Raw genomic sequence first — 1,153,433 nt, 5'->3', positions numbered from 1 at the left:
CTGGACAGCAACAACACGACGAGGAAAATACACTGCCAAAAACTACGTCAGTGCCCAGGGCAGGCAACCGGAATGTTAACGGCCACAAGGCAGAAGATACCGCTGGTGCACTTCATAAATGAAGGAGTGAATTAAATTAAGTTAAACCACGTCCAAGAAAATGGCTGCAATTCTAGCTGACTTCAAGGCACACACGTTGTTGGTCATGGTAATCATGCAGAAAGCAACAACCAGGATCAAACAAAGAGAAGTGATAGCAGTTGAGGCTTGATAGTAGGTTAAGTGAGCACTCAACTTTAGAGTCCAAGATCAGTAGGCGACGAACTTCATAACTCTTGCAAGAAGCGCCTCACAACTCCAACTGCGTGTGCACGCCACCAGCGGCTCCGGTCCCACTCCGCACGATGGGGACCTCCTCGCTGCTCTGCGCCAACCGACCAACTGTCACGACCCAGAAACGGTCAAAGGATCAAACAGACGTCAGCTGATGGGACGACCAAGCAACGGTCGTTCCCGCTCCAGTCTCCTTCAGTCGGACAGTGCATGTGTGTCGCCAGCGGTCGGCAAGTACTGGCTGTCAGCACCTCACTGGTGCTCTGTCCCCGATTCTCCTTCGTCGCCGACTGCTGCTCCATCCCCGACCGCACTGCTGGTCCGTCTCCAACTGAACTGACTTCCTTCAGACGGATGGCGTCCAATGACACTGCTCGGATCCAACCAAGCAGAGGGAACACAACTGACATCTCTGCACAGGAAGGAACCGACCGAAATACACGTCGTCGATGAGGTGACCGACCGAACGACCAACCAACGGTCGTCCCCGCTGGTACTGACTGTGCGGACATCACTGGGCCTCTGTCCCCGACTCAAAAATGGTTCAAATGGCTCTGAGCACTATAGGACTTAACATCTGAGGTCATCAGTGCCCTAGAACTTAGAACTACTTAAACCTAACCAACCTAAGGACATCACACACATCCATGCCCGAGGCAGGATTCGAACCTGCGACCGTAGCGGTCGCGCGGTTTCGGACTTGGCGCCTAGAACCGCTCGGCCACCACGACCGGCTCTGTCCGCGACTGCACTGCTGCTGCATCCCAACCGCCCTCCTGGTCGGTCTCCCACTGACTGCCAGACACACAACGACCAGGAAACACTATCAGTCACTCCAGAGATGGTACGACAGTGCACTTATCGATACGTTCTGCTGCTGCCGCTCACGGGCACGTAAGGCAGGAAGACAGTGACACCAGTAAATGGAATAAGAAAACGAGGCGGCAGTACCATAATAGAAGGTGACAAACAATAAATGGCATGAACACAGGCCATGCACGACTCATGACTGTTAAATTTTTCTCGATCTGTACAAAATAGTCTCCTGCTGAGATGCTAGTAATTTGTCCATCTGCAGAAAGTGACGGTAGGTTTTGAATTATGTCATGAACTTTTGTACATGCATTTGTTCTGATTTTCTTGTCTGTGCTAATACTAGTGTGCTTCGAAAAATGAGGAAAATAAATAAAAAGAGTTTTAACATCCCTGACTCAGGCAGCAAATATAAACTAAGGCTACTCAGCTTTTCCAAGCGCGATCAGAATAAAAAAAGAGCAACAATTGTTTAAATATTCCATACTGCGATCGATTTCCTCACAAATTCTGTAAATACACTATATTCCATACACCATCTTGTATCCTGTAAATTGTTTAAATAAATGGTATTCTATACACTGTGAGCAATTTCCCAACAAATTCTTTAACTAAATAAATAAAATATGTTCCAAACACCACCTTGTATTGCATAAATTGTTTAAATAAACAATATTCCAAATATCATCTAAATATTTAAACAATATCCCATACCCTGCTGTCAATTTCCTGACAAATTCGTTAACTAAATAAATAAACTATATTCCATACACCATCTTGATTCCCATAAATTATTTAAATAAACAATATTCCACACATTGTCTAAATTGTTTAAACAATATTCCATAAACTGCAACTGATTTCCCTCCAAATGACCGATCAATTGAGTACTTATACCGCCAATTTCCAGGAGAAGGAGGGGAATGGGAGGGCTGTGGGATTTCCCAGAGGGTGGATTTAATTAATTGATCGATTTAATTCATTGGTCAATCGAATTGATGGAGGAACAATAGGTTAAGGACCTGTCAATCAAAAGGGTGGATTTTCCCCAGAGGATCTTAATCCTCTTAGCTGAACAACAGGTTAAGGACCTCTCAATCAAAGGACAACAATAGGTTTGCCCCTGAATATAGGCGATCTGCACTACCAAAACGCGCTGATGTACTTGTTGCCTTACTTCTAGCATAGTGACATAATCTAACACACTAAATAACTGTTTCCCACACAACGCATGGTTACAGTCTCGTAGCAGCGGCACTGGATAATGGTCTGGGATCGATCTCGCATTTTGAGACCAAAGGTGACGATCATGGTCCTCTGCACGGGAGAGTGATGTCCTCAGTTAGCATTGTATCCAACTCTGAGTTGCGACTGTGTACCGCTCAGGAGGTAATCGTCTGGGCCTGCATGAAATCGGAGGGTCTGCTGTCGTATTAATGTATGCAGTGCAATGTATCATGACATACCTGTTGTGGAATTCGTGGGGGTCTCGTGAGTGGAAACTGGTTGAGCAACTTGCATGCCAATTTCCTGTAGCCAGGATTCACTTGGCGTCAAATTCGCAGTGTGACACCAGAGTCCAGTTGTGGGCAGCCTGGTGACGGTGTCAGTGGCGACTTCGGGAATCAGGCGGTAACGCGCCAGACATTTGCGCCGATTGTAGACTCCTTTACATCTGCTATTATGAAGATTCACACCAAGGCAGGCCTCAGTTCCAGGTCATGTTCCAATCGCTACATGTTGTACGTCGCGATAGCAACGCCGTTAGCGGCCGATAGTCGAACTGTAATGGCCAAACAGTCCCACGGCAAAACGCTGAGATCAGATCTCGTATCTATCAAAAACTTTCGCTCCGACTTACGATCCGTTATGAATAGGTGTACGGAAGGACGACCTGGTGCATATACCTCCGTCTGACTTTTATGGCTGACGCACGGACACGGCAGATTACATTTGTGGTTAAAATGGTTCAAATGGCTCTGAGCACTATGGACTTAACATCTGTGGTCATCAGTCTCCTAGAACTTAGAACTACTTAAACCTAACTAACCTAAGGACATCACACAACACCCAGTCATCACGAGGCAGAGAAAATCCCTGACCCCGCCGGGAATCGAACCCGGGAACCCGGGCGTGGGAAGCGAGAGCGCTACCTCACGACCACGAGCTGCGGAATACATTTGTGTGCCTTGTCTCTAAATCGCTGGTGACGCCAACATATGCTCGCTGACTGCGGGTCGCCCAGCAGGGTGCTTTTAATGAAGAACGACGCCGCGATCTCCTTCGGGATTGTCCTCTAACGTTCCAGTCGGTGAGTACTTCACCCTTATGTGTACTGTGGGTATCGATCTTGCTCAAGAGGCTGTCATTCAGTTGTTAGTGTAATGCCTCAACTTTATTCAATAGTCTGTAACCGTCGGGTCTGATTCCCATAGAAACGCTGTTACACGCCGTCGCCGTATCAGAGAAGTAGGCACAATTGCATCTTGAATACGGTCGGCCAGAACGGCAAAGGTGTCGAGCGGCATATCCGTTCGTGACGCTACGATTTCTTTCACCTGAGCCGACAAACTACTGCTTCTGTGTCGGGTGGTAAGGTTATAATATCTTGCATTTCGGCAGCGTGTAGATGAGCCAGATGAGTAACTACCAAAGCAAACTTGGTGGAATCAGGTGTCACACCGGCACAAAGGAAGCATGCCACAACCTGCGCGAACCATAACGCGGAGTTGTGAAGCCAGAACGGTGGTAGCTGTATGCCAGTCTTGAGACTGTGTGTTATCTGCCTCTGACGTGTTTTTGTTATTGAAAGCTGTGGCCCCATCTACAAATCGCGTCAGTGTCACCAATGTCGCAAGTCTTGCTGTGAGTGAGGCTTGTGGCTTAATTTCATGTTCTTATTGTGGAAGAATTGCGTTCAGATGGCTCCTTCATTCAGTGCATTTTATCTCCGAAATTAGAGTGCTTCCGAATTACAGCTATCACAGGAAACATGAAAATAGGAGGAAACACTTCATTGACATATCCTAAGAACAAGAGTATCAGTAAGTATTCAACAACGGAATAATCTAAAGTATAACACTCCAAAACCATGGAACGTTCTCGCGCCGCGGCAAGGAATAATCATATGTGTAGGTTAGAGTCATAACTGACATGCTCCAAAATAATGAAAATTGAGATGCCGACGTATTCTCACGTAATAGAACATACACTCCTGGAAATTGAAATAAGAACACCGTGAATTCATTGTCCCAGGAAGGGGAAACTTTATTGACACATTCCTGGGGTCAGATACATCACATGATCACACTGACAGAACCACAGGCACATAGACACAGGCAACAGAGCATGCACAATGTCGGCACTAGTACAGTGTATATCCACCTTTCGCAGCAATGCAGGCTGCTATTCTCCCATGGAGACGATCGTAGAGGTGCTGGATGTAGTCCTGTGGAACGGCTTGCCATGCCATTTCCACCTGGCGCCTCAGTTGGACCAGCGTTCGTGCTGGACGTGCAGACCGCGTGAGACGACGCTTCATCCAGTCCCAAACATGCTCAATGGGGGACAGATCCGGAGATCTTGCTGGCCAGGGTAGTTGACTTACACCTTCTAGAGCACGTTGGGTGGCACGGGATACATGCGGACGTGCATTGTCCTGTTGGAACAGCAAGTTCCCTTGCCGGTCTAGGAATGGTAGAACGATGGGTTCGATGACGGTTTGGATGTACCGTGCACTATTCAGTGTCCCCTCGACGATCACCAGTGGTGTACGGCCAGTGTAGGAGATCGCTCCCCACACCACGATGCCGGGTGTTGGCCCTGTGTGCCTCGGTCGTATGCAGTCCTGATTGTGGCGCTCACCTGCACGGCGCCAAACACGCATACGACCATCATTGGCACCAAGGCAGAAGCGACTCTCATCGCTGAAGACGACACGTCTCCATTCGTCCCTCCATTCACGCCTGTCGCGACACCACTGGAGGCGGGCTGCACGATGTTGGGGCGTGAGCGGAAGACGGCCTAACGGTGTGCGGGACCGTAGCCCAGCTTCATGGAGACGGTTGCGAATGGTCCTCGCCGATACCCCAGGAGCAACAGTGTCCCTAATTTGCTGGGAAGTGGGGGTGCGGTCCCCTACGGCACTGCGTAGGATCCTACGGTCTTGGCGTGCATCCGTGCGTCGCTGCGGTCCGGTCCCAGGTCGACGGGCACGTGCACCTTCCGCCGACCACTGGCGACAACATCGATGTACTGTGGAGACCTCACGCCCCACGTGTTGAGCAATTCGGCGGTACGTCCACCCGGCCTCCCGCATGCCCACTATACGCCCTCGCTCAAAGTCCGTCAACTGCACGTACGGTTCACGTCCACGTTGTCGCGGCATGCTACCAGTGTTAAAGACTGCGATGGAGCTCCGTATGCCACGGCAAACTGGCTGACACTGACGGCGGCGGTGCACAAATGCTGCGCAGCTAGCGCCATTCGACGGCCAACACCGCGGTTCCTGGTGTGTCCGCTGTGCCGTGCGTGTGATCATTGCTTGTACAGCCCTCTCGCAGTGTCCGGAGCAAGTATGGTGGGTCTGACACACCGGTGTCAATGTGTTCTTTTTTCCATTTCCAGGAGTGTAATTCACGAAACAGTTATTCACATTTGGCACAAGATCCTTGAGAAAACCGGTGTTAAACTTCATGGTTAGTTTCAAAAGTCTCATGATCCGTGGGATCTTATGAGTTTTGTCACGTACCTTATCTTGACCAATCAGCGATTAGCTCACTCGACGCCATTTTCTTGTGTAGTAGTAAATATTGATGCCAGTGGAGTGCGTTTTCTGTTCTGTTCAGTTATTTTGGGGAATATAATTCAATATAGCGGTTGGAATAAAACTGATTTGATACACAAGTCATGGAAGAAAACGTTTCACCCGTTGGAGAAAGAGGAAGGCCAAGGAAACGTTCACAGCATCCAGAAATGTGGAAAAGTCAGGAAGCCAAACGAATGAGGTTAGAATATCCTGTTTTCTTCATTGTTTTCAAATTAAACTGATTCTTGTTATTGGCTTGATTTGTTCCTCCATGTAAGAATATATAGGACTCTTTCTTTGGAACTCAATAGTGAGGAATCACAAATTCAATATTTTAAGTCCATTTTCGAAAAATAAACAGAACCTCACAGTGTAGTTTGTTCTATCATTATAGGTACAAACCTTCAGTGATACCCCAGTATCCGACATGTCAACACCGTGGAGGAGCATTTAATTGCTGTTCACTTTCTATGAACGATATCAAAAACTTTCAAGATCTGCATATCGAGTCGCAACACGACAGTTCCCGCGAAACCAACATCGTCCAAACAGCTCAGTACCAAAACTCACAAGATCCAAAATGGGGATTGTCAAAACTTACTTGTTCCATAGCTCATTAGCAAAACTCAGATGATCCATAATATAAACTTAAATAATTGTAATTTCTCATAAGCAAACATAATCTGAAATATACATAATGATTTATAGCCATTGTTCTTGCACATATTGATCCAATATATGAGACATGCGCACGACGCATGTAAAACACGTTTTTAGTCATTTATGAAAATTTATGTTTTTGGAGCATGTGAGTTATGCTTCTAACCTACTCATATGTCAGCGCTCCTAACGGCCAGCTCGCGAACGCAGTTGACAAGTCGTAAGCTATCAGCTGACCGAGCGACGCCGAACGCCACATATTGCAGCCACCATATTTAGCTACTAGACGCTCTTCTTAGTGCAGTTGAGAAGACAGCAGTTCGAGGACGACGTAATGTGGTGTGAAGTACCGATGACAGATGGTTAGTTCGGCGCGCGTATCGTGAGAAAGACCGCCTAAATTGTGGTCCATCTCCGCTATTGGCTGCTGCGTTCGTAAGTTGCTCGCCAATGTGATAATCTTCTGTTATTAATATCGTAATCAGAGTATTTACTTGCGTTCCACATTAAAGCATTTCTCAAGAGCATCCTTTCACAAGTATTAATAACCAGCAGAATAATGAACAACTACTACACGAAAAGGCAGGCGGAGCACTTCGGTGATCTTCAGATCACGCCTATCTTGGAGGGCGGGCGAAGTTGTTCGGCTGTGAGATGAGAGCTGGTTCGGCAGCCTCGGAGGACGGACATGCTGTTTGCCGCGATCGGTGTCAGTTAAGACTTATTAGCAGTTTCTGGTTATCTGGAAATGTAAGTGAGAACAGTTTGATAGCAATTACCCAAATACGCGGTTCATTGTTTTGTTTTTATGAAAGTGTGGATATTGGAGATTATTTGTGACTCATAAAGTAGAATATAATTGTACAGTTTCTCACATTCAACTAATAAAAAGCGAATGGTATCCTGTATAAACATACTAATTGTAAATTTAATTATTTATAAACTATCAGTTCCTCGCTAAGAGTTTATTACAGCCTTAAGCTAACAGATTTACGACCTACGTGCAGTTTTTTGCGTAGGGGCAACAACTATAGAAGACTGGTGAACATTAATTAGAACTTAGCATTCCACTCGGGGCGGTGGAAGCAAATAGGCACTTCACGTGTACTGCAGTCCTAGTACTATTAATGAGATCAGTGACACGTCATCTGTGGTAACACAGAAGAGCTATGAAGGAGAGAAATTTTCGAGGGAAGGGGTTTATCATACACACTAGTATATCACCCTCTCTCCCTCCCTCTGCTTTTCAACTTGCCGAAACATGCATCTATTAGACATCGTCTGTAGGAGCGCCCGATCGTTTACTAAGCTAGACAGTCAGGACCCAACTATATTTAGAACGACAAGTTATATATTATCACTTCCTGTGTTTTCCTTGTAGTATATTTCTTAAATTTCACGTGTGTTTTTCTGTTTAAAAGGCTTAATCTCGCTTTTTGCAATTTAAAATTGGCTCTGAGCACTATGGGACTCAACATCTTAGGTCATAAGTCCCCTAGAACTTAGAACTACTTAAACCTAACTAACCTAAGGACATCACACACACCCATGCCCGAGGCAGGATTCGAACCTGCGACCATAGCAGTCCCGCGGTTCCGGACTGCAGCGCCAGAACCGCTAGACCACCGCGGCCGGCGCAATTTAAAATTCATTCAGTCTGTAGCGCAGTAGTTGCTCATTTGTTTTGAAGACAAACGTCCGTTCATTTAATAAGCCAGTCAGTAAGGTTCCAGCTGTCGCCTGACTCACATCTCCAGAGCAACAAGTTATGTATTTAATTTTTCCTGTGTTTTCCTAAGAGCATATTTCTTAACTTTCATGTGTGTTTTTCTATTTAAGAAGTTACATCTCCCGTTTTTAACTGTAAGTGTAAATTCAGGCAGTCTGTAACGCAGTTTTCATTCCTTCCAGACAGTTACATATTTCAGTAAGGCACTGGTGACACATCAGGAGGGTAGCAAGTTGCATATCTAATTATTTGTCTGCTTTTATAGTTTTCTTCTTCAGTTAGTCTTGCTGTCATGGATGTGATGTGTGCATGCTGTATGTGGACACAGCAAGAGCTACCTGTACTTCGCAAACGGCTGAGTATGCTTTTGCTTATGATCTGCCACCTTCAGGCTGCTGTCCCGGGAGGTAGTGGTGGCGGAGAATTTGGCATGTTCACGGCAGACGCCAGGTGTTGTTTGTTTCGCCCACTGGCTCTGCTGCCGAGGAACCTCGTAGAGTACCTGACGTGGTGGATCGCGCTGACAGCAGGGTGACTGACGGGTGATAACGAGTTTGCGTCGCTCGAGGCGGGCAGCCAGTGTGGAAGATGGCCATCTGGCATCGCCTGTTCATCGCCTGTTCGCCCTGTGAATGAACAGTTGACCGTTCCTTCAGCAGGGTCCGAGCAAGCACGTGTGGGTAGGGGGTTGCTGGTTATCGGGAGCTCCAACGCTAGGTGTGTTGTGGAGCAGCTTAGGAAGGTAGTGTTCAAGGCTGGAAAGAAAATTAGTATGCACTCGGAATGTCTGCCAGGGGGGGCCGCATCCGAGAAGTGGAGGCGGCCTTGTCTGCAGTTATCCAATGTGCAGGGTGCAGGCATCTGGAAGTTGCGGCTCACGTCGGCAACAATGATGCCTTTCGCATGGGTTCTGAGGCCATCCTCGTTTCATACAGGCTGCTGGTGGTGAAGGTTGCTCACCTCGCATACAGGGTACAAACAGAGGTCGCAATTTGCAGCATTGTTCCCAGAGTTGATCGGGGTCCTTTGGTTTGGAGCTGAGTGGAGGTTCTCAGACAAAGGCTATGTCGAATGTAAGACAGTCTTCACTGCAGATTTTTAGACCTGCACATCAGGGTTTTTTAGACTAGGAAGTAGTTTGAGGTACGCTGATGAACACTCAGCAGTCGATAGGCAGAAAGGGAAGTCAGATCGTGTTCAGGGTAAAGACACTTAGACTGTCAAAGTTTTATCAGTAAATTTTCAAAGTATATGTAACAAACTTCCCAAACGTATTTGCCACCAGGGAAGTTCTTGCATTAATATTATTCTTAGAACTGAGAGCCGGCTCAAACCTGAAGTGGAAAGCTCTAAGATATTTAGCGCGTAATGGAACATATTTCAATCAGACAGATTAGACCCCGAAGGAGGGAGCGTGTTTGTTGCAGTTGACAAAAATATTGTCTCTATTGAGGTCGAAGTTGAGTATGACACTGAAGTTACCTGGTAGTATGAAACAGGTCTAGGATAACCCAAGTTAATTTTTGGAGGTTTTTACTGGCCATCCGATTTTGCCGTGACAGTTCAAGAATCATTCAAAGAAAGTCTATGCCAGGGGCAGCTCATTCTAAAAGGCCAGAGGGGCCGAGCCCCATGAAAAATTTTGTGATATGTTTTTTTTTTATGTCAAACAGTTCGAGTATGAAATGGTTGTGGAGTAGTGCGACTGACAGAAAACCGACTTAATCAGGCCCAGTTCTCTTTGCTGCTGACACACACAAAGTGTATCATTCTACAGAGACGAACTGGTTTTTCTTTCCCCATGCCATTCATCGAAAACCTAGCGCCAGCGGCATGTGGCCCTTAGCCCAATACTCCCTCCGCATTCCGGCCTGCGATGTCACGACCAAGCAGTTTCCCCTCCTCCCCTCGCCAAAGAATAGCTGCAGGCCAGCAAGCACGGGCCCTGGTAAACGGGCCACCGCACGTGTAACCCCTCTTTCCCTGCACCCCAACCCTGTCATGGGGCCAGCAGCAGACTGTCCTTACTCCTCACACACCACCGGCTCCTAAAACTGCAGTCGTAGTGACATGATCGAGTTGTTCCCCGTTCTCCATCTCGGCCCTCGCCCAATTGCAGCATAGGTCCAGCTCGAGAGGACCCGGTGGATGGACCATGTCACCCATACCCCTCTTTACCCACATCCCAGTGAACCCCACAGTCCCTGCTGCATTCCCACTCTCCTCCCTTGCCACCTGTCCGCGTACTTCACCCACATGGACATGATACTGACTACGTCAGGTTTTGCTTTGCAATGGGCTTCTATAGAAAAAAATGAATGCTTGTAATAATAATAATAATACAAGTAGCCACTATAGCGCAATCATGTTGCCGAGTGAGCTACAATGGCTACATATTACATGTAGTAGAGGAACAAAGTGGGCACGAGGACAATTTGTTAGTGCAGGTTGCCTTCAGTGTCCACAATGTTTGGGGCCAGTCATGGAACGCCCGAGGCATGAGGACAATTTGTTAGTGCAGGTTACCTACAGGGTCCTCAATGTTTGGGGCCAGCCACCTTTGGCTGGCAGCACCTAACTGTATTTCTGTCACATGCCTTACTGCATTCCTTTCCTCCCCTACTGCCATTCGTTAATGGAAAATGTGGAAAACAGCGAATGAAGCAATCTCTCAGTAGTGTCCCGTATCCTGGAGCTGTGTGGTTGAAACTCGAATGTTTGTACAGTGATTTGAAAATTAATAAAGCAGATTGTTTGCTTAAAACGCCCTTTCATATATTAAGTATTGAAGAAGAGTTGAAAATCAAGCAGTTAGGCGCACATCAACCAAAAGATTTCTTGATGTCTCAACTGGATGGACAGAAGAAAAAACTTTCTGCAACACACAGTTCTGTAAAAAATCTTGGCTAACACCCTAAGAGAAACAAAAATTATTTTCTTTCTATTGTGTGTTATTTAGTAGTGAAGGATCGTGGACAATAGTCACCTGTAAGAATCTAAAGCATCCAAGAGAACGAATTAAGAAACATGAAGAAAGTGGACTACATTTATAAAATGCTTCTAAATACTAAATGTTTGTCACAATTAACATTGCTACTCAGATTGACTCGGCATATAAAATGTCAGTTCAGAAACATAATGAACTAGTTATGAAGAATAGACATATAGGAAACAGAATAGTAGAATGCCACTTTTTTGTGGGACTCATGAGTTGTCACAGCAAACCATGAAAATTTCTTAGATTTGTTATCTCTTCTAGGAACTCTTGACAGCGTGTTAGATGATCACTTACGTAGTTATAGTACTTTCATATGTAAATATATGTCACACATGACACAAAATGAACTTTTAGACTGTATATATTGTACATTGAAGAAGTGATCAAAGACATTGAAGCTGCCACTCTTGTTTCTGTACATGCAGATAAAATAACAGACATTATGTGCGGAAGTCAATATGTCACTATACTGAGGTATAGTAATGGACGAAAGCCTGTTGAAAGATCCCTTTCCTTTCAAAATTTTAATGATAAGACAGCATATGGGCTTAATGTGAGGTTCTAAAAAGAAGTCTGGAACCTTTCAATGTTCAAGGAATACTCGTTGCTGAGGCATGCGATGGCGCTCCAGTAATAAGCGGCAGTCATGGTAGTGTACAGACTCTGATGCAGGGTACTTTCTGAAATATTACTGTATCTCATTGCCCTATCAGAACCCCTCGGAGAGCATTAAAGATAAACACCAGTCCTAATTGCCTGATTGTAAAGTGACCTGTTTCCAAATTACATACAAAAATAACCACTATTTCAGTATACATATAATTCGAAAATGATGCTTTGCTGATTAACATTGTTCTTATGTGAAAAACACAATATGGTTCAAATGGCTCTGAGCACTATGGGACTCAACATCTTAGGTCATAAGTCCCCTATAACTTAGAACTACTTAAACCTAACTAACCTAAGGACATCACACACACCCAAGCCCGAGGCAGGATTCGAACCTGCGACCGTAGCAGTCCCGCGGTTCCGGACTGCAGCGCCAGAACTGCTAGACCACCGCGGCCGGCAAAACACAATATAAATGTGAAATTAATACTGTAAGTAATCGAACGAAATGTAGCACATGGTCAGTATGTACCAGTAAACCTATCAGTATAAAATTACTACAGCAAATTAAATAGAATTAGCACTAAAATTCAGGCACTAGTTGATTTGTTATAAACAAATTTAGAAATGTAATTGTTACCTGTAACATAATTAGTCAGAAAATGTTATATTAACTCGTAACTAAGTTGAAAATAGGTTCGCCTTGTTCAGCACTGAGATTGTAAATTTTTAGCAATGTGTATCTCATATTCGGTTTAACTTTTAATTGTGATTTTACATAAAATTGTAATTTTCATTCTAGGTAATTGTTAACAAAAGTATAAATAGAGGTCACGTAGGCGTCTTGGGACACTCGTTTTTTGGCTAGGGTTGCGAGCAAATGTATTGTAGGCTCACTCGTTTGTTGACTGTTGTGAACTCTGTGTCGTTTGATGTCAGCTTTGGGTACATGTGATGTAACCGGTACAGTTCACCAGGCTCGGACACCAGAGTCCTGGAAATATATTGGTGTTAAAACTGCACTGTACTTTGGAATTTATTTGGGAGTTTTCCGCAATCCTTTTCATAGGCTGCACAGCGACGAGACGAATCCAGGAATCTTACAACACCCCGAGAACTAAATAACTCTCACTTTTGGTAGAATTGACGTGAAAACAACAGCACATCGACTGGGCATTTCACTCAAAAGTCAAAACATTTGCAACGTGGAGGTGGGAAAATATAAACATCTCATTTCCCACATGCCAAGTATGTCCTCTGTTGTGTGCAGAAAACGAATTTGTTTATTCAGAGTGCTTGTAGTAAAAAGATTAAATCTGTAACGTTGTTCTTTGCAAAGATTTCTTGACTTACAACGTTTTGTTACACACTCTTCAACTAGATGGAATTGCCAGTTCCACATAAACGTTGAGGAAAACAAATTACACTTATTGGAATGTTTTGATAAGATACTTGGGATGATATTACAATAAGACAAGCATTGCTTTAAGAAATGTACTTCACTATCCAGACCTTTCGTCCCTTCTAAGCTTTTTATACGAGACTGCGAAAATTTTTGATATTTTTTATAACACAGTTCAGATGCAGAGTTCATATTCTGTAATTATATCCAATGCATTGCGCCGTTTTGAGTCAGCCAGTTCTGAAATACGAGAGAACATTGAAAGGTAACGAATTTCTTCAAGAAAACGCTCCATATTAAGCACTGAACATAATCTGACAGTATATGCCTATGAGGTGTGTGACACTGTGAGCAACCATCTGAAAGGAAGATTCCAAAACTCTCATATTTAACAGCTTCGAAATTACTGATCCAAAAAAGTTTGCTTCTTTCAAACAATATTGCCCAGCCACTTTAGTCACTTTCAAACAATATTTCCCAGCCACTTTAGTCAATAATTTTTCATTAAGCTACAGTCCCTTTATTTCCCACGATAAACTGAAAAATGAATTGTCAGTTTTTTATCAAAATGGTATCTTTAAAGCTATTACATCGGTTTTTGAGCTGTTCACCTTTCTTGTGGAACATTCCTTTGAAGAACCGTTCACTGAAGTGCACGAAACATTGAAAATAGCCCTAACTACCACCTGTTTCAACAGCAGAAGCAAAGAACAGCTTTAACGCTTTAAAAAGAATTAAAACCTTCCTCAGGAACAGCATGTGTCAGGAAAGATTGAACTCACTGGCTGAGTGTTCCATTCATAAGGAGGAAATCTGTGAAATTCCAGACTTCAACAACACAGTCAGAAGAACAGGTATGCACAACTACTGTATAAGTAACCTGTCAGGACAGAGACCTCATTAGCTAACGTGCTACCTGTGTAAAATACAGGTGAAACCACTCCTAACAAGTTCTATTCCGAGAGTTTTTGTCCTTGCCCGTAAGATAAAAGCCAGGAGGGTCCCTATATGTGCTCTCTGATGCATTCCCAATAGGGAAGAAGTTACATGCCTCCTCCCACAGTTACACCATTTTTCTTTTTACACCACATCAGACTACACACACACACAACTAGAATAAGTATGAACATCAGCAGAAAGGGAGATGGCGAACTTCGGCTTGAACTCAGGCAGCGCCAAACCCCTAAAGTTAATCAATAAAATGTGTCACCACTGCATTACCTCACACAGCTACAAAAGTACATGGAAAACCAGTGAAGCTGGTGGACCAGACTAGCTATGATATTATACACATACATAGTAATGGTAGGTTCACATATATATATATTTTATTATTAGCTACAGTATTTCGCTGATTATATTTATAACTGCAAATTTACCACATTTTCAATCTTTAGAGTATGTTTAAGCACTATGACATATATGAAGTTTATATAACGAACACCTCAGAATAATTCGATTAGGAAGTTTACTAACTCTTTATCTGGACCCTCCAACGAAAGTGAGCGCGAGTCGCCACTGGTTTATGGTCAGTAGTGCGTAAATACCCTGAGCATGCAATTCTAGTTGGAGGCAAATTGGAGGCAACTTTAACCTACTGAGTGTGGACTATGATGTCTGTGGGTTCATTGTGGATGGTACAGACATGCGTGCGAAGTACTTTTGAACATGTTTTCTGAAAACTGTCTTGAACTGCTAGTTCGGCAGCGTACACACAGTGCAAATATCTTAGCCCTTGTAGCTACAACTGGCTGGACTTATCGACAGCGTCAGTATACACCACACATGATAGCATGGTTATGGAAGTTAATAAATCCGTGAAGAAGGCTAGGAGAGTGTTTCTGTTAGAAAGAGCAGATAAGTAGTTTAGGGGTAGCCTGTTTGATTAGTAATCAAACTGTCGACGAAACCCGCCAGTGCTTAAATTTTGAATGGCGACCGAAGGCTTCCAGCACAACAAGTCACCCTCATTCTGCCAATGGCCTTGTCAAAGAGGACAGAGGAGCGGACAGAAGTTCAAGGCACTGTGTTGCCCTTGTGGTGGGAAACTGCCCCTAGAGGCGGAAGAATCGGCAATGATCAAGATGCAGAAGGCAATGGAAACTACACATAATGGGTATCCACAGGACATGTGGCCAGTAATTGACAAAGTGTCATGATAATCTCTCCATTGGCAAAAGATTCCGGAATAGTCACCCATTCAGATCTCCGGAAGGGGACTGCCAAGGTGGAGGTGACTATGAGAAAAAGATCGAATAATCAACGAAAGGACAGCGTTCTACGAGTCGGGGTGTAGAATGTCAGAAGCTTGAATGTGCCAGGGAAGCTAGTAAACCTGAAAATGGTAACGCAAAGGCTCAATCTAGATATAGTAGGGGTCACTGAAGTGAAATGGAAAGAAGACAAGGATTTCTGGTCAGATGAGTATAGGGTAATATCAACAGCAGCAGAAATTGTCTTACAGAAGTAGGATTCGTTATGAATAGGAAGGTAGAGCAGAAATTGTGAACAGTGATGCGCTTGTTGATCAGAATCGATAGCAAACCAACACCAACAACGATGGTTCAGGTATACATGCCGATGTCGCAAGCTGAAGACAAGAGACAGAAAACGTATATGAAGATAATGAAGGGGTAATACAGTACGTAAAGGGAGATGAAAATCTAATAGCCAAGGGGGATTGGAATGCAGTTGTAGGGGAAGGAGCAGAAGAAATGGTTACAGAACAGTATGGGCTTGGGACAATGAATGAGAAAGGAGAAAGACTAACTGAGTTCTATAATAAATTTCAGCCATTAATAGGGCATAATTTGTGCAAGAACCACAAAGAAGGAGGTATAGTCAGAAAAGGCCGGGTGATACGGAAGCTTTCAGTTAGATTACATCATGGTCAGGCAGAGATTTCGAAATCAGATACTGGATTGTAAAGCATGCCCAGGAGCAGATATAGACTCAGATCACAATGTAGTAGTAATGAAGAGTAGGCTGAAGTTCGTCAGGAAGAATCAATATGCAAAAAAGTGGGATACAGAAGTACTAAGGAATGACGAGATACTGTAACGTTATTTTACAATAACAACTGTTAATTACGTTGAATGAATGTCTGAACTGTGAAATGGATACAAAACTTGAATTTATCGTGTAGCATGTCGTAACTGCAAGTGATATGTTTACTTTGTGTTATTGTTAGCAAAAACTTCATACGAACTAATTGAGCAATGGAACACACAATACCAATAAAGAAACACAGTCAGTGCATAATACATTCAGCCCCCTAGGCGCTGAATCCTGTGGCCCTGTTCAAAAACCATAAATTGTCTTACCTCTAAAGCAGCAATGGTGGAACACGATATATTATGGTCTCTCGTGAAAAAAATAAAATATGCTAGCTACAGGCTCACCAGTGTCCAATGCTGGCCACAATAATTTGGAATGCACATGAAATTCTTTTCGTTCATAAATGAAAACATGTAAGAAAAATCCAACTTCTTTGAAAAAACTATGGCCTGGTCAGGGAGGCGGTCCCGATTGAGGTGAATTTTTTTTTTAATATATTGCAAGCTAAGTTTGTCTTTTCAAAAACATCTGCCAATTGAAGTTACATTGGTCAGAAAAACACATCATATTTACTAATTGATTCATGAACTATGAAATTCATACAGCAAGTATTATCTAACCTAATTAAACCAGCAGAAATGCAACTCAGAGGATTACACATAGTTGGCGATTATTATAATATCAGTAATGTGATGACCATTGTCATCACTGCTCTTCATAGTGGGGATTCTTCTTAGATCCAAAAGACATACATATAGTCATTTACATTGAAGTATGAATACCAGTAATAAATTGCTCCGATACTATGAACAGAGATAGGAGACCAGATAATGGAAGGTATGAAAAGGTCGCAAAAGTAAGGAAATGGAACATGACCATTTCTACCTATGTCAACATCGAATAATCTATCTGGTCAGAAAAAGTTCATTATCCTAATGAAATTAGACTAAATGATGCAACAATGCATTACAGCAGATTGAATAGGCAAAATTGAAAGTAAACTCTCAATAAGATAATATCAGAAGGCTGCCAATTATACATAGAATAACCTGACATGACACAGAACATCACTGGTTCATAATATTACACTGTGGCTCTAAGTGGCCTTGTATATGCAAAATTGTGGCATAAGTACTTAAGAATACCTAACAGGAAATTCGAGAATTGAATGGCTCCAAGTGGCCTTGCACTTGTAATACATGCCAATCTTAATATTTAAAACAATCATATAGAAAATATCAATCAGAGGTTCAAAGTGACCTTCCTACATATATAAATGCTGATCTTAATTGCTATAAAATGATTGAGGTTCCAAGTGGCCTAGTAAGTGAAATAAATGCTGACCATAATAGCTAAAAATGTTACAGAAATCATCTTTGTGGCTACAGTGGCCTAGTTTAACATAGCATAAGCATAAAAGTATAGAAAGTGTCATAAAATATCATTTAGCTATATGGAACTCCAAGGCTGATGCATAATTCATAATGAGAATATGTAACTCAATATGGCTTTTACAAGACCAAAGTGCATAAATAGCAGTATTATATAAAAATATGGATCTGCATGGCCTTTATGATTGCATATTAGACAAATAGTATTATAAAATCAGAGTATGTCATTGTATGAGTAAAGACATAATATGTATAGGTTGTATAGCAACCTCAGGGTTTCATAAATTTCAGTGTATTAAATGACCTATATCTCTAACAATGTGCATTATCTACAGGAGAGGATATGACTTATAAGTGCAGTGCACTTTATCTGTAAAGAAAATGATTAATGGTCAATCGCTATGGCAAATCAAAGACGACAGGAGTATTAAGTTCAATTTAGCTTACTGACTAGGTACATGTAACAGATCACAGTAAATCGTGAGATAAAATTTGTGAAGATGAGGGTGCATTGCTGAGATAATGGAACATGGAAACGAAATTATTAACATGGAAAAAAAGAAGCAGTCACGCACACTAATGTAAGAAGGCAGTATCATATTCAATCTCATAAGGAATGTGAAAAATATTTTTAGGTGCAAAAGCATCTGTGACAGTCTCCCACAAACACATCCAATTATGTTTCACAGGGTAAGACAGATTTTTTCTGGAAAGGACACAACACACACAATATACATTATTAACACCATACAATATAATTAAAGAACAATCATCAAGACATAAATATAATTCTCATTATTGCAGTGCAGCTCAGGGCATGAACACTCATCAACCATCAACTTTCCATCATTATTCAAAAAAAAGGTGCAGCTCAAGGCACGAACACTCTTCAAATATTCTAACAAGTCTCTTATACCTAACGTAAAATCTAGAGAAAAACTATCTGTAATACTAAATCATTACAGGCAATCTGAAAAATTTATACAGTACACTAACAGGAACATGGTTATAAAAGGCCTGCCCAAAAACAGTGTAAGAAGTGTCAATGGTGTTTAGTATTCCATATAAGTTTCTTATGTCATACTTTCTATGTATTACATTTCTTGCACACATTTACAGGTGGCACATTTCACACTTTAATCAGTTTCTATTTATTATCATAATGTCTCATTTGGATAAAATGAGACTTTGGTACATTGGTTCTGCAAAATATACAAAATGGATGAGGGTATGCAATGGACATGAGTTACAGGGAACATTGATTTCTCAAATTTATGTAGGTGAAAGAAAGTAAACTATTGACATCATCAAGTACAGGAGATATATAGCAAATTAGAGCACAAGACTTGCAGGAATAAAACATGGTAACATCATAAAACACAAGGACTGACCGACCTATCAAAAAATGTAATAATAACTCGTCAGGCAATAGCATAAATGGCAGTAGTAATAGTACCTTGCTTAGGGAGTGTAATAATGGCAAAATGGAGTAGATTAGCATCATAAAATATAGCACATTACATGGTATCAGCAAAGACATAATAGCATCAGACATAAATGAACATAAGATACATCGAGGCTGTATACAACAGGACACAAATTCTTATTATGAAAAAATGTTTGAGTTACAGTTTGCAGCAAGGGTGTGATCCACTGGCCACATGTCAAAATAAATGTTATGTCTTTCAGTTTTTGTTTTCATGTACATGCATATGAAAACAGAAAAATGAGCGAGTCCTATACTTACTGTAAGAGAACCAACCTGCAAGATTCTCTCTACCAGGCATGTCTCCACCTAATAAAATGCTGAATAATCGAGGAAACGTGAAAATTATGTATCAGTAGAATTTGTATAAGCATTGGAAATGTGTCAAGTAAAAAGTCTGACGTATCTTATAGATATGTGGACTTGTATTTAGAACCAAAATAAGCATAAGTTGACATTTATTGGTAATGGAAATAACGACTTCTGCAAGACAAATGCCAAATATCATATTTGTTGAAAAGTAGAAAAAAAATTTGTACAAAGCTGAAAATTGTTAAAAAATATATAAATATCAGTAGTGTAACGTCTTCAGAATGCAAAACGTTGAAATGAAGAAATAATTTACGTCGTCAAAATTGGTGCATATCTGTAATGTAAATGAAGTAGCTGGTTACATAAAAATTTCGTAGAATAAATGTACAAAATTTTCTTCTGAAATTCTTGCTGTTGAAATAAGCATGCATATAATTTCGTTCATAATCCCAGCTGTATTCTTGGTGCTAAGCCTTACCTTATTGGTATTTCAGTGATTTGTCATTATTGTTATACGATGGAAAGTTGAAATTCAGTACGTATTCTTCAAGTGTTGCATAGCTACAAAAGACGTAAAGAAATGGACAAATTCAGTGTACCAGTGTCAAAATCGTGTGTAACGTCGCAGTCCAGGAAAGCAAAATCGTATAAAAAGTGATTTATATGAGGACAGAATCTGCTATGTTGTATTTACATAGCGCAATATAATACGTCCAGCACTGTGTTTGGCTTAGCAAAATATTTTTGAGGTGAATGTGGATATGATTAGTTTTGGAAATCGATGTTTTCAAATAAATATGCTTGACAGTTTGGTGTTGATGATATTAAGCCCTGGCTATTTTATTGTAGACCAATTTGCTGCTGATGACTTGACGATTAGTTTCATAGGATCTGTGCACTGCTGTCAAAGCAGATGGGCATTGCTAGTAAAAAGAAATAACTTTGACGTCGATGGACTCGATATATGTGCAGCACAGTTTTGTTATGGTCGGTGGGGCGCTACGTTACTCTGAAGTAAGCTATGGCATGCCATTATGCGGCCCAACAGTATTGTTGACCGCGTCGCTGCTGGTTTCAATGATGCCATGGCACTTACCTATGGCAGATATCACATTTTGTCTGACCGTAGCCTCTATCCTAGGAAACTTAGCTTTGTTATTAGTTTTGGTAGGCACAATTGGTTCATCAATATTTTCCGAGACTAACAAACTCCTGTTGCTGACGGTAACGTCGGAGGAAAAACTGGCAATTTCATGCTGCTTAATAGAAGTCATAGTTAATTCCTCAGTAAAATTTTGCTCTGTCCAGTCGATGTAATGATCAATAGGGTTTGAGGTATGCGACGTGGCAGCATGTGAAAGGCCTCTAGGAATTATTTTCAACGGTCTTAGTATCTGTATCTGCCTGTTTGAAACGGTTAGCAGTCGTTTCTGTGTACGATGTAGCCTCCTCATGTATGTGGGAAAATTGTTCATTGAACTGTGCAGTGTCGTCATCTAGTATTTTTCGTATGCTGGCGGTGTTATTAAATCGTCCATTGAACACGTGCATGAGATTTTGACACTATTACTTTGAACTGATGCATCGGGTGTAACCCGAGTACTTTGAACTGATGCATCGGGTGTAACCCGAACTGTGCTTAATGATGTGGAGACATCATCTACAACCATGGACGTCTCGTCTGATGCATTACCTGCATTATTACCGTTAATGCCATCTGACGGATTTTTTAAAACAGACTCAGTACTTTGTACTACTGTTTCCTCTGACACACCATTGGCGATCTGATTGAGTGTATTAGAATTGGGAAGTTCATTGACCTGCTCCGGTAAAGTATCTTGTTCTGACACCTGCTTGTTACCAATGGTCACCTCAGCGTCGTCCACTATGCCAGAATCGACAACCTGAGCAGATAGATGGTAAACTCAGTGAAACCATACTGCCAGGAAACTGTACATTATTTTGGGAAACGGAACTCACATTTGTTGTGGTGCTTTGCAACTGTTGCACCGCAGAGTGGTTGATATCATTCTCAACATTGTTGTCAATAATCGGAATATCGTCCATTTCGGTCAGTATCTTTAACTGTCAGATTATGCGCCGAAACCTTGATACTTTTGCACGACATCGTAAATCACATCCAGAGTAAAGCCCAAAGACAAAAAATATTGAGCAATCAAATCAATGGAAAACAAGATGTTTCACAAGAATGGCGATTAACAGTGAAGAAATTTTGTACAAGTTTGCAAATTGCGTTCCGCTAAAAAAATCTAACTACTATTATCTCTACAGAGTGGTTGAGAGAACAAAATATATATATCAATGGTTTCACAAAGCGAACGACTGGCAGAGCTGGCCCCAAGTGTAAAGTTCTTTGATAATAATTAACTTTTGATTACGTTGAATGAATGTCTGAACTGTAACATGGATACAAAACTCGAATTTATCATGTAGCATGTTGTAACTGCAAGTGGTGTACTTTGTGTTATTGTTAGCAAAAACTTTATACCAACTAATTGGGTAATGGAACACCCAGTACCAATAAAGAAACAGTCACTGCAAAATGCATTCAGCCCCTTAGGCACTGAATCCTGTGGCCCTATTCAAAACCGATAACTTTGGTCCATATCCACATAACAAAAAAGTAAATTGTCTTACCTCTAAAACAGCAACGGTGGAACGCAATATATTATGGTCTCTCAGAAAAAAAATAAAATATGCTGGCTACAGGCTCACCAGTGTGCAATGCTGGCCATAATACTTTGGAATGCACATGAAATTCATTTCACTCATAAATGAAAACATTTAAGAAAAATACAACTTCTTTGAAAAAATATGGCCTGGATAGGGAGGCAGTACTGATTGTGGTGAATTACTGATTTTTTTGTGAAATTATATTGCAATCTAAGTTTGTCTTTTCAAAAATCTGCCACTTGAAGTTACATTAGACAGAAAAATACATCATATTTACTAATTCATTCACGAACAATGAGATTTATACAGCAAGTTTAATCTAACCTCATTAAACCAGCAGAAATGCTAATCATCAGATTACATATAGCTCTAGAATGAGATTTTCACACTGCAGCGGAGTGTGCGCTGATATCAAACTTCCTGGCAGATTATAACTGTGTGCCTGACCGAGACTCGAACTCGGGACCTTTGCCTTTCGCGGGCAAGTGCTCTACCATCTGAGCTACCGAAGCACGACTCACACCTGGTACTCACAGCTTTACTTCTGCCAGCATCTGTCTCCTACCTTCCAAACTTTACAGAAGCTCTCCTGCGAACCTTGCAGAACTAGCACTCCTCAAAGAAAGGATATTGCGGAGACATGGCTTAGCCACAGCCTAAGGGATGTTTCCAGAATGAGATTTTCACTCTGCAGCGGAAGTTTCTGCCAGGAAGTTTCACCGAAATTCGGTAAAATGCTGAAGTATCCGAGGCTGTTGCACTCTCGGTCCAAAAGAGAACGCGAAAATGACGACAGGCAAAAGTTAGTAGAGATTCGTGCACCTGTAAAAGATTTATTTGCGAAGCATACAACCACTACCACCGCCAAACCTTAGCAAAAGCTCTGTCACAGGAACCGTGAAAATTGTGGTCCTATGTAAAACCGCTAAGCCTGTCACTCTTCGGCCAATCTGGTATCGCAGTTGAAGATAGTGGAACACTATCCTAAGTTATAAATTTCATTCTTTAAGAAACCGCTCAAGCAGGAGAATCGAATAAGCATAGAGTCGTTTGACAATCGAACATGCTCCAGTATGTGCGACATAGTAATAAACATCCCTGGGGTAGAGAAACAACTGAAAGAGTTGAAAACAAATACGTCGCTAGATCCAGATTAATTTTTACAAAGAGTACTCTACGTCATTGGCCCCTTACCTAGCTTGCATTTATCGTAAATCTCTCGCTCAGCGCCATGTCCCAAGCGACTGGAACAAAGCACAGGTGACTCCTGTATATAAGAAGGGTGAAAGAACGTACCCACGTAATTACAGTCCAATATCCCTAACATCGGATTGCTGCAGAGTCATTTATCATATTTTCAGTTCGAATATAATTAATATTATTGAGACCGAGAAGGTTAATTTCACGAATCAGCATGGTTTTAGAAAGTATCACTTGTGTGAAATTCAGCTTGCTCTTTTCTCGCATGATATACTGTAAACTACTGTTGAAGGACAACAGGCACATTCCATATTTCTAGATTTCCAGGAAGCACTTGACACGTTGCCCCATTGCAGACTGTTAAGGAAGGAATAGGTACCCAGATACGTGACTGGAGCGAAGACTTCTTAGAACCCAGTTTGTTGCCCTCGATGGCGAGTGTTGATCAGAGACAAGGGTATCGTCAGAAGTGCCCCAGGGAAGTGTGACAGCATCACTGTTGTTCTCTATATCCATAAATGATTTGGCGGACAGGGTCGGCTACACTCTGAAGTTATTTGTTGATAATGCTGTGGCGTACGGTATGGTGTTGAAGTTAAGTGACTGCAGAAGGTCATGACTTAGACAAGATTTTTAGCTGGTGTGATGAATGGCAGCCAATTTTAAATGTAGAAAAATGTAAGTTACTACTGAATACTAGGAAAACAAACTCGTAATGTTCGGATACATCAATAGCTGCCTCCTGCTTGACACAGTCATGTTCTTTAAATATCTGCACTTAACGTTGCAAAGCGATGTGAAATGGAACGAGAGTGTGGGGATTGCAGTAGGAAAGGCAAATGGTAGACTTCGATTTATTGGGAGGATTTTGAGAAAGAGTGGTTCACCTGTGAAGAAGAGCGCATATAGGACGCTAGTACAACCTATTCTTGAATACTGTTCGATTGTTTGGGATCCTTAGCAGATCAGATGAAAGGAAGACATCACAGCATTTCAGAGTCGGTTTTGAACAACATACAAGTGTTATGGAGATACTTCGGGAATTCGAATGGGAATTCATGGAAGCAAGGCGAAGTTCTTTTTGAGGAACGCTGTTGAGGAAATGTAAAGAACCGGCAACTGAAGCTGACTGCAGAACGATTCTACCGCCGCCAACATACTTCTCGCGTAAGGACCATGAAAATAAGATTTGAGAAATTAGGGCTCATAAGGAGGCATACAGATAGTGTTTTTCTGTTGCTCTATTTGCAAGTGGAAAAGGGAAGGAAATGACTAGTAATGGTACATGTACCCTCGGCCACACATAGTACTGTGGCTTGCGGAGTATGTACGTAGATGTAGGTGTAGGTGTAGATATATGAATGAGTCCAACCAAAACGATAGAAGGGGAAATGAACATACATGGTGTAGTGCATATATTTAGCATATTTTTTAGTACAGACTCATGAAATTTTATATTTGTCCACCACAATTACAGTGGTATTGTGAATCTTTACATACAGGTCACTCAAACCCAGTTCCTATAAATACACACCTTACTATTTGACACAGTGTAAGTGAGCTCATTGGCTGAAATATGTTGTGTGTCCCGATCAGAAAGGAAAGATTTTGGAATTTGAACTGAAATGCTGATATTGCATTCTTCCGAAATCTAATTGTTGGGAAGTCAGGGCACATCTCAATTACCTCCACAGGAACAGAATATGGGAAGCATAATTAAAAGTAAAAGTAATAGTATCACTGTCGAATTAATTCAACTGTGGATGGTCAATTTAAGTTAGTTTGCTTACTTGGCTCATAGTCTTCAAGCTCAGAATCTTTGTTGGCAAGCAGATTATTTTGGTGGCGGTGGTGGACTGTGTTTGTATGAAATATAATGCAACAAAATAATTTGCATCGTACTACGTAACATGAATCGGCCTTCATTAGCGAGATTTAGTCTGCAAGGTTCGACTTTTTCTATATCGTGCATGTCTGTTCAAATGGGGCGCAAATCGACATTTCACCAAATTGAGCTCCTTCAAATATTAATAAACTGAAAAATAACAAAGCTCTGTATGTCATTAGTTAAAGGTAGTAGGATGATTTTCGACAAATAAAAAATTGACTAAATCAGAATTTCCAGTCATTATTTCAAATATACTATGAACAAATAACAAGAGATGGTTTATATCTGAAAAGTGGAAGAAGAGAAAAAGCAGACAGGAGGCGATTCGTGCCTCTCTTATTTTGGAAGATCAACATCGAAAATAAGAGAAACGATGACTGTAGAAATATGGTAGTGGTATTATGCAGTTTTATCTTTGCAGCGCGAAGTAATTAACTGCAAATAGATGTACAAAGGCCAATGGCATTTGAAGATTGAAATTATCAGTATACTGCAGATTTTACACTACTGTCCGGAACAGGAACAGAACACTTGCTCATCATGATCTCTCGCAATAACTGTCAAGCAAATGTCTACAGAAGTGTGGGCATAGTGCTAACATCATATCATCATTTCTGTCACAGACTCATCACCACTACCAACATTAGAATACTGAAAGTTCCATGCATAATTGTATAGGTTGGGTAAAGTAAGAAATGATATGAATAATGCCTTTTCTTTGGATAATAATTCGTGATTACCTGTTAGACACAGACTTGGTCCTGTAGCTGCCAGTACATCTGCCACTGTTATGGCAGTGTTAATAAGCCAAAATATCAGATCTAACAAAAAAATGTGTGTGAAATCTTATGGGACTTAACTGCTAGGGGCATCAGTCTCTAATCTTACACACTACTTAACCTAAATTATCCTAAGGACAAACACACACACCCATTCTCCGAGGGAGGACTCGAAACTCCGCCGGGATCAGCCGCACAGTCCATGAGTGCATCGCCTCAGACCGCTCGGCTAATCCTGCGTGGCTCAGATCTAACAGTCTTTGAACGAAGGCAAATGGGATACAATCATTACAAATCTATTATAAGCATGTAGTGATACTGCATCAACTGTTACAGTAGCACAAGTGATTTGTGGGGCAAGCTTCATCTACTGAACGTAATATAGGATGTAAATAGGAAGAATAACTACATATAGTCATAGACATAGGAAGGTATTAAGGCCAGTTCACACTGGCCACCACACCATCATGTCACAGCACAATCACGTCAAGGAGCATTCTGACTGTCTGTCACATCACGGCACGTTAAATCAATTCAAGTCACATGATGTCAATATGCATTGCAGTCCTCAGCTCTTCCTTTCGCGGAAATTGTCACCTTTGCAAGATGATTTTCGGCTGTTTTTACGTGTAACGTGTACATTCACAGTGCAGTAGCTTATATGTGTGGATGCTGGAGTCCACATTTGAATGGAAATGGCATTTATTGTACTCAAATGGTTTGCAGCTTGCGGAGATAGCTTGCATATTACAGAAGGAAGATGAAAGTGCAAAACAACACAAAGAAAGTGACCAGGTCCGAAAAAAAGTCATTACATGGTACAAAAGGAGAATTTCACACATCATACAAGAAGCTTGAGGAAGAGGAATCTCGTTTTATGTTTTGGAAAGTGGAAGCATCACAATTTTCATTTTTTATGTCAAACTACACCCAGAATTATTCAAAGTAACGCATTGTTATGAGCTGCTATCAAATCTTCTGAAAATTTGGTTTAATATTAACTTAAGTTTCAAGTCCAGTGCAATTTTTTTTATGTAGTCGTACCTCCCTCAATAAATTTCCCTTCAAGACATATAGGTTCCCTGTACATGTTGTATTTGCCTCTTAGTAGTTCAAGTGCGTTATTTGTACTCGGGTTTGGTAGTGAACCCACGTAACTATTGACCACTGATGCTTGCAAGACTGTTTCACGCACAATTGAGAGAGCTGCTGAACTAAAAATAGGCCTGCAACAAATATATATTCAAACAAACAACTTGCAGAGCCTGCAGATTTCAGTGCATTTCCTTTAGTAACACTAAAAATGCCTGTCAACGTACCAAACATGTGTGAGACTGGTTCTGATCTGTCGTCCTACCACACTTGTGCAAGGACACTCTGTGTTATAGGAATTTGGTGTTGAACCTACGGCCTGCAAGGCAGGAAGATTCCATCTCACTCATACGGAGATCAGAAGAGTGCAGCAATATGATCAGTGATGTAACCAGACAATGATCTAATTGTCGGTTCCACAACACTCCCTGCAAAGGAAACGTTACTGCTAACAGAAATTAGTGTACGGAAATTAGTGTACGGATTCAGGCGTAACTATATGTTGGCAAAGGTTTATTTTTACTCTAAGTATGACTTTATGACATAGCAATGTTGGCAAAATTAGCTACAGGACAGTAAAATATTGACAATGGGCGTTCACAACTGTGAAGCGAAATTACTAAGTATTATAACGTTCTTTAATGGTAAGATGGTTGATAACAATGTCTGGGGGTCGATAAAAATACAAACGAATTCAGTACAATTGGGGCCAGAGATATCAATTACCCAAAAATGCACTATGAAAATACCCAAAATTGAATGGGGGTCGGTAAAGAACAATCAAAAAGAAGTACACAGTTACAACAATTCCATAACTTAAGAATATGAAGCGCTCTACAGTGGCTGATCAATTTTTTTGGTTAAATTGCATATCTCGCGTTTCTGCTTCAATTAAGCCCGACAATCGTGAATATGTTTAACTACAGCTCATGGCTAAATGTACAAAAATAAGGAGAGTTGGAGATGACCACAGTCAATTGAATATCACTTGCTGGCGTAGTGCGAGCGCCCTGTTTTACCTACTGTCAGCGGCGGCAGTGGCTGATGTCGGCGCGAGCTGTGAACCAGAGAATCTATTGTAAATCTCTCTCAACTGTTAAACACCAGTTGAATACATTTACTACGTCTTTGGTGAAGCCAGGACTCCTAGTTGCTCCCTAGAGAAGTTAAGTGGCAAGTTACAAGCTGTTTGGCTAGAATAACGTGTACGTCGTTGCCCTCAAATCACTCGCAAGTGTTAACCCTCAGTGCTCGGTTCGATTCTCCATATTAGGAGACTTTGCAGTTTTGAGTTGGGTTTCTCTGGACGTTTATCTTGCATCTCCACCCGTGATCCTGTAGAAAGGCTTTCCGCAGGGTCGTCGTTAAAAGCAGTGACAAGGGCTACTTTTGCCAGCGGTCTGCACAGTGGCTCCAGCGCCTCATTGTGACTGCTAGGTGTCCTGCTGTGAAAGTTTCAGCTGAACACGGGACGGGCACTCTGTCGTAAAAATTCTTCTTGCCTTAGAACTGCATCTCAGAGCTCAGGTCTGGGAAATTACTTGCGTGCAATTACTAATGTAAGTGTTAGTGGTTTATATTCATGAAATGTCGGTTTGTTTATTTGTTCGCCTTTCAATAAAATTCATACATTTCCACATAACTATGTCGTGTGACATATCGAGTTAAGCGGAATTGTTTCAAGAATTCAATGTAAGGTGTGTTATTTGTTTGACACCTTACACATACAAATAAGTTCTGTCGACTAATCAATCTGATCCTTCCGCCAGTACTTTTCTCACTTCAAGCCACAGCCAAGTTGCAATCCATTTCGCTGTAAAATATTAAATACAGTACCAGTATCTATAAAAATCCACTTTATAAATGTAGTGGAGACCAAGTAATTCAGTACACTCATGTCATACAATTTATACAGCTGTCTCACTGCTTCACTTGCTCTTTCGTTATTTATTGTTAACTTTAACAAATAAATAAGAAAACGAAACAACTTATAGCAAATAGAAAACGACAAACAACTGATATCAGACACAAAAACTATGACGCAATTAAATATGGAGAGCTTCCCATGGCCATATATTGGGAGGAAATGAGCTTGTGGGTCACATGATCAGCTATGGATGGATCATGTCAGCCATCAAAACTTTCCTCTAGAGAAACCTTGAAGGTACCTTGACATGAAGTGACGTGACAGGATGGCTAGTGTGGATGTCGCCATTTCAAATTCATTGCAGAATATTTTGATGGAACGGGAAGTGACATGACATGATGACCAGTGTGAACTGACCTTTGAAGAAGATTGAGAGTAACCTATACAATGAATGTGATGACTAAACTTAATATTCACATTTTAGTGGATGGTGACAAGAACTGCAGAAAGCGTATATTCATGTTAAAAGGAAGTTGGTGTGCTAAAATAGGAGGAAGAGAAGTTAAATAAGGGTATAAGTGCAAGTACATGCTTCAAACCTAAGTGTACTAGTATTATTCCTACAAACAGAAATTCCATATAAGTGGAGTTTATAGACAGCATACCTGCATATATTAGTACTCCAGTTGGTTTCAATACACTATTATTTGAAAAATATTGCAGAGTGGTAACTGTGCTGTTGTAGAAAAAAAGAATGGCATTGTTTCAACAATAAGGATTTATTTTTTACAGTTAATAAATTCGAAAAACGTATATTTACAAAAAAAGTGACAGTTAAATTGCTGTACATTGGAAACAGCAACAAAAAGAAAAACCTGTTTGCTACCAGAGAGAAAGTTGTTTGGCTTATAGGGGAAACTCTCCACCGCACAGCCCTCAGATTTAGTGGCAACATGGCCCAGTTGGTAGCCTATCAAAAACTGAACACAGATCAAGCACAAAAACAAAAATAAGGTGTACTGAACTGTGAAACAAAAAGCAAAATAGAAAGAGTGAACCCTCAAAGTACAAAAAGTGCAATAAATAACAGCTTGTAACAGAAACAGAGTCGTGGGCAAGTGGTCATGGTGTTAAGCTACCAAGTGGGCGAGCTATGCCTTTTAATATTAACTTAAGTTTCAAGTCCAGTGCAATTTTTTTTATGTAGTCGTAGTCGTACCTCCCTCAATAAATTTCCCCTCTTTTCTTTCTTTTTTTTTACAATATTATGAACTGTCCATTCAGTCATTGAAACGTTTGTTCTCTTTCTGTAGCCTTGGCAGTTGTCATTCTATACATTGGTTATAGAATATGAGTCATGTGGTAAGAATACATTATCATCCCAAGTAAATGTGATGTATAGTGACAGCAGGCGAGATACCACATAGGCGGCTCACAGAAATGAAAACAACTAGTAAACTATGTTACAACAAAGGAATTCAAGAGAAAATATTCCCAAAATCGAACACAACTTCAAAAATGTTAAAAACATGTGTTTTCACAGAGCACAGAGAAACTGTGTGATTGTGAAACTGTTGCGTTCATTTGTTACAGCTTATATGACAAACTATTACGTTTTCATCATTTCCTTGGGAGTGATCATATTCACATTCATATGAACACCTGTATCAGGCAAGGAAGCTTTTCTCACTCACTTACCATTCGTACAAATTAGGTGCGTCGATAAGTGATTCCAACCATAGGAAACACGTACTGTCATTAATGCCGTGTATGACACATCAGTCATGTTCTCAGGTGGAGGATTTAGTTGCTTTCGCCTTGTCATCAAATGTTTGTGGTTCCCAGTCGAAAGCTGCTTCCTTTTGTCTGCTAATAGAGTAGTTATGCAGAATCAACTGCCTTAATAGGTCCCTAACTTACGCCTCACTGTTACAACAGAACGTTAACCACGACACAGACACAAATTTGAATACAGTGAAGAGCGAGAAAAAAAATTTGGCATGAGGGAGGTCTGAACATGGCTCGCTCGCTTGGCAGTCTGACACAACAACCACTTGAGCATGACGCCATTGCTGTTTATGGCAGCTCTATATTGCACTTCTTGTTCTTAGACCATTAAATGTTTCTATTTTGTCTTCTTTTTCACAGTCCAGTACACCTTCTTCCTGTTTTCATGCTTCATCTCTGTTCGGTTTTTTGTGGGCTGTCCAGTGGGCCCTCTTGCCACTAAATCTGAAGGGGGTGTGATGGGGACTCTCCCTTGTTAGAAATAATGGCTTACACTTATCTGACACCCACTAAAGATGCCTTGTAATTAAGAAAAAATGCATCTGGATGCACAAGATAAATAAAAGAACATAATGCAGATCATGCAATAGGCTGTTTTCTTTAGAGCCACTGTAATTTACATACAGCTGCTGCGAAAATTATCAGTACAAGAAACTTGTTATATAAGCCCTGCCTGGCATTTCCTATTGGTCTCTATTCAGAAGAGTACATCTCAACTTCTATATAACCATTGAACGCATAAAGTTCAACAATATTTGTCCATCCAATAACCTTGTACCTAACTACATCAATGTGAAGATTAAAAGCAATTCGTCTAGCGCTCAAAAATCAAAGCCAGCAGCACACAAAATATGGCTAAAATACGAAATCAAATCTCTGTATGCAAAAAACTGACTTTATCTTAAAAGTTATATCAAATTACGTACAGTTTTCAAATAACGTTAACAATACTGCTGTTTTCTCTTTCTGTCAACAAGGTTGAAATTTACACAGACACTATCATGAAAGAAATTGGAGAAAAACGTAAGAAAAAGATAGTGCAGCTCTGAGACAACATGAATCATGAACAGCCTAAACACACACACCAATTTCAGCAAGACTGATGAATCTCACAGCCACACAACTGAACAATGAAGAAAAAGAACTATTATAAAAAGGATTTAGATATAATGTGAACACAAAAACTGAGAAAGAATACATAGGAAACCTCATAATACAGTCAGAAGCTCTTCTAAAATGGGAGGAGAAATGTGGAAACAGCAATTTGAACACTGGGCTAACAAGAGAAATGATAAAAAAAACAAGCACATAAAATTATAACAAACATGAAGAAACAGAACGACAAAAGCAATATAAACACTGAATCCATAACAGTCAATAAACTCAGAAAGAAACTCCAAAATTAAAATGTCATTATTTGCAATGCAAACAATGGAAATACAGTTGCCCTTATGAACAAACAACAATATACTAACAAAACACGAGAATTTATTTCAAAGAAATATATTAAAAATTGAGATAGGATCCAACAAATAGATTTCAGGCTAAGCTAAAAAAAATCTTTAAAAATATAGACTACACACTAGACAATAGAAGAAAAGGAAAATTAATACTGAGTAATCCCACTGCACCCATCCTCCAATGCCAACCAAAGATCCATAAACCAAATATCCCTTTCATCTAATTGTAAACTTCAAGAAAGATCCCACCTACAAACTTGCTGGGCATGTGTTGGAATTATTGTTTGAAACTATAAACAGAAGAAGATAGAACTTTAAGAAACACCTCACAGTTAATACAAGTTGTAAAAGATATAAAATCTCAGACACAGGTACCCTTCTCTCTTCTGACATAGAGAACATTTACTCTAACATATCTGTAGCAGAAACAATAAATAGCATAGAAAAAACCTGAAGGGTACTAGCTGACTACTAGATGAACATATCACAGACATACACAAGTTGCTGGAACTGATAATTGAACAGAACTATTTTCAGTTTAATAGTGAGTACTATTTATGAGAAGATGGCCTACCAATGGGATCCATAGTGTCATGTGCCCTAGCCAACATTTTCATAAAGTATGTAGAAAACCCGATTTTTAGAATCATTATCAAAAAGAATTACAAAATATTTTATTGTATCATATACAAGGATGGTATCCTTTGTGTAACTGATGAACCTCCTGGAAAAATTGATCAGCTACATACAGATATAAACACAATACACAAAAGGATAATGTTCAAAATCGAAAAAGAACATGACACCCAAATAAACTTCTTTGATATAACCATCAACAAAGAAGACAATCAGCATAGCTTCGAAACTTACTGTAAACCTGCAACAACAGACACTATCAAACATCAGACTTCAAATCATCCACACTCACAGAAGCAATCATCACTCAGATACATGTTCCGTACAAACAGTGGGTACAATAGTAGTGTAGTCACAAAGTTAAACAAAAATATTAAACAACAAATACTCAGAACAACAAAACACCAGGCAGACAAGCACACAACAGAGCAAGAATGACACAAAGAATACATGAAAACAAGAATGAAGATTCAACATGGTACACAGTGACCTACAAATACAAACTCACACATAAAATAATAAATCTTTTCAAAAGACAAGGCATAAACATAGTATTCAATACATACATTTCAATCCAAAAGTACATTCCAAGAACAGTGAAAGACACAAACATCTACCAGAAAGTAGGAATATCCTAACTAGAATGCCACACAAAACCAGTATAACATTCGACAAATGGGACAAAGAACATATCAGAGCATGGAAGTATGAGACAAGCCTCTCAAATTTTGCAGAAAATTTAAGAGAAAACAATCATAAATCTACTACAAGAATGAAAGACATGAAAATAATAAGAATAAATAATAAAAGACACATCTGAACCTTTGAAGAAAATTACTACATATTCAAAACAAAAGCTATAAGGAACATACAACTAAATGACCAAGTGAATATGGCTAACTGAACACTGGTTAAACTGATTAATTGTATAATATAATACAATATAATGCCAATGGCTGGACACAAAATCATCGAATTTATCACCTGTTAATATAAATTCATGAAAAAATAAATAAATGAAAAAGAATAAATAAATAAACATAAAAAATTAAAGTCGACACAAATACACACACACACCACACACACACAGAGAGAGAGAGAGAGAGAAATTTCATAAGCACACGTATAGTCACAAAAAAAAGATGGAAGCAAAACCTGAGAGAGTTGGCAATACTTACAGGAACAAATAACACTGTTGTTGTGGTCTTCAGTCCTTAGACTGGTTTGATGCAGCTCTCCATGCTACTCTATCCTGTGCAAGCTTCTTCATCTCCCAATACGTACTGCAGCCTACATCCTTCTGAATCTGTTTAGTGTATTCATCTCTTGGTCTCCCTCTACGATTTTTACCCTCCACACTGCCCTCCAATACTAAATTGGTGATCCCTTGATGCCTCAGAACATGTCCTACCAACCGATCCCTTCTTCTTGTCAAGTTGTGCCACACACTCCTCTTCTCCCCAAACCAATTCAATACTTCCTCATTAGTTACGCGATCTACCCATCTAATCTTCAGCATTCTTCTGTAACACCACATTCTCTTCTTGTCCAAACTACACTCCTGGAAATTGAAATAAGAACACCATGAATTCATTGTCCCAGGAAGGGGAAATTTTATTGACACATTCCTGGGGTCAGATACATCACATGATCACACTGACAGAACCACAGGCACATAGACACAGGCAACAGAGCATGCACAATGTCGGCACTAGTACAGTGTATATCCACCTTTCGCAGCAATGCAGGCTGCTATTCTCCCATGGAGACGATCGTAAAGATGCTGGATGTAGTCCTGTGGAACGGCTTGCCATGCCATTTCCACCTGGCGCCTCAGTTGGACCAGCGTTCTTGCTGGACGTGCAGACCGCGTGAGAAGACGCTTCATCCAGTCCCAAACATGCTCAACGGGGGACAGATCCGGAGATCTTGCTGGCCAGGGTAGTTGACTTACACCTTCTCGAGCACGTTGGGTGGCACGGGATACATGCGGACGTGCATTGTCCTGTTGGAACAGCAAGTTCCCTTGCCGGTCTAGGAATGGTAGAACGATGGGTTCGATGACGGTTTGGATGTACCGTGCACTATTCAGTGTCCCCTCGACGATCACCAGTGGTGTACGGCCAGTGTAGGAGATCGCTCCCCACACCATGATGCCGGGTGTTGGCCCTGTGTGCCTCGGTCGTATGCAGTCCTGATTGTGGCGCTCACCTGCACGGCGCCAAACACGCATACGACCATCATTGGCACCAAGGCAGAAGCGACTCTCATCGCTGAAGACGACACGTCTCCATTCGTCCCTCCATTCACGCCTGTCGCGACACCACTGGAGGCGGGCTGCACGATGTTGGGGCGTGAGCGGAAGACGGCCTAACGGTGTGCGGGACCGTAGCCCAGCTTCATGGAGACGGTTGCGAATGGTCCTCGCCGATACCCCAGGAGCAACAGTGTCTCTAATTTGCTGGGAAGTGGCGGTACGGTCCCCTACGGCACTGCGTAGGATCCTACGGTCTTGGCGTGCATCCGTGCGACGCTGCGGTCCGGTCCCAGGTCGACGGGCACGTGCACCTTCCGCCGACCACTGGCGACATCATCGATGTACTGTGGAGACCTCACGCCCCACGTGTTGAGCAATTCGGCGGTACGTCCACCCGGCCTCCCGCATGCCCACTATACGCCCTCGCTCAAAGTCCGTCAACTGCACATACGGTTCACGTCCACGCTGTCGCGGCATGCTACCAGTGTTAAAGACTGCGATGGAGCTCCGTATGCCACGTCCAACTGGCTGACACTGACGGCGGCGGTGCACAAATGCTGCACAGCTAGCGCCATTCGACGGCCAACACCGCGGTTCCTGGTGTGTCCGCTGTGCCGTGCGTGTGATCATTGCTTGTACAGCCCTCTCGCAGTGTCCGGAGCAAGTATGGTGGGTCTGACACACCGGTGTCAATGTGTTCTTTTTTCCATTTCCAGGAGTGTATTTATCGTCCATGTTTCACTTCCATACATGGTACATGGCTACACTCCAAACAAATACTTTCAGAAACGACTTCCTGACATTTAAATCTATACTCGATGTTAAAAAATTTCTCTTCGTCAGAATCGCTTTCCTTGCCATTGCCAGTCTACATTTTATATCCTCTCTACTTCGACCATCATCAGTTACATTGCTCCCCAAATAGCAAAACTCATTTACTACTTTAAGTGTCTAATTTCCTAATCTAATCCCCTCAGCATCGTCTGACTTAATTCGACTACATTCCATTATTCTCGTTTTGCTTTTGTTGATGTTCATCTTATATCCTCCCTTTAAGACACTGTCCATTCCGTTCAACTGCTCTTCCAAGTCCTTTGCTGTCTCTGACAGAATTACAATGTCATCGGCGAACCTTAAAGTTTTTATTTCTTCTCCATGGTTTTTAATACCTACTCCGAATTTTTCTTTTGTTTCCTTTACTGCTTGCTCAATATACAGATTGAATAACATCGGGGAGAGGCTACAACCCTGTCTCACTCCCTTCCCAACCGCTGCTTCCCTTTCATGTCCCTCGACTCTCATAACTGCCATCTGGTTTCTGTACAAATTGTAAATAGCCTTTCGCTCCCTGTATTTTACCCCTGCCACCTTCAGAATTTGAAAGAGATTATTCCAGTCAACATTGTCAAAAGCTTTCTCCAAGTCTACAAATGCTAGAAACGTAGGTTTGCCTTTTCTTAATCTAGCTTCTAAGATAAGTTGTAGGGTCAGTATTGCCTCACGTGTTCCAACATTTCTACGGAATCCAAACTGGTCTTCCCCGAGGTCGGCTTCTACCAGTTTTTCCATTTGTCTGTAAATAATTTGTGTTAGTATTTTGCAGCCGTGACTTATTAAACTGACAGTTCGGTAATTTTCACATCTGTGAACGCCTGATTTCTTTGGGATTGGAATAATAACACTATCCACACAAAAATGGTACTTAAATTGCTTTACACCGAAAACAGTGACAAAAAGGAAGAGCGCAAGCTTTCGATCGCTTTGCCACCAAAGATAAGGTGTTTGGCTTACAAATAATGAATTAGATGCTAATCTGTAAGTACTTCTTCATTTTATTATAAGAATCTTAACGAACTGTTTTAAATCTATAACCTATAAGTGCAAATGATAACCTGTATGTGCTAACGAAAATCGTGTGATATTTCACGACATCCACTAAAGATGCATTGTAATGAAGGTGAAACGCATCTGGGTGCACAAGATATATAAGAAAAGCTTATTGTGCAGCATGCAAAGGGCGTTTTTCTTTTGAACCACTGTAATTTATTTTTACAATTGTATCAAAATACATATGGCATCCTCTATCATATACAGACAATTTAAATAAAACAATAAACTGCTATGTTATAAACTGTAGAGTTCAGAGTTGTTTTCATCTACATAAATATTCCTTGCTACAAATGAAAATAATAAAGTTCCAATATTTTATTGCAGCATTATTCGCTGACAACGAATTTATTACAACAAAACTGCTCTTACTACATTTAAAATTGGATTCACACACACAGCTTATTAGGAAAGAGAAGGTTCACATTTAACATAAGCAGCAATGGGTGTGAATGGAAAGAATAACACAAAGGCAAACATTGTCGACAGCCTCCACAGTCTCATGTGATGAAGGCGATAAAACACTTCCTCCTTTTCAGATAACAGTCATTACAGTTTCACGAAGATTTAGGGCAAGTTTAATATAATTAATACATCTTTTTTTCTAATGTATAGTATAACATGTAGCACTGTATAAATATATCCACTCTATTTTGCAATTTTATTTAAAGGCTTCAATAGTAATTTTATTAATAATGTAAGAGCTTCATCCAAATTTAAACCAAGGTAATTTACGCCACCCAAAAGGCGACATCAATTGATATATTTTCATTATTAACAAAAAGTAAATGTAGATGAGAGTATGTAGGAGGCAGTGGGCAGGTATATCGAACGATCAGTTTAGAAGGCTCTGAGTTATCTCGAGCAGGAAGGCGCACTGGTTGACGTGGCTGGACATAGATGGGAGTGACAGCTGCGCGGTACAATGATAGGTTTCTAGTACCTTTTAGAACAATTTCAGCATATCAATACCGTTCCGGTATTAGAAAGCGCGGAATTGTGAATGCTGAGGGGAGCCCCCCCTGTAGAACTTCGATGGTGACATTGCGAGATATCGGCGTCGAGACTATAGGTGAAAAACAGTACTGTAATAGATTTTCCTTGTAGTTGTAACATGTGCTTTATTGGAGGACACTGCGCCCCTGAATTATATTTTATTTATCACGTTAGGTCCATATTCTTATTTGCTGCCACACCCTTTTTCATTACAATATTACTTGGTTGATTTGTTGCTTCCCAAGAGTACTTACAGTGAGTAGCATCGAGAGCGGGAGAGCAGGGCTATTTTTGAGAGTCGAAAATCTTCATGAAATATAAAGGTGAAGGTGCTTACGACACATAACAAACGTTAGGTGGACATTGGCCCGCTGAGCGCCCAATTTAATACAATCTATGAGGCACCAAGTCTCTCAAGTGACTAACCACTGGCACTGATACATTAATAATAGTATGTAACTCATAGTATATCACCTTCCAGCATTTGCTTTAGTCGTAATGATATTAAGGTGGAATAAATCTCAGCGTAATAAACTGCTCCACCGCCACAGCTAACTTCCAGCTTCACAAGGACTGCAATGAAAACTCGGATACAACCCCTATGTACAGGATAGTGCTGCACTTTTCCCAGATGTGCTACATGGAGTAAGCGGCACATGGTGTGGTACCCAGTGCGGTGTCAGGATTATGCTGTCTGCAGCGCAGGAGCAGCACAGTACTTAGTTTGGCATGGTTACCTTAACCATCATATTTTTTCCTCCTTACATAACTAATAATGTTACAAACAATCGTATTTTTCTCCTTCATTAGGGTTGACTTTATAACTAAAAATATTATCTAATGAAAGTTGCTTTATCAACTTACACTGATAAATCAAAACATTATGACTTCTGCCCACCATGACACTGAATGCGACATGGTGCCATTGTGGGCGCATAATAACGGTAGCAAAAGTATGTAAGTGAAACAGAATCGAAAGAGAAATCACCCTAGCGAAGATATGGGCTGTAAACGGGGAAGTCCATTGAGATAAGCGACTTTGACAAAGGGCAGATTATTATTACGCAGAGCCTGTGAAGAGTATCTCGAAAGCGGAGAAGCTGGTCGAATGTTCACATGCCACTATAGTGAGCATCTGTGGAAAGAGGTAGGACAGTGAAACTACCACTTGGCGCTAAATCGTTGGATGTCCACGACTCTTCACAAAACGTGGGACTCGCAGTTTTTACTGCTCTGTACAGTAGGGCAGATGGTAAGTTGTGGCATCGCTGCCGAACGAGCACACTGCTGGTACACACGCAAGTGTTTCACAGCACACTGTTCATCGTACATTGTTGAACATGAAGCTCCGCAGCAGACCACTATACTGACAAATTTATTGGGTCAAGATATGTCTTGACCCAAGAAACTCGTCAGTTATGATTGCAATTGACACGGGATCATCAGAATTCGAGCGTCGATCAATACAGACCTGTGGGTTCTTTGCGTGAATTACGTTTTTGCCTCGCCAGGTTGATGGTCGTCTCCGCAGACGCTGTCATTGAGGTGAATGGCGGCTCAAAACGTGTAGCGCCCCACAGACACAGCCTGGCGGAAGCAGTATTACGCTATTGGAGACATTCTCCTCTTCTTGCATGGAACCTATGGTAGTAATCGAAGACACGCTGACAGCAGCGAACGACCTGCATCACTCATGCTTAATGCCTTCCCCAACGGCGATGTCTTCTTTCAGCAGTATAACTGTTTGTTTTCGGATCCAGAACCATGCTACAATGGTTTGAGAAGCATTATAGTGAACTCATGTTGATGTCTCGGCGACAAAATTCCCCTGATGTAAATCCTATGGAACGTATTTGGGTCCCTATTGCCACCATCACCACGTATGCAAATCAGCGGCCCATTACTTATGCGAATTACATTACCTGTGTGTAGACATAATGCCACATGCCTCCACAACCCTACCAACAAACTGTCGGCTTCCTGATACGTAGCATCAGTCATATATTTCGTTCCAGAGACGAACAAAGAAGCTATTAAGCTAATGGTTATGACGTTTTAGCTCATCAGTGGTTGATCTTATTCGTATAAGGTGAGGGCCACAGCTATGTACTGCTGTTGTAAAACCTAAACAATTTTTCACTTTTAGATATCTGACTTTGCTTTTGGTAGAACACTCAACAGAAAAAAATATCCAAAACGTCACGGAGCATTTGCAATTTGCTACGAAAACAATGCACACCAAAAAAATAAAGGTTAAGAAGACACAGAAGCACACAAACCGTTACTATAACAAGAGTGAACGCAGCCAAAATTAGTTAACTTCTGAGGTTGGCTGACTATGATGCCGTCAAAACTTCCCGAAAAACATTAATGTGACAAGTCATGACGGTCCGTTGGCACCCTGTGTGAGAGCAGCCATTTGAAACGCGCTGTGGAGTGTGGAGTATTTTCGCGAGACTTCGCGTGACGTGGCGTGGCGTGACGGCCAGTGTAAATCTGGCTTGAAACGTGCGAGAAACATTTTTCTCCAGTTCCTAAAAAGATAAAGGTAAACAACGCAGTGAACCGGTATTGGCATTTTATGATGCTTTATTATTTCAAATAATATGAATATTTTAAGCAAGCTTTTGGCAAAGCTCTTAGAAACAAAGACAATTTAGATATCAACGGACGCCTGCTATAATGAAGTATTATATCTGTGATACAAATTAGCTTAGGTGTAAACAATAATATTTGAATTTTGGAAGGTGCCAGGAAAATGTAGGAACTATAAAGTGATATTTAGGACGACTAAACGTCTGTCAGTATGCTTCCGTTTGCTGGTAACCTCTAATTCTGAATAAATTGAAATGGATGTTATTAAAATGCGTAAATACAAGCCAAATCAAATATTTGAACTTACCATTCTCTAACCCAGCCTGACTGTAGGAGGCAGGTAATCCTCAGTTTACTGCACAAGTAATTTCACAATTTTTGTAGCTATTCAACAGAATGTTTTAAAGTGCGTTAGTAGTAATACCTAAGCAGAAGTTTCTTATTTAGAGATTCCTTAGCCCATGTCGAAATCGGACAGGTTTCTGTGTTTGACGTTCGGATAAATGTATGTATTGTATTTATAACTGTGCAGTAGCACAGAGCAGTGTTTGCCATCACCTCTCCCATAACTGATTTTGAGGTGACTTGATCAACATATTTTAATGCATGTTTGGCAAGTGAAGAATTGTCACATGTCACTGTTTACAATTTTTAAATTTCTACATTGATTTGTAGATGGAGTTTACACTTTATCTTCATAACAACTTTTCCTGTTTGCGTATAAGGAAGATAGGTCTTCCCTGTCCGGCAGATCATTGTTCATTGTACTTCTTGATAGTCTCTTTAAATCTCCTTCACAGAGCAGGCCTGAATATTCATTCTGATGGTCAGGCTCCCCTACACTAGGCCTGAAACTGTCTTGTTCTTCCCATGGTTAATAACTTGTTGCTGCCAGTTGTGTGTAATGTTACGTATGTCATCCCATGAAAAAGTAAATGTGAAGTAGACTGTTCCACAGTCAAACTCATGTAAAATAGATATGTGCCAAAAATGCAGCAAGATAACTAAAACAGTTATTAACCCAAAGAGTGAGAGAGACACTTGTCCTTCATTAGACATACTCCTATTAGAAGTAATGTTCCCTTGCCCGGTAATATGTGAACCAACTCATCCATCTTGTTACAGGAACACCTACAGTATGATATAGAATCAAAACTGTTTTGTAACTTATTATTTTCCATGCATCTAAATCTCTGCTAGTATTGAAAGCTACATGAAGTGTAAGAAAACACCATGGCAAAAAAGAAAAAAGCACCCTCTTCCACAACAATATGCACTATTATTGATACTTTCAAGTTGCCTACTGGACACATTTTTGCCTTGTTCAGTTTATCCCTGAAAAGCTAACACACCAGGCTTGGTGAAACCTTCAGTACTGATTCACAAACTTGCTAACTCAGACCATGGGCAACACTATAGGTCAGTATGCCATTACAGCTAAAATTTTGGCTTTGTGTTCATTGACTTCACCAGCTTACAATCTAAGTGCCACCTTTAAAACTATACTGTGGGTTACGGTTCATATCTGCCTGTCTCCAAAGCCTTCAACCCAAAAAATAATTTTGGTGCCAAGAAATATTATGTGTTCTGTTTTTCTGTTTGCACACACATGACGTCACATGCCCTAAGAGTATTACATCAGAGTCAAGCTGACATCTTGTGTTGGCTGGTTCAGTTGACCTGAGATAACTTTGGCACTCTGGTCAGTTTGATGTTGGTTGAGAACTATTTCATTTTTGGAAGACTGGACTTACCAGTAGGATAATACTACATGCAAGGAAGCTGACATGTCTGCCTTCTATGTGAACCCATTCGTATGTTGACTGAGGAGGGTCTTTGGTTCAGGGACTAATAGTGAACCAGAACTTCATATTTTTCTGTAGTAGTAGAAGATAAAACTCATTTCATCTTGCTCCAATCTCATTCAACTTTTCTTGATTGTGTTCATGTGTGTGATAATCACTTACATACAACAGTATGACAAACTACTGTGTCTTGACTTTGATAGTTATCTCAGCTTTAAGTGTTTTATGACCTACAGCTTTAGACTTCTGCATCTACACTTGTTGATTCACTGTAAAGTGTTTGGCAAATGGCCATGTAATTGGACCTTATATCATTATTATTCATGGATGGAATGTACAAAGAATCGTTGCCTTTGGGCTTCTCTGTGAGCTGTAATTTGCCTAATATTATCTCCACAGTCCCTTGATGAATGAAACGATTCTATGCAGACCTTCTTGAGAAATGTGTCTGTAGTCTTGTAAAGGATTTTTCATCATGACATGACTCGGGGTGACTTTTGTGCAAATAACTCTTTCAGTTCTCAATAACAAATCCCAAGTAGCACCAAACTCTTGTATCATAGAGAAAAAAATATTCCCCTCAGTACACCTCAAATCGATTAAATCAGTTATTATGTCATCATCCTCCTTTCTCATGACCTTGCCTCTCTTGAGCACTACCTCTCCCAATCTCTTACTGACTCTAGATCCACCACCCCATTCCATACACAGCTGTCAAATTACGTTCGTCCCCACAACTACTTCTCCTTTGAGTGGAAGATTACAAATTCACTGTACATCATGGGCACCGGTTTGGCACCTTCCTATGCCACTCCATTTATGGATTCATTGATGATAACTTCATGATTTGGACCAAGGGCCAAGATACTTTATTTCATTTTCTCCACAGCCTCAAACCTCTCATATCTACTTCACCTGGTTCTCTTCAGCATAACAGTCCTCCTCTTCGGTGCCTTCATGAAGTCTCATCCCATGTCAAGCCCACTAATGAACAACAGCACTTCCATTTTGTAGCTACTACCCCTTCCACATTAAAATCTCTCTCCCATGCATTCTGGCCATCAGTGGGTGACTCACAAGGCAGTCCATTGCCTAGCATGCTCATGTTCGTTCTAAAGTTTTTACAGGCAGGTATACCCTCCTAACCTACTCCATGAACAGATTTAACCACGCAGTATCCACGTGTGATACTAATCCTCCAAAATCCCACATGTTCCAACTTCAAAGGAGCATCCCCTTCATTACTTACGCTGCATTGGACAGCTTCACCATACCCTTTGCCAGGGCGTCAACTACTTACTATTGTGTCCAGGAATGAACATACAACCCACAATCGTTCTCATCCATTTGAAAGTGGTACTGTGTCACCCACCCGATGTACAGAACATTGTGGACCTTCTTTATGCCACACCTATACCCACTCATTTGCCACTTGGGTCAAACCCTTATGGAAGACCCAGGTGCAAGACCTGTGTTATGGACTCACACAGCAAACCCTATCCTGGTCCGATCCTGGGACAGGGCCACCTGTGAAAGTAGTCTTATCATATTCCAGCTCTGGTATCACTTCTGCCCATCTATCACTTCTGCCCATCATATTATGTGGGCTAGCCCCAATCAGTCGTATGAATGACCACTGCCAAACTGTGAACAACTACAGAGTTCAGTGCCCAACAGTGGGACATGCTGCTGAACACAATGGCTGTTTCACAAACTGTGTCATCTGGATCTTCCCCCACAGTACCAGTGTCTCTGAGCTGTCCTGAATTGTCCTGACTTTACACCTTTTGATCCCACAATCCTGACCTTAATCTCCACTAGCCCAGGTTCCACACCCACCTCCACCCGTCGCTATGCCCCCTCTTCTCTCATTCTATATTTACACCCTCATTTCTTCAGTCTATCTCTTCCTATTTTCTATTTTCTCCTCCCAGTCCATTCCGTGTCATTGTACGCTATGTGCAACTTTGCACTGCCTGTAACAGAACAAGATCACTTGTGCCACATACCTGACCCCTGTGCTTACTGCTTCTCCATTCCAGTCACCAACTGTCTTTCCCTCCAGCTCTCCATTGCTCTTCCCACATTCTTTCTCCTATTATGCAGTAGGTGGTATGCAGTCTGTTGTGTGGTTTGAGTGTGTTGTAGGCTACATTAGTTTTCTTTGTGTTTGTGTGCCTATATGTGCAGTATTGTCATCCCTGGATACTTAACATAGTGTTTTACCTACTTCCAAATAATAACATGTACATGAAAACAAAAATCATGTGCTATGTCATGACATCCACTGAAGATGCCTTGTAATTAATGCAAAACACATCTGGGTGCACAAGATAAATAAGAAAACTTAATGTGCAGCATGCATAGGGTGTTTTTCTGTTGACTCACTCTAAGCCTGCAAACCTGTGCCCTCTATGCTGAAAAATATCCACAGCACAGAGTGCCGTCTGATAAGATGTTCAGCAGACTTTTCCAGCATCTGAGGGACACAGGTACCCTTGCTCCTCGAAAGACTGACAGTGGAAGGCCTCGCACAGTCCGTATGCCTGACATGGAGGAGCATGTGCTACGTTTGGTGGAAGAAACCCGTGGGACTAGTGTGCGACGGTCAGCAGCAGCAGCAGAAGGCGTTTCTCACTCTTTTATCTGGGGTGGGGGGGAATTCCTGAACAATTGCATTCAGGCCCTAGGGCCACAGGATCATCATGGCAGTTCTGTCAATGGCTGTTGCAGGAGTGTGCCACAAAACCACTGTTCACATCCAAGGTTTTATTTACCAATGAGGCAGGATTCACAAAGGACACTGTTGAAAATTTTCATAACCAAAATGTATGGGCAGATGTAAATTCCTAATTAATTCAGGAAAGAGGGTATGAACACTGATTCTCAATCGACGTATGTCCAGGCGTGTTTGGCTATAGATTAATAGGGCCATATGTGCTACCACAAAGGTTAACTGGGATGCATTATGTGGACTTTCTCATTAATGTACTACGTACCTTGCTGGAGGCTGTGCTGTTGCAGCAACAAATATAAATGTGCCCAAAATGAGATTTTCACTCTGCAGCAGAGTGTGCACTGATATGAAACTTCCTGGCAGTAAGTTTCAATATAAATGTGGTTCGTGCACAATGGTGCACCAGCACACTTTCGTCACAGTGTGCTTGAACATCTGGCGCAGACATTTCATGACCGCTGGATTGGGCAGGGGGCCCCACACCTTGGCATGATCACTCCCCAGATCTCAATCCCCTAGACTTTTGGTTCTGGGAACACTTGTAGGAATTGGTCTGCGCCATGCCAATCAATTATGCCCAGACACTACAGGGTCGCTTCTTCAGTGCGTTCCAGCAGGTACAGCAACAACCGCTTATACTTAAAAGGGTGCATCTTTCCTTATGCTGGAGGGCATAGGGGTGCATTTTTATGAATGGATGCCACATTGAACACCTCCTGTAAACACATTTGGACATTGTGTGTGTGTGGGGGGGGGGGGGGGGGGGGTGCATTTTTGCAGTAACAAACTAGAAGCTTAAAATTGCTGGTGGTAACAGAGTTTCAATTTCTGACTAGAATTTATCCTCTCAATTACATAGAGTTGTAGTATCTTCCTAGCACAAGATTTTAATCTGAGGACTTATCTATCCTGTGTGCCTGCTTGTGTTTAATTTTATCTTATTTGTTTTTGGGTAAAACAAGGCTCAAAAGTGCTGTAGGAATAAGTTTAAGGAAAAGTTAATTTTTTCATTTTATAAATCTCTTTCCAGCTTTCTTCTCATAATTTCTCTCTAAACAGCATGATTAAATCATTGTTTAAAATTTAGTGATACAATACTGTTCTATGATTTTAACCTAACTGGTTAATGAATTCTTTTGTAAACATTTTACCATCTTGGTCAAATAGATGGTATTACAGAAGTGTATGGTGTCAACAGCTACTTCCAGCATGTACAAAACAACAATGACATCACTACATACACATGGCAACAAACACGAACAAAAATAAAAATGACACAATACGAGGGTGGTTTGAAAAGTTCTTGGAATCACCACGAGAGGTCAGCACTAATGCAACGAGTTGTTCACGTGATATTCATTGGACTGTTGCCTTTAAACACGTGCCACGTCAGTGCTCTTGGAGAAGAGCTGTGGCGGTGATGTAGCTCTGTTGTTGTTCCCATGTAGTGATTTGCGAAGATGAAAAAGATCGAGAATTGCGCAGACAGTGATTAAGTACTTCGCAAAGAAAGTATAGAAAGCAAAAGATATTCATGCCGATTTCCAGAATACCGTGGGAGACTCTGCTCCTTCATATTCAACTGTTGCCAAGTGGACAAATGAATTTAAATTTTGTCAGGAGAGCTTAGATGATGATCCACGCAGTGATTGGCCAAGATGTGTCACTACTCCAGAAATCATTGCAAAAGTGCACAAAATGGTTAAGGAGGCTCACCGATTGAAAGTGTGTGAAATTGCTCATGCTTTCCAGATGTCATTTGAAAGGGTATATCACATTTTAACTGAAGAATCAGAAATGAAAAAATTACCTGCAAGATGGGTGCTGTGGCCCTTGAAGCTGGGTCAAAAGCACATGAAAATGGACATATCGGAACAATGTTTGGCCCGTTTTAGGAGAAACAAACAAGATTTTTTTATGCCGGTTTGTGACCACAAATGAAACGTGGGTGCACTACTATACCCCAGAGACAAAGCAACAGTCAGAGCAGTGAAAACATGCTGATTCTCTGCCACCAAAGAAAGCAGTGACAATTCCTTTGGCAGGAAAGGTCATGGCATCAGTATCCTGGGTTGTGAAGGGCATTCTGTTTGTAGATTATCTCCCCACTGGGCAAACAATTACTGGGAAATACTATGCTAACCTCCTGGACAAATCACAACAAAAGATACATGAAAAAACGCCATGTGTAGCAAGGAAGAAAGTCATCTTCCATCAATATGATGCACACGTGCCATCACCATGGCAAACTTACATGAACTAAGGTATGAATTGTTGCCACACCAAACTTATTTACCTGATATGACTCCATCAGACTTCCATCTCTTCCCAAAACTGAAAATTTTTCTTGGTGGATGAAGATTCACTTCAAATTAAGAATTGATAGCCAGTGTTGACTACTTTTTTGCAGGCCTAGAGGAAACTCATTTTCTAGAAGGGATCAAGGCACTGGAACATCATTGGACCAAGTGCATTAATCGACAAGGAGACTAAATTGAAAAATAAAAAATATTTCTGTGATGTAAGTACTTTTCTTATATTCCATTCCAAGAACTTTTCAAATCACCCTCGTAATATCTCACTCGAAAAATAACATAAAACTAATGGAACATCCGCAGAAAATTGGGGTTTAGGGCGGAGACCAGCTAAATATACAACAATAAAAAAACACTGCACCATCTTAAAACAAAAAACATTCAACAAAACCACCGGAATCAGACATTTCACTTGACATCTATAGCTCAACTGGAGCTACCAGTACCAAAAAGCCAATACCTACAACCCAGAAAAGTGGAATCGGACATTTCCCTTAATCTACATAGCTCAGCCGCAGCTATCGATGCAAAAAAACCAATACCTACAACTCCAAAAAGTGGAACGTAAACCCCAACAACTCAAAAACCCAAGTTTTCAATACATCAGTTAAAACACAACTGAGCCACCATAAACATTCAACACACAAAACATCACAATTTCTACAGAATAAAACCAAAACAAAAATTATTTACCAAAAAAAACCTCTGCCAATACCACCTAGGTTGGCCACCACACACACTGACAACACCACATATACATGTCTCTGGTCCGAGCCACCAGAACTCTCGTCAACCTCATGTTGTTGCTACAGACGTGAACCTATAACATTCAGTAATAAGACCAATCATCTGCAGAAACTGTATGACAGACATCATATCATCATTTATCTCAGAACATAATGAGGCAGTCGTGAACTTCACTGTCATATCCATACCTAACAGATAAGCAATAAAAAAAATTTAGATTTCTTTCCGCAAAACAACGCCAAACTAATCAAACCTAAAAAAAATGCCAAATACATAAAAAGAAAACCTTAATAACTCAATTAAAACATTTCCACAACCCATGTTACTACCCAAACTCAAAACCACATTAGCACGATGACAATCAAAACTCAAATGAACCCAATACCACACATTAAACTCAGCATGTCCACATCTGCCACCAGAGGGCATCACCAACTACAATAACATGACATCTACAAACACAGCCAACTCAAAAACTCCATGTGTAGTGATGTCACACACAGTACCATTACATCACGGGTCACAGCAGAAGGGTGGAATCGCATGCTTCTGTTGATCCAAATAAACAACTGATGAACAGTTTTACATCTAAATCACTGAATGTAATTAGGTCTAGAAAAACAAAGTGTCAATTTCTGTTGCTCTAGGTTATGTCCTTCAATCCTAATCAGGAACTTTCCTTTTGTAAATAATCAAAATCTGGACATGAGCAACTCCAGGTTACTTGTGTCAGTGCTAGCATATGGAAAATCAGCATTGAAACTCTACAAACAATGATTCTCCAATGAAGCCCACATAACCTAATGAAAACAATTCCTATTTGCTTTGTAAAGCTTGATATTTCTGTTGGTGGCCTGTAAAATGACAGTGATGGTGAATTGAATTGTTTGCACAACAGTGTAAACTGCTTGTATTAGTAAGTGTGTTTACTGAGCCACTATTGTCACACATTCAAAGAGTTATTCAATACAACATTCACTGACTTGTAGGGTCTGGAACTTTTGTTCTTTATGTATTGTAATTTCACCTTATTAGTCCTATTGTAGTGCAGTATTCATCAAAGGGTATCTGTTTGATTTCAATGATTTCTATGTATTGTCCTACATATTCGCTAATATTCATCTTACCCTTTCATTTTTCTGCATTGGTTGTTTATTCTTTCTATTTAAGAGGTTTCTTTGATAGAAGAACTAAATAAGTCTTATTTTAAGATTCACAGCTTTGTCCAAGCTGGAGTATTTTTGTTGTTCGTAGCTTTTTCAACTGAAATTACATTTATTTTGCAGCTCTCTCTTTTGGAACAGTTTACTCGATTAGGGACAATGCATCAATCACACTCATGTATGAATGTCCCTCTCTTAAGTGATTCTCAAGGCTATGTATTAACCTAAAAATGTTCGCATTTAAAGCTTTGAATTCTTCATTTTTGTGGCCATGTTGTCTATAATGGCTTCACGATTCCTGGAATTATTTTTGTTCTTTAATTACATCTACAATATAATGTATGTTTCACTTTATATAAGTAAAGCATCATCAGTGGTTTGTAATTAAAGATATTTACAATTTGCTTTGTTTTTAAAATCGAAAATGGTTCATTAACAATTTGTTGGTTTTTTACTTATGGTAATTTCTGCTTGCAATTGACATTCCCTGATGTAAGCGAAAAACCAAGCAGAAATTACTGTAAGTAAAAACCAACAAATTGTTAATTAACTGTTTTTTAATCTTAAAAACAAATCAAATTATAAATATCTGTAATTACAGACCACTGATGATGTGATATGTCAATAAAGCAAAACACGTCTGGCGAGAAGAACAGGCATTTTCTTGTAGTTGTAATAATGAAACAAAAACACTCTAAGGAAGCTGTATTGAGCTGTTCACAGAATGCTTCATGCAGGTCTTATAATACCATTCAGAGTGACACGATCTTCACGCTAGTATGAGAAGCACTTTCAGCACTGTGCCCGATACCATCTTCCTGTTCAGTAGGAAGCATCAGTTTTCACCGGGACTGTCTGTGTTATAGTTGTGTCATTAACAAACATTAATTTTACTGAAAATACCTTTAAAATCACTGGAAATTCATTTAAATAATTTAGGAATAAAGGAGACCACTCACTGAATAGCAGAAGTGTTGAGCCGTCGACAGTTACACACAAAAGAGAAAGAAGACTTGTTAGCTTTCAGAACAAATCCTCTTTGATGGGCTAGTGTGCCTCTACAAGGTATCAGATGCAAGATAAGCCTGTGACAGGACTGGAGTAGGAAGTACTGGGTGGGTGGATTGGGCAGGTCTTGCACCTGTGGAATACCACTTTGGGGAGGGGGGGGGGGGGGGGGAGGAGGATTCCATTCAGGTGTAAGACCTGCCCAATCCACCCACACTGCACTTCCTATTCCAGTCATGTTACAGACTTATCCTACCCCATCAGAGGCAGGGCCGTCCACTCCGATAGCTGAGTGGTCAGCGTGACGGATTGCCGTCCTACGGGCCTGAGTTCGATTCCTGGCTGGGTCAGGGACTTTCTCTGCTCAGGGACTCGGTGTTGTGCTGTCTTCATCATCATTTTCATCCCCATCTGGCACGCAGGTCACCTAATGTGGTGTCGAATGTAATAAGACCTGCACCAAGGCGACCTGACCTGTCCCACTAGGGGCCTCCCGCCCAATGACGCCAAATGCTCATTTCATTTCAGAGGCAGGGCCACCTGTGAAAGCAGCCATGTCATATACCAACTCTTCTGCAATCTGTGCACAGCTTTTCATGTCAGCATTTCACACAAACAGCTGTCCACCAGAATGAATGGCCACCACCAAACTGTGGCCAAGAATAAAGTTGACTACCAGTGATACAACATGCAGTTGAGCACATTATGCTAGAGTTCAGTTGTTGCTTCCCAACCAGTTTCATCTGGATCCTTCCCTCCAGCACTAGCTTTCCTGAACTATACAGATGGAAGTTATCCTTGGTAAACACCCTTCACTCCCACAATCCGCTTGCCCTCAGTCTCCACTGTGTGTGTGTGTGTGTGTGTGTGTGTGTGTGTGTGTGTGTGTGTGTGTGTGTAAGGGGGGGGGGGGGCGTGCATGCACCTTTAAGGCGTTTGCTGTTCAGCGAGTGGTCTCTCTTATTTCTAAATTACGTACTCCCTGCCAGAGCATTCTGTACTATATTTGCACTGGATAGTCATTTGGGTAAATTAATAACAGGAGTATAACTAAAACAAAACATTGTGGAAATTTACGTTTTGACTTCTCTTATTTTGAATTTAGTTTTATTCCTATTGTGCAGTTTGTCAATGTGCTCCTCTCCTTTTGTTGTGAAAGTAAGCTGTCATTCACCATATCTGAGGAGGTCCATTTCTTTAATGTGTATCAATATATATACCATAGGCTGGAGCTGTAGTAAGGGTTCGTCCAAGTGTCTGGACAGGAAAGTTGACTGTTTACTCAGTAAAATAAAAAAATAAAAAAAAAAAAAAAAACAAGTGTCCTGAGTATTAGATTATTGTATCTCAATAGCTTCTACCATGTAAACAGCAATAAAAGGTAATTTTCTTTAAAAGATATAGAATTCATTAAGTGGTCTACGCTGCTCAGTTGCAATGTCAGAGCACAACCTTGAAGAAATGGAGCAATTCAAGTGAGTGTGCAGACTCCAGAAAACCACATCACATCTTGTCAACTATAATTTAAGACATAATCAATGTATGATTGGGTATATGCTCCTAGTAATTCCTAAAGCTTTGTAAGTCATCACACATGCTGAAAATGTCATTTGATATCTTTAAATACACAATTTTATTTTGTTTTCACATCTCATAGTGTAAGTTTTTTATTCATTTCAAAAGTGAATAAAATGATACCTCTCCTACTGCCAGAATTTTTAAGGTATTGTTAGTAACTGCATTTTTCATTGGTACTGTTGTGTACATGAAATATCTGTATTTTCAGCAGTTATCTGATTTGGTGCAGAGGAAGTAGTTCATGATGAAAGAATGGCAAAATTTTCGCATGATTTGGGAGCCAAGCTGGGAACAGATGAGTCTGATGTATCAGATGTTAATTCATCAGAAATGGCCAGAATGGTGGAGGTAAGCACAGTGTGACAGATCCATATAAACACCAAAGAGTTATAAGTAATTACTGACAGTTCAAGTTCTGACAGGGCCTCGAAGATCTGGATGCAGGTCTCTTTGGGACAGCAAATAAAATGAAAGACAAGCAGATAACAGTTGCGCCCAGCAATAAGAAACCAGAGCAGGAGTCAGTACAGGTAGGAAGATAGTAGCATACCTGTGTGTCTCATTTTGATGTTTAGCTAGTTCCTGAGTTAAAATACATATATTTTTTGCAGGGTGTTTTAAGATCTTCACAAAGAAAAGAACAGAAATCAGGTACTTTAAGTTCAAAGCTGCCAGGGTTTGAAGGTAAGCCTTATAGAAAAATATTTCTGAGAAGTTGAAATTTTGGAAAATATCTCGTCTTACTTTAAAATAGACTATCAGAGACAGAGCACCTCGTGTTCCCGCTGCAAATAAGGCGAGTACACCATTTGTTTGTTATATATTTTTATGATCTTTCAACAGGAGCAACTCATTTACAGATATCTGTGTAGTTACTAGATTATTTTTTTGTAATTCATTGCGTGTTCAAGTGCTTACTAGGCATAACCTTTTATTTTTGTTTTAATAAGAGCATAGCATACAGTACTGCTGTTGTTATCGACCCTTGTATCATATAGGCTTTTGTTTGTTTTGGTTAGTGTAGCTCAGTGTCAGATAGACCGTGTGTGAGAGAGGACTTTGACTTCCTGCTGCTTATAAGCCAAGTACACCATTCATTTGTTACATATTTTCATGAGTTTCAAACAGGAACAACTGCAGTAATGGATAGGAACTGTGATAGCTATGTACAGATGCAAGCTGAGTTGGCGACCCTTCGCTCACAGCTCCAGGCTGCGTTGACTTCCGTCACACAGCTTGAGGCTGCTTCCCAAGGGCATCACTGTGAGGGGTTTGACGTGGGGATGCGAGGGACATCAAGCACGTCCCACGTGCCCTCCGATCGGTCCACTGCTGTGGCCGCCCCAGGTACTGCCTGCTCTAAGGTTGACCCCTCACCCGTGGTCGAGTGGGAGATCATCCCAAAGTCTGGCAGGCAGTGAAAAAACTTTCCGAGGGGCCGATCATAGGGCCTCCCCGGTTTGTGTGATGAACAGGTTGCGGGTGTTATCTGTGGCTGACAATGTCTCTAAGCTGGATGCAGTTGTCCACCTTGTTCCAGAAGGAAGCTCCTCGGCCCGCAAGGTCTTGGCGTTCCAATGATAGGTGCGTAATGGGACCCCTCAGGAACATTGCTGCCAAGGAGGGGAAGGAAGCCAGTGTGCACTCTGTGTGTATACCGGGGGGAGTCATTCTGGATGTGGAAAGGGTGCTTCCAGATGCCATGAAGAGTACAGGGTGCAGCCAACTGCAGGTGGTGACTCATGTTGGTACCAGTGATGTGTGTCACTTTGGATCGGAGGTGATTCTCTCTGCTTTCGAGCAGCTAGTGGAAATGGTAAGGACTGCCAGTCTTGCTTCCAAGATTAAGGCGGAGCTCACTATCTGCAGCATCGTCGATAGAAATGACTGTGGTCCTTTGGTGCAGAGCCGAGGGGAGGGTCTGAATCAAAGGCTCAGGCAGTTCTGTGGCCATGTAGGTTGCAGATTCCTTGACTTGCACAATCGGGTGGTGGGTTTTCGGGTTCCACTTAATAGGCCAGGAGTCCACTACACACAGGAGGTGGCTACACGGGTAGCAGGGGTTGTGTGGAAGGAACTGGGCACTTTTTTAGGTTAGAAGGTCTCAGGGAACTCCAGAAAGGACATCCGTCTAAAAATGGGCAGGTAAAACACATTAAGGTAGTTGTAGAAACGAACAGTAGTGTAGTTGTAAATTGTTGTAGCTGTGTTGGGAAAGAACCAGAGCTCCAAGTCCTAATAGATAGCACTGAAGCTCAAATAGTTATAGGTACAAAAAGCTGGCTAAAGCCAGAAATAAGTTCAGCTGAAATTTTTTCAAACTTTCTAACAGTGTTCAGAAAGGATAGATTAAATACAGTTGGTGGTGGAGTATTTATTGCTGTCAGAAGTAGTTTGCCTCATAGTGAAATTGAAGTACATTGTTTCTGCGATCTAGTATGGGTAGGAGCTATACCTGACAATCAGACTAAATTATTAGTTGAATCGTTTTGCCGACCCCCAACTCGGAAGATATAGTTGCTGAACAGTTCAAAGAAAACTTGAGTCTCATTTCAAATAGGTACCCTACTCATACAATTATAGTTGGTGGTGACTTCAATCTACCCTCGATATGCTGGAAAAATTATACATTTGAAGCCAGCAGCAGGCATAAAACATCTTCCAAAATTGTACTGAATGCTTTTTCAGGAAATTATTGTGAACAGTTAGTTCATGAGCCCACTCAAAGCGTAAATGGTTGCGAAAGCATACTGGACCTCTTAGCAGCAAATAATCCTGAACAAATAGTGAGAATCATGTCGAATACAGGGATTAGTGACCACAAGTCAGTTGCTGATAGGCTGAGTACCATAACACCTACAACGATCGAAAAGAAACGCAAAGTACACACATCGAAAAGGGTTTTGCATCACCCCTGAAGATATATGTTGATTTTGGATACTGTATCACAGACACAATCCCTTGGACTGTTCAGAGATGTCACTAAATCCGCCCAAAAATGTAAATAACGATCTTATTAGACGTAGGGGGTCCGATAGCCGATCAGTTCCAGTCATTCCACCAGGAAGGAGGTACACAGCTTATGTTGTGTGTAGTTCAACCATGCCCAGACGATCAATACCGTGGTTCGATTGCATCCGCATTGTTACTTTGTGCCAGGAAGGGCTCTCAACAAGGGAAGTTTCCAGGCATCTCGGAGTGAACCAAATCGCTATTGTTCAGACATAGAGGAGTTAGAGAGAGACAGGAACTGTCGATGACATGCCTTGCTCAGGCCACTCGAGGGCTACCACTGCAGTGGATGACCACTACCTACGGATTATGGCTAGGAGGAACCCTGACAGCAATGCCACCATGTTGAATAATGCTTTTCGTGCAGCCACAGAACATCATGTTACAACTCAAATTGTGTGCAATAGGCTGCAAGATGCCCAACTTCACCCCCAACACCCATGGCGAGGTCCATCTTTGCAACCATGTCACCATGTAGCGTGGTACAGATGGGCCCAACAACATGCCAAATGGACCGCTCAGGATTGGCATCATGTTCTCTTCACCGATGAGTGTCGCATATGCCTTCAACTGACAATCGTCGGAGATTTATTTGGAGGCAACCTGGTTGGGGTGAATGCCTTAGACACACTGTCCGGCGAGTGCAGCAAGGTGGAGGTTCCCTGCTGCTTTGGGGTGGCATTACGTGGGGCCGATGTTCGGCACTGATGGTCATGGAAGGTACTGTAATGGCTGTACGATATGTGAATGCTGAATGCCATCCTCCAACTGATAGGGCAACCTTATCAGAAGCATGTTGGCAAGGCATTCGTCTTCATTTACGACATTTGTGCCCCCATTGTACACATCTTGTGAATGACTTCCTTCAGGATAACAATATCGCACGACTAGAGTGGCCAGCATGTTCTCGACACATGAACCCTATCAAACATGCCTGGGATAGATTGCAAAGGGCTGTTTATGGATGACGTGACCGACAAACTACTCTGAGGGAAACTACTCTATGCCAAATCTCCATTGAGTAGTGGGTCAGTCTGGACCAACAGAGCCTTGATGAATACAGGCATACATCAATGCAAGAGGATGTGCTACTGGGTATTAGAGGTACCGGTGTGTACAGCAACCTGGACCACCACCTCTGAAGGTCTCGCTGTATGGTGGTACAACATGCAATGTGTGGTTTTCATGAGCAGTGACAAGGGCGGAAATTATGTTTATGTTGATCTCTATTCCAATTTTCTGTACAGGTTACAGAACTCTCGGAACTGAGGTGATCTAAAACTTTTTTTTGATGTGTATATATCTACTTTAAAAAAAAGCTGATAAAAATGCTTGTAATGCCTTTTTAAGAAACAGTCTCCACTCCTTCCGATCTGATCATGTAAAGAAAAGTTGTGAAATGATTTCAAAGAAATAGTATCGACCGAAATTGGGAGATATATACCAGATAAATTAATATGTGATGGTGCTGATCCCCCATGGTACGCAAAACGGGTCAGATAGCTGTTGCAGAAGCAACAAAAAAGTACGCCAAATTTAAAAGAACAAAAAATCCCCAAGACTGGCTAAGTTTTGAAGAAGTTCAAAGTATAGCGCATACTTCAATGCGAGATGCTTTTAATAATTTCCACAACAAAATTCTGTCTAGAAATCTAGCAGAAAACCCAAAAAGATTCTGGTCATACACAAAGCACACCAGTGGCAAAACAGAATCAATACCTTCACTGTGCGATAACAATGGTGATGTCCCTGATGACAGTGCCACTAAAGCAGAGTTATTAAACACGGTTTTCTGAAACTCCTTCACCAAAGAAGAGGAAGCAAATATTCCTGAATTCCAATCAAGAACAACTGCCAAGATGAGAAACATAGATGTAGATATCCTCCGTGTAACAAAGCAGCTTAAATCACTTAATACAGCCAAGGCCTCTGGTCCAGATTGTACAGCGGTCAGGTTCCTCTCAGAGTATGCTGATACAATAGCTCCATATTTAGCAATTATATACAACCACTTTCTCACAGAAAGATCCATACCTAAAGACTGGAAAATTGCTCAAGTCACACCAATACCCAAAAAGGGAAGTAGGAGGAATCCACTGAATTATAGGCCCATATCACTAACATCAATTTGCAGTAGGTTTTTGGAACAAATACTTTATTCGAACATTATGAAGTACCTCGAAGAAAACGATTTATTGATACATAGTCAGAAGGATTCAGAAAATATCGTTCTTGCGAAACACAACTAGCTCTTTTTACTCATGAAGTAATGAGTGCTATCGACAGGGGGTGTCAAATTGATTCCATATTTTTAGATTTCCAGAAGGCTTTCGACAACGTTCCTCACAATCGTCTTCTAATCAAACCGCTTGCCTATGGAATATCACCTCAGTTGTGTGACTGGATTTGTGATTTACTGTCAGAAAGGTCACAGTTCATAGTAATAGATGGAAAGTCATCGAGTAAAACAGAAGTAATATCCGGTGTTCCTGATCTATATTAACAACGTAGGAGACAATCTGAGTAGCCCATTAGATTGTTTGCAGATGATGCTGTCATTTACCATCTTGTAAAGTAATCAGATGACCAAAACAAATTGCAAAATGATTTAGATAAGATATCTGTATGGTGCGAAAAGTGGCAATTGACCCTGAATAAAGAAAAGTGTGAAGTTATTCACATGAGTACTAAAAGAAATCTGTTAAATTTCAATTACCTGATAACTCACACAAATCTGAAGGCTGTAAATTCAACTAAATACTTAGGGATTACAATTACAAATAACCTAAATTGGAACAATCACAAAGATAATGTTGTGGGTAGAGCAAACCAAAGGTTGCGATTCACTGGCAGAACACTTAGAATGTGTAACAGGCCTACTAAAGAACTGCTGACAACATGCTTGTCCACCCTGTTCTGGAGTTTTGCTGTGAGGTGTGTGATCCGCATCAGGTGGGACTGACGGAATACATCGAAAAAGTACAAAGAAGGGCAGCTCATTTTGTATTATCATGAAATAGGGGAGATAGTGCCACCGACACGACACATGAATTGGAGTGGCAATCATTAAAACAAAGGCGTTTTTCGATGCAACAGGATCTTCTTGTGAAATTTCAATCACCAGTTTTCTCCTCCAATTGTGAAAACATTCTGTTGGCACTCACCTACTTAGGGAGAAATGATCATCACAATAAAATAAGAGAAATCTGGGCTTGCACAGAAAAATTAAGTGCTCTTTTTTCATGTGCACCGTTCAAGAGTGGAACGGTAAAGAAACAGCTTGAAGGTGGTTCATTGAACCCTTTGTGAGACACTTTATTGTGAATTGCAGAGTAATCTTACAGATGTAGATGTAAAAGTAGGCTACTTTCAGAACTTGGTGAGAGAAGCACTTGGACCGTGACTGACACATAAACAGAGAAAATATACATTAAGTGTTAAGTTTGTGGAATTTGAAAATAATTCCATTGTCATCACACAGCGAGGTGGTGCAGCAGCAAGACACTGGACTTGAATTGGAAAGACAGCAATTCAAATCTCCCTCTGGCTATCCATTTTAAGTTTTCTGTAGTTTCTCTAAATCATTTAAGGCAAATGCTTGAAAATGACACAGTCAGTTCTCTTCCCCAATACGAGTTTGTGCTTCATCTCTAATGACCTCATTGACAAATTGTTAAATTGCAATTGTCTGTATTTGCATTTGCTGATTCCTGTCGGATCTGCACGTTCACCAATGCTGATGTGAATATAAAATTTTCAATGCTTATGTTCAGAATTAATTTTTGAAAATCAGCTCAGTAGTGGAAAAGGACTTGAAAGTTTTCATTTTTGCCAATCTCACACTTTAGAAAGAAAACACAATAATGTGAAGCGTTTATTTGTGCGTAGTTTTTATATAATCAGAAAGGTATCTCTTAGTATAAATTGTTCACTGTTTCGAATTTTCATTCTTATCTATAAAATTATTCTGCTGTGGAACTTAATATTGTCAGCAGTGATGTATTTATCAGTACAGGTCAAAGTTTTAAAAAAAATGTTGCAATAACACTGTGCTGGGTGTGTGACCACGTCATATGTTATAAAATTATCAATGTTTTGGTTGCTATTACTGGCAGTCTTCTACCCTGATGAAGACTTCTTGCAGTAGCAGCTGAAACATTGGTAATTTTAATAGATATGACTTTCAATGGAACCACACCTACTCGTAATTACCATTTTCATCCAGATTTATGGAATAGGCAGGGCTTTGCCAGAAATGAAAGTGACAGAATTGAAAACTCCAGGTGACCAAGTATTTAGAAAAAATAGCACTTATTGGTGCAGATTGGGCAAAGCATGAACTATTCATATTAGCCTTGGTTCCATGCAGTGGTTGACACAGTGGAAAGGATAAAGAATGGTACTCAGAGGGTCACGAAATCAAGTTCCTATGCAGGAACATTTTTGTTTTCAATTTTTGTGCTGCATTCACTGCAAATAAACCAAAATGATGTTCAGTTTATTCTCGTAAAAGGCATGAGTAGAAGAGATTTTTCAAGATGAAGGACGATTGTCATTATACAGTATGAAAGTGATTCCTGCAAAAAATGCATTTAGCTGGTTCAACCCTTCTTTTGTGTATTTTTATCTCTGGTTAGGAATTTGATGAAAAAGCTTCAGACCTGCTCTTATCTCATCGGGAGAGAAAAAGAAATGACATCCCGAAAATACTGTATCAAAATACACTCAGCTGTACGTCACCAGTTAGCCTAATATTCAGCGAAATGATGCATTATGCATGGTTTGCTGCCAAACTGTGTGATGTGAATGAAACTTTTTTGAATGTAAACTAAGTTTGTATTTTTACAGAAACCTTAAAACAACCATGCAATTGTAAAAATGTAGCATTTATTACATGTGCCAGATGTGAAGACAATTACTGCTTCCCATGTTTTTATGATGGAAATCAGTCCACCATGTGTAAATCATCGACAGTAAAATAATGCAAGTATCTAGAATGAAATTTTCACTTTCCAGCAGAGTGTGCAATGATATGTAACTTCCTGGTAGATTAAAACTGTGTGCCGGATTTGGACACAAACCCGAGACCTTTGCCTTTTGTGGGCAAGTGCTCTAAAATGGACACCTACCTTTCCAAATAACCAACTTCGTATGATAGAAGCTCGCTCTGATGTTGTGTGGACTGTCTGTTTAGTCTTAAGTTGTCTGAAGATGGCCAAGAGAGCTAAAAGATTCTTCGCAGCAAAAAACAAATAGTATAACAACTTTTACCAGTCCCTCATCTCCAATCTTCCTAAGTTGTGAGGATGGGTCATGAGTCGTGCTTGGGTAGCTCAGTTGGTAGAGGACTTCCGTGCAAAAGGCAAAGGTCTTGAGTTCAAGTCTTGGTCCAGCACACAGTTTTATCTGCCATGAAATACTAATACAAGTATCTAATTTTATACATGAAGTTCATATGTATGCCTTACAATACCTTCCTGGAATTTTACTTGACACCCAAATTTTTCTTTGCGTTTCCTTTGCATGCCTTTCTATGTAAATATGAATAAATTCAACACATTGAGGATAATTTTGATTTATTTGCAGTCTAAGTAACATAAAGAGAAGAAAAAGAAATTTCCACATAGGGACTCAACTCAACAACTATCTGTAGACTACACTGACCTAAATATGTTATGTCTCGACCAACCTGTGCAAGAAATGCTATTTTTTCTAAACGCTTGTCCATCTGGAGCTCCCACTTCTCTCTCTTTCATTTAGGGCCAAGCTGTTCGTATGCCATAAATTTGGAAAAAATCATCTATGACGGGCGGGCCTGCTTCCCTTGTCACTCACACACCCAGAAGAATGTTATTGAAATGGATTCTGGCTGTGAAAGTCTATGCTCTTATATTTCAAAATTTGATCTATAAATTCTCAACAAAGTGGCTTATAATTTGCTGTGGGAAACAGATGTTGCATTCTGCTGGTTAAGGTTTCCTAGAGTCGCTTGTGAGCTCTGCAACATCCATGTACTAAATTTTATTTACATGACAAACCCTATTTACAGGGCTATATTTTAATTTGGACTAATGGATTTATGCAGATATTTGTAAAAATGACGATGATACATCATCCCATATTAATGTAATACTGTTTCCTTGATATATATTTTTCTGATAGTGTTGGGCTTCGTTTCAAATGTCGCAGTATGATAATACAACATTTGCTTATTATCTTCAAGTAATACTGTGTACTATTTATGAGAGTTCACAGGAGTCCACTAACTCTCCTTATGTCATGCACTCTTTTCTTTCATTGGTTGTATATTATGAGCAAACAGTTCTCCTTATATGTTATCATGCCATTGGCAAAACAGAATAGTAACCAGATGAAACAGATAATTGAGGTAGGTTGTTCACAAAATAAACTGTGGTTTTCACCTCTTTCTGACGTGTACATTTCTTCTTGGATTCCATTACTGCCAGTCTGTATTTCCAACAGCACATTGTGTATGAGATTATTTAATAGTGCTGGTAATTCTGTATTGGTTTAACTTAATGCTCTGTCAAGGTTAATTGCTGAAAACTGTCTGAATACAATATACAGAATGAACTTAAAGAATGCCAAGATCTTCACTATTGCTTCCTTCTGGGGTAGTTTTGTCAGCGAAATCCAAATGATCACGATTGATAATTTTGTTGATAGACACACTGAATACATAGGATTTGTCACTGGCCATTCTAAAATCCTCTTGCTTTCAAAGAAAAGCAAACAACATAATTAAGACATGCGCCAATTTTTGCCCTCAGATTTAACAGCTTAAATGGTTGCCTATTTACTTCATTCACATTTCAGTGTTGGTTGTTGTATCCCGAAGCCATGGCTCAAAACTTGTAGAAAGTACTATTACAAAAATAATGTGTTACTGTGAGTTTCCACCAAGCATTGTTATTGTCTGATTCAGTTATTTGGCACAAGGTGATAAGTAGGTTCTCAGTTGAAATATGAAGTTTGTTGGCAAAATTTGACACAACATCTTAAAGTCCCAGCAGCAGATGTAATGCTTATCAATGAATACATAAACTGTTATTGTTGTACAGTATTGTAGAACATCTACAGTTTGTGCTCTATTGATGAACATAAAATTGGTGGCAGAAGAATGCATCAACAAGATGTAATATTAGAGATAAGTATTTTGACCATATTGTTGTAATCATTATTTATTTCCAAAAAGTTCAGTTGGATTTGTGATTAGTAGATGATAAGTAATGCCTGATGCTGAAGTTTGTTTGACAGATTTTGATGACAGCGACGATGGAAGTGACCCTTTGGCAGATCTGGATGACTTGCTGTCAGACAGTATGAAGACAAAGAAGCCAACTACAGGTTTTATAGGGTCTGGTGTGAGAGACAGTAAAAAGTCTGAAGAGAAAGCTCCAGAAATGACTAATTTAAATACTGATACCAACAACAAAGCTAAATTATTTGCAGATTTATTTGGTTCAGATACGTCTATTGACAAAGGAAGTAGTAACAAGAATGTGATGAAATCTGAAACAGATGGTGCTGGGAATATGGGTGATGCCCGTAAGTCTGACCATTTAGGACAGAGTTCTGTAAAAAGAGTGAATTTTGCACCAGATTCAGTAGATATGTCCACACAACCAAAAAATCAGCCAATTGCATCACTAGTTGGAGTTTCACAACCAAAAGAGCAAACTTCACCATTGTTGGGAAACAGAAATGAGAGCATTGACCTAGAAGATGATCTACTGCCAGGAATTGGTCTTGAGAAATTTGGAAAATCAAGCACTGCTGCTGGGAAATTATCTGATAAGAAAAGCTCAATAATGGATGAGCTACTTGGCAGGAACGTTGGGCAAAGTGCAAATAAAATAGAAAAGAAGCCCAGTGAAAGAAATGATGATACTGTTAAGGAAACTGAAATGTCTTTTGGGAGTTACTCTCCTTCAATTGCACCTGCTTCCACACAGCCCAGACGGTCAGCTGTTCGACGGAATACCTCTTCTATTGGAGATCCTTTAGGTATTTTGTCTCCTGTTTCTACACCCAAAAAAATAGTTGGTTCACCTGTTCACAACAGAACTGAAGAACGAGGTTCTGCCTCTTGGCTCGGACTTTCTTCAGAACTACCCTCCTCTCACTCCCCACCCTTGCACCAGACAACATCCTATACTGATAATGTTTCTGCTGATAATGCTGGTGAAAAGAATCTGCCAGCTAACAGTTCAGTGACAACAGCATCACAGGAGATTCATTCTAGTTCAGTATTACCACTCCGACGTCAACAACAGCATGCTATGTCAAAAGCACCCAGTGGCCAATTGCCTGAGTGGTTGGGAGGAGCACCCTCTGTACAAGAGAAGCCAGAGATTTTAAATATTTCTACGAGTGGTTCAACTCACACCATTCCTGCAGCAGAACAGCAACAGCCTGCAGGAATTTTGCAGGCACAGCAGCCATCTGAAGGAGCTCCAGGTGAGACTGGATTTTTATCAGTTTGCATGTCAAGCTTTTTTTTTGTGCAGTGTTAAATCCTTCTAATATTTTTGTTTCATTTATAGTTATGTTTATGACCTTAGGACACTGACCAGTTCCACAAGTGTTACATCATTAATTAATACTTGTTCCATAGATCATAAATACAACATTCCATAATGATATGGAATGTGTCAGTTAAACATAAGAGTGTGAAATTTTTTTAATACTTCATATCTAAAAATTCATCTGTTGAGCGGGAGGAGTTGTCATTCAGAAATTCTATTAATCTATTTTTAAATGGTGGTTGGCTATTTGTCAGACTTCTAATGCGACTTGGTAAATAACCGAAGACTTTTGTGGCAGCATAATTTACCCCTTTCTCTGACAGAGTCTGATTTAACCCCAAATAGTGAAGATCCTCTATTCCTCTAGTGTTGTAGCTATGCACTCTGGTATTGTTTTTGAGCTGGGATGGGTTATTAATAACAAATTTCATAATGTACGTATTGTGAAGGTACTGTGAGTATCCCTAGTTCTTTAAATAAATGTTTACAGGGTGATCTTTGGTGGGCTCAAGCTCTTATTCTAATTACACACTTTTGTGCAATGAATACCTCTTCTTTTAATGATGAATTACCCCAAAATACGTTGCCTTATGAAAGTAGTGAATGAAAATAGGAATAGTTGGCTAATTTATTGATATATTTATCACCAAAATTTGCAATAGACCTAATAGTGTAAGTAACTGAACTCATGTTTCAGCAGATCATTCTTCCAATTCAATTTCTCATCAGTGAACACTCCCAGAAATTTTAAATATCCTGCCTTAGACAGACTTCAGTTCAAAGTCTGTATCTGTCAGTGGTGTTATGCCATTTACTGTACTGGACTGTATATACTGTTTTTCCTCAAAATTTAGTAAGAGTCCATTTGCAGAGAACAACTTAATAATTTTCCAAAAGACATTATTTACAAGTTCCTCAGCAAATTCTTGTTTGTTGGGTGTGATTAGTATACTTGTATCAAGAGCAAAAATAACTAGCTTTGCATGTTCATGAATTAAGAGTGGCAGGCCATTAATATACACTCCTGGAAATTGAAATAAGAACACCGTGAATTCATTGTCCCAGGAAGGGGAAACTTTATTGACACATTCCTGGGGTCAGATACATCACATGATCACACTGACAGAACCAAGGGCACATAGACACAGGCAACAGAGCATGCACAATGTCGGCACTAGTACAGTGTTTATCCACTTTTCGCAGCAATGCAGGCTGCTATTCTCCCATGGAGACGATCGTAGAGATGCTGGATGTAGTCCTGTGCAACGGCTTGCCATGCCATTTCCACCTGGCACCTCAGTTGGACCAGCGTTCGTGCTGGACCTGCAGACCGCGTGAGACGACGCTTCATCCAGTCCCAAACATGCTCAATGGGGGACAGATCCGGAGATCTTGCTGGCCAGGGTAGTTGACTTACACCTTCTAGAGCACGTTGGGTGGCACGGGATACATGCGGACGTGCATTGTCCTGTTGGAACAGCAAGTTCCCTTGCCGGTCTAGGAATGGTAGAACGATGGGTTCGATGACGGTTTGGATGTACCGTGCACTATTCAGTGTCCCCTCGACGATCACCAGTGGTGTACGGCCAGTGTAGGAGATCGCTCCCCACACCATGATGCCGGGTGTTGGCCCTGTGTGCCTCGGTCGTATGCAGTCCTGATTGTGGCGCTCACCTGCACGGCGCCAAACACGCATACGACCATCATTGGCACCAAGGCAGAAGCGACTCTCATCGCTGAAGACGACACGTCTCCATTCGTCCCTCCATTCACGCCTGTCGCGACACCACTGGAGGCGGGCTGCACGATGTTGGGGCGTGAGCGGAAGACGGCCTAACGGTGTGCGGGACCGTAGCCCAGCTTCATGGAGACGGTTGCGAATGGTCCTCGCCGATACCCCAGGAGCAACAGTGTCCCTAATTTGCTGGGAAGTGGCGGTGCGGTCCCCTACGGCACTGCGTAGGATCCTACGGTCTTGGCGTGCATCCGTGCATCGCTGCGGTCCGGTCCCAGTTTTAACAAGATAACTGATGGAGTGTGTTAGTGTGGGCACAAACATAACCTGCTGCACATTAATCGATATGCACTGTCAGGGAACTGAGAAGAAGTGATGTCGCTCTTCAGAAGACTCTGTACCATCTCGGCCTTCCAATGGTGTATCTCTAAATGCACCTGTGACTGCGGTGAACCTAATGTTCAGTAGGTCACATGTCTTGCAGGTGTCTTTCCTAGGTCTGTGGAAGGAAAGGTTGGGAAATTCTTTCAGAAAGACTCTATGATAAAAACTGGAACTTATGGTGCTTTGAGGAAACACCTTTCTAAGGTGGGAGTATATTCTTGAAATATTCAGCTCAGGACTGAGGTATTCCTTGCTTGATCTTGCTCGGCTGTAATGTCTAACTTCCCTGAGAAAGCCATTTATGTGCTGCTTATTACTCATTTTGTCATTGTTGCTGTATTGTGATTGAGTGTGTCTTGTTCTGCTGTTGGTGAATGTTGTCTCTCCAAGATTCTTCTTCTTAATAAGTATTTCCAGCCTCCTCTTTGCAACAGCAAAAATATTCATAAAAGTGGTTTTGCAAACTGCAACAAGATCTCCTGTACCATGTGGAATAGAATACTGAACTGTTCCCTGCCGGCGACTTTCAACGGGAGTATTGTAGGTTCCATGCTGACTACGCCATACTGGTGTGACACTAAGAAGACCCATCAGGAAGACTCCTTGTGTTGAGTAGTCTTGCTTATTACTTTACTTTACTTTACACGTGGCTAAGGCCTTATCGACCGTACACCTGCTCTACGAGCCTCTTCCAATTATTTCTATCCAGGGAAATTGTTGTCCAATCAGAGTTGATGCCCATCCTAGCTGCATCTTCCCGGATATTCTCCATCCACCTAATTCGAGGTCTTCCTCTTCTTCTCTTTCCTTCTAATTCCTTAGTGGATGCTATTTTAGGTAGTCTGTTCTCCGGCATCCTTGCTACATGACCAGCCCAGTTCAGTCTTCTCTTCTTTAACATTTCCACAATGGTACTATGTTTGTACAGCTCCCGTAGTTCTTCATTTTTCCTTATCCTCCACTCCATGACATTTTCATCGAAGATTGGTCCAAATATTTTTCTTAGTATTTTTCTTTCAAATATCAACAGTTTTTCTTCATCTTTTTTCCTGAATGTAATAGCTTCACATCCATATAATGCTACTGGTACAATAGTTGACTGATAAAAACGGATTTTGAATTCAGTACTAAGTGATCTCATCCTTAAAATTTTGATACAGCTGTAAAAAGTTCTATTAGCTGCTGCTAGACGGTCGTCTATTTCTATTTCTGCTCTATTGTCTCTGCTAAAAAGACTCCCTAAGTACTTGAAGTGGTCAACTGCCTTGAAAGTGAGACCATTTACGGTCAGTGGTGTATTCTTTTGGAGTTTTTTACTCATGACTAGATATTCTGTCTTTTCTTCATTCACATGAAGTCCAGCTTTCTCAGCTATTTTGTAATAATTTTGCATCATCCTGATTAATTCAGCTTTTGAAGTGCTTATTAAGGCTACATCATCTGCATAAGCAAGTCTAGTAATGTTCTGTCCCTGCAGTTGGATCCCTTGTGGATTAGTTTTGGTGAATTCTCTATCAATCTTCTCTAAGATAATATTAAATAGAATAGGTGAGATGGCATCCCCTTGTCTCAGTCCAGTGTACACCTTAAAATTTTCAGTCTCTCCTGCAGGTGTCTTAACTTTGCATATGGTTTCTTCCAAACACATTTTAACTAATTTGATTAATTTTAATGGTATTTCAAATTCTTTCATGGTGTTTAAGAGTGTCTGTCGGTGTATGCTATTATAGGCCTTCTTGAAGTCTATAAATAGAATATGGATATCTACATTAAATTCCCATGCCTTCTCAGTTATTTGTCTCAATGTGAATAAGTGATCCAAAGTGGATCTGTTAGTGTGGAAACCACATTGGTAGTCCCCAATCAGTTCTTCGGTTATGGGAATCAGTCTGTGTAGTATACACATCGACAAAATTTTATACGTGACGTCGAGTAGGGCAATTCCTCTGTAGTTATCACAGACAAGGGGATCATTCTTCTTAAAGATGGGGCATATAATTGCAGTTTTCCAATCGGCCGGTATGTTTTCTGTCTCCCAAATTGTTTCAATTAAGGAATGTAGTTCTATTTCCAATTGTGGTCCTCCATTTTTTAAAAGCTCAGCATATACCTGGTCTTCCCCACAGCCCTTGTTGTTCTTTAATTTCTTTATTGTTTGTCTTATTTCATTTACTGATGGTGTGGTGACTTGTATATCAACTGTATCTGGTTCTTCAAATGTAAAGTAATATTGTGGATCATTGCAGTTGAGCAGCTGTGTAAAGTATGTCTTCTATGTTTCTTGTATGTCATTCTTGTTTGTAAGTATTTTCCCATTATGGTCCTTTATAAACTGTTCCCTTTTAGTGAATTTTCCCAAGGACTTTTTTATATTCTGGTACATCTGCCTTGCTCTGTGATGCTTGAAATCATCCTCCGCTTCTCTTACCATGTTGTTGTAGTGTTTTCTCTTCTCTTGTCTTAGAGTTCGTTGTGTTTCCTTGCGGATTTTATAGTATCTCTCCTTTAGTGTAATATTGTCCATGTCTTGTAACCATGCCTTCCTCGCATTTTGCCTCTCCAGTACTCTTTCTTGGCACTTTATATTAAACCAGATTTTGTTAGTTCGTTTTCTTTTACCTATAGTTTTGGAAGCTACATCTTGAATACTGTTTCTGAGGTGTCTCCATCTACTTTCCACGTCTTGCTGGTCACTATGTGTCAGTCTAGATTCCGATAGGTTAATTTCCATTTCTTTCCTAAAGTTTTCTTTTATTTTTTCTTCTGCCAGATTTTCTACATCGTACCTTTTAATTTCAACCCTATTTGTACTTTGTTTCTTTTTTAGCTTTATTTTCATTTGAGCTCTGATTAACATATGATCTGTCTCACAATCTGCTCCCCTAAAAGTTCTAACGTCTTTAATACTGTTTTGAAATCGTCTTTGGATGGCGACGTGGTCAATCTGGTTCACTACTTTTCCATCTGGTGATATCCATGTCCCTAAATGAATGCGTTTGTGTTGGAATTTTGTGCTGCTTAATGTGAGACCATTTGCCATTGCAAAGTTTATGAGTCGCACACCATTCTCTGAACTTTCATCGTGTAAGCTGTAATTCCCAATGGTTGGTTTGTAGATTTCTTCTTTTCCTACTTTGGCATTAAAGTCTCCTAACACTATTGTTACATTATGTCTACTTATTGAATTATATGTCTGTTCCAGTTGACTATAAAATTCTTCTTTCACGTCATCTTCCTTATCTTCTGTGGGTGCATGAACATTTATAAATGTAATATCAAACCACTGAGCCTGAATTGTAATGTGTGATATTCGGTTATTAATTGATTTGAATTCCTTTATTGTGTCAATTGCTGTTTTGTGAATGTAGTCTTGCTTATAGAACTTAGAAAACAAATCTATTTTCAATGCAGGTGTCACTCACCGCACCTTAATCTACATTTGTATAGTACCTAAAGGAAAGAACAACAAAACAATATGTCTTCTATAGAGGACACTGGAAATATGTACACATTCAACAGCAATCATTCCTTTGCATAGATTTCACAGCCAGTGAAGGGCTTAAAATCGTACCTGTGGTGAGGGACAGTTCTTAGCTGGTATAACTACTGTTTTGTGTGTGTTCCATACACAAAACCTTTTGTATTTAATTTCTTCTGCTCATCTCTGAATGATCCACCACCATTCTTCCTCCTTCTCCTACCCATGTGGCTTCATCCGCTATAACCTAATGTATGGACATCACTTACGCACAAAATGATTTAAAGATAACATGTAGGTATATAATATTTCATTTATATGACAATTTTATATGACTGTATACGACCGTAATATTATGTCATGTGTATACACATACCTTATAAGTTAAAGAGTGATGATTCACAAAGAAGGACAGTATAGAAGTCTATGCATGCACTTATCATGGCAGCAAAGTGAAACAAACGCAACTGAATGGCACATTGCACCATTCTTATGAAATCAGCTGGCAACTTAGCACCATTGCCATTTAGTGGTGTGCCGGCCGGAGTGGCCAAGCGGTTCTAGGCGCTACAGTCCGGAACCGCGCGACCGCTACGGTCGCAGGTTCGAATCCTGCCTCAGGCATGGATGTGTGTCCTTAGTTTAGTTAGGTTTAAGTAGTTCTAAGTTCTAGGGGACTGATGACCTCAGAAGTTAAGTCCCATAGTGCTCAGAGCCATTTGAACATTTTTCACTTAGCACCTTTCTACAGTTAAGTATCCAATTCTAAAAGTACCATTATTTAGTTTAATCTCACAGGCACATGTTTCTGTACATTGCTCTACATACCACTTTTTAGTTTCTAAAGTTTTTACGCTATGATAAATTTTAATATAAATGGAAACTACTACTCTCTCCATAGTGTTTCTACTAGCATGTACTGAAAGCTTATATCCACCTATATTTACCTTTTCCATATCTGTGACTGTGTGATGTTCAGACAGGCACAGAATATCTATTCCAACCTTAGTTTGTAAGCCTTCTAAACAAACAAGAAGCTCACCTACTTTAATTTTTAATCCCTTGATATTCTGAGGCAATATAGTAACATTATTTTTCACTGTACTTTTATCAGAATCTTATGATATTTTAACACCTCTAGTACTTGCCTGTCTGAGCTTCTCATTAAGCTTAATTTCATCCAACGTTGAATCATTGGACACTAATCTGAGTCTAAAAAAGGGTACTCCCATGAGTTTCAGTGTCCTCTCCCCCCCCCCTAACCCCCACCCTCCTAGAGATTTTGCTATCATCCTGGCCATTACCCTTCCCTTTCCTACTGAGATGCAGGCCATGCCTTGTGAAGTCCCACCTACCAATAATATCAACCGGAACAAGACCAAAGTCTGACAAAGCAGCTGATATAACTCCATATTAACTCTTCTAATAGAGCTATTCAATTGGGGCAATCAGACTGCATGAAAGCAGAAACCAAGGCAACATTTGTATGTTCATTTTACATGCTATTTTTACCAGGTCACACTCAATATTGTAGCCCTGATCCCTATCAGTACTGTTTACTGCTCCACCCACTATCACAATATGTTCCTGCTTTGTGAAATCCTTGCACAATGATCCTATGTCTTCTGTCTCTAGGCTGAGACATGCACTGGGGGGACCGATCACTAAGCAGTTTGGTCCCTTTCCCCACTTCTGAAACTAACCAACCAACATGCATTGGGCCTGAAAACAACTTGTGGCCTGGTACCTGTCACCTAATTTTTCCTGCAAGATCTGGCCTATACTTCTTCCATGGGTACTACCTAACAAAGTAACTTTCCTCCTACTGTCTGTTCCTTTAGAAACAGTTGGTTTCCTGGTGAAAGTCTGTTGGGTATTAAGAACACTTACATCTACATGGGCCTCTTACTTAGTTAACTGAAGTAGCCATGAAACTGTCAGATGTTGTTGTTGTGGTCTTCAGTCTGGAGACTGGTTTGATGCAGCTCTCCATGCTACTCTATACCCTCAGCATCACCTGATTTAATTCGACTACATTCCATTATCCTCGTTTTGCTTTTGTTAATGTTCATCTTATATCCTCTTTTCAAGACATTGTCCATTCCATTCAACTGCTCTTCGAGGTCCTTTGCTGTCTCTGACAGAATTACAATACCACCGGCAAACCTCAAAGTTTTTATTTCTTCTCCATGGATTTTAATTCCTACTCTGAATTTTTCTTTTGTTTCCTTTACTGCTTGCTCAGTATACACATTGAATAACATCAGGGAAAGGCTACAACCCTGTCTCACTCCCTTCCCAACCACTGCTTCCCTTTCGTGTCTCTCAACTCTAATAACTGCCATCTGGTTTCTGTACAAATTGTAAATAGCCTCTCACTTCCTGTATTTTACCCCTGCCACCTTTAGAATTTGAAAGAGAGTATTCCAGTCAACATTGTCAAAAGCTTCCTCTAAGTCTACAAACGCTAGAAGCATAGGTTTTCCTTTCCTTAATCTATTTTCTAAGATAAGTCATAGGGTCAGTATTGCCTCACGTGTTCCAACATTCCTGCGGAATCCAAACTGATCTTCCCCAAGGTCAGCTTCTACCAGTTTTTCCATTCATCTGTTAAGAATTCGTGTTAGTATTTTGCAGCCGTGACTGATTAAACTGATAACTCGGTAATTTCCGCATCTGTCTACACCTGCTTTCTTTGGGATTGGAATTATTATATTCTTCTTGAAGTCTGAGGGTATTTCGCCTCTCTCATACATCTTGCTCACCAGATGGTTGGGTTTTGTCAGGGCTGACTCTCTCAAGGCTATCAGTAGTTCTAATGGAATGTTGTCTAATCCCGGGGCCTTGTTTTGACTTAGGTCTTTCAGTACTCTGTCAAACTCTTCACACAGTATCATATGTCCCATTTCATCTTCATCTACATTCTCTTCCATTTCCATAATATTGTCCTCAAGTACATTGCCCATGTACAGACCCTCTATATACCCCTTCCACCTTTCTGCTTTCCCTTCTTTGGTTAGAGCTGGGTTTCCATCTGAGCTCTTGATATTCATACAAGTGGTTCTCTTTTCTCCAAAGATCTCTCTAATTTTCCTGTAGGCAGTATCTATCTTACTCCTAATGATATAAACTGTCAGATACTGTTCTCTTTCTGTTGCCCCTGTTTCTTGCTACTGCTTCCCACCTGTCTTCACCCCCCCCCCCCCTCCACCCCCCTTTAACTTTATCAGTTTCTCTCTAGCACTATCCAGTTCAGCCTTAAGGGCTCTAATATTCCCTACTGTTCAGCTATTTTCCTATCCCTTGAACATATTTTGCAATGCCATGGAAGAGACCCATTTACTTCCCCAATTCACCTCCCACTACATTCCCCCCAATGTAACCATCTGTCCCAACAGCTGCATAGAACCCCAGAACTAACTTTCCTATGGCAGTTCAGACACTTCTCACTCATCGTAGTTCACAATCTTTGTACAGAATTTATCTGGACAATAGCAGTAATATTCTATTAACTGCATATTGCAAGTCACTAAAGTTACATGAAACACTAATTTATGTGGGTACTATTAACATAGTAATGTAAGACACTTAAAATGATATTAAAACTCAAAATTTTTAAATTCATCAGAAGTCTCAGAATGCAACTGGCCATTGATGTTCAATATTTTATTGTTTTACTTGCTCATCACAGTGACAAGGTACTGTCACTTTTACTATTCGAAACATCCTGTTTTGTAATTTGATTCCAATATTGATCCAAGCAAATACATAAATAAAGTATACACTTTATTATTTTACAAAATATGTTGGATCATTCCATGCAAAGAATTAATGTGACTGAGGATTGAATAACAAATTGTGAATGAGTTGATTTTGACTTCTACTCTCTCAAACATGACTTTAAATCTCAGATGACAAGCAAACTTAATCGGAAAAGCAACACTTAGTTTATTTAGCACTAATTGTTTAGAATCACTGTATTAGATCTTCTAGAGATTTCTTAATGACCATTTTTTGCATAGTATGCAAAATCACTTAAGCAGGAGGTTTAAAGAACTGTTATTCTACAAATACTTCATTGATGAAGGATGGAAAAATGGCTGTTTCTTTTATGAGGCTTATACTGAAAGTAAAGATACAGGCACAGAAAAATATCTGGAACCCCGTATTTTCATATTAACAATATGGAAAGAATAGATTACTACTCATCTCATAGATGAGGCATCGAGCCACAGACAGATACAATGAAAGAGACTGAAATATTAAGCTTTTGGGCAAAGTCCTTCCAAAATAGAAAATGCACATGCACATGTGCGTGCGCAATCTTCTTATTCCATCCAGGACTTTCTGTTTTTTTTTTATATTTTCATATCAGTATGATGTACGTGTATCTTTACTTATTTTTCCACACAATCAACACACTGATTATACATTTTGTGTGGCTAGATATTCAAATATTGTAAATTGGTTGCGTATGCACTCTCACCTACTTTATCATTGCTTCTTGAATACCATAATCAGCATCATCATCATCTGTAGAAGTCTTTCTACACAGCTAAATTTCCAACAAAAGATTCAGCATAAAGTCACTTAGTGTGAGACTGGATGATACAACACATTCGGTAAGACTTCCATTTGCTGAATCAATTTGTTTTAGATGTGGTCTTGCAGTCAACATTTTGGCAGTTAATGTGCGCATAGTTTCAAGTAACTGAGCTAGGCTCCAAAAATTCAGATGATTTCATCAGTGATTATAGGTGCCTCCTATTCCATTCTCATAGCAAACATTTTTTCTCTCTTTTAATTTGTAAGATACAAGGATCACTCCAAAAGAAATGCACACTACATTTTTTTTAATCCATCTTTTATTCTACATATTTGAAAGTTTTGCAGTGTGTAGATACATCCTTTAGGAACAATATGTTCATTTCTCCACATAATTTCCATCCCTCTCAACTGCCTTACGCCATCTTGGAACCAGCACCTGTATACCCGCACGGTAAAATTCTGGACTAACCTGTTGGAACCACTGTTTGGCAGTGTGCACAATGGAGTCATTATCTTCAGACCTTGTTCCACGAAGAGTGTCTTTCAGTTTCCCAAAGTGATGAAAGTCACATGGAGCCAGGTCAGGACTGTAAGGCGGGTGTTTCAGTGTTGTCCATCTGAGTTTTGTGATCGCTTCCATGGTTTTTTGACTGACATGTGGCCGTGCATTGTCGTGCAACAGCAAAACATCCTCCTTTTCGCCAATGTGGTCGATCATGACTCAGTCAACCTTGAAGTTTCTTCAGTGTCATCGCATGTGCATCAGAATTTATGGTGGTTCCACTTGGCATGATATCCACAAACAAGAGTCCTTAGGAACCGAAAAACACCATAGCCATAACTTTTCCAGCAGAAGGTGTGGTTTTGAATTTTTTTTCTTGGGTGAATTTGCATGATGCCACTCCATTGATTGCCTTTTCGTCTCTGGTGAAAAATGATGGAGCCATGGTTCATCACGTGTCACAATTCTTCCAAGAAATTCATCTCCACCATTCTCGTACTGTTCCAAAAGTTCGCTGCATACCGTTTTTTTTTTTTGTTTCTTTGTGAACCACTGTCAACATCCTGGGAACCCACTTGGCACTAACCTTTTTTAACGCCAACACTTTCAGTATTCTGCAAACACTTCCTTCCCCTATCCCAACGTAGCGTGACAATTCGTTCACTGTGCTGCATCTGTCAGCAGTCACCAATTCGTTAACTCTCTGCATATTGTCTGGAGTGTGTGCAGTACGAGGCATGCCGTTGTGAGGACAATCCTCAATATTGCCGTGTCCGCTTTCATCATGTAACCTGCTTGCCCACCGACTAACTGTACTGCAATCTCCATACACCTTTTTTAAACTCTTGTGGATGTTTCCCACTGTCTCATTTTCACACCACAGGAATTCTATGACAGCACGTTGCTTCTGACAAACATCAAGTGTAGCAGCCATCTTGAAGACATGCTGTGACAGCGCCACTCATGGGAACAGGTTGAACTAAGTTTGAAAACAAGCGGGAAGGATGTATCTACACACTGTAAAACTTTCAAGCATGCAGAATGGAAACTGTATTTTTACAAAAATAGTGTGCATTTCTTTTGGAGTGACCCTTGTAGTTTTGTCCTTTTGTAACAGTTCCATTGTAAGCAGATGAGGATGAATTTCAGCAGCTATTTTTCATTGAAAATTAATTGGAGCACAATTTTAGTGATTGCATATTGACACAGCCCTTTTTAAATTACTTGTAAAGAATGCTGGTTATAGTACTCCCAGCTGACAGTAAATGAAACAGTAGTACTTTAACAGTGTAATGTATTATTCACCTTTCTGTAAACTTTGAATTTGGTGCCCTTACAAATGAGTAGAAACATTCAGTTGCAGTTTACAGATGCAGATGTACTCTTCGCAAAGGCAGCATTTATTTATTAAGAATCTCTGCCAAGGATACAAATACGGGTACATTTGTCATATTTTCCTGCTCCTTTTAACATTAGCACCTATGTCCAAGACTTCTAGGTGTTTTGTCAAGTAGTCCTAACACCAAAAGTAGAACAGAGCTGTTGTGTAGCATTGAGGTACTCATTGAATATTGAAGTAAATATTTGTAATATGTAACGATAGATTGGCCTTTTATTTATATAATGAAGAGTCTGAAAATATTGACTCAGAGATGCTTGTTTTCATTGTTCTGCTAAGCATACAAGTAGGAGCGTTTAATTTTTGTCAATTACTAACATTTTTGAATTCCATCTCCTATGACAGAAACTCCTACACCCATCCCACTCACCAGCAATATTGACAGTGCTGTGGCTGCTAGTTTGTTCAGGCAGGAAGCAAGCCTCTCTATTGCCCTGCAGTTACGCCAGCATGAGGAGAAAACAGCACACCTGGTACAGAGACAGACTACACTTCTGCAGCAGCAAGAACAGCAATTACAGTTCCTCATTGCTCAACAAATTGAGAGGCAGAAGAAACTTGACGATGCCCTTGTTGATCAACAAAAACGTATAACATTATACTTGGAGGTAGGGCATTGCAACATTTTCATTATTCTGTGCATACGACATAAGTTTTCATCCTGTAATTTATGTTACCATGCCATTATGTCTGACTAGTAGGACCAACAAGGCTATGTATTCCCTCTGTTAAAAACACGGGTAATCTGCTCTTGACTCTGTGGTTTACTCTGCTGAACTCTTCATTGGCTCTACAGAGGAGTTTTTGTAACCTAAAATCTCTCATGTACACAAACAGTTTGTACATAGACCCACTTCTTTTCAGAGGGACTATCTAGTTAATTACTCATAGCAAAGATCAAGAAATCTGAGTCGAGGGTGTCACAGAATTGCAGAGCCTCTGGTTTAAGCACTCCAGTTAGTTTCACACCAGAAGACTGCAGTCAGTTCTGGGGGCAAGGCTGCATATAACAAGCTGTGCTGCCACTTCACACACAAAAGTACGCATCTTCACTATGCAAACTTAAGCCATCATCATTTATGTTGACATGAATTGCAGATTACATCTGGCCATACTCGGTGTTGAATAGTGGCTAGCTTCTTCAACCTCTCGGCTTAGAGTATTTTGTGAATAAAACCATCTAGATCACTTAATAAATCTCATTATTTATTACAACATTCCAACTACTGCCATTATCAGATATCTGCAATAAGATTGAAGGAACATGAGGAGTGGCAGGTGTTACATAACATCGAGCTACAACAGATGGAAAATTAAACAGTATTTTTAAAAAGTCCATGCACCCAAAGAAAAAAAATGTAGAATTTGAAAGACAAGATTCAGTGTAAGTAAAAAAATCTATACGTGAATCAAGGCATCAACTAACAACTTGGATCAGAAAAAGTATACGAAGATGTAAGTACTAGCTGACAGTTGGTGATAATGTGGGGGACACTGCCTTCAAATTATTTTTCTTTTCATTCATACTTATAAAAGCAGTCAGTCTTTAAATTACAAAAAATCAAATCAAATTATAATTCACAATTTAAATGAGATTACTGTAGTTGCATACTCATAAAATCAATTTTCAGATGGCAGCAGTTATTCCATGTGGAGTTTGACTATACTTGATAACACGTATCCATTATGTCAGCTACACAATAATATCTACATAATAGCTGCAAGAATGTTAGTGTTAAATATGTTTTGCATTAACATGACATTGCAATTACAGAAGTAGTACCTGCCATTATAATTACGCATGTCTAATAAATCAGATGATAAACTACAATAATCTGCTACCTTTCCTCACCTCATCAGCAGTATTCTGACACTGAAACTTTTCTTACACCACCAGGGCTTTGAATTGATTAATTTTAGCCTGAACATGACTGTGTAGTTAAACTTAATGATATATAGGAAGGAGGTAGGTAATCAGAGGGAATAGACACCCATAAGTAATTCCATTAGCTTTGATCCAGTAGTGCCACCATACAAAATCTTATTTTATGAAGTGTATTGTCATTTTAATGAAATTGTATAGAACGTAAAAGAAATGCCTAGTTTTATATTTCTGATTTACAACAGTAGTTTTTGTTGGTTTATGACAATAGTACTCCATTTATGGAATCTGCTACTTTTTTGTCTGTCTTGTATATTTAATACTGGGTACAAAAATTGTGTTAGGTGCAAAATATCAAATTCCTAAAGAAATATATTAAACCACATGTAAGTACTGTAATAATAAACTATATTATTCACAGAACATAAAAATATGTTTTCCATCCTTTTCTACAGCTGAGAATTTCTTCTTAGAAAAAAAGAAAAGATTAAAAGGAAATGAAAGGTTTCTGCACAGACAACTACACATGCATGATGTCGATATAAAAAGTAGCAAACCTCAAAAACTTATTTTTCTTTTGTATTATTCATTCAAAAGCAATTGAGTATGTTCACTATATTTATAAAAATCTGAAGAGATTTATTTTTTAGTGATAAACTGAGAGTATTGTATATATAAATTGAGTATGATAGTTCATTTAGTTCATTTTTAATTTTCCTTCAGGCTCTTTCAGCTCAACCACTGATTCCTGAAAGTCTGCCTCAACCTTCCTTCATCCCTCCAAGAGAAGAGAAAAAATATCCAGAGACTAAGGTAACAGTTCAATTTTTAAATGTTTTTGTAATAATTTTGTGAAATGTATTTGAGTTATTTACCAATAATGACACTTCAAATGGCATCATTCAGACAAGACAAAAAACAGCTGTAATAAAGAAGCAAAACTGATCTGTACAGTAGCAATGTACATAATCAAATTCAGTTTTAGATGATTTAGCTCTCACTCTTGCAAACAGACAATGAAAAAGAAAAAATAAATCAGTTTGTAATTCTGTATGATAACAGAAGTGTTCTCTCCAGGGGAGCTATAATGTTAGATGATAACATATTGGACCAGTAACTATACTATCAAAAGTTAAAATGGGAGATGATAAAGTCTCATTGGTTTGAATGTGAAACTCAATGTCAAAGCAAATAAAGTAGGTAATAATTTGTATCATAGCACAATATTTCTCTGTTTTCTTTTATCTGTAACTGTTTTTTGCTAATTTATTTTTTAAAATAACTTCTAGAATATGAGAAAATTATTAGAGAAGTTTTTGACTTGCCGTATCGTTCTTGCATCACCATGTGGACATTTCAGTGTTATGTCTTAGAACACTGCATTCAAAACTGAAGATATTTTTCAAACCTGCTGTTAACATGAAAATGTTTCTTCTTAGCATCATATTCATTTTCTTTCAATTCAGTTACTTCTTATAGTTGTGTGTGGTCACATTGTTATCATTAGAATTCATTTCAAATTTCTTACCAAATTCACAGGAAGAAGTACTAATTCAGCCAGATACATTGAGGTGGGAGCAAGAAAAGAAGAGTTTGGAAGAAATCATTGAATCCCTCAAAAACCGACATGTTCAAGAACTGCAGCTTTTGGAAGATTCTTACAAGTAATTTCTAAAAATTGAATTATGTTAAAGCTTTATTGTAAAAAAATTATACTGTCATGAAAGTATCTGTTTCTTTCAGGAGACAGTTATCTACTCTGCAGAAAAGCTTAGAAACACAAGAGGAATACTTCCAGAAGGAAACTTTAAAGCATCAACAACATTTTGAACTTCGTTTGGCTCACTTGCAGGTAATTATCATATATAATGTTCAAACCTACCCCCATGAACCATGGACCTTGCCGTTGGTGGGGAGGCTTGCGTGCCTCAGCGATACAGATGGCCGTACCGTAGGTGCAACCATAACGGAGGGGTATCTGTTAAGAGGCCAGACAAACGTGTGGTTCCTGAAGAGGGCAACAGCCTTTTCAGTAGTTGCAGGGGCAACAGTCTGGATGATTGACTGATCTGGCCTAGCAACACTAACCAAAACGGCCTTGCTGTGCTGGTACTGCGAATGGCTGAAAGCAAGGGGAAACTACAGCCATAATTTTTCCCAAGGGCTCGCAGCTTTACTGTATGGTTAAATGAAGACGGCGTCCTCTTGGGTAAAATATTCCGGAGGTAAAATAGTCCCACATTCGGATCTCCGGGCGGGGACTACTCAGGAGGACGTCATTATCAGGAGAAAGAAAACTGGCGTTCTACGGATCGGAGCATGGAATGTCAGATCCCTTAATCGGGCAGGTAGGTTAGAAAATTTAAAAAGGGATATGGATAGGTTAAAGTTAGATATAGTGGGAATTAGTGAAGTTCGGTGGCAGGAGGAACAAGACTTTTGGTCAGGCGAATACAGGGTTATAAATACAAAATCAAATAGGGGTAATGCAGGAGTAGGTTTAATAATGAATAAAAAAGATAGGAGTGTGGGTAAGCTACTACCAACAGCATAGTGAATGCATTATTGTGGCCAAGATAGACACGAAGCCCATGCCTACTACAGTAGTACAAGTTTACATGCCAACTAGCTCTGCAGATGATGAAGAAATTGATGAAATGTATGATGAGATAAAAGAAATTATTCAGGTAGTGAAGGGAGGCGAAAATTTAGTAGTCATGGGTGACTGGAATTCGAGAGTAGGAAAAGGGGGAGAAGGAAACATAGTGGGTGAATATGGATTGGGGGAGAGAAATGAAAGAGGAAGCCGTCTGGTAGAATTTTGCACAGAGCATAACTTAATCATAGCTAACACTTGGTTCAAGAATCATAAAAGAAGGTTGTATACATGGAAGAATCCTGGAGATACTAGAAGGTATCAGATAGATTATATAATAGTAAGACAGAGATTTAAGACCCAGGTTTTAAATTGTAAGACATTTCCAGGGGCAGATGTGGTCTCTAACCACAATCTATTGGTTATGAACTGTAGATTAAAACTGCAAAAAGGTGGGAATTTAAGGAGATGGGACCTGGATAAACTGAAAAACCAGAGGTTGTAAAGAGTTTCAGTGAGAGCACAAGGGAACAATTGACAGGAGTGGGGGAAAGAAATACAGTAGAAGAAGAATGGGTAGCTCTGAGGGATGAAGTAGTGAAGGCAGCAGAGGATTAAGTAGGTAAAAAGACGAGCGCTAGTAGAAATCCTTGGGTAACAGAAGAAATATTGAATTTAATTGATGAAAGGAGAAAATATAAAAACGCAGTAAATGAAGCAGGCAAAAAGGAATACAAACGTCTCAAAAATGAGATCGACAGGAAGTGCAAAATGGCTAAGCAGGGATGGCTAGAGGACAAATGTAAGGATGTAGAGGCTTATCTCACTAGGGGTAAGATAGATACTGCCTACAGGAAAATTAAAGAGACCTTTGGAGAAAAGAGAACCACTTGCATGAATATCAAGAGCTCAGATGGAAACCCAGTTCTAAGCAAAGAAGGGAAAGCAGAAAGGTGGAAGGAGTATTTAGAGGGTCTATACAAGGGCGATGTATTTAAGGACAATATTATGGAAATGGAAGAGGATGTAGATGAAGATGAAATGGGAGATACGATACTGCATGAAGAGTTTGACAGAGCACTGAAAGACCTGAGTCAAAACAAGGCCCCGGGAGTAGACAACATTCCATTAGAACTACTGACGGCCTTGGAAGAGCCAGTCTTGACAAAACTCTACCATCTGGTGAGCAAGATGTATGAGACATGCGAAATACGCTCAGACTTCAAGAAGAATATAATAATTCCAAACCCAAAGAAAGCAGGTGTTGACAGATGTGAAAATTACCGAACAGTCAGTTTAATAAGTCACAGCTGCAGAATACTAACGCAAATTCTTTACAGACGAATGGAAAAACTGGTAGAAGCCGACCTCGGCAAAGATCAGTTTGGATTCCGCAGAAATGTTGGAACACATGAGGCAATACTGACCCTACGACTTATCTTAGAAAATAGATTAAGGAAAGGCAAACCTACATTTCTAGCGTTTGTAGACTTAGAGAAAGCTTTTGACAATGTTGACTGGAATACTCTCTTTCAAATTCTAAAGGTGGCAGGGGTAAAATACAGTAAGTGAAAGGCTATTTACAATTTGTACAGAAACCAGATGGCAGTTATAAGAGTCAAGAGACACGAAAGGGAAGCAGTGGTTGGGAAGGGAGTGAGACAGGGTTGTAGCCTATCCCTGATGTTATTCAATGTGTATATTGAGCAAGCAGTAAAGGAAAAAAAAGAAAAATTCGGAGTAGGTATTAAAGTCCACGGATAAGAAATAAAAACGTTGAGGTTCGCCGATGACATTGTAATTCTGTCAGAGACAGCAAAGGACTTGGAAGAACAGTTGAACGGAATGGACAGTGTCTTGAAAGGAGGATATAAGATGAACATCAACAACAGGAAAACGAGGATAATGGAATGTAGTAGATTTAAGTCGGGTGATGCTGAGGGAATTAAATTAGGAAATGAGACACTTAAAGTAGTAAAGGAGTTTTGCTATTTGGGGAGCAAAATAACTGACAATGGTTGAAGTAGAGAGGATATAAAATGTAGACTGCAATGTCACGCAATCGTTTCTGAAGAAGAGAAATTTGTTAACATCGAGCATAGATTTAAGTGTCAGGAAGTCGTTTCTGAAAGTATTTGTATGGAGAGTAGCCATGTATGGAAGTGAAACATGGACGATAAATAGTTTGGACAAGAAGAGAATAGAAGCTTTTGAAATGTGGTGCTACAGAGGAATGCTGAAGATTAGATGGGTAGATCACATAACTAATGAGGAGGTATTGAATAGAATTGGGGAGAAGAGGAGTTTGTGGCACAACTTGACAAGAAGAAGGGACCGGTTGGTCGGACATGTTCTGAGGCATAAAGGGATCACAAATTTAGCATTGGAGGGCAGTGTGGAGGGTAAAAATCGTAGAGGGAGACCAAGAGATGAATACACTAAGCAGATTCAGAAGGATGTAGGTTGCAGTAAGTACGGGGAGATGAAGAAGCTTGCACAAGATAGAGTAGCATGGAGAGCTGCATCAAACCAGTCTCAGGACTGAAGACAACAACAACAATGTTCAAACAAGGAGTGGTGTTTTTGCTAATGTGAGCTTATGGTTGCATATTGAATGATTTCTCAAGGAATTGTTAGGAATGTGAGTATTCTGTTTCATATTTCCAAGGTTGTGGCTAGAGTGACATTTATTCCTCAGTCTCGTTTTTGCTGTTGTGAAATGGAGGGGAGAGGAGTAAGTGATCATATATTTGTGTGCCTCCTTCTACCAAGTGCCCTCTACAGTATGTGGAGAACATATGTCCTCTTAGTCAACTAATTTAAGTGTACCGAAATCTAGGTATGAAATTGTTTATAATCCATCAAAGAAGGGCATTAGCAAGCACATTATTTTTAAGTTAAAGTTTATTTCAGTCAGCACACACATAAACTGTTAAATTATGACATGTTCCACACCCAAGAGAATCATCTCATTTTTTGGGTCTAGGGAATGAAAACTGAATCTAATCTAATCTGATCTAAATGGCTACACCAATTTCAGCTGACTATAGATTATCAATACTCCCATAAACACTTCTTTGTTAAAGCTTGCTAAGAGTCAAAATCTCCAAGTTGCTCCTACTAGAGGACTCTAGAAAGAGTCTCATGGAAATGTTGGATTCCTAACATGCTTTGCTACAGCCATTGGCTTGGACGTGTTTATGGGCTGTTGATAATGACTAGTTAGTTAAAACCAGTACAGCCATTAAATAGTTTCTGTGAGGACTGACTGACATAAACTTCGTAGCTAGTAATAGTTTTCATTTCTCAGTTCTGCATTAATAGTCACCCAGTGTGAATGTTTTACTGTAGGAATTCATCACCGAGTTGAAAAGAACCCATGATACAGAATTAACAGCAATCAAACAGAAATATGAGCAGGATATAGAAGCAACGAGAAACCAACACACTGCAGCATTAGAACATGTGCAGGTTTTCCGTAATGCAGAGCTTGCAGCTTTGGGGGAAATTCGCTCATACTCCAGGTATGCTTAGATATTGCTTAAAATTTGTTACCATTTCCTTGTAATCCTTTACGCTCTTTTGTAAATATCTTGACACTTTTTTTTAATTTTCGAAAACATTAATTCCTTATATTATCACTAAAGTGAAAATATATTTATTTGTTAATGATGAGTGAAGACTCATGTTCATCATGGGGGTGGTGTTAAAAAAGCTGTAGACAGGAGTGGTGGAACTGTGTATGAAAGATGATGTAAGACATGTTAGATTTTTTTCTGTTAGAATGTAATATTTAAATGCAGCAAAAGAAAATCAGGGAAGGAGTGTAAATATCTCTGTAAGACTGGATTACTAGGTCCAAATGGACACTGTGTGCTTTCTTCTTAGTGCTCTGTCAAAAATTTGGTGATTAATGATCTATTCTCATATAGATATGAATACAAAATTTATTGGCATTGAGCTCATTATATTTGAAACATTAACTTCAAGAAAATAAGGAAAGACATTACTCAAACTACTAGTGCTTCCTTCTCATCTGTTTACTTTTTAAATATTGTTTTCTTAATTAGCACATGAAAGAAAATCAGGTCAAAAATTATCTAGGTAAGAGGCAGAGAACATTGGTGTCACATAGAATGATTATGAACCTTCTTTTTTTCAGTGTTTTGAACATTGCTTTGGAAAAAATGGGGCAGAATGCACAAGACATTCAGATAATAGGAGAGAAGCTTTCCGGAGAAAGCATTGCACTACAGGATGCAAAGACAGCAGCACTAAAAGCAAAAGAAAAGGAACTTCAAGGTATGCTATTTGTTTCCATGTCTGTCATCACTTTGTTGCAGAATGATGTGAAATATTTGTGGAATATTGTACCCTTTTGAAGTTCTAATCACTTACAATTGCATGTGGTTATAGATTTCCTGTCTGTACACAAACAAATTATATGGGCTTCACAATTTTAAGAGTGTGAGAATGTCACTCAAACACAGTTGGAGATTGTCGAGGTATAAAACAAAGCCTAGAACTATAGGTAGACATTTTGAAGGAAATGCTTTCTGCAGTCAAGAGAGCAACGTGTGAATCCTTCAGTGACTACCACAGCAGAATATTGTCAAATGATCTTTCACAAAACCGAAAGAAATTATGGTCATCCGTGAGGCTATGGGTAGCACCGAAGTTAGTATTCAGTCACTATTGGACGAGATTAATTGAAGTTGAAAGTAGCAAAGCAAAAGCAGAAGTGCTTAATTCTGTTTCCAAATAATCCTTTACAAAGGAAAACCCAGTAGTATTGCCCCAACTTGGTTCTCATACCACTGGAAAGATGAGTGAAATAGATATTAGTGTCAGTGGCATTGAGAAACAGCTTAAATCATTAAAATTCAACAAAGTTCCAGTGCTCAGTTGCATCCCTATTGAATTCTATACCGATTTTGCATCTGAATTAGCTCCTCTGTCAACTATAATCTGCCATAAATCCTTCGAACAAAAAATTGTGCCTAGATGTTAGAAGAAAGCACAGGTCAAAAAAATTGTTCAAATGGCTCTGAGCACTATGGGACTTAACATCTGTGGTCATCAGTCCCCTAGAACTTAGAACTGCTGAAACCTAACTAGCCTAAGGACATCACACGACACCCAGTCACCACGAGGCAGAGAAAATCCCTGACCCCGCTGGGAAAAAGCACAGGTCACAACTGCCTACAAGAAGGGTAGCAGAAGTGATCCACAAAACTACTGTCCAGTATCCTTGACATCCATTTGTTGTAGAATCTTTGCTCAAATGTCATGAGGTATCTCAGACAGAATGACTTCCTCAATACCAACCAGCAAGGATTTAGAAAACGTAGATCATATGAAGCCCAACTGACACTTTTCTCACATGGCATCGTGGAAGCTATGGATCAAGGCCGTCAGGTAGATGCAATATTTCTCAATTTCTGAAAAACATTTGACACAGTATCACACCTATACTTATTATCAAAGGTACAGTCATAAGGCATATAGGACTTTTTGATAAGGGAGGATGCAGCATGTTATCTTGGATGCAGAGTCATTGACAGATGGAGAAGTAACTTTGGGCGTACTCTAGAGAAGCATGTTGGGACCCTTGTATATTAATGAACCTGCGGACATTATTTATAGTATCCTCAGACTTTTTATGGATGATGCAATTGCCTGCAAACAAAATTCAGTTCAAATAAAGATGTACAGATATTCAGTCAGACATTGAGAAGATTTCAAAGTGGAGCCAGGATTCACAGCTTGCTTTAAACATTAATAAGTGAAAAATGATGCACTTCACAAAACAAAGAAAAACCTAGTATCCTATGAATATAATATTAGTGGGTCACAGTTGGAATCTGTAACCTCATACAAACACTAGGGTGTATCACTTACTAGGGACATGAACTGGAACGATCACATGGACTCTGTGATGGGTAAAGCAGGTAGCAGACTTTAGTTTACTGGTGGAATAATAGGGAAATGCAATCAGTCTACAAAGGAGATTGCCTAAAAATCACTCATGTGACCAATCCTAGAATGTTTCTGAGGGGTTTGGCACTCATACCAAATGGGACTGGCAGGGATGTTAAATGTATTCTGAGAAGGGCAATACAAATGGTCACAGTTTCTTTAGATCCAGGAGAGAGTGCCACAGAGATGTTGAAACAAGTGAATGTGCAGACTCTTAAAGATAGACAGAAACTATCCCGAGAAAGTCTGCTGTCAAAGTTTGAAGAACTGGCTTTAAATGAAGACTCTAGGAATATACTACAACCTCCTACATGTCACTCCCATATGAATCGCAAGATAAGTTAGAAGAATTATATGGTACACAGAGACATTTAAACAACCATTTTTTCCTGCACTCCATATGTGAATGGAGCAGGGAAAAACCCTAATAACTGGTACAGTGGAATGTACCTTCTGCCATGCACTTCAGTGGTTCACAGAATGTAAATGTAGATGTGGAGGTAGACTTTTGCATTCACAGTGCAGCCACATGCTATGCTGCTTCCATACGCCACATGCAACTTCAATACACTACACTGTTGAAGGATGGGCTAAATAAAATTCCACAAGTTATGAACACTCTTATATTCTGAAAGTACTTCATCCAAAGTACTCAGTTACATTTTACACAATTTTATACACATTGCTTTAGTAGTGGTCATGGCAGACTATTTCATAGTCCATTGTTGCAATTATAATCCTCGTATGCCCCACACTAGTTACTCAAGGCTCCAGATATTACTGTCTCTGATTCAGTTCCAACATGGATGAATAAATTTTTTCGTCTGACCTTACTAAGACGATATTTCAGAGTTCATGCTGTTGTTGGCCTGGCAGTACCACATGAATGTGTGTATATAGCAGTCGTATAACCAGTTCCTTCCTGTTCACAAGCTATTCTCAGAGTGCACTTTTCTAAAACAATTTGCACACTTTTTACATTATTAAATCTTGCTTTCACTTAATAGTAATGCTGTGGAACTCATCCTAAACTAGACTGCTGGTGCATAATCTGCAACAAAGTGAAAAACACAGTGATAATACCCATCTGCATTCAACAGTGTGGGCATGTAACTTAAAATGTTGAAAGATATGGCTATGTTGGAATGATAGTTTGCTTACAAAAGCTCAACACAAGATTAATGGCCCCAGTAACCTTATTATTATATTTTTTTGTATATAGTCTTATTATTATTATACCAGCTGTAGCTGCTTTCATATTTTTAAGTATGGTGTGATGCTTGTTTTTAAAGGAATCTTTTAATTTTTATTTTTCCATTAAAAACTGAGTATGGGATGACAACTGTAACAGGATGAGAATTAAAACCTGGAAGGAGGTGGCCCACAAGCAAATTAATGTGGTTGTCATCAAGAAGATTTGATCCATGGAGTCTGCTTGGTAAAGTTATGATACACGTAAACTGTGGTGACTGCTTGATTCAGACTAATACCACAATGAGCATAGATTGCCCATCAAAGTAGGATGCCATGCATGGGTTGGGGACATCCTGTAGGTTCTCACCTTGCATGCTAGTGGCCAGGAAACAATCTCGGGCACCTGGGCATCTTGGAGATGGCCCATAGACTCACCCATTTAACACTCCTGCATCACACCTTTGAACCTATATCATTAATAATTGTTTCCAGTGTACATTGCTGCTACAAGATCAAGCCCATTGCAGTTAAGAAGAACAATATTGGACAGTTCTTCAACTGTTGTTTAGTAGTAAGGAAACTGGTGGTTGATTGACCAAATAGGACAATAGTCTCAACAGACCTCCATTTTACATGATAAATTCTTCACAGGAAACCAGTCAAGTGATATGTTTTTTCCAAAGTGGCATTCAACAAGTTTCTTATTTGTCATCTTCTGGTAAACTATCTGTGATAAATCTGTAGATTTTCTCACTATTCACAACAATGTGCAGCATTTATTGCCACAAACCAAGAACAGTTCACATACACAAATGAATGCAAAGTCAGCAGAGCATACTGGTCAATACAGGCTAGCACAAAACATGGTCTGAAAGGCTCCTCTCCAGTCCACAATCATAAGCCAATTTCATCCACAGTATGTAGATAATCAGTCCAGTCCAGAGACCCACACTCATATGCCATCATAACATTACCGGGTCCTAGTGGCGCTGTAGTTGAAGTCACAGAAACTTCTGATCCACTCGCAAAGTCCATTTCTGTCAGGCGGTACCAGTTATATCAGTGTCCTCTGTACCACAGGATCAACACATGTGATATGAGCAGTGCGCTATCTGGTGTCATTGTGGACCAATTTCTCCATAGTTCCAATAAGTATTTTTCTCCAGTGATGACCCATAGCTGGATGCCTCCTGCCAGATTTCCTTTTAACTTAACACTATTTTATAGATGGCAGCTGACCCACTACCATCCTCACAGAATGGTAGATCCCCTTCTCCTCCTCCCCCCCCCCCCTCCAAGCCCCTCCCTCCCCTCCACTAAAACCAGATGGTATGGTTCAAAATGATCAGTCTGTGGTGGAAGCTTCTCTAGTAGATGAGCAAAGAGGTCGAATGTGGTGGTGGGGGTGTTCTATTTCAGTGTCCTCATGTGCCAGCAGCTGTATCTCTACATCAGGTAGTGGCATGTCCACAGTTGGTGCTGGAGCCCAGCAGATCTGGCAGTTTTTTTGTGTTTAAGGCTGATGCCAGAAGGCCAACAGGAGCCTATGACTTCCTTGTGTGTGCTTTGAGGTGCTAGCATTTGGTGGTGGTACTTAAAATATCTCGGGCATTCATAATGGGTGTTGGTTAGTGTGGCAAATGAAGTGGGTCCAATCACTGTGCACCTCATACATCACTCAGCCACGTATAGCCAAGATGATTCCAGGAGACGATCCATCAAGGAGCTCTCCCAAAGTGTGTGCCATACTGGTACGCTAACTCTATAGTGAGGACTTCAGTTGGGTATGGTGCTGGGAGTATCAAATGCAGTAATACATGAGAAAGTGGCTGTGGAAAATCTCCATTGCTAACTTTTCTTTGACTGAAATTGACCTTTAAAGTGTCAGAAAGTGGGTAAGGGTGTCCTGTTTGTTGAGAGGTGACCCCACTTTCTTCATCAGTATCTGCAATTTAAATGTTCACACAAAGTTTTCAGCTGTACCAGTCAAAGCCAGTATTGTGATGAGATGTGAGCTATCATTTCTATTACAGAAGTCCTGAAACAGACGAGGCATAAATTGAAGACCATTACCTGATATGAGTGTGTATGGGGCATCCTCAGTGATGAACATCATCTCTAAGACGGTCTTGGTAGCAATTGATGTGCTGTTGGTGCATATCATGTATCGGAAGTGTAAGAACGTGTCCAGCACAATGATCTGCTTGTCACTCAAAAACAGCCCATCCTAACTGATATGGACACTACTCCGCTGTCACAAAGGTGGTCAAGATGAAAACTTCCATGGTGGTGTCTCTTTTGTCACTGCATAGGATACAGGGACACAGCACTTCTGTGACCACTATCCGGTATTCACTGTTGTGCAGAGCAGCATATCCTAGCATATCCTGTGAGACCAATAACTGCTGTGTGACTGAAGTATATGTTTGGAGATTTGACTGGTGGGGGGAATGGGGGGGGGGGGGGGGGTTGCTAAGGATATCTGCGCTGTGTAAAACTTGAAACTTGGCAGTGGAGAGGATCATCTTGTGTTGGTGTTACCACCTCCATGGCTGTAATTGGAAAAGTGTCCAAAATCTGTTGAAGTTCTATGTCGTTGATAAATCTCATTGATTTTGTGGAACTGAAGTGGAGATTAACATTGAGTAGATATCCTCATTATATGCAGGGCTATTAGTTGGTAATAAATAGAGTACCTGTGCCAAACAAAGCACAAATTGGTTTATGGTCCATTATAAGATTTACCTTTGTCCCATAAAAACAGTAATGGAACTTCTGAACAACAAAAATGGTGACAAGAGTTTCCTGCTTGATCCAACTGGACAAATCCACTGACCTTGTTAACTCCCTAGTACTGGCAATTAGTCAACTCCCTAGTATTGGCAAATGTAGTTTTTTCCCCCCTTGCAAGTAGCTAGATTTACTGCTGCATTTCCTACTCTTGATTATCCCCATGTCTTTTTCAATGATTTAACTGTAACTCGAAGGGGGTGGTGAACTTTTGTTTATGTATTAGGGATAGGAGATAATGGTGATGCAAGTAATAAAGGGTAATGCGTAGAACAACATAAAGATGAAGTAAAAATTATGCTGGAACTGATATTAATTAAAAATTAATTAAATAATAATAATACTTATTCTTTCTTTCTATTCTCAGACATTATGTCTGGTCAAAAATGGACAGTGACACGGACCTTGATCAAGCGTCACTTCCTTTTAACTGTACGGTATATGTTATATTGCATTTAGGAACTTTCAGGTCATTGAACATGTATCTATAATTACAGATTTTTGTAGTTGTATATATATGTTTGGATGTAGCTGTATTGCATTGATGTACTGGTGGATATTGTGAGGTATGACTCCTGTAGTTGATAGTATAATTGGTATAATGTCGACTTTATCCTGATGCCACATGTCCTTGACTTCCTCAGCCAGTTGGATGTATTTTTCAATTTTTTCTCCTGTTTTCTTCTGTATATTTGTTGTGTTGGGTATGGATATTTCAATTAGTTGTGTTAATTTCCTCTTTTTATTGTTGTACTTGTTGTTTGATGTTTTCTAATTCTGACTGGGGTATCCTGTTATTTTTTATTATTACACGGATCTGATCAGCTAGTCGTTGTTCTGTTAAAAATTTTAATTCCGGGTATCTGGTAATAAATGTTGTGTATACTTGTGATCTGTATCCAGTTGTGTTGGTTCCTAGGTTTGTTGCTTGGTAATAACAGAACATGAGGTGTCGATTAACTTCATCTGACCATCTCATCCTCTGTCTTCGTTTTCCTTCTAGGGTGGTTGCAGGAAGCATATCCTGCAAAACACGTCTATTTGGATTTAAATCATTTTCCAGTTGGCTAGCAGTGTCGTTACCATTGTGGGCGGGGATAGGGTTTAAGCGTCGTCCCTGACCATGACGGCGCTTGTCCGAGGCTTCTTTAGTTCTGTCCTGAACCAAGTAATCACACTAAAAGGGGGGTTAGCCCTATTAGTGGTTTGTTCTTTTCGTCGCCTTTTACGACTGGCAGAACATACCGGAGGCCTATTCTTTTCCCGGGCCTCCACGGGGGATACTTATTATTATTATTATTATTATTATTATTATTATTAGTCGTAAAGCTCCCAACATGGAAGACGCTAAGTAAAGATGGTTCACTTCTGGGGCTTCTTATTCTTCTTGTTTGCCCACCAAGTCTTCATTCTTTGCGAGAATTCAGCTTTTCTTTCTTCGCTCCATTTTGTTCCAGTTCTCCGCACTTTTGTCTCTGGTTTGACCTCCCATTTGTCAACTTTAAGTTTGAAATTGTTTCTTTTGTTCATGTCTTCAGTAGTAATGTTGGCTAATTCCAGATCTTTCTTTACATTTTTGATCCATTCTCCTCCATTAACAAGGGATGCTACGTATCTTACTATTCTTTTTGTAAGTCTGTGATCGGGAAGTCTCATTATGTGGCCATAGAATTTTAGACGCCTCTTCCTCATGTCTATCTCTATGTTAGAATATTCTGCAATTTTAGAATTTTTCTGTAATCTATACCCCTCTTTGGTCCATCTTGGTCCCAGAATTTTCCTAATGATTTTCCTTTCCTCTTTCTTCAGGTTTTCCATATCTGTTTTTCTTTTAAGTGTCAAGGTTTCGCTGGCATACAGCATTATTGGTTTAATTACCGACTTATAATGTTTAATTTTTGTATTTATAGATAGACATTTTTTATTGTAAATGTTTTGGACCAGCCCTAGACCCCTATGAGCTTTTAATATTCTTTCTTGTTGTGAGTATTTTTCAGAAATTATCTCTCCTAAATATTTAAAGTATGGTACCCTCTTAATTTCTCCATATTTGGTTTGTAACTTAGAAATTTCTAGATTTGTTATTGTAAACACCGTTTTCTCAAAAGATATTTGTAGGCCAACTTTTCCTGCACACTCTTTTAAGGTTTCTATCTGTTTGACTGCCATTTCACTAGAATCTGCCATTATTGCAAGATCGTCTGCGTAGGCTAAGTAGGGGATTTGTAGGTCATCTTTTTTGGTTCCCAGTGATATTGGTTTCCAGTACTTTTCTTTTTTGAGTTCTTTTTCCCATTCTGCCATGACTCTATCCAGAACTAAGTTAAATAACAGAGGTGATAATCCATCACCTTGTCTAACCCCAGTTTTTATCTCAAATGATTTTGAAAGTTTTCCCATGAATTTCACTTTGCACTTTGTATTTGTTAATGTCTGCTCTATGATGTTCCGTGTCTTCTTATCCAGTCCTTGTTCTTCAAGAATTTCAAATAGTGTGGGTCTGTGAATTGAATCATATGCCTTTTTAAAGTCGACAAAGACATATACTGTAGGCTTCCTTCGCATTTGTCTCATCCTTGTAATCAATTTCAAGTTTAAAATTTGTTCTGGACATGATCTGTTTGGTCTGAAACCAGCTTGGAAATTATTATTATTATTATTATTATTATTATTATTATCTTTCCTTCCTCAGACGTTATGTCTGGTGACACGGACCTTGATCAAGCGTGACTTCCTTTTAACTGTACGGTATATGTTACATTGCATTTAGGAACTTTCGGATAATTGAACATGTATCAATAATTACAGATTTCTGTAGTTATTTATATACACGTTTGGATGTAGCTGTATTGCGTTGATGTACTGGTGGATATTGTGTGGTATGACTCCTGTGGTTGATAGTATAATTGGTATAATGTCAACTTCATCCTGATGCCACATGTCCTTGACTTCTTCAGCCAGTTGGATGTATTTTTCAATTTTTTCACCTGTATTCTTCTGTATATTTGCTGTATTGGGTATGGATATTTCGATTAGTTGTGTTAATTTCTTCTTTTTATTGGTGAGTATGATGTCAGGTTTGTTATGTGGTGTTATTTTATCTGTTATAATGGTTCTGTTCCAGTATAATTTGTATTCATCATTCTCCAGTACATTTTGTGGTGCATACTTGTATGTGGGAACATGTTGTTTTATTAGTTTATGTTGTATGGCAAGTTGTTGATGTATTATTTTTGCTACATTGTCATGTCTTCTGGGGTATTCTGTATTTGCTAGTATTGTACATCCGCTTGTGATGTGATCTACTGTTTCTATTTGTTGTTTGCAAAGTCTGCATTTATCTGTTGTGGTATTGGGATCTTTAATAATATGCTTGCTGTAATATCTTGGTTTATTGCTTCATCCTGTATTGCAATCATGAATCCTTCCGTCTCACTGTATATATTGCCTTTTCTTAGCCATGTGTTGGATGCGTCTTGATCGATGTGTGGCTGTGTTAGATGATATGGGTGCTTGCCATGTAGTGTTTTCTTTTTCCAATTTACGTTCTTCGTATCTGTTGATGTTATGTGATCTAAAGGGTTGTAGAAGTGGTTATGAAATTGCAATGGTGTAGCCGATGTATTTATATGAGTGATTGCTTTGTGTATTTTGCTAGTTTCTGCTCGTTCTATAAAGAATTTTCTTAAATTGTCTACCTGTCTATAATTTAGGTTTTTTATGTCGATAAATCCCCTTCCTCCTTCATTTCTGCTTAATGTGAATCTTTCTGTTGCTGAATGTATGTGATGTATTCTATATTTGTGGCATTGTGATCGTGTAAGTGTATTGAGTGCTTCTAGGTCTGTGTTACTCCATTTCACTACTCCAAATGAGTAGGTAAATATTGGTATAGCATAAGTCTTTATAGCTTTTGTCTTGTTTCTTGCTGTCAATTCTGTTTTCAGTATTTTTGTTAGTCTTTGTCTATATTTTTCTTTTAGTTCTTATTTAATATTTGCATTGTCTATTACAATTTTTTATCTGTATCCTAGATATTTATAGGCATCTGTTTTTTCCATCGCTTCTATGCAGTCGCTGTGGTTATCCAATATGTAATCTTCTTGTTTAGTGTGTTTTCCCTTGACTATGCTATTTTTCTTACATTTGTCTGCTCCAAAACCCATATTTATATCATTTCTGAATACTTCTGTTATCTTTAGTAATTGGTTGAGTTGTTGATTTGTTGCTGCCAGTAGTTTTAGATCATCCATGTATAGCAAATGTGTGATTTTGTGTTGGTATGTTCCAGTAATATTATATCCATAATTTGTATTATTTAGCATGTTGGATAGTGGGTTCAGAGCAAGACAGAACCAGAAAGGACTTAATGAGTCTCCTTGGTGTATTCCACGCTTAATCTGTTTTGGCTGTGATGTGATATTATTTGAAGTGTTTGGATATTAAGTGTGGTTTTCCAATTTTTCATTACAATGTTTAGGAACTGCATCAATTTAGGATCTACTTTGTATATTTCCAATATTTGTAGTAACCATGAGTGGGGTACACTATCGAAAGCTATTTTGATAATCAATGTATGCGTAGTGTAGCGACCTTTGTTTAGTTTTAGCTTGATATATCACCTCTGTATCTATTATCAGTTGCTCTTTACATCCTCGTGCTTCTTTGCAACAGCCTTTTTGTTCTTCATTTATAATTTTGTTCTGTGTTGTATGTGTCATAAATTTCTGTGTAATGACTGAAATTAATATTTTGTATATTGTTGGTAGGCATGTTATGGGACGATATTTTGCTGGGTTTGCTGTGTCTTCTTGATCTTTAGGTTTTAGATAAGTTATTCCATGTGTAAGTGTATCAGGGAATGTGTACGGGTCTGCAATGCAACTGTTAAATAATTTATATCTAAAAAGAAAGATGATGAGACTTACCAAACAAAAGCGCTGGCAGGTCGATAGACACACAAACAAACACAAACATACACACAAAATTCAAGCTTTCGCAACAAACGGTTGCTTCGTCAGGAAAGAGGGAAGGAGAGGAAAAGACGAAAGGATGTGGGTTTTAAGGGAGAGGGTAAGGAGCCATTCCAATCCCGGGAGCGGAAAGACTTACCTTAGGGGGAAAAAAGGACAGGTATACACTCGCACACACACACATATCCATCCGCATATACACAGACACAAGCAGACATTTGTAAAGGCAAAGAGTTTGGGCAGAGATGTCAGTCGAGGCGGAAGTACAGAGGCAAAGATGTTGTTGAAAGACAGGTGCGGTGTGAGCGGCGGCAAATTGAAATTAGAAATTAGCGGAGATTGAGGCCTGGCGGATAGCGAGAAGAGAGGATATGCTGAAGGGCAAGTTCCCATCTCCGGAGTTCTGACAGGTTGGTGTTAGTGGGAAGTATCCAGATAACCCGGACAGTGTAACACTGTGCCAAGATGTGCTGGCCGTGCACCAAGGCATGTTTAGCCACAGGGTCTCATAATCTTTCTTTTTAGATATATTTTTTCCACATGGAGTGTTTTCCTCTATTATATTCATATCATTAATGATAAATAATTTAGTTAGATGTGAATGTGTTAAGGTGAACTTCTTTAGCCAGAAATTTGCTATTTTATCTTTTCCAGGGGCTTTCCAATTGTGTGTACTATTAATTGCTTGGATGACTTCATGTTGCAAAATTATCACTTCAGGCATTTGTGGTATCATCTTGTATGTGTCTGTTTCTGCTTGTATCCACCGTGTGTGCCTGTTATGTTGTACCGGGTTTGACCATATGTTGCTGCAGAAGTGTTCCATGTCTGTTATGTTTGGTGGATTGTCTATTTTAATGTATGTGTTATCTATTGTCTGGTAAAATTTCTTTTGGTTTGTGTTGAATGTTTGGTTTTGTTTCCTTCTATTTTCACTTTTTTTGTATCTTCTAAGTCGTTTGGCCAATGCTTGTAATTTCTGTTTATTTTTTTATTTTTTTTTCCCACTAATTGCTCTATCGCTTCTTGTTGTGAGATTTTACCTAACCTTTTTCTTTTTTGTCTGATATTTCATTTCTTATAAATTGTGTTAGCTGTCCGATGTCTTTTCTCAGTTTTTCTAATCTGATCTGTAGCCTGTGTTGCCATGCTGGTTTTGTGGGTTTCTTCTGTGTGTTGGTTGGTTCTGATCTCTGCCTAGTGTGTATATTTAGTGTAGTGAGTGCTCCTATATAAACCAGTAGTTGTAACTCTTCCGTAGTAGTATTTTCATTTATTTTGTTGTGTATGATTGTGTTGATAGTTGTTATTGTTGTTTCGACTTGTGGCTTATTTGGTGACCTATGCAAGAATGGTCTAATGTCTGTATTTGTGTCTTTGTATTCTATATATGTCAGCTGAAATTTTTCTTCTATATCTAACATGTGTGTCACTTAATGTTCTATTTGTGCTTGTTCTGGTGGCTGTCGTTTTTCTCTGATTGTTTAATTGATGGTCTGGGATGTTTGAGTCCATTACTGTATTTTCTTCTTCTTCTTCTGAATGCACATTATTTTGTTCCAGTATTTGTTGTACTTGTTGTTTGATGTTTTCTAATTCTGACTGGGGTATCCTGTTATTTTTTATTATTACACGGATCTGATCAGCTAGTCATTGTTCTGTTAAAAATTTTAATTCTGGGTATTTGGTAATAAATGTTGTGTATACTTGTGATCTGTATCCAGTTGTGTTGGTTCCTAAGTTTGCTGCTTGGTAATAACAGAACATGAGGTGTCGGTTAACTTCATCTGACCATCTCATCCTCTGTCTTTGTTTTCCTTCTAGAGTGGTTGCAGGAAGCATATCCTGCAAAACTTATTATTATTATTATTATTATTATTTTGATTATTAGTTGTACAATTAAAAACCATACCCTTAGTTATTCATGAAAATGGTCACTTGTTGACTTTATTTACAGTGACTACATTCTTGGGTAGATAATTAAAATTTTGTGTGGCAGAAATAAAAAGGATGCTGTAAAATGGATAATCTATTTGTGAGTGTATGTAATTCATTCGAAGATGATCCCCAATTAATTGTTACAGTGTACATTGTTCTTTTAATGTCTTTATATCAGCCACACGTGACATCTTGGAGAAACAGCAAAAAGCAGCTGAGGCCGAGCAAAAGCGACTACTTGGCCTAATCTCACAATTAGAGCAGCAACTGTCCCAGCAGAAGGTTGATTCAGATGATGCACGTATGGCATTGCAGCAAGAGAGAGCACATCTGGAAGCCAGGGAGCTAGCTGTACTGAGAGAACGTGAGCAAGCTAGTGCACACTTTGAAAGAGAACGGCAGCATCTGCAGGTAGGTCAGCTACTGTTTATCTTAGTGGAAAATTCTCCATTCTTGGGGATCACAAAGGAGTATATTGGATTATAAGAGCTGTAGGAATATAAACAGGATGAAAGGAAGGGGAAAATAATTACAAAGGAGGAAAATGGAAGTGACTAAGAGAAGTAAATAAATAAAAGAAGTGTAGCTAGTATGAATGATAGTTTGACACTGAGAAACAATCAATCATTAAAGTTCTATCCTAATTATTATTATAAGTCAGAAACATACCTAAAACACAGTTTATACAATTGTTGAGAGTTCAACACAGTTTATATAATCTTTGACAAAAATTTGGCCACTTCCAGTGCATTTTCTGTTGCCTGGTGAAGGTCATCTTCTGTGCAGGTGGCTGGACACAGTCGACACCGAAGCGTATGTTGAACAACCTCTTCTTCCCTGCAGTCACATTGGGTTTTATTTTCTTCAGTGTATCCCCATTTTACGATGTTAACCCTTGATCTGTCCACTCCTGACCTCAGGCTATTCAAATACTTCCAGATTGGCCAATTCTCATCATGACCATGGGGTAAAGATTCTGAAAATCTTTTCCAATCCAGGGGAGGGGAAGGGGGAGGGGGTGTCTCAGCCCCCCATAATTGCAGCCTGGCTTCTTCATCAGTGGTTATTAGTTTTTCCAGTGTTCTGAGGAAACTTTACTGTGATCTTATTCAATGTGGGCAGGGCTGTTGCCCATGCGTGGGATGCGTATTTTCCTGCTCCAGTTTCATTCTTTCCCTATTTGCTGCTATTTCTTTTCGAACAAGAGGTGGTGAAATTCCTGGTAGTTGGTAGAGCCATTTGACTGGAGTTGACTACAAGCAGCCTGTTATAATCCAGCATGTGTCGTTTAGGGCAATATCCACCTGTTTGGCATATGCTGACTTATACCAGACAGGACAGGTATACACTGCAGGAGAGTAGCATAATGCCATTGCAGAAGTTCAGATGGCTTCAACATGATTGCCTCACTATTATCTAGCCAGTTTTCTCAGTAGGTTGTTCCTGGTGGAGGTTTTTGATTTGTAATTCATACAGTGTTTTTGGAACATCAGAGGTCTGTCAACTGTTATTCCTATGTATTTTGGAGTGTCACGGTGTTCGAATTTAATCCCTGACCATTCCATCTTTAACTTGCAGGTGGTTTCACCATTTCTCAGATGTAAAGGACACACTTGTTCCTTTTATGGGTTTGCTTTAAGCTGTTTTATTTTGTAGTATTTTGACTGGTCTTCAAGAGGTTTTGTATCAGTGCTTTCCTTCATTTGGGGAAAACTAGACAGGAACATAACTTATATGTTCAGACTAATTTAAGAATCCCACCCAGTACAATGGAGATTAGAGTACAATGGTCACTAGAGAAGAGCGATCTGCTCCTGAACTGATTCAAAGAGCTAGAACCATCTAATAAATAAGCAATCAGTGAATTGGGAAAAGGAGCAGTAGCTTATCTGATCTGAACTCTCTCTCTACTGACAGTGAGCAGGACAAAGAATTAATAGCAGGCTGCTGTGACGGCGCCCCAAACAGCATGCTGAAGGAAATGTTTCCCAAGCTGCAAAAAAAGCACTCTAGACCATGTGTACACATGGATTTCCATATGTTACTAATGTGTGAAGCTTTTGTCAATCTTGAAAAAAATAAGTGTTTGGATGAAGATCAATTCATCAAATGCTGTATTAACACAGAAAATACTTTTCCGCCTTACATTTCCACTTTTGATTTGAAAAGAAAACCTCAAATTTCCAAAGCCCAATAAACATTTACATATTTTGGAATGAGTTGTTGAGTACTGTTTTCTCTTAGTACTTACACATTGAAGTAGCATTGCACTCAGAATATATTATCAGTGATCATGAGAGTTGCACAAGCTGCAGTCGTCAAGAGCTACTGTACCAGTTGTCTGAGCAGTTCATCATGAGTGACAGAGTAAGTAGCACTCAGCAGCTCAATAAAGAGTGAGTGATCAGCAAGGAACTGATTTGCAGAGAGCAGGTGATCAGATTACCGCCAGCCGCTCTTCTCTCCTGACTTCTTCCTGCTTGCCCTAAGTGGATCACAAGGGAACTCAGGAGGTGCTGTGATCTCTGAGTTCGGCTCTACCAGATATTATTGTTTATTATAACAACAATATGTATATTAGACAATTATTTTCTCTGTATACAATAGTGCATGTATATATTATTTGTTTATATTGTTTTACTTATTTATTTGTGTAACCTGATCAAATGAGGACCTTGAGGACCGTTTACATCATCTTAGGTTTTTACATGTAATAACCATATTTAAAAACATAATATTTTAATATGATTTGTTGTAATGAAATTATATAGAATTGAAAATTATTTGAAAGATGATTTGTATTTATCTAGTGCCATTTTGAATAATAGTAGTGACTAACAACTAATAGCAAGGATACTAATGATGCTGAATGTAACAGTTTGATTTTTGAGGTTAGAATATAATTTATAAGTCCGATGTGCAGTATCTCTCAGATTCACGAGCTGTTTTAGCTAATCTGTTAACCAACAGTAGATGATGAAATAAGTGTACAAAAGTGAGATTTTATGATAAAATGAGATCTGAGGGAGAGAAATTCGTATGCACTAGCTAGACGGTTTGAAAAATGAGGAATATCTGCTAAGGTACTTAATTGTAAAGGAATGCATACAGAACAGATGTTATCTTTTGAATCACAATATGGTATTTAGTTTTCTGATATAATAACGGAGATCATTCTAGGGTCAGGCTGCTGATAATGAAAGGGATTTATAGAAGATGGCTGATAGTGCTTGACAGAAAAGATTTTGCTCTCATGGGAACAAGTGTTTCTGCCATATTGTGCAGACAAGAATCTTAAGGTCTAGGAAAGATATGAGCAGTAGTGAGTCAATAATAAGCTTAATCATTTGGACTGTGATGCCAGCCTGTACTTGAGATGCTGATCTGAAATACTTGATGGACTTTTCAACAATGTTGCCAGCTTAACACATAATTTATTGTGATTGCTATCATTTACCTCCATGAAATAGTCAATAAGTGCATGTTTTGTTTGCGGTACAGTGATAGTTGTTACTAAAGTAAAGTACTGGTTTAGTTCCTTGAGTGGGACAGTGGGATCAATTGCAGTGTGTACTTTGCCTGTACTTAGATCACACAGGTTTTTACATGGCACATCTGGTCTGCCTGTTGTAGATTAATGTATTGGCATGGCTGAGTTATCATTTCTCTCTGATTGAGTCTGTTCCCCTTCTGATTCTAATCAGCTTGAGTTTTAAGGGTAGAATGTCATTTAGAAGTCTCTCAGATTCATGAGCTGTTTTAGCTCATCTGTTAAGCAAGATGCAGGTTTTCTCTTCAGTTTTCTGCCTTTTGGTGGATCATGTTTATTGTGTAGTCAAGTTAGTTTGCTAGTAAATCAATTATATTTATCTTTTATGTCCAGAAATTGAATGGAAACAGTCTCCAAAACTAGTTCTTGTGCCACTGTTGCAAGTTCAGATACATTTCTGTGCTTATAATCTGTAAATGTTGTGGTTTCTTTCTTGGATATTTTAGAGAGAACACGAGGAAAATGATGTCATGAGCAGATATTTCAGGTTCGGATATTTGAGGGACACAAACTACTCTGTTTGAGGATTTTGTTGTAAATATATGCATGAAAGTGTGACTTTTGACTGCATTATAGGTAGGTGCAAGCTGAAGTAGTGTTACATTTGAAGACAAAACCATACACTTGAATTTTACAGCAGAAGAACAGAAAATTTATGTTAGTATCACTGACATTAATTATATGCTCCTCTTAAAAGGCCAGATTCCGATTGCCTCTTACTTTCAGAGGTCTGTAGAGCACACATATTGGGCACTTTTTGTTAAAGAATTTTTTTATCTGTGAACATATATTCAACTCATTTGTCTTCATTGCTATTGGATGTGCGTAGCACAGTCAGTAATAAGATACAATGTATTTATGCCACTACTCCAATCCCTTATGTGTTACTTCCATGGTCATAATAATAATTTCGTGTGGCTCAGTGGCCTGGTGCATGTATGTCAATTGGGTGCCACTTTGGTAACTTGTGTGTCCCTAACGTATCCCAGTTATCCAACCAGGGAAAGGATCCAAACCACTTGTCATTTCTGGTGAGTCTTCACATCATTGAGACATGAAGACTAAGTTGAAGGCAAACTAAAAATAATTATACTCAGTGTGGGATTTGATCTTGTCCATCACTTCTATGGTGTCTTAGGACATTGCGGTCTGTGTTTACAGAACTGTAGAGTACGCAGTCAGATCCCCAGTAGAAGTATTAAATGGATGTCTATATTTTGAAATACAGTAAGACCCCAGATTTACAAGATAGGTAAGGCCGAGTGATAAACAAGCGAATCAAATTCACGTAAGTCAGGGTCCAATTTTGCATATAAGTACCTTTGTTAAGCAAGAGCATTGTCAGCATTATGCACAGGTGATAAAAAATATCACCTTGGTTCTTTTACAGCTCAACAGTGGGTAATCTTCGTTCACTTCCAATTTCCACAAAGCATTAGTTTACTTTGAATTTTTGACTGAGATACACAAGAAGAGACATAATTGCAGTTTATATGTTGCATTTTGAGGCTGTGTTTCCCTATAGCCGTCTGAAAGGTGCGAAAATGAGTCATACTGTGGCATCTAAATGTATGGGGAAACCAAAGCCATTTTTACAAAAGTGAGTAACACACTATGTATAAGTTGGTTAAGAACGTAGATGACTTTGAAAAACACGACTCAATCAGTAAAGTGAGTCCAAAAGTGGAAAAATAATTATTAACATTCTTAACACTGTTTCAAGCTAAGCAAAATTCACTTTGAAACAGCTGTCAACACAAATTCAATGCAGGTGGAGATATCTTCCACGTGAATACACAGAACACTTGGTTCTAAGCATTGCTTGGAGATGCCAAGCAATTATTGTCGCTGCAGGTGATTAGATGTACATTAACTGTAATTGCATTTTTCTTTTGTTCATATATGATGTATGTATTTGTTTTAGGTTGTTGTAAGAGACATTTTTCTACTGATTAACCCTACCATGATATTACTTAACAGACTCTACATACAAACTATGTTCATTTCCTGCCAGAGACTAAAGAAAACCATTTACTTTAGAAGAAAAATGTTTAATAAAATGTACAACAAATTGTATTACAGTACACTATTATTCAGTGCAACATGGAAGGCTTCATAAAATCTAATAGTGTTTTCTTTTCATGCAAAATTTTCTTGTGCCACAGAAACAAATTTTTTATTCCTTGTTTGGTAGCAGAAGTGTCCAGTTGTTTGGAGTCTTATTTTTTCAGAAATCTGTAACCCTTTTTTAATTTTAATTGTCAAGCAAGTTTGGCCTTTTTTTCAGTCACATTGTCAATTTGATAAGGATCTGGTGCTGATTCCACATGGACTTCAATGGTGAAGAAGAATGGACACAGCTTTTTCTAGGTGCCAGCTAAAGATTTTTGTTTAATTTCATTCCAAGGTTGTCCAGTTATTCTCAAGGCTTCGAATATGTTGAATTGTTTCCAAAAGTCTTTAACAGAGAGCATGTTGTTTTGTCTCATAGCTTCATGTAGATGCACAAATAATCATCTCATGTAGTAAGCTTTCGTGGGTATTGTATAGGGTGGCAGAAGTACAATTTCCACACATGGCTCAAAATTTATTAGAGTAACAGGAGGCTGACCTGGTGTGTTGTTGTATAATAGCGTCACTGTAAATGGGACTTGTTTTGCCAATAATTTTCTGTTTCAAGTATGACCAAATGAGTACTAAAAGAGGGAAGCTGCCACCCAAGCTTCAGCATTTGACTTCCAAATCACGAGCAACTCAGATTTAGATGCAATTTTGTGTGTGATAAACTAAAAGAGTTGTTAATTAACAATCACCAGCTGCATTTGCGCCAACCGTCACTGTAGGTCGATCTTTGGCAGCTTTGAAACCTGAAGAGATTTTCTCTTCATGTGCAGTAAATGTTTCAGCTGTCTTCTCCCAGGACATACCACTTTCATCTACATTGAGTATGATTTGGGTGGTAGAAGCCACATCTTCTATCATTGCCCTGAGTTTATCTCTGGATAGGTTCGATGCAGTCTCTTTATCAGGGCTTGCCGCCTCTCCACTTTCTGCGATGCTATCCCAATTACAACTACATTTGAATTGGCTAAACCAACTCTTACTAGCTCTAAACATTTCATCTTTGGTTGCCTCTCCAGCTACTTCTTTCAGTCTCTCAAAAATCAGCTTTGCTTGAGAACACACCATATTCTGATCAACAATATAATTTTTCTCTCTTACTTAATGATCACACCATAATTTTAACATTTTTTGCATCTGAGTGATAATACCAAGATGTTTATGGATGATACCTGAATCCAGAGATTATACATTTTTCACAGCTTCAAGAATTTTTTATTTACCTTCTACAATTGTTCTGGCTTTTGGTTAAGGTAGGTCAAACTACTTTGTTGATTCATAAATTTTAATTTTTATTTGTTATCAAAAGTTTACATTTCAAAAATAGTGATTTTCTTTTCTTGTTTGATGCAAATGAATCAATTCTGCTTTGTTGGATGACATAGTTAAAATCTATCAGTCATGGCAGGTCCCAAAGATGAAACGATTATACATGAAACACATCCGAACCCGTCATAAGCTGTACACTGTTTGAGCAGAGAGGGGGAATAGAAGAGCACAGTGCTCAAACAGATGAATCACATAACTCTAGATTTGCAGAAAAAGGGTAGCATAAGTTGAGGTATTACGGTACATCTCAGAGTTTGTCAATAAAAGTTGAATCTAATTGAATACCGTGACAAGGATTGTTGTATGTTTAGTTGTAGCAAGTACAAGGATATTGCTGACAGGTATGACATCTGGCTGTCTCTCAATTCCCACCCGCCCATCCAAAAGCACAAGAGTGTCCTGGAAGGTTGTGCAAGATGGAAGCAGGACAGGCTGGAGCCGGTAGGAATGGAAGGGAAGGGAGATGTTACTACCAAGAGCAGCTGGTTTTGCAGTAGTCATGTGGTAAGGAAATTGGAGGCAAGAAAACAAGTCTTGCTAAGAACAAAAATAATCTATATGCAACAGTACTATAATCAAAATAAAAAGAATGGTGACAGAGAGTGCTAATGAAAAGTAACACCAGTAATATGATAAAAAGTATCAAAACTATAAATGGAAGCAAGAGTAAATTATTACAGTAATTGGTAACACGAATAAAAAATTGTAATAATATAAACTAAATCAGTTATTCAATAAATACATCAGTAAATTATGACCATTTGTATTCTACATTAACAATACAGGCCCACTTATAAAACTAGTTGGTGCATGAGTTGGCATGTTCTTAGCTCCTAGAGCTCAGGCTTTCAAGTGCATTTACACTGCTAAGTGATCTGTTTTCTGGCTTATGTTCTCACCATTATCCTGTCAACACTTATCCACACATGGTGTAGCTAAAATTTACATATCACAGTGTCCAAAATTTTAAGCATTTATAAGTGAGATCATTGAGCATTGTAGAAATATCTGAATTTCTTATTCACTACGAAGGTTTCAGACCTTTTCTTATGTGATACAAACTTCACAGTTGTGGATCTAGATTTTGCAGATTGATATGTGCTACATCCTACTCTATAATTAGTGGTTATAGAATACAGTGCTGCACATTTGATCTCATTTTAAGTTTTTAGTATTTAAATAGTCTATCTTAATAGAAAATATTTCAATTTTTTCAGTGTACCTTTCAGTACTGCGGGATCTTATGTCTGCCTCATCGCCTTTCCCTAAAAGAAATTCAACCAGTATATGGTACATTTTACTAAACTGGCAAGAAAAGGAAAATTCTACCAGCAGACAACTTCCTTTTCTTCTGGGTCCTCATCAAAACATAAGAGAGACCTAAGATCAAAGCATCTGTAACTACATCTGGAATGGTGTGGATCAGTCGAGATCGCCATCAACTGATGCAGAAATTCAAGAAACCATTTCTCAGGAATCTTCCTGACTGATAACTATGTCTACCTGAGATCGTGGTATACTCCCAGGAAGTCAAATTAAGCCTCAAGCTGTATACTACCATCTAGTTCTGGACCAATTTTCTTTTTGACATCCTCACCTCCAACTGCTTCTTATTTCCAACAACCCATAAGTAAATTTGTTAGTATTGTGTTGCTGATCACATTAAATGTAAGTATGGCATTAGATACACAACTTTTAAGAACAATTTGCAGAGAATGCCATCCTTCCTCTTGTCATGACTGGGCAGTATATTTGTTATAAATCCTATTATAAGGAGTAAAGATTCAGGCAAGACATCTTAGCAGGCATACCAGCATGCTCATCTCAGCTGTGGAAGAGCAAACATGGTATTTGTAAAATATAATGTGTTCAGACACTCCTGACTCCAAGTTATCACTTTCAGGTCAGGAAAAGTGCCAGCGTGTGGGTCCCACTTGTAAAACCCCCACAGAGGCAAAAGGTTGCGGCCGTGCACGTTACAGAAAGAACCCAGCTTGACTATTAGACAGAAATTAAGGTGGTCATGTGGAGACGAAATATTCTGACATGCAGAAAGATAATGAAGAGGGTCATGTGCAACCAGATCCGAGTGGGAAAAGGCCATTAATAAGCATATAAAAGAACAGCAGTAGTGAGTATAAATCAAAAAGTAGGAAAGTATTGCTGAGAGAGTTTGAGAAGGAGCCAGCAACTTCAATGGCAGCAACCACCAATGGAGCAATAGTAATTCATCACAAGTATCTGAAATATCTTTCATTAAATAGTGTTGATCAGAGACAGACTTTCTCTTGCCTCAGATAGCTTCAGAGTGGATTTCATTTGCTAGTCATTGAATGGTACTTATCTCCTCTGAATTAGGCCAAATGGCCATTGATTCTGTAGCTGGCAGAACAAGTGGCAATGCTTGCACACGTCTCAGAGCTAGGCACCCAAGGTAGGGTATTTAATATTGACTACAACAAGAAACCAGGTTGCTCTTGTTCTAAATAATGGAAAGCCCACATATAATAAGATGGAATCATAGTGAAATGGGTGTCAACAGTAAAATTTGGTGTCAGGTGTGGCTGATGTATATACATTAAGGAATTTGTTGGTCATACACCTCACACATAAATTGAGGGGTGGTTGAAAAGTTTTCAGCCCAAGATAGTTACTGTAATGTATCACACAAATACCACCACATACTTTTATGGTGACCCTTTGTGGGTATACAAGTCAGGCTTTGCAGCTCAAGCTTTGCTAGTTTTGCCACTAGGATGTGTTGTATACCATACTGTAAGCAAAATGACCAATATCGAGAACCTTGCTGTGATTGAATATCTTCGTTTGAAAGGAAAGACACCCAAATACATTGCGGAGTACGTGCGGAATACACTTAAGGACAGTGCTCCATCTTATGCAACAGTGAGAAACTGGGTGTCCAACTTCAAGTGTGAAAGATGTGCCAATTAGCAGAAGGCTTGCCACCGTTGCCACTGATGAAACACTGACTACAATTCATAATACATTTTTGCAAGATCATTGAACAATGTTGCAGCACATTGAAGCCATGTTTGGAATCTCCCAAGGGTGTTCTCATGACATTGTTGTAAATATTTTGGGAATGCAGAAAGTTTCATCTCGGTGGGTCCCAAAAGACTTGAATGCAGATCAGAGATGGGGGTGTGTGCAGTATTGTGAAAAAATCATCCGCCAATTTGAAGTGTATGAAGACAGCTTTCTGGCACGGCATGTGACAATGGACGAAACGTGGGTGTACTACTTTCATCCTGAGACAAAACAGCAGTCACAACAAAGGAAACATCCTTCATTCCCTAACCCAAAAAAATTCCCGGTGCAAAAATCAGCCAGTAAGGTGATGGCATTAATCTTCTGGGATGCAGAAGGGGTAATTATGGTGGATTACTTGCAAAAGGGCGTAACTATAAGTGCATCATACTATTACAACCTCCTGTGCCATTTGAGAGAAGAGATAAAGGAAAGAAGGTGCAGAAAATTGGCGCGCGGAGTTCTGTTGTATCAGGAAAACGTATCAGCGCAGAAAGCCCTCACAATACTGGAAACTCTGCATGACTGTGGGTCCAAATTGTTACATCATCAGCCATATTCTCCAGATTCGGCTCCATCAGACTTTTTTACTTTCCCAAACCTAAAAAAAGATCTCAAAGGCCAACAATTTATAAATGATGATGCAGTAATTGATGCTATGAACGCTTGGTTGGGCTTGAAGTTGAAGACATTTTATTTGAATGGTTTGCAGAAGTTACCTGTGTGTGCCCACAAGTGTACATAGATATTATATCAAAAAATGAATTGGTATTATGAAATTTCTGTCATTCTTTATTTGTTAGGCTAGAAACTTTTCAACCTCTCATATGTCTAACAGTAAATAAACTTATTTAAAAAATTAATATCATCTTGCCACTTTGGCAAATCACTGTCCCTCTTAAAGATTCTTTTCTCTGGCCTAAGATCAACCATAAACTACCAAGCAGGTTCTACCCCTCTCGGCTCTATTATAAAGCTTAATTAGCGAAAATCACAACAAAACAATATTTTCTTCTACGTCCTGATTGTGCCACACAAGTCACATAAACTTGTATTGGTAGCTTGGACCTGGGCCAGGAAACAACACTCTACAGTTGAAGATGCAGAAAAATATATATATATATATATATATATATATATATATACCTAAAAACAAAGATGATGTGACTTACCAAATGAAAGTGCTGGCAGGTCGACAGACACACAAACGAACACAAACATACACACAAAATTCAAGCTTTCGCAACAAATTGTTGCCTCATCAGGAAAGAGGGAAGGAGAGGGAAAGACGAAAGGATGTGGGACATATGTCTGCTTGTGTCTGTATATGTGTGGATGGATATGTGTGTGTGTGCGAGTGTATACCCGTCCTTTTTTCCCCCTAAGGTAAGTCTTTCCGCTCCCGGGACTGGAATGACTCCTTACCCTCTCCCTTAAAACCCACATCCTTTCGTCTTTCCCTCTCCTTCCCTCTTTCCTGATGAGGCAACAATTTGTTGCGAAAGCTTGAATTTTGTGTGTATGTTTGTGTTCGTTTGTGTGTCTGTCGACCTGCCAGCACTTTCATTTGGTAAGTCACATCATCTTTGTTTTTAGGTATATTTTTCCTTCATGGAATGTTTCCTTCTATTATAACTATATATATATATATATATATATATATATATATATATATATATATATATATATATATATATATATATATATATATATATAAAGATGATGAGACTTACCAAACAAAAGCGCTGGCAGGTCGATAGACACACAAACATACACACAAAATTCTAGCTTTCGCAACCAACGGTTGCCTCGTCAGGAAAGAGGGAAGGAGAGGGAAAGACAAAAGGATTTGGGTTTTAAGGGAGAGGGTAAGGAGTCATTCCAATCCCGGGAGCGGAAAGACTTACCTTAGGGGGAAAAAAGGACAGGTATACACTCGCACACACACACATATCCATCCGCATATACACAGACACCAGCAGACATTTGTAAAGGCAAAGAGTTTGGGCAGAGATGTCAGTCGAGGCGGAAGTACAGAGGCAAAGATGATGTTGAAAGACAGGTGAGGTATGAGCGGCGGCAAATTGAAATTAGAAATTAGCAGAGATTGAGGCCTGGCAGATAGCGAGAAGAGAGGATATGCTGAAGGGCAAGACCTGTCAGAACTCCGGAGATGGGAACTTGCCCTTCAGCATATCCTCTCTTCTCGCTATCCGCCAGGCCTCAATCTCCGCTAATTTCTAATTTCAATTTGCCGCCGCTCATACCTCACCTCTCTTTCAACATCATCTTTGCCTCTGTACTTCCACCTCGACTGACATCTCTGCCCAAACTCTTTGCCTTTACAAATGTCTGCTGGTGTCTGTGTATATGCGGATGGATATGTGTGTGTGTGCGAGTGTATACCTGTCCTTTTTCCCCCCTAAGGTAAGTCTTTCCGCTCCCGGGATTGGAATGACTCCTTACCCTCTCCCTTAAAACCCAAATCCTTTTGTCTTTCCCTCTCCTTCCCTCTTTCCTGACAAGGCAACCGTTGGTTGCGAAAGCTAGAATTTTGTGTGTATGTTTGTGTGTCTATCGACCAGCCAGCGCTTTTGTTTGGTAAGTCTCATCATCTTTCTTTTTAGATATATTTTTCCCACGTGGAATGTTTCCCTCTATTATATATATATATAGATAGAATTTTGCACAGAGCACAACTTAATCATAGCTAACACTTGGTTTAAGAATCATGATAGAAGGTTGTATACATGGAAGAACCCTGGAGATACTAAAAGGTATCAGATAGATTATATAATGGTAAGACAGAGATTTAGGAACCAGGTTTTAAATTGTAAGACATTTCCAGGGGCAGATGTGGACTCTGACCACAATCTATTGGTTATGACCTGTACATTAAAACTGAAGAAACTGCAAAAAGGTGGGAATTTAAGGAGATGCGACCTAGATAAACTGAAAGAACCAGAGGTTGTACAGAGTTTCAGGGAGAGCATAAGGGAACAATTGACAGGAATGGGGGAAAGAAATACAGTAGAAGAAGAGTGGGTAGCTTTGAGGGATGAAGTAGTGAAGGCAGCAGAGGATCTAGTAGGTAAAAAGACGAGGGCTAGTAGAAATCCTTGGGTAACAGAAGAAATATTGAATTTAATTGATGAAAGGAGAAAATATAAAAATGCAGTAAATGAAGCAGGCAAAAAGGAATAGAAACGTCTCAAAAATGAGGTCGACAGGAAGTGCAAAATGGCTAAGCAGGGATGGATAGAGGACAAATGTAAGGATGTAGAGGCTTATCTCACTAGGGGTAAGATAGATACTGCCTACAGGAAAATTAAAGAGACCTTTGGAGATAAGAGAACCACTTGTATGAACATCAAGAGCTCAGATGGAAACCCAGTTCTAAGCAAAGAAGGGAAAGCAGAAAGGTGGAAGGAGTATATAGAGGGTCTATACAAGGGCGATGTACTTAAGGACAATATTATGGAAATGGAAGAGGATGTAGATGAAGATGAAATGGGAGATACAATACTGCGTGAAGAGTTTGACAGAGCACTGAAAGACCTGAGTCGAAACAAGGCCCCCGGAGTAGACAACAATCCATTGTAACTACTGACGGCCTTGGAAGAGCCAGTCCTGACAAAACTCTACCATCTGGTGAGCAAGATGTATGAAACAGGCGAAACACCCTCAGACTTCAAGAAGAATATAATAATTCCAATCCCAAAGAAAGCAGGTGTTGACAGATGTGAGAATTACCGAACAATCAGCTTAATAAGCCACAGCTGCAAAATACTAACACGAATTCTTTACAGACGAATGGAAAAACTAGTAGAAGCCGACCTCGGGGAAGATCAGTTTGGATTCCGTAGAAATACTGGAACACGTGAGGCAATACTGACCTTACGACTTATCTTAGAAGAAAGATTAAGGAAAGGCAAACCTACGTTTCTAGCATTTGTAGACTTAGAGAAAGCTTTTGACAATGTTGACTGGAATACTCTCTTTCAAATTCTAAAGGTGGCAGGGGTAAAATACAGGGAGCGAAAGGCTATTTACAATTTGTACAGCAAGCAGATGGCAGTTATAAGAGTCGAGGGACATGAAAGGGAAGCAGTGGTTGGGAAGGGAGTAAGACAGGGTTGTAGCCTCTCCCCGATGTTATTCAATCTGTATATTGAGCAAGCAGTAAAGGAAACAAAAGAAAAATTCGGAGTAGGTATTAAAATCCATGGAGAAGATATAAAAACTTTGAGGTTCGCCGATGACATTGTAATTCTGTCAGAGACAGCAAAGGACTTGGAAGAGCAGTTGAACGGAATGGATGGTGTCTTGAAGGGAGGATATAAGATGAACATCAACAAAAGCAAAACGAGGATAATGGAATGTAGTCGAATTAAGTCGGGTGATGTTGAGGGTATTAGATTAGGAAATGAGACACTTGCGGTAGTAAAGGAGTTTTGCTATTTGGGGAGCAAAATAACTGATGATGGTCGAAGTAGAGAGGATATAAAATGTAGACTGGCAATGGCGAGGGAAGCGTTTCTGAAGAAGAGAAATTTGTTAACATCGAGTATAGATTTAAGTGTCAGGAAGTCATTTCTGAAAGTATTTGTATGGAGTGTAGCCATGTATGGAAGTGAAACATGGACGATAAATAGTTTTGACAAGAAGAGAATAGAAGCTTTCGAAATGTGGTGCTACAGGAGAATGCTGAAGATTAGATGGGTAGATCACATAACTAATGAGGAGGTACTGAATAGGATTGGGGAGAAGAGGAGTTTGTGGCACAACTTGACCAGAAGAAGGGATCGTTTGGTAGGACATGTTCTGAGGCATCAAGGGATCACCAATTTAGTATTGGAGGGCAGTGTGGAGGGTAAAAATCGTAGGGGGAGACCAAGAGATGAATACACTAAGCAGATTCTGAAGGATGTAGGTTGCAGTAGGTACTGGGAGATGAAGAAGCTTGCACAGGATAGAGTAGCATGGAGAGCTGCATCAAACCAGTCTCAGGACTGAAGACCACAACAACAACAACAACAACATATATATAAAAAGAAAGATGATGAGACTTACCAAACAAAAGTGCTGGCAGGTAAAGGCCTTTACAAATGTCTGCTTGTGTCTGTGTATATGCGGATGGATATGTGTCTGTGTGCGAGTGTATACCTGTCCTTTTTTCCCCCTAAGGTAAGTCTTTCCGCTCCCGGGATTGGAATGACTCCTTACCCTCTCCCTTAAAACCCATATCCTTTTTTCTTTCCCTCTCCTTCCCTCTTTCCTGATGAGGCAACCGTTGGTTGCGAAAGCTAGAATTTTGTGTGTATGTTTGTGTTTGTTTGTGTGTCTGTCGACCTGCCAGCGCTTTTGTTTGGTAAGTCTCATCATCTTTCTTTTTAGATATATTTTTCCCACGTGGAATGTTTCCCTCTCTATATATATATATATATATATATATATATATACACCGCCCCCGGTGTAAAACCTGTCCCATGCACCCTCCCACCACCACCTACTCCAGTCCTGTAACCCGGAAGGTGTACACAATCAAAGGCAGAGCCACGTGTGAAAGCACCCACGTGATCTACCAACTGACCTGCCTACACTGTGATGCATTCTATGTGGGAATGACCAGCAACAAACTGTCCATTCGCATGAATGGACACAGGCAGACAGTGTTTGTTGGTAATGAGGATCACCCTGTGGCTAAACATGCCTTGGTGCACGACCAGCACATCTTGGCGCAGTGTTACACCGTCCGGGTTATCTGGATACTTCCTACTAACACCAACCTATCCGAACTCCGGAGATGGGAACTTGCTCTTCAATATATCCTCTCTTCCCGTTATCCACCAGGCCTCAATCTCCGCTAATTTCAAGTTGCCGCCACTCATACCTCACCTGTCATTCAACATCTTTGCCTCTGCACTTCTGCCTCGACTGACATCTCTGCCCAAACTCTTTGTCTTTAAATATGTCTGCTTGTGTCTGTATATGTGTGGATGGATATGTGTGTGTGTGCGAGTGTATACCCGTCCTTTTTTCCCCCTAAGGTAAGTCTTTCCGCTCCCGGGACTGGAATGACTCCTTACCCTCTCCCTTAAAACCCACATCCTTTCGTCTTTCCCTCTCCTTCCCTCTTTCCTGATGAGGCAACAGTTTGTTGCGAAAGCTTGAATTTAGTGTGTATGTTTGTGTTCGTTTGTGTGTCTGTCGACCTGCCAGCACTTTCATTTGGTAAGTCACATCATCTTTGTTTTTAAGTATATATATATATATATATATATATGCTTTGTCCAAACAATAATTCACCAAGTCATAAAAAATGTTTTCAAACTCTCTAATGTCTAGTGTGTATCATGAGATATTTGATAAAATTAAAAATTATTTGACCACTGCAGTGGCAGTTTGCCTTGCATCTGACAGGTGAACAAGTATAAATAATATGAGTTTCTATGCACTCAAGGCACATTTCATAGATGAGAAGTCAACTAAAATCATACCATTCTGAGAGCTTACAACTCAAAAAAATATATATAGAAAGAAAGAAAAACATGGCAGGAATTATTTCAAATTAGGTAAAGGCTGTTATTGCAAAATATAATATCAATTTTAAAATCACTATAATAATGAGAGACACTGTCTCATCAGACTGTTTACGCTCTGGACATCCGGGAAAAACTGGGAACTTTTTAGAATTCCAGGGATTTTTCATTGTTTTAGACTTCAGTTAAATTTTTGTTATTTTGACTGGTAAGAAATGATAAACAGCAAAATGTGTCAAAGGCTTTAAGATGAACACTATGGAGTACTTCATAACAATAAACTGCTGCTGACAAGTGTGACGTCATAAATATTTACATTAAGTTCATTTGAGCAGTTGCTCACGTGCATGCATAGTTGAGTTGCGTATGAGTAGTACCTTCTCCCACTTCCGCCTACTTGGCATGTGGCTATTAGCTATATCAGCAGTAGCAACAAGCAACCAGATGCTACCCAGAAACATTTTTCTGGCACATCCAAGCTGCCAGATTGCTGCATGCGCATAGCAGTCTGGGTTGTAGTGGGGAGGGGTTTGGTCTCCACGTAAGGTGTGTTTACTTATAGTGTTTTTGCTGTTTCCTCTTCATTTATACTTATCACATCAAATGAAAACAAATTGGATATCTGTAGTTGGTAGCTTTCAATTGAATTAAAATACATTCACTTAATTACGGAAGGCTGACATATGTTATCAGTTTCAGTTTTCTGATTTGATTTTCTTTCCATGTTTTGGCAGTCTATCACCTTGCAGAACAATGAAGTTATTTTTGTTAGTTTGCTAAATAAATGTGGCTTTTATTAATCCTTTCCCAGAGGCAGTCAATTTATGAGGAATGAAGTGTTTCATTCCGCAATATTGGCTAGTTTCAACTATTCACTGAATTTCAAGTGCACATTTTCATCTTCTGCAAATGGCATTGTGCCATAATAAAGAACAAAACATGAGATTATACAGTACTGGCACTCCAAGAAAAATATGCATCCCAAAAACCACACTGAAATCTTAGTATCAGGTTGGGGTCTACTTCATTGTGAATCTGGAAGTATGACTGTGCACTTTAAGCTGAATTAGACATTTTTGTATGGTGCACGAAATTCTGATGCTCATAGAATATTCTGTTTATTTTATGATGTCATGTAAGATCGTTGTTGTTGTTGTTGTTGTTGTTGTTGTTGTTGTCTTCAGTCCTGAGACTGGTTTGATGCAGCTCTCCATGCTACTCTATCCTGTGCAAGCTTCTTCATCTCCCAGTACTTACTGCAACCTACATCCTTCTGAATCTCCTTAGTGTATTCATCTCTTGGTCTCCCTCTACGATTTTTACCCTCCACGCTGTCCTCCAATGCTACATTTGTGATCCGTTGATGCCTCAGAACATGTCCTACCAATCGGTCCCTTCTTCTTGTCAAATTATGCCACAAACTCCTCTTCTCCCCAATCCTATACAATACCTCCTCAATAGTTATGTGATCTACCCATCTAAACTTAAGCATTCTTCTGTAGCACCACATTTCAAAAGCTTCTATTCTCTTCTTGTCCAAACTATTTGCCGTCCATGTTTCACTTCCATACATGGCTACACTCCATACAAATACTTTCAGAAATGACTTCCTGACACTTAAATCTATACTCGATGTTAACAAATTTCTCTTCTTCAGAAACGCTTTCCTTGCCATTGCCAGTTTACATTTTATATCCTCTGTACTTCGACCATCATCAGTTATTTTGCTCCCGAAATAGCAAAACTCCTTTACTGTTTTAAGTGTCTCATTTCCTAATCTAATTCCCTCAGCATCACCCGACTTAATTCTACTACATTCCATTATCCTCGTTTTGCTTTTATTGATGTTCATCTTATATCCTCCTTTCAAGACACTGTCCATTCCGTTCAACAGCTCTTCCAAGCCCTTTTTGGTCTCTGACAGAATTACAATGTCATCAGCGAACCTCAACGTTTTTATTTCTTCTCCATGGATTTTAATACCTACTCCGAACTTTTCCTTTGTTTCCTTTATTGCTTGCTCAATATACAGATTGAATAACATCAGGGATAGGCTACAACCCTATCTCACTCCCTTCCCAACCGCTGCTTCCCTTTCAGGCCCCTCGACTCTTATAACTGCCATCTGGTTTCTGTACAAATTGTAAATGGCCTTTCGCTCCCTATATTTTACCCCTGCCACCTTTAGAATTTGAAAGAGAGTATTCCAGTCAACATTGTCAAAAGCTTTCTCTAAGTCTACAAATGCTAGAAATGTAGGTTTGCCTTTCCTTAATCTATTTTCTAAGATAAGTCGTATGGTCAGTATTTACCTCACGTGTTCCAACATTTCTGCGGAATCCAAACTGATCTTTGCCGAGGTCGGCTTCTACCAGTTTTTCCATTCGTCTGTAAAGAATTTGCGTTAGTATTTTGCAGCTGTGACTTATTCAACACCTGCTTTCTTTGGGATTGGAATTATTATATTCTTCTTTAAGTCTGAGTGTATTTCGCATGTCTCATACATCTTGCTCACCAGATGGTAGAGTTTTGTCAGGACAGGCTCTCCCAAGGCCGTCAGTAGTTCTAATGGAATGTTGTCTACTCCGGGGGCCTTGTTTAGACTCAGGTCTTTCAGTGCTCTGTCAAACTCTTCACGCAGTATCGTATCTCCCATTTCGTCTTCATCTACATCCTCTTCCATTTCCATAATATTGTCCTCAAGTACATCGACCTTGTATGGACCCTCTATATACTCCTTCCACCTTTCTGCTTTCCCTTCTTTGCTTAGAACTGGGTTTCCATCTGAGCTCTTGATATTCATACAAGTGGCTCTCCTTTCTCCAAAGGTTTCTTTAATTTTCCTGTAGGCAGTATCTATCTTACTCCTAGTGAGATAAGCCTATACATCCTTGCATTTGTCCTCTAGCTACCCCTGCTTAGCCATTTAGCAATTCCTGTCGATCTCATTTTTGAGACATTTGTATTCCTTTTTGCCTGCTTCATTTACTGCGTTTTTATATTTTCTCCTTTCATCAATTAAATTCAATATTTCTTCTGTTACCCAAGGGTTTCTACTATTACCTATTTGATCCTCTGCTGCCTTCACTACTTCATCCCTCAGAGCTACTCATTCTTCTTCTACTGTATTTCTTTCCCCCATTCCTGTCAATTGTTCCCTTATGCTCTCCCTGAAACTCTGTACAACCCCTGGTTCTTTTAGTTTATCCAAGTCCCATCTCCTTAAATTCCCACCTTTTTGCAGTTTCTTCAGTTTTAATCTACAGTTCATAACCAATAGATTGTAGTCAGAGTCCACATCTGCCCCTGGAAATGTCTTACAATTTAAAACCTGGTTCCTAAATCTTTGTCTTACCATTATATAATCTATCTGATACCTTCTAGTATCTCCAGGATTCTTCCATGTATACAACCTTCTTTTATGATTCTTGAACCAAGTGTTAGCTATGATTAAGTTGTGCTCTGTGCAAAATTCTACCAGACGGCTTCCTCTTTCATTTCTCTCCCCCAATACATATTCACCCACTATGTTTCCTTCTCTCCCTTTTCCTACTCTCGAATTCCAGTCACCCACGACTATTAAATTTTCGTCTCCCTTCACTACCTGAATAATTTCTTTTATCTCATCATACATTTCATCAATTTCTTCATTATCTGCAGAGCTAGTTAGCATATAAACTTGTACTACTGTAGTAGGCCTGGGCTTCGTGTCTATCTTGGCCACAATAATGCGTTCATTATGCTGTTGGTAGTAGCTTACCCGCACTTAAATTATTAAACCTACTCCTGCATTACCCCTATTTGATTTTGTATTTATAACCCTGTATTCACCTGACCAAAAGTCTTGTTCCTCCTGCTACTGAACTTCACTAATTCCCACTATATCTAACTTCAACCTATCCATTCCCCTTTTTAAATTTTCTAACCTACCTGCCCAATTAAGGGATCTGACATTCCACGCTCCAATCCATAGAACGCGTTTTCTTTCTCCTGATAACGATGCCCTCTTGAGTAGTCCCCGCCCGGAGATCCGAATAGGGGACTATTTTTCCTCCGGAAAATTTTACCCAAGAGGACGCCATCATCATTTAACCATACATGTAAGATCACTTAATACTATATATGTATGAACATATGGGCTTCCTACGTCATTGTAGCTCCCCACGCACAGTAACACCTGTCTTCTGGGGCTCTCTAGTAACTGCTGAAATGAAGCTATTTGTAACAGGTCACGGGAAAATATGCAAATGGTGCTTTGAAAAGCAATAGTTCCAAAGTACATTACCTTTTACGGAAGATGTATTATGTTATGTGTGTGTACGTGCAATGAATTTTTTAAATCACAGTGTGTTTGATTCTCATTTAAAACTAAACATATTGAGAACTAGCCACTTAGAAGAATTTGAAGCCCAGAAGATGAGACATTAACGTAATTATTTAAAATTTTACTGGCACATTTGTGTGATGTATCTTAAAGTGTAACACATGTCAAAAAGAACAATATTATATGTGAAAGCTTAAATTTTCTTGTAGCTACAGTATGTACATTAATTTAAACCATTAACTTTTCCTATTTGTGTGGTCACTACTTAACAGTGATGTTGCTATTGGCTGACTATGTCATGTGTCATACACTCAATATCTGCTGCCATTGGCTGGTGAGGTCAGGTGACATGAGCTATGACTGGCTTACAAAATCAAATTTCAATCTCAATTTGAAAACTAACGTGCTGTTTTGAATCTATACTATCGTAATACGAAAACAAAAAATCCAGTGTATCGTAATATGAAAATATGCAGCATAAATGTTGCTCCACATCAGAGCTTTCCAAAACTTTTTTTCTTTTTTTTCTGAGTTTTTTCATTCTCTGAAGTTCCACGCTGGTGTATAAAACCTTTACCATTCAAAGGATTGATATTCATACAGCTCCAAGGGAAAGTATACTGTCACTTATCATGGAAAAAGTGTATCCAGTTGTTTTTTTTTTTTTTTTGTCCGTATATATTTCATATATGAAATAAGCTGCCATGCTTCTGAAATTTCCTATATCCCATGCTTTGCCCATTCTTTAAACCTTGTTGTGCTAGACACAGTAAAAAAGTTCACACAGATAACCTTTTACCAATTCAAAAGAGCAGATATGTTTTTTTTTTTCAAGAAGAATCCCTTTGCCTTATTGTATTGTATTGTATGGAACTGGGGATCTAAAAATGACAATGAGGCTTCATCCCCACCATAACCCGCAGTGGTACACAACCCCACAACAGGCTACAGCAGTCCACTCAGCCCACTGCCACCCCACACTGAACCCAGGGTTATTGTGCAGTTCAGCCTCCGGTGGACCCCTGCTGGGAATGTTGCAGACCGGACAAGTGTAACCCCAATGTTTGCATGGTAGAGTAATTATGGTGTACCCATACACGGAGAAAGTGTTTGCGCAGCAATCGCCGACATAGTGTAACTGAGGCGGAACAAGGGGAACCAGCCTGCTTTCGCTGAGGCAGATGGAAACCCACCTTAAAAACTATCCACAGACTGGACCGAACCTCGACACTAATCCGCCGGGCGGATTCATGCCGGGGGGCTAGCATGCCTTCCCACCCAGAAAACAGTGCGTTAGACCGCATGGCTAACCAGGCGAGCTTCCCTTTGCCTTAAGTAAACTTGCTGAAACAGAAGAAAATATAAAAAAAAAGATCAATTGAAACTGAAACAAGATGTCCCAACAAGTTGGAACGCACGACACATCCTCAGGCAAAAATAGATTTTAAATAAAGGTCCCTTAATTTCTTGTCCTTCTGTTTTGGATGGAATATTAATCACTTTAGCTTAAAAGATACAGACTTGGAGATAATGCAACAAGCTATATAAGTTATGAAAGTTTTCGCTGAGATAATTAAAGGGATGTCCTCAGAGCAAACAGTCTCATTTTAAAAATGAGAGGTTTGCCAAGATTAATGGCACTGCAACTGAAAACTTATAAAGACAAAAATAAAGTAAGTCCTCAGAAAATAGATTTGTTAGTTAATAATATGCAAAAGGGTTATCAGAGTTGTGTGGGGGTGTATCTTCAGCAAGGAACTGCATGCTCAGGCATCTCTATTGTACCCCTGATTCAAAAAGCAAGAATTTGCAGACATCATCACATTCCAGGACTGGTACACAAAGGTAATGTTGGTTGTTCAACAAGAACAAACATATCTAATTTCTCAACCAGCTACCACCATGATGCCTGAGAATTCTTCAATTTGGGAGGAGTTCAATGAAACTATCTGTCAGCTCCAAGGAAGTCACAACCTGTAACATGCCACAATTGTCGAACTAGACGTATATTTATCTGAGGCATTTGTGCCTAGAAACAGCATCCCTTAAATTGGCGGGAAATGAGAAAATTGCCATAACTTCTTGGGTATATCTATTTTCATACTAATTGTAAATGATCACTATAGATACATAAATTAATTGATGTTATGTTATAATTCTTATACTGTATTTTGTTTCCAATAAAAGTGTGAAACCATAACAAGAAACAGTCTTATTTTTAAAATTTCCCCACTTGAATAAAAAATATTAAGAACTTTGTTGTTGTATTTTTAATTTTTGCAGTAGACAAAATGCAGAACTTTTAATCTCAAAACTACTAGGAACATAACATGAACTAATACTCCTCCTATGGTTTCTTTTTTTTGTTTTTTTTTCCCCAAACCAGATCCAAATAATACAAAAGTACAGGTATAGTGACCTGAATTAAAAAGGAAAAGTGTCTTCCTTTTATTTATTTTTGTGAGTGAATGGTGAGTAATGAAAAAGAGTTACTTCATTTCAGTTAGTGAGCATTTCTATTCTGATCTTTGAGAAGAATAATTTTGCTTAACTCTACTGGGCGCAGCAGCACAGAATGAGCTGCAAACTCCAGTCACTTTGTGACTGCGGGAGGCAAATGTTTCATTTCAGAAATCTAGGCAGAATATTTTACAAATTAAAGTAAGTCTCCATTCCATGAAACTTTTCAGCAATATGCAGAGAATAAAATGGGCAGTACATACCTTGTGTTTGGGGTCTGATATCCAGTTAAACAACTTGGCAGTATTTGGGCAGCTAGCGAGATAAGGGTGAAAATGTATTATTGTCCCTATTCTACACCACTCTTACTCGCTGAAACCATAGAGCCTTTCTGACTTCAGGCACTTAGTATACTGAATAAGAGCAGCTGGTTAACAGCTCGAAGTATTAAGACTGCTTTTAAGTAGACCTGATCTGGAAAGAACTAACAAAGATAACCACATGAGAAAAAGACCTGCAAAAAATGAATCAACTGTGGACTGGGGGAGAGCCATTAATTACATCTTGCTGAGAATTAAGGGAACCAACTTTAGTAGAAACCAATGCCCAATATAGACATTCACACCACAGAGCTATTAATAAGCATAAGGTAACAGTCTTGATACACCACCTTTTGTGGGGCTGCTTACCAGCCCAACTACAGACAGCACCAGTAACAAAATTCTGCTACCTCTAGTTTAAGTGTAGTAAGAGTGAGGCAGACTCTGAAGGAGCACTAAATAAAGATATTATCTGTTTAGCTCAGTGCTCTGTGGGCCAATGAACAGTATGCAAAGTAGTTGTGTTGATCTGAGGCTCAGAGATACAGAAGCACTCAGGTTCAGGCTGAGACTGCTGTGACTATAGCTCTGCCAAGGTCATGCACTGTTCACTTACCTCGCCAAACACTTCAGATCCTGACTGGATGGTGTATCATGAGTAGGAATACCAGTGACCCTGCTATCATATTCAACTTTATGAAATAGTTGCCGTGGCAGCCCAGATAGCAGAAGCTGGGAAGTTGAAGACTCAGAGAACTTGATGAACAACTCCATGCCACAGGGCAAGCCCATCTACTTATGCACCTGCACTTTACTATGCGAAGTTTGGCTAAGTAGACCTTAGCAAACAACTCCTACCTTGTTTGTGAACAATAAAGTGCAGATCTTTATGATTGAATACAGGTTAGTGTTATCAGAAGTGATATTAGACAAGATCATGGAATGTACTAGGATAGTCAGAAGTGTGGCATAGATGAATATAAAATATTGAAATTTATTCCTGAAATTCAACTTAACTGTGGTAAGTATAGATGTACTACCTAAAGCCACATATTAAAATTTGTGGCAACCAGGACTCAAACCCGGATTTCCTATGTAACCTTACCACTTAGGCTATCCAAACGTGCTTTCCAGACAATCCACACTTCTGTATGTCACACTCCTGTATATTTCTTTTCATGTATTATTAATTCATTTGCTCACTCCCACACATCTTGTGATTCCTGTGCAGATTTTATAATCAAGACAAGAAGTAGTCATAACTATAGTTACCATTTTTGTCAGTCTTCACCTTATATGTATTTTATGTTTGATGATGAACTACAGTTTCAAATATTGAAATTCATTCCTGAAATTCAACTTAACTATAATAAATACAGATGTACTATCTAAAGTGACATATGAAAATTTGTGCCAGGCTGGGACTCTAACCTGGATTTCCCACTTGTCACAAGCAGTCAGCTTACCAATTAGGCTGTCCAAACATGCTTCCCAAACCAATCAAAACTTCCATATGTTACATACCTATCTATTTCCAAAACCTGCATGGGAATCACGAGATGTGCAAATGTGGGTAAATGAAATAATAATCTATGAGAAGAAGTAGATAGGTGTTTAACATATGGATCAATCTCGAGAGCATGCTTGGATAGTCTAAGTAGTAAGACAACCTCTCGTGTTGAGTGGGAAATCCAGCCTGGTCCGGCACAAATTTTCTTATGTCGCTTTAGGTAGTACATCTATACCTGCCACAGTTAAACTGAATTTCAAGAACAAATTTCAATATATTAAAATATATGAAACTGTAGTTCATCATCAAATATAAAAAAATAATATAAAATACAATTAAAAACAGGACATACTGTAATATACAGGAAGCTCCTGATTATCCGCGTTAATGTGGACCTGAGACTGCACTGACAACCAAGAAACACAATAATCTGAAATACTCATCTTTTTACCAGAAAATCTGATTTAACCAGAAATGGACAATGTATTTATGAAGTTACATTTAAAACTCACTGTGTTTTGTATCACTTGCATACAATTCAATTTCCAAAATAATTATCCATCTTTTATGTTTCTCATTCCCTTTTTTTGACAGTTTTCCTTTTTAAGTCTTTCACTCTTGTATGTCTACCCCCTAACCCTGAGAAAGTTTAATGTCTAATTCCCTTTCCTTCTTCTTTGCATTTGTCATCTTCCTAGCACATGTAAACTTTTGACGTTTGCCTGCTTTATTTCTTTGTTGATAGTCCTCGATGTCGACGTACTGCGCTGTTATACTGGCTGAAAAATGGGGGCTGGAAGCTCAACACTGGTTACTGTAAATGATGTTGCTGACAATTGCACAGATGCATTCCACAGTTCCTTACATTCACTATTCACAACCCCCCAATATTACAAAGTTATATGGCCAGTTAACTATTGGCAAATTTTGATAAGCCTCATTAATAGGTTGCAGGCAAACATCAGCATACTGCTACAATAGTTTACTGTTGAATATCTATGAGCAGTAAAACCTTACCACACAGTTCACAGTTCTTACAGAAGAACAGACACTGTCATTGTTTTAACACACTGCCTAATTGCGTTATACTTATTCCACTGTTAAGTTACTGCATTGTTGTTGTTCTAACCAGCACAAATTCCTCGTCAAAATCAGCCGTGGACTGACTGTCTCGGGACCAAAATACGAGCATTTATATATCATCACAATAATAAGTACTGAAACTATACATTGTTTGATGTTTAATTTACAGAAATGACAATTAAAACATAACTCATTAAATTAACTGAATACATCGAAAAATTGGTTTTTTTTTACAGTGTCTTCTACCATGAGAGTTCAGCCGAATTATTTGTTTAAATGATGAAATTAACAGATATAGTTATACAAACAATACTCTTGACAAAACTGGTAATTACATTGGAATTAATTTAGAGCTGGCTTTGCTAACATGTTTTTGAGTAAAGACAGATAAATACTTTAAGGATCCTAGTGATTCTTTTTTCAAATGTTTATCATTATTACAGAATTTATATTTGTTTGTAAGTCAACAATAGAATTTAAGTCATGGAACAATTACTGATTTCACCTTAAAATGAAAGATATTAACGAGGAATAGTCAAAACAAACCAAGAAATTAATTATATTAAAAAATGCTGTGACATACCAAACGAGAAAGCACAGGTATATAGACACAGCATTATTTAATATATTTTTCCCATGTGGAATGTTTCTTTCTATTATATTCAAGAAATTAATTACATACAAAAACTATGCTGAAAATTAGATCTGGTACAATATTCTTTAAAACTGAGGGCCAACCTTTCTCTTCTATGAAAATGCAGATTATACTCAAGTATGTTAATAAAGAAATGAATTTAAGGTAGCAGATGGCAAAACAAGAGGGGAAACAAAAAGACCCCAGCTTGCTTCATCACAAGCTATCCTTGATATAGGTTAACATTCATTGCCAGTGATCCATTTTAGTTGCTATGGTATTATTGAGATTTGTTGGCAGCTAGGAAAGCACAATAAACAATGCATTCCTCCCAGTGAGTTTGACAGTAGGCTTTTATTTCATGTCACCACTGTGCAAAAATTCTGAAGGGAACTGTTTGACAAGAAAACCTCATCACTCTCTTTTACTGTAGGCCTTAAGTGAATTGGAAATTATTTACGTTTAGCTCCTGCCAAAAGGTCTAGCCAAACATACAGAGAGGAATTTGAATGCAAATCAGTTATGAGGGTAGAGTTCCCACATTTGCCTGAAGATGAAATGAAAAACCAGAGAAAAATATTTCAGTGATGTCCAACGGCAAAATTGAAGACCACATTGTTTTCCATCTATAAAACATTAGTCACATGCATAATAGGGTATGCTAAATAAAAATATTCATTTTAATTATAACGGGATATTCAAGCTTTTTTCCTTCATTTCCTTCACTGTGACCTTCCTTCCTTATGTTCAGCGAAGAAGATAGAATATGATCAAGCATGTGAAACAAATCTGACAGCCAAAACAGTTTTGTGTCAAATTGGCCTGGGGGAAAAAGCGTAAATTTTCTGCAAATAATACTTATGAGGCTTCACCTGCCTGCACATCAATACTTCCAGATGAAAATATATTGTTATTAACATCACCAATTTATTGTTTCTCATTCAGTCATATAATTGTTCCTAAATGCCCATGAGAATCTGTAGACCAGAGACAGTAGCACTATCCATACCTTCATTTGTGTCATGATATTACTTATAGAAAGTGCTTCCATTGACAGGCAAAAGCTTTTCTCTGCATTCCATAGCAATACCAATTTAACACACAACTAATGAGGAGGTATTGTATAGGATTGGGGAGAAGAGAAATTTGTGGCACAACTTGACCAGAAGAAGGGATCGGTTGGTAGGACATGTTCTGAGGCATGAAGGGATCACCAATTTAGTATTGGAGGGCAGCGTGGAGGGTAAAAATCGTAGAGGGAGACCAAGAGATGAATACACTAAGCAGATTCAGAAGGATGTAGGTTGCAGTAGTTACTGGGAGATGAAGAAGCTTGCACAGGATAGAGTAGCATGGAGAGCTGCATCAAACCAGTCTCAGAACTGAAGACAACAACAACAACAACCAATTTAACAACAATATTATGAAAAAGATAGAGTGCTACTCACCATGGAGATGTTGATTTGCAGACAGGCACAACGAAAAGTCTGCTATCTGCTATACATCTTAGCTTTTGGCCAAAGGCCTTCTTCTGAATTAGAAAACACTCACACAGGCACAGCTCACATGCACATGACCACTGTGGCCAGTGACAAGTCACATGTGTGTTTGAGTTGTGTTTGTGTGAATGTATGTATGTGTTTTCCTCTTCAGGAGGTCTTTTGGCCGAAAGCTAAGATGTATTGCAGTCTTTTCATTGTGCCAGTCTGCAACAGAATGTCTTCCCTGTATGGTGAGTAGCAATCTATCCTTTTCATTATATTGTTGTTATTCAATTCACATAAATATAAACAGAAATGGAAAATTGTAATTATTTACAGTGTTCCAAGACACCCATTCATAACTTGTATCCATTTGTGAAGAAATGCACTAGAAGAAAGAAAGAAAAATTATGTAGACTAGTACCTCAATAAATGTACAACCTCTGTGCGCTGTTGATGAAGCGTGTGGCGTGACCCCACTAGCCGACGTGGCCGCAGTACACTCCCAAGCGCAGCCTCGGCCTAACTCTAGTACCTCTCGCCGTGGAAGTCGAACACGCGCCAAAACAAATGGACGTGGCCAGCCCATAGAGGGCTCCGCGTCCACGGCGGCTCTTCCACGCAGCAGCCACCGCTACACCACGTGCAGACCGCGGCCAATAGCCGCTCCCTCTGGTTTCGTATATAGGGACCCGCTCTGCCCTAGTCCAGTCAGTCTGGTACTCGCTCTGGATTGCGTCTCTATCTCGGCTGTACTGCGTTCTGGTCGTTGCTCATTGTTGACATTTGCCTGGCTCTGGTTCCAAGTGGATTTACTGTTGGTGTTTGGTGTTGTGGTTTCTACAAGCCTCCGTGGTTTGTCTCTTCCTTGTTGTGTCGGTCATAGTCGGTCGTTGTCGGTTGTTGTCAGTTGTCGTTGGTCTGTCGTCCGACTCGTCCTTGTGTTTACCCGGTGGTGTGTGCTCCACCGCTGGCGGCTTCCCCACCTGGTGGCTCCGATCTGCAGCCCAAGGCGTTCCCGCGGTTGGTTTTGGTTACTACACTAACTGTAAACAAACCTCTAAGAAACTGCAGCAAACCCCATGGCAACTTCTCTCATGTCCGCGGTGTTTTACGAAACATTCACGAGAGGATTGTCCCCAACGTTGGGCCGTGTGTCACAAATGCAAAAAGAAGGGTCATGTGTCATCTGTTTGCAAATCCGACCGCGTACCTGATGTTCATGCACATGACGCTGATTCTGCTTCTGTGTTGTCTGTCAATTGTACTTCTTTCCTTTCAGGGAAGTTATTCCTCACTGTCCAAATACTTGGTCGGGATGTTCGCATGCAGGTGGATACTGGTTCTGCTGCCACTATCATCAATTCTCAGACATATCTTCAGTTGGGTTCTCCAATCCTATCACCTGTCACTAGGCAATTATGGACTTACAATAAACAGAACAGTTCTCTCTTGTGACAATTTGATGCTGAGGTATCTTACAAATCTGTCGTTCACACTGTTCCCATATTTGTGGTCAACCATAGTAATGTGGAGAATCTTTTTGGTTTCGATGTCTTTCGCGTTTTTTGGTTATCCATAGCTGACTCTGTCAATATCGTCTCTGATGCTATTCCTTATGCTCAATTGGATTCCTTGTTGATGACATTTTCGTCCCTTTTTTCTCCTGGGTTAGGCCGTGCAAATGACTTTGAAGCTCATATCATGCTCAAACCCACTGCTCGGCCTAAGTTTTTTCGGGCTCAGCCCATTCCTTTGGCCCTTCGTGATCAGGTCAAACGGGAGCTGGATCGTCTCACTGCTTCAGAGGTCTTGCTTCCTGTCACTTCCAGTGAGTGGTCCTCTCCTGTTGTCGTTGCTAAGCCCAATGTTGATATTCGTCTCTGTGGCAATTTCAAAGCCACTGTAAATGCTCAATGCCTCATCGACACTTACCCTATGCTTCTACCTGAAAAATTGTTCACTAAACTTGCTGGAGGCCAGTATTTTTCTAAGCTTGCCCTGTCAGAACCTTATCATCAACTTCCTCTCGACGCTGCTTCCTGGCAGTTTCTGGTCCTTAACACGCCTTTCGGCCTCTATCAATACCAACAATTGTCATTCGGGGTTGCCAGCACCCCTGCTCTCTTTCAGCGATTCTAGGAACAATTATTGCTCACTGTCCCTGGGTGTATAAATTATATGGATGGCATTGTCACTGGCTCCACCACTGAAGAACATCTTCAGAATCTCCGCACACTTTTTCATGTCTTACAGACTGCCGGTCTTAAGTGTAATCTTCAGAAATCAAAATTTTTTCAGGCATCTATCACGTACTTGGGGTTTCAACTCTCTCGGGATGGTATTCGTCCGCTTCAGCAAACTGTCGCTGCGATCGATGCCCTTCCTCACCCTACATCTGTTAAGGAACTGCAGGCCTTCTTGGGGAAAATAGCATACTATCACAGGTTTTTACTGACTGCTGCTTCGGTGGCTCAGCCGTTGCATCGCCTGTTGCATAAAAACTTGCCTTTTCAGTGGTCCACGTCATGCGATGCAGCTTTCCAGAAATTGAAGACTAAGTACTTATTGGCTTCTCGTTATTGATGCCTACTCTAACTTTCCTTTCATTGTCCATTACACGTCGCTTACCACCGCGGCAACCACAAATGCTCTAGCTCACATTTTCTCTTTGGAAGGCCTTCCCTCTACTCTTGTTACTGATAATGGTCCTCAATTTGCCTCTTCCGATTTTGTGGATTTTTGTGCCCATCATGGCATCATGCACGTCCCGGCCCCTCCGTTCCATCCACAGTCAAACGGTGAGGCTGAACGATTGGTCCGCACATTTAAGGCTCAGATGCAGAAACTCCTGACTTCTTCTGCTGCTGATGATATGCTTCTCCAATTCCTGGCTTCTTACCGTTTCAGCCCCATTGGCAACCACAGCCCGGCTGAGCTCTTACATGGCCAACAGCCCTGCACGCTACTTCATCTTCTGCGGCCTTCCACCTCACGGCTGCGGGTGCCTTCGCTTGGCCGGTTCACCGCCGGCGACCTTGTATGGGTACGGGGATACGGGTGGCAGCCAAAATGGAGTCCTGGCCGCATCTTACGACACCGTGGCTGATGCCTGTATGAAATCCAGACGGACACAGGTGTTGCAGTGCATCATTCGGACCAGCTTCGGCCTCGTGTGCCGGCAATGCCTATTCCGGATGCCGCTACACCACCTTCAGCTCTACCTGACGCTCGGGATCCTGGAATCTCTCATTACTCACAATGCAGTCTTCTCACCATCATATCGGTGCCGGCTCAAGAACTGACGCAAACAGGAGACGTGCCCATGCAGGAACCAGATGACCATCATCTGTCGGAGCAACTCTACTCGCCTCCTTCTCCTACGGACGCGGGCACATCGCCCATGTCTCCTGTTATAACAACCGGACTTGCTGCAACGGGCAGATTGGTGCACGGCGCCCCAGCAGATTCGACCCCCACGTCTCCTGTCATCTCGACCCGTTATCATCGGGGACACTTCCGTCCGTACGGGAAGCCTCCTCCTCGAGACTTTACGGCCAGTCAAACAACACCTATGGACATTAGCAATCTACAGGCCACCTCCATCAAGACCTGTGCAAAAACTTCAAAGGGGGGAAAAGTGTTGTGACTCGCCGATGTTTCAAAGTGCCGCCATGCAGTTACGCGCATTCTCTACATGCGGCGCTGTCTGCCAGCCATGCAGCAGCTGCGCCACCTAAGCAGCCAGCCAGCGGCCGCTAGACTCGGACTCAGTTCTGATTTGACTGTTAAAGTGTACACCCGTCTTACTTTGTTTCATTGATCTGTGACTTACATGTATTATGTTTTCCTTGAAATATATTTGTTCAACTTGACGTTATAACACTTTTATGGAAGAATTTATTGAGGAAAAATATGTTCTTGGTGAATTGTACTAATGTATGACTTACATATCATTTCTGACATCACAGCTGAGGTTTCCCAATGTTTTTTAGATATTGTCCTACTTTTGATTTAAAATCCTCCATTATTATCCTGTAGTTGGATTTCATGGCACTTCCGTAGTTCTGTAGATTTGCTTTCTCCTCCTCAGGAATTGAGTCTTTTGGTGCATAGGTTTAAATGATTTCCAAGTAGTAGCTTTTGCTTGTTTGGAAATACTCTCTTATCTACAATTCCTTCAATATCTGTGATATATTTTTAATTTTCTTACTAACAAAAAAGTATACATCTGATCTTCCTCCCTACTCTATTCCTTTGTAGCAAAGCAAACATCAAACAGTGGAAAATCCAGGATGGAATCTCTGCTGTATGGTCTGTAGTAAAGCATATTGAAATGATTGCACAAAAATTCCCCCACTGTTTACCTATCTATGAATGTCGATATTAGATATTCAAATTGAGTTTACATCAAAAGAATTTAGGTGTTCCATTCACACAGCAAGTTTCAGATTCAACATACGCTATTGTATACGTAACACCATTGGCCAGCTCTTGCAAGTCACTGCTTCAGAACTTATTAACGGCTGCTGATTACTGCAGGCCACTGCTTCAGCATTATGCCACCCCAGCCAGCAAAGGGCATCGAATCGGTGACTGCTATTGAGCGACCTACACCCAAGAGGTCCAGAGAAGCATCATCACTTGACTACTTTTTGCTGGTGGAGCCACTCACATCAGTCAGTATCGTTCAATGGTTCCCATACGGTTTCACATCTAGCATCAGTGGGCCTGAAGGTTGAACAGGGACTCTATTAGACACTGCCTAATTAGTGACTGTGATCGCCACATGTTCAGCCACATGTTGGGGGCCGGTGTTTGCTCTGTGGATGACACTGCAATTGCCACAAGCAGTTACCGGGTTGGTTAGCGACACCATTCATATACCATGTGGCCATGAATCATGACTGCGTCACCTGGCATCAGGTGCCTACCCAGCAAAAATGGGATGCTCCCATGCCATACTGCACTGTTTACAACATGAGTACTGCTATATTTTCTCTTGCTCGTCACTGTTGAACCCCTTGCTCATGGTGAGGTGGTCAGGATGGCCATTCTGACAAGCCTACACTTGCTCCCTGCAACAATGCTGACACACCTAACACTATCGACTCTTTTACATATGTTTGCATATGAAATTCACTATTGTTATCACCAAGCACATAGAAAAAACTATAAAATTATGGACTTTAATTAAATAGGGGAACAAACTGGTATTAAAAGAGATGTAAAGCAATGGGCCAGTTGAATGTCCTGATCAGAATTCTAGAATACAGCAATGAGTACAAATTACCACTTTGTCTAGAATTCAGGTACTTTCATAGATCTTTTGACCCAGTTTCAAATAAATCTATGCTAGCAGCTCCTTAGATATCAGGTATTGACTCTACCTATGTGTGTATACTGAAGAGTACATACATCAGTGCTGCAGTGGGCATTAGTCTTCATTAAAACAGTGAGAAAATCAGAAAGGAAAGAGGAATTCAGGAATGGGGTTCCATTTCACAAAAACTATTCCACAGTCATAGGTGAAGTTTTCAGACTCTGAAACTGATATAAAAAATATGGAGTATTGATTAATGGATTATATCTCAATCATATTCATTTTGCAGATAATATTCTAGTGTTCTAATGTATACAAACTTCATCAAGAAATGGAAGAACAAAATACTGCAAATTTCAGACTAGGCCTGAATATTAGTTATGATAAGACTAAAGTAATGTGCATTGAACACATTTGAAGGAAAAAGTACAAATTAATATTATTGAAATTGTAGACAGTTGATGAGTGTTTTATGCAGTTGAAGGCAAAAACTGTATAGACAGTAAAAGGAATAAATGTGAGAATATAAACAGCATGGAGTGTTTTAATAAACTATTGTTGCAAAACTAAGTTTCCAATGTGTCTGAAAAGGAAAATTTATGGCAGTGAAATAGACTTTTTATACAAAAACTAAACTGGTGGCCCTATGAAGTTTTCTGTTTGATTCCATGAGATAAGAAAAGAAGGTGATGATGGCCTAATGTAAGTGGGACAAATGACATTAGAAAACATACAGAATCAACATGGACATGTGTTGTTGAAGATCATAATTAATATAAAAGGTCAGAGAAGGCCTTAGTTCTGCAATGGATATAAAATGTCTGATGATTATGATGATGACACTGAAGAAAAAAATTCAGATAAATGTGATAGGACTCATACACCAAGGATTCTGTACATACTTAATTATGTGTACAGATAGTTCATCCACCACAGGGATCAAAGCTTGATGATTTTTGCCTGTTATCGATACCAATGCAGGCAAGATATACTTCTACCCATTCCAGAGAAAAATGGGTCTTAACATGACAGACAGGCAGTCAGACATGATAAAAAAATTGTTTCATGTGATGTAATTACAAATTAACAATTTTCGGATTTTTTCATTTGCTTCTACTGTGAATAAAATATCATGATTCTAGGTCAACGAGAGAAGTGCCCTTTTGGTTCTGATGACTGAGATTGTGAGTACAAAATATTTGACATAAATGGGCATATCTTTTGATTGCAATGACTTCGAAGGTTCAGTTTCTTACACTGTCAAGGGACAGTAGACCTTAATATGCGACATAAATTTCAATTTTGTTTGTGTACCCATTCTTGAGAAAAGGGATTTTTAACAGTGAGACAGACAGATAAATGGACAATTAAGTGATCCTGTATGGATTTCATTTTTACAGATTGACATACAGAACTCTAAAAATTAAAAGACAATACACAAATGAAATAGAAATTAAACGACACCTAAAGTCAGAAATAAATGAAGAAAAAAAAAAGAATTCTTAAAGTTCAGAGTAAATTAATGGTCATGAACAGGTACAAACGTTTCCTACCAAATAATTGAAGGAAAAAAACTAAAGAGTAATGTGAAACATAATTTATATGTTTACATTCTGTGATGCATGAATGGTTATAGAAGCAAATTAAAAATGGGAAAGTAGAAAACTGTCATTAAATTCAAAGATGTCTGCATATTATTTAGCATTTTCTGTTAAAATTGTTGACAGTTATTTGACAGTTGACTGTTATTGGTAACAGCAGTTTTAAGAAATTGAAAGCAGACTGAGTTTCATTTTAAAGTTGAAACATGCAGTGCAAGTTTTTGTAAATTGTATTTTACTGAGTGGGGTCCAAGTCTCTTTACAAAGTCATTATCCCCCATCCCTTCACACACACACACACACACTCTCTCTCTCTCTCTCTCTCTCTCTCTCTCTCTCTCTCTCTCTCTCTCTCCCCCCCTCTCCCCCCTTTCTCCCTCTCTGTCCTCCCTCCCTCTCTATCCCTCCCTCCCTCTTCGTCCCTCCTTCTCTGTTCCTCCCTCTCTCTCTTTGGTAGTTTTGTATTTTCATAAATATAAATTTAAGTTCTTTTTAATGTAACGAAATATTTTCTTAAAAATTTTCACCCCGTATTTCACATTCTTTGGGGTCAAATTAAAAAAAAAAAAGTGCAACGATTCAGTTTTTCATAGATTTAGCTTCAAAAATGCTTACATAATGAAATATTTCCGTAAAACATTTGACCCCCATAGGGGTTGGGTTTCCAAAAAAGGTGAAATACATATTTCTCTATTTGTAACCAAGAATTCAAATACCAATTTTCAAAGAGGTAGCTTTAAAAATACTTTAGTAATTCTATAATAATGATTTATTTAAAACACTTCAACACCATAGGGATTAAATCTCCAAACATCCTGCAACAGGTATTTCTTTATTTGTGATTGCGAAACTAAATACTAATTTTTGTACATCTAGCTTCAAAATTGCCTTAATTATGACATATTTTCAAAAAACCTTTCATCTACTATTTCACCTCTTAGTGGTGGAACTTAAAAAAATTTTTTCTTAAGTGATCCCTACAACATCATTTAGTTGGTATATATTTTCATTAATTATGAATACATTAAAGCTAAATCTATGAAAATTGGGATCTGGCTTTTTGACACACACAGCAAAAATTGTGTGTATACATCCCTAGTTTCGCTGCCTTGGGCAAGGGGGGGGGGGGGGGGGTGAAATAAAATTTAAAAAACGTTTTCATGTTTACTTTTCATTGACACAGTATGTGTCTCAGGATATAGTTTTAGTACTATGGATTCTTTCTAATTCTTCTGGACTTGTCTCAAAATATTCCTTAACAATGTAGAAAAATGCTGTTTTTCTCCAAGTACTCTCTTAGTTGTGGGGTGAAAACTGGTAGTGCTTTTATATTTTTCAAACTGTTAGGCATCATATAAGTGGTTTTAACACACCTGCATTGTTACAAAAAAGAGGTCATAAACATTTGGTATGTTACAGAATGAGATTTTCACTCTGCTGCAAAGTGTGCGCTGATATGAAGCATCCTGGCAAATTAAAACTGTTTGCCGGACCGAGACTCAAGCTTGGGACCTTTGCCTTTCGTGGGCAAGTGCTCTACCAACTGAGCTACCCAAGCATGACTCACGACCTGTCACCACAGCTTTAAATCCACCAGTACCTGGTCTCCTACCTTCCAAACTTCACAGAAGCTCTCCTGCTAAGCTTACAGAACTAGCACTCCTGGAAGAAAGGATATTGTGGAGACATGGCTTAGCCACAGTCTGGGGGATGTTTCCAGAATGAGATTTTCACTCTGCAGTGAAGTGTGTGCTGATATGAAACTTCCTGGCAGATTAAAACTGTGTGTCAAACCGAGACTGCAATTTGGGACCTTTGCCCTTCACAGGCAAGTGCTCTGCCAACAGAGCAAACCAAGCACGACTCACAACCCGTCCCCACAGCTTTAAATCTGCCTGTACCACATACCTTCACTGTAGAGTTAAAATCTAGGAGGCGAGGTACTGGTGGATTTAAAGCTGTGGGGATGGGTCGTGAGTCGTGCTGGGGTAGCTCAGTTGGTAGAGCACTTGCCCATGAAAGGCACACAGTTTTAATCTTCCAGGAAGTTTCATTTGGTACCTTGTCTGACTAGTGTCTTGCTCATTAAGGACCAAGTAAAATTAACTTTTTACCCTATATGAAGATAATAATAATAATAATAATAATGTCGTGTGACGAGGGCCTCCCGTCGGGTAGACTGCTCGCCTGGTGCAAGTCTTTCGATTTGACGCCACTTCGGCGACTTGCGCGTCGATGGGGATGAAATGATGATGATTGGGACAACACAACACCCAGTCCCTGAGCGGAGAAAATCTCGACCCAGCTGGGAATCGAACCCGGGCCCTTAGGATTGACAGTCTGTCGTGCTGACCACTCAGCTACCAGGGGTGGACTATATAAAGATAACAGTTCATATGATCTGGGGTAATGAAGTGATTGGCATTCATTGTCATAGGGTTTTGTGTTTTTCCAACTGAAATCTTGTGGAGTTTTTTAAAATAATGTCCTTGTGTACCATAGGGTGATAAAAGGCCCTTTGCAGTATGGTAATCGAGAACACTGCCTCCTTCAGAGATCCAGCAGTTGTGATTCTCGTCCCAGTACCACCAGTACTTCACAACTTTGGGGGAGGATTTGAACTCTGGTTGCAGAAGATACCAGTAGAGTTTTTGAACATGTACAACCTCATGTACGGCACTGTCAACCTCAGTAAGCAATTGCAGTTGTCATTACCAAATGCTTTGTGTATTCTGATTTGCTTTATGTTGTAAGTTGCTCATTGCTTCCTTTTCTTATTTTGAACTGAGTGCACAAACTACTTCAGGTCTATCAGGAGGTGTGAGTCCAACTCCCGCTACCATAAAAAAGATTGGCAATTGTTGTCACTATTGGTTCTACTTTTGCAGAAGCTCAGCTCCAACTGCCATGTTAAAGTGTCCACATTGCACCCCGTCTTGTTTACCTTCTTCCCTTTATTTTGTGCTTGTTGTTTACTCTCTCCTTTATTCCCATCACTTTGTCTTACTTGGACCTGTAACTTGAGACTGTTCTTTTCATTTAACGGTTCTTTGCCACTTTACACTTCTCATTGTTTCAAAACTTGTTTTTTTTGTAAGCAGTTCATAGCTAATCTCCCTCTCATCCTGTCCTCCTGTGCCTCTGTTGACTTAAGCTCCTTGGTGACCGTGTTACGCAGCCTGTCAATGCTTCCTTTTCTCTTTTCATGTGTAAGGACCCCTTGTTCCAGAAGCTAACATTCTTTGTGATTAGTAAATAGAGCGTATTTTTCTCTGTATTTCAGTAAAGTTTGATTTTGGAAATGAGTTCCTGCAATGGAATTCTTCCTCTTGTAATTAGTTTTGGTAAGGTTGTATCATCTGAGCATAGCTTCAGTAATATTTTGTATAATTACAGCACTTGAAGCAGTCACTAGCTGAGGAACGCCAACAACATCTGCAACAAATAAAAGAAGAGCACCTAAAACTTGCTGCTGAGAAGTCGCACATTGAAACATTGGCTCGTCTAAACAGAACACGGGAAATGGATCGAGAGAAGGTTTGTGGTTCTTCATTTTTATACTGCTGGAACAGTAATTTAAAATGTAACTGTCAGTTCATGCGTCAGGGAAAAATTGGGGGTAGCTTATTTTCTGTTATTTTTTCCTTTTTTATATTCATGTTCTTAAAGTTCTTAACTGCAGAATTCATTTGACTTATCGTTTCTCTTTTCTGCATCCATGTTTACTTCTCACCCCATTTCTGGACTGAAACTGACACAGTGGTTTCCACTGTACTACCTCTAACACTTCCTTTTTCGTCTTTGTCTACAATCATCCTCACAGCAGGTGGGTGACACACACCATGGGATCTGAGTGTTCTACTCCTCCTTTCTAATCTTCTCCTATTTATTCCTCTTTCCTCCCTGAGGAAGAAACAAACAGTTCCAAAAAGCTGCAATAACTTTTCTATTGTCATAGAGGGTGCCGCAAAAATGACTAAACAGTTTTAAGGAGCAATAAAAAGTAAATCTGGATGTATAGAGAAAAAAATGTTTTTATTTTCTAAATTAGTACAATATACAATTTTATATTCATTTAGGTTTGAAAATAATGTCTTCAAGATGATGGCCATCAGCATCAATATATTGTTGTAGGCATTCCCTGAAGTTTCGAACAGCTATTGCACACATATCACAGGTTATGGCATTCACTTCGTCAGTAATCCGCTCTTTTAACTCTGGTAGGGTGTGAGGGCAGCTTTTGGAAATCTTTTCCTTCAGGTATCCCCAAAGAAAGTGGTTACAAATGCTCAATTCTGGTGACCGCGCAGGTCACCCAAAATCACCCTCAAAGAGGCGAGGCATCCCAGAAACATTTCTCTCAAAACTTCAGGTGAAATTCGAGATGTGTGAGCAGTAGCTCCATCCTGTTGGAACCACAAGTCCCCCAGTTCATGTTCTTCAACGATCTCGTCCATTCTGGGTTGCAGAAAATTTTGCAACATTGAAGTGTAACATGTGGAATTCCCTGTCACGGTTACTCCTTCCTCCTCAAAAAAGTAAGGGCCTACCATGCCAAATTGTGATATGGAACACCACACTGCCACTTTAGGAGAATGTTGCAGTCTTTCGTGAATAATTTGGGGGTTGTTTTCAGCCCAGTAGTGAAAGTTTAGCTTATTCACGCACCCACTAAGATGAAAATGTGTCTCGTCACTACTGAAGAAAGCTGCATTCGGAGGGATCTGAGCAAGCATTTGCTCACACAGGTTTTGATGGTTGGCATAGTCTGCTGGGTGTAATTCTTGAACAATCATTATTTTGAAAGGATGGAACTTCAAATTGCATTGCAGAATCCTTCTCAAACTGCGGTCTGAAATCCCCAATGCAACAGCATGTCGTCGATCAGAACATTACGGCGACTGTTGAACTGCTGTTCTCACCCGCTGCAAATTTTCTGGTGTTCTGATGGATCTGCGTCATCCATGTGTATCTATTCTTAGTGTGCTACCAGTTTCCTCCACCTACTGAACCCAGCAACAAATTGCGTTTGAATTGGGAACAGCATTGTTGTGTGGAATGTTGAACTGTTGCCAAAAAGCTCATTGTATAGCGATCACAGATCCGTTGTTATCGTAATACATGTGAGTGGCAAAACCACGATGTGCATTGGTCCAGACCATGTTGGCTACTGAAATGGGGTGAGCAATTGAACAAAGGTCGACCACATGCAACTGCCTACCCCCACCACAATGCCAGCGGTAATCGATAGAAACTGCTTAGTCGGTTCTGTCACACCCTGTATTTGTCTATCAGCTGTCTTAGAATTTCACCTCCTGAATGTCAGTTACAGCCTTTTAATTTTATAGTGTCCTCAAGTTAGAGATAAGAAATGAGCTCCATATATTGACCAGCGACTCCTATGATGTCATCTCCGAACTCACCATCTCCCTGTACTCAGAGACTCGACTTGTCAGCCTCTGCTTCTACTCACTTTTCACTTGAGTCTGTTGTCAGGTACAGGTGGACAAATCCTGCATAGAAAGGAGAGCGAGTACACAATTTTTCAAGTGTAAATGCAGACTCGTTGCATTCCCCCTACATATACAATCATTTTGAAAGAAATTTTTGCCATTAGACTATTAATTTATTCTTATTTTTATGACTTTATATCCATTCTCAAGTTGAAATGTCACAAAATGTCCAGACTGCCTAAATGACAAAAGCAATAATTGGGAATGATGATTATTATACACCATTATAACCACTGATCGGTTGGCAGTGAATATTATGCTGTTTATATGTACATTTATATGTAGATGTATTAAAAAAAGATGCTGTGACTTACCAAACGGGAAAGCACAGGTAGACAGACACAGTAAAAACACACAAACACACACACAAATATCAAGCTTTTGCAGCCCACGGTTGACTCATCAGGAAAGAGGGATGGAGAGGGAAAGACGAAAGGATGTGAGTTTTAAGGGAGAGGGTAAGGAGTCATTCCAATCCCGGGAGCGGAAAGACTTACCTTAGGGGGAAAAAGGGACAGATATACACTCGCGTGCCCACACACACACACACACACACACACACACACACACACACACACACACACACACACATATATCCATCCACACATATACCAATATATATGTGCAGATGTATATGTGTGTGTGTGCGAGTGTATACCTGTCCCTTTTTCCCCATAAGGTAAGTCTTTCTGCTCCCGAGATTGGAATGATTCCTTACCCTCTCCCTCAAAACCAACATCCTTTCGTCTTTCCCTCTCCTTCCCTCTTTCCTGATGAAGCAACCATGTGTTGTGAAAGCTTGATATTTGTGTGTGTGTTTGTGTGTTTTTTATTGTGTCTATCTACCAGCGCTTTTGCGTTGGTAAGTCACAGCATCTTTTTTTAATATATTTTTCCCATGTGGAATGTTTCTTTCTATTGTATTTATATGTAGATGTATATTTATAAATTACAAATATGTGTACAAAAATTTTTTGAAGACTGCTGTAAATTTAATTTAATGTTGAGTATCTATTCAGAAAATGTCTGCCAATTACATTGACAAACACACAATTTGAAGACGTTACTGAGTCTGCAACAACAGTACCAGAAAACACAATAGCCCATAATAAGCTTTTTTACTTTCTGTACCCATGCCTTCGTCGAAAGGCTGAGTCGTTTCCATACATTTCTGTGACAAGATATCAATCTTTTTTTCTTTTCCTCTCAGCACAAAGCCAGTACAGTATCCCGTGCAGAGGTACCACACCTCAGTAACATGAGCAAGGATTGTACTCATATTGCCACCTCAATCTGAATTTTATTGTATTTTTGGCGTTTTAACATAATGAGATAACACTGAAATTTTCTTTTAATTTCTAATATTACTTTTGCACAATTTTCTTTATGACATTTGCAGCCTTCCTACAATCTTTTTCTCTAGTTTCTGTGTTGAAAAGTTACTGACAAGTATTTTATTTTGACAGATGGTAGTTGAGATAGATGCAGCAATGGCTACTGTTCGAGCAGCTCGTGAAGAGGCTGAAATAGAACGTGCCAAAGTTCAAGAAGAGAAGCACAAGCTGGAAGCTGAGTGGCTTAGACTCAGAGCCCTTGAAGAAGATCTGGTGGGAAGAAGCCATCAGCTTGAGTCTCTTTCTCAAGTACAGTATTTTTTTTTATTTTTAATCCATAAATTTCACATTATATAGTGTATTCTAATGTTATGTAATCAATAATTAAGTTTGTGAAATGATCCATATTTCATTTTATCTTTCCTGTGGCCACAGCTGGCTACAATATATTAACAAGAGAGGGCTTTCATGTTTTACCCATTCTCACCTAACTGTGTTTTCTGCTCAACAGTTTCTTGTCTCAACACTTTTTTCACATTCTCTGACTACTTCAGATATGTTCTACAGTTAATTCAGATATTATTCATCGTACATTAGAATTTCAACAACTACCCCATAACTTATTTGTTAAAAATTTCAGTTGTTACAACACCACTGTTCTTCTGTTCCTTATAAACAGTTATGTTTTTCCACTCGTGCAGTATTTTATTTTTATTAATTATTTAATTTATTTATTCATTTGTCACAAAATGCTCTCTTTATTGTTACTTCATTTCCGTGTAGCTCCTACTGCATTTATTTGATTTGCTTTATGTTAACTATCTCTTCCAAATTTCTTCTGTCTTAATGTTGTAGCATACCGGACTCACATTCGGGAGGACGGTGTTGCAATCCTGATTTAGGTTTTCTGTGATTTCCCTAAATCGCTCTAGCAAATGCTGGGATGGTTCCTTTGAAACGGCATGGCCGACTTCCTTCCCCATCCTTCCCTAATCTGATGAGACCGATGACCTCACTGTTTGGTCTCTTCCCCCAAACAACCCAACTCTCTTATTATTTATGTTTTTTAAGAATTATTGTGCACTAGACTCTCACTAATCCGGCCATTCCTTGCACATAAGGGTGCTGAATTAGCGAAAGTGCCGGATTATTGAGTGTCTGAAATTTATTTTTGTCATTTATTTCGTTTTTTGTTTATTTTTAAAACATAGGTGATGTAGTGTACTGTACTTTATTAAACCGAAGAATACAATTTTAAAACACAGAGGACATACTTTATTAAATCCAAAAGTACATTAATTTTCAAAGAAAACTTAGCCCTTGAGTGTACAATATACTGTACATAATTACACAGTCATATGAAACATGTCCCTGATTTTTAACTGTCGCAATGATGATACACAACGGTGGCATGCTTTATCATGCAACCGCTTTACAACCATTACATCGGTACTACATGTATCTTGTTGCTGCATAATGTACTCCAGGAAGACCTCGGCAGCTTCAGCACCAGCAGTGTGAGAAATCTTCATGCTCTCTCCTCCTGTGTCCTCTTCTTCATCACTTTCATCATTACTTTCTTGCACACTTTTGATTATAAAGTTTGGTCCATATCACAGTTTTCCTCATTCAGCCACTTAGTAACATCTTCATCGTCAATTTCTTCTCCTCCTGGAAGGTTGTGGAACTTGTGAGTGTACAAAGTAACTGATAATTCCGAATTGACTGGCTCATCGCTGTCACTCACTACTGGATCCAATATGGCATCAATGGATGACCACAATTTTCTCCAGGTCTTCATTATGGTAGCGCTCTCTCCTTTATCCCATGCTTCAGCTGCTTGGAAAACAACGTCACATATGTTAATTGCTCTCCATGCTTTCAGCATAGTCTCGATAGAGTCGTTTCCACTTCCATTCAGAAAGGAGACGAGAAGTGAATGTCGATAATGACATTTAATTAATTCCAAAATTCCCTGGTCCATGGGCTGAATTAGAGCTGTCACATTGGGTGGGAGAAAGAGTGCTTTTACACCATCGGGTTTTAGAGAAGCATCTGAAGGATGACTGGGAGCATTGCCAGTTATAAGAATAGCTTTCAGTGGAAGATTTTTCTTCTTTAACTCATTTCTCACTGCTGGTACAAACGTTTCATGGAAGCACCGAGAGAATATTTGTCTGTCCATCCACGCTTTCTTCTGAGTGCAGTACTGCACTGGCAGAGTATTTATGTCAGTGTGTTGAAAACAACGTGGATATTGGGATTTTCCAATCACCATAAGCAGTAGTTTATGACTCCCATTTGCATTACAACACACCATGTTACACATCATTTCTGTTGCTTATAACCACAAGCTTCCTTCTCGTTGTTGGCAGCTAATGTTTTCGAAGGAAGCATCTTGTAAAAGAGTCCTGTTTCATCGGCATTATACAAGGCATCAGCAGTTAAATCTTCTTCCTCTATTATTTTTCGTATCTTGCTTACAAATTCATCAGCATCCTTATCGTTAGCAGAGCAACTTTCCCTGGTGATGGTCAGCTGCCGAATGCCATGTCGTTTTTTCCAGTTTGATAGCCAACCTTCGCTCGCTGCAAACAAGTTACTATTGCCAGTTATTTGTTAAATGCAGCTGATTTTTCCTTTTGACTGGATCTCCTTTACTGCTTTGTTGTACAAACCATCTACAAACAGTTACAACCAGTTCTTCATTCTCACTCTTTCGCATAACCTTCCATTTACCCAACTCACTATCCATTTGTGTTGACTACCGTCGAATAACATCTTCTTTCTTTTTGATGTCATAAATATTTGCTCATCCAACATTGAACTCAGTAGCAATGCCTTTCTGTGAAGAACTTCGATTTAAAATTTCGTTACCTGAGGTCCAGCGTAACGTGTTTCCTTTTATAAGACATGATTCTGAACTGCAAAGAAAGCTACAATTTCAAATACAGTATATAAAGCATTGTTTAACTAGATATTGTTGCACACGATAATTCATTGTGCACTTGTTTTTGGATGTGTGCCGGATTACTGAGAGGCCACACTACTGAGGGCCGGATTAGCGAGAGTCTAGTGTAGTTAACTTGCCTGTCTCTGCATATTCAACAGTTTCAGTTAATCACATCTCTTTATCTTTAATATTTCTCTCTTCTCAGTCATATCCCATATTGATGTTTTTAGATAGTTCGTGTTCTGAAAGACTTTCGAACTTCCTGGCAACTTTACAATAATTTATCATATTAACATTGTTGAGACCTGCAGCTAATATTACTTTTTCCATGAACAGTTTCTTTCAAAGTTATTACGTTTCTGAGTAGGAAGTGTCCCAAATGAGGCGAGACACATCTTGTTGCCATCATCAAATGGTGCTGTTATGGTGACAAATTGAATTAAAAATTTTTTACTATTACTATGTTCTTAAATATACTCTTGTTTATTGTTGATTCTTGAGTATCCAGAGACTACTTTACTTATTATTTAGTTACTAGTTTTCCTAATTGGTGATTATTGCAGAGAGATTTTATTCTAAAATTAGTTCTGTTAGTCATTGTTGTCAGTCATTTCCCTTTATGTATCCAAATAGTCCTTTCTTGCCTGCCTTCCTTCATTCTACATTCCACTTTTGCACTAAAATCTCATCATAATCAGTGAGGTAGTTTTGAATATTTGGCAACTGACTCCAAGTGACAGCAAAATTTCTATATTTCATAAGCATCATGGCTTGATGCAGGATGACCCCATATAGACAGACTAGACAGCTACCTTGCATGCCAGAATTTGTTGGCGCCAAATTTTGGACATAAGTCCAGAAAATTACTCCATCTTGAGTTTTCTGTTGATTTGCATTATTAGCATTTTTTCCTCCTTAACTAGAACAATATAAAAGCGTTGTTGTTATTGTCCCGCAAGTGCCAGGTATGTGCACCCTTCCTCGACAGTGACACACACACATTGATCGACACTGTCTTAATAGCTGTCACTGTACCTCTATTGGCGTGCTGCACAGCAATGGATTAGTTTTGTTTCTGCCTCATATGATGAATTCACTGCTTAAAAAGAAAAAATATCAAGAACAAGGTGACCTGTTTGTGAGAAGTGAGAGTATTCTGACATTGCCTCCTGTCCGCGTCCTTTCTTGCCCTATCTACGAGGCCTGCTTTGTCCTCCTATTAACCCTAGCAGCACCAAGTTATTTTATGTTGTATGGAGCACCAAGCAAGGTAAAAATTTGCACATTTACAATAGGCTGTAAATCATGAAATATGTATTTATTTTTAAGTGATTGTGATTTCCACGAGAGATAAATTCAAAAGTGCTCAATGAGATTACAACTACAATGAACTGTTTGGAACATATAGGGTACCCAGAAATGTGTAAGTTAATATAATATTTTTCTCTGGTAAAATATCAAGCAACAGTGGCCAATAATTGGTAATGAAAGTTTGTCGGAACTAGAAACTTGAAGTCTGTACTTGAATATACAGGCTGTCCAAAATTTATATACATTCTTTTTATCTAATAATCAAATACTAATTTTTTACCCCTGACAAATAGTTTCAAAAACAGAAATAAAAACACTTGCACAAATATAATTTATGGCGTATTGAAAAATTTCAAGGAAAACTCATAAGTAAGAAAGAATACTGTCATTTACAGATGACATTTACCCCTTGCTCACAAAATTGTTGATTCTATCTGATACTTACACAGCTGGCGACCACAGTTTCCACATGTTAACTTGGTTCTTGTGATGTTGTCTCTGACTCCCAGGTTAGTTGTATTCTTCAAGCATATGTAATACAGGGTGTCCAAAAAGTCTTTCCCTGATTACATAAATTGATAACTCAGGCTAGAAGTAAGATACAAATATGAAACTGGTGTCTAATAGTTTACAAACTATCAAAGTTTTTTTCACATATCAGTAAACATGAGCACCCTTGGTAGCATGTAGCACATGTAGGCGATATTCAATTTCCGTCCACACATTAGCCAACATCACTGGAGGGATCGATTCAATGACTGTGGTTATCTGTTGCCGCAGGGTTTCAAGATCTGGTACACGTGTTCGGTAGACCTCATCCTTGACATAACCCCATAAAAAGAAGTCTAATGGGGTTATGTCAGGAGAGCGTGGAGGCCAAACCATTGGCCCATCACGACCAATCCATCGCTCAGGAAAGGTCATAACGAGATAGGCACGGACGTCCAAACCCCAATGAGGCGGTGCACCATCTTGCTGAAGCAAGACATTGGGATGATACTGAAGCAGCTGAGGAACAGCATACAGTTACAACATGTCCAGATACACTGCAGATGTGATGGTAGCCTCAGCGAAGAAGAATGGCCCAATAATTCGATCGTGCAATAGCGTGCACCAAACATTCACCTTTGGACTGCCTCTGGTGCACTCCATGACCTCACCAGGGGGTTGTGAACCCCAGATGTGCACATTATGGCGATTCACTACTCCACTTACAAAAAAGATCGCTTTGCCGGAAAAGGCAGTTCGTCTGAGATAACCATCACGTCCTCAATACATGATAGCATTTCAACCACAAAGTCATATCGACATGTACTGTCATTTGGCAACAATGGAAGTAGAAGTTTACTGACGTGTGAAAAAAACTTTAGTAGTTTGTAAACAATTAGACACCAGTTTTATATTTGTATCTTACTTCTAGCCTGAGTTATCAGTTTATGTAATCAGGGAAAGACTTTTTGGACACCCTGTATTTTGCTTTCCTAGTTGGGTCCTAGGATGTCTCCCATAGCATAAATGTCCTTTGAAGTCCTTGGATCACTCTTCTACATATGGTTTCAAAAGTTCAAGGCCTAATTCATTTTGTGGTGTTTTATTCCCCTTCATTCTGCTTAGGCACATTCATCTTGAACACCTTTGCATGAGTTTAGTGCAGCTATATCAAGTAGGCTATAGAACATAGACAGTGACCATCTCCCCATGCCTATTTTTCTATAATATGTCCTAGCCATTTGGTCTATGGTTCCCACTTCTCTCTTAGTGGAATTATAACATGAGTTTATGTGGATTTTGTTTTTTGGTGCATCAACTTCTACTCCTGCATCATGATATTGTATAGCCAGCATCGACAGATTTTTCTCCAGATTTTGCTTTGTCATGTAAGGGACAACTGTTATTAGAGTCTTGCTTCAATGTCTTCCTTTAATCCAACCTGGGAATGGACAGTGTCTTGAAACAAGGATATAAGATGAACATCAACAAAAGCAAAACGAGGATAATGGAATGTAGTCGAATTAAGTCAGGTGATGCTGCGGGAATTAGATTAGGAAATGAGACACTTAAAGTAGTAAAGGAGTTTTGCTGTTTGGGGAGCAAAATAACTGATGATGGTTGAAGTAGAGAAGGTATAAAATGTAGACTGGCAGTGACAAGGAAAGCATTTCTGAAGAAGAGAAATTTGTTAACATTGAGTATAGATTTAAGTGTCAGGAAGTCATTTCTGAAAGTATTTGTATGGAATGTAGTCATGTATGGAAATGAAACATGGACGATAAATAGTTTGGACAAGAAGAGAATAGAAGCTTTCGAAATGTGGTGCTACAGAAGAATGCTGAAGATTAGATGGGTAGATCACATAACTAATGAGGAGGTATTGAACAGAAGTGGGGAGAAGAGGAGTTTGTGGCACAACTTGACAAGAAGAAGGGACCAGTTGGTATGACATGTTCTGAGGCATCAAGGGATCACAAATTTAGCATTGGAGGGCAGCGTGGAGGGTAAAAATCGTAGAGGGCGACCAAGAGATGAATACATTAAACAGGTACAGAAGGATGTAGGTTGCAGTAGGTACTGGGAGATTAAGAAACTTGCACAGGATAGAGTAGCATGGAGAGCTGCATCAAACCAGTCTCCGGACTGAAGACCACAATTTTCTGGTGTGGACCCTAACCACTTGTGCTGTAGTCAAGAATGGGTTAGAGAAGTGTTCCATACGCAGTCTCCTGTGCAGATGACCCACACTTTCCCAACATTCTCCCAATAAACCAGAGTTGACCATTCACCTTCCCTACTACAAACTGTACATTCTTGTTCCATTTCATATTGCTTTACAACATTATGCCTAGATATTTAATCAACGTGACAGTGTCAAGCAGCAAACTACTAATGCTGTCTTCAAACATTATTGGACTGTTTTTCTTTCAGAATTTAGTTCTAGCTGTTGTCCCTCACTCAAATTGAAATTTTGGCTAGCGTATGAGTGGTAGCTCTTCCCAGTATGAAGTATGAGGTGTTCCATTTATCTGATGACCGTCTGTGCTGCACAGTAGATGCCGGGCAACGAGTGCTCTGTTTCCTGGCAATCAGATGCCCTGTCACATGTCTACTGCTGTGGTTTGACATGACTACATTTAAAATATAAGCAAATTATTTTTTACTCGTCTATGTCACACAAGGAGATGCTGGAACTGCCTGCCATTATTTTCCACACATTTCTGACATCTACCCAAGAAATTATTAATCACATGATATAATTTTCTCAGAGATATTGAATTAATTGATTCAGGATTTGTTGTGTGCACTTTGTCCTTCAGTGCATCCCACAAATAAAAATCACACTGAGTTAAATCAGGACTTCTAAGTGGGCCAGGTGTTTTTACTAACCACTCTTTCATCGAACACACCATGAATTCCTTGCAAAGAAATATTGTTCGTATGAGCTCTTGCTGAATCCTATTGAAGAAATGCAATACTTCATTCTCTTTCACTCATTTCATTAAAAAATGGTCACAAAATGTTTTGCATATATCTTTCAGTTGTAACTGTCATTAAAAAAAATTCGGCCTATTAATCTGTCACCACTAATTGTGCACCACACCCCTATTTTCTGATCATGAAGAGGTTCCTCGTGAAGCACAACAGGCCTGTCTGTGCTCCAATGTTGACAGTTTTGGGAATTAACAGAACCGTGTAAATGGAACCAAGCCTCGCTGGAAACAGAATGAGGTAAGGATCCATTTCACCGTCATGCACTTGTTTTAAAACCCATTCACAAAACTTAACCCTGTCGTAGGATCACCAGGTTGAAGTTCTTGTACTACAGATACTTTATAGGGCCTTAGCCCAAGCAGCTTAGCACCTCTTTATACAGAGGTGCATGATATTTGTGTTTGCTGTGAAAGACACCTAAGAGACATTTTAGGAGAATTTTCCAGGTGGTATCCAGGGTCAAGACGAGTTTCTGTGAGCACTGAATGTTGTCGTTTACACTTCTTTTCTTGAACACTTCCTGTTTCACGAAATTATCCACTAATTTGTGAACTGCACCACAACTCAGAACTTTAACATCAGGAAATTTCTGTTCAAACAATCTCCAAACAGTATGTGCAGACTTGGTTTGCACATACAAATCATAAATACTCATAGTGGAATTGTATAATTCACTCTTGCCATTGTTGTGTTCACAAACTTCACTGTTACACTCATGATGCCTGTTTCACTGCTCGAATCACTCTGCCTGACAAGGCGTGTATGTCTGTATGGCCTTCAGGCTAAAACCCACAAAAAGGGGGGAGGCGTAGTGTAGTCCCACAGGACCCATTCGACCGGCATGTGCGGCTTCTGTGGCCGGACTGCAATACCCTGGGCAGGCGGTCACCAGATAAATGTAACACCCTGTATTTGTATTATGTTATGTGTGTGTAACAAAAATAGTATTTTGGTCATCAGCTTAGAGGCTGTTTGAAACACACAGTGGTCTACCAATCCTAGTCCTATTGGATGTAGTTCACTCTTATCTTCCCCCCTCCCACTCTCTCTCTCTCTCTCTCTCTCTCTCTCTCTCTCTCTCTCTCTCTCTCTCTCTCTCTTTCTCTCTGCTGTTTTTCACTGTTGCATTTCCTTGTCTTTGGTGGGCATAGACTTGGTTATATGATGACTAAAATATGTATATACAAGGTGTACAACTTTGCTTCTGCCATTTTCCCCCCAACATTTGAGGCTTTAATGAAACAAATTGGTTACACATGTATCATTCAGAGTATTTTCCATCGCCACTACATTCTCCCATCTTTCGGGCAGTGTATGAATCCCGCGTCGAAAAAATTGTTCATCTTTTGAAGCGATCCACGAATCTATCCAATTTGTGACTTCTTCATGAGATTGGAAGTGTTGGTCAGCCAGGCCATGCATCATTGATCTAAACAGGTGATAGTCAGAGGGAGCAATGTCTGGAGAATACGGTGGGTGGGGTAGGACTTCCCATTTTAATGTTTCCAAGTACATTTTGACCTCTTTTTGCAACGTGGGGTCGAGCATTGTTGTGCTGCAAAATCACCTTATTGTGCCTCTCAATGTATTGCGGCCGTTTGTCTTTTAATGCTCTGCTCAAACGAATTGATTGCATTCGATAACAAGCACCTGTGATTGTTTCACTTGGTTTTACCACCTCATACGACATGATGCCAAGCTGGTCCCACCAAATGCAGAGCATGATCTTGGAGCCGTGAATATTCGGTTTGGCCGTTGACATTGAAGCATGGCCAGGATATCCGCATGATTTTTTGCGTTTAGAATCGCAATCAACCCATTTTTCATCCTTGGTTACAATTCAATGCAGAAATCCCTTCCTTTTTTGCCTTTGAAGCAACTGTTCACAAACACCATTCAATGTTTCTTGGTTTCAGCTCACACGAGACCGAAGTTCCTTCTTTCTGAATCATGCCCGTAGCCTTGAGATGTTTTGAAATGGCTTGCTGTGTCACTCCCACTAATTGTGCCAAATATTCTAGAGTTTGACGCGAGTCTTCACTCAGCAATGTCTCCAATTCTGCATCTTCGGAAACACTCTCTCCTCCACTGTGCCAGTTTACAATGTTAAAATCACCTTTCTTGAAGCATGAAACCAGTCAAGACAAAGTCTTTCACTAATAGCATCCTTACCATATGTACTTGAGAGCATTCGATGAGACTCAGCCACTATTTTCTTCATATTGAAACAAAACAGTAACACTCCCGCAAATGACGAGAATTAGGCTCGTAAACTGACATTTTCAATCAAGAACAACTTTATGATGCAGACTCAAATCTACTAATGTTTGAATGACGTCACGTCGACTGAGGTCCAAGCTAACTGCCTTTCTTTCGACCACTACTTACCGTTGTCACCACTATCAGCAGACGATGGAAGCAAAATTGTACACCTTGTACATATATTGTGTGTCTTTGTAATGATTTTGTGAGTACCTCATTTGTGTTTTTGGATAAATTCACGTATTAGTATTGTTGTTGCTGTGGTCTTCAGTCCTGAGACTCGTCTGATGTAGCTCTCCATGCTACTCTATCCTGTGCCAGCTTCTTCATCTCCCAGTACCTACTGCAACCTACATCCTTCTGAGTCTGCTTAGTGTATTCATCTCTTGGTCTCCCTCTACGATTTTTACCCTCCACGCTGCCCTCCAATACTAAATTGGTGATCCTTTGATGCCTCAGAACATGACCTACCAACCGATCCCTTCTTCTAGTCAATTTGTGCCACAAACTTCTCTTCTCCCCCATCCTATTCAGTACCTCCTCATTAGTTATATGATCTACCCATCTAATCTTCAGCATTCTTCTGTAGCACCACATTTCGTAAGCTTCTATTCTCTTCTTGTCCAAACTAGTTATCGTCCATGTTTCACTTCCATACATGGATACACTCCATACGAATACTTTCAGAAACAACTTCCTGACACTTAAATCTATACTCGATGTTAACAAATTTCTCTTCTTCAGAAACGCATTCCTTGCCATTGCCAGTCTACATTTTATATCCTCTCTACTTCGACCATCATCAGTTATTTTGCTCCCCAAATAGCAAAACTCCTTTACTACTTTAAGTGTCTCATTTCCTAATCTAATTCCCCCAGCATCACCCGACTTAATTCTACTACATTCCATTATCCTCGTTTTGCTTTTCTTGATGTTCATCTTATATCCTCCTTTCAAGACACTGTACTTTCCGTTCAACAGCTCTTCCAAGTCCTTTGCTGTCTCTGACAGAATTACAATGTCATCGGCGAACCTCAATGTTTTTATTTCTTCTCCGTGGACTTTAATACCTACTCCAAATTTTTCTTTTGTTTCCTTCACTGCTTGCTCAATATACAGATTGAATAACATCAGGGAGAGGGTACCATCCTGCCTCACTCCCTTCCCAACCACTGCTTCCCTTTCACGCCCCTTGACTCTTAAAACTGCCATCTGGTTTCTGTACAAATTGTAAATAGCCTTTCGCTCCCTGTATTTTACCCCTGCCACCTTCAGAATTTGAAAGAGAGTATTCCAGTCAACATTGTCAAAAGCTTTCTCTAAGTCTACAAATGCTAGAAATGTAGGTTTGCCTTTCCTTAATCTATTTTCTAAGATAAGTCATAGGGTCAGTATTGCCTCACGTGTTCCAATATTTCTACGGAATCCAAACTGATTTTCCCCGAGGTCGGTTTCAACTAGTTTTTCCATTTGTCTATAAAGAATTCACGTTAGTATTTTGCAGCCGTGACTTATTAAACTGATAGTTTGGTAATTTTCACATCTGTCAACACCTGCTTTCTTTGGGATTGGAATTATTATATTCTTCTTGAAGTCTGAGGGTATATCGCACGTCTCATACATCTTCCTAACCAGATGGTAGAGTTTTGTTAGGCCTGGCTCTCCCAAGGCTGTCAGTAGTTCCAATGGAATGTTGTCTACTCCTGGGGCCTTGTTTCGACTTAGGTCTTTCAGTGCTCTGTCAAACTCTTCACAGAGTATCATACCTGCTATTTCATCTACATTCTCTTCCATTTCTATAATATTGTTCTCAAGAACATCACCCTTGTACAGACCCTCTATATACTCCTTCCACCTTTCTGCTTTCCCTTCTTTGCTTAGAACTGGGTTTCCATCTGAGCTCTTGATATTCATACAACTGGTTCTCTTTTCTCCAAAGGTCTCTTTAATTTTCCTGTAGGCAGTATCTATCTTACCCCTAGTAAGATAAGCCTTTACATCCTTACATTTGTCCATCCCTGCTTAGCCATTTTGCACTTCCTGTCGATCTCATTTATGAGACGTTTGTATTCCTTTTTGCCTGCCTCATTTACTGCATTTTTATATTTTCTCCTTTCATCAATTAAATTCAATATTTCTTCCGTTACCCAAGGATTTCACCTAGCCCTCGTCTTTTTACCTACTTGATCCTCTGCTGCCTTCACTACTTAATCTCTCTAAGCTATCCATTCTTCTTCTACTGTATTTCTTTCCCCCATTCCTGTCAATTGTTCCCTTATGCTTTCCCTGAAACTCTGTACAACCTCTGGTTTAGTCAGTTTATCCAGGTCCCATCTCCTTAAATTCTCACCTTTTTGCAGTTTTAATCTACAGTTCGTAACCAATAGATTGTGGTCAGAGTCCACATCTGCCCATGGAAATGTCTTACAATTTAAAACCTGGTTTCTAAATCTCTGTCTTACCATTATGTAATCTATCTGAAACCTGTCAGTATCTCCAGGCTTCTTCCATGTGTACAACCTTCTTTTATGATTCTTGAACCAAGTGTTAGCAATGATTAAGTTGTGCTCTTTGCAAAATTCTACCAGGCGGCTTCCTCTTTTTTTTCTTAGTCCCAATCCATATTCACCCACTATGTTTCTTTCTCTCCCTTTTCCTACTACCGAATTCCAGTCACCCATGACTATTAAATTTTCATCTCCCTTCACTATCTGAATAATTTCTTTTATTTCATCATACATTTCTTCAATTTCTTCGTCATCTGCAGAGCTAGTTGGCATATAAACTTGTACTACTGTAGTAGGCATGGGCTTCGTGTCTATCTTGGCCACAATAAGGCGTTCACTATGCTGTTTGTGGTAGCTTACCTGCACTCCTATTTTTTTATTCATTATTAAACCAACTCCTGCATTACCCCTATTTGATTTTGTATTTATAACCCTGTATTCGCCTGACCAAAAGTCTTGTTCCTGCTGCCACCGAACTTCACTAATTCCTTCTATATCTAACTTTAACCTATCCATTTCCCTTTTTAGATTTTCTAACCTACCTGCTCGATTAAGGGATCTTAAGGGATCTGACATTCCACGCTCCGATCTGTAGAACACCAGTTTTCTTTCTCCTGATAACGACGTCCTCTTGAGTAGTCCCCTCCCAGAGATCTGAATGGGGGACTATTTTACCTCCGAATATTTCACCCAAGAGGACGCCATCATCATTTAATCATACAGTAAAGCGGCATGCCCTCGGGAAAAATTACGGCTGTAGTTTCCCCTTGCTTTCAGCTGTTCGCAGTACCAGAACAGCAAGGCCATTTTGGTTAGTGTTACAAGGCCAGATCAGTCAATCATCCAGACTGTTGCCCCTGCAACTACTGAAAAGGCTGCTGCCCCTCTTCAGGAACCACACGTTTGTCTGGCCTCTCAACAGATACCCCTTCGTTGTGGTTGCACCTGGGGTACAGCTCTCTGTATCGCTGAGGCATGCAAGCCTCCCCACCAACGGCAAGGTCCATGGTTCTTGGTGGGGGGGGGGGGGGGGGGGGGATTAGCATTATGGCATTTATACATGTAATTATATTCCAAAATTTTAAGAAGTATTAGTATTATAGCATTTTAAAATTTTGGAATATAAATACATGTATAAATATAGATGACTGCGCACTGAATGGAGATGGTGTTCAGCAGAAGATAGATGTGAAGAAAAGGCTTATTTGAAGCTGAATTTTCTGATAGAGCATATTATCAGAAATTTAGCTTTAGATGGTGTGATTTCATTTCTGTTGATAAAAACATGTAAAAGAATATACACTGTTCTAGCTGTTGAAGTTAATAGTTCCTTTCCCGAGGAGGAAAGGGGGATAGGTGGGACAAGCCAGAAAGGAAGCGTAGGCCACTCAGACCTCAGGATGAGAAGACTCCATCTGTTGGTTCTCCCACAGGGATGTGGGAATAGTCAGTGGAGGGCTGTCTGAAAGGTTGCTGCAGCACCCAGTGAAAACATATCTTCATGTAGTCCATGATATCCATTTCACTGACAATGAAGATGTTGAGCTTTCTGGGTAAAAAATTAATTTGCTGTAAGTTACACAAAAGACGAAGACAAAAATATAGTAAGTGAAGTACCAGGGATATGAATTAGTGTCAACAATTTTTCCACAGATTATATAATATTATGTAATCCAACTGTAACAAATGCTTTGTACTTTGTTGTATATTTTCTATTTCTGTCAACATATTGCAGGCCGCTGCTGTTATAAGAGAAGAAGGTTTGCAAGCATTAGAAGAGGCACGGCAGTTGGGAGATCAACACAGTAAACAGTTCTCTGACATTCAGCAACAGCTTACATCTCTCCGGAAGCAAGAAAAGCAGCTGTCAGAGGTGATTTTTTTTTTAAATAAGGTGTTTGAACTGTTTCAGTGATTTCCTTAGTTATGATTCTTAGGCACTCAACTAGCATTCAGTTTATAAGGAACCACAATTATCTGTATTATTTGCAAGGTGATGTCTCAAGGTGAAAAAGGAACAGAAGAGATTATAATGTTATCTATCATATAACTTCGGCTGTTATGTTGTTGTTAATTGCAGAATGGTGATCAAATCATAGGAAAGTCAGTGACAAAATAGCTACATTCAGGACCACACTGATGGGGATATCCTCCCTTAGCTAACAGTTATCTAAGGGTAAGATAATATAAAACATAGGTCTTGTTAGACTGGTCACCTCCCTGCATGATGATGACTGAATGTAAAAAATACTGCTAGTAATTCTTCCATCCTTGGAGTTAGGCTTGGTGAATACCCTGAACTAGCAACAAAATTTCTATATGAAACTTATTGCTTATCACAATAACACTCAGAGATGTAATTGACTTGTTTCCAGATTCTGTGCCCCAGTTTCCATTAAATAGTTCCTTTATAATGGGACTCCTGTCACTGTCCTCTGCATCTCCCTACTTGCTCCCTAATATATCTGTTTCTCCCATACTTTACAGGAATTTGTCTTCATATTTCAGTATAATTTGAAAATTTGCCATGAAACATAAACAGGCAAAAAAAATCCTTTATTGCCTGGAGGACAATATTTTGTACTTTTTAGTTAATGCCAGAAAGTTTTATGTAGCGAAGGTGCTCAGAAAATATAATTAGCTACTCTAACCCATGTTCGTGTCTTCATGCGACCTGTATTAGGTAGCACCACTGCCATTTTTTTCTTCCCTCTAGGGGAACCCGATCATCTGCAAATAAATAGTAGCCTGTTAACTGCTCTTCTGTTTTCTATCAATTGTTTTAAAACAAATGTTGCATCTGCACTAGGCCTGCCTTTATGTAAGCTGCACTGTTCCTCCTTTAAAAATGTTTCTGCTATTGGCTGGAGTTTCCTCTGAATGATTTTATAAGCAACATTTAAAATGCAAATGTAATACGAACATTATTTTTTATTTCCTCTCTTGTACATATTTATAATTCTTGCTACCTTCCATTCCTCTGGAATTTTTCTGGAGCACTGCACAAATAACTTTTTCATTAAATACTGGCATATTTTGTAAGTTCCAGATATATTCCATGTGAACTGTAGCTTTCCTGTTCCTGGCTTCCTTTAACTGCTTTCCAAGTCTGTCATTTCCATCAACTGAAGCCTTGACCCAAGAACTGCTTTTGCAACAAGGGTAGATGCATATTAAAGATTATCAGTGTGCTGTGGCTGCACGCACTTTTCCATTTATGCAGAAAATTGACACAGTCAGCTGCTCACTATTGTTTCTTGAATGATTATATGGTTGTTGGAGAGGAGCAGCAGCCTTTTCAGTAACTGCAACAGCCTGGATGATTGACTGATCTGGGCATGTAACATTAACTAATGTGACCTTGTCATGTTGTTATTGAAAACAACTGAAAGCAAGGGGAAACAATAGCTGTTCCGAAACTTCATGGCAGATTAAAACTTTGTGCTGGACCGAGACGTGAACTCAGGACCTTTGCCTTTCGAGGGCAAGTGCTCTACCAACTGAGTTACCCAAGCATGACATTGTCACATTGTTCAGTTTGTATACAAATTGAGCCTGGTGAACATGCTGAAAATAAAGTACTTCAACAGCATGGAGTTGTCTTCAGCACTAATGGGGAAATATTATTTTGTAATCTGTGTGGAGCTGAAGTTAGTGCAGACAAGCACTTTAATGTGCAACAACACTGTAATACCACCAAACACAGCAGATGAATGCTGTTATTTGAGTAGATGTGTCCATCTTCAGCTGTGCAATCATCCTTCAAGGACTTGCGTGAGATGATGATGATGCTTTGCAACATCTTGTTGGATAAGCTGAAGAATCCACACTTCAGATAGTTCTTGGAGAAGTATACAACACATCCAAATTGAGAAAGAAGTATTTATCCATGTGCTGTGAGGAGGTACCCAACAAAATACAAATTAGTGTTGCTGACCTGGGTGGCCATAGGGGTAACGACCAATGTGGGTGGGTGTGTGTTTCAAATGTTGTCGTTAGTGTTCTAAAAGTTGGCAGCTTGGATAAATGTTCTTTCTAACATGTGAAGCTCTCAAGAGAGTTAATAACTCGGCATTTGCCATTTTGTTTGACAACTCTATGAAGCCCCCGTGGCTGGGCAATGTGAACAGAGACAACATTGTGCTGCTGGTAACAGATGGTGCTTCTTAAATGGCTAAAGGAACCAAAAGCCTTCAGAGTCTCTATCCCCAGTGTAGTGTACATCAGTTGCCTTTCATGTGTGTTACACAGAACTGCATAAGAGGTGTGGTCAAATCAGCCTGATGTGGACAGATTAATTTCTTGTGGAAAAAAGAATCTGTGTGAGAGCTCTGCTATAGGTGCAGAAATCAAATGAACAAGCATCTTCATGCCTCTGCCCTCTCAGCCTTTCTTACACAATGAGGTTCTTGGCTTAATACTGTTCAATATTACTGCATCAACTACACCAAAATGAAGACAGTCTTTTGTGAGCTTCATAGCAATGAATCAAGTGCTATCAAAACTGTGAAAGAGGTCTTTACATGTACCTTGTCTGGAAACTTAGCATTGCATCAGTGCCAACTTTTGAGTCATATCAGTAGCAATCACATAACTGGAAGCTTCTGGTACTCAACTGTGTGACACCTTGGATGTTGGAAAATCTATGTAGAGTGAGTTGGGTCAAGCTCATAGTCAAGTGGCTGACACAGTGAACAACAAATTGCAAAGTTTTCTTGAGCAGAATCATGGACATTCTATATTGTAATGTTGCACAAACACAATATTAGAATTCCCACTTAATTTGCTTCCATATAAAGGAAAATACAGACACACTGAATGACATTGTAATAATTAAGACACAAAATAAGGGGTTACACTAATGCAAAGTCTAACAGGAAGTGTTCCACAGTCACAGAAACATTACAGCGATGGAGGGCTCGATGCACCAGTTTATGTACAGCTGTTTGCACTTGGCACAGCACGTGCTGCACTGTCTGTACCAATGTGTGGCAGCCTTTCTAGGCCGGCGGTGGAGGTGCGCTGTTTAATTGTACACACTCACTGTATAGGATTACAACACTCCTTACCCCTTGGGGGGAAAACCGTTCACCATGGAGATGTCCGTGTCTTCATGGAAGTGGGTGACCGCTACAGCAGGTATTGCTGTTACAGGAGAACCCGGTCTGAAATGGAGCTGGCATGGACAGGTGCATCGCTGACTCCCCGCAAGAGACGGTAAGGGAGCACTGGTGATGAAGGCACCAAACCCATGCAGTGACAGGGGCCGCACAGATGGAGGCAGTCTGGTGCTGACTACTCTGTCGAGCAGTAGCAGCATCTAGAATGAAGATGGTGCAAGTGTCGAAGGGGACATGGGGTGCCACAGGGACAGTACAGACTTTGGAGATAGCAGTGGGGTCTCTGGGATGTGGTTGATTACTTGTTGGTGCAGTTGGTCATAGTTTTGGGACACCAAGTCATCAGAAGTGTGCATGATGCAGAGGCGGCAGCATCAGCAATGATGAATGGTCACCAGTACTCATTTAAGGTTCCATCCAAACCCACGGGCCCAAAAGGCAGAACCTGGATGGAACCGCTGCAAGTGGGTGCCAGCAGGTGGCCGGGCATTAGTCAGAGCATGTGAAGCAGCATTACGGAGCTGTTGACCATGAAGCAGCTCTGCCAGGCCACGGGCACAGAAGCTATAGGACCTCAAGACCATAACATGGGCATCATTTGGAGAAGATTGTGTGATGTATTTTTTTCATCTGGGTTTTGAAAGTACGGACCAACTGCTCCACCTCACCATTTGACTGAGGATGAAATGGAGAGGCCATAACATGCCGAATGCCACACTTTATACAAAAATCTTCAAAATCCTGTGATACAAATTGTGGGCTGTTGTCCATCACAACCGTGTACGGTAATCCTTCCAAGGAAAAAATGTTTGAGAGGGCTGTGACAGTAGCTGTCGTGGATGTGGACGGGCAACGAACCACAAAAGGTAATTTTGAGAAATAGTTAACTACAACAAGCCTAAACGAGTTAAGGAAGGGACCAAAAAAATCAGTTTGTGTACACTCCCAGGGGCACTGGTGATGGGTAGCAAGGAGAGCGGGCCACCAGGAAAGACTGAGCAGGCTGACACCAGGCACTTAGACAACACACGTTCTCACCTAAGCTAACAGGCTCTTTGTAAATAATGTAACTGTTCTCCGCATTGAATTAAATCCTTCCTCTCCTCTAATTGCCCTCCCCTGTTCCTTAGCCTTGTTCATCACTTTCACCAGTACCTTTGTTCAGTTGTCTGTGCCAGTACTCACTTGGTAGACTGTTTTGGTTTTTATATTCTTGTACTTTTAATATAAGGTTTATTTACTCACAGCTGTGTATTTTAATGTGGTTCTTGATATTTATCAGTTTGGTTATCATTGAGAGTCTTTAACTATTAACTGTACAGCTTGCGCAGTAAAATATGTGTGTGTTTGTGTCATTCAGTCAGTGGGATTAGGGATTTATACTCATAACATTTATGTCCAAAACATACAGTACATCACTACAGCATATTTCTTCCCTGAATGAATTTTCACTCTGCAGTGGAGTGTGTGCTGATATGAAACTTTCTGGCGATTAAAACTGTGTGCCGGACCAGGACTCAAACCTTTCCTGGCAGTTGCTCTACCGACTGAGCTGCCTGTGCACAAGCCACGACCCACCTTTGTAAGGTGGAAATAAAGCTATGAGGACAGGGTGTGAGTCATGCTCAGGTAGCTTATTTGGTAGAGCAATTGCCCAGGAAAGGCAAAGGTCTCGGGCTCAAGTCCCAATCTGCCACACTGATTTAATGTGCCAGAAAGTTTCATTATATTTTTTTCTTTGTACTTATATCAAACTGAAATGTAATTTGTGTTTTTCGTGTGTAGATATATAGTCACAAAATGGACACACCTCTTTTGAATAACAAACTTTGTATGATAAAAGGTCTTTTTGATGTTCTGTGGACTGTCTGTATAGTTATCCGATGATGGCCTAAAAAGCTGAAAGATGGATCACAATGGACTATAAAATAAATATTAACATGGAACATAAATATAGTTCATTTCAGCTTTTAAAATATGATATTACTCTAATATTTGTCATGCCACTGTTGGTCTACCCTTCCTGTCATATTCATAACTTTTCTGCTTTATTTTATCTGTATTACATAAATGTAATTTGATCCAGAGAGAGCTTTGGAGAAAAGAGAACCACTTGTATGAATACCAAGAACTCAGATGGAAACCCAGTTCTAAGCAAAGAAGGGAAAGCAGAGAGGTGGAAGGAGCATATAGAGGGTCTATACAAGGCGATGTTCTTGAGGACAATATTATGGAAATGGAAGAGGATGTAGATGAAATAGCAGGTATGATACTCTGTGAAGAGTTTGACAGAGCACTGAAAGACCTGAGTCGAAACAAGGCCCCGGGAGTAGACAACATTCCATTAGAACTACTGACGGCCTTGGGATAGCCAGTCCTGACAAAACTCTACCATCTGGTGAGCAAGATGTATGAAACAGGCGAAATACGCTCAGACTTCAAGAAGAATATAATAATTCCAATCCCAAAGAAAGCAGGTGTTGACAGATGTGAAAATTACCAAACTATCAGTTTGATAAGTCATGGCTGCAAAATACTAACGCTAATTCTTTACAGACGAATGGAAAAACTGGTAGAAGCCGACCTCGGGGAAGATCAGTTTGGATTCCGTAGAAATATTGGAACACGTGAGGCAATACTGACCCTACAACTTATCTTAGAAGCTAGATTAAGGAAAGGCAAACCCACGTTTCTAGCATTGGTAGACTTAGAGAAAGCTTTTGACAATGTTGACTGGAATACTCTCTTTCAAATTCTGAAGGTGGCAGGGGTAAAATATAGGGAGCGAAAGGCTATTTACAATTTGTATAGAAACCAAATGGCAGTTATAGAGTTGAGGGGCATGAAAGGAAATAAGTGGTTGGGAAGGGAGTGAGACAGGGTTGTAGCCTCTCCCCAATGTTATTCAATCTGTATATTGAGCAAGCAGTGAAGGAAACAAAAGAAAAGTTTGGAGTAGGTATTAAAATCCATGGAGAAGAAATAAAAACTTTGAGGTTCGCCGATGACATTGTAATTCTATCAGAGACAGCAAAGAACTTGGAAGAGCAGTTTAATGGAATGGATAGTGTCTTGAAAGGAGGATATAAGATTAACATCAACAAAAGCAAAACGAGGATAATGGAATGTAGTCGAATTAAGTCGGGTGATGCTGAGGGTATTAGATTAGGATATGAGACATTTAAAGTAGCAAAGGACTTTTGCTATTTGGGGAGCAAAATAACTGATGATGGTCAAAGTAGAGAGGATATAAAATGTAGACTGGCAATGGGAAGGAAAGTGTTTCTGAAGAAGAGAAATTTGTTAACATCGAGTATAGATTTAAGTGTCAGGAAGTCGTTTCTGAAAGTATTTGTATGGAGTGTAGCCATGTATGGAAGTGAAACATGGGCGATAAATAGTTAACTTGACTAGAAGAAGGGATCAGTTGGTAGGACATGTTCTGAGGCATGAAGGGATCACCAATTTAGTATTGGAGGGCAGCGTGGAGGGTAAAAATCGTAGAGGGAGACCAAGAGATGAATACACTAAGCAGATTCAGAAGGATGTAGGTTGCAGTAGGTACTGGGAGATGAAGAAGCTTGCACAGGATAGAGTAGCATGGAGAGCTGCATCAAACCAGTCTCAGGACTGAAGACCACAACAACAACAACAATTTGATCCAATAACTTTGTTCATCTTATCTTTTGCTGCAATAACCGTTTCTCCATTTTTCAAACTCTCCGATAATTGTCAGATATGCCACCAGTTACCTGTGGCTTCCAACTTCTTTATTGCTGCAGACAGATGTGAAAAATTTGATTTGATGTAAATCAGGTCTTGCTTCAAATGTGTTTATGCGTCTTTAGTGCAAGCTGCAAAATTGGCTTCAAAAGTGTCTAGGGGGCATTAGGAGTAAGAGATCAACTATTAATACAGGATCAATAACTTAAGGCTTTTCAGTGAATGAAGCAAAAGGTGGTAATTTTGATAAATTTGTGGTAATTTACATTGTATTGCTGACTTAACTCAAAATTATCACAGGAAAAAAATGGGAAAAGTTGAAATAAAGCAAAATGTAGCAGTATATCTTTAAATGCAGCAACATGGACAAACAGTTTCAAGAATACCTTCAGTAGGAAGAAAAGTCATGCTGTCAAAATTATCAAACTTTCATATTGTATGTATCTATTTACCTTGTTTGAGGAGGATGTCAGCATATTCACACTCTCATACTTCCGACATACTGTTTGAGCCATGCAATGTGGTGCATGGGCTAAACATGTAATGAGCTTTAGGTTAGGCTAAAATATTTTAATTGCTATTCCAGCCTTCATCATACATGGCTGGTGGTCTTGCGGTAGCATTCTTGCTTCCCGAGCACAGGGTCCTGGGTTCGATTCCCGGCGGTGTCAGTGATTTTCACCTGCCTCGAGATGACTGGGTGTTGTTGTGTCATCATCATCATCATTCATCCTCATTACGGTCGGAGGAAGGCAATGGCAAATCACCTCCAATAGGACCTTGTCTAGTACAGCAGTGCAGGTCTCCCGCATCGTTCCCCTACGCTCTGTCAAAGAGTATGGGACTTCTTCATCATCATGTATGGGGCAGTATTGCTTAACAACAATAGGACCATCTTTTACTTAAATGTATTGGCATGAAGTATATTGAAAATTCTACCAACATCAACCAACCCAAACGAGGGGGCTTGAGCTCACTATGGATTTACAGACAATAACAAAATTCAGTTGTGCACATTTGGCATAATTCATGTGGGGGGGAATCAGTAAATGGTGCTATTATGTGAGTTACAATTATGCTCCGAGACCAAAAAATTGTGTAATATTCTTCTTCTTTTTTCTTTTTGTTATTATTTTCTTTAAATCATCAGTTTTCTGACAGGTTTGATGAAGCCTGTCCTGAATTCCCCTCTTGTGCTAACCTCTTCATCTTAGAGCCACTGAAAGAAGTGTTCATTTGCTAGTGGCAGTAAGTGAAGGAAGCCAGTCCTCCTCCAGAGTTAAACCACCACAGACATAGCTTTGTGCTGATGCCGAGAGTTGTGTGCTCAGTTGTTAGCTGCCTGTACCATCTGTGTACTGAGTATATTGTCATGAGCATATTTATGTGGGTTCAGATGCTGTGCCTCCCGTAGTCCAATTTGCATGATGAGTTCATTCACCTCACAGGGTTCTGTTCCCCAGTTGTTACCAAGTCACGATCGACCTGTGAAGTACCTGCACCGCCATGTTGAGTAGTGGTGTTGTCACACCTCCTGCAGAGAACCTCCTCATTCCTTATGTTATCAGTCCACTAATTTTCAACATTCTTCTATAGCTCCACATCTCAAACACTTCAATTTTGTTCTGTTCCAATTCTCCCAGTGCCCATAATTCACTAGCCTCCAAATATATATTCTCAAAAATTTCTTCCTGAAATTAAAGCCTATGTTTGATACTAGTAGACTTCTCCCAGCCAGGAATGCCCTCATTGCCTGTGCTAGTCCACATTTTAATGCCCTCCTTGCCTCATCTGGTATGGGTTACTTTGGCAGAATTCTTTAACTTTGTCTACTTTGTGATCACCAGTTCTGACGTTAAGTTTCTCACTATTCTCAGTTCAGCTACTTCTCATTACCTTTATCTTTCATCGGTTTCCTCTCAATCTATATTCGTTACTCATTAGATTGTTCATTCCATTCAGTAGATCCTGTAAATCTCCACTTTCACTGAGGGTAGCAATGTCATCAGTGAGTTTTATCATTGGTATCCTTTCATCCCCCCCCCATGAACCATGGACCTTGCCGTTGGTGGGGAGGCTTGCGTGCCTCAGCGATACAGATGGCCGTACCGTAGGTACAACCACAACGGAGGGGTATCTGTTGAGAGGCCGGACAAACATGTGGTTCCTGAAGAGGGGCAGCAGCCTTTTCAGTAGTTGCAGGGGCAACAGTCTGGATGATTGACTGATCTGGCCTTGTAACATTAACCAAAACGGCCTTGCTGTGCTGGTACTGCGAACGGCTGAAAGCAAGGGGAAACTACAGCCGTAATTCTTCCCGAGGACATGCAGCTCTACTGTATGATTAAGTGATGATGGCGTCCTCTTGGGTAAAATATTCCGGAGGTAAAATAGTCTCCCATTCGGATCTCCGGGCGGGGACTACTCAGGAGGACGTCATTATCAGGAGAAAGAAAACTGGCGTTCTACGGATCGGAGCGTGGAATGTCAGATCCCTTAATCGGGCAGGTAGGTTAGAAAATCTAAAAAGGGAAATGGATAGGTTAAAGTTAGATATAGAAGGAATTAGTGAAGTTCGGTGGCAGGAGGAACAAGACTTTTGGTCAGGTGATTACAGGGTTATAAATACAAAATCAAATAGGGGTAATGCAGGAGTAGGTTTAATAATGAATAAAAAAATAGGAGTGCGGGTTAGCTACTACAAACAGCATAGCGAACGCATTATTGTGGCCAAGATAGACACAAAGCCCATGCCTACTACAGTAGTACAAGTTCATATGCCAACTAGCTCTGCAGATGACGAAGAAATAGATGAAATGTATGACGAGATAAAAGAAATTATTCAGGTAGTGAAGGGTGACGAAAATTTAATAGTCATGGGTGACTGGAATTCGTCAGTAGGAAAAGGGAGAAAAGGAAACATAGTAGGTGAATATGGATTGGGGGGAAGGAATGAAAGAGGAAGCCGCCTTGTAGAATTTTGCGCAGAGCATAACTTAATCATAGCCAACACTTGGTTCAAGAATCATAAAAGAAGGCTGTATACCTGGAAGAATCCTGGAGATACTAAAAGGTATCAGATAGATTATATAATGGTAAGACAGAGATTTAGGAACCAAGTTTTAAATTGTAAGACATTTCCTGGGGCAGATGTGGATTCTGACCACAATCTATTGGTTATGAACTGCAGATTGAAACTGAAGAAACTGCAAAAAGGTGGGAATTTAAGGAGATGGGACCTGGATAAACTGAAAGAACCAGAGGTTGTAGAGAGTTTCAGGGAGAGCATAAGGGAACAATTGACAGGAATGGGGGAAAGAAATACAGTAGAAGAAGAATGGGTAGCTTTGAGGGATGAAGTAGTGAAGGCAGCAGAGGATCAAGTAGGTAAAAAGACGAGGGCTAATAGAAATCCTTGGGTAACAGAAGAAATATTGAATTTAATTGATGAAAGGAGAAAATATAAAAATGCAGTAAATGAAGCAGGCAAAAAGGAATACAAACGTCTCAAAAATGATATCGACAGGAAGTGCAAAATGGCTAAGCAGGGATGGCTAGAGGACAAATGTAAGGATGTAGAGGCTTGTCTCACTAGGGGTAAGATAGATACTGCCTACAGGAAAGTTAAAGAGACCTTTGGAGAAAGGAGAACCACTTGTATGAATATCAAAAGCTCAGATGGAAACCCAGTTCTAAGCAAAGAAGGGAAAGCAGAAAGGTGGAAGGAGTATATAGAGGGTTTATACAAGGGCGATGTACTTGAGGACAATATGATGGAAATGGAAGAGGATGTAGATGAAGACGAAATGGGAGATAAGATACTGCGTGAAGAGTTTGACAGAGCACTGAAAGACCTGAGTCGAAACAAGGCCCCGGGAGTAGACAACATTCCATTTGAACTACTGATGGCCTCGGGAGAGCCAGTCATGACAAAACTCTACCATCTGGTGAGCACGATGTATGAGACAGGCGAAATACCCTCAGACTTCAAGAAGAATATAATAATTCCAATCCCAAAGAAAGCAGGTGTTGACAGATGTGAAAATTACCGAACTATCAGTTTAATAAGTCACAGCTGCAAAATACTAACGCGAATTCTTTACAGACGAATGGAAAAACTGGTAGAAGCCGACCTCGGGGAAGATCAGTTTGGATTCCGTAGAAATGTTGGAACACGTGAGGCAATACTGACCTTACGACTTATCTTAGAAGAAAGATTAAGAAAAGGCAAACCTACATTTCTAGCATTTGTAGACTTAGAGAAAGCTTTTGACAATGTTAACTGGAATACTCTCTTTCAAATTATGAAGGTGGCAGGGGTAAAATACAGGGAGCGAAAGGCTATTTACAGTTTGCACAGAAACCAGATGGCAGTTATAAGAGTCGAGGGGCATGAAAGGGAAGCAGTGGTTGGGAAAGGGGTAAGACAGGGTTGTAGCCTCTCCCCGATGTTATTCAATCTGTATATTGAGCAAGCAGTAAAGAAAACAAAAAAAAAATTCGAATAGGTATTAAAATTCATGGAGAAGAAGTAAAAACTTTGAGGTTCGCCGATGACATTGTAATTCTGTCAGAGACAGCAAAGGATTTGGAAGAGCAGTTGAACGGAATGGACAGTGTCTTGAAAGGAGGATATAAGATGAACATCAACAAAAGCAAAACGAGGATAATGGAATGTAGTCAAATTAAGTCGGGTGATGCTGAGGGAATTAGATTAGGAAATGAGACACTTAAAGTAGTAAAGGAGTTTTGCTATTTAGGGAGTAAAATAACCGATGATGGTCGAAGTAGAGAGGATATAAAATGTAGACTGGCAATGGCAAGGAAAGCGTTTCTCAAGAAGAGGACTTTGTTAACATCGAGTATAGATTTAAGTGTCAGGAAGTCGTTTCTGAAAGTATTTGTATGGAGTGTAGCCATGTATGGAAGTGAAGCATGGACGATAAATAGTTTAGACAAGAAGAGAATAGAAGCTTTCGAAATGTGGTGCTACAGAAGAATGCTGAAGATAAGGTGGGTAGATCACGTAACTAATGAGGAGGTATTGAATAGGATTGGGGAGAAGAGAAGTTTGTGGCACAACTTGACTAGAAGAAGGGATCGGTTGGTAGGACATGTTTTGAGGCATCAAGGGATCACAAATTTAGCTTTGGAGGGCAGTGTGGAGGGTAAAAATCGTAGAGGGAGACCAAGAGATGAATACACTAAGCAGATTCAGAAGGATGTAGGTTGCAGTAGATACTGGGAGATGAAGAAGCTTGCACAGGATAGAGTAGCATGGAGAGCTGCATCAAACCAGTCTCAGGACTGAAGACCACAACAACAACATCCTTTCATCCTGAATTTTCATCACACTCTTGAACATTTCTTTTATTTCCACCATTGCTTCTTCAGTGTGTAGATTGAACAGTAGAGGCAAAAGACTGCAATCACGGTCTTACACCCTTTTTTAATCTTGTTCTTTCTCTTCCAGTCTTACTGTTTCGTCTTGGTTCTTGTATGTATTGTTTATTACCCATCTTTTCCTATAGAACATCTGGCACCATTTTACATTGTCAAATGCTTTTTCCAGGTCAACAGATCCAATGAACATTTCTTAATACTTGTTCAGCCTTGCTTTCATATCAACCACCATGTCAGAACTGCCTCTCTGGTGCCATTGCCTGTCCTAAAGCCACCTAACAGACTCTCAGTTTTCTTTTCCATTCTTCTGTATATCATTCTTGTTGGCAGCTTGGATGCATGAGCTGTTAAGCTGATTGTGTGATAATTATTGCAATTATCTTCCCTGTCTATCTTTGGAATTGTGTGGAGGATATATTTATGAAATTCTGATGGTACACTGCCAGTCTCATAGATTCTACACACCAACTTGAATAGTCATTTTGTTGCCACTTCCCTCAGTTAGTTTGGCAATTTTGGTGAAATGTTATCTGTCCTGTCTGCCTTATTTGATTCAGGTCTTCCAGAGCTCTTTTAAATTCTGACTATAATACTGGATCCTCTTTGTCTTTCGTATCAACTCCAATTTCTTTTTCTATCATGTCATCAGACAAGTCCTCCTCATCATTATAAATGTCTAAATTTGTGCAGTTGTACAGTGAAATCCTAGAAATACACATTCACTCCCAAAATGCCCAAAACATGCCACATGCTTTTGCATGGATATCTGGGCCCTAGTTATAAGGAATAATTTGTGTTAAAAAATTTCCTTCATATATATTAAAACAGTTTCCATAAATTGTTTCTTTCAATTTTATAGGAGAAGAGGAGCCTTGCTGAGGAACGCCTAAAGTTGCGCCAGACGTACGCCCCAAAATTTTGTTCAAAATGCAAGATGTCTGTTGAAGCTGCTTCAGTGGATCATTCTCTCTCTTCTTTGCAAGACAATGTGAGTTTGTCATGTATAATCATTAGCCAGTTATACGTATCAAAGGATACGATATTAACATATTCTTTCAAATCTATGATTCCAGGAATAAAAACTTTCATCAAGTGACCTTTTCTTTTCATTTTTATTATCATTTGTTCCATATAAGTGACCAGTGTTTGCTGTTAACTTCAGAGCTCTGTTCTAATTATTCTAATGTAATAATCTAATCTTTTATTGTAGGTTGTGGACCCTAAAGTTATCATGATGAAGCTAATAGCTGAGAAGGATGACGTACCTGCTGAAGAGAGACACACAGTCCTGTCAGCACTGCCATCTTTCCAGTCAGCGGACAAATATCACTGAAGTTACTTCAGAATGACAGAATTTGAGTTACATATAATTTCTTTTTGTATGACTTTCATAAAGTATGTTTAATAAATGTGAAAAACAGCACCTTTGGTTTCCAAATGATAAAACTGATGGTTTAACTGTATATGATAGGTTGACAGTCCTTTTTTTTATTCTTACAGTAAGAGATACATTGAAGTTCCACAGTTATATTTCATTTCTCTAACATGCCTACCCTGAAACTGAAATTTTTGCTACTTTCCAACAATCTTTTGCTGGATTTTTTTACAGCATTGATTCCGTACCTCCACAATTGCAACTGTCATTAATGCTGCAACCATTCCAAAAGTTTATTATACTTAAGCACCTAGGTGAGCAAAGCTTGAGACATTAGTTCAGTAGTTTTTTCTACAATTTGTCTTGAGTAAATTGCATATGTGCAGATGTTTCCAGTGACAGTTTCCTTCATTTGTCGCAAGTAATCAATGTGGTATCTTCTCAAAGCAAGATTACAACGTATTTCAAATACGCTAAAATTGAAATTTGTACTTTATTTTACACAGTTATAACACTATTTTCCTTTATAATTGTCATTGTATTCTAAGTGCCTGGTGAGGCAGAGTATTTAGTTGTGTATATTTATGGCAAAAATCCCTAATATCATTTTCTTTTTTCAAGTTCTCCCATAAAATGGCTAAAAGAAATAGTCACTTGTTGTTAAGTTGGAACTATGGACAGTGTTTCAGAACAGCCCAACAGAAACTGTTGAGGAGCTCCTTTGTGTGTGGTGCAGTTTGAGGCCAATCACTATTGTACAACAAAAACACCCCCTTCGACACCCACGCTCTCCGTGTTTTGAACACCCCAAAAAGCCTGCTGAGAGTCTGTATGTATGTTACAGAGCTTGATTGCTATCCTAGATCAATCCATAACCATTAACATCTCTTGCAATCCCAGTGCAGTAGCAGTGATTTTGTTTTTCACAAGCTCCTGCTTTTGAAATTTTTAACTGCAAACAGGGGCCCATAGTGCCACCATTGTATCAATTGCCTTTTCATCTAGATTTCATCTGCCATCACAGTAGTGTAAAGTAATTCTTCGCCCTCCAACTCATAGCAGGTGAGATAACCATAAGTCAACTAAATGCAAATTATTTTATGTTCATTTGGTAAGGTTTCTGACAACCACCATGTACAGACCTTTTGAAAATCCAACTGGTCATTTACCATTCTATACAGTGCAGTTTAACCACTCATGCAATTCCTCCACAGTTCAACAGTGATCATCTATTTGAAGTTGTCCATAAATGCATACATCACCTACTCCTGTGGTGTTGATGAATGTTTATTCTACATTTTTTTAAAACTTTCTACACAACTTTATCACAGGACATCATTTCTACCATGATGTGGCTTTGTACAGCTATGTGGACAGGCTTTTCAAGTTCCAGAATAGCAAGTAGTGGCAGGAGAATGCACATATAAAGGTACTGAAATTTGCAAGCTTTCGGAGTCGGTGACTCCTTGTGGCAGAAGGGTTGAAGGGGAATGAAGAGGGGTGAAGGAAAAGGACTGGTGAGGTTTAGGAAATGAGGAGAGTGTGGAAAAGTCACTCAGAACCCTGGGTCAAGGGGGACTTACCAGACAGGATGAGACAGAAAGACAGACTGTTGTGGCCTGCTTTGGACAAGATTTAAAAACCTGGTAGCTTTTAGATACAAGATAGGATAATATGGCAGACAGAGACTACTGACAAAACATTGTGCACAAGTTAATGAGTATGGAAATCTAAGTGTATTGTATGTGGTAGAGATGGGTGATGGTTGGGAGAGGGGGGGGGGGGGGATTGATAGACAGGTCAGAAAATAAGAAATATAGAAAACTTAAAGGGAGTCAAGAAAGGAATAGTTACTGGGAAGAAATGCTGAGACCGAAGAAATTAAAGCAAACAAACGCCAGGCAGGTGGCGAGAATCGAGGATGTGTTGTAATGCCAGGTCCCACCTGCACAGTACTGAGAAATTAGTGTCTGGGTGAACAATCCAGATGAGCATGCTCTACAACATGATATTGTGTGTTGCTGGTATACATCGTCTGCCTATGTTCTTTCATCCTAACCATCCGCCCCTGGTAGCTGAGTGGTCAGCGCGACAGAATGTCATGCCTAATGGCCTGGGTTCAATTCCCGGCTGGGTCGGAGATTTTCCCCGCTCAGGGACTGGGTGTTGTGTTGTCCTTATCATCATTTCATTCCCATTGACACGCAAGTCACCAAAATGGCATCAACTTGTAAGACTTGCACCAGGCAAACGGTCTACCTGACAGGTGGCCCTAGCCACACGGCATTTCCATTTCATCCTAACTAATAACTTGATGGTAGTCATGCCAATGTAAAATGCCAAACAGTGTTTATTACATAACAGCTGACACATGACTTTTGTCTGTTCACAGGTTCCCTCCCTTTGATAGTATATATTTTGCCACTTACAGGACTGGTATAGATGGTGGTAAAAGTATGCATAGAGCAAATCTTCCAGGGCGGTAGTCACAAGTGTGGGAGCCTAGCATAGGGAAATGGGTGCTGAAGGAGCATAGGGTCTGACAAGGATATTGCAGAGACTGGGAGGATGACTACCGTATTTACTCGAATCTAAGCCGCACTTTTTTTCCGGTTTTTGTAATCCAAAAAACCGCCTGTGGCTTAGAATCGAGTGCAAAGCAAGCGGAAGTTCTGAAAAATGTTGGTAGATGCCGCCACAACTAACTTCTGCCGTCGAATATATGTAGCGCTACACAGGCATGCTTTGTAGGCACAAAGATAAATACTGGCGCCAAAACCTCTGCGTCAGTAAATAAATTAAAAAAAAAAGGGTGGAAGACGAGCTGTTTTTTCTCCGCCCCGAGTTTCGACCACTGCATTTTCATACATTATCCAACGAAGTAAATACAAATTCCATATTGTTCATCTTCGAATGTAGCAGAATTTCAATGTACTATGAAAATCCGACTGGCAAGACTGTTTGGGATGTTTGTCAATTTTCCTACCTCGAGAAGAGATGGTTGCTAATAGGAACCTGATGAAATGTGAATCACATGCAGTATTCTCTTCACCATAAGAATAATACGAATGTAAACATTTTGTCATGTATTCTTTCGTGTTTGCTGCTATCTCATTTAAATCCTGTCTGCCTAATAAACTACGAAACTGGATTGAGACAACGGCAAACGCAGAAGAATATACGTATCGTGTCATGTTTATATTCGTATTATTCTTATGCCTAATAGTGATACAGTCAGAAACGAAGCACGGCAACTGACTAGATTTTTAAATCTAAGATGACTCTAATTTCTGTGCAGAATTTGATGTACTAAAGAAGCGGCCGCAAAGATTTTCAAACGGAGAAAAATTTTCGCCTCACTCTCGTTCAGAACATGTTCTATCATACGCAGTCTATTATTTGGTTCTTGATCATTATCAAAGAAAGCAGCAGTGTAAGTAACAGCAAATAGCAGTCTCTCGTCATTGTTTCGCTAATGAGACGATTCCTCTCTTTTTTAATTGTAAGCGGCGGTAGCGCGCACAAAAGCAAGCCGTGCCGCGAGCGGCGACAGGCTGTAAACACGCACTATCAGAATGCGACAAACAATGCACGACACAGTACAGTAATGCATTTTCAGCTTTGGGTGACGTAAACACCTATAACAAAGAGAACGGCACTTATCAGATCAAAGCAAAATAAGCAATCGATTGAAACCAGACGAAGCACGTGAAAAAGGAAGGGTACCCGTATAAATACGGACGGAGGGCCTGACGCATAGCAATGGCTACCTGGTAAAGCTTAACTGCTAAGCTTACGACTCGAACCAAACTACTGTAACTGTATCGTCATTCATTCGACCTAAATTGTGTATCATATTACAATGGACCAACTTTGTTTCGATTTGGAGGTGCGGCCTAAAACTTTTCTCTCCCCCTTGAATTTCGAGTCTCAAATTTCAGGTGCGGCTTAGATTCAGAATTTTTTCCCCCCTTTACTTCGAGTCTCATTTTGCAGGTGCGGCTTAGATTCGAGTAAATACGGTAGGTGTATTGGACAAAATTTCAGATAGAATGGACCTCATATCAGGGCAAGTCAAACCTTGTCAAAGTAGCTGATTGATGCATTCAAGTCTAGGATAATGCTGAGTGACAAGAGGTATACTACTAACTTGTTTTTTGGAGGGATCAGCAGTACCAGGACTGAATGTGATGGTTTGGGAAATCTGCATTTTAACTGGGTTGGACAGGTATACATGTCCAGTGAAGAGTGAGGTGAGAATAGTGGTGTATTGCTGTAAAGAGTCTGCATCTAAACACATACATTTGCCTCAAATGCCAAGGCTGTATAGAACAGAGTGTTTGACATGGAAAGGATGGCAACTGTCTGATGTTTGTTGTAGGTTTAATGTGAATGGAAGTGAGTAGCTGACTTTTGATGAGGAGGATTCAGAGCAGAACCACACGAAATTTAATTGGGAGAATGTATTTAGAGATTCCAAGAACTGTAACAGGCAGCCTCACCATTAGTCCACAGGTGTAATCATAGTATCTACACCAAACCAGATGCTTTAAGGCTTATGGGTCCCAGGAAAGCCCCCTCTAAGTGACCCATGAAAAGGTTGGCATAGAAAGGAGCCATCCTGGTTCCTATGGCTGTGCCCCTAATCTGCTTGTGTGTCTGCTCCTTGTTGTAAAGTGGTGGTCAGTAAGTATAAAGTTGATTAAGGTGAGCTGGTAGGAAGTCATAGGCTTGGAATAAGGTGGATTGTGACTGAAGAAATTTTCAGCAGCATGTACATGGGGTAGGTTGGTATGGAGGGATATGGTATCAGTGGTGACAAGTAAAGTGTCTGGTAGGGAGTGGGATGGGCACAGATTTCAGACAATCTAGGAAATGGTTGGTAACTTTGGTATAGGAGGGAAGTCTTTGTGCTATAGGCTGCAAGTGTTGATCAATTAAGGCATATGTACATTCAGGGGGTGCTTTGAAGCCAGCAGCTATGGGATAGCCAGAATCTTTGGGTTTGTTTATCTTAAGGAGAAGGTAAAATACGTGTGTGTGTGTGTGTGTGTGTGTGTGTGTGTGTGTGTGTGTGTGTGTGTGTTTTGGTGGGGTAAAAAGTTCAAAGAATTGAGGTGTTAGTCCTTTGTGAGAGGCCTGAAGTGTTAAGGAGGGACTGTAGGTAGGTTTGTATCACTGGGATGGGATCTTGATGGTGAATGGTGTACATATAGGTGTCAGACAGCTGGCATAGACCATGGGTTACGTACTCCCGTCAGTCAGGTACCACAGTGGTAGATCCTTTGTCCACTGGGAGGATAGTGTTGGAGCCTCAGTTTATATCAATCGAATTACCTTATATTGTCAAAAATTGATTATTTTTGTTGATACAATAGCAAGTAGGGTAGAGAGTACACACTTCTCACTGTACAGGATTAGGAATTGCCGAGTTTACGTTTAGATGCGATTTTCAATAAAGCTGTTGACCGTGGGCACCATATTCTGTGTGTTCTCTGGACACAGAAGCACATACTGTGCTCCAACAAATGTCCCTAGTGAGTCACAGGCATTGTTATTTTGTCCAGCATGTCTCTTGGAAGAAATAGGAATCTGCAGCTGTTGTCATTAATTTAATTAAATGGTAGCTTTAGTTACATAAAACATAATATTCACATGACCAGTTTAATACCCTTTATAAGGGCATAAAGGTTGAAACCAGCTGTGAGCATATCTTAAATGAATGTAGAAATAAATGGGTGGGTAGAGTGAGTCATAACTAACATATTCTACATAGCAACCCGTATCCCCATCCCTTAGAGCATGATGCTACAGTGCGTACGGGGAGAGAAGAACTGCGACAGTTGATGCAGCCTTGGTGCATGTGCTTTGCGCATCCACGACAGCCAGTCAAATGGTGAGCTTTTGTTTATGTTACCGTCAGTGTTGCCGTAGTGCTGGGTGACCGTAGATGGCTCATTGCCTGTCAATGTCGAATACTGGCAACTGCGCTGCCAGCTGTCAGAGCTCTTCTCTCAACGTATGAAGTATAGGCGTCACTGAGGAGCAGCATCCACACCACCTCTTGGTAGGCACACAGCATGCCATCTGAGCCATCATGGTAGCAGGTCTGCAGGACAACTATTTCAATGTATTTGAGACATCAAGGTAAAAGAGAAATCAGGTTGAAGTTTTATGACCTTTATTTGCAAACGCTATAGTCAACATAGTAGCAGATATTCCAGGCGGGACATCACTAAGGGTTTTCCACCTCTTACTGGGACATGAACGCGTAACTTTTGACTGTGCAAATACCTGTTTCATAGGTGTTTCTTAGAGGGCAGCACCTGTGCACACTGCAGAGTCTTGATCACCCTACATCAATTTGTCATGAAACTGGAACACTCTTGTGTTTGTTACTGTGAGGAGCAGACAGGAAATGGAGAGCCATTCTCGGGAGGAAAGAGCAGAGGTGCACTGTGCTTACAGGCTGGCAGATGGAAAGGCTCACACTGCCCAACATTTGTACGTTCAGCAGTTTTCGAATCATTGAGTGCCAGGTAGCTCACATTTACTGCCATTAATAGGTCCCTAAGAGAGACAGGTTCACTCAATATATGTTTTCCACTGGCACATTCTTGTAATGTAGCATGTGCATTTAAGGCCTGCTATGAAACCCGGTGTATTCATTTTGGCTTACAGGTGCAAAGGCTTGACAAACGCAGTTGTCAACGCACAGTGCATACACCAGAGCTTGAAGAGGAGGCCTTAGCATTGCCAGAAAACACACCCTCAACAAGCTTGCATTGTGTGCATGGAAAATAGGTGTAAGCCATTCCAAAAATTGGCATGTGTGGCATGACGATGATTTGCACCCTTCCCACCTTCAGAAGGCTCACCTCCTTAACCCAAATGATTTTTCCACTCAAATTGAATTCTGCCAGTGGTTTTTGCAAAAGTGTGCCATTCAACCAAACTTCCTAAACTGTGAACCTTTTACAGCGGAGGCATCCTTTACACAAGAGGATATGTTCAACAACCCAGTCAACATGTGTGGGCATGGGAAAATCAGCATGCCTCCTTTGTTCATGGTCACCGTGATCACTTTCCTGTCAACATTTGGGACAGCTTGGTAGGCAGTAATCTGGTCAGTTCATAAACGTTCCTCTGGTGATTGAACACAGACAGGTACTTAATCTTTTTATGAGAAGCTCTGCTAGGGTTGTTAGAACATGTTCCACTCAAGGTACAATAGTGAATGTTTTATCAACATGATAGTGGACCTGCACACTTTGCACATGCAGTGCAAATGCATTTGGATGAAATCTTTGGTGAGAACTGGATAGGACGCAGTGGGCTGGTGGCATGGCATGCACTCTGGCATACAACACAGAGATCAAGATTCTGTCCCTGACAGGCACTGGGCAAAGAATGTGTTGATTTTTAAAACAAGAAAAATCTATTGGGTAATGGGAATGTTTCAACTGATTGATCACCAGGCCCAGATGGAATCTTTCCAGCTTTATTGCAACAAGCAGGAGAGAGTTAAATTAGAATCCTGTGTAGGCTGTTTAGAGTTAGCCAGCTGCAGCAGTCATTCCTAATACTTGGAGGCCAAGGATATGATACCAATCAGTCTGCCCTCCTTCCTTTTAAAGACAGTAAAAAAACTGGATAATATGCACGTTAGGGAAAGGTGGCTAACTAATGTAGCTCAACATGTAATCCAATGTGTAAATCAGCCAAGCAAATCATGTGAAACAGTACTTCACCAACTTGTTGGTAAGGTGGAAAAAGCAGTGCAATTTCAGGAAATTCCACTCTTCATATACCTGGATATCAAGGGGGCTTTAGCAATGCAACATTCAAATCCATGTTTAGAACTGCAGAAGAGTGTGGTACTGAGATCCACTGTGTGTAAGTGGGTGAAGACCATGTTGAGCAAAAGAAAGGTAGAAGCCACCATGATGAATGAAAAAATGGTGATCAACATCACCAGATAGTGTGTGCAATGTGGGGTTTTGTCCACATTACTGTGGAACCTAGTGGTGACTATGTACGCCAAACATTAGGCAAAACTGTTGTTGGGAACAGGATCTAAGCGTCAACCCCAAGAAAACTGTTGTAATACCATTTATGAGGATACATGTCTGGCACACATACTGGAATCTTAAGCTTCTGTATGAAACTATACCTGTAGAGAGGGTAGTGAAGTCTCTAGTGGTAACCTGGATGCAAAACTATCATGGTCCCCCGCATAAAACACATATATTTTAAGTCATAAGGTACTCTTACAAGCTCTAGAAGAGTCTGTGGAAGAAAACAGGGATGTATACCCTAAAATAATGTGCTGGATATAAACCTATGATAATTTGTGGAGCTACAGTATGGTGGGACAAAGTAGAATAGAACATGGTGCTAAGGAACTAGGCAAGGTGCAGAGACTGTCCTTTTTAGCGGCATGTTCATGGCTCGGATGAAGACAATGCTAAACATGCCCCCATTACACCTGTGGGTTAAAATGGAGGCAGTAATAGGGGCATAAAGGCTAAAAACTAGAAATAATTGGATACCTTTAGACTCTCCTGAATCCCACATCAGTATAACAATTGTAAATAGGGAGCAGTGGAAGAACGGGCCACAACACTGGAGACAGTCTAGTTCACTGATAATTCAAAAAATAGATGAAGGTGCTGGAGCTGGGGTATACAAGGTACGGTGTAGACTAGTGAGGGAAATCTCTTTAGGGAAACTGGCCATGGCATTCCAGGTGAAAATATCCACTATAAGGGAGTGTGTGGAGGAGAATTTGTGTAGGAGCTACATAGATCATAGCATCTACATTTATTCAGACAGTCAAACAACTCTGAGATCTCTATCAGCCCCTGGAATATGCTCAAAAATCATTGCTGATGTCGCAAAACCCTTGTGAGATTAGGAGAAAGCAGTAGGATAAACCTGCTGTGGTTTCCTGCTTACTCAGGAATCAGTGGCAGTGAACAAGCTGATAGGGTGCCAGGACATGGGTGACTAAAGACAGGGCAAGACCAACTAGTTCTCTTTAAGAGTAATGGTTGGTTTAAATCACAGGAAGTGAAACTGCACAAATCCTGCTTCAGTGTGGGCAGCAGTGGGCTAGGATCACTGTTGTTTTTATCTCCTTGTTCGAACAGAATCAAATCAATGGTAAATAACTCTCATATCTTCTTGCAACTATGGCAGATCATCATCCTTTTCACATATTCATCTCTATTCCCGTACACAAACCGTAAACAACCAAGGAGGTTCTACTCCCTCTGGACTCTTACAAAGGTTAATCAAGGCAGAATGCAACAAAACAACAGTTATGTCTTTATGTATGTGCTCAATTGTTGCATGTTATAAAGGAATTTGAGACAGACTGCACGCATGTTGAATTTCATTTAGATCTATTGCAGTGCAGGTCCATGCTGTGACATTTCACATCTGGGAGTTGGTGTTTCCTAGTAGACCTGTTTTAATGTTCTGTATAGATAAAAAATCCAGAGGTGAACATGCAGGCCATTTTCTATTTCCTGAATGACCACTCCAATGATCTCCAAATGCTAGGTTAATTATCTGTGCAGAATGGGTGGGTCATCACAATGGTGATCACATTGGTGCTTTTTGTCCAGTTGGATGACTTTCTATAACTGCAGCACCATATCTGTTAAGAGCTGTAGATACCTGTGGCTATTTAAGGTCTCATCAGTAAAACAGGGACCAATGATGTGCATTTGTGGAAAATTCCAAACCACAAGACTGCCCAAGATCATTGTCATGCAATGTATTCTTTAAATGCTCATTTGGCAGCCATAAACATTAAAAATTACTTGCATATGTTATAAAATTTGCCACATTACCAGTTAAAATTTAGTTACAAACTACACCTCAATATTCTTCTAATAATTTCCGGGTATGCAGCCGGATCCCGGCTGCATACCCGGAAATTATTAGAAGAAGAAATACGCCGGGAAAATTTCAGAAGTTACACCTCAATATATTTACTTAGTCCAGATATATTCTGGGTGGTTTAGCTGTGTCACCTATTCCAAAGAATTTGATTTTGTGTAAATATAAACTTCATTTATTGACATTTAAAAGAAAGTATATATACAGAAAACATATTATACATTGAACCTTTCATAAATCCAACATAATAATACAACATGAAACTTTACTATGTACAATGTTTTTAGTTTCCTGTCAAGGTGCAAGAGTAAATGAAATCTTGTGGCAAACCCATTTCAGTGCAAGCAACAGTGTTGTCAATGGGAGATGCATAATGATCTCAAATCCAGTCTGCCTCCTAGTTTATTTCAACTGTCAGTGTGTGAAATTCATGGGATAAAGAATATCACCCTTTCCCTTGTCACCTTAATCAAAATTATCCTGCTGAGAAATTGCTGTCATTGTGCTCTATGTTATAACCGAGTTATATTCAATGACCAGTGGAAATGCCGTGTGGCTAAGGCCTCCCATCGGGTAGACTGTTCGCCCGGTGCAAGTCTTTCAAGTTGACGCTACTTCGGCGACTTGCGTGTCAATGGTGATGAAATAATGATAAGGACAACACAACACCCAGTCCCTGAGTGGAGAAAATCTGGGACCCAGCCGGGAATTGAACCCGGGCCGTTAGGTATGACATTTTGTCACATTGACTTCTCAGCTACCAGGGGCAGACTAATGACCAGTAATAAGTTATATGTGCATGAAGTTTCATTGAAATTGCTTCAATTTCCTTTATCAGACCTAAACTTTGACACCATATTACACTTTTCAAATGTTATATTGAACTGTTGCATCTCTCAACTTGTCCCACATTGGTGTAGTTACAAGTCTGCACAGATGCAGATATCCAAGGCCATCGTTATCTTGCAGATAAAATCTGCATGGTTGCAGAAATCTGTCAGTTGTCTGCTCTGTAGTAAAAAATTGAAGGGCATCATTAATCTTATTACGAACTTTTCATAAAATTGTGTTACCTGTGGTCAGTGAATTGGCACCTCATGTCTGTTGTTATATTAGCTTAAAATTATGTCTGTCAGGATTCTTGGAGTGTTTGCAATGCACAGGTCAAGCAGAAGTCTGTTTCTGTCCTTAGCTTCTGGCTATGACTGCTTTAGCAGCTTCTGAGGAGCCTGCACCTAATGGCTGGGCTTTACCAAGACCTTTCATGTCGTCTGTGAAGCACATTCTAACTGATGCTATGAGTATGAGGTGAGCGATCATGTAAGGCATGGCTGACAGATTGCAAGGCTCCACAGTGTTAAAACAGTTGATTGTTCCAGAAAGCAACAATGCTCCAGACCGTGTCTGCCCATTTGGCTGTTCGCCACCAGGCATCTACTTTTCTAATTGAGCATGAATTGCTGTAAGGTAAGACAAGTAGTCACCTGATGCTTTCCTATTAGTCTAAACATAAGTAATGCAAGCTAGAGCAAAATTGATTATCATTCTTGTGATTCTGAAAATGGCACACAGGTCAAAGAATGTTCTAGTGGGACAAAATTCATGGTCAACTGCAGCTTACAGTGACTCGAAATGCATAGTAAAAAGCATAAAAAGGAACATATTGTTATGTGCATCCATGGACTTGAGGTTCCACATTCAAAAGCTAAAAGAATGAAAGAATGGAAAGTGCTGAACTGTGCTTTGAAGACGTTACCCAGTTTCATCATTAAATAAAATCAATCAAAATAAGTTTCTGTAAAAATTTCTGAACATGTCTTCACCTCAGCTCAGAATAGTGAATATCCGGATTGAAAAAACCAAGAAAACAGTGACAATGAAGTATATTTTTAGAAAAAGGAATCGTGAAGTAGTGCCTGCTGGTACTGCCAATTTCTAAGGAGTTTCCGGAATGTTGAATGAAAGGATAACCTACCTAGCAATGAGGTTAAGTGAAAGAGGGATGTTGCCAAAGGGAAGGAGTGGGTGTGAGGAAACAGGAAAGGATGCTGAGGACCTAACTATTGCTATTAAGAATGATATAATGAAATACAAATTTAGAGAGAGAGCACCATCATTGTAGAAGGAAGTGTACAAGAAATCATTTGCCTTCAGATTTCTTAGTCAATATAATGTTCAAGAGATTATTTGAAGAAAAAAAAATTTATGGCTGAAATAATGCTCCTTGTCAAAATACACATATCAAAAAAAGTTTTGCATCACCTCTGTTCTGAGAGTTCCAGAACCTGTACAGAAAATTGGAACCGAGATCAACATAAATATCATTTCCACCCTTTTCATTAATCATGAAAACCACACATTGCATGTTGTACCACCATACAGCAAGACCTTCGAAGATAGTGGTCCAGATTGCTGTACACACCAGTACCACTAATACCCAGTAGCATGTCCTCTTGCACTGATGCATGCCTGTATTCATCGTGGCATTATATCAACAAGTTCATCAAGGCACTGTTGGTCGAGATTGTCCCACTCCTCCAACGGCGATTTGGCATAGATCCCTCAGAGTGGTTGGTGGGTCATGTCGTCAATAAACAGCTCTTTTCAATCTTCCCAGGCATGTTCAATAGGGTTTATGTCCGGAAAACATGCTGGCCACTCTAGTCAAGCGATGTTGTTATCCTGAAGGAAGTCATTCACAAGATGTGCATGTTGGGGGTGCGAATTGTCGTCCATGAAGACTAATGCCTCGCCAATATGCTGCCGATATGGTTGCACTGTCTGTCAGATGATGGCATTCATGTATTGTACAGCCATTATGGTGCCTTCCATGACCACCAGCGGCGTGCATCGGCCCCACATAATGCCACCTCAAAATATTAGGGAACCTGCACCTTGCTGGACAGTGTGTCTAAGGCGTTCAGTCTGATCTGGTTGCCTCCAAACACGTCTCTGGCGACTGTCTGGTTGAAGGCATATGTGACACTCGTCGATGATGAGAATGTGATGCCAATCCTGATCTGTCCATTCAGCATGTTGTTGGGCCCATCTGTACCGCACTGCATGGTGACGTGGTTGCAAAGATGGACCTCACCATGGACGTCAAGAGTGAAGTTTGGCATCATGCAGCCTATTGCACACAGTTTGAGTCATAACATCCTCTGGCTGCACGAAAAGCATTATTCAACCTGGTGGCATTGCTGTCAGGTTTACTCCGAGCCATAATCCTTAGGTAGTGGTCATCTACTGCAGTAGTAGCCATTGGGCAGCCTGAGCGAAGCATGTCATTGACAGTTTCTGTCTCTCTGTCTCTCCTCCATGTCCGAACAACATCGCTTTGGTTCACTTAGAGATGCCTGGACACTGCCCTTGTTGAGAGTCCTTCCTGGCACAAAGTAACAATGCAGACACAGTCGAACCACTGTATTGACCGTCTACGCATGGTTGAACTACAAGCAACACAAGCCATGTACCTCCTTCCTTGTGGAATGACTGGAACTGATCAGCTGTCGGACCCCCTCCGTCTAATAGGTGCTGCCCATGCATGGTTGTTTACATCTTTGGGCGGGTTTAGTGACATCTCTGAACAGTCAAAGGGATCCAGAGGGATTGTGTCTGTGATACAATATCCACAGGAGTTCTGGGAACAAGGTTGATGCAGAACTTTTTTGATGTGTGTACAAGCATGTGCTTTACAAACAGACCCACAATTCAAGACTCCTCATACCGACACACAGTCCACTTGTAAGGTTGGGTTGATGGAAACAAAAGCAGATACTTGTTTGAAAAAGAAGGAGCTACAAATTAAACACAGGTTACATAAAATTCATGAAGTGGTTTTATGATATAATGAAGGAAGATAATCCAGCTGTCATTAGATTTCCATTGACGTGCAGCAAAACCAGCCTATTCCAAAACTGTCATTCAGTGAAATATTCTATGCTAGACAAGTATACAATTTCTGCATCATGCACAAATACCAGCGGGTGGGGTGGAAAGCATCTTATAGAAGATGCAATCAAGTTACTGTGGTTTGACTTAGATAAGAATCAAGCAAATGGTGGCACCAATATTATAAATCTATTCTCAGATTCTTGCATCAACCAAAATAAAAATAGTTGTATAATGGTGATGTTTATAGCATTCTTGGGAAAAAATGCACAAAATTCAATAATATTCATAACTTCTTTCCTGTTTGTAGCTGTAACCACATGCATTGAGACAAAGTGTTTCGTAGAATTGAGCATTTGGCTCCTAAAGAATATCATTAATATGTAAAAGAGCATTGTAATCTCAAAGTTCTAGACAGATCCGAATGTTTAATTCTAAAAGATAGTTCACAAAGTTCTAAAATCCAAGCTACGAAAGATCAGTGTGTCATCTCATCCAAGTAAGGAAATTTGTCAGTAAGAATACATACTTTGGAGATCCAGCACAAGTTGACGTACTGAGAAGGAAGAAACCATGTCATCCACCAACCGTACTAAAACCCACCCTTTTACAAAAACAAAATTTGGTTAGCAAATTAAAGAAATAAGTTGAATATGCCTTGCTAAAGGATTTTGAAATTTCAGATGATAAAACAGTTTTATAAAGGTATTGTAGGCAAATAATGCATGGATGGAAGAGAAAACTTGACAACAACAATTTAAGTATAACGTGCAACACTTTTTGTAACACAGTTATTCATTTATTATGTTATGTAGTATTGATAACAATGATATAAGCTAAACAATTATGTAAAAATAGTTACTGTTATTGCTGTATTATGTCACTGTTCTCAAGAGAGTGAAAAACTGTAAATTAAAATGCATTATATAATAATTTATAAAAAAATACGTAGTTTACAATAATGCAAGCATATAATAATCAAAGCATATAAAAAAATAGTTGTAAAAAGTGGTAATACTGAACAAAAAAATGACAAACTGATACCAGCAATAATTATATGCATTTATTGACCCGTTGGAAAAAAATAACAGGAAAACATATCATAATATACTGTTATGAAAGTTAATTTCAATATTTTCATTACAACGTTGTCAGTCAGATCTAGTAAAATATGAAAATTAAAATGTCCAAACCTTTCTCTCTAGCTGAAAATAGAAAAACTTATTTTATGAAAAACTATCTGAAGCATTTATCACGTTTTGAAAATCACTTCTCAAAGTGACCAAACACCTGATAACTAAGCCACTTCTAGGATGTACTATTCTTTGGTTTTTTTATTTCATATCTCACTCCTTTTCGTTAATCACACATGGCATAAAAGATTTATATAAAACTGGTGAATCTATCAAGGTTTGTGTTAGGTATTTAAAAAAAAATACTTTATGCAGTGCTTGTTAGTGAGAAGGGCAACCAATTTATTTACTTTAGCATTGTGGTAATTGATGTACATATGATAAACCAACTATGTGACTAAAATTTAACACTAAGCCACATATGGCAATTCGTGCCACGTCTCATTTCAGCAAAAATGACTGAAATTTGCTTCAGTAATTACAATTGTATGTTATTTGGTATCTAGAGTATACCAGGTGATGATGTATTATATATTAAAATTGTTATTCAAATTATGAGGCCTTTGAGAAAAATGTTAAAAGTCTGGTATGAAATGTCCTTTCATAGAATCGCTTTCTGGATCAATAGGGAACTGTTACGTCCTGTGCCATTTTTATATGACTGTCGTTTAAGTATGTCCACCCTTAATTCAAATCTAAGCTGAGTGCAGACTGCAGCAGATAGAAGTTCAGGGTAGACAAAGCCCTTTGTCTGAGCAGTGCAGCTTACATTGCTTACAAATTTTTAATCTCTGCAGATGGGGAGAAGTGTCTTGTGGATGAAGGCAGATATTAGTTTTCTAATTCTTGCAGGCCTCTAACCATAGTATTAACTGTAAATTGACAACATTTTTTGGATGTTCTAAGCATGATGAGACAGAAGCCAAAACATGTTATATAAAATACTGAATGCATAAAAAAATATAACTGAGTGACCTAGCAATAAATTCATAAGAATTGCACACTCGTACCAAGAATTTCTTTTGTCATTTCTTTCATGCATACAAATTGTGAGAGCCTGTATTCATCAAAGTTTTAAGTAATTATTCCTGTGAGAGCTGAATAAAATTTCTCTCTTAATTTGAGGACAACTGGTGTTTTGAACATTATTTCAGATGGACATTTAAAATTAACACTTCCATCCAAAATCTTCAATGTCCCCAGAATTGTGTGTATTACCTAAGATTTCTTACCCCTATAAACCAAAATTATAAGCAATACAACTTGGGAAATGTTCCAGTGTATTATTGATTCAGCAGTTTCCATGTATTTTCAAGAGAATTTTTGTCCTCCAATATTATCACTTGCCATTTATAATGCTGCAGTATACCTATAAAGTCGGTTTTCCTTATACACAACTATCCTTTACTAGTGTTGCTAATTGTGTTGTCCTGCTAATATATGTATGAAATATATATTTTCATTAAAGTTTTTGGAAGGAATATGCGTATTTCCCTCAGCAATATTTTGTGTTCTACTCATCTGCATTTAATGAACTGAATACAAGATTGTATGTACATTGTAACTTGGCAGTTCTGTCCAGAATTATAAGTGTGCACAACTTATACAAGGTGTGATCAAAAAGTAGAGGGATTTTTTTTTAATTTCATGGGCTTTGCACATCTGATTTTCAAAATGTCTTAACTTGTTGGTACACGTGTTCCTGATGTATGTTAGCATTTTTTTTAATATTTAGTTTATTGTTGACAGTCTAAAACATTGCGTATTTTTGAGTGCTTGATGGGTTTTTTACTTTTGAAGAAGATGGATCAAAGAATTGCATTAAATTTTGCTTCAAAACTGGCATAAACAGCTGCACCACATTCGAAATGACTGTCTTTCAGCAAATCTACTATGAGTAAGACAAGATTTTATGAGCAGTATAAATATTTCAAAGAAGGCCAAGGAGATGTTGAAGATGATGAATGCCTTGGATGCCCTGATGTATCATTTACTGACAACACTGTGGAAGAAGTAAAGAAAATGGTTCTGAGAAATCACCATCAGAGAAGTTGATGGTGTCGGCATATCCTTTGGCATGTGCCAAGCATTTTTTTTCTTTTCTTTTTTCTTTTTTTAATGTTTAGGGCATGAAACATGTAGCAGCAAGGTTTGTTCCAAAATCGTTGAATTTCAACCAAAAATGATGTTTCTATGACATCGCTCAAGGATTGCTGAATGAAGTCGACAAACATCCACAACTTCCAAAGAAGGCTGTAACAGGTGACGAAACATGTATATGGGTATGACATTGAAACAAAGGCCCAGTTTTCCCAATGAAAACTGTCTGAAGAGCCATACTTGAAAAAAAAATTGACAAGTTTGGGCATGTGGAGGACGATCTTACCATTTTCTTCAATTACAATGTAATATATAATGAGTTCTGGTCTTATGCTTGTACGGTCAATAATGAATACTGTGTGGAAGTTATATGTCTGTGTGAAACAGTCTGAAGGAAACGACCAGAATTGTAGCAATTGCATCACAGTAATGCTCCTGCTCACACCTCTATACTTGTTCATGATTTTTTGGCAAAAAACAAAACCGTTATGTTTCCTCTGCCACAATCTTCACTGGACATGGCCCACTATGACTCCTTTCTGTTCTCAAGGCTGAAGAGAACCATGAAAGGACTTTATTTTGCCATCACTGGTGAGATAAAAACAGCATTGCTGAAGGACCTGAACACCATAATGAAAAGTGAGTTGCAGGAGTGCTTCCAACATTGGGAAAAGCGCTAGCACAAGTGTATTATATCTGAGAGGGATTACTTTGAAGAGGGCAAAGTTGATGATGAATAAATGAAGATTTGAGAAAAATAAAAGTTGCTGTTACTTTTTGATCACACCACATATTATAATGAGAGAAATAAATAAAAATGAGGAAGGGGAATCACTCGCCTGTAGCTGATTAATGTGACAAACAGAAATGGTTTTTTAACTTTGAAGATATTACTCTCTTTTCTAATTCGAGTCTACAACCCCATATATACAAACATACAAACCTTGCACATGAACACTTAGCTTATGTATTGATATTCATTAATAAAAATGATGGTTGTGAATGTGTGCTATATTGTGGAACACCATAATGTCTGCAGAGTTGGAAACTTTGTTCAACGGAAACGAAATGGGAGCTTCACAATCCCCACTGGATATTTTTACAGATGATGTGAGTAGTTTACTCATATAGGGGACAAACAGTCGATACTCATAAGTGAAACAATGAAAATAAGAAAAAAGAAACTATTCCCACCTTTCAAAAATGTGTGCTGCTCCCTCGGGCAGAAAAGACAGGGGGATGGAGAGAGGGGGATTTGGGGGGGGGGGGGGGAGAAAGAGAGAGAGAGAGAGAGAGAGAGAGAGAGAGAGAGAGAGAGAGAGACCCACCTGTTAAGGACATTCTCACATTGGAAGCACTGGCCATCTTAATAATTTTATAGTGCAAGTAAATTTTTCTTTTGATACAGTGAAATATAACACAATAAAAATTATGTATCATATAATTTGCAAATCTTATGGTTTTTAGAGAGTTGTTATTGGTTTAACCATCACATGACTTCAAATACACAAGTTGTTTTGTTGCAAAACACATCTGTCATAGGTGGAAGCAAATGTATGTGTGAGAGATAAACAACTTTAATAACTTCAATGTATGTATTTCAGTCAGAATACACAAAAATAACATTTTATATACAATAGTCCCTTTGAGTTCGGCATAATTATACACAAAAGACAAGCCATTGAATGTATCATGAGCATCTGCACATATGAAATGATAAAAAAAGATGCACATTATTTGAGAGGGAAAGGGAATGGGGGAGGGGGCTAAACACACAAAAATTAGTGATTTGTAAAATTCAGGCAATAAGTAATTAATCTGCAAATTCTTTCATACATAATGCCTTCATCACAGCTTAAATAAACTTCCCATTTAAAGTACCAAAATTTCAACTGAATGAAGGAGATTCACAGATTTATCTATCCACACTACATTTAAACAAATATCAGTTTATTTTGTCAACATTGCCAGTGTTATCAGCGTATATATTTTTTAAAGAGCTTAACAATGACAGATTTGACCATTGTTGAACAGCAAATGTACAACAAATCACACCAGTGCAGGAACATGCTCTTCATTCGTAATACAAATTCAATACCAGCTCGACAAAAATGAGTTAATCTCTGTAAAACTACCTTTAAGATTACATGTTTCATAGTAACTCCAAAGATATGTGGTAGGATGCAAACAGAGTCTTAAAATATTTTATCATGTAGCAAAGTACAGTCAATTTTAACTGTTTGGACCTAATTTCCAGTGATGTTATCTGGAAAGAATTCTCTTGTGTGAAACAAGTTAAGTAGCAAACTTTTCTTGAATTGCAAATCTAAAATCAGTCATTTCCATTGCACTTCACAGCCTGATACAGGCACTCTCGGACGGATCCAATATACTTTTAGCTATATAACAATACTTTAACACATTTAAATCATTTACAAACATTAACAAAAACAATGTGGAAAGAAACAGCATAAATGTTAGATATTTACATTTTCAAAACATTCACTTATTTTGATTTAAGCATTAACTGTTATCCACAACTACATGGCTGTTTTGAAAATATGCCTTTGTCATAACAATTCTGCAGAAAAGATTTTCAGTAGCTGCTACCTCCTTTGTTCAAAGGAACTATCATATGCATTATATTGATAATGTTTTGTTAAGCAAGTCTGGATAATAATTTGTGTTAACAGTGCCAGACTTAGTAACAAAAATGGCAATGGTATCAGATTAATATTTATTTTAATCTGATCATTACCTGCACACAGTAGTGAGACCCTGGGATGTAGCTTTACATAATGTGTGTTTCAATGTAAGTTCTCCCCAGTACACACTTGTCTGGTATATCTGTTTGCATGCATGATGTTTTGCATAATGCAGATTTCAGGATAAAACAACAGTTATTCGAACAAGAATTGCTATACATTGTAAATGAACATATTCACTTTCGATATTGGGTGTTCCAGCACTCTAATGCCTTATCGCCTTGCAAACACCTACTTCTGTTTTGTCTTGAGAGCACAAACTGCACCACAACAACTTGACATTGACACATTTTCAGTTGCATTCCATTCTTCTCTATTCCCACATTCCAACTTCAGTGTGTTTTGACTTCCAGCAGCTGAGGATAATTTTCCACAATGTTCAGCAATATTCCATCAATATATGTTCGTAGCTGTGCATTGACTTCCTGCTGCTCTTTCAGTGCTGTCCTCATCTGTAAATTGAAAAATCACAATTTCTATATAAAACAGTCTTGCATCTTCAAGTCTGACAGCTTAGTATCAATTCCAAGTAAGCTAGTTACAACTTGCAGTTAGTACTAAATTAACCAAAAATCCTATAACCTAAATTCCAAGTATGTCTTTTCTTATGCTGTGGAAATAGCATAATGTCTGGTAACATAATTTAACTGGTGAATCTTAATGGTTTGATTTATGGCACACCATAGCTGTTTGTGAGTGAAAAATGAAACACCATGTAGTTTGGGACCAATTATCTTTGTTTGATAAATAATGATTACTGTAGGTGCAATGAAATGACCACCACACCTTCAGAATCTTATAAAGTTTCTCAGTACAACACAGCTTGTCACTGAGTTTGTATTGTTGAACTAAGTCATTTCTCTTTATTACAAATAGCTGGGATGCTGACTGAACATCAATGTTGTTGAAGTACTGGGTGTATTTCGTACTAACTTGTCAGAAGTGTCCAAAATTTACTTTTTTACTTGAAATATAGATCAGTAATGTACAGTTCCCGTGAATATGAACACTTTTTGTCGGGGTGGCTGGCATCTCTCATCTACCCCTTTTCCTTTTTTATAGCCAAGAATCTTTGTATCACAGTGTGATATAGTACATTCCAGGTTTAATTCTAGACTTAAGTCATCAATGCATGGTGTTTACAGACACATTGTCATGCTATCTTAAACAAGTGGTGGCCAGAATGGAATACCACTAATAACTGATGGTCTTGCGTGCATCAAAATTACATCATCCATTCAGTATCTGTAGGAGTACATTATCTATTTATACAATAATATAACATTTTAAGAGTACTGTGGTATGTTCAATCAGACCCCTGAAATCTCACACGAACCGGCTAGCTATCATATGTGTGGATACACACTAAATCTTATGAAGAGAACGGATAACAGGTTAAAGAACAACATAATCTGAAAAATGTCTTCCATAAAGAAATGCAACATTATCAAGACCCCAAATCCTGTTAGGAAGCTAAAATTTTGTGAACCTACTAAAGGAGTTATTCTCAATCATGCAATTCCTCCCCCCACCTTTTTGCTGGTGATTACAACATTTCTAATTCATTAACTTTTGTCCACAAAGTAATTTGTTAATACGATTGTAAGTATTCATGAACCTCTCAGCAATACATACCACTTGCTAATAAAATTGTGTACTATACACACACAGTTATTACTGTATGGTTTCCTAACTCTGAAGCAACTAAATTATTCCTGCAAATAAAACACAATGTTTGCATTTCTTATTCACCAAATACTGGCTTCTTTACTACTTGCTCCAGTGTGTGTACCTGCTCTAAGAGAATTTGTAAAGCATGAATGTAGTACTGTGAATGAACCAGAAATAGTGCCAGCTACTGTGATAAATATTGGAATGAATAATTTTTATTTTAATAGAACATAACCATCAGAAAGAGTCATCAACAACCATTGATTTACACTGCTCCATTACTACTACAAGTATCTAGAAACATCCCCAGCCAGCACTTACACCTTAATTGTGTATGCAATATTTCTCTGCATCCCCAAGAAGGTTTTCGTGGTGTAACTATTTTCAAATTAATTATGGCTTTCTCCTTAATGTACTTTCATGTCAAAGAAAAATCTGAAACCAATTTATATACACACACACACACACACACACACACACACACACACACACACACACACACACACACACACACACACAGACAGACAGAAAGCTAATATAACCTTAACCGTTCACAAAATTTAGTTGAATGAAATAAATCGCTTAATACAAGATTCAGAGACTCCATTCATGTTTAACACTCGTTCATTAAACAGTTAGCCATGCATGATAAGTGATTAATCAGTTCTACAGTACATAATTAATACTGATAAATCGCCACAGCAGAAACAAAAGTGAAATTTACTTCTTGTAATGGCAGGAATATCTCAGGTATTTTGACTGTGCATTAAGAATAATTGCTGTAAGTGTTTATCTAGATGATCATTAAGCAAGAGCACAGCTCACTGTCAGCCACATTCAAAGGATGCGTCCACGTGTGAAAATTTGCCCTCATGCTCGACATGGCTGCTGAGTTTTGTACAAAGTCTGGTGCCTTTTGCTATTAATTAGTATATGAATTACAACAAACATGGTCTATGATATAATGGTAAACATAATTAAATAAACTGTGAAAAATAAAAACAAGTGCACTGTAAAAAGTTTAGTCTTCTTTGACAACAATGAAGTATACAACTCAATTTGATCAGATTTCCGTGCTCACTAAGTTATGTAACTAAGAGGAAATAGTACAACACTGCACTCTACAGCGGAGTGTGCGCTGATGTGAAACTTTCTGGCAGATTAAAACTGTGTGCCGGACCGAGACTCGAACTCGGGACCTTTGCCTTTCATGGGCAAGTGCTTTACCATCTGAGCCAAGTACACTCCGGTGTAGAGTGAAAATTTCATTCTGGAAACATCCCCCAGGCTGTGGCTAAGCCAAGTCTCCGCAATACCCTTTCTTTCAGGAGTGCTAGTTCTGCAAGGTTTGCAGGAGAGCTCCTGTAAAGTTTCGAAGGTAGGAGGCGAGGTACTGGCGGAATTAAAGCTGTGAGGATGGGGTGAGTCGTGCTTGGGTAGCTCAGTTGGTAGAGCACTTGCCCGCGAAAGGCAAAGGTCCCGAGTTTGAGTCTCAGTCCGGCACGCAGTTTTAATCTGCCAGGAAGTTTATTTTTCATGTAATTATTGAACATTGTTGTTTCCACTTACAGCTATCAATTTATTTCACAGTCTAAGTGGAAACAACCATGTTTAATCGGGGCAACATTTTACCCTCCTCAGGGACTGTTGCCTTATCACTGTCGAGGTGGTTTGTGCACTCTACTCTGACCCAGAGAGGTATGCTGGCGTGAGCTTATGCTCCTGGAAGGGCCACCCAAGCCAGGTAGGTCTTTTGGCAAGATAATGAGCAGTCCACAACAGAAGGTGGGGGAGGGGGGGGGGGAGAGCTCCTGAGCATAGGAAAGCCAACTACCTAGAGGAGGCAACTCGATGAAAAAAGGGAAGGACACCCTGTGTATTCTAATTGGCTACCTGGGATGCCCAGAGTTTCAAATATAAAGAAGTAGAACTAGAAAATAAACTAACTTCACAAGATATTGATGTGACCATCATACAGAAACCAAAACAAAAGATTCCTCAACAATAAACAGGCATGGAATAGTTTACAGTGGAGTCCTTCAATGGGCCTGTATTGAAGTTGCTGTTCTGCGGAAGGAGGCTTTAATAAACAAATTATTTACGACTAAAGGAGATTACTCACTGAAAAGCAGAAGTGCTGGGTCGTCGATAGATATACAAACAAAAGATACAGAGCTTGGCTTGCTTTCCGAATGCACTTCCTTTTTTTCAAGCTCGTAGGAGAAAACACACACACACACACACACACACACACACACACACACACACACACACACACATTATTGGGTGGGGATCGGAGCAGGGGGGGGGGGGGGGGAGCAGCGAGCTGCCTTAGGTTTAGGCCAGGTTATGGGAGTGAAGGATGTGCTCTAAGGATAGCTCTCACCTGCAAAGCTCAGAAAAGCTGGCGGTGGTGGGGAGGATCCAGGACCAAAATGTAGGTACTATTGGTGATTAGGGAGTTTGATTTGGACCGAGGTGTGGATGGAGTCATCCGAGAAAAGGATGATTGTCATTTACGAAGGTGGCACAATAAGTGGAGGAGGACCAGATGAAGAAGATGAGAGAGAAGGTGAGATTGTGGAGGAATGAGGGTAAGTGACCTGGCCTTGGGCCCAGATTATAAAGATGTCATCAATAAACCCGAACCAGACCAGGGGTTTGGCATTTTGGGAACCAAAGAATGTTCCTTCTGTCAATTAGAATAACAGCCACCACCAAAATGAACACCACATCCTTCACTCCCATAACCTTCCTTGCCTAAACCTAAGGTAACTCGCTGCCTATCCACCCGCACCTGTTAGAATGTGAGTGTGTGTGCATGCGCTCTCCCCCACACCCCGCTCCAGTACACTCACTGTAGGCCACTAAAATGCTGCAGTTGACTGGGCACAATGTAGGGAAACAGGCGTGTGCATGTGAATGAGTAAGAATGAGTGAGTGAGTGCTTGTGCGCATGTTTTTTGTAAAAGCTTGAAAAAAAAAGCGCATTCTGAAAGCTAGCTAAGCTCTATACTTTTTGTTTGCTTACCTATCGATGACCCAGCGCTTCTGCGTTTCAGTGAGTCTTCTCCTTTCTTCCTAATTAATTCTTAATTCTCAACTAGAAATTTCTGTACATTATTACTTTAAAAAACAAAATACACTGTTACATCTTTATCAATGAATGGGCAATTGAATGAATGGGCAATTTTGGCCAGAATAAAGACAGCAAGAGGTTACTGACTGGTAATAGGAGGATAAGCCAAAGAAGAGGAATGGGATGACGAGTCTGAAGACTTCTATGATATGTTACAAACAACCTTATATAAAATAAACAAAAATGATTACCTAATAATAGTTGGTGATTTAAATGCAAAGGTGGATAACACCTATGTGACATATGTTATCAAGGGGGAAAAAAATAATATAAATGATCATGGATATAGATTGGTGTTCTCATTAAACAATGTGCTGAAGATAAATAGATACACAAATATACCTCCTGATCAGTTACAGTCTCTACAAATAAGACAACTTGATCTTTAGTGCAAGGCACAAGGGTATTCAGAGACCCAAATATATCTTCGAGGGGGCCTGGGGGAACTCCATGAACACCAAATGTCAAAATCATTAAAATTTAAATAATCAGATTAATTTTTTTCAAGAAGTTTATTATGAACAGCCTCAGTTAGGAGAGAGGAAATGGAGGGTATATAAAATATCGGGAGTAGTCCATTGAGTTAGTACTGTTGCCACTCAGAGAATCACTACACACAATGTCGAGCACCGTACCTGAAGTACTTTATAAACTACCCTGAACAATTAACCCCATGCATTACATGTGTTACCTATCTACCTCACAAAAAAGGCATGAAATCTGAAAATTTCTTTATGTGGACGCATGCACACACACTCCCAGAATGGCTAAAATGTTTTAAGTTACTGCAAATTTGCAAAATTCTCTTCCCACATGAACACAGAGAAATATCTCGTCTAGCATCAATAGCCGAAAACATTTATATTGCCTGTTATTTGTTGTCTTGTGGTCACCGTACTACATGTCACCAAGCTACTTTTATTGAGAATTCTGTTGTGTCATAAATTTACAATTTTTTGCTTAAACACTATTCCAACACTGTGTCATACTATTTCCATTATCCCAATATTGTCCACAACACCAATGTTAATGTATTGTTCAAATTAAATCTATTTGTTTCTTTAAAGTTCACGGAGGGTAGGTAATAAAATATGAACAATCTAAAAGAGTGCGTTCTGATTTCTTCACCAAGAAAGCTTAACAGCTCCACCTTCTAAAGAACAACGCTGACTGAACAATCGAGACTAGAGTTATAGGTGTGTCATGCTTTAATTTTTAAATTTTACTTACTGTGTGTTACTTTATCACTACTTATTTTAAAAATACATATATTTTCAGGTGCAACACAAATTTTGTGTCTTTAACATACGAGGATAAAATTTTGTGTCTTTAACATATGAGGAAATAATTAATTCAATGAGACACCTTTTGTTAGTATGCCACCACGATCACGTCACATACATTATTTACCAATCAATTATTGAACATCTCCATGCAGTCTACCACCTGATGTGAATAATATTTGAGAACTATTAAAAACATTGTCAAAACCAAAGTGAATGCAATAAGCAGCATGCACTTTAAGAAGTTTGACAGCCAAATCACAAGGTACGAAGTATGCTTAAATAATAAAATACATTTGAAGAACCACACCATACCAATTTTTTTTTCCATAAGAGTGGGCCATACCTGTTCTAAAGAGAGGTTGTCCGAAGCGTCAGCATTTAGCTGTGGAAATAAAAACAACATTGAAAGCAGAATGCAGTAGAAAGCAAAACCCAATCACCTCATGTGCAAACAAACTACAAGCTATAATTCTTTTATTTATACTTTCAGAAACAAAAAAATTGTGATAACCCTGATTTAGAATAACTTGTTAAAAAGTTGCCAAGACAACTACTTTTTCACAAATACAGTACTATTAATTGTAGGAGCAGTTCTAAAAGCTGGTGTCAGAAAAAGGGGACAAACAGTGAGATATTCAGTCCTATAGCTTCCTAAATTGGAAACAGAAGCAAAATAATCATAATACTGTTATGGGAAAGGACAGTTCTTCCTATTTTCAGCAAGCTCTTAACACAAGTAAGCATTTATAATACATGAAGACATCATCTGTAACACCAACAGATTAATCACAATGTAAGTCTGAGCATGATAGATAGATGACATTTGGACTGTCTTTCGGGGTGTTATTAGACTAAAAATTCTTTCATCCAGAGGATAAAAGAAGACAATTAATTTACCTCTTTATGTGATTCTTTGGTATGAAAAATGTGATCGATAGGCAGACCCATCTCATTTAACTACAATGGTAACAAGAATCAGGTAGCCATAGCAGAAAATAAAATAAGTTTCATCATTTAAATAGTGGTTTTAGCAAGAGCATAGTGGAATCACTGTCTCAAGAAATGTATTGTGTATAACCAAGCAAATACAATTGTGTTGAGAAACCAGGCGTGTTTCATTCAAAATATCTAATGAATGTAACGCCACTGGCCTACTTTTTTATACCGCCACCAGAGTCAGCAGCATATTTAATTAAACTGTGCTACCAATCAAATTACTATTTTTTGTCCATAGTAACTTCTGGAAAAACATGTGGAACTCTTCCTTCTCTAAATTGATTTATCAGTTTGTTTTCCATTACAAAATAGTTTGGATACCTGTTTTTACACACTTGATAGCTGTATCTGCTGATTAACGTTAATGAGGACTTTCGTGTCTCGCACACACCACGACTGACACTCACTACCGCACTCTTACGAAACAAGTTATGGAAGCAGTGCAAATTAGTATAGTGAAGCAACAGTAATTATTTTTCATAGGATTTATTTTCTACCGTTTCACCAACAACAAAGCTGTGAAACTGAAGGAAAGGAACTGCAGAATTAACTGTTCTAGACTCCAGAAACTTCCGATTAGGTGGAACAAGATCATGATAAACTTAGCTAATATTATGAGCCAAATTCTCTTAGTAAAATCAGAGGCGGCTCCAGAAGTGGGGAGGCTGCCATGTGGATGCAGCCCTACCCTCCCACTACTGAACTACACCTGTTTCTTCTTAATCTCGAACAAAATACAGGGTAGTTACAAATAAAATTTTGCTACTTCAGCCAGTGTTGGCAGAAAAAGTTTCTCATAAGGGTACCCAACTTAATGTGAATGATGTACAGACTGTGCACTGCAGGATATCCATCATTAGCAGTGTTAGTATCATGACTTGCCGTTAAGCACTGGTACTGGTATGGCGACAGAGTTGAAACACAAGCATCAGTGTGCATAACTGCTGCAGACAGTCAATATGGGCCTGGGCAAGGTGACCAGGGCCTTATTTGTAAAGGTGTTTTAATAAAACAGCAGCAATAGTGCTGCTGCTCTTTGAGAGTATCAAAACACTGAAGGAATACGGGATGTGCTCTTTCTGCTTTGAGAGCAAAGAACACGATTCAGAAATATGAATTAACTCGCAATCTGGGAATTGCTCCTGGTAGAGGCTGATGGCCCACTGCACCACAAATTGTTGAAGATACCATTGCCTTGGCTGAGAATGCTGGATGCAATGTGTGATCTTCAAGCACTGCATCAGCTGTGTCACACCAGCTGAAAGTTTCATTTGTCCACCATTTGAAAAGTCTTTACACATACTGTAAAATGATAGCTCTAGTGTGGTTCCAGGCTGTCATGATGGAGATTGTAACAGAGCAACGTTCATAACCTGGAGCATAAACACTGTATGCAACTAACAAATGTTAGCTTCTCATATGGAAATTAAAATGTGTGTGTTTCAATGGTTTATGAGTTATTTCTCCTCCACATGTCCTTACGAATGTATCCATAAAGTTTCCTACGAGTGTGCATTTTTCGTGGGAGCATTCTCAAGTAGCGAAAGTTTAATTATTATAACCATCTTGTTCATAAGTTAGGAAAACATCTGTGTTTATTATAGAGAATTTGGAGACAGCACAACCATGCAAAATTTCTATGAGTTCACCCTCTTCCAGACGAAAATCCTTAATTCAGTTCTCGTTAAAATGTAATTGTATGAATTATATGTACAATTAAGATTCATAGCAAACCTTGACAGTAGTGGAAACCTCTAGATATAGATGCTGATGATCCTGTCATGAGTGAGCCCTTAAGAACACTTTTCTTTCCACACAATATATTTTGAGTTCAAACATAATATCGTACTTCAAATAAATAGGCCTCCCCATGTGGGTTACGAAAACATCTGCCATGTGAAACCCAACTTGCACTTTTGAGACACGACACCCTGCAAGCCATGGATCAAAGCATTTGAGTAAATGCAGAATTCCTTAACTTCCAAAAAGCATGTGACACTGAACTGAACCAATGTTATTAACAAAAGTACAATTATATGTGGTATCAAACAAAATCTGTTAGATAATCCATGTTTCTTGGTAGGGAGAGCACAGCATGTTGTCTTGGATGGAAATTTATTGACAGACATCTCAAGAAAATGGTTAGTGAGGAATATACAACACTCCTTTATGTATCACTCCTGTAGTGATCGCAAAGGTAAGATCAGCCTAATTATAATACACACAGAGGCTTTTAAGCAACACGCTTCTGCATTCCATAGGCGAATGGAGTGAGAATACTTTCTTACATGTGGTACAATGTTATACATTTCACAGAGGTTTGCAAAGTGTAGATGTAAATATAGAGAGGTAGGTGCCTTCCTTCTCTTTTAATTTCTTATTTTATTTAGAACATCATTATGTAAAGCAATTGACAATACTGCTCCATTAGGCTTGGCCCTGTTTGAGATCATCCATATTTACCTTCCACTAATCTAAAAATCAACTCACCCAGCTATTTACAGAGGGACCCATGGTTTAACACAGAACTCAACCCACAACTAACTACATTTTTCATAAACAGAAACCAGTGTTATGGTTCAAACTCGGGAGGAGGGGAACCATGAGGTCAGCAGCACACTATTCATCTCAGACAGAATATTTTAGTTTATCATCAACCGTATCATTAACACAGTAACACTGACCGGTTCCTTGTGATATACCTTGCTCTGAAAACTAGAAGCTTAAAACTTATAATTTCACTGTCAACTTAATACATAATTAAGTGACAGTAGGTATTTTTTCTGTTTATATAGTATCTTAAATTAGCCTCCTATTCCTGTGTGTGTAATCAACACTAATCAACACATTCCTTTCCCATCCTTGACACTATCACTCTATCCCTGTTGTCTCTCTGTGGTTGAAAATACAGTCTTAACAGTTTCTGCTGTAACACAATATTGTGAAACTTCTGGCAACAAAACATGCAAAAACACACATCTGATAGGAAGAGACCATCATATTCTGAAACCCTAAGCTCTATACCCATTCCTTTTTCAATAAGTACCCAAGAATCCCGTGCACTGAGAACAGGACATGTTAACTGCATTTGTGAAAACCCAAAACAAGGGTGCAGATTGGAAGGACAGATCTTCGTACCTCATCCTGCGACATGGCTTCCAGTTCTGCTGCGAGACTGTTTCCCGCACCGGCACCATTTGTGAGAAGGGTTCTACCCTCTTCGAGGCTTCGTGTCAGCATCTGAGCCTGCAGTTCTTCATTGCTTTCCTGCAGACCTGAGAATTTAAATGTAAAAACAAGTCAAACATTGTAACTAGGGACACTAAAGCAACATACTGGCTTGGAAAGTTCATTACGATCTGACTTTACCAGTAACTAAGAGAAACTGCACATTAATCATGTAGAAGTAGTGGTGAGTCTCAGACAGGCAAATGAAAAGACTGCTTAAGCAGGCTCTTCATTGTGCCTGTCAGCGATTCGTTTCCTTCTCTATGTGGTGAGAGCAGTCTGTCCTTTTCAAAATATTACTGTTATTCCATTTTTTACTTTTCATTGTTAGAAACTACTTGTTAAATGTCTAAATCTTAAACAGACTTGCATCATAGCAGTCCAGTTCTATAAACTGCTGTTAAAACTGCAGTATTTACAAAACGGTTTAACCACTTTGTATTGTAAGTTTAACCTGTTCACATAACAATTGTTTCAAAATTATGTTCAAAATAATATTTTTATTAATGAAATACATCCAATTGTGAATGACATTACATGTAGACATATAAAGACAGCTTTTAAAGCTCAAAATAATGAGTTACGAAGTTTTGAAGATCACCAATAATAAAATCCCAAGTACACTTGTGCAGTGGACATTGCCTAAAATATCCTGAAACTAGAAACATTTTTTAGTTTCTGTGTAGCTATGAAGTCTAACCATGTATTTCAGAATGGTTTCTTATGAACATAAATCTTTGAGGAGCTGGCTGGAGCACAGTGGATGTATTTTTCTCTTATCACTGTCAAGCACTTTTCGCTCAACTGATGAACTGTCACAACTTTCAGTCCCTAGTGAAGTAACATCACATTTTTCTTCACTTTATGAACCACTAAATTCAATGTAAAACTCAAGATCATTATAACAACTCTTTTTTTGAAAGCAACAATACAGGGTTGAAACTGAAGGCATGTGTTTTGTTGTCAAGTATCCAAAGCTGCACACAGTAAAGAAGATACCTAGTGGCAACCACCTCAACCAAAATGTGACAGCCAGGCCACAAATAATAGGCCAGATGCTGCCTATCAGCCAAAAACTAGACTATCAGTACTGAAATGGATATAAGGGAGGGGTTTTTTTTTTTTTAAGGTCTGTCCTTAACTTGCACGAATTTACTCGGGATTTTAAATTTCTGTCAAAATAATAAAAATGAGATAACTAGGGATTCTAAGTTACTGGGTTAATAATATAATATAGCTGCATTAATTTTTTGGTTTGTTACTACCTAGAGACTTGTATAACACACTCAAACAACCCATGAAACACAGCTCACTTTTATTTTGTTGTCGCAGTACAGAGAGTTCAGCTTGCAGTTCACACAACTGCTGTGCGAGTTCTTCTTCTTGCTGAGAATGGCTCAGACTCCTGGATGTATCTCCCATCTCCGACCTCTCAAGCTGTTCTTGTCTGAGCACTTCCAATTCGCGGCTTAGTTCCTCAACAACCTGAAAATTCAAGCAAACGTTTTTATATATGCTGCTTTCGAACATGGAAGTTTCCTAAGGAAGCATATAATGTCCAAAATTGCACAGGAAAAATGTCCTTTCTTTTCTTTCTTAAAAAGCCTGTCACCACTTACATCACTCAGGCAATGAAACATGAAATGCCAGGTACACAGCTGAAATTACTACAGTAAAATTATTTAAAAAATTGTGCTATGTGGTCATTTTGTGGACCCCAAACATATATTCCTGATAAAGAACATTAATGTTGTCTTCATACCTAGTCTGAAACAAGATTCTGTGGAGTTAGTGCCAAAGTCACATGTACACATACTGCTGCAACAGACGGATATTGCCATGCAGTATTTTTCTTATTTTACTTACGGAAAACATTGTTTTATTTCAGAAAGTAAAATATAATTTTTAGATAGAACACCAAAACACTTTTATAACATTTTTCCCAGAATGAGATTTAAGTTCCATCTGACTAAAGATTTTATTACTGGATTCCACCAACCAAAACCATTTTTTGTTGTCCAAGTCAAACTTTATAGGTAAATATTAGATAGACCACCCCCTCTTGAGTATAGGTGTGTTCCAATTTTGCTCATACTAAACTGCTGAAATGTCAGCTGTGGCTTGCACTAATCCTTCTGAATCTGTGCTCAGTGTCAAGTACTGAACTAATGCTATTGGTTCACAATGTATGACCAAAAAGATTTTCATTTTATGGTCAAAGCAAGTACCGACACCATATTTCGGGATCCCAACAGGATTAAGAAAAGTTGCGTGGGGGTGTCTTTTCCTAAATCTTTACTCACTGACTGCAAATTCAGGTCAAAGAACTGAAAAGCCGGTCAATGGAAACAGTGACTAAATACATACTTACTGCAAAAAAAGCTAGGACTTTTTGGTGAACTAATAATGTCTATGAACCCTCTGCCATAAAAAATGTGATGAGAACAATGAGAATAGCAATGGGAATGCAGTGGGAGGACAATGAGAATAGCAATGGGAATTCAGTGGGATAGCAATGGGAATTCACACACACACACACACACACACACACACACACACACACACACACCTGTGCGTTGGCGTGGCTCTCGCGTGTTGCTTCCTCACGCAGCCGGCGCTCAGCTTCCTGCAAGCGCTCTGCATCCTCCCTCAATGCAGACATGGCACACTGTGCCTCAGCCAGCTGCTCCTCCATGTCCTGCTTCTCGTTTCGGAGGCGGTCCGTCTGGGCTCGCAGTCGCGTCACCTCCTCACGTAGGCTGGCTGCCTCCAACTCCAGTGTCTGCAGCCTACACAACGCATGAGCAAATGTATAACTTAACAAAGACAAAGAAAGATGGGTGTTTTTCTGCAACAGTGAGTGACAAAGTGAGCAACAACTACATAAGAAGCAACTGAGAACATTAAAGAAGAGACCACTAACATTATTTTCAAAGTAGCAGTTGCATGATGGATGCCACTGAATATCCAACCACTGACCAGATGTGTATTTTTTTCTTTTAATTAAGAACTATTCAAAATAAAACGCTTCAGTAACTACAAAATGTTTAAGTGGAGAAGAAGTAGTGTACAATGTAACATTTTGTCAAGATACAAGTAATTAAAGGTGGTGCATATCAAGAGAAAATGGAGGAGGGAACCAGCCTTAGACGATTTCAGAGACTCAATTGTGCATTTGCTTTAAATGACAACAAAAATTTGAACACACAGGTGGACGCTACACCGCAGCAATGTGCAACTACTTAGAAGGTACACCAGCTTCAGTTCCCCCCGACGGAAGTCCACAAGATAGTTCCAAAATATTCCTGCCTTAAACCCATACTGATAATGCATCCAATCTGAACAAAGCTCTCATGCAATAAGCTGGAACTCTAGTCACTTCATCCCACTTTCCAAAGCCCTTCCACCACTAATCAACCTTGTACCTGAAATAGTGTTCCTGTTGCCTCATCATTAAACTAAAAATAATCTCTCATCTATTTGTCACATCAAGGTTCTCAGAATATACAATACAAATTTCAGACTTAGATATGCCTTCCACTTACCTTCTCAGCTGGTACAATTACTGGAGTATTAAGAAAATCATTGACGAAGTTACAGCTATTGCACTACAGCTACTTGACATACCCACAATTTGGGCTGGATGAACACTGGCTCACAGTTGCCTACAGCTGCCGTGACTCACCTGATCGTGCAGTTCTCGACCTGGAGCTGCTTCTCGCGCTCGACGCGCACCATCAGCTCGCGGTGCCGCCGCTGCTCCTCCTGCAGCCGCTCCTCCGCCCTCAGCTCTGCCTCACGGACTTGCTCCTCTAGCATCAGGACCCTGCAACCGGATGCAATCACTAAGAAATGCAACATACTTCATACTGAAACACACTGCATAGCTTTTGATTCCTGGACACCCCTAAGAAGTAATTTATACTGGGGGAAAATGGTGTGTGTGATGCTGTGAACACTGACTGATTACTATCAGACTGATTCTCCAGTATTTCCATACCTGTGGGATATGTTGATCAAATTTTCATCCTAATGTGAAATTATTTTCAATGCAGAAAAAAGCAATTACAACAGATGAGGTGTAACGACATGGCGGCTAATGTGTGTATAATGTTACTGGAATTTTTCATGTGGAGAATGCAATACAGCATATCCAGAGAATGTGAATGTGAAATTTACCAAAACCTTTCAAACTTCGAAGGTCGAGTCATTGGCACAAGTGACACGGGAGTATAAAACCGACAGATCTCACAGACAGTAAGCTGTATGGCAATGACTGCAGAATGAGTGTTTATGAGATGGACTCAGCACAACAGTGAGACAAGAAGTGCTGGCACACATTGTTCCAGGGCTACACCATGGGAAGACCACAGGGTTTGTCGACTTGCTTCGACAAATAGACAGGTGACAACAGCCGCAATCTGGCAGAGGTTACAAGCAGTGTGTCACCACAAACTGTACAAAACAGATTACTTGAAGCTGGAATGAGATCTCAAGTTGCCATGTGCTGTTTACTGCTAACACCATATGACAGACTTGCATGGTATAAATGGTGAAAGGACACAGGATGCTGCGATTCTCGAGACCAGTTACACTAAATCCCAGAATCATGGTATGGGTAGTTAGGCCCTATTGGATGTGACAACAGCAACAATTTGATAATTCTTGAAGGAAGGATAAATACTTATCAGTATATGCAAGAATGGTAAACCCTATTGTCACACCCTTTGTGAGCAAACAACAAAATCAAAACTGCAGTTCACATTACAAACCCCTTGAGGAATGCACAGATCCTTGGCAGGCCTGCAGAGATCACTGATGAGTTGTACAAAAAGTGTGCCTGGATGCAGCAGTAAGACATACTTTCATACAGGACTCCAGCCAATAGTCTTTATAAACTGACACACATGTGTTTTTAGGCACAGCAACAAATTTCTTAACATGACATTTCGAGGTTGTTTGCTTCCATGATACAATTAACACAACAGAGTATTTGATTTGTGTACATTGACAGTTATACCTCATACTGACTATTGTGGTAAACATTAGTTTCATAGGGAATGAAAATTAAATCATTTAAAACCAGTTATGTTATGAACATCCCAGGAAAGATCACTAATACCAGACCAATGCTTCACAGCAAAGCTGTTTCCATTCCCATCAACGTGTATCACTTCAGCACGCAATTAAAATCTGTCAGGAAATTGCTGTATACTACACTTGCAAGTCAGAGTGTCAATCTGAAAAAATCCTAGAGTTAAGCAGCTTCATTAATATCATGTCTTCTGAACTGTCTAATCAGTTTAACTACTCACATTTCATCAAATCATTTATACTGGGACTCATTTCATCAAAAGAATTCACTTTTGCACTGAAGAGGACTACACAACTGTTTGCCATGTGCAGCTAGAAGAGAATCATCCAGTACAGCCCAATCAATATCGATACTCCAGCTTCACACACCTACAATTGGTGGATTAAGTAATTTACAAGCCAAAATTGTAATGCCAGCTCAGCACAGTTTCACAGTGGAAACAATTAACTATTCTTAGCAAATTTCCTCTATCATTAGCTAGTAAAACTTTAATTGCGATGTCATTGCACAATGTATTATTTGAATGCTTTAAAATTAACTATCAAAATGTTTAACTGTTAACTGTCAAACATGTTCAGTTTTGGAATTATGTACTGCACATTACTAGAAATTTAACTTCTCCTTAATGTTCCAGTCTTCAAGATGGAGTACAGAGGCGATATATCAAGGTCACAAATGGGGAAATTATGGTAAGTGTGGTTGGAGTTTCTGGCAAAGGTTTTACAACACCCATAATTAATTACTTTGACAACTAGCTATTTGCTGCAACTGGTGCGTTAGTCAATAAATTTTAATAACAGGCTGTTGTCGAAAGACAATACCACAATTTCATATGCTTGTATAGGTGTTTCTAGCCTCACAACTATCCAGTTAAGATTTAAAATGTATCCAAACAATTCTGGAGATGGATATGGCCTCAAATGCCCTTCAAGAGACTCAATGGATTACACAAAAGTTTACGGCGAGATGCCATATCCATTGTTAGTATTATCTAAGAAATTTAAAAGAAATAATTAGTCTTAATTGATTTTTTATTAATATTTTATTTTGATGGTAAGCACTTTCAATCTTGAACATCATCAGACATATCTCCTTAAGTGGTATGCAGGGACACTGAGCTGAGTACAAATATATGTCATGACACACATTCGTCAAATACTTAACCCCGTGGTGCATGAATTTCACTGCAGCTAACAACTTATAATGGTCAATTTTCTGGTGTTTCCGATCAGTCATGAGGCTGCAAATGCATGCAATACACAACACCAGTAGGGAGTTTGACTGCAGTGAACTGTGTGCATTTGCAGCCTCAGGACTTATTGAAAATGCCAAAGAAGCGACCATTAACAGCTGTCCACTGTAGTGGACGCTATGCGCCACAGAGTTAAAGAATTTTTGAATGCGTCTCTTGACATATGTTCATGTTCTGCTCAACATCTCTGCATACTGGCTAAGAAGGCATGTAATAATGGTCTTCTGATGATCAAGACAACAGCAAATATTTTCACAATCGGAACTGCTTTGTTTTTAACGTTTCTCCCCACCTCACAAAGTGCCTTCCAGAGAATAGGTTTGAATGTGGATTCGACATGGTACGAAAAAATTTCTTGTATTCCTGAACAGAGGAAGATCAACCCTTAAGAACAGAACACTACCAAGATCCAATGTTGCCTACTGTGAACTGCTGCTCTCCTTCATCACCCAATCTCAATCATTCGTATTTCCCAGAAGTAAAGTACCACAAGTAGTCCTGCAAGTGAGCCAGGGAGAATGAGAGAGGAATTGTCTCTGCAGAGAAGGAAAAGATCATCGATTCTCACCATAGTAACAGCACTGAGCATGTCTCAGTGTAGTGAGGGCTAGATATAGAGGTGATATCGCCCTAGGTCAGAAACCTTACGATGCCCCCTCCCCTCCTACAACCCATCCTTTCAATTTTCGGTTTTCGTATATTTATTTTTCTCTACAAAATTCAAATTATAAAAATGTTTTAAAAATTACATTACTTAAAAGAACACATCACGGCCTTCACATTTAAATGTTGTCCTTCAAATTTGCATTTTCATGCTTGGAACAATATTCGCCAATTCTTCCTTTCTGCGTTCAATAATTCGTTTTCTTTTCTGTACCCGACTTACGTTTCTTTACGCTGTTCATCGTGTCGGAAAAATTAAAAAAAATACCAATAAAGTGTCCCATGTTTTCAAATACCGTTCGTGATAACTGAGCTCGATTATCGAAAAACACGGATAATCCAAAATACACGTTTGTCATGAAAACTGTTATTTTATCATATTCACGAAGCATATGTGTCACATAAATATGCGAGTGCACGCCAATACTTACGCGTTACTCGTCGAAAACTGACAACTAATTTACAAAACCACACTTAAAACAATGGGTTTCTTAACTTTTGATTTCATTTCTTTCCAGAAATAACCAACCGTGTTTTCATGTTTTTTTCTGGCAACGGTTCTCCTCCGGAGTCAAAATACAGGTATAGTCGAAAGAATTTTGTGCTGCAGAGTCTCTCGACAGATAAACGCATTCCTGTGCTTCGAATTCCTCGATCGACTCCTCGACGTTCACTTTCTCTACGTAACACACTTTGGTCAGTATATCCGGTGTTACTTAGCTGCTTAAGTCACGGTTCGTAGACATCACTTGTAATCAGCCGCGGAGGTTTTTCGTCATCTAGGCCTTCACATCCAGCAGTTTTTATTACCGTCCCAAATATTCGTTCTGATAACAAAATATTCCGGATTTCTTTTCGTATTCTTTGTCGAATGTTTTAAATGTTGGGATACAAAAGTATAATAATTTACCAAATGAAATCAAAGCAACAAAGAACCCAAGAGCCTTCACACAGAAGTTAATAAAATCTCTTGGGCCAATGCTTTTATGCAGTTGATCATTTTTTTTTTGAAAGATGTTAAAATTGTAAACAATTTTATAATAAATGTTCAATTAGGTCTGAGAATTATATATTGTGCACGTCTATGAAATATACTGGATTATTTTACTATTACATTTGTATTGGCTGTTTGTATTTTACTATACAACATTTGTATTTACTGTTTTGTTAAAGATAGATAATTTCCTCATCACAAAATAATGTAAAATCAATTTATTAAAAATTACTTGCAAATATGTTCTCTTGACCTGTCCAATATCATATGTACAACTGTACAATACTATGATTGCCTCGATCAATAAAATACAATACAACACAATTAAGCGCAGCAAAAACAAAGCCTCCCAAGAAATTACACAATGGATATTTGATCGAATTTTCATAGCTAAGCGAATGGCGGGAAATGGACGAATGGGATATCAAACTGAGCAGCGTGAGGTATAGCTTTAAAAAAAGTGTTTGAAAGTAATCAGGATAATAACAAAGAACTTAGGGATTTGAAAGAAAACTAAAATATTCCACGAACAGCTGATGTTAGCTATGTTAATTAAATGTCAAAGTTTCTCTCTGTAAGACGTAGCCAATTTTCGCGCAAAACTTTGCTTTGGTGTGATATTTGCCTTTTAAAACGGATTGTTTCGAATCGAGTACTAAATTCAGGGCAGTTCGAGAACAACAGGCATTATGAAGCCAAGTGGGATGTCAAAAATTCATTTCTTTCTGAATAAAACTTGAAAATATAAAAAATGGAGAACGTTTAAGTTTTTTTATGAAATGATCGTCTAAAAGAAAGAGGTAAAATAGATTAAAGAAACATTTGACGCTTATGAATGATGCTCTAAATCAAAAAGCCAGTACAGCAAAAGAGGTGCGATTATGAGTTTAGAAGTTCAGTGTTTTAACGTAGAATTATAAAGAATACTAGAGGATATTTATCTGCTGCATTGCGATGACCAGTGGTTCCATCCGGGGAGTAATACGAAGTTTTATGGGAGGTAAAAACTAAACGACATGATTCTATTTCAGTCGTGAAACTATTTTCAAAAGATCACTACTATTATCACAATTTTGTAAGACTCTAATATATAGCTATATAAGTTATAAATAATTACTTTTTCAGAATTAGAGGCAGTAATGCGATGAGATTACAAATTCCTCATGTAGTCCACCCACTACACACCTTACACACCTACGTTGTGCTTTGTCCCATACATCGCTGATGAAAGTGAGACACATCCGTAACAAATATTAAATATGTCAAGAAAATGTGTTCTCCAATTTGTAGGTAGTACCTGCAGTAGTCCAGGATTTGCTTCATTACTCACTTCGACACAGGCAGGTAAATTAATTGACAGCACGACACAGCAGTAACTGCATGACTGCTACTATAGTGCTGTACAGAGTATTACTAGTACTATTATTACTATTAGTGGCTGTGGTCAGACATTAGGCATCAACAGCCTGACGCCTTCCAATTCCTACCCGTTCAGAAGTAAGGCGTGCAGCAATCGAGTGATTTACGTACACTACAATCAAGTGATTTACGTACACTACTTGTTGTTTTTAAATGGGTCTGCTGTGTGCAGGTCAAGCAAGTGCCACAATGAAGAGGTGTAATGCAGGGAAAGTGTGTTTGGTAACAAATATCTACCGTAAATGAAGATGGTTAGCTTTCTTATCTGAGAAGGGGGGCTGTGAGTAGCACTTGCAATGCACCACGAATCTCTGCGTTGCTCGTTCTAACCCCCCCCCCCCCCCATACACACACACACACACACACACACACACACACACACACACACACACACACACACACACTAAATATCATTCATCTTTCTTCACTTTTAAAATGAAAGTGTTTGTTACATTTAATAGTTTAGTTAGATGCTAAAGTGGGTGATAATGTGCGAGAGGAGGGGGGGGGGGGGAGCGTGGGGAGATACTAGTAGCTGATGTCTGAATGCACTCAGGGGTAATGGCCTAAAAAGGTTGGGAACCACTGGCGTAGACCGTGCAGTTTGCTGTTACGTGGCCTTACATATATTTTGGTAATTTCCACGAATGATTGCCTATATTTTTATCATCTATGCTTCTGGTACTCTATCATATTCTAAGCTGAACATTGAACTTCAAATCCTCAATCGGCGCCTCATTTATTGTACACGATTTCGAGTGTCATCCAACGGTGCGTGAAATGTTGGTCTAATCCATTTTATTTCGTACTTGTAGACGAATCATTTCTCAAAACGTTTGACCATTCTTATCCAAAAAATTTATTTTATAAATAATGGCTTATAAGGAGAACACGGCAAGTTTCGTAACCTAATTTCTGAGAAACTTTGTTCAGCTGAAGGGAGGTAAAGAAACAATCGAATGTGTGTCTCGTCTTATACGTAGACTTCGTAGAAAGATCCGAAACAGAGAATTTCCGAACACCACAAGGATTGCGCGAAAGCAAGTTTGCCACAGCTGTATTTCTTCGTATGAATCTCAGTTGGGGAAAGATACGTCGTTAACACTGGTGAAGATTTCACGCGTTGGCAGTAATCTCGTGGCAAACCATGCATAACGGATCACTTTCCCGAAAACAGACGCTTGCAGCTGATCATGAATCAAGATACATCACAGCAATTTCAAATAATTTTTCCGTCCATTTACTTTTTTTTTAAATTCGCTCACCAGACATACAATTAGTAGGTGAATATGGACAACGTTTCAATAAGCATTACAAAACATTCGTCTAGCACTGTTCTTTGGACATGAGTAGATAAATGAAAACAAAAATTAAAGTAATATTCGGGGTTCGAACATGGGGCGCAAAAGTGCGAAACCGCGACGTTAGCCTCTGTGTTACAAATCTGGTTGGCAGAAATGTAGCCATTGTAAATGATTGCTTACAGTGGAGGTCACGAAAGTGTACGGTCGCAAGTCGACGGGGCTCTGAACGGCCATATGGCAATACCGAGGAGGAAGACCACCGTGTTCGACGTATGGCTCTGGTGGGTCGTACTGCGTCTACAGCAGTAATCTGAGCAGCGCTTAGCAACACGGGGTCACAACGAACTGTTACAAATCGGTTACTTCAAGGAAAGCTCCGAGCCCGATGCCCTGTAGCGTGCGTTCCACCCACCCCAAACCACTGCCATTGTCGACATCAGTGCAGTGAGAGCTCATTGGAAGGTCTGTTGTGTTTTCTGATGAAAGCTGGTTCTCCCTCGTTGCGGCCGTGTGTTGGTTAGGAGGAGACCAATTGAGCACCTGCAACCAACCTATCAGTGTGCTAGACACACTGGGCCTATATCTGGAGTTAAAGTCTGGAGTGTGATTTTTTACGACAGCAGGAGCTCTCTCGTGGTTATCCCACGCACCTGACTGCAAATTTTATACATCAAACTGGTGATTCAATCTGTTGTGCTGCCATTCATGAACGGAATTCCAAGGAGTGTTTTCCAACAGTATAACGCTCGCCCACATATCGCTGTTCTAACGTAAGATGCTCTACAGTCACATGTTGCCTCGATCACCAGATCTGTCTCCAATCGAACACATATGGGCCATCATTGGGCGATAGTTCCAGCGTCATCCACAACCAGGATTAACCGTCCCTGTATTGCCTGACCAAGTGCAACAGGCATAGAACTCCATCCCACAAACTGACATCTGGCACCTGTGCACCACAATGTATGATATTTGCATTCAACATTCTGGCAGTTACACCGGTTGTAAATGTACCAGCATTTCACATTTTCAATAGCTTATCTCGCGCAGACATTTAACTGTAATCTTGCAATGTTAATCACTTAAATATGTTACCTAGACAAATGTATGCCCGAAATTTCATTACATTGTTTATTTTGTGGTGCTGCAATTTCTTTTCGTCAGCGTATATAATAAATGTCTGACACCTGTGAACCCCAATTGTAATTTTATAATTAATATAACGCCCTCGTATTCCCTAACCTGATAAACATCCTTTATTGTATGATTATATGATAGCGGAACAAACACTGGTAGCAGTTACTTCTGTAAAATATCTGCGAGTATGCGTACGGAACGATTTGAAGTGGAATGATCATATAAAATTAATTGTTGGTGAGGCGGGTGCCAGGTTGAGATTCATTGGGAGACTCCTTAGAAAATGTAGTCCATCAACAAAGGAGGTGGCTTACAAAACACTCGTTCGACCTATACCTGAGTATTGCTCATCAGTGTGGGATCCGTACCAGGTCGGGTTGACGGAGGAGATAGAGAGGATCCAAAGAAGAGCGGCGCGTTTCGTCACAGGGATATTTGGTAAGCGTGATAGCGTTACGGAGATGTTTCGCAAACTCAAGTGGCAGGCTCTGCAAGAGAGGTGCTCTGCATCGCGGTGTAGCTTGCTGTCCATGTTTCGAGAGGGTGCGTTTCTGGATGAGGTATCGAATATATTGCTTCCCCCTACTTATACCTCCCGAGGAGATCACGAATGTAAAATTAGAGAGATTCGAGCGCACACGGAGGCTTTCCGGCAGTCGTTCTTCCCGCGAACGATACGCGACTGGAACAAGAAAGGGAGGTAATGACAGTGGCACGTAAAGTGCCCTCCGCCACACACCGTTGGGTGGCTTGCGGAGTATAAATGTAGATGTAGTATACTTCTACGGACATAGGTAGATAAATAAGATAAAATAAATTAAAACAATAATCTGGTTTGGAACACGGGACGCAAAAGTGAGAGATCGCGATGCTAGCCACTATACTACCAGTTGCCCTGACGTTCTCGCGTGCTAAAAGGAATCTAAAGCACGTCGATAGTTTGACAGTCGTTTTCTCTGGAACCTTCGAGTATCTACGGATAAGCCGAAACACGTGTTCGCTTATTTTGGCTCCCCTACCACTGAGCGCAGTTTCTGGGAAATCGGGATATGACACTTGCCGTGTTGTTCTCTTCAGTTGCCTTATCATGCCTACAAACATATCCCTTGTGCGTGACCTGCAGTGTTGCAATTAGCAGCTGCTGGAGACTCACCTGGCCTGGAGGGCGGCGCTGTCCTGTTTGGCGCGCGTGTAGCGGTCATCCGTGTTGGTCTGGTTGTCCGCCAGCACGTTTACCTGCTGCTGCAGCATCTGGACCTGCACACACAACACAAACAAAGGCGTTAATTTCACACTCCACTCCGTACGTTCGAAAGATACTTCCTTCCTGACACAGGAGAGCCCATTGGAGATCACAGCCATAACGACCACATCCACATTGAGACAATTGCTTGCAGCTATATGCCAGTTATGCATTTTGGAGCAGCTGTTTGAGCTGTAAGGAAACACAAATTACGCGAGTCGCCATTTTATAAGGGGCGTCCTGGGCCATAACGAAGCCCCAAGGAGACTGTACGCGTTTACACCGAAAATTGTCCTGGGCAGCCCAACCCCATACGTGTAACGGGAATCACTGACAACGAAGGTGTGCAATACACGTGACAATCATCCTCCGTAGAGAGAAATTTCGTCAACAAGAGCACCGTGAGAACTGACTCAAAGTCTCGGGCCAGCATGAGCTTGGCAGTGAGCATGCCCGTCCAATTTGAGCTTGTGGATCCACATACACTGTACCGATGCTTCGGTGGCACCCCCGTGCAGTGCAAGGATCTGGTAGTGGGTTGGGTTGTTTTGGGGAGGAGACCAAACAGCGAGGTCATCGGTCTCATCGGATTAGGGAAGGAATCGATTTAGGGAAATCACGGAAAACCTAAATCAGGATTCTCGGACGCGGGATTGAACCGTCGTCCTCCCGAATGCGAGGGGTGGGTTGTTTGGATAAGGAGACCAGACAGCGAGGTCATCGGTCTCATCGGATTAGGGGAGGATGGGAAAGGAAGTCGGCCGTGCCCTTTCAAAGGAACCATCCCGGCATTTACCTGAAGCGATTTAGGGAAATCACGGAAAACCTAAATCAGGATGGCCGGACGCGGGATTGAACCGTCCTCCCGAATGCGAGTCCAATGTCTAACCACTGCGCCACCTCGCTCGGTCCTACCGAATGCGAAATCAGTGTGCTAACTACTGCGCCACCTCGCTCGGTTCCAGTGGGTACCCCCAGTCATGATTACCAACTAACTGATCGATGGCTGGCTGACAAGACTTTTCTGTAAGCTATGCAGCTCCTAAATACAGATTAGGACGAACCATGGTCCTCTGAAAAAGTAATCAGTTGTGCACCACATCGCCTGGCTGGTTCAATGGACTACCAGAGCGTGAGGTTAAATTCCGTTATAACATAAACCATGACTGGAGATCTGCACGGATAAGAAAAATGCTGTCCATATCCACGAATATCAAAATAAATTAAATCACTTTATACTTGTTCGGCAAGCTGGAGTTCCTACGATAGGTCTGCATCTGAACTGGTTTTTCGTCTGTTGTTAGCGTTGGTAATTCACATTCCACAGACTAAGAACGTACAAGCCGATCATAACAAAATTGTAATACAACCGTCTTCGATAATTACTGACACGGACACTGTGAAATACTCTGCAGTGTATTTCCTCCAAAAATGGTTCAAATGGCTCTTAGCATTATGGGACTTAACATCTGAGGTCACCAGTCCGCTAGACTTAGAACTACTTAAACCTAATTAACCTAAGGACATCACACACATCCACGCCCGAGGCAGGATTCGAACCTGCGACCGTAGCAGCAGCGCGGTTCCGGACTGAAGCGCCTAGAGCCGCTCAGTCACAACGGCCGGTCATATTTCCTCCACAATGGGAAATAAAATAACGTACACGTTATAGTCACATCATGCACTCTACCGGTATTAAATGTTGACTATATATAATTCGTTTACCAAACGGACGTTAATGCATTACAACAACACTACGTGCTACATTTCTCAGTGTTCTTGCAGTTACTTCTTTAACGTCAGTACCGCCATTAGACTTATTTGCAGTGTTACAATTACACGATCATGATTTCGGCTTTAAATTGCCATTATCAAGTGTTTTAATGTAATACATTGACTAAGATGGCATATTGTCTTATTTAAAACACACTATTAGACACATACTCAGTGATAAAACGAAGTAGTATGTTTTTACCAACAAATATTGACCCTTAGACAATGTGTCTAATGGTGTATTCTGAATACGACAGTATACAGTCTTAGGCACTGTATAACATTAAAACACTTGATAAAGGCAATTTAAAGCCGAAATCATGATCGTGTAAATGTAACACTGCAAATAAAGTCTAATGGCGGTACTGACTTTAAAGAAATATATTATGACTGTGGCATCACATTATGAAAAAATTATTCTTGCAAATACTTTTAAGAAAAACTTTGTTAGCATCACTGACCTTTTTTTTCATACAGAACTAATTTTATATGTTATGTGTCACAGGTGAGTGAGACCATGAAGTGAAGATTCGAATCGATGGAATGTGCCTCCATATCGCTTACTGGCAGCTGTTGGTAATTACTTGAGCGACCTTTGCTAACGTAAATTAAACCGGAATGACTCAGCTGTGATATTTCATATTCAAAACCGGGTAACACAAAAAAAACAAATTTTGTAATGATAACTGCTGTTTACCATATTTACAAAACATGTGACATGTCAATATCCACGAGGATACAGACACACACGGTAATACTGACTCTGCATCACAACCGATCGATCGCACCAGGTAAATTAGGAAGGTCGCCATCTTTAGCCGTTGCAAACGTCAACAACACAGCTACCGTCTTCAGGATACTGCGAGTTCAAGTCAATATTGTGGGGTTCCGTCCCGAATCGGTAACAATGATGATCAATCAATAATCATCATCGATCGCTTTTGATCCAAGGTCAGTATAATTGTGCGTACCCGTATCCGTGCAGATCTGTAGCTATGGATTAATGGCAAACTCAAGATAGTGCTTTAGCGCCTTTTGAGGATAGAACATCCTTAGCGCTATTGCTTGTTGTGCGCCAGCTTCCTTAAATATGTTGTAGAATACACAGGGCATCTGGCAACTAACTGCCTAGTCAGCCAGTCAAGCTATATTTGCCTGTTTTTCATTGTAAAAATGCTCATGGTGCTTAATATTAATGTGTGTGCTTTAACATATCCCTGCAGAAGAAAAGGAAAATTCTTCTTCGGAAAAACTATTTAACGATGAAATGGACACTCTTCTTAACGTGGGAGAAATACTGCACACCACTTGTTCTTTAATTCGTTGCTCCGTTAAAGACGTAACAAAATACATCATTCGTGCAGCAAGAAGAGAAAAAATTTTGAGGCGGTGTAATACTTTTCTTTGCTAATTAGACTTAAGTCGTTAATCATTAAACTGTGAATCCGTTAAGTTCGACTGTATAATAGTTACGGAACTCTTTTGTCAAAAATTTCAAATCCCATTTCCCCTAAAAAGACATGTTCTGGAAACCATGAAATACAGAAATATCAAGAAATTTTTCAAAAAATTAGCACTAACTGATGAGTTATAAAAGTGGTTTGCATAACGTGTTGTATATACAAAATGATTACTACTCTGATGCACAATGGAAGTTCTGTATGAAACACAAACACTTCTCTCAAAGTGCTGTCACAGAGAAAAGATAACATTTTTGGCTTTATCAGCAGCTATTCGTCGAAATACTCCCATGTGTGCTTCCAGTGACGCAAAATAAAGCTGAAACTAACACTAGCGTCTTTATCTCAACGGTACTTAAACCGTAAAAAAACATAAAAACCAATGATTTAATTCTGAAACTTTTAATCTCTTTAAGATGAATAGAATGGTGATAGATAAATCTAGCAGACAAGTAAGTGCAGACATTAAGACAGAAAATAAAATCAAATGAATTTCGTTACTTGGGAAGTACATCGATAGATGGCAACAGAAGTACAATAGATATTGAAGTACTGCCGCGACTAAACAAGCCTTCAAAAATAAGAGTACTTTAACAACCAACCACCTTAAAATATAAACAAGAAATAAATTCAGTAAGACACTTGTTTGAAGATTTTAAGGTATGGTTGTAAAAGGTGGCTATGGGGAAGCAAGAAATGGAAAAATTGTAAGCAACAGAGATGTCAATATTGAGAAGAGCCACAAAAACATCATGGGCAGAGAAAAAACTTAGGAACACTTATTACAAGAAAATAAAGTGAGAACGACATGAATTAATGATATAGAGAAGAAAGAAAAGTAACTTGATAAAAACTGTCTTAGAAGAAGAAAATCCCGGGAAATAAATCATCCGCAGTTAGGTCTATGTTGCACGAGAACTCTTATTGCTCTTCAACGGGTAATTTTATTTGCACGTCACAAATTGTTATTATTATTATATTATTATTATTAAACTTACTGGTAGATTAAAACTGTGTGCCGGACAGAGACTAACTCGGGATCTCTGCCTTTCGCGGGAAAGTGCTCGCAGGAGAGCTTCTGTAACGTTTGGAAGGTAGGAGATAAGGTAATGGCAGAAGTGAAGCTGTGACGACGGAGCGTGAGTCGTGCTTGGGTAGCTCAGATGGAACCGGCACGGTAGCTCAGCGTGTTCGGTGAGAGAGCTGGTTGGCCTCTACAATAAAAAACTGAGTGGAAGGATCAACAAACGAACTTTAACGGATGTTATGTGACGTCCGCAATGACTAAACACAACGATCAACAACGAACAAAATGAAAAGGGGTAAAAAGATGGTAGAGCACTTTCCCGCAAAAGGCGAAGTTCCCAAGTTCCCAAGTTCGAGTCTCGGTCCGGCACACAGTTTTAATCTGCCAGGAAGTTTCATATCAGTGCACACACTGCTGCAGAGTGAAAATCTCATTCTGGATTACAATTATTATTATTAAACAAGAGCATACAGATGTGAGTTAATACTTGCTAACCACCACCTTGCACACATTACAATAGATGGAGTTGTGCGAGATAAACGAAACTTGGAAGGCGTGTTTCTACATCTGAAAAATGAAGTCTGTTCGAACTTCGCTCCAGTCGCAAAAGGGTGGCGCTAGTGGTGCCGCAGTGAGGATGCAAATCAGGTTAGCTTCAAATACGCGCTGTAACAGTAGTGAGCTTAGCTTTGAGCCTGGACGAAGTGAGTTGATAATTGTCGAGAATGCCTTTAGGACGTAGAAGACGCCATTTTCAACACCTCACTGAGTTGGAACGAGGTAGTGTACTAGGGCTACCAGAAGCTGGATGGTCCTCCTGCGATAACGCAGAACGACTTGGCAGGAATGCAGCGAATATACATGGCTACTTTCACATATATTGCTGGTCACGGGAAGGCACGGTCGCAAGACGACGGGGCTCCCGACGGCAACGTGGCACTAGAGAGAGAGAGAGAGAGAGAGAGAGAGAGAGAGAGAGAGAACCATCGTATGTGGCGGCTCTGGCACATAGTACTGCACCTGCGGCAGCAATTGGAGCAGCAGTTGTAACCACAGTGACACCACGAACGGTTCAAATCGGATACTTCAGGCGCCCTGTGACTTGCATTCCACTGACCTCAAACCACCGCCATTTGCGGCACCAGTGGTGTCAGACGAGAACTCATTGGGGGCAGAGTTGAGGTCTTGTGTTTCCTGATAAAAGTCGGTTCTGCCCCGGTGCCAGTGATGGCCCTGTGTTGGTTAGCCGACCTGTTTGCCTTCTAGACACACTGGACCTCCACCTGGAGTTATGAGCTGAAGTAGTATTTCGTATGACAGTAGGAACACACTCATAGTTATCCCAAGCAACCTGACTGCAAATTTGTACGTCAGATTGGTGATGCCCAGGAGACGTTTTCCAACAGGGTAACGCTCGTCTACATACCACTGTTGTAACAAGACATTCTCTACTGGTTGTCCTCATGTTGCCTTGGCCCACTCTACCACCAGATCTGCCACCAATCGAGCCCCTAGAGGCTATCATCGGACAACTCCAGCATCATCCACAACCAGCATTAATCGTCCCTGTACTGACTGACCAAGTGCAACAGGCATGGAACTCCATCCTAGAAACTGACATCCAGCACCTGTACGACACATTGCATGCATGTTTGCATGCTTGCAGTCAACATCTTTGACGTTACATCGGTTGGTTGGTTGGTTGGTTGGTTTGTTTGAGGGATAAAGGGACCGAACTACAGGGTCATCAGTCCCGGTTACTTCGATTATTAATGTACCAGCATTTCGCATTTGAAATGGCTTTTTCTTGCGCTTACATTAATCTGTGATGTGGCACCGTTTATCACTGATACATGTACAATGTATTCCCGAAATTTCATTGTTCTATGTTGTTAATGTCCAATTTCTTTTTTACGTCAGTGTACAAATTATACTATGAAACAGGAGTTGGCAAGGAGAAACTTTTTCAGTTTGTTTTCAAATTATTTTACTTTGCTGCCTGTCAGATGTATTACAAAATGTTATCAGTGGAATGAATTAATGGGGTCTGCGGTGAAACGCGTGACTGAACAGAGCTCGCGGGATCGAACCTCGTCTAAACTACAGAAATTTTCAGTCTGTCATTAATTTAGCCTTCACCTTTCATCGACGTGAGGACTCACCAGGAATGACAACGTGGTTCAGATTCCATGTTAAACTATAGGTTAGGGGCACCCCAGTCTCCGAAGTAGCGTCTAACTGAACGACTCGCATCATGCCTCTGGGCCACACGTAATCGTATAATCTAACTGCAGCAACTACAGCGAAATGGTAAAAATGGCGAGTTGCGGAGAAGCGTGGCTAAGTCAACAAGCTGTAGATTTTAGTGTCGACGATGATGATTTGTTAAGACATCTAATTACCAGGCACACTGGTACAGTTATGACTTGGGCCGCTGGAAATCCATGTGTATAGTAACATTTTTGATGGTAGAGAATATTTGGGTGAAACAAGTTTTAAAATTCCACTAGCAGAATCAAAAACACGAACAGGACATCAGCTGCAGCCCTTACCGACAGTGATCATCAGACGGAAACTAGAATAACAATAAAACTCGTCCTTCATGCAAGTCGCCTCTGTGCAACGGAATGTCATCCGCATCTGCAACGTTGCCCAGCATAAGCTCGGCCATGACATTGTCCCCGCGGAGGTTACGACTGCCTCCGGAAAGATAGCGCCGAGCTCCTACCACTCGTGGGAGAAGCGGACGGAAGACGTGGGATAGTTCCCGACCTTCAGCTCGTCGCCAGTAGGGGTTCACCTCTCCAGCACGCTGCGGTCATCTGCAGGCGCAGGCTTGAGCTACGTTTTCCTAGCTGCGGTAATTCCCCGCAACGTGCTGCGTGAAACGCGTACGTTGCCGCGCTATCCACTAGCAAAATCCAAACATACCAGACCGTCTACCGCCGGGGGTTCGGGTTGCCAGTTAACGCTTGCCTGCTACGGAGAGGGGGAGTCTGTTTCGCACGTCGGAGAGATTTGCTTGGTTGATGGAGCGGCGCCAAGTCCCAACTGCGCAGCAGCGACTAGTTGCCGACAGTTGCAACGTTTGTTTCTCGTATACGGGCAGTAACAGAGTAAGTAATCCTTCCGGAATGATTATTGAAATATTCACCAGAAACGTCAGCTGACTGCTTCTCTGCATCACAGGTTGAGCAGCTTCTATCAAGTTGGTATACGAACAGTATATTTTATGGGACATGGCTGACGCCGAGTTGAAAAACAAAATGCACAAGAAGTTGAGCAGAAATCGGAAGAAGAATGAAACTAGGAAGAAGCAATGTCTTTATACGTCGAACGTAATACATTTGTCAAGCTTGTTAGAGTGGATGCACGAAATAGCTGCTTATAATACGTAGTCTTGATTTACGACAGACTGTTTCGGCTTTATCGCCATTTTCAAATATCTGCAATTACAATTTTGGAGAGAACAGGTATGGACGCCATTGTGATTAATATTAAAGTAGCTGTATTGTATTCACGTCTGGATTGATGTGACGTCCATATTGCGTCGTTAGTTGACTGTTTTAGAACTGTCACTGCTTTAATACGATGGTACATGATTTAAAGATGTTGAACATAAAATGTTAATTACGACGTGGCAGCAGTTTGACAGTTCCACTGTTATGACGCTATATGCTTACAACGATTGTGCAGATTAACAGCGATATTATTTTACTAACTAAAATTTGTTACGATTGTCTTTCATTGTTGCAACTATCATTTTCCGTTCAATGATCAATAGATTAAATAACGTGGCATTAGAAAAACCAGCAGTTCTAAAAACTTTACACACTTCGTTACATGGCCTACACAAATGATGTTGACCCCAATATAATCACAAAATTATAATACAAATGTAAAACATCAAAGCAGGTCACAATACATAGCGAGATATGCCCCCACAGAAAATAAGATACGTAGCAGCAGACTTCCTTGATAAAATCGCAATGCACTTTTTAAAGCCACAAATGCTCCACTAGCCTCTCGAACCAGTAACAACGTTTCAATAAAATTACGTTCCGCCATCACTTGAAGATCGAAATACGATAACCCAGGCATATATAAAATCACATGTGGCAGGTGTAAGAGAGTTTACATTTGCCGAACAGGAAGAAATTTTAACGCGATATGTAAAGAACACATTAGACAGAGAATTTACTCAGCCGAGCTGTTTTCTACACTTGAAAAATCAGAATCACACTGCTGATACGATCGAAAATGCCCTACAGATCCTACACAGAATACCAAAAGGTTTTGGAATAAACATTCTTGAAGAATTAGAAATCCGTATGTACACAAGAAAATATCAACGAGAAATATTAAACGAACATACAGAATTTAGACAATTTATACCTCAAAAACTTTATTAAACTTTCAGAACACAAAAATGGATACATCGGAAGTAACATGTGGAACAACCAAAGGCAACCGTACCAAATTTTAGTTAATAAAATTATACGCTGCTCATCTGCACAATCTTTGTAAATACTGTATATAGCGCCGTAAGAGCGGAACTGTCAAACTGTTACCACGTCGTAATTAACAGTTTATTTTCAACATCCTGACATCATTTACCATCTTATTGAAGTAGTGGCAGTTATAAAAGAGTCAACTAACGACGTAATATGGACGTCACATCAATCTAGGCGTGAGTAGAATACGGCTACTTTAATATAAATGACATTGGCATCCACAACTGTTCTCACCAAAATTGTAATTGCAGGCACTTGAAAATGGCGATAAAGCCGAAACAGTCGTCGTAAGATTGGGTGCATCCACTCTAATAATCATGTCACTATCACACATATTATGCTGCTGGCCCAAAAGAAGAAAAAACTGTAAAGCTATTTGTGCTGAATCTTTAACCACAGTTATAATGACCTGCACGTTGTTTTGTGATCAGTACTGTGAACGCCGATTAAAATTGGGCTCATTGAAGTAATCAGTGACCTTTGGCGTAACCGCTGACGCCTGCCAAGGGTATCATGTTGACCTTGGGCAGATAATTAACTTCTGACGCGTCTGGCATTCCTCCGCATCGTCAATTAACTATTTTGTTATTAAAATGTTATAGTATCGTTCTTCTTCACGAAGTAAGTACATTTGTGCGACTGCTTTCCCCTTCCCGAATATTCTTTCCAATAATATACAGCCTTTCTCCTCTTCCCTTTCGAAGTGCTTAAATTAAAAGGTTTTTAGAGCGATCACTGCGTTGCTTGCTTGCCTTCGCTGCCTCCGCAACTATTGTCGCGCCGCACTGCACCGCGCCTGTAATAGGAAAACATTCCTTGCAGCGCGCCGCAACTCGCGTCACACAAATGGACCACAGAATAAGACTATCGTCTAGCAGAAACTGTAGCACCCACCGACCTCCAACAAACTGCGAAAATAAATCCAAACATTTCTGAAACTTTTTCTCGCTTTGATCCCCCACAAAATATGTAAAGGGAAAAAGTTGGTCGCTTACTACATTTCGGATGTCGGTTTGCTGAAAATACCGCGTCAGTCATTCGTGACATCTTACATTGTTACTTCACTGTTACTAACCAAGGTAACATGACGCTAGTTACTGACCACTGGTCAGGAAGTTTGCACAAATTATCGACATATACTACTGCAGCTAACTTAAAATGTTGCTGATCGAGGCACAGTTTAGGAGATACGGCGTGATAAGTATTGAATAGCGCGACAAACCATCTTCTCTTAAGAGCTTAAATATTTATATATTTCAATAGCACAAAATTTTCATTGGATTGAAAAGAAGGTGTCAAAGTAGTTCTCGTATCACTATCACGTAGAGATGTTAAATTATAAAAAACACCACTTTAATTTTTTAGGTTCTGACGCGCACCGGCCCGGATCGGACAGCGAAAGACACAAGCGTATTCTTCACCTAGGAAAACATAGCCTTAACACGGCACGAATCTTCTGATGGCAGGAATGAGTAAGCACCTGTCATTTAGAGGCCATTATCGCTACATTCACGTGAACTATTAGATAGCCTAGCATGAAACGCATAACCGAGCGTACTTGAAATCATTATTAAACACTTCCTTAATCTCCGCTTACAATATGGAACGTGCAAATCATCGTGTCCACATTAAGCAGCTTTACATCTTTGTTGTCACTGCGCAAAATAAACAATGGTGTCAGTGTAATCAATTTCTGGGTACTTAAAAGCTTGATTTTATGCTGTTACGCCAAGATACCAGTCTCCGAAACATGAACGATAACGTGCCATGTGTAACTGAATTGAGAGTTTTTGTCGGGAGCCACAGAAAGCCTATATTAAGACGGGCGAGTGGGTAATCAAGTTAACATCTTTCCTACCAACTAATACAAGTTTAAGCCGCGGCACTATCTCCATCAGCAAAATAGCATAACATGCAGTCCCACTTTAAACGTGTTCCAAGTGTACACGCAAACGAAAGGATGGAAGAATTACACTTCTGGAAAAATGTACAAAAAGCGGTTACCTTTCACGCCAAGCTGAACAGCAACTATGCAGGCCACAGCAGCAAATGAAGAGCTTTATCGTGTCGCCTGCTCTGTTCTTCCAGCTAAATATGCGTTGTTTCGTGCTTTCTTCCCTCGAGACACACTACTTGCTGCCAGTAGCCCGTGCACACAACTGCTGACTCGCGCCTCTGCCTCCCCTGGTGCAGCAGTGACTATTTTTGAAGCATGCAACGCTGTGCAGTGGTCTTGCAGAAAGCGAACGCGGAACCACACTATTCCGCGAACTGCTCTGGCTGGTAGTACACACCGTCCGCCTGTTTAATTCCTCAACACCATCCGGCAATCGCTTTTCCTCGTGTGCAACCTCCGAGATTGGAGTTAATGTATTCGCTTCCTTCGCATCTGCCTTTGCCAATTATTCGCCGGCGCGAGTTTCTTAGTTACTTCTACCAACCACCCGTATCGTCATGTCATTGAAAATTATTTTGGATTAGGTACGCCACTTAAAGCTCCATTTAACTTTTACACCGCCCTGGGAGAGTCATTTCTTTTTATTTCATAGTTCTTAAATACTAGTTGCCAGTACTGAAGTCTCTATAGACTACATATTCATATCAAAAGCTATGATTATGATTAATATCTGGCATTGTTAGATATAATTTGTTTTTATTTTTAGAACAGTAAGCAATACAGTTTAAGAGTCTTGTGGGAGCAATCGCGATTAACGGGCGGCACAGAAGTCGCAGCGTACGCTGAAATTTTCATGTTGGTAAGATTAATGCGGCCATTTGCTGGATTTCCGGGACGCTATCCAAAACTGGGCTGCTACGATCAAAGTGGGTGCAGATCCACTGTGTTGGGAGTCAGAGAAACTGTTTGCAGCATTGACTGGCCGAAAGGCCACGAGGCGTAACATTTTTCCAGAAACGCTGGGATAAAAAGGCTTAAGGAAGTCGAGTACGGGTTTCCGCAGAGGAAAGTTTTGAGTTTTTCTTGGGTGTCCTGCAGGCCGCAGAGCATAGACGGTAGTGATTCGGCAGTTTTAATAAGAAGTGCCATACGAGATCTTACTGGTAAATATAGAGTTCAGAAACTGTCTGAAGGTAACAAACACCCCCACGTGACCACGCAGTGAATTAGCTGAATACATGGATATCGTGGATCTGTGATTTGCAATACTCTTAGTTTCCTGTAACTAGCTACATGGGCTGATTCGCGGGTCGGATGAAGGCTACAGTATGCCACCGCCTAGGAAAACACTGTACTTTACAGTTTGGACTGCTTTACTATATATACATCATTATCATTTAAGCAGATTTTCTTCTTAATGGTAGTTTGTTGATTCAGAACTATGATTTCTAAACTGTTTACTACGCCACTCTGAAATTTATTCCCAAAGAAATTTTTCCTAACACTACTCATTTCTCAAGAGCACTCCACCCTGAACTGTTGTTGCGTGAACTGTATTTATATTTTAACAGTTCCTGCCAGCTCCTCCCGCTTCTGCGTAGGCGCTAGATGAACAAATTTTATACAAAAGCACCCGATTAAGCGACGTGCCATTGAAACGAATGACGACAAACACTAGAAAACAATGATTGACGGAGTAAATCATACTGACTCGCTTGGAAGATTCGAGGGTTCGAACTTCAAAGTGGATTCACAATTTATAAAAAATGAATATCTGTTTCAAAGTTTTACTTTCGGGCAAGATAGGGCCTAGTGACCAACATCATCCATAACCTGTTGCCACCAATGTGGAAGTCGTAGGATACCTTTAGCAGCGCCATTTATGTTGACAGTTCGAGTGGAGCGCCCTATTGCCCGACGAATCTCTGTAACATTCATGAGGCGAATGCCATGATGTGCTTCCTTCAATTTATGAATCAAGTTTAAGTCACAGGGGCTTAAGTCCGGCTAGTGTGGTGGGTGATACAATATTTCCCAACCACATCGCTGGAACTAATCAGTCACAACTTGCGCCATACGCGCCTGAGCATTGTCCAGGAAAAACACGGGCGTGTCACGCATAGAGTGCAACCGCTTCTTTCCGTAAGTTTGTCGAAGGCTGTGTTCCAAAAATGAACACTATATATAAAGATAACGCGACATTTTTTGCAGCACCCTGTCATTTTCCGGGACAGTGCTCGGGCGTATACGGCGCAAATTATGACTGGTATGTTCCATCGATGGGGCTGGGAAGTGTTGTATCACCCAAAGCACTGTCCAGACTTAAGCACTTGTGACTAACTTGATTCCTAAACTGAAGGAAGCGCTTCATGGTATTCGGTTCGGAAATGTTACATAGATCAATCGGGAAATAGACCGATCCACTAGCTATCAATACAACTGGCGCTGCCAAGGGTATCCCATGACTTTCACATCGCTGCCAAGGGATAGTACACAATGCCGGTGCCTACTTCGAAGGACAGAAACTTTGTATAAGTTGTAAAGAAATAGATGCCATTATTAAAGTTCCAACACTCGTTGACTCCTGTCCCACAGATGCAATTCATGGCGGTGCAGATCACTTCCAATGTATCAAGCCCGTCAGTCAGTTTCGTACCTCATTCTAAATATGTGACGTAGGCTCAAATGATTCAAATGGCTCTGAGCACTATGGGACTTAACTTCTGAGGTCATCAGTCCCCTATAACTTAGAACTACTTAAACCTAACTAACCTAAGGACATCACACACATCCATGCCCGAGGCAGGATTCGAACCTGCGACCATAGCAGTAGAGCGGTTCCGGACTGAAGCGCCTAGAACCGCTGTGCCACCCCGGCCGGCTGTAACGTAGGAACATGTGAACCAACTTCTACAATCGGTGACAGCAGGTCCCATGCCTGGCGCTAAACTGCCCGATAAATAAGACAGCTTAATGTAATCTTAGCAAGTAACCGATGAAATATCAGAACAAAGCAACGTATACCGCTTTGTCTGTTATTAAGAGTGTCATAGAACTGTACAACAGTTGACGAATAGTATTTTTTTTCTTTTGCAATCAGAACATATGGACAGCAAACATAATGCAACAGTAAAAATTATTTGGAGTGCTACTAGCGAATTAAATGGGCTTTTCAAACAATATGGGATTGCGGTCCGAAGCTAGTTTCAGTGACAATATCGTCATCAGTGGGTTCTTTAATTCCAAGACATACAAATAAACATCGTAAAACATTATTACATGTGTACTATTTGGTTCGAACAATACTGTGTCCTGTGAACAGTTTCATATTTTGAAACCAAACAGTGTTCATGTAAGAATGTTGCAATGTTTATAACTATGCTTTTTTTTCTCTCTCTCTCTCTTCTTCTTCTTCACGTTCCAGACTTAAGGAACCCACTGATGATGGCGACATTCTCGCTGAAACTAGTTAGGGAAAGAAAAGAAAAAAAAGTGTTTTGCATTTAGACGGACCAACTATCCCATATTACTATTTTTATCCAAACACAGACCAATGGAAGAGTCTCACGATTAAATGAATGGTGTCTTCGAAGTTAACGTTCCGATGTAAGAGGGTCACTCCAAAAGAAATGCACACTATTTTTGTAAAAATAGTGTTTTCATTCTGCATGTGTGAAAGTTTTACAGTATGTAGATACATCCCTCCTGCTTGTTTTCAAACTTAGTTCAACCAGTTCCCGTGAGTGGCGCTGTCACAGCATGCCTTCAAGATGGCTGCTACAATTTACGTTCGTCACAAGCAACGTGCTGTCATAGAATTCCTGTGCTGTGAAAACGAGACTGTGGGAAACATCCACAAGAGATTGAAAAATGTGTATGGAGATGCTGCTGTCCATCGCAGCACAGTTAGTCGGTGGGCAAGCAGGTTACGTGATGAAAGCGTGCACGGCAATATTGAAGATTGTCCTCGCAGCGGCAGGCCTCGTACTGCACACACTCCAGACAATGTGCAGAGAGTTAACGAATTGGTGACTGCTGACAGACGCATCACAGTGAACGAATTGTCACGCTACGTTCGGAAAGGGGAAGGAAGTGTTTGCAGAATGCTGAAAGTGTTGGCGTTAAAAAAAGGTTTGTGCCAGGTGGGTTCCCAGGATGTTGACAGTGGCTTACAAAGAAACAAGAAAAACGGTATGCAGCGAACTTTTGGAACAGTACGAGAATGGTGGAGATGAATTTCTTGGCAGAACTGTGAGGGGTGATGAAACATGGCTCCATCATTTTTCACCAGAGACGATGAGGCATCAGTGGAGTGTCATCATAGAAATTCAGCCAAGAAAAAAAAATCAAAACCACACCTTCTGCTGGAAAAGTTATGGCTATGGTGTTTTTCTATTACAAAGGACTCTTGCTTGTGGACATCATACCAAGTGGAACCACCATACATTCTGATGCATATGCGACGACACTGAAGAAACTACAAGCTCGACTGAGTCATGTTCGACCACATCGGCAAAAGCAGGATGTTTTACTGTTGCACGAGAATGCACAGCCACATGTCAGGCAAAAAAATCATGGAAACGATCACAAAACTCGCATGGAAAACACTGAAACACCCGCCTTACAGTCCTGACCTGGCTTCATGTGACATCTCTTTGGGAGACTGAAAGACACTCTTCGTGGAACAAGATTTGAAGATGATCTGTCCCTTGTGGACGCTGCCAAACAGTGGCTCCAACAGGTTGGTCCAGAATTTTACCGTGCGGGTATACAGGCGCTGGTTCCAAGATGGCACAAGGCAGTTGAGAGGGATGGAAATTATGTGGAGAAATGAAAATATTGTTCCTAAAGGATGTATCTGCACACTGTAAAACTTTGAAACATATAGACTAAAAGATGGATTTTAAAAAAATACGGTGCATTTCTTTTGGAGTGACCCTCGTACGTAAAACGGGAGCTTACTTAAGCGTGGATTTTTACTTACGCGAGCGAAACATCGATGGTGGTTCAGTAAGAAGTGTATACTACTAGGAAAGACAGGAAAAAATCTGCCAAGGAACAGGCTGGAGCAGAAGATTTAATTACGAACAGTATGTGGCTAGATGGCTGTAGAACACATGCAGGAACAACATGGATGTGTAGGCTACAAGGCACAGGACAGTGTAAATGTCTGATGATGGATTCGCGTGTAGTTTAATGGTAAGTTTCAAGGCAGCTATAGTACTCTGCTGAGGTGTTTTGTCATAGTTCATTCGTCCACCGTGATAGAAAGTCGACAGCGCCATTCGTAGAAAGACGCACAGCAGAAGCCAGAGAGGGGAGAGGAGCAGGGGCTATAATGAGGACCTCGCGTCGCGCCCAGACAGGCAGCTGGTGGCCCTAGGTCGCGCTGCTCGCTTTCCTCTGCCAAGGCTGGACTTGGGTCTGCATTCCCGCAGTGAGCGCTCACCAGCTAGCTGACCAGCCGCTCAAGCGGCAGAGAAAGCTGCAAGGCCGTCGTGAGGCACCTTCCCAGCCCTAGCCTCCAGTCTGACGCTTCGAGCGCAGTCTTCAATCAAGTGCTCGCAAATGCTGATACACATCATAACAGTTAACTCCCATCACGATTTCTACACAGAAGCGAAATCCTATTTACACTACTGGCCATTAAAACTGCTACATCACGAAGACGTGCTACAGACACGAAATTTAACCGACAGGAAGAAGATGTTGTATGCAAATGATTAGCTTTTCAGAGCATTCACACAAGGTTGGCGCCGGTGGCGACACCTACAACGTGCTGACATGAGGAAAGTTTCCAACCGATTTCTCATACACAAACAGCAGTTGACCGGCGTTGCCTGGTGGAATGTCGTTGTGATGCCTCGTGTAAGAAGGAGAAATGCGTACCATCACGTTTCAGATGTTGATAAAGGTCGGATTGTAGCCTATCGCGATTGCGGTTTATCGTACCGCGACACTGCTGCTCGCGTTAGTCGAGATCCAACGACTGTTAGCAGGATATGGAATCGGTGGGTTCAGGAGGGTAATACGGAACGTCGTGCTGGATCCCAACGGCCTCGTATCACTAACAGTCGAGATGACAGGCATCGTATCCGCATGGCTGGAACGGATCGTGCAGGCACGTCTCGATCCCTGGGTCAACAGATGGGGACGTTTGCAAGATAACAACCATCTGCACGAACAGTTCGACGTCGTTTGCAGCAGCATGGACTATCAGCTCGGAGACAATGGCTGCGGTTACCCTTGATGCTTTATCACAGACAGGAGCGCCTGCGATGGTGTACTCAACGACGTACGTGGATGCACGAATGCCAGAACGTCATTTTTTCGGATGAATCCAGATTCTGTTCACATCATCATGATGGTCGCATCCGTGTTTGGCGACATAGCGGTGAACGCGTATTGGAAGCGTCTATTCGCCATCGCCATACTGGCGTATCACCCGGCGTGATGGTATGGGGTGCTATTGGTTACACGTCTCTGTCACCTCTTGTTCGCATTGACGGCACTTTGAACAGTGGACGTTACATTTCAGATGTGTTACGACCCGTGGCTCTACCCTTCATTATATCCCTGCGAAACTCTACATTTCAGCATGATAATGCACGACCGCATGTTGCAGGTCCTGTACGGGCCTTTCTGGATACAGAAAATGTTCGACTGCTGCCCTGGCCAGCACACTCTCCAGATCTCTCACCAATTGAAAACGTCTGGTCAATGGTGGCCGACCAACTGGATCGTCACAATTCGCCAGTCACTGCTCTTGACGAACTGTGGTATCGTGTTGAAGCTGCATGGGCAGCTGTACCTGTACATGCCCTCCAAGCTCTGTTTGACTGAATGCCCAGGCATATCAAGGCCGTTATTACGAACAGAGGTGGTTGTTCTGGGTACTGATTTCTCAGGATCTATGCACCCAAATTGCGTGAAAATGTAATCACATGTCAGTTCTAGTATAATATATTTGTCCAATGAATACCCGTTTATCATCTGCATTTCTTTTTGTTGTAGCAATTTTAATGGCCAGTAGTGTATAAAACAGCTTTAAACGCCTCCTTACTTTACAAACGCGCGTGTTACATGTTTATGTTTGGAATATACAGTGATCAGCCAAAACATATGACCACTGCCAACCATGACGTTGGATGCTGCCTGGTGGCGTTGCGGGCACCTAAAGTGGTAACAAAAGAGTGTATGCGGAGCAGACACGGACGGGGGATCACCCTAGCGAACTTATGGGTTGCAAATGGGGGAAATCCATTGAGCTAAGCAACTTTGATGAAGGACAGGTTATTATTACACTGAGTTTGTAAACGAGTGTCGTGAAAATAGCGAAGATGGTCGAACGTTGACGTGCTACTGTCGTGAGCATCTATAGAAAGAGGTAAGACAGTGAAACTATCACTAGATGCTATATTATTGGACGTCCACGACTTTACAGAACGTGGGGTTCGGAGGCTTGTCTGCTCTGTAAAGTAGGACAGATGGTAATCTGTGGCGTTTCTGCGCAAAGAGCACAATGCTGGTACACGCACAAGTTTTTCGGAGCACACCGTTCATCGTACGTTGTTGAACATGGAGCTCTGCAGCAGGCAATTCCAACGAATTCACATGTTGACCCAACGATATCGTCAGTTACGACTGCAGTGGGCACGGGACCATCTGGATTCGACCGTCGACTAATGGAAACCTGTCATCTCATCGGGTGAATCATTTTTCCTACACTAGGTACGTGGTCGTTTCCACGAACGCCGTAATCGTGGCGAACGGCGGCTCGAAACGTGCAGCGCGCCCGGACGCAGGCTGGTGGGAACAGCATTATGCTATAGGAGACATTCTCCTACGATTGCATGGACCTGCGATAATAATCTAAGACATGTTGACGGCTGCGAACCACCTGCATACCTTCATGCTTGATTTCTTCCCCGACGCCAATGTCATCTGTCAAGCAGTATCACTGCCAGTGTCCCGGAGCCAGAACCGTGCTACAGTGCTTTGAGGAACGGTATAGTGAACTCACGTTGATGTCTCGGCGACCAAATTCGCCTGATGTAAATTCTATGGAACCCATCTGGGTCCCTATCGCCATCACCACGTACGCTAATGCCTAATCAGCGGCCCGTTATTTACGCGAATTAGATGACTTGTGCGTGGACATCTAATATCACCTACCTCCACAGACCTGCCAACACAAACTGTCGGATTCCTGATACGAACCAGTGATTTGTTTCGTTCCAAAATCGGAAAAACAAGCTATTAAGCAGGTGGTCATGAAGTTGTCGCCATGTTTCACTCTTGGGATGTAAGCCAGGCCACAAGTCTGACTCTACGGCCTCACAAGGAACATCTTTTACACTTGGTTGTCCAAAACTAGCGTACATCAAAATGCTACAAGCTGCATCTGTAATGATGAATTCAGAAGATATAATTTTCTCAAGTAATGAGTGGTGAACTTTCTTTTGCTCAAAATGATTTGAATTTCTTGTGGGGTCTTTCCAAATCGCGTGTGTGCGTGTTTTGAGGTGCTTTCAAAACACGGCTTATTTTGTTGTCTCTACATTATTCTAGCACTGTATTTGTTTCATTCTTAATCACCTGCTAGCAAAGAGCTTAACATAGGAGTAAGTAGCCGGACAAAGCCAATTCGACAAGGCGAACGCTGGAAACTGCGTAATTGTATGTTCTTGCTCTCTCCAGTTTCATTCCCGAAATTTAAGATTAATGCAAAAGACTATTGAAAGGTGGCTACACTGAGCCACAGCGCCAAAAAATCGCGCCAGAGAGTATTGTTCCGCCGCCTCCACTGGCAGTGATTATTGAGACGTAGCGGCAAGCAGTTCTTGCCGAGAAGTTGTGGTGGACACTGCTTGTCGTGGAGTCAGAGTGAGATGTGGTAGTGGAGAGTGTTGTTCCATGTTTTATGCAGTGGTTTGATGGGAGAGATAGCAGATGTTATTCCAATGGAGATATTGTAATGGTCAGAGTACTTTTCGTCAATATATATGAAGGTAATAAATATTATGTTGTCTATTTATTTGTGTGTCCTGAATAATGTGTCATTACAGGTTCAGTCAACAAAGCATCTGGCTTGTGTTCTTGTATTAGAGTGTAATTCTGGGTTTCTTGCACAATTACAGTATTTCTAATTTTCTTTTATCACGTCAGTATAAATGATATTTAAAAATTCTTGTCTTGTTGAAGAAGAACCGTGCCAGATGTGCGTTGAGTCATACTACCACATACAGAACAGCTACACTTGTGCTTTGTTGGATTCGTAGATTTTATAGTTGCTGGGGACTTAATTAGTTAATTGTGTTAACAGAAATTTTCTTACATTCTTTGTTGTCATTCTATGCAGTCAGATAGCGTAACAATTAGTTGTCAGGGCCAGCCGTTTACGAGACTTGCGTAATCGGACATACAGCTACTAAAAATATTTGCATTCATATTTAATTTTAATTTAGCCCCCATGCACTATCTCAAAAGGCGTGTCCGTGTACTGCACTTTTAAATTTCTTGAAAAAATAATGGCGCGCGCGCGCGATAAACTAACCTACGCTATGAACAACACACACACACACACACACACACACACACGCGCGCGCGCGCGCGCGCGGAGGACTCGAACCTCCGGCGGGAGGGGCTGCGCAATTCGCGACATGGCGCCTCTAACCGCGCGGCAAACTGATGGTATCCAACGTTTTCTGAGAAATTTCGAATAGCTTGTAAGCCTGGAAAAAGTCTACAGTAGAACTATACGCAGCATACCAACTACACTGTCCAAGGACATTAACATGACGACCTGTCAAAAGCCTGACTAACCAACTTTTGCAGCGGCGACCTTTGCGAGACTTGCAGGAAGAGAGTCAGTGAGGTTTTCGAAGGTATCGACAGGAATGTGGAACAGACTCTAGTGCCGTGCCACCTGCGCTAGGTTTTTCGGTTGAAGATCCATGGCGCAAACAGCTCGATCGAGGTGCTCCCACAGACTCTCGATTGGTTTTAAATCCAGTAGTTTGGTGGCCAGGACAGTAGAGTAAACTCTTCTGCGTGCTCTCAGAACACGCACGTACACCGCGAACTTTGTGACGCGTTGCACTGCTCTGCTGGTAAACGCAAAGGTGTCGGGGGAAAAAGGAACTGCATGTGCGGGTGCTTATGGTTCCCAAGGATAGACGCGTAATTGTGTTGACACATTGTACATTCCAGAATGACTCGACCACCCAAGGAACGTAAACATTCACCAGAGCACAACGCTCCCTGCTTCGGCCTGGACCCTTCCGAAGATTGTTGTAGGGTGTTCGCTTTCTACATCTACATCCATACTCCGAAATCCACCATACGATGCGTGGCGGAGGGTACCTCGTACCACAACTAGCATCATCTCTCCCTGTTCCACTCCCAAACAGAACGAGGGAAAAATGACTGCCTATATGCCTCTGTACGAGCCCTAATCTCTCTTATCTTTGTGGTCTTTCCGCGAAGTGTAAGTTGGCGGCAGTAAAACTGTACTGCAGTCAGCCTCAAATGCTGGTTCTCTAAATTTCCTCAGTAGCGATTCATGAAAAGAACGCCTCCTTTCCTCTACAGACTCCCACCCGAGTTCCTGAAGCATTTCCTTAACACTCGCGTGATGATCAAACCTACCAGTCACAATTCGAGCAGCCCGCCTCTGAATTGCTTCTGATGAATCACATCTTCCCAAAATTCTACCAATGAACCGAAGACGACCATCCGCCTTCCCCACAACTGCCATTACATGCTTGTCCCACTTCATATCGCTCTGCAATGTTACGCCCAAACATTTAATCGATGTGACTGTGTCAAGTGCTACACTCCTAATGGAGAATTCAAACATAACGGGATTCTTTTTCATATTCATCTGCATTAATTTACATTTATCTATATTTAGAGTTATCTGCCATTCTTTACACCAATCACAAATCCTGTATCCTCCTACAGTCACTCAACGATGACATCTTCCCGTACACCACAGCATCATCAGCAAACAGCCGCACATTGCTATCCACCCTATCCAAAAGATCATTTATGTAGATAGAAAACAACAGCGGACCTACCACACTTCCCTGGTGCACTCCAGATGATACCCTCACCTCCAATGAACACTCACCATCGAGGACAACGTACTGGGTTCTTTCATATATTTCAAGCCGATGGAGCATAAAACGTGATTCATATGGAAACGCCACATGTCGTCAATTAGTGGAGGGCCAGTTGCGATATTGTGGCGCAAATTCCAGCCGATAAACAGCAGTCAGCGTGGGTACATGAACCAGGCGCCTGCTGTGGAGACCCATACATTATGTGATCAAAAGTATCCGGACACCCCCAAAAACATACGTTTTTCATATTAGGTGCATTGTGCTGCCACCTATTGCCAGGTACTCCATATCAGCGACCTCAGTAGTCATACGCCGTGAAAGCAGAATGGGGCGCTCCGCGGAACTCATGGGCTTCGAACGTGGTCAAGTGATTATCAATTTCGTCATACGTCTGCACGCGAGATTTTCACACTCCTAGACATCCATAGGTCCGCTGTTTCCGGACAGGCCGACCTCGTCTGTTGAATGACAGAAACCGCCGACAGTTGAAGGTCGTATTCTGTAATAGCCAGACACCTATCCAGACCAACAAACACGAATTCCAAACTGCATCTGGATCATTGCAAGTACTATGACAATAAGGCGGGAGCTGAGAAAACTTTGATTTCATGGTCGAGCGGCTGTTCATAACGTCACTCCGGTAGATAAACGACGCCTCGTATGGTGTACGGAGCGTAAACATTGGACGACTGAACAGTATAGAAACGTTGTGTGGGGTGTAGAATCACGGTACACAATGTAGCGATCCGATGGCAGAGTGTGGGTACGGCGAATGACCGGTGAACGTCATCTGCCAGCGCGTGCAGTGCCGACAGTAAAATTCGGAGACGGTGGTGTTATGGTGTGGTCGTGTTTTTCATGGAGGGAGCTTGCACCCCCCTGTTTTGCATGGCACTATCACAGCACAGGCCTACATTGACGTTTTAAGCACCTTCTTGCTTCCCCCTGTTGAAGAGCCAATCGGGGATGACGATTGCATCTTTCAGCACTGTTCAATCACATTAACATGACGACTTGTCAAAAGCCTGACCAGCCAACTTTTGCAGCGCGGCGGAGTGGTTACACGACAATAATAGCCTTGTAACTGACTGGCCTGCACAGAGTCCTGACCTGAAACCTATAGAACACCTTTGGGATATTTTGGAATGCCGACTTCGTGCCACGCCTCACCGACCGACATCGATACTTCTCCTCAGTGCAGCACTCCGTGAAGAATGGGCTGCCATTGCCCAAGAAAACTTCCAGCACCTGATTGAACGTATGCCTGCGAGAGTGGAAGCTGTAATCAAGGCTAACGGTGGGCCAACACTATATTTAATTCCAGCATTACCGACGGAGGGCGACACGAACTTTTAAGTCATTTTCAGCCAGGTGTCCGGATACTTTTGATCACATAGTGTAGCAAGGTTCGCTGAACACTTGTCAAAGTAAGACTGTTGGTAGGCCCTTGGTTCATTAGGGCAGCCAGTTGCTCAACAGTTACACAGTATTCGCCCGTACACATCTCCACAGCCGTCGTTCCCCCCTGTTGTCTGTGGCACTTGGTGCACCACATTTGCCTTGGCGCCAGATTTGCGCAGCTCCATTTTGCCATGTATGTTATACTAGAACCATGGCGGCGGGCGTATAGTTCGCAGACTTCCTCGTTTTGGTAATGCTTCCACCCTTGGTCCAAAAGCCAACAATCACGTTGTTCTGGACGGCAAATAAATCGCCCCTTTGTCGCATTACGACAACGACTGCACTGTTTTCCGCGTTCCCCGATACGCTGTACATATCCTCTACTGCTAGTGCTCCCACCTGCCGCCCGCGAGTGACGGGTGGCCACATTAATGCGACTGCAGCGTGTATATAAACTGCAAGACCTGTCAATGTTGTTGTATGTGCTATGGCCTGTCACTGAAGCATGGGTTTGAAAAGACCAGTCAACATAAAAAATCAATCTGCTGTACGCTTGGGAGTGGCAGGCAAGCATACAGGTAGTAAGACAACTCGCCTAGGTCCACCAGCTGGTCCGGAACTGGATATCACCGATCCTGTACTACAGAAAACTTCGCATTCTTCTCAAAACAGCGTCGCGGAGTACAGTTGTAGCCTGGGAGCCACGAGTGGACAGTGTTCGGCCTTCAGCGGAGGGACGCGTGCACGAAATGTCGCGGACCCGTGCGCCGAGGAACAATGATGCGGAAGGGCGTGGCGGGATCCCCGTCTGGCCGCCCACGCACCTGCTTCCGTCGCGGAGGCTCGGGCAACCGGAGACCTCTGTTGCCAGGTCGTAGAGGTCGAGGGGCTGATGATCCGCCGCAAACTTTCACTGATATACTCACGGCGAGTATACGGCAAGCGCCACCACATGGTTTCCCAACTTCGCTCAGTGAAAGAGGGGTCAAAATACGTGAACACGTTTCTCGGATTATCCGTAAATACTAGACTGTTCCTGAGAAAGCGACGGTCAAAGTTATCGTGTTGTTTTCCTGTTACTTTATGTGCCTTTCACCGCGCAGGGCATCCTCAGAGGAAATAGTGGCTCAGCGGTTAGGTCGCGGCTTCTTAATTTTGCGCCCCGTGCTCAAAACCAGATTATTGTTTTCATTTATTTTATTCTTTTTTTTCTATTTATCTACGCAAGTCCGTGTAAGGTTACTAAACTAATGTTTCTTATCGAATCAGGGGATACTAAAGCGTTATATAATTTGTAAAATTAAAATTTTATTTCACAGAAAGTGTCAAATTTATTAAGTGTATTTTTGGTATGTTGAGGAGGTTACAGTCTCTTTAAATTCTCATATCCTGATATTTCATTCTCATACCAATTCTTACATTTTATTCATATTTTTTTTCTTCAGGAGGATTTGATGCATTCCCTTGGATGACAACGATCCTGGAAACATTCTAAACACAGATCTATTCCAAGCACCAGGAGCGTCGCGCGAATGCAGGTTTGCCACGGTGACATTTCTTCGCATGAATCTTGGGAAAGGAACAGCGATAATACTGCTAAAGATTTTGTGCGGTTTGCAATTTCGCGGCAAACTATGCATAACGGATCACTTTTCCGAAAACTGGCGCTTGCAGTTGATTATGAATGAAGATACACTACAAGAATTTCACCGCAACAATTTCGAACAAGCTACATTTAAAAAAAAAAAAAAAGTCTCACCTGATGTACAATTAGTAGACGAATAAGGTCAACGTTATATCAGCACACACTGGTGAACATGTGAGAATAGCTTCTACAGATGAAAAATAGAAGAAATAATCGGGTTCCGATGACGGGGCGCAAAATTAAGAAGCAGTGACACTAAACACTGCGCCACCATTGTGTCTGAGGATATCGCGCGTAAAAGGCACAAAGTATTTGGAAAATATCTCTAAAACTTTGACAGTCATTTTTTCAGAAACGGTCGAGTACCTATGGATAAGCCGAGACGCGTGTTCGCTTATTTTGACTCCCCATACACTGAGCGAGGTCCCTGAGAAATCGGGTGATGTCACTTGCCGTGTTCTCGTCGTCAGATGAAAATGTGATGGAGTCGAGTGACAGGGGCCTGGCGCCAGCCAATCTAGCGCCACAAGCTCTCTGTACCGCCTATTTTGTACCTGCCGTACATCCAGACTCTTGTTTAGCGTGCCTGGCTGCATATGCATGTTAATAGCACTTTTCTGAGCTCACAAGCAGACCTAGCGAAAATAACTGCACTTGTTTCAGGTCTTAATTTAAGCTTTCCTGTTCCTTACTGTAGCACTCTTTGAAGGCAAAACCAGGTTATGACTGTACCTTAAAGTTAGTCAAAAATAAAAAATAAACAATACCTCATTATAAGTCAACCACTGTCTCTGCAAATGGAGTGCCGCTTTTATAACAACGAACAGCATTTAGAAGCCAGTATATAGCGCCTTTTTACTTTATCCTTTACATCTCTCTTTTCTAAGAAAAAACTAACATTCAAAATTATCTTTCTCTTTCAGCAGAGCTCGCTTTTTCCACTGTCGAAACAGTTTTCGTTCATATTTACTCATTGTATGGGCATCTATTTCTCCAGCTATTGTAGAAAATGATCAACTTTTTGCTTTCAGATACTTATTTCTCCTTCGAGCGTTCACCCACAAGTGAAACGACCAAGCACTCACGCAACTCTCGCAGCGTGTCACGGAAGCCAAGCGAACAAATTAAAGGTTAAGGAGGCACAGAAAAACAAAATCCATCACTGTAAGATGAGTAAGCGAGGAGAGAATAAGTTAACTTTCGATGTTAGCAGACAAGACCCTTGTACGCTATTTGTGAGCATGCGCAGTCGTCAGTATACTGACAAGGGGAAGGCCACGACGTTGGCATCACAGATTTACTTCAAACTTTGTACACCTTTAGTATGCTATTAAAACATCACCATGTGAAAGAAGTAATGTGCACTGCTCTGGCAATTCCAAGAAATTCGCAAGAGAAGTTTTACGTGTCTTATATGCATCACGTATCTGTGCAAAGGAACTGGACACAAGAATTCATGGTGGTCACGTGGTTAGCGTTCATGCAAGGCAAGAGAATCGTGGACGAGACGACGGTTCGAATCCCGCGAACATTTATTCTTTAATCTATATGTTTTTCATCACTAGTCTCATTACTTTATATGATATTTGAGAGGTAATACAATGAAAAAAAAGGTCTGTTTGCATGGAATTTCAATTTACGTTTCCCATGTCTGTATGTCAACATCGTGCAACGTGTGATGTCGAAAGCACGTCCGACACTTAATTCTACATTACTCTTCTGGTCTGGCACACTGTGACTTACTATATTAGTGATTGTGAATAACGTCACTCGCGTCATTACGTACAGAGGTTTGACGCGTGCTTTCCAATCCTGTCCCTCGTCCTCGATTACAAATAGTACGTAGTTAAATAACATATGAAATTCACTACAACTTAATGAAAATGCATGAGGGTTTCTTTCCTTATATTACCTCTCAAATGTACAAATAAAATATTGAGACCAGTGATAAAAAATATAGATTAAAAATAAGTGTTGACGGAATTCGAACTGTCGCCTTGTCCACGATCCTCTTACCTTCCGTGAACGCTAACTACATCACCACAATGAATTCATACCTCCATTCCCCTTTGACAGATACATCACGTACGTAACAGAAGCATGAAACTTCTCTTGCGATTTCCTCGGAATTGCCTGAGTAGTGCGCCTTACTATTTCACATTATGTTGCTTTAAAGGCCTAATAAAGGTGTACAAAGTTCGAAGTAAATCCGTGATGCCAACGTCGTGGTCTCTCTTGTAGTATTTTAGAGCTCCGTCCGCGGCACAATAGATCAATGACGTCACGGACCCACTCGCGACGTAGTCTGCAGCTGATTTATACGCATGCACATGGCGAGCAACCAGTCGATTTTGACCACAGTGTCGCTCGTGTAAAAAGGGTTTTAGTGCGTTAAGTTGGTCACTATCGGTAGTTCCGATTGCAACATGGCGCCAGTTGATATGCCAACACACTGCTGCAACTTCTCCTGACATGGGAGTAATAGCTAGTCTCTTCCGATTGGACTGCCTGTAACGCTGTGTTTTCCAAATACAGATACTACTCCAGCGAACAGGAGAAAAACTTTGTGGGTGTCTCATATTTTAGCCGTCTGTGACACTTCCTGTTCTTGACAGTTACTTAGCGTAACATCTGTTAAAATATCGCGTTACCAAGTGGCATCATCGTGCACACATCTGTTGGAAAGGACCAGTTTTTACGGAAATAATTTTTTGCTTTCGTATAAACGGTGGATAAACACACAGTTGTAGATATGCTACGCACGCTTCAAGTAGCTGTGATCCTCGTCAGTATTTATGTAACGTTTCGTTTAACTCAGCGTATCTTTATAGTTTGCCGTTGTTACTCCTTAAATACAAGGACAGCGAAAGGTAGCCTGGCTGATATCAAATCATGAACTCCCAAAAGTAATAACATTGTTGTTCCTAACATTTTTAAGGTACAAATTTCCATAATCGCAGTGCAGTAGTCAGAGGGAAGGTATGAGGAAAAAATCATGGTGATTTCGAAATGAATTAGCAATGCTAGTTAAACTTAAATTGGTATTATTGTATTGGTTTTTCACAATTAAAAGCAATTATTCCACAACTGCACCATTGGTCTGTGACCCATTACACTAATGCTAAAAATTGTCGAGCCTGGACAGTATTGTAGGCCAAAACGATTATGCGTCATTTCCCTACACACTCCCCCCTCCCCCCTACATTTCGGGTGAGATCGTTTTTATTCATAAACAGAATGAGCGGTCGAAACCTCCCAAAATGTTCAATCTGTATTAATCATACGTTGACTGATGAGATCAATTTGGTGAGAAATCATTCGTACAGTGTTGGTGATTATCAGATTTACAAATTTTAGAAAACATATTCCAGATACTTGTAACAAATGCTGAGGGGTAGCGTTAAAGTGAGAACAAATAATTTTACCAAGCGAAAATATTGTACAGTTTCTATGTATATGGGGCATGCATAGGGCGCCATGAATTAACTGGACCTGCTATTATACCCCAAATCCTCTTTCCAAAGTGAAACTACTTCATATTAAATAAAGACGTACAGTACCAACGATAAGAGCAACTAGTTACCTCTTACTATATTAATCAGCCTATGGGTTTTCTCCAGACAATATTGATTATTCACCGCTAGAAAAGCTTTTCAAAGAACGTGTCATTATGATTGCTTCGTATTTCACTTTCCAGCACGCATGGGCACAGGATTTCAACAGCACAACGCACGTACTGTGCAATGTAGCACATCGTCGTATAATGTTCCAGGAACCAACTCGATCTGAGGATGACAGATTGGGTGGAAACTCTGAGCGAAGCTAATACACAATATGGCTGATTGCTGTTAGTCTGTTCATACTAACAAAAAACTTATTATCAAACCAAGTCCTTCACATCAAAAATAGCTCCAACTACGCACATCAAAAATAGCTCCCATTTACGCACGTCAAAAAGAATTCTACACTGAAACAGAAGTACATTAAAAATTACGTTAACCAGGTATAATTGATGTGGCATGCCACATAAGTGTGTGAAGATGAAGCCACAGTTACTTCGAAATTGAGAGCACACAAGCAACAAAGAATAAACATAGCTGATTGGAAACAATAGATCAAGAGAATAGTATTTATTCTCCACAAAAGAGCTTTTAACAGCTGCAAGCCCCAGTCCGTAGTACTGTGGGAGTATGGCGACTGAAACAGAGGTGTTTTAAAATTTTTAACTAAGTCATCGAGCGAGATCTTTAGGAACACAACAGCCTGAAAGGTTGTTAATACCAACTGTACACACACAAATAACCACCGCCTACTCGGATATACAGATAACACAGAAATCCCGGCACCTGACGACATAGCAGTCGGCTGTTTCCGGAGATCATCTGAGTCACTGAACCAGAACTGCCCGCTCCGTAACTGTTTTCCCCGGCGTTATCACTTATCACTGACGAGGAAGAGGCTTGGCAATCAGCCCACGCTGAAGATTAAAGCACAGATGAAGAGGGCGGACGGTCTAAAAAGTTCCTTGTAGTAGAGCGTGACTGTACTTCTCAGTCATCCTGTAGTTGTGTAAGCTGACATGAAAAGAGCAGTAGTACATTTACATCTCCACCCATACTCTGCAAACTACTGTGAAGTGCATGGCAGAAGGTATTTTCCATTGTACCAGTTATTAGCGCTTCTTCTGTTCCATGAACTTCCGGAGCGTGGGACGAATGATTGCTAACGCCCCTACACGGAGTGATTTCGAAGACTCGCCTCTGTCGCTGCTGTAACAGCTTCCGAAGTTCCAAGTTACCGGACAAGAAAGTAGCACCAGTGCAAAATGAACTTTTTGTAGTTCCTGGTTGCAAGAAAGTGGAGGGTGAGGGAGTGCGAAGAGACAAGAACACGGAAATTTAGCTACAAAGTAGGAAGAACGAAGGTGCAAGCGGTAGGTCTGCGGGCTTTTGCGCCATTATTCAAGGGCGGTATACTTAGTATGCATGCAAAGTTTTCTCGGAACGCATTAACACAGCGCGTGATTCTTAGAATGCAGATCCGCTGCTGATTTACCGTGAGATACGAGGAGCACAGTTAATGGCAACATATTCTCTCATCAGCACTGAATCATTGCTGAATAATGCTCAAAATGTATTAACTGGTGCGAATTTGCACTTCGCAGCACCCACGACCAACACACGTGAACATGGAAGGCTATTCGGTGTAGGTTATATGCATTAATGCTCTATACAGATTTATACGTAATTTACGCATCCTTTATGCAAAGGTTTTGAATACTGCTAGCAGAAGAATAAACATATTTCGGTAGGTGCAGAGTGGAAGATGGGGGAGTGAGTTTATTGACGTTGATGACGGCAGTTTCGAGACGATAAATCAGCTGTAAGAATGGGGCTAAAGGAATATTTCTTTTCGTCTCATCTACTGTGTGCAAAGTATTGTTTGTGAATAAAGACAGCTATGTTTCAGTGTAGTATTTTTCCTCAACCCTTGTTGATTCTTTCACGAAAACATTTCTTCCAAGCCGGCCGCGGTGGTCTCGCGGTTCTAGGTGCTCAGTCCGGAACCGTGCGACTGCTACGGTCGCAGGTTCGAATCCTGCCTCGGGCATGGATGTGTGTAATGTCCTTAGGTTAGTTAGGTTTAAGTAGTTCTAAGTTCTAGGGGACTGATGACCTTAGAAGTTAAGTCCCATACTGCTCAGAGCCATTTGAACCATTTTTGAACCTTTTCTTCCAATAATGTAAAAATTAACAGAGCTTGGATTATCGTCCAGATCCCTGAAACGATATTGGTTTGTAATTACGTACATCAGTTTTTTACCTTTTCTGTAAATTGTGAGTGTGAGTGTGAGAGAGTGTGAGTGTGTGTGTGTGTGTGTGTGTGTGTGTGTGTGTGAGTGTGTGTGAGTGTGTGTGTGTGTGTGTGTGTGTGTGTGTGTGTGTGTGTGTGTGTGTGTGTGTGTGTGAGTGTGTGTGTGTGTGTGTGTGAGTGTGTGTGTGTGAGTGTGTGTGTGTGTGAGTGTGTGTGAGTGTGAGTGTGTGTGAGTGTGAGTGTGTACACGAACGACTAGAGCTTCTACGTTTATTCCTAATAGACCTCTTGTGCGAATCTTGCTGTAAGATTTATCGTAGACGTCACGTACAGCCCTTCTTACAGATGCTCTATTTGCCATTCACTTTTCTGCATCAGATTCTGAACATTATCTTATGTAACGAGACTATAGCTATCTCTCTTCTCACAAAATTTTCCAAATGGCACGATAAAAACTTATTATTTCTCAAGTCAACATCCTTTTTTTAACATACGAATTGTACAGAGTGGATGAGGTATGGACAGAAAGGTTTTTTTAACCGGCTTCTGATATGCCACCGATTTTGTGCTAAAACTATTTGTCGAAAATTTTAACAAAAAAATGGTTCAAATGGCTCTGAGCACCATGGGACTTAACATCTGAGGTCATCAGTCCCCTAGAACTTAGAACTACTTGAACCTAACTAACCTAAGGACATCACACCCATCCATGCCCGAAGCAGGATTCGAACCTGCGACCGTAGCAGTCACGTGGTTCCAGAACTATCATAGGCAAAAGGGCATCATGGATGCCCAGCTTCATACCTACATTTTACGAAGCTAACTTATTAATCACGACTACGGACACACTGCTCATATCTTACTACAAATACCATTTTATTTGTTTTGAAGTACTTAGTAACAGCATTGTCATACATAATAGCCATTATCTCTGCCCGTCGTACCAGTTGACTTTTCTGAACGACTACACTTTCCGAAACGACAGACCTACTTATTGTCACCTTGAATTGTGGTTTACCTATTGCTACTACGGCTTAACGTGCTTACTGTAATTGAAAATGATTATTGAATTAAAGTTACAGGTTATGTGGCCTTAGTGGCAGTACCTGATCTCTCGCCGTCCTACGAACCGGAACTCAGAACGCAAAAAAACACTTTTTTTGGACACCTGGAAATGTATATAAAAGGATGTATCATAAATTCATGACTATTTCACTTCGTTCGGTTCATTTTTAAATATGTTTTCTCTTCATTCCCAGAACTACCCTTATCCCAGAGCCTACACTTACTCCAAATACTAGGATTTAAAACTATGAAAATGCGAAAGTTTCGCACGGGTCCCCGGGTTCATCTTTTATTAGATTTCTTGTTACGTCTCTAGAACTCTATTTAAAATATGTCAGCTTTAACCACAGCTCTTCTTGCGTTTACCGGATTTTCTCAAAATTCTGAGCTTTACAGCACTTAACCAGTACATGTAGTCCTACACAAATGTAAAACTGTCTTATGCAGAAGTGTTTCCTTAGGTAATTTTTCACAAAGCTATAATAGAAAAGAAAGCCGCGCGACCGATCTCTCTCTCTCTCTCTCTCTCTCTCTCTCTCTCTCTCTCTCTCTCTCTCTCTCTCTCACACACACACACACACACACACACACACACACACACACACGGAGGCAGGCACATCTAGTGGAACCTACCTCCGGTAGCTGCTGCGCCTCTGGGCTGAGATCTACCCGTGATTTGTGGAGGAGAGAACCACAGCGCTCCCGCATCAGTGTCGCATTCACCACATGTTTCTGCGCAGAGTCGCAGGTGGTAGTCCGACAGGTGAAGCACTCGCGCGGCACAGAGAGAGAAAGACGCGGAGGAGGAGAAGCAGAAGAAACGGAAGGAGGAGAGGGAGAGCGCGGACTCACTTGGTGCGAGAGATCCTGGCACCAGGCGTGCGCGGCGCTCTTGCGAACGCCGTTCAGCGGCGGCGGCTGGAACGGCGGCAGCGGCGGAGCGTCGTCGACGCCCTCGTCTTCGTCGTCGTCGTAGCCGGGCGCCTGCCCGTAAGCCTCGCCTACGAACTCGAACTGGCCCTGCCACAGGTCCAGCGCCAGCTCCTGCTCGCCTTGCTCCTCTGATTCCGAAGCCGATGCAGACATCGTCCACCCCCTCACTCGCAGTCCCACTGCGCGGGCGCAGACACCGTAGCGGCGCGACCGTTTGTCCGGTGTCTACCCCCCACCACCACAGACGTTACTTCACTGACCGTCACTCCCGCGATGCGGTCCGAAGTTACTTGTGCGCCCCCTGAACAAACGTGTGACTCAGCGGCGTGATATCTGATTTATAATTTACACAAGCCTCTTCCAATTGGGTATAGGTCACAACCCTCCTCGGATTCCAGACACCAGTAACCAAATGGAAGCACGCGCGCACACTTTTCAGTCTGAACGTCAGTTGCGCTGGGAAACTGATTCACGAAACGTATAGCCAACAGGGAAGCACTTCACACAGCCTGTGCTTGCACTTTCGTCTGTACGAAAACACACTCGACAGGTACTCTGCTTACGCTGTGTGCCAAGTCACTGTAGAAACACTGTTCGCGCCGTCCACGCTTACGAACTGCGAAGGAACGGCGTACATCTTCAGCGACGGACGAACACTTCCCGGCAGGAAATCTCGCTATCTACTGCGTCCATTCATCGCTTACGCCGACCGATGACAGCTCTCACTTCCACTTCCGGTATCCGCTACCATTCCTGTCTCACGCCGCAGCACGAACTCTAGATCTGCGCAGGTTACTCGGAAATCTCCTTCGGTCGCGAATTCTGATAAAGAGAACATCCGCCGTTACAACAAATACACCAAGCGAATCTTACAAATGGACTGATCAAGAGAACAGACAGTAGTGGGAACACACGCTTGTCCTCAGCCGGCAGATACGGAGTTGACAAGTGACACTCCCGACTGCAACTGCGCGCATCTCGTCCTCTGCATGTCTTCGTGAAACTCTGTATCGCCCGCTGACCGGTCAGATCCTACGGTCAAGCGATAAGACTGCAGGAGCACAGCTCGCGCCGTCTATTTTAGAGGAACGGCACTACGTAGAATTCTGCCAGGCGCTTCCTTCTCGGCGCCCCGTGGGTAATTTTAGGACTGCTGGCATCGCGGAGAGCCAGCCAGGTCAGGTCGGAGACGGCAAAGAAGGGGAGAGAGGGGGAGGGGGGATAGCCAGATGTGCTGGCAAATCCGTTTCGGAGTTGACTGCTGCCACCATCAGCACGTGTATATCACAGGCATGCGCGTAGTTAAGAGTTATCGTCAAATTCAGCTTGGGTGGAGAGCAGTAGCGACAATTCCTTACTACGCCCTAACACGAACATCGTTTCACATCTGTCTCACGAATACAAACATTTTATCCGTGATGTATGAAGGGGACTGCGGAAACATCACTCAAAAACGAAACTGCAACCAGCCACACTTTTTGAACGAGTAACTTCTTTCACCGCAGCCAGTTTCGAGTCTAGGCCTATCCTAAGACGATTAGGTGCATTTGTAGTACAAATTTTATATTTCAATTTTGAAGAAAAACTTAGCTTCATATAACATGGAAATTTGCTTCACTGATACGCAACACGCTGTACGATGAGATACACTGAGGGAAACATGTCTACCTCCTGGAGCAGCATGTTTACATGTCAAGGAAGCAGACCTCTACGTTGTAATGTACAAAGCAAAACTTTTCCCCGAAACAAAAATATAATATTTGTACGAGAAATACTCTTACGCATCTAAGGGTGCGCCTAGACTCGAAACTACCTTCGATGAAAGAAATCTTTCATTCCAGAAGTGTGGCCAGTTTCAGTTTTATTCTTCTGTAACAATGATATAATTTCTACTGTCTCAGTCACCTTTCACAATTATTTATTAGCACAACGAATTTCAGCAGCATACTGCCATTGCGAATACACTCCAGGAAAGCTGCCATGACATAAATAGAAGAGACTGTTTCTGCATTTTTCGTACTATTTTGGCAGTTGAAACACACCGATGAGCCAAAACATTATGACCACCAGCTCAGCAGAGTGTTTGTTCGTCTTTGGAACGAAATACACTGAGTCTGCGTATCATGGATCCGACAGTTTGTTAGTAGGTGTGTGGCATTAGATGTCTACGCACAGGTCATGCAACTCGCTTAAATAACTGGCCGCTGATTTGTGTACGCGGGATGGTGCCCCATAGTGACCCAGATGGGTCCCGCGGGATTTGCGTAAGGCGAATTTGATCGCCGAGACATCAGCGTGAGTTCACTATAAGGGCACCTCTAACCACTGTAGCACGGCTCTGGCTGCGAGACGGACAATTATACTGCTGAAAGATGACATCAAGCATGAAGGGTTGTAAGTTGTTCGCACCTGCCGGCATGTCTTCAATTACTTACATATGTTCCATGCAAACGCAGGAGAACGTCCTCATGACATAATATTGCTCCCCCCAGCCTACGTCCGTGGCCCGCTGCACGTTTCGAGACCCCGTTCACCTCGATAACGGCGTTTCTGGGGACGACCATCGGCCTAGAGCAGCGAAAACGTGATACACCCGAGAGCCGACAAGTTTCCAGTGACCGATATTCGAATCTCAAGAAGGGTCTTGCCGCTGTAATTCATTCTAGAGATACAGAACCACAGTCACCGTATTACGATGTATTTCGTTTGTTCGGCATTTAATTAGTGATTAAATGCCTTGATTGTTTCATGCGAAAATTGCCGTCTTGTTTTCAACCTAATTAAAATCTGGTAACGGTTTTATCTGTTACTCTAAAATGTGAAGACGAAATGAATTGCTCAATTGCAAGTTACGTGGTAAATCGTAACCACCTTTCATAAACAAATAATATACTGGGCTCAGCAAGTAATATATTCGTTCTTTGCTACCTTTACTTGAGAATCAGCACAAATGTTTATATACATTAATGTATAGCGATACTGTGTGACAACTCGTATCGTAAATATGGTCAGACACAATAGGACCTTGTTCAGCGGTAGGATTTAATGCCATTTCTTCCAATGTTTCACGAGCTGTCAATTTTAAGCAGACCCATAGCCTATTATTGTGGCTAGTTCGTCGTTTCTTGAGTGTTCCTTGCATTCGCGCCGCGCGAATCTTATGTCACATGAACGTCTGTTCGAAAGTACCCAGTGTTCAATGGTGGTGACGTTTATTTATGTATTTTGTGAGACTATAAAATTTCTAGCAAAAATTTAAGTAAATGTATTAATGAAATGATTTAAATACACAGCTCACATAAGCTACATACTAAAATAAATGTAACTTTCTGTACGCGGTGCATAACCTCAGTGGCACAACCAACAAACTTCAGATCAAAACATATTTGCAAGTAGCAGTAATGCAGCTAATGATTGCAACAAGCCGTCTTAATGTGTCGTGCTTTTAATATTAGTAAAAAGTGGCTGAAACGGTGGAAATTATTTCGTAACTTTGTAATACAGTCGCCGATCTCAAACAATTCCATATACTTACATTGGTGACTGGTAGTCATTCTAATTCGGAGCGAAATAAATTCACTGAATGCGAATAACTTAGCGTCAGCTGAATTAGGTACAGATGTTCCACCTGGTGGTGACATACGAAAATTTGTGCCACACCGAGATTCGAACCCGGATTTCCCACACGAATTTTCACACGTCACCAGCAGGAAGACCATTTGTACCTAATACAGCGACGCCCTATTATTCACATTCAGCGAAATTACTTCTATCTAATTCAGTATACTATAACATGAATGGATGTAAGTCGCTCTTGCATTACCGAAGAACGCACAGCAGTACTGTGATGTCATTGCAACAAAAATACATAGGTTCTATTACATTTTCAAATTAGTACTACTAAATCACTATCACAGCGCTCTTTGACTGACTTTACAGTTAGTGCAGTAGTAGGTATCAGCTGTTAGCCAATCGCAGTTTTTCCTCGCGCTCCCCTTTGCCCGCTGTTCCCGATTTCTGTGTAGCTGCTGCTCCTATTGCAGCAACCGCTATTAATGCCCTGCGGTACTTGTCAATCCAACCCTCTACCAATGTTAAGCGTCAACCAGTAAGTTATTTTATTCGATTCGCTCTGTACTGGCGCAGCGGCTTCGAAACTGGACCCACATTCGGGAGGACTAAGAAGAAAATTTGAATCCGGCGATCCAGAGTTAAATTTTCCGTGGTTTGCCTAAATTGCGTCTGGCAAAGACCTGAATGATTCTTTTGAGGACACAGCCGATTACTTTCCGCACGTTTCCGTAGTTCGAGCCTATGCTTCGTCTTCAGCACCTTCAAACCATAATTCTTTCGTTCTTTTAGAGCCTGAAATGAGATCACCTGTCTCCGCCTCAGCCATTAGGCTAACGGCTGTGAAAAATAGCCTTTGACTGAACATTCTAGGTTCTTACTATTTGGAAACACGCCATTTTTGTTACCCAGCACTTCATAATTACTACTTGAGCCAAACATCAAGCATTTATGGTATCATTTTCAGGGCAAATGGAAACCGATGCTTTACGAACACTTCGTAAATGAAATACATAATAACATTTTTGAAGTCTTAGAGAATATTTTAGCTAGAACATTTGGACAGGTTGATAAGACAACTCTCGAGAGAAGGGCAAGTAAAGGTAAGAATGAACATGTAATATCTTGACTAAAGTTCACAAGACTGAAGTCCAAGGAAAAAGAGAAGGAAGTCGAGAATAGAATTGTATGGTTGTACGTATGCGAGCAGCATCTCGAGGCTGGAGCGGAGGAGTGTAGCGATGCAAACTTGTGGTGCTTAACATAGTAAACAGCAGCTGCACGTGACTACGAAGTTGGAGAGTGATCTAGGAACGTCCGCACATATGAAATTAAAAGTAATTGCAAGCAATATTCGTAGTACTGCCTGGTATGTCGTTTCGAATGAAGGAAGACTAAGACTGTACGTCATGAGAGCCAGAGCCCAACTACGGAATGGACAAACATGTGGAAAGAATCGGCCGTGGTCTTTTCACAAGAACAATACTAGCATTTTATGCATTCTTCCGTTATTTCTTGGTAGAACAATTCCATATTTAAAGTTGAATAACAAGTACACTGCTTTTGTTGTGCGGATTTTTGTTTATTTCGAACTAGTTTTCGGCTTATTAGGCAATCTTAAGAAAACTAGTTCGAAATAAAAAAAACAGTAGAATAACAACAGTTTACTTGTTATTCAACCTTAAAAATCTAAGTATTCGCTTTAAGCAAGTCGATCTGGAACAGATTCCAAAATACCTAGGAATGATACTTGATAGATCTCTTACTTTCAGGAAGTACTGCATAAAATACCACTCAGAAGTTTCCACTAGGAACAATGTACAGAAACTGCTGGATTACAGTGGGTTAGTCAACATGGAAATTTACGAACTCCTGCAGCGGCACTATGCTATTCTGAGGCATAGTATACATTTCCTGTTTGGTACATTCAACCCATGCCAAACAGGTGAACATACAATGATATGTCCAGAATCATAACACGTTACTTGAAATCCACTCCATTCTATCTGCAGGAACAGCATCAAATCCTTTTCGTAGAGAAATAACTGCAACTGAGGAGAAAAAAAGAAGTTAAGCAGGAGAGAACTCATTCTCTGTATGGGCACCCCGCAACGACTGAAGTGAAGGAAGAGTTTCCTTAGAACAACAACGGCACTTAGAACCACTGCTGAAAAAGCTAGCTAGGCGGCAGCTACGGAGAGCTATGACCTACCTTTCCCCCGACTGGAAAAGGGTTTCTGAAACTTTACCTCATGGATGTGGTAAGTAAAGAACGACTTTAGAGTCCCTGAATAGACTAAAATCTGGAGTTGACAGATCAAAGGTTAATTTGGTAAGATGGGGGCTACACTGATCAAGATAATATTCATTGTGACCGAGGATGATACCAGACAGTTCATCATATGCTTCAATGCCGAATGTGTCCAGCTTGCTGCATAGAAAATGAATATCAAGGAACAGAAATGCACTGGAAATGTCAAAGTAACGCAGTGTCAAAGTAACGCAGTGTCAAAGTAACGCAGTGTCAAAGTAACGCAGTGTCAAAGTAACGCAGTGTCAAAGTAACGCAGTGTCAAAGTAACGCAGTGTCAAAGTAACGCAGTGTCAAAGTAACGCAGTGTCAAAGTAACGCAGTGTCAAAGTAACGCAGTGTCAAAGTAACGCAGTGTCAAAGTAACGCAGTGTCAAAGTAACGCAGTGTCAGTCATGACTAATTCTCTAACTATTCCTACCATTGTCAAAGCTTATTCTCTGGTTAACTTCACTAATCATTCCAGAATCTCTGGTTTAATTATCCCACATTTATTCTCCAGTTACGTGTTATTGCGTGCTGGTAAAACGCGTTTCCGCGGTATTCCATGAATAGATATTGCGCGGAGTGTCAAAGTAACGCAGTCATAATCGTGTTCTTATATGTGTTTCTGATACAAGAATAAATAAATGAAAATACCAGTTACATATACTGGGGTACTCCAGAAATAGCTTTTACATATTTTAATGTTATCCCATATACAATACTGTGTCGAGTTCTTTTCTGGATGGAAGTCCAGAATCCAGTCGGGAATCTGATTCTGTACACGGTAAAGGCGTATTTTGTTCATTGAACTATACTGCGGATCTGTGTTAAATGCCTTCCGGAAGTCAAGGAACACTGCATCAACCTGAGCGCCTGTTCCTATGGGGCTCTAGATTTCCTGGACGAATAGAGCGATTTCTGTTTACGGAATATGTGTTAAGTTCTATATATTTTCGTTTTCCGAAAACGTCATACTGCGTGAGTATAATATGTTCCATAATTCAACAGCAGACTGACGTTAATGTTAAGTTCACAGATCTATAATTACGAACCTTTCCTGAAAACGGATTTGGCCTGCGCTTTTTTAACAATCGTTTTTGAACCTTTCATGCTACTAAAACAAGAGCAAGTTATTTCGCATTATCTCTGTAGAATCTCTAACGTATCTCAAACTATCCAGGTGTCTTCCTATAATTGAGTGATTTTAGTTGATTCTGTCGACTTATCTCAATAATTAGCATTTTGTTTTGGTAATTATCTTTAGTTTATGTAGTGCTACTCACAATGCAGTACGTCACGCACGTCATATCAGATTACAGCGAAAAACAGTTCTCGAAGATTAGTAGCCACATACGAGGTGCTGCGTAGGGTGTGGGGGATCTCGTGTTACGTAGGACGCACGGAGCGGTGACCCCAGGTCAGGTCGCGGTCTGTTGCGCATGCACTGTAGCCGTCTTGTCTACCGGCAGCTGTTCGTCCGTCTGCGCAGGCGGCCATGTTCCTTGTTTGTTAACTCACTTTCAGTTTCATACATTTTTTCCTAACGCTGGTCAAACATTCGCTGTTTGAGGAAGGTTGTGCCACGTACAGTGCCTACCGAAAAATAATCCTCATTTACAAACTCAATCACGCAAAAGAGCGAGCTCTCATTTTTGTGCATTTGACATCTCACTGTAACGCAACAACAGACAGAAACGCGACAATGGAATTATTCTGTTTTTAACTTACTGAATTATTAACATATCGGTGATACACGAGTTCTATTCAGCTCACTTCCACACTCGAACATTACGTAACAACTGAAGATGGCAAAGATTGTACACCTGTAAGTACAAAATTTAGAATGTCACCAACGTCTTTGCTATTTTTTTATTTAGAAATAACATTTCCTATGCCGAAAGATTGGAAAAAGTATAACAAAATCCAAGTTTAACAGAGCATTCTCAGATTTTCGTATCTTGAAACGGATTCATTGCATTACTTTTAACTAATTTTCTTGGCTTTCTGCGCAAACATATTTAATCTATAGAATACATTAGGCTTTTATCTCTGAGCGGCTGTGCGTTCTGTATTTATGATGTTTGCTATAATTCAAACACTATGCAAACCTAGACAACCACGGACCGAGACAGAAGTATTGACTCCTAATAAATTTTTCCTCACATTCTACAAATTAGTAGATTTTGCGCTCATTGTACAAATATTTCAGTAAAAATCATATCTTTAGCGGACTTGAATGGGGAGGTATGACGTGTGCTTATTGCTGGATATTTTTGCTAGTATGAGTTTGTGTGAAGTTTTGAGCCACGAAACAGCGCTATAGACAAGGTGTTACGAGTTATATAAAGTAACAGTTAATAAAGCCAAAAGGTGTAAACACTGTTAGCTACGTGATTTCACGAAAATAAATAAAAACTACGCAGTAGGACAACCTGTAACTCGATCACGCTAGATAATTCTACGACTTTTAAGGAATAACTTTCTCATGACTATTTACGGAAATCGTTCATCCGTAACATGACATCACTAATATTTTAGACGAATAATAAGCAGAAGCGAATTAGGAGTAAACAAATACGTAAACATATGAAAGGATGATTAGGGTTAACTTCTCGTAAAAGGTAAGTCGGAGCTCCTGATCTGATGGAACGCTATATTCCTCCCTCCATCCCCTCGATTACTGATTTATGAAGACCACAAAAACCCCGGAGCTGGAAAGCTGGATGGGGATTTGAACGCAGCTCCACCTAAGTGCGAGTACTGTGCCCTAACTACTGCGCAAGCAGGCTACGTTCCTGGTTTGTTCGCTCACTTACAGTATCATACATTTTTTACAAACAATGATCAAACATTCGTTACTGAAGAAACGGTGTATCACGAACGGAGAACATGGATACAAAGAATATTTTGCGGGCGTACAGGACAAACGTTAACTCAATGTGAATGGGAAAGTGATTGCAAAAATGCGCAAACCTTCGCTCCTGACCAATAACCACCACACCCCTAGCCCGCCGATGGCAGAGTTTTCTTACCAGGCACGACGATTAAAATAGGAGAACACATTAGTGTAGAAAGTTATGCGTGTGGAACTGCATTGTACAACTAACCAGCACTCCTGGGCATCCATAAAAGGCTACAGGTTCTATGTAACACTATAGGTTCACTACAGGCTGGCAGAGGGCAAATGCGTGGTGACGCAGCATGTCTACACCCCATTCTACGCCTGCACGATATTAGTCCGGTGTGATTCGCTTGAGTGTCACCTGACCAAGATTAGCGTAGTTCGTTTTGAAAGAAAAAAGAAAAAAAAAACCGTTGAGTCGGTGCCTGTTACGAGCGTGGAGCACACAGGCCGTCTTGTTTGTGCGTCGTGAGTCAGCCAGCGCATACCGCCACGAACCGAATGCGTCACAGTGTCTTCCACGTGTCGCTGTCAGTTCCTTCCTGTGAGGCGCCCAAGCTGGGTGCTCGCCACGATACGGTTTCTTCCGAAAAGTGCCGAACAACATGTTGCACACAGGATGTAACTTACGCGTTTCAAATGCAATCCTGCCACCTGCACAAGATGTACTGTACAAAGTATCAGCGTGCACGGGGCGGACAACAATACGGAAACATCAACAGCAACACTTTAGCATGCCTAATACGGTCAACGATACCCGTTGGCGTACAGAACAGCTTGCAGCTATCTCGCAATAAACAAATACAGTCTTCTATGGTTTTCTATGGGATCTTCTTGCAAAATAGTGGCAAGTTCAGGTAACGATGACAGAGGTTGATAGCGATTACGTACCCTTCTCTCAAAGAAGACCACAGAGGCTCAATAATATTGAGATCTTGTGACTTACGCGCAGGGGAGATGCGACATTTCTTCCTAGGTCTCACAAAACCAGTTCTGGAAGATGAGATCTGTGTGAACAGGGGCACTGTTGTCTTTGAACACAGCAGCACCGCTGGGAAATGGCGAGGTCCATGGAATACCACGATACGCCTGCCCGTATCATCACCGGAATTTCAAAGAGAGTATTCCAGTCAACATTGTCAAAAGCTTTCTCTAAGTCTACAAATACTAGAAACGTGGGTTTGCCTTTCCTTAATTTTTCTTCTAAGATAAGTCTTAAGGTCAGTATTGTCTCACGTGTTCCAATATTTCTACGGAATCCAAACTGATCTTCGCCGAGGTCGGCTTCTACCGGTTTTTCCATTCGCCTGTAAAGAATTCGCGTTAGTATTTTGCAGCCGTGACTTATTAAACTGATAGTTCGGTAATTTTCACATCTGTCAAAACCTGCTTTCGTTGGGATTGGAATTATTATATTCTTCTTGAAGTCTGTGGGTATTTCGCCTGTCTCATACATCTTCCTCACCAGATGGTAGAGTTTTGTCATGACTGGCTCTCCCAAGGCCATCAGTAGTTCTAATGGAATGTTGTCTACTCCCGGGGCCTTGCTTCGACTCAGGTCTTTCAGTGCTCTGTCAAACTCTTCACACAGTATCGTATCTCCCATTTCATCTTCATCTACATCCTCTTCCATTTCCATAATATTGTCCTCAGCCCGCGCAAAGTTTCACTCTTGGGGTGTAAAGTCGGCCAGAAGTTGAAAAGACAGAGACAAGACTCATCCGACCAAATGGCTTATCCTGTTGCTCCACAGTCCCGAATTTTATGGCTTCGGCAGCACGTTTTCCTGTTACAGTCATTTGTATCACTGAATTCCAGCTCACTCCGCAATTCTCTGATTACGCAGTTCCCTTAGCGTTGTTTTGGTGCTAACAGGACTCGCTAGTGCGATATTCAGTTCTGCAATGGCTTTTGCAGCTGTCGCCCTCTTACTTTTTGTCATAACCCTCTTCAACGACCATCTGTCACGATCACTCTACACAGCTTCGTCAGCGTGGTGACTTAGCAGATCTTCTAAACGATACCTCTTGAAATACCAAACACTTTGGCTACGGAAGCACCCACCTTACAGCCACCAACAATTTGCACACGTTCGAACGGACTTACATTCGACTTAATGTACTCACAACAGCGCACAATACTGTGCTGACCACGATACACACTCGCCACATGCTGCAACCATTGCACAAGTGCAATTCGTGGTTAAATACAACAGCGCAACCTGCAGGCTTGGCTAACAGCTGCGTTATGTTCAAGTATGCACTTCTCGCAGGTTTTACATACACTATGTGATCAAAAGTATCCGGACACCCCCAAAAAACATACGCTTTTCATATTAGGTGCACTGTGCTGCCACCTACTGCCAGGTACTCCACATCAGCGACCTCAGTAGTCATTAGACATCGTGAGAGAGCAGAATGGGGCGCTCCGCGCGGAATTCACGGACTTCGAACGTGGTCAGGCGATTAGGTGTCACGTCTGTACGCGAGATTTCCACACTCCTAAACATCACTAGGTCCACTGCTTCCGATGTGATAGTGAAGTGGAAACGTGAAGAGACACGTACAGCACAAAAGCGTACAGGCCGATCTCATATGTTGACTGACAGAAACAGCCGACAGTTGAAGAGGTTCGTAATGTGTAATAGGCAGACATCTATCCACACCGTCACACAGGAATTCCAAACAATCAGGATCCACTGCAAGTTAGAGAGGAGGTGAGAAATCTTTGATTTCATGGTCGAGCTGCTGCTCATAAGCTACATATCACTCTGGTAAATGCCAAACGATACCTCGCTTGGTGTAAGGAGCGTAAACATTGGACGACTGAACAGTGTACACAATGTGGCGATCCGATGGCAGGGTGTGGGTATGGCGAATTCCCGGTGGACGTCATCTGCCAGCGTGTGTAGTGCCAACAGTAAAATTCGGAGGCGGTGGTGTTATGGTGTGGTCGTGTATTTCACGGAGGGGCTTGCACCCCTTGTTGTTTTGCGTGGCACTATCACAGCACAGGTTTACATTGATGTTTTAAGCACCTTCGTGTTTGCCACTGTTGAAGGGATGGCGATTGCATCTTTCAACGCGATCGAGCACCTGGTCATAATGCATGGCCTGTGGTGAAGTGTTTACACGACAACAACATCCCTGTAATGGACTGGCCTGCACACAGTCCTGACCTCAATCCTATAAAACACCGTTGGGATGTTTTGGAACGCCGACTTCGTGCCAGGCCTCTCCAACCGATATCGATACCTCTCCTCAGTGCAGCACTCCGTGAAGAATGGGCTGCCATTCCCCAAGAAACCTTCCAGCACCTGACAGAACGTAAGCCTGCGAGAGTGGAAACTGTCAACAAGGCTAAAGGGTGTGCCAACCCCATATTGAATTCGAGCATTACCGATGGAGGGCGCCACGGACGTGTCACTTTCAGCCAGGTGTCCGGATACTTCGGATCACATTGTGTATTTTTGTCCAACCTCGGTACACTCTGGAGAAGGAAATACCAGTACTTGCCTTAAGTGCTTTTAGGGAACAAAGATTTCATCTCTGTCGTCACGAAGACGACGTACGATCAACTACTGCTCCACTTCAAGTCGATCGATATCTTTAATCTTATATGCCGAACATTGGGCAGTCACGTCCCGCGTATGGACAGAAGATCACGCCTCTCCCCGCAAAGCTTTCGAGTGTCGGACGATGCAGCCGATCGTCAGTGAACGTGAGTGGGGACAGGCGAAGAAGCTACAAGAGTGTGTGCTAGCTTATGGGCAGCAGCAGCGGCATGTAAGGACATCGAGATAACCACGCCAGCGGCGCCTCGGCCAGAACTCTTCGAGATATCTGCTGGGCAGTCTCTCTCAAGGTTATCGCCGTGCCCTGTAAGCTACTGATTTTTTTTCTGCCTTGACGTATCTAATTTATCAATGTCAGTATCACGTACGGCATTGCAGCACTGGAATCAGCGTACTCTAAACATTTGTTTTTATCCTTTTTTCGCTGATAACAAAGGTTTCGCCAACATTGTCGCAACATGGGACTTAAAACGACCGTGCACAAGATTCTAGTCTCTCTTCGACACGTGCTGGTTCCGTAGGTCTAAACAGTCACCAATATTGGTTCAGGGGACGTGGCAAGTTAATTTTTCTTCTTGTTTTATAAATCTGGTAGTTTAATACCGTGTTATTTTAATAACATTACGACGCGTCGGCACTTTCTGTCATTTACTTAGCTCTATTTTACGTTTCATGAGGACGGAAATGCCAAGAAACTCATTGTTGTAACTTCAACCTACGGGGGTTGGACAAAAATATGGAAACGCGATGAGAAACGCATGTTTGAACATTAGATGCAGATGGCAGCCAAGGCTGCAGGTTTCGCTGTTGCATTTGACCACGAACCGCACCTGTGCCGTGTTCTCAATTCGTTGCTAGCGTCAGTCGTGGTCACAACAGTATTGTGTGCAGTATGTCGGAGTTAAGTGAATTTAAACGTGTCCAAATTCTTGGTGCGGGAATGGTGGGTGCTTCTGTAACTAAAAGAGGCGAAGTGTTTGGTATTTCAAGAGGCACCGCATCGAAGTCTTATACCGCATACAGGGAAATTGGAAGAAAACGTCATCTGGGAAGTCACAACGCGGATGAATGTGTGTGTCGAATAACCTTGACGGATGGTCATTGAAGACAATTGTGACGGAAAATAAGATGACTACAGCTGCAGAAATCACTGCAGACCTGAATGTCGCACTAAGGTACGCTGTCATCACTAAAACAACACGAAGGGAGCTCCAGAAACGGACTTTAAGGACGAGCTAGAATTCCAAAACCGCTGATCAGCTATGCAGGTACCCTGAACAGGAAAACGTGGTGTCGAAGCGATAAAACCTGGACTATGGAAAAGTCATTTGCTCCGGCGGGTCTTGTTTCACGATGTTTCCATTTTCTGGCCGAGTTCACGTCCCAAGAGTGAAACATGGCGGGGGTTCGGTGAATTGGGTAGCCATGTCGCGGTATTCCAGGGGACCCCATGTCCGCCCCCAGCAGCTGAATGGTCAGCGTGACGGATTGTCAATCCTCTGGGCCCGGGTTCGATTCCCGGCTGGGCCGGGGAATTTTCTCCGCCCAGGGACTGGGTGTTGTGTTATCATCATCATCATCATCCTCCTCCTCCTCCTCCTCCTCCTCCTCCTCCTCCTCCTCCTATCATCCTCATCGACTGCAGGTCGCCGAAGTGGCGTCAAATTGAAAGACCGGCACCCGGCGAACGGTCTGCCCGACGGGGGGCCCTGGCCATATTATTAAATAAATAAATAAATAAATAAATAAATAAATTGGCCCCTTGTTTACTCTGCAAGGTCGCATTACTCCCAGGGCGTGTGGGTCCATTTAGGCTGATCAGCTCCATCCCATGGTGCAATGTTTGTACCCCAATCGTGATGCTGCGTTCCAAGACAATGCCCTGTTCACAAGGTTCGCATCACAATGACTGGTTTTGCCAGCACGAGGATGAACTGTCGTACGTCCCCTGGACATCAAGGTCACCAGATCTCAGTATTACTGACAATATGTGGTCTCCCTCGTAGAAAAGGTTGCCTGATCGCTATCCACTTTTAACAGTTACCTGAAATTGCCACTATTATGCAGGAAGAATGTATAAGATTCCCCTTAAAGCCGTACAGTAACCTATACTTATCCAGTCAGAGATGACTGGAAGGTATTTTGAATGCCAGCGTGTTTCCTTCAACATATTAGGCAGGTAATGTGTCGTAATTTAGTTTCCGTATTTTGTCGACAGCCTCTATGTGCAATTGATGTAGACTAACATACGACAAGCACTATTACTCTTATGAGGATGCGCCTAAACGTGGAGATAACTTGAGAGAAAGCCTGAATACAAAATGTTTTCCTACCCAGGCAATTATTTATCGACGGGCCTCATGTGCAGTAGAATACACAAAAATTAAAATATTTGTGTGCATGACTTCTTGTGCTTCGCTTTTACCATGTAGGGACAGAAATCTTAATTTTCAGTTCGGAAACTATTTATCGTGAGAAATGATACAGGAACAGTCTTCGTTAGAAAGTGTTTGTCGAAGACAACAATACAAACGACAGCTGTTTAAAGCCGCGTACACACTGCCACTGGAAACATGTTTCTGCCGGAAACATTGTTTTCTGCGATGTTTCGCAAATGTTTCCGACTTTGTTTCTGGCCTCTGTTTCCGTCCACACTGGCGGCAAACATTTCTCGTGTGCTCACGCCGTCTGCAGTGCCCCTTGTGTTATTGTGTTCGTATCGTCTGCTGCTGCGTTATGTCTGGTGTCGAAGAAACAGTAATGATATGTGGAGCTGCATTATTAATGCTAGAAGGTTTACACAAACAAAAGGAAAGGCGTCCTCGTCGTTGGTGGAGAAAAACATTCTATAGAAGAACTGGCGGAAATAACCTGCTACGTGAGCTGAGTATGGAAGACGGCTCCCAATAGTCGAAATGTGGTTAAGATTGAGTGCCTGTAGAGACTAGGCTTCCATCCAGGTGCAGTTGGTTGGTTGGTTGGTTAAAGGATTAAAGGGACCTTTGGCTCATGTACATCGTCCAAGAACTGCAGCAGCCGATAGCCGAAACAGTTCGAGTCATATGCAGTGTCTGCACCACTACCAGATGGTCTGCTGGCAATAATTTTCCTTTTCTCGCGCCTGTACGCAACCACAAAAATGGTTCAAATGGCTCTGAGCACTATGGGACTCAACTGCTGTGGTCATAAGTCCCCTAGAACTTAGAACTACCTAAACCTAACTAACCTAAGGACAGCACACAACACCCAGCCATCACGAGGCAGAGAAAATCCCTGACCCCGCCGGGAATCGAACCCGGGAACCCGAGCGTGGGAAGCGAGAACGCTACCGCACGACCACGAGATGCGGGCTGTACGCAACCACGAGCGATCGTATTTTCTTCTCAACACTTCCCTTGTCCGTGCCAAAAGCTACTGCAATTTTTGCAAGTGCATCGTGTTTTTTAACGGTATTTTTGTAATCCTTGCTCCGGACGTTCCATAAACAATCCTCCCCCTGGTAAATTGCAATTAAATCGATAATTTGTTGCCTTGACCACTCCATTATTCTACAAAAACAAAGCGAAAACGAAAACGACAGTAAACAGAACACCGCTAAAAAGTTGACGACACACACACACACACACACACACACACACACACACATACACACACACACACATACGCTAGCGCCATGCAGCGGTGACAAGTGGTAGCTAGCCGGAAACATTGTTTCCTTTGATCTGTACCGACACTGCTACGGATAGATGTTTCTGTGTTTCGAAACATGTTTCCAAATGGTGTCCACATCAAGCTACCGGAAACATGTTTTGAAAACATGTTTCAGTCTCAGTGTGTACGCGGCTTAAGAGTTACAGGGCTAGTAAAAAATAAGTGAACGCGTTTCATCTTTTTTTGTTTTCTATTCCAGGTTGTTGGTACCCTTGGCTCAATCAAAATTACGGGAAGAATCTTAATTTCGTTTCGTTTTCCATTCCAGGTTTTTTTAAGTACCCGTGGCTGACAGACTCACATTCGAGCAGAGAAGCTGTTGCAAGCTTAATTGAAATCGTGCAGTCGGCGTCAAAAGTGCGTCGAAGGTTTGCAGAAAGATTTTCAGAGAGACGATCACCATCTCAATTTCATTTTCGTAAGTTTGTAACAACTGGATCCGTAGCAGACAATTATTACGCAAATGCGAGGAGACCTTCAACTGGCAGAAATGAAGCAAACATTGTTATAGTGCAGGAGGCCATATTACGGAGTCCATCAAAATCAACGAGACATTGCAGTGTGGGAATGGGGATTCTACAGAGGACAGTTAGCCGAATTCTATCCAAGGATCTTGGCATGCAACCACATCACCTACAAAACTTTCAAGTGTAAACGTAGGCTTCCGCGGCCGTTGTCACAGTCAGTAAAATTCTCGTCTAAGTTGTGAAGGCATGTCATCAATGACAAGCTCCTTAAACATTTGCAAGTAGTCATGTGCATTCACCGTTGCGGTTGTACAGAAAAATGGGCCCAGTACGCCAGTAGCGGTCACGCCATACCATATTGTTTGCTTCGGGGATGCACCATCATTCTTACGAACTATACGTGGATTTTAAGTACCCCATAAAATTATATAACGATTAACATGACACTGTTCTGAAAGGTAGCTTCGTCACTGAAAATCATTCGTCTAACATTGCCCGCTGCATCCGTGCATCCTTGACGTTTCTGCCAGAATCTCATAGCGTTCTACTTGTATCTGTTTCTGCCGAGCAGTCAAAGCTTGAAAGGTTTCAATAAAATTCTTCTGGGTTTGAGGTCACATTGTCATGTAAAATTCCGACGTTTCAGCGACTGTTGCGAGGCGCCTTCCTCAGGCTGTACTGCTAACAATACACCCTAAGGAAGGCGCCTCGCAACAGTCGCCGAAACGTCGGAATTTTACATGACAATGTGGCCTCAAATCCAGGTGAATTTTATTGAAATCTTTCAAGGTTTGACTGCTCGGCAGAAACAGGTACAAGTAGAACGCTATGAGATTCTGGCAGAAACGTCAAGGATGCACGGATGCAGCGGGCAATGTTAGACGAATGATTTTCAGTGACGAAGCTACCTTTCAGAACAGTGTCATGTTAATCGTTATATAATTTTATGGGGTACTTAAAATCCACGTATAGTTCGTAAGAATGATGGTGCATCCCCGAAGCAAACATTATGGTATGCCGTGACCGCTACTGGTGTACTCGGCCCGTTTTTCTGTACAACTCCAACGGTGAACGCACATGTGGAATGAGCTTGCCATTGATGACATGCCTCCACAACTTAGACGAGAAGAATATTTCCAATATGATGGTGAACCGCGACATTCTGCTCGTTCCGTCCGTGCTTATCTTGATCAAACACTTGGATTGCTCGCGGCCGACCGTTGTTATGGCATCCACAATCTCCGGATCTCACAGCCTGTGCGTTCTGGTTGTGGGGTACGATAGAGGAGTAGATGTATGAAAAGTGAGAGACCTTGAAGAACTCAGGGACAGAGGTATGCCATCCAACATTTCCCCAGAAATGTGTGTTGTGGCACTGAGTAGTACTGTTGAAAGTTGGAGTGCTTTAATCGTTCTGATCGACTGCCTGAGAGACAATACGACGAAAAATAAGTCAGTGCTTTCTCTCAAATAGCGTTCACATAATTTTTACTTTCCGTTTATTTTGAAATCGTGGATGAAGCTTACAAGGGAACCTCCCCATCGCATCCCCCTCAGATTTAGTTATAAGTTGGTACAGTGGATAGGCCTTGAAAAACTGAACACAGATCAATCGAGAAAAGAGGAAGTTGTGTGGAACTATAAAAAAATTAGTAAAATATACAAACTGAGTAGTCCACGCGAAGATATGCAACATCAAGGATAATGGGATTCTAGGAGCGCCGTGGTCCCGTGGTTAGCGAGAGCAGCTACGGAATGAGAGGTCCCAGGTTCAAGTCTTCCCTCGAGTAAAAAATTTTAATTTTTTATTTTCAGTATATGTGACAAACTCTTATGTTTTCATCACTTTTTTGGGAGTGATTATCACATCCACAAGGAAACCTAAATCGGGCAAGGTAGAAGAATCTTTTTACCCATTCGCTAAGTGTACAAGTTAGGTGGGTCGACAACATTTTCCTGTCATGTGACGCACATGCCGTCACCAGTGTCGTATAGAATATGTCAGACGTGTTTTCCTGTGGAGGAATCTGTTGACCTATGACCTTGCCATCAAATGTTTTCGGTTCCCATTGAAGAGGCGCGTCCTTTCGTCTACTAATCGCACGGTTTTGCGGTGCGGTCGGAAAACACAGACACTAATCTTATTACAGGGAACAGAGACGTCAATGAATGAACGGACAGATCATAACTTTGCGAAAATAAAGAAAGTAAAATTTTTAGTCGAGGGAAGATTTGAACCAAGGACCTCTCACTCCGCAGCTGCTCACGCTAACCACGGGACCACGGTACTCCTAACCTCATAATCTCCTTGATGCTGCCTATCTTGCGCATTGACTACTCAGTTTGTATATTTTACTAATTTTTTTCATAGTTCCACACAACTTCTTCCTTTTTTCTCCATTGATCTGTGTTCAGTTTTTCAAGGCCTATCCACTGTGCCAACTTATAACTAAATCTGAGGGAGGTGCGATGGGGAGGTTCCCTTGCTAGAAGCATTGCAACTTACTATGCATAGTGGACATGGCAACACGTTTCGAGTTAACCGACTTTGCACAGGGGTGGTAATCGGTGCAAAGTGCAGAGATTACACAAGAATTCGGGTTTGCTATGTCAATAGCGTTTAGGGTAGGTGTTCAGTGTTTCAGAGACAAAGATAATACACGAGTAAATTGTCGCACAGGACGACCCCACGTGTTTGGCGAATAAAAGTCACGTGTCACCTCCCCAGTCATCTAGGGCGATCGATGGTCGCCGCCGATTTGAATGTGGGGGGTGGAGGTCAGGAGCTCATGTCTGTCAGGACTGTACGGAGAGAAATCCACCGCACAAAGTCCAGCAGCCGACGACTGACTTACATCCATTGCCATGACGCCACGTTTGGCCACGACCACTCATTGTAATATAGCATTGCATCTCGCAGTGACGTTACTGACAGCAAATGAAACCCGAATTGTATCTAAAACCAATAGACACCGTACGAGACAGTGAAGTGGCAAAATTTTCTGGCGGCGCTGTACAGAGCAGAGTCAACAGGAGCCGTGTTGAGAGCTCGTGCGAGCCGCGCCGACAATGAGTGGTAGCGGGGGAGCGCTGCGCGAGTAAAAAGTGACACGGGGCTCCCGTCCCTCCCGGACGCGGTTCGTCAGCACGGCCCGCACCAGGGGAGCCAGCCCCCAGCCCTCGTCAGGGGACGGCTATTTCTGGAGCATGCGTATGCGTTGCCGCACCAAAATGCTGCCCGCACGAACACAGCCGGAAACTCCGGAGGCGCTCCTCGCTCCGGTTGCTGGCCACGCCTGTTCACCGCATGCGAAAGCAGTGCCCGAATTTTAAGAAAAGAGCTTCCAGTACTATGACTTTCCAAGGAGGTGTGCTTGAAATTTAGACTTCTCAAAACGCTTTTCTGGGCATTTTAAAAGCATTTCTCTTTTAAATCGCTTCAACTGCAGCGAAAGTTCTATTTTACATCATCTCAAAGTCTATGGTTCTGATGCGTACCGTCAAAAATCAGTCACTGCGTGAAAGTACAGTCAGGCTGTTTTCTAGAAAGTGTAAACATGTCCTAAGATTCTCTTCAAATAATCAGTTTTTCGCCCGATTTGATACTGTCGTCCATCTTGCAATGATCTTTTTCAAAAAAATGTGTGTGAAATCTTATGGGACTTAACTGCTACGGGCATGAGTCCTTAAGCTTACACACTACTTAACCTAAACTATCCTAAGGACAAACACACACACCCATGCCCGAGGGAGGACTCGAACCTCCGCCGGGACCAGCCGCACAGTCCATGACTGCAGCGAATGATCTTTCTCATCTCTATGTAACTACTACACTAATAAAACCGTATCTTGTGTTTTAGCACTGAAGAAGCTATTTATGGCCGAAATATAGATTTGCAACACTAATAAAACCTAGTGGGATTGCGACTGATCGATGTGTGCCTTCACTTCTTTACTATTACACCCAACATCATCGACAATGTATTCTATTCTGTTTGAGCCTCTTGCTACTTTCCTCTCTACTGCTACTTCTAGCGCGACGTTCAGTCTTCGCAGATGCCGAAGATGATGTCTCGTTAAAACGTCCCTTCTGGCATCGATCTTCTATACACTGCTTCCCCTGCCTTTTTAGTATTTTTCTTAGTCTGTACGCTATCTACTCACTTCACTTTTAAGATTCTCCGACAGCGCCACTGTTTCACTTCCATACTACAAAGTTGTACCCCACGTGTACAAGTGCCTGGATGGTGTACCAAACACTGGATCTCATTCAATCCTCCAAGAAGCTGCGAAGTGTTTCATATTTCTGATGACTTCCAATGAACCTTTAAAGCTCTTAAGCGCCCTTCCTTGCATCAAGAAACATACAATTCTCGTCAGCAAGCTGTGACAGAGAATTTGCCTGCAGTATCGATTTCAAAGCTTCACAGTCGTTGCTCGCAGCAAGGGAAGAGTTACACGCCCCGTAGACAGAGAAATCGTTGGAGAGAGAGAGAGAGAGAGAGAGAGAGAGAGAGAGAGAGAGAGAGAGAGAGAGAGAACTGGCCCAAACGGAGAAGCAAATAAAATGTTTTTTAAGGAGCCAATCCGGCATTCACCTAAAATAACACCATGTAATCACAGAGATCCTTCACCAAGACGATACAGCGGGGATTTGAACTACTCTTTCCGAATGAGAGTCCAAGTTTTCACTACTGCACCTCATCGGTCGGTAATCGGTAGATTCACTAACCAAGAGGAAATTGCCATTAAGGATTAGAAGTTCAGCCCTTCAGCACTGTGCTACAAAAAAGGATTGGCTACAAAGGCGCTATCGGGTAAGTTTCCTGTGACACAAGGAAAATTTAAAATGACAGTCACGGAAATTTAGAAATTTGTGGTAAGATCTTAGGGACCAAACTGCTGAGGTCATCGGTCCCTTAGCTTAACCACTACTTAATCCAACTTTAACTTACGCTAAGGACAACACACACACACACACACACACACACACACACACACACACACACACACACACAAACGCACGCACGCGCGCGCAAGGACTCCAACCTCCGACGGGGGCAGCCGCGCGAACTATGCCAAGACGCCTAAGACCGCGCGGCTACCATGCGCGGCGACAGTTAAGTGCTACGCGTGGGGAGACGTCCCGATTACCAAACTTAATGACGCGTCTCAAACAGAAGTATACGTAAGGTGATGTTTCGAAATTGTGTTGCTTTTATCAGGTGCTTGTCGCGGTTCGTGTCCGGCGCACTTTTGATGAGGTGCCTGCTGTATACGCTGTGAACTCTATGACGCAACGCGGCCTCATAAACGCCGTGCACAAGTTCATCCGTTTTGTCCGGCGGACGCGGAGTTAGCGAGTTAAGGAACGCCACGTCCACAATGCAGCGCTTTAAGGGCCTGCGTTTACATAATGAAGGAGCACGGGTAACAAGCTTAGCTTGCACAGCGGCTCCATAAGGCTTCTGTCCGTCTGGGGCAATCCTGCGGACTAGCAAACACGACCGCTTTCCTGTAAGGCTACCAGCAGCACCATAAGCCGCCTTCATGGCTCGGTACTGCTTTAAGACGACCGCCCCAGAAAATTCCAGAATGACTACTGACTATGTACAGCTTCCGAAATTATCACGACTTGATACCCTGCCATCATTACCGAGGTCAATAACGCATGCCTGTGTGGTGGCGGTCACTGCGAAGATAGTTCTTGTACTGGTGGTGCAAGCAATTTTCATTGCCAGAATTTGGCCGGTAAGACAATGAGAAATGGAGGCGTACTGTTCCTGATCAGAATTTGCGCCCAGATTAAATTCCGAATCTCTCCGCAGTTTGAGTGAAGGGACATGACACTTTTGACGGTGATTCACCTGCTGGATGAGTACATGAGGTTCTGAGGCTACTTTGTGAGTGGGTCATGTCATTTGATTTTTGTATCTCATCGATGTGCACGTCAGAGAGAGAGAGAGAGAATGGTTCAAATGGCTCTGAGCACTATGGGACTTAACTACTGAGGTCATCAGTCCCCTAGAACTCTTAGACCTAGTTAAATCTAACTAACCTAACGACATCACACACATTCATGCCCGAGGCAGGATTCGAACCTGCGACCGTGTCGGTCTCGCGGTTCCAGACTGCAGCGCCTAGAACCGCACGGCCACCCTGACGGCAGAGAGAGAAAGAGAGAGAGAGAGAGAGAGAGAGAGAGAGAGACCATCCTACTTCCACTACTTCCATGAGTCATGCGTTGACATATTAACTGTTCAACTGTTTGGTTTTTATAGAAATTCTCTGTTAACACTGTACCCTTTTTAAATCATTGTTCCCGTTGTTAAGAATAGTATTGTTTTGACCATTGTTATGTGCTAAGATCACGCGAAGTTTAACTGTGTGTTTCTGAATATATACTTCATTCTAAAATCTCTCTCTTGGAATATAATTTCATAGGAATAGTTACTCTCCCCACCCCACTGCATATCAATACGCATTACCATACACAACAGTTTGAAAATGTATTTAGAAACAGAAATCTAGCTTAGCGGCTCCCCGCTGGCTCTCTGCTGTTGTGCTTTCGAGAGATCTGCAACAATCTAGTCAAGACGCGGGGTAAGTGGTCGTCAGCCCGCACATCCTAGGCTGAAATGAAAGAGCTTCTTGACAACTACTGAGGGTCTCATCGGGAATCCATATGCGGCATGGATCTCACGATGGCCGGAGAAATGTCGGTGTTTGGGAGAATGGATGGCCTCAAAGGAAGAACTTGCCCCTGGACATTCGGAGAAGTGGTCAATATGGAAGTCTCTCAGTAGATTACGATCAAACACAACGAGATGCAAGACCAATCTGCGAACTAGGGGTTTCTCCTTGGACTCAGTTCTTTGCCAGTGTGGCGTTGAGCAGACTAACAGCCATTTCCTTCAGTGTTCATCACCTGAACCATGCAAGACCTTACGAGAGCCACACCAAATTCGCTTGAAGTCTCTAGTTTTTGGTCGTCTTTTGTACAAAATTGTGTCAACATTATATATATACTTTTGACACGATAAATAAATAAATAGTGGAAATTTTGATTATGGTCAGGAAACTGTTTTACTTCACTTGCGCTTTTAACATAAAAAGTTGCATTCATATCAGTTACAGTTCATTTCACATTAGGTTCTATGTACTCAAAGTTTAGCGTACGACTTTATGTTGGATAACAGTTGTGGAGGCGTTTATGGTAATAAGCAGACTTTAGACTTTTATAGAGTGGGAGGTAAGGTTGGGCTAAGTTTCATATAGAAACAAATATAGTGGGGAGGTTACAACCTTGTTGCTATTACACAAATATAGTGGGGAGGTTACAACCTTGTTGCTATTAAAGAGAAGCAGGTTGTGTCCTATCACTGGAATCAAAGTCAGTCAGTTGTGTCCTATCACTGGAATCAAAGTCAGTCAGTCTATCTCTATCTCTATCTCTATCTCTCCCAATTACCTAAGACAACAATCACACTTTCCGGAACTATGGTGCCATCGTGCGCGACGGAAGAAAATTTTTCCAATACCTCTGTGTGTCTTCTTGTCAATGATGCCATGCGACTTCACTTTTACATACAGCGACCGACTTTAGTTGCGCGAGTTTCAACTAGTAAGATACGCAGTGATCATGTCGCCACGAAGTTGCTCCGAGTCAAAAGAGGAGGTTTGTTAAGGATCAGGAGAAGCACTGTTCGTACTTTGTATACCCTGGGGCAAAAACGTTCATTGTGCCAGCGCAAACGATCGATTACGGCAGTAGAAGACTACAATGTTGTATGAATTTACTGGATAATTCATAATAAGTAGATATATTTTTACGGTTTGGACGAAGTCTAGAGGCACGACTTACAAGAATCATTATGCAACGTGAATAAGAAACACTTTCAAGTGTACATTTCAGACTTCGGTTAAAACACATTAGCCTGAATAGGCCCTTATACTCTACATGACTGTACAGTTTATCATTTGAGCGTATAGATTATCTGGCAAAGGAGTTACGTTTGTGCACTTGGCGCGGCAGCTATATATCTGCAAGAACCGTCAGCCATCCACAAGAAGCTATCTTATACTGTTATTGTAAAGTTTCTTGCTGCATCATAATCTTATCTGGTGTGTTTTTACGTAATGAAATTTAATTCACTGATAGTTCGGCGACACCAGCTAAAATCTGCACGTTGTATACGAATCCGATAGCGAAGATTACTTTTACTGTCATAAAAGTTCAGACTTCATAAATACGATTAACGCCAGACAGGAGAGACGGTGTATACTACTACATATAATCCGTTCGCCTTATGTACATAGCGGACACATTGTGGCTGTGCATAGGTCTTATTTTGCATACTTCTGCAGAGTTTGCAAAAAAGCAACAATTATCCATGACTGCTGTGCTGAAATCGGCCAACGTCATTTTAAGTAACCACCCTGACATTCGATTATGATAATTTAGGGAGATTTCGGAAAGTACGTACGGGCGGATGGAGATTTGAACCTAGTCCACGCGAATACAAATTTGATGTCTCAATAACTGTTCACCTCGCCATGTCGACGTAGTTCGGCAGATGTCAATTTTATGAATCTTTTCAAGCTCCATCCTCTACACAAGATATGACCATTTATTTAAATATGTCACTACTCAACGAATTTATAAGCACGTTTTATCTTACAATTTTACTATCAGAGTTTTCACTTCGTTTTCCTTTTCTCTCTTACACATACGAGCTAAAGGCTAACATTTATTTTAGTCGAGATCGTAAATGGGTCACAAGAGCAGTCAGTAACTATTACAGCATTACAGAGTGAACAGACGAGTGAAAAAAAATGCATCTCCACTGTATGTACCCTGCGGAGTCTTTTGAAGGAATGATGCGGTAGGCAAATAAACACTGGACACCGGAAGTGACCAATTAACCTCATTGTGGCAGGTCACCGCTCCTACAGAACATGTCGGCGTTGAACTACTGGTGCGGGATCGAGTTTTCTTACTGGTCAATGAAGAGTGTCCAGTTTTTGTCGGAAGACTGTCCCGAGGTAGCAATACTCGTCTTTGGTGTAACGGGTAAGAACTCGGATAACGTAACCAATCAAACAGTGCGGCGTATCATTTGTTACAGTTATCGTTAAAATGTTCCTACAACGCAAGGAGTATACTATTACACTGGGAATTAAGCAAGCTTGAGCGCCTTGGCAAGACTACAGTGTTAATTATAGGGATTGCCGTCAGTACAGGTAAACATGCTCTGTGGAGGTATGGGTCGGCGTCACGTGCAACGATCAAGAATTTGCCTATTTAAACTAACGGTCTACCAAAGACAAACTGCCACCTTAGCAGTAACTAGGTAGAACCTTTGTTCAAAGCGAAGACGAAGAATTGGTGCGCGTGATCAGAGGATTCTGGGAGTGCTGTATCAGAATATGGATTCAGTGAAACGCACAATCAGCAAAATCGTGAGAATCGCGATGGAAAAGTTAACCGTAAAGGCAGTTTCAGTGCATAGACTTACACTGTATCTACGAAACATTAGAACAGTACATAACCGCTGCGTCAAACCCAGACGCAATTTTTTATTAGAAATTAGTCGATTATATTGATTTAATTTTTTGTTTCTTCTGTCCAGCAACGTTATCAGCAGCGGTGATATTGGCAGCTCTCTACCGTTATCTGATATTACTACGTACGTTCTTTCAGCAACGAGGCATCTGCAGCATGCCTGTTTTTGAGACGCATTTTTATACCTTAATAAGTTCCAAATTCACGCGTTTTCTAGCTTTCCACACACAGAAGTTGCTTAGCAGTTACCTTCCGTAACGTAGAGCATCGATGAACTTGAGTTTGAACACTACTGCTTAACTAGACACAGCCCAACTACATGTGAACTGCAGTTTCATCTACCGATGTACAAGCCGGGACGCACTGAATAGAAAAGCGCGAGGAGGACCTGTTAGATTCAGGGAAAATTTGAATAACGATGTAACTTTGGTTTTCAGATAGATAATGCACTACCAGAGGCGAAAGATACCTTAACCGATTGGTAAATAAATATCATGTAGTAGCTTGACGGGATAATCCGCCAAATCAAACAGCGTCTTACGTAAAAAGAAAAATTGTTCAACTTCTGATAGGTTACAATATTGATGATTATGCTGCGCCCCTTACCGGCTCTGTACAGAATGTTCCCTACAGCCTCCAATAACTAAGCTGACGCCGTTCAAAGAACCATGTGTCAACTGTACCATTGTATATGTGAAGACACTCATACGCCTTCACATAGAGAGAGAGAGAGAGAGAGAGAGAGAGAGAGAGAGAGAGATGACAACAGTATCTGAAACTCGAGAGAGAGAGAGAGAGATGACAACAGTATCTGAAACTCGTGAGTATTGAAGTATATGTAACCATTAGTAGGTAGTATTGCAAAGCGAGGTGACCGATATAGTGTGTTCTTCCGTTTAATTCTTCGGTTTAAAATGACTATTAAGGTCATGGCAAAATCGAAACGCGGCTGTCGAACCACGGAAGATGCTCCCCAAGACAATGCCTCGTAATTTTTAACATTTATTACCCAACTACGCTTCACGAGACTTATCTTCTTAACTCACTGTCTAGGGTGCACAGATGCGGACTTCCGAACTGGCATCTACAGGCGAAAGCAAGGACACCGAGGTCAGTCTGTGGGTGACAAAGTCCCGGACGTGAGAAAGTCCTAGCCAAAAAAACAACGCGCAAGGACCTTGCATTGTCTGAGGCATAACTATGCTGCACAGCCCACTGCTTCTGTTAAGTAACGACCAGAGCAAAGCGCTCATGTTCAGGCTCAGCGTCGTGGACATATTACACCTGAATCCGTACACTATGTGTGTGGCACTGCCGGTAAATTGTCGATCCATCATAACTTGTCTGATGCAGCACCCCCTTCCCTCTCCCTCTCTCTCTCTCTCTCTCTCTCTCTCTCTCTCTCTCTCAAAGCAGGGGACACGCACTTGCTTCTACACAGGGAATCTAAAGAGAGCACTGTGTTACGCAAAGAGCATTTCAGGTCACGAGCAGGTAACCGATATGTTTTGCCTTATCTAAGGGCAACATAGTATTTACCTCATACCTTGTGGCAAACTTAATAGATTTTTTATATAAAATGCATTTCAATCATCAGATGTTTATTCGTCCCATTAGATCTACCAGTCTCGGTTATTATCCATCATACAGGATGTAGGATACAACAGATTACTTAAAAGCATCCCACATTCCTTTGAAGCTGAGCACTATCTAAATAATCCAGTGAAATTGCAGGAACACCTGACATAATTTGTCTTAGAATACTGATAGTCATATCTCATGTCTAATAGACATCACAGGAAAGACAAAGGCAATTGTTCGTCTTCTTTTACATGTATAAAAACTAACTAGAAACAGAGGTAACGACAACCGACTCGTTTTCCCGATGCCGTAGTTCCATTGACAGAACTCCTAGTGAGACCTAAGGTATTGTGACCCGTCTCGTCTCCTCTCTCTCTCTCTCTCTCTCTCTCTCTCTCTCTCTCTCTCTCTCTCTCTCTCACACACACACACACACACACACACACACACACACACACACACACACACACACACACACACACAAAACCTCGCAACCTCAACCGAGTTCGTGATTCGCATCTTTACGCCTCATTGCACGGCGTGGCTGATTGGTGGCAGTGGCAACTTTGCGACTCCTCACTGAAAGAACCTGCCTTGAGCTTTCTATGACCTCCTGCAGCTGACCAAAATTAAGATCGTCAAGAAAGAGGCACGTTCTCAAACGCTGACGAGCTGAAGATAATTTCGAAAAGGAGACCATGGGTCGACCATTAAGTAAATGATAAAAAATTTAGAGATTAATTACAGCTCATATGTTTACTTCTATTTGTGCTCTTGAAGGGAGTTTCGAGATGACTTGATTCAAAGAACTAGTTGCTAACCTTGGAAATGCCTTAAATTTTGCATTGTACAATTTCTCGTTATCGCTGTAGAAATATAGTCAATCAGGTAATGTTATCTGTCCTACAGTTATTTCTATTAGACATTGGATTTTTAAATTTAAAACCTTGTGCGCATTCCTTGGGTGTTTTGAACGGAAGTAAAGTTACAGCACCCCCTTAGACCACGATATCGAGATCGCAGTTTGAACGGCAGTGAATATTCAACACATTTAAAACCTCTCGTTTTCGACAGCGTATGAAGCATATTTTTGGTTATGCGATGAATGTACTGAAGCTAATAGGTACAACAACTGTTGTCTAAGTTTCTCATCCCACTAAACATCTAAAACACTAAGGTTCAAATGGCTCTGAGCACTATGGGACGTAACTTCTGAGGTCATCAGTCCCCTAGAACTTGGAACTACTTAAACCTAAGTAACCTAAGGACATCACACACATCCATGCCCGAGGCAGGGTTCGAACCTACGACCGTAGCGGTCGCGCGGTTCCAGACTGTAGCGCCTAGAACCGCTCGGCCACCCCGGCCGGCTAAAATAGTAAGGAAAACATTTCTCCATCGTTTTAAGTCATTTGAAGACTTCTTGAAGTGACCTAACAGTTTTCTACAGCACTACAAAGAATGCTGAACCTTTATCTGATAGGCCTGGTGTATATATTCCGCACAATTTTTTGCATTCCATCACGGATGATATTTTGAAGTACTATTAGCTGTTCAGTTTCCTCTTAGAATTGTCTGGAAAGAGCATGTCATGCTCTGTACGCTCCCCATTCTCTCTAACAAGGTGGTTGAGGGAAGCCGCAGTTCTTTTTTTTCTGAATCAACCGTAAAAGTTGTTTTCTAAACGTTCCACTGTTTCAGAAGGGCATCCTCCCCAATTTCCCCCCCGAATATTCCCATTAAATTTTCCAGGATGACTCCACAGAAATTTCGTGCGTACATAATTCTGTTGTGTGTCTGAGTATCTTTGTTCATTGCCTCCAGAACGACCAAATGAAAGTCTCAAATGTCTCATATGAGCATGTCGAGCGGTCTACTGTTTGTGCAATTAGTTACACTTTCGTATCAGCAACAATATCTTCCATTGGCCCCTTTCCGAGTACTAATAATTTCACCATTCGTTCCACTTTATATATTTGACCGTATTTTCTGCGGCTATTTACACAGTCACGGAGCCCGCAACAAAAAAATATCATAATGTAATACTACGAGCAGTTTGTTCTGTTTATACGCAATATACTGTATTTAACCACGATTAAGTTTGGGTCCTATTCATTGCATCAAGTGGAACTGTCATTTTCCGAATAGTTCCAGCTTTTCTCAGGGTAATTAATCCTGTGGTGTATGAATTTCACTGCAATGGACAACTTTTAATGGTCAATTCTCTGGCGTTTTGAATCAGTCATGAGGCATGCAGGACAACACCAGTAGGGAGTGTCCACTACAGTGAACTGTGTGCATTTGCAGCCTCAGGACTGATTGAAAATGCCGAAGAAGCGACCATTAACAGCTGTCCACTGTAGTGGACACTTTGCGCCACAGGCTTAACCAATAATTTCCTACGGAGATCATCATTTGTCTCTTGAGTGTGCCCCCCGAGGGAGGGGGGGAGGGGAGGGGAGGGGAGGGGACGGGACGACAACTACTGAAGTTGCGTTTCTAAAAAAGTCAAACACACGCACACACGTACTCTCTCAATGTCGCCCAGGTCTGTCTCACCATTTTCGTGTTCATTTATAAACACTACCGGCCATAAAGTACTATCCGCCTGCCCCAATACGCCGCACAGATAAACCTTCCGTGTAAACAGCACGTACTATGATAACTGGCGGCTGTGGTGTTCTCAGCCATAAACAAATGTTATGTTCTTCAAAGTTTGCCTTCTTAGGCCGCCAGCTAAAATGTCCCTCCTTCCTATATATGCTAGCAATTGCCGAGTATGTTCTATTACGGAATATTAATGCACATTACGACAGCTTTACGTGATCGCTTCAAGGCTGAATCCCTGGAAATCTCATTCAACATCAGCGGCGACAAGTGCTAACGAATAACTGTTTAAATAGGAAACTATGCATCTTCAATGTACTTCAACGCTATTTTACATAATTCGGTAGTACTTATTTTTGTTTCTTAATTCCAACCCTCTGCGTGGTTTCATTAAGTATATGTCTTCTACACGTTTTGAACATCAATAATACACAATAAGAAGTCGGACGTTAAGCAAGCTAGACACTTCTCGAGGGTACGACAAATAGCAACAAACAGGAGAATTACCGTGTGTTACTGACGGTCCTAATCCCGCCCCCTCATGACACCATGTCCACTACCACATGCGAGCAAATTATTTCTCGTAAGTCCTTGATAAGACATCCAACCCTATGATAATAAATCCTTACTGGAAGAATCAGTCTGCATAATGATACACGTCTGAAAAATACATTTTACGACTTTTCTCAGTCTGTCAACATTCTAAAAAGACAAGGGATGTCATCAGATGAGCTGAAGTATATGCTTGTTTATATACTAATATGTGTGGGTAGACAGGGAACAGCAGGTTGGGGGGACATATGCTGCATCTCTGCCTTATTACAATTTGTAATACCAGTTCCATGTCCCAGCCCTGGCGGACAATTCAATCGCGACTGGAGTCTGCCAGTGGCGTATATAGATGCAGCGTGAAGAATCTGGAGACAGCTGAGTACAACCTCGCTCCGTTTCTTCCACTACAGTAACAAAAACCGATGTCTGTACAAGGAACTGAAGACGTATCCTCCGCATGGCAGTCAGACGCGCTGATCACCCAACTTCGGAGACGGACATGCACAAGGTGAACCGGAACTCCGCCGACAAAGTTTCGGAAGTTGTGCGGAGGAATTTTTGCGTAAGCGACATGTGGTCCCCTGTGGCTCTGTGCAGTGTGTTGATGTAATCATGGTTTATTCGTTTCCTTGCCTCAGTTACTTTTGATTTTGCAACAATACATTCACAATAGTAAGGCAGCTTGCAATATGCAATCAGGAAAATGTAGAACACAGTAACGCAGCAACCCTCAAGAAGGGGCAAAAGTACTGTGATGTGGTTGCCGTCGCTGTGAGAACAGCTGAACTCAGCATAGCGTGGTCGAACCGCTCTCCCATTGCATTCACTTGATCTTCACACAAGGTACAAATGGACTAAATCTTCATCAGTAAATTTACCCATATTGCAGTGAATCACTGTTAATGTGCAATTCGTTCTACACTTCTCAGATTTCGGTATTCCTTATTCTCGTTATCTTAAAGAGAACTTTCTGCAAATATAAGCGGCAATATATGTAGGAGGCTCAAGTTCTATGGACACCTACAACGAATGAACAACAATAGATTTACCAAGAAGGTCTTCTCATCGGTTAAGAGCTATATGACTGGAAGCCTGTGGCTTAATGAAGAACCAAAGGACTTGGATTCGGCTGGGATCTCTGATCTTGAGGTAGAAGATCATTCCAAATTTTGTGCTATGGTAGATTCTTGGACCCCACTACCTGGAGTCCCTAAACGTCGGAACCCCCTTTCATAGGAGATGAAGGAGAAATTATAAGCAGGGCTCAAGAGATATTGGGAACGGAAGAGAGCATCGAAGCAAAACTAGTCATAAGCGCTGCTTAGTGGGCTTAAATCAATAATAATAAATGAACGGCAGATTCTCTTTACCAGTCCTACTCTCCTAAAATTGGCCTTCTTTTACTAGATGCTACGGCCTATTACACTATCTGATCAGCAGTATTCAGACATCTGTTAGTGGATGTCAATGTGCGGTGTGTCCATCCTTCGCCTTTATGGTGGCTTGAACTTTGATGGGACACTTTCAGTGAGGTATGTGGAGGAATAGCAACCCATTCTTCCTTAAGAGGCGAAACCAAAGGAAGTAGTGGTGGACGCTTGAGTCTGGAGCCAAGTCGACGTTGTAGCTCGTCCCAAAAAAGTCCAGGTCACGACTCTGGACTTACCGAACCATTTCAGGAATATTTTTGCCCACGAATTATTGCCTCACAGACGCCGATTTATGGTGGGGTGCTGACACAAACAATCATTTCCCAACTGTTGCTCTACTTTACGTAGTACATAACGCTATAAAATGTCTTCAGACCCTTCCACAGTCAGCGTTTTCTTAAGGACGATAAGAGAATCACACCGTAACTACGAGAAACACACTCATACCGATGCACCATCTCCCTGATACTTCACTGTTAGTGTGCTCATGACGACGACAGACATTCGCCAAACGCAAACCCTTACATCGGATTGCCACAGGGCATTGCGTGATTCAACACTCCACCTCACTCGTTTCCAGTCTTCCACTGTCCAGTGGCGTCGCTTCTTACGCCACCACTTTATGGCTTGTAAGGATCTGCTCGACCATTCTATCCGCTCTATTTAACTCTCTACGCACAATCTTTGTGCTAGCCGGACTGCTGGCAGCACTTTGGAACTGACGATTTATTTCTTCCGTTGATCTCATACGATTTTTTACAACCATCCTCAGCAATGTTCAACGACCCCTGTCCGTACATGAGGTCTGCGTGGGCTTTATTTAGCTGGGGTTGTTCCTTCCCCTTTCCACTTAAGAATCGCATCACCAAAAGTCGACTTATGGCAGCTCTAGAAGTTCAGATACGTATATGTGAAGCACCTGATTCCATACTCTATACGAAGACTTTGGTCTTATTTTTGGTATTTCAGATGATGGTCACAACCTGAAACGCGTCAATCAACCACTTCTGTAAAGCAAAGTGAATATTTAGGGACTTGTACGGCAGTGGTTAAATATTAAAGCGTTTGAAGGGTTGAAATGCCCTTGATGGATTTGTTACTCAGGTGACATGCAATGACTAATCCCCGTTACAAGTCACTGAGCTATCCTAGCCCAATTATTTTGCTGTTACTGCTGCCCTAATGAATATAATACTCCACACTATCTTTTATAATGGCAGGTCCGCTTCTCGTGACATCTGTCAATTCTGCGTTAAACAGAGGTGTATAGATATTTTTTCTCAGATGGTGTACTTCTAGCGCCCATACAAATAAAAGGCGAAAGTCGGATGAGTGACATGAGAAGCGAAAAAACAGAGGAATACCACGTGAACAACCTGGCGCTTGGGTGTGATACATCTACATTTATACTCCGCAAGCCACCCAACGGTGTGGGGCGGAGGGCACTTTACGTGCCACTGTCATTACCTCCCTTTTCTGTTCCAGTCGCGTATGGTTCGCGGGAAGAACGACTGCCGGAAAGCCTCGTGCGCGCTCTAATCTCTCTAATTTTACACGTGATCTCCTCGGGAGGTATAAGTAGGGGGAAGCAATATATTCGATACCTCATCCAGAAACGCACCCTCTCGAAACCTGGACAGCAAGCTACACCGCGATGCAGAGCGCCTATCTTGCAGTCTGCCACTTGAGTTTGCTAAACATCTCCGTAACGCTATCACGCTTACCAAATAACCATGTGACGAAACGCGCCGCTCTTCTTTGGATCTTCTCTATCTCCTCCGTCAACCCGATCTGGTACGGATCCCACACTGATGAGCAATACTAAAGTATAATTCGAACTAGTGTTTTGTACGCCACCTCCTTTGTTGATGGACTACATTTTCTAAGGACTCTGCCAATGGATCTCAACCTGGCACCCGCCTTACCAACAATTAATTTTATATGATCATTCCACTTCAAATCGTTTCGCACGCATACTCGCAGATATTTTACAGAAGTAACTGCTACCAGTGTTTGTTCCGCTATCATATCATACAGTAAAGGATCCTTCTTTCTATGTATTCGCAATACATTACATTTGTCTGTGTTAAGGGTCAGTTGGCACTCCCTGCACACTCCCTCTAAACAAGATGACGGAATGCAGAGAGCGATGCCCACTGGTATGCAGGTCCGGCTGTGGTAAAAGTTCAGCAGTACAAGAACGAAACGCAGAGGGCGCCTGGGCTGGGACACCAGATCCCACCACGCTGTGAACAGAGCACGGAAAGGCGTCGAAGGCGCGCAGCTGCACCGCCGGGACGACAGCTGGCGGCCTGCACCTGCCACCTGCCGACACGCACGCTCCTACGCCCACCCACCAGAGCTGGCTGTTGCTCGGACAGCGGAGTACAATTTTCATTTCTGATGACGTTCTCTTAAGCTTCACCTTTTAGTATACACCTGCTGCCTTTTTTCCTTTCACCTACACGTTACTCACTGATCGTGTTATCACTTTTCCTACACCACCTGTGACATCAATATGTAATCTGTTCTTTATTCGCTAAAGCTTGGAATCAGTTACTAGGAATCGACACGGTTCACGAACAGCCTTCTCAGGTACTCCTCTGCTTAATAAACGAAGCGAGGTGGCAGAGTGTTAAGAGACTGTACTCACATTAGCTAAGGTAGCGTTTCAAATCCCCCATCCAGATTTTAGGTTTCCCACTATTTCTCTAAACAGCTTAGGACGATTGCTAGGACGATCCCTCTGAGAAAGAGTTACTGCACCGACTGTCATGACCCGTCGCCGACGGCGCTTTAAAGCCCAGTATTCGTTCCTTCTCTCCTCAAACAACTGATCATCCCATAGCCAGGTTTTACCACCACAGCTCGGGAACCCTATAGAGCTAGTCTTTTTTATCACAATCGTAGAAAAACGTTTATAAGACGATCACGATGTTCCCCCTAAGGCAGCGCCGGCCTGGGTGGTCGAGCGGTTCTAGGTGCTGCAGTCTGGAACCGCGCGACCGCTGCGGTCGCAGGTTCGAATCCTGCCTCGAACATGGATGTGTGTGACGTCTTTAGGTTAGTTAGGCTTAAGTAGTTCTAAGTTCTAGTGGACTGATGACCTAAGAAGTTAAGTCCCATAGTGCTCAGATCCATTTGAACCCTAAGGCAGCATACCCAGTCTGTGTGAGTAGAGTTCGAATTCCCACAGTTTCTTTCGATTAAGCATCGGCGAACTCTGGCACCTATGGTAGAATGCAGTTCATCGTGTATCCTCCGAACCGCGCAGAAAATTGAGATTGAATCGTAGAAGCAAGTTTAGTTCACGCTGGATGGTATGACGTCATGTAATTGGCTGATTAGATCATTTCTCATGTCGCTTGCAGGCGAAAGCACTCTCTCTCCTATGCACTATCCAACGGCGCACTAGTACAACGGCATACAAAGCAGTCGTCGAGTTGAATCCCTCTTTTACTGTGGAATGAAAGAAAGCAAGCAAAAATCAATCGCAGGGAACGTATAATTCGGCGACTACATTCCTGGATGAAAGACTTCTTTAAATCTAATGTAGCAGTAAACAGAAAAATGCCATTCAGTACCCTGCCATGAAGCAACTAAGTGGCAAGAACAGAACAAATAAATTTAATTTCTTACAATAGGTGGCGGTAGAAAGCCTTAATTTGAGCCGGTTGTAAAATTCTCTACGCTGTAAACGTACCTTTGGTTGGTGCTTCAGTTCAACAGCACCACAGATCAATTTTACCTCCCCGAATCTAAAATTTACGATTTTAATAAAACTTGCGTGATTCGTTAAGATGTGTAACACTTGTTGCTTCCGGCACCCAGGTCTTGCAACTGTAACTAGCGAGTGTCAAACACCGATTTGTGTTGTGGCATGTACGATGCAGGTACGCCCCCGCGTTTGTTCGATAACATGCCATGATATGGAACAATGTGAGCTGAGGAGGAAGTAGTAGCATGTGTTCACCACCTGTGATAAACAGTCTTGCATAGAGATACAGCTGTTTCGATGTTAGCCTCAAAACAGCTTTTCTTTTAATGTAAAGGGACTTGTAGAAAGAATGTAATACGTCTGCGATTAATCAGAAGAATGATTGTCGCTACATTACCGTCAATCATATTAGCTCACTTTAACGCCAGCGAGCCATGTTTCAGTGTGAGAGTATGTAATTATTGATGGCAATTTAAGCAGATAGTTAACGTGCGCTCTTACGGCCATCATCTTGACAACAGTAGCATCGTGTTCAACTTTCAGAATTTGGTTCGAATACTTGCTGCCAGCAGTAAGTTCACACTTTACCATATATTTTGCAATGAAATAAGAGGCAGTGGAAACGCTAATAAAACTATTCGAGGACGCGAAATCTGTGCCATCTGAATAGTTCACGGAGTAGACACACGCGCGGAATTTGAAGCAGATGCTACTTAAGGATTTTTTTATTGGGGGATGTTTTAAATGTTTTACGTGCATGTCCCCTTGTCTGCATTAACAGACATTCATGAAGACTTACAGCTGTCCGAAATCAATTCGTAATAGATTCGTTGAATGTGAATATCTTGACATTAGTTACGTTAGCTATACTACCTATCAGTGACACAAAAATCTGTGCTGGCCTGGGACCCTAAGCTGGATTTCCCGCTTATCGCGAGCAGTCGCCTTAGTCACTTCGGCTACCCGTACACACCTCCCGGGACTATGGTAGAGGGATATAGTGTGGAATGTGGAAGTTTGGGTTCGGTACTGGAGGCGTGCGCGGGTGGCCGAAGTACACTACTGGCCATTAAAATTGCTACACCACGAAGATGACGTGCTACAGACGCTAAATTTAACCGACAGGAAGAAGATGCTGTGGTATGCAAATGATTAGCTTTTCAGAGCATTCACACAAGGTTGGCGCCGGTGGAGGCAACTACAACGTGCTGATATGAGGAAAGTTTCCAACCGATTTCTCATACACAAACAGCAGTTGACCGACGTTGCCTGGTGAAACGTTGTTGTGCTGCCTCGTGTAAGGAGGAGAAATGCGTACCATCACGTTTCCGACTTCGATAAAGGTCGGATTGTAGCCTATCGCGATTGCGGTTTATCGTATCGTGACATTGCTGCTCGCGTTGGTCGAGATCCAATGACTGTTGCCAGAATATGGAATCGGTGGGTTCAGGAGGGTCATACGGAACGCCGTGCTGGATCCCAACGGCCTCGTATCACTAGCACTCGAGATGACAGGCATCTTATCCGCATGGCTGTAAAGGATCGTGCAGCCACGTCTCGATCCCTGAGTCAATAGATGTGGACGTTTGCAAGACAAAAACCATCTGCACGAACAGTTCGACGACGTTTGCAGCAGCATGGACTATCAGCTCGGAGACCATGGCTGCGGTTACCCTTGACGCTGCATCACAGACAGGAGCGCCCGCGATGGTGTACTCAACGACGAACCTGGGTGCACGAATGGCAAAACATTTTTCCGGATGAATCCAGGTTCTGTTTACAGCATCATGAAGGTCGTATCCATGTTTGGCGACAATAATGTGAACGCACATAGGAAGCGTGTATTCGTCATTGCCATACTGGCGTATCACCCGGCGTGATGGTTTGGGGTGCCATTGGTTACACTTCTCTGTCACCTCTTGTTCGATTTGACGGCACTTTGAACAGTGGACGTTACATTTCAGATGTGTTACGACCCGTGGCTCTACCCTTCATTCGATTCGTGTGAAACCCTACATTTCAGCAGGATAATGCACGACCGCATGTTGCAGGTCCTGTACCGACCTTTCTGGATACAGAAAATGTTCGACTGCTGCCCTGGCCTACACATTCTCCAGATCTCTCACCAATTGAAAACGTCTGGTCAATGGTGGCCGAGCAACTGGCTCGTCACAATACGCCAGTCACTACTCTTGATGAACTGTGGTATCGTGTTGAAGCTGCATGGGCAGCTGTACCTGTACACGCCATCCAAGCTCTGTTTGACTCAATGCCCAGGCGTATCACGGCCGTTGTTATGGCCAGAGATGGTTGTTCTGGGTACTGATTTCTCAGGAAATATGCACCCAAATTGCGTGAAAATGTAATCACATGTCAGTTCTAGTACAATATATTTGTCCAATGAATACCCGTTTACCATCTGCATTTCTTCTTGTTGTAGCAATTTTAATGGCCAGTAGTGTAAGTCGACCACTCGCGGTAAGCGGCAAATCCGGGTTCGCGTTTCAGCCTCCATCCAGAGTAGATCATTTTGATCTTTACATTTTAGGTGGGAGCAAGAAATCGTCAGACGTTCATAGAAAACGAGAAAGATTTATTGATGATTAGGAACGCGAGTCCGTGGAACCAACATTACACCCTTCCTTCCATTTCAAGTTTTCTTACTCCCAGCCATCATCAGACGTGTGCGCTGCTCAAGTCAACAGTAGTGAAGTGTTCGACAAGCTGTTGCAGCAGAAGCCAGTGAACTATGCATTCTCCAACGCGAAGTACTGGCACAATCCGTCTTTTGCGCCTTTCTTCTCCGCCTTTTAAAGGCCACCCCGCAGAACGAATGCAGTAGGCTGAGGCTGCGAGCTTCAAGCGCCAAAGAAAAGACAGTGTTGCAGGCCTGCGCTGCCGGAGATGATGCAGCTGCTCCTGACGTCAGTTTCCTGCAGTCTGCGTCCTTGCCTATTTGGCCTGCTGGAACAACGCACACAGCCACAACACGAGAGAGAGAGAGAGAGAGAGAGAGAGAGAGAGAGAGAGAGAGGACAGGAAGGAGATCGCCTTACGTCTCGCGCACTTCATGAATCATTCACGTGACTGACAAACACAGCTGTGTCAGAGATCAATGCACCATGCCCTTGCTGGAATCCTAGCCGTGTGTTGACACACATCGTTCAACAAGTTTCACGGTCTGCGCACATTGCAGAGTGTACATAAAAACGCCCGTAAGACATGCACGGAGCAGGAAGCAGAGAGGGTTAGACTGAAGCAAGAACTCTCAACGAGAAAGTAGTGTAGCTGGGCGAGAGAACGCTCTCATACTGAGTTCAGTGAATTTGATTAAAAATAATAATAATAATAATAATAATAATAATAATAATAATCTGAACTGTACCATATTGTGAACAGATGCGAGTAGGAATCTTAGCCATTGTGACCCCTCTGGTTTTCTCGGCGTGACTAATGGTGTATTCAGTCAAATTGATCCTATTTGTACTAATAACATAGGTTGTTTATAAACTGGTTGTACAAATTAATTTTTAATTGTGAAAATGGTAAATAACTTTCAGAAATGTTTGATGCAGCACTGAATAGAGAGTACCTTCAAGTCTTATTCCCGCTTAACATCGTTAGTTCCCGACGTTCCTGCTAGGTGGCAAGCAGAATTGAGTTATTCCAACAATCATAATGGAACCGTATAACTGTGCAGAGTGTGCGCAGTCTTGTTTATTGTTTCGTGAACCCATGCTACTACAGATCAGAGAATTTAGGAGTGGATATCGCAAGTCACCATCACGAAGACAAACTTATTAATTGGTACAATAATTCACTGAAACTGGCTGTGTATCACACAGGATGGCAGCCAGAGTCGACCAGTAGTCTCTGACGCAGCAATTGAAGTTCGGCAGTCTTAAATTCATAGTCTCTGTGGATCTACGAGACATTTCTGCTTAGAACTAAATATGCCGGCTATGAATGTTACGACCGCCGCTGAATTTGATCAATTGGTGCGCCCTAGACTGCTGGCTGACACTGGAACAGTATCCTAGGTGATACGCAGCCAGTTTCATTTCGGTGAAATGATTGTCCCAACTAACAACAGTTTGTCTTTGACATGGTCTTGCCATATTTAGTGCTGAATTTTCTCTGAACCGCAGTAACGGGTTTCGATTTATGAAACCATAAACTTACACGATTCCATGATGACTGTTGGAATAACTCATTCGCGCATGCCACCTACCGGTAACGTTGAAAACTAACTATGTTAGGTAATGGAAATGCCGTGTGGCTAGGGCCTCCCGTCGGGTAGACCGTTCTCCTGGTTCAAGTCTTTCGAGTTGACGCCACTTCGGCGACTTGCATGTCGACGATGTTAGGTGGGAATAAGACTTGAAGACACACTGTATTCAGCGCTGTATCAAACATTTCTACAAGTTATTTACACTTCTCGCGATTAAAGGTTATTTCTGTGTAAATAATTCTTCAAACACCTAGTATTTCTGTGAGCGACCCAGTCGACTTCTGGTGCTGCAGGATGTGTTGTGCGTACCCTAACCAGACTGGAGTCTAGGCAGTTGGAGCACGCGTAACTAAGGTCGCACAAAAATGGTATCAGAAACTAGGCTGGATACCTGAAGAAGAAAAAAATTGTGGAATATTCCGTCGGTGCTTTCAGGGACATAACCCGGGATTCGAGATACGTCTCAGCTCTAGATCGAATACGCCCGGCGGACTGATGACGGGGATTGCTATTTCGGCCAGCCTGGATGTTTCTTTTTGGCGTTTCCCACACCTAGCTACGTAAATACCGGGCTGGTACCCGCGTCCCGCCTAAGATACAAGCGACGCCAACATTTAGAAAACGTTCCCGCCTTTAAGCATGTGCTTTGCTCTAGACGCAGACAGGTGCAGAACGCTAATTCCGTGTCAACAGCCGTTCCGAGCTGGATACACCGGTTCCCGTCAGATCACCGAAGCTAAGCACCGTCGGGCGTTGTCAGTACTTGGATGGGCGACCGTCCGTGTACGCTCCGCGCTGATTGTTATTTTCCCTTTGCCTTCATGCCAGAAGGGACAGGACGATTGGTGACGTAAAGTCACTGGTTAACAGTTTTTTTGCGCAAATGTCCTGGATTACTTTCCAAAATTCTCCGCAATCTCTCATATAGCGAGGGCATATTACACTATACGTCGGATGAGGAACGCTAAGCTAGGCGCCTCTAGGTTCTATGTGGCCGGCACCCGGTTTCAACCCCTCGTCTCCAGCACGAGAATGATACTACATTCCACATAGACCCATTACAGTCACCGACATTTAGCAACTACACTTACGCACGCGACACACAAACTTCGCGAAGGAAACTTGGCTCTGAGCACTATGGGACTTAACAGCTATGGTCATCAGTCAGTGCCCTAGAACTTAGAACTACTTAAACCTAACTAACCTAAGGACACCACACACATCCATGCCCGAGGCAGGATTCGAACCTGCGACCGTAGCAGTTGCGCGGTTCCGGACTGAGCGCCTAGAGAAGGAAAGTTGCCTGCGTACGCAAAGGATTGGAAAAACATTTCAAATTAGGCGACCGAACAAGCCCTTCGGAGTCTTCCAGCCGCTCATGCCACACGACTTTACTTATAGTGATCCCGTCGCGAGGGGAGTGGTGGGGTGAAGTGGGGGCTCGGGAGGGGCATCCAACCACCCACTGTCACGAACGCGTTGCTTCAATCCAGGTAACAATCTCGGGGAGGAACACACAATTTACAAACTGACAACAGTATTAATGTTCTAGTACCGTATATTCATGTATATTTCGTTGTCAATTGGTTTCCGACAATATAGACCACCTTCAGAGAACTTTAGTTGTCTGGTGATGCCCTAGAAAGCCGGTTCACAATGAAAAATAAAATTAATATTGTGGAAAATTAATACTGCGTGTGTCAGTCATTAGTACAATTTTCATATTAAACTATGTAAATGGCGCGTACGTTTTCGAAAAGAATAAAAACTAGTTAATAAAATGACTAGTAGTGCACATGTCTGTTGACAATATTCTCATTTCTTCAACTGATCAGCAATTTAAAAAAAAAAAATCACTCTTTAGCACCACATGGAGATCTTAAACTATTTGAAACATCTACCCAAACCTAATAGCCCATTAAATCAAATACACGTGTCGACACGTATTTCTCAACAACAACATGGTCGAAGACGCAGTTAATCATTTCAAATAGAAAGATAGCGAAGGTCAGAATTCTCCCTTTTAGTAAAGATTCATGACGTGACTGGTGGCAGCAGAATTTGTTTCGCGGTAACAGAAACAAGACAGGCCATTTGGTCTTGTATTCAGGAGCAAGGCTGAGATCCCCATGCAGTTACTCTGATACTAATTCCCTTTGCTCTTTGTAGAGCGAACGGGGCAAGCAGAATGTCGATTTCTGAAATGAGGCAGATTCTTGTGCCATGTTGTCAGAATGTAGTAAATCCCCTGTGCCTACCGGACCAACATAGAAATGAACATCAAAAACTGAACAAGCTTTGGTCTAAAACTTAGCTTCACTCCCCTTAACGTACCACGCAGATTAGCGACTTTTCTAACATAAGCTTGAGGAGAGTACAGAAAGAAAGGGAATAGTTTATCCAGGCTACTTACGGCTGCTTCTAGTCAAGCAGAAGGCTGAGAAGGAAGCAATCGCACCATTCTGTATCTCTGTAATCAACACCGAGCTGATAACTACGGTTATCATTTGTACATCAAGCCTGGCAGTCGTCCGAAACGCTTTACATACTGACTTAGGCATATCGATACCTTTCCAACTCATGTTTCAACGAAGGGGCAAACGTGTGTTCCCACTATACGTAATTACTAAGTGAATAAAGTAACATTCTTAGTGCTCTGTAGCACTTACTGTATGTCAATGAAAACTAATCTTTAGTGTCCATGCTGGTGATTTTAAAAGCAATCATAATAGATTATTTCTAAAATTAATAGTAAACACTTCCCGATAGCCTGCAGAAGTGTATTTAGTAGATCACGGACCGGCTTTCGTCTTCTTAAGCCATGGTTAATACACGAAATAAACAAATACCTAATGCGTAGCTTTTTTTGTCGAATTTGCCATCAGCTACTACAGCATCGCCTTAAGAAAAATTCAACGGTTGTCAGCTTCAACTTTCTCATCATTGAAAGAAAATCAGTGTTACCAGTACTGCTTGTCAGTTATCCTAAACAATCCGTTACCCGTTAAGCACGTGAATCCTGAGAGGCTTCAACACACCAGGGAGAAACCAGACGCGAATAAATGAATGACAAAGAAGAACAAACGGAAGAAAGAGGCTGTTCTGCCACTGCAATAGAATATAAGGACTTAGAGGTTGTCATTAAGGAGGGGTTCCTAGCGTTAAGTAAATTTTATGCTACACTGTCGTGTATTTCAGTTATGAAGTAAATTTAAAAAAAAAAAACGTGGGTAGAATGTAGTTACATATTCTACTCACTGCTTGCTTAACTTGGCTGCACCACTGACACAGTGTATACCAACATTTGTGTATGCCAACATTTGCATTTGTAAATACTATAAGAAAAAAATAGCTGGATGAATAAAGATGAAACACAAAAGTTGTGAAACTAGCTAGTCTTGAGAGACACCATCTTTTACAGTAAGACTAAGCTGTATGCTAAGAGAACAGTTCAGACGAAGATACTGGAGGAATATATACTCTTATCACATCGCCTGCTACGTGCAGCTGAGTAAATAGTTATAAAATAGCAGTAACTTCGGTAATTTTTCGCGTTATGGAAAACCATTCTCTTTGAGTGAGGGAAAAAAAGTGTTGAAACTACTTTCAACCAGCAGGCACGAGGTAAGAGTAATGTTTACAGCCAATATTTTAGCATCCTAGGGGATAAACCTTAACAATTGCCGCTCTAGTAATAGAAGAAAAAGGAAACAGCAGTAGTCAATAGCAACAAACATGGGACAAATTTGATTCTTTCATTAAGCACGACAAACGACTTAAAAAGCTCCTGTCGATACGCGACAATTATCCTTACTAAATATGACCTTAAAACAGTTGACAGTTTCAGAGAAATAACTTCTGCACACTGACATTTTAATACTGGTGCTTAAGAGAGATTGGAAGCTTTCGTGGAACGAGCACGTAGCTTTGGCGTAAATGATCTCGTAGAGCAAGCGAAAAGAGGGCAGGGAATGAAAAAATCATTTACTGGCGTAGTTGCAAGGTACAAGAGCTGCTGGAAGAAGTTCGGTGACATCTTGCATATTGACAACAGATGTCGAAAGCAGCTGTATCAACTGCCTTGTACAGTTGCCTTGACGACGCGGAGGGAACGCATAGAACGTTCGTGCGTCAACAACCGAAAACGTCCATGACACACCCAGAAGACCATTAGCAGGCGTAGTTACAAGAAACACTAAAGCGGTTCTCGGAGACCTCTAAGGCAGATACTACAGGCGCCAACTGCGAAGAGAGCACCATTGTTTTATTCCTGCTTGTCGCCCCCACTCGTGTCAAGAAAGAGAATAATTCAAAATCACCGTGACAGTTGCTACGCGCGTGCTGTCGGTTGAAAAACGAGGGCGTGGCAACTCGCGCTGGTTACGCCAATACATCTCTGGCGACCCCCTAACAAGCCTGGTGCAGATCTAAAAGCAAGCCTTCGACGAGCCCCCATCGATTGCTTTCCCAGGCCGCGTCTCGCATTCCAAGGAAATCGATTTTCCAAAGCAGACGGTTAGCGCCGGCACCCGTAGCCCTACCAGTTTGCGTCTCCCCCACTACTTCCTCCCGTCACGTCCCCCACCATTCTTTCGTAACCGCTGGCGCGGGCGAAAAGAATCTCCGCTTTGTTAACAACGAGGGAGCTATATACCTACAACTTAAACAGCTCACCAAGCGCTATTTCCTGGTAGGTTTAACTCAATTAAGAATCCAACGAATAACATTGCGGCTTTTTACCGCCACCTAAAATGAATCTGGTCTTCTACTGCAAATCAAGAGGGAACCACCTCTTGTTCCGTCATATATATAGATCTCCTGAAGTCAAACTCTTGCCCGTAGTTTTATAAGAAGCTGAAACTGACAACCGTTTAACTTTATCTGATTTACAGTGCGCACCCTCTAAAAGACTGCTTTAAGTGTTTTGTTTGCTCACCATTCAAGCTACAAAAAAAAAAAGGTACTTACAAAAACGCATGTGTGGAACTTGCAGTGTTTAAAAACAGGACGTTAATATACCTTGATACAATACCGGCACGGGAAAATGAGCGACGCAAGTATCCTTTCTCACGAGCAGAAGATAATAGTGTTCCAGGAATGGACAGTCCACAATCTAAGCAAGCAGAGCTGAATTCTTTACCGATGTAAAGAGAAACAAAACTGCGAAATAGTCTGTAAATACGAAACGACACTGCAACATCTGAAAATCGCTCTATCCTCGCCGCGGCGCAACAGGTACCTTACGTGAGCTATTACACGATCCAGCAAAATTCAGACAACTTTACGTAGCCTGGAGAAAATTTGACAGCACTATGTTTGCATGAAAAACATGAATTACCATTAACAACACGCACTTGAAAGCAACAAACTTTTTGGGGCACATTCACTTAAAACACACGGCCTCACTGTCCCCGTCACTTTCACTCTGTCGACACGGTCGTTAAGCACCCGCAACGCTATTATAAAATAGGTGACGACGGCACAGACAGCTGCAGCCGGCCGCAGCACGCAGGGCCATTGCTCGGCCCCACGCACCGAAACGCACACTCACGCGGACACGCACGGACCGGCCTCCCTGCGCAAGGTCGGCCGACAGACTGACTGCCCGCCGGCTGGCGCAGCGCCCGCCGCTCCTCAGCTGTCACGGGAAAGCGCCGCCATCTTGCGACGTCACCCGCTTCCGCCGCGCTGCCCGCGACAATTAAGCGCATTAAGCAACGGGGACAAGAAAGGAAGATGATGATAGCAAACTACGTCGGTGGCTTCTCTGACAGAGAAATTCTGCTTTGATGTTTGTAGCTATCAAGTACCTACTGCAATGCTGCAATATCTTGTTTTCTGACTAGATACAGGATAAAATACAGTAAATACTGAAAGCCAGATGACAACAGACTTAACATATGTTTTTTCATTTATCAGTTCGTGTTGAGCAAGTGTACAACTACTGCCACAATGGAGAAGACGTCCTAATTTTATTCACTATGAATGTTACACGTAATTCCTTGACTACAGTTTATTAAAAATCAGTTACAAAAATCACTTAAAATTATTTGTTATTACCAACATCATCTGCCAGCTACATATAAAATATTTTCAGTGAATTTCCATTTGCTTTGGCTATTGACAGTTTGTGGGGTCCTCGTAGGCATGACTGTGTTATGTTATGGGAACGATGTTTTGGCGAATCGTGGTGTAGATAATAGTTTTAATTTCGAAGTGCCAACGCATAGCAAACGGTAACTTAGCATTACAGGAACCGATTACGGACAGCGAAGTTTTTTATAGCGATCTCGGCTAAGGAGCAGTTGTTCTCCTAAGCAATCACTACAGATCGCCCCTTCGTGCTCAACATAAATAAACTAATAGGTATGATTTTGATTGATGTAATGTGGCGCCATAATTAAATATTGAGCTGAACGTTCAATTCGATGAAAATATATTTCGTACACCCGCCAACAAGCAACATCTGAATGCAGGGGGAAAAATTTACAAGCACTAACTCGTCAGCAATATACATCTCAGTTGCCTAATTCAGTGCCTAAGTTTAGAAATGGACGAAAGTTATCAGAGTAAGGGAATGTTGCGTATAGTGATATTTCCAAGGCTGGCCTGGTTTCCTTGACTCAAAACATGTATGGAGGTAGCCTAGATCTATATTTAACCGAAAGACCGCGCTCTCCTGGAATAATATATTCTCTCTCTTCACTATGTCTCAAATTTACGCATTTGAAGCTATAGACTATTTCAGTAATCAACGTTTTACACACTAAAATATTTCAATTATTTGGTTTACCAGAAAAGATCAGAAAGCAAATGCTCTCTGATAACATACGATATCACAGCACATACAAAATTACTTTTCTAACTGAAGGACAGCGCTTCCTTTAATTGTGTAAGGTTGTCACAGCGCAGCAGTGGAAGATTGTGGATACTCCATGATTCCAGTTAGCATCCACAATCAAGCTAAGTTTTCTAGATATAATCATATTAGCGCGAGTTGCAGAAATCAAGTAGCAAAGTACCAACAAACGTTGGTGTTTCGGCTTTCGTTTAATAAATTGAAGTCACTAATAGCCATAACCGTATAAAACCTACCTTTCCGCTTTATTCCACAATTCTGCATTTTATTAGTATCTTGCGCGCTGATAAAGTATTTTGTCCACAGCGGATAGATAGAATTCCAGAACTGATTCTGAAAATAGGTGGTACAGTGATTACTGCAGCAACCAGAGCTAATTACAGATTATTTCATTATGAGGGCGTTCTGAATAGTAAGGCCTCCAAATATTTGATGTGGAAGCTGTTAAAGCTTTTTAAATAAAACAAACTTTATGAGTAGTCTACATCTTTATTCTTTATCCCTACATATTTATTTCTCAACATAGCCACCCTGGCGACGAACACATGTCTCCCAAAGAGAGACTTGTTTGTTGATACCGCCACTGTAAAAAGTTTGACTTCGTTAACGGAGCTCCAACCTCATCTCTGTTTGCACAGTTTCACCACTATCGAAGTGAAGTCGTCGTAAGTGTTGCACGTTTCTCAAGCACAGACATAGCTACGGTACACCCAGCCGTGTTACACGCTACATTAGGAGCCCTCTAGCGGCAGACGGCTGCAAATATGTAGACAAGAAGAATGAAGATGTACAGTGTTAATAACGTTTATTTTATTTAAAATGGTTTAACAGTTTTAAAATAAAAAATTCGTACGCTTTCCTTTTCAGCACGCCCTCGTAAATGAAACTAATTTCCTTTATGTCCATTTTAGTGGCTCCAGTTTCATCATTTTTTCAGTATTGAGATCTAGATATGTGTGACATTTATACTGGCGGCACGCCAGAAACCAGTTGATAAAATCTCTTATATTTAGTGACAATGAATGAAGTACGACTACTGGTTACCAGTCACTATTTCCACAACGTCTTCCGAAAGTTTAAACCTCCGTCAGTTGCATTTATGCCCATAAATGTGGCATTTACGCGCTCTGTTACGATTTGATTTGGCAAGGTACTGCAGCTGACAGATCTGACACAAGCATTAAACTTTGTTCCCATTTTCACTATAGTTCATAGGCTGAGAAACGTATTTAAGTTGTCTCATGAAGATGGTATTCTAGGGTTGTAGTGCAAATTATAAGCCGAAGTAGAGCATACAGAAGAGGGTTAAGAGAAAACCAGTTGATCGTAAGAAAACAGTGGCTCGACTAACATTGTACGACTCTGCCCTAGACTACTTGATTTATCAATAATAGGTTAACTGCTGCGAGCCGATCACAATCGTTATTAACCTCGGTGGAGGGGTGGAGTTAAGTAAGTAGGTTTAAGAGCATTCCAGTGTCTGATAAAGTCGTAAGTGTTGCAAGACGATTACGCGATTGTTCCCCGCCAGTATCACAAGATAGCATCAGTAAATACTCAGCTGGTAAGTGATAGATTACCTGGAAATATTTTTCCTCTCAAGTTTAAATTTCGCTGTTCTTCTACGGGCTAAGACTGGATGTAAGCCATACTGGATAACGACCCTATAAAGGCGGCGACGTATGCTCATGCGATTCTTATGGTCCCTTCAATTGCGCCAGAAAGGGTCTTATTCTGAAAAGGAGATGCACGGCAGCCTGACTATTTTTCTGTATAATAGTCTGCTTGATGGACAGAAAGCAAGAAATTCATATTTTTGCGTATAGGCAGACATCGCTTCTTTTTGATTTTCTGGAGGAGGAGAAGAAGAAAGGCGCAAACGTCAATAACGCTTTGTTTTCGTTGTTAAACGTTCTGTGTGCGTTAGACCTTAAGCTTAACCTCGGCGAACTATTTTTTCGAGAATGGTGCAAAAAAAGGAAAAAAAGTGCCGTGAGGGTTAAAATTAACACTAATTCAATTACCGGAAATAAACTTCGAAGTGAGCTGGAAACCGATAACACACACAAGTACTTACCCTGGATTTTAACTCTGAAACAGAAGCCTCCGATATCTGCAAAAACAAGACATAATGTTTCCAGTTATGTTGCTTGACCAGCCTCTTTGACGGAGACCCTTAATCGTAGTTACACATTATATACTCAATACAGACAGTAACTATTTTCAAGTCACCTTCGTACTCGCCGACTATGGTAACCCGGAGAAGTGCAGAAACATGATTCCTCGCTGAACACAATGCGACGCCATTCACGGAGCAGGCCATGCGTCACAGTAGGGCCAGTTCATGAAACATCGATATGTCGAAATTTTTCTGTAAGGCATCGATACATACAGGCGACATTCTTTCACCGATATATCCATACCCTAATGGCAATATCGAGAGAAGATTTTTTATTTTATATATTTTCTCGCCATTTTCGATAAATATTTGAAGTAGTTGTATTGAAATTGTAGTAGAGTATAATCTTAGTTACACTGTGTGAGTGAATCTTACTACTTTTTGAGCTTTCATCACGTGCAGTCTCTCTCTCTGTGTGAAGCAAGTACAGATATGACAAAGGTGATGTTGGATTGCTCCGGGGAGTGGCAGTGTAAATCGAATAACAAGACATCCGATGTGAAGAAATAGCGCGCCAGTTGCGTTAAGAAGCAATTTTTAACGCAACTAGTGTACTATTTCTTCACATCGGCATTCTTTAAAAACAGTTGCGGAAAATGATGAACAAAAATCTAAATGACAAGACCGGTCTTTGCGTTGGACGGAGACATGTGAGGGGAAATGCTGACGCTACCAACAGAAAATACAGCGTTTAACTTCACCACCCAATTTTCAAACTACAAACTGCTCGGTCGCTGGCGTTTGTAGAAATGAAAAATCAGGGAAGGCGACATGAAGTGTTACAGCCAAATTCAATATGTGACGAAACATACCAAAGAACCCATCGGACACTATTGTGTCTTTCGCCTACAGTCACCACTGCGAGCAAAGTGGTTATAGCCAAGCGTGAACGTGCGTAGTTTTCCTTTCAGTTCTTGCTCTAGAGGGGATAAGCAGGCTACTAGCTTCTTGATGTACAGAATATCTAATAATAAATCAGTACGTAAATATACAGTTATAAAACTGGCAGTATATCTACAACCTGCAGCCGAAATTTCGTTTTTTGGTCGGTACGTCGATATATCGTTGCATCGGTAATTTCTTTCGTTATATCGAGGACCGATAACATACTTTTAAATATCGATGTATCGGATTCACGATATTTATAAAAATATCGACATTCCTACTTCCCAGTCATGGAAAAATTGCACCCATTTGTGTGGTAGCTATGCACGTGACGATAATTCCGTAGTCTGCGGTCTGCGCCGGCCGCTGTGGCCGAGCGGTTCTAGGCGTTTCTGTCCGGAACCGCGCTGCTGCTACGGTCGCAGGTTCGAATCCTGCCTCGGGCATGGATGTGTGTGATGTCCTTAGGTTAGTTAGGTTTAACTGGTTCCAAGTTTTAGGGGACTAATGACCTCAGAAGTTGAGTCCCATAGTGCTCAGAGCCATTTGAACTTGTTCTCGAATGGCAGACGCAGATACGAAGCCGTTATGTACTTATGGTGTGTACGTGTGTTGAACAGGGGACCCAGAAACGACGGAGAGGCATCGTCCCGCCGTAGCCCTCAGTGGTCCACAACCCCACAACAGGCCACAGCAGTCCACTCACTTCACCGCCGCCCCACGCCGAACCCAGAGTTACTATGCGGTTCGGTCCCCAGTGGACCCTCCACGGGATCGTCTCATACCAGACGAGTGTAACCCAAAATGTTTGCGTGGTAGAGTAATTATGGTGTACGCGTACGTGGAGACAGTGTTTGCGCAGCAATCGCCGACATAGTGTAACTGATGCGGAATAAGGGAAAGCATCCCGCATTCGCCGAGGAAGATGGAAAAACCGCCTAAAAACCATCCACAGTCTGGCCGGCACACCGGACCTCGACACTAATCCGCTGGGCGGATTCGTGCTGGGGACCGGCACGCCTTCCCGCTCGGGAAGGCTAGGCGGGCGGGTTACATATGATGTACTTGGTGCACAATACGGCGATCTTCCTCTGCACTTGTCAGACGTGGTCGCCAGGAAACTTAACGAGGAGCATGCTTGCCCTCACTTTCCATTGCAGTCCATTATCAGATCACTCATATCGGAATGTCGCACAAATTTGGCTATCGCACGATACCACCAGCAGCAGACTAAATGGAAACCCACAACCAGGTCACTCTCCAGCACTGTCACGTGCTGACAACGCGAAATCTTCGCGTCCTTCACAGTGATCACTCATCAACCTCGGATGCTGTTCACGCCCTTTATATGACCCAGAAGACCTGTGTAGCAGCACTAAACACGAACAGCACTAACGCATCTTATGGTCGTTCTACATGCCACGGAGAATTGCCATTCTAATACACGCCCGTCGGTTGTGTGTATGTGTACGAAATTACACTGACACTTGACCGTGTGCTGTGGGTGTTTCACTTTTTTGTCAGGAAGGTTTTGTCAACGACCGCTCAATGTACGTCCACAACTCGTGGAGACTGATCCAAGGCACTAACTTTTCGGTTTAAGGCGTCTCAGATTTGCTAATTGGAACTGACGACAGTCGAACTGAAGCGACTCAGAACTACCTCCATTTTCGCCAATTGTTTCGTGTATATATTACAGGGTGTCCCAGCTATCTTGTCCACCCAAAATATCTCTGGAACAATAACAGCTATTGGAAAACGACTTTCACCGGTATCAATGTAGGGCTGGGGCCCATGAATGTACATATTTGGAAACATTCTAAAACGAAAGCATATGTGCTTTTTAACACAAACTTATGTTTATTTTAAATGGACCTCCTATATTTTTTCTTTAGCAATCCATAGCATGACAAAGCACATACAATGGCGTTGATTACATCGCAATATTCCCATTACATCCCGAGATATTGAGACGCGAAGTTGACGCTTGAAACACCCGACATGCGCTGCTACCGCACGTCCTGAGGCTCAGGCGCGAACCCCATGCTGCCCGTAATCGCGATGTGATTTACATGTGTAATCACACCTCCATACTTATCAAGAGGTCCGAAACAACGGTAAAACTTTAGTCCACTTGCTCGTTTTACTAAAACCATCAACATGAATTTTACTATTACGAGTGAATGATTAACTGTCACTTGCGCTAGATCAACAGTAAAGTAAAGTTTTAACGTTGAACGGCATTACCTTTTTAGTAACGGATTAACGATAAGCGAAGTTAACTTTATGACTAACGTTGCGGTACACGGATGTGTTACAGAACCGCATCACCCCTAGCCTATGGGATAAATACCTGCTGGAATGTACGACGTTAATGCAGGATGGCAACAGACCGTATTATTCGTTTCAGACCTCTTGATAAGTATCGAAGTGTGATTACGCATGTCAATCACAGCGCGATTACGGGCAGCATGGGGTTCACGCCTGAGACTCAGGACGTGCGCTAGCAGCGCATGTCGGGTGTTTCAAGAGTCAACTTCGCGTCTTAATATCTCGGGATGCAATGGGAATATTGCAATGCATTCAACGCCATTGTGTATGTGCTTTGTCATGCTATGGATTGCTGAAGAAAAAATATAGGAGGTCCATTTAAAAAAACATAACTTTGTGTTAAAAAAACATATGCTTTCGTTTTAGAATGTTTCCAGATATGTACATTCATGGGCCCCAGCCCTACATTGATACCGGTGAAAGTCGTTTTCCAATAGCTGTTTTTGTTCCAGAGATATTTTGGGTGGACAAGATAGCTGGGACACCCTGTAATATATTTTATATATATATGACTGAGTAACGATGGGTTGGTAAATTGTCAAGGTACACATCGACTGCTGAATAGTGTGAATCGACAAACGAATTCAGCTGATAAGATTCAGAAGCAGTTTCGGTAGTGAGTAGATCTACATCCTCAAAACTACGTTTCGGTAATTTTGGTACATTACATATGTTACGTAGTAAATGGTTGGTTAACCGCTAGTATTGGTAGCGCTGGCAGGGAAAGAAACAAATGAATGTGCAAAAGAGAAAATGGAAGCCGATGACTTTATTTTTTTTTTTTTGTAATTTATTTTGCAAATAATTATAACCGCACATCATTCAGTGTTAGTCCAACTGTGTATTTATATCCTCAAAAAATATAAATTGCGTTTTCCCTGCCGCATGTCACTTCATGAGACCGGAGCCGCTACTCCTCAATCAAGTAGCTCCCCAGTTTGCCTCACAAGGGCTGAGTGCCCCCTGCTTGCCAACAGCGCTTGGCAGACCGGATGGTCACCCATCCAAGTGCTAGCCCAGCCCGTCAGCGCTTAACTTCGGTGATCTGACGGGAACCGGTGTTACCACTACGGCAAGGCCGTTCAACAACTCTAATAGCGAGCGATGTCAGGCACGCTAATGGGGCAATTTCACGCAAACAGTCATGTTAGAATACCTTCAAATCATCACCCTGAACTATGTCTTGATAAATAGGAGGGAATTTCGGAAAGTAACTTACACATTATTACAGGACGCTAAGTAACTTCCGTTCAGTATTGCGCTACACTTCAAAGAGGCAAAGATACACTATACTATTTCTCTTCATGGTCACAAAGTGTGTCTAAAGAACAGTTGGGAGGTTCAACAAATCGTTCAATTCCTGATCACGAAACCATCTGATAACTGCTCTGCCAACATGCTCATCATTCGAGTATCTTCCCCTCCAGAATTTCTTTGAACTCGCTGGGAAGATGGAAGTTGCGGGTTACAAGATCTGAACTTCCTGATCAGCATCACACACGTCTGTGCGCCCTTGGTCGAATAGTGGCACCATTTCACTGTGGCTGGACGTGACACTGCATTTGGTACATATACCGCCATAATTTCACGGTGTTCTCTGCCTCGTGATGGCTGGGTGTTGTGTGCTGTCCTTAGGTTAGTTAGGTTTAAGTAGTTCTAAGTTCTAGGGGACTGATGACCGTCGCAGTTAAGTCCCATAGTGCTCAGAGCCATTTGAACCATTTTAATTTCACGGTGAATCTGCTTACAATATAGACATTTTGCCCTTCCGCGCACTGCAGCTTCGGAGTAAGTTTCCAGCTCTCACGTTATTTCACACACACACACACACACACACACACACACACACACACACACACACACAGAGTGATGCAACTGTTATCCGTTCCGAAGCAGAATCCGTCTGCAGAAAAGCTGGATCATGTTCTCTATTCTGACAACGCGCCACTCTTCTTGGGAAGTGGTCTTAGCATGTAATTTACTTTCTGAAGAACGTAGATGTTCGATTCCTGCTATAGGAGTGTAACAACGTGTACCGAGACTCCTCACAGTCCAGGTGAACTACTTTCACGCTTCCGAGTGTCCAGTGGCGATATTTGCAGGCGTAAGCTAACACGTGTGCCCTGTGGTGTGCGGTGAACAGAGGTAGGTGTGTGGGCATGATGAACAACGAATCCCATACCGACAAGTGGTTTCTTGGTTGTATGGCTGCGTAACTGCTTTTGATTTCCAATCTTAAATATGTAAAGAACTTGCCGCGCGCTCCCACGACAACCGACAGGCAATACACCAAGTAACTGCCCACGGTGATCTCCCCTAGCACCGATTTTCTACGAATCGAACACGGCAAATACTAACACGAATTGTTTACAGACGAATGGAGAAACTGGTAGAAGCCGACCTCGGGGAAGATCAGTTTGGATTCCGCAGAAATATTGTAACACGCGACGCATTACTGAACCTACGACTTATCTTAGAAGACAGGTTAAGGGAAGGCAAACCTACATTTGTAGATTTAGAGGAAACTTTTGTCAATGTTCAGTGGAATACTCTCTTTCAGATTCTGAAGGTGGTAGGGGTAAAATACCGGGAGCGAAAGGGTATTTACAATTTGTACAGAAATCAGATGGCAGTAATAAGAGTCGAGAGGCATGAAAGGGAAGCAGTGGTTGGGAAGGGAGTAAGACAGGGTTGTTGCCTCTCCCCGATGTTATTCAATCTGTATATTGAGCAAGCAGTAAAGGAAACAAAAGAAAACTTTGGAGTAGGAATTAAAATCCATGGAGAAGAAATAAAAACTTTGAGGTTCGCCGATGACATTGTAATTCTGTCAGAGACAGCAAAGGACTTGGAAGGCCAGTTGAACGGAATGGACAGTGTCTTGAAAGGAGGGTATTAGATGAACATCAACAAAAGCAAAACGAGGATAATGGAATGCACTCGAATTAATTCGGGTGATGCTGAGGGAATTAGATTAGGAAATGAGACACTTAAAGTAGTAAAGGAGTTTTGCTATTTGGGGAGTAAAGTAACAGATGATGGTCGAAGTAGAGAGGATATAAAATGTAGACTGGGAATGGCAAGGAAAGCGTTTCTGAAGAAGAAAGATTTGTTAACATGGAGTATAGATTTAAATGTCAGGAAGTCGTTTCTGAAAGTATTTGTATGGAGTGTAGCCATGTATGGAAGTGAAACCTGGACGATAAACAGTTTAGACAAGAAGAGAATAGAAGGTTTCGAAATGTGGTGCTACACAAGGATGCTGAAGATTAGATGGGTAGATCACATAACTAATGAGGTATTGAATAGGATTGGGGACAAGAGGAGTTTGTGGCACAACTTGAGTAGAAGAAGGGATCGGTTGGTAGGACATGTTCTGAGGCATCAAGGGATCACCAATTTAATATTGGAGGGCAGCGTGGAGGGTAAAAATCGTAGAGGGAGACCAAGAGATGAATACACCAAGCAGATTCAGAAGGATGTAAGTTGAAGTAGTTATTCAGAGATGATGAGGCTTGCAGCGTAGCATGGAGAGCTGCATCAAACCAGTCTCTGGACTGAAGAGGAGAACAACAACATTGGCAAATGCTTGCCAAGACTCAGAGATGGAGTTCCCGTAGTATGGAGAGGACACGATCTGGCCGCGTTCGAGTGCGCTGATACAGCGAGCCTTGCCCGACCTGCGTTCGACTGGTAACTCCACGCCCTTACAAGCACACTTATCAGTCACGCAACATGCCGAAATGTCCCACCCACCATGGAGACAATAGCGCTTCTCTCTCTCTCTGTCTCTCTCTCTCTCTCTCTCTCTCTCTCTCGTCTGATGGTAGCTAGTCTCTCCGTGTAGTTGCTGGTGAGTGTACGAAGCCTTTGTTCTATGCCTGTCACTTGATAGATTACACATCCTTTGCCATACTGACTTAGTCCTCTGTGTGCCTTATGGTACCTAAATAGTTCGTCTTGTGGGAGCTTTGCGGAAAACCGCGGTCGACCTCTCGCCGTGTGAGAGGAAATGCGCTCGAAACCTTCAGCAGCCCCACCCTGACCGTCTGCTTAGTGCGCAGCAGCCCCTATTGCCATTCCGGCTGGCTGCTAGGGAGCGGATGTGGCACGGGCCCGCCGCGGTGACTAAGCCCCCAGGTGAGCCGCAGAATGTCTCCGCTCTGGCCTTGCACAAGGCGGCCTTTGTCAAGGGACTTGGGTCCCCAGCGGGGCGAAGGTCGTAGCAGCACTAGGCACTGTCACCTGTAGCAAATACCGTTGGCCATCCAGCAGCACTTGCGAAATCCCACGCACAAAACAAATTAACTTCTCCGGAAAGTACTGGGTTAACGCCGTTCTTTGCATACTGAATGAAAGAAACACGACTTTACAAGTAGCATTTGGAAGTTTCTTCGGCTTGTCTAACATTGTTATCCCATGTACGATGGAACTGAAGTTATTCTCCACAGTTGAATACACTCTGCATCTTCAAAACAACGAATTCGAGTAGCAGTTCTTTTACTGCGGAATTCATGAACTTCTGGAATGTTCAACTGACTGCCACGGTGCCAGGAAGATTTTAGCTCCCCTAAAAAACGTTTTACGCCACCTGCATATCTGCGAAAGTATGTGTGTTCTGATTCGATGCAGCAGGAAGCGAAAAGTACACTTCTTGTCCTCCTCCTCACCGAAGAATGAACTGGTGCGTTTCTCCATGCCACTCTATGCTGTGCAAACCTCTTCATCTGCATAATTACCACAATCTGAAACCATTTAAGCTTGTTTACTGTATTCATGCCTTTGTTTCCCTCTACAATTTCTACGCCCCCCCTACCTACCCTCCATTTCCTTCAATAACCAAATTCACAATTTCTTGATGCCTCGGCATGTGTCCTATCCGGCGATTCCTTCTTTTAGTCAAATTATCCGATAAATTTCCTCTCCAGTCCGATACAGTACCTCATCATCTGTTATTTGATCTCCCTATTTAGCCCTCTGCAGTCTTCTGTAGCACCATATATCAAAAGCAATCTTCTTATTGTCTGAACTGTCTATCGTCCACGTCTCACACCAAAAAAGTACCTAACACTTAAATTTATAGTAACCGTCAATAAATTTCTCTTTTTCAGAGATTCTTTTCTTGCTATTGGAAGTACACATTTTGTATCTTACCTACTTTGGACCTCAGTTATTTTGCTACCATCTATTAGTTTTCGTGTCGTTTCTTAATCTAATTCCCTCACTATTGTCTGGTTTAATCAGACTACATTCCATCACCCTTGCTTTATTTTCGTTGCTACTCACCTTATAGCCTCCAGCTCCTCTTCTCACTCCTTAGCCGCCTCTGACAAATTACTATGTCACCGGCAAATCACCAAGTCTTTATTTATTCTTTCTTTCCAAATTTCTCGTTGGTTTCCTTCAAAGCTTTCTCAATGTGCAGATTCAATAACACTACGGATGGGCTACAACCCTGCCTGTTCCATTTCTTACTGTTGCTACACTTTCAAAATTTACGACCAATGCTGCCCTTCCTCCTGTCTTGGATCGCAGAATAAAAAGTTCTACGACCACAAGTGCAAAGTGACAAACTGCGAACTCACATATTACGGGAAATTAGTTTCTCTCTTACCTATCATCGAACTACACTACATTGTGTACGAGTACGGCATCGCTGAAGACTAGATACCTTTAAATTCACTGCCTGTGAACGAATGGTTCCACCTTACAAACTCTCCCATAAACGAAATGTCGAACGGCCGAATTCTATATGACTGACTAAACTAAACTCCGTCCTAACAGGCCTTGGATGGCCCAACGGTACCGACCGTCCGCCGTGTCATCCTCAGACCAAAGGAGTCACTGGATACGGATACGGAGGGGCATGTGGTCAGCACACCGCTCTCCCGACCGTGTGTCAGTTTACGAGACCGGAGCCGCTACTTCTCAGTCAAGTAGCTCCTCAGTTTGCCTCACAAGGGCTGAGTGCACCCCGCTTGCCAACAGCGCTCGGCAGACCGGATGGTCACCCATCCAAGTGCTAGCCCAGCCCGACAGCGTTCAACTTCGGTGATCTGACGGGAACCGGTGTTACCACTGCGACAAGGCCGTTGGCTATATGACTGGCCGGAACACTGAATTCTCTCCAAACAATAATACCGGCAACTAAAGAATGAGCTGTGTTCTTGCTCACATCGTAATTTAAACTTGACTTTGAACGCGGACTAGTCACTTGATGTCACTTGTGTAAGAGAGCCATGAGGGACTTTTCAGCTCTTCTAAAGCTGCCCAAATCTTGTGCTGGTGATGTGATTTTTGAAGTGGAAATGCAAAGGAACAACTACAGCTAAACTGGGTCTCGGCTGACTTAGTGTACTGACGGATAGGGACCATCCAACATTGCAGTGAGTGGTTGTAAATAATCGTATGAAATCGGAGAAAAGATCCACTCTTGAGTTCCAAAGTGCTACCAGAAGCCCTGCTAGCACATGTACTGTACGTAGACAGTTAAAAAACTTTGGGGTACAATGGTCGATGATAATCTACATCTACATCTACATTTATACTCCGCAAGCCACCCAACGGTGTGTGGCGGAGGGCACTTTACGTGCCACTGTCATTATCTCCCTTTCCTGTTCCAGTCGCGTATGGTTCGCGGGAAGAACGACTGTCTGAAAGCCTCTGTGCGCGCTCTAATCTCTCTAATTTTACATTCGTGATCTCCTCGGGAGGTATAAGTAGGGGGAAGCAATATATTCGATACCTCATCCAGAAACGCACCCTCTCGAAACCTGGCGAGCAAGCTACACCGCGATGCAGAGCGCCTCTCTTGCAGGGTCTGCCACTTGAGTTTGTTAAACATCTCCGTAACGCTATCACGGTTACCAAATAACCCTGTGACGAAACGCGCCGCTCTTCTTTGGATCTTCTCTATCTCCTCCGTCAACCCGATCTGGTACGGATCCCACACTGATGAGCAATACTCAAGTATAGGTCGAACGAGTGTTTTGTAAGCCACCTCCTTTGTTGATGGACTACATTTTCTAAGGACTCTCCCAATGAATCTCAACCTGGTACCCGCCTTACCAACAATTAATTTTATATGATCATTCCACTTCAAATCGTTCCGCACGCATACTCCCAGATATTTTACAGAAGTAACTGCTACCAGTGTTTGTTCCGCTATCATATAATCATACAATAAAGGATCCTTCTTTCTATGTATTCGCAATACATTACATTTGTCTATGTTAAGGGTCAGTTGCCACTCCCTGTTTGGTTCGGGGGGGCGATCAACTGCGGGGTCATCAGCGCCCGTACAATGTCCCAATTTTTACGCAGTCTAATTTTTTTTTCACAGTCCAATCTAGCCACTGTCACGAATGATGATGATGAAATGATGAGGACAACACAAACACCCAGTCCCCAGGCAGAGAAAATCCTCAACCCGGCAGGAAATCGAACCTGGGACCCCATGATACAGAGGCAGCAATGCTAGCCACTAGACCACGAGCTGCGAACTACAATGGTCGAGCAGCTCCTCTTAAGCCACACATTTCTGAGTCAGCCCGATGGAAAGATTTGAGGTTTGGCGAATGTTTGGAGAACATCACCTAAAATCAAGTGAAATTCTAGCAGGAGGAGGTGATGTTATTGTATGGGGATGCTTTTTCGTGCATAATAAAGCTAAATGCGGGAGCACATGAACACGTTCTTCAACATCATGTACTGCGTATAGTACACCGAAAGTTCGGAAACGATGGTTGTACCACCAACACACATAAGACAGTATCTCTCAGGTTGTGAACTGTAACTTTCTTGAAATGGACTGCCCATAGACCCGAAGTGAACCAGATGGAACATCTTTGGGATGAGCTAGGAAGTCGACTTGCCTCCATACCCCAGCGTCCCGCATCATCACTACCTTCTCTGGTTTCAAATCTGGAGGAAGAATGGGCTGCCATTCCTCCACACACATTCAGGTAAATCATTTGAAGTGTCTCCAGCAGAGTTCGAGCAGTCATAAAGGCAAAGGATTGACACACCTCATACAATGTTTAATGATAGGTGTCCAGATACTTTTGGAGAGAGAGTGTGAACTGGCGAAGTAAAAACGCTGTTGGGGTAGTAGACAGATTTTGTTACTAAGTTTCTCGAACAATGTTGCTATGGCAAATACTAACTACAACTCTCGTGACTGTTACGCCACTACACGCGTCTTCCACCTGGAAACACTGAGAAATTAGCCATTTGCTGGGATACGTGGTTGGTAATTTTACATCACCATATGGCCAGCACAAGCTGACGATCAGGAAGGAAAGAGCAGACAAAAGCTTTGGCCTGTAGCAAACACGCGAGAACTGTATCAGCTTAGTGAAGGCGGAGCCCTTCCCCCTTTCCCCCCCTCCCCAGCGGCCACGACTTCTCCCCTTCCCCCACCCACCCTCATTACACGTGTTGTCTCGTACTTCGATCCACGAGCTTTCAGTTGATATGGGGAAGTCACGCTAGCTCTGAACATTCCGGCAGCCGTATTTCTGTATTCCGTACATGGCTCAATGAACTCCCGAGTTGTCAAACGCCTGATAATGTGGCCATGCTATACAAGCCATTGGCAATCATCTCCATATTTACTAGAAGCTGAAAATGTAACCCTACGTAAATGTTGAAGAGCAGATGCCCACGAAATTTCAAGATGTTTCCGCGAAAGCGCGCTCTAAAATGACGCCTTTACACAGCGATGGCGGCGGCGAGATGACGGACCGCCGAAATTTCGTGCAGCTTCCATTACGGTTTTCTGTCTGGCCAGGTACGTTTCAGACAACTACAGTTGTAAAGCAGTTTAATCGAATTCTCATTACACACAACAGCTATCGAAGGCAACAAGATAGCCGTGCTCGTGTTACACCATACCATTTTTGTGGAAGTTACGTTTTTTAGCAAATATGAAGCAAGACTCAAGAAAGTAACCTTACTTAAGGCAGTAGCTATTCACACTAAGATAATCCATGGGAATCGATGAAGATGGTAACTGAGAAGTGCTGGAAGTCTTAGTCTAACATCCCTATGTATGAGTGAATATTTCTTCAGTCCTTCCTAAATTTCGTAAGCAACAATACTCGTTTGGCACAGATGTAACTATGGTATTTGAATCCAGCTCGTCCCGAATAATGCTGTACCACCTCGCTCGATGGGATGACAGAGAATGAAAAAGATAGATAGTGTGTGTGTGTGTGTGTGTGTGTGTGTGTGTGTGAGAGAGAGAGAGAGAGAGAGAGAGAGAGAGAGAGAGAGAGATATGAAGAAAACTTAATTACATTAGCATATAAGCTTTGGGAGTGGGTTAATGGTAGTCATATAGTGGAGTGGAAAAAAAAGTCTTGACCCTTATCTGTTTCCCCTGCAGCGGAGGAATCTTACTTGCGCAGTCGACAATCAAGAATTAAGGGAGTTAGGCAAAGATTGCTGATTTGGATACTGAAGTGTTTACTAGGCATGGTGCTGCTCAGATAATGGTATTGCTTTGCTTTCTTCCAATACTGAAAGATAATCAGCATAGCAGCAATAGAGGAAACTAGTTAGCATGGCGGCTGGACTTTACTGTACCTTCGCATTTTGTTCATACACAATAGTGATGAGAAGGAGCAAATACCACAATGAATGCGAAAAAAAAAAATTATGAACACCAAACCCTTATATTATCAGCTGATACGTTACCGAACGAGCTGTCAGTCACACAAGAAAGTAACAAAAATTCAGATGAAAGGCGGTAATAATACGCCACTGACCAAAAGCTGATTTGTACGGAACACTTTTCCGGCTACTTTCTGACATTTAAAACGTATTACGCTAAAGAAAGTGTTAAAAAAACAAATTGTCTACATTCATTGCTTCTCTTTCAAGCTAATCTAATACATTAATGTAGAGAACTTTAAAATTAACTCTGTAAGCAGACATTTTGGTGCAGCATCCGCTGAGAGAAAAATATATGAAAAATGACAACCAGCGTCATAGTATTGCGAATAAATGCGACCTAATGACACACAGGTATTCGCCATTAACGCAAGGGAATTTTGTGCATTTGTGCATTAATCCGTCGTGTACAGAGCAGTAAATGTGTACAATGGAACTCTCGATCATTACGCAAATAGCGACACTGTCTTACCTGTGTTCGCTAAAACGGTGCGGCCGGCGAGCACAGCGGCGTAGCTTTTCAGGTGGTGTGCGGTCGCCGGACAAAGTGGGCGAAGCCCTAGGAGGGCAAGGGGCTGGGGCAGCCCTGCACGGCTTCCCGGGACGGTCACCTCGCCCCGCCTGAGGATCTGCGCATGCGCAGTTCGCTACCTGCAGTCACGTGCGCCCGAGGCGCAGGCGGAAACGCTAGCGTGACGCGCCAAATAAGTTCGGAAGTAGCCTCAAGCTCTATTCTCACGGAATGGGTTAATTCAACCCCCCGGGGGAACTACTGTGCGGTGGTGGTATATTCGCTCACGTCACAGCACTGGTTTTCCGATGGTTGCAAAAGCAACAGTATTTAGACTTTTAGTTAAACTGACTACTACTGACAGCCTAGGGAGAGCCAGTCCTGACAAAACTCTACCATCTGGTGAGCAAGATGTATGAGACAGGCGAAATACCCTCAGACTTCAAGAAGAATATAATAATTCCAACCCCAAAGAAAGCAGGTGCTGACAGATGTGAAAATTACCGAACTATCAGTTTAATAAGTCACGGATGCAAAATACTAACGCGAATTCTTTACAAGCGAATGGAAAAACTGGTAGAAGCCGACCTCGGGGAAGATCAAGTTTCGATTCCGTAGAAATATTGGAACACGTGAGGCAATACTGTCTCTACCACTTATCTTAGAAGCTAGATTAAGGAAAGGCAAACCTACATTTCTAGCATTTGTAGACTTAGAGAAAGCTTTTGACAATGTTGACTGGAATACTCTCTTTCAAATTCTGAAGGTGGCAGAGGTAAAATACAAAAAGCGAAAGTCTATTTACAATTTGTGCAGATACCAGATGGCAGTTATAAGAGCCGAGGGACATGAAAGGGAAGTAGTAGTTGGGAAGGGAGTGAGACAGGGTTGCAGCCTCTCCCCGATGTTATTCAACCCTGTATATTGAGCAAGCAGTAAAGGAAACAAAAGAAAAATTCGGAGTAGGTATTAAAATCCATGGAGAAGAAATAAAAACTTTGAGGTTCGCCGATGACATTGTAATTCTGTCAGAGACAGCAAAGGACCTGGAAGAGCAACTCAACAGAATCGAGAGTGTCTTGAAAGGAGGGTATAAGATGAACATCTACAAAAGCAAAACGAGGATAATGGAATGTAGTCGAATTAAGTCGGCTGATGCTGAAGGAATTAGATTAGGAAATGAGACACTTATAGCAGTAAAGGAGTTTTGCTATTTGGGGAGCAAAATAACTGATGATGGTCGAAGTAGAGGATATCAAATCTAGACTGGCAATGGCAAGTAGAGAATTTCTGAAGAGAAATTTGTTAACATCGAGTATAGATTTGGGAAGTCGTTTCTGAAAGTATTTGTATGGAGTGTAGCCATGTATGGAAGTGAAACATGGACGATAACTAGTTTGGACAAGAAGAGAATAGAAGCTTTCGAAATGCGGTGCTACAGAAGAATGCTGAAGATTAGATGGGTAGATCACATAACTAATGAGGAGGTATTGAATAGGATTGGGGAGAAGTTTGTGGCACAACTTGACTAGAAGAAGGGGTCGGTTGGTGGGACATGTTCTGAGGCATCGAGGGATCACCAATTTAGTATTGGAGGGCAGCGTGGGGGGGTAAAAATCGTAGAGGGAGACCAAGAGATGAATACACTAAACAGATTCAGAAGGATGTAGGTTGCAGTAGGTAGTGGGAGATGATGAAGCTTGCACAGGAGAGAGTAGCGTGGAGAGCTCCATCAAACCAGTCCCAGGACTGAAGACCACAACAACAACAACTGTTAAACGGGTGCTTTCGGTAGCAACGCCAGGGTTCCAAAAATTAACTTTAACTCGAGGAATGAATGCCGCGGTCAAACTTATGCTGTAAGTTTCAATTTCTTTGTCGAAGATGCGTCGTATGACGCGCAGGACCATTTGCTGTCAATATACAATATTTAAATATTGAGTGTGATTTAGTAGAAGATGTCGTGCAAATCTCTCTCTCTCTCTCTCTCTCTCTCTCTCTCTCTCTCTCTCTCTCTCTCTCTCTCTCTAGCCATTTGTCATTGTTTCAACAGGAACTTCTACGGTCGCATCTGTGTATACACAGGGTGCTTCAAATAGATTCATCCAATTGCACAAGACTTTCATCTTCATGAATGAGCGTAGAAAATTTAAGTACATTTTAACTTACGCATCGATACTAAATGTTTAACTTGGCACCATTTGCAAGTTGCCACTCAAGTAGCTCATGCGCAACGCCAGCTGACTACAATAGGTATGTACCGGCGGGGTCGTAAGTACGTGAGCTCAGAAAGTTGTTGGTATTAACATGAGACGCTCAGAAAAATCAGCGCCGAAATATGGTGATAGGAAGTTGAACCAATCTGTACACCAGAAAAGTTTTAATTTCATATCGTTTTAAGTTTGTCGTGTGAGCGGCGGAGGGCACATCAAGAGCCAAATGAACATTAAGACTAAACGTTATCGTGCAATGTACCCCAAGGTTCTCTATATGTATGCATGCAGAACATACATACATCCTCGTAAAATCAGATTAAAAAAATGTTTGTAGTTCATACTCGAGTTAGTATAAGTTTCTATCTTCATTCATCGAGAATCTAGAAGAGTCTTATGAAACCGGATAAATCTCTTTAAAACATGTACTTTGCAATTTTATCTCTATCGGCATTTGATCTGTTTCACGGTGAGTACGGATAGTACAATTACTACTTTAAAAACAGAAAATGATGTACAAAAAGTGCTACTAGACGAACTCATTTGTGAGACAAAAGAAGGTGATGCAACTGAAAATGAGTACAGCAGAAGTGTCCAGTCTGGTGATGAATTTTCGAACTTAACGATTTTGGAAAACAAAAAGCGCGTTTGAGTGCATCATCCGAGGAAGAAACGATCATGGCTGTACAAAACTTCCTCTTAAGACAGTCGTCCTCCTGCTATTATTATACGTCATACTCCATCAGTAACAACGCAAACAATATCACATTTGAAAAGGAAGCATGGCACTTCTTGATAGCTAGGTCAACATGATGTACATGCAGATACGACTGAGGACATCGTTGCCTTCACCAGCCACATCGAACGTTTCAAGCTGCAGCGAACCAGGTTGTCATAAACAATGCTAACAGGTGCAAAGTCTGTGAAAATAAATACCTGTTTTAAACGGGAATACTATTACAACTTAATACCTATTTATTATTACTGTGATTTAGTTGTTACATATAATTCTGTGTATGTTGGCATTACAGTGACTTTATATTTGGCGTATTTGCATAAAACAATTATGGATCCTCGTGACTGATGTACACTTTGTGAGATAGTTTGCACGGTACACAGCGTTAGTTCTTGCATCACGTTTCCACATCGATGATAAAAATCCATACTGTTGGTCACAACAGGACCCGATGTTCCGTGTAGGAACGATGCCCTCTCCCCCTGAACTCGCACTCTGTAGCCACGCTCGCAACAGTATACAGAGTATACTCTCCGTCTTCAGGCCACGAGTGGCGTATCGCGACCATCCGACCGCCGTGTCATCCTTAGTGGAGGATGCGGATAGGAGGGGCGTGGGGTCAGCACACCGCTCTCCCGGTCGTTATGGTGGTATTCTTGACCGAAGCCGCTACTAATCGGTCGAGTAGCTCCTCAATTGGCATCACGAGGCTGAGTGCACCCCGAAAAAATGGCAACAGCGCATGGCGCCCTGGATGGTCACCCATCCAAGCGCCGGCCACGCCCGACAGCGCTTAACTTCGGTGATCTCACGGGAACCGGTGTATCCACTGCGGCAAGGCCGTTGCCATGTAGAGTATACAGGGTGGTTATAATTAAACTTTCGCTACTTGCTCCATTGTAGACGGAAAGCTATTTACCGTATGGGTACACAACTTTATAGGAATAATGTTCAGACTACGCCGCGGGATTTGCGTGTTAATAGTTTTAGTGTCAGGACTTCCCGTTAGGCGCCCTTACTGGAACAGCGAGTTAGGGTTGATAGGCATGGGTGAGCGTTATAGTAGCAGCCAGTCAACATGGATTTGCACAAGGCGAACAGGGCTTTATTCGTAAAGCTGCTTTATCGAAACAATATCAATGGTGCTGCTGCTTTTCGCGTGTATCGAAGCATTAAAGAAATACAGAGGGGTTCTCTTTCTGCACGAGTTTTGACGTACATAATTCAGAAGTTCGCATTAACTGGCGATTTGGAAACTGCTCCTGGGAGAGGCCGACTGTCACTGGGCCACAAATCGTCGAAGTAGTTCCTGTTGCTATGGCTGAAAGTGCTGCATGCAATGTGCGGTCTTCAAGCAGTGCGCGAAGAGGGTCACGACAGCTGAACATTCCATTGGGCTACCGTTCGAAAAATTCTGCGAACAGTTGCTGAAATGGTGTCCTTTAATACGGTTGTAGGTTGTCATGAACTGAGCGCATATGGTCTCACACTGAGCAACTTTTGTAACCTGGAACGTACAGATGATGCGCAATTAACAAATGCTGCCTCTCAGGCGGTAACTAAAGTGTTTCTTCCACTGGTTTATTCGTTCTCTCTCTCCTGCATGTCTTTACAAATGTTTCCACAACATTCCCTTGCCCCTCTGAAGTAACGAAAGTTTGAGTATAATAACCACCATATACATGTGACTAGGCAAAGGCCTTGCCGCAGTGGATACACCGGTTCCCGTCAGATCACCGAAGTTCAGCGCCGTCGGGCACGGCGGGCACTTGGTTGGGTGACCATCCGGCTGCCATGCGCTGTTGCCATTTTTCGGGGTCACTCAGCCTCGTGATGCCAATTGAGGAGCTACTAGACCGAATAGTACCGGCCCCCGTCAAAGAAAACCATCGTAACGACTGGGAGAGCGGTGTGCTGACCCCACGCCCCTCCTATCCGCATCCTCAGCTGAGGATGACACGGCGGCCGGATGGTCCCGATGGGCCACTTGTGGCCTGAAGACGGAGTGCATGTACATGTGACTAGTACCGCAACAACCTAAACAACGTTACTCATCTGCTGCTACCTGCAAGAAGGCTGAGCTCCTTATACTGTTTTGTCACGTTGTGCGGACCCATTGACTACAACCGGTTTACAGTACAGCTAGCAGGAGACGATGTTCAATTTCTCTTCCCTCGTCATAAACGATAGTGAGCACTGTGCTTCGCTACGTTCTCAGTTTGTGTGCGCTGTCGCAGATGCTGTCTGAACCTTTACTCAGTTGGTGTCCGCTAAAATTGGAGTTGTCAACTGCTTTTAGAGTTAGACATGTATGTTTAAATTAATAAGGGTAGTAATCGTCAATGGACGTACAATAGTAATGATGATTAATCCATTAGATTAAGGACTGCAAATCTGGTTTAATCCCTTGTCATATTGTTTTTCCGCTACTGTCTTAAACTACCCCATTGGAAACGGCTATTACACTAATGTGAAAAATATAGTGGTACGCTGAGACATAATGGTGGACTTCCGTAGGAATTTTGTTTACTTTGGTTTTGTGACATGTCGATGAAGGTAGTGCGCAATCGGCATTCGGGGGGGGGGGGGGGGGGGGTGGGAGGGGGGGGGGAGAATTGCAACACACTAAATTTGCCATTTTTCTAACAAATGTTCTTATACATAACAAAAAAAATTATACAGTTGTCACCTAGTCACGAAAACGTTCTGACGATATAGGAAAATATTTGCTTTAATTCCATCCTTGTATCACAATGTTAATTTGTCATCAGGATATTAACTTCTGTCAATAAAAACTGTCTCAGTCCTGAGTAAACTTGTTGCATTACAGGTATCGCGCCACTGCATGTAGTGGTGCAGTCAAAATTATTACCAATTTCGGCTTCGTCAGGCAAATAAAATTATGATCTGCGAAAAGTACTGCTGAAGCGCACATACTGCACATGAAGAGAGACACACTCGTGTGTTTTTGCTCAGGTCTGTAGATGGTCAATACCGAGAGAAATTAATAACTTCATTACAAATTAACACTGTGGTCCAAGACTCGAATTATAATAGAGCGAAATATTTATAATAGCCCAGAGAATTGATGGTTATCTGTGGCGTATGAGAATCCAGTAATAAAAACTCAGCAGTCCAGATTCCACGGTAGAGCAAGTGAACCCCCTTGCAGCCAAGCCCCCTCTCCCTGTCGTGTTCGTACGTGTAGTATATATTTTCTTTCTAGAGCAACGAACTGCCTGGAACTTTCACCTGTCGCTGCGATCGCAGCACCTCGCCGGACCCGCTACACAGCAGGAACTTGTTACGAGGACAGTTGCGAACTAATATGTAGAGCAGGCGGGCGTTTCAGTCCCTCTAGACACCAACTGCATCGTCACAAGTAATGTAGCACTTTCTCCTGTGCTCACGTTCAGCATTTAATTGAGTTTAAATTGACTAACAGCACAGATTAAATTGTAGGGGATGGTCCGGACATGAACTCCGCAGTGCTTTGCTATAAATGCCCTATTAGATATGGTGTGTCACTTGTTTCTTCCAATGCGAGAACTTCGTCTAGTCAGGATGGAGCGAACGATCTATTTCTACACTATGGATTTATCGGGACACACATTCATGGGCAATCTCAGGTGCTTCGTTAAAGATTTACCCCGATTAGCCCAAATATTATGACCGGTGTCCACCGAGAGGTTGAATGCCTCCTGGTACTTTGCGGGCTCGTGACGCAGTAAGGAAAGACTGTAAGCGGAAGAGAGGAATGGGCAGTCATTACAGCGAAGATGCGGGCCGCAAATGCGGAAACCCACTGATATAAGCGGCTCTGAAAAGAACACACTGTTGTGGCGCTGCGTGTGGAAACGAGAATCCCAGAAACGGCGAAGCCGGTTGCCTGTTAGCGTACTACTGTCCTGAGCACCCATGGAAAGTGGTTGAAGGATGGTGAAATAACGAGGAGGCCGTGTGGCATTGGATGACCACGTCTCGTCACAAAACGTAGAGATCGGAGGATGCTCCACTGTATGATCTGTATGATGTGGCACATCTGACGTCAGAGTACAATGCTGGTGTAGGCACAAGTGTTTCGGAACACACCGTTCGAAGGCCATTGTTGAACATGGAGCTACACATCACACGACCCCTAGACCCCTTCACGTGTCCCTGTGTTGACCCAACGACATAGTGAGTTACGATTGCTGTGAGCACAGCATCACTGAGTTTTCACCGTGGATCAATAGAAAAGTGTCGCCTGTTGAATAGTAGCATTTCTTGTTACACCATATACACTCCTGGATATGGAAAAAAGAACACATTGACACCGGTGTGTCAGACCCACCATACTTGCTCCGGACACTGCGAGAGGGCTGTCCAAGCAATGATCACACGCACGGCACAGCGGACACACCAGGAACCGCGGTGTTGGCCGTCGAATGGCGCTAGCTGCGCAGCATTTGTGCACCGCCGCCGTCAGTGTCAGCCAGTTTGCCGTGGCATACGGAGCTCCATCGCAGTCTTTAACACTGGTAGCATGCCGCGACAGCGTGGACGTGAACCGTATGTGCAGTTGACGGACTTTGAGCGAGGGCGTATAGTGGGCATGCGGGAGGCCGGGTGGACGTACCGCCGAATTGCTCAACACGTGGGGCGTGAGGTCTCCACAGTACATCGATGTTGTCGCCAGTGGTCGGCGGAAGGTGCACGTGCCCGTCGACCTGGGACCGGACCGCAGCGACGCACGGATGCACGCCAAGACCGTAGGATCCTACGCAGTGCCGTAGGGGACCGCACCGCCACTTCCCAGCAAATTAGGGACACTTGCTCCTGGGGTATCGGCGAGGACCATTCGCAACCGTCTCCATGAAACTGGGCTACGGTCCCGCACACCGTTAGGCCGTCTTCCGCTCACGCCCCAACATCGTGCAGCCCGCCTCCAGTGGTGTCGCGACAGGCGTGAATGGAGGGACGAATGGAGACGTGTCGTCTTCAGCGATGAGAGTCGCTTCTGCCTTGGTGCCAATGATGGTCGTATGCGTGTTTGGTGCCGTGCGGGTGAGCGCCACAATCAGGACTGCATACGACCGAGGCACACAGGGCCAACACCCGGCATCATGGTGTGGGGAGCGATCTCCTACACTGGCCGTACACCACTGGTGATCGTCGAGGGGACACTGAATAGTGCACGGTACATCCAAACCGTCATCGAACCCATCGTTCTACCATTCCTAGACCGGCAAGGGAACTTGCTGTTCCAACAAGACAATGCATGTCCGCATGTATCCCGTGCCACCCAACGTGCTCTAGAAGGTGTAAGTCAACTACCCTGGCCAGCAAGATCTCCGGATCTGTCCCCCATTGAGCATGTTTGGGACTGGATGAAGCGTCGTCTCACGCGGTCTGCACGTCCAGCACGAACGCTGGTCCAACTGAGGCGCCAGGTGGAAATGGCATGGCAAGCCGTTCCACAGGACTACATCCAGCATCTCTACGATCGTCTCCATGGGAGAATAACAGCCTGCATTGCTGCGAAAGGTGGATATACACTGTACTAGTGCCGACATTGTGCATGCTCTGTTGCCTGTGTCTATGTGCCTGTGGTTCTGTCAGTGTGATCATGTGATGTATCTGATCCCAGGAATGTGTCAATAAAGTTTCCCCTTCCTGGGACAATGAATTCACGGTGTTCTTATTTCAATTTCCAGGAGTGTAGATGGTTGGGTCCTTATAGCCGTCATCCAGATTGCTTGAAACGTGCACTGAGACACAAAGGAAAGCCGGTGAGAGCGGAATTACACTTTGGGGTACACTGAGTTGGGCTTCTATGGGACCTATGGTAGTACTCGAAGACACCAAGACCGCAGTGATCTGCGTGAACATTATTGTGGACTACCTGCATCTCTTTACGGCTGAAGTCTTCTCTGATGGCGAGGACACGTACCAGCAGGATAATTCTACGCAAAACAAGGCGAGAATCGTGCTGTAGTGGTTTGAGAAGCATGATAGCAAACTCACGTTGATGACTTAGTCGGCAAATGCTGCTGAACTGTAGCCAGTGGGAACACACATCGGGCGCCAGCTGCGTGTCCTCTGATAACCGTCCCGTTATTTTCCGGAGTTTGGTGACCTGTGAGTAGACATCTGTTTCCACAAACTTCTGGAAACCTACCAAGGGCTTGTAGAATCCATGCCAGGCAGAAATGTTACTGTGCTGTGTTTGAAAAGTGGACCAACACGCTATTAAACAGATGGTTATAATGATTTGGCTCGTCACGAGAACGAATGGAGCAGTTCGGGGTGTAGAATGACTGGAGCATCGTCACGCACTGTAGTGGCCATCTGAGTGACAGTCAAGCGGGGGGCAATAGGTGCGACAAGGTCTCAATTGATAGCGGCCAGATCGTGGGTACCCGACAAACGGAACCGTGCAAGCACTTGTCTCCTCACATTTTGCGTGTACAGAGCCCAGAAAATTGACCCTCCAGGTTAGCCGAGCGCGCTAACGCGCTGCTTCCTGGACTCGGGTAGGCGCGTCGGCCCCGGATCGAATCCGCCTGGCGACGACGAGGGCCGGTGTGCCAGCCAGCCTGGATGTAGTTTTTAGGCGGTTTTCCACATCCCCCTACGTGAATACCGGGTTGGTCCCCACGTCCCGCCTCAGTTACACGGTTCTCATACATCTGAACACTTTCGCGCTGTTCCATGGATTACACTAGTCGCAGACAGTTGAGGTACACTGATTCCTTCCCGGGGTGTACGGGGTGGCGGCAGGAAGGGCATCCGGCCACCCCTTCCACTAACATTGCCACGTTCGATTAACCAAGCCGACCCTGCGTATCCGCGGGAAAAACGGCATAAGTAAAAGAAAGGAAGAAAGGAAGAAAGAAAGAGCCCAGCAGAGAAACTCTTCCCCCTGTCAGATGCTGTGGTCGACAACGCTTCGTTGGCAACTGTCGGTGAGGAGTATCGCATATTGTAATAGCGGATAGACTGGCAACGGTGGAGCAATTCACTCCCCATTTCAGTGATGAACAACGAGTGATGGGTGCAGGGTTCGAACACGCCGATTTTTTTTTTTTTTTAAGTTATTGACATGCAAGAGAGAGAGTGAGCGCAAATTATGTTCATGTAAAACAATTTTTGGTTTTGTTGTGGCACAGTGTGCTCTACGCAGCCTGATAAATTCTTAGCAGAAGTGTGGTAGGTGATGGACGTATTCAACAGTGCTACTTTCACTTGTGATTGTATCTGTTAAATGAAGATTTATTGTAAACTACAGTTTTTTTTAAGGTAAGACTGCAGCACTGCGCAACTAGTCGGAATGATTGTTAGCAAGTTAACTTGCTCAGAGCTGATACGAAGACTAGTCCTCTTCCCTCAATCATGCGTTAAGATATCAATCGATTAAGCTGTTTGATTTTTATAGAACTTCTCTGTTAACACTGTATCCTTTTCAAATCATTGTTCATTTTGTTAAGCATAACATTGTTCAGAGCAATGTGTGTAGAGATCAGGCGAAATTTTACTCTGTCTTTTTTGAATACACACTTCATTCTAAAATAGTTGTCTTTGAATATCACTTCATAGGAATAGCTACTCTCCCCATTCCACTGTTTAAAGACGGTTTATCATTACGCATTAACACATTGCACCATGTGGTATGCAACAGTTTGAATATTTATTTTGGAACAGAATTCTAGCGTAGCCGCTGCCTGCTTACTGTTTGCTATTCTGCTTTCGAGAAGTGTGCAACAACGTTGTCAAGACCTAAGGTAAGCAGAAATTTCAATTAGGGTCAGATAATTATTTTACTTCAGTTGCGCATTTAATATAAAGCCAAGTTGTATTCAGACCAGTTATAGTTCAATTCAAGTTAGGTGCTGTTTAGTCAAAGATTAGCATACGAGTTTACGTTGGAGAACAGTTTGTTGGTGCATAGTTTTAGTAATACGTAGATTTTTTTATGGGCTGGGAGGTAAATTTGGACTAAATTTCACAGGGAAACATATAGCGGGGAGGTTACGATATTTACATGGCGCCCCCATACGTCTGCTGACGTCCCTCGCGGGTCAACGACACAGAAGCCTAGTTCGTTCATATGGACACGTCTCGCCGAAAGGCGTACTGTGACTTTTACAATGTGATTCACCACCCCATCAATCTTGTTCAGAATGGTTTGAGGAACGCCCACGCAAACGAGGGCGTTTCTGAGCTCTGCCAACCCGACGTCACTCTTGATTACATCAGCGATGCCATCGACCCGGATATGCTCTTGTTTGGGTCAGCCCTGACCAGCCTCCTTGGCTGTCGCCAGACTACGATGACTTCAGGGCATTCAACGGCATGGTCATCAATGTCCTTACTGGACAACACACACACCTGACGGTTTGTACGACATGTGATGGCAGAGGCGAAATTGCTGCTTCCCCAGGAGCATATACCTTTCATGTTTTACAAACTGTCAGTCGTTCGGGAAAATGTATTTATGAAACAATTAAGTTTTTTAGGTAAGTTTCTCTACGGTTGGTGGTTTATTACCGATGGCTTTATATAAGAGCCACATTTCAACAGTCCATGCAATTTTTCTTGCGAAGTGAGCCCAAATGCTTATAATCAGGTTGTGTATCTTTGAATAAAAATGATGGCGTCAGGAAAAAAATTAAGAGTGTGTTAGTGTCCACATCCATCGTAGTTGTGGGCGGATGAGAAGTGCGTATGGTTCAGGATGGTTCCACAAAACGTATGGTGTTTTGGTAGAGTGAATACCGTTATGTACCATTCTCGTTATCACGGTAAATGGTTCAAATGACTCTGAGCACTATGGGACTTAACATCTGAGGTCATTAGTCCCCTGGACTTATAGAACTACTTAAACCTAACCAACCTAAAGACATCACACACATACATACACGAGGCAGGATTCGAACGGGCGACCGTAGCGGTCGCGCGGTTCCGGACTGAAGCGCGTAGAACCGCTAGGTCACAGCGGCCGGCGTAATCAGGGTAGCAATTGGAGCTGTATGTTACTAGGTAGATGACCAATTCATTTACTCTTCAGTATGAATGCTTCCTGCATCATCACAGCACATCTGGCTTGACTTTAATTTTTCAATTGTGTTTACGGCGTTTGGTTTCGAAGTTCCGGCATGTGTGTTTGCAAACTAAATTGTGAGAATTCAGATTCACATATTATACAGTCGATTATTGTGTTTAATGACCATACATGTTTCGGCGCCTTTGTACAATCACCAGTGCATACTTTTATTCAGTTACAAACAAAAAATTTTCTGCATTGGTCGCACTTTATTATCTCTGATTCCGCGTTTCGGCAATCGGCCATCCTCACATGAAAAAATTAAAGAAACAACTGAACGTTTTAAGTCAAATAATACACGATCATGACTGAGTGCCGAAAAGCGTAGTCGGGAACAATAAAGTGCAACAAAGACAGAAGAAATTTGTGTGTAAGTACATGAAACATAGGCTCTGAAGTCTACAAATACGTCCTGTCTTCCATTATAACTTTCATTCGGGTCTTGTTCTCTATAATGTTAAGCGTCTGTAGGATCTTCTTTACCTTACTTTGCAGCTTGCTCTGGTTATTTCCGTGGTAGCTGTTAGCTGTGTGCTCGTCTGCTGAAGAAAGGCACACGAACACGGTTCGTGCCTTTGATGAACCACGTAAAAAGACCTGTATCTGTTACTCTGTGTATTTCTACAACAGATGAGCACGCGTACGAAGACAGCTACCAGGAAACTAACAGTGGCAAGGTGTATAATGAAGTAAAGAAGGTCCTACTGAATCTAGCACTGTAGAGCCGCGTTCCTCATCTTTTCTCCTTTGTGGCACACCAAAACCTATTTCAAACTTGCGCTATACCCCAACATATGCTAGTCTTCCTATACGTAAAAAAGCAAACAAAGTACATCCTTTTTGTTATTGTTATGAGTATATTCGAATATAATTGACAATTTCTTGCAAACCGGGCTACTCCAAGAATCAATTTGGCGATACATTTTTATCTTCTAGATATTTTATCTCCGACGCATCAGAAGACGTTAGAAGTCTTGCGACACACCTGACATGTACCAGCGACACACCAATGTGTCGCGACACGGCGGCTGAGAAACGCTGCTCTAGACGACAAGACCTGAATAAAAAACCGGCTGATGCCAGACCATGTTTGGGTATTGAAAAGAATAATTGCTCGCATAATAGCAGGCCATCAGTTCACATGATTGTGCATACAGCGTTTATAGTAATTACGGGCACTCAGTCAGCCCCATTTTCTCTCGTAGCCAGTGGAAAGGAGCGGCGGCGTTCGCGTGCAGACTGCACAATGGGGCGGTGTCCGCGTGTCACCGCTAGCGTGGGCAGAGCAGGCTGACGTGTCACCGCACTGCGTGTTGTATAGCTAGCGCCTGCCGCCCACTGCCGTCTGGGTGGCGGCAGCGGTGAAGCCCACACTGCCACACACCGCGCCCGGATCTGCAGTGACCACCACTCGCAACGCATCGGTCTTGCTCTGTCCCACACGGAGACTTCTAGCATTCTATATAGGTCGAGGAGACAGGAACAAAACAGTTGACTGCTCCTCAACAGGGCCCAGTTATTAACTCTCTAAAACTAAAAAAACTACTCCCGAACAGGTCGTGAAGGCCCAACGGTACCGACCGGCCGCCGTGTCATCCTCAGACCATAGGCGCCACTGGATGCGGACATGGAGGGGATTGTGGTCAGCACACCGCTCTCCCGGCCGTGTGTCAGTTTCCGAGACCGGAGCCGCTACTTCTCAATCAAGTAGCTTCTCAGTTTGCCTCACAAGGGCTGAGTGCACCCCGCTTGCCAACAGCGCTCGGCAGACCGCATGGTCACCCATCCAAGTGCTAGCCCAGCCCGACAGCGCTTAACTTCGGTGATCTGACGGGAACCGGTGTTACCACTGCGGCAAGGCCGTTGGCGTTAACAACTCTCATCGATAAAATAATTGTTGGAATGTTTAAAATTTGTATTTCCATCAGTTACGTCATTATTATTATTTGACAAATATTTCGACTGTTTTTAGACTTACTTTCTAACTTCTTAGCTCGCTCTCTTCAATTCGAAGAATGTTAAGAGTTTTTGTTCTGCTTGATCACCTTCCCACTTGAGCAGTCGCCCATTCTGAGATGTGGATGCAAATATGTTTACCGGCGTTACTTTCGGTGATTAAATACTTTATTATGAGTTTATTTCGATAGCTTGCATCTTCTGCAGATATACTTGTGTGTCATCTGTAGCTTTCGCTGTTGTTCCCGTCCACATGCCGATGACGATTGTTTAATACGGAGCTTTTACAGAACCTTCCCCGTACCAACGACAAAAAAAATTTTTGTAAATGCAATTGGCAGAATGAGTTTTACTCCTAGTGAAATTCTATATCAGCCGTAGATCATCATCATCATCATCATCATCATCATCATCATCATCATCATCATCATCATCATCATCATCATCATCATCGGTTGGTGGCTGCGATCGAATCCAGAATCTTTAGACGAAGATGATACGAATTTACATTGTGGAACTTTAAAAAATTTAAGATCAATTCGAAAATGCTAGTTGCATGTACAACCGAGCACCCAGCTCAGTACATACATACTCCCCACACCACATTACTGCACTGATATGAAATTCAATTCCGCCGCTGATTTCTCTGGCTATATACAGAACGACCAACCAGCCCTACAGATCTGTTACTTGCGGTGTAAGTTCACCAATGTTAATCTTTCTTGATATGTCTTTTCCCATAATTCTTCCTTCAAATGGTTCAAACGGCTCTGAGCACTACGAGACTTAACATCTGAGGTCATCAGTCCCCTAGAACTTAGAACTACTTAAACCTAACTAACCTAAGTACATCACACACATCCATGCCCGAGGCAGGATTCGAACCTGCCACCGTAGCGGTCGCGCGCTACAGACTGAAGCGCCCAGAACCGCTCGGCCAAGCCGGCCGGCATAATTCTTCCTAAATGAATAGGATATGCGTGCTATACACATATGTGGCAACGTACCTCGAATGCGAATTTTGGAACAGCGAGTTGTAGAAAAATAATCAAGCTCTTTTGAAGCTACTTTACACAAATTGGTATCTGAACGGCCAGCTTGCGGGAATGAAAGCCGCAAAAGCTCATCTCTAATGAAATACGTGCAACCTTTTAAAACAGTTCAGTTTCATTTGGAAACAAAAATAGTGCTGCACAAAGAGAACTGATTTAAACAAAATTTGTGAGCGTGACATTCAGACAAGACGGAGCGAAGTTTGCCTTGTAAATGAGGGATTGCACCTATTATCTCCCTCCGGGTATCTAACGTTCCGTGACGCCAAAATTCATTCGGACACGAACAGATCGGAGTGTGGCTCTCTCGCTTCTGCGGAGATTAAAATAGGAAACGCGGCTGCAGGTATTTCCAAGCCACTCTTGAAAGTGCACAGTGAGCTAATGCAAAGCTCTGTGCCAAAGGGATGCGTCATGTCACGAGAATTACAGGGCTGCTAACTGTTCTCACCCAGACTTCGGTCTGCCTGTTGGAAACAAGTTTCTAGCTCCCACATACCAAAATCATATTATATACATACAAGTTATAGTGATGAAAGAAACGAGAATAACGACCAGATGATATTGATGGCGGAAAGCCGGACGTTGTACAAGAGGAAACAAACTGGAAAACTACTGAAATCACCGGATACTCGAGTGAGGTACTGAAAGGTCATATCTCCGTCGCTACACGACCCACGGTCTCTGTGTCAACTTTTTATAAAAAACAAGGAGAAAATGCACTAAGTGCAACATTTTTCTCTGTCCTGGATTCTATGAAACACATCATACACTAGGTAGAGATCACAAGAAAAATAATCTTGTTTGAGAATTTTGTGAAAATTGCGATGGCAAGTTATCGCTTTAACAGTTAACAACAAAGGTGCTCCATTAATTATGGAGCGTCTGAATTTTTGTAACAACGCGTATCTTGTGACGTAGTGACATGAAAGTAAACTGGCGTAAACTAGAAGCGGTGTGAAACTTTGCTTCTATAAGAATAGTGTGAAGTTTCTGGTATGTACATACCTTCGACATGGCTAACATCGAATACCTGGAAACCATTTTTCAGATCTGGACTTTGAATTCGTTAATCATTCGTTGGACTACATGAAATCCGCTGCTACTGTGGTAAGTTAGACGTAGTTTTCATTTAGTGTTCTCACGTTCCCGTAAGTTAATTCTGCGCTGGTCCGTCATCCTCGCGACAAAATCAACACACAGGGAAATTCAAAGATCACAGCTTTATGGGACTCGAAATTGTGTGCATTGTCCTAATATGTAGCTCTGGGATAGATAGATATTCGACAACAGGTACATCTTTCACATCCTCAACAAGTAATAAAAGCCCATCAAGAGGGACCGCTGTTAAGCCAGGTAAAACCAGGTAGGGAGAAGGAAGAGTGAAGTTTGTGGGAGGGGTTCTAGGGAAATGCAATGCATCTATAAGGGAAATAATATACAACACGCTAATACGACCATGTACAGACGTCTAAAGATTTCAGAAACGCTGGGGTTGAAACATTTCGATGCAGGAAACACGAAAATGTAGCAGATGGTCTGTGAAATTGAACGGGAAGCCTTGGAAGAAAGACTTGTCGCTGAACCCTCTTGCGTAAATTTAAGCAACCTGTATTCCAAGATGATGTGCAACTATCATGCTACTACCATGGCGTATATTGCGTAGGTATCATGAGAACCACCTGCTGTGGAGTACAGACATCCTTCCCTCGGTCATTACGCGAATGGAATAGGACAAAAAATCGATAGCATTGGTAAAATGTAACCTTGTACAGTGTATGTAGTTTTAGAAGAAATATACCTGATCAGCCTTTGCCACTTTCTTCTTTAGTTTCCTACTGATATTTAAACCTAAGCTTACACTTTACATTCACGTGAAGAAAGTCTGGTTTTAACGTAGCCTACAGTACTGAGAAAACCATTTAAGTCAGTCAGATCGGGATAAGCCACCAACATTTTGTTGGCTATTCTTGTACTGTCGACAACGAGAAGCGAGGTCAACAGCGACTGTGTACTAGATTTTATGAGAAATCAAGCTGTCTGTCGAGCCACACTGTTGACAAGTTTTAGAGAAATCACGAAAAAGTGACGGCTTCCGTGTTTTGGTTATTTTCATTGCTGCTATTGATGCGGGGGTTCCTAGTTCGATTCCCACAAATCATCTTATATTTTATATATTGAAGGGTGGAGGTCTAGCAGAGCTCCACTCGGTCGGGTGAAGTCCACTAGAAAGTGTTCCAATAAAATAAGCAGCAACAACGTAATGTAAAGCGTCGAAGTAGTGGCGATTCTAAATGTTTGTTACAGGCTGGGAGCATCGCAACTTTTTCGTTTTGTATAGAAAACTTTTAATTCAGAATGAGAAATTAAACAAGACTGCTCCTGAAGAACGAGTCGTGTAATCAGTTGCTAAGGCGCATTACGTGGAATAAATCACACCTCTCCGCTAAGCTCACACTGAATACAAGTAGAGGGGAGGGGGGGCTGCGAGGAAGTAGAAGGGGTGGGCGACGAAGATGTGAACGGAGATGGGAAAGGGGAGGAGAGAATGGAGATGCCCTGTAACAGAGACCAGATAGCATTTGTTACTTTGGGGAGCTCTCCCCTCCTCAGGCAGATGGGTTCGGAACGTCCAGTACCTCACCCCAGAGGCAGGGAGCACGCAGGTGAACACGGAAGTTAGGCCCCTACGCATACTTATCGGCGGACCGACCAATTTCGTGGCAGCCTACACACGTCCCGACCGACTGCATTCAGCGATTACAGCGCCACCCCTCTTGTTGTGAATTGTTCGTCATAAGTTCATTGTTTATGTCGTAGGAGATACCGTTTGGTTTTACTCAGAAACACAAAAGGAGGTTTGCTATGGCTGTTTCAGAGGTAACAAAGCCAAGAAAAGCCGAGAGAAAGCTGTGGGCAAAGAAATGGCAAATGCAAAGAAAGAAATTGACCAATGCTCTGTCACTTAAGCAGCTGCGTGCCGATGATTTCCGTTATTACCTAAGAATGGATGAAACATGCATTTCGGCGCTGCCGAACATCGTCAAGCCAATCTTAACATCTACATCTACATTTATACTCCGCAAGCCACCCAACGGTGTGTGGCGGAGGGCACTTTACGTGCCACTGTCATTACCTCCCTTTCCTGTTCCAGTCGCGTATCGTTCGCGGGAAGAACGAATGCCGGAAAGCCTCTGTGCGCGCTCCAATCTCTCTACATTCGTGATCTCCTCGGGAGGTATAAGCAGGGGGAAGCAATATATTCGATAGCTCATCCAGAAACGCACCCTCTCGAAACCTGGACAGCAAGCTACACCGCGATGCAGAGCGCCTTTCTTGCAGAGTCTGCCACTTGAGTTTGCTAAACATCTCCGTAACGCTATCACGCTTACCAAATAACCCTGTGACGAAACGCGCCGCTCTTCTCTATCTCCTCCGTCAACCCGATCTGGTACGGATCCCACAATGATGAGCAATACTCAAGTATAGGTCGAACGAGTGTTTTGTAAGCCACCTCCTTTGTTGATGGACTACATTTTCTAAGAACTCTCCCAATGAATCTCAACCTGGCACCCGCCTTACCAACAATTAATTTTATATGATCATTCCACTTCAAATCGTTCCGCACGCATACTCGCAGATATTTTACAGAAGTAACTGCTACCAGTGTTTGTTCCGCTTTCATATAATCATACAATAAAGGATCCTTCTTTCTATGTATTCGCAATACATTACATTTGTCTATGTTAAGGGTCAGTTGCCACTCCCTGCACCAAGTGACTACAGTCACAGAGGCTGCAAGGAAAGGCTGTTACCTACATTATGATTTCTAGTTTCTGGCAGAAGTTAAGAGGACCTCTAATTATCCACAGTTATCAACTATAATGATTCCTGAAACCTGCCCCTTATAGTTGACTGACTAAATACATCGTGGTAAAGCAAAATAATAAAAAAAAACAAAGATGCTCACGTAAAAGTTATTAATTTGTTTGTATACGTAGGAAAAAAGATTACCTGTAAGTTTAAGAAACTTATTTAAAATTCGAAGAATAAAGAGTGCACATGGTGGTGAGGCACAGCATCTAGTAAATATAACAGATACATAAGACAGGAAGCATTTAGCAACTGTTAGAATTGTAAAAAAAATCTCACACTTGGTTCTTCATAGCCCAGACCTTGGGTATGGACTGGACTCCTTTTCAAAGCTTATACCAATAAAAGACAAGTATTTACTGTGCTGATGTCCGTTAAATGTATATATCTCCGGTTTTACATTTCATTTTCGATAAGTATTGAAAATAAAGCCTGAAAACAGAAATATAGACGGTTGACAGACTTTTATTCTCCCCATATGCCCCACGAAACCATTATGGATTCTTTAAAAAATTAATAAAATGCTTCACTTCTTGCATCCACATTGCGACGCTCCTCGCAGGAAGGGTCTCACAAACATCTGCAATCTTTAAAGTTCTCCAAAAACTAACTTTATAGTCTCGTCCGCCTCGCACCCAGTTACATAGATTGGAACAACATTTGAACCCCGGCGCAGGGCCAAAAGACGAACTTTTGTCGAACGGTTGATACGACAGCGCCACACACGGCACGATTTGTTGGGTAGAGTGGTGGGGCAGTCGGCTGGTCCTACCCGCCCGATGTCGCGACAGGGAAAGTTGGTCGGTCGGTCGCTCGGTCGGTCGGTCGAAACCCCTACACAAGTCCAGTTTGTCGGTTGGTCGGTGCGTGTGTAGGGCCCTTCAAGCAGAGAAGCCGCGGAGCACAGAGGGAGCCAGCGCCGCCCACGTTACCTGTGAGGCGCGGCTCGGCTCGTCAGCTCGGCGCCGCCGTCACACTCGTCGCCCCGCCGCCGCAGCACTGGTGGGCCGAGCCGCTGCCCACAGCGCGCCTGCCTGCCTGCCTGCCTGCCTTCACGTCGCGTCGGCGGGCCGCGGGTCACGCGCCGGCCGGACCCCTTAAACTGTCGGCCACGACCTCTGCGGCCGCCTAATACGGACGTCCCGCGCTTCCTAGAATGGCCACCCGCGTCCCCACTGCCTTCTCTTCGCACAGCTCTCCCACGAGTTTCAAATGGGAGGTGTTTCCTCGCGAATGTTTCGAACTGTGATAAACGCCATCCAGGAGGCTGAACACGAATCAAGAATTTTACTTAAGTGTTAATTTGAGTTAATTTCCTCTGTATCAGCTGTTTTAAGATGTCAATAATCCTTGTGAAAATCAGATGAAGAAATTTAGTGGATGAGATTCTGAAAAACCTAGCGAATACCCATTGTTATCTGCACAATAAATTATGTAACTGATGTGTTCTTCATTAGAAAGTCTATAGGATGGTTAGATAATAATATCCTGCAATGCACTCTATGACATAACTGTTCAATGCCTTACAAAACAAAGCCACCTCCATAACAGAAAACTCAGCTCCCACAAGGAAAGGCAGCCCGCTCCCGCTCCCCCCCCCGGACAACGGACGGGCAGCCCCGGCCCCCCGAAACAACGGGCAGCCCCGGCCCCCCGAAACAACGGGCAGCCCCGGCCCCCCGAAACAACGGGCAGCCCCGGCCCCCCGAAACAACGGGCAGCCCCGGCCCCCCGAAACAACGGGCAGCCCCGGCCCCCCGAAACAACGGGCAGCCCCGGCCCCCCGAAACAACGGGCAGCCATACCCCCGAACAACGGGCAGCCATACCCCCGAACAACGGGCAGCCATACCCCCGAACAACGGGCAGCCTTACCCCCGAACAACGGGCAGCCTTACCCCCGAACAACGGGCAGCCTTACCCCCGAACAACGGGCAGCCTTACCCCCGAACAACGGGCAGCCTTACCCCCGAACAACGGGCAGCCTTACCCCCGAACAACGGGCAGCCTTACCCCCGAACAACGGGCATCCTTACCCCCGAACAACGGGCATCCTTACCCCCGAACAACGGGCAGCCTTACCCCCGAACAACGGGCAGCCTTACCCCCGAACAACGGGCAGCCTTACCCCCGAACAACGGGCAGCCTTACCCCCGAACAACGGGCAGCCTTACCCCCGAACAACGGGCAGCCTTACCCCCGAACAACGGGCAGCCTTACCCCCGAACAACGGGCAGCCTTACCCCCGAACAACGGGCAGCCTTACCCCCGAACAACGGGCAGCCTTACCCCCGAACAACGGGCAGCCTTACCCCCGAACAACGGGCAGCCTTACACCCCGAACAACGGGCAGCCTTACCCCCGAACAACGGGCAGCCTTACCCCCGAACAACGGGCAGCCTTACCCCCGAACAACGGGCAGCCTTACACCCCGAACAACGGGCAGCCTTACACCCCGAACAACGGGCAGCCTTACACCCCGAACAACGGGCAGCCTTACACCCCGAACAACGGGCAGCCTTACACCCCGAACAACGGGCAGCCTTACACCCCGAACAACGGGCAGCCTTACACCCCGAACAACGGGCAGCCTTACCCCCCCCGAACAACGGGCAGCCTTACCCCCCCCGAACAACGGGCAGCCTTACCCCCCCCGAACAACAGGCAGCCTTACCCCCCCGAACAACAGGCAGCCTTACCCCCCCCGAACAACAGGCAGCCTTACCCCCCCCAAACAACAGGCAGCCTTACCCCCCGAACAACAGGCAGCCTTACCCCCCGAACAACAGGCAGCCTTACCCCCCGAACAACAGGCAGCCTTACCCCCCGAACAACAGGCAGCCTTACCCCCCCGAACAACAGGCAGCCTTACCCCCCGAACAACAGGCAGATTACCGATTCCCCTCTCCACAACAGCAGGGAACAGCAACTTGCGCCCACAACTTTTCATGCAACTTTTGTACCGTGAAAACCGCTTATTTCTCCGTGTGAAAGACAATCTAAATATTCCACGCACTATATTTCACATTTTAATTTTTGTCTGCTACTGAAATTACTCTCCTGGACATTCCTTCACTTACAACAAGAAGATAAAAGTGCTTGAAGTGGTATATTTGGGCAATGATGGCACTGAAACATCATCAAACCTGTCTCCATATATCTACAGTGTAAGGCTGATGTAGTTTCGTAGATGCTTTGTCAAATTAAAATGGAATATGTTACATAATATATGGCCTGCATGATCTCGATTAACATTAAAACAATAATTATTTCTTTTGATTTTCAATTACAAACTAGCTGTTCATGCAGAAAAATGGAGGATTTACAAAATAATTTCCAAAAAAATGGTTCAAATGGTTCTGAGCACTATGGGACTTAACTGCTGAGGTCATCCGTCCCCTAGAACTTAGAGCTACTTGAACCTAACTAACCTAAGGACATCACACACATCCATGCCCGAGGCAGGATTCGAATCTGCTACCGTAGCGCTCGAGCGGTTCCAGACTGTATCGCCTAGAACCGCTCGACCACCCCGGCCGGCCAATAATTTCCAAATTAATGCTTTACTCAATTACACGAGCTACGTAGATGATAAAAGTACCATTAATGTATGGCTCTCAAAAAGGAGACATCAACAGGGAACATGCTACGGAGTATTCGATTGAATGATCTCTTGACTAGTTGTTTCCTTTTTAAATAAACTGCTATAACTTTCAATTCAACATACGCTTTAATAAGTTTTTTTGTTTATATGATACGAATGAGATTACGTAGTCAAATTACTGAAAAAAATATTTTCCCATTAATCCTGATTCATTATTTACAGACACTTCAATTTGTAATATTCTTAGGCCGACTGCAGACGCCCTAAAAAGCTACGATTATTATGTTCCCAGTTTCGAAATTGTGTCCACAATTAAGTTGTGATAAAAGCTGACAGCCGGTAAGGGCGTTGTCAATAACTGGCTTTAGATTACGAAAGTGATAAGTTGCAAGTGGAATGGTGAGCGTCATTCAGATAGCTAAGCGTAGTGGTGCAAGAGGATAGAAATGAAACGATCCGGTATTCTTAACAGTAGTTTCACTTTGCTAGCGAAGTAGTCGGGTCTCATGTTCCAGGTACACACAAAATACTTATGCGACCTACCGTGCAGAACTAGGTCGGTGATTCGTGTCCCTGCCAAACTGTATCACTTATGTATGTTTAACAACTACAAACAGAAGGGGCAGAATTAGTTACACATGCTTCCGTAAAACGTTAACGGACAGTAGAAAAATTGCTTGATACTCTTATCTACGACCATAGTTCTGTCGTTTAAGTCCGCCAAGTGATTTCCAAACAGAAATATTGAAAAAATTACGCTCTCTGAAGCAGCTTCACAAAGGTTTGCTATCTGTTGTTCCGTAATAAAAACAAAGTGTCTGTATGCAGTAGTGGTGTTTCGAAACGACTTACAGGTAAGCAAAGAAGAGAGGACGGTAGTTAAGTAAACTCAGGATGGATACAGGGTGAATCAGGAGGAAAGGTATACGCTTCGACGAGTGATTCTGAACGAAAAACTTCATTTTGACATAGGCGTATTCCGAATGGTTTCTGAGTTGGATAACTCTTAATATCACTTTTGTACTTTTTTCTTGAGTAACTCAGAAACCTCACCCTCCAGAGAAAACGTCTCGCAGTACAAAATTAAACTACATGAAACTTAATGCAAAAAAAGGTCCTAGCCATTTTTTTCTGTAGGACTAATAGTTTGCGCGATGAGAGCGCACGAATATTGAAAACGTCTAGCGCTGCGCATGCGCTGTAGCTTAGACAATGTTTGTAAGCCGGTTTATGGTAGTTTCCCGACTTGACAGACCACAAGTGCCTTATATCAAACTGTTCGTCTTAGCTTCCCCTACATTACTGTCGTACGCTATAAAAAATGACAATGTGTGAATAACACGAAAAATAACATGTATTCTATGTCGGAAACCATTCGGAATTGGGCATATGTCCATTTGAAGTTTTTGTTCAGAATCGCTAATAATACACCCCTCAAAGCATGTACCTTAACTTTGACTGGGCCACCAGGCTGTCACTTCACTGGGCTTTGTGGCGAGGTTTTTTTTTTGCGGAGGGCAGTGGTTTTATTTCACGACTTGAATCAATCAGTAATAGTGATATTACTATTTTGTCATAAATGTAAGGGCTAAATTCGAAATTTACGACTGAAGCATCTACAGTTTTTATGTCAATGATATACAGTGTCATCTACCGAGAAGGCTTGCAAGTGGCTTTCCACTGCCCTGTTTACGACCACACACTGCATGGACAGGAGCAGACGGGGGCCAGCGGGTAACGAGAGACTCACCTCGTGGGCGGCAATGACGGCGACGGCAGCGAAACCCAAAGCGCGAACTGTGCAGAGGCACGCCGGCAACTCGTATCTGAGCAGGCATGGGACGCTTCCGCCAGATAGCGCACTGCGTTCCACAGATAGCGAGCGACGCAGCTACGAGCTACTGCCTGCCCACCCGAGCGAGGCGTCGCCCGGCAGCTGTCGTCTTCCCAGGAAACGTTCCAATACCAAGAGCACGGTTGTATTTAACGAGGGTTATGAGCATCTTTTTCTCGCCTCTGTAGACCAGTTCGCTGAAGTAACCTACCATTCCGGGTCCGGGCAGTGAAAAAGTTTGGAAATATTTAACCTACCGATACCATCAGAATGCTTTCATCCATGACGTTATCAAAATCGCGGAGTAAATTACTCATCAAAATTCAGTACGCATACAGTACGCATAAAACACATGCCGTTACAAGATTTACATTCTCTTGAGTTAACTCTCGTTGGCTTCGCCAACTCCCAACCGAACTGCCGGTGTGCGGACATTTGGTACGCCGGACATTTGCCACGATTTTACCTGCTCCGAAGGGTTGGATCCCTTGCCTCCCCCTGACAAGGGCTAAATTCCAAATTTACGACTGAAGCATCTACAGTTTTTCTGTTAATGCCATGCAGTAAACGTACTTACGGAGCCTTTCCGCTGGTTTACTTAACATAGGACCAGAATCTCTCTGGATTTTGTGCCACATTTCTAGAGAGACTTTGGTTGTGAAAGCTATTAAATGCATCTCGCATTGAAATCCGCACCAAATTTCGAGCCTCAGTAAAACTTCGCCAATCTTGGAAATTTTGCGTTAGTCTAAATTATACGTGCCTTTTTCGGTGCTCCTGCAGCAGCTTTCTGTCGTGTTTTGTGTACCGTGGGAGCATCAGTTCCATCTCTTATTAATTTATTTGGTATGAATCTCTCGAGTGTTGTTGATACTACTTCTTTGAACTTAAGCCACATATGGTCTTCACTTACATAGTTTGGAAGGATTGGAGACTGTCTCTTAGAAAGAAGTCAACCGAATTTTTAGCTGCTTTTATCAATAGATATATTTCGCGTTTAGTTTTGGTGAATTTCTTTGTTATGGAATTGAGCCTCGCTGCGACTGTGTTCACTAATCCCTGTATCCGTCGTGATGCTCAGGATTATTCGTGGCTAAGAGCTCAAGTGTGTTTTCGTAACCATTTACAATTTGAATGGCCTCGTGAACTAATTGTTCAAAATAGTTTTAAAAAAGCATTTAGAACAATTACGGAAGTTGTTTTCTATCTACAATAGGGTCTGAAAATGTATTTTTGTCAACATACGGAAGGTAGATGGAAGTCACTGCCAACTATAATTTTATGAGTAGCGTACCTATTTATGACTAGACTCAAGTTTCCTTTGAACTGTTCAGCAACTGTTTCACCTGATACCGGAGGTCGGTAAGAGGAGCCAGTTATTAACTTATTTCGGTTGTCGAATATAACCTCTGACCATACTAAGTCACAGGAACTATCTGCTTCAATGTCGCTTGTGAAACATTACATTACTCTTCATTAAGTTGTGCTTCTTGTTTCTGTTTTAGTGCAGAGCTTTACAATTACGGCTTTTCCCTCCAAAATGTAGGATGTTTTCTCTGTGACCCTGTAAATACCAGAGCTAAACAACGTAGAACAACAAAGTACGTTACAAGCCTAGCATTCTGTATTACTTCATTTCCTTATTTCTAAAATTTTACAATTGTACGTCGACTTTAGATGAAATGTCAATCATAGATGTTTTTATCTCTATTTAGTGAACGTATTTTCAGTCATGTTTTGAACATTGTCCCGCTACATTTTATTAACTAATGTTTCGCCGCAAGGGGTATCGGATTTTAGAGAGTAAATTATTATGGAGTATGTCTTTCTTGTTTTCAGGCATTCACATTCCCATTCCTTCTTTCCTTATTGTCTTTTGGGCATGCAGTTGTAATTAAACCAGGCATAAATGCAGTGATCAAAAAGAAATGATTAGCGTACATTCGCATTCTCTTTACATCGTTCCTTTCTTGTTGCTCCTATGCCGATGGACTGTTTCTATCGCAATCAGTAAGCGTGAAAAGAAGTTACCCTACCGAGAGAGGGATCTATATTTGTATTTGGCAGAACTAATTACATACTGACAATCGTCGGTATTGCTTTCGTTTCCCAAAAGTAATAAATATTTCGATTTCGGAAAAGAAGCTCTGTATCTCGCCAGGATATTGAAGAGGAAGGTCCCTTACGTGCTGGTTGTATCGAGTAAGATGTGGAGACGGCGGTTTGAAAGCGGACAGAAGTAGTACGAGGAAGTGCGTTCCTTACCTGAGGAATCGCTACTCATGCTACCTGGCGAAGGGGCAAGTGTGGCAAATGTCCGGTATTCGAACTGCAACCTTTCAACCTGACCTAGACTTCGGTCCACCTAATATGACTGGTTGCGAAATGTGTGAGAAAACCAATAAGACTGACAAAACTGCGAGCGATCTGGAAATCCTGTGTTGTTTACCGGCCCGTTAATCCCTACTCAGTCCCAGGTGCAGCTCCGTATGGTCATCACACGATTTTTGTGAGCGCCCTAAGTGGAACAACGGAATTTAGAGCAATGTTATGCCGACAAGTTTTACGTTAAACTTAAGGAATCCATGAGTGTGTTATTTGAGAAGTTGGAACTGGTCTATGGGGAACAGTCCTTATCAAGAGCTCAAGTTTTACCGCTGGTATATATTTCTGGAAGGCCGCTAACACGAAGAGAGACATTCAACTTAAACAACCGACGAGAACGTCGAACTTTTGTGTGCTCTTGTGAGATCCGACTCACGTTTAAAAATTGCAAGCAAGTGTACTATGAAGATGTCCTTAAAAGGCTCGCGAAAAGGGTGAATCGAGTGAGACCGGGCATTGCAGACACGTGAATGCTGCGTCATGACAACGCCTCGTGTCACACGGTCACGTCTGAGGCCCGCGAGAAAGACTGTGGCGCGTACGTCACGGCACGTGACACTGCAGGTCTTACGAGTGACAGCAGCAGTCTCTGGCGGGGGAGCGACCAACTATTTCGGATGATTCCAGAATGAGATTTTCACTCTGCAGCGGAGTGTGCGCTGATATGAAACTTCCTGGCAGATTAAAACTGTGTGCCCGACCGAGACTCGAACTCGGGACCTTTGCCTTTCGCGGGCAAGTGCTCTACCAACTGAGCTACCGAAGCACGACTCACGTCCGGTACTCACAGCTTTACTTCTGCCAGTACCTCGTCTCCTACCTTCCAAACTTTACAGAAGCTCTCCTGCGAAACTTGCAGAACTAGCACTCCTGAAAGAAAGGATATTGCGGAGACATGGCTTAGCCACAGCCTGGGGGATGTTTCCAGAATGAGATTTTCACTCTGCAGCGGAGTGTGCGCTGATATGAAACTTCCTGGCAGATTAAAACTGTGTGCCCGACCGAGACTCGAACTCGGGACCTTTGCCTTTCGCGGGCAAGTGCTCTACCAACTGAGCTACCGAAGCACGACTCACGTCCGGTACTCACAGCTTTACTTCTGCCAGTACCTCGTCTCCTACCTTCCAAACTTTACAGAAGCTCTCCTGCGAAACTTGCAGAACTAGCACTCCTGAAAGAAAGGATATTGCGGAGACATGGCTTAGCCACAGCCTGGGGGATGTTTCCAGAATGAGATTTTCACTCTGCAGCGGAGTGTGCGCTGATATGAAACTTCCTGGCAGATTAAAACTGTGTGCCCGACCGAGACTCGAACTCGGGACCTTTGCCTTTCGCGGGCAAGTGCTCTACCAACTGAGCTACCGAAGCACGACTCACGTCCGGTACTCACAGCTTTACTTCTGCCAGTACCTCGTCTCCTACCTTCCAAACTTTACAGAAGCTCTCCTGCGAAACTTGCAGAACTAGCACTCCTGAAAGAAAGGATATTGCGGAGACATGGCTTAGCCACAGCCTGGGGGATGTTTCCAGAATGAGATTTTCACTCTGCAGCGGAGTGTGCGCTGATATGAAACTTCCTGGCAGATTAAAACTGTGTGCCCGACCGAGACTCGAACTCGGGACCTTTGCCTTTCGCGGGCAAGTGCTCTACCAACTGAGCTACCGAAGCACGACTCACGTCCGGTACTCACAGCTTTACTTCTGCCAGTACCTCGTCTCCTACCTTCCAAACTTTACAGAAGCTCTCCTGCGAAACTTGCAGAACTAGCACTCCTGAAAGAAAGGATATTGCGGAGACATGGCTTAGCCACAGCCTGGGGGATGTTTCCAGAATGAGATTTTCACTCTGCAGCGGAGTGTGCGCTGATATGAAACTTCCTGGCAGATTAAAACTGTGTGCCCGACCGAGACTCGAACTCGGGACCTTTGCCTTTCGCGGGCAAGTGCTCTACCAACTGAGCTACCGAAGCACGACTCACGTCCGGTAGAGCACTTGCCCGCGAAAGGCAAAGGTCCCGAGTTCGAGTCTCGGTCGGGCACACAGTTTTAATCTGCCAGGAAGTTTCATATCAGCGCACACTCCGCTGCAGAGTGAAAATCTCATTCTGGAAACATCCCCCAGGCTGTGGCTAAGCCATGTCTCCGCAATATCCTTTCTTTCAGGAGTGCTAGTTCTGCAAGTTTCGCAGGAGAGCTTCTGTAAAGTTTGGAAGGTAGGAGACGAGGTACTGGCAGAAGTAAAGCTGTGAGTACCGGACGTGAGTCGTGCTTCGGTAGCTCAGTTGGTAGAGCACTTGCCCGCGAAAGGCAAAGGTCCCGAGTTCGAGTCTCGGTCGGGCACACAGTTTTAATCTGCCAGGAAGTTTTTATTTCGGATGAGTTTAGCAATTCTTGACTGCGCGTTTAAGTGCATGCAAGGTCTCAATAACACAAGACAAAATTAAGACTTTTAGTCGGTACCTTTTCAATTAAATACTGATTTCCCGTGGACCCTATACGGAGCCGAGCGTTCCCACAGAGTGGCTGACCAACCTACGAGTGTGACGTCACAAGTTCGTTGCAAGACCCATTTTGTTGGCCCCGCTCATTTCCATCCATTACAGACCTTTTGACATCCAAAGGCATTCCTGTTGTTCCACAGCCCCCCCCCCCCCCGCCCCCCTTCCCGTTCACTCGATCTTAATCCTTGTGACGTACATGTTAAAGGTCGTGCCTGTTCAAGCCTTTCAGAGCTGCTCCCAAGATGGGAACAACGACTCCGCCGGTGTATAGTTGCCGAAATGTAAAACTACAGGGTTATAACAAATGATTGAAGCGATTTCACAGCTCTACAATAACTTTATTATTTGAGATATTTTCACAATGCTTTGTACACACGTACAAAAACTCAAAAAGTTTTTTTAGGCATTCACAAATGTTCGATATGTGCCCCTTTAGTGATTCGGCAGACATCAAGCCGATAATCAAGTTCCTCCCACACTCGGCGCAGCATGTCCCCATCAATGAGTTCGAAAGCATCGTTGATGCGAGCTCGCAGTTCTGGCACGTTTCTTGGTAGATGAGGTTTAAACACTGAATCTTTCACATAACCCCACAGAAAGAAATCGTATGGGCTTAAGTCGGGAGAGCGTGGAGGCCATGACATGAATTGCTGATCATGATCTCCACCACGACCGATCCATCGGTTTTCCAATCTCCTGTTTAAGAAATGCCGAACTGGCATTCTGCTGTAGCCTTTTCCGTAAGATTTTCCAAACCGTCGGCTGTGGTACGTTTAGCTCCCTGCTTGCTTTATTCGCCGACTTCCGCGGGCTACGCGTGAAACTTGCCCGCACGCGTTCAACCGTTTCTTCGCTCACTGCAGGCCGACCCGTTCATTTCCCCTTAAGAGGCATCCAGAAGCTTTAAACTGCGCATACCATCGCCGAATGGAGTTAGCAGTTGGTGGATCTTTGTTGAACTTCGTCCTGAAGTGTCGTTGCACTGTTATGACTGACTGATGTGAGTGCATTTCAAGCACGACATACGCTTTCTCGGCTCCTGTCGCCATTTTGTCTCACTGCGCTCTCGAGCGCTCTGGCGGCAGAAACCTGAAGTGCGGCTTCAGCCGAACAAAACTTTGTGAGTTTTTCTACGTATCTGTAGTGTGTCGTGACCATATGTCAATGAATGGAGCTACAGTGAATTTATGAAATCGCTTCAATCATTTGTAATAGCCCTGTACTTTGAAGTGGACAATACTGCTGATTGAAAAAAAATAAAATCTTTGGTCGATAAAAAAATCGGTCATTACTTTTCTCACACACAGTCTATTTTAGCTCTAAATGTGGACATTTTAGCTTAACCTTTACCGTGACCAGCACAAATTTTCACTGTCGCCATTCCATCTACATCTACATCTACATCCATACTCCGCAAGCCACCTGACGGTGTGTGGCGGAGGGTACCCTGAATACCTCTATCGGTTCTCCCTTCTATTCCAGTCACGTATTGTTCGTGGAAAGAAGGATTGTCTGTATGCTTCTGTGTGGGCTCTAATCTCTTTGATTTTATCCTCATGGTCTCTTCGCGAGATATACGTAGGAGGGAGCAATATACTGCTGGACTCTTCGGTGAAGGTATGTTCTCGAAACTTTAATAAAAGCCCGTACCGAGCTACTGAGCGTCTCTCCTGTAGAGTCTTCCACTGGAGTTTATCTACCATCTCTGTAACGCTTTCGCGATTACTAAATGTTCCTGTAACGAAGCGCGCTGCTCTCCGTTGGATCTTCTCTATCTTTTCTATCAACCCTATCTGGTACGGATCCCACACTGCTGAGCAGTATTCAAGCAGTGGGCGAACGAGTGTACTGTAACCTACTTCCTTTGTTTTCGGATTGCATTTCCTTAGGATTCTTCCAATGAATCTCAGTCTGGCATCTGCTTTACCGACGATCAACTTTATATGATCATTCCATTTTAAATCACTCCTAATGCGTACTCACAGATAATTTATGGAATTAACTGCTTCCAGTTGCTGACCTATTTTGTAGCTAAATGATAAGGGATCTATCTTTCTATGTATTCGCAGCACATTACACTTGTCTACATTGAGATTCAATTGCCATTCCCTGCACCATGCGACCATGCGTCAATTCGCTGCAGATCCTCCTGCATTTCAGTACAATTTTCCATTGTTACAACCTCTCGATACACCACAGCATCATCTGCAAAAGGCCTCAGTGAACTTCCGATGTCATCCACCAGGTCATTTATGTATATTGTGAACAGCAACGGTCCCATGACACTCCCCTGTGGCACACAGCTGATGGTAGTCATTCGCATTGCGAAATCATTTGATGTGTTTCGTAACGGCTGTGATCGCCGCAGTACCTGTTTCTTTGGACACGCATTCCAAAAGAACTTTTCATCGTAATCAGAATAGCACAGGCACTGCAATATCGAAGTATAAAAGGAGGCGGGGACTGCTGTGCTGTCAGTCGGGCAATAACAGCTGAATAGATCGCTCAGTAAAGCTCAGTCCCTCAAAAGTGGAGTACTAATTTGATGCCGCCCCGTAACAAATCTATCAGACATTTCAAATTTTCTAAAGCCACACAAGTAGACTGCTGGTGATGTGGCTGTGAAGGGGAAACGCGAAGGAAGAACCACGGCTAAACCAAGACCTAGCAAACTTCATGCACTGAAGGGTGGTCCCCGTCGAGTGTCGTCGATGGTGATCGTAAAAATTCACACGAATTCAACGGAAGGAATCGCTCGCGAGTTTCTAAGGGCTGCCAGTAGTCCAGCTAAAACCATAACTGGGTGCAGGTAGTTAAAAAGAAAGGGCTACAATGATCGAGCAGCTCTTCTAAAGCCACATCCTGAGCGACACTTGAGGTGGTTTTTACTGGACAGTGAGTAACTCAACTGGAAACGAGTGATCTGCATTCATAAATCACGCTGTACGCTTTGGCATTCCGATGGAAGGGTATGGTCTTGGTGACTGGCTGGGTAACGTTACCTTCTATCATGTAATGTTACTAGCAAAGTGCGGAAGAGATGCTGTTACGGTACTGTGATACTTGTCATGGTTACGGTGTGGTCCCCTTATTGTGCTCAAGAAAACGCTAAATGTGGAAAGATATGAAAACATTTTACAGCATCGTGTGCTGCTTTCATTAGGGGTACAGTACCAAGAAGATGATAGCTTGCATCAGCATGACACTACACCCTGTCATAACGCAGCATTTGTGGAAAATGACATTCTTTAACTGACTAACCTGCCCAGACCCTCGGCCTGAACAGTGAAACACCTCTTGGCTGAGTTAAAATGTCGACTTCGCTCCAGACCCCAGGGTCTGTGGTTTCAGGTCTTGAGGAAAAATGACGTGCCATTCCTCCACAGACATTGAGACACCTCGCTGAACGCGTACCCAGTAGAGTTCAAGCCGTGATAATGTACACTAATATGATGTCCGGAATTTTTGATCAAAAAAATGGCTCTGTGCACTATGGGACTCAACATCTTAGGTCATAAGTCCCCTAGAACTTAGAACTACTTAAACCTAACTAACCTAAGGACATCACACACACCCATGCCCGAGGCAGGATTCGAACGTGCGACCGTAGCAGTCCCGCGGTTCCGGACTGCAGCGCCAGAACCGCTAGACCACCGCGGCCGGCAATTTTTGATCAAATAGTGTATGTCAGTGCGTTATTAACTGCCATAAATCCATCAGACGATGGAGGTTTAACCTTCAGAAACTAACACTAAACTCCTCCCGAACAGGCCACGAAGGCCCAACGGTACCGACCGGCCGCCGTGTCATCCTCAGCCCATAGCCGTCACTGGTGGTCAGCACACCGCTCTCCCGGCCGTACGTCAGTTTCCGAGACCGGAGCCGCTACTTCTCAACCAAGTAGCTCCTCAGTTAGCCTCACAAGGGCTGAGTGCACCCCGCTTGCCAACAGCGCTCGGCAGACCGCATGGTCATCCATACAATTGCTAGCCCAGCCCGACAGCGCTTAACTTCGGTGACCTGACGGGAACCAGTGTTACCAATGCGGCAAGGCCGTTGGCAACATTCCGAAACGTGTAGTGGAAATAAAATGAATTGTGACTGGTTAAGTAATTTCTGCTATCAATTGCCAGATTTGGTATACCACCACAATGAAGGGTTGCACAGTGATGGTTTCATGAAATGCAGTAGGAAACGATAAGATATTCGTGCTGACTGCAATAGATCTAATGATGAGTTTGTCCCGAAACGCGTCATGATATAATAAATAGAACGTTGGCTATGATGTAAAGCGGAGTGTGCACTGCTATGAAACATCATGGCAGGAAGGTAGGAGACGAGGTACTGGCGGTTGTAGACCGTGAGCACAGGGTCGTGAATCGCGCTTGAGTGGTCCAGCCGGTAGAGCACTTCCCCGCGAAAGTCTCGGCCTGGCACATAGTTTTAATCTGCCAGGAACTGTCATCATGGCAAGTGTTTTACCATTTAGTGCCAATACGGTCGCAGATCATCTTAGAAGCTTTTCATCTAAAGTATAAGATTTGATACCCATATCCATATTCGTTGGCTTTGCAGTCATGAAATCCAACTGCTGCCTTACAAATTAATCTAGACTTCAGGCAACGCAACAGATCAGTCCGTCACTAAATACATCCCATAAGACAAAAACAACAACAACAACAACAAAAAACACACAGTCAAAACAGGCATTGAAGGTCTAAGGGTACCGATCGGCCGCCGTGTCATCATCAGCCTTTAAGTGTCACCAAATGCGGATACGGAGGGGCATGTGGTCAGCGCACCACTGTCCCAGCTGTTGTCAGTTTTCGGTGACCCATCTAAGTGCTAGCCAAGCCCGAAAAGTCAATGTAAAACCAAAATTAATACCATCAATATCTTCTTGAGTCTGTGGGCACATACAACGTTAAATGCTGCGTCGTTAACATGCAAGTCCAAACACACATGCGGTACTGGTAGGTTCAACCCGTTCAGAAATTTTATGTTTTTACTAATATGGATGACGAAAAGGTTGGGGTTTAGCGTCTTGGCGACGACGAAGGTATTACAAACTGAGCACAATTTATGAATGGGTAGGAATGGTGAAGGTCGTTTGCTATGGCCGTTTCAAAGGAACCATCCCAACATTTGCCTCAAGCGATTTGAGGAAGAGGGACAGGAAAGCTAAATACGGAGGCCGGACGGGTATTTTAACCCCGTGCTTTACGAAGACAAGTCCATCAAATAGAGTTACGTATAATGGCTTATAGATCAGCATGAATATCACGGGATGTGGCTATGGGGCAAATGGAGACATGCGCTGCTGGTACCTTAACAAGTCAGAGTAGTCCATCCTAACAGAGATTCTTTGGGATGAAATCTCCAGAAGATGAGCGAGATCGTTTGTCTTGAAGTCCTGTTGGGTAGATCTAGAGAACCGACGTTCGAAGAAGAGCGTGCAATAGTTTTGTTTATACCATCGTGCATGTCGTCTAGCGACCGTGGTGAGATTAGGGAGTATAACTGGCATACAGACACTCATTTTCCCCTCAGTCAATACGCGAATGATGTAAGACAGAAAATAGCTGATTATTGGTAACAATTGCCCTTCGCCAAGCCTCTTACAGTGACTTGGGAAGTGTCTATGCAGATGTGGAGAAGCGTGGAATTTATTCAAGTATCTCGCGCAACAGCGGCACTTGACGTGGTGATCCATCCGTCGGATAAGCACAATGAGCAGACCAGTCTCCTTGTTTCTGTTTGTTAAGATTAATAACTGAATCCGTCTTCGTTCTCACTTCCACGATGTCTCATAACCTTACATTGAGCCATACATGGTCTCTTAAACCATTCACATGACTCGTACATTGGCTCACTGCACACAGAAAGGCGAGGGATCCAAAGATTTGATTATGTCCTGCGATCTGCTGGGGTTGTATAACTGGGGTGACAATGAGCATTCGCAGAAAACCTGAAATAGTACAACACTGTGTCCTTTGCAGCTTCGAGGATCTGCGCCGGATGTGCAGTCGCATTCCTTGCAGATACAACATGCAGCTGCACCGGATGGAGGCAGGGTGGATGGACGTACGTACCTTGTGGTTGAGGTCTATCACGTCCTCCTCTAGCGAGACGTCCGAGTACATGTCGTCGCCCGTGTCGCAGGTCGAACTTCGCCCCGACGAGTTGAAACTCGAGCTGCGGTACAGCTGGCTGCAAGCACAAACAACAAATTCCACGTCATCTACAACTGGAAACACACACACACACGCACACGAAGAGAGAGAGAGAGAGAGAGAGAGAGAGAGAGAGAGAGAGGTAACAGCTACAATTGATTCCAATAATAATATGCTGTTCGAAACAATTAGGGGAACATGTACCAACGTCCTGCATGGAAAATCTGTTTTTATATCTACATCTATACTCCACTAGCCACCAAGCGGTGTGTGGCGGAGGGCACAATTCGCTCCAAAGTCATTTTTCCCCCACTCTCTTCCACTCGCAGATCGCGCTAGGGAAAAACAATTGTCTGGAAGCCTCAGTACGAGCTCCAATTTCCCTTATCTTTGAATGGTGATCACTGCGCGATTTGAAAGTTGGTGGTAATAATATATGCTGTACATCCTCTGTGAAGATCAGATTTCGGGATTTAGTGAGCAGCCCCTTCCGTCTATTTGGAAGTGTGTCCCACTTCAAACTTTCTACGAGATTTGTAACGCTCTCGCGATGGCTAAATGTACCAGTCACGAATCTTGCCGCTCTTCTTTGGACCTTCTCAATCTCTAGAATCAGTCCGAACTGGTAAGAGTCCCATACAGACGAACAATACTCCAAAACTGGACGAACTAACGTATTGTAAGCAATTTCCTTTGTTGAAAGACTGCATCGCTTCAGGATTCTACCAATAAACCGGAATCTAGAGTTCGCCTTACCCGTTACTTGTGTAATCTGATCTTTCCATTTGAGATCATTTCGAATAGTCACACCCAGATACTTGACTACAGCATCATCGGCAAACAGTCTAATTCCGCTGTTAATACTATCAACCAGATCGTTTATGTAAATCGTAAAAAGCAGCGGACCTATTACGCTGCCCTGGGGCACACCTGAAGTTACTCTGTTCCTGTTGAAGTCACCCCGTTAAGGACGACATACTGCTCTCTGCCTGTTAGAAAACTTTCTATCCAATCGCATATATCATCGGATAGATCGTAAGCGAGCAATTTTTTGGGGCAAGCGACAGTGCGGAACTGAGTCGAACGCCTTTCGAAAGTCGAGAAATACGGCATCAACCTGGGAGCCGATATCTAGAACCTGTTGTATATCATGCACAAAGAGGGCCAGCTGTGTCTCGCATGACCGCGGTTTCCTAAAACCGCGCTGGTTTCTGCCGATGAGCTTCTCAGAGTCGAGAAAGGTCATTATGTCTGAACACAAAATATGTTCCATTATTCTACAACAAATCGATGTCAGTGTAACAGGCCGGTAATTATGTGCATCCGATTTTCTACCCTTTTTATAGATTGCTATGACAAGTGCCTTCTTCCAGTCCCGTGGAACTTTCCGCCGTTCCAATGATCTCTGATAGATGACGGATAAGAATGGTGCTATATTTGTAGCATAGTCAACGCAACGTAACATCTTACGGGAATACCGTCTGGGCCAGATGCCTTCCTGGCGTCTAAGGATTTTAACTGTTTTGCAATCCCAGATTCACTGAACACTATGTCAGTCATCCTTGCGTTTGTTCGATAATTGAAAGGGGGAATTGTGCTGCAGTTCTCTTCCGTAAACGAGTTTTTGAAAACAAGGTTTAGAATTTCGGCCTTCTGTTTGTCATCATTAGTTACATTACCCGTACTGTCAACAAGAGAAGGTATTCAATTATTTGTAGCATTCATAGATTTTACTTGCGTACGACCAAAATTTTTGGGGTTATTTTTAAGTTCTGCAGGCAAACTAATACTATCAAATTCGTTATAAGAATCTCTCATTGTCCTCCTGACAGTTGCTTTCATTTCGCACAGGCGGTACCCGTGGTCTTACTGCATGGTTTGAGATCCTAGCCTTGAATGTACGCACCAATTAAAATCATATGCCGTCTACTGGCTGTGTTATGCATTACAGTGTCAGATGACTCCTTAGGAAGAAGTGAGTACCGGTGTCCCAGTATATTCTAGTGAGGTATACAAATGTCATTTGTGGACGTTGTATTCAACCAAGCATATACAGTGCAACATCTTAATGCAGTGCAAATTTGAAGGGCGCTCAGATCCAAAAAGGATAGACTTCCGCTAACGTTGCTGCAAATGCTAATCCACCTCCACGTATCGTCCACAGATTGTAGGCACGCTACAGGCAGACGGATCAGTACACAAGGTGAGTTGGACAAGGTCGCCGGTGCATTACAGCCCTACGCGTAGGCCGATGTCTGGCTATCTCTGCGTTGCGGAGTTGTACGGACACCGCAAGAACACTGCAAGACGATCTCAGATTCGCCACTGGAGCCGCTCTGTCCGATGAGACCGTAACAAACAGGTTACGAGCAATAGGTGGAGGTTATTATAGACGGAGCGGAAGCTCGGATTGGGAAAGGACGGGGAAGGAAATAGGCAGTGCCCTTTCAAAGGAAACATCCCGGCATTTGCCTGAAGCGATTTATGGAGATCACGGAAAACCTAAACCTGGATGGCTGGATGCGGATTTGAACCGTCGTCCTCCGGAATGCGAGTTACGTTTTTTGGCCTCAGGACAATTGAAAACCGATTTTTCCCGTCTGATGTGATATGACCTTGCCGTGGTGGGTGGGCTTACGTAACAAACAGTATCACGCCTGTACACCCATGCTCACTGAGTAGAACAGTTTAACGTCAAACGTACACCTCAGGCATTGTTGAATAATTAATTTGTCATTTGTAGTCGACCACTATTAAATTATGTTTACAGCGTCATCTATTGCTACATTTTGTAAATATTTATTTTTCTCCTGCCATACGTTTTCCCCCTTCTCCGACAACATTCCGTTATTCTGACCAGCGGTTTGAAAGTTTAACTTTAATTATAATCACCCCGTACTTATAAAATTTTCGTTTTTGTTCAGCGACGTTCCCCCTGCGTCAACAATGTGCTGTTTTAATTGGACGTCATTCTGAACAGTGGTTCTTTTTCTACAACGTTATGAAACGAACTTTAATTGTGGACACCCTGTATTTACTACCCGAATATGCCTTACACGCAATCTCCTTCAGACTTAGTGTAACAGTACAATCTCAACTACGTATTGTATATTCTGCGATATACAACTTCGGGAAGGATTTTTATGAGGGTTCCGTGATCACAGAGTCGCAGCGGAAGTCACAGGCTTGTTTAGTCAGCTAGAGTGTCCCAGAAATGTTGAACGAACTGCAAGGAGATACGGTACAAGAAATGTTTCATGCCGGCCGGGGTGGCCGAGCGGTTCTAGGCGCTACAGTCTTGAAACGCGCCACCGCTACGGTCACAGGTTCGAATCCTGCCTCGGGCATGCGTGTGTGTGATAGGTTAGTTAGGTTTAAGTAGTTCTAAGTTCTAGGGGACTGATGACCTCAGAAGTTAAGTCCCATAGTGCTCAGAGCCATTTGAACCAAACACTTTATGCGTCGCGGATATGCTTCACTTACAAAGCCCAAAGAACTCACGTTCCGAAACGAGTCATACACAGTGTTTCGGCCTACATGTATCTCATGTAATAACCACGATGCTAAATTGAAAGAATTTTTGATCTCATACGGAGACGCATTGTCAACGCTGGGGACGTGGCGTTGTATGGCAGGGTAAGAATGACGCTATTACGCTATGTACCCTTCACCACATACCATATCCACATCTAGTCTACACCCAGAAACATTGTAGGTTGGCACAAGCGTACTGTAATGAACTCCAAATTGTGGGGTCGATGAAAATAATTTCTTGAGCGCCCATTCGATACAGCATGGCGAATTCCTGACTCTGGGTTTCATCAACGTAATATGATGAATTTGATATAAGCAGTCAATTTCATGTCTCTAATCCCGAAGCTCACTTGCTCTGTCAAGATTTTGTAACTTTGAAAAATGTAATTACTGATAAACTATGTCTTCGTATCTCAGCATTCATTCATTTTGTAAACAATTCACGGAAGTCGTCAATGATTGATGTCGGACATGTACATACATTGCTGCCAACCTGCATTTTGTTCGAATTCACAGAAATTAAACTTATTGCGTGCCTACGTGACCTACCACATCAGCACTCAATCAAGTGAAGCTTGGCGTCTATCCAAAAGGTATTTAAAAGCAGTTTCAGGGATGTAATATCACAACACGATGTACAAAATTATAATTAACAGCACAATTAAGCTACGTGAAGGCTCTATATATTCATTTGTATTAGTACTAACTTAAAAGTTTTACAATTGCATATTAAATTTGTCCTAACTTATATTAACTTCTCTGTATGTCTATCTTTATACAGGTGGTTGCGAAAGCTCGGCTCTTCAGTGAAGTTTGTCAAATCGAAACACCTTTCAGGCGTCTAAATTTCCATTTTTTGTTTGTTTGAGCAACCAGTTTTGGCGATATATTACGTCATCTTCACGTCCCCTGTCCGACATGTAGAAGATCCGTACCTCTGTCCAGTCAAAATAGGGGCCGGCATTCAATGACTGGATCCACTGATTTGTTTTCAGACAGTGGTCACTTCAATCATCGTCTACCGACCAGGTGGTGATTGAAGTGATCGCTGTCTCAAAAAATCTACGGACACCAGTCATTGATTGCTGGCCCGTATTTTGACTGGAGCAGAGGTAGGACTCTTCCTACACGTCGGTTACGGAGCGTGCAGATGGCGTAATATATCGCCGAAACTGGTCGCTCAATAAAATAATTTGAAAATTTAGAAGGCTGAAAGGTGTTTTGATTTGATATTCTGTATGTTAATGTTGCGGCAATCATGCTTGAGTCCAGTATTGTATCTTCAAAACTTTATGCCATCTTGACAAAGTGAAAATTTTACGAAAATTAAAAGTAATGAGAATTGATGTGTGAAGTGTCCCTCTCATCTTAAAAGCTTTTTTGTGCTGATCCCAAAACTGCTCTTAGATTTTGTACGTCTGTAATATTTCCGAAGTTACGGGTGATTTAATATTCTGATTTTTAAATAATATTTTCGGTTTCTGTCAATCTGCCTCCGCCAGGCAGATTTTCCATCAGATAGCAACTTTCATTTCTCTTCGTAGCTTCCTCAATCTAGCACCCATCCTCTTTTGCACATGTCCACAACACTCCAGTTTTGTTACCAAGGTATCACCATAAACATTGAACTAATTCATTTTATTGAAAGCTTTACAGTCCCCATCGCCTAGGTACTTCTTATATCTAACGTTATAAACGGGTACCGACCTCTGAAATATTTTTAGAGCTCCTTCACACTCCATAGCTCCACTGTAACCAACATACTTCTTAGAACACTGATGTTCAATATGTCCTTCAGTGTTACCATGGCAGGTGTGGCAGTACTTAGATAAGCACACAACATCAACAACTTTTCCATTCTCCAGAGAAGTAGCACTCAACACCATTCAAGGAACGATGTCCTCGACGTTGCGATTTCCCATCAAGTGCTACAGCAATGTCCTTCGTTCCACTAATATTTACAGTTTCTTCTACTGCACATTTCATTTCGTAGATGCTTTAGACGACCGTCAAGGCACCTAAAAGTATTATGTACTTGCTGAACCTACTGGGAGAGAAGGAAGGTCCATCAAACCACAAAACGTTTGACCAGCCTTTTTTTCTTTTTCCTGTTGCACGCATTGCATAGACTAACTTCAAATTCACATCATATGAATTATGCACAATGTTCGAAGTCATTTTTGAGGTAGATTTATTGCACGATCTACACAGAACAACTAATTTTGACGCTAAACCCTTCCTGCTACTTTGTTTTTCAGTTATTTCCAGACAGCCTACACCATCATATTATTTACATTTCGCCACTTCCTTTATCAAAAAAGATAAGATGCCCACATCAACAACAATAAATCTACTACAAACAGCATCATTGTTAACATAAAAATTTGAATCTCCAGGTGTGCCATGTGGGAGTTTCTTCCCTGAAGAACTGGTACATAGGTTACTTTCAACAGTGTGGCTTGCTTTGTTTGTGAACTGGTTTCCACGGAATTTCCTTTTATTGAATTTCTTGATGCGTGGCATAGTTCGTATTTATTGCGCACTAAAGGATATGTACTTCCACAAATATACGTAGCACTTGGGCAACAAACATTCAGTAACACGTGAACAAAAGTAAATACTAGCTAATATTGGTTTCTGTAACAGAAATAAAGGCGTGTGGCGGCTTACATGACCATAACTTTAAATTTTTTTATCTGTAGGTCATTTTTCATTTGAAACCCTACAATGTATATATCAATGTAATCAGGAAAGACTACAGAATTTAACAAAGTCATAAAATAATTTCTATTTTTCCACCATTTGTAAGTACCCTGTATGATATCTTGGAAAGAACCCTACATAAGAAACAAGTGATCATGTGATAATAACAGGAGAGTTAAACCCAAGGATGGGCAATATCCGCGTGGCAAATGTTATTGGTTCTGAAGGGAAAATATAATAAATGATAATGGATACAGATTGAAGGCGTTTTCTTAAACATTGAGCTAAGAATAACACACACATTCTTCAGGAATAAACTGATCCACAAATGTAACTGGTCAGCTAGAGGCTCTGAAACAATTATAGAGTACGTATTGCAAATAAGACGGCTTGGTCTTTAGTGCAAGACTCAAGGATCTTCAGAGGTCCAGATGTCTCTTCAGATCATTTCTTTCAAGTCTCAAAAATAAAACTACTTAAAACAGATAGAAAATAATGATGATGCAACGTTTGAGGTACAATTACTTCGAGGGGAGAGTATACCGTTGATATACCAGACAAGGCTTGAGGAAAACAGAAGTGTAAATACAGAAGCGAATAACATCAATCAGGAATGAAACAAAATGAAGGAAGCACTAATTAAGGCAGCAGCACAAGCACTTGGCACAAGAAAGGATTTTTTTTTCAAAATGGGTCTGGGATACTGGGATGATGAAACACGTAATGTAATTGATGATAAGAAACATGACTTCTTAAAAATGTTGAATTCCCCAGAACAACGACATCTGAGAACAGATTATAAAAGGAAATCAGCTCTAATCAAAAGGAAAGTCAACTCTAAAACCTTTAGTTGGGATAAATATATTACAGCTATTGAATATAATGTAAGAGCAAGACGAGACACAACATACAAAATAATGAAACATTTAAACAAAGAAGGTAAGAACAATCCGCAGATAAACACAACATCTGAATGTAATTGGTTACAATACTACAAAACACACTGGACGGATGTGCAAGATACACATGGCGTCCTGTCTGAATAAGATAGGAATGTATACTTCCTAACGCTGGGAGAACTGCAGGATGCAGTAACGCCTCGTAAGAGCCTTATGAATTCATGTTATAAACTTTATACTAGAATTTTAACAAAACGACTGTTGCCAATCGCTGAAACTCTACTGCCTGATGCCCAACATGGTTTTCGAAAACGCAGATCATGCTTGGACTGTAACTTCACCATAGCAACTATTAGAAAACTTCGTGAATTCAATTTATCAACTTTTCTTGCCTTTATTGACTAGGAAAAGACGTGTCGTACAGTAAATCGAAACAAATCGCGGGAAATTTTAAGAAACAGAGATACCCGTCTCATAAGAGCTGTACATCTGAATAACAAAATACAGATAAAAATTGCAGGCAGCAGACACAATATGGCTTAAATAAACCAAGAAGTTAGAAGAGGGTGTCCCTTCTCACCCACTATTTTTGATGGGTGTATAGACTATTTACCCAGAACTTTGTTACAGAAAATGAAACATTTTAAAATTAACGATGTGGATGTTAGTACACTACATTTTGGTAACGACCAAGTAATAATAAAACAGAATAAAAATGACTTACAGGAAGCTGTCTTTAAGCAAAACAGCCAGCAAATACAATCTGAACGTCTCCATCACAAAGACAAAATCAGTGTCATTCTTAGGACGCCAGTTCATGCAAGTTAAGATTGAAATTGTCAAGGAGTTTATAGAGCAAATTAATACGTTAAAATATTTAGCGTGCAGTTTTACATATAGGGCAAACAGTGCAACTCCACGCGGAACATTGGGACAGAAAGCCCGCAGTGAGAACTTACTACGAAAGTTCTGTTATGTTACGGATGCGAATGCGAAATCTGGACTATTAATAAGAGAGATGAATAGAGAATAGAAGCATTGAATACGTGGCTGGATATACTTTGATGGATAAAGAGAGAAATGATGACATCCGAGCTGAACTGAGCATACAAAATGTAACAGACATAATAAAACAGTATCCGTTAAGAGGGAAAGCCAAAAAACAATATAAACCAAGCGGCAGATCATATTTGGGGAAACCAATTTAGAGATAATTTGACAACTTTTGAAGGAGACAGAACGGATCAGAAGGTCCTATCCTGGATGCTGGTGTACTCCAATTAAGACTAATGAGTCAACTGTAATTGTCTATCTTCGTACCGAAAGCCAGTCATATTACTTCTTGCCTGCAGTGGCGCCAGCGTGCAGGCAGCTAGTCTGTACAGCGACGCAGTTCAGTGTATGGCCGCTAGATGGCAGAGAGCGTTACTTACAGCTCGTGTAGGCGCTCTAATTGAGGATTAAGAGCTTTACTCGAAGCACAGCAGCACAGGTTTGCATGCCAGTGTAATTAACGGTATTATATCCATTCTCATTCTCTCTCTCTCTCTCTCTCTCTCTCTCTCTCGTTTGAGTTGTGGTTGTGCTTACCTTGCCAACGCATTGGATCCAAGCCGTCTACCGGTGCTGAAACAGTAGAAAAATCATCCTTTAAAATACAAAAAATATGAACATTTATACGAAGAAAGTTTTAATATCATAGACGAAAGAAAAACAGTTTATTCTAGTTACATAGTGAATTCCCATCTTTTGGGTTTGCTTTGCAGTTTTGGCGCTGCCCCACACAATTATGCACGTATTCATTTTAACAAACATTATCACAAAAATTATGGGAAGCTGGCTGCAATGAAATGAGCTACAACCACAAGATAAAACCCAACTGGTGTAAAATACCATAACTAAAGCACAAAAAATAGTGAAAATCAGGATTTTTTTACCTTCCTTTCACCAACATGAGAATTAATTAGATAAATGAATCAGGGTTTTCAGTGGCACAGATTTACGAGTAATCCATGTAATCTTTAACAAGAAGTTTTTTTCGCATGTATCTGTTTCAATAATTTCTGTTAATGCCAATTTGAAATTTAGCACGTTTACCTTTCTTCCATCGAAAGAGAGATTTCTCTCGCCGGATTCATCATCATTTTATGCCAACTTGTCCATAAACATTGGGATAGAGGGAAAAACATTTGATAAGTTCGTTAGCAGTGCGTGCGTAGCTGCTGTATTCTTTGTCAAAAACTTATTTCCATCACAGTTTTTGTTGGATGATTCATCATTTAATTTAGAGGGTGTAACGGGCTTAAGTGCAGATATTTTTGTGTATTGTACATTAATATCTATACAAATTGTAGTTGTGTTTTCTCTGCGTCGAACAGTCTTCCCGTAAACATGTCACATAATTTACTATCTGATGTTTTCTGCACAGTCGTAACTGCAAAAGTAAGTCGACAACCCCAGTCAGCGAAGACTTAGTGTTTTCGTCCACGTACCTACATTTCAACTGGCCCGTTGTCTACGGGAAATGTACTTGGAGGTACTACACTACCCATCCTAAAAACATAACTTGTTATAGTTATAATTATTAGTCTGCAAATGACGTAAATATTAATGTAATGTTGTTCAGTACACTGTCCTCATTCACCAATAGGGACACCTGCATTTATACCCGTTCCAGCCTTTATATCAATGACACCTCATTATTTGAACAATTGCGTTAAGTATTTACCGAGCTGTGGGCACAGTAGTTAATGACGACGGACATCAATATCACGGCACCAGCAGTCCGCCGTAGCTGAACATCCGACGTAACTTCCTTACACAGAAAAAAAATCTGTTTTCTAGTACTAAAATGGAGCATTCTCATTCAAGCTGAAATCTACAGAATAAATATCCATGGGTATTTTGCTGCTGCGAAATTAATTTATACTACCGTGTAGACATATGAATGGAATGGTAAAGTAGGCGCTACTTTTGCCACCGTTCTGAACGAAATTACAACCGGCCAATATAGAATGGCTACACCTGTCACCCGAAGAGCCAAAGACGTCCAGTATGTAAATTCCAGAACCTAATTCCGTATGGTTCAAATGGCTCTAAGCACTATGGGTCATCAGTCCTCTAAACCTAACTAACCTAATGACATCACACACATCCATGCCCGAGGCAGGATTCGAAGCTGCGACCGTCGCAGCAGCGCGGTTCCGGACTGAAGCGCCTAGAACCACTCGGTCACAGCGGCCGGCCCTAATTCCGTATATTACGTGCAAAGAAAAGAAGTCACTTAACGGAAGCAGAACTCCATTTCTGCCGCTTAGGGACGCCAGAGGCGGCCAAGTACAACATTTATATACAAGGTGCATCAGTTAGCAGCGAAAACTCAGAGTGAATGGACATGGTGGCCAAGACATTCCATAATGGTTAACGTTTCCAAGTACAGGGCTATTACAAATGATTGAAGCGATTTCATAAATTCACTGTAACTCCATTCATTGACATATAGTCACGACACACTACAGATACGTAGAAAAACTCAATGTTTTGTTCGGCTGAAGCCGCACTTCAGGTTTCTGCCGTCAGAGCGCTCGAGAGCGCAGTGAGACAAAATGGTGACAGGAGCCGAGAAAGCGTATGTCGTGCTTGAAATGCACTCACATCAGTCAGTCATAACAGTGCAACGACACTTCAGGACGAAGTTCAACAAAGATCCACTAACTGCTAACTCCATTCGGCGATGGTATGCGCAGTTTAAAGCTTCTGGATGCCTCTGTAAGGGGAAATCAACGGGTAGGCCAGCAGTGAGCGAAGAAACGGTTGAACGCGTGCGGGCAAGTTTCATGCGTAGCCCGTGGAAAATTGGCTCATGCCACAACTGGAGACCGAGAGCGCCGACTTCATCTTTCAACAGGATGGTGCTCCACCGCACTTCCATCATGATGTTCGGCATTTCTTAAACAGGAGATTGGAAAACCGATGGATCGGTCGTGGTGGAGATCATGATCAGCAATGCATGTCATGGCCTCCACGCTCTCCCGACTTAACCCCATGCGATTTATTTCTGTGGGGTTATGTGAAAGATTCAGTGTTTAAACCTCCTCTACCAAGAAACGTGCCACAACTGCGAGCTCGCATCAACGATGCTTTCGAACTCATTGATGGGGACATGCTGCGCCGAGTGTGGGAGGAACTTGATTATCGGCTTGATGTCTGCCGAATCACTAAAGGGGCACATATCGAACATTTGTGAATGCCTAAAAAAACTGAGTTTTTGTATGTGTGTGTGCAAAGCATTGTGAAAATATCTCAAATAATAAAGTTATTGTAGAGCTGTGAAATCTCTTCAATCATTTGTAATAACCGTGTATATATGTACTACAAAACTATTTGATACTGGAGTCAGCAGCGATTCATTTGCAGACAGGTCACTGCATCTACACCTTTATTCACCTTACGGTATGTGGCGATGGGCACTTTGTGAACCACTCTCACTTGCCCTTTTGTTCCAGTCGTGTATAGTTGGTGGGAAGAACGGCTACTGGTATGCCTCCGTATGCACTCCAGTCTCTCTGATTTTATCTTCATGGTCTTTTCGCGAGATATACGTAGAAGGAACGTACGCTCGCCGACTATACTCTCTTGCAGCGTCTGCCACAGGACTTGGCTGACCATATACGTTACGCTTTCGCGCTTATTAAATGAACCTGTAGCGAAACGTATTGCTGCTCTTTGTATCTTCTCGATCAATCCATTATGATACGGGCCCTAGACTAATATTCAAGTATTAGTGGAACTAGAGTTTTGTAGCTATTTCTTTTTTTACGGCCTAAATTTGCTGAGGATTCTTCTAGTCAATGTCAGTCTGGCATCTGCCTTACAACGCCATTAAGTTTACGTGGCCGTTCAATCGCTCCGTGCGGATACTCCTAGATATTTTATACAAGTAATTACTTCCAGTGATTGTTCTGCGATCTCGTAATTATACAAAAGAAATTCTTTCTGCCTACGTATTCGCAATACTTTTTTATTACATTTTTTTATGTTGAGGATAAATTGTCATTCCCTGCACTAAGGTCGATCATCTGCAGGTTTTCCTGTATTTCGCTAGAATTTTCTAGCGTCGCGACACCGGCTTCTCTGTATACAACAGCTTCATCCGCGAAAAGCCTCCTAGAACGTCCGACATTATCTGCTAGACTCTCCGTCCGAACAGGCCTCGGAAGGCCCAACGGTACCGACGGACTACCATGTCATCCTCAGCCGATCGCGTCACTGGATGCGGAAAGGAGCATGTGGTCAGCTCACAGTTGTCGGTTTTCGTGACCGGAGACGCATTTCTCACAAGGGGACCTCCCCATCGCACCCCCCTCAGATTTAGTTATAAGTTGGCACAGTGGATAGGCCTTGAAAAACTGAACACAGATCAATCGAGAAAACAGGAAGAAGTTGTGTGGAACTACGAAAAAAATAAGCAAAACATACAAACTGAGTAGTCCATGTGCAAGATAGGCAACATCAAGGATAATGAGAGGTCAGGGGCGCCGTGGTCCCGTGGTTAGCGTGAGCAGCTGCGAAATGAGAGGTCCTTGATTCAAGTCTACCCTCGAGTGAAACATTTTCTTTCTTTATTTTCGCAAAGTTATGATCTGTCCGTTCGTTCATTGACGTCTCTGCTCACTGTAGTAACTTTAGTGTCTGTGCTTGAGACCGCACAGCAAAACCGTGCGATTAGTAGACGAAAGGACGTGCCTCTCCAATGGGAACCGAAAACATTTGATCGCAAGGTCATAGGTCAACCGATTCCTCCACAGGAAAACACGTCTGATATATTCTATACGACACTGGTGACAGCATGTGCGTCACATGACAGGAATATTTTGTCGACCCACCTAACTTGTACATTTGGTGAATGGGTAAAAAGATTCTTATACCTTGCCCGATTTAGGTTTTCTTGTAGATGTGATAATCACTCCCAAAAAAGTGATGAAAACATCGTTGCAATTTTGTCACATAAACTGCAACAAATAAATGCAACAGTTTCACAGTCGCACAATTTTCCCTGTGCTCTATTAAAACATATGTTTTGTTTCGATGTTCGTTTAGGTGTAGCGTCCCCATACTACGGCGCAGTTCGCAGTTGCTCACGCTAACCACGGGACCACGTCGCTAACCACGGGACCACGTCGCTAACCACGGGACCACGTCGCTCATACTATCCTTGATGTTGCTTATCTTGCACATGGACTACTCAGTTTGTATATTTTGCTCATTTTTTTCATAGTTCCACACAACTTCCTCTTTTCTCGATTGATCTGTGTTCAGTTTTTCAAGGCCTACCCACTGTGCCAACTTATAACTAAATCTGAGGGGGGTGCGATGGGGAGGTTCCCTTGTCAGTCAAGTGGCTCCTCAACTGACCTCACGAGGGCTGAGTGCAGCCCGCATGCTAGCAGCACCTTCAGTTCAACTGAACAGTTGGTTTGTTAGACCGTGCTTCCGTATTTTGTTCATTTTGCGGCCGCACGGGGATGTACCGAATGGCTTACGGAGGTCAAAGTAAACGGTATGCGTCTGGGCGCCGGTGTCTACCGCTTTATGGGTCTCGTGAACGTGCAGAGCGAGCTGGGTTTCACACGGTCGCTGTTTTCGGAACCGTATTGAGAAGATTTACAGTCTCCAGAAATGTCATAACACGCGAGCGTAACACGTGTTCCAAATTCCTACAACAGATCAACGTTGCGGATACAGGCGTAGAGTTGTTTGTTCGGCGACCTCTCTTGAGAACGGTAAGGACCTGCGCTTTTTCCAATTATTTGGAACGCGTCGTTCGTCAACAGACCTATGATACACTACTGCTAGAAAAGGGCAAGTTCTTTCGCGTACTCTAGGTATGTTTCTGCTATCCGTATACTTTCACACGTGGCAATTTCTGTTAACTGCGATCGACCCTTTCATGTTCATAGATAAATAAATGAATGATCTCATTTAGCTCACAGTTTGGTGCAAAACTTTTCAACTGACGCCAGTTCGGTGACATGCGTCTGCGTGAAAAGCGGGAACGCTATCATTCAGCAACAAAGGGGGAGTACTTGACACGGCTAGAATACTTTATAAGAGGTATGTGTTGCCTGCGATATGTAAGCTATAAGAGAATCTGAGACCAAAGAGCAGTGTTGACTGCAGTACGAACTGTGTAGCTGTAGCATTAAGTTGTTGCTAGCGAGCAGTCGCCTGTCTGCTCTGGTCTGGTGTATCATGTTTGCTGGGCCGGTCGCGGTGCAGCGATGCCGAAGCCTGAGTATTATTGTATAAGGTAAAAAGCAGCTTCGCGCATATCTAGTAATGTTATGTGAAATCCCAAGTAAATCTTTTAAAAATGAGTGATATAAAGTAATTTCTAAAAAAAATTCATTTCAATTTAAAGAATTTACTAATTTCTTCAATCCATGATCATTCCTATTGCTACAAAAGAAAAATCAGTTGCTTCCTTTCATAAATGACAAATCTATCGGCCAGCATTGCACAGAGCTGTCCCGGAAAAATTGTATATAAGAGCAGATTTATTCGCCGTTTTTATTGAGGTAAGAATTTTTCCTTTTTTATTCAGAATAATCTTACAGGGCCATGACGCAGCGCTGCTGTCGTCCAAATTCTACCAGGTTACTGAATTTAATTTTTATTACGAGGTTTAGGAATTTTTTCTGTTTCGAGCTTACATTAAATGAGAAAAGAATTTTCTGGGTACATTAAATGTGAATGCATTTCTGTACGGAGGTGATAAATGGGAACTAATTTTGTTCTGAGCTTACACAAAAATTAGAATCACTATCCATAATATTTATTTATTTTATTATTTTTTTGTGAGAAGGTTACACTTAACGTGAATATTATTTATGTTAACATTTTCTGTTGAGAGGTTGCGGTGAATTATTTTACGTGGGGAGGTTACAACTTCTGCTGGATATTTTTAACTTTGTGGCATTCACACCAAAATACTGATCGCTTCGCCAATGTTCAGTGATTAGCAATAAACTGTTTTGGAACAGAGAATCATGCCCCTAGTAAGCTGCGGCGCCTCCATCTTCTCTTTGCCCACTGCCTAGCTGGCTCTTGTCCCATGCTACTACACTGTTCAGCACCCGGATATCAAGCACTTTTCACCCCCACGGTACTTAATTTTTACTGTTTGAACAAAATGTCTTGGAAAAACAAAACAGACTATCTGGTGCATTTTATCAAGAAAGGGAAGCACAAGAAAATAAGAGAAATGAGGAACAAGCTAAAGGCTGGGAAGTTTTTTCGCGTCAGCTCTAAAAGCAGCGAAAAATCTTGTAAAGATGTTCTTTCTCCAGACAGACACGCCGTATGTCAATACTACCTCAAGGACGACTGTGTGGACTCTCGATTTCAGTCACTGAAAACGATATCTTGAAATAAGTAGATTCACATTTTATTTTTAAAGATTTCGCTAAGACTATACACAATTCATTGTGATGTTTTTATCCGAAAGAAAAGTTGACATTAGATGTAGCCTACAATAAAACTAGGAATTGTGCAGGATTTTATTAACATGATATTTCTCTTTCATATCACACACAATAATTTATTTTCCTTTTCAGTTGCGTGTACAAAATTTTTGACTGTTTATCAATTTTCCACATGTTTCCATGGCAAATTTTCTAAAATTTAACTAATTACTGATGAATTTTCTACACTTTTAACATACAACTTACGCAATTGAACAGTGTCTTATGTTTAACAAGTCAATACAAAGTGATTTTTTTGTATTTGTCCAACTTCTCCGATGGAAAATGAAAATTTGAACGTCATAGAATAAGAAGTTCCTTTATTAAAACTTAACAAATTTTATATTCTTATTCTTTCGGCTTAGTTTAATGGTCAGCACATTTTTACTGAAGGTAGATCAGTACAACAGATGTACCTCTTTCTGCTTTCTCTGAAAGCTGTTAAAGATCTCACGAATTACGTTAGATGTAAATGAATTGCTTCTCCTGTTTGTACCGGACACTGGAATAAATTTCGGAAATTTTTGTTCTGTTACCGAGGAAAGCCTATGTAGTACTCATTTTAGAAGTAAAGAACAACCAGTTTCCACGATCCCTATTTTTAGGTTTATTTTGAAGGTTTTACCAAGAGCACAAGGGGAATTAATTAATGACTGAGGGAGAGAATGGGAGGGAGGCATGTGGTATGTCGCTTTTGCAAAGAAAATTATTCGGCTCTGTCCATTTTCAGAAGTTTCTTCGTAGTACAAACGTGCAACTTCAATAAATTGTAACAACTGAGGCGAGGTCCATTCACACCTAGTCTATTACGCACTGTTTATAACTGTACTATCACGGGTACCTTTTTCCTCGCGGATCGACAGAGAGAGTAGCTTTATGATCCAATGAAACGCGTACGTACAATTAACATCATGATGACGTCTCTGAACATGTTGCAGTTTCTAATAGGAAACTTAACTCCTAATCAAGAGTTAATTTAAGCTTTCACGGAATGTCATCGATCTGAATTTGACACACAACGGATTGGTCAACAGAAAGCTCTAATACTGCTAACGTGTGACCATCTAAGGTAATTAAAAAGGGTAATACACTGCTCACAGAACCATCAACATAACAAGAATTATTTGATTAAGAGGTTTTCTACTTGTAGAGGATCACATGGCACGTAGCACTGTGAAAGACGTCGACTATAATGTAAATGATTGCCAAAACAGGCCAGTGGGCTATATCAGCTTATTGTTTGTAGGGACCATATTGTCGCTTAACCGCAACATAGTTCATTACATGCAATTTCTACATCAGAACACTTACAAAAGCGAGATTTTAATACCGTAGGATGATCAAACAAAGATCGAAGTCGATGATTCGGAATTCTTGAGACGGAAGCTAGAGCAATAGCTATCTTGGAACCATCACGTTCAGGATCATGTTAAGAAACTGAATGCTGTTATATGCAATGTAAGAGTGATGCCCAGTGCTTCGGCGTCTTTTTTTACTTCTGGTTAGATTAAGCTTCGGCGAAGAACGCTTAAACCAGGAAAGGATAGTCATTGCCGTTTGCGTGGCAGTTCGCAAATTTAACGCAACTCATTGGTCAACAGTCTCTTGTTGCTCATGGGGTTTGTCGTTAATAATATGGACTCATTCGTTGGGAAACTCAGCATTCACTTAGTATGTATAGATAGGAAAGCTATTTGCTCTAGGATATTAGGGATAAACACGGAACTTCCAAATATCGAGGTGAAGTGTTACTTGCGGCATACTTCTTTTCTGTGTCTAACTTACGCACATTAATTTGGAACCTTTCGCGGTAATGCTACACATCTGCATACAATATTGCAGTTACCGTATTTTCTAATCACATAATTTTGGGAAATTTCTTTTATCAGCATTCTGTACATTACACAATTCCTGTCTCAGTCTAAGAACTTTGGTCCATATTGCCATATGTTATAAAGAAAAATGCCAGATCGTAAGAATATACCTGAAGAGTTGCTCAAATTATTATTGAACAAACACGAAAGACTATTGATCTGATTCTCTCCTCTCCTCCTACCCCCCACCCCCAAAAACGAGACAATAGCATAACTTATTCTTTGTGATCCAGTCATATTTGAAGACATTTACCCGAATACAAGCGGGGTAGTGCAAATGAAGAAAGTATTGGAAACTGCTAAACATTTATCAGAAGCAGAATATATGTATTCTACTGACTGACGAATATTAAGTTCTAAATGAAGCGGATAGTACTGTCACTGAATTTCAAAATTGTCTTCTGTTCAGTAGTTAATCAAACGACAAATACCGAAATTTTGTACGAATTTTGCAACACCAAATACGCAGTAATACGTGGGAGGTTATCAAGCGTCTAGATCCATGGTTACAAATAGTCAAAACAAAATCATTCCTCCGATTTGTTGTACATTCGCACTGGTCTAACTGCATCAGCGTGTGCAATAAAATTTGTATGCTACTCAACACGAAACCTGAAGGAGGAATAAGTTCGTGGGAAAAAAATGTGCTCATATGTAGATATCATCATTTTATTTGCAAATCACAAAAAAGGATATGATATCGAGCGTTATCAGCACCAAAGTATTTAACTGAGAAGTAAACATCCGAAAACGTAGTTACCAACATAGAACTTAACACGGAACACTTCATATTCCCAAGAATAAGCTTTAATAAAATTATAAAAGAACTTACCAAGAAGGAGTTCCACAGAGAATAACTATATGCATTATTAAGAATAATTTTTGAACTGTTTCGTGCTCGTTTTGATTCCCTGCAGTTAACACAATATACTAATATCACAAATTGTTTTTTTTTGTTTCTTTTGCATACGGTATAAAGTCTTGCTTGAGGCCACATTCTGACTAGATCAACAGGATATAAAGAGAAAGCCTTTTAATCATTTGAAATTACAATTGTTTGAAAATCATCTGTCGCATTACACTTTAGATAAATCACAAACCAGGATAACGTCTAGTATTTACAAATGGTGGTAATGCAGGAGTGGGAGCAAGGTGAGATTGGAGTGGCAACATTCAATTACAAGACAGGAGTGGATTTCTAAGAGCTATAGCGTCCATCACACGCTCAAAAAGCCTCTAGACGACAACTGCTGTGTAGACAAAATCCTTCCTGCTGCGATTCATTCTTTATAAAATTACCCTGGAAGTGGAATGACTTACGGTAAGACCTCTGCAGAGCTGGACCTCCGCATTTTATTTAATTCTTGTTATCCTCACTAGAATTTACAAGTGCAAGATTTTCAATGCTGCGACAGTTTCAGTCTTGTCACGTAGACGATTCCCCTCTTCTTATACAAGTGTAAAAAGGTAAAGGACCGCAGTCGAACACAAAAGCGCGCTGACCCGTATTTTCCGGTCCAGCGCATCTTCGCTACAGCGACTGGTGTCTGCGGCAGAAAACAGCAGCGCAGAGACCGCGAGGCGACGCCTAGGCCATCTCGCGGTGTCTGAGAGGAACTGCCACGTATCGCGCATGCGCATTCACACGCGCATTCCTACGTGTGAAATTAAACCGTCAGCTGTGTTTCGCGTGGCGGCACGTTCCATTTCAAGTACGGCACAACAAATGGAACACAATAGTACGCAGTTCCTTACGCTGCTACGTGCTAATTTAGCAGCTTATATTGTTCCACAGTTCCTTTAGTAGGCAAGAAGATCGTCGGCTGCTGGGCGACAAACATTTGTTCACAAGATATCGGCAGCGTTATTCGTTTCCTTAAGGAAATTATTATGATATATGTACAGAAACATCGCTTACTGTCGAGGATCTAATATTACTGACAATCTACAGCTCTTTTAGAATGAGAGCTCTAGTCAATGTCATCGAGTCAGTAAACGGTTGAGGTAAATGCCTCAAACGTGCTAGGCAATCTTAACAACGTCATTGTGGTTTAACGAAGCCAACTTCGTATTAAATCACTTAAGTACAACGTACCTTTTAAAAGGCTCAACAGAAACTACGTTGCAGCATCAGTGTCAAAGTAACCTTAGACGAATGACTTACGCCGAGGTAGAATAGAAAGGAACTGCTCTTCGACGCCAAAATTCACTTCAGCTGCTGCGAAGTATGATTTTTTTCACCTTTGCGCCGTCGGTGTTCCGTGTTAATAGACTGTCTGGTTAAAACCGCGTACTATCCGTCGCTCAGTACGCCGAATACTTGGCGCCGCGTGCGGAAATTCGTCGGTCGGGACCACAGATGGCGGACTGGACACGTGGTGAGTAGTCCCGTGGCTGCCACGTGCTATCGACAAACCCCTGGCGCAGGGTTAGCAAGAGGCGCACGTCGCGACGCAGCCTTCGCGCGGGCCCGCCTACTGTACTGTTACGTCCCGGGGCTTCGGCCTCCGACGGCGACGCCGACGCCGGCGTCATATTGATCCTGGAAGCCGCGTGCGCAATCGCTCTCTACTTGCCGCGCAGTCGCCTCCGTCGTTTCTGCGTCTACGTCTGGAGAACTCGGGCCGGCGGAGTAGGTGGATGCGTCTGGCGCGGTGCCCGGTTCGATTCTCAGCTACTGCTGCGGGCCCTGGCAGGGCGAGCGCTGGGGGTTTGTGGCCACCCCGACGAGCTAGAAATACGGATCTTTACAGCACAGTCACTTGGACGTAGAATCTACGCAATGGATAGCTATTGGTGATAAAGGCCACTTACTTACAGATAGCTCCATACAGATCTTCAGCTATTCAAATCCACATCTCTCCAACATGTTTTCTAACTTCATCTAACCACATTGTGTTCAATTGCCCTAAATATAAAAACTCGTCCACTGGTTCCACGTCTTTATTTGTATCCAAATTTCCTACTATCCTCATTATATAAAAGATTGTCTATACATTTACCGAATTAAGTTCGTGCGGAACAATCGGTGCGAGATTCCTACTCGCACCGGGCCAATTTTTTTTTAAGATTGGCCCGGTGCGAGTAGCAATCTCGCACCGATTGTTCCGCACGAACTTAATTCGGTAAATGTATAGACAATTTATCCATTCTGAGAATCAAGGATACTGACGATTTTTGCTTGTTATCGACATTGATACTGACTAGATACCGGACCCAGATATTCCCAAAACTTTCAAGAAGCTCTTAATTACAAGTCTGATAAATGACAAAAATATTTTTTTCTTGTAATATAATCACAAATTAACAATTTCGGATTTTTCCCTTTACTTGTACTGTGAAACTTTGCTCCTTGCCAAATTTCATGATTCTAGGTCAACGCGATGTACCCTACAGGTTTTGCAAAATACGTGACAAATGACCACATCTTTTGATTGCATTGACTTACAAGCTTAAAATTTTTATACCGTCAAGGGACCATAGCCCTAACCGTACGACGAATTTGAAACGTCTAGTCGTTCCTCAGGAGAGACAGCCAGAGAACGCTATGCTATAAGGGATAAATGATAATTAATTGAAACCCTCACTGCCGACAGGTGGTGTTGATATACCTTGATAGGGACAGCTGAAAATGTGTGCCCCGACCGGGACTTGAACCCAGGATCTCCTGCTTACATGGCAGAAGCTCTATTCATCTTGTTTTTTGTTGATTTCATTTTGTTCTATATATTGTTCGTTGAATATGTTCGTGGCGGACGTCCGATGACACTCGTTCAGGTTGTTCGTTTTTTTTTTATTACACAGGGTACCTAAACCCTCTGACCGAACACGCTGAGCTACTGTGCCCACATTCCCCACTGTCCACAATCTACATACGTAATGTACCTAACAGATACTCGCCCAGCCACTCATTACTCGCGCACACTAAGGTGACGATTCCCGTAAGAGTTCGGGCAACCTGTGCGCTTTCTCACGGACGAAGGTCAATGACTGGGTAGCCTTTAACTATATATATGAAGATAGTAACTGTTCTCGAAAGAACAGATACCATTGATGACCGAGCAGCTTCTCTAGACTAGATGGATAGAGCGTCTGCCATGTAAGCCGGAGATCCCTGGTTCGAGTCCCGGTCGGGGCACACATTTTCAGTTGTCCCCATCGAGGTATATCAGCTGTCTGCAGCTGTGGGTTTCAATTAATTATCATGTATCCTAGAGAAGCTGCACGGTCATCAATGGTATCTGTTCTTTCGAGAACAGTTACTATCTTCACATATATCCTATAAGGGTTGCATTTTTACAGATTGAGGCACGGAACTCTAAAATTAATGATCGTATGGCGTTAGTGGGCGGAGTTGGGGGATGTTCGCCCGTCTGGCGCAAGTCTTGTTTCATTTGAGGCCACTTCGGTGAGTTGCTCGCCGTGAAGATAACAAATACTCAGTCCCTGAGCGAGGAAAATCTCCGACCCGGGACCCCGAGTTCAGGATCCTCACATGCAGTCACAACGGAATCGCAAATGCAGTTAGGAGAAAGCCAGATCAATGAAAAGGATTAGTTTACAAAAGGGACAACCTACAAATAGACTGTTTGCAGACGAACTAGCTATGTTTTTTTTCGGACTCAATGGGAACATTCGCTAGAAAGAATTGCTGAAAGAACAAGAAAAAGCCGGCTTAGAAATCTCCTCCGAGAAAAACGACATTTACGACAAACATTAAGGCAGTCCGAAGACTATGAAAACTGAACATGCAAAAATTGAGAGAGCTAAGAGTCAAGTATGTAGGAGAGGTAAATCAACAAGACATTTCGGAGAAAGAAGCCATGACAGCAAGTGAACTTCTTACACATATTGAAAAAATTACAGACACGATGAGGAAAACAGTAGCTTTCTATGGCCACATCCAAGGATGAATACTAACAGACTGAGTAAAAGACTTCATCCATTTTGGTAAATTAAAAATGGATAACATTTGATGCAAACAACCTGGAAGGAGAATAGACGAACTCCTGATTACTCTACAAGATACTGAGGAACAACTGAGACTAAAAGAAAGAAATTTGAAGATTCCAAAGGTTCCACCGAGAAGCGCAAGAAGATCGGACTCAATTGGTCAGAAGAAAGAACATATAACATAGAGAAATGATGAGAAAAACATGGAAGAATGGATAGGAGAAGCATTTGAAATAAGTGGCTCGTACATACGAGAAATGGTAGCAATAAATAAAACTCTGTTACATTGGTAAGGCAAAAATATTTATACACGCGTGGATGCTTAGCGATAAGCTATAAGCTATAAGCTGTAAAGAATAGAGATACTTGAAAGACGAATGACTGGAAAATCAGACGTGATGAGAAGATCTACCGAAATATAAAAAAAAAATATCATAATTAATCGTAAAGCGATCGTTAATGGTCTTTCGTCACCTCTAGCCTCATCAGTGAGAACACTAACGAAACAAATATTCTTGTATTTACGGAAAAGCATGGATTACAGAAATACGAAAACCAAAAAGAAGCCAAATTAAAGAATTGGAAGTAACAAAAACTGTTGTAAGAATCTAGCACTAAATGTGAAGGCTTTCAAGACAGAACAAATATACGAAATCAGGAAAATAGTGGACAAAGGGAAAGGCAACATGGGAAAAAGATGAAGGACTACTGGAAAAATTAGAAAATGACAAAAGATATGGTAATGAAGCTGGTAGGTTATCCTAATTGGGCAATGAGAAGATTAAAATAAAAATGATAGATAACGGCAGTTATTTAAGGAAACTATTTTAAATAATACTTATGAAGAAATTTATTTTTCAGTACTTCAACACTTATTTGCTGCTTCAAAGCTATGGCTACAGCACATCATCTAACAATTTGCTGTTTCAAATAAAAATCGAATGTCAAAGATTCAAGTTTAATGCGCAAATTTTGTCACTTGAGGTTACTAAGTTACTTATAAATAAATAATGAAGCTTGAGACACGCATTCTCTGACTGCGAACAGTTATTCGAGAAAGCAACAGTTCGTTCAAAAATGTGTTTCCATTCCGTCCCAAAATTGATTTTGAAATTGTGTTATTTGTCACGTATGCAAGTTGATGGAAGTCATAGCTTGGTTTGAGCTATTTTACTCTGACAAATTAAATAACATGTAACAAAAATTGTTACGGTTTCACAACTATTTAGTTATTTTTATGGTGCGTGTGATACAAATGGTATTACAATTAGCGGTTGAAGTTTGTTGCTATGCAGTCTGAAACGTAACTGTTCAAATTTTTGTACACGATTATGTTTTTCACATTTTTACAGATTCTGAGCGTCGCAAATGTTTTTGGCAGATGTTTCGAATATGTTCACTACTGTTGAAAGAAAGTAACAGAGGCGTAGCGCTTTTCGATTTAAGTTTCTGTTAACAGTCTCAAAGCTGGTAAGGAAAGTCACTGGCGAAACAATTCCTGCGTGCTTCTCCCTGCGATCTATTGAGAATATTGAGGCAGTGATTATCTCGGAAATCGACGGCGGTTACCTGTGCATGAATTTGTCCTGCGGGAGTGGATAGGATGTCCTTTATCTGGCGTGCTCAGGTCATTCAACCGTAACACATTCTCCGAAATTGAACGATGTCACGCGATAACCTCAAGTGCACGCTCACCGAGTAATCACACGAAATGCACCAGTAAATCAGTTATCAACGTTGTGTATGATGGACAGCGTTCTTAGAGAAACAAACGATAAAAGAACCTTTAACCAGTTCACCCTGTGTATTTGTTTCATATTATACTATTAACGAATTCGAACACATTAGCTTGTCTTCAGTTGTCAACATGTATTCTTTTATTCAATGCCTATAATCAGCATTGTATTCAGTCTTCTTTTACATATAAAAAGCAATGTCCTGACTGATTGATCATGGCGCAGTCCAAACCGCTAAGGACACAAACTTGAAGTTTGGAGAAGGTGTGGATCTTACACTGTAGGCGTCGTGTAAGAAGGGATTGTCCGAAATTCAACTCCTTAGGAGGTGAAACAGGGGATGAAATGCTTTCTGAAAGTACGCCGCTACTAAGGGAATTTTGAAGCTAGGACTACGAAAAGTGATATTCGATTTCTCAATCAGAAAAAAATACGTGTTTCAGCATTTTTGGAAATTCAGTCACTAAGAGGGTAAAATAGTGGGTGAAAGTTTTGTTTAAATAATTACTGAAGAACTACAAAAGGATTTTTAAGTCTACATCTGTGACAACTGGTATTTGACTTCTCGGTTAGAAATAAGAAAACACGTGTTTCGTTGTTTATGGAAATTCAACCCGTAAGGGAGAGCGTAAGAGATTAAAATTTTTAAGAAAATATCTCGTTGCAGTAAAAAAAATTAAGCTACATTTCTGAAAATTTGTATTTCACTTCTTGTTTAGATATAAAGAAAGATTAGTCAGGAGATAACGTCTGTCGACAGTAACATTCCTGAAATGAACTTGCCTGCCTGGAATCACGACCTCAGCACAATGGAACACCTTCTGGATGATTTACATCAGCTTCGAACGGGACACCAGAATCCAACAGCACTACCTTCTCTAGTTTCGGTTCTTAAGGCAAAATGGTCTACCATTCCTCGACAGATATCCAAGCAGCTCATTGAAAAAATTCCTGCAGAGTTCAGGCAGGACATCAATATCTACTAAAGTGTCCGGTAATTTTGATCAAATAGTGTATATGAATTTGGAAAAATACTTAACGACAGCAGCATAAACAACTGAATATTATCATTCAGGTCTCTCAAAACAATGTGCCTGCAGACAGCTTCAGGTCAGCTTTCTCCTACTTTCCAGTAGAAGGTTCTGGGTTCGAGGCCCTTTCCGCCATACAGTTTCATTCTGCTAGGAAGTTTCACAACCGCGCGCACTCCATATAGAGTGAAAGTTTCATTCTACACAATGAGATTATTCAACTTCTTTTCGCAACATGCCCACGAATAATTACGTACGTTTACATTGTTTCGAACCACCAACTAAGTTGCTTGTCTTTTTTTTTTTTTAGGAATGTCGAGACAGTGGTGTACGATGTTACGACGAAATGGGCGGTCCTCAGACCCCATGCTAGCCTAACGTAACAAATTATCAGTTACTTTGGGGAGACGAATATATGAATTCGAAACCAGTGAAATGGCTCGGAGCACTATGGGACTTAACATCTGTGGTCATCAGTCCCCTAGAACTGAGAACTACTTAAACGTAACTAACCTAAGGACATCACACACATCCATGCCCGAGGCAGGATTCGAACCTGCGACCGTAGCAGTCGCGCGGTTCCGGACTGAGCGGCTAGAACCGCTAGACCACCGCGGCCGGCTCGAAACCAGTGAATTCTTTTTTTTAATAAAGCTAACTGAAACCAAATTGTGACTAACGACTGCCGTCTATTATAAACTTTCCTCATTAGAACCAATGCTTGTCTTATATAAAAAGTACTGCAGAAGCACGAGCGGTTGAAAGACGACCCCCACCTCCTCCTCGCAGTAACTGCACCCGAAGCTGGGAAAAGGAATGCGGATTCTGGTTTGTTGGCGAGGAGAGAACAGTTCAACATGGTACGAAAGCGTACACAATGAGTAACTCAAAAAAGGCACTTTCGTCGTCCGGACCGTACACTTACGATATAGCGGAAGGCGGTGTAATCAACTACTGTTCTCGTCAACTTTCGAGCGCTTTATCTCAATGGCGGAAATGATGCTCTCAAAGAACAATTGTGCAAATGTCTGTTCGTAATTTTCATCATCTGATACAGCATTTTACTGTTTTTATTGTGAATTGTAACTTGATACACTTGTACGAGTTGTACAATAATTTGGACTATCGCATTAAAACAACTTACTGAAACATAATTGTGAATTCGATGTTACATCAGTTATATGAGTTACTATAGACACATGAGAAGTTGTGGCGGACCGTGACTCGAACCCGGATTTCCTGTTTACGGCTACCCGCGCACGCCTCGCGATCCGACCCGAACTTCCACGTCGTAGTGTCTAAGACCCATAGTGCTCGCAGACCGTTTGTGTGATTCCCGCATAGGGGGAAAGACTGTTTGTCTCGTCAGTTTGCCTTGCTTTTGCGTAGGTACAGTACAGTTTGTGCTGTGTCTATATTTGACAGTGTGTGCATTTCGACGCAAATGTCCTTCAAACATTTTCTTTCCTGGACATACTTTATGATATATTTTGTTAGCCCACTGTCATTAATTTTGTATAACGGTTCAAAACTGATTAGTCTTGCACCTATTTCAACCTACATTTGATAAATTTCATCGTAACCTTAATTTCAAACTTTCTGTGCTTCTTATAGGCCCTAAAATATTCCTCACAGTATGTTTCAGTAATGTTATGTTAATCGGGGACCTAGAAACGACGCAGAGGCTCCGTCCCCGCCGCAGCCACAGTGGTCCACAACCCCACGACGACTACCGCAGTCCACTTCACCCCTCCGCCGCCCCACACCGAACCCAGGGTTATTGTGCGGTTCGGCCCCCAGTGGACCCCCCCAGGGAACGTCTCACACCAGACGAGTGTAACCCCTATGTTTGCGTGGTAGAGTAATGGTGGTGTACTCGTACGTGGAGAACTTGTTTGCGCAGCAATCGCCGACATAGTGTAGCTGAGGCGAAATAAGGGGAACCAGCCCGCATTCGCCGAGGCAGATGGAAAGCCGCCTAAAAACCATCCACAGACTGGCCGGCTCACCGGACCTCGACACAAGTCCGCCGGGCGGATTCGTGCCGGGGACCGGTGCTCCTTGCCGCCCAGAAAGCCGTGCGTTAGATCACACAGCATGTTTCAGTAACACTTATAGTTAGTGTCTTTGGAATTCAGCGCTAGGCATTCGCTTGCGTAGAGGCATATTAGTTTCACTTGCTTGCTGAAATGTGTGTTTTTTTTTACATTTCTCGATGTGCATGTTTTATAACATCCTTAGTTATTCTATACTGTGCTTCAGTTATGTATATCCCTTCATCTATGACCAGATTGAAACCAATCTCTTGAACTCTCTCACGGAGACAAATGAAATTATAACCTTTACTGTTTAACCGATGTGCTTCCTAAAAATATCGGTGCTTTTTATGTTAATGAAAATTTAGCTCATTCTGCAGTGTATCATATACTCTCCGTACTGGGTGTTTGTATGAAGAGGCTGACTTCTTCGTCTGACAAATGTTGAGATACAACAGCAAAATCATCCGCAAATGCAAGCAACAGTATTCTTTTCTCTCGGCTATATTATTATATTTCACTTTCCCTCATTTTTAATGTTTGTTTCCTAATGTACAGTTTAAGATGGCAGGAAATGATCCATCCTACTGTCTTACATTTGCATTATTTTTAAATGGGCTTGGGACTTAGAACTTTACTTTTGAAATTGTGTGTGAAACTGTTCATTGGGCTATACTTGCTAATATAGATGTAATACTAAATTCTGGGTATAATTTGTCATATATTTTTCATGTCCACAAGTGTTACACCTACGTTTCAGAACTCTGTTGAACGTGATGTTTTATAAATTTCAAAATTAAATATCTGTTTGTTTGAAGTAGGATCTGCTTCTTCTAATTCCACTTATACATTAATAAATGTTCTATTCAGGAGAATATTCTGAAAGTGTGGCAAAGACAAATGGTAGGAAAAAAACTGCCGCGTAGCTGTTGATATATTTTTGTCAGCTTTATAGCGCAATGGCGAGTTTCCAGGCTTCTGGAATCTTTTCTGTTTTCAGTTTTTCTCAAAAGGTAAGATTTCGTTATCTTTGTCTGTGACCACTTGAAATGTTCAGCTGTCACGGAATCTACCCCCTAGTTTTTCATATATGTGTTTTATCTAAAACCTTTGATAAAGTTAAAGTATGTTCTTTGAATTTCTAAGAAAGTTCGGATAAAATACGTGGAGCGAAGGGTCATCTACAGATATTACAGTAACCAGACTTGTAAGAATGAAATGACTAAACAGAATCAGTTATTAAGAAGGGAATGAGACAGGGTTGTACCCTACCCATTCAATGTATACACTAAGCAAGCAGTAAAGGAAACCAAAGGGAAATTCGGAAAGGCAACTAAAGGGGGAGAAATGAAAAATATGATGGTCGTCGATGACATTTTATTCTGTGATAGCGATGAATTTGCAAGATCAGCTGAATGATAAAGAGGTATTAAGATTAACAACAGAAGGACAACGTAGGTAATGGAGTTTAGTGTAAATAAATCAGGCGATAAGGAGAAATTCGGATTAGGAAACGAGAGACTAAAAGTAACCGACGAGTTTTGTTATTTGCACAACAAAATAAGTGACTATGGCCGCAACAGCAAAATTATATAATATGCAGTCTAGTAATAAGAAACTCATTTTAGAAAAAGAGAAATTTGCGTGGATCGAATATCAATTAGTGTGTCACTAAGTATTTTCTGAACTTATGTGTGGAGTGTGTAAACAGTAGAGACAAGAAGAGAAATGCAGTACTACAGAAGAAGACTGAGAATTAAATGTGCAGATAGGCTAACTGGGGAAGCATGCCGAATAGAGTCGGAGAGAAAAGAAGTTCATGCCACAACTCGACTAAAATATGGAATCAGTTGACAGGAAACATTCTAGGGCATCAAGGGCTTAATTTAGTATTGTAGGAAAATTGTAGAGAAGGACCAATACTTTACCACAGTAATCTGGTTCAGATGGATGTAGGTTGCCATAGTTAAGCCAATAGGAAGGGGTTTGCGTAGATAGAGCTGCATCATCACTGAGTATGACGAAAGTCTTATGTGAATTTTACTTTTTATTGATATGGCACCGTTAAATGAAAGCACAGTGGTATACTGCATGAGTTTAGGACCTCTGACTTTTTGTTTTGTTAAGCACCAAACGTTTGCGTGCTTGAATTAGTGAGATGCTGCGATGCTAGGCGATTTTAGATTACGCAGATCATCACAGACAGATGATGATTGGAAGAATCAGAAGTTTCAAAGTTTGTAGTAACCAAAGATCGCTGTATAGGGGACCTGCCGTGCAACGGCGAGTATATGTAGGAACCCCACTCGTGAGGTGATGCAAGCTGCCAATATTCAGTGGGAGAATGTTGGACGGACATTCACGTGGACTAAGCAGAAGGCATAGTGTTTTATGTGACGAATAAAACTGAGAAATAGTTAGCGACTTCATTGAATATGGTTGTTTTAATTGGTATGTAGACGATCCTTTCTTCAAACACAGCCGCTGCCCAATTCCCAGCTAAAGAACCACACTTCACTTGCGCTACCTGTTTTGAGTCCAATAGTCATACCACGAAGGCAGAACGGGGGATATCTTAAGAGGTAAACTGAGCGGCAATCAACGTGCTTGAGAGGCTTATTTACTGCTCGCCCCAGTCAGCGCGTCGCCTGTCTACTAACAGATTACGACCTCTTCGATACTACACTCCTGCTCATATATTAAGGATAAATACAGAATGTGGCGCCACACAACGTGGCACTACACGAAACTGGCTCTAATAGCATAGGCACATAGGGAACACGCTCGACACAGATCAGTAAGTCCGCGGTATTGGTGATAAGTTGAGAAAACCGTCCCGAAACACATGTGCTACAAAACGCCACTGTTTCCTGCGAATGTACCCCGACGTCAGCATGGGATATGATCATCAAGCACACGTACACGGGCCGCACAACGGGTTGGCATACTCTGGATCAGTTGGTCGAGCAGCTGCTGGGATGTAGCCTCACATTTTTGCACCAGAGCCTGTCGGAGCTCCTGAAGTTTCGTAGGGGTTTGACGACGTGCAGCGATACGTCGACCGAGAGCATCCCACACGTGCTCGATGGGGTTTAGGTCTGGAGAACAGGCAGGCCCCTCCATTCACCTGATATCTTCTGTTTCAAGGTACTCCTCTACGATGGCAGCTCGGTGGGGCCGTGCGTTATCATCCATCAGGAGGAAGGTGGGACCCACTGCAAGTCTGAAAAGGCAGACATACTGGTGCAAAATGACGTCCCGATACACCTGACCTGTTACAGTTTCTCTGTCAAAGATATGCAGGGGTGTACGTGCACCAATATCATAATCCCACCCCACACGAGCAAACCACGACCTGCATACAGGTCCCTTTCAAGGACATTAAGGGGTTGGTATCTGGTTGCTGGTTCACGCCAGATGAAAACCAGGTGCGAATCACTGTTCAGACTATACCTGGACTCGTACGTGAACATAACCTGGGACCACTGTTCCAATGACCATGTACTGTGTTCTCGACACCTGGCTTTACGGGCTCTCCTGTAAGCAGGGGTCAGTGGAATGCACCTTGCAGGTCTTCGGGCGAGTAAACCATGTCTGCAGAATGAGATTTTCACTCTGCAGCGGAGTGTGCGCTGATATGAACCTTCTGGCAGATTAAAACTGTGTGCCGGACCGAGACTCGAACTCGGGACCATTGCCCCGTCCTCACAGCTTTACTTCTGCCAGTCCCTCGTCTCCTACTTTCCAAACTTTACAGAAGCTCTCCTGCGAACCTTGCAGAACTAGCACTCCTGAAAGAAAGGATATTGGGGAGACGTGGCTTAGCTACAGCCTGGGGGATGTTTCCAAAATGAGATTTACACACTACAGTGCAGTGTGCGCTGATATGAAACATCCCCCAGGCTGTGGCTAAGCCATGTCTCCGCAATATCCTTTCTTTCAGGAGTGCTAGTTCTGCAAGGTTCGCAGGAGACCTGTAAAGTTTGGAAGGCAGGAGACGAGGTAGTGGCAGAAGTAAAGCTGTGAGGACGGGGCGTGAGTCGTACTTGGGTAGCTCACTTGGTAGAGCACTTGCCCGCGAAAGGCAAAGGTCCCGAGTTCGAGTCATGTTCCGGCACACACTTTTAATCTTCCAGGAAGTTTCAAACCATGTCTGTTGTGTAGTCTGTAGACTGTTTGTCTAGAGACAACTGTTCCAGTTGCGGTAAGGTCCCGAACAAGGCTACCTGCAGTACTCCGTGCCCGTCTGCGGGCACTGATGGTGAGGTATCGGTCTCCTTGTGGTGTTGTACACTGTGGACGTCCAGTACTGTAGCACTTGGCTACGATTCCTGCCTGCTGGAATCGTTGCCATAATCTTGACTTCACACTTTGTGGCACACGGAGAGCCCGTGCTACGACCTGCTGTGTTTGACCAGGCTCCAGCCGCCGTAGTATTCTACCCCTCATTATGTCCTCAATGTGTGTTCTCTGAGCAATTTTCAAGACACAGTCACCATTAACATGTCTGAAAACGTCTGCACACTTACTTGCTGCACCGTACTCTGACATGCACCAACACACTTGCGTGTGTGGACTGCTGCCAACGCCACCGTGAGAGTCTAAGGCTGTGCGGCTGATCCCGGCGGAGTTTCGAGTCCTCCCTCGGGCAGTGTGTGTGTGTGTGTGTGTGTGTGTGTGTGTGTGTGTGTGTGTGTGTGTGTGTGTGTGTGTGTGTGTCCTTAGGATAATTTAGGTTAAGTAGTGTGTAAGCTTAGGGACTGATGACCTTAGCAGTTAAGTCCCATAAGATTTCACACACATTTGAACATTTTTGCCACCGTGCGACGACCGCAGGTCAAATGCACCGCATGGTTTTACCCCGAGGTGATATAAACCCGCAAACCGCCCACCAGAGCGTTGTTTCACCCTGTATCAGCATTATCCTTAATTTATGAGCATGAGTGTACATATAGTGGGCGAGTAGGAAGCGACGTTTATGACAAGGACGGTACGAGGTCAGAGCTGGCTTCTACGGGGGAGACCGACAAGAGCAACAGCGTGTTCCTGCCACGCACACTACTCTCCGGTTCTGCAGCAGCTGCAAGTGACAGCAGCGTTATGTATCTCGCTCGTCATTTCCGGCGCCGTGCACACCAGACGCACCCAGCGGAAAGTGACGTCGTGTTAGCAGCGCCGGCTGAGGCGCGCGCTTTCCGCACGGCCACGGAGGAGCGGCTGGAAAGGCTTCCCAGAAGCCCCGCGAGGAAATGTTTCCTCTTTTGGGTAGGCGGTGGGGTAGCGATTCACGCTGCGTCCTCAGCTCTCTAGCACCTCTCGAAACTCTTCTCCGGTGGTGACTGCACGTTGCAGTTCCACCCATCAGGCAATGGACGACCATGGGAAGCTTTGGATATTATAGTTTGATGGGAAATACACACGTATAGGACATAGTGAAACATAACACCGCACAATTCACAGCAATGTTGCTGCGAGTCTCTAGGATAGGTGCGGCACTTCATAAAGATTGAGAACTGCGTAACAATTCAGCCGCTAGATGGTGCTGGACACTGGAGTACTGGAAGGGAGACGTCAGGATTTCCTCATTCGAGTGCCAGACAGCTTTTTTTTTTTAATTTGAGGTTTTAGGGCGCAAAGCATCTAAGGTCATAAGCGCCCAGAATGCTGAGACCGCGAGGGTAAAAAACCGTTTCGATGTCCAAAACAAAGGAAGAAAAAACCAATCCAAAACGTCAAAACGTCAATACGTCACGGAAGAGTATCTAAAAGACGTCGACAAGACACCGAAGTCACCAGGTAGAAATCAAATCTTTCTTGTCATATTACTGCTTTTAAAAAAACTTAAAACGCGAGCAATAGCTCGCACGTCATCCTCTAAAATGTCCGGCAAAGCGGGCGGCAGCCCGGTCCTGAGACGTAAGTGGCTAAAATAGGGGCAGAGTATCAGGAAATGTATGTTGATGGATGGCTACAGAAAGGACAATTATTCAAAAACAGTCTTAATCGCATTTATTATTGTTATACCGCCAACCAGTTTCAACCCGACGGGGGTCACCATCTGGGCGTTTACACCACTGGTCGACTGCTGGTGGTGTCACTCCTGTCAACATAACGGCAGGAAACTGGCCGATGCCCAGTGACCAGTTTTCGTCTAAAGCGCTGCGAGTTCATTCGTCTGTTCGGAATGGGAGGCCGACAAGTGTTTGCCACTTTTCGGCCGGTCGACGACAGAACCGAGGCGCACGCCCTGTAATCTTTCTCAAACGATTTTACGGAAACTATTCGGTGAAAAAGGCATATTTGCTTTGAAACTTCCTGGCAGATTAAAGCTGTGTGCCGGACTGAGACTCTAACTCGGGACCTTTGCCTTTCGCAGCCAAGTGCTCTACCATCTGAGCTACCCAAGCACGACTCACGCCACGTCCTCACAGCTTTACTTCCGCCAGTACCTCGTCTCATACTTTCCAAACTTCACAGAAGTTCTCCTGCAGATTTTTTTTTTTTGTGGTTTTAGGGCGCACAACTTCAATGGTCATTAGCGCCCTGACTACTCGAAGAATGCACCGCGAGGCACAAGTTGACAACAACAACTAAAAGGGAAAACACGATAAATGACAGACTGACAGGCATAGGATTAAAAAACAGCATCATCAAATGTCCTTAGCGAGGTTTGTCAAATTGATAAAACGAAGAACACGAGCAGCTGCTCGTGGGTCATCCGCTAAAATGGCATCGAAAGTATTTGGCAGCTTAAGATCTAGGCGCAGTATGTTAAGATCTGGACAGGACATTAAAATGTGTCTAACCGTCAGCAAGTGCCCACATGGGCAGAACGGCGCCGGCGCAGCCGTCAGCAGATGGCGATGGCTGAACCGGCAGTGTCCAATTCTTAACCGGGCTAAAACGACCTCCTCCCGCCGAGAAGGGCGTGAGGAGGACGTCCAAGCCACGGGAAGAGGTTTTAAGGCCCGAAGCTTGTTGTCTGTAAGTGCAGCCCAATCGGCATGCCACAGCGACACAATGCGCCGACAAATGACCCTGCTAAAATCGGACGAAGGGACACAACAAGAAGCTGTCCGAGGCTGGAGGACCGCAGCCTTGGCCGCGGCATCTGCAGCTTCGTTCCCAGGGATACCGACATGGCCAGGAACCCACATAAAGCTAACCGGAGAACCGACGTCCACCAGCTGCTGAAGAGAGCGTTGGATCCGGTGTACGAAAGGGTGAACCGGGTACGGATCACTGAGGCTCTGGATGGCGCTCAGGGAATCTGAGCAGATGACATAAGCAGAATGTCGGTGGCGGCAGATGTAAAGAACAGCCTGGTAGAGGGCAAAGAGCTCAGCTGTGAAGACCGAACAATGGTCATGGAGCCGGTATTTGAAACTTTGTGCCCCGACAATAAAGGAACACCCGACCCCGTCATTGGTCTTAGAGCCATCTGTATAAATGAAAGTCATGTTGATGAACTTCGAACGAAGTTCCAAAAAACGGGAGTGGTAGACCGAACCGGGGGTGACCTCTTTTGGGAGCGAGCTGAGGTCAAGGTGAACGCGGACCTGAGCCTGGAGCCAAGGTGGCGTGTGGCTCTCGCCCACTCGAAAGGTTGCAGGGAGTGAAAAATTAAGGTGTTGAAGGAGGCGACGAAAGCGAACTCCAGGGGGTAGCAGGGCAGAGACATACAACCCGTATTGACGGTCAAGAGAGTCGTCAAAAAAGGAACGATAAGACGGATGGTCTGGCATTGACAGTAGCCGACAGGCATACCGACAAAGCAGTATATCGCGCCGGTAGGTGAGTGGCAATTCGCCAGCGTCAGCATGAAGACTCTCTACGGGACTAGTATAAAATGCTCCGATCGCAAGTCGTAAACCCCGATGTTGTATGGAGTTGAGGCGGCGTAAGATGGATGGCCGTGCAGAGGAGTATACGAAGCTCCCATAATCCAGCTTGGAGCGGACGATCGACCGATATAGACGAAGTAGGACGGTTCGATCCGCTCCCCACGACATACCACTGAGAACACGGAGGACATTTAAAGAACGGGTACAACGGGCGGCCAAATATGACACATGTGGAGACCAGCTAAGTTTCCTATCAAATGTAAGGCCTAAAAATTTGGTTGTCTCCACGATTGGGAGAGCAACGGGACCGAGTCGTAAGGACGGTGGGAGAAACTCTTTGTAGCGCCAGAAGTTAATACAGACCGGCAGAAAAACGGCAGAAAAACGGAAGCCATTGGCGACACTCCAGGAGTAAAGACGGTCAAGAGAACGCTGAAGACAGCGCTCCAGGACACGTGTACACTGCGCGCTGCAATAGATGGTAAAATCGTCCACGAAAAGGGAGCCTGATACATCAGCTGGGAGGCAATCCATTATTGGATTGATCGCGATGGCGAAGAGAGCGACGCTCAAAACTGAGCCCTGTGGCACCCCATTCTCCTGGCGAAAGGTGTCGGACAGGACAGAACCCACACGTACCCTGAACTGTCGATCCATTAAAAAGGAACGAATAAAAAGAGGGAAGCGACCGCGAAGGTCCCATGTATGCATGGTGCGGAGAATGCCCGCCCTCCAACAGGTGTCGTAAGCCTTCTCCAAATCAAAGAACACAGCCGCGGTCGGGCGCTTCCGCAAGAAGTTATTCATAATGAAGGTCGACAAGGTAACCAGATGGTCAACAGCAGAGCGGCGCCTACGAAATCCACATTGTACATTGGTAAGTAGGCGTCGAGACTCGAGCAGCCAAACCAATCCAGAGTTAACCATTCGCTCCATCACTTTACAGACACAGCTGGTAAGCGAGATAGGTCGATAACTGGAAGGCAAGTGCTTGTCCTTCCCCGGCTTAGGAATCGGGACAACAATAGACTCGCGCCAGCATGCGGGAACAAGTCCCTCAATCCAGATGCGATTGTATGTACGAAGAAGAAAACCTTCACCCGCAGGAGAAAGGTTCTTCAGCATCTGAATATGAATAGAATCAGGCCCTGGAGCGGAGGACCGTGATCGGCCAAGTGCGTTTTCGAGTTCCCGCATGGTGAATGGGGCATTATAACTTTCACAATTCGAGGAGCGGAAGTTAGGTGGCCTAGCCTCCTCTGCCTGTTTGCGGGGGAGGAAGGCAGGGTGGTAACGAGCGGAGCTCGAAACCTCTGCGAAAAAGCGGCCGAAGGCATTGGACACAGCCTCAGGGGCCACAAGGACGTCATTCGCCACCTTCAAGCCAGAAACTGGTGAGTGGACCTTAGTGCCAGATAGCCGGCGCAGGCTACCCCAGACAACAGAAGAAGGAGTAAAACTGTTGAAGGTGCTTGTGAAAGCAGCCCAGCTGGCTTTCTTGCTTTCTTTGATAATACGACGACACTGAGCACGTAATCGTTTATAATTGATACAATTCGCGACTGTAGGGTGGCGTTTAAATGTGCGTAAAGCACGTCGACGAGCACGTAAAGCGTCTCTACATGCTGCGGTCCACCAGGGGACCGGTACGCGACGTGGAGAAGAAGTAGGGTGAGGGATGGAATATTCAGCAGCAGCGAGAATGACTTCCGTGAGGTGTGCGACCTGACGATCGCAGCTTGTGAAGGTTTGATCCTGAAAGGTCGCCCTGGAAGAGAAGAGCCCCCAGTCTGCCTTGGAGATGGTCCAACTAGAGGAGCACGGAGAGGGGGTATGCTGTAGGAGATGGATAACACACGGGAAGTGGTCGCTCGAATATGTATCAGCAAGTGCATACCACTCAAACCGGCGTGCAAGTTGGGGAGTACATATAGAGAGGTCTAAATGGGAATAGGTGTGAGATGTGTCCGAAAGAAAAGTAGGGGCGCCAGTATTGAGGCAGACAAGATTGAGCTGGTTGAAAAGGTCTGCTAACAAGGAGCCCCTTGGGCAGGATGCTGGAGAGCCCCAAAGGGGATGGTGGGCATTGAAGTCTCCAGTTAACAAAAATGGTGCAGGTAGCTGAGCAATAAGTTGCATCATGTCTGCCCTGGTAACGGCAGATGACGATAGAGTGTAAACGGTACAAAAGGAAAACGTAAAAGTGGGGAGAGTAATGCGGATGGCAGCTGCCTGCAGGCCGGTGTGCAACGTGATGGGATCGTAGTAAATATCATCCCGGACCAGCAACATAACCCCTCCATGAGCTGGGACACCTACCACAGGGGGTAGGTCAAAACGCACAGAGGTGTAGTGTGCCAAGGCAATTTGATCGCATGGGCGTAGCTTCGTTTCCTGGAGGGCTACGACGAGCGGACGGTGCAAGCGGAGCAGCAACTTCAAGTCCTCTCGGTTGGAGCGAATGCTGCGAATATTCCAGTGAATAAGTGCCATCGTAAGAAAAGGAAGATGATAGAAGGGGTCACCTCGAAGGCCGCTTAGGGCCTGGCTTCGAGCGAGCACTGCCGCCGCTATCAGTAGGCGGACAGTCATCGTCCATTGGGTCTATAGGTTCATCGGCCATCTCGGGAGGATGGCCGGGAGGGGGAGCTTCCTCCGCCGGTGAACGGCCAGATGGACGGCTACCAGCGGTGCGGCCAGGCGAAACGGATGACGGCCTGGGGAGGCAACCGCTGGGTGGCGCAGGAGAAGAAATGCGCCGTGGCGGAGAAGGAGAACTGTGCTTCCTATGAGCCTTTTTGGAAGGACGTTTGGTGGAAGTACCGGTCGAAGGCTGGGAGGTCGAGGTACGGAGGAAGTCTGCACGGGATGGTTCCTTCTTGAAGGCCCGTGCATCTGACTTCGGGGTCTTCGTCTTAGCAGAAGCTGATGAAGGGGCTGGTGTCTGTGGGGTGATGGGAGGAAGAGGAGACGTCGACCGCGCGATCTTAGCACTGGCCGAACGGACGACCGTGGTGCTGAAGGTCAGATCGCATGTCTGGGTTGCTACCTCCCTGGTAGTCCGAGGAGAGGCGAAGACAGTACTGTATTTCACCGCTGGGAGCAGCGTGGGCTTCCTACTAGCCAATAGCTTGCGAGCAGCCGAGGTAGACACTTTCTCTTTGACCCGAATTTCTTGGATACAGCGTTCTTCCTTATAGACAGGACAGTCGCGGGAGGATGCGGCATGGTCACCCTGACAGTTCACACAACGAGGAGACGGAGGTGGACAGTCACCCTCATGGGCATCCCTGCCACAATGGACACATTTAGCCGCATTGGAACAAGACCGTCGAGTGTGATTGAAACGCTGACACTGGTAGCAGCGCGTAGGTGTGGGGACATAGGGGCGAACAGAAATAACCTCGTAGCCCGCCTTGATGCGCGATGGCAGCTTAACACTATCGAAGGTCAAGAAAAGTGTCCGGGTCGGTACAAGGTCATTGTTGACCTTTTTCATGACCCTATGGACAGCCGTCACGCCCTGCTCAGCGAGGAAAGATTGAAGCTCCTCGTCAGTCAATCCGTCGAGGGAGCTAGTATAGACTACACCACGAGACGAATTCAAAGTTCGGTGGGCCTCCACCCGGACAGGGAACGTGTACAGGAGTGTGGCCCGAAGCAGTTTTTGTGCCTGAAAGGCACTCTCAGTTTCCAGTAATAAGGTACCGTTACGCAACCTGGTACAAGATTTGACAGATCCGGCTATGGCATCTACGTCCTTCTGGATAACGAAAGGGTTGACAGAGGAAAAATCCTTTCCGTCCTCAGATCGAGAAACGACGAGGAACTGTGGGGCAGGCGGTAGTACTTTTGTCACTGTTGGCTGGTCACGTTTCCGTTTTTGGGCAGAAGTCGAGAGAGATGGAGTAGAATCCATTGCGGAGGAATCCCCCATGATTGCCAGCGTCTCCGATGGCGCGCTCCTTCCTTGTGGGGACCCTCTCAGAGGGCACTCCCGCCTTAGGTGAATGTTTACACCTCAGGTCACACCTCCCGAGAAACAGACGGAGGGACCAGTCGGCATGGTCAGAAGGTATCAGCTCAGGCAATCACCCCTCCCCGGGCCTGGCCTTTACCAGGGGGTACGCGCGTGCCTTACATGTCTACCCAGGGCGGGGACTTACGCGTTACCCCGTCACCGGCTACGCGTGCGAACGCGTGGGTCGGCCTTCAGGCACGCACAGGGAGGAAGGAAGAAGAGGAAAAAGAAGAGAGAGGGAGAAAGAGGACAGACTGTCTCAAACGCCGAGGCGGAGACCAGAGAAGGCAAGGAGAAGAAGGCAATGAGAAGGCAAGGAGAAGAAGGCAATGAGAAGGCAAGGAGAAGTCAAGGAGAAGTCAAGGGAAAGAGTAAGGAAGACGGTGAGGTGGAGAAGAGCAAAGAAAGGAACCAACAAAAGGAAGGAAGAAACGAGAAGTGAAAAACCAAAAAGACCACAATAATAGGTCGAGGAACCGTCCGTCTCCGGACGCAGGCGCTAACTACCCCCGTGAGGGGGAGGGACTCCTTTTAGTCGCCTCTTACGACAGGCAGGAATACCTCGGGCCTATTCTAATCCCCGGACCCGCAGGGGGGTCCTGCAGAATTGGCACTCCTGGGAGAAAGTTTCATATCAGCGCATACTCCGCTGCAGAGTGAAAATCTTATTCTGGAAACATCGCCTAGGCTCTGGCTAAGCCATGTCTCCGCAATACGCAATATCCTTTCTTCCAGGAGTGCTAGTTGTGCAAGGATCGCAGGAGACCTTCTGTGACGTTTGGAAGGTAGGGGACGTACTGGCGGAAGTAAAGCTGTGAGGACGGGGCGTGAGTCGTGCTTGGGGAGCTCAGATGGTAGAGCACTTGCCCGCGAAAGGCAAAAGTCCCGAGTTAGAATCTCGGTCCGGCACACACTTTTAATCTGCCAGGAAGTTTCATATCAGCGCACACTCAGATGCAGAGTGAAAATCTCGTTCTGGAGGCATTTTTGCTTTACTTATACCTTGATATGTGAGGTTCATGATGTGCCCATCATTTCTTTAGTGGTCATCGTTATTGTTATATTGACATGGAAGTAAAACATTGCGCGAAATTTACAAAAGTTTGCAATGAAAAGTAGGTGTCGCTATGATTTTGCGCTTTGTGCACATTACATAATATGTTGCTGCATACGAAATTTAGCTAACATTTTTCTTTACCCTTGGCTAGAGATGTCTGTGTCACCAGCCTCGAGAAAACTGACCTGACGTAGCACACTCATTTGCGGTCGTGCCGCGCTGGCGATGAAGCTAGAGTGAAATATCCACAACAATCCTCGAACGCTTTCAGATATCGAAATGACACTTTGGCAAATGAAAAATGGCTCTGAGCACTATGCGACTTAACTTCTGAGGTCATCAGTCGCCTAGAACTTAGAACTAATTAAACCTAACTAACCTAAGGGTATCACACACATCCATGCCCGAGGCAGAATTCGAACCTGCGCCCGTAGCGGTCGCTCGTTTCCAGACTGTAGCGCCTAGAACCGCACGGCCACTCCGGCCGGCTTGGCAAATAATAGCACGCTAAAAGGAGAGCATTATGCCATATGGTTATTACGCAAAACTTCATTACCTACCATATTATTCTATTAGACACTTTCGGTGAAAGATGTAATTTTTAAGGGCCATTGATACCTGGTGATACGAGAAAAGCTATGGGTTTTGGAACAACATAGGTGAAAACATTACACTTTTCTCTTGTACCGAGGATGTGCTTTTTCATAGGCTACTGACCTTAACTGTCCTCAGTTCCTCATTTAATAAAGTTAATTAAACACTGTTTCAGAATTCTCTGGCAATTGCGTCTGAAGAACATGTTAGTGAGGTTAGACTATGTAAACTCCTCTGTGTTTTGGCAGAAGCAAATTTTAACATGGCATCGAGAGAAATGTGTAGGTTATTCTCAAGATTCGCTACTCATGACGCTTCTCTGGAAGTTACAAATGGTTAACACGCCATGCGAAAATAAATGCTGCATTTTAAGCAAAATGCTGTTTAGATAATAACCAAAGCAGAGGTGACAGAATCGTCACTAAGCTAGTGTAGGCATTGAGGGGCCCCACTTAATACTTACAGAAAATATGAACGTAGGCTTCAGTTTAGAAGGGAACTTTTCCTCCAGTGCTCAGAATTTCCCTTACAACGACCGCCCTAACCCCCACCACTAGCATTCTGCCCAAGTGTGCCCTGCCGTGTACGCACCTCCCGGCCACGGCATTCTGCGTGGACTCTACCTCTGACGTCTGCGACCATGTGCTTCTACGCAATCCTCTACCTGTCTTAGAATTTTGTCACTACATTTCTGTGTCACCCTGTATGCATAAACATCAGCCGTACGTACGTCTTGATTATAAACTGCCTGACAAAAAAGTGAAACACCCAAAGGGATGATCAGATGTCAGTGTAACTTACAAGGGAACCTCCCCATCGCACCCCCCTCAGATTTAGTTATAAGTTGGCACAGTGAATAGGCCTTGAAAAACTGAACACACATCAATCGAGAAAACAGGAAGAAGTTGTGTAGAACTATGAAAAAAAAAGCAAAATATACAAACTGAGTAGTCCATGCGCAAGATAAAGTCTTCCCTCGAGTGAAAAGTTTAATTTTTTTATTTTCAGACAATTATTATCTGTCCGTCCGTCCGATGCGAGGTAACTGCGCCGTAGTATGGGGACGCTACACCTAAACGGAAAAATTTGAAAACGTTAAAAACATATGTTTTGACAGAGCACAGGGAAAACTGTGCGACTGTAGCATTCATTTGTTGCAGTTTATGTGACAAACTCTCATGTTTTCATCACTTTTTTGGGAGTGATTGTCACATCCACAAGAAAACCTAAATCGGGAAAGGTACAAGAATCTTTTTACCCATTCGCCAAGTGTACAAGTTACGTTGGTCGACAACATATTCCTGTCATGTGACGCACATGCCGTCACCAGTGTCGTATAGAATAATATCAGACGTGTTTTCCTGTGGATGAATCGGTTGACCTATGACCTTGCGATCAAATGTTTTCGGTTCCCATTGGAGAGGCAATTCATTTCGTCTACTAATTGCACGGTTTTGCGGTGCGGTCGCAAAACACAGACACTAAACTTATTACAGTGAACAGAGACGTCAATGAACGAACGGACAGATCATAACTTTGCGAAAAAAAAAGTAAACTTTTCACACGAGGGAAGACTTGAACCAAGGGGCTCACGTTCCGCAGCTGCTCAAGCTAACCACGGCGCTCCTGAGCTCACACTATCCTTGATGTTGCCTATCTTGGACTACTCAGTTTGTATATTTTGCTTATTTTTTTCATAGTTCCACACAACTTCTTCCTGTTTCCTCGATTGATCTGTGTTCAGTTTTTCAAGGCCTATCCACTGTGCCAACTTATAACTAAATCTGAGGGGGGGGGGTGGGGGGTGCGACGGGGAGGTTCCCTTGTTAGTATACTTACACGCCTTAGGCAGGTACGTGAATTGTTAGACCTTGCGCCGTGAACTGCGGCGCATTCGTCTCTCGGCCCGTTGGCGGTGCATGTTCCAATTCATCTGGTGGCGGAACAAGCGGGGACCGTTACAGGCAGCTGAGGTGGAGCGGAGGCAGATGGGAATCTACCAGTGAACGGAACACAACTAGCATGTCGGAGGGTATTGACGGTCTGCTGCAAGGAGGAGGCAGGAAATGTGTGGCGGAGCAGCCAGCAGACGGGCGGACGGACGGCCGAGGCTGATGGGCGTTTGTTGCCAACATGGGGCGTCGATCAGGCTGGACCAGCGGACGGCGCCGGGCTTCGCGAATCCAAGGAATCTTGTGCAGCACAGGGAATTAAGAGCTTTGGAGTGTTTTCGGGCACAACAGATAATGCAGTGTGTGTCTACTGTGTTAAGTGCTGGCTGTAGTGCGTATCTGAGGCGAGGCTGGTCTGCTTGCATTGACTATTTACTACATGGTGAAACACAAGGCCACCGTTAGGTCTAGCGTATTCAACTGAAAGAGTGCTAGCTGAAGGAAATGTACCTAGTGAAAATTAAAACTGTCATTCGTGTTGGATTCCAGCGCTTTACCATACTGCTATTGTCTCCTCGCTGACTTCATTCTCTACTGTTTTACCTGTTTAGTATTAAGTAGCGTGTTGGGGTTCTTTATTTAAGGAATCAGATTTTGGGGTGAGATCTGTTACTGAGTGTCTCTTATACTTTCACTGCGTGGCGTTATTTGTGTGTCTTAATCCATGCCCTTGTGTATAGCCTGAATTAGAGGGACTGATTTATTGACATTCTGTATATTAGGTGCGACAGTGTTGTCAAATTGTATATTCATTCATGCCCGCTTGTTGTAAAACTAATTGGCCCTATTCGGAATTAAGTCGGGTGATGCTGAGGGAATTAGATTAGGAAATGAGACACTTAAAGCAGTAAAGGAGTTTTGCTATTTGGGGAGCAAAACAACTGATGATGGTCGAAGTAGAGAGGATATAAAATGTAGACTGGCAATGGGAAGGAAAGCCTTTCTGAAGAAGAGAAAATTGTTAACACCGAGTATAGATTTAAGTGTCAGGGAGTCGTTTCTGAAAGTATTTGTATGGAGTGTAGCCATGTATGGAAGTGAAACATGGACGATAAATAATGTGGAAAGAAGAGAACAGAACACTTCGAAACGTGGTGCTACAGAAGAATGCTGAAGATTAGATGGGTAGATCACATGACTAATGAGGAGGTTTTGAATAGAATTGGGGAGAAGAGGTGTTTGTGGCACAACTTCACTAGAAGAAGGGACCGGTTGGTAGGACATGTTCTGAGGCACCAAGGGATCATAAATTTAGCATTGGGGGGCAGCGTGGAGGGTAAAAATCGTAGAGGGAGACCAAGAGATGAATACACTAAGCAGATTCAGAAGGATGTAGGTTGCAGTAGGTACTGGGAGATGATGAAGCTTGCATAGGATGGAGTAGCATGGAGAGCTGCATCAAACCAGTCTCAGGACGGAAGACAACAACAACTGAAAGTGCCTTATTCAGTCAGTTCGTAAATCATTTTGCTTCCTGAGTGCTGAGTTCTTTGTTCGTTGACTATTCTGCGTGCATTCTGGATTGTTTGCAGTTATTAATAAACTGAATGACATTTGCTTAAGACGTTACACCAACACAGCCTCTAGCCAGTTAGTACTCCTATTAGATACCGGCGCCACAAGCTGAAATCTCCTCACATGTAAAACGGCCATCAGAGTACATTAGTGTTTTTCGCGTTTATTGTTCTTACCAGGCGTTCTAGTGTAGGCTATAACAACCGACGTGAACTTCAAATGTTGAGTGATCACTGAAGAACATCGAGACGCCGTGTAGTCTTGCGAGAGAATGTTATCAGTACCTGCCAGAGTTTGAAAGGAGCCTCACTTGGCCGACTGCTCGAATCGTGCAATACACAGATTTTCAGGACGTTAGCATGTGACGGTGGTCCAATACTGAAATGCATGCGAACGTTGAGTGCAGGCATACTCATCAAGATTCCGGTTTACCGTGTCTGACCACCACGAGGGAGGGTGGTTGTGGTGTGCACCAAACACGCTGTAACCCTTCCATGTCTACACTTAGCATCCGAGAACAACTAATGGACTCCTTGCATCTTTGTGTCATCCCGCACCATTGGTCGGAGACTTTCAGCACCCTAACCAGGAAATTACCATCCTCTAATACCAGTATTGCTGACCCCTGTTTTGGTCAGAACCGTAGTAGAATCTTCCTGCACGTCGGTCAGGGGCTTGAAGAAGGCGTAGTAAAACGCTGAAACTGGTAGCCAAATAAAATAAGAAATAGACGGCTGAAAGGTGTTTAATTTGACTTCCTTTACAGATTTCCGTCCCATGCGGATAATTACTTCGTGGTGTATCGTTTTTTGTCTTTAAGTGTATTAGATTGGTAGCATATTATTCATCTTGCTTTGTACTGAACAGTGTTTTATTTGTAGAGTAAATGTGCATGACACTTTTTTTAAAGTTATTTACTGAACATCCCGTAGTATAGTAATTCTACGAATAGTAAACCAGAGGATTCCCTGGGTAGCGATATAGGCAGAGTATAAGTATTTTCACTGATATGTAGATGGACATTACTGCAGTTGTGTAGTTTTCTAGGTATATTTCGACATAAAAACGTCCCAGGACTGGCCAAAAGGAACAGGGGAATCTATTTTGTAAACTATCAATACATGGAGTGAGACGGCGTTCTCTTTCGATCCAACATCAGTTAGGCAACCATCACATTTTGACAGCAGATTGTATGTTGCATTACATGTCAGAACAAAACATCAGCCTAGATAGAGTGTAATCAACCTTTTTTACATCCCGCCCACTTTTGTATCTCTGTTAGTAAAGAAAATTTTCTAGCCGTCCACCAGTTCCACAGTGATGTATAAAGTACGCAAGTAAGTAATAGGACACTCTCAGTTCAATGAGTAAGAACTGTGTGTGAAAAACTATTTCATGTACCTATTAATATACTCGTCTGGATACTTCGATCAGTACAGTAGTCCATCGGGCAAGATACTTAAGATAAACTGCTGTGCCTAGTCAGTCATCTAAACTGAGAACCAATTACACAGAGGTGACTGAGGATCAACTGGTTGCCGTGAAATTCAAACATAGGGGCAACTATTTCGGCACGTACGCATTGCACTGTCAATTTAAGAGGAAAAAAATCTCTAGATGCACCTACGACGGTTCAGATTTGTACTCTGTCACTCTGCGAACGACAAACGTAACGCGCTTTATCAGCAAAGTCATTCTAAGAAACGCTAACAAGGAAACAACTGTCGCGTAATCTGCTATGTAGACACGTGAGCGGATAAACGGGCTAATTGGCGGGACAACACGCAGCCTCCATCAGGAGATCCCCGCAACGCTCGCAGGCAGGGTGCATACAACGGCGCCATGAAGGAATCTGAGAACGACTGTAATTCGACTCGCTTTTGCAACCAGAGACGCAAGTGATTTATTTTTAACTTACTGTAACTGTGACCGGTGATTGTTCCAATGGCTTCACCCTCGCGGATATTACTTTCAGTGTGGTTTCAGGTCTATTCGGAAAAAAAAAGAGTCAGACTTTAGGGAAAAAAAGTCAGACTTTAGAGGAAAAAAGAGTCAAACTTTAGGGGGAAAAAAAGAGTCAAACTTTAGGGGAAAAAAAAGAGTCAAACTTTAGGGGAAAAAAAAGAGACAAACTTTAGGGGAAAAAAAAAGAGTCAAACTTTAGGGGAAAAAAAAAGAGTCAAACTTTAGGGGGAAAAAAAAGAGTCAAATTTTAGGGAAAAAAAAGAGTCAAATTTTAGGGGAAAAAAAGAGTCAATCAAACTTTAGGGAAAAAAAAGAGTCAAACTTTAGGGGAAAAAAAAGAGTCAAACTTTAGGGGGAAAAAAAGAGTCAAACTTTAGGGGAAAAAAAAGTCAAACTTTAGGGGGAAAAAAAAAAGAGTCAAACTTTAGGGAAAAAAAAAAGAGTCAAACTTTAGGGGAAAAAAAAGAGTCAAACTTTAGGGGAAAAAAAAGAGTCAAACTTTAGGAAAAAAAAAGAGTCAAACTTTAGGAAAAAAAAAGAGTCAAACTTTAGGAAAAAAAAAGAGTCAAACTTTAGGAAAAAAAAGAGTCAAACTTTAGGAAAAAAAAGAGTCAAACTTTAGGGAAAAAAAAGAGTCAAACTTTAGGGAAAAAAAAGAGTCAAACTTTAATGAAAAAAAAGAGTCAAACTTTAGGGAAAAAAAAGAGTCAAACTTTAGGGAAAAAAAAGAGTCAAACTTTAGGGAAAAAAAAGAGTCAAACTTTAGGGAAAAAAAAGAGTCAAACTTTAGGAAAAAAAAGAGTCAAACTTTAGGAAAAAAAAGAGTCAAACTTTAGGAAAAAAAAGAGTCAAACTTTAGGAAAAAAAAGAGTCAAACTTTAGGAAAAAAAAGAGTCAAACTTTAGGAAAAAAAAAAGATTCAAACTTTAGGAAAAAAAAGAGTCAAATTTTAGGAAAAAAAAGAGTCAAACTTTAGGAAAAAAAAAGAGTCAAACTTTAGGAAAAAAAAAGAGTCAAACTTTAGGGAAAAAAGAGTCAAACTTTAGGGAAAAAAGAGTCAAACTTTAGGGAAAAAAGAGTCAAACTTTAGGGAAAAAAGAGTCAAACTTTAGGGAAAAAAGAGTCAAACTTTAGGGAAAAAAGAGTCAAACTTTAGGAAAAAAGAGTCAAACTTTTGTGGCTATTCTTCAATATGTCGTAACACAAAATCAAATATTTAGGTGAAATTATTAAACCGTTTAAAGGAAATATGTCGTTTCTACGGATGCTAGTGGTTGGAACCAATTAAAGAAACCTGATGCGGGAGTAAGTTTACTGGAAACTCGCTGAACAAGTTGTTTACAGCAGTCTTCATTTGCTCCACATATACCTGTTGCACGATCTTTGTGCCTTATAAAGAACACTGTGTACTATGGGTGACCAAAATAAGGCTAACCCAACATTTTGTAACAATTTAAACAGCAGAGAGATCAATAGAAAATGAGCTTTAAGAATATTTTCAGCAAGAGGGGGCCACAGCAGTACCCACAAGCAGGCAACTTTGTCACGAGTTGATACAGTTTCGGCGAAGCCACTCAGACAGTACAATCTCTTGAAACTTTTTGTAGGTCCCGAGTTCGAGTCTCGGTCCGGCACCCAGTTTTAATCTGCCAGGAAGTTTCATATCAGCGCACACTCCGCTGCAGAGTGAAAATCTCATTCTAGTACAATCTCCTCTTTGCCTTCCAAGATTGCCTGGTGTCTCCCCTGATGAGGCAAACTGAGTCAGCTGTACATGATCCTCGCACACTGGAAGAGCTGCTGCAGAATATAGAAAACGCTAGTGCTGCCACCCCATCAATCAGAACGCTACGCGTCTCACACTTTGGATAAATCTCACAAAGGCCGCTCCCAGCAAACAGCACTTCTCCTGTCCGCAAGTCAAACTTATATTTTCGATTCCAGTTTTATTTTGGTTATCAACTGAAGACAGTCTGAAAATGAGTCCGTGATCATATTTTTGGCTCTTTATTTGCCAAATCTGTCTTGATCACATAAATTTTTGCATTTCACTATGACCAGTTTCGGCTAGCAAGTACTCACTATGTACCTACATGTTTAGTTTGACGTTGATACTACTTCAGAATATTTTATGATCTGAAGATGGCCGTAGCAGAAACTGGTCATAGTGAAATGTAAAAATTTATTTTGGTTATCTTATACGTTTTTTCCTACTGGTACTCCATTTACACTATGTTCATTCCTGCTGTTGATGCATCTATGGCGGCGTTGATTATAGCGCTCCGATGATCATCAAAGAATTGTATTCGATCCAGTTTAAGGCGTTGCATCCTTTATAATTCACAAATTCTCCGAGATACGGTTTTCAATAAGCGACGGCAATTATTGTTTTGCGTTCGATCTGTTTTTTCCGCCATGGAACTAGACACCAGAAAATAGAGGACATGCAGCTAGGATGTAATTGTGGATTTATTTTCTCGATATCAGCTGCGGTATCAGCACGAACGAAACACTAGTATTTCATTTTTTGTTTTCCAAGATACTGATCAATGTTTTTATGTGACAATGCAGCTCACTTTTCCAACAGCTTTGAGGAGATTTTCCGAGTAAAAGCACACTGTTCGTTATGGTTTTCAGTTTAACTCTTTGTGAAATGGGACTGTAAATGTGAACACCATCACTGCGAACACCACTTGAGTTACACTTCATTTACCGCGCAAATATCAGGATATAGGAAAATTGCGATGTAAGGCTCGCGAGTCCTAACAGTTTCTATAAGGACGTTATAAAAATCCAAACTCTTACAGATGCCTATTTAAAACGCCAAACTTCTGAAAGAGAAATAATATAGTCTGTATTATAAAACCACATTCCACCTTATCGTCCACTGCAATCCAAACGTTTATAGACACTGCAAGTTAATTTTCAGAAATTGTTTTGAAAACAATGTTCGACATGTTATTGGTTGAACACAGTGTTACTTACCTGGGAGTACAGGCGGTTCGGTCGGCTTATCGTGATATTTCATGACACGCTGAACCACTTGATAGTATACATGCTGAACTCTCTTGAAATCATTCGCAGTGCGATGCGTTTCTTAGTCACCACTGTAGTTGTTTACTTAACGTTACAACGTGTTTCCGATAACGGCCACGGGATGCCAACTGCAATAGTATCGTGGTCGAGTAGCATGTGCTTGTGTGTCTAATATCATCACTACCACACAACAGAATGTGTGACGATCATTATGCATTTTAATAAAAGTTCACTTATAATGTGAAGGCCGCTTCTCGCGTACTCTTCGCTTCCGTACAAGCACACACAGAAATAAAAGTTACCATCTCCTCCTCCCCCCCCCCCCCTCCTCTCTGCATTTTTCGTAGTTCATGATCTTAGGGTGACCAGATGTTCCATATTTCACAGGATCGTCCTTTATATAGCTTAAATGTGCCGGTGTCACGACGAAATACGTACGGCACGTATATGGACCCGTTTTTCATTAACAATCCCTAAACTTTGAAATAGGGTGTTTTTAAATAACGTGTAGAATAACGAAATGCAGAGCAAATGCGATCATATTCAAAGAATAATGAAAATACACTCTGATCAACCCACAGTGAACGAAGTCTATCATTTTTAACTTCCTTACATCTTAAGCTAACTGCTGCAAGAATTCGGAGATCATTACTCCAGTAACGCTACCACAGAAAGCGTGTTCTTGATCAGAAATGATTTATGAATTCATGAAGAGATTTAGTGTCGAGCCGCTAAGGAAATAGTTATAACCAAGATTCATTTTCAGGATACTTCATGTGTTGATTTTTATAAAATTCCGTTTGAAAATACCACACACAATCGACTGCAAAATATAACATTTTTCACGGCAAAAGTTCCAGGCCAATTGAAATTGTAAAATAAGTAATCTACGTAAATAACTTTCTACCGTAGTTAAAGACCTCATTATATTACCGTGATTTTGTGTTTGCATCTGACAACAATGAAACAAAATATTTACTCTATTAGTAATGCAAGGTATTTTGATAGTTTTTAACGCGAATTTAAAGAACATGGTACGATGATCTATTTAGTTGTATCACATACCACGTAGTTTAACGCTTATCTACAGTATAGGGGGTACTAACGAAAGTTTTCACAAGATGTCGATTCATTTCATCTACTAATTTTGGTCCCATATTTTGATCTTGGAAAACTGGTCACTCTATGATATATGTACATATTATACAGCGAAACACTCGTGGCAGCCTTGCGAATTATCTAATATAGAGTTTCTGAATTTCGATAAAAAAAAAGGGCGAGATATGGTGGCCGTTTTGTATCTTCGAAGAAAAAAAAAAAAAAAAAAAAAAAAGAGTTCGTAGCATACGGCTAAAAACGTAGACAGCAGGCTACGATACAATTCATTCTGTTACAATCTTTATTCTGCATACATATTCGTTGGTTTCGCTAACTCACAAAGTGTCACCTTCCAACCTTACCTACACGTCGCACTACGGTACAGATCTCCACGATCTCCACAACAAAGATTTCAGAGAGAGGATGGGCATACTACCAAACTCTAGTGTACACTCTAAATGTAAAAAATTACGGGTAACAATGCTTAGTAACGCTTACGCTTCCCGAGATTTTGACTGAAAAACGCACCATCAACGTGAAAACTCGCCACCAACTCCAACCTTCTGGACAACACTCAAGAGAAGAGCAAACTTTCTCCATAACACGTATCACATTTCGTTCTACGGCTATCATAAGTTTCATGCATTAAATCTGGTTAGTAAATCCACAAGAAAGACACTTTTGGAAACGAACGTCTAGGGTTGAAGTTACGCACAGGCGCACTTTGCATTTTTTCACTCTGGTGCAGGTGTAAACATTAGGCTTAGCTGTCGGTCAATTTGTGAGCGTAAACAGATTTTCAGCTTTCATATTCGTTGGTTTCGTCAACTCACAACAAAATTGTCACATTCCAATCTAACCTAGACCTCGGGCTGCGACACAGATCTGTCTGTCACCACAACAATGGTGGGATTGGGGGGGGGGGGGGGGATGTCCAGTACCCAACCGAAGAGACCGGCAGTCACATAAGAGAACAGCCCGCCTGACCACCAGTAGCAGCAGATGGAGGTGTACAGGCACCTACCTGGTCTCACTGCAGACGCGCGCGTGCCGCCTGCCCATCGCTCCGCTCTGCCAACACAGCCACCCGGGCGAGCTCCGGCAGCAGACTGGCGTGACGCAGCCGAGTGGGCCGCGGCCTCTGCTACGTCACCGCGCATGCCCGGCCAGCACTGTGCTCCAGCCGCTCACGTGGGCCGCCACTCCCGCACGTGGATCGCTATTTCTGGGTCGCGTGTCTTCACGTCCACCACCACCACAAGAATATCTCTTAATCCAATTACAAACCTCATCCTACTAGCTCCGCTAATTCCGCTTTGTCAACGTACCGCGTACCAGACTCGTAACCGATGACATGTTGATACCGGAGATGATGTCAGCATTTGGTGGTCTTGTGATTATCATTGCTGGGTTCGATTTCCGGCCGGGTCGGGGATTTTCTCAGCTTGCGACTGTGGGTTTGTATGTGTGGTCATCATCACCATTTCGTCATCGACGCGCGAGTAGCCAGAGTGGCGTCAACAAAAAGACTTGCACCAACTGCCCGAGTTCCCCTGAAGGGGGACCCGGCCACAAATCCCGTACGCACATTTAATTTCACCAGGGACGCAAAACAGCCGCTACCGCCATCCAGCAAAACAGTTACACCTGAACCCCAAATAACTCTACACTACTGGCCATTAAAATTGCCACACCACGAAGATGACGTGCCACAGACGCGAAATTAAACCGACAGGAAGAAGATGCTGTGATACGCAAATGATTAGCTTTTCAAAGCATTCACACAAGGTTGGCGCAGGTGGCGACACCTACAACGTGCTGACATGAGGAAAGTTTCCAACCGAGTTCTCATACACAAACAGCAGTTGACCGGCGTTGCCTGGTGAACCGTTGTTGTGATGCCTCGTGTAAGGAGGAGAAATGCGTACCATCACGTTTCCGACTTTGATAAAGATCGGATTGTAGCCTATCGCGATTGCGGTTTATCGTATCGCGACATTGCTGCTCGCGTTGGTCGAGATCCAATGACTGTTAGCAGAATATGGAATCGGTGGGTTCAGGAGGGTAATACGGAACGCCATGCTGGATCCCAACGGCCTCGTATCACTATCAGTCGAGACTACAGGCATCTTATCCGCATGGCTTTAACGGGTCGTGCAGCCACGTCTCGATCCCTGAGTCAACAGATGGGAACGTTTGCAAGATGACAACCATCAGCACGAACAGTTCGACGACGTTTGCAGCAGCATGGACTATCAGCTCGGAGACCATTGCTGCGGTTACCCTTGACGCTGCATCACAGACAGGAGCGCCTGCGATGGTATACTCAACGACGAACCCGGGTGCACGAATGGCAAAACGTCATTTTTTCGGATGAATCCCGGTTCTGTTTACACCATCATGATGGTCACATCCGTCTTTGGCGACATCGCGGTGAACGCACATTGGAAGTGTGTATTCGTCATCGCCATACTGGCATATCACCCGGCGTGATGGTATGGGGTGCCATTGGTTACACGTCTCGCTCACCTCTTGTTCGATTTGACGGCACTTTGAACAGTGGACGTTACATTTCAGATGTGTTACGACCCGTGGCTCTTCCCTTCATTCGATTCCTGCGAAACCCTATATTTCAGCAGGAAAATGGACGACCGCATGTTGCAGGTCCTGTTAGGGCCTTTCTGGATACAGAAAATGTTCGACCGCTGTCCTCGCCAGCACATTCTCCAGATCTCTCACCAATTGAAAACGTATGGTCAACGATGGCCGAGCAACTGGCTCGTCACAATACGCCAGTCACTACTCTTGATGAACTGTGGTATAGTGTTGAAGCTGCATGGGCAGCTGTACCTGTACACGCCATCCAAGCTCTGTTTGACTCAATGCCCAGGCGTATCAATGCCGTTATTACGGGCAGAGGTGGTTGTTCTGGGTACTGATTTCTCAGGATCTATGCACCAAAATTGCGTGAAAATGTAATCACATGTCAGTTCTAGTATAATATATTTGTCCAATGAATACCCGTTTATCATCTGCGTTTCTTCTTGGTGTAGCAATTTTAATGGCCGGTAGTGTATTAGAGACTATCAACCGGTGGTGGTCGACCTTTTCGAATTTAAGACTGTTTGACAGTCGCAACGAAATTTCTGAACTTCTGTGGAGAAACGACGAGCAATTCTCCCTCAATTTCCGAAGCTAGTGGCTTGACCGCTGGGATCTGGACAGAAATCGACATTCTAACGTATCCTAAAGATGTTCCATTGGGTTCAGGTCGGGGCTCTGGGCAGGCCAATCAGTTATAGAAATGTTACTGTCCACAAACCACTGCCTCAAAGATGCAGCTTTATGACAGATACATTGTCATGCTGATAAAGAAAACTTCCGTCACCGAGCTGTTCCTCCATTGTCCGCAGTACACAAACCGTAAAATGTGTACATATCCTTCTGCAGTTAGCGTTTCCTTAAGCCAAATAAGGGAACTGCACCCTAACCGAGAAAAACACCCCGAATAACGTAACACCACCACATCTGTACTTTAGATTTGGTTTGGTTGTTTGGGGAAGGAGACCAGACAGCGTGGTCATCGGTCTCATCGAATTAGGAAAGGATGGGGAAGGAAATCGGCCGTGCCCTTTCAGAGGAACCATCCCGGGATTTGCCTGGAGTGATTTAGGGAAATCACGGAAAACCTAAATCAAGATGGCCGGACGCGGGATTGAACCGTCATCCTCCCGAATGCTAGTCCAGTGTCTGACCACTGCGCCACCTCGCTCGGTCTGTACTTTAGAGGTGGGTCGTTCACGAACTAACGGGTACAAAGGAACGGTTAACCAAGATGAACGGAACGAGCGAGGAACGAATTCTACGGAACAGTCTTTCACTTCGGTCGGTTTCCTACTTACAGTTCCCGGGAACGGGGAACGGTCGGTCTCGTTCCCGAACGGCACGTTGGCCGGTCTCGTTCCAGTGTCGGCCCCGCTCCCCTCTCTCTCGGTCTCGGTCTCGCTCGGCCAGACTCGTGCTTCATCGCGTGGCCACTCTCGTCGCAGTTCCACTGCCGACTGCTCGTAGTTAGTTCTGTATGGAGTTGTTGTTGTTCGTTTCGTTCGCTTCGCACGCCCATTCTAGATCTGTTTCAAATCTTTTTTGAACTCTGAATTTCTGGTTCTTTTCGTATTCTATTCAACGTCCGCGACCGGTAATTAAAATGTATGTCATAATTACGTAAATTACGTGGTATATAATACATACATCTTTTCAGGCAACAAAATGGCGTATCAGCTTACTTCACTATTTCAATAATAGGCAGAAGAAATATTTGTAAAAAGGCAATATTCTTTGTTATTAGACATGCAAAGGACGTCGGCACGGCACACGCGAGTGGCCATTTTCCGTATTTTTTTGATCCAATGTAAAAGAGCATGTTCACTGTTATGGAAGGCAGACCTACTTACAACCAAATGTAGCCCGCGCTTCATAATCGAGTGTATGGTGTCACATTTTGTGAAGAGAATAAGATAACTCCTACAATATTATTTCAGTGGTACAGGGTGGCGCACGAAAAATCGGCCCCGAGTACTAGACTGCTCATTGTCGCTTACCAATCGTCATCTACTGTTTCGAAGTTGTTTGCATTAGCTTATTTGTTATTTCTTCATTGCCTAATTATTACAAAATGGTTCAAATGGCTCTGAACACTATGGGACTTAGCTTCTGAGGTCATCAGTCCCCTAGACTTAGAACTACTTAAACCTAACTAACCAAAGGACAACACACACATCCATGCCCGAGGCAGGATTCGAACCTGCGACTGTAGCGGTCGCGCGGTTCCGGACTGTAGCGCCTAGAACCGCTCGGCCACCCCGGCCGGCCGCCTAATTATTAGATGTTTATCTATTCTGCTCGTAGCGGTCAACAAATCGTGTGTAACTGACTAGCAATCTGTACTCGGGGCCGGTTTTTCGTGTGCCACCTTGTATTATTGCACTGCGATCAGTCACATAACGCTACAGTTGGCTAAACGAGATGTTTTACGAAACACGCAAAATTAAAAGTCTATGAGAATTCAGTTATGAATAAAAACTCTGTACTCCAGGGGGAAGGCAAGTGCCTCAGCTTGGCGCCTTCCATCTTCAGTCACCTATGCTACTAATTTTCAGTTTTTCATAAGAACCATATACCAAGCACAATGAACGGTGAACGAGTATAAATGAACGGTTCCAAAAAAAGAGCAATCACCAGTGAACTACTTCCCAAGGATGGCCGGCCGGAGTGGTCGAGAGGTTCTAGGCGCTACAGTCTGGACCGCGCGACCGCTACGGTCGCAGGTTCGAATCCTACCTCGGGCACGGATGTGTGTGATGTCCTTAGGTTAGTTAGGTTTAAGTAGTTCTAAGTTCTAGGGAACTGATGACCTCAGAAGTTAAGTCCCATAGTGCTCAGAGCCAGAGAGCCCAAGGATGAACGACTTTGCCCATCTCTACTGTACTTCACTGTTGGCAGTAGACATGGTGGCAGGTAACGTTCTCCAGGCAAATCCAAACACTTTCATTCGATTGCCACGAGGTATAGCGTGATTCACCACTCCAGCCCTCCCCTGTTCAATGATGTCGCTCTTTACACCATATCGAAAAAATGTTGAAATGTGTGTGAAATCTTATGGGACATAACTGCTAAGGTCACCAGACCCTAAGCTTACACACTAATTAACCTAAATTATCCTAAGGGCAAACACACACACCCATGCCCGAGGGAGGACTCGAACCTCCGCCGGGACCAGCCGCACAGTCCATGACTGCAGCGCCTAAGACCGCTCGGCTAATCCCGCGCGGTCACCGTCTCGAGCATCGCTTAGAAATGAGTACAGAAATATGTGGCTTATGAGCAGCTGCTTGACTATTGCACCCCAGAATCCTTAACTCCCCTCACTCAGTCATTGCGCTAGCTTGACTGCTGGTAGCACCTTGCAACTGACGGCTGATTCCTTCTGCTGGTTTCATGCGACATTTTACAGCCGCCTGGGTGTAACGCTTTGTAGGCATATGAAGTGGAATGATCATATAGGCTCAGTCACGTCTAAAGCAGGTAGTAGTCCTCGGTTTATTGGTAGAATATTGGGACAATGCAATCAACCTATAAAGTAGACTGCTTAAAATCACTCGCGCGACGCATTCTGGAATATTGCTCAAGTGTGTGGGACCCGCACCAGGTACGACTAACAGGGAATATTGTATACGGAGAAGGGCAGCACAATGGTCACAGGTTTATTCGACCCGCAGAAGAGTGTCACAGAGAAACTGAACGAACTGAATAGGAAGATTCTTGAAGATAGGCGTAAGCTATCCCGAAAAAGCATTCATACAAAGTTTCAAGAACCAGCTTTAAATAATGATTCTACGAATATACTACAGCCCTCTACATATTGGTCCCACAGGGATAATGAGCACAAGATTAGATTAATTACGGCACGTACAGAGGCATTCAGACAATCATTTTTCCCGCGCTCCCTACGTGAATGGAACGGGAAAAGCCGTGTTAACTGGCACAATGGGACGTACCCTCCGCTATGCGCTTCCCAGTGGTTTGCAGAGTATGGAAGCAGATACTGATGTAGAATATTCACCTAAAATGACTTAGGGAAACCTACCTGGAAATGACCTTGGCAGGGATTTGAAGCTCACTCTTCTGAAATACAAGTCTGGATTAATGCGAAATATATTTCGCGTTGTTCCCAGAAAATTGTACAAAAGCAAATCTCACTGGTTCTGGCGACTCTGTTTAAACGCTGCTGTATATTTGCACTTCAGCAGGTTAACATAGTATTCAGGTTCTGTGAAAGCTCACGTCTCTCTGAATCGTGTGGCAAACCAGGTCAGTCAAGGAACAAACAACCGGCGGAGTTACAGCTGCAGCACGAGGAAGCTCTGGTAACCACCCTCTGGGGGCAGCTGCATACAAGTTTCTTTTCTCTTTTACGTAACAATCTCTGCGATTTCACTTAACAATTACATAAGGTAATTATGCCGGATAATCTTGAATCACAAGTGTAAGCCACGCAAAGTGACGGATCTGCATCTCAGTAATGGCGAGATTTCATAGCTGGAGGTTGTTAAACCGTGGTGCTAGGGTATCTGCTTGTCTTTCCTTATTAAGCTAACTATCCACCAGCGCCGTACAGTTGTTGAAACGAGTCCGGATCTTTGTACATAGGTCATACCCACATAATCTCTTTCCGACACGCTTCTTTGTTGCAGAATGAGGAAAGCCTATTTAAAGATCTGGTGATTGTTCGTTCGAGCTATTGAAGTCTTGAAGATTATTCTAATACAAGGATACCCTGCTCAATAGTTGAAAAAACATGTTAGTGCTTCCAGTTGTTAGATACATTAAGTAGTTCTTTTGGACATCCCGTCGAAAATAACTAAACTGCAGTTGCGTCACTGCCTAAATCCGACAATTCTTTTTGAAATTAATGTGGAAGCTATCTCAAGCTTTTTGGACGTGAGTGGGAAACTTTTGTGTAAACTGAAATTAAAAAAAAAAAAAAAAAAGAAATGCGTGTGGCTAAGGCCTCCCGTCGGGTAGACCGTTCGCCTGGTGCAAGTCTTTCGAGTTGACGCCATCTCGGCGACTTGCGTGTCGATGGGGATGAAATGATGATGATAAGGACAAGACCCAGTTCCTGAGCGGACAAAATCCCCGACCCAGCTGGGAATCGAAATCGGGCCGTTAGGCGTGACAATCCGTCGCGCTGACCACTCAGCTACCAGAGGCGGACTAAACTGAAATTAAGAATTACTATTTTCGATATTAGTGAAACCTTGAAATGCTGCTAGGGTCGCAGGTTCGAATCCTGCCTCGGGCATGGATGTGTGTAATGTCCTTAGGTTAGTTAGGTTTAAGTAGTTCTAAGTCTAGAGGACTGATGACCTCAGGTGTTAAGTCGCATAGTGCATAGAGCCATTTGAACCATTTGAAATCTTGAAGGACTACTACATCAGATAAGTTGTGCAGGCTGAAGTCAAACCCTTATTTAGCGCAACTTCCAATACGAAAATGCCCATCTATAACCGTGCAGTGATTGTACGTCTCTCCTCTTAAAGTAATAATATTAATGTGTCTTGGGGTGGATGCCCGTCGGCCAGACATGTCGCCCACTATAGACATTTATACACTCCCGGAAAAAACATGCAACACCGTCAACGACAAGGTCATTTTACTGACAAGTGTTGTGACCGGTAGTTCATCATTGTCGGAGTATATGATAACAAATTCATATAAAATGACACATGCATCGATGTTGATGAGCGTTTGTAGCATGCGGACGGCGTCCGAATGTAACAGTACAGGATGCTCAAACAGTCACATTCACACACAGAGTACCACGCTCTTTCGCTAACGCAGGCGTGTATTCGCTCCTGCGAGCAATAAAAGTGTCGAATGGCATCCTGCGATAGATTGTCCCAAGCATCTTCCAGCTTCTGTTGCAATTAGGGAATTGTTCTTGCACACACTGGAGAACCCGCTTTATCAAGCCCCATACGTGTTTAACTGGTGAGAGATCTGGCCGTTTCGCTAGCCAGGGCAGTTGTTGATACCACAAAGAGCACGTTGCGTCGCACCTGCCGAATGTGGACGTGCATTGTCCTGTTGAAAAAGCGCATCACATTCTTGTCGAAGAAAAGACAGTAGCACGCGGTAACGACGTGTGCAATTTAGCGGGCATTGGTTACATTAGTTAGCGCAGAAACACCAAATGTGACCGCGAGTTGTAACTGATGGTCCACGACCCCTTGAAGCCTGGGGTGGGACCTGTGTCGTGGCCGAATGCACTCCGGAAGAGACCGCTCAACAGGTCTATGTTGTACATGTGTACGTGCATCATTCGCATACAGACAGGACCTACTCTCATCACTCAAGACTACAGAGCGGGATTCCACTCTCCATTGGTCTCTTTCACGACTCCAGAGCAGCCTTGCGGGGCAGTGTCGTGGTGTGTGAGTGGCAGCCTGAACAGAGGCACACGTGATCTTAGTCCTACTGCAAGCAGGCGGTTCCAGCGGTCACTGGTGATACAAGAGGTATAACATATGCTCAGATTTCTTCCCTGGATGACGGCAGTTCAGGCAGCGCTGCTCCCACAATGCGTCGATGTTGGTGAGCGTTTGTAGCACGCGAACGTCGTCCAAAACCTCGTCTACAGGCGTCGCATTGTTCCGAAAGCAGTGAGACCGTTCAGTTTCAAAATGGCTCTAAGCACCATAGGACTTAACATCTGAGGTCATCAGTCGCCTAGACTTAGAACTACTTAAACCTAACTAACCTAAGGACATCACACACAGACATGCCCGAGGCAGGATTCGAACCTGCGACCGCAGCAGCAGCGCGGTTCCGGACTGGAGCGCCTAGAACCGCTCGCCCACAGCGGCCGGCGGGAAATCAGAGTTCGCACTGGAAGATATAGGCGTTCGTTTTTTCCGCCCTCTGTTCCAGATTGGAATAATGAAGAATTATTATGAAGGTGGTTCGACGAACCTTTTGCCAGACTCTTAAGTGTGATTTGCAGAGTATCCGAGTAGATGTAGACGTGTGGATAAAGGGAATACGGTTATTTAGCAGTGGGTTAGCTGCACTGGTTAGCAACATTAATAGTTTACTTACCGGTACATCACTATTTGCCTCCTGTGGCATCAGTTGCTGACGATTCCTTAAAGCTGTTCCAGTTAGTCCGTCCAGCGATGTAGTTGAATCTAAAATTGGTGTTGCTGTGGTGTGATTGTAAAGGTACCAGGTGTGTTGGCGCTCGTCGGCAGCTGGCCAGCGCCCAGGTGGAGACTACCAAATGGCCAAGTCGGGCAGGTCGCGTGGTCACGCGCTAACGTCAGCCGGTCCAGCGTGGGCAGGTGGGTGCGCCGCTGCCGCTGGTCTCACCAGAGACGCTGGTGACTCAGACACGGACCGCGGACCACCACACGCAGCCTCGCATTCCTCGTGCAGGTAACTCGCAGCATTTCGCGCCGCTGTCCCTTACTCACGCATAGGCTAACGCTAACCGAACCCGACAGTTCGACGTCTGTCACGGCTACCCGCCACGTAAGTGCGAAATGACGTATCTGTGAGGCTTCTTAGGGTCCACCTCCGTCCTCTGATTGGCACTACCATAACGCTACGAGGTTCATGGGGAATGACACAGTAAACGATTCATGTGTCCGTCATTACTTTGTTCTAGTAAAACAAAAAGAAAAGAAAGGTTGGCGTCAAGGCCATTATACTACAGAGAAGGAATCCGACTTGAGCATGCCAAAGCAACCATTCGGGAATTCGCGTGGCGTAATTTAGGAGAACCATAGAAAAAATGAAGCTAGGTGGCCAGTTGGATATGAAGTCTACTCTCACCCCCCACACCTTTTCCCACGCATGAGTTCAGTGTATTAACGATTGCAGAGCCACCTCGCTGTGGTTTTTCGTTCGGTTCAATTGATTTCAATCACATGGGATAAGGCTCAACGCAGTTTCTTTGCCGGCCGTTGTGGCCGAGCGGTTCTAGGCGCTTCAGTCCGGAACCTCGCTGCTGCTACGGTCGCGGGTTCGAATCCTGCCTCGGGCATGTATGTGTGTGTTTGTCCTTAGGATAATTTAGGTTAAGTAATGTGTAAGCTTAGGGACTGATGACCTTAGTAGTTAAGTCCCATAAGATTTCACACACATTTGAACGGATTTGCGTTAATGATCTTTAATGGTAGCCTCTTATATACGCGTTAAGAGGTCACGGGTAGATATGGTAGGCATCTTATTATATCTCCTAATAATGATATTGATTGCTAAATGTAAAAAAAAAAGACTTCGTAAATATTGACTGAAATAGCGGTGAATTTTTAAAATTTCTCTGAATCCGATCTCGATGTGTATCCTGCAGGTTCTTTGAACCACACAGATAAAACTCTGGTTGACAACACAATATGACTAATATTACGTGATTGTGGACTCTTTTCGTATTTCCACCCGCCGAATGCAGTCAATTAATTCACACTCCAGGAACGGAAGTCGTAATTTCTGTACAGACTTTACTGCATGTACAGTTTGGGGTAAATAAAAGTGGCCCGGAGAACAGAGTTGTAGGGTACAAAGAAACACAGGTGTCGGGTTGATTTGGTAGGACTCTGAAGCATTTTCTGGTGAACTGCAGCCACATTTCCTGGTGTGCAGTCACTTTTCGGGATGTTTGACTTGTTCGAAACAGATCCTGCCCTACGCTTTGCACGGCACTCTTTGCTTGCACGTTGACATCATTAACCTTCTTAGCAAACGACTGACCAAACCATTTTAGAGACTTTGTTGTCACGCAGCTTTCCACAATAAACGCTCGCTGCTCCACTGTGAGTACCATCGTCCCATTTGCACTGCTCCTGCTCCACTCAAACACACACACACACACACACACACACACACACACACACACACAGACACAGCCCGCACTATGCTATGAACCGGTGTGGATCATGTGGCGGGCGTACACGTGGTGAGCGCGTCACGGGGTCCGGTTATATGCATACATCCACGTCCAATCGTATCCACTCGTCCGGCCAGTTTTGTTTGCCACTTTCTGTATTAAAGACAAGGGTTGATCTGAGTAAGATCTCTGAAGTGGTATGGCGGCCGTCCCGTCGTGCCAGAGTGGTTCTAGGCGCTTCAGTCCGGAACCGCGCTGCTGCTACGGTCGCAGGTTCGAATCCTGCCTCGGGCATGGATGTGTGTGATGTCCTTAGGTTAGTTAGGTGTAAGTAGTTCTACGTCTAGGGGACTGATGACCTCAGATGTTAAGTCACATAGTGCTCAGAGCCATTTTAACTATTTTCAAGTGGAATGTAAATGGACCCCACCAGATTATTTATTAAATTCAGACACAATAGAATATAGCGGCAATGTACGTATGTAAACTACACGTACATCGATCAGCCTCAGCACCAGACGTAGTACAAGACAAGAGCAGTCTTGACTAATGGCGGACAATTCCTCTTATAATTTACACTGAAACTGCAAGAAAGCAGACGCTAGACAGCGGTTGTAAAACTTCCGTCCACGACTCTTTGGAAAGTATCAGTATCAGCAATTCCTTCAACTGAGCAAGTTTACTATTGTATTGCTCTCGTGACACGACAGCCTATTTCAGGCTGTCATGATGGCAGTAGTACATTTGCTTGTGCACTGATTTCTAAATTATAACTCTATTTCAAAAGTCCTTTCACGGTACCTAGACAAGTAAACAGTTATCTTAATTTGCACATGCTGTCGCTAGTAACGTTTGTTTATGATGACATGAACTTGTTCATACTAGAATTGATAATATCATTGTAACGAGAGTAGATAGGCTAATGTAAAATGGACATCTGATGCTGCAGATATCTCTACAGTGGGCGGCACAAGATGGAATATCACCATTATGGGTGCTTGGGAGCACTGTACTATTAGAAAATGTTTCCTTTTTGAACAAATTCTTAAACGTAACGCACTACGCCCACGACAGTGAGGTAGATGAGATAGACACGAGTACGATTCGAGGGTGCCTTATTAGGGGCCTATGGTCTGTGAATGGCGTATACTTATTGTCTAACTATGAGATTGTATTATATTGTATGTTAACCGGGAACCTAGAAACGACGGAGAGACTCCGTCTCCGTCGCAGCCGTCCACAACCCCACGACGGCTACCGCAGTCCACTTCACCCCTCCGCAGCACCACACCGAACCACTCTTTCAGGGTTATTGTGCGGTTCGGGCCCCGGAGGACTCCCCCCCCCCCCCCTTACCCAGGCGACGTCTCCACCAGGCGAGTGTAACTCCTATGTTTGCGTGGTAGAGTAATGGTGGTGTACGCGTAAGTGGAGAACTTGCTTGCGCAGCAATCGCCGACATAGTGTAACTGAGGCGGAATAAGGGGAACCAGCCCGCATTCGCCGATGCAGATGGAAAAACGCCTAAAAACCATCCACAGACTGGCCCGGTTCACCGGACCTCGACACAAGTCCGCCGCGCGGATTGGATTCGTGCCGGGGTCCAGGCGCTCCTTCCCGCCTGGAAAGCAGTGCGTTAGACAGAACGCCTAACCGGGCGGCCAACTATAAGATACTGTTGTATTTTTTTTATTTTTTCTTACGCTTAGAATAAACGCCACTGGGGCTTTCTTTCTCTATAAATTATGGTAAGGTCTGCAAACTCAGTACTATTAAGCTTCGCGAGGAATGTTTAAAATACCTTTTTGACAAGTGCCTTACTGCTAGAAGACAGCATCTCTACCTGCGTGTGAAAGTCATGGTCTTCATGAGTTGTGCCACAAGGGTTATGTAAGCCCACTGTATAGCCTAGAATTAATGTAGAGCCTTATTTCAGCTCCGTTTGCAACGACTGTAGGTGGTTTGAAAATGAAGAAACTTGTTTTTATGCTTACTTTCATTCACTGATGAATGTTCGAATCATAGCCGGCCGGAGTGGCCGAGCGGTTCTAGGCGCTACAGTCTGGAACCGCACTGCTGCTACGGTCGCAGGTTGGAATCCTGCCTCGGGCATGGATGTGTGTGATGTTCTTAGGTTAGTTAGGTTTAAGTAGTTCTATGTTCTAGGGGACTGATGACCTCAGAAGTTAAGTCCCATAGTGCTCAGAGCCATTTGAACCATTTGTTCGAATCATTATATATTGAAACTCAACTTGCTGTGATGGTGCTTTCAGAATACAGACGTGTTTATAAGAATTAGTGTATAGTGTTATGAGAATGAATAGTTTTGAGTCTATACCATCCTATGGATACCACTCAAAAAACTTGACATTTTGACAAGTACTTCACGGAATGTATATCCATTACAGTCCTTTGTCATTATCAGCGCTTTCTTCTTGGCGGTTTACAACGGTATCGCTTTTTAAAAAGTATTTTTTTTATTTAGAGAAATATATATTAACTTATAAATATCGCGATAAATGACCCTGTCTTCGCGAATGAAATTTCCATTTTTATTCCTTATAAGTTGGTACAAGACATTCTTGTTTCATATGTTGGTGTCGGAAACAGGAAGTTGCGCTCAGTTCACTTGGAACATCTTCCAGCAAAAGTGAAAGACTTTTTCTTACATGAATCTTATAGTTACTTCATTCAGGACATCTATGCGTGTACGGACAGCTTCTGCACTGCTGTTCATGAGGATGGTAACACCTCTCTCTCGGTTCAAACCTAACAAATAAGAGGACTCATATCTGCTCCAAGGTGGTAATTCTGTAGTCGATAACAAAAGCAAGAACGCTCTAGAAACGAAGAGCATGTCGGAGGATACGTTAAACTTGTGGAAGTTGTTAATCCAGCATCTTCTTTGTGAGTTCCAGCACCCTTCTTTTCCACAAAAAAAGCACTAGTCATTTACTACTATCTTTTCTTAAGAGAAGTAGTGGAAAACACGAGTACATATAACACTAGGACGGACAGCAACCTCTACAAAGACTTCAAGGGGCGAGCATTAGCTCAGAAAAGAGTGAGATGCATGGGTACACAAGTTCCCAAACGTCTACTAGAGCACATTAAATGTCATTCACATAATTTGGAGGAGTTGAAGAGTGAATTTAACAACTTTCTGTTGGGATACTCCTTTAATACGATACCAATGAAGAACATCATCACAGAAAATCTTAAATTTAATGTTTTGCATTATATTATAGTTAGGAAGGACGGAACATTGGGGTTTAACGCCCCGTCGCATCGAGGTCATTAGAAACGGAGCACAAGCTCTGATTACAAAATGACGGGGAAGGAATCAGCCGTACCGTTTCAAAGGAACCACACCGGCATTTGCCTAAAGAGATTTAGGGAAATCACGGAAAACCTAAATCTGGATAGCCGAACGTGGATTCGAACCGTCGTCCTCCCGATCGCGAGTCCCGTGTCCTAACCACTGCGTCACCTCGCTTGGCATTTTATAACTGGCACTGAAATACTCTTCACGCACTTTCAACATTGTGTTGGAGGAAGGATCAACAATTCAGTTTATTTGTTATTTATTAAGGTCCCCATCACAGCTGCAAATAATATTTTTATTGGTAACTAGTTTCGAACATTTTTGTCCAATTTCAAATTATTACCTGCATTTGTAATCTTTGACTTCATATAATTTCGATGGAATATATAATGTGATTGTTCTTCATTCAGATCAATATAAAAAATGTGATTTAGTTGTAATCTGATTCCAGTTGTACCACATTCAAAATTCGATACGTCTCCTTAGTTGTTTGCACATTAATAAACCACTGGAATTATATTACAGTCAAATCACATTTGTTATACCGGTCTGATGTAAGAACAAATCTGTTACATCTTCCATCGAAATTATATAGAATCAGACATTATAAATGAACGTAATAGTTTGAAAATAAACGAAAATGCTCGAAATTAGTTACCAGTAAAAATAATATACGCAACTGCGATAGAAACCTTAATAAACCATAAAAACCATAGGCTTTAGTGACGTTAACTGATTTCACAGCGTTGCAATTATGTTAAATTACGTGCATATATTTCATGCAACACTGGCTATGCAAGCGTGGAAATCATCTAACAAGCGCGGGTGGCCTGTTATATGAATATCCTCAGCATCTTCTGCGAATATGGGTTATTACACTTTCCAGAAGTACGAATGACGTGTACTGACCCTGTTTATCAGACTCGTGTGTCGATGTCTGCCTTTGATGCTGGAGACCCCACTGTGCTATCTTTCACATACATACTGCAGTGTAATACACCAAGACTGCCGAGACGCAACTGAGCTAGCCCACATTGCTCTGACTTGTCATTGTCCATTAACTGGTACGTCAAAGCAAAGAAATCGAGCAATTCCGAGCAATAAATTGTGGTCGCGCAATTCCATAAAACGAAGTGTGATGAGACGAACGCGTGGGTTGCGCGCGTCGCCCTGCCTCCGGATTCCCCCGTATTTATAGAGCTCGTTCCCTGACAAGGCGGCTCGCCGAGACACGACGGCCTAGTTTACTGCGGCGACACATGCGCGTGCCACGGCTCAGCTGCCCGGAGGGCCGCGCCTAGAGCTGCCCTCACAAGGGACGTGAAAGCGAACGTGGACGTGGTACCAGGCACATTTTGTGACGTCACAATGTGAGTTTTCACGATGCGGAGCACTGCGAATCGTGAAAGGCACAATCATACGCGGCCAATCAGATGCAAGATCGATTTCTGCGTCACAACCAGAGCTTTGCAGACGCCGTACTGAATTATGTCATTTGCAGTCGAAGTCCATATTTGGAGGTTTTAATATTGAAACTTACTTGCTATAAATATATAGTGTTTCAAGGCAACGGTTCATTGAGAATCTCTCGACAACGTGCTGTTTTTGGCGCGATTTGTTATAATAGACTGAAAGGAAATATTTCGGTCATTGGCCGGCCGCGGTGGTCTAGCGGTTCTAGCCGCGCAGTCGGGAACCGCGCGACTGCTACGGTCGCAGGTTCGAATCCTGCCTCGGGCATGGATGTGTGTGATGTCCTTAGGTTAGTTAGGTTTAAGTAGTTCTAAGTTCTAGGGGACTGATGACCACAGATGTTAAGTCCCAGAGTGCTCAGAGCCATTTGAACCATTTCGGTCGTTGAAGGCCTTTGTGTATTACAGCTTGCCTTTTAAAGCAGCCAGTGCCTTGCAGATTTACCGAAAACGTGAAATTTCACAGTACGATTTGTAATGATTTAATGTGGTTCATTGTTGTCGCCATGACAAGAGTGAACTAAATTAAGTTATATTAGCCAATTAAGTTATATTGACTGGAAACTCTCCTTCAAATTCTCAAGGTGGCAGGGGTAAAATACAGGCAGCGAAGGGCTATTTGCAATTTGTACAGAAACCAGATGGCAGATATAAGAGTCGAGGGGCATGAAAGGGAAGCAGTGGTTGGGAAGGGAATGAGACAGGGTTGTAGCCCATCCCCGATGTTATTCAATCTGTATATTGAGCAAGCAGTAAAAGAAACAAAAGAAAAATTCAGAGTAGGAATTAAAATCCATGGAGAAGAAGTAAAAACTTTGAGGTTCGCCGATGACATTGTAATTCTGTCAGAGACAGCAAAGGACCTGGAAGAGCAGCTGAACGGAATGGAGAGTGTCTTGAAAGGAGGCTATAAGATGAACATCAAGAAAAGCAAAACGAGGATAATGGAATGTAGTCGAATTAAGTCGGGTGATGCTGCGGGAATTAGATTAGGAAATGAGACACTTAAAGTAGTAAATGAGTTTTGCTATTTGGGGAGCAAAGTAACTCATGATGGTTGAAGTAGAGAGGATATAAAATGTAGACTGGCAATGGCAAGGAAAGCGTTTCTGAAGAAGAGAAATTTGTTAACATCGAGTATAGATTTGTCAGGAAGTCGTTACTGAAAGTATTTCTATGGAGTGTAGCCATGTGTGGAAGTGAAACATGGATGATAAATAGTTTGGACAAGAAGAGAATCGAAGCTTTCGAAATGTGGTGCTACAAAAGAATGCTGAAGCTAAGATGGGTATATCACATAACTAATGAGGAGGTATTGAATAGAATAGGGGAGAAGAGGAGTTTGTGGCACAGCTTGACAAGAAGAAGGGACCGATTGGTAGGACACGTTCTGAGGCATCAAGGGATCACAAATTTAGCATTTGAGGACAGCGTGGAGGGTAAAAATTGTAGGGGGAGACCAAGAGATGAATACACTAAACAGATTCAGAAGGATGTAGGTTGCAGTAGGTACTGGGAGATGAAGAAGCTTGCACAGGATAGAGTAGCATGGAGAGCTGCATCAAACCAGTCTCTGGACTGAAGACCACAACAACAACATAGCCAAGTCAAGTGCTAAAGACAGTGTACTCATTTAAAATTGAGTACAAATGGAAGGCTGTAGACTCACGCATAACTAAGGCAAAGATAGATGCCGCCTATAGGAAAATTAAAGAGAGCTTTGAAGGAAAAAACAAGCAATTTTTTTAAACATCAAGAACTGACGTAGCTAGCCAGTACTAAGCAAAGAAGAAGTTGAAAGTTGGAAGGAATGTATACAGGATCTATTGAAGGTGAAAAAACTTGAGGACAGTATTGTAGAAAGATGTAGGTGACGATGAGATGGGATATATGATACTGCAAAGATTCCACTAAAACATCTGAGTGAAAAGAAGGCCTCTGGAGTGGATGACATTACCTTGGAGGTGTAGAGATCCTTGCGAGCGACAGCCGTGACGAAATTGTTTCATTTCGTGTACAATAGATAACTGACAGGAGAAATATCGTCAGACTACGAATTTAATAATGCCAGTTTCAGCGAAAGCAGATGCTGATGCTTGCAAAATACTGACACGAAATATTTACAGAAGAATGGAAAACCAGTAGAGGTCAACCTTGGGGAAGATCAGGTTGGGTTCCACAGAAATATAGGAAATATGAGGCAGTACTGATCCTACGACTAACCTTAAAAGATAGGTTAACGAAAGGCAAACCTCCATTTGTAGCACTTGTAGATTCAGATAATGTGCTCTGGACTAGTTTCCTTGAAATTTTAAAGATAGTGACGATAAAAAACTGGGAGCGAAAGACAAACCAATTTGCAGTTATAAGAGCCGTAGGAGTTGAGCCATAGGTGTGAGAAAGGCTAACCTACGTTTATTGAACTTTTAGATTTAGAGTGCAGATATCAAAGTGACTGCCTATTTGGATGCAAATGTGCTATATTACTTACAAGGGAAACTTCCCAGCGCAACTCCTCAGATTTAGCGGTATAATAGCCCGTCAAAAACTGAACAAAGATCAAGCATGACAACAGGAAGAAGGTGTACTGAACTGTGAAAATAGAAGCAAAATAGAATCAGTGAACGGTCTAAACTCAAGGTGTACAACATCGAGTGAACTTGACTAGCCACGGCGTATTGGTTATGTGGTTAGGTTACCATGTTGGACTGCAGAGGGGGACATCCGTATTCAAAGATCCCCGAACTGTGTCTTCTACTTCTGTAGTCTTGGCAACTGTCATACTATGCACTGGTTATAGAATATGAGTGATGTGGTAAGAATTTATTACAGTCTCAAGCAAAAGTGATGAATAGTGAGAGCAGACGAGAAGCCGCACAGACTTCTCACAGAAATGAAAACGAAGGAATTCAAGAGTCAAAACTTCAAAATCGGAACGCAAGGTTCATAGCATATGGTACTTGTATAGAAGAAATAGGAGGTACGTACGTCCAGAGGTCCCTTCCCTACACCTCGCTCTTGGAAACGGACGTAACACCACGACACAGACACAAATTTGAATACAGCGAACAGACACGTCAGTGACCGTACGGGCAGTTCATAATTTTGTGAAAAAAAGAAGGAGAAAATGGGGCACGATCATGGATTTTCCCCTTCGCAGTCTAACACGGTGACCACATAACCACGACGCCATGGGTAGTCAAGTTCACTCGATGTTGTTCATCTTGAGCTTGGTCCATTCACTTCTTCTATTTTGCTTATTTTTTCACAGTTCAGTACACAGTACAACGTGTTTCTATTTTCATGCTCGATCTGTGTTCAGTTTTTGACGGGGTATCCACTGGGCCATCTTGTCTCTAAATCTGAGGGAGTGGGGGGGGGGAGGGGGAGGGGGTTGCCATGGAGAATTTCCCTTGTTAGAGATTGTATCAGAAAATACGGCTAATATCACGCTAACACCTTTCAAATATATTTAATTAGTTCCTGCTGCTTACTCCATTATATATTGATTATTGCTAACAACATCTCGATATTATCGTTATCTCTTTCAATTCTATGACGCTTGTTTTAAACAACGTATATCTCTGCTTAGCGTCTTTGCTTGCTGTCAGTGCATGTATAGCACGTGACGTTAATGTAAATTCATATTATTGAATGTGTAAGCTCTAAGTATTTGTGAATGTGACTAGAAAAACACGCAACATAGTGATGCTGTGTAACGCACTGTACAAAACATGTATGCATTCAGAGTAAATAAGATCTATTCACTGTTAACAGGGCTACATGTGTTTCAAGTTTTTGATGCAATTCCCTCCTGAATATATATTCGATTTTCATTTCATTTTTCGAATGCTTATCAAACCGAAAAGTCTTCACTGTAGGGCACTGTGGCAGTCAAAAGATTAAAGAAGTGATTAACGGTTCGTTCTGTAAGTATAGTGCAGCCAGCCGATGATGAACAAAATTTTCAAAACCAGTATGGAAAGTAATAATGATTTGTGTTAAAGAAATGTGTCGAGTTAGTGGCTGGTACTGTACAACCACGGAACGCTCATGATGTCATATACTGACAAAAACGCTACATAATTTTTTTCAAGTTAATATTTTCTTAAAGATTTTGGTCTTTCTTATTAATTTAACAGAAGGATACTTTGGAATATTCAATGTTGTGTATGAATGACAGCGTTCTCCATGAACTGGCTAATCCTCTTGCAATCCAATACAGTGTCTGCTTCAGATAGAACAACGTGGTTAGCGCATGGACGAGAGAGCAAACGTGCGCTTGTGGTGGAGAGGGCTGCAGTCTCAAATCACGTCGAGAAGTACTTGCCGTGAGAATTATAAGATCGCTTCTGAGCGCGTACCAACCGCAGTGGAAACTACAGTACGTTTGGCATGTTCTACGCAGAGTTACACGTCCCGTGCGAGGTCAGCATAAGCAGCAGAGCGCGATGGGATGGGATACTTACTGTCTGAAGGAGCCCCACCGCCGATTCGGCAGGTTCTCGTTGTGGCTGCAACAGTAACGCCAGGCATTAGCAACTGTTCGTCTCGATGGCAAGTGGTACAAAGCGTGATAACCTCGTGCAGCCAATGTAAGTGCATTATCTCTGTTGGTATTTAATGTTGATTAAGGTCATGCTTCACATGCGTTTATCATCGCCACCATTACCGACACCATCATCATCACCACAACCAATCAACATCACCAAATCTGACAATTTGGGTGCACAATTTATACTGGATTATGAATTCTACAGTTAGTTATGTCGTCATCGCAATTCCACCACCAGTACGACCTTCATCATAATCTCACCTCCACCATCTTCAACATCACTACCAATCATCATCTCTAATATTATTAATACCAATACCAATCTTATGAAATTTATTAAGACGGTTAACTTTCACCTTCAGTAATACTGCTTTCACACCACTACGACGAAGCCCACAATTACAACAGATCGCCATCTATGATGCTGGCAAGACAAATGCGTTATTTATGCTGCCGTATTTAGCATGCTAACGGCACATTTTATTTCTACTAAAGTTTGTAGTAAACCGAACACTGACTACGTAATATATGTTTTCTCAGGGCGCGTGGAGTGAGTGATATGGACTCATTAAAAACCCTGGAATATTCAACCTGTGAATGCGCTTGGAAAATATATCGGAAACTATTAGACAATTAAGAACTCATTATCCCGAACGTTTGATGTTCAATTTTCTTCAAAGAAAAAAGAAAATGCGAGTGATAAAATCTCAAATTACGATGTGCGGGGTTCACTTTCAGTAGTTTATAGCGTTTCTCCACAGCGTATTTTACAAAACGAATATACGATTACAACACACATATTCTTTTCCTCAGTCAGATTTCGTATTTCACACAAGTTGAGGCGCTCAACTTTTGGCCTCAAATTACTTTTGAGCCGTTAAAGAGACGTGTAATCTATTTTCACCTGGACGAACAGGAGCAGAAACTCAGGAAACAAACAGCAATGCCGTGTCGAAAATTCATCACTATAAGAGATGTAGTTATCGATTTAGTTTTTTTTTAATAAAACTATTTTTTTGTGGCCAGAATAGCAGACCTCTATTAAACAAGTTCAGTGAAATCACACTCTAAAATTACATTCAATATAGGAATTTTTGTGCTGTCGTTTTGAAACCAAATATCGTGAACAAGAAAAAAAAAACCAATGAAAACATGTGGCGACAAATTACTCTTGTCTTAATTTTTTAAAGAGTATATTCCAAATATAAACCATCTGCACCACGACACTTTCGTATACACTGGCGAACTTATTGCTGTCTACATATCTATAATAATCACTTTACGTCTAACAGTAATCCGCTCACGCATATTTCTCTAATTTACGTTCCAGTGACTTGTAAACAAACGTTGCCTCTTGCATAAACAATATTTCTCCACAAAATCATTCTCTTGTCGGAGAACCCAGTGACAGCAGTCATAACGATGTTGTATCTCTGTCATGTACCTCTTGATGTAGAAAAGTTGGAGCGGGTGATATTTATGTCTACAAAGAACACGCGAACGATTCTTTGGCTGACACCAACTTCTCTTTACATTTGACGAGGTGGCATGCGGATTTATTGCAGGAGCTGCTAGAACCGCCACTTTTGGAGTTTCGTTGGTAGCTATCTCCCTTCGTAAACTTTTTCTTGGTGCAAAACTTCCGTTCTCGCGCGAACTCTTTTCATGGCATTAAAGAAGGTCGGACGATTTGGTCGGCGATAACTTTATATTTCTGGTGCTCTTGACGATTTTTGGTGACATTCGCTGTAAATAAAGAGCTTGTTGATCAATTATTCATTAATAAATGGCATTTTACTGCTGAAAATGGTTTACGATTCACTAACGATTCGACTATGTGGATGTTTTACTAGTAGCGCACTTAAAATTAATTGCAACATTCGTCATGACAAACGTGATATACGAGGGTAAGTAAAAAAGTAAAGGGACTTTCGAGAAAAGAAATATATTTATTCTAACGATAGAAAGCTGAAACAGACATTTTTTCTACATAACCTCCCTGCACTTTAACGTACTTTGCCCAACGTTTCACAAGTTTTTTCATTCCGTCCGAAAAAAATTTTTTTGTAACACCTCTAACCAATTTTGCACCGCATCAATTACTTTCTGCATCGGTTGCGAATCTTCTTCCCTGAGCGCTTCCTTCAACAGTCCAAACAAATGGAAGTCACTTGGAGCAAGGTGTGGACTGAAAGGGGGGGATCCAGAAATTCGGATCCCAACTCCTTTATTATTTCGGCCATCCGTTTGGTAGAATATGACCAAGCGTTATCTTGCTGCAGGATGAGATATTTTCTCAGTTTTCTGCGATGTTTGTACCTGATTGCAAGTTTCAGTTTAGTTCGCAAGACATCACGATAGTTCTCGCTGTTCATGAACGGCAACCACACCTTTCATGTCCCAGGATAGTGCTAGCATAATCTTACCAGCTGATGTTTGACGTTTAAATTTTTTAACTTCTGGTGATGATGGGTGTTTCCAAACCAAGCTCGCAGCCTTACTTTCCGGTTCGTTATGAAGTATCCACGTTTCGTCTAAAGTAACGATTTGGTGTAAAAATCCATCTACCTCGTGACGATAATGAGACAAATGTTTGCGAGAGATGTCGATTCTTAGCGCCTTATGCTGCGTTGACAATTCTTTCGGTATCCACCTCGCACACGCTTTCCGAAAATTTCGCCTGTCGTTTGAGATGGAATACGCTGAACCGTAAATGATATGTAAAGTATTGGCGGTTTCGTCCTTTTTGATTCGTCTGTTTTCCATCATCCGTCACGAGAACCTTCGTTCCTACTTCAGCAAGTCAATCTCGAGGCTTTTGTTGACGAAGAATTCTGTTATTACCTTATTATACAGTAACGGGGCGGCTCAGATTTGGTAATGTCCTAATGTTTTTCTCAATGAGAAAGAGAGGTAACCCACTGCTGTCAGATACTAGCTGGCTCTCAATGTCATTTTCGGTAGACATCCCAACCCGCCTGAACGAACTCAGCTTTAAATATCAAGGAGAAGATAACGTCGCATCAGGGAAAAGATGACGTCGTACAAAAGATTCCAGAGAAAGCTGCATTGTTTGAAGCACAACTGCAAAGAGAAAACTTTTCTCGTCTTCATTTTAAAGAGTTTTGTGCTACATTCCCCGAAGATGTCAATCTTGATTTTCCGAAAAAAAATATTCCTGACTTGCAGAAGCACTTTTTTTATAGAGAATTTCAGATATTGACAGCACTGAGAGTAACATTCTTCTATTCCAGAATCCGTTTGATTCTAACCTTGATGACGTGGCAGTTGACCTACGGACGGAGCTCACTGATTTGCAAATACCTTGTTGAAAGAGAAAGAAAATTTGTTGAATTTTACGGCTACTTTCTCATAATGAATTTGCGAAACTGAAGAAATTTGCCACTGGTATTACATCAGTGTTTTGAACAACATATGTCGGAGGGCAACAATTTACAACTGAAGTCAGCATATCCAACGAGATTTACTAATGTACATTTGAAACCAACTGCCTTACCTGAATGCAGCAATACCGAACCATAAGATATCTAGAAAACCAAACGTCAGTTTCACGAACATCAACGTTTTTTGCCGCTTAATTTGTGAGACACGTGCACACTAGTTACTTTTTGCTAACGTCGCCTTCTTTGATAACATTTTTAATAAATAATTAAATTGGTTGCCCTCGGTTCTTTTGTGCCTTACATGTCACTCACCCATGGTTAACATGGAATGTTGAACTTATTTTTTCGTCTATTCTCTCAGGAGTTTCGTTCCAGCTTTTAAGTACCGTACAGAATGATGATGCGGCCCGCGCTCCTTGTTTTGTAAGTTATCCCGCTGTGAAAAACGTTTGGTTATATCTGGTCTAGGAAGAAGCAGGTTTCATGACAGGTAACTTTGCCCTAGGCAGCAACTGAGAAAATAAAGAACTCGGCAATGGTCTCTGTGTTTTTCATTAATGTAAAACAGACAGCTGTGTCCAAAGAGATGAGATACGAGCTGATATTAAGGACTGGGCCGTTCCTGGAAACGGAGTGTATGATGGCGCGAGAGATTATTCTCGCATCTGATCTGCATACAACGGTGGACGGCCTAGACCTGAATTTGCGCTATGTTGGCCAGCAAAATAAGCTCTAACAACAGTTGTAACAAACATGTCAAAACAGGCTGCTCAACTACATTGATTTACAGTATATTCTAGAACCACAGATTAATTTATAAAACTGTTTACCTTCATCTAGTTATCTGGCAGGATGTGTCGAAAGACGAATGTCTTTACTGACTGCGACAGTATGCGTTTGCTAAATACTCGGTCATTCACCTAGTCTTACTTACCAGACATTTGGTGGCGATGCGTTCAACTATTTATATGATATATGGAACATCCACCTCCGCAGAACTCCGTGGATAGACATCAGCGCTGCGGCCATGACGCAGAGATCCAGGGTTCGATCTTCGGTAACCAACTTCGCTTTTTAGTGTTCGGAAGGTGTGTACTGGTATCCACACAGCCTCCTGAGATGTAAGTAGTAGATGAGGAGTCAAACTGGATGGCCCACACCTGTCTGAGTGCCACACAGCGTTTATATTATTTACTCCTAGATTGGGCTCTACCGCAAAGTAAAAAGTTCGTTGTCGATTTCAGGTGAGTGTCTCACGTCGAGTTTAGTTCAGTATGTGTTCATGTCTCTGGTTCCCGTTGCTTTCGCGAATCTCGCACAAGTTACACGTGTCCCATAAACTGTGTGATGTTGAGGCAGTCCCGTTGCTAACACGATTCACCAGATGTGACTTTGATAGAACATGTGTTTTACTAGGTCGGACGTCACCTCCGACCAAGAGCCAATACACGAGACGTCAAGGGCCAGCCAGAACAGGTGTGGGCCAGATTGGCACAAGAAAAGATACATAGTATTTATTACGCCCTTCCCAGCCGAATTAATGCATGCATCCGGGCCAAGGGGCGTGCAATGTCGTACTGTAAGTGGGTTTGTCCCTATAAACTGTGTGATGTTGAGGCACTCCCGTAGCTAACACGATTCCCCAGACGTGACTTCGATAGAACATGTGTCTTACCAGGTCGGACGTTAGCTGCGGCCAAAAGCCAATACACAAGACATCAAGGGGCAGCCACAACAGGTGTGGGCTAGATTGCCACAACAGAAGATACGTAGGATTTATTACGCTCTTCCTAGCCGAATTAAAGCATGCATCCAGGCCAAGAGGCGTGCAGTGTCGTATTGATAAGTGGGCTTGTACTGTCAAGTGCTTTATAAATATGACTCGATATTGTAATCACAGAAACATCACATACCTTCCACAACCCGTGAAATTTCGTCTCCTCTTCTCCTACTGGATGCTTCACATTTTTGGCAGGCAGTGTATTTTTAGAACGGCGCATTAATAAGCTGTCTACAGCACATCGCTGTCTCGCAGCTGCGTTCCAGCTGTCGACAATATGTACGTTGTTTTATTCCAGTAACTAAATTATCCTACGTGTATACACTGATGTAACAAAAGTCATCGAATGACAATACGCACTTGTATTGTCGCATCGCGTATACAACGCATAAAAAGGCAGTGCATTGCCGGAGGCCGGCCTGTGTAGCCGAGCGGTTCTAGGCGGTTGAGTCTGGAACCGCGCGACCGCTACGGTCGCAGGTTCGAATCCTGCCTCGGGCGTGGATGTGTGTGATGTTCTTAGGTTAGTTAGGTTTAAGTAGTTCTAAGTTCTAGAGGACTGATGACCTTAGAAGTTAAGTCCCATAGTACTCAGAGCCATCTGAACCATTTGAACCATTGGCGGAGCTGTCAATTGTACACAGGTGAGTCATGTGCCCGACTCCATTATGGCTGCACGACAGGGATTAACAAACACTGAGTGCGGAATGTTAGTTTGTGTTAGATGCATGAGACATCCCATTTCGGAAATTGTTAAGGAATTCAGTATTCCAAGATCTACAGTGTCAAGAGTTTGCTGAGAAACCCAAATTTCAGTCATTACCGGTGACGAGAGCAACGGTGTTTGAGTAGAGTTGTCAGTGCTAACAGACAAGCAACACTGCGTGAAATAACTGCAGAAATCAATGTCGGACGTACGACGAACGTGTCCGTCAAGACAGTGCGGCGAAATTTTGAGTTAATGGGGTACAGCAGCCGACGACCGACGTGACATATCAATTGGATCCTAAATGGCTAGAAAACCGTGGTCTGGTCAGATGAGTCCTGGTTTCAGTTGGTAAGAGCTGATGGTAGGATTCGAGTGAGGCGGAGACCCCACGAAGCCAACTGGTATGGGTTTTGTTTACATGGAATGGACTGGGTCCTCTGGTCCAACTGAACCAGTCGTTGACTGGAATGGTTATGTTCGTCTACTTGGAGACCATTTACAGCCATTCATGAACGTGTTTCCAAGCAACAATGGAATTTTTAGGGATGTCAATGCTCCATGTCACCGGACCACAATTGTTCGCGCGATTGGTTTGAAGAACATTCTGGACAATTCGAGCGAATGACTTGGCCACCCAAATCGCCCGATGTGAATCCCATCGAACATTTATGGGACGTAATCGAGAGGTCAGTTTGTGTAAGAAATTGTGCTCCGGCAACACTTTGACTATTATGGACGGCTATGGAAGCAGCATGGCTGAATATTTCTGCAGGGGACTTCCAACGACGTGTTCAGTCCATGCCACGTCGAGTTCGTGCGCTACGCCGGGCTAAAGAAGGTCCGACACGGTATTAGGAGGTATCCCATGACTTGTCAGCTCAGTGTAGTCTGGTGGCCTTCGACTCAGTCGTTTTGTCTCAAATTGATAGGTTTTATTTTATCCGCCCTCCTAGAAACACGGAAACACACTGCAGGTCACCCACTGTATCTGATAGTCGTTTTAAGAAACGAAGCAGAAGTATGACGAAGTTTGGATTTGGAGAGTTGGATGAGACAGGGTTTGCAAGAGGCAGAGTGTCTGCAGAACATACAATCATGTCTTCAGGATCCATCTGTCCTCTCACTGATACAAGGCGTGTGACATTTAGACGAGACGTCTTTGCACTTTGGCGGATTCATAGCGGCCTCTGGCGCAGGGAAGCGACCAACGCGCGCTTCACACGTGAGGCTCAACACGTGACGGGCAGAGCCTGAGCATGTGTGGTTTCGCATCGCGTGACCTGCCCCGTGTTTCCGACGTCAAGTGCAAGTCCAATGTCATCAGCTGTTGCGTACAACGATTCTACAGTACAACTGAGCCATTAGAATTAGATGAGGTTGCACCTGTTAGTATAAAAGGGCATCTTACTAGTTTAAATGGCAAACAAGAAGCGAAAAGGCGTGAAAAACCATCGAATGGGTCGATCAGATCAAGACGAGCACAAGTAAGTCCAGAAAGACTGAACATCGGCGTGAATGATGCAGTCTGATAGAGAAAGTAACATATGATAAATAATTGAGCGTCTCATACATCTGTTAAGCTGCAAATTGCGGGTTGTTTTTTTGCGATTTTTTCTTTTGTTTTGCTATTCGTATAAACCTTACACAAGCTGGTCGAGAGCTTGAAGAGGAAGCGGATACACGTTGAGATCTGATATTAGGATTCATTGTGAAGGAGAAACATCATACCAATACGTACTCTGTTCTTAGTTACTTTCCAGGAAGAACTATCAGAACTGGGAACAGCAGATTTTGAGGCGTAACTAGATGCTGTATCGCTAACCGAAAGTGAAATCTATATTCCTATTTAACGTCCGAACAACCATCACAGTCTCACACAAATAAGTTCACTGTCATTTGTGCTACACTAATGTTGATGAAAATTGCAGCATTCAGAAGGAATGGCCTGAATGTTGGAGGTACTCCGTACACCTTTATCGGTTAAGGAAGTTATTCACCTTATCTTACCCAGTAAGTTGGTTACCAACGATATCATACAACAGGTCAATCGAAAATATTTGCTCACAGTAATGCTAGTTTCCCACCCGCCCAAATAAACAATTTTGAACATGCCAAACACTGTGTCTGGAGAAACTGATCAAAGCTGAGTATATGTTTACTAACGGAAAATTGCTCCCATCGGAGTACAAAAAATACGAATATGTTCCTACTTATTTTAAGACTGACTAAAAAGTGGGGTACCATGTTCCCCATTCTACCCTCATCAGCTCCTTTAAAATTTTCCCCAAAATATTTTGGCATGCGAACAAATTCGCCTCTTTTTTCTTTTTTTTTACGTGCAGTTCATCTCAAACTCCAACGAGCTCTCCTAACTGTAACTCACGCAGACCCACTAGTCTACCATTGTGTAAGTCGGTCGTCGGCTGGTGTGGCCGAGCGGTTCTAGGCGCTTCAGTCCGCTACGGTCGCACGTTCAAATCTTGCCTCGGGCATGGATGTGTGCGGTGTCCTTAGGTTAGTTAGGTTTAAGTAGTTCTAAGTCTAGGGGACTGATGACCTTAGAAGTTAAGTCAGATGTTATGTCCCATAGTGGTTAGAGCCATTTGAACCAATTTTTGTAAGTCGCTCATACCCATCCATTTCCAGTCGCCCTTTCCACTCACTCAATCATTCAGCCCAACTCATTGACATCATCTCTTTGTGTCTCTCTGTCATTGCCTCCTGTTTCACAGTCACAGTCCCCTTCGTTCTGTGCTGCTACTACTACAATCTCCTCTTACTATCATTGTCTCCTTCTAACTCCCTCTTACTGCTAAATCTCATTCCTCCCTCCTGTTGTCTCTTCTCACTCTCCCTATCTCTCTCTTCCTCGTTGTCACTGGCATAACATTGTCTCTCATTATCACTGGCTCTCATCCACTATCGCTTTCTCTTTATTCCTCCTCCCTCTCCTCCCCCTTCCCCCTCCCACCACGGCACTGTGTCCTTCACTCTTTCCTTAGCACTGTTTTATCACTGTCAACTATGTCCTACTGCCACTTTCCCTCACACTGCCATTGACTCCTTCGCTCTTTCTTTAACGCAACCACTGTCTACTATCTTCCCACATTTATCACTTTTCCGTCTCTTTGCCAATGCCCCTGTCTTTCTCTCAGCATATGTTTGCATGCCAAAATTTTTGAATGTGCAAGAGAAAGTAGAATGAGGTAGTTGTTGACCCATTTTTCAGCCAGAATCTTTTAAAATGATGAGGAAAATACTAGAATTTTTTCTCTCCAATAGGCTCACTTTTCCGCTGATTTAGTTATTTTCTTTACTGCAGCAGGGCATGTAACTCATGTGAAAAGAAATGTGTTAGTCAGTAAAATTTAGATAGTTTACTTATGTGAAACTGAAATCACGCAAAACTATACCTCAGACCGAAATTTAGGTGCAAAAAATGTTGCATCTACTTCAGTACCACAACACGGGGTTTCTAGGTGATAACAGAGACATTTTACAGGATATTTCTCAGTGCTACATCACTTTATAAACTACGTTTTCACCTCACACCTGATTTTACGTGCGTATTTTACGTGTTAAAGTTGAGTAACTTTGAACTTCTCTACCTCGGAAACTGATAATATCTAAAAAAGTTTCAAGTTTGTTCAAGATCTCAGTCTTAGGAATATATCGTAAAAATTTCAGCCATGTCTGTGCATAGCCGTCTTTGAAACCTCGGCTGGGTTTTGGTCCGCTGCTGACGGTGAAAATATGGTAGAAAAAAAACAACCTTTTTGTGAGGTTTTACGAGGAACCACCCATGAACTAATGGTGCCTCCATAAGTCCCATCAAGCCCAAAGTAGACCACTTCACATGCAATAAATAAATAAATAAATAAATCTTTTTGCTCCACTTGTCTTAGCAGTAGGGGGTGTGTAATATTCATACTTTGACCCTGCACTAAGGATAGTGACACTAAGTCGATCCTTCTGTTGGGTATACAAATTACAAATGGTATCCAGCTCAAGGGCTATTCAAAACACTTGGAACCCTAGGTATGAGCACCGGAAAATTCCGTTTTTATGGATGGCGTTTTGGAACATATTAGATACGCTTACTGTCGCATACTTACCCATATGATGTTTCCCATTCAGGATGCTTCATGTTATCTCCCCTTAGAGTTCACCTGTTTCTTGTTTTCTCAAAATCTTTCTTTCTTTGGCTTCAAGTTCCTCCATTAGAGCTTTCGCGTTCATTGCAAGAGTCTCTGCGCATGCGAAGCCTCCAGTCGAATAATAGTGCAGTAGTGTTTAATTTAGCGTTTAAGGCTATGGATCTCTTATTGTAGATGCCTTTTACTTGGCAGGTCATTTCTATTTCGTTAATGAGTGACACAGAAGGCATTCTCTGACAGGCTCTATCTTTTCACCATGGCGTTTAAACTTTTCGCTTGGAGCTGATTTTACGTTTGTCATAAAGTGCGTCTTCTCATGAAACCCAGACATTGCTCCCTCTGTGTCTTCAGATGGTTAAGTTATTTTTCTGCTGTACTTATGCAGTTTGGAAGGACACTAAATAATCTACAAAGACTAGACACTCGATTGTAGCCTAGCGTTATCACATTTTCTACCAGCAAATTGTTCATTTCTTTCCGCCATTTTCGGATGATCATTTCTGAAACATAGTTGAAGAGCAGAGCCGATAATCCAATCTCCTTGGCTCACTCCTTTTCTGATACGAACAGCATGAGACATCTCTCCCTGTAGATCCACTTTGGAGGTGGTGTTGCTGTTGTCTTGTTAGCTAAGCCAACCTCTTCATGCATTTGGAACAGGGTGGTTTGGTCAATTTAGTCGAACGACTTCCTGAAAACTAGGTATCTCACCATGAATTTCCTGTTCTCGAGTTTGAAAAGTGAAAGGATGGACTTCTGATTCATAATCTGCTCATCACATGAACGTACTTTCCTGAAATCCCTTTCTTATTCCCCCAATTGTGGATCCCACCCTATTCTGTAGTTTTTGAGAGGATCATGTAAGTAGTTAACAGGACAGAGATGGCACGATAGTTGTTCACGTTTGTTCTGTCACCGTGCAGCAATTACGGTAGAGTTTCATCCACTTGGAAGATTTTCACTTTTTCCAAATTTCTTGAATAACTGCAGGAAGTCTATCGATTGCCTCATGCTTCCGCAGTTCAACGGTTATCAGGTCAGTACCTCGTTGTCCTTCACTAAGTAGATCATGATCTTAATTCCTTCCTTTCTGGGTGCATACGAGTCTTGGTGGGTGCTTAGATTGCCTTCATAAATTAATACTGTCTGTGGAGCCTCGTAGTTGAGGAGATATTCAAAATAATTTACTAGAATCTGGCATTATCTTCGTCACTGTTGGCTACTTTCCCTTTGGAATCTTTTGATCTATAGGCTAGGGGAAAGGGAGAGGGTCTGCATTTTTCCAGATTGTGCTTTGTAGAATTCTTGCACAATCTGTAGCAACTGATTCTTATCAAACGTAGGCTTCACGCTACAGATATTCCTTGATGTAGATTTTCTCGCGTTTAGGAAATTGGTCCTGTTCGCTTCATTTCTCTGGCAAGTCCTGTCCGCTTCATTTCTCTGGCAATTCTATTTTTTCCAAGCTATAAGTACTAATATTAGTTTCAGATTGTGCCTGATTCTTCACAACAAACTTCGTAGGAGAGTTAATGTATCCTTAGGATGTTGTTTGTATGCCTAGTTGTGTGTCTGTGTGAATTCCTAAGGGACCAAAGTGCTGAGCTCATCAGTCCTTAGACTCACACACTACTTAAATTAAACTAACTTATGCTAAGAACACACACACACACACACACACACACACACACACACACACACACACATGTCCGAGGGAGGACTCGAACCTCCGGCGGGAGGGGCCGCGCAATCCGTGACATCGCACCTAAGACCGCGCGTCCACTCCGCGCGGATAAGCCTAGTTCATTAAACAGTTGCCCACATGAAGTTCGAGACGGACACCAGATATTGTTGTTACAGCACGTTTCTGTGAAGTGATTATTTTATGTCTGTTCATGAAATTAGAAAATAATCCATATTATATCAATGAATACAAAGATGGAAAATAAGCTAAATACAGTATCTAATGTTTTCATTACCAAAAACAGTTATTACACGTAGAGCAAATGTTGCTGTAATTGAGTGTTTGAGAAAAGCTACAATACGTGGTTTCTAATTCAAGTTCTGATCATTACACACACAGGAATTTTGGACAATAAGTTTTTAGATGTTTCTTTTCCCTGACCCCCCCCCACCGGTGCTGTATGGTTACTGATGGTGATGTATCCTATCTGGCGCACTACCGAAAGCCTATTTGAGGAAACCATTGGACGTCAAGCCAACAGCGACAGTAATCACTACGGCAGCATATTGTGAGACGCAGTTCCATTCAAAACAAAGGAAGAGGCACACTGTCGTGAGGTGTTTTTATCTGCACGGCAGAGCCTAGTTGCATATAACTTCTTCATAGGTGCGAATGAGAGGTGATGGATCACCCTCCGTGCAGTCCGGATTTGACAGAAATTATATTGTGAGGAGGAAATGGTTGGGCGGACAACTTTTTACCTGCAGGGCCCCTGACGCCATGGTTCGTGACGGAGGCGGTAGAGGGGTAGGAAGTTCGTACACCTTCGCGACAATGTCTCAATCGCCCCGTTGATTAGGCTGAAAAATTGGCAATCCATATAATAGGTAGTACCTATCTACACTCCTGGAAATGGAAAAAAGAACACATTGACACCGGTGTGTCAGACCCACCATACTTGCTCCGGACACTGCGAGAGCAATGATCACACGCACGGCACAGCAGACACACCAGGAACCGCGGTGTTGGCCGTCGAATGGCGCTAGCTGCGCAGCATTTGTGCACCGCCGCCGTCAGTGTCAGCCAGTTTGCCGTGGCATACGGAGCCCCATCGCAGTCTTTAACACTGGTAGCATGCCGCGACAGCGTGGACGTGAACCGTATGTGCAGTTGACGGACTTTGAGCGAGGGCGTATAGTGGGCATGCGGGAGGCCGGGTGGACGTACTGCCGAATTGCTCAACACGTGGGGCGTGAGGTCTCCACAGTACATCGATGTTGTCGCCAGTGGTCGGCGGAAGGTGCACGTGCCCGTCGACCTGGGACCGGACCGCAGCGACGCACGGATGCACGCCAAGACCGTAGGATCCTACGCAGTGCCGTAGGGGACCGCACCGCCACTTCCCAGCAAATTAGGGACACTGTTGCTCCTGGGGTATCGGCGAGGACCATTCGCAACCGTCTCCATGAAGCTGGGCTACGGTCCCGCACACCGTTAGGCCGTCTTCCGCTCACGCCCCAACATCGTGCAGCCCGCCTCCAGTGGTGTCGCGACAGGCGTGAATGGAGGGACGAATGGAGACGTGTCGTCTTCAGCGATGAGAATCGCTTCTGCCTTGGTGCCAATGATGGTCGTATGCGTGTTTGGCGCCGTGCAGGTGAGCGCCACAATCAGGACTGCATACGACCGAGGCACACAGGGCCAACACCCGGCATCATGGTGTGGGGAGCGATCTCCTACACTGGCCGTACACCACTGGTGATCGTCGAGGAGACACTGAATAGTGCACGGTACATCCAAACCGTCATCGAACCCATCGTTCTACCATTCCTAGACCGGCAAGGGAACTTGCTGTTCCAACAGGACAATGCACGTCCGCATGTATCCCGTGCCACCCAACGTGCTCTAGAAGGTGTAAGTCAACTACCCTGGCCAGCAAGATCTCCGGATCTGTCCCCCATTGAGCATGTTTGGGACTGGATGAAGCGTCGTCTCACGCGGTCTGCACGTCCAGCACGAACGCTGGTCCAACTGAGGCGCCAGGTGGAAATGGCATGGCAAGCCGTTCCACAGGACTACATCCAGCATCTCTACGATCGTCTCCATGGGAGAATAGCAGCCTGCATTGCTGCGAAAGGTGGATATACACTGTACTAGTGCCGACATTGTGCATGCTCTGTTGCCTGTGTCTATGTACCTGTGGTTCTGTCAGTGTGATCATGTGATGTATCTGACCCCAGGAATGTGTCAATAAAGTTTCCCCTTCCTGGGACAATGAATTCACGGTGTTCTTATTTCAATTTCCAGGAGTGTATATACTACATATCTCGTATAGACGAAATGGCGTTGTAGCCATGAATATAGAGAACCTGGAGCTATACTAAGAAAAAAAGTAAAGTTTGAATCCCGTCTTGGCCATCCTCATTTACGTGTTACATGAAAAAAATGTTCAAATGTGTGTGAAAATCTTATGGGACTTAACTGCTAAGGTCATCAGTCCCTAAGCTTACACACTACTTAACCTAAATTATCCTAAGGACAAACACACACACCCATGCCCGAGGGAGGACACGACCCTCCGCCGGGACCTCCTGATAACTAAAATTAGTTAGTGTAAATAGGGAGGACTGTCTCCAGAACCGAGTAGTTCGTGTCCTGTGAAAGACTGCTGGATAGACGGCAGAAACGTTGGTTTTATATTTGTTTTGGTGTTTCATAATGGCGTTGCCTAACACTCAAAAGTATTTTATTTAAGCCAACCCCACATGTTTGACAATAGGTGGAACGTGTCCACTCTTCTTTAGCGAGAACCGTTAGATTTGTGTTTCGGCTGTTCCTCCCGTTCGATCGCCGGCGCACTGTTGGGACGCCAGAAGAGTGCAAACAATTGCGCAGGGGCGGTGCCACGGTTAGCAACGTGCCCGGCTGCCTTGTACGGCCTCACGGCAGCCACTACGTCACCCTGAGTGACGTCACGAAACGTGCTGACATAGGCGCCAACCCCCACGCGGCTTGCTGCGTCTAAGCATCTTGCCAGCTCACACTGACGCCTTCCAGTGCTTGACAGTAATTTCTTGTGTTTGTCGTATACGCGGTGTCATACCCGAAGTTTTAGTTCGTCGTCATAGCTTTCATAAACGCAATTGCCAGAAACGTCCCAATGTAACTGAAGAATGGAAAACCGAAACGTTCTAAGGTCCATTCTTTTCATAAAACGGGTTTTCAGTACTATTATTTTCTCGATAATCTGTTGCGCGTTTCTAGACCTGATCCAAGTGACAATGGAGAGAGTCCTTCAAACATACGTTAGCAGATGGTGTATGGATTTTCTGCAAAGCTATGTTTCCCCTTGGAATTTCAAAATTTAAAAGATATGAGACGCACTTTTTGTTGACTATGCTTCTATTAGTTACGATTATAATGCAAGATCTTAGTGAAGAAAACGAGGGAGTGACCAAGAACATCCTATCTAAAAAAATATTATCAGTGAGATGGGATGATCGTAATACATGGAGACGAAGAGGACTGCTGAAAGAGGATGTTGTAGCTGCAGAGAAAAGGCGCAGCCTTGTGTAAGAAGAAGCCTCAGCATTAATGGCACTGCGAACAATAACTTCCTTCCTGCTATGTTGTCAAACACTGACTTTTTGAAAGCGTGACAGTGTACAAAATATGAAGTGATTCTTGCAAAGAGGAAAAACAGCAACCAGTCACTGTTAAAAAATGCTTACACAAATAGCAACCTTACCGGTTTCGAACCGATAGGTTCATCTTTAGACGGTTGTTCAAGTTTATATAATATGCATGACTGCAATTCGGAAAGTACGTTCCGATCGGTCACGAAATGGAAAACTGTGAAAACCTCGATGAAGTTTTGTACAGCTCTGTTGGACAGTGTCTCAGTATGCCCGTCGATCGCGTTACGTCGCTCTTTTCAGTTCTGAGCGCACGGTGAGCAGACAAAGGTGCCTACATAAATAGCGTCTCCCGGTAAATACGAGGGTCTGGTGAGAGATTTAGCCATACATCATGCAGCCCACATAACATAACTGCCATACGTTTCCTTCTTTGTGACAAATCTCGGGCGAACTCTGCTCGGGCAATGAAGATGCTCCTGCAGCGTTTTCGATGGGAAGCGTTTGATCAGCCACAATACAGTCTCTAACTGCCTCTTCTTAAGTTTCAGCTCTGCTCACATGAACTTCTGGCTATGAAGACAACGTTTTGGCACAGACAACGAGCTGTAGATCAGCTTAAAGAATTGGCGGAAAGCACAGGCGGCTCCCTTCTATGACGAGGGTATTAGAAAGTTGGTACAACGGTACGATGGATGTCGAGGTCGGAGCGGTGACTATGTAGAGAAGTAGCTGGAATGAGTAGCTAACTGTTGCAAAGAAAACATTTTTGATTTTATCAGTTGTTTCCATTTCGCGACCCATCAGAACTTACTTTCTGAATAGCCCTTGCAGTTTACATTAGTTATTCGTTGTTTTTGACAAATAATGTAAACAACTAAAAAAGTAATATAAACGTGAACAGCATCTCAAGGTGAAGCTGTCGGTTCGAAAGAGGTAACGACGCTATTTGTGTAAATAAATAGCATTATAACAATGGGTCGCTAGCGTTTTCTTTTTCCTTTTTTCTCCCAAGGGTCAGTTTCTAAAATCTTTCTCATTGGCACTTATAACCAGTCAGTTTTTTGGTATTACACTGAGAACGCTCTTAATAATGTATTTATTTTCTAATTTCTCTTGTTATTTTTTGCGGTGATGCGGTGAGCAGCATAATTTTGTAGTATCAGAATACCTTCCCAATTTTTTTGGATACAAATCAGTTGCGAAGAAGCAGACGTACACCATTTTTACATCTTCGTGACAAATTCCAGATTTGGCGCTTAGAGCGCTTAATATTTCCACACTTCAACGGGACTGTTGAATTACACCGTAAGGAACAGTGCAGCTTTTCTTTGAATCTTGCCATCAATCCAACTATGTAAGAATCCCAGATCGACGAACAGTTCACAAGAATTGTAAGGACGAGGATTTCATAAGCCACATCGGACGCAGGTGAATACGAATCATTTACATTCTTGCAACAAATCTCAATCTCAAACACTCATTCCCCACAGTTAAATTCATGTAATCCTTCCGTTTTAAATTGCTGCGAATAGATAGTCATTGGCACTCCCAGCTTGTGTCTCACTCTTGTGACCAATCGCTGATTGTGAAGTCAAACGGAATCCGATCTTTATATAAGTGCTCTGTGAAAAAGTTAATAACATGGAGGTTTTTTCGACATTTTGATGATACTAATTTATTTTTTTAAATATTATTATGGTTTATGTGTTACTAGTAATGATTTAGAATTGAAGTAATCACTGAATAAGAAAAGTTCTCATTTTTTAAAATTTTATTAACCTTCAAAACAAGGAGTTCCATCAAAGTACAAAGATTATAAAAGTGTTCCATCAGGGGAAAGGTTGGGAACCACTGCTCTACAGCATGTGCTGATCATCTGCATACCTTCCTGTTTTCGTAGCATTTGTCAAACACAGTGAGTTATTTAGTCAGTGTTACCAGGTGGTTTGTGCTGCACTAAGCACTGCCACCACACCTCCCTCCCCTACCTCCTATTTTAACACATACAAAAAGAAGGAAAAACTGCAATCAGTTTTTTTGAATACGCTTGAGAAGTAGTGTAGCTTAGGAAAACAGAGGTATGTCGCTTCCACCAGTTCCTTATGACGTGGTTTTAGCGTTCCTGTTGGGAAGGACCCTCTAACGAAAGGAGTGTTAGCACACTGGGTCTGACGCGTCAGCCGTGGCCCTCAAAATGCAGCAGACGGTATGTGTCCTTAGCTGAAGCTATACATTCACGGGAGGGCACATACTCAGACAGGGCAGTTGGAATTCCCTTTGTAGTAAGTCATTAGCTCCTGTAGTGACAAACTCACATCGATACTGGCGCCTGTAGCAGTTGATGCTCGTCATTTCTCACAATTTTATGCATGGAGATCCAGCTACCCCTACCGATTTGTTTTATGCAACCCACAGTACATCCGTATCAGGAACGGGATCCAGACAGGCGACAGCCACGTAATCGATATAAATTCCCTCTCACAGCTTTGAGCGACTGTTAGCAAACGGAATCACACTGTAAGAGATACAAATGAGATTGGCCATGAGTTACGCTATTTTCGTACAAAGATATATCTTACTTCTGCATTGTTTATACAAATATATCCAATTTTTCTTTGTGTAATCACTGGTGTAATCATACAGTTTTTGGATGTCTATGCAAGTTTATTCCGTTTATAGTACTTAATCTTTCGTAAATGGTTCAAAGTTACATACTGGGAAGTTGTTACTTCCATGCTTCCGATTTTAATATCTCCCGTTAATTTCGCTGTTTCTAATGGTCAAGAAGACTTTATAAGAAAATGTTTCTGAACCATTTACGAAAGATTAAGTACTGTAAACGGAATAAACTTACGGAGACATCCAAAACCTGTATGACAACAACACTAATTACCCAAAGAAAGATTCAAGACAGTTGGGTAAGTATGGGAGAAGAAGGCATATCTTGGTCCAAAAATACCGTGTAATAAACCTCACTTGTGGTTTTTTACAGTATGATTCTGTTTTCTAGCAATGGCCCAAAGCTCTGAGTGGGAAATTATACCGATTAAGCTGTCGCGTGTCTGAGTAACATTCCTGATACAGACATGTTGTGCATTACATAGAACAAATCGGTATGGTTCAAAATATGGAAACGTTTTCAGTAAAGTACAGTAGGCACAGGGGCACATTAACTCTTAACTTTTGTGTCAACAACCTGCCCGGATAGCCGAACTTGTTAACATGCCGGTTCAGGGACACAGGGAGGCAGTACTGACCGGGATCGAACGATGACAACTGTGGCTGGTAAGCCGGTCACCTCGGATATAGTTTTTAGGCGGTTTTCCACATCCAACTAGGTACATACTGGGCTGGTACCCGCGTCCCGCCTCAGAGATACGCTATACAAACCTTTGGAAAATGTTCACTTCCTTCGGGAGTGTATAAGAGACTGATGACCTAAAATGTTTTGTCTGTTTAAACTCAAAATCATCATCATTATCATCATCGCCATCAGTTGGTATCCACGAAGTTACTGAAGGAAGGTTAATTTTTTTAGATGGAACGATGTACGTTTTTAACCTCATTCAAAAGCTCTTGAATACACGATTGAAATATAGGGCCCTCTTTAATGTTGTCGTTGGAACTCTGAAGAAAAATACTCGAGAAATTTGTTAAAGTTGGAAGGTAAGACTACTGCGGTGTAAACAAAGCCAGGTGTGACTCTTATGCCTGGCTCTACTATAGTATCAACTCTTACCACTGTCCACAAAAGCTGTTCACTTAACGCTCTGAGCTCCCATAATATATAAAAAAATATTAATTTTAAAATTTTTTCGCAAGCAATGAACACAAGAACAAATTGGCAAAAAGTAAACAGTTAATTTTTTTAAGAAAGTGATTTCACTTTGGAAGCTCTGGGACATACAGTTTTCAACCAGCCGTCATTTCATGAGATACACAGAGTAGTCAGACACAGCCTGAAAAGTTTCTAAGGCTGTTGCAGAGTAGGCTGTTCTGAGAAATGATTATTAAAAACGAAATTCAATAAGTTGCGTCGTTTCCGATTTAATCACCATTGAAGTTAGCCAGTCAGGCCACTGCGAGCGAACATTCAAGAGCCGACCACAGACGGTGTTGCCAGACGTTTTCTTCGCTTGTTTTCCTAAGCCCGAACAAGAGAGCGATACAAAAATAGGACATCGGATTGCAGTAAGAATCGAACCCAAGCCAACGGCTGAGCAGTCACGTGCGCTGTCATCTATGCTATAAGAACAACTGAGACTAACTGTATCCGACAGACTGCTTGAAACTGGGCGCGCAACGACCTGGTTGGCTAACTCCATTGCTCATTAAATGGGAAACGGCTCAACGTTCCGAATTTTTTTCTCAACAATTATTTCGTAGCACAAGCTACCCTGCAACACCCTTATAAGCTTTACACACTGTTACTGATCACCCTGAATTTGAAAGCAATTTCACATTTTTCCTTGACACAATTCCACATCTAGAAACTTCCAAAAACTCAGACACCTAAATCAAATTATACTCCAAACTAACAAAAATGGGTCAAAAGTTTAATAAATTTACATCAAAAGTACTTACTGCTCCAGCGCTTCCATTTTGAAACCACTCATCAGAGCAGTAGCACAAACACTGGTTTACATTACATTAACTTTAGATACGCTTACTTTCACTGTCAATCTTGTTCTCAATATGATCACTATAAAAAAATAACACATGTCACAATTCCTACAGCAACGTAACACAATCTCCACACCTACTTTCGCTTTGAATGCTGTGACTGTTACAATGCAATACATTCGTAGATGTACCTCACCGTACCACTAGATGATTCTGTCTTAAAACAGCATCGGCGGTTTATGCGAAAGCTACTGATACTTCAAAAAGAATTAATAAAGTGATTGCCTCTGTCAGAAACCACCGGTACTGAAAGGGTTAAACATTGGCACGTACACGCATTCGGAACAATTTGCCTAAGTTTCCCTCTGATATAAAATGAAACCACATGCTTCCAGAGACATTTTCAAGTCTCGAACATTTATGATATATATATGCAGACTGAACCAACGAATAAAAATTTGTATCAAGGCCGGGATTCGAAGCTGGATCCCCTGATCTTTACACAGATGCACTCACCACTGCCCCACCTTGGCACAGTGGATTTGCAATACTGCACGGATTACCCCTCATCAGTACAAATTCCCGTTTACACCTCCGTCCACTTGGTATTTCCGATAGAACAGCATTGCAAAGGCTCTTCTGCTGTATTGGAATAGCAACTCAGCATTGAACGAATTGTGGAATCCTGCCTGAAACCCATGCTCCAATACAGTTGGAGAGCCTCTGCAATGCTGTTACAATTTGTGGGAATGCCAAGTGTGGCGGGGTGTGAATGGGAATTTGGACTGAGGAAGGAGGCGTGCTAAGGTAGTCCATGCAGTTGTGCAAAGCCACTGTGCCTGGGTGTTTCGTTGTCATCCCACGTGCCTAGTGAGCAGCAGACCTGGGGTTAAATCCCAGTTTCGGTACAAATTTACATTTTCGCTTCAGTTTGCATTGTAAGCAGGCTGTTTATGTTTTCTTATCGGCAACGTTACGTAGCGCTCTTTATGAAAAATCACTGGCTGTGCTGTGCACAGCAACGTTACGTAGCACTCTGTATGAAAATCGCTGGCTGTGCTGTGTGCAGTCTGTGGTTAGTTTGCATTGTTGTCTGCCATTGTAGTGTTGGGCAGCTGGATGTTAACAGCGCGTAGCGTTGCGCAGTTGGAGGTGAGCCGCCAGCAGTGGTGGATGTGGGGAGAGAAATGGCGGAGTTTGGAAATTTTTAAGACTGGATGTCATAAACTCATATGAAACGTCCCCTTAGAAAAATTTATACAAGACTGTCCTTAAACTGACACACAATATTTTTAGCGCAACGCAATCTGACTTTCAAAAATCCCTACAAATGAATGGCCCTGACTAACATTAACGCTTCACAAATCACTTACCTCACAAAAATCTTGGTTACTCGAACTACTGCAATACAGCGAGCGCCACTACTGTCAGCTTAATAGTGTTGAAAAATCATAATATACATGGGAGTTTATGACATCCAGTCTTAAAAATTTCCAAACTCCGCCATTTCTCTCCCCACATCCACCACTGCTGGCGGCTCACCTCCAACTGCGCAACGCTACGCGCTGTTAACATCCAGCTGCCCAACACTACAATGGCAGACAACAATGCAAACTAACGACAGACTGCACACAGCACAGCCAGCGATTTTCATACAGAGCGCTACGTAACGTTGCTGTGCACAGCACAGCCAGTGATTTTTCATACAGAGCGCTACATAACGTTGCCGATAAGAAAACATAAACAGCCTACTTACAGCATGTATACTGTGGTGTCACCGCCAGACACCACACTTGCTAGGTGGTAGCCTTAAATCGGCCGCGGTCCGTTAGTATACGTCGGACCCGCGTGTCGCCACTGTCAGTGATTGCAGACCGAGCGCCGCCACACGGCAGGTCTAGAGACACTTCCTAGCACTCGCCCCAGTTGTACAGCCGACTTTGCTAGCGATGCTACACTGACAAATACGCTCTCATTTGCCGAGACGATAGTTAGAATAGCCTTCAGCTACGTCATTTGCTACGACCTAGCAAGGCGCCATTACCAGGTAATATTGAGATGGTAAAACCTGTACAGTCAAGAGCGATGCATACCAATTATGGATTAAAGTTAAGTATTCCAAGAGCTTCGTACTTTATTTATCAGACTCAACTCCTTTAACTGTTCCAGACCTCACGCCAGCCTGCGTGAGCTTAACGCGTGCATTTCGGCCTCCTCTAGCAACACGGTGTTGGCTCTTCTGCCAACACAATATATACCTTAGTAGAAGTACCTCACCATACCACCCAATGTCTCTATCTTTCAGCAGCATCGGTAGTTTATGGCAAAGTCATTGGTATTAAAACAAATTAATGAATGACAGTTTGAGGAAAAAAATCTGTATTCTGTTAAACATGAGCATGTATACGAATTTGAAACAGTTTTCCTAAGGCCTCTCTAACACACTGATGCCGAATCTTATATGGATGTTTAAAGTCTACCAGCACCGCAGAATATTGTGTGTAAATCCCATATTTTCAATACAACCAAAATCAAAATATGAACAACAGTCAATTGACCTTATGAAAAGATTAATGAGATCGTAGATTGAAAGAGAAGCAAACGAGGTTCTCCAAATGGAGAACGAAGTGGCTCAGTGCAGTAACACAGTAGTTAATGAAGGCGCCCAACACCGCGTGGTGCTAGCCTAGTGGGCGGTGAGAGGGGTTAGTCTGTCGCATGCAGTGCTGGTTGCAGGTCAGTCAGTGTGGGTGGTGTTACCTGCTCGAGTTGGGCCTGCGCAGGCTGGTCCTCAGCCACGTGTGCCGCGCCAGCGGGCTCCGCCGTCCATCTCTGAAACACAACACAGCACAAGTCACCTCCCTGTCTCCTCCACCACTAGCTTACACTATCACTGTGAAACTATTGTTGGCTGTCGGAGATTATCGTCAGTAAATAAGTGTAGAATACGGTAGCTTCCTTTGGTCAGTTAAGGTCGTATCTCCATTGCCTGTATGTTAGGTGTGTTGCATACCTATCAGGCGTTACCTCAGAAGGTCCGCTTTCTTTACACATGTGATCAACGTCTTAATAGATTCGCCTAAGATCCGGAAGCGGTAAACTATCTAGAAACTAAGTGATGATATACAAAGGGCCACCTATCCTATAGAAGTGTTTTGTTCTCATAGTTATCCTCCTTTGTGTCATTTGAAAGAAAACAGTATCTATAGCAAAATTACACCTGTCAATGTTTCATTCAGGTTTTATTCGAAAATGATTTGTAATGTGAAACCGAGGGATGTTGTAGTAAAAATAACGAAAACAATGCAGATTTATTATATAGTGCTAGAAAACGCAATTTCCTCAACAAAAAAGTAATATTTAAAAAAAACGCAAAGCAGAAAATATATCAAACATCGTTTCAATATTTCGTTGCGTGTATGAAATATATTTGTGTTATTCATACACAATTTTCGCATTTATGAGTAATAGCAGTAAACTCTCGCTTTTGGTCATAATGAAGAACATTCTATTGAGTATAAAATAACAACAATTACGGATATTTTTTTGTTTGTGCATGTAAACTGTACTTACAATGAAGTAATCGCTTTAGTTACACAAAAGCAGAAGTTACGCAATCAACCAATTTTTATTACTTATAAAATGCAATTTGTGTTCTGTAAGGATATAAAATAAACAACGGGCTAACACTGAATGATACGCAGTTCTACTTACGTGTAAAAAAAAAAAAAAATGTTTCTTTCCCTGCCAATGCTACCAATACTATCAACAACCATTACCGTTTACTGTGTCATTTATGAAGTGTAGCAAAACTACCTAACCATAGTTTTGGTAGAGCGCAACTCTACCACTACTCCAACACTATTTACGAGTTACTGTCGCCACGTCTTCTGAGGCGCAGTTATGTGAGATAAGCTCACTGGAGAAAAAATTTGTCACCGCTAGAGAAATTATTACAAGCATAATTTAATACTGTGTACTTCCGCCCCTGGACGTGGGACCACCTGGATTCGGTTAGGAAGTAGGTCCACAAGGTTGTGCAGGTACGGTGCATTCAGGTTAAGCTACTCGCTAAGGATCTGAACGCGCAATTCCACCAAATTGCGGGGATGCTGATGTCGGCATTTTACCCGCTGATCCAACATATCTCAGACACACTATGTGATCAAAAGTAGCAGGAAACCTGGCTGAAAATGACTTACAAGTTCGTGGCGCCCTCCATCGACAATGCTCGAATTCAATATGGTGTTGGCCTACACTTAGCCTTGATGATAGCTCCCACTCTCGCAGGCATACGTTCAATCAGGTGCTGGAAGGTTTCTTGGGGAGTGGCAGCTCATTCTTCACGGAGTGCTGCACTGAGGAGAGGTATCGATGTCGGTCGGTGAGGCCTGGTATAAAGTCGGCGTTTCAAAACATCCCAAAGGTGTACTATAGGATTCAGGTCAGGACTATGTGCAGGCCAGTCCATACAAGGATGTCATTGTCGTGTAACCACTCCGCCACAGCCCGTGCATTATGAACAAGTACTCGATCGTGTTGAAAGATGCAGTCGCCATCTCCGAATTGCTCTTCAACACTGGTAAGCAAGAAGTTGCTTAAAACATCAATGTAGGTCTGTGCTGTGATAGTGCCACGCAAAAAAACAAGGGGTGCAAGCCTCCTCCATGAAAAACACGAACACATCATAATACCACCGCCTTCGAATTTTATTGTTGGCACTACACACGCTAGCAGATGACGTTCGCCGGGGATTCGCCATACCCACAACCTGCCATCGTATCACCACATTGTGGAGCGTGATTCGTCACTCCATACAACGTTTCTCCACTGTTCAATCGTCCAATGTTTACGCTCCTTACACCAAGCGAGGCGTCGTTTGTGGCATTTACCGGCGTGATGTGTGGCTTATGAGCAGCCGATAGACCATGAAATCCAAATTTTCTCACCTCCCGCTTAATTGTCATAGTGCTTGCACTAGATGCTGATGTAGTTTGGAATTCCTGTGTGATGGTCTGGATAGATGTCTGCCTATTACCCATTACGGCCCTCTTCAACTGCTGGCGGTCTCTCTCAGCCAAAAGAAGAGGTCGGCCTGTACACTTTTCTGCTGTACGTGTCCCTTCACGTTTCCACTTCACTATCACATCGGAAACAGTGGACCTAGGGATGTTTAGGAGTGTGGAAATCTCGCGTACAGACGTATGAGACAAGTGACATCCAATCACCTGACCACGTTCGAAGTCCGTGAGTTCTGCGGAGAGCCCCATTCTGCTCCCTCACAATGTCTAATGACTTTTGAGGACGCTGATATGGAGTACCTGGCAGTAGGTGGCAGCACAGTATACTTAATATGAAAAACGTATGTTTTTTGTGGTGTCCGGTGTATTTTCTGTGGGGTTCATGGCAGGTTATTTTGCAGGTCAGTCGAGACGTAATGGGTAGAGGGACGTTGAGCAAACCAGTCACATATTTTTCCAGCGCGATGAACTTTCCTTTTGTCGTATTATGTGCCCGTGTGAGCGATGGTCTCCTGCGAGGTGATCGACACCAGATGTTAATTGCATGCTCTTCCCGTCGCAATGTCCTCTCGCTAACAGGTTGGGTTGGACCTTCATTATCTGCCTGCAGCAATTCCTGTCAGGTTTTGATCACAAGCAGTGTAATGGGTTTCCGGTCCCTCTCAATCAGGATCTTTTTCGGGCCATAATTCTGTCGTGTTTCGTGTCCACGTTTGTTACACCACTGCTTGTAGACTCGTTGAACATTCTACCGAGAAACACCAACAAATGCAGCAAGTTCACACACCGTATGGCCATGGACACGGCCAAACGCGATTGTCCATTTTTGCCACTCTGTTACGTCCTTACATTTATCCATGTCTGCATACAATGTAAACCCTAAACATAAGTATCCCACTAATCACTGCAGCCTTATTCTAACATAGAGGAAGTGGGCGCACGTTGAACACGTGACTGGATCGCTGAACTGTATGTAAAGGCTTAACGATTCATCTGAGCGTGCGCACGGGATGACAAACTTTTTTGTCCGATGAGCTTACATCGTTTACAAAAAGAAATATGTTTTTCCACGAATGTTTGTTACTAAACCGCTAATGCGGTTCTTGGTTAATGGTCCACGTCTCAGTTGCTGTTGCCTGTCTAGCTACTTCCAGAGGCAACAAAAATTTGATTTTCAATATTGACTTAACGCTCTTGCCTGAAGAACACAACGGAAACACACGTTCCAAGAGAGTAAATTTTTTTCTTTCCCATTCCACATCTCTCAGCCCTCTTCCCAAAACCATTTTGCAGCAGGAGGAAGTAGAATCTGAAATGATATCACTCACTATACCAGACAACAAAGTAACATCTACAGGCTTCGAAAGATGGCAAATGACATTTCTATTACAACAACGTACATTTTATCTCATTACAAGCAAAGACCCTTCATTCCCATCACACCGTCCTCTTTTCTCACGTCACCTATGTGGTGTCACCGCCAGACACCACACTTGCTAGGTGGTAGCCTTTAAATCGGCCGCGGTCAGTTAGTATACGTCGGACCCGCGTGTCGCCACTATCAGTGATTGCAGACCGAGCGCCGCCACACGGCAGGTCTAGAGAGACTTCCTAGCACTCGCCCCAGTTGGACAACCGACTTTGCTATGCATGGTTCACTGACAAAATACGCTCTCATTTGCCGAGACGATAGTTAGCATAGCCTTCAGCTACGTCATTTGCTACGACCTAGCAAGGCGCCATTACCAGTTACTATTGATTCTGTAATCATGTACCGTCAAGAGCGACGCTCATCATTAATGGATTAAAGTTAAGTATTCCACCAGCTACGTCCGCTTTTCCTAAATTCTAATTTCCTTGTCCTGTTCCAGACCTCACGCCAGCCTGCGTGAGCTAAAACGCGTGCCTTTCGGCTTCCTCTAATAATCACGGTGTTGGCTCTCCTGCCAACCCACAACAACCTAGCTGATTCCGTCTGCTTGAACTCCTCTCTTCAGAACTCGCTATGTCACAAATGCTGACTTTGATACAATCATAAATAAATTTTCCATCTTCTGTCACTGTTATGTATAATCAGTAGTAGTAGTAGTAGTAGTAGTAGTATCGTTAAAATTATTCCTATTAATTCTTTCTCAGTACTATTATTTCAAATGACATTAGATGAATTCAATTATTGTTTCTCTTCATTATTAATTTTATTGCCATGATTTCAATATTATTTATCGCATCAAAATTGTTGTCATTATTTAAGTACGGGGTAAGAGTCCAATTAAGGCCTCTATGAGGGGGAGGACTTCTCTAATGACGTGATGGAAGAAGAAACAGGACTTGAGGGGGAAGGGGCAGGGGATCAAGTATTAGGATTGCAATTTAGTAGAGGTCTACAAGACGTAAGATCAAATAAGGCAGAATGGATAGATAACATTTCAGTCTCCAACTGATGTCAAACTATATTTCTCCTTTGGTCGCTGAACATCTTTTACTTTTTTTAATGGTTTTCACATCGAAAATACGAGGAGCGTCTAATAAGCAGGGTAACACATTTTTTTCTCGAATAGTTCGTGTCGAAAAAATGCAGAATTTGTTGTGAGACATTGTTGAATATTCCCGCTTCAGCTGCTATAGTTTCATGCAGGACCGACAGGTGGCGGAGCTATAAGTAGCCCTCATAATGGCATCTCTGACGGAGGTCCAAGCAAAGAGCTGTCGTTGAGTTTCTTTTGGCGGAAAACCAGAGCATCGCAGACATTCATAGGCGCTGAGACGTCTGTCATCTTCGCTCAAACCTGTCCGTTCTCCTGCGTGCCGGCCACCCGCACACAGCTGTGACTCCTTCAATGTCGGTACGTTCGGACACTTTCGAGTTGATCGACGGTAACAATGAAACACTTTGCTGCTCAACTGGTAGTCTCTGTTGGTACTGCTGGCACATTCGTCCTCTAATTGGGGTACGCGAGGGTGTGTGCCTGCTAGATTTCTAGAGTACTGATGACCTCAGATATTAAGTCCCATCGTGCTCAGAGCCATTTGAACCATTTTTGAAGTTCACATTACCTCAGTGGATTGTTCTTCCACTCTACAGCCCGATCTCGCACCTTCTGACTTCCACCTGTTTGGCCCAATGAAGAGTGCACTCTGCTGGAAGCAGTACATGGATGATGGGGAGGTTACTGATGCACCAAGACTCTGGCTCCGACGTCGACTATGGCCCTCACAATAGGCGCTGACAGGCCGTCGCACTGAACAAAGATTATGTTAAAAAATAGGATTTTGTAGCCAAATAGTGGGGAATAACATGGTGTATTGAAATCTTGAATAAAACCGACCTGCTTTCAGAAAAAAATATGTTGGATTAGCTATAGTACGCCGCTCGTACAAGTCTGAGGGGTGAAACACAGCAAGACAATGACAGCCCGGACACGGCGAGAGTTTCTCCTGTTTATGTTCGTGCCTGCCAAACCTCACCTTCGTCAGCACGGTCGTCGGACCTCTCCCCAGCTGAAAACGCCTGAAGCATTAAGGGCAGGGCCCTCGAACCGGCTCGGGACTTGGACGATCTAACGCGCGAGTTGAACAGTATTTCGCACGATACCCTCAGGAGGACATCTAGCAATTCTATTAACACTTTGCCGTCCGCACGTCTCATAGGAAATTTATTCGCTTGGCACCGGCAGCGCTAGTTCAGATTACTTGTCTTGTCGCCGGCGGCTTGTCACCTTTCCGTTGATGACAAGCTTCAAACACATTGACTTTTGCGCGTTTTAATTTTCCTGATATCCTCTATTTTGCCGTATCGTTCCACAAACTCGAATTTTCTTTTCGAGTAACTTCCTTGCAAGTTCTACACTGTTATACACTACTGGCATTAAAATTGCTACACCACGAAGATGACGTGCTACAGACGCGAAATTTAACCGTCAGGAAGAAGATGCTTTTCAGAGCATTCATACAAGGTTGGCGCCGGTGGCGACACCTACAACGTGCTGACATGAGGAAAGTTTCCAACCATTTCTCATACACAAACAGCAGTTGACCGGCGTTCCCTGGGGAAACGTTGGTGTGTTGCCTCGTGTAAGGAGGAGAAATGCGTACCATCACGTTTCCGACTTTGATAAAGGTCGGATTGTAGCCTATCGCGATTGCGGTTTATCGTATTGCGACATTGCTGCTCGCGTTGGTCGAGATCCAATGACTAATGCAGAATGTGGTATCGGTGGGTTCAGGAGGGTAGTACGGAACGCCGTCCTGGATCCCAACGGCCTCGTATCACTAGCAGTCGAGATGACAGGCATCTTATCCGCATGGCTGTAACGGATCGTGCAGGCACGTCTCGATCCCTGAGTCAACAGATGGGGACGTTTGCAAGACAACAACCATCTGCACGAACAGTTCGACGGCGTTTGCAGCAGCATGGACTATCAGCTCGGAGACCATGGCTGGGGTTACCCTTGACGCTGCATCACAGACAGGAGCTGCTGCGATGGTGTACTCAACGACGAACCTGGGTGCACGAATGCCTCAACGTCACTTTTTCGGATGAATCCGGGTTTTGTTTACAGCATCATGATGGTCGCATCCGTGTTTGGCGAGATCGCTGTGAACGCACATTGGAAGCGTGTATTCGTCATCGCCATACCGGCGTATCACCCGCAGTGATGGTATGGGGTGCCATTGGTTACACGCCTCGGTCACCTCTTGTTCGCACTGATGGCACTTTGAACAGTGGACGTTACTGAAACATTTCAGATGTGTTACGACTCACGGCTCTACCCTGCATTCGATCCCTACGAAATCCTACATTTCAGCAGGATAATGGACGACCGCATGTTGCAGGTCCTGTACGGGCCTTTCTGGATACAGAAAATGTTCGACTCCTGCACTGGCCAGCACATTCTCCAGATCTCTCACCAATTGAAAACGTCTGGTCAATGGTGGCCGAGCAACTGGCTCGTCACAATACGCCAGTCACTACTCTTGATGAACTGTGGTATCGTGTTGAAGCTGCATGGGCAGCTGTACCTGTACACGCCATTCAAGCTCTGTTGGACCAAATGCCCAGGCGTATCAAGACCGTTATTACGGCCAGACGTGGTTGTTCTGGGTACTGATTTCTCAGGATCTATGCACCCAAATTGCGTGAAAATGTAATCGCATGTCAGTTCTAGTACAATATATTTGTCCAATTAATACCCGTTCATCATTTGCATTTCTTCTTGTCGTAGCAATTTTAATGGCCAGTAGTGTAATAATCATCCATGCAGAGGTGATGCCCCTATCCGTCACAAGGCCTCCATAGTTCCATCACTGTTTTGGCTAAAGGCTGTCCAGCGCCGGAATATATCTTGAATGAGGAACTGTATCCCGTACTCGAATCACACAGTATCCGAATGAGTTTGCCGTATTTCGTAATTTTCAACGGATTGTAAACTTTAAAATTTAACCGTCCATGCTACGGTATCATTCCTTCAATTTTTGATCTTTTGACTTGGATTAAACTTTTCTTTAAACTCTTTGGAGAAATAATCAATTACGAATTGCACTTTGACAAACCGGTCGGCATTATCCGGTTTATTGTTGCTGTCGGAAAAATGAAAAATGATAATATTTGTCTGAATCGGTTGCGCGATATCGGTGTGTCTATCAACGCATTCGTTGATCAAAATCAGCGATCCATGCTTTTTCTAAAGTTACCATAAGGATAGCAAGCCCAAACCATGTTCTAAGTTCGGGTCCCGTAACGTCGACAAATTTAGCATTTTTTTAAATCTTGTTTCCTTCTATTGCAATTTTGAGTGTAGCACTTGTTGGTTTCGTTGCTAATATATTCAATTAGATCGTTCCCAATATATAATTATACGATATCCTCGACGGTCTGTGTGTCTTTGGGAAATACGTGTGGACCCGGGGATCCTTCAAGTTTATTATTGATCCTCGGTAAATCAAAGTCTGACCACTGTGCGCTGTCTTCTTTTATTGAACCGAATCAGTTGGCAACCTACGATTCTCCTTCACTTTCATTCTTTTGATATCCAATGTCTTCTTCCCAATCGACCTAGTCGTCCGGAATGTCAGACAAGACGTCCGTACATTCTGCGTAAATAATCCTACTGTCTCTTTCGTCAGCCATGATGCAAGGGCACAAGCACTTATAAAAACAAAACACTTATTGTCGTGTGTAGCGTATTGTTACCTAAACAAAACACCAACAGAATGCAGAAGATACTTAAGTGCTGTCGCCGGCCACTGCACAATACTATGCTCACGACACCACCGTGGTGTTGCCAGCCGTTGACCGCTATTTCGCGCACGACACCACTGTGGTGTCGCCGGACGGCATAGTGTTAATCAATGTCAAGCCGTGGAGCAACGCATTATTGAGTTACTCAATTTGCGGAGCTCTTTGTCTTGGACAAATTCTCCAATTTCTGTGAAATTGTAATCATTAGTTTGTTTGTACATGAGCATCACATTTGCCGATTCGCGTCCCATTCGGATAATTCCTTCGTGGTATGACTTTTTTTGGCTTAAAGTGTATAATCTTGTCAGTCCACTGGCCGAACATGCTGGGCTACCGTGCTGGCAACGGTTCGGCTACGGAGACGGTCTCCCTGAGTTTTTTTTTTTTTCTTATAATATTGCGGACCTTAGGACTCTCCTTTGTGAGGTGACATACGCTTGATAGCCTAGTAAGTTACTATTCAGCTTTCGGAATGGTAATATTTATATAACAGCTGTGGGTGTAGTATCACAGCCATGCAAAAAAGGAAGGAACTCACTGTAATTACACGGTTACAATTGGCTGAATGAGGCACCAGGCGGCAGAATACAAGACACGCAAGAAGACGGTCGATACAAAGGTTGCCAGGGCGACAATGGCCTACATTCTTATTTCAATGCCCGGCTGTTGTATTTTTAGCCTCGGAACCGCCGGAAAATGGCCGTAACTACAGTGCAAGTATATATCTTTCCCGCCTCTAAGAAGCACGGCATAAGCTCACGGAATGTAACAGAAGCACTATAATGAATCACTGTTTTGACTTCCTTCTTTAAAATTTTAACACAGTCGCAAATGCTTCAAATGCGAAAGTCTAATAGCGTTGCAAAGTTCGTTTTTCTTCTTCTCTTTTTTTACGTACCTTACCTATCGGTTTTTCTAGACGCTATTTTATGGCTGGCAGCAGTATTAATGGTACATTTATTTCCAAACGAAGTACTTTGTCAGCAATCAATAGTTTAAAAACATCTCTGTTCTTTACACGTGCTAAACTGAATTGAAATGAATTTCCTGGCAGATTAAAACTGTGTGCCGGACAGAGACTCAAACTCGGGACCTTTGCCTTTCGTGGGCAACTGCTCTACCATCTGAGGTACCCAAGCACGACTCTCCCCGTCCCCACAGCTTTACTTCCGCCAGTACCTCGTCTCCTACCTTCCAAACTTTACAGAAGCTCTCCTGCGAACCTAGCAGGATTAGCATTCCTGAAAGAAAGGATACTGCGGAGACATGGCTTAGCCACAGCCTGGAGGAAGTTTCCAGAATGAGATTTTCACTCCGCAGCGGAGTGTGCGCTGATATGAAACTTCTTAGCAGATAAGGTTCGCAGCAGAGCTTCTTTAAAGTTTCGAAGGTAGGAGACGAGGTACTGGCGAAAGTACAGCTGTGAGGACGGGGCGTGAATCGTGCTGGGGTAGCTCAGATGGTAGAGCACTTGCCCGCGAAAGGCAAAGGTCCCGAGTTCGAGTCTCGGTCCGGCACACAGTTTTAATCTGCCAGGAAGTTTCACATCAGCGTACATTCCGCTGCAGAGTGAAAATCTCATTCTGACTTGAAATGTTATGTGAATTGAAGGTGAAGGGAGGAGGAATGGAAGGGACTACTGATGTCAGCTGCAGTGGGACTTTATGCGGAATCAGTGGCATTGCGGACATTATCTGTTTATTAGCATGGAGACTGTCCTGAAGACTTCTATAGTAGAGTCGGCGAAAGAAGATAAGTGACAACTGCAGTGGTCTTGGTGCGACTGCTCCGCCGATCGCATGTACGGTACCACAAACGATCAGGTACGCGATTTTGTAAACACTGATCAGCCAGAACATTACGACCACCGATTTTCTGTCAAAATAACACGTCCAGGTGATAGCGGCGTCATCTGGCGAGGAATGATTGCTAGTCAGACAAACACTGCATACGGTATAAGTGAGCGTGCTGTCCGTGAGTAGAATGGGGAAGGCGCGCCATTTGTCTGAGCCTGACCAATGGAAGATTGTGACAGCCTGGAGGCTCGGCACGAGCGTTTCGGAAGCTGCACGACTTGCTGGGTATTCGAGGAGTGCTGTGGTGAGTGTCTTCAGCAAGTGGCGAAACCAAGGTGAAACGATGTCCAGACGCCGTGGAGTTGGGCGGCCAACCCTCATTGCAGATGCCGGACATCGTAGGCTGGGCAGACGGGGAAAACAGGACAGGCGGCGAACTGTGGTAGAACTAACGTCAGACTTTAATTGTAGGCAAAGTAAAAGTGTGTGTGAACACACAGTACACAGAACACTCCTAACGATGGGCCTCCGCAGCCGACGATCCATGCGTGTGCCAATGTTAACACTGTAGCGGGACTTTGAATTTCGCCGCGCTACACTCGTTCCCTCAGATATAAATTCTACCGTCGCAGCTGTATGACCGCTCGACGGCAGAGAAAATATTTATAAGAAAATGAAGGTACAAAAACTGTAACTCTTTTTGTTTTCTATCGGCTATTGTCTCTTGAGAGCGAAAGCTTAACTTACTTATTCGCTAGTCTTGGTATGATTCAGACGTAGAAACTTATTCGTTAGTCTTGGTCTGATTAATATGTAAGAACTTATTGATGTGCAGACATATAGTATTGTGGAAGCTTGTATGAAATTTGGAGGATGGAAGCAGCCGTAAAATACATTGCATTCAAGATCAAGATGGTTTTAATTTGTAGACATTAGTAGTTCCTGGACGATGAAACCTACTGCAAGATTTTGGAGCAGCTACGACTTTTTCATGCAGAAATGAAGCAGGAGATCGTTGGAGAGCAACACTTGAACACCGCATGAGAGAAGACATATTAACTTGGTAATGAATGTACTCTTAACTACGCCATTTCCCCCTGTTAATCACATTTTGTTATTCTCTGTTCTCTTTCAAATAATTTTTGTAGTGGAAATTGGTTTGACTTTTGCTCAGAAACGCCATAAGGACCACCCCAACAATAGCTTTTCCGAATCACGATGTCCGATAGCTTTTCTGTAATACGAAGCCCGATTTGCATTTCATTCTTTCCCTTTTTCACGGTGATTAACGATTTCAAAACCCCTTTTTATCCACCATTTCTTCCCACATTTTCAACCTTTTCTTTTCTTTTCCTTTTTTATTAACCACTACAACACCACGACATCGGAAACTATGACTGAAATGGGCACGTGACCATCGGCACTTGACGTTGGCGCAGCAGCAGAGCATTGCCTGGTCTAATGAATCCTGACGTCTCCTTCATCATGCCGATGGGAGGGCATCAATCCGTCGTCTTCCAGGGGAAGAGCTCCTTGACACCTGTACTGCGGAATGCAGAGGCAAGCTGGCGGCGGATCCATTATGCTCTGGAGAACATTCGGTTTGGCAGGGCACCATGACGGCCAAGGAGTATCGTACACTGGTTGCAGACCACGTACACTTCTACATGAACATCATGTTTCCCGACAGCAGTAGCACTTTTCAGCATGATAACGTGCCATGTCACAATGCCAGGAGTGTGATAGAGTGGTTCGAGGAACACAGAGGCGAGTTCCAATTGCTGTGCAGCCCTCCCAACTCGACAGTTGTGAATCCGATGTGATTGAACGCGGGGTCAGAGCTCATCGCCCCCTTCCCAGGAATTTATGGCAATTAGGTGAATTGTGTGTGCAGAAGCAAGGCTAAAGAAAAATCAAGACACTTTCATAGGATTTGTCGACCTGGAAAAAGCGTTCGACAATATAAAATGGTGCAAGCTGTTCGAGATTCCGAAAAAATTAGGGGTAAGCTATAGGGAGAGACGGGTCATATACAATATGTACAACAACCAAGAGGGAATAATAAGAGTGGTCGATCAAGAACGAATGCTCGTATTAAGAAGGGTGTAAGACAAGGCTGTAACCTTTCGCCCCTACTCTTCAATCTGTACATCGAGGAAGCAATGATGCAAATAAAAGAAAGGTTCAGGAGTGGAATTAAAATACAAGGTGAAAGGATATCAATGATACGATTCGCTGATGACATTGCTATCCTGAGTGAAAGTGAAGAAGAATTACATGATCTGCTGAACGGAATGAACAGTGTCATGAGTACGCAGTATGGTTTGAGAGTAAATCGGAGAAAGAAGAAGGTAATGAGAAGTAGTAGAAATGAGAACAGCGAGAAACTTAACATCAGGATTGATGATCACGAAGTCAATGAAGTTAAGGAATTCTGCTACCTAGGCAGTAAAATAACCAATGACGGACAGAGCAAGGAGGACATCAAAAGCAGACTCGCTATGGCAAAAAAGGCATTTCTGGCCAAGAGAAGTCTACTAATATCAAATACCGGTCTTAATTTGAGGAAGAAATTTCTGAGGATGTACGTCTGGAGTACAGCATTGTATGGTAGTGAAACATGGACTGTGGGGAAACCGGAACAGAAGAGAATCGAAGCATTTGAGATGTGGTGCTATAGACGAATGTTGAAAATTAGGTGGACTGATAAGGTAAGGAATGAGGAGGTTCTACGCAGAATCGGAGAGGAAAGGAACATGTGGAAAACACTGATAAGGAGAAGGGACAGGATTATAGGACATCTGCTAAGACATGAGGGAATGACTTCCATGGTGCTAGAGGGAGCTGTAGAGGGCAAAAACTGTAGAGGAAGACAGAGATTGGAATACGTCAAGCAAATAATTGAGGACGTAGGTTGCAAGTGCTACTGTGAGATGAAGAGGTTAGCACAGGAAAGGAATTTGTGGCGTGCCGCATCAAAGCAGTCAGTAGACTGATGACCAAAAACAAAAAGTGTGCAGAAGTGGGCTGTCTCCCTCCAGCGACCTACCACGGCCTCTTTGCTTCCATGCCATGACGCGTCGGCCCTGTTATCCGTGTCAAAGATGGACATACCGGCTATTAGGTAGGAATGTTCTGGCTGATCAGTGTATGCGGGCATGGCAACGCCAAGTGTTGTCGCAGCTCTACAGACGACTACTGTTTTCGCCTGAAACCGTTTGTGTATCGCAGTTGTAAGCTGGCAACAGCGCTGCTAGCTGTCAGTGACCTTCTTTCGCCGACTCTACTATGGAGTAGGGTTACTTATTGGACTTAATCTCGTAATTAGAAAATGAGGAAATAGCTTACCTGGCCTGAGGCGCCTCGCCATCCAGCTCGATGTCACCGCTCTCGCCGTAGCACTCGAAGCTCTCTCCGTCCGAAAGGCTCGAGCACTGGCTGCAAGTACAAACCAACACAACGACGCTAAAAACCAGCTGCAGTGCAGTGCTATGCGTGGATCACAATAGCGAACTGATAATAGATAGGCATGGAAGAGCGGCGACCTTTTCTTTCCTGCACTACCCCAGCGTAACCCGCCTCCGTGCCCGAGGTCGCTAATGCACGGCTGTGAGGTGGCGCTTGACCCGGGGATAAGCCGGTTTGAATCCTGGTGGTGGAAAAGATTTTCACTACCAGCATTTGGCTGGCAAGGGGAGGAGAGAGGTGGGGCGTAATGATTCTGATTAGCAGATTTTCCGCCAATTTCTTGGTTTAAATATCAAACTTCTTAGCAGGCATGTGACACTTGATAACGACCCGTCCTTCGGATGGGCATGTTACGCTTGGCGGCCCCCTTGGTGCTAATCGCGAGGAGTAAGCTACGTATGAGCCGGCACCAGGCTTCACCCTTCCCTTCTCATATCGTCTTCACCATACAACACAAACATTATACTACACTAAACATACTTCATCATACTTCAGATCGTGTATTGTGTATTGAACCGGGGAGCTGGCCGAAGTGGCCGAGCGGTTCTAGGCGCTACAGTCTAGAACCGCGCGACCGCTACGGTAGCGGGTTCGAATCCTGCCTCGGGCATGGATGTATGGGATGTCCGTAGGTTAGTTAGGTTTAAATAGTTCTAAGTTCTAGGGGACTGATGACCACAGCAGTTGAGTCCCATAGTGCTCAGAGCCTTTTTTTGAACCGGGGACCTAGAAACGACGCAGAGGCTTCGTCCCGCCGAAGCTCTCAGTGATTCACATCCCTACAACAGGCCACAGCAATTCACCCACCTCACCGTCGCCCGACACCGATTCCAGGGTTTTTGTGCGGTTCGGTCTCCAGTGGACCCCCCCGGGAACGTTTAATATCAGACGAGTGTAACCCCAAATGTTTGCATTGTAGAGTAATTATGGCGTACGCGTATGCGGAAGCAGTGTTCGCGCAGCAATCGCCGACATAGTGTAACTAAGGCGGAAAAAGGGGAACCAGCCCGCATTCGCCTTAAAAATCGTCCACAGGCTGGCCGGCACACCGGACCTCGACATTAATCCGACGGATGGATTCGTGCCGGGGACCGGCACGCCTTCCCTCTCGGGAAGCAGCGCGTTAGACCACGCGGCTAGCCGGCCGGGCTGCTTCAGATTAATGGACATGTAACTCTAATGCACCTGATGATGGCAGCATGCTGCCGAAACGCGTGATACTAATAAATATTAGTAGAAAGTGACAGAAGCAGAAAGAATTACTTTACAAATACTATAGTTACTCGGAGAACACGGTAATTTCCCTCTTAGACGAATCCTCAACTCCAAATTGAATTTAATCACATGCGAAAATTTATAATTTCCTAAAAGGAAACCAATACAAAACGATAACTTCTTGTCTTGAGGAACGAAGTAAAGATTTTGTTTCCGTTATATCTAATTCGAATGCCTTACAATAAGTGTCTCATGCCATGTAAGTGACTCACTGCACGATTACACAATGAGATTCTCACGCTCATCCGTCGTTAATTACACTGCTGGCCACCCAATAGACAAACCAAGAAGGACCGGAGATATCACAGCCAAACTGATTTGCTATAACCGCTGCTACACGCCTCGGCATTGAATCAAAGAGGCTCTGGATGTGTTATTGGGGTATAGGAATCCACACTGATTCCACATGTTGCCAAAAGCTGATCTGGTGTAGCACTAAGTGGTGTATACCGGGCCAGTCGTTCCGCGATCATCGGCTAGACATTTTCGACAGGCGAGAGATCGGGAGAACAGAGGCCAACGGAGCAGTGCAGTACGATCGGCGACGAGGAAGTCTTGAACACTGCGTGGCACGTGTGATCACGCAATCGCGCATTATCCTGTTCCATTGTGGCCGTGGGCAAACTCCGAAGATATGAGAGGATGACAGGCTCCAACACTTCAGAAACGTAACGGTGGCTGGTTAGTGTAGCGGCAATGAGCAATGGGTAGGGGGTAGGGGGGGGGCAGTGGATTCCGGATTCCAATACCACCCTACCACCCCAAACCATAATACCGGGCGCAGGACCATCATGGCAAGGCATAAGGCAACAGTTAAACAATCTCCCAGCACGGTGTCTCCAGACTCTAATCCGACCATGCAGACCGAGGTGCAGGCAGAATCGGGATACGTCGGTAAAAATAGCGTCGTTGCATTTGTTTGTCCACGTCCGTCGTTCATCGCTCCATTGCCGGCGCAAACGCCTGTAGCATTGACCCAGCAGCAACGGACGCCTAGCGGGCAGTCCACTCTGCTGCAAACGACGTCGATTGGTACGCGCAGACACTGCCTGTTGCGCAACTGACCGAATTTGTTACCATATGGTTAGGGATGTGGCAGAGCGGTCCATCACTGCCATGCGCACAAATGCCTGTCACCACTTGTAGTGGTGCAACGACGTGAGTGCAGTCGGTTCCGCCGGTCCGTCATTCCATCCTGCATTCAGTGGTTACAGATCATCGCAGTTGATCGTTTCCGTCCGCCACGATCACCGATTTCTCTGAAGGATAATCCGCAATCCCTATACACAACTATTCTTTCTCGGTCGTAATCCGAAACGTACTCTAAAGACGCTTGCTTTCTTCTACGAGGCATAATGAAGCTGCTTACGTAAAACAACCCCACAAAAGAACAACTCCAGTTCGTCGACACGGGGCACCCTGTTCCCCCTTCATACAGGGTGATTCACGAAGATATGCAAATATGTTATTCTACAAGTAAAACTAAACAAAAAAGTTCATATAAACATAGTAACGTGTGTGATTCAGTTGTACAGCTACCACACTTTAACTCCTGAAGGGACTTTATATTTCGAGAGGTCTGGAGGTGCAGCCAGAGTAGAACTTTTCCGCTTGTGTTACAGAACCGAGGATAGACAGAGTATGGGTTCCTACTCGTCATCACATTGAACTCCGAACTGTTTTAAGCTGGTGAATATTTTGTGTATTGTAATTACGAAATTGACTTAGTTTTCACGTATACTTGATGACTGTTCTGGTGATGCTCTCAACGTAACTTCACCGCATTTGATAAGCGTATTTTCTGTCTGTATTTTGACTGAATATTGTAGGACCACTTCACGTTTATTTGAGATGTTCTTTCCTGAATAAACATAATTTAACGTAGTTCTTTGTAACTGTTGTGTACATAGTTCCGCGTAGTCAGCGCGTACACAACTTTTTCACTAGAGCGCACTCCACTAAGCACAACAGCGCAGGCTCAGCGCTCGTCCGTCTCCGCACTACGAGATGGCGCTGTCTTAGAGAAGGACCAAATTCTGCTTCCGCCGATCCGCGTATTAATATGTAACACAGCCAATGAAATTGCTGCTAACGTAGAACCTTTTCTCCTCGCGGATCACAATCGCGCAGTGATACCTGAACGCGCGAGGTATTATAACGAGTCTACAGACCTCCGATTAGTCAGTCTGCATTTGTCTGCACCAGTTTGTACGAGTTCTACATTTGTCTGTACCAGTCTATAGTCAAGTTTCAGTCTGCACCTAATAACATTACCATATTCCTGTACATAGCCATGAAGATAAATGTATAGACACTTTTGTCAAGTATCAATGTGAGAATAAGATTAATGTACCAATACCAAAGGAACTTCAGATTGTCAGTTGTAAATAGCATCCAGAACCAAGTAATTTTATGCTTGTTATTATTTTAATAAATGTGTGTGAAAATTAATCAAGTTCTGTTTAAAGTTGGTCACTGTCAATCTGCTACTCTAAGAGTCCAAGTGGCATTTCTATCGTCTGACCTAACGGCAGAAGATAAACACGCCACAATAAGACCACGAGACATATTGCTGACACTCGCCTACTTCGTTAGAGCGACAAGTCAAATAATCTGATGGTGTGTGTACCGAAGGTCTTACAGTACACACACCACAGTAATCTATATCAATTATAGATATTAGAAGAGAACTCTTGTCATTAAGTTATTACTTTAATTTTATTTCTGTGTATTTTATTAACTCGCAGTTCAAGCCATGCACAGACTATTCGACTGCAGGATCACAGTTATAGGTTTTATTGGCAGCGAATCAGCTGCGGGGCGTGAGAGCAGTGGTGCGTAGCTCTACCCTATGAATACATCGATCTTTTCTTTTTAAACAGGGCCGTGAATCGTACAGGTACATCTAGTACGAGTAACCACAGGTTTGGGGTGTTATTTAGGAGAGCAACTACATTAGTAGTAGCCATTAGTACAGTTGCAGAGTAGCATGGTGTGTGGCATCAAACCAGCCTTCGGGCTTGAAAATAACAACACACGACTGAAAGCCGTACAGCAGTTACCTACTGTTATTCTAAAAGATAATATAGACTTTCATTGTGACTAGTGTATGGGAAATGACTTTAACAATTCACAGATTAGTGGATGATTTTTACGACCTACAAAAAGAACACGCATGTAATGGAGGTTGCCTGTATGAGGTTCACGGGATGACAGCATGGGAACGCCTTCTTTAGGACAAAGGGCCAGTAAGAGCAGCCAGAAAAACTTTACAGCTTCCTAATCATCGATGCATATCACTACGGCATACGTACTACATGGATAGGGCCACCAGAAAGAGCAAATCAATAATGTGTCCTTTGGTCGACTCCGAGAACACTATTTCAACGTGGCTAGTAAGCCATCTACGACCGTAGACGGCGCTCAGCGACAAGAAGTGTGAGCGTGTGGGTGCTATTCTGTTATTCTGCACAATGGATTAATCTCAGATGTACCCTTTACCCTGTGGCTTCTGCAAGATGCAATTTCCACCTCCACACCACTACAGAAGTCAGACAGACGCTCCTAACGTTTTAAAGAGAAATGCCTGGAAAACTTCAGCAATAAATACACTCCTGGAAATGGAAAAAAGAACACATTGACACCGGTGTGTCAGACCCACCATACTAGCTCCGGACACTGCGAGAGGGCTGTACAAGCAATGATCACACGCACGGCACAGCGGACACACCAGGAACCGCGGTGTTGGCCGTCGAATGGCGCTAGCTGCGCAGCATTTGTGCACCGCCGCCGTCAGTGTCAGCCAGTTTGCCGTGGCATACGGAGCTCCATCGCAGTCTTTAACACTGGTAGCATGCCGCGACAGCGTGGACGTGAACCGTATGTGCAGTTGACGGACTTTGAGCGAGGGCGTATAGTGGGCATGCGGGAGGCCGGGTGGACGTACCGCCGAATTGCTCAACACGTGGGGCGTGAGGTCTCCACAGTACATCGATGTTGTCGCCAGTGGTCGGCGGAAGGTGCACGTGCCCGTCGACCTGGGACCGGACCGCAGCGACGCACGGATGCACGCCAAGGCCGTAGGATCCTACGCAGTGCCGTAGGGGACCGCACCGCCACTTCCCAGCAAATTAGGGACACTGTTGCTCCTGGGGTATCGGCGAGGACCATTCGCAACCGTCTCCATGAAGCTGGGCTACGGTCCCGCACACCGTTAGGCCGTCTTCCGCTCACGCCCCAACATCGTGCAGCCCGCCTCCAGTGGTGTCGCGACAGGCGTGAATGGAGGGACGAATGGAGACGTGTCGTCTTCAGCGATGAGAGTCGCTTCTGCCTTGGTGCCAATGATGGTCGTATGCGTGTTTGGCGCCGTGCAGGTGAGCGCCACAATCAGGACTGCATACGACCGAGGCACACAGGGCCAACACCCGGCATCATGGTGTGGGGAGCGATCTCCTACACTGGCCATACACCACTGGTGATCGTCGAGGGGACACTGAATAGTGCACGGTACATCCAAACCGTCATCGAACCCATCGTTCTACCATTCCTAGACCGGCAAGGGAACTTGCTGATCCAACAGGACAATGCACGTCCGCATGTATCCCGTGCCACCCAACGTGCTCTAGAAGGTGTAAGTCAACTACCCTGGCCAGCAAGATCTCCGGATCTGTCCCCCATTGAGCATGTTTGGGACTGGATGAAGCGTCGTCTCACGCGGTCTGCACGTCCAGCACGAACGCTGGTCCAACTGAGGCGCCAGGTGGAAATGGCATGGCAAGCCGTTCCACAGGACTACATCCAGCATCTCTACGATCGTCTCCATGGGAGAATAGCAGCCTGCATTGCTGCGAAAGGGTGATATACACTGTACTAGTGCCGACATTGTGCATGCTCTGTTGCCTGTGTCTATGTGCCTGTGGTTCTGTCAGTGTGATCATGTGATGTATCTGACCCCAGGAATGTGTCAATAAAGTTTCCCCTTCCTGGGACAATGAATTCACGGTGTTCTTATTTCGATTTCCAGGAGTGTATCTTCTGGAGTCGTCCGCTGTAAGGAAATGACACAAAAATTCACAAAAGTTCTTACGTAACTAGTGGGATACTTGGGTACTGAAGTAGTGCTAGTTAGTGTAAGAAAAACATGAAAATATTATTTATTTTGCAAAAATTCTGAGAAATCACAATGGCACTCTTAGTTATGAACTGAACAAGTTATTTCCGGGTTCTTTTCGGAATGTGAAGTTACGTCTTAAGGATAGGATTCGCTAATTAAATTTCTATATAAAGTTTTAAGATTGTTATTGACTTGGCAGAATGGCTGAGAGCCGCGCCTACTCAACTTGAATAATTATCCGTTAGAATGTTGCTAGGTACGGTCGAGGCCGTCGCGTGTGAAATGCAGTGAAGTGTACTGTTGTGGAGGAAATATGGGGCTCGCAAGAGCTGTAGCGCTCAATACCGTAAGCTGCGATGACTGCTGTCTGTTCGCTCGCTGCTGACAAATAAGATGACTCTCGTTCTATCTGGATTGACCTATGCCAATCAAACTCTCCCTACGCCTTGATGAAGTGAAGGACTCCTTTTTGCCCCTAGTCTAACTATTGGCGTGGTACACTGGTCAGATAACCAGTCCACCGCAATGCCACTCAAAAATTCGCTCGCAGGCGGTTAACTATAACTCTGTCCGTTCACACCACACAATAAGTGTGGCAGCCAACTCAGTGAACAATGCTTAATCGCAAGGACTCAATATAGAGTCGCGCTCCGATTCGCTCTCGACAGAGGTGCTCTCCCAGTGAAGTACTGAGGAGAGACTTGTTCCTCGCTCTTTGAGTACATGTAATAGCGCGCACGCTCTCGTTACGTGTTCTCGCTACAAGAGCGACAGCGGAACGGCCCCTCTCCACACCAGACGTGAAGGGGTATATCTTTTGGTCTCTTCCATTACTCCTTCAGCTCAAGGCGTCAGGAATATCGTCTGCCAATCAGCATTGCTCTTCTAAAACGGGATTTTCTCTGCCTCGTGATGGCTGGGTGTTGTGTGCTGTCCTTAGGTTAGTTAGGTTTAAGTAGTTCTAAGTTCTAGGGGACTGATGTCCATAGATGTTAAGTCCCATAGTGCTCAGAGCCATTCGAACCATTTTTTTCTAAAACGGGAGAATGACGTTTCCTTTAAGGCGACCAATCCGTAAATCTGAACCATCGGCGTTTGGCGTTTACTCTCTCCCTGTGAAAACCTCTGAAACTGCGTGCTATGTTTGTAAAGAATGTGTAGGCTGGGCGCTCCCACACAATGTAGCGGAATTTGCTTTTAAGCCGAACACGGGGTCGTTCTCCCCTTTCACTCGGGCAAAAGCTGTCCGCTCCACGGGCGGTCGCTGTCCGACGTAGATAGGCTGAATCGTCCTCTGGAGGGACCGGCCTCTCGGCGTGCGGTCCGCCTCTCCCGAACTAAAAAGCTCTTGTGACCGTCGTGTCTTGAATGTGTGTGTGTATGCCAGCCTCGAGTATCTCAAACCCCAGTGCGCACTTGTTATCTGCGTATCGTTTACATGAATTCATACAACATTGACTTTATCTTATCGAGTTTGGGTTCGAATGAAGCGTCTTGATGTGCAGAATATGATTGTGAGGGTGGAATATGTAAGTACTGAAGGCCAGGAGACCACGACGTCTTACAGAAGGAACGCAAGCTGGCCGTGCTGACCTCTTTCCGTTGAGCTCCGGCGAGGTGCTGCCTCCGAGGGCGGAGTCGGCGTCGTCCGTGGAGGCGGGCGGCGTCGCGACGGCGAGGGGCGGGGCGTCGTCGTGGCTGGTCAGCAGGAAGCTGGGCGGCTCCACCATCCTGCCCTCGTCACCTGCAAACAGCGCACGACGCCGCTCGTCAGCAGGAGACATGTGGCACTGGCCGGGTACGCGCGACAAGTCAATGGAGCAAGTGGCTCTTCGCAAATATTCAACTTCAATTCGACTAAATCACTGAAATTACGAAATACGGGCAGTTCCTATTGACACATGCAACTTTTGAAATAAGTAGTGGCAGCCATATACAATTGGCAGCACTGCGGAACAGGGACCTCCGAGCTGTAAACAATCTCTCCATTATAGCTTTCCCTCTGCATCTTCATCTACATCTACATACGTACTCTTTGTTTCACATAAAACCTGAAACGTCATATCTACGTGCAGTGTTCGCTCTTGGATATCTGATAATGGATCAATTACGGAACGCGCGTTATGAGCAATAAAGTGATTCCTTGTCTGGTGTTTGACTTTCAGCCTGAAAGCAGAACTGCTGATAGTTTTAATTTGAAGTTCGACGTTAGATAATAAATGAAAAACGAAATATTTTTTTCTTGTGGTGTTATTACAAATTAGCAATTTTCGGATTTTCACCTTTACTTCTATCGTGAAGCCTTACTTCTTGCCGAATTTTATCGTTGTACATCTACGGAACGCACTCCATAGGTTTTGATGAGTAAGTTTGCTAATATCAAAATACATGACATAAATTGCCGTATCTTTTGACTGCATTGACTTGTAAACCAACGGTTATTATACCGCCAAGGCACCATAGACCTTAGCATGTGACATAAATTTCAACGTGATACGTGGACACATTCTTGAGAAAAAGGGGTCTTAACAGACGGATGGACAGGTATTCACTCTGATAACAGAGTACAAAAAACTTTTTTGTGCTGTAATTAGAAATTTACAGTTTTCGCATTTCTCTCTTTGGTTACACTGCGAAATCTCGCTTCTTGCCAAATTTCACGATTCTAGGCCAAGGGGAAGTACCCTATAGGTTTTGGCGAGTGTCAAAATATGTGACATAACGGTGGCATCCTTTGAAACTTCCTGGCAGATTAAAACTGTGTGCCCGACCGAGACTCGAACTCGGGTCCTTTGCCTTTCGCGGGCAAGTGCATCTGAGCTATCCAAGCACAACTCACGGCCCGTCCTCACAGATTTACCCGTTACCTACTTTCCAAACGTCACAGAAGCTCTCCTGCGAACGGGGAGTGAGTCGTGCTTGGGTAGTTCAGATTGTAGAGCACTTCCCCGCAAAGGTCTCGAGTTCGAGTCTCGGTCCGGCACACAGTTTTAATCTCCCAGGAAGTTTCATATCAGCGCACACTCCGCTGCATAGTAAAAATCTCATTCTACATCTACATCTACATACATACTGTGCAATCCACCATACGGTGCGTGGCGGAGGGTACCTCGTACCACTACTAGCATCTTCTCTCCCTGTTCCACTCCCAAACAGAACGAGGGAAAAATGACTTCCTATATGCCTCTGTACAATCTCTCTTATCTTACCTCTGTAGTCTTTCCGCGAAATATAAGTTGGCGGCAGTAAAACTGTACTGCAGTCAGCCTCAAATGCTGGTTCTCTAAATTCCCTCAGAAGCGATTCACGAAAAGAACGCCTCCTTTCCTCCAGACTCCCACCCGAGTTCCTGAAGCATTTCCGTAACACTCGCGTGATGATCAAACCTACCAGTAACAAATCTATCAGCCCGCCTCTGAATTGCTTCTATGTCTTCCCTCAATCCGACCTGATAGGGATTCCAAACGCTCCAGCAGTACTCAAGAATAGGTCGTATTAGTGTTTTATAAGCGGTCTCCTTTACAGATGAACCACATCTTCCCAAAATTCTACCAATGAACCGAAGACGACTATCCGCCTTCCCCACAACTGCCATTACATGCTTGTCCCACTTCATATCGCTCTGCCATGTTACGCCCAAATATTTAATCGACGTAACTGTGTCAAGCGCTACACTACTAATGGAGTATTCAAACATTACGGGATTCTTTTTCCTATTCATCTGCATTAATTTACATTTATCTATATTTAGAGTTAGCTGCCATTCTTTACACCAATCACAAATCCTGTCCAAGTCATCTTGTATCTTCCTACAGTCACTCAACGACGACACCTTCCTGTCTCCAACCGAGAGGAAGATTTCATTGGTAAAGAAAATTATTTATATTTTGAGGATGAGAGTATGTAGACTAATACTTCATTGCCAGAATAAGAGGCTCGCAATTTCTAATTCATGGCCGCCTGAATGCAGGTGCGCCGACTGTACCCGCGCTTGGATACCGGACTTTGTTACGAAATAATAACTGCAGGCTCTGAGACAGTAGCGATCTGTATGTGATGTAGAAAATGGCAGCTAGTTGTTTGTGTGCGAGCCGTTATTCCGGGAAGCGTTACAAGTGCTTACAGGAACACTAACATCTGGTCTGTCAGCTATGAAAATGATAGTAATTAGTCTTAAATACACGTACATCATTTTCACTTAATGCAAGTATTATTACCTAATAACCACAAATTCTTACACAAGCAATGGCCAAGACAGGATAGACTAGGCTAGCTAAAGAAGAAGATAAGAGAAAGAGAGTTTATCAAAGACAAGTGATGAACAACTTACACAAATTCAGAGACAACGTTTTGTTGAATTTTACCGCAATTACTGACATACATCACGTTTGTCTTCTCTGGCCATGTGCATAAAGGATCGTTCAATTACAGGTAATAAATAGTATGTATAATACAAAATATGTATAACTTTAACCATTATTTGACGTACATAGTAAAAGAAATCAAGGTATCGTTCCACTATATAAAAATCATGAATCAGTAGAACGGTCAACAGCGTTCTTTGCTATAAAAATGTACAAAAACAATGAAAGTGTGCAGAGGGAGTGCCGACTTTTTCTTTTTTTTTTAAGTTAGGGTGTCATGCTCCGGTTCCATCGAAACATGCAGTAAAAACATGGATTAAAAATTCTGAAGGGACTGGATCTAAAGCAGAAACCAACAGTATGTCCTAGAAGTGCTCGTAGTCAGCAGAAAACCGAAGCAGCATACGTTTGAGTCTTACTGAGCCCACGGCCTTCAGTTCATAAGCAAGCAGCTGCGGGAAGTGTCTCCCAACATCTACATCTACATCTACTCTGCAATTCACAATTAAGTGCCTAGCAGAGAGTTCATCGAACCATTTTCAAGCTGTTTCTCTACCGTTCCATTCTCGAACGGCGCGCAAGAAAAACGAGGACTTAAATATTTCTGTGTGACCTCCGATTTCTCTTACTTTATTATGATGATTATTTCTCTCTATATAGGTAGGCGCAAAAAAATATTTCACGAGAAGATCCTGCCACAAGGAAAAAAAAGCCTTTGTTTTATTAATTACCGCCCCAATTCATGTATCATGTCGAGGCACTCTATCCCCTTCTTCGTGATAATACAAAACGTGCTGACTTTCTTTCAACTTTATATGTCCTCCATCTGTCTCATCTAAAACGCATTCCACAGATGGCGGACAAGGGTGGTGTAAGCAGTCTCTTTGGGAGACCTGTTGCATTTTATCAGTTTCTTTAGTAGACCTGTTGCACTTTATAAGTTTTCTGCCAATAAATCGCAGTCTTTGGTTTGGTTTCCCCACAAATTATCTATGTGGTCGTTCCAATTTAAGTTATTCGTTATTGTAATCGCTAAGTATTTGCTTCAGTTTACGGCCTTTGGACTTGTATGATTTATCGTGCAACAGAAATTTAGCGGATTTCTTTTAGTACTCACGTGGATGACTTCAGACTTTTCATTATTCAGAGTCAATTGACACTTTTCGCACGAAACAGATGACTTATCTAAATCATTTTGCAATATGTAATAAAATGGAACACCTACAGCCGTCCTTATAATGTCATTTAATACACTCCTGGAAATTGAAATAAGAACACCGTGAATTCATTGTCCCAGGAAGGGGAAACTTTATTGACACATTCCTGGGGTCAGATACATCACATGATCACACTGACAGAACCACAGGCACATAGACACAGGCAACAGAGCATGCACAATGTCGGCACTAGTACAGTGTATATCCACCTTTCGCAGCAATGCAAGCTGCTATTCTTCCATGGAGACGATCGTAGAGATGCTGGATGTAGTCCTGTGGAACGGCTTGCCATGCCATTTCCACCTGGCGCCTCAGTTGGACCAGCGTTCGTGCTGGACGTGCAGACCGCGTGAGACGACGCTTCATCCAGTCCCAAACATGCTCAATGGGGGACAGATCCGGAGATCTTGCTGGCCAGGGTAGTTGACTTACACCTTCTAGAGCACGTTGGGTGGCACGGGATACATGCGGACGTGCATTGTCCTGTTGGAACAGCAAGTTCCCTTGCCGGTCTAGGAATGGTAGAACGATGGGTTCGATGACGGTTTGGATGTACCGTGCACTATTCAGTGTCCCCTCGACGATCACCAGTGGTGTACGGCCAGTGTAGGAGATCGCTCCCCACACCATGATGCCGGGTGTTGGCCCTGTGTGCCTCGGTCGTATGCAGTCCTGATTGTGGCGCTCACCTGCACGGCGCCAAACACGCATACGACCATCATTGGCACCAAGGCAGAAGCGACTCTCATCGCTGAAGACGACACGTCTCCATTCGTCCCTCCATTCACGCCTGTCGCGACACCACTGGAGGCGGGCTGCACGATGTTGGGGCGTGAGCGGAAGACGGCCTAACGGTGTGCGGGACCGTAGCCCAGCTTCATGGAGACGGTTGCGAATGGTCCTCGCCGATACCCCAGGAGCAACAGTGTCCCTAATTTGCTGGGAAGTGGCGGTGCGGTCCCCTACGGCACTGCGTAGGATCCTACGGTCTTGGCGTGCATCCGTGCGTCGCTGCGGTCCGGTCCCAGGTCGACGGGCACGTGCACCTTCCGCCGACCACTGGCGACAACATCGATGTACTGTGGAGACCTCACGCCCCACGTGTAGAGCAATTCGGCGGTACGTCCACCCGGCCTCCCGCATGCCCACTATACGCCCTCGCTCAAAGTCCGTCAACTGCACATACGGTTCACGTCCACGCTGTCGCGGCATGCTACCAGTGTTAAAGACTCCGATGGAGCTCCGTATGCCACGGCAAACTGGCTGACACTGACGGCGGCGGTGCACAAATGCTGCGCAGCTAGCGCCATTCGACGGCCAACACCGCGGTTCCTGGTGTGTCCGCTGTGCCGTGCGTGTGATCATTGCTTGTACAGCCCTCTCGCAGTGTCCGGAGCAAGTATGGTGGGTCTGACACACCGGTGTCAATGTGTTCTTTTTTCCATTTCCAGGAGTGTATATGGCTACCAGTTTCGGTGCTTCAGTTCTCTATCTTCAGGCCTTAGCTGGCGCTGAGGGGGCACCATCCATATACATGATTCAGCAGCGGCCAACATCTATTACTGGTTTTCGCAGACCACCTGTAACATCGATGTTGTCTCCCCAACCTTCAATTATCAACTGTCAACTGGCTGGAGAATCACTCAAAATATAACGACTAAAACGTGGGTGATAGATGAGTCCGGTATTCATCCCACAGGTTATGTGTGTCCGCAGCTCGTGGTCGTGCGGTAGCGTTCTCGCTTCACGCGTCCGGGTTCCCGGGTTCGATTCCCGGCGGGGTCAGGGATTTTCTCTGCCTCGTGATGACTGGGTGTTGTGTGCTGTCCTTAGGTTAGTTAGGTTTAAGTAGTTCTAAGTTCAAGGGGACTGATGACCATAGATGTTAAGTCCCATAGTGCTCAGAGCCATTTGAACCAGTTTTGAACAGGTTATGTGAGTAAGCAGCAAATACCGTTACTGGGCAGACATAAACCCTAATGAAGTTCATGAATGTCCTTCACACATCAGAAACGTCACAGTATGGAGTACAGTTTCGTCACACTGGGTCACCGGACGTAATTTTTCGAAAGTGAAGAGCGGATCACAGTGACTGTCACTTCGGATCAGTATGTTGAGATGTTGCACGTTTTTGCTGCGCTTGCGTTGATCAGTATTCCACAACATCACAAAACCTGGTTTCAACAAGACGGTCTGACATCGCACAACTGCTAGGCAGTCAATGGCAGCTGTGCGAAAACTGTTCGGTAACCGTGGCGTCTCAAGATAAGGTGACATTTACAGGCCCCCAAGACCACCGGATTTATCCCTTTGTGATTTTTTTCTTTTGGGTACACCTCAAGTCGGGTCTACACGAACCGTCGAAGGTCACTGGATAAACTAAAACCAGGAAGTGAAGACGAATTTTGTGGTATTCTGCCTGAGATGTTGCACCACTCAAGAGCAGATTGTGGAAAATTTCATACGTCTAGGAGGGCACTATTTACAGGAAGTAGATAATTCGGATTGTTGTCCCTTAAAAGGCATTTTGGAGAGGTCCGATTGGTGTAAATAAATTTTTTAGTTGGAGATTTTCTATTCCTATTGAGTGTTTCAAAAGTTTCCTTTTTCCAGTATCACTTTCCTTTTTCCAGTATCACCAGCTGATGGACGAATGTTCATATTAATGTGTGTCACTTTGTGTCGTTGTCTTAAAAACCTCCATGAAAATCGTCAGGAATTGATCGATAACAAGGCACCGTTTGGTCCACGAGGACCCCATAGTTTTATTTTAATTTTTGTTTTCTTTCTGAGTGGTTCTCCCTCAGGGACTCGCTGTCTAAGAATATGACTGTCTGCACAGACGCTTCAGTCGGTTTAATATGACTGCGAAAGTAAACAGTCTCTCCATTTGAACTGCCGGCCGAAGTGGCCGTGCGGTTAAAGGCGCTGCAGTCTGGAATCGCAAGACCGCTACGGTCGCAGGTTCGACTCCTGCCTCGGGCATGGATGTTTGTGATGTCCTTAAGTTAGTTAGGTTTAACTAGTTCTAAGTTCTAGGGGACTAATGACCTCAGCAGTTGAGTCCCATAGTGCTCAGGGCCATTCCATTTGAACTACCGTCATTATAGGAGACTGTCGTACGTTAATCTAATGTCAGATGATTTCCGTGCAATTATTTGGATTATACACAAGCCTATTCTCTGTTTTCTTGCCGCATCAGATACTAATAAGGATCCAAGCTTCAAACGACTTCCTCCTGATTATGGAAACGGAGGAAATTGTCGAAATTTCTCATATTCACTAAAATCTGACGTAGTAAGAATTAGAGAAAAATTAAACCGACGATGTCATCGTGAGGTACTCCGTTCCCAAGCAGTTCCTTACGTCTCTACAGACGTAACAGTTGAAGCGATTTGAATCTGCAATCTTCTCTCCTTCTTCCCTCCCTTCCACGTTTTCTCCTTGCAGAAACCTCCAGAAAGCGGCTGTTACGTGGTATTAGAAAATGCTATCATATCTAATCCGCCACAGAGAGCGCACCAGAAAACGTATTTGTAATTCTTGATTTGTGTCTACGTTGATGGTCGCTTAGGAAAAGCAATGGCGGGATCTTACGTTGTCGGGACCCTATGTACTAACTCAGTGCATGAAATTTTACATTTCACTTGTTATCCTTTAGCACATCCTCGATTAACTATTTTTCTGATGAAGGCAAAAAGCTAGTTCAGTATAGCCCCGGACTAATTAAATGCTTGGCGGATACTGACAGATAGATAACGAAGTAATAAAACGCCATCTGTCACAGAAATTTAACGAAACGAGCCAATTGCTAATCGCAAAAAGCTGCGATGGGATTCAGGATAACACCTGAGCATAGAAACTGGGAAGAAAAGACTCGCGCGTAATGGATCTTATGCTGCTTCATCGAAAATACATTTACCGGAGATCTCAGAGCATAACACATCCTCGTAGGGCTGAAGAAGCGTCTCGTCTTATCCGTCTGTCGGGACATTGTCAAATCGTCGTCAACGCTGTGGGCAGAAATAAATGGTGACAGGGCTTGTTTTCCTTGCTGGGCGGATAATTACTCCTCTCCTACACAGATTTCTTAAGAACAAGTTGATGAAGTATTGGAATATGTTAGACGAGGTACAGAATTTCATTTATGCATGAAGTCGTATTTTAGACACGTTGTCAGGAATGTCTTGAGAGAGTAACTTTTAATAAGTAATAGCCGGCCGCTGTGGCCGAGCGGTTCTAGGCGCTTCAGTCCGGAGCCAAGCTGCTGCTGCGGTCGCAGGTTCGATTCCTGTCTCGGGCATGGATGTGTGTGATGTCCTTAGGTTAGTTAGGTTTAAGTGGTTCTAAGTCTAGGGGACTGATGACCTCAGATGTTAAGTTCCATAATGGTCAGAGCCATTTGAATCATTTTTAATATGTAATAAGTAGACCGCACGGGTCCGCCTGAAAAGCGTATGCATTTCCCAGAGTTAAATCCCTTAGATTTTTATTTGAGAGCCACCGTGAGCATATACAAGACAGATTTTAGTGAACTTGACAAACATGTGCGGGTTTTCGAATGCGGGAGTCTACAAGACAATGACTAAATACTTCCATTCGAACCGAAGGTGGTCATTTTGAAAATTTTCTGCAATGATAATTGTCATTATTGTTCCTGCAGCAGCACGAGAGCGACGACCCGGAAACTTAGGAAATTTGTGACATGTCTATATATACGGAGATGACAGAACTCATGGAACAGCAATATGCACATACATAGATGGTGGGAGAATCGAGTACACGAGGCATAAAAGGACAGTGCTTTGGCGTAGCTGTCATTTTTACTCGGGTGATTCATTTCAAAAGGTTTCCGGCGTGCTTATGGCCGCATGACGGGAATTAACAGACTTTGAACGCGAAATGTTAGTTGGAGCTAGACTATGAGACATTCCATTTTGGAAATCGTTAGGGTATTCTGTATTCCGAGATCCACAGTTTCAAAAGTGTACCGAGAATACCAAATTTCAGACATTACCTCTCGGCACGCGGACAACACAGTGGCCGACGGCCGTCACTTATCGAGCGAGAGCAGCGGCGTTTGCGTACAGTTCTTACAAGGGAACCTCCCCATCGCACCCCCCCCCCCCCCCCAGATTTAGTTACAAGTTGGCACAGTGGATAGGCCTTGAAAAACTGAACACAGATCAATCGAGAAAACAGGAAGAAGTTGTGTGGAACTATGAAAAAAAAATAAAGCAAAATATACAAACTGAGTAGTCCATGTGCAACATAGGTAACATCAAGGATAGTGTGAGCTCAGGAGCGTCGTGGTCCCGTGGTTAGCGTGAGCAGCTGCGGAAGGAGAGGCCCTTGGTTCAAGTCTTCGCTCGAGTGCGAAGTTTAAATTTTTTATTTTTCAGACAATTATCAAAGTTCAGGCACTCACACATAATCAACTTCGCTCTCCAAAATTCCAGGGCGTGTTCAGATTTGCTTGGACATATGAAGGATTTGACGGTCTACACACGGAAAAGTTTGGAAACGTTAAATACATATGATTCGACAGAGCACAGGGAAAACTGCGCGACTGTGAAACTGTTGCATTCATTTGTTGCAGTTTATGTGACAAAAAATTGCAACGATGTTTTCATCACTTTTTTGGGAGTGATTATCACATCCACAAGGCAACCTTAATCGGCGAAGGTAGAAGAATCTTTTTTACCCATTCGCCAAGTGTACAAGTTAGGTGGGTCGACAACATATTCCTGTCATGTGATGCACATGCCGTCACCAGTGTCGTATGGAATATATGAGAAGTGTTTTTCTGTGGAGGAATCGGTTGACCTATGACCTTGCGATCAAATGTTTTCGGTTTCCATTGGAGAGGCACGTCCTTTCGTCTACTAATCGCACGGTTTTGCGGTGCGGTCGCAAAACACAGACACTAAACTTATTACAGTGAACAGAGACGTCAATGAACGAACGGACGGATCATAACTTTGCGAAAATAAAGAAAGTAAACTTTTCACTCGAGGGAAGACTTGAACCAAGGACGTCTCGCTCCGCAGCTGCTCACGGGACCACGGCGCTCGTGAGCTCAAATTATCCTTGATGTGGACCATCTTGCACATGGACTACTCAATTTGTATATTTTGCTTAATTTTTTCATAGTTCCACACAACTTCTTCCTGTTTTCTCGATTGATCTGTGTTCAGTTTTTCAAGGCCTATCCACTGTGCCAACTTATAACTAAATCTTAGGGGGGTGCGATGGGGAGGTTCCCTTGTTAGCACTAACACAAAAGAAACACTGCGTGAAAGGACTGCAGAAATCAACGTGGGATGTACGACGAACGTATCCTTTAGAACAGTGCGGTGAAATTTGGCGTTAATGGCTATGGCAGCAGACGACCGAAGCGAGTGCCTTTCCCAACAGCACGACGTCGTCTCCCGCGCCTCTCCTGGGTCGTGGCCGTATCGGCTGGACCGTAGACGACTGGAAAACTGTGGCCTAGTAAGATGAGTCCCGATTCACTTGGTTGGACGACCAATAACGAAGTGGTCGTATTGAAAAGGGTGTAAGACTAGAATGTAGCCTTTCGCCCTTACTGTTCAATCTGTACATCGGCGAAGCAATGATGGAAATAAAAGAAAGCTTCAGGAGTAGAATTAAAATTCAAGGTGAAAGGATATCAATGATACTATTCGCTCTTGACCTTGCTATCCTGAGTGAAAGCGAAGAAGAATTACATGATCTACTGAACGGAATGAACAGTCTAATGAGCACACAGTATGGATTGAGAGTAAATCGGAGAAAGGCGAAGGTAATGAGAAGTAGTAGAAATGAGAACAGCGAGAAACTTAACATCAGGATTGATGGCCACGAAGTAGATGAAGTTAATGAATTCTGCTACCTAGGCAATAAAATAACCAATGACGGACGGAACAAGGAGGACATCAAAAGCAGACTGGCTATGGCAAAAAAGACATTCCCGGCCAAGCGAAGTCTACTAATAGTAAGTATCGGCCTTAATTTGAGGAAGAAATTTCTGAGAATTTACGTCTGAAGTACAGCATTGTATAGTAGTGAAACATGGACTGCGGGAAAATCGAAACAGAAGAGAATCGAAGCATTTGAGATGTGGTGCTACAGACGAATGTTTAAAATTAGGTGGACTGATAAGGTAAGGAATGAGGAGGTTCTACGCAGTATCGGCGAGGAAAGGAATATGTGGAAAACACTGATAAGCAGAAGGGACAGGATGGTAGGACATCTGCTAAGACATGAGGGAATAAACTCCACGGTACTAGAGGGAGCTGTAGAGGGCAAATACTGTAGAGGAAGACAGAGATTGGAATACATCCAGCAAATAAATGAGGACGTAGGTTGCAAGTGCTACTCTGAGATGAAGAGGTTGGCACAGGAGAGGAATTAGTGGCGGTCTGCAAGAAAAAAAAGGTAGTCTTTGAGTGTGGCGCAGACCCCACGAAGTCATGGACCCATATTGTTAACAAAGCACTGTGCAAGCTGGTTGTGACGCCAACATGGTGTGGCTGTTTTTATATGAAATGTACTGGGTCCTCTGGTTCAATTGAACCGACCACTGACTGGAAACGGTTATGTCTGGCTAATTGGAGACCATTTGCAGCCATTCATGGACTTCATGTTCCCAAACAACAATGGAATTTTTGTGGATGATAGGTGCCATGTCACAGCACCACAATTGTTGGCGACTGTGTTGATTGACATTCTGGACAATCGAGCGATTGATTTGGTCACCCAGATCTCCCGATTTGAATCCTATTGAACGTTGATGGTACATAATCGAGATGTCAATTGGTGCACAAAATCCTGCGCCGACAACACTTTCGCAGTTATGTATGGCTACAGAGGCAGCATGGATTAATATTTCTGCACGGACTTCCAACGACTTGTTGAGTCCATGTCACGTCGAGTTACTACACTACGCCGGTCCGGCCCCAGTAGCTGAGTGGTCAGCGTGACGGAATGTCAATCCTAAGGTCCCGGGTTCGATTCCCGGCTAGGTCGGAGATTTTCTCCGCTTAGGGGCTGGGTGTTGTGTTGTCCTAATCATCATCATTTCATCCCCATCGACGCGCAGGTCGCCGCAGTGGCGTCAAATCGAAATACCTGCACCAGGCGAACGGTCTACCCGACGGGGGACCTTAGCCACACATTTCATTTCACTACACTGCGCCGGGCAAAACAAAATGAGGTCAGACCGCGATATTGGGAAGTTTCCAATGACTTTGGTCGCCTCAGTGTAAGCTTTTTGAGTGTATGTATGTATGTATATGTGTGTGTGTGTGTGTGTGTGTGTGTGTGTGTGTCCACAATTCTGATCTGCTCTCCCCGCATGATTTCTTCTAGAAATCTTTCTCATTGTAGTCTCCTTATGTGGGGCTGTCTGTTGCGTTTGAACTTGTATAAAGTTTCAGAACTCCATTAAAACCATAACTGTCTGCCATACCTTGATGTATGTAGTTATTTTTATGATATTTATTCTGTCAGTTTCCGGTCATATTATGATTAGCTAAAGAGACCCTGACTTCAGTTCTGCTTACATTAATTCTAGTCTCAGTTGTAACATTTTAAATTGTATTAGATATAGGATCTTTAAATATACAATTAAATTCTTTCCGAAAGGAACTTGTTGATATATGGATCACGTTACACTTGCAATCCCAGTTACTCTGATAACGGAAATAATGAATTTTGTTTTCTTTCTTAAGTGCCATCTGTTTGTTAAGCAGTGCTACACAGATATGAAGAATCTTATACCCGTGATCATACACTCGATGTACAGAGTTTATTTTGTATCCGTTTCATAGCATAAACTAGTTAGCCCATTGATTCTCACACAACCCTGATCTGTCACTGATACAAAGTATAGTAATGGAGAAATAAATAAAGGCATGTAAAACGCGTTACTGTTTGAACAGTACTAGCAAATACTAGTTCCACTCTTAAAAATTTATTTCATTGTATATAATATGGTTAATTGTAAAGAAAAATAAAAACCAGTATTTGTTTTTATAAAATTAATTTTATTTTTGAAACTTCTGTGTTTTACAAAGTTTTTTAGCAGTTATAACGTGCTCATGGTTTACCTTTTGGCTACATGTGTCTTTAGCACAAACAAAAATACCACTGAATTTGCGGACTTGTGAAAAGCCCCTTATAATTGTCCATGTGGAAAAACAGGTTCTGCTAAATACAGTCATGCCCTTTGAAGCGTCTGACGCTGTGCTTTATTAATGCACATAGCGATGGCTACTTTTATTGGGAAGTGTTTTCTTATTAGTCGGAAGGTGTGAAGTTCATGCGCATATGTGCACAATTTTATCGGAGTCAATTAATTTAGCAGTGATGACGTACTCTCCTAAGTGAATTACCACTAATCTTGCACCATTAATTAATCCCTGATTAGTTAAAAAATGTGTGTGAAATCTTATGGGACTTAACTGTTAAGGTCATCAGTCCCTAAGCTTACACACTACTTAACCTAAATTATCCTAAGGTCAAACACACATACCTATGCCCGAGGGAGAACTCGAACCTCCGCCGGGACCAGCCGCACAGTCTATGACTGCAGCGCCTGAGACCGCTCGGCTAATCCCGCGCGGCCCCTGATTAGTGTTAACATTTCCAATTAACATGATAAAAGCATTTTCTTTAAAAGCACTGAATCGGTCTTGTTCGCGACTGCGCTGAGCTTCTCAGTCTTGCTGAGGTCGAAGTTGTCTTTGTGTTCATCACTTTGCGTGGCATTTATTCTTCTGGGGTCTGGGAAACGTTGCATCGTATCGACAGCCCTCTGGCTGGGAATATCCCGTCTGCATGTTGCGTCTCACCCTCTCGGCCAGCATGCTGTGTCTCGTAGGGTCGTGATGCTGAACACTAATGTAATTCAATTTATTTGTGCAGTACACAATGCTCCCTTAAAGAAAGTAATCTCCAACCGCTGATGTGCATAATGGTAAAATTATGTTGTCAGTAGACGGCGCCTACTAAATTCTTACATAGATCTTATGATCGTAATCGCGTGATAGACTACGTTTGCGTAAAGAATCCAAAAATCTCTCACCGGCTGTCGTTCATGTTAGTTTGACAGCTTGTCAATAGATGGCAACTTTTACACAGTTTATATAAAAGATGTTTTTAAAACAAAGCTTTTTAACGAAATAATAACTTTAAACTATTTGTGCATTTTTCGCCGTTAGTGGTGAAGGAGATCTTTAAAATATGTCTCAACCATTAGTTCTGATTAAGTAGTAGTAAGTAGTAAGTAGAAGATGTGGTCACCGAAAAAACACCCGTTAAGAATAATATATTTGATGATAATTATCTCTCCTGAGTGCTGTCAGAAAAATACACGTTGGTTACCGGCAATACTACGTCCAAAACCGGCAAAACGGATTCATATAATCTGTTTCGCTTATTTACAAATTCAGCCGGATAAGCGAAATGAAGCTCTTAATCTCTGTAGCAGTGCAAATATTCTGTAAACACTAACGGAGATGAAAAAAACAATGATGATAGCGAACATATTATCAGGTACACGTAAAAGACGCATTGTAAATATTTACATGAATTAAGTGCTGGAATGTATCTATAATGAGTGCACCACTATAATTAAGAAAAGCTAAACCTTGTACTTGTTATGCAGCAAACAACTCCGTTACGCGGATGACCTGAGGCAGAGGTCTTTCATACTCTTTAACAGCTCAGGAAGTTACTATTAAAAAAATGCAGATCATACTTATGACGATCACCCTTTCTGACTGAACGCTTGCGATGTATAAAAGATACCCCAGCGCTCTCCAGTGGCCAACAGCCGAACTACTCGACGACAGCGCCTCCCACGGTTCGCTGCAGAAGCTTTTGGAGTTGCACAGCTCTCGTTGGTCGGCACGCAACAGCGAGCCTTAGATAACGGTATTTGAATATTCCAGCGCGGATCGACCGAACGACGATTTCTTTTGTCACAAGGGCTATTCTCGGGACAAAATTACGCCGTACAGTGGCTCATCAATAGAAAGACAGCCCTGAGCAGAGTTGTGGTAGGTTACGCTTTTGTAAGAGTAGCAAGCGAACTTCTGCACACATAGAATCGTCGTTTCTAAGAGACATTAAGCAAATTTTCTAGATAAACTGTCGCGTGCGGTGACGCATTGGTTTAGACATAGTACTCACAGTTACCCCGACGCCATTAAAGCGAAAAGTCCCTTGAAAAGGACTCGACTGATTTCCTCTCCCAATAGGATTTTGCGCTCCGTCGCTAATTACCTCTTCGTCTACCGAATGTCCCCAAAAGTTTAAGAAATTTGTATTTTGTGCAAATGACCACAAGCAGGGTGCCATCCCGTACGTCCTTCCTGAGTGAGTTTATTTTTGGTGAACGTATTCTCACTGTTGAGCTTCCGTGAGTTTGTGGCATTATGAATTTGTAATGACTATCCGAAAAAAAACGTATTTGTTCAGATATACGTTTTAAGCTGAATAAACCATTGTGAAAATACAAAATAGAATGAAATGTTAAAGCACACTTTGATAACTGTGCTTTAGGGGAAAAGGCTGGTGTAAGCTTATTCAACAAAGCTGGATACTGACATGATTATATGTGGGATAGCTGTCAACATCTATCGCCCAAAGTGTATCGAGAAAGTGGTGGATCTGACTGCGGAGTCGTAGACCATCCAAAATTCTGTAACAACTACTGAACAACAACTTTGTCAGAAGAAGTAAGCATGAAGGGAAGTGCGACGAACTCGTTTACTAGATTTTTTCCCTGTTTTGGTCCATACTATTACCTCTGAAACTTGCAAGCACTACAGTCTTAGCAAGAGCAGTAAAGGTAAATATGTATTCCACTGTCAGAGGTATCAGAAGGATTTTCGATTATACGTTCCGATTCGATTGTTTCCAGACCAGGATCCGTTATCTCAAATTGAGATATCCGCCCTTCTGTATCATCCTTTAAATTTTTGTAACATCATCACGATAGCACCCAGTACGTCGAATGTGCACCCCACTGCCCACATTCGATTACTGTTTCCACGAGCAGGTGCGGGGTCAGGCTCTGAAAATCCAATAGCTTCGTTCCTCGTCCAGGGCTGTTTCTAGTACGAGGTGCATTCAAGTTCTAAGGCATCCGATTTTTTTTCTAATTAACTACTCACCCGAAATCGACGAAACTGGCGTTACTTCTCGACGTAATCGCCCTGCAGACGTACACATTTTTCACAACGCTGACGCCATGATTCCATGGCAGCGGCAAAGGCTTCTTTAGGAGTCTGTTTTGACCACTGGAAAATCGCTGAGGCAATAGCAGTACGGCTGGTGAATGTGCGGCCACGGAGAGTGTCTTTCATTGTTGGAAAAAGCCAAAAGTCACTAGGAGCCAGGTCAGGTGAGTAGGGAGCATGAGGAATCACTTCAAAGTTGTTATCACGAAGAAACTGTTGCGTAACGTTAGCTCGATGTGCGGGTGCGTTGTCTTGGTGAAACAGCACACGCGCAGCCCTTCCCGGACGTTTTTGTTGCAGTGCAGGACGGAATTTGTTCTTCAAAACATTTTCGTAGGATGCACCTGTTACCGTAGTGCCCTTTGGAACGCAATGGGTAAAGATTACGCCCTCGCTGTCCCAGAACATGGACACCATCATTTTTTCAGCACTGGCGGTTACCCGAAATTTTTTTGGTGGCGGTGAATCTGTGGCGATCTGGAGGCGATCTGTTCAACAGTCATTCGGCGATCCCCCAAAACAATTCTCTCCACTTTCTCGATCGTGTCGTCAGACCGGCTTGTGCGAGCCCGAGGTTGTTTCGGTTTGTTGTCACACGATGTTCTGCCTTCATTAAACTGTCGCACCCACGAACGCACTTTTGACACATCCATAACTCCATCACCTCATGTCTCCTTCAACTGTCGATGAATTTCAATTGGTTTCACACCACGCAAATTCAGAAAACGAATGATTGCACGCTGTTCAAGTAAGGAAAACGCCGCCATTTTAAGTATTTAAAACAGTTGTCATTCTCGCCGCTGGCGGTAAAATTCCATCTGCCGTACGGTGCTGCCATCTCTGGGACGTATTGACAATGCACGCGGCCTCATTTTAAAACAATGCGCATGTTTCTATCTCTTTCCAGTCCGGAGAAAAAAAATCGGAGGCCTTAGAACTTGAATGCACCTCGTATTAACTAACGAACGTTACGCTATACTATAAAGATACAACTGTATTTTGCATCGAAAATATCATGTAGCTACTGTTATTTTAACTACAGCACCAGTATAATGTTAGCACTTATCTAAGTACTTGATCTGCGCCAGATGTGGCACCATCACTTCTTTTTTCTGTTATTGAGGTAGCACTGTATGTATGTTTGCGAGGATGGGGACACGTAGCCACGGGCTCCACACGCATTATGTCGTCACTGATCACTTCTCTTTCGCTACCTGACGCTTCTCCTGCATGAGCACACACTGTAGAGTACTGCTCCCTATCTTGCACACGCGGCACTCTGAAAAGTCCGCGGCGACACCTTTCGTTATGTTCTGCTGGCAGTGTTTTCGATAATTTGTTGGCTAGGTCATTAATTATTAGCCATTTTTCTGAGTCTCTTACAGGCGTGCATAAATGGGATGTAAACGGAATAGTGTGTGTAGCAGTGTTCAACAACGAGCAGTGGAAGATAACGTGTTCTGGATTTCTCACGTCTCTGCACACGCAGACGCCGCTGTTTGTGGTTGTGTCGTAAGGCCCATGTTAAACTATCACATCTCTGACCAATCTTTTATAAAAGATAGGAACACGTTCTGACTTCTGACTTTTATAAACAACGTGTAACCCCCCCCCCCCCCCCACACTCACACCTCCACCCATCGACCCCTGATTCTTTAAAGAATCGAACGCACCAAACAGCATCAAACGTATCATTACACATGAGTTAAGGTGTATATGACCTTAAGCTTGTAAGCGAGAAAATATTTAGGAGAGGTTTGAAACTGTGTTTAAGGTCTGCTGGAGGCGCTAAGTGCCGTCATTATCAAACAGTGAATGAGTATAGTCTGGGTAATACGCATGCTTTTTTGAGCAAAAGCCAACGTTCCAACGATGGTAGTCACGTATTATCTGCTGTACTATGTGTTGTACAATGGTAAAATTTTGCAGATACATTCAGTGGCGTATGTGAATAGTATCTTCAAAATGTGTTACGAGCAGAGTTAGTATTAAAGAAGTTATAAATTAAAGCGTCGTGCCTGATGCTGGCCTTTGGATGATCATCGAAAATATAGTAAGCGATAAACTTTTTTCCTTTAACCGTTTTCTCGGAGGCAGCGAAAAATTTCGTAAAGGATTGAAATTATGTGTAAAGTTTGTTGGGAATCAGTAAGAGGTCTCATTCTAAATTACTGGATGCCTTCAGTATGGTGTGGGTAATATGCGCGCCGTGTGTTACGGTGCCTCAAGATACACGAGAGCTATTCGGAAAGTAAGGTCCGATGGGGCGCGAAATGGAAATCACAGTGGAAATCCGATGAAGCTTTGTACAGATGTTTTGGACAGCATCTCTAGCATGGCAGTCGATCGTTTCACGTAGCTCTTTTCAGTTCTGAGCGCATAGTGAGCACATAAAGATGCCCCTAGAACAACAGTGTCCGCCAAGTACGAGGGCCTAATAAGAAATTTCACCTCACGTCATGTAGAACACAACTGTCATGCTCATCCTTCTTCATGACAATCCTCGGCAGCACACCGCAGGTGCAACGAAGACACACCGCAGCGTTTGCTCGCCCACCACACATCACCGACTTACCTCCCTCTGACGTTCCATCTCCGCTCACATGAACCGCTGGCTATGAAGACAACGTTCTGGCACAGACAGCGAGCTGTAGACCAGCGTAGAGAATTGGCAGAAAGCGCAGGCGGTGTCCTTCTATGACGAGGGGATTGGAAAGTTGGCAGAACGCTACGACAGATATGTAAATCGGAGCGGCGACTAAGCAGAGAACTAACTGGAAGGTGTAGGTAACTGTAGCAAATAAAACATTTTTGATATTCAAGGTGGCTTCCATTTCGCGACCGACTGGAGCTTACTTTCCGAATAGCCCTTGCGCGCAAAATTTCTAGCTGTAATACTTGTTGTATTAAATTTTTAACACACGGTTATAACTTTAATCATTAAATTATGACAACATATTAAATTTTTAAATTCGGGCAATAATTGTATGCAATACTGAAAATCAAATTTTTGTTGCCTCTTGAAGTTGTTAAATAGGCCATTGGGTTTGTGCACCAACTACCAGATTAGTCGATTAAGTAATATACACTATTGGCCATTAAAATTGCTACACCAAGAAGAAAGGCAGATGATTAACGGGTATTCATTGGACAAATATATTATACTAGAACTGACATGTGATTACATTTTCACGCATATTAGGTGCATAGATCCTGAGAAATCAGTATCCAGAACAACCACCTGTGGCAGTAATAACGGCCTTGATATGCTTGGGCCTTGAGTCAAACAGAGCTTGGATGGCGTGTACAGGTATAGCTGCCCATGCAGCTTCAACACGATATCACATGTGCGGCTCGTCCCGGCGGAGGTTCGAGTCCTCCCTCGGGCATGGGTGTGTGTGTTTGTTATTAGGATAGTATAGGTTAAGTAGTGTGTAAGCTTAGGGACTGATGACCTTAGCAGTTAAGTCCCATAAGATTTCACACACATTTGAACATTTTTTGAACACGATATCACAGTTCATCAAGAGTAGTTACTGGCGTATTGTGACGAGCCAGTTGCTCGGCCACCATTGACCAGACGTTTTCAGTTGGTGAGAGATCTGAAAAATGTGCTGGCCAGGGCAGCAGTCGACCATTTTCTGTATCCAGAAAGGCCCGTACAGGACCTGCAACATGCGATCGTGCATTATCCTGCTGAAATGTAGGGTTTCGCAGGGATCGAATGAAGGGTAGAGCCACGGGACGTAACACATCTGAAATGTAACGTCTACTGTTCAAAGTGCCGTCAGTGCGAACAAGAGGTGACCAAGACGTGTAACCAATGGCACCCCATACCATACCGCCGGGTGATACGCCAGTATGGCGATGACGAATACACGCTTCCAAAGTGCGTTCACCGCGATGTCGCCAAACACGTTTGCGATCATCATGATGCTGTAAACAGAACCTGGATTCATCCGAAAAAACGACGTTTTGCCATTCGTGCACATGGGTTCGTCGTTGAGTACACCATCGCAGGTGCTCCTGCCTGTGATGCAGCGTCAAGGGTAACCGCAGCCACGGTCTCCGAGCTGAGTCCATGCTGCTACAATCGTCGTCGAACTGTTCGTGCAGATGGTTGTTGTCTTGCAAACGTCCCCATCTGTTGACTCAGGGATCGAAACGTGGCTGCACGATCCGTTACAGCCATGCGGATAAGATGCCTGTCATCTCGACTGCTAGTGATACGAGGTTCAAATGATTCAAATGGCTCTGAGCACTATGGGACTTAACATCTATGGTCATCAGTCCCCTAGAACTTAGAACTACTTAAACCTAACTAACCTACGGACATAACACAACACCCAGTCATCACGAGGCAGAGAAAATCTCTGGCCCCTCCGGGAATCGAACCTGGGAACCCGGGAATCGAACCTGGGAACCCGGGCGCGGGAAGCGAGAACGCTACCACACAACCATGAGCTGCGGACTAGTGATACGAGGCCGTTGGGATCCAGCACGGCGTTCCGTACTACCCTCCTGAACCCACCGATTCCATATTCTGCTAACAGTAATTGGATCTCGACCAATGCGAGCAGCAATATCGCGATACGATAAACCGCAATCTCGATAAGCTACTATCCGACCTTTATCAAAGTCGGAAACGTGATGGTACGCATTTCTCCTCCTTACACGAGGCATCAGGATAACGTTTCACCAGGCAGCGCCGGTCAACTGCTGTTTGTGTATGAGAAATAGGTTGGAAACTTTCCTCATGTCAGCACGTTGTAGGTGTCGCCACCGGCACCAACCTTGTGTGAATGCTCTGGAAAGCTAATCATTTGCATATCATAGCATCTTCTTCCTGTTGCTTAAATTTCGCGTCTGTAGCTCGTCATCTTCGTGGTGTAGGAATTTTAATGGCCAGTAGTGTAGTTATCGTAAAGTTCTCTAGTACACCGCCGTAATATATCTGTTAAAACGTCTTTCCGAAAGATATTTTACAAAGTTCTGTGACAGTGGAATGCGGGTCTAAGGATTCTGTCCTATCGAATCCCGACTGGGATGGATATGGCGCATTTTGAACTTTTCCTGGATGTTCGGCGAGAGGCAGTGAAGTCGACAGCCCTGATCAGTGCTGTCCAATGTCGACGAATAAATTACAATTCAGTAACAAATCTCGAACTTTTTTCTGCCACGCATTCCTGATGGCGTTGCCTTTCCAGTAAAACGCCGAGCGCAGTAAAGCCGCCCGGCTGATAAAACCCACGGCTTTTACTGCAGGTAAGCTTTCAGCACTTCCGCTACACACACACACACACACACACACACACACCGGAAAGCTACACACACACACACACACACACACACACACACACACACACACACCGGAAATGGTGCACGAGCCCTCTTCCGGCAGATCGCGTGGGCGTACAGCACACAGGAACCAGCCATGCTCGAACTCGCTCCCGCGGCTGGAGATCAACTCCCAGCTCCTGAATATGCTTAATTGTACTCGTGGCTGATCAAGTCCGGCGATATCCTCGTCTCATACAAGTTGAAAATTGCAGTTACCGATGGGCAGAAATGATAACAGCTTACGAGTTACTTCAGTTTAATGACAGTCGTGGTTTTTCTTTCAAAAATGGTTCAAATGGCTCTGAGCACTATGGGACTCAACTGCTGTGGTCATAAGTCCCCTAGAACTTGGAACTACTTAAACCTAACTAACCTAAGGACATCACACACATCCATGCCCGAGGCAGGATTCGAACCTGCGACCGTAGCGGTCGTGCGGTTCGAGACTGAAGCGCCTTTAACCGCTCGGCCACTCCGGCCGGCGTCTTACTTTCGTCTTGTTATGCACAAAAATACAGGGTGTACATAAAGTTCGGGACCACTTTCAATTATTTATTGCACAAGATCCAAACATTGTACAGATATCATACATATGTCATTTTGAAGAGAAACCCTGAAAGTTTTTTTTCCATGTATACAGCCACAGCGTAGTTTGGTAATTTTCCGATAGTCAGTGCTAGTCGCAAACGTCGAAAACTGTACGGATCATTCTTCTCCGCCGAGAGCAATGTCGCGGGATATTTCTACTTGGACATGTTGCAGCAATTGCTGATACCTCAAATGCAATCGAACTCTCCGTTCATCTTTCAGCAGGACGGGGCTCCATCCCTTTTTCATCGTGAAGTTCGTGGGTACCTGAACTCGGAGCAGCCGCATCGACGGATCGACCGTGCTACAGAAGGGAACAACAGCTGTTACATGAAATGGCCTCCCCGATCACCAGACATCACTCAGTGTGACTTTTTTCTGTGGGGGACCCCGTAAAGATTTGGTGTATGTACCGCCTCTACCACGTAATGTAGCATTCAGGGAGAGAATACGGGAAGCGACTGCTACAGTCGACGATGCCATGCTGGGATGGGTATGGCAAGAATTTGATTACCTTGTTGACGTCTGCCGGGTCACTGATGGTTCGCATATCGAATGTTTGTAAAAAAAATTTTCAGAGTTTCTCTTCAAAATGCAATACGTATGACATCTGTACAAAGTTTAGTTCTTGTGCAATAAAGAATTGCACCCTATATGTACAGGGTGATTTTGATACATGGGGACAAACTACAGAAAAAGATCCCCGAGAGGATAAGGAGAAAAAAAGTTCATTTGTGCGTATGGTCGGAAATGCATTCCACGGCAGGTTCACTCACTTCAAGGTGGAGATAAAATATCTTTGAGAGTGTAGGTTGCAATGATTGAAAGCACACGTAAAAAGACTGCAGCCACGGGGGAATATTCTGCTCGTACTAGTGCACGTGTGGTGTCTGCGAACATCAGCATCGGTTCTGCCTCAATGTATGGTCGAGGTAGATGTTGTCTAAGGGGTCTGTGAGAAAAGTAATGAGACTAGTTTTTTTTATCTACCACAATCTTATTGTTTCAAACAACAATATGGTCCCCTCCAAAGAAGTTCCTTTCGGCAGCTATGCATCTGTGGAGTAGTCGTTCCCAGGCTCGGTAGCACCGCTGAAAGGCTTCAGCTGGTACGGCCTTCGACATGTCGCTCACATTCTTTTGAATGTTCTCCAGAGTCCCATAATGACCTCCTTTGCAGACATTTTCCAATTTCGGCAAAAGAAAAAGGCCGAAAGGACTCAGATTAATGACTAGTGGGTTACGCCTTTTGAGATAAAAAATTCCTTAATGGAAGTGGCTGTGTGACATGAGGCGTTGTCATGATGAAGCATCCACTTGCCTGCAATATCCGGTCTCACTCGATTCATCACTTTGCTGAGCCTTGCAGGGAAACTTTGCATAAAACACTTGACTGGCGGTTTTATCTCACAAGAGCATGCACACATTCGACGTTTTCCCTTTGCGACGTTCATCTCCAACGTATTCTCGATCTTCCAAAAATGATTTGTGCCAGCTATAAGCTTGCGCTCTTGATAAGGAATGTTCGCCATTCGCTTGTTTCAACGTTCCAGAGGTCACATTCGCGAATTCCCAATGTTTAACACAAAACTTTGCTGTTAATACCGCTGTTCCCTCTTCGTAACACGTAGCAAAAACACAGATTCACTGCTCGCACTCACGTGATCGCTGTACAGAGCTGAAATTCGGACAGCATATGGAAGTGATGAACACACGAGTCTACAAAAGTACACTACTAGCCATTAAAATTGCTACACCACGAAGATGACGTGCAACAGACGCGAAATTTAACCGACAGGAAGAAGATGCTGTCATATGCAAATGATTAGCTTTTCAGAGCATTCACACAAGGTTAGCGCCTTTGGTGACACCTACAACGCGCTGACATGACGAAAGTTTCCAACCGATTTCTCATACACAAACAGCAGTTGACCGGCGTTGCCTGGTGAAACGTTGTTGTGATGCGTCGTGTAAGGAGGAGAAATGCGTACCATCACGTTTCCGACTTTGGTAAAGGTCGGATTGTAACCTATCGCGATTGCGGTTTATTGTATCGCGACATTGCTGCTCGCAATGGTCGAGATCCAATGACTGTTAGCAGAATATGGAATCGGTGGGTTCAGGAAGATAATACGAAACGCCGTGCTGGATCCCAACGGCCTCGTATCACTGGCAGTCGAGATGACAGACATCTTATGCGCATGGCTGTAACGGATCGTGCAGCCACGTCTCGATCCCTGAGTCAACAGATGGGGACGTTTGGAAGACAAGAACCATCTGCACGAACAGTTCGACGACGTTTCCAGCAGCATGGACTATCAGCTCGGAGACCATGGCTGCGGTTACCCTTGACGCTGCATCACAGACAGGAGCGCCTGCGATGGTGTACTCAACGACGAACCTGGGTGGACGAATGGCAAAACGTCATTTTTTCGGATGAATCCAGATTCTGTTTACAGCATCATGATGGTTGCATCCGTGTTTGGCGACATCGTGGTGAACGCACATTGGAAAAGTGTATTCGTCATCGCCATACTGGCTATCACCCGGCGTGATGGCATGGGGTGCCATTGGTTACACGTCTCGGTCACGTCTTGTTCGCACTGACGGCACTTTGCACAGTAGACGTTACATTTCAGATGTGTTACGACCCGTGGCTCTACCCTTCATTCGATCCCTGCGAACCCTACATTTCAGAAGGATAATGCACGACCGCAAGTTGCAGGTCCTGTACGGGCCTTTCTGGATACAGAAAATGTTCGACTGCTGCCCTGGCCAGCACATTCTCCAGATGTCTCACCAATTGAAAACGTCTGGTCAATGGTGGCCGAGCAACTGGCTCGTCACAATACGCCAGTCACTACTCTTGATGAAGTGTGGTACCGTGTTGAAGCTGCATGGGCAGCTGTACCTGTACACGCCATCCAAGCTCTGTTTGACTCAATGCCCAGGCGCATCAAGGCTGTTATTACGGCCAGAGGTGGTTGTTCTGGGTACTGATTTCTCAGGTTCTATGAACGCAAACTGCGTGAAAATGTAATCACATGTCAGTTCTAGTATAATATATTTGTCCAATGAATACCCGTTTATCATCTGCATTTCTTCTTGGTGTAGCAATTTTAATGGCCAGTTGTGTAGAAAGACACAGCGTTGCCAGATCGTTTACTGTTTTGTCAGTCTCATTACTTTTCTCACATACCTCATAGATACCGTCGCACGCAAATGTGGAAGTGAGCTGGAGCACAATCACGTAATAGCCACGTTACCCAACGTACCACCTAAGTAGGGTATGCAGTGTCACACGCAGGAAGCGCAAATAGGGCTTGCCTGTGAGGCGTGGTGCAAGGGTGACTGGCCCCACGAGGAGGTCGCGGTTGATCACCGCTCACACTTTGGTGCTGAACCGGTGCTGATGGTTCGCTGCCACCATACCACTAAAACATAGTACACACAGATCATTCCCATTTGCCTGGTATCTTCTCATGTGTGCTTCCATTCTCTGAAACTTGCACTGTCAAAATTCTTTGATTTCCATCTTTACGTCGCTGTAGCGCCCTTGGGACGCATTTCCGGCGATGTGTCCATATGATCTTGTAGCTCCCTAACCTCTGAGGAACCGTTCCCTACAATTTGTCCCCATTTAGCGAAATTACTCGGTATATTTTGTTGCCCTTCATTTGCTTGCTTTGCTGCTTATCATTGTAGTATTTATTCTCCACGCTGTAACTAACTGCTTCTCTCTTAACATAAATACTGCCGCAATCAACAGGACTGTCCACAGACTTGTACCAGATTTCACCCTCTCAGCACCCGCCTCCGTCGTCGTGGTCTCTAATACACGCGTGTGCGGTGTCGCTCGACTCGGAAGGCAGGCCCTTCGAATCTTGGCGGTGGAAGAAATTTTCGCTGCCATTATTGGTCGGCCGGGGGAGGATAGCTATTGCGTAAAGTTTCTGATTACCAGACTCTACGCCAGTGTCCGCAGTGCCTCATGAAGAGACGACATTTGAAACTGTTGATGGTGATCCATCCGTTGAATGGGGATTTTAAGCCTGGCAGCCTCGTTGTTTCTCCACGAGAAGAGCAGCCTACGTATCGGCACCCTTCTGTTCACCATTCAACACGAAACGTTGCATCACACTACATACACACCCATTAAGATAGCTGCACTCGACAGATACTCCTGAAACACAACTCTAACACTTTACGCGGTAAACATGCTAATGTGCGGAAAGGCGGAAAAACCTGTTCAAATTAAGAGGCGAAACCTGCTTTCGAGGTGTCCCAGCAAATCATGTCACACGACTTAGCAGCAGATTATAACACTCCTGCGTCTCCCCCTGAAGCACAAATGCAGTAACTCTGGGATGAAGCCGATAGGAATTTGGTGCCCCACAGGGTTCAGTCTTGGGTCCCTTATTGTTCTTAATATATATTAATGACTTGCCACTCTATATTCATGAAGATGCAAAGCTAGTTCTTTTTGCTGGTGATACAAGTATGGTAATCACACCCAACGAGTAAGAATCAGCTGAAGAAATTGTAAATAATGTCTTTCAGAAAATTATTAAGTGATTCTCTGCAAATGGACTCTCATCAAATTTTTAGAAAACACTGTTTATACAATTCTATACAGTAAATGGCATAACACCATTGATAAATATAGACTATGAACAGGAGTCTGTTGTTAAGGCAGACTATTCAAAATTTCTGTGTGTTTGCGTAGATGAGAAATTGAATTGGAAGAAACACATTGATGATCTGCTGAAACGGTTAGGTTCAGCTACTTATGCTATGAGTGTTATTGCAAATTTTGGTGATAAAGATATCAGTGGATTAGCCTAGTATGCCTATTTTCATTCACTGCTTTTATAAGGCATCATATTTTGGGGCAATTCGTCATTAAGAGAGAAAGTATTCATTCCACAAAAGTGTGAAGTCAGAATAATAGCTGGAGCCCACCCAAGATCATCTTTCAGACATTTATCTAAGGAACTCGGGATATTCACAGTACCTCCGCAATACATATATTCACTTATGAAATCTATCATTAATAACCCGTCCCAATTCAAAAATAACAGCGAAGTGCATGGCTATAACACTAGAAGAAAGGATGATCTTCACTATTCCGGGTCAAATCTCACTTTGGCACAGAAAGGAGTGAATTATGCTGCCACAAAAATCTTTGGTCATTTGCCAAATAGCATTAAAAGTTTGACAAATACCCAACCAACATTTAAAAGCAAATTAAAAGAATTTCTGAATGACAGCTGCTTCTGCTCAATAGATGAATTCTTAGATATGAAGTAGTAACTGTAAAAAAAAAAAATTATTTTGTGTAAAGAAAACTTATGTTAAAGTGGCACGTTCCACATCATTACGAAATGTAATATTCATGATCTATGGAACAAGGATTACTCTATGTATGTATGTGTGTGTGTGTGTGTGTATGGATGGATGGCTGGATGGATATCCTGACGTCGTCGGCCATCTGCATCCTTTTGAGGCGATATGGGAAGACATGTGATCGGTTCTCCATTCTCCCAGCTGTCAGCGTTGCAGACCTTGAGGACGCTACTTCTCGGTCGAGTAGCTCCTCAATTGCCCTCAAGAGGCTGAGTGCATCCTATTCCTGTCCTCCCACTATAAAAAAGTCTCTGACAGCACAGGGAACTGAGCCTGGGTCCTACTAGCCATGACCGCTCGGCAAAGGAGGCGTATCGCTAAAGCACTAAGAGAACGAAATTTTTTGAAAATTCTTGCATGCGGATGTATCGAAACTGATCGAGACAGAAAGCAGTGAACTCGGTACCGTCCTTCCTAATCAAACGAAGAGAGTTGGAGACCGCCGACTGAAATGGCGGAATCTTCGTCACCGTGAATTATACGGACGCCAGGGAACAAGTAGACTAGAGTGTTGGTAATGCGACTCACGCGCCTGTCAGCCCTCATCGAAGGAGTTCACTGGGTCTGTTGGCGGGCGCTGCTCGCCGGTCGGAGCACAGCGACCTTGGCTCTACCTGCGCGAGTCCGTGTAGCGCCAACTAAAGCAGAACTGCTGCCAACTGGTCGGAGACCAGCTCTGCACATCGTCGCGTTCGAGCGCCTACGAGGCCCCGTGTCTGTGCTGACGTCTCCGGAGCACGCATCCTTCACAAAAGCAAATGCCAGCTTGGCAAGGGAAGCATACACCCAACGGGCCACAGACATTGCTCATCTTTCGTGAGACTGTGATGCATACATTACCGCATCAAAAATTTCGAGAAGCATATTAGTTGACATTAATGTGGAATATGTCCACACTTAGCTTTACGATGTGTTGGACTTTGGTAGGGACACTTTCAATGAGGTGTCTGAATGTCGGTGGAGCAATGACAATTCATTCTTGCTGAAGAGCCGAAACCAGATAAGGTAGTGATGTAGGACGCTAGGGCCTGGAGCGAAGTCGACGTTCTAACTCAGCCCAAGGATGTTCCATTGGATCCAGTTGAGGATCATGGGCAGGCCATCCATTTCAAGGATGTTATTGTCCAGAAACCATTGGCTCACATGAGCAGGGAGTACTGTCACGCTGATACAATCAGTCACCTTGTCCGAACTATTCCTCTGCTGAACACGGTACAAGGTACTGTAAAATCTATTCGTATCCTTTCGAATTCATTGTTTTCTTAAGCACTTCTTCCTTACTTCACAGTTGACATTACATGTGATGTTTGATGGCAGGTAGCGTTCTCCAGGGATTCACCAAACGCAAATCTTTCCATGGATTGTCACAGGCTATCACTTCAAATCACTATTTTCTGGTCATCCACTATCCACCGCACTTTACAGCGGCGCTTAACACTGACTGCAGAAACAGTGGTTCATGAGGAGCTCGACCCTATTCTTTTTAACTCGGTACGCATAGTTATTTTTCCAGCTGAAATGCTATGTCCTTTTCTTCCTTTTATTAAATCTTCAACCAAAAATGATTGTCCCAAAAAGAAAACAGTCTTGGTAGCAAAATAATGACTAAACACTGAAGCGCTAAAGTGGTATAGGCATGCGTATTCAAATACAGAGATATGTAAACACGCACAATACGTCGCTACGGTCGGCAACGCCTATATAAGACAACAAGTGTCTGGCACAGTTGTTAGATCGGCTACTGCTGCTACAATGCCAGGTTATCGAAATTTACGTGAGTCTGTACTTAGTGTTATAGTCGGCGCACGAGCGATGGGACACAGCATCTCCGATGTAGCGATGAAGTGGAGATTTACCCGTACGGCCATTTCACGAGTGTACCGTAAACATCAAATCGTAAAACATCAAATCTCCGACATCGCTGCGGCCAGAAAAAGGTCCTGTAAGATCGGGACCAACGACGACTGAAGAGAATCGTTCAACCCTTGCGCCAATTGCTGCAGATTTCAATGCTGCGCGATCAACAAGTGTCGGCGTGCGAGTCCATCAACGTAATATCATCGATATTGGCTGTCAGAGCCGAAGGCCCATTCGTGTACCCTTGATGACTGCACGACACAAAGATTTACACCTCGCGTGGGCCCGTCAATTCGGACATTCGACTGTTGATAATTGGAAACATGGTCGGAAGTGTCTCGTTTCAAATTGTATCGAGCGGATGGATGTGCGTGGGTATGGAGACAACCTCATGAATCCATGGACCGTGCATGTCAGTAGGGGACTGTTCAAACTGGTGTAGGCTATGTAGTGTTGTGGGGCGTGTGCAGTTGGAGTGATATGGAACCCCTAATACGTCTAGATACGACTCTGAAAGGTGACACTTACGTAAGCATCCTGTCTGATCACCTGCATCTATTCATGTCCATTGTGCATTCCGACGGACTTGGGCAATACCAGCAGGACAATGAGACACCCCACAGGTGCAGAATCGCTACAGAGTGGCTCCAGGCACACACTTCTGAGTTTAAGCACTTCCGCCGGCTACCAAATTCCTCAGACATGAACATTATTGAGCATATGTCGGATGCCTTGTAACGTGCTGTTCAGAAGAGATCTCCACCCCTCCGTACTCTTACGGATTCATGGTGTCAGTTCCCTCCAGCACTATTTCAGACATTAGTCCAGTCCATGCCACGTCGTGTTGCGGCACCTCAGCTTGCTCACGGGATCCCTACTCGACATGAGACAGATGTGTCAGTTTTTTTGGCTCTTCAGTGTACAGTAACATGCTTCACCCTTTTCATCAGATTATACAGTATTCTGCAAATAAGCATTCGTCAAAAAAACGTCTGAGGTAGGGCGTGGACCCACGCACCAGCAAATGGCTTCAAATGGCTCTGAGCACTATGCGACTTAATTTCTGAGGTCTTCAGTCGCCTAGAACTTAGAACTAATTAAACCTAACTAACCTAAGGACATCACACACATCCATGCTCGAGGCAGGATTGGAACCTGCGACCGTAGCGGTCGCTCGGCTGCAGACTGTAGCGCCTAGAAGCGCACGGCCACTCCGGCCGGCCACGCACCAGCATCCGCGCGTTTTTTAACGAATGCTTCTTTACCGAATACTACAAAATCTGATGATGACCCAAAAGGCTGAAACGCGTTATTACATAATCATTATTCTGCAACCAAGACAGTTTTCTTTTTGTGGTGACTTGTGACGTTTGCTGTACCAGCCAGCAAACAGAGTGGAAAAGATTTATATAAAAATGATTATATTTCTTCAGATTAAAGCAATAATAACAAGATTTTCAAAAGCGCTTCAGACTAGGGCTGAAAAACAGTTGGATACTAAGAAAGGGTTCATGAAAGGGCGTTCATGCGCCGAACAGATCATGAATCTTAAATGTGTTCAAAAAAATGGTTCAAATGGCTCTGAGCACTATGGGACTTAACATCTATGGTCATCAGTCCCCTAGAACTTAGAACTACTTAAACCTAACTAACCTAAGGACAGCACACAACACCCAGCCATCACGAGGCAGAGAAAATCCCTGACCCCGCCGGGAATCGAACCCGGGAACCCGGGCGTGGGAAGCGTTAAATGTGTTCCTTCTTACCTGAAAGTTAGAAGTAAGGAATTCGTAGTGACCGTCGTAGATTTCAAAAAGGCTTATATTTTCATTTGATCAAACAACTCTTCTTGAAATTCTCAAAGAATTTGGCTTAAATAAAACAAGGGTTATTATCCAACAGACTCTTACTGACACCATCTCCAACGTAAGGGAGAGATCCAAGGCGCTTTTGAAATCAGGTCGGGAGTAAGGCAAGTCAGGATTCTGGCCTCTGCTTTTCAACGGCGTACTCGAGGATGGTTTGAATACCGCAAGCAGATTCAAGTGAATGTAGGATGCGATAGCTACGTAGAAATGAAGAAGCTTAGCACAAGGTAGACTAGCATGGAGAGCTATATTAAATCTGTCTCCGCACTGAAGACCACAACAACAACAACGACGACAACAATCACTATAGCTACTTTCGAGCGCGTGCTCATTCTCACATACGTAATGCGGATACATCAATATTATAAGTAGTATCAAACAGAAATGACGTAATTCACCGATTGACGTCTTCTGGTCGGGCATATTTAAAGAATGACATCATTTACAGTAGACTGGTATTTTCTTTTTTAACGAGAGCTTTATTGAGAATTACTAAGAAGTATCGAGCATGTGCTCATAGTCAAGAGCACAATGTACGTGGATATATCACCGCTTATTTGTCTCATGTAATGACCACAACGGGAAAAAAATGAAATATCGTGTGGGCTGGGCCTCGCGTTGGGAAGACCGGTCGCCTGGAGCAAATCTTCTGAGTTGATGCCACTTCGGCGACTTGCGTGCCGAACCACAACGGGAAATCAGCTAGGGGGCTTGCCGATAGCCGTTCATCCCGCACACTGCCCGCAAATGGAACACGAAAAAGGAAATTTCATAGTGGTACGAGAAATACCCTCGTGCACGTACCAGAAAGTGGTTTTCTGAGCACAGATGTAGATGTAGAACAGTTTCACTGTTCATCATACAACGTGTAATCATTCTTGTCCAACTATATACTCGTGGAGATACACTGCAGGTGCGAGACAAACAACTGCAAGGCATTCAGTACGCAACATAAAGAAAACAGGCATAAACGTGAAGGCTGGTTTACGTACCACATTGGTGTACCATTTGAGGTGGTACGCCATTGCCTTCCTCTCACCAGAGAACGGGCTCACCGGTCTAGTTACAGAGGGAGCCACAGTTTCACGTGGATTCCACACCACCTTGATACTTGGCATTACAAAACAGATTTACGTCCAGTGTAAGTAAAAATTGCAGGCTTTGGAATTGTGCCTGGTCATTTATTCACAAAGTATCATTTTTTAAGTGAAAATAGTGATCTTTCTTTTGAAAATTGTGATAGTCGCTCTTCTGCCAACCGCACCCCCTCTCCTTTCACCCCGAGAAAGCATGGATGGATTTACAACTGTTGGGCGCTAAACGGCGTTGTCATCAGCTCCCCTTCCCGAGATCGTGGTACTGGTCTATGAGTAGTTACACTTGTTTCACACGTTAAAAGAATTAATAGTAAAAGGAAGGCAGCAAGATCGCTGGTTGATCACGGAACTAATAGAATGAACCAGCCACTCAGCCGGCCGGAGTGGCCGTGCAGTTCTAGGCGCTACAGTCTGGAACCGAGCGACCGCTACGGTCGCAGGTCCGAATCCTGAGTCGGGCATGGATGTGTGTGATGTCCTTGGGTTAGTTTAGTTTAATTAGTTCTAAGTTCTAGGCGACTGATGACCTCAGAAGTTAAGTCGCATAGTGCTCAGAGCCATTTGAACCAGCCTCTCAAAAACACGTTAAAATGCCGTCCATTTAAGTTGGGCAAGAGTTCTGATGCAACGCAAAATGTCAACAATTTTCTTGTTATAGTTCCATCATCGCCTAAAACAGAAGGTAAGTCGCTAGGCAGACCAAAGGTCTCTCCCTCCTATCAGCATACGAAACACACGACGTTCTAACATGGTGCACTGTACCCCAAGAAAAGGAACACAAGATCGAATGTGTATTACTAATTTGTTTGTTAGACAATATGCGAGTACTTACGACTGCATAAGAATAATAGTAAAACCCACGGATCCGTCGAGTCAGTATTGCTTCGTGACTGCAGAGGCTCATCTCGCAAATCCGTATTTCACGAGAGCCCTACACTGATGACCTATTGGTTGTGAGATCGGTCATTCATTCACAAAGTAGTTATGTATCCGCCTTCGGAACGCAAGTCAGCAGCGATGCTACGTGACATTGATCCAACAAGTCCTTGCTAGATTTCGGGTGGTCTACTCACAAGTTCCGTGGTTTGCGGACGGTTCTAACTGCCCGGAACCGGTGCTGTTTTATTGACAACAGTCTGTTAACAGAATATTAGCCCCGAACGTGCTCATTTTATATTGGATCCCACGTCAAGTTGTCATGTGGATAAAAAAACAGCACGTAATAAAAGGTCCAACTTAAAATCAACAGATTTCGTAACAAAAAGACTTTTTAAGACTTGAAGATGACAGCATAGTCTGTCGAAATCGGTTGCTTTAAATAAAAAGATATTTATGCGATCTTGCCGTTGAATGTTTTTAGCAAGTCAAAGAGGTAGCTCCTTCTGTCTTCTTATAGCACTTTTCAATATTTTGTTCCACGAGTTTCACATGTGCGTCGTATACGACAGAGTGGATCTGTATCTCATAAATACGTCTGTTCGTTTCTAAATCTTCGCCGGCCGCTGTGGCGGAGCGGTTCTAGGCGCTTCAGTCCGGAACCGTGCTGCTGTTACGGTCGCAGGTTCGAATCCTGCCTCGGGCTTGGATGTGTGTGATGTCCTTAGGACGGTTAGGTTTAAGTAGTTCTAAGTTTAGGGGACTGATGAACTCAGATGTTGTGTCACATAGTGCTTAGAGCCATTTGAACCATCTAAACCTTCAGCAGGAAACTGTTGTCACTTTTGGCACTTTTCGCTATTGTTGAGTGAGAGCAAGTGAAGTAGCTATAATAGTAACAATAAATAATAATAAGAAGAAAAGGAAGAAAAAGACACCAATTGACTCTGATGAAATCTGTCAGGACTTGACGAAATGTCAAGCGGTGATGAGGGTGATGAGACCTTTATCCCACCTACTGGCATAGGATCTGTAATTTTGACGTCTGACGATGTCTCAAACTTGACGGATCCACAATTACTTCTGTCACAAGGACGAAGTAATCCTTCGTGATGTCACACAGGCCTGTTTGAGTCCTTTTCATCTGCTCCAGTTTTTGAATAAGCAATTTCCGAAGGAAAAGACGATCTACTACACCACTATTCCATAAAATACATCACAGCAGAGATTTCTGAACTGATCTCGACAAGTACAAACCAGATATCATTTATACCGGTTGAGTCACCTAACATTACCGCTGGATATATTTCGTAAACCACATCAAATACTGACGAATCGATTTCACAAACCGAACGTGAGGAGAGGGGCTAGTGTAATTGGTTAATACAAACAATAAAAAAATGCACGGAAATATGTTTTTTAACACAAACCTACGTTTTTTTAAATGGAACCCCGTTAGTTTTTTTAGCACATCTCAACATATAAACAAATACGTAATCAGTGCCGTTTGTTGCATTGTAAAATGTTAATTACATCCGGAGATATTGTAACCTAAAGTTGACGCTTGAGTACCACTCCTCCGCTGTTCGATCGTGTGTATCGGAGAGCACCGAATTACGTAGGGATCCAAAGGGAACGGTGATGGACCTTAGGTACAGAAGACACTGGAACAGCACATTACGTCCACATGCTAACACCTTTTTATTGGTCTTTTTCACTGACGCACATGTACATTACCATGAGGGGTGAGGTACACGTTCGACGGGCGTTTCATAGGACGTGGAGGACGCATAAATTGGCCAGCACGTTCTCCTGATCTTACACCTCTGGACTTCTTTCTGTGGGGTACGTTAAAGGAGAATGTGTACCGTGTTGTGCCTACAACCCCAGAGGATATGAAACAACGTATTGTGGTAGCCTGCGGCGACATTACACCAGATGTACTGTGGCGTGTACGACATTCATTACGCCAGAGATTGCAATTGTGTGCAGCAAATGATGGCCACCACATTGAATATCTATTGGCCTGAAATGTCGGGACACACTCTATTCCACTCCGTAATTGAAAACGGAAACCACGTGTGTACGTGTACCTCACCCCCCATGGTAATGTACATGTGCGTCAGTGAAAAAGACCAATAAAAAGATGTTAGCATGTGGACGTAATGTGCTGTTCCAGTCTCTTCTGTACCTAAGGTCCATCACCGTTCCCTTTGGATCCCTACGTAATTTGGTGCTCTCCGATACACACGATCGAACAGCGGAGGAGTGGTACTCAAGCGTCAACTTTAGGTTACAATATCTCCGGATGTAATTAACGTTTTACAATGCAACAAACGGCCCTGATTAAGTATTTGTTTATATGTTCAGATGTACTAACAAAACTAACGGGGTTCCATTTAAAAAAACGTAGGTTTGTGTTAAAAAACATACTTCCGTGTATTTTTTTATGGTTTGTATTAACCAATTACACTAGCCCCTCTCCTCACATTCGGTCTGTGGATTCGATTCGTCAGTACTTGATGTGGTTTACGAAATATATCCAGTGGTAACGTTAGGTGACTCACCCTGTATATTCTGGCAAGTTACTGAACACAACAGCTGAAGAAATAAAGGTATTTTTCGAAATATCTGATAAGACGTATTCTGACTGTCCTTTAGTGCACATCACAATCGTCTGAATGGCAGTATAACTATTTTTCTATGTACCATCAAGTGATTAAATGTTTTGTGCGTATCGTTAACTGACGATGTCGTTGGGTTAACAAGGGAACACTTAGAGGTCGTCTGCTGCGGAGGCCCATGTTCAACAATGTGCGCTGGACGGAGTGCTCCGAAACACTTGTGTCTGCACCAGCGCCGGCCGGAGTGGCCGAGCGGTTCTAGGCGCTTCAGTCTGGAACCGCGCGACAGCTACAGTCGCAGGTTCGAATCCTGTCTCGGGCATGGATGTTTTTGACGTCCTTATGTTAGTTAGGTTTAAGTAGTTCTAAGTTCTAGGGGACTGATGACCTGACCGAGAGAGGTGGCGCAGTGGTTAGCACACTGGACTCGCATTCGGGAGGACGACGGTTCAATCCCGTCTCCAGCCATCCTGATTTAGGTTTTCCGTGATTTCCCTAAATCGCTTCAGGCAAATGCCGGGATGGTTCCATTGAAAGGGCACGGCCGATTTCCTTCCCAATCCTTCCCTAACCCGAGCATGAGCTCCGTCTCTAATAACCTCGTTGTCGACGGGACGTTAAACACTAATCACCACCACCACTGATGACCTGAGATGTTAAGTCCGATAGTGCTCAGAGACATTTTGAACCTGCACCAGCATTGTACTCTGTCGTCAGATTTGCCACAGATTGCTGTCTACGAACTTAACAGAGCGGCCAAGCCTCCTACTTCGACATTCTGTAACGAGCTGTAGATGTCTAACACCTGGGGTCGCCTACTCGTGGTTTCACAAATGGTTCAAATGGCTCTGAGCACTATGCGACTTAACTTCTGAGGTCATCAGTCGCCTAGAACTTAGAACTAATTAAACCTAACTAACCTAAGGACATCACACACATCCATGCCCGAGGCAGGATGCGAACCTGCGACCGTAGCGGTCACGCGGTTCCAGACTGAAGCGCCTTTAACGGCACGGCCACAGCGGCCGGCGTGGTTTCACAGTCTTTCAGCGACTTTCCATAGATGCTCACGACAACATCACGCGAACAGCCGACATCTTCGCCGTTTCTGAAATAGTTGTCGCAAGCACTGGGCCATAACAATCTGCCCTTTGCCAAAGTCGCTTACGTCAGTGGATTTCTTATTCACCCCGGATCGTTGCTAGAACGATTCTCTATTCGTCTTCGTTCCGCTTATTTACGCGCCAACATATTCGCCAGGGGACACTCAATGTCGCGGTGGGCAGTGATCATAAGGTTTGGGTCCTCCGTGTACTGTATATGAGTGTTTACAGCTTATACATGACGACGGGCCTGCCTGCTACCAAATTATACGGTCACGGCTGGCGGACACCCGTGGTGCCTCAGCCACAGCTGCGCTGGGAACCCCGCTATCTGCAGCAGCCTGTGACGTCACTGTGTCGTAAGCTTCTCTGAGGGGCGGCGCAGATAAGGAACCGCATGCTTTGCGTGGCACCTCGGACTGCCGTGTCCTGTACACACGCCACGTAGACGGTACACGGCGCAAGAACTGTAATGCAAAACACCAAAACTCCGAGACACTTGAATTTACTCCCGCAATGGAAATGCACATGCCGTATGGCTAGGGCCTTCCGTCGTGTAGAACGTTCGCCTGGTGCAAGGCTTTCGAGTTGACGCCACTTCGGCGACTTGCGTGTCGATGGGGATGGAATGATGATGATAACGACAGTACAACACCCAGTCCCTGAGCGGAGAAAATCTCCGACCCACCTGGGAATCGAACCCGGCCCGTTAGGTATGACAATCCGTCGAACTGACCACTCAGCTATCAGGGGCGGACACTCCTGAGATAAACCCTTGTAACCTGCAACGTGTGTTGCTCAGTTTGTAACTAGATGAGTAAATAAAAAATATTGGAGGGCCAAGTAACCGAAGGTTAATTAAGTGTTAAAAAAAAAAACTTCTGCACCGCTCTCATAACCTGTATGGTGTGTGTGTGTGTGTGTGTGTGTGTGTGTGTGTGTGCGAGAGAGAGAGAGAGAGAGAGAGAGAGAGAGAGACAGAGAGAGGGGGGGTGGAGGGAGACTTGTAAGGTGACAGAGAAACACTTGTTAGTTACTATTTAATGACCCATCATTTTATTACAGAGCGTTAGATTACTAATAATAAAACTCTAAATGCGGTCAAATTTTTCAAGTAGTCAACTCATTCTTCGTGTAATTAGAAACTAGCATGTGTGTATCTCTGTTTCGCATCGGCTGCTAGCGAGTGCAACGATTCCGATTTCTTACTTGGTACTCAAACTATCAACTCATGTCCAGCCTCAATTTTAAGACGCTGGACGTATTTCTACTTTGCATCATCTGCTTGCACTCACGGTTAACTTTTCCCTCAGCCGTCGAAACCGACAGGCTGCACAAAAATCAATTTTACAACGGTTCAAGTTTTATCTCTGTTGATAATCATTTACATATTTTGGGCCACAGTCATCTAATAATATTTGAATGGTATTTCCGCCATTTGACTGTAAAAACTTCTTTATTTTATGTACTATCATGATTTCGACCTAAAGCCATTATCAAGTACTACAATATTGCGTGTAATTAGACTTAACAAAGTCTAATGATATCCCACATTATTGTACTTGATAATGGCCTAATGATGACAGTAACACAAAGAAGTTTGTACACTCAAATGATATTATTTCAGAGGTTACAAAATCGGGTCAAACTTAACAAAAAACTTGTCAGTATGAGCCCACTTATCAGTATGACGTTGCACCCCATCTGGGCTTGATGAATTCACTGACTTCGTTGGGAAGAGTGTTACAAAGGAGTTGTATCCTCCGCTGATCAAGCAGGCCAACTGTCGTAACTGGTCCTTCATATCGTTCATACCGGAACTGGAACGGAGTTGACGTCCAACTTGGACGCACACATGTTCTATTGGGGCAGACCTGGGTATCTTGCTCGCCACAGGAATGCCTCAACGTCATGCAGCCAGTTCGTGGAGACACGTGTCATGACTGGACGACCATTGTCCTGTTGAAAAGTGGCACTACGGAGCTGTCGCACGTGATGATCCAGTATGTCTGCGGCCAATCGTTGTGCCCTTACAGTTTCCTCAATCACAACCAGCCGTGACTTGAAGTCATACCCGATGGCTGATCACACTGTAACGCCAGGAGTAATACCGCTGAACCTCTCCAAAATATTAAAGGAATGGGAAGTCTTTCCAGGTCGCCGACGAGTGTCATCTGGGGCAGTCCGAGGCCATTTAACAGCAGTCCATGCTTCCCTATCACGGCACCAAGGGGCCCAGAGGCGTTTATGCTGTGGTGCTTACGGCAGCCTAAGCATGGGGCAGTAATATCGTAGCCCAGTTGCTGCGATATGACAGGATGGTCCAAGGAGTTTATTATTTGTTCTCGGGTGTTAGGCGCAGACATGAAGGGGCTACGATGAGTTTGGTGCACAGTGTGGCGATCCTCCCGTTGGTGGTCAGACGTCATCGATCAGATCATTAACGCTAAATACGTCTACCCTCACGTTCTCATGCAGTCCGACATCTGTCACACACGAATCCCCCCCCCCCCCCCTCCCGAGATGGATATAGTACGATTCGACGAGCTGACCAAACAACAATTGACAACGAGGCCCATTTCAAATTGTATCCGGTGCTCAAAACGCTGTCTGACACAAGTACACGGCATCTCTGTATCGTCCACTTTGATCACTCAGTGTCTGACGGCGTTCGCGTCCCTTTATGCACTGAAGAGCCAAAGAAACTGGTACACCTGCCTAATATCGTGTAAGCCCCCGCGGGCACGCAGAAGTGCCGCAACACGACGTGGCATTAACACCATTAATGTCTGAAATAGTGCGGAGGAAATTGACACCACGGATTCTGCAGGGCTGTTCAAAAATCTGTAAGAGTACGAGGGGTGGAGATCTCTTCTGAACAGCACGCCGCAAGGCGTCCCAGATAAGCTCAATAATTTACATATCTGAGCAGATTGGTGGCCAGCGGAAGGTTTTAAAACCCAAAAGAGTGTTCCTGGAGCCACTCTGTAGCAGTTCTGGACGTCTCGAGTGTCGCATTGTCCTGCAGGAATTGCCCAAGTACGTCTGAATGCACAATGGACATGAATGGATGCAAGTGATCAAGACAGGATGCTTACGTACGTGTCACCTGTCAGAGTCGTATCTAGACGTATCAGTGGTCCCATATCACTACAACTGCACACACCCCTTACCATTACAGAGCCTCCACCAGCTTGAACAGTCCCCTGCTGACATTCACGGTCCATGGATGCATGAGGTTTTCTCCATACCCGTGCACGTCAGTTCTCTCGATACAGTTTGAAACGAGACTCGTCCGACCAGGCAACTTGTTTCCATTCATCAGCAGTCCCATGCGAGGCGTAAAGCTTTGTGTCGTGCAGTCGTCAAGGGTAGACGAGTGGGCCTTCGGCTCCGAAAGCCCATATCGATGATGTTTCGTTGAATGGTTCGCACGCTGACACTTGTTGATGGCCCAGCATAGAAATCTGCAGCAATTTGGGGAATGGTTGCACTTCTGTCACGTTGAACGATTCTCTGCAGTCGTCGTTGGTCCCGTTCTTGCAGCATCTTTTTCCGGCCGCAGCGATGTCGGAGATTTGATGTTTTACCGGATTCCTGATATTCATTGTACACTCGTGAAATGGTCGGACGGGAAAATCCCCACACCATCGCTGCCTCGGTGATGCTGCGTCCCATCGCTCGTGCGCCGACTAAACACCCCACTGAAACTCACTTAAATCTTGATAACCTGCCATTGCAGCAACAGTAACCGTTCTAACAGCCCGCCGAGTTATCCGTGCGGTCTAATGCATGGCTTTCCGAATTGGGAAGGAGCGCCTGGTCCCTGGCACGAATCCACCAGGCGGACTTGTGTCGAGGTCCGGTGAGCCGTCGAGTCTGTGGATGGTTCTTAGGCGGTTTTCCACGTGCCTCGCGGGGTGGTTCCCCTTATTCCGCCTCAGCTATACTATGTCGGCGATTGCTGCGAAAACACGTTCTCCACGTACGCGTACACCACCATTACTCTACCACGCAAACATAGGGGTTACACTCGTCTGGTGTGCGACGTTCCCTGGGGGGAGGGGGGGGGGTCCACCGGGGGCCGAACCACACAATAATCCTGAAAGAGTGGTTAGGTGTGTGTGTGTGGGGGGGGGGGGGGGGGGGGAGGGATCAAGTGGACTGCGGTAGTCGTCGTGGGGTTGCGGACCACTGCGGCTGCGGCGGGGACGGAGCCTCTCCGTCGTTTCTAGGTCCCCGGTTGACATACGATACAATACAACTCTTGCTGTCTTATATAGGCGTTGCCGACCGCAACGCGGTATTCTGCCTGTTTACAAATATTTGTATTTGAATACGCACGCCCATACGAGTTTCTTTGGCGTTTCGTTGTATACCCCAACAGGCATGGTAACAACACTAAACACGAACAACAGCCTGGTGGCAGTTCTGCCTCCCGTAGAGAACTGCAACATTTACATACCCGCCGTAGATGTGTGCATGACAAAGTAACTTTGACATCAGACCGTGTCCTGGAGGTGCTTCACTATTTTTGTCGGGCAGTTGTAAGACGTGTATATTTCTATTGTCTATTGTCAAACCACAATTTATGAAAGATGTTTATATTTTATTAATAGGATTAAGTAGGAATAATTAATATTTGTCATGTTGGAAATAATTGCGGTAGCAGGGAATGTCTGCACCAAAGTATTGATGGCAAGAGAGACCGCACATTGATATAATTTTAAAAAGGGCGGGAGAGACAGCGTATGGATACATTTTATGAAAAGAGCGGGAAAGACCTCGTCGCATTGATACATTTTGTAATGGTAGCAGGGATTGTCTGCACCAGAAAGCATTGTTGGCAGGAGAGACCGCACTTTAGCGTTCGTAGGAAGTCAGTAGTAAGCGAGATGTGAAGCGAGTCGGTAGCAGGTCTGAAGCGAGAGGTTGAGAGGAGCGGTGTGCCTGCCAGCCACCAGCTATGATTTATAAGAGATTATAAACGGATGTACAGAGACATCAGCTAACTATTATCATAGGAGGAACTAATATTATTGAATTATTTTTTTGAGAAACTCAAGACTACTGAAGGTATGTTTGCGCTATGCTAGTTGTAAGATTATTGTAAAAAGTAAGTCCCATTTGAATGTTTGTACAATCATTTCTTTCAGAATATAATTAAATTTTGCCAGCAATATTCCTTTACTGATTATAATCCATCCCAAACCAACAACGTAAAACTTTGCAAAATTTTATTGTTGTCAAGAAAAAGTTTAACTATGAATTACGTAATTTCAGTCAAATTAATTATAGAATAACGTCAGATTTGCTATTAAGGAATAACGTCAGCTTTGGTAATAAATACAGCCACTTATTATGAAAGCCCACCAGCAACTAATGGAGTATAGTAAAACAGAGTAAGTATATTCATGTCGCAGTTCGATGTAGCAGTCAGATGGCGATCCAGTAACATTAAAAAAAGGTAAGGAACAGTTTTGGGTTACTGCAGGTAACGACTGAGGGCCACGACGACGACACATTCTATGTTTCGTCGAAATAATCAGAAAATCACTTTTAATAAGCAGCAATTAAATTTGTGTGCGAAGATAGAAAAAGAGATAAATTTCAAAGGGAAGATTTCATTTGTTATTATTAAGCAAGAGGTAGAAATCCTAAGGGAAGGTTTCATAGGTTATTGTCGAAGGAAAGGTTATCATTAACAAAAGAAATATAGAGGAAACGGGAAGGTTTCACAGTATAGATCAGCACAACGAAAATAATTACGCACGATTCTGCAGTGCTTCGCCGTAGAGCATCCACATGAGAAACTGCTAGTGCCGTGGTAGACAAGTAATACCACGTCCGATGGCGCTGGCAGTGTCCTGTACTGTCCTGAACGCGTGCTGTGTCGGCAGAGACGTTACTGCGCCCTCAGGCTAGTCACCGTACACGATGTCATTTGGTAACGTCGTCACGTACAACGAAAACTTATTCTCTGGAACGGAGTGTTATATTCTCATTGTTTCCCTTTACGGAGAAAAGGAATAGCCGCGACTTACGTCGCCGTGACAAGAATATGTTACTTAGGAGCCGGTAAAACAACCGGGTAGCAAACTCTTAACTGCGTGGTGCGGCACTTGCTGTGCTGTAATTGCGCACCACAATGGGGATTGTGCTCGGGGCTTATCAGCGCAGAGAGCTTTCCCCTAATCTTGTTTTCTCCCCGCTGTGTCGTGGCACAGGAAGCTGGTGGGCAGTCCACCGCAGCAGCAGCCGGCGCGGCGCGTGCTCGCTTTCCGCACCCGGCTCACGCGTTCGCGCCTTCCGGCGTGCTTCGCTTCTCGAAGGCACGAGGCAGCGCGTCCTAGGGAGCTGCGGGAATGCTGTCTCTCCCGTACTGTACTCACGAACAGCTGACTGACAGAGCGCTGCCATGTTGGAGAGGCTCCTCCGCATATGAGGGCAATGTGGACTCCGTACCCATAGCTCAAGGCACTGTACTGTAATACAGGATGTACCAAAAAGAATTATCCCATTAAAAAAATCATAACTATTATGTTATTTGAGATATGTGCGTGAACAACGTACTCTACATCTACATCTACATACATACTCCGCAATCCACCATACGGTGCGTGGCGGAGGGTACCTCGTACCACAACTAGCATCTTCTCTCCCTGTTCCACTCCCAAACAGAACGAGGGAAAAATGACTGCCTATATGCCTCTGTACGAACCCTAATCTCTCTTATCTTATCTTTGTGGTTGGCGGCAGTAAAATTGTACTGCAGTCAGCCTCAAATGCTGGTTCTCTAAATTTCTTCAGTAGTGATTCACGAAAAGAACGCCTCCTTTCCTCTTGAGGCTCCCACCCGAGTTGCTGGAGCATTTCCGTAACACTCGCGTGACGATCAAACCTACCAGTAACAAATCTAGCAGCCCGCCTCTGAATCGCTTCTATGTCCTCCCTCAATCCGACCTGATAGGGATCCCTAAAACGCTCGAGCAGTACTCAACAATAGGTCTATTAGTGTTTCATAAGCGGTCTCCTTTACAGATGAACCACATCCTCCCAAAATTCTACCAATGAACCGAAGACGACTATCTGCCTTCCCCACAACTGCCATTACATGCTTGTCCCACTTCATATCGCTCTGCAGTGTTACGCCCAAATATTTAATCGATGTGACTGTGTCAAGCGCTACACTACTAATGGAGTATTCAGACATTACTGGATTCTTTTTCCTATTCATCTGCATTTAATTTACATTTGTCTATATTTAGAGTTAGCTGCCATTCTTTCCACCAATCACAAATCCTGTCCAAGTCATCTTGTATCCTCCTACACTCACTCAACGACGACACCTTCCCGTACACCACAGCATCATCAGCAAACAGCTGCACATTGCTATCCAACCTATCCAAAAGATCATTTATGTAGATAGAAAACAACAGCGGACCTACCACACTTCCCTGGGGCACTCCAGATGATACCCTCACCTCCGATGAACACTCACCATCGAGGACAACGTACTGGGTTCTATTACTTAAGAAGTCTTCTCTTGGAAAGAGAAGAGTTTTACATGTTTCCCGCCAGGTAGCAGCAGTGTGCGCCCACTTCAGTTCTAGTGAAAATGGTATCGGGACAATAGAAAGCGTTTTGTGTTCTACGTGACTTTTTTACTAGCTATGGTGTGGTTCCTCCTACAGCACAGAGTATTAGACGCTGGCATGAACAATTCCGAGAAACAGGTTGTTTGTTTTAAGGCAAATCGCCCAGCCGTCCCCGAGCGTCTGACACACACGTTGAACTCATCCGCCATAGTTTCACAAGGAGTCGCAAAAATCTGTTTGCTGTGCAGCTCGACGGTTCAGCATCTCCTCGATGCCCGTCTGGCGTGTGTTGCGTCGACGTTCATACATGAAACCATACAAAATTCAGTTACTGCAAGCTCTTCGTGAAGGTGACAAATAAGAACGTGTGGAGTTCTGTAATTTCTTTTTTGGCAAGATGGTGGATAACAGTTTTCTTCCGCACTTAGTGTTTAGTGACGAGGCAACATTCTATTTAAATGGAAAGCCGAACCGTCAAAATGTGAGAATATGCGGTGCGCATCAAGTTGTACAACATGAGAGAGACTCCCTAAAATTTAATGTGTTTTGTGCAGTTCCATGGGAAAAGGTGTATGGTCCATTTTTATTTGCCGAGAACACTGTTACAGGAAGCACATGTCTCGATATGGTTGAAGACTGATTCGAACGACTTCATCCACCGACAGGATGGGGCACCGCAACAGTGACATCTGGAAATGCAGGAATTTTTAAATCAAAGGAATACTGGACAGTGGATAGGTCGCCCTGAGCCAAATTATTCAGCCTTACATTACTGGCTTCCAAGGTCAGCGGACCTGGCTATATGTTATTATTTCTTGGGGGGGGGGGGGAGGGGGCGGGGGGAGTTTATAAGAGACTCCGTTTATGTGCCTTTGTTACCAACAACAATGAATCAACTGAGACATTGCATAAGAGCAGCTGTGGAAGCCGTAATGCAAGACATGCTCGTTGCAGTGGGGGAACAATTTGAATACCGCATTAACATATGTCGTGCATCTCAAAGGGGCGTATTGAACACCTATGAAAAGGTATGCAAAAAAAACTTTTCAAGTTTCCTGTTCAGCAAAAAACGAAATTCATTGTATATGTTTATTGCTTTCTGAAATAAAGACGTGACAAATCGGACGATTCTTTCTGATACACCCTGTATATTGGAGTACTGCCCTACCTGTACACGTTTTTGATCTGTAATTGTAGCTGATGCACTACGTGGAAACCTCCTAAGAAGGGCACTCGGCCATTCTTTAAAATTAAAGTCGTCCGGGGTGGCCGAGCGGTTCTAGGCGCTACAATCCGGAACCGCGCGCCTGCTACGGTCGCAGGTTCGAATCCTGCCTTGGGCATGGCTGTGTGTGATGTCCTTAGGTTTAAGTAGTTTCTAAAGTCTAGGGGACTGATGACCTCAGATGTTAAGTCCCGTAGTGCTTAGAGCCATTTTTGCAACTTGAATTCACAAAGCCAAGAAAGCGCCCAGAGGGTTCAAATGTGCTCTCCTTCAGAAAATCTTGTGCTCCTGCGTCCTACATACGTAAGGCCAAAATGCTGTACCCTGTCTCCACCTTGATCACAGTGTTGAAAGAAGAGACGCGCAAATCATAAATGATAACGTACAACAAGACGATGGGAAGTGTTGACATGTGTGAAAAGTTGTGTGCAGTCTGCGACTGCGCAAGACACATTCGCCGATAGCTTTTGGTATTATTGAATTACTTACTGAAAGTTGGAGGTAACAATTTTTCAGTAATTTGTGCTGCTAACAACCCAGAAAGCTGCTCTCGACAAAGAAATCATCTGAAACTGTTGTGTTATCAGCTTGTTTCAAAACACATGTGAGTCCGAGCTGCCATTAAACATAATAAATGATTTATTAACAATTAAATCGTTGATTTTTACTTACAAATCTATATTTATCTCCTTGTGAACTGACAGTCCGCAGCAACTACTAACGGTACGAAATATGGCGCGGCTACTGCAATGTTAATGGACGTGTCTACTTGAAGTGATTTTTCGGCAATCGTACAGTAACACAATAACTGGTCTTTCAGGCTGTGTATAGCGAGCATGCGACGTGACTTTCGTCAAAATCACACGTAATTATAAGAGAAGCTAGGTGGGAGGGAGAGAAGGGTCAACTGCTTGGACGCTTCTGGCCCGAGCACAGTGACACGAAAGCCATAGAGTTTCATTGTGATGATTACGCAAGCTGACACTCACATTGATTAGATTTGGCAGCCCAGTCGGCGTAGGCTCAAGGGTATACGCCGGTAAGCACGTGGGAGGAGCTGGAGACCCTAGGCCTACGTAACAGCGAGGCAGTCAGCACTCAATGTAACGGAGACTACTTTTAGGTCACAGTTTCTCAGTTTGCAGTGCCATCAGGCACCGATTATAAGATAAGGGACCACTCCAACATCTTTTATAACTGTATAAGAAAATGTCGAGAAAAATCAGCATAAGCGTGTCGGGTTTCGAGACAGAGATCACTCCAATAAATCTGTGTCTCGCGACAGGTGTTCTCCAGTTCTTTTCATTACATTAGTCATATTCCACGGACCCCGCTGACTGTGATCTCTGAGATGTGGAAAGAAGTGAAAGACTGTTTATGATCCTGGTATTTTATTGATACGTTCACTTTTTTTTGAGAAAAGATGAATGTTCACAATACCAAAGGACATTGACGAGTAAATACCTTGTGAAATAGGTGCCGAAGATCAAGTTTTTGAAGAGTCTCTCCAGGATGTTCAAGCGTTAACACCAAAAATAACTCTCGCAAAGCGCTTTTGTATTCTGAAAACACTGTCCCAGTAACCTTAGTTACATTAAAAAAAATGCGAACATTTTTTAGGTTAGGCTTTACCGTGACTGTTACTGACATTAAATGAAACAACAAGTTTACTGTTACCAATCACCGTTTTATTTTTTATTTTTTTCACGACGCGTTTCGAAGGTTTAAACCTCCATCATCGGGTGGATTTACATGAGTTAGTATTACATATGTGTGTATGTTGTTTTACGATTTTGGAGGAACTTGTGGCACTGCCTAGTGGGGAAACAAGACACTACTTCAGAATATGGTTTTGGATAACTTTTGACAAAAAATAAACTGATATCTAATGGTAAACTTTAATGAGTAAACTAGAGTACCTCCAGTGGTCACAGGTTCCTTTTTCTGTCGTAACACGTGTTACGACAGAAACACTTATTAAAGTTTACCATTAGATATCAGTTTATTTTTTGTCAAAAGTTATCCAAAACCATATTCTGAAATAGTGTCTTGTTTCCCCACTACGCAGTGCCACAAGTTCCTCCAAAATCGTAACACAACATACACACATATGTAATACTAACTAATGTAAATCCACCCGATGATGGAGGTTTAAACCTTCGAAACGCGTCGTGGAAAAAATAAAATAAAACGGTGACTGGTAACAGTAAACTTGTTGTTTCATTTAAAAAAATGGTTCAAATGGCTCTGAGCACTATGGGACTTAACATTTTAGGTCATCAGTCCCCTAGAACTTAGAATTACTTAAACCTAACTAACCTAAGGACATCACACACATCCATGCCCGAGGCAGGATTCGAACCTGCGACCGTAGTAGTCCCGCGGTTCCGGACTGACGCGCCTAGAACCGCACGGCCACCGCGGCCGGCTAGTTACATTCAATTTAATTTAATTTCAGTACAATGAAATACGACCGGTTTCTTATCAGGTGGTAAGTTTCTTTAGTTTTTTTTAACAGTCATGGCGCGGCAAAGTAAATGCAACGAGCGAAGTCTCATCGTTCATCGACAAGATTAAATAAATAACGCGCTAAAAGCGGTTGTCTGTGATCAAGCTAACTGGTATGGCTTTACAGTGAGAAAAACTGTTGTATTAAAATTCTATTTGCATTTATAAAATAGCCTTAAGCATTATACTTAATATTTTCTGAGAAGACAGTCTTCAGTGGAGTAGAAGGAATTGTCTAAAAGAAAGTTCTTTAGTTCATGACATTTAAATCAAAGACATTATTTATATGACATTTTAATGTTCTGTGGCTGATTGTTGAATACGTGTGTACCCATGTATCGGACTCCTTTCTGTATTAAAATTAACGCCTTGAAGACTTTATACAGACTGCTTATGATCGTGGTACTCTATTGATACTTCCACATTTTTTTGAGAAAAGAGGAATGTTGGCAATACCAAAGGACATTGACGAGTAAATACGTTGTGAAGTATATGCCGAAAATCAAGTTTTTGAAGAGTCTCTCCAGGATGTTCTGGAATTAACACCAAAAATAACTCTCGCAATGCGCTTTTATATTCTGAAAGTACTGTCCCTGTAAGTTCTCTCATAAAATGATTCCGTAACTCATCAGTGAATGATATATCAGTGAACGAAAATAAGCAGAATAAACGAGCTTCTTCCCCTTTAAAGCACCTACAGCAGTAACCATATGTGCTGGAAAGTAACTGAATTACGGCGCTTTATTAAGTAGTGGGTTTTCCAATGATGGTTGTGACCTATCCGTAGTCTCAGAAACTGAATACTTTCCACTTCTTGTACTTGTTTGAGAAGTTCGTAGAATTCTATGAGAAGTTCAAAATGGTTCAAATGGTTCTGAGCACTATGGGACTTAACTTCTGTAGTCATCAGTCCCCTAGAACTTAGAACTGCTTAAACCTAATTAACCTAAGGACATCACACACATCCATGCCCGAGGCAGGATTCGAACCTGCGACTGTAGCGGTCGCGCGGTTTCAGACTTTAGCGCCTAGAACCGCTCGGTTACCACGGCCGGCCTATGAGAAGTACTGAACTATGTACTGAGGCCTGCCACACCTCAGTGATAGTTCAATTACCTTGAAATATGTATTGATTTTTTCGAATATTTCATTAGCTACCATTTTGGTAAGGAGGCTGACAATACTTATTACTACAGTTTTATCACCTGCATTATGTACGAAATTTATGTCTTTTGAAACTACTCGTCGGAGATAATTATGAGTATCAGAAGCAAGAAAATACTCAAAATAGAATGCTGTAGACCACTACATCTGATTGCTTCAAATTCTGAGTGGCTATTGTTACGTGATCGAAACTGAAATCATTAACTCTGCTTTTTTATGATTCAGATCTCCAGTGGGTTTTAAATGTTCTCTCTATAGCAATAAACTCATTAGTGACTTGGGTACAAAGTTAACTAGATGACAGGTGGGGAAGGCATCTTCTGTGGCCTAGATAAAGGAGACGAGCGATCTACAATTCGCTGCATCTGATTTAAGCGAATCGAGTACAACTAAAATAGAGCAACCTACCAGGCGTTGCATGTGAGTTGTACGCCCTTCAGCTAAAGACATGACATAATTCCTGTGCAAAAAAGGCGGACAAGAAATTATGACTGTGAAGGTACATTTTTCCAAGCTGTTATCTTTTTTGATATACTAAGGGAGAGATGGGGGGCAGTCAAAGGGGACTGGACTCTCTTATGTAGACACCCTAGGCCTGGAAGTTCTCTGTGCACAATCAATACATGAGTCATTAAATATGGGAAAATTCCAAGAAAATCAATAAAACAGCGCATATCGTACAAGAAAACTGTGAGAAGAACACACAATAACAAAAGAGCCATGCAATTTCTTGAGTGAGCTTTAGTATTACAAATTATAATTGCAGGACCAAGATTATCTTTATAATTTCACAGAAGTTCGAGGAATGTCTGGCCAAAAGACAGCAAGTAAATACTAAGCGCTTTCTTCCTGGCTACAAAAACTCGGCTGAGTCAGAGATGGCTTGGAGCTTCGAAAGAGTAAGCTGACAATAACTCCGTGTCGGGCAGCTCGACTCATGATTTATACGATTCAATTGCTGACAAAAGAAAGAAGTAACGAACGGTAGAGTTTAACGTACCATCGACGTCGAAGTCGTATCGGACAGAGCATCTGTGCAGATGGGCAACTGATACGTAAGCAGTTTGCTGTTGCTTCACTTAAGGCCACCACTTGCTATAGTAGAGGGAGCGAATAAGCCGTGACGTTGATGGAAGAACTGGGGACCGAACCGCACCATTACCTCCTGTTCGGTGTGGGGCGGCGGTGCGGTGGGTGGGTGGACTGCTGTGGCCTGTTGTGGGGTTGCGATCCACTGAGGGCTCCAGCGGGCCGAAGCCTCTCCGTCGTTTCTAGGTCACCGGTTCAATGCACAATACGCAATACATACCACACAGATATGTTGTCTAAATCACGATGATGCAAATTCAGCTTCTAGCCAAAATATTGCGTCAATTGAATCGTGCATTGAGAGTAGAGTTTCCTCATCTCCCACGCGGAATAAACAATATTACTCAGATGCCGAGCGAAATAGTACACTGAAACCCATACCTGATGATTTTCCCGTTGAAATATACAGGGCGAGTCGCATAAAACGTAACAACACCAATTTTTATTTCATGAACGGGTCAAGATCGGGTAAGATATCGTACCGAAGTTGTCAACGAAAGATTGCACTCGTAGGGGCACGTAATTTTGTTCTGTGGTTAATTCTTTGGTACTAACCCAAATACTGAAGCAGGAGTGGTTTTTTTAAAACGAGTCTACAAATTTTTACCGGCACTCGAAAGCTCTTGAAAATACCAGTACAGTGATATAACGCGTCTTTAAGTTGGTGAGATTTTGTGAAAGATTCTAATTAATAGTCCGTACACACTTTTATGCTTATAAAAATAAGTCTATGAACCAAGTTTGTTTTTACGCTAGAGACAGATTCAATTTATTTTTCTCTTTTTGTCCTGTCGAAAAATGTTATCACTATACTGTCCGCAGCTCGTGGTCTTGCGGTAGCGTTCTCGCTTCCCGCGCACGGGGTCCCAGGTTCGATTCCCGGCGGGGTCAGGGATTTTCTCTGCCTCGTGATGACTGGGTGTTGTGTGTTCTTCATCATCATTTCATCATCATTGACGCACGCAAGTCGCCGAAGTGGCGTCAACTAAAAAGAGCTTGCAATACGGCGGCCGAACTTCCACGCATGGGGCCAACAATGCCATACGATCATCATCGTCATCACGATACTGACGCATCAGAGGAGGACGCAGTATGTTGTGACGTATTGGAGTGCTGTGAGTCCCCGTAATCACCACCAGCCGCGACCTGAAGTCATACGCCATGGCTCCCCACACCAAGGCGCCAGCAGTAACACCGCTGTGCCTCTCCTAAAGTTTGGAAGAGTGGGACGTCTCCCATGGCCAGCATGGTGGCGACTTGGGGAGAGGACCCACTCGTCACCAAGCTCGTCGACGATGATCGTCCCGGATCGTGCAGAACTGTGATTCACAGCGGAACACAATGCGGCGCCATTTATCATACTCCTCGGGCACAGCACCACTCCAGACGCAGCCGGTAGTGCAGTGGTGTTAAGGGCAGCTGCTCGTCTGCGAGCAATGGTGCGGGATGAGACAGAATGTTGCAGATAGTCCATTATTTGCTCTCTGATGGCATGCGCAGATGTGAAAGGAATACGAAGTTCTTCGTGTACAATATGCGATCCTCCCTTAGGGTGGTCAGATGTGTTCGAACAGAACACCGATAACGAGCCTGCCTGCCCTCACGTTTCTATACGGTCCAGCACTCGGCCGTACCCGAATCTTCCACAAAATCTAGATACTGAACAATTCGATCAGCCGGCCAAATGGCGACGCCCAAAGAGGTCACTTTCAAACCGTTTCAGATGCCGATAATGCTGTATACGAGTATACGGCATCGCTATATCCTTCACAGTGACCACTCAACAGCTGACGCTGTTCACCGTCCTTCATACACCCCACATGGCCTGATAACAACACTAAATACGAGCAAAACTAATGCACTCTGCTAGAGATTTGCGATTCTAAATCACTTACAGGGTGACAACTATTGAACTATACGAGATAAACGTAAATTAATTACAAACTACGGCGAGAACTCATTTTATTCAACATGTAAACGTCACTATAGACATTCGGATGCAGGTTATGACACGTTCGATATGCCTGCCATCATTGGCGATGATGTGGCGCAGACGACAGCGAAATTCTGCGTGACGCGCAGAAGTGTCGGAACATCCATGCTCTCGATGACCTCCTGAATGACTGTTTTCAGCTCACCAATGGTTTTGGTGTTATTACTGTACACCTTGTCTTTAATATACCTCTTCAAAAAGGTGTAGCATGTGCTCAGATTCGGAGAATATGGCGGCCAATCGAGGCCCATACCAGTGGCCTCTGCGTATGCTAGAGCCAGAATGCAGTCCCCAGAGTGCTCCTCCAGGACCAACAAGCTGCGACATGGTTGCAAATAAAACAGTGACGCGAATATAGAATAAATTCCCTTTACTTTATATGTATGGTCACAAATTTCTTATCATCAGACTACCGATTTCGGTCTATAATGACCATCTTCAGATCTGTTTTTTATAAAAACATGTTCTAATGTACTATGGCATATTTTTATAAAACAGATCTGAAGATGGTCATTATAGACGGAAACCGGTAGTCTGATTACAAAAAAATTGTGACCATAGATGCAAAGTAAAGAAAATTTACTCCTACACGACATCAAACACTCTCCTACTTCGATGGGGTCGAGCTCCGTCTTGCATGAACCACATCTTGTCGAAATCAGGGTCACTTTCGATAATGAGGATGAGATCATCCTCCAAAACTTCAAGTACCGTTCGGCAGTCACCATGCCACCAAGGAATATCGCACCGATTATTCCGTGATTGGACTCTGCACACGACGCAGTGACCCGTTGAGGATAAAGAGACTTCTCGATCGCGAAAAGCAGATTCTCAGTCCCCCAAATGCGCCATTTTGCTTATTGACGAACCTATCCAAATGAAAGCGATCTTCATCGCTAAACCAAACCCGCATGCGCATACTACTTCCCATCATACCTCCCGGTCGACCGTGTAGTTCGAACGTCCTAACGCAAACCGTTCAGAAGTTACGACGATGTTATTTCATATATTTCAGTAATTGTCACCCCGGTGGAGTGCAGGTGTACGAAGTTACATTGATATTCGACAGTGTCTTGTAGGTTCTCCACTTTTTTTGTCGCACAGAGTAAAGAAAACAGGCGTTAGAATGGAAAAGAAAGCACCACTGCAAGTGGAGACTTCGCGTGGGATGGAATCTAGTAACAACTGGAGAGAAGGTGAACTACTTTTCCAGATGGCTTGTAAAAAACCTTTATCGTCAACAATAAAATTTGTGTATAACCCATCTGGACTAAGAAGCCCACTTGCTCTCCACTAATTATACAGATCGCTCCTTAGAACTCAACGTTAATACACCCACCTGAACTGACCAGTAAAAACTGCCTGTGCTACGTGGTATAAATTTGTGAGGCTTAAGAACTGACCTGTGGTAAAAAGGATCTCTCCCGGACGTGTTGCACGTTATGGTTGTGGCGTCGCTTTCACCCAGCGCTGGCGCCAACAACCACCATTAGCCTACCGGCGCGGCGCCTTGAACAGACGGCCACCAGGAACCGCGCCAGCCAACTGGCGAAAGCGTGGCCGCCAGTCGCAGACGTGTCCTGGCGCCACAACGAGTTCTAGTTCCGGATGAGTCTCCGCCATCAACTGTTTAACATATTCATCCAGATGGTGACACTTATCGAAACTCACTAGAAGATTAAAGCTGTGTGTCGTGCCGGAGCACGAACCGGGAAGCTTTGCCTTTTCCGGGCAATGCTGTTACCAAATGGGCGACCCAAGCAAGACTCACGGCACGCCGTCACAGCTTTCCTTCCTCCACTACCTTATCTCTAACCTCCCAAACGTCACAGAAGTTCTCGTCCACATCCTCTTTGAAGAGGGTATATTTCGAAGGAATGGCGTAGCCACAGCCTTGGGGATTGTTTCCAGAACGAATCTGCCACTCTCCAGAGAAGTGGGCACTGTTTTCAGGTTTCTTAGCGGATTGACATTGTCAGCGGTGAGAGATGCGCCATCTGTGCAGAAGTATCGACACGTCCTATGTAATGCGAAACTGACCACTAGATGTCACGACAGGCGGACCCGCCAGTATAAAAGGGGGGGGGGGGGGGGCGAGGGAGGAGTGTTGTGCTGTCATTAGGGAACCATTAGCAGCGGCACGGCTCGGTCAGGAGAGCTCAGCGACTTCCAAAGTGGACTAGTCAGTGGACGTCACATGAGTAACAGATCCATCAGCTATGCGATTTTGACGTCGAACGCGAATGAACAACCAGAACTAAACTAAGACCAGGGAGACCTCGTGTACTGACGGTCACGGACTATCAAGCACTGTAGATGGTGGCTGTAAAAATCACATGAAATGATTGGTGATTTCCAACGCGCTACCAACAGTCTATAACTGTGGGTGAGGAGTTAAAAAGAATGATCGAGAAGCTCCTCATAAGCTATGCATTACTGTAATCACTGCTAAGCGACGGCTTGAGTTGGTGTCAAGAGCGGCCTCACTGGACAGTGGATGACTCGAAGCGAGTGATTTGGAATGATGAATCACGCTATACGCTGTGACAATCCGAAGGGAGGGTTTGGGTTTGGCGATAGTCTACTCATCTTATGTTCCATAACGTGTAGTGCCAACAGCGAAGTACGGTGGAGGTGGCGTTACGGTGTGAGGGTGCTTTTCGTAGTTCATGTGGTCCCCTTTTTGCGCTTAAGAAAACCCTAAATGCAGGAGGGTATGAACACATTTTACAGCATTGTATATTACGTGTAGTATAGGATCTACAAGATGATGGATAGTAAGCGATTGGATGCTGTGAGTGTTGCCTCTTCTACTAGTTCTACTTACAAGTCAGTATATCTTAATTGCAGAGTTGTGCGGTTGATTGTTTGTGAGCGTCTAGCAGCGCAGTTGTTAATGTGGAGACTATAGATGTGGTCAGTCGCGAAATATCAGTCGGAGAACATACTCGAATGAACCACAAGTAGTGTCCTGAATTTTACGGTCGTATGTCGGAAGAATCGTTGAACAATAATTCGTTAGTAGAGAATGTCGTCCAAAATCGAAACATTTGTGAACGCTGAAGTTCTTTTCGAATCCTGGTGCTTGATTTTATTACTATAACTGTATAATATCTATCGACAAAGGGTGTAAGAAACTACTAATGACATCTGAATCCTCTGTGGTTAGTGAACTTAGCCCTTCTGGTCATTAGATACAACTAATGATGGAACAGTCCATCATCGACAAGAAGAGGAGTAATTACCGATGTAGTGAGCGAGCAGCGAGAAGGAATCCCACACCACGCACCATTCGCGAATACCACATCTTGTGAATGACTTCCTTCAGGATAACGACATCGCTCGACTAGAGTGGCCAGCATGTCCTCCACACACGAACCCTATCGAACATGCCTGGCATATTTTGAAAAGGGCTCTTTATGGACGACGAGACCCACCAACCACTCTGAGGGATCTACGCCGAATCGCCGTTGAGGGTGGGACAATCTGGACCAGCAGTGCCTTGATGAACTTGTGGATAGCATGCACGACGAATACAAGCATGCATCAATGCAAGAGGTCGTGCTTCTGGGTATTAGAGGTACCGGTGTGTACAGCAATCTGGACCATCACCTCTGGAGGTCTCGCTGTATGGTGGTACAACATGCAATGTGTGGTTTTCATGAGCAATAAAAATGGCGGAAATGATGTTTATGAGCCGGCTGGAGTGGCCGTGCGGTTCTAGGCGCTACAGTCTGGAACAGAGCAGCCGCTACGGTCGCAGGTTCGAATCCTGCCTCGGGCATGGATGTGTGTGATGTCCTTAGGTTAGCTAGGTTTAATTAGTTCTAAGTTCTAGGCGACTGATGACCTCAGAAGTTAAGTCGCATAGTGCTCAGAGCCATTTGAACCATTTTTTTTGATGTTTATGTTGATCTCTATACCAATTTCCTGTACAGGTCTCGGAACTCTCGGAAGCGAGGTGATGCAAAACTTTTTCTGATGTGTGTAGATTTAGAATGTATATTGAATCCTGAACTTCCGTCCTGTGTTATAACAAGAACTCAGATTTTTATGCAATATCAACACGCAGCATATGTACGCGCTCTATCCGCCTCTGATTCTTTTAAGAATCTAACATCCATGTACTAAACAGCTTCTAATTAAGTTCAAAGTTTGTTGGAAGTCGCTAAGTGCTATCGTCAAATACTAAATGAATATACTGTGGGTAATTTGCGCGGTGTGAGTCATGCTGCCCCAAGAGAAATATGCAGTTTCTAACTTTAATAGTCGTCCAATTGCGTTAAACTTTTAATGTAAGATTATACTTATTTACGATAGATTGTGACAGCACTTTAAATTTTTAAATGTGGTCAGTACATGAAACACTGAAAATTAAATGTTTGTTGCCCATAGAAGCCGTTAGACAGGCTTACCAGCAACTAGAACTGATTGACCGTTTTAGCGTTAAGTAATGTAGATATGCGTAATTAAAATGGATAAAATATACCATATCACGAAAATGCTTCATTAAAAACTTACTATAAAACAATAATTTCAACCGAAATCAGCTTCTGACTTACGCAATAGTCTACTACATCATCTTAATACGTACTGATCTTAATTTGAACTTAAACGTACCGGAAAAACGAGAAGTGCATTAAGAATCTATATTTAAAATTACTCATTTTCTTTATTTTGAACCTGCGCTAGTATCAGAAAATCAATTTGGTCATAACTGTTTACTAATGTTTCTATATTCATTAAAATAGCTTAGGTACCGTACCTTACCTATCTAACACAGTAAACAAACAGGTATTTCTCCAAATTCTCTGCAGTCATAAACTGTGCCGATCAGGAACAGTGGTTTTGTAGGTTGATGATGCACATTTTAGGAAATTAAATATACTGACGATATTGCAGACAATAGCGAAAGTCGAGTAATCAGGATCTCTTGCCAAAACAGCGTCAAAGCTATTCATTATCCTCTGTTCTTTATCACCTCTTATGCCCCTCACCTTGCATGTTACATTATCAATTTCTAATGATTTCCGCAAAGGCAACCCGACAGACTCTAATTCTTCGACGCTGCTGGTAAGGAAGCCGAATTTGTCATGTGTATGCCAGAGCTTTTTCGATTTTAGATTCAGTGAAATCATTTTGAACTTCTCGTACCATAACCGAAGAACCTGTGGGAAATGAGCCAAGTATGTATTTCACGGACTGAAAATTTTCGTATTAAAAGCCCGCTGTCGATATCGACGGCATACGGAGCCCTTTACTAGTATAATAGATGATTTACTTGCTGTCTACAACTTTATGGTAAGTCAGATTGAAATACTTTTAGAGACCTACTGAAAGAGTGGGGAAATATGAAGGGTAAAAAAGCAATAATATGTCGTTTTACTGGTATATAACCTTAAGTTAAAACTGTAAAGACATACCTTAACAGCGAAATCTGTAAAAATATGTAACAATAAAAAGAAAGCCCTGACAACATAATTAGTGAACAATTACACTTTTGATGTGCTTGGGAGCTAAGGAAAAGGACATGTAAGTACAAAAAAATCTGGGCGCTAGTTTCAACGCACTGGGCGGCGCTCGTGAGTTCGTCATCTTGTTGTTTCCGTACTGACGGCTCGAGTCTCGTGCCCGGAGAAAGCTTGTTTCCGCCGAATCTGCCGCTTTTTGCAGGACTTTTCCTCTCGCAGACGCCGGTAGCCCGTGGGAAGGCGAGAAAGCTCACTCAGGGACGTCCTGTCCGTCAACCTCCTCAAAAGTTTCCCTCCAACAGCAGCTCTCGCCTGTGTGCATGGAGGACTGTGATGTGGCACTCGTTTCGACCCGTAAGTTGCCACTCAGTTCCATGGAGTTCCGTGGAATACACCGAGATACTGAGTTGGCATCTACCTCTTCTCTCGATTTAGGTCATGTATGACATTCAACGTATACAGGGCGTTCAGGATGAATTGTAAATATTTTAGGAGGTGATAATATACACTAATTTTAATAAAACATTCCATATAACAACTGTCCACATTTTATTGGTTACAGTAATATAGCTAGTTGCTTACAGAGATAAATTTCTATTTTTCGTGTTGGTGCTCCAGTTGCTTTTGGTTTATTAATCGATTGTCCCGGTTCTTTTGAAGTTCAGGTTACTGTAAGTTGTGCTTGAGTTTACGCAACTGAATTCTTCGAATATGATTGTGTTTATTGGCCGATTCTACAACAGCTGTGGAATTATTTATTGTACCATCAATTATTACTTCATAATTTTGTCTTGTTGCTAAATCTTTGGTTACATATTCTTTCCTCTATTCCTTGACTTCCTATAACATGTCCTCAATAACATACAACACCTTGTTTCAAACGTTGTCATCTACAATGGAACAGTGTTTTTACAGTCATTTTGTTTTGACATATTGGAGTGAAACGATGGCAGCGTCAGTTGGTCTCAACACAAGAGAGATATCCTCTAAGATATGTTCTAGTCAATCTACATTTTCGACGTTACTTAAAAAAAAATACAGAGAGGTCGGGAACAATGACCGTGAGAAAGAAAAAGGTGGAGAAATGGCATCTACCGTCAAACAAGATGCGACAGTGAAAAGACTTTCTCTCACGGATCGCCGCTGCTAACACTGAACTAAAACGAGACTCAGGAGAAATTTGTGACGTCCCAGTAACAAAGAGAACTGTTACATTGCCTTCGTGTATAATATAGTCAAACATCCAGTAGCTGAATCTCTACCCACGAAGTAGGTTGGTCGTTTGGACTTCATAAATGGCACAGTCAATGTAAATTTATTAATCAGCATCCTTGAAAGGAAGCTTACGACCACAATACGAGATCATTTTGGAGAAGTTTCCAGTTTCATTTTCCAGGATGATTCTGCTACTAGCGACAGAGCTTTCAAGGTTAGACTTGTGATCAATATCTGCAGCAAGCATGAAGCAGATGATGTTCCAGTTTAATTGTTATGCACATCTACATTTCAGGTGAAAACTTTCCTTAGACAGACGTTGTAATGGCCTGGAAATAGCCCCGATCTCAGTGCTATTGAGAACTGTTGTGTGGTTATGGGACATGTCATCGCAAAAAAGAAGCCACGGAATAAACAGGAGCTGTTGGAGACCCCTGTGCGTCTATGATTTCTTGAACTAAGCGAAGAATAAACGAAAAATTTAGTTCTCTCATTGCCTACACGATGCAAAACGGTGATTAAGACACTTTGAGGCCTGGCAAAATATTAAATGGCATTATTGGATTCAGATGAGGTAACTGTGTATCTGCAAACACTAAAAGCTATCACTCTTATGTCATAAAAATTAATATTTAGTGTTTCTTCTGAGATAAAAACTCATGTTTCCACCCAGTTCCTTAGGGAACTGCTAAAATCTAAAAAAAAATAGCTTATGTTGTTGAAATAAATCAAGAGAAAAAATAATCTTGATACAAATTATTGTGTGTGTTTGCTTACTATAGAATCAGAAAGAAATCAAGTCAATTTACGTAATACAGTCAACGGTTGTAACAGATGTTTTGAATTATAGAAGGCGATGCAACAAAAAATTACATCACTGTGTGTCGTTCAAGCATGCCGCACGTATTTGTAGGAGCTGAGTATGCCGATATCGCATTTGTATATGTGTTTTGCCATGGATAATACCTGTAAACAACATGGAAGACGACTTCCTAACCTCGGAGTAGCAGATACAACAGCGTGTACTCGTGTTTTCACTAAACTGCGTGAGATTTGTGCAGTGTCTGGTTGTCTTATCTCGTGTGGATGACGTAAAAGACATTATGCAGTTGGTAGAAAGTAGTCCTTCAACAAGAACACGTAGACTTTCTACACGTATCACTTGTTCCATATACGAAAATACGGCGGATATTGCGAATACACAGCCTCTATCCTTATCTCTTACAGCAGATTCAACACCTTCGAGGAGAACATGAAGCCAGACGACTGGAATTTTAATTTTGGCTAACTGCAAATCGTCGATTAACCCATTATTACTGTTTAACGCTGAAGCCTGTTTCACTCGTAGCGCATCAATGACAACACTCCTACGATACGATATTGTAGTCCTTGTGCTATTCCGAATTACGATGCAGGCACTGTAGTGACTACAACCGTCATGAGATACACGAAATGTATTCACAGTTGCGAATAAGGACAACCATCAGCTGTATAATGGAATGACAACAATGAAAATTTGTGCCAGACAGGGACTCGAACCCGGATTCCCCGCTATCGCTAGTGGTCGCTTCACCATTCGGCTATCCGAGCACGACGCACTGCCGGACCCGAACCTCCATATGTCATCAACCATGTGTCTGTTACCTGCACTCGTACATTCATTATGTATATTACAGTTAGGGGAGGCGTTTTAACTGAGAGTCGCTTGTCCGCTGTCGGTGAATAAATAATACATATATGTCCGATGGAGCACTGCATCGTAGTCGTAATTCGGAATAACACAGTAACTGCAATATCTTTTTTATCAGCCGACACCGGGAGAAAACATTTCGCGTACAACACTCGTAGATCACATCGGTGATCGGACGAAAACTGAAATTCCTTTCTGGGGACCCGTATTCAAGAATGCTTCTCTATAAACGTGTGGTGTGATACGATGGATTGGGCCTATTGTGCTGCCGCATCGTCTTACAGGCCCACTTTATCTATACTTCGTTGAAAACGAACTTCCAGTGATATTGGAAGATGGTCCTTAGGCCACAGGGATACATAATAACATTTACCACGCACATTTTTGTCGTCATGTGACTCATAATATAAAACTAACATTCCTCAGAAGACGGATCGGTAGAAATGGTCACGTTCTTTTTAATATTTAGCATTCTTTGGCCTTGTTAACGGCTCCTGTAGAGATGGAAATATTTTAAATGCCTTCGGATGGGAATTCTAGCGCCACAGTTGTGACTTTTAGGCTGGCAAATTAATTTTGCGGCGGGATTTTTTATTTATGCTCCTTACTGCGGTGGCTCACCCGAGTCTAATTATATGAATTTTTCCGCTCGGTATTGGAGACAAGTCTTTAATTAACTTTTAATTAAATTCAAGTCTCATTATTAAAAAGTTTGCCGCCAAATTGATTAGGAAATTGACTGTGTTCTTTTCGTAGGATATATTCCGCATTAACTGATTTACGGTCTTTTTACAATAGGAGTGTATTTGCTGCCTTAATAATAGCCTACTCTCCGCAATGTATTCTTCGAACTGTACATTCCACGGGCAAGCTGGCAAATGCATCTTCTTGCACACGATCCAGCACTGTATTCTCAAACTTTCGTGTGAGACCAGTTCTTTGTCCAGAACGTTGGCCAGCTCCCTGTGGCTGGAACGGCCCAGTTTCTCATAAGTTTCTATCCATGGCGATAGCTTTCTTCCAGTTAATACTGCACCCGATGCAAAACTTTGTGCATTTAGAATAGGCTCACTACGCATGGTATTGATCCTGTATGAGGTATGGTGCATTTACGAGGGTATTCGGAAAGTAATGTCCGATCTGGCGCGAAATGGAAACCACAGTGAAAATCCTAAAAAGCTTTGCACAAATCTGTTGTCAGTGTTTCTAGTATTCCCATAGATAGCGTCACGTCGTTCTATTCAATTCCGAATGCACAGTGAGCACGTAAAGATGCATAGATAGTATCTCACGGCAAGTATGACGGCCTGCTGAGAGATTTCGCCTGATGTCATGCAGCCCACATAACATAGCTGTCATGCGTTTCCTTCTTTATGACAATTCTCGGTCGCACTCTGCAGGGGCAATGAAGACGCTCCCGCATCATTTTCAATTCATCACCCACACACAATACAGCCCGTCACTGGCTTCCTCTGAGTTTCAACTCTGTTCGCATGAACCGCTGGCTATGAAGACATATTGTGGCACATACAACTAGCTGTATATCAGCATAGAGAATTGGCAGAAAGCACTGGTGGCTGCCTTCTATGACGGAGCGGCGACTATGTAGAGAAGTAGCTAGAAGATGTACCTAACTGTTGCAAATAAAACAATTTTGATTTTCACGCTGGATTGCATTTCGCGACCAATCGAATCTTACATTTCGAATAGCCCTCGTATTAAGAGATTGTGGTCCATATCCCAATCATCTACATCGAGTGGGACACGATCTGTGAAGGTAGAGAAAAAGGTTCCACTGATCTTATCTTTTTCAGTTGGCCTCATTTCCAGATGGAAGGAGAATACAGTCAGCTAGACTGTGATTTGCAAACAATTTTTCAAGACCAAAATTAATGGACTACAGCTAATTTACCTGCACATGGAATATCTAAAAAGCAACTTCTCAAGATGATGATGATGATGTTTGGTTTGTGGGGCGCTCAACTGCGTGGTTATCAGCGCCCGTACAATTACCCAATCTTTGCTCAGTCCAATTTCGCTACTTTCCTGGATGATGATGAAATGATGAGGACAACACAAACACCCAGTCATCTCGAGGCAGGTGAAAATCCCTGACCCCGCCGGGAATCGAACTCGGGACCCCGCGCTCGGGAAGCGAGAACGCTACCGCGAGACCACGAGCGGCGGACAGCAACTTCTCAACTTTCAGTCTAAGATCAGATGGACGCTCTGGATAACAACGGCAATAGATCTGAAGACAAAAGTACGAGACTAGCTCTGTAATATCTCTGTAGTGGAGAATCAAAAGGCACGACTAAAATGTAATTAGGAGAAACTATTAAAAACTGCAAGTCACTCACGTGGTTGTCTGTCTGTTTCCTCGAGAATTAGCAAAGCACGCACATACCACTGGGGCCAGTGCAAAATAGTAAAGCAACAATACGACATAAGTTGCGACGCGGCAAAATTTTCCCAGAGATACAGGAAGATATTTGTAGAATTTTATTCCACCTGCGGATCACAAAAATATTTATAAATCAGTTTATCAATCTCGGTCGGTAATGGGGGAGACAGAGATTGGAATACATCCAGCAAATAACTGAGGGCGTGGGTTGCAAGTCCTACTTTGAGATGAAAAGGTTGGCACAAGACTAAAAAAAAGCTCATCTTACAACTTGAGTACACACACCGTGCTAATGATATCATTTCGGTATACGTAGAAATGGTAAAGTCACAGTTATTAGCTTAACAAGATTCGTGGTATTCTTATTATAAAATGTAAGTACCACATACGTAGTTGTATCAACTATGCTACCTCCCTGAAGTCAGTCATTTTTGAAATATTACTTTATTTTTGTGAACAAGTTTTCGAGCTTTTTAGTCTCACCTTCAGATAAGGCATGCAGAAGGTTACATGATGCTGGGCTCTTGGAGGTTGCTGCACTGCGACAAGGAGATAGGTAACACTTTAACGTATTGCCCTTCGAGTTAGTTATTTGGTACGCAAATAAACTCATTTTTCGGCGCACAAAAAACTAACACACAAGGCAATACGTTAAAGTGTTTAGAATGTTCTAGTCACAGTGAACCGATCTCCAAATCCCACCATTAAGCTACATGAAAATACAGGGTGACATAGAATAACGGGAATGTTTGAAATGAGTAGTGACAGCCATCGCAGGTGGCAGCACTGCGGATTCGTGACAGCGAGTAAACAGTCCGGTATTTCAGTAATCAAGGATCAGTGGAACGGCGTGCATTAGCCATAAAAATGTTTTATAAAAACAATGATAGTTTGGTAGGGGCGCAAAAGTAGTTTCCACGTTTTTATAATTTAGGACGTCATGATGCCGTTCCATCGAAATACGCGATAAAATGTTGGATTAATAACTTTGAAGATATTGAATATGGTGCAGATGGTTTTTGCTCAAATTTTTTTGGCTGAATATACTAGAATTGTTTTTATGAGAATGTTGTTAGCTTTAATTTTTTGGGTGGTGATTTTTTTTCTTTTACACTTTTTATTAAGCTTGCTATTATATCTTTTGGGATTATATGAGTTCGAGGATCTTTACCCCAAATACGTTATGATAAATTAATATATTTAGCTTGAAAGATTTTTAACCTTGTCTTTGAATTTTTTATGTCCTTTATTGGTTTAAAGATTTTATTTATTTCATTTATTTAGTGTTTTTTTTAGAAAAGTTAATAGAAGAGTTAAACTTCTAGTTTTATGTTTTCACAACATACGCTTTTCCTAAGCTAATTAACGTACTTATTTTATTCCTTAATTAGTTTGTCTCCATTATTTTCAGTAAGTTTTCTCTCACAACATTATCAAAAAGCAATGTCTGTCTCTTCGTTAAACCCTCTCTGCTTTTCAGTAAGCTGTCGTAAGACAACAGAGCATAAACAAGAAAACGGCTGTGCGCTCACTTGGGGATAAGCGTGGCCACGAGATTCGCACAGTACGAGCGGCTGGCTCCCACGGCGGTTCCGCCCGCTTCCCAGGCCGCCCATTGTGCCGCAGGTGGGCAGTGGGTGGGAGGTGGGAGTGTACCTGTATACCTGCGCGAGCGCACTCACCGCCGGGTGACGTCACGTTCCGCTGGCTGCGGCCTTGGAGCGCGGCGCCTCTGCACGCTGCAAGCCGCACGCGCCGGGCGTCACAAACCTCTACTCGCGCAGAGGGCTTCGCGCTGCACGGTGGCAGCACTTAGCCGTTTGAAACGTTCCCATTGTCCGGATCTCTCAGATCTACCGTGGCGCCGTACCGCGGACAGCCATCAGCGTCTACGCACTCTTCACACGGGACGTGTTTCTCACTGCCAGCACAATTTGCGACACCAACAGGCAGGGATCGGCTGCATCTAGCTCAAACACAGTTTGTTTACGAACAAGGACGCACGTAAAATTTCTTCGTTAGCCCTATTAAAAAGCACACTTGTTCCATTGTCCTAATGCTAGTTACGTTGTTCTGACTGTAGTAGTAGTGTGCAGTCCGTCTTCAGGCCACAAGTGGCCCATCGGGACCATCCGACCGCCGTGCCATCCTCAGATGAGGATGCAGATAGGAGGGGCGTGTGGTCAGCACACCGTTCTCTCGGTCGTTATGATGGGTTTCTGTGACCGGAGCCGCTACCATTCGGTCGTGTAGCTCCTCAAAGTACCCATGGTCTAGGGGTAGCGTCTTTGATTTATAATCAAAACGTCTTCGGTCCCGGGTTCGATCCCCGCCACTGCCTAAATTTTGATAAATAATCAGCATTGGCGGCCGAAGACTTCCGGCATAAGAAGTCAGCCTCATTCTGCCAACGGCCTTGTCAAAGAGGGCGGAGGAGCGGATGGAGGTTCAGGGCACTCTCTTGTCCTAGGGGTGGGAAATTGCCCCTAAAGGCGGAAGAATCAGCAATGATCAACGACATGAGGATGCAGAAGGCAATGGAAACCACTGCATTAAAGACACGTAACGTGTATCCACAGGACATGTGGCCTGTAATTGAAGAAGTGCCATGATGATCTCTCCATTGGCAAAAGATTCCGGAATAGTCCCCCATTCGGATCTCCGGGACGGGACTGCCAAGGGGGAGGTTACCATGAGAAACAGATTGAATAATTTACGAAAGAATAACGTTCTACGAGTCGGGGCGTGGAATGTCAGAAGCTTGAACGTGGTAGGGAAACTAGAAAATCTGAAAATGGAATGCAAAGGCTCAATCTAGATATAGTAGGGGTCAGTGAAGTGAAGTGGAAGGAAGACAAGGATTTCTGGTCAGATGAGTATCGGGTAATATCAACAGCAGCAGAAAATGGTATAACAGGTGTAGGATTCGTTATGAATAGGAAGGTAGGGCAGAGGGTGTGTTACTGTGAACAGTTCAGTGACCGGGTTGTTCTGATCAGAATCGACAGCAGACCAACACCGACAACGATAGTTCAGGTATACATGCCGACGTCGCAAGCTGAAGATGAACAGATAGAGAAAGTGTATGAGGATATTGAAAGGGTAATGCAGTATGTAAAGGGGGACGAAAATCTAATAGTCATGGGCGACTGGAATGCAGTTGTAGGGGAAGGAGTAGAAGAAAAGGTTACAGGAGAATATGGGCTTGGGACAAGGAATGAAAGAGGAGAAAGACTAATTGAGTTCTGTAACAAGTATCCTTCAACTTTCCCCACAGAAAGAAATCCGGGGACGTCAGATCCGGTGAACGTGCGGGCCATGGTATGGAGCTTCGACGACCAATCCACCTGTCATGAAATATGCTATTCAATGCCGCTTCAACCGCACGCGAGCTATGTGCCGGACATCCATCATGTTTGAAGTACATCGCCATTCTGTCATGCAGTGAAACATCTTGTAATAACATCGGTAGAACATTACGTAGGAAATCAGCATACATTGCACCATTTAGATTGCCATCGATAAAATTACCCTTCCTCCCACAATTCCGCACCATACATTAACCCGCCAAGGACGCTGATGTTCCACTTGTCGCTGCCATCGTGAATTTTTCGTTGCCCAATAGTGCATATTATGCCGGTTTACGTTACCGCTGTTGGTGAATGCCGCTTCGTCGCTAAATAGACGGCGTGGAAAAAATGTCATCGTTCCGTAATTTGCCTTGTGCCCACTACAACTGTACACGACGTTCAAAGCCGTCGCCATGCAATTCCTGGTGCATATAAACATGGTACGGGTGCAATCGATGTTGATGTAGCATTCGCAACACCGACGTTTTTGAGATTCCCGATTCTCGCGCAATTTGTCTGCTACTGATGTGCAAATTAGCAGCGACTTCAGCTAAAACACCTACTTGGGCATCATCATTTGTTGTAGGTCGTGGTTGACATTTCAATGTGGCTGAACGCTTCCTGTTTCCTTAAATAACGCAACTCTCCGGCAAACGGTCCGGACACTTGGATGATGTCATCGAGGATACCGAGCAGCATGCTTAGCACACGCCCGTTGGGCATTTTGATCACAATAGCCGTACATCAACACGATATCGACCTTTTCCGCAATTGGTAAACGGTCCATTTTAACACGGGTAATGTATCACGAAGCAAATACCGTCCGCACTGGCGGAATGTTACGTGATACCACGTACTTACACGTTTGAGACTATTACAGCGCCGTCTATCACAAAGCGAAAAAAGTGGTGCAACTAAAATATTCATATTTCTTTACGTACTACAGGAATATGTAATAAAAATCGGGGTTCCTATTTTAAAAAAAAACGCAGTTGATATTCGTTTGACCTATGGCTGCGCCATCTAGCGGGCCAACCATAGCGCCGTCTGTTTCCCCCTTCAAGCTAAACAAGTTTCGTTCTTTGTAGTTTTTTCGTTTGACGCTGATTTCGTGAGATATTTGGCCCGGTCACTATCAATGGACCACCCTGTATAGCGACAAAATAGATCGTCGATAGATATCGCTGTATTTTGAGGAAGTATCGATACATCTATATTTTAGCAGCAGCCCTATACCACACCAACGTCGTTAATTAGCTGCGCTGATTCGATGCGGGCGTGACTCACCTCCCATACAAGCTAGCGCGCTTCGAGTTAAGTACTACGAGAAGGTCTGTATGCATTCGTGTAAACTACACATGTTGCAACTCTGTGTGTCGGTGGTATTCTGTTGCGTCCGCTCCTATTTCAGAGAGATGACCATTATAGCGGTCCTGCTAGTGACGGAGCTGTTGGACGCGCTGTCCATCGAGATGAGCGTGCGACGCGACGGCTGGTAACGGTGAGCGCCGCGGCCAGCGGTCTCCAGTACTCTGGCGACGCGCGCCGGCGCGGGCGATGACCCGCCATGCGCCGGCCAGTGGTGGCCACGCCGCCGCGTCGAGCTGCCCTCGACCGTGCCGCTGCCTGCACCAGCGTTTCTCGTTTTCGGAAACTTGATCGTCTCAACCACAACACGTATCTACAACTTCTTCCAGTTCTCGTGGCCGCGAAGCCACGCCGTAAAGTTGTAAGAAAGCGAACACGGACAGCCGTCTTTATGATGTCATTTATTGTACGGCTACCAGTTTTGGCGCTTCAGTGCACCATCATCTGGCCTTAGTTGATACTAAAGGGGTCAACACCGTCCGTATACACGATGCATCAGTGGGCGACATAACGGGTTTACGAAGACTACCTGTAACTGTGATGTTGTCTCTTCTACCGTTGACATTATAAGGACGGCTGTAGGTGTTTCATTTTCTCACAATAGTGAACGACCGTAGTCCTGCAGATGTCCAGTCACAAGGAAGGACATAAAAAGCGTCATAAAGTGGTGTTCGTGAGTACGACTCCCACCTGAGAGCGGATCTACAGTCTAGAACCCCGTGAGCGCTACGGTCCCAGGTTCGAATCCTGCTGCGGGCATGGTTCAAATGGCTCTGAGCACTATGGGACTTAACATCTATGGTCATCAGTCCCCTAGAACTTAGAACTACTTAAACCTAACTAACCTAAGGACAGCACACAACACCCAGCCATCAAGAGGCAGAGAAAATCCCTGACCCCGCCGGCAATCGAACCCGGGAACGCGGGCGTGGGAACTGCGGGCATGGATATGTGTGATGTCTGACTGGCTCTGAGCACTATGCGACATAGCTTCTGAGGTCATCAGTCGCCTAGAACTTAGAACTAATTAAACCTAACTAACCTAAGGACATCACACACATCCATGCCCGAGGCAGGATTCGAACTTGCGACCGTAGCGGTCGCGCGGTTCCAGACTGACGCACGTAGAACCTCTCGGCAACGATTGTCAGTTTGATGCCCCATTTGTTCAATTCCCACTTTTCGACAGGCTATTAAAATGCTGAAAAAATTACCTAAAATCACTAATCACGATTTTCTTTATTATCCTGATGGATTTCAAGCAATTAAGCCTTTTATTTGCAAACCTAGATCTCGCGATGGTTAATTTCACACCCTATCTATCCATTTTCAAGTCTTAGTTTGCCTGTCAAAATTCTGATAAAAACCCATCGTGTAATTGTCCCTCAGATCTCTAGATAACCTTTTCGTAACTACCCTACGTTCAAGCAATCAAATCTCTCTTGGCGAAACTAGACCTCACGTTCGCCAATTTGATACTACAGCTGTCCGTTTCCCACTCTTTTGCCTACAAAAATTCGGACAAAAATCCACTGTCTAATCTCTAGGTATTCTTGTTTTCGTTCCACTCTGACGCTTGAACAAAACTTTTTGGACACAGCACATATACAAAAAAAGAGCTGAAGGTAAAGCACGAAGTGCCGAAACATGCGAGGGTCAATCAGAGAGTAACGCCTAGTTTTTCGGCTCCTTTAATTTCGTAATGTAGTAATCATGAATTTGGCGCACTTCCACAAACTCTTCCTCCGCATCTCACTCCAGTAAAAGCGACTTGCATCATTAGATGGCAGCAACGTGCAAAGATGTATCATCAGTCCTGTCCTACTGCAAATACCACCAGTACGCTGATGACCTCCAGCTGTATCTAAGTGCAAAACTAATAACCTTAAGCTGTTGAGAATCTCACTACCGACCCGCGTGTACTATTAAAATGGGCGCAGAATATGGGGTTAAAACTCAATGCATCCAAAATTAACTGGTCTTTGTAGGCTCATTAGCCCGAAAAATAGGGGATCCCTGCTGTCTTCAACCATAAATGGGACAAATATCAGCAAAGAGTCAGGGAGTAATAACAGATCAAAATCTAAATTGGGCTGAGCACATAGCTGCAGTATCCAAGAAGGCATAGCATTTCTCCATGTGCTACAAAAATATAAAAGAACTATTCTTTCTCCCTTGACCTGAAAAAGAAACTTGTAGAAACACTAATACTTCCAATTATTGACAACACTGATGTTATCTTGCTAGAGGCCTCTCTCTGGAAAGCTGACTGTGGTTGGAACTGGTTACGAATGCCTGTGTTCTTCATATCTGTGATATTTGCCTGTTTGATCGTATTTCACCATCATATGCACAGATATCCTGGCTGCATAGAATACGGAGAAGCGCAGAAATTTCCATACCCTCTGTCTTCTCTACTGTCTAATCAACGAACACTGTCCTTCGTATCTCTCTTCAACCTTAATGCTCTTGTCTGAACAACATGACAGAAACACCATCAGAACAAAATCCTTTCTGTGCCAACTCCATCGTTCAGCCACTTCCTCTAAGTCCTTCTCACTAGCAATTACCCGATTCAGCGTCAGGTCAGGTTAAATAAGTAAATAAATAAATATAAGTTTCGAAAATCGCCGACATTGGTGAACGAGTTCCTGACTGCAGAAGGTGAAACGTCCAATTGCATTCACGAAAGGCTGAAGAAGGGGTATGGACGTGCTACGGGAACATCGGCAGCGTAAAACCATCGGTTTGTCGCTGTAGAGAAGCTGAAGGGCAAATGCAGTTGGCTGAAACAATGCTGAGCGGCTGGTCAGCGAGTGCGGTGACTTCACTCACCTACCGTCTTGACCTAATCACACGTGTCGACCTTAGATGAATCGTGCCGTCGGTTATTCGTGGGTAAAGGCGGTATGGTGGCCATTGTGGGAAAACCGTGGTACTCCAAGATTTGTGGACTCCGGGTACCAAAAATTTGTCGACTGAACTAATAAAAGTGGCACAGAAAACAATTCCGTCCAATCAGACTTCCATCTTTTCGGTCCACTCAAAGAAGCTTATCAGAGGCATCACTTTAAAAATAAGTAGACCTTAAAAAAATTCTTTGCAGTAGTAGCTGAAAACCCTGAAGTTCCTAACCTTGTTTCGAAAACTTGGTCTGTCTAGAATTTCTGCTTTCGTAACGTTAATTTGTGCTGAAACTATTTTCACTTCCCTAAATCAACTGATTTGCGTTTTGGTGTTTTTGTCGAAATGGCCAAATATTTTTTTAATCTGTCTTTCTGGGTCCAAACGAACCAAGTAACCACAAAACGAAATTCTCCCTTTCCTGATCGCACCAGACCGTTTTTCAATTTGGATAGAGAATTCTTCATTACTTCTTCGCATCTGCATACTCCCAACATTTCTTGGACCGATTATCTGCCGTAGTACTTTCTTTTTCTCTACCTGTTCAACGTCTCCCTTTTGGTTCAGGTCTCAACATTCCGCTGAAGAAAGGCACTACGGTTTTGTGACAATATTGCAGTGCTGGCTTCTTATTATAAACGATTTTTGGCCTACTTTCCAATTTCCTCCACTAAGTTTTTCCATTCGTTCTTGAAGTTCGTCTGAATTGGTAGCACGCAACAGGAAATACCGAGTGTGGAGCCGGCTCATGTACCCATTTACAGTACTGGCCATTAAAATTGCTACACCACGAAGATGACGTGCTACAGACGCGAAATTTAACCGACAGAAAGAAGATGCTGTGATATGCAAATGGTTAGCTTTTCAGAGCATTCACACAAGGTTGGCGTCGGTGGCGACACCTACAACGTGCTGATATGAGGAAAGTTTCCAACCGATTTCTCATACACAAACAGCAGTTGACCGGCGTTGCCTGCTGAAACGTTGTTGTGATGCCTCGTGTAAGGAGGAGAAATGCGTACGATCACGTTTCCGACTTTGATAACAGCCGGATTGTATGCTATCGCGGCGATTGCGGTTTACCGTATCGCGACATTGTTGCTTGCGTTGGTCGAGATCCAATGACTGTTAGTAGAATATGGAATCGGTGGGTTCAGGAGGATAATACGGAACGCCGTGCTGGATCCCAACGGCCTCGTATCACTAGCAGTCGAGATGACAGGCATCTTATCCGCATGGTTGTAACGGATCGTGCAGCCACGTCTCGATCCCTGAGTCAACAGATGGGGACGTTTGCAAGACAACAACCATCTGCACCAACAGTTCGGCGACGTTTGCAGCAGCATGGACTATCAGCTCGGAGACCATGACTGCGGTTACCCTTGACGCTGCATGACAGACAGGAGCGCCTGCGATGGTGTACTCAATGACGAACCTGGGTGCACGAATGGCAAAATGTCATTTTTTCCGTTCTGTTTACAGCATCATGATGGTCGCATCCATGTTTGGCGACATCGCGGTGAACGCACATTGGAAGCGTGTATTCGTTATCGCCATACTGGCGTATCACCCGGCGTGATGGTATGGGGTGCCATTGGTTACACGTCTCGGTCACCTCTTGTTCGCTTGACAGCACTTTGAACAGTGGACGTTACATTTCAGATGTGTTACGACCCGTGGCTCTACCCTTCATTCGATCCCTGCGGAACCCTACATTTCAGCAAGATAATGCACGACCGCATGTTGCAGGTCCTGTACGGGCGTTTCTCTCTCACCAATTGAAAACGTCTGGTCAATGGTGGCCGTGCAACTGGCTCGTCACAATACGCCAGTCACTACTCTTGATGAACTGTGGTATTGTGTTGAAGCTGCATGGGCAGCTCTGTTTGTAGCAATTTTAATGGCCAGTAGTGTATATATGTTGTAAACAGTGACATAAATGGCAGTATCTTTTGACTGCATTGACTTAAAAGCTCCTCTCTCTCTCTCTCTCTTTATTTTTTTTTTATTTTATTTTTTTTTTTTTACATCGCTAGGAACCACAGAGCTTAATATGTGAAATGAATTTCAAGCTGATACTTCAACCCGTTCCTGAGAAAAACTGTTTTGAAAAATCTGACAGACAAACAGACAGACAGTCAGAGGGACAGCAAAACGTCAATATAAGAGTCCATTTTAACCGACTGACTTAAGGAACCCTAAATAGGATCAAAGAAACCGTAGCTCCCACTGCGAATTGAACCTTGACCTTATGCTTTGTTATCTGACACCTACCCATAACCACACGATGTAATTTTAGCGTTGTGAGGCTGGGCGCAATGCTTTCGTAATAGGCTCTCATACGTGGCGTTATCAGTTCCAATGGAACTGGCGGCTATAAAGAGCGAAGTGTGTCCAAGCTTTACTACGTCATTCCTCGAATGCCAGCCCCGTGCTTGAGTGAGGCGTTTCAGGAATGCCGTCCCTGCAGTTCCCACAGCTCACCTACCTGCCAAGCCTATCTGTTAGCTGCGGCTATAAAAACAACCCGCAGCGCTGATGGTGGGAGGCGATAATTGAAGGAAACCCCCCGCTGGGTTATTCCGCTGTCCTCTCGGCTTTGTTCTCTGTCAGGATACTGTAGTTCTCACGGCGTATCACGGTAGCTTCCGTTGTTGTGGCCGCTATGTAAAGTAGCAAGCAGTGTTCTAATCCAGGGTAGCAAGTTGATTGCGAAAAAATTAGATTTTCTTCGTTGTTATAAGAAACCTTCATGCAGAACGCATGTAATATCCAACGGCGCGTGTTTGGTATCTGACTATTATGCTCTGTGCTCTCATAAACCTGTACCCAGTATCGACAAAGGGCACTGTGCTAACTGGCTACCTTCAGATCCCTGGAGGGCAAGCAAAATCGGTCAGAAAAATCGCAGTCATCACTAGTGGTGATAAACACCATCTTATAAAAGGTATCCGGATACCTCTGTGCACATATACATCCATACTCCGCAAGTCACACTGAGGTGTGTGGCGGAGGGTACTTTGTGTGCCACTGTTACTCCCTCCCTCCCCCTCCCCCCTTCCTGTTCCAGTCGCGAATAGTTCGTGGGAAGTACGATTGCCAATAAGCCTCCGTGTGGACTTTAAACTCTCTAATTTTATTTTCATGGCCTTTTCGCGAAGTATATGTAGGAGGAAACAATATATTTGTTTACTCTTTTGGAACAGACGACCTCGGAACTTCAACAGTAAACCATACCTTGATGCAGAACGCCGCTCTTGCAGTGTCTGGCAGTAGACTTCGTATATCATGTCTGTGGCGCTTTCCTGTTTACTAAATGAACCTGTAATATGCTGCTCTTCTTTGGATCTTCTTCACTTCCACTATCAGCCCCATCTGGTACGGATCGCAGAACGACGGCAGTATTCATGTACTGGTCGAACGAGTGTAAGCTACTTCCTTTACTGACGGTTTACGTTTCCCGAGTATTCTTCCGATGACTCTGTCAGGTATCTGCCTTACCTGCACTGGACTCGCATTCGGGAGGACGACGGTTCAATCCCGTCTCCAGCCATCCTGATTTAGGTTTTCCGTGATTTCCCTAAATAGTTTCAGGCAAATGCCGGGATGGTTCCTTTGAAAGGGCACGGCCGATTTCCTTCCCAATCCTTCCCTAACCCGAGCTTTCGCTCCGTCTCTAATGACCTCGTTGTCGACGGGACGTTAAACACTAACCACCACCACCACCACCACCTTACCTGCGATTAATGTTACCTGATCATTCCACTTCACATCCCTCCGTATTCTCAGGGAAGTAACTGCCGCCAGTGCTGCTTATGCAGTTATGTAGTCATACAACAGTCAGTCTTTCTATGTATGCGCAATACGTTACATTTGTTTATGTTGAGTGACAGTTACTACACTCTGCTCCAAGCGTCTATCCTCTTCAGGTCTTCTGCATTTCACTACAATTTTCTAGCGTCACCCAGGAAAAGCGTCGTGCAATATCAAATGATGCCTACTAGGTCACATGTAGTTAAAAATAATAGACCTACAATTTCTGAAGACTTCTCTCGACTGAGAACGACATGCTATGTTCGCCGGCCGCTCTGGCCGAGCGGTTCTAGGGGCTGCAATCCGGAACCGCGCTGCTGCTACGGTCGGAGGTTGGAATCCTGCCTCGGGCATGGATGTGTGTGATGTCCTTAGGTTAGTTCTAGGGGACTGATGACCTCAGAAGTCCCATAGTGCTCAGAGCCATTTGAACCATTTTTTCCTTGTTGGGGCGTTTGTTTTCAGCCGATATGATCAGCCTCCGAATGGCCGCCTTCACATGGCTGCAATGTAATCGATAAGGCCGTCAGTCCATCCACGTGGGCAGAGGCAGTAACACAAAACAGTATTCACTGCGGCATAGGTTGTAATTTTTAAAACTCCTCGCCTTCACCCTACTTTTTTCGCCGAAAGTTAGTGTAGTATCGTAGCTGATCGATACCGCCGGAACCGGCTCCTCGAAGATTCCTGCGCTATGAAGATCGCCACCAATGAAGAATTTCCAGGCCGCCGACCACTGAAGACCACCAGAACGGTGTTATAAGCGGCGGATACCTGGGCACCAGTCTTCTTGTTCAAGATTATTTCTAGCTGCTAGTTGATGCCGAACATTACACCGAGCTGTTGACATCTGCACCGGCAAACTTTTAGTGTACATAGACGCACGCACGTACCAATGTAACAATTCTTCCGCACAAAGTGCGTAAATTAAATTTATTTAAAGTGCACTTGGGACAACTAATATTTTTCTTGCCTGTCCAGATTCTTAAGGCGACCGATCCTTTCATCACTTTCCACCTATTTACGAAGGTGAGTCAAATGAAAACCTTAAATATTTTATTAAATATTATTTATTGTGTAGAAGTGGTACAAAGATGCATCACTTTTCAACATGATCTCCCCCACGCTCAATGCAAGCCCTCCAGCGCTTACAAAGTGCATAAATTCTTCAGAAAAAATTCTTATGGTAGTCTGCGCAACCACTCATGCACCGCGTGGCGTAACTCTTCATTAGAACGGAACTTCTTTCCTGCCATTGCGTCTTTGAGTGGTCTACACATATGGAAATCACTTGGTGCAAGGTCTGGTGAGTATGGTGGATGAGGAAGACACTGAAAATGCAGGTCTGTGATTGTTGCAACTGTTTTACGGGCAGTGTGTGGCCTTGCGTTGTCATGCTGCAAAAGTACACCTGCTGACAACAATCCACGTCGCTTTGATTTGATTGCAGGCCGCAGATAATTTTTTAGGAGATCTGTGTATGATGCACCGGTGACAGTGGTCCCTCTAGGCATGTAATGCTCCAAAATGACGCCTTTCTCGTCGCAAAAGAGAGTCAGCATAACCTTCCCTGCTGATGGTTCCGCTCGAAACATCTTTGGTTTTAGTTTTGATGATGAAGAATGGCGCTATTCTTTGCTCGCTCTCTTCCTTTCCGGTTGGTGGAAGTGAACCGAAGTTTCGTCCCCAGTAACGATTATTGCAAGGAAGCCATCACCTTCTCGTTCAAAGAGCCGAAGAAGTTCTTCACAAGCATCAACACGTCGTCCTCTCATTTCAGGAGTCAGCTGCCGTGGCTGAGACTTTGTGAAACTGGAGCACATCATCCACAGTGTGGTATTCTGACCACGACTAATCTGTAAACATGCTGCAGTGTCATTCAGTGTCTCTCGGCGGCTTTCCTTCACTATGGCTTCAACTGCTGCAATGTTCTGTGGAGTCACAACTCGTTGTGCCTGACGTGGACGAGGAGCATCTTCCGCTGAAGTCACACCATTTGCGAACTTCCTACTCCATTCGTAGACTTGCTGCTGTGACAAACATGCATCACCGTACTGAACCTTCATTCGTTGATGAATTTCAAGAGGTATCACACCTTCACTACGCAAAAACCGAATAACAGAACGCTGTTCTTCCTTGGTGCAAGTCTCAAGTGGGGCGGCCATCTTTATACTGATACTGCGACGGTATGTGTGCATCTGCACTGTGTTGCCACCTACAGACCATTCCGCACGCTGTTTGTAGCACGCTTACCAACTTACAGGATAACGGCGCGAAATTTCGATTTGTTATTACAAATTTAAGGTTTTCATTTGACTCACCCTCGTATCATAAGCAGGGAAGACGTAACATTTGGCTCCTTGGGACATAAAGGTTACCAAATGGCAACATTACAGTTAAATGTAAATAAGTTACATAAAACTGGAACCAGTCACGTCTTTGAATAAGTATTTTTTGTTCCATGAACCGGTTTTCGAACCTTTTCAGGTTGATCTTCGGATGGTTCAAATGGCTCTGAGCACTATGCGACTTAACACCTATGGTCATCAGTCCCCTAGAACTTAGAACTACTTATACCTAACTAACCTAAGGACAGCACACAACACCCAGCCATCACGAGGCAGAGAAAATCCCTGACCCCGCCGGGAATCGAACCCGGGAACCCGGGCGTGGGAAGCGAGAACGCTACCGCACGACCACGAGATGCGGGCATCTTCGGATGTGTAGCACATATTGGATGCTGGCAAAGTTTCGCTATCAGAGTGTTCAAATGGCTCTGAGTACTATGGGACTTAACATCTGAGGTCATCAGTCCCCTACAACTTAGAACTACTTAAACCTAACACATCCATGCCCGAGGCAGGATTCGAACTTGCGACCGTAGCGGTCGCGCGTTTCGAGACTGAAGCGCCTAGAACCGCTCGGTCACTCCGGCCGACTTATCTGAGTGTAAATTAATATAGATTAGGTAAAAGTGTGTGAAGTGGCCATCAAAATGGAAGCAGACAGATGAACACTAACTGTAGCAAGCCAGCAGTCAACATTATGCTAGAAATAATGACGTAACCTCCGTAAACCATCTGAAGATGAACCTGAAAAGGTTCGAAAATCGGTTCATGGAATAAAACAACTATTCAAAAAAGTGACTGATTGCCGTTTTATGTAACTTATTTACGTTCAGTTAACAGTCCCTGATTCTAAAATATCCGTAATGGATAAGCTTAATACATTACAAATAGCTGGGACATTTGGAAATTGATAGGTATGTAAAAATAAAAACGTTTCTGAAAATTTTTTTGAGGGAGGACGTTTTATGAGCCTCTATCGCACTTCCAGCCCCCTTCCCCCGCCCCCAGGCTCGTTCATAAGATCCGCAACTATATGGCTCGAATTGTAAATGCTCGGCTAGATTAGAGTACCCCGTGATGTGGGAACTATGCGGGAGTGAGCAACAAGTGCCTGGGAAGGGGCAGTGCGCATGCACCGTTCTCGTGACCGGTCGCACAATGGGGTGCAGCCGAATGTCTGTCTACACGACCAGTGCGGACCCGGCCAGCTGGCGAGGCCCCACGCGAATTCTCCACACAGGAATAGCGCGGGCAGCATTCCAGGCGCCGTATTTCTGCCCGGCTGTAGTGGCCTGTGGCCGAGCCGCCGTGTCAAGGTCCGTTCTGCACCGCTTCAAAACAAACAAGAGAGCTGCACATTTCATCACGACACGCCAGCTGACAGCACCGACTATTGTTGGTACTGCTTTTAGGTACGCTTCCAGTGCAGTCAGGTGTTTGAATGTGCAATCAAATGAAACTTGCATCGAACGACGAGGTACAGAGACACTGTACTCGATATCTGAAGGGCAATTTTCGAACCGTCCACCCAGCTAACCAGAACTAGGTTTTGAATAGGCATGGCCGAAACATTCTCCACTCCAAGAAGAGGAGCTGGCTGTTCCAGATATAACACATTAGAGAGTCGCGGTTCTATTCAGGCAAGTACTAGGCAAGCTAATAGTGGGCAAATGGGGGATCTCATTTGGGAATAGCTGGAAGGGGCTTACCAGCTACGGCAGGAGGGGCCTCCCCAAAAATGCTGGTGGAACGAGGGGATTGGAGTGACATTAATTTTATATCTGGGACATCGTCCTTCGTTAAGGGCATTGAGTCAGCCAAGCACTTAAATGTGGCTGTGTGTGTTACTGAATAGAGTGGAATGTTTTTCGAAAGACATCATGTTTACGCCAGTGACTGTTAAACTTTTTATTTCCACTATTGCAGCCGGCCGGTGTGGCCGAGCGGTTCTAGGCGCTTCAGTCTGGAACCGCCCGACCGCTACGGTCGGAGATTCGAATCCTGCCTCGGGCATGGATGTGCGGGATGTCCTTAGGTTAGGTAGGCTTAAGTAGTTCTAAGTTCTAGGGGACTGATGACCTCAGATGTTAAGTCCCATAGTGCTCAGAGCCATTTTTTGAACCACTATTGCAATTTCGGCCTTAGACCATTATCAAGTGCACATGTTTTGGCTTTAAGCCATGTCAACTATATACGCGCTGACACATTTATATGTCGTTGTCATTTGCTGTTACATACATTCGTAACGCTGCTAAGTAGTGCACCTTACATGTCCATATATCGTGCTCGCTCTACTTAGCAGCGTTACCAAGGTACGTAACAGCAAATGGCAACGACATATAAATGTGTCAGCGTGTATATAGTTGACACGACTTAAAGCCAAAATATCTGCACTTGATAATGGCCTAAGGCCGAAATTGCAATAGTGGAAATAGAAACTTTAACAGTCACTGGCGTAAACATGATGTCTTTTAAAAAACTTTGCATGATTGTGGATCCCAGTTATGAAAAGTTTAGAGTGGAATGTGTCCACGGCGGTAGCCTGGCTTTCTGGAGATCTCTGGACCTCGTTTCTTTCGTAGTTCTGTCACTCATAGTGCCTTGCTACTTAGCTGCTCTTTTCGTTCGCTTTTTAAATTTAATTTTCCTCTTTTTGGTGTGTCTGGTAGAGCTGTCATTCATGTTACACTATTGCTCTTATTGCGTGCTTTATTCACGGCCACTTTATGCTCAGGCGCCAATGTATCTGGTTGCCCAGATTGGCCGTTAATGGATTTTCAGAGCGCTGGGCCTCTCGATAGACTTGCCGAGAGGTCTGTTTGATGCGGTCCTTTAATACAGAGTGCCAGCCTGCTCGTGAAGCTCGCTAGTGGGAAAGCGTCTAGGTAGGTGCAGAGCAAGGCGGAGAGGTTTGTTCTGCTCTTGCCCCACCCCACATAAACCTAATGTATAACGGGTCTAGAGAGTGCCAGGAACTGTGTTAATCCGCATCGGTTGGGTAGCGTCGTTGTTGAGTTTAAGATTGGATAAAGCGAGTGTGGGCGACCCAACGCTTTCCCTTGTGACCGAGGGATGGGGTCTCCCAGATACGTGGTGGTACTGAATCCGAAGGAAGTTTTTCCTGTTGATGAGCAGGGCTTGGCTTTTGAGGTGATAATTCACATAAATTATTAAAATAACACTTTCTTGAGTCCTACCTGAGAGAGGTAGTCACAAAGTTTTAATTACCACCTTGTAAAATAAAGTAACGGTTTTAAGATACATGTCTGCAGTTCTGGTTACATTGAAATTTGTGGGCCTCTGTACCGTAGCACACCGCTCAAGAAGACCTCCCCACTCCTACCGCCCCCCCCCCCCCCAAGAAAAAAAGGCGCAGCCGAAATACGGAGCGCTAATTCGTTTTTGCTCAAATGGTTGAACGGATCGAAAAGAAAACTCTGTAGAAACTACTCAATGGATTTTTGTCAGAATTTTCATAGCCAAACGAAGAGTGGGAAATGGGCAAACGGGGTATCACATTGACCGGCGTGACGGCTAGTTTTTCAAAAAGTGGTTTAATTGCATGAAAGTAATCAGAGTAATTAAGAAAAGTTTTATTAGTGGTTTGAGGTAAAATTTAAATACAGTATTTCACAACAACCGCTGCTAGCTATGTAAATGAAGTGTCAAAAAGTTCATCTCTCCAGGGTCTAACCATTTTGCGCCTAGAAAGTTGCAGTGATGTAATATTTAATTGTAAAACAACTTGAAAATTTTAAAAAATTGTGATATGAAAACCATCAAACGTTCAGTGAAAAGATTTGCCTAAAAGTAAGAAATAAAGTAAATTAGAGAAACATTTGACTCACTCTGAATGATGCTCGTGTACAACAAATGAAGTGCCCATTGAGAATTCAAAGTTCACTGTTCAAGTTAGAAGGTTAAAGAGTTCTAGAGATTATTTAGCTCGTGGATTACGTAGACTGTGCAATCTGCTCTCTTTGTGGCCTTGAGGAACTATTGCTACGTGAAGTTAAAACACTGAAGTTTAAATTCTCAATCGGCACCTCACTTGCTGTCTAAGATTTCGAGCATCATTCAAATGTGCGTCAAATGTTTGTCTAATCTATTTTATTTCATACTTTTAGACAAATCATTTTACAAACCATTTGACTGTTTATTTTTCAGTACCAGAATATTATAATTACACAGCAAATGAACATAAAATTTAATGCATCTGACACTTTCTGATAAACTGCTTGAAAACTTACAAGATAGCAGTTTTCTGAAATCTTTTACTGATATGAAATCTCTGAACTGCTATATTTTCACAAATACATTCCGACAATCACTGTACCTTCCAGAGGACATGAATTTTGACGATAATTAAATTTATTGGCCTACCTATGCGAACGGAACGCTCGTCTTTCCTGCAGCCTATTGCTATTAAGATAACAATGAAAATGTCAAAAATCAAATTTCATTTACCGTACTTGCGATGTGCAATTCAAGACGGTATCTTACTACTTTTCATAAAAATGCTTCTGCAGGGCACAACACACGAAGTACAATGCGAGTATACAAACACATTCATAAGGGTAGAGAATTAAAAATAAGGAACTTAAGATAGCGATTGATAAATGAGAACAAAGTCTCCAAAATAAAGTATGCTTCATCAAGCCATAACAACAATACAGCCTTTCATGAAGTTCTCACAACTCGACAAATTAGCAAAATATTTCTTAATAACTTTTTGTGTATAATCGTCTTCCTTGACACGTACTTAAACTATCAGACATGTCCATATGCTTCCCTATAAAATTTGTACAGCAAACTTTAATCATACGCAATGGTCCAACAACAAGTAATTTCTCAGTTACAAATACACTGAAGAGCCGAAGAAACTGGTACACCTGCCTAATATCGTGTAGGGCTGCCGCGACCACGCAGAAAAGCCGAAACACGACATAATCAATCCTGCAGGGCTGTCCATAAACCCATTAGTGAAGAGTGTTCCTGGAGCCGCTTTGTAGTAATTCTGAACGTGTGGAGTGTCGCATTGTCCTGCTGGAATTGCCCAAGTCCGTCGGAATGCACAATGAACATGAATGGATGCAGGTGATCAGACAGGATGCTTACATACGTATCACCTGTCAGAGTCGTATCTAGACGCATCAAGGGTCCCACATCACCTGCACACGCCCCATACCATTACAGAACCACCACCAGCTTGAACAGTCCCCTGCTGAATGCAGGGTCCTGGTTTTCATGAAGTTGTCTCCATACCCGTACCTGTCCAAGTCCATCTGCTCGATACAACCTGAAACGAGACTCGTCCGACCAGGCAACATGTTTGCAGTTATTGACGGGCCCAGGCGAGGCGTGCAGTCATCAACGATACAAGAGTGAGCCTTCGGCTCCGAAAGACGTTCGTTGAACGGTTAGCACGCTCAAAACTGGTCCAAATGGCTCTAAGAACTATGGGACTTACCATCTGAGGTCATCAGTCCCCTAGAACTACGTAAACCTAACTAACCTAAGGACATCACACACATCCGTGCCCGACGCAGGATACGAACCTGCGCGGTTCGGGACTGAAGCGCCTAGAACCGCTCGGCCACAGCGGCCGGCGGTTCGCACGATGACACTTGTTGATCCCCCGCCATTGAAATTTGTAGCAATTTGGGCAAGGTTTGCACTTCTGTCACACTGAACGATTCTCTTCAGTTGTCATTGGTGCTGTACTTGCAGTATCCTTTTCCAGCCACAGCGATGTCGAAGATTTGATGTTTTACCGGATTCCTGATATTTACGGTACACTCGTAAAATGGTCGCATGGGAAAATTCCCACTTCATCGCTACGTCGGAGATGTTGTGTCGCATCGCTCGTGCGATGACTATTACACCACGTTGAAACTCATTTAAATCTTAATAACCTGCCATTGTAGCAGCAGTATCCGATCTAATAATTGCGCCAGACACTTGTTGTCTTATATAGGTATTGCTGACCACAGCGCCGTATTCTACCTGTTACATATCTCTGTATTTGAAAAAGCATGCTTATACCAGTTTCTTTGGCGCTTAAGTATAAGTATAAAAGCTTAAAAATGGACATTCTGCGTAAGTATATATATATATGTATAAAACCTTAAAAACTGCTCTTTTATATATACCTTTATATAATCTGATTTCCACAGAATGTTCCTCAAAATATATTATTACAAAATCGTTTTCAAATAAATTTGCCTCCACTGCACGGCAGGCCAGCTTTCATCCTTCTCAAAGCAAGTACATAGCCAGACTGGCCAATACACACTACAGACTTCTACCCCCTGACTTAGTCTAACATCTTTGGTTTCAAAACACAGGCTTAACAAAGAATATGATTATATCGATACTATAGATGTTGAGTACATTTATCTGATTCGCAACTTTATGCATAATTGCGGCCAAAACTTCTCGAAAATTGAACTAGCAAATAGGACAGTCCCCTTTGACTGTGTTGCAACGATCCATGGTGAGTTATTGGATGTGTGCAGGAACAACGAAACTTCATATGACACAAGGGTTAAGTACCGCGGACGCTTCCAAAGGAGTCTGAATCCCGGAGAACGATGTTGTGGGGGGAGGGGGGGGAGGGTGAGGGATGTGGTTCTCTAAGACCGTCTTATCACAAACGAGGCGATAATGGAAAAAGTAAAAGTCAGTCGCGGATGAGTTTTCATCTTTAACGACATTCTGAACATGGCAACGATCGCTGTCCGCTGGATTCCGCATCTTTTCACAACACTCAAAAAACTCGCCAAACTGAGGCAGCAGCAGAAGTATTGCAACTGAGTGAGGCCAATCCAGATGTCTTATTCAGCCCCCTAATCACCATGAGCGAGTGCTGAGTGTGCCACTGTGTCCCCGAGACAAAGAAGCAAAGGAAGCACTGGAAATTTGTGGATTCACAACGGCGGAACAGATGAGCCGTCGAGCAAACCGATACTAAGTGTGATTTGTGTCTGCCCTGTTATGGTGCTAACAGACTACGCTCGTAAGAGGCAAACCGTCATATGAGCATACTACAGAAATCTCCTGAAGACGCTATGGAAGGCTGTGAAAACGAAGCGTCGCGGGCAGCTGTCCAAGGCGGTGTTTCTGCTCCACGACGACGTCGCACCTCCCTCTGCTCAACACACAGTAACAGATTCTGCTTCCTTGGGCTTCATTTGCATCTCACCACTCTGATTCTCCAGACACGGCAGCCAGCGACATCTTCCTTTGTCCTTGGATGAAGAAATCATTGCTTGGCAGGCATTTGCACAATGGCGACAATTTGATTTGGGCGGTGGAACGTTTCTTGGACAGCCAAAAGGCAGACTTCTACATCCAACGTCTCCACAAAATTCGCCACCGTTGATAAAGTAACACCAACATCTGTGGACACTCAGACGCTTTTAACTGTACTAAGAAGTCCTCTTTCAGCATCATGCAGCTCTCCTGTTCTGCTCTAACGTGTCGTGGGTTCAGTGTGCTTCTCTACATATATGGAACCTATTAACTAATTAATAGGTTGATGGTCTCTGTTACCAGGTTGCAACTGGAACGTTGGAACATTGCAGTCGTAATTAACAGTTTAACCCTTCCATTGTTCAGAGTGGTTTATCAAGCAGTTTGAGACTAATGCTGGGATGGCTCCTTTGAAAATTTTAAGGCCTACTCTCTTCCCCATCGCTCACCAATTCGAGTATGCGCTTCGTCTCTAATAATGACCTAGCGTCAACCCTAATCTTTCTTTCTTTATTCGTTTGACGGCAGTGGAATTAGTGTCAACTTACAAAAGACACAGACAGAAAAAAAAAGTTTATACAACACAATTTTCTGAGTCAAAAGTAGTGCACTTCGTGTGTCAGCAGCTATCACAGTGTAGAGTGGCGCAGCGTAGAAACAGAAGTTCAAAAATGGTTCAAATGGCTCTGAGCACTATGGGACTTAACATCTGTGGTCATCAGTCCCCTAGAACTTAGAACTACTTAAACCTAACTAACCTAAGGACGTCACACACATCCATGCCCGAGGCAGGATTCGAACCTGCGACCGTAGCAGTCGCGCGGCTCCGGACTGAGCGCCTAGAACCGCGAGACCACCGCGGCCGGCGAAACAGAAGTACCACGCTGATAAATAGATGGGTGGAAATACACTCCTGGAAATGGAAAAAAGAACACATTGACACCGGTGTGTCAGACCCACCATACTTGCTCCGGACACTGCGAGAGGGCTGTACAAGCAATGATCACACGCACGGCACAGCGGACACACCAGGAACCGCGGTGTTGGCCGTCGAATGGCGCTAGCTGCGCAGCATTTGTGCACCGCCGCCGTCAGTGTCAGCCAGTTTGCCGTGGCATACGGAGCTCCATCGCAGTCTTTAACACTGGTAGCATGCCGCGACAGCGTGGACGTGAACCGTATGTGCAGTTGACGGGCTTTGAGCGAGGGCGTATAGTGGGCATGCGGGAGGCCGGGTGGACGTACCGCCGAATTGCTCAACACGTGGGGCGTGAGGTCTCCACAGTACATCGATGTTGTCGCCAGTGGTCGGCGGAAGGTGCACGTGCCCGTCGACCTGGGACCGGACCGCAGCGACGCACGGATGCACGCCAAGACCGTAGGATCCTACGCAGTGCCGTAGGGGACCGCACCGCCACTTCCCAGCAAATTAGGGACACTGTTGCTCCTGGGGTATCGGCGAGGACCATTCGCAACCGTCTCCATGAAGCTGGGCTACGGTCCCGCACACCGTTAGGCCGTCTTCCGCTCACGCCCCAACATCGTGCAGCCCGCCTCCAGTGGTGTCGCGACAGGCGTGAATGGAGGGACGAATGGAGACGTGTCGTCTTCAGCGATGAGAGTCGCTTCTGCCTTGGTGCCAATGATGGTCGTATGCGTGTTTGGCGCCGTGCAGGTGAGCGCCACAATCAGGACTGCATACGACCGAGGCACACAGGGCCAACACCCGGCATCATGGTGTGGGGAGCGATCTCCTACACTGGCCGTACACCACTGGTGATCGTCGAGGGGACACTGAATAGTGCACGGTACATCCAAACCGTCATCGAACCCATCGTTCTACCATTCCTAGACCGGCAAGGGAACTTGCTGTTCCAACAGGACAATGCACGTCCGCATGTATCCCGTGCCACCCAGCGTGCTCTATAAGGTGTAAGTCAACTACCCTGGCCAGCAAGATCTCCGGATCTGTCCCCCATTGAGCATGTTTGGGACTGGATGAAGCGTCGTCTCACGCGGTCTGCACGTCCAGCACGAACGCTGGTCCAACTGAGGCGCCAGGTGGAAATGGCATGGCAAGCCGTTCCACAGGACTACATCCAGCATCTCTACGATTGTCTCCATGGGAGAATAGCAGCCTGCATTGCTGCGAAAGGTGGATATACACTGTACTAGTGCCGACATTGTGCATGCTCTGTTGCCTGTGTCTATGTGCCTGTGGTTCTGTCAGTGTGATCATGTGATGTATCTGACCTCAGGAATGTGTCAATAAAGTTTCCCCTTCCTGGGACAATGAATTCACGGTGTTCTTATTTCAATTTCCAGGAGTGTACAATTACAGAAGCTCCGTATAGTGGAAAGGAACTCTTGATGCAGCTGCAGGCGACCGAACTGGTAAGCAGGAAGCCACATGCTCCCGCAGAAAAAATACTACTTGCATTTCCCTAAACAGTTAAACAACATCAATAAATTAACAAATGCGATACAAGGACCAAATTTCGCAGCTGCAGACCGTAAGTGGAGGAAATTAATTTTTTGTGACTCAGTCACATTTACAATGGATGATAAATAAAAGACGACTTTTTTTTTAGTTTCGTTGCCTTATTAGAACGAAGCTATATTCTCTCGAATTGTTCACGTGCTACAGTTAAACATCGGAAGCATTTTGAAGGTAGTCTCCGTTATCCAACAACACAAAATTACAATATTTTTGCTATTCCTGAAAGGTTACCTTGCTGCAACTGGCGTCGATAGGTAAATAATTTCTCTCAGCATTGGTATTCTACAAGATATAACTTTACTGCAAAAAAAGGACCTAGTGTTTCATATAATTAAGTGATCAAATAAACACACAAATCCTGTTTACCTCCTATGAATACCTATCCGAAGTATACAATGAAAAGAAACTGCAGCAGTTACATTTTTTCGTGTTTAAATATTCATTGATCCATAAAACGGATCGGCCCATGTTATGACTAACATTATTACGTTGATTACGAATTACGTTTTTCATTGTCGACATACGAAGAAGACATCTGTTGTGGCTCAAATCTTACTAGTAATTGGAAGGTTGAATTCGACAAACGACTTTCGAAATGTACGTGATAAATGCAGTATCCGTAGGTCGCGAGCCCTGAAACAGCGCGATGCCAGCTGAAATGAAACAAAGCCGCTGCTCCCCCACAGACGGTAACGAATTCAGAGGCACGCTTCCCATTGTTTCACAACTAGCAGCAGTCACGTGCTCAGATATGATGAGCGTAGCTATACAGACACCTGCATTCAGGCTCACTGCGTACCGCACTGCATCAAAGAGTTGAACGTGTCTCAGCAAGAAGCACTCTCCTTTTCTTTACACAACAGTAACAACAAAAGTGTTTTCACAGCCACAGTTGTCTGTAATACTACGTTATGAATAGCATCCGCTGTGATTTGAGAATAGCTTTAATCTCAGCAGATTATGACTCTACCAAATACACTCCTGGAAATTGAAATAAGAACACCGTGAATTCATTGTCCCAGAAAGGGGAAACTTTATTGACACATTCCTGGGGTCAGATACATCACATGATCACACTGACAGAACCACAGGCACATAGACACAGGCAACAGAGCATGCACAATGTCGGCACTAGTACAGTGTATATCCACCTTTCGCAGCAATGCAGGCTGCTATTCTCCCATGGAGACAATCGTAGAGATGCTGGGCGTAGTCCTGTGGAACGGCTTGCCATGCCATTTCCACCTGGCGCCTCAGTTGGACCAGCGTTCGTGCTGGACGTGCAGACCGCGTGAGACGACGCTTCATCCAGTCCCAAACATGCTCAATGGGGGACAGATCCGGAGATCTTGCTGGCCAGGGTAGTTGACTTACACCTTATAGAGCACGTTGGGTGGCACGGGATACATGCGGACGTGCATTGTCCTGTTGGAACAGCAAGTTCCCTTGCCGGTCTAGGAATGGTAGAACGATGGGTTCGATGACGGTTTGGATGTACCGTGCACTATTCAGTGTCCCCTCGACGATCACCAGTGGTGTACGGCCAGTGTAGGAGATCGCTCCCCACACCATGATGCCGGGTGTTGGCCCTGTGTGCCTCGGTCGTATGCAGTCCTGATTGTGGCGCTCACCTGCACGGCGCCAAACACGCATACGACCATCATTGGCACCAAGGCAGAAGCGACTCTCATCGCTGAAGACGACACGTCTCCATTCGTCCCTCCATTCACGCCTGTCGCGACACCACTGGAGGCGGGCTGCACGATGTTGGGGCGTGAGCGGAAGACGGCCTAACGGTGTGCGGGACCGTAGCCCAGCTTCATGGAGACGGTTGCGAATGGTCCTCGCCGGTACCCCAGGAGCAACAGTGTCCCTAATTTGCTGGGAAGTGGCGGTGCGGTCCCCTACGGCACTGCGTAGGATCCTACGGTCTTGGCGTGCATCTGTGCGTCGCTGCGGTCCGGTCCCAGGTCGACGGGCACGTGCACCTTCCGCCGACCACTGGCGACAACATCGATGTACTGTGGAGACCTCACGCCCCACGTGCTGAGCAATTCGGCGGTACGTCCACCTGGCCTCCCGCATGCCCACTATACGCCCTCGCTCAAAGTCCGTCAACTGCACATACGGTCCACGTCCACGCTGTCGCGGCATGCTACCAGTGTTAAAGACTGCGATGGAGCTCCGTATGCCACGGCAAACTGGCTGACACTGACGGCGGCGGTGCACAAATGCTGCGCAGCTAGCGCCATTCGACGGCCAACACCGCGGTTCCTGGTGTGTCCGCTGTGCCGTGCGTGTGATCATTGCTTGTACAGCCCTCTCGCAGTGTCCAGAGCAAGTATGGTGGGTCTGACACACCGGTGTCAATGTGTTCTTTTTTCCATTTCCAGGAGTGTATTTTAATACATTTCAGACATTTCGAACAAGTGGAAAACGAAAGGAAACACTCATTTCGGTGCATACGCTATCAACAGCCCCGTTACAACTCATCTAACAACTCAACAGATCGAACATTGAAAATTTATTTTCAGATGGCATTTATTTATTTATTCTTCGTAATTAAGCCTTTTATTTGAAAAGCTAAAATAGGCCATATAAATCACATTTACTTAGTTAATAGTAATATAAAATACTTATTAATCAGAAATAAATAATTAATGAAAATTTATTACTATCCAAGGAAATACGGTTTGAATGGCCTATTTTAGCTTCTCAGATAATAGCCTGTAATTACGTATAATACATAAATAAATATCTATTGCCGGCCGTGGTGGCCAAGCGGTTAAAGGCGCTACAGTCTGGAACCAAGCGGCCGCTACGGTCGCCTCGGGCATGGATGTGTGTGATGTCCTTAGGTTAGTTAGGTTTGAGTAGTTCTAAGTTCTAGGGGACTGATGACCTTAGAAGTTAAGTCTCATAGTGTTCAGAGCCATTTGAACCATTTTTAAATATCTATTGAATATAAATTTTCATTGTTCGAGCTGTTGAGTTGTAACTGGGCTATTGATAGCGTATGCAATGAAACGGTGTTTCCTTTCGTTTGGCACGTTTTTGAAATGTCTGAAATGTATTAAAACATTTGGTAGAGCCATAAGCTGATGAGATTAAAGCTACTCTATTCTCAAATCACAGCGGCTGCTATTCGTAGCGTTGTACACTACTGGCCATTAAAATTGCTACACCAAGAAGAAATGCAGATGATAAATGGGTATTCATTGGTCAAATATATTATACTAGAACTGACATGTGATTACATTTTCATGCAATTTGGGTGAGTAGATCCTTAGAAATCAGTACCCAGAACAACTATCTCTGGGCGTAATAACGGCCTTGTACGCCTCGGCATTGAGTCAAACAGCTTAGATGGCAGTGTACAGGTACAACTGACCATGCAGCTTCAACACGATACCACAGTTCATCAAGAGTAGTGACTGGCCTATTGTGACGAGCCAGTTGCTCAGCCACCATTGACCACGCGTTTTCAGTTGGTGAGAGATCTTGAGAATGTGCTGACCAGGGCAGCAGTCGAACATTTTCTGTATCCAGAAAGGCCCGTACAGGACCTGCCTGCAACATGCGGTCGTGCATTATCTGCTGAAATGTAGGGTTTCGCAGGGACCGAATGAAGGGTAGAGCGACGGGTCGTATCACATCTGAAATGTAACGTCCACTGTTCAAAGTGCCGTCAATGCGAACAAGAGGTGACCGAGACGTGTAACCAATGGCACCCCATACCATCACGCCGGGTGATACGCCAGTATGGCGATGACGAATACACGCTTCCAATGCGCTTTCAGCGCGATGTCGCCAAACACGGATGCGACCATCATGATGCTGTAAACAGAACCTGGATTCATCCGAAAAAATGACGTTTTGCCATTCGCACACCTGGGTTCGTCGTTGAAGCGCTCCTGACTGTGATGCAGCGTCAAGGGTAACCGCAGCCATGGTCTCCGAGCTGATAGCCCATGCTGCTGCAGACGTCGTCGAACTGTTCGTGCAGATGGTTGTTATCTTGCAAACGTTCCCATCCGTTGACTCAGGAATCGAGACGTGGCTGCACGATCCGTTACAGCCATGCGGATAAGATGCCTGTCATCTCGACTGCTAGTGATACGAGGCCATTGGGATCCAGCACGGCGTTCCGTATTACACTCCTGAACCCACTGATTCCATATTCTGCTAACAGTCACTGGATCTCGACCAATGCGAGTACAATGTCGCGATACGATAAACCGCAATCACGATGGGCTACAATCCGACCTTTATCAAAGTCAGAAACGTGATGGTACGCATTTCTCCTCCTTACACGAGGCATCACAACAACGTTTCACCAGGCAACGCCGATCATTGCTGTTTGTGTATGAGAAATCGGTTGGAAACTTTCCTCATGACAGCACGTTGTCGGTGTCGCCACCGGCACCAACCTTGTGTGAATGCTCTGAAAAGCTAATCATTTCCATATCACAGCATCTTCTTCCTGTCGGTTAAATTTCGCGTCTGTCTCACGTCATCTTCGCGGTGTAGCAATTTTAATGGCCAGTAGTGTATTATAGACAACTGTGGGTGTGAAAACTCTTTTGTTCTTAACTTCTACTACTACAAAACTACACTAACGCCACCTACTAATCTACTACAAAATACAGAATTTGTTCTCTGTTTGTCCATTTATTTTGGTGCATTTAACTGGATCCGCCCAGAAAAATTCAATATGTTAGCTAAAGTTCATACGCGTATTACGTAATACGCACCAGACGCAAAATCATAGCGAGCTCTATTTTTCAGTGCAAACATTTTCGAATTTTTCGCGAAGTGTTTTACTTCCACGTAAATAAGCCAATAAGAACGACCATTAACGAAGTGATGGGCACCTGACACATAATGCTAGAAGTAAAGCAAAAATATTTTTTTTTTACCTAACAGTTTCTGTAAAATCGTTTGAGAAAAACTGCAACGCGTGCGCGTCGATTCTGTCATCGCTGACCGGCCGAAAGGCGAGCTTGTCGGCCTCTCCTGAACAAACGAATGAACCTGCCCAGGTCTTTGGACGAAGACTGGTCACTGCACATCGGCTTCCGTATCCTGAGCGAGCTATACTTATGGCTGGTCTCCCTCAGTATGTGAGAGTGCTGCGCTGCAGCAAGTGTTAGTTTGGCGACTAAGATGTAAAGGCTGCGGCCTCGGCGCTGCCAGTATTCTTCGTGGCAGAGCTACGGCTCCGCGGACACTGCAGCGCTTGCCGCTCGTGTTGCGCGGGGTTTCGTCAGCTGGCTGGCTGCGTGTTTGGCTGCAGCAAAGTGGCAGTGAACTTCGCCGTCAGTCGCCCACGGCAGCAAACATAGGAGCGTTGCGCAAACCCTCACGTGAAGTGGAGGTGCTATGTTCACTGCGTTGCACTGCGCTGAGCCGAGGCACCGGGAAGCAACGCTTACGACACGCACACAACAGCGGCAACTGTGTGCCGTACGGGGCGGCCCAGAAACGCTCAGGTCGTGGCGTTCTGCGATGAATCAGACAAGGTGCCCAGTGGCGGGGTGCGAGGCTGTCGCTTTTCTTTTCTTCAGGCATACCACAGTCGCCCGAAATTTCTGAAAGGCAAGTTTTCCACCTTCGATTACACTCGTGCTATTATTTCCACTGTTTCCGAATTGATAGAAAAGATTTTTTGGAGGAATTTTTCAAGGTAACCAATGCATGCCCAAGAATGAAATGTTTGTTTGTCAGAACTGTTAATTGAAGGTAATCTTTGTCTCTTACTGTTAGATAACCGGCCGGCCGGAGTGGCCGTGCGGTTCTAGGCGCTACAGTCAGAAACCGAGCGACCGCTACGGTCGCAGGTTCGAATCCTGCCTCGGGCGTGGATGTGTGTGATGTCCTTAGGTTAGTTAGGTTTAATTAGTTCTAAGTTCTAGGCGACTGATGACCTCAGAAGTTAAGTCGCATAGTGCTCAAAGCCATCTGAACCATTTTTTTGTTATATAACTAATAACATTCATAGTTAGTGCTAATTTGATCCTTTTTATTTTCGTCACAAATAACGCAATTGGTTGCACTGTCTGTATTTTTAATACTGAGAGAATTTCATAATGGTTAGGATCTTCTTATGTTGTAAGTCTTCTCTGACAATAATCAGAGTTTAATTTTTCAGGAACGACTTTCGCTGCCCGGTATGGCCGAGCGGTTCTAGGCGCTTCAGTCTGGAACCGCGCGACCGCTACGGTCGTAGGTTCGAATCCTGTCTCGGACATGGATGTGTGTGATGTCCTTAGGTTAGGTAGGTTTAAGTAGTTCTAAGTTCTAGGGGACTGATGACCTCAGATGTTAAGCCCCAAAGTTCTCAGAGCCATTTGAATCATTTTGAACGACTCTCCTTAAAGTGACACCCTCCTCCACCATTATTAGAAAAGTGTTGAATATTTTGTAGTGTGTACATTGCACATTACGCCACACGAAGCCACAGATTGTCTCTGACGACCAAAAAACAAATTCTGTAGTGACTAGTAGATTTTTTTCTTTAGTTGCTGCATCTGCTGATTTCTATTCGTTTTCGAAAACGTCAGTACATCAGATACAAAACAACACGCTCAGTATGAGGTAAGTTACTTTTATTTCAGAGCAGATCGCACTTTTTCATTTTTAAGAACAAACAGTTCGTAGTCGGAGTTATCAGGTGCGTACCAAGGAAGCAGATTAATTTAATGGCTCTGAGCACTATGGGACTTAACATCCCCTAGAACTTAGAACTACTTAAACCTAGCTAACCTAAGGACATCAGACACATCCACGCCCGAGGCAGGATTCGAACCTGCGACCGTAGCAGTCGCCCGGTTCCGGACTGAAGCGCCTAGAACCGCTCGGCCGGCAAAGATTAATTTAGAGTGAACATTGTAGGTAAGCTCAAACAGCTATTTTTATTCTGGGTAGAGCGCTATTTTATTTTTGTGCACATTTCACGTCATAAATTACACAATGTACTTCAGTACTGGCTTTCAGTTAAATAGGTTTCACTGAGTACACAATTAATTACTTTTGGCAGTTAATTAGATCAGCCTTCATTATATAAAATTCAGTAATTCATTAAGATCAAAGTTTTGTCTTAGGACAGTGTTCCTCGCGCAGCACGGGGCCACCAAACAGTCAATTTTGCTCAGCAGTTGATTATCACGTGTAAAGCACACGTTACACTAGGAGAAAGATTTTGAAAAGACAACATTCAGTACTTTCATTTACAGCTAAATTTTTATATAAAGCTTATACCTGGTTGTAGACTCTCCCCCATGTTATTCAATCTGTATATTGAGCAAGCAGTAAAGGAAACAAAAGAAAAATTCGGAGTAGGTATTAAAATCCATGGGGAAGAAATAAAAACTTTATGGTTCGCCGATGACATTGTAATTCTGTCAGAGACAGCAAAGGACTTGGAAGAGCAGTTGAACGGAATGGACATTGTCTTGAAAGGAGGATATAGGATGAACATCAACAAAAGCAAAACGAGGATAATGGAATGTAGTCGAATTAAATCGCGTGATGCTGAGGGAATTAGATTAGGAAATGAGACACTTAAAGTAGTAAAGGAGTTCTGCTATTTAGGGAGTAAAATAACCGATGATGGTCGAAGTAGAGAGGATGTAAAATGTAGACTGGCAATGGCAAGCAAAGCGTTTCTGAAGAAGAGAAATTTATTAACATCGAGTATAGATTTAAGTGTCAGGAAGTCGTTTCTGAGAGTATTTGTATGGATTGTAGTCATGTATGGAAGTGAAACATGGACGATAAATAGTTTGGACAAGAAGAGAATAGAAGCTTTAGAAATGTGGTGCTACAGAAGAATGCTGAAGATTAGATGGGTAGATCACATAACTAATGAGGAGGTATTGAACAGAATTGAGGAGAAGAGGAGTGTGTGGCACAACTGGTTGGTAGGACATGTTCTGAGGCATCAAGGGATCACCAATTTACTATTGGGGAGCAGCGTGGAGGGTAAAAATCGCAGAGGGAGACCAAGAGATGAATACACTAAGCAGATTCAGAAGGATATAGGCTGCAGTAAGTACTGGGAGATGAAGCAGCTTGCACAGGATAGAGTAGCATGGAGAGCTGCATCAAACCAGTCTCTGTACTGAAGACCACAACAACAACATACCTGTAACGCAGTATGGTCAGAATTGCCTCCATGGTATAGCTGCTTCAAGGAACTACTTTTTAACGGCGGAATCACTCCACCGTGTCTCCACCGAGGGAATAAAACCAGAGGCACATGCTGTCAAGTCGACTCTGAAGCAGTGTCTTGTCGTGGTCTCTCAGTTTCGGTACATTGTGAAGCGTGCAGGTCTGTCGCCATCTTCGTTGTAACCTTTGCTGAACTTCATTGCCTTCGAGTCATACGAGTGTGGAAAACTCACGATACAAATCCGGTCGCACCTATAGAAGTCGCTCGCTGTCCCCGCGATCGCTGCAACGACACGCGCTCGCGTCCGGTTCTCCAAGCAGCCGACCGCCAACTCACCTACGCTTTTGTCGTAAGCAAGGTTCTGATGCGCCCACCCCCTCGTTCTCGTCTCTATCACTCTATGACTGAATAACTGCTTATTTGTTTCTTCCCGATTAGTTCGCTCTCGAGGCAGTCTAGCAATCTTCCCTAAGGTCTGGAACGAACTTCCATTGTTATTTTCTTATGTGTTTTATACAGGGTGTTACAAAAAGGTACGGCCAAACTTTCAGGAAACATTCCTCAGACACAAATAAAGAAAAGATGTTATGTGGACATGTGTCCGGAAACGCTTAATTTCCATGTTAGAGCTCATTTTAGTTTCGTCAGTATGTACTCTACTTCCTCGATTCATCGCCAGTTGGCCCAATTGAAGGAAGGTAATGCTGACTTCGGTGCTTGTGTTGACATACGACTCATTGCTTTACAGTACTAGCATCAAGCACATCGGTACGTAGCATCAACAGGTTAGTGTTCATCACGAACGTGGTTTTGCAGTCAGAGCAATGTTTACAAATGCGGAGTTGGCAGATGCCCATTTGATGTATGGATTAGCACGGGGCAATAGCCGTGGCGCGGTACGTTTGTATCGAGACAGATTTCCAAAACGAACGTGTCCCGACAGGAAGATGTTCGAAGCAATTGATCGGCGTCTTAGGGAGCATGGAACATTCCAGCCTATGACTCGCGACTGGGGAAGACCTAGAACGACGAGGACACCTACAATGGACGATGTAATTCTTCGTGCAGTTGACGATAACCGTAATGTCAGCGTCAGAGAAGATGCTGCTGTACAAGGTAACGTTGACTACGTCACTGCATGGAGAGTGCTACGGGAGAACCAGTTGTTTCCGTACCATGTACAGCGTGTGCAGGCACTATCAGCAGCTGATTGGCCTCCACGGGTACACTTCTGCGAATGGTTCATCCAAGAATGTGTCAATCCTCATTTCAGTGCAAATGTTCTCTTTACGGATGAAGCTTCATTCCAACGTGATCAAATTGTAAATTTTCACAATCAACATGTGTGGGCTGACGAGAATCCGCACGCAATTGTGCAATCACGTCATCAACACAGATTTTCTGTGAACGTTTGGGCAGGCATTGTTGGTGAGGTCTTGATTGGGCCCCATGTTCTTCCACCTATGCTCAATGGAACACGTTATCATGATTTCATACGGGATACTCTACCTGTGCTCCTAGAACATGTGCCTTTACAAGTACGACAAAACATGTGGTTCATGCACGATGGAGCTCCTGCACATTTCAGTCGAAGTGTTCGTACGCTTCTCAACAACAGATTCGGTGACCGATGGATTGGTAGAGGCGGACCAATTCCATGGCCTCCACGCTCTCCTGACCTCAACCCTCTTGACGTTCATTTATGGGGCATTTGAAAGCTCTTTTCTACGCAAACCCCGGTACCAAATGTAGAGACTCTTCGTGCTCGTATTGTGGACGGCTGTGATACAATACGCCATTCTCCAGGGCTGCATCAGCGCATCAGGGATTCCATGCGACGGAGGGTGGATGCATGTATCCTCGCTAAAGGAGGACATTTTGAACATTTCCTGTAACAAAGTGTTTGAAGTCACGCCGGTACGTTCTGTTGCTGTGTTTTTCCATTCCATGATTAATGTGATTTAAAGCGAAGTAATAAAATGAGCTCTAACATGGAAAGTAAGCGTTTCCGGACACATGTCCACATAACACATTTTCTTTCGTTGTGTGTGAGGAATGTTTCCTGAAAGTTTGGCCGGACCTTTTTGTAACACCCTGTATATTCTTTCGTGGCGGATAGCTTGTTAGTGCCCACAACAGTCCATGTTTCTGCGCTGATGGTCCTTCCCTGGTTTTAAAGGCTAAAATTAAACTAAACTCCGCCCGAATAGACTATTAAGTCCCAATGATACCGACTGGCCGTCGTGTCATCCTCATATCATCAGCGTCATTGGCTGCGGATAGGGGGGGGGGGGGCATGTGGTCAACACACCGCCCTCCAGGCTGTATGTCAGTTTACGAGACCGGAGCCGCTACTTCTCAATCAAGTAGCTTCTCAGTCTGCCTCAGAAGGGCTTAGAGTGCACCCCGATTGCCAACGGCGCTCGGCAGACCGGATGGTCACATATCCAAATGCTAGCCCAGCCCGACAGCGCTTAACTTCGGTGATCTGACGGGAACCGGTGTTACCACTGCGGCAAGGCCGTTGGCCGGTTTTAAAGGCTGCCTTATCATTTACCACGTGTTGTCGGTCAATATACGGATCCTGAATTCAATTTCAGCACCTCTTTTACTCTTCAATAGCACGTCCATCTGTGCCTTAGAAACCCGAACAAGCCACTACTGAAACACCTGTTGATTGCGAGCTCTAAAGCTGAAGAGTCAAGAGACCTAGAGTTTTTTGCAGGTAAATCATACGTTGTAAGCAAGATTGCAAGAAAGTGCGACAGATTTGCTGGTACGCTTGTAATCATCGATAAGAATCAACTATTACATTTTCATTTCAGTTCCTACGTAATAATCGTGCCCACTCCTTTTGTTTATCAATCTCGACACGGGTAGCGACGAAGCAACGCAATAAATTTCTCCACCGGTTCAGTGGCCTGCAACATATACCAGGTCAAGAGGCTTCCTCAACAGCCGAAACCAGAGTAGGTAGCGATGTTGTTCGCTAGGGTCTGGAGCGATGTCTACGTTTTAACGTATCCCAAAAGCGTCCCATTGGGTTCACGTCGGAATTCTTGGCGGTCCAATCGATTATAGGAACTTTGTTGTGCACATATCTACTGCCTGATTGATGCCTCTTCATGCATGGTGCTATGTCATGCTGATACACTGATCGTCTCCGAAGCCTTTATTATAGGCAGTACACAAAACTGTAAGATATCTTCATATCTTTCCTCATTTAGCATTTTCTTAACCGCAATAAGACACAACACCCCGATCGCGAGAAACACCACTATCCATAACACCGTTTCCTCTGTACTGCACTGTTGACACTACACATGGCAGGCAACGTTTTACGGCAGGGGCAGCCACGACTTCGGTTCGCTGGCCGTGCTGGGGCAATTTAGGGCCAAAGCACATTTCCCCCGGCGCCACGCTACACTGTCTGAGCGTGTGGGGGGAGAAAACTGCGAAAGCGCCACGTTTAAATGACAGTGCACTGGAGCTGCGTACGACTTTGTTTTATATTCTACGCTTCTCAAAAATATAGATCACAAACAAGACAAATTTTGTTTTATTTTATTACTTTTGGCATAATTTTTATCTCGTACAAACTGTCGGCATACGTACAGACGCAGATAATTTCACAGAGTTTCGCACTCAAATTGTCACATATTCGCACTTTTGCAATCTCATTATGGAGATTTGAAAACTCTACCGAAGGGAAGCAACGTAGACGACCTGGAAAATTTTAACGTAAAAAAAAAAATTGTCATTAAAACTGGAATTACTCTGCAGACCAGTCAATTACATTTGCGCATACACAGGGAAGCTTTCAACTGATACGGCAAATGGTCTCGAAAACAGCTCTAAAGTATATGCAAGACTGTGTCCTCAAAACTTTCATAAAATTATCCTTCTAATTCATTCAAGGCCACAATGAATTCTTCAAACCTAGCGTTTTCTTTAACGCTATGGGAGCTTAGGGAATTGGACTGTTCGAATGTGTGCGTGCTGCAACGTGCTGTATCCTCATCAAATCAGGAAGAAGTTACCTTGCTATGTCTTACTGTCGGCAGTGTACAGTCAAGTCCACCTAAAATGGAAGCTTGCAATCCATTCCCTATGTTTTAATTTTCGATCCTGCTTCGTAAATTCAACAAAAGCTAGTTTTAAATCGACAAATCGTTCCAGGCATGCGCCTTAACCAATGTACTTTGCAGTAATATCTGAAGTCTCCTTACTCTTCGTTCAGTTCCACTGAAAACTTTTGCACCTGTAATGTGATAATGCACGCGACTTCAGAAATTTTATTATTCGTACCAACAATTTCTTCACGTGCTCCATGCCGGCAAATTTAGCACAAAGTTCTTCTTGATGTATAGAACAATGAATCCCGTCTGCCACGCGGATTGGCCGCGAGGTTTGAGGCGCCATGTCACGGATTGCGCGACCCCTCAAGCCGGAGGTTCGAGTCCTCCCTCGGGCATGTGTGTGTGTGTGTGTGTGTGTGTGTGTGTGTGTGTGTGTGTGTGTTGTTCGTAACACAAGTTAGTTTAAGTAGTGTGTCAGTCTAGAGATCGATGACCTCAGCAGTTTGGTCCCTTAGGAACTCACACACATTTGAACATTTGAATCCCGTCAGTTGATCATTGTATTTTTTTGCTCTTTTATTGTCAACTAAATGTTTAAATTCTTCCTTCATGGTATTGTAATGTCGTTCCAACATGCTGTACCTGTCGCTTATGCGAAATGAAAATTTTCATCCTTCTATTCCGTCATTTCCATTCATTTTAAAGGATTCTGGCGACAGATCACTAGACTGTCCCATTTTGTGCAAACAGCCACTGGGCCTTCGGACATCCTTCATATCACGAACAAATAGCGAAGGGTAAACGGCGCTAACACCACGATTTTGCAGGATTCAGAGAGTTGTGCCGACCGAAAAATGGCGCACCTCAATTGTAAACGAAATGTAGCGCTGTTCCGAGAAGAACCGAGGAAAGCCGAGTGCCAAGTCGAACCTTTGCCCGCATGCGCCCCGCACGCTCTGTACGTGTGAAGTTCGGCACGCTGTGGCTGGCCGGCCCTGTTCTACCCTTCCGTCGAATTACCACACGTTACCCCGTGATTCATCACTCCAAAGCACTCATTTACTTATCATCCATTGTCAATTGCCATCGATCTTTGCACTACCTGTAGCGTCTGTAAACAATGACTGCGGAAATGTGTCCCCTGCTTGACCATTGTACCCCATTCTTTTTAATTCCTCATGGACCAGAAGCACTGCTGGTAGCTCTGTGGAAGTTATTGCTACCACCGGAAATGGAACTGTCTTGTGGCTAGGGTCTCCCGACGGGTAGACCGGTCACCTGGTGCAAGTCTTTCGAGTTGACGCCGCTTTGGCGATTTGGGCATCGATGGGGATGAGATGATGATGATGATGAAGGCAGCACAATACCCAGTCCCTGAGCGGAGAATGTCTCCGACCCTGTCGGGAATCGAACCCGGGCCCCTTAGCAGAGCATTCCGTCGCGTTGGCCATTCAGCTATCGGGGCATTGCTACCACTGATTTCATGCGATTTTTTTACAACCATCTCTCTCAATGATTGACGGTCCCTGACCATCAAGACATTTGGCCTCTAGTCTGGATTTAGCTGCGGTTGTACCTCCACGTTTCCACTTCACGATCACATCACTAAGTGGACTTGGGGGCAGCTTTGCCGCGCGGGATTAGCCGAGCGGTTTAAGGCGCTCCAGTCATGGACTGTGCGGCTGGTCCCGGCGGAGGTTCGAGTCCTCCCTCGGGCATGGGTGTCTCTGTTTGTCCTTAGGATAATTTAGGTTAAGTAGTGTGTAAGCTTGGGAACTGATGACCTTAGCAGTTAAGTCCCATAAGATTTCACATACATTTGAACATTTGGGCAGCTTTAGAGAGACTAGAATGTCCTTGATGCATCTGTTTCTCCGGTGACAACTAAAGACCAGTCCACGTTCGAGGTCACTGAGCTCTTCTGTCAGACCCATTCTGCTGTCACTGGTTGTCTGCTGACAATACAGCACTCCCTGCTTCCCGTTACGCGGGTGGGATGGCCTCAAGTGGCATCTAGTGCTAAGTTTCCCATTGCATAGTGATGCCCGGATGCTATTGATCAGTTAGTGTATGTGTCAACTGCCCGCCATTATGACATTTATTTAAGATTCAAATGGTTCAAATAGCTCTGAGCACTATGGGACTTAACTTCTAAGGTCTTCAGTGCCCTAGAACTTAGAACTACTTAAACCTAACTAACCTAATGACATCACATACATCCACGCCCGAGGCAGGATTCGAACCTGCGGTCGCGCGGTTCCAGACTGTAGCCTCTACAACCGCTCGGCCACTCCGGCCGGCATTTATTTAAGAGCGAACTCTGAACCGTGTGCGGCTCGCGTTCTTGCCGTTCATAACTTGACGTCGTGTAATAGCGGTAGTGGCGTCTCGATTCCTTCTTGTGTTAATGGTGCCACTGAGTTGCTAGTATTGTTTGTCCTCGAGTGGCAGCAGCAGCGGTTATCAATAGCCAGTACTGTGGTTCTATCTTTGGTGCCACGGTTTGTATTCCGGGTCGTCGCGTGTGTCAGGCAGTTCGGCTTCGGACGGAGCAGCTAGGAGATCCGCAGCGCGCGGGCAGACCGGGATCGCTGGCGGCGGCCAGGCACTGTCGGACCGAGGGGCTGTAGTCGACGACCGAACCCAGGACGTTTGAAGTTGAGTGAACCGTGTCCAGTACTGAAACCTCCACTGTTTGAGATCTCGTTGTTGTTCGCGTGTTGCTGCTTCCAGCGTCGGTGAGACCAACCACAAAAAATGGTTCAAATGGCTCTGAGCACTATGGGACTTAACATCTGTGGTCATCAGTCCCCTAGAACTTAGAACTACTTAAACCTAACTAACCTAAGGATATCACACACATCCATGCCCGAGGCAGGATTCGAACCTGCGACCGTAGCGGTCACGCGGTTCCAGACTGAAGCGCTTAGAACCGCACGGCCACACCGGCCGGCTAGACCAACCACAACAAGTGGAGTCTGTCAGGTTGGCGGAAGCTATTAGTCGCCTTCTACTCCTTGATGTTAGTTTGGATTTAGTATTATTCTTATTAGTGAAGTGCAACCAGCGGTATTTTCTGTCTTATGGCCGCTAACGCCCCAGTTACCTGTCCTGGAGGTTAGTGTACTTTTTCGGCAGTGTACCTTTCCTCGTCGTGTTGATGCTGTCCGACACGGCGTGTAGTTTGATAGCCTCTTGAATCGTACTGTGCATATGTTTTTGGAAGGTATACCTTGGTTTTAGCATTTCCTTACGCCTCGGGTGTGTTTCTGAAGACGTGGTGCTGTCCGTCTCTCCGCCCTTGCCTAAAAATATTCCATCGTTGGACCGGTGATCAGACGTTAGGCGGATTGGTTAGTCGGTCGGTCGGCGCTTAAGCTACCCCTAGTGTGAGTTGTCATCCTGTTACTTGAGTACAACTCTTGGCTGCCTGTGCCATCGCTTACACAGCTGTAGTCACCTTCCTCAGATTGATCCGGGGAGCACTGTCTGTGGATCACTCCGTCTTATTTGGATAAGTTGTCATAATTGTTTAAAATTTACCCTAATGTTTTAACATGTTATTGCCTTCCACAATTGTAATTCCGGCCTCCAGTCGTTAATTGTTTGTAACGTTGCTTGTGGCTTTCAGCCGACAAGTAGTTTCAGTTCTGTCTTGATAAGGCCTTCAGCCGTCACTATAACTTGTCACAGTTATTAAGATTGTTAAAAGGGTTTTTGGTATTTTTTAACGTGTAATCGTCCACCTTACTGGTAATTCAGGCCTCCAGCCGTTGTGTATTTTTGAAATTGCTTCTGGCCTTTAGCCGACCATAACTTTCAACCCTCTTAATCAGGCCTTCAGCCGTTGATTGTAACATTGCTTGTGACCTTCAGCCGACAATAACTTGCAATTCTTCTAACAAGGCTTTCAGCCGCCAGTCATTTAAAAATCTTTTAAAAATGATTGTTGAGAGTTTTTTTAAAAAAAAATAAGTGTATGTGTTTTTTGTGCAACCAACGGTAACTGATTAGGCCCCGTCCACACCTTTCCTGTTTTCCCTATGTCCCACGTCTCACTCGTTTTAAGAGTTTGCATAGCATTCTTAAATGTCACTATTCCGACATTCGCTTTTATAGGTTCAGGGAAACCATGGGAAATGTAGGCGGCCAGACGAAGATTTGAGCCACCTACCTTTTGAATTTGAACGCGAGTCGAGTGCTTTTCCCTGTGCACCTCTTCGCTACCGTTGATACTTCCCCAGAACAGCCACAGTATTGAGCAGTGTAGGGAAGTGTGGTCCCCGTGTACGGCGTGCCCTACGCGCTGTGGTGCGAGAACACGGCAGAAGTAGGCTCTGACGTGTCAGCCTTGTCCCACTTGCTGCGCTCCGCACCGGAACTGGAACCGACGCCTCGCCGCATGGAGCCTCCAGCCCTCCAGCGAGCTGCTCCGCACGGCAGTGGATATCTCCTCGTTACTGTCACAACGAGTCTCACAAAAGTCCGACTGGAGAGCTTATGACAGTCTCCTTTCTCGACTAATGCTCGCGTTCTCCTTTCCCTTACGAAGTCTGTAATGTAAGAATTTTCACATTTTTCTACGGGAAAGATGGAGACACATCAATGTTGGAGTGGTAGACATTGGTGTATTCTCCGATGTAATCTCAGTATTCAGATCTTCAACAGTCTAGATAGTTTCTTGTTAAAACGTGATTATCTGACGCTTTCCGAACATGAATTACCAGTGACAACTATCTTCATTAAGTTTGCCTTCCGTCGGTGGTGCTCCTCATTATACCTTGGAACAGGCCTTAAGCCATTCAGATGATTTGGGAGATTACACTGAGGTGACAAAAGTCATGGCATAGCGATGTGCACATTTACAGATGATGGTAGTGTCGAATACACAAAACGTAGAAGGGCAGTGCGTTGGCAGAGCTGTTATTTGTACTCAGGTGATTCTGACAGACACAAAAGCAAGCGTGAGATTCAGAGTATTGTCAAAAGAATTTGAGATCAGGACTGGTGTTAAACAGGGAGATGGATTGTCACCATTGTTGTTCAATATAGCACTGGACGAAGTGATCAGGCAGTGGAGAGCAATAGACGAGGAAATGGGAATACCAAAGACCCATGTGGGGGACAAAAAGGACAACAGGGCTCAAGTGGAGTGCCTAGCCTTTGCAGACGACGTAGCAATAGTAAGTGAGACGGAAGAAGACGCAAAGACACAACTCGACAACTTAAGTAAGGTAGCCAGAAAGGTGGGACTGAGGATCGCCTGTAACAAGACAAAGACATTAAATACCAGTGCAGACTGGGAAACACAGGAAGGCACTGTGCAAATGGTGGACAGATTTAAATACCTGGGAGAATTTATAACAGGAAGGAACAGGAGCAAGGAGGGAATAACAGAGAGGATAAAGAAGATGAGGTTAGCCTCCTGTACGACGAGAGAGATATACAACAAAAAGAATATATCCACAGAGGCAAAAATAAGCCGCTATAAGGCAACGGTGAGGAATGCACTATTATATGCTGCTAAGACGATGACACTAGGAAGAAATGGGACAGAACAACTAGAGACAGAAGAAAGAAAAATACTGAGAATAATACTAGGTCCCAAAAGGGGTGGAGAGAGACGGATGCGGAGACCTAGGGAAGAACTGTACCGGAACATGAGAACAATATCCGGGGGAATCAGACTCAAAAGGGCAAGGTTTGCTGGAAAAGTGCAAATGCAAATGTGTGTGAAATCTTATGGGACAACTGCTAAGGTCATCAGTCCCTAAGCTTACACACTACTTAACCTAAATTATCTTAAGGACAAACACACAAACCCATGCCTGAGGGTGGACTCGAACCTCTGCCGGGATCAGCCGCACAGTCCATGACTGCACCGCCCTAGACCGCTCGGCTAATCCCTAGCAGCAAGGTTTGCTGGACATGTGGTTAGGATGAGTATGGACAGAATGACGAAGCGAGTGTAGCAAACAACAGGGAGGACAAGGGGAAAGACAGGAACAAAGTGGGTTGTTGAACTTCGGAAGGACTTGTTGGAATTGGGGATCAAGCTCGAAGGAAAGGAAAATTGGAGGAAGAAATATACACCGACCAATATGCCGGAGATCAACGACAGAGAAGAATACTGGATAAGATTAGAGTGTCACCAGCGGAGCCGACGGGAGAAAAGGACATTGAAGATCTCGGAAGAAGAGCGGGAGAGAAGAAGAGAAAGAATAAAGAGTTTCTGGGAGAAGAGGAAGATGCAGTCCACGAAGGGGCCACCCATGGTCCTACAGAGGCGTAACACAAGAAGAAGTTGATTCATGTGGAAATATGTCCGACAAGGTTGTGGCCGAACGACGGGAATTAACAGACTTTGAACGCGGAACTGTAGTTGGAACTAGACATACGAGGCATTCCATTTTGGAAATCGTTAGGGAATTCAGTATTCCGAGATACATAGTGTCAAACGTGTGCCGAGAATACCAAATTCCAGACATTGCTTGCCATGGACAGACAAAAAGAGACTATCATTTCTTCTTAGATTTCAGCAAAGCATTTGATACTGTCGACTTCGACATCTTAATAGCCAAACTTAGCGGTCTAAATTTCTCACCAAGTGCAGTGCAATGGTTTCGCTCATACATGAAGTCTCGTCAGCAACGCGTCCTCTCCGGGAATATAAAATCACAATGGCGGCAGGTAGTGTCAGGCGTTCCCCAAGGCCCAGTATTAGGTCCTATACTCTTCTCTCTGTATGTCAATGATGTGTCATCGGTTCTGAGCTATTGCAAATATCGTATGTATGCTGATGACCTTCAGTTGTATCTAAGTGCGAAATCAAGCAATCTTAAGAAAGCTATTGAAAATTTCAATACTGACCTGGATGCACTATCAAAATGGGCACAGGACATAGGACTAAAACTAAACCCATCAAAAACCCAAGCGGTACTTGTTGGTCACTCTAAGCTCATTAGCCCAAAACATCGGGAATCCGTACCATCTCTTATCCTAAATGGAACAAATATTAACTTCTCTCTCTCAGCAAAGAGTTTGGGAGTAATAATAGATGAAAATCTAAATTGGACAGAGCACGTAACTGCAGTGTGCAAAAAAGCTTCAGCATCCCTTCATGTCCTACAAAAATATAAAAAACTCTTCCCTTTCGATCTGAAAAAGAAATTAGTACAAACGCTTATACTCCCAATCATTGACTACAGCAATATTATTCTACAAGGCTTCTGTCAGTAAGATTCGCGATGTCTAGAACTGGTCATAAATGCCTGCGTCCGATATATCTGTGACGTTCGACTTTTTGATCACATTTCACCAACATATGCAAAATTGTCCTGGCTGCGTGCAGACAAACGCAGAGATTTCCATACACTCTATCTCATCTACTTCCTTATAAATGTACACTGTCCCTCATATCTCTCCTCGTCCTTAACGCTTATATCGGAACAACATGACAGAAACACACGTTCCCATCATAATAAAGTCCTCTCTGTTCCACTGCATCGCTCAGTCGCCTTCTCCAAGTCCTTTACAGTAGCGGGAACCCGACTCTGGAATAACCTCCCTCGTTATGTTAGAGAACTTAAAAACATGTCCGGCTTCAAAAAACAGTTAATGACGTATCTACTTAAGCAACAATAGTGTCTTCCTCTGTACATGAGTGCACTTCACCTCATTACTTCCCTGTTTCCCCCTCTGTCAATCTCCCTTCCCCAAAACTAGCTATACTAGTAAACATCTACTTTACACACCAAGATATTAATGTACATCTGCACAAATCTTCATTACTATTGCCAATTTTTCTCATGTTTATCATTATTATTTGATTTTCTTTTTTACTGATTTTATTGATTTTATCATAATTTGTATGTATAACACCTGTTGTAAAAATACTGCCAGCATTTACTTTATTAGTTCTTAGTCATTACTCTTTATTCATATTGCCACTAGAGTAATCAAATTTTCTTATTTAAAGTATTGTCATGATGTAACTCTGATGTGTGGAATGCTGCATGTGTGGGACACTGGTGCGATGTAAGAGAGGGCCTGATGGCCGTAACCTGATCAAGTTGAATAAAAATAAATAAATAAATAAATAAATATTTCATACTGATGTCAGTGGGGTCTCGCAATGACCAACTTGCAGCTATCTTGTTTCTGTTGTCGTATACTTTCACACGTGTCGGTTTTCGCTGTTGATTACGATAATCCTGCATACCTTACGTGATCGAAAGTATCCAGACGCCCCTATGTAATGCGGAACTGGTCAGTATATGCCACGAGAGGCTGGGCCACCAGTATAAAAAGAGGTGGGGAGTATTTTATTCTCAACAGAAAAGCAGTAACAACAGAGTCGGTCAGTTAGGAGAGCTCAGTGACTTCGAACGTGGACTAGTGATTGGATCTTACCTGAGTACCAACCGATCAGAGGCGTTTGAACGCTTGTGAAGGTGTCCAAGGTGGCTATTGGTGAAGCGTGAAGTAGAAACGGCAAGAAACAACTACACGTAAACCAAGACCAGGCAAACCGTCGAGCACGGTGGAGGGTGGGTGTAAAAAAACGCACGAAATCAGTAGAAGGAATTACTCATGAGTTTAAAAGAGTTGCCGGAAGTCCAGCTGGTTAATGACTTTATGTAGGGAAATAAAACGAAAGGGGTACAATGGTCGCAGCCATTGGGCAGTAGGTGAAGGGAGACGCGTGATTTGGATGAGGAATCATTCTCTGTGGCAATGCGATGGTCGGGTTTGGTTTTGGCCAGTCCCTGGAGTACATTTCCTGAGATCACGTCTAATGCCACTAGCGACGAACGGAGGAGGCAGTGGTAGAGCGTGGCATGGACAGGAGAATTCGTCGCCGTTCTAAACAGACAGTTTATAAAACCATCGAGAACATCGAGTTCGCCACAACATCTGGAGACAAGAAGAACCGCATACCAGTTAAGAGTGTTGCTGCTACTGCACTTGTCGACGGACCTTGTGTTTTCTGCGGTTGTAGACTTAATTTTAGTATTGAAATTAATGATACATTCGATCATGGTATGAAACGTCCCCTTTTGAAAAATGATATACACGACTGTGCTTAAACTGACACACAATAATTTTAGCGCAACGCAATCTATCAAAAATCCCTACAAAAGAATGGCCCAGACAAACATTAAACTATACCTTTCACAAATCACTTTTCTCACAAAGATCTTCGTTACTCGAACTACTGCAATACAGCGAGCGCCAATATTGCCAGCTAAATAAAAGATTCAAACTACAGAAGGCACTAACTACTGATAGGCATAGTTAGCAATTGAAAGATGATAATAGAGAACAAACAATGTATTTACCTTAACAGTCATAATATATATAGTAGTTCATAATATCCAGTATTACAAATTATCAAAACTCCGCCATCTCTCTCCCCACATCCACCACTGCTGGCGGCTCACCTCCAACTGCGCAACGCTACGCGCTGTTCACATCCAGCTGCCGCTGCCCAACACTACAATGGCAGACAACAATGCAAACTAGCCACAGACTGCACACAGCACAGCCAGTGATTTTCATATAGAGCGCTACGTGGCGGCGGCGTTACCAATATAAGAACCTAAACAGCCTACTTACAATGGTAATGGTTGGCTCACTGTAGCCATTGTACTTGGAGGTACGGGAGTTCCTAACGTACGAGGACTTGAAAGTTTTGTTGATAGAGACATTATTGCCTATCGTACCTACCATATGGCAGAACTTGCTAATAAAGACTTTGGTAAATGAGGAATCATTCTCTGTGGCAATGCGATGGTCGGGTTTGGTTTTGGCCAGTCCGCGGAGTACATTTCCTGAGATCACGTGTAGTGCCAGTAGCGACGAACGGAGGAGGCAGTGGTAGAGCGTGTGGGTGTGGGTGACACGAGTAATTGCTCCCACTGACTGCTGCAAAGAAAACGCAGCCTTCCGCGTTCACCCTCCGCTGGCGCTCAGAGCGGCTGCGGGCCGGCACTGCACCTGGTGGAGGTGGCCGGCCGCGCTCGGCTTTCCTCGGCCGCTGGCCACCCAGAGAAAGCGGCCGTTCACCCCACGCCGCCCACGCGCCTCGCCTCGCTTCCCTCCGGCCTTTCCCTCGCCGTATTCCCAGAAACGCACGTCAGCGGCATCAAAAATCGTACGTCAGTCTCAGCCAGAGGCAACGAAAAGCCGGACTCGGACGTCGGGAAGAGTCGATCCGGTATCACACCCAGAATATTTCTTATAACGTTATGTACGCAAAGGTCTCACAATACTGACACGAATTATTTACAGAAGAATGGACGAAGCAGACCTGAGGGTAAATCAGTTTCTTTTCCGGGAAAATACGGGAGCACGCGAGGCAATACTGACCCTCCTACATACCGGGTGATCAAAAAGTCAGTATAAATTTGAAAACTTAATAAACCACGGAATAATGTAGATAGAGAGGTAAAATTTGATACACATGCTTGGAATGATATGCGGTTTTATTAAAACCAAAAAGATACAAAGTTCACAAAATGTCCGACAGATGGCACTGGACAGCAAAACGTCAGTGACTGCACATGACAATCGTGAATAAAAGGAGTTGTAATGAGAGAGAGAATCAGATGCGCCAGCAGTCGCAGCATGTTGACGTTACCTGAAAAGGCGCTTTTAGCGAAGCTCTATTATCAGCATGGGTAATGTGCTAGTTCAGCGTTACGATACTATCGCCATAGGAAGGGGATTCGAACGGCTAAGGTCCGTTGACAAATGCAGCTGTGGCGAGAATGATTTCGAAGTTCGAAGCCACGGCTTGTTTAGACGATAGACCCCGTAGTGGCCGACCGAGCACAAGGCGTAATGCTGCTGAGACAGTTCAGGAAGGAAAGGAGACTGTAGCGGGTTCGTCTATGCACGCGGAAGTCAGCGCTCGTGCAGTCGCACCGGCATTCCATACACTACTATTTGCTTGGCACTGAGGCGTACCCTCCGATGTTATCTGTACAAAATCCATCGGCATCATGAACTGTTACCTGGCGATTTAGTGAAGCGGAGGGCATTTGCGATTTCGGCATTTCAAAAGATGGCAGAAGATGACGATTGGTTGAGTAACGTGTTGTGGACCGACGAAGCTCATTTCACACTCCGAGGGTCTGTCAACGCCCACAACTGCAGAATTTGGGCTACCGAAAATCCTAGAACTGTCGTGGAAACTCCATACCACGACGAAGTCACGGTATGGGTTGGATTTACCACATCTACCGTTATCGGGCCTTTTTTCTTCGAGGAAATTCGTGATTCTGGTTTTGTAACTGCTACCATGACGCGTGAGAGGTACGCCGATATGTTACAGAATCGGATCATCCCCAGCCTGGCTGATAAACACCAGCTGGAACATGCGATGTTCATGCAGGATGGCGCTCCACCCCATATTGCTAGACGCGTGAAAGATCTCTTGCGCGCGTCGTTTGGTGTTGACCGTGTGCTCAGCCGCCACTTTCGTCGTGCTTGGCCTCCCAGGTCCCCAGACCTCAGTCCGTGCGATTATTGGCCTTGGGGTTACCTGAAGTCGCAAGTGTATCGTGATCGACCGACATCTCTAGGGATGCTGAAAGACAACATCCGACGCCAATGCCTCACCATAACTCCGGACATGCCATACAGTGCTGTTCACAACATTTTTCCTCGACTACAGCTATTGTTGAGGAACGATGGTGGACATATTGAGCATTTCCTTTAAAGAACATCATATTTGCTTTGTCTTACTTTGTTATGCTAATTATTCTGCTATTCTGATCTGATGAAGCGCCATCTGTCGTACATTTTTTGAACTTTTGTATTTCTTTGGTTCTAATAAAACCCCATGTCATTCCAAGAATGTGTGTCAATTTGTACCGCTCTATCTACATTATTCCGTGATTTATTCAGTTTTCAAATTTATACTGACTTTTTGATCGCCCGGTATGTCAGAAGATATACTGAAACAAGGCAAGCGTAAGATTATAGAGTTTGTAGATTAAGGACAGCACTACACAATATTATCTGGGATACACACTTTGCAATTCCGAAGGTAGCAGGGACAAAATGCAGGGAACCAAAAGTTATTTACAATTTGCACGGAAACCGTGAAAGGGAATCAATAGTTGAAAAGTGATTCACACAGAATTTTAGGCCTTTCTCGATGTCATTCAACCTTTACATTGAGCAGTCTTCGAAGGAAATCAGGGATACATTTATGATGGAAATTAAAGTTAAGGCAGAACAAAATATAGCGTTCAGATTTTCTGCTGACATTGTAATTCTATTAGAGACGGCAAAGGACTTCATAGAGCAATGGAACGAAATGGATAGTGTCTTGAAAACAGATCGTAACATGAGCATCCATAAAGTAAAAACGGTTCAAATGGCTCTGAGCATTATGGGACTTAACATATGTGGTCATCAGTCCCCTAGAACTTAGAACTACTTAAACCTAACTAACCTAAGGACATCACACACATCCATGCCCGAGGCAGGATTCGAACCTGCGACCGTAGCAGTCGCGCGGTTCCGGACTGAGCGCCTAGAACCGCTAGACCACCGCGGCCGGCATCCATAAAGTAAAATAAAGGTAACGGGATGTCGTCGAATTCAGTCAGGCGATACAGGCGGAATCACTTTAGGAAATGCAACCCTAAAAGTAGTAGATTAGTTCTTCTGTTTCGCGTGGAAAAAACTGATGATGTACAAAATAGAAAAATATATTAAATACTGTTGGCAATAGCAAGACAAGTGTTTCTGAAAAAGAGAAATTTGTTAGTTTCACATCTAAATCTAAATCTCAGGAATTGGCTCTGAGCACTATGGGACTTAACATCTGTGGTCATCAGTCCCCTAGAACTTAGAACTACTTAAACCTAACTAACCTAAGGACATCACACACATCCATGCCCGAGGCAGGATTTGAACCTGCGACCGTAGCAGTCGCGCGGTTCCGGACTGAGCGCCTAGAACCGCTAGACCATCGCGGCCGGCTCTCCGGAATTCTTTTGTGGAGGTATTTGTTTGTGTTGTATGCAAGTGAAACGTGGAGACACAAGGAGAGAATAAAAGCTTCTGAAATGTGGCTAGAGAAGAATGGTGAAAAGTTTATGGGTGGTATGGTACTGTTGAGAAGGCACTGAATCGAAAAAAGAAATTTGTGGCACAACTTGACTAAAAGAAGCGATTGGTGATCGCACATATCCCATAACATCGAGGAATCTTCTGTCTGATAAAGAACAGCAATTTTGGGTGAAAGGGGGTTAAAGTTGTAGAGGGAGATCAAGGCGTCAATGCAGTAAGCAGTTTCAAGTGGATGTACAGGTAGGTTGCATTGCTTAAGTAATGATGAATGGGATAGCGCCGAACGACTAGCTTTTAGAGCAGCACCAGTTTCCAACCGAATATCACTACATTTACAAGAATGTGTCGAGTAAAATTTATAAAAGAAAAAATACGTCAAATCTGTACTTTAATCACAGCCTATAGCGCACATTCCACTGGTACCAAACCACGGCCATTCCCAATTTCAGTGGTGTCAAGCGAGAGCTCGTTGGAGGGCAGGACTCTACTGTATTTTCTGATGAAAGTTGGTTGTGCCCTGGTGCCAGTGATGGCCGTGTGTTTTCGTTAGAAGGTGGCTAGTTGAGGGCCTGCAACCAACCTGTCTGCCTGCTAGATACACTGGATTTGTACCTGAAGTTACGGTCTGGGATGCTATTTCATATGACAGCAGGAGCACCCTGGTGATTATCCCACTCATCCAGATTGCAAAACTGTATGTCAGGCTGGTGATTTGACCTCTTGTGCCGCCATTCATGAATATCATTGCATGGGGTGTTTTCTAACAGGATAACGTGTTGTTCAAAATGGCTCTGAGCACTACATCTGAGGTCATCAGTCCCCTAGAACTTAGAACTACTTAAACCTAACTAACCTAAGGACATAACTGAAATCCATGCGCGAGGCAGGATTCGAACCTGCGACCGTAGCAGTCGCGCGGTTTCGGACTGAAGCGCCTAGAACCGCTCGGCCACCGCGGCCGGCATACCGCTGTTGTAACCCAACGTGATATACAGAGTGACGAAATGTTGCCTTGGCCTGCTCGATCACCAGATCTAGTTCCAAACGAGCGTGTATGGGGCGACAACGGACAACTCCAGCGTCATCCACAACGAGTATTAGCCGTCCCTGACCGATCAAGTGCAACAGCCATGGAACTCCATCTCACAAACTGACATCCGGCACCTCAACATCGTAATGCATGCACGTTTGTATGCTTGTATTCAACATTCTGGCGGTTACACCTGTTATTGATGGAGCACCATTTCACATTTGCAATGGCTTATCTCGCCATTACATTAAACTGTGATCTTGCAATATTAATCACTTACTTGTGTTACTTACACAAATGCATTCTCAAAATTTCATTACTCTACATTGATTATTTTTTGATGGTGGGACTTTTTTCCGTCAGTGTATTAATAAATAAGCTCACACACTTGAACAGGATAAAAAGACACTGAAGTAGGTGGCAAAAGTGCCGCCTGGATACAAGATAGTTATTACTGGACTAAGACGCAACTCTCAGTTAATCAGGAAAAACAAACACATAAGGAATCAGAGTAAATAAAATGAAGAACTCGAACATGCAACTGAGGATGCGCGGAAGATATACAATATGTGATCAATAGTATCCGGACACCCCCCCCCCCCAAAACATATGTTTTTCATATTAGGTGCATTGTGCTGCCACCTACTGCCAGGTACTCCGTATCAGCGACCTCAGTAGTCATTAGACATCGTGAGAGAGCAGAATGGGACGCTCCACGGAACTCACGGACTTCGAACGTGGTCACGTGATTGGGTGTCACTTGTGTCATACTACTGTCCCCGATATTACCACACCCCTAAACATCCCTAGGTCCACTGTTTCTGATGTGATAGTGAAGTGGAAACGTGAAGGGACACGTGCAACACAAAAGCGTACAGGCCGACCTCGTCTGCTGACTGACAGAGACTGCCGACAGTTGAAGAGGGTCGTAATGTATAATAGGCAGACATCTATCCAGACCATCATACAGGAATTCCGAACTGCATCAGGATCCACTGCAAGTACGATGACAGTTAGGCGGGAGATGAGAAAATTTGGATTTCATGGTCGAGCGGCTGCTCATAAGCCACACACCACACCGGTAAATGAAAAAACGATATCGCTTGGTGTAAGGAGCGTAAACATTGAAGATTGAACAGTGGAAAAACATTATGTGGAGTGACGAATCACGGTACACAATGTGGCGATCCGATGGCAGGTTATGGGTATGGCGAATGCGCGGTGATCTTCCAGCGTGTGTAATGCCAACAGTAAAATTTGGAGGTGATGGTGTTATGGTGTTGTCGTGTTTTTCATGGAGGGGGCTTGCACCACTTGTTGTTTTGCGTGACACTATCACAGCACATGCCTACATTGATGTTTTAGACACCTTCTTGTTTCTCACTGTTGAAGAGCAACTGGGGGATGGCGATTGCATCTTTCAACACGATCGGGCACCTGTTCATAATGCACGACCTGTGGTGGAGTTTTTGCATGACAATAACATTCTTGTAATGGACTGGCCTGCACAGAGTCCTGAACTGAATCCTGTAGAACACCTTTGGAATGTTTTGGAACGCCGACTTCGTGCCACGTCTCACCGACCGAAATCGATACCTCTCCTCAGTGCAGCACTCCGTGAATTCATTCCCCAAGAAACCTTCCAGCACCAGATTGAACGTATGCCTGCGAGAGTGGAAGCTGTCATCAAGGCTAAGGGTGGGCTAACACCATACTGAATTCCAGCATTACCGATGGAGGGCGCCTCGAACTTGTAAGTCATTTTGAGCCAGATGTCCGGATACTTTTGATCAGATAGTGTATGTCTCAACGTGGCACACGACAATAGAATGTGGTAGATGGAATGAAGATTAGCTTCTGTAAACAAAATCGTCTAGACCGATTTTAAAATTTTCGTTATGTATTAACGCCATTTGAGCTTCTGCCATCAGCAGATGTCAGAAAGGTTAGAACGTGCAGAACAAGTGAAAGTAGTAAAACCAGTGCCAAATTGAGCCTTCAACTCTAGTACGTAGCCTTGTTCTCAACCTTCTACGCTTTTTGGTATCTGATTATGGGAGTAGCCGAAACGTCGTAATTAAAAAAAAAAAAAAAAAGAAAAAGAAAAAGAAAAAAAAAAGGAAATTTTTAACAGCACAATGAAGGAGACTTAGTTCACAAAATATTAGTGTTTAACGTCCCGTCATTAGAGACGGAGCAAAAGCTCGGAATGTTTCAAGGATGGGGAAGGAAATCGGCCATGGCTAAGAAAACGAACCATACCGGCATTTGCACGATTTATATGAGGGAGTCAAATGAAAAACGAGTCAAATGAAAACGAAACAGATGAAAAAAAGTAAATCGTTTATTATTTCAGAAATAATCGCCATAGCTGCTAATGCATTTATCCCACTGTTAGATAAGACGGTCAGTGCCATCATGGAAAAATGTTTGCGGTTGCCTATAGAGCAATGAATATATGCAGGCGTGCACCTCTTCATCTGAACCATATCGATGGCCACGAAAATATTTCTTCATGGATTCAAAAATGTGGAAATTGCGGTGGGAGAGATCGGTACTGTGTGGGGGACATGTAAGGGCTGGCAACAAGTAGGCCCGCCCACATACTGCCAAGGTTTTTCCGAGTATGCTGCAGAAATTGCGTTGGGAAGCCCTTCACATCCCCCATAGAGTCCCGATCTCTCCCCATGCTATTTCCATATTGCGGGAGCCCTGAAGAGGGACATTCGTGGTCTTTGATTTGCTTCGGGTGAAGAGATGCACGCATAGATACAGTCATGATTCCACAGTCAACCGCAAACATTTTTCCGTGAAGACACTGACCATCTAGTCTCACAGTGGGATACATATACAGAGCTATTACAAATGATTGAAGCGATTTCATAAATTCACTGTAGCTCCATTCATTGACATATGGTCACGACACACTACAGATACGTAGAAAAACTCATAAAGTTTTGTTCGGCTGAAGCCGCACTTCAGGTTTCTGCCGCCAGAGCTCTCGAGAGCGCAGTGAGACAAAATGGCGACAGGAGCCGAGAAAGCGTATGTCGTGCTTGAAATGCACTCACATCAGTCTGTCATAACAGTGCAACGACACTTCAGGACGAAGTTCAACAAAGATCCACCAACTGATAACTCCAATCGGCAATGGTGTGCGCAGTTTAAAGCTTCTGGATGCCTCTGTAAGGGGAAATCAACGGGTCGGCCTGCAGTGAGCGAAGAAACGGTTGAACGCGTGCGGGCAAGTTTCACGCGTAGCCCGCGGAAGTCGACGAATAAAGCAAGCAGGGAGCTAAACGTACCACAGCCGACGGTTTGGAAAATCTTACGGAAAAGGCTAAAGCAGAAGCCTTACCGTTTACAATTGCTACAAGTCCTGACACCCGATGACAAAGTCAAACGCTTTGAATTTTCGGCGCGGTTGCAACAGCTCATGGAAGAGGATGCGTTCAGTGCGGAACTTGTTTTCAGTGATGAAGCAACATTTTTTCTTAATGGTGAAGTGAACAGACACAATGTGCGAATCTGGGCGGTAGAGAATCCTCACGCATTCGTGCAGCAAATTCGCAATTCACCAAAAGTTAACGTGTTTTGTGCAATCTCACGGTTTAAAGTTTACGGCCCCTTTTTCTTCTGCGAAAAAAACGTTACAGGACACGTGTATCTGGACATGCTGGAAAATTGGCTCATGCCACAACTGGAGACCGACAGCGCCGACTTCACCTTTCAACAGGATGGTGCTCCACCGCACTTCCATCATGATGTTCGGCATTTCTTAAACAGGAGATTGGAAAACCGATGGATCGGTCGTGGTGGAGATCATAATCAGCAATTCATGTCATGGCCTCCACGCTCTCCCGACTTAACCCCATGCGGTTTCTTTCTGTGGGGTTATGTGAAAGATTCAGTGTTTAAACCTCCTCTACCAAGAAACGTGCCAGAACTGCGAGCTCGCATCAACGATGCTTTCGAACTCATTGATGGGGACATGCTGCGCCGAGTGTGGGAGGAACTTGATTATCGGCTTGATGTCTGCCGAATCACTAAAGGGGCACATATCGAACATTTGTGAATGCCTAAAAAAACTTTTTGAGTTTTTGTATGTGTGTGCAAAGCATTGTGAAAATATCTCAAATAATAAAGTTATTAACACCGCCGCAAGCCGGTCCCAAGCCCGGGCCCATCTAAAAACAAGAGGATGGGGAAGTGTGGAGGGGGAGGAGTAACAACCTCGTAAAAAAACCAGGGTCCGTCCGGCTCCAGATGGTAGCACCCTGTCATAGGGCCCCTGCCTAGGGTTACTAGGTGAAACCCAGCCAACGGTCTCAATGGCGGAAGAGGAACAATTTCCCAACGGCAGAGAGAGCGGAAGAGCTAACTCCAGGGCTTACTACCTTGGTTTTAATTTCGGATTCGGGGCAACCCGATCCCCCAATTTATTATCCAACAATTACTGCAAAGCATGATGGGAACGTCGTCAAAGATAGACACTACTCCAAGAGGTAGACCGAATGGCAAATCCTCCGTTGTTCGTAGAAACAATGCAAAGGGGTCAAAGGATTTTGGAGGACCCCAACCAACATGTATGCAGCCCTCAACACTGAAATTTAAGAAAGCAACTATGTTTGCAACCCTAAATGTAAACTCTCTAATTAAAGTAGGAAAATTGAAATCATTGATTGAAAAGCTGAACCAGAAAGAAATTTTAATATGTGCATTGCAAGAAACAAGGTTTTTAGATGAAACTGCTTTAGATTTTGAAAACTATCGTTTATTTAAAGGAAAACCAGGTAAAATCTTAATGAAACAAATGCCATACCTGGGAACAGCATTTCTGGTACATCACTCAATTTTAGATTCAGTTACTAACTTCTACTCGAGTTCTGAGAGACTATCCATTCTTGAGATTAAATGTAAAAACAAAGGATACTCTATAATCAACTGCCATGCACCCATAAACCAGGACAACAAAAATAACCCGGAGAAAGTTGAAGAATTTTGGGAGACACTTGAAATGGAACTGGATAGATGCTCAAAGAAGAACATAAAAATGTTAGTAGGCGATTTTAACGCACAAATAGGAAGGGAGAAAAAATACCATGGAACAGTAGGCCTCTTCCCAGGTCACAAAAGAACTTCAAAAAATGGAGAAAGGCTTATAGAGGTATGTAGGCATTTCAACTTGAAAATAATGACAACACATTTTAAAAAGCTGAGCCGAAAAACTAAAACATGGAGATCACCAAATCCACTTCTCGGAGAATTCCAAATTGACCATGTGGCTATCTCACTTCATTGTCAAGAAGAAATTCAAAACACTAAAGTGCTGAAAAGCCTTGATGTTGATTCAGACCACTATTTGACTACGATTAAATTCAGACCACTCCCATTTCGAAAAGAGAAGAAAACCTTTTACAAAATTCCAAAATATAACACAGAAACTTTGAAAAATGAAGAAATTAAACAACGGTTTCAAAGAGCATTGCACAAAGATAGCGATGGCATATCCACAATAAATAAGGAAGCGGGATGGGAGGAGATCAAAAACGAAATAGTTGAAATAGCAAAAGAAAATTGTCTCGTGAAAAGAGTAAGAAGACATCCATGGTGGGACAATGAATGTGATGAGAACCTGGAGAAGAGACAGAAATTGTGGCAGAAATGGAACTCCACAAAAGATCCTCAAGATCTTGACAATTTTAAAATCCAGAGAAGAGAAACAGCTAAGCTTTTCCGTAATAAAAAAAGAAGACAATTTCAGGATAACCTAGAACAGATTGAGGAAGACTTTAAAAGAAATAATTCTAGAGATTTCTACAAAACTTTTAGAAAACAGCTAACCAAATACCAATCCCCAAATTTATGTTTTAAAGATGAAGAGAACAAGCTAGGTTTGACAAACAAGACTAATTGTGAAATATTAGCAAAATATTTCGAGAATCTACTAAATTGTGAACCACCCAAAGATAAAATGAGTTTTGAAAACCACCGAAATACTAATACCGAGTCAAAACCTCCAGACGCTGAAGAAATAAAACACATAATACACAGTCTAAAAAACAATAAAGCCCCAGGTAAAGACTCCATAGTACCAGAAATCCTAAAAATAATGGATACCAACCTCCCACAAGTTTTGGAACATATGTTTAAGAAGATCTGGGACGAAGAAAGAATTCCTGAAGACTGGCAGTGTGCCCTGATACACCCACTACACAAAAAGGGGGATAAGATGAATGTTAATAATTATAGAGGGATCTCGCTACTACCAGTAGGATACAAAATTTTGTCAAGGAAATTACTTCAAATCGTGGAGCCAGTTCTGGATAAAAAAATAGGTGAATATCAAGCAGGTTTTAGACAAGGTAGATCCTGTGTTGAACAAATATTTAACCTGAAAACACTAATTCGTTACAGAATCTCAAGAGGCCAGAGATTTGCAATAGTATTTGTAGATTTCAAAAAAGCATACGACTCGGTAGATAGAGAAACATTACTGAAAGTATTGGAAGAATTTGGGGTCGATAAGAAAACAATTCAAATTATCAAACAGACGCTAACAAACAGTAAGGCCAAAGTTAAATTTATGGGTGAAATTTCAAGGAAGTTCGAAATTAAAACAGGTGTTAGACAAGGTGATGGTTTATCCCCAATCCTCTTCAACTGCGTACTGGAAAAGATATTGAGAATATGGAAAGAAGAACTCAAAGGCACCAAGAATGACATCAGAATTGGAACAAAAAAAGAAAAAATAGAAGTGGACTGTTTAGCTTTTGCAGACGATCTGGCAATAATTACAGAAAACGAAGAAATAGCTCAGAACTACTTGGAGAAACTACAAGAAGTTTCGGCCAGAGCTGGACTGCAGATTTCATTTGAAAAAACCGTGTATATGTCTAATCATAGAAATAACAAGAAAAATCTTATTACTAAATACGGCAATATTAAGAGAGTAGAAAAATTTAAGTATTTAGGTGAAATAATTCAAGTGAATGGTTTAGACAAGAGTGCAAACCAGGCGAGAGCAAGTAAAATGGAATTTGCTTTTCAAAAAACCAAAGACATATATAACAAAAAAAACATTTCGATTCAAGCTAAATTAAGACATTATAAAACTGTCATTAGACCAGAATGCCTGTATGCATCGGAGTGCCTAACTCTTAACAATAAGGGGGAAATAGAAAACATGGAAAAGAAAGAAAGGAAAATTTTGAGAAAAATATTAGGACCGAGAAAGATTGGAGAAGAGTACAAGCTAAAGAGTAATAAGGAAATATACAAAACTATTGAGAAAGTGAGTGAGGCAATGCGTAAACGCAGACTAACGTTTTATGGTCACCTGTCGAGGATGGATGGAAACAGACTAACAAGAAAAGTGTTTGAACATAGTAACAGGAACGAAAAAACCAACAATAAATGGATACAGATGGTGAAAAAGGATTTGGCCTATTTTAATGTCACCCGTGAGTCAATCAGGGACAGGGAAAAGTTTAGACAAATAGTGAACGAAATTAAGTGTTTTCCAGAAGAAACGAAACTAAAGAATAATAACAGGAAATGGTCGGAAGAGCGGAGGAGGAACCACTCGAAAATGATGAGGAAATATTGGGAAGAGAGAAAAAAAGATCAAAAAGCCAGGCAAGTGAATTGTTGAACGTCGTCCAAAGATGGCCGAAATCGAAAGAAGAAGAAGAAAGTTATTGTAGAGCTGTGAAATCGCTTCAATCATTTGTAGTAACCCTGTATTAACAGTTATGGCGATTACTTTTGAAAGAATGAAGTTAACTTACTTTTTTCCTTCTGTCTCATTTTCATTTGACTGCTCCTTATAAATCTAGATGGTGACCTGAAACGTCCCCCCGCCGGATGCGAGTCCGTTGTGTTAACCACTGCGGAACCTTAGCGGATTAATCAGTGTACCATGATTTACCTTCAAATTCTTTGTAGGTGACAATCAACATCAGAAATATACCGAACGAAAAACATGACAGAGTGCTGTATCGTATGCCAGGACAGTAGTGGACAGTGCATCTTAAGAGGGGGCATGGAGGCGTTGCCATCTTAATTCTGGATGACCTGATTGTCACCACTAATGAGCAACAATATCGTGTCTTCGATTAACCGGCAGTCTTTTCTCGGTTCTTCTGGTGCCTGAAGCACTCAGACTGTTTCAACGTGGCGCCTGAACGGTGCGACCATGTGGTCTGGACGCTGACTATCAACCACAGGAACGCCTCTTGGCGGCAGATGAACTCGGATCCCAGTGAGGCCAAGGTCTTGCTGTGAGGGTTATTTAAAATTTCGGGTTTCCAAGAAAAAAAAAGCCGATGCAAACAGGGATCTGACTTTCATGTTTTTCATGTTTTGGGGACATTGCTTAGCTACGTCAGGTTGTCACAGTCTGGCTTTTATAACGATAAGAGCCGCTTCTCTTGCGCCTCTCCAGTGTGTTGATGCGCACAAGACCGTTGAGACTTAGTTCATAGGACTCCCTTACAACTGAAAACGCAGTCTTTGAGAAAATTACTAACTTCTGAATTAATTTCGATCACAAAAAGTTATTGACAATACTGGGGCAACAATACTGTCACTTTGGTATCTCTAGTCGACCTTTGTACATTTAAAATGAGGAATCAAATTAAAGTCGAAATTAAGGCTTGTTAATCTCTAATCAATTCTTATTATTATTTGTATTTTCTCGCTATCGCTCACATTTATTTATTTCGTGTTTAACACACTGCAACGCGTTTTGAGCATATTTTGCGCTCATCAGGCGTTTGAACTTAAAGATATTAGAGATAAAATGCCTTGGCATAATTTAAAATAGAGCAGTTTTGTGCACTTAATTTCCTGCTGCAGTGACTATTGGTGTATTCTCGGTTGGGTGGAGGACAGTCAGTAGCCAGAAATCGATGTCCAAAGTCACCTTCGGCTGACGTGAAGCCGTGCGCCGTTGTTGTGAATGACGCCACAGTCTGTACAGGATGCAGATAGCTTTGCGTAAGTTGTTATGGCGCGGTAAACGTGTCATACTATTTATATGTCGGTTGTTCACTTACGATTATAACGGCCCAAAACTTCATCTGCGTCGTCAGAGCACTGGCTGAGCTGTTGTTCAATATTACACCATTTCACTGCTTATTTTAATAGTGTTTTTGACATACATTCTTTGGACAAACGCTTCCCATAGACACAAAATATGTATCTTAAATAAAATAAGACGGCCTTTCAGCGTATGGATGAGAATCGATAATCGTTTCTTTCAGCGATATTCGCGATATTGAACGCTACTGGTCGTTCCTTTCACACTGATTTGTCTTACATCGATTGCATCAATACTGGTTTAAAGCTACTGAAGAATTTGAAAAATTGATTGAAAAATTCTTCAGTAGCTTAAATCAGTCCAAATGTAATAGACTTGTGATGTTCCAGTGTGAAACATATAATTACCAGATTGTCAGTATCGAAAATATCGTCGAAATAAACAATAATCGATATCCATCCACTCGCTGGTATTTAAGATACACTGTCTCCTATCGAGAAACTTTTGTATCGTTAAAGCACGTCAAAAAAACAGTATTAAAATAAGGAGTGCAATAATGTCATGCTGAACATAAGCTCCGCTAGTACCAACGATGTAGATGAAGTTTCGGGTTGTCAAAATCGCAAGTGAACGACCAACGTATAAAAGGCATATCACACGATTACTGCGTCATAACAACTGATACAAAACTACTATCTGTATGCTGCACAGTCGGTGGTATCATTCCCGACAACGAGACAAGACTCCACATCAGCATAAGAAAACTCTGGACGTCGATTCCTGGCCACCCACTGCCCTCCCCTCTCCCAAAATACCCCAACAGCCACTCCAGTAGGAGAACAAGTGAACAAAAGAGTTCTATTTTTAGTTAGGCTAAGACATTTTATCTGTGACTAACATCTGTATACATAAACGACCGATAATGAGCAACGCTCGAAACTCGTTACAATGTGTTAAATTTTACATAAAATAAATATGGGTGACTAGTAGCAGAAACTTAAAATAATAATATTCCACACACATTTCCATAACTTACCAAGCATTGTTACAAATAATTACCGAGCGAGGTGGTGTAGTGGTTAGACACTGGACTCGCATTCGGGAGGACGGCGGTTCAATCCCGCGTCCGGCCATCCTGATTTAGGTTTTCCGTGATTTCCCTAAATCACTCCAGGCAAATGCCGGGATGGTTCCTCTGAAAGGGCACGGCCGACTTCCTTCCCCATCCTTCCCTAATTCGATGAGACCGATGACCACGCTGTCTGGTCTCCTTCCCCAAAACAACCAACCAACCAACCAACCAACAAATAATTATAACTTAATCATGCTTACAGTATGCCACGTCTAGAGAGCGTGGTATCGCACGGCCTGCCATCGATGGAGCAGTTTCCCGCGCACGTTTTCACGGTGGAGATCGCGGTCACGAGTGAGCACGTCGCTGATAAGACCCGGAAAAGACGGTGAGTCAGCTGCAGCTGAGGTTGGGGACGCCGGAGAAAGGCTCTGTCCCGCAGTGCAACTCTGTTGCCGCTGCCGCAGCTGACGCCGCACGGGGCAGAGCGGAAAAGGTAGATGGCCTGGCTGCGCGCGGCTCTTACACGGTGCGCCGGCCATTGTATGCAGGCGCACGGCCGCGGTTTATCGCCACGGCCGACCGCCTAATGGGAATTCCTCCGTCCAGGAGATGGCTGCCAGTAAAAGCCGACCGAGGTGCAGCGCGCATCCATTTGTCGCCGCACTATAAGCCGGGGCCACAAAAACACACACACACACACACACACACACACACACACACACACGCGCGCGCGCGCGCGCGCGCGCGCGCGCGCGCGCGCGCACGTGCGCAACTGAAGCGACGCCACGGGCTCGAGCAGTTCTGCAGTACCACCGTGAGCTACTGGACTCGCAAACATCGAAGCACTCGCATAGTTTTCAGTATGGCGTCAGCTGAGATGATTCAGACAGGTGTCAATTCAGTAGCGTAGATTGTGGCATTAGAACTGAGCCAAGATCAAATACAAAGAAAAGAAAAAGCAAATGTTGGATACGAAAATGGATTCCTGGCAGCCGGCCGCAGTGGCCGAGCGGTTCTAGGCGCTTCAGTCCGGAACCGCGCTCCTGCTACGGTCGCAGGTTCGAATCCTGCCTCGGGCATGGATGTATGTGATGTCCTTAGGTTAGTTAGGTTTAAGTAGTTTCTCAGTCTAGGGGACTGATGACCTAAGATGTTGAATCCCATAGTGCTTAGAGCCATTTGAACCATTTGGTTCCTGGCAGGAATAAAAATAGAGCTACAAATATACTTATAAAAAAATTAACAACTAAAGGCGAAAATTCGTTCATTAACCATTTCCGAATAAAGAAAAAATTAGAGTACTTGTTGAGTCGTATCCAAAGATAAGATACACATTCATTACGTGAACAAAAGTATCCCGACACCTCCAAAAACCTATGTTTTTCGTACTAGGTTCATTGTGCTGCCACCTACTAGCAGGTACTACATATCAGCGACGTCAGTAGTCATTAGACATCGTCAGACAGCGGAATGGGACTCTCGGCGGAACGGCTACACGGTTGTATAGCACGAGCTGGATGCTGGCAAAGTTTCGCTGTCACAGTGTAAATTAATGTAGATTGTGAAAAAGTGTGTGACGTGATATAACAACTGGCCATCAAAATGGAAGCTGGCAGATGGACACTAACGGAAAAAAAGCCGCCCATACTGTCGCAAGCCAGCACCCAGCTGCACATATTATCATGGCACGCCTCCCGCCTTCATCCAGATTCTCACTGCTGCCCCAGTCTTCTTTAAATTACCCCTTACAAGCGAACAGGACTGCCGACGCTCTCCATTTGCTGGAATGCCACCTCAGCATCGAACGTAAATGGTGGATCGAGCCTAAAACCCAGATGCAGGTCCTTATACCAAGGAAATGGCACAATGTCAGAGACTTCACTGGTCTCATACAGACATGATTTTATGTAGCTATATAGATTGAAGCGGCGAGTAAAAATTATATATATATATATATATATATATATATATATATATATATATATATATATATATATATATATATATATATATATGAGACCGGTAAAGTCTCTGAAACCCTGTCATTTCATTTGTATAAATACCTGCACTTGGGTTTCAGGCTGGATGCCCCATTTACGTTCGATGTCGAGGTGCTATTCCAGAACATGGAGAGCCTCAGCAGTTCTGTTCGTGTATAAGTGGCAATTTAAAGTAGACTGGGGTGGCAGTGAAAATTTGCATCGAGGAGGGAGAAGTGCCAGGGTAATCCATGCAGCTGTGCGAACTGTTTTCCGGCTTAATGGCTAGCATACCTGTCTGGGCTCAGTTCCCGGCCTTGGTACAAATTTTCACTCGTCTCTTCGGTCTATTTTTGTAGCCTCATTTATGCAGACATTTTGAATGCTTCTTATTTTTGCATTTGCAATAGCTACATGAGGCCCACAACTGTTTTCACGCATATTGTCCACAACATCAGTCAACGATACTTCTCTCAAATTTCCGTCTTTGCAAAACTAAATTTCGGTCTTTGCAAAACTTTTTTGATTCCGTAAGCATAAACTTCACTCATATATTTCTAGAAATTTAATGTTTATAGCTGACGACCACTTTTTAGAAATGTTGTATTCATGGAAACACAAAACACGCCCAAATCACGATTCGCAGGCGAAAAAACGCCGAGCTGATTCGAATGACGCAGTCTGATGGCGGGATATGGTGGTGGGGGAAAGAAAGTGTTGTTACAAGGTACAGGCAGGTTGAACTTCGAGACATGACAAAAATAGCGTCGCGTCACAGACACATGCAACTGCCGCGCTACTAGCGTATGCCGACATCTGTGGCGTCACACAGGTACGTGCTTAGGGAATTTCCTGCATTCGTGTCAATCCGATCCATAGAGAATGCTTATTTCATTTATTACTCTTATCTGAAGCCAGAACAAAATACACACCTGGATATAAAAATTGCAACATATGGAAGAAAGGATGAAGACGTTTTAACTTATTCTGCGCATCCAGCATCCTGTGGGAAAACCAAGGAAAGAGGAGAGTCGATGCGTTTGAGTTGTGATACAGTAAAAGGATGCTGAATATTAGGTGGAATCATAAGAAATGAGGAGGTTCTCCGCAGAATTTCCGAAGAAAGGGACAAGTAGAAAACGCTGGCAAGAAGAAGGGACAGGATAATACGACATCTGTTAAGATATGCTGCTAGAGGTAAAAACTATAGGAGAAGAAATAGGTTGGAATACGTTCAGCAAATAACTAAGGACGTAGGTGTAGCTGCTACTCCAAAATGAACGGCTTGCCACAAAAGAGGAATCCGTGGCGGACCACACTGAACCAGCGAAAAGACTCTTGAGAAAAAAAAAGCATAATAGTAAGAATACAAGATTAAAAAGGGAGCTATATTTAATACACAGAGGTGCCACTTCTGGTAGCAACATGGTTCATATCTAACACGGTTGCACATAGAGTCGAACTGTACTTGGAATACGATACGGGTACGTCGTCACATGTTGCTTGAAGTCTACGTCAGACTTCGTCATTCGTAGGGGCTGGTGAGTCATGGGGTAACAGCCTCTCGGGAAACCCATAGCAAAAATTATCAGTGGGTAAGTGATCTGAACACCGTGATGGCCAGGTCAAGAACAGCCTATGTATCGAGATACCTTATGACTGCACGAGAACAAGCGTTTCCGCGTTCTCCTGTTGAAATATGATGCCACGGAGGCATCGAAAATATGGTACAGCCACCAATGTTAGCACGTCAGAGATATAATGGTGGCTGTCCAAAGCACTGGCTATGCGAACCAGAGGTGATCATGTTGTTTGTATACCCACAGACACACCAGAACAACACGTCAGGTGCTGGCCTGTAGGGCGACGACGAATGCCATCTGGGAACCTCCGTTTTCCCTCGAGCTACCATAGAAGGATACAGCCATCGTAATGGTGTACGCAGAAATGGGACTCGACTGGCAAGATAACGCGGTCCCACTCCTTTGTCCGGTGTTGTTGTTGGGCGCCCCTATCAGCTGCTGCTTCGAGGGAAGCCACAGCAACGCTTGTCGTGCTGACAGTGTAAATAGGACACTTTTCCAGCACACACACGCAACCACGTTGAGAGGTCTCTTAGTCTCCACATGTTCTGGACCTCATTACTTTGAGTCTCTGTATGTCCATCTTTTCACAGTCTGTTGCGGGACCTCGGCTATTCAGCACAGAATCTCAAAGCAAACACCTGTCGGCCGTCTACGTTTTTACTTTATTGGGCTACCAGTTTCGTCGATATATTATGCCATCTTCCGGCTCCCCGACCGGCGTGTAGGGGGATTAACACCTTTGGTCCAGTCAAAACTGGAGCTATCACCCATCGCTGTCACAAAAATCCACGGGTACCAGGCATTGAATTCTGGCTCCTATTTTGACTTGACCAAAGGTGTTAATCCGCTTACACGCCGCTCAGGGGGCCTGAAGATGGCGTAATATATCGCCGAAACTGATAGTTCAATAAAACAACAATTCAGACGCTGAATGGTTTCTTGCTTGACATTCATTACTTTGGAGACAGATGTTTATAGTGAACTCACAATAGGAATCGGGTCACCTCTTAAGAAGATGCACGCTATGGCCGCGATCGTAGTAACGAAGCGTGCGCCCACTCACGGTCCTATGGGCAGTGCGTCTGTAGTAAGCAACGCGCTAGTGCCCTCGTTGCTCGTCGCTGTTAGTCTCATAACTCATAAACTTTTAGTTATTTTTCTGATTGGTTCTCTCTCAGCACATCGAGTAATTTTCCCTGAAGCTAGAACGAAATCTCGTTGTTATCTTCTTGTGTAATTTATGTGTTCTTTTCCGAACGTAGCTTGCTTATGCCAGTATCCTAGAATTGTAGATTCATGGCGTTTCCCACATTGTAAAGATTGCCTCGAAGATAATTTCAATTCACTTGCAGCATCTACCTTATCTGTCCGTAGCCCTTCCCCCGGTCCGTAAATAGTTCACAGTAGTGAAATACCTGCTATAGGTTGCGAGCCCTGTTGTTGAACGGTCAAGGAGAAAGGCAGTTTTGCAGGTAAGCAGCCCTAATTTATCTGTAAAGTTGCAGGAAGAAGTGACAGAGTTGCATGTACGTTTGTGATCGATCGTAGCGCACCTTTTCATTTAATTCCTCACGTCGCAGCCGGCCGGAGTGGCCGAGCGGTTCTAGGCGCTTCAGTCTGGAACCGCGCGACAACGACGGTGGCAGGTTCGAATCCTGCCTCGGGCATGGAAGTGTGTGATGTCCTTAGGTTAGTTAGGGTTAAGTAGTTCTAAGTTCTACGGGACTGATGACCTCCGATGTTAAGTCCCATAGTGCTCAGAGCCATTTGAACCATTTGAACCTCTCGTCGCCAGTCGTGATGGATCAACGATGTTATTCTCTCTAGGGCTTCACAGGCCTGGAATTTTATATCCCCCAAAAAGGTGTTACAGCTGTCCATGATGCTCTAGATGTCGTCAGACTGTCCGTGTGGGTACTTGTCTGGATACAAACAAGTACCAGTTTTTTCTTTATTACACGAGTCATAATACGATTTTCTCACAATCAATTGAAAGTCCTGAATGAGAAACACTCTGCTTAATTATTTCTTGTATACGGAATGTAGACTTAGAGAAAGCTTTTGACAATGTTGACTGGAATACACTCTTTCAAATTCTGAAGGTGGCAGGGGTCAAATACAGGGAGCTGTTTACAATTTGTACAGACGCCAGATGGCAGTTATAAGAGTCGAGGGGCGTGAAAGGGAAGCAGTGGTTGGGAAGCGAGTGAGACAGGGTTGTAGCCTATCCCCGATGTTATTCAATCTGTATACTGAGCAAGCAGTAAAGCAAAAGCAAAAGTCGGAGTAGGAAGAAATAAAAACTTTCTCAGGTTCGCCGAAAAAAATGGTTCAAATGGCTCTGAGCACTATGGGACTCAACATCTATGGTCATCAGTCCCCTAGAACTTAGAACTACTTAAACCTAACTAACCTAAGGACATCACACAACACTCAGTCATTACGAGACAGAGAAAATCCCTGACCCCGCCGGGAATCGAACCCAAGAACCTGGGCGGGAGAAGCGAGAACGCTACCGCACGACCACGAGCTGCGGACGAGGTTCGCCGATGACATTGTGATTCTGTCAGAGACAGCAAAGGACCTGGAAGAGCAGTTGAACGGAATGGACAGTATCTTGAAAGGGGGATATAAGATTAACATCAACAAAAGCAAAACGAGGATAATGGGATGCAGTCGAATTAAATCATGTGATGCTAGGGAATTTGATTAGGAAATGAGACAATAAAAGTAGTAGATGAGTTATGCTATTTGGTGAGCAAAATAACTGATGATGGTCGAAGTAGAGAGGATATAAAATGTAGACTGGCAATGGCAAAGAAAGCGTTTCTGAAGAAGAGAAATTTGTTAACGTCGAGTATAGATTTAAGTGTCAGGAAGTGTTTTCTCGAAGTATTTGTATGGAGTGTAGTCACGTATGTAAGTGAAACATGGACGATAAATAGTTTAGATAAGAAGAGAATAGAAGCTTTCGAACTGTGGTGCTACAGAAGAATGCCGAAGATTAGATGGGTAGATCATGTAACTAATGAGGAGGTTCTGAATAGAATTGGGGAGAAGAGGAATCTGTGGCATAACTTGACTACAAGAAGGGATCGGTTGGTAGGGCATGTTCCGAGGCATCAAGGGATCATCAATTTAGTATTGGAGGGCAGCGTGGAGGGTAAAAATGGTAGAGGGAGACCAAGAGATGAATACACTAAGAAGATTTAGAAGGATGTAGGTTACAGTAGGTACTTCGAGATGAAGTAGCTTGTACAGGATAGAGTAGCATGGAGAGCTGCATCAGACCAGTCTCTGGACTGAAGATCACAACAACAACAACATACGGAATGGAGATTGCGGTACTACGCTAATCAGTTGCATACGCGTGGTTGTAGACTACTTTGTAACAGTCTGACGTTTGTATCATCCCGTCTACATGGTGTTGCAATTTGAACGGTCAGAACTGTACACCTGCCGCACCAGTACACAGGACGAAGTCCACGGGTTACGCGTTGAAAATGTCACGTCATGGAGATCGCCGCAACAATGTGAACGACGCTTCAGCTTGTCCAGCCTCCAGAAATCTGAGTTTGCTACATGTGTTTCCTTGCAGTCGATAGAGAAATTTTTGGCTCTTAACACGTTACGTTATTTAAGGCAAACCACGGGTTGTCTGGCAATACACGGTCAAAGGCCTTTCTAGACGCCACGCACACCGCCCACTGGCAGCCTTATAGTAATGGCACGGTAATGGGAGGCGGCAGCGCCGGCAGAGGGCCGTGAGGCTCCATTGTGCTGCCGCCCGCGCTCCAGCGTGCCACGCCCCCGTCGTCGCCCCCCCCCCCCCCGCTCCCCGCGGGCGGCGCATTCTTGTCCCGTCGCTGCGCTGGCCCGCCTTCACGGCACCGAGCCTTCAGAGCGCCTTAGCACGCAGAGGACGTCCACCAGGCGTATGCCGCCCCGCTGTCCAGCACTAGCCTATATGCTGCCCCAGTTCACAACCGCCTCTGTATATTATGAATTAAGGGGGTAGGACGTCAAACGGGCCGACTTTAGCAGGAGAGGCATCTCAGAACATTTTAATTTCCAGTGTCTATACTTCAACAAATAAATTCATAAAACTTTGTCAGCATCACCAGGAAGGATTCAGGAATCATACTCATTGCAGTGGAAGTTCGAAAACATAACGAAATAATTTTTTTTTTTACATGTGAAATTTCATCATTTTTTCCACTTACTAATGGCAGTATTTGTTGCTATAGGTACACTTTTCTTCATAAGTAAGAGAGATTCTTCGATGAATTTTGTACATCATACATACCATACTCACAGGTGTATGAAACTCTAGAATTTATTTAATTTATGAAAAAAACGAATGATCCGTTATATTTTAAACTTCATGTTTAGGAAAAACACAAATTTTATAGTTAATTACCTCAATTTTTACCACAGTTTTTAATAGATTTCGAAAAGTCTAGAGTTTCATACGCCTTTAAGTATGGTTTGTGTGCTGTACACAATTCATCGAAGAATCTTACTTATGAAGAAAAGTGTACCTATAGCAACAAATACTGCCATTAGTAAGTGAAAAAATGATGAAATTTCACATGTAAAAAAAAATTATTTCGTTATGTTTTCGAACTTCCACTGCAATGAGTGTGAATTCTGAATCCTTCCTGGTCATGCTAACAAAGTTTTATGAATTTTTTTGTAAAAAGTATAGACAGTGTAAATTAAAATGTCCTGTGGTGCCTCTCCTGCTCCAAGTCGGTCCTTTTGACGTCCTACATCCCTTAAGGAGGGTCTGCCTTCTTACCAGAGCACAGCTGTTTTGTTGAACCCTAAATATGCTTCACCACACTTGTGGCATCCTCAGTGGTTTCTTTTTTTTCCTTTTATTGTTTCTGAATCGGTTTGGAATTTGGTGCTATGGAAGGGTGTTGAAAAATGGTGGACAGCTAAATTACGAAATGAGGAGATTCTCCGCAAAATCGGCGAAGGAAGGTGGATAATTTTATGTGGGTTAGGAATGTGTATGCATCAGATGCTATTGTTCCATATATTACATACGTGCTTCACTTTGAAGGTGTTTCTCTGGAGTGTAGCCTTGTATGGAAGTGAAATGTGGACGATGAAGAGTTCAGCCAAGAGGAGTAGAAGCTTTTGAAACATGGTCCTACAGAGGAATGTTAAAATTTAGATGGGGATATCTTGTAACCAATGAGCAGGTATTGAATAAAACCGGGGAGGTAAGAAATTAGTGGCATAACTTGATTAAAAGCAAGGATCGGATGATAGCACACATTCTGAGACATCAAGATATCGCCAGTTTAATTTTGGAGGGAAGTGTGGGGGTAAAAATTGTACAGGGGGACCAAGAGATGAATACGATAAGCAGATTCGGAAAGATGTAGGTTGCAGTACTTATTCGGAGATGAAGACTGTTGCACAGGATAGAGTACCTTCGAACTGATGACAACAACAACAGCAACAACAATTTGTTGCTGTGATCTTCAGTCCGAAGGCTGGTATGATTCAGCTCTCCATGCTTCTCTCTTTTGTTTGAGCCTCTTCATCTCCAAATAACTACTGCAACTTACATCTTTCTGAATCTGCTTACTGTATTCATCTCTTGGACTTCCTCTACGATTTTTACCACCGAAAATTCCCTCCACTACTAAATTGGTGATTCCTTGATGTCTCAGAACGTTTCGTATCAACAGATCTTTTTTTTTTGGTCAAGTTGTGCCACAAATTTCCTGTCCACCCATTTCTGTTCAGTACCTCCTCATTCGTTAGGTGATCTACCCATATAATCTTCAGCATTCTCCTGTAGCACCACATTTCGAAAGCTTCTATTCTCTTTTTATATGAACTGTTTGTCGTCCATATTTTACTTCCGTAAATAGCTATACTCCAGACAAATACCTTCAGAAAAGGTATTTAGAAAGTCTTCAGAAAAGACTTCCTAACACTTGACTCTATATTCGATGTTAACAAATTTCTCTTCTTCATAAATGCTTTTCTCGCCACTGCCAGTCTACACTTTATACCCTCTCTACTTTGGCCATCATTAGTCATTTTGCTACCCTAATAGCAAAACTCGTCTACTACTTTAAGCGTGTCCTTTCCTACACTAGTTCCCTTAGCACCACCTGATTTAATTCAACTATATTCTGTTATCCTCGTTTTGCTTTTGTTTATGTTCACCTTATATGCTCCTTTCAAAATAATGTCCGTTTCATTCAACTGCTCTTCCCAGACTTGCTGTCTGACAGAATTTCAATGTCATCGGCAAACCCTAATATTTTTATTTCTTTTTCCAGAACTTTAGCTATTGTACCAAATTTTTCCTTGGTTTCTTTTACTGCTTGTTTAACGTACAGATTGGGTAATTTCACGTATAATCTACAACCCTGTCTCACTCTCTTCTTAACCACTGCTTCCGTTTCATGCCCCTCCACTCTTATAACTGCCGTCTGGTTTCTGTACAAGTTATAAATAGTCTTTCGCTCCCTGTATCTTACCCCTGCTACATTCAGAATTTCAAAGGGAGTATTCGAGTCAAAATTGTGAAAAGCTTCCTCTAAGTCCGCAAATGCTGTAAATGTAAACAACAAGTATTTGACATATTTCTGCATTATGTTTGTCACGTGGCTGCCAACAGAAATCAGCCACAAGTCTAAATTAACACAGCATGTCATTTGCAACATAAGGATGTTAGAGCAACATCTGAATGGAATTCAGATTAGAATAAACTCTTTAAACTACATATTTCTTTAAAATAGTGGAATATGCAACTTTGTGACGCTTGCCATTCCAGTACTTATTTGTCCTGAGCTGTATTTGATTTTAACTGTCTTTTGACGTGCTTTTGTCATTGTTTGTGTATTTAAAATGACTCCTACGGACTTAAATAAAAACAATTTGGCGTGGTTTGTTATTTATAGATTGTGTTCCGCGTTTTTAACAGCGTTTACTTCCATTTTCTTCCGCTCACTGGTGGGTTCCAGATGTAATCTTGCTGTGGCTTAGACACACTTTTCACTGCTCGCATTTCAGATACGCTCTTGACAGTCAGTTTTTTTTCACTGTTTTGTTTTCGATTGGCGGTAGCGTGGTTCGAATTTGTTCCGATGTGTTTTCATTTTGTGTGTGTGTGTGTGTATCGCGCGGCCGCACGCCTGTTTTATTACGTTTTCTGTGATTTTCGCTTAGACTGTATATTCTGCGTATACTAAGCAAACTGTGTGCTGATACGAAGTCGGTTCTGGGACTTCGTGTAGTATTTTCTTCCCTCAGAAGGCAGAATACCTTGGATGGGGCAGTCACTTCGTCTTCGCTCTTATCGTCATTAAAGACATCAACAGTACACACAGCAGTGTACTTGAAACGATTCAAGGAAGACTCCAGGAATTTAGACCGGGTTTCACAGACCATCTTCTTCTCCCGGATTCGGTTCTTCTGACTTAACCAATAAGCTATTTCGCTCGTTTTATTCTAGATGAACAGCCAAAAACACATATAGAACTTGCACCGAGGGAGGCTGAGGGAACGCAAGAAGATTATGGTCTAACGATCTGTCGAAGATGAGGCCATTAGAGATTGCGCAAGAAGCAAGACGGAACAATAAGAATAGAACAAGAACGAAGAGCTTGCATTCAAAACATTGAAAAGGGTATAAGACAAGGATGCAGTGTTTCTCGCCTGGACTTCGAAGAAGCAATGACGGTAACAAAAGATAGGTTCAGGAGTGGGAATAAAATTCATGCTGAAAGAACATCAACAAGAAGATTTGCCGATGACAGTAGTATCCTCAGTAGAGTCGAGATCGATTTGTTGCATATGCTGAACAAAGTGAACGTCTACTGATCACAGAATAAGAAAGATGAATTGATCAAAGTAACATAAGTGCGATCAGTGATAAAATTAAAGTCAAAATTCAAACTTGCGGACCACTAAGTGTAGGAAGTCTGCTGCCTTGAAATTAAAATAATGAACGACGGATGAAGCAAAGAGGATATAAGCCGGTCGAAGTGGCCGAGCGGTTCTAGGCGCTACAGTCCGGAACCGCGCGGCCGTTACGGTCGCAGGTTCTAATCCTGCCTCTGGCATGGATGTGTGTGATGTCCTTAGGTTAGTTAGGTTTAAGTAGTTCTAAGTTCTAGGGGACTGATGACCTCAGCAGTTGAGTCTCATAGTGCTCAGAGCCAAAGAGGATATAAAAAGCAGAGTAACACAGGAAAAGACGGCATTCCTGGCCTAAAGAAATCTACCAGCATCAAACACTGGCTTTAATTTGAGGAAGAAATTTCTGAAAATGTACGTCTAGAGTACAGCATTGTATAGTAGTGAATTATGGACTGAGGGAAATTTGGAACAGAAGAGAGTCGAAGCTTATGCGATGTGGAGGTACAGAAGAATATTGAAAATTGGGTGGACTGATAAGGAATGAAGAAGAAAGGAATACACGGAAAACACTGACAAGATGAAGGGACAGGTGATAGGGCATCTGTTAAGACATCAGGAAATAAACACCACGGTACTAGAGGGAGCTGTAGAGAGTAAAAACTGTAGAGAAAGACAGAGATTGGAATACATCCAGCAAATAATTGAGGAGGTCGGGGCAAGTGCTACTCTAAGACGAAAAGATTGGCACAGGAGAGGAATTCTTGGCGGGCCACATCAAACCAGTCAGAAGACTCATAACTCAAATAAATTCATTGACATCGATGTGTAGCGGGAATCTTAGAATATATGCTGTGTCCCGAAATTATTAAATACTTCAGAGAAAACGATCTATTGACACACAAACAGCATGAATTCAAAAAATATCGTTCTTGTGAAACACAACTGGCTCTTTATTCACTCGAAGTAATGAATGCTACCGACAGGCGATCTCTCAAGTTGATTCCATATTTCTATTTTTCCAGGGGGGTTTAGACACCGTTCCTCACATGTGGCTTCTAATCAAATTGCTTGCCTTTGGATTATCGTTCCAATTGTACTACTGGATTCGTGATTTCCTCTCAGAAAGGTCCCAGGGCGTGGTAATGGAGGGAATTTAATAATGTGAAAGCGGGCCTGTAAGACGTATTTGGAGACAATCTGAGTACGTAATGCCGCCGTTTACCGTCTACTAAAGTTACAACTACATTAAACGAATTAAAAAATGATTTAGACAAGATGTCTGCACGGTCGGAAAGTGACAATTGAGCCTAAACAACAAAACGTGTGAGGTCCTCCGCAGAAGTACGTACTAAAGAAGTTTCGTTAAACTTTAATTACACGATGCATAACACCAATTTGAACGTTGGCGATGCAATTAAATACTTAGTGATTACAGTTACAAATAACTTAAATCTGGAACCATCCCTTGGAAAATATTGTGAACGAGAACAAAAACTGTGTTTTATTGGCAAAACACCTAGATTTATTGAAAACTGTGTTTTATTGGCAAAACACCTAGATCTATCGAAGAGACTGCTTTCACTACTTTTGACCATCCCCTTCTGGATTATTGCTGTGTGATATAAGATCCTGACCAGCTAGGATTGACGGAGGACATCGAAAAAGTTCAAAGAAGAGCGGCCCGTCTTACATTATTGCGAAACAGGGAGAGAGTGTCACGAATATGATAAGCGACTCGGATTGGCAATCACCGAAACAAAGACGTTCTCGCGAAATTTCAGTCAGCAACTTTCTCTTAGTAATACCAAATATTTCGTTGACTTCCACTATCTAGGGAGAAATGACCATTGTTACAAGATAACAGAAATTACATCTGTCCTGAATGATTCATTTTTCCAGTATCGAGACTGGCGCGATCGACAAATAGTCTGATCGTGGTTCTGTGAGGTCTGCGCCAAACACTTAATTGTGAATTGCAGAGTAATTATGCATCTGCAGATGCAAATATAAATTCGTCGATGTTGGTGATTAGCGTGACGCTCCACAGTACCAACTTGAGATCTGTTGTAAGCCATTCAGCATTTGCTCATATTCAAAAAGCCACCCTTTTCAGTAGAATGGGCGAACAGACAAATCTAGAAATTCCTTAGAGTTTCGACTAAATTTTCATGAGTCACGACACAAAAGGAATGCAAACAATCCATCGGAGGAACATTCACAACTGAGCATTATATCAGAGGTTGAAAATACCGCTACAGCTGTAAGGTTCTTTTGTTTAGAACACGACCGGTTTCCTGCTCTTATACGCCAGTCTCCAAGTGTTGTTCTGAAAACAGCAAGAAACGGTGGTTTCTAAAAAGTTATGGAACATTTTTTGGCTTTTTATGTGTATGGCTGCGTGTAAAAATTATTATCTCCTGTCTCTTGCTATTTTCAGAATAACACCTGAAGATGGGCGAACCTTGCAACTTAAGAGGTATTTTCGACCTCTGGGACAAACGCAATGATGACTAAATTTCAGCCACGTAAAGAGCGCAAAAGGTATTTCCCACACTCCCTCTCTGTTCTTCAGTCGCAGTCATTAAATTTGAAGATCCACGTCTCTTCCGAGACTAATTTACCCTCTGGTTCTGTGCCCTGGCGTTCGAATGTACTCAGAACATAGCTGTAGCAATTTACAACGTTAATATACCCACTGCAGCAAAACTGCCAAGTGATTTATTGAAAGCATCGAATAACAAACTATACGTGATGGTTATTGCAGTTGCAGGCGTTCATAAATATTATCGAAGCAAGGCCAAATGAAACAGTAAGAAGGAAGTTACCTTAACGTTGCAAGATGAGACCACAGGGCTCAGTGGGCACATACCTGGAAAAAAACAAGAGAGATTAAAATTATTTGCATTCAAATAAAATAATTTTTAATTAAGAGAAAAATTATTTTTTCTGATAAAGTGTCAAAGTATTATTGGAAAATTTGGGGACAAAACTGGTAGAGTTAGAGGTAGAGAGAGAGAGAGAGAAATTAACTTGCAGAAGTCAAAAGGAAAATGTTCCTCTCGACTACGAGGTCATTCCAGACGCAGCGCAAGTTCGTATTGAAGAAGGAAAGCGCTCATGCCCATTCTAAGAAAGCAGCCCAGCATTCGAATTTGGAGAAAATTTAGGGAAATTTCGGGAAACTTAAATATGGGGATTTGAACAGCTGGCCTACGGGATACGAGTCCAGTATCTTTCCGCTACGCCAACTCGCTCGATTACAAAAGTCCAAGCAATACGACTATGTGGAATAATACATGATACTATAAAGATGTTTAAAATGAGCGCGACGAGCCAAGGATTAATTTTTTTGTTTACTAATATAAGGTTTGGCAACGGCCTTGCCGCAGGGGATACACCGGTCCCTTTCAGATCACCGAAGTTAAGCGCTGTCGGGTGTGGCTGACACTTGGATGGGTGACAATCTGGGCCGCCATGCGTTGTTGCCATTTTTCGGGGTGCACTCAGCCTCGTGAAGCTAATTGAGGAGCTACTCGACCGAACAGTAGCGGCTCTGGTCAAAGAAAACCATCATGACGACAGGGAGAGCGGCGTGCTGACCACACGCCCTTCCTATCCGCATCCTCATTGAGGATGACATGGCGGTCGGATGGTCCCGATGAGCCACTTGTGGCCTGAAGACGGAGTGTAAATATATTGTTTACATAAAAGTCGACTACCTAAAAACTAAAGCAGACTAACATTTTATTAGACTCGTTTGCAAAACTTAAGGATGACAGTAACTTTAGCATAATGTGTCACTGCCTAGTAACATAGCTCGATGAAACTTTGACCGTACGTAGAAAGAACTGCTACACTATAGCAAAGAAGGTAACTGAAAGATATACGCAAGAAGACGACCAGAAATGACACTGTCATTCAAAGACAATAATTACACTGAAGTCACTGCGATTTATGGTGGTCACCAGGACATTACAAAAACAGGTTTGGTTCTTAATAGGGTGCCTGATCACAACGATCAGCAGTGCACACTACTGGGCGCAATGTTGGTAAGGAGTTCTTGTGTTAGGGCGGTCCATTCCTTCACCAGCGCCTTTGCTAGCTGTTGGATGCTCATTGGTGCATTCCAAAGACCTTGTAAAAAATAACTAAACTCACTGATGGCACTGCAGTCGCGGGATAATTTGAACCTTCGGCTGGACGCCATTATAGTGGTTGTAATCTGATGTGTTGTGTAGTACTGTTGTTTATGAAGACCCTGATTCAACGTTGTATATTTGTTGGGACGTAAATACAGTATTTGTTACTCGTAATTCTACTGTCTGTACGTTCTAATCAAAAGAAGTACAGTGGTGAAGAGTCGTGCAGCGATTAATTGTACAAATAAATTCGAGAAAGGAACGAATATTACATTTCACAGGTAAGTGTATATTTTAAGTTGTTTTGTATGTCAGTGCACTTGCTTAATAAATGTTTTTGTAACACGGTATTAGTATAATGTTTGTGCATCTATTTGCATGTTTCCTTTCTCAAAACCATAGCTGTTACAAAAATGGTTACACGCTGTCAGGAGGCAACATTTCCGACCGACAGAATACCATTTTATATGTTCTGACCATTTTGAAGAAAGTTGGCTGATCTGTAGTGTTTTCATGGTCTAGGTTAGGTTGAAACTTGATAATTTGGTCGTGAGTTGCCAAAGCACTATGCCATATATAACGCAATTCTCGTCATAAAATCTAAAGCAATGTAGAGTCAGAAATATTTATTAATATAGTGGGCAAATCTTCGAGTATTTTGATGCATTTTGCGTACATCTATCGTAAATGAACTACGAAAAATGCTAGGGGTCCAGTACGTAATTTTTAGCTACGGCAGATTCCATGTAGTACGTAAGATAAATTCATAAACAGTGACTAGTTGCTGTTTGTTCATAAATTAAAAAGTATATTGTAGTAACGTATTTAAATGAGGCATTATGTTTGTGACCTAACTCAAGGGAAGGCATTTTATAACCAAAAGCGATGTATAAACATTCGAACTCCGTGCGTCAGTTTACCACTCTAATTGCCGCCGCCCAGCTATTCAATTTGTCAGCTCTTCACAGTCGACCACTCGTGCGGTTGTGGGGGCCTGGTGCATTCGGACGTGCGGTAGTCTTCCCAACATGCTCGGCGGCACTTAAGTTGGGGGACCGAGCAGGCCAGTCTGTTCGTCGAATATCCTCTCGTTCCAGGAGGCCCTCTACCTGCACTTTTGATGCGGTCGCACTTCGTCATCCATAAGAATGGTCAGGGCCAAATGCACGCCTGGAAAGACTCACAAGGGAAAGAAGTACACACTCAACAGCGAGTGTAACGTACTCAAAGATTTGGAGGTCAGTACGCCCATGAAACATTATGCCTCTAGGCACCTGGGACACCAAAGCGACAATGAAGGACTTACCCTCATATGGGGAGAGGTGGGAAGACTCAACGCAGCCGTGAAAATTGTCGAACACGGTCGTTTTGGTGGTCCAGGTGTTATGGTGTGGGGAGGCATAAGGTTGCGTGGGAGTACTGACCTCTAAATCTTTGAGTACGTTACACTCCCTGTTCAGTGTTATTGTGACACTATACTCTTTCCCTTTTCAGGGATAATTCGGACCTGACTGCATTTTACGGACTATAATGTGCCGACCTCACCGAACAGCGAAGGTGGAGGGCCGGCCGGTGTGGCCGAGCGGTTCTGGGCGCTTCAGTCCGGAGCCGCGCTGCTGCTACGGTGGCAGGTTCGAATCCTGCCTCGGGCCTGGATGTGTGTGATGTCCTTAGGTTGGTTAGGTTTAAGTAGTTCTACGTTTAGGGGACTGATGACCTCAGATGTTAAGTCCCCATAGTGCTTAGAGCCATTTGAGCCATTTTTGAAGGTGGAGGGACTTGTAGAATGAGAGGATATTCGGCGAATAGATTGGCTCCTCGTTGCAATTGTGTATGGATTGTGGGAAGAGTGACTGGTTAAATGCCTCTGCGTTGCTGTACTTAAGACTAATCTTATCTTCACAATCCCAACGCGAGTTATTCATAGAGGGATGAATAATATCTTAAATTTTACACTTAATACTGGTTCTCGAAAGGCTTTTATGTTTAACTGCCTATCTTCAAGTGTTTGCCAGTTCAAGTTTTTCGGTATTTACCTGAGTTGGCGAAGCGGTGACCATTCGTGATGTTTTCCTTAGTGTATGTTCAATATCCGCCGTCAGGCTTATTTGTCTGGGACCCACAAACTTGAGCAATATTCAAAGATAATACGCACAGGCGAGTAGTAAGCAGTCTATTTCGTAGACTAACTGTATTTTCCTAGTGTCCTGTCAATGAATCGTACTCTGCCACTTGCCTTATCCACAACAAAAGCCAATGTATTCTATTTCTTGCCCCCAGAAATTCTTACAGCCAGGTATTTGCATGAATTGTGATTGTAAGTGTGAATCATTGAAACTGTGAAACTGTTGTCGAAGGAAACATTTTTTGTTTTTGTTTCGGAAAGTGTATAATTGTACGTATATGGCCAGTCTTGTACGACTTTGGAATGTCATCAAGATTTCCCTGGATGCTAGCGCAGATTACTTGAGTCAGTATTTCATTATACAGGTGTTTCCCTAACAACGTGCAAAAATTTAACAGGACATAAGGGATGCTCCACTGAACAATTTGAGGTAGCGAACCTGGGGTCGGAGAAGCTTATGGAGATAATACGAATAAAATAACATTAGTGTGTACCTTTTCATTTACATTAGTTGCAGTAAACTGCTAGTACCATCATTAACACAGCGAACGTACCATTTGTACTGTATAGTACAAAACGTGCTGAAATTGACGGCCACCGATCTCAATGCAAGTGTGACATCGGCTAACAAGATTCTCACGCCCCCTGACAAATATCTCTAGTATGTTTCGATTCAAATCAAAGGCAGCTACAATTCTGGCGACTAATTCCATCTTCGTATCCAATGAGGTCTCATACACAAGTGACTTTAGATATCCACATAGGAAATAATCGAGGGAATTCAGGTCAGGTGACCTAGCAGGCTATGGAATAGCACATGTCCTTCCAACGCAACGACAAGGAAATACCGCATTGAAACGGTTGCCAACATACACTGAAGTGACGCGGTGCACCGTCCTGTTGTATCCACATCCTCTCAAGAACAGTCAAGGGTACGTTCTCCAATAACTCAGGGAGACCTCTTTGCACCAACCTCAAGTACAGGTGACCATTCAGACAGCCAGGTAGAAAATATGGCCCAATGATATTGTCGTCCACAATGCCGGCCCAGATACTCACAGCAAAATGTACTAGCTGGTATGACTCTACTACAACGTGAAGGTTTCCCCCGTCCTTCACATGGCTATTGCTGCTGTTCGAAATACCATCACGATCAAATGAGGCCTCGTCAATAAACAATACGATTAGGAAGAAATCTGTTCGATCAATCCATTTTTGGAGCAACGACTGAGACAATGCGACCCTTGGTGAAAAGTCAGTCACAAGCATTGCATGGGCTTGTTGTGGGTGATATGGGTATATTTGTTGTTCGTGGAGTACTCGCCACACGCTAGTACGTGCAGCGGCCATTTCACGTGCATTACGAAGAGTAGTTGTAGTGGGGTCCGCTGCGAAATGTTCCGTACCACCTCTTTAAAACCGGGTATGCGAGTGGTCATGTTGCCAGATCCCTCGTTTCTTCTTTACAATGAACCAGTCTCCTGCATTCGTCTATCAGAGAAAATAAACACTCACCGTGACTGATGACGCGTGTTAGGAAATCTTTTCCTGTACAACCTTTCAGCAGCGAAAGTACTGCAAAGTACTTCCCCATACACAAAGTGAACGTCAGTGAGTTCTGCGAAACTATACCGGTACTGCACCATCGCATTGTACTGGACGTTTCTGAATAGCACTGAGTAATGAATGGGTCTGTCGTTGATACATAGCACGTTCTGTCATGGGACAATGTAAATACGATAGAACAGCGCCACCTTACGGACAAGTAAAGTAAATAAAACCTGCGTCATGACTTGCTAGTAATCAGGCCAATCCTCCTTGTTTCCTTGCAGTAAATAAAGAATGTACAATTAAATAAACAGCACAGTAGGTGTAAATTTGTACGCATGTTAGTTGTAGCCGGCAGGAGTTGCCGAACGGTTCTAGGCGCTACAGTCGCAAGCTCAAATCCTGCCTCGGGCATGGATGTGTGTGATGTCCTTAGGTTAGTTAGGTTTAAGTAGTTCTAAGTTCTAGGGGACTGATGACCTCACAAGTTAAGTTGCATAGTGCTCAGAGCCATTTGTTAGTTGTAAATAAACTAGAAAACAATTCTACTAGACAAGGCGGTAGACAAGTTTATGTTATGTTATGTTAACCGGGGACCTGGAAATGACGGAGAAGCTCTGTCCCCGCCGCAGCCGCAGTGGTCCACAACCCCACGACGACTACCGCAGTCCACTTCACCCCTCCGCCGCCCCACACCGAACCCAGGGTTGTGCGGTTCGGCCCCCGGTGGACCCCCCAGGGAACGTCTCACACCAGACGAATGTAACCCCTATGTTTGCGTGGTAGAGTAATGGTGGTGTGCGCGTACGTGGACAACTTGTTTGCGCAGCTGAGGCGCAATAAGTGGAACCAGCCCGCATTCGCCGAGGCAGATGGAAAACCGCCTAAAAACCATCCACATACTGGCCAGCTCACCAGACCTCGACACAAATCCGCCGGGCGGATTCGTGCCGGGGACCAGGCGCTCCTTCCCGCCCGGAAATCCGTGCGTTAGACCGCACGGCCAACGGGGCGGGCGTAGACAAGTTTACTACCATATCTCCATAAGCTGGCTTTTTCGAGCCCAGGTTCCCTACCTCAAATTGTCCTGTGGCATTTTTGCACGTTTTAACGAAAATAGCCAGTAGACAACTTCATGATCTGAGGTTACTGTCAGTATTGTCTGCCAGGTCGTTAATATCCAACATGAGCAGGTAAGAGGCCCAACACACAGCCGTGGTGCACGACTGAAGTTAACTTCTGCTTCCGTCGAAAGCGCATCACCCAAAATAGCGTGCTGCGTCGTCCCTACTGTTCGTGTCACAAATTTTGGTTGATTCCGCGTGTAATCGTAGTTTTGTCAATAAACTAAGGGCCAAGTAGTGTGTCTGCCTTTGTACAAAGTACCTTCCGGATGCACGGTACGGTGACCTGGCGAGTATGTAGACGCAAGTATAGTAGGCGGCGTACGGTATCAGAGCGGTGTGACGCCAGACGGGAGATTCGCGCAGGCTGAGGTAACGGTGCTGAACAAATTAGCGGCGTTCCGATGCGATTCACGGTCCGGGAGTCGCAGGCAGTCGGCGGCTGGACTCGTCCGTCACGGCGCCCCAGCTGGCGAAACCACGGCGGGCGCCGGCCAGTTCTGGGTCTACGGACTGCGAGCACGTCGTGGTGGCTGCACGCAAGACAGCGGAAGGGGAAGGCGGGGCCAAGCTTAGCCACGAAGTGCGGGCAGAACGCATCTGGCGCTGCACTCGCAAACCGCGAGCGTCAGATGGTGTTTAGTTGAATTGGCAATGCCGTGAAGGGCACCACGTTGGTTCTTCATAACTGGTTCACAGACGTATTCCAGGAAAAAAAATGGAATTGACAGTTTTGAGGGCCAAGTGACACTTCTGCTGCTACCATCGTATTAGGAATCATGAGAATAAGATAAAGAAATGTTACGGCGCGTATAGGTACAAGTGGACACTTCCCTTTGCGAATGGAATAGGATAGAAAATTGCTTACAGTAGTACGAAGGACCCCCGACCCACCATACGCTGCACAGTTAGTTGTTTATACGAGGTGGTCAATACAGTCTCGAAACCTTGTAAGATTATGTTGTTCTATGATGTTTGTGGGTCGCTCAACTGCGCGGTTATCAGCGCCCGTACAAATTCCCACCTTTACTCACCCCAATCTCGCCAGTTTCACGAAGGATGATGAAATGATGAGAACAACACAAACACCCAGTCCCCGGGCGGAGAAAATCCCCAACCCAGCCGGGAATCGAACCTACGTTTTCCTAAGAAATAATTAAGTAAAAAGTTCGATACGTTGCGCCGTTTCCGAGTTAATCACGCTACAGTCCATTAAAATCGCTACACCACAAAGATGACGTGCTACAGACGCGAAATTTAACCAACAGAAAGAAGATGCTGTGATATGCAAATGATTAGCTTTTCAGACCATTCAAACAAGGTTGGCGCCGGTGGCGACACCTACAACGTACTGATATGAGGAAAGTTTCCAACCGATTTCTCATACACAAACAGCAGTTGACCGGCGTTGCCTGGTGAAACGTTGTTGTGATGCCTCGTGTAAGGAGGAGAAATGCGTACCATCACGTTTCCGACTTTGATAAAGGTCGGATTGTAGCCTATCGCGATTGCGGTTTATTGTATCGCGACATTGCTGCTCGCGTTGGTCGAGATCCAGTGACTGTTAGCAGAATATGGAATCGGTGGGTTCAGGAGGGTAATACGAGACGCCGTGCTGCATCCCAACGGCCTCGTATCACTAGCAATCGAGATGACAGGCATCTTATCCGCATGGGTGTAACGGATCGTGCAACCATGTCTCGATCCCTGAGTCAATAGATGGGAACGTTTGCAAGACGACAACCATCTGCACGAACACTTCGACGACGTTTGCAGCAGCATGGACTATCAGCTCGGAGACCGTGGCTGCGGTTACCCTTGACATTGCATCAGAGACAAGAGCGCCTGCGATAGTGTACTCAACGACGAACCTGGGTGCACGAATGGCATAACGTCATTTTTTCGGATGAATCCAGGTTCTTTTTACAGCATCACGATGGTCGCACCCGTGTTTGGCGACATCGCGGTGAACGCACATTGGAAGCGTGTATTCGTCATCGCCATTCTGGCATAACACCCGGCGTGATGGTATGGGGTGCCATTGGTTCCACGTCTCGGTCACCTCTTGTTCGCATTGACGGCACTTTGAACAGTGGGCGTCACATTTGAGATGTGTTACGACCCGTGGCTCTACCCTTCATTCGGTCCCTGCGAAACCCTACATTTCAGGCAGGATAATGCACGACCGTATGTTGCAGGTCCTGTACGGGCCATTCTGGATACAGAAAATGTTCGACTGCTGCCCTGGCCTGATGTCTCACCAATTGATAACATGTGGTCAATGGTGGCCGAGCAACTGGTTCGTCACAATACGCCAGTCACTACTATTGATGAACTGTGGTATCGTGTTGAAGCTGCATGGGCAGCTGTACCTGTACACGCCATCCAAGCTCTGTTTGACTCAATGCGCAGGCGTATCAAGGCCCTTATTACGGCCAGAGGTGGTTGTTCTGGGTACTGATTTCTCAGGATCTATGCACCCAAATTCCGTGAAAATGTAATCACATGTCAGTTCTAGTATAACTTATTTGTCCAATGAATACCCATTTATCATCTGCATTTCTTCTTGGTGTAGCAATTTTAATGGCCAGTAGTGTAGTACCGAGGCTATCCTATCAAGCCATCGCGCGCACAATTCAAGCGGCCAGAGATAGAATTAGTGTCAGTTGTTCTCTTACAGTAGATGACAGCCGGCCGATGTGGCCGAGCGGTTCCAGACGCTTCAGTCTGGAACCGCGCGACCGCTACAGTCGCAGGTTCGAATCCTGCCTCGGGCATGGATTAGTGTGATGTCCTTAGGTTAGTTAGGTTTAAGTAGTTCTAAATTCTAAGGGACTGATGACCTCAGATGTTGAGTCCCATGTGCTCAGAGGCATTTGAACAATTTTGAACAGTAGATGACAACCTTTGCCTCCGGTTTAGGTCTTACTACCGCTCAATGATCAATTTTTGTATCGCTCTGTTGTTCAGTTTTAGAAAACCAAACCAAGAACACGTTTGGCTACACTGTGTCTGACAGACTGCTCGAATTTGCGCGCCAACGGCCTGCTTGGCTAATTCAGTACTAATTAACTCGGAAACAGCGCTGCGTATACTTTTTTTTTTCTTGACATTTATTTCTCAACACAACTTACCCAGCATACCCTTGATAGCTTTTCAGACTGTTCCTGACCATCCTGTATATACAGGATATCTTCGAAGAGTGGTCAAGCTTACTTCCTCCGATGTTTCGGCAGATAATTGCAATTTAGTTTTTTTGCATTGTATCGCTCTTGTCACCCCAAACAAACATTGCTCATTACAAGTTTCACGCGACGCTCAGTATCGACGGAAAGTGTCGGTTTCTTTCCCGTTACAAACAAAATGACATTTAAGACGAAATTTTACATGGCCATTGGATACAGCGGTCCCAAATTAATGCGATATTCGTTTTGTCGATATGTATTAACGTGGACAGTGAAACACGAAGAATAACCAGTACTCCCAACAGCGATTGAGCTGCGCTACTGCATGTCTGTAACAGTCACAGTCAGCGTGGGTCAACGTCGGTGCTATCACTGCTAGGGTACTGTTTACTCCCTGTTAATATATATCGACAAAACGAACATCGCATTAATCTTTGACCGCTCTATCGAATGACCACGTAAATTTCCACTTTAAAAATCATTTTGTTTGTAACGGGAAACAACCTGACGCTTTCCTTCGACACTCAGCGACGCGTGAAAGACGTGATGAGTAGTGTGTTTTTGCGCAGAGACCCGCTACAGACTACAAAAACTAAATTGCGAATATCCCCCAAAACACCAGAGAATTTGCGGCCGTCGCCTCTTAGGAGCGATACCCTGTACATAAGCTAAAAAAAGCGACCCAGTGCGTAAGCTGGCGAGCTACTTCAGCAATTCCTCAGTAGAATTTCAAGATAGCGAGCATCTGTGTCGAGGAAATACTGTGCAGAATGAGATTTTCCCTCTGCAGCGGAGTGTGCGCTGATATGAAACCTCCTGGCAGATTAAAACTGTGTGCCGGGCCGAGACTCGAACTAGGGACCGAGTTCGAGTCTCAGCGCGGCACTCAGTTTTAATCTACCAGGAAGTTTCAAATGCTGTGCAGTTTACACAACACCATACGACCGAGCGCGGTGGCGCAGTTGTTAGGACAGTGGACTTGCATTCGGGAGGACGACAGTTCAAACCCGCGTCCGGCCATCCTGATTGAGGATTTCCGTGATTTTCCTAAATCGATTCAGGCAAACGCCTAATCCCTAATCCGATGGGACCGCTGACCTCGCTGTTTGGTCCCCTCTCCCGAACCAAACAACCAACACCATCCGACGCAAAGCCGGTGAAGTATTCAAACACGTGCTCAGTGGGCCAAACAATACAGGAATTGGAATGTAGCTGGCTGGAGGGGTGTAGGGAGGTCCGGCTGGTCACCATTTCGGCTCTTTTCAAATGATGTATGGCGTCGAGTGCACCGACGGCATAATGAGACGTTTGACTCCCACTGTGTGGGGAAATGTCAGATTTTTTTTATATTGAAAATGAAACTTCTTCAATTGTATTTAAGATTTCATATTTATTGGCTACTAGTTTCGACGCCGCGTCAACGTCACATTCAGGCCCGTACACTTTGATGATATCAATTGTGGGTGGCTGAGTACCAGAAGTCCGTGGTGAGACCAATGCGTATCATCAAAGTGTACGGGCCTGAAGGTGACGTTCACGCAACGTTGAAATTAGTAGCCAAATAAATATGTAATCTTAAATACAGTTGGAGGAGTTTCATTTTCAATAAAAAAAATTACACCACCCGATGTGCCACCATCATCCAATTTAAATATGGACGTACGAAGAATTCGTGTCAGAGGTGGGTGTTTCTCCTAACATGACTGGGCCCATTGCTTAAAGCTGAAGCGTGAACGTGAAGCGGGACAATTATTTCACATTCTAGCTGACCAACTGTTGCTTTTTCTTCTAAATTTCCGCCGGACAGAGTGGCCGAGCGGTTCTAGGCGCTTCACTGTGGAACCGCGCGACCGCTACGGTCGCAGGTTCGAATCCTGCCTCGGGCATGGATGTGTGTGATGTCCTTAGGTTAGTTAGGTTTAAGTAGTTTTAAGTTCTAGGGGACTGGTGACCTCAGAAGTTAAGTCCCATAGTGCTCAGAGCCATTTGAACCATCTAAATTTCCATGATGGGTGAACTGTGGAAACCGCAGTTTTCCAAGATGACAACAGCCGTGTTCACAGGGGTGCAAGCAGACGTTCCTGATCTGACGAACACTCAAGTACCCTATCGCATTTGGACTGGCCCACTAAATCAGCCGATCTGAATCCCATAGAAATGGTCTGGCATTAACTGCAACAGCAGACGGATCGTAGCAACCGGTATCCCCGCAATTTGGTAGCTCTCCGAATTCTGATTAACAATGAGTGGCTTCAGCCGGATAGAGCAGCATACCTGAATAAATTTCTGGGCTCTCCTCCTCGTCGAATTGAGGCCATTATCGAGACCAGAGGCGGTGTCACTCGTCACTAGCGTCGTGACTCCTCGACGCGAGTAAGTATTTCCCCTGGTGTGCTTACAAAGTTCCAGCATGCTCAGTGATTCGACAGACAGTGACTGCACTGCTTGCAGCCGACAGAACCGGCAGTGCTGTCTGCGATTGAGTGGGATGCGCCGCGTTCTCCGCTAACAGAGAGAGAGAGAGAGAGAGAGAGAGAGAGAGAGAGAGAGAGAGAGAGGCGGGCGGTCACCGTTAACCGCAGGTCGCGGAGAGGCCGTCGTCCGACTCCCGAGTCGGCCGTCCAGCTTGGCGGTACGCAGTCCAGGGATTCGTCCTGGAAGAATCCTCCAGTCTCTCTGTACGTCCAGTTCCCAATACATCTACGAATACAGGGTGTTTAAAAAAGAGTGTCTGTAATAATTACAATTCCAAAGAAAGAAGTTTGCTGACTGACGTGTATATTACCGAACTATCATTTTAACAAGTCGTGGTTGCAGAATACTAATACGAATTATTATCAAAAGAATGGAATACCTGGTAGAAGCTGACCTTGGGGGAGATGAATTTGGATTCAGGAGAAATGTAGGTACACAGGAGGCAACAGTGATAATACGACTTGTCTTTGAAGACAGCTTAATGGAACGTAAACCTATGGTTATAGCTGTTATAAATTTCGATGAAGCTTCTGACAATGTTGACTGGAATACCTTGCGACATTCTACAGATAGCAGGGGTAAAACACAGAGAACTAAATGTTATAGATAGCTTGTGCATTTACCAGAAAAGAGTGGAAGAGCATAAAAGGGGACTGAGACAGGATTGTAGCCTATCCTCAGTATTATCAAGTCTGTTGACTGAACAAGCAATAAAGAAAAAGAAATAAAGAGTTTGCAGATCGAACTAAAGTTCAGGGCGAAGAAATAAAAACTATTAGTTTCGCCGATGACATTGTAATTCTGTGAGAGTCAGCAAAGGCCTTGTAAGAGCAGTTGAACGGAATGGACAGTGTGTTGAAAAAAAGGATATGAAATTAACATTAACAAAAGCAAAACAAGGGTGGAGGAATATAGTGGAATTAAATCAGACGATACTGAGGGAACTACATTAGGTTCAAATGGCTCTGAGCACTGCGGGACTTAACATCTGTGGTCGTCAGTCCCCTAGAACTTAGAACTACTTAAACCTAACCAATCTAAGGACATCACACACATCCATGCCCGAGGCAGAATTCGAACCTGCGATCGTAGCAGTCGCGCGGTTCCGTACTGAAGCACCTAGAAGCTGTCGTTTCCTGTATTTCATCCACGCTACCTTTAGAATTTCAAAGATCATGTTCCAGTCGACATTGTCAAAAGTCTCCGAACTTACAAAGGCTGTAACTGTAAATGTGTCTTTCTTAACCTATCTCCTAAGATAAGTCGTAGCATCAGTACTGCATCACGTGTTCCTACATTTCTCGGAATGCAAACTGACCTTCCCCGAGATCGGCTTCTACCAGTTTTTCCAGTCTTTTGTACATAATTCGTGTAGGTATTTTGCAACCATGTCTTATTAAACTGACAGTTCGTTAATATTCACACCTGTCAGCGCCTGCTTTCATTGGAATTGAAATTACTACACTCTTCTTGAAGTCGGAGCGTATTTCACCTGTCTCATACATATTGCATACCACGCTGAATACATTTTTATGGCTGTCTCTCCGAAGCCGATCATTAATTCTGAGAGAATGTCCTCTACTTCGGGACCCTTGTGTTAGGTTTCCACAATCTCAGCATACTTGCCTCTATTCTGACGTTCGTATGACTCAGCATTTCGGGGAAGCCCATTTGCGGAAATACTGTCTACGCTAATGGCGTCAGAGACGAAAGGTGAGCCGTATCTGAACGTATATACAGTAGGTAGGCAGGCAGGCGGCTAGCTGGTAGTGCACCAGATGTGAGCGCGGTCGTGATTCCGGCAGCGCAACTCGCGTTACATAATCGAGCGCCGGCCAGTTTACTTTTAAGCGCAGCAAGTCGCGGCCACACGTTTCGAAATGGCCGGTTTACGCAAGAGCGCGCGTTGAAATTACCCACACCACACCACACCACACCACATCACATCACATCAGGCTCGGCCGCGAACCGGCTCTCACGTGGCGGCGCACTGGTGCACACGGTCGCTTGTCCAGCACCGCCGGCCTTTGGGAGTGAAAATCGCGAACTCGGTGGTATTAAAATACAGTGAGGCGCCACAGAAACCGGTATAGGGATGCGTATTCAAATACAGAGATATGTAAACAGTCAGAATACGGCGCTGCGGTCGACAACGCCTATATAAAACAACAAGGCTCTGACACAGTTGGCTGATGGTTCAAATGGCTCTGAGCACTATGGGACTCAACATCTTAGGTCATGAGTCCCCTAGAACTTAGAACTACTTAAACCTAACTAACCTAAGGACATCACACACACCCATGCCCGAGGCAGGATTCGAACCTGCGACCGTAGCAGTCCCGCGGTTCCGGACTGCAGCGCCAGAACCGCTAGACCACCGCGGCCGGCTCTGACACAGTTGTTAGAACGGTTACTGCTGCTACACTGGCAGGTTATCAAGATTTAAGTGAGTTTGAACGTCGTGTTATAGTCGGAGCACGAGCGATGGGACACAGCATCTTCGAGGTAGCGATGAAGTGCGGATTTTCCCGTACTAGCATTTCACGAGTGTGCCGTGAATATCAAGAATCCGGTAAAAAACATCAAATTTCCGACATCGCTGAGGCCGGAAAATATCCTACAAGAACGGAACCAAGACGACTGAAGAGAATCGTTCGACGTGACAAAAGTGTAACACTTCCGCAAATTGCTGCAGGTTTCAATGCTGGGCCATCAACAAGTGTCAGAGTGCGACCAATCAGCGAAACATCATCGATATAGACTTTCGTAGCTGAAGGCCCACTCGTGTATCCTTGATGACTGCACGATACAAAGTTTGACGCCTCGCTTGGGTCCTTAACACCACACTGGACTGTTGATGACAGGAAGAATGTTGCCTGGTCGGACGAGTCTCGTTTCAAATTGTATCGAGCGAATGGATGTGTACGGGTACGGAGACAACCTCAGGACTCCATGGACCCTGCACGTCAGCAGGAGACTGTTCAAGCTGATGGAGGCTCTGTAATGGTGTGGGTCGTGTGCAGTTGGATGATATGGGAACCCTGGTACGCCTAGATACGACTCTGACAGGCGACACGTACGTAAGCATCCTGTTTTACCACCTGCATTCATCCATGTCCATTGTGCATTCCGACGGACTTGGGCAATTCCAGCAGGACGACGCGACATCCCACACGTCCAGAATTTCTACGGAGTGGCTTCAGCTACAGTGTTCTGAGTTTGAACACTTCCGCTGGCCACCAAACTCCCCAGACATGAACATTATTGAGCATATCTGGGATGCCTTCCAACGTGCTGTTCAGAAGAGACCTCGGCCCCCTTGTACTCTTACGGATTTATGGACAACGCTGCAGGATTCATGGTGTCAGTTCCCTCCAGTAGAAATTAGTCGAGTCCATGCCATGTCGTGCTGCGGCACTTTTGCATGGTCGCGGGGGCCATACGTGATATTAGGCAGGTGTACCAATTTGTTTGGCTCTTCAGTGTGTTGATTTTATTGATTAGTGGCTGACAAACCCAGAATTGCCCGGATGTTCATTTTGCCAGTTTCCTATTAGAAACGAAAACAGAAAATGAACAATGTTAGTAGTGTAATATCGAAGAAATTTCATTACCATTTATTCATAAAAACGCCTTTGAAATTATGAGAGAGTCGTACAAAGGAATATACACAACGTAGAAACGTAAAAGTGCAGTATCCCGGGCACTTTCGGTACTCTGAGCGCAGCTGATTCACGTCTGCAACGCGAATTTTTAATAGTCTCTGTGGAAACGCCTGTTCATAGCTCTACAGACTGCTCCTGTTTTCGCCTAGAGCCGCTTGCGCTTCCCGATTGAAAGCTGTCAAAAGCGCTGTCAGGTTTGAGGGTTAAAATGGTTCAAATGGCTCTGAGCACTATGGGACTTAACTTCTGAGGTAATCAGTCCCCTAGAACTTAGAACTACTTAAACCTAAATAACCTAAGGACATCACACACATCCACGCCCGAGACATGCGTAGCGGTCGCGCGGTTCCAGACTGTAGCGCCTAGAACCGCTCGCCCACTCCGGCCGGCGGGTTTGAGGGATTTCCAAACGTTGTCTCCACTGTAGCAGTATGTTAGTAATAAAGAATAAATGCATGAAAACTTCATGCATGATGCGGCATTTTTAACGCGTTACAGTTTTTACGACGTCATAACTTTTTAACTATGCGTCGAACAACGATATATTTGTGTAAGTACATTCAGCAGGATGTGTGGATGCATTCTGCGAAATGTTTTGCGGATAGAGTTAGTAGCATAGAGGAAATAAATTTTAACGCCATACTTGATGGAGCAATTTTCGCGTATCTGTTGTTTATGATGTCATAGCTCACGAACTGTGATTAGTAGGTGGTTCTTACCCCGACAGCGATTGTTCCCTGGCAGTAAGGGATATGCGTTCGAAATTTGGTTGAAATCGGTCGAGTGGTTTAGAAGGAAATGTGGAACATACATACGTATACACAAAACTGAGGTGACATCAGTCTTACATATACATATGGTGATAGTATCCTGTACACAAAGTATAAACGGGGAGTGCATTGACGTAGCTGTCGTTTGTACACAGGTGATTCAAGTGGAAAGGTTTCCACGTTAATTACGGCCGCACGACGGGAGTCAGCAGACATTGAACGCAGAATGCTACTTGGAGCTAGACACATGCGACATTCCATTTCGGAAATCGTTAGGGAATTCAATATTTCGAGATCCACAGTGTCAAGAATGTGCCGAGAACACCAGATTTCACACATTACCTCTCACCACAGACAACGCAGTGGCCGACGGCCTTCACTTAACGACCGAGAGCAGCAGCGTTTGCGTAGAGTTGTCAGTGCTAATAGAGAAGCAGCTCTGTGTGAAGTAACCGCAGAAATCAATGTGGGACGTACGACGAACGTATCCGTTAGGACAGTGCGGCGAAATGTGACGTTACTGGGATATGTCAGCAGACGACCGATGCGAATGTCTTTGCTAACAGCACGACATCGCTCGCAGCGCCTCTCTTGGGCTCATGAGCGCGTCAGTTAGACCCTAGACGACTGTAAATCCATGGCCTGGTCAGTTGAGTCCTTATTTCAATTTGTAAGAGCTGATGGTATGGTTGGGGTGTGGCGCAGACCCCACGAAACCAAGGATCCAGGTCATCAACAAGGCACTGCGCTCTCTTTAAGTAGAATGGACTGGGTCCTACGGTACTACTGAACTGATCACTGACTGGAAATGTTTATGTTCGGCTACCTAGAGCCCATTTGCAGCCGTTCATGGACTTCGTTCCCGAACAACGGCGGAATTTCTATGGATGACTATGGGCCATGTCACTGAGCCGCAATTGTTGACGAATGGTTTGAACAACTGGAGCGACTGATTTGGCCGCCCAGATAGCCTGACATGCATCGTGTCAAACATTTATGGGACATAATCGAGAGGTCAGTTAGTGCACAAAATCCTGCATAGGCAACTGTTTCGTAATTTTATACGGCTGTAGAGGCGGCATGGTTCATTATTTCTGCAAGGATTTCAAAAGACTTGTTGAGTCCATGCCACGTCGAGCTGCTTCACTATTGAGGACAAAAAGCAGGTTCGACACGATATTAGGACGTATCGTATGACGGGAATGACCTCAGTGTGTTTCTACAACACGTCGCCATCGCCGTCCGGGATGGTGAGGAAGAAAGTAGTTGCTGTTCCCTGTGGTAACGGGAATAGGGCTGGCGGTGCGTAGCGTCACAGACAAAGATATCTGTTACTCTGTGGTAGAGTCCAGGTGTGGTGCGGAAGCGACGGGAAGCGGAGGTACGCAGCGGACGCTAGCCGGGCCCCACCTGTCGCCCGCCAACCTACCTGCTGGCTGGCTGCACAATGGCCCCGGCAGGGGTGGCGCTGCCCGCCCACTCCACCTGCACGCCGACACTCCCGAGACCAGGCAACGCCGCCGGCTCGCTCGTCTTTTCCTCCCCGCTGTCCAGGCTCTGGGAAACACACCGAGCATTACGTGGCTCTGCAGTTACCGCAGGAAAAAATAAACTAATACTCCATAGCCGAGGGAGCTGCAAGCGGAAACACGGTGATGTAAACAATTCGTTCGCTAAGTGGAAGCCTTACAAGGGAACCTCCCCATCGCACCCCTCTCAGATTTAGTTATAAGTTGGCACAGTGGCCTTGAAAACCTGAACACAGATCGAGAAAACAGGAAGAAGTTGTGTGGAACTATGAAAAAAATAAGCAAAGTATACAAACTGAACAGTCACCAACTGAAAACGTCTGGTCAATGGTGGCCGAGCAACTGGCTCGTCACAATACGCCACTCACTACTCTTGATGAACTGTGGTATCTTGTTGAAGCTGCATGGGCAGCTGTACCTGTACACGCCATCCAAGCTCTGTTTGACTCAATGCCCAGGCGTATCAAGGCCGTTATTACGGCCAGAGGTAGTTGTTCTGGGTACTTATTTCTCAGGATCTATTCAACCAAATTGCGTGGAAATGTAATAATATATTTGTCCAATGAATACCCGTTTATCATCTGCATTTCTTCTTGGTGTTGCAATTTTGATGGCCAGTAGTGTACATTGAGTAGGCTCAATGTATAGCTAAATGTCCCATTGTGTTCGCAAAAAAAAAAAAAAAAAATAAAAAATAAAAAAAATAAAAAAAACACCATTCTCCTCCTCCAAAAAAAAAATTGGGACGACTGTCTAAAACTTTTTGAACGCCCTTTGTACATCATCAGAACGTGGAAGTCGACCGGGTAATATGAATATTGAGAACAATAAAAAGTTCTGAGAGATTACTGTTCAGGACGTCCACGTACACTGCATCGCGATAGTTCGATAAGACATGCGTGCAGCAAAGTGCAAGCAGCTAAGCAGGCCGCTTGGCAGTTCGCTGGAATGGGGAAGCCCCAGAGCTTTCTAGTAATTATGACGAACGTTTTTATCGCATCTGTCTGCAGTTCTCACATAGTGAACGAGTTAACATGGGTGAGAAGAGCTGTCGTAACGACTCCATTACTGAGCGGAAAGACTGCCTGTGCCTCTCCTTCCTACCGCTTACCAATGGGCACAGATTTTTATCTCGTACACAGTGCGCGTTGCAACCGTACTTAACGAGCTAGTGAGTCAGCGTTTCCTTCCCTTGCGGTGCAGGTGCTGGGAATGCACACGACAGGGTGCAATCAGAAGTGGTGGTCTCTGCGACAGGAGCTCCATCCATCTCACCGATATATACTTCGTAAATCGGTCCCGTCGCTCGTCTGAGATGTAGGTGACGCGTTCTCCGGCGATAATGAGAGGTTGCCCGCTGCGAACCGGACGATTCTTCTTCTCGCATAAGTGAGTGTAATTGGCCTCGGTAAATAGTTAAGTGGCGGGATCGTCTCGTTTGGTCGCGGTAACTCGCTTATTTAGAGCGGGACAGCTGCGAAACAGTGACGGCAGCGACGAGCAGTTACAGATGTCCATCTGACTGCAGAATCTGCACGAATTTCTGGAATGGGTTGTGCCTCTTACTGGGAAGGATAAGCAAGGTACACTACTGCCCATTAAAACTGCTACACCAAGAAGAAATGCAGATGATAATCGGGTATTCATTGGACAAATATATTATACTAGAACTGACATGTGATTACGTTTCCACGCAATCTGGGTGCATAGATCCTGACAAACCAGTTCCCAGAACAACCACCTCTGGCCGTAATAACGGCCTTGATAAGCCTGGGCAATGAGTCAAACAGAGATTGGATGGCGTGCACAGGTACAGTTGGCCATGAAGCTTCAACACGATACCACAGTTCATCAAGAGTAGTGACTGGCGTATTGTGCCGAGCCACTTGCTCGGCCACCATTGACCAGACTTTTCAATTGGTGAGAGATCTGGAGAATGTGCTGCCCAGGGCAGCAGTCGAACAGTTTCTGTATCCAGAAAGGCCGGTACAGGATCTGCAACATGCTTTCGAGCATTATCCTGCTGAAATGTAGGGTTTCGCAGGGATCGAATGAATGGTAGAGCCACGGGTCGTAACACATTTGAAATGAAACCTCCACTGTTCAAAGTGCCGTCAATGCGAACAAGAGGTGACCGAGACGTGTAACCAATGGCACCCCATACCATCACGCCGGGTGATACGCCAGTAAGGCGATAACGAATACACGCTTCCGATGTGCGTTCACCGCGATGTCGCCAAACACGGCTGGACCATCATGAAGCTGTAAGCAGAACCTGGATTCGTCCGAGAAAATGACGTTTTGCCATTCGTGCACCCAGGTTCGTCGTTGAGTACACCATCGCAGGCGCTCCTGTCTGTGATGCAGCGTCAAGGGTAACCGCAGCCATGGTCTCCGAGCTGATAGTCCATGCTGCTGCAAACGTCGTCGAACTGTTGGTGCAGAAGGTTGTTGTCTTGCAAACGTCCCCATCTGTTGACTCAGAGATCGACACGTGGCTGCACGATCCGTTAGAGCCGTGCGCATAAGATGCCTGTCATCTCGACTACTAGTGATACGAGGCCGTTGGGATCCAGCACGGCGTTCCATATTACCCTCCTGAACCCACCGATTCCATACTCTGCTAACAGTCATTGGATCTCGACCAACGCGAGCAGCAATGTAGCGTTACGATAAACCGCAATCGCGATAGGCTACAATTCGACCTTTATCAATTTCGGAAACGTGATGGTACGCATTACACGAGGCATCACAACAACGTTTCACCAGGCAACGCCGGTCAACTGCTGTTTGTGTATGAGAAATCGGTTGGAAACTTTCCTCATGTCAGTACGTTGTAGGTGTCGCCACCGGCGCCAACCTTGTGCGAATGCCCTGAAAAGCTAATCATTTGCATATCACAGCATTTTCTTCCTGTCGACTAAATTTCGTGTCTGTAGCACGTCATCTTCGTGGTTTAGCAAGTTTAATTGCCACTAGTGTAAATTGAGAGACGGTGATATGCAAGGTAATGTGCTTTTAATTATAAACATTGCTTGGCCGGAATTCCATTTTAGAACTGAACTGATACTTAGCAGCAGCTGGATTTAGTTCCCTTTGTAGACTGCTGACAGTTGGGTTGTTTGGGGGACGAGACCAAACAAGCGGGTCATCGGTCTCATCGGATTAGGGAAGGACGGGGAAGGAAGTCGGCCGTGCCCTTTGAAAGGAACCATCCCGGCAGTTGCCTGGAGCGATTTAGGGAAATCGCGGAAAACCTCATTCAGGATGGCCGGACGCGGGACTGAACCGTCGTCCTCCCGAATGCGAGTCCAGTGTGCTAACCACCGCGCCACTTCGCTCGGTTTTCTAGACTGCTGACTTTAGTTTGTCTTAGACAGGTTAAGTAGAATTGTAAGGTATTATTTTTCTTTATTTTTGACACAATCGCGTTTTTCTGATGCAATCAAAAACGGTTTCGGCCTTCAAAAGCCATCGTTATATGCCACGGGCAGTATTTGATGGCAAGTGCTCATGCGTTGTCAACTAGCTGACAACGTATGGACACTTGGTCATCACATTTCGCTCATAGCATCTGGAAATGGCTTTGGAAGGGCGAAACAGGTTATGATTGTAATTACAATTTACATAAACGATCTGGTTGATAGTACTGACAGCGGCCTTAGACTGTTTGCCGATGATGCTGTAGTCTACAGGAAAGTAGTATCATACGAAAGTTGTGAACAAATCAGTGAGGATTTGGAGAAAATAAATGCGTGGTGTAATGATTGGCAGTTATCTCTCAATATTAGTAAGTGTAACCTACTGCGTATAACAAGGCGTAAATCCCCATTAATGTACGAGTACAAAATAAATGCCCCGTCTTTGGAAGCGGTAACGTACGTCAAGTATCTGGGTGTGACTATTCGAAATGATCTCAAATGGAATGATCAGATTACACAAGTAACGGGTAAGGCGAACTCTAGATTGCAGTCCTTCAACAAAGGAAATAGCTTAACAATACGTTACTTCGTCCAGTCTTGAAGTATTGTTCGTCTGTATGGAAAACTTACCAGTTGGGTCTGATTCAAGAGATTGACAAGGTCCAAAGAAGAGAGGCAAGATTCATGACATCTAGCCATTACGAGAGCGTAACAAATCTCATAGAAAGTTTGAAGTGGGACACAGTTGCGCGCTAAACGGAAGGGGCTGCTCATTAAATTTCAAAATCCGATCTTCGCCGAGGGTGTAGAGCATATTACCACCAACTTTCAAATCGCGCAATGATCGCCATTCAAATATGAGGGAAATAAGAGCTCGTACTGAGGCGTTCAGACAGTCGTTTTTCCCTCACGCGATCCGCGAGTTGAACAGAGGGGCGGGATATGGCTTTGGCGCGAATTGTGCCTTCTCCACACACCGCTTCATGGCTAGCGGAGTATATATGTAGATGTAAATGTACAATGAAATGAATACCCCTAGCTGCATACAGGCGTTGATATGAGTCAACAGGGGCAGTGCGGGACAATAAGTTGCGAATGTGGGTGTCACGGGAGGCGTGCCAGAGATAAGTCCCTGCAGTCGCACTATCCTCTGTGTCCTCGGTGGCTCAGATGGATAGAGCGTCTGCCATGTAAGCAGGAAATCCCGGGTTCTAGTCCCGGTCGGGGCACACATTTTCAACTGTCCCCGTTGACTTATATCAACGCCTGTATGCAGCTATGGGTATTCATTTCATTGTAATTTCTTTCTAACAAGCCGCATGGTCACCGATGGTGTCTATTCTTTCAGACATGTCCAAAAGAACAGATACCATCTTCATATTTATATGGTTATGATCGTATCACAAAAAACTGAGTGTGTCAAAAATAAAAGAATGATACCTTAAAGTAAAATGATACCTTAAAGTAAGTCGATCACCGTCTCCAAAAAAGGACTGTGGTTTTTTTCCAGCACAATTGCAGTTGACTCGTCTGCAGCATATGATACCACAAGTCACAAACTATTTGTTATAAACATCTGTACCATCATCAGTGATTGTAAGCTAACGTCCTGCCGAACAGAATATTCATTGTTGAATATCAAGGGTAGATAAACAGATGAAGGACATAGAGAAGTGGTCTGCCTCAGGTAAGCATACCTGCATCTTCAATGTTCAGTGTTTACTACAACGAAACATCTGTGGCGAAAGAACCAAGAACGTCATTATTGCCGATCTACGTGTATTTGTTCAATTCAGCCTACTTGATAAACAGATGCTGTCTAATGTCTTTAATGAACTTTATGCCTACTATGGGGAGAACAAACTGACAGCAAACCCTGGTAAAGGGCAACCTGCTATTTTCATCTTCAAAGCACATATACTGCTCTAAATCTCGTGAGAGAGGGAGTTCCGTTAGGACACTGTCAACTCTTATTTTTGGTATTGAGGCTGAATGGTGCTCTCACCTAGAACAAACACGTCTTGAACATCAGGTAAAAACATGTTGCACGCAATGTTCATGATCGTTAGGGGATGGAGGGAGGATACTAGCTAATATCTGATTGCAATCAGGGGTAATGGTGAAGGGGGTTGGGAACCACTGGTATAGAAAATACGAAGTTTCGTCACCCGTGATGAATTGTCCACGTTTTTAATTTCACTCAAGTCGCGGCAAGAGTTCACGGGTCGTTGTTTTTGTTCGGTAGTCAAGAAACTTTGCACACCCTTTTCTGGTCTTCAAAATATGTCTTGAACAGTTGACTTAGACATGTTTAGTTCCTTACTCCACTGGGATTTGTGCCACAGTAGTGTTGACACCTCTTGCTCACGACTGACTCGTCGAATGCATGTCTGTTGTTTACAGTCGTTAGTTCAAGCCACCACCGTAGTTACTGCGTTGACGTCGCTTACACGGTAGCAATAAAATGAGTCTCGGAAGTTCCTGGATGGACGGTGTATAAATACTCTATCTTTCTTTTTTCATCTATTGCCAGTCTGATGATAACCAACAGCTGGCCGAAACTGACTGTTGCATCCCAAAACACTTTTTCTCATAATTGTCGTGAATAAATAAGTCACGAGTGACGCTCTTCAACATCAGCTTCATTGGAGATTAATGACCAGCACGAATTAGATAAGGATGGAGACGAAAACTGGCCGTGTTCTGTTCAAAGGAAATATCCCAGCATTCTCCTGAAGTAATTTAGGGAAAATCTGGATGAAATGCCTCCCGAATATGTCTCCTATGACTCCAATGATCCAACAATTATCCCACCTCTTTCGCTCTAAAAAGGAAGATAAACAAACAAGAGTACACCAGAGAAGGGCGGAGAGGAGCCCTCTGGACGTGCTTCTTTGAAATCGTCTCCGCAATAGACACGCATCACCACGAATGTAAGCAAGAGACGGATGGGAAGAGATCTGCAGTATTTATTGATCGTGGAGCTGGATGGGACATGATGCCAAGATGGACGATAGTCAAACTAGGTGCTCACACACCCTTAGGTAAGGTTGCCGTCATCTCTGAACTAGAAGTGCAGATAATTGTGTTTCAAGGTACCATCTTACTCTGTCAACATATCCTGGATGTACATCCGGATATCGCAGGAAATAGAGTCCTGCATGACCGAGTAAGCGAGCACAAAATACGAGATGGGGCGAGCACACCCTAACTTGATAGGCTGCCCGCACTAGTTCTTGTGACCGAGCATAGAAGCCGTGACCGAATACGTAGCACGTAACTTCAAACACATTACACGTGTCATTATCCGTGTGAGACTGCAGCCAGTAATGGCTTCTCATTTGTGGTGCGTCTCTCTCTGTGTAATCATGCAGTGCGAGGAAGCCAGTGCAGTAAGACGTAAGATTGAAGCCAATGTTTACACATTGAAGAAACGGGAAGGTCTAAAAAGCCAAGCAGGGAGCATATTTTTGTTGGTTGTAGACGAAAACAGTGCGTCTGCTGGGTACGTATCGTGCATAAAATGCTCCACATTATTGTGTTTCCAATCATTTAAAGAAACACAGTTGCAAGAAACCTCACAAAGATACAGCTCCTTCAGGAATACAGGCAGTAATAAAAAGTAGTATTACAGCAAAGTGTGTTGCAATGTGTGCTGAAGATATGAGACCTTTTAATGCTGTTTGCGGTGAAGGTTTCAGAGAACTAGGCCAAGAATTAATACATCTAGGTGCGCATTATGAAGAAGTTAACGTGGCAGATGTCATGCCACATCCCTCTACTACAAGCAGACATGTCAAAGAACAAGCTGATGCAATACGAAACAGCATAATGCCTTCTGTTATGGCGGAAGTTATTAACAAAACATGTGCTGCGACTGTTGATGTGTGGACTGATTCGCATAATCAGCTGCACTATTTGACGCTTACAACACATTACATTAACACAGATTGGTCTCTTGTGATCAATGTTTTATTTACAACAAAATTCCCGAACGTTAGGAAGACGGGAGTAAATATTATAAAAGAAAGTGCTCTATGAATTTAGCTGTGTTGCGAACCCGTTCTTGAAAACGTTACTTTTGTATTAAAAGAGAGAGAGAGAGAGACAGGGATAAATGCATTGTGTGTGTGTGTGTGTGTGTGTGTGTGAGAGAGAGAGAGAGAGAGAGAGAGAGAGAGGGGGGGGAGACAGAGAGAGAGAGAGAGAGAGAGAGAGAAAGAGAGAGAGAGAGAGAGGCGCGTTGGATTTGTACAGCACAGAGCAGCGAGCCGGGGCGAGACGAGGTGAGACGTCAGCGGTGGCCCGTCATGCTCGGTTATCCGCGTGTCCGGAATCCGGACATCAGACATGGGGCGAGTACGTGACCGAGCCGAGTCGTATGGGGCCGGACACGAGCGGCTCGGTCCCCCCGTCAACAGGCGAGCCGTGACCGGTCAAACATGGAGCGTTGCAGCACTCTAGCAGGAAAACATAGTCGACTACACATTATTAAACTTAGGGAGAATAAGTTTATTATTTGATAAGAGTAACGAAGTAAACCGCGTCCAAACAAAACTCAGGTTGGAGAACCATTTGTCGACACCCAACATTTGGATTATGTAACTTCTCAGGTATCACAAGAGGGCAGTACGCCTGCATGATGGACATGGTCATTTAAGAACAATTTGTAGCCTGGAAAGATATGATGTATTTCGTAAGGACCTAGTACGCCCATAACGTTCGTTATCCATTATCTTTTGTATTCTGGGAAACTCAATTACGGACTGTGATGGCTTATACCCACTGTTCTCTATACATCATTTGCCCCGAGCACGCGGAGAACCCGACGGGTATATTGTTGTCCTTGTCGCTGGCTGAAGTGTGTTACATGGCGTGCGTGAAGTCTGCAACAGCTCTTAGACAGTAAACAATGGTGACTCAGCGACTCGGCGATTTCTTCATTACAAACGGCGCTTCCGGCCGCGTTATCAGGAGGTGGCTGACCGCACCAGCTGTCGCAGTGACGAAAGCTGCCTCGCGTCTGGGCGGCCAACCAGCGCTGGCTGTGTTCATCGTGTCACATAACACTTCTCAGTTTCATGTGTTATCCAGGTTCACTGTTAGGATGAATGGTTGTCTAACGTCGGGGTGCAGGTGCTTCGCGATACTACACCCAATAGAACACCTTTGGGATGAGTTAGAACGTCGACTTCGCTCGAGACCTCAGCGTCCAACATCACTAGCTTCTTTGGTTTCAACTCTTGAGGAAGGATGGGGTGCTACTCCTCCACAGACATTCAGACATGTCAATGGAGGTATCTCCAGCATAGTTCAAGCCGTCGTAAAGACGAAGGGTCGACACACATCCTCAGTGTGCACTAACTGATGTCCGGATACTTTTGAAGAGATTATTACGCCGTGTGCACTATCAGGCAGATATTCAGTTCTGACCTTTAAAATTGCAATATCATGAAGACGGCTTGTAAGAAACGTCCAAGTCTCACGAACTGTACCTCATGCTTGCATATGCAAACGATTAGCGTTTCAGCCCAACGGTACAAAGTAGGCAGGGTTAACGCCATCTACATTCTGTATACAGCGTATTAACTAGTATGTGGGAAACTTCTGAGAAATGGATAAAGGGCCTAAAAAGAATTAAAAAAGTTCAAATACACGTATCGTCCAATGTTTTTGTTTTCATTTTCTAAAATAGAGACACTTGTTGGTAGTAACATGTTTGCTTCGTTTCTGTTTTTTCTTTCCAGTCATCAGGTATTTTTTCTTTTCAGATGTGGTCTACTGATGGCTAAACGAAATGCTTAAAAAGTCTACCGTTAGCTCTAATACAAGCTTGTAAACGCTGCATCATGGGTTATCTTACTCGTTACCATATTCCAGGTGTGTGCTGCATATGCTGAAATCTACACTGAACACCCTACCGAAGAATGTCAATATTCGCAATAGATTCTGAATACCCTATGTCTCTTAAACGACCCCCCCCCCAAAAAAAAAATAAATGATGGACTGATATCAGGAGATCGAGCAGACCAACGTATTGGGAAACACTGATCTATAATTGTTCTTGCCTGGGGAGCAACATGGGGTGGTTTCCCCATAGTGCTTGCACTACACGTTCTCACGAAGTGTAGTGGAACGCCTTCCTGCAAAACATTTAAATGGCCCATTAAAAATTCACTGTATGATGCTCCAGTCAGTGTTCCGTGGAAAATGAAAGGTCCAACTAACTGAGCACTTCCAAAAACAAACAATATTTGAAAACAAGAAATACCTGTAGAACCAAGATGAAGAGTTGACAGCAAAAAGACAGAAACGAAGCAAAGATGTGACAATAACAAAAGTGGCTGTAACGAAGAGAATAAAAAAAATTGAGCCGATGATATGTGAACTTTTTTTGCTTCTCTTTAGGTCGTCTGTCAATTCAAGGGAGGTTTCCCACATATTATTGAATACAAGGGGAACTGTAGCATTAGTCATATAAATCTGAAACCGCTGTTTTTTACTGCATATCGATTTCAATTACAGAGTGTTCATCTTCAACGCAAGACCAAGTCCAGTGGACTCAAATAATCATGCACAAAATTTAACTTCAAACATAGGTATTGATTATGAAGGCCAACTAGCAGGTACGATTTAAACTAAGCCATCCGACTGGTTGAGTTTAAATCTTACCTGCTAGTTGGCACGTTCTTCGTTATGGACACTATATTTTGTACATGATTATAGGAGTCCTCTGGACTTAATCTTGCACTGAAGATGATCACTTTTTGATGGAAAACGATATGCAGTAAAGAAAAAACAGTTTACAATTTATGCAACCAAGGCTGGAGTTTTTTGTTTGCTATACATATAGTAGTGTGATCGTGGTGAACGAATTTTGTATTGGAATCCAATCCCTCATGTGTGTTAACACTCTGTATAATGGAAGATTACGTAATAGGTTTGACGTTGGCAAATCTAATTTCAAGTTGGTTGTTTGTGAGCTAATCGTATTATACCTCGAGTAAGAAGGAGAAAAAATGGTTCGTTCAAATGGTGCTAAGCACTATGAGACTTAACATCTGAGGTCATCACTCCCCTATAACTTAGAACTACTTTAACCTAACTAACCTAAAGACATCACACACATCCAAGTCCGAGGCAGGATTCGAACCTGCGACCGTAGCAGCAGTGCGGTTCCGGACTAAAGCGCCTAGAACCGCTCGGCCACATCGGCCGGCAGAAGGAGGAATTCAACAGCGGTAAGGTGATGGCCTATCCAGGCTCTAGTGCATCGTTCAGCGATATATTGCTGCTAGCGATGTTGCGCATCCCACGATTGTCATGCTAGTGTGGGGTCGATGGATAAGGAGAGTTGTACTCAACGCCGTACAGGATCCCAACATCCCGACTTACGCCCGAGAAGACACACATGTCGTTTGCTCGGCCGTGCAGGACCATACAGTCAGGTTATGTAGCGTGAATCAGTGAATGGGCTTGTCTGCAGGGTGACAAGTGTCCACACAGAGACTGTAACGACATGTGAAACACCACGGGATGCCTTTAACGAGGAGCCGAGCGGTTCTAGGCGCTTCTGTCTGGAACCGCGCGACCGCTACGGTCGCAGGTTCGAATCCTGCATCGGGCAGATATGTGTGTGATGTCCTGAGGTTTAAGTAGTTCTAAGTTATAGGAGACTGATGACCTCAGATGTTAAGTCCCATAGTGCTCAGAGCCATATTTTGTAACGGTGAGCGCTGTTGTTGCTTTCCTTGGTGCGCTCAACAACAACACTGGACACAGCAGAGGCACTGCGTTGTCTTTACAGGCGAATCCAGATTATGCCACAAGCATCGCAATGGATGTGTCCGCTTGTGGAGGATACGAGGAGAATGAATATTGCCAGATTACATATCTCATTGTACAGGCCCAATATCTGCCGAAATGGAATAGTTGCCACTGGATGCAGAAGATATCTCGTTGATATATCCGATAATTTGCACAGCAATCGTTACATTTCTGACGCGTTAAGACCTGATGGTGTGCGCTATCTTCGATGTCTCCGTGACATTATCTTTCAAAAACATAACGCACGACCACATGCTTTTCGTCTTGCCCTGACCTCTAGCACTTTTTCCTGACTTCTGCGCAGATAATGTTCCCCAGCTTCTACTATTGCTGAACTGTGGTGCGAAGCAGTAGCTGAGTGGTCAGCGCGACAGAATGTCAATCCTAAGGGCCCGGGTTCGATTCCCAGCTGGGTCGGAGATTTTCTCCGCTCAGGGTCTGGGTGTTGTGTTGTCCTAATCATCATCATTTCATCCCCCATCGACGCGCAAGTCGACGAAGTGGCGTCAAATCCAAAGACTTGCACCAGGCGAACGTCCTACCCGACGGGAGGCCTTAGTCACACGACATTATCATTATGTACTCGTACCTGCCATCCAAATTTAGTTGGACTCGACACTTAAAGCAATTGTTGCTGCCATACGAGGCAGTTCGATACCAATTTTGCCGGCCGCGGTGGCCGTGCGGTTCTGGCGCTGCAGTCCGGAACCGCGGGACTGCTACGGTCGCAGGTTCGAATCCTACCTCGGGCATGGGTGTGTGTGATGTCCTTAGGTTTAAGTAGTTCTAAGTTCTAGCGGACTTATGACCTAAGATGTTGAGTCCCATAGTGCTCAGAGCCATTTGAACAATTTTTGATTCCAATTTTCGCACAGTGTAACCCGCAAAATCTTGCACAAATTTTATCATGTGTTCTTCCTACTCGATCCAGTTACATTAGTGCGACCACCGCCTGTTCGATGTCACCGTACAATGACGACTCACAGATGGCAGGTGGCAGTACTGGTAGTGGAGGGTCTATAAAGAATGTCGGGAGGACGCGGAAAACAGTGCAGTCGTTGTCGTAATGCGGAAACGGAGTGACTTATCTGACGTTCAACAGAGCAGGGCATGATCATTGACTTTCGCGGCGAGGATGGAAGCATTTCCGAAACAGCTAAGTTTGTAAACTGTTCGTGTGGCGCCATCGTTAGAGTGCATCGTGCATGGCAAAACGGCACTATCCAAAACCGACGCCGAGGCTGTAGATGACAGTGGTGAATGACCGCTGCGGAGATGCATACGGGTGAATAGACGTGCAACTGTTGAGCAGCTGACCACCCAGGTGAACCAAGAGGGTATCAACAGTGTCTCCTCAACAATCATTCCGGGAATGTTGCTACATATGGATCTCCGCAGCAGGTGCGGGGTTCACGTACCCATGCCGACTGCTGTTCATCGGCGCCGAAGGCTGCAACTTCCACGGCAATACCGCCGCTGGACGTCCACTGACTGAGCGGCGACAGGTGGCCATATCAGGTGAGTCACGAGAGTTGCTTGCTGCATCGGCGTGAAACGACCGAAGCATCACCCTGCCATAATCGTCGGAAGGGTCCGCGCCAGAGGGCGTAGCGCTGCGGTCTGGGGAATGTTTTCGTGGCTTTCCTTGTGTGATCTCGTCACTCTGAAAGGCATATTGGATCTACACACGTACGCATCAATTTTGGGGACCATGTTCACCCCTACGTACAGTTTGTTTCTCCTCAGCACGAGGGCATCTACCGGCAAGGAACTGCAACCTGTCTCACAGCTCGCAGTTCACTGCGTGGTTTGAAGAGCAACAGGACGAGTTTATCGTACTCCGCTGTCCACCAAGCTCCCCAGATTTAGACCCATCGAGAATCTGTGAGACCACCTCGTTAGAGCTGTTTGTTGGAGTCGGCACTGCTCCACGCAGCTCTTTGTAACTTCCAGAACCTCATAGACTCTCTTACTGCACGTCTCTGTAGCGGTCCGCGCTGTAAAACTTGGTTATTCAGGCTTTTGACAGATGGTCACATTAATGTGACTGGACAACGTACTGTACTGTATACGCAGAATAAGCAAAAATCCGATATTTTCTGTACTTCCTGGTGTTGCAATTTTTTGGGACTAACAGTGTATTTGCACTAACCGCTTACAGTCTACAAGTGATTCCGCACTTCGCAGCAGTTTTCTTGATGTCACTTCTCTGTCCACTACATAAGAGGTGGTGCTGGTACCTGGCCGTGTTGCAGGTGCGGTAACAGGTTGTGGTGGCTCTCGCTCGGGCTGGGGGGACAGGGTGGGTGGGGTCAGAGCGGTCGCCGACTGACGTGATAGTTCAAGGCGAGGGCGGCGCCAGCACAACCCCCGCCTCTGCTCACACAGCAGACTTGCAAATAGAGTTGCAGGCAGATCACCTTGTAGGTGGGGAAACCACAGCCGTGAGTATTCATAATAATCGCTTCAGCTGCATTTTGGCCCTTTATTACTATATCATTACCGGTTTCGTGGCGTTAAAGCCACAGCTTCAGGTAACATATGATTAAAACATTAGAGCGGAATCTTTTTTCCCAACATTCACTGTCTGCCAAATGCAAAACACCGCTAAAAGACGGTTATTCCATGACATACTGTGTTTTAGCGGTGTTTTGTATTTGACAGACAACGAATGTTGGGGAAAAAGATTCCGCTCTATGATACCTAAAGATGTGGCTTTAACGCCCCGAAACCGGTAGTGGTACAGTAACAAAGCATCAAAATACAGCTGAAGCGATTATTAATACCCGAGAAGAGCTGTAGGCATTCTTATGACACCTGCAACACGCCGCGCCTCGTCGGAGGTTCGCTTGACCCGTGTTGAGGACACGTAAGGCTGAATCGTAAGGCGACATTCTTGCATAGAGGATCCCAGACATTCTGTAGCCGTTCATATAACACGTAAGGCACATCAGCACCAAGCTACGAGTTCAGTTACCGCTGTGATTGTATTGAATCCTTATCGCTTATAAATTCAACCAGTAAACCTCCAATCCCGAGTCTTTAAGTAATTGAATTTCCATGCGTAAAACGTCATACATCCCGAACTATGTATCGTGATATAATTTTGCAGACACATTCAATGATATTCGTGGGTACTGTGTACGCAATGTGTCACGAATAGATTTAGTATTAAAGGCGTAAAAAATTAAAACGTCAGGCCAGATACTGCAGTTTTACAGCATCAACAGCGAAAATGTAGCACGCGATAAACTTCTTTCCTCCCATCATTTTGTGTATTGAGTGGTAGCAAGGAGGGGGCGGGGTTCAGTGAAAAAAAAAACATTCATACAAGTCTAAAGTTTCTTGGAAGTCACGAAGTATTCTCATGCTCAAATACTAAATGAATATAGTCTGGATAACTTGCGCACCGTGGGCTACACAGCCTGAAGACATATACAGTCTGTAACTGTAATAGCTGACTTACTGTTTTAAATCTTTAACATAAAATTATAGCTCTTAATGAGTAGTTTATGACTGCATTCTAAATCTTTAAATTCGGTCAATAATTGGATGAAATATTGGAAATTAAACATCTGTTGCCTCTGGAAGCCATTAGAGAGGCAACTGCGATTGGGACCTTGCCCTGGTCTGCCATTTAATAAAATGGATTTCTAGTTCCCTAGCGCGTTGGAGCGAAATGCTGCAGTGCAACGAGGAAGCAATCATGAAATAATGAGACCAACACGAGAAAAGTCCATAAAAATAAACGATTAAAAGTTCTTCACATTTATATTTTTCGGATTTTGTACGTTCTTTACGAATCTCTGAGATTCTCTGAAACACATTCTGGAACGTTGTTCACTGGTCCGCTGGTGATTTATTACACCAGCAACAGTTGGATGTTTTACGTTCCTGATGTGAAGCAATAAATTTCTATGTAGCAATCCTCATCTTCAGAGTCGTAGCGGCGTTATAGATGTACTAAGGAAAAGATACACGCTACAAATTCCCCCCCCCCCCATCCGTCACGCCCCCTCCCCTCCCCCCCCCCCCCCACCGCAAAAAAGAAATGGTAGACCAATCGTAACTTGAGTCGTAGCGGTATATAAAAGATCTGAGGATGGTCATTACGGACTGAAACCGGTCATCGTCTAAAGAATTGATGTTGTGATTAAAGACTGGAATAAAAATTATTTGACTTTAATGTATGGCTGCTGGCGACAGCCGAACTGAACGACAACCAGCCCTTAGGATACAATTTGATCTATGTAAGCTCGGTGCTTATGTGAAAATAGATCTTCTTCATTGTCGACTACGAGAAAATGTGATAAGCAGCAGGAAGAAATTGAGTGGGAAGTTGGCGTGCGTTGTAAGTTTATTAAATAGTTCGTGTATTTGTAATGTGTGCTAGACAGTCTTTTATTTGTTACTTTTTTATGACCGTAGAGTTAACAATCCAGAGGAATACGATAGGATGGAACTTTGATCTACCCGCAAATATGTATCTATCTCTATAAAACTGAAATGTACTGAGGCGCCGTCATACAAAAAACAGTAAGCTTCCTCGTACTTGCAAGGACATATCCTGCAGCAGTGTAGAAGAGTATTCTGTACAAAGTCGTTGTAAATAACATCTGTACCACCTGCTGGGAGGAAACATGGACTTACCAGAAAGCCACTTACTGTTCCAGCCCGCACATTAATCTTGAACGGCTGCTAGTGTTCAGCCTGAATTATACCACCTCCTAGTGTCGGCCACAGGGATTTGTTATTCCATCCTCCAAATATTGCCTCATTTCGTTACAACAATAAAAGTCACGAGTCCGCTGATGAAATGAATAATCTGCAATGGTTAAACGCAACACGTATTATCAGATAATTCTCAACTACAACACATTTATAACGTCTGAGGCAGACTAACCTACACTCCTGGAAATGGAAAAAAGAACACATTGACACCGGTGTGTCAGACCCACCATACTTGCTCTGGACACTGCGAGAGGGCTGTACAAGCAATGATCACACGCACGGCACAGCGGACACACCAGGAACCGCGGTGTTGGCCGTCGAATGGCGCTAGCTGCGCAGCATTTGTGCACCGCCGCCGTCAGTGTCAGCCAGTTTGCCGTGGCATACGGAGCTCCATCGCAGTCTTTAACACTGGTAGCATGCCGCGGCAGCGTGGACGTGAACCGTATGTGCAGTTGACGGACTTTGAGCGAGGGCGTACAGTGGGCATGCGGGAGGCCGGGTGGACGTACCGCCGAATTGCTCAACACGTGGGGCGTGAGGTCTCCACAGTACATCGATGTTGTCGCCAGTGGTCGGCGGAAGGTGCACGTGCCCGTCGACCTGAGACCGGACCGCAGCGACGCACGGATGCACGCCAAGACTGTAGGATCCTACGCAGTGCCGTAGGGGACCGCACCGCCACTTCCCAGCAAATTAGGGACACTGTTGCTCCTGGGGTATCGGCGAGGACCATTCGCAACCGTCTCCATGAAGCTGGGCTACGGTCCCGCACACCGTTAGGCCGTCTTCCGCTCACGCCCCAACATCGTGCAGCCCGCCTCCAGTGGTGTCGCGACAGGCGTGAATGGAGGGACGAATGGAGACGTGTCGTCTTCAGCGATGAGAGTCGCTTCTGCCTTGGTGCCAATGATGGTCGTATGCGTGTTTGGCGCCGTGCAGGTGAGCGCCACAATCAGGACTGCATACGACCGAGGCACACAGGGCCAACACCCGGCATCATGGTGTGGGGAGCGATCTCCTACACTGGCCGTACACCACTGGTGATCGTCGAGGGGACACTGAATAGTGCACGGTACATCCAAACCGTCATCGAACCCATCGTTCTACCATTCCTAGACCGGCAAGGGAACTTGCTGTTCCAACAGGACAATGCACGTCCGCATGTATCCCGTGCCACCCAACGTGCTCTAGAAGGTGTAAGTCAACTACCCTGGCCAGCAAGATCTCCGGATCTGTCCCCCATTGAGCATGTTTGGGACTGGATGAAGCGTCGTCTCACGCGGTCTGCACGTCCAGCACGAACGCTGGTCCAACTGAGGCGCCAGGTGGAAATGGCATGGTAAGCCGTTCCACAGGTCTACATCCAGCATCTCTACGATCGTCTCCATGGGAGAATAGCAGCCTGCATTGCTGCGAAAGGTGGATATACACTGTACTAGTGCCGACATTGTGCATGCTCTGTTGCCTGTGTCTATGTGCCTGTGGTTCTGTCAGTGTGATCATGTGATGTATCTGACCGCAGGAATGTGTCAATAAAGTTTCCCCTTCCTGGGACAATGAATTCACGGTGTTCTTATTTCAATTTCCAGGAGTGTATAATGTACACAAAGGTCGAATGTAAAAATGTCTTTACGGGTATGCATCGCTGCAGAGGATAAATTAATGAGTACAATACTAGACTGATTTATTACTCTATCTGAATACACTATGGCGCACATCCCAAAATACATCTAATAAGTTTCGTCATTGTTTTTCATATGGAAACTTTATTGGTCAAAACAAATACACCATGACATCACGAAATATACATCTTGCACTATTTTTTGACATAGTCGCCATCTACATTGAGAAACCAGTTTGAAGAAACCACTCTCATAAAACTCGGTGGCCTGCGATGCAAGGAACTGTCGCACAGCCTGCTCCACCTCAGCAGTGGTTTTCATTCGTGAATGTGAAGGGACGCCCACGTCGAACCTCATCCTCCACACTCTGCCTTCCTTCTCTGAGCACGCAACACCAGCGACCAACCATTTGACGAGACATGCCCCCTTCCCATACACGGTCTATAGGCGTTCATGGGTGAAGGACACAACACTCCTACGTGCCATTTCATACTGGATAATGGCACGAACTTTAGTTGGCGACCACGTTGTCAGAACACGTCGGTCTGCCATCGTGATGCGTACTCGAATAACTTCGAGCACGTCCGTCTGCTGCTGCTCTCTCTTCTTCGGCGCTCTGCGCATGCGTCATTCCTCCTGCGCTGATGCCCCTTCAGTCGTTCAACCAGCAACGTGTGTGGATTCATATGGCGTTTGTTTGTGTCACCTGGTGTACCGTCTCTCTTTCAAAAACAATGGGGAAACTTACTTTGGGAAATCCCTCGTACAATCGATTACAGAAGTATTTTATACCGCAAAGTTCGTAAGACTTGTATTAAAAAAGTTGATAAATTTCAGTGGAAATGTACAACAACACACTTCGGAGCAATGAGGGAGACATCTACGAATGCAATACTAATATAGGCACTAAATAAATCACTTTAAGGCTGTCTGATCGATATTCTATTCCCAGATTATTGATTGTTGTACGTATAACGTTCCAAAACATTCTGACGTCTAGATTAAGCAAAACGAAAAGTCCCCAAAGGCTACTAGCACTACATCGGTTACATTGCGTGGATCATGTACAGTATAACTATCAATACTCCAACGGAGCTCGGCCCACTCTGCTTGAGAATGATTAATTCGTAACAACGTATCGAGCTTCGCCTCGTGTAAGAGAACGGGAGGGATTTCGGAATCTCTTTGTTCAAAAAATGGCTCTGAGCACTATGGGACTCAACTGCTGAGGTCATTAGTCCCCTAGAACTTAGAACTAGTTAAACCTAACTAACCTAAGGACATCACAAACATCCATGCCCGAGGCAGGATTCGAACCTGCGACCGTAGCGGTCTTGCGGTTCCAGACTGCAGCGCCTTTAACCGCACGGCCACTTCGGCCGGCAATCTCTTTGTTGCCAGACTATTTTCCAGTTTACATACATGGACAGAAAATGAAAACTGAGTCATGTAGGATAGCTTTTGGTGCCCGTTGATGTCAGTAGGAAGACTCCTTCAGATTCTTCGAGAATCGTCTATACTTTCAAATGAATACAATAACAGACGCACTAAAATTTGGTAGAAGAGTCGCAGTTACAAAACCGTTGTTATTACCGGAATCTCTCTCCTGTGAAAGAACTGAAAGCCAGAAACTGGACCAGCATAGAGAACCACTTCATTAAAGAATACAAGAGCTAATAAAATGTAGAAACTACAATGAGACAGTAGAAGTTGTGTGTGTTAAAAGCCACAGTGGCATAGATAGATAATGTAAAAGCTAATATCTGGCAAAGTAGGCTATTTCTAATGGGTTATGGCTTGATATTAAGCTTCCATATAAAAATTTTTATATCTGCTTGCTATCGACAATCGTGACCGAGTGGGAAGAACACTAGAACACACCGTAACTCGTTAGAGAAAGGCCCTATGCGGAGGTACTACCTACAATCCCCTCCAGGACCTGGTCTGAAATACGATTTGCAAGATGAGATTTGGTTATGGATGTTTACCGTCTCACCTATATAGAATAAGTATCAACGGAGCGCTATTTTGTGATTGACAATGAATCGGTCAGACCATCTGTTGTCTTCTGGCAGCAGGTATGAATTTGCGAGGAAAAAAATTTACGCAGCTGTTGATTCCATCATATTTCCAGTCCAGAGGGAACATTATTTCACATTTCAATGAAAACAATATGTAATAAAACTATCGTTAACATCCATTTCGAAAAGTAATTTTACTATTTAAATCTGAGAGTAATTTAATTTGTAATAGTAAAACCTAAGGAGACGGTGTAGTGTACTTTTTTAATTTGTGTTTTATTTCGAAACAGTATGAACATTAGTTTTCGTTAGTAATTCAACAAGAAAAGATTTTCGGACGTATTTTTTGTTGTGGAGAAGGAACCTGCACCGAAGTTCGTTAAATTATTTCTCATTCATCCTATGATGACATGATATAAGAAATAACAGGAGTCGATAGGGAAGAGATAGAGGATCCACTATTAGAATCAGAACTTTAAAGCGCTTTGGAAGACTTAAGATCAAGTAACGTAGACGTGATAGATAACATTCCATCGGAATTTCTAAAATCATTGGGGGTAATGGCAGCAAAAAGACTATTCACGTTGGTGTGTAGACTGCATGAAACTGGCGATATACCATCAGACTTGCGGAAAAACATCTTCCACACAATTACGAAGATTTCAAGAGCCGACAAGTGCGAGAATTATCGTACAATTCGCTTAACAGCTCAATTTTCTGATAAGAATAATATACAGAAGAATGGAAATGAAAATTGAGGATGTGTTAGATGACGATCAGGTTGGCTTTAGGAAAGGTAAAGGCAACAGGGAGGTAGTTCTGACGTTGCGGTTGATAGCGGAATCAAGACTGAAGAAAAACACGAGACACGTCCATAGGATTTATTGGCCTGGAAAAAGTGTTCTACAATGTAAACTGACGCAAAATGTTCGAAATTAAATGAAAAATAGAGGCAAGCTATTGAGAAAGGCGGGTAATATACAATATTTTCAAGGACAAAGAGGGGACAGTGAGACTGGAAGACCTAGACGAAGTGCTCTGATTAAAAATGTTGTAAGACTGGGATGTAGTCTTTCGCCCTTACTGTTCATTCTATATAACGAAGAAGCAATGACTGAAATGAAAGAAAGGTTCAAGAGTGGGATTAAAATTCACATAGCGAGGATATCAATGATAAGACTCGCTGATGACATTGCTATCCTGAGTGAAATTGAAGAAGAATTGCAAGGTATGCTGAATCGAATGAACTGTCTAATGAGTACGGAATATGGACTGAGAGTAAATCGAAGGACTATCGAGGTAAGGAGAAGTAGAAGATATGAGAATAGCGAGAAACTAAACATTACACTTGGGGATCACGAAGTAAAGTTAAGGAATTCTCTACGTAGACAGCAAAATAACCGATGACGGACGGAGCAAGGAGGACATCGAAAGAAGACTACCACTATCGAAAAAGGCATTTCTGGTCAAGAGAAGTGCGCTAGAATCAACGTGAGGAAGAAATTTGGACCACAGCATTGTATGGTAGTGAGACATGATCTGTGGGAAAACCAGAACCGAAGAGGATCGAAGCCTTTGACGTGTGGTCTGATAAGGTAAGCAATGAGGAGTTTCGACGCAGAATGGCTAGGAAAGGAATATATGGGGTTGCAAGTGCTACTCTGAGATGAAGAGGTTGGCGGAGAAGAGGAATTCGTGGCGGGCCGTATCAAATCAGTCAGAAGACTGATATCTTAAAAAATCTAGGAGGAGATTTGTGTTTAAAGTCTCGTCGACAAGGCGGTCATTAGAGACGGAGCAGAAACACGGGTAAAGAAAGGATGGTGAAGGGACCAGCGGCCATGCTGAAGGGACCATCCCGGCATTTTCCTTAAGCGATTTAGGGAATTCAACGGAAAACTTAAATCAGGAATCGGACGCAGGTTTGAACCGTTGTCCTCCAGACTGGCAAGTCCAGTACGCTAAGAACTGCGCAACCCCGTTCGGTCTGTGTGGTCGAGAATGAGGAGATTAGAGTCAAATCACTCCTGTTCTTGTCAAGATGCACGGCTGCTCTTTAGTAATGTCACGATGGGGGCATTTCTGCACTTTGCACATGCCAGAAAAGATACCTCACTGCGCCACTGAACTTTCCAAAAGGTTGCCGGCGTGCGACTGTTACTGCGGTTTCGCTATTACTGGCTGACGACTTCCGCCTACAGCCGACACTCAGATTTCTTAGAGGCTTCTTGCGGTTGTTCGGCATCGTAAATACAGAATGCAGTGGCATCTCTCGTTTTGTCAGACAGAGGCTTTCGTCTTGCATAGTTGTACTCTCTGCTACTGTTCTTCTGGTGTCAACTTCCCGTCCAGAAACACATGAAGTTTGTAAAGAATTCGCAGTTTGAGCGTTTATCACACGTGCAGAAAGTAATTCAAGAGAAAGAGAGAATACTGAAAAATAGACTTAAATGAGAAAGTCAGAGAGATGGGAAAAAGGGGGGGGGTGATAAATGGTAATAACTTCATAAGAGGATGATTCAATTTCCCTCAGTTCGCCAGCTAACAGTTCTGTGTAACAGACATGACGCGGAATAAAACGAGTAATTTTCGTTTACCAGAATGTGTATTGGAAATGAAGTCCCATGTTTCTTGGCAGAGTGTAGGGGAACGATGCGGGAGACCCGCACCACCGTACTAGGCAAGGGTAATGGAGGTGGTTTGCCTTGCTCCGACCGTAATGGGGATGATGATGAAGACGGCACAACAACACCCAGTCATCTTGGGGCAGGTGAAAATCCCTGACACCGCCGGGCATCGAACCCGGAACTCCGTGCTCAGGAAGCGAGAACGCTACCGTGAGACCACGAGCTGCGGACAGAATGTGTATTAGCAAAGAAGTACGTACAACTGCGTTCTAACTGTCGCTGAAGATTCGACACACCAAGCATGGGCAATGTGTATGTGCAGTCGAATGATCACCTAATCCCCTTCGGTTAGCCTTACCAAGTGGCAAACTCAAAATTAGTTTATTTAGGAGAATTCCTATTGTAAAGGTTCTTTATTTACGTGACCATTACGGCACTCCAACCCCAGTTCTCGATACCAGTAATATCGTACTACTTTTCTGCGAAGTAACAGACATATTTTTGTGACAATATTCACATTTGGTTTTATGAATGTATAGGTGCTCCGAAGTATTGATATATTGCAGTGATATGGTTCTTGTGTGTATTAATTTCTGTGAGACTGACATAATATTTCACTTACTTGTAACAGTTTTGGTGCGAATGTGCACAGAGCAGTCTTTGTTTCACTTTGCAGAAGTTAAGTTGTTATTTCGCTTTGTAAAAGAACAGTCAGGTCTTGTGTTTGGTTAAAGTGGAAATTAAATACATGAAGATTGATACAAAACTGTTTTCTTGATGATGTGAAAATTAAGAAGAAGTGTATGTGAATTTACAAGAAGTTTAATAAAAATGAGGATCGTGAACACCAAGTCAAAAATTATTTCTACCATACCATTGTTCTGATCGGGGATTGTTTGATCATTAAGAATTTCCTGAAAAACGCATTTGTTAGGTCTTCAAATATTGCTAAAATGCAGATCTGGAACTTCTAGCAGTCAAAGTGGAATTACCCTAGAATCAACAAGATGAGCCATAACAACTTCGATGAAATCTACGTGGGAATCCATTCAAGATAAGTGCCAAAATTAATGACTTTTTTACAGTGACTTCATTATTTCCATTCTGACGATACCATCCACAGTCAATAACTTTGTTGTTGCCCGATAAAGCGAACATATGCTGCGTGAGCAACATTATTAAAATGATTTCTAACCTACTTTGCAAGTGGTGGTATTGTTGGACTACCAGTCCAAAATTTTCGAGACTGGATTAACAAAAATAGAAAAAAGTCAACTCCTCGCTTGTTGTGACCAGACAAAACTAAAATCGTCTGGCCATCCTTGTGGGTTCTTTAACTGCTAGCACATTGAACTAGAACACATGACATATTGAAATATTAGTTCACTTTATTACCTAAATGAGTAAAAGATTTACTTAAGTTCGACAATGATCTTTGCCACAGGATTGCTGGATAAGTTACAACCATTATTGATTTCTAAAGCATCACGTGGTCCACTTATTAACAAACTTCTTCTGAGGTAGAATGTTCCACATTTAAATGAACGAGTCCACCGGTAACTATCAACAACGGTTCAAATGGCTTTGAGCACTGTGGGACTTAACATCTGAGGTCATCAGTCCCCTAGAACTTAGAACTACTTAAACCTAACTAACCTTAGGACATCACACACATCCATGCCCGAGGCAGGATTCGAACCTGCGACCGTAGCGGTCACGCGGTTCCAGACTGAAGTGCCTAGAACCGCACGGCCACTCAGGCCGGCATCGGTAACTATCACGTTGGTCCGGTACTACCATGCTGACTCCTTCAAATGAGGTCGCTAACTGGGATGAGGTCTTGCATTCTCGACACTATGTTGATCTCAGGGTGAGGGTTGAGGGCGCTGCTGTGCTGAGAGGGAGGCGTGGTCTTCAGGAGCGCCTCCCATACGTCGTTGCGAATTGCAGTGAACTCTCGCTAATATCTTTGACATCTATTGGCGTTGCCGTCTCTGTACAATACCCCCCCCCCCCCCCACACACACACACATTATATATACTTTGGTACATGCACAATAATCACAACGTCTATACTGACCTAGATAATGAGGCAAGTACATGTTTTTTAAATGGGACGCTATACTTTTTTTACCATCATTCGAACGCTCCGGAAAATGCGCGTATAGTGATGTAACGCATGTTGCTATTGTGATTCAAACTTGCTTAAAAGACGCTAGGAAATATTGTACGATTGAAGGTCGAGGCGGTCGGAAGCGGCTGCAGACTGTAAACACGCCTCGCGCGACCCGCAGGCCGAGTTGCCGTGCTCTATGCAGCATGCACGGCCTACGCTACGTACGTAAATCCCCATCCGCCCTCTTTTAAGCAAAGTTTGAATCACAATAGCAACATGCGTTACATCACTATACGCGACTTTCCCAGAGCGTTCGACTGATGGTAAAAAAAGTATAGCGTCCCATTTAAAAAACATGTACTTGCCCCATTATCTCGGACAATATAAACGTTGTGATTATTGTGCATGTACCAACGTATGTGCCGCATAGTCTGCTATGATTCGCCGAAAACCGCATGCCGATACGTGTAATCGCCCCTGGAATAAAGGGGGTGTTACGTCTTACGCGACTCACCCTATCAACTCGCATGTCACGTTCGCACTTTCTTCACGAACCACGAAAGACAAATTCTGCACCATGTCGTTTTGTGGTAGGTTCGTATTGACTGCATCAAGTATCGTCACCTGTGATGATTTTTTTTTTCTCCAGAAAGTTGTCCGCGTTTTTCATTTCAATCAAATCGCAGCAGGCGCCCACCCGTCGTTGATTCTGATCGGGAGTCGAGTTGTTCGGGACGAGCTTTACACACACTTCACCGAGCGAGGTGGCGCAGTGGTTAGACACTGGACTCGCATTCGGGAGGACGATGGTTCAATCCCGCGTCCGGCCATCCTGATTTAGGTTTTCCGTGATTTCCCTAAATCACTCCAGGCAAATGCTGGGATGGTTCCTCTGAAAGGGCACGGCCGACTTCCTTCCCCATCCTTCCCTAATCCGATGAGACCGATGACCACGCTGTCTGGTCTCCTTCCCCAAAACAACCAACCAACCAACCTACACACACTTCTCTCCGTTTCAAAACATTCTGGAGAGTGACTTGAACACTTGATTTAGGATGATGCTCTACTACGATTTGTGACAATAACGTTGATGCACTACAGGCGCTCGTCCACTACTTAACTCTGCTTGCTCGCTCAGGACTGACTGGTCGAATGCACATTTGTTGTTAGTTCAAGCCGGTCCTGTGGCCGAGTTGTTCTAGGCGCTTCAGTCCGGAACAGCGCTGCTGCTACGGTCGCAGGCTCGAATCCTGCCTCGGGCATGCATGTGTGTGATGTCCTTAAGTTAGGCCTAAGTAGTTCTATGTTCTAGGGGACTGATGACCTCAGATGTTAACTCCCATAGTGTTCAGAGCGATTTGAACCATTTTTGTTAGTTCAGGCTGTTACCAGTACCGTAGTTACTGCAACGACGTCGCACACATGCAGGGAATAAAATCAGTCGCAACTTCTTCGACAGGCGGTATACGTCCAGTAAGGAAAGACAATGTGTTCTCATGTACAGCCATTCCTGATCATCAAACTTTCCGGCAAACCCCACAGATAAATTTCAAATTCCATCTCAGTGTCACGGTAACAGAAGGCATTTGATGTCGTTCATGTTGAATCAGTACTCGACAGCTTCGTTGGTGCTATTCCAGAGGAGTACGCTATCTGCCGGCACTGCATAATCCCTTCATCTTTCTTTACAGTTCCAAAAACAGGCGTAACAGAAGCAAAAACCTGTATTACCCGAGCACGCATGCAAAAGACTGTGATGTAGCCTTGATGTCGTTCGTTTCTTTTTTTTTCTCTTGCGCGTATTTTTACAACAGATGAGCATGCAGATGAGGCCAGGACCCATAAGCAAAATGTGAATAATCGCAAAATGTGACTGCCAAAATTTTCATGCTTAGAAATTACATTTAAACATAAAGTGATTTGTTAACTCGCCATCCAGCCTCACAATTCACGTTATAGAAGGCAAGCTATATAACAATGTAAAAAGAAGATAGTGCAAACCCCAAAACCTTAGAGATTAGAATAATAATCGCAACAGATTTAAAAATGTTTTAGCAGTAATTTTCATTGCAACAATTTTTACTTAATTTTTTTGTTTTGTTTTATGCAGAACTGAATAGAAGTTCCCATTGGAGAAGTCACAAACGTGCCGAAATATGTGTAGGTAGTAACAAGATTAGTTGCTTACATAATAGGCGAACCTAAATCCCGATAACTGAGATGTTAAACTGAAAAAAGGACGTACTTGCTGTAGACGTGAAGGCCATTAAAGAGGGAACTCAAACTCGGATTGGAGGAGATGGGTATAGATACCGGACGTGTAATTTTCAAAGGAACCGTCCTTGCATTACCCTTCAGCTATTTAGAAAAACCGCAGCAAAACCTAAATCTGGGTGGCCGAACGGGTTTTCAAGCGCCTAATGCGAGTCCAGAGATCTGAACCCTGCACTACCTTCCACACGAAGAGTTCCCACCGAATACATACTATTGACTACTTTGATATTGTGACTGGCATTTGGGTAATAACAGCGATGTGGGCCAAGTGTGATGTAATTGGAGGTCTTGCACGTGATCGCTTGGGCTCACCTCTGCGGCAATTTGGAACACAGCTGTATTTGCAGTATACAATATGGCGACTTCATTATGGCAGACAAAAACTCCTTGTTTTATTCTACGCCTGCTCTATTCTAAACCGCTTTCGTCTAGTGAACTGAGGTAAACTGAAGTTCTCTTCTCTTCTTTTGCTAATTTGGATCTGTTTTCTTGTATTTTTCCCTCACTCTAGTGGGATGTCTTCTGCACATGAGAATGATGATCCTATAGGGATTTTTTTCGTTTGTTACCTGGTTTTGGACGGTAAACTGTAATCAGAAGCACGTGTAAACGTATGACTACTAGATTGGTGCATGATTGCGTATCGTTTTTGTTTTGTACGATGGTAATCCGGTCACTATGGGTTCATTTACCGATTGTAATTCTTTATTTGTAGTTCGCTGTTTATATTTGACTTTACATATTGTCTTTGGAGGTAGTCAGTGGATCTTGGACGGTATAAAATCGAGTGTCAAATGGAGAAATCTGAAAATTTCCGGCTTATTCTTCTGTTTTGAGTTCAGTAGAGGGGTGACAGCAGTTGATGTAGCCAGAAACATTTGCGCCGTGTTTGGCGATAAAGCCTCTGGACAGAGCACGGCAAGAATGCGGCTTTCTCGTTTTAAGAGAATCGTTTTGACATTTGTGATTCTCCGCATTCAGGCATACCTTCGGGACTTGGTGAATATCGTTTAAACGCATTAATCCACAATGATCAACGTCAGCGTACACGAGAACGGGCAAAAGTGATGAACTGTGATCATACCGCCATCGTGACACATTTGTAAGCAACGGGGAAGGTTCAAAAATCGAGTGTTTAGGTAAGGAATGCTCCAAGCCAAAATCACAAAATTCAGCGGATGGCCGTACGAGCATCTCTGCTTGCTCGTCATCGACTGGCTCATGAACAACACCGACCAGTCCTATCCTTTATCGTTACTGGTGACGAAAAATGATGTATTTATGCTAGTATAAGGAAAAGAAGGCAATGGTTGAGCCAAAATAAAGCAGCAGCTCCCCATGCAAAGACCTTCGCGCAACCATAACAGATAATGTTATGCATCCGGTGCAAAAGCGACGGTGTAGTGTACTACGAATTGATTCCCGGAATAACTGTCAGAATACTATTGACATTTAGTGTCAACAACTGAGACGTCTTGCAGACGCAGTCAAAGAGCAACGACCATGAAGACTGCGCGAAGTGACACTCCCCTGCGACAGTGCCAGCCCTCATTCTGGTAGACTGACAAAAAGCACTATACAGGAGTTGGGCTGGGAAGTCATTCCGCACCCACCTTATTCACCTGCTCTTGCGCCCTCAGATTTTCACCTTTTCCGCTCTCAATCGAACGACCTTCAAGGAACTTGCTCTCCTGATGTAAACGCGCTCCGAACATGACTCGACAAGTACTACGCCTCAAAACCACGTGATTTTTACAGTCACGTAATCGAAAAGTAGTCCCAGCGTTAGCAGACTTGTAAATAGTGAAGGAGAATATATTATTGCCAGCTGCGGAGGCCGAGCGGTTCTAGGCGCTTCAGTCCGGAACCACGTTCTAGGCGCTTCAGTCCGGAACCACGCGGCTGCTACGGTCGCAGGTTCGAATCCTGCCTCGGGTAGGGATGTGTGTGATGTCCTTAGGTTAGTTAGGTTTAAGTAGTTCTAAGTCTAGGGGACTGATGACCTCAGATGTTAAGTCCCATAGTGCTCACAGCCATTTGAACCATTTTTTTCGCACGTTCCTCGTATGGATGACAAGCACGACATGAAATATAAAGCACTTCAGCCATCCGATAACGTGCTTGGTTGACCTCCCTCTGCGCCGTTTGTAATTGGTATAGAAATCGCCCGTCCTCGAGAAGACATTATATCACCGAGGTATCGTGCCTGGCCGGGTCATATTGTCGTTCTTGCTGATGCTAATTTCTATAGCAAAGGGTGCTTCATTGACTTCTTTGTAGTACATTTGTCAAGAATAGCTTTTCGTTCTGTCATTAATGGGTGTTTACAGTTTCACTTGAAGAAAAGTCTCTCATTACTTAATATTGCTTGTAGAGTATCTAAGCTGTTTTCTGGGCAGCTTTCTATTGTCTTGTGTGAAAGTTTGTGGTTACGTTATGTGGTCAATTTCTGTTTCTTTAACGAGGGGGCTAAGTGTGGAAGGCATATTTATATTTTCTTCGTGGCACACTGACTAACTGATGGGACTGTACGAGACAGTAAGGCTGGTGGCAGAACACCGTTTTGCTGGCTTCTTCTGTGATGCCGACTGCATCGATTGTGCCAGCATGTTCTTGGCATTTCTCGTTCTACCGGAGGCTCCTGCTACAGATTATATTCGATATTTGCGTGACGCACACCAGAGACCTACAGGTCACGCAGAAGACTGGCCTACTTCTGAGATTTTCGATTTCCTTCTTCTACAGTATCGAACTTCGTTTGTTTTAGATGAAGGCTGCACACAGAGAGAGCGGAAACGTACTTGATCCTATTTCTGTACTTTTCGATGATCAATCAAACCTTCTTTTACTGTTGTCCAGTGGTTCCTGGCTAATCGATTAACCGCCGGGCTATTTTGCTGAAACATCAAGTACTTTATACGTCTCTCTCTGCTTAATATTATTTATTCATTTACTTGCAGAGCAGCAGGCATTACGCGTTTCGGCTTCGACGTAATTTTAAAAAGGAAGTTTTAACATTTCTACTGTTTATTCAGTTCTTCAGACTTCATGTTCCAATGCGTTAAACAATATGCAAGAGTGGTATGACATGAGATATAGACAGAAGGAGAAGTTAACTCCAGGCATGCCCAAGTAGGGGTTTGCGCCCTTTTCATGTTGTAAATTAGTGATCTTACTGTGAATGTTAATAGTAACCTCAGGTTTTGCTGCTGATGTTGCAATCACTTATAATTTAGTATTATCTGGAAACATATGCACAAATATCCAGTCAGATCTTGATAAGGTTTTAAAGTGGTGTAGATACTGCAAACTTGCTACAATGTACAGAAACTTAAAATAGCACACTGCACAAAACGTAAAAACATAGCATCCTGTGATAGCAATATCAATGAATCACAACTGGTGTCAGTCAGATTGTACAATCTCATGGGTATAAACAATTTGTGGGGGATATGAAACGGAGTAATGACGAAGACGAAATCGCGTGTAAAGGATGTGGTGGATTCGGTTGATTGGTAGGATGCTGGAAAAATTTAATCACTCCACATAGGAGACTGCTTAGAAAATACTCTCATGACCCATCCGAGAAAAGAGCTCAGATGTATGAGATTTATGAGGTCTAACAGGGGATATTCATTCACGAATGGTGACAGGTTTACTTGATGGACGAGAAAGAGCCACAGAAAAACCTGAAATAGCAAACTCGTCAAGACACACGCCAGCTATCTGGTGTAAATCTACAATCTATGAAGCACCAGTGAGGAATCTAATTGTTGTCTCCTACCTATTGCTCCTGTAGGCTGGGCCGGTTCGAGAAGAATATTTTCCCACACAAGTGGTATATCATTTGGTTCGTCACCCTCCTCCCCCCCGGTCAGGCATTACTTGCCTTCTTTAAAGAAACTTAAAGCGTTTGGTCATTTACTTGTGAAGAGTTATAAATATAATATTTGTTCTGACAACAAAAATTAGCAAACAACCAAATAGCATTGGAAATTCAAAAAAGTTTATGCAAGCGCTCGTCTGTTTTCATCCCATTACTTTCCAAATGTAATGTGTATGAAATAATATGACTAGTGTTGAAAAAATATAAATAAAGAAGAGATGAGCGGGACTCGATCAAGCGAGCCACCGATGACGGAGCTTGAACGCTAACCACATGACCGCCGCCAGCTAGTGCTAAGGGTCGCAAAGCACCGCTACGTCACTGACGCGTAAAACTTCTCTAGCGTTCATTAAAACAAGAGTCGAAATCGCAATGACATTTGTTCAAATGGTTCAAATGGCTCTCAGCACTACGGGACTTAACATCTGAGGTCATCAGTCACCTAGACTTAGAACTACTTAAACATAACTAAAGTAGGGACATCACACACATCCATGCCCGAGGCAGGATTCGAACCTGCGACCGTAGCAGCCGCGTGGTTCCGGATTGAAGCGCCTATAAGCGCTCGACCACCATTGTCATTTGTTTATTATTACCAGTTTCGGCTTGTGTTAAAGCAATCCTCAGATTCTTAGTCCCCCCTATGGCTGGTGCTGGCGGCTCCTCGATTTTTCACTTGATACCACAATCGTACAAAGTCATGGTATCAAGTGAAAAACCGAGGAGCCGCCAGCACCAGCCATAGGGGGGACTAAGAATCTGAGGATTGCTTTAACACAAGCCGAAACTCGTAATAATAAACAAATGTTACTGCGATCTCGACTGTTGTTTTAAGTAAAGTTAGCAGCAGATCCCTGCGCTCAAGGACAATGGTGCCTCAATTTACGGACTTCTCTGGCAATTTTCTCGAAATCACGTAAGTAGCACGCCTTACTACTTGCGCACTATGTTCCCGTAAGAAATGGGTAGCTCATGTAACTAATGAATAGGTATTGAATAGAGTTGGGGAGAAGAGGAATTTGTGGCGCAAGTTGACTAGAAGAAGGGATCGGTTGGTATGGCATGTTCTGAGGCATCAAGGGTTCATCAATTTAGTATTGGAGGGAAGCGCGGAGGTTGAGTCGTAGAGGCAGACGAAGGCATGAATACACTAAACAGTTTTGCAGGGAGCACATTGTGCTCATTTGGGAGCGATATAGATGCTGGTAAAATAATAAACTGGTAGCCAGGATAGCAGGAATTCTCTTTATTCCATGATTACCGGTTTCGGTGAAACTAAAGCTGCCATCATCGGATCTAGGGAGGACAGAAAACACTGTAAAAGTGGGCTTCGATTCCACTTATATAACATGTAGACATATAAATTTAGTTACATACCTTAGGACACATACAGGTTACAACATCAAGGCAAACAATGGTGATATTAATAGCTGCCTATAACACACAGGCCTTACGAAATTGTCGTAAGTAGCACATAGGCGTCCTTTTTTTTCCTTTATTGATTTTCAATTCCCCCCAAAGGGGGCGGGCTGGCAGCAGCTTAGTACGCTGCTCTACAGCCTACAGACTTTTTTAAAAACGGAAGAAGAAAAGAAACAAGAAAAACAGGCGATAAAACGGTGACTTAAAGTGTAAAATGGCGGTAAAATGCGGAAAGTTAAAACAGAAAGCAAAAGGGTTGGCAATGTTAATAAAATACACAGGAATCAGACAAGTAAGATAGTAGACACACAGTTAAAAAAAAAAAAAACATGGCGACAGTCTGGTTTCTGTTCGCAAGAGATAAAAAAATCACACCCAGCGACAGTATGATGGCCGTTCGCTTCCCAAAAGACACACAACATGGAACACTCACTGTAAAACACTGCACAAAAATGGCGGCACAAAGATGACACTCCCGAGCCAAGGGCAGATGGGGGGGGGGGGGACCTGGAGGAGGGGGAAAAACAAGGAGGGAGGAGAGGAAGAAAAACGAAAAGGGAGGGGGAACCAAGGAGGGTGAGTACTCATAAGGGGGGAGAGGGGCAGAGCAGACGCGAGAGGGAATGGGAAAAGGCAGAGGAGGGAAATACTAAAGGACTCAGGGGAGAGAACGGGGCAGAGAGAGGGGAGTTGGGGAAAAAAGAGGATGGAAGGGGGGGGGGGGAGATGGAGCCTGGGAAAAGGACAGAGGAAAGGAGGGGGAGTGAGGATCAGAGTTGATAGGAGGGATAAATGGAGGGAGAGAGGGCATCATCCGGGAGGAGGAGTTGATGGGGGCCACCTTGGGAAAGGAGATGTAGGGTGTAGAGATGGAGGGTAGGGGGGACACATCAGTGAAGGCGTGGCAGGGGGCGAGGATGGGAGAGGAGAGGAGCAACCAGGGGTCAGGGGGATCAAGGCGGCGGGAGGTGTAGAGGATGCGGATATGTTCGAGGAATAGGAGCAGATGGGGGAAAGGAATGAGGTCATAGAGGATCCGCGTGGGGGACGGGAGGCGTATACGGAAGGCGAGGCGGAGTGCATGACACTCAAGGATCAGGAGGGACTTACAGAATTTGGGAGGGGGCAGATATCCAGGCGGGACGGATTAAGGATTTGTAGGTATGGAGGATGGTAGAGGGGTGCAACCTAGGCGTCCAAGAGAGATGACATTATAAATGTTAAGTGTCTCCATCACATACGAGCACAAGCTAGGTACTACCGCAACTCCGGCTCTGTTCTCACACTACAGGCCGCGTCGCGAGATGGCGCTAGCAGAAGAGGCGCCAATGACTGTCACAACTCGCCTCATAACAGCCTCTGCGTGTGTGGTAACACTATGTCAATAGGGCTTGTACGTAATTCTAGAGATTACTGTATCACGTAAATATATACAAAATTTATGAAAGCTGCAAACCTACACAACTGTACATCTGCCTGGTCACATAATACGGCGCATCGAAAAGCAAACGCAAATTTCATGAGGACTGCGGAATTATATGTATACATGTTACATAAGTGGAATACAAGCCCACTTTTATTACCCCCGCGCCCTTCATATAGGTCCTCGTACTCCATCGGCTCACCCCCCCACTTCGTTTTTCCTCTCCTTCCCCCCCTCCCCTTTTCTTTCCCATCATCTGTCCCGGTTTCCAACGTCTGCTCTCGGCTGTGGTATGTCATTTTTGCGCGAACTTCTTAGTGCAGTTTTCAAGTGAATGTTGAGTGTTGTTCGTCTTTCCAAAGTGTTGCGAACAGAAATGATGCTGTCGCTGGGTGTGAATTTTATATCTCTTAAGAACAGAAACCAGAGTGTCACCGTGTTTTTTAATTGTCTATTATTTTACCTGTCTGCTTCATATGTATTTTATTAGCATCATCAACCATTTGTTTTATGTTTCAAGTTCCACGATTTTCCGCCATTTTACCATTTAAGACACCGATTTTATCGCCTGCTTTTATTATTTATTATCTTCTACTATTTAAAACAAACTCTGTAGGCCCAAGAGCGCCGTACTAAGCTGCTGCCAGACCGCCCCCTTCGGGGGTGACCGAAACTCAATAAAGGAAGAAAGAAAGAAAAAAAAGCCCACTTTTATAGTGTTTTCTGTCCTCCCTAGATCCGATGATGGTGGCTTTACTTTCTCCGAAACCGGTAATCATGAAATAAAAATAATTCCTGCGATCTTGGCTACCAGTTTATTTGTTTTACAGTACATTAAACAGATTCAGAAGGATGTAGGTTGCAGTAGTTACTCGGACATGAAGAAGTTTGCACAGGATAGGTTAGCATGGAGAGCTGCATCAAACCAGTCTCTGGACAGAAGACAACACCACCACCACCACCACCACCACCACCACCACCACCACCAACAACAACAACAAAAGGGATTTAAAACTTTGAACATAGCTGCTAAGGTTCAGTGACCGTGTCAGAACTATATTAGAACAAATAAGGCCTCGATCACAAATATTAAGTCAAAATTGACCTGGTTTCGACGCTAGTATGAGCGTCGTCTTCAGAATTAAACTAACTGTTCTAAAACATATTAGGTATATAATACATTAATAAAATTAAAGTTTGTGCTGACTGGAAAGAGAGGCAGTGCTTGCAAGTCACATTTCGCTTCCCGCGCCCGGGTTCCCGGGTTCGATTCCCGGCGGGGTCAGGGATTTTCTCTGCCTCGTGATGACTGGGTGTTGTGTGATGTCCTTAGGTTAGTTAGGTTTAAGTAGTTCTAAGTTCTAGGGGACTGATGACCATAGATGTTAAGTCCCATAGTGCTCAGAGCCATTTGAACCACATTTAAGAAAAATCTAAGCCGGAGAGGCGACGTCATGAATAGTTGTAAATAAGATGGCGAGCTGCTAAAGGCTGCTCGTACTTGAGCGAACAAGGGTTGCAACAAGACTCATGACGTCGCCTCTCCAGCTTAGATTTTTTTTAAATGTGACTTGCAAGTGCTGCATCTCTTTCCAGTCAGTACAAACTTTAATTTTATTAATGTATTATATACCTAATATGTTTTAGAACAGTTAGTTTAATTCTGGAGACGACGCTCATAGTAGCGTCGAAACCTGGCCAATTTTGACTTAATATTTGTGACCGAGGGCTTATTTGTTCTACTATAACAAGAGGGATTACTGAAAGTGATCGGAATGTCGTTGGTGAGTATTATCTCGAGTATCCCATCATGTCTCAGAACCACAAATTGCTCTTCCGCAACGTACTTTTTACCAGTTTTCCAATTTTTCTGCTCTCGCGTCAGTATTTTGATATCGGAACTTATTAAATGGTTCAAATGGCTCTGAGCACTATGGGACTTAACATGTGAGGTGATCAGTCCCCTAGAACCTAGAACTGCTTGAACCTAACTAACCTAAGTACATCACACACATCCATGCCCGAGGCAGGATTCGAACATGCGACCAGAGCAGTCGTGCGGTTCCGGACTGAAGCGCCTAGAACCGCTCGGCCACTGCGGCCGGCGAACTTATTAAACCTATGAATCCATAGTGTCCACACTCATCAACGTCAGCCTTCTTTGGAATTGGAGCTATTATATTAGTATGTAAAGAACCGAAAATACGTCATACGCGCGGTAATAGCACGTGGCGCTGACTGGAGTAGGCCAGCTGACAGAAATGCGGAAAAGTCAGTCACGCGGTATTTGTTTCTCTAAGGACGATACGGAGCCCGCATCTCGTGGTCGTGCGGTAGCGTTCTCACTTCCCACGCCCGGGTTCCCGGGTTCGATTCCCGGCGGGGTCAGGGATTTTCTCTGCCTCGTGATGGCTGGGTGTTGTGTGCTGTCCTTAGGTTAGTTAGGTTTAAGTAGTTCTAAGTTCTAGGGGACTTATGACCACAGCAGTTGAGTCCCATAGTGCTCAGAGCCATTTGAACCATTTTTTGACGATACGGAGCGCGATGCCGAAGTCTACGGGTCGCCCGCAGCGAAGAGCGCCTCCTGCTGGTCGGGTAGAGACGGCGGCCGGCTCGGCACTGGCGGCGTCCCTGCAGCCTCCGCCCCCCGGTCTCGGGTTGCGGGCTGCGGGTTTCCGGGCGCCGCCCCCACTCCGGCTCAGCCTGGTACCGCCTGGCACGGCGTTCTGCTCGCAGCCTCGGCCCTCGGCTCTCTCCGCCGCCAAATGTCACCCGCGGGCTGTGGCTGCCAGCCGGCTCTCGGCTGTGTGGGCAGGCGGCCGGCTACCTGCGAGGCCAGCCACACACCGCCTTCCCGGCAGACTGCGCTTTCGCCAGCTGTGGGCGTCCGGTCTCGGCTGCTGCTCCACTGACGCGTAACACCTTCTGCCGCTGCTTATCGTGATTACCAGCGATTACGGTCATGTGAAACCCAGCTCGCGCTATTCGTCCACGAGACTCAGAGGGCCATAGACACGGGTTCACAGGTAGATGCCGTGTTTCTTGACTTCCGCAAGGCGTTCGATACAGTTCCCCACAGTCGTTTATTGAACAAAGTAAGAGCATATGGACTATCAGACCAATTGTGTGATTGGATTGAGGAGTTCCTAGATAACAGGACGCAGCATGTTATTCTCAATGGAGAAAAGTCTTCCGAAGTAAGAGTAATTTCAGGTGTGCCGCAGGGGAGTGTCATAGGACCGTTGCTATTCACAATATACATAAATGACCTGGTGGATGACATCGGAAGTTCACTGAGGCTTTTTGCAGATGATGCTGTGGTGTATCGAGAGGTTGTAACAATGGAAAATTGTACTGAAATGCAGGAGGATCTGCAGCGAATTGACGCATGGTGCAGGGAATGGCAACTGAATCTCAATGTAGACAAGTGTAATGTGCTGCGAATACACAGAAAGATAGATCCTTTATCATTTAGCTACAAAATAGCAGGTCAGCAACTGGAAGCAGTTAATACCATAAATTATCTGGGAGTACGCATTAGGAGTGATTTAAAATGGAATGATCATATAATGTTGATTGTCGGTAAAGCAGATGCCAGACTGAGATTCATTGGAAGAATCCTAAGGAAATGCAATCCGAAAACAAAGGAAGTAGGTTACAGTACGCTTGTTCGCCCACTGCTTGAATACTGCTCAGCAGTGTGGGATCCGTACCAGATAGGGTTGATATAAGAGATAGAGAAGATCCAACGGAGAGCAGCGCGCTTCGTTACAGGATCATTTAGTAATCGCGAAAGCGTTACGGAGATGATAGATAAACTCCAGTGGAAGACTCTGCAGGAGAGACGCTCAGTAGCTCGGTACGGGCTTTTGTCAAAGTTTCGAGAACATACCTTCACCGAAGAGTCAAGCAGTATATTGCTCCCTCCTACGTATATCTCGCAAAGAGACCATGAGGATAAAATCAGAGAGATTAGAGCCCACACAGAGGCATACCGACAATCCTTCTTTCCACGAACAATACGAGACTGGAATAGAAGGGAGAACCGATAGAGGTACTGAAGGTACCCTCCGCCACACACCGTCAGGTGGCTTGCGGAGTATGGATGTAGATGTAGATGTAGATACGAACGGAACAGCCCCCTGAGCAGACGACAGTAACTCAAAACTACACTACTGGCCATTAAAATTGCTACACCACGAAGATGACGTGCTACAGACGCGAAATTTAACCGACAGGAAGATATGCAAATGATTAGTTTTCAGAGCATTCACACAAGGTTGGCGCCGGTGGCGACACCTACAACGTGCTGAGATGAGGAAAGTTTACAACCGATTTATCATACACAAACAGCAGTTGACCAGCGTTGCCTGGTGAAACGTTGTTGTGATGCCTCGTGTAAGGAGGAGAAATGCGTACCGTCACGTTTCCGACTTTGATAAAAATCAGATTGTAGCCTATCGCGATTGCGGTTTATCGTATCGGACATTGCTCCTCGCGTTGGTCGAGATCCAATGACTTTTAGCAGAATATGGAATCGGTGGGTTCAGGAGGGTAATACGGAACGCCGTGCTGGATCCCAACGGCCTCGTATCACTAGCGGTCGAGATGACAGGCATCTTATCCGCATGGCTATAACGGATCGTGCAGCCACGTCTCGATACCTGAGTCAACAGATGGGGACGTTTGCAATACAACAACCATCTGCACGAACAGTTCGACGACGTTTGCAGCAGCATGGACCAAAAGCTCGGTGACCATGCCTGCGGTTACCCTTGATGCTGCATCACAGACAGGAGCGCCTGCGATGGTGTACTCAACGACGAACCTGGGTGCACGAATGGCAAAACGACATTTCTTCGGATGAATCCAGGTTCTGTTTACAGCATCATGATGGTCGCATCCGTGTTTGGCGGCATCGCGCTGAACGCACATTGCAAGCGTGTATTCGTCGTCGCCATACTGGCGTATTACCCGGCGTGATGGTATGGGGTGCCATTAGTTACACGTCTCGGTCGCCTCTTCTTCGCATTGACGGCACTTTGAACAGTGGACGTTACATTTCAGATGTGTTACGACCAAAGGCTCTACCCTTCATTCGATCCCTGCGAGACCCTACATTTCAGCAGGATAATGCACGACCGCAATTTGCAGGTCCTGTAAGGGCCTTTCTCGATACAGAAAATGTTCGACTGCTGCCCTGGCCAGCACATTCTCCAGATCTCTCACCAATTGAAAAAGTCTGGTCAATGGTGGCCGAGCAACTGGCTCGTCACAATACGCCAGTCACTACTCTTGATTAACTGTGGTATCGGGTTGAAGCTCCATGGGCAGGTGTACCTGTACAGGCCATCCAAGCTCTGTTTGACTCAATACCCAGGCGTATCAAGGCCGCTATTACGGCCACAGGTGGTTGTTCTGGGTCCTGATTTCTCAGGATTTATGCACCCAAATTGCGTGAAAATGTAATCACATGTCACTTCTAGTATAGTATATGTGTCCAATGAATACCCGTTTATCATCTGCATTTCTTCTTGGTGTAGCAATTTTAATGGCCACTAGTGTATATCCTTGGGTCAGATAACCACCATGAAACTATTCCACCTGGTACGCACGACACACACTATCCGATTAAAAGTACCTGCCCAAACCTACGTACGATAGCGCGGTGAAAAGTTAATGTCACCGAATTTTTTATGTGGGACCTCTTAAAGCATTCAAATTAAAACAAACGTTACTAACACTCTACATCTTTATTCTTAATGTCTACGAGCTCTATACAAAAAATTCTGGAGCTCTGTCTACAAATTTTTTATACGCTTGTATTTTACTTATTGTGCATGGTTTCCTTCTAAATACTCTCCCCCACAATTGGTACACCTCTTCCAATGCCGTTTCCACTTCCGGGAGCAGTCTTGGTACGCCTTTTGCTGGATTCGCGAAGCGCCGTCTCTCAATTTTCTTTTATCTTGTCTATCCTTGCAAAGCTCCGTCGCCGGCCGGGGTGGCCGAGCGGTTCTAGGCGCTACAATCTGGAACCGCGCGACCGCTACGGTCGCAGGTTCGAATCCTGCCTCGGGTATGGATGTGTGTGATGTCCTTAGGTTAGTTAGGTTTAAGTAGTTCTAAGTTCTAGGGGACTGATGACCTCAGAAGTTAAGTCCCACAGTGCTCAGAGCCATTTGAACCATTTTTTGTCTCTGTAAATGTTTTCCTGAATTTCATGCATAATTTAACGCAGATTGCTCCTCTGACTCTGCCATCTCGAAATTCACAAACTGACTGACACAACGTTCTACTCAAAACAGAACTGAACATTAACTAACAGATATACAACAATGAAACTTCCGGCAGTCACACGTTGAACACAGGGGTGTGCAGTATTACCAATCCCATTTCGCTCCAACACATCATTGGCGCGAAATTACGAATGTTTCTGAAATTTCTGAACAGACGTCGTACATACACTAGTTACCCAAAACATTATGAAAACTGTCCACCGCGACGTTGGATGCCACCTGGTGGAGTTGCGACCACGTGACGCTGTAACAAAAGAATGTAAGCGGTGCAGACGCGTACGGGGATCACCCTACAAAGATATGGGCTGCGAATGGGGAAATCCATTGATATAAGCGACTTTGACAGAGCGCAGATTATTGTAACGCAGACCCTGTGAATGAGCATCTCAAAAACGGTGAAGATGGTCGAATGTTCACATGCTACTGCCTTCAGCATCTACGGGAAGAGAGGTAGGAGGACAGTGAAACCTGTCACTAGACGCTAGTTGGTTGGACGTCCACGGCTCTTCACAGAACGTGGGTTTCGGAGGCTTGCCAGCTCTGTAAAGTAGCATAGATGATGGTGATCTGTGGTATCTCTGCCGAAAAAGCACAATGCTGGTGCACACACAAGTGTTTCTATGTCTTCACGTGTTGACCCAATGACATCGTCAATTACGGTTGAAGTGAACATGAGACCATCGGGAATCGACCGTCGACAATGGAAACGTGACGACTTTTCGGGTGAATCACATTTTTGCTACACTATGTCGATGGTCGTCTCCACAAACCCTGTCATCGAGGTGAACGGCGACTCGAAACATGAAGCACGCCACGGACGCATGGCACATTGGGCGCAGGTGTTGGATGATAAATACTCGAAACAGTTTTATTCAGCGAGATATGGAAGTAACTTGGAGAATTTTTAACAATTGTGTTGTGGATCAATGTTTTCGTTTACCCTTCGCAAATGTTCAATGTACCCACCACCGGACTCACAGCAAGGCAGATGACAGTAAAACTCGTCCCATATGTTTGCAAGCTTGCCTGGAGATACTGCATCCACAGATTTTGTAACCTAGTGCTGCGATTCACACAAATTTGTTACTATTTGTCAGAATTATTAGTGATTGACTGGAGTAACTGTCAAGGGGAGTAATACATTAGACAAGTTGGTAATTTTTGAGAACATTTGTCGTGGAGAACAGCGGTTTGGCAGAAAGTACTTAACAAATTGACACAAATAGCAGTGAGCAGTTGACGTTCGTGAAGCTACAACACCTGTTCTATTCAACGGCACCGCCTACCACCATGGCATGACGGCCTCAGGATGGTCAAAAACTAACCAAAACCGGTTACCGTCAAAAGTATTTGCGATCGAGACTGTTTCTGTCCGTTATTTAAAGACAAGTTAGTCTGACAAATTTTGCTATGTTTAACGATCTGATCAGTGGTTTTCTTAGCTGATATCCTGATTTTCTTGATGGTTTGAGTGTGAAAATGGACACTTGTACGTTATGAACACGTCAGTGTTAACGGTATGAGGCTTTAACTGAAGTAGCGTTATAAATGTGATTCAGCCAAATTATTCCCTTGAATTATTAATCTACAACAGTGGACTTGCTACCAAACAGCTGAAGATAAAATTAAAATTGAACCACAATATTATTCCTACAATTCTATGTGTAAATATCATTGTGCTACAAACTTTCCAGAATGACCTTCAATTAACCCGTCTCGCCGATCGTGACGAACACAGCGACCTAACTTTGCGTTCAATGAGACAGGCGGCGTAGCTCCGACTACATGTTTTCGTTTTGTGGCACGTTCTACATGCTTCAGGCAGAAACTGTGTCAGCCAAGCTAACTGGCAGCAATGTTAAACAGAAAGCGGTCGCAGTGTTTGACAGAAAACTTCATTAAGCAAAATGCTTCCGGGAAAGGGGACACTGGAATCACGACTTCTGTTGATTGGCGAATGCTCACGAGACTCGGGGAACATTAACGCCGTAAATAGGAGCGGCCAAGGACACGCTGCGCTGCGCGGCGCCTACCGCCGACAGAAAATGTTGATACAGCCGCGGCACGGAGCGACCTCCACGCTGAGGTTTTCCCGCTCCTACCACCAATCACACCGACCTGTGCTTGCGTCACTCATACGAGAATCATGTCAGACCCGAGGAAGATTCATTGTATGTTGTTGCTCTACCTCTAGGCGTATCAGAGACAGATCTAATAAATAAAAATAAATATTTGTTTCTCCGCCTTCCATGCGCTCCTATATCATTCATCCGATATCGATAAAACTTCGGTGAGTTGTTGTGCTCACGACCTTGAAGGATTCTGTGGGGTAAGAACCACTTAACGCCCGTAGTGATGGGGATGAAAAAGGGTTGACACAGACGCTTAACTCAGAAACGTTTAGAGTAATTTCCCTCAAATTTTGTATGTAGGTCTCGCGGTTCTAGGCGCGCAGTCCGGAACCGTGCGACTGTTACGGTCGCAGGTTCGAATCCTGCCTCGGGCATGGATGTGTGTGATGTCCTTAGGCTAGTTAGGTTTAAGTAGTTCTAAGTTCTAGGGGACTGATGACCACAGCTGTTAAGTCCCATAGTGCTCAGAGCCATTTGAACCATTTTTTTTTTGTATGTACATGATTCATTATTTTATTCTTTACATCTCTGAACTGCCTGAAACCATCTCAAGGAAGTTGAGCTATGCTGATGATATGGCCCTAGCTATCCAAAGCAAGCAGTTTGAAGACACTGAAAACATCCTCACAACTGACCTAAACAAAATGCATGAGTATTTCACCAAAGGGAGGCTAATACCAAATCCCACCAAGACTGAAGTCAGCTGTTTTCATTTGAACAACAGAATGGCGGGATATGAGCTGAAGGTTCATATGAATAACAGTCAACGGCGATATCAGCCATATACAAAGTACCTGGGGGTCACTCTAGATAGGACATTATCCTTCAAAAGACACCTGGAAAATGTATCCAATAAAATAAGCTCACGGAACAGCCTCATTCAGAGGCTCTGCAGCACTATCTGGGGAGCTGCAGCAGACACACTACGAACCTCTGCACTCGCCTTAGTGTACTCTGTAGCCGAGTACTGTGCACCAGCGTGGTTAACCAGCAAGCATGTAAACAAGGTGGACACCCAGCTCAACGCTGCTATGAGAACCATAACTGGATGCATAAAGACTGCCCCACTAGATTGGCTTCCAACACTTAGTCATATAGCTCCACCCTTCCTGCGAAGGCAGGAAGCTCTGATGAAGGAATACACAAAAATAATGAATAATCCCCTTCTTCCTATCCATGAAGATGTCCCAACTTTGGAAAGAACACGACTCCGCTCCAGAAATCCCCCTTTAAGACTGGTCTAACAACTGTCAGCTGCCAACTTCAGTATGGATACTAAATGCCACGAGAGCTGGAGTGATAGTGCCCCCCCTGACAACCGTGAACTTATCTGTCCATCAGAGAAAACTAAGGGCTTTGAACTTCCACGATAGCTATGGAAAAGCCTAAACAGAATCCGAACAGGACATGGACTATGTGCACACAATCTACACAAGTGGGGAAAGCTTCCCAGCCCTAGCTGTGACTGTGGGGCACCTAATCAAACAATACAGCACATCGCCCAGGACTGTGAATTAAGAGCCTACCAGGGTAGTCGGGCTGACTTCTTCAACGCCACACCGCCCTGCCTCGAATGGATCGCCAATTTGGACGTCAGAATTTGAGGACTTGTGTAACGCAAAATATCTCCTGTGATGTTACTTTTTATTGTGTTTATGTAATATATGTTATCTGAATATGTATCCTTCACTTACGTATTTTATAGTGTATTTTATCATATAATTTCATAATGTAATAAGTGTAAACCATGTGTGTAGCGCCATACGCTAAATAAAATAAAATAAATTATTTGTCTAACTATTCGCATAAAAATATTGTGCAGGTTATATACCTCAATCAGCTCTAGTTGTGAAGGTGATAGTGAAAAGATGTTACCAGTGAAAATATTCCATAACGGCCGATGTTAGTATCCAATCCATAGCTTTCGGGGTCGCTAGACTTACTGCTGACAATTACGACACTTCACCGCTAAAGCTGGAGGTATGGCGGGAGGGAATTCGAAGAAAATGTCACATCAGCAGAGCTCTGCAACGCCTGAGGGGATTTCTACACGTGTCGCTTGCTGCCTGGAAGAATTTACTAGGACAGTAACACACTCCATATGGCAGAGGGTTTCGGCGGAAATGGGTTAACATAAAAGCATAACTCGGGAACGCTTGGAGGAGTTTAAACCAAATTTGCTATGTACATGACCCATTATTTCTATAGAAATAGGTGTGGGTGAGACGGAGGTGACGATGAGAAAGGGTGATATGTAGAAACACCCGAAAGCGGGCTGTAGGTACTTATTTTCCATAATTATTTGACTTTGAATACTTTAAAAGTATAAAGCGAAATCTATCTCTCATTTACGCTCACTACCACAGATAGATTTAACTTCTCTAGAGTCATTTGGTCTTAAAGAGCGAAGAATTAGAGTATTGCCAGCGACAGTCAGTTCTCTCGAAACGACAATCAGTTACTGGCAGAATTACAAGTTTCCTTACAATTCAGATGAATCTGCAGGGCGAAATTCGCCCGAAATGAGGATAACATAAGCTTACAAATAGGTATGAAGAATATTCATCATTTGGATTTGCTGTTCTTGCACTTGCCGTGTTTGCAGTTACAACTGTCGGATGTAAGGGCTGCGTGTTAAGTGGAACACTATTTTTTCATACGACCCAAACACGTTTCAGCAGCTCTGTGTCATCATCAGCGGATCTTCCTTTATTCAAATCCGTGAAATGTGATAACCGATGTACGAAAATTAGGGTTAAGCACAGTTTTTGTTTGTTTTGTTATTACCTTACTTTTACATTATGCGGTTACGCAGGTCCAAACAAGAGTTGTCCTTAGGCCTGATTTTTATACATTAGTTATCACCCAAAATACTTTCGCATTTCACAGATTTGAATAAAGGAAAACCCACTGATGATGGCACAGAGGTGCTGAAACATTTTTGAGTCATATGAAAAAAACAGCGTTTTGCTTAACAGGCGGACGTTATATCCAATAACATATTAAGTGTGTTAATGGCATGTGAAAAATACATATATGTGAAATGTATGTGACATACGCGTGCGCGGGAGAACCCTCGGGCAAAAAGCTACATGTGCACCTACTTAGAAAGAAAAAGAGGCATTGCAGAAGTCAGAGAGACCAAAAACGTTGCGTATCCCAAAACGATTGAGTAAACTTTTTCAAATTTAATTTAACTGACAAAAATCATTGTCTTTAATTCATTTTGTACATGTAAATGTGTCTGCGCTGTATATGTGTAAAAACTTAGAAAGAAAGGAGGCATTGCAATGCACACCGGCCACAGCTAGTCTGACCACAACCCATTGAAAGTACGAACATCAGCCCAATTTCCTCAGTGGTCTGAGGCCATCAGTCCACTAGACTTAAAACTACTTAAACCTAACTAACCTAAGGACATCACACACATCCATGCCCGACGCAGGATTCGAACCTGCGACCGTAGCAGCAGCGCGGTTCCGGACTGAAGCGCCTAGAACCGCTCGGCCACACCGGCAGGCAACAGGAATGATAGGCCTATCTACAATGTACATTGGATATTCACATATTTCCGAAGACACATTCGAGGACCCTTCAAAAGGACGCTTTCTTTCTGAAGGAGTCATCTCAATGCTTGCCGAGAATAAATAAGCAATAACTTATTTTAAGCAGTGCGTAGTGGCATAATAAGCTGTGGTTGGAATGAGTAAAAAATATAGCAGCGGAGTAAGACTGAACTGCAAAGTTTTCGACTGCCACCGTGTCAAGGCGATCTTGTGTGCTCAGTGGTAGGGGGCCGTATACTCGCGGTCGTGTTCACAATGACCTTCTTTCTTCCAGTTCTGCGTTAAACACTTCAGGCGAGAGCCGAGCGAATCAACAAGATTGACGTTGTCAAGACCTGACTCACTGCTCTTCAATACCACTCGATGGAGACTTATACCACTAGTAAAAGTGTGTACAGTTCAGAATAACAGACACATGTCACTAACGTCGATTTGCAGTAGGATACTGAAACATATACTCTGCTCGAACATTATCTTGAAGATTACGATTTATTTACAAACAGCCAACACGGATTCAGAAAATATCGTTCTCGCGAAATAATAAGTGTTATCGACAGGGGATGTCTAATTGATTCCACATTTTCCGGTTTCCAGAAGGCTTTTGACACCGTTCCTCACAGGCCACTTCTAATTAAATTGAGTGTCTATGGACTATCGTCTCAGGTGTGAGAATGGATTCGTGATTTCCTGTCAGAAAGGTCACAGTTCGTAGTAACTGACGGAGAATCATCGAGTAAAACAAAAAAAAAGGCTGACTTTCCCCAAGGAATTGTTATAGGTCGTCTGCTGTTCCTGATCTCCATAAACGATTTAGGAGACAACCTGAAGCCCTCTTAGACTGCTTGCAGATGATGCCGTCATTTACTGTCTTGTAAAGTCATCAGATGACCAAAACGAATTGCAAAACGATTTAGACAAGATATATGTGTATGGTACAAAAAGTGGCAATTGATTCTAAATAATGAAAAGTGTGAAGTCATCCACATGAGTACCAAAAAGAATCGACTAAATTTCTGTTATGCGATAAACCATACAACTCTAAACGGTGTAAATTCAACTAAATGCTTAGGGATTACAAATACTTGAATTGGAACGATCACACAGATAATGTTGTGGGGAAAGCTAACCAAAGACTGCGGTTTATTGGCAGAACACTTAGAAAATGTAACAGGTCTACTAAAAGAGACTGCTTTCACTACACTTATCCGGTCTCTTCTGGAGTACTGCTGTGCGGTGTGGAATCCGCATTAGACAGGATTAATGGAGAACATCGAGATAGTTCGAAGAAGGGCAGTTCGTTTTGTACACTCCTGGAAATTGAAATAAGAACACCGTGAATTCATTGTCCCAGGAAGGGGAAACTTTATTGACACATTCCTGGGGTCAGATACATCACATGATCACACTGACAGAACCACAGGCACATAGACACAGGCAACAGAGCATGCACAATGTCGACACTAGTACAGTGTATATCCACCTTTCGCAGCAATGCAGGCTGCTATTCTCCCATGGAGACGATCGTAGAGATGCTGGATGTAGTCCTGTGGAACGGCTTGCCATGCCATTTCCACCTGGCGCCTCAGTTGGACCAGCGTTCGTGCTGGACGTGCAGACCGCGTGAGACGACGCTTCATCCAGTCCCAAACATGCTCAATGGGGGACAGATCCGGAGATCTATCTGGCCAGGGTAGTTGACTTACACCTTCTAGAGCACGTTGGGTGGCACGGGATACATGCGGACGTGCACTGTCCTGTTGGAACAGCAAGTTCCCTTGCCGGTCTAGGAATGGTAGAACGATGGGTTCGATGACAGTTTGGATGTACCGTGCACTATTCAGTGTTCCCTCGACGATCACCAGTGGTGTACGGCCAGTGTAGGAGATCGCTCCCCACACCATGATGCCGGGTGTTGGCCCTGTGTGCCTCGGTCGTATGCAGTCCTGATTGTGGCGCTCACCTGCACGGCGCCAAACACGCATACGACCGTCATTGGCACCAAGGCAGAAGCGCCTCTCATCGCTGAAGACGACACGTCTCCATTCGTCCCTCCATTCACGCCTGTCGCGACACCACTGGAGGCGGGCTGCACGATGTTGGGGCGTGAGCGGAAGACGGCCTAACGGTGTGCGGGACCGTAGCCCAGCTTCATGGAGACGGTTGCGAATGGTCCTCGCCGATACCCCAGGAGCAACAGTGTTCCTAATTTGCTGGGAAGTGGCGGTGCGGTCCCCTACGGCACTGCGTAGGATCCTACGGTCTTGGCGTGCATCCGTGCGTCGCTGCGGTCCGGTCCCAGGTCGACGGGCACGTGCACCTTCCGCCGACCACTGGCGACAACATCGATGTACTGTGGAGACCTCACGCCCCACGTGTTGAGCAATTCGGCGGTACGTCCACCCGGCCTCCCACATGCCCACTATACGCCCTCGCTCAAAGTCCGTCAACTGCACATACGGTTCACGTCCACGCTGTCGCGGCATGCTACCAGTGTTAAAGACTGCGATGGAGCTCCGTATGCCACGGCAAACTGGCTGACACTGACGGCGGCGGTGCACAAATGCTGCGCAGCTAGCGCCATTCGACGGCCAACACCGCGGTTCCTGGTGTGTCCGCTGTGCCGTGCGTGTGATCATTGCTTGTACAGCCCTCTCGCAGTGTCCGGAGCAAGTATGGTGGGTCTGACACACCGGTGTCAATGTGTTCTTTTTTCCATTTCCAGGAGTGTATTATCCGGAAATAGGGGAGAGAGAACCACGGATATGATACATGATCTTTTGTGACGATCATTAAAACAAAGGCGGTTTTCACTGCGGAAGGACCTTCTTGAGAAATTTCAAACACCAGCTTTCTCCCTCAGAGTGTGAAAATATTTTGCTGGTGTCCACTTACGCAGGGAGAAACGATCATCATAATAAAATAACAGCAATCAGAGCTCGCACGGAAATATTTAATTGTTCGGTTTTCCCACGAGCTGTTCGAGGTTGGAACAGTACAGAAGTAGCATGAAGATTGTTCGATGACCGCTCTGCTACGCAGTTAATTGTGAATTGCACAGTAATTATGTTAGACGCAGATGTAGATGTACAGCTGCGATGTGCAACAATCTTTGCTGTAGCTACACGCCTGTCTCAAACGGACATTCTCGTTGTTATGTCCAACTACGAAAGAATTTTTTTTATTAGATTTGTGGTGAAAATAATAATAATAATAATAATAATAATAATAATACACTCATGACCAACCGATATGGGCACAGCAGCAAGCAGGAATGTTGGGGGACAGAGAGAGAGAGAGAGAGAGAGAGAGAGAGAGAGAGAGAGAGCGAGAGAGAGAGAGAGGATTGACGATTCGACATCTACATATACATTTATAATCCGCAAGCCACCCAACGGTGTGTGGCGGAGGGCACCTTACGTGCCACTGTCATTACCTCCCTTTCCTGTTCCCATCGCGTATGGTTCATGGGAAGAACGACTGCCGGAAAGCCTCCGTGAGGACTCGAATCTCTCTAATTTTACATTCGTGATCTCCTCGGGAGGTAGAAGTAGGGGGAAGCAATATATTCGATAACTCATCCAGAAACGCACCCTCTCGAAACCTGGACAGAAAGCTACACTGCAATGCAGAGCGCCTCTCTTGCAGTCTGCCACTTGAGTTTGCTAAACATCTCCGTAACGCTATCACGCTTACCAAATATCCCTGTGGCGAAGCGCGCCGCTCTTCTTTGGATCTTCTCTATCTCCTCCGTCAACCCGATCTGGTACGGATCCCACACTGATGAGCAATACTCAAGTATAGGTCGGACGAGTGTTTTGTAAGCCACTTCCTTTGTTGATGGACTACATTTTCTAAGGACTCTCCCAATGAATCTCAACCTGGCACCCGCCTTACTAACAATTAATTTTATATGATCATTGCACTTCAAATCGTTCCGTACGCATACTCCCAGATATTTTACAGAAGTAACTGCTACCAGTGTTTGTTCTGCCATCATATAATCATACAATAAAGGATCCTTCTTTCACATATTGCTGCCCACACTGCTAAAGGTGGGCATTTTCGAGTTTTCGGACCTTGTACTGGACTTCACCATGACATCTGAACGCAGGATGGGCAAGACACGCAATATCAGCGCGTCGAGGGAAGACTAGATTACGCATCCCACACAGTTATTTCCAGGGAGGGAACGGTACCCTGCGCGACCCAGAGGAGTTGCATTTGCGTATAGATTGTATGTGCACTGCGTCAAATAGCGCTTCCTATTTAGCCTCTCAGTTACTCCTACGTTAACGCTGGTCGCTGTTGTCATAGATCACGACACATCTTAGTCTTCCATACGAGAAATTACGGAGGCACCTAAATAAAAAATTATCCGCAATGTTGAAACAGCACTTCTCACATTGTTCATTCTGACCTCTCTCCTCTTTTATTTTAGTGTTATGCTGTTGTGGTCCTGCTATCAAAGTTTAATCCTAATTCCTGCATTTCCCTTCCTTTTGTTGCAGACAGACCATGGCCGCTCCATTAGAAGCTTGCACCAGAGTGGTAATGCGGTTTTCGAGGTCGGAAGGTGTATGGGGGACCGCAATCCATCTAACATTTCAGCATAATACGGGAACATTATCTTGCTGCAACGGAGTATCTACGAATGGAATGCGAAGTTAAAAAATGGACGCACAAGAGTGATGCGTGAGGAAGGAGCCGGAAGACTGTCCACGCCCACAAATTATGCAGATATTGAGCGTACAAGTGGCATGGTTCTGCTAGCCACAAGAGTGACTATTGATGAAGTGACATCGTCTGCAAATTAATGCCGGCCGGTGTCGCCGTGCGGTTCTAGGCGCTTCAGTCTGGAACCGCGTGAGCGCTACGGTCGCAGGTTCGAATCCTGCCTCGGGCATGGATGTGTGTGATGTCCTTAGGTTAGTTAGGTTTAAGTAGTTCTAAGTTCTAGGGGACTGATGACCACAGATGAGTCATTTGAACCTTTTTTTTTTTAACGCCTTTGGACATCTGCCGAAAACATTCGGATTGCTATGGCAGCGAATGTGACAGCTTCTTAGACAGAATCACAACTGGTGACGAGATTATGCTGTTGGATCCACCATTACGAGCCGGGGAGTAAACGTTAGAGTATGGAATGGGAATATCCACAGTCACTTAGCAGTAAAAAGTTCAAAACCCAACCGTCCACATGAAAACTGATGCTCACCGTTCCTTTGGGACGCACAAGGCCCGGTATTGGAACATCATGAGGAGAATAGCACAACGATAAACATTGCGTTTTACAGTGAGGTGCTTACTGACAGGCTATAGCCTGCAGTTCAAAGCAGACTCCGAGGACTACAGTCCAAAGGTGTTGTTGTACGACAATACCCCTCCGCATATTGCTCCCCACACTACTGAAATGCTCCGGAAGTAATAGCTCATCCTCTGTATGCGAGCTCTGTTCGAAAAATTCGGGAACTTTGTCCATAAAATGTTTCTGTTCTCATGTTTTACTTATTGTGCATGGTCTCCTTCGAAATACTCTGATCCAAAACCGATTCACAGCTCCCAAAACGGTTTCCACTTCCGGAAGCAATCCTGGTACGCCTATTGCTGGATCGCGCGAAACACCGTCTGCGAATTTTCTTTTATCTCGAGTATCGCTGCGAATCTTCATTCTTGCAACCGGGTTTTCAGCTTTGAAAATAAAAACAAGTCCTCAGGGGTCGGGTCTGGAGAGTACGGAGGATTAAGCAGCACAGTGATTTCGTTTTTTGCGCAGTAGTCACGGACCAACAGGGATGAATGTGCGGATGGCGTTGCAACACTTCCCGATAGTACCACCGATTAACAATTTATCCCTTTAGCACGAATTCATGATGAACTAATCCTTCAAAGTCAAAGAAAACTATCAGCAAAGCTTTGAAACTTGACCTGACTTGACGAGCTTTCTTTGGCCTTGGAGAACCCTTCACGATGTGTTGTGAAGACTGAACCTTGGTCTCAATATCATAACCACAGACCCACGTCTCATCACCCGTTATGGATCTCTTAAGGAACATCTCGTTCTCATTTGCGTGAGTCAAAAGCTCTTCACAGATTGCGAGGCGAAGATCTTTCTGGTCTTTACTCATGAGCTGTGGGACGAACTTGGCGGGAACTCGATCATTCCAAAATACTGTGTCAGGATTTCATGACATTATCTAACTGAAATGTTACATTCTTCTGCAATCTCTCAGACAGTTACTCTTCGATAGGCACGTGCAATATCGTTGACATTCCTGTAATGAGTGCCGTCGGCAGACGTCGAAGGGCGTCCTGAACGAGGGTCATCTTCAACTTCCGTCAGGCGATTTTTAAACCGTGCGAAACATTCGTAACACCGAGTAGGGCTTAAGCACTCATCACCGTAGGTTTCTTGCATCATTTATCACCGTAGGCTTCCTGTATAATTTGGTGCGTCTCTGAAAAGGTTTTCGTGAATTTCACGCAAAATTTAACGCAGACGCGTTGCTCCTCTAACTGAGCCATCTCGAAATTCGCAAACTGTGCGACACAGCGTTCTACTCATTACAGCACTGAACAGTAACTAACAGATACACAACAATGAAAATTCAGGCAGTTACACATTAAACACAGGCGCGTCAGGGATGCCAACTGCATTTCGATCCAACAGACCGTTGGCGCAAAATTACGAATGTTTCGCAATTTTTGAACGACGTCGTAGTTATTACCTTACGCCTTCCGGCTATCACTTGTTTGGTCTATTCAAAGAGATGTTAAGGGACCGTCGATTCCCTTCAGCACAAGGAGATGGTTGGTTAATTCCGGGGAGCGGACCAAACAGCGAGGTCAGCGAGGTCATCGGCCCCATCGGATTAGGGAAGGACGGAGAAGGAAGTAGGCCATGCCATTTCAAAGGAATCATTCCGGCATTTGCTTAAAGCGATTTAGGGAAATCACGGAACACCTAAATCAGGATGGCCGAATGCAAAATTGAACCATCGTCCTCCCGAATCGAGTCCAGTGTGCTACGTCCTAGGTTTGCAGAAGAGCTTCTGTGAAGTTTGGAAGGTAGGAGACGAGGTACTGGCGGATGTAAAGCTGTGAGGACGGGGCGTGAGTCTTGCTTGGGTAGCTCAGATGGTAGAGCACTTGCCCGCGAAAGGCAAAGCTCCCGATTTCGAGTCTCGCTCCGGCACACAGTTTTAATCTGCCAGGAAAGTTTCATAACAGCGCACACTCCGCTGCAGACTGAAAATCGCATCCTGTAACTCTTATTCTCTTTCCCTGAGGATAGCAATGTCATCAGCGAATCTTCTTACCGATATCCTTTCTCCTTAAGTTTTAATCACACTCTTCAACTTTTCTGTGATTTTCGTCACCAAAATCAGGATGGCCGGGCATGGATTTGAATTGTCGTCCTCCCGAATGCGAGTCCAGTGTGCTATCACTGCGCCACCCCGCTCAGTGGAGCAAGAAGTGAAGAACGCGGTGCATACGTGGCTCGCTTCCCAGCCGAAAACCTTCCTTTCTGGGGACATCAGGAAGCTTGTGCAACGGTGAACAAAGTGAGCTGAAAAGCAAGGGCACTATACTGAAAAATGATGTTAGCATGTGTCTCCTATTTTTACTGCAGCAAAAGGTTATTAGCTACACTGTGGATAATTTTTTACTTATCCTCGTCTAATAATCGACACCTGTTCGTCGATGGCAGTTCACTGCAGTTCCCTTTATGGAGAGGTGGCAGCTAATTTGCTGCCTTTCACTTTCTCACGGGAGGAGACCTACGGTATCCCGCAGTAACGGTTCCAGAAAGCAGAAGTCCTTCAGGCCGGCGCAGCTCGCGGCCCGCGGCCCGCCCACGCTGCTAGCGGAGGGCAGTAGCAGCGTTTCGGGGCTGCCAGACGCTCTCTGATGTGTCCTTGGCCTTCAGCTCGTCCCCACGGATGCTGCAGCGGTCCGTGTTTCCAGACACCGCCAGTCGAGCCCAAAGAAAAACACTAGCGCTGCGGGGCCGTCTCGGACCAGGAGTCCGCTGCGTGGGAATCGGTATCCGTGTTACGAGGCTGCTGGCTTATACAGCACAGTCCCATACCCACCGCCTTGCGAAACGGTTCTGTAACGCCAGCACTGGCGACGGTGTATGTGTGTGTGTGTGTGTGTGTGTGTGTGTGTGTGTGTGTGTAACCATACCTCAAGGACACGGGCTAGCGCCTGGCGGTGCTACGCTGGCAAACATGAGCGTCCCACTATTGTGGCTGGTATAGTAGTCACTTGCACCGGTGAACTTCTATTTTTGAGACAGTCTTGCCCAAGTGTTGAAAATTTCCTGACTAGCTACATACACTCATGCTCATAAATTAAGGATAATTGCAGAATGTGGTGCCACGCAACGTGGCACTACACAAAACTGACGCTGATAGCATAGGCAAATAGCGAACACGTACGACACAGATCCGTAAATCCACGGTATAGGTGATAAGCTCAGAAAACCGTCCCGAAACATATGTTCTACAAAACGCCACTTTTCCCTGCGCATGTACCCTGATATCAATATGGGATATGATTAAAATGGCTCTGAGCACTATGGGAGTTAACATCTATGGTCATCAGTCCCCTAGAACTTAGAACTACTTAAACCTAACTAACCTAAGGACATCACACAACACCCAGTCATCACGAGGCAGAGAAATATGGGATATGATCACCATGCACACGTACACAGGCCGCAAAATGGGTTGGCATACTCTGGATCAGGTCGAGCAGCTGCCGTGGTATAGCCTCCCATCCCTGCACCAGTGCCTGTCAGAGCTCCTGAAGTGTCGTAGGGGGTTGAAGACGTGCAGCGATACGTCGACCGAGAGCATCCGAGACGTGCTCGACTGGGCTTAGGTCAGGAGAAGAGGTAGACCACTCCATTCGCCTGATATCTTCTGTTTCACGGTACTCCTCCACGAAGGCAGCCCGGTGGGGCCGTGCGTTATCATCCATCAGGAGGAAGGTGTGACCCACTGCACCGCTGAAAAGGCGGACGTACTGGTCCAAATTGACGTCCCGATACACCTGACCTGTTACAGTTCCTCTGTCAAAGACATGCAGGAGTGTACGTGCACCAATGATAATCCCACCCCATACCATGAAACCACGACCACTATACAGGTCCTTTTCAAGGACATTAAGGGATTGGTATCTGGTTCTTGGTTTACGGCAGATGAAAACCCGGCGAGAATCACTGTTCAGACTATACCTGGACTCGTCCGTGAACATAACCTGGGACCACTGTTCCAATGACCACGTACTGTGTTCTTGATACCAGACTTTAAGGGCTCTCCTGTGACCAGGGGTCAGTGGAATGCACCTTGCAGGTCTACGGGCGAATAAACCATGTCTGTTCAGTCGTCTGTAGACTGTGTGTCTGGAGACAACTGTTCCAGTGGCTGCGGTAAGGTCCCGAGCAAGGCTACCTGCAGTACTCCGTGGCCGTCTGCGGGCACTGATGGCGAGATATCGGTCTTGTTGTGATGTTGAACACTGTACACGTCCCGTACTGTAGCGCTTGGACATGTTTCCTTTCTGCTGGAATCGTTGCCATCGTCTTGAGATCACACTTTGTGGCACACGGAGGGCCCGTGCTACGACCTGCTGTGTTTGACCAGCCTCCAGTCGCCCTAATATTCCACCCCTCATAACATCATCAATATGTGTTCTTTGAGCCATTTTCAACACACAGTCATCATCAGCACGTCTGAAAACGTCTGCACACTTACTCGCTACACCGTACTCTGACATGCACCAACACACCTCTGCGTACGTGGACTGCTGCCAGCGCCACCGTGCGACGACCGCAGGCCAAACGCACCGCACTGCCATACCCCGGAGTGATTTAAACCCGCAAACCACCCACTAGAGCGTTGTTTCACCATGTATCAGCAATATCCTTAATTTATGAGCATGCGTGTGGTTCACCTTTCATAGGACTACTGACTGCTGTGCCCTGGTAGGCCTCTGCAAGAGATGCAGGAGACGGTTTTTTGGCGTCTTTGTGTTCAGAAGCTGAAAAAAAGAGCGGGGAAGCAATTGCTCTCAAATGTGCGACCGTTTCTGTCGAAGTAATTTTCAAACCTGGGCTTGATGCCCAAAGAGCGTGCAAGAGATGACCAAGAAGTGCAGAGTAAAAACAAGCATTTAAAGTACTTGAAGTCATTATAATTTATATTAGTCCCATAAACTATTGCCGGCCGCGGTGGTCGTGCGGTTCTAGGCGCTCCAGTCCGGAGCCGCGCTGCTGCTACGGTCGCAGGTTCGAATCCTGCCTCGGGCATGGATGTGTGTGATGTCCTTAGGTTAGTTTGGTTTAAGTAGTTCTAAGTTCTAGGGGGCTAATGACCTCAGAAGTTAAATCCCATAGTGCTCAGAGCCATTTCAACCATTTGAACAGTCCACACGTTCTAAACAATCATTTCAGCTGGTCCTATTTTTGTAAAAGGGGCTGTGTCGAAAATTATGTTCGATGTAGTGTTCTACAATCCACCTTTGCGCAGAATTATACAATGTTCCCTCGGACGTGATTTGCGCGTTTGTGAGTGAATCACTTTTAGCGTTACAGAACACAGATTAGAAGATGATATACGAGGCGAACACTGCATTGGGGAGAGATAAGAGCCATCTGGTTTCATCAAACGCATATAATCGCTGCCAGTTTAGTGTACAGGCAATATTAGCGTACGCAATGGAGCTCTCGATGTATAGTGGAAGCATGTACAGGGCCTGTCCCAGTAGATCTCTATGTGCTTTCTATGGTTCATGGAAATTGTGGTAAGTTCCTATGGGACCAAACTGCTGAGGTCTCGGTCCCTAGGCTTACACATTACTTAATCTACGCTAACTTACGCTAAGGACAACACACACACCCATGCCCGAGGGAGGACTCGAACCTCTGACGGGGGTCGCCGTGCGAACTGTAGTAAAGCGCCTTAGAACGCGCGGCTACCCTGCGCGGCTGTGGTTCCTGTTCATACCACATTGGCAGCTATCATATACTGCTGGTACTGTGTTCATTATCGTCACGCGTTTGCGGATTGTAAATCAGGTAGATTGGTCCGCCACACCTTTTTTTGGAGACCTTCAGCGACTCCTCTCTAGAAATCATCATGGATCCTGCAATTCGCGATCTTGTGAATAAGTCATTAAGTCCGCCCACGAGATCCATAGTAGTACACAACGATATCAAAACTGATGATGTGATCCTAAAATTCCTGAAGGAGGCGTACTCCTTCTCCATTCTCGACCCCCCTCCCCCTTCCTCCCACACCCTCCTCGCCATCGCCCTCTCAAGTCTCCTCAGTCATTACTTAAAGGAAATGAATTCACCGTGGCCCAGAATTGTGATAATAATCGGCATCGACCGACTTCTCTGTCATCCTCAATCAATGGCCGTTGTCGGCTTTGCAGACCAGAAGCCGCTACCTCTCACCCAAGTAGCTCCTCCTTTGGTAGCACGAGGCTGAGAAGACCCCGTCCAGTCCTTCCATCAAGGAAAAATCTCTGACAGTACCAGGAATTGAACCCGGGTCCTCAGCATTGCAGCCAGTCACTGTCAGTACTCGGTTATAAAGGCAGACATTTTGCTATTAATAACGAGACTTTTCAAATGGCGAGGCGGTCTTCGTTGCATTCACAATAGGTCTTATATTTAAAAATGAAGCTAGCTTATTTAATTCGTCAGAGCGCAATTGTGGGAGATGATAATTTTTTTCCCGGAAGCCTTCGTTTGCAAATATCTTTTCACAAATGAGACGCAGTGGTAGGTGTTCATTTTTAGAGAAAGAGATGAATCTAAAATCAAGCATTCGTTCGAACGTTGGAGGCATTTTTTTTCTCGACCATTTTGAGAAAAATAGGGTTCCAAAATGCACTGGTTACGTCGCTGACTGTTTTCCAAATATTTTTACCGTGTTCCATTGAACATAGGCTTAACGTATCACAACTGCTTCAGCAGAATGAGTACTGACAGTCAGTGCTGCTAAATGGTTGGTCCGTGCCGTGTAGGTTCGAGGTAGTCTCTTCTTGGAGCTTTGCCTCAGACTGCGCTCTGCCACTTCGTATGCGCGTGCTGACTCCTAGAAACGCCTGCTGCTCGTAATCTTTTGGGTTGTATGTTCGTGGTCTATGAAACTTTTCCGGTCCTAATCTTTAACCAGAGCTGGTCTGGACATCTTGATGGAGCTCCTGGTTCCGCTGAGTATTGCCGACTCAGGAATTAGGATCACCTCCGAAGATGGCCAGCCCAGTTCTGGACGAAATATTAGGACCGGAAAAGTTTCACGGACCAGGACCGTACAACCCAGAAGATTTACTGGCAGCTAAGACATCCAGTTATCAAAGTCTTCATGAACGCCAGCTGACATTACAGCGGGCTGTGGAAAGTAAATACAAATTCTTGCAAAACTGTACTTAAAAGCATTGTATTTATGTCTTTTTTAAGTCGTTCTAGTCTCATTTATAAACTGGCAAACCATAATTTATTTTAATCAGTAATATTGTTTTCGTCTGTCGTGCAATATTGAACCAATATTTAGTTTGCTTATTCGAAGATGAAGCCACGGCATGTTAGGTCACTATTGAGGAGATTGGATAATTGTTTTTCTATTTCGTCCTTCTAAGTTGTATTGATACAAAATTTTTGCTGCAATGGCTACCGGTTTCGGGCTGACACGCCCAATCTCAAACCACACACTTGTTATTAACCGTAGCTAATCACACAGTATGATGCCAAAAGGTACGAATAGCTTCTTTACAGAAAGGTATACTTTAGGGAGAAGTACCCTCCTTTGTGTCTGTTGCACTTGAGTGACATAACCGAAGTCAGATGCAACGCACACATAGGCTAATATATACCTTTCTGTACAGAAACTGTTCGTGCCTTTTGGCAGCAAGAAAAATTCCGAGTGGGAAACAAAAGCAAATTCGGAGTAGGTATTAAAATCCATGGAGAAGAAATAAAAACTTTGAGGTTCGCCGATGACATTGTAATTCTGTCAGAGGCAGCAAAGGACTTGGAAGAGCAGTCGAACGGAATGGACAGTGTCTTGAAAGGAGGATATAAGATGAACATCAACAACAGCAAAATAAGGATGATGGAATGTAGTAGAATTAAATTGGGTGATGCTAAGAGAATTAGATTAGGAAATGAGACACTTAAAGTAGTAAATGTGTTTTGCTATTTGGGGAGCAAAATAACTGATGATGGTCGAAATAGAGAGGATATAAAGTGTAGACTGGCTATGGCAAGGAAAGCGTTTCTGAAGAAAAAACATTTGTTAACATCGAGTACAGATTTAAATGTCAGGAAGTGTTTTCTCAAAGTATTTTTATGGAGTGTAATCATGTATGGAAGTGAAACATGGACGATAAATAGTTTAGACAAGAAGAGAATAGAAGCTTTCGAAACGTGGTGCTACAGAAGAATGCTGACGATTAGATGGGTAGATCATGAAACTAATGAGGAGGTTCTGAATAGAACTGGGGAGAAGAGGAATCTGTGGCACAACTTGACTAGAAGAAGGGATCGGTTGGTAGGGCACGTGTTGAGGCATCAAGGGATCACCAATTTAGTATTGGAAGGCAGCGTGGAGGGTAAAAATCGTAGAGGGAGACCAAGAGATGAATGCACTAATCATATTCAGAAGGATGTAGGTTGCAGTAGTTACTCAGAGATGAAGAAGGTTGCACAGGATAGAGTAGCATGGAGAGCTGCATCAAACTAGTCTCTGGACTGAAGACCACAACAACAACATTGCATGATTAATCTAAGACTCGAAATGACCTTCGTTCAGATTTGGTTCAGGCTATTGTAGTCATATTTTCTGATTTCCGTTGTGATGCTGCATCTGGATACGAGGGACGGATAGAGGTGACACAGTGGTAGGAAGTGGAATCGAAAACCACGTCTGGCCGGCCAATGGTTTACTGTAGTTTTCCAAAATTGCTAAATGCTAATGTCGGGCGGTTCCTTTGAAAACGTGACTGCCTATTTTATTCTGCATCCTCTTCCCGTCAGATCGTGTGCTTCCTCTAGATTGACCCGGTCGCCGCTGAGACATTTAAGCCTGCAGAACCAAACGAAATCGAACTAACAGCGGCGCTATAATGCTTACAGGGCACTGACCCGGTGATCGACCGCTACTTCAACGTCTAGCTGACGCTTCATCACATGTCGTGACGTATGGAAGAAGGAGGGGGGAGGGCTGGCGTTATTTGCACGTCGCTGTCCTGTTCCAGCAGTGCGTTTGCCAACAGACACACACGATGCGAGAAATAAAATCCGTGTCACTGAATTATTTCTTACGATATTTTTCTTTACTTTGATTATTAAAGAGTTTTCATGCTTAAGTTAAATTTTCGGAATTAGTCCATGATTTAGCTCACATATCTATATAGAAACTGTAGGTGAGGTAGCAGTTCCTATGAACAAAGGTTAGTCGACGGTCAGAGGCACACTGAATAGTGAACCTAGAAGCTCTTATAGGCGAGGCGTGAAATAGTATTGACCGTGTAGCAGGCACGTCCTCGGCATCCTATTAAGCACGTCCCGTCGTAACTGAAACCTTGATGACTGACTAATAAAATAAGCAGACAATATAATGTACTTTGATTCTAACCTGCGTTCTTTTATATGACTCCTCCTCTTTGACAATTCATTTACATACAATTACCATGCAGTAGCAAACGACTTTCGATCGTTAAGAACTCTTTTCACAGATTATCTGTTCCAAGAAGATAGAAAACTCATAACTCTATTCCATGCACGAATGTGTCACAATACTTTGATAAGAAAGAATAACCAGCGCACAGATCGCTTGTTACAATTGCGGTATGATAGTCATATGGTCAACTAGTGGCGCGTTGCCAATATACATAATTGCCATGGTTAACAGTTTGAAATCTGTTCAGCTTTGCTATTGTGAAAACTAGTCTTCCACAGTGAGCAATGTATATATGGCTTACTATATATGGCTTACTGTGGAAGACTAGTTTTCAGAATAGCAAAGCTGAACAGATTTCATAGGTCAGGATATTTTTTTCCTGTTTTTCTCTTCTTTTTCCATCTCTCAGAATATGGTTTTTGTAACTTACACTCCTGGAAATGGAAAAAAGAACACATTGACACCGGTGTGTCAGACCCACCATACTTGCTCCGGACGCTGCGAGAGGGCTGTACAAGCAATGATCACACGCACGGCACAGCGGACACACCAGGAACCGCGATGTTGGCCGTCGAATGGCGCTAGCTGCGCAGCATTTGTGCACCGCCGCCGTCAGTGTCAGCCAGTTTGCCGTGGCATACGGAGCTCCATCGCAGTCTTTAACACTGGTAGCATGCCGCGACAGCGTGGACGTGAACCGTATGTGCAGTTGACGGACTTTGAGCGAGGGCGTATAGTGGGCATGCGGGAGGCCGGGTGGACGTACCGCCGAATTGCTCAACACGTGGGGCGTGAGGTCTCCACAGTACATCGATGTTGTCGCCAGTGGTCGGCGGAAGGTGCACGTGCCCGTCGACCTGGGACCGGACCGCAGCGACGCACGGATGCACGCCAAGACCGTAGGATCCTACGCAGTGCCGCAGGGGACCGCACCGCCACTTCCCAGCAAATTAGGGACACTGTTGCTCCTGGGGTATCGGCGAGGACCATTCGCAACCGTCTCCATGAAGCTGGGCTACGGTCCCGCACACCGTTAGGCCGTCTTCCGCTCACGCCCCAACATCGTGCAGCCCGCCTCCAGTGGTGTCGCTACAGGCGTGAATGGAGGGACGAATGGAGACGTGTCGTCTTCAGCGATGAGAGTCGCTTCTGCCTTGGTGCCAATGATGGTCGTATGCGTGTTTGGCGCCGTGCAGGTGAGCGCCACAATCAGGACTGCATACGACCGAGGCACACAGGGCCAACACCCGGCATCATGGTGTGGGGAGCGATCTCCTACACTGGCCGTACACCACTGGTGATCGTCGAGGGGACACTGAATAGTGCACGGTACATCCAAACCGTCATCGAACCCATCGTTCTACCATTCCTAGACCGGCAAGGGAACTTGCTGTTCCAACAGGACAATGCACGTCCGCATGTATCCCGTGCCACCCAACGTGCTCTAGAAGGTGTAAGTCAACTACCCTGGCCAGCAAGATCTCCGGATCTGTTCCCCATTGAGCATGTTTGGGACTGGATGAAGCGTCGTCTCACGCGGTCTGCACGTCCAGCACGAACGCTGGTCCAACTGAGGCGCCAGGTGGAAATGGCATGGCAAGCCGTTCCACAGGACTACATCCAGCATCTCTACGATCGTCTCCATGGGAGAATAGCAGCCTGCATTGCTGCGAAAGGTGGATATACACTGTACTAGTGCCGACATTGTGCATGCTCTGTTGCCTGTGTCTATGTGCCTGTGGTTCTCTCAGTGTGATCATGTGATGTATCCGACCCCAGGAATGTGTCAATAAAGTTTCCCCTTCCTGGGACAATGAATTCACGGTGTTCTTATTTCAATTTCCAGGAGTATATATATATATATATATATATATATATATATATATATATATATATATATATATACAAAAAGTGTTCCATATTTTGAGAGGTGGGGGAAAGAAAAAAAAAAGAAAAAATCATGAGCTATGAAATCTGTTCAGCTTTGGTACTGTGAAAACTAGTCTTCCACAGTAAGCCCTTTACAGTCACGATGACGCATAGACTGTAGTAAACAAATGAGAACACATTATCCTGCTACTACGAAACAGCAGGACTTCTAATGTAATCTGCTTGTTTCCATTTGCAGATCATTACAGCATCATGTCTCCCCTTTTGCTTTTGGAATAATAGCCTCATTACGTCTTTCATGCGACGCCCAATGCTGACGGAGAGCTTCGTTTCACTTCACAAACAACATGATTCTTAAAGCGGTATTTTACGTGCCCATTCGATAGAGCGGTCCCAAATTAGTCTAGTACGATACTTGTTTTGTCGATATGTATGAACAGGACAGTAAAACACGAAGTATAACCTTACTCCAGCGGCCTGCTGCTGTGGCCGAGCGGTTCTAGGCGCTTCAGTCCGGAACCGCGCTGCTTCTACGGTCGCAGGTTCGAATCCTGCCTCGGGCATAGATGTGTGTGTGTGATGTCCTTAGGTTAGTTAGGTTCAAGTAGTTCTAAGTCTAGGGAAATGGTGACCTCAGATGTTAAGTCCCACAGTGCTCAGAGCCATTTGAACCTTACTGCAGCAGCCACTGCATCGCCGAGGGTCCTCGCTGACAGCTGCGCCACGGAGAAGCGCTGCTCCGTCGCTGTTGGAGTACTAGGTCACTCTTCATAATTTACTGTCCGTTTTAGTACATATCGATGAAACAAGTATCGCACGAAACTAATGTGGGTCCGCTCTATCGAATGGGCACGTAAAATTGTGCTTTGTTTGTTTCTTATCGAAAAAGATCAAAAATTGTTCAAATGGCTCTGAGCACTATCGGACTCAACTTCTGAGGTCATCAGTCCCCTAGAACTTAGAACCACTTAAACCTAACTAACCTAAGGACATCACACACATCCATGCCCGAGGCAGGATTCGAACCTGCGACCGTAGCGGTCACGCGGTTCCAGATCATGTCGCCTAGAACCGCTGGGCCATTCCGGGCGGCCGAAAAAGATCCGAAGCTTTCCGTCGACAAAGGCCGCCGTGTGAAAGACGTAGTATGCAATATTTGTTTGGTTAGATTCCAGGCACACATTGGGAAAAAAAAGTTATTGACATGAAATGAACAGATTTCGCCAGTTCTGCTCAACCGTAAAAGTGAGTAGTGAATGCGTAATCACGTTACGGCCTTTCTCACAATACGTCCCTCGTAGTCATTTGAAAATGAATGTGCGAGCATCTTTATGGAAACTTCGCACTGAAGATTGTTTGTCGTGGGGCAAAAAGTTCATTGCAAGTATGTGCCAAGGATGGTTTGCAATGTCGCCAGCCTGTCTTGTCGGGACTGAGAGATCATCAGTTTTGTCATTTCGGATACAGTTCCACAAAGGAATGAGGGAGGAAGCGGCGGCCACAGGGAATCGGTGCGTGTTGCTGCGCCCCCCATCAGTTGCCGCGACCTCGGCGGTGCGCAAACAGCGCTGTCCCACTCCCATCCCTCTCCCCACCCCCGCAGGTCACCGGTGTTTCTAGAGGGCAGCTCAGCCAGCGACCACCCCACCGCCGAGTTCGTGGCCGTGGAAACCGTGCCTGTACCTTGAGCCTGCCAGACAACGTGCACACGAAATCGCCCGCCCCGTACTGCTGCACGCGCAGCGAGAAAGCACCTCTCGCACGGGATCTGTGCACTAATTGCCAGCCACTTTCACTACGAACACAATGGCACTTCGCCACCTCCGTAGCAAAATATGCCGAGATCACCCCTATAAGTTCCCTTATTCTCCTGTACTATAATCGTCCACAGAACCAACAAGTTAAAAAAAAAAATTGTCGCTTAAGAAACGTTAGGACTTATGCGACTCATAAAAAAAAATGGCACATAGAAATGAAACTGTTATGCGCAGACATAATAAGCATTTTACTGTCATAATATGGCGGTGTGATACCTCATGTATTGTGTTGGAAACATCTACATCTACCGGGTGATCAAAAAGTCAGTATAAATTTGAAAACTGAATGAATCACGGAATAATGTAGATAGAGACGTACAAATTGACACACGTACTTAGAATGACATGGGGTTTTCTTACAGCCAAAAACATACAAACGTTCAAAAAATGTCCGACAGATGGCGCTTCATCTGGTCAGAATAGCAATAATTAGCATAACAAAGTAAGACAAAGCAAAGATGATGTTCTTTACAGGAAATGCTCAATATGTCCACCATCATTCCTCAACAATAGCTGTAGTCGAGGAATAATGCTGTGAACAGCACTGTAAAGCATGTCCGGAGCTATGGTGAGGCATTGGCGTCGGATGTTGTCTTTCAGCATCCCTAGAGATGTCGGTCGATCACGATACACTTGCGACTTCAGGTAACCCCAAAGCCAACAATCGCACGGACTGAGGTCTGCGGACCTGGGAGGCCAAGCATGACGAAAGTGGCGGCTGAGCACACGATCATCACCAAACGACGCGCGCAAGAGATCTTTCACGTGTCTAGCAATATGGGGTGGTTTTTTTTTTTGGTTCTAATAAAACCCCATGTCATTACAAGCATGTGCGTCAATTTTTACCTCTCTATCTACATTATTCCGTGGTTTATTAGGTTTTCAAATTTATACTGACTTTTTGATCACCCGGTACATGGATACTCCGCAAGCCAATGTACGGTGCGTGGCGGAGGCTACTATGTAGCACTACTAACCATGTCCTATCCTACTCCACTCGCAAACAGAGCGAGGGAAAACCAACTCAGTTCTAGGCGCTACAGTCTGGAACCGAGCGACCGCTACGGTCGCAGGTTCGAATCCTGCCTCGGGCATGGATGTGTGTGATGTCCTTAGGTTAGTTAGGTTTAATTAGTTCTAAGTTCAAGGCGACTCATGACCTCAGAAGTTAAGTCGCATAGTGCTCAGAGCCATTTGAACCAAAAACAACCGTCTATATGTCTCCGGATGAACTCTAATTTCTCGTTTCTCATCTTCGTGGTGCTGAGGTGCAATGTACGAGGGTTGCCCACATAGTCATGCACCGCATTTTTTTCATCTGCCGAGAACAATGCTACGAATACGAAACGTTACGTATGTATTATTTGCGGTCTCCTGAGTAAGCGCGCCAAGTTTCCGTCACTTCTGACAGACAGCGATGCTGCAGGACAGTTTCAAAGTGGCGTCCGTATGTGACGTACGTTACAAGCAACGTGCAATCATTGAATTTCTCACTACAGAGAAAGAAACTGTGGGGAATATTCACAAACGCTTGTGCACAGTCTATGGAACGTCTGCTGTCGACAGAAGTACAGTTAGTGGCTGGGCACGGAGGGTGAGGTCATCAGAAGGCGGTTCGGTGGAGCTCCACGATTTGCAGCGGTCGGGGAGACCATCCACGGCTGCCACACATGACATGTTGCAGCGAGCTGATGTCATTCGCGGGGACAGAATAAAGGATACCATTCGTGGAATACTTTTGAGGACGAGGAGGACGTGATTAACACAGTGAAGCACTGGCGCCGCCATCACGACAAGGATTGGTACCGACAAGGCATACACGCCCTTGTCTGGCGCTGAAGGAAGGCCCCAAAACGGGATAATAGAGTGTGTGGATAAAACATCATTCTTTTGGGTGTGTTGTTCCCATTATGTTCAATAAAGAATTGTTGAAGAAAAAATGCGGTGCATTATTCTCTGGGCAACTCTCGAATGTTGGCGGCAGTAGAATTGTTTGGCAGTCAGCTTCAGTTGCCGGTTCTCTAAATTTTCTCAACAGTGTATCTCGAAAATAACGACGCCTTCCCTCCAGGGAGCCCCATTTGAGTTCCCGAAGCACCTCCGAACACTTTCGTGTTGTTCGAACCTACCGGCAACAAATCTAGCAGCTTCGCCTCTGAACTGCTTCGGTGTCTTCCTTCAGCCCGACCTGGTACGGATCCCAAACACTCGAGCATTACTCAAGAATAGGTCGCACCGGCGTCCTATATGCGATATCCTTTACATGTGAACCACACTCTCCTAAAATTCTCCCAATACGCCAAAGTCGACAGGACACTACTGATACTGTATCCGAACATTACAGGTGTGTTCTTCCTACCAATCCGCGTTAACTTATATTTTTCCACATTTAGAGCTATCTGCCGTTCATCACACTAACTGGAAATTATGTCTAAATCGTCCTGTATCTTCCTACAGTAAAAAAAAATAAGGCTCTGAGCACTATTGGACTTAACTCCTGAGGTCATCAGTCCCTTAGAACTTAGAACTAGTTAAACCTATAGTATGAAGGCTTTCACGACCGGATGACATATCTTCTGGTAAACCTTCCGGGATGTAAGGTCGTGGTCCATGAAACTCTTCAGCTCCTAACGTTTCGTCCAGAGCTGCGCTGGACATCTTCAGAGGGGCGTTTCTCCTCCGGTGAGTCTTGCCGACCCCGTGAAGAAACGAGAGAAATACGTCATCATTCATTTTGGCTTTGCTACACAAATCACACATTCGCAAAATAATTGTAGAAAAACAAGAGAAGCTATGTTCGTTTCATCTAAGGCTTAGCGCTGTGCAAATGACATAAAAATACTCTTCCTCGTCGGGCTACCCTTTACCGAAAACTAGAGACAATCACGAATCGACGCTGTTGTTAAGAGAGCGAGTACTGCGCGCATCGTCCTTTGTTCTGAGGCCCCGCCGGTAAAGAGAGGAAGTTTTGAAATGACGTAACTGCAGATCGTTAGCGGCACGGCAGCAAAAACAAGAAAAGCTCAGGCTGTTCCATTACATGCACTGGTATTCCCTCGAACAGGTACTCCGCGTAGAAGAATTTTTTGATCGCTAGTGGCAAAGATACTGCGTGCTAAAATTCATCCGTTTAAAACAACGCTAACACACACCTTATCACCAACGTAACAGCTAAAGCAGTTTGGTACTTACTGTACAGTAGTCTACAGCATCATCTTTCCGACACGAAAAACTATAACGACAAAAATGTACAGTTGTAAGAAAATGAAACGCCTACAGCCGTCTTTAATTTGTCATTTATTGTGTAACGACCAGTTTCAGCGCACCATCTTCACGTCTTAGTTAATGGTTAAAATGGCTCTGAGCACAATGCGACTTAACTTCTGAGGTCATCAGTCCCCTAGAACTTAGAACTACTTAAATCTAACTAACCTAAGGACATCACTCACATCCATGCCCGAGGCAGGATTCGAACCTGCGACCGTAGCGGTCGCGCGGTTCCAGACTGTAGCGCCTAGAACCGCTCGGCCACCGTGGCCGGCTCTTAGTTAATGCTGAAGGAGATATCACAATATATACGATGCAATATTCGTCAACAACTGGTTTACGCAGGCTACCTGTAACTGTGATGTCGTGTCTCCAACCATCAACTGGCAAGAAATGCAAATGTGCTAAGATGATATCATTGTCAGTTTTCTTGTTGTGTCGCTGTTTATCATGATTCCGGTGAACGAAGCTATCTCATGTGTAATGGAGATTTTCTCAGCAGATATTGTGGAGCCATTCAGACACTGCCTCACCATAACCTGTTTCCAATCAAATAATGATTTTTGTCAACAGATTGACGGGGTTGGCTATTGGTAGTCGTCTTAGTCCGGCTGTGGCCAGTTTGTTTCAGGAGACCTTGGACCAATGGCCATTGCAGACTGCCAGTAACAGATCAGCCAGGTGCTACTGCTATGTCGATGATACTTTCGTAGTATGGACAAACGCTGTCTTCCTGACACATATCACCAGTATCAATCCGAAAACCGCCGGCCGCTGTGGCCGAGCGGTTCTAGGCGCTTCAGTCCGGAACCGCGCTGCTGCTACGGTTGCAGGTTCGATTCCTGCCTCGGGCATGGATGTGTGTGATGTCCTTACGTTAGTTAGATTTAAGTAGTTCTAGGTCTATGGGACTGGTGACCTCAGATGTTAAGTCCCATAGTACTTAGAGCCATTTTTTAAAAATCCGAAAACCCAGTTTACTGTGGAGAAGCAGAATACGGCCAACTGAATTTTCTGGATGTGTTATCAAGTGAGGGGTCGAGACGTTCGGCCGTATGGTAAATAAGAAAGCCACGCATACTGAACGTTATCTTCATAAAGATTCTAAGCACCACCTCAGATATAAAAGAGGTGTGATTATAACCTTGGTAAATATGGCGTACCAAAATTTGGGAGCCAACTTATTTAAAAGACGAGGTTGAACATCTACGGTCGACTTTCAAAAACAGCGGTTATCCTACAGGGAGACAGATCGAGCACTTCTCTCTAAGGAGAACATCAGGATCAATCCCAAGGGGAAAATTTTCCTTCCGTTCATTAGTAGGATTACAAGAACGCACTGGGAAAGTCTTGAGCAGAAATGGTGTGGTGTGAGACACACCTTGAAAATGAAAGAATGTGTAAGACCGCCAAAGATATACGTCCCCTTTTGGTACCACGAAAAGAAGCGTTAACACCCGTCTGATTGAACACAAGATGACTTTCCTCCTGGGATATAATGATAAATCGGCGATAGGGACATGTGTACCAAGAGGGTGATCTTGACCTAAAATTCAATAAGACGAACGTCATATGGAAAACATCGCATTATCATGCGTGCATGTGTGAAGAGGCTATTAATATTTGTAAACACAATAATAATTTTAACAGAGTGGGAGAAGGTGTTAAATTAGATAAAATTTGGATGTCAACGATGCACCGTAAGAATGACGATCGATTACTTTCCATCGAAGATGTAGGCATTACCACAAAAAATCCCGCCTCATGATAGACTGTGGTGCGCTCTATACTGCCCATATACACTACTGAACATTAAAATTGCTACACCAAGAAGAAATGCAGATGATAAACGTGTATTCATTGGCCAAATATATTATACTAGAACTGACATTTGATTACATTTTCGCGCAATTTGGGTGCATAGATCCTGAGAAATCAGTACCCAGAACAACCACCTCTGGCCGTAATAACGGCCTTGAAACGCCTGGGCATTGAGTCAAACAGAGCTTGGATGGAGTGAACAGGTACAGCTGCCCATGCAGCTTCAACAGGATACCACAGTTCATCAAGAGTAGTGACTGGCGTGTGACGAGCCAGTTGTTCGGCTACCATTGACCAGATGTTTTCAATTGGTGAAAGATCTGGAGAATATGCAGACCAAGGCAGCAGTCTAACATTTTCTGTATCCAGAAAGGCCCATAGAGGACCTGCAACATGCGGTCGTGCATTATCCTACTGAAATATGGGGTTTCGCAGGAATCGAATGAAGAGTAGAGCGACGGGTCGTAACACATCTGAAATGTAACGTCCACTGTTCAAAGTGCCGTCAACGCGAACAAGAGGTGACCGAGACGTGTAACCAATGGCACCCCATACCATCACGCTGGATGATACGCCAGTATGGCGATGACGAATACACGCTTCCAATGTACGTTCGCCGCGATGTCGCCAAACACGGATGCGACCATCATGATGCTGTAAACAGAACCTGGATTCATCCGAAAAAATGACGTTTTGCCATTCGTGCACCCAGGTTCGTCGTTGAGTACACCGTCGCAGGCGCTCATGTCTGTGATGCAGCGTCAAGGGTAACCGCAGCCATGGTCTCCGAGCTGATAGTCCATGCTGCAAACGTCGTCGAACTGTTCGTGCAGATGGTTGTTGTCTTGCAAACGTCCCCATCTGTTGACTCAGGGATCGACACGTGGCTGCACGATCCGTTACAGCCATGCGGATAAGATGCCTGTCATCTCGACTGCTATTGATAGGAGGCCGTTGGGATCCAGCATGGCGTACCGTATTAAGCTCCTGAACTCACCGATTCCATATTCTGCTAACAGTCATTGGATCTCGACCAACGCGAGCAGCAATGTCGCGATACGATAAACCGCAAACGCGATAGGCTACAATCGACCTTTATCAAAGTCGGAAACGTGATGGTACGCATTTCTCCTCCTTACACGAGGCATCACAACGACGTTTCACCAGGCAACGCCGGTCAACTGCTGTTTGTGTATGAGAAATCGGTTGGAAACGTTCCCGATGTCAGCACGTTGTAGGTGTTGCCACCGGCGCCAACCTTGTGTGAATGCTCTGAAAAGCTAATCATTTGCATATCACAGCATCTTCTTCGTGTCCGTTAAATTTCGCGTCTGTATCACGTCATCTTCGTGGTGTAGCAATTTTAATGGCCAGTAGTGTATTCGGCGCTCCCTCGGGTTGTGGTTGCAGTTCACTGCTTTACCTCTGAAGATGTCTCCCACACTCGGAGAGGAAACGGCAGGAGAAAGTTTTATACATAGACCACAGCCTGTCAGCTCGGAAGTTTCAAGTGAACTCAGTACCGGTCGTGAAAACATACACTGTACGACTCCGATAAAACTCGTGCAAACTTCAAGCGCTGCGGAGACGAGAAGATACGCAATAAAGTTGGAGGATACGGGAGGTGTAGCTCGCTGCTCGTGTTGGCGGCCGGTAAATGGCGGCCGTGTTCTGTGCAGTCGGCAAACAGACTCATTAGCTCGGCCGGAGCCGCAGTAATCCTGCCGTGCCGCCCGCCAGCAGTGGCTGGTGTTGTCGGGTGTCGTGTTGCGTGCGCCGGTGGGAGCGGCTGCGGCACACACTCCCTCACTACCTGCAGCGGCAGCTTCCAGACCGACCGGTCCCTGGACCTCATCCCACGCAACTCCAGCCTAATTCTTCTCCAGCGATCGCTACGCTCGTGGCTACCTGTGCGCTCGTTGACGTAGGCTCTTCCGCAAACGCTGGCGGAATCCGAATTCTTCTGACAACACTTCAGAGAGAAGTTACTGCCGGAAGTGAAGCTGTGACGGCGAATCGGTCACGAAGGAGCACTTGCCCGGGAAAGGCAAAGTTCCCAGGTCCGAGTCCCAATCTGGCACACAACTTGAATCCGCCAGACAGTTAAAAAATTTCGCAGTTTCTTCAGGGATATTTTCTGAGCACCATCTGGTGGCTCGTTACGGAGTAATTACATTTTATTTCTTACCCTAATTTATCTTTTAATCTGCATGGCACTCTGAAAATATCTGCATTACACCGGAAATGTCGATGACATGTACCGTGTGCCTCGTTTTGAAACAACTTTTTCCATTTACTCCTGGTATTTTCTGTCGACAATGTACTAGGGTAGTCCCAAAAGTAAGGTCTCCTATTTTAGACCTGTTTATTTCTACAATGGTTTACATCAGTTTACAGTTTGAACATTTAGCTATTTTTCGACATAATCACCATTTCTGTCGATGCATTTTTGTAGACGCTGTGGCAGTTTCTGTATTCCCATGTCATACCAGCCCGCCGCCATGCTGTTCAGAAAGTTATGAATCTCTTCTTTCACCTCATCTTCTGAGCTGAATCGCTGGGACCACAATTAACGAAATGGTTCAAATGGCTCTGAGTACTATGGGACTAAACATCTTAGGTCATAAGTCCCCTAGAACTTAGAACTACTTAAACCTAACTAACCTAAGGGCATCACACACACCCATGCCCGAGGCAGGATTCGAACCTGCGACCGTAGCAGTCCCACGGTTCCGGACTGCAGCGCCAGAACCGCTAGACCACCGCGGCCGGCCCACAATTAACGCTGACAGGTACTGTTGGACTCTGAAAAAACTCAAACGGGCAGTTCAGAACCGGAGAAGAGGAATGTTGAACAAGGGCGTACACATTCTGCATGACAACTTTCGCCCTCACATCATTCGGCAAACCGTTGCTCTCCTGCAACAGTTTCAGTGGAACATAATCACCCACCCACGCTATAGTCCTGACTTGGCGCCCAGTGACTATCACCTGTTCCCTAGGTTAAAAGAACATTTGGCCAGAAAGCGATTCAGTTCCGACGACGAGGTGAAAGAAGAGGTCCGGCCGTGGTGGCCGAGCGGTTCTAGGCGCTACAGTCTGGAACCGAGCGACCGCTACGGTAGCAGCTTCGAATCCTGTCTCGGGCATGGATGTGTGTGATGTCCTTAGGTTAGTTAGGTTTAAGTAGTTCTAAGTTCTAGGGGACTGATGACCTCAGATGTTAAGTCCCATAGTGCTCAGAGCCATTTGAACCATTTGAAAGAAGAGGTTCATAACTTTCTGAACAGCATGGCGACGAGGTGGGCATACAAAAACTGCCACAGTGTCTACAAAAATGCATCGACAGAAATGGTGATTATGTCGAAAAATAGCTAAATGTTCAAGCTGTACATTGATGTAAACCATTGTAGAAAAAAAAAATGCTCAGATGTGTGTGAAATCTTATGGGACTTAACTGCTAAGGTCGTGAGTCCCTAAGCTTACACACTACTAAAGCTAAATTGTCCTAAGAACTAACACACACGCCCATGCCCGAGGGAGGACTCAAATCTCCGCCGGGGCCAGCCGCAGAGTCCATGACTGCAGTGCCTCAGACCGCTCGGCTAATCCCGCGCGGGAAAAGCATTGTCTATGTACTTATAAAAAAAAATAGGAGACCTTACTTTTGGGATTACCCTCATAATTCCTACTTACACCTTGATCCCAGGACTCCAAATTATAATAAATGCTAGGCCCATGTTACAATATGGAAACAGAGAACGACGGCAGCGCTCGTAGTGGCCTGAACGTAGAATACGGGTAAAACATGGTGCGAAAATCCGTATTCTTGCTTTGCGAAATATTTGTATTAGATAAAAATATTCTTGACTAATGCTTTGTGGGCGGGCCTGGTAGTTCTGTTGATAAAGTGTGAATACGGGAAGTTTTTTTGTTACTTTCCAAACTAATATATTCGAAAAATCTCAATCAAAAACTAAGATTGACTTATCGTAGTTGGGGCTCACAGCTATGTAAAATATTGTAAATGAGATCGTGGTCGCCTTTTGACTGTAAGGTTCCTTCCTCTTTTTTGCAAAACCCTACAGTATTGGAATTTCGTCCGTGTGGTCGTTATCAAATGCAAATAATTTTGCCTTACAAATGTCAACTCTTAAATATCATCTGACACCACAGAGAAACTGGTTTCATCGCATTGTGATCCTGATTACGACTTTCTTGTCTGGGCGCGCGGGATTAGCCGAGCGGTCTCAGGCGCTGCAGTCATGGACTGTGCGGCTGGTCCCGGCGGAGGTTCGAGTCCTTTCTCGGGCATGGGTGTGTGTCTTTGTTCTTAGGATAATTTATGTTAAGTAGTTTGTAAGCTTAGGGACTGATGACCTTAGCAGTTAAGCCCCATAAGATTTCACACACATTTGAAGATTTTTTCCTGTGTGTATTAGACTCTTTAAATTGCATTATAAACACAGACGAAAAAGCACCGCAACACCAAGGAGGAGTTGTGCGTCATAAACGAAAGTTGGTAGGCGTATTTATACATATGAAAGATAATATCTGCACAAATTTCACGACAGTCGCGAAGAAGTGACTGACGCTAGTGGCGCCGCTATGAGCATGCAGGTTGTTTTGCTCTCAACACACGCTGTGACGGTCGTAAGCGTTTGTTACCTTCGAGATAGAACGTTGCGAGTTGATGTCAGTCAAGAATACCCTAAAACCGACAAAGACGCCATTAAAAACACTTCACTGAGTTTCAATGAGGCCGCGTAATGGGCTACGAGAAACTGGATGTTTCTTCTGCGACTTTGCAGAAAGACTTATTGATGTACCAGCATTTCACATTTGAAACGGCTTATCTCGCGCTTACGTTAACCCGTGATCCTGCAATGTATTATCTTGACAAATGTATTCCATAAATTTCATTCCCCTGCATTAATTAATTTTTGGAGTTGCAATTTGTTTTCCGTCAGTGATTCAGTATCGACTGCCTTCGTAATCAGTCTACTTCAGTTTCCGCCTGCTCTGGAGAGAAAAACAGCTTCCAATCCGATCCCTTTCACTGTTGATTATCAGTCTGTATTTCAATACGTGTGTCACTCATTTACACAGTAGGCCTAATTGATATTCGCACCACACTGAACAACTGTCTTTTCTTCCTGCGTGAAACCGCAAGAGCGATTTCACAGGCAGGCCTACACAATGCACAATTACTCACGCATTAAAGCCAAAATCTATTCTCTTACCAGATTTTGAAAGAACGTGTGCTCAGAAACGGCTATTATTTCGTCATCAAAAACTGTCTACGTAATCACTTTTCTACGTGAGTCACGACATACCTAAATAAAGTGTCTCCTGCTACAGTGGCACAGAGTGAATTTACCTTATTTCTGCAACAAATTCATTCTCATTTATGTTAGTAAGATATTGGTAACTCCTGCATTCTAGCTGCGAGGCATTTGCTGATTTCGGTAGTATCTGCAGAAACCAGCAGTTTTAGGAAACAGGAGTCATGCGAGACACAGCTGGTCCTCTTTGTGCCTGATATACAACAGGCTCTAGATACCGGCTCCCCTCGACTTTCGAAAGGCGTTCGACTCAGTTCTGTACTGTCGCTTGCTCCAAAAAGTGCGCGCTTACGATCTATCCGATGACGTATGCGGTAGGATAGAAAGTTTTCTAACAGACAGACTCCGCCACACACCGTCAGGTGGCTTGCGGAGTATGGATGTAGATGTAGAGCAGTATGTCGTCGTGAGTGGGGAGACTTCAACAGAAACAAGCGTAACATCAGGTGTGCCCCAGGGCAGTGTTATAGGTCCGCTGCTTTTTACGATTTACATAAACCATCTGGTTGATGGTATTGACAGCGGCCTTAGACTGTTTGCGGATGATGCTGTAGTCTACGGGAAAGTAGTATCACACGAAAGTTGTGAACAAATCAATGAGGATTTGCAGAAAATAAATGCGAGGTGTAACGACTGGCAGTTATCTCTCAATATTAGTAAGTGTCACCTACTGTGTATAACAAGATGAAAATCCCCATTAATGTACGAGTACAAAATAAATGCCCAGTCTCTGGAAGCGGTAACATCCGTCAAGTATCTGGGTGTGACTATTCGAAATGATCTCAAATGGAACGATCAGATTACACAAGTAACGGGTAAGGCGAACTCTAGACTGCGGTTTATTGGTAGAATGCTGAAGCGATACAGTCCTTCAACAAAGTTAATTACTTACAATACATTAGTTCGTCCAGTCTTACAGTATTGTTCGTCTGTGTGGGACCCTTACCAGTTGGGTCCGATTCAAGAGATTGAGAAGTCCAAAGAAGAGCGGCAAGATTCACGACTGGTACATTTAGCTATCGCGAGAGCGTTGCAAATCGCATAGAAAGTTTGTAGTGGGACACACACGCAGATAGACGATGCGCTAAACGGAAGGGGATGCTCACTAAATTTCGAAATCCGACCTTCGCCGAGGATGTAGAGCATATATTATTACCACCAACTTTCAAATCGCGTAAAGATCACCGTTCAAAGATAAGGGAAATTGAGACAGTCGTTTTTCCCTCGCGCTATCCCCGAGTGGAACACAAAGGGGGGGGGGGGGGGGGGGATATGACTTTGGCGCGAATAGTGTCCTCCGCCACACACCGCTTGATGGCTAGCGGAGTATATACGTAGATGTAGATAACTGTCGCTCAAAACTTCTTTTAGTACCCAAAGTCATCCTTTGCCTTGGCGCTCTCATCCTTAAAGCATTGCCATGAACATGACTTTAGCGTAAAAGTGCAAAGTGAAGGTCAGTTATTCTAGCCAGGCGTTACTTTCAGACCACTGGTGTTAATCAAAGCGTTTCACTCAGAAGCATTACGGAAATCTTGTTCTATGAACGATAAAGTGCGCTTCGTTACAATTTCCTATTACCCACTAGTCATATACCCATAACTGTAAAAATAGTAACGCTGGCGATGGGGATCCTGTCACTATAAAACTATTCTGACTATTTCTGTTCACAGAGGACACGGTGCAGCGTAACCACAGATGCTTCCGGTATGACCTTGATTACGGTTGAACGCCACGGATCGTAACGGTATCCACAGTGACATTCAGTGAACGTATACTTTTACAGATCACTAGAATAGGTTACTGGAAACTCATTTCGTCGAAGGAAAGCTTACAATTTTCTTCTGTAGTTAAACGGTAAACGATATTGAGAAAGTAGTTTTACGATAGTTCTTGAAAGTATTTATGAAAATGATATAGACGGACTGTACTTTGACTCAGGTGATAAAAAGATTGGGCATTCAAAACAAAGTAGCCAAGTTTTAGGCTACTTTTTGTGTATCAATTAAAAACAGATCACATCTAATGAAATCTGGCATAGCAATGAGGGGCGTCGCTTGACCATGAAACATTTCCGTCAAAAGACAAACAGGACCGAAGGGAAGATGAAGCTGAAGAACGGAAGCTTTTTTTAGGAGTCACCGTTATATAACTTATGTGTTGCGTTACGCCGTATAATTCGATACAGCATTCAGATTTACTAATGTCTTATTTTTTGCATAACTATTTTCGGATGGTCTTAGAACGGTCTTCACAGTTTACCCGTTATTAGCAATGGGCAAATTGCGATTGTTAGAGAGATTATCTCGGTAATGCGTTTTCTGATGTTACAAGAACCCAAGCGGGGACGTAACTGTAGCCTTACTTTAAGCCAGAACGCAAGCAGATCAGCAGGAGCCAACTGTTCACCGGGATAATCTGCAAACGTTCGGGTCACGAGCGCTTACCTAAGAATGAAATTCCACAAATACTGCCGTCGCAGCTTTCCCGTTGCACCACAGAGAACTAGCGCCAGAGGTGTTCTTCAGGATGACTGCAGCCGTACCAGTAAGCACTCGGCACTACGCGGACACGCAATCACGAGCACAACACACAGCGCGGTGTCACTTTGCACGCCCCCGATGTTCACAGCAACGAGGTTGCCTAGCGACTGACGTACGCCAACACACCTGTGGCTGGCGACGCAGGAGCGCCAACCGGCGGGAGCCGAAAGCTGCGCGTCTGCCGCGCGCATGCGCAGACGGCGCGCGTCCCGCGCCTCTCACCTGGGCGGCGAACTGCCGCGGCGCTTTTTAATTAGGCCTGCCGGTGGCTGTGGGCGGCGAAACAAGAGGCCGTTGTTGTGTGTCTGCGGAGAGAATGGGAGGCGCGCCGGCCACTATGGAAAGCGAGGAGGTGGCCCACTTGTGGCACGCACGCTGCAGCGGAACGCCGGCCCATTACTGGGGCGTGATATCGCTGCCAGACACATCTGCGTAATTATACAGAGCACTCCATCCGCCCCTTTCGGTCGACTTTTAAGCTGGGCTTCCACACGCAATGAAAAGCTACTCGTGAACAGCCTTACATCTACATGGTTACTCGGCAATTCAAAGTGCCTGGCAGAGGGCTCATCGAACCATTTTCGACATCTACATCTACATCCATACTCCGCAAGCCGCCTGACGGTGTGTGGCGGAGGGTACCTTGAGTACCTCTATCGGTTCTCCCTTCTATTCCTGTCTCGTATTGTTCGTGGAAAGAAGGATTGTCGGTATGTCTTTGTGTGGGCTCTAATCTCTCTGATTTTATCCTCATGGTCTCTTCGCGAGATATACATAGGAGGGAGCAATATACTGCTTGACTCCTCGGTGAAGGTATGTTCTCGAAACTTCAACAAAAGCCCGTACCGAGCTACCGAGCGTCTCTCCTGCAGAGTCTTCCATTGGAGTTCATCTACCATCTCCGTAACGCTTTCGCGATTACTAAATGATCCTGTAACGAAGCGCGCTGCTCTCCGTTGGATCTTCTCTATCTCTTCTATCAACCCTATCTGGTACGGATCCCACGCTGCTGAGCAGTATTCAAGCAGTGGGCGAACAAGCGTACTGTAACCTACTTCCTTTTTTTTCGGATTGCATTTCCTTAGGATTCTTCCAATGAATCTCAGTCTGGCATCTGCTTTACCGACGATCAACTTTATATGATCATTCCATTTAAATCACTCCTAATGCGTACTCCCAGATAATTTATGGAATTAACTGCTTCCAGTTGCTGACGTGCTATATTGTAGCTAAATGATAAGGGATCTTTCTTTCTATGTATTCGCAGCACATTACACTTGTCTACATTGAGATTCAATTGCCATTCCCTGCACCATGCGTCAATTCGTTGCAGACCCTCCTGCATTTCAGTACAACTTTCCATTGTTACAACCTCTCGATATACCACAGCATCATACGCAAAAACCCTCAGTGAACTTCCGATGTCATCCACAAGGTCAAGGTCAAGGTTTCATACTACTTCTCTACCATTCCACTCTCGAATGGCGTGTGGGAAAAAGGAACACCTAAATCTTTCCGTTCGAGCTCTGATTTCTCTTATTTTACTATGATGATCATTTCTTCCTACGTAGGTGGGTATCAACAAAATATTACCGCATTCGGAAGAGAAAGTTGGTGATCGAAATTTCGTAAATAGATCTCGCCGCAAAGAAACCCGCCTTTGTTTCAGTGATTGCCACCCCAACTCGCGTATCATATCAGTAACACTCTCGCCCCTAAAAAATGGTTCAAATGGCTCTGAGCACTATGGGACTTAACATCTGTGGTCATCAGTCCCCTAGAACTTAGAACTACTTAAACCTAACTAACCTAAGGACATCACACTCACACACATCCATGCCCGAGGCATGATTCGAACCTGCGACCGTAGCGGCCACGCGGTTCAGTTCGAATTGACAGCCCTCAGATTTGTGTGATTTATCGTATACCCAAAATTTATCGGATTTCTTTTAGTACCCATGTGGATGACCTCGCACTTTTCTTTGTTTAGTGCCAATTGCCACTTCTCTCTAGATCATTTTCTAATTGGAATTGATCGTCTGATGATTTTACTAGACGGTAAATTACAGCGTCATCTGGAAACAATCTAAGGGGGCTGCTCAGATTATCACCTAGATCATTTATATAAATCTTGAATAGCAGAGGGCCTATGACATATCTTGCGGAACGCCAGATATCACTTCTGTTCTACTCGATGATTTACCGTCTATCAGTACGAACTGTGACCTCTCTGAGAGGAAATCACGAATCCAGTCACACAACTGAGACGATTCTCCATATGCACGCAATCTGATGAATAGACGCTTGTGAGGAACGGTATCAAAAGCCTTCTGGAAATCTAGAAATATGGAGTCGATCTGAGATCCCTTATCGGCAGCACTTATTACTTCATGGGAATAAAGAGCTAGCTGTGTTGCACAAGAACGATATTTTCTGAATACGTGTTGGTTATGTATCAATAAGTCGTTGTCTTCAAGGTGATACATAATGTTCGAGTACAGTATATCCTCCAAAATCCTGCTGCAAATTTAGGTAAGTGATACGGGTCTGTAATTCAATGGGTTACTCCTATTTCCTTTCTTGAATATTGATGTGACATGTGCTACTTTCTAGACTTTAGGAAGAGACCTTCAGTCAAGTGAGCGGTTGTATATGATTGCTAAGAAATGCGCTATTGTGTCTGCATACTCTGAAAGGAACCTGACTGGTATACCATCTGGACCGGAAGGCTTGCCTTTCTTAAGTGATTTGAGTTGTTCCGCAACACCTAAGATATTTACTTTTATGTCACTCATGCTAACAACTGTTAGGGTTTCGAATTCTGCAATATTTACTTCGTCTTCTTTCGTGAAGGAATTACGGGAAACTGTATTTAGTAACTCCGCTTTAGTGGCACCACCATCGGTAACATTTCCATCGCTATCGCGCAGTGACGGTATTGACTGTTCTTGCCACTGTTGTACTTTACATACTACCAGAATCTCTTTGGGTTTTCTACCATATTTTAAGAAAATGTTTCACTGTGGAAACTATTAAAAGCATCTCGCATTGAGTCCGCATTAAATTTCTAGCTTCCGTGAATCTTAGCCAGTCTTCGGGATTTTGCGTTCTTCTGAATTTGGCTTGGCTTACCATGGCACATGCCATCCAGCTGGCCTGTCGAAACACCCTACTGGCTCTTTTCATGCCAGCCAGCTTAAAAGCTGTTTAACTAATTGATCTCCATGCAATAAATGTCATTTGCTATCCAATGATTTCATGTTATCTTAATGGAAGCTGTCCAAGAAACAATGGACAGAGGATCGGTGCGTTTCCATGTGGCATAAAAGCCAACACTACACTGCTATCCAACCAGTGTCTACAAAATTCCCCCTGGTTTCGAAACTTTCACGGGAGTGGAAAGCTGATAAGTATGTTGGTACGAATGTGTGTCAGTCATGGTCAAAATACACGTCTGACAATAAAACTGAAGCACCCAGAAGGGTGGCGAGGGTGGAGGGTGGGAGTGGAAACGAGACGAAATGGGATGTAGTGTGATGTTACTTCAGTGATTACAAAAACAAAATAAATTCACAAAGAACGTGGCTTTATGAACCCACTTATCGTACGACATTGCAACCCTTCTGGCCTGGATGCATGCACTGATTCTGAATTACGATGCAAAGTTCCTTTGGACATGCATGCATGTCGAAAGGAACGGGCACTGCGGCAACTACAGCCGTCATGTATTCGCAATTGCGAATACGGACAACCATCAGCTGTAGCTTGGAATAACGACAATGAAAAGTTGTGCCGGACCGCGACTCGTATCTGTATTTCCTACTTATAGCGAACGGTCGCCCTACCATTTGACTATCCGTGCACGACTGACAGCCACTTGTGTGTACAGCCTGTACTCGTACATGCATTATGTACACTCCTGGAAATTGAAATAAGAACACCGTGAATTCATTGTCCCAGGAAGGGGAAACTTTATTGACACATTCCTGGGGTCAGATACATCACATGATCACACTGACAGAACCACAGGCACATAGACACAGGCAACAGAGCATGCACAATGTCGGCACTAGTACAGTGTATATCCACCTTTCGCAGCAATGCAGGCTGCTATTCTCCAATGGAGACGATCGTAGAGATGCTGGATGTAGTCCTGTGGAACGGCTTGCCATGCCATTTCCACCTGGCGCCTCAGTTGGACCAGCGTTCGTGCTGGACGTGCAGACCGCGTTTTTTTTTTTTTTTTTTAAATGGCTCTGAGCACTATGGGACTCAACTGCTGAGGTCATTAGTCCCCTAGAACTTAGAACTAGTTAAACCTAACTAACCTAAGGACATCACAAACATCCATGCCCGAGGCAGGATTCGAACCTGCGACCGTAGAGGTCTTGCGGTTCCAGACTGCAGCGCCTTTAACCGCACGGCCACTTCAGCCGGCCTATGTGCAGACCGCGTGAGACGACGCTTCATCCAGTCCCAAACATGCTCAATGGGGGGACAGATCCGGAGATCTTGCTGGCCAGGGTAGTTGACTTACACCTTCTAGAGCACGTTGGGTGGCACGGGATACATGCGGACGTGCATTGTCCTGTTGGAACAGCAAGTTCCCTTGCCGGTCTAGGAATGGTAGAACGATGGGTTCGATGACGGTTTGGATGTACCGTGCACTATTCAGTGTCCCCTCGACGATCACCAGTGGTGTACGGCCAGTGTAGGAGATCGCTCCCCACACCATGATGCCGGGTGTTGGCCCTGTGTGCCTCGGTCGTATGCAGTCCTGATTGTGGCGCTCACCTGCACGGCGCCAAACACGCATACGACCATCATTGGCACCAAGGCAGAAGCGACTCTCATCGCTGAAGACGACACGTCTCCATTCGTCCCTCCATTCACGCCTGTCGCGACACCACTGGAGGCGGGCTGCACGATGTTGGGGCGTGAGCGGAAGACGGCCTAACGGTGTGCGGGACCGTAGCCCAGCTTCATGGAGACGGTTGCGAATGGTCCTCGCCGATACCCCAGGAGCAACAGTGTCCCTAATTTGCTGGGAAGTGGCGGTGCGGTCCCCTACGGCACTGCGTAGGATCCTACGGTCTTGGCGTGCATCCGTGCGTCGCTGCGGTCCGGTCCCAGGTCGACGGGCACGTGCACCTTCCGCCGACCACTGGCGACAACATCGATGTACTGTGGAGACCTCACGCCCCACGTGTTGAGCAATTCGGCGGTACGTCCACCCGGCCTCCCGCATGCCCACTATACGCCCTCGCTCAAAGTCCGTCAACTGCACATACGGTTCACGTCCACGCTGTCGCGGCATGCTACCAGTGTTAAAGACTGCGATGGAGCTCCGTATGCCACGGCAAACTGGCTGACACTGACGGCGGCGGTGCACAAATGCTGCGCAGCTAGCGCCATTCGACGGCCAACACCGCGGTTCCTGGTGTGTCCGCTGTGCCGTGCGTGTGATCATTGCTTGTACAGCCCTCTCGCAGTGTCCGGAGCAAGTATGGTGGGTCTGACACACCGGTGTCAATGTGTTCTTTTTTCCATTTCCAGGCGTGTATAATTCTAATTTCACTTGAAAGTTGCTTGCACGCATGTCGAAACGTACCTAGCGTCGTAATTGGGAACGTCACAGGATCTGCAACATCGAGCACAACACACAGCGCGGTGTCACTTTGCACGCCTCCGACGTTCACAGCAACGACACTGAGCAGGTGACTTTCAAGTAAAATGATATGGAAATTTGGGACTGGCCGGGAGTCTTGCAGGGATAGCCAAATGGTAAGGCGACCCCTCGCGATAAGTATGAAATGTGGGTTCGAGTCCCGGTCCTAAAAACGACAGTAATGTTAACCAACTGTAGGAATATAATAGCTTAACAGAAAGAAATGTTTAAAAGTGTCTCAATCTTAATAATTTAAATAAATATATATGTTTACAAAAAAAAGGTCGGGCACAAATTTTCACTGTCGTCTTTCCATTTTACTGTGTCCTGCTGGCCAACATCACGCATATAAATCAAAGAGTCTCGAGCCACGTGTGAACGAACTATAATAATATGAATATTTATACATGTGTTTAGAGAGAGAGAGATCGGTTACTGCTGCTACAGTGGCAGTTTATCAAGATTTAAGTGAGTGTGAACGTGGTGTTACAGTCGGAGCTCGAGGGATGGGACACAGAATCTTCGAGGTAGCGATGGAGTGGGGATTTTCCCGTACGACCATTTTGCGAGTGTAGCGTGAATATCAGGAATCTGGTATAACGTCACATCTCCGACATCGCCGCGGCTGGAAAAAGATCCTGCAAGAACGGGACCAACGTCGAAGGAAGAGAATCGTTCAACATGACAGAAGGGCAATCCTTCCGCAAATTGCTGCAGATTTGAATGCTGGGCCATCAACAAGTGTCAGCGTGCGAACCATTCAACGAAACATCATCGGTATGGGCTTTCGGAGCAGATGGCTCATTCGTGAACTCTTCATGACTACTCGACACAAAGCTTTATGTCTCGCCCGTTATTTTAACACCGACATTGGACTGTTGATGTCTGGAAACACGTTGGGTGGTCTGACGAGTATCGTTTGAAATGGTATCGAGCGGATGGACGTGTACGGGTATCGCGACAACTTTATGAATCCATGGACCCTGCATGTCAGCAGGCGAATGTTCAAGGTGGTGAAGGCTCTGTAGTGGAGTGGAACACGTGCAGCTGGAGTGATAATTGGACCCCTGATACGTATAGGTAAGATACTGATGGATGACACGTGTATAAGCATCCTGTCTGATCAACTGCATCCATTCATGTCCATTGTGCAGTCCGACGGACTTGGGCAATTCCAGCAGGACAATGCGACACACCACACGTCCAAATTGCTACAGAGTGGTTCCACGAACACTCTTCTAAGTTTAAACACTTCCGCTGGCCACCAGACTCCCCAGACATGGACGTTATTGAGCACATCTTCCAACGTGCTGATCACAAGAGATCTCCACTCCGTCGCAGTCTTACGGATTTATGGACAGCCCTGCAGGATGCATGGAGTCAGTTCCCTCCTGCATTACTTCACACATTAGTCGAGTCCGTGCCACGTCGCGTTGCCGCACTTGTGCGTGCCCGCGGGGGCCTACACTATATTAGGCTGGTGTACCAGTTTCTTCGGCTTTTCAGTGTATAATCGCCGATGGTGTGAACGTATATGGAGTTACACAGACATTTGACCACGTCTTCTATCTGCTTCACTTTTCTTGCAGGCACTGTACTTTGGTGGAGACTTCTCTTTCTACAGCAACCATGTAGTAGAATATTACTTTAATCAAAAATACGAAAAAAACGAAATACAAAATTTGTGGTTTCCGTTTCGTCTTGGCGCTGAACGCAAATGTAATCACCAATCTTAAACTTTGGAACGCCGCTGCGAGCATCCAACGAGTTTTTTTATGACACACCTGTGCCGAACAATGCTCGAAGTTCGTCTTTACAAATGTCTGCACCGACGAAAATGGCTTGCGGACTAGATTAGTGACGCACGGTAACTTGTGCTGTGCCTCCGACGTCGTCCGCATGGGAACGCATGTCGGTGCCTTTCAGGCGAGTGGAGAGCACTCAGACGGCCGGCTCTGTGGGGGCGGGCGCCACTTGGCGGCGGCGGAGAGAAAACACGCGCGACACTCGCGACGTCTCGAGTTTCCGTGGGAAGCTTAGCAGGCCCTCGAGAAATCCGAGGGTCGGCAGCGCTCACTGACGTTCAGGAAGCTACTGTGTGCATGATCTCTTAGGTCTGGTAGTTCTCACAAGTGAAGAAAAACGGCCTATTGGCGGTACCCACCGTTCACGTTTTTAACGAATGTAGCAGCAAAACTAAGGAGAAAACCTTCAGTTTACGGGGTACCACTTAGTTGTAATAGGTACACTGGTATTTGATTTTCGATTTCAAAACTTACGCTAGACGTGTCTTCATTTAGATGTTGGTAAAACTGTTAGAAGTTGAAGTGGCAGAGTTGAAGAACACTTCATTGTTGCACCCCGTGTGAAAAAGCTAAACAGATACCGCTAAAATATTTATTGTAACAGTCACAGTTGCAAATACTTGAAAAAAATTAATATCTTGTGGCACTTTGTCGTCACCCATTATTAACATACAGCTATGTCACGAATCTTACCCTGCGCAGCCGTTCTGCAATAATCAAGTGCTCTACTTTGCCAACCAAGCATAAAACATTACATTCTTCTCTCTCTCTCTCTTTCTCTCTCTCTCTCTCTCTCTCCCCCTCTCTGACTTGTTACCTATACAAACACACATACACACAAATAAACACACAACACAAAGCACCTGAGCACATTCTTAATGGCTAGATCGAACTGGCAAACAAGTTTCTCCTAGAGAACTTCCAAGAGCTATCAACTCTCAACAACTAATTATGGCTCTTCCTCCTGTTTCTCCCTTTCTGTCACTTACTTGTCAACTATACTGACACAAACAACGTCCCTCAAAATGCGGTGTACTTCTCTGAGCCTTTTAGCCAGTCTCTGAACTGAATAAGCTACTTTTATATTCCACACGATTATAAAAAAACTTAGTTTTTAGTGGATAGGTGCCAAACTAAAGGACCTAAGGTCAGGGTTTCGATCCCCAGCAGATGCTATTTGTCGCTTCTTTCACCTCTCATTGCAATTTGTTAATGTCAAAATTGGTAAGTAGCACCGTGATTCAGAGTCCTGATTAAACTGCGTGTCCCCCTATAACTGGCTCGGTAAGTTTGTTCACAGATCGGTGGAAGGCAACGGCATACCACCTCCACCAGGACCACGCCTAGTAAAGCACTGTGCTGTTCAAACAGATCTTCCGCCGGAGAGCAGCTTTTCTTTTTTTCTCTTTATGTAGCAGTGCCTTAAGTGTTCTGAAACTTAAGTTGCAGTTCATGCAGTAATTCTTCAGGAAGACTTGTGTTACAGCAATAATTCGTTATCTGTGATGCAAATAATGTTATTTAACCAGTCGAAATTACTTGCTGTGTTCGACTGGAGAGAACTCACATTGTACACTCGTACGAGGCTTAACATGTTGCATCTTATGTAATAATTAATTGTGAGGAATAATGATTTGATTATTCACATGTACATTCGTGGTAACTGTGTGATTATACCTGCTTCTAAGGTCATGGTTCCAAAATGGACGTGATTATCTGAAACTAGCTGCCAGAAAGAAATGACTGTTATCGCAACTGTGACGGATATTGAAGGAAAATGGAGTTTTGATGGTTTATTTATATACTGTAACACATTTATATACTTTGGCATACATAAACAACAAATAAGTACAGATAATACAAGGTTAACCCAAAGTCGTTTGCTTTCACGTTTTTTGGATATGTTGCTGATCGAACGCAATTCATCGAAATCGCTCAGCTACCCAGCTTATGACTTTTGTCTTTTTAGTAAAAATATTATTAGAAATATTTTACATGATTTGCAGTCTTTCCAGTTTTACGTAAGTTTTGGCAGTCAGACCCTTTTCATCCCTTTTTTTCACTGCAGCACATTTGTGTAGGCATGGAGTGCCCATTATACAGAGAGTTTTATTGGTAAGAAAGTGCCAAATAAAAACATCGTTTGGTGACACCAGAACTCTTGCTGTGACCCTAGAACCCTTGCCATGTGTTCAAAACGTCAGTTGAAACTACATTTATGCTTAAGACTGGATATTAAATGCATATTTTACGTGCGTAAGAACAGTACGTTGAACCTCTGGATCTCGATAGTGGATAATGATATTGGAAGAAGTTTCAAGGTTTCCCGAGAACATCATCTTAAGAACATGTGGTAAAAATTTCGATGGTTAACCATAAACAGAAGTTATAGAAACGGCCATCTCCACATTTGATACTTTCGGGATTTAAAAAGCATATTTTGGCGGGTGTATCTTTATAACGGATACAGATTTTCGAAAACGGGAAAGCGAGAAAACGGTGTTTCTAGATGTACGTCTAAAGAATGTAGAATTAAAATTTGTGCATTTTACTGTTGTTAATATTTAGATAACTGCGGCCCCCGGTGCAAAAATGTCAAATAAATGTTTTTGCAGTTTTCGGCACAGGTACAGTAAGTTGGAACCTCTGGATCTCGTGCGGTAAAAATATCGACTGTCTACCATGAATAGAAATTGTATACTTGGCCATCACCACAATTAGTACTTTTCGTACAAAAAATCATGGTTTTTCGGCGTTTTCTCGGAAACCGTCCATGAAAAAATGGTGCTTTATTAAGCCGCGTGAGTTCCACCCTACACCACATCTAAGGCAAAAGACCCAACCGATTTGCTCAATTTGCCTGGGCTGCACAATGTAATATTTAAATTTTGACCCTGTATTGTAGGATAGCTATAGTATGACATTTCTTGCGAGAGGTATACAAATGGTCGCTACGCCATGGACTTCAAAAAATGGTTCAAATGGCTCTGAGCACTATAGGACTTAACATCTATGGTCATCAGTCCCCTAGAACTTAGAACTACTTAAACCTAACTAACCTAAAGACGCCAAGGACTATCCAAAAAAGTTGACTCATTATCTCTGTGACCAATAGAACCCGAAATATGACTCCCTGAAGAATGGCATTTTCGCGAGCGGCTTTTTGGAACGCGTTGGTATCGCGCACTGTCGTGCTCGGGCCGATTAACTCTGGCTCTCGCATCCACGTTTGACTGCTTTGAATAATGTTCCACCTCTGGAGGGGGAGGGGGAGGTAGCGACAACCAGGGAAGAGTACTAAACGAAAAAACAAAATTGGCCAGGCGCTAGTAGGGCCGCCACACTGAGGGTTCCGTACAGGCTCAACTGAAAACAGCTCATCCAATCCGAAAATCGAGAATCTCGTCTATTTTTGCCTGTTATCGACGTCGATATTCGCAAGACATCGGTCCCACATAGTACAAGATTTTCGTGAACATTTAAATTTTTATAAATATGACATAAAGTCATGCAGGAGGCGGGCGACCATTAGTATAATAAGCAGTAATTCCCCATTCAGACTGATTGAGTCGCAATGGTAAAATTCAAACATTAGGCAAGGAATGACTTTATTGCTCGTATGACGCGTTTCGGAATTTATCCATCATCAGATATCCCGGAGCGATTAATGCACGTAGATAAGGCGTTTAAAGTTGCATGTGAATACTAGTCTGCGAATGTTTGTTTCACATAAAGCTTGAAACGTCATGTCTACGTGCAGTAATCGTTCCTGAATATCTGACGATGGATTAATTCTGCAACGCTTCATGTTAGCAATGACGTCATTCTTTGCCTGACGTTAGACTTTCACGATTACTATCCAATCAGTCTGAAAACAGAACTGCTGATGGTTTTAATTTCAAGTTAGACGTCGGATGACAAATGAACAACGAAATATTTTTTTCTTGTGATATAATTGCAGATTAAGAAATTTCGAATTTTCTCCTGTACGTGTACTGTGAAACCTTGCTTCTTGCCAAATTTTACCACTGTAGATCAAGGGAGACGTATCCTGTAAGTTTTGATGAGTGAATTTGTGAGTATCAAAAGACGTGACATAAATGGTCGTATCTTTTGATTGCGTTGACTTAGAAGCTAACATTTATTATTATACCAAGGGACGATAGACCTTACAAGGCAACCTCCCCATCGCACTCCCCTCAGATTTAGTTATAAGTTGGCACAGTGGATAGGCCTTGAAAAACTGAATATAGATCAATCGAGAAAACAGGAAGAAGTTGTGTGGAACTATGAAAAAATAAGCAAAATATACAAACTCAATAGCCCATGCGCAAGATAGGCAACATCAAGGAGAATGTGAACTCAGGAGCGCCGTGGTCCCGTGGGTAGCGTGAGCAGCTGCGGAGCGAAAGGTCCTTGGTTCAAGTCTTCCCTAGAGCGAAAAGTTTACTTTCTTTATTTTGCAAAGTTATGATCTGTCCGTTCGTTCATTGACGTCTCTGTTCACTGTAATAAGTTTAGTGTCTGTGTTTTGCGACCGCACCGCAAAACCGTGCGATTAGTAGACGAAAGGACGTGCCTCTCCAAAGGAAACCGAAAACATTTGATCGCAAGGTCATAGGTCAACCGATTCCTCCACAGGAAAATGTCTGATATATTCTATACGACACTGGTGACGGCATGTGCGTCACATGACAGGAATATGTTGTCGACCCACCTAACTTATACACTTCGCGAATGGATAAAAAGATTCTTCTACCTTGCCCGATTTAGGTTTTCTTGTGGATGTGATAGTCAGTCCCAAAAAAGTGATGAAAACATAAGAGTTTGTCATGTAAACCGAAAATAAAAAATTAAAATTTTCACCCGAGAGAAGGCTTGAACCAAGAACCATCGTTCCGCAGCTGCTCACGCTAGTTTAATTTTTTATTTTCAGCCAATTATTATCTGTCCGTCCGTCCGTCCGATGCGAGGTAACTGCGCCGTAGTATGGGGACGCTACACCTAAACAAACATATGTTTTGACAGAGCACAGGGAAAATTGTGCGACTGTGAAACTGTTGCATTCATTTGTTGCAGTTTATGTGACAAACTCTTACGTTTTCATCACTTTTTTGGGAGTGATTATCACATCCGCAAGAAAACCTAAATCGGGCAAGGTGGAAGAATCTTTTTACCCATTCGCCAAGTGCACAAGTTAGGTGTGTCGACAACATATTCCTGTCATGTGACGCACATGCCGTCACCAGTGTCGTATAAGATATATCAGATGTGTTTTCCTGTGGAGGAATCGGTTGACCTATGACCTTGCGATCAAATGTTTTCGGTTCCCATTGGATAGGCAAGTCCTTTCGTCTACTAATCGCACGGTTTTGCGGTGCGGTCGCAAAACACAGACACTAAACTTATTACAGTAAACAGAGACGTCAATGAACGAACGGACAGACCATAACTTTACGAAAATAAAGAAAGCAAACTTTTCACTCGAGGGAAGACTTGAACCGAAGACCTCTCGCTTCGTGGGTGCTCACGCTAACCACGAGACCACGGCGCTGCTCCGGGGCTCACATTATCCTTGATGTCGCCTATCTTGCGCATGGACTACCCAGTTTGTATATTTTGCTTATTTTTTCATAGTTCCACACAACTTCTTCCTCTTTTCTCGATTGGTCTGTGTTCAGTTTTTCAAGGCCTATCCACTGTGCCAACTTATAACTAAATCTGAGTGAGGTGCGATGGGGAGGTTCCCTTGTTAGAATGTGACATAAATTTCGACTTGATACGTGGACTCGCTCCTGACAAAAAGGGGTCGTAACAGACGGACCGACAAAACAGTCAGTCTGACAACAAAAGGCAAAAAACCTTTTTTCGTGTAATATAATTAGAAATTTACAATTTTCGTATTCCTCCCTTTGGTTGTATTGTGAAACTTCGCTTCTTGCCAAATTTCATGATTCTAGGCCAACGGGAAGTACCCTGCAGGTTTTGATGAGTGAATTCGCGAGACTCAAAATGTGAGACATAAGTAGCCGTATCCTTTGATTGCACCGACTTGGAAGCTTTAGTTTTTTTATCCCACCATTGGACCATAGACGTCAGTATGTGACATAAATTTTAAATGGATAAATCTACCCATTCCTGGGTAAAAGACTTTTAACAGTTGGACATATAGACAGACAGACATGCGGACAACAAAGGGATCGTAGGACGACTCCGCTTTTACCGACTGAGGCACGGTACCCCAGAAACTAAACATTTGTTTAAGCTTCACGTAGCAATTTAAAAGAACTACACTCTGAACAAAATCGATTGAAAATAAATAATCTCACTTACGTCAGTTCAGTTTGTAGACGAAAATGACGGGCTACTGAGAACCAAAACCGAATATATTTTATTTATAACATTATTGGTACTGAACATCATAGAACTAAACTTCCTAACAGTCTTTTAAAATATCAGTAATAACCGTAACAGCCCTAACTCGGGAAAATTAGAAACACGTCACTCCTAAATGGATAAAATGCAATGAGCTACTGAATTAGTTCGTTATTTGCTTCTTTCTTCAATACAATGGCGTCTTGGGGATTCCGTGTCTCCATCACATGTGCTTGCGATCAATTTTCCAAAAAAAAAAAAAAAAATGGTTCAAATGGCTCTGAGCACTATGGGACTCAACTGCTGTGGTCGTAAGTCCCCTAGAACTTAGAACTACTTAAACCTAACTAACCTAAGAACACACACACATCCATACCCGAGGCAGGATTCGAACCTGCGACCGTAGCGGTCGTGCGGTTCCAGGCTGTAGCGCCTTTAACGGCTCGGCCACTCCGGCCGGCATCAGTTTTCCAGCTACCGCATTCCCGGCGTCTCGAAGCTGGCTGGCATTTTGGGTATTTTTTGCCTGTCACATGAAATAGTTTTTTTCTCAAAATAATTAGTAGAACTACGCCGAGTCTGGGATAGGCACGCGTATTCAAATACAGAGATACGTAAACAGGCCGAATACGGCGCTCCAGTCGGCAACGCCTGTGTAACCCAAGTGGCTGGGGCAGTTGTTAGATCGGTTACTGCTGCTACAATGGCAGGTTATCAAGATTTAAGTGAGTTTGAAGATGGTGTTATAGTCGGCGCACGAGCGATGGGGCACAGCATCTCCGAGGTAGCGATGAAGTGGGGATTTTCCCTTACGACCATTTCGCGAGTGTACTGTGGATATCAGGAATTCGGTAAAACATTAAATCTCCGATCTCGACGCGGCCGGAAAAAGATCCTGCAAGCACGGGACCAACGACGACTGAAGAGAATCGTTCACCGTGAAAGAGGTGTAACCCTTCAACAAATTGGTGCAGATTTCAATGCTGGGCCTTCAGTAAGTATCAGCGTGCAAACCCTTCAACGAAACATCATCGACATGGCCTCTCGGAACCGAAGGCCCAGTCGTGTACCCCTGATGACTGCACGACACAAGAGTTTACGCCCCACCTGGGCCCGTCAACACTGACATTGGACTCTTGATGACTGGAAAAATGTTGCCTGGTCAGACGAGTCTCGTTTCAAATTGTATCGAGCGGATGGACGTATTCGGGTATGGAGACAACCTCATGAATCCATGGACCCTGCATGTCAGCAGGGGACTGTTCAAGATGGTGGAGGCTCTGTAATGGTGTGGGGCGTGAGCAGATGGAGTGATAGGGGACCCCTGATACACCTAGATACGACTCTGACTGATGACATGCAAGCAAGCATCCTGTCTGATCAAATGCATCCATTCATGTCCATTGTGCATTCCACCGGACTTGGCCAATTCCAGCAGGACAATGCGACAGCCCACACGTCCAGAATTGCTACAGAGTGGCTCCAGGAACACTCTTCTGAGTTTAAGCACTTCCGCTGGCCACAAAACTCCTCAGACATGAACATTATTGAGCATATCTGGGTCGCCTTCAACGTACTGTACAGAAGAAATCTCCACCCCCTCGACCTCTTACGGATTTATGGACAGCCCTGCAGGATTCATGGCGTCAGTTCCCTCCAGCACTATTTCAGGCATTACTCGAGTCCTTGCCACGTCGTGTTGCGGTACTTCTGCGTGCTCGCGGGGGCCCTACACGATATTAGACAGGTGTACCAGTTTCTTTGGCTCTTCAGTATATTTCCCCCTCTCGTTGACCTTCTGCTATCATTCAGCAATATTTGAAATTATTATCTTTCTAGATTTATACAAAATATTTTTAGCAGAGAATAAAAGAACGAATGTAACTGGGCGGTTACAACCCAACGTCGTGCACTTCTCAGTGGTTTGAAGGTGTAGATGTATGATGAGGATCGTCTGCTCTCCCGTTACGGGATGCAAGCTGCCCGTCACAAAGACAAGCTGTCGGCCTGTGCTCACTCCACAGGGCGGTGAGACGGCCTCGTGTGATGTACCGGTGTAGGCTACCTGCCACTTCACTCGTCACAGGTGCGGCTTTGCTCGCGGCTGAAGCCCCCCGGCAGTTGCCTGCCGTGACGGGCGCGTTCATTACGGAGAGAGATCCCGTAATTAGAGCGAGCGTGGCGGGCTTCTGCAACACGGCAGGCGGATTGCTGGCGTCCCAACCGCAGCCGCCGTGACGTAGGCAAGCGGCGCCTATCTGCCGACGATCGGCACAAGCAGCAGCTGGTTGCGGTCGTGAAGTGTAAATTATCGCTATAGCCGGTATTCTAGGCGCGAGAGAATTCAAAACTGTACTGATATTTAATTTCTTTATTTTTTATTTTCCAGTCTCAAATGCATATTTTTACAGAATGGTTATTTCGATCTTGCTGGATCATCTTCAGAGCTATGTAGTTGTGTCAGCAACCCGTCGAGTGTGAATTGGTACAACACATCAGAATACTATGGCATACCAAACTATTTTGATGTACGAAGTGCATTCAAGTTCTAAGGCCTCCGATTTTTTTCCTCCAGAAACATGCGCATTGTTTTAAAATGAGGCCGCGTTCATTGTCAATACGTCCCAGAGATGGCAGCACCGTACGCCAGATGGAATTTTACCGCCAGCGGCGAGAATGAGAACTGTTTTAAATACTTAAAATGGCGACGTTTTTCCTTCTTCAACAGCGTGCAATCATTCGTTTTCTGAATTTGCGTGGTGTGAAACCAATTGAAATTCATCGACAGTTGAAGGAGACATGTGGTGATGGAGTTATGGATGTGTCGAAAGTGCGTTCGTGGGTGCGACAGTTTAATGAAGGCAGAACATCGTGTGACAACAAACCGAAACAACCTCGGGCTCGCACAAGCCGGTCTGACGACATGATCGAGAAAGTGGAGAGAATTGTTTTGGGGGATCGCCGAATGACTGATGAACAGATCGCCTCCAGAGTTGGCATTTCTGTGGGTTCTGTGCACACAATCCTACATGACGACCTGAAAATGCGAAAAGTGTCATCCAGGTGGGTGCCACGAATGCTGACGGACGACCACATGGCTGCCCGTGTGGCATGTTGCGAAGCAATGTTGACGCGCAACGACAGCACGAATGGGACTTTCTTTTCGTCGGTTGTGACAAACGTGGATGCCATTTTTCAATCCAGAAACAAAGCGCCAGTCAGCTCAATGGAAGCACACAGATTGACCGCCACCAAAAAAATTTCGGGTAACCGCCAGTGCTGAAAAAATGATGGTGTCCATGTTCTGGGACAACGAGGGCGTAATCCTTACCCATTGCGTTCCAAAGGGCACTACGGTAACAGGTGCATCCTACGAAAATGTTTTGAAGAACAAATTCCTTACTGCACTGCAACAAAAACGTCCGGAAAGGGCTGCGCGTGTGCTGTTTCACCAAGACAACGCACCCGCACATCGAGCTAACGTTACGCAACAGTTTCTTCGTGATAACAACTTTGAAGTGATTCCTCACGCTCCCTACTCACCTGACCTGGCTCCTAGTGACTTCTGGCTTTTTCCAACAATGAAAGATACTCTCCGTGGCCGCACATTCACCAGCTGTGCTGCTATTGCCTCAGCGATTTTCCAGTGGTCGAAACAGACTCCTAAAGAAGCCTTCGCCGCTGCCATGGAATCATGGCGTCAGCGTTGTGAAAAATGTGTACGTCTGCAGGGCGATTACGTCAAGAGCCAGTTTCATCGATTTCGGGTGAGTAGTTAATTAGAAAAAAAATCGGAGGCCTTGGAACTTGAATGCACCTCGTAGATACGACTGGTTGCTGACGCAGCCGCGTAGAACTGAAGATGATCCAGGGAGATCGAAACATCTAATACGGTAAAAATGTGCACCACCGACTGGAAAATTAACGCTAGATAAAGTATTTTACTTATCTCCTCGAAAAACTCGAGCTCACCAGGAACTTGTATTCTCTACATATCCATCCATCAATGCGGCAGATGATTCCCACCTATTGACGACGTGACTGTTGTGGAAATGTTCGACCTTCACGAATCACGTCGTTGTGATTCTGGAAATACCGGCCTTGTAATGGTTTCAACATCCAAGGAAAGACAAAGCAGTCTCAGGGTGCCATGGCAGCAGAATGCGGTGGGTGAGGCAACATTTGATGGCCCAAAGGAGCAGCTTGTGGTGCTGTATGACAGTTAAAACGTTATGATTGCCTTACATATACTGTAACTTCTCTTTAAAATATACTCTCTGTCTGTTTAGGACTGGTAGAAATCGGGCTGTGCACCTGCCCAAAGGAAACCGATCAACTACGCTCGGAAATCTAGGATGACAGAAGAATAGTTTAACTTTCCGTCGACGCCTTGACTATTAGGGACGAGGCAAACACTGAGCTTCAATCACCTCAGTTGTACTACACACATTAAAAAATGTTTTGCATCACCCCGGTTCCCAGAACTCCTGAAGAGAGACGTTGACTGTGGATATGGTACCACAGACAGATATCACAACACGCTCAAAGATGTTAACAACCATGCATGAGCAACGCCTATTAGACAGAGGGGGTCCGACAGCCTACCAGTTCCAGTCATTCCACCAGGAAGGAGGTACACTGCTCGTGCTGTCTGTAGTTCAGCCATGCCTAGACGGTCAATGCCGCGGTTCGATGGCGTCAGCATTGTTCCTTTGCGCCAGGAAGGGCTCTCAATAAGGGAAGTGTCCAGGCGTCTCGGAGTGAACCAAAGCGATGTTGTTCGGACATGGAGCAGTTGCAGAGAGGCAGGAACTCTCGATGACATGCCTTGCTGAGGCCGCCCAAGGGCTACTATTGCAGTGGATGACCGCTACCTACGGATTATGGCTCAGAGGAACCCTGACAACAAAGCCATCAAGTTGAATAATGCCTTTCGTGCAGCACAGGACGTCGTGTTACAACCCAAACTGTGCGCAATAGGCTGCATGATGCGCAACTTTACTACCGACGTCCATGGCGAGATCCATCTTTGCAACCACGACACTATGCAGCGCTGTACAGATCGGCCCAACAACATGCCGAATGGACCGCTCAGGATTGGCATCACGTTCTCTTCACCGATGAGTGTCGCATATGCCTTCAACCAGACAATCGTCGGAGACGTGTTTGGAGGCAATGCGGTCAGGTTGAATGCCTTAGACACACTGTCCAGCGAGTGCAACAAGGTGGAGGTTCCCTGCTGTTTTGGGGTGGCATTATGTGGGGGCCGACGTACGCCACTGGTGGTCATGGAAGGCACCGTAACGGCTCTGCGATACGTGAATGCCATCCTCCGACCGACAGTGCAACAATATTGGCAACATATTAGCGGGGCATTCCCCTTCATGGACGACTATTCGCGCCCCCATCGAACACATCTTGTGTATGACTTCTTTCAAAATAAAGACATCGCTCGACTAGAGTGGCCAGCATGTTCTCCAGACGTGAACCCAGCGAACATGCCTGGGATAGATTGAAAAGGGCTGTTTATGGACGACGTGACCCACCAACCACTCTGAGGGATCTACGCCGAATCGCCGTTGAGGAGTGGGACAATCTGGACCAACAGTGCCTTGATGAACTTGTGGATAGTATACCACGACGAATAGAGGCATGCATCAGTGCAAGATGACATGCTACTGGGTGTTAGAGGTACCGGTGTGTACAGCAATCTGGACCACCACCTCTGAAGGTCTCACTGTATGGTGGTACAATATGCAATGTGTGGTTTTCATGAGCAATAAAAAGGGTGGAAATGATGTTTATATTGATCTATATTCCGATTTTCTGTACAGGTTCCGGAACCCTCGGAACCGAGGTGATGCAGAACTTTTTTTTTCATGTGTGTATATGGGGCTCGAAGAATCTGGCGTCTCAGGAATTCTAATGGGAACGATCAACGGAATTGAGCGGGGGTCGCTGTTACAAACAGGTAAGCTGGGCGAGAGGCCAATCCAGATAGCTGAGTGTAGCGGTTTATCGAGTCCTGGAGCTGTGACGTAACAGGTGGCGGGGCAAAGTGCTTCCCCGCCCCTGTGAATATGAAACAGCCAGGAAAGACCAGGGCTTGGTCCAAGGACAGTATCTTCATACTTTTGTAGAGAAGTAGAACTTGTATACCAGTTGTAGAACGTTATTATTAACAGTACCGAGGTAGCCAGGCTGGTTATTTGGCGGTAGGGAGATATTTCACAAAGAGAGAAAAAGGTATCGAGAGAGGAGAGAGACTTAAAGAAGTGTCGCGGTGAACGCGTGTAGGCTTGGAGGAGAGACCATCCGATGGACATGTAAAATACTAGACCATTGCGTCTGTACTGAAAGAGTCTACTTGGGCGGAAACTACTAGGGCAGTCTAACATTCGGATGGATATACGAATAACGAACTGAATGACAGTGTTTTCGATGGTAGACTAGAGAGGAACGCGTTACAACTAAAATACATTCCTAATACCGGTTCGATTTCCGTAAGCATGGCAAAAACTTGATTATATTTCGCTAAGTATGCGTGGACTTATCTTTTCTTTCTGGCGTGCTAGTCCCGCAAGGTACGCAGGAGAACTTCTGTGAGGTTTCGAAGAGAGGAGCTGAGGTATTGCGAAAGTAAATCTGTGATTGGGGGAGGGGGAAGAATCGTGAATCGTGCTTCGGTACTAGCGCAGTCAGTCGAGCACTTCCTCGCGAAAGACAAAGGTCCTAGTTTCGAGTCCCGGTTCGGCACAGAGTTGTCATCTGCCAGGAAGTTTCACACTAGCGCGCACTCCGCTGCAGAGTATTCTTGCTACTATACTGTACGCTCACAATATCGGAAATATAATTATTTGCTGTTCTTCTTGGTGTTTCAGTTGTACTGGACCGCAGTGTATGTATATCTTAAACAGTGGCAACTCTGCTTTGGAAGTCCGTCGGACGCATTCTTCGCTTCTGACGGATTCTCACTTTAAGAATTTCTCCTTACTAGTCTGTGGATTATACGCCAACGACAAGCGGCTTGAATAGCAAGAAATTATTCGATCCACAATTAAGTGGGGGAGCAGAGTTGTGTGCATTACGTGCGACGCGTGAAACTGCAGCAACATGCTCGTAATTTTCTTGTTGTTGATACAGTAGTAGTTTTCTCTTTCAATAAAGGCATAACAATCATCCGGACCGCTCACAAGCAAGACATGTGTCTTATTTGTACACCAGCACGTAGAGTTTAACTAAGCCACACGTAGTTAAATGCTGGAAGAATTTTCTGCGTGCACAGAATTCTTCTTGCAAAAGTTCTCGTTTGGTCGAAATCACGCAGGGTTTTCCAAAGTATCAGTGGGAATTTTTCTGAATGTTAAGAAGTAAATGTTTGTTGCTGGATGTAGGAACCAACTGAAAAATGCAGTTAGTGGAAGCGGTGGCAATGGTAAAATACCTTCAGTCTGTAACGAGACTCCATATTGGCTGGAAGGCCGAAATGTTAAGCAGATTTCTGGGTTTCTTTTAGATCTGACATTTTCTGGAGTCTGCCGCAAATCCTCGTGGAGAGACAGTGAACGGAGGTGACTGTTGTGATTTAAGCAGGGCGTGCAGTACCTTTCGGTGGCAGTCTCTTATTACAGCAACGAAACAGGAGAAAGTATTTATTGATCAGAGAAACAAACTTGAATCGATTTGTTTAACTGGTAAAAACCGATTTGTTGCTACACAAGCAGAAGTGTTTGCTTTTGTGTCACTGCTTCACTCTAACATTTTTCAGATATTATCAAGAGATTTTTTTTTTCCTTTCTGAAATCCGAGACACGTCTGGGTGTTTATGTGGAGACAATGTATAATATCGTGTCCAGCAGCCAGATTTTTAGGTTTTTAATTTTTTTTATTAGTACAGTCAGTGAGTGGTCTCAAATCAAGAGTGCATCGATTATAATTAAATAAACTTGTCTCGCGTGTAAATGCGAGGTCAGCGGCCCTTATAATAAAGTGTTCACAGTTTCAGGAGTGTAGGAGGCTAATATGAGTCCGACAAAGTCTTTCCTTGGTTGATTTTGGCGTATTTATATAGAAGAGCGAAATTATTTCATCGCGGATCGCCTGACCTAGAACAACTTGACGAAGAATAGAGGAGAGCGGACATCAAACTTCCAAATGCAGCATTAAATTTCGAGTTTGTAGCATTACTGTGTTATAGTGTAGATTTTGCTTCTTGTGGAAGCTCGTAAACTGTTTTAGCCGTTGATTCAGAAATTAGTGTAATTGTGGCATATGGCACTGAGAAGTCTAGGAGACACTATGAGGTTACGCAACAGGAACTCGAATGAAGACGAATAGACTACAGCATAGCGATAAGGATTTAAATAGCAAAGAGGACAAGTAGCTATCATAGCTCTTCAAAGAAAAGAGTGAAAATAAGACTGCTTGTAAGATGAGCTATTTTTCCTTTTCTTTTTCAGTGTACATGCAGTGACAGTCCGCAGCGAGTGCTGGTGTAATTTCTCTTATTGGATGACAAGTGCTCCCGATTTGCTGGCCGGCCTAAGCCGCTCGTGGCTGCTTGAGCTGTGTGTGGAGTTGTAAGGACTCACCCGTTCAGTGTGCCGCCACATAACCTGTCACGATCTCTCTTGTATACCCCAGAGCGAATGAGGTCTCATGAAAAGGTGTTCTCAGAGGCTGCCACTACGCCACAAAAGGCAGTGAACTTGCGACACAACAAAAGGTAAACGTGCGTAGCACTCATGTTTTCAGCAAACAAATTTTCCGCTACGGGAATGAGGCCTTGACTTACGTAGTTCTTTGCACTGAATGGAAAACAAAATTACAAATAAAATACTTTTTCTATTTAAGGCGAAGTCTTTGGGGTTGTTACACCGCGTCATGTCTCACATCAATTTCTTTTAGACGATCGACTTTTTGATCCCTTTGCTCATATCTTCTTCGAGCTCTTCTGCTACTCGCGGATAGCTGAACATTGTCAAAGAACACCGAGCGAGGTGGCGCAGTGGTTAGCGCACTGGACTCGCATTCGGGAGGACGACGGTCCAATCCCGCGTCCGGCCATCCTGATTTAGGTTTTTCTTGATTTCCATAAATTGCTTCAGGCAAATGCTGGGATATTTCCTTTGAAAGGGCACGGCCGACTTCCTTCCCCATACTTCCCTAATCCAATGAGACCGATGACCTTGCTGTCTCGTCTCTTTCACCAAATCAACTGAACTCAACTCAAAGAACAGAGTTGCGTTCACTTGTAAGCAAGAATTTTCCTGGGATTATTCTGAAGAAATGATCTTATTTGGTGAAATTCTTCCGGCTTCTATCGGTGGGCTATCGTCACTGCAAAGAAAGATAATGAGTCAGCGCACGAGAGGGGGAATGTCTATCAAAATATACTGCGGAGGTGCCTCCCTATTCGTTGTCTGCTCGTATTCCACGGGCAACGTGGCTGCGCATTTACTTCCTCGAACGCAGAAAGCCATAAAGCTGGAAGCTTAAAGCCCTCTTCTCTACTAAAGTTTCACTTGTTCTTGGAAATCTAAATCTCATTCACTTCTCAGAATTTCCTTCTGTAAATGATGGTTTCCTTGTTACACTACTGCTTGTCGCGTTCGTGCTCTTTAATATATTATTTTCCCGGGTTCGATTCCCGGCGGGGTCAGGGATTTTCACCTGCCTCGAGATGACTGGGTGTTTGTGTTGTCCTCATCATTTCATCATCATCCACGAAAGTGGCGAAATTGGACTGAGCAAAGATTGGGAAATTGTACGAGCGCTGATAACCACGCAATTGAGCGCCCCACAAACCGAACGTCATCATCATCTTTAATATATTCTTTCGTTTATCTTACAAATACTTTATCACAACCACAAGTCACTTCATAGAGCCCCGTAGTGTGGTGATAAAATTGTCTGTGTACCATTTTTCCGCTAATCATTTTGCTGCTGGTGCGGTCAGTAAATCTAGAAATAAACGGTAACTTAATGAGTGAAAAGGCGGTTTTTCGTTGTTTTTATTAGCATAAACAGCAATATTCCACTCGGAAGCCCTATGGACAAACCATCGTAGACATTGGCCTTCATTGTCTTCTTTAAGAAAATCAACTACGATACCAAGTTGTGTCGCTCATACGGAAGGTACGTGAAGACACCATGTTGTGTCCTAGAGTGATGTCATGTCCACAGACCAACACATCCAGGAACAGGAGACCGACCTCACTCTCTACCAACAAGGTGAAGCTGATTTTGAAGCGAAGCCCATTTAAGAAATTGTGGAATCTATGAAGCTTTTCATTACGCTGTGGTCGTGTAACAAACGTGTCATCCACATAGAGGAGCCAACAAGATGTCTTTAGCGTCTCGTTACTTAATGGCTATTGTTCAGAACGTGTTTTAAAAACGTCTCCTGCTGCTGTCAACAAAGGTGACCACCACTGTAACCGTCAGATTGTTCACAGAATTCTCCTTTGTACAGGATGTCCCAGGAGGAGTGGTCAGTATTCACCGATATGACAGGGACGATCATTTGAAGCAAAAAAGTATAGCAAACATATTCTCTAAAATCCTTACCTGTGAGCACTTGTTAGTTTTCGTTATTGTGAAAGACATCTCTTGTACTGAACAAGTGCTCACAGCTCTAAAGATATGCTTTTCAGAGACTATGTTCACTAGACAGTTGTTTCCTGTTTTGGTTATACTACGTCCTCCCAAAGCATGGAAAGCAAACATCTTGTAGTAGACGAGATTTATTGTACACTATAGAAAATGCAGTGCTCATAGGTCCTAAGGTACAGATTTTACAGCCTGCATTTTCTACACTTTTTTGCTTCGAATAATCGTTCTTGTCATATGCCTGAATATTGACCATTCCTCCCGGGAAACCGGGAATTTAAAATAACTCGATTGTAGACGTAATTCGATCAGGTCTCATACATCTGGCGCAACTTTCTTGTCTATGATCTCCACAGTATCTGCTACTAGGATGTTAGTAAGTAAAGATTTTGTGTCGAGGTTTGTAAGAATGATCCTCACGCACGTCTTCACACGAACTTGTCTGGGAAATGTAACTTTCTCGAACGAATTTCAGTGAAGTAATATTCTCGGGTTATTGGCTGAGTGACAGAGCTGCCTTGAAACGAATTTTCTATTCGGCATCCTTAGGTGGAGTTCCTATGGGGTTTATAATCACTGTATCCCTGTTGCCGAGGAAGTACTGGGAGGCCAGTAGCGTGAGAAAGTTGCGGGGCACCTCATAAGAAACCGACACTTCACCTGAAGATAACGAGTAGTAGACTTGTTGAAACGTAGCTGCAGGACGATAACGCCGCTAGGATAATAAACGGAGAAGTTTTCGTCATTCTTCACAGTTAAATAATCTCATATTGAATCCACAAGTAAACGTACTTTTGTGAACAAGAGAAAAAAGTGTAAGCAAGTAAAGGTGAACTAAGCAATGACTGTCAACGAGCATCTTGTTTAAAGTTCTTGAGGCCACCTTTTGACGTCATTCCGGTTGGCGGTCGTCTGATGACCAACAGTGAAGCGTGAATCTTTGACAATGTCAATGGCAAACACAGTTCACGGATAGCGACGAACACGTCCTCCATTGTGTTAACTGGTGACCATGGCGACCGGAAGGGCACCCGGCCACACAAGTAAAATAAATTTGCCAAATCACGAAAACTTTGCGGACGCCATACGACGTGATAAATAGTATGAAAGGGAGAGATTGGTCGAATCAGTAGAAATCGAATCACTTGACACGAGTGTATACTCGGGAAGATTTTATTGGAATATATAGTATTATAGGCGATGTGTATCATATTTTACTTATTTTTCTATGCCTCTTTTTAAGTTTTCAGTTCATTATCGAAGGTGAGGTCCCCGCATGTGCAGCACAAGCTGCGTTTTGACTGTATAATTAAATGAACAACTGACGCGTAGTTAATCAATGACATTTTGAGTCACACGTGGATACCTGATCAAGGAAGACATACACTACTGGCCATTAAAATTGCCACACCAAGAAGAAATGCAGACGATGGAGGGGTATTCATTGGACAAATATATTGTACTAGAACTGACATGTGATTACATTTTCACGCAATTTGGATGCATAGATCCTGAGAAATCAGTACCCAGAGCAACCACCTCTGGCCGTAATAACGGCCTTGACACGCCTGGGCCTTGAGTCAAACAGAGCTTGGATGGCGTGTACAGGTACAGCTGCCCATGCAGTTTCAACACGATACCACAGTTCATCAACAGTAGTGATTGGCGTATTGTGACGACCCAGTTGCTCGGCCACCATTGACCAGACGTATTAAATTAGTGAGAGATCTGGAGAATGTGCTGGCCAGGGCAGCAGTCGAACATTTTCTGTATCCAGAAAGGCCCGTACAGGACCGGCAACGTGCGGTCGTGCATTATCCTGCTGAAATGTAGGGTTTCGCAGGGATCGAATGAAGGGTAGACCCACGGGTCGTAACACATCAGAAATGAAACGTCCACTGTTCGAAGTGCCGTCAATGCGAACAAGAGGTGACCGAGACGTGTAACCAATGGCACCCCATACCATCACGCTGTGTGATGCGTCAGTATGGCGATGACGAATACACGCTTCCAATGTGCTTTCACCGCGATGTCGCCAAACACGGATGAGACCATCATGATGCTGTAAACAGAACATGGATTCATCCGAAAAAATGACGTTTTGCCATTCGTGCACCCAGGTTCGTCATCGAGTACACCATCGCAGGCGCTCTTGTCTGTGATGCAGCGTCAAGGGTAACCGTAGCCATGGTCTCCGAGCTGACAGTCCATGCTGCTGCAAACGTCGTCGAACTGTTCATGCAGATGGTTGTTGTCTTGCAAAGGTCCCCATCTGTTGACTCAGGGATCGAGACGTGGCTGCACGATCCGTTACAGCCATGCGGATAAGATACCTGTCATCTCGACTGCTAGTGATACGAGGCCGTTGGGATCCAGCACGGCGTTCGTGATTACCCTCCTGAGCCCACCGATTCCATATTCTTCTAACAGTCATTGGATTTCGACCAACGCGAGCAGCAATGTCGCGATACGATAAACCGCAATCGCGATAGGCTACATTCCGACCTTTATCAAAGTCGGAAACGTGATGGTACGCATTTCTCCTCCTTACATGAGGCATCACAACAACGTTTCACCAGGCAACGCCGGTCAACTGCTGTTTGTGTATGAGAAATCGGTTGGAAACTTTCCTCATGTCATCACGTTGTAGGTGTCGCCATCGGCGCCAATCTTGTGTGAATGCTCTGAAAAGGTAATCATTTGCATATCACAGCATCTTCTTTCTGTCGGTAAAATTTCGCGTCTGTAGCACGTGATGTTCGTGGTGTAGCAATTTTAATGGCCAGTAGTGCAGTGCTGGCAATAGCTGCCATGACGTCCTTCTTCTGTGCGGACGCACACATATTACCCGAATTCTTACGAGACTTGGTAAGATTGTTTTCCACGAGTAATGAGTGTGTTGGGTAGGGACACTACGAATGTAGTGTGTGGACATATGAGGTGAGCATGTGGGTGTCGCGGGAGGCGTGCGCGAGATAGTCCCTGCAGTCGCACTATTGTCTATGCCCTCGGTGGCTCAGATGGATAGTGTCTGCCATGTAAGCAGGAGATCCCGGGTTCGAGTCCCGGTCGGGGCACACAATTTCATCTGTCCCCGTTGATATATACGAACGCCCGTCAGCAGCTGAAGGTATTAATATATAATTCTAATTTCGACCTAGATATAAGTCCTGCTCCTGCAGAGCGTACGGTCTAGAAGAACTTGACCCAGCAGATCGTTTTGTCAGAGTGCCACGGAATACAGCTTGGCGAGGCACGTCTGGTGTGGCAACTATCAGGAGCCCACCACCGTCTAATCACGTGCTGGCCATTACCGCCCCCGGCTGCTTACACTCTCGCGGCACGGCACGCTGTTCTCGTTGGCTTTCCTGCTCTCATCATTTACATCTGGAGCACCGGGCAGCATCCATTAGAGCAGGAGAGAAAACAGACATGTTAGAGCTCCGTGTATTGCTGATTGTAGCTTCAAACAATAGAGCAGTAGCTCCGCGTACTTGTGCACCGTCGACATTGCATTCTTGTTTCCTCACGTATGTATCAATTTCCACGAGAAGAATAATAGTGTTTCATCTGTTGTTGAGAAACAATAACATAATAGACATTTGCACACGTGAGTATCGTAAAACAAGTACGCATTTGCCTTGACATCGGCTGCTTATTTTCAGAACTGTACTTCAGTGACGGGTTATCGTCTGTCTCTTTCGAACCTGGATTTACTTCTTTTGCGGGCAATGGTCTTCAGATCAAGAAACAAAAGGACGTGTACAGTGGAGCTTTCGCTTGTTGTGGTTTCGGATGACCCAACTGAAAGTTAATAACGGAAAAGAGTTCATTACTTACCGGACAAGATAGTTCGTCAATAAAACTTTGGTGAAGAACTCCTACCGATCAACGTGCATAGTTCTTTCTCCATTAGATTATAATTTAAAACTTCGTGCATATAGAGGATCGAGTACATTGCAGACAACTGTTGGTGTGCCCCGACCGGGACTCGAACCCGGGATCTCCTGCTTACATGGCAGACACTATCCACCTGAGCCACCGAGGGCACAGAGGATAGTGCGACTGCAGGGACTATCTCGCGCACGCCTCCCGCGACACCCACATGCTCACCTCGTATGTCCACACACTACATTCGTAGTGTCCCTACCCAACACACTCATTACTCGTGGAAGACAATCTTACCAAGTCTCGTAAGAATTCGGGTAATATGTGCGTACCGCACAGAAGAAGGAGCTCATAGCCGGTATTGCCAGCACTACAATACTGGCCATTAAAATTGCTACACCACGAACATCACGTGCTACAGACGAGAAATTTTACCGACAGGAAGAAGATGCTGTGATATGCAAATGATTACCTTTTCAGAGCATTCACACAAGGTTGGCGCCGATGGCGACACCTACAACGTGATGATATGAGGTAAGTTTCCAACCGATTTCTCATACACAAACAGCAGTGGAGCGGTGTTGCCTGGTGAAACGTTCTTGTGATTCCTCGTGTAAGGAGGAGAAATGCGTACCATCACGTTTCCGACTCTGATAAAGGTCAGATTGTAGCCTATCGCGATTGCGGTTTATCGTATCGCGACATTGCTGCTCGCGTTGGTCGAGATCCAGTGACTCTTACCAGAATATGGAATCGGTGGGTTCAGGAGGGTAATACGGAACGCCTTGCTGGATTCCGACGGCCTCGTATCACTAGCAGTCGAGATGACAGGCAACTTATCCGCATGACTGTAGCGGATCGTGCAGCCACGTCTCGATCCCTGAGACAACAGATGGGGACATTTGCAAGACAACAGCCATCTGCATGAGCAGTTCGACGACGTTTGCAGCAGCAGGGACTATCAGCTCGGAGACCATGGCTGCGGTTACCCTTGATGCTGCATCTCAGACAGGAGCGCCTGTGATGGTGTACTCAACGACGAATTCGGGTGCACGAATGGCAAAACGTCATTTTTTCGGATGAATCCCGGTTCTGTTTACACCATCATGATGGTCGCATCCGTCTTTGGCGACATCGCGGTGAACGCAAATTGGAAGTGTGTATTCGTCATCGCCATACTGACATGTCAACCGGCGTGATGGTATGGGGTGCTATTGGTTTAACTTCTCTGTGACCTCTTGTTCGCATTGACGGCACTTTGAACAGTGGACGTTACATTTCAGATGTGTTACGACCCGCGGCTCTACCCTTCATTCGATCCCTGCGAAACCGTACATTTCAGCAGGATAATGCACGACCGCATGTCCAGGTCCTGTATAGGCCTTTCTGTATACAGAAAATGTTCGACTGCTTCCATGGCCAGCGGATTCTCCAGATCTCTCACCAACTGAAAACGTCTGGTGAATGGTGGCCGAGCAACTGGCTTGTCACAATACGCCAGTCACCTGTTTGAAGGAACTACACTGATTAGCGAGAACAGCAGGACCACCGATTACCTATCGATATAAACCTGTCCAGGCGAGGAATGACTGTTAGGCAGACACCCTCATGATGCATGTAGTAGCACTGAGGGTGCTGTCCGCGTGTAGAATGGGGAAGGCGCGCGATCTGTCTGAGTTTGACGAGAGCAGATTGCGATGGCTCGGAGGCTTGGCACGAGAATTTCGGAAACTGCACGACTTGTCCAGTGTTCGAGGAGTGCTGTGCAGAGTGTCTTCAACGCGTAGCGAAACCAACGTGTAACCACGTACAGACGCCGTGGGGTTGGGCGGCCACTCCTCATTACAGATGTCGGACGCCTATGGCTGGGCAGACTGGTGAAACAGGACAGGCGGCGAACTGTGGCGGAACTAACATCAGACTAAATGCTGGGCAGGGTACAAGTGTGTCTGAAAACACTGTGCACCGAACACTCCTAACGACGGGCCTCCGCAGCGGACGATCCATGCATGTCTCAATGTTAACACCACGACATCGGCAATTACGAGCGAAATGGTAACGTGACCATCGGCGCTGGGCGTTGGCGCAGAGGCAGAGCGTTGCATGATTTGACGAATCCTGATACCTTCTTCATCATGTCAATGGAGGACGCGAATCCGTCGTCTTCCAGGGGAACGGCTCCTTGACACCCGTACAGCGGGACGGGGATAAGCTGGCGGCGGCTCTATTATCCTCTGGGGAACATTTGTTCGGGCATCCACGGATGCAATGAAGCTCATGCAAGGCAGCATGACGGCCAAAGAGTATCGTACGACCTACACCCCTTCATCACGATCTTGTGGCAGTGGCATTTTTCAACAAGGTAATGCGCCGTGTACAAGGCCAGGGGTGTGATGAAGTCGTTCGAGGAACACACTGGCGAGTTCCAGTTGATGTATTGGCCCCCCAACTCGCCAGATCTGAACCCGATCGAATACATCTGGGATGTGACTGAACGCGGCGTCAGAGTTCATAGCCCCCTCTCCGGAACTTACGGGACTTTGGGTAACCTGTGTGTGTGTGTGCGCAGATGTGGTGCACAATGACATTTTGAGTCACACGTGGATCCCTGATCAAGGATGACATACACTATTGGCCATTAAAATTGCTACACCAAGAAGAAATGCAGACTATGAAGGGGTATTCATTGGACAAATATATTATACTAGAACTGACATGTCATTACATTTTCACGCAATTTGGATGCATAGACCCTGAGAAATCAGTACCCAGAACAACCATCTCTGGCCGTAATAACGGCCTTGATACGCCTGGGCATTGAGTCAAACAGAGCTTGGATGGCGTGTACAGGTACAGCTGCCCATGCAGTTTCAACACGATACCACAGTTCATCAAGAGTAGTGACTGGCGTATTGTGACGACCCAGTTGCTCGGCCACCATTGACCAGACGTTTTCAATTGGTGAGAGATCTGGAGAATGTGCTGGCCAGGGCAGTAGTCGAACATTTTCTGTATCCAGAAAGGCCCGTACAAGACCTGCAACATGCGGTCGTGCATTATCCTGCTGAAATGTAGGGTTTCGCAGGAATCGAATGAAGGGTAGACCCACGGGTCGTAACACATCAGAAATGTAACGTCCACTGTTCGAAGTGCCGTCAATGCGAACAAGAGGTGACCGAGACGTCTAACCAACTCCTTCCAGCGACTTACCAAGGCCTCGTTGATTTCATGCCACGACGCTGTTATCCGTGCCAAAGATGGACATACCGGCTATTAGGCAGGTGGTGGTAATTTTCGGGCTGATCAGTGTATCATGGCACATGAGAGATCTAGTATAAAGACAAAACTGTCTGGTCAGACAAGGATTTGATCCTCCTTTTCCAATAGCGCTTTAAACACGCGACCCGACAGCTAAGGTCATTAGAGACGGAGCTTTGCTGGGATTTGTTATTACTGGAGGGTAAGGAAGGGGTGTGGTCTTTTCAAGAAACCATCAGTGGAATTCACGGGAAACAGGTGACGTAAGTGATGCAATACTGAATATCAGCACTGTTAGGTGATGGGTTCATCGCTGTAACGAAACTGAAGGGCAAACACGGTTGGCTGACGTAGCGCTGATCGGCAAGCCGGTGACTGCAGCGACTCTACACAACATTCAGCGGGTGGGTGACATCATTCATTGTGCCCGCCGGGTGACTGCAAATGATTCGTGTCGCATTACCTTCTAGACGCTCAGTCCGGAACCGCGCGACCGCTACGGTCGCAGGTTCGAATCCTGCCTCGGGCATGGATGTGTGTGATGCCCTTAGGTTAGTTAGGTTTAAGTAGTTCTAAGTTATAGGGGACTGATGAGCACAGATGTTAAGTCCCATAGTGCTCAGAGCCACTTGAACCTTTTTTTTTTTTGTCGCATTACCTCCTTCAGTAAAGGCAGTGTGATGAGGATTATTCAACAAATGTACTGCGAGGAATGTTAACCGACCAGAATAAAGAAACAAATAAAAAAGCACCAGTTTGCTTTTGTTCTACAATATTACTTTTATTGTTAACCGGTTTTCGGCTTACAAGGCCATCTTCAGACATTTACTGAGTATTGTCAACAAAGAAGTTACAATGTTTGCAGACAACATTGACTGTTCCTTATGTATTCTGTAGTTAAATTGATAATTGTCTTTTCATTTAATTTGTTTGGTTATCACTCTCCATGTTTCAGATCTCCTGATGTAGCCTTGTCTAGTATTTTATTAGTTTTGTTTATTAATAGAAACTTTTATGTAGGCATGCTATTCCTATTCTGCGTTTAAGGTTTTCCTGTCTACTCCATTGTTATTTATGTACTGTTCAATTTTTACTTCTTCATTGCATTACCACCACGCTGCCAAAGATGTTACTTACTGTATGTTTCTACTTCAGTCTAGACGTGTTACTTCTCTTCGAATGTTGTTTGCAATCATTGTAACTTCTTTGTTGATAATACTCACAAGGGAACCTCCCCATCGCACCCCCCCTCAGATTTAGTTATAAGTTGGCACAGTGGATAGGCCTTGAAAAACTGAACACAGATCAAACGAGAAAACAGGAAGAAGTTGTGTGGAACTATGAAAAAATAAGCAAAATATACAAACTGAGTAGTCCATGCGAAAGATAGCAACATCAAGGACACTGTGAGCTCAGGACCGCCGTGGTCCCGTGGTTAGCGTGAACAACTGCGGAACGAGAGGTCTTTGATTCAAAGCTTCCCTCGAGTGAAAAGTTTAATTTTTTATTTTCAGACAATTATTATCTATCCGTCCGTCCGTCCGATGCGAGGTAACTGCGCCGTAGTATGGGGACGCTACACCTAATCAAACATATGTTTTGACAGAGCACAGGGAAAATTGTGCGACTGTGAAACTGTTGCATTCATTTGTTGCAGTTTATGTGACAAACTCTTATGTTTTCATCACTTTTTTGGGAGTGATTATCACATCCACAAGAAAACCTAAATCGGGTAAGGTGGATGAATCTTTTTACCCATTCGCCAAGTGTACAAGTTATGTGGGTCGACAACATATTCCTGTCATGTGACGCACATGCCGTCACCAGTGTCGTATAGAATATATCAGATGTGTTTTCCTGTGGAGGAATCGGTTGACCTATGACCTTGCGATCAAATGTTTTCGGTTCCCATTGGATAGGCACGTCCTTTCGTCTACTAATCGCACGGTTTTGCGGTGCGGTCGCAAAACACAGACACTAAACTTATGACAGTAAACAGAGACGTCAATGAACGAACGGACAGACCATAACTCTGCGAAAATAAAGAAAGCAAACTTTTCACTCGAGGAAAGACTTGAACCGAAGACCTCTGCTCCGTAGATGCTCACGTTAACCACGGGACCACGGCGCTCCGGGGCTCTCATTATCCTTGATGTCGCCTATCTTGCGCATGGACTACTCAGTTTGTATATTTTGCTTATTTTTTTATAGTTCCACACAACCTCTTCCTGTTTCCTCTATTGATCTCTGTTCAGTTTTTCAAGGCCTATCCACTGCGCCAACTTATAACTAAATCTGAGGGGGGTGCGATGGGGAGGTTCCCTTGTCAGTAAATGTCTGAAGATGGCCTTGTAAGCCGAAAACCGGTTAACAATAAAAGTAATATTGTTGAACAAAGGAAACTGGTGCTTTTCATTTATTATAATGTAGTTCTACCAAGAAGCGACTGAAGATTCTGTTAACAAATAAAAAAGATTTGATTTTCTTCCACCTCTTTGACGGCTTCCGTTTGGAGGGAGATGAGTTTCTGGAAAAAAATGTGACCTGAAGCGAAACATAGGTTCCTTTTTTTGAACCAGAGTCAAAGATGATGATGTTCGGTTTGTGGAGCGCTCAACTGCGCGGTTATCAGCGCCCGTACAAATTCCCAACCTTTGCTCAGTCCAGTCTCACCACTTTCATGAATGATGATGAAATGATACGAACAACACAAACACCCAGTCATCTCGAAGCAGGTGAAAATCCCTGACCCCGCCTGGAATCGAACTGGCGACCCCGTGATCGGTAAGCGAGAACGCGACCGCGAGACCACGAGCTGCGGACCAGAGGCAATGAGGCCGTCAATGATATGCACCAGATAAAACGAAGAAGAAAAATTCAAAACTGTACGATCATCAGGGTAAGTTATAGCTACAGTATTTTGGGATGCAGAGGGTGTGGTTACGGTTGATTTTTTGGAGCACGGATGCACAATAAATTCTGTCCAATGCGTCAGAACCCTCACACAGCTTATAGCACGCCTGCAGCTACATCGCCCGACAAACGCTATGTCGGATGTTCTTTTGCATGGCAGTGCAAGATCACTGACCGGTCCTCATACCACTGAACTGATTGTGAAAATGGGATGGGAGGTCTTGCCCCATTGCCCATACAGCCTTGACCTGGCACCATAAATCTTCTATTCGGTCGGGGTGCTAAAAGAATCTCATCGTGGGATTCACTTTGTGCTTCAATGCCTTCAGAAGGAAGATCGTTTTGGCGCAGTGGAATATATGCCCTTGTTAAAGAACTGTGGAATGTACGGAGATTATATTGAAAAATCATAAATTAATCGCCAGTGTTGTGGTTTTCAACTTACGTAGTTACATTTGAAAATTCTTGGTACATAACAAAAAGGGAAGTAATACACTTTGAACATGACGAATTCTGACCTCTACTACTGTCAACCGTTCCAGACATACGGCGTACCTTCTTTCCACGCGGCTGCACTGATAAGACACCGCAGGCAGGTCGTTTGTGCTCCTACAGCAGCAACACGCCGCATTCCTAGAGCGACGCGGCGTAGCGTGGTCGGAACTGCACGCGCGTTTTCACGGTTGAGCTCGCGCGGTGCGCTGCTGAGAGCTGCCTGTGTCCCACGCATGCTCTGATTCTCCCACTGCAGTGGCACCGATGTCTCGCAGCTTGTTTACTTTCTCCTCGGCCAGGACCTGGCCACCTACAGCTGCCGCCGCAATTGTCTCAGTGAGCGAGACTGAGAGCGTCTAAATGCGAGTGGCACAGTTTAGTGGCAGCAGGTCTACGTCGTCCTTGTACCACCAATCAGCGAGAGATTACGGCGAATTTGTTTCAGCAACGTGAACTCCCGTTGTAGAACTTACGACAGCACTCATTTACCCCATTTATTCTTCCGCTAATTTCCAGTTTGCTTTGTTGTTGTGGTGGTCTTCAGTCTCAAAATTTATACACCTTATAAAAAATGTACACTACTGCCCAGGAAAACTGCCACACCAAGAAGAAATGCAGATGATAAACAGGCAATCATTGGACAAATATATTATACTAGAACTGACATGTCATTACATTTTAATGCAATTTGGGTGCATAGATCCTGAGAAATCAGTATCCAGAACAACCATCTCTGGCCGTAATAACGGCCTTGATACGTCTGGGCATTGAGTCAAACAGAGCTTGGATGGCGTGTACAGGTACAGCTGCCCAAGCAGCTTCAACACGATACCACAGTCCATCAAGAGTAGTGACTGGCGTATTGTGACGACCAGTTGCTCGGCCACCATTGACCAGACGTTTTCAGTTGGTGAGAGATCTGGAGAATCTGCTGGCCAGGGCAGCAGTCGAACATTTTCTGTATGCAGAAAGGCCTATACAGGACCTGCAACATGCGGTCGTGCATTATCCTGCTGAAATGTAGGGTTTCGCAGGGATCGAATGAAGGGTAGAGCCACGTGTCGTACCACATCTGAAATGTAACGTCCACTGTTTAAAGTGCCGTCCATGCGAACAAGAGGTGACCGAGACGTGTAACCAATGGCAGCCCATACCTTCACGCCGGGTGATACGCCAGTATGGCGATGACGAATACACGCTTCCAACGTGCGTCCACCGCGATGTCGCCAAACACTGATGGAACCATCATGATACTGTAAACAGAATCTGGATTCATCCGAAAAAATGACGTTTTGCCATTCGTGCACCCAGGTTGGTCGTTGACTACACCATCGCAGGCGCTCTTGTCTGTGATGCAGCATCAAGGGTAACCGCAGCCATGGTCTCCGAGCTGATAGTCCATGCTGCTGCAAACGTCGTCGAACTGTTCGTGCAGATGGTTGTTGTCTTGCAAACGTCCCCACCTGTTGACTCAGGGATCGAGACGTGGCTGCACGATCCGTTACAGCCATGCGGATAAGATGCCTGTCATCTCGACTGCTAGTGATATGAGGCCGTTGGGATCCAGCACGGCGTTCCTTATTACCCTCCTGAACCCACCGATTCCATATTCTGGTAAGAGTCACTGGATCTCGACCAACGCGAGTAGCAATGTCGCGATGCGATAAACCGCAATCGCGCTAGGCTACAATCTGACCTTTATCAAAGTCGGAAACGTGATGGTACGCATTTCTCCTCCTTACACGAGGAATCACAAGAACGTTTCACCACGCAACGCCGGTCAGCTGCTGTTTGTGTATGAGAAATCGGTTGGAAACTTACCTCATGTCATCACGTTGTAGGTGTCGCCATCGGCGCCAACCTTGTGTGAATGCTCTGAAAAGCTAATCATTTGCATATCACAGCATCTTTCTGTGGGTTAAATTTCGCGTCTGCAGCACGTCATCTTCGTGGTGTAGCAATTTTAATGGCCAGTAGCGTATGTATGTGAGTGTATGTATGTCCCACATTTTCTCCTAAACCGATGGCCCGATTTCAAACGAACTTGGTACTGTCATGGCAAATTCGCTGCGCAGGTGAGAATCACCTACCTATCGAAGGGGTAGGTGTGTAAAAGAAGAGCCGGTGACGTGAGAATTCCCAGACTTCATTCATCCAGTATTTGATAATGGGAGCACTCAGCAGCTGCTACAAACTTTACACATAGTTTGAAACTTTTACGAATTTTTTCTCCCTGGCAAACCGTACAAAATGAGGAAAGGAAGAATGTTGGCACTTACTACTTCTCCGCTCGCGTGAGCTCCCGAGGCCCACCGCTCGGCGTCCATGAAGACGGGTAGCACGCCAGAGCTTAAGTCTTGGTGTTGACTTAGTACTTATGTACCACATTTTTAAAATGTGACTACGCCTATTCACGCTCTTTTAGTTTTATTTCTAGACCATGCCCTCTTAGTCAAATTATAGATTCAGGTATATCTTCTGAAGAAGGCTCAATTATTTGGGCTGAAACTTATGTAAAGGTTGGTTTCATTACCACAATCGAGGCTGATAGTTTCTTATATATTAGATTATCACGACTGCTGGTTGGGCTGCAGTGTTGAAAGTAAAGACGAACATACCTGACCGGCAGACGTCTACTGGTATTAAAGATTGGCCTTAAGGGGAGACCCAGGTCAAAAAATGGGGAAAAAATTGATTTTTAATTTTTGTTTCATTAAAATCTGCGGAATCTCATGCACATTCTGACATATTATTTATTTGGTGAAAATATTATCTTGTTGGTATTATCGTCCTTTACTGTACATATGCACTGTCCGTTTTCCTCCTCGCGACTTCTCATTTGAACGGTCATGTTTCCGAAACTATTTACTATAGAAGGCTGTGGTTTTGTTGTTTTGTAGTTGACAGTCTGCTCTACACAGTGTATTGTTTCCGTAGCTCTTTGTTTGAATGGCGCGAAGTGTTTCGTGAATAACTTTCTATTTAGTGGGTTTTAGTTCGCGCAGCAAGCAGACACTGACAGCATTTTTCAGAAGAAAAATGACAAATCACGCGGAATATTCAAGAAGCGAAGAAACAAAGGTAACAGGTTTTACCGAAAATGTGTGTCTGATGAAGCTAGTTTGAGTATATCACAAGGAACTACAAGCGACAGCAGTGACAAGAAAAGCACAGTGCCTACACCCTCTCCCCCCCAGTGCTTAAAAAAGGAAAGTTGACTTTAGAGTTTATGAAGAGCTCCGTGTAGAAAACGACATGGATACGAATATAATTGTGGAGTTCGGTATTTTGACTAGTGTTCTAAGTCAAGCAGTGAGTTGTTCTCTTTGTGATGGTGCAGTAACACTGTCTGAAGATGAATCAGATAGGAAAAGAATTTTTTGTCCTGTCAGAACTGCGAATTCTCTAAATCGTTTTGCACATCAAGGAAGTGCAAAAACAACTTGTATACTAATAACGTAAGATTAGTATATGGATGGGGTGCATTGGGAAGGGTCGGGCAGCTGGGAAAATGTTGTGCAGCATCATGAATGTGTCAGGTCCTCCTACAGAGTATGAACACTACACAAATGTCATTGGTGATTGTGTAAAGGAAGTGGCTACAGATTCCATGATATCTGTCACAAAAGAAGCAGTGGAAGCAAATGATGGTTGCACTGATATCAGTATTGCCTTTGATGGTTCCTGGTAGACACGAGGACACAAATCTAAGAATGGAGTTGCAACGGCAACAAGTGTTGACACAGGAAAAGTCTTGGATCTTGAGATTTTGACAAAATGTTGGCAAGGAGGCACATGTGCTGGCGTGGATAAAGAGAGAGTAGAAGCCCATAAGCCAAACTGTGGAAAAAATTATGAGGGAACAAGTGGAGGGATGGAAGTGGCTGCTGCAGTAAATATTTTCAGCGATCTGAGGAAGACAGGGGAGTTAGATACTTTCAGTTCTTGGGTGATGGAGACAGCAAGTCTTTCAAAACAGTAGTGGACAGCAAACCTTACAGTGTGCCCATAACTAAACTAGAGTGTGTAGGCGTGATTTCCCTAAATCGCTTCAGGCAAATGCCGGGATGGTTCCTTTGAAAGGGCACGGCCGATTTCCTTCCCCATCCTTCCCTCACCTGAGCTTGCGCTCCGTCTCTAATGACCTCGTTGTCGACAGGACGTTAAACACTAATATCCTCCTCCTAGAGTGTGTAGGCCATGTGAAAAAGAGAATGGGTTCACGTATCAGACAGTTGAAAATAAAACTTGGCAACGCAAAGCTATCAGATGGTAAAACAATAAAAGGTTTTGGCAGGCTGACTGACAAGGTGACAGATCAGTGTCAAGATTATTATGGCAAAGCTATCAGGGACAACACCAATGATTTGCACAAGAAGGTGAGAGTGGTGTGGGCTATCTACTATAATAAAATTTCAACTGATAACAACCCCGAACATTGTTTGTGTCCTTCTCCTCGTGAAACATGGTGCAAATATAGAAAATCTGAAGCTGAAGGGTCTCTGGCAGATTTTAAGCATAAAAACAGTGCGCCTCAAGCAGTAATGGAGGCTCTGAAGACTATATTTAGAGATCTGGCCCATCCATATCTGTAGAAAAGGTGTTTGCATGGGAAAACACAAAACGTCAACGAATCTTTCAATAATCTTCTCTGGACTAGCATACCAAAAAGTGTATTTGTTGGGATGAAGACCCTACAGTTAGGAACGTATGACACTGTAATCGCATTTAATAATGGATGTAGTGGCAAACTGAGAGCACTTGAGAAACTGGGAGTGATTTTGGGGAAGCATACAGTGGAAGGTCTTCACAAAGTAGACATCGGAAGAGTGAAAACAACAGAGGTTTCAGCAAAACATGTGACCAAAGAGGCAAGGAAAAGGAGAAGGCAGCTGTTACTTGATAGAACGTGGTGAAGATGACCTAGAATATGGAGCGGGGTGTTTTTAATAACATCATGTAACAATAAAGGTAAAAAATGTCATATGAAAACTTTAAACGTCCTTTTCTCAGTTTATACATTTTTCACTACAAATGCCCCGTTTTCTCAGAAACTATTCTTCCTATTGCACTGAAACTTTTACAGGCTCCTGCACAACTATCCAGTAAGCCATGGATCTACAAACAAGAATATACGTTCAAGCTCAGCTATTTTTATGTATATTTAAGTTAACAAAATTTTTGCAAAAATACGGGTATTGAGTAAAAAATTTGTAAAACCTTTTGTTTTGATGCAAAGCCTTCCATCATAGATCGGTAGAATAAAGAGTCAGTAGTTAATATATGGCAGAAATTTCAAATCTGTATCTACAACAGTCTCTGAGATAATGGGTCATTGACATTGGTGTATTGACATGGGCGAGATAGGGACCCGGGTCTCTCCTTAATTTGATGAAAGCAGCATTAGCAAATTGCAGCGAAATGTAGGAAGATCTGCAGCGTATAGGCACTTGGTGCAGGGAATGGCAACTGACGCTTAAGATAGACAAATATAATCTATTGCGAATACATAGAAAGAAGGATCCTTTATTGTATGATTATATGATAGCGGTACAAACACTAGTAGTAGTTACTTCCGTAAAATATCTGGGAGTATGCGTACGGAACGATTTGAAGTGGAATGATCATATAAAATTAATTGTTGGTAAGGAGGTTGCCAGGTTGAGATTCATTGGGAGAGTCCTTGGAAAATGTAGTCCATCAATAAAGGAGGTGGCTTACAAAACACTCGTTCGACCTATACTTGAGTATTGCTCATCAGTGTGGGATCCGTACCAGGTCGGGTTGACAGAGAGAAGATCCAAAGAAGAGCGGCGCGTTTCGTCACAGGGTTATTTGGTAAGCGTGATAGCGTTACGGAGATGTTTAGCAAACTCAAATGGCAGACTCTGCAAGAGAGGCTCTCTGCATCGCGGTGTAGCTTGCTGTCCAGGTTTCGAGAGGGTGAGTTTCTGGATGAGGTATCGAATATATTGCTTCCCCCTACTTATACCTCCCGAGGAGATCAGAAATGTAAAATGAGAGAGATTCGAGAGCGCACGGAGGCTTTCCGGCAGTCGTTCTTCCCGCGAACCATACGCAACTGGAACAGGAAAGGGGAGATGAAGAGGTTGCAACACGAAGGGAAGTCGTGGAAGTTGTGGCGGGCAGCATCAAACCAGACGATTGACTGGTGATGATATCACCCCCCCCCCCTCCCCCCCCAAGAAAAAAGATAAAGAAGGCTCTTCAGTAGGTATTCTACCACCTATCCAATGTTAGCCTTCTTCTGCAGTGCCATATTTCAAAAGCTACTATTCTCTTCTTGTCTCAGCTATTTACCGTCCATATTTTAATTCCGTATAAGGCCACACTCCAGAAAAACAGCTTCAAAAAGGGCTTCTTAACAAGTAATTTATACAAGATACCAAAATATTCCTTTTTTTTCTTTCGTCAGTCTGCATTTTCTATACTCTCTCTTTCGTCCGCTGTCAGTTTGTTTGCTGCGAAAATACCAAAACTTATCTACTAGCATGTGCTTAACCAGAGGAGGAAATTTGGGGTTTCAACACCCCCTCCCCCTGATATGTTGGCAAAAGCTAAGAAAAAGGAAGGGGTGGGGGGGATGATACATTGGACTCGCATTCGGCGGATCCGGGTTCATGTCCAGGGCCAGTCATCGAGATTTGTTGTTTCCCAGTTTACTCATGGCGAGGTAATGCGACACAGATCACTTACAGTCACCCGGCGGGCACCACGAATGATGTCATCGACCAGCTTAATGCTGTGTGGAGTCACTGCAGCCACCTGCCTGCCGTTCCACGTCACGCCAGGCAACGGTGTTTGCCTTTCAGGTTCGTTACAGCGACGAACCCGTTGTGTAACAGTTCGAGGAAATGTAACACTTGTTGTTTGGTTTTAAGTGTGCCAAAGTGCAGTGCCATGTCTCTTCACGGCATTCTTCTATCGCGCGCATTTCAGTCTGTTGATCTCAAACGTGTATATTTTGTAATGGAAGCCATCAAGCCTATATTCAGGACAGTGGAAATTAAAATGCTCTGCGGTGCGTCTCCTGCTCCCAGTCGGCCAGTTTTCTATCCTACCCCATTGAAAAAAAACTTACAATGAATACTGGATGGGATTATTGTGACCCCGAGAATAAGAACTCTTCAGAAAATTTGCACTCTTTATTGCGTATCAGTTAATAACTTTCTCTTTTGTGTGACATAAAATTACATATACGAAACTTAAAACCAGTGAAGACAAGACACAAGCAAGACAGTACATATTTCTTCAGTCCTCACGTTTCACCATTTTTTTTCTCTCTAATCTTGTTACAGCTTTACACGGCGCGCTTTTCTTTCTGTGAAACAATCTATTACCTCACCAAAGTTCGTCAAACGTTTTGCTACATGAAAAATCAAAATTTCGTCATCTAATACTGAAGAAGCTGTTAATACGAATAGTATCCAAAACTGGTGTGGTTTCTCGATTTGGTTACGTCTATTTTGTCTTTGTCTGCTGGATAAAACTAAAGAGACCTTTCTACATTGCAGCAATTTTAACACACACCAAATAATCGAGTCTGTTTTGGCACACATAGTCATGTTATGTACCTCATTTACATAAATAACACGACAGAATATAATTCACGAAATACCAATATCAAATGCCTATTATGCCTACCACAGGCAAAAAGTTTTATGTTAGGAAATAGTTCCACATTTCGTTTATATGCTTCAGTGTCTCAAGCATGAGATCGAAAAGTAGTAGTAGTAGTAGTAGTAGTAGTAGCAAACTTTTATATAAATTTGGAATCGTCCTATTTTTCCATATGTTTTGTGAGATGACCCCGTTTCTTCTCCTTCCTCGTTCTAAGGAACAATCTTTTCATCACCAACTCTGTAGCTGTTCCTGCAATTGTCAAAACTTATTCTCCGGTTAACTTCACTATCCCTGCCAGAATCACCCTTCAGTTATCCAGCGTTGATTATCCGATTAGGTGTTATTACGTGTTCGTACAACGTGTCTTCCGCGCTATTCCGAGAATAGAACTTAAAGCGACTGTTAATAGGAGACTGTAGTGACCTGTCAAAATTTTCTGTGAAAATTTAGTTTTCTTGGAAACACCAGGAAAAAATGTAATCTTCCTTACGTTTTATTTCTGGTAGTCGTTTATTTTCACTCTGGAATCTGAATCTACGGATTTCGCTAATAACTATAACAACGCTGATCATTTGCACAGGCAGTCAACCACGCAAACAAACAGCGATTGCCATTCACCCTTCCGTTTACTCGGCGCAGCTTCTATAGCTCCGTCCCCTTTTGTCTGCGGGAAAGATTTTTATCTCTAAATGCGACGGGGATTGCCCTGGTAGACATCACGTACAAATGCACGCATTCAAAAATCAACCTACCATTCGTTCAGAAATCAGCTCAGAATGTGTTCAAAAATGTTAAAAAACCAACTGGCGTCTGCCTCAAAGTCATACGAATAATCGGTAGACCAACGTGCACTGGATGCTAGGGGCTTCGTGAAACAAGGTTTTTTTTTTTTTTGAGTATATGAATTTGGCGCCCCTTGAAATTGCCGCCAGGGGCAGATACCCCGGTTTGCACCCTCCCCTCCCCTCTCCATCCCTAGATCTTGGACTGTATAAAATAAACAAATTCTGTGCGGCTCTAAAACCGTGGCGGAATCGCAAACTTGAGTGGATGTTCCTTTGCTTGTTCGCCTTTCTATGACAGCGCCGCTCTACGGGAGACGGCGAAACTACGAGTCAGCGCTCTCCACTGTGCTCAACAGATGGCTCGCTGCTTAAGGTTTAGCAGTCTCGCTACTATATATGTAGCGAGGTTTCTTTTACTGCATTTATCAGTCATTCATCAGTTAACGAATGTCATTATTTACAAATTTGGTATTGTTAAGTAAGGAGTATTTCCTAAAAAAACGCTGTTATCAATGGACGTACATGGGATAAGAAATGCTTCTGGACAACAGATACTGAGGCAGCTGGAATCTCTACTAAGCGATGTAGTCATCATCGTAACTGGAGAGAAGAAAAGGGGGCTCTGTAACTGCTCATTGGAGCTATTATTATTAATGCTATTTTCAACAAAGTCAGTCTAATTCAGACGACACGATCCGATAGATTTACCGCCTATTAAAGACAGTCAAGCTTTTGATTTGTTACACTATGCCCATTAGCAGACACTGCTGAGAAGAAAAAAAGGTTTTGAAATGTGGCGCCTTAAGATAAAGATTGCATATGTTGACTGGCAAACTAATGAAGATGTACTGAAGGGATCGGCTGATGGAATGTAATATGCAGAGGCATCATGTAATAGTCAGTTTGGTAATGGAGGAAAGTGGGTGGGTGGGGGTAAAAATCGTAGTGGGAGACCAAAGGATAGCTAAAGTAAGCATTTCCAAAAGGGTGAAGGCTTGCACAGGACGGACTTGTGTCGAGAGCTGCATTAAACCAGTCTTCGGTCTAGTCAAGATAGTGGTGTAAATAAAACGTGTCACTGGTTGTTCCTTTCGACATAAACAGTGTCGGATGTGGAGGTATGTGACTTGGTGGTCATGTGATAGATTACGGATGAAAATGTTGTTGGTTCGATACTTGGGCAGCCCATGGAATTTCTTCTGCCACTTCTCTTGTATTTCACTTCTGGCTATGTTTGTTAACGTGAAAAACGCCGCTTTGTACCGTGGCTTAGCGTCCGCGCTAACCTGTTGAGTTACCCTATGACTGGGCAAGTCCGCTCAGAGGTCGGAGGAAGGGAACGGGACATCACCTCCGACGGGACCATGCCTAGCAGAACTCTGTGGTGTTCAAACCAACCTTCGCTTTGAGGGCAGCTGTAATGTGGAGCTAATATTTGTTGGTTTAGTCCTCTATCTCCCTTTCTTTCTTTAGCCTTCTTTATAGAAGTTCAAAAGGTATGAAGGCTCTTAGCCGTTGACTTTATAGCGCTATGATAAGTATGAAGCCAGTAAGGTTTCGTTCTTCAGGTCCTTCTGCACCTATTGGTGGCCTTACTTGTTTTCAGAGGATCCAAGTGAGTTTTCTGTTCAAAGAAGTAATCGGATCTAATATTAAACCAGCTCCCCGTGTACATTATAGACTTCTATGTTCGTTAGTTTTCTCCAGTCTGCTGTTATTTTATCTCTAATTATAGCAAATACCTTCCTTGTCCTTTTTCAAAAGATTTTTACGTTTCACCTGTTCAACGATATTTTTTCAGATTTGAATTACAAAATATATTTCACATCACTATGAACTGAAAATAAACGTCGAAGACGAATTATACGGATGTTTAAATTTATGACGAGTACAGACAAATTGTTTCGCCGAGGAATTAAACTACGCTCGGTGGTAGCAGTCAAACATTCAACAATTAGATACATTCCTTCGTTTCTAGCTGACTAGCAATCAGCTACCGGAAACGTCGCTGAATTACACGCTTTGCTGTCAGGATGAAACGACAAATTTGATACGAGCTCTGTAGGCGTCACGCCCTGAGCAAACGCCTACATTGCGCGCAACGTACAAATCAGACCAGTTATGCGGGACACCTACACACTCAGGCGCTTCAGAAACTTCTTGACACCATTTTCCTCTTCTCGCAATTCGAGCCGGCCGTAATCATCACGGTAGCAGTATTGTGAGTTGCATCTACACTTCTCGCCCTCCTCTGCAGCTGATGGGCCAGAGCGGCTAACTGCCATGCAGAGGACCCGAGTTCGATTCCTGGTACTACCAAGAATCTTTTTCCTTGGCGGGAGGAGTGGAGTGGGGTGTACTCAGCCTCGTGATACCAACTGAAGAACAAGTTGGCCAAGTAGAAGCGGCTTCAGGTCACGAAAACTGTCAACGGCCGGGAAAGCAGTGGGGTAGCCCAACGTCCCTCCATACTGCATCCAATGGCGCCATTCACAGAGGATGACACGGCGGTGCGTCGGTACCGTTGGACCCGCCAGGGCCTGTGGAGGGAGTTTACGTTTATGTGTAGTTCTCAGCACTCCACTATCATGATTTCAGCAGACGGCCTGTTAGTTCGACATTTTATATGCTCAACCGAACTGGTGAACTGACTACTCGTATTTGTGTTGTGGACAACGCCATCTCTCATTCGAATTAGCCTTTCTCCGCTGACGGAGTTGTATATATGATTGTCTGATTGTGGACGGCTCACCACTGTCTTTCACCGAAGACAGTCTGAAGAAGCTTCATTGCCATAATCCCCACAAAGCCAAAAAGCCAATATTGTCAAAGTACAGTAGAACGAATTTTCACTCTGTAGTGGAGTGTGCGTCGATTTGAAACTTCCTCCAGACTAAAAGCGTATGCGAGACCGGGACCTGAACCCGGGACCTATGCCATTTGCAGGCAAGTGCTCTACAGAATGAGCTACCCGAGCACGACTCACGACCCTCCCCAACCCCTTCACAGCTTCAGTTTCGCCAGTGCTTCGTCACCTGTCTTCAAAGTATCACAGAATTTTTCGAGCATACCTTGTAGAACTAGCACTACTGGAAGAAAGGATAGTGTAGAGATATTGATTAGCCACAGCCTTGAAGACTGTTTCCACAAAGAATTTCATTCTGCAGAGAACGTGTGCTGATTCGAAACTTCCTGGCACATTAAAACCATGTGCCGGACCGAGACTCGTACCTGCAAGGTAGAAGATGAAGAACTGGCGGAAGTAAAGCTTCTAGGGTGGGTGACAAGTCGTGCTTGGACAGCGATCAGTCGGTAAGATCCGGATTCGAAGCCCGTCTGGCACACAGTATTAGTCTGCCAGGAAGTTTCAATACTGTCAATGTTTGAGACGGATGCAGTATTTAATTTTCTAATTACTCTGACTTTATATTTGTGGTCATCCGCGAGACACATATGGGAAGATGTACACTACTGGCCATTAAAATTGCTACACCAAGAAGAAATGCAGATGATAAACGGGTATTCATTGGATAAATATATTATACTAGAACTGACATGTGATTACATTATCACGCAGTTTGGGAGCATAGATTCTGAGAAATCAGTACCCAGAACAACCACCTCTGGTCGTAATAACGGCCTTGATACGCCTGGGCATTGAGTCAAACAGACCTTGGATGGCGAGTACAGGTACAGCTGCCCATGCAGCTTCAACACTATACCACAGTTCATCAAGAGTAGTGACTGGCGTATTGTGACGAGCCAGTTTCTCGGCCACCATTGACCAGACGTTTTCAGTTGGTGAGAGATCTGAAAAATGTGCTGGCCAGGGCAGCAGTCGAACATTTTCTGTATGCAGAAAGGCCCGTACAGGACCTGCAATATGAGGTCGTGCAATATCCTTCTGAAATGTAGGGTTTCGCTGGGATCGAATGAAGGGTAGAGCCACGGGTCGTAACACATCAGAAATGTAACGTCCACTGTTCAAAGTGCCGTCAATGCGAACCAGAGGCGACCGAGACGTGTAACCAATAACACCCCATACCATCACGCCGGGTGATACGCCAGTAGGGCGATGACGAGTACAAGCTTCCAATGTGCGTTCACCGCGATGTCGTCAAACACGGATGTAAACAGAACCTGGATTCATCCGAAAAAATGACATTTTGCCATTCGTGCATCCCAGGTTCGTCGTTGAGTACATCACGAAAGCTCTCCTGTCTGTGATTCAGCGTCAAGGGTCCCCGAGCTGATAGTCCACGCTGCTGCAAGCGTCGTCGAACTGTTCGTGCTGATGGTTGTTGCCTTGCAAGCGTCCCCATCTGTTGACTCAGGGATCGAGACGTGGCTGCAAGACCCGTTACAGCCTGCGGACAAGATGCCTGTCATCTCTATTGCTAGTGATACGAGGCCGTTGGGATCCAGCACGGCGTTCCGTGTTACCCTTCTGAACCCACCGATTCCATATTCTGCTAACAGTCATTGGATCTCGATCAACGCGAGCAGCAATGTCGCGATAAACCGCAATCGCGATAGGCTACAATCCGACCTTTGTCAACGTCGGAAACGTGATGGTACGCGTTTCTCGTTACACGAGGCATCACAAGAAGTTTCCACCAGGCAACGCCGGTCAACTGCTGTTTGTATATGAGAAATCGGTTGGAAACATTCCTGATGTCAGGACGTTGCAGGTGTCGCCTCCGGCGACAAATGGATATGAAATCACCTCGGAATATGACAGCATCTTTAATCTAACCCGAGAGGCAAAAAAAAAAAAACACAAAAATATACTGAGAATTTTCAAGTGTGGTTAGAGACTGGCTTGTTTGTGCACGTGACTGCAGGTGTGTGGCGCCTTGCAGCGTGGATAGGATTGATCTCGCGGCGGCGAGGTTTGTTTGTGTGTGTGTGAGGGAGACAGAGAGAGCGAGAGTGCGGCAGCCCCTGGTGCGACGACCGGCCTTGACCGGAGCAGCGGGGGTGTGCCGAGCGGCACCCTGACCTGGCCGCCCGTGTCCCAGTGTGGCGGCGGGGGCGGGTCGGCTCGGGGTCGCGGCCCGGCCACCGGGGGTCGCACCGGGTCAGCAGCGGCAGATGTGGGCCGCCACGGGGTCGTGCCGCGGCCCGGGGGGTGCCGAGCCGCCACCTGCCGCGGGTCACGGCCGCGAGAAGCGCCGCACTGCGCCTGCGCCGCCTGTGGCTGTCTGCTAGCCCGGCGTGACGTAGTCCACACCCCCGCCTGGCGTTCCGCCGGCTGGCGAGCTTCAAGGCCGCGGGTCTACGTCTGGTTCGTGTAAAGGCGCGTGCACACTACGCCAACGAACCACAGCGGGGACTCGCTTAAAGCCATCTGCACACGGACCGTGCATCCGAGCGTTGAGCGTGTCGAGTTTCTGACGTCATAGCGTGGAATAGCACGTTCGGGAGTCTTTCCGAACGTGCAGAGCAATATCTGGCGTGTCAGATATTCTGAGCGAGCGTTTGAGCGTTGACCAGTGAGATGGCACAACGCCACCTACGTCACATGCACGCAATCGAGGCCTACGAGACAAACAGGCCGCAGCGCGTACGTCAAGAAGATAGAAATTACAATGAAATGAACACCCTTAGCTGCTTACAGGCGTTGACATACGTCAACGGGGACAGATGGAAATGTGTGCCCCGACCGGGATTCGAACCCGGGATCTACTGCTTTTAATCTCGTTTTGTTCGTTAGCAGGAGATCCCGGGTTCGAATCCCGGTCGGGGCACACATTTCCATCTGTCCCCGTTGACGTATGTCAACGCCTGTAAGCAGCTAAGGGTGTTCATTTCATTGTAATTTCATTCTAACGAGCTGCATGGTCACCGATGGCTCAGCGGCCACTTGATCATCTTCTTCTTCTGTGCGAATGCACAAACAGTGCCCGAACTCTTACGGGAATCGGCAACGCGCCGCGAGTAATGAGTATAATGGGCGGGGGCACTACGAATGTAGTGCGGGACAATACGTTGAGTATGCGGGTTTCGCGGGAGGCGTGCCAGAGGTAAATCCCTGCAGTCGCACTATCCTCTGTGTCCTCGGTGCCTCAGATGGATAGAGCGTCTGCTATGTAACCAGGAGATCCCAGGTTCGAGTCCCGGTCGGGGTACACATTTCCATCTGTCCCCGTTGACGTATGTCAACGCCTGTAAGCAGCTAAGGGTGTTCATTTCATTATAATTTCATTCTAACAAGCTGCATAGTCACCGGTGTATCTGTTCTTTCGCACATGTCCGAAAGAACAGATACAATCTTGGTATATATCAAGAAGATAGTCCTGCGCTCGCTCGCTCGCTCAAATCATCAGACAAATTACGTTTCTACACCTGTTAACTTGTAACTAAACGTGTCCGTACAAACGAAAACTGAAACTTCTACTGTTATTAGTCCTATAGTGATGTGTCCATGGGCCTACTTATAATTTGTTACGGCTGTACTGGCGTACAATAAAATGAAATCATGCTAAAATGATTATCAGTTGCATAAGGCACCACTTCCAGCATGTAATGAGTACTGTTAAGCAGAAGAGACTAAATGCTGTAAACACACCGTTACACCGTTTATATCGAGTACTGAATTAAATTAAATTTTGCTGTAGTACTGCTAATCAGTAATACTTTATAATAGCAGATTCCAGTGGAAGATGCAATTTTGTTAATACTTACACGTCCAGCTGCGAGTTAACAGGTTTACAAACGCATTTTGTCTGCTGAGCTGGGTGAGTGAGTGACTTCAGGACTACCTTCGTGACGTACGCGCCGCGGCCTGTCTTTCTCGTGGGCCTCGCACGCAATCTCCCTTCAGCACAGAGTTTTGAGGCGCCTTATTGGCATTCATTTCATGTCTATACGTATATATGCCGCTTCTGAGCACCCGCAAGTTGAGAATCATTCGAAAACCCGTTGTTAACTGTGTGATTCGTTGCAATAAAATAATGAGAAACATCATATTCGCGGCGAAAGAATTATTGTACCTTGCATATTACGAGAGTATCCCATTTGAAGGCAACGACACACTGAGGATCCACCAAAACTGCATTGTTCTTGGTACTGTTTATTATAATTAAATTTCAGTTACTGACATAGCTACGATAAAGCTTGAAGCAACATTTACGTCTACATCTACATTTATACTCCGCAAGCCACCCAACGGTGTGTGGCAGAGGACACTTTACGTGCCACTGCATTACCTCCCTCTCCTGTTCCAGTCGCGTATGGTTCGCGGGAAGAACGACTGCCGGAATGCCTCCGTGCTCGCTCGAATCTCTCTAATTTTACATTCGTGATCTCCTCGGGAGGTATAACTAGGGGAAGCAACACATTCGATACCTCATCCAGAAACGCATCTTCTCGAAACCTGGACAGCAAGCTACACTGCGATGGAGAGCGCCTCTCTTGCAGAGTCTGCCACTTGAGTTTGCTAAACATCTCCGTAACGCTATCACGCTTACCAAATAACTCTGTGACGAAACGCGCCGCTCTTCTTTGGATCTTTTCTATCTCCTCTGTCAACCCGACCTGGTACGGATCCCACACTGATGAGCAATACTCAAGTATAGGTTGAACGAGTGTTTTGTAAGCCACCTCCTTTGTTGACGGACTACATTTTCTAAGGACCGTCCCAATGAATCTCAACCTTGCACCCGCCTTACCAACACTTAATTTTATATGATCATTCCACTTCAGATCGTTCCGTACGCATACTCCCAGATATTTTACAGAAGTAACTGCTATCAGTGTTTGTTCCGCTATCATATAATCATACAATAAAGGATCCTTCTTTCTATGTATTCGCAATACATTACCTATTAAAAACGCGAATGTTTGGAAAAAATTAGACGTGACGCGAACCACCGCCATATCACGCACCTCGATGGGAAACAGTAACGCAATCCACTACGGTTTTTTTTTAAATCTCATTTTGTTCGTTAGTGGGGTTGGCTATCGGCAGCGTATTGTCGGTTTTAACGCCGGCACAGTAGCCCAGCGTATTCGGTCAGAGGGTTAGCCGCTCTCTGTAATAAAAAACTGAGTTAATGGATGAACGATGAATTTGAACAAGCATAATCGGAAGTCCATCACGAACAAAAACAACGATCACTAACGAACAAAATGAGATTAACAAAAAAAAAAGAGAAAAGCGTAGTGGGTTGCGTTACTGTTTCCCACGAGGTGCGTGATATGGTGGTGGTTCGCCTCACGTTTATTTTTTTTCCAAACATTCGCGTTTTTAATAGCTTCTGACATTTTATTATTAGTTTAATATAAGTACATACTATAATATTTGATATTATGCAAATATAAGTTCACCTTTTTTGAGGAGTGAGTTTGATCGATTGGCTTAATCTACAGGACAGCTTGCGCTACTTGTATAAAGGTATTTTGCTCGCTTTTCTTTTACGTTTCGTAATTCACATGTTGCAAAGATTCTGCTACTGGGTAGGAACAGTGATCAAGTAAGAATGACCTTGGGGTTTTAATAAAATGTGGGAATGACGAAATAATGTTTATCTCATGTGGAGAACTATTGCAAATTTGTATCGCACTGTTTGTAACAGAACCTTTATAAGCCTGTGTCCTTACTGACTGGAGATGGTACTTTCATTTTCGTCTTAAAACATGTACATGGATATTTTTATTTGTGTATATTACATGTAGAACAACGTAACTGGCATATGGACAATGGAGGAAATGTGCAATTCAATAAATGTAACGTGGGCATTTTATGCGCACCCGTTTAGTAAGCCGGCCGCTGTGACCGAGCGGTTCTAGGCGCTTGAGTCCGGGACCGCGCTGCTGCTACGTTCGCAGGTTCGAATCTTGTAACTCTCCTTTTCGTATTTCCCCACAGTTCATGAATCACATCCATATAATGCTGTTCTCCAAATGTACATTCTCAGAAACTTGTTCCTCAAATAAAGACCAATATTTGATAGAGCAGACTACTTTTGGCCAGAAGTACACTCTTTATCCGTGTTAGTTTGCTTTTTATGTGCTATTCGCTATATCTATTTTTCTCATTTTTTTTTAAATTTGCCTTCTTAGTTAGCAGAATTCTTACTGTTTCGTCTACCTCGTAGTCCCTGATTCTTATGTGAAGTTTGTCGCTAATCACATTTTGACTATTCCTCACTACTTTCGTGTGCCTGCTACGGATGCAAACCGAAATAATTAAACGGAGGAGCAATTTTTTTTGTTCTTAGGAAAACACAACGACGCTACGTGACCTTTGGGGGCAATGTAGACTGGCGACGAAAGTTATGCTCCTTGAATCTGGATGGTCACCCGACAGAGACATTCCTTCTCTAAGCTTCCTCTCCACGGCAACTTCGAGCTTCGCGAATAGGTATCAAACGCGTAGATATGATGTAAGACTCTGTCGTCCAATATCATTCTACATCTACGTCAACATCGACACACCGGGCGTCCCAGGAGGAATGGTCAGTATTCTGGGATATAACAGGAACGAAGCAAAAATGTGTTATGAAGATGGGCTCTAAAGTGCGTAACTTAACAGCTATGAGCACTTGTTCATCTCAGCTATTGTGAAACGTGTGTCTTCTACCGAAAAAGTGCTCATAGCACTTAAGGTCGCACTTTAGAGCACATGTTTACTGGATAGTTTTTTCTTGTTTTGGTCCCTACTACCACTACTCAAAATATGGAAGGCAAAGAGCTTGCAACAGAAGATAATTTTTTCGTGGTATGGAAAATGAAGAAGCGCCCACAGCTCTTAAGGTATTTTTGAACCCGCATTCGAAAATTTTTTGCGCTGAATGATCGTTCCTGTCATACCGCTGAATACTGACCATTCTTCCTTGGACAGCCTGTAAGTACAATACCTATGACTGTGTAATGCATGGCACAATCAAGATATTCGGTCACGGAAACCATGCAGATGGTAACTCTGGCCTGGGGCTTCACGAACGTTTCTTTTCACGGGACATCGACAAATGTTATTGATTGTCAATGATAACATCCGCTACAGTTTTAAAAATTATTTATTCCTAAAAAGAAAAGCGCTACCGGGTTTCAGAACACGTGCTCCACCTTCAAGTGCATGCCGGCCGTTATGACCGAGCGGTTCTAGGCGCTTCAGTCCGGAACCGCGCTGCTGCTACAGTTGCAGGTTCGAATCCTTAGGTTAGTTAGGTTTAAGTAGTTCTAAGTCTAGGGGACTAATTGCCTCAGATATTAAGTCCCATAGTGCTTACAGCCATCTGAACTAGTCAGGTGCATATTAAAATGTGAGTTCACAAAGGACGCACAACTAAGGTTAAAATAGGTTAAAATATGTATTACTTCCAGTTTCGCGCTGGAGCGCTGAAGGACCATTTAGTGCCAATTGGCCGCCTAGTCATCCTCTTCCGTCATTTGGGTGCGGTATGGTGGAAATTGAAAGAAGAATTTCTGGTTAGATGAGGTAGGGTAAATCAACTGCAGCAGAAAGAGGTATAACGGGAGTAGGATTCATTATGAATAGGAAGGTATGACAGCGTATGAGTTACTGTGAACAGTTCAGTGACAGGGTTGTTCTCATCAGAATCGACAACAAACCAATACTGACAATGGTAGTGCAGATACACATGGCGAAGCTTCAAGCTCAAGAGGTAGAGAAAGAATATGATGATACTGAACCGGTTACTCAGTTGTAAAGGAAGATGAAAATCAGTCATGGTTGACTGGAATACGGTTGTAGGTGAAGGGGAAGAATTAAATATTGTAGGAGAATATGAGTTTTGGGCTATAAGTGAGAGAGGAGAGAGACTAATTGAGTTCTGCAATAAATTTCAGCCAGTAATAGCGAAAACTCTGTTCAAGAATCACAAGAGGGGGAGGTATACTCGGAAGAGGCACGGAAATACGGTAAGATTTCAGATTGCATCATGGTCAAGCAGAGATTCCGAAATCAGATACTGGACTGTAAGGCGTACCCAAAAAAAATGGTTCAAATGGCTCTGAGCACTATGGGACTTAACAGCTATGGTCATCAGTCCCCTAGAACTTAGAACTACTTAAACCTAACTAACCTAAGGACAGCACACAACACCCAGCCATCACGAGGCAGAGAAAATCCCTGACCCCGCCGGGAATCGAACCCGGGAACCCGGGCGTGGGAAGCGAGAACGCTACCGCACGACCACGAGATGCGAAGGCGTACCCAGGAGCAGACATAGACTCAGACCACAATGACGAGTGGGCTGAAGTTTAAGAGACTAGTCAGAAAGAATGAAATGGGATACGGAAATACTAAGGAATGAAGAGATACGCTTGTAACTCTCTATGGCTATAGATACTGCGATACTGAATAGCTCAGTAAGCAGTAGAGGTGAAGAGGAATAGGCATCTTTAAAAAGGGCAATTACAGGGTTTGGAAAGAAAAACGTAGGTACAAAGAAGGCAACTACGAAGGAGCCATGGGCAACAGAAGAAATATTTCAATTTATCGATGAAAGAAGGCAGAACAAAAACATTCAGGGAAATTCAGGGATACAGAAATACATGTCACTTAGGAATGAAATAAATCGGAAGTGTAGGGAAGCAAAGTCGACATGGCTGCACGAAAAATGTGAAGAAATCAAAAAAGAAATGATTGTCGGAAGGACCGATTCAGCATATAGGAAAGTCAAAACAACGTTCAGTGAAATTAAAAACAGGGGTGATAACATTAAGAGTGCAACGGGAATTTCACTGTTACATGCAGTGGAGATAGTTGCTAGGTGGAAAGAGTACACTGAAGGCCTGTATGAGGGAGAACACTTGTCTGATGACGACAAAGAAGAAGAAACACAAGTCAGTTTGAAAGGTCTCTGTTGGATTCCTTTCATGTTAATTTCTTAAATCTGTTGTCATTTACGGCATACATTCCACTTCTAAATTTACTGTGGTGTTTCTGACTATGTGGGAGGAGACTGAGCAGTGGAACGTGTTACTTTTACATATAATCGAGAACGATCTGTCACACTACTACACTTCAAAACCCAGCTTATATGTAATTAATGTCACACAGTCTCATACGGAACCTACATCCGCTTTCTTTTATATACTGTATATGATAATATACTGTCATCCCCATTCCCTTCTGTGTGAAAGTATGAATGAGCAAATGTATTTCTAGTTGCATGCTTGATGGTAGCAGACAATCCTCTCTGCTAGAGAACAGTAGGACCAACGTCGGAACAGGTAGCTACGCTTTCTAAAAGCAAAGAGGTTTCTATTCTTGGTATGGTCTTGTCCGTCCCTTGTCATGTTGGTATAGGAAGCTGCCTCTCTGGTCACTTCCGTTTGTATCTGTGAAGCACTCTCAGGAGGGGCACACAGCAGTCTGTCCGCGGCGAGCGTCTGAAGTGGTAAGATCTCCGGCTAAGCACGTCTCTGCTAAGTCCGTAGGACAATGGATTTCTTAAATTCAGCCTAACTGAAAATTTAATCACCTTTATTTCAGGTTTAGATCTAAAATATCTAATGTTATCTTAAATTGAAACGCAGTGTGATTCGAGTGTACAGTTCAGAATGTCTTCCAGTAGTTGCTTTGTCACTACTTTGTGAGTAAAGTGGAACCACGTGTTGATCAGTAACTCTAACTAAGATCATCAATCTTAAATGCGAATGTGCGTGAGATTATAACGTTTCGTCTTGACACTATTTTTCAATATAGCAACTTTTCTTTATGTTCAACCCACGTCGGGTGTACTTTGTGAGACCAGTACCACGTGCTTATAAAATTGTTTGACCCATCAGGTTAATAGCAAGACGATAGTAACGTGTTCGAAGTTTTTCTTTTGTAAATTGCGTTTCGATGTAATTTATTTTAATTATCAAAATTATTGTGGAGTTACACTCTTTGTGTAAACCAAGTTGACCACGTGAAGCATGGGCTATTCTTTTCGGGAAGATTTCACAGAGAGTTAGTATGAATTTAGTATATCAGTGTGTGGTAATTTCATGACGGACAGGATTGCGCTACGAACGTAACTTCCTTGGGTGAAAATTGAATCTGTAGGTTGTGGTTAATTTCCTCTTGCATATGTTTCAACGTTCTTCGTGTGTTATTTTATGAATGCAGTGCTGTATGCAGTCTCCCAATCTTGGCTCCATATTTGATGTGTTCCGTAAGATTACAAACTTACTTTTCACAATCCTAAATAAGGCACCAGTTTAGTTATGAATCAAGTTTAATATGCTGAAATTTTAATATATATATATATATATATATATATATATATATATATATATATATATATATATATATATATATATATATACACTCCTGGAAATGGAAAAAAGAACACATTGACACCGGTGTGTCAGACCCACCATACTTGCTCCGGACACTGCGAGAGGGCTGTACAAGCAATGATCACACGCACGGCACAGCGGACACACCAGGAACCGCGGTGTTGGCCGTCGAATGGCGCTAGCTGCGCAGCATTTGTGCACCGCCGCCGTCAGTGTCAGCCAGTTTGCCGTGGCATACGGAGCTCCATCGCAGTCTTTAACACTGATAGCATGCCGCGACAGCGTGGACGTGAACCGTATGTGCAGTTGACGGACTTTGAGCGAGGGCGTATAGTGGGCATGCGGGAGGCCGGATGGACGTACCGCCGAATTGCTCAACACGTGGGGCGCGAGGTCTCCACAGTACATCGATGTTGTCGCCAGTAGTCGGCGGAAGGTGCACGTGCCCGTCGACCTGGGACCGGACCGCAGCGACGCACGGATGCACGCCAAGACCGTAGGATCCTACGCAGTGCCGTAGGGGACCGCACCGCCACTTCCCAGCAAATTAGGGACACGGTTGCTCCTGGGGTATCGGCGAGGACCATTCGCAACCGTCTCCATGAAGCTGGGCTACGGTCCCGCACACCGTTACGCCGTCTTCCGCTCACGCCCCAACATCGTGCAGCCCGCCTCCAGTGGTGTCGCGACAGGCGTGAATGGAGGGACGAATGGAGACGTGTCGTCTTCAGCGATGAGAGTCGCTTCTGCCTTGGTGCCAATGATGGTCGTATGCGTGTTTGGCGCCGTGCAGGTGAGCGCCACAATCAGGACTGCATACGACCGAGGCACACAGGGCCAACACCCGGCATCATGGTGTGGGGAGCGATCTCCTACACTGGCCGTACACCACTGGTGATCGTCGAGGGGACACTGAATAGTGCACGGTACATCCAAACCGTCATCGAACCCATCGTTCTACCATTCCTAGACCGGCAAGGGAACTTGCTGTTCCAACAGGACAATGCACGTCCGCATGTATCCCGTGCCACCCAACGTGCTCTAGAAGGTGTAAGTCAACTACCCTGGCCAGCAAGATCTCCGGATCTGTCCCCCATTGAGCATGTTTTGGACTGGATGAAGCGTCGTCTCACGCGGTCTGCACGTCCAGCACGAACGCTGGTCCAACTGAGGCGCCAGGTGGAAATGTCATGGCAAGCCGTTCCACAGGACTACATCCAGCATCTCTACGATCGTCTCCATGGGAGAATAGCAGCCTGCATTGCTGCGAAAGGTGGATATACACTGTACTAGTGCCGACATTGTGCATGCTCTGTTGCCTGTGTCTATGTGCCTGTGGTTCTGTCAGTGTGATCATGTGATGTATCTGAGCCCAGGAATGTGTCAATAAAGTTTCCCCTTCCTGGGACAATGAATTCACGGTGTTCTTATTTCAATTTCCAGGAGTGTATATATACACCGGTTGTCGTAAGATGACTATTAAAAAAATATAATTAATGTTAGTCTGGTTGGGAATTTGGTAAGCTAAACTGGATACCTGGTGAAACAGTTGCTCAGTAATGCAAGGTTAGCTTCCCCAGATAGCTCACAGCTTTTAACCCGCTTTTATTGTCTTGAATATCAGCAACGCTATCAGAACAACTTAATGCATCAACATTACAAGTTAAGGTGAGACAGGGGATCCAGTATTAGAATCCGAATTTAAAAGAGCTCTGGAAAATTTAGGATCACGTAAGGCCAAAGGGATTGATGACATTCAATCAGGATTTCCAAAATCATTGGGACAAGTGACAACAAAACGACTATTCACTCTGGTGCGTAGAATGTATGTGTGCAGTCCTAAAGCATCGAGTGTACACCGACCAGAACAGCGCAGGGAAAAGGCATCAAGAAGGAGATGACCCGCGCGCCAACGGAAAGAGCGGGCAGCGCCACACCTCCAGGAACACAAGAGTTCAGCGCCCCCTAATTTAACAGCCGCCCATCGCTGGTCGGCCCAGTTTTGTCGCAGACTTCGAGAGCATCAGTAATGAGTAATACGAAGACGATACGCAGTCTGCGTTCTGCGAGAAATAATAGAGTGTAATGTAACTGCACAAGAGGCACAGAGAGGTACGAGTCTGGGTTATACCACCTGACTTTGGGGAAAGCATCATGCACACAATGGCGAAGATTGGAAGATCTGCAAGTGTGAGAGTTATTGCACAAACGGCTTAACAGCTCATGCATCAACGTTACTGACAAGAATCATATACAGGTGCATGGAAACAAGATTGATGATGTGTTAGATGACGATCAGTTTGGCTTTAGGATTGATAAAGGCACGAGAGCGGCAATTCTGACGTTGTGGTTGATAATTGTTGCAAGAGTAAACAAAAATGATGTTCGAAAGTCTCAGTAAAATAGGGGCAAGCTATAGGTACAGAAGGATAAAGAGCAAAGAGGGAAGAATAAGTGCCGAACTCCAAGATCTAAGTGCTCGGATTAAAAACGGTGTAAGACAGGTGTGTAGTCTTTCACCCCTACTGGTAAATCGATACACCGAAGAAGTAATGACAAAAATTTTGTACATGGCTGCACGTTCAGAGACCGACAATAGTTACAATTAAAAGAAAACAGCCCTCGGTCACTAATTTTTAACGAATGAACATTATTATAAGTACATTATTTTATAAATGACATATAGGTATTGTCAGTCGTTCACGATAATTCCGTACTTACAATTTGTATCATACGTTTTTAGTCCTAATTCTGTGACCATGTTGTAGACCATTCTTCGGTTCAAATTCTGAGGAAGACACTCCTAGCAGTGTTGAAACCCGGTTAATTCGTTAAAAATTAGTGACCGAAGGTTGTTTTCTTTTAATTGTAATGGCGGAAATGAGAGGTTCAAGAGTCAAAAATGGTTCAAATGGCTCTGAGCACTATGGGACTAGAACTTGGAATTACTTAAACCTAACTAACCTAATGACATCACACACATCCATGCCCGACGCAGGATTCGAACCTGCGACCGTAGCGGTCACGCGGTTCCAGACTGAAGCGCCTAGAACCGCATGGCCACAAGGGCCAGCTTCAAGAGTGAAATTAAAACGCAAGATGAAATGATATCAATGATAATGATATCAATGATAGTATTACTATAATCTGTGAAAACGAATAAGGGATACAGGATCTGCTGAATGGAATGAACAGTCCGACGAGTACAGAATATGGACTGAGAGTAAATGAGTAAATCAAAGAAAGACAAAAGTAACGAAAAGTAGCAGAAATGGGAACAACGAGAAACTTAATATTAGTGTCGGTGATCATGAAGTGTAGGAATTGTAGGAATTCTACTACCCAGGTTGCAAAATAACCAATGACGGACGGAGCAAGGAGGACATAAAAAGCAAGCTAGCGCTGGCAAGTAGGTCATTCCTGGCCAAGAAAATCTACTAATATTAAATACAGGCCTTAATTTGAGAATTTTCGTTTAAAGCGTAGCATTGTATGGTAGTTATGATAGTGAAACGCAGACTGCGGGAAAACCGGAGCAAAAGAGAATCGAAGCATTTGAGATGTCGTCCTACAGAAAAATGTTGAAAATTAAGTGGACTGATAAAGTATGCAATGGAGAAGTTCTCCGTAGAATCGGCGAGGAGAGGAAAATATGGAAAAGACTGACAAGAAGAAGAGACAGGATGGTAGCACACCCGTTAAGACATCACGCAATAACTTCCATACTATTGGAGGGAAATACAGAGGGTGAGCCGCGCGGAGTAGCCACGCGGTTAGAGGCGCCATGTCACGGATTGCGCAACCCCTCCCGCCGAAGGTTCGAGTCCTCCTTCGGGCATGGGTGTTTGTGTTGTTCTTAGCAGAAGTTAGTTTAAGTAGTGTGTAAGTCTAGGGACCGATGACCTTAGCAGTTTGGCCCCTTAGGAATTCACACTCATTTCAACATTTGCTGTGTGGTGTGCAATGTCCAGTCACGGAATAATCTGTGCGATATTCCTTGACGGCATAGTGACTACCGCACGGTACGTGAAGGTTTTGGAAGATGAGTTCATCCCCTTCACGCAAAGTGACCCTGATTTCGACAAGATGTGCTTCCTGCAAGACAGAGCTCGACCCCATGGAAGCAGGAGAGTGTTTGATATCCTGGAGGAGCACTTTGCGTACCGCATTCTGGCTCTGGGGTACCCAGAGGCCGCTGGTATGGGCCTCAATTGGCCGCCGTATTCTCCGGACCTGAACACATGCGACTCCTTTCTGTGAGGCTATATTAAAGACAAGGTGTACAGCAGTAACAGCAAAACCATTGCTGAGCTGAAAACAGCCATTCAGGAGGTCATCGACAGCATTGACGTTCCGACACTTCAACGGGTCATGCAGAATTTCGCTATCCGTCTGCGCCACCTAATCGCCAAGGATGGCAGGCATATCGAACGTGTCGTAACCTAAATCCGAATATCTGTAGTGATGTTTACATGTTTGTAAAGAATTTACGTTTTTTCCCATAAAGCTCAATAATTGTCACTCTGCAAGACTGCCCCTTTTCATACGTAAGGTAGGGACAGTGGGGCTACAGGCATCTGCTTGAAGGGCTCTTACTCGCAGCCGTGGAACCGTGATCTCTTATAAATGTATGAGGGGCGTTCAACAAGCAATACAACACATTTTTTCCTCGGCCAGTTTCGGATGAAAAAATTCGGAAATCGTTTTGGGGCGTCGTGGAATATCCGCGCTTCGGCCTCTTTAGTTCCATGAAGTTCCGATACTTGGTAGCGCCATACGTAGCCCCCATAATGAGGTCCGTAACGGAGGTGCGATTCAAGCAAAGAGCTGTCACTGAGTTTCTTTTGGTGAAAAACCAGAGCATCGCAGATATTCATAGGCAACTGCAGAATGCCTACGGAAATTTGGCAGGGAACAAAAGCACAGTGAGTCGTTGGGCTAGGCTTCTGCCATTATCGCAACAAGGTCGCGCAAACCTGTCCGAAATCCCTCGTGCCGTGCGATGGGTGTGCGGACATTTGCCACGCCGGACATTTGCCACGATTTTACCAACCCCGAAGGGTTGGGTCCCTTGTCTCCCCCTCCTCCTCCTCATCGCTGTCGCGCAGTAAAGGTACTTACTGAGCATGAGAGGATGAAAACTGTAGAGGAAGGTGACTGGAATACATCCGACAAATAAATGAGTACGTGGGTTGCAAGTGCGACCTCTGAAATGGAGAGGTTGGCACCGGAGAAGAATTCGTTATGGGCCGCATCAAACTAGTCAGAAGACTGAACGAAAAAGTAGATGGAGGGGCGTATGGCCAACCCACCGCTCTCCCAGCCGTTATCACCTTCCCACACCTTGGGGCCGCTACTTCAAACTGAAACAGCTCGCGTCTGTGTACTGACTGCACCCTCTTCCCGTCTTGCCGCGCGGGATTAGCCGTGCGGTCTGAGGCGCTGCAGTCATGGACTGTACCGCAGATCCCGGCGGAGGTTCGAGTCCTCCCTTGGGCATGGGTGTGTGTGTTTGTCCTCAGGATAATTTAGTTTAAGCAGTGCGTAAGCTTAGGGACTGATGACCTTAGCAGTTAAGTCTCATAAGATTTCACACACATTTGAACATTTTTTCTTCCAGTCTTCCCACCAAGGAAAAATCCCTGGCAGTATCGGCAACTGAACCCGGATCCTCTGCATGGCAATCAGACGCCTTGACACCCATGGCAATCAGTTATCTTATTAATACCGGTCTTGCGGTGGCCGAGCGGTTCTAGGCACTACAGTCCGGAACCGCGCGACCGCTACGTTCGCAGGGTCGAATCCTGCCTCGGGCATGTGTGTGATGTCCTTAGGTTAGTTAGCTTTAACTAGTTCTAAGTTCTAGGGGACTGATGACCTCAGACGTTAAGTCCCGTAGTGCTCAGAGCCATTTGAACCATTTGAACCGGTCTTGCGATGTATTGCATGCATCCTTGTGTTACAGAGGCACTATATGGTAACTCAGCTCAGTAACACGTCGATAAGGCTTCACCGACCACGTCTCCGGGATCAGTGTATAACGTTAAGTAAAGGGGGAGGTGACCGTACGTGATTGCAGTTTAAATTAGTGAGCAGTACACTGCCTTTCACAATACTGCGTGACGTAATCGCTTGCCACGCCTTTGGAACAGGCGGAGGTGACGCCGCAGAAATTCCCTGAGACGGCTCTGGGCCTGCTGGTTCGCTTAGTCACTTGCTATAACGAGGTAGCGAGTCGTGTGTGTGTGTGTGTGTGTGTGTGTGTATGTGTATGTAGCCACTTGAGGCCTTTCTCATCTTGGTAATGGAGTCTGCTGCAATGGAAGATTGAAGTCTCCCATCGTATCGGCCCAAGATTTCCCGAGCTGTGACGAAACTGTTACAGCCGTTCTCAAACGCAGCACTGGTAGCGAGCTCGGAATGGATGAGAAAGAGTCTCGAAAATCGCTACAAATACGCTGCCCAACAGTACAAAAGGATTACCTTTTCCAAACACCGCAGTTGTCTCCCATTGCAACGCATAGTTTGACGTTTGGTTCAAAAGTGCCCACGACCTTCCTTTGTAACGGTGCTAAAGTGTGTCACCCTGCTACTTCACTCTCGGCTCGACGACGGTTGACACATCAAGGTGTCGACACATGCGAAAGAACGGCCAGAGCTCAGAAGTTCATAGCACGTATGAAGTGGGTTAATGATATCACATTGGCACCAAATTTCACCACAATTGTCCCAACGACGCAGTGGACGTGCATCACGCAATGAGAAGGTTGTCACAGCCCCTGTTACTCATATTTCACCCCTTCTTTTGAAGCCTCTGCGAGGGAGGTCATAACCGCGAGACGCCCAGCGTTGAAATGACGCTGTTTTCTTGTGCGTGGCCGAGGAAAACATTTCAAACAGCACTGCTCAGAATCAACACGAAAAGCTCACAGGACGTGGTACAAAGGGCGTCAATGAAACCAACCGTTTTTTTTTTTTTTTTAATTAAAGGTTCAAATGGCTCCGACCACTATGGGACTTAAATGCTGAGGTCATCAGTCCCCTAGAACTTAGAACTACTTAAATCTAACTAACCTAAGGACATCACACACATCAATGCCCGAGGCAGGATTCGAACCTGCGACCGTAGCGGTCGCACGGTTCCAGATTGTAGCGCCTAGAACCGATCGGCCACCCCGGCCGGCCCAACCTTTTCCTTGAGACGTTGATTCATACACATTTCGCGGTCGAAAACGACAGTTCACAGTGGGATGAGCAACAGGAAGACATTTTGGACACACATCACATGAACTTCCGAGCTCTGTCGTTTATGTCCGCATGTGTCGGCACTCTGCTATTTGAAGCGTCTTCGAGCCGAGGATGACGTCGCAGGCCGACACGCCTTTGCACCATTACAAAGGCGAGTTGTAGGCACCTGTGATGCGTGGGAATGGGAGACAATTACGCGATTTCCAAAAAGCGATCCTTTGATGCTGTTGCGCAGTATAGTATTAAAATTTTTCAGTAAGACAGTTTTTCACTTGTTAATGTGGTGCGTGGTCCTCTTCTCCTGTCTTGGAAATAGTAATTAGACTGTTATGCTGAATAGGCTATTTTAACCTTACTGCGAGAAAGTTTTGTGGCTTTTCAGGGAAGGGGAGGGAACGCTCAGCGCCTAAAGATCTAGACCTCTCGAAATGATGAAATGCATTGGCGTTTGCGAATATGGACAACCATCAGCTGAATACGGAATGAAGACTGTGAAGATTTGTGCCGGACCGGGACTCGAACCTGGATTTCGGTTAATCGCAAATGGTCGCATTACTGTTAGGCTATCCCAGCACTACTCACGGCCTCCATGTGTAGCCAACCACGCGTCGACAACCTGTTCTCGTACATTCATTATATATATTGCCGTACAGGAGACACATTGCCCGGCATCGGCGGATACACATGACACTGCAGCTGATGACGATGATGATGTTTGATTTGTGGGTCATCAGCGCCGGTACTAAGTCACAATTTTTACACAGTCCAATTTTTTCACAATAAAATCTAGCCACTGTCACAAATGATGATGATGAAATGATCAGGACAACACAACACCCAGTCCCCAGACAGAGAAAATCCCAAACCCCGCCGGGAATTGAACCCGGGACCCCCATGATCCAGAGGCAGCAACGCTAGCCACTAGACCACGATCTGCAGACTGATACTGCAACGCACGTACTTTTCAGAAGTACTGAACCGTGCCGCGGCTGGCGTTGTGCTGTTTGTACGAGGTGCATTCAAGTTCCAAGGCCTCCGATTTTTTTTCTAATTAACTACTCACCCGAAATCGATGAAACTGACGTTACTTCTCGACGTAATCGCCCTGCAGACGTACACACTTTTCACAACGCTGACGCCATGATTCTTTGGCAGCGGCGAAGGCTTCTTTAGGAGTCTGTTTTGACCACTGGAAATACACTGAGGCAATAGCAGCGCGGCTGGTGAATGCGCGGCCACGGAGAGTGTCTTTCATTGTTGGAAAAAGCCAAAAGTCACTAGGAGCCAGGTCAGGTGAGTAGGGAGCATGAGGAATCACTTCAAAGTTGTTATCACGAAGAAACTGTTGCGTAACATTAGCTCGATGTGCGGGTGCGTTGTCTTGGTGAAACAGCTCACACGCAGCCCTTTCCGGACGTTTTTGTTGCAGTGCAGGAAGGAATTTGTTCTTCAAAACATTTTCGTACGATGCACCTGTTACCGTAGTGCCCTTTGGAACGCAATGGGTAAGGATTACGCCCTCGCTGTCCCAGAAAATGGACACCATCAGTTTTTCAGCACTGGCGGTTACCCGAAATTTTTTTGGTGGCGGTGAATCTGTGTGCTTCCATTGAGCTGACTGGCGCTTTGTTTCTGGATTGAAAAATGGCATCCACGTCTCATCCATTGTCACAACCGACGAAAAGAGAGTCCCATTCGTGCTGTCGTTGCGCGTCAACATTGCTTGGCAACATGCCACACGGGCAGCCGTGTGGTCGTCTGTCAGCATTCGTGGCACCCACCTGGATGACACTTTTCGCATTTTCAGGTCATCATGCAGGATTGTGTGCTCAGAACCCACAGAAATGCCAACTCTGGAGGCGATCTGTTCAACAGTCATTCGGCGATCCCCCAAAACAATTCTCTCCACTTTCTCGATCGTGTCGTCAGACCGGCTTGTGCGAGCCCGAGGTTGTTTTGGTTTGTTGTCACACTATGTTCTGCCTTCATTAAACTGTCCCACCCACGAACGCACTTTCGACACATCCATAACTCCATCACCACATGTCTCCTTCAACTGTCGATGAATTTCAATTGGTTTCACACCACGCAAATTCAGAAAACGAATGATTGCACGCTGTTCAAGTAAGGGTAACGTCGCCATTTTAAGTATTTAAAACAGTTCTCATTCTCGCCGCTGGCGGTAAAATTCCATCTGCCGTACGGTGCTGCCATCTCTGGGACGTATTGACAATGAACGCGGCCTCATTTTAAAACAATGCGCATGTTTCTATCTCTTTCCAGTCCGGAGAAAAAAAATCGGAGGCCTTAGAACTTGAATGCACCTCGTAGATTTCCGCCCTCTGTTATGCTTAAGTTGGCATGGTTGCGGTTGTTTGTCTGCTTCTCGTCTTGAGTGGTGCCACTCGTTTCGCAAGCGTTGCCTGTCCGCTAGTGGCAGCAGCGGCGGTTATCGATATGTAGTAACTCTTACCCTATCTTTGGGACGACGTCGTTGTTTTTCCGGGTCGTGTGAGTGTGCCAGTTCGGTTGGGGGCTCAGGAGGAATCGGGACCGCTGGCGGCACGCATGGACTGTCGGATGGAAGAGCCGTGGTCACGAGGGTGCACGACCTCGTCGTAAACCAGATCCTGCAGGCTTTAAGATGAGTGCATTTCACTTCAGTAGAGAAACCACCACTGTGACATCTCGCGATTCTCCCATGACTTGGGTTCGTGTTGCTGCTCGCAGTGTCGCCGAGGCGAAGAGCAGCGAGTGGAGTGCTTGGGGAAGGCGGATCTGATTAGCTTTCCTCGACTTCTTATTACTATTTACTTTGTTAAGTAGAACCAGCGGTAATTTTTCTAGACTGGTGACCGCTAATGCCCCAGTTACCTGCCCTGGGGGTTAGTGTATGCAACGGCAGTGTACGTTTCCTAGCCTTGCCGCTGCTGTGCGGTAAGGCGTGTAGTTCTGGCAGCTTCCTTGATTGTAGCCCTGTTGATTCCTCTACTCTGGTGGTAATGATTCTTTTCTCGTTCCGGGCGTTCTAAACACAGTATTCTGGACGCAATGCAGACCGCCGGTTCCGGCTTTGGCGTGTTGTTCCATCGTTTATCGGACGTCAGGTAGCTTCAGGAAGATTATATTTAGTCATTCGTTAGATTGCCACTTGTGTGAGTTACCATGCAACTCTTATCTGCCTATATTATCACTCGCGAAAGTGTTTTTTGCTGGACCTTCTCAGAGGTCGATTCCTGGAACACCGTCTGTGACTGCTCCCTATGTTTTATTATTGTATTACTTATTACCATACCTTGTAATGCCTACGTTAAAGGTTTATGTATGTCTAGTTAGTAGTTCTGGTCGCCTTCTGGAATAAATCTAGCAGTTAAGGGTTATGTTACAAGTTTTACCGCCGGCCGGAGTGGCCGTGCGGTTCTAGGCGCTACAGTCTGGAGCCGAGCGACCACTACGGTCGCAGGTTCGAATCCTGCCTCGGGCATGGATGTGTGTGATGTCCTTAGGTTAGTTAGGTTTAATTAGTTCTAAGTTCTAGGCGACTGATGACCTCAGAAGTTAAGTCGCATAGCGCTCAGAGCCATTTGAACCATTTGAACAAGTTTTACCATCATCTTATTTCACCTGTTTGGCGGTCGGTTGCTTGTTTCTTTTAATTAACCTCTGCTTGTATGTGCTGTTTTTCAGCAGGTTTCTAAATTTTTATATAATTGCCGTTCCAGGCGTGTAAGCCTTCAGCCATAATCACAGTGGCTAGTTTTTTTAAACATTATGTGTCTCTGTATTTTATGGTGATTGCTAAATTGTAACGCACTGAAAACACTATTATTTACATAGTTGTTTATTCCTTCATTAATAACGTGTGGCATTTTTTAAAATCTATTGTTGAGTCTGGAATTACAGTTTTAAAAATAAATGTGCGTAACTGTAAAAGGCAACCAGTAGTTAACTGATTACGGGCTCATCCACAATCGTAACATAATCCTGCCTTCCCTTGACTACCACCTGGTTTCAAGTGCAATGCAAAGTTCCTTCAGACATCCATCCATAATTTCTTCGTCGAAAGCGGGCAAGCGACAATCAGTTAAAATCTCTCCCCTTCTCGGAAATATACATAATGAATGTACGATTACAGGTTGCAGACACATGGCTGACGACATACGGAGGTTTGAGTCTGGCCGTGACTCATTCTTAGATAGCCTAATGCTAAGGCGACCGCTTGTGATAAGCGGGAAATCCGGGTTCGAGTAAGGGTCCGGCACAAATTTTCATTGTCAGTATATTCATTGTTGTAGATATCCGCAAAAGCGAATTCATTTTATGTGCTTCATATCGGCTGTAATCACTCCAGTGCCTGCTCCTTCGGACATGCATGCACGTCGGAAGAAACTATGCATCGTACCTCTGGACAACACAGGCACTACAGAGTATCATGCTCTGTAAATGAAGTCGACAATGATCTCCATTTCTAACGAAAAGAAAAATCTTTAGAAAGGACATACTATCCACATCCCAAATGTGATCCCCCATCATACTTCTAACATTTACAATCTGATTACGGTATCGAAACAAAGTTTTGGACGGCAGACAATAAGCAGATGCATTACTTATACTGTGTGTGGTTAATACTCCGATAACATTGTAACCTCCCCATAAACAATAACGTCAATGATAATGAGCCAAGTGTAATCTCCCCGCAAAAATATGTAAATGATAATGTAAATGAAAATGTGAGCTAAGTGTAACCTCCCAATACAATTATTAAATTAAATGAATTTTTAAATATTGTAACCTCTGAACAAAATTGGCTCCCATTTATAGTCTCTGTGCAAAGAATGCATTCACACTTAATATTCCCACAAAATTCTTTTCTCATTTAATATCAAGTTCGAAACAGAAAAATTCCTAAACAGCAAAATAATAAAAAAGTTTAGTAACCTGATAAATTTTTTGAGAACAGCAGCGCTGGCCTTCCGCCCTGTATTCTGAATAAAAAAAGCAAAAATTCTTACCTCAATAAAAACCGCAAATATATCTGATCTTAAATTAGTCATTTTTCGACACAGCTTCGTGCAATGCTGGCGTATATGTATATATATATATATATTTTTTTTGATTCTTGGATGCAATGATAATGCATTGGAAATTCTTTAAATTGAAATGAATGCTTTTCTTTAAAAGAGTTGCTTTATATTATAAAAATTATTATTGGGGCATTTCTTTGAACAAATTAAATTACAATTAACATACATTATTAAATATGCGCAAGGCTGCTTCTTTACCTTCTACAACAATACTCATCCTCCAGAGTCCTGCCCAGAGTCGCGAGCAGAGCACACAGCCGACGCATGCCGACTCCCGCCGACTAGCACGGACTGACGACTACTACTGACAACTACTGTCGACTCGCGCGGTCAAGCGCAGACTAGCAACAGCTAACGATAAACTACTCTCTGGTCAGAGACTCTGTCATGCCTCGCCCATCGCTGGCAATGTATACATCTTACAACATTTTATCCACTGAAATAATAAACCACCAGTGACTTCTTAAATGTAATACGATGAGCATTCTTTGATGACACTGGGTACCTTCTGTAAGGGTGGTTACAATGAAATTTCACTTATTTTGCAATGTAATATTCTGCAAAAACTTCGGAAAACGCTAAATGTAATTACGACATAGCCGCATTTCAACATTTTGCGAAGAACAGCGCTTTATCTACACTCATGGTCTGCGTTTTTAATCAGTAGTAGAGATATTTTTACGGATATGTTCACTCGAAGAGACAAGTGATATAACGTTTTTATGAAGTATGGAATGTTTCTTAAACAACGTAAATCCTATTAAAAAGGAAAGCCATAGTTTCTAGAATATCTAAGAACATAATAGCTGGACGTATTAACAGCATAGAGACGTATTTGTGTCTTTGCGTTTTATCAGTAGTTGAAAACATTGTTTCACTATTTGGAGCAGTTTGTTCGCAAAGCGCGACCCTGCCGAGTAGTTAAAATCTACGTACTTCGTCCGTTGTGGACTGTTTGTTGAGAGCTGCATGTGATCAAATAATACACAAATAACATCTCTTTCTTGATGTCACTATTTCTTTAAAGTTCACTGAGACAATCGATGAAGATGACAACAGCATTCGATGGATTTATTTCTATTTAATTGTGGTTTCTATCTGCCATGTATCTATTTTTATCAGACAGAGTTGCGACAAGAAGGTTGTGTTGTCTTGCACTAATGGTGGAAACATTGGCGTTTATTACAGCACTGAAAAGTGTTTTATACATTTCTGCAGGTGTGTCGCCCCACGAAGCATGGTAATTGTCTTGGTGCGATGACTTGAATGCTTCATCAATAGTAAAGAGAACGAACTTTAAGACTGTGTAATAGGAATAGAAGGATAAGTAGATGAAGTTGAGATGGTAGCTACCATACTGAAAGAACCATCTGATATAACGCTGAAAGAACACGAACGACCGTCCAATCCACCTCCCATGGAAGACAAATGAGACAAGCGAAATATTCTCAAACATCGAGAAGCATGTAATACATTTCCAGAGAAGGTAATCGCTGAGTGGTGCGAATATTACCGAACTTTCAGTTTAGTAAATCATGATTGTAATTTATTGACCCATTTTATTTACCAAAGAATCTAACAACTAGGCAATCCGACCTCGGGGAAGAACAATCTGGTTCCGGAGAAATGTGAGGAAACACAGGCAGTACAGGCCTTACGACTTGTCTTAAAAAACTGAAGAACGGAAAACAGACGTTTATAGCATTTGCAGATTTGCAGAAAGTGTTTGACAGTGTTGGCTGCAAAACATTCTTTGAAATTATGAATGTATGAGAGATAAAACACAGGAAGCCAAATGTTAAACTGCAGAACAGCAGGATATGAACGGGAGACAGTATTTGAGAAGTATCCGCCGAACTATTCAGAGTCTGCATTGCGCAAGCCGTAAAGGAAATAAGGAGAGATTAAAGTTCAGGGAGAAAAAATAAAAACTTGGAGGTTTGCCAGTGATACTGCGATCCTGTCAAAGACGACAAATGAGTTGGAAAACTGGTTGAAAGGATTCGGTAGTGTCCTGAAAGAAGGTTACAATGTAATTAAATCGAGCGACGATGACCGAATTCGATTAGGAAATGAGACATTAAAAGTACATGATTAGTTCTGATACGTGGACAGCAAAATAACCGATGATGGCCCAAGTAGAATGATATACAATGCAGACTGGTAACAGCAAGAAACTCGTTGCTGGGAAAGAGGAATTTATTAACATCGAATATCAATTTCAGTATTACGAAGTCTTGTCTTAAGGCATTTCTCTGGATTGTGGGCTTGTACGAATGTGCAATGTGGAGAGGTACTGAATCGAATTGAAGGAAAAAAAAATAAACTCATTGAAGAACTCGGTTGATACGACACATCCTGAAGCGTCAATGAGTGATCAGTTTGGTAGCTGGGTGAAGTGTGGTCTGAACGCAACAGGCAGTTTCAAGTAGACATAGATTGCAGTAGTTCATAGGTGATGGGCCTTGCACAGGACAAAGTAGCGTGGAGCAGTACCGAAGCAGTCTTAGACTTAAGACTACAGGTTCAGCACAGTGTACTGATTAATTGTTGCTCACAGAGTTGACTGAAGTGGTTTTACTATAATGGCACTTTAGAATCAGGTACGGCAGTCTTGCTGTAACCTATGAGAGGCCTGTGGCGACTTTCAGAGCGGGAGTCCCACTTCTCATGAACTCGGCAAGTAGTTCACGGAATGTCGCTTCACAGAGGAGCGAAAGCTGCGGTGATGTCAGGCAGCGGGCGCGAAATGCGCATCTCACTAGCGTGAAACTGGGTGTATTGGCTGCTGCTACCTGCTGCTGCGCACTCGGACCGCTTCTTCTGGGGAAACTGTGGGAGTCTGCGTCTGGCGCGTGGAAAGCTGTGGTCCGAACTGTGGGGTGCTCCACTGCACCGTCCGAGCTGATACCAGGGAGTCCTTTGTGTCCTCTGGATGCTCTGCCACTTGCGTTTGAAATGTCGAGATGTTTAACCGTCTGCTACTATAGTCGCTCTGAATTGTTGTCGTTACTGAAAAGTCACTGTTTAGTACTAAGATTGTCACTACTCTGGTAGCGTCGTATCATTTCCTGGTAGTACCTGTATGCTCCACGTCTTAGCTGTTGTGGAGACTAGAGCCGATTTCCGGTATCCGGGGAACAGACTTTCATCCCGTCTAGAGATGACGTGCCAACAACATCACGTATAGCTCTTCTGAGGTCGTCTTCTTGGTGCTCTTTTATGAGTGTAGGACTATTCACAATCCGAACGATCAATTTGTCTCTCGTGCTTACTTTTTCTTCGTGGACTTTGCCTTTCAACCATCCCCACAGGCAAAGGGGTAAAGTCCGGGACCTTCTTAGGCAAGAAACGTGACCATATCTGCTAATCCATCTTGTGGGTAATGTTTGAATTAGATGACGTGTCACCTGACGACTAAACTGTACAGAGGTCCCGTCATGCAGGAATAACATGCCCTACCTTATAGCGAAGGAACCTCTTCCAATAAGATTGGAAGCTCTTATAAGACCCTGTTAAGTCTATGCTTACACTGTACACAAGAACTGGCCAACAAATCACAACCACAGCTGAAAAATCCAATCATTTTAACTGAAGCACAACTCAGATCATAAAATAGCAATTGATAAACAAATCCACAGCAACCAGAGTACCAATACGCGTAACCTGAACTTATTCCTTTAACAATCTGTTTCTGTGAAACCGATATGGAATGTTTTATTCGAATTGGTCTACACTACAACTGAGCCGTGTTGCGGCGCGCGTTGGTGCCGCTGGTAGGTTGCCATCGTGTAATAGGGAGAGTGGCGTCTTGTTTTCTTCCTGTGTTTACTGGCGCCGCTACGTTTGCTAGCGTTGTCTGTCCGTGAGTGGCAGCAGCAGCGGTTATCGATATCTAGTACGGTGGTTCAATCTTTGGAAGGACGTCAGTCGTATCGGGGAGTTGGTTTGGGACGGAGTACCGGTGAGGCCCGGCTGGGCGAGGACATGCCAGGTGCGCTGGCAGCACGCAGGCACTGCCGGATCGAGGGGCTGCACTTGCGAGGGCCACAATCTCATTGTCCACCGGATCCAGGACGTCTGAGTTGAGTGAACTTTAACCCAGTAGTGAAACCTCCACTATTTTGAGATCACGCCGTTTGTTCTGCCTTGCTGCTCGCAGGGTCGCTGAGACGAAGAGCAATGAGTGGAGTGTTTGGAGTTGGCGAAATTAATTAGCCGTCCTCCACTTCTTATTATTAATCATTGAATTCCTTGTGTTGTTATTGGTGAAGTTCAACCAGCGGTATTTTTCTGCCTAGTGGCCGCTAACGCCTCAGTTACCTGCCCTGGAGGTTAGCGTATTTGCGCGGCAGTGTACCTTTCCTAGCGTTGCCACTGCTGTCCAGTAAGGCGTGTAGTTCGACAGCCTCCTTGACTGTGATTCGGATATTTTGTTTCTCTTGGTGTGGTGTCACCGCCAGACACCACAGTTGCTGGGTGGCAGCCTTTAAATCGGCCGCGGTCCGTTAGTATACGTCGGACCCGTGTGTCGTCACTATCAGTGATTGCAGACCGAGCGCCGCCACACGGCAGGTCTAGAGAGACTTCCTAGCACTCGCCCCAGTGGTACAACCGACTTTGCTAGCGATGGTTCACTGACAAAATACGCTCTCATTTGCCGAGACGATAGTTAGCATAGCCTTCAGCTACGTGATTTGCTACGACCTAGCAAGGCGCCATTACCAGTTACTATTGATACTGAATCATGTACAGTCAAGAGCGACGTTCACCATTAATGGATTAAAGTTAAGTATTCCACCAGCTATGTCCGTTTTTCCTTGTCCTGTTCCAGACCTCACGCTAGCCTGCGTGAGCTAAAACGCGTGCCTTTCGGCTTCCTCTAGTAACACGGTGTTGGCTCTCCTGCCAACCACAACACTTGGAGTACCTTGGTCATAGTGGTTCCTTCTGGATCCTTTGAACCAATTAGCTGCGGGTAAGGCATATATCAGTGAGATTCATTGGAAGAATTCTCAGGAAATGTAGGTAGCTGACAGAAGAGGCAGCTTAAGGGCACGGCCGACTTCCTTCCCTAATCCGATGAGGCCGATGACCTCTCCCCAAAAACAACAACAACAACAAGAGGCAGCTTACAAAATCCGCATTCGACCAGTACTTGAATATTGCTCTTCAGTAAGGGATTCCTAGTAGATAGGGTCTACAGGGGAAAAAGAGAAGATTCAGACAAGACCAACACGTTTCGTCGCAGGTTCATTTAGAATGCAGTCGCTGCAATAGAGGCATTCTGCGTCACGGCATAGTCTACTGTTAAAATTCCGAGTGTGTACATTCCTAGGAGAGTCAACAAATATATTGCTTCCACATCTCGTCAAAAGACCATGAAAACAGAATTAGATTCGAGCACACACGGCGGCTTATCGGCAATCTTTCTTCCCGCGAACCATTCGCCCTAACTGGAACAAGAAAGGGGAAGTGAAACTGGTACAGAAGGTAGCCTTCGCCACACACTGCAGCATGACTTATGGAATATACACGTAGATAAGGACGTAAGAGTTGAGCGGGCCAATGCCGTCCACTGTTCCAGACAAAAGTAAGAGGGTCACTCCAAAAGAACTGCACACTATTTTTGTAAAGATACAATTTTCATTCTGTATGTGTGAAAGTTTTACATTGTGTAGATACATCCTCCCCTCTTGTTTTCAAACTTAGTTCAACCTGTTCCCGTGAGTGGCGCCGTCACAGCATGTCTTAAAGATGGCTGCTACATTTTACGTTCGTCAGAAGCAACGTGCTGTCATAGAATTTCTGTGCTGTGAAAACGAGACGGTGGGAAACATCCACAAGAGGTTGAAAAAGGTGTGTGGAGATGCAGTTGTCGATCGCAGTACAGTTAGTCGGTGGGCAAGCAGGTTACGTGATGAAAGCGGGCACGGCAAAATTGAGAATTGTGCTCGCAGCGGCAGGCCTCGTACTGCACACACTCCAGACAATGTGCAGAGAGTTAACGAATTGGTGAACAGACGCATCACAGTGAACGAATTGTCACGCTACGTTGGGATAGGAGAAGGAAGTGTTTGCAGAATACTAAAAGTGTTGGCGTTAAAAAAGGTTTGTGCTGGGTGGCTTCCCAGGATGTTGCAGTGGCTTACAAAGAAACAAGAAAAACGGTATTCAGCGATCTTTTGGAACAGTACGAGAATGGTGGAGATGAATTTCTTGGAAGAATTGTGACAGGTGATGAAACATGGCTCCATCAGTTTTCACCAGAGACGAAGAGGCACTCAATGGAGTGGCATCATGCAAATTCACCTTCTGCTGGAAAAATTATGGCTACGGTGTTTTTCGATTCCGAAGAACTCTTGGTTGTGGACATCATGCCAAGTGAAACCACCATAAATTGTGATGCATATGTGACGACACTGAAGAAACTTCAAGCTCGACTGAGTCGTGTTCGACCACATCGGCAAAAGCTGGATGTTTTGCTGTTGCACGACAATGCAGGGCCACATGTCAGTCAAAAACCACGGAAGCGATAACAAAACTCCGAAGGACAACACTGAAACACCCGCCTTACAGTCTTGACCTGGCTCCATGTGACTATCATCTCTCTGGGAAACTGAAAGACTCTCTTCGTGGAACAAGGTTTGAAGATGATGACTCCCTTGTGTATGCTGCCAAACAGTGGCTCCAACAGGTTGGTCCAGAATTTTACCGTGTGGGTATACAGGCGCTGGTTCAAAGATGGGGTAAGGCAGTTGAGAGGGATGGAAATTATGTGGAGAAATCTTGTTCCTAAAGGATGCATTTACACACTGGACAACTTTCAAATATGTAGAATAAAAGATGGATCTTTTTTAAAAAAAGTGTGCATTTCTTTTGGAGTGACCTTCATCGTAAATAAAAGTGGTGTATCGTGTGTGTGTGTGTGTGTGTGTGTGTGTTTGTTTATTTTTTTACTCTGATTGTAGGAACTCGTATACAAGGCATGAGCAGCTTCAAGTAGGAGTACGTACCTGCTAGCAGCGCGGAGACGCCGGCGCAGAAGTCCCGGAAGCCGAGTAGGCCGCGTCCCGCCGGGTCCAGCTGCCGCAGGGCGCGCTCCACCTCCTGCGGAAGACGAGAGAACGCACAAGGTCAGCACACACAGCACTATACTCCACTCCACTGCACACACACAGCTGCCGCCTTACTGCAGCAGCTGTGACCGCTTCTCAGCTCAGAGGGAGGCAATAGTCTCCCCAGCTGTTCCACACATCTCCACTGATGAGCCAAAACATTATCACTGAGCCGGCCTGGGTGACCGAGCGGTTGTAGGCGCTACAGTCTGGAACCGCGCGACTGCTACGGTAGCAGGTTCGAATCCTGCCTCGGGCATGGATGTGTGGGATGTCCTTAGGTTAGTTAGGTTTAAGAAGTTCTAAGTTTGAGAGGTGGCATGAGCCCCCTCTCATATTTCTATCTTACTCTGAGTAATTCGATTTTCCTCTCTAATTGAATGCGTTCAAAAGTCACTATTCCTTCACACGCGGACTTCCCACGCAGCGTCTCTCGTCACCCGGGTGGTCCGGTGACAGGTGGGTTCTGCTGAACTTGAATGGGTTAAGCTGACGGGTGTGAGGGAGTCGAGTGGATGCTTTCCAGACGCCGACATTGTCATAAGAGCGGGAGCGACATGCCCACAGGTGTCTGACGGAGCGCCTGGGCTAGAGATTCCGTTACTTCGCAGAAACTTACTGAAAACACTTTCTGGCGGGCTACCAGCGAGGTGTGGGAATGACTTGTGTTCCCAGGCAGTCTTGGCGGGCAAATTCCCGCGTTTTCTGCAAAATCATAACTGTGATTGGCTGGCTCAGAGGATAGCTCTGTGACATAGCAAAATCGGCGCAGAAATTGGCGCCAAGTATCTCCATTGCCGGAATAGTAGTGCGTCGGAAATAGAGTGGAATTTTCCGCTGGTTTTCGAGTTGCTGATTGGAACGTTTAACCACGGCCATTGTCGTGGGGGTGGGAATGTTCTGTGTTCGGCTTGTACAGGTGCTCTTGAGAGGGTCGGCTCTCGGCTTTCGGTCAGAGTAGGTTACAAGACTGAGTTCTCGTTGCTCTGGACAGCCTGCCTTCCGTTGGCTGTCTAATATACTTTAATTTAATCGTCACTGTTTGACGAAGTTGCTGAAGTTTCGACTTCAACGTAACTTTCCGAGTACACTTGGCAATTGAGCGTTCTGCGTACAAGTGGCCTATGTTGTCCATCTTGAGCAGTTTTGGCTAAAGTTGACTGTACTGGAGTTATTGTGTGACTTCTCTTGTTAAAATCACTCACTGTACCGTCAGTGATTGTGTAGAGAGCCAACTTCCTTTCCCTCAGAGGCGTATTTGTGCTGTTAGGAACAACCAGACCATGAGAATTTGTTTCGGGCTATACTCACGACATTATCATCACCACGACGGGACAACGAAGCAACCAGCCATCGCCTCCGGTACGCTAGATCGTGTCCTTGCAGTTAAGAAGACCGCTCGGTACTGTACGTCCGCAGCACCGGCAAATCAGGGAATTTTGCTAGGCCATAATCAGAGCTCAGCAGAGCGCGCCTGTTCGTCTTTTCTAACTTTGTTCTGTCTTCGGTGTTCATTGTCTGAGTTTTCACTACTGTAGCAGCAATTAATGTTGGGTTGGCTGGGTGTTTCCCTTAAGATTTGAGTTGCAAGGAATTGGCTCCACATACCACTTCTTCATAAATGTCAGAATCTAGTTTATGGACAACTTCACCTTCACGGCATTTATTTGAGTATCCAATTTGATGTATTGTAAATGTTTCGTGTGTTTTGTTTATTATTTTGAGTTTAGTCATAATAAATCAAATTGTTATTTTGGACAGAACTTCCATTCTGTTAATCGGTAGAGCAACCCTTTTATTTCTCACTACGTTAATGAAACTTTCCTTAATTTCTATCCAATTAAATTATTGCAGGTGCCAAACTCTTTTCTACTCCACTTGCAGGGTCCATTACAGTCAGTTCGCGTTTCTTCTTAATCCATGTGCAACAGCAAAAGTAGGAGTTAGAAAAGGGAGGCTTAGAGCATCATTTCCATGTGAAGATTCGAGAAGAATTTAGTGTTAAATACACTGCTAGCCTCGGCACCACGCAAGTTCTAGGGGACTGATGACCTGAGCAGTTAAGTCCCATGGTGCTCAGAGCCATTTGAACCAAAAGTTCTAGGGGACTGATGACCTGAGCAGTTAAGTCCCATGGTGCTCAGAGCCATTTGAACCATTATCACTGGTCCCCCAACGTGAGATTGGATGTCGCATGGCGGCGCTGCGGTCACGTGACGTTCCGGTCGCATGATGCTATAAAGAAAGCATATAAGCGGAGCAGACACGAGTAGAGGACCATTTCAGCGACGATACGAGCTGCAACTGGAGAAATCCACTGACTTGCGCCAATTTGACGAATGGCTCAGACTTGCGGCCCGGCGCATGGGAGCGAGCATCTGGTTGAGGGATGGTGAAACCACGAGTACGCGACAAGGTCCAAGCCTCGTCAACAACGTGTAAAGCTGGATAGCCGGATCTGACGACAGGGTACGATGCTGGTGCAGACACAACTGTTTCGGAGCACATCGTTCAGCTAGTGTTGTTGAACATGGGGATCCGCAGCAGCTGATTTCTGCATTTCCCATGCTAACCCAACACCATCGTCAATTCCAACTGCAAATGGCACGGGGACATGGAGATTGGCCTGTGGATAAACCCGTTGCTTGGTCGGATAAACCACATATCTTGTTACACCAGATTGATGGTCGTGTCCAGATTAGGGCTGTTGATAAAATATCGCTATATCGATACTTTTTCCAAAACATATTGATATACATCGGTGAAAAATTTCCACCGATATATCGATATCAAAATGGCAATATCGAGTGTCAATATTTTTACACTACTGCCCATTAAAAATTCTACACCAAGAAGAAAGGCAGATGATAAACGTGTATTCATTGGGCAAATATATTATACTAGAACTGACATGTGATTACATTTTCACGCAATTTAGGTGCATAGATCCTGAGAAATCAGTACCCAGAACAACCACCTCTCGCCGTAATAACGGCATTGATACGCCTGGGCATTGAGTCAAATAGAGCTTGGATGGCGTGTACCAGGTACAGCTGCCCATGTAGCTTCAACACGATACCACAGTTCATCAAGAGTAGTGACTGGCGTATTGTGACGAGCCAGTTGCTCGGCCACCGTTAACCAGACGTTTTCAATTGGTGAGAGATCTGGAGAATGTGCTGGCGAGGGCAGCAGTCGAACATTTTCTGTATCCAGAAAGGCCCTTACAGGACCTGCAACATGCGGTCGTCCATTTTCCTGCTGAAATGTAGGGTTTCGCAGGGATCGAATAAAGGGTAGAGCCACGGGTCGTAACACATCTGAAATGTAACGTCCACTGTTCAAAGTGCCGTCAGTGCGAACAAGAGGTGACCGAGACGTGTAACCAATGGCACCCCATACCATCACGCCAGGCGATACACCAGTATGGCGATGACGAATACACGCTTCCAATGTGCGTTCACCGCGATATTGGCAAACACGGATGCGACCATCATGATGCTGTAAACATAACCTGGATTCATCCGAAAAAATGACGTTTTGCCATTGGTGCACCCAGGTTCGTCGTTGAGTACACCATCGCAGGCGCTCCTGTCTGTGATGCAGCGTCAAGGGTAGCCGCAGCCACCGTCTCCAAGCTGATAGTCCATGCTGCTGCAAACATCGTCGAACTGTTCGTGCAGATGGTTGTTGTCTTGCAAACGTCCACATCTGTTGACTCCTGGAGCGAGACGTGGCTACACTATCCGTTACAGCCATGTGGATAAGAAGCCTGTCATCTCGACTGCTAGTGATACGAGGACGTTGGGATCCAGCACGGCGTTCCATGTTACCCTCCTGAACCCACCGATTCCATATTCTGCTATATTCTGCTAACAGTCATTGTATCTCTACCAACGCGAGCAGCAATGTCGTGATACAATAAACCGCAATCGCGATAGGATACAATCCGACCTTTATCAAAGTCGGAAACGTGATGGTACGCATTTCTCCTCCTTACACGAGGCATCACAACAACGTTTCACCAGGCAACGCCGGTCAACTGCTGTTTGTGTATGAGAAATTGGTTGGAAACTTTCCTCATGTCTGCAGGTTGTAGGTGTCGCCACCGGCGCCAACCTTGTGTGAATGCTCTGTAAAGCTAATGATTTGCATATCACAGTATCTTCTTCCTGTCGACTAAATTTCGCGTCTGTAGCACGTCATCTTCGTGGTGTAGCAATTTTAATGGCCAGTAGTATATTTTATATTATATTATTTTCACAATTTTCGATAAATATTTGAATTTGTTCTTTTGAAATTGTAGTAGAACATAATTTTGCTTTCACTGTGTGAAGGAGTCTTACTACTTTTTGAACTTTCAACACGTCCAATGTGAAGCAAGTATATGTGGCAAAGTGCAGAAACGAAGAAGTCCGATTGTACTGTGGCGGGATGAAGAGGGATGGGGTGCGGGGGGAGGGGGGGTGCGGGGCGGGGCGGTGTTTTTAACGTTACTACTGTGTTTTTCACATCGGCGTTCTTCAAAAATAACTACTGAAAATTATCAACAAAAATCTAAATGACAAGATTTATCTTTGCGGTGGGCGGAGACGTGTGAGGGGCAAATGCTGATGGAATCGGCGCTTGGTGATACCAACAGAAATTACAACGTTTAGTTTCACCATGAAATTTTAACACCACAGCTGCTAGGTCGCTGGCATTGGCAGGAAAGAAAAAAAAGGGACGTCCACATGAAGTGTTACGGGCAAATCAGATATGTGACGAAACCGAGCGACGGATCCACCGGACACCTTTTATTTTCCCACTTGCGTGAACGTGCATGGTTTTGCTCTATGGGGGATAACCAGGCTGCTGGTTTGTTGAAGTACAGAATATCTAATAAAAAATCAATACTTACACATACAGCTTTAAAACCGACAGTATATGTACGATGTAACCCGACATTTTTATGGACCGGTCCGTCGAAATTTTTCCGTCGATGTATCGATCCTGTATCGACTGTTTTTAAAATACCTACATATTAGACTCCCGATATTTTTAAAAATATCAACAGTTCTACTCCAGATACGACGTCATCCCGGCTCGAAACATGCACCGCGGACAGAGGCCACCACGGGTTGTATTAGGCTATGGAGATGGGGTGTTTCACCTGACCTTCCATAGGAGCTATGTTAGCAACTAAGGTACTATGACAACTGTTGACTACATGCATGTCATCGTGTACCATCTGCATCCCTTCATACTTAATGTCTTCTGCGACGCAATGGTATCTCGCAGACACTGGCCGCGTCATCAGGTCAGAATCGTGCTACAGTGGTTTGAGGAGCGAGACAGTGGGCTGACGTCGTCGTGTTGGCGGCTGAATGCGCCTGACCTGAACCCGATACAACCCTTATGGGAAGCCCGTCCATATATGGCCAAATTTGTTTCGAGAGCGCTGCAGAAATTTCGTTGTGAAAACTTTGCACGCCCTCCATAATGTTCCGATCTCTCTCTCTATGCGATTTCCATATTTTTGGAGCCCTGAAGAGATACATTCGTGGCCGTCGACTTGCTTCGGACGAAGCGGTGCACGCCTGCGTGTAATCGTGATTTAGATAACAGTAAAACCGAGCGAGGTGGCGCAGTGGTTAGACACTGGGCTCGCATTCGGGAGGACGACGGTTCAATCCCGCGTCCGGCCATCCTGATTTAGGTTTTCCGTGATTTCCCTAAATCGCTCCGGGCAAATGCAGGGATGGTTCCTTTGAAAGGGCACGGCCGAATTCCTTCCCCATCCTTCCCTAATCCGATGAGACCGATGACCTCGCCGTCTGGTCTCCTTCCCCAAACAACCCAACCCAACCCAATAACAGCAAATATTTTTCCTGTCCGTCTTGTGTCACAGTGCGTTGATTGTATGATCAGTTATGGCGATTACTTCTTAAATATTAAATAGTTTATTTACTTTTTTAGGGTTCTGTGCGTAAATTGGTAAAAACGGAATCGTTACAGGATCACTTTATTGTCCGTCTGTCTCTCTTTACGACTATTAAAAACCATTTTTCTCAATAACGCGCAGATGTGTCATGTTGGTTTCTTGAAATTATTGCACCCAGTTGCCTTTTTTCATGCCCAAGCGACTGGTTGCACTGATATTAAGTAACCTTTAGTCATCACTGTCGCAGTGGTCCTCATTCATTATGGATAAAAGTTTTTTTTTCCACACATTAAGCTCTATGGCAGTGTGAAAAATTAAAGCTTCTAAGTCAATGCAGTCAAAAGATAAGGCAATTTATCTCACATATTTTGATACTCGTACAGTCACTCCGTTGACCTATAGTTATGAAATTTGGCAAGAAGCAAGGTTTTTCTTTTGTCGTTTGTTATCCGACTGTCTGTCTGCCCGTCCTTCTGTTGAGACCCTTTATTCTCAGGAACGGGTATACGTATCAGGTTGAAATATATGTCACATACTAAGGTCTTAGGTCCATTGGTGGTGTAAAGAGTTTAGCTTGTAAGTCAAAGCAAAAAAAAAATTTGTCCACTTATGTCACATACTTTGATGCAAACTCTTTCATCAACATCCATAGGGTACTTCCCGTTGACCTAGAACAATGAAATTTGAGTGGAAGTCAGATTTTATGGTATAACTAAAGGGAAAAATCCGAAAATTGTTAATTTGTAATTATATCACATGAAAAAATATTTTGCTCATGTTATCTGTCTGTCCGTTCGTCTGTTAAGACCCTTTTTTGTTGGGAACGGGTCGACGTATCAAATTGAAATTTATGTCACGTACTGAAGTCCATCTGAGACTTCTACGTCAATCCAGTCAAAAGATAAGGCCATTTACGTCACATATCCAGTAACGATATCGATAACAGACAAAAACTGTCCAAATTCCATTCTCGGGATGGATGAACTACTTATATACAGGGTGTTTCAAAAATGACCGGTATATTTGAAACGGCAATAAAAACTAAACGAGCAGCGATAGAAATACACCGTTTGTTACAATATGATTGGGACAACAGTACATTTTCAGGCGGACAAACTTTCGAAATTACAGTAGTTACAAATTTCAACAACAGATGGCGCTGCAAGTGATATGAAAGATATAGAAGACAACGCAGTCTGTGGGTGCGCCATTCTGTACGTCGTCTTTCTGCTGTAAGCGTGTGCTGTTCACAACGTGCAAGTGTGCTGTGGACAACATGGTTTATTCCTCTGGTGTTGGAATTCCACCGCCTAGAACACAGTGTTGTTGCAACAAGACGAAGTTTTCAACGGAGGTTTAATGTAACCAAAGGACTGAAAAGCGATACAATAAAGGATCTGTTTGAAAAATTTCAATGGACTGGGAACGTGACGGATGAACGTGCTGGAAAGGTAGGGCGACCGCGTACGGCAACCACAGAGGGCAACGCGCAGCTAGTGCAGCAGGTGATCCAACAGCGGCCTCGGGTTTCCGTTCGCCGTGTTGCAGCTGCGGTCCAAATGACGCCAACGTCCACGTATCGTCTCATGCGCCAGAGTTTACACCTCTATCCATACAAAATTCAAACGCGGCAACCCCTCAGCGCCGCTACCATTGCTGCACGAGAGACATTCGCTAACGATATAGTGCACAGGATTGATGACGGCGATATGCATGTGGGCAGCATTTGGTTTACTGACGAAGCTTATTTTTACCTGGACGGCTACGTCAATAAACAGAAGTGGCGCATATGGGGAACTGAAAAGCCCCATGTTGCAGTCCCATCGTCCCTGCATCCTCAAAAAGTACTGGTCTGGGCCGCCATTTCTTCCAAAGGAATCATTGGCCCATTTTTCAGATCCGAAACGATTACTGCATCACGCTATCTGGACATTCTTCGTGAATTTGTGGCGGTGCAAACTGCCTTAGACGACACTGCGAACACCTCGTGGTTTATGCAAGATGGTGCCCGGCCACATCGCACGGCCGACGTCTTTAATTTCCTGAATGAATATTTCGATGATCGTGTGATTGCTTTGGGCTATCCGAAACATACAGGAGGCGGCGTGGATTGGCCTCCCTATTCGCCAGACATGAACCCCTGTGACTTCTTTCTGTGGGGACACTTGAAAGACCAGGTGTACCGCCAGAATCCAGAAACAATTGAACAGCTGAAGCAGTACATCTCATCTGCATGTGAAGCCATTCCGCCAGACACGTTGTCAAAGGTTTCGGGTAATTTCATTCAGAGACTACGCCATATTATTGCTACGCATGGTGGATATGTGGAAAATATCGTACTATAGAGTTTCTCAGACCGCAGCGCCATCTGTTGTTGACAATTGTAACTACTGTAATTTGGAAAGTTTGTCTGCCTGAAAATGTACTGTTGTCCCAAGCATATTGCAACAAACGGTGTATTTCTATCGCTGCTCGTTTAGTTTGTATTGCCGTTTCAAATATACCGGTCATTTTTGAAACACCCTGTATTTAATTAGGTTTGAACCGATTCCTCTGTACGCAGGTTTTACCCGCACTTACCCTATTTTTTTTTCATCTGCCTCGTTTTCATTGGACTGTCCCTTACGAGAGACCTCTGTTCATTGGTAGGATACTGAGAAAACTGCAGTTCATCTACGGAAGATATTGTTTGCATAACATTTGCGTTGTCTTCATTAGAAGAAAACCGAACTGCACGGGAGAAAAACGATTGTACATAAAGAAATGCAGCGCGACTCGTCTCATACTTATTTGACTTGTACGAATGCCTACTAAAAAAGCTGTAGTATCTGAACAGGCTCACTTCAAGATGGCCACAAATCTCTCCAAAAACCTACCTGGAAAATTACAAGTACCACTTTTCAGGAAGGCATCTGCACGGAATCTGTGAGTTCATGGCACGCAAACGACTCAAAATTGACCAGATCGACTGATAACTGGAAAATGAGCATTTCTTCCATCGTATATGCAATCTGCAAAAGCAAATTTTCCAGAAAATGTGGACAGAACCTTTTTCGACTGCAGCTTATGTACTCATAAGGTAACTGCTCTTAAACGGAAGCGTCGCCGGCATGACGATCAAAGCATCTGGCTCGAAAACAATGAACCTGTGGTAGATTCCCAGATGCTTTCTACAGTTTTTTTTATCTGCGCTGTGTTCGATTCCCAGATGCATTTTACAATTTTGTTGTTGTTGTTTTTTCCTTGGTAGGAACAGGAGGATTAATAAGTTAAGCGCGCGCGGGATTAGCCGAGCGGTCTTTGGCGCTGCAGTCATGGACTGTGCGGCTGGTCCCGGCGGAGGTTCGAGTCCTCCCTCGGACATGGGTGTGTGTGTTTGTCCTTAGGATAATTTAGCTTAAGTAGTATCTAAGCTTAGGGACTGATGACCTTAGCAGTTAACTCCCATAAGATTTCACACACATTTGAACATTTTTTTTTGAATAAGTTAAGTAAATCAATAAGGAATAATAACAAAGTAGGCAAATAAATTTCTAGGAGCACAAAGAAATGTGAAACGTCTCGATTCCAAAATAATTTACTGACACTTTTCGATACACGATCATCAGACACAGCTGTGGTAAAAATCAAGAAATACAATATTAACGGGTAATCTTCTTTAGATTTTATTTCTTTGTTTCTAACGCATTCGGACACGGTACAATACTTCATCATAGTGTCTGGAAAATTCTTGCCTCAAGTTTTTCTATGCTTCTAAGAAACTAGTCATTAAATAGCCCTCAGAGTATAGAAGAGGCCACTTGCTTAACCAGCTCGATAAAAAAAGTTTACGTCATTTCCCCCAAATCCGTGAAACTGAGAAATTTAATTTACAAAACACATCTTGTGAACATTTTAAAATCAAACGTGTGCTGATAATAAGTTTGCCGCATACTGGATTCCTGGGATGGACGAACCAATAGCGACATGTATGTTAGCATGTATGTTGCAGTGAGTACTGGGAGATGAAGAAGCTTGCACAGAATAGAGTAGCATGGAGAGCTGCACCAAACCAGTCTCAGGACTGAAGACCACAACAACAACAATGATAGCATGTTTATAGATGACGAGGGTTAACCCCCTTGCAGGGTAGAAGTAATACCGCGAAACAGCCATGGGATTTTAACTTTTTTTCCTCACGTTAAAAACTTCATTTCGAAGCTACAAATAGCAATCTGCTTCTGGAAACCCTCCGGGATATGTGTCGGTTAGCTGGACATCTGATAGTGATTCACAGCATAATTCATGATCACCTTTCAGTGCCGATTTTTCAGGGAATGTTATCGTATGCACGGTACGCATCAAAATTAATCCCCCCAAAAAAAAGTAAGTGCTAACCAACACTGTTTTCCACCGCATCATCGTAAGGAACGATGTAGCCGCGCGAAGACCGCATTGATGAGATGTTCTGTTTCCCGCGAATATATTGCCTAGAATGTTTATATCACAAGTAGCACCCGTCTAATTATTCGAAGGAAATTGAGGACATGAAACAGGGTGAGTGAAAGAGCTATTGTAAAGCGACCGGGATAAAATTTTTTATTTCTTTAGTGATGAAAGTCGTTTGAGAATTTTATTTGCCACTTGTTATTTTACCTTATGATTTCCTTAACATCTACTACTACCCATCTCTATAACGGGAAAAAATACAAATAGAAAAATTCAGAATGCATATGCAAATGAACACAGGTTCTCTGCTCCGCAACCAGATGTCTCGGTCGCTATGCCAGCGGCGTTTTCGTTGTACATCGTTTAACTTCATGGAGGTATATTCCGTCTTTGAAACTAAATAAAAGGTAGTTTTTTTTCGCTTCTTTTATTTATGAAACATCTTCAGTGATCTGTAATATATGCGTTATGTGGTAGTTACAAATATAATACTATGTTACGTTTTCTCATGATTTTCTCTTATTTTTCAGATTGGAAACAACTTTTGCAGTACATGTTTCATGGGTCTAAATTGTCGTTTGGTGTTACTTACGATTTCCATTATTGCTACTCCATGTGTGTGGTCCTGGAGATGCCTTCATTCGGTTCTCATTCTCCAGATGGCCGGTTTCCAGAGTTTGGAGACCGAATGAACACATCTCAAGGATAACACACACGGACTAGCAACAATGGAAACAGTAACAGCAAGCGATAATTTTTAATCTCTCGAAACTTGTGCTACTAAAGTTGTATCGGAAAAACAAGAGAAAACGTAACATATATATATATATATATATATATATATATATATATATATATATATATATATATATATATATATATATATGCTGGTCCATTGATCGTGACCGGGCCAAATATCTCACGAAATAAGCATCAAACGAAAAAACTACAAAGAACGAAACTTGTCTAGCTTGAAGGGGGAAACCAGATGGCGCTATGGTTGGCCCGCTAGATGGCGCTGCCACAGGTCAACCGGATATCAACTGGTTTTTTTTTTAAATAGGAACCCCCATTTTTTATTACATATTCGTGTAGTGCGTAAAGAAATATGAATGTTTTAGTTGGACCACTTTTTTCGCTTTGTGATAGATGGCGCTGTAATAGTCACAAACGTATAACTACGTGGTATCACGTAACATTCCGCCAGTGCGGATGTTATTTGCATTTATTGCATTAATGTGGTATTTGCAGGTAACCACGCTGTAACAGCATGCGTTCTCAGAAATGATAAGTTCACAAAGGTACACATTGGACCAACAGAAATAAAATGTTCAAACGTACCTACGTACTGTATTTTAATTTAAAAAACCTACCTGTTACAACAGTTCGTCTAAAATTGTGAGCCATATGTTTGTGACTATTACAGCGTCATCTGTCACAAAGCGAAAAACATGGTCCAACTAAAACATTCATATTTCTTTACGTAGTACACGAATATGTAATAAAAATGGGGGTTCCTATTTTAAAAAAATGGACTGTGCCTTTCATTTAGTTGCAAAGACGGAGAATATTTCCATGAATTTTGAAGCAACTAAGGAATGACGAGAAGCGGAAAAAATAACGATTGTTTAACTTATAGGTATATAAGGAGCAGTCGAAAAAGTTTCTTTCCACGATTTCCAGGAAGTTATGTGTATGTGGACGCCATACATGATGAAAAACGTCCAGTTTCAATTACTGATCCTTGCAATTCTGACTTGACAGCGCGTCATGAAAAGTAGGAGTAGTTTTCAAAAAGCCATGGGGGCGGGGGGGGGGGGGGGTTGAGCTAAAATATGAGCCTTTCATTTTAGTTTTTACACAAGCGTCCTGCCAAATATAAGCCAAACTGGTTGGGCGCCTGATGTGTTCTCCTTGTCGTCTCTGTTTCCATTCCCGCGCGCTGTCGCATCAGAGTACTGCTGCGGTCATGGCTCGGTTCCGCCTGTAGCTACCAGGTGGCTCCCGCCTCAAGTAGCGATGCCGCACTTTCCCTTGTAGTATTCTGCCGACTCGTCAGATGTCACTACTCACCCTCCGCACTGAGAAAAGCTTACCTTTCCATACGAAAAACGAAATCAGACCTTCGATAAGGCCTGAGGGAGTGTACGGAATGAACATGGCGAAGCGCTGCTCGTCAAAACTTATCAGTAAGGGCAAAAATATATAAATTCGTTGATTAAAAAAAAAATGAAAAAAAGACCCTATAGATACACTATTCATTGTCCCTTAAGACTCTGGGCCTGACAAAAAGTGGCAGTCGTTAAGCAAACTTTGATTAATACAGTTTCCAAAGGCAAATTTTTAGGTTTAATATTAGAACTTTTTGAATATGAAACAGAGGTGAGTTAGGGGGATGGACTCTCTTCATATTCATTCAGCTGTCTTTTGGAGACAATGGTAAGAGAGAGAGAGAAAGAGAGAGAGAGAGAGAGAGAGAGAGAGAGAGAGAGAGCCTTGAAACTGACTACTTAGCTTTTGTTGATGATTTAACAATCTTAGCAAAGAATTTACAAGAATGAAATAAATCCTACAAGAAGGAACGAGAGAGATAAACACTCTCGAAGAAGTAGCAGAAATAAACCGGATTATAAATTTCATATTCCACATTCTCCGCCGCCCAGAGTGGCCGAGCGGTTCTAGGCGCTACGGTCTGGAACCGCGCGACCGCTACGGTCACAGGTTCAAATCCTGCCTCGGGCATGGATGTGTGTGATGTCCTTAGGTTAGTTAGGTTTAGGTAGTTCTAAGTTCTAGGGGACTGATGACCTCAGAAGTTAAGTCCCATAGTGCTCAGAGCCATTTGAACCATTTGAACCACATTCTCTGCACGAACCATCTAACGTAAACAGAACCAAAAATATGGAATTGGCATTCCACTTAACACAGAACACGTACAATAAAAAATTCTTACCTGTTAAAACAGAACTGAGGCATTACAACAATACAACCTGACAATTAAAACTGGATGTCCTTATAGCTCAGAATGCCTCGCCATAAACACAGCCCAAAAGTTAAGTATTTGGAGAAGAAGAAATAGGAATAAATAGAAAAATTTTGGGCGCGAAATATGAAAATGGAATTTGGAAATAGATAAGCAAAAATGTGGCGTAAGAAACAAACGAGAATATAATAGATACAATGACAAAGAGGAAGATTACATTTTTCGTTCCTTAAAAAGAGTGAATAAAAAGAGGCATAGAAAACATATATGAATTCAGGGAGAAAGTACAAAATGTGATGGGTTGCCAGTAGAATATACAAGTAAGCACGAGGCAACGAGAATGAAGCAGTATTGGGAAGCGAAAAAAACGAAAAGAATGTGATGGCATAAATCGGTTGTTTCACGTGGTGCTGGGTTGGCCATATTCGAATGCTTAAATAAGTGTTTTCAAATTCAGCATTTGAACCTGAACGCAGGTAATTTTAGCATGTGCAGTGCTTTTGCTCCTTCATAAGAATAAAACTGATGTAAACATTATACTATGTATCCTTCCGCGTTTTCTGGAATCTCACTGCATTCTGTTTCATGTGGAGCGAAAGCCAAGCTGTCTTGAGGACAGTCAAGTGCAATAGTAAGAATATGTTTTAAGCTGTGCATTACGCGCTCATCGACTCGGCGATAGTAAGGGACTACAGTTTTACGGGCGCATTTTAACCTTTAACTAACGTAGTGGCAAACACGGGACACTTAACACCGTGGTGCGGTCAATCTGACCTCTTAAATATAGGTGGGTGTAATGTTAACAATCCCTTTGAAATTCTCTGTTTTGCATATGGCAGAGTCTTTAATACAATGTAAATAAACATGAAAATGCAAAACATTAACATTAAATAATTATTGATAAACTGGCATTCAGATATATTTACTTCACATCGCGTAAACTAATACATTTATATTTGTTTCATAAGCTAATAACGAAATTAATGCTTCGATAGATTTTGTATTTCTTCTTGAAGAACTAATAGAACAAAAAATGTAACGTTTTTAACCTGAAGAAATACCTCATGAAAAATCAGAGCCCTGCAAATCACAATTTTTCACAACAGTGCTTGCAGACCTGGGAACAGCACTGCATGCATATTGGTCTCTTGCAGATGCAGCAAACATGCGAAGTCTTCCTTTTCTTGCTGGCTGGGCAGATTATGCACATTTTCCTATTATTAGGACCTAATTTTGCTTCCACTGCTTCTTCTGCTGGAGCATCAGGGCCTAAAATCCGGCGGGTCATTAGTCGTAACTCCAGCGGAAGTCATGGGTTCTAAGCTCGCTTTTGCATGTTTCAGCGCAAGACTACGGGCCAGCTCTTTCAGGAAGATACCTCTGTCGACAGGAGCTTCATCTGCTCCACTCTTCTGAAGAACATATGCATTTACTGTGCTGATGTCCAATAAAAGGTAGAATAAACACATTGGTCAACGTCGAGTTCTTCGACTGCAGGAGTATATGGAGCACTTTTTTTTGTCCCGTTCATCGACACCTCCTTTAGTGGCATTGTAGTATGATATTATCTCTGGTTTCTGAGAAGTCAAATCCACAGCGGGGCTATGATGCATGGAAGAGACAAGAAGAACCGCTTTATTTGTGTTTAGCACATGCGACAACAGAGTGGTGCCTTGCGTAAAACCGTACAAAGACGAACCAACTGGCCTATGCTTATTTGGTTGGAAAGCTTGCGGAATCTCTCTCTTATTCCTTTTTAGAGTTCCAACAAAAGTCAATCCTCTTTTCCTTAACTCTCCTGCAGCCTGTATTGAGCTGAACCAACTGTCAGCAGTAATGTTGCGATTACTGCCATAGATTGGTTTACGCAATCGGAACAGGCACTGCGTTGGTACCATCAGTATCTTACCATTGTCCGGCAAAGTATCGCCATCAGAGCCTTTTCCAGTGTACATATACCCATTTTAAAAGCAACTGGTCCTTGCATCACACAAGGACATTATTTTTAAACCGTATTTACCAGGCTTCTTTGGAATGTAGACCACAAATGAGCATTTACCATGGAAGGAAACTAGTTGCTCATCTACAGTAGCATATGTGCATAAACTGAAATATTTTTGGGAATTTTCCACAATTTTTCTAAAGAGGAAAGAGACTGCTGCCATTTCGTCAACTTTAAGACTCTCTTTTCTAGTTCGAAAGTCATCAAACTGTTTGCAGTTCATCAACATTAGTAAACGGTTCCTAGACAGGACACATCTGAAAATTTCCCAACCTGAACCATAAGTTGCAAATATATAATTTACATTTTTGTGGTTGGATTTAAAGATTGAAGAATATGTCAGAAGTCCTAAACAAGCCAAAAGTTCATCCACATGCAGGTTCTGAAGTTCAGCTTTGCTTTTGTCAAAGTGCTTCTGCCTGACGCAATCTATTTTAGTATTTATCCATAGTAGGATGTGATCAAGAACTTCGTCATCAAAATAGAGATGCCATAATGAAAATTGGTCTTTTGGATCTCCTGTAGTCAACGTGGTGGATGATAATTTCATGATGATGTTACAGCGAGGAGCTCTAATAGCTTGGATCGGAGGTGCTTTGACCCATTTGTGCTGATTCTTGCCATAGAAGTAACCGCTTCTCCGTTGCTCATCACATGGATCACTACTTTCATAAGAGTAATTTTCTGTTGCACTTTGTTCTGACAAAGTGTCATGTTCAATCGCAATGGGTACAGAGTATTGAGGATTATCGTCACAGTCAATATCGTCTGATTCCTCCAACCATCTGCTCACAGTTTCCTCAAAGTTTCGGTCTGAAGCGTCTACACGTCGCCTGCTACTTGCATCAGATCCTTTACCTGTAGAATTACTAAGTTCCGCCATATTTCCAAAGGTGTGAAATGGAAAATATCGATAGTATGTAAGGAAAGTAATTGCAGAAAAAATTACACAAACAACGAAGTGCGGTCAAAATGACCAAGAGCAATTTTCAAAAGGACGTCACTCAGATATTTCCGAACGAGTCTTATTCTGCGTACAGCATCATGATACACGTATCTCTGCGTGGAGGCTCCGAGCAGAAGGAAGATTACCAGGTTGCATTCTGGATCGTTAGACGGGACCGATCCCTGGCCTGATGCTGTGGTGCGCCATTAGAAACACAGTACGATCACCTCTCGTTCCCGTAGGAGGGAGTTTGCACAGAACGCGTTATACGAGGTGCATTCAAGTTCTAAGGCCTCCGATTTTTTTTCTAATTAACTACTCACCCGAAATCGATGAAACTGGCGTTACTTCTCGACGTAATCGCCCTGCAGACGTACACATTTTTCACAACGCTGACGCCATGATTCCATGGCAGCGGCGAAGGCTTCTTTAGGAGTCTGTTTTGACCAATGGAAAATCGCTGAGGCAATAGCAGCACGGCTGGTGAATGTGCGGCCACGGAGAGTGTCTTTCATTGTTGGAAAAAGACAAAAGTCACTAGGAGCCAGGTCAGGTGAGTAGGGAGCATGAGGAATCACTTCAAAGTTGTTATCACGAGGAAACTGTTGCGTAACGTTAGCTCGATGTGCGGGTGCGTTGTCTTGGTGAAACAGCACACGCGCAGCCCTTCCCGGACGTTTTTGTTGCAGTGCAGGAAGGAATTTGTTCTTCAAAACATTTTCGTAGGATGCACCTGTTACCGTAGTGCCATTTGGAACGCAATGGGTAAGGATTACGCCCTCGCTGTCCCACAACATGGACACCATAATTTTTTCAGCACAGCGGTTACCCGAAATTTTTTGGTGGTGGTGAATCTGTGTGCTTCCATTGAGCTGACTGGCGCTTTGTTTTTGGATTGAAACATGGCATCTACGTCTCATCCATTGTCACAACCGACGAAAAGAAAGTCCCATTCATGCTGTCGTTGCGCGTCAACATTGCTTGGCAACATGCCACACGGGCAGCCGTGTGGTCGTCCGTCAGCATTCGTGGTTCCCACCTGGATGACACTTTTCGCATTTTCGGGTCGTCATGCAGGATTTTGTGCACAGAACCCACAGAAATGCCAACTCTGGAGGCGATCTGTTCAACAGTCATTCGGCGATCCCCCAAAACAATTCTCTCCACTTTCTCGATCATGTCGTCAGCCCGGCTTGTGCGAGCCTGAGGTTGTTTCGGTTTGTTGTCACTCGATGTTCTGCCTTCATTAAACTATCGCACCCACGAACGCACTTTCGACACATCCATAACTGCATCACCACATGTCTCCTTCAACTGTCGATGAATTTCAATTGGTTTCACACCATGCAAATTCAGAAAACGAATGATTGCACACTGTTCAAGTAAGGAAAACGTCGCCATTTTAAGTATTTAAAACAATTCTCATTCTCGCCGCTGGCGGTAAAATTCCATCTGCCGTACGGTGCTGCCATCTCTGGGACGCGGCCTCATTTTAAAACAATGCGCATGTTTCTATCTCTTTCCAGTCCGGAGAAAAAAAATCGGAGGCCTTAGAACTTGAATGCACCTCGTATTTTTGAAGTGCTAAGGCCGGTCGCTACGTCCTATCCTAAGGATCTCTGTGACGATATATTTCAACAAGATACCGCAATACCACACGTTGATCCTGCTGTCTTCACCTACCGTGATAGAGAGGGTGTTCAGTTGTTCCTGTGGCAACAAATATTTCGAAATCTCTGAATCCTTTGAAAACATTTGATCATGGATAGCAGATAGACTCGGTTCAAATGGTTCAAATGGCTCTGAGCACTATGGGACTTAGCAGGTGTCATCAGTTCCCTAGAACTACTTAAAGCTAACTGAACTAAGAACATCACACATATCCATGCCCGAGGCAGGATTCCAACCTGCGACCGCAGCAGTCGAGCGTTTCCGAACTGAAGCGCCTAGAACCGCTCGGCCACCGCGGCCGGCAGAGAGACTGGGACGCCATCAGTTGCCAGCAACCACAGTTGATGAAAACAGCCATCAATTTCAAGCAGTACAAAAAAGCGTACCCGTATCTCTTATCTAAGCTCAGTTCGCCTCGATTCCCATTAGGCTTAGAGCCACTGTTGCTGCCAGAGATGATTTCTACATTTATATCTACAAGCACATACCACAAGCCACCACATGGTTCATGGCGGAGACTCCCTTGTTCCACTACTCGACATTTCCTTTCCTGTTCCACTCGCAAAGAGAAAGCGGCAAAAGAGACTATCTACTGTATATGCCTCTGTATGAGCCCTAATTTATCTTTTAGTCGTGTTTCATACGCGAAATATGCTTTGAAGCAGTAGAATCGTGCTGCAGTCAGCTTCAAATGCCGGTTCCCTTAATTTTCTCAGTAGCATTTCTCGAAATGAATGTCGCTTTTTCTTCAGGTAATCCCATATGAGTTCACGGAGCATCTCTGTAATATTGGCATGTTGATCGAATCTATCGGTAACAAATGTAGCAAGACGCCTCTGACTTGTTTCTATGTTTTCCTTTAATGCGACCTGTGAAGATCCTAAACAAGCGAGCAGTTCTGAAGAAGGGGACGCACTAGTGTTTTATACGTGGCCTCCTTTATAGATGAGCAACGGTTTCTTAAAATTCTCCCAGTAAACCGAAGTCGACCATTCTCCTTTGCTACTACCGTCCTTACGTGCTCACTCCGTTACATAACGCTTTTCAAAGTTGTGCCTAGATACTCGTATTAAATCGACGTTTACACCACACTAATTGCTCAGAATGGTGACACTGGGAAGCTACACCAGGAAAACTTGCAACACGGCATCTGCGACTGGTATGCAAACACTGAACAATTGTTCAACTCTAATCAACTCTTTGCAAGGATTCCTGTGCAGAGGGAAAAATCAGTTCGAGAAGGGCATCATTTAAACTGAAGGTACGCTGCACTATAGATAGTCCTTCAAATTCTGCAGTGAAGATCTTTCATCAAAACATTTAATACGTGTGCGATAAGGTAGAAGATTTAAATACATTAATACGAGTAACGTACGAAATTTCTGTAATGTCTCTGTCTGCACTCTAGCTTGATGAGACTTTAATAAAATCTGTCTCCCTTCAAAATTTCTCTTTAACTGACTACTATTGTAGACCTGATGCTCACTAAGGGAAAGTAGCTATATTCATCAAGGATAATATACTCGCAGAAGTTACTAATATTACCCTCCAAAGTAGTGAAAATAAGACTTTGAAATGACAGTAATTAAATTTCAAAATTAAATCCGATAACATTCACAGTGTATTGTTGCCTGTCAGGATATTTTGAGTTATTTCTAGAAAAAAATGGAATGGTTCCTAAATGAAGTAAGTGCAACAAGATGTGATGTTATAGTTTGTGGTACCATTAATATAGACTTTCTGCGTAAATATAATCAGAGCACCGCGCCGGTCAATCTCAATAAATCATACAACCTTACTGTTACAGTGAATCTTGCAGCGAGAGTAACACCAACAACTCAGATAGCCTTGGATCAAAGCCTGATTAATCAAGAGAAATTTGAGTGGGGTGTAAAAGTATCACCGATGAAGGATTACAAACAACAACATACCGAAGATCTCACGTAGTAGGCTCTCCAGTGAGAGAAAACATAAACAACCGCTTTAATTTAATGATTTAATACTGCACTATGAAGATTGGTCTTCTACCTATGAAATGGAAAGTCTATATACACAACTCCACATATTAAAAAAATGTACAGAACTCTGATATAGCTTTCGCTCTACAATGGTAACTATCAGAAGTGATACGAGAGATAGTAGCCGGATAACTAAGGGAGTTAGAACTTCCTGCAAGAAAAATATAGTTACTTGCACTAAATTTCGCACCTTGTATGTCCCTAAATCACATAAAAACGTAACCAAGTATTCTTCATAATAAGCTGTTGCGTTATTTGTTATCCGTCGTGGTGCTCCAATTTTAATAGTCGATAGTGTAGCAAGAAACGGGGCGCATATGCCACCATACGACCTCAGCAGGCGTGTAATTGCGTAACATTCCAGGTACAGTGGCTCGGCACGTGTATCTCTGTAAGAACAGACACACAGAAGTGGGCCGCATCTGTATTTACTCTACTGTGTCAGCTCCGGGACGCCACCCGGTACCGCAATGTTTGCGAATTTCCGCGCCAGGCCGGTATTGCGGCTCCGAGAGCTAGCCACGAACGCAAGCAGAGAATCAGTTTACCTCAGACGAGGTCTATGCAATAGCGCGATAGCCGGGAGCTAGATGGTGGAGTAATGAGGGGCTGGATTAGCTAATAAACGCACAACGCTTCAAAACATTTATTACAGATAAAATTTCCCAGAGGGTAAACGGGATCTTAATTACACCTCTTTGATTACGTCCACAATGGACTTAAACAAGCAAAACATTACAGTAGAAAACTCAATCGCAGATCCTCATCAAAACTTTGAAACGCTCAATTAATTTTAAACTCCAGAAAATTACTGCAGCTACAAGCCTTAGAGTTCTTACTGTGACAAAACTTACTAGTGACAAAGTAATCTTGCAAGACATCAACAAAGTTAGAAACTATTGAAAACCTTACACAATATCTACTAGATAAATTACCTTCCGGTCCACTTAAAGAATTAATTTTTACGCATCAGTGAGGCTGCTCGTTGTGTCCAGAATTACAGTAATAACAGACTTAGCCATCACGCCGAGAACCAACGGGCGTAGCTAGTGGCACCAGGGGAAGGAACAATTACACGTAGCTGTACCAAGAGGCCACAAAGCCATGATACATACAACGCTAGTTAGCCATCAGTACAAGCTCTAATTGTTTATAAGCACTATTATTAAGCTACCGGCAACACATGAAAGAAATATAAGCATAAGACCATAACAAATGAACACACACAGTTTTAAAACAACCCGTTCAGTTTTCCAGCCGGCCGGTGTGGCCGAGCGGCTCTAGGCGCTTCAGTCTGGAACGGCGCGACCGCTACGGTCGCAGGTTCGAATCCTGCCTCAGGCATGGATGTGTGTGATATCCTTAGGTTGCATAGGTTTAAGTAGTTCTAAGTTCTAGGGGACTGATGACCTCAGATGTTAAATCCCATAGCGCTCAGAGCCATTTGAACAATCAGATTTCCACAAATAAACTAAATTCAATTACTTGGACTTTTAGCAACTGTTGTGCTGGCTTATGGAACCGACTCAAAACAACCATTTAAATGTATCAATGGCTCCGATCAGTGTCTTACCCAATTAGATAATCAGTTAACCGCTGTGACAGTCTCAGTCACCTTCTCCCGCTCAGCACACTTTAATTGCTTCACAAGTATCAGGACAAATTTAATCAAATTCCTGATAACTGCACCTAACTAATTCCCGGACTCTATTTCTTTTTTTCTTAAAACCTCACGGTGGCAGACAACGAGAGTGCGATAAGGCTGGTAGGTTTCTCCTTAAGAACAACAATTTCGTAGGGTAATTTGCCAGAGCTCACCATTAAACAAAGATAGTTTCCGCAGCAAGCGGACAAACCGAGCCGGATGCATAGGATGTTCAGGATCCAGGTGAGAAGTCGCCATCACACTGCCGTTATCACAACAGCCATGGCTGCTCCCATGACGTGCACTACAACTTTCCGTCCGCTATGGCCCTCTCGCAGCGACGCGCTTCAAAACACCACGGTAATACAGGCGTGCTACACCCTTTCGCTACTCAAGTCCGTAGCAAGTGCACAACCACCACTAGGAGCGCACCAGAGCTGACGGCGTCTCAAAGAACAACATTCAACAGCCTTGTTTATTTCTCGCTCACCAAGCAAGCACTGCCGAGCGTCCGCTCCCTTTTCTCACACTCAACCACAAAAAAAGAGTTGACCGCTGACGATATATGAGGAAAAGAGGATACTTGCGCAGGATAAATCGAACTGATCCGCCACGGCTCAATCTAGGCAGAGTCCAGGCACCTATGAGCTATGCTCGACTGCTGTAAAGGATTTGTCAGGAATACTTTTATAAACTGTAATAAAATGTAGCTCATCCACGAAGGAAGTGGCTTATAAAGTACTTATTCGACCCATTCTTGAGTACTGTTCATCTATCTGGTATCCCTACCAGAGAGGACTGATAGAAGAGGTAGAGAAGATCCAACGAAGAGCGGCACGTTTCGTCACGGGATCGTTTAGTCGATACGAGAGCGTTAGGGAGATGCTCAACAACTCCACTGGTAGACGTTACAAGAGAGACGTGTATACGGAGAGGTTTAGTATTGAAATTTACGGAGATCACTTTCCGGGAAGAGTCGGACAACATATTACTTCCACCTACATAAGTCTCGCGTAATGATAGTAAGTAGGCTGTTTAGGTTTTTACGTTGGTAACGCCACGTAGCGCTCTGTACGAAAATCACTGACTGCGCTGTGTGCAGTCTGTGGCTGGTTGGACTCATTGTTGGAATATTCGCTTGTGTAGTGTTGAGCAGTTGCATGTGAACAGCGCGTAGCGTTGAGCAGTTGGAGGTGAGCCGCCAGCAGTGGTGGATGTGGGGAGAGAGATGGCAGAGTTTTGAGAGCGGACGATATGGACGTGTGTCCGTCAGAAAGAGGAAATTTGAAAGACTCGATATCATGAACTGATATATATATATATATATATATATATATATCATGATATCGAGTCTTTCAAATTTCCTCTTTCTGACGGACACACGTCATATTATATATATATATGATGACTTTTGACATTATTAAGGTAAATACATTGTTTGCTCTCTATCAAAATCTTTTATTTGCTAACTATGCCTATCAGTTGTTAGTGCCTTCCGTAGTTAGAATCTTTTATTTAGCTGCGTCGTCTCCATGGTGGGTGGCGCTGACGAATGAAAATTCTTCTGACCACGTGCTGTATGTTCCTTATGTGTTTCAGGCTGTGTGAGTGACGAAACGTACTGCAGAAGCAGCGGAATGGCACGGGAACAAGACGAAATGATGTTTGTGTACGGCCAAGCAAATGGAATCGGTCGAGAGGCAGCACGGCTATACCAAAACAAGTACCCTCACAGACACCAGTCACACCACACAACATTTTGAGCCCTTTTTGTGCGTTTGTGTGATTATGGGTCATTTAGGACAGACGAACGTGCAGGGAGGCGGAGGAATGTACGTACAGCAGATTTGGAGGACCGGGCTCTACAGGATATTGAGATGAACCCTAGTACAAGCCCCAGGCAAGTGGCCCGCCAACATGGTGTAAGCCAGAGTACGACTAAGTGGCAACCGCTGCTGTCTCTATCACCTGCAACGAGTGCAAGGATTGTCAGCAGCTGATTTCCCTCTATGGGAAGGAATTACTCGATAGGTTATGCAGCAGACCATCACAATTATGGCATTTCTGTCATCACTTCTCTTTACCGAAGATCTGACGCTATTCGGAGAGAGGCCGGAACATGCCTTCCATTTGAACATCAAAATGGCCAACAGAGAACTACAAGTCTATCTAGACGGGAAATTACTAAATCACAACAAACACCCAAAGTACCTTGGGGTTACCCTAGATAGAACACTAACATTCAAAGAACACCTGACGAAAACTGCAGCGAAACTTAAAACACGCAACAACGTATTGCAGAAGCTCTGTGGCACCACTTGGGGCTCCACAGCATCTACCTTAAGAACATCCGCACTTGGCTTGGTGTATCCAGTGGCAGAATACTGTGCCCCAGTGTGGCTCAACAGCAAACACACACACATGGTAGATAGCCAACTTAATGCAACAACGCGTATTATATCAGGCACAATCAGGCCAACTCCTACAGTGTGGCTGCCCGTTCTCAGTAACATAGCCCCTCCTAACCTGCGCCGTGAACACGCTCTGGTCAGCGAATTTCAAAAAATCATGACCAACCCTCAATTAAAAATCCATGAAGATACTCACGACATCCAAGGAAACCGACTCCGGTCTAGGCATCCTCCACTAAAGACCGCACAGGCTCTGCACCAAACCAACTTTAAAATAAATGACCGATGGAAAGAGGAATGGGAGAGCAGAACAGTAGTAAACTGCCACAGTATGCCATGCATCTTTAGTAAACCAAAAGGATTTGATTGCCCTCGCAAAGTTTTGTCAACTCTTAATCGCATCAGAACCTATTGTAGGAGATGCGCCGACTCCTTACACAGATGGGGTAAACTTCCTTCGGCCGCTTGCGACTGTGGGTGGCGCTGCGAGTCAGACGGTCAAATACATCGTGCAGGAATGCCCACTAAGGGCATACGAGGGTGACCCACAGGATTTCCTAATGGCGACCCAAGAGGCAATCGACTATTTATTATCTAAGCTGGACGTCTGCTTGTGATTGCTCTTCTGTGAGTGTAAATTTACAATTGGCGGTGTCCTTATATACAAACTGTTATTTATTGCTCTGTTTATACATATGTGATTTTTTTAAAATCGTGTTGTTTCTGTAATTTTTACTGTGGTATTATGAGCCATACGCTAAATAAATAAATAAATAATTCTCTATCAAAACTGGTATCATCAATCTGCATAATTGTCATCTGTGGGCTACGGACAATCATCGGGGAATGGTTGAGGCGTCTCATCAACATCAGTTCAGTATCAGTGAGTGGGCTGGGATTCTTGGCGACTTGGACCGGTTATTATTCCACAACGCCCCGAAGTAGGCATGTACCTGGGCTCCCTGCGTAATACACTACCTGAGCTGCTTGAGAATGGCCTTTCTCAATACGACAGGTTATGTGCTTTCTGCATGACGGAGGACCACCCCACTTCTGCATTACAGTTCACCGACACCTCAACATCATCCCCAGACGTTGGATAGGAAGCTGAGGCCTTGTAGCATGGCCTTCACCGGAATTACCACGGATTTTTACCTCTGGAGGCATCTGAAAAGCGTTGTGTGTGCTGGACGTATTACTGACGTGCAGACCTTTCTTCAGGACGCCTCTGACGCTATTCGGAGAGAGGCCGGAACATGCGAAAGAGTGCGGCAATCCACGATGCAAAGTGTGAACGCGTGCATTGCATCCCATGGAGCCCACTTTAAAAATCTATTGTGACGCTGATGCGATGCAGCCTTGAACGGTATTCCGGGATGATTTTTCGTCGTTGTACGCACACCGTCCATTTCCGGACACAAGTCGCATACGACCTTTTTCCATCCATTTCCAGCCAGGAATCTGTCCCTACAGTTTGTCGGTTAACGCTCCAGGCCTTAAGATGTAAACACGATAGCGATTTCCGAGATTACGTTTTTTTCTTCATTGTGTAGACGTACTAAAGCACTACACCAAATCTACATCTAAATCTACAACTACATTTATACTCTGCTAGCCACTCAACGGTGTGTGGCTGAGGCACTTTACGTGCCACTGTAATTACCTCCACTTCCTGTTCCAGTCGCGTATGGTTCGCGGGAAGAACACTGCCGGAAAGCTTCCCTGTGCGCTCGAATCTCTCTAATTTTACATTCGTGATCTCTTCGGGAGGTATAAGTAGGGGAAAGCAATATATTCGATACCTCATCCAGAAACGCATCCTCTCGAAACCTGGAAAGCTATAACGCGATGCAGAGTGCCTCTTTTGCAGAGTCTGCCACTTGAGTTTGCTAAACATCTCCGTAATGCTATCACGCTTACCAAATAACCCTATGACGAAACGCGCCGCTCTTCTTTGGATCTTCTCTATCTCCTCTGTCAACCCGACCTGGTACGGATCCCACACTGATGAGCAATACTCAAGTATAGGTCGAACGAGTGTTTTGTAAGCCACCTCCTTTGTTGATGGACTACATTTTCTAAGGACTCTCCCAATGAATCTCAACCTGGCACCCGCCTTACCAACAATTAATTTTATATGATCATTCCACTTAAAATCATTCCGTATGGCCGTATGCATACTAGCAGATATTTTATAGAAGTAACTGCTACCAGTGTTTGATCTGTTATCATATAATCATACAATAAAGGATCCTTCTTTCTATGCATTTGCAATACATTACATTTGTCTATGTTAAGGGTCAGTTGCCACTCCCTGCACCAAGTGCCTATCCGCTGCAGATCTTCCTGCATTTCGCTGCAATTTTCTAATGCTGCAACTTCTCTGAATACTACAGCATCATCCGCGAAAAGCCGCATGGAACTTTCGACACGATCTACTAGGTCATTTACATATAGTGTGAAAAGCAATGGTCCCATAACACGCCCCTGTGGCACGCCAGAGGTTACTTTAATGTCTGTAGACGTCTCTCCATTGAGAACAACGTGCTGTGTTCTCTTTGCTAAAAACTCTTCAATCCAGCCTCACAGCTGGTCTGATATTCCGTAGGTTCTTACTTTGTTTATCAGGCGACAGTGCGGATCTGTATCGAACGCCTTCCGGAAGCCAAGGAAAATGGCATCTACCTGGGAGCCTGTATGTAATATTTTCTGGGTCTCATGAACAAATAAAGCGAGTTGGGTCTCACACGATCGCTGTTTCCGGAATCCATGTTGATTCCTACAGAGTAGATTCTGGGTTTCCAGAAATGACTTGATACGTGAGCAGAAAACATGTTCTAAAATTCTACAACAGATCACGTCAGAGATATAGGCCTATAGTTTTGCACATCTGCTCGACGACCCTTCTTGAAAACTGGGACTACCTGTGCCCTTTTCCAATCATTTGGAACCTTCCGTTCCTCTAGAGACTTGCGGTACACGGCTGTTAGAAGGGGGCAATGTCCTTCGCGTAATCTGTAGAATCGAATTGGTATCCCGTCAGGTCCAGTGGACTTTCCTCTGTTGAGTGATTTCAGCATTCAGCATTCAGCTCCTCTAGCCTTTTCGGACCTAGCACACACAAACGTTTGATTGAGGTTTGTTTGGGTTGTAGCGTCATATTATTGCGTTAAGTAGTTTAGTCGTGTGTGAAACGATTGTACAGGAATCGCTGATTTGTATACAAATCGAGGCATTTCGATATCTTGTTACAGACACGAGATGTTGTGTCTTAAACCTTGTACATTTTCAAGATGGCTGGTCTGGGCAATTTGCATCGAGGAAAGGCTTAATTGTGACTTATTTATTGCCTTTTGATATTTGAAAAAAAAAATGTGTCTTAGAATCTGAATGTTTACAGTGGTAATTAGGAATTTTTAGACAGTTTCATAGCTACAATGACTGTATCTTCAAATGCACAACTGTGCATTTTGCGACTTTATTCGTGACATATGCTCATTTCAGTAAACGTCTGAGATTAGGATTTGGAGTAGATTATGGAGCAGATGTGTCACATTACAATTAGCTGTACGCGTTGTCACAGTGTGTCAGTTTTAATTTTCAATTTTAGGTCTTACTGATGTGGAAATTGTGGCCTTATTAGCTGAATCCAAAGTGGAAGACTTCAGTAGGTTTCCTACAGATGCTTGTAGAAGCAGTAATTTCTTCATCTAGGCGTGAAGGAAACGTAAGTGGGTTTGATAATGAACTACCAAAGAAAACGGTACAAATCACCAAACACACCCCGTGATGATAGGATGCTGCACAGATATCAGCTCTGCCTATTGACGGTGATTTGCACTCCGCTCACTGCTGCAGGTAAAGTAATTGCAAGAAGAGACCAAGAAGAAGATGTGTGAATTGTAATATTTATCCTGTCTGCAAAAAAAGCTGTGACTGCTTTCGTGAATATTTAAGTAAGAAATGGTTTTAAGATGTAAGATAGTCCTGACTCATACATTTATATGGGTCCTAAATTCTAAAACAAATGAAAAAATTAAAATTTCTTATCCATTAACACACAGGTCTATGAATATTTTTGTTACAAAAACCCACTGATCTACAAATTTCCGTTCTAAGTTTAATAGGTGGTCTGGTTTTGCAGTACTTTCTGCAAGATTACTATAGTATCAAAAAAGCCATAGTATACTTCTCAGGTACCTGCACAGGTGTACGGTCTTCCGGGCTGACTGGTAACATTTTAGTCAGGTAAAGGCGCCTTTTCACAGACTGAGCGTACCTAGCGTCAACAACAAATCCGATATGATTCGAGAGTCTACAGGTAGAATCAGCGAACCACAGGGAGGTGAGTAAGGGAAGACAAAAGGGAAAGGTTATTCGCCACGAAAAAAGTAACAATGACACAAATTTCCTAAACGACGGAAACGACTAAGAAATATTTGCCTCATTATGCGTACATGTAACAATACGAGTAGTCTGCAGACCTATATTCATCAAAATGGCGCTGAGCACTATGGGATTTAACTTCTGAGGTCATCAGTCCCCTAGAACTTAGAACTACTTAGAACACCTAAAGACATCACACACATCCATGCCCGAGGCAGGATTCGAACCTGCGACCATAGCGGTCGCGCGGTTCCGGACTGATGCGCCTAGAACCGCGCCGGCCGAAGCGGCCTAGCGGTTCTAGGCGCTACAGTCTGGAACCGCACGACCGCTACGGTCGCAGGTTCGAATCCTGCCTCGGGCATGGATGTGTGTGATGTCCTTAGGTTAGTTAGGTTTAAGTAGTTCTAAGTTCTAGGGGACTGATGACCTCAGAAGTTAAGTCCCATAGTGCTCAGAGCCAACCTAGAACCGCTCGGCCACTCCGCCGGCCCTGTGTTCATAATTTTGATGTTTAACGAAATGCTGATAATGGTGAATGCATGCTACGGTTATATATTGCGAAAAATTATGAGTCTGTGAGAGTATGCAGCAATTATAATTTTTATATCAGTTGAATGACACACGTGAGGGAAGTGGATAACAATAAGGAAACACGAGAAACACAACACATTACCATGCAAGATGCAGTTGGCATTCAAAACAGATTGCAATCGTGTCCAAATGGATAAATACAGGTCCTGTGTGGTTTTCAAGGGAATCTTATACCACGCTTCGTGCAAAACACTGGGAAGTTCAGATAACGATGGAGGTGAATAGCGATCACCCGATCTTCTCATCAAAGCAGACCACAAATGCTTAATAATATTCAGATCTGGTGGCTGCAGTGGCCAGGGAATGTGCAACAACTAATCCTAGTGCTCACAAAACCTGTTCTGGAATATGCAAGAGGTGTGAACAGGGACACTTTCGCCGTCGAACACTGCATCACCACTGGGGAACAAACATTTAAAATGAGATGGACCTGATTGATCAGCCAGGAAGGTCACAAAATTCTTGGCAATAGTGTGACCTTCAACAGTACCCGTGGGGCCCATGGAATGCAAAGATATGGCTGCCCAAATCATTACCGAATTTCCGCCATGTTTCGCTCTTGGGAAAAATGTGACACAACACCCACCAGATCAAATGACTTCCTTCCATGGGTTTGTTGTTGTTGTGGTCTTCAGTCCTGAGACTGGTTTGATGCAGCTCTCCATGCTACTCTATCCTGTGCAAGCTTCTTCATCTCCCAATATCTACTGCAACCTACATCCTTCTGAATCTGCTTAGTGTATTCACCTCTTGGTCTCCCTCTACGATTTTTACCCTCCACACTGCCCTCCAATGCTAAATTTGTGATCCCTTGATGCCTCAAAACATGTCCTACCAACCGATCCCTTCTTCTAGTTAAGTTGTGCCACAAACTTCTCTTCTCCCCAATCCTATTCAATACCTCCTCATTAGTTACGTGATCTACCCACCTTATCTTCAGCATTCTTCTGTAGCACCACATTTCTTCTTGTCCAAACTAGTTATCGTCCATGTTTCACTTCCATACATGGCTACACTCCATACAAATACTTTCAGAAACGACTTCCTGACACTTAAATCTATACTCGATGTTAACAAATTCCTCTTCTTGAGAAACGCTTTCCTTGCCATTGCCAGTCTACATTTTATATCCTCTCTACTTCGACCATCATCGGTTATTTTACTCCCAAAATAGCAAAACTCCTTTACTACTTTAAGTGTCTCATTTCCTAATCTAATTCCCTCAGCATCACCCGACTTAATTTGACTACATTCCATTATCCTCGTTTTGCTTTTGTTGATGTTCATCTTATATCCTCCTTTCAAGACACTGTCCATTCCGTTCAACTGCTCTTCCAAGTCCTTTGCTGTCTCTGACAGAATTACAATGTCATCGACGAACCTCAAAGTTTTTACTTCTTCTCCATGAATTTTAATACCTACTCCGAATTTTTCTTTTGTTTCCTTTACTGCTTGCTCAATATACAGATTGAATAACATCGGGGAGAGGCTACAACCCTGTCTTACTCCTTTCCCAACCACTTCTTCCCTTTCATGCCCCTCGACTCTTATAACTGCCATCTGGTTTCTGTACAAACTGTAAATAGCCTTTCGCTCCCTGTATTTTACCCCTGCCACCTTCAGAATTTGAAAGAGAGTATTCCAGTTAACATTGTCAAAAGCTTTCTCTAAGTCTACAAATGCTAGAAACGTAGGTTTGCCTTTTCTTAATCTTTCTTCTAAGATAAGTCGTAAGGTCGGTATTGCCTCACGTGTTCCAACATTTCTACGGAATCCAAACTCATCTTCCCCGAGGTCGGCTTCTACCAGTTTTTCCATTCGTCTGTAAAGAATTCGCGTTAGTATTTTGCAGCTGTGACTTATTAAACTGATAGTTCGGTAATTTTCACATCTGTCAACACCTGCTTTCTTTGGGATTGGAATTATTATATTCTTCTTGAAGTCTGAGGGTACTTCGCCTGTCTCATACATCGTGCTCATCAGATGGTAGAGTTTTGTCATGACTGGCTCTCCCGAGGCCATCAGTAGTTCAAATGGAATGTTGTCTACTCCCGGGGCCTTGTTTCGACTCAGGTCTTTCAGTGCTCTGTCAAACTCTTCACGCAGTATCTTATCTCCCATTTCGTCTTCATCTACATCCTCTTCCATTTCCATAATATTGTCCTCAAGTACATCGCCCTTGTATAAACCCTCTATATACTCCTTCCACCTTTCTGCCTTCCCTTCTTTGCTTAGAACTGGGTTGCCATCTGAGCTCTTGATATTCATACAAGTGGTTCTCTTCTCTCCAAAGGTCTCTTTAATTTTCCTGTAGGCAGTATCTATCTTACCCCTAGTGAGACAAGCCTCTACATCCTTACATTTGTCCTCTAGCCATCCCTGCTTAGCCATTTTGCACTTCCTGTCGATTTCATTTTTGAGACGTTTGTATTCCTTTTTGCCTGCTTCATTTACTGCATTTTTATATTTTCTCCTTTCATCAATTAAATTCAATATTTCTTCTGTTACCCAAGGATTTCTATTAGCCCTCGTCTTTTTACCTACTTGATCCTCTGCTGCCTTCACTACTTCATCCCTCAGAGCTACCCATTCTTCTTCTACTGTATTTCTTTCCCCCATTCCTGTCAATTGTTCCCTTATGCTCTCCCTGAAACTCTCTACAACCTCTGGTTCTTTCAGTTTATCCAGGTCCCATCTCCTTAAATTCCCACATTTTTGCAGTTTCTTTAGTTTCAATCTGCAGTTCATAACCAATAGATTGTGGTCAGAGTCCACATCTGCCCCAGGAAATGTCTTACAATTTAAAACCTGGTTCCTAAATCTCTGTCTTACCATTATATAATCTATCTGATACCTTTTAGTATCTCCAGGATTCTTCCAGGTATACAACCTTCTTTTATGATTCTTGAACCAAGTGTTGGCTATGATTAACTTATGCTCTGTGCAAAATTCTACAAGGCGGCTTCCTCTTTCATTCCTTCCCCCCAATCCATATTCACCTACTATGTTTCCTTCTCTCCCTTTTCCTACTGACGAATTCCAGTCACCATGGCTATTAAATTTTCGTCTCCCTTCACTACCTGAATAATTTCTTTTATCTCGTCATACATTTCATCTATTTCTTCATCATCTGCAGAGGTAGTTGGCATATAAACTTGTACTACTATAGTAGGCATGGGCTTTGTGTCTATCTTGGCCACAATAATGCGTTCACTATGCTGTTTGTAGTAGCTAACCCGCACTCCTATTTTTTATTCGTTATTAAACCTACTCCTGCATTACCCCTATTTGATTTTGTATTTATAACCCTGTAATCACCTGACCAAAAGTCTTGTTCCTCCTGCCACCGAACTTCACTAATTCCCACTATATCTAACTTTAACCTATCCATTTCCCTTTTTAAATTTTCTAACCTACCTGCCCGATTAAGGGATCTGACATTCCACGCTCCGATCCGTAGAACGCCAGTTTTCTTTCTCCTGATAACGACGTTTATCGTCCACTTTTTATGGCTTCGGTACCACAAGCATTTGTATCACTGACTTGTGGAATTCCAGCTTGTCCAGCAATTTCTAGGTTATGGAGCTCCCTTCGTGTTTTTTTTGGTGCTGACGGGTTTCACGAGTGCAACATTCAGTTCTGCAGTGACTTTCCCGTCTGTCGTTCACTCATTTTTGTCACAATTCTCTTCAATGATCGCCCGCCACGATCGCTGAACACACACTTTCGTCCACGCTGTGACTTAGAGGATGAAGTTTTTCTATTTTCACATTTTTCTACTTTACCTTTATGCGGTATAAATTTTCGATCTGATGCGTCTTCAGACACCAAACATTTCGGATCACTTGCTTGCGAAAGCATCCACCATTCGATCCCCAACAATTTTTCCACGTTCGAATTCACTTAGCTCCAACATAATGCACTCGCAACTATACAGAACACTATTGTGATCACGACTGATACTCTCACAGGTGCCGTTTGTGGTCAAATACAACAGGGGAACATGTAGGCTTGGCTAGCATCAGCATTTATGTTCAAGTATGCATTTCTCGCGGTGTTTGCGTACTTCTTAAATTTTCCGAAGAATACATTTCAGCCTGACTATCTGCCATCTCAAGTACGTTGTGCCTTTACACGGGAACGAAAATCGATTGTGAAAGTGGAAATCTGGCAGCTAGAAACAAATTTCCATAATCGATACTGAAGTGTTTACATGACCGACCAGAAGCAGTACTGGTAAATCGGTTTACGAAGTACTGTTCTGGCAGCTCCATGTAAACATGGTGCTTTTGGAAGCGCAGAGCACTGCGTCTCGCGTTGACCGCGCCTTGGCCACCTGTTGCGTGAACTTCCGGTGTCGGGACACGGCCTCGCTTCCCGACCCCAAAATCCGCACGGGCCGAGCCACGCGGGCTTCCGGTCCACTAACTGCGCAGTCGGAGCCGTGGGTCGGTGTCACACTCTGACGGTCGCGATGCGCATTTTTTAAGCCCGTTTACGCCAGCGATTTTCTCGTCCCAGTCGACTATCAATGGCAAGTGAGTCTACGTTCCCTTGCGAACCTATATTGCATCACAATGTTAGGATCTTCCCCCACACAGCGAGCATCCAGATGATGACGGAGACTGTAACATAATTTTTGGGTGTTCCAGATATAATCCACAATAAAAAATACACTTAACAATGAAATCATAGATCTAGTATACCTAGACACACACGCTTTTGTACTTGCAAAAACCACAGCCACGATACATCAAACTGAGAAATAAAATCGCTTCAGCTGTAAAATCCTTTTATTCTTAGGGACTACCAGTTTCACAGCACTTTCAGCTGCACCTACGGGTGCAAATTAGAGTCAAGTCATGCACGGCGTATTATGCGAAGATCCAGCGTTCGGAGTCAGTCCCATGCCATAGATCATCCGCAAAAAAGACGAATGTCCTAAGCATAATAAGATATGATGATAACGCTAAAGCAAAACCCAACGTCAGCATATAGATGAGCGATCAGGATCATATGGTATATAGCTGACAGCCCAGCGGCTAAAAATTTAGGTGACATAACAGCACTATGTCAAGGAAAATGGACGGCTGTCGGTCGATCTGGAACTTGGCTTTCCGTTTGCATGACACATAGTGATTCCGTTGTTCGTGACACCAGTCGCCATAACAATACCCACAACATTTGTAATTTTATTTAAATTGACAATCTCGGTTGCAAAGTTATTTTTACTATAAAGAACGAGTCGGCAATCTCGGTTGTAAAGTTATTATTATTACAAATAACGATTTTCGCCTAGTTAAGGCTGCCTCGCATTTCTGGAAGGCTATCAAAGTAATGCATATCATACTTGTGAAAGGAACAATAAAAGGAGGGGCCAAGGCAAATGAAGTTGGAACAGTCATTGTCACCAGGGGAAGCGCATAGTTGCTTTATGTGGTTGTGCACGCCACTTTCCATTTTTGCCTTCGTAAATTTTTCCCCAGTTCTTATTCTTTTAAATTTTTGCACTTGGCTTTGTTCCAGTGTATGTTGTTCGACGGTTCTTCCTTTAGACGGTTTGTTACAGTCGTTCTCACTAACTATCCTATCAGCCGTTGATTGCCTTTCAGAAATCTTAGGAAGCCTTACCAGATAAAACGCATTATTTGTAATAGTTTGTGGGACAAATGGTGGGTGGGACAAAGGGGGCCATAATACGACGTTGGTTTTTTCTTGCTAGGTGAGGTCACGTCAGAGATATGAAGGTTAACTTTGTTTTTTAAAATGGGATGCTATAGTTTGGTACTCATTTTCAGATAGCGGCTATGGAGACGAATCCAATGATGTGTAATAGTAAGGTCTTTGGAGATCAACAAAGGTCAAAAAGGTGTCATGTACGTCCATTTACAGAAGGTGTTCGAAGTGATTACCATTGGTATCAGTGCGGTGCTGCAAACTTCTTATCATGGCTTGAATGGTATTCCTTATGACATCGGCACTTATCGAAGCACATGCTCTGACAATTCTCCGTCGCATGTCGTGCAAATAGTAAATATTCGCCGAATACGGCGAATCCATCTAACGTGCCATTGGCATGTAAACACCATTCGACGGTTTCGCAATGCAACAATAACAGGAACGGTAAGACTAGTATCGTAGAATCCAGCGAATGTGAATGACGTACTGCCTCGAAGAACAAGTCGATATGCTTCGCACTTACGGAGAATGTCAACGAAATTCTGTGAGAGCTAGAGACTTATACGCTAAAATATATCCTCAACGTTCTCACCCTACACGTCGTACATTTAAATACGTGTATGATAAAATGAGAACAACTGGATCTTTAACGCATCGGAAACATATCCCGCAAAACGAAGTTACTAACGAGGAAACGGAAATTGGTACTCTTGCAACTGTGGTTCGAGATCCTTTTGTTAGTCGCGTCAAATCGCAAGTGAATCTGGTATGAGCCAGAGTAGTGTTGTTCGTGTTCTGTATCGCCATAAATATCATCCTTACCATATCAGTCTCCACCAAGAATTAACTGGTACGGATTTTATGCGCCGCATTGAATTCTGAAGATGGGCTCAACTTCAGATTCAGAGTGATGACATATTTATTGATTTTATTTTATTTACTGAATAGGCTACATTTAGGAACCATGGAAATGTTAATTTGCATAACACGCACTATTGGGCAACTGAAAATCCATGTTGGCTGCGGCAAGTTGCACACCAAAAACCGTGATCGGTGAATGAATGGTGTGGGATTATGGAGGACAGAATTATAGGCCCCTATTTCATCGAAGGAAATCTTAATGGTAGGAAGTACACCACATTCCTGCAAGAAACATTAGATCTGTTCTTGGAAGAAATACCTTTAGGAACAAGGAACAGAATGTGGTATTAACATGATGGGCGCCCGGCACATTTTTCGCTGATGGCTAGAAATGAGCTGCAGAGACAGTTCCCGAATCGTTGGGTTGGACGCGGAGGAGATGTGTCGTGGCCAGCTCGTTTGCCAGACTTAACTAGAGATGGGGGATCCGCTCTTGAACTAATTCATAGAGTTCAATCTTTCAAAGGAGTGAACAATCAGTGATTCAGAAAAAAAGAACGGTAGCTCCAAACGTTTCCCACGGCAGAGAGAGAGAGAGAGAGAGAGAGAGAGAGAGAGAGACGGAGCATATCAGCAGCGCCTCTGCTGGTCACAGCACAGTGCACGCCACACAACACAGCCAGCGCCGGCCTCTGCCCTGCTTCTACCTTGGCTGCCTGCATTGTGCAGTGCCCCATTGGATTTTGTGTTTCACATATGCCGTGGCGTCTCTGTGCGTCGTCTGCCGCGCAGTGTCTGGTGCAGCGTAACTTCGCATCGCACTCTGTCGGCGATCGTTTCAGTCGCACGTCCTGCCCTCTGGGCAGTTGATGCGAGCAACAGGACAGAGCCACCTAGCGGATAACATAGGAACTACTTGCAAAAACCCGCTCGCAAGGGAACGAACTATTTGTCTCGGAGCGGGTGAGTTCACCGCTACCCCCTCCCTCGGAACTCGCCCGCTCAACGCTCGCCCCACCGTCTCGACTCTAGCCAGAGCATCGAGCAAAGCGACTCAGGTGTCACTGTGGTCTCAGCTCACGCAGTAATACAGCTCGCGGCTCGACCTGCTCGACTCAGCGCCTCTGCATCGGAGTTCGTCCCCACTGGATATTGTTCTTCGTAGTAATGCCGCTATGTATATTACATTATTATGTTATTTATACATCAATTGTTTTTATTTTATTTTTATTTGTTTAAACTGATTAGATTAGGTTCCTGATGACTCCTCTTACTATAGGATTTTTATTATGGACACTCGAATTTACGCTTTAATTACGAGCGAACCGATAAACGTATCGCAAAATGTGATACACCAATATTTTCCTTGTTTTATTCTGCGTAAGGCTATATGCAGCACTTTCGTTTTACAGTCAAATTTATATTTTTTTTTCTTATTCTGGTACGGATTTTGCGATTTTAGGCGTCTTCGAAAGGAAACGTTCACTTTAAAAATATATGGCTTGCGATGTATTTGTATGAGGTTAATGAAATTTTAATACGTTATAGCCAAATATATTGTTAATGTAAATCTCAAGTTACAACATTTTCCGATCACCCAAAAAACCACGATAGTGCAAAATAAATCAATAATCAAAAACTTTGTCATATCGTGGAAATTTCAATAAACAATACAAAATTCTTACTCATTATCTGTGTTACTTGAAAATAGGATCAAATAAGATCAAAATACAGGTATAGTACTGGAATAAACCAAGTTTAAAGGGCAATGTGCCTTCCATTTATTTTATATTGTAAATGAGTGGTGAGTCAAGAAAAAGAGCTAATTCATTTCAGGGAGTGAACAGTTCTGATCCAATCTCTGAAAAGAACAGTTTTGCCCATCTCTAGACTTAACGCCTCTGAACTATTTCTTGTGGGGATTCGTAAAAGGCATTGTTTATAAAGACGTTCCAACTACACCTGAAGATATGCGAGAGAGAATTGTCAGAGAATGTGTTTCGATAAGTGCCGATGTGATAAGGAATACCACTCAATCCATGATAAGAAGATTGCAAAAAATGGCTCTGAGCACTATGGGACTTAACTGCTGAGGTCATCAGTCCCGTAGAACTTAGAACTACTTAAACCTAACTAACCTAAGGACATCATACACATCCATGCCCGAGGCAGGATTCCGACCTGCGACCGTAGTGGTCGCGCGGTTCCAGACTGTAGCGCCTAGAACCGCTCGGCCACACCAGCCGGCAGCACTGCATTGATACCAATTGTTATTACTTCTAACACCTTCTGTAAATGGATGTTCATGCCACCTTTGTGATCTTCGTTGACCTTCAAAGACCTTATTGTTACACATCATTGGATTCGTCTCGATAGCTGCTATCAGAAAATAGTACCAAACTAACCCATTTACAAAAACAAAGTTGACCTTAATATCTCTGAAGCGACCGCATCTAGCAACAAAAAGCGAACGTTATATTATTGCCCCCGTTGTCCCTTGCAAGTTTTGTCCCACAAACGTTTCAGCTCCTATCACAATTTCGGAGTTATTCTAGGTGGCAATAGTTAGTGACCCACTCTGTATAATTATGAAAACTGGTTTCTGCACCAATAACACTGTATGGAATGGAATGCAATGGAATGGTATAACACAGACCCACTCTTGACGTGGGAAGTGTCGTGGAGTAAAAATTGTCCAGTTTATATATGAGGAGGAAGGATAACTGTAATTTGTGTGTCAACAATAACTTGGAAGTGATAAGAGACCACGCGGATGTATCAGAATGTAGAAATTCTTTGAACCTGTGGGTCGGCCTTTATTTGTGACAGCGCCGACTGGTGCGAATGAATGTGGGTAATGGGAGAGTCTTGTGTTATTACTAGAAGAATAGGTTATTCAAGTTCTCGCCTCAGCTGAATCCACGGATAATCGCTTCATCAGAATAATGTAGTACAACCTACTGTGGTGTGTATCGTACAGCTCAACCGTTGACTACCAACTATGATATGAGAAACATCGACTGCTACAATTATCAACCACAATACTTGTTGCAAAGCACATACTCTACAACTACATCGACAAGCACAATTAAGCTGCCAGGAGTGATCAACCAAACTACCGTCATTATCATCGACATCCATCTGCTGTATAAGAGGCAGTCAAATGAAAACCCAAGGCCCACCACAACGAGACCACGGAATGGTTCCATTCAATAGTAATCACCACACTTGTTAATACATTTATGCCACTGGAAGACGAGAGGATCAATTCCTTTGCCGTAGAATGCAGTCGGCCACTGACGAATCCACAAACATATCCACTCTTGCACTTACCCGTCCGACTGAAACCGACGTCCACACATGCCTTTGTCCAGATGAAATATCTGGGCTGTTTGAAGGATGTTTCACAAACAAATCTCCGAAGCGTAGCCTTCGTCCGATTAACAGTGCGCGGGCGGAAGTGATCGTGACCTCCTTCGACTGCAGGGGCCCTCTGCAAACCAAGTTCTTTGAGCTTGGAAACACAACCACTGCGCAGCACTGTTACGACACTTTGCACAAACTGTGCCGCGACATAAAGTGACAACGCCCAAGAATGGTATTGGACGGAATCATCCTGCTGCACCACGAGTTCCAACCTCACACTGGCAACAACAACTGCACAGCACTGTTACCACACGTTGCAGAAACTGCGACACGACATAAAGTGAAAACGCCCAGGTATGGTATCGGACGGAATCATCCTGCTGCACGACGAGTTCCGCCCCCACACTGCCAACTGGACGAAGGCTGCACTTCAGCGATTTGGCTGGGAAACATTGCAACATTCTTCGTACAGCCCGGATCTTTCGCCGTGCAGTTTTCATGTCTTTGGAGACCTGAAGAAAGATATGTGTGGACGTCGGTTTCAGTCAGATTAGAAAGGAAGTGCAAGAGTGGGTACAGTTGTGGATCTGTCAGTGGCTGATCGCGTTTCACGAAACAGTAATTGATTGTCTCGTCTCCCAGTGGGAGAAATATCTTAACGCATCTGGTGATTACTTCTGGATGGAACCGTATCATGGTCGCGTTGTGGCGAGTGTTCGGTTTTCATTTGACTGCCCATCACGCAATGTTAGAACATATATTGTGAGTTCAAACGTAATGAGGTGTATCGAACAAAATTACCCCCTCCATGCCAACCCCGTGGATTTCTCACATGGCATACTAAGGCCGTGATGGAAGACAGTTACATGGATGCAGAATATCCTGGCTTGCAGAGAAAACTTCACTCAGTACCACACTCATGCTTATCAACGAAAGTATGACCATATAGAGTATCAATCGAAATTTGCAAGCGGACTCAGGGTTTCTTGTTAGGGAGGACACGATATGTTATCGTAGAGATTCATCGACAGAGGCAACACTGTCCTCGGGCGTGTAGCACGGTAGTGCATTTAGACCCTTGCTGTTCACGTTGTACGTTAATAAGCTAGCAGATAGTACAGGGTGCGGTAGCGTTCATAATAGGATATTACAAACACACCACGAGGCAGTAACTGTAATTTATTAATTACCTCTTATGTCAATTAATAGTTGAAGGTATGCCATTTATTAATGTGTAAGTCATTGTCCATTGGGTGGATTACTTTTTGAATGTGACTCATGTCAAATGATGCCCCCTCTGCACAACACATTCATCTAGGCGGCGTTGGAAGCTTTCCATAACTCGGCGTATCGTATTCCCTGGGACACTGCCGTTGGCAGTTCTGATACGATCCTTCAACTCAGGAATGGTGGCACAACGTGTTCGGAAGACTTCTTGCTTCAGGTAGACGCAAACGAAAACGTCTGCCCATGAAAGGTCAAGTGAGCGGGGAGGCAAGGAAATGTCACCAAAACGGGAAATTACTCTGCCGGGAAATGTTTGTCGCAAGTAATCCATGCTAATTCTGGCTGTATGCGAGATCGCTCCGTCTTCTTGAAGCAATAATTGTTCCACATACACATCGACCATACCTAATTGGGGAAGAGCGAAGTCTTGCAGCATCTTGGGGTAGCTTTCACTGGTGACAGATACGGCCTCACCGCTGTCATCCTCAAAGAAGCAAGGGCCAGTAATCCCAAAGGAAACAACTCCACAGCACACTGTGACACGAGAACTGTGCAAGGGCGTGATGTGCAGTTCATGCGGGTTTACATCACTCCAATAACGCATATTCTGTTTATTCACTGAACTACACTACTCGAAATGAGCTTCATCTGACATCAAGATAGTGTGCAAATTTGTGGATTGTGGTGAAGGAGATCACGCAGTGTTAAGCAGAATGTTTTGCGGGAAACCCAATCGTAAGGCCTAATTTCCTGAACAATCTGCTGCTTATAAGCGTGAAAATGGAGATCTTCGTGCAATATTCTCCTGAATGAGCGATCGGACATACGCACAGTTTGCGCATGACGACGAGCAGATCTTGTTGGGCTACGCAATAGTGCAGCACGAACATTTTCCACGGCTTCTGGTGTCCGTACAGGTCTTTCACTTCTTCCCAGTTTGCCATTGCAAACAGAACCTGTTGTTCTAAATGGCCGGCTGCTGTGGCCGAGCCGTTCTTGGCGCATCAGTCTGGAACCGCGCGATCGCTACGGTCGCAGGTTCGAATCCTGCCTCGGGCATGGATGTGTGCGATGTCCTTAGGTTAGGTTAGGGTTAAGTAGTTCTAACTCTACCATTTGGTGAGCAACTCTACCACTTGGTGAGCAAGATGTATGAAACAGACGAAATACCCTCAGACTTCAAGAAGAATATAATAATTCCAATCCCAAAGAAAGCAGGTGTTGACAGATGTGAAAATTACCAAACAATCAGTTTAATAAGCCACAGCTGCAAAATACTAACACGAATTCTTTACAGACGAATGGAAAAACTAGTAGAAGCCGACCTCGGGGAAGATCAGTTTGGATTCCGTAGAAATACTGGAACACGTGAGGCAACATTGACCTTACGACTTATCTTAGAAGAAAGATTAAGGAAAGGCAAACCTACGTTTCTAGCATTTGTAGACTTAGAGAAAGCTTTTGACAATGTTGACTGGAATACTCTCTTTCAAATTCTAAAGGTGGCAGGGGTAAAATACAGGGAGCGGAAGGCTATTTACAATTTGTACAGAAACCAGATGGCAGTTATAAGAGTCGAGGGACATGAAAGGGAAGCAGTGGTTGGGAAGGCAGTAAGACAGGGTTGTAGCCTCTCCCCGATGTTATTCAATCTGTATATTGAGCAAGCAGTAAAGGAAACAAAAGAAAAATTCGGAGTAGGTATTAAAATCCATGGAGAAGAAATAAAAACTTTGAGGTTCGCCGATGACATTGTAATTCTGTCAGACACAGCAAAGGACTTGGAAGAGCAGTCGAATGGAATGGACAGTGTCTTGAAAGGAGGATATAAGATGAACATCAACAAAATCAAAACGAGGATAATGGAATGTAGTCGAATGCTGAGGGAATTAGATTAGGAAATGTGACACTTAAAGTAGTAAATGAGTTTTGCTATTTGGGGAGCAAAATAACTGATGATGGTCGAAGTAGAGAGGATATAAAATGTAGACTGGCAATGACAAGGAAAGCGTTTCTGAAGAAGAGAAATTTGTTAACATCGAGTACAGATTTAAGTGTCAGGAAGTCATTTCTGAAAGTATTTGTATGGAGCGTAGCCATGTATGGAAGTGAAACATGGACGATAAATAGTTTGGACAAGAAGAGAATAGAATCTTTCGAAATGTGGTGCTACAGAAGAATGCTGAAAATTAGATGGGTAGATCGCATAACTAATGAGGAAATATTGAATTGGACTGGGGAGAAGTTTGTGGCACAACTTGACCAGAAGAAGGGATCGGTTGGTAGGACATGTTCTGAGGCATCAAGGGATCACGAATTTAGTATTGGAGGGCAGCGTGGAGGGTAAAAATCGTAGAGGGAGACCAAGAGATGAATACACTAAGCAGATTCAGAAGGATGTAGGTTGCAGTAGGTACTGGGAGATAAAGATGCTTGCACAGGATAGAGTAGCATGGAGAGCTGCATCAAACCAGTCTCAGGACTGAAGACCACAACAACAACAGTTCTAAGTTCTAGGGGACTGATGTCCTCAGATGTTAAGTCCCATAGTGTTCAGAGCCATTTGAACCATTTGTTGTTCGAAATGCACGTGCCCACCTCATAATGGTCCGTCGATCTGGAACTTTCCCATGACGTCCCAAGTTGAAATATTGCAGAAATAGACGCTTGGTAGCAAGTCGTTATTCTTGAAACGACTTTCAACAGCAAAGGCACGGTGCTGTGCACTCCACCGCTCCATATCACTGTCACACTCGAAATGGCAGCTCATTTGTCCACGAATGCGGCAGGAACTGGCGCGCATTCCTGCAGTACGTCATTGTGTTAAGCAAGTGAAATTACGCTAGGAACGCTGCCGCACCCTGTATTAACAAAACATCATGTTACTTTTTTCCAGACGGTTTAGTTATCTCTGATGTATGATGAAGTGCAGTCTGAGAAAAAGCGGCAGAAATATCCCATCAGATCTTGATAAGATTTCAAAGTGATAATAATATCGGTATTATAGGCTATATCATTCAAACTGCTGTTGCACTAAAAAAATTAGACGTCCACACAATACAATTCATAGCAGGAAAAAAAGGAGGAGGAGGTGAGCAGCCAGAGGAACTATATCAGTAACTACTAGCGTAGTATAGCGATCTCGATCGGCTCACTGTTTCAGCCCGCACACTGTCTTCAGTATGGGACTGATTTTGAATAATTCAGCAAAAAGGTTACAGTTTGAAATAACTAACGGAAATAAAACAAGTAAAACAGAAGTAATGTCTGGCGTTCCCCACCAAAGTGTTACAGGCCCTCTGTTGTTCCTGATCTAATTAATTTAGGAGAGAATCTGAGCAGCCCTCCTACATTGTTTGGAGGTGATGCTGTCATGTAAAGTCATCAGATGATCAAAACGAATTGTAAAACAATTTAGACAAGATATCTATATAGTGGAAAAAGTTGTAATTGACTCTAAATCATAAAAAATGTGAACTCATCTACACTAATTTCAGTTACACGATACATCACACAAATTTAAAGGTTGTAAACTCAAGTAAATACTTAGGGATTACAATTACGAATAACTCAAGTGGGAACTATTACACAGATAATGTGGAAAAAGCAAACCAAAAACTAATAAAATTATAAACAGCCGACCAGTTGCAATGGATAAAGAAATTCTTTACCTAGGTTTCGACAAATATAAATTTGTCTTCTTCAGAAGGTAGCCTAAGGACAATGAACATCATAGCTTACATTAGAAAAGTATGAAACTTTTAAGCCAAGAATAAATTTTAACACAAATTAGAGAACTCTTGCATTACAGAAGTATGATAATGACGACTGGTACTTACAATTTTACATTAGTAAGGACTAATGTACCATCGCCGTTATCACAATTGTCGGCATAGATCCATGTGTGAAAAATGAAATATAGCCCTAGAATTAGGGTTTGTCACGTAAATATAAAATAGCTCATGGATCTTGCAGAGCTCACAACCGACTTAGTGTAATCGACGAGCTTAGTTACGTGAAACCGTTGCTGTTGTGCAGCTATGTTCAAAATATTGAAACCAAAAACTGCTATTTATTTGCAGAACAATTAGAAAACGTAACCAGTCTACTAAAGACACTGCTTCCACTTCACTTGTCCGCCCTCCTATGGAATAATGCTATTCGGTGTGGGATCCGCATCATATAGGACATCGAAAAAGTTCAGAGACGGGCAGATAGTTTTGTATTATCGGGAAATAGGAGAGAGTGCCACGGATATGATACATGCATCGGTGTGGCAGTCACTAAAACGTACGCGTTTCTAGCTGCGGCAGGACCTTCTCTTGAAATTTCACTCATTACCTTTCTCCCTAGAGTGTGAAAATATTTTGTTGGCGCCCACCAACATAGAGAGAAATGACAATCACAAGAAAATAAGAGAAATCCTAGCTCCCACGGGAAAATTGAAGCTAATATGGAGGCCCTAGAATTAGGTAGAAATTACAACTAAGGACGTTATTGTTAACAGATAAAACCGCACTATTAATATCTGCAGCAGAAACAACCATAGTCGCTACATCGCCATAATACTAAGCGGTCGACCAGGCCGTAATCAGAAGACGTTAAAGATTTATAACGTACCTTGGCTCCATGAGCTTATAATTACATAGAAGCCAACGAAGATACATAAAATACCTCCTAAAAGCGCGCAGCAATAAGAAAATACAAATGGTGTTCTTGTTGGCTAACCAAACCCTCAACACAGTAGGAGGGAAAATGTACCAAAATGGGAGGGTCGGGGGGGGGGGGGGCGTCGTTACCATCCGTGAACAATCAACATCGAGCGCGTGCATCAACCAACTTCCACGTCATGCAACTTGAGCTGAAGAATTAAGTAAGGGACCGAAACCTTCAAAGAAATTTACAGGAAGAGCATTGTCTCAGCACCGTGCGGTATTTTAATATTTAATTACGTGATTACGCGATGAAGTCTTAGAAATTGCAATTTTTTGGAAAATTGTCGTTGCTTTTCGTTTCCAGATAATGACTGGTGTTTCAATTAGACGGTTCAGTCACGTTAATGAGCGATTATCTCTTACAGACGGCAGGTGGAGACACTAGCAGAGGAGGGAATATAAAGCGTGTCGGGGGGACGCAGAAAACAGTGTAGTCGTTGTCGTAATGTGGAAACAAAGCGATGTTTTTAACATAACTGTGCTCAGCAACCGTAATTAATTTACAATGTTACTAACTTCCAGCCAACCGGTTGCAATCAGAATTTAAAATTAGTTTTCAACGCCACCTAGGGGCGCCTTCTTCAGAAGAAACGGTTACCTTACATGTGGTCAAATGTGTAACATTGGAAACAGAGCGATTTATCTGCCGTCCGGAAGGGCCAAGGATGGAAACATTTCCGAACCGGGTAAGTTTGTATACTGTCTGCGTGCCGCCGTGATTAAAGTTTGCTTTCTTGGTACATCCATATTTAAACTGGATGAAGGTGGGACACAGGTCGTATAATTTTTATTAAAAATGAAATTCCTCCAGCTGTACTTAAGATTTTTTATTTACTTCGCTACTAGTTTCGACGTTGCGTCATCACCATCTTCAGGCCCCTACACTTTGATGAAATCAGTTGTGTGTGGCTCAGTCTAGAAGTCCGCGGTGTCTTCATCGACTTCGATGAAGTTATCTGTTTACTATCTTTGACCCACTGGTTTAAACTTCACACTAGTTACTGCCCGCCATCCATGTAGAGCACGTGCCGGTCTCACTGCGGACTCCTAGACTGAACCACACAAAACTGATTTCATGAAAGTGTACGGGCCTGAAGATGGCGTTGACGCAACGTCGAAATTAGTAGCGAAGTAAATACAAAAATCTTAAGTATAGCTGGAGGAATTTCATTTTTAATAAAAAAAGTATACTGAGAATGACAAAATGTCGCTATCCAAAACCGGCACAGAGTCAAATTTGGTGCACCACGGGCCGTAGAAGTCATGGTGAATGCCGGTTACGGAGATTACGGGGGAGCAGGCGTCGAGCATCTGACCGCCCAGACGAACCAAGGGGCTACCTGCAGTGTCTGTTCAACGACCGCTCAGCGAACGTTAGCTACTGCGTATAGGTGTCCGCAGCAGGCGCCTGATCCAGGCACCCACGCTGACTGCTGTTCATCGCCACTACTGCAACTGAACGTCCAGTGAGTGGCGGGTGACCTTTTTAGGTGAATCACGTTTTATGCTCCATCCGGTAGGTGGGCATTACCATATACGGCGTGAAACGACCAAAAGCAAACACCTTGCATGCGTTATGGTCTGGGGAAAGTTTCTGCGGCATTCCCTAGGTGATCTCGTCATTCTGCAAGGCACAATGGTTCCATAAAAGTACGCGTCTATCCTTCGAGACCATGTCCACCCCTACATACACTTTGCTTTCCCTCGGCAATACAATATGATACAAGTATGTGTCTATACTTGGGGACCATAGCCTCGATACGATGCCATGTTCCAGCAGGACAACGCAACATGTCACACAGCTCGCAGTGTATGTGCGTGGTTTGAAGAGCGCCAGGATGAGTTTACCTTCCATCCCTGGCCACCTAACTCTCTGGGTTTAAGCCCAATCGAGAATCTGTGGGCCCACCTAGACCGGGCTGTTCACGACATGGATCATCAACCGAGAAAACTTGCGCAGCTGGGCAGGGCTTGTAGCTGGTACGCCTCCGCATCTCTGTCGGTACCTTTCAGAATCTCACTGAGAGTCTTCCTGCACGTCTCTGAGCAGCCCGCGTTGCGAAAGGTAGTATCTGAGGCTTTTGATGCGAAAGGTAGTACCTCAGGCTTTTGATGCGAAAAGTAGTACCTGAGGTTTTTGATGCGAAAGGTAGTATCTGAGGCTTTTGATGCGAAAGGTAGTACCTGAGGCTTTTGATGCGAAAGGTAGTACATGAGGCTTTTGATGCGAAAGGTAGTACCTCAGGCTTTTGATGCGAAAAGTAGTACCTGAGGTTTTTGATGCGAAAGGTAGTATCTGAGGCTTTTGATGCGAAAGGTAGTACCTTAGGCTTTTGATGCGAAAGGTAGTACCTGAGGCTTTTGATGCGAAAGGTAGTACCTCAGGCTTTTGATGTGAAAGGTAGTACGTCACTCTTTTGAAAGGTAGCCAAATTAATGTGACTGGACGGTGTAAAACCATACGGAAACTAATAGTGGAAATGTTAATTTATGTACGGGGTGTTCAAAAAGTCTCTCCGCAGTGCTGTATCATTGTTAGCCGCGTGCCGTATGCCGCAGTGAATATACCGAATGAAACTCAGTGAAATACAATTTATTAATTTATTGAATATTCATTTTTACTTGCAAATTTTCACATTAAATGTTGAAACTGTCCACCCTGTTGTTCAATACACAATTCAATTCTTCTAATGATGTTTCCAAACACAAGCTGTAACATTTCTTCTGTAGCAGAAGCAGTGAAAGTGGGTATTACAGTTTTCAATTCATCGATGGATTTTGGACGGTTTTATAGACAGTTGCTTAAAAGACAGTTGCTTTCGCTGCACCCCAGAAGAAAAAGTCAGGTGGTGTTAGGTCAGGCGATCGTGGTGGCCACAGGCCCTGTGAAATTATGCGATCACCAAAAACATCAGCAAGCAGTGACATTGAAACGCGAGCTGTATGCGCGATTGCACCATCTTGTTGAAAATAACCGTCCAGTATTTCACTTAACGCAAGTTCTCCTATGACTGGGTACAGAATATCACTTCAGTATTGTTGTGCGTTTATTGTTTCGTTGACAAATATGGGACCCACAATCCGACGTCTAGAAATTGCAATCTAAACTCCTATTTTCACAGAATGAAGTGGTTCCTCATGAATACACAATGGATTTTCAGTAGTCCACATACGAGAATTTTGCGAGTTCATGTACCCGGATAAATTAAACCACGTCACATCAGTGAAAAACGTTTCATTAAGAATATCCCTTCCATTTTGTTGAACGAAATTTTCGAACCATTGACAATAATGCAGTCTCTTGCCGTGATCAGTATTTTTCTGTTCTTGCACGACTGTCACTTTGTATAGGAAAAGTTCTAATTTCTTCCTTACAGTTGTGTGGGCCGTTCCGACACTAACATCGATTTCCCCGGCGAGTTTTCTTACTGACTTGTTCGGACTCATCGACATTTTATCGGAAATATCGAGTAGTTTATCCTCAGACAAAACGCTAGGACGACCACTTCTCGGTGCATCTCTCACTGAACCCGTACTTCGAAATTTGTTAATAAAATCTCGCACAGTATCGCGATGTGGGAGTTTGTTGCCTCCGGGAAAACTGAATTAAATGTTTGACGAACTGAAACTGTGTATTTACCGCCAGCTTTGAACACTTGTTCGACTGGAAACACAAGTTCTTCAGTGGTTAGCATTTTAACAGTGACAAAAACGAAACAAACGAACAAAGGAACTAAACTTCAATGTTCACGTCAACACGTGACGACACACACCAACGATACTACTGACGCTGGCTGAGATAAACGAAACAGTGGAATGTTGGGAGAGTCCACTTGAACGGAAGTAACCCAGGCAGGCGAACAATCATACGGCACTGCGGAGAGACTTTTTGAACACCCCGTATTATTAAATAATTATTAATTATTATTATTATTATAATCCGAAACGCATCATGAGATGTAAACTGCAAATGGTTGCAGGTGTCTCTTCTATGTATACTAAGAATGTTTGTCCCCACAATTAGAGCTAACTCAACATAATAATAACAGCCGAGTCCATCAGACGTTCTACATGTAGGCTGAGTTACGACCCCGTTGATGGCTTGGCCAGTGGCATGCTAACAAACATTTTTGAGTCAAGATGTCCTAACACAGCTCAGGCTGGGACGTGAAGTCGCGGCATAAGGTCTGCGACCATTATGTACACAACGAGCATATAGCCATATTTCCTGAAGAATCTGTTATTTGTATGTAAAATGACTCATTCCACATCATTACAATCTATAGTGTAAATGATCATTGGAACACGAAATTAGCTGAGTACGTCTTATACACTCCTGGAAATTGAAATAAGAACACCGTGAATTCATTGTCCCAGGAAGGGGAAACTTTATTGACAGATACATCACATGATCACACTGACAGAACCACAGGCACATAGACACAGGCAACAGAGCATGCACAATGTCGGCACTAGTACAGTGTATATCCACCTTTCGCAGCAATGCAGGCTGCTATTCTCCCATGGAGACGATCGTAGATATGCTGGATGTAGTCCTGTGGAACGGCTTGCCATGACATTTCCACCTGGCGCCTCAGTTGGACCAGCGTTCGTGCTGGACGTGCAGACCGCGTGAGACGACGCTTCATCCAGTCCCAAACATGCTCAATGGGGGACAGATCCGGAGATCTTGCTGGCCAGGGTAGTTGACTTACACCTTCTAGAGCACGTTGGGTGGCACGGGATACATGCGGACGTGCATTGTCTTGTTGGAACAGCAAGTTCCCTTGCCGGTCTAGGAATGGTAGAACGATGGGTTCGATGACGGTTTGGATGTACCGTGCACTATTCAGTGTCCCCTCGACGATCACCAGTGGCGTACGGCCAGTGTAGGAGATCGCTCCCCACACCATGATGCCGGGTGTTGGCCCTGTGTGCCTCGGTCGTATGCAGTCCTGATTGTGGCGCTCACCTGCACGGCGCCAAACACGCATACGACCATCATTGGCACCAAGGCAGAAGCGACTCTCATCGCTGAAGACGACACGTCTCCATTCGTCCCTCCATTCACGCCTGTCGCGACACCACTGGAGGCGGGCTGCACGATGTTGGGGCGTGAGCGGAAGACGGCCTAACGGTGTGCGGGACCGTAGCCCAGCTTCATGGAGACGGTTGCGAATGGTCCTCGCCGATACCCCAGGAGCAACAGTGTCCCTAATTTGCTGGGAAGTGGCGGTGCGGTCCCCCACGGCACTGCGTAGGATCCTACGGTCTTGGCGTGCATCCGTGCGTCGCTGCGGTCCGGTGCCAGGTCGACGGGCACGTGCACCTTCCGCCGACCACTGGCGACAACATCGATGTACTGTGGAGACCTCACGCCCCACGTGTTGAGCAATTCGGCGGTACGTCCACCCGGCCTCCCGCATGCCCACTATACGCCCTCGCTCAAAGTCCGTCAGCTGCACATACGGTTCACGTCCACGCTGTCGCGGCATGCTACCAGTGTTAAAGACTGCGACGGAGCTCCGTATGCCACGGCAAACTGGCTGACACTGACGGCGGCGGTGCACAAATGCTGCGCAGCTAGCGCCATTCGACGGCCAACACGGCGGTTCCTGGTGTGTCCGCTGTGCCGTGCGTGTGATCATTGCTTGTACAGCCCTCTCGCAGTGTCCGGAGCAAGTATGGTGGGTCTGACACACCGGTGTCAATGTGTTCTTTTTTCCATTTCCAGGAGTGTATAACTGCTTGATTAGTTTTCTAAAAGCAACAGATCAGTTACTTTTAATAATTACGTTTCATTTGGCAAACTTTCTGATGATGGCTGACACAAAACAGGCTGTTCGTTTAGACATTCTCGGTACTGAAGTATTGCCCCTTCTTCTACATCTTCGTGATGAATATGATGTGGGCAGTCCCCTCTTCCAAGTCGACAACAGCAGTCACATGGATACGTTCCTTGTCTGACGAATACTCAGGCATCGTATCACACGGCGATTGGCCCGCTTAACCACGCGATCTTAATCCCATACAAAATGTCTGGGACCTCTTCGAACGGCGGATGAAACGTAGCAGTCAACACCGCGTCAGCTTGGAGCTCAACGGGATCTGATCGTTATTGAGTAACTAGAGCTGCATATGGAACAACTGGGCAAACTCGCCGTTCCGAGACCATTATCAAGGCTCAACGCTGTTACGCGGCATTAGAGTGATGTCTTGTAGAACTAATTTATTGTCGTGTGCTAATATTGCACTTGTCTTAACGCCAGTCGCCGTTCCCCGCAGGCGAGGCAGAGCAGTAATAAACCACTCTACACAAATTTACGTCATAGTTCAGGCGGCATTAGTCGCCAAGGCCGCTAGACCTGTAGCCGGTAGCTGGGTGGTCGCGCCATTGATTGGTGCAGCACGGAGGTCACTGTCCCGGCCCCGGAAACGTTAGTCCTGCGCTACGGCACACTTCCGTCTCGCCTGCTCCTCGTAACTTAGTCCGGCCCCAGGCCGTTGCATACTCGTCTCTTACGAGGAGCGTTCAATATTGCAACACATTTTTTCCCTGAAAGCAATGTGGTTTCATTAAGGACTGAAATTCACGATATTATTCCCCACACCTTTGGCTATAAATCCTATTTTTAACACAATCTCCGTTCAGTGCGACGGAGCCATCGTCCTGCTGCATCAATAACCTCCCCATCATCCACGTACTGCCTCCTGTGGAGTGTATCATCCTTCGTTGGAAGGGGGGGGGGGGAAGATGAAATCGGATGGAGCGAAATCCAGGTTGTAGGAAGGATGAGGAAGAAGTTTTGCGAGTTCCTCTAGGATGCACTGACTTGTGTAAGACACTGCTTATCATGCAGAGGGAAGAAAAAAATGGCTCTGAGCACTATGGGACTCAACTGCTGTGATCATAAGTCCCCTAGAACTTAGAACTACTTAAACCTAATAAGGACATCACACACATCCAGGCCCGAGGCAGGATTCGAACCTGCAGAGGGAAGAGTCCGACTGCATTTTTGTGGCGACGAAGACGCTGAAGTCGTTTCTTCAGCTTCCCGAGGGTAGCACAACACGCTTCAGAGTTTCACTGTGAGGGAGGATACCAGACAGACCAACCGCTTCACAGTCCCAGAAGACCGTCGCCATGACTTTACAGCCGGCCGAAGTGGCCGTGCGGTTAAAGGCGCTGCAGTCTGGAACCGCAAGACCCACTCGATTTGCTACGGTCGCAGGTTCGAATCCTGCCTCGGGCATGGATGTTTGTGATGTCCTTAGGTTAGTTAGGTTTAACTAGTTCTAAGTTCTAGGGGACTAATGACCTCAGCAGTTGAGTCCCATAGTGCTCAGAGCCATTTGAACCATTTGACTTTACATGCTCAGGTATCGGCTTTGAACTTTTTCTGTGGCGGATGGGTGGTGTGGCACCACTCCACGGATCGCCGGTTTGTTTCCGGTTCCAAGTGATGAAGCCATGTTTCATCGCCTGTGACGATTTTCGAAAAAAATTGGCACGATCAGCCTCTTAACGAGCCAGTAATTCCGCACAGATGGTGAGCTGTGGCGGGCTCGCGTTGATGCCGTTTGGCATTTTCTCGCAATCTAGTGCCTTCTTATTTCTCCCTGAGTTACTACCATAACGAGTTGCTGACTTGCCTCCGTCAGTGGCAGCAGCAGCGCTTATCGATACTAGTACTGCTGTAACATCTTTGGTGTGACCGCTATATTTCCGTGTGGCGGTGTATGTGGCAGTCAGTCAGTTGGGACAGAGCAGCGAGGAAGTCTCTGCGGCAGATCAGGCCGGGCCCGTTGGCGGCATGCACGCGTGGTCAGATTGTGAGGCGCTAGCTGCGAGAGCTACAAAGTTCGTTGCCTACCGTACCTGGACACTGAAGTTGAGTGATCAGTTAACCTGCTATGAAACATCAACTGCACTGACATCTCTTCGTTCATCACCGGTTGTTGCTTCCTGGGCTTTTCCGGCTAGCAGCAACATATGGTGTGTTGGAGTCGGCGAAATTTTGCAGCTGTCTTCCTGTATGGTCTTTAATTATTAAATTTGTTGTTACGTATCAGTGAAGTGCACCAGCGGTATTGTCTACCTTGTGGCCGTTAACGCCCCAGTTACCTGCCCTGATCGTTAGTGTAGTTTTCTGGCAGTGTGTTTTTCCTCACCATGTTGATGCTGTCCGGCACGGCGTGTAATTCGACAGCCTTTTAGTTGTATGTTCACATTTTTTTCTTAAGAGTGGCTATTGTGCCTTGGCTGTTTTTTAGACGCCAATTTTGAAGACGTAGTGCTACTGGTATCTTCGTCCTCGGCTCATATTCTCCGTTGTCGTACTGTTAGTCGGGCGGACGGGAATTGGTTAGGTTGTTGGTCGGTCCTTCAGCCATCCCTGGCTCGGATTGGCATCCGATTATTTAACCTTACTCTCGGCTGCCTGTCTCACTCCACCATACGTTAGAGCTACCTCCTCAGGCCGACCCTTGGAATACTTCTGAGCACCAATGTTCTTTTGGTTTTAGATTGTGATTTTCATTTTAGTCTGATGTACTGTGCTAGACCTTCAGCCGTCTATTAATTTTGAAGATTGATTTGCTTAAAAAAATAAATTTTGAAAGTTTGTTCTACCTGAAATTCTTGTTATCCAGGCCTTAAACCCTGAGTTGTTCAACGTCCAGTGTGTGGCCTTCAGCCGAGATTTTACCTGAAATATTTTTAAGATAAGGCCTTCAGCCAACTTAAATTGAAGTTTCAAGATTTGTTGTTTAATAACTAAAATTTTGAAACTTTGTTCTATTTGAAATTCTTGTTATCCAGGCCCTAAGTCATGAGTTGTTCAACGTCCAGTGTGTATCCTTCAGCCAAGTTTTTACGTGAAATGTTGTTAAGATAAGGCCTTCAACCGTCTTAAATTAAAATTTTGAAACTTGATTTGTTTAACTATTTTTTTGTTAAATTTGCTCTACCGGAATTCTTGTTATCGAGGTCCTAAGCCCTGTATTGTTCAATGTCTTGTGTGTGGCCTTCAGCCGAGTATTTACCTGAAACATTTTTTTTTAAAATAAGGCCTTCAGCCGTATTGTTTAATTTGATCCTTTTAAGGCAGTGTGTAATTAAGTGGTTCTCAGGAAAATAAAAGTTTGTGTGTTTTGTGCAACTAACAGTAACTGATTACGGCCCCCCTCCACAACCATAACCTGATCCGCTGTATCCTGCTAAACCAGATTTCGGATGGTCCTCCATTACTCTTTGTGCACTACCGACAGAGACTTCCACTGGAGCAGCAAGGTCATTCATTGTGATCCGTCTACCACCTCGAAAAAGAGTGTCCGCACATTACAGGGGTCACAATAGTGTGCATCGCCCGAATGCCGGACATTTGCCACGCCGGACATTTGCCACACTTGCCCTGTCGCCAGGTAGCTTGAGTAGCGATCTCTCAGGTAAGGGACGCCCTTCCTCGTACTTCTTCTGTCCGCTTTCAAACCGCCGTCTTCACATCTTACTCGATACAACCAGTACGTAAGGGACCTTCTTCTTCGACATCTTGGCGAAATACAGAGCTTCTTTTCCGAAATCGAAATATTTATAACTTTTGGGAAACGAAAGCAATACCGACGACTATGTCAGTATGTAATTAGTTCTGCCAAGTATAAATATAGATCCCTGTGTATGTAGGGTAGCTTCCTTTCACACTTACTGATTGCGATAGAAACAGTCCATCGGCACGGGAGCAACAAGAAAGGAACGATGTAAAGAGGATGCGAATTTACGCTAATCATTTCTTTTTCATCATTGCATTTGTGCCTACTTTAATTACTACAACTGCATGTCCAAAAAACAATAAGGAAAGAAGAAATGAGAATGTGAATGTTTGAAAAGAAGAACGACACACTCCATATTAATTTACTCTCTAAAACCCGATATCCCTTGCGGCGAAACATTAGTTAATAAAGTGTAGCGGGACAATGTCCAAAACATGACTGAAAATACGTTCACTAAATAGCGATAAGAACATCTGTGATTGACATGTCATCTAAAGTCGACGTATAATTTTAAAATGTTAAAAATAAGGAAATGTAGTAATACAGAATGCTATGCTTGTAACGTACGTTGTTGTTCTACATTGTTTAGCTCTGGTATTTACAGGGTCACAGAGAAAGCATCCTAGGTTTTGGAGGGAAAAGCCGTAGTTGTGATGATCTGCACTACAACAGAAACAAGAAGCACAACTTAAGGAAAAATAATGTAACGTGTGTTTCACCTCACAAACGACAGTGAAGCAGATAGTTCCTGTGACTTAGTATGGGCAGAGGTTATATTCGACAATCGGAATAAATTAATAACTTTCTCCTTTTACCAACCTCCGGTCTCAGATGAAACAGTTGCTGAACAGTTCAAAGAAAACTAGAGTCTCATCACAAATAGGTACGCTACTCATACAATTAAAGTTAGCAGTGACTTCAATCTACCTCCTGTATGTTGACAGAAAAACATTTTCAGACACTATTGTAGATAGAATATAACTTCCGTAATTGTTCTAAATGCTTTTTTAAAATTTTTTTGAACAGTTAGTTCACGAGTCCATTCAAATTGTAAATGGTTACGAAAACACACTTGACCTCTTAGCCACAAATAATCCTGAGCATAACGACGGATACAGGGATTAGTGAACACACATTCGAGCGAGGCTCAATTCCGTAACAAAGAAATTCACCAAAACTAAACGCGAAATATATCTATTTATAAAAGCAGCTAAAAATTCGGTTGACGTCTTTCTAAGAGACAGTCTCCAATCCTTCCAAACTATGTAAGTGAAGAAATAGTATCAACAGCACTCGATTCATACCAAATAAATTAATAAGAGACGGAACTGATCCCCCATGGTACACAAAAAATGACAGAAAGCTGCTGCAGGAGCCCCGAAAAAGGCACGTATAATTTAGACAAACACAAAATCTCCAAGCTTGGCGAAGTTTTACTGAGGCTCGAAATTAGGTGCGGACTTCAATGCGGGATGCATTTAATAGTTTCCGCAACGAAAGTCTCTCTCTAGAAATGTAGCAGAAAATCCAAAGAGATTCTGGTCCTATGTTAAGTAAACCAGCGGAAAGGCACAGTAAGTACCTTTACTGCGCGACAGCGATGAGGAGGAGGAGGGGGAGACAAGGGACCCAACCCTTCGGGGTTGGTAAAATCGTGGCAAATGTCCGGCGTGGCAAATGTCCGCACACCCATCGCACGGCACGAGGGATTTCGGACAGGTTTGCGCGACCTTGTTGCGATAATGGCAGAAGCCTAGCCCAACACTGTGCTTTTGTTCCCTGCCAAATTTCCGTAGGCATTCTGCAGTTGCCTATGAATATCTGCGATGCTCTGGTTTTTCACCAAAAGAAACTCAGTGACAGCTCTTTGCTTGAATCGCACCTCCGTTACGGACCTCATTATGGGGGCTACGTATGGCGCTGCCAAGTATCGGAACTTCATGGAACTAAAGAGGCCGAAGCGCGGATATTCCACGACGCCCCACAACGATTTCCGCATTTTTTCACCCGAAACTGGCCGAGGAAAAAATGTGTTGTATTGCTTGTTGAACGCCCCTGATACATTCATAAGAGATCACGGTTCCACGGTTGCGAGTAAGAGCGCTTCAAGCAGATGCCCCGCTGTCCCTACCTTACGTATGAAGTGGGGCAGTCTTGCAGAGTGACAATTATTGAGCTTTATGGGAAAAAACGTAAATTCTTTACAAACATGCAAACGTCACTACAGATATTCGGATTTAGGTTACGACACGTTCGATATGCCTGCCATCCTTGGAGATGAGGTGGCGCAGACGGATAGCGAAATTCAGCATGACCCGTTGAAGTGGCGGAACGTCAATGCTGTCGATGACCTCCTGAATGGCTGTTTTCAGTTCAGCAATGGTTTTGCTGTTACTGCTGTACACCTTGTCTTTAATATAGCCCCACAGAAAGGAGTCGCATGTGTTCAGGTCCGGAGAATACGAAGGCCAATTGAGGCCCATACCAGCGGCCTCTGGGTACCCCAGAGCCAGAATGCTGTACGCAAAGTGCTCCTCCAGGATATCAAACACTCTCCTGCTTCCATGGGGTCGAGCTCTGTCTTGCAAGAAGCACATCTTGTCGAAATCAGGGTCGCTTTGCGTGAAGGGGATGAACTCATCTTCCAAAACCTTCACGTACCGTGCGGTAGTCACTATGCCGTCAAGGAATATCGCACCGATTATTCCGTGACTGGACATTGCACACCACACAGCAAATGTTGAAATGAGTGTGAATTACTAAGGGACCAAACTGCTAAGGTCATCGGTCCCTAAACTTACACGCTAATTAAACTAACTTATGCTAACAACAACGCACACACCCATGCCCGAGGGAGGACTCGAACCTCCGACGGAAGGGGCCGCGCAGACAGTGGCATGACGCCCTAAACCGCGTGGCTACTCCGCGCGGCCACCACACAGCCACCCGTTGAGAGTGAAGAGACTTGTCGATTCCGAAATGCGGATTCTCAGTACCCCAAATGGGCCAATTTTGCTTATCTACAAACCCGTCCAAATGAAAATGGGATTCGTCGTTAAACCAAACCATACATGCGCATACAAATTTTCATCATGCCTCGCGGCCAACCGTGTAGTTTGAACGTCATAGCGAAAGCCGTTGAGAAGTTATGACGATTTTATTTCAGATAGATCGTAAATTGTCATCCTGTATGTGTAATGTATGGTAGTGCTTACTTCAGACACACAGCTGGGAAATTGTTCTTAGCATTTTGCTGTCTTCCAGCCTGTGCTCTGTTCCCTGCAATAGGGGCACTGTGGTTAACGATAATTCATAACATGACGAGACAGAATGTGTAAACTTTCCTTTATGGTAATTCGCGAAATGATACAAATAATAGTCCAGATTTTCTGTCATACAGTTCAAACAATGATTCGCGTACATATTAGCATTTTAGATCAGTTATTACAGTATTAACTATGTCATCACGACTTTTACCATTTATACGAGGGCAGTTCAATAAGTAATGCAACACATTTTTTTTCTCGGCCAATTTTGGTTGAAAAAACCGGAAATTTCTTGTGGAATATTTTCAAACATTCCCGCTTCGTCTCGTATAGTTTCATTGACTTCCGACAGGTGGCAGCGCTGTACGGAGCTGTTAAAATGGCGTCTGTAACGGATGTGCGTTGCAAACAACGGGCAGTGATCGAGTTTCTTTTGGCGGAAAACCAGGGCATCTCAGATATTCATAGGCGCTTGCAGGATGTCTACGGTGATCTGGCAGTGGACAAAAGCACGGTGAGTCGTCGGGCAAAGCGTGTGTCATCATCGCCGCAAGGTCAAGGAAGACTGTCTGATCTCCCGCGTGCGGGCCGGCCGTGCACAGCTGTGACTCCTGCAATGGCGGAGCGTGCGAACACACTCGTTCGTGATGATCGACGGATCACCATCAAACAACTCAGTGCTCAACTTGACATCTCTGTTGGTAGTGCTGTCACAATTGTTCACCAGTTGGGATATTCAAAGGTTTGTTCCCGCTGGGTCCCTCGTTGTCTAACCGAACACCATAAAGAGCAAAGGAGAACCATCTGTGCGGAATTGCTTGCTCGTCATGTGGCTGAGGGTGACAATTTCTTGTCAAAGATTGTTACAGGCGATGAAACATGGGTTCACCACTTCGAACCTGAAACAAAACGGCAATCAATGGAGTGGCGCCACACTCACTCCCCTACCAAGAAAAAGTTTAAAGCCATACCCTCAGCCGGTAAAGTCATGGTTACAGTCTTCTGGGACGCTGAAGGGGTTATTCTGTTCGATGTCCTTCCCCATGGTCAAACGATCAACTCTGAAGTGTATTGTGCTACTCTTCAGAAATTGAAGAAACGACTTCAGCGTGTTGTTAGGCACAAAAATCTGAACGAACTTCTCCTTCTTCATGACAACGCAAGACCTCACACAAGTCTTCGCACCCGAGCGGAGCTCACAAAACTTCAGTGGACTGTTCTTCCTCATGCACCCTACAGCCCCGATCTCGCACCGTCGGATTTCCATATGTTTGGCCCAATGAAGGACACAATCCGTGGGAGGCACTACGCGGATGATGAAGTTATTGATGCAGTACGACGTTGGCTCCGACATCGACCAGTGGAATGGTACCGTGCAGGCATACAGGCCCTCATTTCAAGGTGGCGTAAGGCCGTAGCATTGAATGGAGATTACGTTGAAAAATAGTGTTGTGTAGCTAAAAGATTGGGGAATAACCTGGTGTATTTCAATGCTGAATAAAACAACCCCTGTTTCAGAAAAAAAATGTGTTGCATTACTTATTGAACTGCCCTCGTAAATTCACCTCCACGAATTAACCAGTATTCTTGCAAATTACAACAAGTGACTTTACTGACTGGTGACTCCATGGAGTGCTGGGTGCACAGCGACCATATATGTTAAATTAAAAGGAAGGTCAGCGTTGGTCGTAATATTGATGTTTTATTAATAGCAGAATCGATTTTCAATTATTGTGATAGCTTCTCAGTTTTGGTTATTGATAACTTGATACCAGTGTCTGAGTTTAATGTGAACAGCACCGAAGATGATCACTATGTGATCGAAAATCGATTCTGCTATCAATAAAACATCAATATTACGACCAACGCTGACCTTCCTTTTAATTTAAGTGACTTTATGTTTTCAACAGTTCAAATAAATGAGGGAAATTATTTCTGCCTGCTAATTATTATCGTGGCGCTCGCATAGGCGATACATGTCTGCACTTGGCAAGGTCCCATCACCACGGACTCTTTCTCCACGTTGGAGAGGTGAGCTAATTTGTTGATCGCTGGTAACAGTAACGATAACGATAACTTCACAGATTGATAAAGAACTAGGGAATCAACGGCTTTGAGTTTCACGACAGTAACTTCGCTTACTCGCCTCGTCAGAATGTTGCACTTGGAATGTATTTAGGGTAGACGAGAATGTTGTATCTGGAGGATAGCATACCTAGAAACAAATGTTTCTTAGTCGGTGGTTCAATCTAGTAACCGTTTTTACGGTCACGTGAAGGAGTACGCTGGAGAGGCCGCCAAGATATGTTTCTGGTATTCTCTATTGTTTCCGTTGTTGTGAGGCACGAGGTTGTGTTTTGTGCAGCATTTGCAAATATTTTGAGTTCTACACATTTGAGTTTGTATAAAGCATTAAAGCTATTTCGAAGATATTGTTAATTCTTCAGTTACGGGATTCTACGGCAAGTAAAATTCTGTATAGTGGATACTGTTGAACTCCGTGACTGGATTCCATTATCAGTCACAATAAAAGATTATTTATTCATCACACGACTGGTGTCGGGTTTGTCTGGCGGAAACATGTGGCACAGTCTCTAAGGCATAAATAATTGACACCAAGGTCAATAGTTAGATCAGAAAAGACGTGCTGCATGAGAAACATACTAACGACCTCAGCCTGGGTCATCTCAACATGCAAGTATCGGACAACTGGTTCGCGCGCGCAGGGCTGCATGAAGAATCTAAGGGAACTCAAGGTCAGGTCATTGCGACGAAAAATTAGCGCAAATAAATCCCGAAGAAGCAGTAACTGTGGGGATCAGAAGGAAACCATACCACACATTAAAGCTGGCTGCAAAATTCTTGCGTCCACAGAATATCTTAGACGCTGTCGTTAAGGTCGGCAAAAGTACTAAATAGACGGCAGCATCAGTTAGTAACAGACTTTATTCTATGCTACACGTGCGACTATCTAGCTGTTATAGAAAATGACGAATTCAAAGTTCACTCTAATCAATGTATTATAACCGATAAAACATTCCTAAGCAATTGACGTGACCCTGGTCAGTAAGAGATGTACAGGTCACTTCCCTAATTAACATCGTTGTACTTCAGACAATTTGCAAACCTACTACAATCAGATGCTGGACAAGCACACGAAGGATTCATTCATTCATTCATTTATTCATTTATCCATCCATCGAGTTCCATAGGGCCCATCAAAGAGAAGAAACTTGAGGAAAGGAGGCACAAGAAGGATGGAAGGATGCACAAGAGAAGACCGTACAAGAAATGAGGATGTTAGGAAAGCTTTAGGAACGTATAAGCTGAACGAAAAAATAAAAGAAAGTAGGAAGAAATGGAAGGAACCGGTAGGCAGCATGGATGAAGAAAGACTCCTGGAAAGGCTCTCAATTATAAATGCACTGGAAGAAGAAATGTGAGAAGATCCTACAAGAGAAGAACTCCGTAACAAGCAATTTGGCCTAACATGACGTGATTAAGAAGATGTACGATGCGTATTCGGTTACTTAAATGTTGGTACCTGGCAGTAAAAGTGCACAAATGCAACACTGTCAGCTGAAAGTTCACGAAGTCCAGAAGTCATCGATACCATGCAGTAACCGTTTGAGTGCGAGTGAAAACAAAACAACAGTAGCAGAAAAATCATTGCTGCTGACGCATGCGAAGTGCGTGGAATTATTCGAGTTTTGTGTGCAAAATTATTTATAGATGCTCACGTTCATCAGGAACTGTGCCCAGTTTGAGCCTACAGCAATGAGTGAAGGAAAAAATTAGACAATACTGTCGAGACTTGAAAAATGCCGTTCAAATTGTGTGATAAGGACCAGAATGGCTGGCCCAGCATCTGAACCGGTGGAATCGTACGACATGTGGATCAATCGTCTGATCGAGTATTGACGGTTAACGATTGGTGCTACGAGTGACGCATTTCCTCAGAAGTTTTTGAAAACTACCACAAGTCGCACTTAGTATTTTGTATTTAGCGGTTCCCCTCTTCAGATGAACGACAGCATCGTCATAATCTTTGACGCTGTCAATGTCATCATTTACTACTGTACTTCAAATATACTCTAAACGTAAGTTTAAGTACTATAGTGCAGCCAGTTTAATCTTTAGTGCTGTCAGCCAACATTAAACTGTGTATTCTGATGATGCTCTTGGTCATTTGAAGACCGAAACCGGCAAATAAAAAATACTGTGACTTACAGCTGTTTTCAAAAACTTATTTTTAACAGTCGCTCCCTCTGCAGGCAATGCCTGCTCTTGCTGAATTTCCTCATGTTCGACACACCATTAATTACACGATTCTCGAGGGAAATCTAATATAATGTGGTCACCGAAGATGCGTGTCCAAATAGCGCAAGATTGAGCAATTCCACTGGGAATTTGCAACTATAACTTCATCTAAGACCTGGAAAAAATAGTTTGGACAACACTTTAAAGATGATCAGGAGCTCAACACCGGCCTTTTCGATTGGTTCAGTTCCCAGGGAACTTCGCTACAGAGGGAATGAGGAATCTAGTGAAACGTTATGAAGCAAGTTTAAAAGTAAACAGTGGATAGTGCAAAAGTGACGTAGGCTTTTAAAACAAAAAACTGCTGAGAGAACCTTATGCCAATTTATACCTTTTTATGACCAAATGACCTTTACCTTTGGAATAAGCATGTTAGTCATGACAGACTAAAACATTAAGAATAGTATGGCGCTTATTGTGGCATGGGGATGATTGCTCTCCGTGGAATATATTGGGCACATCGGACACTGAAATATGTGACGCGCTAGCTGTTGTTCACAATCTCAATTCAGTTGATAATGCGTTGGGGATCTTCACATGCTCTCATTAAGAAACTATATTACCCACAAAGTGATAATGGCCCATTGCCCGTTCTCCTTTTGTTTACTGTAGCTTCCTTGCTCGTTCAGATACACTGACAGAAAAAAATTACAACACCAAGAAGGGGTTGTGCGATATAAACGGAAGTTAGTAGGCGTGTTTCTGCATCTGAAAAATGATCTCTAATCAAATTTCGCACCTGTCGCATAAGTAGGTTACTTTAAATACACGCTGTAACGGTAGTGAGTATCAGTTACCTGTAAGATAGGACATGGTGTGTCAATGTTAGTCAAAAATGCCTTTAAGGCGACAAAGACGCCATTATTGAAACCCCACTGAGTTTGAACGAGGTCGTGTAATGGAGCTACAAGAAGCTGGATGTTCCTCCTGTCATATTGCAGAAAGACTTGGCACGAAAGTAGCCGTTGTAAATGTTTGATAGCAGCGGTGGACACGAGAATGTACGGTCGCAAGAAGACCGGGCTCAGGATGGCCACATGGCACTACCGAGAGGGAAGATCATCGTGTTCGGCATACGGCTCTATTGCAGCGTGCTGCATATGCACCAATTTGAGCAGCAGTTGGCACCACAGTGACACAACGAACTGTTACAAATCGGTAACTTCAAGAAAAGCTCTGAGGCAGACGCCCCGTAGCGTGCATTCTACTGATTCCGGACCATCGCCATTTGCGACTTCAGTGGTGTCAAGCGAGAGGTCATTGGAGGGCAGGGTGGAGGTCTGTGGTGTTTTCTGATGAAGGTTGGTTCTGCTCGGTGGCAGTATTGCCCGTGTGTTGGTTAGAAGGAAGCCAGTTTAAGGCCTGAAACGAACCTGTCTCCGTGCGACATACACTGGACTTACACCTGGAGTTATAGTCTGGGGGGCGATTTCATATGGCAGCAGCTGTACTCTCGTGGTTATCACACGCATCCCGATTGCATATTTGGACGTCGATCTGATGATTCGACCTGTTGTGCTGCCATTCATGATGAGCATCGAAGGGGGTGTTTTCCAACAGGATAACTCTTGTCCACATATCACTTTTGTAACCCAACATGCTCTACAGCGTGTCGACATATTGCTTTTGCCTACTTGTTCACCAGACATGTCTCCATTTGAGCACGTATGTGACATCGTCGGGGGTCAGTTACAGCATCATTCAGAAACAGCATTAACCGTCCCTGTATTGACCGACCAGATGCAGCAGGCATGGAACTGCATCCAACAAACTGACATCCAGTACCTGTGCAACACCATGCATGCACGTCTGCATGCTTGTATTCAACATTCCGGGAGTTACCCAGGTTATTAAGTACCAGCATTTCACATTTACAGTGGCTTATCTCGCGCTTACATTAACCTGTGATCTTGCAATGTTAATCACTTAAATATGCTAGCTAGACAAATGAATTCCCAAAGTTTCATTACTCTACATTAATTACATTTTGGTGTTGCGATTTATTTTTCCGTTAGTGCATTAAATCGATCCGTACTCAAAGGTAACTATGGCTGATTTCATTTCGTTTCATAGTCTTATTATCTTGAATGTCGAAATTTTTAGCCCATTACCTAACAACCGGCATCTCCGAAGTTCCAAAGCGAGGGAATGGACTAGGTATCTAGCCGCGGAAGCTGCACCAACCTCGGTACCGGAGGTGATGTAGTGGAGTCCAGCGTGCACCACGGCCTGTACCTGCAACGCGGAGATTGTGTCGGAAGGCCAGAGCAGGTGGCGGCTGTGCGCCTCATGCATTATGCACGACTTGTCTGCGGATGCCGGCTTCCAAAACGAGGCACTGGGCCAGCCAGGGCAGAAATAGACGCCACTGAGCTACGTCAATACGGCCACTACAGGCTAAACAAGGGGGCGGCCCCAACTGTCAATGTCAACATTCTTGTTGCAGCACGCCTTCTGATGATATGTTACTGTTGCTCTAGGTACTGTTGCTGGCTTGAGGATTCTGAACGCAGCGTCCATTAACACCTAACAAATGAAATGTAAAACTGTTCGGTCAGAGGTTTGAAAACACCAAAATAACACTACTGGCCATTAAAATTGCTACACCAAGAACAAATGCAGATGATAAACGGGTATTCATTGGACAAATATATTATACTAGAACTGTCATGTCATTACATTTTCACGTGATTTGGGTGCATACATCCTGAGAAATCAGTACCCAGAACAACCACCTCTGGCCGTAATAACGGCCTTGATACGCCTGAGCATTGAGTCAAACAGAGCTTGAATGGCATGCACAGGTACAGCTGCCCACGCAGCTTCAACACTATACCACAGTTCATCAAGAGTAGTGACTGGTGTGTTGTGACGAGCCAGGTTGCTCGGCCACCACTGACCAGACGTTTTAAATTGGTGAGAGATCTAGAGAATGTGCTGGCCAGGGCAGCAGTCGAACATTTTCTGTATCCAGAAAGGCCGGTACAGGACCTGCAACATGCGGTCGTGGATTATCCTGCTGAAATGTAGGGTTTCGCAGGGATGGAAAGAAGGGTAGAGCCACGGGTCGTAACACATCTGAAATGCAATGCATCACCGCGATGTCGCCAAAACGGATGCGACCATCATGATGCTGTAAACAGAACCTGGATTCATCCGAAAAAATGACGTTTTGCCATTCGTGCACCAAGGGTCGTGGTTGAGTACACCATCGCAGGCGCTCCTGTCTGTGATGCAGCGTCAAGGGTAACAGCAGGCATGGTCTCCGAGCTGATAGTCGATGCTGCTACAAACGTCATCGAACTGTTCGTGTAGATGGTTGTTGTCTTGCAAACGTACCCATCTGTTGACTCAGGGGTCGAGACGCGGCTGCACGATCAGTTACAGCCGTGCGGATACGATACCTCTCATCTTGACTGCTAGTGATACGAGGCCGTTGGGATCCAGTACGGCGTTCCGTATTACCGTCCTGAACCCATCGATTCCATATTCTGCTAACAGTCATTGCATCTCGACCAACGCGAGCAGCAATGTCGCGATACGATAACCCGCGATAGGTTACAATCCGACTTTTATCATAGTCGGAAACGTGATGGTACGCATGTCTCCTCCTTATACAAGGCATCACAACAACGTTTCACCAGGCAACGCTGGTCAACTGCTGTTTGTGTATGAGAAATCGGTTGGAAACTTGCCGTATGTCAGCACGTTGTAGGTGTCGCCACCGGCGCCAACCTTGTGCGAATGCTCTGAAAAGCTAATCATTTGCATATCACAGTATCTTCTTCCTGTCGGTTAAATTTCGCGTCTGTAGCACGTCATCTTCGTGGTGTAGCAATTTTAATGGCCAGTAGTGTATGAAGCGAAACATAGGAGGCTCCTTTCAAAATTAGAGGCCGGTACGTGTAAAAAGGGACTGCCACTAGCTGCGCCGTGCTGGTGACAACTCGTCTGTCGATAATGTTAATTCCCAGTGTCCGACAGTTCGTTGTTGTCTGCTTCAAAGTGTGTGGAGTGATAACAAATCACTCGAGCAATGATGTTCGATCCGTGTTTAGATATCTAAATACAAAAGGATATATTAGTTGTAGATATCATACTTACTTATTTAAGGCAGCTCTGCACGTTTATCTGTATTGTACTACTCTTTTCATTCGTGTGTAACTACAGCTCACGTGCGCTTGAACCTGTTTACTGTTTTCAATTCTTGATCTTTCTCCTCTCCCCCCCCCCCCCCCTTCTCCTGGGCCGTGCGTCGCAGCCACGCGGTCTCGGGCGCCTTGCCACTGTTCGTGTCCTCCCTCGGGCATGGGTGTACGTGGTGTCCTTACCACCATCTCTTCCCCCTCCCTTGCCACACTCCCCTCTGTTACAAACGTGTCTCTGGAAGTGCGCTACAGCCGGCCGGAGTGAACCATTTGAAGTGCGCTACCAGTCTATCAATTTTTTTTAGTCAAGATGCCGTTAAAGCTATTTTCTCCTCAATTTGATTCAGTACCTCTTTGTTATTTACCCAATTTACTTATCTAATCTTCAGGATTCTTTTGTAGCATTACGGAATAATAGCTTTTGTTCTCTTCTGGACTGGACTGTTAATCTTCCACGTTTCACTTCTATGTAAAGTCTACAGCCCAAACAAATACTGTCACTAAAGACTTCCTAACACGTAAATTTATGAGATTAATTATAAACCCTCTGTTACCAACTTGTGCTTCTCAAAACATTCGTACAACGTCCACTTTAACTCAGTACAAGTAAACAAGATGTAAATTATGAATGTATTATCATCTGTGATTGCAAATATTGCAGTACCAGACTGTCTTGCATACAGGTCCATGTCCTGAGCGTCGTATTTTCGCGAGAGAATTAGTTTATGTAGTTAAAACTGCTATGTATCAACATTAGTTAAGGGAACACGTCAGAATTTCACACTTACTTCAAAGCAAAGCATATTCAGTCCGTATGGCGACTATGAATATAAGTTGCATTTGTTTACAAGACTGCGCAAGAGGTGAGCACTGCAATATTTGACATCACCGTTGATTAGGAATTCGTAATTTACATTTAATGAGCATAAAAATCGCTTAAGTCCAAAATTTTACAAGTGTGTTGAGAGTAACCGAAGAAACTGGCAGGTGCAGGCGGTTATGAAATCATTTTATAACTTTCTAGCAAATGTAGAGCTATATTCAAACTTAAATTTAGATTCTATGGCAACATATTTCTCACTTCTATAAATCGCATTGTATCTGCAATAATGAAGATCTGCTCACAGTACTGTTGACTTCGGAAACCCGAATTCTTGTGTATGTTTCTATATACTACGGCCTATGCGTCTTGCACCGATTACCAGCCCACGTTCAAAGTCGTTAAGTCGCGACCTGCTGCCACGTGAACTGTACAGCTGTCTGTAACAGACTGCTCAAGTAAGGCGTTTACAGTCATGACATAAGCCCCGTCGAGCTGCAGTATTCGGGAGTGACACATAACGCATCTTTAGTTTTGGGCCCTCAGTTTATTAAGTCAGTTTCCGTCTCGTTACTGCTCAGACCACTACGCAACACTTCGTACTGGAAATAAGCCTCCATCACTCTAGGCACACACGTCGCCTACTCAAGCTATACTTTGCTCTTTCTTTTATAAGTCACAATACACCCGCTCTAATTTCCATTTAATGTTCTTTGCTGTTGGTCTAAAAACCAGTCATATTGTTTGGATCACCACCAGTTGCACCATTCCTCCCCTTCTGAATTTATTGCCTTTGCTTCGGTCAATACTGCGCCTTGATGAAACAAAGTGACTATACGCCACACCAGTATTCTCTACATCAACACGCTATAGCTGTGCCATTGTGGACAACTTGAATTTCACCGGATGGAATCCATATGATGAAAACAATTTGCGTCAACTTACATCGACGGCATGCGCAACAGACACACTGTTCCCCAGGCCTTGTGCCAATGTCCTACATATGCATCTGCATGACTGCTCTGCCATTCACACTTAGGTTTCTGGCAGAGGGCTCACCGAACTACTTTCAGACTATTTGTATACCATTCCACTCTCGAATAGGACGCGGGAAAAACGAACACTTCAATTTTTCCTTGCGAGCTCTGGTATCTCTTATTTTATTACGATGGTCATTTCTCCCTGTGTAGATGCGAGGCAACAAAACATTTTCACTTCGGAGGAGGAAGTTAGTGATTGTAATTCCGTGAAAATAACTCGCCGCACCGAAAAACGCCTTTATTTTAATGATTGCCGCCCCTACTTACGTATCATATCCGTGACACTGTCTCCCCTATTTCGCGATAGTACTAAAAGAGCTGCCTTTCTTTCAACTTGTACGATGTCTACCGTCAGTCCTATATGGTAAGGATCCCGGATCCCATACTGCAGAAGAAAACTTTCTCGACGTCCTCCGTCAGTTACATTTGGTAGGGATCCCTTACCATGTAGCAGTACTCCAGAATAGAAAGGAGAAATACAGTGCAGGTAGTACCTTTAGTACGTTTGTTGCATCTCCTTTCCCTCAGCACGTTTTCTATGTGACGAACCAGTTTAAGTTGTTCCTAATTGTAGTCTCTAGGTATCCAGTTGAAAGACAAGCTTCAAATCTGTGTGATTTATCGTGAAACTGAAATATAACGGATTCCTTTCTGTAATCATGCGGAGAACCCCACACTCTTTATTTCTGGTTAGAATTCGAAGCCTTTTCACATTGTCTCATGGAGAGAGGGCACATCTCGTTGTTGGTAGTGACCCGTCATACGGGTTGGGACGTAAGATAAGCGGGCCCATAGACACTACTTGATAGACAAGGCCTATGTACTGGCAGCAGGTTTCACTTTCTTCCTCCATTTACCCGCAAAAACAGAGCTGTAGCAAGTTTGCAGAGGGGGGCTTAAAGTCGGAGAGGTCTCCTCGCAAACTGAAGCTATACCCTATGTCTTTTTGAATAATCGTAAGCTGTGTACAGTCTACCAGTCCTTAGAGGACCTGAAAGTTGTAATCAGGTGTGCTCAAACGATTCCTGATCTCACCAAGCCTCGTGCGCGATATGACTGGTTACAGACAAAAAGTTTTTTCTTCAGTAGGAGAGCAAAGTCTTACAAATCTTCAGAGTCCCTCCACAACGCAAAAGAAATGTTTGTTATTATTTTCGTCAAGAATGAAAAAAACTGTTTTATCTTTCTTGATTTGGCAAAGATGTTCTCGTAAAAACAGTTGAGTTATAGTACATGTTGTTATTTGGGTCTTATCGTGAGCGAAAATTATCGCGGCCTTCCTGGAAATGAAAGGTTAGACTGTAGTTGGGTTCCGTTGTCTGGTTGAGGTTTGCAGACAAAGCATCTAAATGAAACAGAAGCGAGCTATTTATTAACGCCAATGTTAAACAAGGAGCCAGAAACTATGATAGTAAATTCTGCGTGAATTACTGAAGGCAGATAAGATAAGGCAGGCGGACGCTCCGAGGAAACATAATGTTGCGATAACGCCATCCCCCCCCCCCCCCACCCCACAAGCGGCGGCTTCCGTCTACCCAGTGACGTCACGCGGTGCTCATTGCGAGCAGCGTCCGCACCAAGCGTTCTCTGCTGGTGTAGAGTATTGCCTGTGGAAGGAAGCACGGCTCTTGTCGCCCACAATTCTCCTTTACGAAATTCAGAGACTCTGTAACGCTCTAGCAAGAACCTGATGGTGATGATGAAAACACTTAAAGAACGATTTGGGTATCCAAAATTATGGTCTTTGGCGCCCGCATTAATATGCTATGAAATTAGTAAAAATAAAAAAATAAATAAAACTGTATCGGCATTTATACGCTTCATTAAAACAAGGCCCTTGTCCATATTCTTTCGAGAAAAACGTGCACAGGGTACTTCTCTTTGTTTATTGCAAATAACATATGTGATACCATAATTTTATTGTACATATCTTATTTGTTTTTCGGTCTCCTTTCCTTTTTTAACTGTAATAAGACTCTTACTTAGACCATACGCGTTCCACTTTATTTTAAAGCATCTTCAATTGTCACTGTAACAGTGTGCTTTTACTCTTTAAAGTCAGTACCGCCATTAGACTGTTTTTTATTTGAAGTGTTACATTCACACGATCATGATTTCGGCTTCAAAGTCCCATTATCAAGTGTTTTAAGTGTTATACATTGCCTGAGATGGCATACTTCCGTATTTAAAATACACTATTAGACACATTGTCTAAGGGTCGATATTTCTGGTAAAGCATACCATCCTGACTCAAGTGAAGATGATATACTCAGTGATAAAAGAAAGCAGTAGGCTTTACCAGAAATATCGACCCTTAGACAATGTGTCTAATAATGTATTTTAAATGCGACAGAATGCCATCTTAGGCACTGTATAACACTTAAAACACTTGATAATGACACTTTGAAGCCGAAATCATGATCGTGTAAATATAACACTGCAAATAAAAAACAATCTAATGGCGGTGCTGACTTCAAGAAATATATTATGACTGTGGACCCACATTATGAAAAAATTATTAACTTACAAATCTGTTTCCCAAGATCGTAAAGAGTTCTCCTGTTTTAAATAACTATCGAACAGTATTACTTTTAGTACTCACGAGTTTTTTTATTTCGTACTTCATTCCTAACGTCATTTTACACACAGGTGTTCGATTTTTGTACACTGCACTTCATTGCACCCGCGCAACATGGAAACGAATTTATACTTCGGGTCAGTGAAGTGTGGTGTACAAAAATCAAAAACACAACAAAAAAATGTTCAAATGGCTCTGAGCACTATGGGACTCAACTGCTGTGGTCATAAGTCCCCTAGAACTTAGAACTACTTAAACCTAACTAACCTAAGGACATCACACACATCCATGTCCGAGGCAGGATTCGAACCTGCGACCGTAGCGGTCGTGCGGTTCCAGACTGTAGCGCCTTTAACCGCTCGGCCACTCCGGCCGGCATCAAAAACACGTTAGTAATTAAGTACGAAAAAGAACGCGAGTAATAATACTAATTTAATACTTTATTAAACATGAGAACTGTTCACGATCTCGGCAAGCAGATTGTAGGCAAAACAAAATTGTTACAGCGACAACTGAAGATGCATTGTAATAAAGTGGAATACGTGTGGTCTAAATGAGACATTTACTACAGTCGCAAAAGATGGTATTTAGCCTGTATTACTTACCTTTTATTATATTTGTTGGAATACAAAACTGTTATGGTAAATTCGCCCGCCCGGTTGGCCGTGCGGTCTAAAGCACGGCTTTCCGGGCGGGAAGGAACGCCTGGTCCCCGGCACGAATCCGCCCGGCGGATTTGTGTCGAGGTCCGGTGAACCGGCCAGTCTGTGGATGGTTTTTAGGCGGTTTTCCATCTGCCTCGGCGAATGCGGGCTGGTTCCCCTTATTCCGCCTCAGTTACACTATGTCGGGAATTGCTGCAACCGCGCGACCGCTACGGTCGCAGGTTCGAATCCTGCCTCGGGCATGGATGTGTGTGATGTCCTTAGGTTGGTTAGGTTTAAGTAGTTCTAAGTTCTAGGGGACTGATGACCTCAGAAGGTAAGTCCCATAGTGCTCAGAGCCATCTGAACCATTTTTCGATTGCTGCGCAAACAAGTTCTCTACGTACGCGTACACCACCATTACCCTACCACGCAAACATAGGGGTTACACTCGTCTGGTGTGAGACGTTCCCTGGGGGGTCCAACGGGGGCCGAACCGCACAATAACCCTGGGTTCGGTGTGGGGCGGCGGAGGGGTGAAGTGGACTGCGGTAGCCGTCGTGGGGTTGTGGACCACTTCGGCTGCGGCAGGGACGGAGCCTCTCCGTCGTTTCTAGGTCCCCAGTTAACATACAATATAATATGCTAAATTCTATAGAACTTGCGCGTTAGACCGTCAGAAACACCGAGATGGCTGGAGGGGCCTGCCTGTACCGTTACAAAAGCTCTCTCTTTTTTCTTTTTTTTAGTTTTGTTCGTTGTTGATCGTTGTGTTTGGTCGTTGCGGACGTCACATGAGATTCCTTCAAGTTCGTTTGTTGATCCTTCCATTCACTTTTTTTTAATTAGAGAGGCCAACCAGCTCTCTGACTGAACACGCTGAGGTACAATGCCGGCTTGTCAGGTGGTGCGAGATCCGATGATCTTGCTGACCAAGTCAGAGTTTGGCAAGCAAGAAGACAAGCAGTACAAACTGTCACCGTGTGTGGGCGGCCATTATCTTGCTGAACTGTAAACCCAGGATGGCTTGCCAAGAAGGGCAACAAATCGGGTCGTAGAATATCGACGACGTACCGCTGCGTTGTAAGGGTGCTGCTGATGACAACCGAAAGGCACCTGCTAAGAAAAGAAATGGTATCCCAGGCGACCACTCTTGGTTGTCGGGCCGTATAGCGGAAGACAGTCAAGTTGGAATCACATTGCTGACCGGTGCTTCTCTACGTATGTCCTCAACCTGGAATCTCATTGACTGGAGCAGAATTGTCTTCAGTGATGAGTCCCCCTTCGAATGGAACCTCGATGACCAACGAAGACATATCTGGAGACACCCGAGACATTTGTGGGATACCAACATAACTGCCGCCCACCATACGGCCCGACAACCAGGAGTAATGGTCTGGGGTGCCACTTCTTTTCATGGCAGGACCTCTTTGGTTGTCATCCACAGCACCCTCAGAGCACAGCGGTACCTCGATGATATTCTACGCCTCGTTTTGTCGCCCTTCATGGCAAGCCATACTGGGTTTACATTTCAGCAAGACAATGCCCGGCCGCACACGGTGAGAGTTTCTACTGCTTGTTTTCGTGCTTGCCAAACTCTGCTTTGGTCAGCAAGTTCGCTGGATCTCTCCGCACTTGAGAATGTTTGAAACGATATGGGCAGATCCGTCCAACCATCTCGGAATTCTGCCCATCTAACGCGCCAATTCGACAGAATTTGGCACCGTATCCCTCAGGTGGACATGAAACAACTCTATCAGTCACAACCAAGCCGACTAACTGCATGCATAAGGGTCAGAGATTGACTTGCGTTGTTGACATGCTCAATTTTTGAAGCTTCCTCTCTTGAAGAAATCATCCAATTTTTCTGAGATATAATCGTTTGCTTGTCTATACATGCACATCAGAAATACCTGTTCCAGTCCCATTTGGATAATTCCTTCGTGGTGCGCTTCTTTTTTGTCTTAGAGTGGACGTGAAATTTCGTTATTTGCTGCGACAAATATTACTGCAAGATTGTCCGTTGTGTGCGTGAGGTTACGTTTAAACGCGAGTGATATACACTGCCCTCCATAGGTTTGGAAACACCATGCTGCGTATCACAACGGAGCAATTTAGAAGTGATCTATGAGAGTTATTGGTTTGAATACGGAATTGCAAGATCAAATAACGGTTAATAATGATACGTACAGTATTGTACACTTAATTATTGTACATATACATAAATATTGGAACATACTAATATTGGTCCGTTTTACGTAAATCGACGTCACCTGTCCAAGCAGTTCTACTAAACACGCCAGGTGGCGCGAGTAAACCGCATGGCTATGTAGATGTACGATGTTTACATTTCTGTTCACTTGTAGGTGCGTTTGCACAAAGGTATAACACGCCGCGAAACTAATTGAAAATCTCCCCAACGTGCCACATTCCTTTGCATTAAATTGTTCAAATGGCTCTGAGCACTATGGGACTTAACATCTGGGGGCATCAATCCCCTAGACTTAGAACTACTTAAACCTAACTAACCTAAGCACAACACACACATCCATGCCCGAGGCAGGATTCGAACCTGCGACCGTAGCAGCAGCGCGGTTCCGGACTGAAGCGCGTAGAACCGCTCGTCCACAGCGGCCGGCTCCTTATCCATCACGGGTAATGGTAATCACTTTGCACCAAGAAGGCAATAGCGTCCGCCAAATAGCAACGAAACTGATGCTTTCCATCAGCAGAGTTGTCAAAACCATACACCGGCATCGAGAAACAGGCTCCTATGGAGATCGTCCTCGCTCAGGAGCACCCAGGAAAATATCAGAACGCCAGGAAAGGTATTTGGTAGTGACCAGTAAACGTAACAGACTAAAAACTGTCCGTGAATTGACTGCCGAACTAAACGCAACGAGGGATACACCGGTGAGTGAGTCAGCAGTGAGACGACGCCTGGCAGACAACAACCTAGCGGTCTAAGGCGCTGCAGTCATGCACTGTGCGGGTGGTCCCGACGGAGGTTCGAGTCCTCCCTCGGGCGTGGATGTGTGTGTTTGTCCTGAGGATAATTTAGGTTAAGTAGTGTGTGACCTTAGGGACTGATAACCTTAGCAGTTAAGTCCCATAAGATTTCACACACATTTGAACATAGCAACAACCTCCGAGATTATGTGGCAAAAGGAAACCACTGTTGCGCCCTGTTAACAAGACGAAAAGGCTTCTGTGGACTACGACACACCAATTTTGGACAGTGCGGGAGATTGGCAAAGAGTCTTATTCACTGATGAATCCAAGTTCGAAATATTTGGAAGTAAACACAATCAATTTGTACCGCGTTTACCCCATGAACGCTTGAATCCTCAGTGCGCAATTCCAATTGTAAAGCAAGGAGGGGGTTATGTGATGGTCTGAGGATCCTTTGGAGGGAATAAAGTCGGAGATTTGGTGAAAAAAAATGGAAAAACGAACCAAAATAATTATCATGCCATTCTCCAGCGACATGCTAAGACATCTGGTTTGCGTCTGATTGGGAAAGGGTTTGTCTTTCAGCAAGACGACGACCCGAAACATACGTCTCTCTTGTGTCAGAACTATGTGAAGTCTCTAAAGGTTCGTAAAATATTGAAAAACATGGAATGGCGGCTCCAGTCCTCTGATTGTAACCCAGTCGAGCTGCTATGGGATGAATTAGACAGCAGGATCCGAAAACGGGAAATCCTGAGTGGGTCACAATTGTGGGAGGTCCTGCTGCAAGAATGGAGATTAATTCCAACTGAAACCTTGGCAAAACTGACGCAGCGCATGCCGGGAGTGTGCAAGGCAGTAATGAAAGCAAAGGGTGGCTATATTGAGGAATCGGAAATTTAATTGTTGCATCTTCCTGTGCATTATTTGAGCTTAATAAACATTTGGGAAACAACAAAATGCATTTTCATACTGTATTTCCTTTCCATTGTCTGTAATTACTAGGTGTTTCCAAACTTATGGAGGGTAGTGTAGTTTCGACTAACATGCGGAAAACAGAGTTGCAGTAGTAATGGACTGTGGTGTAGACAAGACTGTGACAAAATAATGATGTTACGAGTACATTGGTTACGGTATGTCGAACGCCACGTTCACAAGTTAGTGTTGTAGCAGCGACGAACATACTGGGAATGAGAGTATCGGCGGAGAGATGCCTGTGAGAACGAGAAATCACGGCCCACGGCGGTTTGGGTGCAGAGGCATGCGGGCAGCTGGTGGCGTGGAACAGCAAGTGGGTCGGCTGCCGGCGGTGCGCAGTACTCGGAGAGTGGAATCGGGCAGGCGCGGCAGCGGTAACACCCACACACGCCCTCATGCGGGCGCGGCCCAATTCGCCACCGCCCACGCGTTCTGCAGGTAACGCTGTTCTGCGAACGCAGAGCCGCGCGGAGTGGCCGCGCGGTTTGGGGGGTCGTGTCACGGACTGCGCTGCCCCCTCCCGCCGGAGATTCGAGTCCTCCCTCGGGCATGGGTGTGTGTGATGTTCTAAGCGTAAGTTATTTTAAGTAGTGTGTAAGTCTAGGGACCGATGACCTCAGCAGTTTGATCCCTTAGGAATTCACACACATTTGAACATTTTGCAAACGCAGGACGACCTAGTCATTTCTTAGCGCTGAGCCGTGTATGGGGTTGTTTGGGGAAAGAGACCAAACAGCAAGGTCATCGGACTCATCGGATTAGGGAAGGACGGGGAAGGAAGTCGTTAGGGAAGGACGGGGAAGGAAGTCGGCAGTGCCCTTTCGAAGGACTCATCCCGGCATTTGCCTGGAGCGATTTAGGGAAATCACGGAAAACCTAAATCAGGATGGCCGGACGCGGGATTGAACCGTCGTCCTCCCGGATGCGAGTCCAGTGCGCTAACCACTGCGCCACCTCGCTCGGTGCGCCGTGTATGGCTAGAACAGCGTTGCGGGAAATGAACTGCATGATCAACAGGGCAAGCAGGCAATACGTAAAGAACTACAGTGAGACGATAAAAATCGTAGGATTGCGATATGCATATATACAGACGGCGAACGTATCGCGTACACAAGGTGTAAAAGTGTACTGCATTGACGGAGCAGTCATTTGTAGTCAGGTGATTCGTATGGAAAGGTTTCCGACGTGATCGTGGCCGCACGATGGGAATTAACAGAAATGGTTCAAATGGCTCTGAGCACTATGGGACTCAACTGCTGTGGTCATAAGTCCCCTAGAACTTAGAACTACTTAAACCTAACTACTCTAAGGACGTCACACACATCCATGCCCGAGGCAGGATTAGAACCTGCGACCGTTGCGGTCGCGCGGTTCCTGACTGTAGCGCCTAGAACCGCTCCGCCACTCCGGTCGGCCGGCCGGAATTAACAGACTTTGAACTCGGAATGTTAGTTGAAGCGAGACGGCAATTCAGTATTCCAAGATCCAAAGTCCCAAGAGTGTATCCAGAATATCAATATTGAGACATTACCTCTCACCACGGAAAACACAGTGGCGGACGGCCTTCACTTGACGACCGAGAGCAGCGGCGTTTGTGTAGAGTTGTCAGTGCTAACAGACAAGCAAAACTGCGTGAAATAGCTGCCGAAATCAATGTGGGACATACGACGAATGTATCCGATAGGAAAGTATGGCGAAATTTGGCGTTAATGGGCTATAGCAGCAGACAATGCTAACAACACATCACCTGCAGCGCCTCTCCTGGGATCGTGACTATATCGGTTGAACCGTGGAAGACTGGAAAACCGTGGCCTAGTCAGATGACTTCCGATTTCAGTTTATATCGGTTGAACTGTGGAAGACTGAAAAACTGTGGCATGGCCATACGCAAAAAAAAAAGTTCAAATGTGTGTGAAATCTTATGGGACTTAACTGCTAAGGTCATCTGTCCCTAAGCTTACACACTACTTAACCTAAACTATCCTAAGGACAAATACAGACACACCCATGCCCGAGGGAGGACTCGAAACTCCGCCGCGACCAGCCGCACAGACTATGACTGCAGCGCCTGAGACCACTCGGCGAATCCCGCGCGGCTGGTCGTAGGCCTATGAGTCCCGATTTCAGTTGGCAAGAGCTGATCGTAGGGTTCGAGTGTGGCGCAGTCCCCACGAAGCCATGGATCCATGTTGTCAACAATGCACTGTGCGAGCTGGTGGTAGCTCCATAATGTTGTGGGCTGTGTTTACATGCAATGTACTGGGTCCTCTGGTCCAACTGAACCTACCACTGACTGTAAATTCTTATATTCGGCTACTTGGAGACATTTTTCATCCATTCATGGACGTCAAACTCCCAAAAAACGATGGAATTTATATGGATGACAATACGCCCTGTCACCGGCCACAATTCCTCGCGAATGGTCTGCAGAACATTCTGGACAATTCGAGCGAATGATTTGGCAATTCAGATAGCGCGGTGTGAAAATCGCATCGAACATTTATGGGACATAATCAAGAGGTCATTTCGAGCACAAAATCCTGTACTGGCAACACTTCAGCAATTATAGACGGCCAGAGAGGCAGCATTGCTCAATATCTCTGACAGGGGCTTACAACGATTTGTTCTGAGTCCATGCCAGTCAAGATTCTGCAAAATGGTTCAAATGGCTCTGAACACTATGGGACTCAACATCTTAGGTCATAAGTCCCCTAGAACTTAGAACTACTTAAACCTAATTAACCTAAGGACATCACACACACCCATGCCCGAGGCAGGATTCGAACCTGCGACCGTAGCAGTCCCGCGGTTCCGGACTGCAGCGCCAGAACCGCTAGAGCACCGCGGCCGGCGAGATTCTGCACTGCGCCTGGAAAAAGCAGGTGCGACACTATACTAGAAGGTATCTCATGACTTTTGTCACCTTCTGAGGGTACAGTGTCCTCACATGGTAACGTATTTACCATATGTTAACAATATATATACATATAGTTATCGATGAAGTTCTCCATTCAACATGTTGTAGCCGTAGCTACCAGTATAAATTAATTTTTCCATGTTGATACGCAGGATACCATTTATAGTTGTGGTACAAGTTAGTCGTAGCTGGCCTCTCGGCCAGGACGGAGTGAGCCGAGGGTGGATGATGCATTCGTCTGCAACACTCGGTGGACTTCTTAACGCTTTTATAGCTTGTCTGTGCCGCAATTAGTCTTTGCTTAAGTTTCAGTGAGGAAGCGATCGGTAGCAAATTGTGGCATGTAGACTGAAATGCTGAATGTTATCAAAAGTGATAATGTTTACTGACTGTTTGAATAAATTATATATCGTGACCCTTAACAATCGATAATTTCACTTGAAACAGTCATCGTAGTATCCCTGGAGGAATTATTTGGTGAAAAACTAAGGACAGACTGCGACTTAATATAGCGGGCCTGGAGGAATAACGACGGCGTCGTTATAACCTCAGCGTACTCGACCTGACCCCCGCCACTGACACGCGATTGAAACTACACTACCAGCCATTAAAATTGCTACACCACGAAGATGACGTGCTACAGATGCGAAATTTAACCGACGGGAAGAAGATGCTGTGATATGCAGAGGATAAGCTTTTCAGAGTATTCACACAAGGTTGGCGCCGGTTACGACACCTACAACGTGCTGACATGAGGAAAGTTTCCAAGCGATTTCTCATACACAAACAGCAGTTGACCGGCGTTGCCTGGTGAAACGTTGTTGTGATGCCTCGTGTAAGGAGGAGAAATGCGTACCATCACGTTTCCGACTTTGATAAAGGTCGGATTGTAGCCTATCGCGATTGCGGTTTATCGTATCGCGACATTGCTGCTCGCGTTGGTCGAGATCCAATGACTGTCAGCAGAATATGGAATCGGTGGGTTCAAAAGGGTAACACGGAACGCCGTGCTGGATCCCACCGGCCTCGTATCACTAGCAGTCGAGATGACAGGCATCTTATCCGTATGGCTGTAACGGATCGTGCAACCACGTCTCGATCCCTGAGTCAACAGATGCAAGACAACAACCATCTACACGAACAGTTCGACGACGTTTGCAGCAGCATGGACTATCAGCTCGGAGACCGTGGCTGCGGTTACCCTTGACGCTTCATCACAGACAGGAGCGCCTGCGATGGTGTACTCAACGACGAACCTGGGTGCACGAATGGCAAAACGTCATTTTTTCGGATGAATCCAGATTCTGTTTACAGCATCATGATGGTCGCATCCGTGTTTGGCGACATCGCGGTGAACTCACGTTGGAAGCGTGTATTCGTCATCGCCATACTGGCGTATCACCCGGCGCGATGGTATGGGATGCCATTGGTTACACGTCTCGCTCACCTCTTGTTCGCATTGACGACACTTTGAACAGTGGACGTTGCATTTCAGATGTGTTACGACCCGTGGCTCTACCCTTCATTCCATCCCTGCGAAACCCTACATTTCAGCAGGATAATGCCACCGCATGTTGCAGGTCCTGTACGGGCCTTTCTCGATACAGAAAATGTTCGACTCCTACCCTGGCCAGCACATTCTCCAGATCTGTCACCAATTGGAAACGTCTGGTCAATGGCGGCTGAGCAACTGGCTCGTCACAATATGCCAGTCACTACTCTTGATTAACTGTTGTATCGTGTTGAAGCTGCATGGTCAGCTGTACCTGTACACGCCATCCAAGCTCTGTTTGACTCAATGCCCAGACATATCGAGGCCGTTATTACGGCCAGAGGTGGTTGCTCTGGGTACTGATTTCTCAGGATGTATGCACCAAAATTGCGTGAAAATGTAATCACATGTCAGTTCTAGTATAATATATTTGTCCAATGAATACCCGTTTATCATCTGCATTTCTTCTTGGTGTAGCAATTTTAATGGCCAGTAGTATATAAAATAGGCTTCTTTCTCGTCTGTTGACCACTATTTTCTATTTCAAAATTGCCGGTTTCGGGCAATGTTCCCCATCTTCAGATAACGTATCGTAGTTACAGAGCAACCCGTAATGATCAGTTCACTGTGATATGACTCCATTGTGACGAATATGTCCAATTTTATTAACTGTGACTATGACGCCTAATTTTAAAAGGATGGGACGAAGAATGTCAAACCATAATAACCTCGAACAAATTAAGACTGATTAAGGGAATGACACTTGCAAGGAGGACCTTTCAAAGTGCCTCTCTGAAAGAATTAGTCTTGCTATTCAGAGACTACGCATCGGCCACACCACGTGTATGCACAATTTTTTTCTGGAATGAACGGACGTACCCCGATGTGAATCTATCTATCTCTCTTTTTTTCTTTAACTCCTGAGAGTGGGTCGGGCTGTTGTAGAACTTCGTTTTTCAGAAGATGTCAGCTGGTAGGGTATGGGACAGAGAAAGATGTCCGGTCCAGGCATTCGCTTAATGACCAAATCCCCGAAAAAATGGTCGGATTTGGGGAGTGGAACTATTTTAATGTGTTTCTGGCACAATGTGGTCCTTTTTCAAAGAGAAAAAATAAAATTTTATGTCTGTGTATGTGTATGTGTTCCAAAAAATCGATAACTTCAGGGACAGGTTTCTTACACCAAAACAAGACAAAAATGTTTAGTTAACAAGGGCCCTAAAGCGCATATCTTAAGAGATATGAGCACTTTTTCATCTTCGATACTGTTAAACACATCTCTTCTACTGCAGGCTCTTTGCTTTACATATTCTGGGAGAAGGTAGTATGGATCCAAACAAGAAAAAATGTCTAGTAAAGATGGGCTCTAAAATGCATACCTTAAGAGAGCTATAGACACCTGTTCGGTAGAAGACAAGTGCTTCAGACTGCGAAAGTGAACAAGTGCTCTTAACTCTTAACGTATGCATTTATTATTTTGTTCTGTAAATTGTGCCTAAAGTTTGTCGGTCCTTTTTTGGGACACATGCGTGTGCGTCCAAGTGTGTGTGTGTGTGTGTGTGTGTGTGTGTGTGTGTGTGTGTGTGTGTGTATGTAATGTGGTGTCCCCTGACAGTGGCTCACATACTTACGGAATGCACTGCTCTGATCAAGATGAGAAGAATAGTGAAAATAGAAGCTTCGCTTCCCTGCGCGTCGTAATCGCCGTCGGTGAAATTCCATCAAGCGAAATTGGCATTTTATAACATTATGCTGTTATTATAACAAGTTATACATACCCCTCCCGCTATGCTGGTACTGAGAATGGACGTGGAGAGTGAATCACATCCCCCAGTTTCAGTTCGGAGCAGTTGCAGCCAAGGCCCCCATCCCCTCTCGCCACTTCCTACTCCACCACTATGCTCCAACGACAACACGTATGAAAGCCAGCTCTCCTACCAGCTGCCTTGAACATCGGACCTGCTCCAACATCGCCGCCACAGCTGCTCTCCTACAATGGAAAGCAACCTCCGCATCACCGGTTCTTTTGAACTTTCTCTCTTTGAAGGGATCGACGGCAATTAGTTTCGTGGTGGTAGGTAGGTGGTTAGTGTTTAACGTCCCGTCGACAACGAGGTCATTAGAGACGGAGCGCAAGCTCGGGTTAGGGAAGGATCGGGAAGGAAAACGGCCGTGCCCTTTCAAAGGAACCATCCCGGCATTTGCCTGAAACGGTGTAGGGAAATCACGGAAAACCTAAATTAGGATGGTTGGAGACGGGATTGAACCGTCGTCCTCCCGAATGCGAGTCCAGTGTGCTAACCACTGCGCCACCTCGCTCGGTGGCAATTCGTTTCGTCCCGTCAAACATCATCATCATCATCATAAACAATGTACGCTCAGACGGCGCTTGGTACAGAGTCCAAGAGACAGGAAAGCATTGGAAAGCTGTCTGATTAAAGACCGCCGGCCCCTGTGGCGGAGCGGTTCTAGGCGCTTCAGTCCGGAACAGCGCGACTGCCAAGGTCGGAGGTTCGAATCCTGCCGTGGGTATGGATGTGTGTGATGTCCCTAGGTTAGTTAGGTTTAAGTAGTTCTATGTTCTAGAAGACTGATGACCACAGATGCTAAGTCCCATAGTTCTCAGAGCCATTTGAACCATTTTTTTTTGTTTGTTAAAGACCATCGGTCTGGTGTACCCTTGCGTTTGAGTGTGGATTTTAGATGGTTTCCTACGCTCGTTTAGTCAAATCCTGGGCTCGTCCCCAATCATCCCCCTCAGAAATTTCGGTACACGAATGACCTTCGTCCCTTAGAATAAAATGATAATTCAATCAAAACCGTAAGCTGTCGACAGGCGTTGATATACATAAACGGGGACAGTTGAAAATGTGTGCCCCAACCGGGACTCGAACCCGACATCTCCTGCTACATGGCAGACGCTCTATCCATTTGAGCCACCGAGGGCACAGAGGATAGTGCGACTGCAGTGATTTACCCCTTGCACGCTCCCCGTAAGACCGACATTCCCAACTTAAGGTCCACACACTACATTCGTAGTGCCCCTGCCCATTACACTCATTACTCGCGTCAGACAATCTTACCGTCCCGTAAGAGTTCGGGCAATGCGTGTGCATCCAGCACAAAAAAAGGAGATCAGTGTACGGTTAGACTCAACTGCGTATGAATATGGTATCTATTCTTTCGGACAAGTCCGAAAGAACAGATACCATCTTCATATAATCGTCCCTGCCTGCCTCTGGTAGCTGAGTGGTCGTCGTGACGGAATGTCATATCTAACGTCCCGGGTTCGATTCCCGGCTGGGTCAGAGATTTCCTCCACTCAGGGACTGGGTGTTGTGTTTTCCTTATCATCATCATTTGATCTCCATCGACGGGCAAGTCGCCGAAGTGGGGTCAACTCGGAAGACTTATACCAGGCGAACGATCTACCCGACGGGAGGCCCTAGCCACACGGCACTTCCATATTCGTCCCTTAGGTTCAGTGGCTACAGGAAGAGCATCCGACACACTGCGTTAACATAAATTTCTCAAAAAATGTAAACCGTGGGCTCTGTAAGAAGTGACGAATGGTATGAAAGAGAAAGACATCTGAAGACAGTTATAAGATTAATAATTATGACCATCCGCCAGTTTTCACGATAGTCGTAAGACTACAGATTATATCAGTAAGCTATGAGCTTCCGCCAGTTTTCACGATATGTTCTGCAACAACTGGGAACATTTTAAAGTGACATTCGGAGGAACTGCTGGTGTTCCGGAAAGGTGCTCGAAGCGGAGTTACAGGAAGTGCATTAGCGGAGGCAGCGCCGGTGCCGTTGCGAAACCTCGGAAGTGGGTGTCCGTCAACCCAGGGGGCGGATCGCGTGTCTCTGCAACTGGAGTCGGCAGGTGCAGCGGCCGGCGGTCGATCACTCGCCGGCAACGCGACACCCGGCCTGCGAAAGCGGAGCTGGCGAATCACCTCACTCGGGTTACCGGCTTCCCACCCCGCCCTGCCGGACCTCCCTCGCCGAGGCTGCAGCTCCATGCCGGGCAGGCGCCGAGCAGTTACTACAGTGGTGTGCAAGCAGGATGGCAGGTGCGTGATGCGTTCTGTACTGAGAGAGAGGTGTGGAGAACACAAACGTTTTGTATTGTGGACAACCACAGCTGCAGAATTCAGCCGTGATGAATGAGACCACTTCAGCTGTATGGTAAATCTTTATTTCTGATCCAACTTGTTCGGACCAGTTTGGACCAGTTTGGACCACTCTAACGCCGCGAAACTAGTTGGATCAGAAATAAAGATTTATCACGCAGCTGAAACAGTCTTATTCATCACGGTTCTGATCAAAAGTATTTTAATGCCTATAAGTGGACATCAACGTGGACTGTGTCTACACTTCGTTTCATTGACGACTTGAAATCTCCTGGGGACACTTTGAATGAGATGTCTGAATGTCTCTGGAGGAATGGGAGCCCATTCTTCCCCAAGAGCCGAGACTAGACAAGGCAGTGATGTTGGACACTGTGGTCCACTATGGTATGGACTAACATCAACATTCTAAATCATCTGCCGAGAATTCTTCCGGGTTGTATGGCCGTGGTCCGTGGAACTCTTCTGTCACTGACGTTTCGTCCATAGCTACGTTGGACATCTTAGGAGGTGCTCCTGGTTGTGCAGAGTCAGTCGGCAAGACTCAGCACAACGAGAAGCACCTCCGAAGATGTCCAACGTAGCTATGGACGAAACGTCAGGGATAGAAGAGTCCCATGGACCACGGCCATACAACCCGGTAGAATTCTCAGCAGCTGAAACATCCAGTCGTGAAAGCCTTCATTGTATGATTGTAAATCAACCCAAAGGTGTTCCATTAGTTCCAGTCGGAGCTATGGAGAGACCAGTCCCCTTCAGGAACGTTGTTGTCCACAATCCACTGCCTCACAAATGCTGCAGTACGACACAGAGCATTGTCTGCTGTTACAGTCAGCGTCTCTGAACTCTTCCTCTACTGTAAACAATAGACGATGCTGTAAAATATGGTCATATCCTTCCAAATTTAGCGTTTTCTTAAGAGCAATAATTGGTTCAAAATGGTTCAAATAGCTCTGAGCACTATGGGACTTAAAATCTGAGGTCATCAGTCCCCTAGAACTTAGAACTACTTACACCTAACTAACCTAAGGACATGACACACATCCATGCTCAAGGCAGGATTCGAACCTGCGACCGTAGCAGTCACGCGGTTCTGGACTGAAGCGTCTAGAACCGCTTGGCCACAGCGGCCGGCAGCAAGAATTGGATCACTCTCTAAAAATGACAAACACCCCCACACCGTAACATTATCTCCTCGGTACTTCATTGTTGGCAGGTCACGTTCTCCATCCATTCTCCAAACCCAAGTCCTTCCATAAGAGTGTTACACGTTACAGCGTGATTCATTCACCATTCCAAATCACTCGTCTGCAGCCATCCATTGCCATCTGGTGTCGCTCTTCACACCACCTCAAGCTTCGCTTCGCATTGACTACAGAAATTTGCAGTGTACTATACTGTCCCGCATGGAAGCAAGGGAGAGGATGTTGTTATGATTGGTCGGTATCCCCTTTCTACAACACAAATCCACATGTGGACTAATATGGTTGTTTACTTACTTCAACATTTACTTAACTTGAATAGAGTCCATGTGTTGTGGTGCAAACTTATCAACAATCGTCTTCATGCGGACAATATCGGTAATCTTGCTATTATCAACTTTAGTCTCAGTGCTAATCTCACTAAAATCACTGATTTGGTCGCTGTGTGCTGTCGTGACATGCGGCGTGAACTGAGCCCGCTCTGGAAATGTACTGACAGACGCCAAACTGAACGAGTGAGACAGTGCAGCCGTCTGGTCAGCGGCTGCGGTCTAAATACTTGCTGTCGAGAGGGCGTTGCGGCCTGTTGCTTGTTGGTGTGTCTTTGGCCTCTTTCGTAATAGGCGTGCTTGATGCAGCACCTACTATCGCTGTTCGCGCTACGTTTTTGCCGACTGGTGTGCTGGCGACAGCTTATGCCAGCACATGTAGCTTATGAGGAGCTGCTCGACCCTTGTATATCATTGTTTTTTAACTCCCTACACGCAGTCACTGTGTTAGCTGGACTGCTGGTAGCACTTCGAAACTCCCCTCTGCGGGTTTCAAATGTTTATTACAGCCACCCTCCGCAATGCTCGGCAGTGCATGAAGACTTCCTGATACTGGTTTAGCTGTGGTCGTTTTTCGCGTTTCCACTTCAAAGTCACATCACTAACAGTCGAGTTTGGCAGCTGTAGAAAGGTTGAGATGTTCCTAATGCATTTGTTAGTCGGGTGACATCCAATTCATTGTTTATATTGGTTCAATCTTGACTTAACAATACTCCACGTCTCGTTTTACATTGGCGGTCCCGCATTTCGTGACATCTAGTGGCCGATTCCGCACTATATGGCTGGGTTCTGGTACTTTTGATCTGGTAGTACACTTCACAGTGCCGCTGCTCTCGGTCTTCCATGTCACACGCTCCAGCAGTTGACTACCCTGGTAACTAGCGACGATTCAGTGCCCACCTTTCCAGTTATTCTCTATACAACACGTTATGTTCTCAAACAACTAGCACTCGACATTTTTGCGTTGTGCAACCTATAATCAACACTCCAGTGGCTAAGTATCTTCACCACACCTAAACGACTAGTATCCTGGCCTAAGAGTAGCTCAAACTGCAACATCGATATTGACGTCGTTTAATGACAAACACCGCGGGAGGTGATCGGAACAGATCAAGTGGTGTCCTCCACTGAAACGCCCCGGTGTCAATGTACAGGCTGTTCAGAAACAGCCTGAAAACTAGCAGTGGTGTTGAAGGGAAGACTGTGCTGAGGAATAATTGTTAAGAAATAATTGGATACATTCAGCCGTTTCAGAGTTAATTAACATTAGAGTTAGCCAGTCAGGCGGTTGGGAGCGCCAATTCAAGCGACCCGCCAGATACAACTAGTGTCAGATGGTCTCATAGCGTAAATGATAGTGCACGAGATCGCTACGGGTTTGGCTCGAGTTCGATCCTTATTACCGTCTCATGTCTAACTCTTGCAACGCTCTCTTGTGCGGTTGTGAAAACCAAACGACGAACCAACAAACCGCCTCTGCAGGCTGCTTGAATTTTCCACGCACTACGGCCTGACTGGGTACCTTCAACACTTGAATGAACTCGGAAACAGCGCAACGTATCGAATTTTTTATCAACAACTATTTCTCCGCAGAATCTACCCTGCAAACTTTTCAGACTGCTTCTAACCTCGCTTTATAGGGACCGCAAAGAACACATCGGATCATCAGGCTGTTATTGACCGCACCCGGTAGCTGAGTGGTCAGCGCGACATAATATCAATTCTGAGGGCCCATGTTCGATTCCCCACTAGGTAGGAGATTTTCTCCGCTCAGGTAATGGGTGTTGTGTTGTCCCAATCATCATCATTTCATCCCCATCGAACCGCAAGTCGCCGACCTGGCGTCAAATTGAAAGACTTGCACCCGGCGAACGGTCTACGCCGGACGTGGAGGCCGAGCGCTTCTAGGCACTACAGTCTGGAACCGCGCGACCGCTACGGTCGCAGGTTCGAATCCTGCCTCGGGCATGGATGTGTGTGATGTCCTTAACTTAGTTAGGCTTAAGTAGTTCTAAGTTCTAGGGGACTGATGACCTCAGAAGTTAAATCCCATAGTGCTCAGAGCCATTTCAACCATTCTTTTGAACGGTCTACCCGATGGGAGGCCCTAGTCACAACGACATCAGGCTGTTATTGACATCGCCTGAGTCATCTGAAAAAAAAACCTGTCGCCCCCTGTGACTGAGTAACCTACCGAATTAATACAGAGGAGAACTCTACTATTGGATCCATGGAAACCCAATTTAACAATCTCGTACTTAGCTCTACTTGGCTCAGCCAAGTTACGAAATATTCCAATCGTGCAGCCACGTCTCGATCCCTGAGTCAACAGATGGGGACGTTTGCAAGACAACAACCATCTGGACGAACAGTTCGACGACGTTTGTAGCAGCATGGACTATCAGCTCGGAGACCATGGCTGCGGTTACCCTTGACGCTGCATCACAGACAGGAGCGTCTGCGATGGTTTACTCAACGACGAACCTGGGTGCACGAATGGCAAAACGTCATTTTTTCGGATGAATGCAGGTTCTGTTTACAGCATCATGATGGTCGCATCCGTGTTTGGCGACATAGCGGTGAACGCACATTGGAAGCGTATATTCGTCATCGCGATACTGGCGTATCACCCGGCGTGTTGGTATGGGCTGCCATTGGTTACACGTCTCGGTCACCTTTTGTTCGCATTGACGGCACTTTGAACAGTGGACCTTACATTTCAGATGTGTTACGACCATTCATTCGATCCCTGCGAAACCCTACATTTCAGCACGATAATGCACGACCGCATGTTGCAGGTGCTGTACTGGCCTTTTTGGATACAGAAAATGTTCGACTGCTGCTCTGGCCAGCACATTCTCCATATCTCTCAACAACTGAAAACGTCTGGTCAATGACGGCCGACCAACTGGCTCGTTACAATACGCCAGTCACTGCTCTTGATGAACTGTGGTATTGTGCTGAAGTTGCATGGGCAGCTGTACCTGTACACGCCATCCAAGCTCTGTTTGACTCAATGCCCAGGCGTATCAAGGCCGTTATTACGGCCAGAGGTGGTTGTTCTGGGTACTGATTTCTCAGGATGTATGCACCCACATTGCGTGAAAATGTAATCACATGTCAGTTCTAGTATAATAAATTTGTCCAGCGAATACCCGTTTATCATCTGCATTTCTTTTTGGTGTAGCAATTTTAATGGCCAGTTGTGTATATTTTGCGTCAAATTTTTCAAAAGTAATATGAAAGTCAAGCAAAATAATCTACGAGCACCTGGAAGCCCATGCCACTCGCTGGTGCGTTAGTGGCACACTTACTGTTCTGCATCGCCGCACCACCCGTCTTCTTATTTTGCACGTCAATATAATGACACTGAGCGTTGTTGGAAACGAATAGACGGTGTGATTAGAGACCCATCATGACTCTAAGTAATGTGTTACGTATCATTTTTGAGTCTGCTGATATGAAGGTTGAAGGAACAATTATCAGATTCGTATTGTACTTGACGCAGGGGTTTTATTTGATTCAGGGTCACAATGTTTGAGACGTAACTAGTGGGCGAAACAACACCATCGAAGGGAGTTCGCAAGAGTCCAATGAGTTTTAGCTCTCGTTTTGTCTACGGGCTGCACTCATTGGGATAGGTTTCTAAAATGAGCCGTAGAGGAGATTTCGAATGCAAGCCAAATGCTGTGGTTCGTTCTGTTAAGATTGTTTAAGGGTGGTATTAGATTATTTTTTTCGACATCTAAGCTGGTAGTTAATTACGAGAAGTTCTGGTAGGAGGCAGCACTTTCCAGAAAAGTGCTGTCAGTGAGAAAAATATGTGTATGTATGTATGTGTGTGTCAGTGTGTGTGTGTGTGTGTGTGTGTGTTCAAAATGATTCAAATGGCTCTGAGCACTATGGGACTTAACTTTGAGGTCATCAGTCCCCTAGAACTTAGAACTACTTAAACCTAACAAACCTAAGGGCATCACACACATCCATGCCCGAGGCATGATTCGAACATGCTACCGTAGCGGTCGCGCGGATGCAGATTGTAGCGCCTAGAACCGGCCGGCCACTCCGGCAGGTTTTGTGTGCTTGCGTGTGTGTGTGTGTGTGTGTATGTGTGAATTTAGATCCTTATAAGCGAGGTTATTAGCACCAACAATAACATAATCCAAGTCGAATGTGATTAAAACTGTTAAAAATGAAAATGCATAAAACGAAATTTGACAAAAACGACAATCACTCTCTCCCCGTGTGACTCACATTCACCTACGTAGTCATATCCAGCCTTGAAGAATCTAAAATTAACAACTTTTTCGATGTTAGGGACCGAGCGAGGTGGCGCAGTGCTTAGCAAACTGGACTAGCGTTCGGGAGGCCGACAGTTCAAACCGGCGTTCGGACATCCTGATTTATGTTTTCCGTTATTTCCCTAAATCGCTTCAGCAAATGCCGGGAGGGTTCCTTTGAAAGGACACGGCCGACTTCCTTCCCCACCCTTCCTTAATCCGACGGGACCGATGACCTCGCTGTTTGGTCCCCACCCCCAAATCAACCAACCAACCAACGATGTTACGGAAGGTCAATCAAAAGGTAATGCCTCCTAAGTGTAAAATTTGAATCTAGCACCTTTCTACTTCTCCAGTCCACTGCAGTAGTAATTTTTTGCGTTCACAGATGTCACTACTGCAGTCGCTTGCAAAATGGACGACACCGTTGTTCGCATTGGACAGCCTTCTGTTATAGAACTCTTGAATCCAGATGGTGAAATGCCAAATTGCATTCATGGAAATGGAAAAATGTATACGGCGATGCAACAGTGGATGTCATCTATAGTCACCCGCGATCACCAAGAATGACGTCGTCGAGTTGTTGATTGTTGCGTTTCATCAGCCAAAGGTGTTTGCCCTTCAGCTTCGTTACAGCGACCAACCCATCGTCTGACAGTGTTGATATCCACTGCTGCATCGCCGTAAACGTTTTTCAGTTTTTCATGAATGCGAATGGGTTTTTACAAGCCAATGATACTAAAAAATATAAAATGTCTGTCGGAAGCCAGCAGTGTAAGGCAAGTTTAAAAGTATTGTATGAAAGCGAGGCTGATTTATTGAACATGTGATCATACAGATTGAACGACATCCCGGCAGTAGTCAGTTGTTCGCTCCCTGTAGTGTCCTGCGAAGTGACTGCCATGTCGCGGGCTTCGCTTCGTGTGAAACCACGGGCGTTTTATCGACACGCGTCATGTCGTTGCTCCCCTGCTCCACTTTGGTAGGGCGTTGCGACGTTGATAAGGTACGCGGTCGTTACACACATGTTGGAAAGTTGTGTACTTCGACAGCGGACTGGTATCTGGGACGTTACGTCGCAGAGTCACTGTCCCGAAATTGTGATTTTGTTTACCGTGTTCCACTTTCTCTTGGTAGCAGACTAGGAGAAACGAGGACGGGAAGAAATAAATAGATATGAAGGTAATTTGGGGACTAGCCCAAGGGAGTGTTATACCCTGTCAGTCCAAAAATTTTCGACCTGGATTAATAACACACAGAACAAAAGTTAAGGCGGTGATTTTAGTGCTTCAGGTGTTCTACGTAGTATACACCCGTTGGATTACAACGCACAGAACATTCACGCAGCCATGTGAAGCTGTCAGACAAGTCAGTTGGGCACTGTTCAACTCAGGCGTCACATTGGCTTGAAAATCGGTAGGGTCGCCAAAGCATTGACCCTTCATGTGAGTTTTTAGTGGCAGGTTCGGACTGATAGAATCAAATCTCATCATCCGAGATGATTACCTTCCACAAAAGAATTGTTGCGTTTTGAATTTCAGTCTAGCTGCAGGAGGCGTCTATGGGTCGTTGATCTTCTTCGGGGGTCAACTTGTGCGGGACAAACTTTGCAGATATTTTTCTCTTCTTCGAAACATTCTGCGAATGTTTTGAACACTTGATTTAGTGATGTTGCTCCATTGCGATTAGTGACACAACAACGTAGACGCATTACGGCCCCAAGTTCACTGTTTAGCAGTGCTCGCTCACAACAGAATGTATGGTTGCACTTTTGTTGTTTACATTTGTTAGTTCAAGCTCCAACCGTAGTTACTGGGCTGATGTCGTTTACACACCAAGAGTAAAGTAAGTCCCATAACTTTTCGGACAGATGGTGTGAGAGCCGTAACTGTTTGGCTCAAATGGCTCTGAGCACAATGGGACTTAACATCTTAGGTCATCAGCCCCATAGAACTACTTAAACCTAACTAACCTAAGGACATCACAAACAACCATGCCCGAGGCAGGATTCGAACCTGCGACCGTAGCAGTCGCGCGGTTCCGTACTGAAGCGCCTAGAACGGCTCGGCCACCGCAGCCGGCCCGTAACTGTTTGCAGCGTATTTAAATGGCCTAGTGGATAACAGCAGTAGGCCCATGAAGCTGTTCGCAGACGATGCAGCTGTCCATAGGAAGAAAGCAACGCCAGAAGACTTTAGCGAAACACAGGTAGACGTGCAGAAGATGGATGAGTCGTGCGGGGACTGATGTTACATCATGAAAGCAAATAAATGTAACGTATTGATCAAAAATGAGTGAAGTGATCCATTGCTGTCAGATTACATTATTGGCGACATATCGCTGGAAACAGTAAATGACATAAACTACCTCGTGGTGACTATCCGAAGTCAGCTAAACAGGAATAAGCACGCAAAAAATAAATAAATAAATAAATAAATAAAATTCTAGAAAAAGATATCATGGTTGAGATTCATCTGAAGAAGCTTAAGAGATTGTAATTCATTCCCGAAAAAAGTGACACGAATTCTTTAGTATTATTCATCAGACTGGGACCCTTACCAGGTTGGATTGCTAGACGTGTGTGTGTGTTTGTCTGTGTATGAGTTCGTGCGAGGGGAGTTGGGTAATACGCTGTTAAGGCGCACGACAGCAAGATTTAGCGCCCATTCTAATATTTAATGAGACGATTGTGGATAAAAGTGGTAGAATAATAAAAATTTGATATAAAAATGCCCTAAACACACAGAGGATCCTCTGTAAGATGCTAAACAAACTCCAGTGCCCTACGTTACGAGTGAGGCGTTGTGCACCACAGAGAAGTTTGATGTCCGAATCAGGTAACGTATTAGTTCCTTCCACACGTCTCGCGAAATACCCACATCGAGAAAATCAGAGACGTTAGAGATCATACGCAGGTTTATCGGCAGTCGCTCCTCCTACGCGCCATTCGCGTTTGGAACAGGGAAAGTGGGTTAACACAGCGCTAGCAGAACTGCCTTCCGTCACACACCGTAAAGTGTCGTTCTCTTGGAGTAAACAATAATTATGAAATCCTCATAAAGTGTAAATTAAAACGAGCAGCTTCTCGAAACTTTCGGTGACTTTAACTTACAGAAACGTTATAAGTCTTTGTCACCGTCGAGTTTCTGGTTAAGTTTAACGGCGGAGTTCCCAAAGCTCTCAGATGAAGCTGTCTCGTTCACATATTTGGACGAAAATTTTTTCCATCTTACACTTACAAAAATTATAAATACAGGAAAAAGCTTCTCGTAGACACTAATTTGAGACTCCCATTAACTTTCGCGGTTTCTGAATTGAGTGTTACGTGCCACGCCAAACAAGCGGATCCTTCTCGCCGAATTCCAAGAGAGGACTGAGCCAGTTAAATCCATAATGAAAACTTATAGACACACAAAAAAGTGTAAACTATTTTAATAATTCATGCTTGCCCACCCACTGCGCAATATCCTTCATGAGTCTTTTTGATGTGATGCAAGTGAAAAGTGAACCATTTAAAAGCATTGTGGCTATGAAACCATATGCCTGGAATTCAGTTACTTGCATGTTGCAGTAAGTACGTCTTTTTTGCAGGGGTTCGAAAATGTCGGCCGGCCGTTGTGGCCGAGCGGTTCTAGGCGCTTCAGTCCGGAACAGCGCGACTGCTACGGTCGCAGGTTCGAATCCTGCCTCGGGCATGGATGTGTGTGATGTCCTTAGGTTATTTAGGTTTAAGTAGTCTAAGTTCTAGGGGACTGATGACCTCACATTTTAAGTCCCATAGTGCTCAGAGCCATTTGAACCATTTTTTCGCAAATATCAGATATTTATAACAGTGGATCACAGGTCGAAAATGTTTAGGAACAACTGCTCTTAGATATCTACAAAATTATCTACATGACAGCACAGTGATTTTGGAATCTCTATCTGACCACGACAAAATCTACCTGGAATCTTCCTACGCCTTCACGCCTGTTCTAAATATAGGACCTATCTCCTACATTCGAGATTTTTGAGCAGTGTTTTTGTAATTACTACTTGAAATTAATTTCAGAACTCTATCAGTCTTTCACATTTTCTTTCCTGCAATGAAATCCATATTCTCCCGTAGCTCCACCTTCTGCTCACTCCACTACTATCACGTTCCAGTTCCTTATGACTGGTAGATTATCATCTCTCTTTACATACTGAATTACTTGTTCAATAACATCATACACTTTCTCTAACTCTTTATCTATCTTTTCATCTTCCGTTTGTGACGTCGATATATGTACCTGAACAACTGTTGACGGTGGTTTGCTGTCGATTCCATTGAGATCAACCTTATCACTGAACTGTTCATAGTAACTTACTCGCAGCCCTCCTGCAAAATTATCTACATGACAGCACAGTGTACGATGAAACCACTAAATTATCTGTTGCGTGCAAATATAATCATTAAAATTAAAAGAAAAATAATGAAAGAACACAAGCTGCAGACAAAACAGATACACTAAGTTTATTGAAAACTTTCATGCTTAAAGTAAATAAATATTATTCCTCTCATAACGCTATAACGACCTCCCGGATGAATTTACTCCTGAAGCAACAATTAAGACGCTAGAGATTTATGATAACTGAAACTTACAATGGTACTGCAGTGCACCATAAGCAGGTCATTCACATTTTCTATTACATTTGTCGATAGTGAAAGCCAAGTTCTACTAAATACCCTCTCGCTAGAGAGACTAGAGGCAGGCAGGTGTAAATAGAACTTCTCGTAGCGCAATCAACAGTCTGAGGTAAGCTGTTGCTTTTGATTTCCATCACTCGAGAAGCGACTGTCCCTCATCTGACTTTACCATCAACCGAAACGTGGGAACTTTGTCGACGGTTTTGAAAGCGTCAATTCAGAGGCTTCGTCCTGCAAATAATACAACAGCCCTGTATGGTGGATAAATGGGTTATATCGTGTAGCAACTAATAAATTTGGTGCATTATTCACATGAATTTGTGTCTTCTCACTATTATGCGATCAATCTTTGAGGATGTCAGTACTGATAAATTATTTACTTAGCAAACCTACATTACATCGCGTTTACCTTGAGATGCAGACAATGCGGCGCAAGTCACTGAAGTGGTCAGAGTGTTTACCTTGAAGTGCAGCACGTCACGAAGTTCCTGCGGTATAAACTTCCTCTCGCAGTTATCGAGAGTTGCTTGAGGTGACGCGTCTCTGGCACTAGTAATAACGCAAGCAAATGCACTGGCTTTATTTTCAGTTTTTCCGTCAAGAGATTCTGAGCTGCGTGCTTTCAGTACTGCCATTTTCTGACAATATCGAGGTACCCCGTCTTCTTTAAATACGATCTCTTATCCAGTTCTGGGTGTTTAAAATATTTAGCCGAAAATTTAAATCTTATATGTTAACAAGTGTGTCGTTTTACGATGTGGGACTGCTTACGTGACTGCCCGCCACATTCTCATCACAATAATCCTATATGTGGCATCCTCGGGGCACGAGAAGTGCAGCGTCTGACAACTGTCAACTTACACAGCCTCTTGAAGTATTTCGAGAACTGAATTAATTTGGCAGTTACCTGGTAATCTCAGTTCCAAAAATGTGTATTTACCCAAATTCACGTAAAATTTCAGCAATTCCTTCACGTTGCATAAAAACGGATTTTAACACAGTATCCCAGCATGCTGCTTTACAGTAAACTGCAAACGCGAGTCTTTCACACGACCACTCCTTTTTAAATAAGGTACGACATTTTTCGTTGCTTCCAGCGATGAGTAAACATTAGCGCCATATTCTTGCAACAAATTATCCCCAAGGGTATGGCACAGAGCAATGCTAAGGGAGTGGTTGTTGCACGGAATGCGACAGTAGTTCTCAAAAGCCTTTTTCACGTTTGCCCCCTGATCTGTAACGAACGTAACCCTCAACAGATGACCAGTAAATATCCCTAACAAAAACGCTTTTCTCCATATCAGGCACAATTACATTGCCCTATTCTTCTAAAGCAACTCTCGCGAGAGCGAATGCGTGTTAAGAATGAAATAATAAGTTTTGTTGTACGTGTCTGTCCACATAGCAGTTGTTCACGCGCACGCTCCATGCTCCATATAGAGCAACATTTGCGGGCTGTAGTCACACGGTATTCGTCTATTTTTTTTACGCTGCGTACTGTGCTAAGGTGTTGCCATTTCTAGCATTGTCTATGCAAGATCTTCAAAGCCTTCTCCTGCAATGTGCTGAACGGTCGCAGATCTGTTGCACACATTCTTAAACATTTCTCAGCACAGTGCATTTTGCTAACGCCGGAATGTTGGTAGTACTACTGATCTGACTTCTACGAGAACCTCTGTAGGTATTCAAGTACTGCAACGCCGTACTGCCAGTGCCACGACGGACACATAATAACTTACGACAGCTTCTTCAGTCTGTAAGACCTGTAGACTTGTTTTGATTACCTACAACCTTTGCCATACCATGCTATCTTCTGGTTTCTTCAGACGAGTTTAGGTTCACTCCTACAGTTTCATTTTTCTCTTCCACACATTTCCTAATCCTTGGACGTTGGGAGGACCTTTGCTACTCGATATCTGTTCCCGAGACAATAATAATAAAGTGAATGATGTACAATAACCAAAAAGCGCTATCAAGAAAACCAAAAGAATTGCGAATTTCTTACACTCTGACAATTTCAGTCACTTGCACCGCATTGCCTGCAAAGGGTGCATTAGCTGGTCACACACGAGCGGATGTTAGCGACGGACTCTGAGACAGCTGCAGTCCCTGCCTGTGCATTAGTGGAGACGTGACCTTGAGGTCTTCAGCTGCAGTTCTCGGAACAACCGATCCGGTCTCATTAGCTGGACGCACACGTGCGGATTTCTGCAGTAACGGGCTAGTTTTAGAAAATCCAGGACTTTTCCTGCAGTTTTCAGGTGACAACATGTTCTAGTTGCTCCCAGTCTGGCTGAGGAGTGGACCACTGACCACTTCGAAAAACTAATAAAACTGTACCTCAGAAGAGCCAACGGCATTGCCGCGTTGGTTTCCACCGAAGTTAGGCGCCGTCGGGCTTGAATAGCATTTGGATGGGTCACCATCTGGGTCTGCCGACTACTGTTGGCAAGTGGGGTGCACTCAGCCCTTATGGGGCCAATTGAGGAGCTACTTGACTGAGAAGTAGCGGCACTGGTCAAGAGAGCGGTGTGCTCACCATATGCCCCTCCGTATTTCCATCGCGCGAAGCCTCAGGACTCAGGATGACACGGCGGCTGGTCGGTACCGTTGGACGCTAAAGCCCTGTTCTTTTTTTTTGTAGCGCAGAAGACATCGTTTTCCTACAAAATGATCCAGGAACATTACACGAACAAGAATACAAGAAGAAAAGTAGGTTGTAGAAAGACATGGTTAAACATATCTAAACGATATTCCAATTGTAGACCAATGTGTAATAAAAACATAGCTACAAAATTTGAGATCGAGTTTCAGAAAACAACTCAGAAATGTGGAGGTCTCAGAAAGAAGCGGAGAAATGAAGGAAGAATTGTATAAACTAATAAAAAGTTGTTTGTGCTATGTTCATCACTGTGTTACGCATTAATGTATTGCACCCATTATTTTACAAAACGAGTTATTTTTCTTTAAAAAGGGTCAAGAACGCCCACTTTCATGCATATCACAGATTCACGATCCGGAGGTGGGCTCTGCTTCCTACACTACTGGCCCTTAAAATTGCTACACCAAGAAGAAATGCAGATGATAAACGGGTATTCATTGCACAAATATATCATACCAGCAAATATATCGTACTAGATATGACATGTGATTACATTTTCACGCATTTGGGTGCATATATCCTCAGAAATCAGTACCCAGAACAACCACCTCTGGCCGTAATAACGGCCTTGATACGCCTGGGCATTGAGTCAAACAGAGCTTGGATGGCGTGTGCATGTACAGCTACCCATGCAGCTTCAACACGATACCACAGTTCATCAAGAGTAGTGACTGGCGTATTGTGACGAGCCAGTTGCTCGGCCACCATTGACCAGACGTTTTCAATTGGTGAGAGATCTGGAGAATCTGCTGGCCGGGGCAGCAGTCGAACATTTTCTGTATCGAGAAAGGCCCGTACAGGACCTGCAACATGCGGTCGTGCATTATCCTGCTGAAATGTAGGGTTTCGCAGGGATCGAATGAAGGGTAGAGCCACGGGTCGTACCACATCTGAAATGTAACGTCCACTGTTCACAGTGCCATCAATGCGAACAAGAGGTTACCGAGACGTGTAACCAATGGCACCCCATACCATCACGCCGGGTGATACGCCAGTATGGTGATGACGAATACACGATTCCAATGTGCGTTCACCGAGGTGTAGCCAAACACGGATGCGACGATCATGATGCTGTAAACAGAATCTGGATTCACGAAAAAATGACGTTTTGCCATTCGTGTACCCAGGTTCGTCGCTGAGTACACCATCGCAGGCGGTCCTGTCTGAGATGCAGCGTCAAGGGTAACCGCAGCCATGGTCTCCGAGCTGATAGTCCATGCTGCTGCAAACGTCGTCGAACTGTTCGTGCAGACGGTTGTTGTCTTGCAAACGTCCCCATCTGCTGACTCAGGGATCGAGACGTGGCTGCACGATCCGTTACAGCCATGCGGATAAGATGCCCGTCATCTCGACTGCTAGTGGTACGATGGCATTGGGATCCAGCAGGGCGTTCCGTATTGCCCTCCTGAACCCACCGATTCCATATTCTGCTAACAGTCATTGGATCTCGATCAACGCGAGCAGCAATGTTGCGATACGATAAACTGCAATCGCGACAGGCTACAATCCGACCTTTATCAAAGTCGGAAACGTGATGGTACGCATTTCTCCTCCTTAAACGAGGCATCACAACAACGTTTCACCAGGCAACGGCGGTCAGCTGCTGTTTGTGTATGAGAAATCGGTTGGAAACTTTCCTCATGTTAGCACGTTGTAGGTGTCGCCACCGGCGCCAACCTTGTGTGAATGCTCTGAATAGCTAATCATTTGCACATCACAGCATCTTCTTCCTGTCGGTTAAATTTTGCGTCTGTAGCACGTCATCTTCGTGGTGTAGCAATTTTAATGGCCAGTAGTGTACTATACTGTACTGTACCCGCGCAGTAAGCAAAATTTCGTTATTTGAAGCTTTCCTGCTGCTGCAATTTTAATGAACAATAGCGCAGTGTTGTCAGAGACGGACTACGACGATCACCGTGCTAAGACAGCTACGGTTCGACATACAGTTGAGGGAGAGGTCACAGTATACGCTGCATCGCTGATGCCGCCGAAATTCCAAACAGAGTGAGAACTTCGGTAGCCTGATGGAAGGTGTGTGTCCGTACCTGTCCCACGTCCGAGTCTCCGGTCGCAGCGAGTACGGCGCTCATCTCTGCAGCGCTGGCACGACGTGAACTGTCGGACCCTCCGGTCGCCGACGGCAGAGCAGAGTGCTGCACTGCTGGTGACCCACATGTAGCAGCGACCCCTGACCCGGCCACACTCATTGACGCCTGAAGTGTGTGCGCGGCCTTCAGCATCGTTCGCCCCACCCTCCTGACCTGCTTCCATACACTGACCTGGTCCGTGCGGCGGTTCACAGCCTCCCGTGTGCAAGATCAGCCCTTGACCGATCCTTTCTCAATAAATCTTGTGCAGAGTATTCGCGGTCGTCCCTGACGTGTCAGAATCCCCAACGAAGATGACACACTTGACAAATGTGTGATGTCGAGGCCTAGACAGTCAATTGCCGCGAGATTCCAAGACAGTACAGGTCTGTCCCGGAAAAGATAATTACGAAATCCTTGTACTCTTTCCTGAACTAGTGACTACGTAGAATATCCTACACTGTGCTCTTGACAAGGCACTTGGGTACATCTTTATCACTTGTCTCTATCCAAAGCGTCTGTCAAGAGTCAAGTTAGTATCTGTATTGCCCACTCTAAATCCTCAGACCACTGTAAACATACGTGATTACTCTGCGTTTCACACTTAAGCGTTTGGCATAAGGTTCACTGAATAACTTTCTGATTATTTCTCTACCGTTCAACGCTCGAATAGCACGTGGGAAAAAGGAACACCTTTTACCTTTGGTGCCAGTGCTGACTTATTTTATTACGATGGTCATTCCTCCCTATGTGGATAGGAGTCCAAAATATGTTTTGGCGTTCGGAGGAGAAAGTTGTCGACTGAAATATCGTGAACAGATCCATCGCAACTAAAAACGCCTATGGTTTAATGATTGGCATCCTAACTTACTCATCATAATCGTGTCACTCTCTCCCTTATTTCCCAATAATACAAAAACGCTGTAGTTCTTTGAACGTTTTCGGACTCCCCTGCCAATCCGCCCCACTAAGGTACTTCAATAATGATAACAAAACCAACAGCTGTGTTGGAATCCAACGTCCTTTATTCTTTTTAACACATGCTGCCACTTTAGACATCACATAGTGTCACCATTAGGCCCCAAGCGTTACATACCATCTACAACCGCAATGACAAAGACCAACAGAGTCTCCAAATGCGAACAGTATTCAAGCATGTACGCCAGCATATGCAGCGAAGAGAATCGTATGCAGCGAAGCCAAAATTAACTGGATTCTGTACCATCATAGTAGTAACAAGCCCAGCATACACATATTGTTGTCATCTTACCATCTATATACATCATCTGATCAAGCTGGGCTTGTTACTACTATGATGGTACCAAATCCAGTTAATTTTAGCTTCGCTGCATACGAATCTGTTAGTTACACATGCTTGATAACTGTTCCCATTTAAAGACATTGTTGCTTTTTGTCATTGCGGTTCTAGCTTGCAGGTAACGCTTGTGGCCTGAAGATGACGTCATTTGGTGTCGAAATGGTAGTATGTGTTAAAAAAAGTAAACAACGTTGGATTTCAATACAGCTAATGGTTTTATTATCATTATTCAAGTAATTCATGTCCAGCTGCGGTTCCCCTTTCGTTGATGGATTAGCAGGGTCCCTGCTAAGGAGTCCATATCGCGCAGCAGTAGCCTTTCGAGCGTAGTGCAGGGTAACGTAGATTTCTGCACCTTATGTGTTCCTCAAGGAACACACAGTCTTTGATTCGCCTTGCTCACAACATTTTTTGTGTGATGGTTCCATTTTAAGCTGTCCGTAACTGTAATACCTAGGTATTTTTCTGAACCGAAAACCTTCTAGTTTGTGTGTTTTGTATGGTATCTTTTTTAGTACGCCTGGGGATGGACTCTCACTTTCTATTGTTTACAGTCCGATTCCCACTTTTTTCACCACAGAGCGAGGGAAACATTATCAGCCAGGTAACACGCCTATTACTCTCATATGTTATTCCTATGGATAAAAAAATCTTCAGAAATGGTGACTTATTAGTTCCTCATCCGCATCCCTGGGAAAGGATTGGCTACGGAGAGGTCACCATGAGAAAAAGATTGCATAACTAACTAAAGGATAACATTTACAAATTGGAGTGTGGAATATGAGATGCATGAATGTGGCAGGGAAGTCAAAAAATCTGAAAGTGGAAATTCGAAGTATTTTAAAAATACACACAAACAGTCTCGACTGCAAAAACATTTATTTTTGTCTGTAACCGACTTCGGTCAGTTTTTGACCATCTTCACATCTTATACCATGATGCTACGCGGTGGCGGTGAATGGAGCGGCTGTTATAGCTCCATGAACGTCAACTGAATTTCTGATCGGTTGAATTTAGAGTAATGTCAGCAGGAGAAAACAGTATAACAGGAGTAGGATTCGTTAGAAGAGGACACTAGGGCTGAGAGTAAGTTACTACGAACAGTTCAGTGATAAGGTTGATCTCATCGGAGTCGTCGACAAACCACCGCCAATAATAGTTCAGGTATACATGCCGACGTGACAAGCAGAAGACGAGAAGATAGATGGAGAGTTAGAGAAAGTATATGAAGTTACAGAACAGGTAATTCAGTGTGTAGAGGGAGATGACCACCTACCAATCATAGGAGACTGGAACGTGGTAGTAGGGGAGGAAGCAGAAAACACAGTTACCCGAGAATATGGACTTGATTGCAGGAATGAGAGAGATGAAAGACTAACTGAGCTCTGCAATTAATTTCGGCTGGTAATAGCAAATAAATTGCTCAAAAATCTCAGGAGTAACACATGGTTCCTATATTTAGAAAAGGCGAGAAGGCGCAGGAAGATTAGAGCTGGATTTTATTACAATCAGACAGAGATTCGAAAATCAGATATTGTACTGTAAGTTGAGTCGTAAAGTTGAGTCGTACCAAAAAGCAGATACAGACTCGGATGAAGATTAGACTGAAGTTTAAGGGAATCATCCAGAAAAATCAATATTGAAAGAAGCAGGATACTGAAGTGCTGAGAAAGACGAGATGGGCATGAAGTTCTCTAAGGTGGTAGATCGTTAATGAAAGCCTCTAAAAAGGGCAGTCGCAGAAGTTGGGAAGAGAAACATAGGGACAAGGAAGGTAAGTGCGTTGAGAAACAGAAGAAATACTTCAGTTGTTCGACGAAAGAAGGAAGCACAAAAATGTTCAGGGAAAGACAGGAATGCAGGAATGTACATCACTTAGGAAATACATAAACAGCAAGTGCAGGGAAGTCAAGGAGAAAAGGCCCCAAGAAAATTGTGAAGAAATCGAAAAAGACATGACCACCGGAAATACTGACACAGCATAAAGAAAAGTCAAACCTGCCCTCGATGAAATTAAAATCAAGGGCAGCAACATTAAGAGTGCAGTGGAAATTCTGTTTCTACGAGCAGAGAACGTCTAGGTGGAAACAATACATTGAAGACCTTTATGAAAGGGATGAACTGTTTACTGAGGTGATAAAAGAAGAAATGGGAGGCGATATGAAACATATAGGGGATCCGATATAACAGTCAGACTTTAAGTTTTTGAAGACTTGAGATCGAATAAGGCGGATGGTGCAGATAACATTCCTTCGGAAATTCTAAAGTCGTTGGGTGAAATGACAACCAAATGACTATTCAAGTTGGATTTTAAAATCTGTAAGATTTGAGATATTCCATCATATTTTCCGAGAAATATCGTCCACGCAATCCGCAAGAGGGCAAGTGAAGACCAGTGCGACATTTAACGCACAATCAAGTTTACAGCTCATGCATCCAAGTTGTCAACAAGAAGAATATACAGAAGAATGGTACAGAAAACTAACTTCATGTTATATGACGATCAGTTTGCCCTTAGGAAGGGTAAAGGCATCAGAGACGCAGTTTCTGACGTAGCACTTGATAATGGAAGCAAGACTTAAGAAAAATAAGAACACTTTCATAGGATTCCTCGAACTAGAATAAGCTTTCGGCAGTCTGAAATAGTGCAAGATGTTCGAAATTCTGATAAGAATAAGAGTGAGCTATCGGAAAAAGCGGGTAATATTGGCTACAATATGTTAAAGAAGCAAAACAGAACAATAAGAATGGAAGATCGGGAACAAAGTGCTTGAATTAAAAGCGTTGCAACACACAGATGCAATTACTCGCCCCTATTGTTTAATCTATGCGTCGAAGAGGCACTGACGGAAATAAAAGAAACGTTCAAGAGTGGGATTAAAATTTAAGGAGAAAGTATATCGATGAGAAGATTCGCTGGTGACATTGCTATCTGTGAAACAGAAGAAGACTTACAGGGCTGGTTAAGTGGAATGAACTGTTCATGGAGTAAAGAATATGAGAATAAACCGAAGAAAAAGTTCAAATGGTTCAAATGGCTCTGAGCACTATGGGACATAACATCTGAGGTCATCAGTCCCCTAGAACTTAGAACCACTTAAACCTAACTAACCTAAGGACATCATACACATCCATGCCCGAGGCAGGATTCGAACCTGCGACCGTAGCTGTCGCGCGGTTCCAGACTGAAGCGCCTAGAACTGCTCGGCCACACCGGCCGGCTTACAATTTTCTATCGGTACGATATGCCTGTATACAACAGCATCATCCGCGAAAAGCCTGGTAGATGTTTGAACTTCATTCGCTAGGTCATTTATATAGGATGTCTAAATAAGACGACGTAAAGGACACTCCATTGAACAATTTAACCTAGGGAACCTGAGGTCGGAGAAGCCAGCTTAAGGAGATAATAGAAATAAAATCATATTACTGTGTACTTTTTTATTAACATTAGTTCCAATAAACTGCAAATACCACCACTGACATAATGAACGTACCATTTGCACTGTATTTTACAAAACGTGCTGAAACTGACGACCATCAACCTCAATGCAAGCATGACATCAGCGAACAAGATTCTGACGCACCATGACAAATACCCCTGGTGTATTTCGAATCACATCACAGGCAGCTAAAATATTGGCATTCGTCGATCAGGAGTAATAAACACTCGTTGTGACGGATGATGCTTGTTAGGAATTCGTTCCCTGTACAGCCATTCAGCAGCAAGCGCGTTGCAACGTACTCCCTCATACACAAGGTGCATGTCAGTTCTGCGAAACTGTACCGGTACAGCTCCATCGTATTGCATTGTACGCCTCCGTATAGCACTGAGTAGTGAATGTGTCTGTCGTTGATTCATAGTACGTTTTGTTATGGGACAATGTAAATACGATACAACAGAGCCACCTTATGGACAAATAAAGTAAACAAAACGTGCATCGTGACTTTCTGGTAATTAGACTCGTTCTCCTTGTTTCTTTACAGGAAATAAAAACTCTACATGTAAATAAACAGCACAGTACGTGTAAACTTGTACGCATGTTGCTTGTAAATACGCAGGAAGATAGTAATGCTGGACAGAACGGTAGAGAATTTTACTGCCACATCTCCTTAAGCTGGCTTCTCCGACCCCAGGGCCCCTACCGCAAATTGTTCAGTGGAGCATTCTCTATGGCCTGCTAAATGGTTGCACGCTCTTACGAACATACCTGTATGCACTACTTTGTAGCCTACCCGAATTTACTCGTACGTCTGAAGATTTCGCGAAGTTGAGAATCACATGCTGTGTTCTGTTAGCCAGAAATTCTTCAGTCTAATCACACAGCAGACTTGATATTCGGTGCAATCGTATTTTGTTCATTAGGCGGCAGTGTGGAACTCGGTGGAACGTCTTCGGGAAGTCAAGGAACACGGCATCAACTTGGACGCCGGTGTCTACTGCTTTCTGCGTCTCGTGGAGGACCGGAGAGAGCTGGAGTTCAACGGTTGTTATTCGCGGAAATCATGTTGATCCCCGCTGAGGAGATTTTCGGCTTCTGAAATGTCATCACATGCAAGCATAAGACATATTCCAAAACTACCCAAGACACTGACCGCCAGCGCTGTAGGCTATAGTTTTGTGGGTCTGTTCGAGGACAGTTCTTCAAAACGTGAATGACTTGTGGTTTTTTTTCCAGTCACTAAGGAACGTTCAGTCCCTCTGTTGATCTTCGGTAAGCTGCTGCTACAAGAGAAGAAAGTCCTTTCGTATTTTGTATGTACCGTCGTATTCAATTTTTAGAGCGGAATTTTATATTTCAGTTCTATATTTGGTGTCTTCCGTCTGAACACTAGTTTGTATGTCTGAATTAACTGAACATGCAGCGGCTGTGTTTGCCGCTACTTGTGTATTTTGACTGCTTCAGGCTCAGGGGTACCAATGAAGCTTTGAAGTGTGCTTGGTTCAAATGGCTCTGAGTTCTATGGGACTTAACACCTGAGGTCATAACTCCCCTAGAACTTAGAACTACTTAAACTAACTACTTAAACCTAACTACTTAGAACTACTTAAACCTAACACACATCCATGCCCGAGGCAGGATTCGAACCTGCGAACGTAGCGGTCGCGCGGTTCCAGACTGAAGCGTCTAGTACCGCTCGGCCACAGCAGCCGGCTAAGTGTGCTTGGCGAAGAGTCATAGTAATGGCGTGAATGGAATGGAACAAAGTTGCATGTGGGTGTTTTGTAAATAATTAAGGCTACAATTTGTTTCCACGTTGGGTTATTTACACTCTGTTGGGTTATTTACATTCTGTACGCCTCTTTCTGAATAATGTGCTCACTTTATTACACAGAATGATCAAAAGATGAACAGATACTATTGGTATTGTATCTCTTTGCCGTTTCCTTGACTTTCGTACATGATTATAATTACGATTAGTTCACACATCGTTTTGGTTATAGACAGATCAGTGATGTTGCATCACTCTAATACGTCGTGGAGGTATGTTTCTATTGTAGCTGTTCCTGTGCCGATCGGAAGGTCACTCCAGACGTTGTTTGTAAATATACACACAATTACCATGAGCGTTGCCTACGGGTAGAATGCTGCCCTCGAAAGGACTGTAGTTTTTTAGTTAAGGTAAAGGACCAGCAGGTAGGCGTCAGACGTCTGTGGGACAGTGGAGTGAACATCCATCATGCCTCGAATGATAATCCCGATCAGTGATCGGGTGCACGTCACTTTACGCGCACAAGGCTTTTCAACCAGGCTAGTTGCTCGACGTGTGATCTGGAGTCAAAGAGATGTAGTGAGGACATGGAATCGGTTCCAATTCACAGATACTGTTGAAGACTACACTACACAGTGCATCCACATTCGACAGGTGCACAGGATGATCGATATCTATGACCTTTGAGTCACAGGACCCGTGGGCTGTCTGCTCCAGAAATAAATTCGGCGTTCGAAGAGGCTAAGGACGTCCTGTAACGCATCAAACTATTAGGAAACGATTGGATGATGCGAATCTCTATTTTCGATGAGCTTGGCGATGATCACGTCGTGTACCACAACAAAATGGACTCAGATGGGCAAGACAACATGCAGAACGGGCGTCCCAGAATTGGTGTTAGGTGTTGTTTATGAATGAAACCAGGATTTGTTTGCACACTGATAATCGCAAACAACGTGTCTGGAGACAACCAAGTAACATAGAGCGCCTCCAACACTTTGTTTCACATGCAAGACGACGATGCTCTGGAGTGGCATCACATGGGGCCACTATACACCTCTTGCAGTTGACGAGCGCAGTCTCAGTTATCTACGGTACGGGGACAAGATTCTGCAACCAACTGTGTGACCATATAAGCAACATTTTGGTGAAAATTTCTTCTTAATGGATGACAACTCACGTGCTCATCACACCGTTCTCGTGAACACGTTCATTCAGCATGCTAGGATCGTCAGAAGGGAGTGATCTGCCTGTTCCACAGCCATGAAATCAATCGGACATCTGCGGGACCTACATCTACACTGAAAGGTCTCTGTTGGATTCCTTTCATGTTTAATTTCTTAAATCTGTTGCCATTTATGGAATAAATTCCTCTTCTAAATGTACTGTGGCGTTTCTGACTAGCTGGGAGGAGACTGAGCAGTGGAACGTGTTACTTTTACACATAAACAAGAACGATCTGTCACACTACTACACTTTAAAGCACAGTTTATATGTAATTCTTATATGTAATTCATGTCACACAGTCTCATACGGAACCTACATCCGCTTTCTTTTATATACTGTATATGATAAGATACTGTCATCCCCCCTTCCCTTTTGTGTGAGAGGATGAATGAGCATATGTATTTCTAGTTGCATGCTTGAGGGTAGCAGACAAGGCTGTCTGCTAGAGAACAGTAGGACCAACGTCGGAACAGGTAGCTACGCTTCCTAAAAGCAAAGAGGTTTCTATCCTTAGTATGGTCCTGTCCGTCCGTTGTCATGTTGGTATAGGAAGCTGCCCCTCTGGCCACTTCCGTTGGTCTTTGTGGGCCAGCCTCAGGAAGCACGCTAGGCAGTAGGGCAGTTGCTGTGTGGCCGTGGCGAGCGTCTGAAGTGGTAAGATCTCCGGCTAAGCGCGTGTCTGTTAAGTCCGTAGGACAATGGATTTCTTAAGTTCAGCCTAACTGAAAATTTATTCACCTTTATTTCAGGTTTAGCTCTAAAATATCTAATGCTATCTTAAAGTGCAGCGGAGTGTAATTCTCGTGTTAAATTCAGATTATTTTGCGGTAGTTGCTTTGTTACTACTTTGTGAGTAAAGTGGAACCACGTGTTGATCAGTAACTCTAACTAAGTTCATCAATCTTAAATCCGAATGTGCGTGAGATTATAACGTCTCGTCTTGAGAATATTTTTTTTAATATAGCAACTTTTCTTTATGCTTTTCTTTATGTTCAACCCACGTGGGGTGTACTTTGCGAGACCAGTACCACGTGCTTATATAACTGTTTGACCCATCAGGTTAATAGTAAGACGTTAGTAACCAGTTCAAGGTTTTTCTTTGGTCAATTGCTTTTCGATCTAATGTATTTTAATTATCAAAATTATTGTGGAGTTGTACGCTTTGTGTAAACCAAGTTGACCACGTGGAGCATGTGGTGTAATCATCAAAGTAACCCTCAGCTATTCTTTTTGCGAAGACTTCACAAAGAGTTAATATGAATTTAGTATACCAGTGTGTGGTAATTACATGACGGACAGGATTGTGGTATGAACGTAATTTCTTTGGGTAAAAACTGAATCTGTTGGTTGTGGTTAATTTCTTCTTGCTTATGTTTCAATGTTCTTCGTGTGTTATTTTATGAATGGAGTGTTGTATGCAGTTTCCCAAATCTTGGCTCCATATTTTATGTGTTCCGTAAGATTACAATCTCACATTCTTTTCAATCGTAAATAAGGCACCAGCTCAGTTATAGCTCACGTACAATATGCTGAAATTTCAATGAGCAATCTTAAAATAAATTTCCAAGTATAAACTGATTTCTTTCTTTTTATTTAAATTCTCCTTTTTATATATATATTTTACCGGTTTTGTATGACTATTAAAAGATTATCATTAATGTTAGTCTGCTAAATATCTGATGAAACAGTTGCCCAGTAATCCACGGTTAACGTCCCCAGACAGATCACGGCTTTTAACCCACTTTCATTGTCAACTAGCACCGATATCAGCATACCAAATTAAAGTTTCAATATTACAACACTACTGGCCATTAAAATTGCTACACCAAGAAGAAATACAGATGATAAACGGGTATTCATTGGACAAATATATTATACTACAACTGACATGTGATTACATTTTCACGCAGTTTGGGTGCATAGATCCTGAGAAATCAGTACCCAGAACAACCACCGCTGGCCGTAATAACGGCCTTGATACGCCTGAGCATTGAGTCAAACAGAGCTTGGATGGCGTGTACAGGTAGAGCTGGCCATGCAGCTTCAACACGATACCACAGTTCATCACGAGTAGTAACTGGCGTATTGTGACGAGCCAGTTGCTCGGCCACCATCGACCAGACGTTTTCAATTGGTGAGAGATGTGGGCAGCAGTTGAACATTTTCTGAATCCAGAAAGGCCCGTGCAGGACCTGCAACATGTGGTCGTGCATTATCCTGCTGAAATTTAGGGTTTCGCAGGGATCGAATGAAGGGTAGAGCCACGGGTCGTAACACATCTGAAATGTAACGTCCACCGTTCAGAGTGCCGTCAATACGAACAAGAGTAGACCGAGACGTGTAACCAATGGCACCCCATACCATCACACCGGGTGATACGCCAGTATGGTACAACGAGCGAGGTGGCGCAGTGGTTAGACACTTGACTCGCATTCGGGAGGACGACGGTTCAATCCCGCGTCCGGCCATCCTGATTTAGGTTTTCCGTGATTTCCCTAAATCGCTCCAGGCAAATGTCGGGATGGTTCCTTTGAAAGGGCACGGCCGAATTCCTTCCCCATCCTTCCCTAATCCGATGAGACCGATGACTTCGCTGTCTGGTCTCCTTCCCCAAACAACGTAAACGCAACGCCAGTATGGCGATGACGAATACACGCTTCCAAAGTGCGTTCACCGCGATGTCGCCAAACACGGATGCGACCATCATGATGCTGCAAACAGAACTTGGATTCATCCGAGAAAATGACGTTTTACCATTCGTGGACCCAGGTTCGTCGTTGAGTATACCATCGCAGGCTCTCCTGTCTGTGATGTAGCGTCAAGGGTAACCGCAGCCATGGTCTCCGAGCTGACAGTCCATGCTGCTGCAAACGTCGTCGAACTGTTCGTGCAGATGGTTGTTGTCTTGCAAATATCCCCATCTGTTGACTCAGGGATCGAGACGTGGCTGCACGATCCGTTACAGCCGTGCGGATAAGATGCCTGTCATCTCGACTGCTAGTGATACGAGGCCGTTGGGATCCAGCACGGCGTTCCGTTTTGCCCTCCTGAACCCACCGATTCCATATCATGCTAACAGTCATTGGATCTCGACCAACGCGAGCAGCAATGTCGCGATACGATAAACCGCAATCGCGATAGGCTACAATCAAAGTCGGAAACGTGATGGTACGCATTTCTCCTCCTTACACGAGGCATCACAACAACGTTTCACCAGGCAACGCCGGTCAACTGCTGTTTGTGTATGAGAAATCTGTTGGAAACTTTCCTCATGTCAGCACGTTGTAGGTGTCGCCACCGGCGCCAACCTTGTGTGAATGCTCTGAAAAGCTAATCATTTGCGTATCACAGCATCTTCTTCCTGTCGGTTACATTTCGCGTCTGTAGCAATTTTAATGGCCAGTAGTGTACATCTACATGAATACTCAGCAAATAACACTTAAGTGCCTGGTGGAGAGTTCATCGAACCACCATCAGAATATTTCCGTGCAAGCTCTTATTCCTCCTGTTTTATTACGGTGATCGTTTCTACCTATCTAGGTCGCCTTCAACAAAATATTTTCGCACTCAGAGGAGACTGTTGGTGATTTTTGATGTGAAGTGTGAGAAGAACTGTCATTGGATGTCCACAACGACCACTTGCTCTGCGTGTGCTATGCGTGTACTCTGCGAGAGTGAGACAATTTAGACCAGGCCTGGCTTGATGATATCATCGGTGAAATGCCACGACGGATTTATGGCTTCATATGATCAAGGTACGTTCCACCACGTACTGATGTGCCCAGCAGAGCTGTGAAAAATCCCCATACGAAACAGACGATTCTGAGGTTACACTTCCTTTTTGTCATATGGACACACTGCAGATGAATAAATTCGCATGTCTCAGAGGTAGTTCTTGTTATTTGTGCCAAAAATTTCGAAATGAAGGGGAAATGCAAAACTTTTGTTGGTGTGTGTGCAATTCATTCCTGCTTTTCCACTTTAATCTGTTATGTTTTTCAACAAAATGAGACGCCTGTTGTACTCCCTAATTTTCAGGTTTGTCATATCGATAGCATTTTTAGTGACTTTAATTTTGAAGCAGCTGGTGATTTCCTTTGTCTCTTCCGATACTTCGTGGCCTTTTGATCTCAGTGGCTGTCGAGGGAAATCTGAATATTTGAAGGTAAGCTTGATTCTTAAGACGTCGCCTTCGTAAAACAAACCTGCGAATAGTTCCTGCACTTCAGAAGATTGACGTGACGGAGCAAACTACGGTACTTTAGAGCGAGGACTTCCGGCGGTTGACAGAAATTAAATTACAAAGCCCTCGTATTTTCCGAAGGTCACACGCCGGCGTAGAATTTGAGCTTCCTGTTTCCCTGAGAACGCGGTGGCGACGACCCGGGAACTGCAGGCTTGAACGAAGAGGAGCGCTCCCCGCTGACGTCCACCTGCCAGGCAGTGCAAGCAACTCTGGCGTGACAGTTTTCCGGAGCTGTGAGCAGCTGCAACCACCGTGCGGAACAGACCAGCCAGCATGCCTCATCACCGCGGAGTCCACTCCTGGGCGCCCGTCCTCATCATAATGCTGGTTCGCTTCACAAGAATTTACTGACCTTCTGGAGTGAATGTTTATAATTGCTGCCACGCAGGAAAGAATGTCTCCGATTAGAATCTGGTCTAAAAATGTGATTATGAAGACCACAAGAAGGAACGGAATTCAACCCGCCGGGGTAGCCGAGAGTAGAGATGGGTAGTCCGCGAACGAACGGGTGCAAAGGAACGGTTCACCAAGATGAAAGAAAGGACCGAGGAACGAATTCCAAAGAACGATTGGTTCATAGTTCACATTGGTCGCGGCGGTCTACTTATAGTTCCCAGGAACGAGGAACGATCGGTTCATAGATCACTAGTTGACTTCGGTCGCGGCGGTCACTTCGGCAGTTCCCGTTCCAGCCTCGGTCGCGTGCTCGTCTCAGTCTCGGTCTCCCTCGGCCGCACTCGTCGTTCTTCGCATGACCACCTGTCTCAGTTCCACTGCCGACTGCTCCTAGTTAGTTCACTATCCGGTTGTTCGTTTCGTTCACTGCGCTCGCCTATTTTACATGTGTTCCAAGCTGTTCTTGCATTTGGTTCTGGCTCTTCAGCGTCCACGGCCGGTAATCAAAAAGTATTTTATAGTTACGTAAATTACATAAAAATTACGTTGTATGTAATAGGTACGTCTTTTCAGATAACAAAAGGGCATATCAGCTCACTTCATTATATCGATGAACAGCAGAAGACATACTTATAACAAGGCAAGTTTTTTTTTTTTTGTTATTCATATATTTTTTGATTTCATGGACTTGATCTAGCAGCTAACTTTCAATAATTTGCTTAATTTTTAGTGTAAGAAAATTCATATAAAATGATTTTCGTGCCTCTCCATTTGAAAAGACATAGATTGCCATAAAATCATATTTACTTATTATCTCAAAAACATTTGTTGAGAAGAAGCTTTCAAACCAAAAACTTTATTACTGCGATCTTAATTATCATTATTATTGCTGTATTAACGTTAGTAATGCAACATAAAAACCTAATTTTTACTAAGCGTGTAACGCAAGTATGAGAAAACCACATTTTATTTTATGCTTCCATAAAGTCTCTACTTCTCCTACGAACTCAGAGACAACGTGAAGTATATATAGAGAATAAACGATTATTGTTCACAACGTAGCATAGCTATGTAGTGGAAGTCGAAACGAAGAATTTTATACAAGACACTTGTGGTCTATTAAGTTGGGAAACAGCCACCAACGGGTTTCCAAGACTACATGAGCTATAGCGCATGTGCGCTGCGTGTGATTTTCATGTTCTCTTCTCCAGCTCTCTACACATCGTCATCGATTGTTTCGCAATTGTTGCTTGCGTTAGCTTGTTATTTCTTCAGTACCTAATTATTACATGTTTGTCTGTTTGTTGTATCTGCTCGTAACTGGCAACACATCGTCCGTAATTGGCGAGCAGTCTGTACTCGGGGCCGGTTTTCCGTGCACCACCCTATATTATTTCCCTGCAATCAGCCACAGTAGGCTACGGTTCGCTAAACGACACGTTCTGCAGAATCACAGAAATTACTTCTAAAAGTGTGTAAGAATTCTGTAATGAATAAAAACTCTGTACTCCAGGGGGGAGGCAAGTGCCCCCTGTTGGCGCCCTCCATCCTTCAGGCACCTGCACTACTAGTTTTCAGTTTTCGTAAGAACCATATACCTAACACAAATGAACGGTGAACGAGTAAAAATGAACAGTTCCCAAAAAAGAACGATCAGCAGTGAACTAGTTCCCAAGGATGAACGAGTTTGCCCATCTCTAGCCGAGAGCGCTAATGCGCTGCTTCCTGGACTCGGGTAGGCGCGCCGGCCCCTGATTGAATCCGCCTGGATGTGGTTTTTAGGCGGTTTTTCACATCCCGCTAGGTGAATACCGGGTTGTTCCCCAGGTTCCGCCTCAGTTACACGACTAAAAGACATTTGAAAACGTTCGCACTATTTCATGACTTACACTAGACGCAGACAGCTAGGGTACACGATTTCCGTTCCAGGGGGTTCGGGGTGGCGTCAGGAAGTGCCCCCGGCCACAAAACCGACGCCGCGTTGGAGCTGGACAAAGGCCCTGAGAAGGATAGAAAGAAAGAACGGAATTCCTAAAGAATAGGAAATCATTACCAATTCTCTCGCCTTATGTTTACTCCACAGTACGGGGAATGCTATTTTCACGATTTGGCAAATTTATTTTAATTTACCTTTGTAGCCGAACGCCCTTCCTATCCCTAATTCAAAAGGGAAGTCGTGTGTGACATCGATCTGTGAATAGTGTAACCTTTGCCCCGTGTGTGATCGTAGTTCAACTGTTTGTGTGTCGTATTTCCAGAGTTAGAGACTGGGGGTCAGCACAGCTTATGGCTCAGCTCCCTGTCTCACAATCCGCCAAACTGAGCGTTAAGCTACACGATGGAAAATCTGAATCGGTATGATCCGACGGAAATTTCAACATCGCACCTCCCGAGTACAAGTCGGAATCGGCGTATGACATACTGGGTCAGTCAAAAATTCTCTGTACTAATCACGTCTCTGAGAGTATGCTCCGTAAGATAGTACGCGCATACCTGCTCTCGGCATGCATAGGTATGTTCATGCAAAAACTTAGGTGGTGTTAGTTACTTTGGAACTCAGTGGCTCGCAAGGAGACCACACGACAACTGGATTTTTGAATTATTTCATGTTTATGATATCTGAAGTTCAGAGCTGAGATATCAATATCCTTATGCAGTTCAGTGCAACTGTCAAAAATTCTCGAGAAATTCGACTTTGAAATTCTCCGAGTATCTTTAATACCCTAATAGAAGACTGTTATTTGGTAGTGGCACTGTGGCTTCGTGGACTCTGCCCTGTCTATGTCTAGGTTCGTGAGTTCAACTCGATTTCTAAACTGAAGGAAACACTTCACGGCATTCGCTTCAGAACTGCTACAAATTCGTCAGACAATAGACCGCGCCCCTCGAACTGTCAACACAACTGGCACTGCTAAGAGTATCCTACGACTTCCACATCGCTGGCAACGGGTTATACACAAAGCTGGTGACTACTTTGAAGGTCAGTAAAACTTTGAAACACGTATCTATTTTGTACGAGCTGTAAATAAATAGTTGCCACTATTAAAGTTCCAACCGTCGTAGAAGGAATGGGTGATGAACGTATTCTGGAACAACTTCTACAGAACAAGCGTAAAGGAAGAAAGAACGCGATCAGGCCCAAGAGAAGCTGGATGGACCAAGATGTTGCAACGGACCAACTGGCCTAATGCTTGAGCGACAAGAAGAAGTAATAAAAGCTTACGACCTTCTTATGTTCCGTTACTTGCACAACTTTACATTTGCTTACAGTCTACACTAACAGCTAGTTAAACTATATGGTTCCTGAGACTTTTACTAGCGTCAGACATGTATATATGCAGACCGAAGTGACAAATGAAAATTTGTGACAAGGTCGGAATTCAGTCCGGGTCTTCTGGTCGCTAGGCTGATGTACTAACTGCTACGCCACCCTGGCACTGTGTCTTTTCACAGCTGCAAGGACTACCCTAACTCAACTCCCTCTCAACTATACAAAATGGTTCAAACGGCTCTGAGCACTATGGGACTTAACTGCTGTGGTAATCAGTCCCCTAGAACTTATAACTACTTAAACCTAACTAACCTAAGGACACCACACACATCCGTGCCCGAGGCCGGATTCGAACCTGCAACCGTAGGGGTCGTGCGGTTCCAGTCTGTAGCGGCTAGAACCGCTCGGCCACTCTGGCCGGCTCAACTATACAATTTCATTTAATTGAAGCACCTATGCCTTGGGTTTCAGGCAGGATCCCCCATTTCGTTCGATGCTATTCCAGTACAGTCGCAGTACCTCTGCAATGCTGCTCGAGTTTAGTGTGGAATACCAATTGGAGTGAGACGTGAATGGGAATTTGGATTGGGGAGGGAGACGAGCTAGGGTAGTCCGTGCAGTTATGCAAAGCCACTGTGCCAGAGTGGCGTAACTTCGGTCAGAGAGCCGGTTGGCCTCTGTAATAAAAAAACTGAGTGGAAGGATCAACCGCCGAACTTGAACAGGATGTCTTGCGACGTCCGCAACGACCAAACACAACGATCAATAACGAACAAAATGCAAAAAAAAAAAAAAAATGTGGTTAGCCCATCATTTAGTAAGCAGGAGAGCTGGGTTCGAATCCTTGCCTTGGTACAAATTTTCATTAGTCGCTTCAGTCTGCACATGAACTAGCTGGTTGTCATTAATTACTCGTGGCTGATATTTTGTCGAGATATAACTGTACGTTGCTCCCACATTTACAAGATAAAAATGCCATGCATAGGCTATAATTGCTTTATATGCGGAAAGCCTTTAGCTGTAACTATCTGTGAGGATATTAATGTACAACACGAACAGCAGCGAATGTAATACACTTCCGTGGGGCACACAAGATGTTCCTCCAGTATAAATTACAACATCTGACTGCATCTTGCCCATAAGGAAAATTTCGATCTGGTCGCCGTTTTGTTAGATATCCCTAATGAACGAATTTTCTGTTATGAACACCTAATTCATCAAACTACTTGTATTCCTTGTACCCTGCCAAATTACTGTTCCAGGCTTCACGACAACACTCTTCTCGGGTATGCAGCCAGATAATGTAGTCATCTTGACACAATATTTCAATGGCTGCCTTCTTCAGGTGAGTATGCTGACACAAGATATCGCCAGAACTGAGGCTCCTTCATACACCGCGGTCGGTCCACCGCGCGGCCAAGAGCAGTAGTGCCGAGAACAAGTAGCGTACAGGCGAATGGAATAGGCAAAACGATATATCGTCAGCAGAACCCTTTTTAAGAGAGTCTTCTGGTCGAAATGAAGATCGTTGTTTAACATCAGATAAAATCGTATTCCACGTCTTCATTATAGTGAAACCTTTATCACTATTACACTACTTGACATTAAAATTGCTACACCACGAAGATGACGTGCTACAGACGCGAAATTTAACCGACAGGAAGAAGATGCTGTGATGTGCAAATGATTATCTTTTCAGAGAATTCACACAAGGTTGACGCCGGTGGTGACACCTATAACGTGTTGACATGAGGAAAGTTTCCAACCGATTTCTCATACACAAACAGCAGTTGACCGGTGTTGCCTGGTGAAACATTGTTGTGATGCCTCGTGTAAGGAGGAGAAATGCGTACTATCACGTTTCCGACTTTGATAAAGGTCGGATTGTAGCCTATCGAGATTGTGGTTTATCGTATCGCAACATTGCTGCTCGCGTTGGTCGAGATCCAATGACTGTTAGCAGAATATGGAATCGGTGGGTTGAGGAGGGTAATACGCAACGCCGTGCTGGATCCCAACGGCCTCGTATCACTAGCAGTCGAGATGAGAGGCATCTTATCCGCATGGCTGTAACGGATCGTGGAGCCACGTCTCGATCCCTGAGTCAGCAGATGCGGACGTTTGCAAGACACCAGCTATCTACACGAATAGTTCGACGACGTTTGTAGTAGCATGGACTGTCAGCTCGGAGACCATGGCTGCAGTTACCCTTGACGCTGCATCACAGACACGAGCGCCTGCGATGGTGTACTCAACGACGAACCTGGGTGCACGAATGGCAGAACGTCATTTTTTCGGATGAATCTAGGTTCTGTTTACAGCATCATGATGGTCGCATCCGTGTTTGGCGACATAGCGGTGAACGCACATTGGAAGCGTGTATTCGTCATCGCCATACTGGCGTATCACCCTGCGTGATGGTAAGGGGAGCCATTGGTTACACGTCTCGGTCACCTCTTGTTCGCATTGACGGCGCTTTGAACAGTGGACGTTACATTTCTGATGTGTTACGCCCCGTTGCTCTACCCTTCATTCGATCCATGCGAAACACTACATTTCAGCAGGATAATGTACGCCCGCATGTTGCAGGTCCTGTACCGTACTTTCTGGATACAGAAAATGTTCGACTGCTGCCCTGGTTAGAACATTCTCCAGATCTCTCACCAATTGAAAACGTCTGGTCAATGGTGGCCGAGCAACTGGCTCGTCACAATACACCAATCAGTACTCTTGAATAACTGTGGTATCGTGTTGAAGCTGCATGGGCAGTTTACCTGTACACGCTATCCAAACTCTGTTTGACTCAATGCCAGGGTTATAGTGTCGGAAGTTCCATGAGGCTTTTCGCGGATGATGCTGTAGTATACAGAGAAGTTGCAGCATTAGAAAATTGTAGCGAAATGCAGGAAGATCTGCAGCGGATAGGCACTTGGTGCAGGGAGTGGCTACTGACCCTTAACATAGACAAATGTAATGTATTGCGAATACATAGATAGAAGGATCCTTTATTGTATGATTATATGATAGCGGAACAAACACTGGTAGCAGTTACTTCTGTAAAATATCGGGGAGTATGCGTGCGGAACGATTTGAAGTGGAATGATCATATAAAATTAATTGTTGGTAAGGCGGGTACCAGGTTGAGATTCATTGGGAGAGTCCTTAGAAAATGTAGTCCATCAACAAAGGAGGTGGCTTACAAAACACTCGTTCGACCTATACTTGAGTATTGCTCATCAGTGTGGGATCCGTACCAGATCGGGTCGACGGAGGAGATAGAGAAGATCCAAAGAAGAGCGGCGCGTTTCCTCACAGGGTTATTTGGTAACCGTGATAGCGTTACGGAGATGTTTAACAAACTCAAGTGGCAGACTCTGCAAGAGAGGCGGTCTGCATCGCGGTGTAGCTTGCTCGCCAGGTTTCGAGAGGGTGCGTTTCTGGATGAGGTATCGAATATATTGCTTCCCCCTACTTATACCTCCCGAGGAGATCACGAATGTAAAATTAGAGAGATTAGAGTGCGCACAGAGGCTTTCAGACAGTCGTTCTTCCCGCGAACCATACGCGACTGAAACAGGAAAGGGAGGTAATGACAGTGGCAAGTAAAGTGCCCTCCGCCACACACCGTTGGGTGGCTTGCGGAGTATAAATGTAGATGTAGATGTATCAAGGCCGTTATTATGGCCAGAGGTGGTTGTTCTTGGTACTGATTTCTCAGGATCTATGCATCCAAATTGCATGAAAATGTAATCACATGTCAGTTGTAGTATAATATATTTGTCCAATGAATACCCGTTTATCATCTGCATTTCTTCGCCTGCCGCGGTGGTGTCGCGGTTCTAGGCGCCCAGTCCGGAACCGCGCGACTGCTGCGGTCGCAGATTCGAATCCTGCCTCGGGCATGGATGTGTGTGATGTCCTTAGGTTAGTTAGGTTTAAGTAGTTCTAAGTTCTAGGGGACTGATGACCACAGATGTTAAGTCCCATAGTGCTCAGAGCCATTTGAACCATTTGCATTTCTTCTTCGTGTAGCAATTCTAATGTCCAGTAGTGTAAATAACAACGATCTTTATTTCGACCAGCGGACTCTCTTGATTAGTGTTGTGTTAGCGATATATCGTTTAGTCTGTTTCTTTCACCGATGCGGTACTAGTTCACAGCTTTGCAGCTCGCACCCGCGCGGTTAGCCGGCCGCGTTGTATAAAGTAGCAGCCGCTTCTGTTCGTAATTCTGTTCAAAAAATGGTTCAAATGGCTCTGAGCACAATGGGACTTAACTACTGAGGTCATCAGTCCCCTAGAACTTAGAACTAATTAAACGTAACTAACCTAAGGACATCACACACATCCATGCCCGAGGCAGGATTTGAACCTGCGACCGTAGCGGTCTCGCGGTTCCAGACTGTAGCGCCTAGAACCGCTCGGCCACTCTGCCGGCGTAGTTCAGTTACGGCGAGATCGTGCGTCAGCATACTCACTTGAAAAAGCGGCCAGCTGGTCCGTTGAAATATTGTTTCAAGATAACTACATTATCCGGCTTCATTTCCAAGAGGAGCATCATTGTGAAATCTAGTGTACGACTTCGTCAGGATACATGCAGTACAGGTAGTTTCATGAATCAGATTAGGTGTTCGTAACAGAAAATTTATTCATATGAGATATCTAACAGAACTGCGACTGGATGGAAAATTTCGTTACAAGTAAGATGATGTCGGATGGTAGAATTTGTAATGAAAAAAAATTTGGAAATTTGTGGTAAATGCTTATGGGACCAAACTGCCAAGGTCATCGGTCCCTAAGCTTACACACTACTTAACCTAACTTAAACTAACTTACACTAAGGAGAAGACACACCCATACTCGAGGGAGGACTCGAACCTCCGACAGGCTGTGCTACGCGGACCGTGACAAGGATCCTAAGACCGCTCGGCAACCCGGCGCGACAATTTGTACTGAACTAATATCTGGTGTGTACCACGGAAGTGTATTCCATTCGCTGCTTTTGGTCTGTTGGCATATTGTGTCAAGATGAGTACACTACCTGGCTCCGTACCCGAGAAATCATGTTATTACGCCAGGGAAGTCTACGTAATCACAGGTTTTACTACGTTTGTGAAGTTACTCTACATCTAATCCCCTCTACCAGCTAGCCTACACCCCACCGAACAGAAACGTTTGCTTTCTGACTGAAGCGGTGGCGCAGACAGTGGTGCTGGTACCTGCGAGCTGTCCGGCGGACAGTAGGCCCTGGCGAGTTCGAGCAGGCGGTCCAGAGAGACGACTCCGGTGCGGTGTGGGTCGCAGGCGGAGAAGACGGCGCGCAGCTGCGACCGAGAGTGAGCCGGCGGCGGCCGCCGTTGCGGCGGCAGGCGGCGGGAGGGCATCGCCAAGCCGCATCCCCTGTGCGCCCCTGCAACACGCAGGCAGTGGTGTGAGAATGCTGTGCAGAACACGTGCAACACACAGTCGATGGTATACAGAGCTCGTGTGAAACACAGTGAATGGCATACAGAGCACCTATAACACACAGTGGATGGCATATTGAACTCATATAACACAAAGTGGATTGCATAACGAGCACGTGTGACACGCAGTGGATGGCATAGAGAACACCTGTAATGGTTGATGGCACGTAGAGCATCTGTAACAGTGGATGGCATATAGAGCACCTGTAACACACAGCATATGGTATATAAGGCTTGTGTGACACCCAGTGGCTGGTATATACAGTACCTGTAACACACAGTGGGTGGTATAAAGCTCATGAGACACACAGTGGATGGCATATAGAGCACCTGTATCACTCAGTGGGTGACATATAGAGAACATATAACACACAGTGGATGGCATGTTGAACTCACATAACACAAAGTGGATGGTGTAACAAGCACATGTGACACACAGTGGATGGCATAGAGAACACCTGTAACAGTTGATGGCACGTAGAGTACCTGTAACAGTGGATGGTATATAGAGCACCTGTAACTGTGGATGGCTTATAGAGCACCTTTAACACACAGAATGTGGTATATAAGGCTCGTGTGACACTCAGTGGCCGGTATATACAGTACGTGTAACACACAATGGGTGGTATAAAGAGCTCATGAGACACACAGTGGATGGCATATAGAACACCTGTATAACTCAGTGGACGACATATAGGGCACTTGTAACACACAGTAGATGGCATATTGAGTTGATGTCACACACAATGGATGGCGTATAGAGTTCGTGCAACGCACAATGGACGGCATAAAGCTCATGTAACACACAGTCGATGGCACATAGAACATGTGTAACATGCAGTTGGTGGTGTGCATTGTGTTCCAGGATGGAATGGTCAGTATTCAATGATATGACAAGAATGATCATTCGAAACTATGAGTACCTCTTCATCTTCGATACCGCCAACCAAATTTCTGTCAAATGGTACCATATGGTTCTAGAGACTGTTTTGTCTCAAATGTCTGTATAAATGCAGATTGAAGCGACAAATGAAAATCTGTACCAAGGACGGAATTTGAACTCTGGTCCCCTGTTAACTAGGCAGATGCGTTAACCACTTGCACAACTGTGCAGACTACCCAGGCACGCCTCAGCCCGCTTGGTATTCCCCCTAAACCCGAACAGCATTGCAGAGGCTCTCCAACTGCAATGGAGTAGCACCATAGCTTCGAGCTAAACGGAGGGTCCTGCCTGAAATTCAGATGTAGATGCTTCAATCAAATGAAAATCCATGGCTGCAGAGACCATTTCAAATCTCAGAAATCTATGGTATATACATCCAAACCGAAGTGACAAATGAAAATTTGTAACAAGGTCGGGATTCTAACCTGGGTATCCGACTCACTAGGCAAATACGCTAACCACTACGGCTTCCTGGTACAGTGGCTTTGCTCATATCTCTTCTCGACACGCTCTTTGCTTCCCATATTTTAGGAGGAGGTAGTATGGAGCACTGCAAATTGAATAGTAAACATGAGCCCTTACGTGAGTACCTTAAGAGCTATGAGCACTTGTTCAGTAGAAGAGACGCCCTTCTTCAGTCGAAAAGATTTGTTTCACAGTATCTTAGCGAAGATGAACAAGTGTTCATAGTTCTTAAGGAGAGCAGTTTAGAGTTCATGTTTACTAGACTCTTTTTTTATTCGAGTGATTGTTCCTGTCATGTCCCTGAATATTGACCATTTCTCCTGCGACATCCTGTATAGAGGCTTTATAACACATGGTGCATGGCATATAGAGGGTCTGTACCAAACGTTGTATGGCACACAGAACAAAATTGTGGGGTAGGATATAACTAAATACAGAAGATCGTTGAAGATCCGTCATGCACCAATTATGCTTTAATGAACAGAATAGTTCGAAATCTACAGTACAGGCGACCTGCTTGTAACCAAACTTAGGCTTGATGACCGAATCAATAAACAATCAACTGTAATAAGCAATGAGATGACGTGAAAGGAGAAACAACAAATCGCAGAACTGAAACAGAAGGTACAATGAATCCTCTGAGAGAAATATATATTAAGAAAAGTTACAGCAAGTGGCCATGTAAATAGAGAACTGTTGATGTATAATCCGCTTATAATGGTATATATATATATATATATATATATATATATATATATATATATATACGCCAAATTCACAAAGGCGTGTTACAAAAGGAAATATACCTCGTCTGAATGGAAACGCATGAGATTACTCTCATTGGTTTAAGGGGAGTCGGTCTTCTATGACAACTAACCGCTGGTTACGAAGTAAACCTAACGATAGCTAGAAGAAGTGTTGACGGAAAACAGAGGTCATCATAAGAACCTCGCATTCTCATGGAAATGAGGTTTGTGGACAATATAACAATAGTGAAACAAATGTGACAGAAACACCATGAGCACAATAAAGAAGCAATTACTACATGAATTAGGCAAAGTCCGGCGAGAGAGAGGTAAACTTTTCAATTCACTGAAAATCGAAAATACCCAAAATGTAAGCGATTAAAAGTACGTATGAATGCTTGTCTGTATCAAACGCTCGTGGTACAGACAACTAAAGGCAATTACTCCCTTAAGGTAGTGCTGTATTTCGACCCCATTATTATTAACTATACATGTAACATTAGCCATTTGACATCAGCTGCTAGATGTCCCTTGTCTCTGTGCCTTGCTGTCTTCTGATATACAGATCACCTCACACCTGAAAAATTTCTAATGTCTTCGGCCGCTTTCCATTATGTCAATGTCCCTATCTTCCTTACCCTTTTGAATCCAGGAAAGAAATTCCTTGGACTCTCTACCACCTACTAGTCTGCCAACATATCCCGCCTGCAATCTATTTTCATTGCAGGCGTACTCACACAATAAGCATAGAGCGCGATTTCTCAGCTGCAGCATCCGCAAACGATTTTCACGCATCTCCACATGTGGTACCCAGCAGAGCAATATTTCTCTTCCCAATCTCTGTATGCAAAAAGGTGTCCTGGTTCGGCAGTACCGGTTCCTCAGCTGAAGACACGTTTAACGAATATGCCATCTTTCCTGCTTTTAAATACGGGCTTTCACGGCAGCAAATCATTAGATCCGGTTTTTAATTCGAGTAGTGGTTTTATGCTCGTAATTTGGGACGCGAGAGGCTGCCACAGCACAGGCATAATTATCCTGTCAACGAGATTTCGACAGGTGGTAATAAGAAGGCCATCCAGCAAGACAACGTCTCGAACATTCGCCAATGATGTCACCCGGAACAAGCATCACTATGAGTACGATCGGTTTACGCTGGCGGAAAAGGAGCGTGTCACACTATGAATGTCTTGACCTGACGTTACCAAACTGATGTACCAGTATTTACTTGCCCGTGGCGCACGTTGATTAAAATTTCATCTTTAGCTCAGTTGATGCGTGACGTAAGAAGAAGTGTGAGGTGCAGACAACAGATGGTACAATGGATACTGTTTCCGTGCGAAATTGCACCAGTTTAAAAGTCGGATAATCCGACTGGCTGCCACAACAGGTGATGTAGGGATTGCTGTTGGACCAGTGCGCCCATCTCTAATTTTTGTTTATTAATATTTTTAAAAATCATAACTCAGATTCAATTGAGAGTTGTACTACCTATCCTTTAAATCATTGTTTCTCAAAGTTTGGTCTGCGGACCCTGAGTCCGTGGGACCTAGTCAAGGGGTCTGCGACGAGTAAAAATTGAAACGTATTGTAATAAAATGGAATTCCAGCTGTTATGCAACAACTATTTTTTTCAGTTACAAAAAGAAAGCAATTAGAAATTTTACCCAGGTTTGTAAATTTAAACGTTTCCCTATTTTATTACATTTCTGCCCTGAAGCCGGTCAACCTTTATATAGGATTACTTCAAGTGAGAGAAATTCCTTCCTTGTTAGGGCAATTTTTTAAACGCAGCTGTACGCCAACTTTAATCGCACAACGCCTTGGTATTTCATGGGTTTGATCTTAAAGTGGCGGAAAGCTCCCACCATTACCAACAATTATAGGTTTTCTTTTAGTAAATGTTAGTCATTTATATGTTTATAAACATCAACCCCCCCTTCAATTATAATTCTTTAATTTTCCATCACTGATCAGTTATAAATACGAAAACCCAATAAAACTTGGGACTTGCTGCATTGTTAAGCAACAAAGAGAAACTACATTCTACATATACATCTTCATCTACATACATACTCCGCAATCCACCATAAGGTGCGTGGCGGATGGTACCTCGTACCACAATTAGCATCTTCTCTCCCTGTTCCACTCCCAAACAGAACGAGGCAAAAATGACTCCCTATATGCCTCTGTAGGAGCCCTAATCTCTCTTATCTTACCTTTGTGGTCTTTCCGCGAAAAGTAAGTTGGCGGCAGTAAAATTGTACTGCAGTCAGCCTCAAATGCTGGTTCTCAAAATTTCTTCAGTCGCGATTCACGAAAAGAACGCCTCCTTTCCTCTAGAGACTCCCACCCGAGTTCCTGAAGCAAATGCGTAACACTCGCGTGATGATCAAAGCTACCAGTAACAAATCTAGCAGCCTGCCTCTGAACTGCTTCTATGTCCTCTCTCAATCCGACCTGATAGGGATCCCAAACGCTCGAGCAGAACTCAAGAATATGTCGTATTAGTGTTTTATAAGCGGCCTCCTTTACAGGTGAACCACATCTTCCCAAAATTCTACCAATGAACTGAAGACGACTATCCGCCTTCCCCACAACTGCCATTACATGCTTGTCCCACTTCATATCGCCCTGCAATGTTACACCTAAATATTTAATCGACGTGACTGTGTCAAGCGCTACACTACCAATGAAGTATTCAGACATTACATGATTCCTTTTCCTATTCATCTGCATTAATTTACATTTATCTATATTTAGAGTTAGCTGCCATTCTTTACACCAATCACAAATCCTGTCCAAGTCATCTTGTATCCTCCTACACTCACTCAACGACGACACCTTCCCGTACACCACAGCAGCATCAGCAAACAGCCGCAAATTGCTATCCACCCTATCCAAAAGATCATTTATGTAGATAGAAAACAACAGCGGACCTACCACACTTCCCTGGGGCACTCCAGATGATACCCTCACCTCCGATGAACACTCACCATCGAGGACAACGCACTGGGTTCTATTACTTAAGAAGTCTTCGAACCACTCACATACTTGGGAACCAAACCCATATGCTCGTACCTTAGGAGTCTGCAGTGGGGCACCGAGTCAAGCGCTTTCCGAAGTCAAGGAATATGGCATCCGTCTGATATCCTTCATCCATGGTTCGCAAGATAACATGTTGTTCGTTTTTCTTCAGTAGCAAGATCATGTGGTTAGAGAAGAAAAATACGGTTTAACTGCCCGTCACATTTTCAGTTTTTATCGTCACTTTACAGTTTTAACACCTTGTGTTTTCGAAGGTAGATTCAATGAGCCTGTTCAAATGTTTAAATGTGTGTGACCAAACTGCTGAGGTCATCGGTCCCTAGACTTACACACTACTTAAACTAACTTATTCTAAGAACACACACACCAATGCCCGAGGGAGAACTCGAACCTCTGGCGGGAGGGACCGCGCAATCCATGATATGGCGCCCTAAACCACGCGGCCACTCCGCGCGAATGTGCCTGTCCCTCAACTTGATAACTGTTGGATTGAAAATACTTTATGTAACTTAGACATCAATGACATACAAGGTATGTCTCATCACTTACTTATGTGAGCAGAGCTTTTCTGCTCTTTGCAGTATAAAAACCTTAAAACGAAACCGTCTTAGTATAGAATCGGACCTAAGATTGACGCTGACGTATTCCAGATTTTAATGGAATTATGGAAAACACAAGGAATTGCATTCCTCATATTAGTGGCCCCACATTTGAGAACATTATTTATCAAGGGAATTACCTTAAAAAAGAAAGACATCGATTTTCAGTTACCGTACTTATTGTATTGTATTACTGCATATTCTGTATTACTGTGCTGTTACTGTATTACTGTAAGTTACTATATTGTCAACTGAAATTTCGTTCACTAGGCAACAATCATATATCTTCAGATTAAATTACTTATTGAATTATTCTTCTTGATCTTTTTCTTGTCGGTGGTGATTCTAATTAGTAAATTTTTTAAAGCCATGTGAAACTTCAGATAGCATTGCAGGGGATCCGCAGATCACTTTTCCAATAAAGGGGGGGGGGGGGAGTGGGGGAGTGGGGAGGTTCTCGTTATCGGAAAGTATGAGAACCACTGCTCTAAATATTAAGCTGTCATCCACCCACTTCAGATTTCATTTTAATAACCATTTTCAGTAATATTATTATAACGATATGCAGACGAAGCAATTCAAACATCATCTTCTCCCACCAAAAAATGCGCACCGAGCTATGCGGCTCGTGTTGGACAGTTCAATCGGTAAAAGAGGGCGCATACGGTCTGGTTCCGTTCAGTTTAGGGGCCGCAAGATCTGCGTTGCGAGCCACACAAAATGATCTAAAAATAATCGCCACTCTGCGAACAGTGCAGAGAAGACTAGAGTATGAAATGCGTAAATAGATCTGTGACTGTAGCTCCTAATATATATTTAATGTACCACTATTATATGTGTTACGTAAACTGTGTTACGTGTGACTGTTTAGGCGTACGTTTGTGAACTATTCTGTTAGCAGTTTAGTCCTTTAACTGCACCGTACGTGATAAAAAAATGAAAAAAAAAAGGCCATTGAGATTCCAGTTATCTTTCGTAACTCATTTAGTAGCGTAGTGACGCTTAGTTAACTTACTAGTAGAGTACAGAGTCGAAAACAGCGGATTCGCGACCTGAGTCTTACGACTGTGCAGGAGCAAGGACATCTTTAGAGGAGATTAGGTGACTGGACAATTACAAAATCTTTGTTTTCAGCCTTGACGTGGCAGAGTACAAATACGTCCCTCAAATGTCCTTCATTTACGGTACGAATGGGAACAGTTACATACTAGGTGTGGCAACACAGAGGAGGGAATGGATACGCAGAGCTGTTTTGATGTAGCAGAGTACATATAGGTCCCTCACATGTCCTACATTTCCAGTACAAATAGAAACAGTTACATACTAGCTACGGTAATACAGAGGAGGGAATGAATACGCAGAGCGCATGTTGCACCAGACTCTGACTGCGCATTAGGTTGCTATAAGTGTTTACTCCGCCGCGTATTTCACTTTTTATCGCCGTAGCACGCGCAGCTGATCGCCATCTCCCGAACTCTGAGAAAGGTTGAACCACTGGCGAGAGGTATATGGAAGAAGCATCACACTGGCTGAGGGTAGAGGCAGTTCACTGTAGGGCAAAACAAAAAATGGCTCTGAGCACTATGGGACTTAACACCTGAGGTCATCAGTCGCCTAGAACCTAGAACTACGTAAACCTAACTAACTTACAGACATCACACACATCCATGCCCGAGGCAGGATTCGAACGTGCGACCGTAGTGGTCGCGCGGTTCCAGACTGAAGCGCCTAGAACCGCTCGGCCACTCCGGCCGGCTAGGGCAAAGAGTTAAGGTTGTCCCAGGAGCAGATGAAGGAATCCTGGATCGCCGTTCCAGGCAAGATCTTAGCGGTGGTAGTTTGCCACTACTTTCTTCGGACCTCTTATGAATTGTCAAGTGTATATCTGTGTCGTGTGCTTGAGGAGTGTAGTGTTGGGTTTGGTTGTTATGGATGAAGGCTAGACAGAGGGTGTAATCCGGGACTGGCACATAACCTAATTAGCTTCCTTTAATTTACGTCTATAGTCACAAACTTTTTGTTAACAGATTACCGGTTTCGGTCTTTAATGGCCATCATCAGATCTGCAGCAAAAATGGGAAAAAACATAAATACACTCGCAAACTGTATACAGCTTAAGAACAACACATAGACCATAATGAAAAGTAGTACTGACAAAATTTACATTTGTGCGCTTTAAATATGAAGAGGCATACCTGTTTCATAAAAACAAAGTCCTAATGTACTGCAGCCGTAGTGGCATCGTCAAACGTTAAATGCGGAATCAGCACCAGCATCGTCAAATACATTTAAATAACATCACATGCACGAGTCATGTTGTCAGTAGTACTACTGTTTAAAACAAGCTGCCGTGCAGTAGCCACAAGTTATTTGTGGTGTAAGTTCACCAGATGTCGCTAATGTCGGCATACACTACTTTTCAATAATTGAAACAGCGAAAATAAAGGGGGATACAATAGTTGAAGTCTGTAATAAGCTTATAACGTATAAAAGGCATTACAGTAATAAAAAGCAATAAAAAGAAAAACACAACAAAAGTAATATCGTTAAAAAGAGGAAGAGTTAAAAAAACAGTGGTTGACATGTGCTTAGTGCCAATATTCTAGATAATGACATAAATATTAAACACCGTTGATAGCGTACCGGGTAATATTAAACAACTATAAAACAAATCGCTAAAGGAGCCACAAATGAAAGAGAACATAGTGGTGCACATTTTTGCTGCAGATCTTATGATGGTAATTAAAGACCGAAACCTGTAATCTCTTAACAAACAGTTTGTGACCACAGACGTAAATTAAAGGAAACTTATTACATATACGGGTCAATGTTTTTTCGTGACGATGTCGCAGCTTGCATAACCTAACCGTTTCGAATAGCTCCAAGTAGGTCGGCCGCGATTAAGTTTACCATCCGACGGATGGATCATCATCAACTGAGTCAAATGCACTCTCTTGATGAGACACTGCGGAGAGGTATGGAAATTAATCCAGAACATTAGTGCAGAGGCTGGCGATCAGGAACCTTATGCCACTACTTGCCCTTCCCTTGCTGGTCACATACCGACAGTGTAAGTTTTTATCTACTACGATCCAGACCGGCGAACCTCCGAGTCGTGCGTCACCGCACACGCGTGCGTTAGTGATCTCGGCTAGGAAGGCGGCGTCGCTTTAGTGCAATGACAGCGGAACGAAAGGTGACGAGATCGGACAACATAATGGGTGAAGAGTAGGCGCGATTATTTCGATAAGAGGCACACCGCGGAAACAACTTAGTCGGCTCGCTCTGTTGAAAAGATGGACGTAACTACAGTGGCAGTAAAGCCTCGCGTTCTTGCTTTAGACGGGCAAATCCAGCAAGACCGACCGCCCTATTATCCTCTATCAATGGCGTTATCGCCTGCAGTGTGAAGGAGCGTATTGTTAGCACACCTCTCTTTCGATCGTTGTCGGGGTTCTTGACCTTGGAACCTCTATTAATCGATCGAGTAACTCCTAAGTTGGCTTTACGAGACTGAGTACACCCCGTACAATTCTTCAACCAAGGAAAAATCCCTGGCAGTGCTGGACATCAATCCCGGTTCCTCTGCATGGCAATCAGCCGCGCCGACCAGTCACGTGGAGGTCGACGAATAGACGAAGGACAGCGGATCGAACTCGAGCACAGGTTACAGATAGAGAGTCACAACGAACTTTTGGTAACACATTACTGGGAGCTGGGTTCAGATCTCGACGTGCCGTGCACCGTTTACCGCTGACGCTGTACCTCAGACAACAGAGAATCATATGATGTAGAGACAGACTCAACAGAGACATAATCTTTCTATGGTGTTCATTGATGAGTCTCGCCTCTGGCGGTCAGATCTACGCCAATGTGTTTGTAGGCGAGCCAGTGAAAGGTCACAGAGATTCTGGAGCTGTATACCTCTGTAAAAAAAATGGTTCAAATGGCTCTGAGCACTATGCGACTTAACTATTGTGGTCACCAGTCCCCTAGAACTTAGAACTACTTAAACCTAACTAACCTAAGGACATCACACATATCCCTGCCCGAGGTAGGATCCGAACCTGCGACCGTAGCGGCCGCGCGGTTCCAGACTGTAGCGCCTAGAACCGCTCGGCCACTCCGGCCGGCCTTTACCTCTCTAAATCTCAGATTTAAATTGTATGGAGCTATTGGACATGATTACAAGACTGATTTGCTAATTGTTGCAGGAAGACTGAATGCTTACCATTATGTGGCAATAATAGTAAACCAAGTTGTCGTTCCCTTCGTAATCAGGGTTCAAATGGTTCAAATGGCTCTAAGCACTATGGGACTTAACATCTGACGTCATCGGTCCCCTAGACTTAGAACTACTTAAACCTAACTAACCTAAGGACATCACGTACATCCAAGCCCGAGGCAGGATTCGAACCTGCGACCGTAGCAGCAGCGCGGTTCCGGACTGAAGCGCCTAGAACCTCTCGGCCCCCATGATCAGGGTACTAAAAGGCATATTCCACCAGGATAATGCATTATCCAACGCTGCAATTTAAAACAAGCGTTGAGCGTGTAAGGAGCCTTGACTGGCCCGCCCAGTCCCTCGATTTTGCTACCACAGAGCATATCTAGGATGCGATGGGAAGATGTATACTTTCACACCAGCGTCCATAAATATTCGACTGGTGATTTGTGGTGCAATACTTTCAATTTCAGTCGGTGCAGGCTGACTGTCAGGCTCTCTCAAGATTTTTGTAGGCTGGCTTGTATAACAGTGGGTTTCTTAGATGTCCTTCGAGGAAGCTGCAGATCGCGGTGAACTGCAAGTAGAGGAAAAGGGACAGAACCAACGGGAATAACCATTCCTGAGGGAAAAGTCAATTATTTTTGACTTTTTCCTGGCAAAGCGAATGATGTGCTTTCGAACATACAACATTTACGTTAATATTATTTCTTCCTGCAGTTCGGTTGAAAAGCTGTCAGCATTCCTCGGTGACAAGATTTCTGACAGCGCATTCGTCCTCAATGGGACGGGCTGCCGCCTCTTGGTCAGCGTGCGTCACAACATTCTGCGCGCCAAGGACGCAGCCTCCAATTGCGCCTTTGTGGAACGAGAGGGCTGCTAAACGTCAGAGGCGGATGCACAGTGCCCTATAAGACGTCACGAACAGAGTCTATGCTGAAGGCTGAAGATGTGTAGTACTTGCCAGTATGATCTAGAAGAAGCTGACATCGTTGAAAGGGTCTCGGATGCATTTCTGTGTACTGGAGTGTGTGTGGCAGTACGCTATGTCAAGTTTTCTGTGGGAAGCATATAAGAAAGAAATATCAGATGCTACAAAAGAGAAATCCAAATATCATCCGAAACTTCTTGTCACAACCGTGCGAAGTAGCCGAGCGATTAGAGGCGCCATGTCACGAATCGCGCGCCCCCTCCCGCCAGAGGTTTGAGTCCTCCCTCGGGCATGGGCGTGTATGTTGTCCTTAGCGTAAGTTAGTTTAAATAGCGTGTAAGTCTAGGGACCAGCTGTGACCTCAACAGTTTGGTACCTTAGGAATTCACAAGTATTTGAACATTTTGAACTTGTTGTCAGACGACACTCGTCACCCACCGTTCCTACGTAACTTGAACTTAAGGGTCTGCCAATCATCAGATACTAATCTCATCAGTATGCACGCTTCCTGAACTAGGATTCCCGGGCGAATGGAAACAGTAAAAATGTCTTAATCATTGGCTAGGAGTTCCTTAAAGAATAAAAATTTAGGAAACTAGGAGAGCGAGCGAAAGAGAGAGAATAAGTTACTGGCAGATTGACACGCCGTCAGACCACGAAGGGCGGTAAATCGTACCCGCCGCAAGGAACTGATGATTTTGAATCACGATTCGCCACAACTTATAATCTTCAGAATATATTCTGCTACAGAGTGGTGAGTTTCTTTTTGAAACACAAGTTACGTGAAATGATATAACACGTGAAGGTTTGAAACAACCAGCTGTAATACTATACTTACACGTATACTAGTTCAAAATAGCTCTGACCACTATGGGACTTAACTTCCGAGGTCATCAGTCCCCTAGAACTTAGAACTACTTCAACCTAACTAACCTAAGGACATCACACACATCCATGCCCGAGGCAGGATTCGAACCTGCGACTGTAGCGGTCGCGCGGTTCCAGGCTGTAGCGCCTAGAACGGCTCGGCTACTACGGCCGGCTACACGTATACTAGTATTTTTCGTTAGTATATAAGCTCCATTGTCTCTCTTTTTCACCGTGTAAGTTCTCAACCAGCTATAGTATTATATTCGCATGTATACTAGTATTTTTCGTCAGTACATAAGAACCATTGGCTCTCTTTCTCACTGTGCAAGTTCTCCTTTTTTAAACTGTTGCCGCCTAGAGCATAACCTCCGTATTTATGGGTGCAAAAACAACCACGCATAGAAACAAACCAAAATACAAGGAAACGACCGACAGTCGACCCGGATATGTGTAGGGGCGATTATCTGTGCAGCGTTAGCGCAGAATCTGTTAGAAAATGTGTACCGGGCTGCCCACTACATTCCGCAAGCTTTCTTATGGTGTGTAGTGGGTTGTTTGCGCAGTATTGTCACTCCCCCCCCTCCCTCTCGCCCTCTTTTCTCTGTGAATGATGCGCGGGAAGAGCGATTATTGAATGAAGGAATGTAAGTGTTCAACGTTCGGTCTACTGCTATGTCATTAGAGACGGAGCTCTAAGTTCAGTTTTAGGAAAGGATGAGGAAGGAAATCAGCCGTGCCCTTTTCGAAGAGCCCGGCATGGGCATTAAGCGATTTACGGAAACACGTAGATATATGGGGTACCCATAGAGTCTCGCTATCATTTCAAAAATGCATAACTTTAAAACTATTAGAGAATTGTGGTTTGTTGTAAAATGGTTAGCAGCTCTCTAAATCTTGTTTTCTTTTTTAAAGATTTGAGTTAGAGTGCATCGAAATGGCGCCTGCCCAGGAGAAGGCGCAGTGTGCCATCTGGTATGAAGAATCAAAATTTGTGACTGCAGCACTGCAGAATTATGTACGCCATTACGGGAGGGTACTGCCGGCGAAAACATGAAGAGGTGGGGTTCAAAAACTGTGAGACAGGCGTTGTCAAAGGACTTCCTCGAAGTGGACCTCCGGATGTTTCTCAAGATCGTGATGACATAACAAGCTGCATTTCAACGCTGCCCCCAGAAGTCAATTAGTCGTCCATCACGCGAACTGCACGAAGCAAGATCAACTGTTCACAAAGTGTTACACAAGCGGCTACGACTTTTTGCGTAGAAAGTGCAAATGGTCCAAGCACTGCAGCCAAACGATCGTCGTCTGCGGTACGCATTTGCATGTTCCATACTGAGCTCCATAGACAAAGACATCGAATACTCTGAAAAAATACCTCTTTTCAGATGGGGAACCTTCTGCACTTCTGGACGTGTGAATCGCCACAACGTTAGGATTTGGGCACCGAAAACCCACACGAGAGGCACAACACACCCGAATTCATCTGCGACAGCCCGAAATTCAATGGTAGCTGTACTTTAATGCATGATAAGTTGAGCCGGCCGCTGTGGCAGAGCGGTTCTAGGCGCTTCAGTCCGGAACCGCGCTGCTGCTATGGTCGCAGGTTCGAATCCTGCCTCGGGCATGGATGTGTGTGATGTCCTTAGGTTAGTTAGGTTTAAGTAGTTCTAGGTTCTAGGTGACTGATGATCTTACATGTTAAGTCCCATAGTGCCCAGAGCCATTTGAACCATCTAGGGGACTAATGACCTCAGACGTTAAATCGCATAGTGGTTAGAGCCATTTGAACCATGATAAGTTGATAGGCCCATTTTTCTTCGCAGAGGAAGCAAACACTAAAGAGAAATGTTTACCCGGAGATGTTCGGACAGTTCCTAACATCAGAGATCGAAGACCTGCAGTAACTAATAATTTTCCAGTATTTTGGTTCATCCCCAAATTGGAGTTTAAACATGCCGGATGTGCTGAACGGACATCTCCCTGGAGGTGGATGAATCGTGGCACTGTCTCCGCGCACTCCCGATGGCACGCCATTAGTCTTCTTTTTGTGGAGCGTTATGTCAAGGTCCGCTTGTATACAACACCGGCCAACGACATCGCTACCCTCCGTACACGAATCAGTGATGCAGTAAGAACTGTTGATGCTGCATTGCTGGCCCGTACATGGGCAGAACTCGAATCTCGCCTAGGTGTTCTACGAGCGACGAGTGGGGTATACACTGAAATCTGGAGTAACAGAAAAAAACTTTGAGAACTGATGAACCTTTTACAACAAACCACGATGTTCAGTCTCAAATACAGGGTGGCGCACGAAAATCCTTCCCCGAGTTCAGACTGCCCGTCAATTACGCACGAATTGTTGCCCGCCATGAGCAGGTACAACAACAAATAGACAAACATGTAAGAATTAAATAATAAAGAAATAACAAATAAACTGATGAAGAGGTCTATATCTACTGAACTGATCTCGTGTTTTACATTACATTACATTAGGTGCTGAAAATGGCCTGCCTCTGCTTCAACGAAGTTTTGCGCGCACCCTAACACTGCGCAAGGCTGCCGCATCAGTTGTCAAAATTTCAAGCCTTCTAACGTTATTGGGTTACTGGCCTAAACTTTACGTTTGGACTGCCCACAGATGAAAGTCACAAGTGGTTAGGTAAGGCTGACAGTCCTTTCTGCTGCGAATCTTTCACGAATTCGTGATATTGACTCGCGTGAAGTGTGACAGGTCGTCCCTTCCTGTTGAACTACAGCATATGTACGTTTCTTGGGGGTCAACTGCGCGTAAAATTCCTCAAAGGTTCGCATATACACAACGGTGTTTACTATTGTTTTAAAAAATGTGGGACCCACAATCTGACTTGCTGACACTGCACACCATACTCCGTTTTTTTCCATCGTTAAGTTCTTCATTAATCGTATAGGACTTGTTTGTTGGCCAGTATGTGGTATGCTAGGAGAGTACATGATCTGTCAGATCTTTGTCACGAATGAAATACAGCAGCGCATCCATCATTCCATACACGTTTTGCCTTATCTCCCTCCTTCATTGACACGTATCATTTTGTGGTGTGAAACGCGTTCACGAGACCTGTGCGAAACGTACACTTGTTGTGACAATTATGTGTCGATTTTTGTGAACTTTGGATCATTATTGCTCGAATATCCGCGATCACAGCAGGTGCACGAACGAACGGGGCTCGATTTTTTTTCTACTGTCCCTGTAGTATGCCACTATGTCCCCAAATTTTGCATACTGCTCTTTGCTGGTATGGAAACACCAGGAATCTTGTTTGCAAAAATGTCCCGGTAGACACATATGCCTCCGATTCTTTCTTCAAGAGGATACATCAAATGGTTCAAATGGCTCTGAGCACTATGAGACTTAATATCTGAGGTCATCAGTCCCCTAGAACTTAGAACTACTTAAACCTAACTAACCTAAGGACATCACACACATCCGTACCCGAGGAGGGATTCGAATCTGCGACCGTAGCAGTCGCGCGGTTCCGGACTGAAGCGACTAGAACCGCTCGGTCATCGCGGCCGGAGAGGATACATCTCGCCGAGGTATTTACTTCACACGTTTTAAGCAAGTCGCACACGAAACGGCTTTCGTACTGACAATACAAAACGTAGTAGCAACAGCTTCTAAACAATAGATGACAATTGGTGGGAGACAATGAGCAGTCTAGTTGTAGTGTGCGTACTGTAAGACCTTCGGTACACACACCATCAGATTATTTGACTTGTCGTTCTAACGAAGTAGGCGAGTGTCAGCAATATGTCTCGTGGTCTTATCGTGGCGTGTTTATCTTCTGCCGTTAGGTCAGACGATAGAAATGCCACTTGCACGCTTAGAGTAGCAGATTGACGGTGACCAACTTTAAACAGAACTTGATTAATTTTTACACACATTTATTAAAATAATAAAAAGCGTAGACATAACGTAACGTGATTCTAGATGCTATTTACAATTGACAATCTGAAGTTCCTTTGGTCTTAGTACGTTAATCTTATTCTCATATATCTCTGATACTTGACGAAGTGTCTATACATTTCTCTTCATGGCTACATACAGGAATATGATAATCTTATTAGGCGCAGACTGAAACTTGACTATAGACTGGTACAGACTGGTGCAGACAAATGCAGACTGACTAATCGGAGGTCTGTACACTCGTTATAATACCTCGCGCGTTCATGTATCACTGCGCGAGTGTGATCCGCGAGGAGAAAAGGTTCTACGTTAGCAGCAATCTCATTGGCTGCGTTACATATGAATACGCGGATCGGCGGAAGCAGAATTTGGTCCATCTCTATGGCAGAGCCATTTCGTAGTGCGTAGACGGACGAGCGCTGCGCCTGCGCTGTTGTGTTTAGCGGGGCACGCTCTAGTGGGAAAGTTGTGTACGCACTGACTACGCGGAACTATGTGCACAACATCAGTACTAGTGACGCGGTTTTCGTGCGCCATCCTGTAGCTTCCAAGTGTCTGTTTTTATGAAATTATAAGCACTCAGTCTTCAGGCCACGAGTGGCCTACCCAGACCATCCGACCGCAGTGTCATCCTCGGTGGAGGATGCGGATAGGAGGGTCGTGGGGTCAGCACACCGCTCTCCCGGTCGTCATGACGGTATTCTTGACCGAAGCCGCTACTGTTCGGTCGAGCAGCTCATCAATTGGCGTCACGAGGCTGAGTGCACCCCGAAAAATGGCAACAGCGCATGGCGGCCTGGATGGTCACCCATCCAAGTGGCGACTACGCCCGACAGCGCTTAACTTCGGTGATCTCACGGGAACCGATGTATCCACTGCGGCAAAGCCGTTGCCTTTTTTGAAATTATAGCTAGACTTTATGGAAACCCTGTATGTGGGAGGATGAAACAAATTAGTTGAGTCAATCATTCAAATGACAGTCTCAATCGCATTATTTATTTTGCCGCCAACCGGTTTCAACCCGCGATGGGGTCATCTTCAGGGCAATTTTCACCATTTGATCGCTCGCTGGAGTCGTCACTCTGCCTGTGCAGCACGGTTGGTAACTATGCATAGTTACCAACCGTGCACAGGCAGGTGACGACTCCAGCGAGCGACCAAATGGTATAAATTGTCCTGAATATGACCCCATCGCGGGTTGAAACCGGTTGGCGGCAAAATAAATAATGCGATTGTGACTGTCATTTGAATAATTGATTATAAGTAAATTAAGGGGGGTAGGACGTCAAACGGGCCGTTTTGGAGCAGGAGAGGCACCACAAGACATTTTAATTTCTACTGTCTATACTTTTACAAATAAATTCATGAAACTTTGTCAGCATGCCCAGGAAGGATTCAGAATTCACACTCATAGCAGTGGAAGTTCGAAAACATATCAAAGTAATTTTTTTTACATGTGAAATTTCATCATTTTTTTCACTTACTAATGGCAGCATTTGTTGCTATAGGTACACTTTTCTTCATTAGTAAGAGAGGTCGTTCGATGAATTTTGCACAGCATACAAATCATACTTCAAGGTGTATGAAAATCTAGAATTTTCCAAATCTATTAAAAACTGTGGTAAAAATTGAGGTAATTAGCTACAAAATTTATGTTTTTTCTGAACATGAAGTTTAAAATACAACAGATCATTCCTTTTTTCGTAAATTAAATAAATTCTAGAGTTTCATACACCTGTAAGAATGGTATGCGTGCTGTACAAAATTCATCGAAGAATCTCTCCAAGTTGTGAAGAAAAGTGTACCTATAGCAACAAATGCTGTCATTAGTAAGTGAAAAAAATTATGAGATTTCATATGTAAAAGAAATTATTTCGTTATGTTTTACAACTTCCACTGCTAAGAGTGTGAATTCTGAATCCTTCCTGGTCATGCTGACAGAGTTTTATGAATTTATTGGTAAAAGTGTAGGTGTCCTGTGATGCCTCTTCTGCTCCAAGTCGGCCCGTTTGACGTCCTAGCCCCCTTAATCGCTGTTTATCTCTATACAACTACGTTGTCTAACAATTGGTTGACCTTGAGGGAAGATAAAAAAAATGGCTCTGAGCACTATGGGACTTAACATCTGTGGTCATCAGTCCCCTAGAACTTAGAACTACTTAAACCTAACTAACCTAAGGACATCACACACATCCATGCCCGAGGCAGGATTCGAACCTGCGACCGTAGCAGTCGCGCGGTTCCGGACTGCGCGCCTAGAGCCGCTAGACGCAGGAAGATATGCTCTTGCAATTTTGTCAATAAACCTCACTGCGATGCACAGTGCAACTCCTGTAGCACCTGCCACAAGACTTGGATGAATACCTCGATGACGCTTTCGCGCTTACCAAATGAAGCTGTAACGAAACGCGCAGCTCTTCTTAGGACGAGATAGTTGCGGAGCGTACCTCGCGGGCGCTGCAGAGGGAGTCCCGTATCGCAGGCGGCAGCCAGCTCGGCACTATGCAGGCCGCTGTCGCATGGGAGTGTCCACTATCCGGTGTGTGCTCGGCGCGCTTGCCGTAGCGCCTGCTCCGTCTGCGCGTGTAGTGCGTGTCGCCGCGGCAGTCACTCCACTGCGCCGTGTGCACCGGACGGCTGACGGCAGCCTACTGGCTACCGGCTTGTCCTACGCGCACGCGGCGAGCTCCCGCCACGGCCGGCTTCCTGCCGCCTCCGGAGGCTTCCGTCGCGTTCTCCCCACCCCTCCCCCACCACCGGAACTCTCTCACGCACAGCTCTGTCCCACACATCCAGACAATCAATCGTCTCCACTCTCCACGAGGGAACCATTTAATGTGTGTCAAGGGGATGTCGTACGTGCGTCGCACATACAGGGTGGTCCATTGATCGTGACCGGGCCAAATACACTCCTGGAAATGGAAAATAGAACACATTGACACCGGTGTGTCAGACCCACCATACTTGCTCCGGACACTGCGAGAGGGCTGTACAACCAATGATCACACGCACGGCACAGCGGACACACCAGGAACCGCGGTGTTGGCCGTCGAATGGCGCTAGCTGCGCAGCATTTGTGCACCGCCGCCGTCAGTGTCAGCCAGTTTGCCGTGGCATACGGAGCTCCATCGCAGTCTTTAACACTGGTAGCATGCCGCGACAGCGTGGACGTGAACCGTATATGCAGTTGACGGACTTTGAGCGAGGGCGTATAGTGGGCATGCGGGAGGCCGGGTGGACGTACCGCCGAATTGCTCAACACGTGGGGCGTGAGGTCTCCACAGTACATCGATGTTGTCGCCAGTGGTCGGCGGAAGGTGCACGTGCCCGTCGACCTGGCACCGGACCGCAGCGACGCACGGATGCACGCCAAGACCGTAGGATCCTACGCAGTGCCGTAGGGGACCGCACCGCCACTTCCCAGCAAATTAGGGACACTGTTGCTCCTGGGGTATCGGCGAGGACCATTCGCAACCGTCTCCATGAAGCTGGGCTACGGTCCCGCACACCGTTAGGCCGTCTTCCGCTCACGCCCCAACATCGTGCAGCCCGCCTCCAGTGGTGTCGCGACAGGCGTGAATGGAGGGACGAATGGAGACGTGTCGTCTCCAGCGATGAGAGTCGCTTCTGCCTTGGTGCCAATGATGGTCGTATGCGTGTTTGGCGCCGTGCAGGTGAGCGCCACAATCAGGACTGCATACGACCGAGGCACACAGGGCCAACACCCGGCATCATGGTGTGGGGAGCGATCTCCTACACTGGCCGTACACCACTGGTGATCGTCGAGGGGACACTGAATAGTGCACGGTACATCCAAACCGTCATCGAACCCATCGTTCTACCATTCCTAGACCGGCAAGGGAACTTGCTGTTCCAACAGGACAATGCACGTCCGCATGTATCCCGTGCCACCCAACGTGCTCTAGAAGGTGTAAGTCAACTACCCTGGCCAGCAAGATCTCCGGATCTGTCCCCCATTGAGCATGTTTGGGACTGGATGAAGCGTCGTCTCACGCGGTCTGCACGTCCAGCACGAACGCTGGTCCAACTGAGGCGCCAGGTGGAAATGGCATGGCAAGCCGTTCCACAGGACTACATCCAGCATCTCTACGATCGTCTCCATGGGAGAATAGCAGCCTGCATTGCTGCGAAAGGTGGATATACACTGTACTAGTGCCGACATTGTGCATGCTCTGTTGCCTGTGTCTATGTGCCTGTGGTTCTGTCAGTGTGATCATGTGATGTATCTGACCCCAGGAATGTGTCAATAAAGTTTCCCCTTCCTGGGACAATGAATTCACGGTGTTCTTATTTCAATTTCCAGGAGTGTGGTTCTGTCAGTGTGATCATGTGATGTATCTGACCCCAGGAATGTGTCAATAAAGTTTCCCCTTCCTGGGACAATGAATTCACGGTGTTCTTATTTCAATTTCCAGGAGTGTATCTCACGAAATAAGCGTCAAACGAAAAAACTACAAAGAACGAAACTTGTCTAGCTTGAAGGGGAAAACCAGATGGCGCTGTGGTTGGCCCGCTAGATGGCGCTGCCATAGGTCAAACGGATATCAACTGCGTTTTTTAAATAGGAACCCCCATTTTTTATTACGTACAGTGCAATCCCTCTGATCCGACCTTGGATGGTCCGTCACACCGGTTAGGCCGGTATTATACTATCAAATTTCTTTGTCAAATATCTTTGTCAAAGATATTTGATGGTGTAATAGGGAACTTTGCCAAATGTCGTCCAATATTTGATCAAATCTAGGGCCTCGCTGTAGATTTCATCAAAGAAGTCGCTTGTCTTCTGTTCACTGCAATGTGACATGTTACCACATGGAGCGCATTCTGCATTCTGTCGTCTGTAGTGTTTTTATAAACATTGCGGGTAAATACAATTGGTGTGTGCCAACAACTACAAAATTAATAGAGATGAATGAAGCTGATCAGGCACTTTACAACGTGAGGCACGCTGAATACAAAAATAGATTACGAAGATTGGAGACCTGACCTAACCTAACCTAACTTAACCCTCTCCTGTAGCAAGGAATCGGAGTGTTACAGTGAACCTGTCTTCTGTAGATGTAGCAGTTCTTAAGTGAATATTGTGTTTTGTGATATGAGGATACACTTCATTTAGCACATACAGAAATGTATGCTCATCCATTCTTAAGTAATTGATGTACGACTTGATGTCCTCCACTACAAGCTCACGTAACAAGTTGTGTTGAATGCTTTTATCGTGTCGTCGTAAAACCCACGGCTTCACCCAGGTATGTTTCCTTTTTGCCCCCGCTTCTCTTCCACATATGCACACAGTGCAATTGTGGTACATGCAACTGCTGCTGCAGTTAATAACAAGTTGTTTTTGTCAGCCATCTTGAACTTTGATGAAAAATATGATGACAGTGTAATACCCCTTCTAGCGCTACGTCTAAGATCTTTGTCAAATATATTTGACGGAATATTTGGTCACATCTTTGATCAAATCTTTGACAAAGAAATTTGATAGTTTAATACCGGCCTTAGTCCGACCATGCTGAGGCTCGCGAGCCTGTGCCGACTCGTCACTGACTGGACGCCTGTCGGGCCATTGTTGCGGTGCCTATCGCTGTGCATATTGTTATACTGTACGTTATTGTGCAGTTTTATCCTTTGTTGACGTTAAAAGAACGTCGTTGTTTGCTTTACTCCGTGTTCTCTACAGTACTTATTACTGTTCATTCATTGTGTGTACAGTTGTCTGTTTTTCAACATGTCTGGATTCAAACGTAAACACGTAACTCTTTCACTAAATGAAAAATTAGCAGTGCTACAAAGACTGGACGAAGGAGAATCGCTCCAAAAAATTGCAAAGGAACTGAATATAGGTGTTACGACAATTAAGGATTGCAGGAAGAATCGGAAAGACATTGAATCCTATACAGGTGTTGGTGAAAACATTCTGAAGAATCGTAAAACATTAAAAAAGCCCAAACTTGAACTGCTTGATAACGCATTGTGGATGTCAAGAAAGAAGGAAAGGAACCCCACTATCCGGGTCAATTATCAAAGAAAAAGCGATAGTTTTGCTCAAAAAACTGAAAGCCGAAAGTAAATTTGCTGCCAGTGAAGGCTGGATTGATTGCTGGAAAACTTGTCATCGTGTCCGATTTGTTTGTATTTCCTGTGAAAAACTATCTGCCGATGCCGCAGCTGCTAAGTAGTTTTCTGTTAAGTTTCAAGAAATTGTAGAATAAAATGAACTGTTACCTTGCCAAGTGTATAACATCGATGAGACAGGGCTGAACTTTTAAAATTTTGCCAACGAAAACGCTCGCAGCTTCAAATGAATCCGTGGTAGGAACGAAACTTATAAAAGACAGAATAACAGTCATTTCTTGTAGCAACGCAGATGCTACCCACAAGCTCCCCTTGTTCGTCATTGGCAAATCTAAGAAGCCAAGGGCATTCAAAAATATAAACTTATCTTCCTTGACGGTTTATTACCGCAGTCAAAAATCTGCTTGGATGGACTGCAACCTTTTTAAATCCTGGTTCTTCGACGAGTTTGTGTCATCGGTCGAAAAAGACTTGAAGTAAAAAAATGTGCCTGTGCGTGCTCTACTGCTGTTGGATAACGCATCATAACATCCATCTGAGGAACATTTGGTGAAAGGCGACATAAGAGCTCTCTTTCTGCCTCCTAATGTGAGCTCACTCATTCAACGAATGGATCAGGGCGTTATCGAACGAAGACGAACCCCCCACCCGGATTTCACACAACATACAAAAAACGCTTTTGACATCGCCCTTCAATACATCGATCAGAATCCTTCAACTCCGATGGACGTTTTGTGGACAAAAAAAATGGAGGGACACTGCAGCTAAATCTAGAATAACATCTGCAAAACAAAAATGTATCACTGACTTTTTTCCAAGTAATTTGTTTTCATTTTTACTGTAAAAACAATGCATACAGTGTAATCATTTCTTAGTTTATACATACAGTAGTTTATTTCTTTGTAAGAAATTTCTTTTTTATATACAGTGATACTAACATTTTTTAGTTTACAGTATATATCGTTTATACGATATTGAGTACAGTACAGTACTGTAACTTGTTTGACGTTTTCCATTTTAAAACCAATTCATATTATAGTGTGTGTAGAATTTTTTAGTTAATATATTGTTTAACACTGTCTAAAAAACATCTTTTAATATTACTGTAGACGTCTTTTAGTTCTTAAATCGTTTAATTTTTTGTACTAAGTGTCTTTTTATATTTTTTGCAATAAATATTAGATTTTTCGTATAATCCGACCTTTTTTTCGTTCCGATCATGGTCCCGGTCCCGAAGGTGACGGATTACAGGGGTTCTATTGCATTCATGTAGTACGTAAATAAATATGAAAGTTTTAGTTGGACCACTTCTTTCTCTTTGCGATAGATGCCGCATTAGTAGTCACAAACATATGGCTCCTAATTTTAGACGAACAGTTGGTAACAGGTAGGTTTTTTAAATTAAAATCCAGAACGTAGGCACGTTTGAACATTTCATTTCGGTTGTTCCAATCTGATACATGTACCTTTGGAACATTTCTGAGAACGCATGCTGTTACAGCGTGATTACCTGTAAATACCACATTAATGCAATTAATGCTCAAAATGACGTCCGTCAACCTCAATGCATTTGACAATACGTGTAACGACATTCCTGTCAACAGCGAGTAGTTCGCCTTCCGTAATGTTCGCACATGCATTGACAATGCGCTGACGCATGTTGTCAGGCGTTGGCGGTGGATCGCGATAGTAAATATCCTTCGACTTTCCCCGCAGAAAGAAATCCGGGGACGTCAGATCTGATGAACGTGCGGGCCATGGAATGGTGCTTCGACGACCAATCCACCTGTCATGAAATATGCTATTCAATACCGCTTCGCTTATTTCGTGAGATATTTGCCCCGGTCACTATCAATGGACCACCCTGTATACACAATTTGATGAAAAGTATCGAGACACCCTTGTGTAATGCGGAATTTTACGAGAGGTGCTCCCGCCACTATAGAAGAAGGCGAGGTGTTGTCCTTACAGGGGAAGACCACTCCCTTCAAATTCAAATGTTCAAATGTGTGTGAATTCCTAAGGGGCCAAACTGCTGAGGTCATCGGTCCCTAGACTTACACACTACTCAAACTAACTTATGCTAAGAACAACACACACACCCACGCCCGAGGGAGGACTCGAACGTTTGGCGGGAGCAGCCGTGCAATCCGTGACATGGCGCCTTTAACCGCACGACCACTCCACGCGGCGACCACTCCCTCCCACAAAATTACCGACCCACCAGTCTGCTGTGCTCCCTCAGCAAGTTGAGAAAGTGATTCTGAAACGTCTCACTAGACACTGCATCAACATTGACTTCCTGAGACCGGAGCAATCCTTAATCAGGAATCACCACTTCACAACACACATATTACACACGGCTACAACGCCACCAAAAATACAAGGTCTGTGCTGTGTCCCTAGACATCGACAAGGCCTTCGATCCTCTACAGCAAAACAGCCTCATTCGCAAACGCAACGACGCTGGTTTCCCCGACGGACTAGCACGTCTCACACACTCATACCTCTCCGACAGACGCTTCAACACTGACTTTCAGTTATTACAAAAACAGACATGTCTGATGTGATACCGCAATCACTGGTTATACAATGTTACTTATAATCCCTCTTGATTGCAAAAATGTTTGTTTACATGACCGGTTTCGGTTCCTCTAGAACCATCTTCGGATCTGCAATTTCGGTTACAGAAGTAACCCGTCCATACACAGCAACCTTCACATGCTGCGTCACATAAACGCAGAACCATCTTCAGATGTGCAATTTCGGTTACAGGAATAACCCGTACACCCACAGCAACCTTCACATGCTGCGTTTATGTGACGCAGCATGTGAAGGTTGCTGTGTATGGACGGGTTACTTCTGTAACCGAAATTGCAGATCCGAAGATGGTTCTAGAGGAACCGAAACCGTTCATGTGAAAAAACATTTCTGCAGTCAAGACGGATTATAAGTAACATTGTAAAACTCACGTTTAGGGCAAACAGTGAACAGGAGACGACGTAGAAGCAGGAGTAACTAAAGGTAGCATCCTGGGGCCACCCTTGTTTAATCTGTACATTAACGACTTTCCAACTACAGAAAACATGATAGTAGTCACGCACGCGGATGACACTGCTATCCTAGCGCAAGACTGGAAGCTATCAAACGTAAGTTTACAATTACAGACTGCACCCAGAACTGACGAGCCATGGTTGAAACGATGGCGTGTTAAGGTAAACGTCGACAGGTGCGAAGCATTTCTGTTCACTCGCAAATCAAAGCAACTGCACAAACACCGACACTGCAGACAAACAACACTGCACACACGTCCAATACGTTTCTGTGCGGAAGTGAGGTGCCTCGGTCTCTGGCTGGATCGGAAACTAAAATGGGGGGACCAGTTATAATACGTAACCAACCGAGCATACGCGATGCTCAGACAGCTTTACCAATGCTTAACAGCAAAGCACACTGAATAGAAGGGTGTCGAGTTCTATTTACATGACACTGATTAGACGTCTGATGACGTACTACACTGTTCGTGGGGTTACGCAGCTCCAACACTCCTGCCTAGGTCATACAGAACAAGATGCAACGTAGACTATGTGATCGAAAGTATCCGGACACACCCAAAAGCATGTGTTTTCCATATTAGGTGCATTGAGCTGCCACCTACTGCCATGTACTCCATATCAGCGACCTCAGTAGTCATTAGACATCGTGAGAGCAGTACGGGGCGCTCCGCGGAACTCACGGACTTCGGACGTAATCAGGTAATTGGGTGTCACTTGTGTCATACGTCTGTACGGGAGGTTTCCCCATTCCTAAATATCTCAAGGTCCACTGTTTCCGATGTGATAGTGAAGGGGAAACGTGAAGGGACACGTACAGCACAGAAGCGACAGTTGAAGAGGGATTTACAAACTGGATCAGGATCCAGTGCAAGCACTACGACAGTTAGGCGGGAGGTGAGAAAACTTGAATTTCATGGTCGAGCGGCTGCTCATAAGCCACACTTCACCCCGGTAAATGCCAAACGACGCCTAGCTTGGTGCAAGGAGCGTAAACATTGAACAGTGGAGAAACGTTGTGTGGAGTGATGAATCACGGTACACAATTCGGCGATCCGATGGCAGGGTGTCGGTATGGCGAATGTCCGGTGAACTTCATCTGCGAGCATGTGTAGTGCCAACATTAAAACTCGGAGGCGATGGTGTTATGGTGCGGTCGTGTTTTTCATGGAGGGGGCTTCCACCTCTTGTTGTTTCGCGTGGCACTATTGCAGCACAGGCCTACATTGACGTTTTAATTACCTTCTTGCTTCCCACTGTTAAAGAGCAATTCGGGGATTGTGATTGCATCTTTCAACACGATATAGCACCTTTTCATAACGCAAGGCCTCTGGCGGAGTAGTTAAACGACAATAGCATCCCTGTAATGAACTGGCCTGCACAGAGTTCTGACCTGAATCCTGTAGAACGCCTTTGAGATGTTTTGGAACGCCGAATTCGTGGCAAGCTTCACAGACCGACATCGATACCTCTCCTCCGTGCAGCAATCCGTGAAGAAAGGGCTGTCATTCCCCAAGAAACATTCCAGCACCTGATTGAACGTTCGCCTGCGAGAGTGGAAGCTGTCATAAAGGCATTACCGATGGAGAGCGCCACGAACTTATAAGTCATCTTGAGCCAAGTGTCCGGATACTTTTGATCACATAGTTTATCATAAGCAATGCTCCACGACACACACGAAACGCGGACCTTCACAGAGAATATCGCCTTAAGGTTCTCACGGAGGCATTAAAATAAACTCGTCACACGACTCTACAGGAACTCGAGACACTCGAAGAAACCCTTGTTCGTAACCCTGGGAAGCTACAATCACTACTATAATCGCCCAAAAACACTATCTACTATTGACAGTTAACCACCTATGGCTAATACAAGCTCATAGACAAAGCAAGTAATGTTGATCCCCTGCATTACGAGGTGCATTCAAGTTCTAAGGCCTCCGATTTTTTTTCTAATTAACTACTCACCCGAAATCGATGAAACTGGCGTTACTTCTCGACGTAATCGCCCTGCAGACGTACACATTTTTCACAACGCTGACGCCATGATTCCATGGCAGCGGCGAAGGCTTCTTTAGGAGTCTGTTTTGACCACTGGAAAATCGCTGAGGCAATAGCAGCACGGCTCGTGAATGCGCGGCCACGGAGAGTGTCTTTCATTGTTGGAAAAAGCCAAAAGTCACTAGGAGCCAGGTCAGGTGAGTAGGGAGCATGAGGAATCACTTCAAAGTTGTTATCACGAAGAAACTGTTGCGTAACGTTAGCTCGATGTGCGGGTGCGTTGTCTTGGTGAAACAGCACACGCTCAGCCCTTCCCGGACGTTTTTGTTGCAATGCAGGAAGGAATTTGTTCTTCAAAACATTTTCGTAGGATGCACCTGTTACCGTAATGCCCTTTGGAACGCAATGGGTAAGGATTACGCCCTCGCTGTCCCAGAACATGGACACCATCATTTTTTCGGCACTGGCGGTTACCCGAAATTTTTTTGGTGGCGGTGAATCTGTGTGGTCCATTGAGCTGACTGGCGCTTTGTTTCTGGATTGAAAAATGGCATCCACGTCTCATCCATTGTCACAACCGACGAAAAGAAAGTCCCATTGATGCTGTCGTTGCGCGTCAACATTGCTTGGCAATATGCCACACGGGCAGCCGTGTGGTCGTCCGTCAGCATTCGTGACACCCTCCTGGATGACACTTTTCGCATTTTCAGGTCGTCATACAGGATTGTGTGCACAGAACCCACAGAAATGCCAACTCTGGAGGCGATCTGTTTAACAGTCATTCGGCGATCCCCCAAAACAATTCTCTCCACTTTCTCGATCATGTCGTCAGACCGGCTTGTGCGAGCCCGACGTTGTTTCGGTTTGTTGTCACACGATGTTCTGCCTTCATTAAACTGTCGCACCCACGAACGCACTTTCGACACATCCATAACTCCATCACCAAACGTCTCCTTCAACTGTCGATGAATTTCAATTGGTTTCACACCACGCAAATTCATAAAACGAATGATTGCACGCTGTTCAAGTAAGGGAAACGTCGCCATTTTAAGTATTTAAAACAGTTTCATTCTCGCCGCTGGCGGTAAAATTCCATCTGCCGTACGGTGCTGCCATCTCTGGGACGTATTGACAATGAACGCGGCCTCATTTTAAAACAATGCGCATGTTTCTATCTCTTTCCAGTCCGGAGAAAAAAAATCGGAGGCCTTAGAACTTGAATGCACCTCGTACAGAAAAACTAACTGACAATGCCAGCTGAACGCACGCAGCCGACCATCCGGCAACGGAGGGAAGCTTTATTCCATCCTCAAAGCAAACAAAACTCAACAAAACGCGAAACACTCTGCCATTGATTTTTGACCAAACGGCCACTCATATGAGAAACTTGGCATGTTGCAGGTACGGGCGCTGCAGGTGGCTGAGGAGACAACACAGGCGCTCAGCGTCAGCAGTACTCCTCCTCGACTGGACTGATACTTTTTACGACGACCGTAATCTCTGACAATGCTACTGCGCAGTGCACTACACTCAAACACTAACCACAACGATCTGTTGCGGATTGCAAGAAAACCGATACTGCTCTTACTAACCGTCTTCACTACCGTAGGAGTTTGTTCCAGTTTTCGTGTTTGCGTTGGCACTATTGTTCCCCCTGCCTTTAAACTCGCTCCTCTTCTTTCGCTTCTTCGACAGCTTCTGCGCTCTATCTGGGCCCATATTAGTGGATAGTCCCAACCGGACGTACGTACAACATCAAGGCCCCACGTTCCATAATCTCTTCCATTGAAACTAACAATACGGACGCGACAGTAGAACTGTTGTGATGGTCACCACGTTAGTGTGGCCGCGGAGGGGCTCCACACTATAAAAAAAAGTTCTTACAGAAACAGAAACAGCAAAATGGGTCGTTCACGAGACCCCACATCACAGCCATTTTCAATATTGTGAATAATGACCCTTTGCTGTCTGTTGCTAAAGTAAGAGGTGAACCAATTGTGATCTATTCCCCGTATTCTGTATGGTCCAACGTCGGGAGCAATATTTTGTGATCAACAAAATAAAATGCCTTAGTTAAATCAAAAAATATGCCAAGCATTCGAAACCTTTTGGTTAAACCATCCAGTGCCTCACATAGAAAAGAGAATATAGCATTTTCAGTTCTTAAATGACTTGTAAAGCGGAACTGTACATTTGATAGCAAATCGTGTGATATAAAATGATCAATTATCCTTACACAACTTTAGCAAACACTGATGGCATAGAAATACATCTACATCTACATCTACATACATACTCCGCAAACCACCATACGGTGCATGGCGGAGGGTATCTCGTACCACAACTAGCGTCTTCTCTCCCTGTTCCACTCCCAAACAGAACGAGGGAAAAATGACTGCCTATATGCCTCTGTACGAGCCCTAATCTCTCTTATCTTTATAGTTTTTCCGCGAAATGTAAGTTGGCGGCAGTAAAATTGTACTGCAGTCAGCCTCAAATACTGGTTCTCTAAATTTCCTCAGTAGCGATTCACGAAAAGAACGCCTCCTTTCCTCTAGAGACTCCCACCCGAGTTCCTGAAGGTCTAAAATCGTCTGCATTATCCCTTTCTCCCTTTTTATAAAGCGGCTTTTCTACTTTAAACTTTCAGGAAACTGACGATTCCTAAAGGAAAAATTACAAATATGGCTAAATGCAGGGCTAACATGTGCAGCACAGTACTCTAATATTCTGCTAGGCTCTCCATCATGTCCGTGAGAGTCCTCAGTTTCAGTGATTTAATTATTGACTCAGTCTCCCCCTTGTCTGTATCACAAAGGAGTATTTCAGACATCAATCTCGGAAAGGCATTTGCCAAGAAACTTGTATGATTCCCTGTGGAAACTAAATTTTTATTTAATTCACCAGCAATGCTCAGAAAATGATTTTTAAATACTGTACATATATCTGATTTATCAGTAACAGAAATATTTTTACTACGAACTGCCTTTACATCGACGACCTTGCGATGCTGACCAGACACTTCCTTCACAACTGACCATTTGGTTTTAATTTTATCCTGTGAATTAGCTATTTTATTTGCATGCCACATACTCTCTGACTTCCTAATAACCTCGAACGTGGGCTAGTCACTGGATGTCACCTAAATACATCTACATCTACATTTACATAATTACTCTGCAATTCACATTTAAGTGCTTGGCAGAGGGTTCATCGAACCACAATCATCTCTCTACCATTCCACTCCCGAACAGCGCGAGGGAAAAACGAACACCTAAGCCTTTCTGTTCGAGCTCTGATTTCTCTTATTTTATTTTGATGATCATTCCTACCTATGTAAGTTGGGCTCAACAAAATATTTTCGTATTCGGAAGAGAAAGGTGGTGACTGAAATTTCGTAAATAGATCTCGCCGCGACGAAAAACGTCTTTGCTTTAATGACTTCCATCCCAACTCGCGTATCATATCTGCCACACTCTCTCCCCTATTACGCGATAATACAAAACGAGCTGCCCTTTTTTGCACTCTTTCGATGTCCTCCGTCAAGCCCACCTGGTAATGATCCCACACCGCGCAGCAATATTCTAACAGAGGACTAACGAGTGTAGTGTAAGCTGTCTCTTTAGTGGACTTGTTGCATCTTCTAAGTGTCCTGCCAATGAAACGCAACCTTTGGCTCGCCTTCCCCACAATATTACCTATGCGGTCTTTCCAACTGAAGTTGTTAGTAATTTTAACACCCAGGTACTTAGTTGAATTGACAGCCTTGACAATTGTACTATTTATCGAGTAATCGAATTCCAACGGGTTTCTTTTGGAACTCATGTGGATCACCTCACACTTTTCGTTATTTAGCGTCAACTGCCACCTGCCAAACCATACAGCAATCTTTTCTAAATCGCTTTGCAACTGATACTGGTCTTCGGATGACCTTACTAGACGGTAAATTACAGCATCATCTACGAACAACCTAAGAGAACAGCTCAAATTGTCACCCAGGTCATTTATATAGATCAGGAACAGCAGAGGTCCCAGGACGCTTCCCTGGGGAACACCTGATATCACTTCAGTTTTACTCGATGATTTGCCGTCTATTACTACGAACTGCGACCTTCCTGATAGGAAATCACGAATCCAGTCGCGCAACTGAGACGATACCCCATAGGCCCGCAGCTTGATTAGAAGTCGCTTGTGAGGAACGGTGTCAAAAGCTTTCCTGAAATCTAGAAATACGGAATGAACTTGAGATCCCCTGTCGATAGAGGCCATTACTTCGTGCGAATAAAGAGCTAGCTGCGTTGCACAAGAACGATGTTTTCTGAAACCATGCTGATTACGTATCAATAGATCGTTCCCCTCGAGGTGATTCATTATGTTTGAATACAGTATATGCTCCAAAACCCTACTGCAAACCGACGTCAATGATATAGGTCTGTAGCTCGATGGATTACTCCTACTACCCTTCTTAAACACTGGTGCGACCTGTGCATTTTTCCAATCTGTAGGTACAGATCTATCGGCGAGCGAGCGGTTGTATACGATTGCTAAGTAGGGAGCTATTCTATCAGCGTAATCTGAAAGGAACCTAATCAGTATACAATCTGGATCTGAAGACTTGCCCGTATCAAGCGATTTGAGTTGCTTCGCAACCCCTAAGGTATCTACTTCTAAGAAACCCATGCTAGCAGCTGTTCGTGTTTCAAATTCTGGAATATTCCATTCGTCTTCCCTGGTGAAGGAATTTCGCAAAACTGTGTCCAATAACTCCGCTTTAGCGGCACAGTCGTCGGTAACAGTACCATCGGCACTGCGCAGTGAAGGTATTGACTGCGTCTTGCCGCTTGTGCACTTTACATACGACAAATCAGTTAGGTCACTTCAGTCTGAAGTCAGTGGGACGGAAGCATAGAGATTATGTTTAAAGACAACACTTTACTTTCTACAGAACAGCAAAGGAACAGCGTTCCTTGAGGGGTCCACCTACAGAATGTCGCTGCAACTGCACGCTGCTGGACGCCTACACAGGTGCACCGTCGCTGCGTCATACAGGGACCTACTAATTGGCTTCCTGTAGGCAGGCGGGTTTCACAACGTCCGCTCCAGGGGGCATGTCAACCAGCAGCAGGAAGCCGCGAGGCACACGGCGCTTGCCGCTCTGACTTGGGCTAGCGTGGTACGTAGCTCTGGCGTACAGAGCAGCCACTGCCAGAGTCCGATAAAACGATCTCACTTTCCTTGCCGCGTCTTTGTTTTCAGTGCACGTATGCGCGCTAGTATACACACACACACTAACACAGTTGTCTCGCTTCTTAAACGGTAACTCGATATTAAAAACATTACATCTTCTTTTCGTAACAGTAGTGTCCTCAGAGATGTAGTAAGGAGAAGACATTGTGAACAAACAACGATATGATACATGGTCACCTTTGGTTCAGGATTGTTTGGAACGGCATTTAAACACCATTCTCCACTACGCACTTCTAGATACAAACGGAAGAGCGCCAAACAGACATTCAGTAATACACTATTCGCCATTAAAATTGTTACACCAAGAAGAAATGCACATGATAAGCGGGTATTCATTGGCCAGATATATTATATTAGAACTGACATGTGATTACTATTTCACGCAATTTGGGTGCATAGATCCTGAGAAATCAGTACCCAGAACAACCACCTCTGGACGCAATAACGGCCTTGATACGCCTGGGCATTGAGTCAAACAGAGCTTCGATGGCGTGTACAGGTACAACTGCCCATGCAGCTTCAGCACGATACCACAGTTCATCAAGAGTAGTGACTGCCGTATTGTGACGAGCCAGTTGCTCGGCCACCATTGACCAGACGTTTTCAATTGGTGAGAGATGTGGAGAATGTGCTGGCCAGGGCAGCAGTCGACCATTTTCTGTATCCAGAAAGGCCCGTACAGGACCTGCAACATGCGGTCGTGCATTATCCTGCTGAAATGTAGGGTTTCGCAGGTATCGAATGAAGGGTAGAGCCACGGGTCGTAACACGTCTGAAATGTAACGTCCACTGTTCAAAGTGCTGCCAATGCGAACAAGAGGTGACCGAGACGTGTAACCAATGGCACCCCATGCCATCACGCCGGGTGATACGCCAGTATGGTGATGACGAATACACGCTTCCAATGTGCGTTCACCGCGATGTCGCCAAACACGTATGCGACCATCATGATGCTGTAAACCGAACCTGGATTCATCCGAAAAAATGACGTTTTGCCATTCGTGCACACAGATTCGTCGTTGAGTACACCATCGCTCCTGTCTGTGATGCAACGTCAAGGGTAACCTCAGCCATGGTCTCCGAGCTGATAGTCCATGCCGCTGCAAACGTCGTCGAACTGTTCGTGCAGATGGTTGTTGTCTTGCAAACGACCCCATCTGTTGACTCAGGGATCGAGACGTGGCTGCACGATCCGCTACAGCCATGCGGATAAGATGGCTGTCATCTCGACTGCTAGTGATACGATGCCATTGGGATCCAGCACGGCGTTCCGTATTGCCCTGCTGAACCCACCGATTCCATATTCTGCTAACAGTCATTGGATCTCGACCAACGCGAGCAGCAATGTGGCGATACGATAAACCGCAATCGCGATAGGCTACAATCCGACCTTTATCAAAGTCGGAAACGTGATGGTACACATTTCTGCTCCTTACACGAAGCATCACAACAACGTTTCACCAGGCAACACCGGTCAACTTCTGTTTGTGTATGAGAAATCGGTTGGAAACTTATCTCATGTCAGCACATTGTAGGTGTCACCACCGGCGCCAACCTTGAGTGAACGCTCTGAAAAGCTAATCATTTGCATATCACAGCATATTATTCCTGTCGGTTAAATTTCGTGTCTGTAGCACGTTATCTTCGTGGTGTAGCAATTTTAATGTCCGGTAGTGTACATCAGAAATAAAAATCTCTCTCAAAATCGAACTAGTCACGGGATTTTAAGAATTCCTCATTTTCCCTTTTTTTATGGTGGAAGCCATATCGTTACAAATGTATTAGCTTACAGTCACTTAGGGAAACATAGCTAAACCTAAATCAGTATGATGTATATTGAAGACCAAGCGGTGAATGTATATTTGTACCGAAGTCAGGATTCGAACCTAGGCGTCCTGCTCACTAGGCAAATGGACTAACCATTACGCCATCATGGCACAGTGGCTTCTCACAAGTGCACGACTACCATAACATGCCTCCCTCCTCAAACCATATTCCCTTTCACGCCTCAGCCCACTTGGTATTCCCACTTGGTAAACTCGAATAGCATTGAAGATGCAGGATCCCCCGGTTCTGTCGATGTTGAGGTGCTATTCAAATACAGTTGGAGAACCTCTGGAATGATGTTCGAGTTTAGGGGGAATACCACCTGGGCTTAGGCGTGAATGGGAATTTGGATCGAAGAGGGAGGGGTACTAGAGTAGTATGAGCATTCATGCAAAACCACTGAGACAGAATGGCGTAGTAGTTAGACCATCTGCCTACTGAAGTGGACACCCGGGTTTGAATCCTTGTCTTGGTACAAATTTTCATTCGTTGGTTCAATCTGTATGTATACACATAAATGTCTCTGGAACCATATAGTTTCATTTGATTAAATCACTATGGTTGGACAAAGATTTTTATCAGACATCACCATATCGAGACTTCGCTGTTCATACACCACATTTCTCGGTTGTTCTTTGCTTGTTATGCCAAATCCACACATGCCGCGACAGTTTAGCCGTAATGACGAAACTCGACCAATACCTGGATTGTGGAATCTTCTGTTCTATGTAGACAATGAAAGTCATGGATTCTTAGTCTATGAGGATACTAAAGTATATTACTTAGTTCTTTTTTCTGCAAAAGCCCATATATACTGTTGGCCAATAAATTACAAGACCGTGAAGATAACATGAACAAAATGTGAATCTGGCATGAAATGTACTTGATTACACTGATTAGCATTTACTTACATGCATATCTGAATGAACAGAAAACTGTTGATGATCCACAGCTCTACGAAATTATCACAACAGGACAAAGTTAGTAGCAGTAAAGTCTTTCTGTACATAAGGATATATTCATACATTCTGTTTATGAGAAAAGATTGCACAACAGGATTCTCATTTAGAAACACCATCTGCATTTTTATGAGAAGGTGGTGTTGTGCCTCACGTAAGAAGGAGGAATGCCTTCTGGCATGTGTCAGAATTTGACAGCAGTAGGACCGTGGCTTGAAGAGACTTTGGTTTTTTGTTTCGCAATATTGATTGTCGCGTTGGTCTGGAGCCTGTGATTGTCATGCGAATATGTGGTCGATGGGAATTTTTTTTTGATCATTTGATGACTTTACAAGGCGGTAAGCCGCGCGGGATTAGCCGAGCGGTCTAAGGCGCTGCAAAAAAATGGTTCAAATGGCTCTGAGCACTATGGGACTTAACTGCTGAGGTCATCAGTCCCCTAGAACTTAGAACTACTTAAACCTAACTAACCTAAGGACACCACAAACATCCATGCCCGAGGAAGGATTCGAACCTGCGACCGTAGCGGTCGCGCGATTCCAGACTATAGCGCCTAGAACCGCTCGGCCACTCCGGCCGGCAAGGCGCTGCAGTCAAGGAGTGTGCGGCTGGTGCTGGCGGAGGGTCGAGTCCTCCCTCGGCCATGGGTGTGTGTGTGTTTGTCCTTAGTATAATTTAGGTTAAGTAGTGTGTAAGCTTAGGACTGATGACCTTAGCAGTTAAGTCCCATAAGATTTCACACACATTTGAACATTTTGATTTTGAACAAGGCGGTAAATAAACATCATCTGCAAAAAATCTAAGAGGGTTGTGTAGATTGTCTCCAAAATCGCTTATGCAATCAGGAACAACAGAGGACAAACAACGCTTCCTTGGGGAGCGTCAGGCATTACTTCTGTTGTACTCGATGACTTCCAGTCAGTTACTCGTATTACGAACTGTGACCTTTCTAACAGGAAATCACGAATCTAGTCACAGAAATGAGACGATACTCCTCCATAGGCACGCCTTTTGGAAATCTGAAAATACGGAATCAATTTGATGACTCCTGTTGATAGCTCTCATAACTTGGCGAGAATAAAGTTATTTGTGGTTCACAAGAACGATATTTTCTGAATCCGTGTTGGCTATTTGTCAATAAATCGTTTTCTTGGAGGTGATTCATAATGTTCGCGCGCAGCATATTTTTCAAAATCCTTCCGAAAATCGACATTAATGATATCGGTCTATAATTCAGCGGATTACTCATATTTCCTTCCTTGGGTATTGGTCTGACTTGTGCAACTTCTCACTCTTTGGGTACGGATCTGTTGCTGTTCGTCCCTTTAAGTACTTCCTGGATCTGCTCCTTTTTTTTTTTTAGATGACGCGAGAGTCTCCTCGCCTAAAGGATGGGTGTCATCTGCGACAGCAGAACTTTGCAGTGGCGTCATGCCAAGTTGTCCTAATGACCCGGTAACATCACGGATCACATAGGGAGGCAACCGCCACTGCGGTTATAGCAGTTTATGACCAATGTGTTATCTTGGAAACGTTGAATGATAATTCATAACTCGGTGGGCGGATGGTGGATGATTGATTCTGTTAGCTAACTAGTCCTACGCGGTGACGAACACAGCTCGTGAAACCAGCTAATACCAACCGTAAAAAACTATCGATAGGTGTGTACTAGGATGCAGTCGCAGAAAATAAATGTTTTACTTTTAGAATTTTCTGATGTACAGTCTGACAAGCAGGTCCTGTACATTGAGTTTATTCTAACTAACTTCATGGTTGGGGAATATAGAACTACTGCGGCAGCTAGTAGTTCTGTACACCTGCACTCGATCACGTCCGCACGGGAAGAACACAGATGTGTACCTCTCCACAGCCCGACCTCTGTTGAAAACAGTCTATGTGAACGCTACGTCTGCTGCAGACACTACAATTCTAACGTTCAAGCACGACCAAGACTAATGTCGGTATTGCACTGTCCACATGTGCAAGCATATCTGAGACAAATTCATGAATAAAAATTTAAAATTTTCACTCCAGAGATTTAGGATGACACATGCGATAGAAGATAGCCTGGGACACACTGAGGATTGAACACCAACCCTATGACACGTAGACTATAGATTTGTTCAAATATCGCCCGCGCTGGTAGAGGACACGGAAAATTAAGCTGTTCATAACAGATAAAAATAATAACTTTTCCTCCAGATGATTTTATTAATGTGAAAATAATGCTTGTGATCAACTTTGAAGCTACTACGCTTTCTCATAAGGCACATTTGCTTGATTAAATAAAGACCCGCACCCATTCAGTCTAGGTGAATATAGCACGCACTTCAATCCTACATCGTACCCAGATAACGAAATGTATCAAACATTAACTGAATCAAATGTATCAAACATTAACTTTTCACAGCCACGAGAGAGACACTGCTCTCTCTCTCTCTCTCTCTCTCTCTCTCTCTCTCTCTCTTTTGTTTCGTCGTATAGCGTCCGCTGTTTTCATTATTTGACAAATTTACCTTATTTTATGGTCGGATGAATTTCCTGTCGCCCTTGTCTTCATTCAAACAAAGGGCATGGAGTCGTGTACAGCATGTGTCAGTGAATCACGTAACTTCTGTTCCGTGTTTTAAATAACAGGTCACTGCACAAGCTACCCTTTTTCCATGCTTAACCGACGCATTTCGACAATTTATTCTTATTATGAAGTGCAGGTATTTACATTGGTATTTTATGTGACGTTTACATGTGTGTTGTTTCTCCTTTCTTTCCCTGCAGTCATTTTTGTGGTTTTGCTGCAAAAATTGATAAATATTAATCTTGTGATTTTTTTTGGTGTCATAATGTCACAGAGTAGTATTTTTTGTCTGTCTAGTTACAAATACTGTGCCTTCTTCGTTGTACAGAAATCAATACACACGCAAGCCAACATTCAACACTATTTGCTTATGTGAAATAAAAATATAGAACAAAGATATTACAATAGTACGGCTACCCAGAGGTCTGCATACAGTCTGAGGTGTTCTGTTTTTCATGGATTCCACATGGAGGCAAAAATAAGAAGAGATGGCGCTACAGACTTAACACTATACGTTGCTTTGAAGTAGTCGCCGTGTTAGGTGCCCCAAAACATTAGAAGCCAATTGTGTACATGGAGATTGTTTACGAGGGCTTTTGTTTGTAATCTCTGTCGTGTGTACGAGACAGTTGTTTTAAACAGGAAATATTCTAGTAACATAGTGTCAGGAAGGCGTTTTCAAACGTTTTTCTCGCCTTAAATGCTTATTCGATCCATTAATACGACGCATGTTTCTTTGTAAATGTAACTTTATTTTTGTCTATAGATTTGAAATAATCAAGAAGAGAATTATTTGATCTGAAAAGTATGCTTTCGTAATCTCTTTAAACCTTCTTTTAGTGTATTTGCGTCGACAGCTGATTATGCAAGAACTGCGGAAACAATGCGTCTTTGCTTACTAGCACTCAGTCTTAGTCGTAACATTTTAAACTTCCAAATAATATGCACAACATGTTTAACATTCAGGTTTGCAAAAAACTTACCTACGTTTCGTTTGGTAGCCCATAAATAACTGCAATGAAGGAAGAAGAAAGCAAGTCATGGTATCATGTGTTGTGGATGTCAACAAAGTGAAAGAGTCCTGAAATGTACTCGTAGAATGAAGGAACTGCACGAAAGTGTTAGAGTGCCAATGCGTCACTGTCACTGTAATTTAAACGTCATCTTATTCTCAAATATTAACTATAACGTGTCATTCAATGTGTGGCCAACAATAGCAAAAAATGATAAATTCATTTTTGAAAGCACGTCCCAGCAATTTGGAGCTCAATAAATATCACTAGTAGGCAGTTCTGATGATATTAATGAGGATTTAAACTAGTGCCTTCTATACCAGTTTATGCAAAAGACTGCACCGTGAATAAAGAAATGGCCGGCCGGAGTGGCCGTGCGGTTCTAAGCGCTACAGTCTGGAACCGAGCGACCGCTACGGTCGCAGGTTCGAATCCTTCCTCGGACATGGATGTGTGTGATGTCCTTAGGTTAGTTAGGTTTAATTAGTTCTAAGTTCTAGGCGACTGATGACCTCAGAAGTTAAGTCGCATAGTGCTCAGAGCCATTTGAGCCAATAAAGAAATTGTCTCAATAGTGTAGACCCTGTAAAATGGATATTTTGCTCCAACAAGTATGTTACCCATTTTTTAAGTGCTAATAGCTTAAACGCTGTAATATGTACATTCTTCTTAAAGGTGTGTTTCACATATATTTTAATAAAGATTTACTTAATAGCATGTAGTTTCACACTTGGTTTTCACACTAAACTTTTGTTTCTTTTTCACATAAGCCTGTCTGTTTCATTTCCCAGAATATTTCTTGCCATGACTTCTCTGTATCCGATTTTCAGGAGTAATATGCTTTATTTTACTTTTTAATTTCGCCAAGGTTTGTGATAGACAAATAATAATACTGGGACGCCATGAAATCACTGATTTTATTTATTTATTCAAATACGGTACACTGTACTTGTCAGTCAAGAACGTAAGTGTGAATAATAAGTATTACGTATATTTAGAAGGCGTACATGGGAATGACGATTAAGGTCAATAAAATTTAAAATTAAGTTCATAATGCCATCTTATAGAGGAATGAAAGTACAGTAATGTGCCATGTTTTTTTTTTCTGTGAAATGGACCAAGGTGCTCGAAAATTTGTGGTAAAGTTTTGCTGTACCGTTAATTGAGAAAAGCGACCAAGGTTCACTCGGTGCTGAGAAAGTACAATCAAGATCAGTTTTCTTCTTAGAGTTTTTTCTTCTCGTTTTACGTTTATCTTATGATGCTATAGCTTCATGTCACCGACTTTCCAACAATACGAGGTGCATTCAAGTTCTAAGGCCTCCGATTTTTTTCTAATTAACTACTCACCCGAAATCGATGAAACTGGCGTTACTTCTCGACGTAATCGCCCTGCAGACGTACACATTTTTCACAACGCTGACGCCATGATTCCATGGTAGCGGCAAAGGTTTCTTTAGGAGTCTGTTTTGACCACTGGTAAATCGCTGAGGCAATAGCAGCACGGCTGGTGAATATGCGGCCACGGAGAGTGTCTTTCATTGTTGGAAAAAGCCAAAAGTCACTAGGAGCCAGGTCAGGTAAGTAGGGAGCATGAGGAATCACTTCAAAGTTGTTATCACGAAGAAATTGTTGCGTAACGTTAGCTCGATGTGCGGGTGCGTTGTGTTGGTGAAACAGCACACGCGCAGCCCTTCCCGGACGTTTTTGTTGCAGTGCAGGAAGGAATTTGTTCTTCAAAACATTTTCGTAGGATGCACCTGTTACCGTAGTGCCCTTTGGAACGCAATGGGTAAGGATTACGCCCTCGCTGTCCCAGAACATGGACACCATCATTTTTTCAGCACTGGCGGTTACCCGAAATTTTTTTGGTGGCGGTGAATCTGTGTGCTTCCATTGAGCTGACTGGCGCTTTGTTTTTGGATTGAAAAATGGCATCCACGTCTCATCCATTGTCACAACCGACGAAAAGAAAGTCCCATTCATACTGTCGTTGCGCGTCAACATTGCTTGGCAACATGCCACACGGGCAGCCATGTGGTCGTCCGTCAGCATTCGTGGCACCCACCTGGATGACACTTTTCGCATTTTCAGGTCGTCATGCAGGATTGTGTGCACAGAACCCACAGAAATGCCAACTCTGGAAGCGATCTGTTTAACAGTCATTCGGCGATCCCCCAAAACAATTCTCTCCACTTTCTCGATCATGTCGTCAGACCGGCTTGTGCGAGCCCGAGGTTGTTTCGGTTTGTTGTCACACGATGCTCTGCCTTCATCAAACTGTCGCACCCACGAACGCACTTTCGACACATCCATAACTCCATCACCACATGTCTCCTTCAACTGTTGATGAATTTCAATTGGTTTCACACCACGCAAATTCAGAAAACGAATGATTGCACGCTTTTGAAGTAGGGAAAACGTCGCCATTTTAAGTATTTAAAACAGTTCTCATTCTCGCCGCTGGCGGTAAAATTCCATCTGCCATACGGTGCTGCCAGCTCTGGGACGTATTGACAATGAACGCGGCCTCATTTTAAAACAATGCGCATGTTTCTATCTCTTTCCAGTCCGGAGAAAAAAAATCGGAGGCCTTAGAACTTGAATGCACCTCGTACTTGCCACTCACTCGCACATTGTAAACTAAGCTCGAACTGTTATATCGTTTAGTAATAAATGACCCATATAAAGCTGCGCCACATTGTGCAGCCAAAGCAGCCTGGCAAAGGACTTTTCTCGGTAAGATGAGCGGAAATACTCATGTGTTACTGTTACTGAGATTGCACTTGAAGTTATTTCATAAGTGAAATGAAGTCATCAGAAATGTCGGAGAATGAAAATGAACATTCCACTCTTGTGCAGATACAATTACAAGGAAAAGTAAAGTGTTGCGGAGTATTTCTGATTCTTCAAAAAGATAACGGGGCACGAGTAGCGTTAAAGGTGACGATTATAAGTGCTTACGATTAAGAAGTTTTCAGAATGTTCCATTTATAGGGAGGAATAGATTAATCAAGGAATTAAATCAAACGGCTTCCTATAATAAACAAAACTCATTTAACCGGATTTATCGGTATAAATCCTGTCTTGCGAAGATGACCAATGAGAAATCTAGATGAAGCTGTAACACAGCCTCTCTTCTGCTTGCAACGCTTCATCAGCATCAAAGTGAAGGTCTCGAAGGTGTGCTTTAAGTTATGGAAACAAATGAAAACCGGATGGGGCCAAGTCGGGACCGTACAGTGGAGAATCGACGACCGTAAACCCAAGAGATGGGATTGTCACGAATGTAGCAGCACTCGTGACTGTTCTGGCACTGTTATGCAGAATGAGAGGACTCTCCATGCGTGGACGAACTCTTGGAATGCGAAACTCGATTGCAGCATACTGTTTCTCATTCTCCGATATAGTTACGTTACACAACGGCATGTTAGACGCTGCAGTTCGGAGCCTCCTAGTGGTAAAGGGATGAAAATGTGTAGAGATGTAGAATAAACATGTAGAATGTTGATAAAATTTGTTTATTTTGCCTAAAAAGCTTTAAGAGTTTTCACATAAAAAAAATTAGAAGGCATTGCTTTTCACTATTCTATACCAAATATATACCAAATAAATTAATAAATGATGGAGATGATCCTCGCTGGTGCACAAAACGGTTTAGAACACTGTTGCAGGAACAACTAAATAAACATGCCACATTTAAACAGACGCAAAATCCCCAAGATTGGCGATCTTTTACAGAAGCTCGAAATTTAGCGCGGACTTCAGTGCGAGATGCTTATAATACTTTCCACAACGAAACTTCGCTTGGAAACCTGGCAGAAAATCCAAAGAGGTTCTGGTCGTATGTGTACTACCGGCCAGACACAATCAATACCTTCTCTGCGCTATAGCAATGGAGATACTATCGGAGACAGTGCTGCCAAAGCAGAGTTACTAAACACAGCCTTCCGAAATGCCTTCACAAAAGAAGACGAAGTAAATATTCCAGAATTCGAATCAAGAACATGAGTAACGTAGAAGTAAATATCCTCGGAGTAGTGAGGCAACTTGAATTACTTAATAAAAGAAAGTCTTCTGGTCCATCTTGTGTACCAATTAGGTGCCTTTCAGAGTATTCTGATGTAATAGCTCCATACTTAACAATCTTATACAACTGTTCGCTCGACGAAAGATCCGTACCCAAAGACTGGAAAGTTGCAGAGGTCACACGAATATTCAAGAAAGGTAGTAGGAGTAATCCACTAAATTACAAGCCCATATCGTTGCCTATATGCAGCAGCATTTTGGAACATATATTGTGTTCAAACATTATGAATTACCTCGAAGAAACGCTCTATTGACACACAGTCAACATGGATTTAGAAAACATCGTTCTTGTGAAACACAACTAGCTCTTTACTCGCATCAAGTGGTGAGTGCTATTGACTCGGGATTTGTGATTGATTCCGTATTACTGGATTTCCGGAAGGCTTTTAACACTATACCACACAAGCGGCTTGTAGTGAAATTGCTTGCTTATGCACTATCGTTTCAGTTATGTGACTGGATTCATGATTTCCTGTCAGAGAAGTCACGGAAAGTTCATAAGGACATCATACACATCTATGTCCGAGGCAGGATTTGAACCTGCGACCGTAGCAGCTTCGCCGTTCCGGACTGAAGCGCTTAGAACCGCTCGGCCACAGCGGCCGTCTCACGGAAAGCCATCGAGTAAAATAGAAGTGATTTCTGGCACTCCCCAAGGTAGTGTTATAGGCCCTTTGCTGTTCCTTATCTATATAAACGATTTGGGAGACGATCTGAGCAGCCGCCTTAGATTGATTGCAGATGACGCTGTCTGTTATTTGTGGACTAATAACGTCATCAGAAGATCAAAACAAATTGCAAAACGATTTAGAAAAGATATCTATATGGTGCTAAAATTGGCAATTGACTCTAAATAACGAAAAGTGTGAGGTCATCCACATGAGTGCTAAAAGGAATCCGTTTAACTTCGGCTACACGATAAATTAGTCTAATCTAAAGGCTGTAAATCCAACTAAATTTCTAGGAATTACAATTACGAACAACTAAAATTGGTAGGAACACAGAAAATGTTGTGAGGAAGGCTAAGCAGAGACTGCGTTTCGTTGACAGGACACTTAGAAAATGTAACAGACCTACTAAGGTGACTGCCTACACTACATTTCCCCCGTCCGTCGACTTTTAGAATACTGCTGCGCGGTCAGATAGGATTGTCGGGGTGCATCGAAAATTTAAAAGAAAGGCAGCACGTTTTATATTATCACGAAATAGGGGAGAGAGTGTCACTGAAATGGTAAAGGATTTGAGGTGGACGTAAAACAAAGGCGTTTTTCGTTGCGGCGGAATCTTATAACGAAATTTCAATCACCAACTTTCTCCTCCGAATGCGAAAATATTTTTTTGACGCTGACCTACATAGGTAGAAACGATGACCATGATAAGTTTAGGGAAATCAGAGCTCGTATGGAAAGATGTAGGTGTTCGTTCTTTCCGCGCGCTATACGAGATTGTACTAATGAGAATTGTGAAGGTACGCCTAGTTCGATGAACCCTATGCCAGGCACTTAAATGTGATTTGCAGAGTATCCACGCAGATGTAGACGTAGACCACGCCCTCGTATTCTCCATATACACAAATTATCTGACGGATAGGGTCAGTAGCAATCGTTGTTGAGCGAGTGTAGGAGAATACTATTTGGTGCCACGAGGTGCAGCTTGTCGTAAATGTAGAAGAATGTTAGTTGATGCGGATGAGTAGGAAAAAGAATCGAGTATTGTTCAAAATGGTTCAAATGGCTCTGAGCACTATGGGACTTAAATTCTAAGGTCATCAGTCCCCTAGAACTTAGAACCACTTAAACCTAACTAACCTAAGGACATCACACACATCCATGCCCGAGGCAGGATTCGAACCTGCGACCGTAGCGGTCACGCGGTTTTAGACTGAAGCGCCTAGAACCGCACGGCCACACCGGCCGGCCATTGTACAATCTGCGCCGTTCAATTCAGAACAAAAGACGTGGCAAGTTGAGCAAGGGCATCGTTTTGCTGCAAAGACAATGCCCGTCCGCATGTGGCGAATCAGACCAAAGATCTCATCACATCTTTTCGATGGGAAACTCTAGATCATCCTCCTTACAGCCCCGACCTTGCGCCCAATGACTACCATCTATTCCTGCACTTGAAGGCACCTGGGCGGTCAGCGTCTTGAAGACGATGACAAAGTCAAAACAGTGGTGATGCAGTGCTTAACAAGTCAGGCGGAAGGCTTCTATGAGGAGGGTATTCAAAAACTGGTACAACGTTATGACAAGGGCCCCAATATTAACGGAAATTATGTAGAAAAGTAGATTAAGGTAGAGGTTTCATGTAAAAATAAAATTATTGAGATATCTTAGCACGTCTTTTTTTAATTTCAAAACGGTACCTACTAAAAAAAAACACGCCTCGTAACTACTTGTGGTGCAAGATAGCCTCCACAAGGCACCGTCTGGTGGATTGCAGATGTATGTAGACGTAGACCTTTTATCCCGAAGAGAGAGCTTTATCGCGTTTCACTTGGTGTCCTCTAGACACAGTACCGCTTCAGATCGTGTGTGGAAGAGAGCTCGTTAGTTACACGCTTGTTGACGAGAGGCGACGAGAAGGCGAAGTGCTACCCGCTGTCTCACGGCGTCGCGGCGGGCGTTGTTTACGCTGCACGCGGGCCCCCACGCGCCGACAGCCTTCGGTCGCCCTCCCACTCTGAGAGAGCCCACGTGGTGATGCACGCCTCGCACCCAACCTTGTCTGCCTTCCCATTAAAGACCGCAGCTGCAAACGGTCAACGGATAAGAAACACTAGCCGGCAACGAGTACAGTGTCACACAGTCGATCGCCGCAGTTAGCCATGCATTCGTCTATCTCGGTTCTTATGAACTGACGATATACAGGGTGGTCCATTGAGAGTGACCGGGCCAAATATCTCACGAAATAAGCATCAAACGAAAAAACTACAGAGAACGAAACTCGTCTACCTTGAAGGGGGAGACCAGATGGCTATATGGTTGGCCCTCTAGATGGCGCTGCCATAGGTCAAACGGATATCAACTGCGTTTTTTTTAAAAATAGGAACCCCCATTTTTTGTTACATATTCATGTAGTACGTAAAGAAATATGACTGTTTGATAGCAAATATCCTTCAACTTTCCCGACAGAAGGAAATCCGGGGACGTCAGATCCGGTGAACGTACGGGACATGGTATGATGCTTCGACGACCAATCGACCTGTCATGAAATATGCTATTCAGTACCGCTTCAACCGCACGCGAGCTATGTGCCGGACATCCATCATGTTGGAAGTACATCTCCATTCTGTCATGCAGTGAAACATCTTGTAGTAACATCGGTAGAACATTACGTAGGAAATCAGCATACTTTGCACCATTTAGAATGCCATCGATAAAATGGGGGTCAATTATCCTTCCTCCCATAATGCCGAACCATACATTAACTCGCCAAGGTCGCTGATGTTCCACTGGTCGCAGCAATCGTGGATTTTCCGTTGCCAAATAGTGCATATTATGCCGATTTACGTTACCGCTGTTGGTGAATGACGCTTCGTCGCTAAATAGAACGCGTGCAAAAAATCTGTAAATCTGTCATCGTTCCGTAATTTCCCTTGTGCCCAGTGGCAGAATTGTACATGACGTTCAAAGTCGTCGCCATGCAAATCCTGGTGCATAGAAATATGGTACGGGTGCAATCGATGTTGATGTAGCATTCTCAACACGCCGTCTTTGAGATTCCCGATTCTCGCAGAGTTTGTCTGCTACTGATATTCGGATTAGCCACGACAGCAGCTAAAAACCATCATTTGTTGCAGGTCGTGGTTGACGTTTCACATGTGGCTGAACACTTCCTGTTTCCTTAAATAACGTAACTATCCGGCGGACGGTCCGTACACTTGGATGATGTCGTCCAGGATACCGAGCAGCATACATAGCACACGCCCGTTGGGCATTTTGATCACAATAGCCATACATCAACACGATATCGACCTTTTCCGCAATTGATAAACGGCCCATTTAAACACGTGTAATGTATCACGAAGCAAATACCGTCCGCACTAGCGGAATGTTACGTGGTACCACGTACTTACACGTTTGTTACTATAACAAACATTACAAAGCGAAAAAAGTGGTCCAACTAAAACATTCATACTTCTTTACGTACTACACGAATATGTAATAAAAATGGGGGATCCTATTTAAAAAAACGGTGTTCATATCTGTTTGACCTATGACAGCGCCATCTAGCGGGACAACCATAGCGCCATATGGTTTCCTCCTTCAAGCTGGACGAGTTTCGTTCTTTGTAGTTTTTTTATTTGATGCTTATTTCGTGAGATATTTGGCCCAGTCACTATCAATGGACCACCCTGTATAACCACACTCTCAGACAAAAAGACGCACAGAACCGGACGGAAACCGGTAGGTGTGATGTACACGTACATACAAACAAATGATTACAATTTCAGACAAAATGGATGATTTATTCACAAACAGAGCTTCACAAACTGAGCAAATCAATAACGTGTTGCTCCACTTTTAGCCGTCATGGAAGCAGTTATTCAGCTTGGCACTGATTGACAAAGTTGTGGGACTCCTCCTGAGAGATATTATGCCAAATTCCATCCAATTAGCGAGTTAAACGCCAAAATCTCAAGCTGGTTGGACTGCCCTGCCCATTATCCCGAAAACGCTCTCAGTTGGGTTGAGGTCCGGCGGCTTTGCTGGCCAGTCGCGCGGGATTAGCCGTGCGGTCTCAGGCGCTGCAGTCATGGACTGTGCGGCTGGTCCCGGCCGAGGTTCGAGTCCTCCCTCGGGCATGGGTGTGTGTGTTTGTCCTTAGGATAATTTAGATTAATTAGTGTGTAAGCTTAGGGACTCATGACCTTAGCAGTTAAGTCCGATAACATTTCACACACATTTGGACATTTTGCTGGCCAAGGTAGGGTTTGGCAGCAAAAAGCACAAACAGTAGAACCTCTCGCTGTTTGTGTTATCTTCCTGACTTGTAAGCCCAGAATGGCTTGCCATGAAAGGCAACAAAACGGGCCGTAGAATATTGTCGATGTACCGCTGAACTGTAAGTGAGCTGGGATAACAAACCATAACGGTGCCGCTAAGAAATGAAGTGACATACCAGATCATCGCTCCTCGCTGCCAGGGCCGTATGGCGAGCGATAGCCAGGTTGGCATCCAGTAGCTGTGCAGGGCCTCTCCACACACGTTTTCGCTGGTTGTCGGGGCTCAGTTCGAAGCAGGATTCATCACTGAAGACTAGTCGGCTGCAAACTGTGTGATTCCAGCCCCCCACCACCCCTCCTCCCGTCTGAGGTGAGCACTCTGTGACGTAGCCACACTGCTTGTGCAAAGAACACCATCTTAATGTGGCATACTAAAAACGGTCGGAGATCTTCAACGTCCGCTTCCTCGAGTATTTTTGAGAGTTGCATCGAAATACTTCGGCAGAGGTATATTTGAGGTCTGGGCTTCAAGTACTTTGAAAAGTCTGTGCAAAGTCTGTGAGATGGGACCACCGTATCGAGGTTATATTTAGTTAGTAGCATCTCTGGAAAGAACGCACACCAAGTTTCAGCCATATTGGTTTATTTCTTTGTGTTTGTTATTCGTGTGAATCAAGGAAGTCGAGTGATTGTCAAGAAATGGCCGAAAAAGAATTTCGTGTGGTGATTAAACATTGCTTTATGAAAGGCAACACACCTCAGGAGACTAAAGAGAAGCTTGATAAACATTACGGTGAATCTGCACCTTCGGTTATAGCAGTTTATAAGTGGTTTCAAAATTTTCGGAGTGGCCATATGGGCACAAGTGATGCTGAACGTTCTGGACGCCCTGTGGAGGTTACGACTCCAGAAATCATTGTTAAAATCCATGATATGGTGATGGATGGCAGAAGAGTTAAGGTGCGTGAGATTGCCAGTGCTGTGGGCATCTCGAATGAACGGATATATAATATTTTGCATAAACATTTGGACATGTGAAAGCTATCCGCAAGATGGGTTCCGCGATTGCCCACGCCTGACCAAAAACGGAATCGTGTGAAGTGTAGCAAGGATTGCTTGCAGCTGTTCAGGAAGAATCTGCAGGACTTTAAGTGTCGTTTCGTCACTGTGGATGAAACATGGATACATTACTATACTCCTGAGGCCAAACAACAATCTAAACAATGGGTTACCAAGGGAGAATCTGGACCAAAAAAGGTGAAGACCATTCCTTCGGCCGGAAAGGTTATGGGGACTGTCTTTTGGGATTCGCAAGGGATAATCCTCATCGACTATCTGGAAAAGGGTAAAAATATTACAGGTGCATATCATTCATTGTTACTGGACCGTTTTAAAACCGAGCTGCAAGAAAAACGCCGGCGATTGGACCGCAAAAAAGGCCTTTTCCATCACGATAATGCAACAGTACACACCTTAGCAATTGTGGTCGCAAAATTAATGGAAATAGGATTCCAACTCGTTTCACATCCCCTCTATTCTCCAGACTTTGGTCACTTGGACTACTATTTGTTCTTCAATTTGAAGAAATGGCTGGGGGCACAAATATTTTATTCAAACAAGGAGGTGATTGCAGCAACTTTGCAGACTTGGACAATTCCTATTATTCGGAAAAGATGAACAAATTAGAACAGCGTTGGACGAAGTGTATAAGTCTATAAGGAGACTATGTCGGAAAAAAATGTTTACCCCAAACATGTAAATAGTGTTTATTTTTGCAAGGACTTTTCAAACGCCCCTCGTATAGGCCCGCCCGGTTAGCCGAGCAGTCTAACGCACGGCTTTCCGGAGCGAGAAGGAGCGCCTGGCCCCCGGCACGAATCGGCCCAGCGGACTTGTGTCTTGGTCCGGTGAGTCGGCCAGTCCGTGGATGGTTTTTAGACGGTTTTCCATCTGCCTCGGCGAATACGGGCTGGTTCCCCTTATTCCGCCTCAGCTATACTATGTCGGCGATTGCTGCGCAAACAAGTTCTCCACGTACGAGTACACCACCATTATTCTACCACGCAAACATAGGGGTTACACTCGTCTGGTGTGAGACGTTCCCTTGTGGGGGGGGGGGGGGGTCCACCGGGGGCCGAACCGCACAATAACCCTGGGTTCGGTGTGGGGCGGCGGAGGGGTGAAGTGGACTGCTGTAGCCGTCGTAGGATTGTGGACCATTGCGGCTGCGGCAGGGACGGAGCCTCTCCGTCGTTTCTAGGTCCCCGATTAACAGAAACATACACACATACACACTATGAATATAAAAAACTTCAAAAATTCGACTGTCTTGTGGTTCCCTTATAAGTAGGTGCAGACGGACTACCTTTATGGCGTAGAGGTATTAAATTATTCACACAAACCTTCCTCATCGATCAATCTATCTATCAGTGAAAACCGTTTCAAAATCTGTACAGTATTTCCTGAGATTAGCCGACACATGCAGACAGAAACCATGACGGAATATTTTAATTTAAAATGTGTATTGGAAAAAGAGGTACAGATTCTCCTAATAATAATTTCGTGTGGCTCAATGGCCTTGGGCAAGTATTTCAATTGGACGCCACTTTGGTGACTTGCATGGCCCTAATCTACCCAGTTATCCATCCGGGAAAAGGGGAGCCACAGTTTAACGTGGAATCTAGACCGTCGAATTTCCACATTACTGACGATGAATGCTATATTGGAAGGCAGACTCAAAAATTCATGGTCCTACCAGAATTCGATCCGCGACTTGTCGGTTTCCGGGCACGCACTTCACTGCTATATCATCAGGTCTTACACAGAATTTGTCAATCTTCGCCGCTTGCGGCGCCTGGTTGCTTTACCACTTTTGCCACAAGATACCACTTCCTTTGCAGCTGACCAACTCATAGCTCACGAAATGTTATTCCAAACACCAGTTAAATATGAAACTGATAACAATACATATGTTACACAAAAAGTAAAGGAAACCCCACTATCAGGCCCTGAAGATCACACAGTTGTCGTCCTCAGCCGTTCATCATCGGATACAGTATCGAGCAGCCTGCAGTCAGCATATTTTACCCCCTGCCGTTGTCGAGGTTCCCACCTTGGAGCTCCTCAATAAGAGTCACAACGCTGAGTACAACCAGTCCAGCAATAAGGGGAACCGAACCCGCGCGCATCACGTGAGGGTCGGCTACGTGGGAGTACCAGACGTTACACATTCACCCTTATTTAGCAGTAATAAAATATACACACAACCGTCTTCGCCGGATGTAGTGGCCGAGCGGTTCTAGGCGCTACAGTCTGGAACCGCGCGACCGCTACGGTCGCAGGTTCGAATCCTGCCTCGGGCATGGATGTTTGTGATGTCCTTAGGTTAGTTAGGTTTAAGTAGTTCTAAGTTCTAGGGGACTGGTGACCTTAGAAAAGTCCCATAGTGCTCAGAGCCATTTAAACGATTTTTTTGTATAAAAATCCCTAGATTAGCCTGAGCATTAAGGTTTTCGAGTTATTAAAGAAAAAACGCGACTGAGGGTCAATTTTGTATATCTCGAATATTTCGAAGATTACAGCCTCTAGCGAAAATTTGACCTAGTACAAAATTTAACTGCATTAGGTATCCTATACAAATGTCCTGTTCGTTTCTTTTTGTTGGGCTAATCGTTTGCATGTAACGAGCCAGAGAACACGAATATCTTGCGCGTGGTATATGAAGGCGCTGCGGGTTGCACAAAACCCATGGGTTTCTATGTCCTCACTTATTTGTTGGATGTATTCCAGTCTCTGCTTGCCACTACAGTTTTTGCACTCTACAGCTCCATCTAGTGCCATGCAAATAATTTCTTGACGTCTTAACAGACGTTCTGGTGCTACAGTCTGGAGCCGCGCGACCGGTGCGGTCGCAGGTTCGAATCCTGCCTCGGGCATGGAAGTGTGTGTTGTTCTTAGGTTAGTTAGGTATAAGCAGTTCTAAGTTCTATGGGACTGAAACTTCCTGGCAGATTAAAACCGCGTGCCCGACCGAGACTCGAACTCGGGACCTTTGCCTTTCGCGGGCAAGTGCTCTACCATCTGAGCTATGGGACTGATGACCTCAGCAGTTAAGTCCCATAGTGGTCAGAGCCATTTTGAAGATGGTTAGTAAGTATTCGTATCAAGGTAACTATCAGGTTCCTGTTCTCAGCCGGCCGAAGTGGCCGAGCGGTTCTAGGCGCTTCAGTCTGGGACCGCGCGACCGCTACGGTCGCAGGTTTGAATCCTACCTCGGGCATGGATGTGTGTGATGTCCTTAGGTTAGTTAGGTTTAAGTAGTTCTAAGTTCTAGGGGACTGATGACCTAAGATGTTAAGTCCCATAGCGCTCAGAGCCATTTGAACCATTTTTGAACCTGTTCTCATGAAATTGTTGAAACCACGACGACCTTCTAAGTAATGACCGGATCGCAGCGTAATATTGGGCTTTGTGGTAAACTGAAAGGTGCCAATCCCATGTCCATTCTTCCTCGGCCCATTGCCGTAGCTAAACTTGAATTCGAACGTTTATTACAGGACCCGAAAGCCTCCTTTACCAGCTGATCGACGTTCTCATTGTAAACCAAACTTACATAAAAAATATTTAAATTTGGAAACTTGTGGTAATTTCCTATGGGACCATACTTCTGAGGTCGTCGGTCCGTAGGCTTACACACTACGTAATGTAACTTAAACTAACTCACGCTAAGGACAACATACACACACCCATGCCCGAGGGAGGACTCGAACCTCCGACGGGTGCTAGCCGCGCAAACCGTCGCAAGGTGCTTTGGACCGCGCATCTACACCGCGTGGTGTCAATTTACATGAACTAGGATGCATAGAAAGGAGATTCTCAGGCCTCTTCATTGATTTTGCAACCATACTCGTATACTTCCCAGGATTTTAATATTCACTTTACTTTCCCACTGTGAACTTTCAGTTGCGTGCAGTATGGTTTCTGAGTCTGATGCTATCGCGTACAGAAGTAGGTAACTGTGCCGTAAGGGCTGTTTGCATAAATACTGCGGCTTGGAAGCCCGTGTGAGCGGCAGGGAGTGCCCCGTGCGACACCTGCCGTGGAGCCTTGGCTGCTTCCTGTCCGCTATCACCGTGACTCAGTGTGTGTATGTGTGGGTCCGCCTCTCTCCCGTATTTACATGATAGTGGAGGGGAAGGAGGGGGAGGAGCTATCCTGCAGTCAGTTCACTCCGTCACAGAGTTTCCCAGCGCCCAGCCGTCCCACATCTGCGTAACTGCCTCCGCCTCCTCCGACAGCCAGTATACACATTTATGCGCGCGCCAGCTAAATGACGCAGTAACCTGGCTGTTATGGCGATGCTTTATCTTCCCCACTTTCTCGGGTTCACAAGGTGCACTGTGCGTCTCTTTGTTCAAGTGACTTGGGGCGCCGCGGGGTAGCCACGTGGTCCAGGGCGCCTTGTCACGGTCCGCGCGGCTTTCCCCGTCGGAGGTTCGAGTTCTCCCTCGGGCATGGGTGTGTGTGTGTTGTCCTTAGCGTAAGTTAGATTAAGTAATGTGTAAGCTCAGGGACCGATGACCTCAGTTCAAAAAAAGGGCTCTGAGCACTATGGGACTTAAGTCCTGAGGTGATGATGATGATGATGTATGGTTTTGTGGGGCGCTCAACTGCGTGGTTATCAGCGCCCGTACAATTTCCCAACCTTTGCTCAGTCCAATTTCGCCACTTTCCTGGATGATGATGAAATGATGAGGACAACACAAACACCCAGTCATCTCGAGGCAGGTGAAAATCCCTGACCCCGCCGGGAATCGAACCCTGGACCCCGTGCTCGGGGAGCGAGAACGCTACCGCGAGACCACCAGCGGCGGACAAGTCCTGAGGTCATCAGTCCCCTAGAACTTAGAACTACTTAAACCTAAGGACATCACACACATCCATGCTCGAGGCAGGATTCGAACCTGCGACAGTAGCGGACGCTCGGTTCCAGACTGTAGCGCCTAGAACCGCTCGCCACCCCGGCCGGCGACCTCAGTTGTTCGGTCCCATAAGATCTAACCACAAATTTCCAAATATTCCAAGTGACCCCGTCTGCTCGCGTAGTAAGTTACACTGCAAGTGTGTGGGCGTACAGGCCAAGGCTAGCTACGACTAATGCAGAACAGCACTTCACTGAGATTTACAGGTGCATGTAGGACCACTTTCAAGGAAGCTCATCTCGTAATATTACCAATACATCCCTTAGACCTAGCAATCAGAAATAAGAGAGATTACGAACAGGTGACACAGGAAAATCAACACATGTGTCCCAGGAGAAACTGTCAGTGTTCGCGGATATGATAGGAATGATCATTCGAAACAAAAAACTGCTGTAAACATGGGTTCTAAAATGCATACCTAAAGAGCTATAAGCACTTCTTAATCTTCGATACTTTCCAATATTTTGAGAGCTGGCAGTGTGGACCAAAATAAGAAAAAAAAGTCAAGTAAACGTGCGCTCTAAAATTCATACGTTAAGAACTGTGATCACTTTGTTACTGTGAAACACATCTCTTTTACTGAACAAGTGCTCGTAGTTCTTAAGGTATGCATTTTAGAGTCCATGTTGACTAGACGTTTTTTCTTATTTCTTGTAAGGAACCCGTTATCCAAAATTTGTTAAAGTATTATTGAAACACCCTGTATAAATAAAATGGGAGTGAAAAACGCGACGTGAATATGTGTTGAGTTGCATGTGGCGGGGTGATAAGCGTTGGGAGCTCAGAGAGTTACAACTTCTGTGGACGTCAGGGCAGTCTTTCGCGACGTGTTGCAGTACGGCGACCAAAGGAAACCAGAGGACTGTACACTTGAGCCATTCTTGCAGCGTAGCTCGTTACTGGAGTCATGGAGGAGAGAGTTGCCGGCCAGTGTGGCCGAGCGGTTCTAGGCGCTTCAGTCTGGAACCGCGCAACCGCTACGGTCACAGGTTCGAATCCTGCCTCGGGCATGGATGTGTGTGATGTCCTTAGGTTAGTTATGTTTAAGTAGTTCTAAGTTCTAGGAGACTGATGACCTCAGATGTTAAGTCCCATAGTGTTCAGAGCCATTTGAACCATTTGAGGAGAGAGTTCAGGAGGATTTACGATGCTGACAGGCCTTTGTGAGGCAAACTGAGGAGTTTCTTGGCTGAGAAGTAGCGGCTCCGGTCACGAAAACTGACAACGGTCGGGAGGGCGGTGTGCTGACCACATGCCCCTCCGTACCCGCATTCAGTGACGCCCCTGGGCATAGAGGATGACACGGCGGCCGGTCGGTACCGTTGGGCCTTCCAAGGCCTGTTCAGAAGGAGTACGACGCTGACAGCGGCACAAAGCGACACACCTACCAGAGGAGTCTCTCAAAAGAACTTCAGAGGGTATCGAATTTGTACTGATCACGCTGATCATGGACTACCAGTTTCCAGAACGACAATGCTATTGCAGAGGCGGTAAACCTGAGGTATCCGTTTAGAAATGAGTGCAGTTAAGGAAGGACTGAGTTCTCGATTTGTAAATAGTCGGTAATCAGTATGGTGACAAATTTAGTTAACGAATTAGATAAAATGGTTATTTCTTTGAAAATAGTTACCAAATGAAATTATGGACGTTACTGTACACAATAAAAAGTTAGTCTTCTTCAGTTAGTAGGTAGCAGTCCTATATGTACACCAATTTATGAACAAAAGACTAGATCTCGTTTCATTAACTGTTATGATCGGTTTTGGGTGAATTAGGCCATCTTCAGTTTCGAAAATCTTCAGATTCGAAACTAGAAGACAGAGAAATAAAAACACTTTCTATCACCTAAGTTATTTATACAACTAATAACATATGAAATAGAAAAATAACGAAATAGAAAAATAGCCTAATTATTTATGCATTTACCTCTTTGATATATTACAGTATTAAATCTGAAGATGGCGTACTTCGGCCAACTGGTCATAATAGCTTGGGGTTGAAGCTCTTTTTTTCCGTGTTTGCTTTAAAAATATCTTTTTTTTTATAGGTTTCGCTTTTAGCAAAACACAATTTTGTTTTGCTAAAGGCGAACCCTACCCATAAACATACGTATGGTCATAACAGTTATATAAAGCGTATCTAGACTATATTGTTCGTTAAGTAACTGAACAAGATCACTTACTTCTACTGCGACGCGATGTTGCCTTGCTCTAAACAAGGAAGAAGGAAATTTCTTGTGACCTCAGGGTGAATATTATTGGCGGCTCCTCACGTTTTTTTAGGGGTTATCTGAAACACTTTTTACAAATTGCCTCTTACTTGCTCTGTTCTGTATGAATTACATCTCATGCTGTCTGCTGATTTCAGTGAATATAAAATATTACTCACATATTGAGTGTGGCAAATACCAAGCAATAATTTCGTGGGGTACAAAATCAAATATGAAGAGTGTCATAAATACGAGGTTTGTCCAGAAAGTAATGCACCGCATTTTTTTCTTCAACAGTTCTTTATTGAACAGAATGAGAATTACACATACGAAAGAATGGTGTTTTATCTGAACACCCTATTTTTCCACGTTATCTCCATCCCGTTCTATGGCCTTCCTACAGCGCGAAACAAGGGTGTGTATATGCTGTCGATACCAATCCTTGTTCTGGTAGAGGAGCCAGTACTTCACTGCATGAATCACCTCCGGTGCATTACTTTCTGGGAAACCCCTCGTACTATATGGGCCAAACTTGGTGAAACATTTTCAGCCTGTAGGCGAAAATTTTAAGTTCCTCCAGTACATTCAAATAAAAGCTCTTTTTGTGCTAAATGTACTATCTCCGTCTGTACTCTTATTGTACGTAGTTTACGTTTGATATTCCTTACGTACGCCCCGAACGATGTCCTATTGTTCTACCACAATGTTTTTGTATATTTTATTTATTTATATATTTCAGTCATCAGTCTGCTGACTTGCTTGACACGGTCCACCACGAATTCCTCTCCTATGCCAACCTTTTCATTCGGAGTAGCATTTGCACCCTACGCCCTCAACTATTTGTTGGGCGTACCTCTACAGTTTTACCCTCTACAGTTCCCTCTAGTACCATGGGAGTTATTCCCTGATGTCATAACTGATGACCTACCATACTGTCCCTTATTCTTGTCAGTGTTTTCCATACATATCTCTCTTCCCCGATTCTTCGGAGAACATCCTCATTCCTTTCCTTATCAGTCCACCTAATTTTTAACATTATTCTGTAGCACCACATCTCAAATGGTTCGATTCTCTTCTGTCCCGGTTTTCCAACGGTCACTAAGTTACTTTCATACAATGCTGTTTTCCGGACGTAAATTCTCAGAAATTTTGTCCTCCAACTAGTAAATTTCTCTTGACTAGGAATACCCTTTTTGCCTGTACTAGTACTAATACTAGTCTGCTTTCTATGTCATCTTTGCTCCATCTGTCAGGGGTTATTTTGGTGCCTAAACAGCATAACACCTCAAATTTATCTACTTTGTGATTCTGATGTTAAGTTTCTCGCTGTTCTCATTTCTACTACTTCTCATTACTTCCGCCTTTCTTCGTATACTATTGAACGAAGTGATTTTGCGGATAGTAATTATTGCGTAAATTTTAAAGGCTTGTTTTGATTGTTGTCTGCGCGACGCTATAGAGCGGGACAGGACGCTTTACTATGCGTCTGCTGCAGCGGCCACGGCGCACTGGTAGTTTCGGATTTGACACGGCGGAGGAAACCACAGCGGCCTGGTACTTGCACAGCCGACTGATTCGAGTCATATTTGGCAGGTAGTTCGTGTGCAACTTAAAATGAAGGACTGAAAGGTATTTTCTACAATCCACTTTCCTTCCTCTCCCCCTCAGTTTCTGAGACACCCACTCATGACACGCAATCAACTCAGAATTGACGAGATCAAAAGGGAATTGAAAACTGAAAATTTTTTATCGTCATATATGGGGACCGCAAAGACAACTCACCTTATGGGTACATAAACGGCAGTCATAAAAGATTGTTTTCTCGATTCCTAGGAGAACAGGCTTTTGCGGTTCCCGTATAACAAGTGAGAATACAGATTTTTGCGGCGGTAACACTCCAGCAGCGTCAAGTGATTAAAATTACATGAGCATTTTGTTAAGCACTCCTTGGCCTTTGTCTAGTGGTTTGACTGACAACTGGGTACCGGTACGCTATTATATACTCTAGCTGCCGGCTGTGACGTCATTGGTGCCCGCAGCATCGCCATATACACTCCTGGAAATTGAAATAAGAACACCGTGAATTCATTGTCCCAGGAAGGGGAAACTTTATTGACACATTCCTGGGGTCAGATACATCACATGATCACACTGACAGAACCACAGGCACATAGACACAGGCAACAGAGCATGCACAATGTCGGCACTAGTACAGTGTATATCCACCTTTCGCAGCAATGCAGGCTGCTATTCTCCCATGGAGACTTACCATTTTCAATCTCTCTACAGCTTATTTCCTTTTCCACGTAGAAATCACCAACTGAAAGTCTCATTATTGCTGCCTGTTACTAACAAAGTGCGTTTCTATTTAGAAAACCTGACAATTTGATGTTCATTCTGGTACTGAAGATAAACACTTTTCAGAGGAGTTCTAGAACCTATTCCTGCCCGTATATGTAATCGGTATTTCGTTATGAACCTTTATGCTGTTTACAAGAATATATATAATTTGGTCTTTGGTTCGAATTATAGTTCGCTCCTTTCTGTATGACGGACAGAAGATCGTTAGCGTCAGGCGCGTCTGTACGGAGGTGTCCGTGGACTGCTGCGTCGGCTATGGGCCGCTTAGTGTGACGTCACTAACACTGCTGGACGGCCTTGTTATCCCGGGGGTGTCGGTACAGCCCTCTCGCAGTGTCCGGAGCAAGTATGGTGGATCTGACACACCGGTGTCAATGTGTTCTTTTTTCCATTTCCAGGAGTGTACGTGCATACTTTGACTCGGAAATCGATGTGCCCGCTTTAACTTCACTATCGCTGGATCCCACGCCGCGCTGACCTGTATTTAAACAGTTACAGATACTGTCGTGCGAGCCACAACATACGTTTCGTCAGATTTTATCCGGTGACCATTTTCTAAAGCACGCTCAGCTAAAGCAGATTTCTCGGGGTAGCGTAGGCGATAAAACCTGTCATGCTCTTTCCTGCGTTGTTCCACAGTGTGTACTGCTTGTCTGACGTAAGACTGTCCATGTTCGCAAGGTATCTTGTAGACCCCAGGTGTTGTGAGACCTGCTGCGTCTTTAACTGGTCTAATTTTCGTCAGAGGGCAGAAGATAGATTTGATATTGTGTCTTTTCAGCAGCTGGCTTATCTTGCCCGACACGGAGCCACAGAACGGCAAGAAAGCAGGTTTCATTTCTTGCTCTTCGTCAGTGGTCTTATAGTGATTCTTGCTAGAAATCACTTCATTTATTTGATGAATTTTGTTGCCGTTGTTCCTGAAGATCTTGTGTAGGTGGCTAAGCTCATGGGACAAATCGAATGTCGAGTGAACGTATGCCCATGTACGGCGATGCCGCGAGCACCAGTGACGTCACAGCCAGCAGCAACAGTATATAAGGGGTGTATCAGCAGCCCACTGGCAGTCATACTACTTGACAACGGCCAAAGATTGTTTGGCCGAAAGCTCGTGTAATTTTAATCACTTGACGAAGCTGAAAAACCGAGAATTTCTTTTTTTACACTACATATAATGAAAATGCTCAATTTTTAATTGTATCTCGATCCCGTCAATTTTGAATCGATTGCGCGACATGGGTTTTAAGGGTTGGTTTCTCAAGAACAGGGAAGGGTGGGGGGGCGGAGGCGGGGAGGGATATTGAGCCAAAACAAATCTTTTGGTTTGTACACAAACGACCTGCCCAATATCATACTAATCGGTTGATCGTGTCTGAGGCCTTCCCCCTTTTAGGCAGCTCCCTCTACGCTAATCTATTAATGCAAAGAAAATGGGACAGATTTTCCCCTTCAATAAAAATATATCTGAAAATCTAGGGAATCCTTATTAATATTTTATGTATAATGCTTTGGAATGTTTCAAGTATAAGTTATCTGCGTAGTGTCTTTTTTTTTAATCCATTAGTACGAGATATAAATTTATGTACTCATATCTTTGAGTACATAAATAAATATCTCGCACTAATGGACTGCAAAGAGGACCAACAGATCAATATTGGAGCAAATAAAACCAGATTTCTCCCTGGAAGGTCTAATGTTAAAACAAAAGCTAACCTACTTTGGACACACAATGCGAAGGCATGCCTCGCTGGAAAAATCATTAATGCTGGGGAAGACTCAAGGAACTAGAAGAAGAGGACGTCAGAGGATGAGATGGATCGATGGCATCACAGAAGCAATGTGTTGCAACCTGGAAGAGCTACGGGAGAAAGTGCAAGACAGGAAAAAGTGGCGTGATTTGGTTCATGGGGTCACGAAGAGTAGGAACCGACTAAATGAATAGAGAGAGAGAGAGAGAGAGAGAGAGAGAGACTCATATCTTTAATACGACGACTCGTTTATAAGGCCAGACGTATTTTATTTCAACGATGACATGTCATTTATGCTTCGACAATTTGTTACATTCCAGCTTGCATTTGAGAATGATTGTGTGAAATAAATGAGTAGTATGTTATAGCCAAATGGCGGAAATTTCTTAGAAAATGTTGACTGTGGTCCTCCGCGAAGGGAAAATCAAACCTGGGACCATTCGTGTTGCCTATCTCTGTAAATTTTCAACATTACCCGTTTGGTGCAAGTCCCACACACCTGAGCAGCTGTACGATGGATCGCGCGAATGATTTGTAAGCACATCTCCTTTGCAGACTGAGCGCATTTCCCTAGTGTTCCACCAATAAACCGAAGTCTGCCACCTACATTACCTGCGACTGATCTCCGCATTTCATCTCCCGACATGTGTAACACCTACGTATCGGCATGAGTTGACCGTGTCCACTTGATATCATACTCATAGGGCACTATGTTTTATCGTTTTGTGAAGAGTACAATTTTACATTTGTGAAAATTTAAAGCAAGCTGAGAATGTTTGCAACATTTTGAAATCTTATTAAGTATTGACTGAATATTTATGAAGCTCCTTTCAGAAACATGACACATTATAGATAGCTGCATCACCTGCGAGAAAGCTGAGGTTACTATTAATATTGTCCGTAATGTCATTAATACGTTATATACAGGGTGTCCCAGCTATCTTGTCCACCCAAAATATCTCTGGAACAATAACAGCTATTGGAAAACGACTTTCACCGGTATCAATGTAGGGCTTGGGCCCATGAATGTACATATTTGGAAACATTCTAAAACGAAAGCATATGTGTTTTTTAACACAAACTTATGTTTTTTTAAATGGACCTCCTATATTTTTTCTTCAGCAATCCATAGCATGACAAAGCACATACACAATGGCGTTGATTGCATCGCAATATTCCCATTACATCCCGAGACATTGAGACGCGAAGTTGACGCTTGAAACACCCGACATGCGCTGCTAGCGCACGTCCTGAGGCTCAGGCGTGAACCCCATGCTGCAGGATGGCAGCAGGCCGTATTATTCGTCTCGGACCTCTTGATAAGTATGGAAGTGTGATTACGCATGTCAATCACATCGCGATTACGCGCAGCATGGGGTTCACGCCTGAGCCTCAGGACGTGCGCTAGCAGCGCATGTCGGGTGTTTCAGGCGTCAACTTCGCGTCTTAATATCTCGGGATGTAATGGGAATATTGCGATGCAATCAACGTCATTGTTTATGTGCTTTGTCATGCTATGGATTGCTGAAGAAAAAATATAGGGGTCTACTTAAAAAAACATAAGTTTGTGTTAAAAAACACATATGCTTTCGTTTTAGAATGTTTCCAAATATGTACATTCATGGGCCCCAGCCCTACATTGATACCGGTGAAAGTCGTTTGCCAATAGCTGTTATTGTTCCAGAGATATTTTGGGTGGACAAGGTAGCTGGGACACCCTGTATATAAATCACTTCTATGTATATGCCAATCATTTTCACCGACCCCACGATCCAAGCGACTAGTTGCACCTGAGATAAGCTATAAACTACCGTAAATAGCCGATACACTAACATCAGCTTCCAGTGGATCCAAAACATGCTAACAGAAGAACAACTTCTTTTAAAGCAATACAAAGCGACTGGCCAGTAATAAATACTGTATCCGCTATTTTAATCACACCTACGGGTTCAGTGTAGCCACTGAGCTATAAAAGAATGGAAAGAAGGGAGAAACAGAAGTGAGGCTTGTGAGTGGTGAGCATGTCGAGTTTACTCATCAAATGCTCGGAAACAAACTGGAATATAGGGATAGACTAAGCAGTACATAAAAAACGGAATCTTCATAAACTTCGTGCTACACACGAGTGCTGAAGAGTACATGGGTAGACTGGATAACAATAACAGAAGGTTTTATGTGTGTATGTGTTGTGTAGGGAGGAATTAAACGATGGAGAGGGAGACGAAGACGTGAACACAGTAAGCAAGTTCAAATGCATGCGAACTGTAGCAGTTATGCAGAAATGAAAAGAGTTGCACAATGTACTCTAGTATGAAGAGCAGCACTGAAGGACAGAATAGCAACATGCACGTGTTAAAACACCACGGTCGGAACACACATGTCCACAGCCTGCAAGTAGCAGCTTTGTCGGTGAGCACGCCTCAGACGCGGCAGGGAATCCAGCTATCAGCAGACAGCTATCAGAGGCCTCTGGCGTGGGCGTCACGTTCTCACAGTAGCTGCGTGCCGTGTCCGCAGCTTGCATCGTCCTTGACGTCAACAGCGATACTCGCTCCAACCGTATGCATCTGTCAGGAGGTGTCGGCTGAAGTTACGCTGATAGCGACCAACAAGAAGAACTCTACGACACTCAGCAAACGCCTTTCGAAAAACGACGAAACAGAAGTAAATATTAAAACTTCAATGCAATTTTGTCAAATGAAGATATTATTGTAGAGTGTGGCTGTCGCCTCTTTTTTGTTTTTTTTTTCAGTAATTAGTCTTGTGACTGGTTTTTAGCAACTTGCCACAAGTTCCTATCTTCTGCCTACTTCCTCAACCATCTGCCGGATGTATCCCAATCTCTGTCTTCCTCTACAGTTTTTACCATTTACAGCTCCCTCTAGTACCATGGAAGTTACTGCCTGATGTCTTAACGGATGTCTTATCATCCAGTCTCTTCTTCTCGCCAGTGTTTTCCATATATTCCTTTCCTTGAGGTTTCTGCGGAGAACCTCCGCATTCTTTAACTTAGCAGTCCACCTAATTTTCAACATCTGTCTGTAGCACCACTTCTCAAATGCTCCGATTCTTTCCAGTTTTCCCATCAGTCCGCGTTTCATTTCAAACGAACATTGTAACAAATTTCTTCCTCAAACTAAGGCCTATGTTTAATATTAGTAGCCTTTTCTTGGGCCGGAATGCCATTTTTTTCCAGTGCTAGCCTGATTTTTATATCCTCCTTGCTCCGTCCGTCATGTGTTATTCTGCTGCCTAAGTACCAGAATTCCACAACTTCGTGTACTTCGTGATCACCAACCCTGATGTTAACCTTCTTGCTATTGTAATTTCTGCTACACCTCATTATTGTCCCCTTATTTCGGTTTACTCTCAATTCGTATTCTGTACTCATCAGACTGCTCATTCCATTCAGTAGATTCTGTAATTCTTCTTCTGTGGATAGCAATGTCATCAGTGTATCTTAACATTCATATTCTTTCGACCTGAATTTTAATCCCACTCCTGAGCCTTTATTTTACTCGTATTACCATCATTGCTTCTTAGCTGTAGAGATTGAACAGCAACGACGGAAAACTACATCCTTGCCTGACACGCTTTTTAATCCTTGCGCTTCGTTCTTAGTCCTCCATTCTTCCATTGCACTTGTTACGTGATATAAATGTGTACAGGAACATTGAGCCAATAAATATTTTTTTTGTTCACTTTACTGAAAAAGTGCAGTCACCAATTTCGAATAGATACTCTTCATCATGAGACGTATTTCACGTCGTTTACAAGTGAGATGCCGTGAAATTTCCACCTGGAATCTTTCTTTTAACGGTTTTCCTGCAATGAATTATATTTATTCATCTTCCTATTTTCACACACACACACACACACACACACACACACACACACACAAACACACACACACACATACACACACACACACACACACACACACACACACACACACACACACACACACACATGCTCGTTTTCACTCGTTTTCATTATTAGCTTTCACTTGGCCACGAAATAAATTACTAATTCGCACCATGTGCTTTGACTCACTTCCAACATATGAAAAGAAATACAGAGTGGTTAGACAGCTTGTTTGACGCTCACGTATTTTTTAACCACTCTGATGAAAATATTAATTTTTCCGACAAACACGTTGTGAAACGAACCTGACGGGAAAAAAGAAGCATTAGAGCTCATAAAGAAGTACAGATTGTCGTTTATCCGATTCCAGAATGGAACAGGGAAGTATGATTCGGTGGTTGTATATACGAGGGTAATCCCAAAAGTAAGGTCTCCTATTTTTTATAAGTACATAGACCTGTTTATTTCTACAATGGTTTACATCAGTTTACAGCTTGAACATTTAGCTATTTTTAGAGATAACCACCGTTTCTATCGATGCATTTTTGTAGATGCTGTGGCAGTTTTTGTATGCCCATATCATACCAGCTCACCGCCATGCTGTTGAGAAAGTTATGAGCCTCTTCTTTCACCTCGTCGTCGGAGCTGAATCGCTTTCTGGCCAAATGTTCTGTTAACATAGGGAACAGGTGATAGTCACTGGGCGCCAAGTCAGAACTACAGGGTGGGTGATTATGTTCCACTGAAACTGTTGGAGGAGAGCAACGGTTTGCCGAGCGATGTGTGGGCGAGCGTTGTCATGGAGAACGTGTAAGCCCTTGCTGAACATTCCTCTTCTCCGGTTCTGAATTGCCCGTTTTGAGTTTCTTCAGAGTTTCACAGTACCGTCAGCGTTAATTGTGGTCCAACGATTCAGCTCCGACGACGAGGTGAAAGAAGAGGTTCATAACTTTCTAAACAGCATGGCGGCGAGCTGGTATGACATAGGCATACAAAAACTGCCACAGCGTCTACAAAAATGCATCGACAGAAATGGTGATTATCTCTAAAAATAGCTAAATGTTCAAGCTGTGAACGGATGTAAACCATTGTGGAAATAAACAGGCCTACGTATTTACAAAAGAATAGGAGACCTTACTTTTGGGATTACCCTCGTACCATAAGATAGCTTCAGAAATATGATTTAAATGAAGATCCTGTGGCATGTAGAAGAGGGTTGTTTAGAATGGTATATCGTGTAGAGCTCAATTCATTGTTGCAGTGTGTGTGTGCAGCTATAAGGCTGGAGAAAGTAGCGCAGTCCGCCATCACCCGCAGCTACTGTGTGTGTATGTGTGTGTGTTTGTGTATCCAGCGGGGCGTCGGCCTGCCAGTTGCCCAGAGACCGCTAATGATTGCCGTGACGTCAGCGACTGCATGTCGGCGGACCACCGCCCCGTGTCTCGCGGTCTAGCGAGAATTACGCGAGTGCCTCACGTCGGCGGTACCACACGATCCTGTCTTTACGATAGTAAGGTACGAGAGCAGATGTCCAAAATTCTCAACAAAATGGGAATGCAATGCTGTAACTACAAAAAAAAAAAAAATTAAAATATAGCTGGAAGGTAGGATCTACGCTGCTTGAGAGTAAAATTACACTACCACGAGGACGTTGCGCAATAAATATAAAACCGGTACGAGGTGTGCTACAAGCAAAATTTCAGCATTTCAGAGCAGCCGCAAAGAGCAGGTACGAGTAACACTATCTGCGTTTTCTATAAAAAGAAGGATTACGCAACGGGTTTATGAATCAGAAATCGCATTTGTATTTTGGTTATGTTATGCCGGAGCCAAGGTAGCCCCTGAGGGCCGGCAACCCATATTACACCACAAAGGACGGGGTTGTCTATTTCCAAGGAGTACCAAAAGCACCATGGTAAACACCGGCTGTTTACATACAAGATAATGGAAACAGACACTCCGAGCACTACTTCCTAACTGTTGTTTGCCACAATTAGGAGACTTACTGGCCTCGTTATTGTTACCTTTCTTTTTGTTGTTCAGTGATCAACCTTGTAAACTTAAATAAATAAAAGTTGTGTTTGTGAGCAATTGCGAATTTTCGGTCGCAACAGGTTGTTTGTGAGATGGAGTGCCCGGGGTAAGTGTAATGCAACCGCTTTTTTTCTCTATCTACGTAAATGATCTGACAGAGAGACTCATCAGGTATCTGCAGCTGTTTACTGATGACGCTATTAGTTGGTTGATATGGGGGAGGGGACCAAAGAGCGAGGTCATTGGTTCCATCGGATTAGGGAAGGACTGGAAAGGAATTCAGCTTTTCAAAGGAAGCATCCCGGCATTTGCCTGAAGCGATTTCGGGAAATAATGGAAAACCTAAATCAGGACGGACGGACGCGGGTTTGAACCATCGTCCTCCCGAATGCGAGTTTAGTATGCTAACCACTGCACCATCTCGCTCGGTGATGACGCTTTGGTGCACGGGAAGGTGTTGTCATTGACTGACTGTAGGAGGATACAAGATGACTACGACAAAATTTCTGGTTGGTGTGATGAATGGCAGCTTGCTCTAAATGTAGAAAAATTTAACTTCATGCAGCTGAGTAGGAAAAACGATCGCGTAATGTTCGAATACAGCATGGACTGAAGGGAAGGCGAATGATCGTCGATTTCGGTTTATAGGAAGATTTTTTAGGAAAGTATGGATCATCTGGAAAGGGGACTGCGTATAGAACACTCATACGGCCCATTCTTGACCGCTGCTCGAGTGTTTGGGATTCCCCACCAGGTCGAATTAAAACCTAGGCATCGAAACAATTCAGAGGCGGGCCGCTAGATTTGTTACCGGCAGATACGATTAACATGCGTCTATTACGAAGTTGCGTGAAATCCCTGGATGGTATACCACGTTCCTTTAGAGAAACACTACAAAAGTACTCAAAATCACGTGACTGATGCGACGGTACCTAACGGTTACTGCTGAGTAGTTGCTCTTCCAAATAGCATCCTATACGAGAAAACCAGTTGCGTCTATACCTGTGGTTACTCGTACGTTAGGTACTAGGTCTACGCACGGCTCTGCTTAGAAAGAATAGCTTGGCGTAGTCATAGAGACATCTGTTTTCATGCCCCGCAGCTAATTGTGTGTGTGAATTCCTAAGGGACCAAACTGCTGAGGTCATCGGTCCCTAGACTTACACAATACTTAAACTAACTTATGCTAAGAACAACACACATACCCATGCCCGAGGGAGGATTCGAACCTCCGGCGAGAGGGGTCGCGCAATCCGTGACATGGCGCCTCAAACCGCGCGGCCACTCCTCTCGCAGCCCGCAGCTAATTCTCCGCTAATAATAATCTGTATCTGTGGTCCTGTAGTCAAAGAATCTATGCATTGGCTAGAACTGCGAATTAATAAAATACACAAAAATATAAAATAAAATATTCCTGAATAATTTAATAAAAGGAGCCCCGTTCTAACGTCTGTAACTGCTGTTGTCGACGGAGAATTATGTTGAATAATGTTATTCAACAAAAGACATCTCAAATAAACGGAAAGTGGTCCTACGATATTCAGTTAAAATACTGACAAAAATACCCTTATTAAATGCAATACAGTTACGCTGTCAGCGTTATGAGAATGGCAGCGAAATCCCGAAACGACTCGGGAAAACTAATTCCATTTCGTAATCACAGCACACGAATTACCAGCTGAAAATACTTCGGAGTTCAACACGATGATTCACAAACTAACACATGCAGCGCAAAGAATAGTAACTCATACTCTGTGTATTCTCAGTTCCGTAAATCACGTCAAAAAAGTTGGAATCCTAGTCTGGAGCACATTCAGACCTCTCAAATTATAGAGTCCCTTCAGAAGTATGCTGTCGCCCTTTCACCAACCAGAATCACATATCTCCACGATCGAATCACGTACTTTTCCGCAGGCAGGCCAACTTTCTTCCAGAACTCACATAAAGGTGTCCAGGATCGCTCCCTTGAGTTATTCACTCGAGAAGTCGCTGTCTCTACTTGACTCCCATAGTGTTAGGCTACTGTCTGCTTTTCATTGTCTGAAGGTCATCCCCACCAAAAATACATCATTTTAGACACGATTTGACTCTCCTTGGCCGCTTCCCAGACTAAACTAATATATAACAATACTTTAATAAAGAAATGTTATAAACATTCTGTTATGCTCAAATAATTCACAATAATTAAAAAATAAAGGTTTGTCTACAAGCAAATATGCCATTATTCTTGCGCAAGCTACAGTCTGGAACCGCGCGACCGCTGCGGTCGCAGGTTTGAATCCTGCCTAGGGCATGGATGTGTGTGATGTCCTTAGGTTAGCTAGGTTTAAGTAGTTTTAAGTTCTAGGGGACTGATGACCTCAGACATTCAGTCCCATAGTGCTCAGAGCCATCTTGCGCAGGTGTAGTCACGTTAAATGACTACAGTGTCCTTGTATATTTTTTAAAGAATTATTTACATCTGCTTGACAAAAGCTTCTTTTGGGTTGTCTGTTCAACTGGGTGGCCACTAACACATGTGACTGACCACTTTTAATTTGCCACAGTTTTTTTAGCACTTTCAACCAACATTTAAATAAAGTTACTGGTAACATAGTAAACAGTTCATTAAATAAATACCCAGGTAAGAAAAAATATGAGGTATTCATGCTGTAATCATTTGCTCTTTAATTATGTCGGATACAATGTTATGACAAACATTTTCGTAATGAAGCAGATGTAAAAGGTGACGTAGTAGTGACGAAGAGTAGGCTGAAGTTCATTAAATAAATACCCAGGTAAGAAAAAATATGAGGTATTCATGCTGTAATCATTTGCTCTTTAATTATGTCGGATACAATGTTATGACAAACATTTTCGTAATGAAGCAGATGTAAAAGGTGACGTAAGATATCGTGGGGTCAGAGAAGTGAAATGGAAAGGAGCAATTATTTCAGGTCAGATAACACCAACAGTAACAGAAAATTGTATAATGGGAATAGGATTCGTTATAAATAGGAAGGCAGGGTAGAGAGTGAACTACTGCCAACAGCGCATTAGGGTTGTTCTCATCACAATCAACAATAAACCAGCACCTACAACGGTAGTTCAGATATATATGCCGACGTGCGAGCCGAAGACGAAGAGCTAGAGAGAATATATGAGGATACTGAACCTGTAACTCAGTATGTAAAGGAAGATGAAAATCTAATAGTCATGGGGGATTGGAATGTGGTTGTAGGAGAAGGAGTAGAAGAAAGGGTTACGGGGGAATGTGGGCTTGGTACTAGGAATGAGAAAGGAGAAAGACTAATTCAGTACTGTAATAAATTTCAGCTGGGAAAAGGGAATACTCTGTTCAAAAATCACAAGAGGAGGAGATATACTTGGGAAAACCGTGTGATACGAGAAGATTTCAATTTTAATTCCACTCTTGAACCTTTCTTTTATTTCCGTCATTACTTCTTCGATGTACAGAAAGATTACACACTTGTCTTACACCCTCTTTAATCCAAGCTCTTCGTTCTCAGTCTTCCACTCTTATTGTTCCCTCTTACCTCTTTACAAATTGTACACTGCTTGTCTTTCCCTATAGCTTATCCCTAATTTTCTCAGAATTTCGAACATCTTGCTCCATTTCCTTCAGTCTTGCTTGGATTATCAATCACCACGTCAGAACTGTCTCTCTCGTTCCTTTACCTTTCCTAAAGTCAAAGTAGAGATTTCGAAATCAGATATTGGATTGTAAGGTGTACCCAGGAGCACATATAGACTCAGATTACGATGTAGTAGTGACGAAGAGTAGGCTGAAGTTCAAGATTGGTCAGGAAGAATCAATACGCGAAAGAGTGGGATACGGAAATACTAAAGAATGACGAGATACGTTTCAAATTCTCTAAGGCCATACATAAACCAGTAAGGAATAGCTCAGTAGGCAGTACAGTTGAAGAGGAGAAGAATCTCTAAAAAGGGCAACCACAGAAGTTGGAAAGGAAAACATAGCTACAAAGAAGGTGACTGTCAAGGAACCATAGGTAACAGAAGAAAGACTTCGTTTGACTGACGGAAGAATGAAGTACAAAATTGTTCAGGGACATTCAGAAACACAGAAATATAAGTTGCTAAGGAATAAATAAATAGGAAGTGCAGGGAAGCTAAGACGAAATGGCTGCATGAAAAAGGTGAAGAAATCGAAAAAGAAATGATTGTCGGAAGAACTGACAAAGCTTACAGCAAATTCAAAACAACCTTCGGTGAATTTAAAAGCAAGGGTGGTAACATATGGGAATTATACTGTTTAATGCAGAGGAGAGAGCGCATAGGTGGAAAGAGAACACTGAAAGTCTCTATGAGGGGGAAGACTTGTCTGATGATGTGATAGAAGAAGAAACAGGAGTCGATGTAGAAGAGGCATTGGAACCAGTATTAGTATTTAAAAGAGCTTTGGAAATCTGAAGATCGAATAAAGCAGAAGGGATTGAAAACATACTTCCACACTTCCTCAAACCAATGGCGAAGGGGCAGGGAAACGACTATTCGCGTCGGTGTGTAGAAAGTATGATGTACCATCTGACTTTAGGAAAAGCATCATCCACATAACTGCCAAGACTGCAAGATCCGACGAGTCTGAGAATTATCCACAATCGGCTTAACAGCTAACTCATCCAAGTTGCTGACAAGAATAATACACAGGTGAATGGAAAAAAATGAGGATGTGTTAGATGACGACTACTTTGGCTTTACGAAAGGTAAAGGAACGAGAGAGACAGTTCTGACGTTGTGGTTGATAATCCAAGCAAGACTGAAGGAAATGGAGCAAGATGTTCGAAATTCTGAGAAAATTAGGGATAAGCTATAGGGAAAGACAAGCAGTGTACAATTTGTAAAGAGGTAAGAGGGAACAATAAGAGTGGAAGACTGAGAACGAAGAGCTTGGATTAAAGAGGGTGTAAGACAAGTGTGTAATCTTTCTGTACATCGAAGAAGTAATGACGGAAATAAAAGAAAGGTTCAAGAGTGGAATTAAAATTCAAGATGAAATGGTATCAACGATAAGATTCGCTGATGTCATTGTTACCCTTTGTGAAAATGAAGAACTACAGGATCTGCCAAACGGAATGAACAGTTTAATGAATACAGAATATAGACTGAGAGTAAATCGAAGAAAGACGAATGCAATGAGAAGTAGCAGAAAGAGAATAGCGAGAAACTTATCACCAGGGTTGGTGGTCACAAAGTGGATGAAGTTAAGGAATTCTGCAAGCTAGGCTGCAAAGTAACCAATGATGGACGAAGCAAGGAGGACATCAAAGGCAAACTAGCACTGGCAAGAAGCGCATTCCTGACCGAGAGAAGTCTACTAATATCAAACAAACGCCTTAATTTGAGGAAGAAATTTCTAAGAATGTACGTTTGGAGCACAGCATTGTATGGTATCGGAACATTTGAGATGCGGTGCTACAGAAGAAAGCTGAAAATTAGGTGGACTGAGGAGGTTCTCCGGAGAACCAGCAAGGATAGGAAGATAGGGGAGACACCGACAAGAAGAAGGGACAGGATGATAGGGCATGTGTAATGACATCAGGGGATAGCTTCTATGATACCAGAGGGAGCTGTAGAGGGTAAAAACTGTAGTAGGCCAAGACAGAGATTGGAATACATCCAGCAAGTAATTGAGGACGTAGGTAGCAAATGCTACTGTGAGATCAAGAGGTTGGCACAGGAGAGGAATTCGTGGCGGGCAGCATCCAACGAGTCAGAAAAAAGAGAACGGTGCTTACGGGATAAAAGGTTGGGACGGTGTGAAACACGGTGCTGATCGACTGATATCGAAGGTTAACAAACAAGATGCCCATCGAGATTGTCTTCCGTATGCGACAGAAGGATGCCCAACAAAGACGTCGACACAGCAGATTTAAAGCAGGACATAGGCGCAAAGTGCTCCGAGGAAGTACTGCACGTCGCTCCTGTCTTCCTCTTGCCGTCAAAATACTCGCGATAAAAATTTCTTCCATTGCTAGCTTACAGAAGGAACGCCAAAGTGGAACACAGACACACTAGCGTGTTTAAGCGAGGAGAGAACGGAACTGCTGCCCGCGTAGCTGCAGCGTCATTCGTAGAGCGTGTCGGCTACAAACGAGAGTCCCGAAAAAGACTGTGTTGATAAAAGGCTACTGGAGTAGCAGCGCGAGTTGTTTCTTTTGGTTCGTCGCTTACAGAAAAAAGGAATTAAAATACACACATACACAGATATCGCTGAGAAATGTCTTCCTGTCAGGTACTGAAAGAGAAATAAACATTCGGAACTTGCTATGATTACTTTAGTTGAAAAAGGAAGCTGCTCACAATCTCCACAAACAAGGGTTAGACGCAAGCCAGGTCTTACTGCAGGAACTATTCGCTCCTGGGAGTGGTGTGACACGGTGCTTCTCCTTTACTCTGCAAAACGCCCCAGAAGCTTTGGGCAGTGTCTTGTTCAAGAAAAAGTTGCAGTTTAGCATGTTAGTTCGTTATATGTTGAGTAAATCATTTGCACGATTTTATCGACATTATTGGAACGAGTCAATACTTAGGCTACACACATCTACATCCATACTCCGCAAGCCACCTGACGGTGTATGGCGGAAGGTACTTTGAGCACCTCTATCGGTTCTCCCTTCTATTCCAGTCTCGAATTGTTCGTGGAAAGAAAGATTGTCGGTATGCCTCAGTGTGGGCTCTAATCTCTCTGATTTTATCCTCATGGTCTCTTCGCGAGATATACGTAGAAGGGAGCAATACAGGGTGTTACAAAAAGGTACGGCCAAACTTTCAGGAAACATTCCTCACACACAAAGAAAGAAAATATGTTATGTGGACATGTGTCCAGAAACGCTTACTTTCTATGTTAGAGCTCATTTTATTACTTCTCTTCAAATCACATTAATCATGGAATGGAAACGCACAGCAACAGAAAGTACCAGCGTGACTTCAAACACTTTGTCACAGGAAATGTTCAAAATGTCCTCCGTTAGCGAGGATACATGCATCCACCTTCCGTCGCATGGAATCCCTGATGCGCTGATGCAGCCCTGGAGAATGGCGTATTGTATCACAGCCGTCCACAATACGAGCACGAAGAGTCTACATTTGGTACCGGGGTTGCGTAGACAAGAGCTTTCAAATGCCCCCATAAATGAAAGTCAAGAGGGTTGAGGTCAGGAGAGCGTGGAGGCCATGGAATTGGTCCGCCTCTACCAATCCATCGGTCACCGAATCTGTTGTAGAGAAGCGTACGAACACTTCGACTGAAATGTGCACGAGCTCCATCGTGCATGAACCACATGTTGCGTCGTGCTTGTAAAGGCACATGTTCCAGCAGCACAGGTAGAGTATCTCGTATGAAATCATGATAACGTGCTCCATTGAGCGTAGGTGGAAGAACACGGGGCCCAATCAAGACATCACCAACAATGCCCGCCCAAACGTTCACAGAAAATCTGTGTTGATGACGTGATTGCACAATTGCGTGCGGATTCTCGTCAGCCCACACATGTTGATGGTCAAAATTTACAATTTGATCACGTTGGAATGAAGCCTCATCCGTAAAGAGAACATTTGCACTGAAATGAGGATTGACACATTGTTGGATGAACCATTCGCAGAAGTGTACCCGTGGAGGCCAATCAGCTGCTGATAGTGCCTGCACACGCTGTACATGGTACGGAAACAACTGGTTCTCCCGTAGCACTCTCCATACTGTGACGTGGTCAACGTTACCTTGTACAACAGCAACTTCTCTGACCCTGACATTAGGGTTATCGTCAACTGCACGAAGAATTGCCTCGTCCATTGCAGGTGTCCTCGTTGTTCTAGGTTTTCCCCAGTCGCGAGTCATAGGCTGGAATGTTCCGTGCACCCTAAGACGCCGATCAATTGCTTCGAATGTCTTCCTGTCGGGACACGTTCGTTCTGGAAATCTGTCTCGATACAAACGTACCGTGCCACGGCTATTGCCCCGTGCTAATCCATACATTAAATGGGCATCTGCCATCTCCGCATTTGTAAACATTGCACTGACTGCAAAACCACGTTCGTGATGAACACTAACCTGTTGATGCTACGAACTGATCTGCTTGATGCTAGTACTGTAGAGCAATGAGTCGCATGTCAACACAAGCACCGAAGTCAACATTACCTTCCTTCAATTGGGCCAACTGGCGGTGAATCGAGGAAGTACAGTACATACTGACGAAACTAAAATGAGCTCTAACATGGAAATTAAGCGTTTCCGGAGACATGTCCACATAACATCATTTCTTTATTTGTGTGTGAGGAATGTTTCCTGAGTTTGGCCCTTTTGTAACACCCTGTATACTGCTTGGCCCCTCGGTGCAGGTATGTTCTCGAAACTTCAACAAAAGCCCGTACCAAGCTACTGAGCGTCTCTACTGCAAAGTTTTCCACTGGAGTTTATCTATCATCTCCGTAACGCTTTCGCGATTACTAAATGACCCTGTAACGAAGCGCGCTGCTCTCCGTTGGATCTTCTCTATATCTTCTATCAACCCTATCAAGTACGGATCCCACACTGGTGAGCAATATTCAAGCAGCGAGCCAGTGTGTGTGTTGGACCTTCCATCAAGCTACGGACCCCCTTGAAGATGTCTCCCGCAGTCGGAGACGAAACGTTGGGAATCACCACAGCATTCATCAACCGACCACGGCATAACAGCCCGGATAATTATAATGGACATGTTTCACATACAGTGATATGACGGACATTACTTATTAACGGCCTCTATCTTTTGTCATTTACAGCGCTTTCGAAACCTTCGATAAGGAGACGAAGGTAAAAGACCGGAATTTTGTCGCTGACCGATTGCAGATCGCCAAGTAATCCCATTAATACTGGTTACCGACGCAGCTACTTCACTCGTGATGATATTAATAACGTTCGTAACTCGCTTCGTTGGTCCTTTGTGGCCTGACAACCACATCTGTCTACAGGAAGTCGTTGCTCAGATTCCACCGGAACTGCTACGAGCAACATTAGATCACGTCGTTTTATGGATGCAAAATCTCGTCGTCGTCTCCGGTGCTCATACTGAACAAGTTTTGTAAGCGGCAGTTAATAATAGAATCAACATCATGCCTTCCTCACTGTTTGACCGTTTCTGGCCATGTCCCGTTCCTAATACATTACATGTGGAAACATTTCTGTAAGTTTTTGTTGCATTCACAAATTTGCACCTCGTGACCAAAACTGGAACTAATTTTTTCCAGCGAAAATCGGTTCCGCATTAACGCATCAGCATATCTACCAAGTTCCGTTACGATACGATAATTACAGACCACATTCGACCTCCGTGAGAAGATGCACTTTAATAGTGACCGCCCAGCAGATTATCACCAAACGTTAGTAGCATCAAGGTGCAAAGTAATGCAACAGTCTTCAGATGCAATTGTTATTTGATGTGGATGTCACTCTGACAACGACAGTTTTAGTGTAGATACCTTCACAACAGTGAAAAAGGCTACAAACTTTAGATCGAAAAGTACTTTGATGTGGTAGCTGTTGCTGCAGGAATACACTATGTGATCAAAAGTATCCGGACACCCGAAAAAAATACGTTTTTCATATTAGCTGCATTGTGCTGCCACCTACTGCCAGTTACTTCATATCAGCGACCTCAGTAGTCATCAGACATCGTGAGAGAGCAGAATGGGGTGCTTCGCGAAACTAATGGACTTCGAACGAGGTTAGGTGATAAGGTGTCACTTGTGTCATACGTCCGTACGCGAGATTTCCTCACGCCTAAACATCCCTAGGTCCACTGTTTCCGACGTGGTAGTGAAGTGGAAACGTGAAAGGATATGTACAGCGCAAAAGCGTACAGGCCGACCTCTTCTGTTGACTGACAGAGACCGCCGACAGTTGAAGAGGGTCGTAATGTGCGATAGGAAGACATCCATCCAGACCATTATAGAGGAATAAGAAACTGCAAAAGGGTCCACTGCAGATACTATGGCAGTTAAGCGGGAGATGAGAAAACTTGGATTTCATGGTCGAGCGGATGCTCATAAGCCACACATCACGCCGGTAAATGATAAACGACGCCTCGCTTGCTGTAAGGAGCGTAAACATTGGACGATTGAACAGTGGAAAAACGTTGTGTGGAGTGACGAATCACGGTACACATGTGGCGATCCGATGGCAGGGTGTGGGTATGGCGAATGCCCCGTGAACGTCATCTGACAGCGTGTGTAGTGCCAACTGTAAAATTCTGAGGTGGTGGTGTTATGGTGTGGTCGTGTTTTTCATGGAGGGGGCTTGAACCCCTTGTTGTTTTGTTTGGCACTATCACAGCACAGGACTACATTGATATTTAAGCACCTCCTTGCTTTCCACTGTTGAAGAGCAATTAGGGGATGGCGATTGCACCTTTCTGCACGATCCAGCACCTGTTCATAATTTACGACCTGTGGCGGAGTGGTTACACGACAATAGCATCCCTCTAACGGACTGACTTGCACAGAGTCCTGACCAGAATCCTGCGGAACACCTTTGGGATGTTTTGGAATGGCGACTTCGAGCCAGACCTCATCGACCGACGTCGATACCTCTCCTCAGTGCAGGACTCCGTGAAGAATGGGCTGCCATTCACCAAGAAGCCTTTCTGCACCTGATTGAACATATGCCTGCGAGAGGGGTAGCTGTCCTCAAGGCTAAGGGTGGACCAACACCATATTAAATTCCGGCATTACCGATGGAGGGCGCCACGTAAGTCATTTTCAGCCACGTGTGCGGATACTTTTGATCCATAGTGTACTTTAAATGTGCAGTCATTTAGAACTGTACTCGTCACAAAACGGAAAAAAGTACTATCCCGTGACTATAGTAACAATGAGTCACAAGTGGATTCAGTCAACTTACACAAATAACTGGGTGTAACAATTTGTAGGTGTACGCTGAGTCGTAGGTAAAGCAAGTGGCAGACTTCGGCTCGTTGGTAGGATAAAAGAAAATGCAATCAATTTGAAAGGAAGTTGCTTGCAAAACGTGCGAGCCATCCCAGACTGCTGCTCAGGTGTGTGGGACTTGTACCAAATACGACTAACAGGAGATTATTGAACGTACATGAAGAAGAGCACCACGAATGGTCCCAAGTTTGTTCGAGTCACGCAAAAGCGCCGCAGAGATACTGAAGAGCGTGGACACGTAGAAGGTTGAAGATTTCGCAGACAGCACTATCTGATCAAAAGATCCATGCATCTCTACGTAATGCGGAAATGACTACTAGATGTCACGAGTGGTGGACTGGTTTGGCTAGTATAAAACCTGGCGGGGAGTATTGTGTTGTCAGTAGAGAAGCAGGAACAGCAGAACTGGTCGGTCAGGAGAGCTCACTGACTTGGAATGTGGGCTAATTATTGGACGTCACCCGAGTAACAAATCGATCAGAGATATTTTAACCTTTCTAAAGCTCCAGAAGTCGACTGTTACTGTTATCATACAATGAAGGTCTTCACGACCGGATGTTTCAGCTGCCGAGAATTCTTCCGGGTTGTATGGCCGTGGTCCATATAACTCTTCCGTCCCTGACGTTTCGTCTAAAGCTACGTTGGACATCTTCGGAGGTGCTCCTGGTTGTGCTGAGTCTTGCTGACTGACGAGTCGGACGTCGAAGAACGGCCTAAATACCGTGGAAAATGAGCGTGGTCTGGATTTCATGTGATAGCAGAGACAAACCTTGTCAAGGATAAAAGATAACTATCGATCATAGTACGTCAAAGATAAAAACAACTCATAGATTCTGTAGCGCCACTGTCCGTATATCGCTGAGTTTCATAGCTTCTCCTTTTCTGTTAAAATTATTCCCATGTTTATATATTTCGATGGCTTATCTATAGTACATATAACCTTCAGTTTCCGAAAATTTCACTACGTGATCACCCGACTGAAGAGCACGTTTCGCCACGGCTGACTAGTCTGTTTTCCCTAGACGGCAAAGACTTTTATGTTCCTTCAACCACTCATTCATACTTCTCTTTGTAGTTCCAATGTAGATCCTACCACATGTACACGATATCTTGTGTACACCAATTGCAGAGGGGGAGGTTTATCCTTAACGGAACGAAGTGTTTGGCCTATTTTATACAGGAGGGCTAAGGACAAAGATAAGACACAGCGATGGAAGAACACGGTTTCTCTACCCTTCATCAAAAAAGTGACGGATCAAAGCGGAAAGATTTTAAGGAAACATAGAGTTCCACCGATTTTCACACCAACTGAGAAAATAAGCCAAGCACTTGGTTCCGTTAAGGATAAACGCCCCCCTCTGTCTGCAAGTGGTGTACATGTGGTAGGGTCAACATTGGAATTACAGAGAGAAGTGCGAATACACGGTTGAAGGAACATAAATGTCTTTGCCGACTAGGGAAAACAGACTAGTCAGCCGCGGCGGAACACGCTCTTCAGTCAGGTGATCACGTAGTGAAATTTTCGGAAACTGAAGTTTATATGTACTATGACGAACTATTATCCACGGCTATATAGATAAGTCATCGAAATATATAAACATGGGGATAATTTTAACAGAAAAGAAGAAGCTATGAAACTTAGGGATGTACGGACAGTGGCGCTACAGAATCTATGAGAAGTTTTTGTCTTTGACGTACTATGATCGATAGTTATATTTTATCCTTGACAAGGTTTGTCTCTGCTATCACGTGAAATCCAGACCACGCCCAATTCCCACGGTATTTAGGCCGTTCTCCGACGTCCGACTCGTCAGTCGGCAGACTGAACACAACCAGGAGCACCTCCGAAGATGTCCAACGCAGCTTTGGACGAAACGTCAGGAACAGAAGAGTTATATGGACCACGGCTATACAACCCCGAAGAATTCTCAGCAGCTGTTGCTAATATGATTGAGAAGTGGAAACGCGGAGGAACAACACAGCTAAACAAAGATCAGGCAGATCTCGTGTGCTGACGGACATGAAACAATGAGCATTTAGGAGTGTAGTTGTAAAAAAACTGCATGAATTCAGCAGCAGGAATCACTCGTGAGTTTGAAAGTGCTAACAGCAGTCCAGCTACCACATTTACTGTGCTCGAGGAGTTAGAAGGAATGGGGTCCTACAGTCGAGCAGCCCTAAATAAGCCACACATTTCTGTAATCTGCAGAGCGACGGTTGACCAGATGTAAAGAGCGGCGCCACTGGACTGTGAAACACTGGAAACGAGTGATTTGGAGCGATGAATTGCGCAATACCTTTTGGCTATCCGATGGAAGGATTTGGGTTTACCAAATGGCTAGAGAACATTGCCTGCCATCATGTGTAGTGCCAACAGCGAAGTATGGGGAAGTTGATATTACGGTATGGGGACTCTTTTGCGTGGCTGGGATGTGGTCCCCTTATCGCCCTTAAGTAAACTATAATTGCGGAGGGATGTGAACTCATTTTGTAGTATTGTCTACTTTGTACAGCAGAGGAACTGGTCGGAGACGCCAGCATGACAACGTAGCCTTTCATAAAGCAGCATCTGTGAGGCAATGGTTTGTTGGCAAAAAACATTTTTGATATGGAATTTCCTTCTGACAGTCCCGACCTGAGCCCAATGGAATACGTTTAGGATGAGTCAGAACGTCGACTTCGTCCCAGACCCCAGCCTCCAGCATCGTTATCTCCTCTGGGTTCGGCTCTTGAGGAATAATGGTCTGTGATTGCTTCAGAAATATAAGACATCTGATTAAAAGTGTATCAAGAGATTGCTAGCCGTCACGAAGACGAGGATGAGCATGCCCCTTATTTAAATCTTCATGCTTTCCCGGCAGTCTCTTGACATCTTGGATATTCGGGAATCCAGCCGGATGTCCGCGTCGTTCTCGCACGATATTTCAACAGCGTGCCTCGCAGTCTTCGTCAGGTGCTACCTCAAACTGGTCCTTGGGTCTATAGAGTCCAGTATTTATGCCTGGAAGGAGCCGGGCGTTCCCTAATCGGTCCGCGCCGAGTCGAGTGTTCCGTCTGTGGTCCGCGCCCGCCAGACTCGGCTGGAAATCATAGTAACAGTTATGAGACAGAGTACCCAACATCTCAGATCGGGTCTGACACACCTCAGATGACGACCACAACCGTTGAGGACGGCCAAAACGGGCGCGGACAGCAGTCGGAACATCCGAGACTGGAGGGGTCCATTGAACCCGAGTCTGGCGGGCGCGTCCACAGACGGAAGACTCGACTTGGCGCGGACCGATTAGGGAACGCCCGGCTCCTTCCAGGCATAAATACTGGACTCGATAGACCCAAGGACCAGTCTCAGGTAGCACCTCAAGAAGACAGCGAGGCACACTGTTGATATATCATGCGAGAACGACGCGAACATCCGGCTGGATTCCCGAATATCCAAGTTGCCCCTTATTAATAGCATTAATAGGTGGCAGAATATTTTTGATCTTGTATCTCGTGAAAACCCAATTACAATGTTTGAAGAACTAGCATTCACTGATGAATCTAGCAAGGCACTAGAATCCCTGCCCATCCACCCCCAATGTATCGCTCCTGTAGGAAACCCGAAGACAATATTAGAGTAATCGCAGGGCACCACAGAGGCGTTTAAACAATGATTCTTTCCAATTATACGTGTGACGTGTATTCTTTCGGATTTGTATAGGTACACCTCGACGGGTAAAATGCGGATGCGTAACATCGTTCGTCCCCCATTGTGGAAATACAATGAGGCTGCGAGTAACAGGGGAAATGGATGTGGTCGCAACATCATTGGTGACTATCACTTCCGAATTTGATTCAGACGGGAATCGTAGCCAGATGGCTGAGGCGATCAAGGCGACCGTTCGCGAGAAACAGACAGTCAGGGTTGGAGTACCGGTCCCGTCACAAATTTTCAAGTGCAGTTGTTGAATTATTGAAACGCCCGAAGCAGCTAAGTGATACAAGTTTCCCTATAAACATTCTTTCCGCGCTTCACACGGGAATGGAACGAGAAGAAACCCTAGTACGAGTTACAATGAGAATTATCCTCTGCAGTGAGTTTCACAGTTGTAGCAGATCTGACATGCAGACAGTTGCAGAAGAATGGCGAGAAGTCTTCCGAAGTAAGAGTGATTTCAGGTTTGTCGCAGGGGAGTGTCGTAGGACAGTTGCTATTCACAATATACATAAATGACCTTGTGGATAACATCGGAGGTTCACTGAGGCTTTTTTCGGATGATGCTGTGGTATATCGAGAGGTTCTAACAATGGAAAATTGTACTGAAATGCAGGAGGATCTGCAGCGAATTGACGCATGGTGCAGGGAATGGCAGTTGAATCTCAATGTAGACAAACGTAATGTGCTGCGAATACATAGAAAGAAAGATCCCTTACCATTTAGCTACCATATAGCAGGTCAGCAACTGGAAGCAGTTAATTCCATAAATTATCTGTGAGTAGGCATTAGGAGTGATTCAAAATGAAATGATCATATAAAGTTGATCGTCAGTAAATCAGATGCCAGACTGAGATTCATTGGAAGAATCCTAAGGAAATGCAATCCGAAAACAAAGGAAGTAGGTTACAGTACACTTGTTCGCCCACTGCTTGAATACTGGTCACCTTTGTGGGATCCGTGCCAGATAGGGTTGATAGAAGAGATAGAGAAGATCCAACGGAGAGTTGCTCGCTTCGTTACAGGATCATTTGGTAGTCGCGAAAGCGTTACGGAGATGATAGATAAACTCCAGTGGAAGACTTTGCAGGAGAGACGCTCAGTAGCTTGGTACGGGCTTTTGTTGAAGTTTCGAGAACATACCTTCACCGATGAGTCAAGCAGTATATTGCTCCCTCCTACGTATATCTCGCGAAGAGACCATGACAAAGAGGCATACCGACAATCATTCTTTCCACGAACAATACGAGACTGGAATAGAAGAGAGAACCGATAGAGGTACTCAAGGTACCCTCCACCAAACACCGTCAGGTGGCTTGCGGAGTATGGATGTAGATGTAGATGTACAGGATGAAAAGTATTTAAACCGCCAAACTCTGGGAGGTTGCAGGGGACATCAAAACAAATATTTTTCCTTAATGTCATGTTTTCCTATGAGGAGTATTTAAACCGGTAGAGGAAGATTTCTCTGGTGGCAAATTAATTAAACCAACAAACACGTTTCCACTTTTTATGACGAAGAGACAACACTTAGACAAAACTCAATTTCAGTTACAGTAGATTTTCAAAAATGCCTCCACTGACACGTAAACAAAGGTTACACTGTCAGATCATGTTCTGTCTGACACGGGCAAAAATCCCAGGAGTACCTGAATTGTTCCTGCTGCTGCTACTATCCGGGCAACCAGATCCTCTTCTGATGCAACAGGAGTTGCGTAAACATGGTTGCGCATCTATCCCCACACAAAAAAAGTCCGGAGGGGACATATCTGGGGATCGAGCAGGCCATGGTACAGGACCACCTCTGCCAATCCACGTTTCTGGGAACCGTCGGTCCAAAAATCGATGCACACGACGACTGAAATGTGCCGGCGCCCCGTCATGTTGGAACCACGTGCGTTGTCGTGCAGGGAGCGGGACGTCTTCCAGCAATTCTGGCAATGCTCTGGCGAGAAAATTGTAATAGTGCCTCCCATTTAAGGGGCTCCGGAAAGGCTCAAAATCATGAAAAGTTCAATTTTTACTTTTTTGCGTTTTCTGAATCTGCAGACTATTACCTTTTAATAGATATATAATTTATACAATTCCGAAGACTACAACTATTTTTAAATTTTTTTTGAAATGTGTTCTACATGGGCGTGACCCACTGTGGCGCTGTTAAACTGCTGTCAAATGGTGTTATTATTAACGTCCGTGTTCATCAGGTACATTTTAGTGATGTGAGATAAAGTATGTGTTGTGGCTAACCTGTGATGGTTCAATATATATCGCTGGTGTGATTGTCGATTGTTTCATGTTTATTTACTCTGTCGTTATCTCGAAAATATTCGTAATTAATTCTGTTTCTTGTGTCTCTGTTTTGTTGAAGTATAATAATGAGTAAAAGTAAAGTTGCTGTGGCGACTTTCAATGATGGCAACATTGTAAGGTGCAAGGTATTTAGAAATATGGGAATGAAGATAGGTTCTAACATGGTACGAGCGATGCTTGCTTTAGACAAGGAACGCCTTCGGGCTGCAGACAGGGCTGTAAAGAGTCTAGAAATACAAGCAAGAGTAAACAGGAGGAGGAACAAGAGGAAGCTGGAGGAGGAGTTTGCAGAGAATGAAGATAATCCATCCTATGGATCTGGAATGCACTAAAAAGTTAATCCAATCTTTGTCGCTCGATTCCCAAAACTTTTATTTTCTCGTACTGATTACATGTTTTCTAAGGATCTTCCAAACATATTTGTTTCGAACTTTCAATAAATGTTACACAGTACCTTCTGCATAATTTAACACAGCCTTTTTCCAAAAAACTGTATATTTTTGAATATATAAATAAAAATTGCAAAAAAATGTTGTGAATTTTCATTACAATTGAAAAAAAATCATCTTTAATAACTGAACTAAAATTTTGTAAAATCCCTGTGTTAAGTTGTAGCCCATATTCCAATAAATAATCTGTAAAAAGTTCAACTTCCTACCTCAAATACTTTGTGAGGAAAGATGTAATTTATAAGCGTTATTTTAACATTGCAAGTATAGGGCGTTCCGGAGCCCCTTAATGGCCTAGGTAGCAGATACGGCCCAATTAAACAGTCCCCAACAACACCGACCCACACATTAACGAAGAACCGCACTTGATGAGCGCTAGTAACTGTGCCATGTGAGTTATCCTCACTCCAAACATGCGAAATGTGCATGTTGAAAACTCCATCACGCCCGAACTTGGCTGTTCCAGGTACCACTGAGAAAAATGTGCTCTGGGTGGATAATCAACTGATTCCAGGTTGTGGACACTCTTTAAGTGAAATGGACGTAACAATTGTTCTCGAAGGACCGTTATTACATTCGTCTGATTCGTCCCCATGCAACTGCACGAGTGCTGACTGAAGGATCCCTCTCCACATGCTGGAAGACATACTCCTCAAATTGCAGCGTTGTAACTGGCGTCCCTGTCCTGGTCTCACGCAGACGCTGGTACACAGCAGCAAAGGTCGTATGCGGCGATTAGGATATTGGCCGGCCGGTGTGGCCGTGCGGTTCTAGGCACTTCAGTCCGGAACCGCGTGACCGCTACGGTCGCAGGTTCGAATCCTGCCTCGGGCATGGATGTGTGTGATGTCCTTAGGTTAGTTAGGTTTAAGTATTTCTAAGTTCTAGGGGACTGATGACCACAGATGTTAAGTCCCATAGTGCTCAGAGTCATTTGAACCATTTTGATTAGGATATTGTTGTTGATAAATCCGCTGTGCAGCTCGTCCGTTGTGGTGCGCTACGTAGTACGCACCAACCATATCACTGTACTCACTCCAGGTGTATCGCTCCCTTAGTAAACAGAGACAATGCACTACTACACTGGTGGACAGAAGTTGCCTACAGCTGATCGTAATACGGCCTCCACCGGTTTAAATAATCCTCATAGGAAAAAAATGACATTAGGCAAAAATACTTGTTTTGATGTCCCCTACAACCTCCCAGAGTTTGTCGGTTTAAATACTTTTCGCCCTGTAGATGTGTCAGTGACGTCGCCCGCCGCCTAGTGAGAGAGCTAGTAAGCAGTCGCCGGAGGCGCGTCAGGTTGCGGACTCGGACACGCGCGCGTCTTTTTCTTGCTACTCTGGCGTCTTCTTGTGCTGATCTGCGGTCGCCGGTCGTGTCGTCACACACATCCGCCGCCTCCGGACAAGTGAAGGCAGACGGGGCGCTCTCACGCGTTCGCTTTCACCCAACACGAAATATTATCGGGAAAAGAGAGTGCCGTGGCGTGTAGGCGCTACCCCGAGTCAGGTTATCAGGCGAAGCCTTCTGTAGGCCGAGTACCGGCAGCTTAAACCGTGAGCTTCGGCGCGCGCGTCAACTCCACCGTTTACATGCAAAACTTCCACCACGGCTTTGTCTTAACAAGCCATTTGGGCGCGAGTCTCGCGTATCACTAACGCTGCAAGCAAGGTGTACAATGTAGAGCAAAATTTACTTAGTTACAGTGAATTCCTGATTCGAAGAACAACCACAACGGAGGAGCATATTCGTAACATTGAGAAATCCGCTTCAGTTGCAAATGACATTTTAATACCACTACTACACTCACGGTCATAAATTAAGGATAATTGCAGAATGTGGTGCCACACAACGTGGCACTACACAAAACTGGTGCTAATAGCATAGGCACATAGGGAACAGACACGACACAAATCTGTAAGTCCACGGTATTGGTGATACTTTGAGAAAACAGTCCCGAAACACATGTGCTACAAAACGCCAGTGTTTCCTGCGCATGTACTCCGACACCAATATGGGATATGATCACCACGCACACGTACACAGGCCGCATACTCAGGATCTGATGGTCGAGCAGCTGCTGGGGTATAGCCTCCCACTCTTGCACCAGAGCCTGTCGGAGCTCCTGAAGTGTCGTAGTGGTTTGAAAAAGTGCAGTGATACGTCGACCGAGAGCATACCAGACGTGCTCGAAGGGGTTTAGGACTGGAGAACAGGCAGGCCACTCCATTTACCTGATATCCTCTGTTTCAAGGTACTGCTCCACGATGGCAGCTCAGTGGGGCCGTGCGTTATCATCCATCAGGAGGAAGGTGGGGCCTACTGCACCCTGAAAAGGCGGACATACTGGTGCAAAATGACGTCTCGATACACCTAACCTGTTACAGTTCGTCTGTCAAAGACATGCAGGTGTGTACGTGCACCAATAATAATCCCAAGCCAATCAAACCACGACCTCCATAGGGGTCCCTTTCAAGGACATTAAGGGGTTGGTATCTGGTTCCTGGTTCACACCAGATGAAAACCCGGCGAGAATCACTATTCAGACTACATCTGGACTCACCCGTGAACATAACCTGGGACCACTGTTACAACGACCATGTACTGTGTTCTTGACACCAGGCTTAAGGCCGCGCGGGATTAGCCGAGCGGTCTGAGGCGCTACAGTGATGGACGTAACCTCCTATTAGTTGACACTCGCATTGACTTGATTGTTCTCCATGCCTCAGCACTACGAGCCCCACCAATCATCGTCTCTGCATAATCACATCTTTCTTTCCACGTCTTGTTTTTCCTTTTCAAGACTCTCTTTTTGCCTTTCTATTTAGTGTTGCATATCTATCTCTACTTTGACTGGAACCTCAATTAAGCTTCTTTTTTTCCTTTCAATCATCTTTGCTATTTCTGCATACCACCGAACTGGTTTCATCTTCTTCTCATACTCTCCACATGCTTCTTTCGCTGATTCATCTAGGGTCTTCTTTTTATGCCCATATTCCGCTTTTACTGTTCTCTCCAATTTGTTTTGCCAGTTGCTGTTGGTATGTGTATAGTACTATCTTCCCTTAAACTGCCCAAGTTATAACTTAAGATATCAGGCTGCTCAGCATATTGCGACGTCTTCTGTTCAACACTAATCCTGAAAATATAGGTCGGACCATGTATGTTCTTGTGAGTAAAGAATATATTTTCTACTCGTAATTCATACTTGCCCAATAAATCCACCAGTCTTTTCCTATTCTCATTCCAAACATCCTCCCCTTGCATCTCAGTTGCCTTATTATTCCTCTCTTTCTCTATTCTGCTGTTAAATCTCCTGTCGGTATCAAGTCATGGCCTCTTGAGACGACCTCTATAGTCTCTATCAGCATCTGTTCAAAATCTTCTTTTACCTTCAACGGCGAGTCTTCAGTAGGGGCATACACTCCCACTACCACTCTATCCATGGCTCTAGTTCTCATACTGAGCTTCATCAGCCTTTCATTAAAAACTTGCCACGAGGTTATATACTGTGACCGCCGTTTGTTTAGAATGATGGATACTACGGCTCTCACACAACTGCTTTAGTCCACTCCACTGAAACTTTATGCGCACTCCAGGCGATATCACAACCAGTTCCTTCCTTTTTTGTTCTGGAAAGCTCAGTTACATAAGTCTTGTTGTTCTTTTCAAATGTTCTAGCCTATATATAGTTATAGCTGACGGCAAATCCAAGAAACCTGAATAAAGACAGACGTGCTCATTTTAAGGACAAAGCACCTGAGCATGATTCCACAGAGGCCAAAATATCGTAATGGACAATTTAAATAATTATTATTAAACATTTCTGCTCACGGCTATGAAATATTTCTTATTTGCTGCAATTCATTTTATTTTATTTTATTGCGATTGCAGTTTCGAGTATCACTCGTACTCATGCAGTTGGAAGCACACCACAAATCAGTAGGTGCAGCGATTCACAAAAATAAGCAATTGTTTCGGTATTCCGGACAGAACAAACTCCAATTTTTGTGAACCACTTTACTTGCTGGTTTGAGGTGTGCTTCCAACTGTCTACACGTGAGTAACATTCGAAACTGCCATCTCAAAAATAAAAAAAAAAATTAAAACAATCGGAATAAATAAAGAATGAAGTAATTTTTAACAGCCGTGATCAGAAATGACCATATTTAATTATTATATGAAGACTGTGGACCCATACTACATCAAATTAATGAATTAAGATAATGTTACATTATTACCGTACGTAGGAGCTATACATACATTCACATTAACTTACATTTCTTTTCATGATCATAGGAGACTATGACACGTTACTATTGGATAAAAAATTCAACAATTGTTAATTAAATAGCTATGTCGTGCTCAAACTCGTGGATGTAGGACATTTTCTATGGAAAGGGAGGTTGGGGGTGGGGTAGTTTAGATTGTGAGAAGAACATATACCAGATAAGCCTACCGTTCAGAATGAGGGCGAGATTCTTTGTTTCCAGCAGATATCTACATCTTAAATGCTTTGTTTTTTGTCTTAAACTCTTTTACCTTTGGCTCTAGAACTACGAGAACAATTGTCAAACCTTATCAGCAGAAATAGCAGGTTTTTCCATTCACCGTACTTTGGCGGGCATTAGTGGACCATTCGCTGGACAATTCGCTATATAGTAGCGAATGGCCACCCGCTGATTTCCGCCCTTCGAAACAGCAGCATGCATTAGTGAAGATGCTTAAACGGCTTGACGCAATTTCAAAGACACAAAGGAGTCAAAGGCATAAGCTACCAGCGGGCACTGATTTATATCAGTGGGGCATGTTGAAATTTGTACGGGCTGGGATTCGAACCCGGACGTCCGGCTTATTGGGCAGATGTGCTGACCACTACTCCATCCGGACAAAGTGGTCACCACAACCGCACGGTCTATCCTAGCACATCTCCAGTCAGACCCAAATTCTCAACTTATATCACACACTGCTGATGTTGTACTTCTGCTCATTAGCTTCATTACTCGCCGCATATCACTGATTCACGTAAGAGTTCGAGTTTGGTTTGCATCGGCCAGGAGGTATCATTGAATGTCAAATGGTTCAAATAGCTCTGAGCACTATGGGACTTAACATCTGAGGTCATCAGTCCCCTAGAACTTAGAACTACTTAAACCTAACTAACCTAAGGACATCACACACATCTATGCCCGAGGCAGGATTCGAACCTGCGACCGTAGCAGCAGCGCGGTTCCGGACAGAAGCTCCTAGAACCACTCGGCCACAGCGGCCGTTTGAAACAAATATGAGAGTCCCAGTGACCGACGTAGAAATTCTAGTGCCTTAATGCAAGGAACTGGTATCGTTGTATTTTGAGGCAGCTGGGTCCTGGCGAGTTCCTAATCCTTGTTGCGTTTCGTTTTCTGTAATCCTTGTTTCAACACAACCAAAGTGGCACCCAGGTTGACCTGGCCTTTTAGGTGTGTTTGTTTGTTAGTTTGTTTGTATGATGGTACTTCCTTTGGCGAAACTCTATAGGTCTAGTACGTAGCAGAACAGAATCGGTCAATTCCACAGGACTGTTTGGACAAAGAGGCTTTTTAATGTGTGTGTGAAATCTTATGGGACTGAACTGCTAAGGTCATCAGTCCCTAAGCTTACACACTACTTAACCTAAATTATCCTAAGGACAAACACACACACCCATGCCCGAGGGAGGAGTCGTACCTCCGCCGGGATCAGCCGGACAGTCCATGACTGCAAAAGAGGCTTTCCCCAGAGGACAAGCTAGAGATAGTTGCATTATCCACTGCCTGATTATGTATGCGAATAAGCGATGTTAGAGGTTTCATCTACACCGACAAAGGAGTAATTTTCGAAAATAAAGGTAATTACGCAATTACAACATTAAGATACGTATGCAGTCGTTTTAAACATGGGAGACCCGGTCGAGAATGCAGAAACTGTGGTGAGAACGGCTACTTGCGTCGTGCAATTACAACTGAGAGTGTGAGGAGAGATCAGCGTCCGAAATCAGAGTAGCGAAAGTGTCCGAAGGCCAGCTGCGCTGCGAAAAGCGGGAGCTAACAGGAGGAGGAGAGCGGCTGGCCGCGGTGGTCGCCGCTATTACGGCGAAAGGAATTGTGATCTCCCCGCGGGCAACAGCCGCATAAAGAGGAGGAAGACTCCGGTTGTTAACGTCGTTTCTCTAGGACTCGCGTGCGCAGCATGCAAGGGAGACACGCGGTTTTAATGACAGCAGGAGGTGCTCGGTCTTTGCAAGAAACTGTTACCGGGAAGATCAGGGGTCACATACGTAGGTGTGACGCCTGTTTTAGAAAGTGCGGAAGCGATTTAACTTGTCTAATGTCACAAGTTAGGGAACTACGAAACACACGCCAACTATGTACACTGAGGTGACAGAAGGCACGGCATAGCAACATACACATATGCAGATGATGGTAGTATAGTGTGCACAAGGCTTGAAAGGTCAGCCAGTACAGTACGTTGGCGGAGCTGTCATGTGTACTCACGTGATTCACATGAAAATGTTTCCGACGTGATTATGTGTGGCCGGCCGCGATGGCCGAGCGGTTCCAGGCCGAACCGCGCGACTGCTACTGTACTATTTCTCCTGGATGGACTTGGGTTTTAAAAAAAAATGTAAACTAAATATTACGATAGATTTTATAAATAATCGACAAGTACGCCAAAGGATAAGAAATGTGTGTGAAATCTTATCGGACTTAACTGCTAAGGTTATCAGTCCGAAATCTTACACACTACTTAACCTAAATTATCCTAAGCACAAACACACCCCCCCATGCCCGAGGGAGGACTCGAACCTCCGCCGGGACCAGCCGCACAGTCCATGACTGCAGCGCCCTAGATCAAAGAAGAAGAGATAGAACTACAATGGACATGTTATTCCATGGAATCTTGCGCTTCTATGCATGAGCTATCTTTCCTTTGTCATTCGCTTATCTTATCTGCCTGGATTCGGACCTAAGAGGACGTTCCTGTGTAAAGCTCATCTTGCTCTGCCAGCTGATAATGTACGTTGTACTTAAAACCCGAAGAATATAGTCGTTATTTTGTCAAAAGAATTTGTGTATGTGGTCAATTAATTGATCGTCTGATACCTAGACTGTTAATTAGATATGGGTCTTAACAAAGAATTTTCATTGTTAGGCGCCATCTTAGAAAAATCTTTTAACATTTTTCTTTTAGCTCATCTACGAGACGTGCCGTCGGTTAGGACAATTAACTTTATTTCAGATCCCACGAGACCGGAGGCAGCTACTAATAATTTAACAATTTTACTTACAGATTTTCTTTATAGAACGAGATAACGCCCCAGGCAGGAAAGGTCTGGTCACAGAATTCCATTTCCATTATAGGATTTCATTTGTAGATGCTACTCTTGTTGTCTTATACTGGGGAATCGAGACGGAACCACGACATTAAGTTACGTACTACAGTAGTGTACATCGAACAGACTTGGCAAATATTCTCTGGTGCAATAAGCACACGACTTCTCACGATCCTAGTGTTGGATAAATAAGAAAAGGACAATTAACTATAGACGATTACGTAACTACCCTGAGAACTGAGCTAGTCTACTGAGTGCTTATACACGTCGGGCTAAATTAAACAACCTATTACACTGTTAATAATATTCCTACATTAGCTATTTCTGTTTTATGCTAAACCATTGCATTATTGTTTGTTTCTTTTTTGTATAAGTCACGGCTCATATTTTATTTTATTACATCACAGTAATAGTCACAAAACAAATAAAAAAATTATTTTATTACATTACACTACGGTCGCAGGTTCGCATCCTGCCTTGGGCATGGATGTGTGATGTCCTTAGGTTAGTTAGCTTTAAGTAGTTCTAAGTTCTAGGGGACTGATGACCTCATACGTTAAGTCCCATAGTGCTCAGAACTATTTGAACAATTTTTTTAAAATTTTATTATGGATGCATGACGGGAAGTAACTGAGTCTGAACGCAGACTGGTATATGAAGCTATATGCATGGGTCATTCCAGATCGCAAATCGTTAAGGAATTCAATATTCCGAGATCCACAGGGTCAAGAACGCGCGGATAACACCAAATTTCAGGCATTACCTCTCACACGGCCAAAGGAGTGGCTGACGGCCTTCACTTAACGACTGCAAGCAGCGGCGTCTGCGTAGAGTTGCCAGCGCTAACAGACAAGCAACAGTGCGTGAAATAACCGGAGCAATCAATGTGGGGCGAACGTCGAACGTATCTACTTGGACAGTACGGTGAAATTTGGTGTTAATGGGCTACGGCAGCAAACGACCGACGCGAGTGCCTTTGCTGACAGCACGAAATCACCTGTAGATCCTCTCCTGGGCTCGTGACCGTATCGGTTGAACTCTAGACGACTGGGAAACCGCGACCTGTTTACATGAGTCCCGATTTCAGTTGGTAAGAGCTGACAGTAGGTTTCGAATGTGGTGCAGACTCCATAAAGCCATAGACCCAAGCTGTCAACAAGGCACTGTACAGTCGTGGACAAAACGAGCGAGACCCCTCGCCTTTTCGTTATGCTGATCCGCACAAGTTTAAAGTCAGCTACACAGCATAATAGGCAAGGAGACGAAGTGCTACCAACTGACTGTGCATAGGCGTGAAATTGACAAAATATCCGAAATTGGCCAGACTGTTTTCAATCATGTGTAAGACTATGTAAATCCTGATTAGTGTCTTATACACAACTCGTAAATATAAGATATAAATGAAAGAAAAAACGCTAATTAGTATGAACAGTACTAATAAAAATGAATTTCAGCTTATCGAGATAACACAACTGTTCTAGTAAGACAAAGTATGCCAGATCGTTACGAATTAGCAAAATATTATTCGCATTCGGCCGCGAAACGCTTTGTGTCAACTTTCAGACCAGTCATAGTGGATTACCGTTGCTGACCTACCATGTAAGTGTGCAAATTTAGCAATGCGTGAAGATTCATAACGAAATTCAGTTAAAAATCATTCAGTGCCACACGTAAGTCAATTCAATTATTGACAGAAGTGGAGAAAGGAAGGCAGTAACAAGTATGAAATTCTACAAGGGTTTCATATGGACATCCAAAGGGCGCCAGTACAGAATAAATTTAGCAATAAAACGTATTGGGGGCGCGAGAATTTCTTAATATTGCTTCACTGATAGTCTATCTGCCTTCATCGCGATTAAAACTGAAAAAAACCAGACCTCCCTTGTATTAGCAAACACCTTTCACTACGCTAGCTGACAACCCAGGCATATAGCCCTCTATTATTACCCCATACATGAATAAGCCGGTAATTTCGCAATGAAAATGGCAAAATGATCTGCAGTTTCTGTTGCATAGTGCTTTCTGGACTCTAAAACATGAATTTTCTACATTTATGTCACCGCTTATGTGACAATCATTCGGGATGTTTATCGAAATAACAAAATACTGTTATTAGCGAGTAACGGCAACGGGTTCTACACAACGCTGGTAACTACTTTGAGGAACATTAACAGGTGCAAACATGTAACTCTTTTGTATCGGTTGTGAATAAATAGTTGCCACTATTTAAGTTCGAGCCCTCGTATATAGTCTTACATATGACTGAAAACAGTCTGACAAAGTTTGGATAGTTCGTCAATTTCACGCCTGTATATAGTATGTTGGTAGCACTTCGTCGCCTTACCTGTTATGCTGAGTAGTAGACTTTCAAGCTGTGCGGATCAGCATAACAAAAAGGCGAGGGGTCTCGCTCGTTTTGTCCACGACTGTACAAGCTGGTGATGGTTCCATAATTGTGCGGACTGTGTTTACATGGATCACTGACTGGAAATGGCTCTGTTCGGCTACTCGGAGAACATTTGCCGCCATTCATGAATTTTGTGTTCCGAAACAACGATGAAATTTTTATGGATAACAATACGCCCAGTCACCAAGTCACAATTGTTCGTGATTACTTTGAAGAACATTCTAGACAATTCGAGCGAATGATTTGGTCGCCCAGACAGCCCGACATGAACCTCATCGAACATTTATGGGGCATAATCGAGAGGGCAAGCAACACTTTCGCAGTTATGGGCAACTATAGAAGCAGGATGGCTCAATTTTTCGGTCCTGAGACTCGTGAAGTCCGGTCCAGGACGAGTCGCTGCACTAAGCCGGACAAAAGAAGGTGCCAAACGATATTAGAAAGTACCCCATGGCTTTTTTCACATGAATATATCCACTAAAAGATGCCCAGCCACATCTGACCAGTGACACTAATATCCGGTTTTCCAGGTAACTGGCAGTTGGCGGTTGGTAGCTCTTACTGTGTCCCTCAGCTTACGTTAAGCATATCGTGACACCTCTCGAAGTAATATACAAAGGGCGATCAACAAGTTTTGCACAGTCGTCTCTAATTTTTTTATTTTTTTGCAGGAGGAGAATGAAATTTTTTGTGAACATACTTGGAACATTTAGCTATAGGTTAGTATATGAAAGTATTTTCATCTATTTACAGGTGAGCCATTATGGACCGTGAAGTAGATGCCAGGTTGCGACAACGGTCGGTGATGGAGTTCCTCTCCAAGACCGGCGATGACTCTGCCACATCGATTCACAGGAAGTTGCTCCCTGTTTATGGGGAGGACACAGTGGATCGCAGCAGTATCCAGCAATGGTTGCAGAGGTTTAAAGAAGGTGATTTCTCTCTACTGGACAATCCACGTTGTGGTAGACCATCGACGGTAGAGAGTGATGTGAATAAAGAGACCATTGATCAGATCATCCTAAATGACATATGTGTGGCGACACAACAAGCTGCCACGTGCCATCAAGACCCACAGACCACAGCTTCAGGTTCAGCTCGTCAGACTACACCATGACAGTGCCAAACCCCGTACAGTCCTTACGAAGCAGAAGAAAATCAGGAAAATGGGTTGCAAAATTCTTCCTCATCCTCCCTACAGTCCGGACTTGGCTCCGTCTGATTTTTACCTCTTTGGTCGTCCGAAGGCCCACCTGCGCGGTAAAACATTTGATAGTGAGAAAGACCTTATTTCCTGTGTCAAGCGATGACTTAAAAGTCAGTCCCCAGAATTTAACCAAAGTGCATTTACATCATGGAAAGAACGTCGGGCCAGATGCGTCACAGCTGACGGAGGCTACATTGAGTAGGCTCAATATATAGCTAAATGTTCCAAGTATGTTCACAAAATATTTCATTCTCCTCCTGCAAAAAAATTTAAAATTGCTGAGGACTGTGCAAACCTTTTTGAATGCCCTTTGTACTATACAAATGTCGAGTATCAAGAAAGTGATTAAAACGCAGCGGAATGAAACAGCTCTAGCTAAAGATGCACGCTTGACGAGGGACTGTAAGCTCTCCGGACACCTGTCAGTGGACATTCCACTCTTCACTTTTATGACGACTTGAACTCAGCTGGCAACTTTCTGAAAAATGTGTTTGAATGTGGAGGACTTGCAGCCTATTCTTGCTCAGGACACGAAACCAGAGAAGATACACAACTGGCCATTAAAATTGCTAAACCAAGAAGAAATGCAGATGATAAACGGGTATTCATTGGACAAATATATCATACTAGAACTGACACGTGATTACATTTTAAAGCAATTTGGGTGCATCGATCCTGAGAAATCAGTACCCAGAACAACCACCTCTGGCCGTAATAACGGCCTTGATACGCCTGGGCATTGAGTCAAACAGAGCTTGGATGGCATGTACAGGTACAGCTGCCTATGCAGCTTCAACACGATACCACAGTTCATCAAGAGTAGTGACTGTCGTATTGTGACGAGCCTGTTGCTCGGCCACCATTGACAGACGTTTTCAGTTGGTGACAGATCTGGAGAATGTGCTGTCCACTGCAGCAGTCGAACATTTTCTGTATCGAGAAAGGCCCGTACAGGACCTGCAACATGCGGTCGTGCATTATCCTGCTGAAATGTAGGGTTTCGCAGGGATCGAATGAAGGGAGAGCCACGGGTCGCAACACATCTGAAATGTAACGTCTACTGTTCAAAGTGCCGTCAATGCGAACAAGAGGTGACCGAGACGTGTAACCAATGGCACCCCATACCATCACGCCTGATGATACGCCAGTATGGCGATGACGAATACACGCTTCCAAAGTGCGTTCACCGCGATGTCGCCAAACACGGATGCGACCATCATGATGCTGTAAACAGAACCTCGATTCATCCGAAAAAATGGCGTTTTGCCATTCGTGCACCCAGATTCGTCGATGAGTACACCATCGCAGGCGCTCCTGTCTGTGATGCAGCGTCAAGGGTAACCGCAGCCACGGTCTCCGAGCTGATAGTCCATGCTGCTGCAAACGTCGTCGAACTGTTTGTGGAGATGACTGTTGTCTTGCAAACGTTCCCATCTGTTGACTCAGGGATCGAGACGAGGCTGCACGATCCGTTACAGCCGTGCGGATAAGATGCCTGTCATCTCGACTGCTAGTGATACGTGGCCGTTGGGATCCAGCACGGCGTTCCGTATTACCCTCCTGAACCCCCGATTCCATATTCTGCTAACAGTCATGGTTCTCGACCAACGCGAGCAGCAGTGTTGCGATACGATAAACCGCAATCGCGATAGGCTACAATCCGACCTTTATCAAAGTCGGAAACGTGATGGTACGCATTTCTCCTCCTTACACGAGGCATCAGAACAATGATTCACCAGGCAACGCCCGTCAACTGCGCTTTGTGTATAAGAAATCGGTTGGAAACTTTCCTCATGTCAGCACGTTGTAGGTTTCGCCACCGGCGCCAACCTTGTGTGAATGCTCTGAAGCCTCGTGATGACTGGGTGTTGTGTGCTGTCCTTAGGTTAGTTAGGTTTAAGTAGTTCTAAGTTCTAGGGGACTGATGACCATAGATGTTAAGTCCCATAGTGCTCAGAGCCATTTGAACCAATGCTCTGAAAATCTAATCATTTACATATCACAGCATCTTCTTCCTATCGGTTAAATTTCCCGTCTGTAGCACGTCATCTTCGTGGTGTAGCAATTTTAATGGCCAGTAGTGTAGCAGTGTTGGTCGCTGGGGTCTGGAGCAAAGTTGACACTTTAACTCATCCCGAAGGTGTTTCATTGGCCTCACGTCGGGACTCTGGGCATTTCAGAATCATCGTTGCCCATAAATGATTGCCACACAGATGCTACTTTTGACAGAATACATTGTCACGTTGATGGAATCGTTTACGAAATGTTCCTTACTGCACTCAGTTCACTGTACTGTAAAAAGTGTTCAATGCCTACAAATTCATCGTTGTTGTCTTACGGGCAATAAGGAGACCTCATCGTAACCACGAACCCCCCACCCCCCTTCCCCTGTAGCGCAACAGCGTCCTCTCCTTACTTCACTGTTGGCGCTACAGACGATGGCAGGTAACATTCTCCAGGGAGACCCTTCCATCGGATCGTCACAGAGGGTAGAGAGTGGTTCACCACTCCATTCACTCTTCTCCAGACACCCGCTGTGCAGTGATGCCGCTCTTTAAGCCACCGTATCATTGACTACAGAAATGAGTGGCTTATGGGGAGCTGCTCGACCGACGCACAGTCGCTGGATTGCTGGCAGCACTTTGTAACTCACGAGTGGTTCCTTCCGCTCATTTAATGCAGTTTTCTATAACCATCCTTAGAAATGTCCGATTGCCCCTGTCTGTCAATAGAAAATACATGGGTCTTGGTTTAGCTGCGGTTGTTCCTTCGCGTTTACACTTCACATTCACGTCACCGACTGTCCTTGTGGTCAACTTTAGAAGGGCTGAAATGTCCCTTATAGATTTATTAGTCATGTGACATCCAACGAGTGGTCTACGTTTGAAGTCAATGAGATCTCCTTACCGACTCATTCTACTGCTACTGTTTGTCTATTGTTAACACAGTATTACAATATTCCCCATCTGCTTTTATGCGGGCTAGACTTCTAGTGGTAAATTCCACATTACACAGGAGTCTCCGGCTGCTTATGGTCAGACAAAAAAATGGCTCTGAGTGCTATGGGACTTAACATCGGAGGTCATCAGTCCCCTAGAACTTAGAACTATTTAAACCTAACTAACCTAAGGACATCACACACATCCATGCCCGAGGCAAGATTCGAACCTGCGACCGTAGCAGTCGCGCGGTTCCGGACTGTAGCGCCTAGAACCACTTGGCCACCGCGGTCGGCGCAATGATCAGACCGTTTCGGTGCATCCGAACTCCAGTAGTTCAATATGAAAAGCCACAGTCGTCACATCATTCAAATCTTTGCTCGAAGCTCGTCCGTTGTGGTTTGTTTTAAACACTTCATTGAAATTCCACATTTGCATTACGTTGACGGAAAAGAAAAGAGCGTTAGACAACAGAGCAATTTCTGTTTACAAGATTATGACTCTTGAAGTACTACATGTGTTAAAATGTACAGTTTCGAGATGATGTTTAACTCTTCACAAAACAATACTTCATTTATGACTTTGCTGTCATAATTGTCTGTTACACGAAATTGTTTCTTCAAAGATTTTTGCTTCTACCGTTTTTAGTTTCGTTAATATTTAAGCATCGGTTGTATACAGTGCCCTTGATGTGCAGTAGGGATGGCACATTTTCGTATTTCAAAACATTTCTTATTCAGTTATAGCTGTTCCAGGAGGAGTATATCCCTTGTCAGCCACTTTTTCACTCCCTCTCCCCTTTTACGTTCTTCTCTCTCTCTAAGAAGCTTCTTCCTGGCGTTATATTGCATTATATGACTCGCTCTTGATGAATCTTTGCTCGTCCTCGATCTAGCACTAGTTTCTGTAACTGGATGAGTGGCTCTGAGCACTATGGGACTTGACGTCTGAGGTCAAGAGTCCCCTAGAACTGAGAACTACTTAAACCTAACTAACCTAAGGACGTCACACACAGCGATGCCCGAGGCAGGATTCGAACCTGCGACCGTAGCGGTCCCGCGGTTCCAGACTGTAGCGCCTAGAACCGCTCGACCACTCCGGCCGGCCAGATGTAACTGGATGCGTTCCACAACACGGCATCGTAGCCTTGAGGTGAGAAGAGGAATATCGTGCAACTTTGCTGTGTGAGTCATGTAAACTTTCTTCTTCGCACATTAAGGTGACGAGAGTCATGGGGTACCTCCTAATATCGAGTCGAACCTCCACCTCCCCGATGTAGTGCAGCAACTCGACGTGGTATGAGCTCAACAAGTCGTTGAAAGCCCCCTGCAGAAATACTGCCTCTATAACCGTCCATAATTGCTAAAGTATTGCCGGTGCAGGATTTTGTGCACGAACTTATCTCTCGATTATGTCCCATAAATGTTCGATGGGATTCACGTCGGGCGATCTGGGTGGACAAGTCATTAACTCGAATTCTCCATAATGTTCTCCAAACAGTCGCAAACAACTGTTGCCCAGTGACATGGCGCATTGTCATCCATAAAAATTTCATTGTTGTTTGGAACATAAAGTCCATGAGTGGCTGCAAATGGTCTCCAAGTAGCCGAACATCCAGAGGACCCTGTCCATTGGATGTAAACACAGCCCATACCATTACGGAGTCACCATCAGCTTGCACAGTGCCTTATTGACAACTTGGGGTCATGGCTTCTTGGAGTCTCCGCCAGACTCGAACCGTATCTTCAGCTCTTACCAACTGAAACCGGGACTCATCTGACCATGCCACGGTTTTCTAGTAGCCTAGTGTCTAACCAATATGGTTCGAGCCCAGGAGAGGCGCTCCAAGCGATGTCGTGCCGTTAAGAAAGGCACTCGCATCAGTCTTCTGTTACCATAGCCCATTAATGACAATTTCGCCGCACTGTCATGCGAGAACTTCTGTGAAGTTTGGAAGGTAGGAGGCGAAGTACTGGCGGAAGTAAAGCTGTGAGGGCGTGGCATGAGTCGTGCTTGGGTAGCTCAGATGGTAGGGCACTTGCCCGAGAAAGGCAAAGGTCCCGGTTTCGAGTCTCGGTCCGCCACACAGTTTTAATCTGCCAGGAAGTTTCATATCAGCGCAAACTCCGCTAGAGAGTGAAAAATTCCATTATAGGTAAAAGTTATTGTGTTACCAAGCACTTGCACTTTCATTTACGTTTTATGAGTCACACTAATTGCAAGAGAAAACACAGAAGTGACCTCCTTCAAAATTTGGCATGAAATGTGTTTCTTTGAATCTAATTAAATAATTCTGGAATTGGGTGAGGTGTGTTTTGCCTTGTACGAGTGGCGCATTTGCGAGATAGTGAATGCAGTTGTATGTAAAAATTATGAGCACCAATACTGGGATTTCTGATTAATTATGCATTGGATTTATTCACAGAGGAAATCAATCGTATTGTTCTGTTGCACGAGAGGCGTTTAATAGGTAATGCAACCCTTTTTTTTCTGAATGGAGTTGATTTTATTCAGCATTCAAATTCACCATATTATTCCCAACTCTCCTGGGTAGAAAACCCTATTTTTCAAAGTAATATCTGTACAGTGCGACGGCGTTACTCCACCTTACTGGGAGGGCCTATATGCCCGCATGTTACCACTCTACTGGTCGACTTCCGAGCCGACGTCTTGCTGCATCAATAACCTCCACATCATTCACGTACTGCTCGTTGCGGAGTGTATCGCTCATTGGGCCAAACAGATGGAAGTCAGAAGCTGCGAGATCATGGCTATAGGATGGAAGAGGAAGGCGTGTCCGATGAAGTTTTGTGAGGTCGTCTCGGGTGCGCGAATTTGTATAAGGCCTTGCGTTGTGTTGAAGTTCGTTTGCATTTTTGTGGCGATGAAGACGTTGAAGTCGTTTCTTCAGGTTCCTGAGAGTAGCAAAATACAGTTCAGAGTTGATCACTGCACCATGAGAGAAGACATCAAACAGAATGACTCATTCAGAGTCCCAGAGCCGCGCGGTCTTTGGCGTCCTGTCACGGTTCGCGCGGCTCCTCCCTCGGGCATGGGTGTGTGTGTTGTCCTTAGCGTAAGTTAGTTTAAGTTAGATTAATTAGTGTGTAAGCTTAGGGGCCGACGACCTCAGCAGTTTGGTCCCATAAGATACTACCACAAATTTCCCAAAAAAATTTCTGATTCCCAGAAGACCGTCGCCATGACTCCGTCAGCTGATGGTGCAGCTTTGACCTTTTACTTCAGAGGAAGATGCTACGGTGCCACTTCATGCATTGTCGCTTTGTTTCCCGTTCGAAATGATGAACTCATGTTTTATGGCAAGTGACGATCAGCGTTGTAACGCGCAAGCAGTTCCGCACAGATCGTCCTTTGTTCTTCTTTATGACCTTCTGTTAGCCGGTAAGGAACCCAGCACTTCTAGGCGCTTCAGTGTGGAACCACGCGACCGCTACGGTCGCTGGTTCGAATCCTGCCTCGGGCATGGATGAATGTGCTATCCTTAAGTTCGTTAGGTTTAAGTAGTTCTAAGTTCTAGGGGACTCAGATGTTAAGTCCCGTAGGGCTCAGAGCCATTTGAACCATTTTGAACCCAGCACCCACACACCCCAACTGCTGGACAAGCGTGTCAGCACTACCAACACAGAAGTCCAGTTGTGCAGCGAGGTCTTTGACTGTGATTGACAGATCACCTCGAAAGATATTGTCCACACGTTCCAACATTCCATGGGTCACAGCTGTATGCGGCACGTCGGCATACGGGAGATCCAGCAGGTTTGCGCTAAGTTGTGATCATGACAGACGCCTCGCCCAACGACTCGCCGTGCTTTCGTTCTGTGCCAGGTTTCCGTAGACTTCCTTCAAGCGCCAGTAAATAAATATCTTCCGTGATCTGGTTTTCCACCAAAAGAAACTTAATGACAGCTCTCTACTTGGAATGCGCCTCCGTTTCAGATGCCACTTTACATTCTATGTAAAGCGCCACTACCAACTGGAAATTCATCAAACTACGGGGTGTTCATTAAGTCTCTCCGCAGTGCCGTATGATGGTTAGCCGCGTGTTCTGTATGATTGTTCGCCTGCCTGGGTTACTTCCCTTCAAGTGGACTCTCCCAACAATCCACTGTTTCGTTTACCTCAGCCAGCGTCAGTAGTATCGTTGGTGTGTGTCGTTACGTGTTGACGTGAACGTTTCAGTTTAGTTACTTTGTGTGTTCGTTTCGTTTTTGTCACTGTTAAAATGCTAACCATTGACGAACGTGTGTTTTTACTCGAACAACAAGTGTTCAAAGCAGGCGGTAAATACACAGTTTCAGTTCGTGAAAAATTTAATTCAGTTTTCCCGGAGACAACACTCCCACATCGCGATGCGGTGAGAGATTTGGCTAACAAATTTCGAAATACGGGTTCAGTGACAGATGCACCGAGAGGTGGTCATGCTAGCGTTTTGTATGAGGATAAACTACTCGATATTTCCGATAAAATGTCAATGAGTCCGAACAAGTCACTAAAAAACTCGCCCAGGAAATCGATGTTAGTGTCGGAACGCCCCTCACAACTGTAAGGAAAAAATTAGAACTTTTCCCATACAAAGTGACAGTTGTGCAAGAACTGAAACATACTGATCATGACAAGAGACTGTATTATTGTCAATGATTCAAAAATGTCGTTCAACAAAATGGGATATTGTTAATGAAACGTTTTTCACTGAAGAGGCGTAATTTCATTTATCCGGATACACAAACTCGCAAAATTCTCGTGTGGGAAGTACTGCAAATCCATTGTGTATTCAAGAGGAACCACTTCATTCTGTGAAAATAGGAGTTTGGATTCCAATTTCTAGACGTCGGAGTGTGGGTCCCATATTTTTCAACGAAATAACAAACGCACAACGATACTGTAGTGATATTTGTACCCATTCATAGGAGAACTTGTGGTAAGTGGAATACTGAACGGTTATTTTCAACAAGATGGTGCAACCGCGCATACAGCTCGCGTTTCAATGTTACCGGTTGCTGCTGTTTTCGGTGATCGCATTTTTTCACAGGGACTTTGGCCTCCACGATCGCCTGACCTAACACCATCTGACTCTTTCTTCTGGGGTGCAGCGAAAGCAACTGTCTGTAAAAGCCGTCCAAAATCCATCGATGAATTGAAAACTGCAATATCCACTTTCACTGCTTCAGTTACAGAAGAAATGTCACAGCTTGTGTTTGGAAACATGATTAGACGAATTGAATTGTATATTCAACAACAGAGGGGACACTTTCAACATTTAATGTGAAAATTTGTAATTCACTGAGTTTCATTTCGGTATATTCACTGCGGCATACGGCACGCGCGGCTAACAATCATACGGCACTGCGGAGAGACTTTCTGAACACCCGGTACAAGGGCTGAAGCGGGAATAGTCCGTCAAGTCCCACAACATTTAACGCATTTTTTCAAACGAAACTGGCCGAGGAAAAAAATGTGTAGCTTTACTAATTGAGCGATCCTCGTAATTATTCTTCTTATCTCCAGTTTTGGCGAATGGTGTGCACTTATTCTGTTTTAAGCTCAAAGTGATTCACACTGCTTCCGAACTGTTAGGCTTACCATCACATCGTCACTGTGATTTAAACCGATCGCGATGTGGGGTGTTACAGCTTGTGAAGTATTTTATTTAGTACAGCGCTTTCTTCGTCTGAAACCAACCTAAACGAACGTAGCCTCGACAAACGGTAGTGTCAGGCCAGGGGCACTTCCCGTGACACGAACAGGATGTGGCGGCATCTGGGGCGGAGCAGAGGTCTGGACAGCTGCAAGCACGCTCGGCGAGGGCCGGCTGAGTGGGTGCAAGAGGGAGTGGCGGCCCGCCCCTCGGCTGCCTCAAAAGCTGCATCTACATCTACATCTACATGCTCCGCGAACCACTGTGCAGCTCCAGATGGTGGGTAATTCTGCTAAAGCATTAGCGATTTTCTGCCCCATTCTACTCGCGTGTTGAACCCGCAAGTACCCTAACCTCCCTTATTATCTTGTTCTCATGCTTACTACGCGACATATACGCTCGCGGCAGCAGAACTGTCGCACATTCTTCCTCGAGCAATAGTGTCTCACGAGTACAACGTCCTCTGTCCTCCAAAGATTCCTATTTAAACTACCAGAGTATTTCTGCTCCACTCTCTTATGACCTACACTTGTTACGATCCTCGCAGCATGCCTCTTAATTTGTACATTGTCTGTTGTCACGCATGCATGATGAACACTTCAAACGCTGGAGCAGCACTATAGAATCTGACACACAAGCGTCTTTACAGGTGGACTGCATTTTCCGAGGACCTGTCTACAATTCTGTCTTAAGAAAGGATAGATTAAATACAGTTGGTGCTGGCGTGTTTATTGCTGTCACAAGTAGTTTACCTAGTAATAAAATTGAAGTAAATGATTCCTGTGAGTTAGTATGGAATTCCTGTGAGTATGCGTAGGCGATATACTTGGCAAGTGGAAAAATTTCTTTTAGCGACCTCCAGACTCAAGTCGTACAGTTGCTGAACAGTTCAAGGAAAAACTGAGTCTTGCTTCAAATAGATACCCCACTCATACAGTTATATTCGGTGGTGACTTCAATCGGTATGTTGGCGAAAATATATGTTTTAAGTCGGAGGTAGGCATAAAACGTCGTCTGCAATCGTTCTGAATGCGTTCTCAGAAAATAATTTTGAACAATTAGCTCAAGAGCCCACTCGAAGTCTAACTTGACCTATTGGCAACAAATAATCCTGATCAAATATGGAGCATTATGAGGAATATAGGGATTAGTGCGCACAAGTTTGTTGTAGCGAGGGTGAGTACGTAACATCCATACCCACAAAAAATAAACGCAAAATGCGTCTATTTAGAATAGCAGATAAAATTCGCTTGCCGTGTTCCTAAGGTACAGTCTCCACTTCTTCCAATCTGATTATGTAAGCGTAGATCAGATTGGTTTAAATTCAAAGGAATAGTATCGATGCAACTGAAAGATAGATATTAAATAAGTTAATAAGAAATGGTACTGATACCCATGGCATAGAAATAGGCGAGAGCATTTTTGCAGAAGCAAAGAAAAAGCATGTCAAATTAAAAAGAGCAAAATATTCTTAAGATTGGCGAAGTTTTATAAAAGCTCGAAATTTAGCGCTGACTTCAATGCGAGATGCTTTTAATTGTTTCCACGACGAAACTATGCCTCGAAACCTGGCAGAAAGCCCAAAGAGATTCTGGTCGTATGTAAAGTGCACCAGCCATAAAATCTAGTGTCCTGTTGGATATTGTCTACGATATTGTGAAACGGGTCAAAGGAAGCGCTGAATTTGGTCACCTTGGTTGCTTCCTTCAAAATAGCAAAGGTTGCTAGTGGCAATGTTGTCAGTTCAGTTTCCACCGCTTGTCCACACGACACTTGAAAGCCACTAGACATGTGAAAAACTTGATAATCTATACTGCTAGCTAAAGTTAAGTCGTTGTTTAATGTTGTTACTAAAAATCTAGAAAACTTCTTGACCGATTAAGCGCATCAAAAAGAATCATCCGATATGGCACGTCTGTATTTCTGAAACTAATAAACATGTACAATGAGTTTTGTTTTTTGATGAACGGTAAACTCAAACAGTTCTTTTTCATGCATTTTCATTCGTGTTCAATACGCTCCGCTTGAAATACAGGCATATGCCGGTGAGGTATTCAAATTGTTCCCACACTGCAGCGAGCACGTCTTGAATTACAGCTTCCACATGTGCTGTTATGCGATGTCTCAGTTCATTCATTGTTGTTGCTAACGGAGGAACATAAACAGAGTCTTTTATAAACCCCCACAAGAAATAATCACATACAGTCATATCCGATGACTTTGGAGGCTATTAATGTAAGGCTGAATCAGTTGGTCCAGTGCGACCGATGCACCGTTCAGTAATCCTTTGGTTTAAAAATTACCACACTTCCAGATGTCAGTGTGGCGGTGCTCCACCCCGTTGGTAAATGAAGTTGTTCGAATCAGTCTTGAACTGTGGGAAAAGAACGTTCTCAATCATATCGAGGTATGTGCTTCCAGTAAAAGTGTTCTCAGCAAGCCGCGCGGTGTCAAGCGTCTTGTCACGGTCCGCGCGGCTGTCCCCGTTGGAGGTTCGAGTCTTCCTTCGAGCACGGGTGCGTGTGTCGTCCTTATAGTCTGTCTGTAAATTGAAGAGCGAGCGAGTGAGTCCCCACTCTGCCAACCCAGCTACGTCACAAGGCGCTTCTACAGGCTGTTTCACAACGCGGTACCGGCTGTGCCGCGTCGCGCGCTTTAAGTCTGTGGCGACGCCGTGTGCAGATACGTCTCGGCTGCGTTCATTTTTAGACAAATGCGTTAAGACCATAAGGAATACAAAAAACGATAGCTTCCTCTGAAACACAACATTATAGAGTAAATAATATTAAGGTAAGAATGGAAGTCAGGATTATACTACAAACATAGAACCGAATGCCTGTTCATGTGAATGTATTGTATGTTCCTCTATTGCTATTCGTAAAACGAACCTCATATAATGCAATCAATCTGTAGAATTTAAGGCTTGTTCTTACTTTGTGTTTCTACTAAAAGATAGAGGTTTTCTTTGAAGGACTTGCAACACAAAGAGTGTTTAAAAGGTAAGCAGAAATTTATAATTTTGTGTGTTGTATTAGTCCGATCTGCACTACTTTTTTGTCATTGTCTTCGTAAACATGTCTCAAAAGTATGTGTACAATATTATGCATATTGGGTATTTACTGTGTTGTCAGCTGTCAAAAAGGTTACATGTGTTTTGTATAAAAACAGAATAGAGAATCTATATTAAATTTTGTTATAGGAATGGAATAAAGTGTAAGAAATTTTTAGAATTGTTAAATATTGCTTTTGGTGAGCCTGTTGTGAGTGAACCAAGGGGATACAAGTGGTACAAACATTTCAAAGCAGGCCTTAAAGGACAGCTGTTTTACATGCATGGATGGGATTAAAAATTCACAGTTAAGAGACCTATAAAATATCTCGAAGAAACAGTTCCTAAAGAATTTCGGGAATTCGAAAAAGCACTGGCTCAAGTGTATAGTACGTAATGGGGAATATTTTGAAGAGGATAACATTGCTGTAGATTAACAAATAAAGTTAACACCAAAAATAAGAATTAATATGTGAATGCACCTCGTATGTCAAGCTTTTTGCTTAGAGGTCCAGAATGGATGTAAATGTTTCGAAGAAAATTTCAGCAGTTTTTACTATAGCTATAGCGCACATATTTCAATCGATATGTCTCAGAATCAGGTAAATAGTGACCGAGATAGAGCTTTAGTGTTCCATAAGCAGCAAAAGTTTTACGTCATTTTGAAACTGTCTATAACGATCTCACAAGATTATTTGTTTTCTTTCGTGGTGATTCCACTAAACCATGCGGTTTATTTTCGCGTTCGTTCCTTATGCGTCCTATTGGACGAGGCTGACGTCTGCATAGATTTCAGTCCTTTGATTGGGACTGGTAATATTAGCCAACAGTTCTTTTTGGGTCGCCTCTTTAATACACGCTGTAATAACATTAGAGACGATCGAACGCTCGTTACTCCGCAAATACACTCCTGGAAATTGAAATAAGAACACCGTGAATTCATTGTCCCAGGAAGGGGAAACTTTATTGACACATTCCTGGGGTCAGATACATCACATGATCACACTGACAGAACCACAGGCACATAGACACAGGCAACAGAGCATGCACAATGTCGGCACTAGTACAGTGTATATCCACCTTTCGCAGCAATGCAGGCTGCTATTCTCCCATGGAGACGATCGTAGAGATGCTGGATGTAGTCCTGTGGAACGGCTTGCCATGCCATTTCCACCTGGCGCCTCAGTTGGACCAGCGTTCGTGCTGGACGTGCAGACCGCGTGAGACGACGCTTCATCCAGTCCCAAACATGCTCAATGGGGGACAGATCCGGAGATCTTGCTGGCCAGGGTAGTTGACTTACACCTTCTAGAGTACATTGGGTGGCACGGGATACATGCGGACGTGCATTGTCCTGTTGGAACAGCAAGTTCCCTTGTCGGTCTAGGAATGGTAGAACGATGGGTTCGATGACGGTTTGGATGTACCGTGCACTATTCAGTGTCCCCTCGACGATCACCAGTGGTGTACGGCCAGTGTAGGAGATCGCTCCCCACACCATGATGCCGGGTGTTGGCCCTGTGTGCCTCGGTCGTATGCAGTCCTGATTATGGCGCTCACCTGCACGGCGCCAAACACGCATACGACCATCATTGGCACCAAGGCAGAAGCGACTCTCATCGCTGAAGACGACACGTCTCCATTCGTCCCTCCATTCACGCCTGTCGCGACACCACTGGAGGCGGGCTGCACGATGTTGGGGCGTGAGCGGAAGACGGCCTAACGGTGTGCGGGACCGTAGCCCAGCTTCATGGAGACGGTTGCGAATGGTCCTCGCCGATACCCCAGGAGCAACAGTGTCCCTAATTTGCTGGGAAGTGGCGGTGCGGTACCCTACGGCACTGCGTAGGATCCTACGGTCTTGGCGTGCATCCGTGCGTCGCTGCGGTCCGGTCCCAGGTCGACGGGCACGTGCACCTTCCGCCGACCACTGGTGACAACAACGATTTACTGTGGAGACCTCACGCCCCACGTGTTGAGCAATTCGGCGGTACGTCCACCCGGCCTCCCGCATGCCCACTATACGCCCTCGCTCAAAGTCCGTCAACTGCACATACGGTTCACGTCCACGCCGTCGCAGCGTGCTACCAGTGTTAAAGACTGCGATGGAGCTCCGTATGCCACGGCAAACTGGCTGACACTGACGGCGGCGGTGCACAAATGCTGCGCAGCTAGCGCTATTCGACGGCCAACACCGCGGTTCCTGGTGTGTCCGCTGTGCCGTGCGTGTGATCATTGCTTGTACAGCCCTCTCGCAGTGTCCGGAGCAAGTATGGTGGGTCTGACACACCGGTGTCAATGTGTTCTTTTTTCCATTTCCAGGAGTGTACGTCCTCTTCCTCGGATTCTGCACATTTACTTGCAATGCTAGACGATTATCCAACACCTCCGGATATCGAAGTGTATCATTAAGTATACAAATTTAACTGACACTGGCAACTAAGATCCCACGAACAGATACGACGTATATCACTGCACGTGGATCTACACCGCTAAACAGGTAACGGGTAACACATTTTGGGTGCCCCTATAGGGCGGTGGGAGCGTTCTTCCGGGAAAGGCCGCTTCCCCCACCAAAATCGCTGCTCGCTCTTGAGTTTACAGACAGACTATAGCGTAAGTTAGGTTAAAGTCAGATTAAATAGATGGTAAGCTTAGGGACCAATGACCTCAGCAGTTTGGTCCCATAAGACCTTACCACAAATTTCCAAATTTTTTTTTCTCGTCAATAAGCACTAAGCGTGATAGAAAACTGTCATCATCCATCTTGCCACGAACGAAATTACGGAACTCCACACGTTGTTGTTTTGTCTCCTGCACGAAGAGCTGGCAGTAGCTGAATTTTGTATGGTTTCGTGTGTAAACGTCGCCGCAACACACGCCAGACGGACATCGGGGGCATGCTGAGCTGTCGAGCTGTAAAGTGAACAGATTTCTGCGGACTCCTTGTGAAACTATGGCGGATGCGTTCGATGTCACTCTCGGGAACGACCTGGCGATTTGCTTTTACACAAACAACCTGTTTCTCGGAACTGTTCATGCCATCTTCTAATGCTCTGTGTTGTAGGATCCACACCACACCCAGTACGAAAGTCACGCTGAAAGGTTCTTACTGACCCGCACTGCGCAAAACGTAGAACACAAAACGCTTTCTGTTGTCCCGATACCATTTTTACTAGAACTGAAGAGGGTGCACACTGCTGCTACACAGCGGGAACCATGTAAAACTCGAGAGTTTGCTCTTTCCAGCAGTACGCTGATCACGCACATATCTCAAATAACATAATAGTTACGATTTTGTGTAAACGGATGATCCTTTTTGATACACCCTCCATATTAAGAGGAAATGTTGTTAGCCAAAGTCTCGAAAAGATCTTCTTGACCGATTTACTTCAGATTTGTACACAGTATTGTAACAGACGTATAACAGTGAACAGTTGTTAACAAAAATCTCAAAATTTTCTTGACCGGCTTACTTCAAACTTTTCCACAGTATGTTAATGAACATTCAGATGGACATAGGCTATATGTATTTATAAACAACAGTGTAATGGCTTTCGGTTGAAAACGACGGCTGGAAAGAATATGCTGTGCCGTGAAGATGTGCAGTTACGTTACCTCTTTCGTAATTTTTAACTACGACAGCAGCGCATTTAACTCATTAGATAAATTATTTCTCCCATGTATATTTTCCTTATATTTAATTTTAAACAAACATTATATACACCACTATCTGCTGTTTTGTTTCCTTCTTCGGAGTTGTTTTTAATAGAAAACATCTAAGTTGTGTATATCATTAGAATGCTACTACAGATGAAACGTTTCAAACTTTTAGTATTATCCGTTCGCAGATGAAGACTATGGGAAATACTGTCAGTGACCCTAGTATCAACACAGGTGAGCAGCAGGGGAGGTCTGTCACACTCCGTACAGTAATGATTACAACTGGTTTACTAACTTCAATTCCCAATCAGGGTTCCGTTAGCAATAACCAGGGTTCCATTAGCAATAACAATAAAGAAGGTTTAGGGTCAGAGAGAGGGGAAAGAGGAGATGGACATGGGCAGGAAATGGACATAGAGAGGGGAAGGAGGAGATGGGGAAGGAGGAAGTGGACAGAGAGGGGAGGAGGAGGAGATTAACACAGAGATGGGGAGAAGGAGAAAGACAGAGAGAGGGGGAGGAGGCGATGGACAGAGAGAGGGGGAAGAAGCAAATGGACAGAGAGGGGAGGAGATGAACGAAGAGAGGGGTAGAAGGAGAAAGAGAGAGAGGGGGTGGAGGCGATGGACTGAAAGAGGGGGGAAGGAGGACGTGGACAGAGAGGGGAGGAGGAGCAGATGAACAAAGAGAGAGCGGAGGAGGGGAAAGACGGAGAGAGGGAGGAGGCAATGCACAGAGAGACGGGAGACAAGGAGACTACGAGGTATACCTAGTTCCTGTACGTATTTATCAATTACAAACCATCGTTGGGGTCGTTAGTACAGGAATAAAGAGCAACGAATCACAGTATTGGCTTGTCGGAAAGCACACTTTCTAGATATTCGAGCATAGCCGTTTTTTCCTTTACACACTATGGACACATTAAATAGGTACCGGTACTAGTGATTTTACATTTTTTTTTCAACATATAAAACATTTATAAGAAAGCGAGGCGGTGTCCTACGACCTTCCACTTGGCACAGCACAAGCGACGAAAGCACTGCCAACAATGCAGTATTCAGCTGTGCTGGTTGCTACGGGACTACCACCGCAAGTTCATCTATGCACAGGAAGCAACAAAAAGTGAACGGATTTTAATTAAATAGCCTGCGAGTGACGTACCTTAATACGGCTTGCTTCGTTTCAGTTACTCCACATGCATTACAACGGGAACAATTTACTTCTGTTTCACTGACCGGTGTCCCATATTGGGCTTTGGTCTTAAAGAGATATTCACGTATGTGTTACATGTGGAAATGAGAGGTCACGCATGAATGACATTATGGAAATGATTCACTGAAAGTGCAAGCAGGGTTACCGGCCCGGGGGGGGGGGGGGTTTGAATTTCTACAAGGGTCAGTAAAACACCTACCGTTGGTCCTGAGGAATTGTAACTGATGTTTCTTATCTAGAAGCACAGAACTATGGCTCTTTTCTCAGTTGGAAGAAGCTTAACCACAGAACTTTATTTGACAGCAAGATGGTACGTTGCCTCACTACCGTAACTCGGTACGTAAATGGGTAAACGACGTTGTACCCGACCACTAGATTGGCTGCAAGGGGCCGGACACAGAGCTTGTTTCACATGGCCTCCACGTTCACCGGAAGTGACGCCAGGTGATTTTTGCCTTCGGGTGTTCACAAAGGATCATGGGTATGTGCCTCCGCTATCAGCTGATTTGCCCGACCTAAGAAACAGGTCTGAAATAGTTGTTGCAACAATTACTTCAGACACACTGATCAAGTGTTGCGAAGAACTCGCCTATCGACTCGATTTGTGCCGTGTGGCGAATGGTGCTTACACTGAACACCTGTCAGAGGAACTGTTTGAGTTGCTCTCATTTGATGTGTGATAAGTAAGTTGAATCTAATAAATGCTCACACACTTTTACAGATTAAAAAAACTGCTTTCGAGCATCATTCAAACACAGCCCTAACACCCCGGTATTTATTTTGAAAGACCCGGTACGTTTGTGTTACTTTAGTCGTTCCGTTTGTTAAGCAATGAATCATTCATTTATTTGTCATTTGAATTCGTCTAGTAATCCTTAACTACTGGTTGGAATCCTCTCCGCCGTTAAGCAGCGTCATCTTGATTGTTAACAATCGCAACGAACTGTCGACGACTTTCACCATTGCCATCAGGGATACACACTCACGGCATCTCCCCTATACAGAGCGTATCATAATTAATAGTGAAAACTGAAACGGGTGAAAGTACACAATAATAAAAGTAAAAACGTTCCAGTGCATGTGTCCGCAAACTGGATAATTGCGAATGTGTGCTTACGGGACGTCACTGACTTCAATTAAATCCACAACTAATTGGACTAATTTCACCTGTGTCCCATGGTTGGAAAACGTGATACAAGCATGATAGATCACGAGAACATGTTGTTGCAGATTTAGGACGACCTCTATATTTCAGTATGGCCCAAGATGGATAGGACGAGTAGGGTCTGTTCCTTAGCCTCCGAGATCACGTGACCTCAGCACTCTGGATTTTTCTGTTTGGGGTCATCCCGAAAGTAAAGTAAAGACCGAGCAAGGCGGCGCAGTGGTTAGCACACTGGACTCGCATTCGGGAGGACGATGGGTCAAACTCGTGTCCGGCCATCCTGATTTAGGTTTTCCGTGATTTCCCTTAATTGCTTCAGGCAAATGCCGGAATGACTCCTTTGAAAGGGCATGAACGACATCCTTCCCCATCCTTCCTTTACCCGAAGGGACCGGTGACCTCTCTGTTTGGTTCGCTCCCCCAAACCAACCACCCAACCAAAAATAAAGTTACAACACTCCACTCTCATTTATATGGTTAAAGAATTGGAGCAGTGAATAGTACAGTTTTGTCAAGATTTGTAATATGATCCTGGGATGTACAGCAAATTGAAACATGTAACACGCTGAAGTAGTAGTGTATTTCTTATTGAGGTATGGAATCGGTGTAAAACTTCAAATCGCTCCGTGGGCCTACTTCCAGGTCTTTAATTAGTGTGTCTGCTTATAGTGATTATTTGGCAATACTGTAATGGCACAATAACGGGTCTTCCCCCCCCCCCCATTTAGTCGTAATATGTTATATTTGTTTATATTAACGCTCAACAGCCAGTTCCTGCACCAAGCGTCGATCGACTGCAGTTCTTCCTGCGTTTTACTACAATTTTGTAATGTTGCGACTTCTCTGCATACAACAGCACCGTCCGCGAAAAGCCCCCTGGAGCTTCCGACGTTACCTACAAGGTCATTTATATGCAGTGTGAAAAGTAACGGTGCCATTACACTCCTTCGGGGTACGTCTGAAGTTACTTTCGTCTGAACCTTCCTCATCGTTTAGAATGCCATGTGTTCTATTTGCTACAAACTCTTCAATCCAGTCACAATAATGATCTGATGTTTCGTATTTTTGGTCAAATGTCTGAACGAAGCGAAAACAAGCTTGCCTATAATTTACGCAATGGGTTCTTCCCCCATTTTCATAGCCAGTCGAGGAGTGGGGAATGGACAAATAAGGTATCAAATTGAACAGTGTGACGTCTAGTTTAGAAAAAGAAAATAGTTGCTTCAAAATAATCACTGTAATTAAGGAAAACTTAATCGTTACAGCGGGGTAGCGCTGTAACAACCCTAATATGACAAGGCCGCCTGCACCATCGATATTTGCGGGGGCGGTGACTGTCTTGGTGCTCAGCTGCTATTTTTTTATGCACTACTTATACAGGGTGAACATTAGTAAAATCACCAAACTGCAAGGACGGATTCCTGACTAGAAATGCAGGAAAAAAGTTCCCATGAACTTGTGTCCGGAAATGAACGGTGTGCCTGCAACGGCAACAAATCATCCCAGATCACAGTACAGAGCCGCATTGCATCCATGTCATTACAGATATTCAAAGTGGCCTCTATGGGATGCAGTGTCATGCAGTATACACATAATAGTACTCTGGCTTACACCATGTTGGCGGGCCACTTGCCTGGGGCGTATACTAGGTTTCATCTCAATGTCCTACAGAGCCCGGTCCTCCGGATCTAGTGTACGTACAGTCCGCCACCTCCACGTTTATTTGTCTGAAAGGAGCCAAGATGACACAAGCGCCCGCAAAAGGGCTTGAAATGTTGTGTGATGTGGTACTTGTTGCGGTACAGCAGTGTTGCCTCTCGACCGTTTCCATCTGCTTGGCTGTACACAAACACAATCTCGTGTTGTTATCGACATGAATACCGGACCATTCTGCTGCTTACAGTACGATGCGTCAATCACACAGCCTGCAAAATGCGACGAACACATGGTAGGTGCTCAGAGGAACTGTCCTTCGTAGGCGTCATCCACCGTGGCAACCATGCATTTCCGGACACATGTTCATAGGTCCTTTTTTCCTCCATGTCCAGTCTGGAATCCGACCCTCCAGTTTGTCGGCTTTATTAATGCTCGCTCTTTATGTTTCAAACTCGTGCTATTCGGTTCAAATTATTTAAAGAAGGTAGACAAATGCATGCCATTAGTGGCCGTTCTGTTATTTTGTGAAAGCTTTATCAGTAACCATGATATAAGCAAGGTGGTTCGAAAGACAATAAAAAATGTTATACTGGATCAGCTGTAGTACGATTCAACAAAAATCTAAATCGGTTCCGAAGCTATGGCAGTCTAATATCACAATTATGGTAGAGGAAAAATTAGTTCCCTTCTTTTACATCGCTAACTCTGCCGCGGACATCTCTCATCTTGACTTATTAGAGCTTTTTTACGGGTTAACTCCACTTCCCCAGCGCAGTGGAATGTGTTGGCATACCTGTATCTCACAAAAGCCAGAAGCTTTGTCAGCCATAGTAAACAATTTATAATATGTCTGAAGAGCTTACATGTTACAGCAAAAAAAGTTTTCTGGAGGGAGGGGGATTTGTTCTTCGTGGGATGACATCATGCATCATGTTATTTTACCTGACACGATGAGATGAGTACTAGCACTAACAAGTAAAAAAGTGCGAATCTGTCAAGAGCCCTTCGTTTACACCCATTTTTGTGCTGTGATTGGATGATTTTTTATTCTGGCTAGTGATGTGAGGGAAAATTACACAATTAACTATTGTCCGAATTTTCATCGCCAACCGAAGGGTGGAAAATGGACAAATGTATCGGATTTTCCAGCGTTGGATCTAGTTTTTCAAAGAAATATTTAATTTCTCGAAAGTAATCATTGTTACTAAGAAAAACGTACGTAGTGATTTGAAGGAAAAATGAAATATTTCACGAACAGCTGCGACTAGCTATGTAAATGAAGTGCCAAAAAGTTCATCTTTTTGAGGATTAGCTATTTTGCGCACTAAAAGTTGCATTGGTGTGATATTTAACAGTCGAAAAGGCTTACTTCGGATGAAATACTAACTTTTAGGTTATTTTGAGAACAGAAAGCGCTAGCAAGGCAAGTAAGGTGTCACGAAGTCCATCCCTTCAAAGAGTACCTATTTCACGTATGATAGTTGATTTTTAAAATGGCTTTCTTCAAATTAAGTACGAAGTTGTGTACTTCCGAATACAGCAGGCACTAGGAAGGCAAATGAGGTGTCAAAATTTTTATATTTTCAATGCCTAGGTGCTTTGCGCATAAAACGTTACAATGCCATGATAGTTAACGGTCAAAATGGTTTCATCCGAGCGGTTCTAGGCGCTTCAGTGTGGAACCACGCGACCGCTACGGTCGCTGGTTCGAATCCTGCCTCGGGCATGGATGTGTGTGATGTCCTTAGGTTAGTTAGGTTTAAGTAGTTCTAAGTTCTAGGGGACTGATGACCTCAGATGTTAAGTCCCATAGTGCTCAGAGCCATTTTTTGGTTTCCTCCGAATCAGGTGCTAAATTCAGGACGTTTCTGGAGAGCAGAAGACACTAGCAAAGCAAATGTGTGCCAAAGAACACTTGAAAATAAAAAAGTTTCAAAAAATCGATTAGATATTTTGTGAAACGTTTTGTATACAAGTAAGGAATAATATACATTAGAGAAACGTTTGACACTCCTCTGAATGATGTCCTAAATCATGCAGAACAAAGAATGTGCGTCAAATGATTCTCTCAGCTACCTCATTTCTGGACTAAAAGTTTCGCAAAACATTTGAAAGATATTTTCAAAAGTTCCGTCTTGTCTGAAGGTGGCACTACGGAACTGTGTCAAACGCCTCCGGAAGTCAAGGAAAATGTCATCATCCTGGTCGCTGGTATCTACCGCCTACTGTGTCTTATGGACGAACAGAGCTAGCTGGTTTTCACACTATTGTTGTTTGTCGAATCCCAATTGATTCACAGAGTGGAGATTTTACAGGATTAGATGTCTCCAGGTATCCATGCTTCTTGTCGGCTTTGTGTCTTCGGCGTCATCTTGATTGCCTTTTTGATTGCCCATATTTCTTTCATCTTCTGGCTGTGTGCATTCTTCGGTCCATTTTATGCCTGTTCGTTTGTCACATTGTATCTCATGTATTTTACTTTTCTTAATGATGTTTCTGAATTTTATTCTGTCGTTTATTGTGTCTGCTGTTATGTTGAGTTGGTTCAGGTCGTTTTCTACCTCTGCCACCCATTTGTTGTTTCTAGTGGTTACCCAGTCAAAGATCTGTTTGGTCAGCCTGTGTGATGGCATTCTGTATAGGTGTCCATAGAATTGTAGTCTGCGTTTTCTAATCTTTTGTGTGATTGTCTCCGTATGTTTGTACAGTTCCTCTGTAGGTTTCTTGATCCATATTCCATTGTTGTTAGTTGCGCCAAATACTTTCCTAAGTATTTTCCGTTCTACTTTTTCTAATTGTCTGATACGTGTATGCCCTAGAATTAGTGTGATCTCTGCTGCATATAGTGCCTCACGGAGCACCACCGTGTCGTAATGGCGTAATTTAGCTTTTTGTGAGATAGACTTCTTGTAGTAATGATTCCACACTACTTTGTATGCCTTGTCCAGTTTAGTCTTTCTTTCTTCGTTTGAGTCTCTGTTATGTCCACTCATTTGTAGTGTTTCACCGAGGTATTTGAAGTTTGCCGTTTTGTAAATCGTGCCATACTTTGTGTTCAGAGATAAGAGTTTCTTTGTGCTCATAAACTGTGTCTTTTCGTAAGAGATCTGTAGTCCAGTTTTGGAGGCGATTTCGTGCAGTTTTTCAATAGCGTCTTTTGTTTCCTTTATACCATTCGTGACAATCGCCAAATCGTCTGCAAAAGCCAGGCATTTAATCTGTAGGTTTCCTAAGGTTATCCCCTGTTGTGATGTTTCCCATTCTTTTATGACCTTATCTAACACCAGATTGAAAAGGAGAGGTGAGAGGCCATCGCCTTGTCGGACACCTGTGCGAATTTCAAAGGTCTCTGATAGTTCCCCACAGAACTTTACTTTGGAGGTCGTGTTGGTTGAAGTTTGCTCTATGATAGCCCGTGTTCTGTTGTCTACTTTGTATTCTGCTAGAATTTTGAAGAGAGTTTTCCTGTCGATAGAGTCGTACGCCTTTTTGAAGTCAACAAAGGTAATGATCAGGTTCTGTTTGTGTTGTAAAATCATTTTCAGGTTCCAAATTTGTTCCGCACAAGACCGCCCTTTACGGAAGCCTGCTTGGTATTCCCCAATCAAGTGGTCGGTCTGGCATTCTAGTCTGTTCAGTAAAGCTTTAGAGAGGATCTTGTATGTGACCGGTAGTAGGGATATTCCTCTGTAGTTGTTCGGGTCAGTCTTGTCACCTTTTTTGTGTAGTGGGTGTATCAGGGCAGTTTTCCAGTTGTCAGGAATTTTCATGGTCTTCCAGATGTCTTCCAAGGTCCTGTGGATGTCTGGGTCTTGTAACTTCCAGATTTCCGCGATGATGCCATCTTCTCCTGGTGCTCTACGATTCTTGAGTGACTTAATTATTTCTTTAACTTCTTCTAGAGTTGGAGGTTCACTATCTGGATTGTATGTGCGCGTTTCTGTCATCATTTCTTCCATAGGGGGGTCCGTGTTGAGCAGTTTTTCAAAGTACTTTGCCAGAATGTCACAATTGTTTTTGGTATTGGTTTCTAGGGTTCCATCCGGTCTTCTGAAGCACAAGTTGGGTAGCTGATATCCAGTCATATTTTCTCTGAACGTTCTGTAGAAGTTTCTTGTATTATATATATATATATATATATATATATATATATATATATATATATATATATATAAATTATTGGCACACATGTTCCCGACGTTGAAAACGACGACCGCCTCGACACCCTGGCACATCAATTACTGACGACTTTGTGGAAGAAGTAAGGAAAATGGTTCTGAAAAATCGCCAAATCACCATCAGAGAGGTGTCGGAATATCCTTTCGTTCATGACAACCAATTTTTTCGGACATGAAACGTGTAGCAGCGAAGTTTACTCCGAACTAGTTGAATTTCTACCAAAAACGATGTCGCGTAGACATCGCTCTGAAATTCTAAATGAGCTCGACAACGATCCAGGACTTCTAAAGAGTGTTATAACAGGTGACGAAAAATGGGTATACACAGGTATATAATACTCATTAGGACAAACAAAAATTCGTGTTACTTTCCGATAACACGTCGTAACTGACTCACCGTTTCAGCGGAATAAATACTCGTATTCACAATAAGCGCCGTACTGTGTTTGGTATTTCTTCTAAATAGGTTAGCACTGCGTTTCTGAGTTTCTGCCACTGTGTCAGAGCTCGAGGTCACGTAACACGTAACTGTAACTACGTTCTACCAGGGCGTACAGCGAGAGGGGAAAGTGTGGCAGAAGGCGGCTGCCACGCACAACTCCCACAGTTCGACCGTGGAATGTGGACTGAACCGAAGGGAAACAAGACGTAAGCCACCCATTTATCCCTGGGTGGGTAGTCTTTGCTAACCATTTGACTGGATAGCCCCGTAGGACTCGTGAAACAAACGGAACTATTTTTTCCCGAAGAATACAGTAAGATCTGCTACTTGACCACCAAGATTTCAATATTTCTTTTCTCGTCGAATTGCTCCACGACTTTTCCGTTCTTTATTGTTTTCTCATTCTTCTGTTGGGGTCAGTTGACAGTGGCTATGTATCTGCTTTTCAGTTAATAAAACTGAAAACAGAAACCTTAAAAGTTGACGAGTCTTCAGATTTTATTATGCTGACATTTGATGTAGATACGACGATCAATTACTGCTGTTATGCTGAAGAGGATATTTATGTTGTATCTGTTGCTACGTTGGATATGGCTTGATGCCTAGCCCTGCATAACAATACGATGGCATTTGGTCATTTGGAGATGGGATTTCTGTGTGACCAGACGCTGCAGTCCAGAGGGCGAAAGATTAAGGACGATGAAAATTCCGGAGTTTGCAGATTCTTTAGCAAGATTACGGACACGTTCGTTACGAATTACGCCGCAGTGAGATTTAACCCCAGGAATTCTATCGTCCCCCTTTGGATTTCACGTTGGATGCACTGCCAAGATGAGGTTGCTGGTTCTAGAAATCCATTTCTTATGGCTCAGACGTTATAAAAAGGACAGGACATAGAGTCAGATAAAATGAGAACCTTGAAAACAGGAAAGGAGTGACATATTTTAAGGTTCTAGTATGGCTATAGCTGCCGCAGAAAAAATCGTTCTTCGGCAGTTGAAACATTTTTGAGATATGGCAGAGAAAGGCAAATCTCACATTTTCTCCCTAATCTTAATTCGACGTCCGTTTGGATGAAATTTGGGTTTTCAGCAACTACCTTTCCTCTTACGTGCTGCGGAATTAATTTTTGTTCACTTAGTAACTTGGGATTTGCTCCCCCACGATCGTGTGTGTGTGTGTGTGTGTGTGTGTGTGTGTCTGTGTGTGTGTGTGTGTGTGTGTGTGTGTGTGTGTTTGTATTGCGTACAGTGCGTGTGCCTGTGAAATACAGTGTTAGGAAAAAATTGAAAAAGGTCAAATGTTTTGTGCAATCATTTGTATAAAAGTAAGAGATGAAATAGGTCAGATAAACATTTGTCGTGCCTTTGAATGATGCTCGAAAGCAGGTTTTTTTTTCTGTAAAAGTGTGTGAGCAACAACAGTAACGACAACATTTCTAAGGGAGATCATAACTTTTCGAGTCACACATATTTTCTTTCCTGTATTTGAAGGATTCTCTACGGAAATAGTTTTGAGATTGAAGAATTGTTTTTACACCTCTGGGAATAGATGGTAGGAACATTTCAGATCACAGAACAGCAGAGGGCACGCCAGACAAATATTCTCTTGTACTGTTTAAAAATGTAACTTCAAATCCTCAATCGGCACCTCATTTGCTGTGTGTGATATGGAGCATTATTCAAAGGCGTGTCAAATGGTTGTCAAGTCCATTTCATTTCTTACTTTCAGACAAATGACATCACAAGACCGTATTTCTTCATATTTTTTACTTTTTTATTTTCAAATATTGTTCACAAAGCAGCTAACAGCACTGTTGCCGGCTTTCAACTGCGGAGCGCTTACGGCTGCAGGAGAGTCCGTAGCCATCTACAGAGATGCGACAACTCCGAGGCGTTAATATAGAGACATTTAGAAAATCACTTTCTGTTCTGGAAATGTCCTGAATTTAGGACTTAGTTTGGAAGGGAGCCATTTTGACAGTTACATATCACACCAATACCCTGCTTTCTTTCAATTAATTAAATCTGTTTTTGCGAAACTACACCTCGCACTTGTCTATTTGTATATTCTTCACATACAGTCGGTGGAACAGCGACCAGTGCAGCACTGAAAAAATATACTTTATAGTCTATAGTCGCAGTTTATTTATTCTGCCGAGTGGGTACCGGTTTCAGTACATAGTAGCATCCTCAGGCCATCGTACGAGCAAAAAATGCGATTACGTAGTCTGAACAGTAGTGCAAAAGCAATGTACAAAAATATTATACCCTATGACAGCAAACGCATGTTATATAGTGAACCTTAAAATGTATTCTTAGCCCCTTACCCTGGCACGCAGTCGGCACACTGGTTTTCCGAGCAGGTGTGTCAAATATAAAAGAAAAGGTCAATGTTGAGCTGTAAATTAATGTAAGTTGCGGCCAGCAGTGATAAGTGCCCCCAAAGTACAATTTTTTAAAATTATTTTTTGATTTATCTTTTTAAACAAGTTGCAATGTGTAAAACAGCCAAAAATAGCATAAGATGTTATGCATCTCATGCGTGTTATGCTATTATTAGCTACCTTTTACATATTATGCAAGTATTACTATTGGCCGCAATTTATATCAGTTTACAGCTCAACATTGACCTTGTTTTTTGCTATCTGACACACGCACTCCGGAAACCAGTGTGACGACTGCGTGCCAGGGGTTAGAGGCTACCAGTACATTTTATGGTTCACTATATACCATACGGTCGCTGTCAGAGTATAATGTTTTTGTGAATTGCTTCTGCGCTACTGTTCAGAATGCGTAATTGAATTTTTTGATCGTAGGATGACCTGAAGATGCTACTGTGTAAAGAATCCGGTAGCTATAGGGCAAAACAAATAAATTGCAACTATAGATTAAAATATATACTTCTCCTACACTATTTGATAACCCATTTCTACATTTTGCTCTTTCGTTTTGGCTATGAAAAGTAGAGGAAACATTTCCTTCAAATGAATAATTATTTTTTCTTATTACCTTGATTACTTGCAAGCAGTTAAACATTTTTTCCTCATAATTAGACCTCACGCCAGCTGATTTCATGCCCCTTTTGTCCCTTTCCCACTCTTCCTTTAGCTATGAAAATTCGGTAAAGAATCCGTAATATTATTTTCCCTCAAATCACAAGTTTTTTCTCAATTACGTGAATTACATCCAAGCAAGTAAATACTTTTTTGCAAAAGTGTTCCTCGCGGTGGTTAACTTGATACCTCGTTCGTCCATTTCTCACTGTTCGTTTGCCAATGAAAAACAGGACAAAATTTTTTCCTCAAATCGTTGAGTTTTCCTTAATTGCCCTGATGACTCCAAAGCAAGTAAGCCCTTGGTTTGCAAAACACGACATAACGTCAGTCAATATGATAGCCTATTAGTCCACTTCCCATTCTCCGTTTGGCTATGCAAATTCGGGCAAAAACCCATTGTGTACGTTATAGGGACCTTTTTTTTTTACGTACTCAAACATTCGAAGGGGACAGAAAAACAGGAACAGGACGTGGCGCGTGATAGCAGGGTAGCAGGTTGTTCCAGTAGCTCCGCTGTGTTTCTGCCGTTCTAGGCAAGCAGGAAAGCAGGAGGAGGAAGCGGCGCAGCAACTGCGGCCTGTCTGCTGGCGACCGCGCCCCACTGACCTGGACACCGGCGCACGCAATGCGTTACGCACTGCGGCGGTCACGCACCGCACTGCATGTACACCTGTCCTCTCCAGAACAGCTGGCGCTCGGACTGGACTCTGAAGCAGGTACGTCGCTTATGTCTCACTACGCAGGGAACAGCGCGTTCGTCCCCAGTAACAAAACGTCCTGTTCACATCTGTGTCATTAGTGACCATGATAGTGTGATAGTGTGATAGTGTGTCATGATAGTGTGTCATGTTTTATAGTCCCAAACTGTATCTAGAAACTATACAGTCATCAGTCAAAAGGAATTGTTTGTCGGAGAACAATCAATCTGTCCATAGCCAAGTTTAGGGATACCATTAGCCGTAATAACACGCTCACCAGGTACCACAGGGGATCAAGCGGAGCCGGTGCTGTGTAGTTATTTAAAGTTCGAGTTAGACAGTCTTTCTCATAGTCGAGCCCAAGTTACGCCATGTTCTGTACTAGCTCCCACAAAACCCATGGTACTCGTATTAGAGCATTGGCACTGGTAAGATTTCTTTTACCGTGTCTGATGAACCGCCGTTGCAAATCTCTGCTGCTGTGGTAAACAAACGGTCGCCCGCCCGGCTAGCCACGCGGTCTACCGCGCTGCTTCCCGAGCGGGAAGGCGTGCCGGTCCTCAGCATGAATCCGCCCGGGGGATTGGTGTCAAGGCCCGTTGTGTTGGCCAGTCTATGGATGGTTTTTAAGGCGGTTTTCCATCTGCCTCGGCGAATGCGGGCTGGTTCCCCTTATTCTGCCTCAGCTGCACTGTGTCGGCGATTGCTGAGCAAACACCGTTTCCACGTACGATGACACAATAATTACGCTACCACGCGAACATTTCCACTTGTCTGGTATGAGACGTCCCCGGGGGATGTCCACTGGGGGCCGAACCGCACAGTCGGTGTGGGGCGGCGGTGGGGTGGGACCGCGCGGGATTGCCGAGCGGTCTATGGCGCTGCAGTCATGGACTGTGCGGCTGGTCCCGGCGAAGGTTCGAGTCCTCCCTCGGGCATGGGTGTGTGTGTTTGTCCTTAGGATAATTTAGGTTAAGTAGTGTGTAAGCTTAGGGACTGGTGTCCTTAGCAGTTAAGCCCCATAAGATTTCACACACATTTTTGGTGGGGTGAGTGGACTGCTGTGGCCTGTTGCGGGGTTGTGAACCACTGAGCAGCGGGACGAAACCTCTCCGTCGTTTCTAGGTCCCAGGTTTAATACGTACATAGATACAAACAAACGGTCGGTCACCACGCACATCCATTGGTCGTCGCGCGCAGTGCACTTGAAGCACATATTGTGACACCACTGTAAATAAGCTCTAATAATGTATCAATTATTTCGTTATTAGTATCTCCATGTTTCAAGGGTGCTGTTCAATTTCAGTTGCTTAATTAGAACCTAATTAAGTCTACGCGATCGATTTCGACCGGTAGCTGGATGCGTAATGTACTCCGAATTTCGCTAGTAATAGATTTTCTTAAATCTTATATAAAATCATTATTCGTTAAGAAAATAGCCACGCTTTGCTGTGGTTTAGTCTACTTCAATGTAAAAAAGTGAAAAAAAAGAGCAAACTTTTCTGATGCGTATGGTAATTGGATATACTTCCTAATCTTCCTCTCTCTCCTGTCTCTGTCCATCTCCCCCTCGTCCTGCCCTTTCCTTCGTCCAGCTCCTCCTCTTTCCTCCACCGCCTTCTCGGTCCATCAACTCCTCCCCTTTTCCGTCCATCTTTTCCTCTCCCGCCTCTCTCTTCATCTCCCGCTGCCCCCTCTCTCCGTCCATCTCCTCCTTGCCCTTGTCGCGCAGTTTGAGGCGCCATGTCATGGATTGCGCGGCCCCTCCCGCCGGAAGTTCGAGTCCTCCCTCGGGCTTTTGTGTGTGTGTGTGTGTGTGTGTTGTTCTTAGCATAAATTAGTTTAAGTAGTGTGTAGGTCTAGAGACCGATGGTTCAAATGGCTCTGAGCACTATGGGACTTAACTTCTGAGGTCATCAGTCCGCTAGAACTTAGAACTACTTAAACCTAACTAACCTAAGGACATCACACACATCCATGCCCGAGGCAGGATTCGAACCTGCGACCGTAGCGGTCGCGCGGTTCCAGACTGTAGCGTCTAGAACCGCTCGGCCACTACGGTCGTCTAGGAACCGATGGCCTCAGCAGTTTGGTACCTTAGGAATTCATATGCATCTGAACATTTGAACATCTCCTCCTTCCCTCCCCTCTGTCCTCAACTCTTCCTCTTCTCACAGCAACTTCAGATTGTGTAGTAGCAGTAGTTGTAGTAGTAGTATGACAAATCAATAAGCCATAGATAGACCTTTTCTCTTTGCTAAGAACGTTTCAATCCCGAGTGTCCACCTTTTTCTAACAGTAACGTGTAAAAATGTGAAGGAAATCGGAAAGAGACATTTTGAGATTTTTCGTAACAATGTTTTATCTTTATACGTTGCAGTAGGTACCTATAACACGCCTGTATTGGAATTCAACAGGGTGTTAAAATTTCAGAGGAATCGGTCTAGAAATTTCGGAGACGATTTCGAACAAACGAATATTAACACTTTTCTTGACAGATAGACGAAAATGTGAACTAACAAATATTGAATTATATTTTTAACAAGTGCACCATATTTATATTTTTTAATTACAAAAAACATGAAGAAGCAACTATCCGCAAGAATCTAAAATTTGGTACAAAGCGCGAACTATCAAATAAAAACAAAATAGTTTTGTTTATTTATGGAGACTGATGAGTACTACTGAAGCATATATATATATTTTTTTCATTTAGAAATAAGGAATTGCGCATGCCAGTATGAAATTTTAATTTACTTTCATATAATCAATACTTAAAGATAAGAAGATTTTATTTTTATTAGAGACAATCATGAAGTATTTGTTAATTAAGATTTCCATTTCATAATGAATGTAGAATTTAATTAATAATAGTAAAAACGCTGCAAACAAAAACTCAACTGCTGACGTTAGGATTAAAAGCCTTTTACGCTACGCACTGAACTATTGCCGACTGTTTTTGAAAGTAAGGATCGTTTTATAGCCAACAACGCTCGGAAATCTAATTTTCAAAGTCGAGTTTTTCGATCTTTTTCAGAACTGCGTCGTACTGCGTTACGAAATTTATTTTCCGGGGGCCGGCTGGAGTGGCCGTGCGGTTCTAGGCGCTACAGTCTGGAACCGAGCGACCGCTACTGTCGCAGGTTCGAATCCTGCCTCGGGCATGGATGTGTGTGATGTCCTTAGGTTACTTAGGTTTAATTATTTCTAAGTTCTAGGCGACTGATGACCTCAGAAGTTAAGTCGCTTAGTGCTCAGAGCCATTTTATTTTTCGGGCACTGACTTTCATCTCCTATAAGAAACTCGAAGACGGCTACTTAGGAAGGTCCACTCGTAAGTGTAATTTTGAAGTTATCCTGTTCGCTTGTTGCACATCATTTTTACGTATTACGTGTTCAGGGAGTCTGACATTACGTTGTTGGGCTGTTACGATACATTAATGTTTATAGCAATGCTACGTCAAGCCTAATCCTGTGTTGGCGCGGAAGCCAGAGGCAGCGCAGCGGAAGCTCAAATGCAACTACTGATGAGGCGATTTGCGATCTGCAGGGCTGCAGCGTAAACGCACCGTACAATCATACGCGACTGTACTCGACAGAGCGTGATTTACGTTCCGCGAGTAGAACAACAAGCGAGGAAACAAACTTAGCACCAACAGAGCATAGCGGACCACTAACCTCATACTGTGGTGTACTGAGATACCACACAAGAAGTGTTTGCCATAGTTGGTACCAGGTGTACCGTGTGCGTCTATCCGCAGCAGAAACATGGCTGCGCGCAAACCAACCACGCTACCCGCGAGAATCACAGGCCCTGGAGCGTCAGGAAGAGAGGCGCAATCTTAAGCAACCGTGCACGAGCACAAGTTGTTAGCTGCAAGTTGTTAAGTCAGGCCGAGTTCCTGCTAAATGTGTTCGTTTTGTCTTCAAGCCTTCAAGTCGTCGAGTGAGATGGAAACAGTGGCCTATAGATAGACAGTGGTCAGTTTTCAATAGAAACAGAACAGTGAATAGAACTATCGTCCATGGACAGAGACCGCCTGCCTAGAGATTTAACTGAGCAGTTAATTTGGAAAGGTTCTTGTAATAGTACATCAAGACAGAAGATAAGTTTTCTTCCGACTTTAGTTCATGGAACTGTAGTCAATGTAGGACAAACATCCTACAATTGCTGTACCCATCGTTACCAAATTTGAGTAATATATTTTACTATTCACTACTCTGTGTTACTTTCACCGTTTGTGTGTACTGCTGTCCTACCAGGACACCTTTATTAGTCTTTCTCAGCGGCAGCGAGATTTTCATCAAAGTGGACGCCCCTAAGTCTACAACACACAGAAATGAGTTTGTAGTACACAGAGATCTTTAATGTCAAATACCGTGTAACCTGCCTCCAGTCTCGAAACTTTTTGTACTGGCGGTGTGTATTTGTCGTTAGTGTGCTAGACCTGTACGAGACAAATTCAACGGCGTATCAGTCTCCAAAATGTGATTATTATTTTCGCAGCAATTATAGTATTTCAAATGTACGTTTTTCCAATTTTTAATTTTATTCTTATTACTGACTTTAATTTTTACATTCACACAGCCTTCTCAAATCTATGACAAGCGTTTATATTTATTCATATACTCATAAAGTCAGATATTTAAGCTCTCTCGTCTTCGCCACACGTGTCAATTTGTTCACAAATACGCATGGCGGTTCTCCCACGTCGTAGCCGTTGCGATGGTTCGTGTCGAGGAAGTATAGCTTCCTGCAGTTACGCCCCGGCGCTGGTCAGAAGGAAATACTGCAAAATCTCACAAAAATCTTCTTGCGGTGGTTTCCAAGGGCCTAATTGGAAGCCCCTGTACTGGTTAACGACTTCGTTTATTAATCGTGCATTAAATCAAGAAAAGTCGACGTATTCATTTGACAACTTGGATATACTTTCCAGGCTGAGTCAACATCAAGCGTGAACTAACTAAACGTTTTTCAGTTGTTAAGAAGTTCATGGCAAAGAACTTCTCCAGGAGGGACTCCAAGGCGCGGCGCACGGCATTGCAGACTCTCTCTGAGGAGACACTGCATGATGACGTAAGAACACCGTACGGAGACCTCGCTTCGCCACACGACGCCCAGGAGTAACTCAAACATAAAATTTCCGCCAAACGTAAACAGCATCACGCTAATATTTTGTCCGGAACTACACTGCCCAACAAAATTAAAGGGTCACATTTCGACAGTGCGTAATTGTCTCCCATTGCGTTGCATTTGGCTCAAAGTTTCCTGCAACCTTCTTCTCTTATGGTGCAAAAGCGACGTCACCCTCGGGCTCGCCGACGCTTCAAACAGCAAGCTGTCGATATGTGCGAAAAAAGGGGCACAGCTGGGAAGTTCATGTGAGCTGTAAGGTGGGTTAATGCTGGCACATTGGCACCAAATTTCACTGCAATTCTGTCCAATGCCACCGTGGACGTGTCATACGATGCGAAAGGCGTCACACCCCCCTCTAGCCCATATTTCGCACCTTCCTTTCACGCCTCTGCGATGGAGGTTAGAACGGCAACATCCAGCGTTAAAATCACGCGATTTTCGAACTTAAGCGTCGCAATGGGAAACAATTACGGGGTACCGTAAAGGTGATCGTTTAACTGTGTTGAGCACTGTAGTTCGCAATATCCCCGCTCGTTCGGTCATACAAGACCGTGCAGGAACAAATGGTTTTCAAAGGACCATGTAACGGAACTGAAATGATGGTGGGCTGACAGTAGTTTGGAGCCCGCGCGTCAGAAACGGACGCGCTTGTGTGAAACTGCCAGGGAGTGCACCCTGATGCCATCTATTGGCGAAACTGGGAATTAGCGCTACCTGTCAGACAATGCACTAAGCTCTCGGAGTCAAATGTATTCTTTTTCTTGGTAATTATAAGTTATTACTGTATAATTTAATGTTGTAAAGCGCTAGTAGTAAATCATTATGACTGGTATGAACTCCAGGGTAATAAATATAAATATTCTTAAATACTAAATGATTTCGGTAAAAAGGTGGTAGGGGAACGCCCCCACTCTTGGTGATACGAGTGTAGCTAGGGGTAGCTGGAGACACAGGGACTGAACAATAGAATGGCCTAGGGAGTGTTGACGTGATCGGACGTGTGTAACTGTGCTCACGCAAAAGTGATTGTGCAACAGAGAAGAGGCGAATATCGTCGCCGTTTTTGGAGTAAAACGCGACGAATGGTTGTTGAAGCCGCCTCTATGCCACTGGGGCTGATTTTAAGAGTTCCTGCGCCCAGATTTTATGGCGGACGTGCAGTAGCTTATACGAGTGCTACAGCTCGTAGTTCCAGCCGCCATTAAGGGCATGAGGCGTGAAGAGCTGCGTTAGCCACATGCATCCCACCACCAGCACCGACACGTCTACCCAAGGCAAGACTGCTTGCAATTGTTAAGTCGAACTTTGTATACATGTAAAAGGAGAATACCAGTTTTCTTTTATGCAAGTGCAGAGGACAGAATATAGTAATGAGTAAAATTACGACGCATGTTGTTCATTGTAAAGTGTAGTAACCTCAAACATAGTATAGTGAAATCAGACTGAGGCCACCATCGCCTCTTTCATTTACAATTCTTTTGGTTGTAGAATACTTTAGCGTATAAGAATGTTGAAAAGAGCAATGGTCACACCAGAATGAGTCACCTATTTATAGTTACTTAAATTTTTCTGAGTAACCTTTCAAGTAAAGTCACTTAACTAATTCTGTATCAATTGTCCAAAGAGTAAGATCCAAAATCATTAAATAAGTTGAAGGATAGAATTTTGTTAACCCAAGTTGCATAAACTGTCTTGGTAGTAATTACCAAGCCAACTCACAGAAATTGAGAGAGTATTTGCTTTGTAGAATCATCTAGAATGATCAGAAATAGTAATATTCAGAATTAAGTTTAAATTCAACTCAAGCCATTTCACTTTGAAACGAGCCAAAAATTGATTTATTCTTTTGCTCCTTCAGAGCTGGCGACTGTAGTTATAAGTATTTTCAGGAGGATTCGACGGTAAGTCTGCTGCTCTCGTCGTGCTGATAGGATTATCCACTGCTGCTAGCAGTGGTGATTGGATACATAAGCTCACTACCAAGTTAAGTGGGTCAGGTAGGCAGTGTTACCGTGTGAACTGTAGGGCACTGTAGGCTGTGGATCGAACCCGTTCAATCATCACAGCTCTTAGGGAAATAGTCCGGTTAGGAGTGTACTAATCATTAGGTAAATACTGGCGAGTAACGGTCAAAAAAATGTATACGCAAGTGAATTTAGCAAGGTCCTCGTAGCACCTACTTAATGTGGTGCAATGGCGAGGGTAGGAGTGGAGTAAAAGTGAGCTGAGCTTGTGGCAGCTGTGCTGTATTCAAATATTAACAACGTGAATTCACTACTACCTCTTACCATTAGGACTGAGCTATTTACAGTTAAAATACGTAGCAGTAAGCGCAAAGGCGTGACAGCTACCAGTCCGTATTGGTTTTATACATACGGAATTAGGAAGCGGGTCATTCTGTCAGTGGAGGGGGTTAAAACAACCGAGTCAGTTGAGAACATACCCCATTTACTGATGGAAAGATTCGGCGGTTCGGCCGCAACCATTTCAAAAAAAAAGACGCATGTACCATCACATTAGACAACACTGTATCGCGATGTCCCGTAGAATCACGTTAAATCACATATACGTCGGATCGAACGCTGTCAAACGCAAGCGACTCAGCGTTCATAGAAAAATTCGCTAATGTCCATTACCGTTCACTTATACCTGTGAACAAGGATTCACACTAGAGGGAAGAGGAGAGAACGGTCTCTCCGGAGCGCTGTTGGTGACGAAGAAAGCAAAGCGTCTTCCTTAGACTTATCGCACAAATTTATGCATATGACAGTAGATGATTTTCGCTAGCTGCTCACTGAAATTTATGGGAAATTGCAATGGGCGGGTCGGCCGCTGTGGCCGAGCGGTTGTAGGCGCTTCAGTCTGGAACCGCGCGACTGCCACGGTCGCAGGTTCGAATCCTGCCTCGGGTATGGATGTGTGTGGTGTCCTTAGGTTAGTTAGGTTTAAGTAGTTCTAAATCTAGGGGACTGATGACCTCAGATGTTAAGTCCCATAGTGCTTAGAGCCATTTGAACCATTTTTTTTTTTTTGCAATGGGCGACACTAACTTCCAACAAGCAATATCAGATGAAGAATGTTAGCATTTAAGTTCCATTTCTCCACAAGATAACACAGTTACGCTTTTCTCAAATATTTCTTTCGCGTTTCAAATCTTCTGGAGCTCGTGTCCGCATTCCACCGTCCCCGCGTGAAGGACGCAAATCATGAATTTCACTTCTTTCTCCAATCCCCATATGGAACCGACTGCGTCTACCATTCCCTGTTGAGACGCATTGTTTTTGATTGTTTTCCATTTACAGCTTCTGATCTGTTGCTAACGCACACGTATTCCCTTCCAACCACTCCATCGCTCACACAACTCTCGTTCAAATGTAATTCACACGCGTAAATAAGACTACGAAAGCGAATTCCGCCCGTTTTCTTCACACCGAGTTGAGCACCGAAGCGAAGAGCTCGCGAACTTTCTTTTGACGGTTCGCTGAATGGTCGACATGCGGCGTAACACTAACGAGCAGCTGCAAATTTCGAACCGAACACGAGCGAATACTGTTCACTCACACTCCCTTGCCGTTTTTACAATGAGGTGACAAAAGTCGTAGGATAGTGATAGGCAGATATACAGATGGCGGTAGTATCGCGTACACAAGGTACAAAGTGGTACAGCATTGGCGGAGCAGCCATTTGTACTCAGGTGATTCATATGAAAAGGTTTCCGACTAATTATGGGGGCAAGACGGGAACCAACAGACTTTGAACGCGAAGTGGCAGCTGCAGCTAGACGCATGGGACTTCCCATTTAGTAAATCGTTAGGGGATGCAATATTCCAAGATCCACAGTGTGAAGAGTGTGCCGAGAATACCAGGTATCAGGCATTACCTGTCAGCACGGACAGCGCAGTGGCCGCCGGCTTTCACTTAACGACCGAAAGCAGCGGCGTTTGGGTAGAGTTGTCAGTGTTAACAGACAACCAACACTGCATGAAATAACCGCAGATATCGATGTCAGACGTGTACGACGAACGTATCCGTTAGGACAGTGTAGCGAAATCTGACGTTACTGGCCGAAGGCAGGAGACGACCAGCGCGAGTGCCTTTGCTAACACCTCGACATCATCTGCAGCGCCTCTCCTGGGCTCGTGACCATATCGGCTGGATCCTAGACGAGTGGAAAACCGTGGCCTGGTCAGATGAGTCCCGATTTCCGTTGCTAAGAGGTGATGGTAGCCTTCGAGTGTGGCGCAGACCCCCCTGAAGCCATGAATCCAAGCTGTTAACACGACACTGTGCACACAAAGATGACATTTTTATGGATGACAATGCATCATGTCACCGGGCCACAGTTGGCGATTGGTTTGAATAACGTTCTGAATAATTCGAGTGAATGATTTGGCCGCCCAGATCGGCCGACATGAATCCCATCGATCATTTATAGGAGGAGGTCAATTCGTGCACAAAATCCTGCACCGGCAACACATCTGCTGTTATGGACGGTTATAGAGGCGGCATGGGTCAGTATTTGTGCAGCAACTTCCAACGACTTGTTGAATCCATGCTACGTCGAGTTGCTGCCACGTCGGCGTAGTGGCTACAGCACCTGCCTGGGGTTCGATTCCTCGCCTTGGTACAGATTTTCATTCGCCCCTCCAGTCTATAGACGATGTGCATTCAAGTTCTAAGGCCTCCGATTTTTTTTCTAATTAACTACTCACCAGAAATCGATGAAACTGGCGTTACTTCTCGACGTAATCGCCCTGCAGACGTACACATTTTTCACAACGCTGACGCCATGATTCCGCGGCAGAGGCGAAGGCTTCTTTAGGAGTCTGTTTTGACTACTGGAAAATCGCTGAGACAATAGCAGCACGGCTGGTGAATGCGCGGCCACGGAGAGTGTCTTTCATTGTTGGAAGAAGCCAAAAGTCACTAGGAGCCAGGTCAGGTGAGTAGGGAGCATGAGGAACCACTTCAAAGTTGTTAACACGAAGAAACTGTTGCGTAACCTTAGCTCGATGTGCGGGTGCGTTGTCTTGGTGAAACAGCACACGCGCAGCCCTTCCCGGACGTTTTTGTTGCAGTGCAGGGAGGAATTTGTTCTTCAAAACATTTTCGTAGGATGCACCTGTTACCGTAGTGCCCTTTGGGACGCAATGGGTAAGGATTACGCCCTCGCTGTCCCAGAACATGGACACCATCATTTTTTCAGCAATGGCGGTTACCCGAAATTTTTTGGTGGCGGTGAATCTGTGTGCTTCCATTGAGCTGACTGGCGCTTTGTTTCTGGATTGAAAAATGGCATCCACGTCTCATCCATTTTCACAACCGACGAAAAGTCCCATTCCTGCTGTCGTTGTGCGTCATCATTGCTTGGCAACATGCCACATGGGCAACCATGTGGTCGTCCGTCAGCATTCGTGGCACCCACCTGGATAACACTTTTCGCATTTTCAAGTCGTCATGCAGGATTGTGTGCACAGAACCCACAGAAATGCCAACTCTGGAGGCGATCTGTTCAACAGTCATTCGACGATCCCCCAAAACAGTTCTGTCCACTTTCTCGATCATGTCGTCAGACCGGCTTGTGCGAGCCCGAGGTTGTTTCGGTTTGTTGTCACACGATGTTCTGCCTTCATTAAACTGTCGCACCCACGAACGCACAATCGACACATCCATAACTCCATCACTACATGTCTCCTTCAACTGTCGATGAATTTCAATTGGGTTCACACCATGCAAATTCAGAAAACGAATGATTGCACGCTGTTCAAGTAAGGAAAACGTCGCCATTTTAAGTATTTAAAACAGTTCTCATTCTCGCCGCTGGCGGTAAAATTCCATCTGCCATACGGTGCTGCCATCTTTGAGATGTATTGACAATGAACGCGGCCTCATTTTAAAACAATGCGCATGTTTCTATCTCTTTCCAGTCCGGAGAAAAAAAAACGGAGGCCTTAGAACTTGAATGCACCTCCTACATAAAGTCAAATCTGTATGAGACCAGTAAAGTCTGGCCGCGCGGGCTAGCCGCGCGGTCTTAGACGTCTTGTCACGGTCCGCGCGACTCCCCCCGTCAGACGTTCGAGTCCTCCCTCGGGCATGGGTGTGTTTGTCGTCCTTAGCGTAAGTTAGTTTAAAGTTAGATGAAAGAGAGTGTAAGCTTAGGGGCCGATGACCTCAGCAGTTTGGTCCCACAAGACCTTACCGCAAATTTCCAAATTTTTTTGCTGCCCTACCCTGGGCAAAAGGAGGTCCGATACGATATTGGGAGGTATTTCATGACTTTTGTCACCTGTGTATATCTACTAACTATAAACTACTTTGACGTGCCTAATAAAGGTACTTCCCCCGTACCAGTAATTGGATTTTCTTCCCCATCCATTCGCGTATGAATCGGGCGAAGAATGCTCCAGTGTTTCTTTGCGCATCGTAACTTGCCTCATCTAGTCTTTTCTGTCCTTAGGGGGATGATACTTACGAGGTTATGCACTGAAGCGCCAAATAAACTGGTATACTGTGTGGCATAGTTGTTAGATCGGTTACTGCTGCTACAATAGCATGCTATCAAGATTTAAGTGAGTTTTAACGTAGTGTTACAGCCGGCGCACGAACGATGAAGTGGGGATTTTCCCGTACGACCATTCCACGAGTGACCGTGAATGTCAGGAAACATCAAATCTCCAGCATCAATGCGGAAAAAGATCCTGCAAGAACGGGGCCAACGACGACGGAAGAGGATCGTTCAACCTGACGGAAGTGCTAGCCTTCCGCAAATTAATGTATATTTCAGTGCTGGGCCATCAACAAATAGCAGCGTGCGGACGATTCAACGAAACATCATCGATATGGGCTTTCGGAGCCGAAGGCCCACTCGTGTATTCTTGATGACTGCACGACACAAAGCTGGCCTGGGCCCCTCCGTACCACACTGGACTGTTGATGACAGGAAACATGTTGCCTGGTCGGACAAGTCTCGTTTCAAATTGTATCGAGCGAATGGAAGTGTACGGGTTGGAGACAACCTCATGAATCCATGGACCTTGCATGTCAGCAGGAGACTGTTCAAACTGGGGGAGGCTCTTTAATGGTGTGGGACGTGTGCAGTTGGAGTGATATGGGACCCCTGAAACGTCTAGATACGACTGTGAAAGGTGGCACGTACGTAAGCATCACATCTGATATCGTGCAGCCGTTCATGTCCATTGTACTCTTACGGATTTATGGACGTCCCTGCAGAATTCAGGGTGTCAGCTCCCTCCAGCACTACTCCAGACATGAGTCGAGTCCATGCCACGACGTGTTGCGGCACTTCTGCGTGCTCGTGGGGGCTCTATATTATTTTAGACAGGTGTACCAGTTTTTTGGTTCTTCAGTGTAGTAAATTACTAGATTCCGCACTTAATGCTGGTTCTTGAAACTTCTAAATAGGCTTACTTGATACAATTTCTGTTCAAGCCCCTGTCAGCTCAGATTTCTTAACATCTGTGAGACTCTCTCCCGTGTGTCAGGCAAAACTGTGGCGTACTTGCTGCCCGTCTTTGCTCGTTCACCATCGCCCGATATTCCTATTTGGTACGGGTTCCACATTCTCGAACCATAGTTTAGGATGCGTCACTTATCTTTTTTAAGTAGTTTCCTTTGTACACTGTCGGCTTTTTCCGGACAGTACTAAATTACGGACAACAACACGCACTGCAGTGTCTGACGTTACTACAAGGGGTGACGAAAAAGCTTCCGTTTGCAGTCGTTGCTGCAGCGAATGTGCAACAAAGCATGACACCGCTGAGAGCATATTAGCACCGACATGTAGGCAACGGGATAGTGTAGCCTTAGAACGGAAACGTGTTCATCGTCCGTTTTATTACTCCTGTCTACTAGATCAATAATATACACTGGGTAAAGTCAAGGGCTCGCAACATACGCCTCAGATTACTTCTACATTTGTCGATGATTCTCCATCCAATGAAACTTCCTGCATCCTCCCTGCCAAGAAACCCTCAATGTTGTCACAAATTTCTTTTGATATTTCATTATATTGTACTTTCGTGAGTAAAGTTTGACATGATACTCAATCAAACGCTTTTCTGAAACCAAGAACTACCACCCACCGTACTGGCGTAGTGGCTTCGACAGGACGCTGCTATGCAGAAAATAGTCTGTTTCCGACGCACAATTGGTCTTTATGTTCAATGAAAATGTATACTCCGAGAAACAGAGTCATGGGGCTTCGGAATATGGACCATCCCCGGAGACGCTTGAAGAGGAGCATAGATATGTGGCCCTTATTCCTTATGCTGGGGCAATTTTCTTTAAGACTGAAATTTTTTTAAAGGAGATGTGACATGAAGACTGTGTTCTATTCACTTACCAAGATTACGGTAGTAATCGGCCCTATCAGGGTAATTTTAGACTTTGTAATCTTAGCACATACAAAATTCCGTGCCAGTGGGGGAAGGTTTATATCGGCCCGTCCATTCGCACAGTTCAGGACAGGTCCGTCGAACGTCGCCGTCATACGAGGCTATAACAGCTTGATAAATCGGCGGTGTGGCAACATTGTTCAAATAAGGGACGCGGAATGAAATTTAACGAGATCCTGGTACTTGGCGATAGGCTCAGTTTTTGGGACAGTCTTTACGAGATGGAATTATAAACTTCCTGGCACATTAAAACTGTGTGCCGGACCGAGACTCGAACTCGGGACCTTTGCCTTTCTCGGGCAAGTGCTGTACCAACTGAGCTACCCAAGCACGACTCACGCCCCGTCCTCACAGCGTTACTTCTACCAGTATCTACATCAACATCTACATTTATACTCCGCAAGCCACCCAACGGTGTGTGGCGGAGGGCACTTTACGTGCCACTGTCATTACCTCCCTTTTCTGTTCCAGTCACGTATGGTTCGCGGGAAGAACGACTGTCGGAAAGCCTCCGTGCGCGCTCGAATCCCTCTAATTTTACATTCGTGATCTCCTCGGGAGGTATAAGTAGGGGGAAGCAATATATTCGATACCTCATCCAGAAACGTACCCTCTCGAAACCTGGCGAGCGAGCTACACCGCGGTGCAGAGCGCCTCTCTTGCAGAGTCTGCCACTTGAGTTTGCTAAACATCTCCGTAACGCTATCACGGTTACCAAATAACCCTGTGACGAAACGCGCCGCTCTTCTTTGGATCTTCTCTATCTCCTCCGTCAACCCGATCTGGTACGGATCCCACACTGATGAGCAATACTCAAGTATAGGTCGAACGAGTGTTTTGTAAGCCACCTCCTTTGTTGATGGACTACATTTTCTAAGAACTCTCCCAATGAATCTCAACCTGGTACCCGCCTTACCAACAATTAATTTTATATGATCATTGCACTTCAAATCGTTCCGTACGCATACTCCCAGATATTTTACAGAAGTAACTGCTACCAGTGTTTGTTCCGCTATCATATAATCATACAGTAAAGGCTCCTTCTTTCTATGTATTCGCAATACATTACATTTGTCTATGTTAAGGGTCAGTTGCCACTCCCTGCACCAAGTGCCTATCCGCTGTAGATCTTCCTGCATTTCGCTACAATTTTCTAATGCTGCAACTTCATGTATACTACAGCATCATCCGCGAAAAGCCGTATGGAACTTCCGACACTATCTACTAGTCATTTATATATATTGTGAAAAGCAATGGTCCCATAACACTCCCCTCTGGCACGCCAGAGGTTACTTTAACGTCTGTAGACGTCTCTCCATTGATAACAACATGCTGTGTTCTGTTTGTTAAAAACTCTTCAATCCAGCCACATAGCTGGTCTGATATTCCGTAGGTTCTTACTTTGTTTATCAGGCGACAGAGTGGATCTGTATCGAACGCCTTCCGGAAGCCAAGGAAAATGGCATCTACCTGGGAGCCTGTATCTAATATTTTCTGGGTCTCATGAACAAATAAATCGAGTTGGGTCTCACACGATCGCTGTTTCCGGAATCCATGTTGATTCCTACAGAGTAGATTCTGGGTTTCCAAAAACGACATGATACGTGAGCAAAAAACATGTTCTAAAATTCTACAACAGATCGACGTCAGAGATATAGGTCTATAGTTTTGCGCATCTGCTCGACGACCCTTCTTGAAGACTGGGACTACCTGTGCTCTTTTCCAATCATTTGGAACCTTCCGGTCCTCTAGAGACTTGCGGTACACGGCTGTTAGAAGGGGGGCAAGTTCTTTCGCGTACTCTGTGTAGAATCGAATTGGTATCCCGTCAGGTCCAGTGGCCTTTCCTCTGTTGAGTGATTCCAGTTGCTTTTCTATTTCTTGGACACTTATTTCGATGTCAGCCATTTTTTCGTTTGTGCGAGGATTTAGAGAAGGAACTGCAGTGCGGTCTTCCACTGTGAAACAGCTTTGGAAAACGGTGTTTAGTATTTCCGCTTTACGCGTGTAATCCTCTGTTTCAATGCCATCATCATCCCAGAGTGTCTGGATATGCTGTTTCGAGCCACTTACTGATTTAATGTAAGACCAGAACTTCCTAGGATTTTCTGTCAAGTCGGTGCATAGAATTTTACTTTCGAATTCACTGAACGCTTCACACATAGCCCTCCTTACGCTAACTTTGACATCGTTTAGCTTCTGTTTATCCGAGAGGTTTTGGCTGCGTTTAAACTTGCAGTGAAGCTCTCTTTGCTTTCGCAGTAGTTTCCTAACTTCCTCTACCACAGGTGAGGGGTCAGCCTCAATGTGGGCGGTATCCCGGGCAGCCACAGTCGTAGTCCGATCGGGGGATGCATGGGATGAGCTGGCCGTCCCCGACAAACCCCCATCCGGACACCCACAGTGATGCCCATTGGCAACAGCGTCAAGCTGTGTGACCGAAGCCAACACTGCCTGAAGCTGGGAACGAAGGGATGCCAACTCAGCCTGCATCCGAACACAGCAGTTGCAGTCCCTATCCATGCTAAAAACTGTTGTGCAAAGAACGTCTGAACTAATCTACAGAGAGCACAAACAATTCGACACAAAATTTAAACGGTTATTAAAATACAAGATTGCCTAGTAAATGCAGTAATGTTGCTACTTGCGCACTGCTGACACACTGCTCGGCGGCGGAAGGAGACTACGCGATTTTACACTATTCAGGTACTAAAACGCGATGCTACAACTCTCAAATACTATAATACGCCCGAAATTTATGAATTAAACAATGTAAGTACCAAAAACACGCAAAGACTCTCTGAGCACTATGGGACTTAACTGCTGAGGTCATCAGTCCCCTAGAACTTAGAACTACTTAAACCTAACTAACCTAAGGACATCACACACATCCATGCCCGTGGCAGGATTCGATCCTGCCACCGTAGCGGTCGCGCGGTTCCAGACTGTAGCGCCTAGAACCGCACGGCCACTTCGGCCGGCTACACGCAAAGGAATTAAGAATTAAACTATGTAACAAATAAGTGAGCTAGGAGTATACGACGTGCTGCTGGCAGCTGCTTATTCAACGGCGGCAGGGAGCACACCTACCTTCCAAACTTTACAGAAGCTCTCCAGTGAACCTTGCAGAACTAGCACTCCTGAAAGAAAGGATAGTGTGGAAACATGGGTTAGCCACAGCCTGGGGGATGTTTCCAGAATGTGATTTTCGCTCTGCAGCGGAGTGTGCGCTGAATGAAACTTCCTGGCAGATTATAACTGTGTGCCGGACCGATACTCGAACTCGGGACCTTTGCCTTCCGCGGGCAAGTACTCTACCATCTGAGCGAGCCAAGAACGACTCACACCCCGTGGTAGAGCACTCGCCCGCGAAAGGCAAAGGTCCCGAGTTCGAGTTTCGATCCGGCACACAGTTTGATTCTGCCAGGAAGTTTCATATCAGCGCACACTCCGCTGCAGAGTGAAAATCTCATTCTGGAGTTGGAATTAGGTTGGCAGACAACTTGAGTTTTCCTTTTAGCAGGTGTGGAGCCCTGCACTGCCTTCCACAAATCAGGTCGTTCTTCGGTGCGGCCGATGTTTCAGGAGAATCTTTCAGTGTATTACATAGTTGGCGCCGGTGTCGTGCTAATGGCGGAGCCACAACTGCACTCATGGGGGCAGCACGCATCTGTGATGGGCGGCAAAAATGCCGTATACAATACGGTCACCTGTATAGGCAGACGGTTTTCAGTCTTGACGTCAGTTTACAGCGGTACTTGGCAGCAGGAGCGTCCCTCCTGAAGACGGTGGACAGACGAGTTGTCGAAATAACAAGTCAACAGTTGATTTTAGTATCTGGCAGCAAACTCGAGAAGACTGTAATTACGCTAGTGTCCTATGCAACAAACGTAAATTTTTCAAGGTTCCTTTATTATGCCACTAAAGAGTATAAGCAGGTGATAGTAAAGTAGAAACAATGTAAAGAATACAGAACGTAATGAACTGCAGCACGCATAACGGTAGACAAAAATGTCCTTTGTTTTTTTCCAACTGAACGTATTTGCTCACACATTCTGACAACTGGTATAGGGTGTGACCACCTCTGACACCAATACACTCCTGAAATCGACGGGATATGCTGTGAATGGTGTGATCAATTTAATGTTGAGGCAATAACGACCATTCTTCCTGCAGAGCTTCTTACAAGTTCGTGCTCCATGTACCCTCCAGATGCGAATCCGCCGTGAATCACTCTCCAGGCCAAATCGGACACATCTGTGGAAAGAACATTGGCCGACCGTTCGACCCTCCAGGTGGCATGTTGACGGCTCAACTCTAGACGTTCCCTTCTGTGAAGACACACCAGAGGTAAACAGGCAGCAGATCTCCAACACTAAAGGCTACTCTGTTGAAGCTTTCTATACACAATTTGCCTCGATGCGACACGTCCAGGGGACGCTGCGAGGTCAGATGCCGGTTGAAGTGCAGTACTAACGCCGTGCCCGTACAGCCAAATAACGGCCCACTCTTTCTGATGTCCACCGTGGTCGGCCCTGCCCTGGTCTCCAGGATACAATTTCGGTCTCTATACACTGTCCCCTCATCCAAGAAACAACAGAACGATTCACATTAAGCCATCGGGCCACATAAGTCTGCGACTCAGCTGCTTCCATTCATCCTATGGCTCTCTACATGGAGTCTGTAGGCGTTGTGCCCCACTGCACCGTCTGTGATCAGCGATTGTGGATGTGGGACTACTGTACAAACACCTCCGTGCTGGATAGGTAACCTGACGTCAATGCTGGCATGGTTGTCCGTTGATCTTCCGTGCAGAACACGATCGCAACGACATCTGTTGATAGTTTGTATGATTATATAGTGCATTAGACGCAGGACGGGGAAATAGCACTTTGTTGCTTTAATCTTGGACATCAGTGTATACATGCGAGAGAGAAGTGTGTTTTGAAGGAGAAGAATAGATCTTCCACGCATGCAGATGTGAAGGACTTAATACTTTAATTTGACTGTGTGTGGACGAGTATTATCACACGGACTAGGTTACTGACTCAGAAATAACTTTAAAAAACTGTAGGTATTCGTTTCAAAATTAACTTCGATTTCATTCTCCTCGATTTATTTCCAGTTATTTCCTTGCCTACACGCTTTGCTGTTACCGGCGATGCCGTTACGCCGACTGCGTACTACAGTCATTTCGGCTGGGAAGGACGCTAATGAAAGTTCCAGCACATGTGCCGAAACGGCGGAGTATTTTAATGACATGACGCAGCGAAATCACCCGGAAGACGGTGAATGCAGCGGTCCGCGTATTACCTCTTTCCGCTTATTAACTGAGCCTGGTAGGGGAACGTGTCATTCCACGCTGAAAGTGCCGCTGTGCCCACTGGCTGTTAGCCGATATTTAGTCAAGCTGTTGACTACTGACATTAGTGTTTCCGTGTAAGTAACTTCACTAGGTGGGTGCTGGCAGCATACTGTTGTGTGAGGTGGTGGAATTGTACAGGGTGTGATGTAATCGAACATAATATACGATATGAAATCTACGATAACGGTTGGTTTTGCGCTCTTCGCATAAAACTGAATAGAAACTTCGCGAGATCTTTATGAAATCTTGCGAACTACCTTTTCATTTGTGTAATAATCGGAGCTTACGGATGCTCAACACCGAGGGTGTCAGCGGCCTAATGAAAACTAAGCACGACATGAATATCATAATTATGAAAAGCCATTTCCATAAATATTTACGCAAACTTCTATACTTTTTAGATGCCTGTTTATGACAGAACAATTTAAGCATTTCTGTTCAATTTCTGTGACAATGACTAAATTGAGTTACATCTACATTTTCATACACTCCTGGAAATTGAAATAAGAACACCGTGAATTCATTGTCCCAGGAAGGGGAAACTTTATTGACACATTCCTGGGGTCAGATACATCACATGATCACACTGACAGAACCACAGGCACATAGACACAGGCAACAGAGCATGCACAATGTCGGCACTAGTACAGTGTATATCCACCTTTCGCAGCAATGCAGGCTGCTATTCTCCCATGGAGACGATCGTAGAGATGCTAGATGTAGTCCTGTGGAACGGCTTGCCATGCCATTTCCACCTGGCGCCTCAGTTGGACCAGCGTTCGTGCTGGACGTGCAGACCGCGTGAGACGACGCTTCATCCAGTCCCAAACATGCTCAATGGGGGACAGATCCGGAGATCTTGCTGGCCAGGGTAGTTGACTTACACCTTCTAGAGCACGTTGGGTGGCACGGGATACATGCGGAAGGGCATTGTCCTGTTGGAACAGCAAGTTCCCTTGCCGGTCTAGTAATGGTAGAACGATGGGTTCGATGACGGTTTGGATGTACCGTGCACTATTCAGTGTCCCCTCGACGATCACCAGTGGTGTACGGCCAGTGTAGGAGATCGCTCCCCACACCATGATGCCGGGTGTTGGCCCTGTGTGCCTCGGTCGTATGCAGTCCTGATTGTGGCGCTCACCTGCACGGCGCCAAACACGCATACGACCATCATTGGCACCAAGGCAGAAGCGACTCTCATCGCTGAAGACGACACGTCTCCATTCGTCCCTCCATTCACGCCTGTCGCGACACCACTGGAGGCGGGCTGCACGATGTTGGGGCGTGAGCGGAAGACGGCCTAACGGTGTGCGGGACCGTAGCCCAGCTTCATGGAGACGGTTGCGAATGGTCCTCGCCGATACCCCAGGAGCAACAGTGTCCCTAATTTGCTGGGAAGTGGCGGTGCGGTCTCCTACGGCACTGCGTAGGATCCTACGGTCTTGGCGTGCATCCGTGCGTCGCTGCGGTCCGGTCCCAGGTCGACGGGCACGTGCACCTTCCGCCGACCACTGGCGACAACATCGATGTACTGTGGAGACCTCACGCCCCACGTGTTGAGCAATTCGGCGGTACGTCCACCCGGCCTCCCGCATGCCCACTATACGCCCTCGCTCAAAGTCCGTCAACTGCACATACGGTTCACGTCCACGCTGTCGCGGCATGCTACCAGTGTTAAAGACTGAGATGGAGCTCCGTATGCCACGGCAAACTGGCTGACACTGACGGCGGCGGTGCACAAATGCTGCGCAGCTAGCGCCATTCGACGGCCAACACCGCGGTTCCTGGTGTGTCCGCTGTGCCGTGCGTGTGATCATTGCTTGTACAGCCCTCTCGCAGTGTCCGGAGCAAGTATGGTGGGTCTGACACACCGATGTCAATGTGTTCTTTTTTCCATTTCCAGGAGTGTATGTCTGTAATAGGATCTTTGATCTTGCTCGCACGAGGCGGATAGTTGTTGCGGGAAGAAGACAAGTTATTAGTCGTTGGAAGACGATGCTTGTGAAACCTTCCGTGAGACATATTTTGTGAACCAATCACCTAATAATTTATGAACGCAGAAGATTCAGCGAAAAAACTGTTTTATTTTGTAGCTAGTAAACCATCAACTTGACACACCTGCAAATAGTATATTTCTTCGTGTAGAAAGCATCCGCGATTATCATGCTCTTGAAAAGAAGGCGAGGCCACTACAGGGCAATCACCTACAAAAAAATTTATATTTTAGAGAAGTGAAAATGCCATTCAGTTGTACTGCTTTCAGAAACATGACGAAAGTCCGTTTAGTGTATAAAGTGTACACATTATTGAAGTGCCGTGTTACACAGAGAACCCAGCAACGGGGTATGAAGCCCCCATTAATTCAGGATGCGAAACGAATGCGTTTAAAACTTCAAAAGAGAAAAAAGAAAAAAATTAACATGACAGTCAAAACAGGCAAAAATAATAATCACACACACACACACAAACAAACACGCGCGCGCGGAACTCATAGACTGGTGATTGCAAACGAAATGAACAACTCTGTCCTCCTTCGCCCATCCCCGCTACCATTCCTCACTACTGTTTAGCGAGAAGACCGGCCACTGACGCACTTCAAAGATTGTGCCGCGCGCTTCACAACCAAAGATAGAGGGGATATCTTAAGACGGAACTACGAACGTCCCTGTGTTAATATTCTTGAAAAAAATGTATTCCTAAAAATTTATAGCCGACAAAAATCAGATCATGTTTACTGTATCTTACCGATTTCAGTTATCACAAAAACCGTCTTCAGATCATGGCAGTCGTCAGTTGAAAACATTTGAAGCATTATCGCCAGGGCTCTCCAAGCAACTGGGGATTCTGAGGCTCTAATGCACGAATCGGACAGGATTTGGCACCATATCCGTATGAGGAGGGCGTCCAGTAACTCTATCGGGCAGTGTCAAGCCGAATTACTGCTTCCGTAAGGGCCAGAAGTGGACCAACGCTCTATGGACTTGCTCAAATTGTGAAGCTCTTTCTCTTGAATAAATCATCCGTGCCAGATGACGAACGTCGTACTGGTTGTTACACGTCTCGAAATCCCAACCCTGTCGTCCCTGTACCTATACGCGCTCATGTGATCTGTGATTGATAATGTGGACCCATCCAAAGGGAACTAAAACTTTCGCTCTGTGGAGGACGGTAGATGGTGAAACGGTTTCCATTTTGAGAAAACTTGTTATCTAACCATTGTAGGAAAAGGTTTGTAGTTTTGCAGATTTAACTTTCAATAGAGTTTCAGCAGACCATAAAATTTTAAGTGATAAGCAGTAGATTTTCAAATCGAATTAATGTGGCACATTTCTTTGATGAAATTAGTGCTGTTAGTCATTTCACATTATTTTTTCAAAACTTTGTGGCATTCATTTTCGGTTTTCCATCAGCTTTTTTGTGAGGTATGCAGTGAGTCAATCCATGCGCGAATAGCTTTGGTTCACGGGGCCCCACGGAATCTGATTAATCGAAGCACTCCCCTGGAAGCTGCTGTGCATACAGTATACAATTACGGCAACGAACCAGTGTGTTATCGGGCATGTACCGCGAATGCCTCTGGAGGCGACCTAACGTTTCGGAGAAAGCGGCAGGTACACTCAGCTGTCAGCCGGTAGTGGCGCGGTTTCATGGCGACCGAACAGGAGGCATTCCGAAAGCGTTCGGCGCTGCCCGCCTTACGAGATGCTTAGAGTTTCACGTAAGAGGAAAGCTTACAGGATCACCGATGTCGCTGCTGTTGTTGGGCTACGTCACGCAATAGCGATCGCATCGTGAGACTTATTAGACAACACAGAGCAACCCCGTTATTCCGTACCTTCCAAGCCAGCAAACGCTTTTCGGGAAAAAATTGCAGCTCCAGTAACTGCCACTATATAATACACATTACTCGACAGTGATTGTATAAACAGAGAATGACCGAAATACCACACCAAGAGCACTGTTTTCGAATATGACGTAAGGAATTCATAAACAGAAAGCATTTTGTTATAACAGCAGCTTTTCCGTTACACGACCATTCAGATACGACACAATGTCAAGGATGTACTGGTTTGTCCTTGATGGTGCAGATAATTAAGTTACTGTGGCAGATACGTTTCTTTTCGTATTACCACAACAGATTTCAAGAATTTATTCTGATTTTCAAGTTCCGTGAGAAGTAACACAATTTTTTGAATGTAATGGTGGAGAGTGTGTTCTGCATTTCTTTTCATAAAATCGTCTTTTTATAGTCACCCTACAGTCATAAAAATTCAAAATTTAATATTTTGGAAAATTATTTAATATTGGTATAGGACAGTGTTGACCCGACAGGTTAGCCGAGAGCGCTAATGCGCTGCTTCCTGGACTCGGGTTGACGCGCCGGTCCCAGCTCGAATCCGCCCAGCGGATTACCGCTTTGGGCCAGTGTGCCGGCCAGCCTGGATGTGGTTTTTGGGCGGTTTTCCACATCCCAATAAGTGAATACCGGACTGGCCCCACATCCCGCCTCGGTTACACAGCTCGCAGACATTTGAAACACATTCGCACTATTTCATGGTTTCTACTCGACGCAGACAGCTGGAGTACACTGATTCCGTCCTGGGGGTATGAGGTGGAGGCAGGAAGGGCATCCAGCCACACCTTTCAATTCACCAAGCCAAATCCATTGTAACCATACGACCCTGCGAACTGAGGGACAAAGGCACCAGCAAAAAATTTGGAACACGTTAGTTGCAGACTTTCTAAAACCATCATTTATGATGAATGATGTTGCCTAGCTATTTTTGTAATATTTTTTTCATCGCTCATGGCAGAATCGTCTTTTTCCATAGGGACGAGTTAGATCCACTATGTTGTCAGACTTTTCGTGCGTTTCCTAGCGGAAAGTGAAATTCTGAAATAGAATTCTTCTTACCGGAACTAAGTGTTCAGAGTGTGTTCTATGTGCACTGGGTAACAACAACACTCCTCGGTACATCTACACATCGTGTACCACAGTCACTTCCCCAGTTTTCTAATCCAATCGCAAATGGTGCGCAGAAAAGCAATGGTTGGTAGACCTCAGTGTGAACACGAATCTGGTTTTACCTTCAGGGGTCGCGTGGGGAAGCCGTGCGGTCTTGGGCGTCCTGTCAAGGTTCGCGTGGCTCCCCCCAGTCGGAGGTTCGAGTCCTCCCTCGGGCATGAGTGTGTGTGTTGTCTGTAGCGTAAGTTAGTTTAAGTTAGATTAAGTAGTGCGTAAGCCTAGGGACCGATGACCTCAGCAGTTTGCTCCCTTAGTCCTTACGACAAATTTCCAAAATTTTACCTTCAGGGCCTTTTCGCAAGACATACGTCGGAGGTTCACTCTTCTACGGATTATGGACATGAGATCAACTTAGAAATTGAAACCTGATACCAGCACCTCCAAGAGAATTGTCGAAGTCAGCGTCCCCCTCAGACGGATGAAGCACCACGAAGTAAATACTAACACTTCTCTTCAGGAGATGCTGCGGAAAGGATTCATATGTAACCGGTGACCACCGAACATAGTGTGGATAAAGGAACTGTACACAATCAATTCTCCTCTTGCTTCATTAAATACAGCCCCCAAACCTTCTTCAGGCACCAGTCTTTGAACGACCTATGCACAGGAAGAGCACTATCACACTAGCGTTTCATATTCCAACAAGACAACATGACGCCCGGATCAAGTGACTCTTTTTAGTACCTCGATCTCCTTGGAGAGCTGTTTCACTTGAGTATCATTAATGGGAGGTATAGGATATTGAATCATCAAGCCTTTGGCCAAGGAGAGTCTTCTTATATTCAGTACCACAGGTGACCTTTGAATTTCGTTCGACACCGACTCTCCATTACATCACTCATGTCACATGAAATACCTTATAGTGACTTCACGTAATTCCCGCTGACTGGTATTTATTGGGTTATACAAGGGAAAAATGAAAGAGTTTTGTCTTAGCGATACAGACTTCCATGTCAGAAATGCACTTACTTTTCGACATAGTCCCCTTAACATCAATGCACTTCGTTTATGATTTTTTGTAGTGTAGAATTGCATTTGTGACATGTCGGCAAATAGCAGATTCGTATCTTCATTGGACTTCCCCGCCACAAATTCCTTAGATGTTGGAATAATGGCTAATGTGTCTATGTGAGGCGGGTGATGAGACGTAGAGAAGAAGCAGTTTGCCATGGAATAACACCATACCCACCCTTCCCAGAAGGTCACTGCACATTCTGGTGGCATCTTAACTTGTTTGGCAACGATAGCACCGAGTGGACAGGTTAGAGTTCTGACAGAGGGTACCTGAGAAGATTTACATCGCAAAAGGGCACACAGGTTGCACATTATGAGGGATTTTGCGAAACTAAAAAGTTTGTAAGACCTGATATTGTCGGGTGGCAGAGACATAACGATCTCATTTATTTGTTAAAATTTTTTAACAGTCTTGATTGCAATAAAACAAATTACAATTTAACTGATAACCGGGTCTTCAGATCAAGCTTACTAAAGACTCAGTGTCTGTGCACACTATTGGCCACAACAGCATAGTCACTAAGTGATCTCAGAACTTGTAAGTAGGCTGTTTAGGCTTTCTTATTGGTAACGCCACGTAGCGCTCTGTATGAAAAATCACTGGTTGTGCTGTGTGCAGTCTGTGGCTAGTTTGCATTGTTGTCTGACATTGTAGTGTTGGGCAGCTGGATGTTAACAGCGCGTAGCGTTGCGCAGTTGGAGGTGAGCCGCCAGCAGTGGTGGATGTGGGGAGAGAAATGGCGGAGTTTTGAAATTTGTAAGACTGGATGTCATGAACTGCTATGTATATTCTGATTTTTCAACACTATTAAGGTAAATACATTGTTTGTTCTCTATTAAAATCTTTCATTTGCTAACTATGCCTATCAGTAGTTAGTGCCTTCCGTAGTTTGAATCTTTTATTTAGCTGGCAGTAGTGGCGCTCGCTGTATTGCAGTAGTTCGAGTAACCAAGATTTTTGTGAGGTAAGTGATTTGTGAAACGTATAGGTTAATGTTAGTCAGGGCCATTCTTTTGTAGGGATTTTTCAAAGTCAGATTGCGTTGCGCTAAAAATATTGTGTGTCTGTTTAAGCACAGTCATGTACAATTTCTCTAAGGGGACGTTTCAAACTTACTTACTAAAGAACCTGTCCTTAAGTGCGTTCTAGGCCATAACAACATAATTACAAACTGCTTACTAAGAAAACTGTACCTAAGTAAAATGGTGGCCGTGTTCTTCTTATGAAGTGTAAAATGTCTGTAACAGGCCAGTCACACTTCGTAGCGAGTACAGGGCCAACAGAGTACTTAGGTTGGTTCTGGGCACTATGGGACTTACCTTCTGAGGTCATCAGTCCACTGGAACTTAGAACTACTTAAACCTAACTAACCTAAGGACATCACACACATCCATGCCCGAGGCAGGATTCGAACCTGCAACCGTAGCGGTCGCGAGGTTCCAGACTGTAGCGCCTAGAACCGCTCGGCCACCCCGGCCGGCAGAGTACTTAGGCATGGAGTCCCTAGTAAGAGTTTGAGATGCACTCAATAACGAAGTCGTTATAGTCAACAGGGTACTTAAAGACTGGTCTTTAGTAAGCATTTTGTGCGATCATGTATTGACGATGGTACTGAGGCCAACGGTGTATACAGACAGTGAGTCTTTAGTAGGCTCGATGTGAAGATGGAAGATGGCAATGGGTTATCAGCGAATTGTAATGTTTTACCTTTTATTACAATTACGACTATTAAAAAAATTAACGAACTAAATTCTGTAATCCTTTTAAAATGAATATTTTCCTGCAGGTGTGAGTTTTTTTCTAGTTCGGGAGTAAAGCACTATGCAAGAGCAACTAAAGTTGTTAAAAAATAATTTGTATGGTGTGATGGAGACCGAGCGGGAGAGAGACAGAGAGTAAGTTTTGTGGAATACCAGGACAGGGACGAAACGGACAGATTCTACTACAGAATGACTCATTGCTATATGAGGCAATTTACTTCTGCAGAAGGAATGCTGAAGATTTAGGTAATCAGTACCATAAGATTAGTGCCAGTAGGTGCCTGGCCCAGTTTGACCTAGCCCCCTACACACACACACACACACACACACACACACACACACACACACACAGACACACACACACGCACACAAGAGCTACTACAGGTTCTGTCTTTTTCAGAACTTATTCTGATGGTCACCTTACAGGTAGCAAGCGCAAACAGAAAACCTGAGTGGATGTCCACCTGCCTGAGTTCCATTTGTCTCAAAGTAATAACTGACACCTGGGAAAGAGGCTGTTAGAATTGTTATTAAAATACCGAACATACTTTTGTTTTCATTTTAATCGTAGCAAATGGTGGAAAGAAAAGGTAAAAAAAATGTAGTTGTGATCCAAAAAGTATGAAATATATTGAAGTAAAAATGCTTAAAAACTATTTTAATGTCTTGCAGCTGGTGTACCTAATGCGATTATTTTTATTCATAGTAAATACTATTGTTAAGAGCATCGACTATACTTATTAAATGTAGTTTATGTAAGCCACCATATGTGGTATTATTTATCGATACCACCCCATGGGAACGATACATTTGCCAACAGAACTGCAAGTTTCCGTCGGACACCAATAGCATCTGCGTAGGATCTGGACACAGTGGTGCGCACCCACTGAGCCATGCCTCCAGTGGCTCTGTACTACAAGCGCCTTCTGGCGCCGCAATTTGGTATGGCCGGCGGTAGCCACTCAGCCCCACTCGGACTTGGAGCCTCTTCACCACGTGATGCTACGCAGACGCCACCAAGTTACGGCTCCAACTCCATCGCTCATGCTTTAGTACAGGGAGCATCTTATTTGTTGAAATCGAGAGCTGGACTAATGCTGCATTATTTGCAATGAGTCTTCATATACTTGGGGAAATACAATAAATATTTCTTCTATTTACTGTGTTAAATTGTTTGGTAATCACTTCTGCTCCTGTCCAGCTTTCTTACGACGACAGTTGGCGCACCAGCCTGTAGCCTGCCTCTCCTTACACAATACTGTAAACAATATATGTCAACATACATTATTTTCTGGAAATGTGATTGACAAAATGAACACCGTAAAAACGAACACCACTTAAAACTAGGTACCCAATGTGGGGCCAAGGAAAGCGCCACTACAAGGTGAAAGTCACAAGGTGCATTTTTAATCTCTTAGTACTCCTGCTGCCAAAATACCTCTGTGGGCAGATGCTTTGACCAGACGAAGGATAGTTTTTATACTGTGCGTCTTCCCACTTACATTAACACACTGGACACGCATTCTGGAGGACGGCAATTCAAATTCAGATCTGGCTAACCAGGTTTAGGGTTTCCCTAACTCTTCCAAAATCGTTTAAGGCAAATACTGGGATGGTTTCTCTGAAAAAGACTGAACCAATTTTGTTCTCCATTCCGTCCCAATATGAGCTTGTAACCAATGTCTAACGACCTCTTTAATGAAGCGATGTTAGACTTATCTTCTTTCCTTCCTATTCTCAGCTATATATTCATTAATTCGTGTAGTAGCTATTTTTGTGGTTTCAAGGTAATGACAAAAATAATATACTTTGCATCGCAGCAAACACCATAGTCTGCGTTTTCAGCAAATGCAGTCGACCTCACATGCTTCATTTTTGGTGTAAAGTGGTGGAATCACATCCTGATGGGAATGAAGGTGTGAGGGCAGGTTGTGAGTCGTGCTTGGGAGTTCTGTTGGCAGATCACTTGCTCGCTAAATGCATAGTTCCAAGTTTCGAGTTCCGCTATGGCACACAGTTTTAATCTGCCAGTAAGTTTCAAATCAGCACTCACTCCGCTGCAGAGTGTCAGTTCATTCTGGGAAATTCAAGTCCGCAGCTCGCGGTCGTGCGGTAGCGTTCTCGCTTCCCACGCCCGGGTTCCCGGGTTCGATTCCCGGCGGGGTCGGGGATTTTCTCTGCCTCGTGATGACTGGGTGTTGTGTGATGTCCTTAGGTTAGTTAGGTTTAAGTAGTTCTAAATTCTAGGGGACTGATGACCATAGATGTTAAGTCCCATAGTGCTCAGAGCCATTTGAACCATTTTTTGGGAAATTCAAGGACAGTCTTTCGGACCAAAATTAAGAATATTGTTGCCGTCTACATATCAGATGTGGAAGATAAACAGCTAACAGCTGGCATGAAGTGTAGGAGGAGTCTCGCTACCTTACACTCTACTAGTAAATGGTGACGTATAACGTACCCCCCCCCCCCCTCGCCTGCTCTTCAGATTTATGAATCCTAGTTGTAGATGTAGATTTAGACATGTGAGGATATGCTCCACTCCACCACAGCGTCCCATTCTGTCATTTGAGCCCGTTCCTCCATGTGTACCAGCAGTTGAGAGTCGGGCCACAGCCGTGCAGGTTAACCTGCTCGCGGCGGGAGTTACGATCGTGACGCAACAGCCAATGAGTTACGTTTGTAGCAGTTGGGTGGGGGGGGGGGGGGGGGAGGCGGCGCAGGCGACAGCCGTGCTTCCGGCCTTGCGGTTGTGTCAGTCGCATCCTGCGCGCAGTCAAACTCTGCGCTGAAAAACATTCCTGTCACGAAGATCGAAAAGAAACAGGACGAGGTCCGGCTTCGTATTTCGTTTAGTGCCTGCACTCGGCACAAGCAGATGAGAAAAGCACCACACCTTAAGGCAGGGGCGGGCAGGAATCCTGCACGTGTGCAGTGCACTTGCACGCGTGCACTTAACAGGTGTTCTGCGTGCACATAGGGGCAAGCTGGCCACCCGCTTACCTCCCCTCCCCACCATACATTCTGTCCACTCCTTCCTCTGTAACGCGTTTTGTTTTTCTAGCTTGATTTATTGAATGATGGAATAAGGTTAGCAGGAGTGCTTGAACTAAATCATGGTTTGAAAGAGTACCTATTAACTACGATACGTTTTATTTAACTATCACAGGTGGAGTTTACAATACGTATAATATCTGGAACAAAATTTCTGCATACAGACAAACGCAAACAGTTACGTAAATTTTAATCACTTATGTTTGCTCGTAACCGAAGCTTATTAATTCAGCAAATGGTTTTCCAGCTCTCACTATATTAAGCGCAATTTTATAGCTTGCACGTACCGCTGGGCTATTATTGTTGTCGTCCTGAAAAATTGAAAACAGTGCTCCATAAAATGTTAAATCAGTTAGATGAGAGACATGACGAGAGAAACTCGCAGATCTCTCGTGACAACGGCAACTAGGACAGATGCATCTAATATCGTCAGGTCGCTCTTCTTATGCTCAGTCAATTTCCCCATCCGCTCAGAATCCGACAATAAATCGTCCTTGTGAAATTTATTATAATGGCCTTCAATACTAAGCTTCCGCTGACCAGCGAGAATACTGCCACATATTAAACATTTCGAATTTTCACGTCTTTGCACAAAGAAAAAATGATTCTCCCATCACTTTTTAAAAGATAGCAAATCTCCACGTCTCCGTTTCCTTGATTCACTCTGCATTTTCCGGTTCTTGAAATACAACGTTCACTACGTAGTGGTCGCTTCGCATCAACGTCCGCGGCTTAGCCTTGTACTACACTGCCGCAACCTGCCGGCTGTCGCCACTGCCCCATTCGACGATTGCACGCGAGCAGCACACGTGCAGCGCTGTGCGCTCACGAGCCGCGTGCAACTTTTGCCCGCCCCTGCCTTAAGGTATCGCTGAGATAGATGCCTCTTAAAACAGTGTGACAATATGAAATTGTTACGTCCACCCAACACAATGCTGCTAAAATCCTTGTTGTTCTGCAAGTAGTATAGTACCGTCTGGCAGACCAGGGCGGAATACACAGTGTGAGCAAATAGTTTTATGAAGAAAGAAACATCGGGACCGTCTAATATCACAATCATCGTATATCATTCAGCACTTAATTTAAAATTTTAAAATGGTGTTCACCACATGTTGATAATCCTAAAATATGCTATATATCTACTTATCGCTGTGAAAATAAGTAGATCTCTAAACACAACAATGTAAAACGGATGCTTGATACTACTCATCAACAACCACAGTTCACACTTAGTCACAGTGTAGGCTATCTCTAGTATGGCACAAAATCATCTAGCCCTGAACACAATTAAAATAATGTTTCATAGTCTATTTATATGCTGGACAAAGTATGTTGCACAATAACGTGTCAAACAATAAAGTAAGTCGTGTGTGAACTTTGTCTGTGGAATAGGGCTAGTTATGCTTATACGACTTTCTAAGGAAGGGGTGTAGTGATTCTTTGATTCGAATGGATGCACGGTAATGCTCGGCCCTGATAATGCTCTTTGATTTTGACGGTTTATTACCAACAAAAATATACCTAAAGTTAATGGTGATTTAATGAATTTGATAGGTACCTCATTTTCGACATTTAAAAACTAGGCGATGTACGAGTAGCGTTCATTAAGTAATGCAACACATTTTTTTCTCTGAAAGCAGGTTGGTTTTACTCAGGATTTCGATATATCATATTATTCGTCATTCGTCACTTTTTGTCTATTTTTCAATATAGTCTCCGGTCAGTGCGACGGCCTTAAGCCGTCTTACATCCCGCATGGTACTACTCTAATGGTCGACGGCGATTCCGACGTCTTGCTGTATGTGTAACTTCCCCGTCATCTAGTTACTGCTTCACACGGAGTGCATCCTTCACTGACCAAACAGATAGAATTCAGAAGGTGAGAGATCGCGGTGTAGGATGGATGAGGAAGAACAGTCCATTGAAGTTTTGTAAGCTACTTTAGTGTGAGACCTTACGTTGCCATGGAGAAAGAGACTTACCGTACTCTAAGCGGGCCTCTAAAGACGAGCCACCACGTTAAGGGCGAAATTACAGATTTGAACATCGACGAAGTGCCGATTACAGTAACAGTCGATCGGTCGTTAGACTTATATGAAATATCTAACGCAATAGGCACATCAGAAGAGACGGTACGATACATTTAACAAGTATGAGCTACGGGAAAGCGTTGTGTGAGATAAGTGGCATATTCCTTTAATTCTCATCATAAGATGCGAAACGATTGCCGCAGCAGTTTTGAGGATAATGCAACTGGCTTTTTGAGCCTACTTCTTGCTCGTACGTCTCTTCTACCTTCCAAAGTTCACAGACATTCTACTGCTCTCCTGGAGTAAAGCAGTATCATCTGAGTCATGATATGGGAGACCATTTCCAGAAAGAATTTTCACTCTGGAGCGGGTTGTCCTTGAAGTTTTACAAGCAGGCTCTCGTAAGACAGACATCTTTCTTCGATTTTCTGCCAATAAAGATGTTTCAACATTTCTGCTAGACTCTCTCGCCAGTCAGACAAGAGGGTGAACATTCCCTACACCCTTCTTATTCACTCGAGCAGTAGTCAAGTATGAACCGTGAAAGTGTTTTGAGCAAAATCTACAACTGTGTGTAGGCGGTCGTTCCACTTCATATTTTGAATGAAGTGATCCGCAGCGGCTTCGTATAACACTCCTGGAAATTGAAATAAGAACACCGTGAATTCATTGTCCCAGGAAGGGGAAACTTTATTGACACATTCCTGGGGTCAGATACATCACATGATCACACTGACAGAACCACAGGCACATAGACACAGGCAACAGAGCATGCACAATGTCGGCACTAGTACAGTGTATATCCACCTTTCGCAGCAATGCAGGCTGCTATTCTCCCATGGAGACGATCGTAGAGATGCTGGATGTAGTCCTGTGGAACGGCTTGCCATGCCATTTCCACCTGGCGCCTCAGTTGGACCAGCGTTCGTGCTGGACGTGCAGACCGCGTGAGACGACGCTTCATCCAGTCCCAAACATGCTCAATGGGGGACAGATCCGGAGATCTTGCTGGCCAGGGTAGTTGACTTACACCTTCTAGAGCACGTTGGGTGGCACGGGATACATGCGGACGTGCATTGTCCTGTTGGAACAGCAAGTTCCCTTGCCGGTCTAGGAATGGTAGAACGATGGGTTCGATGACGGTTTGGATGTACCGTGCACTATTCAGTGTCCCCTCGACGATCACCAGTGGTGTACGGCCAGTGTAGGAGATCGCTCCCCACACCAGGATGCCGGGTGTTGGCCCTGTGTGCCTCGGTCGTATACAGTCCTGATTGTGGCGCTCACCTGCACGGCGCCAAACACGCATACGACCATCATTGGCACCAAGGCAGAAGCGACTCTCATCGCTGAAGACGACACGTCTCCATTCGTCCCTCCATTCACGCCTGTCGCGACACCACTGGAGGCGGGCTGCACGATGTTGGGGCGTGAGCGGAAGACGGCCTAACGGTGTGCGGGACCGTAGCCCAACTTCATGGAGACGGTTGCGAATGGTCCTCGCCGATACCCCAGGAGCAACAGTGTCCCTAATTTGCTGGGAAGTGGCGGTGCGGTCCCCTACGGCACTGCGTAGGATCCTACGGTCTTGGCGTGCATCCGTGCGTCGCTGCGGTCCGGTCCCAGGTCGACGGGCACGTGCACCTTCCGCCGACCACTGGTGACAACATCGATGTACTGTGGAGACCTCACGCCCCACGTGTTGAGCAATTCGGCGGTACGTCCACCCGGCCTCCCGCATGCCCACTATACGCCCTCGCTCAAAGTCCGTCAACTGCACATACGGTTCACGTCCACGCTGTCGCGGCATGCTACCAGTGTTAAAGACTCCGATGGAGCTCCGTATGCCACGGCAAACTGGCTGACACTGACGGCGGCGGTGCACAAATGCTGCGCAGCTAGCGCCATTCGACGGCCAACACCGCGGTTCCTGGTGTGTCCGCTGTGCCGTGCGTGTGATCATTGCTTGTACAGCCCTCTCGCAGTGTCCGGAGCAAGTATGGTGGGTCTGACACACCGGTGTCAATGTGTTCTTTTTTCCATTTCCAGGAGTGTATTTTTAATTGTAATCCTTCAGGCTTTCCCGAGGATCTGCCGACATTATGAAAAAACGGGACTTCTGCCGAATGTTCGCGTCGTTGTCGCACGATATTTCGAGGGCATAACTCTCTGTCTTCTTCAGGTGCTACCCGAGAATCGTCCTTTGGCGGATCGAGCACAGTATTTATGCCTGTAAGATGGAAGTCCCGTTTTTTCGTAATGTCATATTTTAAATTGTTTCGGTTCGACTGAAGACGCGGCCTCAGGTGACACATTCTATTTAACAACTGACAGCGGAAACGTAACTGTCTTAGAGCCACTTCCCACCATTCACGTCAAGATGGAAACAGATAACGTCTTCTAGTGACGCGAAACCGGTCGTGACATTAAATAAAAGTATTTTACAGTTACTGCCGACCATTTTGTTCAAAATTCGTAAATTTGGCAGCAGCCACCCGCAGTTTAAAATAAGAAGCCCAATTCATATTCCTACACACTGTTAATCCCAAGTAATTGTACGACCAATTAATCCAGTAATCAAGAGGCTACAGTTTTACGTTTCGTGAATTACGCAACGTTGCATTTTTCTGATCTGCTTATCAGTCTCCGCACTAAGTAGATATCGGGCCGATATTTAACTCGGTATTAGTGCGAATTGTGGTTGATGTCATGGATACTGCCGCTGGGACAGAGTTGACGTACTAGCTGGTCCCAGACAGGTGCTGCTGGGGACAGATCTGGGGATGCTGCTGGCCACCGACTACCTCAACATCACGCAGACAGTTCATAGAGACACGAGCTACTTGCGGGCGAGCATTGTCCTGTTGAATGATGCCACCACGATGGTGTCACACGAGAGGTAGGTAACACATGACGCCGCAGCGTGTTCGCGGCGTACCGTTGCGCCTTCACACTTCCCTCAGTCACTATCAGTCGTCACCTGCAGTCATACCCGATGACTCCCCACACCATGACGCCAGGAGCAACACTATCCTGTCTCTCCAAAACATCGCCATATTCGCCGTATCCAATGCGACGCTGCTCATCACCAGCCCACGGTTACAGTCTGGAACCGAGCGACCGCTACGGTCGCAGGTTCGAATCCTGCCTCGGGCATGGATGTGTGTGATGTCCTTAGGTTAGTTAGGTTTAAGTAGTTCTAAGTTCTAGGCGACTGATGACCTCAGAAGTTAAGTCGCATAGTGCTCAGAGCCATTTGATTTGAACCAGCCCACGCTTTCCGGTCACGGCACCACTCCGAACGCAACCGTTTGTGTTTCTACACTACTGCCCATTAAAATTGCTACACCAAGAAGAAATGCAGATGATTAGACAAATATATTATACTAGAACTGACATGTGATTACATGTTCGCGCAATTTGGGTGCATAGATCCTGAGAAATCAGTACCCAGAGCAACCACCTCTGGCCGCAACAACGGCCTTGATACGCCTGGGCATTGAGTCAAACAGAGCTTGGATGGCGTGTACAGGTACAGCTGCCCATGCAGCTTCAACACGATACCACAGTTCATCAAGAGTAGTGACTGGGGTATTGTAACGAGTCAGTTGCTCGGCCACCATTGACCAGATGTTTTCAATTGGTGAGAGATCTGGAGAATGTGCTGGCCAGGTCAGCAGTCGAACATTTTCGGTATCCAGAAAGTCCCGTACAGGACCTGCAATATGCGGTCGCGCATTATTGTGCTGAAATGTAGGGTTTCGCAGGGATCCAATGAAGGGTAGAGCCACGGGTCGTAACACAACTGAAATGTAACGTCCACTGTTCAAAGTGCCGTCAATGCGAACAAGTGCTGACTGAGACCTGTAACCAATGGCACCTCATACCATCACGCCGGGTGATACCCCAGTATGGCGATGACGAATACTCGGTTCCATTGTGCGTTCACTACGATGTCGCCAAACACGGATGCGACCATCATGATGCTGTAAACAGAACCTCGATTCATCCGAAAAAAATGACGTTTTCCCATTCGTGCACCGAGGTTCGTCGTTGAGTACACCATCGCATTCGCTCCTGTCTGTGATGCAGCGTCAAGGGTAATCACAGCGATGGTCTCCGAGCTGATAGTCCATGCTGCTGCAAACGTCGTCGAAGGGTTCGTGCAGATGGTTGTTGTATTGCAAACGTCCCCATCTGTTGACTCAGGGATCGAGACGTGGCTGCACGATCCGTTACAGCCATGCGGATAAGATGTCTGTCATCTCGACTGCTAGTGATACGAGGCCGTTGGGATCCAGCACGGCGTTCTGTATTACCCTCCTGAACCCACCGATTCCGTATTCTGATAACAGTAATTGGATCTCGACCAACGCGAGCAGCAATGTCGCGATACGATAAACCGCAATCGCGATAGGATACAATCCGACCTTTATCAAAGTCGGAAACGTGATGGTACGCATTTCTCCTCCTTATATGAGGCATCACAACAACGTTTCACCAGGCAACGCCGGTCAACTGCTGTTTGTGTATGAGAAATCGGTTGGAAACTTTTCTCATGTCAGCACGTTGTAGGTGTCGCCACCGGCGCCAGCCTTGTGTGAATGCTCTGGAAAGCTAATCATTTGCATATCACAGCGTCTTCTTCCTGTCGGTTAAATTTCGCGTCTGTAGCACGTCATCTTCGTGGTGTAGCAGTTTTAATGGCCAGTAATGTATGTTAACGGCAGGCTACGCATGAGGCGGTAATTTACTAATCCGGCTGTTGCTAGTCTTCGACCATTGGTGCGGAATATCACAGAATGTTGTAGAGAGTCCATTACGTGTTCTCGTAAGGTAGAAGCAGGTGTGAACGGGTTACGAAGTGCATGGGGGCCTCTCTTGTGGTGGTCAGGCGCGATCGACAGGAGCAATGATGACGAGTGTGACGGCCTCATTTCCCATACAACGTCGGGCTAGTGTCACATCCGATCGGCCACAAATCTGGATATTGCACTATTCAAATCTGCCAAATGGAGACCCTCTTCTATCTCTGACACATGCTAATAACGCTGTCTCACACGAATAGGCCGCATCTCTGTGTCCTTCAGTGATCACTTAGCATCTGGCACTGTTCAGTCTCCTTATATAACCTACCAGGCATAGTTAACAACACGAAACACGAACAACACAAATGCATCGGAGGTCGTCCTATCTGTCACAGAGAACTGCGATTCTCATCATTTACATAACGTGTGTTCGTATATGAAGTTACACTGACTTCCGACAGTGTCCCCTGAGTGCTTCACTTCTTCGCCAGACAATAATTAATTAAAACCTAGCCGCAACCCGAAGGGTGCGTTGAATGCCAAGATATTTCACTAGATCTCGTCGAACTGGAGATGGTATGCACTTGTCTTTCTCCGATCTTTAGCCTGTTACGAAAAGATTCAGTTTATCTTGGATGCAGCCCCGCTGTGAAACTGGAGAACTTGATATATTCCTTTGTGAAAATACATCGCGATTCAAAAGAACACGAAATTTTGGAATGAAATTAATAGACGAGTACAATTACTTTATACATATTTACGTCAGTGTACAGTACAGAGTTTACCATTACTGAATGTCACAGGCATTTTTATTTCTTGAATATGACACCCGATAGATGAGCACCCTCTAGTAGCATTTCAATAGGAATCATGCGAATTTCCTCTCTTATTCTTACTTTAAGTTCTTCGGCGGTAGCAGTTAGAGTGCGATAAGCCGCGCTCTTTAGGTGGCCCCACAACATAAAAATCGCTCTCTGTCACGTCAGGCTATCTTAGGGACCATGCAGTGTTACCGTGCACTGAAATGACACTCTCGCCAAACAGCCCCCGTTGCTCCGTCAAGTTGAAACCAACTGTTGGCAGGAAAATGGGGCACTTCATACGCAGCAAAACTTTCCATCGTGGCAACATACCGAGCAGACGTTACAGTGGTTGCGCACCCATCATCGTCTTCAATAAAGAAGGGACCCACAACGCCACTATGCCACTCGATGACAAGGGCACCATACAATAACCTTGCTGCTGTGGACGCTCGTGTAGCTGGCGTCGATTTTTCTGAGACCAGTAGCGGATATTCTGTCTACTGATAAAGCCACAGAGGTGGAAACGAGTTTCGTCTGACATCCGCACGTAGTTAAGAGGACCTGGACGAGAAATGACTGAAATTTTCGAAAATATTTTTTTGTCACCATCTGAAAGACAATTATATACCGTTCCAAAAAATGTATTTTTTACCTATTTTTCAGTTTTTGATTTGGTCTTAAACGTTCTTTCAACACATGTCTACAAAACAGCCACGGATATGCGACAGGCAAGGCATATCACCATAAACATTTCTCGTCTGCCACAGTCATGGAAACAATAAAGCCAATAAACAGGGACCTTGCAGATAAAAAATTACTTACATCTCTACATGGCCGTACACAAAACCCTAATGAGAGTTTCAACAGCTGCGTGTGGCAACGAGTACCAAAAAACTGCGTTTGTTGGATGGACAATACTCAAAATGGGTTTGATGGATGCTGTCATCTGCTTCAGTGATCATGTAATCAGCAGGACAAAAGTAATGGACAAATTAGGCATCCAGCCAGGAAATAATACAATAGCTGCTCTGACTGCCATAGATCGTCGGCGACTAATTTAAGCTGAAAGGGCTGTGAAAGCCACCACTAAAGAGTCCAGAGTAAGGAAAAGGCTCCTGAAGAAGTCCACAGAGGATAAAGAAGCAGCTGGCCAGCAAAATTATGTTGCTGGAATGTTATGAAAGAGGCATACGGTGAGTCAAAAACACTACGAACATTCTTTTCTCATTTTCTCGAAACTACATTTTCAGAATATTAGGTACATATAACTTCACAATGCTTTTATCCATGTTCACCAAATTTCTCTCAAGTGAGGAATGGGATAGTATCTTTGTATTATGCCTAATATATCGCAGAAATGATCTATGTTTGTCATTCTGTATATAATTTTAGCGGTACTTTTAGATAAAATAGTAATGTGGTATAATAAGGGCTTTTCTATTTCCTCAGATATACTCCAAACTACAAAACGAGAGGCATACTGTGTTCCAATGAATGTTGACAGCAGCCTGCCACAATTTTAATGCTATTAGACTGATGAACGACCAGAAAATGGTACCAGGATGGGAATGTGTATTATGAAAACATATATTAGGCAAAATACTGTAATTCTTAAACTGTAACAGATATTTCAATAAATTTCCTTTTACGGCTTGAGTTAGTGTCATTCATTGTTCGTAAAAAACCACAAATCCCTCCGCATCGTAAATCAAGAATAATGTGCACTGACAGCGAGGTATAAAAATTCATCGAATCATTTTCATAATACTTCCCTACCATTCCACTCTCGAATGGCGCGTCGGAAATCATGCGTTCAGCGTATTTTCTACGCTTTAGCACATCGTTACGTTGAAGTTGCTGAACGATCTACAGCTTTTACGGATGGAACTTTAAATTGACTTTCAGAATTCGTTGAACTCTCTGTGCAATTGGAGAGACTGCATGACGTCGTACAGAGCGCCGTGGGCTTCTTGCGCAAGAGGTTCGCACAATCGCGGTACTGTCTCCCGTATGAATGATTCAGGGCCTCCCTGAAGATTGATTCTTCAATGTGTAACACTATCATAGCAGACAGGGGAATGAATGTTCGAAATATCGTCTGCCACAATACGTACAAAAGGTGTACAGTGATGCTACGTGTTATTCACAGATGAAAGTCCAGTGCGTCCGCCCCCCCTTCTCGTAATTGAACTGTAACTAACTTGCTTATCTCGCGTCTCGTAGACATTCCTCCAATTGGAATCTTCTCCGTCGGTCGCGAGATTTAACGCTTGTGCTATAAAGTGTGCATAGTAAAGTGATAAGTGGGTAGGTTTAAATGCTAAGCACAAATAGAATCGTAAAATGTTAGCTTCAGCAATCGCAAAATTAGTAAAAGGATTTCTAGAGCCAGGCTATCGTTAATATTCATAACAAGATTGTCGGTCATTAATCATTACTTTCCGAGAACCGCAAGAGTTACAAAAATGCATGACACGATCTTAGAATCAATTTGAGATTGCAAAAATATGTTTTCGGGACAATTTTAACAATTAATTCCGTCTTTACGCGGAGTTTCACTTCACACATTAGTTCGCGTGCTGCCTCCTCGAAAACCGATAGTAGACAGCCTTGAATTAACAAAAAAAATGGTTCAAATGGCTCAACTGCTGAGGTTATTAGTCCCCTAGAACTTAGAACTAGTTAAACCTAACTAATCTAAGGACATCACACACATCCATGCCCGAGGCAGGATTCGAACCTGCGACCGTAGCGGTCTCGCGGTTCCAGACTGCAGCGCCAGAACCGCGCGGCCACTTCGGCCGGCTTGAATTAACACAACATGGCTCAATTACATCAACCGAGGCAATTTTTCAACAAATATTTCCTCTTTACATGAGATGCTGGGAAACAGATCGTAGACTAGTAATGAGCTATGTTAGCTGTTTGGCGTCTGCTCTCTCAGGGCGGACTTGTGATTGGTCCATCCTTTCCATCAATAAAGACTGATAGGTACTAGAAATTTTAATTATCGTTTCCTGATGAATAGACTTGTACTGAAATTATTATCAAAAGTTCTCAGTGCAAGATACGTCATCAGCACGGTTGGAACTGTATATTAACATTTGAACGGTAAATATAAATAATACAAGTTTTGCTACTTGGCTTCGAGCGACTGTTGACGAGTCCCCACTTCCTCTCTCCTTTTCAGTAAGGTACGGCTCTTGCTCGGCCTGCCTTTGTCGTGTCCTGGCATAGGTGGGGGAGGGAGAAAAGGGGTTACTGATCAGTCTGCGCTGTCGAGCGGTACAGAGCAGAAGGCAAAAGGACAATTCACAGTGAAGGCATCTGATTGTTTTTCTTCTATCTGAGCCAACACTGGTACAGGCATTTACTAGAAATGCAGGTGGTGAGACTCGGTAGGGAACTCGTTGTGGGGACTCTTGGATAAACAGGGTTTTGAAATAGTTGTTTATTCCAGACAGGACTAACTAATACACTGGAGGTTAGTTCCAGGGTTAGAAAAAGCACGAGTAACACTGTTACAACAGAAGCCAGTGCGGAAGTCCCAGGAGTGGATGCTAACCACAGCAGCAAACACTAGCAGCATCTTAAGCCAACAAATTAGCTGCAAAACAAAACATATTGAATGTGACACTGTTCACTGAGGCACTCCAAGTGAGAGAGCAGACTTACACTGAGTTGGACCGAGGCTGGAGTCGACGGACGCGTATTCGGCGCCCAGATTGTCTGACTGAGAACTCCACCAAAATGCGGAATCTATGGGTTTTAAAGAGTCGCGTGGGGGCATTGTTTTTTCCACTTAAAGCCACTCAACCAATCCTGTAGGTCTCTTGCAGGTGCCTGCCAATCACGGTTTGGTTAGGTCCGCTCATACTGCTCCAAAGGGGGGATGTTAATGCAGTTGCACTAACTAAGTTCGTATTTGCTATCAACATTGTTCAGCTGATAGCTAGACGCAACTGCTCTGCCAAATAAGGCCTGCAACATTATTGTTATACGTCATGTAGCCCCGCCCCTCGGGCTCCCCGGAATAGGGACTGCTAGGTCAACAGTTTTTGGCGTGTTCGCTCTCTTTCTAACCCCTGTGAGCCTACTGACGTTGCTGTTCTCAGGGCTGGTATCAAGCTGGCTTTATACGCTACTACGTGCCTGTTGATTACAAAGTTCTACGGTGGCAACGTACCACAGCGTCTAGACGACATACGAAGTTACATGTTAATTCCTTGAAGAGTAACTAGCGCCCTGGGACCGCGTCTGGGGACGACTGCCTTTTCGCAGGGCTCTCCCCTTACTGTTTAATTAAGTTAACAATATCTCTCCTAGTTTCGTCTGCCCTCAGCATCGTCTCTGCTTCCGCGTCTTGGAGCGCCTGTCCTCCTTTCTCACAGCTTCAAGATAACACTACAGTAGCGAGGAATAATCAATATATTACACCGTTCTCGCGGTGTGACCATCTGGCATGTCGTCCGATGAAACTGCCTTTTGAGCCTATCTACTCGCTAGCCTCTCGAAACAAAATCTTCCTATGCAGTGCATTAAAACACAGCAACAAAATGTAATAAACGTGAGCAGAGATATGGCATGAACGCTACAAATGCAGAACCCGTTGCTTCGAAATTACGGACCCAGGCGTTAATTGCATGATCTGAGCGAACACGACCATCCTGTCTGATGTTGAAATGACTCCGAAATTCTCGGCCTACAACCATCCGTTCTAGTAATAGGCTTTTACAGCAAAGGCACACTAGACACAGTTCCATTGCTCCATGTTTATTGTTTACCAAATAACAAGACAATGCGAGCAGCATTATATGTGTCATTCAACGCAACATCACTTTCCAAAATTTCTCGTTCTTCTGAGTCACCGTGTATTTGGCAGAGTGAAAAGCTACGATTGGAGGCAATGAAGATGCTAAGATCAACCGGGGATCGAACTCCCCACACACTTACCCACATGATGGCGAGCCAATAGTGACGAAGAGGATTACGTCTGGTGAAATGTACCTAAACGTGGGGTGGTAACATGATGCGGAGTGGAGACGTTTCCTAGGTGAGCAGCTGTGATGGATGGACCGTAGCGCCGCTTGGGAGTGGTGACTGGTGGGAAGCCGTTGGCGGCCTCATCCGCCTGTGTCACACAGCCTGCTGCCTACCGGCTGTGTTTTTTCGTGCCGCGGGTGTCTCGTTTCATGGCGTGACTCACATCTCCAGCCACGCACCACAGCAGGGCACAGCGTAGCATCGCATCGCTCCTTGGCGCCGAAGGCTACCACTTCCCTGACTGTCGACCAACCTGCTTCCAACACGAGGGAGCAAATTTCATTTGTACACTCTTTTAAACGTGTTGTCTAGCTGTAAATCGTATCGGTAAATAGCTTCTAAGTGGTTCATCATCAGCGGGAAATCATACAAAAGTGGGTAATAAAAGAGTAACGTTAGGGTTTTTACGCCTGTTGTACTCACCAAATCAATTTGGAACCCAGGTATTCAGTGATGAGTCCCGCTTAGCACTGAGCCCCGATGAATAGCGAACATATCCTCCCCTTACATTTCAGCAATATAATGCCCGCCCGCACACGGTGAGAGGCCTAAGACAGGAGGCGTCCCGGAGTGCGATTGGATACCAACCTGACTGTCGCCAACTACACTGTCCGACATCCAGGAGTGATGGTCTGGAGTGGCATTTCATTTCGCATCAGCTTCCATTGGTTGTCATCCGCGGCACCTTGCAGCAAAGTGTACTTCGACGATATTCTTTGCCCCGTTTCGTTGGCTTACATGGGGAAGTCATCTTGGGCATAAATTTCAGCAAGATAATGCCCACCCCATACAGCGAGAGCTTGCCAAACCCTACGTTGGCCAGCAAGGTTGCCGGTTCCCTCCCCAGTTGAGAACGTCTGGTGTTCCCTCCAATTATCTCGGGATTTTGACGATGTGGCGCTCCAACTGGACAGAATTTGTCACGATACTGCTCTGGAGAGCATCCAAGAACTCTGTCAATTAATGCCAAGCCGAGAGCAACTGCTTGCGTAAGGGCCGGAGGTGGATCAACGCTCAATTTGTGAAGCTCTTTCTCTTGAATGAATCATCCAGTTTTTCTGAAACTGAAATCATTTTTTTATCTCTACATGTACATCACATCTACCGATTTCCGTCCCATTTCAATAATTCTTTCGTGGTGCTTCTTTTTCGTAGACTTATTAAGGGTTGGTTGGGTTTTTGGGGGAGGAGACCAGACAGCGAGGTCATCAGTCGCATCGGATTAGGAAAGGATGGGGAATGAAGTCGACCGTGCCCTTTCAAAGGAACCATCCCGGCATTTCCCTGGAGCGATTTAGGGAAATCACGGAAAACCTAAATCGGGATGGCCGGGCGCGGGATTGGACCGTCGTCCTCCCGAATGCGAGTCCAGTGTACTAACCACTGCGCCACCTAGCTCGGTAGACTCTTATCATGATGGGGTGGCCAGTAATGTGGACACTCCAATAAAACATTTAATTAAGTATATTTAGGTTTATTGCCTGAACAATACTAACGCATTTAGCAGAGCATTAAGGCAGTATTACAAACGTCAGCACGTTTAATACGTTGCTAGTAACAACTCATCTGTCTCATAGTACGTACATGCGCGAATATCTGACAATTGTAACAGAAATATGAATGGGACTTGCGCTAGACAGATAGAAACGAGTTCCAACACCGCCACCAATTAACACGACAGCATAGCGCTCTGCCTACCCATTTCATCTGCAGTTCACCAGTTTCTGAAAGAAGTGCCACTATATCTATGATAGAGTGAGAGGGAGAGAATCAGGGTCTGAGGGCAAATTCTGCTAGGTGGCCACCTCTTTAGAAGCGCCCGTCAATCACAGGGTGACCATCCCCGCACACAACCTACCTTTGATATTACTTTACAGAATTATATTACTTTCCTGTTTTGTTGTGTGAGTCTTGCTTGTCTCGATCTTAAGTTACTAATTCTTTCTCATAAACTTTGATTATAATTGTCGGTCTATGACTAATTACTTCTTTTTTATGATTTTCTGAGACGGTATTTATTGCGCACCGTAAACTGGCCACTCCTGGGAGCAGTGTTGAGGTCCTTTCTGCTCACAGAAGCCCATCAGCGCCATTGTTCTTGCCTTCAGCGCGTTCAGCTTCGACAGTCTGCGGTGTCTTCGATGAGCAAACAGCACCGGTCGCTCGCAGCACACGCCCCGCTCTTCATACAGACGCCCAAAACAGAATCCAAGTCCCTATCACCTTTAAGTTAATTTTAATACACCCACGGGAGAATAGTATCTTTACATACTGTCTTAAACATTGTGCCAACCCTCTCAAAATTCAAATGGCTCTGAACACTATGGGACTTAACATCTGAGGTCATCAGTCCCCTAGAACTTAGAACTACTCAAACCTAACTAACCTAAGGACATCACACACATCCATGCCCGAGGCAGGATTCGAACATGCGACCGTAGCGGTCGCGCGGTTCCAGACTGAAGCACCTAGAACCGCTCGGCCACACCGGCCAGCTACCAACCCTCTCAGCAGTTCCATGAATAACGGACCTAAACAGCAATCACAAACAAAAACATTTAGAAAGCGCGCGATATAGTGTTGTACCATTGGCGACTAAAGAGTTGCTTAACCGCCAGTGCCATAGTCATACCAGGACAATGGAACGGTATCATCCATGGTAGGGAGTACACACCACCACAATGTTTCCGTTTATGTCAAATTTAGATTACTGCGTGAGCTTATACCAAACTCGCTCTCACAAAATTAGACTAAAAGGCAATATCGATGCGTCAGAATCTGTAACGGAGTGACGGTTTCAACATCAAAGAAACAGCGGGAATACCTCCTCATATCTGGGGAAGATATATATTGTGGAGAGCCCAAACTGCGGACTAACCAACTGTGGAGAGAGGTGCAGAAAACGTAATCTCGGTGCAGACATTTAAATTTGAATGTGAAAGGTTCTTTAGTTTTAGTTGTAAAACAAATCGAGAACTATGTAAACTTACAGCACTTGCACTGACTGACACAGAAAAGAAAATTACGATTTGTCTTTCGCTCAGCACTCGTTTCAATTTTACAAGATATCACACTTGTTTTTGGCACTACAGTGGCTACTTAGCATCTGGGACTCCAAAATACGAAATTAAAAATTTGAAAAAATAGTAAATTTAAAAAAATGAGGCAGCCTCTCTACTCGTTGAAGTTCTTCGTTCTCGGACGTGTATTAGAATCCTTTTGTTTCTTAAGAACGTCTTCTAGATTCTTTGAAGTTGTAGGTTTTGCCCTACGTGGCCGAGGTGGTCTAGCGGGTACAAAACTAGACTCTGGCTACCGAGATCCCGGCTTCAGTCGCGGATAGGGGAGGGAATTTTTCTTCGTTACAGTCCTCCAGAACTGTCCCAGGCCCACGCCTATCAAACGAGTACCGGGAAACTTCCCTGGGGTAAAAGGCGGCTGGGAGGATGGGCCTATTAGGGCCGCGCCGAATAAAGGTTGTACTCTACCTAAGGGGGTTGAAGTAATGTATGTTTGAACGTAAATGCTGACGATAGCCAAGCCTGCGTGTTGCGCTGTTGTATTTGACCGCGGACGGCGCCTACGCAATGTCCTCGATACGTTGCATGTGACAGCCGTAGTCAGAAAAAAAAGGTTCAAATGACTGTGAGCACTATGGGACTTAACTTCTGAGGTCATCAGTCCCTTAGAACTCAGAACTACTTAAACCTAACTAACCTAAGGACATAACACACATCCATGCCCGACACAGGATTCGAACCTGTAACGTAGCGGTCGTGCGGTTCCAGACTGTAGCGCCTAGAACCGCTCGGCCACCCCGGTCGGCCGTGGTCAGAACAGTGCTCTGTGTAGTAATATGTGCGTTATGTCAGAGCTAAGTGAATTCGAAAGGGGGCAAAGTGCTGGAGAGTGCTTCCGTAAGAAACGTAGTAGAGGTGTTTCAAGAGCCACCACATCGAAGATTTATACCGCATACAGGGAGAGCACCACAACATCATCTGCTAAGTCACAAGGAGGACGAATATGTGTGTCGAGTGAGCGTAACAAACGGCCATTGAAGAGGATTGTGACGAAACGTTAAGTGGATGACAGCTGCAAAAGTCACTGCAGAACTGAATATCGCACTCGCAAACTGTCTCAGCGCCAAAACATCAGAGAACTGCAGGGCGAGTTGGAATTCCAAAGCTACTCTCTAGGTTTTTTTTTTGTACATGGCTGCGCGTTCAGAGACCGTGAATAGTTACAATTGAAAGAAAACAGCCCTCGGTCACTATTTGTAAAGAATTAACCGAGTTTCAACACTGCTAGGAGTGTCTTCCTCCGAATTTAAATCAAAGAATGGTCTATAACATGGTCACAGAATTATAGAATCGTCGTGAAAGACTGGCAGTACTTATATGTCATTTATAAAATAATAAATATGCAGAAAGGGCATTACTCACAAAGATATTTAAGATAAAAAATTGTGATGGTGAGCCACTAAAGGCTGCTCGTTACTTACGCGATTAAAGGTTGCAAACCTCTGAGGAATACACTCCTAGCAGTGTTGAAACCCGGTTAATTGGTTACAAATAGTGACCGAGGGCTGTTTTCTTTCAATTGCCACTCTCTAGTGATGTAAATACCCATAACTGGAAAACGTGGTGCCGACGCTATAAAACCTGGACTATAGACGAATGGAAGAAAGTAGAGTTGTGAAACTACCGTTGGCTACCGTAGACTATCGTAAGTAACTATAGACTACGTTAGTTTTGCTAGTAGCTTTGGTCAATTAAGATCTACCGTGTTACCTGCAAATTAAGTGTGTTGCATACATATTGGACATTAGTTTATTTCGATGGTTTCGGCTGCATATGCGATCAGTGTCTTTCTAGATTCCCCTAGAAAACAGAAGTGGTGAAGTCTCAAGAAACGGTGTGAGTATGTATATTCTACATCGTTATCTTCCTTCCTATCACTTAAAAATAAACTGAATTTATTGAAAACTGTTTAATTGAGATTTTATTTGAAAATAATTGATTTGTAATGTGAAACAGAGCGATGTTACAGTAAAAATTAAACAAAAAATGCAGATTTATGATAGAGCGCTAGAAAACGCAATTTCCACAAAAAAGATAAACTTAAAAAAAAGCAAAACAAAAACATATCGAACATAGCTTCAATAGTTCGTCGAGATTATATAAAATATGTTTCCGTTATTGATAAAGAACTTTTGCGCTTATCATTAGCACCGGAAAACTTTTGCTTTAGATCAAAAAATGTTTCAAATGGCTCTGAGCACTATGGGACTGAACTTCTGAGGTCATTAGTCCCCTAGAACTTAGAACTAGTTAAACCTAACTAACCTAAGGACATCACAAACGTCCATGCCCGAGGCAGGATTCGAACCTGCGACCGTAGCGGTCTTGCGGTTCCAGACTGCAGCGCCTTTAACCGCACGGCCACTTCGGCCGGCTACTTTTGATCAGCAGGAAAGGTCTATTGAGATGAAAATAACAACAATAATTATATAGATTTTTTGTGTTTGTGCATGTAAACTGCACCTGTATCGGGATTAACTACTTTGGTTACTTAAAAGAGCGGAAGTTATATCAGCAGCAAATTTTTTGTTACTTACGATATGTAATGTATATATTGTAAATATAAAATACACATTCGGCTAATACTGAGCCGGCCGTTGTGACCGATCGGTTCTAGGCGCTTCAGTCTGGAACCGCGCTGCCGCTACGGTCACAGGTTCGAATCCTGCCTCGGGCATGGATGTGTGTACTGTCCTTAGGTTAGTTAGGTTTAAGTAGTTCTAAGTCTAGGGGACTGATGACCTCAGATGCTAAGTCCCATAGTTCTCAGAGCCATTTGGCTAATACTGAATGATGTGCGGTTCTAATTATGTGTCATTAATTTATGTTTCTTTCCATACCAGTGCTACCAACACTACCTGTAATTCCACCATTTACTACGTCATTAATGTACTGTACCAAAACTAATTAACTGTATTTTTAGTAGAGCGCAGGTCTAGAAAAAAGTCATTTGGTTGGATGATACGTGTTTCGCACTGTTCCCAACTTTCATGGGTCCCATAGGTACTCTGCAAGGTCATATTACTGCCAAGGATTATTTGAGAGTTTTGGCAGATCAGATCCGTGCCATGGTACAATGTTTATCCTCCAATGGTGATGCTGTGTTCCAAGATGGCACGGCCCCTGTTCACAGAGCTCACATAATCCAGGACTGGGTTTGTGAGCACGAGGATGAAGTGTCACATCTCCCCTGGCCACCACTGTCACCAGATGTCAATATTATTGGGCGTCTGTGACCTATTTTGGAAAGAATGGTGTTTGGGAGATATCCACCTGTAAGCTGTCAGGCAAATCCAACAGCTTCCATGAAAACCCTGACATGATAGCAAATCCGGCAATGTGTCACACAGCTCCGAAATAAATCCTGACATTAAATTAACCAAAGTAATACGATCAACGAGTGAGCAAATTGAATACCACAGACTAACACAAGAACGCCTAAATGCATGTCATACCTTCCCACCGTGAAACAGACGCAGTTCCGAGGGGAGAAACGAGAACAGAAGCCCAGAGCAGAGCCGTGTAGGCTAGAAGGCCCTACGATAAGAGTGGAACAATGGGACACCCACATCGCTGGCCGACCGCCGGGAGATCCATCCCCCAGCCCAAATGGCTCTGAGTACTATGGGACTTAACTTCTGAGGTCATCAGTCCCCTAGAACTTAAAACTACTTAAACCTAACTAACCTAAGGACATCACACACATCCATGCCCGAGGCAGGATTCGAACCTGCGACCGTAGCGGTCGCGCGGTTCCAGACTGAAGCGCCTGAAACCGCTCGGCCACACCGGCCGGCCCCCCAGCCTACGTTAAAAGATAGAGCCCTCCAGAAGAACAGTATAGATCTTATGATAACCATAGAAGGGCCACACCAGCAGTAAGTTTTAGCATGAGACTATACACATCTCTGTTACGTAGCAAACATTAAAAACATTTCCCCACCACGAAAAGTATAACTTTTGTCATTAGATAGACAGAATTTTTGTAGGCGGAGCTTAAGGTTAATATTGAGACGCTGATTGGTCAGTTGAAAACACAGCCAGATACCTTTCTCTTAAACCAACTTCGGTAAACAGTAGTAAGACTAAGTTCGAGAGAGTTGCTACCGAGACAGCGTGGTGTGTGGAGCTGCGTCGCCCACTGCCCCTGACGCTGCCTAACCACCGACAAGGTAATCAACGCACGCGATGCCGCATAAGAGCGCATAAGGCTTCACTCAGAACTGCAGAAGTCTCATCTGTTACATCCCCTTGTTACGCAATACTAGTGTCGATCATCAATTAAACTTCATGGTATTCACATTTGCTACTTGAAGTTAAAATCTGAAACGAGATGATTTTTCTGTTATATAATTATTGAGAAGCCATATCAGCCACTGCAATTTATGACAAGTTAAATAAGTAATTAAAGATAATTGAGGGTCACTGTAGACCATTTTTGATAATTTTTGTGGTGTCACCGCCAGACACCACACTTGCTAGGTGGTAGCCTTTAAATCGGCCGCGGTCCGTTAGTATACGTCGGACCCGCGTGTCGCCACTATCAGTGATTGCAGACCGAGCACCGCCACACGGCAGGTCCAGAGAGACTTCCTAGGACTCGCCCCAGTTGGACAACCGACTTTGCTAGCCATGGTTCACTGACAAAATACGCTCTCATTTGCCGAGACGATAGTTAGCATAGCCTTCAGCTACGTCATTTGCTACGACCTAGCAAGGCGCCATTACCAGTTACTATTGATACTGAGTCATGTACAGTCAAGAGCGATGCTCATCATTAATGGATTAAAGTTAAGTATTCCACCAGCAACGTCCGTTTTTTCTAAAGTCTAATTTCCTTGTCCTGTTCCAGACCTCAAGCCAGCCTGCGTGAGCTAAAACGCGTGCCTTCCGGCTTCCTCTAGTACCCGGTGTTGGCTCTCCTGCCAACCCACAACAATTTTCTCTTGTATGAAACTTAATTTAAACCTAGATTATAGATGTGATATGGCATAGGTCATCCTTCGGTCCGTTATAGAACTTGGAAAGCCATTCAGGGAATATTCGTTCACATTTTTGTTGAACGCAGTTGGTTTTTATCATCCTGTATTAAAATATTTCCTTTTATCAATAGTACAATTTATAAACAATGTTTTGTGAACAGAATAAAAATTCCAATGGTAAACTTAACTGCTTTTTCGACGCTATTTTACCAGCTAACTAAAAATAGGAAAGCCTTGAACCCCTTCCACTAAATTTAGTTAGTATTAAGATTCTTTTACAGGGAGTGCAGTGGAGCTGACGCTGAAATCATTAAGTATTTGGTTATACCATCGCTAGTCTCACTGAACTCTTCTCAACTCTACATGTCATGTGTGGTCTGGCGTCTCCTTACCAGCAACAGGTCCCAGGTTCAAACTAGTAAATTCCCTAAAAAACACGCTCAGAGCGTCGGTGCGCGAAAGTGGTAGGGAGACACGACTTAGAACAATCAGACACCATGCAGAACGTTAAACACCTTCTTCATCGTTACCTAAACTTGCCACTATTTTGCAGGAAGAATGGTGTAAGACGCTTCTGGTTTTCAGGACCTATATTTATCCATACCAGGACGACTAGAAGCTGTTTTTTGTTGTGTTTTTTGGCGTTTCCACTTTTTTGTCAGCCCTCTGTACAGTGAGGCCAGTCGCCCGGTCACCGTCACTGTGCAGGAGCAGGAACCAGTGTAGCACCGCACAGCACAGCACGCAGGGTACGCACCGCTATGCGAGCCATGGATGCGCGACCAGGCCGGCGAGCGCTTCGCTTCCGCGCCACCTGACGCCGCCTGCCCACCAGCCAGTCCATCCCATCCGTCCGTTGGTCACGGCCGTTAGAGCTCCACGCACAGCGCGCGCCGCGTCCGCTCGCTATGAACCAGCGGCGCGAGACGGCGAATGTGCGCCACTCGTCATACCGCCCGCTGCTCTACTCTCACCCGCGGCATCTACACTGGCAAGCAGCGACGCGCTCGATACCTCGAAAACAGCAATGAAAGCTGTCATCACCCATTTCTTTTCCGAAGTGGCTTTCGCCCAAGTGACTACGATTTGGTCTGTTTTACAGAGTTTTCTGATCTACCGCCTTCCGTCACTAGTCGTGACAACGCGCAGCGAGCGATAGCACGAACTGCGAGGGGAGTTCAATAACACTTTTTTTCTCAGCCATATTCGGTTGAAAAAATGAGGGATTTGTTATAGGACATCGTAGAATATTCCCGCTACAGCCGCTATACGAGGTGCATTCAAGTTCTAAGGCCTCCGATTTTTTTCTAATTAACTACTCACCCGAAATCGATGAAACTGGCGTTACTTCTCGACGTAATCGCCCTGCAGACGTACACATTTTTCACAACTCTGACGCCATGATTCCATGGCAGCGGCGAAGGCTTCTTTAGGAGTCTGTTTTGACCACTGGGAAATCGCTGAGGCAATAGCAGCACGGCTGGTGAATGTGCGGCCACGGAGCTTGTCTTTCATTGTTGGAAAAAGCCAAAAGTCACTAGGAGCCACGTCAGGTGAGTAGGGAGCATGAGGAATCACTTCAAAGTTGTTATCACGAAGAAACTGTTGCGTAACGTTAGCTCGATGTGTGGGTGCGTTGTCTTGGTGAAACAGCACACGCGCAGCCCTTCCCGGACGTTTTTCTTGCAGTGCAGGAAGGAATTTGTTCTTCAAAACATTTTCGTAGGATGCACCTGTTACCGTAGTGCCCGTTGGAACGCAATGGGTAAGGATTACGCCCTCGCTGTCCCAGAACATGGACACCATCATTTTTTCAGCACTGGCGGTTACCCGAAATTTTTTTGGTGGCGGTGGATCTGTGTGCTTCCATTGAGCTGACTGGCGCTTTGTTTCTGGATTGAAATATGGGATCCACGTCTCATCCATTGTCACAACCGACGAAAAGAAAGTCCCATTCATGCTGTCGTTGCGCGTCAACATTGCTTGGCAACATGCCACACGGGCAGCCGTGTGGTCGTCCGTCAGCATTCGTGGCACCCAACTGGATGACACTTTTCGCATTTTCAGGTCGTCGTGCAGGATTCTGTGCACAGAACCCACAGAAATGCCAACTCTGGAGGCGATCTGTTCAACAGTCATTTGGCGATCCCCCAAAACAATTCTCTCCACTTTCTCGATCATGTCGTCAGACCGGCTTGGGCGAGCCCGAGGTTGTTTTGGTTTGTTGTCACACAATGTTCTGCCTTCATTAAACTGTCGCACCCACGAACGCACTTTCGACACATCCATAACTCCATCACCACATGTCTCCTTCAACTGTCGATGACTTTCAATTGGTTTCACACCACGCAAATTCAGAAAACGAATGATTGCACGCTGTTCAAGTAAGGAAAACGTCGCCATTTTAAGTATTTAAAACAGTTCTCATTCTCGCCGCTGGCGGTAAAATTCCATCTGCCGTACGGTGCTGCCATCTCTGGGACGTATTGACAATGAACGCGGCCTCATTTTAAAACAATGCGCATGTTTCTATCTCTTTCCAGTCCGGAGAAAAAAATCGGAGGCCTTAGAACTTGAATGCACCTCGTAGGTTCATGAAGTTCCGATTGGTGGCGGCGCTGTACGTAGCCTTCAAAATGGTGTCTGTAAAGGAGATACTTTCCAAGAAGAGAGCTGTCTTTTAATTTCTTTTGAGGGAAAACCAGAGCATCGCAGATATTCATAGGCGCTTGCAGAATGTTTGCGGAGACCTGACAGTGAACATTAGCACGGGAAGTCGTTGGACGAGGCGCCTGTAATCATCTCAAGAAGGGCTCATCACTTGGAACCGGAAATAAAACGATAATCAATGGGGTAGCAGCTCACCACCTCTCCTCCATCCGCCCCGATAGCTGAATGGTCAGCGTGACGGACTGCCGTCCTAAGGGCTTGGGTTCCATTCCCGGCTGGGCCGGGGATTTTCTCCGCTCAGCGAGCTCTTCATCATCATTTCATCCCCATCCGGCAGCAAGTCGCCAAATGTGGGGTCGAATATAATAAGACCTGCACCAAGGCGGCCGGACCTGCCCCGTCAGGGGCCTCCCGGCCAATGACGCCAAACGCTCATTTCCATTTACCTCTCCTCCGAATAAAAAGTTGAAAGCCACACCCTCAGCCGGTTAAGTCAAGGCCGCGTTTTTCTGGGACGCTGAAAAGGTTATTCTGTTTGAAGTGGTTCTTCATGGCGCAACGATCAAGTCTAAAGCGTATTGTACTGCCATCACGAAACTGAAGAAACTGTTTCGGCGTGTTCATCACCACAAAAATGTAAACGAAATTCTCCTTGTCTATGACAACGTAGGCCCCAAGCAAGTTTGCGGACGAGAGAGGGGCTCATGATACTTCATTGGACTGTTCTTTCTCATCCATCCTAACAGTCCGCACTTTGCGAACTCCACTTGCTTGGCCCAATGAACGATGCACTCGCGGGAAGAATACGTGAATGATAGGGAAGTTACTGAGGCAACAAGACGGGGGTGAGATTAACACTCTCAAGAGTTCTAGTACTAGCTTACAACTGAAAGTTATTCGACAGTGTTGTGCCGTCAGGATACAGTGTTTATGGCCTAGGGGAGAAGCTAACACGTCAACTCCGGTCCACAGGAATCTGTAGGACGCACCATCTCCTGGGATAACAAAGTGGTCATAGGATTGTTGGAGTTTAATAATACAGTGAGGTGGCAAAAGTCATAGGATAGCGATATGCACATATAAAGATGGCACAACGTATAAAAGGGAAATGCATTAGCAGAGCTGTCATTTGTACTCAGGTGATTCATGTAAAAAGATTTCCGACAGCATTTTGGCGGACCGACGGGAATTAACAGACTTTGAACGCGGAATGGTAGTTGGAGCTAGACGCATGGGGCAATTCATTTCGGAAATTGTTGGGGAATACAGTATTCGTTCAAATGGCTCTGAGCACTATGGGACTTCATCTATGGTCATCAGTCCCCTAGAACTTAGAACTACTTAAACCTAACTAACCTAAGGACATCACACAACACCCACTCATCACGAGGCAGAGAAAATCCCTGACCCCGCCGGGAATCTAACCCGGGAATACAATATTCCGAAACCTATTGTGTCAAGAGTGTGCTGGGAATACAAAATTACCTCTAACTAGAGACAACGAAGAGACTGACTGCTTTCACTAAACGACCGAGAGCAGCAGCGTTTGCGTAGAGTTGTCAGTGCAAAAACACAAGCAACATTGCGTTGAATAGCCGCAGAAATCAGTGTGGGACGTACGACGAACGTACCCGTTAGTACAGTGCGGCGAAATTTGGCTGTGGCAGCAGACGATCGACACGAGTAACTTTGTTAATTGCACGACATCGCCTCTGCGCCTCTCCTGGGCTCGAAATCATATCGGTTGGACCACAGAGGTTGGAAAACCATGGCCTGGTGAGATGAGTTCCGATTTCAGTTGGTAAGAGATGATGGTTGGTCTCGAGTGTGATGCAAACGCCACGAAGCTACGGACCAAAGTTGTCAAGAAGACACGGTGTCGCCTCTGTTTTCATGGAATGGACTGGGTCCTCTGGTCAAACTGAACCGATCATTGAGTGTAAATGGTTATATTCAGGTACTTGGAGACCATTTGCAGCCATTCATGAACTAGAAGTTTCCGAGCAAAGATGGAATTTTATAGGATGACAATGCGCCCTGTCACAAGAACACAATCGTTTCTTGATTGGTTTGAAGAACATTCTGGAGAAGTCGAGTGAATGTTTCGGCCACCATGATCTCCCGACTGTCGAACACTGATGGGACATAATCGTGAGATCAGTTCATGCACAAAATTCTGCACCGGCAACACTTTCGCAGTTATAGACGGCTATAGGGGCAGCATTGCTCAATATTTCTGCAGGGGACGTGTAACGACTTGCTGAATCCATGTCACATCGAGCTGTTGCACTGCGCCCGGCAACAGAAGATCCGACACGGTATTAGGAGGTATTCTATGACTTTTGTCACCTCAATTGTAAGGCTCAGTGCTCTGGTGCCTGAGCCTGGACGCCATTCCACAGACTTGTGTGTCCGTAACCCACAGAAGTTATCCAGCTTCGGAAAGTGAACCTATAGTTTGGCGTGGAATCCGAATGACGTGTCATTTATGCCGAATCTTCGAATCACTGAGAGGTCAATGCTAAGTTAAAGGCAGGCTGAAAGAATCCGTGGGACGACCAGGATTCCTTTCCACAACCTTTCGGTTTCCAGCAGGGATATGACAGCTAGACCATCAGGCCGGACAACACCATGAACATTTTTGTGAATGGAAACGCTCTAAGTATTCTGGGACAGGCTAGGAATACAGTCCTGTAATAAGCCATTCTTGGCCTCGCCAAGTTATCGTCCTCTTCACTGTTTGGTGACGCCAGAGATGATTTCCAGCATACACTGGAAGGGGGCTTTCTCCAGTATCTCCATAATCCGTCCAAAGCAGGTTGTGCTCAAATTCTACTAGAGTGCCTCAAGGGTGTTGCAGTATTGGTGTCAGGCAGGCTGCAGCAGCCAGCCATAGGGTAAATGGTCCAGCCAACTGCGTAATTTTACAGTTGGGAACTGGATTAATGATGCAGTAGCTTTCTGCAACGTAGCAGTCTACTGCAGTGGTTGAATTACTACATGCTGTATCATAAAGCAACGTTTCACAGCCACCTACGTGATAGGAACCGAACTCCTGTCACAATACACCCAGCTGGGGCAAGTAGACATGGCCCCATTTCAGCTCGTGGCGTCGTTCCATAGGCACCTTGCAGTCTGCTGCAGTCATTAGATGTGCAGCCGAGCAGCTAGAGCATCATCAAGCAGTACCATCAAATAACGAAGCCTCTGGTCTACGAACCGTCGGTTAGCCCTGATGGTTCCGGGTTTGGAACTGCTACCATCGAGGCGAGGCCTTTGATTGTTTGTCACACTCCAGAGTCATGCGTCCACCTTCGGTCGCCTGCACGCTCCTGCCAGCTGCCTTGATCCACGAGCACAGAAACCCAGTCAAACCATAAGCTCGCTGTGTTGCAGATCGTAGATCTGTCGTGTCAGCAAGGCCGCCGTCGTCGCCAGCTGTTGTTGCACTGTCTCAGCATTGGCTGCTGAAGCGGGATCACTCGCTGGTGCTAGCCACGGTCAAGACCTTGGCCGCATCTGACGACCTACTATACGAGGAATGTTCAATAATAAAGAATGTCTGATTGAGTCAGCTTTCTCACTCCGCACTGGCTGCGGTACTGGAAGATCCCATCCTCACAGTTTCCCCAGACACGTCATTCTGGGGCAGAATGGCCATCTTGCAACCCTGGTGTCAACATAACAGTCAACACAAATACAACATCCTGGCAGGAAGAAGTACTATCTAAAAGATTGTTGTCACTTGGAGCAGGAATTTGATTGCTAATACCTGTATTCTGTTTCTTAAGCCGACTGGCTGTGAGGGAAAAAAATTAAAGATTTTAAAAAATCGTAGGACTGCTTGGATTTCACGAATTCGACGAGTAAGCTAGCAGTCCTCCTGCGTGCAGGAGGCAAGCTGCGTGATCCTTGGGATCGAGGCGGAGATAATAAGTGTTCAGCTATTCAGGAGGCGGTAGCTAGTGATTCTTAGTGACCAACATCGTTATTTCTCCAATATGGAAAGCCTTCAAGAATTCGAATTTGTGTTCCCGAGCACAGACGGGTTCTGATAAGTCATTTGTTTTCCACGCCTTAGAAGACAAAGAGAGCCACTAGAAGTGGAAAAGGAAACTGACACAAATCATTGAGTCACTGATGAAGTGGAGTAGCGTCCTGTAACACGTTTTCTGTCTCGGAAGGGAACATGGCTGAAACAACCCATGCTGAGAAGGTGGAAAGAAACGGCAACAGTGCACCATCATATGACACGTTGTTTAGACGGCACAGACGCTTCGAATGTGATCAAACAAGTGGAGGAAATGTTGCAGCTGATTACTTCGAAATCACTAGCAACAACTACCTAGGCTGTGGACAATCTGTCTTTCCGCAATGTCTTACATTCTAGCATAGTAGTCCAGCAAGTTATGCATAGAGCTGCTGTCAAGTTTGGTAGGTAGGAGCGACATACTGCGCATGAAAATCGATGAGCATAGGTCGAGCGACGTGTGTCGATAGCTCAGTCGTTAAAAGCATTGTCTGCGAAAAGCAAAGTTTAGGGTTCTAGTCGCGGTCTGTCAGACAGCTTCAATCGGCCAGGAAGTTTCAAAGCAGCGCACTATCCGTTGCACAGCAGAAGATTCAAAGACAGTTCACAAATTGAGATCGAGTGATTTCCTGAAAGATAGCGATACATTACTATCCACGACCTGACTGCAGCATTCGAAAGTCTCTTCTGTCAATGGATCGTGTCACGCGATGACTACATTTATACGGAGAAGGATTTTCAATCTGCTGTTTTCAAATATAGAACGTAATTTCGCGATCTGAAGATGGACTGAGTGATTTACCGAAAGTTAGTGTAACAGTCCTAGTCGGATGTATGCCCACAAGGTGGTCACTTGACAGCGACATGCGATGCCGCTATCCGTCTTACGTAATGGCTAAATCGGTGTCGTCCTGTTGGAGACTACGGTTTCCAGGAGGAAGAAAAATTTGATTTTCAGCATTTCGCTTTATTACTGACCGAGTTTAGGAATTTAAAGTGTTGACATAATCTACTCATTAAGAGGTATTACGTTGAAAGTTTAAGACAATGACACGAGTATCACAGTTAGGAGCTGTGTGTTTGTCGCGACGCTAGTAACTAACGGCGCGCAAATACGCGGAATGTATCCATTCAGTATTTGAGAATAGGAGCACCCAGTGAATTCCAATAACCTTTGCAAATAATTTCAATCCTTTAGGAAACTTCTCTAGATGACACCCTCCACAAAATAAAGAAAGGAAAAACGTTCATCATTTGTTCCTTTTTCGCAGTTCAGCATCAGACGTTACATTTTAATTTATTACTTCTTCATCAAATCTTGAAAATTATATCATTTTGTGACACACAATTCAGGAGATATGACGTCATAAACATTGTGATGAGTGGAAAACCAGCTTTTGCTTAAAACGGAGCGCAGATTACGCAGACTATAATCAATGTTCGATCATGAGAACACCTAGTAACTTCCAACAAATGTTAAACATGTGAGAAGCTTTCAATGAGTAGTGCAACCCATTTTTTTCTCGGCCCATTTCGGGTGAAAAAAATGCAGAATTTGTTGTGGCGACATCGTGGAATATTCGCGGTTCAGCCCGTACCTTTTCAAGAAGTTCCGATAGGTGGCCACGCTATACGTAGCCTTCAAAATGGCGACATTCGGTTTAGTTTGGCGGAAAACCAGAGCCTCGCAGATATTCATCGGCGCTTGCAATGTGTCTACTAAGACTTGGCAGTGAGCAAAAGCACGATGAGCCGTTGGGCGAGACACCTGTCATCATTGCAGCAAGGTCGCGCAAACCTGTCCGAGCTGCTGCGTTCCGGCAGGCTGCACACAGCTGTGCCTTCTTCTGTGTGGAAACAACTGGGGGTGATCGACGGACGAAAACGAACTTCTCCTTCTGTGCGACGAGGCCGCACACAAGTCTGTGTAGCTGAGAGGAGTTCACAAAGTTTCGCTGGAGTGCTCTTACTCATTTACCCTACAGGCCGGATCTCCCATCTTCCGACATCCAACTGCTTAGTCCAATGAAGGATGCACTACGTGGGAAGCAGTACGTGGCTGATGGGGAGGTTATTGATGAAGCGAGACGTTGGATCCGACGTTGACCACGAGAGTGGACCAAGAGGGCATACAGTAAGGTAGCTTAAGGTCGTCGCTTTGAACGGAGATTTTGGAAAAAAAATATAAGGTTTTATAGCCAAAATAGTGGGGAATAATTTGGTGTACTGAAATCTCGAATAAAACCAACCCGCTTACAGGTGAAAAAATGTGTTGCATTACTCATTGAACTTTAAAACCATTTTCTAAACCTTTTCCCTTTTACATGCTTAACATCAAATACCTAATACATTAACTCATTTGTAAGTAGATGTTTGAAGCTGCATTATACATGAGAGTTCGATTCTTTACTGAATCGGGAGTTTTCTGGTTTTTATGGAGCCCCCTTCGGTATCTCCCGGTAGTGCCGTTCGACTGGTGGGTGCCGCTGGAGGTCGTTGGTGCATAGGGCCAGCACTGTGGATACAAAGGCGTCGCTGTTGTGTGCTGCTGTGTCAGCGCCCGTGCCTCACTAACAAGATAGCCCACCGTGCACTCCGAAAGCGGCCTTTGTGCCGTTTGTTTAACAGCGTCCGGGTATGGCTGGCTAGTGTCAGAGGATGGTCTAACAACATCTCTGAAGAGCAAAGGCAAAGCAAAGGCCTGAGTTTTAATATCGCCCCATCGAGAACATGGTCACTAGCCACAGAGACATGTTGAAGGAACCATCTGCCAAACCGCGCTTTATATTTGAGTTTTGGGACCATTGTCTCTCAGTCCATTGTCTCTCCCTCCTACCAGCTCTTCGTCTCTCTCTCTCTCTCCCCCCCCCCCCCTCTCTCTCTCTCTAACTATTTGCATTCTCTATATATGGTGTTTAACATGTTCACGCCAGCATGTACCATCGGCGGCTCATGTTCGGTTCTACCAATTATGGCACCGGTAATACAATAACGTATGATGTATTACCTATCAGCCAGGCGCAAGGAACAGTTCCGAATGCAATTTAGTGTGACCCTTCAACGAAGGTGTTTCCTGAACAAATATCGCATAATTTGTGATTAATTTACGGTAAAATTATTTTATGTGATCTTTCGAGGTTTCAAAAGAATGAACTTTCAGAACAAAAGGTCAACAGTAGTCGCCGCATGCAGGGAAGCATGAACACGCGCGTCGTCAACTGCGAGAAACACAATTCCCAGCGCCGGCGTGAAAGTGTTAAAAAAAGTCACATATTCCTACAGGAGGTAGTGTACCTCAAAATTATAAGAAGAGTTCATATATGACTGGAAACCAACACCTGTTGAGATAACGATCAATCTGCCCCCTCATCCCCTCCGTCTGTTACGTAGAGGTTGACACAATAGGCAATCCTGCATGCAGTTACCACGTATCATGACTTATCAAAATGGTTCAAATGGCTCTGAGCACTATAGGACTTAACATCTCAGGTCATCAGCCCCCTAGAACGTAGAACTACTTAAACCTAACTAACCTAAGGACATCACACACATCCATGCCCGAGACAGGATTCGAACCTGCGACCGTAGCAGTCGCGCGGTTCCGGTCTGAAGCACCTAGAAGCGCTCGGCCACCGCGGCCGGCTCCTGACATATCCTTCAGCCCTTGTTCGTAGTGAGTAGCGCACATTTTCACATACGCTGAAGAGCCAAAGAAACTGGTACACCTGCCTACTATCGTGTAGGACCCTTGCGAGCAAGCAGAAGTGCCGCGACACGATGTGGCATGGACTCGACTAGTGTCCGAAGTACTGTTGGAGGGAACTGACAATGAATCCTGAAGGGTTGTCCATAAATCCGTAAGAGTACGAGGGTGTAGAGATCTCTTCTGAACAACACGTTGCGAGGCATCCCAGATATACTCAACAGTGTTCATGTCTGGGGAGTTTGATGGCCAGCAGAACAGTTTAAACTCAGAAAAGTGTTCCCACAGCCACTCTGTAGCAATTCTGGACGTGTAGAATGTCGCATTTTCCTACTGAACTTTCGCAGGTCCGTCGGAATGCGCAATGGACATGAATGGATACAGATGATCAGACAGAATGCTTACGCACTTGCCACCTGTCAGAGTCGTATCTAGACGTATCAGGGGTCACATATCACTCCAACTGCACAAGCCCCACACCATTACAGAGCACCCAAAAGCTTGAACGATCCCAGCTGACATGCGGGGTCCATGGATTCATGTGGTTATCTTCATACCCGTACAAGGTCCATCCGTTCGATACAATTTGAAACGACGCTTGTCCGACCAGGCAACATGTTTCCAGTCAACAGTCTAATGTAAAGCTTTGTGCCCAGCAGTCACCAATGATACACGATTGGACCTTCTGTTCTAAAATCCCAGGCCTCAGCGATGTCGGAGATTTGATGTGTTACCGTATTCCTGACATTCACGGTACACTGGTGAAATGTTGTTCTGGAAAATCCCCACTTCATCGCTACCCCGGAGATGTTGTGTCCCATCGCTCGTGCACCGATTGTAACACCACATTCAAACTCACTTAAATATTGAATACCTGCAGCAGTAACCGATCTAATAATTGCGCCGGACACATGTTATCTTATATAAACGTTGTCGATCACAGCTTTGTCTTCTACCTGTTTACATATCTCTGTATTTGAATACGCATGCCTATACCAGTTTCTTTGGCGCTTCAGTGTATATGTGAGCCCCACTTTTAACATGTAATAATGACAGTAATAACAAAATGCTCAAAATATTTTAACATAATAATAAATTATTTAATTCAATAACATGTAAAACATTATATACAAAAATAATAACAATAATAATTTGTTTACATCACTGCTCTGTACATCGCTTTAGCACCACTTTCAAGAATAACCAGTTTAAAGAAATGGAGCATCCGAAAATTTGAGTACAGATGTCATGTAACTGCTTTAACAACTACAAAGGCAGCAGATTTTCAAAACAGCGAGCAGACCTCCGTCCCGGGAGTGACTCCTGTTAGCATCCGCAACAGCCTGCGGGACAAGAACCAGAAGACAGCAGCGTGTGCTATTAAAATCATTCAAAGACAGCAAGACTGCCCCGTAGAGAGATGCCACGACAGGTGCCGCCCAGAAACGAAGATTAAAGAAGTTCAACGAGCGATCAGAATCGGTATGAGCGCACACAAGGCGCAATTAATGTGATAATTAGTCTTCTGTATGTACCGGTCCACAACCGCTGCGTAGTCAGTTCTTTTATTCTGAAATAACCACTCTTTGTAATTTTGCCACTGACTAATTTCGCTCCTTTAAGCGCTAGCAAGCTACATCAGAGTAGAAGATTGTAACGCGTATAGCATGATATAGGGCCTATTCCACATTTGTAAAACAACCTGTGATGGCGTCCCCCTTAGGGTATCGCCCAGTCATGGTAGTAACGGGCATAACAATCTCAGACTTGAAACCAAAATGTAAACTGGAAAAAAATGACTCTTATGCGGGTTTTGTCACTGTGTGAGCATACAACAGATGAAAATACGTCAGTGTAACCATTTCAAATAAAAATTGAAAAAAACTGCTATCACTTAGTAGCGGAAAAGCATCCGGACCAGACGAGATACCCTTAAGATTCTACAGTGATTATGCTAAAGAACTTGCCCCCTTTCTATCAGCAATTTATCGTAGATCGCTGGAAGAACGTAAAGTACCTAGCGACTGGAAGAAAGCGCAGGTCGTTCCCATTTTCAAGAAAGGTCATAAATCAGATGCGAATAATTATAGGCCTATTTCGCTTACGTCAATCTGTTGTAGAATAATGGAACATGTTTTGTGTTCTCGTATTATGACGTTCTTAGATAATACAAATCTCCTTCATCATAACCAACATGGATTCCGCAAACAGAGATCATGTGAAACTCAGCTCGCCCTATTTGCCCAAGAAATTCACAGTGCCGTAGACACTGGCGAGCAGATTGATGCCGTATTCCTGGACTTCAGGAAGGCATTTGATACGGTTCCGCACTTACGTTTAGTGAAAAAAATACGAGCTTACGGAATATCGGACCAGGTTTGTGATTGGATTCAGGATTTCCTAGAAGAAAGAACACAACATGTCATTCTTAACGGTTCAAAATCTGCAGATGTAGAGGTAATTTCGGGAGTACCGCAAGGAAGCGTGATAGGACCTTTATTGTTTACAATATACATAAATGACTTAGTTGACAACATCGGTAGCTCCGTGAGGCTATTTGCAGATGACACGTTTGTCTACAAGAAAGTAGCAACATCAGAAGACTCGTACGTACTCCAGGAAGACCTGCAGAGGATTAATGCATGGTGCGACAGCTGGCAGCTTTCCCTAAACGTAGATAAATGTAATATAATGCGCATACATAGGGGCAGAAATCCATTCCAGTACGATTATGCCATAGGTGGTAAATCATTGGAAGCGGTAACGACCGTAAAATACTTAGGAGTTACTATCCGGAGCGATCTGAAGTGGAATGATCACATAAAACAAATAGTGGGAAAAGCAGGCGCCAGGTTGAGATTCATAGGAAGAATTCTAAGAAAATGTGACTCATCGACGAAAGAAGTAGCTTACAAAACGCTTGTTCGTCCGATTCTTGAGTATTGCTCATCAGTATGGGACCCTTACCAGGTTGGATTAATAGAAGAGATAGACATGATCCAGCGAAAAGCAGCGCGATTCGTCATGGGGACATTTAGTCAGCGCGAGAGCGTTACGGAGATGCTGAACAAGCTCCAGTGGCGGACACTTCAAGAAAGGCGTTACGCAATACGGAGAGGTTTATTATCGAAATTACGAGAGAGCACGTTCCGGGAAGAGATGGGCAACATATTACTACCGCCCACATATATCTCGCGTAATGATCACAACGAAAAGATCCGAGAAATTAGAGCAAATACGGAGACTTACAAGCAGTCGTTCTTCCCACGCACAATTCGTGAATGGAACAGGGAAGGGGGGATCAGATAGTGGTACAATAAGTACCCTCCGCCACACACCGTAAGGTGGCTCGCGGAGTATAGATGTAGATGTAGATGTATACATGGCGTAGTCAGCATCTTAAAATTAAAAAAAAAAGGTATTCAAGATGCTGACCACTCCTAGTAATGCCATATTCTCAGATCTTTGCTGAAAAAAGCAGTGGAATAGCTGCTTGAAAGTCAGATGCTTCGAATCACATGCTCTGTTGACAAAAAAGTGGTCGCTAAGCTGGCCATGTACTGTTCTGTAAATGCTGGAAATCATGAGAGCGGAAATAATGCAGTTTTTCACGCTAGACATGACGCATCTGCAGCTGGCGTTACAAGCTGTCTTACTTTATGGATACATGAGTTGATGGGAGAAGACAATAATGATAGCTACTAGTCACTAATTAGTCATCACCATTTCACCCTTGCCTTTTTGCAAAATGTGAACGTGTGCAAACTGCACAAGAATCGTTCACGCAACGATGAATCTGAAAGTCCCTCATTACTTCAGCTCTAGAAACACTTCAGTTTCTGTAGACGTGCAGCGGAGAATGCAAGTAATTAGAAAGAAAGAGAGAGAGAGAGAGAGAGAGAGAGAGAGAGAGAGAGAGAGAGAGAGCGCAAGTGAGAGAGTTGTAATACGAGATACTGCTCAACAGATCTCATATTCTAAAGATTTAAATAACTGAAGTACTTAAAATTTCAGTGAAGGTCTATAATTTTATAAATATTGTTTTACACTCTGAAAATGCTACAAGCATATCTCTTAGCAACGTACTATGTTACACTTAATGTTCTGACTTCCTCTTTCTGGTTTCCTAGCAGAAATTTCATTTTCACACACTCTCTCTCTTTAACACCCAAGAAAAGTTGCCCGTGATACCTTAATTGCAGCTTCTCTTGTATCTCTTCACCATATCCTTAATGTTCTGGTGGAAGCTCTCTCCTTGCTCTTCTATATAATGTTCCATATTTTGAGGGACGTTTTCAGTATGTAAGAATAGGAAGTGGATTGTCGCACTCATGTTAAAACTAGTATTCAAATTTTTCAATATGGTTTCGAAAATGTTCTTGTAATTCCGATAATTTGAATTCCGTAGAAAGTATTCAGTAACAAACCTGCAGGCGTTGCCCTAACACTCACTGTATTTTCAAATTTGCGGTTATTTGTCAATGTATGGTACTGAGGACGAAAAGTTCAAGCTTTCAATGTTTCCTGACTGATGAATAGAAATTTTATTGAAAGGTACTTAAATCAGGGTAAATCTTATGGAAGAGTCCTTACAAATTGGTTTATCGTCACGCCCAGTTTGATACGTTGTGGTAAATGCGTTATTTTTGCGGTCTGCAAGCGGTTCATGCGAGATGTTCTTACTGCCCACTTTGGAAAAGACTTTACACGTCAATGATTTAGCTTTTCGCAGTTACAACTCGCACATAAACAGCAGGGCATGTCAGAATACACAGGTTATTGACCTAATGAAACTGCTATAACTAAAAATAAAATGTGCTTTATTCCATCATGAAAAAGCTATATACGTTAGTAAAACTAAGAACAGTTTTGAAATTAATGAAGATAACATATTTATTTTCAATCGTCTGATACTGTACCTACTGGTTCACGAGGACTATACAGAAAGTGACTTAATTTTCGACGCGCACTAGCGTCTCCATCTCGGAGTTTTTCCTGAAATATTACGCATCGAGCTGTGATCGTTGCCTCTGCTTTGTTGACTGCTTCAATAGAAAATCCCGAGAACTGTGAAGTGCCATAAGTGATTAGGTTTTTGTGCGCCAAAATACTGAGCCCAGTTGAAATTTATCGGGAACTAACTTTAGGACATCACACATATCCAAGCCCGAGGCAGGATTCGAACCTGCGACCGTAGCAGCAGCGCGGTTCCAGACTACAGCGCCTAGAACCGCTCGGTCACAGCGGCCGGCCCGAACAGTCCGGACGTCGGTCCGAGGCATTTTCGCTTGTTTTATACAAGAAGACTTGGCTCGCAGCAAAACGCTTCAACGATGAAGGAGAGCTGCGTGCAGGCGTCCGTCCGCGTTGGAGGCAGCAACTGTCACGATGATGGAATTAACAAGCTGTTCTACCGTTATGATGTCTTAATTTATATCGATATTAAGTTGAAAAAATCTGGAGAATGTGCCTTTCAAATGTAAATAATAATAATATTTTCTTCCTTTTTTTTAAAAAAAATTCTGAAATGTAAATTATTTTCTGAGTAGTCCTCTTATGATGTGTAAGAAATGTTGATAAGTTGATAATAGGCCTTTTGAACGCATCGTTGGTGTCTTTGCGTTCAGCCTGGTCACGATGGTGTACTTCGGTGTGCGCTCCCTCGGACAGCTGTGGGGACACCGCCAGCTGGCCCTGGCCTAGAGGGCTGGCAGGAAGTGCGGAAGGAGCGGCCGGACGTGATGGCACGAAGTCAAGGGGCGGGTCCCCGTCGGCGAGGACCTGCTAGCCGTCATGGGGCCGGAACAGGAAGGGGAGAAATACACTGCTGGGGAAAAAAAAATGGTACGTCTGGATAGACGACGTCGATTTTTATCCGATGATGGCATATGCTACTTGAGGATGGCAGATGTGCTGATAATGATTTCAACGTCTTCTACCAGCAGACAGCGTAGTTCCTTTAGTACCAGAACGCCAACTGTGTCTACCTTCTCATAGGGAATGCTCGCAGACAGAGGACTCAGTATGATGCAGACGTGTGAAGCAAACAGGCAACCATGCTACGGGGACGCACTCATGCTTCCTACAGCCAAATGAGTGAGCTTCAAAAGGATCAATTTGTGGCGGGATGGTCCTGTCGGAAAACTGCCACACACGTTGGACGTGCTGCGTTACTTGTGCAGCGTGCTGGTATGAGTGATCACGTGAACACCCCCACACTTTTGGACGAGGTTCTGGATGTGCACGCAACACGGACGGCCGCCAGACAGCAGTTGCAGGTCATACAGTACGGCAGAGACAAGACAGCTTGTGAGACCCGATGTCAACGCGAACTGGTTATTAGCAGTGGAACTACAGGACGCTACAGCATCAACATGCAAGGCTGGACAGGCGCCGTCAGAGGACCACTTGGGATAGGGCGTTGTGGTCTTCAATAATGAAAGCAGATTTTGCCTGCACACAAGTGACAGTCGTGAGGCGTGTTGCGGCTCAAGTTGGTGCCTTTGGTAGGTTGGCATCGTGTAATAGGGATAGTGGCGTCTCGTTTTCTTCTTGTGTTTACTGGCACCACTACGTTTGCTAGCGTTGCCTGTCCGCGAGTGGCAGCAGCAGCGTTATCGATATCTAGTGCCGAGGTACTATCTTTGGAAGGGCGCCAAGTGTTTTCTGGGTCGGGTGTGTCGGCAGTTCGGTTGGGACGGAGCAGCAGCGAGGTCCAGCAGCGCTAACAGCTCACAGGCGTTGTTGGATCGAGGGGCTGTAGTTTCGAGGGCAACAACCTCGTTCTCCACCGGACCCAGGACGTTAGAGTTGAATGGACATATTAACCCAGTAATGAAACCTCCACTATTTTGAGATTACGCCGTTTGTTCGTGCGTTCCTGCTCGCAGGGTCGCTGAGACGAAGAGCAACGAGTGGAGTGTTTGGAGTAGGCGAAATTAATTAGCCCTTCCTCCAGTTGTTATTATTAATCCTTGAATTCCTTGTGTTTCTTCATGAAGTTCAACCAGCGGTATTTTTCTGCCTAGTGGCCGCTAACGCCCCAGTTACCTGCCCTGGAGGTTACCGTATTTTCGCGGCAGTGTACTTTTCCTCGCCTTGCCGTTGCTGTCCGGTAGGGCGTGTAGTTCGACAGCCTCCTTGATTGTGGTTCGGATATTTTGTTCTTTTGGACTACCTTTGTCGTAGTGGTTCCTTCTGATTCTGGATGTTCTAAACATCGGATTCTGAAGACGCAGTGCTGTCCGCCGGTTCCGCCTACCCTGGGTTAATCCATCGTTGTGTTGGTTACCTGACGTTAGATAGATTTGGCAAGAGTGTTGGTCTGCGTTTAAACTGTCACTAGTTTGAGTTTCCATCCGGTTAAGCGAATACAATTTTGGCTGACTGTCTCTTCAGTTACCAAGTTGAGAGACTTTCCCAGGCCGATCCTTGGAGCACTGTCTGAGGCCCACTTCTCTCTTGATTTGGTCAGATTGTGACGATTGTCAATAAGGCCTTCAGACGTGAATGCAATGTATCTAAAGAATTTTTGATTAGATATTGTCGTAACAGTCAAATTTGATAATTGTTCCTTATTGTCAATCTTATATGCAACTGGTTTTAAATAAAGTGTACGTGATTAAAAAAACTGAGCAACCAACGGTAAGTGAGTAAGGCCCCGTCCACACCGAAATCCGCCTTTCCCTAAGTACCACGTCTCAAGTTGTTTGCGCCTACGACCTAGACCTGGTCAGCGCTGTCCCGTAGATCGAATTCGTCCAAGACACACCGGCTCCACCCAGGCGACTCGTCAACCAACAACAGGTACAGAACTACGCGAACAGGTCAATCAGGTGTGGCGTAACGTATCCGAAGACAGTGTTTGCTATCAGTACGACCGACTGGATGGCAGAGTCAGCGCCTGCACTGCACCAATAGGGTGTTTTCAGGATGACAAAAAATGGTTCAAATGGCTCTGAGCACTATGGGACTTAACATCTGTGGTCATCAGTCCCCTAGAACTTAGAACAAACCTAACTAACCTAAGGACATCACACACATCCATGCCCGAGGCAGGATTCGAACCTGCGACCGTAGCAGTCCCGCGGTTCCGGACTGAGCGCCTAGAATCGCTAGACCACCGCGGCCGGCTTCAGGATGACACCTGAACTGCTTGTGAAACTGATCTTTAAATGTAATCATTTCATGTACCCCATATGCACTGTTGAAATAATAAATCTTAAGTGAATTAGAAACCTCTAAAAGTGTGTAATAATTTCTTTTCCGGCAGTGTATATAGCGAAAGTAGCTCACTAGTATCCCCCTCTCGTTCTGATGTTTCCTGTGACTCCACACAACATGGGGTGTAATCATTCTGCCTGTGACGAATTAATTACTCAGACTGCGCCTGAAAATCTAGCGCAAACGATTGCATTAAAATACGCCCGATTGCATTAAAATACGTCCTCTGATAGAGTAACCATGCACATTAATCGGAGAAAAGAAATCTATCTTGGGGCATTGGTAACATCATACTTATAGGCTTGGACAGCAATATTATGACCGTGAACCATTACCAGAGCTGCCAAATGAATGGTGTTAGCAATACACTAACTATTATGTGGCCTTGTCATGTAAAAAATTTACAAGAAAACTTATAAAAGCTGCTCATATTCTCAACTCATTTCATTGCGCAAGGCATAAAGATAATAGAACGCATAAATGTGAACACCTTGAGACAAAACATGGAACCAGATGCGCCAGGGATTTGCTACGCACAGAGGGTTTACTTTCATATTGCAACGTTGTTTGCTGCGGTGAAAATGGCCTCAGGGGATAACTTATCACGCAGGCGTCCGTTCACTGTAACACAGACCGTTTACAAATTGGTTATCTACCATTCCGAAAACGGTTGGCTTTTCTTCCTCAATTGGCCTCAGGGAACCACCTACATTGGCGCGTGCCAGCTTACTGAACCAGTGCGTGTTACTGTCAAGCACCCCCCACGGGAATGAAGGAAGAATTTGTTCTGTTAAATTTACTGACAAGGTCACTTGACATTAGGCCAGAAACTGACATCTCCATCTTTTTCGATAGGTTTCAATTTAAGTCTAAAAACAATCTGAAGAGGGTGCACTTCATGTCTACCTATAGTATGGAACCAGAGAGATCACTGCCTTGGACGGGCACTCCATCAGCGTTCTGTACCCAACACGTGACGTTTCTCCCGCACTCCTTATTGGCTATTCAAAAAGTGGTGTGTAAGGGATTGTTGATCAACCATTTTACGGGAATAAATATCCTCTAATGAGCTGACGGTCCTATTCAGAACGCAGGTAGCAATAAACTGTACTAGAAAATCGGAAACGAAAATTTAAGTTGGAAACATAACAATAGATATTCGCGATGTCCCTAGACTGGATAGGGGCAACGGCCTTGACGCAGTGGATACACCGGTTCCCGTCAGATGACCGAAGTTAAGCGCTGTCGGGCGTGGCCGGCACTTGGATGGGTGACCATGCGGGCCGCCGTGCGCTGTTGCCATTTTTCGGGGTGCACTCAGCCTCGTGATGCCACTTGAGGAGCTACTCGACCGAATAGTAGCGGCTTTGGTCAAGAATACCATCATAACGTCCGGGAGAGCGGTGTGCTGACCACACGCCCCTCCTATCCGCATCCTCAGCTGACGATGATACGGCGGTAGGATGGTCCCGATGGGCCACTTGTGGCCTGAAGACGGAGTGCCTAGAGTGGATAGGCGACTTGCGTAACGGGCTCTGCCTGATGAGCTCGCGAACACTTACGAGACCGCAACACTCGCCTAGATGTCGGCGAAATGATCCAGTAGAATTCCAAGAATTGCAGTCTAGCGCACGCGAACATATTTGTGGACTCCTTCAATTATTACTGCGTTGGCAGAAAAAATTTTGTTGACTACTGAGGATCACTCAACGCTTTTGAAACACCTCCCCAGCCTTACTTCTCTTACGCCTGCGAGGACTGTCAGCAGACTACTGCTTTCAATTTTGCGAACTCTAAGCATCTCCATGAAATTACTTTCAAAATTGATCCCAGCCATCACACAATTCCGAAGATAGCAAGAGCCGATGGTTAAAGGCGCTACAGTCTGGAACCGCGTGACCGCTACGGTCGCAGGTTCGAATCTTGCCTCGGGCATGGATGTCTTTAGGTTAGTTAGGTTTAAGTAGTTCTAAGTTCTAGGGGACTGATGACCTTAGAAGTTAAGTCCCATAGTGCTCAGAGCCATTTGAACGTTATTTTTTTTTTTTTTTTTTTTTTTTTTTTTTTTTTTTTTTTTTTTTTTTTTTTGCAAGAGCCGACAAGTGCGAAAATTATCGTACAATCAACTTAACAGCTCATCCATCCAAGTTGCTGAGAAGAATAATATACAGAATAATGGAAAAGAAAGACTTGTTAGAGGACGATCAGTTTGGCTTTAGGAAAGGTAAAGACACCGGAGAGGTAGTTGTGACATTGCGGTTGATAATGGAGGCAAGAATAAAGAAAAAACAAAACTTGTTAACAGGACAGGGAAAAAGCGTTCGACAATGAAAAATGGTGCAAGCTGTTAAATTCTGATTATAACAGGGCTAAACTATAGGGATAGACGGGTAATATACAGTTTGTACAAGAACCAAGAGGGAGCGATAAGACTGGAAGTCCAAGAATGAAGGGTACGGATTAAAAAGGATGTAGGATACGGATGTAGGCTTTCGTCTCTACTTTTCAATCTGTACACTGAAGAAGCAATGTCGGAAGTAAAAGAAGAGTGGGATTAAGATTCAAGGTGAATGGATATCAATGATTCGTTGATGACATTGAAATCCTCATAGAAAATGAGGAAGTGAACAGTCTAATGAGTACAGAATATAGTTTGAGGATAAATTTAAAAAGAAGCAGGAGAAATGAAAACAGAGAAGCACTTAAGGTGAGAATTGGGGATCACGAAGTAGATTAAATTAAGAAATTCTGATATCTAGGTAGTAATATAACCCATGACAGACGGAGCAAGCAGGGCATCAAAAACGGACTAGCACTGGCGAAAATGGCATTCCTAGCCAAGAGAAATCTGCTAGTATCAAACATAGGCCTTAATTTGAGGGAGAATCTTCTGAGAATATTCCTTTGGGGTTCAGGATTTCATAGTAGTTACGACATGGACTAAGGGGAAAACCGAAAAAGAAGAGAATCGACGCCTTTGAGATGTGATGCTACAGAATACTGTTGAAAATTAGAAGGACGACAAGTTACTGAATGCGGAGGTTCTCCGCAGAATTGGTGAGGAAAGGAATATGTGAAAAACACTTAAAGGAGGGGAAGGATGATAGAACACGTGTTAACACATCAGGGTATAACTTCCATGGACTAAGTGGAAAAACGGAAAAGAAGAGAATCGACGTCTTTGAGATGTGGTGCTACAGAATAATGTTGAAAAGAACATGTGAAAAACACTGACAAGAACAAGGGGCAGGATGATAGAACACCTGTTAACACATCAGAGTATAACTTCCATGGTACTAGAGGAAGCTGTAGAGGGTAAAAACTGTAGAGAAAGACACGTTGGAACACACCCAGCAATATAGAGGACATAGTTAGTCACTGCTATACTGAAATGAAAAGGTTGGCACAGTAGAGAAATTTGTGGCGGGCAGAGGACAGATGACTCAAGAAGAAAAGGAAAAAAATATCAAACATGGCAAGCAGCAATAAGTGAATTAGCATTAAGTCCTCATCATTTAAGCTCTTCCTCTGTGATCGTACTGGAGAAACGATTTCATAACCCCGATTTCGTGAACCACTGTGGCTAACTTCCTTCTTAAGGTGCTTTTCCCAGTTAATAGCCAGGCCTGGACTGCAGGAACCGGCCGCAAGTACAAGGCGCTAGAACGTGGAGTCACACGGCAGTGCAGCGCCTCTACCCACCACCGCTGTAAACGTACCAAATAACTTCAGCACACGCCAGGAGCGTGACAGACCCGCTAAGTCGGGGAAGCGCTTGCTGCCCCCTACGGGCGCGGAAGGTAAACACGTTCCCGCGAGGTAGGCAACGTAGCGTAAGAGAAACAACTGATCCCGCGCCTTGCACGGGTCAGTCACAATCGTAGGAATAGAACGAGTGCAGCAAACGCGTTTTACGCTCTGATATCGAGTGCTCCCCAATAGCACCGATTCGCAATCGGTGATCGCAGGTCTTCTTCTAGAACTTGGTATTCGAATATTGAAAATGGAATGAAGCGCAGAGACGGTGACGTAGCTTGACGCCGGCTGGCTGTTGGGAACAATGCATGAGTCACGCCGCGTGGGCCGTCCTTGGCGGAGGCTAATTGCAGAACGCGCGGCACCTTCCGGAGGCCGTCCTTGGACCGGCGGTCGGTTCTCGGCTCTCGGCCACTGATGCGTAACACCTCACAGCGGGCCCGCTCTGTCACTCTCAAACCAGCTGCAGCGTCACCCGTTCAAGACATTTTATACCACTGCTTCACTGCTGCTACGCTTTCTGAGCAAAATTGGTCGTCTGATACGTGGCAATAATACACACAGCAAAAAAAGTTTTGTATCACCTTGGTTACGAGAGTTCCGGGAACATCTACAGAAAATTGAAATGGAGATCAACATAAACATTTCTGTTCATTTTATTGCTCATGAAAACCACACATTGAGTGTTGTACCGCCATACAGCGAGACCTTCGGAGGTGGTGGTCCAGACTGCTGTACACACCGGTACTTCTAACTTCCAGTAGCACGTCCTCTTGCATTGATGCATGCCTATATTCGTCGTGGCATACTATCCACAAGTTCATCAAGGCACTGTTGGTCCATATTGTCACACTCCTCAACGGCGATTCGGCGTAGATCCCTCAGAGTGGTTGGTGGGTCACGTCGTCCATAAGCAGCCCTTTTCATTCTATCCCAGGCATGTTCGATAGGGTTCATGTTTGGAGAACATGCTGGCCACTCTAGTCGAGCGATGTCGTTATTCTGAGGGACGTGCACGATGGGGGCGAGAATTGTCGTCCATGAAGGCGAATGCCTAGCCAATATGCTGCCGAAATGGTTGCACCATCGGTCCCATGGTGGCATTCACGTATCGCAGAGCCGTTACGGCGCCTTCCATGACCACCAGCGGCGTACGTCGGCTCCACATAATACCACCCCAAAACAGCAGGGAATCTCCACCTTGCTGCACTCTCTGGACAGTGCGTCTAAGGCGTTCAGCCTGACCGGGTTGCCTCCAAACACGTCTCCGACGATTATCTGCTGACAACACCCTGTTTACTTATTTTTGGAGCACTGTTACGTACTTGATCGTGCTCTTACTAATGCAGGCCTATTAGCATTAAATTATTTTACACTTGGATTATGGCCATAAATGAAATAGTACATTTTGGTGGCATGATAGCTTACATTTCTCTTGTTGGAATGAGTAGATTCATGAATTGACTCATGCGTATTTATTTTACACCATTGATTACCTTTTAATACATTAACTGGGTTCCATACCATTCTTTCAGTTCCTCCTCACTTATGTTTCGTATCGTTATGAATTATATTGTTTAAGTAACCTGTTTCACTTTGTTACTTTATAGTGATGACGATACAGTGTTACGTAAACGTAACTCCTTTCCACCTTTCCTACCTTTCATTGTTTATAAACAATGGAGGCATACCTTACACATGTCTGATTGGTAATGCATATTTTCCTTCTTGTTAGTTAAATTGTGCACACAAAGAAGGGGTTAGGGTATTATTATTCGCTTTTAACACAATTTTAGTACCGTTTACACCTATACTAATATCTCTAGACTTATATATACCCCTATTTTATTCAAATGTCTGGTACTGATCTGTAATGGAAATAATCGTGAATGTATAACCTAATTTGTACTTGTTTGCACCATATAAATTGCTAATGTCAAGGTAAATTGTATATTAATGAAAATGAACGAAATGTAACTACTTTTAATGAATTCATCCTTTATATAATATGTTTATAATATATTTATTTTGTAAATAGCTCACAGACTACTGATATCTCACATTGTTTGTTTTATGTATGGTGTGTTATACATAGGGCCTGAAGATGGCGTAGACGCAACGTCGAAACTAGTGGCCAAATAAATATGAAGGAGCTGGAGGAGTTTAATTTTTAACAAAAACGACTACTGAGGTCGCTGATACCGAGTACCTGGCAGTAGGTGGCAGCACGATGCACTTAATATGAGAAACATATATTTTTGGGGTTGTCCGGATACGTTTAATTACATAGTGTATATACCAAATTCTTGACATTCGTACAACGTCCTTTGACGTGTCAAGAAAAGCTGCATCCATGTAGCATAGGGTATGTATCCGTATCTGTAGGGAGGAATCAATTATATAGCCTGTATTCTTCCCCCATGGATTATTATTATCAGTCATTTCGCTACCATGCAGCTGGAAACCTCCATGGGCGTTATAACTGAATATTACTCGCTCATTATGAGGTTGAAAATCACAAAATTTTCATTTTAGTATCGACTATAAAAGGAAAACTGAGCGGAAGCTAATGTCGGAAATGATTTAGCTGCAGAGGAGGTTCTGGAAGAGCAAACGAAAAGTCGCAAGAGAACTCTGAATAAGTGAATTTGTTCTCAGAAATTACGTTTACGTCTTTTCCTTTCTGGTAGACCTGGGGGGGAGGGGAGGGGAGGGGAGGGGAGGGGAGGGGAGAGAGAGGGAGCGAGGGAGAGAGAGAGAGAGAGAGAGAGAGAGAGAGAGAGAGAGAGAGAGAGATTTTTAAATACGCTGGGTGTTCAGAAAGTAAGTTACACGTTATTATGGCAGACCAAGTAACTTTTATTGAAGTATGTAAGCAACGGTCAGAACGCTCTTCCAATTGTTCAGCTCCCATACGATTGAAATTCGCTCATTGGTCACAGAGCCACCCGAGGATCGCTGTGTGATCGTCCTCATCGTTGGAAAATCTCTTTCCCCTCAGTCGTTTTTTCAGCTAGCCTCATGGTGCAAGATCTGGAATTTCCAATCAGCATCGCTCACTTGCAGCCTTGGTGAAATTGCTGCCACCATTTCACTACGGTTGTAGGTGACATCGCATTTGGTCCAAACAGCACCGGAATTTCACGGTGAATCTGTGTACAGTTTAGGCGTGTTGCCCACAACAATCGTATTGTATCGCTTCCTTCAATTCTGGAGCGCATTTCCACTGTCGCGCAATTTCTCTCCCACACTGCGATGCACCTGTTATCTGTATCGCAGCAAACTTGTATCTGCAGAAAAACCCTAAACATCTACTTTCTCCTGACAATGTGATGGTTTTCGTGTGGGACGACATGTGTAAATTACTTTCTGAACACCCTACGCCAATACACACACCTTCTACACCTAACTTCTACACATACCTTCAAGTTTTTTAACCATTTTTGCAGTAAACATGATTCAGACAAACTCTTTATGACGAGGAGGAACGTTGAAGGTTTTTGGATACACATTATTAAGGTCTGACATTCCCATAAGCTAAGCATGAATGTCTGTCGATTTTCACTGCACGAAGTCCTCTGCACGTTTCCCTTCGCTCTCAGAACCTATACTATAACTGTACCAATTAGATTCCTTTCAGAATATGCTGATGCAATAGCTCCATACTTAATAAACGTACACGACCGCTCGCTCGACGGAAGATCCGTTCCCAGAGACGAAGTTACACAGGTCGCACCAATATTCAAGAAAGGCAATAGGAGCAATCCACTAAAGTACAGGCCCACATCTTCAACGCCGATATGAAGCAGGATTTTTGAACATATATTGTATTCGAACATTATGAATTATCTCGAAGAGAACCGTCTATTGACACACAGTTAGAAAACTTCGTTCTTGTGATACACAACGAGCGCTTTACTCACAAGAAGTGCTGACCGCTATTGAAAAGGGATTTCAAACTGATTCCGCATGTGTAGATTTCCAGAAGGCTTTTGACATTGTACCTCACAAGCGGTTTGTAGTCAAATTGCATACTTACAGAATATCGTCTCTGTTATGTGACTAGATTCGTGATTTTCTATCAGAGAGCTCACAGTTCGTGGTAGCTAACGGAAAGTCATGGAGTGAAACAGAAGTGATATCTGGCGTTCCCCAAGATAGTGTTATAGGCCAGTGCTGTTCCTTATCTATTATATAAGCGATTTAGAAGACAATCCGAGCAGCCGTCTTAGGTTCTTTATCGTCTAGTACAGTCATCAGAAGATCAAAACAAAGTAGGAAACGATTTAGAAAAGATATCTGTACGGAGCGAAAATTGGCAGTTGACCCTAAATAATGAAAAGTGTAAATTCATCCACATGAGTGCTAAAAGGAATCCGTTAAAACTTCGGTTACACGGTAAATCAATCAAATCTAAGGGCCGTAAATTAAATATCTTGGAATTACAGTTACGAACAACGTAAATTGGAAAGAGCGCATAGAAAACGTTGTGGGGAAGGCGAACCAAAGACGGTGGTTTATTGGCAGAACACTTTTTTAGAAGAGGCAACAGATCTAGTAAAGAGACTGCCTACACTACGCTTGGCCGTCTTCTTTTGGAGTTTGAAGTACAGCTGCGCGATATGTTACTCTTATTAGAAAGCATTAACGGAGTACATCGAGAAAGTTCAAAGAAGAGTAGCACACGTGCATCATCGAGAAACAGGGATGAGGGTGTCGCGAATATCATTTGGGGTGGACATTATAAAAACAAAGGCGTTCCTCGTTGCAGCGGGTGCTTCTCACGAAATTTCAGTCACCAACTTTCTCCTGCGAATGAGAAAGTATTTAGTTGACGTCGACCTACACAGGGAGAAATAATCACCATAATAAAATAAGGGAAATCAGGCCTCACACGGAAAGATAAAGGTGTTCGTTTTTACAGTGCGCTGTTGGAGTGGAATAATAGAGATTTATTGTGAAGGTGGTTAGATGAACTTTCTGTCAGGCACTAAAAAGTGATTTGCAATGTATCCATGTAAATGTAGATTTAGATCTAAATATACCGCATTGTTCTCATGTGACGTTTCCGGAAATATTTCCATTATAGAGGAGAGGTCATAAACCTTTGTTTGACCAACGAAGTACAAGCACGAAGGAATTATCTGTGAGACCAGCCACCTAATAAGCAGCGTGGTCGCTCCCCGAGAGGTAGAACAGGCTGGGAACGTATCGTATGGCATCCTGAATACCAGCTGTCAATGGCAGGCGACGCCTCACAGCTGGCGAAGAGGAAGACAACGGATCACGTGTCTCTCCCGTTACTGGGCCGACGCCTTCGCTGACATTAGTTCGTGCGTCCGTCACCGTAAGGGCCGTGACACGCCACACACCACGGCCAGATCCACTCCAGATTTCGATTTTATCTGCACTGGTTATGTAAAGCCTTCGTTCGGATCATGAATCATGCCATACATTGCTTGGATTCCAAACTCATTTTTGGAATCTAGAACGAAGGAAGAATGGCACGTAGACTGTCGTTGTCATTAGATCACGACTCCCACACGAGTGTTTGTATCACTCGGCAAAGGTACCCGTTTCGAATTCTGAATCTGTTAGCAGGGTTGCGCATTAGTACTTGCACGTTCAATACTAGACAGCGATTTCCAGTTCATTGTATAGCGTGTACGAGTGCAGGTTGTGACGCACGAACGACGACATATGGAAGTTTGCGTCTGGCCGTGAGTCATGCACGGATAGCAAAAGCGGCTAAGGCGACCGTTCGCGTGAAGCTGGAAATCTGGGTTCGGATCCCGGTCCGGCATAAGTTTTCACTGTCGTCATTCCCTTATACAGCTGATGGTTGTGCGTATTCGCAGCTGCAAATTTCATGTATTTCAAAACGGGTACAGTCGCCGCAGTACCTATTCCTATCGCTCTTCTGAACAACACAGTAACTGCAACGTCCTAGTCGGCCGGACTGGCCGTGCGGTTGTAGGCGGTACAGTCTAGAGCCGAGCGACCGCTACGGTCGCAGGTTCGAATCCTGTCTCGGGCATGGATGTGTGGGATGTCCTTAGGTTAGTTAGGTTTAATTAGTTCTACGAGGGTTGTTTTTTAAGTAAAGGCCGTTCGCGCGTATAGTCCCGTAGTTCGCGCGGACGCCGCAACAAGCCACCGCGCCACTTGCCGGCATCCTTCCCGTTCACACTGATGCAAGTTGAGGCTCTGTAGCTGACGTGTACCTATCACTGTGCTACTTTATAATGTTTACGATTATTGAATCGCCCGCCGCGTGTGAGATACGGTCAGTGATACGTTTTTTGACCGCGAGAAGCCTATCAGCTGCAGAAATTCATCGTCAGTTAACAGAAGTTTATGGCTTGAATGCAATGAGTGAAGGTAAAGTGCGTCAATGGGTTAGAAGTTTAAAAATGGCCGTCAAAACGTCCATGACGACGAACGCTCAGGCCAGCCTTCTGTGATCACTGATGATTTGGTGGCTGCAGTCGACACAAAGATTCGTGAAGACAGAAGATTCACAATTTCCACTCTTTCTTTGGAATTTCCACAAGTTTCAAAATCGGTTTTGTACAAAACTGTGTCTGAAAACCTAAACTTTAAGGAACTGTGTTCTCGGTGGGTACCCAGACTCCTCACAGAGGACCACAAAGGGAAGAGGTTTGCCACTTCATTGGACTTTTTGATTCGTTACGAGGAAGAAGGGGATGACATGTTGAGTCAAATTGTCACTGGAGATGAAACATGGGTATCCCATATCACTCCCGAAAGCAAGCGACAATCGATGGAATGGCGACACACAACTTCACCCGTCAAGGTCAAAGCCAAACAGACGCTGTCAAAGCGCAAGATTATGGCAACTGTGTTCTGGGACCGACGCGGTGTTTTGCTAGTGGACTTTATGCCACGAGGAACGACAATCAACTCAGATGCCTACTGTGAAACTCTAAAGAAGCTCCGCAGAGCAATTCAAAACAAAAGACGCGCCATGCTGAAAAAAGGAGTTTTGCTCCTGCACGATAACGCTAGGCCTCACACCACTCAAAAGACTCGGGATTTGATTGATTCTATTGGCTGGGAAGTTATGGACCATGCACCATACAGCCCCGACCTTGCTCCTAGCGATTTTCACCTTTTCCGGTACCTGAAACACCATCTTGGCGGGCAGCGCTTCAATGACGACGATGAAGTGAAAGCGGCCGTGAACTCTTGGCTGTCGGAGCAGGCGGCAGAATTCTTTGAAGAGGGAATTAAAAACTTAGTTGTACGGTATGACAAGTACTTAAATAAACAAGGCAACTATGTAGAAAAAAGGTAAAAGTGTGTAGAATCAGAAAATAAAAGTTTTTTTACAAAAGTAATTGTATCTTTTTTTAAAAACAAAAACGGCCCTTACTTAAAAAACAACCCTCGTAAGTTCTAGGCGGCCGATGACCTCAGAAGTTAAGTCGCATAGTGCTCAGAGCCATTTTGAACCAGTTTTGCAACGTTGTAAGATGAGACGACGAGCGAGTAACTCAAATGTGTTTGTCTCTTGTCAGCAAAATGTTAAGAAAACCGTCAAATGAAGTATGAGCACAGTACAACGATACCAGTCAACAAACATCCGAGTTCTGTCAATCCGTGACACTCAAAACAAGGCGTAAAACCAACTTTCTGCGGATGCACAACACAAATTATCAGATGCGTGCATGTGGAATGAATATGCAGATTTTCGATAAACTAGTTGCATTCAGGGTAACCTTATCTTGCAATCCAGTCATCCAAACTATCACGGCTTCTCTGAAGGAGTTTATCGTGCAGAATCCCGGACTTTGTAAATCTTGTCATTACAGGAAAATCGGACTACTATGAATTATCCATTCTCTTACCAAGTTTCTGTTCAAAGTGCACTTCTGTATTCGCTCGTATAGATAATTTTCGACCCGTCGAGTATGTCACCATGGAGTCTTGAAACACAGGTTTTCCACGCACATGTCACGAGACTTAATATATTATTATAAGAATTTGTATGGCATTGCATATGGTTTTCATGCGCTATGCTCTATTCTTTCTTAAAACTAATTTCCTTTTTAAACCAGAGACGTCTTAAAAAGTTTGAGCTCTAACGGAATGAAATGCGATTTGAAATTGATGCTTCTGCCGATAAATAATTAAATTTATGGTCTTTGTGATACTGCAGTTCGTGTTCTCAGTCCCAATTCAGTGCGCCCATTCCTTCTTGGCACCACGTTTCTCTAGCACTCGATAGACAGAGGTCGCTGCCAGCCTTGGCGACTAAAACGATACTACGAGCAGTAGGCGTGACACTATAGGCATCATTGCCTAACGCTGTCTTTCATTTCAGTGATAAATAACTTCTAACATTAAGTGTCATGTGCACATGACCTCTTTAAGCCACAGCGTACTCCCTCGTCTGGCATATCAAAGAGTGCCATCGACGACGAGCTAATTAGCTGCCCGACACACGATCGATATATCGCTGTCAGTCTCGACAGTAATATCGCTTGTCACAGATCGCTCTCATCGACACCTCCAAAAACGAGCGATTTAACAAGCAGTTTCAAACGGTACTTCGACTGCCACTATGTCGAGGATTTCTGTCGATTTGACACTTAATTTGCGTATCCCAGTTATTACTAGGAAGGAAAAAGAAAGCAGATGTCACTTGACTGATCGAGTTTACAGATTTTTCTGCTTCTCCTCTCCATTTTAATTTCTCGTTATTCTCTTCTTCCTTTCTTTCGTTGGAGCGCTAGCTGCGCCCCTGTTCTGCTGGTCCCAGGTCATTGCCCAGATGACCATGCATCTACCACGTAACGTGCAGCACCTGCTTTCTTAATGATAGTGGCAGCGACACGGCATGGGATCCACAAGACATCTAAATCACTAGGGAGTAATCCTCCGCCATGACTGCTCAAAAGCGGACCAAACCTCAGGGAAATAGGGCAGTGGTGTGTCTAAGGCGCGTACATTTCGCTCGAAGGTATCCCATATGTCCCCTGTATGATTAAAAGTTGGGAACGTGACGGACTACTCAAGTCCCGTATATCAATGGAGTGCTCCTTTATTATCATCATCATCATCATCATCTTCCTTTCAGGGATTAGGCTGTTGCCTGTTCCGAATTCATAAAACAATCTCATTCCCATCTTTTTCGAGCTTTTCCCGTTCGGCTCGTAGTTCAAGATGTTCTGGGAAATTCTGTTACCTGGCATTTTCATGAGGAATCGTCTCCAATCTTCACAATATTTTTGAATTTTTTCGTTCACGCTGAAAATATTTCATTCTGTTCTAATATGTTCGTTTCTAATCATCTCTCTTATTGTCAGCCCTTCGTCTTTCTTACGAACATCATCTCTGCTGTTTGAAATTTTTTTGTGGTAACCTAGCTTTTGCTGCGATAGGGTAACACGGGAACCGCCATTACTTTATAGAATTACATGAAGATTTCTTTTTGTCCCTTTACAGCCCAATGTTCTGCTAATGGTGAAACAGACTGCTTGGTATTTGTGTGTTTTATTTTCAATATCAAAAGTTATAACACAATCTAAATAAGAGATTTGAAGGACTTTTCTGAAACTGAATTATTCAAAACAATTTTTGATACGACTCAGAACGCCATTATTTTGTTTTTTCCACAAATTTTGAAGTTGTAGATCTTGCAAATTTAGTTCTGCTGGTATACTGATCTTTGGAGGTTATTTTCATTCTTTTGAATAATAACGATTTCACCAGCAAACGAAAGCACATGCAGGTAATCCTCATTAGTTGTCTTAATCCCTTTGTTTACTTTACATTTCCAGAAGAAGTCATCGTAATTATCAAAAAGGTTAGGTGATAGTGCACAACTCTTGTCTAACACCGTGGTTAATAAATATTTCTTCAAATCGATTCCCCCACGTGTTTATTACAATGCGTGTAGCTTTTTTAAGACTTTTCACTACCTCTATTAGGGGATTTATCCACATTCAGACATAGTCTTCCACAGGCTTTCACGGCCCACACTATCAAGAGCCTTAAAGTCGAAAAGACCATCCGGGTTTCTATACTAAATCCTCCCTCCCTTGGGCTTGGGTGTGTGTGTTGTTCTTAAGGTAAGTAGTGTGTAAGTCTAGGAACCGATGACCTAATCAGTTTGGTGCGTTAGGAATTCACACACATTTGAACATTAAATCCTCTGTTTTACTACAATTTTTTAATTACAAACTATTATTACATAAATCAGGAGCATTGGGGTGGTGCATTGCATTGTTGACGGTAAAAGTTGCCAAATGGATGCTACACGCGAACGAACGGATGAACATTCCTGCTACATCCGCCGGCTAGAAACGATGAGAGAGATCAGGGGGTTCCGTGTTACTATTTCAACCCGTGTAAAGATCCCTCACATGATAATACATCTACTACCATTTTGTGATTACCTGACATCGTCAGCGAAGCAGGAGGTGATCTACCAACTGGCTTGAAATGAGCTGAGGTGGTGGGGGGAAAGGGGAGGGATGGATTGCAGACAAGCATGTCAATCAATCCGGATACCGTTCTGAGCCGCTGGCGAGGTCCAGTGTCTTACTAAAAGTAAAGGTCGCTTGCAGGGTCTTGTAAGTGAACAAACGGCTACACACGATCGTATCATTCGATCCTTGGGTGAGCCAGCCGTAGTAGCCGAGCGGTTCTAGGCGCTTCAGTCTGGAACCGCACGACCGTTACGGTCGCCGGTTCGAATCCTGCTAGGTTTAAGTAGTTCTAAGTTCTAGGGGACTGATGACCTCAGATGTTAAGTCCCATAGTGCTCAGAGCCATTTGATCCTTGGGTGATCTGCCGGCTACTCGGTTACTGTAGTTTCCTCGTTACATGAAAGGACAAAATAATTCTACTTATTTTGTCCGGCGCTTTCCTAACATCGTCCTGCTGGAGTCACACCCTGACGTAAGTAAATAATTTGCCCTTTCAGCTGCTCTGATTCTTTCTACAGCCCCACGCCAACGCACAGGCACAAATGGTAACAGCTGTTAATGACTAATAAACACTCTAGTTCACGTTTGTCACGTTTCTGGCAGGACAGCAGGAAGTACACGTCTTTTAGCGACAAAGCGTGAAATACTGAAATGTGTCAGTGACTGAACTGCTTTCGACTGATCGGATGCTTGACGTAAGGCTTCTTCAGAACGTGCTGAGAGTCACTCCATGAGTTTGTGGAGGAACCTCACACGGAAGGGTGCTCTCAGCATGATCTGCCACAGCTCTACTTTCTTGCTTTTGCTACTGACTTTATCCTGCATTGGGTGCAGGGTCGGCAAGGTTAAGTACGGAATTGGGCATGGTTAATTTTAAGGGATGGCCAGATGCTCTTCCTGCCACCACCCCACACCCTCTGGGACGGAAGTAGTGTACCCCAGCTGTCTGCGTCTAGTGTGAATGTGTTTCAAGTGTCTGCGAGCCGTGTAACTGAGGCGGTACGTGGGGACCAGCCCGGTATTCACCTAGTAGGATGTGGAAAACCGCCTAAGAAGCACATACAGGCTGGCCGGCACACCGGCCGTCGTCGTTAATCCGCTGGACGGAGTCGAACCGGGGCCGGCGCGCCTACCCGAGTCCAGGAAGCAGCGCGTTAGCGCTCTCGGTTACCCTGGATCTGCCACAGCCCCACGTCAAGCATTATTCTTTAGCTATTGACAATGACCGATCAGCCGAGATGATTAGCCATTCAAGCATTACTGCCGGTACTTGAGTGCAATAAACTTCACTGTTAACAAAGGTTAACTGCAGAAGAAGTCAGTTCTCACATAACACTGACATCTGAGAGCCCTGTTAGGAGCGGGCAACAGCAAGCCGTGTGCCAGCTGCTTCGAGCGTCCAGCCGCGGCTGCCACAGGAACTCTCGACTGTGGCCCGGAATGCAGGAGGTCGGCCACGGCGTGTCAGCGGGTCGCCGGAGAGGAAACAAAGAAACAGGGCCGGCTAACAGCACAAAAACCACAACGTAAACACCTCCGCGCGCGTCCCCCACCTCCGGGGCCACGCACTCACGCACAGCCTGTCAAGACTCCTGAGTAACGGTGCGGGAGGCTGTCGTAACGAAAATGGAGGACCACGATCCACTGCCTGTTCTAAAAGCAGAAGCGATGCGCTGATGGAACAATATCTGCTTCTCGAAGCGACGATAAGGGGCACTTGAAAACACCGAGTGTTGGCGCTGGTTCGGACTGGCTTGGCTTTCTCTTTTTTACATCAGTACTCTGAAAGGCAACACTATGTTTATAGCAACTATTGTCTTAGAGAAAGCTTTTGACAATGTTGACTGGAGTACTCTCTTTGAAATTCTGAAGGTAGCAGGGGTAAAATGCAGAGAGCAAAACGTTATTTACAACTTGTACAGAAACCAGACGGCAGTTATAAGAGTCGAGGGGCATGAAAGGGAAGCAGTGGTTCAGAAGGGGGTGGGATAGGGTCTAGCCTATCGCCGAGGTTATTCAATCTGTACACTGATCAAGCAGTAAAATAATAAAATAAACCAAACTTTGGGGTAGAAATCAAAGTTCGGGGAAAAGAAATAAAAACTTTGGGGCTTGCCGATGGCATTGTAATTCTGTCAGACAGCAAAACTTGGAAGAGCAGTTGAAAGAAATGGACAGTGTCTTGCAAGGTGGACGAACGTCAACAAAAGCAAAACAAGGATAATGGCATGTAGTCGAATTAAATCAGGTGACGATCAGGAAATTAGGAAACGACACATTTAACGTAGAAGATGAGTTTTGTTATTTCGGCAGCAAAATAACTGATTATGGCCGAAGTAGAGAGGATATAAAATGTGGACCGACAGTGGCAAGAAGAGAATGCCTGAAGACAAGAAAATTGTTAACGTCGGATAGACTTGTTAGGAAGTCTTTCCTGAAAGTGTTTGTACGGAGTGTAGCTATGTTTGGAAGTGGAATCTCGACGTAAACAGTTTAGACAAGAAGCGAATAGGAGCTTTTGAAATGAGATGCTACAGAAGAATGCTGAAGATTAGATGGGTAGATTACGTAACTAACCACTATAGTAGACCTGGGAAGAAACGAAATATGTGGCATAAACTGAATCAAAGAAGGGATCGGTTGATTCAAATGGCTCTGCCCACTATGGTACTTAACATCTTAGGTCGTAAGTCCCCTAGAACTTAGAACTACTTAAACCTAACTAACCTAAGGACATCACACACATCCATGCCCGAGGCAGGATTCGAGCCTGCGACCGTAACGGTCGAGCGGTTCCAGACTGATGCGCCTAGAAACGCTCGGCCACATCGGCTGGCCATTCCGAGATACCAAGAGATCAATTTACTTGTACATAAACTATATTGCGCACAAGCTGTGATTGATTTCACACGGTGTTCACACGTTAGTACGTGGTATTGGTCACAATGTTTTTCACAGAGTTGACATACGCATGGCCGGCCGCGGTGGTCTAGCGGTTCTGGCGCTGCAGTCCGGAACCGCGGGACTGCTACGGTCGCAGGTTCAAATCCTGCCTCGGGCATGGGTGTGTGTGATGTCCTTAGGTTAGTTAGGTTTAAGTAGTTCTAAGTTCTAGGGGACTTATGACCTAAGACGTTGAGTCCCATAGTGCTCAGAGCCATTTGAACCACTTTTTCGTCCGCGATTGCTGGAATTAAGACTTGCCCTGCTGCCTTGATGTGTTCGTTGAATATCCCGTCCGGCACTGCTGCCTTCTTGTTCTTCACTGATTTCCTCTGCCGTGAATCTTCTGAGGGCTTCGTATTGTCTTGTTCTTTCACGAGCTTCGTTGACTCTTTGTTGATTTAGGATGTTGGTGAAGTGGTCCTTCCAGGCTGGCATCTCTATTTTCCCCATTGTCTGTGACTGGCGTGGCTTTAGAGCTATGTAGGGGTTATCTTTTGCTTCTACCACCATTCTTCTAGCCTCGAGTTCTGTGAAATCGTCTCGTTTTTTTTTTTCTTTAGGAGGTTCTTGTATTCTTTTCTCAGTCTCATCAGGTCGTCCTATTTTTGTGTGCGATTGGTCATGTGGAGGTCTAATAAGATTCTCCCTTTCTCTCTGTGTAGCGTTGTTTATCTAACCATCTCTTTGCCTTTCTCTCGTTCGTTGTGGTGGTTGCGGCTTTAATTATGTCTCTTAGCGCTGTTGCTGCAGCATCTAGGTCCTTTTCCTGTATTTTGTTTTCAAAGACGGTAAGCTTTTGGTGTCATCTTGTTCATAGACGCAAGATGCTATTCCTATCGTTGGTTAGTAGAAGCAGGATATTCCTTTTTGGCCGGCCGCGGTGGCCATGCGGTTCTAGGCGCTGTAGTCCGGAACCGCGCGACTGCTACGGTCGCAGGTTCGAATCCTGCCTCGGGCATGGATCTGTGTGATGTCCTTAGGTTAGTTAGGTTTAAGTAGTTCTAAGTTCTAGGGGACTGATGACCTCAGATGTTAAGTCCCATAGTGCTCAGAGCCATTTGAACCATTTGATTTGATATTCCTTTTGTAGGTCTTATGGGGATTAAAGTCGTAGCGGGAGACCAAGAGAAGAATGAAATAAACAGATTCAGAAGGATGTTGGTTACAGTTATTGGGAGATGAAGAGACTCGCACAAGATAGAGTGGCCTCGAGAGCTGCATCCAACCAGTATTCGGACTGAAGATCACAAAAACTACTGCTCTAAGACCCACCTTACGGTGCGTGATGAGCGCACTTCAAAACCACTATCATTTTACCTTTCGTTTTTCCATTCGCTAATGGTACATGGGAAGGATGACAAAACCACCGTATGGGCTCTAATTTCTCATTTCTCTGATTTTGCTCGTTGTGGTCTTTTCGGTGAGTGTAGGGAAGGAAGTAATATGTTACGATCTCCTCCTTTTGGTGCGATTGTATCTTACAAGTAATAACGATAATAATATCGGAAAATGTTTTATATGCAACCGGTTTTATTTTCTGAATGATCACTTTGGTATCGAGAATCGCCAACATACATTTTGTAGAAAGTCCAAAAAATATCGCCGACCACAAAACTTCTTATCGTCTATGGTGCGCGCGCGCGCGCGCACACACACACACACACACACACACACACACACACACACACACTGAACTGTAGATTTTCGTGGACTGTAATATCACAGGTTTTTGTCGATAAACTTATCAAAAATAAATAACAAAAGGATATGCTACCGCCATACCCACCACAGTCGATAAGAAGTTTTGTGGACGCCGATGTTTTTTGGATATTCGACGAAAAGTATGGTGATAATCCCCGATATTAAAGAGATCACTGACAGTCAAAAGGGGCCTGTATTGTAACACATTAAAAAAAAAAAAATACAGCTGATGGTCTTACCGTTACTACTTGGATATGGGAAATGCTGTTGAGGAACCTCGGACTGCAGAAGAAGAAAATGTGCATGCTGAAGCGCCACCAGTCGAAGGTGACAGTGAAGGTGCTAAAAATGTGCAACTGTTAAAGACTGAATATTATTCCTCATTCTATGAATGCTGTAATTTATGACTGCTATTATATGTCACCTTATTTATGTCATTTCATTGTAAGCTAGCCATTTTTGTTACTAGTTTTGTGAAATAAAAAAAAAAAAAAACAGTAAACCTGTCCGTCATGTATAACGCCACGCATATACAGGATATTACAAAAAGGTACGGCCAAACTTTCAGGAAACATTCCTCACACACAAATAAAGAAAAGATGTTACGTGGACATGTGTCCGGAAACGCTTAATTTCCATGTTAGAGCTCATTTTAGTTTCGTCAGTATGTAGTGTACTTACTCGATTCACCGCCAGTTGGCCCAATTCAAGGAAGGTAATGTTGACTTCGGTGATTGTGTTGACATGCGACTCATTGCTCTACAGTACTAGCATCAAGCACATCAGTACGTAGCATCAACAGGTTAGTGTTCATCATGAACGTGGTTTTGCAGTCAGTGCAATGTTTACAAATGCGGAGTTGGCAGATACCCATTTGATGAATGGATTAGCACGGAGCAATAGCCGTGGCGCGGTACGTTGGTATCGAGACAGATTTCCAGAACGAAGGTGTCCCGACAGGAAGACGTTCGAAGCAATTGATCGGCGTCTTAGGGAGCACGGAACATTCCAGCCTATGACTCGCGACTGGGGAAGACCGAGAACGACGAGGACACCTGCAATGGACGAGGCAATTTTTCGTGCAGTTGACGATAACCCTAATGTCAGCGTCAGAGAAGTTGCTGCTGTACAAGGTAACGTTGACCACGTCACTGTATGGAGAGTGCTACGGGAGAAACAGTTGTTTCCGTACCATGTACAGCGTGTGCAGGCACTATCAGCAGCTGATTGGCCTCCACGGGTACACTTCTGCTAATGGTTCATCCAACAATGTGTCAATCCTCATTTCAGTGCAAATGTTCTCTTTACGGATGAGGCTTCATTCCAACGTGATCAAATTGTAAATTTTCACAGTCAACATGTGTGGGCTCACGAGAATCCGCACGCAATTGTGAAATCACGTCATCAACACAGATTTTCTGTGAACGTTTTGGCAGACATTGTTGGTGATGTCTTGATTGTGCCCCATGTTCTTCCACCTACGTCAATGGAGCACGTTATCATGATTTCATATGGGAAACTCTACCTGTGCTGCTAGAACATGTGCCTTTACAAGTAACGCACAACGTGTGGTTCATGCACGATGGAGCTCCTGCACATTTCAGTCGAAGTGTTTGTACGCTTCTCAACAACAGATTCGGTGACCGATGGATTGGTAGAGGCGGACCAATTCCATGGCCTCCACGCTCTCCTGACCTCAACCCTCTTGACTTTCATTTATGGGGGCATTTGAAAGCTCTTGTCTACGCAACCCCGGTACCAAATGTAGAGACTCTTCGTGCTCGTATTGTGGACGGCTGTGATACAATACGCCATTCTCCAGGGCTGCATCGGCGCATCAGGGATTACATGCGACGGAGGGTGGATGCATGTATCCTCGCTAAAGGAGGACATTTTGAACATTTCCTGTAACAAAGTGTTTGAAGCCACGCTGGTACGTTCTGTTGCTGTGTGTTTCCATTCCATGATTAATGTGAAGAGAAGTAATAAAATGAGCTCTAACATGGAAAGTAAGCGGTTCCGGACACATGTCCACATAACATATTTTCTTTCTTTGTGTGTGAGGAATGTTTCCTGGAAGTTTGGCCGTACCTTTTTGTAACACCTTGTATAGCGACTGATACTGGAGTTTGATACGCATCTCTGTTACTAAGCAATGCAGTGATTAATCACAATGTTCTTCGTTGTATCTTCTCCGTCTTTTGGTAAGGGTCTCACTTGATTGTAAAAACAGTCGTAGGTTACAGATTTTTAATTTATTTATTACCACTTTTTTAAGAATCAACGTATAATAAAGTTGCTGTATCGATCCGTCAGCATGGGATGGAACAGTTTTTAAGGGTCTCACTTGTTTTTCCTTATTTCTGTTCACAGGTACGAGCTACTGTTAATGAGTTCAGAATACAAAACCAATACCTCTGATCATACTATAGGACAGATTCAACCACTAACTGAACATTATTAACATGGATACCCTTTCCCCCACATTCGATCTTCCAAGAAGTTGGATGACAGCCTGCAACCTTGTTTTAGTCGTTTCAGAATATTAACAGGTTCTCATGATTTTGATAATACACTCCTGGAAATGGATAAAAGAACACATTGACACCGGTGTGTCAGACCCACCATACTTGCTCCGGACACTGCGAGAGGGCTGTACAAGCAATGATCACACGCACGGCACAGCGGACACACCAGGAACCGCGGTGTTGGCCGTCGAATGGCGCTAGCTGCGCAGCATTTGTGCACCGCCGCCGTCAGTGTCAGCCAGTTTGCCGTGGCATACGGAGCTCCATCGCAGTCTTTAACACTGGTAGCATGCCGCGACAGCGTGGACGTGAACCGTATGTGCAGTTGACGGACTTTGAGCAAGGGCGTATAGTGGGCATGCGGGAGGCCGGGTGGACGTACCGCCAAATTGCTCAACACGTGGGGCGTGAGGTCTCCACAGTACATCGATGTTGTCGCCAGTGGTCGGCGGAAGGTGCACGTGCCCGTCGACCTGGGACCGGACCGCAGCGACGCACGCCAAGACCGTAGGATCCTACGCAGTGCCGTAGGGGACCGCACCGCCACTTCCCAGCAAATTAGAGACACTGTTGCTCCTGGGGTATCGGCGAGGACCATTCGCAACCGTCTCCATGAAGCTGGGCTACGGTCCCGCACACCGTTAGGCCGTCTTCCGCTCACGCCCCAACATCGTGCAGCCCGCCTCCAGTGGTGTCGCGACAGGCGTGAATGGAGGGACGAATGGAGACGTGTCGTCTTCAGCGATGAGAGTCGCTTCTGCCTTGGTGCCAATGATGGTCGTATGCGTGTTTGGCGCCGTGCAGGTGAGCGCCACAATCAGGACTGCATACGACCGAGGCACACAGGGCCAACACCCGGCATCATGGTGTGGGGAGCGATCTCCTACACTGGCCGTACACCACTGGTGATCGTCGAGGGGACACTGAATAGTGCACGGTACATCCAAACCGTCATCGAAGCCATCGTTCTACCATTCCTAGACCGGCAAGGGAACTGCACGTCCGCATGTATCCCGTGCCACCCAACGTGCTCTAGAAGGTGTAAGTCAACTACCCTGGCCAACAAGATCTCCGGATCTGTCCCCCATTGAGCATGTTTGGGACTGGATGAAGCGTCGTCTCACGCGGTCTGCATGTCCAGCACGAACGCTGGTCCAACTGAGGCGCCAGGTGGAAATGGCATGGCAAGCCGTTCCACAGGACTACATCCAGCATCTCTATGATCGTCTCCATGGGAGGATAGCAGCCTGCATTGCTGCGAAAGGTGGATATACACTGTACTAGTGCCGACATTGTGCATGCTCTGTTGCCTGTGTCTATGTGCCTGTGGTTCTGTCAGTGTGATCATGTGATGTATCTGACCCCAGGAATGTGTCAATAAAGTTTCCCCTTCCTGGGACAATGAATTCACGGTGTTCTTATTTCAATTTCCAGGAGTGTAGTTTGATCTGCACCAGCCACCTTGCCAACAACAAAAAACTATGTGTGGATCAAACACCCCTCCTGGCTTTTGGTGAACACCAGATCTGTGCGAGTGTAAGCTTCCATGGCATTGTTATTTTCGATTAATTTCCCCACATATGGTTATCAGGGCACTGATGGTTTCCTGAAATTTAAGGACAATTTGCCAAATGTCAATAACTTGCTGCTATGGTATTTCCAGGCGCAGTATTCTGGCCACCTTTAGTTGTACACTGGTGGAAGTACACTAACCATCGCTTTTTAAAACCGCTCCGGCGCACCCGTGATGTAGCCAGTTGTCACCGCGCATGCGCCGCTACAACGCATGCGCCTCTGCTACAAGTCTGTGCGCTGCTGTGAGTGCCCTCCATCTCCACACCGGTTATGCAGAGCATGAAGTTTTTATACAAGAGGAACCATTCATTATCTACGTGAAAACCGCTGTCTAGATTTATAATGACCTCAGACAGTGAACCAGTGGTAACAGTGTATCAAACGTTTGAAATATGGGCCACAATCACACTTTAATTGCATTTTATAGACTGACCAGCAGAAACACAGTGTCTGCAGTAGCGGATTTGCTGACCTGGAGCAGGCAAACGTGCCGCTAGAGTTCCACGATTCGCTCTTGAACAGAGCGCGTAGATTGCCGTATACGTCATTTGGCACAGTCATACGGAATGTTACTGACATCCGGCAGTTCGCCAGAGATTTCATGGGACAATCTATAAGCCGCAAAAGTTTTAAATTTCGCAGAGCCACAATGGTCTGCAGAAGAAAATGACGACGCGGACATACACATTCCAAAAAGTTTTCCTAAAGAGACACTATATTTGACGCTGTACTAAAAACCTCAGACCAGATTTTATTCGTAAACAAGCACCGAAGCTGTAGGGTTATTTATACACTACTGGCCATTAAAACTGCTACACCACGAAGATGAAGTGCTACAGACTCGAAATTTAACCGACTGGAGGAAGATGATGTGATATGCAAATGATTAGCTTTTCAGAGCATTCACAAAAGGTTGGCGCAAGTGGCGACACCTATAACGTGCTGACACGAGGAACGTTTCTAACCGGTTTGTCATACACAAACAGCAGTTGACCAGCGTTGCCTGGTGAAACGTTGTGATGCCTCGTGTAAGGAGGAGATATACGTACGATCACGTTTCCGACCTTGATGAAGGTCGGATTGTAGCCTACTACGGTTGCGGTTTATCGTATCGCGGCATTGCTGCTCGCGTTGGTCGAGATCTAATGACTGTTAGCAGAACATGGAAACGATGGTTTCAAGAGGGTAATACGGAACGCCGTGCTTGATCCCAACGGCCTCGTATCACTAGCAGTCGAATGACAGGCATCTTATCCGCATGGATGGAACGGATCGTGCAGCCACGTCTCGATCCCTGACTCAACAGATGCAGACGTTTGCAAGACAACAACCATCTACACGAACAGTTCGACGACGTTTGCAGCAGCATGGACTATCAGCTCGGAGACCATGGCTGCGGTTACCCTTGACGCTGCATCACAGAAAGGAGCGCCTGCGATGGTGTACTCAACGACGAACCTGGGTGCACGAATGGCAAAACGTCATTTTTTCGGATGAATCCGGGTTCTGTTTACAGCATCATGATGGTCGTTCAGTGTTTGGCGACATCGCGGTGAACGCACATTGGAAGCGTGTATTCGTCATCGCCATACTGGTGTATCACCTGGCGTGATGGTATGGGGTGCCGTTGGTTACACGTTTCGGTCACCTCTTGTTCGCATTGACGGCACTTTCAACAGTGGACGTTATATTTCGGATGTGTTACGACCCGTGGCTCTACCCTTCATTCGATCCCTGCGAAACCCTACGTTTCAGCAGGATAATGTATGACCTCATGTTGCAGGTCATGTACGGGCCTTTCTGGATACATAAAATGTTCGACTGCTGCCCTGGTCAGCACATTCTCCAGATCTCTTACCAATTGAAAACGTCTGGTCAATGGTGGCCGAGAAACTGGCTCGTCACAATACTCCAGTCACTACTCTTGATGAACTGTAGTATCGTGTTGAAGCTGCATGGGCAGCTGTACCTGTTCACGCCATTCAAGGTCTGTTTGACTCAATGCCTAGGCGTATCAAGGCCGTTATTACGGCCAGAGGTGGTTGTTCTGGGTACTGTTTCTCAGGATCTATGCACCCAAATGGCGTGAAAATGTAATCACATGTCAGTTCTAGTATAATATATTTGTCCCTGTGCCATGGTTGGCACTGTTTCAACGTACGACCTATGTTGTCATTACTTCCACCGTTTGCAATTTACGAGATTGCTGTCAAAAAGAGTGTTCATCTGTGGGCCAGCAATGAGGAAGTGGGCAGTGACAGTTTGGGGTGTTAGGAGCTGGCGGACAGTTGTGAGGGCTTCCCTCGTAAACAGACGTCCACAGCTGGTCTGGCTTGCGCTCCTAAGTTTATGCTCTGAAAGAGTGTATATCGGACGTCCGTATTCTGCTGGGCCTGTGCGATGGAAGAGTGTGCATTTGTGAGGAGCGTGGCGAGTTCAGGGTGCGGTTGCTCTTCGTGCTAAAATGCACTGGCATATTTGTTGAGTTCCATCTTGGATGGCTGTGAGCTGTATTGAGTCCACCGACAGACTGTTTTCCAGTATTGAAGCACAGAGCGTGTTTCTTTGGGTGCTGACATTTCTGCTTGCTGATTTCTGAATCTGAGTTGCACTCGCAAGATTAACTATCAGTTACTGGGATGTGTACTGATATTTACGCTGGCCAGCAGTTGTACGTAAAGGAAGAGGTATTGAACTGCCTTGATATTAAGAACAGTATTATTGGCAAATAATCATAGTCTGTTGCAGGTCCGATTTCCCTTACGTTCATTACTTGCAAAATCGATGCGTTAAATTCCTGCCACATGTGGGAAGGAGAGTGACGTCGATGCAGCACGCAGTGAACAAAGGAAGGTAACGTTGTTTATGCCTTATACACTCCTGGAAATGGAAAAAAAAACACATTGACACCATACTTGCTACGGACACTGCGAGAGGGCTGTACAAGCAATGATCATACGCACGGCACAGCGGACACACCAGGAACCGCGGTGTTGGCCGTCGAATGGCGCTAGCTGCGCAGCATTTGTGCACCGCCGCCGTCAGTGTCAGCCAGTTTGCCGTGGCATACGGAGCTCCATCGCAGTCTTTAACACTGGTAGCATGCCGCGACAGCGTGGACGTGAACCGTATGTGCAGTTGACGGACTTTGAGCGAGGGCGTATAGTGGGCATGCGGGAGGCCGGGTGGACGTACCGCCGAATTGCTCAACACGTGGGGCGTGAGGTCTCCACAGTACATCGATGTTGTCGCCAGTGGTCGGCGGAAGGTGCACGTGCCCGTCGACCTGCGACCGGACCGCAGCGACGCACGGATGCACGCCAAGACCGTAGGATCCTACGCAGTGCCGTAGGGGACCGTACCGCCACTTCCCAGCAAATTAGGGACACTGTTGCTCCTGGGGTATCGGCGAGGACCATTCGCAACCGCCTCCATGAAGCTGGGCTACGGTCCCGCACACCGTTAGGCCGTCTTCCGCTCACGCCCCAACATCGTGCAGCCCGCCTCCAGTGGTGTCGCGACAGGCGTGAATGGAGGGACGAATGGAGACGTGTCATCTTCAGCGATGAGAGTCGCTTCTGCCTTGGTGCCAATGATGGTCGTATGCGTGTTTGGCGCCGTGCAGGTGAGCGCCACAATCAGGACTGCATACGACCGAGGCACACAGGGCCAACACCCGGCATCATGGTGTGGGGAGCGATCTCCTACACTGGCCGTACACCACTGGTGATCGTCGAGGGGACACTGAATAGTGCACGGTACATCCAAACCGTCATCGAACCCATCGTTCTACCATTCCTAGACCGGCAAGGGAACTTGCTGCTCCAACACGGCAATGCACGTCCGCTTGTATCCTGTGCCACCCAACGTGCTCTAGAAGGTGTAAGTCAACTACCCTGGCCAGCAAGATCTCCGGATCTGTCCCCCATTGAGCATGTTTGGGACTGGATGAAGCGTCGTCTCACGCGGTCTGCACGTCCAGCACGAACGCTGGTCCAACTGAGGCGCCAGGTGGAAATGGCATGGCAAGCCGTTCCACAGGACTACATCCAGCATCTCTACGATCGTCTCCATGGGGGAATAGCAGCCTGCATTGCTGCGAAAGGTTGATATACACTGTACTAGTGCCGACATTGTGCATGCTCTGTTGCCTGTGTCTATGTGCCTGTGGTTCTGTCAGTGTGATCTGACCCCAGGAATGTGTCAATAAAGTTTCCCCTTCCTGGGACAATGAATTCACGGTGTTCTTATTTCAATTTCCAGGAGTGTATAATCAACAGTTTCCTTCGGTGGTTATGGTTGCATGAGTGTATTGCCTGGCTTTCAATTTAATCTTTTATGAGCAAATGATAATTAACTGAAACCCTCAGCTGCCGACAGGTGTTGTTGATATACCTCGATGGCGTATATCAACAACACCTGTCGGCAGCTGAGTGTTTCAGTTAATTATCATTTATTCTAGATAAGGTGCACGGTCATCAATGGTATCTGTTCTTTCGAGAACAGTTACTATCTTCATATATATAGCTAAAGGCTACCCAGCCATTGACCTTCGTCTGTGCGAATGCGCACAGGTTGCCCGAACTCTTACGGGAATCGTCCGTCACCTTCGTGTGCGCGAGTAATGAGTGACTGGGCAAATATCTATTAGATACATTACCAATGTAGATTTTGGACAGTTGGGAATGTGGGTCTCACGGGAAGCGTGCAAGGGATAAGTCCCTGTAATCGCGCTATTCATCTGTGTCCTCGGTGGCTCAGATGGATGCCGGCACGGTAGCTCAGCGTGTTCGGTCAGAGGGCTGCGTGTTCTCTATAATAATAATAAAAAAAACTGAGTGAACGGATCAACCATGAACCTGAACGGATGTCTTGTGACGTCCACTCAGACCAAACGCAACGAACTACATAAAGTGAGGAAAAAAAAAATGGATAGAGCGTCTGCCATGTAAGCAGGAGATCCCGGGTTCGAGTCCCGGTCGGGGCACAGATTTTCAGCTGTCCCCATCGAGGTATATCAACAACACCTGTCGGCAGTTGAGGGTTTCAATTAATTATCATTTATTCTAGAGAAGCTGCACGGTCATCAATGGTATCTGTTGTTTAGAGAACAGTTACTATTTCTCGCCGACTTGTCGTAATTAAAGTATTTTTTTAAGGAGATTGTAGTTTATACGGTACAGTTAGGTATTACTTGTCAGTTTGTTAAAAAGTAAAGCATTAAATCTTTCTTCAATTTTTCTCCCTTTTTTTTTACTGTTGCCTTGCGTGCCAGCCTTTCTTCTTCCTAATTCTGTTAGTGTTTTCTGAATTCACTGTTACTATCAAACCTGTTTAAATAATTGAAAGCCATTTTGGCTAAAGCTGTCTTGTTGAGAGGTTATTTACTGGACTGTTCCCTTAAATGTTTCATAGAAGTGACGGTTTAAGTATTTTAAGTAATTTTGGCTTGTTCTTAAATTCATATTTCTTTGAGCTTTGAGTCCACGTAAGTTGGCTTTGACGTGTTGAAGTGAGTTAATGTTAAATTTAATTAAAATGGCTCTGAGCACTATGGGACTCAACTGCTGTGGTCATAAGTCCCCTAGAACTAACTAACCTAAGGACAGCACACAACACCCAGCCATCACGAGGCAGAGAAAATCCCTGGCCCCGCCGGGAATCGAACCCGGGAACCCGGGCGTGGAAAGCGAGAACGCTACCGCACGACCACGAGATGCGGGCAAATTTAATTAAAGTTTCAATAAATGTTTTATGTAAAATGTGTGACCCAAGCTGAATCAATCGCTCCACCCTTTTAATCCTGATGGACCAGTACTCTGCAATACCATACGCAAAGTGGACCCTAGGAAACTAAGAAGAGGGCATCGTATGTACCGTATTGCTTTAAAGCAATCGTCAGAAACTTAAAAGGAGCCGACTTTTAAACGAATCTCTCTTCGTCGTTGGGTTTTAATATGGAATCCGTTCTACGACGGCTTAATAGCCAGGAATATTTTATTAAATGTGAGATCTTTCATCTTCCTCCTTTTCCCCCGTCTCCCTTATCAGGAATTATATGACTTTCAATGCAGCGGAACCCTCACCACCGCATTTACATACTAAATGACGTCTTCAGTGCATCAACAGAATACGATACTGGCAGTAAGTGACCTGACCCTTCCGATCGCATGTCCGTCGCTACATATCGTTATGGGTGTAATGATCTCTCCGACATGGTTCCCTCGCCGCACACCGACTATTAACTAGTTTGGGTGCAGCGTTTACGTCGGACGGAAGTATTTATAGGCGTATCGTGAGCGGTAGAGAAAAACGAAGGAAGGGAGAACGTAGCGGGACCGGTCCCTGGACAAGCAGGAAGAGATTGCTGCGGACACCGATAAAATTAGAGCACTACCTCAACCTAGGGTGTGACAAAAACGACGAGCCTCCGATCGGCCATCCATCCAAACCAAATTACGGATGCGTCCAGCGTACCGGCGCAGTTCTTCCTTACCGTTCATCCTTGGCCCGTGTTCGTCATTATATAATGGGGCAACCTACACTGCCTTCATAATTTACCCACTTATATTCAGTACACAACTTCATGAACACTTGCCTGTACTTAAGCATAATACAGAGTCGTCCATAAAAAATGCTGCACCAGAAAGAATAGCATATGACGAAACTTTTCTTATTGTGCATATACAATTAGCGTGCATGCTTAAATTTGTAGATGATTTGCGGGAGTAAAGGATTCGAAATTTAGTACACAGAGCTACCACCTCCAGCAGCAACAACGAAATACCCGGCTGTACATCGACTCGAACTGAACTTAGATGTCAGATATGGGTAAGAGTTTACCGAGTATCTGACCAAATTTGCGACTGGAGTCAAGACTTCCTTGCAGGCAGAACTCAACTCATCGCTCTTAAAGGCATAAAATCGACAAACGGAAAGATTACTTTCGCAGTACCCCAGGAAGCATGTTAGAACCGTTACTATTTACAATGTTTATAAATGATCTAGTAGAAAACGTTGGATGCTCTTCAAGACTGTTCGCAGATGATGCAGTTGTCTAGAACAAAGCAGCAACCCCACAAGACAATATCGATTTGCAGAATGACCTGCAGAGGACTTAATGAATGGTGCCGCCTCTGGCATTTGACCTTGTCAGATGTAAAACATTGCACATACATAGAAAAAGAAAGCCACTACTGTACAAGTACACTGTTGATGAGAAACTGCTGCAGACAGTATCTACCGTAAAATATCTGGGACTAAGTAATCAGAGCCATCGTAAGTGGAATGACCACATAAAACACATAGTAGGAAAAGCGGATGCCAGACTGAGGTTCATAGGAAGAATCTTCAGGAAATGTAACTCACCCAAGAAGGAAATGTAAGGGGCTTGTCCGACGGATTTTTTGATTACAGCCATTTTGCAAAATGGTTCAGAAATGATTGGAATGGCGCTAAGCACTGTGGGACTTAACACCTGAGGTCATCAGTCCCCTAGACTTTAGAACTACTTAAACCTAACTAACCTGAGGACATCACACACATCCATGCCCGAGGCAGGATTCGAACCTGCGACCGCAGCAGCAGCGTGGTTCCAGACTGTAGCGCCTAGAACCGCTCGGACACAAGGCCATTTTGCATCTGGGATGTGATACATCTACTAGTATGTATTTTGGTATGTAGAATCCGAATGTACCTTTCAAAATGTTCTAGCACGTACCATTTTTAAGTTTTTAAGGTTTTTTTTATTTTTCGTATTCAGTATTTCTCTTTTTGCTGTTCTTCTGTTTTGACTTTTAATTGTTTGTTTTTGATTTGCAGAGGAGAGCTAGAAGATCTACAAATCGTCAGTAAATGGTTGGTCTGGTAATTCGGTGGTGTGAAAGAGATCCTCAGTGAGTGTTTCCTGTGAAAGATAGTGCAAACTTTTTGTGTTTAAAACTTGCCCTAAGAAAAATAGCAACTAGTAAATCTCGTTACTGTCTAAACCACCTGACAACTTTTGATATGTGTGTGGGAAATTCACTCCAAAAGCACAAAGAAAACCGATCACTGATTTGGTTAAGAGGGCATATAAATTGTATGTTATTGTCCTGTTGGTGACCAAGATAAAAATTTTGCACCTCATGCTGGCACAACCAATACTACAACCGTAACCAAGACGTTGAAAGGAAAACGCCGAGCCATGCCATTCGCTGTTCCGATGGTGTGATGTGAGCCTAAAGACCATTACTCAGACTGTTACTTCTGTCTTACAAATATTTCGGGACATTCAAGCAAAACTAGACATAAAATAAAGTATCCAAATGTATCTTCAGTGCATTTGCCTGTGTCTCATGATGAGGGGTTTCCTATTGCTGTCTGTAACTTGAAAGTCACGGAACCAGACACCAAGTGAAGTGAATCAGGAAGTATTGAACATATAGAAGAGTACTTCCGTCAGTATCACGACACGTCACCTTAGCTCTTTAATCAAAAGGAACTGAACGATTTGGTTCGCGATCTAAAACTTTCGAAAAAGCAAGCTGAACTCTTTGGGTCGAGACTGCAACAACGGAACCTTCTAGCACCAGGGACAAAAATTTCCTGTGTCAGATCAAGAGGCCCTCCCTTCGCTCAGTATTTCGATATGCAGAATTCAATGTGCTTTTGTAGAGATGTCAATGGTCTGGTGATGCAGCTAGGTGTACAACATAATCCTCAGGAGTGGCGACTATTTATTGACTGCAGTAAAACAAGCTTGAAAGCAGTACTACTGCATAATGGCAATGCATTTCCATCGGTACCTTTTGCTTACGCAGTAGACATGGAAGAAACTTATGAAGCCATGGCTTTGCTGCTAGGGGCAATCACACATAAGGATCATGAATGGCAGATCTGCTGTGATTTAAAAGTTGTTGCACTCCTTATAGGTTTACAGGCTGGATTCACGAAATACTGCTGCTTCTTATGCCTTTGGGACAGCTGTGACACCAAGAACGACTATACAGTTAAGGAATGGCCTATAAAGAAGTCATATGTTCCTAGAAACGTAAATGTCAACAATACCCCATTGGTTGAGCCCAATAAAATCATTTTGACTCGACCTCATGTCAAGCTGGGCCTTATCAAGATATGTGGATCGCAGGCAAAGCAGTGCCGGTAGAGATACGTCCACTTGGCGGACCCAGAAGTCATAGACGGACAAAATCGTGAAGGTCTTATGACACCCGGAGATTGAATAGAACTGGCCTCAAATAGCTCATAAGTGCGATCACTATAGGATGACAGTAAAGTGGGAAGTTGATCTTCAACGCAGAGAAACACCAGACATGTAAGCAGTAATGATTAACGTAGTTTCGTATCGGTTGCAATTGCGTTGTCCCAAGCAATCGACCACAGTCGCATCATGTACGCATACAGTGCACGAAGCGCTGTGGCATTGACTTCACTGACGCGATGGAGGAAAGGAATTCCAAAACGGAAGTGCTGGAGACCCCAGCAGCTGGGTTGTTCTATTTATAAGAGGCGATGCCAGAATTCCTGAGGTGCCCCGGTGCATCACGTGCAGCCGCACGCCCGCTGAAGACTTCAAAGTGCTCCTACCGGCAAGCGACAGATGCACGCTGAGGCCTCTACTTGTTTGGGAGCATGAAGAGTGAAATCGCAGTTATCAATGGATTTAATTTCACTTAGTGAATCGACGAGAAGGGACTGAATCAAACGCAGTGACATAATAGGATGTCTGTGACGTATGGTCGTTAGATGGTGAACTCTGATGTAATGAATATGTCTCACTAATGAAAATTTGCTGTAGAACTACATGTCCTGCTTTTTGCGAGCAGTGATCTTAATATCTGAGCTGTCTGTACTCTCCACAAGGCTGACCCTCACTTCCACTGTCACTGAGGTTTCCTTCTAACCTTCCGAGTAAACACACTTGGTTCTTCATTCCGGTATAAAATTACCAGAGAAACAAATTTGAAGTATTACATGTTGCTTTCGTGTAGTTTTATTTCATTCAGTTGATATTAATCGATTCTACACATTTCATTACATTGAATCTAATTCCATTAATTTAGATCGCTTGTCCGGAATGGAGAAGCAACTGTGCATGTTCGAAAGTGGTAGGAGACATCAGTGACACGATTGATTTTGTCCTGAAGGCGTGCCCAGACAGCATAATGGTAAAGGCCATTACTCGTCATATGCAGGAAACCCGAGTTCGAGTCCCTGTGTGGCACAAATTTTCTATCATTGCGAAATATTTACTGCAGTTCTAAGTGACTACTTGTTTTCATTAATTTTGACCACAGTACAGGTTTTCATGTACAAAAATACAAAAGGCAACCTAGTAATTAATAAACGAAAGGGACTGCTGCATTTAGTTTGATCTGCACGATGTGAAAGAATATTCTTGATAGTAGTTAGCCGTGGCGCCATTGAATTAGTAGGTTGTTCTGTCTGGCGCCACTATCTCAGGCATAGTATCGACTATTCCTCTTGTGACGCCATTGCCAAAATCTATCAGGAAGAGTTCGTATCTGTGGATCTGTGGGTTGTGTCCTTAGAAGGTCTCGTGCCTGTATATATATATATATATATATATACAGGGTGTTACAAAAAGGTACGGCCAAACATTCAGGAAACATTCCTCACACACAAAGAAAGAAAAGATGTTATGTGGACATGTGTCCGGAAACGCTTACTATCCATGTTAGAGCTCATTTTATTACTTCTCTTTAAATCACATTAATCATGGAATGGAAACACACAGCAACAGAACGTACCAGCGTGACTTCACTTTGTTACAGGAAATGTTCAAAATGTCCTCCGTTAGCGAGGATACATGCATCCACCCTCCGTCGCATGTAATCCCTGATGCCCTGATGCAGCCCTGGAGAATGGCGTATTGTATCACAGCCGTCTACAATACGAGCACGAAGAGTCTCTACATTTGGTACCAGAGTCGCGTACAAAAGAGCTTTCAAATGAGGCTTGTGCTCACGAGGTCCGAGCGGCCGAAGCCACCAGCTGCGCAAGAAGTGCCTACGCTGAGCGAAGATACCGGAGTGCTTCACCGGGGTCAGCGCCGACTGTAAGCAACAGGCTGACATCCCGTCGGTTGGTTGGCAACATTCGTGGCTGGCTGCCCTCTTCTACCTGGCTTTCGTTGGCACCACTCAGTAACCGTCGCAACGCACCGTGGATCCATGTAACTGCTTGCTGATAAAGGGGAGTAACGTTCTGTAGTCTCGTGGTGATGTGTGTGATTGTCTACCTGCCCTCATTATTTTCTGGTTTGTACCCGACCCTCAGAGTTTTACTCGGTCGGCTCTTTGGTCGTAAATATAGGCAGTAGTATTGTACTAAGACACTAGTTGTCGCCTGAAAATATGTTTTGATATTATATGGCCTTTCCTTTCTGGTTTGTACCCGATCATTAATGTTCTAATGTACTAAGGCACAAGTTGCCGTTAAACAAAAAATGGGCCTTGTGGTTGGAGTTAGATGTTAACTGGATCAATTCTTTGATTGTAATTGCATTTTTCAGTCATTAGTTATAATCTGAACAAGCTGTTGTACTAAGCTGTGCGCTGGTGTGTTTGAAAGACCGGCTCATTATTGGCGTATTTTAGCTGGATCATGTGGATCCGCCGAGTGAGTTCTCTTGTAATAAGTGTTCGTTCCTTCAGAGCGGCCTTAATAATTGACAGTCAGTTTAACTTTGAAAATATTAACAGCCAACTGTCACCAGGGCTTTAGTCAAAATAGGATTTTCAAAAGGGACGGGTTGGGATCCAGTGGCACCTTGGTTGCCAATTGAAATTAACAAGTTGGTTGCTTTGAAGTAAGCCTCATCATTGTCGCAGTGTTTCCTAATCTGTTTAACCTTTAAGAACAGGTGCTCATCTTAACCCCGAACCTTTCGACATACAGCTTTCAAATTAAAAGTTACGTCATCTGTTTTGAGTAATTGAATCGCTATTGTCATCAATAGTGCTTATATAGTTTTCATGTGTTGCAGAAGGGCATTTAATAAGTCAGACTGTGTCCAGCGCGGTTGTAAACACCGCTGTGTCACCCGATAACGGGCGGGCTGCAGGTCCGGCCGTCTACTAAATTTTGTAAATTAGCTCTTTTCTTAAAAAAAGTTATGGTTGTATATTGATAAATAAACAGGTTGTGTGAAAAGAAAGTTATATTGGTGGATCCTCCCTTCCACATTTTCCTAATTCCACTAAGTACCACATATCAGTAAGTAGGAATTAGGTGTACTGTGATTATTACACTGAAGGAAAATATCACAAACTACTAGCTCTGTTGCGTATCATCACTTATCGAAACCACTGTATTGACGAGTAGTTTATGGAATTTTAGTGGCACACACATTATGTGGATACACAGTACAATTTTTAAATTTTACATTTGTTTGGCTACGGTGTCCACAGTTGCTGTAAAATGAGATATTTTACATTCCTCTATGCAGATGTGTTACGACGCGTGGCTCTACCCTTCACTCCATCCCTGCGAAACCCTACATTTCAGCAGGATAATGCACGACCGCATGTTGCAGCTCCTGTACGGACCTTTCTGGATACAGAAAATGTTCGACTGCTGCCCTGGCCAGCACATTCTCCAGATGTCTCACCAACTGAAAACGTCTGGTCAATGATGGCCGAGCAACTCGCTCATCACAATACGCCAGTCACTACTCTTGATGAACTGTGGTACCGTGTTGAAGCTGTATGGGCAGCTGTACCTGTGCACGCCATCCAAGCTCTGTTTGACTCAATGCCCAGGCGTATCAAGTCCGTTATTACGGCCAGAGGTGGTTGTTCTGGGTACTGATTTCTCAGGATCTATGCACCCAAATTGCGTGAAAATGTAATCACATGTCAGTTCTAGTATAATAAATTTGTCCAATGAACACCCGTTTATCATCTGCATTTCTTCTTGGTGTAGCAATTTTAATAGCCAGTAGTGTACAAAAAATGGAACTCGAAAGTTTTAAAAACCATGTTTTTCAAACTGGTGGGAATGATAACTTGACAACGGTACATCCGATTTTGATCAGAATTTCATGCTGGCGGTCTAAATTGAATTATGTGTCAACATTCGCAACCGTCTTGTTATGTCTTCAAAAGTTTATTTTTGGCGCTCGTTTATGTCTCTAGTTTGTGAGCGAAGAGAACGATATTTATTTCCACACGTCCCCATTTTGTTGGAACGTAATATTTTTCAGTTATCCTATGCTGACAGAAAATATATTGGAAATGACTTATACAAAATTATTTTGTTACATGTTATAACGATATGTTTACGTAATGAGTATACATAAACATACAGTTATAAACGTCCCCGTTCGTAGTCGCTAATTATAACAATATGTTTACTTTTGTGCTGTAACATATAGCTATAATCAGCGGTGGAAACATATTTGCGAACGCCGACCGTGTGCGGCTGATTCTTCTTTGATCGTCTGATCAGTCGGAAGTTGCATTGCAGAGGAGAGTAAATGCCTATTCAAAATATAATTATTTTGGATAGCTCAACATGAATTTCCTAAGGGACCGTAGTTTATCATGCATTTATCAGTAGAGTATGGCGCGGAGAAAATATTTCGCCGCATGCAACTTCCGTCCGAACTCGACGAAAGAATTCGTGACTTTGAACTCTCTATTTGGCAGAAACATATAGAAAATTAAATAATTTCATGAAGAAGTGCGACATAGATTCTATAGTAAATGAATAGTCCATACACCAGTTCCATGAAACTCTGAATTCATGGCAATTAATAGACGAACTTACACTGCAATGAAGGATTTAACATGGATGACGTTTTGACTGGCATTCTCTTAATGAAAACAATTCCTTCGACGTTTTCACATACACGTCGCTCAATAAATCTACTGCTAGGCACTTTTAGTATTACACATTTACACTAGAACAATATTAATTTTAACAATAATAATACGGCGGCAAGACATGCGCGTCCGACACAAGTTACAGGAGACAAGAGAAGAATGAGTAACTGTTCATCGAGAATATCTCGTACCTCAAAAAAAAATGTGTAAAAGTGTTCTTCTTCTGTCCGTTTTTCGCGCCGCGGTTTTCAAAGTCAATAACTCACTGCATCTCTGACGGCGCTTCGACAATAAACAAGTTACGTCACAGGTCGTTCACCTTTTACATTCTCGCAACATTATTTGCTAACTGTAGCTGTTGCCGAGCGACTGCTCGATTAGTGAATGATTTAAAATGATAAGACAATCACATAATGTTACAATGTCCAATAGGAGATCTTTGGCATATCGCGCCGATGGCTAATGTTCCAACTGCAAGAGATCCTCGCACCTGGTGTAGCGATTACAGAGAGCGTCTGATGTGGACACAAAAATGGTTTCTTCGATGTCTAAGGAATAAAGATATATTATCAGATTTAGCATTCGTTTTTATTTTACGTGAAAAAACACGAAAATCACCTATTTTTCATGCATTCAAAAAGGGCTATCCTCTTAACCACTGCACCATCGCACTCGGTTATTTTTTATTTCATCCGGCAAACACCCAAGAGAACTGGTCACACTCTTCGAACTAATGACGCTACAGGCAGGCAGTCCTTCAGAATCGCCACTGCTGAACCCGACTCATCAGCGCTCTGTTCGCCAACAGTGGTAGCGGTCGTGCCCTTGATCCGGCGTTTCGGGTAATTGTCCCTTCCTCAGCAGCGAGGTCGCCGGGCCGGAACCAGCCCGGTTCCCCTCATTGCGGTGGCAGACGGCGCGGCGCGGGCCGACGGCTGTAAACGCCGTGGCCCACATTTCGCGCCGGCTAATTTGTGGAAACTGCCGCAGTATTCCGGCACTCGACCGAGTGGCTGTACAAGTGGGGCGGCGAGAGAGTCCGCCGGTAATGCGTGTCTAACGGCAGTTGTTGTGTTCACGCACATTCGCATAAACACTCGCTATCTCAACATCCAACACACCACTGTCATTGTGACAGGCTGTTGAACGTTGTTCACGATCACGGCCTCTATTATGCGGGCAGTGAAATCAAAGGAGTCCCATACTGAGGGAATGATCGCGGGGGAACAGGTGCCGGAATGCCCCATCGCCATTGTAGGCAAGGTCCTAGTGGAGGTGGTTTGCCGTTTCCTCTCTCTGACTTATTTTGATGTGTCAAGTGTCTGGTGATTATAATTAAAATGCAGCTACTTACGGAGGCTCGGTTTGGGCTGTAATTATCGTATGGCAAGGAAACCTGGTAGACATGTTAATGTGTTAACGCGAACTGAGTTACGCTGGAGAAAATTAGTTCCACTTTTGGCCACCAGGTGCAAATCTGGCGCTGTACAGCATCTCGTTGGCGTCTCCAGTGCTCATACTAAACAAATTGTGCAAGCCGCTGTTAACAATAAGATCAACACTGTGCCTTTCCCACTTGTTTAAACTTTTCCTGCCCCCGTCTCGTTTCTTATCCATTACATATGAAAGCATTTCTACTCATCTTTCTTGCATTTACAGCGATAGTTTTGCATCTGGTGGCCAAAATTGGAACTGAATTTTTTCCTGCGTAAATCTGTTCCACATTAACGATTTAGAATACCTACTAAGTTTTGCTGATATACGATAATTATAGCCCACTCTGGACCTCTGTGATTAACTGCACTTTAATTATAACCAACCGGTACATATTTGTGTCATGTGGGTGACTGAGATGGTTTCTTACACAGTGCAGCGTTGTCTTTGTGTTGATGTGGATGAAGGGAAGACAAACTCCACTCGAACAGCACCAGCTTAACAGGAAGGACGGTTCGGAGCTTAATCAGGGCTTTGGGGCAACTACTTGTGATCAGAAAGCGCCACCACTTCTTCTGCACTTGCCGACCAAATACTGGTAGTGAAAATTTACCACCACCCGTATTCGAACCGGCTTGCCTTGAGCCGAATGCCACTGCACATATATGTATCAGCAATCTCGGGTACGGAGGCGGGTAGTATGTGGGCAGACACTGCAATAAACCTGAGGGGGGTTGGGGGGGGGGGGGAGGCGGTTGTTTGGGGGAGGAGACCAGACAGCGAGGTCATCGGTCTTATCGGATTATGGAAGGAAGTCAGCCGTGCCCTTTCAAAGGAACCATCCCAGCATTTGCCTGGAGCGATTTAGGGAATTCACGGAAAACCTAAATCAGGAAGGCCGGACGCGGGATTGAACCGTCGTCCTCCCGAATGCGACACCATTGTGCTAGCCACTGCTCAACCTCGCTCGGTAATATATCTGATATCTGTGTTTTATCCATCAGCGGAGCGTACGCTATGCCGATGTGTGACGTACAGAGGAAGAAACAGCACTTTCGTACTTCGGTCAACGAGGTGTCTGATGGAAGCACCTTGCATACGAACGGCAGTTACCCGAGAATCGAGCCCAGAAACTTTGATATCACCGCCAAAATATAGCGTTTTTTCCATTATTTTGGCCATAAGGTCTTTACTGTTACGTAAACATTGATGCAGGTAGTCAGTTTCCAAAAGAGACGTGAAGACGGGCAAAAATGGTCTCTAATTTTCCACCAATGTACATCCACGTATGTTGTCACGAAATATGAAACCATACGTGACACTCTGCAAAATAATTTGGGGTGGACGATGGAAATAAAAACTTATTACTGACTCTCTATTTCCTGTTCTCATGATTTGGAAATTTTATTTTGTTTTTAGCTTTGTAGCCGGATGCCTTACTGCCTTCACCACAGTCGTCAGGTAACCTAGCCATCTGACTGATGATCGCGTAATCTTTGTTGTGAGCGTTATCACGTTTTAACTGTTTGTGTATTAGTGAAGCCCGCATCTCGTGGTCGTGCGGTAGCGTTCTCGCTTCCCACGCCCGGGTTCGATTCCCGGCGGGGTCAGGGATTTTCTCTGCCTCGTGATGGCTGGGTGTTGTGTGCTGTCCTTAGGTTAGTTAGGTTTAATTAGTTCTAAGTTCTAGGGGACTGATGACCATAGATGTTGAGTCCCATAGTGCTCAGAGCCGTATTAGTGACTAGTCTAGCGTTTACTTAAATTAGCGTGAAAATCCGCATGAAAACAAGCCAGGCTTGGCAGTGCACCAGACCAACAACGACAACGCACTGCTCGGTTTCGATTGGGGGGGAGGGGGGACGGGGGAGGGAGCTACCCCACCTCCGTGACTTGCGTGCTAGCTTACCGCGCGTTAAGCTACAGTATTTGAGCAGGTCAAAATGCTCTTGTTCACTAACTAGTTTTTTTATCAGGGCTATCGAGGGTTTTCTTGCATGTTTGGTTAAATACGACGATAATATTGCTTTCAATACGGTTCCTCGTGGATTGTATAACATTTTCACAGACATTTCAGCTCTTTACTCGCGCAACACCTGCATTCGTAGCTCAGGTAGTAGCTGAGGTAGTTATACCAAAAGGGCATGATGGCGCTTCGTCAGAAGGTAATCAGTTAGAACCCTGATAATGATGGTGGTAGAGGTCTTCATCGCCAGGATTTGGTCAGGAAGGTGGCGTGATGAGACGTCGTACAGTTTCTGATCACAGGCTATATGCCAATGTCCACTGTTTATGGTGACGCATCAGTGAGAGCGTTAAACTTGGCTGCGCTCTAGGAGCAACTCGAGGAGACTGAGCTAAGGTCAGACAATAGCGTCACTCTTACAGCCGACATCGTCATAAGTCTGGTTGAGATTTTCCAATAGTCCAAGGAAAAGAAAAACAAAGAAATCGAAAAAAATGGTAGTCGGAATCAGCTTATAGGAAGCTAAACCTTCGGTGTACTTAAAAGCAAAGGAGTCAACGTGAAGATTGCCTGAGGAATTTCACTATTAAACGCACAGGAGAGAGCTACAAGGTGGAAAGAATACATTGAAGACCCCTTTGATGACGTGATAGAAGAAGAAATTGGGGTTGTAATATCTCTTTATATTCGATGAATTATTCTGATACAATTCTACCCTTGAATGGCGTTTACTAATTTTCTATCTTCATACTCGTAGAATCCATGCGCAAAATAGTTTCATACAATAGCTATGCCATGAGCGCATAATTATTCTTTGTAGTACTCTCTCTGGTGGTTGTTAAAAAAAAAAAAAAAGCTTCCGAGATTGTCTTCGTGCTGATTAGCCTGAGCTTTGTTTGAAGAATTGTAATCTGAATATTGCGATTTATGACAGAAGATAACTGATACGAAATTGTAGGATAAAAAGGGAAATATATATATTGCTCCTTCATACAAAAGGTGTGTATTTGACATTTGAGAATTAATGATATTCATCGATATATTGCGTAGTTGTTAATCAGAAGGGAACTTCCGAAAAGACTGGATACGAACCTGCATTTAATAATCCAAGAGCTCAATCACTTCTTCGGAAGGTTAAACTTCATCAAAGCCAAATATACACCTGATCTGAGGTTTCCCGACTGATTATACAACGCTCCCAAAACTACGAGGAATTTTATTTGTACAGATTAGCAGACTGCCGCAAAGCACGACCCTCCAGAGAAGAAGAATCATCGCCTGATTTCATTCTAACAAGTAAAATTTCTGAATCATTTTGAGTGACTGAGCTGTGACTGTGTTTCACATTATGAGTGATTGATTGCTCGAACGAATTGAGAACTACATAATTACATAGATAGGAGGAAAAATTACAGGGTACATATGGAAGACGTGTCATAGGGGACCCAGTATTTGAGTCACAACTTTTCAAGACTTGTGACCAAACAAAATGAAAGGCAAAAATAATATTCCTTCGGAAGTTTTAAAAACATTGGGGGAAAGTGTCAACCAAACGTTTATCCAAGCTGGTTTGTGGGATCTATGAGTATGGAGACATACCATTAGGCTTTTAGGCAGACCGAGCGAGGTGGCGCAGTGGTTAGCACACTGGACTCTCATTCGGGAGGACGACGATTCAAACTCGCGTCCGACCATCCTGATTAAGGTTTTCCGTGATTTCCCTAAATAGCTTCAGACAAATACCGGGATGGTTCCCTTGAAAGGGCACGGCAGACTTCCTTCCCCATCCTTCTCTAATCCGATGCGACCGAGGACCTCGCTCTTTGGTCCCCTCCCCCAAGTCAATCAACCAACTAATTCCGAAGATAACAAGGGCTGGTAAGTGTGTATCGTACAACCACTTTAACACCTAATGAATCGAATACGCTGACGAAAATAACATACAGAAGTATGAAAAAGTAGAGTGACGAACAATTAGTTCACGATCAGTTTGGATTAAGAAAAAGTAAAGGCACCAGTGAGGCAGTATGATATGCTTGATATTGGATCAAAAGTTCAGAAAAACTAAAATATTCTTAGGATTTGCAGACTTAGAAAAAGCGTTCGACAACGTGAAATTGTGGAAGATGTTCGAAGTTCCCAGAAAAATAGTGTAGCTATAGGGAAAATCGGGTGATATACAATACGTACAAAAACAAAAAGGGTAGGGGGGGGGGATGGAAGACCAAAACTGAAATTCTCGGATTAGAAAAGGACTAAGAGAGAGTTTTAGTCTTTCGCTGCTACTCTTCAGTCTGTACATACAGAAATGAAAGAAAGTTTCAGGAGTGCATTAAAATTCAGAGTGTAAGGATATCGAGATTCGCTGGTTACATTGGTTTTCTCAGTGAAAGTGAGGAAAAGCTGCAGCATGTGTTTAATATACTGAACAGTCTAATGAACATATAATATGAACAGAGTAAACCGAAGGAAGACGAACGTAACTGTGACTAAAAAAAATGTGATTACCGATAAACTTAATATCAAAATTGGGTGTCACGAAACAGACTAAGTGAAAGAATCCTGGTACCTTGGAAGCAAAATAACAGATGACGGACGAAGGAAGCAGCACATAAAAAGCAGACTAGCACAGGAAATGGAGGCATTCCAGGCGAAAATAAACTACTAGCATGAAACATTAATTTCTGCGAAGAAATTTCTGAGAACGTACGTTTCGAGCACTGCACGTTACGCAAATGGAACATGGACTGTGGGAAAAACGAAAAGAAGAGAATCGAAGCAATCACGATGTGGTGCTGTAGAAACATGATGAAAATTAGTTGAAGATAAGAAATGATGAGGTTCTTCGTAGGGTCCTCTGTCATGGATAAGGGATTGGTTGACAGATGTGTTACGAGATCGAAGGAATAACTTCCGTGTGTATTTGAGGGAAGTAGGGTAAAAACTGAAGGAGAAAAGAGAGTGTGGAATATACCCAACAAATCATTGAGGATGTTGTGTGCAAGTGCTAGTCAGAGATGAAGGGGTTTGGCACACAAGAGGAATTCGATGCGGGCCGCATTAAACTAGTCAGAGAACTCACGAGAAACAAAACCAGTCTGTTTTCCCTACAGTTTTTACGCTCTGCATCTCCCTCTACTACCCTGACTTCTTAGCACATCTCTCATCCTGTCTTCTTTCCAATGATTTTCACAAATTTCTTCCCTCGCCGTTTCTGCTAAGAACCTCATCAATCCTTCTCTTATAATTTCATTTTGTTTTCAACATCCTTTTATAGCAACACATCTCAAACGCTTGATACTCGTCTTTTAGAGTCTTCCCATAGACCATGATTAATTATCATTCAACTCTGTCCTGGAAAGGTAAATCCTCAGAAATTTATTCCTCAATTTAAGACCTATGTTTGGTACTAATTAGTTTCTTTTAGCAAGCAATGCCTGTGCTAATCTGCGACCAATATTGCGGGCTGGAGTGGGAAGCGACAGAATACTTTGTATCGATTTTAACAGATTTGTTGATGAATTCTCCCGAAATGGATCATGAGATGATAGATCAAAATTTGTTTTTGGGAGCAAGACAAATGTATTACCATTTTGTACCAAAGAATCCTTCATTCCGTCTATTTCAAATTCAAATGGGTCTGAGCACTATGGGACGTAACTTCTGAGGTCATCAGTCCCATAGAACTTAGAACTACTTAAACCTAACTAACCTAAGCGCCTAGAACCGCTCGGCCACATCGGCCGGCTTCCATCTATTTCTTAGTTCCCGAGTTCAATGTTAAATTTATCACTAAATCCATTTATGCTGCTCCTCATTACTTTCATTTTTCTTTGGTTTATTCTCAGTGTTGCAGAGGGTTTCAAAATGTTCATAACAGTTCTATAAAAGTAACCCAAATATCAACATATTAGTTCTAAACTACAGAAGAATTCGCAGAAAGTGCCAGCGTTTGAAGTAGAAATGGGCCATAATTAACGCAACCTTTTCAAATAAAACTGTTCCTGAGTGCGAAAAGATATCTGTTAAATTTCGGTTACACGACAAAGCAGACAAATTTGAAGGCTGTCCATTCAACTAAATACCTAGGGATTACGATTATGAACAACTTAAACTGGAGTCATCACATGCGAAATGTTGTGGGAAAGGCGAACAAGAGACTGCGTTTCATTGGCAGAACACTTAGTATGCAGAAATATTTTGTTGACTGCCACTTGCGCACGGAGAAACGACCCTCGTAATAAAATAATGGAAATCGGAGCTGGCACGGAAAGATTTGTACGTTCTTTTATCCAAATCCTATTCGAGAGTGGAACGGTGGAGAAATAGATTGAAAGTGGTTCGATGAACCCTCTGCCAAGCAGTTAAGAGTGAACTGCAGAGTATTCATGTAGCTTGGTATGAAGATGTATCTATTAAGCGATTAATACACCACGTTGTACCCTATTAAATTATTAAATGAACAAATTCCACCGACAGAAATTCGAATTTTCACCATTCACCTTGTTTTCCAGAGAATGCAACTGAAACGCTGAAAAATCTTAACTGGCAGAAGAAAGACGCTATACATCTTGTGAAAACACAGTAAGAAGATTCCAAGGCAGAAATTCCAAGAGCAGAAACGACGAATGTTCTTCAGTCGGCTACCTATCTACACCGAAGGAAACGCACGGAGCCACCCAGACAGACTTTCTTCCTAAAAACCTATTCGCAAATTGACCAGCAAGAAATCGTAATATATGATACAAGAAAAAGTACCCTCCGCCATGCACTTCATGGAAGTTTGTCGAGTACAGTTGTAGATGTAGGTGTAACAACGGAGGACAGTGACGGGTTTGGCAATGATGTTCCTTTCAAAGGTAGCTTCGCGGCATTTGTCTTAGAAAGCGATTTAGGGAAAACACGGAAAAGTTAAAGCCTTGACGGCGCGAAGGGGATGTATGTGAACCGGCGTCCCCCCAGTGAGTGACTCAACCGCCGCGCCACAGACTTGCCGTACTTTCACGACCGCCAGAGTCGGCTGCGACCGAACTGACAAAAACAGGCGGCCGCTACTGGGCCGAGGACGGTCCGCTCAGCTGTTACGAAAGCCCTGTAGCCCAGGACCACAGTCGAGAATCACGCTAAAATACAGAATAAAAGAAAAAAAAATAGTAATGTAAGTGATCTTCTTTACTTCGCATGTAGTCGTTCGAGCGATACTCGTGTACTGGCGAACACGACCTCCACAATTCAGAGGTTCATTCACGAAAAACACATTATTTCAGAGATACAACAAATCCACAATTTTGAAGATACGGCAGTGAAATTTTGTACCACGGTTTATATGAAATTAACACCTATATTGTAAAGTTCCTATATATAGTAACTTTTTACGGACTTTTATTTTCAAAAATAATACGAGGGTCACTCCAAAAGAAATACACACTACTTTTGTAAAAATACAGTTTTCATTCTGCATGTGTGAAAGTTTTACATAGTGTAGATACATCCTTCCAGCTTGTTTTCAAATTTAGTTCAACCTGTTCCCGTGAGTGGCGCCGTCACATCATGTCTTCAAGTTGGCTGCTACACTTGACGTTCGTCAGAAGCAACGTGCTGTCATAGAATTCGTATGCTGTGAAAATGAGACAGTGGGAAACATCCACAAGAGGTTGAAAAAGGTGTATGGAGATGCTGCTGTCGATCGCAGTACAGTTTGTCGGTGGGCAAGCAGGTTACGTGATGAAAGCGGGCACGGCAATATTGAGGATTGTCCTCGCAGCGGCAGGCCTCTTACTGCACACACTCCAGACAATGTGCAGAGAGTTAACGATTTGGTGACTGCTGACAGACGCATCACAGTGAACGAATTGTCACGCTACGTTCGGATAGGCGAAGGAAGTGTTTGCAGAATGCTGAAAGTGTTGGCGTTAAAAAAAGGTTTGTGCCAGGTGGGTTCCCAGGATGTTGACAGTGGCTCACAAAGAAACAAGAAAAACGGTATGCAGTGAACTTTTGGAACAGTACGAGAATGTTGGAGATGAATTTCTTGGCAGAATTGTGACAGGTGATGAAATATGACTCCATAATTTTTCACCAGAGACGAAGAGGCAATCAATGGAGTGGCATCATGAAAATCCACCCAAGAAAAAGAATTCAAACCATACCTTCTGCTAGAAAAGTTATGGCTACGGTGTTTTTCGATTCCGAAGGACTCTTGCTTGTGGATATCATGCCAAGTGGAACCACCATAAATTCTGATGCATATGTGATAACAATGAACAAACTTTAGGCTCGACTAAGTCGTGTTCGACCACATCGGCAAAAGCAGGATGTTTTGCTGTTGCAAGACAATGCACGGCCACATGTCAGTCAAAAAACCATGGAAGCGGTCACAAATCTCGGATGGACAACACTGAAACACCCGCCTTACAGTCCTGACCTGGCTCCATGTGACTATCATTTCTTTGGGAAACTGAAAGACTCTCTTCGTGGAACAAGGTTTGAAGATGATGACTCCCTTGTGCACGCTGCCAAACAGTTGCTCCAACAGGTTGGTCCAGAATTTTATCGTGCTGGTTTACAGGCGCTGGTTCCAAGATGGCGTAAGGCAGTTGAGAGGGATGGAAATTATGTAGAGAAATGAAAATATTGTTCCTTAAGGATGTATCTACACACTGTAAAACTTTCAAACACCTAGAATAAAAGATGGATTTAAAATAAAATAGTGTGCATTTGTTTTGGAGTGACCCTCGTATCTGTACTTTTTTCTCAGGAACTATTCAAGAGATTTCTACAAAATTTGCTCTGTTTGATCTCTTTGTAAACAGTAAGTTTAAAACGTTTCATTTTTTTTGCCCTAGTTAATGATGTGCAAAAAAAGGAGCATTGTAATGTGGCTATGAAAGGAACTACGATTTTGATCTGTATTCAAAGATAATAATCAATGATGTGTAAAAAAGGAAAACTGTAGTTATAAAAGGAACTATGATTCTGACAGATGTTCAATGATTTCATTTAACATACCGAAACTTCCAGAAGTCGTAAAAGTGGTGAATGAGAAGCCACTGAGAATAAAGGAAAGAGCGCTGTTCTTTTGTCTTCGTCCTGTACTATCACTATTTTCTCGTTGGAGCTCGAGTTGAGCAGACGTAAGTCTTGTAGATATATCGTTATATTTGTGTGATAGAGGCTATTTAAATCTATCTGCAGTGTCGGCTCCGTTATTAATTAATTCAAGCCATTACCTTATCTTTTAATCACTTATGCTGTTCTCTCTACATCTTACAGGCAAATATAGACTGTTGGCGGGGAACTGTTCGCACATAATTAGTGTTCTTTCGTTAACTACTTTTCAGTTAAGTGTTTGAACCCACATGAGATACTCATTCCGATCATTTCTGTGCTGTGTGCATTTTGCGATTAAAGCTACACAGGTCTGATCTGATTCCCTTTCCGAACAATGTCTGCCAGCCTACTCAGTGGTCTAATAACACGCAGATCTGCAAGTAAAAATAAATAAGGTGGAATTCAATAAGATAAATTGTTGTGTTAAAGCAGGAAATTATCCTGTAACGCACTACATTGTGCTCTCTTAAGTAAAGTTACCCGTCCTCAATGAAGGTCCCCTCTATGTCGCAGCGGTTCCACTGTTCTAAATTGGCCCAATTGTAAACTGTCAAATTCTTGCCACCCCTTTGAGTAATACCTCATTTGGCTCTCACCTTAGGACTGGGGGGAAACGCTACAATTTATTTCCTGACATCCTTTTGAATATATCGAATAGGAGGATTTTAATAATTTTTAATTATATTTCTGTACTATAAAATTCATGCAAAATTCCAAGCACTTTACCGCATACCTCAGCTTGCACGCAGAAATTCAAAATTTACTCTTGAGACAACATTTATTGAGTTTATAGAAATAAGTGTATAAAATTTCATAATTCTAGCATTCATAGATTCTGAGAAAAAGGTACCTGACAAAGATTTTCAGGAAATACAATTTAAAATGCAACGCAACGTTTTTTCTGTCACCTTTTCAGAAATTCCCAGATTTGTACTCAGGGTCCTTTTTGCCTTCAAGGCTTTTCCTCTGGTTTCTTGTTTTCTGCCTTGTTCCCTTTGCCACGACTTCAACCGACTTTTCAGCAGCAGAGAATCTATATTTCTCAAGATGTCGAGTGTGAAATTTCCCATGTTAAAGCCCATTCTCTCTAATACTTTCATCCTTCCGACGTTCCCATCTTCAAATGCAAAAACTGCACCATAAGTTGCAATTCTGACAACTGTATCAGATGAAAATGAGGTTTTAGTGCTTCGTTTCCATATGAGTGAATCAGAGACTCATTTGGATTCTGGGTTTTGCCATGAACACACATTTTTAGACGTCAGAATCGACCAGAAACCCGTAAGGGGCTTGACAACGTCTAGGATACATGTGATTTCATCACTGAAATTTTGGGAATTTATTGTCCATGAGCTCCACCAATAAATAAAAAATGAAGTTGACATTGTCGGCCAATTTCATGAGCGTCCCCCCCTTAAGCAAAGGTCGAGGAATGATACACCAATTCCCCTACACGAACTCCTCCACTTGCCTTTCTGGCACAACAGCACATACATCTTTTTGAACATACGACTCCTTTGTGCTATGGGAGAGTTTTTTGAACTGTTTGTCTGAATATTTAAATTTTATAAAAAAAATTTGAAAGTACTCGTTAGATTAACATTGCTAAATACCTGATCAAAACTATGGTTCAAATGGCTCTGAGCACTATGGAACTGAACATCTGAGGTCATCAGTCCCCTAGAACTTAGAACTACGTGAACCTAACTAACCTAAGGACATCACACACATCCACGCCCGAGGCAGGCAGGATTCGAAGCTGCGACCGTAGCGGTGGCGCGGTTCCAGACTGAAGCGCCTAGAATCGCTCGGCCACACCGGCCGGCATCAAAACTATCTGAATACCTCTATACAATGCAGAATTGACTAGATGTCACGCGACGTGTACCCTGTGATATCTCACAAAGATTACGGCGCCACGCCAAAGTTGGTAACGCGAAGTTATACCACACACATTAGCGAGGGCCCGCTGCAACCCGCAACGTCGTATGGAAAACGCCCTCCCCCTCTCAGCATTGCAGCACCGTCACGCGGAGGTCAACATAGAGTCGACCTAACAAGAGCTGCGCCTCAATGCAAGACTTCAGTTGTTGTTGTTGTTGTGGTCTTCAGTGCCGAGACTGATTTGATGCAGCTCTCCATGCTACTCTATCCTGTGCAAGCTTCTTCATCTCCCAGTACCTACTGCAACCTAAATCCTTCTGAATCTGCTTAGTGTATTCATCTCTTGGTCTCCCCCTACGATTTTTACCCTCCACGCTGCCCTCCAATACCAAATTGGTGATCCCTTGATGCCTCAGAACATGTCCTACCAACCGATCCCTTCTTCTGGTCAAGTTGTACCACAAACTTCTCTTCTCCCCAATCCTATTCAATACTTCCTCATTAGTTATGTGATTTACCCATCTAATCTTCAGCATACTTCTGTAGCACCACATTTCGAAAGCTTCTATTCTCTTCTTGTCCAAACTATTTACCGTCCATGTTTCACTTCTATACATGGCTACACTCCATACAAATACTTTCAGAAATGACTTCCTGACACTTAAATCTATACTCGATGTTAACAAATTTCTCTTCTTCACAAACGCTTTCCTTGCCATTGCCAGCCTACATTTTATATCCTCTCTACTTCGACCATCAGCAGTTATTTTGCTCCCCAAATGGCAAAACTCCTTTACTACTTTAAGTGTCTCATTTCCTAATCTAATACCCTCAACATCACCCGACTTAATTCGACTACATTCCATTATCCTCGTTTTGCTTTTGTTGATGTTCATCTTATATCCTCCCTTCAAGACACCATCCATTCCGTTCAACTGCTCTTCCAAGTCCTTTGCTGTCTCTGACAGAATTACAATGTCATCGGCGAACCTCAAAGTTTTTATTTCTTCTCCATGGATTTTAATACCTACTCCGAATTTTTCTTTTGTTTCCTTTACTGCTTGCTCAATATACAGATTGAATAACATCGGGGATAGGCTACAACCCCGTCTCACTCCCTTCCCAACCGCTGCTTCCCTTTCAGGCCCCTCGACTCTTATAACTGCCATCTGGTTTCTGTACAAATTGTAAATAGCATTTCGCTCCCTGTGTTTTACCCCTGCCACCATTAGAATTTGAAAGAGAGTATTCCAGTCAACATTGTCAAAAGCTTTCTCTAAGTCTACAAATGCTAGAAACGTAGGTTTGCCTTTCCTTAATCTTTCTTCTAAGATAAGTCGTAAGGTCAGTATTGCCTCACGTGTTCAGATCATACAGTAAAGCTGTATGCCCTCGGGAAAAATTACGGCCGTAGTTTCCCCTTGCAAACTTCCCCTTGCAGACTTCAGTTACAGCATTTAATCTCATCGCGTAGGACAGTGGCAGTTAAAGTTTCTCATGAAATGTACCTCGTAATGGAAATTTTTGAAACATAGGGTGCAAAATCAAAACAGAGTTTAACTTCAAAAGTTTATTACAAAGTGGCGTCCTTAGACAGCTACTCTTTACATCGGCGTGTTAAAGTGTTGTGCTTTCTCTCTCCAGTTGGTTCGACCGTGCTGTGCCTGGTTCGCAGGATGAGTCAATGAGTTTCCCCTCCTGGCACGAACAGCTACAGAGCACCCACCCGAGCGAGTGAAAGTGAGCACATTCCGTCGGTACGCAGCGGTGCGTGCTCAAAACAAAGCTTCAAAGCCTGCAGCAGTAATGTCTTAACGCTTTCGGTAATGACAGTGAATCACATTTCTGGCGCAGTCTTTGTTGCCGCAACAGAAGCTTCATTTTAATTACATACTGAACCAGTGTTTCAGCAACATGTTCGCAAATCAGGCGTTGGTAGGTGGACACTCACAGCTCGATACTTCCTTTGTCATAGGTTTCTCCTCATTCATCTTCAAATAATCTGCAGAGAGCAATCTTTTTATTGCCTCGTCATTATTATACATTGGTGTGCAAAACTTAAGGAATAAAGTACTGGGGCTACAACTTTGCTTCTGCTGTTTTTTCTCAAAGTTCGAGGCTTTATTGTGAGCATCTTACAAAAAAATTAGGTTTCAACGTATTGGCCATCGCTGGCCACTACTTCCTACCATCTTTCGGGCAGCATACGAATCCCGCGGCGGAAGAACTGGGCGTCTTTCGAGAAGATCCATGCAACGATCTAATTTTGCAATTGTCGATATGACAGGAAGCGGTTGGCATCCAGGTCATGTGCCATTGATCTAAAAAGCTGGTCGTCAAGGGGAAAAATGTCTGGAGAATACGGCGGGTGGGGTAGGACTTCCCATTTAAACGTTTCCACGTATGTTTTGGCGGGTTTTGCGGCATGGGGTTGAGCATTGTCATGCTGCGAAATCACCTTTTCATGTCTATAGGTGTAATGTGGCCGTTTGTCTTTCAGTGATCGGCTTAAATACATCAATTGCTTTCGATAACGATCTCCTGTGATGCTTCCCCTCGGTAACAGTAGCTTTCTCTCTTTCACAACCATGCCGGTCTTCAACGTCAAAATCACCGTTCTTGAAGCATGGAAACCATTTTCTGCAAAGTTCTGTCACTAACAGGCGTCTCATCGTAGTTCTTACACAGCTTTTTATGAGCATCAGCCGCAGATTTCTTCATATGGAAATTAAAACCTCCCACAGATGTCGAGAATTGGGCTCGTAAGTTGACGCATTCAGCCGAGAATAACTTTACGATGCCATCAAAAATCGACTAATATTTTGATGGCGTTATGTTCTCATAAAATGTAGACTGGCAATGGCAAGGAAAGCGTTTCTGAAGAAGAGAAATTTGTTAACATCGAGTATAGACTTAAGTGTCAGGAAGTCGTTTCTGAAAGTATTTGTATGGAGTGTAGCCATGTATGGAAGTGAAACGTGGACGATAAATAGCTTAGACAAGAAGAGAACAGAAGCTTTCGAAGCCCGCATCTCGTGGTCGTGCGGTAGCGTTCTCGCTTCCCATGCACGGGTTCCCGGGTTCGATTCCCAGCGGGGTCAGGGATTTTCTCTGCCTCGTGATGGCTGGGTGTTGTGTGCTGTCCTTAGGTTAGTTAGGTTTAAGTAGTTCTAAGTTCTAGGGGACTGATGACCATAGATGTTAAGTCCCATAGTGCTCAGAGCCATTTGAACGATTTAGAAGCTTTCGAAATGTGGTACTACAGAAGAATGCTGAAGATTAGATGGGTAGATCACAGAACTAATGAGGAGGTGCTGAACACAATTGGAGAGAAGAGAAATTTGTGGCGCAACTTGACTATAAGAAGGGATCGGTTTGTCGGGCATATTCTGAGGCATCAAGGGATCACCAATTTAGCATTGGAGGGCAGCGTGGAGGGTAAAAATCGTAGAGGGAGACCAAGAGACGAATACACTAAACAGATTCAGAAGGATGTAGGATGCAGTAAGTACTGGGAGATGAAGAAGCTTGGACAGGATAGAGTAGCATGGAGAGCTGCATCAAACAGGTCTCTGGACTGAAGACCAAAACAAACAACATGTTCTCAAATGCCTAAGCTTACTGTGTGACACTTACGACCTACGACTTGCACCACTACTTTCCACTAATGCCGTCTACTGCAAAACGGCGGAAGCAAAGTTGCAGACCCTATAGCTTTCGCACGATGTGTTAGTGCCAAGTAAGACAGCTCGATGAAACTTCAGCCATACATAGAAAGAACTGCTACAGTATATTATAGTACAGTGCTGAAATTAACTGAAAGAAATGCGCTGTGAGAGGAACAGAAATGACACTTGTATTCGAGACAGTATTTACACTGCAGTTACAGCGATTCATGATGGTCCTCGGACATTACTGGACGTTCTTCTAAAGTGTGTGATAACCACGGACGGCAGCGTGCTCCCATGCAGGCCACGAAGTTAGTTAGTAGTTGTGACAGGGCGTTCCATTCCTCCACAAGGGCGATTGACAGCTGTAGTTTGGACATATGGACGTGGTGCAGTAAGCCTGCCCGACGCATTCCACACGTGCTCGATGGGATTTAAGTCGGGAGAATGAGCAGACCAGCCTATTCGCTGAGTATCCTCTCGTTCGAAGAGTTACTCCACTTGCGCTGTTCGATAAGGTAGCACATTGTAATCCACAAAAATGAAGTCAGGACTGAATGAAACTCTGAAAAGACATACACGTGAAAGGAGTACGGTGTCACAATAAGGTTGACCAATGCGTGTACCGTGTTCGAAGATTTGAAGGTCAGTACGCCCAAGCAACATGAAAGTCTTCCCACACCATAACACCTGGGCCACGAAAACAATCACGTTGCACAAGCTCCAGGATGTATTACATGTTCCCAGCTTTCGCCATACAGAATCACTACTGAGGCTGAATTTGCTTTCATTCGGGAACAGCACGCGACCCCACTTCTCGTTGTTTCCTCTCTGTGCTCCTGGCAGCATCGTAAGCGACGTCGCCGGTGTGCGGTTGTCAACGGAAACACATCTACATCTACATCTACGTGATTACTCTGCTATATACAATAAAGAGCCTGGCAGAGGGTTCAATGAACCACCTTCGAGCTGTCTCTCTACCGTTACACTCTCGAACGGCACAAGGGAAAAACGAGCACTTAAATTTACTTTGCGAGCCCTGATTTCTCTTATTTTATCGTGATGATCATTTCTCCCTATGTAGGTGGGTGCCAACAGAATTATTTTCGCAATATAAGGAGAAAACTGGTGATTGTAATTTCATGAGAAGATCCCGTCGCAACGAAAAACGCCTTTGTTTAAATGATTGACACTCCAATTCACGTATCATGTCTGTCACAGTATCTCCCCTATTTCGCGACAATACAAAACGAGCTGCCCTTCTTTTTACTTTTTCAGTATCATCCGTCAGTCCTACCTGATGCGGATCCCACACCGCACAGCAATACTCCAGAATAGGGTGGACAAGCGTGGTGTAATCAGTCTCTTTAGTAGACCTGTTGAACCCTCTAAATGTTGTGCCAATGAATCGCAGTCTTTGGTTTGCTCTACCCACAATATTATCTATGGGATCGTTCTAATTTACGTTATTAGTAATTGTAATCCCTAAGTACTTAGTTGAATTTACAGTCTTCAGATTTGTGTGACTTATCGCGTAATCGAAAGTTAGCTGATTTCTCTTAGTACTCATGTGAATAACTTCAAATTTTTCCTTATTCAGTGTCAATTGCCACTTTTCGCACCATACAGATATCTCATCTAAATCATTTTGCAAGTCGTTTTGATCATCTGATGACTTTACAAGACGGTAAATGACAGCATCATCCGCAAACAATCCAAGACGGCTACTCAGATTGTCTCCTATGTCGTTAATATAGTTCAGGAACAATGGAGGGCCTATAACACTTCCTTGGGGAACGCCGGATATTACTTCTGTTTTAACCGATAACTTTCCGTCTAATACTGCGAATTGTGATCTTTCTGACACGACTTATCGTCGTGAAAGAGACCACCTCCATGTAATCGCCGTAGAGTTTGGAACGTGAGGTGACTTGCCTTGCAGTCCTCTTAAAAGCGGTTGCAATTCCAGCCGCTGTTTGCCTGTTGCTTATAGTAGTCATCTGCTACTATTACAGACCACGGCAACCATCCCCTCTTCTTCCTGCAGCAGTGCGAGTTGTGGTTCTGAACGCTCCCCACGCACGTAGAACACTGGTGTGAACAATACCAAACTCCTGGGCTACGCTCCTCACATTTCGATCTCTTTCCAATTTCCCGATGCGAAGTCCTCTTAATGTTGCCTCTGGACCACGCTGTAATGAAGGACACCACCACACTGCACCGTAGCTGCCCGCTGGTTGTACGCAGACTGTCTTTTCCCGTTCCCTCACCTGCCTCGTGTAGCGGGGCCAGCCCCATTTGGTGCTTTAGGTACACTGACCTCAATCCCCGTGGCGTCCAGCTTTCTGTGCATGACTGGGAGACCTCTGACAACATGTCCTGCGATTTCATTCCTTTGTGCCGTATCGTTAATACATTGTTACTTTATCTCGTCCTTAGTTTAGCAGAGCAGTGTATTGTGTAACATCTCATAGCCGCGACAGTGTACTCTTCCTGCGGCTACTGTCTACGGTAGGGTCGGTTTATGAGAGAATGATTTTTCATCCTGGAGTTGAGATGGTTTTTTCCTACTCCTCCTAAATAGGCAGTGGGAGAGAGAGACTAGGCTCATCCTAAAGGAGTGTAATTCCCCTGACGTTCTATGTTTCCAACATTTGCTGCAGAAAAAAATCTTAACATCTTGCCGGAGTCAGCACCTTACAGTAGCGCTGTAAGCAGCAGCAGCGAATGCCCAAAGAGGCTGCCTACATTTGCTCCTGATTGGCTTAAAGGACTGAATGTTAAAAAATTTCGTGAAGCAGTTTTGAAATTCGTGAAGTCGATTAGTTCGACAGCAAGACTCGTGATGTTGAGGCGAGAAGTAGTTGGTCCTCCGGACCGGAGTTAGTGTTTTGAAGTGATTACCATTCTGCAGATCTGGAGTTAGTGATCCTTCGTGATCAATGAGGCTACTTTTCCGTCACAAAAAAAATGGAAATGAGCGTTTGGCGTCATTGGCCGGGAGGCCCCGTACGGGGCAGGTCCGGCCGCCTTGGTGCAGGTCGACCTGCGCGCCGGATGGGGATGAAATGATTATGAAGACAGCACAACAACCACTCCCTGAGTGGAGAAAATCCCTAACCCACCCGGGAATCGAACCCGGAGCCCTTAGGAGGGCAGTCCATCACGCTGACCATTCACCTATCGAGGCGGACTTTTCCGTCGTGGAAAGCCTAAAAACCGTTTGAAAGTGTGTTCCCGTGCGCGGGCGCCGCATTCTGGTTAGCCATTTTCCGGTGTTTCTCGCCGAATATCGCGGATTCGTGGCTTATTTGTCGTAGGCGTTATTGTAAATAAACCAGCGTGAAACACACATTGAATTCGAACGACAAGAAATTCTGCTTTGTGTATGAAATGTCGTTGTCATGTGGAACAGATTATGCCGGATAATGAAGATCTGAATTACACCTAAAGTTTGAGGACACAAATAGAACTGTCCACAGCGCCGCGGACCGCTGCAAGACGTGCGCGAAGAGAGTCAGTGAGGTTCTGGAAGGCACCGACAGGGATGCAGAGTCGTGATGAATCCAAAGCCGTGGCTACCCTGTGTTACTCAGTTGAGAATCCTTGGCACGAGCAGCCTGGTAGAGTTCGTCCCACAGCTTCTCGAATGGGTTTAAACCCTGCGAGTTCGGCGGTCAGGGGCGTGCGGTAAACTCATGCTGGCGCTCTTCCAACCACGTAATGACACTGCCAGCTGTGTGATACGTCGCATTGTCCTTTTGGTAGATGCCATCGAGCCAAGAAAAAACAGATTACTCGCAAGTGTTGACATGGTGCCAAAGGATAGACGCGTTCATTTGTGGAACCGTTGTGCATTCCAAAATGATGAGATCATCCAAGGAAAACCACTAAAACATTCCCCAGACCATAACACTGCCTCCTCCTGCTCAGACCATTCTGACAATATTGTTCCACGGTGTTCGCTTTCATACGTTCTATGTCGTACACGCCATCGGCCATCTGTTCCATGGAGCATGAAAAGTGATGCACCTGAGAAGGCCACCTGACGCTTCGGTAGACGTCCAGTTTGCAGTACTGGCGTTCAAATTCCAGCCTTCGTTGCCAATGAACTGAGCCGTGTTGTGGTTCGCGTTGGTGCCGTTGGTAGGTTGGCATCGTGTGATAGGGATAGTGGCGTCTCGTTTACTGGCGCCACTACGTTTGCTAGCACTGTCTGTCTATGAGTGGCAGCAGCAGCAGTTATCGATACCTAGTACTGTGGTACTACATTTGGAAGGACGTCAAGTGTTATTTTGGGTCAGAGTTGTTGGGCAGTTTGGTTGGGACGCAGCAGCAGTGAGGTCCAACAGCGCGTTCTTGTCCACAGCTCGTGGTCGTGCGGTAGCGTTCTCGCTTCCCGCGCCCGGGTTCCTGGGTTCGATTCCCAGCGGGGTCAGGGATTTTCTCTGCCTCGTGATGACTGGGTGTTGTGTGATGTCCTTAGGTTAGTTAGGTTTAAGTAATTCCAAGTTCTAGAGGACTGATGACCATAGATGTTAAGTCCCATATTGCTCAGAGCCAGAGTGCGTTCTTTCAGGTCAGAGTTGTCGGGCAGTTTGGTTGGGACGGAGCAGCAGTGAGGTCTGACAGCGAGGGGACATACTGGGACTGCTGGCAGGACACAGGCACTACAGGATCGAGGGGCTGTAGTTTAGACAATGACAACCTGGTTCTCCACCGCACCCAGGACGTTTGAGTTGAGTGAATATTAACCCAGTAGTGAAAGCTCCACTATTTTGAGATCACGCTGTTTGTTCGTGCATTGTTGCTCGCAGGGTCGCTGAGGCGAAGAGCAACGAGTGGAGTGTTTGGTGTTGGCAAAATTAATTAGCCATCCTCTATCTTTTATTATTAATCATTGAATTCCTTGTGAGTATTGATGAAGCTCAACCAGCGGTATTTTTCTGCCTAGTGGCCGCCAACGCCCCAGTTACCTACCCTGGAGGTTAGCGCATTTTCGCAGCAGTGTACCTTTCCTCGCCTTGCCGCTGCTGTCGATAAGGCGTGTATTTCGACTGCATCCTTGATTGTGGTTCGGATATGTTGTTTCTTTTTTACTACTTTGGTCGTAGTGGTCCCTTCTGCTTCTGTATGTTCTAACACCGGGTTCAGAAGGCGCAGTGCTGTCCGCCGATTCCGCCTTGCCTGGGTTATTCCATCGTTGTGTTGGTTATTAGACGTTAGGCAGATGTTGCAAGAGTGTTTGCCGGCATTTAAACTGTCACTAGTTTGAGTTGCCATCCGGTTAAGTGAATACAACTCCTGGCTACCTGTATTATTATCGTTTACGAAATTGAGCGACTTTCCCAGGTCGATTCTTGGAGCACTGTCTGAGGCCCACTTCTCTCCTGATTTTATCAGATTGTGATGATTGTCAGTAAGGTCTTCAGCCGTGAATAAAATTGGTCTAAAGAATTTTTATTAGGTATTGTGTCTTAATATGATTGTCATTTTTTAATAATATTTTAGTAAGAATCTGCTATCTAGGGCTTCATCCGTCAAATGCTTTTGGAGCGATTCTAGGCGGTTAAGTGCGGAACCGCACTGCTGCTACGGTCATTGGTTCGAATCCTCCCTCGGGCATGGATGCGTGTGATGTCTTTAGGTTAATTAGGTTTAAGTAGTTCTAAGTTCTAGGGGACTGATGACCTGAGATGTTGAGTCCCATAGTGCTTAGAGCCATTTGAATCTAATGGAGTTATTACTATTGGGGCCTTCAGCAGACAAATAATTTCAATTTCTGGTCGATAAGGCCTTCAGCCATAAATGCAATTTGTCTAAAGAATTTTTAATTAGATATTGTCTTTACAATCAAATTTGATAATTGTTCCTTATTGTCAACCTTATGTGCAATTGGTTCCAAATAAAGTGTACATGATTTAAAAAAGAAAAAAAACTGAGCAACCAGCGGTAACTGAGTAAGGCCCCATCCACACCTAAATCTGCCTTTTCGCTAAGTAAACACGTTTCATGAGCAGCAGTCAGCATGGGTGCAAGAACCACGCACCTGCTGCAGAGACACACACGAATCTACGTTCGCTGAAAGGTCGTTGAGGAGAGACTGTCGGTAGATTCTTGGTTCATATGGGCGATCAACTGCTCAACAGTTGCAAGTCTAGTCGCCCGTACACATCTCCGCAGCTGTCGTTCATCCTTGTGCCCGCGCTGCACCACAGTCGTCTCTGTGCCGGTTTCCCATAACGCGATTGTGTAATGCACAATATATTTCAACCAAGGTAGCAGGAGAACAGTTTACAGACTTAACCGTTTAGTAATTCCTTCCGCCCTTGGCCCTAAAGCCCAGGAATATGCTCTTTTGGTCGTCAGCGAAATCGCTCCTGTTTCGCGTTACGACAACGACTGCACTGTTCCCCGCGTCCCCCCGACACGCTTTATATAGGGCCCACCCTCCACAACTAGTGCTGTTATTGCACGTTAACGTTGAACAGAGGCGGTGGTAACATTAACATGACTGGACCGTTTATATCCCAAACGCAAAACACATCACTTGCGAAAGTAGGTAAAGCCAATTAATAATTAGCAGCTTCGGTGTAAATAATCAGACACGTCTTTTCTGCAATATACGAGAGCTGCAAGACACGACGTACTGAAAACCTTATAATCACCATCTTCTTCGTCAATAGACGACTTCGCTGGGCACAAGATTGACAAGTCTGGTCGCCAGTATAAAACAGGCAGACTTTTCTCCCAGCAAACAGTCATCTCTGGATGAAGAAAATTATCTTCGAAAGCTCAAGTCTTAACTCCGAATTTGGTGCGATCTGAACTCCGAGAAAACTCTCGTACAAGGACGCTGCTGCGAAAATTTCGATGCATTAAATATAGTGACAGTAGACAGTTTAGCATAGTTACCTCTCCTAACAAAATAGAGCTATCTTTTGATTTGCTCCATTAGAAATGGTTTTTGAAAGCCTGCAACTATGAAACAATAGATTCGTTTATTTTATTTTTCGCACGACGCGTTTCGGGAAATGATTCCTATTTTCAGGTGCATGTTTTGTGTGTACATAAATAGAAATGGCTTAACACACACGAAAAACGCACTTGAAAATGGAAATCATTTCCCGAAACGCGTCATGCGAAAAGTAAAATAAAGAAAAATGTAAACAAACCTAGAGCTATTATTTCTTTGGTTATGTCACTAGCAAGGCAAGGGGCTGTGTAGCTTATTTTGCCCGATCATACCTCCTACCTTTAGTAGCACATCAACAAGATGCCTTCATTCTCTGTATCCTTGTCTGATGGGACCACAGAAAACGTGAACAATTAATACATCGCTGGCAGCAACATGTCACTTCCATTTTACAGTTTTTTTCCCTCTGGGGCGTCGGGAATGGGGTGCGTTGTTATTAGACTAGTCTGATGCTAGCCGTGAAGGGCTTCCTTTCATTCTATGGAACAAGTCTACGTACGATGTGTACACGTTGCAGGAGGTGTGAATGTGTTCCACGCATACATTAGAAGCGTTAGCCAGATATCAAAACCTGACAATAACGAAGGAAATCTATGCGATGGAAACAGTCAGTCGCAAATCATGTATGCCGCGGAGTGATAGGAATCATATCTTGTGTTACGTACAAAATTTGCATTAACATTTACGAGAGATAAGCTGAAAACAGTTATTATGAACTGAAAAATATACTACACTCTCCAGAATGAGATTTTCACTCTCCCGCGGAGTGTGCGCTGATGTGAAACTTCCTGGTAGATTAAAACTGTGTGCCGGACCGAGACTCGACCTCGGGACCTCTGCCTTTCGGGGCAAGTGTTCTACTGTCTGAGCTACCCAAGCACGATTCACGACTCGTCCTCACAGCTTCAATTCTGCTAGTACCTCGTCACCTACCTTCCAAATTTCGCAGAAGCTCTCCTGCGTACCTTGCAGAACTAGCACTCCTGGAAGAAAGGCTATTGCGGAGACATGGCTTAGACACAGCCTGGGGGATGTTTCCAGAATGAGATTTTCATTCTGCAGCGGAGTGTGCGCTGATATGAGACGAGGTACTGGCAGAATTGAAGCTGTGAAGACGGGACCTGATTCGTTCAAAAATGGTTCAAATGGCTCTGAGCACTATGCGACTTAACTTCTGAAGTCATCAGTCGCCTAGAACTTAGAACTAATTAACCCTAACTAACCTAAGGACATCACACACATCCATGCCCGAAGCAGGATTCGAACCTGCCACTGTAGCGGTCGCTCGGCTCCAGACTGTAGCACCTGATTCGCGCTTGGGTAGCTCCGACGGTAGTGCACTTGCCCGCAAAAGGCAAAGGTCCCGAGTTCGAGTCTCAGTCCAGCACAGAGTTTTAATCTGCCAGGAAGTTTCGTACTACAGTATGATGAAACATTTCTCCTCTATGAAAACTAAATATTATTGTGGAAAGAAGACTAAATCACATCCTAATTTTTCCTGTTTTCGCCCTTTTGCAGACACCTGGCAGCGAGGTCCAATAGCGCGAAATGTTTTGTGACCACCACTAGAAGTATAATTAATTAATGCCTAACATCTCGGAATGGATGCCCGAAGATGAATTTGAATCTGAAACAGATACAGTGTAATATTGTTCTGCGGCAAACGTTTGAGTCCAGCTAAAGCATCCACGAAGAAGATATCTCGTTATTTTACTTGAAGTAAGTGAAATATTGCTGCAGAGACATTTCTCGCTCTTCTGTGTGTAGGAATAGTCCATATTAATTTTTGCACTTCATAATGTGTACTATTTCAGTACTCATTATTTCATGACTCGTAAAATACCGTGGTTTACCTCAGACACAGAACGTTGTCTTCAGTTCAGGTGGGCCCTAGTCGAAATTGAATCAAGTTGTCCAGCGTAGGGAGCCTCCGATGCTGCGTGACAATTGCAGGAAGCGCCAGATGAGGGACGCTTGCCAAGTAGGCGGCGGTCCGAGTGGCATAATAAGTTCAATGAACGACCAACTGACGTAGTGGTCTTTTACGACTGCAGGGAGTGCGCGACACGGAATTAGTGGTCGGAAAAAAATACAGTAAATATGAACAAAGTTAAGGAAAGTCATTGGCAGTTCTGTCGATTGTAATTGGAGATTTAGAGATGCGTTTCGAAAAACCTATCAACTTCTAAAGAAAATGCGCTTGTTGCCCATATTCGTGTAAAAGAGTACAAACCAACAGTTTGTCAAAAACTGTGCTACGACACAGCACGGCTTGTAAGTTTACTTTTGAAACCATTAAAATGTGTTGCCTTGTACTTTTTAAAAATGTGGATCGTCTAACATTGAATCGAAGAAATCTGGATTAATTACAGCGTTCTAAAGTCGAAAGACGCCAAGAGAATAGTGCAAAAAAGTAAACAATATTAGCCAATAACAGAAAGGGATGTATGTTTCAGGATCGTATTATTATGATTGTTAACTAACGCTATGTAATGTCGTCAGTGAGAGAGTACAGAGGCTCAAATATCTAGAACTGTTAAATAGAGGCATTAGCAAACAGTGGATGTAGAAAATAAAGTTTACAGTCTTGCTAGTCAATTATTACAAAATTAAACTGACATGCGAGGGAACGTATTGAAACAAAAATTGTGCTCGACAAGGGTGTATCATGTCACTCTTAGTTTGCTCTGCGTCCTGACGGAATGAATTCAGCAAGGGTGAGGCTAAATGGTAGCCCTAGTAATAATGCTATGACATTATTCTATTAGAAGAGTTATGGACAGGCGCAAGAACAGTGGAGAAAGTATGCTGCATTATCACTTCGAATTGAAGAAAAACAGTATTTCTGTTAGTAACAAAGTAATAAAGAATGCCAGCGGTATCAGACATTGCTACTCAGATGAAGCACATCTATAATTTGCGATAAATGGCTTGTGTGAACGTTCGATGGTCATTCGCAGAAGAGTAGAGAATATTTTATCAGCGTCTAGGCAAATCGGCTAGTCCTATGACAGTAATGTGACCAACCTCTAAACGGATGAATTTTGTCCTCTTCCGTTATTTTCAGCCCTACAGTGCGGCTTAGAAACAGTCACTCATACACGAAAGCATGTTCTATTAATATCTTCGAAAATATGGCTATATCGGAAGTCACCGAAGAGAAATCTTACTTAGATAGGATCTCAAAAGATAATAATTAAAAAAATAGAAGTGGATACTGTAGAAACAACAAAACTGAGAAAATGAGCGTAAATGTGAAGAGTTGGAGCAACATCGCCACTATCTCCAGCACTGTAGGGTCTTCTCGACAACTCAAAATACCGACAGTTGTTGGTGAATGATGCAACCAGCCCAAATACTTTTTAAATGTTTTATTTTAGTGCTTTAATCGGTTTCGGGATACCATGCCCATCTTCAGATCGCTAATATTGTTAGTTACAGATGTTTTTGCCAACAGGATGTCGTCAGATTCCACACTACAGAAGAGTATTTGAGTATTTAGTGCCACTTTTTAAATTGTTTCATTAACAAAAATACACTAAAGTGCTTGCATCATACGTAAATAAATACGTGCATTTTAGCATATTTTATTAATGAAACAATTTAAAAAGTGGCACTAAATACTCAAATATTGTTGTGCAGAGTGCGAACAGACGACATGCTGTCGTCAAAATATCTGCACGATTAAAAATATTAGTCATTTGAAGATGGGAATCGTAGCCCGAAAACAGAATATGGCATTAAAATAAAACATTTAAAAAGTATTTGTGGCTGGTTGCGTTATTCACCAACCATCACTAACGGCCGCGGAATTCACAAGATCCAACATGGATAAAATAACATCGATAGTTATATTTCATGTTAGTAAACATTGAACAGACGGCGAAATAACAGTGCCATCTTCGACCAAATATTTTGACTGCTGCCTTTCCAAAAATCAACTATCATTCTTTGAATGACAGACCTGCTGTATTTGAGGACTAAATTTGTTTTCGTGGTAGATTACTACGTACTAACCAAGTTCTGGAAACAATAATGTTTAAATTTTTCAGAATGAAATTTTTCCATCCTTACATAAAATTAAATTGCGTCTATCACACGTCTTATTACGACCTGCATCCATAGAACTTCATCTTGAGATGGATACAGAAGGATTCTGCATGACTGATAATGTGTATATGCGGATGTTTTTTGTATACAACAATAACACATAGTCAAGAGACTGAGGCAAATGAATAATTATCTCTTTTATACCTCTTACAGTCGTGGCCTGGTGAACATTTCAGACGGAAAGCGGTAAGGTAATTGAAAATTAACGATGCATTTACCAATCCCAGCGCCCACCATTGTCGTCTTAAAGTGGAGTGTATTGTTGGCATGACAACTTGTGACTTACATAAAGAGAGGGACGCCTCTACAGTCAAGCGTGTCCTACTTCGTTTAAGCAAGCACAAGGGGACCGCCGCAGGCATGCACGCCCCACCAGAGGGCGCGCGACAAATTGCTTATTTCCGCCGCTCCCCCTCAGGGGGTACTTACAGCGAGGAACCACCTGCTGCACGGACACCGGGCACGGCGCTGCTCCAGGCTACTGTCGTTCCATGTGGGAGGTTCGACGTTCAATCACACGCGTGGCATATTACGCGAAACAGTTCAAAGGTAGAGCACACGTGCGAAACTTTCGAATTCACTCGCGCGGGTGTCTGCGCGACGCGTTCGGTAGTCGGCTGCGGAGTCGACTGCGGGCGGAACAAAGTTTGACTATCGAAGCGTTCGTCTGCGCGCTTCGCATTTGAACGCTACCGCACTGTCATCTAGCGGTAGTTGTTGGAACTACTAGCGCTCTCCGCACGAGATAGTTTCGGTTTACTCCTTGGGGAGCGCTGCAACGAAGACTCACTGCCTATGCATTCTGCAAGCTCTCCAGTTCTTGCACTTCATTCTGACACTATGACGGTGCTAGTGACTGCAATCAGCGTCGGTTCGAGAAAATTTTTTCACACACATGTCCTTTTTAAGCCCATCCTTCCTCCCTTCGCCTTCCTCAGAAATTAGTTGTCTTTCCTTGGGCTCTTGATTTTTCTTGTCGAAATAAGCACTACATAGGTGTTCCACTGTTAAGGTACGTTTACACTGGGATACATGTATCGCGACATGTATGAGCGACATGTAAATTTGACATGTCGCCATACATCACCTCATACAAAAATTCACGGAACTTGTATGCGGACCCTCGAGCTCATACATGTCTGTATACATTTTGTATATCGCTTTTTGGCCATATACGCGACATGTATGAGCGACATTTGAACTCGCGCATGCGCAGTACTATCATTTCCTGTCGTCTTGTCGCCTGCCGCTTATTTTGACGATTAGCGCATGCGTAGTACCAGGCTCTTTGGCGGCTGTTTGAGTTTTGGAGGTGCCGACTATCGTTTCGACGTTAATGTGTCTGCATAGAACATCAAAAAGTGCCTTATGCAACATTATTCTTCGTGTTTGCGAGGCCATTGTGCAAGTTTTATTCCAAGAAGTGAAGGTAAAAGTTTTATATATATCAGAGTATGTAATACATTCTATAATTTTTTCATGCATCTGGCACGTATATCAATTTTTTGCTATTATTCCGGCGGCCTCGCGTGATAATGTTGACAACGGATGCCGACAATCATGTGTGAGACGTTGGCATTAGCAATCGCGCGACAATGCAAATGGCCAAAAAACGGAGTGTTACTGCCAACTGATCCTCTGGTGGAATCGCTTCCCGAAAGTTTGTGTTGGTTTTGGACACAAGAGGAGCCACAAGTGATAACAAACCGCGGAAATCCTCCATACTCATCCTAACATAATTTCTAAAATATGCGCCATCCTTTAGCGTTAATTCGCGAGAAACTCTCTCTGCCACCATCTACGCTTCCTCCGCCTTTTCTTCCTATCATCTTCCAAAAGAGCAAGTGTACCGGCACATAAAAATGTGAAATCTTCCAAATCGTCGTCGAAAGCTATCGCACAGTGATACATATCAACCAGTGTAAACGCACGCTCATACATGTATGAGGTTGATACTTTTCAACTCATACAAGTCGCGATACATGTCGCAAAGTCGCATATACATGTATCTCATACATGTGCCGATACAAATGGCAGTGTAAACGCACCTTAACAGATACAAGTTTCTGAATCTTATCAAAGTGATGAATATTTAAGGGAGGAATTATTTGCTTCCAATTTGCTTCCAATCACGACGATTCTTGACATTTTCAAAAGCTTTTAGTTTAAGCAGAAGTAAATAATTCCTGCGTAAATAAAAATGTGTTATCTTCTAAACTACGTGGAAAGAATGAACATTTTTTTTTTAGTTTAATAATTTAACATTTTAATTTTATGTTTCCAAATCATCCCGATTTCTATGTGAAAATGGACACACAAAAAGTATCATCTCACTTTCTACTGAAGTGTTAAACATAAGACATTAATTACGAAACTTACTTGTGAAGGAAACCCTGCAGTAAGTTGTTGAATTTCAGAAAAATTACGATGAAAGTAGTTGAAAATTTATAAACACAGTAACATTTTCTTTGTATGCAGCTGAAAAGGGAAACCACTAATTTGAATGTGATACGAAAAAGAAATCTTTTACTAATAAAGTCATTGATAATCTCTACAGTGTTCAGTGTAGGAAATTCTTCCCTCTAATAAAAGCGGTATACTGAAATTTTTGTTACCTTCAGATCAGTACCATCTTTCAGAATAGAATCTAAATCTATTTACTTCAAGAGTTCGCTTTCAGTTCTAAAGTTGATAGTCACACAATCGTCCTTTAGAAAGTGTTGACTTAAGATACTGGAGGGTTCGAATCCTGCCTCGGGCATGGATGTGTGTGGAGTCCTTAGGTTAGTTCGGTTTAAGAAGTTCTAAGTTCTAGGGGACTGATGACCTCAGCAGTTAAGTCCCATAGTGCTCAGAGCCATTTTTTTTGATACTGGAGGGTTATAATGAAAGGGCAGCTACTCAGAAGGTTCAGTGTGGCCTGTAATTAATCTATAGCAGCGAAATGTGGTAGATATTATGAGTTAATGTGGAACTGATTTACGCTGGAAAAAAATTAGTTCAATTTTGGCCGCCAGGTGCCATTCCGGTGCTTTGAATGGATAAGGAATGGGACGTGGGCTGAAAACATCAAACAAGTGAGAAAGGCATAATATTGATTTTATTAGTAACTGCCAATTACACAGTTTGTTGAATATGAACCTTGGAGACATAGACGAGATATTGCATGTGTAAAATCAGATATGCACCTGATGGCCAAAATAGGACATAATTTTTTTTCCAGCGTAAATCAGTTTAGCATTAACGCATTAGCATACCTACCAAGTTTCGCTTCCATACGATAATTATAGCCCCCACAGGATTTCCGCTTATAGCTGGATATTGATTATAACCACCCACTTGTTTTTATCAAATTGTGTTTTTAAAAATTTGTTTCACCATCTGTGTAGTGTACCATCACAGTTCTTGTCAAGGTTCTCTTGATTGAAATGTGAGCCTATTTAGAAATTAGTACATTTTAAATTTATTTGTACTAACTCACTTTATTTGATACTGATCTCAGTAGCAGCTCATAGCCACATATTCGCATTTATCTCGCAAACGGCTAGTTGCGGACCTACATTTGCTGTAACGTTTTTCCTTTTCTTGTACACTGTCAACCGTGTCAGTTTTCAGTAGTGATTATGATGCAACCTGTATACAAATTTGGCGCTAAAACCGGACGCTTGTATTGTTTGGGTCTTAAACCGGCCCTGTCAACCGTCTTATACCGTAAATCACTAAAAAGTGGGCAGAAAGGTATAATTTCCGATTTTTCCATTTACTACAGTTTCACTTCATCATGGGTGATTGCAGAAAGTTATCCAAGAGAAGCGAAGGTTCTAAAATTACCATCATATATGAGGCCCTTGGAAGCCAATGGATATAAGTACCAAATTGTTAGTTTTGAGTAAATGATGTTCTAAGTTGAGACACTATAGAAAATTCCACGAACGACTTAAGGAAAAAATAATTATTTGCATACTTTTGAAGCTTTATTGCCTACCTTACCAGAACAATCAATTCTGAATTGCCAGTTAAAATTTTTCTATTAGTAATTGAAAGCCATCGATTACAGAGGCATTAATAAGAACACTTTAATGACAGGTAGTAACCTGATACTTGAGTTGAACATGATTACGAGTCTACTCAGACCCTGCAAACTCTCATTTTTATTTTCTGAATAATAAACTTCTTCATGAGTTTGATTAGCTGGCTTCAGTGTTCTAGCAGCTTCATGGTGTGGAAATTTCTGGTAAAATTGATCATGTACTGGCGCCACAAAGGGAAGTAGTGTCTGTAGGTCCCTGTACTTCGTGCGGGCACGTGAGTAGGGATGAGTGGGCCTAGTATAAGGTAGTTGCGGCCTAGTCCATGTTCGCATAGTTTCTTGCCGTTGGAAGTTGTAATATTTCTGGCTTAGTCATCCAAGAAGCTGTTCCCGGAGCAGTGGATATGCAAGAAGTATACAGATGACGAAATGTGGTGTGAGGTACCTATGACAGACGTTAGATTCGGTGCCTGCATAATGCTACTGCTCTGTGATTGGCTGCTGTGTTCGGAGCAAGGGCGCCAAAGCGCCAAAACGTTAAAGTATAGTTGTTATTATTATTAGTTGAACTACTCATTTGAATGACTTCACTTTTTAATATAAATATCTCTCAACAGCTGAGTATCAATCAGTCATTTTAGGATTATTAAAAACAATTTAAATCAAAAACAAAAGACTGACGAAATTGCAGACGAAGCACTTCGGAAGCGTTCGGGTCACGCCTTTTCTGGTCTGGCGCGCGAAGTGTTTGGGCCGTTCGTCACTCTGGAGTAGGCAGTCGAGAAGAACAGACATGTTGCCACTCTGGATTAGGCAGTCGAGATCTACAGTCATGTTGTCTGTGGCAGGATGTGTTTGTCAGTATTCAGTATTAAAAGATTCACTCCGGTAATCATGAGGCACAGACACGTGCCACAAATAGTGTAAAGTGTGGTGTCACCGCCAGACACCACACTTGCTAGGTGGTAGCCTTTAAATCGGCCGCGGTCCGGTAGTATACGTCGGACCCGCGTGTCGCCACTATCAGTGATTGCAGACCGAGCGCCGCCACGCGGCTGGTCTAGACAGACTTCCTAGCACTCGCCCAGTTGTACAACCGACTTTGCTAGCGATGGTTCACTGACAAAATACGCTCTCATTTGCCGAGACGATAGTTTAGCATAGCCTTCAGTTAAGTCATTTGCTACGACCTAGCAAGGCGCCATTACCAGTTACTATTGATGCTGTAAAACATGTACCGTCAAGAGCGATGTTCATTATTAATGGATTAAGGTTACGTATTCCACCAGCTACGTCCGTTTTTCTAAATTCTAATTTCCTTGTCCTGTTCCAGACCTCACGCCAGCCTGCGTGAGCTAAAACGCGTGCTTTTCGGCCTCCTCTAGTAACACGGTGTTGGTTCTCCTGCCAACCACAACATTGGCGATGAGGCAAAACCGCGTTCTTATCGATATTGCCCTGACTTACTTGTGTAATGGCTTCGCCACAATCTCCAGATGTACTGTCCGATTTTATCGCTTACAGAATCAGCAGACGCATTCCTTACTGGATGCCCTTGGACAGCTCGTCCAGGGTCAACGTGCGATGCAAAACAATGCGGCAGCAGCCGCTCCTCCGCTAACGCAGCCACAACATGCAGTTGCACCAACTTTTCGACCTTTTGATGCTGCACTCGAGAGCTGGACGGAGTGGTCACGCCAATTTGGATTCCATCTCGCCGCCTACAGAATTCAAGGTAACGAGCGGCAGCCTTTTTTGTTGTCCTCAGTAGGGATGAACATGTACCGTGTGATAGTCAAATTATTTCCTCGACGCGACGTAGCAACTCTATCCTACGACGAAATTTTGTCTGCATTAGATGCATATTTGAAAGAATCAGTCAGTGTAGTTGCCAGACGGTATACCTTCTTTCTTACAAAACGTACGGCAGGTCACACTAATTGGGAGTGGGTTGCAACCTTGCAAGGCCTTACTAGGGATTGTGCTTTTGAGTGTCAATGTGGACTCCCTCATTCAGATACTATGGTACGTGATGCAATTGCACAGAACGTTTCTGATGTTCGTATAAGGGAACAGATTTTGAAACTAGACAATCCCTCCCTTCAACAAGTGATGGACATATTGGATCGGCCGGACACACTTGACTGTGCTCAGGAATCATTTGAAACTTCACCACCCGTGTGTCAGGTTAACCGGCCCGCCGGGCGAGCTGCACGGAACAGTAAACAGTCCTCGTGCCCGGCCGCGCCGCTACCGCCAGGCTCTCAGCCATGTGAGCTGCGCCGGCAAGCAAATGCAGTGCTCAAATCATGCCTGCGGTGCACTACTAGACATTTGTGTGAGAATTGCCTGTCGCGCCAAGCTATTTGCTTTTATTGTAATAAAAAAGGACATGTTCAGAGTGTTTGCCAGAAAAAAGCTCTGATCAGAAACACACAACCATTCCAGGCCCTTTGCTTCACGCCGGATTTGAACCAAGGATACTCAGGCTCGTGAAACTTCGCCCATCATCACAGACCACAAACCTTTGACATCACTTTTTCATCCAAACAAGCCAGTACCTCCACGTACAGCGCAGAAATTCATTCGCTGGTCTATTTTCCCCTAGCAGTACCGCTACGATATCTTGTATCGGTCCACTGCTAAGCACGGAAACGCCGATGCGTTGTCCCGTTTGCCTGTTGCTGAGGATAGAGCATTCGATTCCTCCGAACTTGCTTGCATGTTCATTGATTCGGAAACCGATGACGTGGTCGAATCGTTTCCGATTGATTTTCGTCATGTAGCTACAGCCACAGCTGCCGACTCTGTCCTTGCTATCGTTCTGCGTTTTGTTGCTACGCAATGGCCCTTGTCAAAGTCACAGATCGGGGATACGTTGGTTCGCCGATTTTTTGCTCACCAGGAGAGACTTTTTGTATGACATGGTGTTTTGCTGTTGCGTTCTGATAATGACACTGTTCTACAAAAAAAAACCTTTTTTCTATTTCTGATAAAAAATATTGTGATCCTAGTTGTATTTTGAGTGCTGAATTGAAAACTGTTTTTGGTTTTTTTCTGTCAGGGATAGTTTATGAGTAATCGCAATTTTATTTCTCTTTTCAGTTTCTGATATAGTGCAGCAAACGTGAGGTGACATTCGACAAACAAATGCACATCTTTATGATGTTATAAGTTCATCACATTAATGGAGGGTGGGATCTAACATATAACAAAGTAACCTTTGTGTATACACTTTGAAGCATTTATTTGACATGAGAAATTACTGAAAATTGACAAACAATGAGCCACTGCCTTGTAATGCACTTCACTTTTTTCTCTTGTATTGTGAATCTCCCCCCCCCATGAACCATTGACCTTGCCGTTGGTGGGGAGGCTTGCGTGCCTCAGCGATACAGATAGCCGTACCGTAGGTACAACCACAACGGAGGGGTATCTGTTGAGAGGCCAGACAAACGTGTGGTTCCTGAAGAGGGGCAGCAGCCTTTTCAGAACTGAAGAAACTGCAAAAAGGTGGGAATTTAAGGAGATGGGACCTGGATAAACTGAAAGAACCAGAGGTTGTACAGAGTTTCAGGGAGAGCATAAGGGAACAATTGAAAGGAATGGGGGAAAGAAATACAGTAGAAGAAGAATGGGTAGCTCTGAGGGATGAAGTAGTAAAGGCAGCAGAGGATCGAGTAGGTAAAAAGAAGAGGGTTAGTAGAAATCCTTGGGTAACAGAAGAAATATTGAATTTAATTGATGAAAGGAGAAAATATAAAAATGCAGTAAATGAAGCAGGCAGAAAGGAATACAAACGTCTCAAAAATGAGATCGACAGGAAGTGCAAAATGGCTAAGCAGACATGGCTAGAGGACAAATGTAAGGATGTAGAGGAAAATTAAAGAGTCCTTTGGAGATAAGAGAACCACATGTATGAACATCAAGAGCTCAGATGGAAACCCAGTTCTAAGCAAAGAAGGGAAAGCAGAAGGTGGAAGGAGTATATAGAGGGTCTATACAAGAGCGATGCACTGGAGGACAATATTATGGAAATGGAAGAGGATGTAGATGAAGATGAAATGGGAGATATGATACTGCGTGAAGAGTTTGACAGAGCACTGAAAGACCTGAGTCGAAACAAGGCGCCTGGAGTAGACAACATTCCATTGGAACTACTGACGGCCTTGGGAGAGCCAGTCCTGACAAAACTCTACCACCTGGTGAGCAAGATGTATGAAACAGGCGAAATACCCTCAGACTTCAAGAAGAATATAATAATTCCAATCCCAAAGAAAGCAGGTGTTGACAGATGTGAAAATTACCGAACAATCAGTTTAATAAGCCACAGCTGCAAAGTACTAACACGAATTCTTTACAGACGAATGGAAAAACTAGTAGAAGCCGACCTCGGGGAAGATCAGTTTGGATTCCGTAGAAATACTGGAACATGTGAGGCAATACTGACCTTACGACTTATCTTAGAAGAAAGATTAAGGAAAGGCAAACCTACGTTTCTAGCATTTGTAGACTTAGAGAAAGCTTTTGATAATGTTGACTGGAATACTCTCTTTCAAATTCTGAAGGTGGCAGGGATAAAATACAGGGAGCGAAAGGCTATTTACAACTTGTACAGAAACCAGATGGCAGTTATAAGAGTTGAGGGACATGAAAGGGAATTAGTGGTTGGGAAGGGAGTAAGACAGGGTTGTAGCCTCTCCCCGATGTTATTCAATCTCTATATTGAGCAAGCAGTAAAGGAAACAAAAGAAAAATTTGGAGTAGGTATTAAAATCCATGGAGAAGAAATAAAAACTTTGAGGTTCGCCGATGACATTGTAATTCTGTCAGAGACAGCAAAGGACTTGGAAGAGCAGTTGAACGGAATGGATGGTGTCTTGAAGGGAGGATATAAGATGAACATCAACAAAAGCAAAACGAGGATAATGGAATGTAGTCGAATTAAGTCGGGTGATGCTGAGGGTATTAGATTAGGAAATGAGACACTTAAAGTAGTAAAGGAGTTTTGCTATTTGGGGAGCAAAATAACTGATGATGGACGAAGTAGAGAGGATATAAAATGTAGACTGGCAATGGCAAGGAAAGCGTTTCTGAAGAAGAGAAATTTGTTAACATCGAGTATAGATTTAAGTGTCAGGAAGTCATTTCTGAAAGTATTTGTATGGAGTGTAGCCATGTATGGAAGTGAAACGTGGACGGTAAATAGTTTGGACAAGAAGAGAATAGAAGCTTTTGAAATGTGGTGCTACAGAAGAATGCTGAAGATTAGATGGGTAGATCACATAACTAATGGTGAAGTATTGAAGAGGATTGGGGAGAAGAGAAGTTTGTGGCACAACTTGACCAGAAGAAGGGATCGGTTGGTAGGACATGTTCTGAGGCATCAAGGGATCACCAATTTAGTATTGGAGGGCAGTGTGGAGGGTAAAAATCATAGGGGGAGACCAAGAGATGAATACACTAAGCAGATTCAGAAGGATGTAGGTTGCAGTAGGTACTGGGAGATGAAGAAGCTTGCACAGGATAGAGTAGCATGGAGAGCTGCATCAAACCAGTCTCGGGACTGAAGACCACAACAACAACAACAACAACAACAACATTGTGAATCTTTATCCTTTCTAATGATATTCCAGCAATAATCTGCTAACATACAAGGTACCCACTTCCCTTCATAGCGCCTTTGTATGGTAGAAATGTCTTTATGGAATCTTTCCCCGTGTTCATCCGATACGTTACTACAACTCTCTGTGAAGTAGTCCAGATGAGAGTCCATCATATGTACCTTCAAAGACATATTGCACCCCAAATCCTGATATGCTTTGATCATATCCTTCACCACTGCTCTGTAGTTAGTAGCTCTTCTTCTTCCGAGGACGTTTTCGGACACCATCTTGAAACAGTACCATGCGGGTTTTTCTTTATCAGTTGAACATGCTTAAAAATTGGCATCCTTCTGCAGCTCCCTGATTTGTGGGCCCACAAATACACCTTCCTTTATTTTTGCAGCTGAAAGACGGGGGTATTTGGTAGCTAGATATGCAAACCCACAGCCTGTTGGATCCATGGCCTTCACGAATTGTTTCATCAAGCCAAGTTTGATGTGAAGCGGTGGAAGTAGTATATATTCAGGAGCTACCAGACTTTCACGTTGTACATTCTTTTCGCCAACTTTCCATCTTCGCCTAGGCCATTTCTTTTTCACGTAGTGAGAATTTCGGTCTCGACTATCCCACTCGCAAAGAAAACAGGCATACTTTGTGTAGCCTTGTTGCATTCCCAGTACCATAGGAATTACCTTGAAATCTGCACATATTTTCCATTTGTGTTCATTGTATTTTAATGAATTTAGCATCCTTTTTACGAATTCGTAATTCTCCTTTGTCAAACTAGCGTAAGCTACTGGAACAGAGGGTATTTTATTTCCGTTATGGAGCAAAACACCCTTCAGACTTGTCTTCGATGCATCTATGAAAATTCTCCACTCCTGTGAAATATAAGTGAAGTTCAGCACTTTCATCAGGGCAGCAACGTCATTGCAAAATGGCAGTGCTTCGTCAGTTGAAAAATAAAAAATGAAGGCATGTTCTCTGTGTCTGAACACACAGATTTTAGTACTTTGGTGCAGTAGATTATACTCTTGTAATCTTGAACCAAGCAGCTGCGCCTTTTGTTTACTTAGTCCTAGATCACGTACTAAATCATTTAAATCTGCCTATGTTAACAAATGTGGCGATGACTCACTTGTGCAGTGATATAAAGAATCATCATCTGTGATTTCTTCAGTACTACTTATTTCACTGTCACTCGGAATTTGACCTCGAGCTCTTGAAGGTACTGGAAGGTTGTCGGAATGCTGCACCGGCATTCTCGCTGAAGGCAGATTTGGGTAAACAATGTGCCTCTTCGACTTTTTGTTGTAAAACCCTGAATTTTTGTTAGGCAGAAATAACAATCAGTAACATGGTCCTTAGGCTCCCTCCAGACCATGGGAACAGCAAACAACGCCACATTCTCTTTACCTTTCCCCCACTGAATTAGTTTGCGGTAACATGTAGCACAACAGAAATGTGTTGCTCATTCTTTATCTTGGTCTCCTACCTCTACTCCAAAGTAATGTTTGTGTGCTTTCTTTATGACTGAAGAAATTTTCTTCCTATTTCTGGCAAAAGTGAACTTCCTACAGATGTAGCATGAGGTGTCCAGCTTATATCAACATCCACGACGACGTGGCATTTCTGCAAATTTAAAAATACCACTTTGGTAATACACCTGTATTAAATTAATAGTAGAGAACTAGAGGAACGCTGATGTGTAAAAACAAGCAGTCGTTTTACCTTCAGCACCAGGCTCAATCCGTTTACACACAGAAACTAAAAAATTCAACCGTGCTCGGAAATATGACATAAGCCAAAACACCCACTCGTTAAGACTGACACAAATTGCGGCTAACACCACGGTTGTAAACTCGATGCACCTGCCCCTAGGAGGCGTGAAGCTTTACTGCTGAGGCAGCGACCGGCTGTCGCCGTTCGAGTTAATGAGATGTTTCAGGTGGTCTTAATGACATAGGTGTGGCGGGGGATAACCTAATGGTGTCTGATTCTTCCCACCTGCTGATACACAAGAAATTATCACGTTCTATCACTACTGGATGCGGCAACATACCCGTATTTCTCTACAACGTCTCTGTGTTCGCCATGAATTGTGAATATAGATATATATACATATTACATAAAAAGTATCCCTGACAACGATATTTTGTTTACATATTTGAATTTCCCACTGTAAAATGGTCTAGAAGCACATACTTTAATATCAGAAATAGAACCCATGTCGAACAGTGTGATCAGTCCAGGGTCGTGGTACCACGTTCGTTACAGTCCTCTGTCTTACAGCTTCTCCACCAAGGACATTGGGGTATAGTGAGAACGAAACAACTTGCTCGTCAGCATTGTACTTGGTTCGGAATAGATGCCGCGATTACGAATATGTGCTCTTCTCGCATGGTGTGTGCCGAACAACAATCAGCACCACCGCGGAAATTCTTTGCATGGCCAAAAGTCACTCCCCCTTGGCAACGCTTACACATCGATTTTGCTGGTCCATTTCTGAATGATCGATGGTTGGTTGTGGTAGATTCATTCAGTAATTTTCCTTTTGTTGTCCGGATGTCTTCCACGACGTCTTCTGCCACCATCCAAGCGTTATCTGCTATATTTTGCATTGAAGGTCTTCTACAGACTATTGTTTCCGACAATGGCCCACAATTCATGTCCGCAGAATTTCAGTCATTCTGCAAGGCCAATGGTATTCCACATCTGACGTCGCCACAGTCAAACGGTGCCGCTGAACGATTGGTCAGGACTTTCAAGTCACAGATGTTGAAGTTAAAGGAGTCGCATTCTCGGGAGGACGCGTTATTGCTCTTTTTGTCCTCGTATCGCTCTCAGCCCCGTGATGGTCGCTCGCCGGCTGAGTTGCTCCACGGTCGCCCTCATCGAACCTTGATGCCTTTGCTACATCCGCCGCATCCGGTTCCTGTGCAGCGGGAGACACCTGCTTTTGCCCCAGGCGACGTTGTCTACTACCGCCACTACCGAGGTTCACGGCGTTGGCTCGAAGGGCGCATTCTTCGCTGCCTCGGACGCGCTATATATCTGATTTTGGGGGCCTCTGGTGAGGTGCGTCGGCATCTCAATCAGCTGCGCCTCTGTCGTCGCACGGGATCTGCCGCTCCCCGTCTGCTTTCAGCGACGGTGCCGTCCGGTCAGCGCACCGGCGACCCATCTACTGGCTCGCCTCATCCCCAGGTGTTAACGACGCTGCCTTCCATTTTGCCCCATGGCGACGCGCCGCCGCCACCGCCGCCGCCACCTGTTCTCCCGCCGGCGACGCCCGCAGTGGACGCGTCGCTGCAACCGCCGGGCGCCTCCCTGGGTCACGCGCCGCCGATCGCTTCCCGTGACCAGTTGTCCTCCGACATGGAACTCTTGCCCGCTCCGGACCATATGTCGTCTTCGCCCGTCGGGTGCCCCGGCCCGATGGAGGTCGACCCTTCGACCCCTCCTGTCTCTCTGCGGGCGCATACACCGCATGTTGGCG

At 43.8% G+C, this 1,153,433-nt stretch overlaps 2 protein-coding genes and 6 pseudogenes across 11 annotated transcripts; 1 reads left to right on the top strand and 7 right to left on the bottom strand.

The window, feature by feature from the left end:
* Positions 1 to 40,635: 40,635 nt before the first annotated feature.
* Positions 40,636 to 167,402, top strand: LOC126175670 (fas-binding factor 1). Of its 6 annotated transcripts, none has more exons than XM_049922593.1 (17): positions 40,636 to 40,689; positions 52,301 to 52,437; positions 52,512 to 52,619; positions 52,701 to 52,773; positions 62,380 to 63,582; positions 76,042 to 76,304; positions 78,302 to 78,391; positions 79,118 to 79,242; positions 79,322 to 79,430; positions 83,526 to 83,698; positions 84,337 to 84,476; positions 97,227 to 97,459; positions 135,771 to 135,911; positions 139,354 to 139,530; positions 153,476 to 153,613; positions 166,846 to 166,974; positions 167,197 to 167,402. In XM_049922593.1, the coding sequence occupies exons 2-17, from the start codon at positions 52,342 to 52,344 to the stop codon at positions 167,317 to 167,319; spliced, it is 3,321 nt and encodes a 1,106-aa protein (XP_049778550.1). In that variant the 5' UTR covers positions 40,636 to 40,689; positions 52,301 to 52,341; the 3' UTR covers positions 167,320 to 167,402. The 6 variants fall into 6 exon arrangements, with proteins under 6 accessions (XP_049778550.1, XP_049778546.1, XP_049778545.1 ...); XM_049922589.1 differs by lacking the exon at positions 40,636 to 40,689 and adding an exon at positions 40,860 to 41,076; XM_049922588.1 differs by lacking the exon at positions 40,636 to 40,689 and adding an exon at positions 40,860 to 41,076 and having other exon boundaries at positions 52,298 to 52,437.
* An 18,568-nt stretch (positions 167,403 to 185,970) lies between these two features.
* Positions 185,971 to 1,140,922, bottom strand: LOC126175669 (rab11 family-interacting protein 4). Of its 5 annotated transcripts, XM_049922582.1 has the most exons (16): positions 1,140,728 to 1,140,922; positions 885,093 to 885,283; positions 765,175 to 765,268; positions 456,970 to 457,120; positions 448,866 to 448,955; positions 435,223 to 435,294; positions 412,382 to 412,426; positions 350,023 to 350,058; positions 341,216 to 341,333; positions 210,497 to 210,600; positions 201,165 to 201,305; positions 200,049 to 200,268; positions 198,793 to 198,964; positions 197,390 to 197,526; positions 193,599 to 193,637; positions 185,971 to 187,611 (listed from the first exon to the last, which is right to left on the bottom strand). In XM_049922582.1, the coding sequence occupies exons 2-16, from the start codon at positions 885,255 to 885,257 to the stop codon at positions 187,492 to 187,494; spliced, it is 1,704 nt and encodes a 567-aa protein (XP_049778539.1). In that variant the 5' UTR covers positions 885,258 to 885,283; positions 1,140,728 to 1,140,922; the 3' UTR covers positions 185,971 to 187,491. The 5 variants fall into 5 exon arrangements, with proteins under 5 accessions (XP_049778539.1, XP_049778540.1, XP_049778542.1 ...); XM_049922583.1 differs by lacking the exon at positions 193,599 to 193,637; XM_049922585.1 differs by lacking the exon at positions 412,382 to 412,426.
* Positions 296,668 to 296,785, bottom strand: LOC126177722 (5S ribosomal RNA; annotated as a pseudogene).
* Positions 301,679 to 301,796, bottom strand: LOC126177586 (5S ribosomal RNA; annotated as a pseudogene).
* Positions 309,565 to 309,682, bottom strand: LOC126177539 (5S ribosomal RNA; annotated as a pseudogene).
* LOC126177221 (5S ribosomal RNA) lies at positions 319,670 to 319,787 on the bottom strand (annotated as a pseudogene).
* LOC126177936 (5S ribosomal RNA) lies at positions 339,067 to 339,184 on the bottom strand (annotated as a pseudogene).
* Positions 554,446 to 554,563, bottom strand: LOC126177515 (5S ribosomal RNA; annotated as a pseudogene).
* Positions 1,140,923 to 1,153,433: the final 12,511 nt, after the last annotated feature.

Source organism: Schistocerca cancellata, chromosome 3 (assembly GCF_023864275.1).
Source record: "Schistocerca cancellata isolate TAMUIC-IGC-003103 chromosome 3, iqSchCanc2.1, whole genome shotgun sequence".
NCBI lineage: Eukaryota > Metazoa > Arthropoda > Insecta > Orthoptera > Acrididae > Schistocerca > Schistocerca cancellata.
This window is presented reverse-complemented; position numbering and strand designations above follow the sequence as displayed.

Excerpts from the sequence above, each read along its gene's own strand:
- LOC126175669 (XM_049922582.1), bottom strand. The coding sequence starts at position 885,257 with ATGCCCTCCCGCCGCCTGCCGCCGCAACGGCGGCCGCCGCCGGCTCAC. Across the intron at positions 412,427-435,222 it reads CGCAGGCCCAACTCGAGCAG|CCACAACGAGAACCTGCCGA; the intron begins GTAACACCACCC and ends TTACTGTTGCAG. Across the intron at positions 198,965-200,048 it reads AGAGCCACGCCAACGCACAG|GTTGTTGAGGAACTAAGCCG; the intron begins GTGTGTGTGTGT and ends TTGAATTTTCAG.
- LOC126175670 (XM_049922593.1), top strand. The coding sequence starts at position 52,342 with ATGGCAAAATTTTCGCATGATTTGGGAGCCAAGCTGGGAACAGATGAG. Across the intron at positions 83,699-84,336 it reads GAAATTCGCTCATACTCCAG|TGTTTTGAACATTGCTTTGG; the intron begins GTATGCTTAGAT and ends TCTTTTTTTCAG. Across the intron at positions 139,531-153,475 it reads AGCTTGAGTCTCTTTCTCAA|GCCGCTGCTGTTATAAGAGA; the intron begins GTACAGTATTTT and ends AACATATTGCAG.